We start from the raw sequence: 1153433 nt of genomic DNA, 5'->3' as shown, positions 1-1153433 counted from the left end.
TGGCTTACTTCACTCAATAAGATATCTTCCAGTTCCAACCAGGTTGCAGAAAATTGCATAATTTCATCATTCCTTGCAGTATTCCATTGTGTGTATGTGTGTGTAAATACCTCATCTTCGTTGATTGTTGGACACCTAGTTTGATTCCATATCTTAGTTATTGTTCTAAGTTCAGCAATGATTAATGGTGCACATACGTGCTTTTGAATGAGTGTTTTTAAGTGCTGGAGGTATTCAAAATTGGAATTGCCATGTACTTATGGTAGCTCAATTCTAAGTTTATTGAGGATTCTCCAAACTGTTTTCCTACCAACAGTAGATGGGAAACCATTCCTTTTTCAGGTGGTAGGCATTATTCTTGAGCTGCCAAGAAGAAATGAGACATGATCCTCTCCTAATAGTTACAGGGCTGGAGATATAATACAGAGGTTATGATTCTTACCTTGCATGTGGCAGATGAGCTGGACTCCTCCAACCATAAGCACTATTCAGAGTGACTCCCCAAAGACAGAGATGGGAGTAGCCCCCAGAATGTTGGGTGTGTAGGCCAACCACCTACCCCAAATTTGATTTTTTTTTTAAATAATTGGTTTAGTAATCTAGGATTAAACTCCTACTCTTTCCCTTTGTAGTCAATTTGTCTTTTGAAAAACATTTATTTCTGAGTTTTGTGGCATACCTAATTCTTCCCCACCCAATGCTCAGGGTGATCCCCAGAAGTAAGGGTTTAGAGAGGTTGGGGGGACCATGCAGTACAGTAGGGGGATGAACAAGGGACTCCTGCATAAGCATGAGCTCCTGTCCTTTGAGCAATCACTCCAGTCAAATTTTAATATTTTCAGTTAGGAAACTGACTTGATTATCAGACTTAAAATTTATTTTGTTAGAATCTTATATCTCATACATTATTGAAGAATGCAATTGAAATTCACTATTCAGACACAAATAATAATTTTTAAAACCAAACATTCTTTTGGATTTGTTTTTATTGTTGTTTGTTTTGGGGTCACATTCCTCAATTCTTTTTCAGAGCTTACTCCTGACTCTACAAAGATCAGTGTGACTATAAAATGATCTTTCATAAATACGAAATATGATCTCACTAATGCAAATCCCATTAATAAATGCCCAATCAGTTTAATGTTTTATTACCAAAAGGGCTAGAGCGATAGCACAGAGGTAGGGCGTTCGCCTTACAAGTGGCCAACATGGCTGACCCGAGTTCGATTCCTCCGCCCCTCTCGGAGAGCCCGGCAAGCTACCAAGAGTATCTCGCCCGCACGGCAGAGCCTGGCAAGCTCCTCGTGACGTATTCGATATGCCAGACACAGTAACAACAAAGTCTCCAATGGAGACGTTACTGGGCCCGCTCGAGCAAATCGACGATCAACTAGAGGGCCTTTACCTTTACCTTTTACCAAAAGTAATACTTTAACAGCATTATCAAAAAATAGTTAAGACTCAGACTCTGAAATCAGATTTAACTACATTTGAATGTTAACCTTGTCAGTTAACCGTGGATGCCTCAAGAAAATTTCATAAGTCCTCTCAGTTTTAGTTTTACATCTTTAAATGAGCTACATCTTCTGAGATATGTTCTTAGGTTAAGACAAGTGAAGAGAAAGAACAATGTCTGGCCCACATGAAATGTTAAATAAATGCTTTAGATTGGTAATAGCAAAAGTCACTATTTTTGATCATAATTCACGCTGTCTTTTTTATTTCAAAATAGACTGGATTATCAGCAAGCTCTAACCTTCTAGTGGAAAATTAGAAAAACCCCAAGTCTTTCTGTGTTTGCTATGAATATATTTCGGAGTTTGGGTTTTTGGTTTATTTTGGGGCCACAGTTGGTGATGTTCAGGGGTTATTTGTGGCTCTGCAGTCAGGAATCACTCCTGGTGGACTCAGGGAACCATATGGGATCCCAGGGATAGTGCCCTGGTCAGCCACATGCAGAGCAAGTATACTACCCACTGTACTATTACTCCACCACATACAGGCCTTCAATCCCTGACAGGAGTGATCCCTGAGCTCAGGGCCAGGTATAAACCCTGAACACCTCAGCACGTGGCCTCAAAACAAAGAAAACAACTGGAAAAATAAAAATAACAGCCCTCAAGATTAAAGTTCAAATTACTATATATAGTGTACTAGTTTTATTATTTTCAAATAGGTCAAGCAGGAGGGTATCAGAAAAATAATGCATGTAAAAAAATGTTAGAAAGGATTTTTTTTCACAGTCAGATCTTATAGTAAAAAGGAAGTGCTTGTCTTCACAGAGTTGAAATGTGTCTTGCAAATTGGAAATCCCTTTGAAATCCATAACTGCTCAATTATTCTCAGCAGGAGATTTCTTTGCTTCCTTCTCCCTCCACAAGTGATTAAGGTAAGAAATAGACACATCTATTCGGCTTCTCTACCATCAACATACTATCTCTCTCATTATACTTTCTTTTTTCTCTGTGCCTATTTAGTAGGTGTATCACTATCCCATCAACTACATAATTTCTCATTATATGTCACACAAGTTTTTTTTAAATGTAGTTCAGAAAATGAAATATTGATGTTATCTTCTGGTTTTGCTAGGCCTTTTGACAAACAACCTTCTATTTCATTGGAAAAAAAAAGATAAACCAGCTGTCCATGGAGGAGGGCACACTCCTGGTTCAAACAACATAGTGAAGAGTGATTGGTCTCACAGCAGTGAGTCCTGGAAGATACCACAGCACCAGAGATCTCTCCGGGCCCCATACTGGGCCAATTTCACTGGGGCACCTCAGATGGAGCAGGTACAGTCTTTCCGCCTACTCCAGATGGAATCCCAGTGACCAAAAGCTTCCACAGGCAAGGCCCAGTTATGTGGGTTCCAGGACTGAACCTCCAGGCTGCATGGTGGCAGAGGACCTGGACTGTCTCTTTCCCGGGTCCCTGCCCACCCAGCAGACTGGCTGTCATGCCCATAATTTGCCTCTGGGCTCCATCTTAGCGGACCAACAGCCCTGGCCCAGAGATTCCCAGCTGAATCCCAAAATGTATTAGTGCCATATGGAAATGTCTCTTAAGCCCAATCATTTACAATCTAGAAATTTACATTTACAATCATGGCCATGCAAGCTCTTATGATACTCAAAATGAGCAATGGAAAATAAATTATCTAGCATCTGCCCCTGGCAGGTAGGCTTGAATGGTGGTGGGAAATTTCAAGCAAAACATAATGCCCAAAATTAGAGAGAGAGTTGGGGAATTGGGGTATTTGTCTGCCATATTGGGTAAATTGTCTGTCATAGAGGGAGGGTGAGGACTGGGATGTGGGTGGTGGAAATGTGCACTGGGGGAGGGGTGGGCATTCCATCGTATGACTGAATCTCAAGCATGAAAGTTTTGTAACTCTATCTCATGATGATACAATTCAAAAAACAAAATTAATGTGGTGTTTATGCCCAATTCAATCAGCTTAATCAATGGCTGAACAAATAGCAGTACTCCTACAGTATTTTTTTTTTAAAAAAAGATTGGTCTCATGTCCTGACCCCACAGGCTGTCTTCACCAGGGAAACTTGGAAACTCGGAGAGGGGCAGGTTGAGTTTCCCTCTCTGCCCCAGAAGAACCCCAGCAGCCAAAACCTTCTAGAACTCAACTGCAACCATGCTCAAGGCCACTCTCCATAGGCTCAGATGAGCCTCACCTATCAGAGAACCTGCAGAAAAACACAGGTATGTGGGACCTGTGACTGAGATTTCCAAGCTTGCTCAGAGAAGAACTGGGCCTCCTCCCCCAGCTCCCCAGTTTTCCAGTAGCTTGGCAGTCACACCCACAAACTGCCCCCGGTGCTATATAATCTCATCAGCAGCCAAGAAGAGAGCGACATACCTTATCCATGAGTTAATCTGCTCTATAATCATATTCTAAATTTCAGAATTTCTGGAGCATGCAGCTACCCACTAATGTACCAAAAGTAACACATCTTTGTTTGGCTTTAACATTGGTCTCTGTGGTTAGTGGGAGGGTGCACTTTACCAAACACAGACAACTGTGCTGAAGAAAATACATCATAAGTATGCTTGTTGGATAAATTATTTAAAATTTTTATTTGTAAATAAGTTTGTAAATAACTTTTTAACCCACTTTTAATCAGTAATGTTATGTGAAGCATTGTTTTTAACTTAAAACCTTATGTTTAAAGATGGAAACTGTTATAACTCATAATTAATAGTTAGAATTGATTTAATATAGGGACTGGAGAGATATCACAGCAGGTAAGGTATTTGCCTTGTACACAGCCAACCCGGGTTCAATTCCCAGCATCCCATATGGTCCCCTGAGCACTGCCAGGAGTAATACCTGAGTGCATGAACCAGGAGTAACCACTGTGCATTGCTGGGTGTGACCCAAAAAGCAAAAAAAAAAAAAATTGATTTAATTTAGAATTATTTTTGCCTCTATTATTTTTCTTTGTTATTAATTATGTTTCTGAACTACTTTTCCCAATATCAATTTATTTTTGCATGTTTTTTTTCAAAGAATTTTACTTGGTTTAGAAATTATTCATATTTAATGTTTGCTTGGCACACAGTCTCTATATATTTCTTAAAACATAGTCTCAAAAAAACCTGTAAGCTTTCATTTTCAGAATTAACAATATAACTTGATGGTTGACCTAAATTATATACTAATTAAATCATGCAAATTATTTCTTAGTGAAGAAATAAATTATTACAAAAGACAAATTATGAGTAAGAGCATATACACCATTTAAAATGGTAGAATTTACCATTTTAAATACCATGTTCCTAGATATAAGAAGTTGTTTACATGTTTCTAATGGTTATTCTATAAATTATTTTTAAACATTTGATTTTTCTGTCTTTATTATTCCTGCTTTAAGACAATGAAAATTACTATCACTATCACCTTGTTGTTTATTGATTTGCTCAAGTGGGTGCCAGTAACGTCTACGTTTGTCTCTGTCACGTGCTAGTGTAGCCCGATGGCATAATGGGGGCTCTTTTAGGGTCAGGGGAATGAAGGCCATCATTGTTACTGTTTTTTGGCATATCAAGTATGCCACAGGTAGCTTGCCAGGCTCTGTTGTGTGGGCAGGATACTCTTGGTAGCTTGCCAGGCTCTCCGAGAGGGATGGAGGCTTTTGGGGCAGCCTCTAATCACCTTTACAGGTGTTCCCAGTCAGGTATATATTCGGGCAGGATACTCTCAGTAGCCTGCTGGGTTCTCTGAGAGTGAGAACTAGAGAATAAGAGTGAGAACTAGAGAATAACAAATCTGTCCGCACACTTCTGGGAGCTTGGTGTTATAGTCTCTGAATCCCTGCCACAGCAGTTGGTGGGTGTAACTGTCTAGCTACTGGAAGATGGGGGATCTGGGTGGAGGAGGCCCAGTCCCGAAATGAGCAGGCTTGGAGATCACAGCCCCGGGTCCCGCACACCTGGATTCCTCTGCCAGTTCCTTCATGTGTGAGACTTGTCTGAGCGTGTGGAGAGTGGTCTCAGCATGGCTGTGGCTGGGTCCCGGAGGTCTTAAGCTGCCGGGGCTCTGCTCAGAGCGGAGAGTGAAACTCAACACGCCCTCCTCCAAGGGGCCCCAAGACAGTGAAAATGGTCACATCAAAGTTTGGTCTCAAACGCATGGTATAGCTTAACAATAAAGTAAAGAAGTAAGATTTTCAACAAGATTGCCATTTTCAGAACAAAATATCTTTTAGATTGTACTTCCTTAAATCATTGTATCACTCAGCTACTAGAGTGCAAATCTTATAGAAATAGTTCTGCTATGAAATAGCAAAAACTAGTCCCCTTTGATAGAGGTCCTCTGAACCTAGTTCCCAGAATGATTCAACCAGCAGAGGCAGAAAGGGGCAGGACATAAATTTCTCAGATCATTTCTGTGTTCCTGGAGAAGAGCCTGACTACTGCACTTACAATATTGGCAGAGTTTGTTAGATTACAGACCAAAAAAAAGAGAGAGACCATGGAATGGGAAAGAATATTTACCCAACACCCATCAAATAAAGGGTTAATATCCAGGATATACAAGACATTAGTAGACTTGTACAAGAAAAAAACCTTCAACCCTATCAAAAAATGGGGAAAAGAAATGAACAGAAGCTTCCTCAAAATAGAAATATGAATGGCCAAAAGGCACATGAAAAAGTAATCCACATCGCTAATCATCAGGGAGATGCAAATCAAAACAACAATGAGATATCGTCTCACACCACAGAGACTGGCACATAATCAAAAAGAACAAGAACAACCAGTGCTGGCATGGATGTGGGGAGAAAGAGACTCTCTTTCATTGTTGGTGGGAATGCCGACTGATCCACCCTTTTTGGAAAACATAGGCATTCCTTAAAAACCTAGAAATTGAGCTTCCATATGAACCTGCAATATCACTTCTGGGAATAATATCCTGAAGGTGCAAAAGAGCACAGTAGAAATGACATCCGTACCTGTTCATTGCAGCATTGTTCACGATAGCCAGAATCTAGAAACAATGTGAGTGCTCTAGAACTGGTTAAAGAAACTTTGGTACAACTACCCAATTAAATACTATTAAGCTGTTAGGAAAGACGAAGTCATAAATTTGCTTATATGTGGATGGTCATGGAGAGTATCATGCTAAGTACAATGAATCAGAAAAAGAGGGATAGACATAGAATGACTGCACTCATTTGTGGAATATAAAATATCATAATATGAGACTAAAACCCAAGGACAGTAGAGACAAGGTCCAGGAAGATTGCTCCTTGTTTGTAAGCCTGCCTCATGATCTGGGGGAGAAGGCAGCTGGGAAAAAGAAGGGATCATGAAGTCAACGATGATTGGAGGCATTGGTCGGGATGTGAGATGTGTGCTGAAAGTAGACTATGGAACAAACTTGATGGCCTCTCAGTATCTGTATTGCAAACAATAATGTCCAAAATCAGAGAGAGAGTATGGGGTAAATTGTCTGCCATAGAGGCAGGGGGGAGTGGGATAGGGGGGCGAGAGATACTGGGACATTGGTGGTGGAAAATGTGCACTGATGGAGGGATGGGTGTTTGATCAGTTGTGACTGAAACTCAAACTTGAAAGCTATGTAAGTGTAGCTCACAGTGCTTTGATTAAAAAATTAAACAAATAAAACTCCCTTATGTCACTAAAAAAGAAAAGATTTATCAAGAGAGAAAGAATACAGACAGCTGAGAGGAAGTCTTTGTTTTCAGAGTCTCATTACAGCTCTGTCCCAGCTCTGCATAGCCTAGCACTGAGGCTACAAAGGCACCAGAAGGAACAATGGACCTTGTTCCCAGGGAGTGATGTTTGTTTGCCATAGTAATTCTGAGGGTTCCCTCGAGGAGGGACTCAACACAAATGCCTTTGTTTGGCTAAACTTAGAACTTAATCAGGGTGGAAAAGCATCTAAAAGCAGGCATTCTTTGATACCATTGAAAGATGATAGGATTGGGGGTATGGTGCCTCCAGCAGGTCAATCTGTACCTGTGAGGTGAGAGCATCAGCAGCCTGATGGCGCCTTCAAACTTCCAGATACCCCAAAATTGCTGCTATGCCTTTGGCTAGACCCCAAAAAACTTGGGGCCAAGTTTACCAAGAAAGTAAATGGCCAAAAGTTAGGTATATGGGAGACACACCCACAAACCACCTTCAGCTCAGCTATATAATTGGAGGCAAGGCCTCTCTGGTTCCTGTTCCAACTACTTAACTGTCATAATCCCAGAGACTCAGAGACAAATTTCAGAACCCAATGGCTTTTGGCAGAGATGCCTCCGGTCCCCGCAATGGGTTACCAGCACTAGACCACCCCAGCGGGGAAAGGGTGTTGTCCCTCTGCCTGCTCACCCTTGGTGGCTTAGTGGCTGCTATCTCCCAGAGGCCACTGGACAGTCAGATTTGGGCCCACAGTGATGAGACACATGGGGCCTCACAGGATGGCGGTGGAGCCGGCACTTTCCTCCTTGCCCCAACGAGATCCTGAGTCACCACCCAGGAACGGTCTCTCTGGCTCCTGATCAAGCTGTTTAATGGCCATGATCCCAGAGACTCAGAAACAAATCTCGAAACCCAGTGGCTTTTGGCAGAAATGCGTCTGGTCCCTGCAGTAGGTTACCAGCACCGGGCCACCCCAGGTGGGAATAGGTTTTGTGCCTTAGCTTGTTCCCCCTGGTGGCCCGGGGGCCACCATCCTCCAGAGGCCACTGGATGGTCAGGTTTGGGCCCTCAGTGACGAGACAGGCAGGGCCTCATGGGATGGGGGTGCAGCCGGCCCTTTCCTCCCCACCCTAGCAAGACCCAAGTCGCTGCCCAGGAATGGCCTGTCTGGCTCCTGATCAAGCTGCTTAATGGCCATGATCCAAAAGACTCAGAATCAAATACTGGTATCCAGCAGGTTTTGGCAGAAATCCCTCCAGATTTAATTGTTAAAATTTCGGAATTCCAAAATTGTACGGCCACTACTGCAGCTGCACGACATCATATGTTATTCATAACCAGCAATAGAAAAATTGTCTACTGTTGCCTTTTTGGCAGACCTGAGTGTTGGGGTAAAATCCTGAATAACAAAGGTGGGTCTGGTGTCGAAATATTGAATGTAAGCAAAGTGGCGAGAGAGTAATGTGGAAATCATCTGCCTCCCCAGGTAGGGGGAGGGTGTGGGATGGGAAGTATACTGGGGTTTTTGGTGGTGGAAATGGGTACTTGTGAAGGGATGGGTGTTTCATTGTATGACTGAGACTTAAACCCAAAAGCTTTGAAATTGCTCTCACAGTGATTCAATAAATAAAATGATAAAAGTGGGGTAAAAAAAAGTAAGGTGGAGTTTATGCCCAATTCAATCAGCCTAATCAATGGCTGAATAAATAGCAATACTCCTACATTAAAAAAAATTTAATCATGAGTTGCCCCCCACAAGTGGCTCTCCAGCACGGCCGTGGCTCCAGAAGCACAAGGATTTAATGCAGAGCCCGGCAGCTTGTGGCAGAAAAGTGAATGGACTATGGGTTAATACACGGTACCATGCCTGCCCAGGAGGGAAGGGATGTTGCTCCCTTCCACCTTTTTTCCCCTGGAGAGCAAGATGGCGGCCTCCTCAAAGCTTTATGGAAAGCCAGGTATGAGCTGGCGGTGACGAGGCAACTGAAATCTCATGGAAAGGGGAGCATTCCCGGCTCGTCCTTCATGCCCTACTGAGGTCAGGAGTTGCCCCCCATGAGGGGCTCTCCAGCACGGCCATGGGTCCAGAGCCACAGATACCCATCTCATAATTATTTGGCTCATGGCATAAATACCTCCAGGCTTAATAAGTAAAATATCAGAAATCCAAATTCTCGTGGCCGCGCAACATCATATGGTTCTCATAACTAACTGTAGAAAACAAATTATTTCATAATGCCTTTTCAGAAGTTCTGATTGTTGGGTGTAAACTCTAAACAATAATGGTGCATATTTTGTCGAAATAATGAATGCAATCAGAGTAGATAGAGTGTTAGGTAGAATTCATCTGCCTCACAGGCATTGGGAGGGGTAGCAGGGGGCGTATATTGGGGTTCTTGATGGTGAAAAATAAGTACTGTTGAAGGGAAATGTGTTTGATCATTGCATAACTGAGACTTAAACCTGAAAGCTTTGTAACTTTTCCCACAGTGATTCAATAAATAAATATAAAATAAATAAATAAAGTACTATCAGAAAAAAAATTTTTAAATACTTTTTTTGTTCTAAAAAAAAGAAAGACGATAGGATAAGCTTAGTAATCTCTCTTGAGTATATGGTATGTATGTATGTATGAATATAATAATAAGGTCATATATCACTGTCACTGTCCTCCTGTTGTTCATCGATATGCTCGAGTGGGCCCAGTAACGTCTCCATTGTGACACTTGTTACTGTGTTTGGCATATCAAATAGATCACGGGTAGCTTGCCAGGCTTTGCCATGTAGGCGAGATACTCTCGATAGCTTGCCGAGGTCTCTGAGAGGGGCAGAGTAATCGAACCTGGGTCAGCCAGGTCAGCTGCATGCAAGGCAAATGCCCTACCCGCTGTGCTGTCGCTCCAACCCAGGTCATATATAATAGCTTAAATATATGTAATTGTAATGTAATGTAAATGCTTGTATAGCCTAAGTGTCAAGAGCATATAAATAAAATTTATACTTTAATATATCATATATAATATAAAGTATATATTAAATACAAGAGCCCTCATGACATTGGTGAAAGATGAGAAAAAGCAAATCCATTCTTCTATTTTTTTTTGTGTGTGTGTCACACCCGGCGATGCACAGAAGTTACTCCTGGCTCATGCACTCAGGAGTTACTCCTGGCGGTGCTCGGGAGATCATATGGGACGCTGGGAATAAAACCCAGGTCAGTCACGTGCAAGGCTATTGCACAGTGGCCTACCCGCTGTGCTATTGCTCCAGCTGTTTTTCTATTTTATGCAAGTCTAGCAGCTTATGATCTAATAACCAGAGTAGCAGTCTGCACTGCAGGTGACATATTTATTAGACTCTAAGATGAAGAATGGGTCTCATTCTCCTAAAGAGCCTTGAATATAATCTCAGGGCTAGGATGAAGGAGACTTTACTGGGGCCTGCTCGAGGCAATCGACGAATAACAGGATGATCTGTGATCTGTGATCTGAAGATGAAGAAAGGGCAAGTAAATCTGACCTTTCACCAGGCTGAGGAGTAACTCCCATACCACCTCTTTTCATTATTTGTGTTACTTTTGCCAATGCATCGGATATAAACCCTAATATCACTATTTAAATTTGTATTTACCTACTTTTATTTAAAAAAAGTAGGTAAATACATTTATTTATTTGAGATCCATTTATTACTGGATTTGGCATATCATTATCATTACTGATTGGATTCCACGGGACATCAAAAGATCACGTGGACGCCCACCTATAAGATGGTCAGACTTCTTCGTCAAGACCCTAAATGATCGGTTTGAGGCTCTGCATGTTCCTAGAACGAACAGATACCATTGGGCTACGCTAGCATGCAACCGGGATGAATGGAGACGTTACTGGCACCCGCTCGAAAAAATCGATGAATAACGGGGATTAAGTGATTAAGTGATTTACCTACTTATTCAAGTACTTATTAGACATTTAAGTTTCTTTTCTGTGAGTTTGCCCATTGGATTTTCTAGGCACTGTTTCTTGTAGTTTTGCTATCAGCACCTGATCAGTATTATTTTCTCCTCATTTAATTTATTTATTTATTTATCTGCAAAGTTGTTCAGGCTCATGTGTTACAGACATTCAATACTCCAACGCCAATCCCACCACTATTGCACCTTCCCACCACCTTTATTTCCATTTCTCCCAATCACCCCTTAAACGTGCCCCCATAGCCAGACCCTCAATAATTTATTTTATATTGCTTTTTATAAATAATTTGCTAAAAGAATGATTAAAACGTTTGCTTAGAAGAAATGAGTGGTATTTAACCATGAAACCATTAAGCTCTTGAATAAGAGATCACGAAGATGTTGTTACTAGTTAAGCCTTCCGTGTTTATGTTTGATTACTCATGATTGGTTGTCTACATTATATCCTGTCCAATCTGGTGTGCTATTTCTGGTTTTGTTAGTGTTGTAGTGTTTGAGATATTGCTTCAGAAAATCTGGAATTTTCAATGGGGTGATACAGCTGGAGTTGAATTTTTAACTGGGTGGCAGTTTTGGGGCTTCCAGAAGTACAAGTACAAATCCCACATAATGAGTTTTTCAACAGCATTGTGGTGATTGTGGAGTGTGGTTTTTTTAGGCTGCCGAGGCTCTGTTTGGGCAGGCATGGGGTTCACCCACCAGACCCTGGGGTGCCCTGGGCAACTCAATCTTGTGCAGCGTCCAGAAAAAACTCTGCCATCACCTAATCAATATTAGTCAGTATAAATGACTTAGTCTAATTTTTTGTATCTATTTGTTTTATCCTTTACTAAAAAAGATCCTCATACTGGAGGGATAGTTCAAAAGGCTGTAGTGTGTCTTTTGCAGGTAGGAGGTCCAGATCCACTCCCTGTTACCACATGGTCTTCTGAGCAAACCATGAGCATCCCTGTCTATGGCCCAAAACCCACTTTAGTTTTCCTTCAGTCTCTGTTGACTCAGGGATCACACCCATAAGCCACACCCTGCTGGCACCAGATAATTTTCTCATTGGCCACCCTCCAGAACTCAGGATGCTCCTCCCAGACAGGAGTATAAAATGAGGCTCCCAGAACCATGCCACCGGACTCCATGCCAGGCTGTGGGGCGAGTGAGAGCCCTCCCCACCCCAAGGGACCCATCCCCGGCAGCTGACCTCCACTACACAACCGTCACCACGCTCCAGGCCGCTTTCCAGACCGCTGGACCGACACATTATGGAACACTTCCTACCCATTTTCCACAAATACTACACCATATTTGATGGGGTTCAGACAGTAGACAACAAGTCATGGAGAAAATATATAAATATATGCCTCTTGGAGAGCCTGGCAAATTATTGAGAGTATCCCACCCATACAGGCAGAGCATGGCAAGCTCCCCATGGTATATTCAATATGCCAAAAACAGTAACAAGTCTCACGATGGAGAGATTACGGTGCCCGCTCGAGCAAATCGATGAACAATGGGAGGACAGTGCTATAGTGCTACCTTATGGATTCAGGTCTAACATCAGGGACTTTCATTCATTTTTACTTGACTTTTGTGCACAGTGTTAGAAAGAGGACTGACTTAATTTTTTTTTCATGTGGCCACCAGTGCTGGTGTACTTTACAGGGAAAAAGGGGCCCTCGTTCACTGCTAGTGAGAATGTAGACTGGTCCAGCCTTTTTGGAAAACAATACGAATATTACTAAAAATTAGGAACTGAGCTTCTATATGATCCAACTATTTCACTTTTAAAAAATATACCTCAAGAACCAGAAAACACAGTGCAAAAAAGACACCTGTACTCTTATGTTCATTCCAACACTATTCACAATAGCCAAAATCTGGATACTACCCAAGTGCCCAAGAACAGATGACTGGATAAAGTAGCCACGGTTCATATATATGATGGAATGCTACTTGCCTAAGAAAAGAGGAAGTCATGTAATTTTCTGATGCATGGATGGATTGTAAAGTATCATGCTGAGTGAAATGAGTCAAAGGGAGAGAGAAAGACAGAGAATGAGCTCAAACACATGTGGGATAGAAAGAAACATAAACAATGCCCAAAGGCAATCAAAACAAAGAGCAGGAGAGCTGGTCCTTGGTGGAAAACTTGCCATGAGGAGCAGGGGAAGGATAGGGAAGTGAGGGACCACCACAATAATGATGCAGGGACGTAGCCACTCTGGACCAGGACTAGGTGCCGAAAGGAGGTAAAGTGATGACATTCTATCAGTAACAGTATTGTAAACCACACTGTCTCAAAGTGGAAGGGGGTCAGGGTGGGGAAGATAAAAGGAAAAGAGAAAGAAAAAAGTGCCTGCCATAGAGGCAGGCTCAGGGCTGAAAAATAACTGAGGATATTGGTGGAGGGAAGTGGTCAAGGGCAATGGAATTGGTGGTGGAATACTGCATGCCTGAAACTCAATCATGAATATCTTTGTGACTGTAATTCAATGATTCAGTTAAAATTCTTTTCTTTTAAAAGGGCAGTGTTTCCTGACTGGTCTCTGAACAGTTACAGGCACTGAGGGCTCCACTCTTGCCCTTTAAGCCTCCCCTCAAAGGAAACTCCTTTGAGCATCATTTTCTTGTCTGGAAGAAGTTGGTATAGAAAACTTGAGACATTCATTAAAGAGAGATAGCACAGCAGTCAAGGCGCTAACCTTGTTACACAGAATGTACCTGGGTTGGGTTTGATCCTTGACACTGCATATGGTTTCTCCCCTCCACTCCACTCCTACCAGGTGTGATCCCTGAGCACAGAGCCAAGTGTAAGCCCTGGACACAGCCAGCTGTGGCCCCCAAACAAGCACGCAAACAAACAAACAAACAAATCATTTCCTGGGATGTTGGGAAGCATCTTGGGGAAAACACTGGGGAAAAAACATCTGTTACTCAATCATATCATAAAGTATCCAAGACTTAATCATCAGGAAACTGAAAAAGGAAGCAAAAGGATAAAAGAGGAGGAAAAAGAGGAAGAAAAATAAGTTCCAAGCATATACAAGGATCAGAGAACTAAGAACTGTCCCTTACCTCAAAGAGTATGTGCTAACCAAGATCCAGAATAGCTATGTGTCCATAAAAACCTTAGTTTTTCTCTTTGGAAAAATAAAAAGCTAGCAATGAATTTCAGAACTTAAGGAGACAGGGAGATCAGAGAAATAGTCAAGTACAAATAGGTCCCCTGATTCTCAATTCTCAGGAGATTATGCAGCAACTGAAATCTGGGGTTACCAGACTGTAAATAGGAATCTGCATGTTCTGGAGGCTTCAGTAAGCAAGGAATGTTCCACAATTCTAAGCACATTGATTACTCAAGATCCAGATCCAGGATAGCTCTGCTTTGAAGAGTAGCTTCCTGGTAACACTGGACCATTGGACCTCGACAACCAGAGCAGGCCTGCTTCACTGCATTTTAAATAACCATATCTGGGTTTCTAAGTATTATCCCAGAGTGGGTTCAGTTTCCTGCTCTGAGATCTGGCACTTCCCAGTGCTTGTCATTGATAAGGAGGTCAGAAAGAGTGGCCTGAGCTCATGAGCTCATGTTGAACTTTAGGCTGGAGAGGCTATAGAGCCTCTGAAGAGATCCTACAGTGGGTAGGACATTTGCCTTGTTTGTGGCCAACCTCGGTTCAATCCTAGGCACTCCATATGGCCCCAAGTCTAGCCAGAAGTGATTCCTGAGCACAGAGTCAAGAGTAAGTCCTGAGAATAGAGGGGCATGGCAAACAAATAAAATAACAGTTTATTTTCTAGAACTTGTAGGGAAGAAAATCTCTGGAACTAATGTTTGTACACATTTAGACAAAGTATAACAAATAGACTTGATGCTAGCAATTCTCTGGGGAGGATGGTCTGTTTATCTTCATTCTTCCCTAATATATTTGCTTCTTCTACATATGTGAAGTTTTCTGTCTATGCTGAGTTAGGTATACATTAGGAGTTCCCAGATTTTGGGTGTAGGTAATAGATGGGATCAATTCTTTCTTCAGTTCTTGCTTAGGACCTCATTTGACTTCCCCCAGTTCATTGGGATAGGGAAGAAGAGTGATAGGGAATTTTCATTCCCATCCTCTTTGAAGTTTCATTGTTACACCTGCTCAAAGGTCTGAGTACTTAAATGTCTGTATTTTTTACATCACAGTAGGCCCTCATTCAGGCAAAAAAATTGTTTATTTTATTCTTAGATTCCCAAATAAATTTTTCAATCTAATCATACTCTTTTGCTATTTATTTATTTATTTATTTATTAGTTTGTTGGTGGTGCTGGGGATTAAACCTTGGTCTCATGCATGCAAGACATTTGCTTTACCATTAAGCCACATCCCTGACCATCATTGCACACAAAGTTTTTAGTAGTGTCAAAGCTTTTACAACTTTGTCCCTTTCACCCCCACCAAATTTAAAAAGGCTCTCTGGGGTTAGCAGACCGAACTGAGGCTTGTACTCTGAGAGTTTGACAACTGTCTCTGTGGGAAATAGTCTCCCCCTTTCCAACTCCCCCATTGCCCCCCTCCCCCCACTTCCACGCATTGCATTTTCTTGGCTCTATTAGGCCACAGAGGAATCTCCAGGATAATTTTGCACTGATAAAAATCCCTAGGTCCTGTCTGAATAGTACCAGACAGTGCTGTCCAGTTGAGTCAATGCAGTAGAGCCCTTCTCCAGCCATTATTTCCTTTATTTTCATTACCATATTGAAAAGCACCCCCCATGACCTTTCTCTGCAATTTTCTGTACAAGTGATGCAAAGGCACTGCATGTTCTGTAATTGTGCATGTTTGCTTACCATTTACCCTCTTAAATATGTATGAGTTTCCTGAAAAAACAAACAAACAAAAAACCAAAAAAAAAAAAAGAACCCAAAGCACGACTACTAGACTTGAGGCAGCTATTGTATTTATCTGTGCTTTATGTCTATCTTTGCTGGGCATAAAGCCAGACCCTGTGCTTCCTCTTTTGAATCTGTTCACCAGCTTGTCCTGGTGGGGATGAGTAACTTCCCAATTTAAGCTGTTTTCATGCCAATAAAGCCCTTTTTTAAATTTAGTTGCTTCGATATATTTTTGGATGATATTAGGCACTATAGAACATGTAAAAGAGTACCAATGAATATGAACAACCTAGTGTTTTCCTAACCTCAATAAATGCATCTAAATTTTATTTTCATTAAGTAAATAGTTTAGTCAAGCTTCTGGTAGTAAATCTTTATCAAGAAAGTTCTCTTCAATTTTAAGTTTGTTAAAAGTCAACATAAACGCCCTCTCCTCTCTGGAAAGAAAGATGGCGGCCACATGGGAGCCTTGTGGACAGCAGGTATGAGCCGGGAGTGTGGGGGGCGACTAAAACCTCATGGGAAGGGGGGCGTTCCGGTCCGTCCTTCACGCCCTACCGAGGTCACCAGTTGCCCCCCACGAGCGGCTCTCCAGCACGGCCACAGCCCCAGAAGCACAAGGGCTTAATGCAGAACCCAGCAGCTTGGAGCAGAAAAGTGAAAGGACTATGCGTTAATCCAGGCAATCATTTCTGCCCAGAGGGGAAAGGGTGTTGCTCCCTTCCGCCCTCCTCCCTCTGGAAAGAAAGATGGCGGCCACATGGGAGCCTTGTGGACAGCAGGTATGAGCCGGGGGTGTGGGGGCGACTAAAACCTCATGGGAAGGGGGGCGTTCCGGTCCGTCCTTCACGCCCTACCGAGGTCACCAGTTGCCCCCCACGAGCGGCTCTCCAGCACAGCCACGGCCCCAGAAGCACAAGGACTTAATGCAGAACCCCGCAGCTTGGAGCAGAAAAGTGAACGGACTATGCATTGATCCAGGCCATCAAGTCTGCCGGAGGGGAAAGGGTGTTGCCCCATTCGCCCTCTTCTCTCTGGAAAGAAAGATGGCGGCCACATGGGAGCCTTGTGGACAGCAGGTATGAGCCGGGGGAGTGGGGGCGACTAAAACCTCATGGGTCGGGGGGCGTTCCGGTCCGTCCTTCACGCCCTACCGAGGTCACAAGTCGCCCCCCGCGAGCGGCTCTCCAGCACGGCCATGGCCCCCGAAGCACAAGGACTTAATGCAGAACCCAGCAGCTTGGAGCAGAAAAGTGAACGGACTATGCGTTGATCCAGCCCATCAAGTCTGCCGGAGGGGAAAGGGTGTTGCCCCATTCGCCCTCTCCTCTCTGGAAAGAAAGATGGCGGCCACATGGGAGCCTTGTGGACAGCAGGTATGAGCCGGGAGTGTGGGGGCGACTAAAACCTCATGGGAAGGGGGGCGTTTCGCTCCGCCCTTCACGCCCTACCGAGGCCACCAGTTGCCCCCCACGAGCGGCTCTCCAGCACGGCCACGACTCCAGAACACAGAAACCAATTTCTTAACTATCTGACTTTCAGTAGAAATACTTCCAGGGTCAATAGGTAAAATAGCAGAAATCCAAAACCAACATTTAATTCTTGAACCCAGCTGTAGAAAGCAAATCACTTCACAATGCTTTTTCAGCATGTCTGATTTGGGGGGGGGGTAAACTCTAAATAATAGTGGTGAGTCTTTTATTGAAACAATCTAATCAAAGCGGATAGAGTGTTAACTAGAATTCATCTGCCTCACAGGGACGGGGAGGGGTGGGGGGTGGGGTTTTATTGGGGTTCTTCATGGGAAAAAATAAGTATTGGTAAAGGGAAATGTGTTTGATATTTGCATGACTGAGACCTAAACCTGAAAGCTTTGTAACCTTTCCCACAGTGATTCAATAAAAAAAAAAAAAAAGTCAACATAAAGAGTAATCATTATATGTGTCAGTCTAATAAGTTTATCATATGATATTCCCCTTTAGGATATTAGGGAGGAATTACATTGCTGGACTTTTTGATGAGAAATATGTTTTCATTCATAGGATAAATTTCATTATAATGATTCATTCAGCACACTACTGGACATAGTTATCTAATGAGGATATTCTTCACTTAAGCCATTTTTGAAAGTGAAATTTTATTAGTGAGCACTAACATAAAATTTTTAAAGCATTTCACCTCAAGTCGAGCTGGAGCGATAGCACAGCGGGTAGGGCGTTCGCCTTACAAGCGGCCAACATGGCCGACCCGAGTTCGATTCCTCCGCCCCTCTCGGAGAGCCCGGCAAGCTACCGAGAGTATTCGATATGCCAGACACAGTAACAACAAAGTCTCCAATGGAGACGTTACTGGGCCCGCTCGAGCAAATCGACGATCAACGGGAGGGCCTTTACCTTTTACCTTACCTTCACCTCAAGTCAAACGCCAAAATTTTTTTCTAAACCACAAAATGAAACTCATAAAACGTTCACAAGCAAAACACAGTATACTATAAGACTATAAAATGCCTATCCCTGCTTACCAGTCACCTTGGAATCAAGATAATTGCTTATACTCAGCTGCTTTGTATGAATAATATGGTGTTTCAGTGCCAGTTCTCAAGAGATGCTTTCTTGTTTCATCATCTCCTTTCTTGTTCTTTTTTAAGGATATTTTAAAATTAAATCACAGTGATATACACAGTTCAAAGTTTGTTAATGATTGAATTTCAGTCATATAATGTTCTAACATTCATCCCTTTACCAGTAGTGTATAGTTTCATAGTTCTCTCCTGCCACCCCCGAACTTTTGTGATAGGCACTTCTCCCTCTCTCTCTCTCTCTCTCTTCCTCTCTCTCTCTCTCTTTCTTCCTCTCTCTCACTCTCTTCCTCTCTTTCTCTCTCCCCCCCGCTGTGCTATTGCTCCAACCTTCTTTATTATTTTTGAAGTGTAACTCTAGACATTCACCAACTTTTAATTTATTTTAAAATATTGTTTTGAATATTTCTTTGGCACAAATATACATTTTACTAGTAGAGGTGATCAGTCTAAGTGTTAAATTAAGAGAAATAAATAGACATCTCATTGGTAGAGAATCTTCAAAAGAATATGATACCACCAAATCATTCGAGGTAGACTGGTCAGGTGTCTGGGGCCTTCTTGGAATGGCGGGGGCAGGAGGGGGCCATAGAGGGCAGATTCCATTTCTGCCTGAAGGCACAGCTGCTCACAGTCACACCTGACAGCCTCTGACATACAAATAGCCCAGCTACACAACTGAACTTCAGCAATCAAACTGTTCAGTTCAGCTACCAAATTGTTTCTGGACCACGCAGCCTTGTGACACTTCAAAATTCTATAGTGCTTTCAGTTCAGTAGGATCACAGTAAAAATGATTGGAAAGTTGCATAGAAGCTCACCAAGTTCACTGAGCCTAAACAATAATGCAGAAGGTTCATCTAGCACCAATCAGTACAGTAGATCATCAGACAATGACTTTAATAACATCATTGTGAGATATAAGTTATCAAAGTTTTACTGATCTAAGGTTTGATAATTCCATTTGCCTTTGTGTTGTAGCAAACAATATGCAGCAGATGTGGTGTTACTGCCTATAAGACGGTAGGCAGAGGTAGCGGAAATACTGGGACTGTTGGTGGAGGGAAGGTCACACTGGTGGTGGGATTGGTGTTGGAATATTGAATGCCGGAAGCAACTGTGTTATGAACAATTTGGTAAATCATGGCGTTGTTACAAAAAATTTAAAAATAAAGTGAAAAAAAAGAGAGAGAAAAATCCATGAGATTCAGATATTGGTGACAAAGAGTTGTTTACATCAGAACACAGCTGGGAAGACATTATTGGGTATGATGTACTTCATTTCAAATCTTAAAAAATAAAATGGACTAAAAATCAATTTTGACTGGACATGGATCAAGTAACATGTGCTAAAGATAATTAGCACATGTTAAGCTCTGAGTTTGAACCCTGGCATTACATGATCCCTCTGAAAACTCCTGGGTGGGATCCCTAAAAAAATATAGTCACAGGGCCAGAGAGATAGTGCAGCAGATAAAGCACTTGGTTGGCAGCTAACCTGGGTTCTAGACCTGGTACCACATATGTTGTCTGAGAACGACCAGGAAAGATCCCTGATCACAGAGCCAGGAATAGCTCTGAACCCTGATGAATGTGGGCCAAACACCTCCTCCCAGGACCAAAAAAAAAAAAAAGAATTAAAAAATTCTGTTCATTCAACCACTTCTGTAGTGGTTGGTGTGTAATTCTTTCATTTTTTTCTACAAGAACCCCAACTGGTATCTGCTGTAATATTAACATTGAACATAAGATATTTCATTTACTTAATATTTTATTTTATTTTGCTTTTTGGGTCACACCCAGCGATGTTCAATGTTCAAGGATTACTCCTGGCTTTGCACTCAGGAATTACTCCTGACGGTGCTTGGGGGATTATATGGGATGTCAGGGATCAAACCTGTTGTACTATCGCTCAGGCTCCTTAATCTTTCCATAACTAATCTCCTCCTGCTTATTTTTCCTCTAATATAGAGGTATTTGTCTTTTTCTTCATTACTGTTTTCTCAGTGCTGGCTCTAATGCTCTCTAATTATTTTTGCTGAATTCCAAGGTGTTACAGAGACATCCCCTTGTGTCAAGGATTGTTTGGTTGTTTGATGGCATTAAGTAAAAAACTAAATTCTATTCTTCAGAAGCACATTTTGGTGCCTCAGTGCTCCTCCAAACTCCTCCCCCCAAAACTCCTTAGGTTTATCAGGAATTCCCTTGGAGGTGGAAGGCAATGGTTAGCACTCTTGTAAGTGGAAGGGAAGGCCTCACTTTACCTTTTTCAGCTGCTGTGAGCAGTCTTTTGACTCCCTGAAAATTCCGGGCTTTTTCTGATAAACAGGGAGTTAACAATTGTTCATCGTAAAATTCTTCCCAGAGTTTAGGCTCACAGGGTGACTAAGATAATTGACAATACCTGAGGCAGACAGCCAGAAAGACTCAAACCAGCCCGTCCACCCTGTAGATTCCCTGCATTTTCCGTAATACTTGTCAATTGATAAGAAATGCAAAGAACCATTAAAAAGTCCTACACAAAACTTACTTTTGACTTACTCCTATACTAAGTTTCTCCCCACTGGAAAGCTCCTTTTGTTTTCTCTTCTACTTTCCATTAAACTTTTCTGCTTTCCAGCTCTGAATCTGAGGTTCTTTATTATTCAATATTTTCATTCTTGAAACTATTGAAGAATCTGAGACTCGCAAGCAAACACAGGGACAGCTGCTGCTGCTCCTGCCTCATCTGACTCAGAAGGAACATTAAAGGAGAGCTTAATAAGAAGCTGTGTATGAAGGTTTGAGGCATCCAGTGTCATCACATGGGTTTCTTCCTGTAAGAGACATTGGTGGTCAGTTGCAACTGCCTTAAAGATGAGGAGAGAAACCATAATGCAGGGATTACAGATGATCTATAACAACTGGAAAAGGGAGCAAAATTTCTCCACAGTCTGGAAGGAATTAAGTTCTGTGAAAACTTTGATTTTTAGCTCAGGACGAGGGTGATAGTGCAGCAAGTAAGGTGCTTGCTTTGCATCAGACCAAACCTGGCTTGAATCCCCAGTACCATATGTGGTCCCCTGAGCACTATCAGGGGTCACTCCTGAGCACAGAGCCCAAAATAGGCCCTGAACACTGCTGGGTGTGGAATCCACCCCTCCACCTGCCAAAGGGAGGAAAAAAAGATTTTTAAAAATATTTTATTTAAACAAAATTTTTTAAATTGAATCATTGTGAGATAGACCCTTAGAAAGCTGTTCATGATTAGGTTTCAGTCATACATGTTCCAACACCCATCCTTTCACCAGTGTACACTTCCCAGCACCAGTGTCCACAGTTTCCCTCCCATCACACCCCTACCCCCTAACTCCCCACCCCCCAGCCTGCTTCTATGGCAGGTGCTTTTCTTTTCTTCTCTCTCTCTCTCTCTCTCTCTCTCTCTCTCTCTCTCTCTCTCTCTCTCTCTCTCCCCCCCCTCCCTCCCCTCTCCCTTTCTCTCTTACATTTGGATTTTTGGGTATTGCGGTTTGCAATACAAAATACTGAAAGGCTATCAGGAATATCCCTTTACCTACTGAAAAAAGGATTTTAGCTGAGAGGTTTTTAATGTTTTATATGTGAGGACACACTCAAAGTTCCCAATTCTTCCTTTCTTTTTTAGTTCCCCTATATCTTCCCTTCTGCTTTGTTGTGCGGTGTGATTAAGGATCTTGTGTGCAGTGTTTGCCCACTGGGCTGTGGTGCTCAGTATGGGGTCACATACTTTGTTGTGGCATTGGGGAATCACAAAAGACAGTGCCTCCCCGATTGTGTGTGGCATGCAAGTGGTGCTAGGTATAGAACTCATGGCCTCATGAGTACAAGACAGGTGGACTCCTACTGAGCCATCCCTAGACACCCCCCACCCCCAACCCATTAGTGAGCTTAGTCCTCTGGATTTAGACGATACATTTATTTCACTTCATATGGTTAAGTTCAACAAATTGAATGTTGGACATTTCTTGCCTCCAACCCTGCATTTTCCAAATTTTTATAATGAATGTGTTCTTGATTTTTTGAAGAAAAATGTTCAAAATCAAGGAGAAACTAAAAATAAAAAACAGAAAATTAGAGAGCATACTTTGTTCTTTTGCATCTACAATATAAATTGTACTCCAACTTATATTGCCCTGATATATATATATATATACATATATATATACATTTTTTTGCTTTTTTTGGGGTCACACCAGTGATGCACAGGGGTTACTCCTGGCTTTGCACTCAGGAATTACTTCTGTCGTGCTCAGGGAACCATATAGGATGCTGGAAATCTAACCTGGATTGGCCTAGTGCAAGGCAAATGCCCTACCTGCTGTACTATCTCTCCAGCCCCGCTCCTATATTTTTTGGATGGGGTCATAGTCTCAAGCCCAGTAGTCCTAAGGGGTTGCTTACGGTTGGTGCTCAGAGTCACTCTGCCATTCTTGGGGGACCACATGCTGCCAAGGATGAATTCCTGGCCTAAGACATGCGAAGTACACACTCAACCCTTTCAGCTCTTTTCCCAGCCTGCCCTTAAAATTTTATAGGTATAGGTGTTTTACAATCTACATTCACCACTTCTCCAAATTCTCCAGAATGCTTTTTACATCTTTGAAAAAGTGTCTTAGGAAAGCTGTGGTGTAAGCACCCAAAAAGAGAGAGAGAACAAAAGGGAATGCCCTGCCACAGAGGCAGGGATGGGTGTTTGATCATTGTATAACTGAAACCCAAGCACAAAAATTTGTAAGTCTAAAACTGTACCTCATGGTGTTTCACTAATAAAAATTACAAAAAAAAAAGAAAAAAGAATCAGGGATGATGTCTCGTTTGCCAAGGTATCAAAAATCAGATGGGCTGGACTCGTGATGAGATTTGGAGACGACCGCTGGACTAGAGCCGTTACCAACTGGATTCCATGGGACGTCAAAAGATCGCGTGGCTGCCTACCTATGAGATGGTCAGACATCTTTCAAGACCCTGAACAAAATTGGTTTGAGGCTGTTCATATTCCTAGAACGAGCAGACGCCATTGGGCTACACTAACACGTGACAGGAACAAATGGAGACGTTACTGGCGCCCACTCGAGCAAATCGATGAGTAACGGGATGTCAAATGATCATGTGACTACTAGTTTTTAAGAAAGTGATAACCTCTACAACATTTTTGAAGGTTATATGAGCTGAAGAATAGTGAACTCTAATAAATGCAGAGTAAATGGTAACAGACTTGAAAAGTACATTATTGATTATAATTAATATTTGGACACTTGCCAACACTCGTTATTAATTTCAGGCATAGTACTAAAAAGTTTTATTTAAAAAAAGATAAAAAGCCAGAGTGCTCAAATAAATGACTTTTTTTGAGAAAAAAAAGAGAAAGCTGTGGTGTAAAAATTACTGGATCATCTGTGCTGAAAATGAGACACAAGTGGTTGCTGGAGGGAAAATCCTTTTTCTTGATGTCCAGATTATAAAAGATCGATCTCTTTCTCCAGCCAAAGGAGAAAGGGCAGATAAGCAGGGGTGGGAACATACCATGGCTTCCTGGAATGATTAAAGCACTGGAAATAACTGCCTGGAAAAGCTATTGGTAAGTGTGCCCTCTACTGGAGGCGGGAAGGCCTAGAGACCCTGGCACTCTCTTGAAATGCGAGATTATCAAAAATCTACTGAAATTTAGTTTTTTTTTGTTTTAGGTCACACGTGGTGGTACTTACTCCTGGCTCCTCGCGCCGCCGACCCGCGTTTGATCTCTGGCACCCCATAAGGTCCCCTGAGCCCTGCCAGGTGTGAAACCTGAGTGCAGAGCCAGAAGTAAGTCCTAAGCATCACTGGGTGTGACCCAAAAACAAAGCGAGCAAAAAGACATCCAGGTAGCACTCCGCATAGAATGTGCTTAAGAATTCATTGTATTGGGAAACATTGTTCTAAAAATTTTCCTCCTCTGTTGGATAACATTAGCTAGTTCTTTAGGAGTATAGGTTTATTGAGCAAAAAGCTAGGAGTTTGAGTTTATTGGAACACCCATCACAATGCTCCCAAAGCATTTTCACCATTTCCTTGGTATTCTCTGCTTCTCAGATCTGTTAGTCACTTACTTCTCCTAATCAGACCCTGTGACATGTAAAGTCAGATTCCTCAGAGGATTCTGGATTTTGTATTTGTAAGTGAAATCTCGCTTTTCTCTTTTGTCGTTTGCAGTTTATTTTAGAGCAATGTCTTCTTTTTATCAGACAGTTGATGCTATGCATTTTTTATATGAATTAATTGACTCCGAATATTTATTGCTGGGCATCTGTCATATTTGCTTGACTTAAGCCTCAATTGCTCTTAGTTCTTGCACCCCAAAAGGAGGATCCTTGGTGAGGAACATGGATGGAGCCAGGGCAAACCGTAAACTATGAACAAGGTTCTTATATTAGGTAATTCAATACAATGTGGGAAAAAAATCTTGTAAATTATAATACAAGGGGGCAATTAGTATTAGGATAAGCTAAGTCTTGAAGCTGTATAGAATTTTCCAGATGGGGCATGTAAATAGAACAGTATGTGGGAAAACCCAGAACTGCAACTTGTATGACAAACTGGACAGCTAGGTAATTCTCAATCTTTTCCCTTCAGTTCTAGTTGGAACAGGTAACCTGGGTGGACTGCTTACCCTGCTCTTTGCTCTTGATTAAGCAAGCTTCGCCGTCCTTCCGTTGTTCATCGATTTTGCTTGAGCGGGTCCAGTAACGTCTCTATCATGAGACTTGTTGTTACTGTGTTTGGCATATCGAATACATCACGGGTAGCTTGCCAGGCTCTGCCGTGAGGGCAAGATACTCTCGGTAGCTTGCCGGACTCTCCGAGAGGGGCGGAGGAATCGAACTCGCGTCGGCCATGTTGGCTGCCTGCAAGGCAAATGCCCTACTCGCTGTGCTATTGCTCCAGACCAAAGCAAGCTTATCATTATGTAAATGATAATGAGGAGTGACAGGGCCAGAGAGGTACTATAGTGAGTAGGGCAAGTGCTTTGCATGTGGCTGACACCAGCATTCCTTATGGTCTTTTGAGCACCTTCTGAGCACTTCCTGAACATCACCATGTGTGTGGCTCCAAAATAAACAAACAAAAAAATCAAGTGACTGACAATAACTTCCATTTGAAGGGAGCGAGGAGCAATCATTTCCACATTTGGGATCTTTTTTATTAGTAATAACTGTGGCATTCTTCATAATGATCAAGATGAAGTTCAAACCCCACATTATTCTGAAAGACAGAATATTTTGTGCTGGGAGACCATGGCTTAGGTGGTTTTTTTTTTTTAATTTTTGGGCCGCACCCGCTGGTGCTCAGGGCTTACTCCTGCCTTTGTGCTTTGAGATAATGCCTGTTGGGGCTCAGGAAACCATATGGGGTGCTGAATCCAGTCTGGTAGCATGCAAGGCAAGTACATTAACCACTGTACTCTCCAGTCCCTCGAATTAATTTTTCAATAATCTTTAAGAATCAGTAAACTGTAAGTGAATTTTTTTGAGCCACAATTGGCTGGGCTCAGATTTCCTGGTAGTGCTCAGGGAACCCTATATAATAATGGGGAATTAGATTAGGGTTGGCAAGTCAAGCGCCCTAACCTGTCCTATCTCAGTGGACCCACAAAAGCTTTTAAGTCTCACACTTCTAATTAAACTGCTCCAGACTCTGAAGACAGAAACTCTTGAAACTCTGCTCATACTCAAACGTAGTTTTAAGTAAAATGGGTACCATGACTTGCAGGAAAGCAGGAAAGTGGTAGCCCAGAATTCAGTTGAGAGGCTCTTGAACCTGTTTCAAATCACCCTTTGCTTCCTAGAGGGATTAGGAATGCGAGGGACAGGATCTCACTTAAAAAAACGAGCATACGCTTGGACCTCATCTCTACATTCACTTAATGCTTGCCAGAAACTTGCCTAACTTACTCCCCTATGGATAATTATTGATAGTTACTTTGGAATCTGGGCTGGAGCGACAGCACAGCAGACAGGGCATTTGTCTTGCACGCGGCCGACCTAGGTTCGATTCCTCCGCCCCTCTAGGAGAGCCTGGCAAGCTAAGGAGAGTATCCTGGCAGCACGGCAAGCTACCCGTGGCATATTCGGTATGCCAAAAACAGTAACAATTCTCACAATGGAGACATTTCTGGTGCTCACTCGAGAAAACTGATGAATGACGGGAGGACAGTGCTACAAGTGCTACTTTGAAATCTGCAGGAGTCCCTCAAACTATACAAGATACAATGGCTCAGTATCAGACACAATACTTACATTTACAAAATGAAATTTTATCTTATCAAGGTCTTTCAACATTTCAACAATTCTTCTTCTAAAAACTATACACTGGACCAGAGAGATAACGTAGGGGTCAAAGCCACATCAAAGATATATGCTTTGCATGTGACGGGACCAAGTTCTAGGGATGAACTGCTTGTTGCAGTTCCAGTTGGGTGTATTGGTAGGAATTCCCCACCCCTCCCCCCAATTGTACTCTTAAATTCTCAAAACTTGTAACTTGTTTTCTTAAATTAAGTACACACCAAATATAATTCCTCTTAGTAGATTAGCTTGTCTCTGGCTTCCAGGACAGTGATAATTCACCACGATATGATTAGAAGAGAAACAAATTTCTTGGTGTTAAGTAGTTCAGGGGATGAAAACTGAGCTTCTTGTTAAAAACAAAAATTCTTATGGTCAAAGATTGGATTGAGTTCCAATGAACTCAGAGAATCTTCAAATTGCCAGGTTTAATAAAATGGAAAAACGGTACTCACAAAGAAAACTACTTTCACTACTTATAGGAAAAACTCAAGGTCAGAAGGCACAAACATGAAGCTAGACATTTAAAACCTGTCATTACCTAAGAATCAACAAAGAAGGAGTGAATCACAGTAGATATTAACCAACAAAGTTCTATTAGAATTTAAGAGCAAACACTGCAAAAAAGCGAGGAGGGCGCATACCAGAAGTACTGGGGCTCAGGGGTCACTCATCCCGGTGCTGCAGATCCTGTAGTTCTGTGCTGGGATGCAGTGGTTTGGGTGGACCACCAGGGTCTGAACTCGATCTTTTTTGGTGGGGGAGAGTGTGTGTGTGGGGTATGACTGCACACCTGGCAGTGCTCAGGGTTTACTCCTGCTCTTCACTCAGGTGCAGGAGATTGAACCCAGGTTGGCTATGTAGAAGGTAAACACTAAGCCCAGACTTTCCCTCCGGGCTCTGAACTAGTCTTGCTCATGTCAGGCATGTGTTCTACCACTCTTTTCCCAGCCCCCAAGAAAGTTTTAATAGAAATCTCTTGAGAGGTTATTAAGATTTTAGAATCCTGAAAGATTATACCTAAGAATGAAGCAAAATGAGATTTACGTCAAATTAAAAGTTTGGGAAATATTAAGAATTTGCCATTAGTGAGAAAAATGTAAGAATACACATTATGGGAAAAGGTTTGGGAAGTTTTCATATTTATTTTTTAAATTTCATATATGTAGAGTTGACTCCAACTAGCAATGGACTGGAAGATTACAGCAAATAGAAACATTTCTTTTGTTTCTCCAAACTATATAGAACAAGCTACAAATTCCTGATGAGAACGTTTAGTAAAATGAGCACCAACTTCAATCAGGACTTTCTACAACAGCACATTATTACCAAAACAACTTTAACGTTTAAATTTTGTGCATACTGAAAATGCGCAATCTTATTGTTACAGCACTTCCATTAAAAGAACAATTCCCAAAGTGACAAGTGTTATCTGCTTTGCATAATGACATTTAATAGACATTTCTAGAAAAAAAAATCCATTTGATCGTCTTGTATTCTTTGAGACTTCAGTCGATCAACTGTTGATTTTCCTTGAAAGGTTTATCCACTTTCTGAACTCCCTTAATATCTTAAGAGTCATTCCCTTTCATTACCCTGGCAAGTTTCAGGTTCCTGAAGGGAGAACTGGGACATATAGTTATATCATGGTATGATATAGGGTGAATAATGTACATATATATTAGCAATAAGTATATTTGCCAAAAGTAATTTTTGTACTGTCTGTTTTGTTATCCATTACATAATTCTTTACCCCATTGTTAGAGCAAATAAGGCTTGAGCAATATCTAAAAATTTACCATGTACATTTTCCAATCTTTTCAATTCTGAATTTTTATCAGAACTTATCCTATGTTGATTATATAATTCTAAATAAACTTAACCCAGTTTTAAATAAAGATTTTGCTCTCTGAGCTGTTTTGAAAACTTTTTGCCTCATTTACATGAAATATAAATTAAACAAAAATATATATAAATGCAATTCTCTCAATCTGGAATAATGCTTCTAGGAAATTTTTTTCCCCTCAGAAATCCCGATAATTTTAAAAGTAAATATATAAGAAACATCAGAAAGTACATAAATACATTACTTTTCTCTATCCTCTGGTTAAGTGGCACTTAAAGGACTTTTATAAATTATCAAGATATTTTCTAGAAGCTTTTCAAAATTCTCTAGAAGAACTGAATTCAGATTTAATTCTTCAAAGAGTAAGACTCTAAATTTTATCATAGAGTAAAAAATATGAACTAAGATTCACACTATTCTTTGGCTCCATAAATGAAATTTATTTCCTTTCTTTTTCACCGATATTATAGAGATCTATTGTTCCTTCACTTAATATAAAATAATCTTTCACCGTTGTACTTTAAAAACTCAAGAATAATTACTCATTCGGCAATGCACACCAGATGAATAGTCTACCATATAAGGAAGGTGGAAAGTAGGCAGTAAGAAAACGCATTGTCTACAACAACTTAAAAATCATCAACAGACTGAAAATTGTTTGTCCTTTATTCTCACCATGTCCCAGTGACTGTCAGATTACCTCTCCAAGGTGAAGGCTATGGCACACTCATCTCTCACTCTTCTGGTAAGTCACTTAAGGAAGTCCCCCTTCATTTTCCTAGTTTACTATTTTATTTCTGTTAAGATGTCCTCACTTCAACATACTTTAATGATGAAAAAGCACTGTTCTTATACTCTTTATCAATGGCTTTACTTATATTTAGTTGCCTGGTAAGTACAGAACTAGTAGAAGAACATGGATTATAATAGAAAGCGATATATATCAAAATAAAGCATCAGGCTGCAGCATTTTTCATAAAGACTGATTAAAACTATAAGTGAAGGGGGAAAGAAGCCCTGAAATTAAGGGATGCATTTGAGCAAATGTAAGCAAGGCACAATATATTAGACAAACAAGAAAAAAATGCCATACTGCATTAAAAAGTTAAGTATGACAAATGTAGACAATGTGGAACTGGAGCGATAGTAGAGTGGGTGGGGTGCTCCCTTGCATGCAGCAGACTTGGGTTTGATCCCCAGTCAGACTCCCTTAAGGTTCCCTCGCTAGGAGTGCTCCCTGAGCACAGGGCCAGGAGCATAGCAAGATGTGACCCCAAAACAAACAAACAAATATATATATAAGGTAAATGAAGTAAAATTTAAAAGGGAAAGAAATTAAGTTATAGTTGGTATCTTTCTTATTCAGTGCTCAAATAATGAGCTAAAGATACTCTTGGAAGTTATTAGTCTTCGAAAACACGTTTTATTTAGGATGAAGAAATCAGTAATGAGTATACCACACAGTTTACAAAACACCTTTCCATAAAACATATGATCCCATTTGAGCTATTACGTTTCAGGAAGTAGCCACTAAGCCATAGTGGGAAGCAGTACAAATATCTGGGGACAAAATATAGGCTTTACACATGTAAACACATGTGTTAACTTGGGAATATTAACTTCCTTAAATCTTGGTTTCTTCACATAAAAATGGAGATCATGACTAATCTTTCTTTATAATTACTGTGAAACAAAACAGACAACACATTAATACAATAGTTGGCCCAATAAGTATCCAATAAATGCTATTATCATTCTTGTACAGGTTAACAGACTAGCAGGGCTTAGACCAGTGTCCTATGGTTACTAATTAGCAAAGCTAGGAGTAAAACTCTAGATTGGACGTTTCCTATTATCTTAGAGCATTTATGAGAATCTACCCTTAATTACAGCAGGATATTAGCCTTTTTTTGCACTATTTCTATTGGCGGTGCCAGGGACCAAATTCAGTGGCTCATATGTGAAGAGTGTGATCTACCATGGAGCCACATCCTAGCCCATATTGTTCTATTCTTACAGTTTATTTCTTATAACTGAAAGTAACCAAATTCCCAGATTTTAATGACATCCAGATCATTTCCTACTTAAAAACAGTAAAAATGGGAATTTAAGTTATCCACAGGTATTAAAAGAAATGGTCTCTATGGACAATTAAAGTTGAGACTATAGTCTAGGGCTAGAAAATTTTGCTTTTCTTGAAACCTCAAAAATGGAAATATTGTCTATTAAAGCTGGTAGACAGCATAAAGATCATAAGCTCTGAATGCAGAGATATTGTCTATTGCTATATCTCCAGACTCCAGAACGTGATTAGTAGGCATATACAAATATTTAAGAAATGAATAAATTAAAAAAATTTTTAAACATGCTAGTAGTAGTAAAGGCCTAGAATTTACTTTGTTACGTTTTCCTCTCTATTTATAACTGTATGATAATAAAAAAGTCTAGCATATAGTCAACTACCCATAAAATAGGGGATTTTTATAAAAAGATCCAAAGAAATAAAAGACTAAATAAGGCCTTGAATAGCTTTATTGAAATCTGTATAAATAAACATGCACATTTCAAATGTAAACTCAAGTGAACTCAAGTGCAGACAAAATTTTAACCTCTGTCATGCAGGAGGTTAGTTTACATTTAAAAAAAAAAGAGAGAAAAGAAAAAAAAACCCAAAGCAGCTTTAAAATACCAGGATGAAAAACCAGCTTTAATATCAAGGTATAAAGCAAAGCCATGATCAACATACCTCATTTATCCTGGTCAAATGCATATTTTTAAAACTTTTAAATGCTAACATAAATAAATAATTTACCAAAATGTGCACTCACAGAGTGAACTTTTATTTACAATACACAATTTATAATCTATTGTATTTGATTAGTTCAAGTGAAGAACATTATACTTTTTGCTTTAATAACAGTGGGACACAAAACAATTTCTCAGGTAGTCAATATGTGAAATGTGTCCCAGTATTTATATTTTCTATTAAAGGCAGTACTGTATGCCAATTGACAATACATTCTTTTAACTAGATCAAAGGGAAAAAGCAGCAAATGAAAAATGTTTCAAATGTTCACACATATTTTTGGCATCCTGGATCCTTGAACGTGGTAAACTAAAATTAAATTCCAGGTTTTTATGCTTTATATACTGTCCAAGTTCAGACTCTGGAACATGCAGATGCCACTTCTCTTATAACAAGATACCTTCTGAGAAAAGCTGTAAGGCTATGGTGAATTCCATCAGGAACACACAAAGAAAGTTAACAGACCTACCTGTAAAGCCAATTGTCCATTCATTATTTAAAGGCCAGAATATGAAAAAAAAAAAAACTTCAAAGCATGATGTAATCATTACTACTGATACAGAGTACAATTAAATCTTTCCTTATGTTACAATATTTCATAGGTTGAAGTTGCCAAATTACAAAAGAATGGGGTAGAGAAAAACAGACAGCAAAAATTTTGATTTTTGGACCAACACCAAATTAAAATAAATGAATTTTAATGTAAGTTAAAGAAAATTTAAATGGCAAAGGAACAGATTCTAATTGCAACAACAACAACAAAAAAATCAACATAAAAAAAACCCTTACATTTAACTGAAAAATGACTTTAGATGAAGAGTGAAATCTAGAAACTGTTTCCTACAATAGCATAGAAAACTGGAACATAATATTCTAGTTTTAATACTATGAAAGGAAATAACTTTTTCAAGACTTCCATGTAACATGATTCATTTTTAAAAAATAGGTCTACATTGATTGCCAGGGATAGACTTGAAAATTTGGTTTTCCAAGGATACTACTGCAGTATTTATGCCACATTGATACTGCAGCTAAATATTATAATAGTATATATAGCAGCCTAATGCACATGATCTAGATTATCCAAAAACTAAGTTCAGCCATAATTTTCTTGCAGTATATTAGAGCAAAATAAACGACCAACATCCACAAATTTAACATTTGTCATCAGTTAACTCACATCCAAAAAATTAAAGAAAACATAATTCATCAAAACAGCAGCAAACTTAAAAGGGATTTATTTGTGATTTCCTATATATATTTAGCTTGTAAATACAAGACTGTAAATGTATTAAGAGACAATTTCTGTTAAAGTTTTCATTGTGTTTCACTTCAAGTACTGCACAAGTTAAAATCTGATAAAGGATTTACATTCGGTTATCTGAAACTTCCCATCTCAGACTTGTGTTTAATGTGGTGGGTAACTTCATCATCTCAATAGATACCACCAGCAGGAAAGTCTCTCCTTTATGGCTTCTAGGACTTTCATTAGTTAGTGTGCATACAGTTTTCATTTTCTATATCATTGTCATTATCATTGCTATCTTCATCACTTTCTAATGGGATGCCTGTGGCAGCTGAAGCACCTTTAGTTTCTCGGTCAAGAGGGAAAAAGCCAGTTCCACTGAAAGTGTCTTGTCTCTGGTAGAAGAGCACATACGCTGCTTTGGACTGTTAAAACAAAGAAAGTAAAAACAGGCATGAATCTCAATGGTCACAGTAAAATACAATAAAAGGGGCCGAGAGACAGATTAACAGATGGGAGTGCATTGCTTTGCATGCTGGAGGCCTGGGTTTCATACCAAGTCAGTCACACATGGTCCTGAGCAAAAAAGAGCACTCCTGAGTGACTCCTAAGCACAGAGTTGGGAGTAATCCTCAAGCACATCTAGCACATAGCTTGCCCCCCCCCCCCGAAAGAAAAACAAAACCAAAGAGAGAAAATAATTTTTTGTAATCTACTTGGAGACAGGGCATAAATCAATGAGAAAAGCCACACATGGTCAAACAGAAATTATTAAACTGATTAAATATAAGATGACTCCTATATAGCAAGGAAAGAATGGTTACTGAATGAGTATTTTTTCCCTTTCATGTTTTTAAGTCACACCAGATGTGCTTAGGAACTGTGTTGTGACAGGAATCAAACCCAAGCTTTCTGCAAAGCATGGGCTGTGGCTTATTAAGTGACCTCTCTGGCCCAAAAATGGACTTTAAAAAATTTCTTTCAAGTCATTTGGACAAATACAAGAATATCACAGATGAACCTTCATATTCTAATAAAGTTCTGAACTGTTTCATTACTATCTCAAAAAAAGGGTAACCGTCTTATGTTCTACTAATTCTATGTTTGAGGTAGAGTGCAACTTCCTATCAGTAATTTCAGGACTTGCTCCAATAATCGTAACTATTTATCTTTACTGAAATCCTTATCCTTGGTTTTTGATATACAAAAATACCTTTCCCATCAGAAATCACCAAATCTCCTCTTCTGGCTGCTGTATTCCCCCTTCCTCATAGCCAGGCTAGCTGAGTGAGCAGTCTATATTCATCATGCTCGTTCCTCAGTTCAATAAGATCAATTGTCCCAGCCATCCTAATAGAGTAGCTTTTGTCAATAACTTACAAATAAATGACCGGCTTTTTAAGTCAATCTCTTTATTTGCTTCACTATTCTTTCTTATACCAATACCACCACTTTTTCCAAGATCAATTATCTCTATTGTATTGTCTGACTTTTCTGTGTGCTCAGTAAAATTCAATTTAAAAAAAAAAATCATGTTTTGGCCAGGAATAGGCTTGGTGGAGTAGTATGTGCTGCATACATAAGACCTTGGATTTAATTCCCTATAGAACCAAATAGTCAGGTTTGGGGCCTGAGTGACAGGACAGTGGGTAGGGAGTTTGCCTTCTATGTGGTTGAGCCAGGTTCAATCCCCAGCATCCCATAAGGTCTCCTGAGCACCACCAGGAATAATTCCTGAGTGCAGAGCCAGGAGTAAGCCCTGAGTACACTGTGTGTGGCCCCAAAACAAAATCATAGAGTTGGGGATATAGTTTGGTGGTAGAACACATGGTTTGCATACTGTAGCTCTGGGTTTGAGCCCAGACACCAAGACAAACCACTGCCCTGCAGAAACTAAGCCAAACCAAACTTCCCTGGTCCCTAAACCCCAAATAAAAATATACCTGAGGCTGGAGTGATAATACAGTAGACAGGGAACTTTTCTTGCATGCAGCCTTCCTGGGCTCTATTCCCCAGCACCTCATATGGTCCGAGTCTGCCAGGAGAGATTGTCTGTCACTGTCCACACTGTCCTCCTCTTGTTCATCAATTTGCCCGAGCGGGCCCAGTAACATCTCCATTGTGAGACTTCTTGTTACTGTGTTTGGCATACTGAATACTCTTGGTAGCTTGCTAGGCTCTCCGAGCGGGGCGGAGGAATCGAACCTGGCTCGGTCAGCTGGCTGCATGCAAGGCAAACGTCCTACTGGTGTGATATCATTCCAGCCAGGAGAGATTTAAAAAAAAAATTTTTCTGGGATCAGGAGCTGACTGGGAGCCATGATGGAATTGTTTGGCCCAGCGCCCCCATGCGGTTTGGAAGAACAGTCTCAACCTGCCATGGTGCCATCTTAGTGCACACAGCAGTGAAGAAACCTGGCCGGCAGGCACCACAACACCCAGACAATTCTCTGGGCCCCATACTGAGTCGATATCACCGGGAGGTCCCAGATGGGGTAGGTGCAGTCTCCCTGCCTTCTCCAGATGGAAACCCAGCGACCATGAGCTTCTATAGGCATGGCTCTGGTATGTGGGCATGGCCGCAGAATCTTTCCTGATATGCAAAGTAATGGAAAGTAATGATCTAGTGTCTGTCCCTGGAAGGCAGGCTTGAATGGTGGTGGGAAAATCTGAGCAAAATATAATGCCCAACTGAAAGGCATCCAGACTATGCATTAAACTACAGCCTTATGCCGCCTCCAGGAGGGGCATTAAACTACAGCCTTATGCCGCCTCCAGGAGGGGAAGGGTGTTTGTCCCTCCATCATTCCCCACCTAGTGGCGGCGGCATGGTGGCTGCCATCTTTTAGAGCCTAATGGACAGCCAGGTATGAGACTGCACTGATGGAGCACACGGGGCCTCATGGGATGGGAGGTGGAACCAGCCCTGCTTCCCGCCCTGACAAGGCACCGAATTACCACCCACGAACACCTCCTCTGGCTCCTGAATGACCATGATCTCAGAGGCACACAAACCAATCTCGGAACCCAGCAGCTTTTGGCAGTAATCCCTTTAGACTTATTACTAAAATATCAGAACTCCAAAATCACGTGCCCACAATAGCAGCCACGCGACATCATATGCTATTCATAATCAGCAACAGAAAACAAATTATCTAATGATCTCTTTTTGTCAGGTCTGAATGTTGGGGAAAATTCCAAATAATAATGGTGGATCTTTTGTTGTAATATTGAATGTGATCAATGTAGAGAGAGAGTAAAGTGGAAATATGCCACAAGGCAGGGGAGGGGTATGTGGGGAGGTATACTGGGGTTCTTGGTGGTGGAAGATGTGCACTGGTGAAGGGATGGGTGTTTGATCATTGTATGACCGACCGAGATTTAAACTGAAAGGCTTTGTGACTGTTCTCACGGTGATTCAATAAATAAAAATTAAAAATAAAACAAAAACAACAACAAAAAAGAAATAGTCCCCCCCAAATAAGAGCAAGGCCTTCAGAATATTTTTTCTTTTTATATTTTAGTGGGCTGGAGTGATAGCACAGCAGGTAGGGTGTTTGCCTTGCACGTGGCCCACCCAGGTTCGATTCCTCCAGGAGAGGCCAGCAAGCTACCGAGAGTATCTGGCTGGCATGGCAGAGCCTGGTAAGCTCCCCATGGCATATTCGATATGCCAAGAACAATAACAACAAGTCTCACAATGGATACGTTACTGTTGCCTGCTGGAGCAAATTGATGAATAATGGGAGGACAGTGCTACAGTGCATATTTTAGCATTCTGAGTTTGGTCTAAACTTATGTGGATGGACATATTTTAAAGAAAAATTTGTATTATTTTCACTAGAAATTCCATTTATATTGAAGACAAAAAATCATCACTGCAATTCATGCATTTGTTGTGTGTGAATTCAGAAGCAATTTTCTATTTAGGGAATGATTTTGCATATTTTAAATATCCGAATGAACCTCTAAGGGTCAGGAGGATCATTGCACCACAGCTTTGAAGCTGGTCCCATGTGCTAGGTAGAGAAGGCAAGACCAAGTAAATGATGGTTGGAGGGATTGCTTGGGATGGGAGATGTGTGCTAAAAGTATGGACCAAACATGATGGCTTCTTAGTACCTGTACTGCAAACCATAGCACCCAAAAGGAGAGAGAATAGGAGGGAATTTGCCTGCCACAAAGGCAGGGGGTGAGAAGGGGTGGGGGTGTTGGGAGGGATACTGGGACATTGGTGGTGGAGAATGGGTACTAGTAGAGGGATGGGTGCTGGATCATTGTATGACTGAAATGTAATCGTGAAAGTTCATAAGTCTGTAACTGTATCTCACGGTGATTCAATTAGAAAAGAAAAAGACATACTTACCACAATCTGATCTTCAGATGCTGTTGAGACACTACTGTCATCAAAGTAGTACCACTTTCCATCATCCTTATTTTTTGCAAAAGCAGTATCTAATAAAAAAATACAAGCACTCCTTAACTAAAATGATTTTTGGGAAGGAATATTCAAAACCTCCTCCTCATAAAAATAAATATTAATTGCATGATTATCACTGAGTATTATCTATTACATTATAATGGATTTACATTGGTTAAGTTTTTTTTTTTTTGTCACAGACAGGGATTACTCAGGGGTTACAAAGCCCAGGGGTTACTCCTGGCTTTGCACTCAGGAATTAGTCCTGGTGGTACTCCGGGGACCATTATGGGATGCTGGAAATTGAACCAGGGTCGGCTGCATGCAAGGCAAGTGCCCTACCCGCTGTACTATCACCCCAGCCCCCTACACTGGTTAAGATTTTACGAATAACGTTCAACAATTTAAATACCTAGGATAGGTTTCAAACATGACTTTTTCATCATGAGGAAAACCAAACAAAGGATTCTTCTATTAAGAGACTACAATAGCACAGCGGGTAGGGCGTTCGCCTTACAAGCGGCCAACATAGCCGACCCGAGTTCGATTCCTCCGCCCCTCTCGGAGAGCCCGGCAAGTTACCGAGAGTATTCGATATGCCAGACACAGTAACAACAAAGTCTCCAATGGAGACGTTACTGGGCCCGCTCGAGCAAATCGACGATCAATGGGAGGGCCTTTACCTTTTTACCTAGTCCTAATGGATAAAAATGGTCACTAACATTTATACAGTGCTCTGTGTACAGATGTCAGGGCTTACTCCTGGTTCTGTGCGCAGTTATCATTCTTTGTAGTGTTTGAAGGGCCAAATGTAGTGCAGAGAATAAAACCAAAATTGGCTACACACACGGCAAGAGTCTGAATCTCTGTACTGTCTCTCTGGCCCTCCTTAAAAATTTTTTTGTTTCGTTTCTGGGACACAAGTGGCAGTCTTCAGGGCTCTGTACTGAGGGAGTAATTCCTGGTGGTGCTTAGGGAACAAAATGGGGTTCTGGGAATTAAACTTGGGTTGGCTGTGTACAAGGCAAAAGCCCTACCCTCTGGAACTTCTGCCTTAAAATTTTAAATAGACCATGGTACTGGAGCGATAGCACAGCGGGTAGGGCGTTCGCCTTACAAGCGGCCAACATGGCCGGCCCGAGTTCGATTCCTCCGCCCCTCTCGGAGAGCCCGGCAAGCTACCGAGAGTATTGGATATGCTAGACACAGTAACAACAAAGTCTCCAATGGAGACGTTACTGGGCCCGCTCGAGCAAATCGACGATCAACGGGAGGGCCTTTACCTTTTTACCTTTTAGACCATGGTACAGAACAACAAAAATCACTGAAGTTTTAATATACTCCTATGGATTAGTAGAGAAAATGCCTTATTAAGTAGTAAGTTTAAGATGAGAGCCTTAAAAACCATATAGCTGAAAAAACATTTGACTAAATAACCTTGGTCTTGTCAGAAAGTTCTAAAAAAATTCTACATATATGTCTATAAAATCAAAAGGCAATGAAAAGAAGACATTTCAAAATTTATAGGCTAGAGCTAATGCTGTACATTTAGAAAAAAATTTCTAGAGTTCAGTATAAGAAAAAAAATAATGGAAAACAAAAAGCCAGTAAGTACTCCATTAAACAAGTTAGAAAAAGAGCAACAGAGCAAATCCAAAGTATAAAGAAGAAAAATTTACCAAAGTGAAAAGATACAATCAATGAGACAGGAATATAATATTAATGAACAGGTAATTCTTGGAAAAATAAGCTGGAAATATTAAGAAAAAAGAGGGTAAACAGAACAGCTGAGTAAGACAAACAAATATTGTTAAATAAATAGGAAAAAACATGGTCTTAGAAAAATAGAAAGTGCCAAACTATCTGGACAATAGTTCATTAAATATGAGAAAAAAAACCCCCAAAAAACTACTGCTAAAAAGCTCAGGTAGTTTTACAGGCAAACTCAGCAACAAATCTGAGATTCCACTAGCTGTTTTAGTAAAGCGTCCCAGTTTGCTTTGTAAGTCTAGTCATAAACTTTGATTTCAAAGAAAGAATATTAAAAAAAAGTCACAAATAAATTGTAGAACCTTAAATAAAACTAGCTAACCAAACCAAAATGAGTGTAATAAAAAATACGCATTTTTTTTTTAACTTTTGTTTTTTTAGGCATGTCTGGGAGTGCTCACGGCTTACTCCTGGCTCTGGTGCGCAGGGATCAATCCTGGTGATGCTTGGAGACCCTTATTTGGTGTTGGGACTGAACCTGAGTCAGCTATGTAAAAGGCAAGTGCCTTATTCACTGTAGTACTCTCCAGCCCCCAAATACGTCTCTCTCTCTCTGTGGTTTTTTATTTTTTTGCTTTTTGGGTCACATCCAGCAATGCACAGGGATTACTCCTGGCTCAGAATTTACTCCTGGTGGTGGTGCTTGGGGGACCATATGGGATGCGGGAATTGAACTCCTGGTGATGCTAGGGGGACCATATGGGATGCTGGGAATCGAACCCGGGTTGGCTGCATGTAAGCCTTACCTGCTGTACTATCACTCCAGCCCCCAAAATATGTCTCTTTAAGTGGCATTTATCCCAGGAATACCCAACAGGTTCAAAAGGAAAATCTAGTTAGAAATGGTACATTGATATTCTCTACTGGAGTCATCTGACAGTATTTAAAAACCCAGCAGCCTTACTTTCGGGTATTTACTCAAAGAAATAATCACATAAACGACCCAAAACAATTTTCTATCAGCCTAGAGGTGTTGTGATAGAAAGGGAATTTCGATATTCCTCATCTGTAAATCATGAGTGGTTAAAAGCAATGAACCAAATGATACAAAGTAATCAAAAAGATGTCAAGTATCAAGATTTAAAAAAGTTAATTTTCTGAAATCTACAACACAGTACCAATTATAAAATGATGCCTGACTGTAAGAGCAACTAAATCACACACTATTTTTTTTGTTTCTCAACGAATTTTTTTTTATTAGTGAAACACCATGAGGTACAGTTGTAGGCTTACAAGTTGTTGTGCTTGGGTTTCAGTTATACAATGATCGAGTACCCATCCCATCACCAGTGCCCATTCTCCACCCCCACCATTACCAGTATCCCTCCCACCCCCCCAACCTTCATCCTACCCTGCCTCTGTGGCAGGGCACTCCCTTTTGTTCTATCTCTGGTTTTGGGTGCTGTGGTCTGCAGAAGAGACATTGGGTGGCAATCATGTTCGGTCCATAGACTACTTTCAGCAGGCATCTCCCATCCTGGGCAGATCTTCCCCGCACCCTTTATTTGGTGCTCCCTTCTCGATCTGAGCTGCCTTTGCCCCTAGAGTATGCAGCTGGCCTCTAAGCCATGGAGTGAACAACCTGGTATTTATCACAGCTGTTCTTGGGTGTTAGACTCTTATTTTGTTACTTTATGTTACCCAGATGAATGCAATCCTTCTATGTCTGTCCCTCTCTTTCTGACTCATTTCACTTAGCATAATATTTTCCATGTAGTACCACTTGTATGTAAATTTCATGACTTCATTTTTTCTAACTGCTACATAGTACTCCATTGTGTAGAGGTACCAAAGTTTCTTTAACCAGTCATCTGTTCTCGGGCACTCAGGTTTTTTCCAGATTGTGGCAATTATAATAGTAAAGAGTGCTGCAATGAACAAACAGGTGCAGATGTCACTTCGACTATACTTTTTAGACTCTCCGGGGTATATTCCCAGGAGTGGTATTGCTGGGTCAAATGGGAGCTCAATTTCTAATTTTTTGAGAGTCATTCATACTGTTTTCCAAAAGGGTTGAACCAGTCCGCATTCCCACCAGCAGTGAAGGAGGGTCCCTTTCTCGCCACATCCGCGCCAACACAGGTTGCTTTTGTTCTTTTGAATGTGGGCCAGTCTCTGTGGTGTGAAATGATATCTCGTTTTGGTTTTGATCTGCATCTCCATGATGATTAATGATGTAGAGCATTTTCACATGTACCTTTTAGCCATTCAGATTTCTTCTTTGAGAAAGACTGTTCATTTCATTGCCCCACTTTTTGATGGGGTTGGATGATTTCTTCTTGTGGAGTTCAACCAGTACTCTGGAGTGATAGCACAGCGGGTAGGGCGTTCGCCTTACAAGCGGCCAACATGGCCGACCCGAGTTCGATTCCTCCGCCCATCTCGGAGAGCCCGGCAAGGCTACCGAGAGTATTCGATATGCCAGACACAGTAACAACAAAGTCTCCAATGGAGACGTTACTGGGCCCGCTCGAGCAAATCAAAGATCAACGGGAGGGCCAGTACTTTGTATATCCTTGATATCAACCCCTTGTCGGATGTGTATTTGGAGAATATCCTTTCCCATTCTGTAGACTGTCTTTGTATCTTGGTCACTGTTTCTTTTGAGGTGCAGAAGCTTCTTAGTTTAAGACAGTCCCATTTGTCTATCTCTGTTTTCACTTGCTTGGCCAGTGGCGTAAATCACACACTTTAGAAAGAGAAGGGGACAGTGTCCTAAATGAAGTGATTTTCTTGTGCCTGGAATTGAAGAGTCTGACTGATTTAATTCCTCCACAAATGACTTATAATATGAAAATTCAAAAGTTGACTCATTGTTATTTATTGAACCACTGTTGTTTAAGATTAACTCACACTTTCCCTTTAAGTTACAGATAATTTGAGTTATCAAATATTATTCAAATATAATTTTAGTAAAAATGTAAACTATCAACTTACAGTGTCCTCCTCCCATCCCTCCATAGTGGTTGGAAACAGCAATTAAATTATAGCGGCAAGGACCTGCATTTGGATTAATTAGGAATTCTGACATATCCAAGTCACTGTTTAAGAGAGAGATCAGTTAGTTTTGTTTTTCCTATATGCAACAAATTTTATTCCTTCTTGTCAGTGTTTTTTGACACATACACATTCCAGTAAAAAAAAAATTAATTCTTTTTTGGGACCACACCTGCGGTGCTCAAGGACTACACAGTGTTGGGGGCTGAACCTGGGCTTCCTAAATGAAAAGATACACTAAGCCCATTGAGCTATCTTAAGTAAATTATTTTATAAAACAAATCATATGCATAAATCTGAAATTGAATGCTTTAACAAATATTACTTAGAAGTTAAGAATTAAAAAAAATTTCCCACTGATTATACTTATTCAGATTAATATTTTTACATTGATATACTCTTGGGATACAAGGAAAAACAGCTGATATCATTTTTTCATTTGGGGTTTTCTTATTTTTGTATTTCTAAAATCACTTGGAGGAATGATTTATTTAAGGGCAAATTAAAAAGTGTAAAAAGCATCTTTCTTGGAAATTTTATAATTAAAATATATCTAAACCTCAACATTTATTCTATATTTTCTGTTTTGATGATCTACATATAAAGAGCATCATTCTTTGAATACAATCAACTGTCTATAATCTGTAATGCAAGAAATTTGCTCCTCCCTCCTTCCCTCTCTCTCTTCCTCCCTCCCTCCTTTCCTTCCTTCCTTTATTCCCAGTGATGCTGAGGGGTTATTCCTGGCTCTGCACTCAGGAATTACTCCTGGCAGTACTTGGGGGACCATATGGGATGCCAGGGATTAAATTTGGGTAGGTCTCATGCAAGGCAAACGCCCTACCCACTGTATCGCTCTGGCCCCTATCTCATTATTTCTTTACTTGTATCATTAAGAGCAACAATTCTAAATTTCAAATACACAATAAAATTCTAGGTTATTTCTCTCATACCATTAAAATGCAATGTTCAGGAACATTTTGATGGGTCACAATTTTGTTAAAGAGTAAGAACTACTTTTTGTGTTTCACAACTGCAAATCATTTTCAACTTTAAACTTACAAGCACCAATTAAAATAAGAAATCCTATTAATGGATATAATAATGTTTTCAATATCATATCATTTTTTTCTTGCCAATTACTGCCTGGATGATCTGTCTACTAACTAGTGATATTAAGGAACTTTGCTGTGCAAGTGGCAGGAGGTAGGGAGGAATACTCTCAATGTCCTTTTAGTAAAAGGGGAGAGCACCATGCTTTTCTTACAATTTACTGCATGATAAAGTTCTTCTGAGCTATGTGAATGACATGAGAATACAGTATTTCCCCCTTTGTGCCTCTGAAGTCTTATTATGTTTAGTGAAAACTTGAAAAGTGGCAGAGCACAAAAATGCAGCTTTGGAATTTCTTTTTACAAACATGCTATCATATTCTGGACAATGTAAGAAAACTAAAGGATGACACAGTAAGGAATACTTATTTTTTTTTACTGAGTTATCCTTTTACACAATTATATTACTCTATCTTCACATTACCTAAGTCTTTTTAAAAATGCATATTTAGGAATAACTGATGAGTAATGATGAAGTGATACCTAGGGGAAAAAGTAACTAAGATCTAATTTCATAAAATAGCTTAGATTTATAAATGAGCCCACATAATATCATGTTATGTAAAATGAGTTTGACATTGTACTTAAAAAAAAAAGTGTATCTTCTCTCTATTCTCTGAAAAACCATTCAGAGGTATAAACATTTTTATGATACTTTAAGAAAATTGTTACAAATTCTTATAAAAATATACTTAAAATATACTTAAAAGTTAAAACTGGGCTCAAAACACCCTATTAAAAAAACCCTAAGTGTTACTCAATGTTTAATGAAGCACAATCAAAATTTACCTTATAGGAAAATCAACTAAGGTATCCAATTTATCTCTCATGTATCGACTGTAAGAAAATCGTTTGAGATGTACCACAAGGACTGGAGGCAGTGACCATAAATCTAATTTCTTTGTAGCTTGTTGATGTTCTTTACAGTTTGGACAATACCTAAAAATAAAAGAGAAATACTTAAAGTTTGACAGACATAATGAAAACAATGGACAAAATGTTTGGAGAGATCTACATCATTCACATACTATATGCCAATTATGTACTAGATTGGTAGAACTCCTGTTAATTTTATCTTCAATAGATTTTCCAAATAAATTTTTATTATAAGTAGAAAAATAAGCACTTGAAGAAATTATGAGGGTGAGGTTATTTGTATTCTAGTATGCTTAAAAGACATGTATTACAAAACTATGCTGAGATACAGATATTAGAAAATCTCAAAACTTCTGGGAATTTAGTGATCACTCAACATGAGGCAGGACACATATCACAGTATACGTTCTTAAAAAAAAAACAAAAGAAACAATTACAAATAGTTATTTAATTTTGTCTCTTACCAAGGATCTTCAGCACCCAGCTTTTCCTTTGTTGTAAAAAGCTCAATGCAATCTTTCAATTTCACAAAGGGTTTTTTGGGAGGTTTATATTCCACACTCTCATGTTTCTCAAAGTCCTAAAGAGAAGTATTTCTTGAGTTAAGAGAACAAATGAAACAAAACTCATTTTAGTGATAACATCTTACTCTGAATAATGAAAAACTCCTAAACTTTCTCAAAAGAATCATAAAGCTTATTTTAGTTGATTTACACCATTCTTCTAAATAACATTGGTATATGAATAAAAAGCGTGAAAGGAAACCTAAAAAAAAAAACCAAAGAAACTCTAGTACATATAGAATTTTTCCACCGGAAAAATTAATTATAGATAGAAGCAAAAGAGCAACAAAACAATGCTATCAGCAATGGGCAGGATGAAAAAGAAGTGAGTGAAGACTTACCTCAGCAGCATTTTCATCAAAGTATCTTTTTTTCAAATCAGGATCCCAATCCAAAGCAAGAAAAGATCTTTCTAAGGTGGAAACATAATTATTTTTGTTTAAAATTTAATATGCCTTACTGCTAACATCTTGTTATGGCAGAACAGTAACTTTTTCTTCATGCTCTAGGTCATCACAGAAAATCACTGTTCCCAAATAATTACAGTATTTGAAGTTAAAAATATATAAATCATAAGTACAAATTTAATCTCCATTTGATAAACACTAACATATATTACTAAACTTAGAAATAATGGGGGTTTAAGATTTTATATAGATAAGTGGTATTTTTCATCAGTGATGAATTTCATATTTTTAATTTAAAAAAAATGAACGTTTTCAAGTTTAGCGTTCAAGTGGTTTAATGACTACTTACCATCTAGCCTAAGCTGCCTATCATCAAATCTTATATGCCTGGTGTCATCTTTGATGTAGTTGATGTCGGTATTGCCTAAGTTGTTGAACTGGAATGTAAACAATCTTTTTTTGTGTCCCGTGAGTTGACCTTTGCAAGTTTCCTCAGTACATAATCCATTTTCAGAATCATTATCTCCTCCAACTGAATCTTCTGACTGACTGTTTTCATTCTCAGATGGAAGTTCCTGATCTTGGCTGGATTCATCATCTGGCTCATCTGTTTCCATTTCACCTAATTTTAGACATAAGAAGCGTTTAAATAAACCCAATGCTACATTTAAAGACTATTAATACTAATATTTATTTTTCTCAGGCTTGTAGTTTTTTTTTTTAAGTTATGTAATCCCCTTCTTCTTTAACTTTTCTCTGAAGTGAAAACTTTTCTCTGAAGTGAAAAGTTTTTACAACTTAACAAGGAAGTAATATATATGGTGAAAAGCTTTTACAACTTAACAAGGAAGTCTTACTTGGTGAGCCTTCTTCATGGATGCCATTTGGGCCATTCCCATTAATATTTTGGTCCTTACAGCAATGTAGGGATCCTTCAGTTTCTTCAGTTTCAGTGGATATTTTGACATACCGGCTTAAATAAAATCACAAATCAAGTTCAGTTACCAAACAGATAAAATAATTTTAGATTCTTTTGATAGAAAAGAATTTCAGTCGATTCAAGAATAGATTTAAAAAAAAATTTCAAAACTCAAGATAAAGTATACCATAACTGCAAATGTCTGTGTTTTGACTCCTTTTGTGAAAAAGAGGTGAGTTTGTTACTCCTACGGTTTTAACATCTCTCAAATTGCTTGATTAAACATTGTCATAGGAGCAGGAGCAATAGTACAGTCAGTAGGGAATTCGCCTTGCATGTAGTCAATCTGGGTTCAATCCCCGGCACTCCATATGGTTCCCCAAGCACTGCCAGAGGTTAATTCCTAAGCTGAGAGCCAGGAGTAAGCCAGAACACCACCAGTTGTGTATATAGTACAGTGGGCAGGGCTCTTACTTTGCACACGGCAAACCTTGGTTCGCCGTGTCATCTCTTATGGTCGCCTGAGCCCCTCTGGGAGTGATCCTTGAGATCAGAGCAAGGAATGAGCACTGCTGGGTTTGATTCAAATCCCTGCCCCTGACACCCTCTCCGCACTCCCCCCCCAAAAAAAAGTGTATGTAAGAAAGAAAACTATTCAGGTTAGCTAAACAAAGGTATCAAGGGTATCCCCTAAGGTATCCACTTTCAAAAAAAAATTACAATACACACCTTATAATTCAAACCAAGTATTTAGGAAGTCATACAAGGGTCTTCATGAATTTTCATCCTTTTAAATAAAACTATTTTGAGTTCTTGAACTGAGTGCATAAAGAAATGAAGCTTCTGACATTTCTTATGGTATAAGAGCATACGGGATGAACCTGTTTTCTTCTAACTGCAAAGTTTTGGTGTAAAGCAACTAAAATATTTCAGGTTGTCTGGGCTAACAATTACCTCAATAATATGGTTCATATGATTATGAAGCTAGATTAGACAATAACTTGATTTTTAAATTGCTCCCTACTTAAAAAAAATGATATACACACTTTCAACATATTTTCACAGTACCTGCACACTTTAATTAGCTGCTGTATTTTATTTTGCTGGTGTAGAACTGCCTTGCACTTACCACATTCTCAAAAGTAGAAGATTATAGAGTTTATCTTCAGTATTGTTTCGTGGTACTGCTATAAGGAAAGGCTGACCGAAAAGTGAAGAACCAGTATGGTGTGTGTAACTTGAATGTCTAAATTTTTCTCTTAGGCAAACAGGAATAATAACATGCTCTGTATCTTCTGTCCTATTGATGTTAATTTCAAACCTGTAAGGAAAAAATGGATGATAAACATTTTTTTTTGCTATTTCTTTTAAATTTTTCTTACTATTTTACACAATGTAGTTTATACTTACACATAAATATCATCTCGTTCCATAATACTACTAAGGTTTTCATCCATGGCAAATATTCTGTGAAATCTATGATTGTATATATCAGTGACTATCATCTAAAAAATAATGAAAATTCTATTAAGCTGGTTTTACAACACTGCAAACATAAGTCCATCACTTCAACTCCAGAAACATTTTACCTTATCTGAAGGTACGCCTGACAAAGTAGACAGTGCTGTACAAAGATCTTGAATGTTTCCAATTTTTGGGACAACCACTTTGTACTGAAAAACAACAAATTACAATGAATTCACTACTTAGGGAAAAAAAGGGCCTTAAACATGTGAATTGAACACAGGGCCTTAAACACATGTAGATGCATGAAATATAGAAAGATGTTAATATCTATCACGGAGTCACCTTCCAAATCCTGAATTTATCTGGAACAAAAATCAGTGGATGATAACTGACCTCATGACTGCTAACTCTTACTTGACATTTAGATAACAGTGTGTTCCCAATTTTGTCAACAGCCTTATAATATCCATACAAGAGCACTAAGTCTATTTTCCCTCGTTTCTCAATTCAAAGTCACATAGCTTGCATTCAACTACAGCTTACTTCTTGGATCATGATCATTTCATAACCCAAAAACTTCATCTGCGACATTTTAAACCCTTATAGGCCACTCTTTAACCACTTCTTAACCTTTCCTGGAAGTTCAGTCTTTGTCTTTTCTGTTTTTTTTTTTTTTTGGCATGCACTGAGATCTCATTTTTAGTTTTCGATTTCCTCCTAGTCTACCAGTTCCCTACTGTCTCTTTGCCCTTCTAACTGAGACTACACACAGTTTATCACTTTGACTATTCTGCCAAATCTCTGACTGCTTTGATGTTGTTTTACTCTCTTACATACTCTAGAGCTATTCAGAAATACTGGAGAGAACTGCCAGTGTGAGAGATTAAATTCAGTACAAATTCAGTGTAACATCTCAAAATGATTTTTTGGGTGTTAAACAGAAAGTTATCTGACTCTTTCTAATTTGCTTATCTTTTAGTAATTACTTAAAATAGTAACTATTTCTTAGACTTAATTTACTATTCTTCTGCTACAGGTAGAATACCTATTTGACCAAGAAAATAGAGGCTGTAGGAAAGGAAAGCATTCAACTACCTGCCTTTTTAACAAACTTAGTGGCTAATAAATTCTTTTCTCTTTCTCTTTTAATTTACAGAGACAGAATGAAAAGTGTCAGTCTTCCTGCTCAAAGCGAACCCTCGTATCAATGATATGAATTCTATTTTTTTCTTTCTCTGGAATCTATATACAAGCAATCATCTAGTTTTGACTCCTGTTAAAGCCCTGTAATAGAATCAGTCTCAAAAAACATTTCCTTTTCTTGCTTTTGATAATTAGGGGTAAGGAGCTCACCTTGTACAGAGCTGACATATTAGAACCCCAGCACCACATATGGGTTCCCTAAGCACCTCCAGGATTAAGTCCGAAGCACAGAGGAAGTGTGCCCCAAAAAAGAAACAACCCCATCAATTTTTAAGGGGTAATATAGCTTTAAATTGGAAACTTTTACGGTTTAGATAACAAATTACACAGGGACACCTTAGATTTCGGTCATTCATCCTTCTAAGATGCTCACTACCATCTACACAGAGTGAATTCATTGTCCAATTTAAATTTTAAGTATATACCTCCTTCTCTAGCCTAGACACATAAACTGAATGTCCACCAATGTCTATTTTTCTCATGTGTTTCAACAGGCACAGAACTAAACACAGATTTAGGTCACAGTAGGTCAAGATAGTCAACACCGAAACAGGTTTCTTTTAAACTATTAATCGTACTCTATTTAAAACAAACAACCTCCCGCCCCCCCCACACCCAACTGTTCCCTCAATTACCCAATGCAACAAAGAATACTTTTTCCTTGGGTAAAGTATGCTTGAGAAAACATTTTCTTCTCCAATAGTCAATTGGTTCTTCCATTTACTGCCATCATGACACTGCAAAATCCTTTCACCTGATCTTAGGTCTAAGTGTTCTAATTCAATCCTTGAGCAAGCCAGACTTGCCTTTTCTCAAACACAAATCTAGGTAAATACTCTCTTTCTCTTGTAATGCCTTAGGATGAAGACCAAACTTCCTATTCCTACTATGACATCCAGACTAGTTTTCTTTTCCTCCTTCTTTTTTGGGCCACCCATGTGGTGCTCAGGAGGGCCCACTGACAATCCTTGGGTCAGTGGTTTAATGAAGGGCCCAAGGATGAGCTTCTTGGGTTTTGCAGTGCCAAGGGCACCCATGTCACCCGGGTGATATTGGGGGCCTCTAGGGACACATGGGCCAGTGCCTTTCTTGACCACATGGTACTAGAACTGAGCCCAACTTGGGTATGTGACACCCTAATCACTGTACTATCTCCTAGCACCAGCATCAAGGTTCTTTGTAATCTATACCCTGCTTATCAATTCATCTACATGTATTTCAGAAGTGGGCCATGTTACCTTTTGCCTTTAGCCCTCTGAACATGCTGTCTCGGTCTGTAATGCTTTTATGTCCAGATCTCAGATGCATCATCATCAATCTGGGTAGGTTACTGCCTTTGTATGTTCCTATAGAACTGTTATGAAAATTTCCACACTAAGTCTTCTTAATGAAGGGGGAGAAGTCTCCTTAGAATGGGAATGAGAAATATTTGCCATTGAACTGTGAATCTACCTTTACTCCAATATCACACATAGTAATCAAAACACTACAGCTTTGATTGTTATAGCTTTATAGCATAATTTGAAACTGGGGGAGAGAGAGAAATCACCCTGCATCAGGGATTCTTTGGCTCTTTAGCAACTTTTATTTTTCCATATAAATTTTGGCAATATTTGGTATACATCCTTAAAAAAATGTCATAAGAATTTTTGAGGACTGCATTGAATCTATATAGTACTTAGGGTAGGGTGGTCACCTTAATATTTCTCTTTCCATTTCACAAACAATCTTTGTTTCCATTTCCTCGTGTTGCCTTCTACTTCTTTAAATGGTGACTTATCATTTCCTGTGTATAAATCCTTCACCTCCTCTGTTAATCCCCGTGTACTTGATTTTTTTGTTCTGGTTGTTCAAAATCATTCACTTAATCACTTAATCACTTAATCCCCGTTATTCATCGATTTATTCGAGCGGGTGCCAGTAACGTCTCCATTCATCCTGGCTGTGTGCTAGCGTAGCCCAATGGTATCTGTTTGTTTTAGGAACATGCAGAGCCTCAAACCGATCATTTAGGGTCTTGACGAAGAAGTCTGACCATCTTGTAGGTGGGCGCCCACGTGATCTTTTGATGTCCCGTGGAATCCAATCAGTAATGGCTCTAGTCCAGCGATTGTCTGTAAACCTCATTATGTGTCCAGTCCATCTGATTTTTGATGTCTTGGCAAATGAGACAGCGTCCCTGATTCTTGAGCGTTGACGAAGATCAGAACTCCGGATTCTATCTCTCATTTGAGTGAATCGTGATATTCCAAGCATAGTTCTTTCGATTCCTCTTTGAGAGACCCGAATAGCGTTCTCATCCCGTTTTCGTAGGGTCCAGGTCTCTGAGGCATATGTTAATGCAGGAAGAACAGTGGAATCAAAGAGATGTGCTCATAGCTGGAGGGTCTTTGTCCTTTTAGTTATTTCTTCAATGCTCTTGAAGGCATTCCAAGCCACTCTCTTCCTCCTGCGCAACTCAGGTGCCAGGTCATTCATCATGTTGATTTCTCGACCTAGGTATATATATATTACTGTTGCATTCGGAGATGGTGGTTCCGTTGAGAGCGAATGGAGCGTCAGGAACAAGGCTGTTTCTCATAAACATTGTCTTCGTAAGATTCAGCTGTAGTCCGACCTTTCCACATTCACGGTCAAAGTCGTTCAGCATTTGTGCCGCTTGGCTGATGTTTGGTGTTATTAGAACGATGTCATCAGCAAAGCGGAGGTGGTGTAGTTGCCGGCCATCTATCTTCACTCCCATGCTTTCCCATTCCAGTCGTCGCATGATGTTCTCGAGGGTGGCACTGAAGAGTTTTGGTGAAATAGTATCACCCTGCCGAACCCCTCTCTTGATATGGATGATTACTTCTTTGTAGAATGGTGAGATCTTGGTAGTGAATCCACAATAGTGAATCACAACAAGCTCCCAGGAGCGACTATTTATTTACTTTATTTACTTTTCTCTAAGTTTTCAGGGTACCTTAAATATCCAACCCGCACGGGAGAGCCTGGCAAGCTATCCGTGGTCTATGCCAAATAGACCAAATTGATATGCCAAATCCAGTAATAAATGGATCTCATTCCCCTAACCCTTAATATGCAGAGTCGAGAAGGATATGGAAGGAGAGGCTGATAAAATACCAAGGCAGAAATAGGCTGCCAAAACGCAGAAAAACAAAAATGATTGTCTGTACTTTTAATGCTCGTACGCTGGCATCTGCTGCATCCATTGAAGATCTTATGGTACAAGCGCGAAAGATCAAGTACGACATCATTGGTCTGACCGAAACGAGAAGACATCAATCACATCATGCCATTTTCGACACTGGAGAAGAACTGTTCCTTGGAACATGTGATAAAAGAGGCGTCGGTGGTGTCGGTATCCTTGTCAACACAAACTTAGTCATGAGCATTGATTCATTCGAATGCCTAACAACCCGAATCGGACGATTACACTTGAATAACTGTGGCTCACTACCGGCAGTTTCTATCTTTGTTGTCTATGCATCAACATCCAGTTATGGTGAAAGAGAAACTGTGAAATTCTACATGGAGCTGGAGAATTTCTATAAAGAAGATCACACCTTCTACAAGATCATTGTTAGTGATTTTAATGCCAAGATAGGACCAAGAAGATCAGTCGATGAACTCCACATCGGGACCCATGGCCTGGAATGGAACGAACAGGGTGACAGATTGTCTGAGTTCATCATGTCAACCAAAACCTTCCATGGTAACTCAGAGTTCCAAAAGGCTGAATCTAAACGTTGGACATGGGAGTCTCCCGATGGACGGTTCCACAATGAAATAGACCACATCATATTCAATCGGCGGTTTTGCCTAACCGATGTTGCTGTTGTCCCAAAATTCCAAACGGGATCAGACCACCGTCTTCTTCGTGCAAAATTCTACCTCACAGAACGAGGAGAAAAGAATGCAAGGTTTAAGAAGAGGACTCCCAGAACAACCACCAACTGGGAGCTCTTTGGCTCTGTTGCGGCAACATGGGAAGATGCCGTCATTGACAACATTGATGAGGAATACGATCGAATGATTCAGCACCTCCATGATTGTGCAAGGAATGCCAAGAGAGAGATAACCACAAAAAACTGCCTTTCTTCGAACACTCTTGAACTTATTTGCCAACGTGGCTTGGCACATGCCTCAGGCAACCACAAGCGAACATCCGAACTGGCAAAACAGTGCAGAGAAGCCATCAAGGATGACTTCAAAAACAGGAGAGCAGCAGTACTGGTAGATGCGGCAGAAGCTGGGAAAAGCATTCGTAATGCCCTCCTGTCCTTCACCAACTACAAAACCAAGATGACTGCCCTCCGACATCATGATGGATCTATCACATCTTCCAGAAGGGCAATGGAGAAGATTATTGATGACTTCTACTCAGATCTCTTTAATAGCCACGTCCACTTGCCCACACCACATACCACATGATGGATATGTCGTTCCCAATGTTCTCCCTTCTGAAATCCAACATGCCATCTCGTCGGTAAAGAAACAAAGAGCACCTGGCCCGGACAAGATGGAAGATGGCCTAGCCAATCAGGGCGTACAAACTCAATACATCAGGATCCTTCGTGAGCTCTATTGCGGATTCAAAATCATTAATGTGATTAAAAAATTCCTTCTACCTCTTGTTTGCATACAGAAAAAACACAGATTTCATTAATTTTGAAGTCTGCCATCCATGCAACTTCCTACGAAATACATAAAAATACGTAAGAAATACATAAATTTCTTATGTATTTTACGGTTTCAGGCCTTATATTCAAGTCTTTGATTTATTTAGAATCAACTTTTGTGTATGGAATTAGCAGTCTAGTTTCATTATTTTGCATGTAGCTCTCTAGTTTTCCCATTTTTGAAAGCAGGAGAAATTGATAGGGAGAATGTAGATCACAGAACCTTGATGCTAGTTTTGGGATTAGGGTGTCACATGCCCAAACTGGGTTCAATTCCTAGCACCATATGGTCATTGTTTCCAGTAGGTTTTTTTTTTTTTTTTTTGGCTGGTGTTTCTACAATTTTCTAAGTTAATGCAAACAGTGATATTCTGGACTTCTTTTCCAATTTTAGTTCTTTAATATCTAATACTATGCTGAATAATAATGATGGTCATCCTTGTGCCTGATCTTAAACAGAAAAGTTTCCATTTTGAGCGATAGCACAGCGGGTAGGGCGTTTGCCTTACAAGCGGCCAACATGGCCGACCCAAGTTCGATTCCTCCGCCCCTCTCGGAGAGCCCGGCAAGCTACCGAGAGTATTCGATATGCCAGACACAGTAACAACAAAGTCTCCAATGGAGACATTACTGGGCCCGCTCGAGCAAATCGACGATCAACGGGAGGGCCTTTACCTTACCTTAAACACAATGTTAGTTGTGAGTTTGTAGTAAGTGGTTTTTATTATATTGTGGGACGTTCTTTGGTAATGTCTGAGAATTTTGTTTTCATATGACAAGTTATATTCTAAAATATTTTAAGATTCAGTCTTTCAAGATTCTAAAACATTTTACTTCCCAAAACATTTGGCTTAGGAAAATTCTCACAAATAAATAGCAGTAAAATGTGCTATAAGCAGTCAACACAGTATCTTTAAAATGCAAGGAAAATAATTACTCACCTGCATAGGTTTGGTAAGTGGATCCATTCTAACTAAGTAAACTTCTAAGGTACGTTCTTTTTTCATGGGCAATGGAAGTGTCAAGTAACAAAAAGGATCAAATGTTACTGAAATTTTTGCACATTCAGGACATACTAAAGTTGACTTGAAAAGGCCATGAAATATGTCTACTATGATAGAATCATTTCTTTTTAAGTGATTTTCCCAGGCTTCTTCAGCAACCACCTTTGAGGAAAATGGACATATATTACAATGAGAAATCACATTATTTATTAACAATGATAACAATAATATTAAAATTTACCTTATCTGGCCTTCCATCAGCATCTTTTAATTGTATGTATGGTTTTTTTCTAATTCTATTCAAATCCTCATGTAGACCATCCAATAGGAACGCTAGTAATTCTTGACAGTCCTGTTGCTGGTATCCAGAGAATTGCGGTGCAAAACGTCCTACTTGTGTCTGTAAGAGGATCAAAACCATAGAACCAATTCTGGAGAAAATACTGATAAAATTTTATTTGTAAGCTTCAAAGCAACTCCTGACACTTTTACAGTCACTGCCAGACATGGAGAACGTGATGAAAAATTCGAACTGTCTGACATGAATGTCCCTAGTTGGGGTAATAGTCACAAACTGGGGTTCATCATTGCTCTATCTTCTTATTTCAGTCTTCACACATCATTTGTCTTTTGTGCTCAATTTAGTGTATGCTTTTCCTCACTTCTTGTGCTTTTTTGGTTTGCTGTCGGTGCTAATTTAAATGGCCACAAGGCTGAAATACTGACAAGTATTCCTAGTACAACAAGCTATGTTGTGCTGTGTCTTACAGAGAAAAGAAATGGGGAAAATACAAGTACTAGATAAGTCTTGTTCACACACAAGTAATACAGTGCTACTCCTGGCTTTGAATAGTGTAATCAATCAAAAATATATATCAAAAAATACACATAAAAATATCAAAAAATATATATATCAAAAGTGTCTCTGGACATAACGACACATAATAAAACAAGACTGTATGCAGTCTGTGATAGTAAAATAAAACTGCTCTGATAGATATGAGTCTAACCCGTATTTCATCTAGGAGCACAGTTTCAATATTAGTTAATTTAGTGTTCATGGCTCAAGTTATAAAACATATCTCCTGTGAAAAATACAAAGGACTACACTGATATGCAACAGGAATATAGGAGTCTTATTTTGTTTTAATTTTCAGCAAGCACCCAATGAAGTTTATCTGGGGAAAAAAAGACCAAGACAGGAAATCCTTAAAATACACATAAATATAGGGCCAGAGATGTGGCTTGACTTAAAATTGTGAGGTCTGGGTTTGATTGCTGGAATCTCCAAATCCCCCTACCCTCAAGTAAGTATTCATCATTGTTTGGTTTTAAGACTTGTCATTAATCGCTACTAAACTGTCAAAGAATTTTCTTGGTGATTTTATCTTTTAGTTGTAGGTCTTCTTAATTGTCCCATGCAAAGATTTGGGAAGCAGAGAATAATACATTGCAACATATAATTATATGTCTATAAATATTTTAAAATCATAGCTAATCCATAAAATAAATTAAATGCTGACTGGAACACAAAGAATTATGGTCAATTTTTTTTATAAAGTGAAAAACACTAAAGAAACTAATAATGTTTCTGAGTCACCAGAGCTCTTAAAATCTGTGTGTAAAGAGATGTTGGATTTCACAGAGGTAACAGAACTATTCTTGCTTATATAAAATTTTCTGGGTCCCAGCTTTTATCAAATATTTTTGCAATAAAGCTGAAAAGAAACTTGAAAGAAAAATCCAGAGTCTATTTACACATGATTTAAAAACAGTATCTAGAAATATAAAACTAACTGGAATCATGGGTTGAGAGATGGTTTGCTTGAACTAGTTCGGTTGAAGTTTAGAAAGTTGAAGATAAACACAGGAGTTAAAATATTTTTCCCTAAAGAATTATCTTATAGTTTATAAAATGTTTCCTAGTAGATATATGAATGTCATTCTTTTTCTGAAATTATGGCTGAAAATTGCTTATTTTTCTTGAAATGTTCAACATTTTTAATATCTACATAATAGTGAAACTTTTTCAACAACAGAAATAGAAATTTCATGGTAGCCTTTGGTTTTAGGAAGTTGCTCTTGGCAGTAAGGGATAGAACTGGGCCTTCTCACATGCTTTGCACGTGCTCAAGTCTGTCAAGCTAACCCTCTAGTTCTTCCTCATAGGGATAATATGAATGATATGAATGAATAAATAGGAATGAATGATAAACCAAATCAAGACCTTGTTAATTCTAAGAACCACTTCAAACAAATCAGAAAAAGAAAAAACCTTAAGAAGCTTAAGAACTACATTAAAAGTATATTTAATATTTAGTGCCTATTTTGTAGACTAGCTCCATTTTAGTAACTTTTTAAACTCAGAATGATTCTCAGAGTACTATTAGTTCTTAAAGTTCATTGATGTATAGGAATTTAGTCTTTATATAAAACATATGTAGATTTATCAAAAAATACATTCTAAAACATGCTGCTGTTTTATATAATTTTTTAAAACAATTTGGGTCACACCCAGCAATGCTCAGGAATTACTTCTAGCTCTGCACTCAGAAATTACTCCTGGTAGTGCTCAGGGAACCATATGAGATGCTGGGGATTGAAGCTGCATGCAAGACAAACACCCTCCTCACTGTACTATCGCTCTGGCCCCTACATAATCTTTTTTTTGGGAAGGGAGGTGCCACAGTTGGCAGAACTCAGGGGTACTCCTGGCTCTACAGTCAGGAATCACTCCTGATGCTGCTCAGGGGACCATTCGGAATGTCAGAAATCTATCCCAGGTTGGCTGAGTGCCAGGCAAGTGACTCACCCACTGTACTATATCTCCAACCTCGCTATATAATTATTATACTGGTGTTTCTCAATCATTTTTTGGGGGGAGGGTGTGAACAATACCAAGCAATGCTTAGGGGTTACATTCCTCCTGGCTCTACACTCAGGAATCACTCCTGGCAGTGCTCAGAGAAGACTGTATGGTATGGAGGAGATGGAACTCAAGTTAGTCACGTGCAAGGCAAGCACCTTACTTGCTGTACTATTATACACCCCCTCGAACTTTATTTTATATATCCCTTCCTATTGGTACTTCATGGTCTAGTTTCCTTTTATTTTTTTAATTGAATCACCATGAGCTACGGTTATAAAGCTTTCATGTCTGAGTTTCCGTCATACAATGATGGAACATACATCTCTCCACCAGTGCACATTTTCCACCACCAATGTCGCCAGTATTTCTCCCCTTCCATGCCACCCCTCCCCCTCCCTATGTGGCAGACAATTTCTCTTTCTCTCTCTCTACTTCCCCCCCGGACCTTTTTAAAAGACACTGATAAACATCACATCCACTGGTGCTCCAGAGAATGGGGGAAGAAGTGTGCCTAGGTATTGGGTTCAGGGCCTTGAATATGCACTACTATCTTGAGCATATCCATCACTTTCCCTTCCTTAAACATCTCATACCAGTGATAAAATGCATTTTTAATCTATGTGCTATGACACTTGGTGGCTGTGTGAATGGGGGCTGTGATTTTTCACCTCTCCCCCAAATAACCACTGTTTTTTTGGATCCGCTAGGAGGCAATACAGCACTTACTGAAATACATTCACTATACAAACCTTAAAGGCTCTTGGTGTGACGTAGCTAAATTTTCCAGACCACATTTGTTTGATCAATTCAGCATAAGATTTAGCTATTTCGCCTCTCATTCCTAAGGGATTGTCAAAATTCAGTTCTTCTTGATACTTATCATTGAGGAAATATTCAGTAAGTGGAGGTGTATTGCTCAAACACTGCAAAGAACAAAATATATTTTCATGTAAAAGTAGCCACACATGTATAGTTTCCTTAAAGTATTTTAATATGAAGAGAGAAACAAATTTATTTGTCATAAAATTAAACTGGAAATAGGAAAAATGATGAAAACTCTTGCACTAAGAAGTAACCGGTCAAAGAAACACTTAACTATTCATTTCCCAAATTCAAACAATTAGAATAGGTGAATAAGTGAAAATGCTAGTATCTGTTCCTGTAAAATCTGCATTCATTTCAACCACAGCAAGCTACCTGTTAACTGTAAAAGTATTTCAAAGTTTTTTTTCTTGTACTTAATAGAAAGGTAGAAATCATGGATTGCTACTTAAGCCAGACACCTGCAAATAAACTGAGTAGGTAAAAACTGAGCGTAAACAAATTAACTTTAAAGAGGTGTTTACAGCATTCACTATTAATTCCTATCACAAAAGACCAGCCTTTAAACTTTTCATTTGGTCAACCACTTTTGGAAAGGACAGCATAGATTAGTTAAGCCTGAGAAAACAAACTTTTGTTTGTTGAACCACTGGTGAAGCATCATTACTCCTTATTGATCTTTGTTAGCAGCATAAAAGCCAAATTTAGTTCATAGAAAGATTAAAAATATAAAAAAAAGGAAAACTCCAGGGGCTGGAGTGATAGCACAGTGAGTGGGCACTTGCCTTGCACACGGCCGACCCGGGTTTGATTCCCAGTATCCCATATGGTTCCCTGAGCACCGCTAGGAGTAATTCCTAAGTGCAGAGCCAGAAGTAACCCCTGTGCATTGGCGGGTGTGACCCAAAAAGGAAAAAAAGAAAAAAGAAAAAGGGAATACTCCAACTTATTTCTTACTTTTTAAAACTGAGGACTTCATGCTCATTCACATGCCTATTCTTTTCCATTTTAAATGGAATAATTTATATGAAAAAAAGATAGCCAAGTAGTTTGGACACATTGTGTCAGGATACCTTAGATTATGTCAAATAGTATGGTATGAACCCAATATTATTTAATACACCAGATTTCTAGTGTTATTAAGGATAATAAGCAATGACTAAGAGACATTTATTTATATGTAAATTTCTTTGTTTTGGGTGCAGTACTGGGCAGTGCTCAGGAACTATTATACCACTCTTAGTACTCAGAATCCCTCCTGAGCAGTGCTGGGGAACTCAAGAAGTGCTGGGGATAGAACCTGGGCTTCCTGAATACGAAGAAAGTACTCCCACCTGTGAGCTACCTTTGCCCACCCAAAACCCTTGGTCTTACAATCAAGTGTAAAGTACTTTAAGTATGAGCAGCAGAAGCCAAATTCTGAGACCCCAGATTTATATTAATAGAAATCAAAGCTTTTCAAAGTCTGCTTATCACTCTTGGATTAAGTTAAGTAGTTTAGGTAAACTCATGCCAATAATCCAAAAACTATAAACAAACTCTGACTATATGCCATATACTGTTTGGCTGAACTCCAAAAAAGACTGAAAATAAGGCATAGTACTATATTTTGTGGTTTCAATTCTAATTTATATTTTCTCATGCTAATAATGTCTATTTTAGAATTTTCTATATTAAAAACATATAGTGTCTAAATGGTAGTCTGTCCCAACCTCAATGAGAAAAGGAGAATTGCTTATCAACTCATGGAATTTGTATAATTTGTATAATAAAATGTATAATTCTCTCATGACAGTAACATGAACAGTTAAAAACTGCATGTGAGTTTGCATAAGATAAAGGTAGATCATATGACACACATGACAATATTAAGGAAAAGAATACTTTCCTCCCTTCACACTTTTTATATCACCATTTAAAAATCATATACACCTTCTGAGTTTCATTTTATCTTTTCCTTTTGGTTTGACTGTTTGCTTAACTATAAACTCAGTATTAGAGGCAGGACAAGGCAACCTAGATTATATCAGTGTTTTAAGAAAGCATTAACTCCATCCTTAGTATTACCATATTAATATTCTTAGTATTCTCATATGTGTCATATGATCTATTTTTGAACAGATAACTTACTACAAAAAGGATCCGCACTAAGTAATAAATGAGGCAAAGGAGAGTTCAGGAGCAACTTCCAATTATTAACTAATAATTCATTTTCAAATCCTTCTATTTGAAGAGCTCTGGAATATAATGTTCCACTACTGTTGTAGCATGGATTTATCAAAAACCTACTTTATAGCATTACTAGATTCTTCACAGGACCAAGTGGTGCAAACTGAACTCTGATTTTACTTAATGTAAATGTATCCTTATCTTGGAGTTTCTGAATATATGCTAGCTTTTCAGTAGTATTCAGATCCTACATTTTGACCTTACTGCCCACTATAAGTAATTTATAGGAACTTCAAATGAAAATCTAAACTCTTTTAGAAGGGTCAGTCACCTGTGCAGCCCTATCCCTTGCTAACAAAAAACAAAACCAAAACTGCTTTATTTGTCGCCTTATTAGAAATCTTTGACTTCCATGCATTCTTTCTGCAACATTACTCCATGTATATGAAATGAACCTTTTGTTTTTACTAACTCTTACAAATTGCTAAAACTTAGAGATCTCATCTGGAAGTTTTCTTAGATTCTAGTGTTTCTGTCTACTTAAAATATATCCATCTTCCTTATTTAGTGTTAACTTTCAGGCAGTGTTGATTTTATAACATACTGTAACTTTAGTTTTTAGTTTGGCTATACTGTTTAAAGGCAGACTTCCCTGAGGAGAGAGACCAGAACATCCTCTGTGCTTACTGTCCATTTAAACTTGGCTTGAGCACAATATATGAATACTTACTAAAAATATTTTTGTCTATGTCTAAGACATTTATCTTATTAAAACTTTACAAAACTTAGTAACATTAAAACATTTTGATGTTTAGAAACTTTACTAAATGAGACAAAATAATGTTTAGAAACATTACTAAATGAGTCAAAGTATACTTGCTTGCAAATAATAACCACAAATGTTTCTTTAAGCACTTCTAAATGACTATTAAATCAAAAGAAGAGCATCTGTTAAAAACTACCCCACCTTTTTGATTGACTTTGGGGTGGTCTTTGCTTGGCTTTCAAAATCCCCAGACACTAAAGAGCACCTTCTATTTTCACAGAGACGTATATAAGTTTGATTATAATTCAGTATTAATAAGCTAACTAAAAACACAAATAATTTTAATGATAAATTATTAGCCATATTACCTGTCATCATGACCAATATATACTGAATTGAGTCTTATGCTCAAAATTAAACCAGTAAGTCCTAAATGATCCAAAGAAACCAATTACCCTATTTTTGAACATGTTTTAAAAAATTTAAAAACATTTTTCTTAAAATTTTACAAACACAAAACAAACACTGTCCTCCCATTGTTCCTCGATTTGCTCGAGCGGGCCCAGTAACGTCTCCATTGGAGACTTTGTTGTTACTGTGTTTGGCATATCGAATACATCACGGGTAGCTTGCCAGGCTCTGCCGAGCGGGCGAGATACTCTCGGTAGCTTGCCGGGCTCTCTGAGAGGGGCGGAGGAATCGAACTTGTGTCGGCCATGTTGGCTGCTTGCAAGGCAAACGCCCTACCACTGGAAAAGCAAATATTCAATAGTGCTTTCTTAATACAGATAACAGGTAAAAAAACTAAATGATGCTAAACTTTTCTCTATCATTTTGAGTTTATCATACTTCTTTCTTCACCTGGAATATATTAATCAAGAAATTATTTTCTTGAGTGGTATAAAGACCAGTGGGAATATTAAAAGTTCGTACAACTTTTGATACACATTTCAAGGCACAATTAAAGGCAGAAGTCAAATGAAATAATGCTATACTGTCAATCTGGCAGAAGACAATTACAATCAGTCACAATATAGCTTGCTTTGTAGTCTTGATTTGCGATTACTTAAAGCAATTCATTATTCTAACTTTAAACAAAAATTTAAATACATCCTTTTTACTTGGCTTTGTTTTTTGGCCACACCCAGTGGTGCTTAAGGCTAATCCTGGCTTTGAGTTTAGGGATTATTCCTGGAGGTGCTCAGGGGACCATATTCAGTACCAGGGACTGAACCTAGATTGCTGCATGCAAAGCAAACACCCAACCTGCTGTCTGGTTGCTCCAATCCCGCATATATAGACATCTCTTGACAATAAGAAAAATTGGAAACGTTAGTTGTCATTGAATGTAATGTCTTAAAATATTTTTTTAATTTGTTCAATGGTCTCGAGCGATAGCACAGCGGGTAGGGCGTTTGCCTTGCACGCAACCAACATGGCCCACCCGAGTTCGATTCTTCCACCCCTCTTGGAGAGCCCGGCAAGCTACCGAGAGCATCTTGCCAAAGTCTGGTAAGTTACCTGTGACGTATTCGATATGACAAATAAGGTAACAAGTCTCACAATGCTACTGGGACTGCTTGAGCAAACTGATGAACAACGGGAAGACAGTGATAGTGAATTTGTTCAATAATAAAAATCATAATGAAGAGTTCTGAAGCATTTCTCTAAAGATTCTTCTGCTATAAAATTATCACTTTCCAGAGTCTGGAGTGTCAATGGGTAGGGCATTTGCATTGCACAAGACCAAATTGGATTTAGGGATTTCATTCTTGGTAACCCAGATGCTTCCCCAAATCCAACAAGAGTAATTACTGAGCACTGCTGGGTGTGGCCCCCAAGAAAAGTAAGGATCACTTTCCTACCTGATTAGGAATGTTTTAAAAACAACCTGTTAAGACCTGTATACCTTTCTTTGGTTTGTGGTTTTTTGGGCAACACCCAGCTGTGCTCAAGCTTTATTCTTGGTTCTGTGCTTCAGGGGCCACTCCTAGCAGTACTCAGGGGACCCCACATCATACCAAGTATGGAACCCAGGTTAACTTCATGGCTTACCCTGTCTAGTCCAAGATACATATTTAAAAATGCGATGTACCTACAGAAAATTTCCTATTAGAATACTCAACGCTTTAAATTGAGTGATATGATATGAAACAAATCATACATATATTGTACCTATGTGGCTTATTCTCAGTGCTTAAGTTGTAAAACAGAGCACAATTCATTCTTTCATAATACACAGCATTTCTTAGCAAAAATGAGACTAAGTATGAATGTATCATAAAAAAGTGACCACGTAAGTAGTATTAGTATGCTATTTTTGTGACTAAGCATGGATTTTGTGATAGTCTATAAGATACACGACATCATTCTGAGGCACAGAATGAAATCATCTAATTTCAATTGACCAACACCAATATTTCAGTGTTTTAAGATCTAGTGCTCACTATAGAAATAAGGTTCAAATAAGAAACAATGTGAGCAATATTAAATCACATATCTAAACCATATTTTGTTTTTTTAATATTTTGGTGCCTACTGTTGTCCTAAAATTGGATAAAATTTTGTCAAGTATTTTATTAAAAAAAGTAGTAAGACTGAAGAAAAAGATTCCATATTAGTAGTTTCAAGTCTTCATATAAAAGAAAATAAAGACTGAAAAAAAAAAACCACCCCCATATTAAAGATAGGTAAATGTGCCAGGCTACACATTCCTGTATTTAAATATTTTTTATGATCCCTAGCCAAGTCAATAGTCTTCAAACTTTACATAAACATCTGAAGACCTAAGATCAAAAAACCAAATTCTTTTTTTATCTTTTAGTTTTTTTAGTTCGATTCCTCTGCCCCTCTCGGAGAGCCCGGCAAGCTACCGAGAGTATTCGATATGCCAGACACAGTAACAACAAAGTCTCCAATGGAGACGTTACTGGGCCCGCTCGAGCAAATCGACGATCAATGGGAGGGCTTTTACCTTTACCTTTAGTTTTTTTAAAAAATTTTTATTAGTGAGACACCATGAGGTACAGTTGTAGATTTACAAATTTTTGTGCTTGGGTTTCAATTATACAATGATCAAATGCCCATCCCCTACCAGTGCCCATTTTCCACCACCATGGATAATATCCTTCCCACCCCCATCCCCCCATCCCACCCTGCCTCTGTGGTAGGGCATTCCCTTTTGTTCTCTCTCCTTTATTGGGTGTTGTGGCTTGAAAAAGAGGCAACGAGTGGCAATCATGTTTGCTCTATAGTCTACTTTCAGCATGCTTCTCCCATCCTGGGAGGATCCTCCCAGCACCCTTTATTTGGTGCTCCCTTCTCTATCTGAGCTCCCTTTCCCCCCAGCATGTGTGGCTGGCCACCAAGCCATAGAGCAAAATTCCGGGTACTAATCTTGGCCATTCTTGGGTGTTAGTCTCCTATTTTGTCACTTTATGTTCCCCAGATGAATGCAATCTTTCAATGTCTATCCCTTTCTTTCTGAGCCATTTCACTTAACATGATACTTTCCATGTAGTACCAGGTGTATGTAAATTTCATGACTTTGTCTTCTAACAGCTACATAGTTCTCCATTGTGTAAATGTACCAAAGTTTCTTTAACCAGCCATTTGTTCTCCGGCTCTCAGGTTTCAAAAAACCAAATTTTATGTGTTGCATATGACAGACATTTGTGGCATTCACTAATTTAGCTTTGTGATATAATTGCTCATTGGAGATGCAGACCACAAGTTACTACAAAAAACTATTGACTACAAGGAATAAGAATGGCGCTATGGGGCTGGAGTGACAGCACAGCGGGTAGGGCATTTGCCTTGCATGCGGCCGACCCGGGTTGATTCCCAGCATCCCATATGGTCCCCTGAGTTACTGCCAGGAGTAATTCCTGAGTGCAGAGCCAGCAGCAACCCCTGTGCATCGCCAGGGCAACCCCTTTTTGTGACCCCAAAAGCCAAAAAAAAAAATGGTGCTATGTACAAGTAGATATGGGTTTTAAGTATTCCTCAAAGCACCTTCGTGCTTCTCTCCTTGTGCTTACACAAACATTTCAAAAGGAACCACAAATAATGAGTGTTCCTGAATGTGAAATTGAATTACAAGTCTTACGACAAAGACTGTGGAGATTAACATGCATTCCTCCCCTTCTGAGGGTGGCTTTTCTGTTAGAAACTCTCAATTTGTTAGCCCTCATTTTAGAATTCCTTATAAATGAATGGTACACATCCCTCAGGACTTCCTCTGGGCTAACTTTCTATCATGAACTCACGTAAACTGTATTTCTCTGTATAGTCTAGGTCTTACCTCATATTTGACTCTCAGAATCTAGTATGATGCTTAACACAAACCCCAATAAAGGTGTGCTGAAGGAATGAACATACAAATGGTATTCGGATGGAAAAGCAGTAAATAATAGTGGGAAACCCCTAATTAAAGAGCTGAATTGCACTGTATATAACTAGAATCCCCCCAAAAGTTTTCTAAGTTTAAAATTAAAGTTCAAATGAATGCCCAAACAAGGTTTCCTAATGAAGAAACTATTATAAGTGCCCTAAAAATTAACTTTTATGATAGTCCTGCACTGTCCTCCCGTTGTTCATCGATTTGCTCGAGCGGGCACCAGTTAATGTCTCACAACAAATTGTGAGACTTGTTACTGTTTTTGGCATATCGAATATGTCATATTTAGCTTACGAGGCTTTGCCATGTGGGCAAGATACTCTTGGTAGCTCGCCAGGCTCTCCGAGAGGGGTGGAGGAATCGAACCTGGGTCGGCCTCATTCAAGGCAAACACCCTACACACTGTGCTATCGCTCCAGTCCTGTGATAGTCCATGTAAGTGAAAACTGGAAGATATTTTTAAGACTGTTTTCTCAACATCTTGAATCTGAAACCAAATGTAAAACTAAACATAAAAACTGTAAAAAATGTCTTCAAAATAATCTTATCTGAGGAACAATCTGCTGTGTGATTCAATGTATACAGACCTTTAACCACTGTCATCAGAAAGAGCTATTTTTTTTAAAAGAATGCATTTATGATTGATTCTTTAAACATTCTCTAAAAGAGATTATAGATTTCTACCCTTTAACTCATATCAAAATTGAAATTTTAAATGAATATAATTTCACTATTTAAGTTACTTGGAAAAACTATAATGTTTTGCATATAATTCTTCCTTATACACACATGCATAAATCCTACTAATCTTATGTTACTTTTAAAAAGTTCTTTCACTAAGCATATTCTGATCACTAAGAATGTTTCTAGCATTCTCTGGGAAAAAAAATATGACTCACTTAAAAGTCTTAAAAGTTTGTAATTCACTACAGACTAGCTTTTTTAAATTGATGAGGTGAAATAGAAGTTATACTATGTTACCAAATCTCAAGTCTGTAATCAACATATTTTAGGAAATGAATAATAGCCATCCCAATAATTTGTAATGAATCTGGAATTTCCCCAGTACCTGGAAAATAGTCAAAGTAATCCCCTTCAAAAAGAGAAAGTTGTCTTTTGTAATGCTGAATATGAACCTCTCCCTTTCTGTTCAGGTGCTCCAGAAGCCCAATTTTCAAGTGATCATGTATGCTCACTATTTTAGTAAACCGGTAACTAGAACAGGAAAGAAAACAAACTTAATTTTTGATTACCTAACTCATTTTGTAACTGATCAAAATGTAATGTCACTCAAAACCCTTAAAAAAAAAGTAGCTACACCTTCAAACTGATCGATACTAAAAATAAAAACCCAATCTAAAATGAGGAAATCATTTTACTATTTAATAATTAAAAAAATAAAACCTAAAGGAATTAATGATTTAAGTAGTACTAGAATATATTTCAATCCCTCCTGGACTTTGAGAGTACGCTGATAAAGAATTTTCATATTTGCCACCTTGTCATTTTTGATTTGTCCTGACAATAGTATAAAAGCATTTGAAGAAAGGTACTGTGTAATTCTAAGGCATTCTATTAATGTTGGACATTGACTCTACTTGTGTAATGAAACAGTGGGTGATATAAAATACAACAGAGCTGAATCTTGTCTTAACATTTCATTTGCTCTTCAAAGCTTTATTTTAAGAAAAAATGTTAGCAAATACAGTGTAAATGATGTAGGTTTTCCTTTCCTTTTACTTTATTTTTATTTATTTATTATTTTGCTGAGCACTGCTAGAGATAATTCCTGATTGCAGAGCCAGGAGTAATCCCTATGTATCACCAGGTGTGACCTCCGCCCCCCCCAAATAAATAAATAAAGTTTTACTCATTTTAAAGTTTAACTCATTTATTATACTAAGAACAACTATCAAAGTAACAGTTTTCTTTAAGGTTTCATTACATTAGACCCAGAATTGGCACAAATACTTGAAGCAGAGCAATCTGAGGGGAAGTAGAAAAGATTGGGATCACACAAAAATCAGGGTGTGATTAGAGTGATCAGGTGTTATTCCTGGCTCAGTGCTCATGAGTGATATGTAGTGCTGGGGATTTGAACTAGCATTGCCCCATGCAAGGCAACTAACTGCCTTACCTCCTGTACTATCTATCTGGCTTGAAGGAGAAATTCAAAGATCATATAACATCTTGAACTATGAAGGTTTCTGATTTTTTATAGTGAAAAAGAACTTCAACTTTATATAATCAGTGAACAGAGAACAAGAGGTTATTTCAAGACTCCTAGAAGCATCTAAATAATGTTCTGAAAGTATTTTCATTGTCACTCACTGTGAAAGAATTAAAAATATAGTCACTCTGGAAGTAATATCTCAAATGAATCAATCAGAAGAGGATAAGTAAAAGAACGAGAGATGAGTCAGAAATGTCTCAATGGCTCACATAACAGAGAAAACCATTAAAATGGCATGGACATTTAATAGTTAGAACAGGATCTGTGGTACATTTATTAATTTCTGACTTGGATTACTTGGTGTGATAGTTGTTATCAGTAACAGCACAAGAAATAAAAGGTTCAGGTTTGGGGATAAAATATCATATTGAAATAAATGTTTGAGAAACTTGGTAGGGAGACAGACTTGGTATTTGTCAATTTTAAGTGGCTGTCCACTTCTCAAAAGTAGAGGGTAGCAAGAACCTAGCTAACAGGAGCTCGAATAACCTTCTTAAAAGCAATTATGGGGATGGTATGATGGTTACAGTGATACTGATAATAACATTTCATAGTTATTTACTATATTGTGCCAAATAATTTATCTTCATTTAGAAGATGAACAAACCAATTCCTTTCTTTTTCTTTTTAAAATTTCATTTTATTAGAGCACCGCGAATTACAAAGTAATTCACAGTTGGATTTTTGACATATAATATTCCATTACTGGTCCTGCTACCAGTGTCAACTTCCCTCCACCAGTGTTTTCAGATTCCTTCTCCTACCTCCCACCCCAGCCTTTCATCTCAACAGGCACCTTTTAATCTCAAAAAAGTCAATTTCGTATCAATGGTCATATGACATATTAAAGGAGCAGAATTAGGATTTTCAGTCAAACACTCAGGCTCCCCAATTTATACTTTTAACTGCTTTGTTTCAGAGATGAGACTAGGAGATGAGAAAGTTCAGCACTACCCTTTTCAAGGTAAAAAGTGCCTCTTATTCTACTTATCCATTTTTTAAAAAAAGGATGTGACAATGTCTAGGTGCTGAAATGAAGATAAGTGAAGTTAAAGGTACAGAAAGCAGTGCATATGATCAGGAACAAGAGCAAGAAAAAGTAATAGAGATTCCAGAAAGATGGTGATATAGTCATGATGACAGATGACAGACATACTACTACTCTGTGTATTAAGTGAGACAGTTTTATCTTACATTAGGAATTTCCAATTGCAAGTGATATGGCTCAGTGGTAGAGTATAGGTCTCTACCTATGTGTTTGATCTGTGGCACCAAAAAACTAGAATTTCCACACAAGCACTAGTAACAATTCTGCCAAGAATGTTTTGTTTTATTCTTGTGAAGCAAGATAGTTTTTACTGAAACTTACCTAGAAAGATGAAAGAGGAGAGAAAGAGAGAACTACATGTCCTTGTGAGAACATAGGCTTCTCCAAAGTGGAAAAAAAGGAAAGACCAGCAAGTGAGATAGGAGTTCAAGGGAGAATACATATTTAAGGAACAAGCTTTAAAACGTTACTGAAACTTTCTTCTTGAAGTTTAGAATGCCTAGAAATGCTTGAAGCAGTAACTGAAGAATTATTCAAAATACCTAAATTATGGGCGGGTATTGTATTAGCAGCGGGTAGGGCATTTGCCTTGCACACAGCCAACCCGGGTTTGATTCCTCTGCCCCTCTCGGAGAGCCCAGCAAACTACCAAGAGTATCCTGCCGCACGACAGAGCCTGGCAAGCTCCCCATGGCGTATTCAATATGCAAAAAACAGTAACAAGTCTCACAATGGAGATGTTACTGGTGCCCACTACAGCAAATCGATAAACAATGGGAGGACAGTGGACAGTGCTACAGTGCTACCAAAATTATATGCCAAATCTACAAAATACACATATATACATATATTTTATGTATGCAATAGCATTGTGTGTACACAAATCAATTAATCTATTCTTATGAAAGCAAACTCTCCCTAAATGATGGTCAGGTTTCTATTTTACGCATGAGATATTATGTAGAGAAATTATTTTCCAGCAAAACTTTAAGTTTAATGGGGAGGGGCGGGGCCACACCTAAATGTACTAAGGTCTTACGCCTGGGAGGGCTCAGGGGACCATATTGTGAACTGGGGATTAAACATGGTCACTCAAATGCAAGTCAAGTTCCTTATGTGCTGTTCTATCATTCTGACTCCCTAAATGACCATGGCCGATTTAATTAAGAGGTTATATGTTTATTCCACTGATAAGTGTTAATACTCAAAATATTTACCATTTACTCTATTTTCAGAGATGTCACACACATGAAAACAGCGTTAATACCTAGGTTTATACAGTGGAGATGCCAATATCTATTAGTGAGTGTGAACAAAGTGTTTTCAAATATGGTAAAAAAATATCTCTGGGGCATGGAAGAAATAAACCTGAGCTATAATGTTGTAGCTGTGCTTCTCATAAATTTAAGTTACATTAGATATAATATATGGAGTCACAGTAAGTAATAATAAAACCCAATGAAGTCAAGACCAAACTCAAATATGGTAGCTTCCTGGTAAATCTTCACTTATTTTCCAATGCACTTTTATGCCATTTATTTGGCTGATTTAGCACATTATGCATCTTTCATTTTCTTTTCTTTTTTTTTTAAAATAGCTCATTCATTAGACAATAAACCTTTTGGAAGATAGGTAATATTCTTGTTCAATTCTAAAAGGAAGAATTGTTATAACAATTATAACTAATGTTTGACTAAAATTTAATTTTGTTATAATATAAATTTAGAAGAATGGTCATAACAATTATAACCAATGTTTAGAACTACACCGGACAACACAGCATTGACACATATATGCTTTTTGAATTAGCAAAACAAATTAGTCAAATAAAAATAAGAAAAGTAGTTGCTTAATTCTTCTGCCTGAATTTCTCCAATCTTAGATGAACCTAATCTTATTGTATGTACCCAGAAATTTTATGCACCATGTAAGTCTGGGGTGAGGGGATAAGGAGGACGGGTGAATGAACCTTAAGTAAATTTTCACCATTCTAACTAATGATCTCCAGTTTCAAATTAGATTTTAATACTGCAGAGCAATACTCCTTTTATTTTTAATAAATAATCTGCCTTAATATTTTACCTAAATGTCTATGCTTTTGTGTTAGTAAGTATAATCATAATATCTGGAAATAGCTTGCTCTTGTAATAATTTTTTTTCTATCGTAATGGCAATGCCATTTCTTCATTAAAAAGTTATAATTCGGGATGTTTAAGAACAGAATGACGGGATAAAGGAACTACGGCAAATATATAAAATAGAACACGACTTGGCCTTAAGAAATGATGAAGTCATGCAATTTGCTGTTAAGTGGATGGATCTGGAAAGTACCATGCTCAGTGAAATCAGTCAGAGGAAGAGGAACAAACTCAGAATGGTCTCTACTGGGAACACTGGTGGTGGAGAATGGGCACTCGTGGAGGGATGGGTATTCAATCACTGTATGATGGAAACGTTTTCGACACCGGAGAAGAACTGTTCCTCGGAACATGCGATAAAAGAGGTGTTGGAGGCGTCGGTGTCCTTGTCAACACAAACTTGGCCAAGAGCATTGATTCATTCGAATGCCTAACAACCCGAATCGGACGTTTACATTTGAATAGATGTGGCTCACTGCCTGCAGTTTCTATCTTCGTTGTCTACGCACCAACATCTCATTATGATGAAAGAGAAATCGAGAAGTTCTACATGGAGCTAGAGAAGTTCTATAAAGAAGACCACACCTTCTACAAGATCATTGTGGGTGATTTTAATGCCAAGATAGGACCGAGAAGATCAGCTGAAGAACTTCACATCGGGACCCATGGCCTAGAATGGAACGAACAGGGTGAGAGACTGTCAGAGTTCATCATGTCGACCAAGACCATCCATGGTAACTCACAGTTCCAGAAGGCAGAATCTAAACGATGGACATGGGAGTCTCCCGGTGGACGATTCCACAACGAAATAGACCACATCATATTCAATCGACGGTTTTGCCTGACTGATGTCGCTGTTGTCCCAAAATTTCGAACGGGATCGGACCACCGTCTCCTTCGTGCAAAATTCTACTTCACAGAGCGGGGAGAAAGGGCTGCAAAGTTCAAAAAGAGAACTCCCAGAATGACCACCAACTGGGAACTCTTTGGTACTATTGCGGCAACATGGGAAGATGCCATTGTTGATAACATTGACGAGGAATACGATCGACTGGTTCAGCACCTCCATGAATGTGCGAGGAACGCCAAGAGAGAGCCACAAAAAGTCGCCTATCTTCGAAAACTCTTGAGCTAATTCGCCAGCGTGGTTTGGCGCATGCCTCAGGCAACCGCAAGCTAACTTCCGAGCTTGCAAAGCAGTGCAGAGATGCGATCAAGGAAGACCTCAAAGAGAGAAGAGCAGAAGTACTGGTAGATGCGGCAGAAGCCGGGAAAAGTATTCGTAACACCCGCCTGTCCTTCGCCAACTATAAGAGCAAGATGACTGCCCTCCGACGTCCTGATGGATTCATCACATCCTCCAGAACGGCAATGGAGAAGATTATCCATGACTTCTACTCAAATCTCTTCGATAGCCATGTCCACTTGCCAACATACCAAATTCCACAGGATGGGTATGTTGTTCCCAACGTTCTCCCCTCCGAAATCCGACACGCCATTTCGTTGGTAAAGAAACGAAGAGCACCCGGCCCAGACAAGGTCAGACCTGAACACCTGAAGAACCTGCCGTCAGTACTCATCAATACACTGGCTCGGCTCTTCACTCGCTACCTGTCTGAATGCAAGGTTCCGTCCCAATGGAAAACCAGCAGGACCGTACTACTGTTCAAGAAGGGAGACATCCATGACATTGGCAACTATCGCCCGATCTGCCTATTGTCTGTCATCTACAAGTTGTTCACTCGAGTCATCCTGAATAGGATTGGCAGAACATTAGATGAAGGACAACCATGCGAGCAAGCAGGGTTCCGCAAAGGATTCAGCACCATCGACCATATCCACACGATAACCAAGCTCATTGAGGTTTCTCGGGAGTTTAAGATGCCGCTCTGCTTAACGTTCATTGATTTAAAGAAGGCCTTTGATTCTGTTGAGACTGAAGCGGTCATTGAAGCCCTAGCCAATCAGGGCATTCAAGCCCAATACATCAGGATCCTCCGTGAGCTCTATTGCGGATTCACTACCAGGATCTCACCATTCTACAAAGAAGTGATCGTTGATGTCAAGAGAGGGGTGCGGCAGGGTGATGCCATTTCACCGAAACTCTTCAGTGCCACCCTCGAGAACATCATGCGACGACTAGAATGGGAAGGAATGGGAGTGAAGATAGATGGTCGGCAATTACACCACCTCCGCTTTGCTGATGACATTGTTTTAATAACACCAAACATCAGCCAAGCGGCACAAATGCTGGCCGACTTTGACCGTGAGTGTGGAAAGGTAGGACTACAGCTGAATCTTACGAAGACAATGTTTATGAGAAACAGCCTTGCTCCTGACGCCCCATTCGCTCTCAATGGAATGACCATCTCCGAATGCAACAGCTATGTCTACCTAGGTCGAGAGGTCAACATGACAAATGACCTGGCACCCGAGCTGCGCAGGAGGAAGAGAGCAGCTTGGAACGCCTTCAAGAACGTCGAAGAAATAGCTAAGAGGACGAAGAACCTCCGGCTCCGGGCACATCTCTTTGATTCCACTGTTCTTTCTGCATTAACATATGCCTCAGAGACCTGGGCCCTACGCAAACAAGATGAGAACGCTATTCAGGTCTCCCAAAGAAGAATAGAAAGAGCTATGCTTGGAATATCACGTTTCACTCAAATGAGAGAACGAATCCGGAGTTCTGACATCCGTCGACCATCAAGAATCAGGGACGCTGTCTCATTTGCCAAGGTGTCGAAAATCAGATGGGCTGGTCACGTAATGAGATTTAAAGACGACCGTTGGACTAGAGCTGTTAATGATTGGATTCCACGGGATGTCAAAAGACCGCGTGGCCGCCCACCTACCAGATGGTCAGACTTCTTCGTCAAGATCATGAACGATCGGTTTGAGGCCCTTCATGTTCCCGGAGCGAACAGATGCCATTGGGCAACACTAGCACGCGACAGGGACAAATGGAGACGTTACTGGCGCCCGCTCGAGGAAATCGACGACTAACGGGAAGTTAAGTGATTAAGTGATGATGGAAACGTAAGCACGAAAGTTTGTAAGTCTGTAACTACCTCATGGTGATTCATTAAGAAATTAAAAAAAAAAAAAGAATGGTCTGTCTCAAGTGGGACATAGAGAAACCCTGTAAAGTAATATCAAATGTTCAAACGCAATGAAAATGAAGAGCAGAACTTCCTACTTAGAGCAGTAGGAAGCCTGTCACTGGGGCAGGGGTGGGGGGAGTGGGGATAAGTTAGGGAGGGAACACTATGACAATTGCAGATGAGAAATGTGCCTGCCATAGAGACAGGCCAGGGGGTGCAGGAGGAAACTGGGGACATTGTTGGAGGGTAGTGGGCACTGGTGAAGGCATTGGTGTTTGAATATTGAACGCCTGAAATTCATTCACAAATATCTTTGTAACTTTGTAATTCACAGTGATTCTTTAAAGAAATTTTTTAAAGTCATAATTTGGGGCTGGAGTTAGAATACAGAGGTCAATGTGATTGTCTTGCATACAGTTCATCCAGGTTCGATCCCTGGATGAACCCCCGAGCCCCACCAGACGAGATCCCTGAGTGCAGAGCCAGGACCTTACTCTTGAGCACCACTGGGCGTGGCCCCAAACCAAAACCCAAAATAATCACTTAATCACTTAACTTCCCGTTAGTCGTCGATTTGCTCGAGCGGGCACCAGTAACGTCTCCATTCGTTTCTGTCGCGTGCCAGTGTAGCCCAATGACATCTGTTCTTTCTGGGAACATGAAGAGCCTCAAACCGATCGTTCATGATCTTGATGAAGAAGTCTGACCATCTGGTAGGTGGGCGGCCACGCGGTCTTTTGACATCCCGTGGGATCCAGTCAGTAACAGCTCTAGTCCAGCGGTCGTCTTTAAATCTCATTACGTGACCAGCCCATCTGATTTTTGACACCTTGGCAAATGAGACAGCGTCCCTGATTCTTGATCGTCGACGGATGTCGGAACTCCGGATTTTTTCTCTCATTTGAGTGAAACGTGATATTCCAAGCATAGCTCTTTCAATTCCTCTTTGGGAGACCCGAATAGCATTCTCATCCTGTTTACGAAGGGCCCAGGTCTCTGAGGCATATGTTAATGCAGGAAGAACAGTGGAATCAGAGAGATGTGCCCGGAGCCGGAGGTTCTTCATCCTCTTAGCTATTTCTTCGACGTTCTTGAAGGCGTTCCAAGCCGCTCTCTTCCTCCTGCGCAGCTCGGGTGCTAGGTCATTTGTCATGTTGACTTCTCGACCCAGGTACACATAGCTGTTGCATTCGGAGATGGTCGTTCCGTTGAGAGCGAATGGGGCATCAGGAACGAGGCTGTTTCTCATAAACATTGTCTTCGTAAGATTCAACTGTAGTCCTACCTTTCCACACTCACGGTCGAAGTCGGCCAGCATTTGTGCCACTTGGCTGATGTTTGGTGTTATTAAAACAATGTCATCAGCAAAGCGGAGGTGATGTAGTTGTCGACCATCTATCTTCACTCCCATTCCTTCCCATTCCAGTCGTCGCATGATGTTCTTGAGGGTGGCATTGAAGAGTTTTGGTGAAATGGTATCACCCTGCCGAACCCCTCTCTTGACATGGATGATTACTTCTTTGTAGAATGGTGAGATCCTGGTAGTGAATCCGCAATACAGCTCACGGAGGATCTTGATGTATTGGGCTTGAATGCCCTGATTGGCTAGGGCTTCAATGACCGCTTCCGTCTCAACAGAATCAAAGGCCAAAATAATTAAACCAAAAATGGTTATAATTTAAAGCTTATTCCTGGGCTCTCATCTTCATAGATGCGATAATAGATGCAATTTCCCCCATGCTTTTAAATATCATAAACAAATTAACCTAATTCTATTTCCAATTTAGGTCTCTAACCAATATTTCATACTACAATATTCACCTGTCCCATTTGTCTTGAAGTATTTACATGGATATTCGCAGGTCACAAACTGAAAACTATAGTTTTTTTTTCTTTGTTTTGCCTGGGGCCACATTGCAGTGCTGAGGGCTTGCACTCTTGGTTCTGTGTTCAGGGCTTATTCCTGGTGGTGCTCAGGAGGCCATATGTGGTACTGGGATCAATCTGGGGTCTGCTATATGTAAGGCAAGAACCTTAACTTATGTACTATCTCACCAGCCCCCAATACCTAAAATATTTAACTGACACTCTTCTCATTTCCCAATCTATTATTTTGCCCCTGTCCCACTACACTGATTTCATTTAATCGTTGTAATATTGAAATAAGTAAGTCAGAATTGGGAACACACTTTTTCCTTCACTTTCTATTACTATGAATGCTTTCTACATTCCAGATACTGTTCCAGGTAAAGGGGCAACAGCAGTGATTAAAGTAGCAATCTCTGTGATCACTATGTGTGTATGTTGGGAAAAGGATGAAATAAAAGAATAAAAGAAGTATTCCCAAATACCTCACTGAGCATGTCCAATGGTCATGTGAAGGCATTTATTATGTACAGAGTGGATTAGTATGTGAGTGATGACAGAGACCTAAAAGGAAATCATATTTGGACAATAAAAACACAGCAGGTATAGGAAATCGCAAGTTCAGAGACACCAAGAATGGAATATTCTTGGTACAATGTGAGGATCTAGTCAGAGAGAACAGAGGAAAGGAATAAAGTGACAGATAAGATAGCAAAAGACGCAGATCAAATAAGCTATTACTTCTCCTTTAAAGACTTCAGCTTTTTTAAAGTGACATAAAGTTATTTAGTGTTATATAAAGAACGGGTAATGCCTTAGGTCTGAAAAAGATTACTGTAACTGTTCTTTTGAGAAAAATTACAGGGTTTCTAAGTGTTTGAGTATAGAAATCAGTTAAATAACTGCAAAAAAAAAAAAACCCACATTAAAAAACCAAAACTCAGGAGATGATGATAGCCTGGAATTTTCACTGTCTTCCTAATACATTAAAATCCAAATCTCTGTAAATGATTTGGGTCCCTGCCTATTTCTTTAACATCATTTTATGCAACTCCCTTTAAATACTCCTTTACAGAGTTTCATCTTTTGGTTTCTCAAACTAAGTGAGGTAACTCATACCTCACTCTGGTTCTAGCTCAAATGTTACTTTTCTAGATTGTATCACACCCTTATAAATTATTACTCTACAAATTCTTGTTACTCATTTTTGCCCCCATCATAACACCATTATTCACACTTATTTCATCTACTAGACAATTTGTCTCATGGAAACAGAAATTTTTGTGCTATCATGGCTTAATTTGTGACTATCAGAAAGTCTGTCTCTTTGAAGAAGTATTAAACTAAGCACCTAACATAGGCAAAGTGATAACTGTGGACAACAAGCATCATCAGAAACATTTCTACTTGCAAATAAGAAAAATGATCATCTTCAGAAATTCCAAGAGATGAGGGGATTTTAGGATTACCTCAACTGACCAGAATTTAAGAATACATTAAAACAAAATAAGCAAATGACAACAAAACAAGCCCTTAAGAAGAATTAAGTACGCATGGCCTTCTTATTTTCAAGAATCAGTCCAATACCCTACATTTTCTAGTGCTATTATTCTGTAGTGTAATTTGTAATTTAGAATGTAAGCTAGACACACTATAGAAACTCCTAACCATAAAAAGTATAGAATTAGCTAAATATGCACCAAGATGAAAACTGCTTAGAAAAGATTTTAATTGAGAAAACTAGCTAACTTTTCTTTAAAGTAACAAATTTGAAGTCACTCTTTTTTTGAAGGAAAATTTGTAACAATAATTATAAATTTCATGTTGACACTCCTTAAGTTTTCCTTTTAATTACAAATAAAAATCCTTGAATAATTATAACCAAAGCAGGATAATTTTAGTCTAATTATATTAATAACTATTGTTAAAAATGTGATTAAATAAATAATTCTACCTAGTGAGCAAACTATTAAATTGCTAATTTTTCATTTTTCTTTTGTTTCTGGGCCATACTGAGCAGTGCTCAAGGCATACTCAAGGCTCTGTGATAGGGATCACTCTTGGCGGGAATTGGGGGCCCATATGGAGTGCCAGAGATTGAATCTGGGTCAGTCAAGTGCAAGGAAAGCATAAATTGGCTTTCTCTTTTATTTTTTTGAAAAGAAAAGTAATATAAAACCATTCTGTTTCAAAATCAGATGTAATTCTTTGATTAATTATACCCCTCTATTTTTGTAATTTAAATGCATTAAGAATAGACCACCCTCTTCCTCCAAAGTATTACTTCTAGAGATATCTGCATGTTAAATGTGGAAAAGAAAATTACTCTATCCAGTATCTAAGGTTAGAAAAGGCACAATTTTTGTTTTTATTTTTGGTTCAGGGGATTGAATCCACATAAGGCAAGCTCTCTTCACTTAGCAATATTCCTGGTACTCTAGAAAACTGTTTTTTTGTTTGTTTTGCTTTTGGACAAGAAATCACCATTAGTCAAATTACACAAGCATCCACTAGGTGATAACATTTTTCGCACAGCTGAGAAAACTAGCTTCTTACAAAACTATGTTAAATAGTCCTTCCAAAATAATCCAGCATGAGAATTAAGGCTGTACCTCCCTCTCCCCAGGTCAAAATTCAAATTACTGGTAGGTGTGTTAAGAAAGTAAATAATTCCAGGCAGAGATTCTTCCTGACCCACACAAGGTTGAGACATCTGGGGCATCCCTGGAAGTACGGCGGGTGAGCCCTATGCCTGCACAAACAAAGCCCTGAAGCCAAAACCCCCACAATTGCTGCCATGCTCCTGGCCAGACTCCACTGCTCAGACAAGCCTCATACAGAAATTAGTATGTTCAAAAACTTAGGTATGCAGGTTCTGTGACCAGAATCTCCAGGCTTTCACAAAGTACATCTCCCTGTACTTCCTTCCGGAAGCCCCCGCACTCATGCCCATGAACTGCCTCTGGTGACAAGTAAGCACATTCACTGGCCATGATCCAGAGACTCAAAAATAAATTTCAAAAGAAATCCAAGGGGAAAAAAAAGTAAGCAATAATTCCTGCATAAGAAAGAAGCCATTAAATAAAAGTCAACATGGAATGAACTACCTGATAATTTTATAGTATTATTTTTGTCTGAAAAAACAGCAAAAAGCAAAAAGTTAAAAAACAACAATATTTGGGATTAAAATCTTCATAAGGGTAAGACCTAAGTTCAAAGGTGTTTCATATGTTATTTTATAAGTATTAACTTTTTAGTTAAGCTGAAACTATATGGTAGCAATATATTCAACAAGAAGAGTTAACATTTACTCATACTATCACAGAGAAAATACTAATATATATTTAAGATGAGTTGCACTATTAAATCATCTTGGTGATGCTTAGTAACATAAAATATTTTCATCTCTTAAGACCCCTAATGTAATGTTTAATCAACTATTTTCAGAAAAAAATAGGGTCCACATTTCACTGCATAACTGCCATACATTTTAACTCAAATTATTTTTAAAAAAGTGGCGTGTAACCATTAAGTGAAACTTAAAAAAAAAAAATCTGTGCTGGCATTACTGTTACGCAGTGGTGACAAATACATGATGAAACACAGCATGCTTTTCAAACCATTTTAACCTTTGGATATATGAGAAATTTTACTATCTGGTATACTAAAAAATTCACTTTTAAGATTATTGAATAAACATAAGAAATCATATTGAAAATTTAAATTACCATTAAGTACATGAATTGTCTCTAATTTCACAAAATTTACAAAGAAACTTCTAACAAGACAGAAAGTAAAAAGGGGGAAAAAAGTCTAATACTGGGCCCGCTCGAGCAAATTAAGAAAATAGTAACTAAAAAATTACTTAAGGGCTAGGGAAAGGGCTCAGAGGGCCAGAGCACATGGGGAAGCCTAAGAGCTGACACTGTATTGTTCCCTCAAACACCTCAGGAAGCAATTCCTGACCATTCCCTAAAGTTATGAGCAAGTCCAGTAACGTCTCCATTGTGCGACTTGTTTTTACTGTGTTTGGCATATTGAATATGTCACGGGTAGCTTGCCAGGCTTTGCCATATGGGCAAGACACTCTCGGTACCTTGACAGGCTCTCTGAGAGGAGTGGAGGAATCGAACCCGGCCGGCTCTGCCAAGCTGGCCGCGCACAAGGAAAATGCCCTACTGCTATGGTATTGCTCCAGTTCTCTATGTATATTCAGTTATTAGAATGGAAACCTTGTCACTGTCACTGTCCTCCCGTTGTTCATCGATTTGTTCGAGTGGGTCCAGTAATGTCTCCATTGGAGACTTTGTTGTTACTGTGTTTGGCATATCGAATACATCACAGGTAGCTTGCCAGGCTCTTAAGCTATGATAAATATCCCACTGGTCAAAACAAAATAGTTAAGCTTTTTTCTAAATTCAAGTTATTCTTTATGTATGATATGTCAAAATAAACTAAGTAGTGGTTTCTCAAAAAAAAAAAACTAAACCATTTAACAGACAAAGGTTATTGGCATCATTTCATATGCCCTCTTGTGATAAATTTTCAGCATAAGGGCTAAAATTAAAATTAAAAAAAAATTAAAAAAAATTTAAAAATCATAGCTGCTTTTAGAAAATAAAATCAAAGTACTAACTCTCCTACGTCTGAGTTAAAAGTGGAAAATATAATCCTCATTTTTCCAAGTTAAAGATCGGACACTTTTAAAAGGTTTCAATCAAGATACGAATATGTGAGGCTGGAGCGACAGCACAGCGAGTAGGGCATTTGCCTTGCACATGGCTGACCGGGGTTCAACTCCCAGCATCCCATATGGTCCCCCAGGCACCGCCAGGAGTGATTCCTGAGTGTAGAGCCAGGAGTAACTCCTAAGCATCGCTGGGTGTGACCCAAAGAGAAAAAAAAAATATGAATATGCAATAATATCCATAGCTAAAAACACTTGATGAAATTTCTATCTAAAATCATTCTTAATGATTCTTACCACAATATATATATCATTCTAGAAATTGTACTCTCATCAAGGCCATGTTTTGCTGAAATGGAACATGTGAAAAGTGAAATGTATTAAAAGAAAGGGCCTAATGTTAGAACATTAAAGCTTTTTCTTTACTGACAAAAATTTTTATGTCTATTAAAATACTCTTAGTCCTTATGAAAAAGCACCAACAGAGGTTTTTTGTAGTAGAAAATTAAAGCAAATCACCCTCAAGTTATATCAAACTTCTAGAACCAAATTTATTGATAGTGCACAGAAATATTATATATATAAAAAATCTGACTTGGTAACGCAAAGCTACTTTTCTGATACTAACATAATCACCATTTGGATAAAACAGTTTTCAGAAATTGTGTTAAAGATAGTTTTCAATGATCTGGTGAGATAGTCCAATACATATCCAATCATTTTACAACTTGTTTATTTCTATCTCTGAAAGTTCAGCACCAGCTGTATTTGCTATTTAAGTATTAAGACAATACATTTAGGCTTGCTCTTTTAGATAAGTCCCTTGTGCCCTTTTCAGAAAAATTAAACTTTTCTGAAGTTTAACTGTTCATAGGTTTGTAAAGAAGTGACTATATCATACCTGTTTCATCACATGTAATTTAGTGATGAAACACTAAACCAGAAATTAGAAATTAAATAATCACATATCCATGAATTTCCACAAGACTGCCTATTCCAATAGTTATGACAGCCATAAACAAACTGCAATGGTTAAATTAAGAGATAACTGGATTGATGACAGTGTCAAAAAGGATTTAAATAGAATTTTGGATGCAAACAGTCCTATATATTTTTTCTCAGATAAAAAGATGTAAAATAATGTCTCTAACCAATCCATACTCTTTGGAGGGTCCCTCTCAGCATAAAAGATTTGGCATTAAGTTTGAAGAATATAAAAAATTGAAAATTTATAACTAAAAATAAAAAATCTGCAAAATTCTGCAAATAATTATATAAAAAATAAAAAGAACAACTCAAATTACAAAACTTGTATATCAATATTTTAGCTGTTTGGGGGAAATAAGTTTTACCTTCAAAGAGAATAAAATGTCCATTCTAAATTTAGACAGTGACCATGATATTTTGAAAAAGAAAAAAAAAACCACACTTCTCATTACTTCAGTATCAATCAATGATATGAATAATTAATAAGTCAGGCTGGAAGAGGATACGAACCAGAGCAAGAAGAAAAGGGAATGCCCATGGATAGAAAAGAGGGAGAAATGAGGCAGTGACCTCATACTATCAACTAGAAGATTTTTAAGGAAAAGGAAAAGCTGTTAACATATGTACACAAAAAATTCTCATAAAATAATTTTTTAAAAATTCAAATTAAAAAATATTTTGATTTTTTAAGTTACAGGATTGTGACTACAAAATAGCAATTCTCTAATATTCCCACTAATATCCAAAACAAACAAATAAAAAAAAAACCAAGAGATTTTACTGAATATGTAGAGATCTCAACCCTTTCCCTTCTTAGACCCTACATTTTACTGTTTGGAACTATTTTTTCCATAAGTGCTATTTGATCATCTACTATCTAAAAATCAGTCACATGCTTATAAACTGAGGAACATGAAAATACTCTAGCAGCATTAGAATGAGAAAAATATATATACTTAGCTCTGCTTCCATGAAATAAACTCTCTAAAATATGTTTTGACATGTAAGACATTACTCTTCTTGCGTTACTGATGAGCACAAAATACATATTTTCACTTCGTCTGAAAGACCTACCTGAATAGCTGAGTTCATGAAACAGGTATTTCCCAAGTTACTTAGGCCACAGAGGCCTGGCTGTTCATTATTTCTTCCAGGTTCTGAATAATCATAGTTCTTATAAGCAGTATATGATGGAAGACAATAATTTGAGTTTTTCACACTAGAAGAAAACAAAAACATATTTTTCATAATGCAGCCAATACAAAATACAGAGCAAACCTATATGAGATACATAGTTTAATCACCGAATTTTACAAATAAAGCATTTAACTCAGGAACTTTTAAAGACATGAACTTAAATAAAAATCACCCCTTAAATGAATACACTCTTCATCCAATCAACAAATTCACATCAACATATACCACACCATCCAATACAAACCACTATTATATCTCTCTACCCTTGATTAATTGGAGCAGCTTCACAACTTGCTCCATTCTTCATTGTTCCATCAAATTTAAAACATTTGGATTTTAAACACCACCCACAACAATAAATCATCTCATTTATGTCCCTTTTATATCCTGCTACTGTAACAGAGTAAGAACAGTAGGAACAGGAAGAGTTGTGCATTAGTTACAGGTGAGAGCAGATTATTTCCATAGTCTCTGTGACATCACCTTTCTAATGCACCGAAGATTCTATTTAATTCTATTTATAGCTTCTATACTAGGTCAGCAAAATCTAAATATTTAAAAAAAAGACAGGTGTTCAGGAATACAAAAATGAAATGATTCTAAGAAAATACATTCCAATAATTATTTGGCTTTTCTTTATGTTCATTCAAATAATGTAGTTTGTTTCATTAAGTAAATATAATCTCAGGATTGTTTTTACTATCAACATAGTAAATATTGACCTTAAAAACTATATAATAATCTTGATTTTAGAGAATCCAGGCATAGTTAGAAATAACTAATAAAACTCATTATATTAAATGATGCTTCATTCTTTTTACATGTAATAAAAAATATTTTGTGGAAAAGGATGGATCCTCAATTTTTAATAGACTACCTTATAAAATATTTATGATGGCTACTTTGGATATAATTCAAAAGTATACTTTCGATCTTTTTTTAAAAAATTCATTAGACTCAACCTGAGTTAAGAATCAAAAGGTCATTTAGTAAAAGCAAATGAGAACATAAGCAGAAGAAAAATAGTACAACAGATTAAACAGGATGAACTGTAATGGATAATCTCAATTAGCTACACTTTATTCCTGGTATTTATATTTTTAATAAATTCTAAGGTATAATTTCAAATTACTTTAAAATGCGGTCTACACATTTTTTTGGGCTTTTGGCCTTTTGGGTCACACCTGGCGATGCTCAGGGGTTCCTCCTGGCTCTGCTCGCAGGAATTACTCCTGGTGGTGCTCGGGGGACCATATGGGATGCTGGGAATCGAACTTGGGTCAGCTGCATGCAAGGCAAACGCCCTACCCACTGTGCTATTGCTTCAGCCCCAACACACTTCTTTATCATAAAAAAAATTAAGTGAACTATACTGTTTGTTCGTAAAACCCTTTACACACACACACACACACACACACACACACACACACCCCAAGCTATAATTTAGGTAAAACACATAAAACACATCAACCCAAACTTACACACGTAATTCTAGCCTGTTAATATTTTTGCATTAAAAAGATAACAGCCCTCCCACCACAAGCAAAAAGACAAATTCCCAGATCAAAGAAAAATCTCAGCGTTCGGAAAAATCACTTTGATCAATTCAAATTTAGAACTGCGTACTTGGACTTGCAGGTATTTACTTCTTTTAAATCAAAAGAAGAAAGCATATGGAAAAAATTCAAGTAACTTTTAGTTTTGCAGATCATTAGCTTTCTGATTCATATTTTATTCTATAATCCCAGTGACTAATGAGGAACACGGTACCAATCCAATACATGATTCAATGACTGGATTTTGTGACTATAATTTTGCTGATGTATAAAAAAAGCTGAATAGTTGTATTTTATTTCTCTAAGTGCTGTAACTCAAGGTCAGCTACATATTATAAAAATGCAAGCCCTATATGTTTTATCTATTATAGAAAAGCATATCGCAAAAAATTATAAAAACTGAGCACAGTATAAAAGTACGTCAAATTCATGTTCATGCCTAATCACACACATACACACAAATGCAAGTGAAAGACTAAAAGCACATTTACATGTTCATTCCATAAGTATAAATTGAGATATCTGCCTCTCCCCACACGTAACACAAATGGATGCTGGAAGCTCTATTCTTCTTTGTGGCAACAGGATGGAATTTGCTGGGATAGGGATTCCTATTTACTGAGAAATGAACAAAAAACTTATTTGCAAAAGCAGTTTTAAAATCTGAACCCTTAAAGGATATCTACATTTTACTTTAAGTGACAGGATAAGCATAAATCTTGTCCAAAGATTGAGATAGTGTAGCTTCTCAATGATAATAACGATGAAAATTGACAGAAGTACTTCATTACTACGTTGGTGACTTACAATCTATATTTTATGTGCTCTTTAAATAAAATATTAAAGTCTCATAAAAAATATAAGTACCAGCAGTTCATTAAACACTGAAAATTATGTGGAAACCCAGGACTTGCAAGTTTAATAATCATCCAAGAAAATTATTATTTCCCTCCCGAAAAATATTAGGCTAATTCTTATCCTAAAAAAATTATGCTACTTTGTAAAAATAGCTTACCAATAGTCTTATAAGGGACTTTAATGCTATGTGAGACTAGTTCAGTATTTCATCTCTATCTTAAATGAAATACATTTTAAAAAATGCAAGATTTTTTTGTGAATTTGAGTCATAAATAATCTGTTTATAAAGATTTGGGATTGACTTTTCAAACAGTACTGATATTTGACATTACAAACATGTAAAAAACCCTAACTATAATTATGTTCAACTTACACCTAATAAAATAATGTTTTATTATGAAAAAATGCTAAGTAACTTTTCTTTTTTTTGGCTTTTCTGGGTCACACCCAGCAGTGCACAGGAGTTACTCCTGGTTCATATACTCAGGAATCCCTCCTGCAGTGCTCAGGGGACCATATGGGATGCTGGGAATTGAACCTGGGTCGGTCGTGTGCAAGGCAAATGCGCTACCCACTGTGCTATTGCTCCAGCCCCTAAGTAACTTTTCAAGAGCTAGATGGCTAGCTAGCTCTGGGGATCTCCAAAATCAATTTCAAGGCTTAATCTTATAGGGAGTCACTTCAATCAAATGAAAGACCTTTGAATTAGCAGGAAAAGAGAAATGTGTTCTGATGTGAAACGTCAAGTGGAAACAAAGATTAAAGATTTTTAAAAGGCAGTAGTATCAGAGGCCAGAGCGATACTATAGTGGCTAAGTTGCCTGTCTTGCAAAAGGGGCCAACCCAGGTTTGATCCCTGGCATCACACATATTCACTTGGGCACTGCCAGGAGTGATCGCTCAGTGCAAAGCCAGGACTAAGCCTTGAAGCCCTGAGCACCATTGTGGGTATAGTCATTTCCCCCAAACCCCGAAAAGGGAGTATTAAGCAAGTGTAGCAGGAATGAAAATTCGGAGAATAGAAAAAAATTTGGTATATATTTAAGTTTACCTTTTTTGCATCAGGGCAAACCAAATACTGTTAAGAGCATGTTAAATTACTAGAAGGAATAACTAATATTCCAGCAACTAATTTTAAAAAATATTAATCTTAATTAGAATATTAGCACTGTAGCACTGTCCTCCCATTTTTCATCACTTTGCTCGAGCGGGCAACGACTCCATTGTGAGACTTGTTACTGTTTTTGGCATATCAAATACGCCCTGGGGAGCTTGCCAGTTTCTGCCGTGCGGGAACTGGAATATTATACTTCATTATATCATGACCATTATTTAATTTTTTAATTTTGTTTTGGGGTCACAGCTGGTAATGGTTAGGGGATACTCTTGACTCTACTCAGAAATTACTTGTGGCAGTACTCAGGGGACCATATGGGATAATGCCGAGGATAGAACCCAGGATGGTCATGTGCAAGGCAAGTACCTTAGCTGCTGTACTATTCCTCCAGCCCCCATTACTTTTATTTTTAGACCACTGTGTACACTGGGTTACACCATACTATTGTCAGGGCTTACTTCTGGAAATGTGTTCAGGAATTACTCTTGGCAGTGCCAAAGGACCATAAACAGTGTCGGGTATTGAAACAAGGTCAGCCTCCTGCAAGACAAGTGCCTTACTCACACTGTATCATCTCTCTGGTCCTATAAGTCATTATTTTTAGAAGTAAAAGCTTTACCTACCAGTAATATGCTCACAAAAGACTGCTCATCTTGAATTTCAAATACTTTTCAGGTAAATTCTATTAGACATAGTGGTTTTAATATGTAACTGATAATTATCTCAGTTTAAAAACGATACTTAATCTAGACTGTCCTTAAATAAAAGAAACTGCAATTTCGTGTGAAGGTGTTAACTATTTCCTCAAATGAATGAATGATCAAGAAGTGAACGTGTGATATAGTTCAGATAGTTTTGTTTCTTGGGCCACACTCGGCAATGCTCAGGGGTGTTACTTCTGGTTCTGTGCTCAGGAATTATTCCTGGAAGTGCTCAGGGGACCCTAGAGGATACCAGGGAATGAACCCAGGGAATGAACCCAGGTCAGCTGCATGCAAATCTCTCCAACCCCCAAGTTTAGGTGGTTCTTAATAACTAATTCAAGTTTTTTAAAGCCAGTTTCTTTCTTTTTAGATTTTGCAGGGATTCTTCCCAACTAGTGCCCAGGTGTCCCACTGGCAGGAAGTGGCTAATGCAAAGGCCTGAGGAAGCAATGTTGCTCGGGTCCTTGTGGTGCTGGGGATTATCTGTGGAGCCCTGGCTGTCCATGTCCATTTTATAAATGTTTAATATCAAATTAATGGACAGAATTACTTTTGATATTTTCTTAAGCATGGAGGTAACTCAGTAAGGCATTTGTTTTTAAAATTCCCTAATTTGAAAGAATGATTTACTACCTAAAATAAACAAATATATAAAATAATATAGGGGGCCAGAAAGATAGTATAGCAAATAGGGCGCTTGTCTTGCATGCAGCCAGTCTGGATTCAATCCTTAGCACCCCATATGGTCCCCTGGGTGCTGCTAGGAGGGATCCCTGAGCACAGAACCAGTAGTAAACCCTGAGACTGTCAGGTGTGGCCCAAAAACTGAAAAAAAAAAAAAATAAAAAAAGGACAAATATAAATGGATAAAATATAAATAGCAGGCTACATGCTACATATACTAAATAATTTGAGTCTGGGAAAAATATAGTTGATGTTATAGTATATAATATAGCCTATTATATACAATATTAATCTCTTCAAGAAATAACTACAAATATACATCTAAGAATTGCATTTTTATTATAGTAAATGTGGAAGTCATATGTAATAAGTAGAAATAGCTTATCTCCTACAGAAAAGTTACTTTTGCTAGTATATTTTAACCATGCATATAATATGCAAACCAAATTATAGTAGAATGTTTTCATTTGTTTGTGGATACAATTGTGAAATTGACACAACTGCAGTATAGTGTTTGCAGACTGTAGGTATGTCACCTTCAATATTTCACCATTGTACCGTGACTGCTAAAACTCTAGCTACTCGAATGTAATTTGTTTTGTTCTGTTTTGAGGGGGCACCCTGGAAGTATTTAGGGCTTACTCCTGCTCCTGTGCTCAGAGATCACTCCTAGTGGGGGATAGAGGACCATCTCAAGTGCTGGATAGAACTCAGGTTGCCATGAGCAAGACACTTTACCCACTGTACTCTCTCTGGCTCCCAACAGAATCACTACAGGAATAGATAACATTGCTTAATTTTCCCCACTGACATGGAGATAAGGGAAGTTGACAGTTTAATCACGGTAGTAACTGACAGAAATTTAATCAGAAATTAATAAGAACATTAAAAAAATTTAAATTCTTTTATTTTTACCGCCCTGTCATATTGGCCCTTTTTACTCTCTTAGAAAACCTTGAATTTTTTGAGTGGAGTGGGATGGCCGATGTCCATCTGTGCAGAGAGGTTACTCCTGGCTCTGCCTACAGGAATCAATCCTTGCAGGCTCGGGGGACAATACAGTGTGTCTGGGATCAAACCTGGGTTGGCCGCATGCAAAGTAAGTGCCCTAAACACTGTACTATGCTCTAGCCCCTGAAAATCCAAATTTCTGAAGTTGGTAATTTAAGAATATTTATCCTTTGTCATTTGTATCAAGTATTTTTCCCCCCATTTAGTTGCTCTTTAATTGTAAGTCTGACAATTTTCTTGGATATAAAGTTGTCAAGAGAAATGCTCTATAAGCAACCTAATTGTACCAGTTTTTCCTGAGTCACCTAAAAATTCTCAGTATTTCATTTTCTGAAAGTATAAACTTCAGGACTAGTCTATCACCTTTCTAAAAGGTTGTGATACTTAGTTTTCCTTCACTACATTCTTTTTTTTGTCTGGGGGCCATAACCAGCTGTGGACAGGCTTAACAGCTCTGTGCTCAGGGAACACTCTAGGCTTAGGGGACCATATGGAGTGAGGGAGATCAAACCTGCGTCAGCTGAGCGCAAAGCAAGCACCCTACTCACTGTACTGTTCCAGACCTGGAAAATTATTTCTTTAGATGTATGTTAAAATCATGTTGTCTAGCTCCCTCTCAAATTAAAACTTTAAAGTGCAAGTAAACTATAAATTTAACTAATGGCATCATATTAAGGATTTTTTTGCATATAATATTATTGTTATTATTTTAGCTTATGCTTTTACTGACAGGTGAAATTTATGAATTGGATATGTAGTATAATTATTTAAACTACAGAGTCAAATACATAAATTACAATGTATGTACTCAAAAATAAAAGTGCAGTTATTCTCATAATTTAACTGGACTAATTATAAATAATAAACATTTTATTAATTAATGAAAGTTAAAATTTTTTTCTATAATACAAAAAATGAATTTTAAAGTAATATACTTATTTTAGCATAGTGGTAGGGCGTTTGCCTTGCACGCAGCCAACATGGCCAACCCGAGTTCGATTCCTCCGCCCCTCTCGGAGAGCCTGGCAAGCTCCCGAGAGTATCTCGCCCGCATGGTAAAGCCTGGCGAGCTCCCCGTGACGTATTCAGTATGCCAAACACAGTAACATCAAGTCTCACAATGGAGACGTTACTGGGCCCGCTCGAGCAAATCAATGAACAACGGGAAGACTGTGACTGTGACTCTTTTTTCTTCCTTTCTCTATTTTCCCCGTTAGTTTCTGAGCCACACTCAGTGATGTTCAATGCTTATTTGTAGCTTGGCACTCAGTGATCACTCTTGGCAGTGCTCAGGTGATGATACAGAGTGCTGGGGATTGAACCTGTGCAAGGCAAGAGCCCTGCCCAATGTACTGTCTCTCTGGCCTGATTTTCAACCTTTTTCTTACAGCATGGTAGCACACACTTTCATGCAACTTCTTTTTTAAGTGTGGTAGGTGTGAGGAGGAGGGGTGGTTTGAGTGACCAGTAATACTCAGGGCTTCTCAGCTCTGTGCGCATGGAATCAAGCCCGGAGGTGTTTGGGGAACCATATGCAGTGCTAGGGATTGACCCAGAGTCTACTCTGAGCAAAGCAAGCATCTTAAGCCCAGGGTAAGATCTCTCTGGCCCACATATAACTTTTCTAAATTTTAACATTCCTAATTAATGATGGGTCAAGGGAACTATTTCTCTGATGCTCTCAAAGAAAAATGATTGCTCTTATAACATAAAAAAAAAATTTTTTTCCCCTGAGTTTTTTGGGTCATAGCTGGAGATACTCGGGTTATTCCTGGCTCTGCATTCAAGAATTACTCCTGGCAGTGCCTGAAAGATCAGGTTGAACCCGGGTCGGTTGTGTGCAAGGCTATACTATTGCTCCGGCCCCGACATAAAAATTTGTGCATGTTTTCTAGTTAAGAATCACTAATACTTTTTAGAACTATGTTATATCAGTGATAACATGTCTAGTTCTAAAGTGGTTTCTGAAATGTATACTCTCCTTAGAAACTGAGTTCTAACAGATAAAAGTATATTTTAATAGTGTGTAGAAGTAAAAATTCTGGAAAAGCTTTTTCTTCTTTTAGCACTCTATTATAATATATGTGTGAAATCAAGAAGTCTATAGCTATACTTCTTGTGAAGTTATTCTTAGAAGAAATGATCAGGAATTTAAACAAAAATCAATTTTAATGCATTAAGGCTTTTATTCTAAACTTTAGATACAAGAGATTTTTTTGTAACCACAATAGGGCGATCATTAAACAAAGAGTTTTTAAGATTCAGTGCTTACTTTCTGTTGTTGATGTTGTTATAATTATTTGATAGAGATGAAGGAGATATCTTTGGTAAAGTTGAAAAATTGGATGCACCTGGGGACCTTCAAAAATATGAAAATGTTAAATTAGATAAAAATGCTGAATTTTAAAATTATGAAAAAAAAGAAAAGAAACTAACAGATGACAATGTATGGAGAAGATGAATGGAGAACAGATTTAGGAATAAAACCACTATATATCTTCGATTTTTGAATTTTTAATGTTTTCTTCATATAAAAATTTACAAAAGGGAACTATTTTTCAAAAAAGTACCAAATTAAATATACAGTTTGATATTATTTCTGTAAGTCTACTAAATCAGATTTACCTTTTTCTGAGTTCAGGTAACCATCATTAACATTTGCAATCAATAATTTCCTCAATCAATGGGATTAAAATAATTTTTAAGGAAACTTGTGAAAGAAATTATCTTTGTGTCTCAGGTATAACATAGTATTATAATTACACACAGCAATGACACAAATACTAGAGAATTTATTAATTCTTAAAAATGGCATTCTAGTGGTTACCAGAATGAGAGGAATCAAAGAGAAGGTAAACTGGGACAAAGAGGGCACACATGTTGTTTTCAGTGATGCATACATGACACTTAAATATGATAATGACTGTTATTTCAATTAAAAGTAACCTAGTGAAAAATGTGAAGATAAAGAAACAGAATAACATAAAAGAATTCCAAACATGATCCCCAGAAGGAATAGAAAAACAAAAGAATTCCAAATATGATCACCAGAAGAAAATTTTAGCTAAAGTTATCTTTGGGGGGAAAAAAGACATAAATCTGACAAATATTGGGTATCTAATTCAAAATCTTTTTCAGAAATCTCAATTACAAACAATTTTAAACAATGAACAACACACTTTAAAGGCATTATAATCAACAAGTCCATTAAACAAGAACGACTGCTTTATAGTAAAGATATTTAAAAGATGTAATTCTGAATTTTAAACTTTGTAAATAATTTTAATTTACTAGTGTATGAGGGGCAGAAACTTAATTTTTTTTGGGGGGGGGGCCACACCTGGCAATGCTCAGGGGTTACTCCTGGCTCTGCACTCAGGAATCATTCCTGGAGGTGCTTGGGGGACCATATGGGATGCTGGGAATCAAATCCGGGTCGGCCGCATGCAAGGCAAACGCCCTCCCCGCTGTGCTATTGCCCCAGCCCCTATTTTCTTCATTTTAAAGGTTGAATTTGATGATACAGGATGTACATAAGTAGATTAAGTGCTACTTGCATTTAAGCGCCTTTCTGAAAGACTATTATAAAATTCTATTTTATTTTGCTAAGCTCAAAATGTAAAGTATAATCAACCGAGTTTTTATATAAAATACTGTAGAAAAACTATTTTAAAAAAGTAATTCTATTTTGTGGGGTGGAAGAAGTTTCTAAGTCACATGTAGCTGTGCTCATGGATTATTTCCTGGCTCGGTGTTCAATAGTGATCCCCACAGTGTCAAGGGGACCAAAGGCTACCAGTGCTGGGGATCACACTAAGATTGTAGTTAAAGGGGTTACTTGCAAGGCAAGGACCCCCGGCTCTGTACTGTCTATCCCCTGGTTCCTTAAATGTAATTTGCAATCCAAATATTTTAAGGCACTCATGTTAAAAGTCACAAAAATATAAAAGCACTAGGTGACTTTTTGCCTTCACAATTTAAGGGTTTAATTTCATATCCAGTTTTTATTACTGGATACCTCAATCTCTAATTTAGACTTTTTCCCCTAAACTGTTATATTACCTTGAATTTTATTTAGCAGAAATTACAGGAATACAGATTCATTACTTTCTTCAATAAAGTAACTGAAGCATGCACACATGCGCGTGAACACACACACTCACACACACACATATCCTACTTGTAGCCCTTTTTATTATTCTCTAACAACTGTTCCCCAGGGATAGTTTTGGAAGTTTCTATGAAATAAATTAAACATTAGATATTTATTAAATTTATGTCTTGGTGAGTATTAGAACTAAAAACTCACAGTTCCCAATCACAATCTAGTGGAAGAAAAATGATATATAAGCAAAATAACTACAAAATGGTTTAAGTCATAACAAATTTAAAAAAAAATAATGAAACAAAATTGTGAATAGTACCATGTGGTGACTGGAGCATGATATGAAGAGATGGAAAGGTCGGTAGGAGTAGGTATGAGAAAATCCAGATGGAAAGAATAGTGCAAACCAACAAATTTGATATGTACTGGAAATTGCAAATAAATTCAGCTTAGTTCAATGAGTAAAAGTACGTAATGATAGAAACACAAGTTAGTTTAATCAGGTGTGCTAACAACCTTTTTATACGACATGAAGAAATTTAGACTTTCTTTGTGCTGTCGCACACTGGAAGATGTCAACCTAATCATTTTTATTTTAGAAAAGTAACTCAGGAGGAGAGAGAGACATATTAAGATTACTGGGAGATCAGTGGGGAAAGTTAAAAGTAACAGAGAATAAAGGCTAGAGTTAAACCAGTGAAGTGAGCAATGACAATCCTCAAGTATTTTAAAACTAGGTGTTTAACAGCCTAGCCCATATCAGATTCTGTGTTAAGCACCAGAGGACACTCTGAGCACAAGGAAGTACTACTGGTGAGAACAAGGAAGAACTGTCAGGCCTGCACCCTCAGGCTAGCAAAGGACATCAGAGTGGCCTTGCCCAATTCTCCCTCAGCACAGCTAGGTGTGGCCCCTATATAACAAACAAACTGCTTACCAGAACCAGAACAAGTTACACTAATCTATATGCAGTCATGTGTCATTATATGCTGGTGGTCCAACCATGCTCTATCATAACCCTATGTCTGTAGTATGCTACAGCATTGCAGTTTTGTAATCACAAGCTGACATTCGTACAACACTGAAATCCCCTAACTGGGCTTTGGACATTTTCCAGAAATCCCATGACTGCAACATAAGTCAATGCATTTTTCATGCATTTTTTTCCCCTGACCCTGCAGTTTCAAATAATATCCATGTTGAAAAAAAAAAGGCATTGATTTTTATCTGTCCCAGTAACATTCCTTTGTTACTGTGCAACAAATGGAAGTTTGAATAAAAATACATCTACTACATACTGAAGTAGCACCACCAAACAGAAAACAAATGTGATTATTTGAAATTTCAAGCAGAAATAGCTACTCTTTAGGTATCACTCTTCTTATTCTTTTACATAAAAAGCTGATCTGGCTAATTTTTTTCAAAATCAAATAAAAGAAGTCTCTTACAAGGGAAAAATGAAAGTATTTGCTGCCAATGATAAAATTCCTGTGTTCAATAAACATCAGACATTTTGCAAACTTTACTTTGATTGCTTTCCTTGTTACACTTTTCTTGTTAAAATGGTGATATTCGAACAAATGGAATGAAAAATTCCGTGTAATATGCCAATATTTGGAATATCTGTATAGCTCAGCAAATCACTAAGTCCAAAGTATTTGCAGAAGTGAAAAGAGATGGAGCAAGAGAGAGAAACCAGGAGGTAAGGTACTTGCCTTGCATACAGCTGAGTCTGGTTTAATTCTCAGCACTGCATACAGTCCCCAGAGGACTGCCAAGTGTCCATTCCCATGCACAGAGCCAGAGATAGCTCTTGAGCAAAACCAGTGTGGACTAAACAGTAGTGCCCCCAACAAAACAAAAAGGCAAAAGGAGCCCTTGAAAAATTATGGTATCATGGATTCAAGGTGAGAAATTCTTTAGGAAATAGTTATCAAAATGAAATATCAAAGAGATAGAATTATCTAAGCTTAACAAAAAAGTAAAAAATAAGACCTTGTTAAATATTGAACAGGAGACAAGGAATATTCTATATACATGTATACACACACACATACACACGTGTGTATACACTTTTTAAAGTTGGTCAAAGGAAGAAAAACTAAAGAATGGTATTCAGATGATGTTTATGGAGGTGCTTACATTTTCAAGTTTGGAGGGATGGTACTGGAAAACTAGAATTAATTTAGAATTCGACTAAACTAGAATTAACTGTCTACATTTTGTGTCACAGTATGCCAGACATTTATGGGAGGAGATAAGGAAAAGACAGGGTCAAAGAAGTACAGGAAGACTCTCTTTAAATAGTAGGGAGAGGGCCAGAAAGATAAAATAGTGATTAAGCTATGTCTTGCATGCAGAAGATCTTGGTTAAATCCCTGGATCCACATGATTTCCTGAGTACTGCTAGGGGTAACACTTTTGAGCACAGAGCTGAGGGTAGCCCCCAGGCATTGCTGACTTGGTCCTAACTGCCACCCCCCTACCCCCCAAAATAAATACCATGGAGATCAGAAAGAATATAACCCACAGGTTAATCTGAATGACAGTGGAAGTGGGGATCATTTGTTGCAAACATTACTACATAAACCAATTAACAGACTGGGGGCTGGAGAGATAATAAGGGGTATGGTGCTTGCATGCACAGAGTTGACCTAGATTAGATTCTTGGAACTGCCAGAAGTGATCCCTGAGCAGAGTCAGGAATAAGCCCTGAACACCACAGGTATGGTGCAGAAAAACAAAATCAATAAGTCTGGTCACTTTTCTATTATGATTCTGACTTCTGACATAGATTTCACATAATCCAATTTATCTTAATGTTTGTTGAATTACTTTCAGGTTACGTAAGATTGACCAGTTTGTGGGTTATCTTTGATGTAATCTAGAAATTCAATTGTTAATTAACAACTCTGCTCAATGATTTTCTAAAGAGAAAAAAGTCTTTGATAGTGACTGTATACCAACTTTGACTATTTTGGTCTAGGTGAAATATAAGACAGTGATTCATTTACTAAATATACAATGTAATGAAAATCATTTCACAGAAGGGTAAAATTGAAATGTATCTGATAAATGAACAAACTACTTGACTACCTCCCTCATTCCTGATATTTCAACTGGAAGAATGCAATTCAAGGCTAAATTGAGTTTCTCATGTCAAGAGCGAAACAGCATATTTCTATTACAGAAACTTAACAACATACACAGAAGCTTGAAGCAATATCAAACAATTGAAACACAGAAAAGTCTGAACAGTGATACTACAAATAGATGGAAATATTTTCAAGTGATAAAACAACCTAACTTTGTAAAATGTTACACTATGATTCTTCGATTCCTCCGCCCCTCTCGGAGAGCCAGGCAAGCTACCGAGAGTATTCGATATGCCAGACACAGTAACAACAAAGTCTCCAATGGAGACGTTACTGGGCCCGCTCGAGCAAATCGACGATCAACTGGAGGGCCTTTACCTTTACTTTACCTTTACACTATGATTCTGTTAAGAAAAACAAGACCAACCAAAAAACATTCCCCATTTCTAACAATCATTCTAAGAGAACTTTGAGGGAAAAAAAGTTTATCTTGTGAAACTTAAATATTTCTTACTGTTGAAGATTAGAAGCGTTTACTGTGTAGATCAGGTAGTGACAGGTACTTAAAAATAAAATTCATCTCGTAACTATATTTGTTCTTTAACTGGTAAAATACGACATTTATAAAGCACTCTACTTTCAAAAGTCGAAATTACTTCTATATACAAGCCCTCTATTTAATTCTCTATATTCAAGCCCTCTATTTAATCCTCGATTTAACAAATGTACTATCTAACACCATGCTCAAAATTTCCCCCAAATCATCTCAAATGTATTTTCCTAACTCTAGCAAGTTTAAACCAAGATTTACCCCCTCTAGACCCACCCACCGATTGGCCAATAAATAAACACTCCATATATTCACAAATCAATTTTATTTTATTTTTTATTTTTTATCTTTTTTTGCTTTTTGGGTCACACCTGGCAACGCACAGGGGTTGCTCCTGGTTCTGCACTAAGGAATTACTCCGGGTGGTGCTCAGGAGACCATATGGGATGCTGGGAATCGAACCTGGGTTGGCCATGTGCAAGGCAAATGCCCTACCCGCTATGCTATTGCTCCAGGCCCACAAATCAATCTTAAAAACTTCAAAAACTTTTACAACTCTCATAGACAACATCTCTTCATTTTACTGTGACTATGTTTATTTTCCATTTGTCCTGATTAACCTTGATTGTATTTCCTTAAAAGTGTTCATATTCTTTTCAAACCACAGGAGAAAGAAAGGAATAAAATAGCAAATAATTGTTAGTATCTAAGAATTTAAAGTACTTATGCAAGAGTTGTTCATTTATGTTCTTTTATGCATGAAATACATTTAAAAAATTTCTAACTTCAATGAAATCTGGGTATGGCTTTTTTGGATTACACCCAATGATATACAGGGTTTACTCCTGGCTCATGCACTCAGGAATTACTCCTGGTGGTTCTGGGGCGGGGAGGGGGAACATATGGGATGCTGATAATCGAACCATGGTTGAACGCGTGCAAGGCAAATGCCCTACCCGCTGTGCTATTGCTCCAGCCCCAGGTATGGCTTTTAGATACCAAGTCTAATACTAGTTGATTTTACTGTGTCTGTCCTCTATAAGACAAAGTAGAGTATTTAGGTTTAGAATAAACTGACAAAAATGCATTTTTCTCACTGCAAAAGAAAATCTTATTCAAAATCTTAATGAGTACTAAACTGAGGAAACTTGAAACATAGTTATGGGGAAATGCAAGTATAATTTCCAAAAGGATTTGGAATTTGCACCAAAATAACTAGAAAGCAGTTTATTGGTGAACGGCAATACACAAAAACTTCATTCTAGTACTATTATGAAGCATTTACCTAGATGAAAAATACCCAAGAAAGATGTCAACATTTAAATAAAGGAAAGATTTATATACAGTTTCTCTACTTTTTCAGGAAAAAAATTGTTTTTCCAAGCAAGTACCACTTTAGCTATGTTTCTTCCTATACATTTCATGAGTCATCTATACCTGTTGTTCTGTTTTCTGAGAAACTACCCATGCCATTTTCCTACAATCTATTTCTCATTCCCATTGTGCTATCTCCATTTGTCAAAAAATACTGACCATTTGATAAAAAAATACGGCTATCTCCATCTGACAAAAAATACTGACTCTATACCTACGCACTATTGGCTTAGGTATAGAGCAGGTAGAGCACCTTCCTTCCATGCCACGAACATGGGTTCAAGTCCTGACACACATATGGTGCCCAAACCCTGCCAGGAGCTCTGAGTGCAGAGCCAGGAATAAGCCATGAGCACTGTCAGGTAGGTAGCAAGGGGGGAAAAGAGGGGAGAGGGAAAGAGAGGGAGGGGGGAAGAAAAAGGGGGAAAAGGGGGGAGAGATGGAAGGAGGGAGGAAGGGAGGGAGAGAGAGAGAGAGAGAGAGAGAGAGAGAGAGAGAACTACTGGCTTAGTTTTTCACTTGTGCTACTTCAGTTTTGATGCTGGATTCTTTTCTAAATCCTTTCTAACCCAGGATTTCTCCCAGCCCTGAAGAGAGAAGGGATGGACTCCTTTCTGCCAAAACGTCTCTGTGGAAAATAAGGCCCAAAGCCACATCCAGTTCAACCTGAAGGCTCGAGGCCATCCAGTTCGTCGCGGGACATCTTATGGCCAGGCCTGGGTAACCCTGATGTGCCAGATAAGATTAATGCCGTTATTGGTGTGTCTCTTGTCTTTAGCCGACCCCAGGACTTTGCAGTAAATAATGGGATATCCCAAATGGAGAGTTCTCTAATCTTGCTGTGTTTATGCAAAAGAACAAGTCAGGTTTATTAAGCTATTTGGCAAAGTTTTAAAATGAAGGTGGAGAGAAAACCATATTTCTGTAACTTGCTTTCTGTAAGAATCAGATTCTAATTTTATAGAGGTGACTGAATAAATGTATTCTAATTTTGATCTTGGGGCTGGAGCGATAGCACAGCGGGTAGGGCATTTGCCTTGCATGCGGCCTACTCAGCCAACCTGGGTTGGATTCCTCCGTCTCCCCCCTCTCGGAGAGCCCAGTAAGCTACCAAGAGTATCTGGCCCACACTGCAAAGCCTGGCAAGCTCCCCATGACATATTTGATATGCCAAACACAGTAAGAACAAATCTCACAATGGAGATGTTACTGGGCCCACTCGAGCAAATTGATAAACAATGGGAGGACAGTGCTACAGTGCTTCTAACCCAAGAAAACTGTCTCTTCACAATCGTCAATGACTCTTTACTTTTTTAATGCAATATTGAACTAAATGTCTTTTATCACTGTTTTTGAAGGGCTGGAAAGGTAGTTATATATACATATACACGCATATATATAAGTATATATATATTTCTACTTTAAAATAATTTTTGAAGTAAAAAGGTTAACGAGCAACACATTTTTAGTTGAATAATTAGACTATCCAACAGATACAGATACATAAAATTTCTATTATTGCTAGAAAATAAATGGCCAAATGTCAAAATAAAATTGAATAATTAAGACTATCCAGAAAAAAACCCCATAAATATCAATCTCTAGAAAATAAATGACTAAATTTACAAGAATAAAAAAAATTTAGAGGGACTAAAATTTTTTTATGGTATCAGAAAAGATTGTGTTAGAGGTTTTAACAAATATTTAAAGACTAGATTAGGAATATAAGACTTGAACAAAACTTAAGCCTTTTGGTACTTTAAAATATAGCATAAGCATAAACATAAAAAATTCCATTTATGGGACAGAGCACAGTACAGTGGGTAGGGAGTTTGCCTTGCATGCAGCTCACTGGGGTTCAATCATCAACACACCATATGGTCCCCCACAAGGCTGCTAGGAATAATCCCTGATCAGAGTTGGAGTAAGCCCTGAGAATCACTTAGTGTAGCCCACAAACAAACGAAAATAATCTAGTTTACATATTGATGCTTGACAGAAAAATCCAGGTAGAAAACTTTGATAGGTTTTTACATTTCAAATACAATTTTTTTACCCCGCTCTTGGTTCTGCCCCCATCCAGGAGTCAGACTCCCTCTAATACAGATTTCTGTTGTTATTTTAGGGTACGTACATTTTTATAAGTATAGACTATCTGTTTTAAAATGCTTTCATATTTGCAGTAAGGCCAAAACCTGTGCTTCAGAGAAGTATACAGTTATCAATTTTCATCAAATGGGTCTTAGTACATTTAAAAATATTCAAAATATTTAAGCTTCTGTTTTCAGTGGTTTGCAAAGACAAAAGAGATACTAACATGCTTTCTCTTAGCACATATACATCTACTGCAGGTGTTCTTACATTCTTTTGCTGATAGTACAGAGAGGTAAGTCACAGACTTAAAATAAATTTTATATTCGACTGATCATGGACGAGGACCCTGGAAGCTACTGCCTAAGTCACAGAGCGCCTACAAAGAAATTTTAATGACAGGATTTCTCATGTGTTCCTTATACTAACAGCATTTTAATCAGCCTTGGCCTTATTTGAAGAGCAATCTATGAACCCAACTAACAAGATGTGATTCAGAAATTTGGGGGATGGAGCCTCAGGAAACATGTTTTAAGAACAATGAATTAAAACATGTATTAACAACTGAAGGCATTTTCCTTTCCTCTATAGCTATAACTCAGCTTGTACTGAACTGTAATTGGCAGTGTTCTGATAATATTGTGAATCTTACAGTCCTAAAACCATTAAAAATTTTTTCTCCAAAGATCAAGCTTAATAGCAGCACACTTGCCTGGCATGGTCTGAGGTCCTGGTTATGACTCTCATCAATGCTTTAAAAAACATTTTTCTCCCATTCTGTAAGTTGTTTTTCACTGTTGTCTGCTTCCTTTTCTGAGGAAACTTTTAGTCATATAAATATATATATTCGCAAATATATATATATATATTTATATATGCATGGGCTGGAGCGATAGCACAGCGGGTAGGGCGTTTGCCTTGCACGCAGCCAACATGGCCGACCCAGGTCCTATTCCTCTGCCCCTCTTGGAGAGCCCAGCAAGCTACCGAGAGCATCTCGCCTGCACGGCAAAGCCTGGCAAGGTACCCGTGACATATTCGATATGCCAAACACAGTAACAAGGGTCACAATGGAGACATTACTGGGACTGCCCGAGCAAATCGATGAACAATGGGAGGACAGTGACAGCGTGATATATGCATATAATTTTTATAACTTGTGCTTTTGGTATCATACCAAAAAATCATTGTCTATGTGAATGTCATTAAGTCTTTTTTTTTTTGGTCATGAAGTTTTTACCCTTGTTTTATAATTTGTTTTAGGGCTTAGATTTAAATCAATAATTCATATATCTTGGTAGTAGGTTACTATAGTAAGAAGTTTACAACTCAAAAGCAAAACAAATAAAAAATTAAAAAATGAGCATAAGATCTGAACAGACAATATTCCAAAGTCAAATAAATGGTCAGGTATATAAAAGATGCTTATTCACATCAACAATCACTGGGAAAATATAATCAAGACGACACGAGACCACCTCTGTTAGAATGGCTGAAGTGTCTGCCATCAGACGATAACAAGTGCTAGTTTTTAGGAAAGGAGAAAGTGGAACCCCTGCATGTTTTTGGTAGAAATACAAGATGGTGCAATTCCTATGAAAAACAGTAGGAGGTCCCTTTAAAAAATTAAGTAACAATAGAACTAAAATAGAATATATGAAATATATATATACATATATATGTATTATGCTTTTTTTGGGGGGGGTCACACCCAAAAATGCACAGGGGTTACTCCTGGTTCTGCACTCAAGAATTACTTCTGGCAGTGCTCAGGGGACCATATGGGATGCTGGGAATCAAACTGTGTCTGCTGTGTGCAAGGTAAATGCCCTACCCGCTGTGCTATGGCTCCAGCCCCCTGAACTAGATATATTTTTGAGTTAAAAGTCAAAGGAACTGAAATCAGTATCTTCAAGAAATGCCAGTACTGGGATGGAGTGATAGTACAAGTGGGGTAGGGTGTTTACTTTGCATGCGGCTGACCCGGGTTTGATTCCCAGCATCTCATATGGTCCCCTGAACACTGCCAGGAGTAATTCCTGAGTGCAGAGCCAGGAGTAAACCCAGTGCATTGCCAGCTGTTATGCAAAAAAAAAAAAAAAAAAAAAAAAAAAAAAAAATTCCAGTACTCCTGTGCTGAATGCAGTTTAATCATGACATCAAGGTATAAGGAATGCTCAAAATGCTGTCGTACAAAGGGAGAAAAAGAAAAGGTGATATATACATGCAATAAAATATTACTCAAGCTTCTAAGAGAATAGATGGGAGATAGTAAAGGAGTCCAATTCTTAGAGACTAAAAGTAGAATGGTAGATCCAGGGTCTGAGCGTTGGGAGAAATACAGAGTTACTACTTAATGGAAATAAAGCTTTCAGTCATGTAAAACAAGAAGATCTGACAGACCTGCTGTAGAACAAAGTGGGTTTGAGGAACAACACTATTTTGCACTTATGAATTTGTTATAGGATATAATACCAAGTTGTGTTCTTATCATATTTTTTAAGTTTAAAAGGTTTTTCTTTGTTTTATTCTGCAATTAATATCTGAAGCTCTTACACTACTTTATCTCTATATGACCTTTCTATTTGAAAACACTTAAATGACTTTCCAATCAAATTCATTTTGTCAGATTAATACTCTAAAAATATTCACAAAATTCTTCAAAAATCCTTAAATGTTTAGAAGTTATTTGTACCAAGACATTTATAACACTTATATTGCATCTTACTTTAAACAAGATTAGAACTGATACCTATTTCGAGTGTAAATTAAGATGCCTTCTATACTGAGAACAAAATACTTAAATACAAATATACATATATCTCCAGCACTCCAGCATAGCCTTTTAAAAAAAAAAAAGTCATTCTAGATTTTATTACCTGGCATCGAAGGCTTCAAAAATCATGTTATAAGCCATAAAAAAAAATTGGGAGCACTTACTTAGGAGTAGAAGGACCCCTTGGCCATGTTCCGTCTTCATTTTTCTGTTCTATCACTAACACCTGCAAATATGACACAACAAAAGGTTGTTTTTTAGCAGAAGTCAAAACACCTTTAGAAGTTTAGCTGTGTACAGTAAGAAACCAACTACTGATTGTGAACTACTTTATAAATAATAAAATAAAATTTAAAAAAAAGAATACATTTAAATAACATGGTAGGCAAGGTGAAGAGGTTTTTGTATTTTGATTACAAAGCTCTGCAAGGAAGGGAGAAAACCCTCAAGCAGAGGAAGAACTATACTTTTATTTTAAAAGATCTCAAAACCTTCCAGTCTAAAATAGAGCCTTTCTTTTAGTTCTTTCTGCAGGTGAGTCTGTGTAAAGAAACACTAGGCATAAATGAAAATTAGCAGAAGAAATAAATGATCACCTCAAGCTGAATTCCTCAAGCTAAATTTCCTTGGTAAAACAGAAATTATGACTTGAGGTAAATTCAAGGTATTAAAGTTTTAATACATTCCACATATATTCAGTTTCAATAAATTTTCTTATAGTTACAATTCTACAACCTGTTCTACATGTTCTTGGTAATGTACTGTGGTGCAAAAGATTCCATTCAAGAAACATTTACACAATCTAGGGTATACAGGTATATAAAGTAAGTAAAAGTAAAGGCCCTCCCGTTGATCATTGATTTGCTCGAGTGGGCCCAGTAACGTCTCCATTGGAGACTTTGTTGTTACTGTGTTTGGCATATCGAATACGTCACGGGGAGCTTGCCAGGCTCTGCCGTGCGGGCGAGATACTCTTGGTAGCTTGCCAGGCTCTCCGAGAGGGGCGGAGGAATCAAACTTGGGTCGGCCATGTTGGCTGCGTGCAAGGCAAACGCCCTACCGCTGTGCTATCGCTCCAGCCCTACAGGTATATAAAATAAGTATATGAATCAAACACTTATTGATAATAAATCATAAAGAAATTTATTTTACAGCAAAGATTTTAAAAGACACATGGCCACATATGGAGTTGCAAGTCAGAAAAAAGCTAACGAATCCAAGAACAGATGACTCTATAAAGAAACTATGGTCCAAATACATGATGGAGTACCATGAGGCCATTCAGTCACAATCAGTCACGATCCTCCCGTTGCTCATCGATTTGCTCGAGCGGGCCCAGTAACGTCTCCATCATGAGACTTGTTGTTACTGTGTTTGGCATATTGAATACGTCACAGGGAGCTTGCCAGGCTCTGCCATGAGGGCGAGATACTCTCGGTAGCTTGCCGGGCTCTCCGAGAGGAGCGGAGGAATCGAACTCGAGTCGGCCATGTTGGCTGCTTATAAGGCAAACGCCCTACCGCTGTGCTATCGCTCCAGCCCATGAGACCATTAGGTAAGATGAAGTCAGTGGGCTGGAGTGATGGTACATCAGGTTGGATATTTGCCTACCACGTGGCAACCTGGATTGGATCCCTGCTATCCCCTGTGGTCGCCTGAGCCTGCCAGGAGTAATTCCCAAGTGCAGTCAGGAATAACCAAGCTCTGAGCATGTTGGTTGTGGCCGAAAGCCGAAAAGGAAAAAGAAAAGAAAAAGTCATGAAATTTGTTGCTACATGGATGGACCTGGAGAGTATGATAGTAAGTGAAATGAAGCAGAGGGAGAGGGAAAGAAATGATCTCACTCATCTACAGGCTATAAAGAAACATAATAGCAGAATAACTAATGCCCAAAGTCAATGGAAAAGAAGGGCGGAAGAATTGGTCTTTAGTAGGAAGCTTAGCACTGTGGGGATAGCGGAATAGGTCAGGGAAGTGGCCCCACTATGACCATAACAGAGAGAAGTGGGCAAGGACTGGGTTCTGAAAATAAGTAAAATGATATGCATGATACTCTATTAGTAACAGTATGGTTAACCTCAGTACCAGTAATTGTAAACCTTAGTACCTACACAGGAAAAATATGAAAAAAAAAAATTCCTAGGTGGGGGGGAAGGAGGAAAACTGGGGCCACTAGTAGAGGGAAGTGGACACTGGTGAAGGGACACGTACTCACTGTATCTCTGAAACTCAAACATGAATAACTCTCTAGCTTTGTAATTCACATAATTCAATAAATTAATTTTTGAAAAGCAGGTATAAATCATTAAGACAAAATAAAGAGGACTTTGATGACTATATTCTTCAGGTCCACTTATAAGCTGTTATTATGCTCTTAACCGGAGCTGCCACGCGGGTCCGGAAAGCGTCCTGAAGTGTGGCGACGGCTGTGTAGTGGAGGTAGTGTCGATAGTGGAAGTCTGCCAGTGGGGTATTTATCTGGGTAGGGTGGGTCTTCTGTGCGCAATCCGATCCCTGGGTGGTTGATGGAAGCAGACAGGGCAATCAGGGCATTCAAGCAAATCAGGGCATTCAAGCCCAATACATCAAGATCCTCCGTGAGCTGTATTGCGGATTCACTACCAGGATCTCACCATTCTACAAAGAAGTGATTGTTGATGTCAGGAGAGGGGTTCGGCAGGGTGATACCATTTCGCCGAAACTCTTCAGTGCCACCCTCGAGAACATCATGCAACGACTGGAATGGGAAGGAATGGGAGTGAAGATAGATGGTCGGCAATTACACCACCTCCGCTTTGCTGATGACATTGTTTTAATAACACCAAACATCAGCCAAGCGGCACAAATGCTGGCCGACTTTGACCATGAGTGTGGAAAGGTAGGACTACAGCTGAATCTTACGAAGACAATGTTTATGAGAAACAGCCTTGTTCCTGACGCCCCATTCGCTCTCAATGGAACGACCATCTCCGAATACAACAGCTATGTGTACCTAGGTCGAGAAGTCAACATGACAAATGACCTGGCACCCGAGCTGCACAGGAGGAAGAGAGCAGCTTGGAACACCTTCAAGAACGTCGAAGAAATAGCTAAGAGGACGAAGAACCTCCGGCTCCGGGCACATCTCTTTGATTCCACTGTTCTTCCTGCATTAACATATGCCTCAGAGACCTGGGCCCTATGCAAACAAGATGAGAACACTATTCAGGTCTCCCAAAGAAGAATAGAAAGAGTTATGCTTGGAATATCACGTTTCACTCAAATGAGAGAAAAAATCCGGAGTTCCGACATCCGTCGACGATCAAGAATCAGGGACGCTGTCTCATTTGCCAAGGTGTCAAAAATCAGATGGGCTGGTCACGTAATGAGATTTAAAGACGACCGCTGGACTAGAGCTGTTACTGATTGGATTCCACGGGATGTCAAGAGACCGCGTGGCCGCCCACCTACCAGATGGTCAGACTTCTTTGTCAAGATCATGAACGATCGGTTTGAGGCTCTTCATGATCCCAAAGCGAACAGATGCCATTGGGCTACACTAGCACGCGACAGGGACAAATGGAGACGTTACTGGCACCCGCTCGAGCAAATCGACGACTAACGGGAAGTTAAGTGACTTAAGTGATTTAAGTGACAACAAACAACAAAACAATGATTTTAAGATATTAAGCCAGGTTACTGAGAGCATGTATTTAAAATATTAGAGTTGTCTTTAAAATTAATAAGACAGAATTTATGTAGCATATAAATAAGTGCTACTGTGAACCAATAATTTGATTCTTCTCTAATCATATTCCTTTCTCTAACCATTCCAACTAATCATTATTCTCAATTTCCTGTATAATTCTAACAGTCCCATATTTATATATTTTTATAAATTAGTGATTTGGAACTCCTAAAGAAAAACAATCTCTAATGTATTTTATACATTTTATTTTAATTGAATATAAATGAGTATATTATAACTGATTAACAAGCAAGATCGTAGCTACAGAAAATTTCAGAGTTATACATTAGTATCACTGTTTACAGGCTCTTGAAGCAAGACACTAAACTGGAGAATTGAGTAATTAAAGTTTAACTGCAATAACTTAACTCTTAACAATATCTGCACTTGAAATTACATATGAGTTTACAATCACAGATATTAATGTTGAAGGCATTCAAGTATGCTGAAATTTATCCTTTCCTAAGTAAAACTTTGCTCATGATTAAAATTTTATCTTGCCAATAAACATTTATAGAAAGGTTTCAAAATGTGAATAAATTTAGTACATACATAACAGACAGACAGACACACACACACACACACAAACGCGGTAGAGACAAAGACCACTCATTCTGAGAGGCAAACTCTTTAATAATCTGTTTCACTTTCTTAAAAGGAAACTTAAAATTTAGTAACAAAACTTACAAAATTAGTTAATGATTTAATTAACAATCAGAAAGTATTACAAAACCTAGAAAATACAGTCTGTGAAACATTCATTACTACATCAAAAGATCATTACATACATTTAATCTTTCCCATTATATGATAAATGAATCTCTGTCTCGAATGTCAAATCAAGTTCTCTAATCTTTTCAATTTTCTAATGTATATATTAGGTAGAATAATATTCATTACATAAATTCAATATTCAAGAGATAATTTTATACTTTTTAAATTGTACTTCTGGAACTACTTCAAAGCCTGACGGGGGTTATCCACGGAAAACACAGGCCATCAGGCACACAGATGTGCTCTACCATTGAGCCTGTACATATCCCCAGTTCCTGAATGTTACTGTCTTTGTAGCCTTTACAACAAATGACATCAAGTAGGAATTTACTAAGACTTAATCGTCCTCTGATTTTTTTATTTTAGAAACTTAGTATTATATTATTATGCCAATGGTAATTTAAAACAAAATAGAACACACCTTCAAAAGAACCCTTCCAACAAAAAGTCCAACCAAAACAATAACCTCACAGTTTAATGTTGCACTGTCCTCCTGTTGTTCATCGATTTCCTTGAGTGGGCACCAGTAATGCCTTCATTGTGAGATTTGTTGTTACTGTTTTTGTAAGAGAGCTAAATATATGAATAACTATGTAAATAAATATCTGAATAACTATGTAAGGCATATAACAAATGATACCAAAAAAAGCCCATATTGTATATCACAATAGAAATTGAAGGAGTAATTCTTTTCCTCTAAAGTAGAAAAGTACTATAGTTCAAAATGACAATTGAGAAAAATAGATGAAGGAATGCTGAAGAGATGATGTAACATTTGAGTTGGAATTTAAAGTATGAATAATTTTATTTGTTTTATATCTTGATTGGACAGGATGGTTAATTTGCTATTTTAATGTTTATAAGGACTTTTTACTGGATGAATCAAATAAAGAGGATAAAATCAGGACTAGCAGATAAAATGACATATGAATGCACAGAAATGTGCAAAAAGAAAGCATGTCTAGGGAACTGTATGCAGTTGAAGGATTTACGTATATCATAGTAAGGATTATAATCTTAGGAGATTAGAAGATTAGATAAAAGGTTGACTTGTGTGCTGTGCTGAGGTGCCTGGTTTTTTTATTCTGCAATTTTGAATGAACCAGAAAAGTATGGAAAATAGCAACGCTTACATTTTAGAAGGAGAATTTTAACAGAAATACCAAAGAGTAGACATACAAAGGATTGGAAGCTGAGAAATGTGAAGGAGACTATTAACAGGTAAAGGTCGGAAGTGGAATAGATTAAAGAAATATTTAAAAGGTAAAATCAACAGGAATTGCAAGTTGTCTCTAGAATTCTTCATTTCTCACCGTATGAATTTCTTCAGATACCACTAAGACCAACCAGGGGGGCTAATAGTATCTGGCTGGGCTTGGCAAACTCCAATTTACTTAGCTCACTGCCTGCTTTTGTAAATAAAATTTGTTGGAATAAAGCTACGTCCACTCTATGTATCATTCCAGCTATTTTTGTGGTACTATGATGGCAAAGTTAGAGTGGTGGCAGAGATCATAGACTGCTGAGCCAAATATATTCACTCTTTGATGTTCAAAGAGGTTTGCCAATCCATCTTATATTAGCCATTTTGGTGTTAATCAGATTATTCTTAAATGAGGAAAGCAGAGGGTAAGTTACAGTTACTGATCAGCAGGCATAGGGAATAGATGAGTTAGAGGAAGCCAGAAACAAAAGAACTCACTATAGAATGATAAAATATTCACAAAATTTGTGAATCAAAAAAAGAACTCCCAAGTATAGTATGCTTAAAATAGCGTTGCTAAACAATACCTGTCCTTGGTATAAACCAGCATCCTGAATAGTGCTGTCTGGTTTATTCAGTGGCTCAAATGTATTACTCATGTATTTGTTCCACAATCTCGTCTCCTTTTCATCTGGAATATTGAAGATTTTTCTTATTTCCTTTTCAATTGTATCTAGATTTAAGGAGGAAAGATATATAAATATCAATACTTTAAAAATATACCATACAAAGTATTTTTTGCTCATCAGTATAAAAATCCTGAATTTAAAATACGACTATAAGAACAAGACTGGATGAACAAGTAGGAAATAATGTAAATTTTATTTTTTAAAAATCAATAAAGATTTATAAGACCAGGTGTTCTTTATAGAAAAAATAATTGCAATAACTCTGACAGTAACTTGGAAAAATTAAGACCTCAAAGGTAAGAGTTTAAAATCAAGTAACAGTAAAGCAAGAGTGTAACTGATCTGGCCTACTGTCTGTCCCTCGCTAGAACAAAACTACTTAGCATTTCTCTGAAAATCTTTCTTGAAGTGAACAAATAGGAAGTGGTCCGCAATTGTGCCCAAAATTACTACTGCTCCTTTTGGATCTTTCTAGCACCTGGATTGGGGGCTGGTGTCACCCACTTTGGGAAACACAGCACTAAAGTGTAATTTCTATAATACAGGATGATCTTTGTACTAAATTATAAAAATGAACACATTTGTAAAGGTTTGACTCAGATTTTAAAAATGCTCTTAGAGCATAACCAATTTAAGAATAGTATGTATTAAACTCAATATAATTCACAGCTTGAAAACCTACCTAAAATTAAACTGAGTATATGGAAACAAAAAAAGTACCTGTTTTGAAAGGATGTATGTACTGATCAGAATTTCTTATTTTCATGGTAAAATAATCTATTATCCTTGTTTCTAAACAGATTATATGAATAGATGTCTTTTTTTTTAAAAAAAACTGAGCAGCTTAGTCTACTATAAAATAAGACTGGAGTATCCATAGTATGTGAGAATAAAAAGGTAAAGGCCCTCCCGTTGATCGTCGATTTGCTCGAGCGGGCCCAGTAACGTCTCCATTGGAGACTTTGTTGTTACTGTGTCTGGCATATCGAATACTCTCGGTAGCTTGCCAGGCTCTCCGAGAGGGGCGGAGGAATCGAACTCGGGTCGGCCATGTTGGCCACTTGTAAGGCGAACGCCCTACCCGCTGTGCTATCGCTCCGGCCCAACAATTAAATTTTATTGTTTTGGGGTTTGTTTATTTGCTAGCTTTGGGGCCACACCAAGTAGGCAAGCAAGGCAAGCACCCTACCTGCTATATTATTGTTCTGGCTCTATTTATGTTTTAATGTAACTAAATTAAAATAATATTTTCAAATATTACAAAGGTATTAGAAAACCACTATTGAATATATCTAATTCTGCTAAATAAGTTTCAAACACTAATCAAAATATCCTAGGAATATAAAGAAATATGTTATCTCAAATTTAGAATACTTATTTTTGAGAAAAATTATTTAAAAATTACTAAGTCTAATAATATGCCATCTGAAAAAATGCAAAAGTCAATGCCCTTTGAATATAATTAAGTATAATAGACTTCAAATATATCCATGTGTAACCCCAAATCCCAAATAAACAAAAATGATACTGTTTATATACCACTTAACAATTAATGATTTATAGTTGTCTTGTAGTTTTGTCTTGTAGTTAATCAGCATGTTTTTTTTTTAGGTCTAACATTAGATTTAACTGTGCTTCATACATGACTAGTGAGACTGAATTTTTCTCCTTCCAATTTTTTGTTGTTGAGTTTGTTTCTTTTTTCTTTCGCTTTTATTGTGGGGAGAGGGAGATCTGACCATACATGGCAGTGCTCAGGCTTTACTCTTGGCTTTGTTCAAGGATCACTCCTGATGGTACTTGAGAAACTACATATGGTGCTGGGGACTGAACCAGGGTTGGCAATGTACAAGGAAAGCTTTTTAACTTCTATACCATCTCTGGCTGGTTTCTTTTTTCTTTTTAAAATTGAAATAGTTTTTCCCCCCCACTTTGTTTTGGGGGTACAAGTTCATACCTCTTAAAAAACGTATGCTATCACATCATGCTCCCCACCTAAGTATCAATACTCCTCTATATACAAACATTTCCTCTTCATGGAGTTTTGCAATCTATTCATGTATGGCAGAAGACTATTTCAAGTAGGAAAGAGGGAAAAAAAAATGTCCTAAGCTAGGAATGTATTTGGCATATTTTAGAACAGCATGATGCCTCAAGGTAACTGAAGTGGAATAATCCAAGTTAGAAATGAGATCACAAAGATACTTGGGTAGAATCAAGTTATAAAAAGTGTTCTATTTCATTCTAAGAGAGGTAGCAGTCAATGAGAAGTTTAAACAGAGTAGTTTCATGCTCTGACATTTTAAATATGTTTACTGCTAATGAAAAACAGACTGTAGGATATTCAAGGTTGCAAGACAACTGCTACTGCTATTGTTGTAATTCAAACCAAGGTGGGAGCAATGGAAGTGAACTAGACAGACTGAGACAAGATTCTGAAGGAATTCTTAAGACATGCTGCCAGATGACATGTGGGGTGGAAAAAAAATATTAGAAAGAAACAATGGTTTGGAACTGAATGATTGGGAAGATGCATGTAAGTAATTAAGTTAATCAGACTGGAAAGAATAACAAGGTCGCAGACTGGAGAATAAGAAGGGGAACAGGTCGGTTTCTATATTATTTTGGGATTCTTATCAGGTACATAAGTGAAGATACATAATATTTGAAATTAAGGAAAAGCTTTTGGTAGGAGATAGAAGTTAAAAAGACATCAATCTTCATTATTTAAAGTCAGGACACTAGTAAGTACCACCAAGGGAAGGACAGGAAATAGAAGAACTAAGTATGGAGTAGTCTAATGTTTCAAGTTTAGGATTATGAAGATCTTTAGGAAACGCAAACTGGATCTATGCTAATCAAGTGATAAGAACGGGATGGAAAAATGGGTAAGTTAACATAATTTTGCTGGCATATTTAAAACATGAAAGACTTCAAAATTACCACTAATTTTGGCAATGTAGATGTCATCAGAGACCAAGACAGAAGTAGTGTCAGTATTTCTTGCTGGCTTAAATATCTGAGATAGTGAGCTGAAGTGAGAATGGAAGCCAAAAAACAGACTAGATAATCAGAATTTTCAACCTGAAATTTGGCAATCGCAACTCAGTTAATGATTATCTAGGGTCATCCAAGAGGAACTGGTAGCTGAGGTAGTAAATCAAAATACTTTGAGCTCAAAATCTCAAGGCACGCATAGTTTGACATAGGATAAACCCTTTGTGGGAGGACTGAAAAGCAAAGAGTAGAAAAATACAAAAAAAAAAAAAAACAGAAATAAATTGTGACAAACAATAGGAACATCTAAGAAAAAATTCTACTACTAGTTTTAGAAACAAAGCATTTTTAGTAAGTTTTAAACCAAAAATTTGTGTTTGCAGAAGAATCTCTTTAAAAATTAATTTTATTTTATTGGACATGTTCTATGCCTAAATAGATCAATTTAGGGGGAAAATCAAAGCTAAGTATTTTTTCTCTAATAAATGTGTATCTTTCCTATGTCTATATTATTTTTACTAAAAACAATATAGGTAGTACTAGTTGAAAATTGAGTTATTAATTGGGTATCAAGAGAAACAGGCACTTACACCTCCTGTTCTTATTTGTATTTATATAGGTGTATTACGTATGTTATTTTGCTCATTTTAGTCAAGATTTTTAAGACAGAAAAAATATACAACCTCTATTTCCTATCTTACCAAAATTGTTGCTCCAAAATTAATTTCCTTTAGAAAAATAAAACCAATGAATGTGAGGGCTGGGGATAACAATGCAATGGGTAAGGTGCTTGCCTTGCATATGGTCGACCCGGATCCAATCCCCTGCACTAGTACCCCCACATGGTCCCCCAAGTACCACCTGGAGTAATATCTAAGTGCAGAGCCAGAAGACAGTCATAACACACCCTCTTCCCATGAACCTCCCCACTACCACACCACACACACACACACACACACACACACTATATGAATGCAAGTGCAGATAGTTAAGGCAGCAATTATGAGATAAAATGCTACTAAAAGAGTTATGCAGTTAAAACATTATCTCAGTTGCTTGGTAATATAGGCAGATTATTTAACATTTTTAAGCGCTAATTTCCTCATCTATAAAATGTGAACACAATGTTGTGTTTAAGATTCTTTCAAAATATAAACTGCTTAAAACCTAGTAAATACTTAATAATTGTTAACTACGATGGTAACCTTAAATATGAAGTGTCTAAAATGGTGATCAATTTTAATTTTTGCAACTTGAACTGAAAGACATTCAAACTTTCAAAACGAAGATTAAGAAATTGTGACCATATATATCTTTTACTCTGAATATTTTCTATCACATTCTCTTTAGTCCTAAAACTAAAGAAAGATAAGCACTTTAACCTCTGTACTATCTCTCTGGCTCAATCTTATAGATTCTTATTGTATACATTTTACTATCATGGTTAGCGTAGTGTGATACTGAAAACTGTTTTCATATGTGAAAATGTTAAATTTTCCTGAATGTTTTACATTTATCCTAAACAAAATGACATTTATATGTGCAATTTCCAAATTTTAAGAATTCGTTTTAGAAAGATGGCTATGGGTTTACTAAATTTGGATCTCAAACTTTTAAGTGTTCAACATAAAGAGAAGGAAAATAAAAAATTCACACATAGGGAGATAGCTAAACAGATGAGTGCATGGTGCCCTAAGCTAGCTTGGTAGCAATCCCCAAGCACCAAGCTGGAAATATCTCCTAAGCACCACCAGGTGTGCTTTTCCCTACTAAAAACGGAAAATTCATATGTATTACTAGAAATAATGCATTATTAATGAACTCAGCAATGAAAAATGGCATTGATTTAGTGAAAAGTATTGGTTAAGTCACTTGCCTGCTTTTAATAATGAAACTCAAATGTACCTATGAAATTCAGAAATACTTTAACTAAAATGAACTTAATTTGCTGAACTCCAACAAGGAAGCCTCTGCAATGCTGTAATTCACAGATCTGCTAATCTAGTTGGTGCTGAGGAGTTCTGCATTAAGTACTCTGTCCTTCTTTTCTGCTTACTTACATTTTCCATTAAGACCAATGCTATTACCATTAATCCTTGTCTTCAACAGCTTTATTGCTATTGTTATCACAAGCAAAGGGTCTACAACCCATCGCCATTGTTTTCCTTCATCTTCAATTATTATAGTTTACGTAAGTTGTTTACAACTGTGCTGACGTTTATGATCATGTCCTGCCTCTACCTTACCACTACCAAAGTGCCCAAGGCCTGCCCAGGCACCAGTGTCACCTCTAGTTCATTTCATGGCCCCCTCTCCCACACCCCCAACCCCTCAACCTGGCATCCTCCATTCTGTAATTCAGTACCCAGGGTTTGTAATCAATTGATATTGTTTTTTTTGCAATTTTTATTTCAAGCTTCTTATCAAAAGACCTGCAATTTCATTATATTTTATTCATTATTTTTATTTACTCGCCTTAAATTAAAATGTAACCTTTATAAAGAATTGAAAATTCTATATATTTTATATGTACCTACATCATATATAGAGTTAGGTACACTTGTATCTAAAACTTAAAATTTCAAGCCAACTCATTATATGAGAAAAGGATGTCAAAATAAGGCACGCTTACTGCCTTAAAAAGCTACTTTATTGCATTAAAGACCAAAAAAATTGAGGGGGGGAAGCAAATAAGCAATTGCCACTTTTCCAAGCTAAGCATAAACACTATTAAAGGAATTTTATGTATTACTAAATTTTATTTAAGCAAGTCTTTAAAATTCTTCTTTATATTAACATTTTAAAGGTGACACATTATCCAAATGCTAAATTTAACAAATCTATGTATCAAGATAAAGTAAAATGGCACAAATATTAAACTCACCTAGTAACATGGAGTTAATACTAATAATTAAGCACCTACCCTGTAAATCTGTAATGTTTAAGTATAAATCCTTAAAGTGACTATCATTCTAGTAAATACAATGAACAGAAATATAATTAAATTTCTAATAGTAACAGTTTTATGTGACAGGTTGTTACATTACCTATTGTGTCAGCTTTGCTAAATCTTCTAGTTACAACATTATTCATGTTGCCATTTTCACAAAGCTTCAGTTCTGTGAGATACACTTCTACTTTGCAGTGCTTTACAAACATACCCTGTTCAACCACCTTAAAAAAAACAAAATAAAGAAAGTAAATTAATGCCAGCCAGTTCAATATATTTTACTATATTTGACAGCAATAATTTCTCATAGGAAGCTGCAGATCTCCAATAACACCATTAACAGAAAATAATATATGTGAAAAATAAGAACTAAAATTCTAAAATTTAATAAAGTAAGAAAAATTCTATTAAAACATTTAGATGGCTTGGAAAGCATTCTACTGATACACGATGACATTCTAGTATATTATAAATATTAAATACATTTCAATATTTAAGATAAGTTCACCTAAATGTAAATAGGGCCCTGATTAAAAGTAAAGACACATTCCTACGTTTTAGTTCTTAATCTCGGGCAGAAAGCTTTACAAACATTAAGTTCTACATCATTTCAGTTAGCATCAACTTAATATCACTGATTATTAAATAAAACCTTTAAGATAACTCAAAATATTCAGGTATGCTATGAAACCCGTGTTAGTGTCCCATGCTAAGATGACATTATTTGACCTTTAGAAGCACACTTAGTTACGCTATGCAACAAATGAAAAATAAAGAGCGGCTAAACATGCAAATAATAAAGAAGAAAAGAGAGAAAGTACATATACAGTTGGGTCACCTTTTTGATAAGTAAATTTCCTTTTGATCTTCTAAAGGTTAACTGTAGGATTTCAGTTACAAATACTGTTGAATAGTGCTTCTGAAAATAGTAATCAGCCACCTGATATGTGATACATTAGACAAATATGGCAAAAGGGAGGTTCCAAAAGACTGTCGTACTCACAGCTTAGCCTCAACTCAGTAAGCCACTTACTAACTTGTCATTCACTTCCAGAGAAATTGTTTTAGCTTTAAGAATTCAATTGTATTTTCCAAGTATTTTATGTCCAATCCAACAGTTATATTTTCTCATAAGAGTTCCAAATTATACTTGACACATTCATATTTCTAAAAATAGGCAGCAGCTTATAACTCTTCTGCCTAACTAGTTCATTTTGTAAACAAAAATAGAAACTGCTTATTTCTTAAGTGATAAGACTTGTTTTAAGTCTCTTATTCATTTTGAGGTTGATATAGAAAAATATGCCATATCATTTTATAAGATTTGCAGTGATATTTATAAAAAATTCTGCTCAATATTTGAATCAGAATCCTAAAATATAACATGAAAATAAGTTAAGAATTATTCCTTGTTTGCCAAAATAAAAATACATACAGGCTCATTTTCATGAGAAAAAAACGGAATAACCAACAAAAAAGCAAGTAACAGGATTAATTATGAAAAAAAGAAAAGTAATTCATTATAATTTTATTTATTGTAATTTTCTAAATAGTTTTTTAAACTTAAAAATTGATTTTTATAGACTAACATATTTTTTCTAAAAAAAATCTTGTCATTTGTTAGAAAGTCATAATGAAACCAAAACATATTTCAAAAGCCATACACTACTGAGATTCTAGAGTTGTTTTAATCTAATTTTCCTTCTCTAACAATTTTTCACTGCTAAAACTCTCATCATTACCCCTCAGACTGTTTTTATAAGATATAATACTACTTCCAGAAGTAGATTAGAAAGCTGCTATTCAAAGAAAATGAGCTTGGGGCATGAGGAAGTATACACCAGGTAAAGCTCCTGAGCCTTAAGCGTGGCAGACCTGGGTTTGATCCCCGCCTCCAGCAGTCTCCTGAGTCCCACCTGGAGTGATCTCTAAGCACAGACCCCAAGTACCTTCAGTTTGTTTTGTGGCACAAAACAAATCAAAACAAAACAATAAAGAAACTGGGCTTGTCATCAAAACTTTTTACTGGAACGGCCCATTTGATACACTAGCACTAGGGCAGAGTATGTTATTAGCATATTTATAAATTGGTTTTATAGTGTTATATGTAGACTATTTGTTTGTGTAACATCTTTATGTTTTTGAAAAGTTTCCTACCTTCATGAGAAATGTTTGCACTTGGCCAGGGAAATAGCTCACAGGACAAGAGTGCATGGATGGCCTGACTTCACCCCTCAGCACTACGTGGTCTCAAAGCACTGCCCGGGGAGTTGCCCCGAAGCACTGCCAGGCGTAGCCTCAAAATATTAAGTAAATAAATAAACAAATAAGGCACTGAAAATAGGTATTTAAAAGGATAACTGATGACTGAGTAACAGGAAAACAGGCTTTAAAAAAAAATAGTACAAAGCTATATTTGTTATAACCATAACATAAATATCTGTGACAGGAAAGTATCTCTATTACAACATTCAGAAGTAATGTTTCTGAATTATAATTATAATACTGCTTGGTCCCTTCTGTGCTGAGGGCTTCCCAGAGTACTCTGACAGTGCTCAAGAAGTACAGGGCTCCATACCCAGGGAAGCTCATGGAACCATATGTGGTGCTGGAGATTAAATCAGGGTTATCTCATGCAAGGCATGTGCTTTAATCCCTTTACTATTTCTCGGGCCCCTTAGCATATTACTTCAATGACTTCAAAATGAGATACACTTTTCCAAGAATTAGGACTTACAAATAACTGCAATACTACCATCACACTTAAAAAAAATAAAAACTAAATTCCATAGTAGCAAATATTCAGTTATATTAAAATTTTCTCTGATGTTCTTTTTCTCTGGTGTTGGAAAGGAACAAATCTACAGTCTTCTACATGTATGGCAAATGCTCTACAGGTGAATTACTTTACTGGTACCTGCTATATCATTTTAACGTGCATTTGAATTGTATGGAACATAAATAAAGCCCAAATATTGCAAGTGACTGAAAAAGTGTCTTCTAACCAAAACCTCACTATCCATCCTTTTATTCTTGCAATTTTTGGTAAGACAACTTGCCTCCATAGTGTTTAGGAAATAAGCTTCTATGTTTATGGTGAGAGTTGTCTGCAAATATTTCTTCCCTATTAAAGTTCTTCAGGTTTTGTGTCATATTTATAAAAATATATAAACAAATATCCCTTTCTCTGGAAGTTTGTGTAAAACAAGTATAACATCCTTAAGTATCTAGTAGGATAAACTGATGAAGTATTCTGGACCCAAATTTCTTTACAGATTTTCCTTTAATAATTCAACTTCTTTATTCATATGGAAAATTGATTATATATTTTTGCTATTTCAACATGTAAGTTATATTGTTCTAGAAATGTGTCCACATTATCAAAATGTCCAAATTCCATGAACTTGTTCAGAGAATATTTTTAAGTGTTTAGGCTTTGCTTGATGTCCCTTGCTCTTTCCCACTCCTCTTTTTCTCTCTCTACATGGCTCATTTTTAATACAGAATTTTTTTTTAAATCTTAATGCCCACTTATTCTTTAACTAGGCTTAAATTTTCTTTTTTGTTTAAAAACTAGACAGATTTTCAGACCTCTTCTCTTCCAATATGAAATTTGAGATATAAGAATAGCTATGCATCATTCCTTCAATTTAGCATCTCTATAAACATTTATTATTATTCCATTTATAGTATATCTAATTTTACCATTTATATTTAATTTTACTTTTCTAATTATCTTTCTCTGATTTAACAATAAGGTATTGTTTCATTTTTAGGAAGCTAGAAGATAGTTATCTTTGGTTACTGATTCCTAAATTTCAGTGGGGACAGAAAATACAGAATTCCTAACATTAAAAATTTATTAGATAGCTGGGAATGATCACAGTTGGGAATAATCACAGTTGAACAAGATCTGAGGGTTAAAAGAATATTCTTGATAACCTTTCAGTATCAATATTGCAAACACTGCAAACCAAATGCTGGGAAATGTACACTGAGGGAGGAATGGATGTTGGAATACTATGTGACTAAAATCCAATCATGAACAGCTTTCTAAGGGTCTATCTCACAGTGATTCTATAAAAATGTTAAGGAAAATTATTAGAGTTTGCTGTATGGCACAATACATATGATCAATTTGTGAAAAAAAGTTCTACTTTCAAAATAATTTGTATTCTTCATTGACTAAGTAAAGTCCAATGCATGTCAACATGGGTAATAGTATTTAATCATATTCAAAATCTGTTTTCCCTCATGGGAAGGGGGGCGTTCCGGTCCGTCCTTCACGCCCTACCGAGGCCACCAGTTGCCCCCACGAGCGGCTCTCCAGCACGGCCACAGCCCCAGAAGCACAATGACCTAATGCAGAACCCAGCAGCTTGGAGCAGAAAAGTGAAAGGACTATGCGTTAATCCAGGCAATCATTTCTGCCCAGAGGGGAAAGGGTGTTGCCAGGCAATCATTTCTGCCCAGAGGGGAAAGGGTGTTGCTCCCTTCCGCCCTCCTCCCTCTGGAAAGAAAGATGGCGGCCACATGGGAGCCTTGTGGACAGCAGGTATGAGCCGGGGGAGTGGGGGCGACTAAAACCTCATGGGAAGGGGGGCGTTCCGGTCCGTCCTTCACGCCCTACCGAGGTCACCAGTCGCCCCCCGCGAGCGGCTCTCCAGCACGGCCATGGCCCCAGAAGCACAAGGACTTAATGCAGAACCCAGCAGCTTGGAGCAGAAAAGTGAACGGACTATGCATTGATCCAGCCCATCAAGTCTGCTGGAGGGGAAAGGGTGTTGTCCCATTCGCCCTCTCCTCTCTGGAAAGAAAGATGGCGGCCACATGGGAGCCTTGTGGACAGCAGGTATGAGCCGGGAGTGTGGGGGCGACTAAAACCTCATGGGAAGGGGGGCGTTTCGCTCCGCCCTTCACACCCTACCGAGGCCACCGGTTGCCCCCCGCGAGTGGCTCTCCAGCACGGCCACGACTCCAGAACACAGAAACCAATTTCTTAACTATCTGACTTTCAGTAGAAATGCTTCCAGGGTCAATAGGTAAAATAGCCGAAATCCAAAACCAACATTTAATTCTTGAACCCAGCTGTAGAAAGCAAATCACTTCACAATGCTTTTTCAGCATGTCTGATTTGGGGGGGGGGGGGGGGTAAACTCTAAATAATAGTGGTGAATCTTTTATTGAAACAATGAATCTAATCAAAGCAGATAGAGTGTTAACTAGAATTCATCTGCCTCACAGGGACGGGGAGGGGTGGGGGGTGGGGTTTTATTGGGGTTCTTCATGGGAAAAAATAAGTATTGGTAAAGGGAAATGTGTTTGATATTTGCATGACTGAGACATAAACCTGAAAGCTTTGTAACCTTTCCCACAGTGATTCAATAAATAAAAAAAAAAAAATCTGTTTTCAAGCTCATTCATGTGGGTTATTGGTTCATCATGGCTCTTCTTCAGATGTTAGCATAGACTTCGGTTCCTTGTCATGTGGAATATCTCCATAGAGTGCCCACATGGCGCCTGACCTCACTTGGAGTGACCCATCCAAGAGAAAGAAAAGAGCAAGCGAACACTCAAGTTAGAAGTACCACTGCTTTTTAAAAACTAATTCAGAAGTGACATACATCACTTCTTCTGCCTTATTTTACGGATCACAGAGAAAAACTCTTTCACAATGTAGAAAATTACTCAAGGGTGTGACATATATCAGTGAGGAGCATCATCGGGGCTGGTTGCCCAGTCAACCCTCTGACCCACCCCCCCCAGAAAGCCACAGTTCTTTTACTTAACTTTCAAAATAAACTCCCCAATTTCAAAGGTCTATTATGGCCTGATCCTATCACTGAGTCAAAGATTAGAATCTTGTCATCTCAATCTGATTAAGTTTAGACGAGCATTCCTGGGTGTAGTACATGAAGCATCTAGAGTATATTTCTTCTTGATCTATACAGGTTGGTTTTCTCCCTGACACACACCCAATATAAAATGGTGAGGAACGCAAGAAACTACTTTTTTATAATCCTGTTAAAAGAGTGGGGGAGATTTATAAAGGAGTCAATGCTCCATAAAACAAACACTGTCCTCCCGTTGTTCATCTATTTGCTCGAGCAGGCCCAGTAAGGTCTCCATTTTGAGACTTGTTGTCACTATGTTTGGTTGGCATATCGAATATGTCATGAGGAGCTTGCCAGGCTTTGCCGTGCAGGCGAGATATTCTCAGTCGCTTGTCGGGCACTCCGAGAGGGGTGGAGGAATCGAACCCGGCTCGGCCTGGTTGGCTGTGCACGAGGCAAACGCCCCACCGCTGTGCTACCGCTCCAGCCCAACGCTCCATAGAAGTTATTAAACCTGTCTACCTGGGTAAATACTTAAGTTCAGGGCTTACTTTATCCTTGCTTATAAATATTTTTTCCTAAGATTTTGGTTCTACTTTCTGAGTCATCCTTTTGTTCAAGAAAATTAGCAAATACAGTGGTGGAAATTATTAGTCTTGTTTCTTTTTAAGGCTTTTTGTTTCTTTTTAAGGCTGGAGCGATAGCACAGCGGTAGGGCGTTTGCCTTACAAGCGGCCAACATGGCCGACCCAAGTTCGATTCCTCTGCCCCTCTCAGAGAGCCCGGCAAGCTACTGGGAGTATCTTGCCCGCAGGGCAGAGCCTGGCAAGCTACCCGTGACGTATTCGATATGCCAAACACAGTAACAACAAGTCTCATGATGGAGACGTTACTGGGCCTGCTCGAGCAAATCGATGAACAACGGGAGGACCATGTCGCCTCTATCATTTTAAGACCAGGAGGTCATCTGAGCATTGGGTGTAGCCTTGGTGGTCCCCACCATCTCTGAGGAGGTTCGCTAATCAAAAAGGAAGTCTGGGTGACCAAAAGGTCTCTTTCACTACTGTCTCTGAAGTCCAAGACAGCAGGGGTACAAAGTAGAAGGGAACCAGCTAAGAATGTGGTTATAAGAAGGTGTACATCATTGCAGGTCACCATGAAAGATATTATTTTAACTTAAGTGATAATACGATGTATACTCTAATTATATATAATAATACCATTCTTAAATTACATCTATGGATCTATATGTATTTGTTCATTGCTGAAGAAATTATTACTATTTTTAATAATCTGCTTTGAAAATTTTTCACAACACCTTTTTCTCAGTCTACATATTTTTTCCTGTGCCTCCAAGTTTCTATATGAAATAACTTTTTTACCCACTCCGAAGACTGTTTTATATTTTCTTTAGTGCAGATCTTCTCATAATCAATAGTTCTATCCTGAAAACTTTTATTAAAAACTTTTTTATCTGAACGACTGTGGGGCTGGAGTGACAGCGCAGTGAGTAGGGCGTTTGCCTTGCAAGTGGCTGACCTGGTCAACCTGAGTTCAATTTTTCTGCCCCTCTCAGAGAGCCCAGCAAGCTACTGAGAGTATCTTGCCCACATGGCAAAGCCTGGCAAGCTAACTGTGACGTATTCAACATGCCAAACACAGTAACAAGTGTCACAATGGAGACATCACTGGGCCCACTTGAGCAAATCGAGGAACAATGGGAGGACAGTGACAGTGAATGACTGTGAGACAAACCCTTACAAACCTATTTATTAGGTTTTCAGTCATACAGAGTTCCAACTCCCATCGCTCTACCAGTGTACATTTCCCAGTACCAGTGTCACAGTTTCCCTCCCATCACCCCATACCCCTGCCCCTCATTCTTCCTCTATGGCAGATGCTTGAAAACTGCTTTTTAAACCAATTGCTTAAAAAAAATGTGTTTTTTGGCTCACACCTGGCTATGCTCAAGTACTCCTGTTTCTGCACTTACAAATTACTCCTGGCAATCCTTGGGGGATGATATGGTGTACTAGGGATCAAATCAGTCTGGACATGTCCAAGGAAAGCACCTTACCCGCTGTACTGACTCTCCAGTACATAGCACTGTAGCACTGTCCTCCCATTGTTCATCAATTTGCTCAAGCGGGCACCAGTAAAGTCTCCATTGTGAGATTTGTTGTTACTGTTTTTGGCATATTGAATACACCACAGGGAGCTTGCCAGGCTCTGCTGTGCAGGCAGGATACTCTCAGTAGTTTGCCAGGCTCTCCAAGAGGGGCAGAGGAATCAAACAAATGCAAGGCAAATGCTCTCTCTACCCGCTGTGCTATTGCTCTAGCCCCGCCAGTACATAGGTCAACATTTTTAAAGATCCTTTCCCCTTCATATTGGAGCAAGAAAAGCCTCTTCAACAAGTGGTATTTGGCCACAACAAAAAAAATGAACTCAGACCTCTTCCGCCATGCACAATAGTCAAATCAAGATACATTAGAGACTGAGCTACCAGACCAGGATCCATAAGTTACAAAGAGGAAAATACTGGCGGACCTCTCAGTGACTCTGAAGCTAGCAACAACTTTAAGGATGAAATGCCACTAACCAATCAAGTGGAAACAATGATAAACAAATGGGATTAAATTAAGATGCTTCTGCACCTCAAAAGAAATGATAACCAGACTACAAAGCCCACAGATTGAAAAAAGTGTTTTGCCCACCACATATCTGACAAAGGTTAATAGCCAAAATATATAAATCATGAGCAAAACTCTACAAGAAAAAAACATCTAACCCAATCTAAAAATGGTGCAAAGAGATGAACAGAAACTACCTACCTCAAAACAGAAAAACAAATTGCCAACAGGCATATGGCGGGAAAAAAGTTCTGTATAAGAGAAATGCAAATCAAAAAAAATATGACACCAGACAAAGTGGCAATCATTAAAAATAACAAGAGGGGCTGAAACAATAGTACAGCAGAGAGGGCAACTGCTTTGCACAAGGCCAACCCAGATTCAATCCCTGGAATCCAGAATGATATCTGAGTGCAGAGACAGGAGTGAATAATACTAACAACAATCCATGAGGATGTGGAGAAAAAGGGACTGGTGGGGATGTTGACTGGTGGGGTTGTTGACTGATCCAGACATTTTGGAAGTCAACAAGGTCATTACTGAAAACAAAGATAAAACCCAGAAATTGAACTTCAAACCACTCTGGGAATATACTCCAAAGGTCCAAAAGCAAGCACAGTCCAGAAAAAGAGATCTGCACTCTTTTGTCCATTGCAGCACTGCTCAAAATAGCCAAATTCTGGAAGCAAACAAGTGCCATAAACAGATGAATGGATAAAGAAACCAATGCTACATCTACACAATGGAATACTACTCTGCAGTAAGAAAAGATGAAATTTGCTGCTATGTGAATGGATCTGGAGAGCAACATGTTGAGTGATGTTAAAAGGTAAAGGTAAAGGCCCTCCCGTTGATCGTCGATTTGCTTGAGCGGGCCCAGTAACGTCTCCATTGGAGACTTTGTTGTTACTGTGTCTGGCATATCGAACATATCGAATACTCTCGGTAGCTTGCCTGGCTCTCCAAGAGGGGCAGAGGAATCGAACTCGGGTCGGCCATGTTGGCCGTGTGTAAGGCGAACGCCCTACCCGCTGTGCTATCGCTCCTACCCTGAGTGATGTTAGTTAGAGAAAAAGGGACAGACATAGAATGGGTTCTCTCCTATGTGGGATATAAAGAAAATTTGTAAGAGAATAATAAAGCCCAAAAAGCAATAGAATGAAGTGCAGGAAAACTGTCAATAGATTCCACTTCTACTATTCATCAGTAGAAGCTTGTCACTGGAGTGGAGGTGGTGGCGGTAGGGTGGTGGAGGTTAGGGGGGAGTGGGAGCATGGAACCTGAGTGAGACACATACAAGGCAAATAACTTTCCCACTGTTCTCTCTGCATGCAATTCTAGATTCTTCAAGGCAATCGGTGACTAGCAAAATTCAAAGTTTGGGCTTTTAACTCTATTTTAGGGAGCCACAGTGATAATTCAGTGGGTAGGGCATTTGTTCTAGATTCGATTCCCTGGCATCCCAGATGGGACCCTTGAGCCAGTCCGGAACAATTCCTGGGCGCAGAGCCAGGAGAAAACCCTGAGCACCACTGGACTCCCCCTATCCACTTCACCCCCACCCCCCGAAAACCAATCTATTTCCCCCACCAAGTTTTATTTAGCCTCTGTGATTTATAACACTATTGGCAATATTTTTAGGCACACGGTATTCCAACACCATACCCACAAAGTGTCAGCATCCCTCCACAGAAGCCCCCAGACATCCCTTACCAACCACCCACTCCCTTGGCAAACAGCTCTATAGACAGACTCTCAGGATCTGTTACCATTTTGTTAGTGCTTTATTTTGTCTTTAGATTCCACATCTGAGAAAGATCACTCTGTTTTGCCCCTCTCCCTCAGAAGTAAAAGCCCTTTACTCTTTTATGCAATAAGAGAGCCTCTAATTTTATCTATGTAGCAGTGAATGGCATGATTTTTATCCTTTCTGAGCTGAGCAGTATACACACACACACACACACACACACACGTATATTTGTGTGTGTGTGTCTTTACTGAGTTACTTGTTCGTAGGCACTTGCATTATTTCCAAATCCTGACTATCGTGAACTGTGCTGCTATGAAGATAGGAGGGCAAAATGTCATGTCACTGTCATTGTCCTCCTGTTGTTCATTGATTTTGCTCGAGCGGGCCCAGTAATGTCTCCATTCTGAGACTTCTTGTTACTGTGTTTGGCATAGTGAATACGTCACGGTAGCTTGCCAGGCTTTGCTGTGCGGGCGAGATACTCTTGGTAGCTTGCCGGGCTCTCTGAGAGGGGCGGAGGAATCGAACCTGGCTCGGCTGGGCTGGTTGCGTGCAAGGCAAACGCCCTACTGCTGTGCTATCGCTCTAGTCCAGGAGAGCAAACAGGTTTTTGAAATGGCATTTTGGGGCTCTAAGGGTAGATGTCAAAAAGTGGAACTGCTTGTTTAAATTTTAAAGTGAGTTCCAAAGGCATCAGTCATATGGGACAGAGTAAAAATGCAAATTTCTAGGCTTGCTGATTTTATATTGAATGAAGACATTTCCTGGGGGGCGGGGGGAATGTTGGAATATATTCAAGCAGTGTTCTGGGGCTAGTGTTGCTGAGGGTACCATTATGTGGTACCAGGGATCTAAGGATGTCAGCAACATGCTCCTGCTTCAAGAAATTTTCTTTCCACAGTAAAGTTTGGAAATTACAAGTTCAGTAAAAATTAAAACTACTTTATTAAAAATAAACGTACAATCTCCTAAAATACTTATGGTTTTTTTTCCTTCCATATGAAATTTATTCTCTTTTTTGACTTTAGCTTGTTAGAAGACTAAGAGTCAAGAAATCCCAAAATGATTTCTTCCAAAAAGTAAAGCCACTGAAGTTGCCAATTACTATGCTAAAGCATGTACCATCTATACTTAAAATAAGTAAATGTAGAATAGCACTAAGATTAAAATGATACGGTTGAACACACTTAAAAGTATTCTAGATATTTTATTTCAAACATGAGGTTATTTTTCTAGACAAAGCAAAAGTTTATTTTTCAATTAGTCAAAACCACTCTATTCTGCAGCAATCAAAAATAAAACCATAAAGCCAATTTTTAAATATAAGGCTAGCATTCTTGAGAAAGAAATTATAATTTTAAAATTGCTATAAGGAAAAGCTGAGTGATACTAAGGGCAAAAACAAAAGAAAATTAAAGGAGGTTCACATTCTATTTAGCATACATCAATTCTCCAACTACTTTAAAAGTACACAAATACGAATTATTAATACAGCAACGTTGTTCCATCAGTTTCAAATATATCCAAACGGCTTAGTCTACTGGAGGTCAGTATCCTTTGGCTTTTAATTGTTTAAATTAAAAGGCAGGGAAAGGACCAACATATTAATCTGAAAAATTCTATTTCTTCCCAATCCTTCAACCTATCAAAATATAAACTATAATAATTTGTGTAAGGATGAAAGACGTATTTTGAGTGTTTGGTATTCTAGCATGGGAATACCCCCTTTTTCATAACAGTTTTAAAACCCCCCAAATTTACTCTTAATGTTTAATTGTAAAACTTAAAAATAAAGTTTTTAAGAAAAATATATGAAATTAAAAACATCTACATATTTTAGTTTTCTCATTATTTATGTATTATAATTTTAGTTTTCTCATAGTAGAAAAATTCAGGCTGTGGGGCCAGTTCGTAGTATAGCCGGCAGGACACCTGACTTGCAAGCAGCTACCAGACTGCTTGGAGAGCCTGGCAAGCTACCGAGAGTATTCGATATGCCAGACACAGTAACAACAAAGTCTCCAATGGAGACGTTACTGGGCCCGGTCGAGCAAATTGATGATCAACGGGAGGGCCTTTACCTTTTTACCTTTACCAAACTGATGCCTGGCACCCCAGATGGTACCCCCAAGCACCGCCAGGAATGATCCCTGGTACAGAGTCAGGAGTAAGCCCTGAGGCACAGCTGCCTGCAGCCTTCCTGGGGGGAGGGGGGTGGAGTCAAATTGCCTCAGTAAGTATACTAATGTGACTTTCTAAAAGACACTAAACCTGTTTACCTTAATTTTCATGCCCTCATCCATAAAACGAGGATAGTAATACCGTTAATTTTTTAAAGACTCAAAAGAGAGTAAGATACTCTCTCTCTATATGAAGATCGATCTCCCCCCAGTTAGATATTTACCGCTAGTTCATGTGGTTTAAATTAGCTAATAATATGTAATGTACAGCATCTAGCAGAGACTAAACTTTCACTAAGTCAACTTGTCAATATTAAGACACATTATCTTTTTGTCCAAGTAATTCTGGGGGTAGGGCCTGGGCGTCACTTAAGTGACCCTTAAGTCTGGTTGTGTGGGTGTGCCTGGTTGTGCTGTAGTGCTTCTCAAGAGGTGCTGGGGCCAGATGGTTGGGCAGGGTAGCAGGGGCCCTGGGATGCTGATGACTGTACACAAGGCATGTGTTCCAGTCCTTCCAGCGATCTCTGTGGTCCCTCTCCAAGAAAAGTGACTACTCAAGTTTTCATAAGTCACCAAATTAACAATAAGATATAAACTTTTCAAGAAAAGCATTTTTCTTTATTCTTAAATATGTACCTTCCGTGCTATTGGTTCTTGACCTTCCATCAATGTGTACCAGCTGACAAGTTTATTCCAGCCCTCAGTTGGCAATAATATGTAATCCAATTCATCAATAAGATGTTCTTTAAGTGACTGGGCATCACCATCTATAAAAGGAAAAATAAATGGAAAACAATAACACATCTCTCTAAATACTCTAGTTACAGACATTTCAAATTATTTTAACTCAGGCTAATTTATTTAAAAGATGCTGAAAAAAAAAGTGGATTACATTTTAACCTACATTCTAAAATAAACATTTTTAAAAAGCTTCATGTGTACTAAGAATATTTAAAAATAAAAGACTTGTTTAGTAGTCTCTCTTTTTTTTTTTTCTTCATATAGGAGTACTGCTATTTATTCAGCCACTGATTTGGCTGAATGAATTGTGCATGAACTCCGCAGTAGTCCAGAATTTATCTTATTTGATCTAAAAAAATATAAAGGGAGATGCTGTTATAATTCTGATTCACTTTCAAACTTCCGATTAAGCTAAAAAGATTAATGCAGGTATGAAAAAAGATCCAGGAATTACACCCTAAAATGTATCTATATCACCTAACTACTGAGACTCATTTCTTTACTTGAATTTAATTTCACTGAAGTAAATAAAACATAAAGGGGATTTCCCATTGAGTCAATAATCCTTTACAGGGGAATATGGGAACCAAACCTGTTTATTTCTTTTATTATTATTTTTAACCAAACTGGTAGCATTCCAGTGAGATGATAGTATTCTTTTTGTGGGTAGGGGATGGCCAGGAATCAATCTGGGACCTATTAACAGAAAGCACAAACACTCGACCATTGAGCTAACTAACCCTCTAATCCCAAACTATTCGTTTTTGGAGGGTGGGGGGATTGGGGCCACATCTGGCTGGTGCTCAGGGCTTACTCCTGGCTCTTCGCTCAGGGAACACTCCTGGCAAAGTAAATGCCCTACCCAAGGCACTATTGCTCCAGTCCAAACTATTCTTAATTTGATGTAATAAATTTAATTTGAATTTAATTTAACTCCTATATGAAAAAAAATATTCCCAAACTATTCTTAATTTGATGTAATGAGATAAATCAAGAATCAGGAAGAATGCTAAGGAATGGAAACAAATTTATTATATGTAGGACCAATATATAGTATATTCATATGGAGCAGAAACAGGCAAGTCTGAATTTCACAATGTGAATTTTAATAGCAGATATAAACTAAGTATTAATTTTTCTCAACATTTTAAGCCTTAGTTGTAATCAAAAATTCTTGAGGATTGGGGCTGGAGAGATAGTACAGTGAGTACGGTCTTGCCTTACATGCAGCTAACGCTGGTTCAATCCCTGGTAACCCAGTATGGTTCCCTGAGCCCTGCATGGAATGTTCCCTGAGTGCTGAGCTAGGACTTAGCACTGAAAAACACCAGGTATGGCCCAGGGAAGGGAAAAAAAAAAAATCTTAAGGCTAACTGAAAATTTGGGACTATTTTCAGAACTCTGAAAATAAAAGCATTTACATATTCAGTATGTATTATGTCTGTGAGACATAATAAATAGAACTTGGTATTTCAATCAATTCTCAAAACAATCCTATGAAACAGTTAACTCCTTAGGATCAGAAAATATATGCAGGAATATGTCGAAACTTCTCAAAACTACATATACTGGAAACTGCAGGGAAATGGGCTATAGAACACCTATTATCTCATTTGTCTTTCAAAAATAGTACCATATTGTACACCTCCATTTTAATTAGTAAACAGATTCAGGTTATTACCCAAGATAACACATAGATAAAATTGTTAAGACTCGATTCAAAAATAAATCTATTTACTCTAACATCCATTCTTTTCTAACTAAAATAAAATGCCTTTTAAGAAAACTGAGGAAATAGAAAAGTTAACAGTTAAAAGATCTGCATTGTTTTCCACAATAAATCAAGAGTTTGGGAAAGAGATTTTTATATTATACCATTAACCAGAATAATTTATATCTGATGGCAAAATAAAGCAATTCTTGTCCTTGTTTTTTTTTTGGGGGGGGGGAAACACCTCTGCTGCATCAAAGGCAAGTATCCTACCCACTGTACTATAACTCTAGTCCCAAGCAATTCATTTTTACAGGGACAATACAACCCTTAAAATAGTTATTATTTGTTTCATCTGTGGTTACTGATCTTTTTTTTCAGTTCATACATAAAGGTAAAGGTAAAGGCCCTCCCGTTGATCATCGATTTGCTCGAGCGGGCCCAGTAACGTCTCCATTGGAGACTTTGTTGTTACTGTGTCTGGCATATCAAATACTCTCGGTAGCTTGCCGGGCTCTCCGAGAGGGGCGGAGGAATCGAACTCGGGTCGGCCATGTTGGCCGCTTATAAGGCGAACGCCCTACCCGCTGTGCTATCACTCCAGCCCATACATAATAAAATAAATGTATGTAAAGCTTAAAATCTGATAAATCAAATATAAATCAAAGTTAAGGGTTTTGGTTTTTTCGCAAAAATATACATAAGTGGTCAAGCAGCATGTTTAAAAAAAATCCTATTTCAACTAAATTCCTCTTATACTTTTATCTAAAACTGACTACACAGAAACACCACTTGTATTTCCAGATTCTTTAAGCTATTCATTGATTCTTACTGCAAACCATGTACAAATCTTAACTATAAATTATTACTCATTTAAATTAATTATAATTCATGAATTAATATAACAAATTTGGGAGGGAACCCACACCTGATGGTGTTCAAGGGCTGACTCCTGGCTCTGTGCTCAGGGATCACTCATGGCAAGCTCAGGGGACAATATGGGACACCAGGTATTGAACCTGGGTCAATGCAAGGCAAGTGTCCTACCCATTCTACTATTGTTCTGGCGCTATAAGTATTATTTTTAAATTGAAAAAAAAAAGACTATTTCGAAAAGACAAAAAGTATGTTTCTATGTTCATTGCAGTATTAGTCACAATCGAGAAAGTCTGTATACCACCCAAAAATAAAAAAAACGAATGAGTGGATAAAGAAATTGTGGTATGGGGGCTGGAGCAACAGCACAGCGGGTAGGGCATTTACCTTGCAGCAGCCAACCCAGGTTGGATTCCCAGCATCCCAAATGGTCCTCTGAGCACCGCCAGGGGTGATTCCTGAGTGCAAAGCCAGGAGTAACCCCTGTGCATCGCCATGTGTGACCCAAAAAGAAAAAAAAAATTGTGGTATGTAGGCACAGAAAAATACTGTGAAGTCAGTCAGAAGTAGAGGGCCAGATAAAGATGTCTCCTAGGTGGGATGTGAAAAGCATGGTAAGGGAATAACAAATGGCCAAAAGCAATGATCCAAAGAAATGAGTCTGCCAAGAGGAGCCATGGGAGGAGATACTGGTAGAGGAAAGTGAACACTAGTGCTGTGTATTTTATTAGGAAATTGCATTCAGGAAACTCTATCATTAACAAAGTATAAATCACAGTACCTCTGTAAAAAAATAAAATGTAACAATCCAAATTATTAAGCTCCTAAAAATACAAATCAAAAGCACAATGTGGCATCACATCATATCATTTAGGATGAACACAATAAAAAGCATAGGTAATAACAAGTGCTGACAAGTATGTGGAGAAATTGAAACTTACATACTGCTGGTGTGAATATAACATGATGCAACTATTTTAGAAAAAACAGCTAAGCAATTTTTCAAATAGCTGTAGAGTTTTAAATCAGTAAACTACAGTTAGGTATACAAAATAAAAATACAGATCTAATATAGATTTAGATCTATATTTTGTATAGATCTAAATATAGACCTATACAAAAATTTGTATCAGTAACATTATTTATGAAAGTCACATAGTAGGAACCAAAATGTTGATTAATTTATGAGTGGAAAAACTGAAAGTGACATCCATACAATGGAGAATTATCTATAAAAAGGAACAAAGTACTATGAGTTAAAATTTGAAAACTTTATAGTAACTAAGTCAAACTTTAAAGGCTAATATTCTTTAACTTCATTTAGATGAACTATTCACAAAAGATAGTCAAAAGAGGGGGAAAAGCAGGTTAGTAGTTGTCTAGACTTTGTGTATTAAGGCATGATGGGGAATGATTAGCAATGGATGTATGTGGTTTTCCCTGGGGAGATTAAAATATTGTGCAATTAGTGGTAATAACTGGTATCTTGTAAAGATACTAATCCTACCGAACTGTACAATTTAAAAAGATGAATTTATGGCACCTGAACTCTATTTCAATGCCTTTAAAGGCCTACAAAGAATAAATTTTAATAAATTTTGGAATTTTGTTCAATCTGTAAAGTGAGGTAAAATAATCTGACAATGTAAAGTCTTTTAATCCACTCACATAATTTCTCTATTTAGATCTCAATTTCTCTCAGCAATATCTTAGTTTTGATGTATAGGTCTTGTATGTACTTAATATCAGATGTTTATAGAGTATCTTAAAAAAATTTTCCATTTGTGTTAGTTCTGTAATTGGTTTCTAAATTAGCACAGCGGGTAGGGCGTTCGCCTTACACGCGGCCAACATGGCCGACCCGAGTTCAATTCCTCCGCCCCTCTCGGAGAGCCAGGCAAGCTACCGAGAGTATTCGATATGCCAGACACAGTAACAACAAAGTCTCCAATGGAGACGTTACTGGGCCCGCTCGAGCAAATCGATGATCAACGGGAGGGCCTTTACCTTTACCTATCCTGTAAAATAGTCACATTTATGTGATCTAGATGCTTCTGTGAAATATATTAGAGAGATACAGGTCTATAAACAAATGCAGATTTATCACTACTTTCATAGGACTTATGTCTTTTATTTCTTGCCTTATGATACTACTCTCTTGAATTATGTTTACACTCTCTAGTAGAATACTGAGCAGGAAGTGGATCTTTCCTTCTTCATGATGCTAAGATGACATTCAGTCTTTCACCATTACTAAGTATACATAGATTTTTCACTCCTTTTTTTTTTCTTTCACTTTTTGGGTCACACCTGGCAATGCACAGGGTTTATTCCTGGCTCTACACTCAGGAATTACTCCTGGCTCTGTACTCAGGAATTATTCCTAGCGGTGCTCAGGGGACCATATAGGATGCTGGCAACCAAACCCGGGTTGGCCACGTGCAAGGCAAATGCCCTACCCACAGTGCTATGGCTCCAGCCCCAGATTTTCACTCTGACATAACATTTACACACACTCTGTCTCTCTGTCTGTCTCTCTCTGTCTCTGTTGGATTTAATTTACTAAATTCACCATACTTTTAAAGGGTATATATGATCAGATTAAGAGCTAGGATATATTTCTTTTGTATTATGAAATTATGAGTGCCAATGATTATTCTCTATAATTCTCTTTATAATTCTCTATAACATTAACAGCACATTTCCTGGTACCACCCACACAGTAAAAATATTTTATAAAATTGGGGGACTGCTGGGGATCAGTACCACAATTCTGCCTATTATAACATGGCATACTTTTTGACTTAATCTATTCCTTTATATGTAAAGTGGTTTTCTTGTAAACAGTACATATGTGGTTCATGTTTTTATCCAATCATTCTATTTCTCATTAGGTTATTTACATTTAATATGATTATTTTAAAAACACTGAACTTAATCTCGCTGTTTGCTTTATATTTGTTTCATCTGATCTTTACTCTTTGGTCAACTTGAACAAAATTAAAAAAAGTATTTTCGTTATGAGTCTAAATGATATAACAGCGAATAGGGCTCTTGTAGTACAGCGGGTAGGGCTCTTGTCTTGCATGCAGCTGATCCAGGGTTTGATCCCAGGTACCCCATATGGTCTCCCGAGCCCTACCAGGAGTGATCCATGAGCACAAAGCCAGATGTAAGCCCTGAGCACAGCCAGGTATGCCCCCAAATTAAACAAAACAAAAATACAAATTGTTTCCATTATTGGTCATGCTTATTCTCCTTGCCAGGTAACTGTTGGTTAGAACCAAAGATAAAATTTTGTCTTTTACTCCTAAAATGCAGTCAAGTTAGACACTGATGCATTCAGACAAACTGATTTTGCCTTATTAAGTGACAAAACCATTCTTGGTAGTCTACCCCATGAATAGCATGGTTTTCATTTTACTGATTACTTTTGTGGTGTGTGAGTGTGTGTGTGTGTGTTGGGGGGGGGGGTGTTTCACAAGTACAACTCAGAGACAGAACCAGGTGTGCTCAGGGGGCCAAGTGGGTCCAGGAACTAAACAACGGTCAAGCACAAGCACGTAATACTCCTATACTATCTCCCCAGCTCAATTTATAAGATGTTCTACAATAGCTGCTAGAAACAAATTATTGTTTTGTTCTGTTGGTTATTTGGAGGGGAGGTGGGGTGTGTCATACTCAACTGTTCTCAGGGCTTCCTTGTGGCTCTTCGCTCAGGGATTGCTCCTGGTGGTGCTGGGGTTGGGGGTGGAGAGTGGGGGGCTATGAGATGCTGGGGAACAAACATGGGTAAGCTTCATGTAAGGCAAATGCACTGTCCACTGTACTACGGCTAGTGTTCCCTATTTTCTGAGATGAGTGCCAATGATTATTCTCTATAATTCTCTTTGAATGCTTTTTCTTTTTTCTCTAGGCTAAGACAGCTTCCTCACAAACTTTGATTTAACAGTCAACTAAAAACTTGAGACCCCTTGTAGGTATCTAGGTCTCCTTTTCTATGCCTCTTGCTTCCCTCCTGTACTGTCTTGAAAATTCTGGCACAACCTTGGCGTCTCTGGACAACAAACTCTCCTCAACTAACAGGTTGCCAAGCTTTGTCGGGGTTTCCCTATTTACCATGACTTGGAATACTCTTAGCAATGTAAAAGCTGAGGCAATCACACGGTTCATTTCATTGCTCCCCTCCCCATCACTATTCTTTGATACCTGGTGTCCAATATTCTGAGAATCATTGTTTCAAATATGATCAGGGTTTAGTTCACACAGGTGGAACAGTACATTCAGTACCTGTCAATGTATCCTGGTCAGAAATCAGATTTCTCATAGTTATGTCTTATTCTTTTTAAATGTGATGAGAAATATTAGACAACTGTTAGTGTTATCTAAGATCAATGCAAAAATCCAAGAAATATAACTATCAGTTCCACCCAACTTAAAATGTCACATCTGTTTGTATAAAGAATATTCAATACAGCATTACTCTAAATAACATAGTTCTTTCTAGTTTTATTAGTAAAGCAAATAGATTTTATTGAAAGAAATTTATTTAGATGTGAGGGGAGAAAAAGAGAGATACGCATTCAAAACAGAATAAGGGCTTTTCCAGAGTGGAAGAAGCAATACTTTCTAGTTTACATTCTTCATTTAAAGGTTGAAATAATAAAGTCATGTCATAAATAAATAAACAAACATTTATCATGTACAGAATATGATGGTAATAATCTGAGTTCATTGGGTCAAATTTTTAAACTAAAGAAATATCTAGTATCAGTTTATAGCAACATTTTTGTATTACATATGTTGACAATAATATACTAACATTTTTACAATATGACATACTTATAAACATATTTACAAAATGACTGAAGGGAAAAAATGACCTTTGAGAAGTCCAGAGTTATCAATAGGTCCAGGATATACATTTTGATCTCCCATCTGGTATTTGTCCCAACTGTCAAAGCCAACATATTTTTTCCACTGTTTGAACCAGCGACTATCAACTAGGTACCTAAAAAAATAGTAAAGGAAAAAAACATCAGTACAGGAAAACACCAGAATTACAAAAAAGCCATGCTTGATATTTAATTTTGTACTGAAAGTATGTGCCTACTTCCAATGATTATTAATGTACTGTTATGTGGGAAACTTTACTCATGCGAACTATTATTTCTTTTCTAGAAATATCTACTATTTGAGAACAAGTATTATCATATACACATTAAAATGCTGAAGTTTAATATATACAGCTATTCAACAAAATATTCATCAGGTGAATAAAAATTCAAATGTTAACCAGAAGAAGCAATCAAAGCAAAAATTTTAATTTTTAATACAGCAAGAAAAAAGTAAGAAAAATAGCTCCTTTGGAAAAAATATACAAACACATCACACACACACACACACACACACACACACACACACACATTTTTTCTCTGCCCACCTCTCCAGAAAAATGTCAAAGAATTTCAAAGAGTTCATATAAATTAACACAAGTACACAGATATATGCACAAAGGTTACAGCTATAGAAGAGCTAACATACCACAAATATGTATTATTTATAGATACAGGCATACGTATTATAAGTACAAAGAATATGGATAGAGAGATGTATACAGGTTACAGCTATAGAAGTTAACATATACCACAAATAATACATATTATTTAGATACAGGCATACATACTAAAAGTATGAAGAATATGATAACAATTTCATATGCTATCCTCTGGGAAGAGAAGCAAGGACGTGGGATTAAAAATCACATACAGTGCTCACTTTGGCAGTGCAGATACTAAAACCAGAATAATAACAGAGAAAATTAGCATGGACCTTACATATGGATGACACACAAATTCGTGAAGTGTTCCATGATTCTGGACTATGTTAAAATAAGAAGCTTCTATGAGAAAATGCTCTACATCATTAATCATCAGGGAGATGCAGATCAAAACCACAATGAGATACCATCTCACACCTCAGAGACTGGCCCAAATTCAAAAGAACAAAAGCAACCGATGCTGGCGTGGATGTGGCGAGAAAGGGACACTCCTTCACTGTTGGTGGGAATGTCCACTGGTTCAGCCCTTCTGGAAAACAGTATGGACGATTCTCAAAAAATTAGAAATTGAGCTCCCATTTGACCCAGCAATACCACTCCTGGGAATATATCCCAGAGAGGCAAAAATGTATAGTCGAAGTGACATCTGCACTTGTTTGTTCATTGCAGCCCTCTTTACAATAGCCAGAAACTGGAAGAAACCTGAATGCCCAAGAACAGATGACTGGTTAAAGAAACTCTGGTACATCTACACAATGGAGTACTATGTAGCTCTTAGAAAAGATGAAGTCATGAAATTTACATACAAGTGGTACAATATGGAAAGTATCATGCTAAGCGAAATGAGTCAGAAAGAGAGGGATAGACATAGAAAGATTGCATTCATCTGGGGGATATAAAGTAACAAAGTATGAGATTAATACCCAAGAATAGCTGAGATCAGCACCAGGAGGATTACTCCATAACTTAGAGGCCAGCCGGGTATCCTAGAGGAAAGGGCTATTCAGATAGAGAAGGGAGCACCAAATAAAGGATGTTTGGAGGATCCTCCCAGGAGGGGAGAAGCATGTCGAAAGTAGACTATGGACTGAACATGTTTGCCACTCAATGCCTCTTTTGCAGACCACAACACCCAAAAGGAGAGAGAGAACACAGGGGATTGCCCTGCCACAGAGACGGGGGGATGGGGGGATGGGGGTGGGAGGGATATTATCCATGGTGGTGGAAAATGGGCACTGGTGGAGGGATGGGTATCTGATCATTGTATAATTGAAACCAAAGCACAAAAAATTGTAAATTTACAACTTTAAAAAAAAATAAAATAAAATAAAGGGGGAAAAAAAAATGTAAAAAAAAAAAAAAAAAAAGAAGCTTCTGCACTTCAAAGAAAATGGTGACCAAGATACAAAGAGAAACCACAGAATGGGCAAAATTATTTACACAGTACCATCTGATAAAGGGGCTAATATCAAAAAGATATAAGGCACTAGTATAATTTTACAAGGAAAACCATCCAACCCCATCAAAAAATGGGGAGAAGAAATTAACAGAAACTTTCTCAAAGAAGAAATACAAATGGCCAAAAGGCACATGAAAAAATGCCCTTCATCACTAATCATCAGGGAGATGCAAATCGAAACAACAATGAGATATCATCTCATACCATAGACTGGCACACATCAAAAAGAACATGAGCAAGCAGTGCTGGCATATGTGGGGAGAAAGGGACTCGCACTTCATTGTTGGTGGGAATGCCAAATGGTGGAGCCTTTTTGGAAAACAATATGGGAAGTCCTCAAAAAACTAGAAATTGAGCTCCTATTTGACCAGGCTATACCACTTCTGGGAATACACCCTAGGGGCCCAAAAACACAATGCAGAAAAGCCATCTGCACTTCTATATTCACTGAAGCATATTTCACAATCTGGAAACAACCTGAGTGTCTGAGAATAGATGACTAGATAAAGATGCTATGATACACCTAAAGGAATACCACAGGAAAAATTAAGTCACGAAATTTACTTACAAATGGATGGACATGGGGAGTATCATGCTGAGTGAAATGAATCAGACACAGGACAAGACATAGATTTACAACACTCATTTGTGGGATAAAGGTTCTCACATCGCATGAGACTTATACCCAAAGACAGCAGAAACAAGGGGCACAAAGTCTGGTCAACAGCTGGAAGCCTGTCACAAGTCTGGGGGTTGGGCAGTTAGGACAGTGGAGACCACTATGACAATAGTCACTCTGGAGACTGCTAAAGAATCCTTAGGATCTAAATAAATATATATTTACACACACACACACACACACACGATACCTTTTCAGTACCTGTATTGCAAATCATAATGCCAAAAAGGAAAGAGAGAAGAAAAGTGCCATAAAAACAGGCTGGGGGTGCAGGGGTGGAGTGGGGGGATGGGAGGGAGTGTTGGGAGGGAAAAAGTGAAAAATACAAGAAGGGAGGGAGGGAGGGAGGACGTCAGACCATCATAAGATTACTCAAAGGGCTGGATTTTTTTGATTTTTGGATTGCTTTGCAAGCAGAAAACCTGGGTCCAATTTTGACATCAGGGGGCTGGAAAGATAGAACAGCATGCAAGGCACTTGCCTCACATTCATCTGACCTGGGTTTGATCCCCATATGGTCCCCAGAGCACCACCAGGAGTGATCCCTGAGCAGAGCCAGGAGAAATCACAGCTGGGTGTGCCCTCACCCACAACCCAATTCTGACATCAGAGGATTCCCTCAAGCAACACCAAGAACCACCACCCACTAGCACTGCACAGAGCTGACTCAAAAACTGAAACTAAAAAGGAAAGATACACAGATGGAGTCAACTGTTACTTATCTGTATTGTTTTTTCTAAACTAAGCATGTATGAAGGTATTTTCTAAATCATTACATAATTAACTTTACTTAATATTAACTTTACTTTCTATACATGCAGATATTGAGTCAAATGAATAGATAATAAATACACTGAGGTTCAAAAAACTGAGTTAAATGAAAGCTGACAAGCTGACAAACAAGACTTCATATATGGAAAGACAAATTAAAACATAAAATTATGTTTTAATTTTTAAAACATAAAATGTACAGGAAATATATAAAATATTCAGTCTGCTTTATTATTTTTATTTACTTTTAAATTTAAAAATTACATATATTTTATTTCAAATAGATAAATATGCACTAAACATTAAAAATATAAATTTTTACATAAACTTTGAAGTTTTCTTAGAACTGTAGCACTGCCCTCCCAGTGCTCATCGATTTGCTCGAGTGGTCACCAGTAACGGCTCCACTGTGAGACTTTTTGTTACTGTGTTTGGCATATCGAATACATCAGGGGGAGCTTGCCAGGCTTTGCCATGCAGGCGAGAAACTCTTGGCAGCTTGCTGGGCTCTCCAAGAGGGGTGGAGGAATCGAACCTGGGCTGACCGGGACGGCCAAGGCAAACGCCCTACCACTGTGCTATCACTCCAGCCATTTCTTAGAAGAAAAACTTTATTGTTTCTAATTTATTAAATCATTATGCTGCTATGTAGCATGCATGTCAATAAAAATTGTTTTGGTAATAAAAGTAATCAATAATATACTAGGAAAGCAATAATGATTGGATACATGTAGTAAGAAAATACAAGCACATAGTCTAGAAAGAGTAATTAACTTGATATCTGAAATAATAATTTAAGTAAAACAGTTAGAGGTCAGTGAACTAACACAAAGGGCTAGCGTGCAGCTTTGCCATGTGCTAAACCCTAAGTGTGATGCCAGCATCGTACTGCCCCAGTGCTTTCAGTCTCACTAAATCTTGAGTCAGAGCACCTAACAGTTAAGTCCACACAGCAAAACTGAGCCTCAAGGTCCCTGAGCACTGCTGGCAATGCCGAAAATAGATACAGGGAAAACAATGTAGAAATTCTAAAATTGACATATTGACTTGATTTTAAACTGACCGAGCTTTATCACCAAATATTATACACTTGAAACCACTAAAAATCCATTTAAATACTAATGTACAAACATTTAGATAGCACAAAGTTTTTTTTTCTTTTTATTAGTGAAACACCATGAAGTACAGTTGTAGATTTACAATTTTTTGTGCTTGAGTTTCGATTATACAATGATCAAATACCCATCCCTCCATCAGTGCCCACTTTTCACCACCATGGATAATATCCCTCCCACCCCCACCCCCCATTCCACCCAGCCTCTGTGGCAGGGCATTCCCTTTTGTTCTCTCTCTCCTTTTGGGTGTTGTGGTCTGCAAAAGAGGCACTGAGTGGCAAACATGTTCAGTCCTTAGTCTACTTTTGACATGCATCTCCCATCTTGGGAGGATCCTCCAAACACCCTTTATTTGGTGCTCCCTTCTCTATCTGAACTGCCCTTTCCCCTAGAATGCCCGGCTGGCCTCTAAGCTATGGAGTAATCCTCTTGATGCTGATCTCAGCTATTTTTGGGTATTAATCTCATATTTTGTTACTTTATATCCCCCAGATGAATGCAATCTTTCTATGTCTAACCCTCTCTTTCTGACTCATTTCGCTTAGCATGATACTTTCCATGTTGTACCACTTGTATGTAAATTTTATGACTTCATCTTTTCTAACAGCTACATAGTACTCCATTGTGTAGATGTACCAAAGTTTCTTTAACCAGACATCTGTTCTTGGGCATTCAGGTTTCTTCCAGTTTCTGGATAGCCCAAAGTTTTAAAAAATGATTAACTGCATTTCAACAATACTAAAGGTGAAATATTTCAGAGTAATACTGAGACATGTGTCCCATACAAAAAAATTATAAACAACTAAAACCTCATGGGAAGGGGGGCGTTCCGGTCCGTCCTTCACGCCCTACCGAGGTCACCAGTTGCCCCCCACGAGCGGCTCTCCAGCACGGCCACAGCCCCAGAAGCACAAGGGCTTAATGCAGAACCCAGCAGCTTGGAGCAGAAAAGTGAAAGGACTATGCGTTAATCCAGGCAATCATTTCTGCCCAGAGGGGAAAGGGTGTTGCTCCCTTCCGCCCTCCTCCCTCTGGAAAGAAAGATGGCGGCCACATGGGAGCCTTGTGGACAGCAGGTATGAGCCGGGGGTGTGGGGGCGACTAAAACCTCATGGGAAGGGGGGCGTTCCGGTCCGTCCTTCACGCCCTACCGAGGTCACCAGTCGCCCCCCACGAGCGGCTCCCCAGCACAGCCACGGCCCCAGAAGCACAAGGACTTAATGCAGAACCCAGCAGCTTGGAGCAGAAAAGTGAACGGACTATGCATTGATCCAGGCCATCAAGTCTGCCGGAGGGGAAAGGGTGTTGCCCCATTCACCCTCTCCTCTCTGGAAAGAAAGATGGCGGCCACATGGGAGCCTTGTGGACAGCAGGTATGAGCCGGGGGAGTGGGGGCGACTAAAACCTCATGGGTCGGGGGGCGTTCCGGTCCGTCCTTCACGCCCTACCGAGGTCACCAGTCGCCCCCCGCGAGCGGCTCTCCAGCACGGCCATGGCCCCAGAAGCACAAGGACTTAATGCAGAACCCAGCAGCTTGGAGCAGAAAAGTGAACGGACTATGCATTGATCCAGCCCATCAAGTCTGCCGGAGGGGAAAGGGTGTTGCCCCATTCGCCCTCTCCTCTCTGGAAAGAAAGATGGCGGCCACATGGGAGCCTTGTGGACAGCAGGTATGAGCCGGGAGTGTGGGGGCGACTAAAACTTCATGGGAAGGGGGGCGTTTCGCTCCGCCCTTCACGCCCTACCGAGGCCACTGGTTGCCCCCCGCGAGCGGCTCTCCAGCACGGCCACGACTCCAGAACACAGAAACCAATTTCTTAACTATCTGACTTTCAGTAGAAATACTTCCAGGGTCAATAGGTAAAATAGCAGAAATCCAAAACCAACATTTAATTCTTGAACCCAGCTGTAGAAAGCAAATCACTTCACAATGCTTTTTCAGCGTGTCTAATTTGGGGGGGGGGGGTAAACTCTAAATAATAGTGGTGAATCTTTTATTGAAACAATGAATCTAATCAAAGCAGATAGAGTGTTAACTAGAATTCATCTGCCTCACAGGGACGGGGAGGGGTGGGGGGTGGGGTTTTATTGGGGTTCTTCATGGGAAAAAATAAGTATTGGTAAAGGGAAATGTGTTTGATATTTGCATGACTGAGACATAAACCTGAAAGCTTTGTAACCTTTCCCACAGTGATTCAATAAATAAATTAAAAAATAAAAAAAAAATAAATAAATAAAAATAAATGTATCAAAACAACCAAAATCACTTTATGATGAAGGGGTCTGTCTGTGGGTTACTTAATCACTATCATTTTCCTATTTCATAGGTTACAATGGATTGAGTCCCTTATATTTTTTATTATATTTATTATATATTATTTTTATTATTATTACTACATAGTAAATCAAAATAAAAATCAAATATTAGGAGGCTGGATAGACAACACAGCAGGTAGGGCGTTTGCCTTGCACACGGCCGATCCAGGTTCGATTCCCAGCATCCTATATGGTCCCCTAAGCACCGCCAGGGGTAATTCCTGAGTGTATGAGCCAGGAGTAACCCCTGTGCATCGCCGGGTATGATCCAGAAAGCAAAAAAAAAAAAAAAATCAAGTATTATATAAAAAACAAAAAACACAGAAAACTATGTCTTCAATCTCTTAAGTGCTTCAAATATGACTCCACTTGCAATAAATCTCAAATCTTAGCTAGTCTTTAATGAAAGGCTGAACAGATTTTACCTTCTTAAACTGTGTAACTGAATGGAGAGCAAAGGAGGGTAAGGGTCATGTAAAAGCTGGAAATAGTAAAAGCCTTCTAAATGTGCCAACAGTCAAAAATTAATTCAAAACCAAGGTCATAATGAATGAGAGGTGCTTCTGATGGCACTCACCTGTGTTGCATTCTTGGGCAAGAATAGGCTCTGTGTGGGTAAAGTTTAAGAAGTTTTGGAGCAGACAACCTACTGCCCAATTTTCAAAGTTAGGAGATCAACTTTCTATTACTCTCATGCTCAAACATCTTATTCCTAACTGATTCCTTTAATTAGCCATTTTGGGGTCAAACACACATTTAAAGATAACTTTGGGATGCAAAAAAGCACAGTAGAAATGACATCTGTACCTATATGTTCATTGCAGCACTGTTCACAATAGCCAAAATCTGGAAACCACCCAAGTGTCCTAAACAGATGACTGGTTAAAGAAACTTTGGTACATCTACACAATGGAATACTATGCAGCTGTCAGGAGAGATGAAGCCATGAGCTTTGCTTATAAATAGATAGACATGAAGAGTATCATGCTAAGTGAAATGAGTCAGAAAGACAGGGACAGACATAGGAATCGGTCAGGATGGGAGATGTGTGCAGAAAGTAGATAAAGGAACAAACATAACCTCTCAGGGTTTGTATTGAGGACTATAATGCCCAAAAGTAGAGAGAGATTATGGGGAATCATGTCTGCCATGGAGGCAGAGGGAGGGTGGGAAAAGGGGGGCATTCCGGGGATATTGGTGGTGGGGAATATGCACTGGTGGAGGGAAGGATCACTGTGCGATTGTAACCCAAACATGAAAGCTTATAACTATCTCACAGTGATTCAATAAAATGGAAAAAAAAAGAGGTGGTTGTTCTTTGACTAAATACTGCTATAAGTCCCAAAAGGTGATGTATGTCCTATTTAAAATTCACATTCAAATTATCATAACATGGGAAAATATGAAAATAGATTATAGCTATTCCTGCTGACAATAATATGGCATTTTGCTTTGCCAAAGCTAGAACATTTTTTTATTTTATTTTATTTTTAATTTTTATTAGTGAGACACCATGAGGAACAGTTGTAGACTTACAAATTTTTGTGCTTGGATTTCAATTATACAATGATCAAGTACCCATCCCTCCACCAGTGCCCATTTCCCACCACCACGGATCCCAGTATCCCTCCCACGCCCCATCCTCCCCATCCCTCCCTGCCTCTGTGGCAGGGCATTCCCTTTTGTTCTCTCTCTCTTATTGGGTGTTGTGGTTTGCAAAAGAGGCAATGGGTGGCAATCATGTTTGGTCTATAGTCTACTTTCAGCATGCTTCTCCCATCCTGGGAGGATCCTCCCAACATCCTTTATTTGGTGCTCTCTTCTCTATCTGTGATGCCTTTTCCTCTAGCATGTGTGGCTGGCCTCCAAGTCATGGAGTAAAATTCCTGGTACTAATCTTGGCCATTCTTGGGTGTTAGTCTCCTATTTTGATACTTTATGTTCCCCAGATGAATGCAATCTTTCTATGTCTATCCCTTTCTTTCTGAGTCATTTCGCTTAACATGATACTTTAAATGTAGTACCACTTGTATGTAAATTTCATGACTTAGTCTTTTCTAACAGCTACATAGTACTCCATTGTGTAAATGTACCAAAGTTTCTTTAACCAGTCATCTGTTCTCTGGCACTCAGATTTTTTCCAGATGCTAGAACATTAATTTACATCAACTACAATCTCATTCATCTTCCTAAACTATCTCACGGTGATTCAATAAAATTTAAAAAAATAAAAATTTAAAAAAAAGATAACTTTGCTTCCGTTCTTTAGATCTAATTTCCTTATCTTCTTTGGAGACTCATTTCTGGTTCTTTTACTTCCACTCAGCATATTAACAGTAAATTATTTTCTGTCTTCCTCCTATGCTACCCCTCAACTCACATGTTCATTACCTTCTCCTCATTTTTCAGATTTGTCTTTGTAACCAAGCTTCTCCTTACTCGTTAACTTAGTTGTTCAGTCTCCGAACCCAAATGGGCCGTCAGAAAGATAGTTACCAGTTGGAAAAATCAAAAGGATTCACAATTTTTTAATACCTTAACAATTCCTTTTAAAAACTGAACTTTACATGTGGGAATTTATCCCCTTAAACAAAAAGCTCCAAGGTGGGATATTCCCCTTGTAAAACAGTGTAAGTCTTGGAATGCAAAGAGTCTACAAACCAGGACTGAAAAAGAGTAGCATAGCAGAAAAGAATAGAAATGATGACAAATACGAGGCTTGAAAATATACACCCAGGAAACCATAGACTAAAATAGCTTAGTGTCTTTTACCTGGGCAAAACAGGAGACTGTCAGGACTTTATACTTTAAGGGTATCTGCTGATTAGCTGGTGCGATAGCACAGCAGGTAGGGCATTTGCCTTGCACATGGCCAACCCGGATTTGATTCCTCTGTCCCTCTCAGAGAGCCCGGCAAGCTACCAAGAGTATCCCACCCACACGGCAGAGCCTGGCAAGCTCCCCGTTGATGTATTCAATATGCTAAAAACAGCAACAAGTCTCACAATGGAGATGTGCCTGCTTGAGCAAATTGATGAACACTGGGAGGACAGTGCTACGGTGCTACCCTACCCAGTCTCTGCTCTTCTTGTACCCAATGAATGTTGATTTGCTAACTGTTCTTAACTTCTCTGTGGAATTAAACAATGTCCTACATACATATGTTGGGAATCTGGGTGGGATAATGATATTGATTGAAGAAATGGCCTGCCTGTGAGACCACTGATGGCTGGCCAAGAGATCTTTGACAGTGTGGGTTGTCTCCTCATGGGTTTATCTCATTTTCTGCAACTGTCCACTGCTGGTGGGGGTCAAAGGTTCCAATTGGACTGACATTAGACATCTATGATTCTCTTTGGGGGTAGGTGTGTGCGGACATTTTACTACTTTAAAAAAAATGTTGATTCTGTAGTTTACAATACTAAGAATACACATAATTTCTCATGCACATAATTCCATCATAACCTTGCTTTCTCTGTCTAAATGTTATTCACACTGTTCTCCAATTTAATTCGTACAATCACTCCAAAATCTGTATCACAGAGCAAGTCCTCAAATTCTTGAATCAGATTCTAATTCCTTCTAGGAAGATTTTTCAAACAAGATTTTTCAGACATTTCAATTTTGAGTCATCAGTCACCTGCACATCTTCACATATGCCTTTTCCCTAGTGAACCTAAATAATGTCATCGAAATTTATTTTTTCCAAGCCAAAAATCCTAATAATATCCATTAGTTCTCCCTCCCTGGCCCCATAACATCTAGTAAACAAGTACATTCATAAGAATATTTCTGGGCTGTGTCCCTCACCTCTTACTCTTCAGAAAAAAAGAGTACTTTAGTTCTGTTTCCTTTTCTCCATTATTTTTGCTAACTTAAATTACTGCAATAACTGCCCTCTGTTTATTTCTTTAAATTTATAATTCATATGCTAGTCCATTTAATGCAAATGACCAAGTCATTCCTAATTACATTAAACTTTTAATACTCTCCTAAGAATACACTTATTTACATAATGTTTTCACATTAGTTTATCATTAGAGTAACCTTTTTTCTTTTAACTGAGCAAATGGGGAAACCAAATTTCAGAGAAGTTATGTGATTTCCCAAAATTACTTAACACTACTGAATATGCAAAGCCTGCTCTCAATATATACTCTAGTTTTGACACTGAAGTTCAGTGTTTAACTTTCAAATTTTCTTACCTCCTGAAATCAGACAGTACATATTAACTCTAAATTTAGAAGTTTTATGGGAGAGAGGGGTAGGGAAGGGGGAACACCCAGTAATGCTCAGGGATTACTCCTGGCATTGCTCAGGGGACCATATGGGAATGCCGGGGATCAAACCTGGGTTGGCTGGGTTGGCCAAGTGCAAAACTACCTGCTGTACTATCTCTCTGGCCCCCAAATTAGAAAAATTTTACTTAAGTAATAAAAATTTGTTTTAACTTTCTACAAGAAGCTAGAGAAGATAGCTAACATCAAAACCTTTAACTTTTTAAATTTTTTTTAAAGTTTTGGGGTCATATCTGGTGTTGCTCAGGGATTACTTCTGGCTCTGAATTTAGGAATTACTCCTGGTGATGCTTGCGGGGGCTATATGGGGTCCTGGGGATTGAACTCAGGTTGGACCCATACAAGAGTCCAGCCCCTAATATTAAAACCTTTAGACTGTTTACTACAGCAATAGAAATATTTTCAAAACCTCAACATGCAATCTATATATATGCTCTTTCATATGAATAGGTGATTAGTGAAAAGCTAAAGTATCCAAGGAAACAACAAATTAAGGCAGTAAAATACTGTGGCATTGAGAAGGAAAAGCATATGAAGTCTGAAAACAGGTTTCTATTTAGAACAAAGGCAACACATTTTGGAAATAGGTAACTTTTTTGCATATATTGGGGGAAAATAGCTATCTAATAGCTATCTAAAGTGAAAGCACATGCTACGGCAAAGATATCTTTGGACATTTGGTATTTTAATTTTTTTTTTAATTAAGGCCCTCCCGTTGATCGTCGATTTGCTTTGGTATGCTGGAGTAAATGATGGAAAGTGCTTGAAATTTATGATAGCAAGAGAAGAAATGCTGGATAACATCTGAGTGGTAGAATGGGGCAAGATAAAATGATGCCTTTACAAGTTAATCTAAAGATTTTTTTTATCCTAGGTACAACAGGAAAACCACTGAAAGACTCTAACAGGAAAAAGACTTAACTGTTATTTCATAAAGATCACTGGTAAATCTCACAGGAGTATTGGGAAGATCAAATACAGTAATGTATACAGTAATGTAACCTGAGTCAATTTTATGACAGTTTTCAAACCTGATCTAGGTTTGAGAACTTTTAGATCAGATCTGAGAACTTTTTAGTTCTACTCTAAGAACTGAAAAAGTCTTGGGTTTTTGTTTGGTTGATACACAAGATTTAAAAAGCAGTATGAGGAAATAGGGAAATTCCATTAGCAAGATTTAGGAAACTATAGTAAGGCATAGGGTTTGGGGCTTTCTTTGCTGTTGTTATTAATAGCACATATTTATGCTTTCAGATAAGCAGCTTCTGCTTTATTGCCTAATACAGACATAAATATAAAGTTCACCAAAACTCCTATCTGTTCTCTACAAAATCCACCTACATATGAAAATATTCAACTTTTACAACTAAGAAAATATACAAGAATTTCGGCCAAAAATAGGACAGAACACAAGTCTGAAAAATTTGTTTGTTTTTGGTGCAGTGCTAAGGATCAAACTCCTGACCTCACATATGCTAGGCATATGCTCTACTAAAGAACTACATCTCCAGTCCAAGAGAAAACTTTTAATATCTCTAAGTTGCAACAATAACAACAAAAAAGAATTCAGAAAGGCCAACTTAAGACTGCGAAAGAAACCTCACAGAAATGGTAAAAAAAAAATCTAACTAATTACCTGGTAAAGATTTATACCTAGACTATATACAGAACATAGAAACTCTGTGTACAAAGGTTCTGAACGTTTTGCCAAAAAAAAAAAAAAAGGCCAGTAGGCACATATGTAAAGATGTGCAACATTATTAATCATCAGGGAAATACAACAAAATCACAGTGATAGTACTTCTCATCTACCAAGATAAAAAAAAAGACAGACAATAAGTACTCACAAGGATATAGAGAAAGTGCAACCCTTGTGTACACTGAAGATAGCAATACAAAATAGTACAGCTGCTTTGGAATACCTATCAAATCTGGGGAAAAATATTAAAGAGATTCCCAGACCCATGTGCTCCATTTTATGCTCAAGAGAAATTTGAATTTAGTTACATCTACAGAAAAATTGGAACAAGAATATTCATAGCAGGATTATTTACAACAGTCGAACAGAGTGAAATTACCCCAAATGGTCATCTACTGAGGAAAGGATAAGTTCTATGCAGTCATCAATGTAGTGGAATAGTATTCAGTGATTAAAAAGTGAGATAAATAACACAACACAGAAATACCCCCAAATTATTGTTATATCAGATATACAATCATAGATATTGTGATCTTGACAAAAAAACCTCAAGAAAAGGCCAATTTTTAGAACAGAAAGTAGATTAATAACTTCCTGAAACAGGCGGGCCTTGGAAGAAATTGGGGAAGAAAAACTCTTATAAGTGTGGGATCTGAGGAAAGATAAATATATTTAAAATTGACTGTGTGATAGCTGTACAATTCTGAATCTATCAAGACCCAGTAAATGTAGATTTTAAGTGGACAAGTTATATATTATGTAAAGTATATCAAAATAAGCCTATTATATTTAAAAATAGTGGAATAGTTATGCAAGAATCTGGATGTAATAATTATGAATCACTATGCGAGAAGAGTTAAGTTGTTTGATTTTTGGGCCACACCCAGCAGTGCTCAGGGATCACTCCTAGTGGTGCTTGAGAGATCTTATGTGGAGCTGGGGACTGAAATGGAGAACTGGTGTCAGCTGAGTGCAACACAAGTATCCTAACTTCTCTGGCTCTGAGTTAGGTTTTATATCAGGTAAATTAACAGTTCAGGAGTAACCCAGAGATACAGCCTTGCAGACTTGAGGCTATGCTTTTAATCCAAGACTACCCAACACGTAGTGTTTGAAGATGACAGCACTGGCATTATCATTGGCATTATCCTCAGTACAACATAGTGTGTAATCTCCTCTGCACGAGGTAAAATGTGAGTGCGCTGTGAAGCAAGAATACAACCCAGGTGAGTGCTGCTGTCGCCAAAGTGAGAGACCCCCTGATGAGTATCACAGCTGAACTGTGCCATGCCAGCAATGCACCCAAATGCCTGTGACCTATGGTCATTCCACCAGTACAGGGAAAAGAAAAATATACATACACAAGATTTAAAAATAAAACACCTTCCTTAAAAAAAATATAAATGGGGGGTGGGTGGCAGGAGGAACACTGGGGACATTGACACTGGTGGAGGGATGGGTGATGAGCACTGTATGACTGAAACCGGATCATGAACAGCTTAATAACTGCGTATCTCATGGTGATTCAATAAAAATATTTAAAAAATTTAAAAATATCTAGAGGCTGATGAAATAGTACAGAGGTTAAGGCACTTACATTGCATGTGACTCATCCTGTCAATCATCTCCCATACTTGCCAGGAGCAATTCCTAAGCAGAGTCGAGGTAAAGCCCTGAGATAGTTGGATGTGGCCCCCCAAACAAATACTAAAATATGAACTGTCACTGTCACTGTCCTCCCATTGTTCATCGATTTGCTCGAGCGGGCCCGGTAACATTGTGAGACTTGTTACTGTTTGGCATATCGAATACGTCACGGGGCTGGAATGATAGCACAGGGGGTAGGGCGTTTGCCTTGCTTGCGGCCAACTCGGCTGACCCAGGTTCGATTCCTCCACCCCTCTCGGAGAGCCTGGCAAGCTACTGAGAGTATCTCGCCCGCACGGGAGAGCCTGGCAAGCTACCCGTGATGTATTCGATATGCCAAACACAGTACCAAGTGTCACAAAGATGTTACTGGGCCCACTCGAGCAAAACTTTGAAATAATACTCATGTTTTAAATATGCTTGAAATAATACTAATAATACTAATGAAATAATACTAATGAGGCTAGAACAAGTAAATAATTTGCAGTAAATGGTAACCACCAACCGTATCAGTTAGAAAGATTGCTAAGTCTACATTGTTAAGCCATGAAAATCTAGGAAACTGTATAGGGTTCCTCATACAGATGAAAATGGCATTTAACTAACAACAAAATCACTGTCATAATGACAAAATTTGAAATCATTATTGATCCAAAAAGTTGGTCAGTATGATCTTACCATCAAGAAGTGAGCAGTAGAGTATAAAATGCAGTTTTCAGGTTAACTGCCTAGAGTGTCTCCTTTAGCGGTGGCCACATTTATGACCTTATGAGCTTAACTCTGCACCAGTTTCACAAATCCAAAAAAGTTCCTAATATGGTAAATGAGTCCTAAGGGTTTTTTTTGTAATCATAGTGACAAAATGAAACACAGTGGTCACATCTCACTTGAGAACCAGTTTCTTCACTTGAGATCCATGCAAATTTGAGTATTGATTAAAGATATATCTGATTTAACTGTCACCATTAAAATGTATCAAGACAAAATATCAGTTCTTCCCTACCATGATCACTTTAAATGCTTATCAATCAGTTTCTTTTTAACTGCCGAAATTTAATACATTCAAGGAATTGTCGTTAATGCTTTCAAGACTCTCTCTAAAACTTTAACTAACCTAACATCAGGGCCACTCCTGGACTTGCTTCTGAGCCTAACTTTCTATCATAAAGTAACTGTTCTCCCCCACCACTTTTTTTGGGGGGGGGGGATGGACGGGGGGATAGGAGGACTCCAAAGGAGATCTCACTGTGCTCAGATATCCCAGGAACCACTCCACATCAGCCAGGCTATTCAGGCCAGAAGGTTCAGCACCCAAACCATCATGAGGCTGTGGGTGACCAAGGCCATCCTGATGATGTTCAGGGGCCCACATGGTGCCTGGGATCAAACTCAGGGTTCTACATGCGTGGCATGCACTCTAGCCCTTTGAGCTATTTCCCTGGCCTAGTAAGCCCTTTCTGTGACACTTCTGTCAAGTTATTTTCCCAAGCAGTAAGAAATTATCACACTAATATACTACAAATATCTGGGTCTTCTTAAGGCTAAAAAGGAAGACGCAGAACATTTCTAGCTCTCCTTGAGAAGAAGAAAGTCATTGCACTTTTCTTCAGTTAAGATTCTGCCTGTAGGTTAATCGTAGATAAGAGGGGTTCCTGAATTTAACTTTTTTTACATTGTAAGCAATGTGGTACTTGTTGGTATGGTTTCATACATGAAAACTCCAACATCACACTCTCTACCAGAGTGTCCATCTCCCAATGTCCCCGCTCTCATGGCTAGCTTCTGAACGGAAAGGAATCAGTTTCTGTGTCCTTTGTGCCTCTGCTCTTCTCTTGTGAACTGACTTCTTCTTGAGGAGCCATTCATGACTGCTTCTCAGATATGTTACTTTAATCTGTAACCAAAAAACAACTGCCACCAGTCTTTTGCTAGCTTCTTTAATGGTGACTCCTGTGTAGACTGGAAAGAAAATACATTATCTGAATTAAGAAATTAAAGGAATCTGAGAAATAAAGGGACTAAACATAAGATACAAAAAGTGTCTTATAGAAAATGAAGAAATGAAAACAAAAGATACAAGTGGTATTTCTTAGGGAAGAAAAAAAATGATTGTTACAATTTTCTATTTGCCACAGTGGGGGAGGGAGGAGGGCAGTCAGGACACAGAAGGGACCACGATAATAATGACAGCTGAAAATGATTACTCTGAAGAACTAAGTGTTGAAAGGAGATAAAGGGATATACATAAAACCTGTCAGTACCTGCATTGCAAACCATAATGCCCAAAAAGGGGGTGGGGGAGGGAGGAAGGGAAGGAGGGAGACAAAGTATCTGCCATAGAGGCAGGCTGGGATGGGTGACTGGAGGGTAACTGGGGACACTGGTGGAAACTGAAGGGATGGGTGTTGAAACAGTGTAGGACTGAAACTAAATCATGAATAACTTTGTAACTGTGACCCTCACTGTGATTCAGTAAATGAAAATAAATTTTAACTAATTAAATTTTCTATTGGCGGACTACGAAGAGAAATACCCATGGTTTAATAAAATACTATTTTGATTACATTTGTGTAGTGATAGCATGCAAGTATTATTACTAAGGACTTTTAAATGATAAACCAGGTATCTAAACCAGTACTGAAATCATCAGGTAGTATTTGGGGATCATATGGGGTACAGAAATCAAACCAGGTAGGCTGTATGCTAAAACAAATGTCTAACCCTGAACTATCACTTGAGCTTCTCAATAACCACGGTTATTTAAGGAGGATTCTCAAAGAAAGGAAAAGAAAAATGACTCGAAACTCATAAAGAATAAATTCAATGATTAAGATGGTGAAACGAATTGTTTCTACTAGCAGTCATGTTACTCAAGTCATTTTTTTTTTCGGAAAGAAATAAAAGACTTCTATGACTGTGCTGTCATTTGTCTCTTGGGGGGTGGGAGGAGAGACCTCAAAGTAGGTCTTAGGCGGCCCAGGTACCACCACCTGCCAATACTCAGTCCTGCTATGCAGAATGAACAGTTTAATGCTCTGTCCAGCAATACAGTACTGTTCAGTCCTAGCAGTGCCAGAGCCCACCAAGGGTCATCCTGGTTGTACACCAAGGGGCACGTGGTACTGGGAGTAGATCTCACCTCCCAGCATATGATCCAGCCCTTCCAGCTATCCGCTCAGCTCCACCCGTGACTGACTTCATTTCAAATGTGTTTGCTTGGGAGCCACATCCGTCTGTGGATAACTCCTGGCAGGTTTGGGGGATTTATGCCAGGGACTGAACCTGGATCAGCCATGTGCAAGGCAAGCACCCTACCAGCTGTACTATCTCTCAGGCCACCTCACACATTCTTGCCTTTGAAAATCCACTGTTTAGTCTATTTCTTTGAGAAAAATCATTAAGTATGAAACATAAGTAACATGTTTATATCTGCAATTTCTGGAAGGGGCTACTTCTATAAATTCATAATCCCACAAGAGTTCAATGCATTTGAAGCTTACTGTAAATCAATACTTTAAAAATAAGGATTGGAGAGATAGTACAGGAGATAAGGCTGTTGCCTTTCATGCAGTTACTGTGATTCTATCCCTGATAGCAAACAGTCCTTCCTGAGCACAGAGCTAGAAATAGTCCCTGAGCACAATCTGGTGCCCTCCTCCTTCCCAAGATGCTAAAATGTGAAAACAAAATATCCAACAAGCTCTTATAGGATATTTTATATCTACTTGATATATTATTTCTGTAAAAGTATCTGGGAGGTGGGATTAAGGTCTCTAATAAAAGCACTTAATTACTGGAGTCCTATATTGCAAAGTGTAGTGCCCAAAGGAGGGAGAGGGGGCGGGGAGGGAAAGAGGGGGCGGGGGGAGAGAGAGAGAATGGACAGAGGAAAAGTGGGGACATTGGTGGTGGGAAATGTACACCAGTAAAGAGATGGGTGTTGGAACATTCTATGACAATAACCCAACCATGAACAACTTCTGTAACTATGTATCTCATGGTGATTAGATTTTTAAACATAAATAATAATAAATAAAAATAAATTACTGGGACTGGGTAGTATTTGCCTTGCAAGTGGTCAACTGGGTTCAATTCCTGGCACTCCATTTGGTCAAGTCCTGCCAGGAGTGATCTCTAGGCACAGAGCAAGGAATAAGCACTGAGCACCACTGGGTGTGACCTCACCCCCAAAAAATAATAATAATTACTGATAAACAATTTAAAACCTCAACAAATTACTTGTTTCTTTTGGATAAAAAAGTCATTTGTTGTCTCTATAGTTAATCAAATATTGATATTTTTGGGCGAGTATATGTGTGTGGGGGGGGGAGGGGGGGAAACGACACCCAGGGCTGCTCAGGGGTTGCTCCTGGCTCTGTATTCAGGAATCAATGAATATATTCTTTATGATTTAGAGTGATATTTTCCCCTTTCTTTGAGAATCACGCCTTAAATAACCATGGTTATTGAGAAGCTCAATTCTCCGTCAATTTACTCCAAATACCACACGTATTTAAATGACTATAAATACAAATCCAAGTTTTTCTCTCAATAATTAGCATAATACATAACAATTTCAATGGAAATCAAACAAATCTCGCAAAATTTAATAGCTATAGGTCACACCACCGAACATATATGCACATTTAAATTAGTGAAAGTGAAAGGTCGATGGATTAAAAATGGGGGTGGTGGAAGCAGCAGTGATTCTGATCATTTGTAGTTATGTATTTACTCATAACAGATCTATTTTAAAAGAAATCCTGGAAGAGATTATTATGTAAACAACACCTATTTTTTGTAATTCATTTAACTATCATCTTTTAAATAGTTTTTTTTCATCTCTGAATTACATGAAATGTTTTTAAAACAAATCCTTTTCTCTCATCAGGAGAAACCACTTTAGATCTAAATAATTATCTTTTATTCTTCCTAAACTATTTGAGTTCTGTTCTCCCTTTTTTATAGCTCCTATAGTAGAACAGCTTTAGGGTTTTCTGAATCTCTCCTTGGAGTCAACTACAAAGTCACAAGAAACATCAAGATATTTTACGTATTCTAATGCAGACAGAAGTACTTTCATCCTTCACCTTCAAAAAATGTATAATACAACTCCTACATCAACTTTCTACTTTTTGTCACTATACAGTCTAGTCATAAAATTTTTCTACTCAGATGTAAAACTTTTATTTCTAGGAAATCAATTTGCATATAAAAATCATTCACTACATATAAACATAAATTTTAGAGTTTGTGCAGAATTAAATGTCTCTTATTGAGTTACCAGACTATGAGGACCTGGTGCTTATCAACTCAAAGTTCTCACAACTCTAATTAATAAAATTTATTTAATTTCCTGCCCCTGTACCTGGCTATCCTCACCGGGGGCCCTTGAAGGGGGGGGGGGGGCAGGTTGAGTTTCCCTCTCCACCCTGACCAGAGCCCTGGCAGCTGAAGACCTCTGGGACACAGCTACAGCCATGCTGAGACCACTCTCCACATGCTAGGACAAGCCTCACGCATGAAGGAACTAGCAGTGGAACCCAGGTGTGCGGGACCCAGAGCTGAGATCTCCAAGCCTGCTCGGATCGGGACTGAGCCTCCTCCACCCAGATCCTCCATCTTCCAGTAGCTAGACAGTAACACCCACCAACCGACATGTAACCCCATCAACAGCCAAGATCCAGAGACTATAAAACCAAGCTCCGGGAAGGGCTCAGCCTCTTACTGTCTAGTTCTCGCTCACAGAGAGCCCGGCAGGTTACAGAGAGTATCTTGCCTGCATATATGCCTGACTAGGAACACCTGTAAAGGTGATTAGAGGCTGTCCCAAAAGCTTCCATCCCTCTCGGAGGGCCTGGCAAGCCACAGACAGTATTCCGCCTGCACGGCAGAGCCTGGAAAGCTACCCATGGAGTATTCGATATGACAAAAACAGTAATAACAATGATGGTCCTCATTCCCCCTGACCTTGAAAGAGCCCCCAATATGCCTTTGGGCTACACTAGCACGTGACAGAGACGAATGGAGACATTACTGGAGTCTGCTTGAGCAAACTGATGAACGGGGTGATAGTGATAATTTAATGCATTTAACTAAACTTTCAAATCAGTATCACACTTTCAAGAACAAACTTAGGGTAAACTTGCCATTTTTCTCCCCTTTATTTAAACACTATGGCTTACAAAGTTGTTCATGATGCATTTGTTATAGGCATTCAATGTTCCAACACTAATCCCACCACCAGAGTGTCCTTCCCTCCACCACTATCCCCAATTCCCAATAATGCTCCCCCATGCCTGCCCCAATCTCCTATTTTTAAGTCATACTGTAATTATAAAATAATTGAGGAATTGCCCAAATATTCATGACTAAGCCAAAACGACCTTAAAAAGAAAAACCAACTTTTGATGGAGTTCAAAAAAATAATTAAATCTTTACCAGTTTCATACTTATGTTATCAAACTTATTTTTCATTTTTTCATTTCATCATCCTGTTATTCGTCGATTGCCTCGAGCAGGCCCCAGTAACGTCTCTTTCATCCTAGCCCTGAGATTATATTCAAGGCTATTTAGGAGAATGAGACCCATCATTGTTACTGGTATTTGGCATATTTGGTACGCCATGGGGAGTTTGCCAGACTCTGCCCTGTGGGAGAAGGGTTTCATGTGAACAGCAGTTGAACATGGGTCAGTCGGTCCTGAGAGATGGGCGAGCGCCGTTCCGAAGGGACGGGCGATGGCCTCGGCCGATCAAACTTATACTTAATGAAATTGTCTTCCTTCAAACACTGAATCAAACTCTTGCTCTATGCTATTTCCTTTTTTTGATAGTACCAGGTGATAAATACAAGTAAAGTAGTTTACACAATAACCAAACTGATTTCTCTAACTTCCAGTATCACAATCTTGCTCCTCTATTTTTTCCCTTTAAGAGGGAAAAATTGATGTGAGGATAAAAACTTGCTTCTGCTGTTACTAAATGTTAAGAGTTTCATTTTCTTTTTTCTTAAAGTGAATACAATGAAATAACTCACATGTCTGGGCTTCCTGTATTCTTTAAAATATTTCAAGCGAGTATTTGCAGTAACTACGTCAAAAAGCAAAAGTATTTTTATTCGAAAAATTCGAAAGTTTTAATACAATACACATTCTGCTCCTATCTGTAATGTCAACCATTATACCAACTTAATATTCCAAATCCATGACATAAAATAGAAGATACTGCCATAGTGAAAACACATATATTCTACTTAAGGAGTTCTCCTTATGAAGCAGTAACAGACTCCGTATATCAAGAATTTGCATACGTTGTTTAACAAACAACAGAAATAAGCAAGGATTTATTCCATCTTTTAAACAATCCCCAGAGCAAGGTAAACCTTGCTGTCTGTCCTGGGAAATGTTCGATTTCCCTAGAGTAATGATCATCCTAGGAACACTGATGTGAACAATTATTTTATTAAATCATCCCAAGGTTTTATTTTTACCACAAGTAAATGTTTACAAACTTAGGAACTGTTATCATATAAACAGAATATGCAGCAGAACAAAATAAGGAAAGGGTGCCAAGACTTGGATCAAAGTACTTAAATTCAAATTCCAAGACTGCCATGAAATGGCACTGAAATTGATCCGACTACCACAGCATTTTATCAGAACTAAAGGGTGATAAGTACAATGTCATCGCACTTTTTTTTTAAGTTTCTTTCATGCGATATTAGTCTCGGATCACGCAACTACCTCCCACTTCACAGAGGAAACTATTGACACATAAATATACAAATTAACTTTCCTCCAAGCCCTCGGGCAAATTTAGGGGTGATACAGTGACCAGGTCTAGAAATCTGTCAAGTATCCAAGCCGTGATGTGGGAAGTGGGGACGGGATGCGGGGGGGGGGGGGGGGGGGGGGAAATGAAGCTAAATGACAGACCAGTATGAATGGTGACCCCAGAAAGCCACAAGTAATTCTTATCATATTAAAAAAAATAATCAATCCAAGACACCATCTTCTTCCCAACAAGCAGCAAGCTCTCTCTGGAGGAACACATTTTCAGACTTCACGCTCGCTACTACTACGCTCTCGCCGCGCAGGCTGGAAGCCCTCGCGGGCGTCCTGCAGCGTCTCGGGCGAGAACCCGGGCTCGGGCTATCAGCCGGCGGCGGGAGCTGCGCGGGTGGGGGGGCTTATCTACTTTCTGCAGGCCCCGGGTACCCTTGACACGGGAGGGAAGGGCTGCACGTCGAAGAAACGCGGCCAGCTTCTATCAAGCCTCCCCCTCCCACCCCACCCCGAAGCTCGGGGACCACGTGGTGCCAAGGCAGCAGCCCCAGGCGCCTGACTCCCTTTTTTTCCCTCCTCCTTCGGACAAGGAAACTGGAAAACGGGGGGCGGGGAGGGGGGTGTGCTTTTCTCGTGCCTGAGTGGGGGGCCCTGGGGCCCCGCCACCTCTGCGGGAGCCGCGCCGCGCCGCCAAAGCCCGCGGCCGGCCTGCCGGGGGATTCGGGCGGCCCGAAGAACCACCGGATCGGGGGGCTCGGACGCCCGGCGCGGCGGGAGACGGGAGCCCCGGGGAAGCCCGGCCGCCGGCAGAGGAGGGGAGGGAGCGGACCTGTCAAAACAAACGGCGCCACCGCACGCCGAACCCACCGTCCTCTCCTCCTCCTCCTCCGCCGCCGCCGCCTCCGGGAAGGCCCGGGGTGGGAGCGGCGCTACGGGAGGGCGGCGGACCGCGAGAACTGCCCGAGCCGCCGCTGCCCGCCCAGCTGCCGCCGCTTCCTCCGGCCCGGCCGCGACCCTTGCCCTCCCCTCCCGGCCCTAATCTTTGACCCAGCATTTCGGCCCAGAGCCGCCTGCCCGGAGCGGCCACCGCCGCCGCCGGCCGAACCTGCCCGCACCTGTCACTGGCCCCAAAGACGCCGGCCCGCCGCTGCCGCCCGCTTCTCCGCCCTTCCTCCGCCCACCGCCGCCGCCTCGACCCCTTCCCCTTACCAGGTGTCCCCTTTCCGGAGCGAGATTTTGAGCAGCGTCGCGATGTCAGAACGCTGGATGTCCAGATCCACCGCTCCGCCTTCCGCCATCTTCTTCCACCAGCGGCAGCGGCGGCGGCGGCGGCGACGGCGGCGGCGGCAGCGGCGGCGGCGGCGGCACGCCCCATAGCATTATGGGAATGGCGTCCCGCAAGCCCCGCCCAGGCGGCAGGTCGAAACCAAGAGACACGTCGGCGCGGGGGGGGCGGGGAGCTGCGCCGCGGGACCAGCCTCGGCCCCGGGGGCGGACGGAAGGCGACGGTCGCCGTGTGCCGCCCCCACAGCGGCCCTCGCCCGTCCGGCATCCCGGCTCGGCCCCGGCAGGCCCGGAACCGCCCGGGTTTCGCTCTCCCCGGCGGGGCTTCGGTCCTCTCGGGCTGGAGGGTGCCGCCTCCCGCTCCCTTCTCCCTCCCTCTTTCCCACCGATGCCTGGAAACCCTTATTTGCGCATTCACTCGCGCTGGTGGGTGGGGTGGGCACGGCTGCGATCTGGCAGGAGAAAAATTAACAGCTGCCAGTCTCTGATCTGTTGGTTGCTACACGCAGAACCCAAACTCGGGGAATATTGGCCCAAACAAAGAACGCTCCATGAACCGAACGCTTGGGTCTGTTCTTCCTGGGCTCCTTCCCGTTCTCCTGCTCCTAGATGTAGGTGGAGACCTTCTATAGGCTCTTTGTGACGCCTCCCCAGGCACACCCAGCCAGCTAAACTGCAGTGAAAGAAAAAAAATGTTCCAGTTCTTCGGCGAACAGGGGTGTGAGATAGGTATCGAATTATGCCACGTACTAAGGAGGAAGAAAAAACGTGCAAGTCCTTTTTTGCTCAATGTCATGAAGTCCAGTTCTCGTAGCCGCATCTTCCCGTGCTGTGTACACCTGAATACATAAGCTGATACCAGCTATTTTCTGAAGGCAGTGTGGTACAAATGGGACGAACCGAGGCTCTCCAAAACCAAATGCTAAGGTCACAAATTTAAGTGGAGAGGCAAGTTCATAAACGAGGTTACAAACCCCACGTGCCATATATTCACTTCAACAAACTCACTACCTCTCAATGAAAGCCTCAACTGAAATACAAACAGGGCTGGAGTTTGTATCCTTTTTTGGTTTTTGAGCTACACCCCGCGATGCTCAGGTGTTCCTCCCGCCTCTGCACTTTGGAATGGACTTGGGAGATCATCAGGGATGCAGTGATTGAACCCAGGTCAGCCACTAGCCAGCCAGGCAAACGCCCTACCCGCTGTACTATCGCGCCGGCCCCTAGAGTCTTTTTCTTTCATAATTTCTGGGACGAACACCTTGGTGGCCTCCACAGTGCTGTCTAACAATATAACAATCACCTAATTAAGAAATTGTGCCAAATTTTCAAAGCACCTCTAAATCTGAAGATACCCAGAGACTTCATTTTAATATAATACAAATGATGTGAAATGTCCAAAAGATGGATAAGAATGCCTGCCTGGGGCTGGAGAGAGAGAGTACAGCAGGTAGGGCACCTGCCTTGCATGCGATTAATCTGGGGTCAGTGACTGGCACCACATATGGTCACTCCTCCACCAGGAATGAGCCTGAGTACAGAGCCAGAAGCCCTAAGCATCTTGGGATCTAGGTGGCCCAAAGAACAAAACAAATCAAAAGAATCCCTGCCAAATCAGTCTTGCTTCTCCTGTTACAACTCATTTGGTGGAAACCCAACAGCGCATGGTGGTGTGTTAGTAAGACCTGAACCTTTCCAAGTCAAAGTAGTGAACACTGGAGTTAGGATTGGTGTATGTTAGAATACAGATGACTCATTTTGTCCAAAATAACACTATTTTAGATCATTTTTTGTCATTTTTAAATTTGATGGTTTTAATATATCAAGTGATTTCTATTTCTTGTACTTTTGCGCTTTTCCCTGATAGTTTTAAATTAAAGCGTTTTGCTTTCCAGTATTTTTTTTTTTGAGGGGGGAGGCAATGCTTAGGGATTACTCCTCGCTCTGCACTCAGGGATAACTCCTGACGGTACTCAAAAGCATGTGGGGTACCGGAGATAGATAGAACCCAGATCAGCTGTGTGCAACATAGCACCTTTCCCACCATTCTATCTTTCCAGTCTCCAAATTAGAGTTTATTTAAATATCACCAAAGAGTCACACTTACTCCCCTTGCCCATCGAACCTCTGAAAAGAGCAAAATAATTTTAGAGAGGCAGCTTATTAAGGGAAGAATATTAGAGACATGAATGTGAGTTCAAAACTCACCTCAGCCTCTAGCTACAAAGAACTTAATTTGTAATTTAATCATAATTTTTTTCTTCTTCAAGGATTTTTATGAAGATTAAATGAAACAATATATGTTTATTACCTGGGACTTAAACATGAATGTTGCTTTCTGGTGACTGGCTAATTATACAATGTATAAAATACCTTATTTAAGCCATCAGTTAAAGTGTCATGCATGAACCTTGAAGGCAAAATTGTGCTATCATTTTTTTTTTTACTATAACAACCAGGAAGTGGTGCATTAGGCACTCTCCACTCTCCATAAAGAAAGTACATGTTTCAGATATTGAAGCTCATCTCCATGCAACCAAGTAAAATAACATCATTTTATATCTGGTTTGAGACAAGGAATGAACTGGATATACCTGTGTCGGTTTAATATCAATTTGAATTGTGTGTCAGATTTTTGAGGTCATTTTTAGTAGCACTAAGGAAGTGCCTTCAGAATCAGGAAGCAAGTGCTCTGTAGTAGAGCACCTGTCTTGCATGTATGAGGTTCTAGGTGTAGTCCCCGGGACTGCAAAACACATGCATAAGGACATAAGTAACATAAGGACATTGGTAGAGGTACTGTATAGAAACTACAAGGCACCTTAGTGATGGTACCTTATAGTCACTGCATCAAGGCCATGAACATTAACTCTAATTTAACATTATTAACTAAAATAATTTTTAAATTTTTTTTTAAAACTTAGTCGATGTTGAACCAAATTGCTGTATCTGAGGATTTGATTTTATTATATATCATTTTATCACAATTTCCAAGAATCTTTGAACAGTATTAGGTGAAGGTTTATTGTATCATTCTAAGATAAGGAATTGAGGCAAGTGGCAGAACCCAAATTTGAAATCAAGTAGTGTATCTCCAGAGTCTCAGTGGTCTGTGTAACTTGCTTTGTACATAACTTGCTTTGTAATAAGACTTTTAGGAAGGATTCCTTATTCTTCCAAATAATTTCTCTCTGTTCACCAGTGTTTTCAGGGGTAGATGTTGTCCAGCATTTAATGCACAAAAAATGTGGTCAGGCCCTAATATGTGACAGGATAAACACATGCTTCTTGTGAGATGCTCAGGCCATTCTGCCTAAATTCAATGGCCCATGAATAATACGTGTCCAAATTTTATTGGCAGAAAAAAAAGTATTCCTATCCTGGTTTAAATGATCTCTTACAATCAACAAAGAGGGCATAAGATGTAAAGCAAAACAAAATAAAACAAACAAAAGAAAACATATTGAAAGAGAAGTGGTTTTCACCCTGGGATTGACCAAAAATAGACCAAAAAAAAGCACCGTAGTTTTAAGTACAAAGATGAAAGGAAAAAGAACAAAGAAAAATGTCAAAAAAAGCTTTGGCTAGTTCATAATTTTGACGGTACTTGCTCATGAACCTAAGTAAAAATCTACCAGAATCATTACAACCCCTAAAAAAAGAAAAATGATCAACAATCTAGCTGTCTTCCTATCTAATTTTTAGGAACTAATTTTTAATGTTTCACTTTTACTTTCCTCCTTGTCCCCCTTTACAGTTATTCAGTCTATAGTCCTATAGTTTATTATCACCCCCATTTTAATTCTGCTTTCTAAACCCTTCATCACTTCTTTTGTAAACTTCTAATTCTTTTATCCTTTATTAGTTCTCTGAATAGCTATAAACCAGTGGAATGCTGGAGACTAAATACCAAAACCAGATGTAGTAAAATGTTTAATCTGTACCTGATATTTTGAAACTTGGAATATGAATAATATTATGATGTGGGTTTTAAAACTTAGAAAATTACAGAGTATCTTTGCTTATTATTTATTAGGACCAGACAAAGTCTGGTCCTATTAATTCGAATAAAAAAGCAGTAAAATGACTTGAATCTGACCTGTACGGTGCCATTAACTAGTTATGTAAACTTTACCAAATTATTAAATCTAATTTCTAAGTCTGTTTTATATTTGCTTGCTTTACACTACAGATTTCTAAACTTATTTGTCTTATTTCCATCACTGGGGAGGGGGCTTACTCAGTTCCTCTTGAAAATTGACCTTTTGGGGGTTTGTTTTGTTTTGTGGCCACACTTGGTGATGTCAGAGGTAACTCCTGGCTTTGTACTCAGAAATTGCTCCTGGCGGTGCTTTGGGACTTTAAGGGATGCCAGGATAATCCTGAGTCAGTGGCATGCAAAGCAAATGCCTTTCTATCTATATTCTCTCTTGGCCCCTTATTTAATCTTTTAACATTAGTTTTCTCTTTAGAAAGTAAAGTGATTAGGGGTCCAGAGTGAGAGTACAGCAGCAAGGGGTTTGCCTTGCGCACCACTGACCCAGTTTGATCCCAGGCACCAACTATATGGTTTTCCTTAACCACACCAGGAGTAACACCTGAGCACCACGGGGTGTGCCCCCTCCCAATGAAACAAAAACAAAAATGGAAGTAAGGTGATTAGATTTTTATAGGACTGAAACTCAAGTGTTTATAAGTGTTAAATAGATTTAATACAAATAGCTGAAGCAAAAATGTTGTGGGTTCTAAAAAGTTGTGGAGATTTTTTTAATGTTCCAACTAAAGTTATTTAAAATCTAACAATTCAAACAAGCAAAATAATATCTCCTACACTCAATAATATGGATAGGTTTATTTTAAAGCCTATGGATTGATTAACCTAAATTGGTGAGTTTTGTTCTCTTTTTAAGAAGCACATAAAAAAATGCCACAAAAATTTATACTCCCCTAAGATTGCTGTCAGTCTACTCTATAGTTAATACTAAACAATAATGGAGCTAAACTTAATAAGCAAATCAAATAATCATATAGGCCTGGAATTACAGAAAAAAATGCTTGATAGATGTGGCAGAGTAGTCTGTAGTTTATAGATTTTTTTTTCTTTTTGGGTCACACCCAGCGATGCACAGAGGTTACTCCTGGCTCATGCACTAAGGAATTACTCTTGGCGGTGCTCTGGAGACCATATGAGACGCTGGGAATTGAACCCGGGTGAGCCGCATGCAAGGCAAACTGCTCTATCTGCTGTGCTATTGCTCCAACCCCTGTAGATACAGTTTTAAAAATGTACTTACATGGTTGGCAGCTATCAAAGAGTGAAATGATTCTTTCCAAAGAAGGATGATATAGATCAACTCAAGGTTAATAGTAGGAGCAATATGCCTATTTTATGCTTTCTTTATCATTTATATTTTTGACAGATTTCAAGGTTGAAGACCTTATTTGTATTTATTGACAGGTTTCATAAAAAAATAGAAATGTTAATCAACTTTTATCTTTTCTCAAGATTCTTAGTGGATGGGCTTTAGAAAGAGAAGTTATTTCAAACATGCTGATTTTGTTTCTCAGGACAAGTTAAATGATCTTCACATTATATACTTGATAATTTTAGTTTGATATCAGTTTTGTATAAAATTTTTAATTTTTAAAAATGCTCATGCCTCTTGTAAATTTATAGTTTCAAAATTAAGTAGAGAGATGTAAGATATGGCTAAGTGGTAGACCACATCCTGTGATGCTGTTACTTTGATCCCTGGCACTGCTCCACATTGTCACTTGTGATCCACCTGGTATTGTTGGGATCCATGGCACCACAAGGGTGCAGTTTCTAGCTCACAAGTGTGTGTGGGGGGTGTTGGGGGGAGGCAGAGAGCACTATATCCACATGCGCAATCACCCTGCATCAGAGCAACAATAAGGGGAAGGGATGGTGGGGCAGATGAAGCACTATAAAGTGAAGAAAAGGGTTGTATAGTGATCCAGTGACTCTGTAGCCATATAGATTCAAAAAAGAGAACTCTGTTTTTTCCCAAGAGAGAACTGAATTATTCACATTTTCTATTTGGACTATCCTCTTCTTTTTTGCTAGATAGCAAAAAAAATTAAACTGCTTACAAAGAATCTCAAAAAAAAATATAATAGCAGGTATTTTTTTTTCTAAACTCAAACCAGCACTTATATTAGGAGAAAAACTGGCTAGAAGAAATTTTGTCTTAGACATCTTAACCTATTGCAATTGCATTTAGCTGGGCTTTGTTGCTGTGAAGAATACAACTCATTTACAGATATGACGAACAATTTGTACATTTTCCAGGTATTCACTGAATACTGCCTTATATACACATATATATTGAATTTGAAAAAAGATGTAATTGATGTCTTAGATAACTTTTTTTGTTGTTGTTGATGTTTTGGAAAGGTCATCTAAGAGAAGATTCTAAAGAGAGGGCTCTGGTTGGTGGATCATGTAACGAACCCAGCCTAGACTGTCGGGTAATGCTCCTCGAAGTATTTGTCTCAGTAGTAGATCTACAGTGAAGAGCAAACGGGGCACGCGCGTTCTTCTCAGAGCAAAGTAACTGCTGCCAATAGCATGTCTTCAAAGGAGGAATTTCTCATCATGAAATACTTCTGTACAGGGCATTACAGATGTGACAAAAGGTTTAGGTTAGCTCAGAAGACTATCAACAATTAAGATTAAAACTTAGCCTTGGTAACTTTATAAATTACTGCTTTAGTCGCTCATCAATATACTTCTGTTCAGGACCTTTTGAACTATGTCAATTACACATTTAAAACATGATTAGGGGCTGGAGCAATAGCACGGCCGGTAGGGCATTTGCCTTGCACGCAGCCAACATGGCCCACACAGGTTCGATTCCCAGCATCTTATATGGTCCCCCGGGCACCGCCAGGAGTGACCCCTGAGCATCGCCGTGTGTCACCCAAAAAGCAAAAAAAAAAAAAAAATGATTAGTGGCCCACGGCCAAAATGAAATATATTGTATGTAATGTACAATCATGAGGGGTTTATGAAAAGTGCAGGAAATAATAAATACCACACATACAAATTTACTTAATGCTTATGGAAATTTAATAGAATATAGTGGCATTATGATATATTTTGGAATCAGAAAGATTTATATTTGGATGCCTCATTTTGTAACCACTAGTCCTGTGATACTGGAAGTTTAGTTTCCTCATCTATAACATGGGAATAATAGACTTACTAAAATTAATCAAAATAGTAAATGTGAAACTCATGATATAGTAGCAATAATTTACAAACTAGTTGACATCTACTAGAGCAGCTACAAAATTTGAATGTTTAAACAAATGCATTAACATTCTGAAGCTGCTATATAAGGACAAATTTGTTAAGATAGTAGTACCCTAAGTCCAAGAAATTCCAACATTAAAAGGGTTTCATTTAATCACTTAATCACTTAACTTCCCGTTAGTCGTCGATTTGCTCGAGCGGGCGCCAGTAACGTCTCCATTTGTCCCTGTCGCGTGCTAGTGTAGCCCAATGGCATCTGTTTGCTCCGGGAACATGAAGGGCCTCAAACCGATTGTTCATGATCTTGACGAAGAAGTCTGACCATCTGGTAGGTGGGCGGCCACACGGTCTTTTGACATCCCGTGGAATCCAATCAGTAACAGCTCTAGTCCAGCGGTCGTCTTTAAATCTCATTACGTGACCAGCCCATCTGATTTTCGACACCTTGGCAAATGAGACAGCGTCCCTGATCCTTGATCGTCAACGGATGTCGGAACTCCAGATTCGTTCTCTCATTTGAAGTTCTATAAAGAAGACTACACCTTCTACAAGATCATTGTGGGTGATTTTAATGCCAAGATAGGACTGAGAAGATCAGCTGAAGAACTTCACATCGGGACCCATGGCCTAGAATGGAACGAACAGGGTGAGAGACTGTCTGAGTTCATCATGTCGACCAAGACCATTCATGGTAACTCACAGATCCAGAAGGCAGAATCTAAACGATGGACATGGGAGTCTCCCGGTGGACGATTCCACAACGAAATAGACCACATCATATTCAATCGACGGTTTTGCCTGACTGATGTCGCTGTTGTCCCAAAATTTTGAACGGGATCGGACCACCGTCTCCTTCGTGCAAAATTCTACTTCACAGAGCGGGGAGAAAGGGCTGCAAAGTTCAAAAAGAGAACTCCCAGAATGACCACCAACTGGGAACTCTTTGGTACTATTGCGGCAACATGGGAAGATGCCATTGTTGACAACATTGACGAGGAATACAATTGACTGGTTCAGCACCTCCATGAATGTGCAAGGAACGCCAAGAGAGAGATAGCCACAAAAAATCGCCTATCTTCGAAAACTCTTGAGCTAATTCGCCAGCGTGGTTTGGCGCATGCCTCAGGCAACCGCAAGCTAACGTCCGAGCTCGCAAAGCAGTGCAGAGATGCGATCAAGGAAGACCTCAAAGAGAGAAGAGCAGAAGTACTGGTAGATGCGGCAGAAGCCAGGAAAAGTATTCGTAACACCCGCCTGTCCTTCGCCAACTACAAGACCAAGATGACAGCCCTCCGACGTCCTGATGGATCCATCACATCCTCCAGAATGGCAATGGAGAAGATTATCCATGACTTCTACTCAAATCTCTTCTATAGCCATGTCCACTTGCCGACATACCAAATTCCACAGGATGGATATGTCGTTCCCAACGTTCTCCCTTCCGAAATCCGACACGCCATTTCGTCGGTAAAGAAACAAACAGCACCCGGCCCAGACAAGGTCAGACCTGAACACCTGAAGAACCTGCCGTCAGTACTCATCAATACACTGGCTCGGCTCTTCACTCGCTACCTGTCTAAATGCAAGGTTCCGTCCCAATGGAAACCCAGCAGGACCATACTACTGTTCAAGAAGGGAGACATCCATGACATTGGCAACTATCGCCCAATCTGCCTATTGTCTGTCATCTACAAGTTGTTCACTCGAGTCATCCTAAACAGGATTGGCAGAACACTAGATGAAGGACAACCATGCGAGCAAGCAGGGTTCCGCAAAGGATTCAGCACCATCGACCATATCCACACGATAACCAAGCTCATTGAGGTTTCTCGGGGGTTCAAGATGCCGCTCTGTTAAACGTTCAAAAGGGTTTAGAAGCAATCATATTAAAAGTCCCATTTTACTTACAATCTTTCCTATAAAAGTTACCTTAAGGATGAAACAGTACATACTAAAGCAGAGTAAACTATGATTAAAATTTTTTTCATTTGCTTCTGAATATTGTCTAATAATAGCTACAGGTTAAGGAGTTATATTATAATCATCTTATCTGTGGACTGATATCATAGAAGGAGGAATAGTGATTCCCAAAGATGTCCATGTGTTAATCTCAGAACTTCATATGTCAGTGCAGCAAAAGGGACTTTGCAGATTTCATTGAGATTGGAGATTATTTTATATTACTTGTTAGTGCCCACTCTGATGACCCAAGTCTTTAGAAATAGATAAACATTCTTATTTATAGTAAATGTTAAATGTGACAATGAATAACAAAGATCCTAAAGATGGAGTAAATGAACCACTGGCCAAGGAATATAAATGGCTTTTGAAAACTGGAACAGGCAAGAATATGAATTCTCTAAAGCATCCAGAAAGGAACAAAACCTTAAGAACATCTTGATTTTATAAGTACCAGAGGTTTACTCAATGGCTTGGAGGGCAGCCACACACACTGGGGGAAAAGGCAGCTCAGATAGAGAAGGGAGGACCAAATAAAGGGTGTTGGGAGGATCCTCCCAGGATGGGAGATGCGTGCTGAGAGTAGACTTTGGAGCGAACATGATTTCCACTCAATGCCTCTTTTGCAAACCACAGCACCCAAAAGGAGAGAGAGAACAAAGGAGAATGCCCTGCCACAGAGGCAGGGTGAGATGGGGGGGGTGGGGTTGGGGGATGGGAGGGATACTGGGATCAGTGGTGGTGGAGAATCGGCACTGGTGGAGGGAAGGGTATTCGATCATTGTATAACTGAAACCCAAGCACAAAAATTCGTAAGTCTACAACAAGAACATCTTGATTTTAATCCAGTGAGATCTGTATGTACTTCCAACCTATAGACATTTGAGATAATACATTGTTTTATTTGAAGTCACTATTTTATGGTAATTTATAGTAGTTAGAATTGAAAATGAATAGAGGCAAGTAGCTTATTTTGAGGAAGTTAAGACAAAGCAATTTTCAGACTTAAAACTGACCATGTAGCAATATACAGATATGCCTCATCATGGATATCAGTAAAAGAAATAGGGCTCTATAAATTATTCTCTGAACTACGAGTTGACAAAATTGTGGAAGTTAGTTTCCACTAATGATTTCTAAAACAGACATAAAAGAGAAAACAATAAGTCTACTGAGGTCTTCAATGATTGTGAGATTATTTTCACTTTTTACACATCAGCAAATTCTTAACATCAAATTATAATAAATATCAATATACGATGGCCCATACTTTATAAATATGCTGAATATGCCCCTCTCAGGGAGCCTGGCAAGCTACCGAGAGTATCTTGCCTGCATGGCAAAGTCTGGAAAGCTACCCGTGATATATTCAATATACCAAATACAGTAACAACAAGTCTCAAAATGGAGACATTACTGGGCCCGCTCGAGCAAATCAATGAACAACAGGAGGACAGTGCTACAGTGCTATGGTGCTTAATATAATCTAACTGGGCCAGATATACGCCATTGATAGGTGGCACTAGATTAACCTCTTATAGACAAGTTGTAGTAGAACAATCATTGGCATACTATGCAAAAGAAATGCCGTAAGATTCAGCAATAGATATGCTTAAACAGTGCAGGGCAAGAAAAACAGCATTTAAGTTATAATTAGAGAAACTGAGCCAAATAACTTATTAGATGTAAAGCCATAAATTAGATAATAGAGCTAGATCATAGCTGTTGATCAAGATATTGTCTAATAACAGATACAGATAAAGGAGTTCTATAAATTAAAAATAAATAGCTAGTTAAAATAAATTTTAAAAAAACCTGAGTGCCGAGAACAGACGACTGGTTAAAGAAACTTTGGTACATTTACACAATGGGCTGGAGCGATAGCACAGCGGGTAGGGCATTTGCCTTGCATGCAGCCAACTTGGCCGACCCGAGTTCGATTCCTCCACCCCTCTCGGAGAGCCCGGCAAGCTACCAAGAGTATCTCGCCCGCACGGCAGAGCCTGGCAAGCTCCCCATGACGTATTCGATATGCCAAACACAGTAACAACAAAGTCTCCAATGGAGACGTTACTGGGCCCGCTCGAGCAAATCGACGAACAACGAGAGGGCCTTTACCTTTACCTCGAGTACTATGTAGCTGTTAGAAAAGATGAAGTCAAGAAATTTACATACAAGTGGTACTACATGGAAAGTATCATGTTAAGTGAAATGAGTCAGAAAGAGAGGGATAGACATAGAAAGATTGCATTCATCTGGGGAACATAAAGTAACAAAATAGGAGACTAACACCCAAGAATGGCCGAGATTAGTACCAGGAATTTTGCTTCATATCTTGGAGGCCAACCACACATCCTAGGGGTAAAGGCAGCTCAGATAGAAAAGGGAGCACCAAATAAAGGGTGTTGGGAGGATCCTCCCAGGATGGGAGATGCGTGCTGAGAGTAGACTTTAGACCAAACATGATTGCCACTCAATGCCTCTTTTGCAGACCACAACACCCAAAAGGAGAGAGAGAACAAAAGGGAATGCCCAGCCACAGAGGCAGGGTGAGGTGGGGGGTGGGGGGTGGGAGGGATACTGGGATCTGTGGTGATAGAAAATGGGCACTGGTAGAAGAATGGGTACTTGATCATTGTATAACTGAAACCCAAGCACAAAAATTTGTAAGTCTACAACTGTACCTCATGGTGTTTCACTAATAAAAATTTAAAAACATAAATAAAATAAAATAAAATAAAAATAAATGCACATAGCTAAAAACTTATTTTCTTCTTTCTTTATTTTCTTCTCTCCCCAGCTATGCTTAGGACTTACTCCTGCCAGTTCTCAGAGCTTGAAATCACTGCTGTATTCAGAGGAACAACGTGGTATTGTACATCTAACCTGGGTCAACTGCCTGAAAGGTGGCTGCCTTACCTGCTGTACTAGAACCCTGGCTCAATCCATCTCTCTTTTAAGGTATTGCTACAATTTCATGTGCATACTTATTCCTTGCGAAGTATTTGTGAATGAAAAAACTTTATAGATAGTTTAAAACCTGGAATAATCCAACTCTACTGACTATTACAAGTGGATACTGGAATGTAGAAGTTAATCAACAAAAGGATGGGAAAAATCCTTACTCAGAGCGGAAGCTTTAAATAATATGCTTTGATCTGTTAAAGAGAGTACACAAGCTTATCAAAACATTGATTCATTTAAAGAACATGAGAGCTCACTTGGGATAAAATTCTCTATAAGATTGATTTTATTACATATTTGATGTTATGATATGAAAGAAATGTTATGATGAAATCATTAGAGACAAGTTTTAGGTGTCTATGTATATTGAGATAACATTGGTTTATGTCACTGTATGTTTTAGGGGTACTTATTTTAGAACAAAAGTAAATTTGGGGCGCAGGATCGATAGTACAGCAGGTAGGGCATTTGCCTTGCATGTGGCCGACCTGAGTTCCATTCCCGGCATCCCATATGGTCCCCCAGGCACTGCTAGGAGTAATTCCTGAGTGCAGAGCCAGGAGTAACCCCTGAGCATCATTGGGTGTGACCCAAAAAGCAAAAAAAGGAAAAGTAAATTGTTGTGTCACACCCACCACCAAGTGTGCCAAGATGCATCTACCACTGTCTATTAAACACCTTACACCCCCCATGCCTCTTATTCTCTCCTCCCCACCTTCTGGCATTTAGTTTTTTTTTTAAATCACAGAAGTAGTATTATGTGATCAATAATAGTCCTGGACACCTCAAAATTCTCTAAATTATATAACTCTGCTAAAAAAAACCCCTAGGAAGTATAGTATCTAAGTAAAGTAAGTAAAGTAAAGGCCCTCCTGTTGATCATCGATTTGCTCGAGCAGGCCCAGTAACGTCTCCATTGGAGACTTTGTTGTTACTGTGTCTGGCATATCGAATACTCTCGGTAGCTTGCCGGGCTTCATGTGAACTTCAGAAAAAGATGATTTTCACCATTTAGAAGTATTTGACTTATTCAGTGGCTAGATGATTGAAAAAGAAAATCATCTCAACCTAAAGCAGTGTTTCTGAAATTGTGGTCTGCAGATTAGCTGCATCACATATACTTGCAATGAATTTTAATATGTGGATTATTAAGTCCAATTCCAGATACAATGAATCAGAATCTCTTGGGGATTCTGCATTTTAACAAAATTGTAGGTGGTTATTTATGCTGCCTGAAGTTTGGAAAATATTATTTTAAGAATATTTATTAGTTTCTTCAATTAATTTTGTCCAGATTTAGGCATTTACCTTGTGATAAAAGTAAAATTGTTTTGTGTGTATGATTGTATTGCTAGTTCATAATAGAAAAAATTCTATCCCATTCCTTTAGGATAATTTAATGTCAGTGAGAAAAAGACTATTACTAGAACCAGTTCACATGTTTTGCATTTTTTAAAAGGCCCTCCCGTTGATCGTCGATTTGCTCGAGCAGGCCCAGTAACGTCTCCATTGGAGACTTTGTTGTTACTGTGTTTGGCATATCGAATACGTCACGGGGAGCTTGCCAAGCTCTGCCGTGTGGGCGAGATACTCTCGGTAGCTTGCCGGGCTCTCTGAGAGGGGCGGAGGAATCGAACTCGGGTCAGCCATGTTGGCCGCTTGGAAGGCAAACGCCCTACCCGCTGTGCTATCGCTCCAGCCCTTTTTAAGTCTCGATAATTTCTTCAATAAAGCTACTATATTTTAACATTATGTTGATTTTATATCCAATTTTATTCTATTTGATACCTCTAGTTATTTCTACTGTATTATTCATATTTATAGTCTATTTAGCATCCCTTTTCAAAGGGAATTGTTTACATTCTATTTAGCTTAATTATTTATAGCTATTGGGCTTCCCTTTTCGAAAGATAAATCTGACTCAAGTTAAAACACAACAAATCATTAAGAATTGTGTAAATATTTTGACAGTAATTTTTTGTAAATACATAATTTTTCTGTAAAAGAGATAAACTGCCAGTATTAAAATATCTAAGATTTGGTAATTCATAAATGATTAAATAGAAATATAATACAAATGTATACTGTAACATACATATTTATTACCATAATTTTTAAGCAGAGGGAATTAAATATTTGTCCAACTAACACATCCATAAATATTTTCTATAATAATTTATATGCTAAATAATTTGCCTAATCTGTATCAAAACCTTGTTAGCTTTATATTTTAGGGCTACAGTTTTTCTTATTGCATTTAAAGATTACCACTCTAGAAAGTCTTATTAAAAGTTGATTTTATGTGAAAACACTAAAAAGATTTTCCTTGTAAGCTGCTGTCATCTTCTAATTTTAGTACATATATGAATCATATAGGGGATATGTAAAAACAGTACACTTTTGGGTACCTAACAATGGAAGAAGTCAGGAGGTCTAAATTAGGAATCTGTATGATTTTATGTAGTTAAGAAGTTCTTTGATGGGGCTGGTAAGACAGAACAATGGGTAAGGCATTTGCTTTGCACATTGCTGACCTGGGATTCCATCCCCAGTACACTATGTGGCTTCTCCCTGACACCATCCCCCACCCCCCACACACACCTGACCCTCTGCACCCCTCCCCTATGCATACACACACACCTCTGCCACCTTTGAGTGATGCCTCAGAGCAGAGCCAGGAGTAACTCCTGAGCATAGCTGGGTGTGACCCCCAAACAAAACAAAACAAAACAAAGTTGTTTGAGAAATTTGTCTTTCTAAGAAAATTGAACACGTAACCACACAACCAAGCACCATGTATGTTGTTAAGAAGTTCTTAAAACGTTATTTTCATTTACATACAAGTGGTACTACATGGAAAGTATCATGTTAAGTGAAAAGACTCAGAAAGAAAGGGATAGACATAGAAAGATTGCATTCATCTGGGGAACATAAAGTAACAAAATAGAGACTAACACCCAGGAATGGCCGAGATTAGTACCAGGAATTTTACTCCATGGCTTGGAGGCCAGCCACACATGCTAGAAGAAAAGGGAGTTCAGATAGAGAAGGGAGCACCAAATAAAGGGTGTTGGGATGGGAGAAGCATGCTGAAAGTAGACTATAGACAAACATGATTGTCACCCATTGACTCTTTTGCAAACCACAACACCCAAAAGGAGAGAGAGAACAAAAGGGAATTCCCTGCCACAGAGGCAGGGTGGGATGGGGAGGATGGGGCGTGGGAGGGATACTGAGATCCGTGGTGGTGGGAAATGAGCACTGGTGGAGGGATGGGTATTTGATCATTGTATAATTGAAACCCAAGCACAAACATTTGTAAGTCTACAACTGTTCCTCATGGTGTCTCACTAATGAAAAAAAAAAAACGTTATTTTCAGACCATAGTTGGTGAATTCAGGGTGTACTTCTGGTAGCTAGGGATGGTACTCAGGAGACCATGTGTTGCTGGAGATGAAACTCAGGCCTCCTGTACCCAAATCATTAGCTCAGCTGATTGAGCTATTTTCCTGATCTGGATTAAGTTTTTATAAACTCTCTCTCTCTCTCTCTCTCTCTCTCTCCACACGTAGCCTTTCATTTGACCTACTTAGAACATAGAGATGTGTATTTCTTACTGTTTTGGAGGCTGCAAGTCTAAGATCTGGGTGCTTAAGAGAGAGGTGTTCTTGGTGAGACAGCAAAATTTGGTGTTGGCAGTGAGGTTGGATTCCCAACTCCACCTTCTGATAAGTGGTACAGCACAGTAAGTAAGCCCTTTGCTTATTAGAACATTCTCCCAAGCTTCTCTGTTTCCTACTGACTCCAGTAGGCCCTGCAGTCATTCTAAGCCAACACAGCTACTCATTCAACAATATTTGAAACAAGGAGCAACTTCCAAAGTCCAAGAGATCTGCCACCAGAGGCCTCCAAAGTGGATTGATGCCAAGTCTGAGCTTTTTCATCATGGTGGCCACACATGGTGAGAGGCTAACCATGTGGTATGAACAATGACAGATTGAGCTCACCTTACTAGATCCCTTATAAATAATTCATCAGTCCTCCAGCATCAGACCTAACCAGCCAGGGTTTCATGGTTTTGTAACTGGCAGGAGGGATACAACAGAACAATGACAAACGTTCATCATCGATTTTTTTTCTACTCTCCTTGACCTTCACATTCATTTATCTAGACCTTCATACTTTGTTGGTTCTCAGTTCCTTTGTCAGTAAAGAAGTGAAATACTATGAACTCCACCTACTTCTTGTGAACACAACAAGAGATAATATGTGAAGTCCTTAGGACTCAAATTTTGGGACATCACAAATTGTAGACCTGTACTGACAATTAGAAATATGTGAGCATCCTATTTATTTTATGTTTTTTAACAGCACCATTGCAAATGCAAGTACAAATTTATTAATTTTTATTTTACTTTTACCTAATATATCAAAAATATGATCATTTGAATATGTAATTAATAAAAACAGTGAGATAATTTATATTATTTATATTCTTTTGTGCTAAGTCTTTGAAAAGCTGTCTATAGTGTACACTGACCACACATCTTAATTCTGGTTGAATGCTGTTCAGGTGCTCAATGACTGCAGGTAAGCAGGGGATGCCATACTACACAGCATCGCTCTGGGCTAAGTTGAACTTGATACTAGTAGACAAAGCGAGAATGTTGCTGGAAGAGAACAATGCACAAAAAATTGGTTTAGGGGGTTTTAATGTGACCTTGGATTGGAAGCATAGCTGTTCTTCCTCAGTGGTCTTGAGATATTTAGGGAAAGAAAAGGAATATTTGAAGAGGGGGAGGAATATGAAAGGGAACCTAGGAATGTTGGTGGAAGGAAGCTGACATTGGTGGTAGAATCAGTGCTGCAATATTCTATGTCTAAAACTCAACTGAGAATAACTTTGTAAATAATCGTGCTTTAAAAAAAAGGTGAAGAAAAAAAAGAATGAAAAGGAATATTTGATAGTTAAACCCCAAGGCAAGCTGGTACCAGGAGACCACGTGGGAATCAAACCCAGGTCCCCTACACACAAATCATGTATTCAACTGATTGAGCTATTTCTCTTACCAGGGTTAATTTTTTAAAACTATATATATATACATCATGATCATGATCACGACTATCCTGTTGTTCATCGATTCCCTCGAGCAGGCCCCAGTAACGTCTCCTTCGTCTTAGCCCTGAGATTTTTTAAAAAGTGCTATATTAAAGGCGCTTTTAGGGTTAGGAGAATGAGGCCCATCGTTGTTACTGGTATTTGGCATATTGGGTTCACCACGGAGAGTTTGCTAGACTCTGCCATGTGGGCAGGTTACATTCGGTAGCCTGCCATTTTGTCCAAAGTAAGAGTGAGATAATAAGATGTCTAGCTGCCGGGAGCTGTGTTTTATAGTCTCTGGGTCTTGGCCGTTGATGGAATTACATGGTGCCAGGGGGCCAGTTGGTGGGTGTGACCCCTGCCTACTGGAAGGTGGAGGATCTGGGTGGAGGATGCTCAGCCCTGATCCGAGCAGGCTTGGAGATCTCAGCCCTGGGACCCGCATGCCTTTGTTCCTCTGCTGGTACCTTCATGCGTGTGGAGAGTGGTCTCAGCATGGTGGTGGCTAGTTCTGGAGGTCTTCGGCTGTCGGAGCTCTGGTCGGGGCGGGGAGGGAAACTCAACCCGCTCCCCTCCAAGGGGCCCCAGCAAGGACAACCAGGCACGGGGGCAGGAGACGCTGCCATATGTACATATATAAGCTATATATGTATAAACTATATTATATAATAAATAAGCTATATTATATAAATTATATATATCTTAAGTGGATGATAGATAGATAGATAGATAGATAGATAGATAGATGCCCATTATATCTTATGTGGTTTGCCTGTGCCCACCATCCCTTCCCCTTTTTCTTGCTCTGATGAGTGGCGATTCCACATGTGAATGTGATATGTGGTGCTCAAACACACCTGTGGTGCCTTGGATTCCAGTGACAAAGACACCAGGATTTCATTCAGAGTCTGCAATCAGTCTTGTTTCTCTACTTTAGATCAGACTAATTTACTTCTCCCCCGACACCAACCCCCACCCCAATATGTGAGCCATTATTTAAGTTGACAGAACATTAAGGACAGTTAGTAAGTATATTAACATTCAACAGCTACAGTAAGAGAAGTGGCTGGGGTATTTCACATAGGCAATCAGCAGGCACCCCTAAAGTTCACTTAAAGTCATGATTATTTACGATTCTATCTTTCCCTATGTTACCCTCCTACATATAAAAGACCCTACATATAAAAGTTTTATTCTATATTTTCTTGGACATATTTTGCTTGTCTGAATTGTATTCTAAAAGACCTAAGCTGTTTTGCCCAGGGGACTATCCCAACCTTGGGTTTATTGTTAGTGGAGTAACTCCCCACAGATGTCTAATCAATAGATTAGAAGACAGCAGCTCTATTTTCTGTCTTCCTGGTACATACAGAGTAACTGGGTTGAGTCTAACAATCAACAGATTGCCAGGCTGGGTAAGTAATTGCCTTGATTTGTATAGCAAGTTAAAGAGGAGTCAAAGAAGGTTAAGAACAAAGCCTGGGGTCAGGGAAGGCTTTGTGTTTTGAGAGCTTTTCTGATATGTAGATAACTCCTTCTGCCTGTGTGCCAACCAGGTAGAGAAAGATCTGTTTCCTTCTCTATTAACAGTAGCATTCATCGTATTCTGAGAGCCCCACCCTCATGACCCAATCTTATTCTAATTATGACTCAAATGCCCCACTTTCAAATGCCAGCATTGGGGATTAGGGCTTCAACATAAGAATTTAGGGAGAGAGGACACAAATATTCAAACCATAGTAGCATGTTAAATTACAAACAAGGCAAAGAAAACAATTCATGAGCAGAATTCTTGATTTGAGAATGTCCCCGTTTGTGTGTGTGTGTGTGTGTGTGTGTGTGTGTGTGTTGCTACCCATATGGTGACATATACCAAACAAGTTTTCATTTATTTCTTAGACATCTGTTGGTACTAGGATTTGGCAGATCAAGTTTAGACTCAAACTGGAATTTAAGCTACAAGTTGGGTCCAAGTTTCTTCTACATTTTTGTCATCCCCAAAGTGGCTCTCTGAGAAATGTTCTTCCAGTGGGAAAAAGGTAGTACAAGAGAGGAAACCTAGCCATGTAAACACATTAAAACCACAGGTCCTACCATATCCATCAATATCCCATTAGCCAAAGGTTGTTAAATGTCCAAACCTGAATTAAATAGTGAAAAATTTGCTCCTTTCTGGAAGAAGAGGAAGATCAGCAATCTGTTGAACAATGTTTAAAATCAAATCTTCCACAGTCTGCTCTTTTAGTTACAAATATTCATTCATCAACAACAGAATCTTGATGTGCACAGATTCTGTTGAGTCACATCCTTAGTATTTATTAGATTCTTAATCTTCCTTAAATGAATTTGATGAGAACAGAACAGAACAGAACAGAAGCAACTCTATGTAATATACACAATCATGTATGCATATGTATATATGAAGTATGTTAAATATTTACATATATATCAATTTCAATAAGTTTGAGAACATTTAAAGCAATATCATACATATACATTTGTTCCTAAGTCCATTGTCTTTAACATTAAATATGAATATTTAAAATATCAAATTAGAAGAGAAATAATAAAAAATGTCGTTCAGATAGGAATACTTTTATCTGTTATAGTGCATGCAAGAAGACATTGAATATCTTTAAAATGCTAATGGAAAATTACTGTCAACATGAATGATATGTTAAGTTACTTCAGAGGGAAGTAATTAATTTTTAATTAATAAATAAATTTTAATTAATATAAAGTTTATAAGACACTGATCTCTAAGTTCTAACACAATGTACTTCAAGAAAATGAAAATTCAACTTAGAAATAAGTGGAATTTCAGATGCAGTCATGGACAAGAACATAAACACAACCATTTGATTATACTGAATTTGAGAGAGGAATAGTTTCTTTTTTTAAAAAATTTTTATTAGTTAAACACCATGAGGTACAGTTGTAGACTTACAAATTTTTGTGCTTGGGTTTCAATTATACAATGATCAAATACCCATCCCTCCACCAGTGCCCATTTTCCACCACCACGTGTCCCAGTATCCCTCCCACGCCCCATCCCCCCATCCCCCCCTGCCTCTGTGGTAGGGCATTCCCTTTTGTTCTCTCTCTCCTTTTGAGTGTTCTGGTTTGCAAAAGAGGCATTGAGTGGCAATCATGTTTGGTCTATAGTCTACTTTCAGCATGCTTCTCCCATCCTGGGAGGATCCTCCCAACACCCTTTATTTGGTGCTCCCTTTTCTATCTGAGCTGCCTTTTCCCCTAGCATGTATGGCTTACTCCAAGCTATGGAGCAAAATTCCTGGTACTACTCTTGGCCAGGAGCAATAGCACAGCGGGTAGGGCGTCTGCCTTGCACGCAGCCAACATGGCCGACCCGAGTTCGATTCCTCCGCCCCTCTCGGAGAGCCCGGCAAGCTACCGAGAGTATTCGATATGCCAGACACAGTAACAACAAAGTCTCCAATGGAGACGTTACTGGGCCCGCTCGAGCAAATCGATGATCAACGGGAGGGCCTTTACCTTTACCTTTTAATCTTGGCCACTTTTGAGTGTTAGTCTCCTATTTTGTTACTTTATGTTCCCCAGATGAATGCAATCTTTCTATGTCTATCCCTCTCTTTCTGACTCATTTTGCTTAGCATGATACTTTCCATGTAGTACCACTTGTATGTAAATTTCATGACTTCATCTTTTCTAACAGCAACATAGTACTCCATTGTGTAGATGTACCAAAGTTTCTTTAACTTTGGTTTAAGTGTTCTTGGGCACTCAGGTTTTTTCCAGATTCTGGCTATTGTAAAGAGTGCTGCAATGAACAAACAGGTGCAGATGGTACTTCAACTATACTTTTTTGCCTCTCTGGGATATATTCCCAGGAGTGGTATTGCTAGGTCAAATGGGTGCTCAATTTCTAATTTTTTGAGAATGGTCCATACTGTTTTCCAAAAGGGCTGAACCAGTCGGCATTCCCACCAGCAGTGATGGAGGGTCCCTTTCTCGCCACATCCACGCCAGCACCGGTTGCTTTTGTTCTTTTGGTTGTGGGCCAGTCTGTATGAAATGATATCTCATTGTTCTTTTGATCTGCGTCTCCCTGATGATTAATGATGTAGAGCATTTTCTCATGTGCTTTTTGCCATTTGGATTTCTTCTTTGAGAAAGTTTCTGTTCATTTCGTTGCCCCATTTTTTGGTGGGGTTGGATGTTTTCTTCTTGTGGAGTTCAACCAGTACTTTGTATATACTTGATATCAACCCCTTGTCAGATGTGTATTCGGCGGATATCCTTTCCCATTCTGTAGACTTTGTATTTTGGTCACTGTTTCTTTGGAGGTGCAGAAGCTTCTTATTTTAAGATAGTCCCATTTGTCTATCTCAAAAACACTATCTTTAAACTAGCTGTCCAAGGTATCTAAAATGTAAAAACATAGAAATTGTGAATGCATAAGTGAAAACTGATATGCTAGAAAACTATTAAAGAAAGTTATTTTTGCTCATATATCAAAATCTATTTTGATTTTTTGTACTATCACTTATGAATAATATTTTATTAAAAGCTGATTAATAACCAATTAAGTTAATTATTAACTAATATGGAATTTGATGCAAAAAACTTATTTTACAATATTTAATAAATGTACTCATGACCTGAAAAAGGTAACTGATGATATAAAGTAGACTTTAGGAAACTACAGCATTTGTATAACTATTTGTATAACTTTTTGTCTAAATGTATAAATTAAAATATGTATTGAAAAGACAAATTGATAAACACTTTAAAAAACTTATGGATCAAGAAAAACTAGTAAATAGAAGAATAATATCCATGGTCAGGATAACGGGGGTTAGGAGGACTGATCATTGGTTGGAACTAGCCACAAGTATGTGTGGGGCTGAGGGTAGGTAAGGTAGAGAAGAGACTGCCATGACAATAGTAGCTGGGAATGATCACGCTGGACAGGATCTGAGGGTTAAAAGTAGGTAAGGGATATTCTTGATAACTTTTCAGTATCAATGTGTTTCAAACCACAGTACCCAAAAGGAGGAAGGGAAGGAGGGGTGGGGGGGAGAGAGAGAGAGAGAGAGAGAGAGAGAGAGAGAGAGAGAGAGAGAGAGAGAGAGAGAGAGAGAAAGTAAAGCGCCTGCCTGCCAAACAGGCAGGCAGGGAGTGGGGAGGTGCAGGGGTTAGGAGAGGGAACCTGGGAACATTGGTGCTGGGAAATGTACACTGGTGGAAGGATGGGTCTTGGAATACTGTTTAACTGAAATTCAATCATGAACGTCTTTATAATGCTCGAAAACATTAAAAGGTAAAGGTAAAGGCCCTCCCGTTGATTGTCGATTTGCTCGAGTGGGCCCAGTAACGTCTCCATTGGAGACTTTGTTGTTATTGTGTCTGGCATATCGAATACTCTCGGTAGCTTGCCGGGCTCTCCGAACATTAATTTAAAAAATTTTTTAAAACATAACAAAGAAAATCTAGTAAAGTTATAGTAAGTTAGGACACCATATTCAACAAGATTGATCTAAGAATTATATAAAGATTGTCATGTCCACCAGAGAATGATAAACATTCACAAAAATTGAGCAGGAAAAGACAATTTCTAAAGATACAAACAATCCATGTTATAAAAAACTTATTTTCTGAATGAAAGTAGAAGTCCATAAGAAAAAGACAATTCCAAACACTATGTATTTGAAAACTAATTTGAAAATTGAGTTTTTATTATAATAAATAAAAACAATAGTTTTAATTTTTATATTTAAAAAATAGATCAAGAAGTTCAGCTAAAATAAATAATAATTGTAAATTATAAATTGGCTTGTTATTAAGACAGAATGAAGAGCATCACTTAAAGTTAAATACACATATAAGAAAATATAAAATAAATTATATAAAATTTAATTTAAAGATGTTGAAAGTTCAATAGAATAAGCATCAGAAGTGAGGGAAAAGGATGGGACTGGAATGACAGCACAGTGGATTTGCATTGCACACTGCTGACTCAGTTTCAATGGATGCTCGACATCCCATATTGTTTGATCTCCTGCATCCCATATAGTCCTCTGAGCACCATCAGGAGTAATTCTTGAGTGTGGAACCAAAAGCAGCCCCTGAGTATCACTGATATGGCCCAAAATAAGACAAACAAACTAGGGAAAATAAACAAAAGATTAAATAAATCCAAAGGATCAAATAAAAATATATATATTTTTGAGGGGGTCACACCCTGCAATGCTTAGGGATTACTCCTGGCCCTGCACAGAAATTACTCTTAGTGGTGCTCTCAGGACCATATGGAATGCAAGGAATAAGATCCAGTTTGGGCATGTGCAAGACAAATGCTTTATCTGCTGTACTATCTCTCCAGCTCCAAACCCCAAATATCTTCATATGTTCTTTGAAAAGTTCTATTGTTTAATATTATATCTTATATTATAATCATGTTGTACTATCTTGTGGCATTATATATATGAATAAAATAAACTTACTGACAAACTTACTGAAATAGAAAAGTGGGTCATAATTGTGATACATAAGAATTATTAAATGATGTTAATTATTTATTAACATCATTGTTCACATGTAAATTTAAGAAAACCTACAGGCATAATAATATTTGGCTAGTTTGCTGGATCAAACATTAATATCAGTAAAATTCTAAATAAAACTATGGACCAATGAGAAAATAACAATGCTGGAAGATCTCATTTTTATTATTAATAAAACCTGCATTACCTACTCTACTAATATATAAAAATTGTAAATCGTTGTATACTTTGAGGCCATACCTATCTGTGCTCAGGATTTACTACTCACTTTGTTGTGCTCAGTATCACACCCAGAGCTATTTGTGGTGCCCAGAAATTTACCTGGATGGGTCATGTACAAAGTCAGTACATTACCTGCTATACTATCTCTCTGGCCTCGTATAGTTAAAATGATAAACATTTGGGATAAGGAATATGGCTTAAGTAGTACAGTACACGCCTTGTGTTTGTGAGATCCTTAGTGCAATCCAAGTGCTACGTGGTGCCTTGAAGCACTCCTGGGATTGGCCCTAATGCCCTGAGCACCTGTGGGAGTGAACCTGGTCCCTGAATATTGTTGGGTAGAGGCCCACAACAATAGTAACAACTGAAAAAAAAAATAGAATTTTTTGCAGAAACTAAAAAATTTAGTTTTTAGAAGACAACCCAAGTAAATGAAAATATGTATCACGTTCACAGATTGCTAAAGTCAAAATTATAAAGACGGTCCTCCCAGACGCCTGAAGAAAAGCAGCTCTGAGACTCTACCTTTCGTTCTTCACACCTCAAGTTGCACTGATCTCGTCCCAAACCCAGGTCAGTTCATTCACTGGTACTTGAACCCGGACTTGGATCTCTCCCTGCAAGACCCCAGGTGTCCTCCCAGATGCCTGGAGAAAAGCAGCTCTGAGACTCTGCCTTTCGCTCTTCACCCCTCACTCTGTGCTGATCTCCTCATAAAACCCAGGTTCTCGTGGGGGGCGTGACCTCTTCAGAAACGGGCGTGGCTTCCGTAGAAGTGGGCGTGGTCAATTTTTCAGCGGGCCAACTCTCACACGGCCGCAAGTAGTTTACCCATACTAAGGAACCTAGTCCCCAAGGAACCTAGTCCCCAACCTACACAGCAACATGAAGAAACAATGTAAATCCCCACCACATGGGGAGGACAACGAAAAGAATCCAGAAGACTCTGTCGATACTGCAAACCTAAGGGACCTCTCTGACAAAGAATTCAGATACAAAGTCATGAAGATGTTCAATCAACTCAGTGAGACAGTCAGACAGATATCCAGTAACATGACAGAAAAAATTGACAAATTACGCAAGGAAATGAGAGCAGAAATGTCACGAATAAAAGATTCCGTGGATGAAATGAAAAACTTAGTTTCTTCTCTCAACAATAGAATGACCGCAGCTGAAGAGAGAATCAGTGAGCTGGAAGATCAGCTGCACCAAGCCAATAGGCAACAAAACACAGTGGAAAGGGACCTCAAAATAGCTCTACAGAGAATCAGAGTCCTAGGAGATGATTCCATGAGGAACAACATTAGAATCATTGGACTACCAGAAGCTCAGGGAAACAATCCCAATGAAAAAAACATGGTGAAACAAATCATTGCTGAAGTATACCCAAAGCTCCACAATGCAGCCATTCAAATTCAAGGACCCGGAAGGGTACCAGCTAAAAGAGATCCTAACAAAAACACTCCAAGACATATCATAGTTAGAATGATTGATGCTGCCAATAGAGATACAATACTGCAAGCAGCAAGGTCAAAGAAGGAAATCACATACAAAGGAGCACCCCTTAGATTCACAGCAGATCTCTCAGAGGAAACCCTCCAAACTGGAAGGCAGTGGCGAGATATAGTGAAAAAACTCACTGAAATGAATGCTTCACCAAAAATACTCTATCCGGCTAAACTCTCACTCAAAATCAAAGGAATGGTACACTATTTTCTAGATAAACAGCAGCTCAGGAACTTCATAGACTCAAAACCAAACCTAAAACAAGGGCTAAAGGGGCTACTATAAGACAAGACAAATCCTACAACCACAACCTACAACCTTTCTGGTTTTGGTTTCAACAGAAACCAAAACCAGCCTTACAGAAAGATGACACAAAACCCCATAACAATAATCTCTCTCAATGTCAATGGTCTAAATTCACCAATTAAGAGACACCACAGAGTGGAAAATGGATTCAGAGACAGAACTCAACATTTTGCTGCCTACAAGAAACTCATCTCAACAGTCAGAGCAAACACAGACTGAAAGTCAAAGGGTGGAAAACAATCCTGCAAGCAAACAACTCCCTCAAAAAAGCTGGGGTGCCATATTAGTATCCAACAGCATTAATTTCGCGTTGAAAAAGATTAGAAGGGACAGCAAAGGCTATTTTCTCTTCATCAAGGGACACGTACAACAGGAAGAAATCACACTCTTAAATGTATACGCACCTAATGAGGGAACAGCTAAATGTTTAAAACAGCTGCTAGCACATTTTAAGGAGGACATTGCTAGCAACACAATAGTAGCTGGAGACTTCACCATAGCCTTATCAACTCTGGATAGATCAACAAGAACAAAACTCAGCAAGGAAACATTGGCTTTGAAAGAAAAAATAGAAGAGAGAGGGCTTAAAGACCTAAACAGGGCTTTACACCCCAAAAAGAAAGAATACACATTCTTCTCCAGTGTGCACAGAACATTTTCCAAAATAGACCATGTCCTAGGCCACAAAACATACCTAAATAGAATCAGGAAGATAGAAATAGTATCAACCATCTTTTCACACCATGATGCACAGAGAATAGAAGTGAATCACACACAGACACGGAGAACCAAATCAAACACCTGGTAATTACACAACTCAATGCTTAAAAATGAGTGGATCAGGAAGGAAGTCAAGGACGAAATCAGAGATACTTGGAAACAAATGAGAATGAAGATACGAGCTACCAAAACTTATGGGATGCAGTGAAAGCCATTTTAAGGGGAAAATTTATAGTTCTGCAAGCATATCTCAGGACAGAAGAAAGGATGCACAGAAACAACTTGACTTCACAGCTCAAGATTTTAGAAAAGGATCAACAGAAGGAGCCCAAATTGTGCAGAAGGAAAGAGATCATAAAACTTAGAGCAGAAATCAGCGACATGGAAACCAAAGGAACAATTCGAAAGATCAGTGTAATGAAGAGCTGGTTCTTTGAGAAAATAAAATAAGATACATAAACCACTAGCAACACTCATGAAGAAACAGAGAGAGAACCCTAATAAATCGAATCAGTAATAAGAATGGGGATATCACAACAGAAACCAAAGATGCCATTGTTGACAACATTGATGAGGAATATGATCGACTGCTTCAGCACCTCCATGATTGTGCGAGGAACGCCAAGAGAGAGATAGCCACAAAAAACCACCTGTCTTTGAAAACTCTTGAGCGTATTCGCCAACGTGGTTTGGCGCATGCCTCAGGAAACTGCAAGTGAACGTCTGAGCTTGCAAAACAGTGCAGAGATGCGATCAAGGGAGACCTCAAAGAGAGAAGAGCAGAAGTGCTGGTAGATGGGCAGAAGCCGGGAAAAGTATTCATAACTGCTGGTATGGTCCTTAAGGACTTTGAGCACTGCTGGCTTGGTTCTGGTAACCCCCACTTCCACCCTCAGCACTGCAGGCCAGCAGCGAATTCTCAAGCTTTAGCATTGAACTTCTGGCAGGGTGGGGTCCTGGGCAGCCTGAGCATGGTAAAGGCTAGCCCTCCCCTAAAAGTGGTTGAGATGGTATTCTCTCCATCTTAAAAAGATTTCTAGCACTACTGAAAACAAACATAGTAGTTGATAAAGAGTTGCTAGCTGTTGAAGCTTCTATTGTATTTTCAATTCATCCATTCCATTCGTTAGCTCCATATTTTCTGTTCAGAATTTTCTTATGTTTTCTGTCCTTATAGAAATTCTCTCCTGAATTTTCTCTTCAGAATCAAGATCTTTGTACTTGAATACAAAATTTAGATTTATATTAGTTTATACTAAGTGAAGATTAAATTATTTTGTGGTATGTGAAAGTTTTTTTCAAAACTTTTTTCTTAAAATTATTTTTTTGCTATACTCAATATATACTTGATATGTTTATTGTCATTAATTAAAAAGTTATTTTATCCTCATCTTTTTCTTATTTGAACCAAATCATAGGTTTTATATATTTCCCTTTTAATCTCATTATCACAAATTTAAAGTGTCAAGATGTCTACCCATGACGTATTCAATATGCCAAAAAGAGTAACAACAAGTCTCACGATGGAGATGTTACTGGGACCACTTGAGCAAATCGATGAACAACGGGAGGACAGTCTTACTGCACTTGCAGTGCAGTGCAATGCAAGATTTCTAGCTACTTTGCAAGTATGATATTATTGAATGTCCTATGTAAATGTGTACCTGCCTGAAAAAATGTCCTTCAGAATATCTTTAGTAAATAGAAAATAATTCCATTTAAATGTGCTTTTTGTATCTATTATGATTATCATTACTTTACTGATTTTGTGACTTACAATGAGCAATCAACAAAATCCATGAGGAGGAAAATGAGGGATAGGAGTAATATTATATCTGAGAAAAAATTATTTGATTAATAGATTTTAAAGCATATATAAAGATAATATAAAGCAGTATTTGACTTTATAAGTATTGAATATTTATTAAACAAATGAATAAAATTCAGATTTTCAGAGATCAGAGTTGTAACCCAAAGATATAGTACACACCTTGCATGTAGGAGTTACTGGATTTGAGCCCCATCTCACACACACACACACACACACACACACACACACCACCCAGAAAACCACCCAGAATTTTCACAGGAGGTAAAGATATATAGAGTTTGATTAAAATGTTAATTAAAATTTATTTGACAAGTGACAAATTCATAAAGAGTTTGATAGCTCTGGACTAACATTAGTTTTGTGACTTCAAAAGCCTGAGAAACAGTACAGTGTGCCTAAAAATTGCATGTGCTAACCCAGCTTCAATCCCTAGCACCACATACAATCCCCTGGGATAACCAGTAGTAATCCCTGAGTACGGAGCCAGGAGTAACCCCTGAGGAAAACCAGGTATGACCTTCAAACCAATACATAATGTGGTTTCTTTACCTTTCTTTTACTCATTTCTCTTCCTTTATGCTATTCTTTTCATTGACAAATGAAAAGTTTGTTAAATTTAAATTGGGAAAAATATTTTAGAAGCCCCCCCCTCCTTATTTTCACCTGCCTAGCTCAATAGAATTTTTCTTGCTTTTCAATTGCAAAAGATTTCCAGTTGCAGATTTGTTTACAAGAAGTTTATTGAAGACATTAGAAATGATCAATACTCAAGGAGGATATAAGGCCCTTCAAAGCCATTCCACATTAAAGGAATTGTGGGGCTTCCATATCTTTGCATCTGGTTTAGAGGATTAGACACTGGACCTGGACTGCCCAACTTTTGATCTTGATGAATTGATTCTCTTGAACCAAATTAGAGGTTTGACATAATCTACACCATAAAGAGGAATCCCACTTGATTTCTCATTGTCAGGCTTTCTGTCTGCAACAAAGTCCAATAGAACTTCAGAGACCGTTTTTTTTTTTTTTGGCGGGGGGTGGTAGTGGTGGGAAAGGAAAATCTCCAAGGAGAGGTAGGGCTCTGGGGGCCACTTGACTTGAACTTGCGGGACTGATGGTTTGGTACTCAGATCAGATGCTGCAGTAATGCTCATTCCTGGTCATGCTGAGGGTTACCAGGGAAATTTGGAAGTGCCAAGGAGCCACCAAGACCACACCTGACAGTATAGGGGTTGGGGGAGTTATGTGGTTCTGGGGATCAAATTTTTAAAAAATTATTTTTATTATAATACCATGATTTACCAAGTTGCTCATAATACTCATTTCAGGCATGAAATGTTCCAAAATCAATGCTACCACCAGTGGTCCTTCTATCCATCAATGTCCCCAGTTTCTCACCCACCACCCCATCCTACCCCTTTGCAAGCACAAATAAATTTATTTATTGTTTGTTACAACACAAAGACAAATGGAATTATCAGAACCTAGATCACTAAGAGTTAATTTGTGATTACTGTTATATCTCACACTGATAGAGCCATGGTTTGAGGATCTATTGTGCTGGTTAGTGTTAGCTGAGCCTTCTGTGCTATTATTTAGGCTCACTGAGCTTGGTGGTCTTCTATGCAACTTTTAAATCAGACTTGTTGTGATCCTCCTAGACTGAAAGTATTATGAAATTTTGAGGTGTTACCCATCCAGCAACTATAGATCTGGAACAATCTGGTGGCTTGGCAGTTTGATGAGGTTCGGTTGTGAACCTGGGCTATTGTGGACCTGGGCTACTCTCTAGTTCAGGCAGCATTTAAAAGCAATGATGCATGGCTCATTATTACAGCTGGTTTAGTTTCTTTTCTTTTTTTTTCTTCTTGGGTCACACCCGGCAATGTTCGGGGGGTTACTCCTGGCTCTGCACTGATGAATCACTCCTGGTGGTGCTTTGGGGACCATAAGGGATGCTGGTAATTGAACCTGGGTGAGCCGCATGCAAGGCAAGGCAAACACCCTACCCGCTGTGCTATCATTCCAGCCCCATAGCTGGTTTAGTTTTATTACAGACGATATTAGTCAACTCTAGGTTCTTGTGGATGGCATTAGTATGCTGACTACCAGAGAACTTCTGTGCACTGCTCTTTTATTTAATAGCTCAGGTAGATATATCTTTGTATTATTCAGCAGGTGCAGAAAAATGCGCCTCCTTGTTCAGAACAGCAACCCGAAGAATCATTCCTCTCCTTCCCCTCCACACTACTATGTTGGCTATGTTGTTCGCCACTTGCTGTTTACCACTTACCTCTTCTCCTTCTTCCACACTGCACCACGTCACTTCCTTTCTTCCTCTCTTTCATCCCAAGCAGAGTTTATGTATATTACATAAACTTGCTTCTTAGTTGTTTCTGCTATCTGGTTTAACTCTATGAAGTTATCTGGCTGAAACAAGCAATTTGATTGCATACACGAATGAGAGTGTAGGGCAATTGTGAGGTGACCAGTCACAGCACACTTGTCCTTATATGAATTTATAAGATGTTTCATTTGTTCTTATGCAAATTAGTTTTGTAAGATGACCAATTGGATCATATATAACTGAGTATGTAAAATGATACACCTAGTCACTCCCTTCTCAATCTGATCCCTCCCTCCTCATTTCCTCTAGAACTCTTTTATCTAGAAACCTGGGGAACTTCATTGTGATTTCACTGTAGGAGATTGCAGAAAACATCACGTAGCATTTCTTTAGTGATGCCTTTACTACAAAAGGGTCTACCAGATAATATGGTTCAAGAATTGCAAGTTGGACCTGTTACAAGCCCCTTCCTTTTTTGAATTTAATTCAAACTTTTATGCTAGGTGATTAGTGGATAGGACAATATTTCCCAGAGTTTAGTTTGTTGCTTCCATTTATGGAGTAACTTTGTGCATATAATTATTTTCTTGTGTAGAACACTTGCAAGATATAATTTATTCTTTTAAAATTATTAATCAACTTTTAAAGAACAGAACAAACATTATTTTTTAAAACAATGTAGGAGTACTGCTGTTTGTTCAGCCATTGATTAAGCTGATTAAATCAATGGGTATGAACTCCACATTACTTTTTTTAAAAAAAATTGTATCACCGTGAGATAGAGTTACAAAGCTTTCATGTTTGAGATTCAACAGTGCACATTTTCCACCACATCCCAGTCCTCACCCTGTCTCTATTGCAGACAACTTCGCCAATACTCTCTCAATTTTGGGCATTATGTTTTGCTCAAGATTTCCCACCATCATTCAAGCCTACCTACAAGGGGCAGATACTAGATAATTTATTTTCCATTGCTCATTTTGAGTATTATGAGGGCTCACATAGCCACGGTTATAAGTGTAAATTTCTAGATTGTAAATGGTTGGGTTCCAGAGACATCTCTGTATGGTACTAATCCATTTTGGGATTCAGTTGGGAGTCTCTGAGTCAGGGCTGTTGGTGTGCTAAGATGACACCCAGAGGCAAATTGTGGGCATGACAGCCAGTCTGCTGGATGGGTGGGCAGGGGACCTGGGAAGGGACAGCCCGGGTTCTCTGCCACCATGTGGCCTGGAGATTCAGTCTGGAACCTCCATACCTGGGCCTTGCTTGTCACTGGGCTTCATCTGGAGTAGGTGATGTTACTGTTTTTTATCTTCAGTGCTGCAACATCATGGCCACTACCCTTCACCGTTATGTCAAAATCTCCTCTCCATTCTCCCTCTGACCCCACCATCACAGTTTTATTGATTGTATCATGAAGTGTTTCTCCTGGGGACGGTCTAACCCCTTGTTTTGCTTCTTTATATGCCACATATGGGTGAAGTGATCTGTTGTTTTTCTTTTCTCTTTGACCTACTTCACTCAGCAAGATTTTCTTCAATTCCATCTAACTTGCAGCAAACAGCATGATTTCACCTTTCCTCACAGCTGTGCAGTATTCCCTTGTGTAAATATACCACAATTTCTATAACAACCCGTCAGTTGGTTTTTGTCATTTTGGTTGCTCCCAGATCTTGTATATTATAAACAATAATGCAATGAACATAATAATGCACATACCTTTCAGACTAATGTTTTTGTGTGTTTTTTTTTGGTGGGTGGTGTGAAATTCAGGACATGAAACTGAAGGATCAAAGGGAAGTACTATTTTTAAATTTTTTTGAAAAGTTACCAAACCGTTTCCAAAGAGCCTGGCCCAAGCAATAGTTCTCTCAACAGAAAATAAGAGCTTCCTTTGTTACCACATCCACTCAGCACTTACTGGATTTTTTGGGGGAGGGGTGGTTTTACTTTTTTTTTTTGCTTTTGGGGTCACACCTGGCAATGCTTGGGGTTTACTCCAGCTTCTGCACTCAGGAATCACTCCTGGTGTTGCTTGGGGGACCATATGGGATGCTTGGAATTGAATCCAGGTTGGCTGCCTGCAAGGCAAACGCCCTACCCGCTGTGCTATTGTTCCAGCCCCAGGTTTTGGTTTTACTTTTTAAATTAACCATTTTTTCTGGTGTGAGGTGTGGCTGTTTTGATTTTAATTTTTTCCTGATAATCAGTGGTGATGAACATTCTTCCATGTGCTTGTTAGTCATTTTCAATTTCTTTTTGAGAACTTGTCTTTTTATCTCCTCTCTCCATTTAAATTTTTATTGTATTTATTTTTTCCCCTGCACTTTATTTAAACACTGTGGTTTGCAAAGTTGTTCATGATCATTTGTTACAGGCATTCAATATTCCAATACCAATCCCACAACCACTAATAACTTCCCTCCACCTTTGTCTCTAATTTTCCCAACCACCTCGCAAACCTGCCCCCATAGCAGGCCCACAATAATTTATCTTATATTGCTTGTTACCAATAAACTGCTAAAAGAATGATCAAAAAATATTCCCTTAGGAGAAAATCAGTATAAATTGTTGTGTCTGACCAAGGAGACATTAAATCCTTGTGTGAGGGATTATTAAGATGTTGTTATAAGGTAAGCCTTCTGGCCTTCTGTTTTTGCTATTTGAGATTGGTTGGCTTCTATGCAATATCCCATCCAATCCTGTGTGATACTATTGGATTATCAGTGTTGTAGAGTTTGAAGATTTTGCAGCTGCATGCTCCAGGAAATACAGAATTTTTAACTGGGTAATACAGTTGGTCTTAAATGTTTAACCAGAAGGGCAGCCTTGGAGTGTGGATATGACTACTGGTGCTTCCAGAAGTATAAGAAAGTGTGTGTTTGTGTGTATGTGTGTGTATTGGGGGGAGCGGGGGCAACAGGTGAGGTATTTCATCCTGAATCTGAGAAAGCCTGAAGATTTCAGTCTGAGGGACCTGTGTACCTGAGTTTATGGCAGGTTAATTTCTCTGTGAGTCAGTCCTCTGATGATTCCTTTCTCCATTTTTAAAATTGGGTATCTGCTGTTAAGCTTTGACAGTGCTTATGTTAAATATATATTATAATAAGTATTATGTTAAATATATATTATATAATTATATCTATTTTTTAATATGGCCATTTGATGTGTGATGTGTTAATATTTTCTCATAAACACTGGGTATTTTTTTAAATAGTAGGCCTCATTTCTTCCACAATACAGAAATATTTTTGTTTGATATAATTTAATTTGTTTCTTCTTCTTTTCAGTTTGCAAATGGGGATTAAATTTATTTTTCTCAATATTACAAAGGCCATCTACAATAAACCCACAACTAAGTCATCTGTAATGGAGAAAAGCTGAAAGGTTTTCCTCTAAGTTCAGACATTAGAAAAGAATGTCCATCTTTTATTTATTTATTTAGGCCTTGAGCTACACATGGCTGTGCTCAAGGTTTCTTTTTTTTTTTTTTAATTTTTGTTGGTGAGACACCATGAAGTACAGTTGTAAAGTAAGTAAAGTAAAGGCCCTCCCGTTGATCATCGATTTGCTCGAGCGGGCCCAGTAACGTCTCCATTGGAGACCTTGTTGTTACTGTGTTTGGCATATCGAATACGTAATGGGGAGCTTGCCAGGCTCTGCCGTGCAGGTGAGATTCTCTCGGTAGCTTGCCGGGCTCTCTGAGAGGGGCGGAGGAATCGAACTCGGGTCGGCCACGTTGACTGCGTGCAAGGCAAACGCCCTACGCGGTGCTATCGCACAGTTGTAGACTTACAAATTTTTGTGCTTGGGTTTCAATTATACAATGATCAAATACCCATCCCTCCACCAGTGCCCATTTCCCACCACCACGGATCCCAGTATCCCTCCCAGTATGATATTTTTGATGAATAGTTGAATTCTATTTGCTAGTATTTTGTTGAGAATCTTCGCATCCGTGTTCATCATCAGGTATATCAGCCTGTAGTTTTCTTTTCTTGTGGTGTCTTTGTTTCCTTTTGATATTAGAGAGATATGGGCTTCATAGAAACTGTTTGGGAGAGTTTCTGTTTTTTCAATTTCCTGGAAAAGCTTGAGAAGGACTGGCAGTAGGTCCTCTTTAAGTGTTTGGAAAAGCTGGAGGGCCCCACAGCTCCTGGAAAGTGCTCCAGGTCCCAAACAGAGCCAATATCACTGGGAGGTCCCAGATGGGGTAGGTGCTGCATCCTGCCTTCTCCAGATGGAACCCTGGAGACCATGAGCTTGCAAGCGGGTACCAGGACATTTTTTCCAAACTGCGCAGCTGCTTACACAGCCACACATCTCCTTATATACAAAATGATCAATGGAAAGTAAATCATCCAACGTTTCTCCCTGAAAATCAGACTTAACTCTTTCGCAAACCACAACACCCAAAAGGAGAGAGAGAACAGAGGGGAATGCCCTGCCACAGAGGCAGGGTGGGGTGGGGGGATGGTGGGTGGGAGGGATACTGGGATCCGTTGGTGGTGGGAAATTGGCACTGGTGGTGGGATCGGTATTCGAAATAAATAAATTAAAAAAATTAAAAATAAAAATAAAAAGAAAACAAAAAAATAAATGAATGTTTGGAAAAATTTGCTAGTGAATCCATCTGGACCTGGGCTTTTGTTTTTCGGAAGACTTTTAATTACAGTTTCAATTTCCTTGATGTGAATAGGTCTATTCAGGTACTCTGTATCTTCTTGATTCAGCTTTGGGAGATGATAGGAATCCAGGAATTTATCCATTTCTTCTAGGTTCTCTTGTTTCGTGGCATACAGACTTTCAAAGTAGTCTCTGATGATATTTTGGATTTGGTTTCTGTTGTGATATCCCCCTTCTCATTTCTGATTCGGTTTATTAGGATTCTCTCTCTCTGTTCCTTTGTGAGTGTTGCTAGTGGTTTATCTATCTTGTTTATTTTCTCGAAGAACCAGCTCTTGGTTTCATTGATCTTTTGGATTGTATCTTTGGTTTCCATGTCATTGATTTCTGCTCTAAGTTTTATGATCTCTTTCCTTTTGCCTGATTTAGGCTCTTTCTGTTGATCCTTTTCTAAGGTCTTGAGCTGTGAGGTTAAGTTGTTTATGTGCATCCTTTCTTCCATCCTGAGATATGCTTGCAGAGCGATAAATTTTCCCCTCAATACGGCTTTCGCTGCATCCCACAAGTTCTGGTAGCTCATGTCTTCATTCTTATTAGTTTCCAGGTATCTTTTGATTTCGTCTTTGACTTCGTTCCTGACCCACTCGTTGTTCAGCATTGAGTTGTTTAATTTCCAGGTGTTTGATTTGGTTCTCCGTGTCTGTGTGTGATTCACTTCTATCCTCAGTGCATCGTGGTCTGAAAAGATGGTTGATACTATTTCTGTCTTCCTGATTCTGTTGAGGTATGTTTTGTGTCCTAGCACATGGTCTATTTTGGAAAATGTTCTGTGCGCACTGGAGAAGAATGTGTATTCTTTCGTTTTGGGGTGTAAATCCCTGTTTAGGTCTATAAGCCCTTTCTCTTCTATTTCTTCTTTCAAAGCCAATGATTCTTTGCTGAGTTTTGTTCTTGTTGATCTATCCAGAGTTGATAAGGCTATGTTGAAGTCTCCAGCTACTATTGTGTTGATAGGAATGTCCTCCTTAAAATCTGTTAGCAGTTGTTTTAAATATTTAGCTGTTTCCTCATTAGGTGCGTATACATTTAAGAGTGCGTATACATTTAAGAGTGCGTATACATTTAAGAGTGTGATTTTTTCCTGTGTCCCTTGATGAAGAGAAAATAGCCTTCACTGTCCCTTCTAATCTCTTTCAATGCAAAATTAATGCCGTTGGATACTAGTATGGCCACCCCAGATTTTTTGAAGGAGCTGTTTGCTTGAAGGATTGTTTTCCACCCTTTGACTTTCAGTCTGTGTTTGCTCTGACTGTTGAGATGAGTTTCTTGTAGGCAGCAGAATGTTGGGTTCTATCTCTGTATCCATTTTGCCACTCTGTGTCTCTTAATTGGTGAATTTAAACCATTGACATTGAGAGAGATTACTGTTATGGGGTTTTGTGTCATCTTTCTGTAAGGGTCAGTTGTGGTTGTAGGGTTTGTCTTGTCTTATAGTAGCCCCTTTAGCCCTTGTTTTAGGTTTGGTTTTGAGTCTATGAAGTTCCTGAGCTGCTGTTTATCTAGAAAATAGTGTACCGTTCCTTTGATTTTGAGTGAGAGTTTAGCCGGATAGAGTATTCTTGGTGAAGCATTCATTTCAGTGAGTTTTTTCACTATATCTCGCCACTGCCTTCCAGTTTGGAGGGTTTCCTCTGAGAGATCTGCTGTGAATCTAAGGGGTGCTCCTTTGTATGTGATTTCCTTCTTTGACCTTGCTGCTTGCAGTATTATATCTCTATCGGCAGCATCAATCATTCTAACTATGATATGTCTTGGAGTGTTTTTGTTAGGGTCTCTTTTAGCTGGTACCCTTCCGGGTCCTTGAATTTGAATGGCTGCATTGTGGAGCTCTGGGTATACTTCAGCAATGATTTGTTTCACCATGTTTTTTTCATTGGGATTGTTTCCCTGAGCTTCTGTTAGTTCAATGATTCTAATGTTGTTTCTCTTGGAATCGTCTCCTAGGATTCTGATTCTCTGTAGAGCTATTTTGAGGTCCCATGCAACTGTTTGTTGTTACCTGTTGGCTTGGTGCAGCTGATCTTCCAGCTCACTGATTCTTTCCTCAGCTGTGGTCATTCTATTTTTGAGGGTACAGACTGAGTTTTTTATTTCATCTATGGAATCTTTCATTCGTGACATTTCTGTGCATAGCTTTCCAATTTCTGCTCTCATTTCTTCCTGTATTTTTTTGATTGTGCGATCCATTGTTTCTTTCATGTACTCTTTAAATTTACTTGATATCTGTCTGACTGTTTCATTGAGTTGACTGAACACCTTCATGACTTCGCATCTGATTTCTTTCTCAGAGAGGTCCCTTAGATGAATAGCACCTACTGAGGCTTCTGGACTCTTTTCATCGTCCTCTTCCTGTGGTGGGGATTTGTGTTGTTTCTTCATGTTGGTGTGTAGGTGTGGGGACTAGATTTCTTGGTATGAGTAAAATACCTGTGGCTCCGGGAGTATTGGCCCACTGAAAATTAAGCCACGCCCACTTCTACAGAAACCACGCCTACTTCTAAAGCGGCCACACCCCCACGGGAACCTGGTGTGTGTTGGAGGAGTAAAGACTGGGTGGGGGAGAGGACCAGCTCAGCTTGGAGGGCGAAAAGGAAGAGGCAGAGGCTCAGAGCTGCTTCATCTCCCAAGGTCCGAGAGGACGCCTGGGGGGCTTGCAGGGCAAAATCCAAGTCCCGGGTTCAAGAAGCGGCAGATAAACTGACCTTGGTGGGGAGAAGACCAGCTCAGCTGGGTGGGGAGAAGAGCAGATCAGCTTGGGGGGCGAAAAGGAAGGGTCAAGGTTTATTTCTGCTTCTACACATGGCAATCACTCCTGGAAGTGCTTGGGGTTCCATATTTTACCTGTGATTGAATTCAACCCAGTTGTGTGCAAGGCAAACACCTTGCCTACTGCATTATTGTTCAGGATCCAAGGTGTTCTTTTCGTCTCTACTATTTAAGATAGTACTGGAAGTCCTTCCCATAGCAGTTAGGCAGTAATGAGAAGTCAAAAGAATTCGAGATTTTTAAAGAAGTCAAACTATTACTGTTTGCAAAATAAATGTTACTGTACAGAGAAAATCCTATGGGCTATACTAAAGGATATCTAGAAATAATAAGCTTATACAGTAATATAAGAAGTTACAAAATCAAAGCACAGAAACATACTACATTCTTATATGCTAACAATGATGTAGCACTGTAGCACTGTGCTCCCGTTGTTCATCATTTGCTTGAGTGGGCCCAGTAACATCTCCATTGTGAGACTTGTTGTTACTGTGTTTGGCATATCCAATACATCACGGGTAGCTAGCCAGGCTTTGCAGTGCGGGAAAGATACTCCTAGTTGCTTGCCGGTCTCTCCGAGAGGGGTGGAGGAATCGAACCTGGGTCGGCCACGTCAGCAGCATGCAAGGCAAATGCCCTACCCGCTGTGCAATCGCTCCAGCCCAACAATGATGTAAAAGAGAAAGAAATTTAAAAAATATATATCCCATTTACAATTATCTAAAAATAAAATATCTGAAATAAAATTAACAAATGTGGCAAAAGACGTATTTAGTAAAATTTACAAATAACTTCTGAAAGAAATAAAAGATGACAAAAAAACTGAATCATATTCTTTGTCATGAATCGAAAGAATGAATACTGTTAAAATGACCATTTTATACAAAGTAATTTACAGCTATACCACAATTCCCATGGGCTGGAGCCATAGCACAGTGGGTAAGGCGTTTGCCTTGCATGCGGCTGACCCAGGTTTGAGTCCTCCGCCCCTCTCGGAGAGCCCGGCAAGCTACTGAGAGTATCTTACCCGCACGGTAAAGCCCGCATGGCAAAGCTCTCCGTGATGTATTCCATATGCCAAAAACAGTAACAAGTCTCACAATTTGTTGTGAGACGTTACTGGTGCCCACTCGAGCAAATTGATGGACAAAGGGAGGACAGTGCTACAGTGCTACAGACCACAATTCCCAAAAATTCCCCTGGCTTTCTTCAAGGACATAGAAAAAAACTCTTCTAAAATTAATATGGAACCATAAAACTCCCAGAATAACCAGAGACAAAAGAGGATGTGAGACATTATATTCCCAGACTTTAATTTTTATTGAAAAACTCTTATAATCAAAGTTGCATGATACTTGAATAAAAAGTTTCAGATCAATGAAATAGAATTAAGAGCCCAGAGATAAACCATCAGATGTATTGACAGTTAATTTATGATAAAGGGGGTAGGTGCATGAAGTGAAGCAAAGAGAGTCTCCAACAAATTACACCAGGTAAGCTGCATAGCTACATAAAAAAATAGAAAAGAAGAATGAAGGAAGGAAAAAAGAGAAGGAAAGAGAAAGAAAAAAGGGTAACTTAACTTCTATCTCATGCCATATGCAAAGGTTAAAATACACAAAGGTTATTGTGTAACGCAATACAGATAAAGACGATGATAGTAAGCCTGTTTCTACAAAATACATTAAATAATACATAGGCAGGTATTTCTAAGAACTTTACTTCAGAGTGCACTTGATAATAGTTTGTTTGCTAGTTTAGAAAGAGTATCATAGCTTGTCCCAGAGCACTAGAATTATGCTTACTTCTTACATGGCATTTTCCTGCGTATTTATGTGATTGCTTTCCTATGTTATTGACATATGTTATATGGATGCCTATTATCTATATTGCCTTCCTTGACTAGTCTGATTACCATCAATAAGGGAAAATGAATGACTATTTTGAGTCTCTGATATCAGAGGACAAAAGAATTGACTGAGCTTTTGTTAAGACTGTAAATTTAGGGGCTAGAGCGATAGCACAGCGGGTAGGGCGTTTGCCTTGCATGCGGCCGACCCGGGTTCGATTCCCAGCATCCCATATGGTCCCCTGAGCACCGCCAGGAGTAATTCCTGAGTGCAGAGCCAGGAATAACCCCTGTGCATCGTCGGGTGTGACCCAAAAAGCAAAAAAAAAAAAAAACTTGTAAATTTAGAGATCAAAGAGAAAGTACAGTAGATAGGGAATTTGCCTTCGCATGGTCAACTGAGTTTGATTCCCTAATTATTGCCAGGAGTGATCCCTGAGCACTGTTTGGAGTGCCCCCTAAAACTAAATTTATAAAAATATCTGCTCAAGTTAATTAAAACAAATTTTTGTTCTTTCCAAAAGGAATGAAAAATGATATGTTATCAGATCAATGACAGTTTCCTATGTACCCGTAGTCATGACAAAAAGCTCTAGCAAAGAGGCCATATCTGACATCACAGTAGCAACTGGAGTTATTTTTAAATTGAGGTTCCCTTTATTGTCATTCTCCAGGGTACCATAGACTAGTTAATTAAATGAGGATAGGATAATAACAAGCAATTCTGCATCATTTAGGCTTTTTTGGTGGCACTTGGTATGTCTTACACCCACTCAGTGACGAAATACTTAAATTTTAGTCTTAGGTATAGGGATGTTTCAGAGGCTTTAACTTTTTTATATAGATCTTTCATTACTCTCCAAAGAACCAATATGGCTGTTCTATAAATATACACTATGTGCATTATATTTATATATTTAGGTACAACATAGTTAAACACTGGATAATTCTCAAGAGCCACTCACTATGACTTGTTCAGGACTTCACTCCCTTATATTGGTGCTCCTCCAGGAAGAACACAGTGATATTTCAGCGTCAACTCAATATCCCATGGCCAAAAGCACTTGATTTGTTTGCATATTTTCTTAGCTGAGTAAATTACTTAAGTCAGATCCTTTAGGAGAAGGATCGAAGAGACTTAATTTATTTTCTTGCTATAAAGTTTACTGGGAATTCCTCTTCAATGAATAAATCTTACTCCTCCTTGTAAATAAATTACTTTTACCATTTTATTGACTGCTAAGTACAACTGTTATAATTAGAATATTAATAATTTATATAAATTCCCTCTGTAGATAAAATTTTGTCTTTCAAAATTTAGCCCATGGAAGTATTAAGTTGCAAAACCTATAGTTTTAATAATTTCTTTTCTCTTTAATAAGCAATACTGTTTCTCTTAAACCAATATTATCCTGTAGAAGCTGTGTCTGCATTAAACTTTTACCAAGTAAGATATTGTTCTGATAATTTTTGTATGTTTTGAAAACCAAAACTAAAAAGCAACTTTTACTTATGATAGGTAAAAGTACCAGTTCTTTCCTGACCTATGGGATGTACCAAAAATTTTGTTGTTCTTATACTTTGTTACCAAACCTTTTTTCTATGAGGGTATTCCAACTGTGAGCACAACTACCGGATGAGAAATTTACATGACAGGGAATAGAACCCATGGGGATTCTTTAGATGACCATACAGTTCAAAGCCATTAATAAATGCTGTATGAAAGACTGACTTATCTACAACCCTGAATGTGAGCAATTGGAAATCCAACTGAGAAATCCAAGGATATGTGGTATATTGGACAGATTCAGTTTCCTCTGTGAACACAGAAATATATTTTATGTGAAATTAATGACTTAGCTTATATGAAACTTCTACAGTGTCTCTCCCTTTCTAGACATGCCCCTTTTTCTGTCATGAGTTAGAGAGTGAGTTTTGGTATTGGTGAAGGAATATAAGTAAGCATATTTGTTTGTTTCTGATCTTTGAGTAAAGGACTTTAACTTTCCATCACTGAGTTTGATGCTAGCTGTGGACTTATTATATATAACCTAATTTGTTAATTGCTTTTATCATGAAAAGATGTTGAATTTTGTCAAACCTTTTACAATTTATATTAATTCAATTACATGACTTGTACTAACATGTTGTAGTAACCTTACATCATTGGATAAATCCACCTTGTATTACATGTAGTAACCTTACATCATTGGATAAATCCACCTTGTATTACATGTATTACATGACATGTTGTACTAACCTTACATCATTGGATAAATCCACCTTGATTATGCATATGATACTTTTAATGTATTGTTGAATTCAGTTTGTTTATTTTTTTAGGATTTCTACATCTATATTTCTAACTAATATTGATCTAAAATTTTCTTTTCTTGTAATATCCTATCTGGTTTTGATGTCAGAATAATGCTGGCATGGTCAAGTGTGTTTGAAGTGTCATCTACCCTTAAATATTTGCAGACGTTGAGAATAATTGGTATTGATTTTTAACATTTTGTAGAATACACTTGTTAGCATTTCCCAGTTGTTTATACCATGCTGGTATAACTCCAAACATCAGCCAAGCGGCACAAATGCTGGCCGACTTTGACCGTGAGTGTGGAAAGGTAGGACTACAGCTGAATCTTACGAAGACAATGTTTATGAGAAACAGCCTTGTTCCTGACGCCCCATTCGCTCTCAATGGAACAACCATCTCCGAATGCAACAGCTATGTGTACCTAGGTCGAGAGGTCAACATGACAAATGACCTGGCACCCGAGCTGCGCAGGAGGAAGAGAGCGGCTTGGAACGCCTTCAAGAACGTTGAAGAAATAGCTAAGAGGATGAAGAACCTCCGGCTCCGGGCACATCTCTTTGATTCCACTGTTCTTCCTGCATTAACATATGCCTCAGAGACCTGGGCCCTATGCAAACAAGATGAGAACGCTATTCAGGTCTCCCAAAGAAGAATAGAAAGAGCTATGCTTGGAATATCACGTTTCACTCAAATGAGAGAAAGAATCCGGAGTTCTGACATCCGTCGACCATCAAGAATCAGGGACGCTGTCTCATTTGCCAAGGTGTTGAAAATCAGATGGGCTGGTCACATAATGAGATTTAAAGACGACTGCTGGACTAGAGCTGTTACTGACTGGATTCCACAGGATGTCAAAAGACCGTGTGGCCGCCCACCTTCCAGATGGTCAGACTTCTTCGTCAAGATCATGAACGATCGGTTTGAGGCCCTTCATGTTCCTGGAGCGAACAGATGCCATTGGGCTACACTAGCACGCGACAGGGACAAATGGAGACATTACTGGCGCCCCCTCGAGCAAATCGACGACTAATGGGAAGTTAAGTGATTAAGTGATTAAGTGGTAGCACTCTGATGGAGATGGGACAGCCCTAGGTCTTTTGGAGTACGCTGTTAGCCTGGCTTTTAAAAATTTTTTAATTTGGGTTTGTATTTCTGCAAACCTAGCCTCTTTTTAATCATTTTCCCATAGGGCAGTTACATTTTGGGTTCCAAATTATACAAAACTCTATTAACACATCTTATTTTTAAGTTGAAGTTTTGTGTATTTGGGATAAAGTATTTTAGAGGTTAAAGGATTTTAGTGACAAGGTTGGGGTGGGGATATAGACAAGTGGTAGAGCACATGCGGAGATCCTACAGGGTTGAGTATGATCCCTGGAACTGCAGTTAGAGTATTAGCAAGCATGACCCCTGGACCACGGAGCACTGCTAGGGTGCTTCACCAACCCCCAAAAAAGAGAAAAAAGATAAAGAAATATTTAAAGGATTTTAGTAGCTAATAAGCATATTTGCTCTTTAGATTTGATTAAAATTCATTTTGCAAATTAGAGGTTTCCTAAGCTCAGGCCCTAAGTCCAGGGCCCAGTGGTATTCAATCAATTGAGCTTAACATTTTGTTGTAATAAACAATATAAAGTAAATTTGTTATGTGCCTAAGGGGACAGTTTGGATTGGGAGGGAAACAAGGTATATTGGTGGAGAGAAGGTCACACTGGTTGTGTTGAAACATTAAATGCTTGAAACAACTGTATAACAATTTTGTAAATCATGGTGTTTTTAATAAAAAATAATAAAAATAAATAAAAATCCATATACAATATAAAAATATTTAAAAATCCAAATTTACAATGCACTGACCTAACAAAGCATATGTGATCAAAGATTCATAAAGTGTTTGGAGATTCATTATTATTTTTTCTGCTTTAAGTAACTAAAATGTGTTTTTGAGAGGGCATTTAAGATATGTATAAATTTACGTTAAACCACATTATTATACTAAATAAATCTTGTTGCAAGCTCTAATTGTATTTCACAAATCAGTAACTTAAATACTTTGACAAAGGTATAAAACGTGCATCTTCTCATTTTCCACCTTTATAGAATACTTCTTTTCTTTGTAATGTTTATGCCTTAAAAATATGAACAACCAAATCTTTAAGTTTTATGCGTAGTTAAAGTTTGGTGTGGTGGTCTGTATCTTTAAGAACTTTCCTGTAAATTGCCTCAAATTCCAGTGGAAAGGATTCCATAAACAAACTCTAACAAAACCCAAGAGAAGAACTTTCAAAATTCTGATTTATTTTTTGTAGCAAAATGTGTGCTCTTTGAGAACTAATCAAGGTAAGTTACAGTAAGTAAGGAGTTGAAGCGATAGCACAATGGGTAGGGCGTATGCCTCGCACATGGCTGACCTAGGTTTGATTCTTCCGTCCCTCTCAGAGAGCCCGGCAAACTACCAAGAGTATCCCACCCGAACGACAGAGCCTGGCAAGCTCCCCTTGGCATATTCAATGTGCCAAAAACAGTAACAATAAGTCTCACAATGGAGACGTTACTTGTGCCCACTCGAGCAAATCTATGAGCAACGTGAGGACAATGCTATAGTGCATAGTAAGTAAGATTGGAAAAAAGCAGACTCAGGCCAACTGAATAGAATTGAGAGCTAGGACACAGACTCTAAGGTATATGAACAGCTGATCTTTAACAAAGATTTTGGGTACACGAAGTACAGATAAAAAGCCTCTTCAACAAATGGTGTTGGGGAAACTGGTTAGCCACATGCAAAAAATGAATTTGGATCTCTGTCTCATAACATATGCAAAAGTTAATTAAAATAGATTAAAGATCCTTATATTAAGCTGGATCGATAAATTACATCAAGGTATCATAGGCAAACTCTACTTGATATTGACTTATGAGGCATCTTCAATGATTTAATGCTATTGACCGAGCAAATGGAAGCAAAAACAAACAAAATGGGACTATGGAAAATTAAGTTTTTGTCCTACAAAAGAAACAATGACTAGAATAAAAGATACCCTATGGACTGGGAGAAAATATTTGCTCAACAAACGTTTGGCAAAAGGCTAATATTTAAGATACACTAAGTACTCACAAAACAACAAAGAACAATACTATTAAAATGGGTAGATGTTTTAAACAGACACTTCCTCAAAGAACACAATGGCCAATAGACCTATGAATAGAGTCTCATTACCAATTACTGGGGAAAAGCCAATCAAAACAATAATGAGATTGTCACACATCAAAAAGACTAGAAACAATCACTGCAAGGAGATAGAGGAAACATCACGCACCATTAATGGGAATGTTGTTTGGTTCAGTCTCTATAAAAAACAGTAAGGAGACTTCTGAAAAACTTCCATATGATCTAGTGACTCTACTTCATGGCATTTGGCACAAGAACTAAAACATGATGCTTTCAAAAGATATTTGCACTCTTATCTTTATCACTCAAGTATTCACATTATTCAAGATTTGTAAATAGTTAAAGTCCCTAAAAGCAGATAAATGGTTGAAGAAACTGTGAAACTTTTATATACACATGAAATGGGATACTACTCAGCTATAAGAAAAGATAAAATTATTCAGTTTGCTGCTTTTTGAATGGAAGTAGTGGGTATATACCTAGCAAAGTCATTTAGAAGTATATGGAGAAACACAGAATGACGTGTATTTCTGAATGATGTGTGTGAAATATGAAGAAAAATAGAAAGGGAATAACAAATGGTCAGTAGTAAAAAATCTTGAGAATCAGCCTGCAGAGCATGCTTGCCTAGAGGCAGGGTTGGGCAGGTGACAGGACTTTGAGACACTTGTGGAGGGACACACTGTGGTGGTAGGTGTGGTATTGGAACCTTGTATGCCTGAAGCTCTATCATTAATAGTATTGAACATCATGGTACCAAAAAAAAATTTGGGAAAAAAGGTGAGTGGAATACAAGGCACAAAAATCCATTAAAATGAACAATTTTGAAAACACTCAAGTTTACACAACAAATTTAAGAAACCTTTTAAAAGAGATAGGCATCTATTTCCACTGATAGCATTGTAATACTTTGATATAAGGCTATTTCTGGGGATCAGGCAGTTTAGCTTATTAGGGAGCTAAGAGATGAATTGTTTATTTAAATAGAAACAAACTTGTTGCTTCCAACTTGGTGTGCTAATAGTTGCATCTCACAACATATGAAATTCTTTAAAAGGTAACATCTGGTTTTTTATTATATGTATTCTTTGGAGACTAAGTACAACTAACTCAAAATTAGCAAATATCTTGAAATATGATTTACAAAAGTTACCTCTAAAAGTCTAATTCTCATTTATAAGTGTGCCGTTCAATTTTTTAAAATTTTATGATTTTTATTAATGCACCATGACATACAGAGTTGTTCATACAACTTTGTTTATGCATACAAAGTTTAGGCATACAGTGTTTCAACACCAGTCCCACCACCAGTATTAATTTCCCTCCAGCATTGTCCCCAGGCTCCCTTCCTCCCCAGTCTAGCTCCTTTACAGACTTGTTGTAGTCTGAGTTTCATGTAAGTGTTGTTATTGGCTCTGTGACTTAGAGATATACACATACCACATCTCTACACCACCCATGTGTCTTAGGTTCCTGATCTTTCTCCTTGTTCTCCCCATCCCCTTCTGCCTTTTACTTTTTTTTCTTTTTCTTTTTTTCTTTGCTTTTTGGGTCACACCTGGCGATGCACAGGGGTTACTCATGCACTCAGAAATTACTCCTGGTGGTGCTCTGGGACTGTAGGAGATGCTGGGAATTGAACTCAGGACGATCGCATGCAAGGCAAATGCTCTATCTGCTGTGCTATCGCTCCAGCCCCCATCTGCCTTTTCTTATTTCTCCTTTATTTCTTTCCTTTCTTATCATTCTGATTTCTGTAATCGAGGGGCAGGTTAATCTAGGTATTTCCTTTCTGATACCTTGCATTTCCGCATCCTATTACTCTAGATTTCATCGATGAGTGAGTTATTACTTCTGTAAATAGAAGATATTGTTCCTTTAACTCCAGCTGTACCATCTCTGTTAAAAATTCTGGACTTCCAGTTCACAACTGTGCCCCAGAAATTCAACTACCTAGGAATTAGCTTAACTAAAGAAGTAAAGGACCTGTACAAAGAAAACTACAAAACGCTGCTTCAGGAAATAAAAGAGGACACAAGGAAATGGAAAAATATCCCCTGTTCATGAATCGGGAGAATTAACATTGTCAAAATGGCAATACTTCCCAAAGCACTGTACAAATTCAATGCGATCCCTATTAGGACACCCATGACATTCTTCAAAGAACTGGAGCAAACACTCCTGAAATTTATATGGAACAATAAGCCCCCATAAATAGCTAAAGCAATTCTTGGGAAAAAGAAAATGGGAGGAATCAACCTCCCTAACTTCAAACTCTACTACAAAGCAGTAATAATTAAAACAGCATGGTACTGGAACAAAAGTAGAACAGCAGACCAATGGAACAGAATTGAATATACTGACATCTCCCCCCAAACATATGATCACCTAATCTTTGATAAAGGAGCAAGAAATGTGAAGTGGAGTAAGGAAAGCCTTTTTAACAAATGGTGCCAGCAAAACTGGACGGCCACATGCAAAAAAAAAATGGGCTTAGATCCCTGCCTAACACCATGTACAGAAGTAAGATCAAAATGGATTAAAGACCTCAACATCAGACCGGAATCCATAAGGTACATTGAAGACAAAGTTGGCAAAACCCTCCAGGACATTGAAGCTAATGGTATCCTCAAAGATGTCACGCCACTGGCTAAGCAAGTGAAAACAGAGATAGACAAATGGGACTATCTTAAACTAAGAAGCTTCTGCACCTCAAAAAAAAACTGTGACCAAAATACAAAGACAGTCCACAGAATGGGAAAGGATATTCGCCAAATACACATCCAACAAGGGGTTGATATCAAGGATATACAAAGTACTGGTTGAACTCCACAAGAAGAAAACATCCAACCCGATCAGAAAATGGGGTGACGAAATGAACAGAAACTTCCTCAAAGATGAACTCCGAATGGCCAAAATGCATATGAGAAAATACTCTACATCATTAATCATCAGGGATATGCAGATCAAAAGAACAATGAGATATCTCACACCACAGAGACTGGTCCACATCCAAAAGAACAAAAGCAACCGGTGCTGCCGTGCATGTGGCGAGAAAGGGACCCTTCATCACTGCTGGTGGGAATGCCGACTGCTTCAGCCCTTCTGGAAAACAGAATGGACGATTCTCAAAAAACTAGAAATTGAGCTCCTATTTGATCCAGCAATTCCACTCCTGGGAATATACCCCAGAGAGGCAAAATAGTATAGTCGAAGTGACACCTGCAGTTGTCTGTTCATTGCAGCACTGTTTACAATAGCTAGAATCTGGAAAAAACCTGAGTGCCCGAGAACAGATGACTGGTTAAAGAAGCTTTGGTACATCTACACAATGGAATACTATGTAGCTGTCAGAAAGGATGAAGTCATGAAATTTACATACAAGTGGTACTACATGGAAAGTATCATGCTAAGTGAAATGAGTCAGAAAGAGTGGGATAGACACAGAAAGATTGCATTCATCTGGGGAACATAAAGTAACAAAATAGGAGACTAACACCCAAGAATAGTCGAGATAAATACCAGAAGATTTACTCCATGGCTTGGAGGCTAGCTTCACACTCTAGGGCTAAAGGCAGCCCAGATGTAGAAGGGAGCACCAAATGGGGGGTATTGGAAGGATCCCCCCAGGATGGGGGGAGCATGCTGAGACTAGACTGTAGACCCAACATGTTGCCACTCGATGCCTCTCTTGCAGGCCATAGCACTCAAGGAGAGAGAGAACAAAAGGGAGTTCCATGCAATAGAGACAGGGTGAGATGGGGGGATTAGGGGGGTGGAATGGGTACTTGGATCAGTGGTGGTGGAAAATGGGTACGGTGGAGGGATGGGTACTCGATCATTGCACAATGGAAACCCAAGCACAAAAATTTGTAAGTCTACAACTGTACCTCATGGTGTTTCACTAATAAAAAAATTTAAAAAAATTCTGGACTTCCTGGAGCGCGTCTCCAAGATCTACAACACTAATAATCTGGTAGTAGCACTTCAGATTGAATGGGAGGTAATGTATAAGGCAAAAAAATCTCAATTAACAGAACAGTAAGACAGAATGATTAACCTGTAACAGCAATCTCTCATACAAGGATTTAATGTCTCCATGGTGAGATATAACAATTTACACAAATTTTATTCTAAGGAAATATTTTTTTGGTCATTCTGTTAGCAATTCATTGATAACAAGTAATATGAAATAAATTATTGGGAGTCTGCTATGGGAGCAGGTTTGAAGGGAAAATTGGAGATAATGGAGGAGGGAAGGTGATAATGGTGGTGGGATTGGTGTTAGAATATCGGATGCCTCTAACAAATTATCATGAACAGCTTTTGAAACCACAGTGTCTATAAAAAGCATAGGGGGGGAATTTTACGTAAGTAGGCCTTACCTATTTCATGCAAAATCCAAACTATATTAGCACAGAATTTCTTTAAAGGGTTTATTAGAGACAGGTAAGGCATGATTATTACCATAAAGGGATATAAATGTAAAATAAAACTTAATGCACTATATTTTAGATTCCAGAGTTGAGAACTTATGTAAATGAAAAGAAAACATTTTATTATATTTTATTAAACGATTTTATTTTCCTTATTTATGTAGGTTAAAATAATATAGTAATTACAAATTGATTCGATGATTTATTTTCTGATAGAATGTTTATCATCTCTTAAAGTTTTGTTGGAACAAGTCACATAAAGTAAATGTATTATGTGCCTAAGGGGGCAGGTTGGGAAAGCGAGGGAAAAAGGGGATGTTGGTGGACGAGTGTCACACTGGTAGTGTTGGACAATAGATGGACAATAGTTGGACAATGAATGACTGTACAATGAACAACTTTACAAACCATGGTGTTTTTAGTAAAAATAAACAAAAACAAAAAATGAAGGTATTGTCTTTATTCTGACTTATTTCACTTAACATGCTACCTCCAGTTCTGTCCAAGTTGTAGTGAATTGCATAATTTTATCATCCTTGAAGTTGCATAGTATTCCCTTGTGTGTATATGCCATATCTTCACTATATACTCATCTATCATTAGGAACCTGAGTTGTCTAATCTTAGCACTGCACTGTAGCACTGTCCTCCCGTTGTTCATCGATTTGCTCAAGCAGCCCCAGTAACGTCTCCATTGTGAGACTTGTTGTTACTGTGTTTGGCATATTGAAAATCACATTGAATGTGTCATGGGTAGCTTGCCAGGCTTTGGCTGTGCGGGAGAGATACTCTCGGTAGATTCTTGGGCTCTCCGAGAGGGGCAGAGGAATCCAACCCAGCTCGGCTCGGCTTGGCCAGCCGCTTGCAAGGCAAATGCCTTATCACTGTGTTATCACTTTTAAAAAAAAAAAGAAACTCCAAAAATAGCTTTTCCCCATCCTTTTTAGAGGAAACAGTTTTTTTAAAAAAAAACTTTACAGTCACCTGATAACTCTGATTTCACATCATTTAATTGACTTTGTTATAGATATTTCCAAGATGAGGTTTTTAAATTTTGCTCCCATAACTTCTGTTATCAAAAAAACCCATGTTTCTGAAATTTACATACAAGTGGTACAACATGGAATGTATCATGCTAAGCGAAATGAGTCAGAAAGAGAGGGATAGACATAGAAAGATTGCATTCATCTGGGGGATATAAAGTAACAAAATAGGAGATTAATACCCAAGAATAGCTGAGATCAGCACCAGGAGGATTACTCCATAGCTTAGAGGCCAGCCGGGCATTCTAGGGGAAAGGGCAGCTCAGATAGAGAAGGGAGCACCAAATAAAGGGTGTTTGGAGGATCCTCTCAGGAGGGGAGATGCATGTCGAAAGTAGACTATGGACTGAACATGTTTGCCACTCAATGCCTCTTTTGCAGACCACAACACCCAAAAGGAGAGAGAGAACACAGGGGATTGCCCTGCCACAGAGGCAGGGGGGATGGAGGGATGGGGGTGGGAGGGATATTATCCATGGTGGTGGTAAATGGGCACTGGTGGAGGGATGGGCATTTGATCATTGTATAATCGAAACCCAAGTACAAAAAATTGTAAATCTAAAAAAAAAAAAACAAAAAACCCTCATGTTTTATGTTATTAATGGAGCTTGGTCAAGCCAATATTGTTGTATCCATTTCAATATTTTCCCTCCTCATCCTAGCTTATGGAGACATTTCTCTAATTCATTACCTTCAATTTTCATTAAAAACTGCTGTACTTTCAAGTGCCTAAGAACAGATGAGTGGATAAAGAAGCTATGGTACATTTACACAATGGATTACTATGCAGCTATTAGAAAAAATGAAGTCATGAAATTTACTTCTATATGTATACTCATGGAAAGTATCATGCTGAGTAAAATGGATTAGAGGGAGAGGAAGAGATAGAATGATCCCACTCGTGTTCAGTATATAAAGAAACAGGAGGAGAATACACCCATAGACAACAGAAACAAAGACCAGAAGATTTGGTCCTTAGTAGAAAGCTTGCCACTGTTTGGGTTGGGTGGTTAGATCAGAGAAAGTCATGACAATGATCGTGAAAGTGATCACTTTGGACAAGAACTGGGTACTGAAATGAGCTGCAGTGATATGCATGATATCCTTTCAGCAACAGTATTACAAACCACAGTGACTAAAAGGAAAAAAGGTAAGTATTTACACAGAGACAGGCTGGGTGGTGGTGGGAGGGAAACTGGGAACATTGGTAGAGAGAGGTGTCTGGTGCTTAAACATTGTATCACTGAAACTCAATTGTGAACAACTTTGTAGCATTGTATATTATGATGATTTAATAGCACTGTAGCACTGTCCTCCCATTGTTCACTGATTTTCTCCAGTGGGCACCAATAACATCTCCATTGTGAGACTGGTTGTTACTGTTTTTGGCATATAGAATATACCACGGGGAGCTTGCCTGGCTCGCCGTGCGGGCAGGATACTCTCGGTAGTTTTCCCGGCTCTGTGAGAGGAACTGAGGAATCGAACCCAGGTCGGCCTCATGCAAGACAAATGCCCTACCTGCTGTGCTATCGCTCCAGTCCAGCAATAAATAAATAAGTAAATACATAAAATAAAATGTGCAGGTAAATTATTTTCTTTTTTTTTCTCTTTTTAAATTGTTAAACTATAAGTTAGTTCAGTGCCACCCTTTACTTTGATTCTGTTGAGATGGAAGTGGTCATTGAAGCCCTAGCCAATCAGGGCATTCAAGCTCAATACATCAAGATCCTCCGTAAGCTGTATTACGGATTCACTACCAGGATCTCACCATTCTACAAAGAAGTAATCATCCATGTCAAGAGAGGGGTTCGGCAGGGTGATACCATTTCACCAAAACTCTTCAGTGCCACCCTCGAGAACATCATGCGACGACTGGAATGGGAAGGAATGGGAGTGAAGATAGATGGTCGGCAACTACACCACCTCCGCTTTGCTGATGACATCGTTCTAATAACACCGAACATCAGCCAAGCGGCACAAATGCTGACCGACTTCGACCATGAGTGTGGAAAGGTTGGACTACAGCTGAATCTTACGAAGACAATGTTTATGAGAAACAGCCTCGTTCCTGACACTCCATTCACTCTCAACGGAACCACCATTTCTGAATGCAACAGTTATATATACCTAGGTCGAGAAATCAACATGATGAATGACCTGGCACCTGAGTTGTGCAGGAGGAAGAGAGTGGCTTGGAATGCCTTCAAGAGCATTGAAGAAATAACTAAGAGGACAAAGAACCTCCAGCTACGAGCATATCTCTTTGATTCCACTGTTCTTCCTGCATTAACATATGCCTCAGAGATTTGGGCCCTAAGAAAACAGGATGAGAACGCTATTCGGGTCTCTCAAAGAGGAATCAAAAGAGCTATGCTTGGAATATCACGATTCACTCAAATGAGAGATAGAATCCGGAGTTCTGATCTCTGTCAACGCTCAAGAATCAGGGACGCTGTCTCATTTGCCAAGGCATCAAAAATAAGATGGGCTGGACACATAATGAGGTTTACAGACAACCGCTGGACTAGAACCATTACTGACTGGATTCCACGGGACGTTAAAAGATCGCATGGACGCCCACCTACAAGATGGTCAGACTTCTTTGTCAAGACCCTGAATGATTGGTTTGAGGCTCTGCATGTTCCTAGAACGAACAGATGCCATTGGGCTATGCTCGCCTGCAACAGGGCTGAATGGAGACGTTACTGGCACCCGCTCAAGTAAATCGATGAATAACGGGGGATCAAGTGACCAAGTGATCAAGTGAAATTAATTCACAAGGCAAATGCCCTACCCACTGTGCTATCACTCCAGTTCAAAAACAGTAACAACAAGTCTCACAATGGAGACATTACTGGTGTCCGCTCGAACAAATGATGATTTAATAAGTTAAAAAAATTTCTGCGTCTGCTGAAAGTGATTTTGAAGCAAGAGTTGGAACTTCTCACTCTATTTCTCACTTTTGCTCCCAAATCACAAGGAAGGTAGCAAGCTTTCTACTGGGGTCCCTTTATTTGGGTCTCTGCAAATAAGACGAAGATTTTTCTTCTCACCTTATCTCTCCCTATAATTTTTTTATGATGAAAAGCTTAATTTTTTAAATTCAGAATGTTAAATTTTATTTTATTATTTCCCCATCCCCTTTTATTGATTCACCGTGAGCTTTCATGCTTGAGCTTTTGTCATACAACCACCAAACACTCATCTCTTCACCAGTGCATATTTTCCATGACCAAAATCCTCAGTATTCTCTGCCCCTCCCCCCCAACCCCATTCCAACCCTTCCCCTGCCTATGTGGCGGACAATTCCCCCCACACTCTCTTTACTTTAGTTACATTAGATATTTCTACACCAGTCCCACCACCACTCAAACCTACTGAAAAGGCAATTCTTAGACGATTTGTTTTGTATTGCTTTTTATGGATAGAATTACATTCTATCCAGGAAATTGTGTACTGTTCTCTCCTGGGAGCTTTAGTTTATAATCTATGGGTCTTGGCCGTTGAAGAGATTACATTTCACTGGGTGTGACTGCCAAGTTTCTGGAAAACTGGGAACCTGGGTGGAGGAGGCCCAGTCCCCATCCAAGTGGGCTTGGAGATCTCAGCCACGGGTCCCTGCATATCTTGGGTGAGGTTCATCCCGTCCTCCCTATCATTGACTGCAGCTTCACAAGGGATGAAGATAACTAGAGCAGAGAGACCTGAACTCAGCTCTAATATCTAATTGTCAGGCAGTGTACAGGCTTGTACTGGGTTCATATGAAACTTACTTAGCTGCTCAGGCAGTGTGTGCGCACCTTGGGGAAATTGTCCATATGCTTTCAACTCAAACCAGTGAGTCATAAAGACCTTGAAATTTTGAAGCATAGGACTATATTTTCTTTGATCTTTGACTGATTCCAATATGGTGAACAAGTGGAACTACCCCTGTTTCCTAGGAACTACTATGATTCGGCTGTTAGAAAAACTGGACTTCAGTTACTATTCTAAAATGGGACTTGGCACTAAACTCTGCACAGGAGCAGCTGAATGTAGGAAATAGAAAGAAACAGGTGGGACTCGAGGTCAGCAGGACAAGACATATCTTAAGGAGTATGTTTGAGTTATTTATCTCGGCTGTGCTTGTGCGTGTGCACACACACACATACACACACACTTTTGCATGTAGACAAGCAGCAAATGGAGGCAAATTTTGTGGATCCTATGAGCATTCTTCAAGATTGCCAGAAGTCACTGAGAAGTTTACTCTCTAGTGAATATAATTCTTATGATCACCAGGATGTAGGCTTAAAGTCATTATTATTGAATATTAAAGTGAAAGTGCCCATTCATTTTGTATCACAGTTTTGTGATAGATGTCATGTCTGTAGTTTTTCTAGGTGAAACAAGAATGAATAGGACTTATGTACTTCTTGGCTATTCCTTTTCCTTTTTTGCTCCTCATGCTCTGAGCCCATTAGATGTAGAGTGAATGTTTAATAAATTACTTGGCTTAAAAAAAGACAATGCACCACCTGGATGTATGTGAAAAAATCCATTAAATTCGAATCATTTACAGTACAACATTGTGTTAAGATGTAGAGCAATACTAGGTATTTGGAAGTACATAAGGGAAATGATTAATATAGTGGATTAAGAGAATTACAGACAATTTATTAGAGGAAATAGCCCTCTCCCGAGCCTTAGTCAATGAGTGGGAGTAAACAAGGTATAGTAGACATGGTGGATATGTTGTGGTGAGACCAAGGATTTCTCTCAGGTCCACATGAGATATCATTTATTACTAATATTACTAGTATTACCATGGCATACTTGATATGCCAAAAACAGTAACAATGATGGTCCTCATTCCCCCGACCCTGAAAGAGCCCCCAATAAGCCATCGGGATACACTAACCTGCGACATGGACGAATGGAGATGTTACTGGCGCCTGCTCGAGCAAATCGATGAACAGCAGGATGACAGTGATACAGTGATTACTGATCTTAACTCTTTGGAACATGCTAAAAGATCAGGAAGTGAACAGTCTCTCAATAACCAAAATAGATGAAGTCTGCTGTTTCCCTCCTTTGGTTTTTGGGCCACAGCCAGCAGTACTCAGGGATTACTCTAGACAATACCCAGAGATCACTCTTGGTAGTACTTGTGGGATCATTTGGAGTACTGGGACTTGAACCTGAGTCAGTCCTATCCACAGTGTTATCTCTTCAGTCCCCACCCCCAAATAAATGAAGTCCTGTCCATGTATCAAAGACATTATCACCTCCTGTGCTAATGATTTCTAGTTTGAGTCAAATTTTATAATTATGTTGATAAAACAATTGTAAATAAAAACCTTGGGCTTACTCCAGTAGCTAAAACAAATAGAATATGTATGTTGGAAAATTTGTGATTTCTAGTAAGTCAAAGAATTACAGAGACATGTTCCATTGTGTTTGTGGAAGCTGTTGGACAGATAGTATTTTAGTATTTTTTAAACACAACAGGAGCAAGTTCAGAGATCTGATTTTCTGGACAAACTGCTCATTCTCACCAAAGAGAGGAATCCTTTCATTTGAAATGGATTTTGCTTTACACAAGTCAGTCCACAGGATATCTGGTGAATTAAGCTGTGCAAAATGGTAGTCTTCTGAGATAGCCATTGTATTGGATTACAAAACAGTAAAAGCAAGTTTTTCTTTACCTGTACCAGGTTCTCTATTTGTCTTTTTTCCTTGGTGAAGTAGTATTGTATTACATATCATTATGTTTCAGGAGTGTGTAATTCAAAATCAGGTAACAACTTTTTTTTTTTTTTGCTTTTCAGGTCACACCTGGCCATGCTCAGAGGTTACTCCTGGCTTTGCACTCAGGAATCACTCCTGGCAGTGCTCAGGGGACCATATGGAATGCTGGGAATTGAACCTGGGTCAGCTGCGTGCAAGGCAAATGCCCTACCTGCTGTGCTATCACTCCAGCCCCCAGGTAACAAATTTTTTAAAAGAAAATTTGTTTTGTTTTTGTCCACACCCAACAGTTCTCAGGGATAACTTCTGGCTCAGTGCTTAGGTATCACTTCTGGCGGGACTTGGTTTACCATTTTGGATGCCAGGGATCAAAGCCAGGTGGGTTGAGGGCAAGGCATATGCCCTGCACTCTGTACTATTACTGTGGTCCTAAGGAAACAAACTACTTTTGTTTGTTTGGTTTAACACCATGTCTGGTGATACTTAGGGATTCATGCCTGGCTCTTCACTCAGGAATTACTCCTGGTGGTGCTGTGGTGATTAGATGGAATGCTGGAAATGGAACCCAAGTCACCTGCCTGCAAGGCAAGCGCCCTACCTGCTGTACTATCTCTCCACTGCCTAGGTTTTTAATGTGTTTTGTCTTTTATGAGGTATTATGTCTATTATGAGGTGGAGTCTTTTTTATCACTGTTTGAGTCTTGCTGGTTGGATGAAGCATTTAGTTAAAGTTGGCCATAGCAAACGTGATGTAATCAGACTTCAAAAGTGCTTGGGTAACAATGGTACTTACTCCACCTGGAAGTCTGTTCTGTGATCGCCATTATATAAAACTACTTGAATAGCCTGTTGGAATGTAGGAGACATGTGGTTTAGTTTCTTCCCAATACTTCAACTACCAGCCAATGGTCAGGCACTATAACTACTATAGCTTCATGAGTAAACTCAACTGAGCCCCAAATAACTTTCATCTGAGCCTTGCTGTATTTAATCCCTACTGCTAATCCATAGATTGATTCACTTAATAAGTATTCTTAAAGCCACTAAGTTTGGTGTGGCTGGTTTCATTTTCCTACCTACTACTAAAGGACAGTCTTCCAGATTTAGGGTTTTATTTTCCTTATCAATCTGTGGATTTATCTTCAAGTGTTTGTTTCTAATGATGCTTTGAGTTTATTTATAATAGACCACAAAGTACTGATACATAATTGTGTGTTAGGTACTATGGTAGGTGATGAGCATTCTAAGATACTAACATACATATTTAATGTTGGGTTATGTGAAATGAATTCTGAGTTTCCTTCTGTTCACCTAATGACATAAAAGCACGTAACAAATGAGTGGAAGGATCATTACTGAGAAAGAAAAAAAGTAGTATCAAGAGATAAGTGGAAGTGAGTAGCTGATATGTGGTACAACTCCTCTGTACTAGGAGTAAGAAATTTTGTTTATTTGTTGGGACACACCTGGTGGTACTCTCCTATTCCTGATTCAGTGTTGGGGTACTAGTGCCCTGCTGGTGAATTCAGGGCGAACAAGCTGTTTGGAATTGAACACTGGGTTCCTGAATTCAAAACATGCACTCTAACTCCTTGAGCTATCTGATTTCTGCTGAATATCTGAACTTTGTTTGTTTTGGGGTCACACAGCAGTTAGTGCTGCTGGGGATTGAACCCTGGTTGGCCACATGCAAGGCAAATGCCTTAACCCTATACTATATCTTGGCCCCCAAATCTGAAAATTTTACTAATTTGCTTAAATTTTCTAGACCCTGTCTGAGTGCTTGAGAGAAACTGGCATTACTCTTTCTCTATGTCTTTGTCTCTGTCTCTTTTTCTGCCAATAACTTCTTCCAACTTTTATTTATTTATTTTAAATTAAAATGAACTTTTATTTTTTATTTATTTTTAAATTTTTATTAGTGAAATTTTTATTTTTGGATTCAAAATTCCCTGGTTAAAATTTTTCCATGGTCATAACTGAACATTTTTAATAAAGAAAATAGCGTGTTTAGTGGTGGTACTGGGGAGGATTGGAAGAAAATTAAAATGCAAATGAAACCAAACAAAAATTCAATACCAACATTGATTTCAGGTGCCTCTGGTTTGATTCTTAGCTCTACCTAAGAATGCCTAAAATTGAGTCTCACTGTTTTGTCACATGGACAATAGGTACACCATCTACTTTATGGGATGTTGTGATAACTTGAGAGAAGATTTAAGACAACATATAAAACCTATAGCAGAAATCTTAGCATTTCCCAAAGTGAATTTTAGTAAGCCCTCAAATATGGAGTTACAATCCGTTAAGTTTAACTTTAAATAAAAACATACATTTTAAAAAAACTGCTATCATGGGAAGAGGCAGATAGTTGAAGTAGACAGCGAGAAGTATCATCTAGAATTTTTATAGATTTGGGAGTGTTTGCCATTTTGCTCCTTTTGAAGAAAAAACAAATGAATTTGTTTTCTTTCTTTCTTGTAGTACTGGGTTAGAACACATATGAAAAATGTGTTCTCAGGGGATTGCCCTGCCACAGAGACAGGGGGGGATGGGGGGATGGGGGTGGGAGGGATATTATCCATGGTGGTGGAAAATGGGCACTGGTGGAGGGATGGGTATCTGATCATTGTATAATTGAAACCAAAGCACAAAAAATTGTAAATCTACAACTGTAAAAAAAAATAAAATAAAATAAAGGGAAAAAAATGTGTTCTACCCTTGACTTTGTATTAAAGTCTATGAGTTGCCAGAAATAGAAATACTTTAATAAAAATCATTAAAAATTATTTATCTGGATACGTACAAATGTACAATGGTTATTAATGATTATTACTGAGTTTTATATTCCTATGGCTAGAAATTCTATTATATTTTGTATTTAATTTATACTTTTATTTTTAATAATTTTATTGATATATTTTTAATTTTTTTTTGCCATTCCCAGTGGCTCAGGGGTTACTCTTGGCTCTGCTCTCAGGAATTACTCCTGGTGGGCAAAGGGGACCATATGGGTTGTTGGGGCTAGAACTTGGGGTTCACTGTGTACAAGGTAAGCACCTTACTCATTGTACTATTGCTCCAGCTCCAATAATCCTTTATATATTTTTAATAAACATTGGGCTAAACAGGAAAACAAAGATTAAAAAGGTCATGTATTTTAACAATAAAATAAAGTGTTACAATATGATAAAATTATAGCTCTTCCTGCAACGAGAAAGAGCTAATGAATTAGAATTTTTTTGCTGCATCCTTTGAATTTCTTGTGGAAAAGGAGGGCCAACATTCCTAGATGACTTTGGAAATTGTTCTTCTTCCTTTCATGGAAGAAGATATTTATATTGGAAATATTTATATTTCCAGAGCCATTCCTGCTTGGATTCCAGCTTACTGCTAGACATAGTACACAGAATTTCTGTAAGGCTTGCAACGAAAGACTGACAGGTATTATTATATTTGTTTCTTTTTTGGTTTGGGGGATCCACACCTGATAGTGTTTAAAGTTTACACTTGGTTCTGAACTTAAGGTCCCTCCTGTGGTACTCAAAGGACCACAAGATGCTAGGGATTAAACCTCGGCCTCCTGACTCAAAAGCATGCTTTGATCTAACTCTTTAGTACCTCCCTGCAAGGTATTTTGAAACATAAACTTTGATATTTAGGAAAATCATTTACTAGGTAAGATAAAGGAATAAAAATGTTTGGTCACATAATATGGATCTTTTGAAAGAAATAATTTAAGGATACTTCAGATGACTGCCATATGCTAGACTGATTCAAATCTATAAAATATACTTAGTAAAAATAGTGAAAATCTCTGTGATTTTGTTTTTACTCATTGTTTAAAAAAGCAGTTAGTCTGAGTTATTTATTGTAAATCCTTTAATGTATACAAAACTAGGTTATCAAATTAAAACAGACCTGCTCTTAAATTTCCAAGTGAATAGTGAATTTTGGGAAGGAGTTTAAACATAACTTTAAATATATAGAAATAGAACATCTTACCTCAACATTAACTCTTTATAATTAATTCAATTATTATTTTTTCATTAATTTATTTATTGTTTTATAAAATGGAATGTTACATTTGTGTTTCAAAATATCTGGCACAGGGACTGAGGAGAGGAGGTAACTCATATTTTACAAAACATTACAATTCCGTATTTTAGGTATTCAGCCTCAAATCTCATCATGAGATGAACTAGATAAGGTTTGTTTATTGCATAATTTGATCAAAGTGAGCCTAAGAAGACCCTTTCTTTGAGTTTATAGAAGTGCTTCAACCAACATCTAATTTGACCAAATCTGTAAGGATACCGTAGTTCAGAGTCTTGCTATTAAGTTTCTGTAAATACCATCAGGTTTCTTTGTAATGTCTAAGCAATAGCTCTGCTTACATATGGCTTCAATGCAAATACTAAATCTTACTTTGCTTTTTCTTTGGGAGGAAACTTGGGGAAATCGTCCCTCTAATAATGACATCTAGGTCAGGACAGTACCCACCTGTGTCCTCCGCAAAAACAGCGGTAAGCGTGTAGCAAAAAGACACCCAGGAAAGAAGAGAATAAAAGTTTAGGGGTTTACTACATGGAGAGGGCAACAAGGTCAAAAGAAGAATATGAAATTGTCATGACCTTATTCTAAACTTTGAGGGTATCTGCCAATTGGCTTTTTGAAATATCCGAGTCTCTGCTCTTAATGTAATCATCGAATTTTGATGTGCTTAATTGCTCTTTTGCAACTTGAACAATTAACACACACGCTGGGAACGGTGGTGGGGAGCAATAAATATTAATTAAGTGGTCAGTTTGTGCATTCACTCGAGCGACCTGAAAGCTTGGACAGTCCGTATGTGTTTTGTTGCATTCTCTGCTACTGACCCCAGCTGGACGGAGGTCGAAGGTGCCAATATGATTGACGTTAGACCGAGATTGTCCTAGTTGCATCCAGGAACATGCCTAATCCGATTCTCCCTCTAGAGGGAGACATAGTCCAGCATTTATCCTAGCCTCCAGCCTCTCATCCTTCACTGTCGGACTTTTTCTGCAGGACTGCAGTTTGCTCTCAGCATCAGCGGCGGCTGCAAACGGAACTGGCTGACGAGAGTGGAGGAGGGAGGTAACGACGACCGGTCGCACCATCCCATTCTACTGCTCAACTCAACCTGGAGAGTCAGGGATCTCTTCTCTCCTCGCGTTCTCTTTGCACTTTACGGGAGGCCAGTTTTTCCATCCACCTTGGACCGCCAAGCGGGGTGGAATAAGAGGTCTGAGTGGCACAGGGGAGGGGGGTTTCTGGCATTAAGGTGACTTTTGACAGTACAGCCTTTAGGGTAAGGGGCAGAGAGGCGGTTCTACGCAGCCGTTCATTTCTTTTTTCTTCTGGTGAGCTGTATTTTCTTTTCCCAGCTCCCTTCCTTTTCCTGCCGCTTTTAGCTAAGTGACACAGGCAACACCTGCTCGCGTGAGTTCGCTGATGGAACTTGCACCTTTCGGGGAGTGAGAATACCGGGAGCCGGGACACAGCGGCGAATTTTCTTGCCTGGTAACGCAGGATGCCTAGATTGGCCGCGGCGACGCTGCTCCGGGCTCTGTCCGCAGCTCTTGGAGGCGGCATCGAGGGGTTGCTGTTGGCCCGGAGTTGCTGCTAAGGAAGCGGGACCCGGCTCAAAGTCTCGGAGAGGGCACAAGCGGGCACCTCTCTGCTAGCCGCGGGAGCAGGAGCACTGGAGACGCCGTCCTGGGAGTCTTTCGAGCGGAGGAGGACGCCTGAGACTCTCCTTGTTCCCTCGAACGTACCCAGCAACTCCGGCACCGGCAGCTTGGGCACCCGGACTTAAACGAGCCAGGCCACCCGACAAGTCGGCGGCAGACTGCTCTCTTGGAGGTGAATTGCTCTGTCCAAATTGCCTTTCCCCGGAGAGAGAAAGAGATAAAAAGAGAGGGAGAGGGGGGAAAAGGGGCGGTTGGGTGGGAGACGAGGAGGGATGTGTGCATATGTAAGTGTATAACAGGGGCAGCCTACGGAGGCGAGAGGGAAAGTCTTACTGGGCGTTAAGAGCAAACAAATCAGAGACGGAATAAGAGCGGTGACTCCTGGATCCTTGCAGTCGCGGGAGCCGAGCGCGGCGCCCCATCCGGCGAGGGCGCCCGGCGACCTCGGGCGCGAGCTGCTGGACTTTGGCGGCTTCTCGGTCCACCAATCTTTTAATGACTTTAACCGGCGGAATAACGAGGGCGGAAAAAAGGGAACTAGGATCCCGCACTCCACCTTCCACCGCGCGCTAGGTGGGGAACTCCAGTTCGGGTGTTAAGAGATTCCTGATTCCTCTTTGCCATCCGAGGGGGCAAGACGCGCGCGCGCGCACACACGCACGCTCAGGGCCACAGTCGCACGCCCTTCGCGATCACACACACACACACACACAGACACACACCGCCAGACTGGGGTTCCTTATGCCCCTGCATGGTGACGGCGGATTGGCATCTTGGAAGCGATGCAAGAGCGATAAGGCTGGCGCTGGCCCGCGGAAACTGCCGGAGCATCGCTAGGTGTTGCCTCCACCGGGAAGCCGGGCTGCAGGTAGGTGCGAGCCTCGCGGTGGGCCGCCCGGGCGCCGGCGGTTGGGGCATTGGCGGTACCCGGGGCCGGAATGCCCTAGTCCCCTTTGCTGGAGTCGGAGGACTGCATGAGGGGGCTCTCCCCCAAAAGGCAGAGGGGAGAGCGGGTGCTGGTACGGCGTCCGGTGGCTCCCTAGCGGGCGGGGTTGCAGGGGCGCGGATCGGAGCTAGCAGGAGACTCTGAGCGCGGTGCCGCCCTCCTCCCTTTGCTTCTTTTTCTCTCCCCCTTTTCACACTAGCAACCCGGCCGAAGGGGGAAGTGGGTTATCATTTGTTTCCCTCAAACAAACCAACGCTGCCGGGCAACCATATTGAACTCCTAATAACTGGGGGGCGAGGGGGTCACTGCCAGGGGAGGATCCGTGGGACGTGTGGGGTCGCCTATGTGAACCCCCACTTTCGGTCCACTTCTGATGAGTTCATCCCTGGCCCCGTGTGCAGAGGATGAGTGCCTCTCGGAGACCTTGCCACCTCTATTTTCATGAAGAATCATCTTAATTAAGTTTGCGGACTCCCCCAACAGTTTAAAGGTTTATGTAGCTTTGAGAACCCAGGCTTTGTGCCAGGATAGGAGCAAGCCTGAGAAGGGTCACTTTTGCGCACAGGCGTTCAGAAAAAAAGAACTCCTTTGAGAAATGGAAGGTTTTGCACTTCTTCCCGGATAGATGTCTTCCCGATCTGACTATTAGTGCACTGGTTTTGGTCTGGTTCCTTTGCTGTGCAGTCTCCTGTCAGTTCCCAAAGACCGGGTTCGCGCCCAGAAATGTTTTCTTTAGGCCACTCATTTTCACACGCCACTGGGGAATGTGTTATTTCCAGAAACTGCAAGAGAAAGTTTGAGATCCGTCGCCCTATTTCTCCTAGAATTGGAGACTGAGCTGTCTGGTTTCTACTTGAAATGCAGAATGCAGGCGCTGGCGGAGCCCGGGGTGGAAGCTCGGTTCCAATGCCAAGTCTCCGCTGCCAGTCCCGGCGTTAAAGAACCGCCCGAAGCCTTGGAAATTTTATGGGTAGTTACTACCTTGGCTCCTAGGCAGTCTTTGCCCCGTGTAGGGGTGTAGGGAGACTATGGCTTGTGCCAGTAAGACAGAAAAACAAAGACCCAAAGAGACCCAATACCTAAATCCTTGTTTTGTGAGTGTTAAATCCTCCTCTGAATTCTGCAAAGCCATTCTGCAAGAAAAACAGACCCAAATCTAACCAACCTACCTGTGAAAAGTACCTCCAAACTACTCACTGTTTAAAGACCCCTAGGGGCAGAATGAATTTCAGTGACTGTTGATAATTATCGGGTTCCTGATCTTTCCAGCTGCATGTTTCAGGCATCAATGTTCTAACTTACACTTTGAATACTTTAAAACTAATCCTGTAGGAAAAAGTAAGTTAAGATAAATGAGTAATTTAACATTTCTGTGTGAAGTGCCAAATTGCAATAACCAGCAAAGAAGATTAAAACCACTTCAGTGGCCTTTAAAAACCAGAGTATTAAGACTATTTGCATTTAATTGCTTATCCAATGCACTCTCACCCAGATAAACTTTGTAGTTTCAAAACTGGCATCTAAAATCTTACAGGTTTTGATTTGTCTTTGAAAAAGATTTGTCTCTTTTTCTACTTTGTTCTGCTCTGGATATCATCCCAGGTCAATTGTTTACAGGTTGACCTTTACTCAGTCCTAGTTTTTCAGACCATCTGTAGCCACATTGGCGATTGTTTTCATTTTCTTAATTTGCAGTGGAATAAATTTGGTGTATTATTTGTAGATGTAAAACGGAGAGCAATGTTATAGTCAACTGACATTGCACTGCTTAGACAGGTGACTCTTAAGAGGCAGATCACAAGTTTAGGATCTTGTTGTATTCAAATCAGACATTTTTTGAGACATATTTATCCCTTTCTTGCCTTCAGTACAATTTAATAACTATACACCCACTTATATCTTCATGATATGTCCTTAAAGAAGAACCAAAAAAAAAAAAAACCCTTGGCATTAAAGCAAGTACCTATCATGCTACATACAAGTTGTGATGAAGGGAATCTAAGGTTTCTGATTACGTGTGACTTTGTATCTGAGCAGTATTATTGGCTATTTTAACAATGACAAATTAGAGAACGAAGATTCATTGAGATGTATTTATGTCAGATAAGATATATTTGCTCCTAGACTGCATTATAATCTTTTCTAAGATCCAAGTTATAAAAATGTGATGACACAGCCATAAAAAGACCTATTTTTGGACATGACCACTTTTCCTTTAAGAAATTTTATAGTGATGAAATTTAGGGGTAATAGAAGATTTTATAGAAGATATTTCATTATCAGAAAATTTTAGTCACCCAGCATCCAGTAACTTTCATATTTTAATGATTACTCATTCTACCCCATGTATTTGAGTATTAAAATGTTGAAGATACATTTTACAGTTGATTTATTTACCCACGGCAGGAAGGGTGACTTGTGCCTCTCTCCCATTTCCCGGGTACTTCTTACCTAGTCCCTGATCAAAGGTACCATTAGATCTAAGTTCATTTGTAGGCTGTGCATGGGTGAATGTTTGCCTCACTAATGGGTGTCCCAAAGTAGGAATGTTGCGGAGTGTCATCTGTTATTTCTAATATATTTGAGAAGATGAAATAACCAGAGTGCAAACAGTTTAGTGGCCTTGATTTTACTTCTGCAGTATTTTATTAGGGATGCCTCATTAAGTCACATTATTCTGCAGCTGTCTTGTTCATTGAAAATTCAAGTAAAAATAAGGAACTTTACTGTGCAGCACAGTTTAGTTTTCTTGGTGAAAAATGGTAAGTTGAAATAAAATTACTATCTACTGTGGTTGCCTTTGATCTATGCCTGACATTTCCAAATGCAATTCATCAATCTATTAATAGTAAGGCTCCATCAAAACAAAAAAGAAATGAATGGACACAGACTGTGACTAGATATGAAGGCCAGACTAGCTGAATCAACCTCATGTATGTTCCAAATGCTTTCATAATATTCCATATGATATATATAATAAACCATTAATTTTTAAAGGCATGTAACACGGTAAGCTTGCCATGTTGTACAAAAATTCTTTGGTTAATTTTATTTTAAACTATTTGGGCCACATTAGATCCTACTCCTAGAGGAGGAGGAGTTATTTCACAACATTGAGTCTTTTTGGATAACAATTTGACCTTAGGTTTGGAGAACACTATGAAGTAGGACGAGATGAAAGTGGGCCTAGGAAGTAAATACTTGGAAGTTTATTTTTGTTTTTTAGTTTTATCCAGCACTCACATTCACACACACACACACACGTATATTTATTTATGGTTATTTTTAGAAAGTAATTCTATTAGTACAGTGATTCAATGTCCTTATCAATCCAACAGAACAGATAATTATTGTCTTCTACTTTTAACCAAAAATCTAAGAAGTCATTAGGCTACTGGAAATGAAGAAAGTAGCATTTAAATGTACTTTTAAGTGATACTGTTTTAGCGTCTAGATTATGTGATTATGTGTACTTTTTAAAAATTAAAATATATAAATAAAAATGTACCTTTAATGAGAACTGTGTAAAAAACAAGTCTGTGTTAAAGGAGTTAAGAACAACTTTATGAGATGTCTCCCTTTTTTTTTCCCTCTCTTGACCTGGCTGATTTCTGGCACTGAGCTTGGGGATTACTCCTAGTGGGCTCAGGGAACCATATGGGGTGCCAGGGATCAAACTCAGCCCAGACACTTGCAAGGCAAGCTCCCTACCCACTGTACTATTGCCCTGGCTCTTAAAATGTCTACATTTTTAAGTACATATGTTTTCACTGTCTTTCATGAGTTTAATCTATTGTGAAATTATATAAATAGGTTAGCAAGATTGTTTATAGGTGAGTCTTACTGTTTGAGTCACTGTAATGTGCTGTATGTTCTCTCTTGGGGGGTGGTGAGATATTTTTATTTATGAGACTACAAAGTCAGAACAAATAGATATTATCCTTTATGTAGTAATGGTTTGTGATGCATTTATTGGCACAATGACTGGAAATTCAACATATTTTTAGCACTAAATATATCTGTATGCCCTCTATTAAGTACATGCCTTCAAAGTAAAAACATAAACAATGCATTATATTAGATCCATGCTATTCTGGTTGATAAATTGAATTACATATTTCCCAGAAACAAAATCATATCATACTTCAAATCTATGTTGAATTCCTAAAAGCTACCTATTTCCAGCGTGTATAACACATGTATGTGATGGATTTCATCCTGTGCTATGATAGATAAGTTAGTTATTTGAATTAGTGAAAATTCTGGCTTATTTAGAAGTTGATTTTTATTACTATTAGAAAATATGGCTTTCAGGTTGCTTGGGATTCAGATGGAAAGTGAATACTATATAAGCTCTCAGGAGAATATTTTATTTTACTGACAGTGATTCATATGGGGCGTGACATGTAACTAAGAATCCGAGCTTATATGCTTATGTTAGATAACGCCTTTTTAATCACTTCCTTGGATCTCCCAAATTACTTCATTGTAGCTGTAATTGTTTTATAATTTTCCCCGAATAGCCAGTTAGTGAAGGTATATCTCTCTTTCCCCTGTCAATAGTGCAAATGTTGTCATTCAATTCAATTTATATTTATATTGCTTCTTTTATGGAGTAGATTTTGAAAACTCTTTGCGGAAAGATTGGATAATGTGATAATGTTGCATCTTAGCAATTATGGTGTAGACTGAATTCAGTGCTTTGACAAAAAGAAGGAAAGCAACTAAACAAATCTCCTTTGCTCTTTTTATTGCCTTGCGCTAGGCAAAGCCAACTTTTCACATAAAACTTAGAGTATGCAAGGTAGCTTTGTAAGCAAGCAAGGTTTGTTTTACTAAATATGTATATGTTTCTTTTCAATTTTTCTTTCTGTTATGAACTAGTCACGAGTCATAATTGCACATTATACAGTGTGAATAGGCAACTATGTTAACCTTTTTCAAAGGTCATGCAAAGATTTGAAACCTTTCAGTTTTCTGTGTTAATTGTATATGGCATCTTTTTGCTACATATGGTGCTTTCTATTGAGTTTAATAATAAAGAAAAACATTTGACTTTCTTTGGACAGATTATGGGGTTCTTTATAAGCAAGTTTTTATGAAGATATATTTATATACAGTGACAGAATATGTTTTGGAAAAGTCTATTTGTTATTTGTAATTAAATATTTGAGGGCAGAATGGTCTGAACTATAAGGAGAACGTTTCTTTCTGGTAAAAAAACCATCATTCAAAATTACAGATACTAGATATGGTAACTATATATGGTCATATTGAGCTGGAGCAATAGCACAGCAGGTAGGGCATTTGCCTTGCATGCAGCCGACCCAGGTTTGAGAGCCGAGCAAGCTACCAAGAGTATCCCACCTGCACGGAGTATTTGATATGCCCCAAACAGTAACAATAAGTCTCAAAATGGAGATGTTACAGGTGCCTGCTCGAGCAAATCGATGAACAACGAGGGGACAGTGCTACAGTGCTACAGATATGGTCATTGTTCTATGTGTTATTTGAGTCTGGTTGGGTTTTACTATTTTTTTAAAAAATGTTTTATTAGGGATTCTAGTGAGAATTATAATTAAATATTGGACAAAGTTAATTGACTTGTTTTCTCTTGCTCTACTGTGAAAAAGACTATATGAAGAAGGAAAAAAAGCAAGGTACATTATTTGTCCTAGTCTTTTTTTTCACCTTGGCATCATAATCTTTTTGTTTCGGGTTTTTTTACGTGGTTTTGGGGCGACACCCAGCAGTGCTCAGGGCTTACTTTTGGCTCTGTGCTCAGAGATCATTCTTGGGGAGCGGGGGAGACCAAATATGTTGCTGGGGATCAAACCTGGGTCAGCTGTCAGCTGAAGCATCCTATCAACTGTAATGGGACCCCATCTTTTTTTTTTAAAGGATTAGGGTAAACCAAACAGACAACTAAGGAAGTGTTATATGAAAAAAAGAAGTGTTACATGGTCATAGGACTCTTAACAAAAACCTCAGGCATCTAATAGAACATGAAGGCTTTGTTAGAATACTCTTCAAGAGGGGAGGCTTTCCACATGGGAGCCTTGTGGACAGCAGGTATGAGCCGGGAGTGTGGGGGCGACTAAAACCTCATGGGTCAGGGGGCGTTCCGGTCCGTCCTTCATGCCCTACCGAGGTCACCAGTCACCCCCCGCGAGCGGCTCTCCAGCACGGCCATGGCCCTAGAAGCACAAGGACTTAATGCAGAACCCAGCAGCTTGGAGCAGAAAAGTGAACGGACTATGCATTGATCCAGCCCAGCAAGTCTGCCGGAGGGGAAAGGGTGTTGCCCCATTCGCCCTCTCCTCTCTGGAAAGAAAGATGGCGGCCACATGGGAGCCTTGTGGACAGCAGGTATGAGCCGGGAGTGTGGGGGTGACTAAAACCTCATGGGAAGGGGGGCGTTTCGCTCCGCCCTTCACGCCCTACCAAGGCCACCGGTTGCCTCCCGCGAGCGGCTCTCCAGCACGGCCACGACTCCAGAACACAGAAACCAATTTCTTAACTATCTGACTTTCAGTAGAAATACTTCCAGGGTCAATAGGTAAAATAGCAGAAATCCAAAACCAACATTTAATTCTTGAACCCAGCTGTAGAAAGCAAATCACTTCACAATGCTTTTTCAGCATGTCTGATTTGGGGGGGGGGTAAACTCTAAATAATAGTGGTGAATCTTAATGAAATAATGAATCTAATCAAAGCAGATAGAGTGTTAACTAGAATTCATCTGCCTCACAGGGACGGGGAGGGGTGGGGGGTGGGGTTTTATTGGGGTTCTTCAGGGTAAAAAATAAGTATTGGTAAAGGGAAATGTGTTTGATATTTGCATGACTGAGACATAAACCTGAAAGCTTTGTAACTTTTCCCACAGTGATTCAATAAATAAATAAATAAATAAATAAAAATTAAAAAAAAAAAAGAGGGGAGGCTTTCTACAGTACCAAAACTTGATCTATTTAAATAATAGAGCTTTATGTACTGATACAGTAATTTATGACTAGTCATAGCAATCAAGAATTCAGAACTTCTATATGACAGAAAAAAAAAGAATTCAAGAACTGGTCAATCCATATTACTTGAAAAAATTTTATTAATTTGTATCAATTAAAAAGCAATTCCAAATTTATCTAAAGTGGGAAAAATGGTTATTGTTTCCATTATTTGTTGGTTTATTTTTATTTTTCCTAGGGTATATATGCAAATTAGTCTGGTGCTGCAGAGTTCAGTAAATTCCTTCTTTGAATGGTTATCAGACATATACATAGCAATAAAATACCATTGCCTTTATTTATAGTTTTCTCAGAAACTTGAGTCGAATGGACTGGAACAGCTTTGACTTTAATTCTCTTTTATTGTATACAAGGAGAAAGGAGAAAGAGGAGCCACCTTCCTGTCAGACAATCCAGAGGAAAAGGGGTGTGAAAGGTCACCTAAATCTCACACTTTGTAACACAGAGGTCCCACAGAGGGCAGCTTTAAAGTTCAAGGAACATTTTTAACTATTTTTAATCAGCTTTAGTTCTTGAAATGTTATATGAGAGTAGTGTCTGAGATACATATTTAGCATTACTGCAAACTCCTTTTAGATGGATTATTGGTGTGTTTATAAATAATACCCAATTTGGGCCAGAATTTAGACTTTGCTATTTGGAGATCTGTTTGTTCATCACATCATTTGTTGAGTGGTCAAAATTCATTGGCTTGCATTTTGGTTAGCAGATACATTTTGATAATGACTATTATAAAACCAGTGTGGTATAGTGGCAAGAGCTCTGGAGATGCTTTCATAATTCTGTCAATAAATAACAGTAACAGAAAATCATTTTTTGTTTGTGTATGTGTGCTTCAGTTTCACAGTAATGTAGTTTTTCAGTCAGGTTTTCAAGGTAATTAAAAAAAAATCCACCCCCCCCCCACCATGTTTATACCTTTTAACCATCCTGACATTGGAAGTGCAATAATATTGTAGGAATATGTTTTTTATTTAGGAAACCAAGGGCAATTGGGTATGTTGATTTCTGGGACACCATTAAATGTTCCATAAATAAGTAATGTGGTGAAGTTGTCCAGTTTTGTAAGATTGGCTGAATGATGATGATTATGGTGAGATGAAGTGGGTGATTATTGTTTAGACTCAAGAGTAGATATGGGGGCATAATATAGAGTAAACTAAACTTTTTAATTGACTTTATCCATTTTACCTAGTTTGTTATTAATCTTATCGTAAAACAAATCGTGACTGGTCATGTAAAAAGCTAGTTAGAGTTACATATCTTTATTGCCAGTTTTAATTATCACTGAAAGAAAATGGTTTTTGTTCACGCAAACATACATAAGCTACAAATGAATAGTATTCATATACCTTTCTATAATTAAACATTCAAGATCTTTGTGTGAATTTATGTAACTTTATAATCATTGTAAAGATTTATTCATTTGTTCAACACATATCTATTAAACACTTCGCTCTGGTGTTTGGGATGACTTAGTGAACAAAAAGACAAAGATACCACTTGCCCTTACTATTTCAACGTATTACCTTACATTTTGAATTTAATCTGGGGGAGTGGTCAACTATGTATTGTGCTGTAACTGCCCTTGATAATAGTTCTTGTTTAAAATGATAAAGTTAAGTTCCGAGAAGAAATAGTTTAAGTGTCTGATTTGGAATGAGTTATGAAACAAAATATTGTCATATTTATTTTAGGTAGAGTAGCATATTATTCATTAAATTAATGCCAGTATCATAAGATCTATGATCAAAGAAGGTATAATAAAAATATTAGCTTCTTTTCCTGAACTGTGTATCTGAAAGAATAAATTCTGGTGGATAGAATTGAGATCATTGATATGAGACCAAATAGATGACAAATGACTTTTAACCCTCAGCCTCAGCTCCATTGTTGATGAGACCTCAGGGAATGGTGAAGACTCTGGCCAGTATATAAGTGGGATAGTTACCCCACTTACTCTGCTTATGGCCATGTTGAAATGTGAGCCTGGTGTTGCCAAATTTTCTGATTAGGAGAAGAAAACTTAGATGTACAGATGTCTTATATAAAAGTTTAATATTTATAAATTATTGTATGTGGGCCAATGAACATGTTTGTAGATTTGAGCACTGTCAGGATGACTCCTGAACAGACATCTGGGAGTAGTCCCTGAGCACTTAGGGAGAGGCTCAAAGCCCAAAAATTAAGTAAATAAAAGGAAAGAATGTTAAATTAAAAAAAATGATGTGCTGGGAATGTAGAAGTTTAAATTGTGACTTGTGTTAAATATGTGCAACGGGATTTATAGATGAATTTCTTTATTTTTATTTTTTAAATTATTATTATTATTTTTATTGAATCACCATGAGATACAGTTACAAAGCTTCCATGTTTGAATTTCAGTCATATAATGATGGAACACCCATCCCTCCACCAGTGCGCATTTTCCACCACCAATATCCCCAGTATTCCTGCCGCCTTCCCAACTCTCCCCCTGCCTCTATGGCAGACAATTTCCCCCATACTCTTTCTCTACTTTTGGGCATTATGGTTTACAGTACAGATACTGAGAGGCTATCATGTTTGGTCCTTTATCTACTTCCAGCACACATCTCCCATCCCAAACAATTCCTCCAACCATCATTGACTTAGTGATCCCTTCTCTATTCCAGCTGCCTTCTCCACTAGCTGATGAGACAGGCTTCCAACTATGGAGCAGTATTCCTGGCCCTTATGTCTACTCTCCTTGGGTGTCAGTCTCATGTTATGTTATTTTATATTCCACCAATAAGTGCAGTCATTCTATGTCTGTTCCTCTCTTTCTGACTCATTTAACTTAGCATGATATTCTCCATGACCATCAGGTGGATCCCTTTAGATTAGTATTTCTTAACTTTTTATATGCAAATGCATGTTCTAGAACAGGGCCCTCTCCTCTCCTGTCCTTTCCTCCCCATCTCTTCCCTCCCGTCTCCTCTCGTCTTCTAGGTTGGCCATGGCTAGGCAACTGCTTTACCCTAAGGTAGTTCTATCTCTCCGGCCCTAAGATCGTACATTTCTTTATAACTGAAGTTTTATTTGTGAGCCATTTTCACTACTGAATTTCATTCCATGCATGGAGAAATGGGAGGAGGCCTCTAGTGCTTTCCTGTGGCAGATTTGGCCTTGTTACATAGTGTATGCCTGGTCACTGACTCTAATTCTGGTCTCAAAGCTTCCTTAATGAGATCACAGAATTTTTGCCTAGTGTTTGATTAGGTTTTTAGTTTTCTATTTTTGGAAAGAACAAATCTCTTAAATCACTCTCTCTCATTTTTTCTTTTTTCATTTTTGCAACAGCTGGTAATGCTCAGTGGTTACTCCTGGCTCTGCACTCAGGAATATATACCTGGTGGGTCTTAGGGGACCATATGGGATGCCAGGGATCAAACCCGGTTTTGGATGTGTGCAAGGCAAGAGCCCTACCATAGTACTATCTCTCCAGTCACAAGAACAAATCTTTTCTGTTACTCACACAGTAATACAAGTTTGGTATACTCCTAACACTGTAAGAAATAAATCTATTTCACAGCAGACATTATATTAAACATGACCGTATCCTAGCATACAAGATCAATTTTAGTTGCAAATCATCTTTGGAATTTAATAATAATTATTTACTTTTCAGATTTAAATATTAAAATTGTTGCTCTGATGCCTTAATTTGTGTTCCTCTAGACTAGCTATTATGAGTGAGAGGATGGACTTAAAAAAAGGGGCTTTCCTTGTGTGTTTATTTGATTTATAATCTTGAAGTGATTATCTCTTCTTTTTTCCTTTTTCTATGTGAATAATGAATACTTTTCCAAAAATGATTTAAAGGTATGGTAATAACTTATTAGCAATGGAGTTAAATTTCTTACTTTTATTTATTATTTTTTTTGGTTTTTGGGGGCGACACCCAGCCGTACTCAGGACTTACTCCTGGTGGAACTGGGGGTACCAAGGATCAAACCTGGGTTGGTCACATGCAGGACAAGTGCCCTGCCCACTGTACTATTGCCATAGCCCTTGACTTATCTTTTTCTTTCTTTTTTGTTAAACCAGGTTACTGATAGCAGAAGGTGTGTTCATGTGTGTCTTGTTCTCTGAGGTATGTCCTGGACCTCATGCTTGTAAGCTCAGTTCACTGAAAAATATTTTGTCAATGTTATCAATGTCCTGGCAATTCTTGGGTTTCCTTGTGCTATAACAATTATGAACTGAGATGAGATTTAAGAAGTCAGTTTAAGGAATAAAGTAATTTGTTTTCTAGCAAGTTGTATGAGAAATATAGATTGCAATAGTATGAATATGAAATTTTACTTAATTTCTTTGAAGTGCTTAGAAGTAAAATAGCTGACTTAAAGTTGAGTAACGAGATGAATTCATTTTGCTGGTTCTCTTAGACTGGAAGCTCTGTGAGGAAGAATCACATCTCAGATGCTTCTATTGATTCCAGGGCTTAGCATTCATTCTAAGTGCTTAATAGGTACATAATCAATGTAGAGGGAAGATGGTCAATAGTAACATATTGATAGGTGCTTTTCTGTTTGAGGGAGGAAGTTTTTTGTGAAGAACTGTCATTTATTCTCTCTGAGTGTCCTTGTGCTTGTGTGAGTGAGAAAGAGAAAGGCAGAAAGGGAGAGGTGGGGAGAGAGAAAGGGAGGGAGGGAGGAAAGGAGAAGGGGGCTTTTTAAAAGGGCAGTTGTGGGGCTGGAGCGATAGAACACTGGGTAGGGCATTTGCCTTGCATTGGCCGACCCGGGTTTGAGTCCCAGCATCCCATATGCTCCCCTGAGCACTGCCAGGAGTAATTCCTTAGTAGGAGTAATTCCTTAGTGCAGAGCCAGGAGTAACCCCTGAGCATTGCCGGGTGTGACCCAAAAAGCAAAATTAAAAAAAAAATAAAAAAAAATAAAAGGGCAGTTGTGAGATTTTATTCTAAGTATATTACTTTGATGTCTTAATTGTAATTATAGTACACATAAATGTGTGTCTGATTTTTTAATAGTAGTAAAATAACAATAACATAAGTCACCATTTTAAACACTTTCAAGTTTCATGGCACTTGTCATTATCCTCATCCAGTCTTTAGAACATATGATCTTATAAAAAAATGGAATCACCATGAGGTACACATTTACAATGTTGTTCATTATTGGCTTTCAGTCATACAAGATTCTTGCACTTAATCCTTCACCAGTGAACATTTCCCACCAGCAATAACATCCCCAGTTTCCTTCCCTCCCTTTTCCTCCCACACCCCTTCTTGCCACAATGGCTTTTCCCCTCCCTCCATCCCTCCCTCCGTCCCTCCCTCCCTCCCCCTTTTGAGCATTATGGTTTACAATACAAGTGCTGAAAGGTTATCATGTCTGTTCTTTTGCCTCCTTTCAACACTCAGTACTTGTCCAGTGATCATTTCCAACTATCATTGTCATGGTGGTCCCTTCTTTATTGTAATCCCCCCTTGCCTTCCCCACACCCCCCTCCTGCTGTGACAGGCATCCAACCAGGACCAGTCCTGCTGGCTCTCTTTTCTGTCTTTGGGTAAAAGTCTCATACTATAGAACACTTCATCTTTCCAGATTGAATCTACTTCTACTAATAACAAACAATTTTGAGGGAGATATCAGGGTTACACATGGTGATGCTCGAGAGTCCTACAGTGTGGATGATACGACCTCACTCACAAAGGGCATGTGCTTTAACACTCCAGCCAAACCGAATTTACCATTTTTATTTCCATAAGCAATTTTACCACCTTGAAATTTATTCTTTAATTATACCTCATTTCTAGAACTTTTCAGATATTGTATCCAAATACTGCTCTGAATTTTCTTTTGTGGATCATTCCCTATTCCCATTATTTTCAATTTTCTCATTTGTAAATGATAAATGTCATATGTGTTTATGAAATTATTTTTATGTTTTGGATGGTTTCCTTAGAATAGTCATCACATTAAAGAATATAAATTTTTATTCATTTAAATGATTTGTTTGTGTGTAAAGCTCTCTAGGAAATGAACAGGGGGTTTCATGCGTACAAAACATGAGCTCTAACATAATGTTGTATCCTTAGGATGAGGCATATATTTTGACCTACCTTTTCCATCCCTAACCTCAATTATACACATATCATGTCATACATAACATGCACACATATGTATAACATATGAATACATATATACATGTTATAGGCAAAACATTGAGGCAAAAATGACACGGTATGCTGATTAGTATTAGCATCTTTGCACAATTTATTGCAAGTTGGAGGTTTAGAAACTACATGTGCTGTGATTCTGCTATTGTATAAATTAAATATTTGTCAATGTCATGTTTAAGTGTTGTTAATTACATATGGAATACATTTTGGTTGCTTTTTTCAGTGACTTGACTTGTCATTCATTAGAAAATTTAAAGCCATTTATTATTATCTGTGTAGTTACCATTTTCATCATTTATCATGAGCAAAATTTGCTTTTTTCACCTTCAGAAATGCTATTGACGGTGATGCCATTGTTCTTGTTCTCAGAGATATTGAAAATCATCTAATTCTAATTTAAAATGCTATTTAGAACAAACTATGCCGTATTTATTTTAGTTCTTCTCTTTAGTCTTTTGCTTACTGCCACAGACAATTGACAACATTAAAACTCTGACTATATTGTTTAGGAAGGGCACCCACGTATATTAAAAAATAAAGGATAATCAATTCAAGACTTGGAAGATTGGACACAGGTTGGAGCTTATGATTTGCATGTTGGAAGTCCCACATGATTTCTTATGGTCCATATAGTCATCAACACTTTAAAAGAGTTAACGGACATTTTAGATATCAACTTTCTTATTGGTAAATGAGATTACTAGATTTAATAATTTTAGATTCCTCCAAGCTCTTTAAGTCAGTGATAACTATATATCGCACTTCTATGCTACTATTCCAATCACCTGAACATTTCTCGAACAGTTTCCTTTCTGATTGCTTCCTTTCCGGTCTGATTGTTTTGGGGTCAAGGACTGTATCTTATTCACCTTTATAACGACTAGTCTAATTTGGAACGTATTTAGTACTTGAATAGGTACTTTATTAATTGGTATTTGATTTTTAATTTAAAAGTTCAAAGTTAATTTCCTCTTTCACTTTCATAATATGCAACAAAGTTTGGGCATATTATGCCCAAGGATAAAAACCATTGCGTTTACAGAGTGCTGTATTGCTACTGAGCACTTTCATGCATGAGAGTTGATTTGATTTGTAAAATGGTTGTTAGTTAGGGTTGAGTGCTATACTCAATTTCAGGTGAGGAAAGTCTAGAGAAAGATCACATATGAGCAAATGCTAAATGTTGTTTGAATTCAAAGCTTATCTGTTGGGAGACAATTTTATACGATTCTTTCAAGATGCTTTTTGTTTCAGAATATTTTTAAAAGATTTTAAAAACAGTTTTGGAAGATAATGTCTTTTTCTGAATCATAGAGCAGATGTGCTTATTGTCTAATATAATGAAAATGATGTCTCCCCCACCCTCCCTGCATACCCAACCCCACATCCAGGCAAAAGGATACCCATTATAAAATATTTGGGTATCCTAAACTCAAGGTTCCACAATGTATGGAATCTGACATCCATAAACACAACTTTGTGTCATACCTTTAAGACTTTAGGGACAAATGGATTTGACTCAACATGATGTTCATGCTACTTGCTGTGCAATGAGTAATAAAGTCTTTTGTCTCTGAGCCAGAAGTCATTAGTCCTTTTTCAAAGCATCCATTAAATATGGTAGGCTAACTTGAAGCTTACAAGTAGGGCAAAACTCTAGACTATATAGCACTTGACATTAGATCTTTCTATCAAATCAAAGGAAATCTCTCTTTATTTGCCTAGCTTTTGTCTACTTTTTTTTCTTTTTGGATCATGCCCAGCAATGCACAGGGGTTACTCCTGGCTCATGTGCTTGGGAATTACTCCTGGCAGTGCTCGGTGGACCATATGGGATGCTGGGAATTGAACCCGGGTTGTTCGCATGCAAGGCAAACACCTTACCCATTGTGCTATTGCTCCATCTCAGCTTTTGTCTATTTTTATAGCTACTTTATGTAACATTTTATGCTCCTTTCATATTTCTGCTAGTATTTTAGTACCCATTCCCCCATGTGTGGGGCCCATAATGTGTCCCATTCTCCTATGGCATCTATATTGGAGGATATACAGAGAACAGATTCTAAGGGGAGTTAAAGTGAAAAAAAAAACTGGTTCCTGACCAGTGAGGACATTTAAAAATAAGGGAATAGATGTTGATTCACACACTGGGACTGCTCTATCAACTCCTGACTAAATCTCTGAGGACATACAAACTAAGCACTAAAATTTATGGACACTTATGTTTCTGTGGCTGAAAATGCTGGGATGCTCTGGGGAGACAGTGGGACAAGCACCTGCCCAGCTGAAACCCTGGCAGCCACACCCACACTCCACTGCCGCAGTCACACCAAGGGTTCAGCTCCACCACTTCACTAATAGTCTCTGCAGAGATACCAAACTGCGAATAATTTCAGGTACACCGGTGCCTACACCATAGATCTTGAAGTCTTTGGACCATTCTGACACATGTTTGGTTGCACAAAACCTCCTAATTTCCCAAAACTGAAGTTCCGGTAGGAGCATACCAAATTAGATGGGAAGTAACACGGAAGCCAAGTAAACTCAACAAGTAAAAATACTGAAGGCTCATCTAGCCACAAACAGCACAGTATATTCAAAGACAATTTAACAACCCTGTGATGAGATGTAACAATTTTCAAATTAAAATTTCATTTTTTTACATAATAAAATGATTATTTATTTATTTATTTATTTAATTTTATTGAATCACCATGAGATATTTACAAGCTTTCATGTTTGGGTTACAGTCACATAATGATCAAACACCCATCCCTCCACCAGTGCACACACCCCACCACCAATATTCCTGGTATGCCCCTCCTTTCTTACCCTCCCGCTGCCTCCATGGCAGACATGATTCCCCATAATCTCTCTCTACTTTTGGGCATTATGGTTTGCAATACAGACCCTGAGAGGTTATCATGTTTGGTACTTTATCTACTTTCTACACATATCACACATTCTGATCAAAAATTCAATGTTATATTTATTGATTTTAATATGGAGCTTTATTATTTAATTAATTTCAACTCTAGAATTTTGTCTACATTTGTGGCATTTGTCTACATTAATTTTTTTTATTTTAATGTAGGAATATTGCTATTTATTCAACCATTGATTAGGCTGATTGAATTTGGCATGAACTCCACTACATTAAAATTAATTAAGAATATTTTTTAAAAGATAAGGGAATAAAGTAGATGCGGCATGTAAATACAGTGGAATACTACTTAGTTATAAAATGATGAGACTTATCATTTATGATAGCATGGGTGGGCCTAAGAAAACTGCTAAGTGCAATAAGTCATATGGAAAAAACCAATGTCACATGATTTCACTCATGTGGAATATAAACAGAACAAACAAGTTAAACAAAGAAACAGATGTGAGAGAGTACTATAGCTTATATTCAAAGCACAGACTCAACAACACTGAAAACATGAGAGCTAAACAACCACAGGATTTTCAAATGTGCTTGTCAAGGTGGAAGGTGCAGGAAGGTGCATGGGACAATGGTGGAGGGAAGTTGACACTAGTGGTGGGATTGATGTTGAAATATTGTATGCCCAAACCCAGCTATCAACAACTGTAAATCAGGGTTCTTTAATTAAATAAAAATTAAAGAAAAATAAGCACAAAGTCAGAGAGAATGGGAACAATTACATATATATTTGTATTTTAGCACTTGTCAATCTGAGCAGGAAGAGTCACCACTCTAATTTGCAGCGAGTTGGTCTCATAAACCATGGAGTCCAAGTTTCCTGCAATGAGCCAATACTTGGAGAAGCAGATGATTGAAGATAGCAATAGGGAAAAGTGGGGTGCCTGCCCAGATTCTCTATTTCTGTTTGCCTTTCTGGTACCCTCAAGTATCTTTGAGTACCAAGACTATGCCCCTCCCTGCACAGCTGTCATGGTGGTCATGCTTTCTACCCTCTAAACTGAGGTGTCTTTTGGTTTATTTCTTCGCTTTTGGTAAGGGGACCACTCCCAGCTCAGTATTCAGGGGTAGCCTTTAGTGGTGCTCAGGATACCCTATGGTTCCACGGATCAAACTTACAGCTTTTGCTTTCAAAGCATGTGCTCCAGCCCTTTGAGCTATCTGCTTGTCCTTAGACTTAGTTTTTAAGTCTACAGTACTATGTCTCTCTCTTGCTATTTGGAATACTGGGCTTGCTCTACTCAACAGAATGCTAGTTTTTATATTATCCTGGTTCAAATTTACATCTGAACATCTTAAGTAAGTCTTTTTTCTTTTAATTTAAACTTGTATAATTAAAATTTCACTGTAATATCCATAGCATTCTATGAGTATGTCTCAGCTTTCTCATAAGTGGCTTTTTTTAATGATTTCCTTCATTTTATTGAGTGATTAACTTTGATAATAACACAGAGGTAAAATTCAAGAAAATTTGAATTATTTAAATACTCAAATATTTACACTTTTAAATTGAAATTAAAAATGCCCTGGCTCCTAAAGAAATGTGAGTTAAATTGCATGTATTCCAGAATTTAAATTCAGGGTAAAATGCTGTATTACATTTACTTTACAAACATTTTTCTTGGTCTCTTTTCTGTGTAAGAAATATTTTTCTTGAGTGAGAGCATGGATAGCGTGGGAAGAGACTATGAAGTAGTCCTGGTTGCAGAACTGAATTGCATCCATAGAACATCAGTCTGAGACTAATTAGATACTAAATGCTTGGTGTGCGTTGAACAATGCAATCTTCTAATATTCTGATTAATGACAAAACCTCATGAAAACATTAATTATATTAGAACGATCAGGCAATCCCTTTTTAAGTAAAACATAAATATATCTGTAAATGGACTTTCCTCCTAATAACATGATAATTCAGACAGCAGAATTTAATGGGAATTAAATAGTAGGCTCCAACTCTTGAGGGTACAGATGTTTTTAATATAACATTAAAGAAGAGTCTTTTTATATAGTTTTTTCTACTGCATTTAAAACACAATGATGCAAAATAATGGGGGGATATTGAATCCTTTCTCCCTAAAGTTATTAGAGCTACCATGAACATATATAAGAAGTTTTAGAATATATATTATTTTATCAATTCTTGTTCTTTGCCTGAATTATAGTAATTTCCTATAGAATGATCTAACACTGACAATAATTTGTTTAAATTATCAATTAGTTATGAATCACCTTGTGGCTAGAGTGATAGCACAGCGGTAGGGCGTTTGCCTTGCACGCAGCCAACATGGCCGACCCGAGTTTGATTCCTCCGCCCCTCTTGGAGAGCCCAGCAAGCTACCGAGAGTATCTCGCCCACACGGCAGAGCCTGGCAAGCCGCCCGTGTTGTATTCGATATGCCAAACACAGTAACAACAAAATCTCCAATGGAGATGTTACTGGGCCCGCTCGAGCAAATTGACGAACAACTGGAGGGCCTTTACCTTTGCCTTTTATGAATCACCTTAGATCATGCTATGAAATTGTATAGCAAAAATAAAAAATTTTAAAAGAGGCTCAGAGAAAGCTTCTTGTGAAAGGTAAGATTTAAAATCCTAACAAATAATCATAAAAGATTTGGAAGATTACTTTGTTGAAAATTTCAAGGCCATTTTATTTCAAATCACCTCAAATATATATATATATATATATATATATATATATATACATATATATGCCAAACACAGTAACAACAAAGTCTCCAATGGAGATGTTACTGGGCCCGCTCAAGAAAATCGATGAACAACGGGAGGACCGTGACAGTGACATATATATATATATATATATATATATATATATATATATAGTAAGGTGAAAATGTGGTATCAAAGGAACTTATTCTAGATGCACAATAATTTTGAGAAGGAAAATGAAGTTTGAAGAAATGCTCAGAGTCATGAGCAGTCATTCCAGATATTGCTCTTTCTACATTTTATTATTACACTTACATTTAAATTTACTTTTCAATTTTATTTTAATTTGGGGAATTTGGGCTAGACCCTGTGATGCTGAGGACCTACCTACTCTTGGCTTGGTGCTAGGATGGCTTGCCTAGGGTGTAGATCCTGACAGTGCTCAAGGGATTGTGTGGTACCAGGGAATAAACGTATTGCATGCTCTCTAACACTTTGAATTTTCTCCCTTGTCCAGTTTTATAGTTTTAAATCACACACAAAAATATCTTAGTGTATACTGAATCCAAAACCTTGTTTTATAAATAAGATCCTCAACTCAAGTTTAGCAACTAAGTGCTGTAGGACACAGAAATAGCACAGACCTAGGTCAGGAACCCAGGTTTTTCAATTTCTCCAGTGGATGTTTCTACTACAAAAAAACCTTCATCTGTTTCTCATAGAACCAAGTTCTAGAAGGGATTCAAAAGATATTACGTATTTCTTGCTTTCTTACAGTTATTCAGCAGAGTTGTGTGAATATTGACCTAATTAAATTTAAAATTAAACAACAGAAAGGAATATTAAATTTTCATCCAATAATTTATTCTAGGGCTTCAGCAGATACAGTGGGTAGGATGCTTGTTTTTCATGAAGTCAACCCCTGTTATAATATATATATATATATATACATATATATATATATATATATATATATATATATATATATATGGGCTGGAGCGATAGCACAGCGGGTAGGGCGTATATATAATGGCTTTTTGGATCACACCTGGCGAAATACTCAGGACTTACTCCTGGGTAAGTACTCAGGAATTACTCCTGGTGGTGCTTAGGGAGTCATATGGGATGCCAGAGATTGAACACAGATTGGCCGTGTGCAATGCAAATGCCCTACCCACTGTGCTATCACTCTGGCCCCAACATCTTGAAGTATTTTGAAAGTTGTGTTAGTGGAAAGACACAAAGAGAAAAATTTTTATTCCGAAAAGGAAATTTTTTAATATTTAGTGCTGCCCAAAGATTTGGAGCTTAAAAAGTGATAAATTTCTGATACTGGAGTGTTCATGAATGTATAATGAACAGTTCTCCTTAGAGCACAGTTTTGGAGACATTCAAACGTTACATGAACCCTTTATTATCTTTCTTTGAATTGACTTATGAGTAAATTAAGTTATTCTGTGAAGTTTTAGATTTTGTCTTATTTGATTCCGATGGCCACTTTTTATTTTTATTTTCCAGCTCAACTCCTTCCCCATGCCAAGCCTAAGGTTATTAAACAGTATTTGTGATTCTTTTTTTTTTTTTACTTTTGTGCTCATTTTTAAGAAGCTCTTTTGCTGACTCATCCTCCCCAGCCTTAGCTTGAAATATTGATGCTCCCCACTGCTGTCCTTGGCAAGTTTCTCTGAGCAGAATATTCCTTTTTGAGCCTATCTATTTGCATCACTTAACTACTGGTGTCTCTGTGTTGATGATTTCCAAAGCTGAAGCTTTTGAAAAGACCTTTTCTGTCTGAATATCCAACTGTCTATTCGACCTTTTCCATCTGGCTGTCTCAATTAAATGGCAATCTAAAACACATTACTTAAAAATAATAAATTAAAAAAATAAGTTAAAATCCAAACGTTTTCATTAAAACATTTCAAGTTTATTGATTTGGTTCTCTTCCCATTCCCTTAGTCATTATGATGACCAGAGACCCCAGACTGGGTTGGGGTGCTTCCTCGCTTGCTTGCTGAAGGTTGTGCTCTGTAGTGGCAGTGCTCACACTCTTGGTTGCAGTGCCCTGGAGACTTTGTATTTCACTGTGGTGCTGGGAATTCCAGATGTCAGTGCCATGGGGATCTTGTTCCATTTGTGGGGCCATGCTGGGGATGTACTCATGCATTAAGCTGTGCTCTACCATTAAGCTGTCTACAGGCTCCATAATTCTATTGTTAATACTCTGCATGTTTATCAGGTTTTGAGTTTGAAGTTAATATGTATGAAGCACCTACTTTGTGTTTATAATGAGCATTTATAGTGAGGATGGGTAGAAGTCAGTCTTTGCCTTGAAAAAACTTTTGACATAGCCACCTACAGTGCTATGGTCCATCCTATTTGATTCATCTTGAAGATTGTGGGAAAAACATTTTGTTTTCATTTAAAATTAAAAGCAATTATTTTTAGGCATCATGATTCATAAACTTTTAATGGTAGGGTTTCATGATAAAACATCCCATCAACACACCCTCCACCTGAGTGCTTTCTTCAATGTATCCTACCCCCTATCAAATACACACCACTCATCACAAGGGAAGTTTCCTTCTGAAGACCAGTTCTTTGTTTTGGTTGCTTTTGGAAAAAATCTACTCACAGAGATCTTTGGCTTTTTCACATTCACACACTCACACACACATACACACACACACACACTATATATATATCTTTCTCTATAGATATCTATACATCTGTATCTCTCCAAATAGATATCTATATACCTATATAGATAGATCTATATAAATATGGATATCTGTATATATAGATATAAGTAGATGTCTATATATAAAGAGAGAAATGGAAAAAATCCCATTCACTGTTGTACCTCAGAAAATCAAGTGCCTTAGAATCAACAAAAGAGGTCTAAGACCTATACAAGATGGGGGTATAGTGCCGCCAGCAGGTCAATCTGTACCTGTGAGGCTAGTGCATCAGCAGACTGATGGCACCATCAGACTTTCAGATACCCCCAAATTGCTGCTGTGCCTTTGGCTAGACCCCAAAAATTTGGGCAAAGTTTGCCAAGAAAGTAAATGGCCAAAAGTTAGGTATGTGGGAGACACACCCACAAACCTCCTCTTGCTCAGCTATATAATTGGAGGCATGGCTTCTCTGGTTCCTAATCGAACTGTTAATTGCTATGATCCCAGAGACTCAGAAACAAATCTTGAAACTCAGCAGCTTTTGGCAGAAATGCGTCTGGTCCCTGCAGTAGGTTACTGGCTCTGGGCCACCCCAGGTGGGAATAGGTTTTGTGCCTTGGCCTGTTCCCCCTGGCAACCTGGTGGCCGTCATTCTCCAGAGGTCACTGGACAGCCAGGGTTGGGCCCGCAGTGATGAGACACATGGGGCCTCACGGGATGGGGGGTACAACCGGCACTTTCCTCCCCATCCCAATGAGACCCCAAGTCGCCGCCCACGAACAGCCTGTCTGGCTCCTGATCAAGCTACTTAATGGCTATGATCCCAGACACTCAGAAACAAATCTTGGAACCCAGCGGCTTTTGACAGAAGTGTGTCCAGACCCTGCAGTAGATTACTGTTGCCAGACCACCCCAGGGGGAAAGGGTGCTGTTTCTCTGCCTGCTCCCCCTTGGTGGTTCGGTGTCCACCATCCTCCAGAGGCCACTGGACAGTCAGGTTTGGGCCCTCAATGATGAGACTTGTGGGGCCTCACGGGATGGGGTGAAGCTGACCCTTTTCTCCCTGTCCCAACAAGACCCTGAGTTGCCGCCCACAAACGGTCTCTCTGGCTCCTGATCAAGCTGCTTAACAGCCATGATCCCAGAGACTCAGGAACAAATTTCGGAACCCAGCAGCTTTTGGCAAGAAATCCCTTCAGATTTAATTGTTAAAATTTTGGAATTTCAAAATCGTGCAGCCACTACTGCGGCCACACCACACATGTTATTCATAACCAGTGATAGAAAACAAATTGTCCACTGTTGCCTTTTAGGCAGATCTGAGTGTTGGGGTAAAATCCCAAATAATAATGGTGGGTCTGGTGTCAAAATATTGAATATAATTAAAGTAGAGAAAGAATAATGTGGAAATCATATGCCCCACAGGTAGGGGGAGGGTGTGGGATGGGGGTATACTGGGGTTTTTGGTGGTGGAGATTGGGCACTGGTGAAGGTACAGGTGTTTCATTGTATGAATGAGACTTAAACCTGAAAGCTTTGTAACTGCTCTCATGGTAATTCAATAAATAAAATTATAAAAAAATTAAAAAAAGGACCTATACAAGAAACTATAGTACAGCAGGTAGTGTGTTTGCCTTGCATGTTGCCAACCTAGGTTCTATCACCAGCACCCCATATGGTCTCCTGAGCACTGCCAGGAATATATTCCTGAGTGAAGAGAGCCAGGGGTAACCCCTTGAGCACTGCCAGGTATTTCCTCTCCAAAACAAAAGCTAATAGAAAATTATTAATCACTGCTATGAAAATAAAAAAGACATGAGGAAATGGAAATATGTCTCCCAATTCATGGATTTGAAGGATTAATATTGTCAGAACAAGAATCTTGCCCAAAGCATTGTGCATATTCATCATAGTCCCTATAAAAATACCCATGGTATTTTAAAAACAGACAGAACAAATGCTGTTGAAATTTATGTATAAAACCTCTGAACAGCTAAAGCAATCCGAGGACAAATTTAACTTAAAACTATACTGTAAGGCTCTAGTAATAAAAACAGTGTGGTTAAGTAGAATAAGGACAGACTACAAGACCAATGGAATAGAACTGATCGTCCAGACACAGATCCTTTGAAATTTAGACAGTTACTCTTCGATAAAGGAGAAAAATGGATGAAGTTAGGCAAGAAAAGCCTATTAAACAAATGTTGTGAAACTGGTTGGTTATGTACATAGAAATGAATGCAGACCCCGCTCTAACATCTTGCCAATCGTCAAATCAGAATGAATTATAGACCTAGAAGTCATATCTGAATCCATAGATTAAAGAAAATATAAATAGAACCCTTCATGACATAGAAATTAGTGGTATTTTCTATGCTTCGGTGCCATTGGCCAAACAAATAGAAGCAAAGATAAATAAGTGGGGCTATATCAAATTGGGTAAAACATTTTAAACCATTAATCTTGGGATTAATGGAGCAATAGCACACCGGGCTGGAGAGCACAGCAGGTAGGGCGCTTGACTTGCACGTGGCCAAGCAGCTGACCTGCGTTCGATTTCTCTGCCCCTCTTGGAGAGCTGGGCAAGCTACCAAGAGCATCTCACCCACACAGCAAAGCCTGGCAAGCTGCCCGAGATGTATTTGATATGCCAAACACAGTAACAAGTCTCACGATGGAGGCATTACTAGGCCCACTTGAGCAAATCGATGAACAATGGGAGGACAGGACAGGACAATCTTGGGAAAAAGATAATACCTGTATTACTTTATTTTTTTCTGTTGAGTTGCTTAGTTACATGATTGTGGAAAATTTTTTGGGTGTGTTCTTGGATGTCAAGGAGATCTTTTATCTATTCTATGGCTTCTTCAATGTTTTCTACTTATTACTCCTTTTCATCTGAGCAACTTTAATATGACCCCAGGTATACAAAATAGGCATATAAGTCAAACATTTACTAATGGTGAATCAAATTTATTTTAAAATATTTTTGTCATGATTGCCACATTCTTACTCAAGCCCTATACAGTTCTTACCCACAGATTAAGAAGCTAGGATCTAGATGGAGCGATTAGAATCATTTTTTGGGCACTTCCACAAATTTGATTTCCACCTATTAGTGTAGCCTCCTCATACTAATAAAATAACTTATTTGTTTGCCTTAGCCCCTATATTATATGATTCTTGAGGACACACTGTTGTCCTTTAGTAAATGTTTATTGGTTGGTGAGGGAAGAAGGGAGGGGGAAAAAGGGAAGGGGAAAAAGGGAAGGAGGAAAGAAGCATTCTTATTTTCTATTTCCTGAATATATAATTTTGATAGACATTTGTGGCTATTGTTTAGTAGATTTTAAGTTACATTTAAATACATATATGAGATAACAAATATTGTCTGAATGTCTTCATAATATACCATAAAATTAAAAATAAATGGTAAATGTGGACCTGTTGTAATAGTTATATATTTATTCTCATTAATCTCAATATATTATGCAATGTATCAAAAGGAAATTAAAAACTTTCTTTAAAGTACCTTGTGCATTTTTGTCTTGCGGGGTTGACTTTTCTGGATTCACTATGAAGGGAATGGTGTGCAACAGAATTTTTTTTGTTATTGTTACAACTTTGTTCTAGTAATGGCAGTAGGTTCTTTCAATCTCATTAAAGCACAAAGCTTACGGTGAAGGGTGAAGAGTTCCAGTAGTAGTGATTAATACTAACATAATCATAAGAGTAATGATAAAGATAATTAAACCATATTATGCCTTAAATGTGGTGGTTGATAGCAAAGTTAATTATATAGCTACTAGAATGCAAACTAAATGGTTCCAAAATATAGATTAGTTAAGAAATACTATAGCAGCCTAAGCATAAAACTAAATCTAAACAGTTAAAAAATTGTATGCACAAAATGTTCTTGTGTGGAGCCAAGGTATTAAGCCAGCTAGCAAGGTAGTCTACTACCTGATAAATCCCCATATTGCTTTTGGATTTATGGCTAAAGTTGGTTCCTGTTTAGTAAATCCTATAGAGAAGTAGTAAACAAATACATAACTCTGGTTGAGAAAATGTGAAAATGGAAGAACATAAAAGCAGAGTGATATATCTCAGGAACCTGGCTGACTTGATGTAGAAGTTGGACAAATTTCAAAACTAGTATTTCTTTCATATCTTGGCAACATTTCAAAAGAGGGAGCATTTTTACACTAGTTATGGCCTAATTTCTTAGAGAGGCTGTCTAAAGTACTCATACAGATGATGCTAATGATCTCATTCACCTCACTTTAAAAATTCTTTTACTTATAATTATGATGATGATAACATGAGACTTTGACATATATTTTCATTTATTTGGCATTTTAAAAAGGATATAAATTATTTTAGGCTCCAAGGGTACTATTTAATTTAGCCTTAGGTCATTGGGTCTTGAGTTTTTTCTTCTGATGGCTAGAAATCACTGACACAAAACTAAAACTAGACGACAGTTGTATTGCCTATAAAGAACATGAAAAGCCATACAACATATGAATTATTTTGAATTTTACATTTTAGTTATGTTCTTATATTGTAAGATAATTTCTATTATACACTAAACCTCACTTATTGTAAGGCGCTATCAGTTATAAATAGAATATGTTAACAAAAATGCAAAGTACTTTTCACTTCAAAATATTTATTATACTGTTTCTGACTATAAGTTGCCACTCTTTTAGTTGGCTTCACCATTTACTATAAACCACACACTGTTATAAACTTTATGTTAAATGTATACTAAGATACAGAAAACCATACAAGACTAGGTACAGCAGGGAATCACCAATTGAGAATCACCTATGAGAGGTGGTATGTGGATTTCTATGTGGTGCATTTGAGAAGAATATTAGTGTATTAGATTCATAGGCTTTATAATAAGAAAACAAAGATTAGAGTTTAAAAGTTATTGCTTACTACCTATATAATATTTGCAAAATCACCCAGCTCCCTCATTATAACAAGTTATGGCAAATATTATTTCAACATATAGTTGAAATTCACCAATTCTCTGCCTCCGCATTAGAATATTTAAGAAATCTTCTAAAAATATTTCATTGTTCTCTAAAAGATAGTAATATTGCGATGCATATATTATAGATATTAACCCCTTAATGATATATATTTATTTTTTAAAATTTTTGCTTTTTTGGTCACACACGGCAATGCACAGGGGTTACTTCTGGCTTTGCACTCAGAAATTACTCACAGTGGTGCTGGGGGGACCATATGGGGTGCTGAGAATCGAACCTGGTTCTGCTGCGTGGAAGGCAAATTCCCACCCCACTGTACTATCACTCCAGCCCCAATGATATATATTTATGAATTTTAAATATTTTCTCACATTCTGGAAGTTGTCTTTCCATTTTGTTAATAGTCTCCATAACTTTGCAGAATTTTTTTAGTTTGATAGAGGGACTTCCCCAACCCCCTTGTACACCATTTTAAAATATGTTGTATTTGCTTTTGGTGTCAAAATTCTAAGACTGTTTTCAAGAAGCTTATCCCTTGTCTAACTTATCTTTTTGGTGTTAGATAGTTTCTGCTCTTACAATTAAGTCTTGAATTTTGAATTATTTTTTGCATGTGTGGGGCTAGAGAGGGACTTTACTCAGTATGCCCAGGATATGCCTCTTCCAATAAATTTTATGTGGTATGGGAAAATAACAGTGATTAAGTCCCTGTGGACCTGCAGAACAATGATGTAGTGGTAAAGTATTATGTAATGAATGCAGATTGTTCTAAATTAAGAACGGTGAAGGTCCTAGAGGTTGAGCAGTATCTGTTATCCTTGTCTTAGTCCTAATGGTTAAAAGCAATCACTAGACTCCCTTTTAAGAGCCTCTAAAGAGTGAAGCTTGGAGGGTATCAGTCTACAATAAGCTTATGTAAACATGCACTCTGAGATATGCATCATGTTACTCTCTAGAAAAGAAGTGGTAATTTTTCCTTGCCTTGTGTATGTAATACTTGTGGGTGTAGTAGTCTTAAACCATAAGAATGAAGTTACAGAGGCCAGTGGAATAGCTTATGCAGAGATTTGAGTTCTAGTCTCCTTACTAAGTGCTGCCAAGGCAACCCTGGTGGCCTCCAGCCCCACTGAGCCCTTCCTAGCAATGCCACATTGCCGATCCTTACCATAGAACTATCCAGTTTGGTTGTATTACTAGTCATGGCCCCTGGGCTTCCTGAGCAATGCCAAAGAGACTTTCCCACAGTGAAGCTAATCCTGCCACAAGGATCCCAGAGATGAACCTTCTGGACATTATACTTAGTAACAATAAATCATATAAAGAGAAATACTGCATGGTTTCACTATCTGTGGAATCTAGAACAGCGCTTGTCATAGATGGGGATTTGAGAGGTGCGTGAAAGCTGTCAAATAGGTTACAGTAGTCTGGTGGCACATGTTATAATGTCCAGCCTTATGATAGAAATGAACAGCAGTATAATATATACTAGAAAGTTTTTAAAAGTAAAAGGCGAAAGATTTATACGATCTGAAGAGAAACCAGACTGGTACAGTCCTTTTGGAAAACAGTATGGACGATTCTCAAAAAATTAGAAATTGAGCTCCCATTTGATCCAGCAATACCACTCCTGGGAATATATCCCAGAGAGGCAAAAAAGTATAGTCGAAGTGACATCTGCAATTGCCTGTTTATTGCCTGTTTATTGCAGCACTCTTTACAATAGCCAGAATCTGGGAAAAACCTGAGTGCCCAAGAACAGATGACTGGTTAAAGAAACTTTGATACATTTACACAATGGAGTTCTATGTAGCTGTTAGAAAAGATAAAGTCACGAAATTTACATACAAGTGGTACTACATGGAAAGTATCACGTTAAGCGAAATGACTCAGAAAGAAAGGGATAGACATAGAAAGATTGCACTCATCTGGGGAACATAAAATAACAAAATAGGAAAATAACACCCAAGAATGGCTGAGATTAGTACCAGGAATTTTACTCCATGACTTGGAGGCCAACCACACATACTAGGGGAAAAGGGAGCTCAGATAAAGAGGGGAACACCAAATAAAGGTGTTGGGAGGATCCTCCCAGGATGGGAGAAGCATGCTGAAAGTAGACTATAGACCAAACATGATTGCCACTCAATGTTTCTTTTGCAAACCACAACACCCAAAAGGAGAGAGAGAACAGAGGGGAATGCCCTGCCACAGAGACAGGGTAGGATGGGGGGGATGGGGGGTGGGAGGGATACTGGGATCCGTGGTGGTGGGAAGTGGGCACTGGTGGAGGGATGGTATTTGATCATTGTATAATTGAAACCCAAGCACAAAAATGTGTAACTCTGCAACTGTACCTCATGATGTCTCACTATTAAAAATTTTTTTAATAAAAAAATTTAAAAAAGTAATCACAATTTCTAAGTGGTGATAAGCAAATGAATATGTAGAGATACCTGAAACTAACAAATAAAAATTTTAAAAAAAGTTTCTGAAAAAGTAAAGTTCTTAAAAGCTCTATCCCAAGAAAACATTTGCAACTAAAATTTTTATAACTGCTGCTTTCTTTTCCAGGCAGCACTCTCCCTTGAACCTGTGTCTCACTTGCTTGCCTCTGTTGCTTTGCTTGCAACCTTTTCCATTTCAGAGAAGGCCACGTTCTCTCTTGAAAATTTCCTCTCTGTCTCTCCTTCACAACTTTCTAAGTAAGTTTCATTCGATCAAAAATACCTTGCTTCACAAAACAAAATAAAATTATAACTACTGCAGACCAAATAATTCCCTGAGCTGTGTAAGGACTGGAATTAAAATGTAGTGTAGTGTGAAATGTAGTGTGAAGAATGTCAGGAATTTTAACAGTGTGAAGAAAGGTAGGGGGACTTTGCATCTATGTGATATGGCTAGCTTTGCTTCACCTCTTACTGCTGCAAAACTTGTGGTTGAAATGATGGGGATTATTTTGGTTCATTAGGCCTCTTGTAAATCATGGGTACACTCTTGGCAATTACTCTTAGCAGTTTTTATAGCAGTTTTTTAAAAGGGATTTTTGCAACCTTTGATGTTAGTCAAGGTCAAAAGTGGAGGAAAGGGGGAAAACAAAATGAGAAAGGAAAGAAAGGATCAAGGAAAAGGAAAAGGAAGCAAAGTTTGAGCAAGGGGAGGGTTTATTTGTATTCATTTACAAGGTATTTTATTTTTTGCACTTATTTAATAGTGTCATAAAATAAACTTTAATATTTTCTTTTGAATCACTGTTTTGAGGACAATTTCTAGAATAAAATTGCCTGCTTATATGTTAAAAGAAGATAACATTTTACAAGCTTCTTTCCCAGGGTTTGCCATCTTGTGTTCACCCCAACAGTATATGACATGTCCATTATTGTACCAAATTTTCAAAAGAATGTTGAAAAATTTTGGATTTATGATAATCTGATAGATTAAAAACTAGTGTTTCAGTGTATTTTTGATTTGCATCAATTATGTATATATATATATTTAAGGAATGAGTGATGCATTTAAGAAAAAGGAAACAAAAGATGAGACAAACAAATAATTGCTATTTATGAGTTTCTTTGAGTAGAGGTTTTCCTGAGGAATATCTGTGAGGTTTACAAGAGGAATATTTCTAGAGAAATGTCTGTGATATCAGTCTCTTAAACATTCAGAAAACTCAGAATTCAGAAAATTTTTTTTTGAAGTAAATAGATTTTATTTGGAGGATTTTTAGGTATGGAGGGAGAGAGAGTGAGAGAGAGTAACGTACTCAAGAGAGAACACAGGCTACTCCAAGGGTGGAGAGAGAGCCCCTACACACATCCTAGCGTTAGACATGAAAGCATGAAAGTACACATCTCAAGAGGGGAGATGAGGGTGACACATGTGCTCAGCCCACATGTGCTCGGCCACGTGCGTGGGCGCTAGCAGCACATGGGCTCAGGCAGCATATGCGCAAGAATTCAGAAATTTTTTATTAATAAAATAAAATATAACAAAATAAATAATAAAATAATAATAGAATAAAATAGAATATAACAAACTCAAGAAATGATCAATAAAACCAAAACAAAACAACTTAGTCTAGCTGGTGAAATATTGGGTCCTTAGGTCATAAGTTTTAGATAGATTATCTAACTTCTTATTAAAGAAAAGCAAGCTTTTGACTTTTATTTAGTATTGTTATCATTGAGACTGTATTTTTACCTCAACCGTGGAAGACAGTAATTATAAAAAATTTTAGAAAATTAATCTGGCTGGAGCGATAGCACAGCGGTAGGGCATTTGCCTTGCACGCAGCCAACATGGCCGACCCGAGTTCTATTCCTTCGTCCCTCTCGGAGAGCCCAGCAAGTTACCGAGAGTATCTTGCCCGCATGGCAGAGCCTGGCAAGCTACCCGTGACGTATTCGATATGCCAAACACAGTAACAACAACAACAAAAAGTCTCCAATGGAGATGTTACTGGGTCCGCTCGAGCAAATCGATGAACAACGGAAGGACAGTGATCAGTGATCAGTGAATCTGCCAATTAGTGAGTGAATTGACATCAATACTGAAAAATTATTTGGCTTTTTGAATTTAATTTTTGTTTTTATAAGAAGAAAACGTGACAGTAAATCTGAGTACTGTATGTCTTTTCTCATTACCTAATGACTCAAAAGACAAGCACACAAATTACACGTGGCTTCATATTTTGCTGAGAAATTAAATAAACAGAGTGGCTAATAGTGCTGGAAATTTTGTAGAGTTTGGATTACAAAACCAGAGCATATAGATCCCATGTAGTTGACACAGTGAAGTGACTTAAAATATTTGATCTGAGAAGCAATATGATTGGCTGTGACTCAGGATGATTGATTACCTCAGAATTTGTAAAAATGTTGAGGAGAAAGGGTGAAGAAGCATAGGTGGGGTCAGAGAGATAGCACAGTGGGGAAAGCAGTTGCCTTGCATGCAGCTGAACTGGGTTTGATCCCCAGCATCCCATATGGTCTCCTGAGCACTGCAAAGAGTGATTCTTGAGTAACCACCTAGCATCACCGGGTGTGATCCAAAAATTGAACCCCAAAATGAAACAAAAAAATCTGTAGTAATTCTGATGGTAAGGAACTAGACATTTCATATTAGTTGGAAAGAAAAGGAGGACCAAGAAAATGATAAAATTGAATTTATGCTGGATTACTCATAAAGGTGAAGAGCGATAGCACAGCGGTAGGGCGTTCGCCTTACAAGCGGCCAACATGGCCGACCCGAGTTCGATTCCTCCGCCCCTCTCGGAGAGCCCGGCAAGCTACCGAGAGTATTCGATATGCCAGACACAGTAACAACAAAGGTGAAGAGACTCAATAATATATCTTCATGATTACAAGACTAGAAGAATTAAGGAATTATTAAACTTTGAAAGTTAGGATTTTGAAGACTGAAAATATGACTCTATAGATTTTGAGGACTGGGAATACCATTCAGTGCAAGAGCACCTACCTATATGTGTGAGCCCTGGATCTGGACACTAAAAAGAAAAAAAAAGAAAGTTAGAATTTTGAGCTAATTTTGAGGGGCAAACTGGTTAGGTTTGACTCCAGATATCGTAAGTCTGAGGTGATATAGGAATTTTCTGCTGTTACAAGAGAGACATTTAGTTTGAAGAGAAATATTTTGGAGTTATCTGCATAGAAACTGCATAGAAAAAGTACTTGGGAAAAGGTGTGTATTCTCAAGGAGACAGAGCAGAGAGCTGCTCTGGAAAAATCCCATTTTGGGATACTTAAGAAGGAGGAAGAAGTATTCATAGAAGGAGTAAATAAAGTACTAAAAATAAATAGTAAATAAAGTACTGTGAAGGAGTGTTTGTGGTGTTTGTCAGGTGAGGGATAGGGTAGGTGATGGTGTTAAATGTAGAGTTTTGTTTTATTTTTTTTAATTCAGAAGTATTGCTTTTTATTCAGCCATTGATTAAGCTGATTGAGTTGGGCATGAATGTCCCATTACTTTTTTTAATTGAATCACCGTGAAATAACAGTTACAAAGTTTTTATGTTAGAGATTCAGCCATACAATGACCAAACACTCATCCTTCCACCAGTGCACACTTTCCACCACCAGTGTCCCCAGTATATCCCATCCCTCCCCCTCCCAGTCCTCACCCTGCCTCCATGGCAGGCAATTTCCTCAATACTCTATCTCTACTTTTGGGCATTATGTTTTGCTCGAATTTTCCTACCACCATTCAAGCCGGCTGCCAGGGCTCACACATATAGACAAGTGCTCTTACACTGAATGGTATTCCCAGTCCTCAAAATTTACATTGAGCCATATTTTCAGATCATTTTTTATCTTGGGTGCTGTGGCTGCATGCTTCTGGAATCCTAGATTGTAAACGGTTGGGTTCCAGAGACATTTCTATTTTGGGATTCAATTGGGAATCTCTGGACCAGCGCTGTTGATGCACTAAGATGGCACTGGAGGCACACTGTGGGTGTGATAGCCAGCCTGAGGAATGGATGTGGAGCCGGGGAGGGACAGCCTGGTGCCTCTGTGGTCATGTGGCATGGAATTTTAGTCCTGGGCCTTGCTTGTGGAGGCTCTTGGTCACCGAGATTTCATCTGGAGTAGGCGGGGAGAGTGCCTGCTCCATCTGGGGTGCCCTGGTGAAATTGGCTTAGTATGGAGTCCGAAGATATCTCCTCTTCTGTGGTGTCTTCTGGGATTCGCTGCTATGTCTCTGGGTTTTGATCTCTTTTGAGATTTATTTATGGGTCTCTGAAGCAAGGCCAGTAATAGAGTTTACAGGGTGGCACTGGAGTTGGTTTGTGGGGGTGACTTCCAGTAATTCCATGTGTGTTGGGAAATGGGGGGAGATATCCCACCCCACCTCCATGGAAGCCTGGAGATTTCAGTAACAAAACCCATCTACCCAAATTTTCAGCAGATTATATCTTAGTGAGGTCCATCCTGAGACAGCGGAGTCAGACTGGGGGTATGGTGGTGATTTTGGATTGTGGAAGAAAGCAATTACTGGGGGCTCTGCTTGGGCAGGCACAGGCCAAGGTTGGATTGAAGTGGTTTGAAGAGAAATATTCCCCCACCCCCACGATTTACCCCCGTCTGTTCAGCCATGCATGGGTCTGAGATTAACTGTGACTTTTGGTCTCTTTCAAGATTTCTTTATGGCTCTCTGAAATAAGGCCAGTAAATGAGCTAATATATCTGAGCTAGAGGTGGTTTGTGGGCATGGCTCCCACATACCTAACTTTTGGCCATATAATTTCTTGGTAAACTTGGTCCCAAATTGTTGGGGCCTGGCCCAAGGCACAGTGGCAATTTTTGGTTGTCAGGAAGCCTGAAGGCACCATCAGGCTGCTGCTGCACTCGCTCCGCAGGTACAGGTTGACCTGTTGGGAGCATCATACCCTCAAATGTAGAGTTAAAGGTGAGAGGAAGCTGTTACATTCTGAAGTTTCTAGTTTATCAGGATAAAAACCAAGATTTTCTCTAGCTGAAGACTGAAGTAAAGTTTAGGCCTTTTCTATAGGATATTTATATGATAAAATGGTTCATTAAAATGGAAAAGTCATTTTCCCCAAGGTTTTGAAGGAATTGTATTAGACTTGTGAGAGGTTCTGCATTTCAGTTTCATTTCTGCCACTAGCTAGCTTTGTAGCCTTGGGCAAATCATTTAATTTCCCTGGGCCACATTTATAAAAGGCACTGTTGAGGGAGAAGAGAGGATATATGGCTACTATTAGTACCACTGCTACACAGCTAAATGGTTGTGTACTATTTACTGAGTCTTTTATACCAAATCTTGTACTTTTTTTATTTGTGGTATTCAATAATCCTTATCCATAATTTCATGATTGAATTTTAAATACGTCAGAAGCTCTAACATTTGGAAACCACTCTGAATTAACCAAAATTATGTCGAAAATGTTTTCCAAATAGATTGGGTGTTTGGGTTTTTCTTTATTCTTTTTCTCTTGGGTCATATCTAGGCTGCTCAAGGGTCACTGCTAGCAGTACTTGGAGGCGTGTGAGGTGCTAGGATTCAACCCACACTTCCTACATTCCTACATATAGAGCATTGGCTATATTGGTCAGTGTTTATTACCTTTTATGGCCCCATTTTTGACTTTGTTTCTTTTTGTGCTCTCCACCGAATGTCCCATCTGTTCGTGCCCTAGATACATCATGCTGTGCCTCTGTACACTCATTTACAGATTTTTACCTGTGGTTCATGTGGAAATATTGGAAACCACGGGGCCACATGGATCCCAGTTGAGAAAGGCTGCTCTACCCCATTGAGCACTCCTAACTTCCACTGGGTGGTTTCTTAATAACCATGCTATCTGATGTCCTGAGTCAGAATATTAAGACATGAACTCTGGCTAGACAGAGAACTAAGAAATTCCCACGGGAAGTAGCATTTATGTTTTTAAGAGTATCTCTTCCATTTAAAGGCAAGAGATGCTTACTTAAAAAACTAAGTGAAATGTTTCATAAAACAAAATCAGTGTCTCAGTAAGGCTGCCTGGCTTTTGTTCACAAGTTTCAGCATAATGATGTCCTTAGTACCAAAATGTATCTTAAGTTCTGTAGGAACAGAATAGATACTCACTCTCAAAGTCAAGAGAGAGGGAGAGAGAGAGAGAGTTGTTGAGAAACTAAGTGAAACTTTGGCTGCCCTTCAACACCCTCAAGTTTACCAAATCATGGATCAATGAACTTAGCTCTTGCAAAAACTTCTAAGGAAGAGCCCTGTGCAGAGGGATCCATGGCATAAGCACAGATGGTCTTTGAACCGTACTTGTGAAAAACAAATCAAGTACTAGATTTTTTGTTCCACTGTCTTTGATAGCCTGAAATAAGACTATTCATAACATTTTCATTTTCTCTGTTCTCCAAAAATAAATTGGATCTCAGCTCTGATTAGAGGAGCATCTGCTGAAGTGAAAATTCTTTTAATGAAGTCCTGGGAAAAAGTTAAAATGTGTTCTCCTCACCTCCCCTCGCCCCCAATCTTGTGTTTTTTTTTTACCCATCAAAGAAATATGACATGCTAATACAAATGGTTATTGCTGGTGTCCATTTCACACTTTGCTCAGCATATTGCAGATCCATTGCAATTATGATAAACCAGTGAGAGATTTATATTACTTGGAAAACAAATAAAATTTAAGTACATATTTTCTGTATTTAAATAACAGGCTTTCTTCAAAAAGCATAAGTCTTAGAATGTAGGTTTTACCAATGAAAGAGAACAGTCAGTGGGTTCTTACATTTCTGTGACTGCTTTCAATAGATCATCTTTAAATAGGTAAGATGCCTCCCTGAAAATAAAAAGAAAGGTCAAAGAAAAACTAGTATCATTGACCTTAGCCACTGTGAGAGATAATATAAGAAAAGTGAGAACAAAGATTGTTTCTGGCCCAGAAGATAAGGAGTTGAGAAGATAGTAATGGTTCTTTTAAACAGGCAAGCAATCTAATAGCAACACCTCAAAAATTACTGTTAACATTGGGAGATAAAACATAACTGTGAGCAGACCAGTTCCTGAGAGTAATAAAAGATGTAATTTGTGTTTGCTTCAAGTGTTTGCAGATTTTGTCTGGATGTGAGTCTCTTTCAAAGAATTGTAAAGGGAGTATGGTATTGAACAGATCCTTTTATGTATGTCTTGAAAGATCCTTGCTAAGTCTTGCTCTTTTCAAAGACAATCAAGGTCATATTTTAAAAGTTTAAAAATATTTTCAACTATTTATTCTGGCATTTAGACTTCTGTATTACTGCCCTAACTTCCGTTACTGGCCTGTCTTCTAAGCTCCTATGTGCTCTTGACATTTAAAGTGATTAGAGTTCTCATTGTTCCCCAAACTTTTGTTTTCCCTTTAGTCTAGATTTGTCCCCCTCCCTGGAATTTACATCTAAATTCTTTTCAAATGACAGGATTTTATTATTTCTTTAAAAAGCTGGTGTGTGTGTGTGTGTGTGTGTTTGTGTGGTGGGGGTGGTGGGGAATTCCATTCAAATGGTCTTGGTAAACTTTCTGGGGACAAGAGAATGGAATGGGCATTTTGTTGTCTGAAGTTCACTCAGGCTGCTCTTGGGGAAATATTAAAAAAAATCTCCCAGCTTAGAAAAACCTCTTCAACAAAGGCAGGAGAGAAAGAAAGTAATTTTAGTATTGAGTAAGGTAAAACCAGAATATTTATTGTGCATCACAGGTAATCTGCTACAGAATTGCAAAAGTAGAAAGAAATCTCATTTTATTGGTATAGTCAAACAGATAGAAATAATCATTTACCTGTTTTCCAGATAAACAGTGACTAGTTTTCAAGAAAGAGGAGTTGACACCACATTTTGCCACACACAGTTCATCCTATATTAACCTGGTAATTGGAAATACCATCTGTGTAAGCTAACTGACTTTCTCCAAAGGAGAAATAAACCTCATATTATTATTACAGGAGATGGTTGTTCAGTTTGGCACAACGGCAGAAGATACCTCCCAAAGTTAAACTCCACAGAAACTGGGAGTGTCATTTTTCTCCCTGTTGACATTACAGGGAGATGATTAACATCTTGAGAATGACATTATTGGTTAGTAAGTTAGCTTTTATCATATTCAAAAACATTTTATTTTATTAAAATTTTCTTTCTTTGTTTTTGGACCATACCCAGAGGTGCTTAGGGATATCTCCTGATTTTTGTATTTAGGGATCATTCCTGGCAATGCTGGGAGAGAGACCATAGAGGGTGCTGGGGATTGAACCAGAGTTGGCTGCATGCAAGTCAAGAACCCTATCTTCTGTATTATCTCTCTAGCCCTCATAAGTTAGTTTTAAAAAATATTTGAATGTCTTTCTTTTTTAAAAAAATTTTTATTAGTGAAACACCATGAGGTACAGTTGTAGACTTACAAATTTTTGTGCTTGGGTTTCAGTTATACAATGATTGAACACCCATCCCTCCACCAGTGCCCATTCTCCACCACCAATGATCCCAGTAACCCTCCCAACCACCACCCCTCTCCCACCCCACCTCTGTGGAAGGGCATTTCCTTTTGTTTTCTCTCTCTTATTTGGTGCTGTGGTTTGCAAAAGAGGCATTGAGTGGCAATTCTGTTCGGTCTATAGTCTACTTTCAGCATGCATCTCCCATCCTGGGAGGATCCTCCCAACACCCTTTATTTGGTGCTCCCTTCTCTATCTGAGCTGCCTTTTCCCCTAGCATATGTGGCTGGCGTCCAAGCCATGGAGTGAACCTCCTGGTACTTATCTTGGCTATACTTGGGTGTTTGTCTCCTATTTTGTTACTTTATATTCCCCAGATGAATGCAATCTTTCTATGTCTGTCCCTCTCTTTCATACTCATTTCACTTAGCATGATATTTTCCATGTAGTACCACTTGTATGTAAATTTCATGACTTCATCTTTTCTAACAGCTACATAGTACTCCATTGTGTAGATGTACCAAAGTTTCTTTAACCAGTCATCTGTTCTTGGGCATTCGGGCTTTATCCAGATTTTGGCTATTGTGAACAGTGCAGCAATGAACACAGAAGTGCAGATGCAGAGAAAGCCAAGTCCCAGATTTGAGTATTGACTGACCTAGGGGAGGATGAAAACCGTGCACAGCATCGGGGATGTACAGGAAGAGGCCAAGATTTAAATGTCTTTCAAAGAGATATAGAATTTACATATTTCATAAATGTACACATTTTGAAGAGTAGTCTAAAAAAAGGAATGTAGTATGGAGGGAGGGAAGATTAAATAATTCAACACCAATTTCACCTTCCCTCCATCAATGTTTCTCACTCAACACCTGAGTCTGCCTGGCTTGCAGACTCAAATAAACTTACGTTGTATTGTTTATTACAACACAAAGGCAAATAGAATGATCAAATCTTAGATCAATAACAGTCAACTTGTGATTATTGTTATATCTCACACTGATATTACTAAAACCATTATCTGAGGATCTCCTGTGCTGTTTAATGCTAGTTGAGCCTTCTGTGTTATTGTTTAGTCTTGTTGAACTTGGGGATCTTCTATGCAACTTTCCAGTTGGATTAGCTGTGATCCTACTGGGCTGACGGTATTATGGAATTTTGAAGTGATCCTGGTCCAAGAGCTTTAGATCTGGAACAATTTGGAGAGTTGGCAGCTTGATGAGGGTCAGTGGTCAAGCTGGGCTGTTTCTGTGTTGGTAGTGTCAGATGTGGATTCAGGCTGCTATTTCTTCAGACATAAAGGGGAATCTTCCCACCCCTGTTTGGAGGCCCCAAAGTTCTCAGCCCAAACCAAAATATCTGGAAAGATTTGGTGGTATCATGTTTTTTTTTTTTGAGATTTGACACTGAGCCGTTTTTCTGCTGGCAAGATGGTGGTTGTCTCTCCAGCCTTTCCCCCCTTGTTTATAATTACAAAATTTTAAACTTTCTTTAATACACTAATGACTAATTCTTTCATTTATTGTGATGTGGATATAGAGATATATACATATAGATTCTTTTTCTTTCTTAAATTTTTATTAGTGAAACACCATGAGGTACAGTTGTAGACTTACAAATATTTGTGCTTGGGTTTCAGTTATACAATGATTGAATACCCATCCCTCCACCAGTGCCCATTCTCCACCACCACCAGTCCCAGTATCCCTCCCACCCCCTATCCCTCCATCCCACCCTACCTCTGTGGCAGGGCATTCCCTTTTGTTATCTCTCTCTCCTTTTGAGTGCTGTGGTTTGCAAAAGAGACATTGAGTGGCGATCTTGTTCGGTCTATAGTCTACTCTCATCACACATTTCCCATCCTGAGAGGAACCTCCCAACACCCTTTATTTGGTGCTCCCTTCTTTATCTGAGCTGCCTTTTCCCCTAGCATGTGCAGCTGTCCTCAAAGCCATGGAGTAATTCTTCTGCTACTTATCTTGGCTATTCTTGGATGTTAGTCTACTATTTTGTTGCTTTATGTTCCTCAGATGAATGCAGTCTTTCTATGTCTGTCCCTTTCTTTCTGACTCATTTCACTTAGCATGATACTTTCCATGTAGTACCAGTTGTATATGAATTTCATGACTTCATCTTTTCTAACAGCTGCATAGTACTCCATTGTGTAGATGTACCAAAGTTTCTTTAACCAGTCATTTGTTCTCAGGCACTCAGGTTTTTTTCAGATTCTAGCTATTGTAAAGAGTGCTGCAGTGAACAAACAAGTGCAGATATCATACATATATTCTTTACCCTGAAGTCTTACTATTTTCAGGTAGTATGTTATATGTCCCATTGTATTTACTGTGAGACATATAACTGCCTGTTGTCTGTCGTCTACAAGCTGTTCACTTGAGTTATCTTGAATAGGATTGGCAGAACACTAGATGAAGGACAACCATGCGAGCAAGCCAGGTTCCAAAAAGGATTCAGCACCATCAACCATTATCCACACAATAACCAAGCTCATGGAGGTTTCTCGGGAGTTCAAAATTCCATAATACTGTCAGCCCAGTAGGATCACAGATAACTTTCATTGATTTAAATAAGGCCTTTGATTCTGTTGAGACTGAAGTGGTCATTGAAGCCCTACACAAACAGGCCATTCAAACTCAATTCATCAGGATCCTCCACGAGCTGTATTACAGATTCACGTCCAGGATCTCACCATTCTACAAGGAAGTGAGAGGTGTTCGGCAGGGTGATCATTTCACCAAAACTCTTCAGTGCAACCCTCGAGAATGTCATGCAATGACTGGAATGGTAAGGAATGGGAGTGAAGATGGACGGTCGGCCACTATACCACCTCCACTTCGCTGATGACATCGTTCTAATAACACCAAACATCAGCCAAGCAGTGCAAGTGCTGGCCGACATCGACCATGAGTGTGTAAAGGTCGGACTGCAGCTGAATCTCAGGAACACAATGTTCATGAGAAACAAACTCATTCTTGATGTTCCATTCGCTCTCAATAGAATGGACATCTCCGAATGCAGCGGTTTTGTGTACCTAGATCGAGAACTCAACATGACAAACAACCTGGCACCTGAGTTGCACAGGAGGAAGTGAGCAGCATGGAATGCCTTCAAGAGCATTGAAGAAATAGGTAAGAGGATGAAGAACCTTCAGCTCTGGGAACATCTGTATGCCTCAGAGATCTGGGCCCTACAAAAACAGGATGAGAACACTATTTGAGTCTCCCAAAGAGGAATTAAAAGAGTATCATGCTTCACTCAAGTGAGAGAAGGAATTGGGAGTTCTGACCTCCATCGACGATGGAGAATCAGGGATGCTGCTTGTTTGCCAAGGCATCGAAAATCAGATGGGCTGGACATGTAAAGCGATTTGAAGATGACTGCTGGACTAGAGCCGTTACTGACTGGATTCCAAGGGACGTCAAAAGATCATGTGGCCGTCCACCTACAAGATGGTCAGACTTCTTCGTCAAGACCCTAAATGAACAGTTTGAGGCTCGTCGTGTTCCTGGAGCGAGCAGACGCCATTGGGCTACACTAGCATGTGACAGGGATGAATGGACACATTACTGGTGCCCACTGGAGCAAATCAATGAGTAACGGGATGTCAAGTGATCAAGTGATGTTATATGTTGTAATGTTATCTTTTTGTGGTCAAATCTACATAGTATGAAACTATTTTATTGATTTTAAGATATGTAATTCAGTGATGTTAATTAAAAATTTATTTTGAGCCTCCCAAGCAGTGATTCGAGGCCCATGACCATTTAGACCTTGACCAGTTGGACCAGCAGTTAAGTGTTGGGACCCTGCAGTGCCAGGTACCACCAGGTCCACTCCAGTGGTGCTATGGGAACTCTAGGAACGCACCAGTGATGTTCAAGAGATTTTGTGGTGCTGGAGATCAATCCCAGGTCTGGAGTATGAAAGGCATGCACACTAATCTCCTAGACCTCTTAGTTACATTCTTCATTAAATTTTTTTGTGGGGCATGTTGGGGCACCCCTGGCTGTGCTCAATGTTTATTCCTGGCTCTGGCTTAAGGATCACTACTAGAGGAACTCAGGAGACCATGTGGTGCCACGAATCAAACCATGGTTGTCCACATGCAAGGTGAGCATCTTAACACCCTATGCTATATCTCTGGTTCTAGTTACATTCTTACTGTAATGCAGACATCACTGCCATATACACATTTCACTTTTCAAAACTGAACTTTTATATCCATTTAAGAATAACTCCCATGGCCCTCCCTTAGTCTCTCCAACTGCCATTCTATTTTCTATTTTAAGTGGGTACCCCTTTGTAATGAATTTCAGGAAGACTTAGAAAAATCAAGCACTGTGTATGCTACCTTCAGCCCCTAGTTAAGACTGGAGTTGCCATACAAAACAAAGGCCCTTCATGTGAAGATTTTTTTTTCCTTTTTACTTGCTTTTTGAGTCCTGGCTCTACTCTCAGGAATCACTCCTGGTGGTACTTTGGGAATGGTACTTTGGGGACCATATGGAATGCATATATATGTATATATACACATGTATTTCACATCTATAAGAAATATAATACATTTGTGATTTTTAACTGAGGATAAAGTAATTGATTTATCTACATTGCAGCAAATGACAGTATTTACATTTTTTTCTTGTAAAGCTTAATAATATTCCATTGAGTATTTACCCCATTGTCTTTATTCATTTGTCAATAGAAAGGTTATTTTATATGGTTTCTGTGAGTGATACTGCAATGAATATAGGCATGTACATAGCTCTTCATGATAGTAATTAAGTCTCTTATTTTAAAATTTAATTTGCCTTTGTAATATCACCCTGAAAGCTGCAAGAGTAATGGTATCCTCTCACAGGGAAAGGATACAGTATTGTCTGGGCCATGTCTACAGTAGAAAGACATTCTCTGCTCATGAGCCCTTGAAGCTAATTTTATTGAAAAAGACAAATGTTGCAGTAAGGGCTTGTACCTTTCTCTTAGGACACATTGCTTTTTTGGGGGTTATATATTAAAGTCTTTTGTGTGTATGCTTTGTTTCCTTTACATGACTTGGAGGCCCATGATGGAAGATAAAAAACAAATTTATATTATTTTTAATTCATTCTTGTTTACAACATTATTCAACATTTACTGGGACATATATTTTTGCCAAGGTATGTGATGAATATAGAGAGATTGCAGTTCACTAGGAGACACCAAGTAATTGTAATAGATGTTTCCAAGACTCTTTTTATTTTATTATGTTTTTATTTTTTTGAGTTTGGGGCTATATTCAGCTATGCTTAGGGCTTACTTCTGGCTCTGTGTTCATAGTTCACTCCTTGTTGCTCAGGAGACTGTATATGGTGCTGGAGATCGAACCTCGGTCAGCTACATGCAAGACAAACTTATTTACTATCTCTTCAGTATACCCAGCACCTGACCAAGACTTTTAGGAGAAGTATAAGCAAAATGCACTGGGGACTCAAATGAAAGACTGAGTTACTCTGAAGGATTCTGCAAAGATTCTTTACCATATTGCTTGCTTGAGTTGGAACATCATCTTTTGCCTTCCAACTCAGATTTACAGCAAGTAATTCCCTAGTTCTCAGATCTTTGATCTTGTCCTGAATTAAACCTTCCATATTTCCTGATCTCCAGTTAGCATATCATCGCACTAGTGTTCATATTGTGTGCACAAATTCCTCATAATCAATGTGCTTTTATATTCTATTGGTTCTCTTTCTCTTGAGAATTCTAATTCTGGACGTAAAATTGAATCTTGTTGGAAATATCTCCTAATAGCTTTCTACATATGCAGACGTAGACATGGTGATTTGTTTTGTTTCTGATAATCTTATGAGATAAGAAAATTATTGGAGAAGAAAGTCCAAGAGGTGAAGGATGTAGCTAGATTCTCAAGAGGTTTGTAAATATGGCCTGGGAGTCAGCACCAACCACTTTGTTTCTTTGAGCTTTGTAAGCACAAAATACATATCCTGCCTAGCACAGAAGGTTTTCAGTAGTTTCCTTGAGCCAATGAATTGGCTAAATAAGAGTATGGAGGTGAGAGGAAAAACGTGAGGACACGGACCTTCAGAGGAAAGACATCCAAGGATTACAAAGAACAGGCATTTGATAGGGAAACTAAGAGCATCAAATACTGTCCTCTACTACTTGAGTTTGATAGCACTAGACTTAGTTCAAACTATGGAGCTTGATAGGAAATGCAAGTATATTACTTAGATTCTGCCATGAAAATATTTATTGTGACTTTCTGTCTATTAATATAACTTGGAGTTTTGGCACTCAGAGGAACAGGCTCTTCCTTTTAGATTATTTCTTTTTGATTTTCCTCGAGCAGGCAACGTCTCCATTTGTCCTATCCCTGAGATTTTAGCAAGTGCCACATTGGAGGCTCTTTCAGGGTCAGGGAAATGAGACTCATCATTGTTACTGGGGTTTGGCATACTGAATATGCCACGGGGAGCTTGCCAGACTTTGCCGTGCAGGCAGGATACTCTCAGTAGCCTGCTGGGTTCTCCGAGAGCGAGAACTAGACAATAAGAGGTCTGGGCACTTGGTTTTATAGTCTCTGGGTCTTGGCTGTTGATGGGATTACTCGGTGCTGGGGCAGTTGGTGGGTGTAACTCCTAGCTACTGGAAGATGGAGGATCTGGGTGGAGGAGTCCCAGTCCTGATCCAAGCAGGCTTGGTGATTTCAGCCCCGGGTCCCACACACCTGGGTTCCTCTGCTGGTTCCTTCATGAGTGAGGCTCATCCGAGCGCATGGAGAGTCATCTTAGGCATGGCTGTTGCTGAATTTCAGAGGTCTTCACCTGCCAGGGCTCTACTCGGGGCAGGGAGAGAAAGTCTGCCTGCCCCCTCCAAGGGGCCTCGGTGAGGACAGACAGGTGCAGGGTCTGGAGGTTCTGCCTCCTTTTTGATTTATAATTCCTAAATGGAGGAAAATGCACCCTATAAAATACTTAAGAATTTTATGATGCTCGATAATTCACCGTAGTCTACCCAATTTATGGTGGCAGTTCTGCTGGTAATGTTAGTGTGAGTAATTTTTTATTAATAGCCATTACATTGAATGTTAGTTTCTCCAGGATTACTGAAATCTATTGTTTAGTTATTTATTTGTTTTATTTCCCCCTGAACCCACCTTTTGGCAAGTGATTCATTATAATATTACACAAGTCAATGCTTTCCGGAAACAACCCGAGTATTTTTAACATGTCTTTGAATCTAGCATACTTATAAAGTCACCAGAGTTCTTCAGTGCCATGTCAAATCATACCATGGGGTGGAAGAAACTGTGTCTTCTTGAGTGGTTGGATAGGCTAATATATAATAGCTTTTTATGACCACTATTGAATTAAGCATTCAGTCATAATACTTATAGAAAATGTAAAGCTATTTCTTCTAAAATTCTTTTTCTCTAAACTTATTTTCTCTAAAATGGAGAGTTTCAATTAGAGAGTAATATTTCCTTTTCTTTACTTAAATGAGGGGAGAGAAGAAATAGTATGTCTTGGGGCCCGAGAGGTACTACAATGTGTAAGGAACCTGCCTTGATTGTGGCTTATCTGGGTTAAATCCTTTTTTAAAATATTTTTTGTTTTGATAAAGGGCCACACCTGGCAATGCTCTCTGGAATTATTCCTTGAAGTGCTTGGGGGACCATATGGGATGCAGGGATCAAACCCAGGTCTGCTATGTGCAAGGCAAATGCCCTTCCTGCTATACAATCTCTCTGGCCCCATAGGTGCAATCCTTGCTACCACATCTGGTTCCTCAAGTACCTCCAGAAGTAACCTATAAGCATAGAACCAGGAGTAAGCCCTGAGTACTGCTGAGTGTTGCCCAAAATCTAAATATGAAAGAAAAAAAAGAAATGAAATACTTCTTTTCTTCCAACAAGTACTCTAGTTCTAGAGATTGCTCAAAAAGACTGGATTTATGATTGATTTTCAATATTATCAAAGGATTTAGCCTCTCATCTCTGCTATGTGTATTTGTCACTGATCCCACTGATGGTTCCAATGCCACTCTACCACCAACAAGGCCCCTCTGCTCATTCCTCCTTCCCTCCTCTCCTTTCCTTCTGCTAACTATTATAGTCACCAATTCTGGTGTTGGCTTTGTTTTTTGGTAATACTTGAAGGTGCTCCGGGCTTACTCTTGGCTTTGTGCTCAGGGATCCTTTCTGGTGGGGTATGGGGGAACAATATGGAGTACTAGGGATCCAACCCCAGGTTTTAAAATCTGGGATCAAACTTGGTTTGTCTTATTTGCAAGACAAGCATCTTATCAATGATGTCTCTCTCTGGCCTGGTTTTGTTATTTTTTGCATATTCGTTTGTTTGAGAATTTATATTCCAATCTGAGAGAAATTCATTCATTCATTCATCATCCTGTTATTCGTCGATTGCCTCGAGCAGGCCCCGGTAACGTCTCTTTCATCCTAGCCCTGAGATTATATTCAAGGCTCTTTAGGAGAATGAGACCCATCATTGTTATCATCTGAGAGAAAATGTCTCATAATTATCTTTCACTTTATTTTACTTAGCATAATCCCCTCGAGGGGATATCCATTTTTCCCCAAAGGTCTAAAAAACTGTTACAAACTCAGCAGGAGAATATATTGGTCAACTCTTTTGCTTTTTGTTTTCGCATACATGATCCTTCCCTCATTACACTAATACTAATAGAATTTGTTTTAATGACATATATGAAGAAAAAAATAAGTTTTAAGCTACTGCGTATGTACATCTCTTACATCTGCTTAGTTGTTTCTGACTGTTTTTGTTACTTTTTCATACTTATAGATCAATTATATATAAAATTTATCATAGTAATGCAATTTAGTAATTATTGAGATCTATGATGTGTCAGACACTATTAATTTAGATTATGTTAAGAATAGAATTCTGGAGGCTGGAACACCTGTCTTGAACACTTGAGGCTTTGAGTTTGATCTCTGGCACCAGTTGAGCCACTAGCCACCTCTGGGCGTGTCCTGTCTTCTAAGCACAGCAGGTCTAACTAGCAACAAATAACTGGACGCTTGCATTAAAACTTTGGCCACTTGGGTAAGTATTGCTGGAAGGGTACTTGTGCCCTTAAACATTGTTTGAGAGCCTCCCACGTATTAAGGTACTGTTGTGGTTTAAATATTTGAGATACCATAAAGGTTCCCTCTCGGAAAGCCCTGCAAGCTACTGAGAGTATTCCGCCCACACGGCAGAGCTTCGCAAGCTCCCCATGGTGTATTCAATATGCCAAAAACAGTAACAACAAGTCTCACAATAGAGACGTTACTGGTGCCCACTCGAGAAAATCGATGAACAATGGGAGGACAGTGACAGTGACAGTGACCACGAAGGTATTGATTTTTACAAAATTTATTTGGAGGGCTTCCTGAGTATTGTTTGGGCCCCTTCTGGTAATTTTCAGTCAACTGGACTGGTGGTATAATGCAAAGTCTTGAGGATTCATTGCTACTCAGACCCTGTGATGTTGGGAGTCTCGAGGGCTTGCTCCTGGCAATGTTCAGGGACCATGAGGTGCTGGATATCAAACCATAGTTGGTAACATGTATGGACATTAGCTTCTGTATTATTTTTCCAGTCTCAAGGCATGTTTTTTATTTTGGGGGGAAGGAGTTGAGAAGTTACACAACAAAAAGTGCTCAGGGCTTAGTCCTATCTCTGAACTCAGGGATTACTCCTGGTGGGATTCAGGGGACCATATGGGGTGCTGGGTATTGAATGTGGGTGGGTTGGTCATATGCAAGGCAAATGCTCTACCCACTATACTATCACTTTGGCCTGACATTGATTTTTTTATTTTAAAGAAAAGCTTAAAGGGAAAACAATAGATCCTAAAAGACCTTCAGACACACTAAATAGCATACAATGTAATATTATCTATCTACATCTACCCTCAAATCCCTCCACACACATATTTATTAAATACTCTCTTTGTGACAAACTCTGTGTTAGGTACCGGGGACAGAGATATATAACAGGGTGTTCTGTGCCCTTGCCTTTGTGAATCTTGGTATACTCTAGTTCCTTGTGAAGCTATACAAGAAAAAAAACAAATCAAATAGGTCAGATAATAGAAAATCTATAAAAAATAAAATCTAGGGATGGAGAATGACTCTAATAGTGGGAAGGGTTGAAAGTAATCACTTTCAACAGGGGCTGGAGCGATAGCACAGCGGGTAGGGCATTTGCCTTGCATGTGGCCAACCCTGGTTCGAATCTCAGCATTCCATATGGTCCCCTGAACACTGCCAGGAGTAATTCTTGAATGCAGAGCCAGGAATAACCCCTGTGAATCACAGGGTGTTATCCCCCCCCAAAAAATCACTAATACGACAAAGCATCTTTGTGGCTGTTACATTCAAACCAACTCCAGAATGATGAGAGGGAGACAGCCTCATAGAAAACTGGGGAGATGACAGTGAATGCAAAGGTGGCTATGAATTGGTTTGGTTCAGGGAGGCAGTGGTGTGAGGAAGGGCGAACCTGACCACAGAGATCTTTATTGCAGTAAGGTATAGGTATATGAATAAAACACTGATCCTTAATATTGCTTCTTTAAAATCATGCATGTTCAAATTGTACTTTAATGTCTATGTATGGTCTGGATTCTCAATAAAAATAAAATTACTGTGCCAGTTTTTTCATAAGGCTCTATAATTATATTGTCACCAAGACAGAGTATTTTCTTATAGGAAAATCTTTTTTGTGCATTGACTGTTTCATTAAAAAAATTATCCTTTTCCTAAACCACTTTGTGTGATATAAAAAAATTCATAGACCTGTTAAAATATACAATAAATTTGTTTTAGATGTCGAGGATAAATTATTTAAAATTGTATTGCCCGTGACATGCCAAACACAATAACAACAAATCTCACAATGGAGACGTTACCGGGTCTGCTCGTCTAATTTAGCTCCTGTATTATTCCAGACTATAGAACCCAGCTCCTGGAAGCGTGCGGCGCAACATCTTATTATCTTATTTTTCCTTTGGAGAACCTGGCAGGCTACCAAAAGTATCCTGCCCGCACAGCAGAGTCTGTCAAACTTCCCGTGTCGTATTCAATATGCCAAATACCAGTAATAATGATGGTTCTCATTCTCCTAATCCTGAAAGAGCACTGAAATGCCTCTTTTAAAATCTCAGGGCTAGGAAGAAGGAGACGTTACTGGTGCCTGCTCGAGGAAATCGACGAACAACAGGATGATTGTGATCATGATTATTCCAGTATTATTACATACTGGAATAATACAGGAGCTAATGTCCATGCATGTTATATAATGTCCATGCAATATATGTATGGACATTATATAACATGCATGGACATTAGCTCCTGTACATATTCTATGGTATGTAATATTCTATAGTATGTTTGTAAGCTTACTTTTGATTCTTCCACATACAATTAACCTCTTTTACACTATTTATCCACTCCTCTTTCCAATTCCACAGAAGATGCCCAATTATGTTCTGGATATCAACTCTGTAATGCTGTGTGCTTATTTGAAAACAGTCCCCATACTTATTTATCTAGTAGCCCATTACTAATAAAACTATATTAATATTCTTAGAACTGAAATGACTTGATTAAGTGCACATTTGCTTTGTAGGATCTGAATGTTTTTGTACTCTCTGTCCATACCTCCTTTCACTATATTACATTGATTAATTTTTATCACACATATGATTTATCACTTCATGTATTCTTGTTACTGTTCTTTGAAATTTTGTCTTAATAATTAGATTGGAATATTTTCCAGAGCTTGCATTCATGTTCCGCTTCACTTGATATTAATATCCCTCTACTATATTAAATTGTGATAGGTCAGGGGTGAGTGGACCAAACATGCTAGGGGTAACAGATAAATCATTTTTTGTTGTAGTCATTAGTCTGCCTTGGGTCGCTACCATCAGCTTCTTATTTGAAACTGCTACCTTCAAGTCCCAGATTTATAATTTAAACTGAAGAAATTAGAAGTTACACTTATTTATTAAAAACAAAATTGTTGAATTCCGAGCCCTGGGTGAGGAGGTGGTACTAGAATTAATAGGCTCTTCCTTCGTATATGCTGTTAGCAAGCCTTTTTTGTCTCACTAGACATCAACATATCACAACACTTTGGCATTTTCTGCCCTCTAGCAAGAGTTCAGCACATTCTAGGAGTTTGATTAAAATTTAAACATGAATATTTTCTAGAGAACTGGCTCTATTGTTGTAATATAATTTGACACTTCAATGCCTTTTAAATCTATGTCTTTAGAGCCACAATTATGCTGGTGATTTGGGCAAAAGCAATTATCCATGCAAGTAGCTGCAGCTGTGTACAAATAGCCTCAAATTATTCACTGCCCCCATCAGAACTCCATGCCTCGCTTCTGTAGGAGAGTGACCCTGAGTTTCAGAATAGCATAACACAGATTTTTAAGCAGGCGATGAATTACTATGCAGAGAACACTGTCAGTATTTTTGTGCCTCTTCTTCAGATCCAGATTAGACAATTTTGGTGTCAGAATTTCCAGAGAATTTGGCATCCCTTTGTGTCACAGGCAAGCGACAAATAAATAGGTACAGCATTAGTTAAATTTTATCGTCTTCATTTGGGTCAAGAATGAATTCTGGTTAGAGGAATATCAGGGTTTCTCATCTTCTCAAGGGTCTACTGACGCCCAAGCTGATTTATCTGTACAAGGAATTAACACAGTTCATATTTTACTAGGAGTTTTAAGCAAATCCTATCCACTTCAGAATTCGCTACAATGTTCACTATGCATACAGATCAGCAATCCAAGACTGTGAATTTAATTAAAAATTCTCTCTAATGAGCATGGCAGGAAAAAACCATCCAAATATCATTGTTTTCCCCTCTCTAGATACAGTTGACTGCAGTGTAAGGATGTTTGCACATTTTCCTATATGGGTCTTCTGTGTATTTTATGGATAGGTCTGCTATTCCAGAGGAATGTACTAAATCAGAACTGCCTGCTTTATTGAAACTATTTTGCACTACAGCCTTGCATTGTGTTTCCTCTGCCTCTCTAGAACTAGAAACATCTGGAAATCTAATGTCACTTTGTTTCACTGGTTTATTGGGTAACCATATTTGGTAACTAGATGAAAAATAACTGAAGAATTTATTTCTTGAGTCTTGTTAGTATTCTTCTCCCTATAATATATTTGTGTGTATAATAGAATCTATTCTAATGTTTGGCTTAGGAAATAAACTGGGCTCACGGGTACGTAGGAATGGAGAATTCTATTCTATTTACAAGATATATGAAAGAAATTAACTTACTAACACTTTTCAAGCTATGAAAGTGGAAAAATAACAGTTGCAATCATAGTAAACTGGCTAAAGGAATTTCTGCTCTCTCTGCTCTCTCTGCAGCATACAATTGCATTATGAAGTGTTTCTAAAGTTATGATAAAACATCAGGCCTTTCCATATGACGTGAAATGCACTTGCACACATCAGATATTGTGAGCTATATATATTGACATTCTAGGCAATATTGTGTATTTTAAAGTAGAGAAGGATTTTCTTTTATAGAGAATTCATTGTAGGATTTTCACGTTACAAAGTCTAGGATAACTATTTTCCTCTGTGTACAGTTTCAACGAGGGGCTGAACTAAAAGATGTTGACTGCATGGTTGAGCAGTGGACTACTTTTAGCACTGATGTGTGTGTGTGTGTGTGTGTGTGTGTATGTGTGTTTGCATGTATACTGCCTCATACATAGTCCTGAGGGGGCTGAAACTGGGGAGATGGGTGGTGATGGCTTGGTGACTTTGGACTCTGGTTTGTTAAAGTTGCTACATTTGTAAAGCGTCATGGTCACGGTCCGTCACGGTTCTTCTGTTATTCTTCGATTTGCTCGATCTAACATCTCCATCGTGAGACTTGTTACTGTTTTTGGCATATTGAATACTTTATGGGTAGCTTGCCAGGCTTTACCCTGCAGGCAATATACTCTCGGTAGCTTGCTGGGCTCTCAGAGAGGGGCAGAGGAATCAAACTCGGGTAAGCCATATTGGCCGCTTGCAAGGCAAACACCTTACTCACTGTGCTATCACTCTAGCCCATTTGTAAAGCGTAAAAAGAATAGCTTTCCTACCTAAAAAAAGAAAACTGTCTGAATTTGGGAGCTCCTATAGCTCTAGGAATCAAATTATGGGCACATTTGAAACTAAAAGGAAGATGCAAATCAGTCATCTCTTATCTTTTTGGTGATGGTGGCACTATGAATGTGAGCAAACCTGTGAAAGTGAGTATCTTATGTAATATCTTAAATGGACAAAATATTATATCCATTCACGATAATATCTATTATGGAGTATAGTTCAAAGTATGCATTAATCTATTGTGATAATTCTTTTATGATCGATTTATAGGAATTCCCACGTGATTCTCAGCAATTTTGAGGTAACAAGGCTAGTGATTCGATGTGAGGACCAAGGATATGTTGCTTTTTGGATCCTGCAGCACCAGGAATTATGGTGGCAACCCACAGGCGCTCAGGGGCTTCTGGGGTTGCCCCTGGAGATGTTTAGGGGATTGAACTGGGGTAATCCATGGGCTAGAATGTACCATAACTCCTATTCAAGCTCTTCAGCCCAAAAGGCCCTCCCGTTGATCGTCGATTTGCTCGAGCGGGCCCAGTAACGTCTCCATTGGAGACTTTGTTGTTACTGTGTCTGGCATATCGAATACTCTCGGTAGCTTGCCGGGCTCTCCCAAAATTCTTTTTAAATTAAATTAAGTTTTATTTATCCATGTTTTATTAATTCCATGGGTCAAACTTCTCATATGAAATGAAAATGTTTTACTGCTGAGCTATAGCTTGAACCCTCATTTTAAAAAAATAACAAGACATAGAAAGATTGCATTCATCTGGGGAACATAAAGTAACAAAATAGGAGACTAACACCCAAGAATAGCCGAGATTAGTACAAGGAGGTTTACTCTATGGCTTGGAGGCAAGCCACATAAGCTAGGGGAAAAGGGAGCTCAAATAGAGAAGGGAGCACCAAGTAAAGGGTGTTGGGAGAATCCTCCCAGGATGGGAGAAGCTTGCTGAAAGTTGACCATAGACTAAAGTAGATGATTGCCACTCAATGCCTCTTTTGCAAACCACAACACCCAAAAAGAGAAAGAGAACAAAAGGGAATGCCCTGTCACAGAAGTAGGCTGGAATGGGAGGGATGGGGGGTGGGAGGGATACTGGGATCCGTGGTGGTAGGAAATGGGCACTGGTGGAGGAATGGGTATTTGATCATTGTATAATTGAAATCCAAGCACAAAAATTTGTAAGTCTACAACTGTACCTCATGGTGTTTCACTAATAAAAATTTTTAAAAAAGTGACAAAACTATCAGCACTTGTCTGTAAATTTTTGCTTTAGGAATGGGTAACAGATCACCTTCATTCATCAGCAAATATGAGGTTGAAGTGTTTAGACAGATTCTATATTCTTTGTATTAAGATTGTCTCTAACTTGTTCAATTGATTTTATTTTGAAAGCAATGTATGACAGTTAATATTTTCAAGTAGACCAATGAAGGGATCAGAATAGATCCATCAGGAAAAATTTCATGATGGTTTTAGATAAGTTGGAAAAGAGGGTCAACTTGTGAGATAATTTTGGAGGCTAAAAGAGAACATAATGTCAGTTTTTTAGACAAATTTAAATTAATATCTTCTGTTTCTAAAATATGCTCATTCATTTTATTTCCCTAAAACTTATTTATTTTCACATATATGAGAGAGATTTTAAATAAAGATAGAAGTATAAAAAAAACCATAGAAAGAGCCTTTTAAGTCTCTTTTAAGGACAGCATTATCTCTGCAGAATGTTTGCATCCTTGGTGTCTACTATTCTGCCTCTCCCCAAAGTACTCAGTGTTGGCCAAGTTAAAAGAGAGTTGGTTACAACGGGCAATTGGATGAGAAAACACAGCATCTTGAGTATGGACCCTCCCCCATCCCTTATCTTTAAACATTGCATTATAACCTTTAATTTGCTGACAGATAAAGGCAAACCTAAAGAAAGCCAACAGAAGATTTTTGAGCCCATGTTTCTAGGGGGAGTTCAGAGCTCTATCTTTCTACAACACACATGAACAATATTTTCATTAACTTTACAAATAAGGCAAAAATGCTTGTTATTTTGTGTTTTCTTATATTCATTACTGAGTGAATATAACACTTATTAGTTTTTTGTTTGTTTGTTTTAGGGCTATATATGGCAGTGCTCATGGTATACTACTGACTCTGAGCTCAGGAATCATTCTTGATAGTACTGAGAGGACCATTTGAGGTGCAGAAATTTTAACCTGAGTTAGTTGATCTAAAATCATCAGTAAATTTTTCCTAACAAATCTGTTCTGATCCCTTCATTGGTCTATTTGAAAATATTAACTGCTGCACCACACACATTACTTTCAAAATAAAAACTTTACCAAAGGATAGTTATTCTTCAGATCTTGTTTTTTTTTAACTCATCAAAAAATGGTTTTAAAACTCCTTTTCTTAGAGGATATATTTTATGAAAGGCAATTCTTTGCCTTCTAAAGCCTTGAATAATGTTTTTGTGAAACAAGTTATTTTCGAAGCACTTTTCCTACAGCCTTGGATATAGGTATCAAAGCTAGAAACTTCCCGTCCTTAGGAGAATCACCGTGATTTGGAACAAATACTAAAAACTAAAAGGTTGAAGCCTTGATAGCTTCAGTCTTTATCTTCTAGTTCCTACCCAGTTCCTGTCTATAAAAGATGATGGGATGAGGGAAGGGGATGCTTTGTACACATACAGGGTAGAAGCTTGTGATAGCAGGTAGGAGAATGATCCTAAGAAGGCAGGTGCTTTAGCTTCTCCAGATGAAGTGAGGAGGACTCAGAAAACTCTTCTTAGAGATTGGGGGTGTCTGCAAGAAGGGGAAACTATTACTCCAGGATGAGAGTTGAATTTATACCAGAAGGTGAGCAGAGGTAGGAGATGGAGGGGCTTTCAATCTGACATGATATTAGAGCATTATACTGGGAATACTATTAAAAATAAAAGGCAATTAAGATATAGGGCCTTCTGAGGCTACTGTTTTTTTCCCAAACTTTTTAATTGAACCAATGTGGGATAAACCCTTACAAAGCTGTTCATGATGAGATTTCAGTAATACAGTGTTCCAACACCTATCCCTCCAGCAATGCACATTTCCCAGTACCAGTGGCCCCAGGTTCCTTCCCATCACATTCTACCCCCCACCCCTGAGGCTACTGTTAAATGATCTGCTGCACTGGGAATGAAGAGGCCCTTAGGAACTTTGTTGAAATAGCAGTAGCATTGTACTCCTAAAGTAAATGTATTAGCACTATTGCAAATCACATTACCTCAATAAAAAAGGAAAAATAAGAATACCAAACCATCACATTTACACACTGAGTAAAAGCTTGTAAATAAATTCAGTTACACGAGTTGATAGTTTACTACTACTTCCACGTTGAGCATCAAGTTCTTCTGGCTGAGGTATAACTACTGGACAAATTTCTTATGAAATAAAGGGTTGGAGGATAATGCAGTGGGTTGGTCATTTGCCTTGCATGCAGCCATCCTAGGTTCAATCCCAGGCATCCCGTAGTCTCCTGAGCTTGCCAGGAGTGATCCCTGAATGCAGAGCTAGAAATAAGCCCTGAGCATGGCTGGTAAACAAAAACGCTTTTATTTTTTCTTATGAAATGAGAATACAGGCTTCCTCATACAGTCTGTTGTGAAAGGTTGTGGCTTTAAGAAAAAGCTTCCAATCATATATGAGGACCTACTGTGGCATTAGATATATGTAATATATAATAATTAAGGGTTTGAGATATAATTTTAGATAGATGTCAATTGTTATGGACCTCTTTTTTAGGGTTAACATTACTGTATATTTTGATTTAAAAGAAGGAAATTCAGGACACCCAGAGATGTTCATCAGTAAAGGGGTAGTCTGTTTATTGTATATCTGAGAAAATATCACACATATATCTATTATCACAATACTTTTGATTTTGTGGGTTCTTTTTTTTTTGCTTTATGAGTCACACCTGGTGATGCACAGGGCCCTCTCCATACGCATGGCCCATATATTTTTTTTTAAATGGAGGACGAGATAAGGTTATTTTTTCACAGCACTAGGGGATATTTATCTCTTTGTCCAGCTTTTCTGAGGAGAAGCGATTGGCAGGAATCACTCCTGCTTCCTGGATTTGCAGTGATGCCTAGTAACATTTATGAACCTTAGTAGAGCTGGTTCTACTGGCAGGATTTTTTCTGCTTTTCAGTAGCAATTTAAATCATGAATCTGGCATAATTTTGGACATAGTTATTTCTTACAGAAACTTGGCTGACATCTCTTGTTCTCTGTTGAAATTTGCCTCAAGAAGAAAATGCATCTCTCTAGAGAACTTGGACAACAGTCATAATGTGCCAGTTCCATTTGTTCTTGATAAAAAGAAAAAACACCCTATCAATTATGTGGTAAATATAAGGGGACTATAGAACTCTAAAGAATAATATCACTAAGAGTCTCCCGGAAAAAGATGATCAAAAGTATGTCTGGTGAAAAAGATCTTGAGGAGACTGCGAGATGATATTTTATTGCCATTAGACATGTTAGCGCTGCTTCTCCACAGCTGCTCAGGTTGTGTACTGCACCAATCTAGGCACTTCCCTTCATCATATGATGGCACCTGCAAGAACTTTACATGTATGTGATCATCTGAAGATGTGATGATTCTCTGGGCAAATTTTACAGATTAAACAAAATTTCTAGTTTGAACTTTGATTGATTCAGTTTCTTTAAGATGTTATAAGGTGAAATCTCCTTTATATTAGAATTAAATCATGTCCTCTGACATTATACTAGAATCTAGAACTCATTCATACGTAACAGTCAGTTATGACAAAGGAGCCCAGAACATAAAAAGATAATGGAGGAAGGAAATCCTCTTCAATAAATGGGGCTGAGAAAGCTGGGTATTTAAATACAAAAGAATGAAAATCAGGGACTGGAGAAATAGTGGAGTGGATAGGGTCTTTGCCTTGCATGTAGCTGACTTGGGTTGATCTGGGTGGTGGGTCCCCTGAGCCCACCAGGAGTGGCTCCCAAACCAAAAAATGAAATCCAATTTTTTCTTTTTTGTATTTTTAGTACTCAATTGGTTGGAGCGATAGTACAGCGGGTAGGGTGTTTGCCTTGCATGCAGCCTACCCAGATGACCTGGGTTTGATTCCTCCACCCTTCTCGGAGAGCCTGGCAAGCTACCAAGAGTATCTCAACTGCACGGGCAAAACCTGGGAAGCTACCTGTGAGGTATTCCATATGCCAAATACAGTAACAAGTGTCACAATGGAGACATTACTGGGCCCGCTCAAGCAAATTGATGAACAATGGGAGGACAGTGCTACAGTACTCACTACTCTCTTATGCTATAGGAAAAAGTTTATTTGATGATGCTGGCTTTAGTGCTATCTCTGGTGATTTCACTCCATTGACTAGGAAACAAAACCAAAAAACAGGATTACATTAAACTAAAAATCTTTTGTACTACTAAACAAACTACCACTAAAACAGACATCACATTGAATGGGAGAAATTATTTGAAAACTACAGCACACTTGTAACACTCAATAACAGCAATAAAAAACCCTCCCATAAAAATGGGGAAAAGTGCTAAGTAGACACTTCATCAAAAAGACTTACACTTGACCTATAGACACACACATGAAAAATTTCCCATCTCTGATTATCAGGAAGTTAATGTAAAAATGACAATAAAATATCACACCAGTGAGAATATTTGTTTATAAAAAAGACTAGAAACAAGTGACAGGGATGTTAAGAACAGGAACCTTAGTCACTATTGATTAGAATGTAAGATGTTTCAGCCTTTATGGGGTATGTGGATTTCTTAAAAATTAAAAATAAAACTCTCATATAAGCCAGAAATTTCACTCCAAGGTACTTATCTCAAGAATACAAAGACAGGGGTTGGAGAGATAGTACAGCAGGCAGTGCTCTTGCCTGGCTGGCTGACCTGAGTTCAATGCCAGCATCTCATATGGTCCCTCAGACACCATCAGGAATACTTCGTGAGCACAGAACCAGGAGTAACCCCTGAGCATAGCTGAGTGTGGCCCCTCCACCTTTAAATCTCTAAAGAATACAAATACATTAATTTGAAAGGTATGTGTACAACTAATATTTAAGCAGCTACTGTTATAATAGCAAAGATCTGGAAACAACTCAAATAGCTGATGACAGATGGATAAAGATGTTGTGATATAGGTGGAACTGAGCACATACTAAGCGAGTTAAGTCAGGAGAGAGACAAATATGGATGACCTTATTCATAGGTAGTATATAAAGAAAATTGCAAGGGAATGTACAATATCCAAATAAAAGTGAACACTTAGACTCTGAGAACTGAGGTTAACTAAGGTGGAGGAGGGAGTGAGTTATAGGGAGGGGTTATGGGTTATGTGGAGGTTATTGTGACCTTGGTGATTGTGGTAATATTGTACCCCTAAAATATAAAAGCATTTATACTCTTATAAGCTAATTTTGCCTCAGCTGATAATTTGGGAAAAATTGGGCCCGCTCGAGCAAATCGACGATCAACGGGAGGGCCTTTACCTTTACCTTTATGTAGAAAAGAAACTTTCCCTTCAATGATCAATTCTGTGGTCTAAGCTCTCTATCAGTTGAACCACTTGGTTTCACAAATCAGGCATATCTTTAACAATACTCTGTAGTTTTCTGAGTAAATTCTTTGCTAACAACTTCTGTTTTTTCCCCCTAAAAAATGTAATTTAAAGACTTTAATCAGGTGGTCACATACTTGTAGATTATTCTTCTGCAAAAGGTATTTTCATGGTAATAAAGAAGGTGTTATATACTCTAGGAAGACTATGGAATTATTCAAGAAAAGTGGGAGAGGTAACCTGAGAGGATGTATTCATTAAAATTTGTTTGAGCTTAGCCACTCTTTAGTCATTTTATTTCTTTTCCAGCAAAGCAGTGCAGACAGGCAGATTTAGAGCAATAGTATAGTATAGTATAGTATAGTATAGTATAGTATAGTATAGTATAATGTAGTATAGTAGTCTCAGGCACAGAATGCCTGGATTTAGACTTGCTGATGCTCTTATTCAGAGTATAACTCTGATCACCTTCCTGGACATCTGTGTGCTTCATTTATATCCACTAGAAAATAAGGATCCTAGTAACAGTCTTAAGTAGGGCTGTCATAAGGATTAATGGTGCTAATCCAGATAAAATGTTTGAACATTGCTTGGAAAATAGTTACAACTCAATAACTATTAAACATAAAATCTCATATACTCTGTCTTGACAAAAGGTGAATCTGTTTAATGGGACTAAAAAGAGTGTAAGTAAATTTAAAGAGAATTTACTTTTTTTTTTTTGATGATTTTTAAAAAAATTTTTTTTTATTAGTGAAACACCATGAGGTACAGTTGTAGATTTGCAATTTTTTGTGCTTGGGTTTGATTATACAATGATCAGATACCCATCCCTCCACCAATGCCCATTTTCCACCACCATGGATAATATCCCCCCCACCCCCACCCCCCTATCCCCCCCTGCCTCTGTGGCAGGGCAATCCCCTGTGTTCTCTCTCTCCTTTTGGGTGTTGTGGTCTGCAAAAGAGGCATTGAGTGGCAAACATGTTCAGTCCATAGTCCACTTTCGACATGCATCTCCCCTCCTGGGAGGATCCTCCAAACACCCTTTATTTGGTGTTCCCTTCTCTGCCTGAGCTGCCCTTTCCTCTAGAATGCCCGACTGGCCACTAAGCTATGGAGTAATCTTCCTGGTGCTGATCTCAGCTATTCTTGGGTATTAATCTCCTATTTTGTTACTTTATATCCCCCAGATGAATGCAATCTTTCTATGTCTATCCCTCTCTTTCTGACTCATTTCGCTTAGCATGATACTTTCCATGTTGTACCACTTGTATGTAAATTTCATGACTTCATCTTTTCTAAGAGCTACATAGTACTCCATTGTGTAGCTGTACCAAAGTTTCTTTAACCAGTCATCTGTTCTTGGGCATTCAGGTTTCTTCCAGTTTCTGGCTATTGTAAAGAGTGCTGCAATGAACAAACAAGTGCAGATGTCACTTCGACTATACATTTTTGCCTCTCTGGGATATATTCCCAGGAGTGGTATTGCTGGGTCAAATGGGAGCTCAATTTCTAATTTTTTGAGAATCGTCCATACTGTTTTCCAGAAGGGCTGAACCAGTGGACATTCCCACCAACAGTGAAGGAGTGTCCCTTTCTCGCCACATCCACGCCAGCATCGGTTGCTTTTGTTCTTTTGAATGTGGGCCAGTCTCTGAGGTGTGAGATGGTATCTCATTGTGGTTTTGATCTGCATCTCCCTGATGATTAATGATGTAGAGCATTTTCTCATGTGCTTTTTTGCCATTCGGATTTCTTCTTTGAGAAAGTTTCTGTTCATTTCATTGCCCCATTTTTGGATGGGGTTGGATGTTTTCTTCTTGTGGAGTTTAACCAGTATTTTGTATATCCTGGATATCAACCCCTTGTCAGATGTGTATTCGGTGAATATCCTTTCCCATTCTGTAGACTGTCTTTGTATTTTGGTCACTGTTTCTTTGGAGGTGCAGAAGCTTCTTAGTTTAAGATAGTCCCATTTATCTATCTCTGTTTTCACTTGCTCGGCCAGTGGCGTGGCATCTTTGAAGATACCATTAGCTTCAATGTCATGGAGGGTTTTGCCAACTTTGTCTTCAATGTACCTTATGGTTTCTGGTCTGATGTTGAGGTCTTTAATCCATTTTGATCTTACTTTTGTACACGGTGTTAGGCAGAGTTCTGAGCCCATTTTTTTGCAGGTAGCCATCCAGTGATGCCAGCACAATTTGTTAAAGAGGCTTTCCTTACTCCACTTCACATTACTTGCACCTTTATCAAAGATTAGATGATCATATGATTGAGGGGAGATGTCAGTGTATTCAACCCTGTTCCATTGGTCTGCAGTTCTGCCTTTGTTCCAGTACCATGCTGTTTTAATTATTACTGCTTTGTAGTACAGTTTGAAGTTCGGGAGGTTGATTCCTCCCATTTTCTTTTTCCCAAGAATTGCTTTAGCTATTCGTGGGGGCTTATTGTTCCATATAAATTTCAGGAGTGTTTGCTCCATTTCTTTGAAGAATGTCGTGGGTATCCTTATAGGGATTGCATTGAATTTATACAATGCTTTTGGTAGTATTGCCATTTTGACAATGTTAAGTCTCCCGAACCATGAGCAGGGGATATCTTTCCATTTCCTCATGTCCTCTTTTATTTCCTGAAGTAGCGTTTTGTAGTTTTCTTTGTACAGGTCCTTTATTTCCTTAGTTAAGCTGATTCCTAGGTACTTGATTTTCTGGGGCACAATTGTGAACGGGATTGTTTTTTTCATGTTGCTTTCTTCTCTCTCACTGTTTGCATATAGGAATGCCATGGACTTTTGGGTATTGATTTTATAGCCTGCAACTTTACTATATGAGTCTATTGTTTCTAGGAGTTTTTTGGTGGAGGTTATTGGGTTCTCTAAGTATAGTATCATATCATCTGCGAATAGTGAGAGCTTGATTTCTTCCTTTCCTACCTGAATGCCCTTAATATCTTTTTCTTGCCTGACCGCTATTGCAAGTACTTCCAGTACTATATTGAACAGCAGTGGAGAGAGTGGGCATCCTTGTCTCATCCCTGATCTTAGAGGGAAGGCTCTCAGTTTTTCCCCATTGAGGATGATGCTTGCTGTAGGCTTGTGGTAGATGGCTTTAATTATGTTGAGGAAGGTCCCCTCTATACCCATTTTGGCTAGGGTTTTCATCATAAAGGGGTGCTGGATCTTGTCAAATGCTTTCTCTGCATCTATTGATATAATCATATGCTTTTTATCTTTTGTTGATATGATCACTTAATCACTTAATCACTTAATCCCCGTTATTCATCGATTTATTCGAGCGGGTGCCAGTAACGTCTCCATTAATCCCGGTTGCGTGCTAGCGTAGCCCAATGATATCTGTTCGTTTTAGGAACATGTAGAGCCTCAAACCGATCATTTAGGGTCTTGACGAAGAAGTCTGACCATCTTATAGGTGGGCGTCCACGTGATCTTTTGATGTCTCGTGGAATCCAATCAGTAATGGCTCTAGTCCAGCGGTTGTCTGTAAACCTCATTACATGTCCAGCCCATCTGATTTTTGATGTCTTGGCAAATGAGACAGCGTCCCTGATTCTTGAGCGTTGACGAAGATCAGAACTCCGGATTCTATCTTTCATTTGAGTGAATCGTGATATTCCAAGCATAGTTCTTTCGATTCCTCTTTGAGAGACCCGAATAGTGTTCTCATCCTGTTTTCGTAGGGTCCAGGTCTCTGAGGCATACGTTAATGCAGGAAGAATAGTGGAATCAAAGAGATGTGCTCGTAGCTGGAGGTTCTTTGTCCTTATAGTTATTTCTTCAATGCTCTTGAAGGCATTCCAAGCCGCTCTCTTCCTCCTGCGTAACTCAGGTGCCAGGTCATTCATCATGTTGATTTCTAGACCTAAGTATATATAACTGTTGCATTCGGAGATGGTGGTTCCGTTGAGAGCGAATGGAGCGTCAGGAACAAGGCTGTTTCTCATAAACATTGTCTTTGTAAAATTCAGCTGTAGTCTGACCTTTCCACACTCACGGTCAAAGTCCGCAAGCATTTGTGCCGCTTGGCTGATGTTTGGTGTTATTAGAACGATGTCATCAGCAAAGCGGAGGTGGTGTAGTTGCCGACCATCTATCTTCACTCCCATGTTTTCCCATTCTAGTCGTCGCATGATGTTCTCGAGGGTGGCACTGAAGAGTTTTGGTGAAATGGTATCACCCTGCCGAACCCCTCTCTTGATATGGATGATTACTTCTTTGTAGAATGGTGAAATCTTGGTAGTGAATCCACAATAGAGCTCACGAAGGATCCTGATGTATTGAGTTTGTACGCCCTGATTGGCTAGGGCTTCCATGACCGCTTCCGTCTCAACAGAATGAAAGGCCTTCTTTAAATCAATGAACGTTAGACAGAGCGGCATCTTGAACTCCCGAGACACCTCAATGAGCTTGGTTATTGTGTGGATATGGTCGATGGTACTGAATCCTTTTCGGAATCCAGCTTGTTCACATGGTTGTCCTTCATCTAGTGTTCTGCTAATCCTATTCAGGATGACTCGAGTGAATAGTTTGTAGATGACAGACAATAGGCAGATTGGGCGATAGTTGCCAATGTCGTGGATGTCTCCTTTCTTGTATAGTAGTACAGTCTTGCTGGTTTTCCATTGGGATGGAACCTTGCATTCAGACAGGTAGCGTGTGAAGAGTCGAGCTAATGTATTGATAAGTACTGATGGTAAGTTCTTCAGGTGTTCAGGTCTGATCTTGTCTGGGCCAGGTGCTTTTTGTTTCTTTACCGACGAGATGGCATGTTGGATTTCGGAAGGGAGAACATTGGGAACGACATATCCATCATGTGGTATGTGGTATGTGGGCAAGTGGATGTGGCTATTAAAGAGATCTGAGTAGAAGTCATGAATAATCTTCTCCATTGCCCTTCTGGAAGATGTGATAGATCCATCATGATGTCGGAGGGCAGTCATCTTGGTTTTGTAGTTGGTGAAGGACAGGCGGGCATTACGAATGTTTTTCCCAGCTTCTGCTGCATCTACCAGTACTGCTGCTCTCCTGTTTTTGAGGTCATCCTTGATGGCTTTTCTGCACTGTTTTGCCAGTTCGGACGTTTGCTTGTGGTTGCCTGAGGCACGTGCCACGCCACGTTGGTGAATAAGTTCAAGAGTGTTCGAAGAAAGACGGTTTTTTGTGGTTATCTCTCTCTTGGCATTCCTTGCACAATCATGGAGGTGCTGAATCATTCGATCGTATTCCTCATCAATGTTGTCAATGACGGTATCTTCCCATGTTGCTGCAACAGAGCCAAAGAGTTCCCAGTTGGTGGTTGTTCTGGGAGTCTTCTTCTTAAACCTTGCATTCTTTTCTCCTCGTTCTGTGAGGTAGAATTTTGCACGAAGAAGACGGTGGTCTGATCCCGTTTGGAATTTTGGGACAACAGCAACATCGGTTAGGCAAAACCGCCGATTGAATATGATGTGGTCTATTTCATTGTGGAACCGTCCATCGGGAGACTCCCATGTCCAACGTTTAGATTCAGCCTTTTGGAATTGTGAGTTACCATGGAAGGTTTTGGTTGACATGATGAACTCAGACAGTCTGTCACCCTGTTCGTTCCATTCCAGGCCATGGGTTCCGATGTGGAGTTCATCAACTGATCTTCTTGGTCCTATCTTGGCATTAAAATCACCGACAATGATCTTGTAGAAGGTGTGATCTTCTTTATAGAATTTCTCCAGCTCCATGTAGAATTTCTCAGTTTCTTTTTCACCATAACTGGATGTTGGTGCATAGACAACAAAGATAGAAACTGCCGGTAGTGAGCCACATTTATTCAAGTGTAATCGTCCGATTCGGGTTGTTAGGCATTCAAATGAATCAATGCTTGTGACTAAGTTTGTGTTGACAAGGATACCGACACCACCGACGCCTCTTTTATCACATGTTCCAAGGAACAGTTCTTCTCCAGTGTCGAAAACAGCATGATGGGATTGATGTCTTCTCGTTTCGGTCAGACCAATGATGTCGTACTTGATCTTTCGTGCTTGTACCATAAGGTCTTCAATGGATGCAGCAGATGCCAGCGTACGAGCATTAAAAGTACAGACAATCATTTTTGTTTTTCTGCATTTTGGCAGCCCATGTCTGCCTTGGTGTTTTATCAGCTTCTCCTTCCATATCCTTCTCGACTCTGCATAATCAGGGTTAGGGAAATGAGATCCATTTATTACTGGATTTGGCATATCAATTTGGTCTATTTGGCATAGACCACGGATAGCTTGCCAGGCTCTGCCGTGTGGGTTGGATATTTAAGGATATTTAAGGTATCCTGAAAATTTAGAGAAAATTAAATAAATAGTCGCGCGGCCGCAAATGCGGCCGTGCGCTCCCAGGAGCTTGTTGTGATAATCTTTGGATCCTGGCCTTTGTTGGGGTTACACGGCAGTTGGAGGGTGTAACTGTCTAGCTACTGACAGGTCCAGTCCCAAACCGTGCAGGCTTAGAGATCTCAGTCCCGGGTCCCACACACCTGGGTTCCTCTGCCAGTTCGGTTATGTCTGAGGCTTATCCAAGTGTGTGGAGAGTGGCTCCAGTAAGGCCTTGGTTGGGGCCTGGAAGTCTTAAGCTGTTGGGCCCTGGCGAGGATAGTCAGACACAGGGTAGGAGACTCTGCCTTGTGCTCTCCCGGGAGCTTGTTGTGATAATCTTTGGATCCTGGCCTTTGTTGATATGATGGATTATGTTAATTGATTTCCGAATGTTGAACCATCCTTGCATCCCTGGGATGAATCCTACTTGGTCATGGTGTATGATCTTTTTGATGAGTAGTTGGATTGTATTTGCTAGTAGTTTGTTGAGGATCTTTGCATCTGTGTTCATCAGGGATATCGGTCTGTAATTCTCTTTCTTTGTGGTATCTCTGTCTGCTTTTGGTATCAGTGTGATATTTGCTTCGTAGAAACTGTTTGGAAATGTTTTTGATATTTCAATTTCGTGGAAAAGCTTAAAGAGGATTGGGAGTAAGTCCTCTTTAAAGATTTGGAAGAATTCACTAGTGAATCCATCTGGACCAGGACTTTTGTGCTTGGGGAGACTTTTTATTACCATTTCAATTTCCTTGATGGTGATAGGTCTGTTCAGGTATTCCAGATCTTCTTGGTTCAGCCTTGGGAGTCTGTAGGAATCTAGGAATTTATCCATTTCCTCGAGGTTTTGATGTTCCGTGGCATACAGTTTCTCAAAGTACTCCCTAAGGATCCTTTGAATTTCTGTAGTTTCTGTTGTAATGACCCCCTTTTCATTTCTGATTCGGTTTATTAGGGTTTTCTCTCTCCCTTTCTTTGTGAGTTTTGCTAGAGGCTTATCAATCTTGTTAATTTTCTCGAGGAACCAGCTCTTGGTTTCATTGATCTTTCGGATTGTTTTTTGGGTTTCCATCTCGTTAATCTCTGCTCTGAGTTTTATTATTTCCTTTCTCCTGTTCGGGTTGTGCTCCTTTTTTTGATCCTTCTCCAAGCTCTTAAGCTGTGAGGTTAGGTTACTTATGTGTGCTCGCTCCTCCTTCCTGAGGAATGCTTGTAGAGCTATAAACTTTCCTGTTAACACAGCTTTTGCTGTGTCCCATAAGTTTTGGTAACTCGTGTCCTCATTTTCATTCGTTTCTAGGAATCTTTTGATTTCCTCTTTGATTTCCTGTCTAAGCCACTCATTGTTCAGTAGAGCACTGTTTAATTTCCAGGTGTTTGATTTAGTTTTCTGTTTTTGTATGTGATTTACTTCTAATTTCAGCGCATTATGGTCTGAGAAGATTGTCGATACAATCTCTATCTTCTTAATTTTTTGAGGCATGTTTTGTGGCTCAGCATGTGGTCTATCTTGGAGAATGTCCCATGTACAGTTGAGAAGAATGTGTATTCAGCTTTTTGTGGATGAAGTGTCCTGTATATATCTACTAAGTCCCTTTCTTCCATTGTTTCCCTCAGATGAAGTATGTCCTTGCTAAGCTTGAGTCTGGTTGATCTATCAAGAGGTGACAAAGCAGTGTTGAAGTCTCCCACTAGTATTGTGTTGCTGTTGATGCCTTTTTCCAAATCTATGAGTAGTTGTTTTAAGTACTTTGCTGGTCTCTCATTAGGTGCATATACATTTATTATTGTAAGTTCTTCCTGTTGTACAGATCCTTTGATCAATAAGAAATGGCCTTCACTGTCTCTTATGACCTTCCTCACTCTGAAATCGATGTGGTCTGATATAGGATGGCTACCCCAGCTTTTTTATGGGAGCTGTTTGCCTATAGGATTGTTTTCCAGCCTTTGACTCTGAGTCTGTGTTTGCTTTGACTATTGAGATGTGTTTCTTGCAGGCAGCAGAATGTTGGGTTCAATTTTCTAATCCATCCTGCCACTCTATGTCTTTTAATTGGTGCGTTTAGCCCATTGACATTGAGAGAGATTATTGTTATGGGATTTTGTCCCATTGTTCTGTTGAAATTTGGTGTATTTGAGGGGCCTTTCTTGCCTTAAAGTAGCCCATTTAGTTGTTCTTGTAACCACGGTTTTGAGTCTATGAAGTTCCTGAGCTGTTTTTTGTCTGTGAAACTGTGTGTTGTTCCTTCTATTATGAATGAGAGTCTCGCTGGGTAAAGTATTTTTGGGGAGGCATTTATTTCATTGAATTTTTTCACTATGTCCCACCACTGTTTTCGGGCCATAAGGGTTTCATCAGAAAAATCAGCTGTGAATTTTAAGGATGCTCCTATGTAAGAGATTTCTTTCTTGGATCTTTCTGCTTTCAGAATTTTGTCTCTGTCTAAGGTTTTTGTCATTTTGATCAGAATGTGTCTTGGTGTATTTTTATTCGGATTTCTTCTAGCTGTTACTCTTCGGGCCTCCTGAATATGGTCACAAGTTTTCTTCAGCTCTGGAAACGTTGTAGCAATGATGTCTTTGACAGTTTCTTCTTCATCAAGGTTTTCTTCCTGTACCTCTGGGACTCCAATAATTCTTATGTTACCCCTCTTGGCTTCATCACGATCTTCTCTTGCCATCTCTTCCCGAATTGTGAGTCTCTTTTCCATTTTCTGCTCTTTTCTGGAGAGTCTCTGAACTTCATCTTCGAGCTCACTGATTCTGTTCTCAGCAGCTGTTACTCTGCTGCTGAGGCCTTCCACTGAGTTTTTCAATTCGCCTACGAGATTTTTCAGGTCTGACATTTCTGATTGCATTTTCCTCATTTCTGCCTTCAAATCCTCTTGTCTTCTATTGGCATTGCTTTCCATTGTTTCTTTTAGTTCCCTAAGCATCCTAAGTAGCTCCCTCCTGAATTCCTTGTCAGAGAGGTTGTCTAACACTGCAGTACTGTTGGTGTCATCTGGGCTAGACTCTTCAATAAGAAAGTTTGGTGGGCTTTTGCATTGCTTTACCATTGTGAAAACTGGTTTAGTCCTTAACATTCACTGTTACTATTCTGCTTGATATGCAGTGTGAGTTAAGATAGGCTTATGAGTTATTGGCTACTGTGTTTCTAGTGACTGAGTTAAACTAGAGAAGTTTCCATCGAAGAAGGTAGCTTATGGTTCCTATGGCATATGAAGTGGGAAAATATTTTGCGGCCGCGTTAGCAGCCGAGGCTCCAGAAAGAGTCCCTGGCACTGAGCGAGGAGTTGGGAACGTTGATGGAGCTAGCTGTGCATGCGCAAGGAGGGTCCCAGGCCCTTGGGGGCGGGCTGTACCTGGCTGGAATAGGAGCCGTTCGCTTGGTTGCCCAGAGCTGGGCCTCCGTGCCCGTCCCGCGCAGACCAGGGGTGAAACCGGCTTTCTAGGAGGTGGAGCTAGCTGGGCATGCGCACAGAGGGTCCCAGGCCCTTGGGGGCGGGCTGTACCTGGTTGGAATAGGAGCCGTTTGCTTGGTTGCCCAGAGCTGGGCTTCCGTTGAGAATTTACTTTTAATATAGACTGTTGCATCTTCCAGCAAACATGAAAGGGAACTTGAAGTTGAACTGATGAATGATATCCAAAGATCTAATTTGCTAAACTTTTTTCTAACTTTCCTCTTAGCTGCTCTGATGTGTTCATCATTACTGGTTAATCGTGCATGGGAGACACTCAATTTTTGTTGTGGTATATATTTAGTGAGGTTCAATTATTCTGGAAACAAAATAGTGCCTTAATCTGAAAGATGATACAGTGTAGTGAGAAAAATTTGGGCATTTAAACATTGAGAGACAAAGCTGAAAATTCCTGGCTTGTTTTTAACCGTCAAGTAATTAAGTAAGGGTATAAGTCAATCCATAGTGATAGCTCAATGGGCTGGAGTACATGCTTTGCATGTAGGAGGCCTCAGTTAATTCCAAGAATCAATGGTCCACCAGTACTGCTAGGAGTGACTCCTAAGCACCAAGTCAAGAATAGCTTTGAATACTGCCTGGTAAGGCCAAAGAAATAAAAGAAAAAGCAGAAAAGGGACTATAAAAATAATATAGGGATAAGGAGTTTTCCTTGCATTTGGGGAGCTGACTCTTTTTTGAGCCCCCATACAACATGCAGTCCCCTGAACACTGGAGAGATCCCTGGGTATAGAGTCAGGAGTAAAGCCCTTGAATAAGCTGGTGTGGTTCCAAAACAACACACAGATGCAGAAACAGACCAACAGACAGACAGACAGACAGACAGACACACACACACACACACACACACACACCCCAGAAAACAAAAAGAATCAAAAAAACAGTAATAGAGCCACCACTTGCCACAGAATGTCTTAGCCAGTTCTCATAGAATTTTCTAATTCTCATTATGTTTAACCCTGTAACCTTCATGATTCTGAGCATCTAATGTGAGCCAGTGGAATTCTCACACTAGGGAAGTAGGCGTGGCCCCAGGCTCTGGCACTTCCCCAATTTTATTCATCGCAGAACTGATGCATATAAACAAACAGGTCTCCTAAGAGCACAAGCCCATATAGTAGAAAGTTACTTTATCTTTATGAACCCTATTTTCTTATTCTTTTTTTTTTCCAAAAGGAGAAAATGGTACCTAGTAGTAGCTGCACATATGGAAAATCAAAAAGTGCTTCCCCTGTTGATTGGAGAGAACATGTAAAGCCTGGAATTGTTAAGTACTCAATATATGGCTGATAATAACAGCAGAAAACACTGATCATGTTGTGTGAAAGCCAGTCTCAGTGCACTTCTGCAGGAAAATTTTGTTTGTGATGTCTTCACAATCACTGGGGCAAGTAATGAGTTTGGTTCTGCCCGACTTTCTTAGCTGAGTTTATTGTCCAGCTTTTACCTTGAAACCCTCTTTAGAAAATGGCAAGGCGTGTGCAGAACTAGCTATGGAAAATTGATGTACCACTGGCCCTGGTTGGCATGGCTCTTTTAATTGCTTTGCTAACATTTCTTGCTTCCTCTGGCAGCAGGCTATTACCATCAAGGTCATCCAGTATTGGTCACACCACTTAGGTTTATACTCCTATATTACTTGACTGGCACCAGGAAGGGCTTGAGCTGTGTTGAGACAATTTACTGTAGTTCATGGGCAGCTGAAGCGACCACAGCTGGAACAATTCTTTGCTGTTGAGAAGGAGGAAATCCTTCTTTGAATCATTCTACCACACTTTTCTTTAATGAGGAAAGCTGCCCTCCCTTTTGCAGATAGTCCTTCACAAAACCATTTATAATCTGCAGACATAGGTCTGGGGAGGCTGGGATAAAAATTTAATCCCACAGCCAAATAAAAGGAAACTGCTAAAATATTTACAGTAAAACCTGCCAAGTTCCCAGGACAAATCTCTTCATAAAACACATTTACCCAAGAGCACATCATGCTCTGGGGAAATAAAATACACATGGCCACTCTGATATTGTCTTTCTAAAGTCTTTACATTAAAAAATACAAATAAACAATAATAAATGACAATGTCCCTTTTTTCTCTTTCCTTCCTCGTACTGCTTAAAGGAAAGGGAATCCAGTGTTTATTGAGTACCCACACTGTAGTGAAAAGATGATTGGATTGTGGTTAGGTGGCTTTATTTTAATCCTGACTCGCCATGTGACCTTGGGCAAGTCCTTTCTCTAAATCCATACCTCAATTATCTTTGCAGATAATGAGATTTGGTGAGATTCCTTCCAGCTCTGATATACTAGAACCTATGGATAATAAGCAAACCTCTCTTCAAATGGATGACTTCTTAGTTTTTTTTTTTTTACTCATATACTGTATACTGCGGTTTCAAGCAATTCTTATTGCTAAGATATATGTCATTTTATTGGTCACACAACCTACAACTGGAGAAAAATGTTTCTTGGTTGCAGACATTATAGCACAATCTCTCCTCCCATTGTCAACAAGAAGAAATATTAACAAATTCTATGAATTGTCTACCTTTATATTTAACTAATATGCACAATTTCAAGTAGTAGGAATAATTCTTACTCCATCATAAAATTTTGTAGTTTTCTTTCCTAACAAAAGTTGCTTGGATACTCTGGGGTAGAATGGTTCAGTTTATTCCTCTTCTTTTATTATTTTTTTTAATTTAGGAGTACTGCTATTTATTAAGCCACTGATTAGCTGATTGAATTGTGCATGAATTGTGCACCTTACTATTTTTTTATTTTTTATAATTTTATTTATTGAATCATCGTGAGAGCAGTTACAAAGCTTTTGGGTCTAAGTCTCGATCATACAATGAAACACCCGTACCCTCACCAGTGCCCATTCTCCACCCCCAATAACTCCAGTATACCCCCATCCCACACCCTCCCCTACCTGTGGGGCAGATGATTTCCACATTACTCTCTCTCTACTTTGATCACATTCAATATTTTGACACCAGACCCACCACTATTATTTGAGATTTTAACCCAACACTCAGATCTGCCTAAAAGGCAACAGTAGACAATTTGTTTTCTATTGCTGGATATGAATAACATATGATATCGTGTGACTGCAGTAGTGGCCGCACGATTTTGAAATTCCGAAATTTTAACACTTAAATCTGGAGGGATTTCTGCCAAAACCTGATGGGTTCCGAGATTTGCTCCTGAGTTTCTGGGATCATGGCCGTTAAGCAGCTTGATCAGGAACCAGAAAGGCCGTCCGTGGGTGATGACTTGGGGTCTCGTTGGGGTGGGGAGGAAAGGACCGGCTCCACCCCCATCCCATGAGGTCCCAAATATCTTGTCACTGTGGGCCCAAACCTGCCTCTGGAGGATGATGGCCACCAAGCTGCCAGGGGAAGCAGGTGGAGGGACAACACCCTTTCCCCCCTGGGGTGACCAGGCACAGTAACCTACTGTGGGGTCTGGACATATTTCTGCCAAAAGCCACTGGGTTTCGAGATTTGTTTCTGAGTCTCTGGGAACATGGTGGGTTAAGCAGCTTGATCAGGAGCCAGAGAGGCCATTCGTGGGCGATGACTTGGGATCTTGTTGGGACGGGGAGGACAGGACTGCTCCACACCCATCCCGTGAGGCCCAACAAGTTGCGTCAAGCCTGACTGTCCAGTGTCCTCTGGAGGATTGTGGCCACTGGGCCGCCAGGGGGAACAGGCCAAGGCACAAAACCTATTCCCACCTGGGTTGGCCCAGCACTGGTAACCTACTGCAGGGACCAGACGCATTTCTGCCAAAAGCTGCTGGGTTTCGAGATTTGTTTCTGAGTCTCTGGGATCATGGCTGTCAACAGTTCAATTAGGAACCAGAGAGGCCATGCCTCCAATTATATAGCTGAGCCGGAAGTGGTTTGTGGGTGTGTTTACCACATACCTCACTTTGACCATTTACTTTCTTGGTAAACTTTGCCCCAAGTTTTTGGGGTCTGGTCAAAGGCACAGCAGCAATTTGGGGGTATCTGGAAGTCTGAAGGCACCATCAGGCTGTTGATGCTCTCGCCTCACAGGTACAGATTGACCTGCTGGAGGCACCATACCCCCATATCCCTTTTCTTTTAAAATGATAATGGCTACATAGGGGAAATGAATCCTATAAAATACTCAGTTAATTTTATGACACTCAATAATTCAATAAGGAGTACTTATTTTACAGTGCTGAATGCATTGCTTGTGACAGAACTGAGTAATTATAATAATGACTATCTTGGTGACTATTAGTTCTTCAGTAGTAGGACTAAAGCACATTGGCTTAGTTATCTGAGCTTATTTTATCTTTTCCAAGCTCACTTTTTAACATGTGTTTGATGAGACCTCTCCCTCAGTTGGCAGTAAATAGCTTTGAGATAGTTCTTCCCAACTATTCTCCCCACCATTTAATTATGTCAAACAATTTTATGTAATTATATAATTTCTTCATTTATATATTTGGTGGGTAGGGCGTTTGTCTTGCATATGGCCAAACCGGGTTCGATTCTTCTGTCCCTCTCGGAGAGCCTGGAATGCTACCAACAATATCCCGCCTGCATGGCAGAGCCTGGCAAGCTACCCGTGACATATTTGATGTGTCAAAAACAGTAACAACAAGTCTCACAATGGAAACATTACTAGTGCCTGCTCAAGCAAATCGATGAACAATGGGAAGACAGTGCTACAGTGCATATATTTGGGAACTCCATAGTTAAAGATGGGAGTTGTCTTTTTACCTTATTGCTGACCTTTGGGTGAATGAAACCTGTTCATTCTTGAAATGCTCATCACAAATTAAGAATTTATTGGAGATCCTTTTTAAAATAGAAAACTCTCCCCTCTTCTGAAAAAAAAAGATTATTTTAAATTAAAATACACATTTCTTTTTCCAGTGTTTTAAATGTCTTGAATAGTTCACTGAGCTGAAAATAAGAAATGAAGCACACATTTGGTTTTACCAGGTGAAGCCAAACATTGTTGAGCGGTACATATACCCTCAGAGGCAGCTTTAATTGATGCACACTGCAGTGTAGCAAGGGATCCCTCTTAATATGGTAGCTGTAAGCCATGTAGGCTTTAAAAGGCTGAGAAGTGCAGTTTTGGTCTGTCAACTTATGCCAGGAAATATTTAATTTTTATTCATTTATCAAGTGTTAATTGTGTAGTCACTATATGTTTTACATTGTTCTACATATTGGAATTACAACAGCAAATGATCAAACAGAAGTTCTGTCTTGTGAAATTTATATTCTACAGTGCACTTACTCAGTAATATTTATGGTCTGTCAGATGGTAGCTGCTCTATGGGAAAAATAAGTTCTGAGGCATGGGGATAACAAATGTCAAGATGGGAATTAGATGCTTATTTTGTTTGTTTGTTTTTAAGTAACTCTTTTTAGTTGTCTGGGCTTCTTCCTGGTTCTACACTCAGAGATCACTTCTGGCAGTGCCAGACATCAAATGTGCCAGCCACAGGCAAGGAAAGTGTTTTACCCTCTGTGCTATCTCTCCAGCCCCTGGAAATCATTTTTAAACATTGATGTTATGAAAGAGCTCACAGAGAAGGTGGAATTTAAGAAAATAACTTAAAAGATGGTTTTGAATTTGTGATAGAGAATAGGGGTGAGGGACATTCCAGACAGAGAAGGTAATGCTTTGAAAACTCAAGAGGTACATCCAAGAAACCGGAGTTGATAGGGGTACATTTAAGAGATTGAGGGTGAAGTCAGAGAAGCAGAAATGGGTATAAGTGGTTGGACTTTGTAGGCTATTCTAAGGCCTGCATTCCTTCCCCTGCATGAGTTGGGGAGCCACTGCAGGATTTGAGTACAGGGGTGATGTGTTACATAGTTAATGCTTCAAAGGATCACTTTGGCTTCTAGGATGACAAAAGAATGTATGGGGGCAAGGATGGGATTTGCAAGACCGATGAAGAGGAAATTACAATGCCTGTGAAGATGATGAAATGCTGTGCTATGGTGTTTGTAGTAGAGGTGATGAGGAAAGATCTTGATTTTTTAAAAAAATTTTGACTAGATTCTGCTTAAAGAAACTAGTAGACTGTACTCCAAGCACTATTGGTGACCATTCATTTAACTGTGAGGAAATAGATGATAATAGAATGTGGGCTTTAAAATTTGAGAAATCTCAGAATCTAGTTTGTATCACCTGTTAGCAGGGTGATTCCGGGCAGGATGCTTTATTTCTCGGTGCCATTGTATTTGTTTGGAATGCATTACTGTGATCTGAGTGTTTTGTGTTTTCCCTAATTCATATGTTGAAAGTAAACTACATATGAGATGGAAGCAGGAGCTGGACGTTTGAGAGGTAATTAAGCTATAGGGTGGAAACTTCATGGAAGGGATAAGTGTTCTCTTAAAAATGGTCCCATCACTAAGTAAATGATGGTTGGATCATCGCTGGGGATGGGAGATGTGTGCTGAAAGTAGACTAAGGACCAAACATGATGGCCTTTTAGTATCTGTATTCCAAATCATAATGCTCAAAATTAGACAGAGAGTAAGAAGGAATGTACCTGCCACAGAGACAGAGGGTGGGATGGGTTAGGGGTGGCGGGAGGGACATTGGAAACAATAGTGGTGGAAAATGTGCACTGGTGTAGGGATGGGTGTTCGATCTTTGTATGACTGAAATGTAATCATGAAAGTTTGTAACTGTATCTTATGGTGATCAAATAAAAAATATAAAAGTTAAAAAAAATGAAGCAGTCCCATCTTCCTGTTCTTCTGGGCAGTCATTCCTCTGGCACTATATAAGCTCATTAATGGCCATGATCCAGAGACTCACAAATAAATCTCGAAAGAGAGCAACATGCTGCAGAGATACCTCTGGCCCCAAATCACCATCCAATTAAAAGTTTAATTTCAGCTCTATCACCTTATTTAAAATTTTGCAATTCCTCATACTCTACCCCACTGATGTACCAAGAGTAGCACATCACATTTGATGGGGTAGAAGGCAACCGACCTTGATAAAAAAATTAGTACACAAGGCTCAACCTGTAACAACATGTTAATAACCTTTTATACAAGGGTTTAATGGTTCCAGGTGAGATACAATAATCTTCACACATTTTCATCGAAGTTTACTGTTTGGGACCATTTTTAGTGGATTAATTATAATAAGAAATGCAAAATAAATTATTTAAGACCTATTTGGGGACAGGTTTAGGTTGGGTGGTGGTGGTAAAATGTGAAATAATGGTGATGGGAAGGTGTCATGGTGGTGAGGTTTGTGTTGGACTATTGAATGCAATAAATTATTGTGAACAACTTTGTAAAAATAAAATTAAGAAAGTAAAAAAGAGTTACAATATTAAGATATGTTTTTACTTGGGAAGATGCAAAATAAAGTGGTCCAGAGAGATCCTTAAATTCTTCCACCATGTAACAACATAAGAAGGTGCCTCTTATGCGTCAGGCAGAGACCAGACACTGGCCAGATAAATCCATGCTTGTTTCTTGACATCTTCTGACATCCTGACCTTGAGCTTTCAGTTTCTAAAACTGTAGAAAATAGATTTCTGTTGTTTATAAATTACCCAGTTTTGTGTTAATTTTTAGAGCTGCCTGGATGAACAAAGATAGGTAATAATAACTAGTAGGTTTCTTATAAAGATTTAGTGTGATGAAAAGGGGTTGGAGCAATAATACAGCAGGTAGGGTGCTTGCTTTGCACGTGACTGACCTGGGTTTAATCCCCAGCATCCCGTATGGTCCCCCAAGCACTGCCAGCAGTCATTCCTGAGTGCAGAGCCAAGAGTAACACCTGAAAACTGCTGGGTGTTGCCCTCAAACCAAACCCTCCCAAATTAACATGATAAAGGGCTGGAGAGATAGTTACAGTGGGTAAGCCTTGCAGGTGGCTACCCTGAGTTTTATCCCCAGTTCCTCATATAGTCCCCTAAGTTCTGCCAGGAATGATCCTTGCCTCCAGAGCCAGGAGTAAGCTCTGAGCATCAGAACGTGCCCCCACAAAACCATGCCAACCCCCAAAATATGATAATATGCTGAAACAAACTTGTAGAAAGTTAATCATGACTAAGTATTTCCTACGCATTACTTTTCTACAATTCTTCATTAACTCCGATTGGTCATTTACATTGTAAATTTAGTAGATTACGACTCATTTGTTTATAAATTATAATTAAGTCCCTTTGACTCTAAGCAAAATCTGTGCAGGGCATTTTCCCAGACATCTGTCCTTGAAGTAGCAGCAGTGAAAGATAGGATCTTTTTCTGGACAAGTAACTGCAGTCTTGTTAAGGAAAATGTCTATTAGAATTATATAAAATTTTTTGGTCTTCTAAGATTTCTTTCTTTTTTTATTAGACTTCTGTTGGGGGATGGAGGTGGATTTTTATGGACTTAAGAGTAGGGAATTTCTCTTGAGCTCCCATTTGACCCAGCAATACCACTCCTGGGAATATATCCCAGAGAGGCAAAAATGTGTAGTCGAAGTGACATCTGCACTTGCTTGTTCATTGCAGCACTCTTTACAATAGCCAGAAACTGGAAGAAACCTGAATGCCCAAGAACAGATGACTGGTTAAAGAAACTTTGGTACATCTACACAATGGAGTACTATGTAGCTCTTAGAAAAGATGAAGTCATGAAATTTACATACAAGTGGTACAATATGGAAAGTATCATGCTAAGCGAAATGAGTCAGAAAGAGAGGGATAGACATAGAAAGATTGCATTCATCTGGGGGATATAAAGTAACAAAATATGAGATTAATACCCAAGAATAGCTGAGATCAGCACCAGGAGGATTACTCCATAACTTAGAGGCCAGCCGGGCATTCTAGAGGAAAGGGCAGCTCAGATAGAAAAGGGAACACCAAATAAAGGGTGTTTGGAGGATCCTCCCAGGAGGGGAGATGCATGTCGAAAGTGGACTATGGACTGAACATGTTTGCCACGCAATGCCTCTTTTGCAGACCACAACACCCAAAAGGAGAGAGAGAACACAGGGGATTGCCCTGTCACAGAGGCAGGGGGGAATGGGGGTATGGGGGTGGGGGGGATATTATCCATGGTGGTGGAAAATGGGCACTGGTGGAGGGATGGGTATCTGATCATTGTATAATCAAACCCAAGCACAAAAAATTGTAAATCTACAACTGTACCTCATGGTGTTTCACTAATAAAAAAAAAGAGTAGGGAATTTCTCAAGTTTTATCAAAATTTTGTGCTAATGAGTGCTTTTCCCTGAGAACAACAAAGTAAAACTTATAGGATTCTCAAAGAAGTACCTGAATCAAAACTTTACCAACCATTGTTCTATAAAATTTTACTTCTCCAGTGCCTGCTCTAAATAGACCAGTCCCTCCCCCAAGGTAAGAGAAATTGTTGCTTACTCTTGCTAATTCTCTTAATGAATATTTTACCACAAAATACTTTGTGGTTAGAAGATGTTATCCTGGCTTCTTATATTTCTTATTTTGTCAATATCTTTTGTTTCTGACTCCCTGCTAATTATAAACTTCTCTATGTATGGAATGTTTACAAGAAAAGCTCAGGATATCTTTATATTGTATTCTTATGGTTAAGAATTATAAGAAAAATTTTCCCTGTACAGTATTACTGAAATATATGAATATGAAATAATATTCTGAAAAGTTTTGCTCTTTACTTTTTATCTTTGATAATTATTAGAATGATAGGTTCTTAGAGGGGAAAAGCAGATAACTTTGAAAATTATCAGTTAACAAATGAATCATGAAGGAGATGAAAACTTATATTCTGTCTTATTTTGGGGTTTGTTTTTATGTAGCTTATCTATCTATATATATTAAATTATTCATAACAGGATTATTATAACAAGATTACTGTATTCAATATAACTTTAAATATACTCAAATATTCTAACTTGGGGCTGGAGCGATAGCACAGCGGGTAGGGTGTTTGCCTTGCAAGCAGCCAACATGGACGACTCGAGTTCGATTCCTCCACCCCTCTCGGAGAGCCTGACAAGCTACTGAGAGTATCTCGCCTGCACGGCATAGCCTGTGAAGTATTCGATACATCGATATGGCAAACTACCCGTGACGTATTCGATATGCCAAACACAGTAACAACAAAGTCTCGTGATGGAGACATTACTGGGCCCACTCGAGCAAATCGATGAACAACGGGAGGACAGTGACAGTGACAATTCTAACTTGATGAACAGAATTATGGTCTTTCTACCAATAGAAAGCTCTGTATTTTATTTTTTAGTGAATAATGTGTTTTTTGTTAACCAAAGTCTGGCTCAGAAAGATGTGAGAGGAGAGAAAGATGGGAAATATGTGTTCAAGAGAGAACATAGGCTTTTCCAAATTGGAAATAAGCCAGCAAAGACACATGGAGACAAACTAGCGAGATGGATGTTCATGAGAGAACATGGTCTTGAAAAGTAAACTGGCATCTCAGTATTTTAAAAACAAAAGTGATTTGGTGGCAATGAGGTGAGATAACAGTGTGTACCAAGAACATGCATATTGATGCCATTGTGCACACATTATTTAACTATAGTAAATTAAAGGTAAAGATCAGACCTGAACACCTGAAGAACTTACCATCAGTACTCATCAATACATTGGCTCGACTCTTCACACGCTACCTGTCTGAATGCAAGGTTCCATCCCAATGGAAAACCAGCAAGACTGTACTACTATACAAGAAAGGAGACATCCACGACATTGGCAACTATCGCCCAATCTGCCTATTGTCTGTCATCTACAAACTATTCACTCGAGTCATCCTGAATAGGATTAGCAGAACACTAGATGAAGGACAACCATGTGAACAAGCTGGATTCCGAAAAGGATTCAGTACCATTGACCATATCCACACAATAACCAAGCTCATTGAGGTATCTCGGGAGTTCAAGATGCCGCTCTGTCTAACGTTCATTGATTTAAAGAAGGCCTTTGATTCTGTTGAGACGGAAGCGGTCATGGAAGCCCTAGCCAATCAGGGTGTACAAACTCAATACATCAGGATCCTTCGTGAGCTCTATTGCGGATTCACTACCAAGATCTCACCATTCTACAAAGAAGTAATCATCCATATCAAGAGAGGGGTTCGTCAGGGTGATACCATTTCACCAAAACTCTTCAGTGCCACCCTCGAGAACATCATGCGACGACTGGAATGGGAAAACATGGGAGTGAAGATAGATGGTCGGCAACTACACCACCTCCGCTTTGCTGATGACATCGTTCTAATAACACCAAACATCAACCAAGCGGCACAAATGCTTGCGGACTTTGACCGTGAGTGTGGAAAGGTAGGACTACAGCTGAATCTTACGAAGACAATGTTTATGAGAAACAGCCTTGTTCCTGACGCTCCATTCGCTCTCAACGGAACCACCATCTCCGAATGCAACAGTTATATATACCTAGGTCGAGAAATCAACATGATGAATGACCTGGCACCTGAGTTGCGCAGGAGGAAGAGAGCGGCTTGGAATGCCTTCAAGAGCATTGAAGAAATAACTAAAGGACAAAGAACCTCCAGCTACGAGCACATCTCTTTGATTCCACTATTCTTCCTGCATTAACATATGCCTCAGAGACCTGGACCCTACGAAAACAGGATGAGAACGCTATTCGGGTCTCTCAAAGATGAATCGAAAGAACTATGCTTGGAATATCACGATTCACTCAAATGAGAGATAGAATCCAGAGTTCTGATCTTCGTCAACGCTCAAGAATCAGGGACGCTGTCTCATTTGCCAAGACATCAAAAATCAGATGGGCTGGACACGTAATGAGGTTTACAGACAACCGCTGGACTAGAGCCATTACTGATTGGATTCCACGAGACATCAAAAGATCACGTGGACGCCCACCTATAAGATGGTCAGACTTCTTCGTCAAGACCCTAAATGATCGGTTTGAGGCTCTACATGTTCCTAAAACGAACAGATACCATTGGGCTACGCTAGCACGCAACCAGGATGAATGGAGACGTTACTGGCACCCGCTCGAATAAATCGATGAATAACGGGGATTAAGTGATTAAGTGATTAAGTGATTAAATTAAAGGTAAAAACCCAAAACTTATCCTTTTGTTCACTAGGAATTATATCTTGTCTACTGCTGCTCCAGCAAGCCAATGAGTTTACAAACTTGAAATAGTGCATGCAACGTAAGTGTCTAGGCAGTGATGAGTCAAAGACTGTCTCATCAGCGTTTATCATGATGCCGGGGGCATGAAAAAGAGCGGTCTTCTCCTGTGACACTTGGGGAGCAGACAAAAGTCAATTAGGGTGAAGAAGCCACACATTCCTTCTATACATGTGTGATTTCTCTTGAGATTGACATTATCAGTTCACATCACAGAGTAAATCAACTCTCCATGGTCAGTCAAAAGGCAGCTTTCAAATAGTACTTTATATGTTTTTTTTAATTGCATAATGAAAGTGCTGTAACTGACTTAATTGAGCTGATGATAACCCGTAAGTGGAGTAATTCTGGTGGTAAATCAGCCTCTAACCTTGCTTTCTAAAAGGAAAGCTTATTTTCCCATTTAATTTGGCTGTTTTATTATGACATATGTACTTTATTAGCACTGTAGCACTGCTCTTCCATTGCTCATCGATTTGCTCGAGTGGGCCCAGTAACATTTCCATTGTGAGACTTGTTGCTACTGTGTTTGGTATATCGAATACCTCACAGGGAGCTTGCCAGGCTTTGCCATGGGGGCGAGATACTCTCAGTAGCTTGCTGGGCTCTCCGACAGGAGTGGAGGAATCAAACTCTGGTTGGCCAGGTCAGCTGCGTGCAAGGCAAACACTCTACCCGCTGTGCTATCGCTCCAGCCCATATGTACTTTATTATTATATAATTTTTTTTTCAATGCTTACTTTCATTTTCAAATGATCCTTAGTAACTGAAATGAATTTTCCAAATTAGGGTCACTCTTGGGCTGGAGTTGGGGATTTGCCTTGCACTCTGCCGACCCGGGTTTGATTCCTCCATCCCTCTTGGAGAGACTTGGAAGCTATCCAGAGTATCCTGCCTGCATGGCAGAGCCTGGCAAGCTCCCCATGGTGTATCTGATATGCCAAAAACAGGAACAACAAGTCTCACAATGGAGACATTTCTGGTGCTCGCTCAAGCAAATCAATGAATAACAGGAGGACAGTGCTACAGTGCTACAGAGTCACTCTTTGGGGCTTGGGTCACAACTAGTAGTTGTGGGCTACTCTTGGCTCATCTTTGAAGACTAATAATCTCCCATCATTATAGCCTTGTCATCCAGAGATCTTTATGATGGCAAAAGATCATCATAAAGTTTGAAAATCCTAAATCTGTTAGCAATCATACGGTGCCAGTCACTGGTGTGTTGAACAAGTTATTGAATTATCTGGTGTCTTGCAACCAGCATCTTGCTTGATGTTAAGTTAGAGGGGTCAGATTCTACTAAGAATATGGCTCTGTTCATGTCATTTTGAAACAAGCAAAACATACACTTTTATTTTGTAGTAGGCTCTTAATTACAATCTCAGTTCTGGGTATCATTCTTATTGGAGGAAAGAAGAAATAGGTTTTATTGAGCACCTTGTATGTGTCTTCACCTATGGCCAAGATATAGTATATTTCTCTACAGAGATTATCCTTTACAAGGAAAAAGATAAAATTAATACTTATTATTGTGCAGTGGTTAGAATTTTGATGTTTGTTGCATCAGGGAGTATTCATTTAATATTTGTGTTGAGGATGACCCTCTGGAAAAGAATAATGTTAAGATGGGAACTGAGAGAACAGTAGAAACTAGACAGGTGAAGGAAGATGAACAGGAAGGGGGTGTGTGGTGTTATATGCTGGGAGGGAGGAAGGTTTCTGGCAGGAAGAACTACTTCTGCAAAACCCCTTTTGAGGAACTAAAATAAATATGTTGTACAGACGGCTACAGGGTAAAAATCTGAGTGATATGGTGAAACCTGAAGAAGTAGGGGCCACTCATTCATTACTTATGCATTGATAATTTTATCCTAGGTGATAGAATAGCTGTTTTTATGTATTTCCTGAATTTATAAAATTTACTTTCTAAAAAACTACAAACAAAGCTAAAGTTAGTGTAGATGGTGAGAACTGCAATGAAAGAAACTAAAAGCATGGATTGACAATTGGGATACGATTACAGAATGGTCAGGGATGAATTGTTATCTGATGTGATATACTAATGACTAATTTCAATTTTGAACATTAGCTTTAATTTTGAAATCATGCAGATATTTATATTTATGAATTACATCTTTTGGTAAAGAAAAGGCGTATTAAAAATATCCTATAATGTGTATGTTGACTCTGATAAGGATTGGACTAATTGGTTTGGATGAATCAAAATTCTTCCTTGAAATGGGGATGTGGTAAGTAAATGCACTGCCTGGTTAATATACTCTTTGGGAGGGAGAGAGATACCCAGATGCTCATTCTATTGTTGAATTAGGCCCTTTCTCAAGACAAATGTGATTAGAATTTATTTTTTATAGGGCCATACCAAATGGTGCTGGAGGTGCAGGGGGGTGGTGTGGGGTTACTCACTGCTGATGCTGAGTTGAATAGTTCTGTCTGATGCTTTGCTTTGGAGGAGCTCAGGGTTCACCAAAGCTATACCTGACAGTGCAGAGGGGAGAGGCACTCGAGTTTTGATATTTTATGATATCACATGTACTCGCTCAGAGAAAACACTAATTAAGGTAATTTTTAAAATGTTTTAAATTTTTTTAAAAAAAGGCAAATAGATTTTAAAATCAAGTTAAGAAGGAATCACTGTTGTACAAACTTAATTTTTTTTCAATCATATACTAATGACATATCATTGGTGCAAAATTGAAAAATTTATGTAGGAAAATTTTATCTGTGTGTATTTCAGATTCTCTTTGGACTTAATCCACTTTTGTGTAGGCACCTTTCATTTGTTCAGTGCTTAAACATCTCATTTCCTCTTTTGAGATTGTGAATTGTGTACTTTCAGCATCTAGAGATAGCTTTTCAGACATAAAACCTGACCTGATTCTAAAACTGACTAGGAATGACTGAAATACAAATTTTGAGTAAAAGAGCCATCATCAACACCAATAAAAGACAGAAGTACAAGGTAGCAAGCTCATAATTGGGGGGAGTTTCCTGGTTTATTTAATAAGCTAAACAGGAGTGATAACAATGCAGATTGAAGTTTATAATTATCATATTACCTTTAAAGCAGGTTTAAAAAAACATTTTGGGCCTGGGGAGATGCTCAGAGGACTGGAGTACATGCCTTACCAGTTTGAGTCTCATCCAGTTTAAGTACTTTCTTGAGCACTGACCTAGGATAACCTCTTTACTACTGTCATATGTGGTAGTTCCCCATGCCCCACAAATAATGCTTGAAAATGGCTGTTTTCTTTTTCTTTTTTTTTAAGGTAGGAGTACTGCTATTTATTTAGCCACTGATTAGCTGATTGAATTGTGCATGAACTCCACCTTACTTTTTTTCCATAATTTTATTTATTTTTCTTCTTATATTTATGTGTTGAATCACTGTGGGTAAAGTTACTAAGCTTTCTGGTTTAAGTCTCGGTCATACAATGATCAAACACCTCTCCCTTCACCAGTACTCATTTTTCATCACTAAGAACCCCAATATACTCCCCTCCCACCCCTCCCAATGCCTGTGAGGCAGATGATTTCCACTTAACTCCTCTCTACATTAATTACATTCATTGTTTCGATAAAAGATGCGCCATTATTGTTTAGAATTCCCCCCTCCCCCCCCGCCAACAATCAGAATTGCTGTAAAGGCATTGTGAATTACTTTGTTTTCTATAGCTGGTTACGAGATCGTATAATCTCGCATGGCCGCAATAGCGGCCTCGCAATTTTGGATTTCTGCAAAGAGCCAGATAATTACGAGATTGGTTTCTGTGCGTCTGGTGTTATGGCTGTGCTGGAGACCCACTCGTAGGGGGCAACTTGTGACCTCGGCAGGACGTGAAGGACGAGCCAGTACCGCCCCCCTTCCCATGAGACTGAAGTTGCCCTGTCACTGCCAGCTCATACCTGGCTTTCCTATAAGCTCTGAGGTGGCAGCCACCCTGCTGCTGGGGAGGAAAAAGGCGGAAGGGAGCAACACCCTTTCCCTCCTGGGGAGGCATGGCGCCATAGTTTAACGCATGGTCCATTCACTTTTCTGCCACAAGCTGCCGGACTCTAGATTAAGTCCTTTTGCCTCTTGAGCCATGGTTATGCCGGAGGGCCGCTCATGGAGGGCAACTCCTGACCTCAGTAGGACGTGAAGGATGAGCTGGTACTGTTCCCCTTCCCATGACACTGCAGTTGTCCCGTCACCGCTGTCCTCATACCTGGCTTTCCAATAAGCTCTGAGGCGGTGGCCACCTTGTATGCGATCCAGATGCATTTCTGCCAAAAGCTGCTGGGTTTCGAGATTTGTTTCTGAGTCTCTAAGAGCATGGCTGTTAATTATCTTGAGCAGGAGCCAGAGAGGCCACTTGTGGGCAGAAACTCGGGGTCTCGCTGGCATGGGGAGGAAAGGGCCGGTTCCACCGCCATCTGGTGAGGCCCCACGTGTCTCGCCACTGCAGGCCCAAACTTGACTGTCCAGTGTCCTCTGGAGGATGGTGGTCACAGGCCAAGGGGAACAGGCCAAGGCACGAAACCTATTCCCACCTGTAGTGGCCCAGCACCAGTAACCTACTGCAGGAACAGGATGCATCTCTGCCAAAAGCCCTTGTGTTCTGAGATTCATTTCTGAGTCTCTGGGATCATGGCCGTTAAGCAGTTCGATCAGGAACCAGAGTGCCATGCCTCCAATTATATAGATGAGCCGGAGGTGGTTTGTGTGTGTGTCTCCCACATACCTAACTTTTGGCTGTTTACTTTCTTGGTAAACTTTGCCCCAAGTTTTTGGGGTCTGGCCAAAGGCACAGCTGCAATTTGGGGGTATCTGAAAGTCTGATGATGCCATCAGGCTGCTGATGCACTCGCCTCACAGGTACAGATTGACCTGCTGGAGGCACCATACCCCCAGAAAATGGCCGTTTTCAATAATGTGATTACATTTTTTCAAATATCACAAAATTCACACAGAAATGAATCCTTCTCAACCACTGTGGTTTTGCATTAAATTATAAAAGCACAAAAGAAAAGTTGTTGCTATTGTTTTGGTCACTACTCTGGTGCAGAGCTTAGGAATCATCACCCCCACTGCCCTCTCCTCCAAAGCTGCAGGCGAGCAAATGAAGGTTGGAGGGATTCCTGTGGTGCTGCTGCTAACATATCCGAAGCTCTTTGCTTCCAGGACTTTCTAAATTTTCATGTAAATAATGGACTTACAAACCAAATCTTTAAATTTATGTAGGAGTTAAGTCCTTACTGTTGTATAAACGTTAAGTGCAAACAGAAAATGCTAGTTTTACCTCCATTTTCCTTTCTCTGGGCCTGTGAATACCACCCAGAATTGCTACAATTTAAAGGGTTGGAGGTGATCTATTGGTTTGGTAATTGCTTAGTAGAAAACCTGCACTGACATTATGCTTTTTTTTTTTTAATCCTAAATTCCAAACTACTGTAGTGATCTGCAGTCCATGTTTTGCATCGCTTTGGGTGTGCCATTCATTCCACAAAAGCCAATGAACTATATAGTTTTGTCCCTTTTCATCAGTTTTAACATGCTATTTTAAGTCAGCTATTTTTTTTGATTTTGTATCAACATTATAATCAGTAGCTAACATTTTGTTAAGCAATTTATTGATGCTTTTCACTTGTCGGGCTTTCTGTTTGATAACTGCTGACAGGATTTTCACTGTTACTCAGAATATTTTTTTTAGCGTTTAATAAAATGCTATCAAACGTACAATTTTCTCTACCCCCCTTTCTTCCCTTTCTTGACCCTTGCTTATAAATACGTACTAGTCCAAGAAAGTATATTATGTTGGAAAAGCTGAATAATTAAAACAACCAAAACAGGGGTCAGTAATTTCAAGTACCACCTAGAGCAAAACATTACATGGAGCGTGTTTTATATCTTTTTGCCAGAATGCTCTCCATCATGGTTCTAACACAGTGCCTGCCACTTAGTGGGCCTCAGGAGCTGTCAAATCAAACAAAATAAGGAACACAAGTGATTAATCACGAAGTTTAAACAATAAAGATCATTTATTTTTGTCCGTTCCCACTACAGTATACTCCACCCTGGGGACTAGGGTAGCCAGTAAAAATATTTGAGCTGGTCTAACTTTATTTGCAGTATTCATTTATATATTCATCTATTCTTTACCCCCTTGAATTATGTATTTAATTTTTGTTTCAGCAACAGTAAATGAAAGTCTGAAGTCTCCCTGATAGAGACTCCTTGAAGAGATATGAATTCCCTTGTTTATGGAGAGAAAAGAGAAAGCAAAGGGGGCATTTATGCACCAGGCTGCAGCCTGATTGCAGGTCCCACTGGTCACCTAGTTGCTTGGGACATGGAAGGGTTTTTATCACACATCCCCTTGTCTTCTATTTCACTGTTAGAAATAGCTGCTAAAATGTAAGAAAGTTAAATTCTCAAATATGACAAACATTTTTTTTGTAGTTTTTTAAAATTTTTTTTCCTTAAATTTTTATTAGTGAAACACCATGAGGTACAGTTGTAGACTTACAAATTTTTGTGCTTGGGTTTCAGTTATACAATGATTGAATACCCATCCATTACTCATGTTCACCATCTGTTATAACAAAACATGAAATTTATGGGTTAATCCCATACTTTGGTTAATGAAGTATTAAGACCTCTCGTTTACTCAAGAAGACTTATGAGTGGAATATTTTGAATTTTCCAGAGTTGCCACACATAAAGTTTCAATTGCAGTGGTTTTTCAGTATGGTGCAGTCTTGCCCTCCTTGGGGATATGTGGCATTGCTAGGGATATTTATGCTAGGGTAGTGGGAAGAAAGAGTGCTACTAGCATTTAGTGGGTAAGATGGGGGACGCTGCCAAGCATTCTGCAATGCACAGGACAGACCTCATGATAGAGTTTCCTGGTGCAAAATCTCTGTAGCTTTGAATTTGATGAACACTGCCTTGCAGGTTACTTTTTATCATTTTTTTAAAAAGGTAACTTTTTCCCCCTTTTTTTTCCAATTAATTTTTTTTTATTAGTGAAACACCATGAGGTACAGTTATAGACTTACAAATTTTTGTGCTTGGGTTTCAGTTATACAATGATCAAGTACCCATCCCTCCACCAGTGCCCATCCTCCACCACCATGGGTCCCAGAATCCTCCCACCCTCCATTCCCCCATCCCACCCTGCCTCTGTGGCAAGGCGTTCCCTTTTATTCTCTTTCTCTCCTTTTGGGTCCTGTGGTTTGCAAGAGAGGCATTGAGTGGCAATCATGTTTGGTCTATAGTCTACTTTCAGCATGCTTCTCCCACCCTGGGAGGATCCTCACAACACCCTTTATTTGGTGCTCTCTTCTCTATCTGAGCTTCCTTTTTCTCTAGCACGTGTGGCTTACCTCCAAGTCATGGAGCAAAATTCCTGGTACTAATCTCGGCTACTCCTGGGTGTTAGTCTCCCATTTTGTTGTAAAAAGGTAACTTTTAATGAAAATTTGAGTTTAGCAAAATTCTATTGAATTACAGAATATCAGCGAAAAATTTTGGTTATATAGATGCTAATGTAGCATAGTACTATGCATTAGTATTATTTTTCACATCAATTACCACTGTAAAGGTAAAGTGTAGAATATTGGCTTGTGAAAACTCCTGGATACTAGAAAGATGGGATATGAAACTGTTTTTTTTTTTTTAAAGATCCTCAATTTAAAAAGATTTTGGGTGTGTGTATGTTTGGTTTTTGGTCTTCATCTGGTTGTATTCAAGGCTTACTCCTGGCTGTGTGTTCAGGATCACTCTTGGCGGGGCTCTGGAGACCATTTGGGGAGCCGGGAATCAAACATGAGTTGGTTACCTTCAAGGCAAGTGTTTTACCTAGAGTACTATCTCTGACTCTCTGTTCATTCTTGTGTCACAACAGATATTTGAGTGGAATTGCTTGCTCTTTTCTTTTTCCTTTAAGAGAGGGTTGTTTACTTTTCACATTACACTAGAAACTGAAATTTAACTTGACCATTGTTAATGAGTATTAAATACACTTTAAAAATTGTATAGGCAATGCGGTCTTTTAATAATACTTCTGCCATGAAACTATTGTTACAATATTTTGCACTTTTATTTTAAACCTATTTTGGGGGAACCTAAGAGAGGAGAAAAAGATTTCCTTCTACCATTTAGGTAAAATGGTTAAAATTTGTTACAAAGGCCATAAAAGTAGAAAAGAAAAAGGCTTTTTGGTAGAAAAACAAAGAAATCTTTATTAGGGATTAAATATTTATTGAGGATTGTTTCATTAACATTTTGGGACTAGTGCAGTAAATAACAGAAATTTTTATGATGTTTACTGAATTATTTGGAAAATAATAAAAGTTTAAAGCAAGAATATAAACTAATTTTATGAATCTGCAGTGGCTTCTTGCACATGGATTCAAATATAACATATGATATTTACAGTTTTAGAGATGCAAGTGATGAAAATGGCCTATTGTGTGATCCTAATCTTATCCTCCAAGCCAAGTTATTAGTTGATTAAGTAGCTTCTCATCAGTAAGTCAATTACACAATCCATGGTTTATTTTTTTAGATAACATTTTAAATATCTAGTGTATGCTATGCTTTTCTAAGAAAAAGGGACATAGCCAGAATCAGAAATAATCTCTGTTGTTCTGTGCAATTGTGGGAGAATGTGCTTAGGAGAGGAAAGAGAAGTGTGAAGAGAAGTGAGTATTGAGAATGTTAAATGAGATAGCACTGAGATAGAATTATGATAATTGGTAGAATAAAACAAACAAAGCATGGAAGGAAAAATATGTCATTTATACCCCTATTGATCTCCTGTTCTTTACCTGGATTTGCTTATTAATCGTTTTTATTAGATACTTTCAACTCTCAATTATGTTGAATTATTAGCATTGGAAAGGACAGGGTAATCACAAGTCTTATTTTTGTTTGTTTCAAACCTCTGCATTGCCACGCGAATACATTATCTGAGCACAAAATCTGCTCATTGATTTTGTCATATGAAACAATAATGAACACGTGACTTCTGGGATCTTTGCTCTGCATAGATTAATATTGAATAAACAATGAAAAATTTCATGTCTTATATATTCTGCACTTTGTATTTCAGAGTGTAATATTAATTCAACATTTAAATGTCTTTGATTTATACTATAGGAGTGACAAAACTGGGCTGCATAAACTGCTGAGATAGAAGAACAAAGAATGTAACTCAGAAACTTTAATTTTTCACAAAATGGAGAGCATTCTTTTCCATCATCCTCTTGTTTTTCTTTTCTTTTTTTTTGCTTTTTGGGTGACACCTGAAGATACACAGAGGTTACTTCTGGCACTCAGTGCTCAGGGGACCATATGGGATGCTGGGAATTGAACCCAGGTCAGCCGTGTGTAAGGCAAATGCCCTACCCACTGTGCTATTGCTCCAGCCTCTCCATCATCCTTTTATATATACTCCTTTCTTTTTTTTCTTTTTCCCAGATTATGGCCTCTAATCTGGAAACCTCGTTCATGCCAGTTTTGAAAGCATCAAATCTGTTCTTCACATTGTTGTCAGGGTGATCTACAGAAACTATAAAGAAGAAGAAGAATTTTAGATATTGGATGACCTGTGATATAGATTTTGCTTGTTGTATCCAGGTATTCTCTAAGTTCTAACGTTGAAATTTTCAAAAGAATGTATTTCAGAATATCAGTACATTTCATGTAGATGTGGAAATGATTTTAAAGAACAAGGACATATTAAAACTACTTTTTATTTACAGTTTTAAAATTGATTAGAAATCTTTCCTTAGAGATGATATAGTAATATTCCAATCATAACTTTAATTCAAGAATACAATTCTACTAAAAAGAAAATGTTAAAAGTGTCTATTCCAGTTACTAGAATTCGTTATTTAAAGAAAAAGAAAAAATAAGAATTCTGCTGCTTTTAATATTTCCTGATATTGCATTTGTAAATATGAAGAGAAACTTCAATTATGAGAAAATTTAAAAGATATATAGATATATGTACTATTTTGTTTCTTGAGGTTTTTGAGTTATGGTATTGTTTTCAGATTGATTTGCATATGCTGTGTTTTGAAATGAAATCTCATTAACTTTTTTCCCATATAAAACTTTTTTTTTTTTTTTTTGCTTTTTGGGTCACACCCAGAGGCGGTGCACAGACGTTACTCCTGGCTCTGTACTCAGAAATTACCCCTGGCAGTGCTCAGGGGACCATATGGGATGCTAGAAATTGAACCCGGGTTGGCCGCGTGCAAGGCAAATGCCCTACCCGCTGTGCTATTGCTCCAGTCTGGCTCTGCGCTCAGGAATTACCCCTGATGGTGCTCAGGGGACCATATGGGATTCTGGGAATGGAACCCGGGCTGGCCACGTGCAAGGCAAATGCCCTACATGCTGTGCTACTGCTCCAGCCCCCAGACTTTTCTTTTTAAATGCAAGACCTCTTCAACAAAATAGTATTTGTCATCAGTTTGAACTAACGTCAAGTCCACTAATGTCTCCCTTAATGATTTTAATTTAGGTTTGAGTACCCTATAACTAATATGAAAAAATAAAGTGAAAAAATTGCTAGCATTTAAATGAGGGAAATCATGAGTTTCATTCCAGCTTAAGACATATAAATAGTTATCACGGCCAGAAAAAGATCAATTCAGCAGTAAAAACAATTTAATACAAATAGTAAACTATTTAAAAGTAAATAAATCAGAACCTACATAAAATGAATATGTTTATCTGTGCCAAAGGAGCGATAGCACAGCGGTAGGTTGTTTGCCTTACAAGCAGTCAACATGGCCGACCCAAGTTCGATTCCTCCGCCCCTCTCGGAGAGACCGGCAAGCTACCGAGAGTATCTCGCCCCCACAGCAGAGCCTGGCAAGCTCCCTGTGACGTATTTGATATGCCAAACACAGTAACAACAAGTCTCATGATGGAGATGTTACTGGGCCTGCTCGAGCAAATTGATGAACAACGGGAAGACCATGACTATGACTGTGCCAAAGGAGGAAGAGATTCAGGAATGGGAGAATGACGGAAGTAGGTGCAATCCAACTGCTCTTTTGCAGGTGAACTAATTTTGTCCCGTTCCTTTTCACCAATTCTTCAATCCTTTTGGGTATATAATTATATTCAACTCAAATTTAGCTCCATATGGGATATAACATAAAAAATGTTTTAGGGTAAAATACAGACGAGATCATGTCTCTAATACAAACCCTTGATAAAACTAACATACACATAACAGCCCAATATCTTTTCTTTAATTTTTCTCAACACATTGTTTTGTCTTTTTTTCCCAAATATGGTGTTTTATTCAAATGTGTTTTGTGAGATACTGACTATAATTGTTGTCAAGTAAATTGATGAGTGCCTCCTTGTGTAACAGTGATATCAGTGTATCTTGTCTTTTAGTGTATCTATTGAGGACATTTTGTTGAGGAATTTTAGTGGAAATGTTGCTCTATTGAAAAAAATCCTTTCAAAGGTAGCATAACTTCTCAAGAGCCATAATGGTGAAAAATCATTATCTAACTGTCCATTATGAAATGCTTATAATTGCACATAAATTCCTCAAGGTTCTGCCCTAGCATAAATGTTCTTCATCTTCCTACCCGCTTTCTTCTCTTCTTCTTTACCTATTGCCACTACTGCATTATTTAGACATGTGCATTCATTTGGTGCATTTTCATACTTGGATCTCCCAAGTATGAAAGTGCATGGAAATCACTTTCCCATTCTCTGCATAGGCAGTGGGTTTACAGTATAGCTAAGAAATTCCAAATGTTGAAATTGACTTTTACAGTGGGTTGCTAGAAAATCTTCTCTAACTTAGCACTAGAAAAGGCATATTATTATTCTCTCAGATAACAGATTTGATGTCTGTTCTGGAGAGATATACACTATATCTTCCAATGCTATTGGTATATAGAATTCCTTTGCTCTGAAAGAGCAGAAATAGGAGTGATTGTTTTGAGAATTGTTTCCCAACAGTTGTAATTTGGCACATTGTATTAAAATTATCTATTTAAATGTCTTTTTGGTGAGACCATTTAGAACAGAAATTTAATTTTATCAATCTTTACATCTCTAATATCCAGCTTACTTCGGATCACAGAATAGAGAATCAATTGATTTTTATGAAACAAAACAAATTACAACTACTAAAATTCTGGAGAACATTGGGGCCATTCCGAAAATTATTTTATCTGTTATTTATTTATTCTTATATAATTATTTGTTTAGTACACATCTAGAGGTTGGCAGTGCTTACTACTGGGATCATACTCCTGGAGATGCTCAGGGCATCATATGTGATGCAGGGTATTGAACCTGGTCAGCCACATGCAATACAAGTTTAGAGCCTGAAATTTCAGGATACAAAATATCCAGTTCTCTGAATGATGATCAGACAAAATCATGTTAAGATGAATTTATGATATTTATAACAAAACATTAGTCTATATTAATGAAAACATTTATATTAATAGCACAGGAGCGATAGCACAGCGGTAGGGCGTTTGCCTTGCACGCAGCCAACATGGCCGACCCGAGTTCGATTCCTCCGCCCGTCTCGGAGAGCCTGGCAAGCTACCGAGAGTATCTCACCATACATCAAAGCCTGGCAAGCTATACGTGACGTATTCGATATCCCAAACACAGTAACAACGAAGTCTCCAATGGAGATGTTACTGGGCCCGCTCGAGCAAATCGATGATCAATGGGAGGGCCTTTACTTTACTTTACTAGCACAGAAGGTAGGGCAGCTGACCCAACCGACCCGAGTTCGATTCCTCCACCCCTCTCAGAGAGCCCAGCAAGCTACCGAGAGTATCTCACCACACATCAAAGCCTGGCAAGCTACCTGTGATGTAATCTGATATGCTAAACACAGTAACAAGTCTCACAATGGACATATTACTGGGCCTGCTTGAGCAAATCGATGAACAATGGGAGGACAGTGCTACAGTGCTATAGCATTTCCCAGATTTTTAAATGTATTGATATTTTTATTCTTTTAAAATTTTTTTAAAATTAAGCCTACAACTGTATCTTATGATATTTTTATTCTTGTTCTGATAGTTTTTCTTTTTGTGGCGGAGGGGTTCATTCTCTTATGATTAGCACCAAATCAATTAAATGAGAAATAATATTTCCTTTTAATGCATGATACTTTTTTAAAGGGGGGGAAATAGTACTACTGAGACCACTGGTTTGGGGCAAGCAGCTTTAGTGCTGGTAATACCATGCTCAGGGCTACCAGGGATTCATCCTATGGTGTTAAGATTAAAATTGGGAGCTTCATGCATTCTGGGCATGTGCTCCAGTACTTTGAGTCATCTCTTTGACCTAGATTTTATTATTTTTAGTAATTATAAATGTACTTTGTGATGCTAGTTTTTTTGTTGTTACACAGCGTGATAAACACAATATATCCCCAAACTGCATTTTTCTTTTCTTTTCTTTTTATTGAATCATCATGAGATATACTGTTATAAAGTTGTTTATGATTTGGTTTCAGTCATACATATGTTTCAACACTAGTCCCTTCACCAGTGCACATTTCTCTCCATGAGTGTCCCCAGTTTCCCTCCCATCCCTCCCCCAGCCTGTGTCTATCTATGGCAGGTATTTCAGATACTTTTCTTCTCTCTCTCTCTCTCTCTCTCTCTTTCTCTCTGTTTAGGCATTGTGGTTTGCAATAAATATTGTTATGGAAAGGGTATCATGCATATCACTTTACCTTTTTTCAGTACTCAGTTCTTGTCCAGAGTCATCATTTCTAATTATCACTGTCATAATGGTCCCTTCTCCGTCCTAACTACACTTCCCCAAATCTGTGGCAAGCTTACAACCATGGACCAGTTTTCCTGGCTCTTCTAAACCTGCATTTTATACTAATGGACGTTCATCTTTTCTGCATACTGGTCCATCAACCTAAAGTTATAACTAAAGCAATAGACCAGTGGTTTTCCAGCTTTCCTCATGTGTAGATGAGCATGGTCTATTGACTGATGGTTGAAGATCAAAGTTCTGTATGATCAGGTTTACTAGTATATTTCAGTGATGTTACCTACAGCTTTGACTTATAAGACTTCGATAATACTGTAACAGCTACTCCAATTTCTTTCCAAGATTTCTTTCTAATATTCAGAAATCTTGGAGACTTGATATGGCTCTCAGCCTTATTCATCTGCATGACAAGCTCATGCATAGTTTAGGTATAATTTCTTGTGATTACATTCTTTCTTGTGTATGCATTCTTTGTGATATCCCTGATGTATTCCACCATTTTCATGTAAGTAAAAATAAGTAGGGGCCAAACATGGATTTGTGAAGCACTTTCTTAGAAAACACTCATCTTGATTATTTCAACTAATTTATCAGGTCCCCAAACTGTTATCTTTTTGATTGATTTCATTTTGTTAGATATTGAGTTCAATTTTGGTGACAACAAGAGAAATCAGTGGGGAATGAATTCCATAACTTCCGTTTACTGCTCAAGTATATGCTTTACTGCTGCAGACCCAGCAGAGGGAGCCCAAGTTAATGAACAAAACTTTCTCTGGCCTGTTCTGATGACTCAGAGATAGTAACTCAGTCAAAGATGATTTTGGGGGTTGGGGATCAGGAAACAGGGCATGTGGAAATATGTTTATATATGTATGTTACAGAGTATATCAAAGTCAGAGGTGTAAGCCATGGGGATTTTAAGATGTACTTGAAATGTGGGAAATGAAGGAATTTGACAGAATTGATGGAGAGAAGCTTTTGTTTTTCAGATCCCAAGGAGGTACTTAAATGTTTAACAGATGAAGCTGCTTTCACCCCATTCTCATTTGTTAATTCTTCTTTTATAACCTTGAACCTCAAATCCTTATATATATATATCTTTATATTTAGGGTAGCTTTTCAAAGAAAGCTTAAAAAAATTCCTTCTTCAATTAATTTCCTTATCGGTCCACACATTGTATGTGTTTCTCTACCTACCTTTCCATACCTTGTATGTGTCACTGTCACTGTCACTGTCCTCCGTTGTTCATCGATTTGCTTAAGCGGGCCATAACATTGTGAGACTTGTTACTGTGTTTGGCATATTGAATACGTCACGGGAGCTTGCCAGGCTTTGCCTGGTGGGCGAGATACTCTTAGTAGCTTGCCAGGCTCTCCGAGGAGGGCGGAGGAATCGAACTTGGGTCAGCCCAGTTGGCCGCATGCAAGGCAAATGCCCTACCCTCTGTGCTATCTCCAGCCCATGAAATAAATGAGTGGTGACCTCACGGTCTTTCTTTTCCCTGCCACATGCGTTCGGTGGCCATGAGCTACTTTTCGACCCCAGCCTGCAGCTGCCACCAAGAGACTCATGAAAGAGGGAACAGGGCCTTCAGCTGGTAGGTAATCAGTTGCCATTTATTCTATTCTCCCCATATGCCTGTTCCAGTCTCACACTGCACCTTATTCCCATCTCCTCCTGTCCTCATGTTCCTCTACAAGTGCCCATTCTCTAAGCCTCAGTCTAGTCCTCTACCTCTCAAGGTTGAGGGAGCAACTATTCCCAAGTGAGGTAGCATAATCAACATAAAAGCCCTTCCTTCTGAGGGAAGCTCTTTTAAGATAAGACACAGACCTTCTGCAGCTAGGAGATCTGCTCAAGGGTGAAATACTATCTAAGGGTATGTTTCTTCTTTCCTTAGCCCAACAGCCATTTAAACATTCATCTTAATTATACTTCTTAATAATATTAGTCATTTTGTATGGACACAGAAAGAGATACATTAAGCTTGTAGCTTGGTTCTCCTGGGAACATCTCGTTATAGATCCCAGACTACATTGCTCAGTCCAGATGAGCCCTTCCTAACTCTAAGAAGGTCCTTGTCCAGTTGTTTCTCTTTGGATCATGACAGAATTTGTTCCATGACCATGCTCTTAACTTATAGTTAAGTATTATGGAATTTGGTGTGGCCCATTTTGATGCCAGAGTAGCTCACAGCTTGCCCTGGGTCCATCGTTGGGACCCTACTTTGGGGTGCTAGGAACTAAGGGCAACTAAGGCCTTAGTTGGGTAAACAGATGCCCAGGAGTGAATATTATTCAGAGTCAATTAACTCTCACGTTATGAGAGCATGGCATTAACTATCTTCCTGTGTCTATACAAAAAGGATAATGCTCTGAAGTAAACTATGCAAAGGACATAAGGGAAAGAGAAAAGCAATATTTCACTTACAAATACAAATCCAGAGATTTCTGGGGAATTTGACTTTACAAGTCACAGGTACTGCTTAGGTGAATAACCGGCTGGGGAAGAGAGCACAGAGAAGTTAAAAATAAACAGAGAGGAATGGGATGCCTCGGAAGCACTATGAATGGTGTAACCCAATAAACCTAAGTTCCCTGCTCAAGGGAGAAAGAACATACCAATGTTATCCTACATAACTGTAGAAAGTCTTTCAACTACTTAAGTGTAGGTGAATATTTATTTAATAGATTAATAAATTAGTTCACCAACTATCCAAAAAATATTTATTGAACATTTAGTGTAGATGAGGTACAAATTATGTGTGTCTCTGGGTGTGTGGGGTGGGGTGCAGCTAGGAGGGAGAATCATATAATTTTCTTCGTAATGAACTTACATGTAGCAGATTAAACAAATGTCTTAGTAAAATATAAAACCTTATATAGTCAAAGGCTAAATTGTTCTTCGAAGCACACAAAGTAAACTGAACGTAAGTGAGGTGTTTGTAGGTGAGAAATGTAGTTTCTGGAGATACCTAGCAGAATCCAGAAAGGTCTAAAGAAGCATATGGCTGGCCTCCATGCTGTGTGACCTTGTGCATGGGGCAAGGAGAAAAAAGGAAAATGGGAACTCTCTCTAGTGGAAAAGCAATGTGGAAAGGGTTAGGAGAAAGGAGTTCATAGTGAAGATACCAGGTTATTGTTGGAATTGTGCTATTTTTGTATCACGTACTCTTATGTGATGCCATTTATATTCAGCCAGCGTGACTCTTACTCCTAAACTGAGATCAGGAAGCACAATGGTTATGTGGAACAGTGGTTACTCACCCTTTGTATATTAAAACCAAGAATCATATTACTGAGAGAAATCTACAAAGATACACAAAAGTACAGGTACTGTAAAATCAAACAACTTGAATTTGAATTGTGAGCACAATGATAGCTGTTTCACCTGGGACAAGTTTTCTTGCATGTTATACACCTATAATAGCCACATCTATTGTATCTGGTATTCAACTTTTTTTTAATGAATTTGTCAATGGTTGAATGAAGACATAGTTTAGGAAGTTATCTTTGCTCTCATTCCAATCCTAAATCTAGCATTATTCTAGACTTTCTTTAAGGATGTCTTATTAAATGTCTTCCCTGGTGATTTATATTTTAAATCACTTGATAGGTTACAAATATTCTCTTATACTTAATGTAATGATGTATTCTACCATATACTTCATTATACATATAAATTTGTTATTAATTTTCTATTAAGTATATTGATTGAGTCCTAGTAGAGTTAAATGATTGGCTCAAGAGAATCTGATGACCCTTACCATAAATGTAAATGATGTTCTTGATTATTGTGGCACCATCATTTTTTTTCTACCTGAATTCGCTGGAGTGATATACCACACTGGGTATCCTGCCCACACGGCAGAGCCTGGAAAACTCCCCATGGCATATTCGATATGCCAAAAACAGTAACAAGTCTCATAATGAAGACTTTATTTAGAGAAATATAAAATTAGATATTTACCACACACTATATTAAAAAAACCACAGATGGATTAATCATTAAACATTTAGAGGAAAATGTAGGTAAATGTATGTTAGACCAAGATGTAGGAAAGTATTACTTAAATAATGCTTGCAACCCATTGACTATAAAATAGTAGACAAAAATTGCATTATATTGAAATTAACAACATTAGTTCATCAAGATACCACTTTTAAAAAGAATCCCTCCCAAAAACTAAGGAAAAACATATAGCATTACAATTAAGAACAGATTTTTAGATTAAAGAAGTATCAACAAATTAATAAAAAGTAGAATGACACATAAAACATGATAGCAGTCAAATGAAATGTAGTATCTGTAAGAATAGATGAATTTTTGCGGTATAAATTCTAAGAAAAAAATTTCTAACAGGCTAAATACAATATACCATTTTTTTATATGTAAGTGCAATATACCATTTTTATATGTAGGAGTACTATTTATTCAGTCACTGATTAGCTGATTAAATTGGGCATGAACTCCACCTTACTTTTTTTTCATAGTTTTATTTATTAATTTTCATCTTATATTTATTTATTGAATCACTGTGGGAAAAGTCACTAAGCTTTCAGGTTTAAGTCTTGGTCATACAATGATCAAACACTGTTTCCTTCACCAGTACTCACTTTTCACCACCAAGAACCCCAATATACACCCTCTCCCACCCCACCCAATGCCTGTGAGGCAGATGATTTCTACTTAACTCTTCTCTACATTGATTACATTCATCATTTTGACAAAGAATGCACCATTATTGTTTAGAATCCCCCTCCCCCCCCAACAATCAGAATTGCTATAAAGGCATTGTGAAATACTTTGTTTTCTATAGCTGGTTACGAAAATCATCTAATGTTGCTTGGCTACAATATTGGATTTCTGCAAAGAGCCAGATCATTGCAAGATTGGTTTCTGTGTGTCTGGTGTTATGGCTGTGCTGGAGAGCCACTCATGGGGGTAACTCGTGACCTCTGAGGCAGCGGCCACCTTGCTGCCAGGGGGGAGAAAAGGCGGAAGGGAGCAACACCCTTTCCCTCCCGGGGAGGCATGGCGCTATAGTTTAACGCATGGTCCATTCACTTTTCTGCTGCAAGCTGCCGGGCTCTGGATTAAGTCCTTTTGCCTCTGGAGCCATGGCAGTGTATGTGGTCCAGATGCATTCCTGCCAAAAGCTGCTGAGTTTCGAGATTTTTTTCTGAGTCTCTGGGATCATGGCCATTAATCAGCTTGATCAGGAGCCAGAGAGGCCGTTTGTAGGGTGGCAAGTCGAGGTCTCGCTGGGATGGGGAGGAAAGGGCCGGTTCCACCCGCATCTGGTGAGGCCCTGTGTGTCTCGTCACTGCAGGCCCAAACCTGACTGTCCAGTGGCCTCTGGAGGATGACAGTCACCAGGTCACCAAGGGGAACAGGCCAAAGCACAAAACCTATTCCCACCTGGAATGGCCCAGCCCCAGTAACCTACTGCAGGAACAGGACGCATTTCTGCCAAAAACTTTTGGGTTCCAAGATTCGTTTCTGATCCTCTGGGATCATGGCTGTTAAGCAGTTCGATCAGGAACCAGAGAGGCCATGCCTCCAGTTATATAGCTGAACCAGAGGTGGTTTGTGGGTATGTCTCCCACATACCTAACTTTTGGCCGTTTCCTTTATTGGTAAACTTTGCCCCAAGTTTTTGGGGTCTGGCCAAAGGCACAGCAGCAATTTTGGGGTATCTGAAAGCCTGATGGTGCCATCAGGCTGCTGATGCACTCGCCTCACAGGTACAGACTGACCTGCTGGTGGCACCATACCCCCACAATATACCATATTTATAAGTTAAAACAACTAAAGATGAGTGGGTAAAGAACTTGTATGTATACACAATGGACTAATTATTCAGCTATAAGAAAAGGTGAAATATTACAACTGCTGCCAGTAGGTTAGAACTTGAAGGTGTCACTTAAGTAGGTCGTGGGGCTGAGAGATAATATAGCAGGCAGGGTGCTTGCCATGCATGGGTGACCTTGGTGTGATCTCCAGCATCCCAAATGGTCCCATGAGCCCACAGGAGTGATTACTGAATGTAGAGCCAAGAGCAACCCCTGAGCACCTCTGGGTATGGCCCAACCCTGCCCCTGGAAAAAAATATTAGGTCATAATGAGACACATGAATACTAGATTGTCTCCTCATTTGTATATATAAATAAGCAAATGGAATTTACAGGGCCAATGAAAACAGATGCTTTGACTCTAGTATCACAACTGAGATTACCAGGTTGGGGGTGGGTAGTTGGATGTGGGGTGGTGAAATGGGTACAGAGATGGCATAGGAAGAAGAACGTAGGGTAGGTAATGGAGAAATATTAGCACCTTGGTGGTGGATGTGGTACAGTGACATTGTATTCCCAAAAGTATAAGTATTATTACTGTATCCTCAATAATAAAATAATAATAGTAATAATAAAAATTACTTTAAAAGATTATAACAAAAATAAAATGGACAAACATCTTTAATACCTATTTCAAAAAACTCATATTACCAACAAACATATGAAGAGATGATTATTATGTCACACTCACTATTGGTCATGGAAATGTTAAAAATATGCAATAATATAATATTTTATAACCTTGGAAAATAATTAAAAACCTGATAATACTATGTTGGAGATGATATAGACCTACTGCTCCTTCTTGGACAGAGTGCAAATCCATACAATTATTTTATTTTTATTTCAATTTTTTCTTTCTACATTCAGCAGTGTTCAGATCTTTCTCCTGGTTTTCCACTCAGGGAGCACTCCTGGCAGAGGACCACATGGGGAACAGGGCATCAAATCAGGTCAGCTACACGCAAAGCAAGTGCCTGCTATCATATCTCTCCAGCCTCTACAGTCACATTTGAAAACATTAAACATTTTGGGAAAAAAATATCACATATGTATAGCTTCTGATCTAGAAATTCCATTTCTAGCTATTTCACATTTACATGCACCACAAAAAACTGTATTAGATATTAGAGCTATTTAATTAATAAACTGAAATAATTCAAATGTCTATCGCTGGATGAATAAATGTACATACATCAAAACACTACAGATATTGTACAAAAGTAAAGTAAAGTAAAGTAAAGGCCCTCCCGTTGATCGTCGATTTGCTCGAGCGGGCCCAGTAATGTCTCCATTGGAGACTTTGTTGTTACTGTGTTTGGCATATCGAATACTCTCGGTAGCTTGCCGGGCTCTCCGAGAGGGGCGGAGGAATCGAACTTGGGTCGGCCATGTTGGCCGCTTGTAAGGCGGACGCCCTACCCGCTGTGCTATCGCTCCAGCCCATATTGGCTGGAGCGATATATTGTACAAAATTTATAAATATAAATAAATCTTAGCAATGTATAATTCTATAAAAATAATTTCTAAAAAGTACAGTATGACTTTTTAAGATAAGGTTAAAAAACCCTAAAACATCTCTTTAAATATGAAGGTGTAATAATTCTGTGTAATAAGGAAATAAAGGGAATGGTTAATATGGAATACAGTATGGTTATTGCCTCAGGTCTGGGAATTATCTTATGAAGTAGCCATATTATTGATTGAGGTGTGTGACCAGAATTATCATTTCTCTTATAGATGGAATTTTTGAGTGTTCTTTTACATTATTAAAAATGCATAAATAGGGGCTGGAAAGATAGTACAGCAGGTAGGGTGCATGCAGGCCAGCTGGGGTTAGATCCCTGGCATCCTATACAGTATTCTGAGCACTGTGAGGAGTGATTCCTGAATGCAGTCAGGGATAATGCTGAGCGTTGCTGAGCATTGCTGGTAATGGCCCACCAAAAAAATTAATTAATTATTTAACCATGTGGTTAAATAAAGTGGTCATATAATTACCACTGAAGAATTCATGTAATCAAACAAGGAATAGAACAAATACAGTTCTCTGTAACTGAGGAAAATAATGATGAAATAAGGGCTGGAGATATAGAACAGTGGGGAGAGTGCTTGCCTTGCAAGTGGTCAACTCAATTTTTATCCCAGCACCCCATTTATGATCTCCTGAGCCTGACAGAAGTGATCCCTGAGTGCAGAGTCAGGAGTAAGACTTGAGAACAGCAGGGTTTGGCCCAGAAACAAACAAACAAACAAACAAACAAACAAACCAAAAATATATGGTGAGATAGTCTTAAATATATATATGGATATACAATATTTAACCACTAAAAGTTGACTTTATAGACTATATCCTGTTATATTTATTCTAAGCAATGTACTTTTAAAGATTATATTTATGAAAAATGTGTTTTAAAAATCATTCCCAGAGTATATATATCTATCAAATAAAAAGGAAACATAGGAATTATTAGCTTCTTGGTACTAATTTAATTAATTTCTATCTAGGTTTTCTAATTGGGTAGTGGATTTTGGGTCACACCCAGCTATGTTCAGGGTATACTCCTGGCTCTGTGCTCAGAGATCACTCATAGTGTGTTCCAGGGACCATATGGGGTGTGGGGAATTAAACCTGGGTTGGTGTCATGCAAGGGAAATGCCTTACCCACTGTAATATTTCTCCAGCCCCAAATGTTTCATCTAGTTTTAGAGAAAAAATTGAAACATTTACTGGAACAAGTTTTTGTTGAAAAAATTTTGAACCTCAGAAAAATTAGGGATTTGAGTCATTTCAATTGTTTGAAAATAATCAGCTTGAACACATCTATTAGAGAAATATAGGGTCTTAAGGTGGTTAATCTGAATCACTGTATAGAATTTCAAATCTAAGTATCTTATTTCCTAAGATGTATTTTTTTAAAAGACAGGTTTAAATTTAGAGTATTTAGTAAGTATAATTGGGAACATCTTAAAAAAGCAAAATGAAACATACATAAATTATTGCAAATATAAATAAAATACAAAAAAGACTTCCACAAAGCTCAAAAACTCACTATTTATTATTAGAGAAATATAAATCAAAATTGGAATGACATATTCATCTTACACCAGTGAGAATAGCATATTTCAAAGACTGGAGACAACCAGTCTTGATGTGGATGAGGTGAAAAATAAACTTTATTCATTGTTGGTGGGAATCTCTGGTTTAACCTCTATGGAAAACAGTATGGAGAGTTGTCCAAAAGAGTGAAAAAAGAACCCCCGTATGATCCAATGATGCAACTTCTTGGCATCTACCTCCACAACTTAAAAAAATTAATTTGAAAAGATATACCCACATGTTTATTGCAGTGTTCAGGACAATACCTAGGGTATGTGAACAAACCAAATGTCCAGTGACAGATGAATGGACAAAGAGGTTTTGTTATATGTACACAATGGAATACTATGCAGCTTTAAGAAAAAACAGAAGGCTCTAAGAAAGATAGCTATACAAGAGATAGCCACAAGAAATCTTGCAGTTTGCTGCCATTTGGATAGTACTGGAGGATTGGCATTCAATTAAATACATTAGAGAGAGAAGTAAAAATATTAGAGGAACAGAAGAAATAAAACAAGGTAGCAGACAGTATCAAATGGTGAAAAACTTCTTGAATTAGATTATGGAACATTAGTGAGTGGATGCAGAATGGGGGGAAATGATGAGATGGAGTATAAGTAATGTTGGGTGGGTGTTGGGCACCTTAATGGTGGTGAGGTGTGTTAATTCACCTCATCATCAGTTAATACTATTATAAACATATTGCCTAAATTATATTTCCACCTCTCATGTCATAAAGGGTTGATATCCAGGATATATAAAGCATTGGTAGAACTTATCAAGAAGAAAACAACAAATGCTATTAAAAATGAGAGAGTAGATGAGAAGAAACTTCTTCGAAGAAGATATACACATGGTCAAAAGGCATATGGAAAAATATTCTCCATCACTAATCATCTAGTAAATGCAAATCAAAACTTAAATGTAATATCATCTTACATCAATTAGACTGACATACATCACAAAGAACTAAAATAACCAGTATTGGCGGGGATATAGTGGTGAAGAAATCCTTACTTACTGCAGGTGGGAATGTTGACTGGTCCAGGCACCCCTTTTGGAAAATAATATGGATATGTCTCAAAAAATTAGGAACTGAGCTTCCATATGATCCAGAAATTTCACTTCTTGGCATCTACCGCCAGGGCCACAAAATTCTATTCGGAAAAGATAGTTTTACTCCTATGTTCATTGCAGCACTGAAATCATGCAATTTGCTGCTACAGGTATGGAGCTGGAGAGTATCATGCTAAGTGAAAGAAGTCAGAACCAGAGGGACTGGCATAGAATGATCTCTCTATGTGGAATAGAGAAACATAATAGGGAAATAACAAAGACCCTAAGGCAACAAATTGAGAACCGGATTTTAGTAGAAAGCTTAGGAGGATGGGGGGTGGGGAGTCAGAGGCGAGGTTGGTGTGGAGGCAATGATGAGGGGCGTGGGCACTATGGTGCAGGAGTGTTTTATGTATGAAGCCTTGCCCATAACAGTTTGTAAATCACAGTGCCTAAAATAAATTTTTTTAAATTAAAAATGTGGTTGGATGATACTTTTCTAGATTAGCTAATTATCCCTTCCCCTGTTCACACTGTGTTCATTATTCCCTTGACTCACCCTAGTTAAGAGATTAGACCCTAGGAGGATGCAGGGAATAATAGAAGTCAATGTTTTTATTTGAGTGATTTTCTTTTACTTAAAGTTTGAGCTAGTGATGTGACAATTGTGGATGAGCATGAAAGAACACTTGGCAATAACTTTCTCGGGCCAGTGGCCAAGGACAAGAAAGGAAGCTGTGTGTCTGAAAAGATAGAACTGCAGATAAATGGTGGTGGAGGGTCAGGCTCTCTCCCTGCTATCTGGGCAAGGGTACAGTTATGCTCCCTCCACAGAGAAGCGATTCAACTCAGTCTTGGAAAACCAGGATTGTGGGACGGTCGGGGAGGGCATGATTCTTTAATTTTATTGAGATGACGCTTCCACTGCACAACTGTAGAAATATCAACTGTATACAAAAAGTGTTTCTTGCTTCCCAGAGTTTATGGTCTGGGATTTGGACCTGGCACTGCACATTCATATATTTCACTTAGTTACAATGGCTCAGCTAATGAGGACTGAAAACTTTGGAGCTGCAACTTGGCTTGATCCAAGGCTAGAGAGCCCTGGACTGTAAAATTCTTACCACAGTTCCTGTAATATGCTGTCATAAACAGGAAAAAAATCATCACAGTGTGAAATACTGGCCTTTTGCTGCAGTATGAAGATGGTCTGATATATAAACTCAGAGGATGGGGACTGAAGAGGGAGGCATATACACTCTGGGCACAAATGGAAAAGTAACTCTTGTTTTCAGTTTGGTGACATTTCAGCCTGGGGATTAAAATAAAAAACAGTCAAATTATTGAGGAGGAATTACTCAAAACTGTTTAATATTTCAAGGAAATGTTTTTAAAAGGTGTTCTATTAGTTTTAGAAATTAGCCTTGACCTAAGTGACCAAAGTCATATGCATTTCAGTGAATCCAAAATAGATTAGTTCATTCCAATTAAATGATACTCTTAAATTGGAATTTTTCCCACATGTGAAGTATAACAAAAATTACTGAAAATAAAGTGCTTAAGAATATTTAGAACTCAGTCATGAATCATGCAAAGAATGATAACCTGTACAATCATAATAGTGAACATTGATTTATGCATTTATGTGTGTGTTCATGTGGAAATATATATATATATTCATATATACACATATATATCTGATAATATTGAATAGTGGTTAAAATCCTGGGCTTTGGATTCAGCAACCTTGAATTCAAATCTAGCCTTTACCATTCTGTAGTCACATAAGTCTGAGCAATAAACTGTTGCCTTTTAGTAAATGGGAATATGAGCACAGTTCCATAGCATTGTAGATATTGTAGCTGATCACATATTTAATGTGCCTGGCATTAGTTGCACTGTAGTACTGTAGCACTGTCCTCCTGTTGTTCATCAATTTGCTTGAGTGGACCCAGTAACGTTTCCATTGTGAGACTTGTTATTACTGTGTTTGGCATATCGAATACATCACGGGTAACTTGCCAGGCTTTGCTGTGTGGGCACAATACTCTTGGTAGCTTGCCGGGCTCTCTGAGAAGGGTGGAGTAATTGAACCTAGGTTGCCCCGGCTGGCAGCGTGTAAGGCAAACGTCCTACCTGCTGTGTTATTGCTCCAGACCCTGGCAATAGTAATAATTTATATTATTGGTATGGATTTTACTAATTGTAGGTTCTCAATAGCCTGATTCAAAATATAGAAATGTATTTTGTATGATTTAATAAAATACCTCTGACTGTTTAGTCACTATAAGGTAAAGGTAAAGGTAAAGGCCCTCCCATTGATCATCATTTGCTCGAGCGGGCCCAGTAACGTCTCCATTGGAGACTTTGTTGTTACTGTGTTTGGCATATCGAATACGTCACGGGGAGCTTGCCAGGCTCTGCCATGCGGGCGAGATACTCTCGGTAGCTTGCCGGGCTCTCCGAGAGGGGCGGAGGAATTGAACTCGGGTCGGACATGTTGGCTGCGTGCAAGGCAAACACCCTACCGCTGTGCTATTATGGTTTTTGCATTTCCCAACAAATTTAATGTTGTAAGCAGTTAATTTTGTTACATATTAGAAATAATTGATAAAAACTTTTACATATGGCTTTTCACATAGAATGGCAAAAAATCCATGAAAAAATAATGAATGGAAGAACTCTCTCTCGCTCTCCCTCTCTTTGATCATGGGCCTCACCTGGCTGTGATCAAGGCTTACTTCTTGATAATCTCTCAGAGATTACTCAGAGATTACTCCTGAAAGTGCTCAGGAGACCAAATGTGGTTCAGGGGCTCAAACCTGGGTTAGCAGCTTCTGGCTTAGGACAAGCTTCAGGCAAGCTCATAACCCACTGTACATGAGTTAATTATCTATTTAAATAGTACTTCTATGGCTTTTTAAGCAAGAGAGTAAAAAGAAATCATTTTAAAGGCCTCTGGAAGATATCAGTAATAATATTTAATATAACATATATCACTATAATTTAAATGCTGTTTGGTAGCATTTTGATAAAGTGAGAAAGTATACTTTTATATGCTAATCAGGAAAAAGTGGGTAATTGTTATGAATATGTGCTGAGGAAATATAAATGCAGAGATAAGGAGTCCTAACCTTCTCTGAATGTAAGCCTTATTTGAGAAAGCAGTTTTAATTCAATAAGTCAGTATCCTGGAGACATTGAAGTCCTTAAATTAAAATGTAAAAGGTGTTTTAAACAATCTTTAGAATTTACTACCTTATTTTTCCTTTTGAGATGACAGAATTTGATTTATTTTGGAAAATAAAATGCAGAATAAAACAGCTTGATTTTGATGTTTCCATTATTAATCTCTCCCCCTCACCCCCCCATTTTCTCTTTTGCCATTTGGAAGAAATGGTGACTATTAATGGTGTCTAATAGCTTTATTAACTCTGATTGGTTTGAATTCTCAGTGCTATTTTTAGAAAACACTGAACATTATTTTACACTTCTGCCTGTATTGGATAGTGACCTAAATTTTTGTTTTACTTTTACCTTTTCTTTCTTTTTTGTTTTTTTGGGCCATACCTGATGATACTCAGGGGCTAGTCCTGGCTTATCATTCAGCAATTACTCCTGGCAGGTCTAGGGGGACCATATGGGATGCTGGGGATGGAACCAGGGTTGGCCCTGTGCAAGGCAAGTGCCTTACCTGCTTTGCTATAGCTCCAATCCTTGCTTTTACTTTTTTTTTTTTTAAGAAAAATGAATTACTTTTACTACTGGTGAAATACATAGGGTGAATATTGACAGTAAAAAAAAATGAGAGCAAAGATGGTTGTACAAGAAGCATTAAGAAAGCAGAATATCATTAGAGATTTTGTCTTGACCTTTGTCATTGAGAGGCATACCAGAGAGAGTGGTAGGGAGTTTGCAAAGAAAGAGTTTCATTTCTTGAGAGATTCCTTTTTTTGTAGTCAAGTGCTAATCTTTTGGAAACAATATGGTACTGCAGGAAAAGCAAGCTCTTTTAGGTCTCTCTGTTGCCCTGTTAGCCCTGACAGTGAAGCTATTTTAACTTCTAATTTGCTGAGAGGCATGTAAGGCAGCTGTCTTCACAGTTGGAAGTTAGGGGAAAGTGTGCATGAAAGGGCTTCTCTTTTCATGTAAATTAAAGAATATACTAAAGAAAAGTTTACTGTTATTCTACAGACACTCAGCAAGCAGGCCAGAGTCATCTTTAGTGATTCTCTAATATGTTCTTTTTTCACTTGCCAATCACGTTAATCAGAGAACTGATTTGTGATGTGACATCATTGAGGCATCTATTCCCTTCTGTCTTTTATTCTACCTTTCTAAACACTAAAACCCAGAAAACTCATTGGATGGTGTCTGAATTTAGGACTCTGCTTAGTGTTTTCATTAAGCCTTCATTGTTTCCTTTGTGACATTCCTTTTAATCAGAGAGTTTTCCTAAAGGAATTGCAGCACTTTTAGTAAGAACTAACATTGCACCTATTTTTCATTAAAGAGGAGCTGTATTAGCAACTTCATAAACATTGCATGTGCTCTGCTAATGGCAAGCAGCCTCTGAATGATTTCTTTTTATGTTGCCCTCTAAAGGTCTCCTCAGAAAGCAATACTCTGCATTATCCCTCTGACTTTTGGTGGTTTTGTTTTATTTGGCTATTGATTGGTATTACACATCCCTCTTAATGCTAACATTAGATGATGCTTTATAAGAGCACTTAGTGGAAAATTACTGCATATAGGGAGAAAGTTCATTAAACAGTTTGAACTACATGTCAGGGATGCATCATCGCCAAATATGTATTCTACAGGATTGGTTGGGAATTTAGGTAAGTTGACTCATTTAACTGATCTCTGTTACACTTTTTGTCTTTTGTAGGATAACATGCATTATTTAGATAAATGCAAAACTTCCCTTTGTGTTCAACATGAAGCATTTTTAATGGCTAATGATTGTATACATAATCTCATATAGGGAAACAGAAATGTTTTCCTTTGGTTATCTTGCAAATTTACTTCTGAAAAGTTAGAAATGAAACCATCATGCCTGTCAAAAATGGGCAGGAATATAAAGACTTATTAAGACTTTGTTTTTCTCTTGGTAAGCTATATTATCAATAATCATTGCAGTCCATTATGCATGTGGGTTTAGCATGACATAATAATTTGTTTTGATTCAATAGTTTAGAAGTAATTTGCATTTTACACTTTCTGTTTCCTCTTCTAGGAACTTGCAGAAGCCACATAATTCTGTAAGTGAGTTAGTATTATGGTAATCACACTATAAGCTGCAATGACAAATATAACTTACAATAAAAGAGATGATTCTCCTTGTAATAAGGAGAGCTACTTCTCTTCACTCTTTTTTCCTGAAACTATTCTCTTTAAAGAAAAAAAGGCGAACTTCAGATGATCTCGCTAGTTTGCAGAATATAAGGAAACAACCCTGAGGTACTGCTAATGGCACTGTTATCTGAGAGACAACTGAGGAGTTCTTGTGAAAATGATGCAGTCTTGGTTTAGCATCAATGTGAATACAAACAATAATATTATTTTGTTGTAAAAACTTTTTAAAAAATCAGTCATGTTTAAGAGAGGGTAAAAAAAACAATACATTTAGAAAAGTTGTGACTGTAATATTCTTTTTTTTCTCTTTGAAATGTATTTAAATTCTTCTGAAAATTGGATAGACTTTTCCCCCCCTGCTTTTGGATCCCCAAATGCCTTCCTTTCCTGTTTTTGAGTCCCAAAATGTCTTCCTTCCAAACCTAGAAGCCATCTCTCTGAAATGTAAACATAAAGGAAGAGAGCACCCCATCTAGTTTTGGAAGGCTAAGAGTCTAACTTAAGTGGTTACATTAAATCAAGTTACAAAAGTACCTTCTGTCATAAGATATTAAATGTTTGTTTCTTTTTGGATAAAGACAATTATCTAAGCTAAGGTACACATTCATATGAATCATCTGCTATGCATACCATGAACTCTTTTGTGAGAAATGGTCCTCTCAAATCCTCTTTCTTGAGGACTAGTCATTGTTTATCTTGAAAATATGTATGTAGTGATGCAGTTATTTGTATTACTTGGCTAAAGAATAGAGTGAGATTTCTTTGCATCTTTGGAACCTCTTAGTTGATTGCATGTCATGCATGCCATGTCCTGGTTTAATACTTTTTTAAACAAAAGGGTTTTAAATCACCTTTAAGAGAAGTTTTGAGTTGGAAAATTTTGTTTTAATTGTATTTCTCCAACAATGCTTACTAACTATAAAAAGTGTTACTTTGACTAACTTGTACCTTAAGTTTTGCTGTGTCTTTCCTTCTTTAATCAGATGTTCAGTGCAGAGAGAACCCTCTTGGCTAAAATCACTGAGGATTAATCAGTATTATGTAAAAAGAAAACAAGGCTGTTTCATTAGCATTTTTTTTTTGCAGAGCAGCATTCTAATTCAACTGTGAAAGCTATTATGAAGATGGAATTAGCTAAATGGCACATTGTCATTTTTCCCATTTAATTATTAGTTAATAAATTCTTAAACAATCTATTTTTAGGCTAATTTTATTCTATTAAATTTGTCACTATTCATTTTTAAATATCACTTGCTTTCAATTACATTGTTGTACGATGCTGGAAAATGTTAAACTTGGCATTGCTAACTCAAAGGTGACTTGTGGCCTAGGAATGATTTATGTCTGTGGAACTGCAGAATTCTAAAAATAGAGCTTGATGTTACATTAATATGTTCAGAAATACACAGACAATAGGGATAGAAGAGGCTGAAGTTTCATCCTTAACTCTTAAGTTTCTTGCCTTTGTCTCTTGATGATTCTGAGCAGAGATGTAATAATTAGACATTGCTCATTTGTTATTTATTCATTTCCTATCAGTGTGTACAACCCCATACTGCCTGCTCTTTGGTGTTTATGAGAAGCATATAGTTTGTAAATAACCATGATACATAATTCTAACTGCTGTTTTCATTTGAATATACACTCTGTGTATTGGACTGAATAATAATAGACTATTGTTACTAGCTTCTGATAGGCGAAGTGTGTCTTTCATCTCAGGATAAAGTCAGAAATGAAAGTGTCCAACTAGAACCAGAACAAATATTACAAATTCCAAGAAGGAGGCTCTTTTAGTAAGGTGAAGGTCAGTTCTGTGGAAGTCACATTTTTGAATGAATGACAAACAGAATATTGGACAATGTTTCCTTTGGTGTGATGTGTCTGATTTGATCTGTAATGAGTTTAAGATAGCAGTGCTGAAGATGTTTTTCTTTGGCCTTTCTGAATATGAACTTTGATCAGATGAATGGAAGTCATATAATTGAGTTCACACATCTATTGTCAACAGAACAAGAGGTTGCACGAATATCAGTTCTTTGCTATAGAAAGAAAAATCTAGGCTGCAACGTTACAGCATATGTGTGGATGGTGTAGGAATTGGGTTGTTTTGGTATAGAATTTTGTAGTTTCTCCTTGTTGGATAGAATGGGGTATAGAGTTGATAATAGATACAAAGGTAATACAAAGGTAACTTTGTGACACATTGTTAAGTAGGCAGCTCAGCTTTAGGAGCTTGTAGGGATCAATCACCATTTCAACAATAAATTTAAATTTATATAATGACTTCTGTTTTGTAATGGTATTACAATGTGGAACACATAAAACTTGTCTCCAACTGCCAATTTAAATACACATGGAGAAAAGCAATCTAATTTTCATGGAATATTAATTTGATCTTAATGAGTATTGTTAATTTTAATTCTGGCCTTAAATTACACTTTTTGTAAGAAAAGTTTCTTGTCTTCAAACTATCGACTCTTGAAAAGTCAAGATACTATGGCTTATTTTTAAAAATGGAAATAGAAAAATACTTCATAAATGGCCGTCATTTCTATATGAATTTGACCCATTCTAGTTAAATCCAAGTAACAGCTTGGTGAACCACCCCTACATTCTAACTTGACGGGGGTGACAAAGGAAAAAGCACTTGTGTAATGACAGCAAGAAGACAATTTTTCGTCTTCTCTTGGATATGAGTCCCTGAATAACTGAAACTATCCTTATTAATTTCAACATACTATTGCCTAAACCTAGTATTGCACCTAAAATATGTACTCACTAAATAGTCCATGAAAAATGAGACAAATGAAAATGTTTCTGTCAGACTCCAAAAGTAATCTGTCCTCATTATGACAAAGTAGAAATTTCTAGGTAGGGTGGTAGTGACCTTTAGTAGACAGATGCTATAGCAGCTGAAGTCAGGGTTTCGGAGCCCACCTGCAGCTCTGCTGTGGAACTTGCTTGCTTTCTATAGTGCCTTGTATTCCAGGCTAAGTCATGGCAAAGCTTATGGAAAACTGACTCTTAATGTAAGGAAAGTTGATTACCAAGTATTGTATGATTAATTTGTTTTTGTGGTAAATGTAAAATACATTTAGTATGAACTCAAATTTGTTTAAAAAACGACTTTGTTTTCTAGCTATGTCAGTTCTTTTCACCCATAGGATTAATTAAGAGATAGTAAGGTAATTTGATACCAAGTCTGTTAGGTATGTTTTGGCACTTGGAGATATCAGGTGAGTAAGTATTTTAGATCAAGAAACCTTGTATAGTACTGGCTCCTCAAAGTGCCTTTGTGTTTAAGGAATCTCTTAAACTCCTGAGGGTTCACTGGGTCTTAGATCATGATGGTGTGAAATTAGAGAAAGCTGTGAAATTATGTAAGTCAGGATAATTTAGAACTTTGACACTATTGTTAAGTAGGTAGCCTAGCTTTTAAGTAGGTAGCCTAAGTAGGTAGCCTAGGCTTGCAGGTACCAATCACCATCTCTTGAAAGATTGAGCCTCAGGTTACAGGGTAATCTGCTAGTAACCCAATTATGCATTATGAGGTTTTTGTCTACATGTACCCTGTGTCTTCATGCATGAGCATTGTCTTAATCAGTTTGGGTTGCTGTAATAGAATACATTAGATTGGGTAACTTCAACAGTATAGTTTTGTTTTTACAGTTTGGGGCACTGAAAGTCTGAGATTAGATTGCTAGCATGATCAGGTTCTTGATCACAGACCTCCTCCTCATTAACTATTTTATTTAATATCCCCATATAATGGAGAGCAGAGAAAACAAACTCATGCTTCTTCCTATTAGGGCAGTGATTGCATTAACTATTGATCCTCTTTGTGATGTAATCTCATTGGGATTATAATTTCAATAAACAAAATTTGTGGGGAGGGGGAAGAGACATGTATATCTTCAAGTGTTAAATATTCTAAGAAACTGCAGTATGCAGCTTATCATATCAATAAATCTCTTTTTAGCTCTGCTATTTATGTAACTTTCTAAGTTATATAACTGATTTCCTTAAGTTTCCATCATATCAGAATCAAAATTGTACATAACTCTAGGCCATTAGTGTTAATTGTATAATGCCCATCCCTAAGGAGTGTGATTTGTGTTCTATTCTATATAACTGGCATCCCAAGTTTGAAGAATACAATGTGTGCAACTACTCCTTGAAGACCTACTTGGTAAAAATAATTGATGTCACTGTTTATAGAGTGCTTACCACCGTGCTTGGCATTTAAGATGTGCAAAGGTGACCTTCATTGTTATAGAAAGGTTCCCACTCTTAGTTTAAGAAATAAGAATAAGACACAAGATCTGAATTATAACAATATTTTAAATTGATACTACAAGGTGGGTAAGGGATTGAAAATACAATCTTTCATAAATCATTGCTAAAAGTCAGCATGTTTACTAGAAACTCTAGACCAGACTGTATAATGACAGCCATATTTCATGGATTTGCAGGTGATTTTCTATCTTCAGTCCTGCTTTCTGAAATGTCAGCTCTTTAGGCTATCACTTTTATTAAAAGTAAAGAAATAAACTGAAGCAACTTCTGAAATCTTAGTTTAAAAGACCTTACTATGAAGACACAGAATTGACATTCTGTCTGGATTTTAGGAATTTTAATGGATCTTAATAAACCTATAATCCTAAAAAAATTGTTATTTCACATAATCATCTATTGCAGATTAGAAGAGCAAACTTTTGAAGTGTGTGTGTGTGTGTACATGTGTGTACGCAGAGATAATATGTAAAACAAGTAGTTTTGGTGGCACAAAAATGCATAATAACAACTAAAATGATAAATGCTTGATCATGAAGGATTAAAAATGCTTCATATAGAATATTACGTGATTACAATGATATATTCAATATTTTTTATTTTCAAAGAAAAATCAAAGCCAAAATTTACTCTCATTTTATTGCCATGTAGTGGTGAAACAACATCTAAATGAAAAACATTTCAGAACACAATACCATGAAAATTTAGGACTTGGCATGAGGCAGAATTTGCATTCGAGATCCACGGGCGTCTGCCTTGCCTGCAGCCAACATGGCCGACCCGAGTTCGATTCCTCCGCCCCTCTCGGAGAGCCCGGCAAGCTACCGAGAGTATTCGATATGCCAGACACAGTAACAACAAAGTCTCCAATGGAGACGTTACTGGGCCGCTTGAGCAAATGAATCACTGTGAGATACAGTTACAGACTTACAAATTGTTGTGGTTATGATTTAATCAAATAATGTTCAAGTACCCATCCCTTCACCAGTGCCCATTGTACACCACCAGTGATCCCAGTGTCCCTCCTGCCACCCCTGCCCCTTTCCACCCTCTGCCTCTGTGGCAGACACATTCCTTCTTGCTCTCTCTTTCTCTTCTTTTGGGTATTATGGTTTGCAATATAAGCCCTAAGCAGTCATCATGTTTGATCCATAGTCTACTTTCAGCACACATCTACCATCCTGAGCAATCCCTCCAACCATTTACTTAGTGGTCTCTTCTTCATCCCACCTACCTTTTCCCCCAGCACATGAGATCGGCCCTTATCTCTAGTATCCTTCAGTGTTATTCTCCTATTATGTTACTTTATATTCCACAAATGGGTGCAGTCATTCTGAATCTGTCCCTCTCTTTTTGACTCATTTCACTTAGCATGATATTCTCCATGTTGATCCACTTATATGCAAATTTCATGGTTTCATCTTTTCTAACAGCTGCATAGTGTTCCATTGTGTATATATCCCAAAGTTTCTTTAACCAGTCATCTGTTCTCGGGCACTCGGGTTTTTTCAAGATTCTGGCTATTGTAAATAGTGCTGCAATAAACATACAAGTGCAGATGTCATTTCTACTGTACTTTTTCCCAGAAGTGGTATTGCTGGGTTAAATGGGAGCTCACTTTCTAGTTTTTTGAGAAATGTCCATATTTTTTTCCAAAATGGCTGGACCAGTCAACATTCCCACCAGCAGTGAAGGAGAGTCCCTATCTTCCAACATCCATACCAACACCAGTTGCTTTTTTTTTTTGATGTATGCCAGTCTCTGTGGTGTGAGATGATATCTCATTGTTGCTTTGATCTGCATCTCCCTGATGATTAGTGATGAAGAGCATTTTTTCATGTGCCTTTTGGCCGTTCGGATTTCTTCTTTGAGAAAGTTTCTGTTCACTTCTTCTCCCCATTTTCCGATGAGGTTGGCGTTTTCTTGTAGAGTTCACCCAGTGCCTTGATGTTAACCCTTTATCCATGGCAGAGCCTGGCGAGCTACCTATGATGTATTTGATATGCCAAAAACACTAACAATATCGGGTCTCATTCCTCTGATTCTGAAAGAGCCCCCAATATGCCACTGGGCTACGATGAACAACGGGATGACAAGTGATATAAGTAAAGCGATAACCCCTTATAGGAGAGGTATTGGGTAAGTATCCTTTCTCATTATGTAAACTGTTTTTGTATTTTGGTCACTGTTTCTTTTGAGGTGCAGAAGCTTCTTAGTTTACAATAGTCCCATTTATTTACCTCTGTTTCCACTTGCTTGGTCAATGGTGTTTCATCCTTGAAGATACTTAACTTCAATGTCTAGAGGGTTTTGCTGACCTTTTCTTTGATGTACCTTATGGATTCCGGTCTGATGTTGAAGTCTTTAATCCACTTTGATCTGACTTTTGTGCATGGTGTTAGGTAGGGGTCTGAGCCCATTTTTTTTCATGTAGCTGTCCAGTTTTGCTAGCACCATTTGTTAAAGAGGCTTTCCTTGCTCCACTTCACATTTCTTGCTCCCTTATCAAAGATTATATGATCATATATTTGAGGGTGTGTATAAGGGTATTCAACCCTATTCCACTGATCCGTGGATCTGCTTTTTTTTTCTATAATGAAGCTTCTTTAATTACTGCAGCTTTGTAGTAAAGTTTGAAGTTGGGGAAGGTGATGTCCCCCATCTTTTTCCCCCAAGAATTGCTTTAGCTATTCATGGGGGCTTTTTGTTCCATATGAATTTCAGGAGTGTTTGATCAATTTCTTTGAAGAATGTCATGGGTACCCTTATAGGGATCACATTGAATCTGTATAATGCTTTGGGGAGTATTGCCATTTTGACAATGTTAATTCTCCCGATTCATGAACAGGGGATGTGCTTCCATTTCCTCGTATCCTCTTTTATTTCTTGAAGTGCATTTTGTAGGTTTTTTTTTTGTACAGATCTGTTACCTCCTTGGTTAAGTTGATTCCAAGATACTTAATTTTCTGAGGCATAATTTTGAACAGGATTGCCTTTTTCATATCATTTTCTTTTCTCTCATTAATTTGCGTATAGGAAAGCTGTGGATTTTGGGTATTGTTTTTATTATCTGTAGCTTTACATATAAGTCTATTGTTTCTGGAAGCTTCTTGGTAGATTATTTAGTTTTCTCTAAATATAGTACAATGTCATCTGCAAATAGTGTCACTCTTATATTTAAGTGTGAAGGTAACTTAAAGCTATGAGTTTGGGTTTTCTTGCCTAGAAAGAAGAGCTGATTCCCATCTCCAAGGCTGCTGGGAGACTGGAGCGATATCATTTGAATGAAGATAATGAGGGCTGGATACATTGTTGTCTCAATATATTGTTGGCCTAAATTTTATATGTTTAGTAAAATTTATTTATTTAAAACACCACATTCTCAATGAGGTTCTATTATGTTGCAATTTCTCTGGTATATAATTAAGCTTATAAGGCATATCTCAGATAATAGCTGATTACTATAACCAGTAATTATAAGCATTGAATTATCTAGTTTCTGCAAAAAGCTTGCAGGTGTGATCTGGAGTTTCAGAGTTGTCTTGTTATTTTGTGAGGGTTTTGGAATGTCCTGATTCTCTAATATAGAAGCACTGTAGCACTGTAGCACTGTCCTCCCATTGTTCATCAATTTGCTCGAGCGGGCACCAGTAATGTCGCCATTGTGAAACTTGTTATTACTGTTTTTGGCATATCGAATATGCCGTGGGGAGCTTGCCAGGCTCTGCCGTGTAGGCAGGATACTCTTGATAGCTTGCTGGCTCTCCAAGAGGGGCAGAGGAATTGAACCTGGGTCAGCCGGGTACAAGGCAAAAGCCCTACCCACTGTGCTATGGCTCCAGCCCTAGTATAGAAGGAAAGATAATTTTTGTTTATCACCAATGTTATTGAAGGTAAAAAGAATGATTACATTCTTGTGTTAAATGCACTTTTAATATAGTTCATATGATGGTTTCTGGGCTGTTTTGCAATTCACTTTTAAAAAAAATTTACTCTTAGCTGCTCCTTGTCATCATTATATATATCTTATTGATTCAGAAGATGTTCTAGAGACTTACACTATTGATTAGGCAGAATGTTTTCTTTACTTTGTGATCTTATCAGTTTTTGCTTCTTACAACATCACTACTACTAATAAGGACCCATAGATTCTTTTCCATCATGGAATTTTTAGAGCCTTTTATGATATATATTCTGGATTAAAGAATTTTGTGAGAGCAGTCTGATTCTTTTAAACTCATGTAAAATATTCCATCTGTTTTGTAACCTCAAGGCTTATTAGATTTATTAAGCAAACATTTAATGTGTAAATATAATTTAATGGCTTCCCACAGGTGTCTAATTAGACTTTAATTTCTGCCACTAGAATTAAATCCAATAAAATGTATGTAGTACAAGTCATAGTAATATCTCTGAGTGTTCACCAGTCAAATACAATTTTTTGTCTTATTTTAAATATCTATCTCATGTGTTCTGATATTTAGTCAATAAATTAAAGATTTTTTAAAATTTAAATTAAATACCTTAATTGAAGTCACATATTTTCCAATGGTATTATTGTTTATGCTCTATACATATGATGTTACACACCGTACCTACCATCAAAGTGCCCATATCCTTTCTCTATGGTTCCTGAATCCCTTCTCCTTCATCTATCCCACCACTCCCTCCACTCTAACTTGTCTATAACCCTTATCTTGCTTAGCAAACTCACTTCTTAATATTTATTTTTGTTGGTTATTATCTATTCCCTTACTTTGTTTCTTTGTATTCCACATGTAAATGAGGTTATCCTTTCCTCTTTTGGTTTATTTTGCTTAACACAACAACCCCTAGTAATATCCAACTTGTAGCAAAAGGTTTCATATTTTTTATAGTCAAGTAGTATATTTTATTTTTAAATTCTTATATTTTATGGAATAAAGTTAAAATAGTGATAAAATTTATAGTAGTCCTGGTCATGGTCCTCCCGTTGTTCATCGATTTGCTTGAGCGGGCCCAGTAACGTCTCCATTTTGAAACTTGCTGTTACTGTGTTTGGCATATTGAATACCGTCAATATGTCACGGGTAGCTTGCCAGGATCTGCCGTGCAGGCGAGATACTCTCGGTAGCTTGCCCGGCTCTCCAAGAGGGGCGGAGGAATCGAATTCGGGTCGGCCATGTTGGCTGCGAGCAAGGCAAACGCTCTACCCGCTGTGCTATCGCTCCAGTCCTTTATAGTAGTAATGTATATAAAGTAGCCCTTTGTAGTAGTAGTTATTGCCAACCCACCATCATCACCAAAATGCCTAATACTCCACCACTGGTCTTATATCATCTCTGATCAAATCTTTATCCCCGCCCCCATTATCCTCACTGTTTGCTCATCAGTTTTATAACTCAAGCCAAGAATTTATCATTCTTTACTACTGTCTATTCTCTTGTTTTGATGTTTTATTCCTCAGATGGGTGTAATCATGTAGTATTTGTCTTTCTCCTTCTGACTTAATTTGCTTAATCCTCCAATTCCATTCATGTTGCAGCACACTACATGAATTCATTTTCTCTTATAGTTGACTAGTACTCCATTTTATACCATTTGCAGCTTTTATTTTTTTTCTTTTTGGGTCACACCCAGTGATACTCAGGAGTTACTCCTGGTGGTGCTTGGGAAACCACATGGGATGCGGGAGATCAAATCTAGGTCAACCTTGTGCAAGGCAAATGCCCCACCAGCTGTATTATTGCTCCAGCCCTGCAGCTTTTAATTTTTAAAAAATTTAAGTTTTTTAAAATTGTATCACTGAGATACACAGTTCCAAGGTTGTTCATGATTTGGTTTCCATTATATGATGTTCATATTCATCTCTTCAATGTATAGTTCCTACCACCAATATCCTCAGTTTCCCTACATGCCATAGAGGCAGGATGCGAGGTGGGGGATGGGAAATTGCAGTGACAAAAACTGAGGATATTGGTGGTGGGAAATGTACACTGGTGAAGGGACAATTGTTGGTACATTATATGAAACCCAATCATGAACAACTCTGTAACTACATATCTCACTGTGATTCAATTAAAAAAGTTATATATAAGAATATCTTCCCACTGACTCTTGCATTATATCCATATAAAAGTTGCACACACAGGGGGCTGGAGCGATAGCACAGCAGGTAGGCTGTTTGCCTTGCACGCGGCCAACACAGGTTTGATTCCCAGCATCCCGTATGGTTCCCCGAGCACTGCCAGGAGTAATTCTTGAGTGCATGAGCCAGGAGTAACCCCTGTGCACCACCGGGTGTCACCTAAAAAGCAAAAAAAAATGTTGCACACAATGTTTATGGAAACATTTTTCCTAATCACCAAAAGGGGAAAACACGAAACATGTCAATTGACGAATGGGCAGCAAAAAATGGTATATCTGGATAATAAAATATTAGTTGATAATATAAAGGAATAAAGTACTAAAGTATGCAGAAATTTTTAATTCAGAACAGGCACATCCATAGAGAGAAAAAATATAAGTGGTTGCTTAGGGCTGAAAACGGACAGAGAACAATTCAGGGATTATTGCTAACAGGTACAAAGTTGCTTTATAAAGTGGTGCAACATTCTAAAATTAGCTGTGGTGATGGTCACACAACTCTAAGTATATTCCTAAAACTATTATATATTTGAATGGGTATGTTGTACATACATAATATGTTATTAAAGCTATTACTAAAAAAAAAGAGAAGTGGCTTTCCATTTCCTTGTATTTGCTTTTGTTTCTATGAGCAGTGCTTTGTAGGTCTTTCTTTCTTTCTTTCTTTCTTTCTTTCTTTCTTTCTTTCTTTCTTTCTTTCTTTCTTTCTTCCTGCATAATTCTTTCTCTACCTTTGTTGACTCCCAGGAACTTAGGTTTTTGGGGACTACTACAGTTGTAAATAAGATTTAAAAATAATTTTTTAAATCTCCTTGTATATAAAAATGCGATTGGTCTCTGCTACTGATTTTGTAGAATAACACTTTACAAATCAGCTTACTGTAAAGTGTTATTATTTTAGAAGTGTTTTTGGTGGTATCTTTAAGTTTTTCTACATATGATACCAAGTTATCTGCAAATAGTGATAGTTAGACTTCCTTTCTATTTGGATTCCTTTAATTACAGAGATGATTCTACAGCTTTAGGGGTTATTTTCTAAGCCAAGATTAATTTTATTGCAGAGGACAGAGAATTACATCAAACTAGCTTAATAAGAGAATTAGGGACTGGAGAATTAGTTTAATGGGTCAGCATGCATGCTTAGCATACAAGTGCTTCCTGAGCACCACCAGGAGCAACTGCCTAGTACTGAGATAAGTGTAGTTCCTCAGTAGCATCAGACATGGAGCAAAAAATCAAAACCAAAACCAAACAAAGATAATTGATCAGTTCAAGAAGCTTAGAAGAATTAATCCTGGAATTGGAGTAAGACAAGTACGAACTTTTTTTTTACTTTATTTAATGAATGTTTTTTATTTCTAATTTTTAAAAATATTTTCAAAGATGCCTGATTAATAAAGCTGTTCATAATAGAATCGTTTGACATACAATATTATAACACAAATTCCATTATCAGTGTCTCAAGAGTCCCTGTTATCCCCCAGCCTGCCACCTTGCCAGGATATAACAAATTTATTTCACATGTTAGAGCAAGACATGTATGAACTTTGAACTCAATTAATGGAACCAAAGATTTGAAAATACAAAATTTTCTGATATTTTCAACATTTCTATTTTTTTTGAGTGCTATTTTGGAAGATATTACCATATGGCAATGAGCATTGTCACTGTAGCACAAGTTCAGCAATTCCAGTGAAAAACAGCTTTTTTCATTTTGTGTTCATTTATGAGTGCCAAGAAACTGTGAATGACCAGGCATTGGTGATGCGCCCATTGGGTTGTGAAGAGCTTGTTTGGCACTGGTGGATTAACCTCAGGACTCACTTTTGATCATAAATGAAAGTCTCATAGGAATGATAAATTTTGCATGAAAATCTATGAGCACACATTTAAGTATGAACATTTTCTTTCAAGTCTCACTTGAAAACAGAGACACAGTAGTCCCTTAGGAGTTCCTTCTTTTTCTTTTGTTATGGCAAATCATATCATTAATATGAGAAAAATTCTGGTTATCTCAGCCTAAGTCACAATTTTTTTGATGCACATTGTCATTAACTTAAGAACTTTTAAACTTGTGAAACCTATTCTCACGGTCTTGGTCCGGTCACGGTCCTCCTGTTGTTCATCGATTTGCTCAAGCAACAGTAACATCTCCTTTGTGACACTTGCTGTTACTGTGTTTGGCATATTAAATATGTCACGGGTAGCTTGCCAGGCTCTGCCCTGCGGGTGAGATACTTTCAGTAGCTTGCTGGGCTCTCCAAGAGAGGCGGAGGAATCGAACTTAGGTCGGCCATGTTGGCTGTGTGCAAGGCAAATGCCCTACCCACTGTGCTATTGCTCCAGCCTATTCTCAGACAACTAAAATCTTATTTCCTTATTTTACAAGGAGATGTTTACTTGAATTCTATTGAATCACACATGCACATAGAGACTCTCTCTCTCTCTCTTAAAAAAACAAGCATTTACTCTTTTAGAAGACCACATTTTCCAGAATTGATTTCAATGATAAATTCCATTGATTTAACATTTTATCTCAGGGGTCCTTAATTTGAAGCCTATAAAACACTAAGGAGAGAACATGAATTCTCAAATTAATTTTACTGTTCTGTAGATGGAGAGTTAAGATTTAGGAAAAATAAATTTCAGCAACATAACTATTTGTGGACATCAGGTTCTATACCTCCTATATCTGATCTTACAAAAGCACTGGTCCACAGAGTGTTTCAGTTTGCAGGTGTAGAAAGATTAAAACCTATTGATCTACAGCCTCAGCTATAACTGCCAGGCTATGTACCCAGATGCAGAATGGGTGCCCAGCCATAGGTGTGAAAACTTTGAAGAATGCCTCTCTGTCATTTTTGAGGATTTTTGCTTTTAACCTTCCAACAGTCTTGAATCCTGAAGTTTTCTAGTGCCTGGCTATGGACTCTCCAAAATAATATTTATTTTCTTTCTTTTTTTGACATAAGAACTGAGACTACCACTAGAAGTGACACAAAGGACAGAATGGAAGGTATTTTGTACTTTGATGGTGGTGGAGGCTTAAGAAATTGTTATTCCAAAAAGCATAAATTTTTTTTCCAAAGGAAAATGTAATAGTTTTCTTATTTATGAAAGCACTTATATTTATGAAAATTATTTTTAAAGTAAGGTAAATATCTTCATGCTAACATATTGCAAAGAAACAACATTGCAAGCATGCATTTCCTTATTTTTTTTTCCCAGTTTTTTTTCCCTTTATTTTATTTTATTTTTTTTAAAGTTGTAGATTTACAATTTTTTGTGCTTTGGTTTCAATCATACAATGATCAGATACCCATCCCTCCACCAGTACCCATCTTCCACCACCATGGATAATATCCCTCCCACCCCCATCCCCCCATCCCCCCTGTCTCTGTGGCAGGGCAATCCCCTGTGTTCTCTCTCTCCTTTTGGGTGTTGTGGTCTGCAAAAGAGGCATTGAGTGGCAAACATGTTCAGTCCATAGTCTACTTTCGACATGCATCTCCCCTCCTGGGAGGATCCTCCAAACATCCTTTATTTGGTGCTCCCTTCTCTATCTGAACTGCCCTTTCCTCTAGGATAACCGGCTGGCCTCTAAGTTATGGAGTAATCCTCCTGGTGCTGATCTCAGCTATTCTTGGGTATTAATCTCATACTTTGTTACTTTATATCCCCCAGATGAATGCAATCTTTCTATGTCTATCCCTCTCTTTCTGACTCATTTCGCTTAGCATGATACTTTCCATATTGTACCACTTGTATGTAAATTTCATGACTTCATCTTTTCTAAGAGCTACATAGTACTCCATTGTGTAGATGTACCAAAGTTTCTTTAACCAGTCATCTGTTCTTGGGCATTCAGGTTTCTTCCAGTTTCTGGCTATTGTAAAGAGTGCTGCAATGAACAAACAAGTGCAGATGTCACTTCGACTATACATTTTTGCCTCTCTGGGATATATTCCCAGGAGTGGTATTGCTGGGTCAAATGTGAGCTCAATTTCTAATTTTTTGAGAATCGTCCATACTGTTTTCCAGAAGGGCTGAACCAGTGGACATTCCCACCAACAGTGAAGGAGTGTCCCTTTCTCGCCACATCCACGCCAGCATCGGTTGCTTTTGTTCTTTTGAATGTGGGCCAGTCTCTGAGGTGTGAGATGGTATCTCATTGTGGTTTTGATCTGCATCTCCCTGATGATTAATGATGTAGAGCATTTTCTCATGTGCTTTTTTGCCATTCGGATTTCTTCTTTGAGAAAGTTTCTGTTCATTTCATTGCCCCATTTTTGGATGGGGTTGGATGTTTTCTTCTTGTGGAGTTTAACCAGTATTTTGTATATCCTGGATATCAACCCCTTGTCAGATGTGTATTCGGTGAATATCTTTTCCCATTCTGTAGACTGTCTTTGTATTTTGGTCACTGTTTCTTTGGAGGTGCAGAAGCTTCTTAGTTTAAGATAGTCCCATTTATCTATCTCTGTTTTCACTTGCTCGGCCAGTGGCGTGGCATCTTTGAAGATACCATTAGCTTCAATGTCATGGAGGGTTTTGCCAACTTTATCTTCAATGTACCTTATGGTTTCTGGTCTGATGTTGAGGTCTTTAATCCATTTTGATCTTACTTTTGTACATGGTGTTAGGCAGAGTTCTGAGCCTATTTTTTTGCATGTAGCCGTCCAGTGATGCCAACACAATTTATTAAAGAGGCTTTCCTTACTCCACTTCACATTACTTGCACCTTTATCAAAGATTAGATGAGCATATGATTGAGGAGAGATGTCAGTGTATTCAACCCTGTTCCATTGGTCTGCAGTTCTGCCTTTGTTCCAGTACCATGCTGTTTTAATTATTACTGCCTTGTAGTACAGTTTGAAGTTCGGGAGGTTGATTCCTCCCATTTTCTTTTTCCCAAGAATTGCTTTAGCTATTCGTGGGGGCTTATTGTTCCATATAAATTTCAGGAGTGTTTGCTCCATTTCTTTGAAGAATGTCATGGGTATCCTTATAGGGATTGCATTGAATTTATACAATGCTTTTGGTAGTATTGCCATTTTGACAATGTTAAGTCTCCCGACCCATGAGCAGGGGATATCTTTCCATTTCCTCATGTCCTCTTTTATTTCCTGAAGTAGCGTTTTGTAGTTTTCTTTGTACAGGTCCTTTACTTCCTTAGTTAAGCTGATTCCTAGGTACTTGATTTTCTGGGGCACAATTGTGAATGGGATTGTTTTTTTCATGTTAAAAAGCATAAATTTTAACGCCATTGTAACCATGTTATCTTAATGTTAAAAATATTTACAACGACAACAACAACAAAAAGAACTAAGACTGTCTTATTTTCTGAGGCCTTGCCAGCTAAATATGGAGAACTTGATATTTTTCTCAAAGGGTTATCATTGTGTCTGGACAAATTTTGTGATCTTTGCAGAATATCTGAGGATAGATTTAAATTTAGCTTTGGACCCCAGCACTCCCCCACCCCATTCATTGATTGCCTCAAGGATTCAGACATATTTTTTTATTCGACTGAGAGATTCTCAGGACAGTCTGGTTTCATGAAATAATTGGAGAAATTAACTTTTCAATTGTAAAACTTCTTGAGAAGTACCAAAAGTGGGCTGTAGAGGGTGGAAAAACCTGCCATCCTCAACTTAGGTCTTTAACAAAGGTTAATTTTTTTCAGGTGGGACCCTGAAAGAAGACTGGAGATAACTTGGAGATACTTGCATGAAAACATCTGCACCAGTGACTTTTCCTAGGGAAGATCTAATCTTTTGAAAAAACAGAACCTAATCTACATGTTTCTGTTTTATTCTGATTTTTTGGGGGGGTGGTGGTGGTGGGCATGAGAGGCGGACGTCAAGTGGTTCTCAAGGCTTACTCCTCTCTCAGTGCTCAGAGATCACTCTTGGAGGTGGTTGGAGGAACAAGCCAGGATTAAACTTGGTGATTATATGGTTCTGGAGTCAAACCATCAGAGACTGCATGTAAGGCACATGCCTTAACCTTTTTCCTATCTCTTTGGTCTTCCACCTTGTTTTATAGAACATCCAAGGAATGATTTTGTGGTGTTTCCTGGTTGGTCAGTGAATGGAGTTTGGGGTCAATGTTGTGTCTAGAGACTGCCTGCAAGTCCTTCCCTCTTTCCAATTATTTTGTCCTATCTATCTCTTCTACCTGGTTGTTCTGAATTGTAGTCTTTTATAATAAATGGTTAATTAATTAATTAAGTAAGTAAGTAAAAGATTAAGTCTTTGATATATATTTGGCCACACCTGGTTGTGTTCAGGGCTGACTCCTGGTTCTGCACTTTTGGATGACTCCTGGCAGTGCTTAGGGAGCAAAATGTGTAGGCGGAGATCAAACCCAGGTCAGTTGCATGCATGCAAGGTAAGCACCTTACCTACTGTCCTGCCTTTCCAGTCCCTCTTTCTTCAAATACTTTATCTTAATGGAAATTTTAAGAATATATATGTTTGTATGATTCTCTCCCTTTTGCCTTGCTTGTGCTATCAAGTCCAAGATTTTGTTCATTTGGTTCCTAACAGTGCTTAGATAATAGTTTTTACTGAAAGGGAACTTTTTGAATTATCACTGTAGAAATGAAAGGATATTGGGGATTAGAAAGAACTGAAACTGGGGCAAAGATTAGTACCACCTAAAGACAACTATCCTTGCTCAAAGCCTAAAGTTAAGGACAGTTTACTTTCAGTTTACCCTTTCCTCCAAAGCTTAACTCTTAACTTGTTTTAGGTTTGTAGACAAGATGGAGCATAGCTCTGGGGACCAGATCACCATGGAATTTTATTTTTTATTCTGGTGTCCACTAGTCTGCATCCCACCCTGTCTTCCTTATTCTTTCCCTATCAAGACCCCTTCCTGTGACTGTGCAGATATGTTGGTTACTGTGAATGAGGGCGTAAGTTCATCATCTTCCAACATGCTGGCACATCTACCTTGTTTGATTGGCACTTGGACAGCAGTGGAAAGGAAACCTTTTCCATTACACAGCCTCAGCTGCTGCCCACAAGGTTTAAAGAGTGTAGTAAACGACAGTGGGCATTGGATAGGGTAGGCAACGAGTGATGCATACAGAAATACCATCTTACCTGCAGTCTGGAGTGTGTGTGGTAGGTAGGTGCCCTTTGAGGACATGTACTGACATGTATGTCACCTGTACAATGGCCCTTGTGCAAATTCCTGTGGCATTTAGGAGACTGGTGATCAGTGCAACTCAGTCTCCTGGAGCTTGCTATGCACATAGCCTGGGAATGGAAAGCTAAGCTATTTGTGCCTGTGTTTCAACACTAGCACCACTGGTAAATTGGACTTTCTTTGTAATACTAAATCATTATCATTAAAATTCTGAAAATTGTGTTGTACATATCAGGAGCCTATTTATTAAAAATAATTTAAAGGCAAAATTTAGCCATTTGCTCTCTTCTGGGAGTTTCATATAAAGACGAGAGTCAGTAGTAATTGAGATTTATAATCCTGGTTACTTGAATGGGAAAGCTATTTTAAAATAAATATTACTCCCCCTGCTTTTTCAGCCACTATTTTACAGTTCATCTTGCATGTATTTTTACCTAGGATTTTTTTCTTATAGTTTCCTTTGCATTTGGGTTTTATTATTACAACAGACTTCCTTTTCCACTCCCCTGCTTTTCTCTGCAGTGTTTGTGCAATCATACTGTTTGTATTATCAGGATGTATGGCAGCTTGACTTTTGAAAGAGCTCATCTGGATCTATGCAACATCTTTGGTATAAAGATAGACTAAGTCCTTGGATCCATCTGGGGAGTTGAGCAGTGCATAAAGATATTAAGAGCTTAAAAGCAGATAAGATCCCAAGTCGAAAATGAAAGTGACTCTTCTTCATAATAGCTTCTGTATCTTATCAAGGGTGCTAGTTTGATGGCTATTGGAAGTGCAGTGTAAAAGAAATTAAGGAAGAGTTGAAAAACTAGAGAGATATTTACCTAATATCAGTCTTTGTAAAAGTTTGCTCTTTGAACCAGATCTGTAATGCTCTTTTCTTGAATAACTGATTCCATCTTTCAGGTTTCAGTCCCATTTGACCCAGCAATACCACTCCAGGGGATATACCCCAGAGAGGCAAAAAAGTATAGTCGAAGTGACATCTGCAATTGTTTGCTCATTGCAGCATTCTTTACAATAGCCAGAATCTGGAAAAAACCTGAGTGCCCGAAAACAGATGACTGGTTAAAGAAACTTTGGTACATTTACACAGTGGAGTACTATGCAGCTGTTAGAAAAGATGAAGTCATGAAATTTACATACAAGTGGTACTACATGGAAAGTATCATGTTAAGCAAAATGAGTCAGAAAGAGCGGGATAGACACAGAAAGATTGCATTCATCTGGGGAACATAAAGCAACAAAATGGGAGACTAACAACCAGGAGTGGCTGAGATTAGTACCAGGAATTTTGCTCCATGACTTGGAGGCCAGCCACACGTGCTAGGGGAAAAGGAAGCTCAGATAGAGAAGAGAGCACCAAATGAAGGGTGTTGTGAGGATCCTCCCAGGGTGGGAGAAGCATGCTGAAAGTAGACTATAGACCAAACATGATTGCCACTCAGTGCCTCTCTTGCAAACCACAGGACCCAAAAGAAGAGAGAGAACAAGGGGGAATGCCCTGCCACAGAGGCAGGGTGGGATGGGGGGATGGGGGGTGCAAGGGATGCTGAGACCTGTGGTGGTGGAGGATCGGTGCTGGTGGAGGGATGGGTACTTGATCATTGTGTAACTGAAACTCAAGCACAAAAATTTATAAGTCTATAACTGTACCTCATGGTGTTTCACTAATAAAATTTTTTTTTAAATTTAGAAAAAATTAAAAAAAATAAATATCACATTCCCAGAGAGTCTCTCTGAGGAAGGCCTGTTTACAAAGACTGGATCAGATTTGGGGATTGGCAAGAAAGGATTTTTTTTTTGGCTATTTGCCCTCCTGGGGAGAGAGCACGGGGATCAGGAGGAGACACTGATTGGCTCTCTTGCACAACATTACCTCTCATGCAACACTTTGTGTAGCATCAGAGAACTGCCAGCAGTACTAGAGTGGTCCTGGTAGGATATAAAAAGTAAAAAGTCTGACACAGCTCACTTATTTCCCTGGGAATACCCTTAAGTCTTCTGATCATGTCTTGGGAACCCGTCCTCCAATGATTTTAATCTTAAAGCAGTATTAGTCCTACTCACCTCTGCGCACATGTGTGTGTGTGTGTGTGTGTGTGTGTGTGTATGCATGTTTGTGCCTGTGGAGGCACACATGCATTGATGGATCATAAAATACGCAATATGAGAATATGCATACATTTAATAATATGATGGTGAAGTGGGATACAGATTTCTAAAACTTGTGTTTGTCAAGAGACTCATCCAAATATTTGTAGAATTAGGAGTGAAAGACTCTTCTGGAAGAAACATTTTTTGACTTTTAACTCTTTTTTTGGCTGGTGTGAGTATGTATTATCTCAGATGTATCTCAGGCTTTATTGATAGAATTTCATGTGAGATCCTGGGAATATAGCTCTGTGGTGGATTGCATACCTTCTCAGTCTATGATCCTGGGTTTGATTGCTTGCACCACACATATGCACATACAATAGGAAGAATTTCTCAGAGAGGCCGGCAAGCTACTGAGAGCAAGGCAGACCAGTTGACCAAAAGCTTGCATTCGAAAGACTGGGAGCACCTGTAAAAGCGATTAGAGGCTGCCCCACAAGTATCCGTCCCTCTCAGAGAGCCCGACAAGCTACCAAGAGTATCCCTGCCCGCATGACAGAGCCTGGCAAGCTCCCCATGATGTATTTGGTATGCCAAAAACAGTAACAACAAGTCTCATTATTTTGTATTGCTTGTTGTGACTAATCCACTAAAAATGATCAAAAAAATGTTTCTTAGAAAAAAAAAGGTTGAGACTTGTGTGCTTAAATAAATATCTGTATAAATATATATTCCCCTGATAGAGAAGGGAGCACCAAATAAAGGGTGTTGGGAGGATCCTCCTAGGATGGGAGATGCATGTTGAAAGTAGACTATAGACCGAACATGATTGCCACTCAATGCCTCTTTTGCAAACCACAGCACCCAAAAGGAGAAAGAGAACAGAAGGGAATGCCGTGCCATAGAGGCAGGGTGGGATGGGGGGATTGAGGGGTGGGAGGGATACTGGGATCAGTGGTGGTGGAGAATAGGCACTGGTGGAGGGATGGGTACTCGATCATTGTATAACTGAAACCCAAGCACAAAAATTTGTAGGTCTACAACTGTACCTCATGGTGTTTTATTAATAAAAATAAAATAAAATAAATATATTTTACCCTAAGATTACCCTAAGGGCTGGAGCGATAGCACAGCGGTAGGGCATTTGCCTTGCATGCAGCCAACATGGCCGACCTGAGTTCGATTCCTCCGCCCCTCTTGGAGAGCCCGGCAAGCTACCCAGAGTATCTCGCCCGCACAGCAGAGCCTGGCAAGCTCCCCGTGATGTATTCAATATGCCAGACACAGTAACAACAAAGTCTCCAATGGAGACGTTACTGGGCCCGCTCGAGCAAATCGATGATCAACGGGAGGGCCTTTACTTTACTTACTTACTTACCCTAAGATTGACTGCCTTCTACTTTATGACTGTATCACTGTCATCCTGTTGTTTCATCGATTTCCTCGAGCAGGCACCAGTAGCGTCTCCATTCTTCCAAGCCCTGAGATTTTAGCAGGTGCCACATTGGAGGCTCCTTCATGCTCAGGGGAATGAGACCCATCATTGTTACTGGGTTTTGGCATATTGAATATGCCACGGGGAGCTTTCCAGACTCTGCTGTGGGGGCAGGATATAATCGGTAACCTGTCAGGTTCTCCAAGAGTGAGAACTAGACAATAAGAGCTGGGTTTTATAGTCTCTGGGTCTTGGCTGTTGATGGGATAAAACAGCACCGGGGGCAGTTGGTGGGTATAACGCTTAGCTACTGGAAGATGGGGGATCTGGGGGGAGGAGGCCCAGTTCTTATCTGAACAGGCTAGGAGATCTCAGCCCTGGGTCCCGCACACCTGGGTTCCTCTCGGGTTCCTTCATCATGAGGCTCGTTGGAATGTGTGGAGAGTGGTCTTAAGCATGGCTGTGGCTGGTTCTGGAGGTCTTCAGCTGCCGGGGCTCTGCTTGGGGTGGGGAGGGAAATTCAACCTGCCCCTCTCCAAGGGGGCTGATGAGGACAGCCAGGAGCGGGGACCCCTCTACTTTAAACCCCATCAAATGTGGTGTGATACTCTTGGTATATTAGTGGTGTAAAGTATGAGATGTCTTGTGGTCCAGGAATAGGTTCCCTCATGGGTGAGGCTCATTCGAGCATGTGGAGTGGCTGTGAGCACGGCAGTGACTGATAGAGCTATTTTTGAAGTTGGGAGACAGAGTGTTGGGGAGGATCAGCTTCTGAGAATCTATTTATAGAATATACACAGAAAGATTTTTTAATATTAATTTTTTATTTTATTGAATCACCCTGATATAGAACATTACAAAGCTGTTCATGATTGGGTTTTAGTCATACAATGTTCCAACACCCATCCCTCTACCAGTGTAATTTCCCATCACTAATGTCTCCAGTTTTCTTTCCACTCCCCAGTCATTGCCTCCACCCAAGCCTGCTTCTATGGCAGGCACATCTCTCCTCTCCTCTCTCTCTCTTTCTCTCTCTGTCTCTCTGTCTCTCTCTCCCTCTCCCTCTTTCTCTCTCTTTCTCTCTCCCCTTTCTCTCTCATTTTAGACATCATAGTTTGCAATACTGATGTGCTGAAATGTTATCTATCATGTACATCCCTTTACCTACTTTCAACACTCAGTTCTTATCCAGTATCATCATTTCCAACTAATGTTATCATAACGGACTCTCCTCATTTTAACTACTGCCCACTCCTCACACCCGTGTGGTTATTTCCAACAATAGACCAGTCCTCCTGGTCCATATTCCCTGGCCATGAATATTAGTTTCATCCTATTTTTTATATCCCACAAATGAATGCAGTCTTTCGGTATCTTCCTCTTCTTCTCACTCATTTCACTCAGCTTGATACTCTCCATGTCCATTCATTTATAGGCAAATTTCATGATCTTGTTTTCCTAACAGTTGTGTAGATATACCATAGTTTCTTTTTCCAGTCATTCAAATGAACAAGAACAACCAGTGCTGGCACAGATGAGGGGAGAACGGAACCTTTATTCATTGCTGTTGGGAGTGCTGACTGTTCCAGCCTTTTTGGAAAACAATATGGACATTCCTCAAAAATTTAGAAATCGAGGTCCCATATGACTCAGCAATACCACTTCTGGGAATATACCCTGGGGGTCCAAAAACACACAGCAGAAACACCATCTGTACTTCTGTGTTCATTGCATCACTATTCACAATAGCCAGAATCTGGAAACAGCCTGAATGCCCAAGAAAGGAAGTTTTATGGATACAAAAGGCCCAGAATTTTCCCTCAAAGTGGTACATATTAAAGTAGGCAATCAAGGAAGTTGCACCCTTTTCAGTCTGGCTGCAGTGACTCAATACAGTATGGGCTCAACTTCAGAGCAAATTCACAGTCTTTATGAGGACATCTGCCTTTTCATTTTGTAGATAAATCTTATCTTAGGTCCGAGATAGTATGATAGTATTAGCCAGCTTCATCATTCACTTTATTTATTGGAGTTTGTATCAAATAACTTTTGTTCTCAAAACAAAAAAGCAAAAACAGTTCACCCTCAAAATATGAACATGTGGCCCTCTGAGAATATCAAAAAAGTGTGTGATGTGGGCTGTCGTGATGTTTTCAAAGGTGAAGTTCTAAATATGCTCTGAACATATGGCACCATCATTAGAATATGGTGACACCTTGCAGAGTTATCACAGTGAGAGGAGAGCAAAGCTATTTGGATGTAGCAGTTATTCTATCTTTATAGCTAAAAATTAGACTCCCCAGAGGTTTCTGTTCATTTGTTGCTGTTAAGATACATTATGTTAATGCCAAGAATTTTTTGAATGCGTGACTTCTATTAGTTAAAAAGAATCTCCAGCAATATTGACCTGAAATCTATTTTTGTCAAAGGTGTATCTTACCATTAAATATCAATTATTTTAATCACACATTTTCAAGGTCTTCCCATCACTTATACTACTTTGATAAAAGCAAAGCATATATGCAAGAGTGGTTTATGTTAAAAACATATAATCTTCAATTTGTTGCTTTCTATCACAACATGTTCCTGAAAGTGATTTCTAAAGCAAATGTTTTCCCAACAGAACAATATTTTTGGAGGTTGTACTCTTAGGCAATGATTCAAAATCAAAGAAATCAGAGCCCTAATAATGATGTATTAAACAGTCAAAAGTATAACAACTAAATCCTTTGTAATAGCATAGCATGATCGAGTTGTGTTTCTATAAATCAATAAATACACTGGATTTATAATTATAACCATTTATAAATATGTCTATACATATATTGATAATGAAGAGAATATGAGTGATCTATACAATCTTCATATGAAGAAGAAATCTATACAATCTTCATATGAAGAAGAAAATCTATACTGATATATAAATTTGACTGAAAGTAAATACCTAAGTGATAATGAGTGGTAATTTTTCATCTAATTTGAATGGTCTTAAAAATTATATGGTACTTAAATAATACATATACCTTGCAGAGTTTATGCCTCATAAACTATCACTTCTTTAGAAGTGTAAACACTCTGCTTTTTTCCCTTGGTAGAACATTTCCTTATCAGGCATAAAAATAAAAAATACTGTTGACTCCAGTGCCTCCTCTGGCTTTTTAAATTCAGTATTATTTTTTCCATTTCATTAAACTTTTAGCATTTAATTCATTCTTTTGTATTCCTGAATAATATTCCTCAGCATGGCTATATGATAGCATAGCATAATGCTGCTATGAACACTCATGTACAAGTTTTAGTCCTCACTGAAACGTATATTTTCATGCTTAAGAACATTTAACAAGGAGTGGAATTTTGGGGTCATATGTAAATTTATATTTTAACTTAAAATGAAAAAAATTAAGTTTTAGGTCACAGCTGGTCATTCTTAGGGGATCGTCCAAGCACAGAGCTTGGGGAATGTATCCAAGTGGTGCCTGGAGCACAAAGTGGTGCCAAAAATCCAACCCAGATCGAGTTCTTGTGTGCTTCTGCTCAGTGAGCTCTCTCTTGGCCCATGGTTTAACTTTAGGAAGAACTTCCAGACTGTTTTTCCAAAGTGGCTGCAGTATTTTACTAGCAATTTATTAGCATGCCAATTTCTTGGCATTCATACCAATGTGCTACTTGTCTTTTTATTCTAGCCTTCCTAGACATGAGAAGGGATATCTCATTGTAGGGTTTATTTACATTTTCATTAGATGAAAGATATGCAGTATCTCTTCATGTATTTATTGTTCTATATATATTTGTATGGGATATATGTACATATTTTATATATGCATATGTATATGTATATATAATGATGATATGTATGTATCTATATATTTTTATTGAAGAAATTTGTATGCAAATTCTATATCAGTTTAAAAATTAGGTCATTGATCTTTCTATTATTGAATTACAACAGTTCTCTATATAAACTTGATACAGGATCACTAATGATTTGCATTTATTTCTATAGGCTGTGCAGTTTTGTGGGCCTTATGTGCATTTTTCTGCCTTTATCCATTGTAATATTTGAAAAAACTAGTTTTGAATTTTGGGTCACCTCTACTAGCTCTTGAGAGAGTCAACTGCTGGTGCTGGTCTACTGTGAGGTGTCAGGGTTTGAACCCTCATCCCCTGGATGCGAAGCACACAATATGCACTAAATCCCTTTGGACCATCTCCCTAACACTATTTTTGCATTTAGTTTTTGCTTTTCTCTTTTCTCCCCCTTCTCTTCATTTGTTTTCTCCCGTGGGTGGGATGGATCTGCAATAGCTCCAGATTCTGAGTCGTTGTAGAGATACAAGAGCAGAAACCTGGGTCCTGGGTCCTTCAGCTATGACTGAGCCGTCTGGGCGTGGGTGGAAGTGGTGACAGAAGGCCTCGGGCAGACTGTTATCCAAGTAAACACCCTTTACTCTCCCAGTTCCCTGAAACCACAAGGCAGGCTCCTGAGCACTCAGCCAGGCAGGACAGGATGAGGGTCAGAGAGATGTGGCTGGAAGGGGCCCAGTTGCTGCTGAGGCTGGTTTTAGGGACCAGGGTGGAGAAATTGCTTGGGGGCTTCCAGACGGGTGGCTGCTGTCTCTTCGGGCTTGGCCCGCAAGAAGCTGAGTCAGCAGACTGGTGCTCTCCTGGACCACTGATACGCTGGGACTAAAGGGATGCCTGAAGGCAGGGAGAGCGCTTTGGGCAGCGGAGACATGGCAGCTTCACATCCTTGAGCATCCTTAATGTCCAAGGTCAGACACTTGCGGATGTTCTGAATGGGACTTGGTTGCAGTTCCTCCTTGTTTCTTGGGTCTCTGGTGGTCTATGATGAGTTCAATGCCTGACCTAGTGTGCGTGTGTCAGGGTGCTATCCATTGAGTATTTCTGATCTTGTGTCAAATAGCCTTCTTTTTCTCCTGCAGGGGTTCTAGATGAGGTGCAGGTCCGTGAGTGCCACCACCTTCTGGCTTCCATGTCTTCTTTTTAAAGAACTAACAAAATATTTTTTATCATTTAAGATAATTTAAAATTTATTGTAATTTATTCTTTTCTTTAAAGAAAGGTTTTATTTTTGTGTGTGACTGTGGAGGGAAGGGTACTAGCAGCTATACTCAGGGGTTACTCCTGGCTCTGTGGTTAGAAATCAATTCCTGGCGGTGCCAAGGGGACCTTAATGGGGTGCAGAGGATAGAACCCAGGTCAGTGCGTGCAAGACAAGCGTCTTCCTCACTTAAGTCTCTCCAGTCCCCATTATCATGTATTCTTATTATTAATGTAGTTTATGGTTTTGGTGAGTGATAGTGACAGAATCACCTACCCACCCCAAGGGACCCAGCCCCAGCAGCTGACCTCCATTACCCAACCACCACCCCATTCCAGGCCGCTTTCCACTCTAAAACACATTATAAGACACTTCCTACCCATTTTCCACAATTACTACACCATATCTGATGGGGTTCAGATAGTAGGCAATAAATCATAGAGAAAAATATATAAATATATGCCTCTTAGAAAGCCAGGCAAGCTACCAAGAGTAACCTGCCCACACGGGTAGAGCCTGGCAAGTTCCCTATGGCGTATTCGATAAGTCAAATATAGTAATGACAACAGGTCTCATTCCCCTGACCCTGAAAGAACCTCCAATCTTTGGGAAAAGACGAATAAGAAAAGGCTGCTAAAATCTCAGGGCTGGAAGGAATAGAGACTTAACTGGCGAGTAATTCCACGATTAACAGGATTACAGAGATTTGGTTTTGATAAACAAAGTTACTGGCCTCCATGTTTTTTTGTTGAGAAGTCGGCTGCTGGTGTTATTGAAAGCATTTTGCTGTGTTCTCTAAATGTTTTCAAGTTTTTCTCTTGATTTTTTTTTCTTTTGTGTCTGTGTGTGTGTGTGTGTGTGTGTGTGTGTGTGTGTCTGAGTGTTAATTTCTTTAAGGTTTCCTTTTTAGAGTTTATTTGGATTGCTGTATGTATAGATTAATATTATTCATCAAACTATGGGAGTTTCTTCAACTATTATTTCTTCAACTATTCTTTTTTTCTCTCTTCTTTCTTGATGCCCCCTATATTGCACACTTATATTTACATATCTATATATATATAACTCCCTTTATTTTTTGTTAGTCTTCATTAAAAATTTTTTAAAAATCCGTAATTAAAATAGTTTTATTTAGAGAAATTTACTTAGAAATATCTGTTTATGTGTATGTGTCAGGAGAAGAGAGAGTGAAAAAGAGATAGAGACAGAGAGAGAGAGAGAGAAGTTTAAGAAAAACGCAAAAAGCTAGTCTTTGTTTTTTTTAAGTCTTCAAAGTGGATTTCTCAATTGACCCAATTTCAAGTTCACATTTCTTCTGCTAGTTCAAAACTGTGAGCTCCTCCTATAAATTTTATACAGCTATTGTATTTTTTAAGATATATATATATTTTATTGAATCATCTTGAATGGGCTGGAGCGATAGCACAGTGGGGTAGGGTGTTTGCCTTGCATGCGAGGCAAACAGCTGGCCCAAGTTCGATTCCTCCGTTCCTCTCAGAGAGCCCAGCAAACTACTGAGAGTATCTTGCCCACATGGCAAAGCCTTGACAAGCTACCCGTGATGTATTGGATATGCCAAACACAGTAACAACAAGTCTCACAATGTTACTGGACCTGCTCAAGCAAATTGATGAACAATGGGAGGACAGTGACAGTGAAAGTGACAGAATCACCTTGAGAGTTTAATAAGTGCTCATGATTGAGTTTCAGTTATATAATGTTCCAACACCCATCCCTTCACTGGTGCACATTTCCTACCACCAGTTTCCTCAGTTTCTCTCCCGCATATCTTGGCTGAATCTTGTTGAAATGAAAACTCTTCAGGACCTAATAACCTCATTTTAATCTTTCACTTATCAGTACTGTGCTCTGTAAAGGTAGAGTTATTTTAGTTGTGTTTAACCTGCTATCTTCTCTGAGACTACACCATAAAGCCCCATAAAATCATATGGATGGGAGTGCTATTTGGATCACATTCTCTATGTGGGATGGGCTGTAGATTAAACTCATGACCTCAGATACCTAAAAGGCTTTAGCACTGCTATTGCTTCAGGGCTAGCATTATTAAAAAACAAACAAACAAACAAACAAACAAACAAAACAGTAGTCAATCTAGTTATGTGCTTAACGTCTGTTAAGATATAACTCTCTGGTATGTGCAATCAGGGAAACTGAATCAGGCAATAACTAGCATGGACATTTGTGTTTTCATGATTACAGAGACCAGGATCAATAGAAACTTATTCAGTAGTCACTCCTAATCTACTTAGGTATTCAATCCATGTGTTAACAAGATTGATTTATTTATTGATTCAGTTTATATTGGTCACCTGCCATGTTCTAGGGCCTATTCTTACACACTAGTCAGTTATCAGTTGGGGAAGTAAGCAGAAATCTATACAGAATCCAAAGAATTGAAAAGCAGTCCGGTGTTCTGGAAATCAGTTGAGGAAGGCAGTTGAAGAAAACTGGGCTGATTATGTCAGGTAATACAAGTTTTAAGAAATAACCATGGAATTTATCAAGGTAAAGGGCCACTTATAACCTCGGTAAGAGTAGTTTTAGTAGGAATTAATCTTGATTATAGAGAACAAGAGGCTAGACATTGGAGATAGGAATTAAAACAAAGTATTCAAATTTATAAAGCCATAAAGGGCTGGAGAGAAGATGATAGAATTCTAAGGTACAAGGTGAAGGAGTCAGGAGAACCAAGACATTCTTTAAAAAGTAAAATGGGAGAAATTACAGATTGCTTGCTTATGATAATGAAATACTTGAGGGACAGCCTACTCATACAAGAGTCAGGGAAAGGAGCTGGATCAATATGCCTAAGTAGGTTTAAGGAGATTGAATCTAGTACATAAATGAAAGATTGATCTTAGCTCGGAGCACAGGATGATTTGTTGTTATTTAGAGGAAGGTAGAATTTGTGAACACAGATGCCAGTATGTATATAGATGTAGTAGTGGGTTTAATTTTTATTTAAAAATAAATTTGAATATTTAAAGGATTTTTGCATTGCTGCTTAGTATCAAACCAAATAATTATCATCTAAAAACAATATGCTACTCAACTTGACACTCTGTTGACAATCATTAAAATACTTATCTTTTTTGGAAACTCCTTAGAATACTTTTTGTAGCAGCTCTTCAATAATATACAAACTACAACAATCAAACTTAAAATGTACCTGTTAAAGCAGCAGTTGGGAAGCGGGAAATTGAAGAAATTGGTGGAGGGACATTGGTGATGGGATTGGTGTTGGACCATTGTATGTCTGAAACTCACCTATGAATAGTTTTGTAAATTGTGGTGTCTTAATTAAAATAAATAATTAAAATCAAATATAAAAGGTGGTTCGAAATTCTTATTTCTGGAGCAACTATGAGACTGTTGTTGAAAGTGTGTTGATTTTATACCTAGCCATCAGTTTGATGTATCATTGAATAAATATATAGGCTAGGAATTCACCTTTTGTGACTTTTAATTTGCTATCTATTTACATAAATGAATGAAGGGTAAGTTATGAGAAAATTTGTCAAGTGATTGTGGGAGATCTGAATCGCTAGGTCAGACTGCCAATTGGTTTATCAGTTCTGATGTTCTAATTGTTTCTTCCTGACTAGTTCGGTGATGCTCGTCTTTTTCATTCTTCTGTAACAAAGCATATGAAGTATATGTCATAAAAATATAAGCTCAGTATCTGAAAAGACCATGCATAATGTATTGCTATGTGTTTATGTAAATATATACATCATGTTAAAGGATAAAAGGCCCTCCCGTTGATCGTCGATTTGCTCGAGCGGGCCCAGTAACGTCTCCATTGGAGACTTTGTTGTTACTGAGTTTGGCATATCGAATACTCTCGGTAGCTTGCCGGGCTCTCTGAGAGGGGCGGAGGAATCGAACTCGGATCAGCCATGTTGGCTGCTTGTAAGGCGAACGCCCTACCCGCTGTGCAATCGCTCCAGCACATGTTAAAGGAGGTTACAACTATTTGATATTTGTATACTGGAAACTCAGACTGTGCCAAGCTTTGTAATTATGCTTCTTAATGTCAAATGGACATTCACTGCTTTAAATTTAAATTACACACACACACACACACACACACACACACACACATACACCTTTTAAAAAAGAGGAAAAATCACGGTGAACTGTTTCTGAAAACATGAATAGAAAAGACAGAATGTTGGGTCAAATGGAAGGTCATTTTCTAGTTTTTTGAGGAATGTCTATATTCGTATTATTTTCCAAAAAGGCAAGACCAGTCAAAATTCCCAGCAGCAGTGAATGGGGCTTTCACCTCTCCCCCAGTGCCCTATCACACCAATACAGTTTGTTCCGGTTCTTTGTAAGTGATATGCATTATACCCTTTTAATAATAGTATTGAAAAACAGTGACAAAGAGGAAAAAAAGAAAAAAAAACTGTCTGCCATAGAGCTGAATACTAGGGGGCAAAAGGGAAACTGGGGACATTGGTAGATGGGAAGTGAGCACCAGTGAAAGGATGAGTACTTGAACATTTACAGCCGAAACTCAATCATGAACAACTTACAACTTTGTAACTTAATATCTCACTGTGATTCAATATATATATATGTATATGTATATATATATATATATCAGAATGTGAACTGGGGATTTAAACCAAGTATTTATATTGATTCTTGGGAGAAGAATGTCTGGACCAAAGAGAGAGCTCAAAAGGCTGTAGTGCATATGGTAGGCTTAGTTCTTTCCCCAGTATCACGTGGTCTCTTGAGCGCTGCTGGGAGTGACCCAAGAGTACAGTGGCAGGTTTTACCACTGAATGCTGCTAGATGTGGTCCAAAATCAGGGAACATTTTTCCCAAAAATGATATTGATGATTTTAATTATATTTCCTTTAGAAAAAATCTGGGTCATGATGGGAATAATGGAATGATTGTTGCGAAAAATAGATAAGGGCCAGGTTTTCAGTTGACCTGAAACTCCTGCACTAGGATTGACAGTGGCTCTTTCAGCCTCTGATTATTCCCCAATTGCCGAAGAAAATGTCTTTTTTATAGTCTTGAGGTACTTTCTTTCTCTTCCTAAAAAAGCAGATTGCTCAAAGTGATGCCAACTGTTTTGTTTAGAAATTTCACGTGGTTTTTAAACTGCAAAAGTATGCTTCTCTTTTTGAAAGTAAAAACATTTTGATTTTACAGTACAGTTATAATGACTTTGTGGTAGAGTTTGCAAAAATTCCACTAGATTATGGATATATAAATGACTTCAAAGAGTTTTTATGTAGGGTTCAGTTTCCTAGAACTCATCTCTTATCTGCAGAAAAAAAACCCTTTCAATTCAATCAATTAATTGAAATTCTCAAAGAGTTTAACTCTACTGTGGGACTAGAGGTTAGAGAACATTTTGAATTTTTTTTCAAGTTTTATCTACTGAAAACACCAAGATCTGAATGAGCTGAAACCAAGGAAAACTTCTAGAACCTAAAGGAATATTGAAATACAATCTTTAGGCAGGCTTGTGAGAATTGACAATATTTAGTTAACACATAATTCATGAAGAATAATGTCTAACTGGAGTTGGTATTTAGTGTAATTTATAGTACAAGAATCAATGATGAGTGAGGTTTGATGGATCTGTGGATATATTTGTGATTAAAGAGCTCTGTTAAGGGAATAAAGCAAATAATGTGGCAAGATAAAAGATATTTGCATAGGCAAATGCCTAATCAAATATGTAACCCATGGTCGTTGATCTTATAAATTTAAAAAAATAGTGGGTTATATCTAACATAAATTCCAATGACTAGCAATTATGTGTATCAGTTATGATTTTTTTAAAAGTAATTAAAATAATTCTGGAACCATATGTATTAAAAAAATCAAAACAGGTTAACTAATTCAATTGTCCTAAAAGACACTTTTTATCTCTCCTTTTTATCCCTCCCTCTTTTGTAGCTGAGTTTATATTCTAGTTAGAGTTCTATAGCTATTTGTATTCTGTTTAGCTTATTCTAAGATTATCACCTGGACAAAAACAACTACTGAAATTTAAAAACTCCACGTTAAGTCCTTGAATACTGCTAAAATGTTTTTTATTTACAATAATAATGTAAAATCATGGTATGTAAAAGGTTCATAAAACTAAAAGGGTAGCAGGTGAAATGAAGCAATTCCTTTTGAAACTCTTAAAATTTTGAAATTTGCTTCGTTACTCACATCATTGTTTGGAGGTTCTAGCAGGGGAGCGCAGCTACTCGTATACCCTCGACCAAAGACCGGTCCGTCTCTATCAGGGAAGGCCGTCCTCTTCGACAGAGTGCGCAGCTTCGGGAGGGATGCACATGGAGCAGTGAGGGAGGAAGGGGACACCCGCCTAGCCAGCCAGATCAGCCCAATCAACCCTGGCGATCAATGGGGTGACAGATGTCGCAGCCAGATCGCCTGTTCGATTCCTCCGCCCCTCTCAGAGAGCCTGGCAAGCTACCGAGAGTATCTTGCACACATGGCAAAGCCTGGCAAGCTACCTGTGAAGTATTCGATATGCCAAACCCAGTAACAAGTCTCACAATGGAGACGTTACTGGGCCTGCTCGAACAAATCGATGAACAATGGGAGGACAGTGCTACAGTACTACTCACATCATGTTCACTGACAGGCCCCCATTCAATTATCAGTCACTTTTTTTTTTGCTTTTAGAACTATTTCTTTCTTTCTTTCTTTTTTTTTTTTAAGTGAGCAAAAAACAGCAAAAGGGCAAGAGGAAACACTTTTTCAAATTTGCTGTCAGCAGAATCCCTTTCTTTCTTTCTTTCTTTCTTTCTTTCTTTCTTTCTTTCTTTCTTTCTTTCTGGTAATTCCCAACCAATGTTTTAGAAAAGGCTTTTCAAATTTGCATATGGATAATCTAAGATCAATAACAGCTTGATCTAGTTTAGGAACATAAAAAGAAAGAGTATTTTTGAATAAGTATTATTCATTAAAACTGATCTTTTTGGGGTAAACAGCTCATAAAGCTCATAAAATGCTCTCCCTCTCCCAAATTCCACCTCAGCCACCCCTTCATATAAATCAGTGAAAGCAAAGTTTCCAAACCAACTCAAGGAAATATAACTCCAAACTCTTAGTAGAGTGAGCTTACAATAGGTAATGAAGATGACCCCTGGGAAAAGGCAGCCCAGACTATCTATCCAACCCACTACAGCGAACATTTTCATCTGTAATGCAAAAGAGAAGTGCAATGTATTAGAATAGATATAACTACATCAGAAATTCTTAACTTTTAGTACTCAGGGCTGCTGAGAAACTGTTATGTTCTCTACTCTATGGAAAACAGCAAGACAATCTGTCTGAAATTTTGATCTACTGTTATAACCCTTGGGCACATCCATGGACAAGAGGCAAGGACAGCTGCTTACCCACGACATGACACTTAAGGAGTGCTGTTCAGTCCAATTATGAAAGCACACCCTTTCAGCGTATTTGGCTGCAACTGCTAACTGGTATTTTCTTTAACTTTCTCACATATCAGTTAAAATACTTCTAGTGGGATTCTTCTGAAATCACGTCTACAAAGAAAAACCAAACGCACATTCTTTAAATATTCTTTATTTTCCTAGAGAAATCTGGCTGCACTGTTGACTTTTTTTCCCCTTAAAGGGGAAGTGGGGGAGGGGAAGAACCTCTTCTTTTGCAGGGTGCAATATAAAAAGCAACAAACAGAAAACAAAAGTGAGGGATTTTTTTTTCTTTGGTTGTTTGGTTTGGGGAGGTGGCATGGTATGGAGGTGACTGTTGCGACGTGTAGCCTGGAAATATAAACTATACAACAAGAATGTCTGCTTCTCCAGTTTTCCAAGACAAAGTACTTGAGGGGAAACCTCATCCGGAGATGCCTGCCTGCTGGTGTGACTCTTTCAGACTATTCTATGAGTAGTAGGTACTCTTTGAGAGAAGCTGGCCGTGGAAGGCTCTTCACGGCATCTGGTAGATACTGGAACCCGAGGCTACGGTGCTCGGCATAACGAGATAGTGTTTTTAGAGTTCCTGGGACAGAGCACAGAGCAGTCAGTTTTTCACACAGCTGCTGGTCTCTGACAACTTCACGGGGCATGATGCCATTTTTCCTTAATTCAAAGTTTCCAACAGCTCTGTGGAGGACCTCAAAGCAAGAGTCCTCTTTCTCTGTTCCAAGTCCCCTGACTAGGAGAGCCACGAGGCAGGAGATGCATGTCTGGCCTTCTAGGTTGGTGAGCCTGACCTCTGCACCATAATCAAGAAGGATACTGACACTCTCAAGATTTCCCTTCATGGCAGCCCAGCTGAATGGAGTATCATTGTTATTATCCAGAGCATTGACAGAGGCCCCGCTCTCTAGGAGGGCCTACACACGTTCAACATTGTTCTTAAAGGCTGCCCAGTGGAGCGGGGTATCTTGGTTGCCATCCAGTGTATTAGGAAAAATACGGAACGCTTCACGAATTTGCGTGTCATCCTTGTGCAGGGGCCATGCTAATCTCTATGTGTTCCAATTTTAGTATATGTGCTGCTGAAGTGAGCCCCAGGCACTTCTTTTGAGTGCATATTAGTTCATTTTGCTGAAACCAAAATGTTTCATTGTGTCTTGGTTCCAGTTTTTGTCTTTCAAAAGAGAAGAATTAAATAAAGACACCCTAAGTAGGCTAAAATAACAGAAATACTATTAATTAAGGAGAGGTGTTCTAAGAGAGGTGTGCTTCAAAGGTTTAAAGAACACGTGAAAATAAAGAATATATTCTTTAGTCGTCAGAGTGGGCTAGCCCAAGTGGAATCAGTGCCCAGAATCTTTATTGGAACATGTCTTTCTTGTTCTTCATTTTTTTTTTAAGTTTTCCCAGGTTTCCCTGTCCTCCCAGATCTATATCCCTCGGTGTTCCCTCTGATTCCCCTCCCTTACACCATGTGCCAAGGCTTGGGGTTTCCCCCATGATTAACTAAGGAACCCAGGTAGGGGGAAAAACTGCAATGGAGATAAAAGTAACGTGGGGTCAAATTCTGGTTCCCCTTGTGTGTTCTTTAGGTGGGGAGGTCTTGGTGCCAGGGAGTCTTTTATTTTCTAGAAAAACTAATCTGCAGGAAACCTGAGCTTGGTCATCCTTGGATGACCCTCCTTACAGGGGGTGGTTTGAGGCAATTTTCACTGTGTCAGTATTCTACTGGATCCTTGGCCATTGCCTCTGGCTTTATGAGTCTTCTCTACCTACTCGTGTCTGACCAACTTGCCTGGGCTAATAGGAGATTAGATCAATCTTTAAATAATCATGCTGCTGAATAGTGCTAACTTTTGGTGTTTATTTGGTTTGGTAATGATCTTAAGGTTTTTCTGAATTCCTCTTTTGGCCTTATGGAAATCCCTTGACCTTCAGACTGAAGAATACTAAATGATTTTCATGGTTGCTTTTTCTTCTTTGGATAAAGGAAAAGAAGATTAAAAAAAAACTATGTCTTAAAAGTTTTTTTGTGTGTGTGTGTGAAAAGGAGAGATAGTATTTGGGTTATACCAACAGATTTTATTTTTCTCAGAATGTCAATCTGACAGTTTCTTAGGAAATCACACCTTTGTGTTTCCACATGTATTTCTTGAATTTTCATTTTACATTAGACTCTTAAGTCACTTCTAATTATGTAGAAGCAGAGCATTCCCTTGCCACTGTCAACTTAAAAGAAAAAGGATCTTATGTAAGCTTAGGTCCTCCTTTTAAAAATTATTTTATTATTATAAAGTTGTTCACAATAATTTATTATATTTAATACTTGAACACCAATCCCACAACCATTACACCTCCCCCGCACCATAGTTCTAATATTTCCACCCAACCTCCAAACTCTGCCTCTATAGCAGAACAAAAATAATTTATTTCGTGTTGCTTGTTATGAATAATCCTCTAAAAGTGATCCATAAAAGTTTCCTTAGAGGAAAATGTGTGAAGGTTGTTGTATTTCACCCTGGAGTCATTAAACCCTTCTATAAGAGATTACTAACATGGTGTTAAAGTTTGAGTCGTGTGTGTGTGTGTGTGTGTGTGTGTGTGTGTGTGTACATATACATATATTCCTCCTGAGATTGGTCGTTTCTACTTTAAATACTCTTGATACATCAGTGGTGTAAATTATGAGATGTCACGGCTGTGTGCTCTAGAAATTTTAAAATTAAAAATATGGTTGTACAGTACATTCACTTATGAGTGAGGCTCATCCGAGCCTGTGGAGAGCGGCCATGAGCTTGGCGGTGATTGGGTTCTGGAAGTTTTCTGTTTCTGGGGCTCTGTTGGGGTGGGGAGGAGAACTCATCTGCCCTCATGAGACAGCCTCACACGAAGTCTTGGAGGCATCTCTGTGGCATATTGTTCTACGTTGCTCTCTTCCAAGGCTTTATTTCTGAGTGTCAGGTCCTCACTTTTTTAGTTTTATTTTTTTGCTCTTGGTTCATGGTCATCTGTGTTCTGAGCTTACTTCGGACTCTGTGCTCAGTGACCACTCCTGGTAGTGCTCAGGAGACCAATGGGATGCTGGGGATCAAACCCAAGTCACCTGGCTGTGAGGCAAGCCCCCTGCTTGCTATAGTGACTCTCCAGCACTGACTTAGCTCCTCATTTTGATTTGAATTCTAACCCATAACAATGTGTATTTTTTGTGAAGCAAATTGTTTCTCTTTGGGGCTCTTTTTGGATATTCTCCCTGGGCTCTTTACCCTCTCTCCCTTAGCGGTGTAATTCCACCATAGTATTTAGAATCTTGTGGAACAAAATCCATTTTCACAATGTACATTTTCATCTGTTCATGAATAGAACTGCTGGGATTCCAGGAAAGCCAGTAACCTCTACATGCTGGTGGTTTCTTCTGGAAATTGCCAGTTTTTTTTTCTTCTTTATTTTATGGTCAGGTATTGAACTGTCATTTAGATGGCTTTCATCTATTGAAGTTATAAATATGCACGCATGAATGCTTAATCTAGATGGAAAATAGAATGTGGGTTTGTTGAATAGTCAGACAAGAAATATTAGAGTGAACCAAATGGAAATTCTAGCTATATTCTTGCATTCACTAGTTAGCACTGCTAATAGGCTATCACTGAAATATCAGTACTACAAACTTTGTGGTTTTTAAACTGGAGAGTTATGTTTGAGTCTTATGAATTCATTTTCTGTAGATATGGAAAATTACATGACTTGTGCTCAAAGTGTGATAATGTTGAGAATATAAGAACCCCAAATTAAACAGAGCTCACTGATGACAGAAATGTTCATTCCGGGAATACAGAGAATGTATGACAATACTACCCATTTAAGAGGATCAGTAAGATTTATTTATTTATTTATTTTTATTAGTGAAACATCATGAGGTACAGTTGTAGACTTACAAATTTTTGTGCTTGGGTTTCAGTTATACAATGATCGAATACCCATCCCTCCACCAATGCCCATTCTCCACCACCACCACCAGTCCCAGTATCTCTCCCACCCCCATAACCCCATCCCACCCTACCAGTGTGGCAGGGCATTCCCCTCCATTATCGCTCTCCTTTTGAGTTCTGTGGTTTGCAAAAGAGACATTGAGTGGCAATCTTGTTCGGATTATAGTCTACTCTCATCACGCATTTCCCATCCTGAGAGGAACCTCCCAACACCCTTTATTTGGTGCTCCCTTCTCTATCTGAGCTGCCTTTTCCCCTTAGCGTGTGCGGCTGTCCTCAGGGCCATGGAGTAATCCTGGTATTTTTCTCAGCTATTCTTGGGCGTTAGTCACCTATTTTGTTACTTTATGTTCCCCAGATGAATGCAATCTTTTTTTTTAAATTTTTATTAGTGAAACACTAATAAAAATCGCTGGAGCGATAGCACAGCGGCAGGGCCTTGCATGCAGCCAACATGGCCGACCCGAGTTCTATTCCTCCGCCCCTCTCGGAGAGCCCGGCAAGCTACCGAGAGTATCTCGCCCGCATGGCAGAGCCTGGCAAGCTCCCTGTGACGTATTCGATATGCCAAACACAGTAACAACAAAGTCTCCAATGGAGACGTTACTGGGCTCGCTCGAGCAAATCGACGAACAACGGGAGGGCCTTTACCTTTACTTTAGTGAAACACCATGAGGTACAGTTGTAGATTTACAAATTTTTGTGCTTGGGTTTCGATTATACATTATCAAATACCCATCCCTCCACCAGTGCCCATTTTCCACCACCATGGATAATATCCCTTCCACCCTTATCCCCCCATCCCACCCTGCCTCTGTGGCAGGGCATTCCCTTTTTTTCTCTCTCTCCTTTTAGGTGTTGTGGTCTGCAAAAGACGCATTGCGTGGCAAACATGGTCAGTCCATAGTCTACTTTCAACATGCATCTCCCCTCCCGGGAGGATCCTCCAAACACCCTTTATTTGGTGCTCCCTTCTCTATCTGAGCTGCCCTTCCCCTAGAATGCCTGGCTGGCCTCTAAGCTATGGACTAATCCTCCTGGTGCTGATCTCAGCTATTCTTGGGTATTAATCTCATATTTTGTTACTTTATATCCCCCAGATGAATGCAATCTTTCTATGTCTAACCCTCTCTTTCTGACTCATTTCACTTAGCATGATACTTTCCATGTAGTAACACTTGTATGTAAATTTCATGACTTCATCCTTTCTGACAGCTACATAGTATTCCATTGTGTAGATGTACCAAAGCTTCTTTAACCAGTCATCTGTTCTTGGGCACTCAGGTGTTTTCCAGATTCTGGCTATTGTAAAGAGTGCTGCAATGAACAGACAACTGCAGGTGTCGCTTCGACTATACTTTTTTGCCTCTCTGGGGTATATTCTCATTCTTGCTCCTTTATCAAAGATTAAGTGATCATATGTTTGGGGGGAGATGTCAGTATATTCAATTCTGTTCCATTGGTCTGCTGTTCTGCTTTTGTTCCAGTACCATGCAGTTTTTATTATTACTGCTTTGTAGTAAAGTTTGAAGTTAGGGAGGTTGATTTCTTCCATTTTCTTTTTCCCAAGAATTGCTTTAGCTATACGTGGGGGCTTATTGTTCCATATAAATTTCAGGAGTGTTTGCTCCAGTTCTTTGAAGAATGTCATGGGTATCCTAATAGGGATCGCGTTGAATTTGTACAGTGCTTTGGGAAGTATTGCCATTTTGACAATGTTAATCCTCCCGGAGGATCTGTAAGATTTATTGACTTTAAAAACACATGTGTATATATTTGTGTCTATCTTCATAGTTTTCATATATTCTAAGTTATAATCATGTCTTCTGTGTACTTTGAAACAACTGCTAATAGATTTTCTTGGAATCTTGCCCTCCAATGATTCATTTTCTTCATAGCAGCCAAAATTGCAAATAAGTTTGATCCTCTGAAATTTTGAAAGTTTTTTTAGTGTCCGTGTAGAGAAAAATCATGTAGTACTGGCTTGCAATGCCTCACCAATATCTTGTATTTTAATCTAAATTTGTATTACTAGGATTTAGTCTACTAGTCCTTATTCAACAGTTTTTCAAATGCAAGCATTATGTTGGCTTTAGGGACTTTGCTTTTGTTTTCCAGACTGCATGCCTTAAACTGTGTGCCCTCTCTTTCCCCAACACCTCAAACTTACCTTTATTAATTTTATGATTCATCCTTCTGATCTCAGTCAAATGTTTTCAACATCTGAGAAGCACTATTCCATTTTAAAACATTGTGGCAAACATTAACCAACCATCTTCAAGTGTATAGTCCAAAGTCGTTCAATACACTGACTCTTGTGCAATGGACACTACTGTCCATCTCTAAAACATTTTCATCTTCTCAAACTGAAACTTATACTCACTAAACAGTAACTCCTTCCTCCCTTTGATTAATCTATGGCACCCATTATTCCACTATTTTTGTGACTTTGAATACTCAAAGATCTTATAGTGGAGTCATATAGTAACTATTGTTTTGTGACAGGCCTCTATTGCAATACCTTCTTTAGATCTCTTAAGTTAGTGAAGTTTCATATTCTATATCTTTCACTTTCACTTTGGTCAGTTTATTTAATCTGGGGAAATACAGTCAAGGTTATGATTATTTATTCTCACATAAACAACATAAGCAACAAATAGGCCTTAAAAATCATCATTATATTTTTAGTAATTGATAGGAGGATGTAGAAAATTATTCTATCATTCCTCCTTCTTCAAGGAAATTTTCATACAAATGAAATGGTAAAAAAAGATAAAGAATATTAAAATCATCAGGAGGAAAACCAAAGAGCTATGTTTAAGACTAACTGCATATTTCTCAACAGAAACTATACAGCAGAAGGGAGTGACAAGAGAAGATCCCAGTCAAGAATTCTCTAACCAAGTAGGTAATCACCTTTATTTAAAGGAGGAATGAAGGCTTTTCAAATAAACCTTAATCACAAGAATACATTGCTACTTAACCAATACTCTGAGAAGTACTTTTAGTAAGCTTACTGTTTAAGTGAGAATTCCTCCAATAAATACTTCGGGAATTTCTATAACAAAAAGAAATCTCACCAGGAAGTAGCAGAAATACCTGCAAATAATAAAATATGAAAGACAAGATTAATAATAAGAATTCTAATTTTACAGGCTCTTTGACTATTACTTCCAGCCTGTTTAGAGAATTTAAATTTTCTACATGATGAAAAAAAATAACATAAATAAAATTTCTACAGTTTACTTCCAGTTCTAAAATATTTTAGTCTTTTAAAACAAATATTATTACTCTTGAAATTTCACGTGTAGTTACTCATATTATCTTATTTTTAATTACATTATTGAACATAATTACAGTAACTGTTTTCTATTATTTTGTTTAAACATTTAACTCAATTAATAATTCATATTGATTTCCTTTTCTCTTGAGAATGATTCATCTTGTCATAATTCTTCCATTGAATTAAAAATCATATTCTGGATAATTTATATATTTGATTCTGAGTCTCTGGGTTCTATTTTGTTCCTCTGCAAAATACTGTATTTGTTTCTTTTCAAATTATAACTCAGTTGGACCCACCATAAAGCCTATTTTTGTGTAGCAAATCAAATTTCTTCCTTTATAATTTATTGCGGGGTATTTGCCTCTATCTTTCCATCTGTAATTTAGGATCAGAAAAAAGAAATTAGGCAAGTTAATCTGGAAGACTTTTTATTACCTTCTTACTAGCCTTGTTTCCTGACTCCCTAATTCCATAAGTACTACCTTAAATTTTCTGTTACTCTATTTCAAAGTCTCCTTAATTTTTTTTAAAGAATTTGCTGCTCTTTTATTATTTTTTTATTTTAATGTAGGAGTATTGCTATTTATTCAGTCATTGATTAGGCTGATTGAATGGGGCATGAACTCCACCTTACTTTTCTTTTTTTCTCCTTTTATAAATTTATTTATTTATTTATTTATTAGTTGTGGAAAGAATATTTTGTTTTATTTAGGGTGAATAATAAAGCTAGACTTCAAAAAGATATACAATTTTAACTGAAAGTAATAAAAGATAGGAAATCATATGCTGGATAGAGATGAAATTCACTTAATTTAATTTTAAAAAGCAGCACAATAAATAAACTTAAAGTATATTTAAAAATATAGGAAAGAGGGTTCCTAAAGATACCCAAGCATAAATTTATTTATTGAATCACCAGGAGAGCAGTTACAAAGCTTTCGAGTTTATGACTTGGTATACAGTGATGAAACACCTTCACCAGTGCCCATTATCCACCACCAAAAACCCCAACATACCCCCACCCCAAACCCTTCTCCCTACCTATAGGGCAGATGATTTCCACATTACTCTCTCTCTACTTTGATTACATTCAATATTTCAACACCAGACCTACCATTATTATTTGGGATTTTACCCCAACACTCAAATCTGCCGAAAAGGCACCTGTAGACAATTTGTTTTCTATTGCTGATTATGAACAACATATGATGTCGTGCGGCTGCAGTAGTGGCTGTGTGATTTTAGAATTCTGAAATTTAGCAATTAAATCTGGAGGGATTTCTGCCCCAAACTGCTGGGGTCCGAGATTTGTTCCTGAGTTTCTGGGATCATAGCAGCTGGATCAGGAGTCAGAAAGGCCATTCCTAGGCAGCGACTTGGGGTCTCATTGGGGCAGGGAGGAAAGGGCAGGCTCCAACCCCATCCCATGAGGCCCCGCATGTCTCATCACTGAGGGCCCAAACCTGACAGTCCAATGGCCTTTAGACGATGGCAGTCACCAAGCCGCCAAGGGAAATAGGCCAAGGTACAAAACCTATTTCCACCTGGGGTGGCCCCATGCCAGTAACCTAACTGTGGGGACCAGATGTATTTCTGCCAAAAGCCGCTGAGTTCCAAGATTTGTTTCTGAGTCTCTGGGAACATGGCTGTTAAGCAGCTTGATCCAGAGCCAGAGAGGCCATTCGTGGGTTGCGACTCGGGGTCTCGTTGGGCCCCATCCCGTGAGGCCCATGTCTGTCATCACTGCAGACCCAAACCTGACTGTTCAATGACCCCTGGAGGATGGTGGCCACTGAGATGCCAAGAGGGAGCAGGCAGATGGACAAAACCCTTTCCCCACTGGTGTGGCCCGGCCGGTAACCTATTGCAGGGACTGAATGCATGTCAGCCAAAAACCTCTGGGTTTTGAGATTTGTTTCCGAGTCTCTGGGATCATGGTTGTTAAGAAGTTTAATCAGGAACCAGAGAAGCCTTGCCTCCAATTATATAGCTGAGCCAGAGGTGGTTTGTGGCTATGTCTCCCACACACCTAACTTTTGGCCGTTTACTTTATTGGTAAACTTGGCCCCAAGTTGTTGGGGTCTGGCCAAAGGCATAGCAGCAATTTGGGGTATCTAGAAGTCTGAAAGCACCATCTGACTGCTTATGCACTCGCCTCACAGGTACATATTGACCTGCTGGTGGCACCGTACCCATTCAAAGTTTCCTTAATTTTGATGATCCAGAAGATATTCAGGTTCTAATGAGAATATTTACCTCTTTTGAATTAAATGTTTCTTGCTCACAATCTAGAAATTGCAAAATAGAAAACCCATCCTATACCATTTTCTAAGTCTTTATAACTTTTCCAAATCTGCCTGCATCTCTATACGTTTCAGTGACTTTTGATGGTTGCAATTTTTGTTTCTGTTAATGTTTTATACAGTTTGTAGTTGTTATACAAAAGTACTAATGCACTATGAACTTATTTTTCCATAGAAGTTGCAGTTTTTAATTAAAGTGTAAATTCTTTATCATAACATATAAGGGCTATCAGAATCTGACTCCTGTCAATATAGCATCTTACTCCATTTTCATTGGCTTATGTAAAACTGGTCTTCCAAAAAATTTCAAACAAGTTCTCTTTTAGTATTTTTTCTTTCTTCTTTTGTTTAATATTTCTGATCCTAATTCTTCACTGGAAGTTCTTTTTTTAAAATTAAATTAGAATTTTATGTCAAAAATGAATGAATTCAACATGTTGCTAAAAAGGAAATTGAATGTACTATTTGGATTGATAAATTGCATGCACTGTAGTTGGGTTTAATAAATTATGATTTCTTTGAAGGTATAGGTTGGGAGGATTGAAGAATGGATCTGCGGTAGATGGATAGGACAGTAGAACCTGGAAAAATCACTTTAGTGTCTATGGAATGGGGGTGTGGGTTCCTGAACACAGGAAGCATTTGTTCTGGAGAAGCCTAATGAAGTAGAGGTCTGACAAGAACAACACGTGGATTTACTTTTTGTTGAGGTTGTTGCTTTGGGGTCATGCCTAGCAGTGCTCAGTGTTATTCTGGAGATGGTTGGGATATACTAAGGGGTCGGGGATTGAATCCTTACCTCAAGTATATAGAGTACATGCTCTGGGCCATGGAACTGTCTCCTATTTTCAAGAACATTCATGTAAAAAATTTTCTTATTGGGAGCAGTTATTGAGGAATTCCTACTTTGCACCTGCAGGCTAGGAAGATGTTTTAGAGGAATTGAATCTCTGCTTTGTATGTAGAAACCCCAGGTTCTGTGTACAGTATTGCATGGTCCCCAAGTGACCTAGTAGCACTTTGATGGGAATAGCTCATCCCAATCCATCCCCTTCAGATGTGGTCCAAAATCCAAAACAAACAAGAAATATTGAATTTGTGTTTGATGAATACAGTGACTTCTGCGTCATCTCGAATAGATTCCTCAGATAGGTTCTCTTTCTCTTTTCAAGAAAAGAGGCTTGAATATCATTTTAATTCAACTGACAAAAGGACTAGAGTTTGCATTTTCTGTATGACTCGGGTTGTAGAGTGCAGTCAGAAAGTCTTGGAAGTGTTTCAATTGATGTCAGCTTGTCTTGACAAAGTTTCCTTTCCCACTGATATATATATGTATATATATAAATATTTATATATAATAAATATCATAGATAAATATCTATATATATAGTTGTGAAATGCATTTTCAGCTCCCATATATGGGAAATGAACACAAACTATATGATTTGGATAATTTTTAGAGTCTTACTCAAAGCTGTGTCATCCAGATGTCTGTTATCACTACTGCTTCTTTGTCTTATCTTTACCTGTAGGTATAAGAGTTTACTGAGTCTAAGCCTGAGGCCTGCTCATTAGGAAGGAAAGATTCAACAGAAGGAAAAGAATCACTGGAGGGAGAACTTCCCTTGACTCTTTTCTTTTTCCTCCTTTTGGGGTATAGAATTTCTGTTCTCATAAAAATTACTGCAGATTTATGTCCAAACATTGCTTTAAGATTTGGGAAAACATTTTCAATTGTGCATTCGAGAATCCTTGCCTACATTTTGCGAATATGACTTTGTGCTGCTTTATTTAGCATCATTTGTATTATGTCTTTACCTTTGTCCTGTGCTGCTGTAATTAGAGATGAACAAATGAAAAATGCTAATGATTGTCATAATTGAGCTCATTATCTAAACAAGTATTAGACAAACTGTTAGGCATTAAAGTATCATGTATATAATTGGGAGGTGGTTTTGTGCTTTCAAAAAACCTTTCTTGTATGCTTTGGTTGAAAAATTACAGAAGGAAAAAGAAACAAAGAGGTGAAATAAAATATTAGAAAACCATAGTGCAGTTGCCAGATGATTTTGTCTCTCTTTGCATACATATTAGAGATTTTGATGAAAGGTTGGCTATTGTGAAAATGCACTGTATACTCATACTTAAGCCATAAATCTCTGGAATTTGGAGTTCAGTAAAGACACCTTGGGAATACTGATGTATCTTTTTTATATGTATCTTTTGAAGCACACAGACACAAGCATACACACAATGAGAATGAAACATTCTCCAAGTAACAGCTGGTTGTGAGGAATTTGAATTAGATGATGCAAAATTTAAAAAGTCACAGAAATGCTAAAACTACTACATAATTGAATTTTTTAAAAGATGTTTTTAGTGATGGAAATAATAGGTTGAGACTGATAAGCTAATGATGCTCCTTCTGTAGTTCCTCTTCTCACTGCCTGACAACTGCTATTTAAAGAAAAGGAATATTTAAAATATGTAAGCTGAACATATAACATACATGAAACTCTTATGCTGGAACTTTGGGAAACAAAGTAAAGTACTTAATGGCAAAATAAAATTTCATTTTTTATGATGTACAAGTATTTAGAGATAAATTTAATTTCGGTTTGCACCCACAAAAATATTATTCAGACTCAGTTTCACAAACGCTTGCCCCTGTTTCATTTTGTTTTGCTTTGCTGGCGGGAGAGATTTCTTTAGAAAGGTAGCGCTGCCTTTCTGCTTATTGAGTGAATTGCATGGGATGGGATGCTGGTGGATTCGTGAGCCGTTGAATAAAACCAATTTGATCTTGAAAAAAATAAGAGGCAGAGGCATTAGAAGTTAAAATCTGCTTTTATATTTGACATCTGCCCCCAAGAGAAATGTTTAGTTGGACTGCATAGGGTAAATAGTAAGCATCTTTCTGCTTTCTAAAACTTCTTTACGTGTGGAACTCTTTTCTGACAGATAACTGGATAGTTAGAAGGAGGAAGTGGGCATTACAGTCCCGGAAGTTGTAGGAAGGGAAACACATTTTTTACTTAAAGACAATATAGATTGCATCAGATATTGGTAACAGGTTCAGAACACGTTGGATTGCTACATCAGTTTATAAATCCTGATAACAAAACAAACAAACAACTTCCCCTACAACCATGAATTCCTGGTCGCTGTACTTTTTAGAAGACATCAGTGAGTATCTATTGGAGCTACAGAATATACTTAAGAGTTTCAATTCTAGGACTACATTGTGAGAGCATAGTTTCAGCTGAACCATTTATTGTGTGCCCTTTTGGACAATTTTTTATTGCCTTACTTTCTTAATTTGAAAAATAAAGATAACAATAGCAACTACTCTCAAAAGGTAATTGCAAGAATTCAGTGGGAAAAAATTCTCCTGTGAATGTAGGCCCATAGTTATTGGTATTACGTTAACTGTGCTTTTAAGTGAGTAAATGACACAAATTATTTTAAAATTGCATTGGATATTCTCCAGTTTTAATTGAAATGTTTCACTGTGGTGAGTTTATGACTGGTTATTATTTTGAGACATGATGTAATTACTGTCTTTGCTTCACTTCATAACCCATGTCAAAGGACTTTATTAGTTCAAGCATTCGGATACTTTTTGGAGACTGAATCAGAAATGGCTTGCTTTTAAAGTGCAAGTGATACTCTGCATGTGATACTCCTCATGTAGGCAGGATTGTGTCTTGTACTGGGGCTATCCCAGTACCCAGTACCTCCTTCTAAAATTTTATGTGGCTAACAGCAGGGCTTGATATAGGTTGCATTGACAAGCACTGACTATGTGTACAGAGCACGATAAATGAAATGGGATGCTTGTACACTCTACAGAAAAACAAACACAAAACCAAAACCTTCCTAAAGATGACAGAAAGTGCCTGAAGCCTTGTAAGAAGAAAATTGGAATCTGCACTGGTTGTATTCGTAACTTGCCAAAGAAAAAATCATTAAACCTTTCTCAGACTCAACTTTTTCTCCCTCTATGAAATGGAAAAAGTAATACACAACTAAGTTTGTGTGGACTTGAAAAATTATATTATGAATATGATAATCATTGGGAAAATAGTCAAGAAATTTAAAGTGATTACTTAGTTGCAAATATACAGTATTGTAAAAAAATGTATTGCAGAGGGGAAGACTTTAATGCTAAGAGCCAGTGGACTATTTGTCGATGATTTAGGCTTTTTTATTAGCTGTTGTAGAGACTGCTTTTTATTGGTCATTAACCTAAAATCAAGAAAATGTTTTTTCTCTTCTGTAGCCTTGTGAATTTATAGTGCTTATATTGTGTTGACTGGTAAAACACAATGGAAATCATTGCTTTTAAATTATCAGACTGAAGAACAGATAAATTCAGATATAATATATCTGCTTTGAATGAAATATAGATTTTTGCACTCTATAAAATTTATGTACATAAAAAATCTAAGAATCTCTAATATATTCCACTCTACATTTTTAGCTTAATTTTTTTCTGGTATTCCTGTCAAGAGTAATTTAATTTAGTGTTTGATTTTGTGGGAAGAACTATTTTAAGTATTAAGGGTAGAGTGGTAGGTGGGATTTTCACATGATGGACACAGTTTATATTATCTGGCATGTGTCCTCTTCTAACTCTTCTCCTTCAAAGCTGGGATTGAATTGGGACTATATTGACTGTAGGAAAGGAAGATTTTCTTTGTTGAATTGTACCTAACACCATCAAGTAAATCTTTAAAAATGACTGTCATATTTAATTCAATCCATATCAGTAGTGGTAGGGTGTTTGCCTTGCACGCAGCCAACATGGCCAACCTGAGTTTGATTCCTCCGCCCGTCTCAGAGAGCCTGGCAAGCTACCGAGAGTATCTCGCCCGCACGGCAGAGCTTGGCAAGCTACCCGTGACGTATTCGATATGCCAAACACAGTAACAACAAGTCTCACGATAGAGACGTTACTGGGCCCGCTCGAGCAAGTCGATGAACAACGGGAGACAGTGACAGTGACATATCAATAGTCTAATGGCATAAAGATTGGTGGTTCGTTCCCACCTGGAGACTCCAGATGTTTAATCACAAAATAAATGAGAAGCCGGAGCAGACTAGTGGTGTGGTATCTCTCACCCATCATGAGTGTTCAGTGGCCATGAGCCAATTCCCCCACCCTGGCCTGCATCCGCCATCAACAGATGCACAAAGGAGGGAACAAAGCCACTAGGCTGGTTGGTGATCGGTTGCTGTTTATTTCATTCTTCCCATGCTCTTGTTCCAGTCTCACACTGTCCCTCATTTCTGTTTCCTCCTGCCTCCATGCTAGTCTCTTCACGCTCCTTCTCGCAGTCTTAGTCTGATGCCCCTCCAAGCATTAGGGGTAGAAACAACACCTAGCTATAAACCATCAACATATGAAAGCCTTACCTGATCTCCTGGCTACAGGGTGAAATACCACCTAGCGTTTGTTTCTTCTTTCCTTAGTCCAATAACCATTTAAACATTCATCTTAATTCTACTTTTTAATATTAGTCATTTTGTATGGACACAGTAGGAGATTCATGAAGCTTTTAGGGTGGCTTTCCTAGGGACATCTTGCTATAGATCCCAGACTACAGTGCTCAGGCCAGATTAATCTTTCCTAACCTAGCAGGATCCTAATCCAGTTGTTACTCTTTGGATCATGACAGAATTTGTCCATAACCATGCTCTTAGCTTATAGTTAAATATGTGGCACTTGGTCTGGCCCATTTGGATGCCAGAGTAACTCACAGTTTGCCCTGGGTCCATCCAGTCCCTCTTTGGGACCCTGCTTTTGGGGTGCTAAGAATTAAGGGCAATTGAAGCTTAAGTGGAGAGAACAGATGCCCAGGAGTGAATATTATTCGGGGTCAATTAACTCACAAGTTACCAAAGCATAGCATTAATTGTCTTCCTGTGTCTATGCAAAAAGGACATTGCTCCAAAGTAAACTATGTAAAAGGGCATAAGAGAAGGAGGAAAGCAGTATTTCACTTACAAATACAAATCAACAGAGTCTGCTTTGGGGATAAAGGTGATTGACTGCTTAGGGAAGCAGAGCACAGAGAAGAGGTTAAAGATAAACCCTCAGGAATGGGAGTGCCTTGGGAGCACTGTGATGGGTGCTCCCATTTGGTGTCTCTGGGTGCTCCAATAAACCTAAGATCCCTGTGGCCAGGGAGAAAAAAAAAACCAATGTTATCCTACAGAATACCACCAAATTTGCATGAAATGAATTTCCAGCATAACAGTCTTCAGAAAAAATAAGGTTTGAGTCATCATAGACTCTGACATTTTACTATTAAGCTATAATAACGAAAATGTGACACTGGCATAAAGCAGACATAAAACAATAGAATATAATTGAAAAATAATTAAATCTCATACATGGACATTTAAATTTATGAAATAAATAAATCTTTTCATATATGGTCAGTTATTTTAGGACAAAGAATCCAAGAATATAAAATTAGGAAAGAAAATATTTTTTAATAAGTAGTGTTGGAAAAACTGGTTATTCGTACCAACTTGTAAAAGAATGAAATAGTAACACCTTCTTACATTATGCACAAAAGTTCACTCAAAATGGACCAAAGATTTAGATGTTAGACTCAAATCCATAGTATACAGGAAAAAAAACTAGGTAAAATATGATGATATTCGCGTTAGAGGTGTCTTCAGTGATTTGACTCTACTGGTAAGGAAAACAAAAGTAAAAATAAATAGGATTACATCTAACTTGAAAGCTTCTGAATTGAAAAAAATCCTGTTGAATGTGAGAATCTATTTGAATATCACAGCTGACAATGGACTAATGTATAGGATCTGTAGTGAATTCACATAACTCAATAGCAACAAAGTACAATCCCATCCAAAATAAACAGAAGGGCTGACTAGACACTTCTCCAAAGAAGATATATTATATAACATATGGCTGCCTTTCTCAGCTGGGGTCAGATAGGTCCTGGTGGACTCCTAGGACATTCCAAATGGGCCACAGGTAAAAAAACCACATGAATGTTGGAATGAAATTAGTAGGTTAACTGGTAGACTAGGGGATACACATGAAGGAAACAAGACCAGAAGGGACCACCGTTGGATAAAGGTTGTCAAACATTGGTCTATGGGCATATGAAAAACTGCTCATCATCACTGTTTACCAGGGAAATGCAAATAATAATGCCAATAAGTACCACCTCACACCTATGAGAACACCCTTTATCAAAGAGACCAGAAACACTAAGTGATGGCCCTCTTCACTATTGTTGGAATGTAAACAGGTTCAGCCTTTATGAAGATCAATATAGAGACTTCTCAAAAATTAAAAATAGAACTACCATAGGACACAGTACTTCTATTTTTCGGTGTCTATCCCAAGAGCATAAAAAACTCAAAGACACATGCCCACTTATGTTCATTGCAGCACCACACACACACACACATACACACACACACACATTAAACAAGCTCTGGAACTAATGTATGTGCCCAATAATGACAGATAAGTACTTAAAGAAGATGTGGTATATGCAGTCTGATTACTGCTTAGTTATAAGAAAAGGTAATTTTTTTCTTTTAATTTTTGACTTTAGTCACCATAATTGTACAATGGTAGGGTTTCATGAATACAATATTTCCAATATCACACCTCCTACCAAAGTGTTTCCCTCCACCATTGTTGTAAAGGTCACCTCTCAAATCTCCCATGTCCCCATCTCACTGCCATGGAAAAGATAAATTCCTTACTTGCTACAAAATGAGTGGAATTAGAAGGGATAATGCTAAGAAAAATAAATCAGAAAAAGTAAGATAAATGCCAGATGATCTTATTCATATGTGGTATATGAGGAAATAAAAGCGAGGGAATAGACAGTGTCCATTGTATTTTTCCAATGATAGAACTATGTTACGTGTGCACTTGTTGGCAGTGCTATGAAATACCTTTGTGTAACAAGATTATAAATGCAAACACCATTGTAATCATTACCCAAACTATAACAAAAACTGTAAATTGATTAAAAATTTTAAGTAAAATAAAAGAAACCTGAAGTTAGTGGGGACTAGGGTGAGCTGATGTCCTTTGGATAATTGGATAATGGTGGAATGATATTGGCAATTTTATGGCTGATGCTGTGTGGTAATGTGTACCTACATTTTTACACTTTTCTTAACCAGCGTTACCTCAATTAAAAATATTGGAAAAGTAAAGGGGACTGTATTTTTTCTGGACAATGAGATTCAGAGAGAGTGAGAGGTGCTTGTTTTGTTTTGTTCTATTTTGGTCACAAAGGTGGAGGATCACATGGTGAAGAATGGGCTGGCTTCCAGGAGCTGAGAGCAACCTATGGTGACAGCCAACCCCAAATTAGAAACAATAGTCCTGTAACTGTGAGGAAACCGTGCATTACCACAGAAATGTATGGGCTTAAAAGAGGAGCTGAGCTACAGATGGGAACATAGGCTGGCTGACACTGTAATTTTAGTCTGTGAGACCTGAATAGAAAAAGCAGTCTCTTTGTTTTGGACTTCTGACCTACTGAACTGGGAGCTAATAAGTTCTTTCTTTCTTGCCACTTAAATACCTTTAATTTTTCAGATCAAACTGAAAAAAATTGCAAAATAATTTGATATTTTTGGCTAAGGAAGCAATGTTTGGCAATTCTCCTCCACCCTCAAAAAAAATACAGATGACTAATAAGTATAAAATTTTTCTGTTAAAGAATGGGAAACTAACACCCAAGAATAATAGAGATAAGAACCAGAAGGTTTATTCCACGGCTTGGAAGCCGGCCTCAAATGCTGGGCAAAAAGACAGCTCAGATAAAGAAACACCAAGTAAAAGGTGTTTGGAGGACCTGCTGGGGTTGGGAGATGTGTGCCTAGTGTAGACTATAGATCGAACACAATGGCCACTCAATGCTTCTATTGCAACACCCAAAAGGAAAGAGAGAACAAAAGAGAATGCCCTGCCCCAGAGGCGGGTTGGGGAGGCGGTTTGTGGTGGGGGTAGTGGGAGGGATACTGGGATCATTGGTGGTGGAGAATGGGCACTGGTGGAGGTATGGGTACTCGATTATTATATGACTGAAACACAAGCACTAAGGTTTGTAAGTATGTAACTGTACCTCAAGGTGATTCACTAATAAAAAACAAAAACAAAAACAAAAAAATAAAAAGAATTTTCTTGTTAGAAATAAAATTAATAAAAAATTTAAAAAATATGATTTTTTTGATTAAAGTAAAATTCTTTCACTAAAAAATATGCAGTGTCACTAAGAATATAGACAAATACTCTTTCAGAGCTGGGGGTTTGGGACAGCTGTGTTTGAGTGTGTCCACAGAGCACAGCCTTGAAAATGTGCAGACCAAAATTATACTTCTATATACTGCAGAAAATAATAAAAATATGTACACAATTTAAATATAACTTTACACATTATATTACACTCTAAGAAACTGGAGACAGTTTAAGAGTGAACTGTTGAATAAATTGTAGCACAGCAAGATAACAGGATACTAAAAACAATGGTGTACATTTATGCATATCTACTGACATGGGAAATCAATATATCATGCAAGAAAGAAGCAAGTTCCAAAGGTACAGTATATGGTAGATCACTTGAATTCTATGTGTGAGGCCATGGAGTTAAGCCCCAACACAAATAACAATTTAAAAAAGCAAAATATTATCACACTTGTTTAAAAAAAGCCAGACATGTTTTCACATATATGCATAAAATATTGAGGAGGATATATATCACATTATCACTGACAAGTGTTAATATTGTTTTAACATCCAAATCTATGGCAATTCAGGATGCACAAGTAGAGAAAGGGAGGAAATTAAAATCTCCAGAATGATGAAGATGCCTTTAGCATGCCTTTTGATTCAAATTCTGGGACCACCTTCTGGGAAAACAGAAAGAGAAAATTGAACAAGAGTAAACTTTTGAAACTTGCAATATATGGAGGCACACATACACAACATGAAAACATGTATGTGTCTGATAGTTGAATGTAAGCAGATATTCAAAAGTATCTGAGTGTATGAGATCAGTGATTAATCCATATTTTTCTTTTTGAGAATAGGCTAATTTGTAAAGTAGATGTTAGTGTATGGTTCCTGGAGAGAAGATGTTGGAGAAAAGGATGGCCGTAGGTAAAGACTCAGACTTGAGAATACATTCTGATCTTATAAACTGCATAAGACCCTAGAGAGAGAGGCTATAGCTTTAAGCTAAGGAATTGTTTTCATGAAAAGTTTTGAAGCATGTACAAAAGCTGGACTGCATGGATCTCCAGAGGCCAAAGTGAAGTAGAGCCAAGGATTGTAATTTTCTTGCCTCTTTGTGTTAAACATAGCATTGCTTTGGTGATGAAGGAAATGGGTACTGATGATTGTACCCAGAGGAGCACTGATGAAGCACTGAATGGAAGAATGAAACTCTTGAGAGAGGGAAGCCTAGAAGATTATTTGGATGGGGAAAGGCTATTGAAAAAGCCGATTTGGGGCATGTTGATTCTTAAGTTCTTGTGATACAGAAATAGAGCTTATAAAATAGGGTCGGGGAGCTTAGAATGAAGTTCTGTTGAGGATGTACATTTTGGCAATCAAAGTGTTGATGCAAGTAGAATTAGTGGACATAGACTGATTACCGAGAAAATGTATATGGCACAACAAGAAGAAACTCTGAAAGAGAATTATTACTTAAAAATACTGATACATGTTTAGAGAATTTAGAAGATGATAGGAGCCAAATGCTTTCTAGCAGCTAAGGAAATAAAGAGGCTTTATATGCTTATAAAATTCTTTCTATGCTTTATAGTACTTGTTACATAGTGTTAGGATTTAATTACCCGGTCATTAACATAAATTTCTTTTCAGAAATCAGCCATTCTCTATGCCGATCATCATTTCTTTACCCTCAATATTGTTTTTCTCTTAGCAATCTAGAAAGATGCTACCAAGCCATTTCTTGTCTGCAATTAAACAATCATTAATTGCTAATTTAGGAAGTGACTTTATTTTTTAATTTACTCTATGCAAAAGATAGCTTAGGCAATAACATTGAACCAAAGTATCAGTGAATATTTCTTTGTCAATTAGTGAAAACAGAACACAGAATAAAAGCTTATTATCAAACCCCATTCATATGTTTCACAGCTTCTAAAATCTCAAGTGTCAATTAGTTGAAAGATGTGTCTTTTAACTGTGGGTTTTAAGGAGTGATTTAATCAAATCAGTCAACAATAATTCTGTAGGTTGGTAATTAATGAATTTAATAATTTAACTGGTGTTGAATGATTCCTTTAATCACTGGTGTATCTATAAGTAATTACTAAGGATTTAAAGAATATGCAGATTTTTTAGTTTATTAAATATCTCTAAGTTGGTCATCTAAAATAATTGATTGTATACAACAAGATTAGACAGGAGGAATTTAAACTTTAATTGAGAGCTTCATTTCAATTGTAATTCTATGTGTGCATTTTTCCCTCCTCTTTACAGATTTCAGCTTCATATTATTTTTCTCCAGAGATGGATGCTGCCCTGAGTAGCTATTTACATCTTCAGGCCTTAAGAATATGGTCTTAATTGTTTACTAGCCCATGAGAATACTTCAGGAATAAGGAAAAAAATCATACCTTTTTCCCTTTGCTCTCAACTATTATGCAACTACTGGTTAGTTCTGAGTAAAAAGAATCATTGGATGTTATTGTTTACTCTCTCCTTTTGGAGGGGGAGAGGTTTAGGAAAATTATTGTTTAAATATGGCATGAGAAATTCTCTTGTAATCCTTCTTAGATTTTGCACACAAATTTACATGTGGCATCTAAACTGAATTAGAAAGAGAATTTGAAAGTATTGTGAATTGAAAGTATTGTGAAAATATTAGATTTTATTGAGAGAGATATCAGGAAAACTCTATGGAAGTTGAAAAAATATTATGGTACTAATGGTCACGTCAATAACAAACTTCACTGAAATTCAGGGCAAAAAGTGATTTAAAAAGCTATATAGATTTTACACTGGAAATATTTATTTGAAAAAATCAATTTCTGTATCTGATGCCTTAAATCTCATTGAGTTACCCTGCTAAAAAAATCTATAGATAATTTAGAGGCTTCTCCCTAGACATTTCAAATTTCAAAATAATCATGTTATTTTTCATTCTTCAGTTCTCTGTTTATTCCACCACTTAGGTTTATTTTATTTTTAGGAATAACATAGATTATATCAGATATCCTCACATAAAAATATGTAAGAAAATTGGGTTATCAATTATAATTTTATATGGTGCACCGTATAGTAGGTAGTGTTAGTACTGCTGTATAGATCTGAGTCCTTGTACCCCTAGGCATGTGCTCAAAACATTTGAGCTGTTTCCTTTATTCAAATTGGCTTATTTTTAAATATAACATTAGGCAAAATTCACTACCCTTTTGCAAAGTACAGTTGTATTAGCTCAAGTTATCAAGTCAAACATTAGCTGAATCATAACAACTGCATGTTATAGTCTGAAAGGCAACAATTTTAATTTAGGTCCTTTTATGCCAATTGATAGCTGCATACTATTTGAAACTTATGTAGTTGTTCTGAATTTTATCTTAGGATGCACAAAACAAGGAGTATAATGAATATCCATGGGAATGCTTTGGATTCACTTTATAAAGCATACCATTTAAGTTCAAAACCATATTATTGAACTGTTGTTTATCAATAGCAATATAAAAACTAGAAAATGATAAGTTTATTAGAACTATTTATGTGTTCTTGGTAATTTGGTTTAGACCCGTTCTTAAAGTGTTAAGTGAATTACTACGTGTACAAAAAACCCCACGAAATTGCAGATTGGTTATTCATATAAAACAATAAAACATGATGTATACATGCACATTTATGTATGTGTGAAAGACTGGAGCAGTAGTACAATAAATAGTGGCACTTGCCTTGCATGTAGCCAACATGGATTCAATTTCCAGTGCCACATATGGTCCCTGACTCCTTCCAGGAGTGATCCCTGAGTGCAGAACTTAGAGTAAGTCATGAACATCACTGGGTGTGGTCCCCCCAAACAACCAAAATTTATATATGTCAATAACTCAAGTGGTCCAGAACAGATGAGTGGATAAAGAAACTATGGTTTATCTACACAATAGAACACGATGCTGCTATTAGGATAAATGAAGTCATGAAACTTGCTTATACATGGATGAACATGGAGAGTATCATGTTGAGTGAAATCAGTCAGAGGGAGAGGGACAGGCATAGAATGACTGCACTCATTTGTGGGATAAAAATAAAAACATAGTATGTGAACAATACCCAAAGACTGTAGAAATAAGGGTCAGCAGTACTGTTTGTAATAGGAATATTGTGACAAAGAGGGAGGGCGAGTTCAGTTAGGACAGAGAAGGGACCAGGATGACAAAGATAGTTGGAAATGGCCACTTTGAACAAAAACTGAGTACTGAAAGGAGGTAAACTGATATGCATGTATCATACCTCTTTTCAGTAACAGTATTCAAAACACATGAAAATGAAAATGAGAGAGAGAAGGAGAGAGAGAGGGAGAGAAAGAGAGAGACAAGGAGAGGGAGATAAAAACATGATTGCTATAGAGGCAGGCTGCAGGGTGGGGCAGGGGATGTCAGGAAGGAAGGAAAAGGACACTGGCGGTGGGAATTGTGTACTGGTGAAGGGATGGGTGTTGGAACGTTGTATGAGTGAAAATCATGAACATCTTTGTAACTGAATATCTCATGGTAATTCAATGAAAAGAAAATCCGACAGAAATCTCTCTCTCTCTCTCTCTCTCTCTCTCTCTGTGTGTGTGTGTGTGTGTGTGCGCGTGTGCTTGTGTGTGTGTGTGTGTGTGTATGATATTAATGAGGGTGGCTTAAGCTGCTGCAACAAGTTGACATCAAAATAAAGGGGTTGGGGCTGTGACCTGATGTTTGAGTACCAGCAGAAAATGTATATGCCTGTGAGCATGCATAAGCATGAATACCTTCACTCCCAGATACAACGAGGATAAAATAAAATAACCATATTTAATGTTTTCATCTGACTAGCAACTCTGTGTCTTACGCTATTGAGAAGCAGGGCTGAAATGGTCGTTGTAGCTATGAGGAAGTCGAGTCTGATGTGGGTTCAGTGATTTCCACTCAGGTGATGTGGAATTGCTGCATTGCAGTTGCACATACTTCCCTGATGAGAACTTGCACATGTGACCCTATTTAAATTCTAGGGAGCCAATATATAGCCATATGTAACTATCAGAAGAATAACAGGTTTTGGGTATAGTTTGCACCAATGATAGATGCTGCCCTTTCTTCTTTTCCAACACAATGCACAATAAATGCAGCTATTTACTTAAGTGACATACCATGAAACTAGTATGCTTGTGTCTGATTTACTCTCTGCTTAAGTGATAGCAGCCATTATATAAACTTTTCATTTAAGAACAATGGATAGGAATGCTGTGTAATTAGTGTAGTGTTAGTGTCTGAAAAGAGAAGACACATTTTTCTTCCAGGTTCACTCATTAAATATCTAACAGTCATGTAGATAAGGGACCAGGAGATACCTGAAGACAGAGCACATGCCTACCATGTGCAAGATCCTGAGTTCGATCCTTGGCACTGCATGATTGTCGCGTGCACACTAGTAGGTAAAGCCCTGCCTGGTGGCCCCCAACACCACTGGGTGTAGCTCCTCTCAAAATGTAAAAAATTATAAAGATCCTAGACATACTGGATGTGAATATACAAATATAGACTTTTGAAATACTTGTTGTGAAAAGCTATCCAGGGTTGAAGGATGTAGCTTTAGAAGTAAAAGGGGAATAGACTGTTTTCAGGCATTTTGTGTCTATACATTTCATAGTTATGAAAAAGTTTTATGTAAAATGACCTATTGCTCTAATGCTATCAAAATAACAATTTAATTACCATCTAATTATTTTCATAAGATAGGATACACTTATATCACTCTTCATAGAATTAAAAACTGAAAATTGAGGGCCTTAAAAAATTCTTCCTTTTAATTTTGCTCCATGACTTGGAGGCCAGACACACGTGCTAGGGGAAAAGGAAGCTCAGATAGAGAAGAGAGCACCAAATAAAGGCTATTGGGAGGATCCTCCCAGGGTGGGAGAAGTATGCTGAAAGTAGACTATAGACCAAACATGATTGCCACTCAATGCCTCTCTTGCAAAACACAGGACCCAAAAGAAGAGAGAGAAAACAAGGGGGAATGCCCTGCCACAGAGGCAGGGTGGGATGGGGGGATGGGGGATGGGAGGGATGCTGGGACCCGTGGTGGTGGAGGATGGGCACTGGTGGAGGGATGGGTACTTGATCATTGTATAACTTAAACCCAAACACAAAAATTTGTAAGTCTATAACTACCTCATGGTGTTTCACTAATAAAAAAATTTTAAAAATTCTTCCTTTTATTTAAAAATTTGTTTTTGGTTGTTGTTTTCTGAGCACACCTGGAGATTGTTCAGAGTTAACTCCTGGTTCTTCGCTCAGGGATCACTCCTGGTGGTACTAGGGTTGAAGGGGTACCATATGTGGTCAGGGATCAAACCCAGGTCAGCTGTGTCAAGGTAAGTGCTTTATTCACTATACTGTTTCACCACCCCCACCATAATTTTTAAAAAGTTAACCCTTTGGTTTAAAGATTAAGAATAATTACATTATAAATTTTTGTAATTCAAAACTATTCACTGACATGTTGGAAAACTCTATGTTGTTCTGTTAAGTAGACAAGTAAATGAATGATAAAATCACTTTTGCATCCATTACTTATTATTTAATGAAATATAAAAGTTACTACAAATTACTCTGCTAGCCAAGTTCATCAGGCATAACCATGTTACATCATATTAGACTAATATCAAATTGAGCATTGATTTATTTTAATAATAAAAAATCTCCCTATCATAGTCAAACTAAAAATCTCCCTATCATAAAAATCTCCCTATCATAGTCAAACTAAAAAGAAATATAATTTGCTCTGTAATGTCCAGTTATGAGGATTGGTTTAGCACCTCAGTTGATACTCTTGTAATTCACTCTTTTCTGTGTAGTCATAACAAAGAATGGTATCAGTGACACTTGAGTCCACTTGTCACTTTATATTGGAGAATATTCAGATATATAACTGAAAATGCATCTATCATATAAACAGAAATGTGTGTATGAAGACATTTCAAAAAAACAAGAGGTATTAACATGAATTTTGAAGATAAGCATACTTAAAATCATCTCCTTATCCTCACTTTGTAACTGTGCAATACTACACTTTACCTTTTCTCATCATGAGTTTTTCTTTGTTTTTAATTTTTTTAAATTGAGCCACTATAAGATACACACTTACACAGTTGCTCATGATTGGATTTCAGTCATACAATGTTCCAACAGTTGTACTTTCGTCAATGTATATTTCCCACCACTAGTGTCCCCAGTTTCCCTCCTGTCAACCCCTCCATACTCAGGAATTACTCCTGGCGGTTCTTGGGGCACCATATGGGATTCTGGGAATCACATCTGGGTCGGCCATGTGGAAGTCAAATGCCCTACCCGCTGTGCTATAGCTCCAGCCTCCTCCTCCTCTTCCTCCTCCTCCTCCTCCTCCTCCTTCTCCTCTTCTTCTCCTCCTCCTCCTCCTTCTCCTCTTCTTCTCCTCTTCCATCTCCACCTCCACCTCCTCCTCCTCTCTCTCAATCTATCTCCGACCATGAATTTTCTATTTATATAATAATATCGGGCTGCAGCGACAGCACAGCAGATAGGGCATTTGCCTTGCACGCGCCCGACCCAGATTCAATTCCTCTGCCCCTCTCTGAGAGCCCTGCAAACATTCTGCCCACACGGCAAAGCCTGGCAAGCTACCTATGACGTATTTGATATCACAAAAACAGAGACAACAAGTTCACAATGGAGACATTACTGGTGCCCGCTCGAGGAAATCGATGAACAACGGGAGGACAGTGCCACAGTGCATAGTAATATCTGTAATGTTAATGTGAAGATTAAATGGAAGAAAAAAAACCATGGGGGAAAATGTCTAGTACACAGAAAGGAACAATATGAGAGCAGTAGTGAAATCTTCAGGCAATAGTGCTTAAGATAAAGCAGTGGTCATATCTCTTCTGGTTAAAATTCTGTTCCCTTTTCCCCCTTTACTTCTGATAACTGATCTGTACTCCTTACAGTTATCCGTAAGACTGTAAATGAGATATGGCATGAGTGTCTTGGATTTGTTTTGTTTTTGTCTTGTTCTGTTTTCTGTGTTCTTTCTGGTGAGAGATTTTTAAAGATTTCAGGAGTTTCAGATGGGAATGAGAACAGCTAAGAACTGTATTCTCATATTCTCTCCTGATTTCTCTAAGCAGGTTTATTGCAGAATACCTACCCTATGATAAGAACTTGTTTTTTTCAGAACACCAGGGATTTAGTTTTCTTTTTCACTTTGCTACGTGCAGAATTTTAAATTGTGAAGTGAATCATTTTCAACAGAGAGTGTCAAATACTCTTACCCAATGTGGCCCAGTCGACATTTTAACTTACCTGTATTTCCTCAGAGATACAACATTGAGTCGGATTGCTTGGAGAACAATGACTGTGGAAAAATAGCATCTAAAAATTGCAACTTAAGAAATTTAGTCTTCCTGCATGTTGTGCTTCTTTAAATTTTTATAAATGTTAGGGTAGTGGGAAGTATATTCCTTATACGTTGGGAAGGAACTGCTGGCCCTAGGCCCTGTAAATGGTACACGTAAAAACAAAATTCTTCCCCTACTCCAAGTTTACTTCTAGTCTTCCTCTTCTTTTATCATCTATTCACTTGTTCCAGCCATGTTCTAGGAGTTAGCCTTACTTACCTCATTTATTCCAAAAGCCCATTAGGATTAATCCTCTATATAAAGTATACCCCGAGTTTGTCTTTTCTATTTCCCCTAATATCATAGCCTAGGTTAGCATCATCTCTTTGGAATCCTTCCATAGATTGTTGTTTCATAATATCTCACTCATCTTCTCTGGAGCAAGCAAGACTAATTAATGTTTCAAAGTGTATAAAAGATCATGTCACTTTCCTGCTTAGAATCCCTGGAAAGCTCTTCACTTCTCATTTTTCTTCTTGGACTTATATAGTTTTATAGGACATGCTAACTTCTCTGACTTGATTTTGTGAGCCTATTATCACCCTAGCTCATTACTATTGCTCTAGCCACATGCATTTTCTTGCCTTCTACGCTGTGCATGGAGCATTCTGGTTGGTATATTACAATATACTTGTTGAATTTTGTAACATGTTCTATCCTTCCTTCCTTCCTTCCTTCCTTCCTTCCTTCCTTCCTTCCTTCCTTCCTTCCTTCCTTCCTTCCTTCCCCCTCCCTCCCTCCCTCCCTCTATCTGCTCTCTCTCCCTTTCTCTCTCCCTCCCTCTCTCCCTCCCTCCCTTCCTTCCTCCCTCCCTCCCTCCCTCCCTCCATCCTTCCCCCCCAACTTCTTCTCTCTCTCTCTCTCTCACACACACACATACACAACCACATTTTTGAAAAGAATTATATCTTTTGAATTTTGCTTTAAAATGTTGCTGCTTGGGGGCTGATGCTATAGTGCAGGGGTAGGGTATTTGTCTTGCATGCAGCAAACTCAGATTGAATCCCTGGCATTCCACCTGGCGTCCTCAAGTCCCACCAGATCACTATCTATGAGCACAGAGGCAGGAGTAAGCCCTGAGCATAGTTGGTTGTGACCCCAACCCCCTCTAAATGTTGATAATTATATCTTTGTTAGAGTTTAAGAAAGTTGGTGCTGTTCATTTCTATTATTATGCTTCATTGACTAAACCTGCTAAACTTTAATTCTTTAGTTATAAAAATAAAGCAACCAAAGCAAAAAATATCATTAAAAAAGAAGTGTATATATCTTTGAAATTTCCTCAATTCCTGACTGAGAGCTAGTTCAGTTAGTTCATGAATGAGTGAATGAATGAATGAATGAACAAATGATATCACTCCAAACACTAGCAAACACACACATATATGTAAATATTTTCAGGAAGTTAAGGCACTTTGTAAAATTATAAAAAATAGAATTAACTCTACATATGAGCTTTGATCATAACAAGCATTAAATTTAATCCAAATAAAAGTGCATTTATTTTAAAATGTGATACAGCAAATCTTCATGATGTTAAAGGGTAAATTTTGTGGACATACATGACAATGTTGAGTATTGCTTCTATTATGGAGAGTCTAATATGCACAATAAACAAGGGAGTCAATTGAATCCCCTGAGTAGTGATATATTTATTTTTCACATACTTAGAAATAAGCCTTTATGTTCAACATACATATGACAGGAATTTACTTAGTTACCTGACATTTAGGAGCTGCTCAACACATTAAGTTGCTTCACTGTGTGGCTTAAGACATTTCTTGTCTATAGCTTGTGTTCTCCTAGAAGTTGCCCATGCTATTAAAATACAATTTGGGTGATCTCACAGGGCATTTAACTTCTAAAGGTGGCTATCAAGGATATAGCCTTCATTCTGGAAATCTGTTGTTCAACTCATTCTTAACTTTGATAATGTGCTAAATATGTATGAAGCATTAGATGCTTCATACATGTCACTTGTCAGCGAGTACCAGCAAATAAACAAACAAACCTTTAAAGAAATCTATTTTCAGTCTGCTTGTCCGAGTGCCATTGGGGTTTTCTGGTACAGCCAGGGATAAACTAAAAGGGTAATATGCTGTCAGAGAGCAATAAGAAAAGAGTCAGCCTGGAGAGCAGGGACCAGTGTGGAGCCCAAAGCCATTTATCAGTGACTTCAACAGATTGCATAAGCTAATCCCCTCTGTGAAAATTGTGATACAAAAATCACTCTTATGCTTTCTGATTGAGGTGCTCAAGCCAGCTTTGTTCATTTTCAAAGTGCATGCTTTGTGATGTCTCAACATAAGAAACTTTTAAAACATAGAGAAAATCGTTGACATTCGGGCTCACAGTTCCTGAGGAGCACCCTTCTCTTTGTGTCAGCATTGATGCTGCTGACACCAATGCATTCGGATAAATGCATAATGGGAGATCATCATTTGTATTTAACTGGTAGCCTGTGATCATCAGTGTTTCTGATGATATCATGATTCAGATGGCAAGTTTACATTCTACGGATTATTAACAGTAGTCAATTAATATGAACATCTGAAATTCTCCTTCGGTGGTCAATATTTGACTTGATGAAGGAGAAATCATCAAAATTAAAATTTAAAAAATCATAGAGATTTGTGTATTTTTCCATTTCCATATTCTAACAGACGGTGAACCCATCTGATAATTTGACTGGCATGATATATGAGCCCCTGGCTTTACTATTATAAGACCTATTCCAGGGAGGCATTTGGAAGATGAGATAATTGCTCTTTTAGATGCCAGCAAGAAAAATAGCTTAGCTTTGATGTTTTTCAGCTTTTCAAAAAAGATCAGAGGTGAGGTTATAAAAAGAGAATTCCATCTCATCTCTTTCTCCCACAGTTTCATCCCACAACTTTGTTAGTGCTGAGATGCCTTTGTGGTAGATTTGCACAGGTAACTGAGGATATGCCTTTGGAACTGAGCAGAGGCCCCTGAGAGCAAGAGTCAGCTTGTGGTATTGGGGGATTTGTATTTAAATGTGTTAAAGGTTCACCTTGTAGGCTTCTCTTCTCTCTTTTCAATTGTACTCATAAGATTGCTCATCACAGCATTTCCTACATTAAAAAAAGATGCTTTGAATTGCATCCACATTTGTATTTTCTAAATTATAGACAAATAGAACTTATTATCTCTATTTTTTGTAGACCCCCAGGCAAAAGGAATTATGGTTTAGTGGATACAGGATTGGTCCATGGAAGAGTGGACTGAAGTTTGTAGAATTTAAGATTTGAAACTAATCATCTAACCTGTTCAGAAATATATGAGCCAATCCTAAAGCAAAAACAAAAACAAACAAGCAAAAAAAAAATGGCAGAACAGAGGAGGTCTTTCTGAAGGCTGTAGTGTGTATTTTGCATGTGAGAGATCTGAAAGTGATCCCTGGCATCATGTATTTCCCCAGCTCTGGGCGTAGCCCCTGAGCATGACTAGAAAAATTTTAATGAAAAAGAAAGCAATAAAATGATGCATAATCAAGTTGAAATGTCATTGAATATGTCAAAATTATAATAAAAATCAAATCTAATAATGAGTTAGATATTTATTTGTCTTTTCAATGGTACTGAATATTACTTATTTTATATACTAATTTATTTTGTTTTTTGGATCACATCCTACAGTGCTCAGGGCTTAATCCTGGTTCTGTGCTCATAGATAACTCCTGGCAGTGCTTGGGGGACCATATGGGGTTCCAGGGTTCGGGCTGAAGTCAGTTATGTGCCAGGCAAGCACCTAAAATGCTTTACTATCTCTCTGGCCCCTAATGATTCTTAGATATTTAGAGGACAACTTTGTGTTTTTTTGATATTCCTTTTGATATCCTAAGGGGCAAATAAAATTGTCAGATACTTTGCTATTAAGAAAATTGGACTGTTTCAGGAAAAAAAAGGGTTATAAACCTTTTATTTGTATGGTAATTCTTTTATTTTGGCCTCTCGGTTACTAATTTGCAGTATCCTTTCTCTGTGAAAAATTACTGCTTCTAGTCACACAAAAATGACAGGGTTTATCTGAAAATTTTCTTACATACATTGACTCTCTCTAGAATACGCTGACATTAATAATTGTAACCAGTTATTTTATAAAGTGGTTTGTTGCTGCAGATTGTTGGTGCTTTGTAACTGACATGTCAGAAAAACATTGTTTTTTTTTATCATTTTGTGGATAAGACTGAATGCAGGTGCAAATAATATTTTTGAAGCTGAATGACATATGGGTAGAACTCAGAGTTCTAGTTCCATCCCCATTAATCATTAACACACATACATGCACATACGCAGTCAGAATTTTTATTAGCATACTTAATGAGTTAGCCAAACTATGATTTAAAATAAATGACTGAATATGATGTTCTTTTTTATGCCAGCTAACAAATACAAAAAGGCTTTTACTATATTATGTTCTGAACTTGTAGCCAAATTCTGTGATACATTTTTTTCAATATGAATACTGACTTAACAAGTTTGAATATGATTTGAGGTTTCAAATGCACATTTTAAAAACACTATTATGGAATTTTCATTGGCAAGACTAGGCAAGAAACAAGAACTTTTATATTATGATCAGTGATTTTTTTCTTTATAGAACTTTTTCTGACTGAGCACAGTTGTGAATATTTGATTTTTGTAAACTGGTATATCTGTTTCTATTTACTTTTCTTACATATATTTTTGACATTTTGACTGCTGCATGTTTTTTTTGATAGTAAGACATATGTTCCAGGTTTTTCCTAAAGTAAGGTGAATTGCCTTAATGACTTTAGTAAAAGTCATGTGTATATTGCATTATGATTTTCACAATGCGATACAATGACAGTAACTTGCAGAAAATTCTTATATCATGACTAGTTTTTTAGAACAAAATTCCTTGGAGAAAAAGTAAGGCTGAGATATTTGCTAGTGTTGAAGGAACCATATTTATGCATAATTTTAAAATATAACAAAATCGGCTATCTGAAGTAGTATCAGTAGCATTGAGTTATACATATTTAAGGTCTCTGTTGAAATATTATGACTAATAATGATAAAATAAAAATTGACAACACATTTCTAGTTTATAAGAGGGTGGAAATTTAGTAGAATGCCCACTGTGAGGATCTTTAGTGGTTTTTTTTGTAAGGTTATTGGAAGTTCTATGAATTATATGGAAACCATGCATACTTGACAGTTTTATTAGTGACCATTTTCTTAGATTTGTAAGTGGATTATTATATGGTGAGATAATATATTTTAATAAGAGTGAATACAATTCAATCATACATGTCACTTCCGAAATTACAATGTATGTAAAACAAATATAAAAATTAATGATTATATTGAAGAGGATTTACTTTTAGTTCTGTAATAATTTTAAGGTATTCCATTTTCCCTATTGACTCTATGGAGCTAAATATAAGAACCAAAGTACACAAAATTTTTGTTATATATATATATATATATGTTTACTGGTGCCTGCTCGAGGCAATTGACGAACAACAGGATGATAGTGATCGTGATATATATGTTTATATATATAGTATATATGTATATAAATGTATGCTTGTTGTGATGTATATATACATATGTATGCATAAATACATTTATTCTCCTTGAATTGTGTTTGACTCCCAAACTATCTCTGGAAGTATGATGGCCAGTGTGATTATGTCATTCTGAAAGTACATGGCTACTGTGATAGTACAGAAGATAAGGCACTAGACTTGTGCACAGCTGACCTGGATTTGATCCCCAGTACCACTCATGAGCCTGCCAAAAGTGATCCCTGAGTACATCACTGGGCATGGCCCAAGAACCCCCCTCCCCCAACAAGACAGAATAAGTTATTTATTATCTAAAAACTAAAATTTAAAAGTTGACATGTAATCAGTGTACAATGATAAGATATCATAGCACTGTCCTCCCATTGTTCATTGATTTGCTCGAGCACACACCAGTCACATCTCCATTGTGAGACTTGTTGGTTTTGGCATATCGAATATACCACGGGGAGCTTGACAGGTTCTGCTGTGTGGGTGGGATACTCTTGGTAGCTTGCCGGGCTCTCCGAGAGGGATGGAGGAGTTGAACCCGGGTTGGCCATGTGCAAGGCAAACGCTCTACACACTCCACCCCAACATATCATAGTATATGGCCAAATTTCCTCTATCCTTGTGCCTAAATTCCACACAATGAAAAGTATGTATCCTCTTCAGTATCTGTATTGCAAATCATAATGCCCAAAAGGAAAGAGTGAGTGAATGTTTTTTTTTTTATTGATTCACAATGAATTACAGAGTTACATAATTATTCAATGTTACGTTTTTGGGTGTCAGAGCGATAGTACAGTGGGTAGGGTGTTTGCCTTGGCACAGCCAACCTGGGTTTGATCCCCAGCATTCCTTATGGATCTCTGAGCATCGTTGGGAGTAACTTCTAAGTGTAACCAGGAGTTATCCCTGTGCAGCACTTTAGTATGGCCCAAAACAAATGAACAAACAACATTAAGTTTCAGGTGTCAAATGTTTGTTCATATACCAATGTCCATTTTCCTCCACCAATGTCCCCAGTTACTCTTTTGCCCCCTATGCTGCCTTTGTGGTCAGCACTTTCCCTTTCCACCATTGTCTTAGTGTTTCTTTCCCTAGTTGATTCTCTACTACCCCCACCCCAGTGTCAGGCTTCCTACTGAAGACCAGTTCTCCTGCTTTTGCTTCTATTACATTTGGGCATTTGTTATTCCCTTATGGAGTTTTTTTATATCCCATATATGGAAAACCATTTTGTGTTTGTCCCTCTCCCTCTGACTAACTTCACTCAACATGATACTCTCTGGATCCACTCAGCAGCAAATTGCATGACTATCTTTTCTGTGGCTGAGTAGTGGGGATATATACCTTTTTTTGTAGTAGATGAGCAAATATTTTTTTTTTCTGGGGGCATACTTAACTGTGCTCAGAGATTACTCCTGACTTTGTACTCAAAGATCACTCATGATAGGCTTGGAAGACTATATGGGATGTTGGGGATTGAATCCTGGCAGGCCATATGCAAAGCCAGCACACTGCCTGCTGTACTATTTGCTTCAACCTCAAAAATAATATTTTTATGGTGAGATATAATTCCGAGTTTATTCATAAAACAAAGTAGGTACATAAATATATCGTTTTAAAATCTATCAGTTTAGATTATTACAAGGGATTTCAGAAATAATAATATTAATATTTTGGAAAAAATTACATAAAATTTACACACTCAATTTTCCTTCCTATAAAACTGCTATTATTTATAAGAAGACTAAAATGACTAAGTAATATGACAAAATTAATCTGAAAACACATAGATGCATTCTGAAATCACAAAAAAGTTTTAAATTAGTCATTGAAGTTTGAATTAATTAAAATAACTGCATCATGTAAAACGATAGTTATCCTTAAAGTGACAAAGTACTACAAGTGTAAAACTAGAGAGAGACAAAGGTTACTGCAGTTTCATTATTAATGTTTTCTGGAAATAAATAATGATTCTCTATCATGACATGACTCAATATTATAGACTTAGATTATTATAGCTTTATGTAACTTTTATTTTAGCTAGATCAGCCGTGCTCAGGCTTACTCCAGGATCTGCACTCCCGGTGGTGCACAGGAGATCATTTGGGGTACTGGAGATCAACCCTGGTTGGTCGTATGCAAGGCAAATGTTCAACACACTATACTATCTCTCCAGCCCTAGTTTTATGAAACATTGTAATGAGGTGTAAAAGAAATTTAATAGTATGTAGCTTGCAAGGTTATTGTTAACTTAGTAGAGTATCACAAAATATGGGTCTCCCAATAAAAATTCTATTATAATTACTTCATTTAAAGAAGTTGATTTCCTTTTTTGAAACTTTCTCAAATCACTTATATAATAGTATAAACAGTAATTTAATTATAGTAGTTATTTGTATCCACTTATTTTGTACTATGTATGACCAAAACCCTACCTCTGTTTTTTTATCTTTCTAAATTAAATTGTTTTTAATTTTATAAGTTAGCTCATAGTATTTGATTAGATTTAATATTCAAACACCAATCCCACCACCATTACACCTATCCCACCACCAAATTTGGGGTGTTTCCATCAAAGCCCCAATCCCTGTCCCAAAAAACAGCCAAAATAATATATTTTGTATTGTCTGTTATGAAGAACTATTGAACATGCTTACAAAACAGTGTTCATATAGGAAACAGTGTGAAGATTGTTACTATTGTGATAGGAGCCATTAAGACATTCTATAGGATATTACTAACATGTTGTTAAAGTTTGGATGATGTGAGCTTTGGTATATATCTGAAAATATGTATATATGCATATATATATTTCCCTCTATGATTTATTGCCTGCTATATGAACCCCATCAAATATGGTGTGGTAATTATGGAGAATGGGCAGGGAGAGTCTTATGATGTGCGGCTGCACAGTCAAGGAATACGTTCACTCATATGTGAGGCTCAGCCCAAGCATGTGGGGAGCGGCCTTGAGTGAGGTAGCGGTTCAGTTGTGGAGGTTGGCTGCTGGGGCTGGGTCCCTTGGGGTGGAGAGAGCTCTTACCTGACCCTCTCTGGGGCGCCCTGAGTGGAATGGCCTGTTGTGGATCTAGTGGCATGGCTATGGTGGCCTCATGTGATGCTCCCTTCCAGGAGAAGCAACTGTGTGATCTGAATGGATGGTGGCCAATGACCTACCTCTGTTTTTAAGCCAATAGCTCTTCTGCTCGAACCTTCATAGTGCCAAGTGTTGTACAGTGGAAAGAATAATGGAGAGCTCCCCAAAACGTTTGTGTCCTTATATTCAAGCATAGTGAACGTGTTGTCTTACACATTCAGTATGAGCTACAACTGTATGAGCTACAACAGAATATCATCTAATAGGGGATTATCAAGCATTGGAACTTAGTTCTTACAGTTCTGGAGGCCAAAAGTCTGAGATATGGATGCCAGGGTGGTCAGCTTCTAGTAGGAACTCTAGCTTGAAGATGGCTATTTTCTCATTGTACTGTAAAAGTCAGAGTTGGAGAGAGAGAATACTTTTTGGGCTATCTTTGGAAAGAGCACTAATCCTGTTTATGAGGACTCTATTTTCTTTTTGTTTTTATCCTACACCTGACGGTGCTCAGGGTTAATTCCTGGCTCTATGTTTAGGGATCACTCCTGACATGGTTTGGGGTCATATGTGATGCTGGGGATCAAACATGGTTCAGCTGCATGTAAGGCAAGCACCCTCCCATCTATACTATCTCACCGATTCCCAAGGATTCTACTTGAATTATGTAGTTATTTACCAAAGACCTTATGTTCTATAACATCTGTTTGAGGGTTTAGAATTTTAACATTGGAGATTTTGGGGATACTAATGTTTGGTTAATAACAATGTTAAAAGAGGTTTTGAAGATGAGATGCAGCCTGAGAACATCTAGATGGGAAATTTTACTGATTATTTAGTGTGCCCTATCTGTTTACAGTGGGTCCTTGGGAATGAAAACATATTCTATTCTTCTGAGAAATGAGGTAGAAGACAAAATTGGAAAGATTTGACATGTAAGATGAACTTGGTCCACTAATTCTAACTTTGAACTCACAGAAAAGGGGCTACGAGCCAAGAAATAGAGTGGCTTTTAAAAGATGGGAAAGGTTTTTTCACTTGTAGCATCCGAAATGTGGAGACCTTGGTTTTATAACTGCAAGGATCTGAATTTTGCCTATAAGTAAGAAATAAATTTTTCCATATGGTCTCCAGAAAAAAATACAATCTGCCAACACATTGTCTTGATTCTGTAAGATGATAAATTTTGAAGTTCTAAGCCACAGTGTTTATGGAAATTTGTTACAGTAACAACAGAAAATGAACACCATTAGCTTCACCTTTCCACATTACTCCAAGTAGATTAAGACAGATGGCCAGTGGAGTTGGACTTAATTAGATTTAAATACAAGGTAGAAAGAAGCCTGTTGTCTTATACTCCTGAGTTCTTGACCAACTAACCACGCTAGCTGCAGAATAAATACTCCATTTGTTATTATACATTATGCTTACAACTCCTGGACTCTCATAAGTTAAATTGGACTTTGCATAGACTTATCTTTGTGCTATAAGGCCTAAAATAAAAGAAGTCCCATTGTATTCACTGACTTTTTATCCCAGGCACACACCCTGATCCTTGAGGTTTTTCTTCAATGGATAGTTGAGTAGAGAAATAAAATCCAAATTAAAAGGTACCACATTTATTCAAATCGCATTACATGACCAGCCCATCTGATTTTTGATGTCTTGGCAAACGAGACAGCATCCCTAAATCTTCATCGTCAATGGAGGTCAGAACTCCAGATTCCTTCTCTCACTTGAGTGAAGTGTGATACTTCAAGAATAGCCCTTTCGATTCCTCTTTGGGAGACCCGAATAGCTTTTTCATGCTGTTTTCATAGAGCTCAGGTGTCTAAGGCATATGTTAATGCAGGAAGAATGGTGGAATCTAAGAGATGTGCCTGGATCCGGAGGTTCTTCATCCTCTTAGCTATTTCTTCAATGCTCTTGAGGGCGTTCCAAGCCTCTCTCTTCCTCCTGTGCAACTCAGGTGCCAGGTCATTCGTCATGTTGAGTTGTCGACCTAAGTACATATAATTGTTGCATTCGGAGATGTTCGTTCTGTTGAAAGCAAATGGAATGTCAGGAACAAGACCATTTCTCATAAACATTGTCTTCATGAGATTCAGCTGTAATCCAACCTTTCCACACTCATAGTTGAAGTTGGCCAGCATTTATGCCGCTTGCAAATGTTTCGTGTTATTAGAACAAAGTCATCGCATGACGTTCTTAAGGGTGACACTAAAGATCATTTGATCACTTGACTTCCCATTAATCGTTGATTTGCTTGAGCAGGTCCCAGTAACATCTCCATTTGTACCTGTCGCGTGCTAGTGTAGCCCAATGACGTCTGTTCGTTCTAGGAACACGAACAGCCTAAAACCAATCGTTCATGATCTTGATGAAGAAGTCTGACCATCTGGTAGGTGGGAAGCCACATGGTCTTTTAACATCTCGTGGAATCTAGTTGGTAATGGCTCTAGTCCAGCAGTCGTCTCTAAATCTCATTACGTGACCAGTCCATGTGATTTTTGATGCCTTGGCAAACAAGACATGTCCCTGATTCTTGATCATCGATGGAGTTCGGAACTCCGGATTCTTTCTCTCATTTGAGTGAAATGTGATACTTTAAGCATAGCTCTTTCAATTTCTCTTTGGGAGACCCGAATAGCGTTCTCATCCTGTTTGCATAGGGCACAGGTCTCTGAGGCGTATGTTAATGCAGGAAGAATAGTGGAATCAAAGAGATGTCTCCGGAGCCAGAGGTTCTTCGTCCTCTTAGCTATTTCGTTGACACTCTTGAAGGCGTTCCAAGCCGCTCTCTTCCTCCTGCGCAACTCAGGTGCCAGGTCATTTGTCATGTTGACTTCTCGACCTAGGTACACATAACTGTTGCATTCGGAGATGGTCATTCCATTGAAAGTGAATGGAGTGTCAGGAATGAGGCTGTTTCTCATAAACATTGTCTTCATAAGATTCAGCTGTAGTCCGACCTTTCCACACTACGGTCAAAGTTGGCCAGCATTTGTGCCGCTTGGCTAATGTGTGGTGTTATTAGAACAATGTCATCAGCAAAGCGGAGGCGGTATAGTTGCCGACCATCTATCTTCACTCTCATTCCTTCCCATTCCTATCATCGCATGATGTTCTCGAGGGTGGCACTGAAGAGTTTCGGTGAAATGGTATCATCCTGCCGAACCCCTCTCTTGACATCAATGATTACTTTGTAGAATGGTGAGATCCTGGTAGTGAATCCACAATACAGCTCATGGAGGATCCTGATGTATTGAGTTTGAAGGCCCTGATTGGCTAGGGCTTCAATGACCACTTCTGTCTCAACAGAATCAAAGGCCTTCTTTAAATCAATGTACGTTAGGCAGAGTGGCATCTTGAACTCCCGAGAAACCTCAATGAGTTTGGTTATCGTGTGGATATGGTCGATGGTGCTGAATCCTTTTCAGAACCTAGCTTGCTCGCATGGTTGTCCTTCATCTGGTGTTCTGCCAATTTTATTCAGGATGACTCGAGTGAACAGCTTGTAGATGACAGACAATAGGCAGATTGGGCAATAGTTGCCAATGTCATGGATGTCTCCCTTCTTATACAGTAGTACAGTCCTGCTGGTTTTCCATTGGGATGGAAACTTGCATTCAGACAGGTAGCATGTGAAGAGCCGAGCCAGCGTGTTGATGAGTACTGATGGCAGCTTCTTCAGGTGTTCAGGTCTGACCTTGTCTGGGCCGGGTGCTGCTCATTTCTTTACTGACGAAATGGCGTGGTCTATTTCATTGTGGAATTGTCCACCAGGAGACTCCCATGTCCAACATTTAGATTCGGCCTTCTGGAACTGTGAGTTACCATGGATGGTCTTGGTCGACATGATGAACTCAGACAGTCTCTCACCCTGTTCGTTCCATTCTAGGCCATGGGTGCCGATGTGGAGTTCTTCCACTGATCTTCTCGGTCTTATCTTGGCATTAAAATCAACCACAATGATCTTGTAGAAGGTGTGGTCTTCTTTATAGAACTTCTCCAGCTTCATGTAGAACTTCTCAATTTCTCCTTCAACATATTTTGATGTTGGTGCGTAGACAATGAAGATAGAAACTGCCGGCAGTGAGCCATATCTATTCAAATGTAAACATCCATTTCGGATTGGTAGGCATTTGAATGAATCAATGCTCATGGCCAAGTTCATGTTGACAAGGACACTGACACCTCCAACACCTCTTTTATCATATGTTCCGAGGAACAGTTCTTCTCCAGTGTCGAAAAAAGCATGATGAGTTGGTGTCTTCTTTTCTCGATCAGACCAATGATGTCATACTTGATCTTTCACGCTTGTACCATTAGGTCTTCGATGGATGCATCTGGTGCTAGCGTATGTGCATTGAAAGTACAGACAATCATTTTTGTCTTCCTTCGTTTTGGCAGCCTAGTTCAGCCTTGAGATTTAACAGCCTCTCCTTTCTCATACTTCTCAATGCTGCCATATTGGTGATGCCTTCAGGGTCAGGGGAATGAGACCCATTGTAATTACTGGTTTTGGCATATCAAATACACAACGGATAGCTTGCCAGGCTCTGCCGTGCGAGCGGAATACTCTCAGTAACTTGCCAGGCTCTCCGAGAGGGATAGAGGATTTTGGGGCGGCCTCTAATCGCCCTTGCAGGTGTTCCTATGGTTCAAACCATATTCGAACCCTATCAAATATGGTACGACAATTCTGGAAGATGGGTATTAAGTGTCTTATAATGTGTCACACAGCTGCTTTGCGGCCGCGTGGTCAGGAAAGCATCCTGGAGCATGGCGGCGGCTGGGTAGTGGAGGTAGTGGAGGTAGTGGAGGTCTGCCGGTGAGGTATTTATGTGGTACTGGTAGGGGTGCCAGATAAATACCGCACAGGGTACCAGATAAATACCACATAGGGTACCACACAGGTCTTCTGTGCGCAATCCAATTCCTGGGTCTCTGGCGGTTGGTGGAAGCAGAGAGGGCAGGGTAGGGTGGGGCTCCTGATTTTAATCCATTGTCACCTGTGGTTGGTGGGAGCAAGCAAAGAATCTCTGTCCCCAGGTCTGTTCAGCCTGGAGTCCAAGTTCTCAGAGTTCTGCTTATCTAGTTATGTGAGGCTTCTTGTTCTGTGGGGCACTAAAGAGTTTTGGTGAAATGATATCACCTTGCCAAACCCCTCTCTTGATATGGATGATTACTTCCTTGTAGAATGGTGAGATCCTGGTAGTGAATCCGTAATACAGCTCACAGAGGTTCTTGATGTATTGAGTTTGAACGCCCTGTTTGTCTAGGGCTTCGATGACCACTTCCATCTCAACAGAATCAAAGATCTTTAAATCAATGAACATTAGACAGAGCAGCATCTTAAAGTCCAGAGAAACCTCAATGAGCTTGGTTATCATGTGGATATGGTTGATGGTGCTGAATCCTTTTCGGAACCCGCCTTGCTGGTATGGTTGTCCTTCATCTAGTGTTCTGCCAATCCTATTCAGGATGACTCAAGTGAACAGCTTGTAGATGACAGACAATAGGCAGATTGGGTGATAGTTGCCAATGTTGTGGATGTCTCCCTTCTTATACAGTAGAACAGTCCTGCTGATTTTCCATTGGGCGGAACCTTGCATTCAGAGAGGTAGTGTGTGAAGAGCCAAGCAGTGTATTGATGAGTAATGGAAGCATGAACGCAAAAAAAAACCTATTGTGCAGAAAAACAAAGCATGAAAACAATTGTTTTTTAATATTGTTGTTGAATTGGATGGGGAATAAGTCACTCTTGAGGTTTGTAAAATAGAGCTCTCATATGAATTTAAAATTTGATTTCTTGTTGCAGTTCACAACAAAACAAAACCTAATGCAGATATTTGACATGTTCTTACATTTCTTTTTCCTGAGACTATTGATACAAGCAAAGCTGTGTCTTCTCTAGAGACACTTCTTCTAGCTTTACCTCCAAGAGTTTCCTAAAATAAGGTAACAAAGAAAATGATGTTCAAGGAGAAACATGGTCATGTTGAGACAATTTAGGCAATAGAATCAGATCCAGAGGCAGACTGACTCTAAATCCTCTGCTTTCCAACCACAATCTTGTATGAGTTCTGCTTGGGAATTTGAGTTTTATTTTATTTATTTATTTATTTATTTATTTATTTATTATCGCCACTCCTTGTAGTGTTCAGGGCTTACTTTAGGCTGTGTGTTTAGGGGTTACTGTTGGTGGGTTCAGGGATCATATGGAGAGCCTGAGTTCAAACCCAAGTCAGCTGCATGTAAGGCAAATTCCCTATCCGCTGTAATATTTCTGGGGTCCCTGTGGGGGCTGTGACTTTTAACCAGTAGAATATTGCAATATTGCAATGGTGATGGGTAGATGATGCATAATACTGTCATTAATTTCTTATTAGAAGACTTTCTTGGTGGCTTTGAAAAAGCAAGTTGCAGTGTTGTGAGATAGACCGTGAGATAGCCCTAGGAAGGGTCTCCCAGTGAACACCCGCAGGAAATGGGACCTTCAGTTTGAAGATTAAGAGGAACTAAGTGCTAATTATCATGTACAGTTGAAATGAAAGCTTCCCTGAGCTGAGTCTCAAATGCAACCATGCTGATTCCTTGATTGCAGCTTTGTGAGACTCCAAGAAAGAGCCTTGACTGACACACATGCAGATTCATGATCTATAAGAGGCTAGAGAGTCAATGAGTTGTTTTGGGCTACTAAGTTTGTAATAATACTGTTTTATAAAAAATCAACAACTAACCCTCAAAGATTTCAGCAGTTATAATTATTGGCAAAATATGTAATGATTACATTTAATAATGTTAGAGGAGCTAAGGAATAGGATAAAATATGAGCAAAGCACAAAAACCATGAAATTATTGAACATATTTAAAGGGAATTTAATTTTTCTATAGCCTGTATCCCTAAACTCAAGAAAGATGATTGAAAATACTTCAATGATTAAACTATTTACAGATTATGCCTTTGTTAATCTCTAGTAGTGTAGCATCTACTATAGCCCTTGAAAAGGTTTCTTGAAAGAAATAAAGTAAAGCAGGCAGTAAGCAGAGCACAACTATCCTTAATAAGCAGTCTCTCTAAACATCCCTCATGCGAAGTCATCTACAGCTGGGATGATTAGTATATTTCACTCCCACTCATTTTCTGATCACTTTTAACTTCCCAGTGGCATTTGTCCAAAATAAATAATTTTGTGGCATTAGTAAACCTTCAAAATCATGTTATGCCTCACTGTATCACTGTCATCCTGTTGTTTATCGATTGCCCCGAGCAGGCCCCAGTAACGTCTTCTTTGTCCTAACCTTGAGATTTTAAAAAGTGCCACATTCGAGGCTCTTTCAGGGTCAGGAGAATGAGCCTCATTGTTACTGGGTTTTGGCATATTGAATATGCCAGGGGGAGTTTGCCAGACTCTGCCGTGTGGGCAGGATACTTTTGGTAGCCTGACAGGTTCTCCAGAGTAAGAACTAGATAATAAGCTTCTGGAAGCAGGGTTTTATAGTATCTGGGTGTTGGCCATTGATGGGATTACACGGCGCCGGGGGGCAGTTGGTGGGTGTAACGCCTACATACTGAAAGATGTGGGATCTGGGTGGAGGAGGCCTCAGTCCCAATCCAAGCAGGCTTGGAGATCTACGCCCTGGGTCCCTTACACCTGGGTTTCTCTGACGGTTCCTTCATGTGTGAGGCTTGTCTGAACATGAGGAGAGTAGTCTTAAGCATGGCTGTGGCTGGAACCGGAGGTCTTCAGCTGCCGGGGCTCTGCTCAGGGTGGGGAGGGAAACTCAACCCACCCTCCTCCAAGGGGCCCCCGTGAGTACAGGGAGACCCTCCCCATCTTTCCATTTCTTTTTTCCCCCACTTAAATTTTGGTGTTATTTTGGGTAGCCTCTATTGAAAATACTTAAAGAGCTACACCAGAGTAGCACTGTAGCACTGTCTTCCCGTTGTTCACCAATTTGCTCAAGTGGGCACCAGTAACGTCTCACAGCAAATTGTGAGATTTATTGTTATTCTTTTTGGCATACTGAATACATCACAGGGAGCTTGCCAGGCTTTGCCGTGTGGGTGAGATACTCTGGGTAGCTTGCCAGGCTCTCCGAGAGGGACAGAGGAATTGAACTTGGGTCAGCCATGTTGGCCATGTGCAAGGCAAATGCCATACCAACTGTATCGATATCGCTGGGCTATTGCTCCAGCCCAGATAAATTATATCAAAAATGGAAATTCTTTTTTGATACCATCTTGATTTTTTTCACTTATTACATCTTATTATAAGCCAAAACTAAACTTCACCTGTCATCTCTGATTTTCCTCTATGAAAATTAATTTTGTTACCTGCTTTAGAAAAAAAAAAAACAAGTACTGATCATGTTTCTCCCCTGCTCATGTATATATTTTTTTATCTTAAATATTCCACTTTCAGGATTCAGTTCCTTTCGTCCAGTTGTCACAAGTTAAAAAAAAAATGATGCACAACCATTCAGGCAAAAGAACTATCTCATTGATCGAAATTCAGTTTACTAGAATTTTACTCATCAATGGATTTAAATGTTTAACAGATAAATTTTTCATCTTCCTTTCCCACAAATTATATTCAATATTTAACATTGTTTAAAGCTTGTCATCACTATTATTCTGGTAGAGTTGTCAGTGTTAAATTGTTTTGTAATTTTTTAAAAAAAATGCTTCTCAGAGTCTAATTTTAGGATCAACTCAGATGTGTTATCAGAATTTGTATTTAACAACATGTTCTTGATTAAAGAAGTTTGTTTGTAAATTATCTGTTGTTCTTTTTGACTATGCTCAAATTGATGTGATAAGCTTTTCATTGTCTTTCCATAAAGCCTTGATGATCAACAGGGGGAAACAATTATTATAATGCTATTTGTGAATTTTAAAAGTACAAAATAAAGCAACCAGTTTTAAAATACAATAAAATAAATAAATAAATAAACTGTCAGAGCAGACAAAAGTTTCCAATGACTATTTGACAAAAATCTTAGAAAGTTACAAAATTACTGAGCTGAAAATACTGGAGTGGTATATATTGTAAGTGAAGTGACATTAGCAGTATGGACTATGGTCTCTCTATTTTTTCCTAATTTTGTTTCCTTTTTGGTAATGCACTATTTCTAAGTGGTTAGACCCACTAATATGGCTACAGCTACTACCCATCACTACTTTTATCTTTCTCTTCTTAATTGATTATGTACCATGTTGATAATTACTCATATCAAGGAAAAGTTTCTGAGTTATATCTAGATGTTTTGACTAGCTGCTTTAATTGCATGGTATTCAATACACACTTTCTAAAGCTTAGAGAAACTATTGGCTACTATAATAGGATACTGCTAAACTGAAGGACAGAATTTTAAACTTCTAGGAGGACAGTAAGCTAACTAATGCGTGGGTTGCCTTGTGTTTCCAGCTTCAGAAATTCTGCTACTCCTCCTGTTTCACCCCACAAAAAAGACAGATGAAGTATATAGAACAACAATAGAAAAATAAGTTTGACTTCACCTAAAAAAATAAGTCACAACATAAGGATAAAAATTTGCATAATTTATAAAAAGTACTTTTCTGTATTGTTAAAACTTTAAATATTCTGGAAGTTATTAAATTCTTGAGTTTGTGTGGTAAGGGACCTGCAGAGATAAATTGGAAAAGTAGAGGTTAACATTTTACTTTTACCTTACACTTTATATTTACATATTATTTTCCTATTTTACACTTTTACATTTGTTACTGTGTTTGGCATATCGAATACTCTTGGTAGCTTGCCGGGCTCTCCGAGAGGGGCGGAGGAATCGAACTCGGGTTGGCCATGTTGGCCGCTTGTAAGGCGAACGCCCTACCCGCTGTGCTATCGCTCCACTTACATGTTTATACTTACATATTATTTTCCTATTGACTTTCAAAGATTTTTGGCAGTTGCCTATAAATAGAAACAGGTTTTAATTAGAATCCAGTATGTATACATGTAACTGAAAGGTGTTTTATGAAAAGATATTATACAAAAAATTTAATATTCTTAGTCTCTACTACTGCAGGCTATCATTTAATGAAGCAAATGGAGGTTAGGGATCACCAAATTGACTTTAAGGTCAAAACCTGTAGTTTAAAAACTTTTATTTAAAATATCATTAGATTGATAATATGGCTTTAGATAACTGTTGATCTCTATTACTGAAATTACTTAGTACAATAATGAGATGGTTTTAAAAAGTCTTTCTATTTTATCATTTAAATGGTGGCAGAATAGTAATTTGGACCTGTGTAGCACATAATCATCTTTGATAGTTTAATTCTGCTGCTGAACATTGAAATTAATGCCATTGATAATTGAATGTGGAAGTATCTATACTTATCATTGTAATAAGTTGTAATAAGTTGCTTTAATGCCATCTGGAAAGTAAGACAGAGAGACTTGTTTTGTAGTCATTAAAAAATAATTCCAAAATAAATGAGTTAAACATTAACTGTTATAAGTGATCCAGGAAACCTGTATGAGAATAGCTTTTGTTCTATAATTATATATAGAACATTGAAGTACAATTTAAAAAATCAGAATCTATGTTGAAATCATAAATGTTTTCATACTTTAAATTGTGATGTTATTTTGTCAATTTTTTTTCTGACATTACCAATAAATGTAGGTCCAGAAAAAAATGGACATTTTAAAAATGCATTTTAAAATGTCATGGAATTTACTCAAGTGTTATATATTTAGAACACAGCTTTATAGAACAGAATGTTGTTTTACGTAAAATAGCAGCTTTCACACTTCCAGTACCTCGAAGAGCTTTATAAAACAAAGCATTAAGAGAAAACTGCTCCATTTTTTTTATTCAAAGTTTATGAGATTGCAGAAGTAACCTTACATTGCTTTTGCTTTAAAATGCAATTTAAAGTAAAATATACCTCCTATTTCTTTCAAAATAATTTTAGTGGACCAAAGCTTGAAGTGTCTTATAGCTTGTTTCATTTGCTTCAGGCTGAAAGCATCAAGGTAAATTCAGATTTAGCATGGATGACCTTAAATCTATGGTTTCTTAGATTTGAGTGATTTACACTTCATATTCAAAATATTGCCTTTCTGGCAGCACAAAGAATGCCTTAAAATATTTAAATATTTAAAAATATTTAATATAAGCATTAGTAGTGAAAGGGCCTGAAAAGGCAAAGTATGAACCACTTATAATATTCCCAGATTGATGGAGAGAGTAAAATCCTGGCCGAATGACAGAAATGTTGTTACAGCAATGTGAGATATAGCAGGAGTGTTTCTGATTTTTACTGTAGTTTGGAAGACACAGACCAAAGAATCACTGGACCTCAGTAGAGTTTCCTGGCAGAAAGCACTGCTTATCTAGAGGATTGGGGAAAAGCACTGTTAGTGAAATTTTTCAGAAAACTTTCAAATAAAAATGGTAAGCTAATTGATTTAATTTAATTTTAAAATTTTGTTGTAATTTGAATACTGTGTTTGCAAAGGGTTTTAGCATTTATGATATTTATGTAGAGTTATTGTATCTTATCACTACTAAAGTGCCCAAGAACCTCCACTATTGTTCTTACGTTACTTCTAGCTAACCTCTTCTTTTCCCCTACCATCTCTCCCTACAATTTGGTGATCTCAGTTTTGTAATCCGAGGTCAAAGATGTTGTAATTTGATACTGCTTATTCCCTTGTGATATTTCTCTGTATACCACAGATGAGTGAGATTATCCAGTATTTGTCTTTCCACCCTTGACATATTTGCTTAGCATGATGGTACCATCCATATTGTAGTGAACTGCAAGATCTCTTTCCTTTTCTGCATAGCATTCTATCATATATATATGTGTGTGTGTGTGTGTGTGTGTGTATATATATGATATATATATATATCACTTCTTTATTCATTTCTTTCTTTTTGGATCGACCTTTGGGTTCTTACCACCACTGTCACTGTCACTGTCCTCCCTTTGCTCGAGCAGACACAGTAATGTTTCCATTGTGAGACTTGTCACTGTTTTTGGCATATCGAATGCCATGGGGAGCTTGCCAGGCTCTGCCTTGAGGGTTGGATACTCTTGGTAGCTTGCTGGGCTCTCCGAGAGGGATGCAGTAATCGAACCCGGGTCAGTCATGTGCAAGGCAAATGCCCGATCCGCTGTACTATTGCTCCAGAACAATTCTGCAGTGTAATTTAAAGAGTTTCTTATAACAATACAGTTTAATCAGTTCCTTTCCTTAAAACACAACCTCAGACCTTCTGCACATTCTTTAACATTCATTCTGTTCGTTCCTCCATTCCATTTCAAAATCAACTTCACTTTAACAGGATTCCCTTTTTCTCCCTGATGATATCTCTATCCATTTTCTTTCTGACCTAAGACACATACCTATATTCCTCTATGGGTTCTTACCATATACTGGTTATTGTACTAAGTGCTACAATGAACATCCTTACAAATTAATAAATCCTTACAAATTGATGTATTTTTTTGTTTGTTTCTTATGGAGGTCCTTTTCATTGATACCCTCCAGCCTAGGATGGTATTTTTTGTTTGGTACTGGCTTGCCCATTCCTTACCCCCACCCAATAGAAGTGCTCCTGTGCTCTGAACTTGCCTACAGATCTGTGGATAGAATAGCTGAGTCTCCTTGAGGTGATGACTATTTCCTCCAGTGAATTTTCTCATTGAGACCCTTTGCAGAGTTGCACTGGGCTCCACTGCGTATTATGCATTCTCTGTGTTCATTCTAAGGAACACTCACCAAACTGTTGCTTTTTGACGCTTTTGATCTTTCCCTCCTCTTATACATAATTTTAAAGAGTTAAAGAATTTAATGAAAGTAAACAAAAATGCATTTGAATAAAATAAAGCAATTTTAAGTAAGGAAAGAAAATGAAGTAAATGTTGAGCCTCGGGGATGGTCAGTGACTTAAAAAAATATGTGGTAGCTCCAGTGGCCAGGAGTGTGACTCCTGCTGAGCATTTGTGTAATCATCATTACAACCTGTGGCATGCAGAATGGATGTGAACACCACAACTAAAGCAATGACCCCTGATGAGCACCATAATCATGTGTGTAGACATCAAAACCAGCTGTGCTGAGTCATGTAGCACAAAAGCCAGATGTGTGTGTGTGTGTGTGTGTGTGTGTGTGTGTGTGTGTATGATCTCAGATCATTACAAAGGGAAGGAGAGATTCTAGGTATGGATTTGCTACCTATCAATGAACATCAGTGCCAGTATTCTTTATTTGTAACTGCATGGATCTCTTAGATCCTATATGAATAGTTTTTTATAACACCCATCAGAATTCAGGGGCTGATGGTAACTATAGGCCTAATGATAGATCCCAACTTTTTGGGTCTAGCCAGGCCTGCAACGCCCAGGGCAGGAGCTCTGCTGCTTGATTTGTTTCCCAGGTTCTTTCATCCTTATGCCTTGGGTCAGACCCTAAAGTTCCTGACTGTTCAAATTGAGGCAGAATATCTTTTATCATTCTAATGCAATTTGTGGATCCCATTGCCTGCACTAAGGAGCCACTAGGTACTTTTTGATAGCCAGGTTCTGCTATGAGGATATATAAAAGGTGTGTAAGCAGAAGACTGCTAAAATAAGTATTAATATAACAAATTCTTTCAGCTAGAAGTTGAGGTTGTATTCCCAGAATGAAGAGAAGGGGAAGCAAGAAGGCATTTTATTGCTAAATCAGAGACATGAAGATGTCAGCTGAATTTTAAAAATTGCAGTTGGATTTGAAAAACTGGGCAGTGGGCAATTTCTGGCCTGTACTTATATTGTAAATGAACTTTTATTGGAGTTTGGCTTGCTCATTAGTTTATGTATTTGCCCTGGTTTATTTTCTACTGCAAAGATAGAATTAATAATTCTGAGGAATGTAAAGACTGAAATATTTACTGCTTGGTCCATTTAGAAATTATTTGCTGATATCTGGTCTAATTATACGTGAAAATCATTTGCAGTACTCCTTCAAGATATTGTACTTAACATTATAAACTGATGTAGTAATGTGCAGCTTGAGTAATGTGATTTGTAATAAAAGTTCCAATAAATGCCTCCTTAAATAATTACCAAATTATTAAATTATATAAAAAGATATAGACAAGAATTGCCTTTAACAATGTACTATTGTTATAATATATGGGCTTGTGGCCACACTCAGCAGTTCACAAAGGCTACTTCTGACTCTACTGATGCTCAGTGTATGTGTTGCTTGTGATTAAAGCTGGTGCAAAGCCTATGCTCGAACCCTTTCAGCCATTTCTCCAGCCTGAAATTGTGTGTTTCTTATTATAATTTAACAGAGTTTTGTGTCCTTGTTGCAGTGCCAGGGGTTTTAAACTCTGTTGCAGTGTGTGCACATTTGTAGGCTGGGGGTCACTTTTTGTTGCATCAGGGATTACCCCTGGCCCTGCCAGGGATTACCTTTGGCAGTGTGGGGCAGTGCTGAAGATTAGACTCTTGGCCGTATGCTTGCAGCTCAAGTGTTCCTCCATTGTCAAGCAGCCTTGGGCTCTATAGTCAACAATTTCATTTTATTTATTTTATTTTATTTTTTTGGGGTGGGGGTCAACCCAGCAATGCTCGGGAGTCACTCCTGGCTTTGCACTCAGGAATTCTGGCAGTGCTTGGGGGACCATATGGGATGCTGGAGATTGAACTCAGGTCAGCCGTGTGCAAGGCAAATGCCCTACCCTTTGTACTATTGCTCCGGTCCCCCTGTAGTCAACAAGTTTAAAACCAGATTGCTATGCATCCATTGCTTGATTTTGACTTTATTTTTATTTGGAGGGGAAGGCTCTCAAGCAGTTCTCAGGGCACTAGAGATCGTTCCTGGTGATACAACGAACTGGGTCAGACAGTTCAATGCTGGAGCCTTGAAGTTATGCGGATTGCCAGGGCCATTCTGGGGTTATTGGCGGGGGCAGGGGTTGGAAAGGGAGGGGGGAATCCAGGACTCATACCTAGTGGTACTGGGATTCTAACCTGGGTCCCATATTTCACGTGCCCCTCACTGCTAGAAATTTCTCCTCACTCCTAAAACTGTATCTCCCCTCTCCTAGAAATTTCAATAAAAAGTCTTTTAGGTTCAGAAAGATAGAATAGATATTAAGGCTATGCATGTGGGTGGCCCAGGTTGACCCTCAGTACCACATACAGGCCCCTGAGGTCCTCCAGAAGTGATCATTGATCACAGAGTCAGAATTAAGCCCCGAGTGCTGCCAGGTGTGACCCACCCAAACCAAAAGGCAACTAAAAATTATTTTATATTAGGGTGAGGGAGTTTTGGGTCATTCCCAACTCAGCACTCAGGGAATCTTTCCATGCCCTGAATTGAATTTTGCCTCCTGCATGTAAAACTTGTGTGCCAATTGTTAACTATCTCTTTAGCCCAGAACTTCAATTTTTTGTGGAGATTTGTATTTTATCAGTGGGATATTTTTATCTTATTTTAGTAAAAATTGAAATATTATCAGTGTCTATTTGGCCTATTATAATATTACAATATATTTTGGGTCGCATCCTGCTGTGTTCAGGGTTTACTCCTGGCTCTGCACTTAAGGATCACTTTGGTGGGGCTCAGAGGACTGTATGTGGTGCCAGGGATTGAACTTTGCGTGGCCAGGTGCAAGGAACTGTACTCTGTGCTGTACCCACTGTACTCTTTCTCTGGCCACTGTATTCTTTCTCTGGTCCTATAGTTGATATTTTTAATAGGAATATGTATTAAATTTCTAATGTACACTAGACTTTATTTGATAAGTTATCAAATTGAGTATTTCTTTGACTAGACAACAATTATTAATGTGTAATGTATGTAAGTATCATGTTATGTGACACCATTAACATAAAATGCATCTAGGAGTTTACAAAAATGTCCTATGTGTCTAATTGATTGTTTTATTTTTTTGAAGGAAGACAGTGTATGGTCTTTTTAAAAGATTGCCAGTTTGTGTACCTTTGGGTTTTATTTAACCCACTTAAACAGTTTTTCTTATGACTATGCATGATATAGTTCTAAGGCTCAAGTATAACACTGCTGAGTGGTCTTTTATATGCAGCTCATGCTGTAATATAACTTTACAGCCAGCATGTTTGCTTCTTTAACCAAGTTTCTCTTCATGGATAGGTGATGGTTTTGCATAGTGCTTGTTCATTATGGTCACTGAGTAAATAAATCAATTGCACTAAATTTATATATTTAGGTAATGATAAAAAGCACATATTTGAAATTCTCCCGGAAATCCAAAATAGTCTTGGCGTTCCTATTTTTGCGGTTACAAAATATTCTTGCTGTTCCTACTCTTTTCTTAAAATACAGTGGAATGGCAGTTGTTAAGACATCTGTTTGCCGTCCTTGATCTTGCAACCCTTCAGAAAGAGAGACTGTTCTTGATGTGTTTTCAGTTTGTCCACACCAGGCATGGAACTTGGAGCATCTACTTGAAAAAGCAAGATTATTGATAATATGCTTTGAATTCCTCATCGCAGGAAATAAACCTTTATTTTTGAATCTTGATGAAGTTGCTATCAAATGAAATGGGCAAGGGGAAGAAGAGTAAGAACTAATGTGTATGTCTTCACTGGTATGAGATCTGAGTAGTGAAAGATTCTTGAGTGAATTGAATACTGAATGGTACTTAGACTCCTAGCTGTCAACAAGCACATAACTGAAATACTAAAAAAACTGATTTAGCAAAATATATTTCTTTCTTGGGTATAGTTTAACAAAGCTAAGGGTGCTTTTAAGTTGTATTCCCTTAGAGTGCAATTTCAGACATTAAAGTGTTGATGTTGGGAAGATCCTGGAGAACTTTCTAGACTTGGAGTTTGCAAGGGAGCCAAGTCTGTTTTTTTTCTGGCATTAATGAAATATTCTTAAGAGTAGCGGTAGACTAGTAAATGTTTAAAAACCAGCTCGAGAAAGGAACAAAAACTGTAATATGTGGAGCTTTCCAAGTTTTGCAATGGAAATACTCCCACTGTGGCTGATTTAAACCACTGAATTGGTATAACAAACACAGAGTTGGATAGAAATACACAAAATTGGCTCTCTGGAGTCAGAGCAAACTGACTTAAGCATTGTGCTCTTTTAAAGTAACTTTAGTTCTTAGTTGTTGTTGTTTACTGCTCAGCTCTTCAGAACTATTTGGAGGTGTTTCATGCTATCAATAGTATTGATGTTGTTATCATTTGTCCAACATGTTCAGTAAAGGTGGAATTGTGAAACATTTGTAATACAAGGTTTTATTCTTTTTACTCTTTCTGATATTTTGGTGAAGAAGGTATTTGCCATTTTCAAAATGTGTGTTTCTGGCCCGTCCAAAAGCTCTGGTCTCAGGCATTACCTTTGCCCTTCAATTTTGGTCTGTGTGTTGTGTCTGGGGAGAGAGCTCAAAGGGTTGGATACTTTTTTTTTTTGCATGTGGGAGCCCCTGGTTTGATCTCTGGTGCCATCCAACCCCTGAGCACCCAGCTGGAAGAGTCCCTATTATGTTTGGGTGACCTAAATGCCCCCATCTCTCACCAAAAAAGAAAAAAAAAAAGAAAAAGGAACATAAATCTCTTTCCAAAAGAACAAGTGCTTCTAAAACATAAAAAGGCCTTGGAAATTTTTGCCGTCTATCCAAATGTACCAGAACCGCAATTTATTTCTCTATCTAGCAATTGTCTGGTTTTACATGAGTGTAACTCAAACTTAAATCACTTTTTTCTGATATTTAGGTGGTATCTTTGAGTTTGCTTTTTTATTTTTTTAAACAGTTTCTTTGACAGGTAGCAACTTTTTTGAGACACTGGGTCAATCCTATTAGTGTGTTAATTTGTCTTCATTTTGCAATTCCTTGCTGAAATTATGATTTACTCTTTCTTTTCTTTATTTTTTTTCAATTGTTGTGCAGATGCTCCTGCCATGGTTGGGAGACCTGAGGGACAGCTTAGTAGTGCAGAGGATAGGGAACTTGTGGTGGTATCAGGGATCTAAGGTAGGACTTCAGACATGCAAGTTCTGTGCTTGGCTACATCTTGGGCTTGATTCATCTAATATTTCATTACATAACCTTAAGAATATATTCCTAATAGATATAGATACCTGATTTTCTGATTTTCACATCCATTTTTCCCATATAAATTAACTTTCTTTTATTTATTTATTTTTTTAAAAATCAATGCTTAGAGGCTTCTCAGGATTAAGTGCTGGAGTTTGGAGAGGAATATATAGTTCAAGAATTGAACCTTGAGCTCCTGAGTGCAAAGCGTTTACTGCAGCCCTTGGAGTCATCTTGCTTTAACTTCTAAGTCTGGCATTTAAGATGATTAGAAACATTCATAATCAATCCTCAAGGAAAATGAGTTGCATCTGACTCTTCCTTATAGGCTCTTTGGAGCGATAGCACAGCGGGTAGGGCGTTCGCCTTACAAGCGGCCAACATGGCCGACCCGAGTTCGATTCCTCCGCCCCTCTCGGAGAGCCCGGCAAGCTACCGAGAGTATTCGATATGCCAGACACAGTAACAACAAAGTCTCCAATGGAGACGTTACTGGGCCCGCTCGAGCAAATCGACGATCAACGGGAGGGCCTTTACCTTTACCTTTACCTTCTTTGTCCATTATTTATTCAACTGCAGATGTGTCAGTTAAGTACTCAGTGTTCTCATTGTCTGCTTGTTTCTTCTGTGACCTTATCCAAACATGGATTAAGCAACTTTTTTTCTTTTCCCTTTCATTCTCATTCCATTGATTGAGTTAGGTGCCAAGTACTTTTTGCTTAGGTGACTGGAATTGTCTATTAATATCTTTGGTGATTATAAATGTCTTCCCTCTAATTCACAGAGCTACCAGAGTCCTCCATCTAATCTGGAAATTTAAAATCTAAGCATGATTGGTGATGTCTGCTTGTCCTGTTTTGGTAATATTTTGGTACTATTCTAGAAAATGGTATTCAACATTTTCTTGGAATGGCGCCAGGGATTTGTGTGATGAGTTGGAGGAAGCCTGCTGGTGACTCACTTAGTGAATCCTCACTTATCTGCCCAGGATGCACATTACCAGAGCTTTGGCATATCCACTGTAGGATATAGGTGCCTCCTTATTTTTCCATATAGATATTCTTCCAGATGGTTCCTTCTGAGAGGACTTTGAATATAGATAATTTTTTCCATCTTGTTTCATTTATATTGATAGTTTCTTGATAGTGTTACCAAGTTCATGACTAGTTAGCCTCTAAATGTGGCTCCACTTACAGATAGCTTATCTAATACTATATCTTAATTGCATTATTTTTGGTTTAGTGTTATATCAGTATATACTAGCATTCTAAAGAACCTAGAACTATAGTATCATCATTATCATCATCATCATCATCATCATCATCGTTTAATACCTTTTGGGGGGCATGTTGGGCAACACATGGCTGTGCTCAGGTGTTTACTCCTGGCTCTGTGCTCACAGGTCATAACTGATGGTGCTCAGGGGACCATATGCAGTGCTTGAATTGAACAAGAATTTGTGCTGTGCAAGTGAAGAAAGTCCCTTGCTCCTTGTATTGTCTCTCCAGTTCTCCACAGACCTTTGTTTTGTTGGGGAAATAATCGGAGTGGTAGGGCCACACCTAGCTCTGTGCACCAATCCTGGCGGTGCTGGCTGAGTGGATTAAATATACAACGCTAAGAATAAAATTAGGGTCATGGCTGCAGTCACATGCTAGGCCAGTGCTTTATTTATTATTTTTTTATTTAAAAATATTTATTTATTTGTAACAATCAGCCCAGATCATTGTGTAAAGACATTTTTTATTTTTATTATTATATTTTATCCTGTTGTTCGCTGATTGCCTCGAGCAGGCCCCAGTAATGTTTATTCATCCTAGCCTTGAGATTTTAAAAAATGCCATATTCAAGGTTATTTCAGGATTAGGAGAATGAGACCCATCATTGTTACTGGTATTTGGCATATTGGGTATGCCATGGGGAGTTTTCCAGACTCTGCCGTGTGGGCAGGTAACATTTGGTAACCTGCCAGATTGTCCAAAGTAAGAATGAGATAATAAGATGTCGCTTCTGGGAGTTGGGTTTTATAGTCTCTGGGTTTTGGCCATTGATGGGATTACACGGTGCTGGGGGTCAGATGGTGGGTGTGACCCCTGCCTACTGGAAGATGGAAGATCTGGGTGGAGGATGCTCAGCCCCGATCCGAGCAGGCTTGGAGATCTCAGCCCCAGCACCTGCATGCCTTTGTTCCTCTGCCGGTACCTTCATGGGTGTGGAGAGTGGTCTCAGCATTATTATTTTTTAAAATTTTTATTAGTGAAACACCATGAGGTACAGTTGTAGACTTACAAGTTTTTGTGCTTGGGTTTCAGTTATACAATGATCAAGTATCCATCCCTCCACCAGTGCCCATTCTCCATCACCAATGATCCCAGTATCTTTGACCCCAGAACTGTATTCTTACTGAAGTCTAGTAGTATAAGGTGAGACTAATGGCTTATTGTCTATTGTTAAGGAAAATCTCAGTCATATCGTAAATGGGCAATTTCTTTAGATTTGTAGCTATGGGTGCCTCGGGAAAGGGACACAATCTATTAACTATCTGGTTAGGCTATTTCATCTAACAGGGATTTATAAAAATTTACAAACTAACGCTTTGGTGGAATAAGTTTCAAAGTCTACACTGGGAATTTAATTAATGAAACTTAATATTAGTCGGTAATCAAATAAACTGAAAACCTAATCAAATTTATTTATTATTTTTGAGGTTGTTTCCTTTCTTGAGCTGAATTTGGTGCTGGTAACATATTTATATTATAGGCTTTATCATTAATAAAATCATGTCACCTACACCATGTAATTCAATCATCACAATAATTCTTAGACATAAAGTTAACCTGATATTAAGGAATTGAATTTTAGAGAGGTTGTAACTTGCCAAATATCCTACAGCTTTATCAGTGCGAGGATCTAAAATTCAAACTTTTGCCTGTCTGCTTTCCTTCCTTCCTTCCTTCCTTCCTTCTTTCCTTCCTTCTTTCCTTCCTTCCTTCCTTCCTTCCTTCCTTCCTTCCTTCCTTCCTTCCTTCCTTCCTTCCTTCCTTCCTTCCCTCCCTTCCAAATTCTGCCTTACAGAAATCATTACCACTGAGATGCTAAATAGACTTCAGGATTGCTCAGAATCTCTTGCTGAGAAAATGTTCATCACTTATTAACAAATCAGTGCCTTTGTTAATGCATCAGCTCCTGACCTAATTATTATACTACCATTTTACCATTTGTAAGTTTTGAGATGATTTTAGTTTTTCTATGTGCATTTCCTCTCTACATTAGCCTAACTCGAGGGGGTTTATAATTTAAAATTCTTGGGAATTTGCAAATAGTTTGTTGAAGGATTAACATTCTCTAGTGAACAGAATAGTAATCTGTTAAATAGCTACCAGACCAAGACAAATCCCTCAATTCACATGTTGTTAGTTATTCATATATTGATCCTAACCAATGTTTTTGCTGGTTTTGTAAGGCATTGACAATTAGAATGAGGCAGACCAATTCCGATAATGATGTTTAATTCAATTTGTATAGTAGTCTATACTTGTATACTTATTTTATTTACATAAATATCTTTTAATGTTTTATATATTTGCTTTGTATAGTGAAAATAAGAACAGTTTTAGTATAATTAAAATATTTTTATCAGCTGGAACACTCAGAAGAAACATGCTTAAATGTTATATTTGTTTTTTCTTCCTTTGCCACTTGCTGTGATTTATAACCCATGCTAAATTAGATTCTGCATATCTTTCTGTGTAGTTGGTTGAGATAGAAGATTGCAAAAGTTTAGCCTTTATACTATTTTTCCCCTTTAATCTTTGTTTCTGATCAATGAGCTGAGAGCTTCCTAACTGGATAGCAATAAATCAGCTCAGGAACTGACTTATCTTGACTCATTTTCCGAGCTCTGATTAACAGCAAACAGAGGAATGGGTTAATTTTGGGGTCAAATAGTATCAGAAACAGGCTTTAATTTTTTTTATTCAGTCTTTATTTTTGAGAAAATTCCATAATGACTGCTTTCTGAATTCTTCATTATGGCGACAGGCAACTTTGACTTTTGTATCCCCAACTGTCTGGGACCCATTATTTCTATAGCTTGTTTTCTTCCCTCTAGATTCACTGTTTATCTTGTTTTCTCTCAATTTTTCTTCAAATCACAGTTCTTATTTTTAAATACTCTGTTAACTCTTGAATCCCTTGCTCTGGTCTTTCTTATTGGCAGTTCATCTTCTTACATGTCTTTGTTGAGTCTCTGCATGCAAAACTGGTTTGGAAGCCTTGCTGTGTTGTGAACCTCAGAGTGTAGTGTTCTCACACTGTTTTGGTACTGTGAGACATCATTGTAATATGATTTTTGAGAGAAGAAAGGAAGAATGAAAAAAGAAAGACCAGGTAGATGCCCCCTTCTAAAGTATTTCTCAGATTTCTTAAACAGAAACATTTCAAACAGCCCCAGATTCATATCTGGCATCTAGAAAGATTGGTGCTTTCTAAGAGAATCTTAGCAAAAATTTGTAGAGTCTAATATCAAAAACTTAACTTCTTCCATGGTATAAACTTTGCTACTTTTGAACTTTTGGATGAAAAAATTTTAGAATCTGCGTTGCTTTGTTTTGAAGAAAAAGTGGTTTATATTTCAATGGGGAGCACCTCTTTCCTGGGAGTACTTTATATGAATTCCTCAGAAAGCATAAAACTTTTGTTTTGTTTGTTAAAAACTTGGTCAAATTCCAACCAGTCAAATTTATTATTTGATAAATAACTAATACAGATAATTAACAGATTAAGAGAATGTGTGAACCCAAGCATGAACAGAGAAGTTTGGAAGGAGGTTATCAGCATAAAAAATGTTGGCAATGAACAGGGTAATTGGAGCATGAATGAAATCAATTAGAGGGAACTTATATTTCCTTAGAATTAGATTCTAGTTTCTTACTCAGTATTACTTAAGTTGTGTCCACATTAAGTAAAGAGTATCAGTGCCTTAGATATCTGCCAGATGGGCCAGTTAAATTTCATCATAAAGAAACCCATTGCTTTATCTCGGGGATAATTTAGTCTTCTTTCCTCCAAAAGGAGTGTTATGTCTCTGGTATTTGGGACCTTAAAATGTCAGGAACGGTGATTTTCAGAGAGCCCATGGAACACAGATGGAGACCCTTCTCTGCCAAATGTGTGGAGAAGCTGAAATTAGCCTGGCTATCCTAGGTCTTGTTTTGACCTTACTTGGTTTGGAGACTTGAAGGAGACTGCGTGCCTTTAATTTCTATTATGCCTGGCAAAAGATTTAACCCCAGTTATTCAAGCAGCAATTGGGTAGAGTTCTCTCAAAAGAATTGAAGAAAAAGATAAGAGATTTCAATTCTCATGCACCTTTCCAAACTCAATTCCAAACTCAATCCTCAAGGTGTTTGGCGCATGGAACACTTGCTGATGACTGTTGACTAGACAGCAGGAAAGAAGCAGGCAATGGAGCCAGATAAAAGGGAGATGGCACTAAACTGAAAATCACTCACAGTGACCTTCTTAGTAATGCTGGTTTTATTATCCTGTGCCTTGATGTTGCCTGCTGGTGTAGGGAACCCAGCCTGTTCATGCTTTCACTGTTTATGAGCAAATTCACAATATATCTGGTGTTATTCCCAGAATGTTACTCTTTTCTTCCTTTTGATGGATTTTTTTCCAGACTTAGATCCCTGGTGTCATTATGATCCATTCCTTTTGTCAGTTTATTTCTCACTGTAAAAGTTTTGTTATTCTAAGTTAATAGAAACAAAATAGCAGCTTTAAAATGTTAAAATACCAGATTATTGATAATTCTAAAAGTAATTTTAAGCCTTTTAATTAGAAATTAAATTAAAAAGAAATTCAAATAGGAAATTTATGAGGAGGAAAACTTAGAATCAATCTTTCTAGTATCTCAGAGAAAAAATCAGCAAGAAAAATCATAGGTCTTTAGTGCTCATTGCCTAATCCCATTGCAATGAAGATACCTTACTTTAAGATCAAATTGAAAGAAGTACCTGTTAAGAGATGTCTCTTAACATCAGGGCTAAAAATGTTAGAAAGGGATTCATTCACTTAGAAGTGCTTAACTCCCCCAAACAGACTTCTGAATAAAGAAACTGCTACAACTATACAATGGAATACTACACAGTCACCAGTAAAATGAAGTTATGAAATTCACATATAAATTGATGGAGAGTATCATGCTGAGTGAAATGAGTCAGAGAGAGAGGGACAGATATAGAATAACTGCACTCATTTGTGGAATATAAAAATGGTTGTATGAGACTAATATCCAAAGACAGTAGAAACAAGGACCAGGATGACAGGCCCATGTTTGGAAGCTTGCTATAAGTGGTGGAGAGGGGAGGGTAGTTAGGGTAGAAATGGGATTACTATGACAGTGACATCTGAAAATAAATGACCAGCTTGGACTAGAACTGAGTGCTGGAAGTAAGAAAAAATTTGTTTTTTATAAATCTTAGGGGCTTTCCTTTGTATGTATCCTTTCTTGACCTTGCTGTTTTCAATATTATTTTCCTATCTATAGCTTTTGTCACTCTGATTATAATGTGTCTTGGGGGCTTTCTATGTCAATCTGTTTTTGGTAAGACCCTTCTGTTCTCTCAGATATCTATGCCTGCATTACTCAGCTGTGGAAAATTCTTTTTTTTCATTGTTTCATGATCATTTATTATTATCATCTTATAGTTTTAAAAAAATTTTATTAGTGAAAAACCATGAGGTATAGTTTTAGACTTACAAATTTTTGTTTTTCTTATCTAAGATATATTTAGTGGTTCTTCATCAAATTTACCATCCTGTTCTTCAGGGACTTTGATGATTCTTATACATTGACTTAAAGATCTCTTATGAGCTGTTCTTTTCCTTTAATTTTTTCCTATTTTCTGGCATTTTTCTAGAAGTTCCCTGTCTCTCATCTTAGAAGTCATTAATCTTTTTCTCAGCTGCAGTTATTCTATGGTCAGACTCTCTATTGCATTTTAATTTATTTTTTATTTATTTTTTGCTTTTTGGGTCACACCCGGTGATGCACAGGGGTTACTCCTGGCTTTGCACTCAGGAATTACTCCTGGCAGTGCTCAGGGGACCATATGGGATGCTGGGAATCGAACCCGGGTCAGTCACGTGCAAGGGAAATGTCCTACCCACTGTACTATCACTCCAGCCCTGACCATTGCATTTTTAAAAAAAATATCACAAGCATGTTCTTCATTTATGTCACTTCTGAGTGAAATATTCTTATTTCTGCTCTCATACTTTCTTGCACTTTGTTGACTACTTGTGTCATCATTTCTTATTAAACATCCTCAAAACAGTCACTAAATCACTCTCTGGGAGTTTACATTGCTGATTAGAGGACCTTCAATATAATGATTTTAAATCATTCAGCTTTGTGGTGCTTTAAGCATATTCCCACTATATTTGTGGTATTTCTATTGTGCTGAGGGTGAATCTTTATAGTTAGCCTCCCATGAGCTATCCTTTGGTCACTTACGCATTTTTTTAAATTCAGGAAACGTGGAGGTGGCTGGCTGAAGAGGTCACTTGCAGCACATATTTTTAATCAACATATAGAGTTTTATGGATTAAATATAGGAAAGAACAATTATGTGTTATGTGCAAAACATAGTCCTCTCTTTTGAAAAAGATTATATCCCTTGCAAGGTATTCATGGCACATTTATAACATTACTTAAAGCAAAAAAATAAGCATCAAGAAGTAATGTTAACATGTAGATGATTCTTGAACTATAATTATATTTGAATATTGTTTAAAATAATATTAAAATTTATTTTAGGAATAAGAAGGAGATACTTATAAATACTTATTTATAAATGACTCTTTTTGGGAGAATCTATTTTTAATTCATAAAGAGATCAGCAGAAACTATGACCCTTTGGTGATGAAGATTCTAAAGAAAGTGGAGAAAGACAAGAAGCTCATAGGTAAGCATTAGGGTCACCCAAGAAATGGTTACATCAGAGCTTATGCAGGATTGGTGGATAAGGCATATAAACCATGGAAAGCCAGTATACTTAATGAGTACTCCACAGTAATTGGACAGATATTGAGAGGAGGAATTAGTTCAATATAGTCAATAAGATGTAGAGCATAAGATATATAGTAATACCATATAAACACTTAAGAATCTATATATGGAGACAGAGAATGCCATTCATCTATCGCATGTTTTCAACCACTTTCTTATAGGATGAGATTATTATATCGAGGAAGATTGGCCAGATGAAGACAAAGTCATTTTGAGGAAAACATGACCTATGCACATTACTGAAAGCCTTATCCACATAAATTAGAACTGAATCTAGTTTACCAGAATTATGGTAAAAATACTCATCTGAACTATCATCCAAAGAAACTGATGCTGGTTCTGTTGTACCCTAAGTTTTTGGGCCATAATTATTTGTTCATATTATTTCTCTATGACATCAGGATTGGCCTTAGTATTGGGATAACTGAACCTCCACATATTTTTGGTTGTAGGAATAACAGTTTGAAACAGATTGGACACTCCATAAAGAATTTTTCTCTGTCATGGGAATTCCCTTTTTAAATATGCAATGTTGCTACTCTTAGAGAATTTTCATCATGATCATTGCTTAAAACCTGTTTATTGAGATATTAAGTCTACAAGAATAAGTTAAATGCCTCCTGGACATTTTTATAGGCTTTCTGATTCTGAAAATAAACATTTAATAACAAAGAGACTGCTATAAAGTTTATTGCTCTTGATCCCTGAATTTTAAACAATACTTGAATCTTCTTTCAGAACTTAGAGATGAACAGAGCTGTTTCAAATGAGGTAGATTTTCTGGGGAAACAAAAACCTCTGGGACCTACCAAAAATCTTTGTTAAAGCATAAAGGCTTTATTTAATCTTTGGTAGGGTTAGAAAACACTATGCTAATAAAATACATTTTATATTGTAATATAAATATGATTTGTGTCTCTGACTTCTCACTCTTTGTCAAAGAGAATAAATATCCAAATGATTCTGTATAATAAGAAAATGTAGTTATGAAAAATACTTATGTGTATTAAGTAAATAAGCAGGGCTGCAGCGATAGTACAGAGGGTAGGGTGTTTGCCTTGCATGCGGTCAACCTGGCCGACCAGAGTTCGATTCCTCCGCCCCTTTTGGAGAGCCTGGCAAGCTACCTGTGATGTATTCGATATGCCAAACAGTAACAACAGAGTCTCACAATGGAGACATTACTTGGCCTGTTCGATGAACAAAATGAGCAAGTCGATGAACAACGGGAGGACAGTGCTACGGTGTCATAACACATGATTATGTGTTACAATTTCTAAATTCAATCTTGAGGTTTCCTAAGCACAAAGTTAAAAATTATTTACTCAACCTGAAAGGTTATTTTACTAGTACACTGTTAGCACTGTCTTCCCGTTGTTCATCGATTCGCTTGAGCGGACACCAGTAACGTCTCCACTGTGAGACTTGGGGCTAGCAATCTACCGAGAATTATCTCGCCCGCACAGCAAATCCTGGCAAGCTCCTCCTTGTGTATTTGATATGCCAAAAACAGTATTAATATGCATTTATGCGAAATAATTTTATTTGCTTGAAATAAACTCTAATTACTTCTATATGAATTTTTTCTTCAGTTACTATAGATATAATTCTTTTAGATAAATGTCTTTTTAATTCATCCTCAATGATTGGGAAGTTATAAGTTACAAACCCACTTTCACATCTTGACTAATTTCAGTTATTTCATAGAACTTAACAGTTTACATGTAAATCAAGTAAGATACAGTAGGAAAAATATAAAACAACAAATGAGTTTGAATATTCTAATCACTGTATCACTCTCATCCCATTGTTCATCAATTTATTCGAGCAGGCGCCAGTAACGTCTCTATTCCTCCCAGTCCTGAGATTTTAGCAGCCTCTCCTTACTCGTCTTTCCCAAATATTGGAGGCTCTTTCAGGGTCAGAGGAATGAGACCTGTTATAGTTACTGTTTTTGGCATATCTAATATGCCACAGGGAGCTTTCCAGGCTCTGCCCATGTGGGCAGGATACTCAGTAGCTTGCTGGGCTCTCTGAGAGGCATATATATATATATATATATATATATATATATATATATATATAGTATTTCTATGATTTGTTGCCTACTTTCTGAACCCCATCAAACATGGTGTGGAAATTATGGAAAATGGGTAGGAAGTGTCTTATGATGTGTCCGGAAAGCTGCCTGGAGTGTGGTGGCGGTTGGGTAATGGAGGTTGGCTGCCGGGCTGGGTCCCTTGGGGCAGGGAGGGCTCTCATCCGCCCCCCTCTGGGGCGCCCGAGTGAAAGCAACCTGGCGCAGAGTCTGGTGGCATGGTTATGGAAGCCTCATTTTATGCTTCCTTTCGGGAAAAGCAGCTGTGAGTTTTATAGGGAGGCTGATGAGGAGATTATCTGGCACCAGCAGGGAGTGGCTTATGGTGAATATTTTATTAATCTATTTAATTTTTCTCCCTCTCACCTTCATCTGAGATCTCTGATCTTGGAAAATTTCCGTAATATTTCTGTTTTCTGAACTGTGAAAGGTGGATTTGATACTCCAGTGAATTGTTTTATATTTAAATAAGAAAGCAGTTAAAATCATACTTAAACATTTTACAGTTCCACTTAAATTTGATTATATATCAGCTTAAGTTTCTATTTTAGAAATGAACAGAGTATCTAGCTCATCAGATTATTTATAGAATCAATGATAAAAATATTTTGAAAAATAAGATACCAAAGACATGTAAGGATTCTATATTATTGTTTCCTGTTAACTACTATTACCTCAAAGCTATCACTTAGCCAGTTAAAATTTCTTTAGCTGATTTGAAAGGTCATTTAGAGGAAAAACAATTTTGGGCTGGAGCAATAGCACAACGGATAGGGCATTTACCTTGCATGCAGCCGACTCGGGTTCAGTTCCTTTGTCCCTCCTGGAGAGCCCAGCAAGCTACCAAGAGTATCCCGCCAGCTTGGCAGAGCTTGGCAAGCTCCCTGTGGCATATTCGATGTGCCAAAAACAGTAACAACAAGTCTCACAATGGAGACATTACTGGTGCCCTGCTCGGGCAAATCGATGAACAATGGGAGGACAGTGCTACAGTGCTACAGGTAATTTATATAAAATTATTTTATTTCTTTTTGCAATCAAAATTCAATTTGCCCTCTTTCTCCTTTGTTCATGTGTTATAACACCCCTTTTCTTTTAACCGTGACCTCTTAGCTTTCTTTGTTGGCACTTTATTTTACTCTTAAAGCTGTGGTAGAGAAGTGTTAAGCACTGGATGATCTAAAAACAACGGAAAATTTATTGCCTTGCAATTCTAAATGCTCAAAGTCAAGGTGAATGCATAATCTTGTTTTCTGTAGAGCCTGTAAAGAATTATTCCCTTTATTTCCTTTTGTTCATTTTTTGCTTGTATATCTTAGTTCAGATTTCTCTTTTCACCCCTCCCTCCCTCCCTCCCTCCCTCCCTCCCTCCCTCCCTCCCTCCCTCCCTTCCTCCCTTCCTTCCTTCCTTCCTTCCTTCCTTCCTTCCTTCCTTCCTTCCTCTCTTTTGGACTTCAATACATCAATTATTAAGAATGAAGGGCTACAATTCAACTCATAACAATTGGTATCCCTGTAAGTTCAGCTCTTACTCTCTTTTTCAGGTCCTATCTTTCTCATCTTATCATCTCATTCCTAATTTGGTCAAACTGGCAGGCTACCAAATGTAACATGCCCACACGGCAGAGTCTGGCAAACTCCCCGTGGTATATCCAATATGCCAAATACCAGTAACAATGATGGGTCTCATTCTCCTAACCCTGAAAAAGCCTTGAATATGGCACTTTAAAAAAAAAAAAATCTCAGGGCTAGGACGAAGAAGACGTTACTGGCACCTGCTCGAGGCAATCGACGAACAACAGGGTGGTCGTGATCGTGATCTTTCTCTGTAAGTCATCTCATTTGTTCATGACTTTAATGACAAACATGGAACATGATCAGAGTCAAATTGGTTTCTGGCTATTTCATTTTGTAGTGAGTTGATATTTTAAAACATTTTTATTGCAGCCTGGTAAGGAACATTCATTTTCCTATTCAGGATCCTTTTTTAGAAAAATGTAGGGCCCTAATTGATATACTAGAGAACAAATCCACTGAGTTTGACTTGCAGAACTTATCCTGAGAATACAAAGAATCAGGTAAGTTGTTATCATGTTTTACAAAATAAGATTTTCTATAAATTAGTGTAGTCCTCCCAATTGAAAGGAACAGAAATGATAATTTGAAGGATTGTCACTCAAAACTGAGTTATAGACAGATTACATCATATGTATCATGTGGGAGATTTGGGGGTGTAGAAGTGGTGAAATCTCATAGATTGGATCAGAATCTAGGAATAAGGTTCAGATACATGTTTCAAGATATTTTTCAGTTAATTCTTATGTACTTTGTAAGTGGAGCAGTAACTGATTTGGGGGGTGTAGACACTGTGGATATAGCTGTGCTGGTGGTGATGTGGTGGGCATTATGAGTTGACTGCACAAGCATATATGCCCCCCTCCCCCCATCTATAAGGACAGGTAGTGGTTCACCCCTTCTCTTCAGTGTACTTTGAGTTTTACCCCTATTAATGGACATACTGGTCGGACTGGTGGAACATATCAAAGCATTGTAACATCAGTTTGATCAAAGTTACTTGAATTTTGTTTTTTGTTTTGTTTTGGGGCCACAACAAGTTGTGCTTATGGGCTACTCCTGGCTCTTTGCTCAGGGATTGCTCCCAGTAGTGCTTAGGGAATCATTTAGTGCTGAGGTTCAAACCTAGACATGCAAACCTGTGTTCAGCCCTATGAACTATCTTTTATGCCCATTATCTGAGTTATTTTTTTTAAATTCGAGTTACTTTTGAAAGTGCTCTTCAATGCTCCATTTGACAACTGGCTTCTCTTAACATTAATTTGCCATTTTTATGAAGTTTCTGCATTGTGCTTGTTCTGAGTAAAAAAAACAGTGAAAGACATTTCTATTTTATATTTTTATTGAGGAATATGTTATGAGCATCAACTTCTTAATATCTTCTTAATGGAACATGGGTAACAAATTATAGTGATTTATAAGTAATGCAAAACCTATTCTGATGTTCTAACCTCAGCAGTTTTCATAGGAGAACACTGGTAATTTGGGGACAGATTAAGACCAGAGAACCAATGCAAGGTGCATAGAGTTAAAGTAAAAGTAAGTAAAGGCCCTCCCGTTGATCATCGATTTGCTCGAGCGGGCCCAGTAACATCTCCATTGGAGACTTTGTTGTTACTGTGTCTGGCATATCGAATACTCTCGGTAGCTTGCCGGGCTCTCCGAGAGGGGCGGAGGAATAGAACTCGGGTCGGCCATGTTGGCTGCGTGCAAGGCAGACGCCCTACCCGCTGTGCTATCTCCATTGGGATTTGACAAAATACAACACACCCATGGTAATTTGTACCTGCACATTGGTGATACTGATAATGTAATTCTTGCTCTGCATCTCTCTAGATTTTCAGTTATTGACATCTCAAATTTTAATTTTCTTTGTGAAGAAGGATAGAAATGGACACATTGACTTTGTTTTTGAATTTTAAAGATGCAGAAATCTGAAGAGACATATGTTGCAAGAGAGTAATTCAATGATAAATAGGTCAATGCAGGGGTGTTTGGTAGATGGTTGGTTGAAGGGTTTGGAAGTAACCTAATTTTTTTCCTGGTCAATTTATGAATATCATGTGTAACATGACTTATTTTCATTTCTTTTAACAACTGACATTTAGAATGTACTTATGATGGACAAGATGGGTAAGAGGAGCATGCGGTTTCTTCATGAGAGACTAACATGTTGTATTTTCTTGCATTGTGTTTGTAATTGACATATTGTAACTGTATTTGTAAGTGACATGAATGACCTGGAATTTTTTTTCTTTCTTTTCTTTTCTTTCTTTGTGTCTGTATATAATTTTGGGAGGAGTCCACACCCACACTTGGAAGTGCTCAGGATTATGTCTGGCTCTGTTCTCAGGGATCACTCCTTCTTGGGGGACCAGAGGCAGATAGAACCAGAGTTAATTTCAAGCAATACAGGTGCCTTTAACTTTTGCATTTTCTGGTTCTAGAATTATATATATCTAATTTAGAGTTATATATAATTACATACACATATAATGTATTTATAAAATATATACATATATGTAAAATTAGTTTTCACATATTTAATTATATATGTGAATATATTATATAATCATACATATAAAATTACATATAATATATAATGTATTTATACAAATATATGATTATATGTATCTAATTATACACATATAATTTCACATATATGTGAAAAGTGAAAACTGATAACTGATTGCATTAGATATGTGGAGTCAGGGAGATAGCGCAAATGATAGAGCAAAGCCTAAATTCAATTCCTCACCCTGTATCATCTGCCCCAAACATCTCTGAGTGCAGCCTGTTGGCCCTGAGCCTCACACCTTTGAACTTCACACTATCTAACCATTCCAAGGACTGACCACAGGCCCTCTTGCACACCTTCAGGGAGTGTCCTATAAAATAATAAAATAAAATAGATAAATAGATAAAATGATTGCCTATCATGAATGGAGATAGGCAATTTGTTTACAACTAATGGAGTATCTGCTCTATAAATGCACTTAGGATACAAAGGTGAATAAGGTATTCTGCTCCCTCCAAAGGTATTTCAATTTGATGAAGGAATCTTTCAAATTATCTGGGCCAATATTATTTATTTTCTCCATTATATTTGTCAGTTGTATTTACCAATTATTCATTAATTGCATGATCATTACCAATTATTGTTATAGTCTATAAAGTATTCTTAAATTTTGGTGTGTTGCAGAGTTTTCTATTGAGAATCTTGTTAAAAGTAAGAATGGTCTGTCTCTATCTCTGGTTGATCTTGTTTTATAAATCTGTAGTAGGGTCCCAGCCTAGAGCATTTGAAAAGAACAATGCAACTTACCAAAACTCATAAAACTCTGCTGAAAGTATATAGAAGCAGTCATGATATACATGTGTAGTAATAAGAATTATATATATGGTTCTGTAACAATTAGGAATTTGCTTAGAACCTGGAGCGAGGACTGTAAGGAGAGAATGTAAACAATTAAATTAACTGTAGGACATGTCACCTAGCTTATGAGTGAGCGGGATTCCATTGGCAGTGTTATTCCATTCCAGAATACTTAAGGACTTTGACTCATGTTTCTTGGCTATTGATTTGATTGAAGCTCATCCCTCACAGATGGGCCATGGTTTGTAAGTACAGATGGAAAAAGAACAGGAAGATTATTGGCAGAGCCCACAGATGGAAAGAGCAAGAAAGGAAAAAGACAAAGGCATTAAAAATTAACATTTACCTGATCACTATAGAAAATGCTCCTTTCTTTTCATAGAAAGTTTTTTGGAAATTCATCTAGTCTTACCTTATTTGCAGACATTAAATGATAATGTCTGGACATTAAATGATAATGGGCTGGAGCGATAGCACAGCGGTAGGGCGTTTGCCTTGCACGCAGCCAACATGGCCGACCCGAGTTCGATTCCTCCGCCCCTCTCGGAGAGCCCGGCAAACTACCGAGACTATCTCGCCCGCACGGCAGAGCCTGGCAAGCTCCCCGTGATGTATTCGATATGCCAAACACAGTAACAACAAAGTCTCCAATGGAGATATTACTGGGCCCACTTGAGAAAATGATAAAATGAACATCTCTCAAGCACCCATTATGGTAAAAATAGCGAACAATGCAGCCGAACTGAAATTTAAAAAGGCCTAGTGATAAATTTCGTGTGTTTTTTTTTTCTAAAGGACAGAAGAAACCGATTTAACAAGAATGAAAATAGTTGACCAACATTTTATTCTAACCAATAAAGGTGTCAAATTAATTCAGTCATGGGACTTCTGAAAAAAATAATTATGACTTTTGTTGGTGGTACAGCTTATTTGATTTTGATTGGATTAGTTTAGCATTGTGATAAATATAAGGTAAAGGTAGACTCAAAGTCTAAAATAGAATCATTTCTCATCTATATTTTTCTAGACCCATCTGTAGTTTGTTCTATACACAATTTTACTTAAGTCCCATCCCCTTCTCAATATACATATAGGGACACCAAGAATTCAGCATTAAATATTTCATTTAATAAATATCACTGCTAGCTACATGGTCAACACAGTTGCACAGAAGACCTCTGATAAATGAATGGATAGCAGTCCAGTTCATGACTAGTGGTCCTGTTTTCACTTTCACAGATAAATCAAATCTAATTAGGTCACCTTGGGAGTTTTTATTATACTGAGTCTGTTCCTCTTCTGCTAGCTTGGAGAACTATTATTTATTTCTCTGGAAGCTGTGAAACTTTAGTACTTGAATTTCTTTTGTACTACCTAGATTATTTGAAAAATTACCCATTTCCTTAAAATATTCATTCTTTTCTAATTGACTTCAAGTAAAAGGTGAGACTTATTAAGATCACCAATAAAGCTATATGGTAGTGATTCTTATTTGGGGGCCATATTTTGTCCTCAGGGTACATTTGTCAAAATCTGAAAACTTTTTGATTCTAGGAGTGTGTGCATGTGTGTGTGTGTGTGTGTGTGTGTGTGTGTGTGTTGTAGGGGGTAGGGAGTTGCAGGGGTCAGGGAATGGGTTCTACTTGTCATTAAGTGTATAGAGACCAGAGATTCTGTGAAAACATCTGAATATTTAATGTGCTATACTGGTTCCTACAACAGAGTTATTGATCCCAAATGTCATTAGTTCTGAGATTAAGAATTGTGCACTATGACATCTTATCCCTGTTCGCTTTACCAGCCTTATCATGGACTATTCTCCATTTGCTCGTTCCACTCCAGGCACACTAAATTGTAGGTATTTTTTTCTTTTTCTTTTTAATAGCTGTCATTTGTTTTTATCATTAGAGTTTTAGTATTTGTGTTTTTCTGTGAATTGATCCTCTTTCTCCCCACTTCTTTCATTTGTCTAGTGGAATACTTTAGAGCTCATCTAATAGCACTTCCATAACTTTTCCATGAGGGTCACTCCTTTATGGTCTTGATGCTCCATCTATTTCTATACTTCTATGTTATTAACATAAAAATTTGATTGATAATTTATAGTGCAATTACATTTTATTTATATTGTTGTGTACCTCTGACATCTTCCTTTGAAATATAATGTTCAGGAGAGACAGTCTAGCATAGTTTTACCCTTGGTACTCACACCTAACTGTTGCTTGAATGAATAATGCCTTAAATAAGGTAATGTATCTGTGAATTATTTATAAAGAATTACATACATTGATTTTATTTAAATTTATTTACAAATAAATTTACAAATTTTTAATAAATTTATTTAAATATAATTTAAATATAACATCTCACCGATAAATATGTAGGGAATTTTTGTATAAACCAATATCTGGTATTTATTATGATTCGGCATAGTATTTGTAAGCAAAGTAGAACATTTTGTGACTTTTAGATGTGGTTGTTCTGATACAAGTGCAAAATCACTATCTTTGTTTTTGATTATCCACCCTGGCTTTCTTTATTTTTGTCCCCCTTACTCCAAGTGCAGCAATTTCAAAAATTTCTGCTTGATTTTTGCAGTGATTAAAAGAAATGAACAAGCATTTTGTATTCAGGTCAAGATAATTAAGATTTTAAAGTTGTATCAGTACTGGGCTTGATTATAAAATTATACCTATAATTCCCCAAGCTAATTTTATAGTTTAATAATATTAATGTGATATATATATATATAATATTGACTACGGGGAATATACGAGAAATGAAGATTGACTATGTAATTTAGAGTTGAGAATAAGGGATCACTTTGTAACCCAGACATCCTGTTTGGCTCACTCTCTAATATATACTCGGTCAAATATAGTTAACATAATAAGACTGCCTACACAAAACAGAGGTGTTTATCCTTGAGATTTTTCAAAAGGAAAGCAGACTGAATATCCTTATTAAATTGATTACTTATTATACTTATTACCCGAAACAAATTTGAATGAACATCACAGTTAAATAGAGCCATAAGAAAATTTCTATCACAGAACATTATATACAAATAAATTAATAGAGAATGCACTTACTCCTAATGTGGGAAAATTTAATAAGCATTTTGCTGATGTTCATATGCTTCATCAAGCAATGCCTAATATTCATCCTGCCCTACTTAGGGTGTGGGATTGGCAAAAGACTAGTCTCATGGAAGTATGAAGATGTCTGCTGTTTACAAGGTTTATAATTAAAACATGTATAATCTCTTTTTAGCTATTCTTGAGTTGAAATCCACCACATTGATGCTTATGCCATGTACTGTAATATACATTTGTATGTTAACTGAAAGTGATTATGTATACATACAAGGATTGTGACATGCTTAACTTCTTTTTTCCTTCAAATTTTATTGATACACCATGATTTTCAATACTGCTAATGGTGGTTTCTTTCGTGCACTATTTCAATGCTACACCTTCTGCCGGTGTCTGCTTCTCACCATCAGTGTCCCAAGATTCCCTCCAATCTAATCCCTTCCTTCTTCCTGTTTGATAAGCTCAGTTCTATAGACCAACTCTCAGGTTCTATTGCCTTTGGCCATTTGTTATCTCTTTACTGTGTTTATGTTCCACATATGAGAGAGGTCATTCTGTATTTATGCCACTCCCTCTGACTGACTTCATTCAGTATGATAACCTCCAATTTGTTTCGTGCAGCAGCAAATTGCATGATTTTTCTTTTGTTATATCTGAGTAGTATTTTATTGTGCATATATACCACAGTTTCTATATACACATACATGTTCTGGTTTCTTGCATTGTTTCCAGATTTTGGCTATTATGAGTAGTGCTGTAATGAACATATGAGCACAAATGTCTTTGAAATAGTGTTTTGGGGCTCTTGGACTAAATGCCAAGATGTGGAATTGCTGAATCATAGAGAATCTCAAAGCTTATGTTAGCTTTTTCCTCCTTCCTCCTTCCTTCCTTCCTTCCTTCCTTCCTTCCTTCCTTCCTTCCTTCCTTCCTTCCTCCCTCCCTCCCTCCCTCCTTCTTTCTTTTCTTCCTTCTTTCCTTCCCTCCCTCCTTCTTTCTTTTCTTCCTTCTTTCCTTCCCTCCTTTCTTCCTTTCTTTTCTTTCCCCAATACTTTTCTCTGTAGATACTTGAACCAGTTAAAATTTTCACCAACAATGGATGAGGGTTTCTTTACCCCCCAATCTGCACCAGCACTGGTTATTTTTGTTGCTTATAATGCTTGCTAATCTTGATTGAGGTGATATCTCATTTTGTTTTGATTTTCATTTCCTTGATGAAAAGGGATGATGAGCATTCTCTTATTTACAACTGTGCCAAAAAAATCAAGTGCTTGGGCATCACCTAAACAAAAGTGGAAGATTTGTACAAAGAAATCTATAAATACTATTGAAAGAAAAAGACACAAGGAAATGGAAACACACTCCCTGTTCATGGATTGGAAGGATTAGTATTTATTGTGAAGATGGTAATCCTACCCAAGCACTATGCTCAGTGCAGTTCCTATAAAAATCCCATGACAATTTTTAGAGACACAGACCATAGTCTATTTAAATTTATATGGTTAATGTAAATGACTAGAGAAGTCCCAAGTGAATGAAAAATAAAGAAAACATCCCAAATGACCAAAGAAATCCTAGGTAAAAAGAATACGGGAAGTTTCTTTTTCTCCAATTTTAAAATATACTATAATGCTATAGTAATCAATATGGCATGGTACTAGAATGAAAATACTCTCAGATCAATGGAATAGAACTGAACTTTCAGAAACAGTCTTCTAGTGTATGGACAACTAATCTTCCACAAAGGAGCTAGGTGTCTGAAATGGAACTGGGAAAATTGGTCAACCACATATAGTAAATGAGCTCAGATCCTATCTCACAAAAGTCAGTTTAAAGTAGGTTAAACATCTTGATTTCTGACCTGAATCCATAAGTTTGATTGAGGAAAATGTATGCACAATACTTTATGAAATTGAATCTAAAGAATTTTTCAGTGATTCAATGACATTGACTAAGGAAACAGAAGCAAACAGAAACAAAATGGGTTACATAAAATTTAGAAGATTTTGTACTGTGAAAGAAATGATGAGTAGAATTAAAGATATTCCAAAGACTTTCATCCTACAGATGGAAAAAGTAGTTGCTCACCATTCATCTGACAAAGAGTTAATATTCAAGATATATAAAAAGATATATAAAACATTTGCAAAAAAAGCAATAGAAAATAATCCCATCAAATATGGGAGAAATAATGAACACATAATTCCTCAAAGATGATATATGACTGGCAAATAGATATATGAAAAAGTAGTTTTATTACTTATCAGGGAAGTGCAAATCCAATCTTTTTTTATCTGTCATTCATTTAATTTTCTTTAATGAATGCACCAGCTTGAGCCTTGTAAAATTACTTATATGGAACAGTTTTGACATACAAAAATGACATTTTCATATGATTCAGCTTAACATAAGTGAATGAATGGATAAACTTTACATTCATTTTTCTATGGAACCAGTATTATAATTAACAGTGAAATAAATTTGAGGTAGTATTTTTTGTATTTTTCTTATGTTAACATATGGTTTATTTTTTTTTCAGATTCTAACTTATGGTTTAAATGGAGTTTATAGACTATCTACAGAACATAGCCACAGTTTAAACCATTGATCTGTAGGAGAAATAATGTTAACTTACACATAAATGTTTGGTATACAAACTACTTATAGGTTGTTGACATAAATACCGCATCTATAAGAATTTTTTCTTCTTCTGAAAATATTATTGATAGAAACTTCTTTGCTAGTATAGTTATGTGGTTTAGGATTAACCTTTGTAAGGCATAAACTCGTATTGAAACCCTTGTCATAAGTGAAAAACAGGACTTTGGGATCTGATTAAATGTGAAAGAAATGTACTGAACTGTAAAAACGGAAGCCGACTTTTGGTTTGATTTTAAAACATTTTTGCTCATTCCCCTTCTCTTATAGTTGCAGTGACTGAAGGTTGCTAGCACTTGGTTTTGGTGCTTGCCGGGGTCAGATGCTTGGTCACGATGCTCTCACATATCCCGGCAAGCTACCGAGAGTATTCGATATGCCAGACACAGTAACAACAAAGTCTCCAATGGAGACGTTACTGGGCCCGCTCGAGCAAATCGACGATCAACGGGAGGGCCTTTACCTTTACCTTACCTTTACATTGGTGATTGTACACTTTGTTCTATAAAGAAGGAAGGATTTTAAGCTGAGCTTCTGGGGTTGTACTCCAACCATGTGATGTCACAGGGATTGAACACACAATATCATTAATCTAAGGCCTGTAAAGCAGTTGCCATTACTAATGAGCTTTCTCTAGACCTAGGGCTACTTTTTAGAGGCTTCTATATTCTTTATAAGAAATCTGCAGAGAATGAAGGTCATTTTTAGTAACTCCCTACTTCTGATCTGGGCTTTACTTCTCAAGACTCTACATGTTTTTGTGAAAAATCTCATGGCATCACTAGGCATCTATTGGTGTTCCATATGGACTCACAGGAAGCGCAGTATTTATGCCAAAGGGTGATGTAATCTACAATAAATTCAGCATTTGGAAAGCAAGATTAACAAATTGTTTGACTGACAGACGCCATAACTTTCCAGGTGCCAGTCTAACACAGCTGTAGGAGGATAACCAGTAAATGTTTCCTTGTAGAGCCGATGCTTTGTTGGAGAAGAGAGTAATTTGCATCATACATTTTATTCATATTTATTCTTTTGATAGTTATTAAATGATAACTATAGCAAGAATAATTATAACAAAAATCATGAAGAAATCCATCCTTTGCTGGAAGAGAGGTAATTCTCTAGTGAAAATGCTGGTTCCTCTTTTGGAGAGATTATGTTTTCCAAAGTGGATGCTACTGCTTCGGGGGAATGCTGGATCAATCCAGAAAATGGTAGTGGCTTCAGGTACAAATTGCAGTACTTTCTCTTTATTAGCTTAAAGATGGTACATTTCCAGGGGAGCACTGATTGTTTTTTGTTCCCTGAGATGGGAGCAGTAGGCCAAATAAGTTTGAGTACCTTTGTTATAGAACCAGAGAATCTACCGACACTCTTGACCCTTATACGTGTGAGACATTCCAAAAATATTTGCTGTTTTCACGTTATTTAAAAAATAGGCCTTGAGACTTTTCTCTTAATGTGGCAAGGAAGTCTTATATGAGTCTAAAAAAAAATCGCTATGAAAGGTTGATAGTGGGCACAGGGAGAGAGTTCACAGGGAGAATACCTCCTGCTGGATTGATGGTTACTGAGTACTGGTGGGATAGCCAGAACAGCACAGTGTCTTCTGGTCAAAGTACCAAAATGTCTGTCCTATACTACCAAACTATGTACTGCTGGGAGTGCTCCCCTAGGAATCTTTAAATATCACTGCACTCCTCTGAAAAAAATTACTATGGCTCTCCAACAATTAAAAAATAGATAACAATATGTTCAGCATCACTTATCATGTCAGAGTGTCCTGAGACTATAAACTTTCCATTTTGGTCAGATAGGCAAAATATAGAAATTATTAATATAGTCATATTTAATAATAGAAACATAATGGTTTTCACTTTTCATAATCTTCCATGTACATTTTGTTTGCAAAATAGCTCTAAGAACTGTTGTCAGAGAATTGGCAATGTTTGATTAAATCATTTTTAAAGTTTAATTAAATCTGAATGTGAGTGTTCTATCCCTGCCAATTTGTTTTACTGGATTCCAGCAGAGAAATTTGAGTTGAAAGAAGTTGAGAAAGAATATGTACTGAATTGATTTTTGTCTTACATCTTTTCCCTGCTTATAAATAACTTTTTCTGCTAATATATCCAAAATTATTTTATTTGATAAAATTACAACAGAGATGTTTGTGATTCAAGAGATAGATTCAACTCTATCTCTTGGACTAACAATTGCTTTGCATTTTCAAGTTAGTGTTATTTCCAACTCATTTTAAAGCATACTTCCCAGCCAACTTTTCAACGTTATTTACATTATGGGCCATATTTTCCCAATCTGACAATAGAAGACATTTAAATTTTTGCTTATGTTAAGAAATCAATTTTTATTTCCTCTATTACTCTTCTACTATACCAGATATGTTTGGCTTATCAGATAAGAAATTAAGTTTGCCTAGATATACATTCTGAAACTATCAAATGTATTAGAGATAAGACTAACAATAATGTAGGTAAGCCTGATTATTTACCAAATGTAATAAAGTATATGTTAGCAGAAATGATGCCATTCTGGAACATGGATAATATGTGCTTTAGTTCAAAGCAAGAAATTAGTAACATAGAATACCCTGTAATCTTCATGTTTTTAAGAAGTTTATGCACAGGCAAATTGTACATTCATTGTAATTTTCTGTGCAGTTGATTGATCCTAAGTACCTTTTTATGGTCCAGGGATATGACTCAGTGCCATTGTGCATTATTTATGAATGAATGAATGAATGAATGTGTAAAAGACTGCCCAGAAACCTGTTTGTACATCTGTACTTTTCCTCTGTAAGAGTTGAGAGATGAAATAAGGTGGTGGAAAAATGGGCACTGTGAATTCTTCCTGTAGGTTAAATTATGTGCCTAATGGTAAGATAATACAGAGGGGTGATAGAATGAAAGATTGCTATTTATTTAATTTTGAGTATATGGGTTTGGGGTCATACCAGGCAAAGTGTTGGGGGCTATTCTAGACTCAGGGAACACTCCCTGAGGCATTTGAACCTGGGCCTGTGGTACTTAGAGCTTGTGCTCCCTATGCAAATACACTTCATTTGCATGAGGGGACAGATAAGATTGATTGTGGTATGGAGTAACTGTAGCTCTGAAAGTAGTATCCTTTATTAATGCTGATATTACTCTTTTCAAGTATTACTTAATGCTGCTGCTTTTACACCCTTACTCTGTAGAGTGCTGCTTGATGTGTACTTGGGGGGTGGTGTGAAGTGGGGTAAGCTTAGAGGATGGGACAGAAACAGAGAACTGGCACTTCAGAACAGGGGCACAAGTACATTTCTGGCTTCATTGCTATTATAGAGAAACATCGACCAATATTTAACTAATGAGGTGATTTTGAAGTACAGGGTTATTATACTTTTTTACCTTCATAGTTCATAATTTGTGTTTAGGTTGTGCTTTTGTTTTTGTTTTTGGCAAAAAAAAGTGAGGAGAAGGAAGCCATGGGGCAAAGTTCATTCTGTCAATTCATGGTGCTCTGCCATACTATCTAATACTCAGGCACTTTCTCTTCTGAATTTAGATCTTTTAGGCATATGTCTTAGGAACTACATAATGCATAGTTTTCCAGAGTTGGCAGTTTTGCAAGTGAAAGGCCTACTAATTACTCAGCTGTATGACCTGAGGTGCATTCACTAACCTTTCAGATAAAATTTACCTGAAAAATGGCTATGATAAAATCTCCTTAATGAGCATAGTTTAATTTTAAAAAGATAACATTTAGGTTAATCTGTCCAACACATCATATTCTAGCTGGTTCTTTCCTAATGATGTTCATCCTCTTTCCTATCATCTTACCAGAGCACAATAATGCTATCATTGGATATTTCCCTTATATGTTATGAAGCCTGATCAAATGTTTGACAATAGTTGGTCTAATTTCATGAAATAAAAATATCAAATAATATTAAATAATTACCCAAACAAGTTTCAATATTTCCTACCTACCATTTTATTAAAGAAAAGGTAAATAGGGGCTAAGGAGATAAGCACAAAAGGTATGGTTCAGCTTCAATTCTTAGCATTGCAGTCTCCTAAACACTCCTGGCAAGTATCCCCTGAATACAGAACCAGGAGTAGCTGATGAGAACTGCTAAGTGTGACCCTAATACAAAACCCCAAGGTTAAATATATTAACATTTTAATTTTCATTATTTAATATATTAGACTTAAGATTCCATTTAAATACTTTTAATGTTATTTAAATTAACTGCTCATTAAATTAATATGTTTTCATTCTTTAAAGATGAAGACAAGCATACTTTTAGTAGCACGTTATTGTTATCATAGCACAAATAGTAGGTGGCAGAGACTCCTGAATTATGTATGAAGGAGGAGTAAAGAGAAGCAAACAGGGACTGAGAAGTAGTTAGGTCTATAGTTTGTCCTTTGGGGTGGTTGTACTGGCTGTTATAGCAGATGCCCCTTTTCTTGCTTGATAAATAAAGCTTATTTTGCTCACATTTGTTCTTGGCTCTTACCTCTCAACAGGTGGCCAGTCAGCCTGTAGTCAACTCTGTCACTGCTGGCTGTCAGGAGCTTTGAGAACCTTCTGTTATGATTAGAGCAATTGTTTAGGGGAAAACTTAGAGAAATTAACTGAGTTTACACAACTCGTGTAAACTTACTTATAATAAAGGTGAATTTTGGTGATTTTCAAAATGTTTTTCTTTTATAATAGGCATTGAAGAAAATTTCCTCAATATAGTCAAAGCCATCTATCACAAGCCAGTGGCAAGTATCATTCTCAATGAGGAAAAACTAAAAGTCTTCCTTCTAAGATCGGGCACAAGACAAGGTTGCCCACTTTCGCCACTCTATTCATTACAGTACTGGAAATCCTGACCATTCCAGATAGGCAAGAGAAAGATATCAAGGGAATACAGATAGGAAAGAAAGAGGTCAAACTATCACTATTTTCAGATGATATGGTAGAAAACCCTAAAGATTCTGCAGAAAAGCTCCTAGAAACAATCGGTTGGTTTAGTAAAGTGGCAGACTACAAAACCAACACCCATGGCTTTCTTATATACAAATAATGAAAGAGAAGAAATAGACATCAAAAAAACAATCCTGTTCACAATAGTACCTCAGAAAATCAAGTACCTCAGAATCAGCTTAACCAAAGAGGTGAAGGACCTATACAAGGAAAATTAAAAAAAAAATACTGCAAGAAATAAAAGAGAACACTAGGAAATGGAGACACATCCCCTGCTCATGGATAGGGAGGATTAACATTATCAAAATGGCAATACTGCCCAAAACACTATACAAATTCAATGTGGTCCCTATCAGGATACCCATGATATTTTTCAAAGAAATAGACAAAACACTCCTGAAATTCATATGGAAAAATAAACCCCCACGAATACATAAAACAATCATTGGGAATAAGAAGATGGGTGGCATCACCCTCTCCAACTTCAAACTGTACCACAAAGCAGTAGTAATGAAGACAGCATGGTACTGGGCTAGAAACAGACCTGCAGACCAATGGAACAGAGTCGAGTATTCTGTCACAGATCCCCAAATATATGACCACTTAATCTTTGACAAAGGAGCAAGAAATGTGAAGAGGAACAAGGAAAGCCTCTTCAACAAGTGGTGCTGGGAAAACTGGGTAGCTACCTTCAAAAATATGAACTCTGACCCCTGTCTAATGCCAGGCACAAAAGTCAGATCAAAGTGGATTAAAGACCTCAATATCAGACATGAGTCCATAAGGTACATAGAGAAAAATGTAGGCAGAACTCTCACGACATTGAAGTTAAAAACATCTTTAAGGATGAAACAGTACTGACCATGCAAGCGGAAGCAAACATAAATAAATGGGACTACATCAAACTAGGGCACAGCGGGTAGGGCATTTGCCTTGCAAGTGGCCAACATGGCCGACCCGAGTTCAAGTCCTCCACCCCTCTCGGAGAGCCTGGCAAGCGACCGAGAGTATCTCGCCCGCACGGTAAAGCCTGGCAAGCTACCTGTGATGTATTCGATATCCAACACAGCAACAACAAGTCTCACGATGGAGATGTTACTGGGCCCGCTCGAGCAAATCCATGAAAAACAGGAGGACAGTGACAGTAACAGTGACATCAAACTAAGAAGCTTCTGCACTTCAAAAGAAACAGTGACCAAAATACAGAAAGAGCCCACAGAATGGGAAAGAATATTTACCCAATATCTATCTGAGATGGGATTAATATTCAGGATATACAAGACACTAGTAGAATTGTACAAGAGAAAAACCTCCAACCCCATCAAAAAATGGGGAGAAGAAATAAGCAGAAGTTTCCTAAAAAAATACAAATGGTCAAAAGGCACATGAAAAAATGCTCCACATTGCTAGCCATCAGGGAGATGCAAATCAAAATAACAATGAGATATCATTTCACATCACAGAGACTAGCACACATTCAAAAGAACAAAAGCAACCAGTGCTGGCATCGATGTGGGGGAAAAGGGACACACTTTCACTGTTGGTGGGAATGCCCACTAGTCCAGCCTTTCTGGAAAACAATATGGACAGTCCTTCAAAAACTAGAAATTGAGCTTCCATATGACCCTGCAATACCACTTCTGGGAATATATCCCAAGGATGCAAAAAAGCGCAGTAGAAATGACATCTGTACCTATATGTTCATTGTACTACTGTTCACAATAGCCAGATTCTGGAAACAACTCAAGTGCCCTAGAACAGATGACTGGTTAAAGAAACTTTGGTACATCTACACAATGGAATACTATACAGCTGTCAGGAGAGATGAAGTCATGAACTCTGCTTATAAATGGATAGACATGAAGAGCATCATGCTAAGTGTAATGAGTCAGAAAGAGAGGGACAGACATAGAAGAACTGCATTCATTTGTGGTGTATAAAACAACATAACATGAGGCTGACTCCTAAGGACAGCAGATACACGGGACAGGTAGATTGCTCCATAGCTAGAAGCCTGCCGCATGGGCAAAGAGGAGAAGGCAGCTGGAATAAAGAAGGGATCAAAAGAAAAAGATGGCTGGAGGAATCGGTCGGGATGGGAGATGTGTGCAGAAAGTAGATAAAGGACCAAACATGATAACCTTTCAGGGTCTGTATTGCACACCATAATGCCCAAAAGTAGAGAGAGATTACGGGGAATCATGTCTGCCATGGAGGCAGGGGGAGGGTGGAAAAGGAGGGGTATAATGGGGATATTGGTGGTGGGGACCTCCAGGCCCCAACCAAGGCCTTACTGGGGCCACTCTCCACACACTTGGATAAGCCTCAGACATAACAGAACTGGCAGAGGAACCCAGGTGTGTGGGACCCGGGGCTGATATCTCCAAGCCTGCACGGTTTGGGACTGGACCTGTCAGTAGCTAGACAGTTACACCCTCCAACTGCCGTGTAACCCCAACAAAGGCCAGGATCCAGAGATTATCACAACAAGCTCCCGGGAGAGCACAAGGCAGAGTCTCCTACCCTGTGTCTGACTATCCTCGCCAGGGCCCAACAGCTGAAGACCTCCAGGCCCCAACCAAGGCCTTACTGGGGCCACTCTCCACACACTTGGATAAGCTTCAGACATAACAGAACTGGCAGAGGAACCCAGGTGTGTGGGACCCGGGGCTGAGATCTCCAAGCCTGCACGGTTTGGGACTGGACCTGTCAGTAGCTAGACAGTTACACCCTCCAACTGCCGTGTAACCCCAACAAAGGCCAGGATCCAGAGATTATCACAACAAGCTCCCGGGAGCGCGCGGCCGCATTCGTGGCCGCGCGACTATTTATTTACTTTTCTCTAAATTTTCAGGGTACCTTAAATATCCTTAAATATCCAACCCGCACGGTAGAGCCTGGCAAGCTATCCGTGATCTATGCCAAATAGACCAAATTGATATGCCAAATCCAGTAATAAATGGATCTCATTTCCCTAACCCTGAATATGCAGAGTCGAGAAGGATATGGAAGGAGAGGCTGATAAAACACCAAGGCAGACATAGGCTGCCAAAACGCAGAAAAACAAAAATGATTGTCTGTACTTTTAATGCTCGTACGCTGGCATCTGCTGCATCCATTGAAGACCTTATGGTACAAGCACGAAAGATCAAGTACGACATCATTGGTCTGACCGAAACGAGACGACATCAATCCCATCATGCTGTTTTCGACACTGGAGAAGAACTGTTCCTTGGAACATGTGATAAAAGAGGCGTCGGTGGTGTCGGTATCCTTGTCAACACAAACTTAGTCACGAGCATTGATTCATTTGAATGCCTAACAACCCGAATCGGACGATTACACTTGAATAAATGTGGCTCACTACCGGCAGTTTCTATCTTTGTTGTCTATGCACCAACATCCAGTTATGGTGAAAGAGAAACTGAGAAATTCTACATGGAGCTGGAGAAATTCTATAAAGAAGATCACACCTTCTACAAGATCATTGTCGGTGATTTTAATGCCAAGATAGGACCAAGAAGATCAGTCGATGAACTCCACATCGGAACCCATGGCCTGGAATAGAACAAACAGGGTGACAGACTGTCTGAGTTCATCATGTCAACCAAAACCTTGCATGGTAACTCACAATTCCAAAAGGCTGAATCTAAACGTTGGACATGGGAGTCTCCCGATGGACGGTTCCACAATGAAATAGACCACATCATATTCAATCGGCGGTTTTGCCTAACCGATGTTGCTGTTGTCCCAAAATTCCAAACGGGATCAGACCACCGTCTTCTTCGTGCAAAATTCTACCTCACAGAACGAGGAGAAAAGAATGCAAGGTTTAAGAAGAGGACTCCCAGAACAACCACCAACTGGGAACTCTTTGGCTCTGTTGCGGCAACATGGGAAGATGCCGTCATTGACAACATTGATGAGGAATACGATCGAATGATTCAGCACCTCCATGATTGTGCAAGGAATGCCAAGAGAGAGATAACCACAAAAAACCATCTTTCTTCGAACACTCTTGAACTTATTCACCAACGTGGCTTGGCACATGCCTCAGGCAACCACAAGCAAACGTCCGAACTGGCAAAACAGTGCAGAAAAGCCATCAAGGATGACCTCAAAAACAGGAGAGCAGCAGTACTGGTAGATGCAGCAGAAGCTGGGAAAAACATTCGTAATGCCCGCCTGTCCTTCACCAACTACAAAACCAAGATGACTGCCCTCCGACATCATGATGGATCTATCACATCTTCCAGAAGGGCAATGGAGAAGATTATTCATGACTTCTACTCAGATCTCTTTAATAGCCACATCCACTTGCCCACATACCACATACCACATGATGGATATGTCGTTCCCAATGTTCTCCCTTCCGAAATCCAACATGCCATCTCGTCGGTAAAGAAACAAAGAGCACCTGGCCCAGACAAGATCAGACCTGAACACCTGAAGAACTTACCATCAGTACTCATCAATACATTGGCTCGACTCTTCACACGCTACCTGTCTGAATGCAAGGTTCCATCCCAATGGAAAACCAGCAAGACTGTACTACTATACAAGAAAGGAGACATCCACGACATTGGCAACTATCGCCCAATCTGCCTATTGTCTGTCATCTACAAACTATTCACTCGAGTCATCCTGAATAGGATTAGCAGAACACTAGATGAAGGACAACCATGTGAACAAGCTGGATTCCGAAAAGGATTCAGTACCATCGACCATATCCACACAATAACCAAGCTCATTGAGGTGTCTCGGGAGTTCAAGATGCCGCTCTGTCTAACGTTCATTGATTTAAAGAAGGCCTTTCATTCTGTTGAGACGGAAGCGGTCATGGAAGCCCTAGCCAATCAGGGCGTACAAACTCAATACATCAGGATCCTTCGTGAGCTCTATTGTGGATTCACTACCAAGATTTCACCATTCTACAAAGAAGTAATCATCCATATCAAGAGAGGGGTTCGGCAGGGTGATACCATTTCACCAAAACTCTTCAGTGCCACCCTCGAGAACATCATGCGACGACTGGAATGGGAAAACATGGGAGTGAAGATAGATGGTCGGCAACTACACCACCTCCGCTTTGCTGATGACATCGTTCTAATAACACCAAACATCAACCAAGCGGCACAAATGCTGAACGACTTTGACCGTGAATGTGGAAAGGTCGGACTACAGCTGAATCTTACGAAGACAATGTTTATGAGAAACAGCCTTGTTCCTGACGCTCCATTCACTCTCAACGGAACCACCATCTCCGAATGCAACAGTTATATATACCTAGGTCGAGAAATCAACATGATGGATGACCTGGCACCTGAGTTGCGCAGGAGGAAGAGAGCTACTTGGAATGCCTTCAAGAGCATTGAAGAAATAACTAAAAGGACAAAGAACCTCCAGCTACGAGCACATCTCTTTGATTCCACTATTCTTCCTGCATTAACATATGCCTCAGAGACCTGGACCCTACGAAAACAGGATGAGAACACTATTCGGGTCTCTCAAAGAGGAATCGAAAGAACTATGCTTGGAATATCACGATTCACTCAAATGAGAGATAGAATCCGGAGTTCTGATCTTCGTCAACGCTCAAGAATCAGGGACGCTGTCTCATTTGCCAAGACATCAAAAATCAGATGGGCTGGACACGTAATGAGGTTTACAGACAACCGCTGGACTAGAGCCATTACTGATTGGATTCCACGAGACATCAAAAGATCACGTGGACGCCCACCTATAAGATGGTCAGACTTCTTCGTCAAGACCCTAAATGATCGGTTTGAGGCTCTACATGTTCCTAAAATGAACAGATACCATTGGGCTACGCTAGCACGCAACCGGGATGAATGGAGACGTTACTGGCACCCGCTCGAATAAATCGATGAATAACGGGGATTAAGTGATTAAGTGATTGGTGGTGGGGAATGTGCACTGGTGGAGGGATGGGTGTTTCATCATTGTGTGATTGTAATCTAAACATGAAAGCTTGTAACTATCTCACAGTGATTCGATAAAATTTTTAAAAAACATGTTTTGCTTTTGTCTGTGCTGACATATAATTTGGATTTTGAGGACATTAGCTATATGTAAGCATTCAGTAGTGGGTGACCCAGAACTATTTCATTGATGTTTCTACTGGAATTTAAGGTGAGGTCAATTTTTTTTTTCTTCACCAAAGATTTACTGGATTTTTTCCTTTGAAAATAAAAAAGTATAAGATTCAGAGGTTAAACATGGAAGGGCAAGGAGATAACTCAAAGGCTGGAGCAAATGTGTTTCACTGTGAGACCTAGATTTGATTCCTGGCACTATACACTGTATGGTTCCTGGACCCTGGAGTACCACCAGGAGGAACCCCAACACTGAACTGGATATAGCTCACCCCCAAACTTCTTAACCCCAAACAAAGTGAAACAAAACAGAAATATTTATCCTTACTTTATTGACTCATGAACAGCATTTAAATTTATTTATTTATTTGAGTTTAGATATTATTCTTTTCGTATCTATGCTGCTTTTAGGAATGTACCAAAAATTGTGTAAATGTAAATTCTGTTTTTTTTGCTACTACAGAAACTCATAGAAACTCATACGCAAGTCCTTTGTCCAGCCTAAATAACTCCCATTTACATATTTTAAATTAGTCTTCTTTCAGTTCAGTGGTTTTTCTAATTTTATAGCTGTATGTGTGTGTCAGATGCTGTTTAGCTAAATTTAAAAATTAGAAATAATTATTATAGAAATAGTGTTTTTATGTCATTTTGTGAACCTGGAATAGCTATTCAAAACCAAAAGAGAATTTCATGAAAAAACCTGTCTTTGAAATTGATTTTTAAGGGAAAGACCCTAAAATTATTACAAAATTAGATAATTTGGTACCATAATTTCAAGCTGTGTTCTGTTTTTATCTCATGCTGTTTGCTATTGCCATATAAGTGTGCATCATGGTCAAATGTTTAAATGTAAATTTATAGTTTTAAATACTTTTCTTTGTTGACTACTGTGTTTTAACTTGGAGTTTGCAAAAGATTTATTACAATTTGAATACTTTCTGAAATAAAAACCTTTGATAAAAATGGAAAATGCTGAGAATAAACTGAACAATGGCATTATTTAACAAACTCAAAACATAGACCATTTCCTAGACTCTGCAAACCAAAGCAAAGTTGGGAAAATGACCAGCATCTAACAACTGATGAGGAATCAAGGCTGTTCATGACACTAATAAGTAAGTGTGTGACATGAAGAGTAAAGGTTAACTGTAGAAAGAAAATAAGATAAATGAACAGATCAATTTGTTCTGTTGATAAGAGATCTTTCTGAACTTAGCCCAGGTTTAGTAAATTCACATTAACAAGAAAAAAAAAAGACAACTCTGTCTTGTGTTCAGGTCAGTAGAGTTATGGGAGACTTAGTTAATAGTGCTTACAAGTTCCCTTCCTTCTTCTTTCTTTGCCTTCTCTGAATGACTAAAACTGTGTACTCAGGTAAAGTCTGAAAAAGAAGTGGACAAAGGAAAGTGCTTAAATGGAACACCTAAGAAATCTTTGCATTTAATCAGTGACATCAGAAAGTGATCAAAAGGTAGTAGGATAATTTTTGTTTGTTTTTTGGGCCACAACTGCTAATGCTCAGGTCTTACTTCTGTCTCTGTGCTCAGGATATATTCCTGATGGTACTCAGGGACCATATGGGAAGCCAGGATAGAGCTTTAGTCAACTACATGTTAGGCAGAGGCCCTACCCACTGTACTACCACTCTAGCCTCCATAGGCTAATTTTGATTCATGTTTTGCATGCATGGTTATTACTTATGTTTACCTAAATAGAGGGCTGGAACAATAGCACAGTGGGTAAGGCGTTTGCTTTGCACATGGATGACCCCGGTTCGATTCCTCTGTCCCTCTTGGAGAGCCCGGCAAACTACCGAGAGTATCCTGCTCACACGACAGAGCCTGGCAAGCTCCCCCTTTGGTGTATTCTATATGGCAAAAAGCAGTAACAAGTCTCACAATGGAGATGTTATGGTGCCCGCTTGAGCAAATCGATGAACAGTGCTACAGAGCAGTGCTACAGTGCAGTGCTACCTAAACAAAATATTGTAAAAGTTGCTTCAAACTATTGTAAGGCAGAGGTTGGATACAGCACAGAAGATAAACACTTGCCTTGCAAGTGGCCACAATGGTTGTGACCCTGGCTTAAATTCCCAGCACTGCCAATTGTCCCCTTGGCACAGCCAGGAGTCACTCCTGAGCATGGAGCCAGGATTAGCCCCTGCCCACTGTTGGGTGTAGCCTCCAAACAAAAATGAATGAAGAAGCAAAAATTTATTATATTGCTAGTATTTTTACTTGCTCTACTCTTTGAAATATAAATAATGAGTAACTCATTAATTGATTTTCTATATGTAGTGAAATATATATGGTGTATATTAAAAAGTGGGATTAAAAATCTGACATCTTACTGTGTATTAGCAGTTGCCTTAGAATATATATTATTTTTCTTGTGTTTATCTGTATGTGTGGTATATAATGTATGTGCAGTATATGCTCAATATTTTTCAACAATTCTTTAGGTCAAAACTCTGATTGCACTGGAATTAAGATGGCACAACTAATTTTTTAAGTTAGAGTTAAATGCTTACGTTTGAATTAGATTATAAATCACTCTCATAGAAATTTATTTTTCATTATTGGACCTTAAAAGAGCAATGGTATTTATGATCTACTAAGTTCAATACAAAGCAAATTAAAAACAAATCTATATATTTACAACAGCAATAGTAAAACAACAGCAATAAAATATCCTGGAAAAATTTTACCAACTATGATTGAACATGGATGATACCTTTAATGTAGAAATTGTTTCCTACAACCAAAAACAATTCAGAGTAACATTGATCTATGTCTTACTGAAAGAAGGCTGTAAATATTTGTTTGTCATTATGTAGACACTAGAATGGTTTCTCTTATGGGACATTAATTTCATCTAGCTCCAAAGTAGAAAGCAATCTGTAGAGGTGGTGACTAATCAGGAAGTAGGCACCTTGAACACTATTACAGAGTCATTTCAGAAGTTATGCTTGGTGAGATCCATATTTCTATCTAGACAACTATTTGTCTAACTCCACATGAGTATTCCTTTTCTATCAAGAGTGCAGTCAGGTTTCTTATGCTGTTTTACTTCTAGTAGTACAGACCAAATCTGATGCAGAAAGCTATGGAGATTGCACAGACCATGGACCTCTCATTTGACTTCTAATTTAGCAGATGATAATTACATTACAACACAGTGGAGGCTGGTGGGTAAGGAAGAATTTTTGTGATGAAGAAAACGTCTCCACATCAGTGCATGCTACAGAAATAAGAACAAAGAATCTCTCCAAGACAGCTGATCCTGATATTGTAAAACTTTTAATTTAGTCAGATACAAAAGACACTGTAGAATTAATCAACACTTTTGACTTTTCACAGTCTTAACAAATGTCTATTTAACTCATCTATAAACCTTTGAACAAGGTAACTGACATTAACTTCCCTCTGACGATAAAGATGATAACATACTGTGGATGAAGAAAAATTGATTGAGAGATAAACGTAGGTGGGTAGTTTGTGGGAGAGACTTGTGGTTTCCCCTTCCCCCATTAAAAAAAAACTTTCCCTTCCCCCGCCCCCCTTTCTCTGCTGTCAAGCAGACAGAGTTCAGACTCTAAGTTACTAGTAAAGCTTTGCATCTCAGGGGAGCTGAAAAAGTACAGAGGAACAAAATGCTGTTATTCCCTCTTAGTGTTTCCTATTTAGTCTCAAAAGTAGGCTCAGCAAAGAACTGAGAAAAATTTCCATATACTTTCCATCGAAAAATATCAAAGTTTCTGCTTATGTTATATAAATCTAGACTCGTAACTCTTCTGCTGTGTATGCACTGCTCCAATAAAATGGTAGCTTCTTTGTCATCCAATTTTATCTAATTTTCTAATAAAACAATTAGGCCTACAAAATATACCATATCCTGTATCCTTGTTAAATACACAATTACTAAATTGAATCTGAACTCAAAAGCAAATTGATTTAGTGTAAGTAAAATATTTAGAGGTACGAAACTTTTTTTTATAAATGAAAGGAAATGCTACATATCACTGAGAGAAATTCATTTCTTGTTCAGACCAAAGTCAGTTACCCTCCCCTCTCCTAAATTTCATTCCCTCTGTTCTTAAACTAGTTATTTCAAGTAACAATATTTTTGGAGTTCAAAAGTTTTGCTTCTCAGAAACAGATCCATAATACTGTGAGGCACTGCTTTCTGTCTTTATTAGCTTCGTTATCATTAATTCTCTCTTTTTTTTCTACCTTCTCATTCTTACCAGAACAGCAAAAAAAAAAAAACAAAACAAAAAACCAAAAAACAAAAAACGAAAACCCACTTAGTTGGTTTAATAAGAAGGATTTCAAGGATTAGGTGTATCCAATAATGAAATCTTTAGCTGATGGAAAGAAGAGTAACTGTTTGAAGAGATATCTGAGATTGGTGATGTTTTTGCTTTACTCATACAACAGTCAGAACCTTTGGGGATGAGAAATACTAATGTATACTATTGTCATGCCAGCACAATTCCTGATACTTGATAGACACTTAGTATATAGTTGTTCTGGATGAATGAATGATTATTCAACTACCTGTCTCACTTGTCAGAGGAAGTACAGTGATGCTGCAACTGTTCAAATATTGAGCCAGAAACAGAAAGAAAAGGTGATTTGAACACTAGACAGTATTTTCATGTAGAAGAGATTCGTTAAGTATAATCACTTAGTTTCATGTCTACGCCAGCAGCAGTTAGCTGCATAGGTCACAAGTGAGGAATGAACGACAAAGATGAAGAACAGAGCCTGGCATGCATAGTAATACTAAGTATCAGTATGGAAATCAGTATCGTTGGAAATGATCACTTTGGACAGGAATTGAATGTTGAAAGCAGGTAAAGGGATATACTTGTTAACTTTCAGTATCTGTATTGCAAATTGTAAGGCCCAAGGGGAGGGAGTGAGAGGGAGAGAGGGAGAGAGAGAGACAGAGAGAGACAGAGAGAGAGACAGAGAAAGAGAGAGAGAAAAAGTGCCTGCAATAGAGGCCAGCTTGGGGTGTGGGGAAAAGAGGAAAATTGGGGATATTTGTGGTGATATGATATATACACTGATGAAAGGACAGGTTTTGGAACATTATATAACTGAAACACAATTATAAACAACTTCGTAATAGTGTAGTTCACTGTGATTCAATTAGAAAATAAAAAATGAGTTGATACAAAAAAGTATCAGTATAAACATTATTTTTGTGATTTTATTGAGAGAGAACATTTAGGGTATAGCCCTTCTATATATCACTGCAGCTTCAAGATTATTTACTCCCTAGTACTTCTGTCACTGTCATTGTCATCCCATTGTTCATCGATTTGTTCGAGTGGGCGCCAGTAACATCTCCATCCTTCCCTGTCATGTGCTGGTATAGCCCAATGGCATACTGGGGGCTCTTTCACGTATTGGGGGCTCTTTCTAGTACTTCTATTTTAAAAATTACTTTGGGTAATGATCAGGATTTACTCCTGGTAACTGCTCAGGAATCACCCTTGGTGATTCTTCAGGAACCATGTACAATGGTGGGGATAGAACCAGGATTAGTGATGTGTAAGGCAAGTGCCTTATCCCTTGTACATCTCTCTGTTGCTCACAGGACATCTCATACTGAGTTGTGGTATAGGTCTGCTTCTTAATTTTCCCCATAATTTGACCTTATTTTGTTTCCTCATTATCTAGGGTTTTGTGGCCTCACTCAGTCACAGCTACCAACCCTATTATTGTAGGACAACAGTTACAGACAATATACGAAAGAATGAATAATTGTGTTCTAATAAAGACTAATTTATGGGAACTGCATTTTTTTTTTTGCTTTTTGGGTCAGACCCAGAGATGCACAGGGGTTACTCCTGGTTCTGCACTCAGGAATTATTCCTAGCAGTGCTTGGGGGACCATATGGGATGCTGGGGATAGAACCCAGGTCAACCATGTGCAAGGCAAATGCCCTACCTGCTGTACTATGGCTCCAGCCCTGGGAACTGAATTTCAATTTCAGTTTTAATTTTAGATACTAAATTTCAATTTAAATTTTAGATACTAAATGAACTAATATTCTTATTTTTGGGATCCATTAGAAATGCAAAAATTATTCTCAGTTTGAGGCACATGTGAAAATGGTCAGTGGGCGAAATTTGACCTGGGTGGTATTTACTGGTCTTTGGCTTAGCAAAATGCCTGGCATAGGAATGGTGTTCAGTCAGTCAAGGGATATTTTTCATGTAAATAACTTTCAAAGATTTCAAAGGAGAAATTTATAAAAGAAACCAATTCCTGTATTGTAGAATCCAAATTTCTTATCATAGCACTGAAGAATCTTTTATAATTTGAGTTACGGGTAGCAAATCTTAACTTTATGCTATGCCCTCTGCCTCTTGTATATGCTGTAACTATGAATACAAGTAACGGATATTGTCTTTAAGGACCATGTAAGCACTGCACTTGTCCTCCCATTGTTCATCGATTTGCTCGAGCGGGCACAAGTAATGTCTCCATTGTGAGATTTATTGCTAGTGTTTTTGGCATATTGAATATGCCATGTTGGCTGCGTGCAAGGCTGGAGCGACAGCACAGTGGTAGGGCGTTTGCCTTGCATGCAGCCAACATGGCCGACCCGAGTTCGATTCCTCTGCCCCTCTCGGAGAGCCCAGCAAGCTACCGAGAGTATCTCGCCCACACGGCAGAGCCTGGCAAGCCACCCGTGATGTATTCAATATGCCAAACACAGTAACAACAAAGTCTCCAATGGAGACGTTACTGGGCCCGCTCGAGCAAATTGATGAACAACGGGAGGGCCTTTACCTTTACCTTTTACCGAATATGCCATGGGGATCTTGCCAGGACCATACTCTGTATTCTCCAGGCCTTGTATCATGTAGTTTTTTTTCGTTGAACATATCCTCCTTGGTTTTTATTCGTTAGTTTTAATTTTGTCTTTTGAGATTCATCTCTTCAGGTGGACTTGAAGAAATGGGGACTTTTGAAAGTGCATATCCATACCACATGTGCTGTGGAGCTTTGTATCCATCACTGGTATATTACTTCTCACCTTGAATTTTGATTCTTTGTCTTGCTCTTCCTTGCTGTTTTCTGCAGTTATATTTATGTCTAGTGTCAGTGTAGATCCCAGCATTGGTAGTCAGTAATAATTTCATAAATGGAGATGTTTTCATATAAAGATAAATCGCCCATTTCCAATCAAGACACTTGACATCTATTTAATCTGCAATGAAGAGGCTGTCTTTCAATATTGATATGTGGTAGCCTCAGTATTCAAAACAGAAATGAATTCAATTAAAATTGAATACAAATATATCATCAAGAAAACTAAAATAAGTAAATGAAAACTCAATAACTAAAAACATTACATGTGGCATAAAGCATCAGTTTTATGACTTAATTTCAAGCTTAGCTGAGTTAAAATCTCTAGATGTATTAAAGATATTCTTAAGATATTCTTAAGATATTCTTTTGTTCTGAGTAAAAATTCTTCGCTGGGTTAAAAAAACTTTCTGTTGGTAAATTTTAATATCATTTACCCATACAAATGCACTGCCATTCTGTCCTTTTCCTTCTTTTCCAGAAGTAGGAAAAGGACAGTGATTGTACTAAAGATTTTATGGTGAAATAAAATAAAATTTAAGTAACAATTACATTGTTTCAGTGATGATTTAAATTACAGTTTTAGAAACTGTGTTAGAATTAATCTGACACAAGATATAAATTATCGTGTATATTATTTACAATGTCAGATATTCCATTATACATTATTTTAAATTTAGATGTATTATACATGCTTAATACTTATTTGCTGCAGATATGCGGAGTATTTTTTAGCCTTCTATTTCCCTGGGGAAATTTCCCACATTCTCGCAAACTTTAAGATTTCCAATTGAGATCAGTGTTCTGGATAGATTTCATCATAAATATCTTGGGAAATCTTGGTAAGAATTGAAAGTACATTGCCATGTGATATGAATAAAAAAATTTTCCCATTATTGATTTTTTTATTTCATTCAAAACAGTAATTACAATAGTAGTGAGTTTGAATGGTGGTTTAGATAATCAGAAACATATATCTCAATGCTGACAGCTTTTTGTGTTTATTGGGAGAATTGCATATGAATGATTGGAAATGGACATGTGTTCAATGGGTACAGATATTTATAAATATGAGTTTTATCAATATATAAAACCAGAATAATCACAGTTAAGTGAATTTACACGATATTTGACTATTAGAAAGTTTTGTTTCACAGGAAAAATTTTTCTTGCAGTTTTAGAATAAAACAGTGATAAAGAATGTAATAATAGATTATTCCAAAATAAAGACAAGTATCCTCAAGCTTTCAAACTTGGGTTATTGGTAAGATGTCTTAATTTAAGAATGAATATATTGTGTTTTTTTATGTTTGTTTGTTTTGCTTTTTGGGTTACACCCAATGATGAACAGGATTAATCCTGGCTCATGCACTCAGGAATTACTCCTGGCGGTGCTCGGGGGACCATATGGAATGCTGGCAATAGAACCTGGGTCAGTCGTATGCAAGGCAAACGCCCTACCCACCGTGTTAGCTCCAGCCCCTAGACTAAATATATTCTGTTATTGAATCCTAGATTAGAACCATCCTAATGACATGAACTTTTTCATACATCTCTGGAAACAGTCATTTGCTGAGTTAAATTACCTTAATAAGTAGTTCAGACAGTATATGTAAAAATGTAGTGATCTTCAAAATGTTTCCTTAGAGCAAGTTCTCTAAATATATGCTATTTCTAGCAACATGGGACAATTAAATGATGGTATCCATAGTCATTGGCATTCTACTATACCTTAATTAATTTTTATGCACTAACTCATTTAACTTACAAACCCATAATAGGAGGTTGGTATTAATCCTTCTTTACCCCAAGGAAATGGAGATGCAGGAAATTAAATAACATGAGTTTATGTGAAATTAAGATAGTAACTTGGTAAGGTTTGTGAGAATTAACAGGAATAGATTATGGACCAGCTTTCCTGCTGTGTAGTAAACCCTCTGGAATTTAGCTATTACTATTAAGATCACGCAGCTAAAGTTTTGCAGCGTTGGGGATTACATCACTGATCTGTCTCACTCCAGAGCCTATGCTCTTTTCATGATTGCATTCCAACTCCCATGGCCAAAATATATGGCACAAATCATCCTTCCTATTATGAGCTCCTGAAGGACAAAGAATGAGACTTTCTCTTTTGTATCATCTTCTAGTATCCTGAATACACAATAATATATGTTGTTGATTATGTGACTAGCTTGGCAATGATACTGTTTCTGGTTTTGCTTTCCAAATGAATGATGAGAGGATGGAGGATTCTAAAAAGAGCTCAGAGGACTATTGTCATAGTATTTTATATTTTTATACCATTACACATGCATATCATTTATTTGGGGGCACACCTGGAGTGATCATGGAATACTCCATACTCAGTGCTCAGTGTCATTTCTGGCATTGATCAGGGTACATAAAGTACTGGGGGTCAAAGCCAGGTCTTCTGCATATAATACATGTGTTCCTGCCTTCTAAGCTATCTCTTCTACAAAAATGCATTTTACATTTTTCCTCATCAGCAATATATCACCTAAATCTTGATTTTAAATTTTATTTCTTTTGTGTCTGTGTGAAAATGGTACAGAAAACAATCACAATATTCAGGTCAAAAAAACATTTCCCAGTTAGCTTTGTAACTATTTCCCTTTTTTATTGGTCGCGTTCTTCAATTTTTTTAAAAGAAAGGCCTTTTTTCACTTGAAGGATAAAAATCTCTTCTGAGTTAGAGGTCAGAGAATGAAACCAACTAGAAAAATCGAGTATCTTGGCTCTGGTGAACTTTCCAGAAAGGGAATCTGAGTCCAAAATGAACTGTCAGTATCCTTGAGATTCCTTGCCAATCAGGAAATGATGTGTCATTTTCCAAATTGGGTTGTCTTTCTTCCCTTGAACGTTCTGCTGATGCTTCTCTGTTCTCGTGTGTGTGGAAGTCAGTAATTGCCTTAGCAACAGCAGCTGTGTACATCAGCATGCCTAATAAATTCTACCCCAACAGACTGTTGAACAGTAAAACAGGAGCGAGTCAGGATATGTGTGTGTGTTTTATTATTTTGTGAAAAAAATCAAAACAAAAACACGTTGCTTCCTATCTTAACATTTTGTTTGTTGGAGGAGAGGGGGATAGTTTCAGTTGGTACTCACGAAAACTGGAGGGTCCATGGACAGTTCTCAGTCTAGGTGAGGGACTGAGGAGGGGGGGGGTCTCTGCAGTGTCACTTGCTCAGGAGCTCCACGGCGACACCTGGTGGTGGTGGGTGCTCAGGGACCTCCAAAGCTGCAATCAACCCCTGTACTCTCTCTACCCCTGTACTCTCTCTACCCCTGTACTCTCTCTAGCCCACCATCATAACTTTTTAGAGTGTAGAACTCAGTGGTATTAAAACACACCAAATACTGTGCATCAATTACCATCATACATTTCCAGAATTTTTTCATCTTCCCAAGCTAATACAGTTAAAGACTAACTTCCCATTCTCTTCTCTCTTTGGTCCCAGGAAACTACCTTTCTACTTTCTGTCTTGAATTTGAGTGTTCCTTGTCTCAATTTTATAACTCCATTGCGATTCAAGTTGATGCATACTATCGTATTCGCTCCCATCCTCGTTTGTGGTTGTTATCTGATTATTGGAATTGATATTCCACTGAAAGTATGGGAACTCAATGCAATTCTCTTGCAGCAGATATTCTATTTTGCTTCTGTATATAGTAGCACTGTAGCACTGTCTATAGCACTGTCCTCCCGTTGTTCATTGATTTGCTCGAACGGGCACCAGTAACATCTCCATTGTGAGACTTGTTGTTACTGTTTTTGGTATATCGAATACACCACAGGAGCTTGCCAGGCTCTGCTGTGCGGGCGGGATACTCTCAGTAGTTTGCCGGGATCTCTGAGATGGATGGAAGAACCCAGGTAAGCCGCGTGCAAAGCAAATGCCCTACCCTCTGTGCTATCGCTCCAGCCCCTGCATATAGTAATTGCTTAAATTTCATTGTCACTTCATGAGTGGGACTTAGCTATCCTACTTACCACTTTATTAATAGTGCCTGGGAAACTTTACTTTGTAAAGCAAAACAATAAATATTTCTAATGCTGCTAATCTTCATATTCATCATTGAAAAAATATTTACTCCAAATACTATGCAACTTTTTCCTTTTCCAGATTTTTATTTTATTATGTAAGACACTAGCTAACCAGGATTCCTTACCTCTCTTATGGGACTGTCTCTAAAAATAAGTATGTTGCTCAAAATCAAAGAACTATTGGCTTATGTCCATTCTCTTACTGTTTATTCTTTAATTTTGTCACCCATCAAATAGTTTTTGAGTACATGCTGTGTTTTAGGTTCTAGTTATACAATGATACACAAAATAACTTTGATTTTTGAACTCATGAATTATTGAGTGCAGACAACATGTTGTAATACAAAAGTCAGATATTTATTGCACACTATATGAAATAAAAATATCAGTGATAGAAAGACAACTTTAAGTTGTGGAAAGTGAGAACCAAGGAGATAGTATAGGGTTAAGGTACTTGCCTTTCACGTGGCCAATTCTGGTTTGATTCCAAGTACATTTTATGGTCCTTTGACCACCACCAGAAGTCTCCTATGAGTACAGAGCTAAGAGTAATTGCTGAGCACTTCCAAGTATGTTCCAAACTCACTCCCACAAAATTGTGGGGAGTAAGAACATGGTAACTATTTCATATTTGTGAAGAACTGTTTTCTCATATAAAAGAACAAAGAAGGTTTGTGTGAAAGGCTAGAAGAAGTACCTGGATAGAGATTTTAAAACACAGGCCTTATCTAGTTATGGAAGTATTTACTTACTTTTCAAAGATGAAATATATGACACAAAAGAAATGTGTGACAGGCTGGTTGTCTTCACTATTACCAAAATTAGGCATAGCCTTTGAGACGATATTGTACTAACAGGTTGGTTTCCAAAGCTTGTTTGTCACCAAAATTACCAATTTATCTGGAAATACATGGATTAGTTCTTGATAATTAATTGTTATTCTTAATATATATGCTAGTTGAATATGATGTTACGTTGCTTTATATGGACATAAGTGTCGTAACCAAGATGGAAAGTATGTGCATACTAAAATAGTTTTAAGTTGTTCCCAGCTCACAAAACACAAGATTAACAACTCAGTAGATTGGTTAATATAATGTCAGGTGGGGTTTGAATGTTGGCATCTTACTGCCAAATTTGCCCAAATTTAATGTGCTAAATGTACACAGTAACCTTGAGGATATAGCATTTTAATTACTTGCCTAACAGAATCAAGATTTGTGGTGCTAGTAGTCTTTCAACTTTTAATATGTGTTTATAGAACTCAGTGGAATAATATATATCTTAGGGATTTGGTTAATTTGCTTCACAATTGCTCACCAAGGTATCAGCCAACAATAAAATATCAGTATTTAAGGAACATCAGCTGTTTACCAGAAACTATTCATAAAAAGTGTGTTCAAGATTGATTGTTTACATTTTGTATATATTGATAAAACCACCTGGATAGGCTTTATGAAATAGGTATTATTGGCATTATGTAATTATTGTAAAAATACACTGGTGTTTGTACTTTTGATGATGCTCTATTTAAAGGTGAATGTATATTATTACTTGACTTACAACTAATTTATCATATTTGCATATTAAATCTCCCAAGTGTCTGGCTGCAGATGGTCAAGATTTGAAGACTGTATAGTTGAGTGAATAAGTTAGGTTATTAAATGAAGCAACCTGACTTCTACACATTCTACTGAAGAGCAATTTCATGTTATTACAGTTCATTAAGTGATACTGTACAACTTACAATGCAGTTCATTATTCACACCATGGGATTAAGCTAGTAATAAGAGCGATTCTTTAAAACAGAGTAAGTCCAACAGAGCTACCATGCTGTGTGGTGATAAAGTGTGTGTGTGGTTAAATATTTGAATGGAGTGCTTGCTTGCCTGAAAAGTTAGATGTTGGAATTTTAGACTTACTATGAAATTTTAGACTTTAGTCTCAAATGATATCTACTAGTGACAGGAAGTCCCCTTTCTCTTAAATTTTGCTTACTATAGCACTTAAAAATATTAACCAGGGAAATTGTGTTCTGCTTGATCTTACATTAGTTCAAACCTATTAACATTCCATGAGCAGAGATTTGTGGGTGGGCTGAGGCTGGCATAGATTTCTGTTGTGCTGCTTTTACCATAAACACCACAAATTTATAAGGTATAAAGCTTAAATTTATCTCACCAATTTCCATGTAGTAAAATTCTTCCTTATTTATAGTCTGATAATCTACACCTTCTCAACTGCCTAGTGGAACTGAATTTACTGGGGATTCGTCCTTAAGCTGCAAATGCTTAATAATAGGGTAAATTCACACAAAAGTGGCTGCAGATGACCTAAATGTTCCCATTATAAACCTGAATTATTTTAAAGATGGGGCTATGAATGCCTCTAAGGCAAGAAATTTATTTTTAGCATTTTAATCAGGAAGGTGTACAAGTGTGCACTGAGACTCTGAACTCTTGATAAATGGGCAAATTTCAGGGTGATGTTTGTCTGCAGCACTAGTATACTTACATTATTTTCTGCAAATTACACTTTCCTCTAGTATTTAGATTTAAGTGATTTTCTCCAATCCCCCAAACCTTAGTTAGGTTTTTTTTTCTCTTCTGAGTGCATTGTATTGTGGAGTATTTTTCAGTTCTTTTGGATCAAAATCATGCTGATTCATTTTTCTATTGGTTAGGTCAAATCTTAAGTACTGTTATCTTAGTTTTTATTATCCTGTTCTTTTATGTTTCTAAATAGTCTGGGAGATCACTCAGAGGTCTGGAGTGCATGTCTTGCATGCACAAGGTCCTGCATTTGAGTCCTCACCCATTAGGCCCGCTCTTCAGGCTGACTACCACCAGAAGTGGTTCCTTGAGCTCCTGAGCTTTATTGGAGAACCCTGTCCCCACAGTACCCTTCAAGTATTTATTATTCTGTTTTGTTAGAAATGCAGAAATATAAGAAAGATGGTATGTGTACCTGCTCTAAGTTTCTATAGGTACATTCACCTAAAGGAAAATAAAAGTAATAAAGATGTGAGTTTTGTTATGGACAAAATCTTCCATTTTAAAAATCTGCCTTTGTGAGAAACACAGACTTCTCTTTTTTTTAAATTTTTTTTTGGGGGGGGGTGGTGGGCATACCTTGTAATGCTCAAAGCTTATTCCTGACTCTTCACTCTGGGATTACTCTTGGTGAGGAACAGGGGACCGTATGGGGTGCAGGGGATTGAACCCAGATTGGCCATATATAAGACAAGTGCTCTCCCTGCTGTACTATTGCTCTAGCCCCAGACTTAACAATATGATAGTCTGCTAATGAACACAGTGATGATTCTCATATACTGACATGTTTCCAGTGGTTTAGATTCATATTACTTCTAAATCACATTTTTGGGAGGTTGTTTTTGAGTTACACCCAGCTGTACTCAGGTCTTACTCCTGGCTCTGCACTTGGATCATGCCTGGCAGGCTCAGGGGGTCATATAGGATGTTGGGGATCAAATTACCGTCAGCCATATGGAAGGCAAGGACTCACCCACTCTATTATCTCTCTGCCTTCTGCTAAGTCACTTTTATTTAAAATCTATTAGAGCTGACTAAAATTATAGAGCCCCCAAATTCTAGATTTCTACAGATTCTAGGTGACTGTGGAGTATACACTATGGAATGACTTAAAATACCTAATTATAGGAAAACATATATGATTTTTATTACCATTCATGCACTGAATTCAATTAAGCATTTAACAAATGTGGTAGCTTTGCTCTGTGTATAGATGAGGCAAACAAATTTAGAAAAAATCTTAGCGGGATTGTTTTGGTTTTAACTTTAATATATATTAAATATGTATATACTATATATTAAGTATGTGTGTATTAGTTCCTATATATATATATTTATTCTTAAAATATAGCTTCAAATGTATGGTCTTGCATAGATTTTTGAATGCTGGAAAAATGCAGCATAAAGTAGAAAAATTAATGGCATATGGCATTCTTTAGCCATCTTTTTGCTTTAATGAGGCTGCATCAATTAGTCAGTTTATTTTATGCTTTAATGGAAAAACCTATTTAGAGACTTGAAGTGTATTGAATTATTGTAGCTAATACTACTTTATCACTGAAGTCTTCTAATCAGATTTTGAAGGGGAATCAGAGTTATTCTATGAGATCAGAACTTAATTTGCATAGGAAAATCGTGGGCTAGGTATAGCAGGTCAGAGTTCGGGATCCTCCTCAGCAGTACTCACAGTCATTGCTGACAATACTATGCAGCGGTGCACATTTGACTCTGATGCTTGAGCCTGGAGGTGCTGGGGTTTGCTAGGATCACACCTGGTGCTGCAAGAGAGCAAGCAAGTGGGCACTAGGAAGGGCTAGCCTAAACAATGTGAGATGCTTAGGTGCTGGGGTGAGTGTATGTGTGTGGCATCAGGACTATATCTGGTAGTGTTCAGGAAAGGGGGAGGTCCCAAGAAGCCAGGGATTGAACTTGGGCCTCACGTATGCAAGACACAGGTCTATCTCTTTGAACTATCTCTCTGAACCTAAGATTTTATGTATTAATTAGTTTTTGTGGGTGTGTGTGTGTGAAAGAGTGTTGTGTATGTTCGGGCCACACCTGGCAACGCTCAGGGCTTACTTCTGCTCTGTGCTTAGAGATAACTTTTGTTGGTGCTCAGGGAACCGTATGTAGCTCTGGGGATCAAACTCAGTTTGGCTGTGTGCTAGGCAAACATTTTATCGTGCTATGTCTTTGAGCCACAGCATGAAATCCCCCTTTTTTGTGTGAGGGACACATCAGGTAGCACTGAGGGCTTTACCCTGGCTCTGAGATTAGGGGTTACACCTGGTGGTGCTCAGGGGACCATGTGGTGCCAGGGATTGAACCGTGGTTGACTGCACACATTGCAAAGTGCCTAACCCATTGTCCTGTTTCTTTGTTCTTTTTTGAATATGTCTGGTGCCAGGGATCAAACCAAGGACATCACACATGCAGGGGATGAAACACTACATGATGCTTTAATGATTAAGGGGATCATCATCAGTTCTACTTTTATTTTGTGCCCCAAATTCATTATTTATTTGCTTATTTGGGGGCCTCCTAACTTCTTGGTGGGCTTTGGATCACCCCTTGATGATTAAAGGAGTGCTACTTGGACCCTCCACTGCAGGGGCCCACTATGGCCATATCCCAGAGTCCTGAGGATGAGGATGTGCTACAGGTCAAAATCTGAGTTGCCTAGTAGGTCATGTGATATTTAAGATTGATCCCTCTAAGGGTATGTGTTGCATGCCCTCTCACCCTGAGCCCTGCATATGCTTTTCAAATGATTTATTACTCTTCAAAATGTCATAGAGAAATGAAATTTGTACATTCAGCTGGATTTTTCTCCAAAATGGCTAGAGATTAAAGCTAATCATATGTAGACTTTGCCTTTATAGGAAGCAGATTATGAAGATGTGTTTGGATGTGCTTGGATACCTTGCAGATCTGAGACCATGAGTTCAGTCCTTGTCACCACACCTCATGTCAGTTGTGATCCAGGTGTCATTGCCATTTGTGATCACTGGAGCTACAATAAAATTGTGTTATCTCCAATGCACTACACAGCCCAACATATGTAAGTACTGCAACCAAAATATGCACAGCTGAAATATGTGAACCCAGGCTGGTAGCACAACCAATAGTCTAAATACTGCAGCCAAACATGACTTCCATCATCTCAAGAACAATGTAGGAGAAGGGTAGGAAAAATAAAACAAACTTTTAGTAAAGTAAAAATTATCATTATGATATAATTATTATTTCTGGATTATTATTTCTGCAATACCCAGTTGTACTCAAGGCTTACTCCTGGCTTGGCACTTAAGGACCACTTCTGATGCTGGGCTTGGGGCACCAAAGGGGACTGGGACTGAACCCAGGTTGGCCACATGCAAAGCTAGTGCACTGCCCACTGGCATTATCTCTCTGTTATTCGTCGATTGCCTCGAGCAGGCCCCAGTAACGTCTCTTTCATCCTCGCCCTGAGATTATATTCAAGGCTCTTTAGGAGAATGAGACCCATCATTGTTACTGGTATTTGGCATATTTGGTACGCCACGGGGAGTTTGCTAGACTCTGCCCTGAGGGCAAGCTACATTCGATAGCCTGCAAGTTTGTCCAAAGTAGGAATGAGATAATAAGATGTCATAAAAACATGAAGGTATTGGCAGAGGGACAAAGCCACGCGGGCTCCGGGGCCGAGATCTCCAAGCCTACTCGGACTGGAGTCGAGCATCTTCCACCCAGATCCTCCAAATCCCAGTAGGCGGGGGTCACACCCACCACCTGGCCCCCTGGCGCTGTGTAATCCCATCAACGGCCAAGACTCAGAGACTATAAAATCCAGCTCCCGGAACCGCACGGCCGCATTCGCGGCCACGCGACGTCTTATCAGGACATCTTTTTATGGCATCTTATTATCTCTCTAGTCCCTAAAATTAAAATATTTTAAAGTTGATTGTGTTACATGTAATATCTATATAATGTAAGATTTTTCCTGAGAAACAGAATTGCAAAAATTTACAGTCACTTGAGAAGAAGCATGTAACATTGCAATAAAAAATATTTCTGTCCTTTTCGTCCCCCAAGTTGAGCTGGTCTCTTCTCCCCACCCTGGTCAGTTTATCCACCGCTTCTCGAACCCGGGACTTGGATTTCACCCTGCAAGCCCCCCAGGTATACTCTCAGAATTTGGGAGACAAAGCAGCTCTAAGCCTCTCTGTCTCTTCCTTTTCGTCCCCCAAGCTCAGCTGATCTCCCCCACCCAGTCTTTACTCCCCCCACACACGCCAGGTACCCGTGGGGGTGTGGCCTCTTTAGAAGTGGGTGTGGATTCTGTAATGTGGGTGTGGCTTAATTTCGGGGGTCCAATGCTCACCCGGCAGCAGCAGGTAGTTTACTCATACCAAGACATCTAGTCCCTACACCTACACACCAACATGAAGAAAGAACGCAAATCCCCACCACATGGAGAGGATGATGTAAAGAGTCCAGAAGCCTCAGTAGGTGCTATTCATCTAAGGGACATGTCTGACAAAGAATTCAGATATGAAGTCATGAGGATGTTCAATCAACTCAATGAAACAGTTAGACAGATATCCAGTAAATTGAAAGAGGACATGAAAGAAACAATGGATCGCACAATCGAGAAATATACAGGAAGAAATGAGAGCAGAAAATTGGAAAGCTATGCACAGAAATGTCACGAATCAAAGATTCTATAGATGAAATAAAAAACTCAGTCTGTGCCCTCAAAAGTAGAATGACCACAGCTGAAGAAAGAATCAGTGAGCTGGAAGATCAGCTGCATCAAGCCAACAGGCAACAACAAACAATGGCAAGAGACCTCAAAATAGCTCGAGTGAATCAGAGTCCTAGGAGATGATTCCAAGAGGAACAACATTAGAATCAAAGGAATCCCAGAAGCTCAAGGAAACAATACCAGTGAAAAAGCCATGGTCAAACAAATCATTGCTGAAAAATTCCCAGAATTCGACAATGCAGCCATTCAGATTCAAGGAGTCCAAAGGGTGCCAGCTAAAAGAGACCCTAATAAAAACACAACAAGAAATATCATAGTTAGAATGATGGATGCCGCCAATAGAAACACAACTGCAAGCAACAAGGTCAAAGAAGGAAATCACATACAAAGGAGCACCCCTTAGATTCAAGGCAGACCTATCAGAGGAAACCCTCCAAGTCAAAAAGCAATGGTGGGATATAGTGAGAAAACTCACTGAAATGAATGCTTAACCAAGAATACTCTATCCGGGTAAACTCTCGCTCAAACTCGAAGGAATGGTACACTATTTTCTAGATCAACAGCAGCTCAGGACCATCATAGACTCAAAACCAAGCCTAAAACAAGGGGTAAAGGGGCTACTATGAGATAAGACAAACGCTACAAGCACAACAGACCCTTACAGAAAGATGACACAAAACCCTATAACAGTAATCTCTCTCAATGTCAACGGTCTAAATTCACCAATTAAGAGACACAGAGTGGCAAAATGGATACAGAGACAGAACCCAACATTCTTCTGCCTGCAAGAAACTCATCTCAACAGTCAGAGCAAACACAGACTCAAAGTCAAAGGACGGAAAACAATCCTGAAAGTAAACAGCTCCTTCAAAAAAGCTGGGTTGGCCATACGAGTAACCGAAAACATCAATTTCAGGTTGAAAAAGATTAGAAGGGACAGCGAAGGCTATTTTCTCTTCATCAAGGGATACGTACAACAGGAAGAAATCACACTCTTAAATGTATACACACCTAATGAGGTAACAGCTAAATATTTAAAACAACTGCTAACAGATTTTAAGGAGGACATTGCTAGCAACACAATAGTAGTTGGAGACTTCAGCATCGCTTTATCACCTTTGGATAGATCAACAAGAACAAAACTCAGCAAGGAATCATTGGCTTTGAAAGAAGAAATAGAAGAGAAAGGGCTGATAGACCTATACAGGGCTTTATACCCCAAAAAGAAAGAATACACATTCTTCTCCAGTGCACACAGAACATTTTCCAAAATAGACCATGTGCTAGGCCACAAAACATACTTCAACAGAATCAGGAAGATAGAAATAATATCAACCATCTTTTCAGACCACGACGCACTGAGGATAGAAGTGAATCACACACAGACACGGAAAACCAAATCAAACACCTGGAAACTAAATAACTCAATGCTAAACAACGAGTGTGTCAGGAAGGAAGTTGAGGATGAAATCAGAAGATACCTGGAAACAAATGAGAATGAAGACATGAGCTACCAGAACTTATGGGATGCAGTGAAAGCTGTATTAAGGGGAAAATTTATAGCTCTGCAAGCATATTTTAGGATTGTAGAAAGGATGCACATAAACAACTTGACCTCACAGCTCAAGATATTAGAAAATAATCAACAGAAAGAGCCTAAATCAGGCAAAAGCAAAGAGATCATAAAACTTAGAGCATAAATCAATGACATGGAAACCAAACATACAATCCGAAAGTTCAATGAAACAAAGAGCTGGTTCTTTGAGAAAATAAACAAGATAAACCACTAGCAACACTCACAAAGAAAGAGAGAGAGAACACTAATAAACCGAATCAGAAATGAGAAGGGGGATATCACAACAGAAACCAAAGAAATCCAAAAGATCATCAGAGACTACTTTGAAAGTCTGTATGTCACAAAACAAGAGAACCTAGAAGAAATGGATAAATTCCTTGACTCCTATAATCTCCCAAGCTGAAACAAGAAGATCTAGAGTACCTGAATAGACCTATTAACATCAAGGAAATTGAAACTGTAATCAAAAGTCTTCCCAAAAACAAAAGCCCAGGTCCAGATGGATTCACTGGCGAATTTTTTCAAACATTTAAAGAGGACCTACTGCCAGTCCTTTTTAAGCTGTTCCGGGAAATTGAAAAAACAGAAACTCTCCCAGTTTCTATGAAGCCCATATCTCTCTAATATCAAAAGGAAACAAAGACACCACAAGAAAAGAAAACCACAGGCCAATATCCCTGATGAAAACGGATACGAAGATTCTCAACAAAATACTAGCAAATAGAATACAACTACTCATCAAAAAGATCATACACCATGACCACGTGGGATTCATCCTGGGGATGCAAGGCTGGTTTAACACTCGGAAATCAATCAACATAATCCATCATATCAACAAAATAAAAGATAAAAATCATATGATCATATCAATAGATGCAGAGAAAGCATTTGACAAGATCCAGCACCCGTTTATGATGAAAACACTCGCCAAAATGGGGATAGAGGGAACTTTCCTCAATGTAGGTAAAACCATCTACCACAAGTTTACAGCATCATCCTCAATGTTCAATATAGTACTGGAAGTACTTGCAATAGCGGTTGGCAAGAAAAAGACATTAAGGGCATCTAGGTAAAAAGGAAGAAATCAAGCTCTCACTATTCGCAGATGATATGATACTATATTTAGAGAACTCTAAATCCTCTACCAAGAACTCCTAGAAACAATAGACTTGTATAGTAAAGTGGCAGTCTATAAAATCAATACCCAAAAATCCATGGCTTTCCTATATGCAAATAGTGAAAGAGAAGAAACTGACATCAAGAAAACAATCTCGTTCACAGTTGTGCCCCAGAAAATCAAGTACCTAGGAATCAACTTAACTAAGGAAGGAAAGGACCTGTACAAAGAAAACTACAAAACACTACTTCAGGAAATAAAAGAGGACACGAGCAAATGGAAAAATATCCCCTGCTCATGGATTGGGAGAGTTAGCATTGTCAAAATGGCAATATTTCCCAAAGCACTGTACAAATTCAACGCGATCCCTATTAGGATACCCATGACATTCATCAAAGAAATGGAGCAAACACTCCTGAAATGTATATGAAACAATAAACCCCCACGAATAGCTAAAGCAATTCTAGGGAAAAAGAAAATGGGAGGAATCAACCTGCCTAACTTCAAACTCAACTACAAAGCAGCAGTAATTAAAACAGCATGGTACTGAAACAAAGGCAGAGCTGTAGACCAATGGAACAGGTTTGAATATACTGACATCTCCCCCCAAGCATATGACCTTCTAATCTTCGATAAGGGGGTGAGAAAAGTGAAGTGGAGTAAGGAAAGCCTCTTTAACAAATTGTGCTGGCAAAACTGGACGGATACATGCAAATAAGTGGGCTCAGATCTCTGCCTAACGCCATTTTCAAAAGTAAGATCAAAGTGGATTAAAGACCTCAACATCAGACTGGTATCCATAAGGTACATTGAGGAAAAAATTGGCAAAATCCTCCATGACATAGAAGCTAATGGTATCTTCAAAGATGTCACACCGCTGGCCAAGCAAGTGAAAACAGAGATAGACAAATGGGACTATCTTAAACTAAGAAGCTTCTGCACCTCCAAAGAAACAGTGACCAAAATACAAATACAGCCTACAGAATGGGAAAGGATATTTGCCAAATACACATCCAATAAGGGATTGATATCAAGGGTATACAAAGTGCTGGTTAAACTCCACAAGAAGAAAACACCCAACCCCATCAAAAAATGGGGTGATGAATAGAAACTTTCTCAAAGAAGAAATCTGAATGGCTAAAAGGCACATGAGAAAATGCTCCACATCATTAATCATCAGGGAGATGCAGATCAAAACCAAAATGAGATATCATTTCACACCACAGAAACTGGCCCACATCCACAAGAACAAATGCAACCGGTGCTGGCGTGGATGTGGCGAGAAATGGACCCTCCTTCACTGTTGGTGGGAATGCCGACTGGTTTAGCCCTTTTGGAAAACAGTATGGACGATTCTCTAAAAATTAGAAATTGAGCTCCCATTTGACCCAGCAATTCCACTCCTCGGAATATATCCCAGAGAGTCAAAAAAGTATAGTTAAAGTGACATCTGCACTTGTTTGTTCATCGCAGCACTCTTTACAATAGCCAGAATCTGAAAAAAACCTGAATGACGGAGAACAGATGACTGGTTAAAGAAACTTTGGTACATTTACACAATGGAGTACTATGTAGCTGTTAGAAACAATGAAGTCATGAAATTTACATACAAGTGGTACTACATGGAAAGTATCTTGTTAAGCTAAATGAGTCAGAAAGAAAGGGATAGACATAGAAACATTGTATTTATCTGGGGAACATAAAGTAACAAAATAGGAGACTAATACCCAAGAATGGCTGATATTAGTACCAGGAATTTTATTTCATGGCTTGGAGGCCAGTGACATATGCTAGGGGAAAAGGGAGCTCAGATAGAGAAGGGAGCACCAAATAAAAGGTGTTGGGAGGATCCTCCCAGGATGGGAGAAGCATGCTGAAAGTAGACTCTAGACCAAATATGATTGCCACCCATTGCCTCTTTTGCAAACCACAACACCCAATAGGAGAGAGAGAACAAAAGGGAATGCCCTGCCACAGAGGCAGGGTGGGAGGGGGGTATGGGGGGTGGGAGGGATTCTGGGATCCATGGTGGTGGGAAATGGGCACTGGTGGAGGGATGGGTATTTGATCATTGTGTAATTGAAACTCAAGCACAAAAATTTGCAAATCTACAAATGTACCTCATGGTGTCTCACTAATAAAAATAAAATAAAAAATATTTCTGTCAATTTCTGTTACTTGATTTTTTTCTCTATTTGGCCCCATAGATATCTTTGAGTTCATTTCTCTCACCTGGACAATATGAGGCCTAAAATGTTAGCAATATAATAAAGTGTCAGTCATTTTTTAAAGCTCAAATAGCTGCAGTTATTTAATATGATGCCAACTACAAATATTTGGACATATTAGCAATTTCATGGTTTTGCCTTGCTAATTCCTTGATCACTTTATCACTTGACACCCCATTACTCATTCTTATGCTTGAGTGGGCACCAGTAACATCTCATTCGTCCCTGTCGTGTGGTAGTTTGGCCCAATGGCGTTTGTTTGCTTCAGGAACATGAAAAGCCTCAAACTGATCATTCAGGGTCTTGAAGAAGAAGTCTGACCATCTTGTAGGTGGGTGGCCATGCTATCTTTTGACGTCCTGTGGAATCTAGTCGCTAATGGCTCTAGTCCAGCGGTCCTCTCCAAATCGCATTACATGTCCAGCCCAGCTGATTTTCGACACCTTGGCAAAAGAGACAGCATCCCTGATTCTTGATCGTCGACAGAGGTCAGAATTCTGGATTCCTTCTCTCACTTTAGTGAAGCGTGATACTCCAAGCATAGCTCTTTTGATTCCTCTTTGGGAGACCTGAATAGCGTTCTCATTCTGTTTTCATAGGGCCCAGGTCTCTGAGGCATATATTACTGTAGGAAGAACAGTAGAATTGAAGAGATGTGCCTGGAGCCAGAGGTTCTTCGTCCTCTTAGCTATTTCTTCAATGCTCTTGAAGGCATTACAAGTCACTCTCTTCCTTCTGTGCAACTCAGGTGCCAGGTCATTCGTCCTGTTGACTCCTTGACCTGGGTACACATAACTGCTGCATTCGGAGATGTTCGTTCTGTTGAGAGTGAATGGAACATCAGGATTGAGACCATCTCTCTTAAATATTGTCTTAGAGAGATTCAGCTGTAGTTGCACCTTTACACACTCATGGTCGAAGTCAGCCAGCATTTGTGCCACTTGGCTAATGTTTGGTGTAATTAGAATGATGTCATCAGTGAAGCGGAGGTGGTGCAGTTGCTGACCGTCTATCTTCATTCCCATTCCTTCCCATTCCAGTCATCGCATGACTTTCTCAAGGGTGGCACTGAAGAGTTTCAGTGAAATGGTATAACCCTGCCACACCCCTCTCTTGACAACGATGATCACTTCCTTTTAGAATGGTGAGATCCTGGTTGTGAATCCGTAATACAACTCACGGAGGAACCTGATGTATTGAGTTTGAACGCTCTGTTTGGCTAGCGCTTCGATGACCACTTTAGTCTTAACAGAATCAAAGGCCTTCTTTAAATCAATGAACGTTAGACAGAGTGGCATCTTGAACTCCCTAGAAACCTCAGTGAGCTTGCTTATTGTGTGGATATGGTTGATGGTGCTGAATCCTTTTTGGAACCCAGCTTGCTCGTATGGTTGTCCTTCATGTAGTGTTCTGCCAATCCTGTTCAGGATGACTCGAGTGAACAGCTTGTAGATGACAGACAACAGGCAAATTGGGTGATTGTCGCCAATGTCGTGGATGTCGTCCTTCTTGTACAGTAGTAGAGTCCTACTGGTTTTCCATTGGGATGGAACCTTGCATTCAGACAGGTAGCGTGTGAAGAGCCAGTGTGTTGATGAGAACTGGCGGCAGGTTCTTCAGGTGTTCGGGTCTGACCTTGTTTGGGCTGGGTGCTGTTCGCTTCTTTACCAGCAAAATGGCATATTGTATTTCGAAAGGGAGAATGTTGGGAACGACATATCCATCCTGCGGAATTTCGTATGTGTGCAGGTGGATGTGGCTATTGAAGGGATCCGAGTCAAAGTCATGGACAATCTTCTTCACTGCCCTTCTGGAAGATGTGATAGATCCATCAGGACGTCAGAGGGCAGTCATCTTCGTCTTATAGTTGGTGAAGGACAGGTGGGCATTGTGAATCTTTTTCCCGGCTTCTGCCGCATCTGCCAGTACTGCTGCTCTTCTCTCTTGGAGGTCTTCCTTTATCTTCTCTGCACTGGTTTTCGAGCTCAGACGTTCATTTGCAGTTTTATGAGGCTTGCTAATTCCTTAATGGTTATAAACATACTTAAGCTGTGTTTTTTTTAAGTTGGGCTTTTTTGTTAGTATATTTTTATTAAGATTCATCCAAGCCATGTATATTTTGGGTCAAATTTAGGAGTTGTTATGATATATAAAATATCTGTATTTTAGAAAGGGTTGGTAGTTTTATAATAAAAATTCAGTGTGTCCTAGAATATACTCAGATATTTATAATTTTTATTTTTTTTATCTTATTGCTTCTCTTGTATTGTTCTTGAGAAGTATTATTCTTTTATAAGTTAATTAAAAAGGAGTAGAAATAGAGATAGTACAGAAAGGTGCTTGCCTTGCAAGTTGTCAACCAGTTTGTTCCCTGATACTTCAAAGGTCCCCTGAGCACTGCCAAGAGTGATCCTTAAGTGCAGAGCCAGTATTAAACCCTGAGCACCATTGGCTTTGGTCCCAACACCCTCTCAAATAAAAAAGGATGTAGAAACAGAAAAAATGACATTTTTGACCACTCAATCATTTTTAAAATGGCATGTTTGGAACTACTTTTTATTGCTGTATTTTGATTTATAATTTTGAGTTTGTTTTTTGAAACAAAAGTATAACACCTGCTGTTACTCAGGGCTTACCCCTGGCTTTGTGCTCAGAGATTTCTCCTGGCTCAGGGGTCTTATGTGGTGCTAGGGATTGAAGCTGGGTTAGTCACGTGTGAAACAAACTCCTTTATTCTTTTTTGTTTTTGCTTTTTGGGTCACACCTGGCGATGCACAGGGGTCACTCCTGGCTCTGCACTCAGGTGTTACTCCTGGCAGTGATCAGAGGACCATACGGGATGAATCGAACCTGGGTCTGCCGCGTGCAAGGCAAACGCCCTACCCGCTGTGCTATTTCTTCAGCCCCCAAACTCCTTTATTCTGGTACTTTTCTTCCAGCCCTTTTATTTTGTTCTAAAATGTTTGAACAGGACCGCAGGTATTGACTCAGTGGCTCAAATTGCCTGCCTTCTATCATTAGGCTAGGAGTTGGATTGAAGATGTTTTGTGCATGTACTGAACACCGTTTTTGAAGTTCTGCTTTCTGGAACTTCACAGCAGAGCCAGCTGTGTGCAATCAGTGCAGCAAAAATTGAGTCCTGGAGCTAGAGGGTGTGTGAGCACTGCAGTCAAGAGTCCAACCCCTAAGGAGTGTGCCAGCAAACACTATGACCAGATTGTATTCTAGCCTCAAAACTACACGAGCACCAACCTGGGTGAGCACTGCAGCCAAATGTGTGAGCAACTTAGTCATTGTAAGAACAGCAACAGGGCTGGAGCAATAGTACAACTGGTAGGGTGTTTGCCTTGCACGTGGTAGACCCGGTTTGATTCCCAGCATCCCATATGGTCCCCTGAGCATAGCCAGTTGTAATTCCTGAGTGCAAAGTCAGGAGTTACCTCTGTGCATTGCTGGGTGTGACCCAAAAAAGCAAAAAAGCAAAAAAAAAAAAAAAGCAAAAAAGCAAAAACCTCCTTAGCAACGGACTTTTACCTGGGAAGAAGCTTCACGTGGGGGCAGGCTGGAGAAACCCTATAAAGGCCACCTTGAACAAAGGAAGGGTGTGCATATGCTGCCTGAGCCCATGTGCTGCTTGCGCCCATGTGGCCGAGCACATGTGTTACCCGCATCTCCCCTCTTGAGATGTGTACTTTCATGCTTTCGTGTCTAATGCTAGGATGTGTGTAGGGGCTCTCTCTCTGCCCTTGGAGAAGCCCTTGTTCTCTCTTGAGTACGTTACTCTCTCTCACTCTTCCTCCACATCTTAAAATTCCTCCAAATAAAATCTGTCACTTCACTGCTTGTCAACTCCTGAAATTCCTTTCTGTGAGGTTAGACAAGAACCCAGTAACCCTGGGTCCTGGGTGGCAGAGGCGGGTGGGGAGAAAGTGACAGTCTTTCTCCTCCCCACTTCACATAAGTCACCCGTGGGGCCCACTGACTTCACCTCCACCAGTGCCCATTTTCCACCACCACTGATCCCAGTATCCCTCCCACTCCCCATTCCACCATCTCACCCTGCCTCTGTGGCAGGGCATTCCCTTTAAGAGCAAAAACTCTTAATCTAAAGGAAAAGAAGGTAATCCAGAAGAAAAAAATTTACGTGGCAGTGCATTGAATTATTTAAACATCCGTTCAAACCATCTGATGGTGTTATAGGAGAACAAAAATCTGTCACCCCACAAAAAGCTGTAGGCAAAAGGTTGATTTTGTAGAGGGTCTCTGCAGTTGGAGTGGAGGTGGAATTAAAAAGACATTTACATGTACAAAGGAAGAAACTCTGGTGCTCCTTTTCTTACTGGGGAAGATCTAAATTCTTTATGTCTTTTATCTCAGTAAAGGGGGAACTTAAATCTGCATGCCTTTGTTTAATTGTGCCTTCTTTAGTAACCACCCTAATTGACTTTCCTGTCTCTCCCACCTTTGTCTCCCATAAGAGTTCTAAGCTATTTGAAAACCATGTGGGTGAGTTGCTTAGCTCTAGTGTGTCTCTCCCATGCATATAGGCGGTGCACTTTATTAATAAATATCTTCTTCTATTTCCTCCTGTCAATCTGCTTTGGGCTTAATTGCTTGTAGTCTCTGCAGAATTCAGAAGGGTAAGATAGTTTCTTTCTTGCCCCAACAGTGTCCTCAAAACTCATCGAAGTGATTTATTTATACTTTATTCCTTTGTAAAAAGTCATACAGAGGATTATTAAAATTTATTTTATATACTTGAAGTTTTTTCCCCAGAATTTTATTTGATTAAAGCATGGTGAGTTACAAAGTTATTCATAGCTTAGCTTTTGACATACAATGTTCTATCGCTGACCCCACCACTACTGTTCTATGAGGTTTTTCTTTTAAATGATCAATCAGAAGAAGGAAAGTTTGTTCACTTGAGTTTTTTTTGTAGAAATCATAGACTGGGGCTCTAGTAGTTATTCTCCCATTCCAAGCAGAAATAATCTCTATATTTTTTTCATTCATTCAACAAAAACCTACTGTAAACCAGGTGTTCTTGCAGCCATTATGAAAAAAGCTGTAAATAGAATTCAGTAAAGATCCTGCCTTCAGTCAGAAGATACAAGTTATCCAAAATCCCTATAAGATTAGAAAGTAATAAATGCTAGGAAGGTAAAGGAATGTGAATTTTATTTATGGTGATTAGGGAAGATCCCTCTGAAGTGGTGATATTTATTTATTTAAATTTTTTATTATGAAAGTGTGATTTACCAAGTTGTTTATAATTCAGTTGTTTCAGGCATTAAATGTTCCAATATCAGTCCCACCACCAGTGTGACCTTCCCTCCACCAATTCCCCAGTACCCCCTCCCCGCCTCCCCCTTAGCAGGTGCAAAAAAATTTACTTTGTATTGTTTGTTACAATACTACAGCAAAGAGAATATGAAAACTTAGACCCATAAGCGATAGCACAGCAGGTAGGGTGTTTGCCTTGCACCTGGGTTCGATTTCTCTGTCCTTCTTGGAGAGCCCGCCAAGCTACCGAGAGTATCCCACTTGCATGGCAGAGCCTGGTAAGCTAACCGTGGTGTATTCGATATGCCAAAAACAGTAACAACAAGTCTCACACTGGAGACATTACTGGTGCCCACTTGAGCAACTCTATGAACAACTGGACGACAGTCCTACAGTGCTGCAGACCCATAAAAGTCAATTTGTGAAAATTGTATCTCACAAAGGTGTTTCTGAGTCTGATAATTTTTTTAGTTTAATTTAATTTTTTTAATTAATTTTATTGAATCACCATGAGACAATTATAAGCTTTCATGTTTAGGTTACAATCACACAATGATGAAACACCCATCCCTCCACCAGTGCACATTCCCCACCACCAATATCCCCATTATACCCCTCCTTTTCCACCCTCCCCCTGCCTCCATGACAGACATGATTCCCCATAATCTCTCTCTACTTTTGGGCATTATGGTTTGCAATACAGACCCTGAAAGGTTATCATGTTTGGTCCTTTATCTACTTTCTGCACACATCTCCCATCCCGACCGATTCCTCCAGCCATCTTTTTCTTAGTGATCCCTTCTCTATTCCAGCTGCCTTCTCCCCTTTGCTCATGAGGCAGGCTTCCAGCTATGGAGCAATCTATCTGTCCCGTGTATCTACTGTCTTTAGGAGTCAGCCTCATGTTATCTTGTTTTATACTCCACAAATGAGTTCAGTCCTTCTATGTCTGTCCCTCTCTTTCTGACTCATTTCACATAGACATGGATGATACTCTCCATGTCTATCCACTTATAAGCAAAGTTCATGATGAAGTCTGAGAATTTATAGGCTGTTTGGTACTAGTTGAGTCTGTGTTATTGTTTTCACTCACTGAGCTTGGTGGTCTTCTATGCAACCTTTTAAATTAGATTAGCTGTGATCCTATGGATTTGACAATTTGGAGATGATCCTATTGAATTTACAATACTTTGAAATATGGAAGTCTTCCTTTATTGCTCCCAGGACTAGGGAGCTGAAAAGATCTGGAGGCTTGGCAGTTTACTGAGGTTCAATTGTGGAGCTGAGCTGTTTCTATCTCAAGGGTCCTGGGTGTGGCTGTGGGCAGAGGAAGTATCTGTCTGCTCCATTTTGAGAAGGCCAGAAAGTTGTTGACCAGTGGATAGGTCCAACCTGGGAAGATTCAGTTTCTTGTAGTTCTTTTTGAGATTAGTGGGGAGCTGGTCCAATTCTCTGCTGTCAAGAAGATGGTTGTGGGCAGGGCTGCTCTGATGTGTTGATATTTATATTTGTTATTTTATTTGTTATTTTTTTTTGGTGTTTGGGCCACACCCGATGATCTGAGGGCTGATTTCGGGCTCTGCACTCAGGAATTACTCCTGGTGGTGCTTGGGGGACCATATGGGATGCTGGGTTGGTCACGGTGCAAGGCAAGCTCCAAACCTGCTCTACTATCAGAGAGCTTAAATGGACTGTGAAACAGATCATATTGCTTTGTCTAAAAGATATATAAACCAAAGAGGTAAGTGCAGAGCCCCCAAGGGCATTGGGGTGTTAGCAAGAAGTGTGACCTGAGGTGAGGTGAGGAGGCAGAGATGGTAAGAGAGGTTGTAACCTTGAAGATTAGGTTCTGCTGCCTGGGAGGCACCAATCAATGGATAGACACAGTGACAGAGCGAAGCGCCTTATTCAGATACAGCTGTCAGACTGCAAGAAGGTGACCTACCAGGCCCAAAATGGGATGCTGGGAATCGAACCGGGGTCAGCTGCTTGCAAAGCAAACACCGTACCCGCTGTGCTATGGCTCCAGTCCCCACTCTACATTTCACTTCTCTGCAAACCAGTTTCTGGTTAAGGGTTTAGATTGCCGTTGTTTTATTGGACTGTGAGGCAAGAGAAGGGAGAAACTTTATGCTTTTTAATAGCTTCTGTCCTGGAGAGTTGGCTGTGTTTTATATTTTTGTTTCTGCTTCTTTGGTTTTGTTTTCTACTCTCAATTCAGTTCAGTTTCTTGGGGCTTGTTTCAAGGTGATGAGGTGACGGATCACTCAGGACAGACTCATCAATGTTTCCAGTTTCCTTCAATGTCTGTCGTGCTTTGTGGGCAAAACCTAATTCTCAATACTTTACAATAAGGAATGTGTACTGTCCATTTAGTCCATGAAACAACCTTATGAGGTAAGAAATATTATCCTAAATGTGTAGTTGACAGTTCAATAACTTGCCTGAGTCCAAAGTACACACTTGTTTGTAATCAATATCTGTAGTGAGTTGTAGGTGTTGTCACTCTTTGCTTTGCGAGCAAATGGTAAATATATTTATGAGGAACTTTACAAAGGTTGGTGATAGAAATATGGGTGTGGGGGCTGGAGTGATAGCACAGCGGGTATCTTGCCTTGCACGCGGCAGACCTGGGTTGGATTCTCACCATCCCATATGGTCCCCCACGCACCGCCAGGAGTAATTCCTGAGTGCACAAACCAGGAGTAACCTCTGTGCATTGCTGGATGTGACATAAAAAGCAAAAAATAAAAGGAAATCTGGGTGGGAAAAGGCTATTTTTATTGGTCATCAAATTTGGTGCTTTCGCTTGCAATGGCTATTTTAGAATTGATAAACAATTGATGGTTTGCTTGATGAAATAAGGTGATGCACTAATGTGGCTCGACTTAGAGGTTTATTTCACTTTTCCTTTGTAGTAGGTAGTCTTTGCTAGATTTCAGTTCATGGAAAGTAAATGTAAAATGCTAAATTAAATATGAATCCTATTCAATGTTCTATTCTTTGCCTTTTAAATCTATTTTATTTATAATTTTAAGTGCATATATTATAACTTGAGAGTTTTTAAAAAATCAATCACTTCTGGCTTAATAGATTTCAGATCTTTTAGCTAACATTAAGACATTCACATAATTGATAGTGTTCTCTTGGTTCAAAAGTATTAAAGTTTAGTTACCACCAGAGGGAGTGCTTCACAGTCCTGTTTGCCTCATCAACAAAAAGCAGAGACAAAATTTGAAAGGAAGATTAAAAAGGAAAAAAAAAAACTTTTCGAAACGATAAACTTTCAGATCCTTTGTACATTGTTTACAAATAAAAAACTCATTTGATGAAAGGAAATTTACTATCCAGCCAATATTCTTATTATCATGCTACATTTTACACTGTTCTGAATCTTCTGTGAGAATAAAGGTTGTTTTTATAAATCAAGAGAAGAAAAAAATACAATAATAAATCCTTGATATGAATCCCAGTGGTATTTTAAAAAGAGAAAACAGGCTTACTTTTCTAAATAATGTTGGTTTGAAAATAATGAAGCAGAAATATTAGTAAGATGATTTGGCGTTAGATATTTAAGACATGCTTTGTTTTTTTTTTTAAATTTTTTTGGGCACAGTTTTCTGTTAGCAATAAGTGTGTAAGAGACAAGATACAATAAAAGGCTGCTTACAAATTATGCAGGTTAGGGCAATTTGACCTGTTTCCACCTCACTTTATCTTATTTTTAATGCTTGTTTGATTTATGTGTGAAGACTAATGAAAGAAGGCAAGATGGACAGAGAAATTTGCCTTCTAGTACATCTCTGACCTTGGGCAAGTCTTTTGCCATCTTCACATCTTATTTTTCTGCTTTCAAAAATGAAGAACTTGATCTAAGTCATTGATATGAGATTTAATATAATGCCTCTGGGAGCACTTTTATGTTAAAATTTTTAGTAAACTGGAAAGAGCTATATAAATATCACTGACACATGCATTTTCCCATAATTTTAAATTAAATTACAGTGCCCGTGAATTTCCAAGAACATATTTGTATTCTGAAGTCACAGTGTTCTTTATTTAAGATCTGATAAGATAAAGAGCAAGGGTAATGTGGAGGCAAAACAAACTGAGGACCCTTAACAGGTAACCACAGAGACTGACCATGAAGGACTCACATCTTCCCAGGCATTTTTCTTGTCAGAGAGAAAGCTATCCTGGAGTATAAACACATGACTTCTGAGTTCATTTACTTAGCCATTGATTCAATAATTGAACAGTTACCTTGCTTATCCTTCTTATCTTAAAGGCAATTTACACACATCACATTTCTCAGCAGTCCTGTCTTCCTCTCTTCTCCTGTGTGAACAGACTGGATGCTTCCTTTTCTTTTACAATACAGCTATTTTCAGCTCAAGTAAATTTTCTCATTTTTAACACCAACTTCCTCCCCCCAGCCCTGTGTTTTTTGTCCTTCCCCTCCCCTTCGAGCTGTTGCTTAGTAATATCAGAAATACCTTCACCCTTCCTAGTCTCTCTTTATTTCATTTAGAGGAATTGAAAAGAACCTGTCTGTGAACTAGAAGCATAAGAGCTGTTCTGGTGATACACTGGTGAAAGGGATAAGGCAAGCCATGCTTTGAAGTGGAAATAGCTATAACAAAGACTGCATTTCTAATAACCTTGAAAAGGCCTTGAGCTCCCCTTCAGAATTGACATCAAAGCTTTCACCTTCTTACTTTCTTTAATTAAATGTGGTTGCTTTCAAGTTTTTGTATTTGTGATAAAATAATACCTTTTAAGAAATTTGTTTCATTGAAAAAGAGATTTATTGTGGAATAGCTGATACATAAAAACTGCACATATTTAAGGTCTGCAATTGGATCAAATTGGATATATGCATACTCGTTATCATGGCCACACTCAAGATTATTGACAGATCTTTTTCACCTATCAGTCCAAAGACCACTGCTACCTCAGGTATAGGAAGAGTGAAAAGCACTGCTCTACTACTTTGGTTATGACTGCTGACCCGTGGGCTGGTATGTGGGACTGGTGCTGGGGGTCAGGTATAAAAAGGTTGAAGAACACTGTTAAAGACATATTCATTACCTCCTAAAGTTTCCATGTACTTAATGGCATGGATATGATTTAACTCACTGGTTTCTATTTATAATATGTATTACTTTAGATAACTGTAAGTAAAGTAAGTAAAGTAAAGGCCCTCCCGTTGATCGTCGATTTGCTCGAGCGGGCCCAGTAACGTCTCCATTGGAGACTTTGTTGTTACTGTGTCTGGCATATCGAGTACTCTCGGTAGCTTGCCGGGCTCTCCAAGAGGGGCGGAGGAATCGAACTCGGGTGGGCCATGTTGGCTGCGTGCAAGGCAGACGCCCTGCCCGCTGTGCTATCTGCTATTTATAAAGTGATTCTGTTAAAATAAGGACATTTTAGGGTTTGAAATAAAGTGGTGTGGTAGTACAACTGCTTTTATGTGCATTCTACATCAATACCAAGTCCCGCGAAATAAAATAAAGCAAAACTATAAACTTTGTTAGTTTTGGCAAGACTATGTAGAAATTATCTTTTAGAATTTAACATATGGGTAACTTAGGAAATTTCTGCTCTACTTAAGCCTACTTCCAGTGGAAAGATTGCAAATGAGGAATCTGAAAGTTCTTTTTCTTTTTCTCTAGGGCCACACCTGGTATTGCTTAGGACTTACTCCTGATTCTGTGCTCAGGGATAATTCTCATGGGACTTGGGGTGCCAGGAATTGAACCTGGTTGGACTGTGTACAAGGCAAATGCTCTGCCTTCGGTACTATCTCTCCAGTGCTGGAATATGAAAATTTTTATTGCTGGTTATGTTGAAAGTTAACTAGTTAATCCACAGAGACATATTTATGCTAAAATTATTTAAACAGTGTGTATCTATTTTGTACTAGCTATTGCTTCAGTTATTTAGGATGTAAGACAACAAACATGTCTTTGTCTATCAGTGTTTAAATTATAATAGGGGTAGGCAGCAAAGTTAATTAATTGTAATGTATAGAACATCGTATAAAATAACATGATTAAAATAGGATTTGAAGCCATAATACAGTGGATTTGCCTTGCACGTGGCTGACCCAGGTTTGATCTCTGGCACCCCATATGATCCTCTGAGATTTGTCAGGAATAATTCCTGAATTCAGAGCCAGGAGTAAACCCTGAGCATAGCTAAGTATGACCACAAAACAAACAAACACAAAATAGAGCAGGATGTGGAGGATGAGAAGTTCTAAGCTACACTTTAAATATAGCTTAAATATGGCTTAATATTTAAACAAAACTTAAATGAAAAGGAAGAAGTCATGGAAGATACATCTAGAATAAAAGCATTCAGGAAAGAGGATATAGTATAGCTTAGGCGTGATCTTTCTTATAGGTGTGGGAAATAGAGACTAGTGAAGCTGAACTGGATTTAATGAGGTCCAGGAGTATGAGGGCAAGTCAGAAATATGAGGCACACGTTATTGGTTTCTCTGTAAAGTGTCATATGTGCTTTGTAGTTTTCCTTGATATGGAAACCCCTGAGTGATTTAAATAGAGGAATAACATGATCTGATTTACATTTTTTGAGGAAACCTTCTGCCTGTTCTGTTGAGTACATATGACTGGTGAAAAAAGTAGAAGCTGGAGGACTTGTTAGGAAAAGAGTGGAATAATTCATATGAGAAAGGTTGGGAATGAAAGAGGAAAGGAGTTAAGGACATAACAAGGAAGTTCTTATAATGATTTGCCATCAAATTTTAACTGAGTCAAGGAGGGTTGAAAGATATCAGAAAGTCCATAGGTAGGGAAAATTAGGAAGATGGATACTATGACAGTTTCTAAGCATTTTTGGAGTAAATTGTACTACAAGGAATGGCCTTGAAGACAAGAAAGAGGAAGTAGTCAGGCCTGTGATTTATATTTTGGATGATTTGTAAGTGAAGTTAAAAAAGTTTACTTGGGAATGAGTGACTCTTATGGAATACAGGAGCTGATTATTGAAGGTAAGAAATTCAGCAAGGTGTTGAAAGACCTCTTAACATAACGGTTGATTCAAAAAGTAGAGGTAGGAGATACATTTTAGAAAATTATTGTGAAATGGAAACTAAAATTGTCAATCAATGAGTAGTAATGACTCAGACATTAGTAGATGACATCAACAACAAGATTTGAATGTGATATGGTCTGATGAGATTCCAAATTAAGAAATTTTATGAGAGAAGAATGTAATGAGAGGAGGAAAGTCATAATGAAAAACAAGTAGCAACATTCACTTCTTTCAAGCCTCATTTTATAAATGCTCTGAAAGAAATCCCAAGCTTGAGAGAGAAGCAGAAGAGCAGGGTGCTCGGAGAGACCCAGAATTTCTGTTGAAAAAAGAGGGTAAAGATTACAGAAGGGCTGCATTCTCAGTGACAGAGGATTAGAAAATTGTACTAAATTTTATGATTGAAGCATCTGTCTTGCATAAAATATCCATTATTTTAATCTCAAAGATGCACATCTAAATTAACCCAATACTGGCTGCATATAAAGATCTCTATGCACCTGCAACAAAGCCACTTGATTGCACTGAACTGCCCCATTGAGTTATTGCTAATCTTTGAGGATTTTTCATTGGTAGAACACAGGACACAAGTGGTGCCATTCTACAGAAGAGAAAGAGGTTGGGGATTGAAGATGCTCTGGACTGGTGATAAAACCAACTGACTTATGCAAATTTGCTGATTATATCAGTGACATACTTTCTGGATTATTGGGAAACTCTATCTCACTCTCTCTCTCTATCTAGATTTTGTAAATACTTCCAAAGATTGTTTCCAAAGTTGTTTCTTTTTTCACTCTTTTCTCTAGCATCTCAAAGGTCATTGAGCTCCATTTATTCACTTAGTTCAGTTTACATATGGCATCTAGTTCACAGTTATTTTGGTTTTATCAAGGTTTTGATCTAAGTAACAGAATTTATTGTAAGCATTACAGTGAATGAAAAAGAAAGTGTATGTCTAATGTTAAGAGATAAATATGCACCTATGTTTTTTGTAGCACTGTTTATGATTTTTAGTATATGTGCTGCCGATGGTGCATATGTTGCCTGAGCCCATGTTCTGCTTGTGCCCATGTGGCCGAGCACATGTGGGCTGAGCACATGAGTCGCCCGTATCTCCCCTCTTGAGATGTGGATTTTCATGCTTTTCTGTCTAATGGTAGACAGAAAAGAAATATGATGTTGGCTGCGTGACATCTTATCATCTCGTTCTTACTTTGGACAACCTGGCAGGCTACCGAATGTAACCTGCCCACACGACAGAGACTGGCAAACTCCCCGTGGTGTACCCAATATGCCAAATACCAGTAACAATGATGGGTCTCATTCTCCTAACCCTGAAAGAGCCTTGAATATGGCACTTTTTAAAATCTCAGGGCTAGGACGAAGGAGACATTACTGGTGCCTGCTGGAGGCAATCGACGAACAACAGGATGATCGTGATCGTGATCGTGATTGTGTTTATGATAGCCATTTGGAAACAACTCAAAGGCACAATAACAGACAAGTAGATACAGAAGATGTAATATATGTACTGTAGTACTGTAGCACTGTCCTCCCATTGTTCATCGATTTGCTCGAGCGGGCACCAGTAACGTCTCCATTGTGAGACTTCTTGTTACTGTTTTTGGCATATCGAATATGCCACGGGGAGCTTGCCAGGCATTGCCATGTGGGCGGGATACTCTCGGTAGCTTGCCAGGCTCTCCTAGAGGGGCGAGGAACCGAACCCAGGACGGCAGTGTTCGAGGCAAATGCCCTTCCCGCTATGCTATCGCTCTGGCCCAATATATGCACATAATGGAATATAATGAACTATTATAAATAATTAAATATTTCCTTTGGAACATTATGGATGGCTATGCAGGATGTCGTGCTACATAAAAGCAGAGATAAGTCAAATTAAAGAAAAAGATATGTGCTGTGTGACTTAACTCATATGAGGTATAAAAAATAGCAAGGGAAGAGACGCAGTCAATGACGATAAACCCTTTAATCTCTGTAAGTAAAACTGAGGTTACTAGAATGAAGGAGCGATGTGGGCTAAAAGGGAGGGATAGGACTGGGAAGTCATATTGGCACTTTGGTGGTGGACGTGGTGTGGTAACATTGTACTCCTAATGCAATCAACATTACAGTCTTTATCAGTCTTTCAAATCAACTCAAAAAACTCTGTGTAATGAAAACCATTTTCTTTGACTCTTGTTGGATAGCTAAAACCTATGACGAAATTAAAGGGTGATGTAAGGAATAAATATAATAAGATGGTAAGCTATATGAGTAAGCTAATATAAAGTATACTTACTAGTTCTTTATTTGAATTTGAGTTTATGTTTGATTTTCTTTTTTAATATCTAAGGAATAGAAAATGACAGTAGTCTTTTTTTTCTTTTCTGGGTCACACCCGGCGATGTACAGAGGTTACTCCTGGCTCATATACTCAGGAATTACTCCTGGTGGTGCTCGGGGAACCATATAGGATGCTGGGAATCGAACCCAGGTCAGCCGTGTGCAAGGCAAACGCCCTACCCACTATGCTATAACTCCAGCTCCGACAGTAGTCTTAATGAAAAAGATGAATTGGTTAATCCATTTAATAAAGTTTATTTTATTGTATCTCTGTAAAGTATTTTTAATTTTTAAGAGCTTTCTTTATAAATGTATTTGATTTTTTTATAAAGTTTTTATACAAACTACTAGAAGTAATCAAAACTTACATTACCAAGATACTACCTCTCTTCATAATCTTACAGGTTTAAGAAAGTCTTTATCCATCATTTCTAATATGTGTGGTGATCTGGGTATGTATGATTTCTGGTAGATCATTTTAGCTTCTTCATCCTTTTGGTAAGAAGAACCTTATTAGTCTCAGTTATAAAAATTTTCTTTGCATTTATGAACTCATTTGTGGCATGCACTGCTGACATATATTTCGTCACTTAATGTTGTTAATTATGATATATAGCTCTAATGTTGGTCTCATTTTATTTATAAAGGAAAGAGTGGGCTGCAGAGATAGCATAACAGACTGAATGTATGCAAAAGGCCTGGGTTTGATCTCTGGTACCAAATGGTGTGCTGAGTATCACAGGGAGCGACATTTCCTACAGCCTGAAAACTTTAAAAAATAATTTTAAAAGGAAAAAGGTAAAATTTGCATAATATGATTAGGGATGAGATAGGAATTCTATTGATTAACATGACACTGAACACTTGTCAGGCACTGATGATCATCAGTGGTCAATTGTAGACAAGTAAATATTCTAATCTCCATTTTTATGAAGCCACGTTATTCTCACTAACTCATATGTATATGATTGTGCACAAGATAGCTAAGCCCTCAGTCCTTTAACTTGTTTATTTAGCAAAGGAAGATATAAATGCCTAACAAATGTTTGATTTTTTTTTGCGGTTAGACTTAGGTACTAGAAAATGAAAGCCACTGTCCACTGTCCTCTCGTTGTTCATCGATTTGCTTGAACGAGCCCAGTAACGTCTCCATTTTGAGACTTGTTACTGTGTTTGGCATATCGAATATACATCACGGGTAGCTTGCCAGGCTTTGCTGTGCAGGTGAGATAGTCTCGGTAGCTTGCCGGGCTCTCCAAGAGGGCAGAGGAATCGAACCTGGCTAGGCTGGGCTGGCTGCACGCAAGGCAAATGCCCGACCGCCTGACCGCTGTGTTATTGCTCCAGCCCAAAATGAAGGCCATTATTTCTAATAACTTTAAAGCCATTACTACTAACAAAAATCAGATAATTGTAATTTTGTGTTAAAGCAGATTCATGAACTATGAGGACCTATCTGGAAAGATTTTTTCTTTTTTATATTTTAAAATTTGTTGGCTGTAACTGGCAACTTTTTTTTTTTTTAAATATGTGGAGGCTGGGTTACACTTAGAGGTGCTTTAGAGCTACTCCTATCCACTTTTGTGTTTAGAAGGTTCCTTCCAAGAGACTTGGTGGACCATATGATGACAGGGGTCAAAGTCAGGCTGGCCACATAGAAGGCACATACTTTATCTTTTGTACTATCTCTCTGACCCCCTGGTTTTATTTTATTTTATTAAAACTTTTAAGGTTTTCTTTTGGGGGAGCAAACTCAGTGGTGATCAGGACTTACCTTTGGCTTTGTGCTCAGGGATCACTCCTAGCTCAGAGGACCATATGGGGTGCTGGGGATTGAGACGAATGAGACTTGTGCAAAACAGATGCCCTACCCACTGTACTACTATGCTGACCCTTTATGAAAACTAAAAGGATTTTATTTTAGGTACCATGATTTTATAATATTGATAATGATAGGGTTTTATGCATTAGAACACCAGACTCTCCACCATGGTGTCAGTTTCCCTCCACCATGTCCCAGTGTCCCTCTCAGCCCTCCAGTCCCCGTTTAGCTCCCCTACAGTGATTTGCGCTGTATAAAAGACCAGGTCTCAGTTTTTGTAGCTTTATTTGTTGTTTCCTTATTATGCTATATTATATCTCATATAAAAGAGAGATCATTCTTTGTCTCTCCTTTTGACTAACTTCACTCATCATGATGCTCTCCAGATCCATTTAAGAAATTTATTGAGATTCTGTGGTTTACAATACTCTTTACAATGATTTCTCCTGCACATAGTCCCAAGAGGATCTTAAGAACACCTTTAATTAAGGGGGAGTGCTTTGGCTGATTGGTGTTTTGAATTTATTCTTCTCTCAGTTGGAAGGAAAGAAAATACCCTGGAATTAAATAGAAGTCCTTCATCTTGTATTAAAGTCTCCTAGACTTATGGCAATACTGTTTTTCTGTTTTAAATGAAGTCACTAGGAAATGAAGTAAAGAAACCTAGTATTTTTAAACTAGCTCTGCTCACGTAGCTGAGTAAAAACCCAGCTTTGTTGGCACCATGCCCTGCTATTATTACAGAGCAGGTTAGCACTCAGCTGTTATGAGGAGAAGAAAATCCTCAGGATATGAGAGCTGTGTGCTATCTGGGAGGTGAATCTCTCACACTTCCAGGTGAGATGTTTGACAGGATCACAAAATGTCCCTTATCTCTTCTCTGGTGTTAGAGAATTAGCCATTGAGGAGAGATGTGTATTCCCAGCCCTTCGTTTTTTTTTTTCTTTCCCTCCCCAGTTACTACCTCCATGTCCTATTTCTGCTTCTTTTAAACCAAACTGCCATCTGTGCAGCCTAACAGAAATGTACTCTCTGTGGTGATTGTGTTTGTGATTGTGACTGTGGTGATTGTGAATACAGCTCAACTTCCTGGGTTTGAATTCTGGCTTCCAACCATGAGACTTGGGTCAAGATATTTAAGTTTTTAGGGTTCCAGGTTTTTCATTTGCAAAATGGAACAAATTATAGTAAATAACTAGTGTAGATTTGAGCACTTAATAATTTCGTGCATATATAAAGCACTTGTAACTAATAGATTATTATGTGCCTGTTGGCTGTTATAAAGATTATGGTAAGGAAGAAAAAGAGCTATACCTATGTTGTAAAGATTTAGTGGGCAAGGGAAATAGCTCAAGTTACAGGGCATATACCTAGTGTGTGTATAGCCCTAAGTTTGATGGCTAGTGCTGCAGATTTGCCTACCACTGGGTAAGGCCCTGGTGGTCTGCAAACATGCCCAAACCTGACCTATTCAGGCTGGATATCACTTCAATTGCTTCCCCTGCCCTCATAACCAAGATGTTCCCAGAACTGCTGGTATGGCTCTTTACAATAGAAGTAATAATAAAATTTAAAATCTTTTAAAAGCATTGTTTGTAGGGGGTATGGTGCCACCAGCAGGTCAACCTGTATCTGTGGGATGAGTGCATCAGAAGGCTGATGGTGCCTTCAGACTTCCAGATACCCCAAAATTGCTGCTGTGCCTTTGGCCAGACCCCAACAATTTGGGGCCAAGTTTACCAAGAAAGTAAACAGCCAAAAGTTAGGTATGTGGGAGTCACACCCACAAACCACCTCCAGCTCAGCTATATAAGATTACTCATTGGTCTTATTTCAGAGACCCATAAATTTCAAAAGAGATCAAAAGACTCAGTTAGGGGGTATGGTGCTGCCAGCAGGTCAATCTGTACCTGTGAGGCGAGTGCATCAGCAGCCTCATGGCGCCTTCAGACTTCCAAATACCCCAAAATTGCTGCTGTGCCTTTGACCAGACCCCAAAAACTTGGGGCAAAGTTTACCAAGAAAGTAAACGGCCAAAAGTTAGGAATGTGGGAAATACACCCACAAACCACCTCCGGCTTAGCTATATAATTGGAGGCAAGGCCTCTTTGGTTCCTGATTGAACTGCTTAATGGACATGATCCCAGAGACTCGGAAACGAATCTCAGAACCCAGTGGCTTTAGGTAGAAATGTGTCTGGTCTCTGCAGTAGGCTACCGGTGCTGGGCCAACCCAGGTGGGAATAGGTTTCGTGCCTTGGCCTGTTCCCCCTGGCGGCCCAGTGGCCACCATCCGTGTGATGCCACTGGATAGTCACATTTGGGCCCCCAGTGACGAGACACACAGGGCCTCACGGGATGGGGGTGGAGCCGGGCTTGTCCTCCCCACCCCAACGAGACCCCAAGTCATCACCCACGAATAGCCTCTCTGGCTCCTCAACAAGCTGCTCAATGGCCATGATCCCAGAAACTCAGGAGCAGATCTCGAAACCCAGTGGCTTTTGGCAGAAATCCCTCCAGATTTAAGTGTTAAAATTTCGGAATTTCAAAACCACATGGCCCTACTGCAACCACACGACATCATATGTTATTCATAACCAGCAATAGAACACAAATTGTCTATTGTTGCCTTTTCAGCAGATCTGTGTTGGGGTAAAATCTCAAATAATAGTGGGTCTGGTGTCGAAATAGTGAATGTGATCAAAGTAAAGAGAGAGAGTAATGTGGAAATCATCTGCCCCACAGGCAGGGGGAGGGTGTGGGATGGGGGTATACTGGGATTTTTGGTGGTGGAGAATGGGCACTGGTGAAGGTACGGGTGTTTCATTGTATGACTGAGACTTAGACCCAAAAGCTTTGTAACTGCTCTCATGGTGATTCAATAAATAAAATTATAAAAAATGGAAAAAAAAAGTAAGGTGGAGTTCATGCACAATTCAATCAGACAATCAGTGGCTGAATAAATAGCAGTACTCCTACAAAAAAACAAACAAACAAACAAACAAAGACTCAGTTAGGGCCTGTAGTATGGAGGTAGGAGGGAACCCGTGACTAAGATCTGCAGGCCCGCTTGGATCCGGACTAGGCCTCCTCCCCCCAGGTCCCCAGTTTTCCAGTAGCTTGGCAGTCACACCCACAAACTGCACCCAGTGCCATGTAATCTTGTCAATGGCCAAGACCCAAAGACTATAAACTAAAGCTCCCAGAAGAGAATGACACAGAATTTTCTAGACATTATATTCTATCCATAACAAGCAATACAAAACAAATTGTCTAGCACTGCCTTTTCAACAGGTTTGAGTGGTGGTGAGACTGGTGTCGAAATATCAAATGTAACCAAAGTAGAGAATATGGGGGAAATTGTCTGCCACACAGGCAGGTGAGGGTTGGAACGGGGATGGGGTTGGGGGAACACTAGGGATTTTGGTGGTGGAAAATGTGCACTGATGAAGGGTGTATGACTGAAGCTCAAACATGAAAGCTTTGTATCTGTATCTCACTGTGAATCAGTTGGTGGGGGTGGGAGAAATAATAATAAAATTAAATTAACATTCTGAATAAAAAAGTAAAAGTAATGTTGAGTTCATGCCCAATTAAATCAGCTTGATCAATGGCTAAATAAATACTCTTATATAAATATAGTGCAGTACTCCTACACTATAAAAATTGTTTGTATTTTTAGATCTAGGTTCTATCTTCCTGCAAACACTGTCTTTCCAAATATGTGGATTAAGGAAGGAGGTAGGATCAAAGAACAAAGTGTTGTATTTTCAAAGTGAAATTACCTGAAAATATTTTAAAATATTATGTTTTCTTTCATTCATTCAAAAAGTCTGTGGATCTGAATCCTTATTGCTTCAGTTGAAACCTGATTTAGCCTTATGCTGATGTCCTGAATGACAGGAATTGGAAATCATACTGTGAAGAAAAATGTTCACTTTACTTTTAACTCATGTTGGCTTATTCCTTAAGTTGCTTTGTTCAATTCCTTTTAATTTTTTAATCTTTAGAACACTGACTCTAGGATTTTCTTTTCCCTCTTGACTTGTATAATTTGCATCTGACCGTGCTTTCTTATAGATTGTTACTGAGAAGACAATGTTCTCTCCTTAAATAGATACCTATGACTTCACTTTTCTATGTAAACACTAGTGAGTGCTATATAACTTCCCAGTTCCGCTTTATACTTTCTTATTTAAAAATGCCTCTAGTTAAATGTGAATAGCTTTTTATCAAAATGTTCATTTGCCAGAAGAACATTGCTGGAGCAGAACTAACATGCTCACATTTGTTTTATTTTTTTTATATTCACAGTGCTCTTTTATTTTTTATTTTTTTAATTTAATTTTTATTAGTGAAACACCATGAGGTACAGTTGTAGACTTACAAATTTTTGTGCTTGGGTTTCAATTATACAATGATCAAGTACCCATCCCTCCACAAGTGCCCATTTTCCACGACCACAGGTCCCAGTATCCCTTTCACCCCCCCATCCCCCCACCCCACCCTACTTCTGTGGCAGGGCATTCCCTTTTGTTCTCTCTGTCCTTTTGGGTGCTGTGGTTTGCAAAAGAGGCATTGAGTGGCAATCATGTTCGGTCTATAGTCTACTTTCAGCATGCTTCTCCCATCCTAGGAGGATCCTCCCAACACCCTTTATTTGGTGTTCCCTTCTCTAGCTGAGCTCCCTTGCTTTATTTTTATTTTATTTTTTTGCTCCCTTATTTTAGATAGTGAAATTCTTCTCTTTTTCTTTACATCCATCTCTATTATCGTGTCTCCCCAGGATTGCTGTTAAAGCTTTCTCCCTGGTTCTCCTGCTTAAACCTCTGCCCTCCCATGGTGAATTCACTACATAGCTGCTAGAATGTTCTTACTGAAATGTACAGGTTTTAATGACTTCCTTCTGCCTTCAGAAAAAAATATGAAACCAGTATCTTCAAGAGCTCTACAATGCCTCTTTCTTGCCTTTCACTTCTCTGCTCCTTTAACTCTAGTGGTTTGAGTCTACATTCTTGCTGGTCCTTGAATGTATCAAATTCATTTCTAACTCCAGCCCTTTGTCCTTGTTGTCCATTAGCCTGACATGATATCCTCTAAGTACCTCCAGGACTCCGTTTCTTTACCTCACTCAGATCCCTGCTCAAATATCACTTTTCTCAGAGATTCCTTCTCTGATCATAAAGTCTCCCTATCGTGTATTATTGCTTTAGTCTGGAGTATTTTGTAACCATTTTACTCATTACCACTTGGCTTATTATATATTTGTTTATTATTTGTTTCTTCTAACTATGCTATAATCTCCAGAGGGAATGGATTTATTATATCATTGCTTTATGCTGTGTTTTCTGAATGTAAAAGGGTGCCTAGTTTATCGTACAACCAATAGATGATAAAGGAATTAATGAATTGTTGAAGGCATTAACTTGGCAAGTTCACAGACCTGAACAGAAACGTTAATAATGATCTTATCTGATTGACATTATGTCATGCTTTAGATTTAGGATATTTGGTTCCTTTTGCTAAAGTGATGAAAAGACAGAAATAAAAGTTAGAGATTTCCTGATATTGAAACTCCTCCTTACCCAAAGCAGAGCCTGAGACCAAGCTTTTGCGTTGGTTGCTTATTATGGAACTTGATCCCAGACTCCAAAAGCAGAACATCTGAGAAGAGAGAGAAGAGGCAATAGTCCTCTACAAGGTGTGTTTTTAAGCTATTTATTGCTGTGAGCAACTATGACTCAGTCTCACTGGGAAAACTCAATGAAACAGAATATAATATACTTGGTCATTTGTGTTCCTGGACCTTGGAGGAGGAGTCATTATGCCGCAGCATCCGGGTGGTCATGGGTTATACCAATTATTAACTCCCATCTACTCCAGAGGTCCACATGTGCTACAATGCTGAAGAGTTCTTCAGAAAGAATGCCCATGTGACCTCAGGGAAGGTGCTAGTAGAAGGCTGTGGAGAAGGTTGTTAGGTTGCTACTGATTATCGAAGTACCAGCTTGAGACAAAAGGAATGGAGGAGGGCAAAAGCTGGCAATCAGAGGACAATTTCTTTGATGTGGTGAAGTTGTTTGCCTTTCCATCACATTAATTCAGATCAAATTGATTTTTCACATTTTTGAAGGGTGGTCTTGAGGCTTTTTTTTTTTGCAGTTACCTTTAGAGCTACTGGAGTGGTAGCACAGCAGGTAGGGCGTTTGCCTTGCATGAGGCCAACCTGGGCTCGATTCCTCCGCTCCTCTTGGAGAGCCCGGCAAGCTACTAAGAGTATCCAGCCAGAATGGCAGAGCCTGGCAAGCTCCCTGTGGCATATTCAATATGCCAAAAACAGTAACAACAAGTCTCACAACGGAGACATTAGTGGTGTCTGTTCGAGCAAATTGATGAACAATGGGAGAACAGTGCTACATTTAGTACCTTTGGTGGTATGAAGTATGTATTAAATAAATACTTGTTTATGATTTTGCTGTGGTATTGGCATTACCCCTTATTACTTACTTTTAGTACCTCTAAGTACCATATGACAAAACATAGGCTACTATACACCTTTTACCAATGAAAATGTTAAAAAACAGATGTCAAAGGATTAATGGGAGGATAAGGGGGTAGCATTACTGGCATCTGATTCATATACTATATAATTTGCTGATGTGGAGCCTACCACTTCATGTTTTATTTGTTTTTGTATCATTTTTGGGCCACACTCAGTAGTGCTCAGGGGTTGCTCTTGGCTCTACACTCAGGAATTATTCCTGGTGGTGCTTGGGATTTGAACCTGGGCCAGCCCAGTGTAAGGCAAGCCCAACCAGCTGTACTATCCCTCATGCTTTTTTTTTTTAATGTTTGAAAGCTGTAAAATCATCACCATAATCCACTTTAGAATGCTTTATCACATTTCAATAAATCTTGTATGCTCAGCATTCGTCATATCTCCTTCTCATCTCCACTAACTCTTACTCAGGAAATCAATTTTCCTATGTTTCCTATTTTATGTTTCTGTTGTTTTAACTGTTCTGGGAAATTCATATATTTATTGATTTATTTGCTATATGGCTATATATAGCAAATAAATAGTAGCCATTATGACCCGGATACTGTGCTGGACTCAGAAAAAGGTCAGGCCTCACGCTACAGTATAATAGAGAGGAAAGGCACAAAAAAATTAGCTAAAGAATGTAGACCTCTCAAACAAGTACATAATTACTGAGATAAATGTGGTAATAAAAAATAGCATACAAATCAAGAAAATTAGGAGTTGTGTTGACACTTGGTAGTGTAGACACTTGGTTTGATTTACAAGGTGACATTGTGGTGGCATAAGGTTAAAGTTAAAGGAATTAATGGTAAGAACACAAGAAAAGAAGTCCTTTGGGGGAAGAACAAAGGGTTTGCATGTTCTGGAATGGAAAAAACATTGATGACTTGAGAATTTAAAAAGTAGATCCCTATGAAAAACAGAAGAATTAGAGTGAAGTTGTTAATTCAGGGCCTTGGGGATCATCATAAGAGGTTGCTATAGCCTCTGTAAAGTCTGATTATTTATAACCTCTGAGGATATTATCCAGGAGAGTGAAGAGGATTGATTTATATTTCATAGGATAACTCTTGCTGAGTAGTTTATGGAAGAGAAACAAGACAAGGAGGCACGTTAGAAGACAGCTTTGGTGAACCAGCTTATCAAGGATGATGGTCTGGAAAGGTATCATGTTGTTAATGCAGAGAAGTGAATATAATATATCTAAGATAAATAGCTTATAAAGACAATATTTCAAAGGCCTAGCTTCTGTGCTTGGGGATCACTTCTGTCTGGGCTCAGGGGACCATATAGGGTGCTGAAGATCAAACCCAGGTTGACTGCTACAGTAGACTGTGGTGTTCACACCTTTTTATTGTGGTGTTCATGCATATGTATGAGGTTCTTTCCAAGGTACCTTATCTGCTTTACTATCTCTTTAGTCTGTTAGATAAATTTAAAGTCACTTGACTGAAAAGACAAGCTAGGGAGTTAGTGCAAAGAAAAATGTTTTAGGATTGAGTCCTGAGTTATATCAAGTTTAGAGGTCAGAAAAATAAAAAAGGAGTTCACAAAAAAGATTTATAACTGACAAGGGAGAAGATTGGCAGCATTTTTGAGGCAAAAAATGGAGGAAGTATTATAAAACATAAGAAATGATCAGTAATGTAAACTTTTGTTGAATAGGTAAGAGATCTCTGAGATGATAGTTGGTTTGACAATGTTTAGGTCATTGATAACACTGGTAGGAGCTTTTAGGAGAACTAGTAGGGAATAGATCCTGATTAGAATAGTTTTAACATGAAATAGGAAACTGTAGTGCAGATTTTGTAAACACTTTCAGGAAGTTTTGTGTATAAAGGAGAGAATAAATGAAATATTGAAATATGAAAAAACAACCAAGATTTTAAAAAATGGTGGAAACACAGTGTTTATGCTAATAGAAACATGTCAATAGAAGGAGAAATTGATGTTATTTGGAGTGCAGAATTCATGTTAGAAGTTGTGAGAAATGTGTGTAATAGGCGGTAATATAGGGCTTGGAAACCAATAAAGGACGTTAGACTGCATATAGTAAACATCATGAAGCCTTGTACATTTTTGAATAGAAAAATCACATTAAAACTTAGAGAGTAAAAGGGAATGTGCCTGCCACAGAGGTAGTGGTGAAGGTGGGGGTGATGGGAGGGATACTGGAAACATTGGTGGTGGAGAATGGGCACTGGTGGAGGGATGGGTTCTTGGTCATTGTATGACTGAAACGTGGAGCACGACAGTTTGTAAGTCTGTAACTGTACCTCAGAGTGATTCATTAAAAAAATAAAAAAATTTAAAAAATGGGGAAAAAAACTTGGGGATGTGTTAAATCAGTGTGTTATATAACATATTTTTTTCTGACAATTCTAGAATATGGATGCTATAATTAACCACACTTTATGGATTAGGAAACAGAGGTATAAGGATGAAGCAACTCCACCTATGCAATATCTGAAAGTGGTAAAGGAAATAATTGAAGATAAAAAAAAAGAAATAGAGGAAATCATTGAAGCTAGATCTTTATATTATGTTCTGGAAAAATCAGGTTCTTGAATACAGCATACATGTCATGCTGTATTGCTTCTCTCCTTGTAACTTGTAAATATTTTATCTTTATTTAGTTATTTGGAGAATTTAAGTCCATTGTTTTCTTCAAGCAAATGTTATACCTTTTCCTTTCTCCCCCCAACCTTTCTATTCATGTTGTAGTGACCAAATAACACTACACACACACACACACACACACACACACACACATAGACACATACACACGAGAAGATACACACAGTAGACTGTGGTGTTCACACCTTTTTATTGTGGTGTTCATGCATATGTATGAGGTTCTTTCCAAGGTACCTTACATGTGCTCAAGATGAAATACATACCTCAATTGTGATACTGGTTATAGTGCTTGCTTACTACTCAAACATGTGTCTGCCAGGCCTCACAGCTCCTGCTTGTGGTGCTGACACATCTTTTGGAAGTTATTGCCAAGGATTGTATCACTTCGGTTGTGGAACTCACGAGCACTTGACGTGGGTGCCACCTGTAAATTGCTGGTGGTGACAGAGATCACAGATAGAAGAGAGGCTAGATTCAAATAGCAGAGTTGCCTTGGGCATGCTTGGGGTGTGTGGCGGCACTGGGGGTCTAATCTGTGACCCTATACTTGCAAAGCAGCTATTCTAAGTGATGGAGTTATGCCCTCAGTCCTGCCTTTCCATTTCTATTCTACAAATTGTATTTGATTATTTAGAACTCACATATATTAATATATTAATATGTATTACCATGTGAAATTTATCATGCATACACAAATTTTACTCATATCAATATAGATAACATTTGATATCATGATCAGTTGCATATTTAAGCAGATTGGAGGACTTTTAATATTAATCATTTTATAATTTTATAATGTTTATTGTCAACTAAGAACTACACAAAATTTGTCATGACAACCTCATGTATTAGAATAGATATAGATATTGTGCTCTAAACAAAAAATAATAAAATAGTGATAGAAGTGAATATAGGACATAACTTAGAATAGACACACAATAAACTTGAATAGAATAATAAATGAGCAGTCCATTGTCATTATCATAGAATTTGGTACAGCAAAGAACAATAAAAAGTTGAGGCTCCTGACAATCAATTTAAGGACTTTTTTCATTATAGTGAAGCTATTTTATATTTTTTAAATACTTATTTTAAAACGAAGTCCTCTGGTTTCCAAGTGGTAGCCATTAAGATATAATCAAAGTGGTGAGATGGAATTTTTTTGCTCGCTGTATCTCAAATTTAGAGTTGATTTTTGATTGGAACTATAGATATGCCATAGGTAGCAGACATTTCAGTGAGTCAATAAGCAATTATTGTCTCGGCTAATAGAGACTGAATTGTAAGGAGTGTGGTTTTGGAGGTAAAATGGGCAAAAAAATGACTCTGAATTACTGAAATCATTAATATGTTGAGGGTAATTATTGACACATTTCGGGTATTTTCTGACTTGGGCTCTCTCCAGCCTACATCACTGTTATATTTCCTCTGCATAGTCCTCTCTTTGTACATTTTAACCAATTAGGAGGGCAATATGTTTTCTAGCATCCTCTTTTTTGGAGGACTTCCATGCATTTTCTTCACATGATTAGATATTCCAGATGCCACTCTGGAACTAAATATATTCTGCATCAAGAAGAGCAGCTTCTCAGCTACATCCTTGGATATTGTATATGAATTTGCTCTGCCTTCATCCTTCTGAGAAAGTAGGCAGTTACCCTCTTTCTTGATGAGGAAGGAAGTTGTAGTGGTCATGCTATGGGGTTTGAAAAGGAATTGAAGAATGGAGAAAAACACATATTTTATACTTTTAATTAGCAAGTAATGGTAATTACATAGTCATGTGACCATGGAAATTTGATGGTAATTTGTTGATGTGTTATGTAGAATCATATACAATCCTCAAAACTTTGCTCTAAAGGGGAAAAGTTAATGTGAGGAGATTCAGTATACTCAGGCACAAGCTTTTAGGAGAGACAGATGGATAAATGTTCATTTTTGCATGAGATGCATGTTATCATTTGTCGTCTGCAGATTGATGATAATTCTTTCATATCTTGAGTAGATTATGCCTGCAACTCTATTAGACTTCCATGCTACTAAACAAACCCAATGAATACAGATACGAGGATCTTATTACAGTAGACTCAGGTAGGTGGGGAGCATGAAGATTCAGCTCTAATTTAGGGACCTGGGCTGTGGCTCAATGGGAAATTCCAGCCTTTCTTACATGCACCCTGGCTTTAATGTCTGGCACCACAAAAATATATAAATAAAGAAAAGATGTAATTCCACTTTAAATTTGTTATCTGAAGTAGCATACTAAGATAGCACACTATTAACAGACATCCTTCTCAACTTATTTTCTGGTCAAAGGCATTGGCATTGTATGCTATGTAAGAAGTATTTGAACCATTGACAATATCCTCTATTTGTGAATATAAAATAATTGATTTTCTTCACAGATATACTATGTCTGCCTGTATATTAGTAGTTTATTTTTTGAACTAGGGATGAAGGTTACATTATTAAATGTCAGAATGAAGTGTCCATTATTGTTATCTGTCATCAGTTAAAAAAACAGACTCTCAGATCCTGCCTGTATCACTCAGCAGAGAGCCCTAGAGTGCATGCACTGATAGCCTCTTGTTGAAGATGTTTGAAACAGGATTATGAGAACTGCATCAGTTCAGAAGATATAAAGCTATGCAATAAATAGGAACTGAATAGCCTCTGTTCTCTGTTGCTGGGGTCAAATACAGCATCAGAATGTAGCATATCTTAGCTTACGTTGGCTTCTCTGGTAGTATGTACTTGTTGAGCAACTGTCTGAGTTTTCTTGTGTGTGAGTTTATTTGACTTTCTTGGCATAATTAAATTTTATGTTGCTGACTGATCAGAGGCTAAGTGAAATCAGCTATTTGAAGAATACTGAAGTAAAAGTGCAGTGTACTTAGCAGGTGCTTTCAATTAACAGTTGTTGAATGAGTGAACAAATTGAAGACATTATGTTGTTTCTTAAGAAGTAGACGCATGGAACTCTATTATAGACTGCCATGCAACTACACGAAACTGATGAACATAGGAAATGTCATTGAGCAAAACTCCATGGGTTAACAGCAGTTTGCTTTTTCACCTGGATCCACATTCTCCTTTTGATTTCCTTACTTCCTAAATAGGTTTGAATCCATTTAAATATTGTTTCTGTTTTTTAAACCATACCCAGCTGTGCTCAGGACTAAATTCTGACTCTGTGCTCAGGGATCACTTATGGCAATGCCAGGGATTGAACCCTCGTTGGCCATGTGCAAGTAAAGTACCTAACCCACTGTACTATCTCCACCTCTGATCTATTTTAGTTTATGACTCTGTTGTTTGATATGTTTGAATATTATAAAATGATCTAAAATCTAAATATGGATGCATTGTAGTTGAGTTAACTATCTGCTACTTTATAAGGTGTAAGTACTGCTTGGTTATGATGTAGTTATTTATTTAAGATATATTTGAAAAAATAAAACAAGAGCAAAACCACCTCTCACAAATAGCTTCCTCAAAAGAATAGGATCTCTTCTTTATTGAGATCCCATGAAGGAAGATACTCAATTCAGTCCAGGGTTCAGTATTGGCTCCATGGAAGCATTTTTATATTAAGTACCCCAAAGTGTGAGCACTGCCAGGATAATACTCTATAATGACCATGACCACTTTATCCACCAGAAATACCAATTCATTTACCATAAAAGGTTATTAATTAAAGGAAGGCTTCATCATTGTGGTGATGATTTATAAGCCTTAGGGAAATAAATTGATTTTAATTTGTGCTTCATCAAATATTTATTTTGAGTCTCAATTTTATTTAGACAATTTAGAAAAACAGAGTTTTCTCCAGAGCTTTCTGAAGATTCTCTGTTGTGGAACATTTCTACATCTATTCACTTTCTTCCATAAAAAAGAGCCTTTTTTGGGATGTTGCATTATCATTTTATTTAAAGTTTTAAAATTTTTACTTTAAGAGGAGAAACAGTTTGAATAATTTAATGCTCTTAGGTTAACCTATTTTCTTGGAAATATTATCATATTCTCCTGAAGTAGAACTTTTAACAGATCTACTGTCATTCAGAAAGGGTGGAGACATTTTTGGATTCTCCATAGTTAGCTGTGTTGCAGTGGTTAATACTTCCTTTCAGTTTCCTACGGGGCAATCTGCATTTTAACAAGGCAAAACATAAATTTCACATGACACTCAGGCTGTGTAGCAATGGCATCAGACCCAGAGAGAGGTACATTTGCTATTTGCCTCAATGATAAGTTAGTTGACCAGAACTGTTTACTCCTTTGTTCCTGTCCTTGATGCATTGCTGACTTGAAACGGAGGCAGAGATCTGTAGATATAGCCTTCTTCCACCAAAAATCAGTCATACTTGTTCAATCCTTCTTGCTTTTCAAATTTAGCTATATGTAAATAAGAATGTTGCAAGGAAGGGCATAAATCAGAATTGATTTATTAACTCGACTGCTGCACTAAGATTCTTAGTCTGCTGCAAGTTTTTCTCTGAAAGTTATTATTTTTGGATATTTTGTTTTCTTAAGAAATTGAATGTTTAATTTGATCTATGTCCATTTGCTTATTTTTGTAATCTTTGGCACTGTGACATAGGGACACTAGGGACATAGGGGTCATGGGCAAATTGGTGATGGTGGTTTGCAGTAAATTTGTACATTGACACATAAAGTTTAGTACTATTGCAAATATGTGACCTAAACTATAATAAAAGTAAATGAATTAGTTATAAAAATAAATTAGATACTTAAAAACCATGAGAAAATTGTTTTAATGAATTGTTTAAAATTCCAAGAGGGAATTCAACTTATTGAATTTCTAAAAGAAAATAATTGTTCCTGCTTTATTGGAACAATTTGGGGGGGAGGGGTCACACATGGCTGCACTCGCTACTCCTGACTTTGTGCTTGGGGTAATTTCTGGCTGTTCTTGGGGATCACATGTGGTTCCAGAATCCAACCAAATTTGGTCACAGGTAGGACAAATCCCTTTGCTCCTGCATTAAATCTCTGCTCTCTCTATAGTCTATTTGCAATTGCTTTACAAACTGCTGCCCCCTTATTTGGTGCACATATATTGATAAGAATGAAGTTATTGGGGCCAGAATGACACACACTTTTTAAATACCATTTTATGTTGCCTTTAAATCTTTAGGTAATGCAATTAACCCTGTTAGGAAGACAAGGTGAGTTTTCAGATTGAAAGAGTTAAGAGATCCTCTCCCCTCCCCATTGCCCCTCCCAAATCAAAGTACTTAGATTCTTGACTTGAGTTTTGTGACTCTTTCTCTTAGAAAATACACTAAACATGATATTAAGCATGATATTGTGGCACAGATACACTTTATATGTGCTATCTGTTTAATTGTTACCAGGGAAAGTCATCTGATATCATGAGACGTCAAGAGGGAAATGGTTTATGTATGCGGAATGAGTTTGTTGAGAAAGCTGATAAGTATGCGTAGTGGTCCAGTGCTGTCATTACAAACGCAACCCTATTCAAATATCACACAGACTTGTATTTTACATCTAATATAGTCATCAGAAAATCCTTTGCTATATATAATATATTTTGTATGTTGGTTTATGGACCACGCCTAGTGATGCTCAGGGCTTACTCATGACTGTGTGCTCAGGGGACATTCCTGGCAGTGTTCAGGAAACATATGTGGTTCCAGAAATAAAACCAAGGCTTGTTCAATTAAAAATTAAAAAACAAAACCGAAAAAACCAGGATTAAGCAAAGCAAGTGCCTTAACCCTGCCTTTCTGGTCTGAATCATACCTTTTTAATCTGAAAAAGATAAAATATGTTATTAGTAGTTTTGAAAATTATAATACAGAAAAATTGGTATAATTTTTACTTTGCCTACATGCCAAAACAGAATTAATAAAGTTAAAAAACACATTATTAGAAAAAAAGAATATTACAAAGTAGAAAGATAAAAATAATAGCCTTATAAATGGGTAATAGTGGAAATAGGAGAATTTGGGAAAAGATGCAAGGTGTCAGTTATAAGATAAAGATGATCCAAAGATCTAATGTGATATTGTTGTAGCATAGTTAAATATTTTCACTGAAAAAAGACACAAAAAATCCATAAGGTAATGTATATGGAGAATTTTTCACAATGTACTACAGATCTTAAAATCTTCAATTTTGAAATGAAAGTGTTATTTAATTATTAAAATAAAAACTAAAATTAATAGTCCCATAATTACTGTGTAGAATTTTTATAACAAGTCAGTGTATATCATAGTCATTGACAACAGAAAACAGCATCTAGAAAACTGCTTCTTAATTCTTTGTCTATTATGGGTACCAGAAAATAAAATGCATGCTGAATTTGTGGAATTCATTTGCAAAAATCTATGTTCCTTTATTCGCCCACATATAAGCCCTATCATATGTCAAACAAGCCCAATATGGCAGCACCAGTCTTAGGATATGTTACCCCAAGTTTTTAATGCAGCAAACTAGTCAGTTTGATTGAAGTTCTCTTGTGTGAGACCGCATTGTCCATCAACAAGAATGAAATGTGACTTTTAGAGAGTAAATTGCACGATCAGTCCAGCTTCACATTCAAAACAACTTTCACCTCTCCCTCTTGATTAAATTCTAGGACCATGTTTAAAATTTCACTTTCCTCAAGTTTAGTCAAGGAGAGACTGGCTTAAAATATAAAACAGGATATTGACTTCAACCAATACATAAGGATAGAAGCTTTATGTTTTAACTTGTTCACTGATAGAATATTCTCCCAATTATAATCAAGCTTGGTAGGTGTATTTTTCATTCTTTTAGAAAATGAATATCATGACTCAGTGAGATCAAGTTATATAAATGCCAAAGAATTTCGGTTTTACATGTATAAATTTATACACATTGGTTAAATCAATACATTGATGCTCTACTTAAAACCTAAATACTATACATGTATGAAAAATATAGCTGAAAGTGCTCAGGAGAGCAATAGAAGTCTGTGAGGTCTCTCATGGTTTCTTCCTCTTTTTGGTCTCTAGAAACCTACAAAACTTTTAAAGTAATTGGTTGGAAAAAGGTAACTAACTTGACTCTTACACCCTTCTTTTCTCATGCTTGCTTATGTTTTTCCTGTCATTGCTGCTACAAATCCATACCTACTTCTGCACTTTGTTCAGCACTAGTCTGGAAAAAGTTTCAAGGCACAGAAGTCTTGAGTTTTACTGTGAACTGTCAAGCTTCCCCAGTTTCACCCACAAAAGTTAAAGCTCTATGTGCACAGAAACTTGCCTCTCCTTTTTCCAGGGTATTATTTAGTTTTTGCTAGCTGTCATGGCCTACTTTAATTTTTACTGCTAATACTTGAGCACCATCTTTGGGCAAACTCTATTTCAGATGCTAAAGACACTATAGATAAAGGAACAAAGCCCTTTCTGTAATGGAGTTTACATTCTAGTGGGAAAAAATATGTCATAAGTGCTTTGAAGGACTGATGTAGTAGGCAGACTGGGTCACAGTGCTATGTGAAATGATAGGGAAAGGGCTGCTTCATCATCACTTGAGCAAAGCCAAGTTGAGCTGTATGATATACTGGGATAGAGGAATCAGGGCAGAGTAAATTTCAAGAGACCTTGGGATACTTGATAGATTCATAAAGTGGCAATATTGATAAATAACTATAAATAAGTTGAAGATCATAGAGATGTTATTTATTTTGAACTTGAACCAATTAGCTTTATCTAATAGTGACTTTTAAGCCTTTTATTTAGCCTCTGAGCAGTATATTGCACTGACTTAATTCTTAAAATGAAAGACTTCTGATTGTTTTTTTAGAGTGAATATTAATTACCCTAGGAAACTAGGTCCTAGAATTTCACTCCTTTCCAGTGTTTATTCTTGGTGATATTAGCAGAAACCTTCCCTGACTGATTGTGGTAACCTGAATGGGAGCTTTGCTCACCTTTTGCTCACTAGTGTAAGAGAGGACTTATGAAGTTTATTTTAAAGGAAAACAAGATGTTTCATAGATATTGCACCTTACTTTATTATTGTGCAGCTTTTTGTTGCAGCTATTTGTGGCAAATTCTTTTTAAACTGAAATATACTCTATGTATTACTACATTCAAATTATGTTCTAGATATTGACCTGGTGCTTTTTGAAAGAAACTAAATTTGAATAGAATATGGGTTCACAGAGTAGGTATGAGGATGAAAGAACACACACATATACAAATGAATATATATGTATATATATGACAAGATGTGGGTCATAATTTTGTGAAAATATATACTTTTTTCTTTCTCAGCAGTTGGTGGAAATATACTTATTTTAGAATATGATCTGGTAGCACTTAGCATTGTTCCTTGACTACACACCCAGGCCTCGATAAGCCGCATTGGAAATTTTAGCGGAGGTAATGGCACATGTTTAGGATTGTCTTTGTCTCTTGACTTCTATTTTGTTGCTATTGGAAGTTACACTTGAAAATTTGAGTAAATGGAAATGTGTAACTAGAGTACTGAGGAAGTAAAGTGTGGAAGATATATGAAAGTAGGAACATTTCAAAGCAATAAAGTATAACAACATGGATAGATATTAAGAAGTTTCTAAAACTTCAAAAAGGAAAAAAAAGATACCCAGTGAGATGTACAGTCTAATCAAATTAAACCTGTGCTGATTTAATCCATTCCCAGGAAGTTATTAATTTTTTATATAAGTATAAGGATATAAGTGTAAGTATATATAAAGATGTGAGTAGTGTAGAAAGACATTTAGGAACGGAGGGTACTGAGAATTAAGAATACATTTGAAATTAAACTAAATAAGAGTGTGAAAGACTAGCATGATGACAATATGATAGGAACCAGGGAACATAAAATGGACATATGTTGAAAGTGAGATTCAAAAAAGACAAAGGAAAGTCATAGCTCTGTTATTTGGAAATCAAATGAACTTGTCTTGTTATCTCATATTGTGGCTCCTGAGATATATTTTGAGGCTGGGAAATATTGGGGAATTATTCTAAACAATTCAAGAACACTAAATTCACATTAAAGATAATTAGGTAAAGAAAATAACACAAAGCAACTGGAGCATAACACCTCTGTCAGGCTGGCATGCGACCTAATTATAAATACCTTTGAAATGATGGTGACTTAATAAAAGAATTTGAAAAAATAAGGTGTTACAGGGATGGTTTGCTCTATAGAGTGTGGAATGAAATAGAGTTCTACTGTTTCCTTTTTTTCCACTATATTTCCCTTGAGGGTCTTTTCTTCCAGAATAGTTTCTCTTCTCTGCCCCTTCCACTCTCTGGCCTCCTCTTGGTCCCTTCACAGTAGTGATGCTGCTGCCTGGGTTGAAGCCCAGTGGGTGCTTTTATTTGGCAACAGTGTCTTTTACTTTAAAATAGATTTTTATTTTTTTCATTTTAGGGGCCATAGATATAGTACAGCATATATTCATATATACTGCATATATTCCACCTGCATTTGGTTCCAGGTATTTCCATATGGTCCTATATGGTATTCCCCAGCAGTGATTCCTGAGTGCAGAACCAGGAGTTACCCCTGAGCACTGCCAGTTCTAGCCCCAATACAACACAAAACAAAAAGGAATTCTTTACTTATTTTTCCTCTGCTATCTTTTTCTGTTATTTTTTCTGAATTTCCTACCATTTTTTCTTTCCCAGCTCGAATGACACTTCATCTTATTTGAGACATTTTATGACAGGGAGATGCTAGAATATAGAATAAATATATCATTCCCTTAGGAAACTCTTCTTGTTTCCTGAGTCTACAGATCCACTTGGATTTTGACACTTTTAAAGTGTAATGTATAAACTAATACTGCTAGCTTTACAGTGGTAACACAGGCACAGAGAGATAGTATTAGATAGAGTGCTTGCCTTGCACACAACCAACCTGGGTTTAAGTCCTGTCATCCCATATAGTCCCGTGAGTACCTCCAGAGGTAATTCAGAGTGCAGAGCCAGGAGTAACCTTGAGCATTGTTGGATGTGGCCCCCAAACAAAAACAAATTAAAAAAAATAAAATGAAAATACAATATGTACTACTATTTCACTAAATTTTTTCCTTTTGGCTTTGTTTCTTTTGGGGAGAGACAGTTTGGGTTGCCACACCTAATGGTGGTCAGGGATCACTCCTGCTGGTGCTCAGGGGACCATATGCAATGCAGAAATTGAACCACATGCAAGACAAGTATTTTTCTATCTCTCTGATTCAACTTTGTTCCTTTTATTTAGTTCTAAAGTAGAACCTGTGATTTTTGAGATATTCTCAGCAGTTTAGTTTTAATGCATTCATTTAAGATTTTCTTTCCTTGTTTATTCAGTAAGACAGTGATTCCTTTTATATGAAGGAATATAAATATCTTATTTATTCTTAGTGAATAAATAAGAAAAGTTATTGGTTCTTCAAGAAAGGAACTGAATAAACAAGGAAAGTTATTGGTTCCTCAAGAGGGAATTACTATTTCCCTCATTATATGCTAAGTGCTGTGCATTGGCAGGACAACTAAGAAATGCACTACACAATTAAAAAGTAACTGTGCTATCCCAGAGAAGTTTCAGCAGAATTCACTTTAATGGTGATTCATTTGAGTATAAAAGAGAATAACATCCACATTATTTGTAGGAAAATGGTAAAGATTATTTAGTTTCACATTATAACCTTCTGGAGTCCAGTACTAAAGAAGTAAAGTATGTTCTCCCGTGAAAATGAATTTCACATACATTTCTGCTTACTAGGGAATTAGACCCTTGACTTTCCTTATTTGAAGGCAATTTCTAGTGTTTATTTAGCAAATATAAATTATATCCAGGTATGCCTCATTTCAAAGGTATTACAAATATAGGGAAGAATAGGCAAGAATCAGCAAGTGTAGCTATTGGCTATTTAGACTTGTTCTTACAGGTTCCTGAAACAGAGTGAATGCGTTATTAATACTGTGCTCACTGAGGAATTGTTAATCTCAGTAAAGGGTTATAGCCTGCTCCCAATTTGTGCAATCCACATTTCATCTCTACCCTTGGTTCTAATTCAGTAGGTCTACCTTGAAGCTCTAAATTATGTACTTTATCCACACAGACTCAAAAAAAAAATAAAGTTATCTAAAGAATCCAAGGCACCTTTTATGAGAATTACCAAGCATGATGAGAGATATCTATATATAATTCCTGTAGATTTGTATATAATTTTGAATTTATCCTTTCTTTTATCTTCTCCTTTACTCCCAATGTTTTTTTTTATCTTACATAGGTGTATACTTGCCTTACTTTCTTTACATATAGTTCACATAGGAGTGTCCCCCCCAAAATGACAATAAACTTCCCCCCCCCCCAGAATATCCAGGGAAGTTCTTTTCCAATTCTGATCACCTTGGTTTGTTGAACTAGGATCAGTATATGTGTTGTGGATGAAATTGCTTTGTTGAAGAACTTAGGGCTATAGGGATGTGGCATAGTGGTAAAGCATATGTCCTGAATTCAATACTAGGCTCCAGATAAAAAAGGAAGGGCAAGGGAGGAGGAGGAGGAGGAAGAGGAAGAGGAGGAGGATGAGGACGAAGAGGAAGAAAAAGAGGATGAGAAGAGAGAGGGGGGAGGGAAAGAGGATTTGCAGTTGCTGAGAAACTCTTGTTCTGTCCTTAGTTCTTACATTTTTACCTTTTCCATAATCAAAGAGGAAATCATCACTCCCTAAATCTGATCCTTACTTCTACTTGCAATAATCCTGCTCCATTTAATGGGCTAGAATAATGAGTTTATGTTGGGGATCAAACCTGGGCTGGCTGTATGCAAGGAAAATCCTACCATCCAGTTGTAGGTGTATTAATAAACATATCCTTTTTGAGAAAAATAACTTTGCTTTTAAAGATGAAGTAATGTTTTTTTTTGGTCCTAGATTCCTTGGCACATTATAAGCACTCTCTAAATGGGGTTCACCACATTTTTCTTAAGAATTTACAACCACTAACACAGCAACAAAGAAGAAAACCAGCTGGGGGGCCCCACAGCTCCCAGAGAATGCTCCAGGTCCCAAACAGAGCCGATATCACCGGGAGGTCTCAGATGGGGTAGATGCTGCAGCCCGCCTTCTCCAGATGGAACCCCGATGACCATGAGCCTGCAACCAGGCACCAGGACATTCTTTCCAAACTGCAATGGGGCTGCCCCGGCTCCCAGGCAACCGCTGATTCCAGAAGTCATGCCCACAACACACCCCCCAGCGCCATCTTACAGCACACAGCAACAAAGAAGAAAACTGGCTGGGGGGGGGGGGGCACAGCTCCCGGAGAATGCTCCAGGTCCCAAACAGAGCCGATATCACTGGGAGGTCCCAGATGGGGTAGGTGCTGCATCCTGCCTTCTCCAGATGGAACTCTGGTGACCATGAGCCTGCAAGCGGGTACCAGGACATTTTTTTCAAACTGTGTGGCCGCTTATGCGGCCGCACGACATCTCATTATATATAAAGTGATCAATGGAAAGTAAATTATCCAACGTTTCTCCCTGAAAATCAGACTTTTTTTGCAAACCACAACACCCAAAAAGAGAGAGTGAACAGAGGGGAATGCCCTGCCACAGAGGCAGGGTGGGATGGGGGGGATGGGGGGTGGGAGGGATACTGGGATCCGTGGTGGTGGGAAATGGGCACTGGTGGAGGGATGGGTATTTGAAACAAATAAATAAACAAATAAATAAATAAACAAAAAGAATTTACAACCACTTAAATTATATGTGTGGTATTGTGTTTTGGTGTTTGGATAATTTTGGCTAACTTGTCTGATGATCATTTCTTTATCTAGACGTAAAAGTACCTCTAGGGTGAGGAAATATCACCCTGCTCCCCAAGGACATCTTTCTAGTTTGTGTTCAACTTCAAAGTACATTTTCATTTTGGAAATTAAGTGTACCAGTTAGAGACTTTGTCAAAAATACTATGACTTTATCATTGTTTATCTTGGAATTTGGTCTAGGATATAGATCAGTGTTTCCCGAAGAGGAAGGCATCCAAGAACAATCTGGGTGTAGGGAGAGGGTCTCCAGTGTACTTGGGGTGGGAGAATGGGTTGCTTTCTGCTTGTTCACTTAAAGAAGGTAAATTTCTGGGGTGATTTTTAAAAAAACTGAGTATTTATTTTTTCTGTAAAGAGGAGTTTATATGCTAAATTAGTTCAGGAGCCTTTATGTAATAGTTACAAAGAAGGACATTTCATTTTTCTGATTTATTTAAAAAGGCATTTGTGAAAGAATCCTGGCCTTTTAGAGATATTCATTAAATTCTTTTTTCAAAATGGAGATTAATTGGTGGGCTGTGTTTCATATGCATTATCATTTTAATCCTATAATCACTTGTTGAGAAAAGTAATATTATATTTGATTTCACTTGGGCAAAGATGGAACAGAGAAACAAAGTAACTTTCCTAGGATCACACAGCTCAATAAATATTGATTGCTTCTTCTGAACATTTTTATCATGAATAATTTTTGAGGGATATATCCTCAGAGTCTTGGGCAATACTTGATAATGATCTGGGGCTATGCCTGGTTCTATTCTGGGAGATTGCTCCCAGTGTTGCTCTGGACCATGCATACCAGAGATAAGATCTCCCTAGGGCCAGAGCAAGATAGTCAGCAGGGCGCTTGCCTTGCATGCAGTCAACCCACTTTTGATCCCTGGCACCACATATGGTTCTCTAAGCCTGTCAGGAGTAATCCTGAACACAGAGTTAGAAGTAAACCCTGAACAGTATAAGGTGTGACTCCCAAACAAAATAACACTAAATAAATAAAATTAATCTGGGCCTCCTGCATGCAAACCATGTGCTCAGCCCATTGAGCTATCCTTCTTGCCCCCAAACTTTAAGCATTTAGTTGAGCAAGAATTTATTTAAATGAAGCAACATCAAACCAAAAATGACTAGCAGGAGTTCATGTGTAGGAACAAGGGAAAGTTTTATATAGAAAATGTGTGGAACACAGAAAAAAATTCATTGTCTGTAGCTTAAAGTCAAGTAAGTCAGCTATTTGTAATTACAAATTACAATTTTGTCCTTAGGTTTTAATTTTAACCTCATTACAGGCTTAGAATTTTTTTTTTTTGCTTACTTAGGCTGTCCTGGTTCTATAGCCACATAGTCCAATGACCTTATCTAATTTAATACAAACAACTCATATTATTTTAGGAAAGCACAATTTTTGATTGGATAACTAATCAATCCAACAGTTTTCTCAGTGAAGAAGTAGAAATATCAAACCATATCATATTTGACTTTAAAAAACTCTATTTGAACTAAGAAAGAAGTAAAGTTTTGCTTCTTGACTCAATGTTTCAGGTATGACCAGCAATATTAAAAACTGCATTTACCTCTGACTTCTTTCCAGGAATTTGCATTTATAACAAGCACTAAGTCCTACCGAAATGATAGCCTCATATGTGTAATTGTATATGACTTTGTTTGAAGCATATACTGTCAATTGTCAGTGCAAGCCTCATTGTTACTTAGATAAAATGTTGATAACCAAGACTTATTATCCGGCAATTTGCAAAAATTGAAAAACAAAATTACTCCTCAACTCCCCCTCCCCATTAATGTAGTACACAGGTATTTCCGCCAAAGGAAGCTGCACCGATTAATAACTGAAATGCTAATATATCGCTCTATATCCATAATCACATGCACATAGTGACTTCATCACATACTGCTCTGAGAATTGAGCAAAAGATAAACTGTGCCTGGGTAGCTTTGCAGCTGTAACAGTGTGAATTGTACTTTTAATTTGTCTTCCCATCTGACAACATATCTAATTATACTTTATAAAGTCTGTTTTAAATGATAATTAAACCCTCCACTGAAAGATATTTACATAAAAGCAAAGATTAAATAAACACTTAAAAATTGTATCATCAAATCATCTTAATTCAACCATCCCTTCTGTTGCATTTAAAACGCAATATATATTTTATTCTTACTTCATTTTTAATAGAACCAGAGAATGGTCAGGAACTAGTTATTAAAATAAGAGTGAAAGATGAGGGATACTTTTCTTGCTTTGAAGTTATTCAGTCACTTGGTTTACATATCAGATTATTTGGAAGACCTTCTATTTCTCTAAATTTTTTAAAAAAAATTTTGACTTACACATTTGGCAAAAACACTGAGAAAATTTTTTTAAAAAGCCCTGTAAATGAGTTTATTTAGTTAATTATATAGAGACCGAAAAATTCAATCACACATCTTTAAATGGCAATAGGTTACAGTTCTTTTTCTTCCTTTGTCTTGCTTAGTCTTTTTCTATCTCTGCCCTAATTTTCAGTGTTGTTAACATAATAGCCGGGCTACTTAGCAGAGCATGATTATCTTTGCACAGCATAATACAGATTCTTGTTCCTTTCTTTGCCTTTTTTGGAAAGCTTTAATAAGAAATTTTGTTGTATCAAAAAGATTTTTTTCCAAGACATCTAATAATTTTGATTAGTTTTACAAACTCTACAAACTCTCCTTCTGTTCACCTCTTTCCTCTTCCTTCCCCTCTTTTTCATCCCTTTCCTCTCCCCTTCCCTTTCTCTTTCTCTCCCCTTTTCTCCCCTCCTTTCCTCTCTCCTTCACCCCCCTCTTGGACTCCTTAGGCAATCAAATTAGCATCAGATTATTGGGAGAAAGTATTTGATAGATTACTAAGAGATAAGAACAATTCTATTACCTACCTATAGAGAATCTTAAGTGGATGTCAGTTCTGTAGACAACAGGGCAAAATGAGGGTCTATATTCTGAACTAAGGAATGTGTTAAAGAACTGGGCCTTCAATGCCAAAGGAGGGGGAAATCAAGGGATAAGTGTGCCTACTGAGTTTTTATAACATGGGTGATAAGGATTAGGGGCTTTGTAATTAGCTGTTTGTCCTGCCATATATAGATAGAATTCTCTCATAGAAAATTTATTTTCTGTTAAAAGCCCCGATTCAGGATAATAACCTCATTTTCATTCTCCTAGCTAGTTAAGGGTAGAGATGTTATTTCTTTTGAACCTGCAGCACCTCAATTAACTTCAGCTCAAACTAATCCACATGCCAAAGTAAACTTGTCTCCAGACAGCCCCACCTCCAATATCACATAGTGGGTTCCAGTTTGTACATTGTGATAACCCAGAGTGCTTGAAAAAGTACCGAAGCCTGCGCTTCATTCCCCTAGGTTGTGATTTCATTGCCCCTGGTGAGAGTAATCTCCTAATTTATAGAAAAAAATGTTTTCTTCCAAGTTCCTGAATCAGATCTTTTACAATCTTTTTTCTTTTTCCTTTTGGGTCACACTCAGAGACGCTCAGGGGTCACTCCTGGCTTTGCACTCAGGAAATTACTCCTGGCCATGCTTGGGGTACCCCATGGGATGCCGGGATGGCCGCATGCAAGGCAAACGCTCTACCACACTGTGCTATCGCTCAGGCCCCAAGAGCTTTTACAATCTTAAGAATTTGCTGAAAAGAGAAACCTTTAAGTAGTGTCTTGTTTAGTTAAAAGTGTTGGATGGTTTTCAGCCACATCCAGGACCCTGACTATTGGCCAAGAGAACTAACCATGTGATTAGATGGTTGTAACGTTCAGGCCTACCCCTGACCTCTCCTGGGACGTGAGAGGCAAGCCTGGAAGCGGACTCTATCGCTGGTCATCAATGACTTAATCTGTCTCTGTGCCAGGCTCCAGCCATCAGGAGACTTCGGAGGCTGGCTGTGGGTTCTGCCTTCTGCCATCCCTTTACCACTGGTGGACAACAGGTCTTCCTGGGAGTCTGGGTGTGACAATCAGCACACCCAAAGGAGGCTATTGGTAAGGGTGGAATCCGAACTTCCGTGTTGTATCCGCACACACTTACAGCCACACGTTTGCTCTCCAGCAGGGCCAGGCCTCTCCCTGCTCTCTCCCTGCTCGTTCATCCCTGCACACTCTCCCAACAACTGCTCCAACAAGCAACTACTTCCAGCTGCTTCTAGTTGCACCCCTAGCTCACCCCCAGCAGCCTCTAGCTATCAGCAAGGCTTCAGACACTTCCTCTCTTGCTGGGAGAGATCTCTCTCCTCTCCGTGGACCTCTTAACTAACTCCCCGCTTCTTTAGGCATAAGGTCTAACTGTGCTGCGTATAGGGAGAACCGAACAGTCTTCCGTAAGCCCCATATTATAAAAGCAAGTTCCAGGAAACCCAAAAGGGAGGACTGGAGAGATAGTGTGGTACATAATGTATTTTTCTTGTGTGCTGCCCACCGGGGCTGGATCTCCGGGTCAGCTTATGATCCTCTGAGCACCACTAAGAGTGATCCTTGAGCACAGCCAGGAGTTAGAACTGAGTACTGCTTGATGTCATCCCCGAACCAAACCAAAATAAAAGGAAGTCTATAAGGGAGAGGCTTGAAGAGCATCTGGGTTGGTCACCAAATGGATCATTGGGCAAAGTGGCACATCTGGAGAAGGTTATGAAAATGCCCGTCCCTGCCTCTTCCCTTACACTTTGCCTGAAGCATCTTTCCCGCTTGCCTATACCTGAGTTATATCCTTTGATAATAAACTGGTCATTATAAAACGTTTCTTTGAGCCTTTCTAGCAAATTAATCAATCCCAAGGAGGGAGCTGTAGGTATGTGATTTATAGCAAATTGGTCCAAAGTACAGGTACAAATCTGGACATGTAAACATCTGTAGCTAGCTGTTCAGATGCACATAGTTGGCCTTGTCTCTGGTGTCTAAAAGTCGATAATGGAAAGGGGGCATCTCATAGAAATTCTCTTTAATCCTTAACCTGTGGAACCTGATACTACCTCTGGGTCGGTAGTTGCAGAATTGAGTTGAATTCCTCCACCCCCTGCTGGTGTCTGAGAATTGCTTTTGCTGTGGGGAACCTTTTTACCTTTGGTGGAATTGGACACAGAACACTATGGTAGGCTGGAATTTGGAATTTTTACATGTTTTTCTCAAGTAATTCTACTATAAAGACAACATGCAAAGGGCTGTATTAATTTATAATTTAGAAAGATTATCTAAATGAGATTTTCTAAGGAAATCAGCATTGACATGTTTGCAACATGTACTCTTCCTTAAGTGATGTGCACTTGATTAAAATAAGATATGGTATAAAATCTCCCCTCAACAGTTACTGTCATATAAGTGAAGTTGGAACTCTTACAATATTTTTCATGGTCTGCTTTTAATTTACATTTTTTTTTATATAGGAGTACTGCTATTAATTCAGCCACTGATTAGCTGATTGAATTGGGCATGAACTCCACCTTACTTTGTTTTCATAATTGTATTTATTTATTTATTCTTCTTATATTTATTTATTGAATCACTGTGGGAAAAGTTACAAAGCATTCAGGTTTAAGTCTCGGTCATACAATGATCAAACACCTTTCCCTTCACCAGTACTCATTTTTCACCACCAAGAACCCCAATATTCCCTCCCCCTCACCACTCCCAATGCCTGTGAGGCAGATGATTTCTACTGAACTCTTTTCTACATTGATTACATTTATTATTTTGACAAAAGATGCACCATTGTTGTCTACAATTTTCCCCCCAACAATCAGAATTACTGAAAAGGCATTGTGAAATACTTTGTTTTCTGTAGATGGTTATGGGATTATATAATGTAGTGCCTCTGCAGTAGCCGCCACATGATTTTGGATTTCTGCAAAGAGCCAGATAATTATAAGATTGGTTTCTGTGCATCTGGTGTTATGGCTGTGCCAGAGAGCCGCTCATGGGTGCCAATCGTGACCTCTGTAGGGCATGAAGGATGAGCTGGTACCGCCTCCCTTCCCATGAGACTGCAGTTGCCCCATCACTGCCGACTCATACCTGGCTTTCCTATAAGCTCTGAGATGGCAGCCACCTTGCTGCTGGGGGCAGGAAAGGCGGAAGGGAGCAACACCCTTTCCCTCCCAGGGAGTCATGGCGCCGTAGTTTAATGCATGGACCATTCACTTTCCTGCTGCAAGCTGCCAGACTCTGGATTAAGTCTTTTTGCCTCTGGAGGCATGGCTGTGCTGGAGAGCCGCTCATGGGGGGCAACTCGTGAACTCGGTAGGGCTTGACGGATGAGTCGGTACCGACCCCCTTCCCATGAGATAGCAGTTGCCCCGTCACCACCGGTTCATATCTGGCTTTCCAAGAAGCTCTGAGGTGGCGGCCACTTTGTATGCAGTCCAGATGCATTTCTCCCAAAAGCTGCTGGGTTTTGAGATTTGTTTCTGAGTCTCTGGGATCATGGCTGTTAATTAGCTTGATCAGGAACCAGAGAGGCCATTTGTAGGTGGCCACTTGGGGTCTCATTGGGATGGGGAGGAAGGGGCCGGTTCCACCCCCATCTGGTGAGGCCCCACGTGTCTCGTCACTGCAGGCCCAAACCTGACTGTCCAGTGGCCTCTGGAGGATGGCAGTTACCGGGCCTCCAGGGGGAACAGGCCAAGGCGCGAAACCTATTCCCACCAGGAGTGGACCAGACCCAGTAACCTACTGCAGGAAGAGAACGCATTTCTGCCAAAAGCCTTTGGGTTCCGATATTTGTTTCTGACTCTCTGGGGTCATGGGCATTAAGCAATTTGATCAGGAACCAGAGAGGTCATGCCTCCAATTATATAGCTGAGCTGGATGTGTTTTGTGGGTGTGTCTCCCACATACCTAACTTTTGGCCCTTTACTTTCTTGGTAAACTTTGCCCCAAGTTTTTGTGGTCTGGCCAAAGGCACAGCAGCAGTTTTTGGGGTATCTGAAAGTCTGATGGTGCGATCAGGCTGCTGATGCACTCGCCTCACAGGTACAGACTGACTTGCTGGCAGCACCAGACCCCGTTAATTTACTTTCTTATGTATGCTCCTAGGTAAAAGAAATGGACTCAAATGAACTTTGATGTCTATAGTATATCTTTGACAGATGTGTATAAACATGGATTTATTTTAATGGGTGTTGTGTTTAAAAGGGTAAAAACAAGCTGTTCTTTTAGGCAATTCACCTGAATATTTTTATCTGGGGTGGTAAATGGTGTTATATTTGCTGGCACTAGTAATGTGAATGAAGTATTAAGATAGGTGGGAAAATAATTTTTAAAGTATGAATTACTTGATTTGGGTCACTAGTTTTTTTGGTGTAATATAGATCATGTAATCATGGGTTTGAACTCTCTGTAATCTAATTGACTGCAATTTAATGGTTTGACCTCTTGCTTGTCTTCAGATATTCCTTTCCTTGGGATATTCCTTGTGTGCTTTCTTCTGGCAGCTCATCCCCTGCCTAATTTCTTCCCCAAACAATTTACACTTGCCAGTTATCTCTATTTATCTCTATTCACAATGACTACTTTTTTCCTGGACATGTCATTTTACTTGTTGTTTTCCTTTTATTTGGGATTTTTTTATTCTGTCTCTCTTTTTACTGCTCAATCCTTTTCCGATTTATATTTTTCTTAAGTTTTCCAGATCTTATGCTAATCAGAGTTCGGCAAAGAACCAGATTACACTCTATGATTTCCAAATGTGAGTTTTAGTATTGGAACATAGAATTTTGGAATAATTTTGAAATAACTGGAAGAATGAAAGTATTGATAATTGTGTCTATCTCTTATCTAAAGTAGCTAGAGTTGCCTTCCTTTTTTAACTGTTCCTTCTTTGTCGTAAGTTTTGCTGGCCTAGGTAATAGTTACTTGACTTTGTTGTAAATGGAACTTTAATACTTCTATTAAGTTCTTTCATTGTAATAGCAATAACAAAATTTAGACTAGATTCAATTTATTATATAATTTACTATTTTCTCTCTGATTTCTTCCCATCATCTAAAACCAGATATAGTCCTTCCACTTTTTTAGACAGTCCCCTTCAATCACCATTTTCATGAGTTTTGAGTTGATATTTTATATCAGTTATCTCTGTGTGATTTCTATCTAATCTCTATGTTGCTTGCTTTGCATACTTGTCATTCATTCATCAATGAATATATGAATATATTCTTTCTTTTGTGGGTATGTAAAGTTCATTTCTTAGAGGATGTATGTTTTACTATTTTCAGTGACTTCATTTATTTAGATCTAACAATATGTCACAAGATATTATGGATTGACCACTCGTTTTGAAAGTCCTCAGAATAAGATGAAGATATACTAGGATGAGAATTAGTACTTTTTAAATCATTATTGTTTGGGGGTCATACCCAACCATGCTCAACACTTGGTCTTAACTCTGTGGTCCTCACTCTTAGTGGTACTTGGGGGACCATATGTTGTGTTAGGGATTGAAGTAGAATGGGCTTTGTGTGAGATAAAAGTTTCTTAACATTTATATTTTCTCTCCGACCCCCAGAAGTAGTATCCTTAGCCTGATAGGTTTTTTTCCTTTAACAAAACAACAACAACAATAAAAAACAACAACAAAAAACTATATATTACACTGAGGACCCTATATTTTTTATCTTAAGATTATTTTTGACATTTTATCCATATTCATTTCTGCTTTTCATAAAGATTTTGTAGGAACTTGTTAACTTATGATTCTTGTTTCTACAAGTTTATTGATTCCTTTTTTTTTACAGACACTTGAGGCATATTTGTTAATGAAATATTTTGAAAACAATTTGTCCTTAATGTAACTTTTTCTAAGAAGATTTTAAAGGATTTACTATCACCAGATTTTCTTGACTGTTGTAACATCCTTAAGATTAACTAATTAATTAATCTGCTACTTCTTTCTGAAGGAGGACCTCCCTTGAGTATTGAAGCTGAGGTGATACTTCGCTCTGGTGATAGTCAATTGTCCTATGGCTCTTTTCTAGGACCTAGTGATACTGTTTGAGACCAGGAGTGTTGGGGATCATCCAGGCTACACCTGGTGGTACTTAGAGGACCATATGGTGCTGGGAAACAAACTCAGCTTCCTGTAAATATACCTCTGATATATCACCTGATATGTTAACCCTCCTTTGACTTTTGAAATCTTACCTGTCTTCTTACAACCAGTTTTGTTCCTATTGCAATTAACAACCTATAATTTCTGATAGTATATATTTTTATTTGTAGTCATAATTTTTAACAAGCACAATATTTGGGGAACAAAATTTTTAGATACAAAATTTAAAAAAATTAACTGGAGATGTGGTTCAAATGAAAGAGCACAGGCCTTGCATGTGCATTTCTCTGGGCTCAGTCCCCTGCCCACTGGGCAGAGGCCCTCAACCCTGGCAAGTGTGTCTCCCACAACACTGAAAATAAATAAAATCGTAAAACCTATTTTTTAAATCACTTTATAGTTATTAAAGAGATACTAATGTATATTTTTAAACTATTGCCATTTTTGTCCTGATTTGATGGTAGCTGTTATTAAGTTTCATTATTAATTAGATATTTGATTTATTTTTTAATTTTTATTCTTAGTGTCAAGAATGGAAAAATGAGCATAGCTGTTTCAGTATTTTTGAAGCACCAACACTCATAAATTTTATGTATATTTAGAAATATTAGAATAAAAATATCCTTTTTTGCAATAATGGGGGCTAAACGTCTAAGAAACATAGAACTTCTTAGTGTGGTTATCACAGTCTGAATCTTAGTGTATGTGTTTTTCCCTATTTATCTCTGATCAAATATATTGATTTGCCCTTGATTTTAGGTATATTGAATTTCTTGGCATAATCTGAACATGTTGCAACTTAATTTTTTTATGCACCTCTGCCTTTGTTCTCACAATTTCCTCTGTATCTTTCTAGCCTCCTTCCATTTTTGGTTTGTTTCTTCACTTCAAGAACTTTTTGTTTATTTAGAAGAAAAATGAAAAAAAGAAAAAATGTGCTTAAATGCTTTCTATATGTCATTTTTTGGAGAGGGGAAGCCAGAACAACAGGCTGTGTGTAGGGCTTACTTTTGGCCCTGTGCTCAGAGATGACCACTGGTGGTTTGAGGAACCATAGATGGTGATCAAACCCCAATCAACAGCATGTACAAGACAAGTATCTTATCTGCTGTACTATAGTCCCCAGTATATAAAATTATTAGTGCAATTACAATATCATGTTGAGAAATAAATGTGGCTCAAAGTTAAATTAATGAATTCACTCAAGGTAACCTGATTTGTGAGGGGCAGAGAGAATTTCAAATCAACTATCCCTCTTTCCACACAAAAGATAGCATTCTAATCGATGTGAGATTTCAGAGATATGAATTTGAGAGTATGAAAGTCTTTCATTTCTTTTCTCTCTGTTCCCTATTATAGTTAATTGGAATAATTTTCTTAACACCTGCTCAACTGAATATGTTGATTAAGATTATATAAGATACACAGGAGTGGTTGTATAGGAATTAAAGCACTTGCCTTGCATGCAGCCACCCCTGGTTCCATCCCTAGATCACATATGATTATGTCCTCCAATAACTGCCAAAGGTCACTTTGAAGCACAGAAACAGGAATAGCCACTGTTGAAGTGGTCCAATGTATAATACATGAAAGCACTTATCATGATTGAATCATACTATCATGTGAGGGAAGAAACAGGACAAAAACTCCCCCAATTTTTTTCTTTTTTGCTTTTTGTGTCACACCTGGCGATACACAGGGGTTACTTCTGGCTCTGCACTTAGGAGTTACTCCTGGCGGTGCTCAGGCAACCATATGGGATGCTGGGAATCGAACCCGGGTGTTATCTCTGTGTTATCTCTCCAGCCCCAAACTCCCAAAATTTGAATGTGGGTGTTGAAGCAATGATGTTAAAATTCAGGTCCTTTTTTTGTATCTCATTTTTGTCCAGGTCTAAAATGAGTACAAAGTTTTAATATTCATTACAGGTGAGCTAAAAATGTAGAAACCTAAAGCTTACTAATGCAATGTGTGTGTGTTGTGTGTGTGTGTGGGAGAGAGAGAGAGAGAGAGAGAGAGAGAGAGAGAGAGAGAGAGAGAGAGAGAGAGAGAGAGAGAGAAGAGTACATAGAAGGTCAAATAAAGCTGTGTTCAAGTTGGAGTGTGAAATTAGAGAAAATTAAGTATTCTGACAAGGTTATGGAAATTCTGTTAGAAGGATCATAGATAACATGTTGTTTAGGTACAAAAAAAGTGATGTAAAAGCTAGAAATGTGAATAAACATGGTGTGTAAAGTGATAGCACAGCGGTTGGGCGTCTGCCTTGCAGGCAGCCAGCCCGGCAGAGCCAGGTTCCATTCCTCTACCCCTCTCAGAGAGCCTGGCAAGATACCGAGAGTATTCAATATGCCAAACACAGTAACAAGAAGTCTCAGAATGGAGACGTTACTGGGTCCGCTCGAGCAAATCGATGAATAATAGGACAGACAGACAGACAGTGTAAAGAAGAAAAGAAAGTTAAAAAATGAAACTTAAAAGTTTTATTTTTATCAATGTTTAATAGCCATCTATATTGCCACTTAAAAAAGAAGTAATTGTGAGGAGGAAATAGAGAACATGTTTTCAACATATTTAAATGACAATATATGATGATAGTGTTTATTAAATGACAATCCCTCACTAAAACAACAAAAGAACTGTAATATTAGTGGTTAACCATGTTTCGGTTGCCATGTGAGGATCAAAATTGCAGATATGTGGGGATGCAAATATTTTGTAATGTTCATTGAGTACTTATATATAATATCTCAACTATTATTCCCTTATTGGAGAATGTGTGACTGCTAAATACATAGATCTTTATCTTTGCCTTTGATGAAATATTATACAGAGCAGATACCCTATAAATACTAACTCTAAACGCCTGTCAATTTCCTTTCTTCTTACACATATTTTCTCCCAGCTTGCTACTATTTCTGATTGATTTTAAAGTTACCAATGGAAATATTTGTTATTTCATAGCAAGGCACTTGTATCAATATTAGTTTGAATGGTTCAAAGAGTTAGTTCAGTTTTCACTACAATTTCTAGTACCTTGCATTATCATAGATTGAAAGAAAGTGACAACCTGCCAATGTTTTTTGATAGTTTGTACCTGATGTGTTGGATGTATTTCATTCAAACTGACAGAAGAAACAATGGGAGAAATAGAGTGCTTAGAATACAATAACTTCACTAGATTTATAATTGATTGCTGTTATGTTCTTTTTAACTTATACTTTTAAATTCTTGCATTTAAAGATTTTGAATTTCTTCTAGCACAGTACTTCTACAGAGCATGGACATTTATTCCCATTCTTCATGTCACATCTTTGGAGCAAGTCAAGTCCTTAATTTTAATTTTTAACGCCCCCTGGGCCTAGCACAATTCTTATACTCAGCAGATGATTAGAATTTTTATTGAATTAATTATTGACTAGATACATAAAAGTACACATGCTATGCTGAATGCTGAATACTTAAAAAAGTAAAATATACACATAGAAAAATACATGTAGAAAAAGGCATTGCTTTATTGGGTGGTGAAACATATAGATTTTATACTGAAATTTTTCCACTATAGGATTATAAATGAGTCCAGTTAGTTCGAAACACTCAAATTAGAAATTTGGAATAGAGGTGACTTTAGCTTAGGTGCAATTCAGAGCAAAATGGGCTCTCATCCAAGTCTCTTTGTGATACAAACATGCCATGTGCTATGTGCATGTTCTTCTTGGATGCTACTGAGATTAGATATTTTTCAATTGAATTCAAACAATATTTATTTAATGTTAATTATATGCTTAGTCATGGACTATATAATGAGGTTTATTGAAATAAGATTAATATCAAATCATGCCCATGAGGATTAAAAAACAGTTGAATGTAGTAAGTGTTGACAAAGATGAGGAGACATTGGAATAGTTTTAGGAATGTAAACTATTGCTACTGCTATGGAAACATTATAGCAGTTCCTTATGTAGAATAATCATATGACCCAGCAATTCCATGTCTTTATATATAAGAAAAATAATTAAAACAGGGTATTCATATTTTATACACCACTATTAAAGCTGAATTATTCATGATAGCTAAAGGATGAAAACAACTTGTCCGTCTATAAGTTAAATGGTAAACAAAAACAATGTATACATTAATGAATGTTATTAATTGTCAAGTAAAAAAGAACAGTTGTAACGGGGATCAGACTAGAGGACATATGTTATTTGAAACAAGTTTGTCATAAAATGAAGAGAAATACTTGGATTCTATTTAAGTGGGTACCTAGAACCCTCAGATTCATGGAGGCTGAAAAAGAGAAGGTTTTTACTCCAAGCTCAGATGATGTGTTGGGAGAGAGGAGTTGGAAGTTGCTTATAAATGGATGTAGAATTTTAGTTTTTCAAGATGAAGTGTTCTAGACATTTGATGTACAAGTCTGTAAATGTACTTAACATTTGTGGGCTGTGATTTAGAAATGACTAAGATGCTAAAATTTGTTTTGTATATATGATCACATATACTAAAAACCAGTAAGATACAATTATTTCTTCACATTCTTTCTTAATTCTCTCTTTTTGTGTGTGATTTTATAATTCTATTAAATCATCAGTTCTCATCCACACTTACCTCTGCAGATTTTTGAAAGTGGTGACGGGCACATAGGTAACCAATGTATAAAGTTTATTTGATGAATCTTCATCCTCACTCACTATGCTTTCTGGACAAATATACATGGATTCAGTAGGAGCCATTCTTTATTCCTTTGTCCCAGACACATTTGTTGAGTCTGGTGTCAATGCGCACAACAGGGGTGCTCATATCCTTCATGGCAAACTTCCAGATCTCTTTGAGTGCTCTAGCACATGCTTCTTACTACCCATTTCATGGATGTGCTTGTGGATGTTGATGATGTGTTATTGGTCACCAAGTTGTTGATGGGTGTGTGGCCTTTCTTCATCTCACCGCCCTTCTTTGCAGGAGCCATTCTGCAGGACACAGGGGAGAAAGGAAGCTCTTTATGGTGATTAGATGAATGAAATTATACGCATTTGAGTGAAAAACCAAAGGGATGACTGAGAACTAGCTAAAGAAAGCCAAAATGGTACAAGGTCGTGAGTGAGACATAAGCTAGGAAGACTGAAGCAAGATGATGTGATAGGCAGACAAGGTGCCAGATGAGCCTGGAGAAGGAGGAGTGTTCATAATTTTAGTAGTTTCTAGATTTTTTTGAATTTCCTAAAATTGAGAAGATTTTAGATTTTTTTTTTTGCTTTTTGGGTTACACCCAGCAATGCACAGGGGTTACTCCTGGTTCTGCATCAGAAATTACCTCTGGCAAATTACCCCTGGCAGTGCTCAGGGGACCATATGGGATGCTGGGAATCAAACCTGGGTTGGCTGTGTGCAAGGCAAACACACTACCTGCTATGCTATTGCTCAAGCCCCAAGATTTTAGCCTTTAACCTAGAGAAAGATGTTTAATGAATGAAACAAAATGTGTCTTTTAGGTATTTTAGGCATTGCACAGTCCTATATTCTCAACTTCTCAGGACTTCGGCCAGTGATTTTCTGCTTAAAACCTATTTTCCTACTTTAGTGTTCGTTTGACTTTTTAAGGAGTAATATATATTTTTTATTTTAATTTTTGCTTTTTGGGTCCCACCTGGTGATGATCAGGAGTTACTCCTGGCAATGCACTCAGGAATCACTCATGACGGTGCTTGGGGGACCATATGGCATACTGGGAATTGAACCCAGGTGGGCCAAGTGCAAGGCAAATGCCCTACCCACTGTGTTATTGCTCCAGTCCCAGGAGTAATATTTTTTTAAAAGTAATACTTTTGCTGTTGTCGAAGTGATCTTAGAATTAGTTCATCTCTGGTAATTGCATTTCTTTTTCTAGAGATTCTGCTTGAACGATAGCACAGTAGGTAGGGCATTTGCCTTGCAGGCAGCCGACCCAGATTCAATTCCTCTGCCCCTCTCGGAGAGCCCGGCAAGCTCTCCGAGAGTATTCCGCCCGCACAGCAGAGCCTGGCAAGCTCCCTGTGGCGTATTCTATATGCCCAAAACAGTAACTACAAGTCTCGCAATGGAGACGTTACTGGTGCCCGCTTGTGCAAATCGATGAACAACGGGGCATATCAAATTATAAAACATTTAAAGTATACGGCATGATGATTTGAGATATGTATATATGTGCATTGTCAAAGTATTGTTCCTATTGAGTTAACACATCTAATACCTTATGTATTTTCAGTATGTGTGCGTGTGTGTGTGTGACTTTTAAAGTTTGTTCTCTTAGCAAATTTCATTTATACAGTAGTTTTTTTCACCATTTTATATCATATCCTCAGATATTATTTATCTTTTTACTTTTCTTCCTTTCATTTTGTTGTTGTTGGGACAAAAAGGTTTCACACATGGTTTTATCACACGTTTTGTTGTGTGATAACACAACAAATTGACAATTTCAAACAATATTGCACTCATAATTATACACAATATGTGGAGTGGTGCATCATGAAAAGTGAGTCCTCAGCCACAGAGCTACATACCCAGGGCCTTCGCTTATTATATTATTATAATTACTCTTATAATTTAAAGTCACATATATGCAATGCTCTAACCAACCCCCCGTATATTGGCCTTTACTTAGATGCTCATTGGATTTGAACTGTCTCCACCAATGGCATCTGTTTCCACCGCAGGCGTCCCAGAGCCGGCCTGGTGTTGGGCAGACCCACAGCTGTGTGCCTGAGCCTAACCTAAGTGCTGTTGTCTCAAAAAACTCTGCTCCTTGTAAAAAGTTCTGCCTTAGCTTGCTACATTTTCCCTGAGTTTTGCTGGCTTGCTGCTTTTCTCAGGCCTCTTACCTTCCTTTTACCCTTTCCCCCCCCCTCTCTTTCTGCTTCACTTTGCCTAGAGCTAAACCTGCTCTATGCCTTTATTAGCATTTCAATTGACCTCTAGCAGATCCTCTGATAAGACTGAGACTGAGTGGGAAAAAGATTTTCTGGACATTGATCTGCCTTAGTTTCCCAGGATCTTCTCACTAGTGGGCTTTCCTCCCGTTCCTCCCATACTGAATGGTGATGCAAGACAGACAAAGGAGGGGTACCTCTTTGCAGAGACCACTCAGATGCTTGCCTGGTCGGTTGAGGACTTGGCCTTAGTGGTTCAGCATTGTGACTTGCAACCAGCAGCTATGCCAATGAACCCTTGACCTTAACGTTCTCTGTGGAATCGCAGGCAGTCCACTTGAGCTCCATGACTTTATAGGAACTTCAAGAGTGCCAGGTCATAGAGCCACAAAATCACACCCGATAGGAGGACCTATCAGGGTGCTCATGCATGCACACATTCACACAGAAGTTATCACATTCCTCCTCCATTCCCCCTACAGATTTCAAAGGGAGCATAACTCCACAGCAGATTTTCCACAGATTGATTACCTCCTTCCTTGTGGATTTCTTCACTGCATGATCTTTTTGTGGTCGCCATCTGATGTCGGTGGGCCCCACGGATCTCCTAGGGAGAGGCCAAAGTTAAGGCCAATATACGGGGGGTTCTAGTCCCCTTGGGAGAGGCCAGAGTAAAGGCCAATATACAAGGGGTTTGAGTCCCCTTGGGAGAGACCAAAGTGATAGACCTGGAGAAAAGTTTTGCCACGGAACCATCCTTTTTCATAGATTATTACTTGCAATTAGGAAATATGGGAAATTCCACATTGATACCCAAAGATTCTCCATTGGGTTGCTTATGAAAACATCAGAGGAGCTTCCAACTAGGTAGTTTAGATAAGGAGTATCTTGTTGAAGGTTGCCACTCAATGTCTCTTTTGCAAATCACAGCACTCAAAAGGAGAGAGATAACAAAAGGGAATGCCCTGCCACAGAGGTAGGGTGAGATGGGGGGATGGGGGTTGGAGGGATACTGGGACTGGTGGTGGTGGAGAATGGGCACTGGTGGAGGGATGTGTATTCGATAATTGTATAACTGAAACCCAAGCACAAAAATTTGTAAGTCTACAACTGTAACTCATGGTGTTTCACTAATAAAAATTTAAGAAAAAAAAAAAAGGAGTATCTTGTTGACCTCTGTAACAGCACGTGGCCTGAGTATAAGCTAAGACATGGGGAAGGATAGCCAGTGAATGGCAGTTTTCATTACCAGACTATTTTGCAGTCAGTCTTTGCAGGTAACGAAAGAAATAGAATTATCAAAGCAGAGGAAGCAGGAAAATGTAAGATCATATGATTAACTTCTTGATATCAGAAACAAAGAAGTGTGTCACTAAGACAGCCTATCCCCAAGTCTGATAAGAAGATACTAGTTCCCTGCCTCAGAAACTAGCCTTGACCAAAATATGGTAGTATCTGGCCACCTTAGATTTCAACAACTTTGTCATAGTTGATTTTGTTGTTGTATATCAACAAAAGTCCTCTCTTGACTCATTTTTAACAAGCAGGAGACTGGCTGCTTAGGCTGGGAAACAGGGAGCAGTGTTCCAAATCCACTGACAGGGCTTCTTTGCCCTGGGGACTACCCCTTCTGTTCCCAGTCCATCAGTTTTCTCTCTGCCATTTTTGAAGGGTCCAATCGATCGATCAACTGCAGATGTGTGCACATGTACGTGTGGTGTTTTTAGTCAGTTCATTGTCTGTCTGTCTGTCTGTCTGTCTCTCTGTCTGTCTGTCTGTCTGCCTATCTGTCTATGAGGAACACTCGAGTGTTGGAACCAGGTTAAAATCAGAAGTAGAAATTCTAGAGAAGTCTGTGATTTGCAACCCAGTGATTTAAGAAGTGTAGTTGTTTCTGGAACTTGTTAGACCAGGTTTAAACAAATATTTCTTATCAGAATGTTGAGCCTACAGAGAAAGTAAAATTCTCAATATAAATTTCTTATTGGAAGAACATTAATGGTTATTAACAGTTGAAAACCTTTTGAAATTAAGAATCTGTACCATTCAGGAAGAGCTATGGAACTAGACCCTGAAACTAAAGTGAAATAAAGTTGAGAGAATGCAAGGCTTTATCTTACAAGCCTCAGCCAATTGTAATGAAGAATTTGGCTGTTTTATAAACAACAGAGGGCTGGAGCGATAGCACAGCAAGTAGGGCATTTGCCTTGCACGCAGCTTACCCCGTTGACCTGAGTTCGAGTCCAGCAAGCTACCAAGAGTATCTCACCTGCATGGCAAGCCTGGCAAGCTACCCATGACATACTCGATATGCCAAACACAGTAACAATATGTCTCACAATGGTACTTGGCCCACTCAAGCAAATTGATGAACAATGGGTAGACAGTGACAGTGACAGATATGCAATGCTGTGCATAAGGAATAATGTAATGTGTTTATCATTTTTCTGTCTCATTTTACTTAGCATACTGTTGTACAAGTTCATGCAGGTTGTTCACTTTTATAATTGTATACATATATACAATTTTTCTAATTGGGTACATGAAATTTTCTAACTGTACTCATTTATTTGACAGAAATGTGTGTTTGATCTAGGTTTTAATTCTTTTGGATATGTATCAGAAGTGTTGTTGCTGTATCATATGACTATTATATTTCTATTTTTCCAAGGAACTTTTTAATGCTGTTTTTCATAGTGACTATACATACTAGTTTGCATTCATACCAACACTGCAAAAGGGTTCTTTTTTCTTAATATTCTTGCTGGCATCTATTTTTCCTCCCTTTCTCTCTCTCTGTCACAACCAGTTTGACAATTTCATTAAAGTTTTGATTTGAGTTTTCCTGATTATTAGAATTGTTGGATACCTTTCTACATTATCCTTTGCATATCTGTATATCTTTTGGGGAGAAATGTGCACTTTATTTTTTGTCCATATGTGTTTTAATTCTTTTGCCCTTCTTTTTTTTTAAATTTTTTAAAATTTTATTGAATCACCATGAGATAGTTACAAGCTTTCATGTTTAGGTTACAATCACACAATGATCAAACACCCATCCCTCCACCAGTGCACACTCCCCACCACCAATATCCCCAGTATACCCCCCTTTCCCACCCTCCCCCTGCCTCCATGGAAGACATGATTCCCCATAATCTCTCTCTACACTTGGGCATTATGTTTTGCAGAACAAGCACTGAGAGGTTATCATGTTTGGCCCTTTATCTACTTTCTGTACACATCTCCCATCCTGACCCATTCCTCCAGCCACCTTTTTCTTGTGATCCCTTCTCTATTCCAGCTGTCTTCTCCCTATGCTCATGAGGCAGGCTTCCAGCTATGGAGCAATCTATCTGTCCCGTATATCTTCTATCCTTAGGTGTCAGCCTCATGTTATGTTGTTTCATACTCCATAAATGTGTATAGTCCTTCTATGTCTGTCCCTCTCTTTCTGACTTAGCATGATACTCTCCATGTCTATCCATTTATAAGCAAAGTTCATGATTTCATATCTCCTGACAGTTGCATAGTATTCCATTCTGTAGATGTACCAAAGTTTCTTTAACCAGTCATCTGTTCTAGTTGCCCTCACTTCTTTTGCCTATAGTTTTATTACTATTATCATATGTTATTGGGACATTTGAGTTTCTTTTATATTTTAGACATTAACCTTTTATGTTGTTTGCTAATATAGTCTCCCATTCCACAAGGTGACTTTTCATTTTGTTAATACTTTCTTTTACTCTCAAGAAATGTTATTTGGTATACTCCCACTTACATATTGCTTAAACTGGGAGGAAAACACATTAATCCAATCCTTTACAATCTTTTTGACTTTCAGTTGGTTTTAATATAAATTAAAATAAGTATTGAAAACATAATTGTAATCAAGAAAATTCAAGTTATTAAATTCTAGTGAAAAGAGAACCTATAAGCAGTTAAACTTTCTGTCCATTACAGGGATTGGTATTCTGAAATAGAAATGGAATTTTAATCTGTTTTTTGTTTGTGGACAAAGCAGTAGATTTACTCATCTCCTGTAGAGAACAAGAAGCAAAATTAATTTGTGGAATGTTTCTATTTAAAGCATTTAATGTTACAGGAGGGTTTGATATAGGCACAGCATGCAGTCTCCTACAGATTATCCTTAAATAAGAAAAACAAAACAAAATGATGGAGAACATGACATATTAACTAAATACTTAGGTGGAAACTGAAAGGAATAGTTTCCAGAACTTGATGTCAAAGAATCTGGTGCATATTCTTGCCCTGCCATTCAGCGATTTTATGACCTTGAAAGAGACCATGGCCTTTACATCATAACTTCTAAACTTGTAAAATAAGGGAGGGTAATGGCTGACTGCCTCATTGACATTAAATTTATATGAGTTCAGTGGAATATGAAGTATGTCAGGCTAAAAGCTCCCAGATAACAAATGTGATGGTTTAACTCTAGAATAACTTTTTTATTAGAGGCCATATAATCTCGTCAGATAAAATGGTCACAGATATATAGCATTCATTAACATTTGGACAGATAGTAGATATTCAAGTGAAATTATAGACTCAAGTTAGTTGCAAATAAGAAAGGAAAAGAGAAGAGTGCTCTTTCCTACTTACATGCTTATGAAATCACTTGATCACTTGACATCCCGTTACTCATAAATTTGTTCAAGCGGGCGCCAATAATGTCTCCCTTCGTCCCTGTTGTGTGCTAGTGTAGCCCAATGGCATCTGCTTATTCTAGGAACACAAAGAGCCTCAAACCAATCGGTCAGGGTCTTGATGAAGAAGCCTGACCATCTTGTAGGTGGATGACCACGTGTTCTTTTGACATCTCATGGAATCCAGTCAGCAATGGCTCTCGTCCAGCGGTTGTCTCCAAATCTCATTATGTGTCCAGCCCATCTGATTTTCAATATCTTGGCAAACGAAACATCACAACTGATTCTTGACAGTTGATGGAGTTTGGAACTCCGGATTCTTTCTCTCATTTGAGTGAAATGTGATACTCCAAGCATAGCTCTTTCAATTCCTCTTTGGAAGACCCAAATAGCATTCTCATTCTGTTTTCGTAGGGCCCAGGTCTCTGAGGCATATGTTAATGCAGGAAGAACAGTGGAATTGAAAAGATGTGCTCAGAGCCTGAGGTTCTTTGTCCTCTTAGCCATTTCTTCAACGCTCTTGAAGGCGTTCCAAGCCACTCTTTTCCTCCTGCGCAACTCAGGTGTCAGGTCATTTGTCATGTTGACTTCTCCACTGAGATATACATAACTGTTGCATTCAGAGATGTTTGTTCCATTGAAAGCAAGTGGAACGAGACTGCTTCTCATAAACATTGTCTTCATGAGATTTAGCTGCATTCAGACCTTTCCACACTCACGGTCGAAGTCAGCCAGCATTTGTGCCGCTTGGCTAATGTTTGGTGTTATTAGAATGATGTCATCAGCAAAGTGGAGGTGGTGTAGTTGCCAACCATCTATCTTCACTCCCATTCCTTCCCATTCCAGTCGTTACATGATGTTCTCGAGGGTGGCACTGAAGAGTTTCAGTGAAATTGTATCACCCTGCTGAACCCCTCTCTTGACGTCAATGATCACTTCCTTATAGAATGGTGAGATCCTGGTAGTGAATCCGTAATACGCTCATGGAGGATCCTGATGTATTGAGTATGAACGCCCTGTTTGGATAGGGCTTCAATGACCGCTTCCATCTCAACAGAATCAAAGGCCTTCTTTAAATCAATGAAAGTCTCAACAGAATCAAAGGCCTTCTTTAAATTGATGAACGTTAGACAGAGTGGCATCCTGAACTCCTGAGGAACCTCAATGAACTTGGTTATCGTGTGGATATGGTCGATCTTGCTGAATCCTTCGTGGAACCCAGCTTGCTTGCATGGTTGTCCTTCATCTAGTGTTCTGCCAATCCTATTCAGGATGACTCGAGTGAACAGCTTGTAGATGACAGACAATAGGTAAATCGGGCAATAGTTGCCAATGTCAAGGATGTCTCCCTTCTTTCACAGTAGTACAGTCCTGCTGGTTTTCCATTGGGATGGGATCTTGCATTCAGACAGGTAGTGTGTGAAGAGCCGAGCCATTGTATTGATGAGTACCGACAGCAGATTCTTTAGGTGTTCGGGTCTGACCTAGTCTGGGCCTGGTGCTGTTCACGTCTTTACCGACAAAATGGTGTGTCGGGTTTTGGAAGGGAGAATGTTGGGAATGACATATCCATCCTGTGGAATTTGGTATGTTGGCAGGTGAATGTGTCTATCAAAGTGATCCTAGTAGAAGTCATGGATAATCTTCTCCATTGCCCTTCTGGAAGATGTGATAGATCCATCAGGATGTCGGAGGACACCTGTCCTTTGCCAAGATGACTGCTTATGAAATAAAAATGCTCAATTTACCTATGTGGGTCTGAAATTGGAAGTTTTTTTCAATTGAACATAAATTATTTTATCAATTTATCAATTGTTTTATCAATTACAAGTTTTATTAATAAACATAAACATTGTTTATGTGAAAGTAAAATGAGATATAATTTTATAAATTACAGAATGGAGGAAATTAGAAAGGCTTCTAGCACTGTAGCACTGTCCTCCCATTGTTCATCAATTTGCTTGAGCCGGCCCAGTAACACTGTGAGACTTGTTGTTACTGTTTTTGGCATATCAAATATGTCACGGGTAGCCTGCTATCGCTCTTGTAACAGAAATTATTGGTAGCAGTGAAAGGAGAATTTTGAAGTTTATAAATATATATTTATTTATTTATTATAAAAAAGTCTTTTTTCAAAAATATTTTTAAAAATTTAGCAGTGTGTTTAAATGTATCACTACAACTGACTCTTTAATCTTTATATGTTCTTTGAATTAATGCAATTTTTATAAATCCCTAATGATGAGATTCAACTATTTCCTTGTTCTTTTGTTATAAAGAGAATAAATGTTTTCTTTGACCAGTCTGTAGCTGTTACTACTTTCAATATGAAATAGAACAAAAATATATATACTGTAGCACTGTAGAACTGTCCTCCTGTTGTTCATCGATTTGCTTGACTCGCCCAGTAATGTCTCCATTGTGAGACTTGTTGTTACTGTGTTTGGCATGTCGAATACGGCATGGTAGTTTGCCAGGCTTTGCCATGCAGGCGAGATACTCTCGGTATCTCCAAGAGGGCCAAAAGAAACTAACCTGGTTCAGCCAGGCCGGCGGCTTGCAAGGCAAATGCCCTAGTTGTGCTATCACTCCATATAAAAAAAATTAGCAATTTTAATAGAAATAAAAAACTATATATATATACCAATAAGTAGTTATTGTAGCATTTTATTTTTATTTTGACAAAAATCAGAAAGTGTTGCACACATTGGCAGAGTATTGTCATATTTAGAAATACTGTGTGACCACATTAGGAAAATAATAGGATTTTCCATTGGATACCATTTATATAATGTGGAGGCACTTGCATAAAATATTATTGTTTGAGAAAAAGTTCAATGACTTAATTTTTTAAAAAGAAAATAATGAAAAATATTGTATTTCTGTGCTGAACTGTGTTATATAGGATGACGTGAGGAGTTTAGAAAGTTCATACACCAGGGTTCTAATTTTAAGTTTAACTGAAAAGCAAGGACAAGTGCTACTATAGAGGTAAATTAGAAGGCATAGGTAAAGAAAGGAGAGGACATAAGACTCTGAGAAAAAAGAGAAGGTAGGAAAAAGAGGATGACCACTCTCAAAAGTGTGAATTTATGCATCTCTGCTTGTGTATGTATGCATTATTTAAATCATTAAACATTAACGAAGAAGACCCTGTCAAAATTTGAAAGACACGGTGCCAATGGATACATAAGAATTTGTCTGCATTTGTACAATTAGTCATTTGTGTGAATTTGCATATTTCATTTTTGTAACAAATTACTTGTGACTCATCTTGAAAAAGTCACAGTTATGAATCACTTTTCAGAGTAGGGGTTGCCCATATCAAAAATCATCATTGCTCATAATTTGGGTTGGTAGGGAAGCCTGTTTGCATCTCCAAGACATGTGAAGGGTCTCTGAAAGTTCCCTTCCCAGGGTGAATTTCTGATCCTGAGAACTGGTGAGAAAATATCTCCATGGCTGTTCAGACTGCTGTCATTTCTATTTTGATAATAGAGCACTTCTTATTGTACTTAACGAGAGTTCCTGTGGTTACATATGAATTATATTATCTCATGCTATTTTTTAAAAGTGGATAGCATAATATTTCATTGCCCAAATATTTTCTTTGGATGGAATTTTCTCAAGACAAGCATTGTGTGAACAGTGAAGGAAGAGATGTCTATGGTTCATTCATTCTTTGTATTCAATTTTTAAAATTCTTTAAAATGTTACTTTTACAACTGAACATAATTGTCTGCACATTGTTCTATAAGGTCAGCATACCATATGGTCCTTGGAGGTCCCCAAGAAATGATCCCTGAGCATAGTCCGCTGTGGCCTAAATACAAGAACCAAAAAAAAGTGAAAGGAATTGTTTTTGTCAAATATTTCAGCCAAGATTTCTTTCTACATGAGTAACAGAAAATCTACCTATAGAGATTTTTTTTTCTTACATCACAAAGTCTGAAAAAGTATCTCAGATTGCATCCACATGGCCCTTTTTTATCAAGACCCTAGGACCATCCTAACTGTTCTTTGGCCTGTGCTTTTAATATCTATGGTCAAAATTTAGATTCACAGATACAGGGAGAAAGTGAGAGAAAGAGGCAGCGCCTACACCAGGAAGATGAAAACAGAAGGCCAGAGATATAGTGCAGTGGTTAAGGTACTTAACCTTGCATGTGACTGCTGTACATTTAATCTCCATCACCACATGTGCTTCCCAAGCACCTCCAGAAATGACCCTTAAGGACAGAGCCATGAATAAACCCTCAACATCTTTGAGTGTTGTCCCCATTTTTAAAAAAAGGAAAAAGAAAAGGTAAAACAATCCCCAAACCGCAGTAGGATTTCTGTTTGTTTTGTTTTTGCTATACCTGGCTATGCTCGGGGCTTACTCCTGGTTTTGGCTCTGGGATCACTCCTGGAGGGATTTAGGGAATCATATGTGTTGCAGGAGATTGAACATGGGTCAGCTATGTGCAAGGGAAGTACCCTACCCACTGTATATCACTCTGGCTCCCTTTAAAAAAAAAAGCGATCGTTAAGAACCAGGTCACATATCATCCCTATTTGAAGTGAGATTTTGACTTTTAGCTGAATATATGACAAAGACATATTGACCACCTTTTTTGTAAGTCTCAACTGAGCCTTCTTAACTGGTTCTTGATTTGGGTTTCCATCTGTATGTATTTCACCTTCCCAACCTAGACATAGCAAAGAATATCTTGCTAAGTTAGTTGAGGGAGATTCGTGATACCTTTGATATTTGATCAAATTCCTCATCCCCCCACCCCTGATATATAAGTTTTCAGCTTATCTTTAACAAGAATCCTGTTAGGTCTGTTTAACAAGATCTCCTTATCCTTAGTTTCCAAACAATCACTCTCATTTTACTGTCTTTGTTGTATTTAAGCTCTCTGGTCTTTGTCCTCTATTTCAATATTCATGTTGTAATAGTGTGGGATAAAGTTATCTTCTTTGCCTTTTTAACAAGTGTCAGAATCAATTTTTTTCTTTAAAAATAGCCACTGATGTACATCTCTTTACCTACTTTTCACATTCAGTTCTTGTTCATAGTGATCATTTCCAACTATCATTGTTATAGGGGTCTCTTCTCTATCCTAACTGCATTCAAAGCCACCCCTCCCAGCTTGTGGCAAGGTTTCAACAGTTTCAATAGTTTTCAAAGTTTCAAAAGGTTATAGATAACCTTTCAGCACATGTACTGCAAATCATAATACCCAATGGAGAAAGTAAGATAGAGAGACAAACAGACAGACAGACAGAGGGAGAGGCAGAGGGAGAGACAGAAAGAGACAGAAAGAGACAGAAACACACACAGAACACAGAAGGAGTGAGTGAGTGAGAGAGAGAGAGAGAGAGAGAGAGAGAGAGAGAGAGAGAGAGAGAGACACTTGCCAGGGGGACATTGGCTAGAAAAAAAGGGGACATTGGCGGTGGAAAATGTACACTGGGAAATATATACTGGTGAGGGATGGGTATTGGAACATTGCATGATTGAAACCCAGTCATGAACAAGTTTGTAACTACTGATTTCCTGGTGATTCAATAAAACAATACATTTGAAAAATGGCCACTGAATAAGAAATAGATGCCTGATAGTTAAAAGTGAATAATGGAGATGCAATTAACTGCAGGTAATACTAAAGCTCTCCTTATTCTCAGAGCAAGTAATTTACATTTGGGGAACAAATGTGATACGAAGCATAAGTCCTTGTGAATCTGGAACTTACAAATGCATTACTACTATCTCTGTCAGTGATAAACAGGGTTTCAGTAAAATGAGTTTTATAGAACTTTCCACCTATGTATTTTGTGGAAGTATTGGGAAGTTTAATTAGCTCATTGTTAGAAAGTGATTTGAATAAAGTTACTGCAAGCATATAATGCGTTGTTAGATAATGTGCACGTAATTTCACAAAATCTGGATCGCTGTCAAGTAATTAAAGGCAAATGCACTGTAGATGTTGTTGGGAAAACCTCCATTAGTGTTCATCAAAAGGTTGACACACCCATTGAGGAAAGAGCAGATCTCATACTGTTCTGAAATGGTTTTAAAAAATCTTCAGTTCTCTTTTAAATCACTTTACCATCTGCTGGTAAAAGAGTGGAGATGACTGCCTGCAAACTTAGCAATTAAAAGTGCTAATACAGTAGCAGGAGAAAATGATTGTCACACCTGTTTGTAACAACAACGAACAAAACAAAATTCTAGTACTCCCTTAAACTAAACTCCCCTTCTCCCCCCCCCACACACAAAAAGACCCAATGAATATATACCACCTGGTTTTCTATGAAAACATAACTTCATATTCTTGGGGGAAAAACCTACCTCATTTTCAGTTATTTATTATATATTCTGAAAATAAAGTGTTTTTTGTCTGTTTGTTTGCTTTTTACTGTTCCTAATTCTTAGAAAAGTTAGGTTCTCAAGAAAAGAATCATCAACCCTATGGATTTATTCAAATCTTCAAACACCAATATCAGAGAAAAACTTTTTCTTTCTCTCTTTGAATTGGAAAAAGATGGGGAGGAGAAGACTTGGCTGTGAAAAAAGTACCTTATTTTACTTGCAGTTAAAATTGTTCACTCATCTATAAAATACAAAAATTTTGTATTTGTTTCAGGATATTGTGCATGAAACTTAACATGTATAAACCCATAGGAAAAGATACATTTAGTAAAAATCTTTTTAAGGGGACTTTGCTCAGTGGTGAAGCACATACTTTGGATAATAAAAGGTCTGGATTTTATCCTTGGAACCTAAATAAAAATTTTTTTCCCCACAAAAGTAACTACTGAGAAAGAATGCAATGTGTGGAGTACTTTAACTTTGGTATAGGTTTGTAGAATTCTTTAGCAATTGCAAGACAAAATACTTTTTAAAATCTAACTAACTGATTCCCATAAATAAAGAACTAAAGTTAGATTTAGAACTTAGATTTCTGATGATGTTATTTATACGCTGTCATCTGCTATTCAATTTTATATTCTCATATTGACAGATAAATCATAAGGAAAAATTGTAAAATTTGTATCTATTATTGAGCTATCAAATTAAAAAACACAAATTATATTATGAAATTTGGGACATTATGAGAAATTCCTGGCACCAGGAAATTGTTATAAATAAAATCACCATCACTTGATCACTTGACTTCCCATTAATCATCGATTTGCTCGAGCGGGTGCCAGTAACATCTCCATTTGTCCATGTCGTGTACTAGTGTAGTGCACAAAATCACCATATGTGCCTAATTCATGGTTGAATCTTACTCAACTCCTCTAGCGTTTGAATGAGAACACTATAAGTCAAACAATTTTGAGATCCATGGATTTCCAATTTACTAGCCCCTGTAAAAAAAACTCGTTTCCTTTTGAGTGGATGATAAATTTGAAACTAGGTTGATATACAAATTTTGGTTAAGCTTAATTTTTCTAGAAACAGCAAGTGTTTGGAGGCAAACATAGTATAATATTGTTCTCTGTTTTGTCATCTAAATTATATAAAGGTAAAAAGGCCGTTGATCGTCGATTTGCTCGAGCGGACCCAGTAACGTCTCCATTGGAGACTTTGTTGTTACTGTGTTTGGCATATCGAATACTCTCGGTAGCTTGCCGGGCTCTCCGAGAGGGGCGGAGGAATCGAACTCGGGTCGGCCATGTTGGCCGCTTGTAAGGCGAAAGCCCTACCGCTGTGCTAAATCTGGTAAACTTCTAGCATATAAAATAAATCAAGATTTCAGTATAATAAATCTTTTCTCTGGTTTAATGACTTGATGTCAGCCATTGAACTCTGAAATAAGGCTTACTATACTATGAGAGAAGAGTAAAATGTCTATGTGGTGATGGAATATAAAAAGTTTTTTGTTATTTATTTATTTATTTTTCATTCTGGTTTCAAATATTAAAAGTTGCTTTATGTTTCCCTTTTCTGCAGCAAATTGTGATTACATTTAATACTTTAATAAGTTTTACAACAAACGAAAATTAAGTACAACTCAAAGTTCCATAAAAGATGATGATTATTTGTTTTTTCTTTATTACTCAACCAAAGTCATACAGTCTTACATTGTTCACCAAAGTCATATAATTAACTCTGTCCAGTTTATTCTGGGTTGTTTTAACATTATGTTTTTCTTACTTTTACCAAACATGATGTTAAAATATACAGAGGGAACTTTTAAAAAATCCTTTAATTTTAATACATTTGTAGTTCCTAATCCTGCAGTTGCTTTCTAAAGTTATCATCTCCTTTGGGCCCATTGCTAATCCCCTGGAGCACAGTGTGTGTGTGTGTGTGTGTGTGTGTGTGTGTGTGTGTGTGTGTGTGGAGGGGAAGGCTGTCTGTTCTGAAAGTGCTGGAAAATGAGTGCTAGAGATTGAACCTCAGCCTCCTGCATGCAAAGCATGAGCTCCAGTTCTTTGAGCCGTTTCCCCAGGCCCCTAAACCATTGTTTCTATTTATTATGTGATGCTGGTGATTGGACTGGGATCATCCACATGGAAGGCAGATGGTTTAACTCATGTGCTATCTCTCAGAAACTCCATACATCTAAATAAATCTAGGTAATGGTAAACTTAGCATTGTTGTTTCTCTTTTAATATGCCTTTAAAAATGCCCATGTTAGCAACTTGGTATATAAGTGACTAATCATCATGCCTGAATTTGTTGCACTTTGTTCTGTCCTCACTGTGTCCTTGTGAGCAATAACTCTGTGATGTTAAGTTTCTCCAACCATACACTAATATGATGTGACTTCCAGTTGGGGGAGCCAGTTAGGCATGCTTTCCTAGTAATAGGAAAATATTGCAATTTCCTACGTGTTACTATCACTTATATTCATAGCTGAAGACACTCCTTAGTAATCATATAGTCTTTGGTGTTATACAGTAAAATTTCCCAATAAATAAAGTCAAAAACTCATTTTGAGGTATTAGTAATTTTCACAAATATTCTTTCACTGAAGTATTTTTTGATAATTCTTTTGGTCATTTAGTTGGTGCATATAAGGGGGATGGCCTGGGGGTTGGGTGGGAAACTGGGGACAGTGGTAAAAGAAAGGTTACACTGGGAATGGGATAGGTGTTGGAACATAGAATACCAGAAACAACTGTATTATGAACAACTCTGCCAGACACAGTAACAACAAAGTCTCCACCAAGTTTAAATAAAGTGAAAAAAGAAAAATAAAAAATATGGTAAAATAAATGACAAAGGAAGTAAAGGAAATATTTTTTTTCAGTGAATGGCAATCTTTTCTAATCTCATAAAATGGCTGAATCATAGCTACTTTTGATGTGTTCGTATCCAATAATCGAATTTCACGGAAATGATACCCTTTTTCAGTTAGTCTCAACTAATTTTTTTTGTGCTTGATGTAGGAGTTAATATATACCCATTCTGCAATGGATTCATGTTTTTTACATTTAGCTTCAACCAGCTGAAAAAATGCAGAGAAGGTGGCTGCTGATAATGAAAAGCAAGTTTTTTAAAATAAAGGGTGTGTCATACTTTCCCTCTTGGAATCTGTAAACTTTATTGCTCTTCTAGAGTTGGAAGAACAGCCTTATTGCTCCTTGGAGAAAATAATAACTATGAGGGAGACATGGGATGAAGAGATGCTTTTAAGTTTTGCTTTGGCTAAATTTCTGTTGGCAGCTAAATTAAGTGCAAAACTTTCTGTGTTGGTCTTGCACTGGTACGTTGGTTTTCCTTTGCTGCAGATGCACTATTTTCCACCCTCACTCCACATCATGGATTTCTAGCATATGATGTTTTTCTTTACCTTTGTTTCCTCTGTGTCTTTAATGAAACTCCCTCTCTTATGTTGCCTCTTGTCACAATTTTTCTGGTTAAATATTAGCTTCTATGTGAATTCCTTTCTTCTCTTCTTCACTAGATATGTGATACCATTTAGACTCCTAAAATAAAGTTTGTGTCCCTCATGAGCATGTATAATATTTATATGCTATTTAGTTCTATATTTATCACATTCTTCATTCTGAAATGCTACAGAGTTCCTGAAAACAGAGGCCAAATATTATTAATATTTCAGCACACAACTAAGAGGAATTAATTAGTGGAAATTGTATATAGATTCACATATGAAATAACTTTAGAATTTTCCTGCATATTAAACATTTTCTCAAATTTGACATTTGGTTAAGTGAAGTTGCTTGTGAAAAGTGAAGTCTGGTGTTGTACAGAAGAAAATTAATGACATTTAAAAACTGGTTGATCTTTATCCTTTCTGAGCTATTTTAATATCATGTCTTTCTACTTTTACAAAGCATGAAAAAGAAAAGCTAATTTAAGATGTTCATCCTTGCAGATACAGTCACTTGTCTCTTTATATGCCATATATAAAATTATATACATTTGTTTTCTTATATATTTAGCCAGGAAATCCATCTGATTCTGAGATATGTAAATAATATCTTTTAAACTAATCAATTATAAATGTTCTATAGCTGTAGATTTTTAATTTTCAAGGTCAAAAAAGGAATCCCAGATTTACAAATTATAAAGCTGTGGTAGATATATACAGGATGTGTATTTGAAGAGAGAAGAATCAGTTAATTTTTTCTTTTCTGTGAATAGTAAAGTGCAAAAGTGTTATGTTCTTAAAGTTTTAGTAACAATGGACAAGTCTTTGTCATTTCTTAAATTTTTTTGGTTGATTTTAATACATTTTTTACAGTGTTGGGATTAAACCCAGGGTCATTTTTTTTTAGTTTTTTTTTTTATTAGTGAAACACCATGAGGTACAGTTGTAGATTTACAATTTTTTGTGCTTGGGTTTGATTATACAATGATCAGCTACCCATCCCTCCACCAGTGCCCATTTTCCACCACCATGGATAATATCCCCCCCACCCCCATCCCCCCATCCCCCCCTGCCGCTGTGGCAGGGCAATCCCCTGTGTTCTCTCTCTCCTTTTGGGTGTTGTGGTCTGCAAAAGAGGCATTGAGTGGCAAACATGTTCAGTCCATAGTCCACTTTCGACATGCATCTCCCCTCCTGGGAGGATCCTCCAAACACCCTTTATTTGGTGTTCCCTTCTCTATCTGAGCTGCCCTTTCCTCTAGAATGCCCGACTGGCTACTAAGCTATGGAGTAATCCTCCTGGTGCTGATCTCAGCTATTCTTGGGTATTAATCTCATATTTTGTTACTTTATATCCCCCAGATGAATGCAATCTTTCTATGTCTATCCCTCTCTTTCTGACTCATTTCGCTTAACATGATACTTTCCATGTTGTACCACTTGTATGTAAATTTCATGACTTCATCTTTTCTAAGAGCTACATAGTACTCCATTGTGTAGATGTACCAAAGTTTCTTTAACCAGTCATCTGTTCTTGGGCATTCAGGTTTCTTCCAGTTTCTGTCTATTGTAAAGAGTGCTGCAATGAACAAATAAGTGCAGATGTCACTTCGACTATACGTTTTTGCCTCTCTGGGATATATTCCCAGGAGTGGTATTGCTGGGTCAAATGGGAGCTCAATTTCTAATTTTTTGAGAATCGTCCATACTGTTTCCTAGAAGGGCTGAACCAGTCGACATTCCCACCAACAGTGAAGGAGTGTCCCTTTCTCGCCACATCCGCGCCAGCACCAGTTGCTTTTGTTCTTTTTTTTTTTCAGTACTATTTAGGTTTTATTACTATACATTTTAGTACAATTTTTTTTTAGACTTATAAATTTTTGTGCTTGGGTTTCAGTTATACAATGATCAAGTACCCATCCCTCCACCAGTGCCCATCCTCCCCCACCACGGGTCCTAGCATCCCTCCCACCCCCCAACCCCCCCCCCCCCCCGTCCCACCCTGCCGCTGTGGCAGGGCATTCCCACTTGTTCTCTCTCTCTTCTTTTGGGTACTGTGTTTTGCCAGAGAGGCATTGAGTGGCAATCATGTTTGGTCTATAGACTACTTTTAGCATGTCTCTCCCACCCTCGGAGGGTCTTCACAACACCCTTTATTTGGTGCTCTCTTCTCTATATGAGCTTCCTTCTCACCTAGCACATGTGGCTGGCCTTCAAGTCATGGAGCAAAATTCCTGGTACTAATCTGAGCCATTCCTGGGTGTTAGTCTCCCGTTTTGTTGCTTTATGTTCCCCAGATGAATGCAATCTTTCTGTGTCTATCCCGCTCTTTCTGACTCATTTCGCTTAACATGATACTTTCCATGTAGTACCACTTGTATGTAAATTTCATAACTTCATCTTTTCTAACAGCTACATAGTACTCCATTGTGTAAATGTACCAAAGTTTCTTTAACCAGTCATCTGTTCTCGGGCACTCAGGTTTTTTCCAGATTCTGGCTATTGTAAAGAGTGCTGCAATGAACAAACAATTGCAGATGTCACTTCGGCTATACCTTTTTGCCTCTCTGGGATATATTCCCAGGAGTGCTATAGCTGGGTCAAATGGGAGATCAAATTCTAATTTTTTGAGAATCGTCCATACTGTTTTCCAAAAGGGTTGGACCAGCCTGCATTCCCACCAGCAGTGAAGGAGGGTCCCTTTCTCGCCACATCCGCGCCAGCACCTGTTACTTTTGTTCTTGTGGATGTGGGCCAGTCTCTGTGGTGTGAAATGATATCTCATTGTTGTTTTGATCTGCATCTCTCTGATGATTAGTGATGTAGAGCATTTTCTCATGTGCCTTTTTGCCATTCGGATTTCTTCTTTGCGAAAGTTTCTGTTCATTTCCTCGCCCCATTTTTTGATGGGGTTGGGTGATTTCTTCTTGTGTAGTTTAACCAGTACCTTGTATATCCTTGATATCAACCCCTTGTCGGATGTGTATTTGGTGAATATTCTTTCCCATTCTGTAGGCTGTCTTTGTATTTTGGTCACTGTTTCTTTTGAATGTGGGCCAGTCTCTGAGGTGTGAGATGGTATCTCATTGTGGTTTTGATCTGCATCTCCCTGATGATTAATGACGCAGAACATTTTCTCATGTGCTTTTTTGCCATTCGGATTTCTTCTTTGAGAAAGTTTCTGTTCATTTCATTGCCCCATTTTTGGATGGGGTTGGATGTTTTCTTCTTGTGGAGTTTAACCAGTATTTTGTATATCCTGGATATCAACCCCTTGTCAGATGTGTATTCGGCGAATATCCTTTCCCATTCTGTAGACTGTCTTTGTATTTTGGTCACTGTTTCTTTGGAGGTGCAGAAGCTTCTTAGTTTAAGATAGTCCCATTTATCTATCTCTGTTTTCACTAGCTCAGTCAGTGGCGTGGCATCTTTGAAGATACCATTAGCTTCAATGTCATGGAGGGTTTTGCCAAATTTGTCTTCAATGTACCTTATGGTTTCTGGTTTGATGTAGAGGTCTTTAATCTATTTTGATCTTACTTTTGTACATGGTGTTAGGCAGAGTTCTGAGCCCATTTTTTTGCATGTAGCCATCCAGTGATGCCAGCACAATTTGTTAAAGAGGCTTTCCTTACTCCCCTTCACATTACTTGCACCTTTATCAAAGATTAGATGAGCATATGATTGAGGGGAGATGTCAGTGTATTCAACCCTGTTCCATTGGTCTGAAGTTCTGCCTTTGTTCCAGTACCATGCTGTTTTAATTATTACTGCTTTGTAGTACAGTTTGAAGTTCGGGAGGTTGATTCCTCCCATTTTCATTTTCCCAAGAATTGCTTTAGCTATTCGTGGGGGCTTATTGTTCCATATAAATTTCAGGAGTGTTTGCTCCATTTCTTTGAAGAATGTCATGGGTAACCTTATAGGGATTGCATTGAATTTATACAATGCTTTTGGTAGTATTGCCATTTTGACAATGTTAAGCCTCCCGACCCATGAGCAGGGGATACCTTTCCATTTTCTCATGGCCTTTTATTTCCTGAAGTAGTGTTTTGTAGTTTTCTTTGTACAGGTCTTTTACTTCCTTAGTTAACCTGATTCCTAAGTACTTGATTTTCTGGGGCACAATTGTGAACGGGATTGTTTTTTTCATGTTGCCTTCTTCTCTCTCACTGTTTGCATATAGGAAAGCCATGGACTTTTGGGTATTGATTTTATAGCCTGCAACTTTACTATACGAGTCTATTGTTTCTAGGAGTTTTTTGGTGGAGGTTATTGGGTTCTCTAAGTATAGTATCATATCATCTGCGAATAGTGAGAGCTTGATTTCTTCCTTTTCTACCTGAATGCCCTTAATATCTTTTTCTTGCCTAATCGCTATTGCAAGTACTTCCAGTACTATATTGAACAGCAGTGGAGATAGTGGGCATCCTTTTCTCGTCCCTGATCTTAGAGGGAAGGCTCTCAGTTTTTCCCCATTGAGGATGATGCTTGCTGTAGGCTTGTGGTAGATGGCTTTAATTATGTTGAGGAAGGCCCCCTCTATACCCATTTTGGCTAGGGTTTTCATCATAAAGGGGTGCTGGATCTTGTCAAATGCTTTCTCTGCATCTATTGATATAATCATATGCTTTTTATCTTTTCTTTTGTTGATATGATGGATTATGTTAATTGATTTCCGAAAGTTGAACCATCCTTGCATCCCTGGGATGAATCCTACTTGGTCATGGTGAATGATCTTTTTGATGAGTAGTTGGATTCTCTTTGCTAGTAGTTTGTTGAGGATCTTTGCATCTGTGTTCATCAGGGATATCGGTCTGTAATTCTCTTTCTTTGTGGTATCTCTGTATGCTTTTGTTATCAGTGTGATATTTGCTTCGTAGAAACTGTTCGGAAGTGTTTTTGATATTTCAATTTCGTGGAAAAGCTTAAAGAGGATAGGAAGTAAGTCCTCTTTAAAGATTTGGAAGAATTCACTAGTGAATCCAACGGGGCCAGGACTTTTGTGCTTGGGGAGACTTTTTATTACCATTTCCATTTCCTTGATGGTGATAGGTCTGTTCAGGTACTCCAGGTCTTATTGGTTCAGCCTTGGCAGTCTGTAGGAGTCTTGGAATTTATCCATTTCCTCGAGGTTTTGATGTTCCGTGGCATAAAGTTTCTCAAAGTACTCCCTGAGGATCCTTTGAATTTCTGTAGTTTCTGTTGTAATGACCCCCTTTTCATTTCTGATTCGGTTTATTAGGGTGTTCTTTCTCCCTTTCTTTGTGAGTTTTGCTAGAGGCTTATCAATCTTGTTAATTTTCTCGAAGAACCAGCTCTTGGTTTCATTGATCTTTCGGATTGTTTTTTGGGCTTCCATCTTGTTAATCTCTGCTCTGAGCTTTATTATTTCCTTTCTCCTGTTCGGGTTGTGCTCCTTTTTTTGGTCCTTCTCCAAGCTCTTAAGCTGTGAGGTTAGGTTACTTATGTGTGCTCGCTCCTCCGTCCTGAGGAATGCTTGTAGAGCTATAAACTTTCCTCTTAACACAGCCTTTGCTGTGTCCCATAAATTTTGGTAACTCGTTTTTTTATTTTCATTCGTTTCTAGGATTCTTTTGATTTTCTCTTTGATTTCCTGTCTAAGCCACTCGTTGTTCAATAGAGCACTGTTTAATTTCCAGGTGTTTGATTTAGTTTTCTGTTTTTGTATGTGTTTTACTTCTAATTTCAGCGCATTATGGTCTGAGAAGATTGTCAATACAATCTCTATCTTCTTAATTTTTTGGAGGCATGTTTTGTGGCTCAGCATGTGGTCTATCTTGGAGAATGTTCCATGTACTGTTGAGAAGAATGTGTATTCAGCTTTTTGTGGATGAAGTGTCCTGTATATATCTACTAAGTCCCTTTCTTCCATTGTTTCCCTCAGATGAAGTATGTCCTTGCTAAGCTTGAGTCTGGTTTATCTATCAAGAGGTGACAAAGCAGTATTGAAGTCTCCCACTAGTATTGTGTTTCTATTGATGTCTCTTTCCAAATCTATGAGTAGTTGTTTTAAGTACTTTGCTGGTCTCTCATTAGGTGCATATACATTTATTATTGTAAGTTCTTCCTTTTGTACAGATCCTTTGATCAATAAGAAATGGCCTTCACTGTCTCTTATGACCTTCCTCACTCTGAAATCAATGTGGTCTGATATTAGGATGGCTACCCCAGCTTTTTTATGGGAGCTGTTTGCCTATAGGATTGTTTTCCAGCCTTTGACTCTGAGTCTGTGTTTGCTTTGACTATTGAGATGTGTTTCTTGCAGGCAGCAGAATGTTGGGTTCAATTTTCTAATCCATCCTGCCACTCTATGTCTTTTAATTGGTGCGTTTAGCCAATTGACATTGAGAGAGATTATTGGTATGGGATTTTGTCCCATTGTTCTGTTGAAATTTGGTGTATTTGAGGGGCCTTTCTTGCTTAAAGTAGCCCATTTAGTTGTTCTTGTAACCAGAGTTTTGAGTCTATGAAGTTCCTGAGCTGTTGTTTGTCTGTGAAACTGTGCGTTGTTCCTTCTATTATGAATGAGAGTCTCGCTGGGTAAAGTATTTTTGGGGAGGCATTTATTTCATTGAGTTTTTTCACTATGTCCCACCACTGTTTTCGGGCCATGAGGGTTTCATCAGAAAAATCAGCTGTGAATTTTAAGAATGCTCCTTTGTAAGAGATTTCTTTCTTCGATCTTGCTGCTTTCAGAATTTTGTCTCTGTCTAAGGTTTTGGTCATTTTGATCAGAATGTGTCTTGGGGTGTTTTTATTCAGATTTCTTCTAGCTGGTACCCTTTGGGCCTCCTGAATATGGTCACAAGTTTTCTTCAGCTCTGAAAACGTTGTAGCAATGATGTCTTTGACAGTTTTTTCTTCATCAAGGTTTTCTTCCTGTCCCTCTGGGACTCCAATAATTCTTATGTTACCCCTCTTGGCTTCATCATGATCTTCTCTTGCCATCTGTTCCCGAATTGTGAGTCTCTTTTCCATTTTATGCTCTTTTCTGGAGAGTCTCTGAACTTCATCTTCGAGCTCACTGATTCTGTTCTCAGCAGCTGTTACTCTGCTGCTGAGGCTTTCCACTGAGTTTCAATTCGCCTATGAGATTTTTCAGGTCTGACATTTCCGATTGCATTTTCCTCATTTCTGCCTTCAAATCCTCTTGTCTTCTATTGGTATTGCTTTCCACTGTTTCTTTTAGTTCCCTAAGCATCCTAAGTAGCTCCCTTCTGAATTCCTTGTCAGAGAGGTTGTCTAAAACTACAGTACTGTTGGTGTCATCTGGGTTAGACTCTTCAATAAGAAAGTTTGGTGGGCTTTTGCGTTGCTTTACCATTGTGACAAGTGTGGTTTAGTCCTTCACTTTCACTGTTACTATTTTGCTTGATATGCAGTGTGAGTTAAGAAAGGCTTATGAGTTATTGGCTACTGTGTTTCTAGTGACTTAGCTAAACTAGAGAAGTTTCCATCTAAGAAGGTAGCTTATGGTTCCTATGGCATATGTAGTGGGAAAATATTTTGTGGCTGCGTTAGCGGCCGCGGCTCCGGAAAAAGTCCCTGTCACTGAGCGAGGAGTTGGGAATGTCTACGGTTGGAATAGGAGCCGTTCAGGTTGGTTGCCCAGAGCTGGGCCTCTGTGCCCGTCCCACGCAGATCAGGGGAGAAAACCGGCTTTCCAGGACATGGAGCTAGCTGTGCATGCGCTGAGAGGGTCCCAGGCCCTTGGGGGCGGGCTGTACCTGGTTGGAATAGGAGCCGTTCAGCTTTGTTGCCCAGAGCTGGGCCTCCGTGCCCGTCCCGCGCAGATCAGGGGAGAAAACCGGCTTTCCAGGACATGGAGCTTGCTGTGCATGCGCAGAGAGCCAGGGTCATTTTAATTTGTAGAAACATTTTTGCCTCAGTGTCTTCTTTACTTATTTTCAAGATTAGAAAAGATAAAGACCCTAAAGAGCTAAACTATAAATATTTATACAGATTTGGAAAAACAACATTTTATTTCAGATACATCATAGAATTATAAGGTCTCTAAGAAATAGTAAAAACTGTGGTGGAGGGATGGGTACTTGATCATTGTATGACTGAAATGCAAGCATGAAAGTTTGTAAGTCTGTAACTGTACCTCACAGTGATTCAGTAATAAAATAAAATTTTAAAAATTAAAAAAATAGAATAAATAGTACATTGTCCTACCTTTATTTATTTTAAATAGCTATTTAATTTAAACAATAATGTTTTATTCTAAGAAAATAGTTTATAATGGGTGTATGAATAATACATATATATATACAATCATAAAAAAAGGTAAAGGCCCTCCCGTTGATCGTCGATTGCTCGAGTGGGCCCAGTAACGTCTCCATTGGAGACTTTGTTGTTACTGTGTCTGGCATATCGAATACTCTCGGTAGCTTGCCGGGCTCTCCGAGAGGGGTGGAGGAATCGAACTCGGGTCGGCCATGTTGGCCGCTTGTAAGGCGAACGCCCTACCCGCTGTGCTATCGCTCCAGCCCATATACAATCATAAATTCTATTTTTTATTTTTTTCTTTCTTTGTTCACGGCATTCAATATTTTTATTGGGATAGTAAGGCTGGAGTAGATTTTTAACTGGGTGGCAGCTTTCGGGTGTGGATGTGATTGCAGGGAGGTGGGGGGAGGTAGCCCATCCCGACTCCTAGAAAGCTTGGAAATTTCATCATACCCGCATACCAGAATTTTCAGCAGATTTTGTCTCAGTGAAGTCCATCCTGAGATGGTGGAGTCAGGCCGAGGGAATGGCGGAGACTTTGGAATGTGAACACAAGCAGATGCTGGGGGCACTGCTTGGGTGGGCACCAGGCTAACCTGCCCCCCACCCCCTCCAATTTTCTCCAGTCTTTTCAGCCATGATCATGCGTGGGCCCGAGATTAATTGCGGCTTTTGATCTCTTCTGAGATTTATTTATGGGTCTCTGGAGCAAGGCTGGCAGTAGAGCTTACATGGTAGCACTGGAGTTGGTTCATGGGGGTGACTGCCAGTGATTCCATGAGTAATGGAAATTGGAGGAGGTAACCCATCCCAACTCTGAGAAAACCTGAAGATTTCAGTTATAACACCTACATAACAGAATTTTCAGCAGATTATATCTTAGTGAGGTCCATCCTGAGATGGTGGAGTCAGGACAAAGATATGGCAGCGATTTTGGACTGTGGGAGCAAGCCAGGGGCTCTGCTTGTGCTGGCACCAGGTTGTCCTGCCCCCCTCCAATTTACCCCGGTCTGTTCAGCCATGGGCAGGTCCAAGATTAATTGCTGCTTTTGATCTCTTTCAAGATTTATTTATGGGTCTCTGAAGTAAAGCAGATAAATGAACTTGTATAGCTAAGCCAGAGGTGGTTTGTGGGCGTGGCACCCAAATACCTAAATTTTGTCCATTTAATTTTTTTGTAAATTTTTGCTCAAGTTGTTGGGGTCTGGCCAAAGGCACAGCGGCAATCAAGGAAGTATCAGGGGGTATCAGTAAGCCCGAAGGCACCATAAGGCTGCTGATATACTCTATTTTTCATTTAACACATTTTTCTTATACCAGGGACTGTTCTAAGCATATGATATTCTAAGCATGATGAATTATATGATTTCTATATAAGGAAGCCACATGCTATTACACTTATACATAAATCCAATAGTTCTTTGATTTATTGATTTTTTTTGTTTTGTTTTGTGGTCATACCCAACAATGCCCAGAACTTATTCCTGGCAGTGTTTGGGGGACCCTTTGTGGTGCTACAGATTAAAACTACGTTGGCTGCATGCATCTCTGAATAATTTTAAATTTTACCTGCTATTTCTTGCTTAACTTCTTCCTGGATATATCTAACAATATGTACAGTAATCCAAATAAATTACTAAATAAATAGTTTATTAAGAAAAATATGGTATAATAAACATTAACATGATTCATATACTCCAAGATATGGCAAGATAGGTATCCTCATCTCACATAAGTGGGAAAAATTGAAATGTTATTGCAGATCATTTTTCAAAAGGTGTCAAAGGCAACATTGTTGACAGTACTTCCAGAATCTATGCATGCAGTTTTGGCACACATTCAGGTGTGTGTATTGATTTCCTAACTTTTCCAAACGTTTTGCCTTCACTATCACCTGGGGGAAATAGGAATTTTCTTTGTGACACCATTTTGGGTTTCTCTTCTCATTTGTGCTCTTCATTGCTTTCCTATGACCTATATTTTTCAGACAAAATTGCCGAGACTTTTCTATATACTTCTGATCTTTCTCCAAGCTTAACCTCTATGGTTTAACTTTCATTTCACACCCAATGATTAGTTATCTGTTTGAAACAAATATTCTTATGCATTCATCTGCACATTTATTCCAGAAATATCCTTTAGTTATTTTCTTATTTGCTATTTTCAGTCTATAAAATTTCCCTACATAAAGAATAGACAATGTTACTGAGGGGTTTTTTTCGTTGTTGCTGCTGTTTTTTTTTAAGTGGCAATTTTTCTTTAACCATTTTGTTTAAAAGATCTAGGGAATATTGATTTTTGTGTAAAACATATTTGTTTAAGATTTTTTGCATTTAAATAACACAGAATTTAACTTCTTTTCTTGGAGATCATATCTGTGCATATCACTTTTTTTCACCATTGTTTCAGAGATTCTCTAAGATAGAGAAATCTACCCCTTCCCTTATGGCATTTTTATTTATTTATTTTTTTAAATTTTTATTAGTGACACACCATGAGGTACAGTTGTAGACTTACAAAATTTTGTGCTTGAGTTTCAGTTATATAATGATCGGGTTCCCGTCCCTCCACCAGTGCCCATTATCCATCACCCCTCATTCAAGTATCCCTCCCACTCCCCATTGCCCCATCCCACCCTGCCTCTCTTTTGTTCTCTCTCTCCTTTTGGGTGCTGTGGTTTTCAAAAGAGGCATTGAGTGGCAATCATATTCGGTCTCTAATCTACTTTCAGCATGAATCTCTCATCCTGGGAGGATTCTCCTAACACCCTTTATTTAGTGTTCCCTTCTCTATCTGAGCTGCCTCTTCTTCCCCTAGTGTGTGTGTGGCTGTTCTCCAAGCCTTGGAATAAACCTCCTGGTATGTATTTCAGCTATTCTTATATCTTAGTCTCCTATTTTGTTACTTTATGTTACCCAGATGAATGCAGTATTTCTATGTCTCTCCCTTTCTTTCTGGCTCATTTCGCTTAGCATGATACTATCCATGTAGTACCACTTGTATGTATATTTCATGACTTCATCTTTTCTAACTGCTATATAGTACTCCATTGCGTAGATGCACCAAAGTTTCTTTAACAAGTCATCTGTTCTCAGGCACTCAGGTTTTTTCCAGATTCTAGCTATTGTAAAGAGTGCTGCAATGAACAAACAAGTGCAGATCATATACCATGACCAAGTGCGATTCATCTTGGGAATGCAAGGATGGTTTAACATTCGGAAATCAATCAACATAATCCACAATATCAACAAAAGAAAAGATAAAAACCATATGATCATATTAATAGATGCAGAGAAAGCATTTGACAAGATCCAGCACCTATTTATGATGAAAACCCTCACTAAAATGGGTATAGAAGGACTTTCCTCAATATAGTTAAAGCCATCTACCAAAAGCGTACAGCAAGCATCATTCTCAATGGGGAAAATTGAGAGACTTCCCTCTAAGATCAGGGACGATACAAGGATGCCCACTCTCTCCCCTGCTGTTCGATATAGTACTGGAAGTACTTGCAATAGTGATTAGGCAAGAAAAAGATATTAAGGGGAATCAAGGTAGGAAAGGAAGAAATCAAGCTCTCACTATTTGCAGATGATATGATACTATACTGAAAGAACCCTAAAACCTCTACCAAGAAACTCCTAGAAACAATAGACTTGTATAGTAAAGCTGCAGACTATAAAATTAATACTCAAAAGTCCATGGCTTTCCTATTCGCAAATAGTGAAAAAGAAGAAAGTGACATGAAGAAAACAATTCCGTTCACAATTGGGCCCCAGAAAATCAAGTACCTAGGAATCAGCTTAACTAAGGATGTAAAAGACCTGTACAAAGAAAACTACAAAACGCTTTTTCAGGAAATAAAAGAGGACACAAGGAAATGGAAAGATATCGCCTGCTCATGGATTGGAAGAATTAAGATTATCAAAATTACTTATAATTATTTTTTTTGCTTTTCATTCCCTACTAGATCACTACTATTACCTGCTGGGATTTGTAATTGCTTTTGGGTGATAGAAGAGAAGAAAAAGATATTTGTATTTTCTGAAGCACTTTACCAAGGAAAAACACCCCAACACCCAGAAGCAATAAAGTTATTTTAACAAGTCCTTAAAGCTATCAATTAGTTCTTGGAAAGTAGAATTGTGGTAAATGTTCATATAACAAAACTAATTTTAATTTAGGCCAGTGTATAAAAGATACAATTTTAGTGTATATTTTTGGACATAAAGTATCATTAAATTTCTAAAGATAAAAGAATGGAATAATAGTTTATAAACTGTTATAAGTGAGATGTCCCAGGAGTCCTTAGAAATAAGACAAATAAAACAATCACATGGAAGAAATGTCACTTTAAAAATAGACTAATATATTGGAAGTAGGGGTGGGTGGGGAATGCAGTAGACTAGAAATAACATGAGCATAGGTAGAGTAGATCACTTAAGTTGTAATAAAGTGAGGTAAGTGTGCATCAAAAATCTCAATCAACAATAGTAAGGGAGGAGTGAGGGAAATGAAGATCAGAACAGAGGTGAAGTAAGGACAGGGTGGAAGGTCATATGCACTTCTGTGATGGTGGGGTGCAGTAACTTTATACATCAATACTAGAAAATTAAACACCATTGTAGCCAGTTTACTGGGAATATTTTAAAAAGGTAGACTGACATATTCAGAAAGGCTCTAGTCAGATAAGCCATAAGACCTCGGAGAATAAAGTTACATTGCCTGGGGAAGAAAATTGATTGTAATAATGGGGAACATTGCAGGTGTTGTGAGTAATCTATTTATTGACCTATGTGGTATATTTTTGGCCATATTGTAATACACAGTTAAACTTTGTTGTATACAAAGTCAGCAATGGGATACCTTAGCATCTTCACTCCAGAGTCCACACAATATTATATCTAAGGAAGAACACAGAAATCAGGAAATTGATTTTCCTCATCTGTGAATCCTGCTTACCATTCATATCTCACTCTAATTGTCTCTCCATCTAAGCCTAATTATCCAACTCATGTCGGTTCTCTTTGTCTTTTCATTATTTGGTAGGTAATATTTGGGCCATGGATTCATAGGTAATTTTACCAAACACTATTTTGTCTGAGAGGATAATTTTAATATTTAATTAAAAACCTGAGTATAAAAAATAATTGTCTTCCCTAGGGTGGGTGATTTTTATCCATTCCTTTGAGGTCTTAAAAATGATGAATGGGATAAAAAGAGGGAATTCAGCATTCCTGGTTGTCTGAGTTAAGCAATGTAGGTCCCTTCATGAATTAATACTTCATGACTACAAATAAGATTTCCTCTTTTTAGGTTTTCAACCCTCCAATTTTAAGTGGGAGTGAAACCATTGACCTTCTTAGTTTCCAGGCTAAATGCTTTTTGGAATTATAACATAAGATCCTACATCTTGTGTGCTTGTGTATTTAACATCATCCAACTTCCTTAACATCTTAGTTCTTTGGAATGGGGAAAATAATAGAACTTCTTATAACATGGAGTTACGAATATTGAAGAAAGTTAGTATGTATAATGTAGTTGTAATTATATTTGCAAATGGTATTAAAAGTGATTTAAAGTATTATAGCTATGAAGAATTATGTAAATTAAGTAAAGAAAGTCCCTCCTGGCTTCTCTAATAGATAAAGCCATTCCTCTTATTTCTATTTTCCCCTTTCTTTGAGATTGTATGGTTTCATTCCAAATGTTTGAGCTTACAGACAAGTAGATAAACATGGTTTCCTAGAGTTTGCATTTACATTCTACATATATTTGCACTTCTAACTTTGTGCCCATTTGTTTAACACATATTTTTGAGGGTTATCATATGTCAGTAAGCACTCGAGTCTAAAATTTTATGACATAACCTGATCTAAAGTGGAGAATTCTTACAGGAAACACAGACACATAAAGCAAAATGTACTAATGTATATCAAAAGGATGTAGTGAGAATGTCACCTTGAAAATTAAAAAAAAATTCACCTTCTCAGAGCACACATTGCTGAGGCAGAATTTTAAAAGATAATTGGAATGTGTCCTGTGAAATAATGTGAAGCCTTTTGACAAAGGCATGGAATGGAAAGAGTGAATCATCATACAGGAAGCACTGTATGATCTTCACTATATCATTGTTTTTTGCTTATTGTAAAGATGCTTATGATGAAACACATGAACTTGTGAATAATTTTGGAAAAATTTAAATTTGTCTACAAAATGAATCCATTATATCAGTCATGTCTGGTAAAACACAATATGTATTTTTGAACTTTCTAGTGGCCATATTAAGAAGGTGAAAAGATGGGCTGATTTATTGATAAGATTACATAAACTACAGTGTCAAAAGTTATTTTTTATAAAGTGCCTCTCACAGAGGCAGATGAGTAGGTTGGAGGGAAAGGAGTGTAATTGGTGGAGGGAAGTGGACAATGGTGAAGGGATGGGTGCTGAAACATTGTATTACTGAAATGCAATCATAAATAACTTGGTAATCACAGTGAATTAATAAAAGTAGGTAGAAGTAATAGTACTGAGGGTAGTGCACTTGCCTTGCACATGATTGAACTAGGTGTGACTCCCTGAACCCCAAATGGCTCTTTGAGCCCTTTCCAGAGTGTTCCCTGAGATCAGACCCATGTTCTGAGCACTGTTTCATATGGTTCCAAAGCGAAAAATTATGAAGAAATAGGTTAAATTAATTTTCGTGACAAATTTTCAATATTATTTTAGCATGTTAGCAATATAAAATATTAATGGTACATTTAAAATTCTTCTTTGGGGGGATAGTAAGTCTTCAAAATTTGCTGTGCAGTTTATAGTTACAGCAAATCCCATTCTGAGTAAATTTTTATAAAAAATTCTTGATCTATATTTAATTTCATTAAAAGACTCATAAAAGTTATTCAACAGATATATAAATATTTTAAAATAACTGAATTTTATGTACATTTTGAGATTAAAATTAATTTTATTTAAAAAAAAGTAAAGATCTTTACAGCATACAGCCGAAGAGAAGGGCCACATGGAGGGCGGGATCCACAGATCCCGAAGGAAAAAAAAAAAAACAGGTTCCAAAAAGAGCCGAGATCATCGGGAAGTCCCAGATGGGGTAGGTACCGCATCCCGCCTCCCCCAGATGGAACCCCAGTGACCAGAAGCCTCTTCAAGCACAGCTCGAGTATGCAGGAACTAGGACTTTTCCTCAAATCTGCCGGGACTACAACTCCCAGGTAACCTCTGATTCCGGAAGTCACGCCCACAGCCCGCCCCCCCCCCCCCCCAGCGCCATCTTTACAGAATACAGCTGAAGAGAAGGGCCACATGGAGGGAGGGATCCACAGATCCCGAAGGAAAAAAAAAACAGGTTCCAAAAAGAGCCGAGATCATCGGGAAGTCCCAGATGGGGTAGGTACCGCATCCCGCCTCCCCCAGATGGAACCCCGGTGACCAGAAGCCTCTACAAGCACAGCTCGAGTATGCGGGAACTAGGTCCTTTCCTCAAAATGGCGTGGCCGCTTATGCGGCCGCGGGACATCTCTCTATATACAAAGTGATCCATGGGAAGTAAACCACCCAACGTTTCTCTCTGAAAATCAGAGTTAAGTTTGGAGCATGGCCACAGCCCCAGAAACACAAGGACTTAATGCAGAACCCAGCAGCTTGGAGCAGAAAAGTGAACGGACTATGCGTTAATCCAGGCCATCAAGTCTGCCGGAGGGGAAAGGGTGTTGCCCCATTTGCCCTCTCCTCTCTGGAAAGAAAGATGGCGGCCACATGGGAGCCTTGTGGACAGCAGGTATGAGCCGGGGGTGTGGGGGCGACTAAAACCTCATGGGAAGGGGGGCGTTCCGGTCCGTCCTTCACGCCCTACCGAGGTCACCAGTTGCCCCCCGCGAGCAGCTCTCCAGCACGGCCACGGCCCCAGAAGCACAAGGACTTAATGCAGAACCCAGCAGCTTGGAGCAGAAAAGTGAACGGACTATGCGTTAATCCAGGCCATCATGTCTGCCCGGAGGGGAAAGGGTGTTGCCCCAGTCACCCTCTCCTCCCTGGAAAGAAAGATGGCGGCTGCATGGGAGCCTTGTGGACAGCAGGTATGAGCCGGGGGTGTGGGGGCGACTAAAACCTCATGGGAAGGGGGGCGTTTCGGTCCGCCCTTCACGCCCTACCAAGGCCACCAGTTGCCCCCCACTAGCGGCTCTCCAGCACAGCCACGACTCCAAAGCACAGAAACCAACTTCTTAACTATCTGACTTTTAGTAGAAATACTTCCAGGGTCAACAAGTAAAATAGCAGAAATCCAAAACCAACATTTAATTCTTGAATCCAGCTGTAGAAAGCAAATCACTTCACAATGCTTTTTCAGCATGTCTGATTTGTGGGGGGGGTAATCTCTAAATAATAGTGGTGAATATTTTATTGAAACAATGAATCTAATCAAAGCAGATGGAGTGTTAACTAGAATTCATCTGCCTCACAGGGACTGGGAGGGGTGGGGGTGGGGTTTTGTTGGGGTTCTTCGTGGTAAAAAATAAGTTTTGGTAAAGGGAAATGTGTTTGATATTTGCATGACTGAGACCTAAACCTGAAATCTTTGTAACCTTTCCCACGGTGATTCAATAAATAAATAAATAAATAAATAAATAAATCACGGTCAAAAAAAAAAAGTAAAGTACAATTTTAGTTTCTAAATCATAAAAAACACTTATTTTTATTTTTATTTTATTGGCTGTGTTCCTAATACTATGTATATTTAGGAATATAGCCTAATGACCTAAATAAATATATGTTTCATACTAATAAATGTATATTCAACATACATGTATGCTCACTAGCAAAGTTCCAGTGCCAGCCATCATTATCAAATACACCCCTTAATGTTCCTTTCACACCCTTCCTATTTTTCTGTGCTATCCCCTTGTTTGTTCTTGGACTTCAAGAATTATCTTGCATGTTTTTTAATTGGTTTGTCTATTTCCTACTTATGAGTGAAATCATGCGGTATTGTCTTTCTGTCTTTAACATAAGTTACATTATAATTTTCAGCAATTGTATAGCTAATAAATAGTCTGGAACAGTTTGGAAGTAAATGCATTCTTAAATCAATGAATGTAATTTCCCTTAATGTAGCTGAGTGATAAACTCCCAATATATTATTCTAGTAGATTCATGAGGTTGTTCATATATTTTATTAGTCTTTCCATAGTTCTTTTCTTATGAATTCACCATAAAATCACCACTTATCAAGCCTGTGCTTATGTTTCAACATGTTTTTAGCTAAAGATTAGTGTGAGGGCTGGAAAACAGGTATGAGAGTTCGTGAAAAAATTCACTGAAAGTATTATAAGCAGAAAAAGTTTAGTAAGCAAGAAAAGCAGACTGGAGGGACAGTACAGTTAATAAGGGACTTGCCTGTACATGGCCAACCAATCCCAGAAACCCATCAAAAAAGATTCTTGAACACAGAGCCCAAAAGAAGCCATGAGTACTTAGGTCAGTTGCAACCCCCCACTATCCCCAACCTTCACCTTAGAAAAAGAGAGAAAAAAAAGTAAGGAGAGGCATTCTAAGGAGAGTGGAAAGGGTAAAAAGAAACAGCTATACTTTCTCAAGAAGTAGAATTTATAAAGTAGAAATTAGGCTCCAATTATAATTGGCATGAAGTTAAATTTTGACAGGCTGGCATTGTTAGAAATATTGCTGATGTGCATTTCTCTTTGTGGCTTTAGTCTGTGTCCTGCTGTAAGTCGTCTTTGGTGACTGATTTTCTCTGGTGGTATAGTTGCAGGCTGGGATCTGGTGCCCATCATTTTCTTCCCATGAGAACAGAACGAATTCTCTCTTGCCCCCATTTAACTTTCTCTGGGAGATTGATTGTCATGCCTGGGCTGCATCTTGCATCAGGATCATATGTCTAGAAACAGGAACCTGTCATTACGACCCTTGCTGGCTTCCTGCATCATAACTTGGGGATTATTTTAGGAACACACTGGGCATTACTCTTTCATAATTGTATGATCTAAGTTGTATTTGATTTCCTTTTGCCTCGGAATGGAGGTCTTGCCATTCTCATCAGCCAGTTCTTCATCATTTTCTTACTTGCCTTTAAGCAGCATGGATGCATTAATTTCTTTATCTGGACATATTTTTCTGCAATTCATGACATTGTGTCCTGCTGAACCCTTCCCTAAAGTGGGTCAGCTCGTGGTTTTGGGCTGATATCCTCATCCTGGAGCTGGAGGCAAGAGTTGGAACTCTATCAGATCACTTACCTTATTGAAATTCAACACCTAGTTTCCCTCTACTTGACTGTTAAGTGTGGAATTTTAAGTCCAAATTGGTTAAGGTTAAGAAGTCAATAAGGACAAAGATTTCTGATTTGGATTTCTAAGGTGTCTCACTTTGTGTTTTGTTCAAAGAATCATATTTTTAAATTAAGATTTTTAAAAAGAATGAAAATTTCTTTTTTGATAACTTTAAACCATTTTTATATTTCTGTGTAATGAATATGCTAAAGAATCTCATAATTTTTCTTAAGCTATGACTTTTATTATGCCTGTGTAAATTTTATAATGAAAACAAGTATCTCTGAAGGATTAAAGTTTCTGATACATTGTATAAGCTTAAAATTGGTTTGACATAACACATCAAGCACTTGATAAGGGGTTTATAAACTTATAAATAGCTAGATGAATTATTTCATTGATTTAATACTTACATAGCCAATTCATTCTACTGCCTTTTGATGAATTAGAGCATGATGAAATGTCTTGGAGGACTATGATATAGGCCATTACTTATGATGAATTTCTATCCATTGAGAAACAGATTGTATTTCTGGGAAAGGTGTTTTAAGTATATTTTTTATCATTTTAATGCTTGGATTTCTTGACATTTACTATTGAATAATTGTTTCTAGATTTGCTCGAGCGGGCCCAGTAACGATTCCATTGGAGACTTTGTTGTTACTGTGTCTGGCATATCCAATACTCTCGGTAGCTTGCCGGGCTCTCCGAGAGGGGCGGAGGAATCGAACTCAGGTCGGCCATGTTGGCCGCTTGTAAGGCGAACGCCCTACCCGCTGTGCTAGATAATGTAGTCAGAAGGCTGACATTGTAAAAATTAAACTCTCATAGAATGAATATTTTGTAGGACTAGGCATTCTTGTAATATTTTCAGTTCTACTTCTAAAACAACTTCAGTAAAAGTGTTATTATTGGCTAATAACTTAGTTTACGTACTCATTCTAGGCTTGGTTGATGATTATGAATTCCAATTGGATTCATTTTTTTCACTTATATCATACATGTTTGCATATGTAACTTTATAAATTAAACCTATGTGCACCCAAAGTTCTAAGTGTATAAATAAAATTACATATTAAATATGGTAAGGAAATCTATTTCAAAAGTGGAAAATCATGAAATACTTTAATGAAATGTTTTGTTGATTTAGTTTGAATTTAGGAACAACTCCTATTACTTTCCTGAGTTTACCTTTGGATTCACTAAGTGATAAATGTTAAGAGTCTCCAGAGAAATTCATTCAAATTCAATATTTGAATTATAGGTTCTGAGATACAGGAAAAATTTCTGTCAAGTGTCACAAACAGCATGGAGAAACATGTGGAGTAGCTGGGGTTAGTCCATCTTTGCTTTGAGACACAGTTTTACTAGACAAATTCGTGTATAGCTGTTCTATCTTAAATGGCTCTGGGGATTATCACATGTCACATCTCAAAACTCAATCTTGCATGAATAAAAGTACAGAACAGGGTTTATCATCCTCATATGACAATTTGGATCCCCTTTGAGCCCTGGATGTGATTTTAGTTGGTGTTTGAACTCAACATTAATTCGTAATGAGATGATTACTTTCTTCTATTGCTTACCATGGTGTCATCAGTAGTGGTGATTAGTGATTAGACTTCATTTCTCAGTTTTGAGTTATTTTGGAGATGAGTTTTGTGACTTTGAGTCTCTGCTCTGAACTCATTCTTTTTTGCAATGCTAGGGATGAAATCCATGTTGCAGACATGTAAGGTCTGAATTTTGTCCCTGGACCTTTCCCTCCTGCTTCTTGAGAAATTTATGAATGGATGCCATATGCTGACCTGCTCTTTCTGGTTGTGGGATAGTATTGTTGTAAACCTTTCCACAGATCTCTTGTTATGGGCACTTCTGAGAAATAATCAGCAGATAATCTTTTACTATGAAGCAACTTATTTTAAGTGTAAAGTATGTTAGCGTTTACTTAGACAGTAAGACATCTTTTACTTTTAGATTTTTTTTTTTTTGCTTTTTGCGTCACACCTGACGATGCACAGGGGTTACTCCTGGCTCTGCACTCAAGAGTTACTCCTGGCGGTGGTCAGGGGACCATATGGGACGCTGGGAGTCTAACCCAGGTCGGCCGCATGCAAGGCAAACAGCCCTACCCGCTGTGCTATCTCTCCAGCCCCTACTTTTAGATTTTGATACAACATAAAATAGGAGGAAATGATCATATTTATTTATAAAATATTTGATGAAAATGAGTATTGGACACTTTAAGCTGTGTGACCTTGAAGATGCCACTTAATCTTCTAAAGTCAATTTAGAGGCTAATTAGTTGGCAGAAACCTACCTCAGAGCCAGGGATAGTCTTAATTTCACTTACCTACTTTTCTCCAGATTTTCTGTATTATATGTGGAACATGTTTATTGTGGGTTTCTTTTTAAAGGATATTTAGAAAGCCATTGTTCCATGATTAGTACAATACCTAACTTATAAAATACTAAATAGGTCATTGATATTGCTCTAACTATATCTGTTATTATTAAACAGCTGCTACAATAAATTATTTTTGATTATTTGCACCTGTAATCAGATAATGCATTTTAAAATTTCTACATCAAGAACTTTATATACACTATTATGTTAAATTCTTAAAACAAATTATTGAAATGGTATTACACATTCATTATAAATGCTAAAATCATTTATCAGAGCATTTAATATTAATTTTGTCAAGAGTCTTTATGAAACAAAACTAAGATTCAAAGGATCAGAGAGAAGTCTAGAAAGGAAAGAAATTCAGGTTAACGTACAAAATGTCCATCCTGCAACAGCATGAATTATTTTTGCCTTGACCTCTGCAGGTCATTTTTCACTATGTAGAAATAGTTTAGGAAATTTGGTATTAAGCTCAGTTTAATACTTGTATAAACTCAATTTTCTATTTATTCCCAACTGTTTCCTTTAACACAGCTCAGCTTTCGTATTATTTCCTTTGTCCTAGGACACAGTGCCCCTGGCATTGGGAAGGTTACTGGTATCCTACATTTGACTTGGCAGCTTCATAATGCAACAAACAATCTATAGAAGAATAATTTTCAGTGGGCTGTCATATATTATTAAGGAACCGACTCTTTGCTAGGAAGAGGAAGTATATAGAAAAGTTACTTGGGGACATAAATTTGGAGCTTATTGTATGGAAAAAAAGTACCCTGGGGTTCAAAGATAGTGAGAAAGTGAGGGCTGGAAACAATATCTTTTCTCTCATTGATTGGGCACCTGTTTTTCACTTTCACTCCATGTACTTCATTCCCAAGCTCTGCAAAGTATCTATTATCACTATTATCACTAAAGGATCACTATCTTAAAGTTTCTCATCACAGTTATAACACAAGTAGAAAAAGCAAAATGGCATTACTTCATGTATATCACAGCCACCAGTATTTTTGCTGTAAAGGGTGGTACCATCCCAAAGAAATAGCTGTATTTCATTTGTAGGGGCCCTCAGAAACTATTCCACAAATAGGAAAACTGTACGCTATTTTTCTTCTTTTAAAATACCCTTGGGTGCTTTCTGTTCATGTATACCAATACTATATACTATTTCACTACTTTGAATAAGGAAATTAGTTTTCTGGTAGAAAATTTAATTTGAAATGAGTCAGTGATTTATAATGCCACTAACTGTAGCTAAGGTGAAAAATGTGTGAGGCAAAAGAGGAAATTTTTGCTAAGGTATGCATAATTTTTGCAAGGAATGAAAACACTGGTAAAGCAGAATTATCTTCAAATACACTTTTGTAGTCAAGCATGAGCCCTATCTATAGAATTTTGATTAGAGAAATTTTCTGGCACTAACCTGATGAAAAAAAAGGGTTTTCTGTATATTACTTTTTGTGCTTCCAAAGATTTCCTAGAGAAGATAACTCATCTGATAAAGTTGCTATATAAACCCACTGTGCATCTTAAAAGGAAAACTCTTCTGACATTAAAAAATGGTGCTTTCTATTAGGGCGGGGTGAGAGTTCAACAGAATCTTCCATGCTAGAAATTAAAATAGCTTATTTCTCTCTAGTTTTTGAAACTCCTGAGAGAAACATAGTAGATTTTAGAGTTTGGATGTTGTATATAGTTTCAGAACTTACCACAGGTAAGCTGTAATGAAAATTACATAATACTTGTGTAGATTCCTCATTCATGGTCTATAATTTACATTATATAAAGCACATTCATATAATGTGCTTATTATAGAAAGAAATTAAAAGATATCCAATTTCACAGCATCTGGACAGTGCTTAGTGCTCACACAGCATAAGATCATGCATTGTGGCTTCTTTATTACATTGATTTGGATTGGGGTACTATAATACTTGTTTCTAAAATTAAAGTATGTATCAGATGAAGCAAGGTACCGGTGACTTTCAATCTAATAGAACCATACAGTATAAAGATTAATTTTGTTGTGGTCACAGCAGGGGTTAATTATAAGTGCTAAAGGAAAATGTGTGGAATAAATGAGTTTCTAGTGATCCTAAAATTTAAACTAAAATGATCATACACTTTGGTGATAGAATGCCTTATGAAAAACTAGTTATTCATAATATTAATTAAACTGGTGGTGGCATGAAGGGCAAAAACTTGTTGAAATGTAGCTATTTTGACATGGTAAAGCAAATAAGTGACTTCATCAGTCATTTTATCAACCAACTACTACTAGATTTAATTGGATGATAAGGTCTTACTGTATGCATTGAGATGTTGACACAAAATTATTTATGCCTTTTTTGGATTTAATATTAGAGTCGCTTAAGGCAACAGACTATTGAACCACATGATATCTTATAAATTGAAAAGGAGACTTTGCTATTCAAGAGCACTAGTTTACTTGTGTATACTATTATTAGGGAAACAAAAAAATCTAAAAATGTGTTCTAAAGATCATGAAGAACAAATCAGAAGGAAAATACATATATAGATAGCCATTGAGTCTAATTTTCTGAAATACATGTACAAGTTATATATGTGTATATGTATCATTTATATATATATGTTTGTGTACACTTATATATTTCAGTATAGAATATGAACTTAAATCTGGTGGGAAATGTATCTATTGTTGATATACATTAAATCTAATTTCCTAAAACATTATGTATCTGTACCTATATATATGTATATATGTGTATAGATATATGTGCACACACACACACACATATATATATATATTTAATGTAGACCATGATAATTAGGGTCAGGGACTTTAAATCCTGCAGTTTAAATTTTGATTTCCCCCTGACTATGAGAATTCAGACTTCTGTTGTGCAATATAAAGCAAACAAGAGTGTTTACTCCTATGTTTCTGTGAAGACAAATGAGGTAACATATGTAAGATATTCAATCTGGAGCCTACTGAATACTAAATTCACAAAGTTTTTTCTCTTATCATTGAAGTAGCTTCTTAGAATTAGGGAGACACCAAGATATAATTATCTATTTGAATTTAATTTTTCTCTCCAGGTTTTTTTTTTCCAACTCTCCTCTCAGCCTCCTTTCCTGCCACAGAAGGAGAATTAACCTTGCCATTTCAAAGTTATACCATCATTTAGAGATTTGTTTGTTTGTCTGTTGTTTGGGAGCTGTGCCCATTGATGCTCAAGGCTTACTTTTGCCTTTGCTCAGGGACCACGTACAGTGCTGGGATTGAACCTGAATTATATATGTGCAAGGAAAGCAGCTAAATGCCTGTATAATCTCTCTTATACCACTTACAATGTAAGCAAGTTCATTTTATATGAATGATCGGATTCATGGTTGTTCATTCTTCTTTGAGTCTTGTTCTTGCCGAGTTCTTTGAGTTCTTGTTTTTCTGACTCCAGTTAAAAGACATTTGGCAGTTTCTATCTGCTATTGTAGTATTCTGAGTAGATTACTGTTGCTTCTGTGGAAATTTCCTTGGGGGTTGATATGGCAAAGCTTGGTGAGCTTCCTATGCTTCATTGGCTTCACTTTATGCTTTCATATTGACTTGCTCTCTTCTATTGGCCTGTTGACTCCACAGCCCTTACAACATGTGTTCAATGAGACTTTGTTATCAATGACTGTATCTGAAATTTAACCCAAAATGTCTTACTTGGGAAGCCTGTGTAGATTCTTTTGACAGTTGCTGTCATCAACCGTAATACCAGTGCACCCCCCAACCAAAACCAAAAATCTTTTTTTTTAAAGTTTTGTCTTAAACTTTAAGCAGAGTTATAAAATTCACCAACCAGGCCCAAGAACACTTCTTTACTCCAGACGTCCTGATGCACATATCCCTTGATTATAAAAAATGACCATGCATGCTGAAAATAGAGTATAGACCAAACATGATTGCCACTCAATGCCTCTTTTGAAAACCACAGCACCCAAAAGGAGAGATAACAAAAGGGAATGCCCTGCCAAAGAGATAGGGTGGGGGAAGGATGGGTGGGGAAGGGATACTGGGATCAGTGGTGGTGGAAAATGAGCACTGGTGGAGGGATGGTACTCCATCATTGTATAACTAAAACCCAAGCACAAAAATTTGTAAGTCTAAAACTCTACCTCATGGTGTTTCACTAAAAAATATTTAAAAAATGACCCTTGCTGTTCCTTCTATTCTTTTTCATACTCAAATCTATGTTGTCAGATACTAGTATTGCCACTCCAGCTTTTTTGAGGGAGTTGTTTGCTTGAAGGATTGTTTTCCATCCTTTGACTTTGAGTCTGTATCAAACCTGAATCTGTAAGTGGTCTGTACCCTTGTCTACACTTTTTACTACTATTTGAATTAATGCTGGCATTGTAATGTGTACTTCCCTCCATAAATTTTTATTGTAATTACAAGTAGCTACTTTGAGTAGTAAAGTGAAACCTGTACACATTGGTTGACAGTGAGCACACATGACATTGAATCTAACATCACAAATCTCCTCTATGATCATTTAATATGTATATATTTTTGATATACCTAAATTATCCTAATATCCTTCATTATGGTTTCAACCTTTTCAGTAATCTGAATTTATCGTATCAGTCTCTTTACTCTCTTATCCTCTCTATCAAATTTTGTTTGTTTCAAAAACATGTTGGTTTGATATCAGATCATGCGCCTGGAGCCCTGACCTGAATTCCTCCAGTTTCTTTTGCCCCTCTTTCTGTTTCCGGTTGAATGCCTTATCATCCTTGTCGAAAGCCTTGGTCCGCTTCTTGGACTACTTTAGGGTCTTCTTGCTGCTTTCATGGAAAGATGCGAGGCCTACCACTCCTTGTCCAAGCTCTGCCAACCAGAAAGCCCTCTCTTTACCTAATTTTAAGTCTACAAACATGATATTTTACTGCCTTTCTTATAATAATGAACTACCCACCCTCCTTCTGCTTTATGATATGTACTTAAAAAGAAGTACAGACATGTTCATATTGACTACTCCTGTGGCCATGGGCAATTGAGTTAGGCTACAATAAACATGATATCTGGTCTAGCTTTGGCTCTGTAACCATAAACCTAAAATTAATCTTGAATGTTCTTAGCAATCTATCTTTTTTTTGTTGTTATGGTTCCATATGGCTGTTTTACCATTTTGTCTCTTTCTTCAAAGCCCACTACCCACTGCTTATCTTCATGTTTTACTGATGGCCTTGCTTTCTGAGTTTTTGAGAAAGCATAACATTGGAGAACTGTAAAATTTCTCTGCACTGGAAGATCACTTTTACTCACATACAAGTATCTCTTATTTCTACCATATTTTAAAAAATTGTTTTCACTGCTCCTACACCAGTTTTATTTTATGTGCCTTTGCAGAAAAATCTTACTATTTTTTTTTATTCTCTCTTTTAAAAAAAATCTAGTTTGGTCTTTGAGTCATCATTCCTCTATAAGTGCTCTTATCAAGATAAGCAAAGACTTTCACCTGACTGGCTCCAATGTTCTCTGACTTGGTCTATTAATAGCATTTGACCTAGTTGAGTACACACTTCTTGATAAATGTTCTTTATTATGCTGCCACGACATCATGCTATTTATTTTCCTTAAGTCTTCCTTTTTCCTTTACTGGATGTTTTTCTTTCCTCTGAACCTGCTGGTGAGGCCTCAGGCTCAATCCTTTGTTTTCTTTTTCTTCTTGTATAAACTCATTCATAGTCATAAAATCGGGATTTATAGCTTATTTATTTTATTTTTACTTTTTGTCATAGGGAAATTACTGGGCAGTGGGGGTGGGGGAGACATACTCAGCTGTGCTCAGGACTTACTTCTGGCTTGGGGACCAGGGACTCACTCCTGCCTGTGTTTGGGAAACCATATATGGTGCCAAGGATTGAACCCAGGTTGCTGTGTGCTTGGTAAGAACCTGATGTTACACTGTCTCTCTGCCTGGAGTTTTGTGCCTTTAAATGACATGAAAGTGGATCCCAAACTTATACCTATATACACAGATCACCATTCTTAGAGATTTAATTTTATATCCAGTTGCTTGATTAAATAACTCCATGTAGGTTGTTTACAGAAAACTAAGATACTCATCACAGGCAGTGAGAATTCTACTCTTTTTTTTTTTTTTTGCATTTTGAGTCATAATTGGGGATGCACAGGGGTCATTCCTGGCTTTGCACTCAGAAACTATCCCTGTAGGTTCTGGTGGATCATATGGGATGCTGGGAATCGAACCTGGGTCAGCCATGTGCAAGGCAAACAACCTCCCTGCTGTGCTATCACTCCAGCCCTGAGAATTCTACTCTTCTGTTGTGGATTGCAAAACTTCGAGTTATTCTTTTTTTATGTTCTCTTATACCTACATCAATCTACTAGGAAGTTTTCTCGCTCTATTTTAAAATGGTGTTCACTCTCTAGCCCCTTCACACCAGTTCCACTCTGACCTGAGTCAGCATTTTCTCTGACCTGGATTGCGACAGCAGCTTCTACTAATCAGCCCCTCGGTTCGGTCACCTCCCCAATACCACTGGGATGCAGCTGGAATGATTAATTTACTATGTGTACCAGATTCGTCAGTCCTTTGTTCAAATATTCCCGTGTCTCCTTTTGACTTGGAGTAGAGCTCAATTCCTCACAATGGCCACTGAATCCCTTTTTTGACTTGGCCCACATTTTCTTTCTGATGTTGCCCCCTACTGCCTTCCTTCCTTTACCTTCCTCCAACTGTGGAGGCCTTTAAGCCCCTCCAGGCACACTTCTGACTTTTCACCTCTGCACTAGTGCTTCTAGAGAGAATTTTTTTGCCTCAGTATTTACGTGACTGCTCCTTCTTTTCTTTATATCCTTTCAGTGAGGGAAAGGACTCTCTGTTTGTCCTTTGAAAATTGTTTTATCATCACTTTATAATATAAATGTTTCACACGTTTTTGCTTCACACGTTTTTATGTGTGTAATCTTCACCACTCCATTTACCATAGCTCCACTGCTATCCCAAACCTAAAGATACCTCTATTCCAATAACCTGCTCCCCCTTTGTGGGAACCACCAGTTTTCATGGTTACAGGTCTTTTTCACTTGTATAGAATATAAACTATTGAAGCAAACCAAGTGGCAAAAACACAATAAAAATAACTTCCAGACTCAGTAAACATCATGATTCTTTTCTTCTGGCATCTTTATTTTGATTTTGCCTTTAGGCCACGACTGGCGATGCTCAGGCCTCACTTCTGACTCTGTGCTCAGGGTTCCAGATGGGCTGCCAGGTATCGAACCTGGGCTGGCCACATTCAAAACAAAGTCCCCATGTGCTGTACTGACACCCTTCTGGCATCATAATAGTACTGTCTGATAGTCTACATATCATACTTATTAGTACGCTCATATAACTAGAATATTAGGCCATTTGCTCTACTATAATTACTAATTTTTATTTCAATTTACAGTTGAAAGTGTGGATTTTTTCATATTCACTATCAGTATATGTGATTTAGATCTGATTATGTTAATGTTTACCTGAGTGGAGAGGATTCACTGATGATTCGGCTACGTACAATCAAAATTGTGAAAAGTTCACATTACTACAATACAAGCACACCACTTTTTTGGCAGTAGAAGGGAGAGATCATGAACCATGAAGATGAGGTTTAGGAGACAAGCAGGATTGCTGCAGCATTAATATGCAGCATTCAGATGCAGAACTTCCCTTGAAAGATCAGCTTATGTGTGGGGTTCAGAGAAGGACTGCAAGCACCCAGAAAAGATGCCAAAATCTTGAGAGAGCTTCAGAGATTCAGGGAGAAGAAGTTCAAAGTGTCTCAGACTTCACTTTTTCAGTCCCTTTATTAATATTATTTATATTGTTCAGAGATAGATTTATCAGAGCTACCTGTTAATTTTTTGAACTTGAGCCCACTACAAAGAGACCAAGACTTTTTAAAAAAATTTTTTTTTTATTAGTGAAACACCATGAGGTACAGTTGTAGATTTACAATTTTTTGTGCTTGGATTTGATTATACAATGATCAGCTACCCATCCCTCCACCAGTGCCCATTTTCCACCACCATGGATAATATCCCCCCCACCCCCATCCCCCCATCCCCCCTTGCCTCTGTGGCAGGGCAATCCCCTGTGTTCTCTCTCTCCTTTTGGGTGTTGTGGTCTGCAAAAGAGGCATTGAGTGGTAAACATGTTCAGTCCATAGTCCACTTTCGACATGCATCTCCCCTCCTGGGAGGATCCTCCAAACACCCTTTATTTGGTGTTCCCTACTCTATCTGAGCTGCCCTTTCCTCTAGAATGCTCGACTGGCCACTAAGCTATGGAGTAATCCTCCTGGTGCTGATCTCAGCTATTCTTGGGTATTAATCTCATATTTTGTTACTTTATGTACCCCAGATGAATGCAATCTTTCTATGTCTATCCCTCTCTTTCTGACTCATTTCGCTTAGCATGATACTTTCCATGTTGTACCACTTGTATGTAAATTTCATGACTTCATCTTTTCTAAGAGCTACATAGTACTCCATTGTGTAGATGTACCAAAGTTTCTTTAACCAGTCATCTGTTCTTGGGCATTCAGGTTTCTTCCAGTTTCTGGCTATTGTAAAGAGTGCTGCAATGAACAAACAAGTGCAGATGTCACTTCGACTATACATTTTTGCCTCTCTGGGATATATTCCCAGGAGTGGTATTGCTGGGTCAAATGTGAGCTCAATTTCTAATTTTTTGAGAATTGTCCATACTGTTTTCCAGAAGGGGAGACCAAGACTTTTTAATCTATTCTTAACTCACTTGTTTTTTATAAATAGGTTGGTTGCTTTGATTTTATTTATTTTGGTTTTTGGGTCACACCTGGCTGTGCTCAGGGCTGGCTCCTGACTTTGTGCTCAGGGTTCACTTCTGCCACGCTCAGGCACTCTATAGGATGTTCGGGATTGAGCCCTGCTCAGTGGCCTGCAAGACAAGAACCCTACCTGTTGTATAATTACTCTGGCTCCACTTTAGCTTAAAACTGTTTTGTCAATCCATTTCTTGATCAGTCAGGGATTATTATAACATCACTATATGTTACTCTCTTCATTTTGTTTTTAAATTAGTGTTAATTTGTAATATCAGTTGTAGATTATATAGACACATATATCTTTGGATTTTAGTGTTTGATATGGCTTCGAGTACTTCACAAATTGCCTTTGTGATTATCGCTTTATTTAACATTTTTTGAGTGTAATGATTTCATATTGGCAATGGACTAATAAGACTAAAGCATTTTAGTATGAGTCAATATCAAGAAACTGAAGTGGAAAATTGAGGACATTACACTGATCAGCTGAACCAAAGGTCCTTGAATTAAGCCATTGAAATAGAACTTCCTGTTTTCAGCTGAGTAATTAACTATCATTATTTATTGCAACTCCTTTTCCACTCGTACTACAGATTTAAATTTAGGGATCAAATGAGATTTTTTAAAAAAATTATATGTTACAATTAGAAAGAAAATTAGCCAAACAGATAACCAGAAATAATACATTAACTAGGCAATGGTTGATCTCAGTGTTCTGTATATTTAGAAATTTATATATTTATAAAGGCAGTTAAAAAGCTTTCTAGGCAAAAATGTGCAATAGGCCAGAGGACTTGTATGAGAGAAAAGGCATTGATATCATGGAAGGTAGTGGTATGGGCAGAGCATGTAGGAAGGTGGAAGGGTTGGAGATGAGACATAATTTGTACTGGAGCTGCAGGTTCAATACCTGATACCCCATGGTCCCCAGAGCACCATTGGGAGTGACCTCAGAGTACTGAGTTCAAAGTAGTCTTCAAAACACTGCCAGGTGTGTCAGCCCAACCAAATCCCAAACAGTTTCTTGTACCTTCAGATATATGCCTGGTGCTGGAATTGTGTGACTTGTGCAGATCTGTATCCAAGTAACAAAGAAGTGTTCTGGTCCAATCTCATTTTATTCTTTCCAGTAAGAATAAATGGCATGGGCTTCTTTAACAGTTACAACAGAATATGCACTGTTTCTAAATGCCCACCTTTCTCAGACACTCAGTCTTCTCCTTGCTAAGCTGCCTACTAGATCATTCTAGACAGTAAAGTCCATTATGGGGAGATTTAGGTATCAAAGTTAAGTATGAAAGTATAGAATTCAACAGAAGAAAAAAATTAAAAAGAAAAGTTCTTTATGGGCAGAGTTAGCACAAAGGTTAAGGCCTATGTGTTGATGTTGTCAACATCAGTTCCATCCTGGCACTACAAGATATTTGAAATACCCCTGGGTGCAGCATTGGACGGCCCCAAGCATAAATGGTTGTTGCTGTGGCATCTCTTAGCACAGATGGTCTGTATTATTACTGACACGGCAGGGTCCAAGCACTGAACCACCATCTCTATTTACCAAAATCACCAAGAGAGTCCCCAGGGTCTCCTGAGTACCACTCGGGGGAGAACTTTTACCCACCCTCCCACCCAACCCCTTCAGAAAAGAAAGAGAGAGAGATGGAGATAGAGACAGAGACAGAGAGACAGACAGAGACAGAGAGAGAATGCTATTTCTTGTGAGCTTTTCACCAGTGAACATAACAAGCAGATCTCAATGCTTTATTATCTGGGATTCTACACTAATAACTTCAAACAACTCTGACTTTATAATTTTTGGCAACTCAAGAGTCTGAAAAGAAAATATTTGTTTACTTCTTTCCGAAATGCTGTCTACAAACCTGAATAACAGGAAGTGGGGCTGAGGAGTGAAGGGGATGAAGGTCAGACTAGAGAGTCTGTGGTGGAGGGTTCTGAGCACTTTGGTGGGGGAGGCGGGGGTGCTGTAACTTTGCATCATACCATAAATCTTATGGTGCCCATATTAATTAATGATTTAATTATTAATTAAAGTATAATTAAAAAAATTAAAAATAAAATCAAAATAACAATGGAGTTTAAACTCAGATTCATAGGAACAATTTCCCTCCCCACTTATTTTATTATTTTATGAATGCTTTCCTTTACAAAGTTTCAACTGCTGTGACTTCATGTTTGTGTTTTTAATTAGGGCATTCCTGCAAGGTTCTCCTGACTGTTACCTCTCTTGATCTTGAACACTCATCTTAATTTCCCTCTCGTATCCTTGTATATTCAGACAGCAGAACTGGTGACTGAGAAAGTCACATGACTCACTTTTCTTGCCTTGTGTAAGTTCTTACTACTCCCGGTTGGGCATTTAGGTTAATTAGACATGAATGACAATGATGTGAGTGAACTTATCATAGTTAATGTAGCTATTAAGAATACATTTCCATGCAGCATCTGTACATAATTTGGATAAGGAAGCATAAAACCTGAAATATATCCCACCTTAATTATTTTTGAGCAAAAAATGGAGAGCATCTTAATGTGGAATTTTCACTCTTCTTCATTTCATTTGGGAATAAAAGATTTGTCTTCAACCTCATTCCAGGTTTGCTATGACACATAGTTCAGGTGTTGCCACTCAGATTTTTTTCCCCAGAATAAAAATGATATGAAGGTAAATGCCAGAGACAGACAAGTCACTAAACCAAGAAATAAAAGAGTAAAAAAAATCAAGCACAAGGAATTGTAGCAAAAGTGTTGAAAAGGAGGAACAATCAAGAATCCTCAAGTTATTTTGAACAACTTCAAAGATGACTTAGCAGTTATTGTTTACTTTGGGCTAATTACATCTTCAGCTGGAGTCAGGTTACAAACTACTGTCCAGGTCTGGAAATGGCTCAGTGGTAGAATCAGCTGCCCTGTAAGTGATAGCCTTAGGGTTCAAAACTTGGTTCCACCTAGCATAGCTTCCCTATCTATTGTTTGAGAATTGTGGCACAGCAGCAGTTAGTATATATGAGCTTGTCTGCACTTCAGCCAGGTGTGTTCAGGCACCACAACTAAAAATGTGTGACGTTAGAGTGTCACTGCAACTAACAATGTGAGAGTGTTAGGTCATATGTGCAAAGCCAGTGGATACCACAACAGAGTGTGCAGATACTACCACCAACTATGTGCAACCCCTAATCATTATAATACCACCAACAAATAGAAAAGTGGGAAACAATATAATAACAATATCAAAACAACTATTATTTAAAAATCTTTGCTATGCATCAGACATCAGACTAAGGAGTAGCCATGATATTTATTCCTCACAGCCAACCTTGAAGAATGTATTGAATTATTCTCATTTCACAGAGTTGTGACCTTGGACTCCAGGCTCAAAATTCCCAGGAACAGAGATCCTCTGCCTGGTCCCAGCAGCCCGGCAGACCTCCACTACCTCCACTACCCAGCCGACACCATGCTCCAGGATGCTTTCTGGACACATCATAAAACACTTAATACAAGATGATTGCACCATATTTGATGGGGTTCAAATATGGTTTGAACTATTGGAACACCTGCAAGGATGATTAGAGGCTGCCCAAAAAAGACTCTGTCCCTCTCGGAGAGCCTGGCAAGCTACCGAGAGTGTTCTGCCCATACAGTAGAGTCTGGCAAGCTATCTGTGGTGTATTCAATATGCCAAAAACCAGTAAATACAATGGGTCTCATTCCCCTCATCCTGAAAAAACCATCAATACGACAGTGTTAAGAAGGATGAGGGAAGAGAGGCTGATAAAATCTCAGGGCTGAACTAGGCTGCCAAAACAAAGAAGGACAAGAATGACTGTCTGTACTTTCAATGCACATATGCTGGCATCGGATGCATCCATCGAGGACCTGATGGTGCAAGCACGAAAGATCAAGTACGATATCATTGGTCTGACCGAGACGAGAAGGCATCAATCACATCATGCCGTTTTTGACACTGAAGAATAACTATTCCTCGAAACATGCGACAAAAGAGGCATCAGTAGTGTCGGTGTCCTTGTCAACATGAACTTGGCCATTAACATTGATTCATTCGAATATCTAACAACCTGTATTGTACGATTACACTTAAATAGATGTGGCTCACTGCCGGCAGTTTCTATCTTCGTTGTCTATGTACAAACATCCAATTATGATAGAGGAGAAATTGAGAAGTTCTATATGGAGTTGGAGAAGGTCTATGAAGAAGACCATTGTAGACTAGATATACAAGATCATTGTTGGTGATTTTAATGCCAAGATAACTCTGAGACGATCAGCCAAGAACTCCACATCCATGCTCTAGAATGGAATGAACAGGGTGAGAGACTGTTTGAGTTCATCATGTCAACCAAGACCATCCATGGTAACTTACGATTCCAGAAGGCCAAATCTAAATGTTGGACTTGGGAGTCTCCTGGTGGACGGTTCCACAATGAAATTGACCACAACATATTCAATCATTGGTCTTCCCTGACCAATGTTGCTGTTGTCCAAAAATACCAAATGGGCTTGGACCACAGTCTCCTTCATGCAAAATTCAACTACATAGAGCAGTGAGAAAGGGATGCAAAGTTTAAGAAGTGAACTCCCAGAAGCTCTTTGGTAGTATTGCGGCAACATGGGAAGATGCCTTCATTGACAATATTGACGAGGAATATGATCAACTGGTTCAGCACCTCCATGATTGTGCGAAGAATGCTGAGAGAGAGAGAGAGAGAGAGAGAGAGAGAGAGAGAGACAAAATGTCACCTGTCTTCGAAAACTCTCATGCTCATTCGCCAATGTGTCTTGGCTCAAGCCTCAGGCAACTGCAAGCGAATGTCTGAGCTTGCAAAACAGTGCAGAGAAGTGATAAAGGAAGACCTCAAAGAGAGAAGAGCAGCAGTGCTGGCAGATACATCAGAAGCTCGGTAAAGCATTCACAACGCCCGCCTGTCCTTTGCCAACTACAAGACCAGGATGACTTCCCTCGAACATCCTGATAGATCTATCACATCTTCCAGAAGAGCAATGGAGAAGTTTATCTATGACTTCTACTCGGATCTCTTCGATAGCCATGTCCACCTGCCCACATACCAAATTCAGCAGGATGGATATGTCATTCCCAACATTCTCCCTTCTGAAATTCGACACACTATTTCATCTGTAAAGAAGCAAAGAGCACCTGGCTCAGACAAGGTCAGATCCGAACACCTGAAGAACCTGCCGTCAGTACTCATCAATACACTGGCTCAGCTCTTCACATGCTACCTGTCTGAATGCAAGGTTCCATCCCAATGAAAAACCAGTAGGACTCTACTACTGTAAAAGAAGGGAGACATCCACGACACTGGCAACAATTATCTCATCTGCCTGTTGTCTGTCGTCTACAAGCTGTTCACTCGAGTCATCCTGAACAGGATTGGCAGAACACTAGATGAAGGACAACCATGAGAGCAAGCCGGTTTCCAAAAAGGATTAAGCAAAATCAACCATATCCACATGATAACCAAGCTCACTGAGGTTTCTCGGGAGTTCAAGATGCTGCTCTGTCTAACGTTCATTGATCTAAAGAAGCCCTTTGATTCTGCTGAGACTAAAGCATTCATCAAATCCCTAGCCAGACAGGGCATTCAAACTCAATACATCAAGATCCTCCGTGAGCTGTATTGAAGATTCACTACCAGTATCTCACCATTTTACAGGGAGGTGTTCATTGATGTCAAGAGCGGGGTTTGGCAGGGTGATACCTTTTCACCAAAACTCTTCAGTGCCACCCTCGAGAACATCATGCAACGACTGGAATGGGAAGGAATGGTCGTGAAGATAGACAGTCGGCACCTATGCCACCTCCGCTTCGCTGATGACATCGTTCTAATAACAACAAACATCAGCCAAGTGGCACAAATGCTGGCCAACTTGACCAGGAGAGTGGAAAGGTAGGACTACAGTTAAATCTCACAAAGACAATGTTTATGAGAAATGTCTCGTTACTGATGTTCGATTCACTCTGCAATGGACGAACATCTTCAAATGCAAAAGTTATGTGTACCTAGGTCTAGAAATCAATATGATGAATGACGTGACACCTGAGTTGTGCAGGAGGAAGAGAGTGGCTTGAAACGCCTTTAAAAGTATCGAAGAAATAACTAAGAGGACAAAGAACCTCAGGCTCTGGGCACATCTCTTGATTTCACTGATCTTCCTGCATTAACATATGCCTCAGAGAATGGGGTCCTATGAAATCAGGATGAGAATGCTATTCGGGTCTCCCAAAGAGGAATCAAAAGAGCTATGCTTGGAGTATCACGCTTCACTCAAATGAGAAAAAGAATCTGGAGTTCTGACCTCCATCGATGATCAAGAATCAGGGATGCTGTTTTGTTTGCCAAGACGTTGAAAATCAGATGAGCTGGACACATAGTGAGATTTGGAGATGACCGCTGGACTAGAGCCATTACCAACTGGATTCCATAGGACGTCAAAAGATCGCTTGGCTGCCTGCCTATGAGATGGTCAGACTTCTTTATCAAGACCCTGAATGATCGGTTTGATGCTATTCATGTTCCTAGAATGTGCAGATGCCATTAGGCTACACTAGCACGTGACAGGGATTAATGGAGATGTTACTGACTCCTGCTCCAGCAAATTGATGAGTCAAGTGCTCAAGTGATTCTGATTTTATTTCATGGGAGTTTTAATGAAGAAACAAAGTTGGACAAGTTCATTACTTTGTTGGAAGGTGAAACAGTTTTCAGTGTCAGAGTTAAGATTTTGCACAGATCTATCAGATTCCAAGGTTTATTTTTTAAACGAAGTATGTATTCTTCTTTTATTATATCTAGTTTGGGATCTTTCCTTTAAATTGAGGAACACACAAACTAGAATCTATTAAGAGAGTAGCTTTGGTGACAGAGTGTTTGATATATAAGTATATATGTCCTCTGAAGACAGCTTGGACCAGTTGGGGAAAAGCTAGGCTGTCCTCCAGTATTGAAAACTATCTCTAGGGATGAAGATAGTGATTTGATTTATATAGCTAGGGAGCAGGTTTTACTAGGGAAATGAGTCTGTCTTAATTAGAAACAGTGAGTGCCTTTTGTTGGAATGGTTTCTAGAATATATGGTATAACCACTTGGTGGGGATCTTGTGTAGAAAAAATTGGATGGAAGTTCAGATTACTTATATTTTTTTGGTCCTTCAAAAACCTGAACCTATATTAATCTGTGAAAAAATATTATAGAACAGTTTTAAATCAAAACCAGTCAATGACACATCATTTTCTTGTACTATATATAAAAGAAGCTTCTATTTTTTAAAATAGCCTGTCTTTACAACTAGAAAACAGCTATTAAGAGAATAAAAGCTTTGTTTAATTCATTGTCAATTGTAGGTTCCTTGCCTGGTACATATCACACGATGCAAGTTGATTGAATCAATGAGTAAATCAGTGCATAGTATATGATTTTAGAGTAATATCTTGAGAACATAATGACAAATCCTAACAATGAGAGTATTTCTTTGAAATCGCTTGAAGAAAAGTTCCCTATATCTAATGTTTTCTTTTTGGTAGTTTTTATTGATGGAATAAGAGAATCTTTAACTCTAATAACCCTAATCATTTTTATGGGAGCTTAGAGTGTCCAGTACTTTCAAATAATTAAATTTTCTGAAAAATGTACTTTTTACCATGTGGATAATGTATGTGATTGCAAATCATGAGGGGCAGGTATGAATAGACAGTAGAGATTAGAGAAGATTTCATGGTATCCCCAAATATCACTGGAGTTTGTTGTTTCGGTTTTTGTTTTGGCTGAAGTTTGATCCAACATATCCAACGTGGTATTATAATTTGATCAAACATGGTATTATAATTGCTTAGACTAGATGTAGAGGAGAAATCTATTCATCACATAATATTGAGTGTGAATACTCTAAGCTATTCAGTTATTGAGCTACTCTAAATTCAGCAAGATTATACATCGTGTCTTAGGTCAGTGAAAGTACAGTTTAATTGTTTTTTTACTCATTCATAATAACATATAGCTGTTTGATAGCAGCTTATTTAATATTTCTTCGGTAGCATTTATTATACTTAGGACTCAGATTTTAGCATTTGTTAAAGGTTAACACATCCAACTTCTGTCATCTTATTATCCTTAAGGCTTTTAGGCTGAGCATGCTACTTTGGAGGTGTTTGTTCTTCGACCAGATTCTGACTCTTTTTGCATGAGGGGAATCAGCTTCTGTTATTACTGACCCATTTGTTTGCCTAGGTATTGTTAGATAACGAAAAAAAAACAAAGAGGTAGAAAAATATCAGAGCACATGTTTTAGAAATGTTAGTTACTCTTGATTATGATTGCTGTCCGGTTGTTCCCTATAATTCATTTTCTCCTTCCTTCTATAAAACAAAGAAATGAAACCCATAGACTATGGCTAGACTCAGAGTCAGTCTTTCAGCATGTTATATTAAATAATGCAAAATTGAGTAAATTTTTTTTCCAGTTTTGGGGTTGTTAACAAAAGCTGTGACCACCAGGGATTATTTTATACAGTAAATATAGTCATAATTTACTTTGAAAAAAGTTGGAGGTTTTATAGACAAATGTCGATGACAATACAGACTTTTTGCACCTTATAGGGATGAATACTGGTATAATAGGGGCATTTGATGCTGTTCCTTTTGTTCCAGATGGAAGAAGTGGGAATCCAGAAGTCGTAACTTCTAGAGCAGGAGAGTGTTACAGCTTTCCTGCTCAACCCACCCAAACCACTCAAGGGTTTGCCTTGGAAGGTAAGTACTAAAAAAGTCTACCCCAGGACCTATGCTGTGTACATGTTTACACTGCTACGGTCCCAGTACTCAGCCTCAGATCATATCTGAATTCCATTTGATCTTCATGGTGTGAGGATTACTCCCACCACTTGATTTCTTGAAGGTGTTGTAGAACTCAGATTAGGGTAAGGAATTTTCTCTTTTCAGTAAAGGACAGGTCAGACCTGATCTCTGTCCAGGGTCACAAATTTATCATCTCCCCTCAGGGAAAATTTTTCAGGAGAAGTAGAGTAGTGAAGTAAAATAGGTTTATGTAGAGATTATTAATGAAGAAATGAGTTATACACACTAAATTGAGTCCCTAGTATGGTGGCACATTGCCATCTATCTATAGCTATTTTTCGCAGACTGCCCCCACTTGGTGTTCTCTATTTAGAGTACCTGCTAGGGTGCGATCAAAGGGAAGAGCTTTGAACTTTTTTTTTAAATTTTTAAAAATTTTTATTAGTGAGACACCATGAGAGTTGTAGACTTACAAATTTTTTGTGCTTGGGTTTCAATTATACAATGATCAAATACCCATTCCTCCACCAGTGCCCATTTCCCACCACCACGGATCCCAGTATCCCTCCCACCCCGATCCCCACCATTCCACCCTGTCTCTGTGGCAGGGCATTCTCTTTTGTTCTCTCTCTCCTATTGGGTGTTGTGGTTTGCAAAAAAGGCAACGGGTGACAATCATGTTTGGTCTATAGTCTACATTCAGCATGCTTCTCCCATCCTGGGAGGATCCTCCCAACACCCTTTATTTGGAAGAGCTTTGAACTTTTGAAGGTCCACCACATGTTCTTACTGCATTCTTTTATTCATGTTGGACTCTTCTCTGGAGGCTTCCAGCTTTCTCTGGGCTTGTACTGGAAAGATTTAGACTCTTGTCAGCATCAGTTCCTCTATCCATAAAGAAAGTGCGGCCTCAGTGCATTTTGGATTAGTTAGGGCTGATGACAGAGTAACTTTTGGAGGGCCACACACAGTAGTGTTTTGTTTGGGGTTCACATCTAGTGGTACTTAGGATTCCGTACTGATTCAGCACTCTGGAATCACTGAGTATCTGGTATAGAACTGGGGTCTGTTGAATGCAAGGCAGATGCCTTAACCTGTATACTCTCTCTAGCTTCTTAAGGAGTAACTCCTCAATCACATATTGGTTTTACTACTTCCTAACAACTAACTAATTGCCAGCTACCCTCACCCCAATCTATCTGCCTCCTTCACTTCCTTAACACTTTGTCCAGCTACTGTGTTTTCTGGTTCTCATAAGCTCAAAGTTAGAGCTACAGGACTGGGGGAGATAATTGCTCATAGTTGCCTTAGCAATTATTGCTGTAGTGTTTTTATAAAATCCAAGATTTTTGTCTTTTTTCAATTTATAAATTAACTTTTAAATACTGTGGCTTCCAATCCAAAAGACCGCTTCCTTTCTGAGGTAGGGTGAACCTTAGCAATTAACTAAAGTCAGAATGGAAACCTTTTTAAAAAAGTACTAAGCTACCTACCTGAAAGTCTACATTGAAAAATTTTAATTATTATTATTTTAATTGAACCACCACAGGATACACAGTTACAAAGTGATTCACGATTGGGTTTCCATCATACAATATTCCAACACCCATCCCTTCACCAGTGTACATTTCCCACCATCAATGTCCCCAGTTTCCCAAGTGAACAAACATAAAGTGCCTCCTCCCCTGACTCTGGCCCCCATACACAAGGATGGTTTCAGCTCCCCCTCCTTTCCCCACCGCTAGGGGACAATCCAGCCTACTTAAAGGAATTTTGGCCTACAGTGGTATTTTGAAATTGAAATGAGGTAGCACATATGAAATACTGAGCAAGCAGGCAATTGACAGTTTGTAACTGCAAATATCTTTCATGATGGGAATTAAGAATGCAGTTTTAAAGTTCTTCTTCAATAAGGAATAATGGAGAGGTACAATTAGCTTCTGTCTGATATTGGTGTTTTTTAATATTTTATTGGTGAAATACCATGAGGTACAGTTGTAGACTTACAAACTTTCATGCTTGGGTTTCAGTTATACATTGATCAAGTACCCATTCCTCCAAGAGTGCCCATTCTCCAACACCAATGATCCCAATAACTCTCCCCCTCCCCCATCTTATCCCCCCTCACGCCTATGTATTCAGTTTTGCTCTCTCTTTCCTTTAGGGTGTTGTGGTTTGCAATAGAGGCATTAAATGGCCATCATCTTCAGTTTATAGTCTACTTTCAGCATGCATCTTGCATCCCGAGCAAATCCTCCAAACATCATTTACTTGGTGCTCCCTTCCCTTTCTGAGCAGCCTTTTCCCCAAGCATGCACTGCCAGCTTCAAAGGCATGGAGCAGACCTCCTGGTAATTATCTCAGCTATTCTTGAGTGTTCATTTTGCAAATTTTGGCTATTGTGAACAGTTCAGCAATGAACATAGAAGTGCAGGTGTCATTTTGACTGTATTTTTTTGCCTCTCTGGGATATATTCCCAGGAGTGGTATTGCTGGGTCAAATGGGAGCTTAATTTCTAATTTTTTTAAAATCGTCCATACTGTTTTTCAAAAGGGCTGAACCAGTCGGCATTCCCACCAGCAGTGAAAGAGGGTCCCTTTCTTGCCACATCCGTGCCAACACTGGTTTGCTTTTGTTCTTTTGGATGTGGGCCAGTCTCTGTGGTGTGAGATGATATCTCATTGTGGTTTTGATCTGCATCTCCCTGATGATTGGTGATGTAAAGCATTTTCTCATGTGCCTTTTAGCCATTTGGAATTCTTCTTTGAGAAAGTTTCTGTTCATTTCATCATCCCTTTTTTGATGGTGTTGGATGTTTACTTCTTGTGGAGTTCAACCAGGAGTATATCATTTGTATATCCTTGATATCAACCCATTTTCAGATGGGTATTGGGTGAATATCCTTCCCCATTCTTTAGACTGTCTTTGTATTTTTGGTCACTGTTTCTTTGGAGGTGCAGAAGCTTCTTAGTTTAAGATAGTCCCATTTGTCTATCTCTGTTTCCACTTGGTTGGTCAGTGGCATGCCATTTTTGAGCAAACCGTTAGCTTCAATGTCGTGAAAAGTTTTGCCAATCTTATCTTCAATGTACCTTATCGATTCTGGTTGATGTTGAGATCTTTAATCCATTTTTGTTTTGATTTTTATTAGTGAGACACCAAGAGGTACAGTTGTAGACTTACAAATTTTGTGCTTGGGTTTCAATTATACAATGATCAAATACCCACCCTCCTCCATTTTAATCTTACTTTATTGCATGGTGTTAGGTAGAAATAGGGCTGGAGCGATAGCACAGCGGTAGGGCGTTTGCCTTGCACGCAGCCAACATGACCGACCCGAGTTCGATTCCTCCACCCCTCTCGGAAAGCCCGGCAAGCTACCGAGAGTATCTCGCCCACACGGCAGAGCCTGGCAAGCCACCCGTAATGTATTCGATATGCCAGACACAGTAACAACAAAGTCTCCAATGGAGACGTTACTGGGCCCGCTTGAGCAAATTGATGAACAACGGGAGGGCCTGCTTATCCCCTTATCCCTAGGTAGAAATATGAGCCCATTTTTTGCATGTAGCTGTCCAGTTTTGCCAGCACAATTTGTTAAAGAGGCTTTCCTTGCTCCATTTCACATTTCTTACTCCCTTATCAAAGATTAGCTGATCATATATTTGGGGGATAGTGGTGTCAGTATATTCAACCCTGTTTCAATGGTCTATGGCTCTGCCTTTGTTCCAGTACCATGCTGTTTTAAGTATTACTGCTTCGTAGTAGAGTTTGAGGTTGAGACGGTTGATTCCTCCCATTTTCTTTTTCCCTAGAATTGCTTTAGCTATTCGTGGGGGATTATTGTTCCATATAAATTTCAGCAGTATTTATTCCATTTCTTTCAAGAATGTCACGGGAATGACATGGTTATCGTTTATAGGGATAACATTGAATTTGTACAATTCTTTGGGGAATATTGCCATTTTAACAATGTTAATTCTCCTGATCCATGAGCAGGGGATAGCTTTCCATTCCCTCGTGTCCTCTTTTATTTCCTGAAGTAGCGTTTTGTAGTTTTCTTTGTACAGGTCTTTTACGTCCTTAGTTAAGCTGATTTCTGTGTACTTGATTTTCTGATGCATGATTGTGAACAGGATTGTTTTTTTCATGTCACTTTCTTCTCTCTCATTATTTGCATATGGAAAAGTCATGGACTTTTGGGTATTGATTTTATAGCCTGCAACTTTACTATACAAGTCTATTGTTTCTAGGAGTTTCTTGGTTGAGGTTTTAGGGTTCTCTAAGTATAGTATCATATCATGTGCGAATAGTAAGAGCTTGATTTTTTCTTTTCTTACCTGAACACTCAATATTTTTTTCCTGCCTAACTGCTATTGCAAGTACTTCCGTACTATATTGTACAGCAGTGGAGAGAGTGGGCATCCTTGTCTCGTCCCTGATCTTAGAGAGAAGGCTCTTAGTTTTTCCCCATTGAGAATGCTGCCATAGGCTTGTGCTAGATGGTTTTAACTATATTGAGAAAAGTCCCTTCTATACCCATTTCTGTGAGGGTTTCCATCATAAACAGGTGCTGGATCTTGTCATCTATTGACATGATCATATGGTTTTATCTTTTCTTTTGTTGATATGATGGATTATGTTGATTTATTTCCGAATGTTAAATGATATTGGTGTTTTGATGCTCTCCACCTCCTTTTTTGTGTTTTGTTCTTTACATTTTGATTGCTTATCAAACTTCCTTCATCATAGACTTCTTATGGCACCCTGCTCTTTTTCAAATGCTCCACCAGGCATTTATGCATTTTCTCTTTTCTGTCTTAGAAAACAAGTCAGTATTGGTAGGTTTATTCAATGAATCATGAAAATTGTGCAATTTCTAAGGATTTAGGGTCATGTTAGCTTCAGTACTTATGTCTAAGCCTGACAACGAATTTCTTCTAGAATTATTTGGCAAACAATGCAAACCAATTTAAAAGAGCTGTGAGGATTAAGCTAAATTTAATTTGGTCATACATTGAACTCATTTGTTTTAGTAATAATGGGAGTAAGGGAAATGATAGGGTTAGTGAATGCTTAGAAGTTTTGGAGAACTGAGACAATCCCACTGACTCTGCTTGAAACATTGCCCAGATTTTGTGAGAAGGTGAGAACACAGAGTTAAGAATCTGGGAAGGGAACATCCTGCTGAGTGATTATAAAAGTGCTAATTATGGTAAATTGCTATGTGTGTGTATTTTTTTAAATACAGAATTTAAATTCAAAGAAGCTTCACAGTCCAATATTAAATGAATGGACAAGAAAGTATAACATAAAATAAATGTGGCTGTTTTCTTGTGGAAATTGTGAGGACAGAACACCAATAAATAAACCTTTGTGAACATCTGTATGTGATACAATTCCTTAGCTATACATGGAATGTGTTGGCCAATTACTTGTCTTATTTTATTAATTTCTAAAGACAAAGGAACAGTAAAAACACATGATATTTGAAACAAATGTATCCTAAAATAGAGTTGTTTAAACCATTGGCACCTAGGGATAACAGTCGCCTGCTTTGAAGAAACAGATGATTCAGGGTTGTGCTGGGTGAGGTCAGCAAACAGGAATGCCAATGGGGATAACAATTATTATTGGACTAGCTGGAGTTTACTTTTATGCATAGGACCCCACCTTTACCAAGTTTCCAAACCCAGCACAATTCCTATCTTTTTAAAAGCTATTCCTTAAGTTTACTTCTTTGAATACTTTTCACTGTTGGCATATATTGGTCAAGAATTATGTGCCACCTCGTACAAGCTTCTTTTTCATGGTTTTGACCAAGCTACAAAAACCTTAGTGTTATTTATGTGTTCTCATGATCATTTTTCATTTTCATTTAAATTGGAAGCCCCTTGAGGATGAGATTGGTGTTTATATCACCTCACTCCTAGCCTGCCCAACTGTGAACTATAATTTAAAAAGGGCTAATGATGTATTGACTTTGCTTATCCACAATTACGTTGAACTTTTGCATGAACATTGTCTCTTCAGGTGAGACATAAGTAGACAGTTCCAGTCATTCAGGCACCCCAATTCTTGGTTCTTTTCAGCTCACCCTGCTTTATAAGCCAGTAGAGAGCGGGGGACCCTTTTCTCTTGTTAGACATATGAGTTCTATTCCTAACATTTAAATCACAGCATCAGTGGAATCTTACACATATAAATATATCATGTTCCTTTTCAGTGTCCTCAAAAAATTTCCTTTAAGCATATGCCTCTCAGAAATTTTTGCATTTTCACCCATCTCTATTACCCTTTGATTTCCTGTATTTGCTGTGTCTTTTGGTTTTTTCATCTGGGGCACATCCAGCAGTACCTGAGGGCTGGTCCTAGCTCTGTGCTCAGGTGTTGCTCCCCAGCTGGGAGGACCATGGGGTGCCAGAAATCTAATAATGGGCCTCCCACATCATAGCATGTACTTAGCCTATTAAGCTGTCTCTCTGATGTTTTACTGTCTTTTAACTTATGAAAACGAGAAGCCTCTATGTGCGGATATTGTCCATTTCCATTTCCCCCTATTTTAAGTGAGCAGTTTCAATCCTTCCTTCCTTCCTTCCTTCCTTCCTTCCTTCCTTCCTTCCTTTCTTTCTTTCTTTCTTTCTTTCTTTCTTTTTCTTTTTTCTTTTTTTTTTTTTGCTTTTTGGATAATACCTGGTGCAGGGGTTACTCCTGGTTCTGCACTCAGAAATTACTCCTGGCAGTGCTCAGTGGAACATATGGGATACTGGGTATCGAACCTGGGTTGACCGCATGCAAGAAAAACGCCCTACCCTCTGTGCTATTGCTCCAGCCCCTCAGTTCTTTTTACTTGCCACTTCTATCTTATTTCATTTCAGGCTACTTTCTGTGCTCCATTGGCTGTCTTTGCACCCTTCTGACACCATCCATACATTCAGTGTTTTGTGAGACATTTTCACCATTTGCTTCCCTTTGCCATGTGGGTGGAATACTCTCCGTAACTTGCTGGGCTCTCCGAGAGGGGTGAGGAATTGAACATGGGCCGGCTGCGTGCAAGGCAAATGCCCTACCTGCTGTGCTATTGGGCACAGTGGTAGGGCATTTGCCTTGAGTGAAGTGGTAGGACGTTTACCTCAGCCCTGCCTGAGTAGGGTTTGATTTCTTCATCCCTCTCAGAAAGCCATGTGAGCTACTGAGAGTAAGCTACCCATGCCATTGTAACAGGTCTCACAATGGAGACGTTACTGGGCCTGCTAGAGCAAATTGATGAACAATAGGAGGACAGTCTCTTGAGCTTTCCCTGAGTGCAGAGGCAGAAGTAAACACTGAGCACTGTCTGATGTAGTTCATAGTTATATATATATGTGTGTGTGTGTGTATATATATCACTTAATCACTTAATCACTTAATCCCCGTTATTCATCGATTTATTCGAGCGGGTGCCAGTAACGTCTCCATTCATCCCGGTTGCGTGCTAGCGTAGCCCAATGGTATCTGTTCGTTTTAGGAACATGTAGAGCCTCAAACCGATCATTTAGGGTCTTGACGAAGAAGTCTGACCATCTTATAGGTGGGCGTCCACGTGATCTTTTGATGTCTCGTGGAATCCAATCAGTAATGGCTCTAGTCCAGCGGTTGTCTGTAAACCTCATTACGTGTCCAGCCCATCTGATTTTTGATGTCTTGGCAAATGAGACAGCGTCTCTGATTCTTGAGCGTTGACGAAGATCAGAACTCATATATATATATATATATGATCAGAACATCATATATATATCAGTGTCATTGTCACTGTCCTCCTGTTGTTCATTGATTTGCTCGAGCGGCCCCAGTAATGTCTCCATTGTGACAATTGTTACTGTGTTTGGCATATGGAATACATCATGGATAGCTTGCCAGGCTTTGCCGTGTGGGCAAGATACTCTCGGTAGCTTGCCAGGATCTCCGAGAGGTGCAGAAGAATCAAACTCAGGTTGGCCATGTTGGCTACATGCAAGGGAAACGCCCTACCTCTGTGCTATTGCTCCAGACCATATATATGTATATATATATCTCATATTGTCATATATATGTATATATGTATCTCATATTGTCATATATGTCACATATATCTCATATATCACTTGATCACTTGACTTCCCGTTAATCGTCGATTTGCTCGAGCGGGTGCCAGTAACGTCTCCATTTGTCCCTGTTGCATGCTAGTGTAGCCCAATGACGTCTGTTCATTCTAGGAACCCGAAGAGCCTCAAACCGATCGTTCATGATCTTGATGAAGAAGTCTGAACATCTGGTAGGTGGGCAGCCAAGTGGTCATTTGATGTCCTGTGGAATCCAGTCAGTAATGGCTCTAATCCAGTGTTCGTCTCTAAATCTCATTACGTATCCAGCCCATGTGATTTTTGACGCCTTGGCAAACAAAACAGCATCCCTGATTCTTGATCATCGACAGAGGTCGGAACTCTGGATTCTTTCTCTCATTTGAGTGAAATGTGATACTCCAAGCATAGCTCTTTCAATTCCTCTTTGGAAGACCCGAATAGCATTCTCATCCTGCTTGCATAGGGCTCAGGTCTCTGAGGTGTATGTTAATGCAGGAAGAACAGTGGAATCAAAGAGATGTGCCTGGACCCGGAGGTTCTTCATCCTCTTAGCTATTTCTTCGACGCTCTTGAAGGCGTTCCAAGCCGCTCTCTTCCTCCTGTGCAACTAGGGTGCCAGGACATTCATCATGTTGACTTCTCGACCTAGGTACACGTAACTGTTGCATTCGGAGATGGTCGTTCCTTTGAGAGCGAATGGAACATCAGGAACTAGGCTGTTTCTCATAAACATTGTCTTCGTAAGATTCAGCTGTAGTCTGACCTTTCCACACTCACGGTCAAAGTCCAACATTTGTGCTGCTTGGCTAATGTTTGGTGTTATTAGAACAATGTCATCAGCAAAACAGAGGTGGTGTTGTTGCCGACCATCTATCTTCACTACCATTTCTTTCCATTCCAGTCGTCGCATGATGTTCTCAAGGGTGACACTGAAGAGTTTCAGTGAAATGGTATCACCCTGCCAAACCCCTCTCTTGACATCAATGATTACTTCTTTGTAAAATGGTGAGATCCTGGTAGTGAATCCGCAATACAGCTCACGGAGGATCCTGATGTATTGAGTTTGAATGTCCTGACTGGCTAGGGCTTCAGTGACCGCTTCCATCTCAATAGAATCAAAGGCCTTCTTTAAATCAATGAACGTTAGACAGAGCAGCATCTTGAACTTCTGAGAAACCTCAATGAGATTGGTTATCATGTGGATATGGTCAATGGTGCTGAATCCTTTGCGGAATCCGGCTTGCTCGCATGGTTGTTCTTCATGTAGTGTTCTGTCAATCCTGTTCAGGATGACTCGTGTGAACAGTTTGTAGATGACAGACAATAGGCAGATTGGGTGATAGTTGCCAATGTCATGGATATCTCCCTTCTTGTACAGTACTACAGTCCTGCTGGTTTTCCATTGGGACGGAACCTTGCATTCAGACAGGTAGCGTGTGAAGAACCGAGCCAGCGTATTGATGGGTATTGACGGCAGGTTCTTCAGGTGTTCAGGTCTGACCTTGTCTGGGCCGGGTGCTGTTCGTTTCTTCACCAACGAAATGGCATGTCAGATTTCGGAAGGGAGAGCATAGGGAACAACATATCCATCCTGTGGAATTTGGTATGTGGGCAGGTGGACATCTCCTATATCACTTAATCACTTAATCCCCGTTATTCATCGATTTATTCGAGCAGGTGCCAGTAACGTCTCCATTCATCCCGGTTGCGTGCTGGCGTAGCCCAATGGTATCTGTTCGTTCTAGGAGCATGCAGAGCCTCAAACCGATCATTTAGGGTCTTGACGAAGAAGTCTGACCATCTTATAGGTGGGCGTCCACGTGATCTTTTGATGTCCCGTGAATCCAATCAGTAATGGCTCTAGTCCAGCGGTTGTCTGTAAACCTCATATATATGTATGTCATAATGTCCAGCCTTACCCATGACCAGGGCCTGTACCTTACTAGTACTACCATTCCTAGTATGGTTCAGACACTAGGAAATCTGCAAGACCTTTGTCATATTTTAGTTCCTCACCCTCATTTTTACAAACTGAAGAATAGAACCTTGAAAGTGTTGTGATTTCAAGGTCAAAAGGCTTGTGAGAGTTACAAATTTGTTACTGACTCCTCATCCTCTACTGGTCCCTGGATGCTTTTCCCTCCAGATTTCCTGATATGTGAACATTCTTCATTGTGTCTGTGGGATTACAAACTGTCATCTCTGGTAACTCTCTGACAGTGAAATGCAGGCTCCTTCACGCAAAACTTGCTTCCTGAAATTGCACTGTTGGATCATGCTAAGATTAAAAATTACACTTTGGGGCAGGGAATAAATTCACTTTGGGGAAAAGTTGATATAAGTTTTGTTGAGGTTGCAACGAAAGCAATATTTTGATCATACCGCCCTGGCCGAGCCGGGTTCAATTCCTCTGCCCACCTTGGAGAGCCCGGCAAGCTACCGAGAGTAGTTCGCCTACATGGCAAAGCCTGGCAAGCTCCCTATGACATATTCAATATGCCAAACACAGTAACAACAAGTTTCAAAATGGAGACGTTACTGGGCCCGCTCGAGAAAATTGATGAACAACGGGAGGACAGTGCTACAGTGCTACAGCAACTATGGAGATGGGAAAGAATGTAAAATATTATCTAGCTCATTTTCTCATTGCCAGATGACCAAAAGTGCATTTATTTATCTAAAGTAAATTTTTGCCTGAAGTTATTAAGAACATGCTCATATTCTATACTGTTATATTTAGTGGATCATAATTTGGTAGTACTTGGGACATTGAGACCATTTTGTTCTTGATAGAGTTAAAACTTTGGGACATTTGCACCACATGTTACTGAGTATTTATAGTTTCCAAAAGTTTCTGAGATCTTTATAGTGTGGTTTATGATATACTCATAAAGAGGGGCATTGTTCTGTTATGGGATAGAATATAGGTATCTGCTCTTTATATCCAAGTTAGCAATATTTAGAATAGTTTTGCTTTTTTCTTGACAACCTAATGAGGACTAATTTCATATCTATGCTGTTGCTCTGAATTAGTTATATTTTCTTTGTGAAAAGAAAGATGAAAAGTGTAGAATATGTACGTTAACAACATGATTACTGAACTTACCCTTTCTCCATGTATATTCTTATGAATTGATAAAGCCCCGAAAAAACCCAGAGCTCTGGGGCCTGTGTGTGAGAGAGTATATCTGCTCCTGGCAATAGATGGCAAAGGCATTTTGTTCAGGGAATTAATAACATGAATATTTGCCTTTTGGTAATTTTCAAAAAGCTATTATCTCCTGTGTATGAGAAAGAAATTCTGCATTATGCTTTGCTTTCATAACTAAGGAGGACAAGAAGACTTTTTTCTAATTAAAATCTCATTTCATCCTAATTTGAAATGAGAAAAATTATCCTGGAGTTCTCCACTATCATTACAATATGCAATAGAGATCATTGGTATACTGAGACTGTGAGGTGACAGTAACCCTTACATTAATTTAGCACTTAGCAGTATACATACTCATTTATGCAAAATATCAAGCTTTTTTCTCAATATTAATAAAATAATATCAAAATCATTTTAACTTTTATTTTCTCTGTGGTGCTGGGAACTTAATTCAGGCAAGGCAAATGCTTACCCCCAAGCTTTATTCCTGGCCCCCATCATAGATTTATGAGAAATTAAATGAATGATTTGTTTTCATTAATTTGGATCACCAGTATTATTGCTATTTACAATTCTTTAAATTAATATCTTGATGACAATGTAATAGTAATATTGAATTGAAATATTTAATTCTTAAGGTAAAGGTAAAGGTAAAGGCCCTCCCGTTGTTCGTCGATTTGCTCGAGTGGGCCCAGTAACGTCTCCATTGGAGACTTTGTTGTTACTGTGTCTGGCATATCGAATACGTCCCGGGGAGCTTGCCAGGCTCTGCCGTGCGGGCGAGATACTCTTGGTAGCTTGCCAGGCTCTCCAAGAGGGGCGGAGGAATCGAACTCGGGTTGGCCATGTTGACTGCGTGCAAGGCAAACGTCCTACCGCTGTGCTATCGCTCCGAGATAGCAGACCATCCAGACAAGGGGAACACCAGAGAGGGGAGCCTCAGTCTGAGATAACGAGCCTGGTGGGTTGACAAATTTAATTCTTAAAAGAATCAATGATTTATTGTTTATTGTTCTTTCATTTTAGGTACTTTTCAAGTCATAAAATAGTAACATAATACAACCTTCTTAGTTTTTTTATGATCAAGATCAATTAGACTACATAGAGCAAAGCACTGTAGCACTGTCCTCCCATTGTTCATAGATTTGCTTTAGTGGGCACCAGCAACGTCTCCATTGTGAGACTTGTTACTGTTTTTGGCATATCGAATATGCCATGGGAAGCTTGCAAGGCTCTGCTGTGCGGGCGGGATATTGTCGGTAGCTTGCTGGGCTCTCTGAGAGGGACGGAGGAATCAAACCTGGGTCGGCTATGTGCAAGGCAAACGCCTTACCTGCTGTAACAGTTCAGTAAATAATTTACTATTTTTATAGTTTTTAGCTAGGACACACAAACCTATGGACTATATTTCCCTCCTAGCATGTTACAGTATATATCTAAAATAAATATTCCATTGATAACATCTATTCCCATTGGTAATGAGTCACACTTTATGATTAATATCTTATACCTAAGCACAAAATAAATGATACTAAAATTAAAATTGATAAAATTGTAAATTTTCAGTAAGCTTACTGTTGATTAAATTGCTTTTCTGCTCTCAATTCCTGATGCAATGAAAAAGTAGGAAAGTCCAACTTGATGTTTTTAGTAATTAATTAAATATGTTTTTAATGGTGTAGCAACTTCAGCAAATTGCTACTAAAATCTAAATTAAATTGGGTCTGGAAACTTAGTATAGCAGGTAAGGCACTTGCCTTGTATGTGTTCTGCCCGGGTTTAATCTTTGGCATTTCACGTGGTCCTCCAGGCTCCACTAGAAATAATCCCTGAGTGCAAAGCCAGCAGTAATCCTTGAGCATCATCAGGTATGGCCCCCAAACAAAATAAAATAAAATAAATAAAAAATAAAACCTGGATGTCATAAAGAAGCCAGAAGAAAATATACACCAGTGCTCATTTAAAATTTAGTAAGTTTTTTTTTTTTTAAATTTAGAATCGTCCATACTGTTTTCTAAAAGGTCTGAACCAGTCGGCATTCCCATCAGCAGTGAAGGAGGGTCCCTTTCTTGCCACATCCGCGCCAACATTGGTTTGCTTTTGTTCTTTTGGGTGTGGGCCAGTCTCTGTGGTGTGAAATGATATCTCATTGTGGTTTTGATCTGCATTTCCCTGATGATTGTTGATGTAAAGTATTTTCTCATGTGCCTTTTAGCCATTCAGATTTCTTCTTTGAGAAAGTTTCTGTTCGTTTCATCACCCTTTTTTTGATGGTGTTTGATGTTTTCTTCTTGTGGAGTTCAACCAGGAGTATATCATTTGTATATCCTTGATATTAACCCATTTTCAGATGAGTATTGGGTGAATATCCTTTCCCATTCTTTAGACTGTCTTTGTATTTTGGCCACTGTTTCTTTTGCGGTGCAGAAGCTTCGTAGTTTAATATAGTCCCATTTGTTTATCTGTTTCCACTTGGTTGTAGCGTCTCCATTTTGAGACTTGTTGTTACTGTGTTTGGCATATCGAATATGTCATGGGTAGCTTGCCAGACTTTGATGTGCGGGCGAGATACTCTCGGTAGCTTGCCAGGCTCTCCAAGAAGGGCGGAGGAATCGAACCCGGCTCAGCTAGGCTGGCTGCGCACAAGCAAATGCCCTACCGCTGTGCTATTGCTCCAGCCTTTGGCCTTGCTGCTTGCAGTATTGTGTCTCTATCCATGACATCCATCATTCTGACTATGATATGCCTTGGAGTGTTTTTATTAGAATCTCTTTTAACTGGCCCCCTTTCTCACTTTTTGGATCTGGATACGGGCATTCTCTGGGAACTTTTTAGCAATGATTTCTTTCACTGTGGCTTTTTCATTGGAGTTGGCTCCCTGTCTTTCTGGTCCTCTGATGATGTTGTTCCTTTTGGAGTCATCCCCTAGTTTTCTGATTCGCCTCAGAGCTATTTTGAGGTCTTTTCCCATTGTTTGTTGTTGCCTATAGGATTTCTTTTGCTCATCTTCAAGTTCACTAAATCTGTCTTCAGCTGTAGTCATTCTACTGCTGAGGGCACTCACTGAGTTTTTAATTTCATCTACAGAATCCTTTATTTGTGACACTTCTTTTTGTAGTTTTCTTATTTCTGTTATCATTTCTTCCTGTATTTTCTCGACTATACATTCCACTGTTTCTTTCATTTCTTCCTTTAATTTTCTGGATGTCTGCTCCATTGATTCTTTGAGTTTCTTGAACATCCTCAGCATTTCATCTTGGAATTCTTTATCGGCAAAATCTTCACATTCACTAGCACTGTTCCCTCTTATTGTGAATAAGGATTCTGAATAAGGTCAGTTGATGGTGGTCACCCTTCTCCCCTTCTAGAATATGTCCTTCCTCTCAGACATTATTCTGTGGCTTATGATAGGCATCTAGTGAAACGTTGGGGGAGGTGCTCTTTTATATTGGGCTTGTACAGCTTCTTGCATACACACTGGTCTTTTGTTGGAATTGGAGTAGGCCAGTGAATTATTGTCATACCATGTTTGAGGGCTGGAGCGATAGCACAGCGGTAGGGCATTTGCCTTGCATGCAGCCAACATGGCCGACCCGAGTTCGATTCCTCCGCCCCTCTCAGAGAGCCTGGCAAGCTACCGAGAGTATCTCGCCCGCACGGCAGAGCCTGGCAAGCTACCCGTGATGTATTCGATATGCCAAACACAGTAACAAGAAGTCTCATGATGTAGACGTTACTGGGTCCGCTCGAGCAAATTGATGAACAACGGGAGGACCCTGATCATGTTTGAGGCAGCCAGAACTTTTTCCACAGAATTAGGTGATAAAGGTTAGGACATGAGTTGAGAATGCTGGGAGTGGGAAATATAAATGCAGCCACACAGAAGACCAGGATCACTTTTGAGAAGGCCATACGCCCTACAGTAGAGACCCCCCCCCCCCAGCCTATCCGGATGTTAGTCCACAGACCTGGGCCCAAGGTCCTGTGCAGAGGAAAGGTGGGGGTTGGGTGGGCACATGCCGAGGAACTCTGGCTGGTGCCCTCAGGGAGTTTTCTGGGGGGGCAGGCGAAAGGTGAGGGCTGGATGGGTGCATAGTGCTGTGTACAAGTCTTCATAATTTTTTTTTATTAGTGAAAGACCATGAGGTACAGTTATAGACTTACAAATTTTTGTGCTTGGGTTTCAGTTATACAATGATCAAGTACCCATCCCTCCACCAGCGCCCATCCTCCATCACCACGGGTCCCATCATCCCTTCCACCCCCCCCCCCCCATTCCACCCTACCTCTGTGGAAGGGCATTCCCTTTTGTTCTCTCTCTCTCTCCTTTTGGGTCCTGTGGTTTGCAAGAGAGACATTGAGTGGCAATCATGTTTGGTCTATATAGTACTTTCAGCACGCTTCTCCCACCCTGGGAGAATCCTCCCAACACCCTTTATTTGGTGCTCTCTTCTTTATCTGAGCTTCCTTTTCCCCTAGCACGTGTGGCTGGCCTCCAAGTCATAGAGCAAAATTCCTGGTACTAATCTCGGGCACTCCTGGGTGTTAGTCTCTCATTTTGTTGCTTTATGTTCCCCAGATGAATGCAATCTTTCTGTGTCTATCCTGCTCTTTCTGAGTCATTTCGCTTAACATGATTCTTTCCATGTAGTACCACTTGTATGTGAATTTCATGACTTCATCTTTTCTAACAGCTACATAGTACTTCATTGTGTAAATGTACCAAAGTTTCTTTAACCAGAGAGGCAAAAAAGTATAGTCGAAGTAACATCTGCACTTGTTTGTTCATTGCAGCACTCTTTAACAATAGCCAGAATCTGGAAAAAACCTGAGTTCCCGAGAACTGATGACTGGTTAAAGTTTCCATAATTCTTGACGATGAATCTTGAAAAAATATAGTAGGATTTGTCAAAAGCTAGATGTTTTTCCCAAATCACAACTGTTATTATTCAATTGTCTGAAAAGCTAAAAATTTAATGAATATAAATTACAATAGACTTTGTTGAGAAAAAGCTTTTGCTCATGAAGTTCTTCAGAAGTAAAAATAAAAGTGAAGTTCTTAACTTCATGAGAGCAATTTCATCTCAATTTATCCAAAATAGTTGACATAGAAACTGTAGACATTGACATGAGTGTTTTTTAAGATTATAAAGCAGCACCACACAAATCAAATAATTCACTCAATACTAATTAAATTTTCTAAGAAAATCAGAAAAAGTAAAGGTCTCTTTTTGGGTTAGCTACCAGGAGGAGGGGAGACTTATAAGTTTGTTCTTTTAATAAATATTTGATGAATGCTTGTTATGAATCAAGCAACTACTGTTCTAGAGTGAGTACCTTAAATAAAGTATTAAATAAGATAGAAAAGGTCTTTACATATAAAGAAGGTATTAGTAGGTTTCAGGAAAATATAAAATTCATGCATTATTATTGTTGGTGTTGTTTATTATGATGGAAGTAGAGTGGCAATTATTTTATATAACAAAGAGAGAGTCTATGAAGAGATCAACTTTTAACAGACATCTGAAGAATGAGGGTGAATTCCAGAGAGAAAAACTAGGTAATGTAAAGGATTTAAGGACAAGAATTTGAAATTTCTAGAAAATAAGGCAAGAGGATGGAAGAGAGATTATCAAATGGAAGAGGCAGAAAGGCTAGATCACTAATTGTTTCCTAGGCCATAGTTGGGAAATACATTGGTGATAGACTGAAAAATTTAAAGTGGAGCAGTGGTTAGGTTTGCCTGTAAAAAGACGAAATTCTTCTCACTGTTATAATGAGATTTTTTTCTTTATTGGCTTTAGGGCCACATCCACCTGTGCTCAGTGTTTACTCATGGTTCTGTGCTCAAGAATAATGCCTGACAGTGCTCAAGGGACCATATGGGGTGCCAGGGATCAAACTCAGCTTTGATCTTGTGTGGAAGAAAAACATCTTACCCGCTGAACTATTTTTCCAGCCCTTAAATGAAAGTATTTTATGGCAGAATAACGGAGCAGATGAGCATTCATTAGGCTAGACTAAATTGGGCAAGAATAGTGGTAGAAAATTAAATCGAACAAACTTAATAACTAAGATGTTATGTATAGAATGTATTGAAGAGTAGAATTGGACGTAAGGAAAAGGGAGAAACCAAAAGTGACTTCTGAAGTTTTTTCTTGCTTGGTTGTGGTACAGTTGATAATAGGTCTTGTGGGCAATGAAGAAGGATATAAATGTGCGTCTCCATTTTTGACTTATTGAGAGTCTGTTGGTCATCTAGTGATAGATGTCAAAATCTCCAGAAAGTTTGGATATCTGGCATATAGATTAGATACCAGGGTCAGTAAAATTTTGTGAATGAACAGTGAGGGAATTTATAATAAAGTTTAGCATTAAATGAGCTCATCTGCATTAAAACTTTGGACAAAGAAGGCTCTAACAGAGACTGGTGGCATGTGCTAATCATGCAGTGGGCAATTACTGAGCAAATACCAAGAAAGAATCCTAAAAATAAGAGGCCTATAGGCTAGCAGCATAACCAAAGTTAATGAAGTTGTTCTATTCCACACTCACAGAATACAGAAAAATATTTAAAAACAAAAACAACCCTATATTTTACATATTACAGAAAGACCAAGAAATAAAGTACAGTGCAATTAACTGTAAAATGGGAGATAGATTCTGGGCTATTCTTTGAACTGATCTTTGACTGCCATTCTAAGTAATAAGAATAAGTCATTTACAGCTTTAAAGTGGATGATCATATGAAAAGTCACTGTTATATTGATCTTATTTTAAAGGTAGTAAGAATTGGTCTGGAGCGGGTAGGGCTTTTTCTTTGCACAGCGGATATGCTTTTTCTTTGCACGCGGCTGACCCGGGTTCTATTCCTTCGTCCCTCTCGGAGAGGCCAACAAGCTACAGAGAGTATCCCACCCACATGGCAGAGCCTGGAAAGCTTCCTGTGGCATGTTCAATATGCCAAAAAACAGTAACAAATCTCACAATGGAGACATTACTGGTGTCCACTCGAGCAAATCAATGTACAACGTGAGGACAGTGCTATAAGAATTGGACACTTAAAATGTAAACCTGTTACTAAGGTGGCACATATTTCCCTGATTTCATGGTTTGTAGAATTTGTAAACCACATATTTTATAAGTTGCATGTAATTAGTTGTTCCCAAGAGGTTGAATTCACATCTTACCATATCAGAAAAATACAGCTTCCTAAATGGTAAAGCCCTGTGATTAAATCAATAGGTTATAATCAGGTGAAGAGTTTTAACTGGCAGAGGTCCAAAGATAGAAGTTTAATCTATAGCCATAACCATCCTATAAATGTCACAAAACTAATACTGCTGTTCTTATCGTGTGTAAAAAATAAATAAAATTTGATCATTTTCAATGAAACTATTCAGAGATAAAGATGATATTCTCTGAGATGGTATCATGATATGTCTTTGTCAGGATGTAAGGCTGAAAAAAATCATCATTGTTAACTAACAATTTAATAATCTAGGAAAATCCACAGCATTGACTTTCAATGAGTCAGGAGACATAATGTAATAAGCTGTTAAAATTTTAAATATTTGATCAGTGTAGTGCCTTCAGTTAAACTTTAAATCAACTTTTAATAAAAGAAACTGTATTTTTTCTGATATCATCTGAGAAAAATAACCAATAAGCAAGTATAGGCCAAATACCTTTGTTTCCTTCAAATTTCTCTTGAGAAAATAAAGGTTTTTAAAAATGTAATTACTTTATTTATATGGGTTTTTTTTGCCATACAAGTGCCATGTATTGGTTTTGAAACAATTAGCAAGTGGAAATAAAATTTAGACAAGTTTTTCAGCTATAAAGATAAAAAATGTAATTTTAAATAATTTAAAAGGTAAAAAGGTAAAGGCCCTCCTGTTGTTCGTCAATTTGCTTGAGCGGGCCTAGTAAGGTCTCCATTAGAGACTTTGTTGTTACTGTGTCTGGCATATCAAATACTCTCCGAGAGGGGCGGAGGAATCGAACTCGGGTTGGCCATGTTGGCCGCTTGCAAGGCAAACGCCCTACCCACTGTGCTATCGCTTCAGCCCTCAAACCTGGGACTTTACTCCTCCTGTATACACTGACCCATGCATCCTCTAGGACCCTGGGCTGCCCACCATCCTAGAGTCTCATCCTGTTTGTCCCCAACACTGTGCCCGGTCTTCTGCCCCTCTCAGGTTGTACTCCCGCATACGAGGTACTCATAGGGGGCGTGGCCTTTTCAGAATTGGGCGTGGCCACTGCAAAGTAGGCGTGGCCTAGTTTTGGGTCTGCAGCTGCTCATGCAGCCTCAGGTAAATTACTTATACCCAACAATCTCGTGGAACATCTCAGTCTCCATATTACCGCGCGAACATAGAGAAACAATGCAAATCCCTATCTCGAGGAGAGGAAAATGAAAAGAGCCCAGAAACCTTTTTAGGTGTTACTCACTTAAGGAAGCTCTCTGAGAAAGAATTCAGATATGAAGTAATGAAGATGTTCAATGAACTTAATGAAACAGTGAGATAGATATCCAGTAAATTAGAGCATATGAAAGAAACAATCGAGAAAATCCAGGAATAAATGAGAGCAGAAATTGGAAAGCTACGCACAGAAATGTCACAAGGAAAAGATTCAGTAGATGAAATAAAAAACTCAGTCTGTGCCCTCAACAGTAGAATACCTATAGCTGAAGACAGAATCAGTGAGCTGGAAGATGAGCTGCAAGAAGCCTACAGGCAACAACAAATAATGGCAAGAGACCTCAAAATAGCTCGAGAGCGAATCAAAGTACTAGGGGATGATTCCAAGAGGAACAACATTAGAATCATTGGAATACTAAAAGGTCAGGGAAACAGTCCCAATGAAAAAGCCATGGTTAAACAAATCATTGCTGAAAACTTCCCAGAACTGGACAATACAGGCATCCAGATTTAAGGAGCACTAAGGGTGCCAGCTAAAAGAGACCCTAACAAAAACATTCCAAGTCATATCATAGTTAGAATGATGGATGCCACTGGTAGAGACACAATACTGCAAGCAGCAAGGTCAAAGAAGTAAATCACATACAAAGGAGCACCACTTAGATTCACAGCAGACCTATCAGAGGAAACTTTCCAAGGCCAAAGGCAATGGTGGGATATAGAGGAAAAAAAAACTCAAGGAAATGAACACTTCACCAAGAATACTTTATCTGGTAAAACTCTCACTCAAACTCGAAGGAGAAGTACACTGTTTTCTGGATAAACAACAGCTCAGGAACTTCATAGACTAACCAAACCTAAAAGAAGGGCTAAAGGTGCTACTCTAAGACAAGAAAAACCCCTACAAGCACAACAAACCCTTACAGAAAGGTGACACAAAACCCATAACAATAATCTCTCTCAACATCAATGGTTTAAATTCACCAATTAAGAGGCACAGAGTGGCAAAATGGATTAAGAGACAGAACCCAATATTTTGCTGCCTACAAGAAACACATCTGAACAATCAGAACAAACACATACTCAAAGTCAAAGGATGAAAAACAACCCTGCAAGCAAACAACTCCCTCAAAAAAGCTGGAGTGTCCTTACTAGTATTGGAAAACATATATTTCAGGTTTAAAAAGATTAGAAGGAACAGTGAAGGCCATTTTTTTATTAATCAAGGGATATGCATAACAGGAAGAAATCACACTCCTAAATGTATAAGCACCCAATAAGGGACAGCCAAATACCTACATCAACTGTGAGCAGATGTTAAGAAGGAAATTACAAGCAACACAATAGTAGTTGGAGTCTTCAACACTGCCTTACACCCCTAGATAGATCAAGAAGATTAAAACTCAGCAAGGAAATAATGACTCTGAAGGAAGAAATAGAAGACAGAGAGCTAGTAGATCTATACAGGACTTTATCCACTCCCAAAAAAGAATACACATTCATTTCAGTGCACTTGGAGCATTTTTCAGAATAGACGATGTGCTAGGCCACAAAGCACACCTCAACAGTATCAGGAACGTAGACATTGTATCAACTATTTTCTCAGACCAGATGCACTGAAGATAGAATTTAATCATGCACAGATGCAGAAAACCAAATCAAACACCTGAAAATTAAACGACTCAGTGTTGAACAATGAGTGGGTCAGGAAAGAAATCAAGGAAGAAATCAAAAGATACCTGGAAACAAATGAGAATGAAGACACTAGCTACTAGAACCTATGGGACGCAGATAAAGCCATGGCTCAGTAAGCATTTCTCAGGAAGGAAGAAAAGGCCCACATAAACAACTTGACTTCACAGCTCAAGATCTTGGAAAAGGACAAATAAAAGGAGCCCTAACCAGGCAGAAGAAAAAGATCATAAAACATAGACATGGAAACCCAAAAAACAATCCAAGAGATTAATTAAATCAAGAGCTTGTTCTTCAAGAAAATAAACAAGATAGATAAACCACTATTAAGACACACAAAGAAAGATACAGAGAGAACCCTAGTAAACCAGATAAGATTTGAGAAGGGGGATATCACAAAAGAAACCAAAGAAATTCAAAAGGTCATCAGAGACTACTTTGAAAGTCTGTATGCAACAAAACAAGAGAACCTAGAAGAAATGGATAAATTCCTGGATTCCTATAATCTCCCAAGACTGAATCAAGAAGATCTAGAATTACCTGAGTAGTTCCATTAATATCAAGGAAATTGAAACTGTAATCAAAAGTCTTCCCAAAAACAAAAGCCCAGGTCCAGATGGATGCACTAGCAAATTTTTTCGAATATTCAAAGAGGACCTATTACCAGTATTTCTCAAGCTTTTCCAGAAAATTGAAGAAACAGAAATCCTCACAAAAGTTTCTATGAAGCTCTTCTATGTCTAATACCAAAAGGAAAATAAGACACCACAAGACAAGAAAACTACAGGTCAATATCCCTGAAGAACACGATTGTGAAGATTCTCAACAAAATACTAGCAAATAGAATTCAACAACTCATCAAAAAGATCATATACCATGACCAAGTGGGATTCATCCTGGGGATGCAAGGATGATTTAATATTTGGAAGTCAATCAACATAATCCATTATATCAACAAAATAAAAGACAAAATCCATATTATCATATCAATCACTTGATCACTTGACATCCTGTTACTCATAGATTTGCTCAAGCAGGCGCCAGTAATGTCTCCATTCGTCCCTGTCACGTGCTAGTGTAGCCCAATGGCATCTGCTCATTCTAGGAACATGAAGAGCCTCAAACCTATCGTCCAGGGTCTTGACGAAGAAGTCTGTCCATCTCGCAGATGGGCAGTGATGCGATCTTTTGACATCTAGTGGAATCCAGTCGGTAAGGGCTCTAGTCCAGCAGTCATCTCCAAATCTCATTACACATCCAGCCCATCTGATTTTAGACCCCTTGGCAAATGAGACAGCGTCCCTGATTTTTTACTGTCGACGGAGGTCAGAACTCCAGATTCTTTCTCTCATTTGAGTGAAGCGTGATACTCCAAGCATAGCTCTTTCAATTCCTCTTTGGGAGACCCGAATAGCATTTGGTGGAATTGAAGAGATGTGCTCGGAGCCGGAGGTTCTTTGTCGTCTTACCTATTTCTTTGATGCTTTTGAAGGCATTCCATGCCGCTCTCTTCCTCCTGTGCAACTTGGGTGCCAGGTCATTCGTCATGTTGACTTCTCGACTTAGGTACACATAACTGTTGCATTTGGAGATGTTCATTCCATTGAGAGAGAACGAAACATCAGGAACGAGACTGTTTCTCATAAACATTGTCTTCATGAGATTTAGCTGTTGTGAAAATTGAGTATGGAAAGCCGTAGATTTAACTTCCACACTCATGGTTGAAGTCGGCCAGCATTTGTGCTGCTTGACTAATGTTTGGTGTTATTAGAACAATGTCATCAACTAAGTGGAGGTGGAGGTGTTGTAGTTGCTGACCGTCTATCTTCACTCCTGTTCCTTCCCATTCCAGTTGTCGCATGTCATTCTCGAGGGTGGCACTGAAGAGTTTAGGTGAAATGGTATCACCCTGCCAAACCCCTCTCTTGACATGGATGATCACTTCTTTGTAGAATGGTGAGATCCTGGTAGTGGATCTGTAATACAGCTCACATCATACATAATAATACACATAATACATATATATCTGTATTATCTATATATAATACAATAATACAGATCACATCAATAGATGAAGAGAAAGCATTTGACAAGATCCAGCACCCGTTTATGATGAAAATCTTTTCCAAAATGGGTATAGAAGGGTGGTTGGGAATGGGCACTGGTGGACGGATGGGTACTCGATCATTGTATAACTGAAAACCAAGCACAGAAGTTTGTAAGTCTGCAACTATACCTAATGATGTTTCACTAATAAAAAATATAAATAATTTTTTTAAAAAATGGATTAACCCTTAAAATAAAATAAAATAAGATAATTTAATCAGTTATTTTGAGGGTAGCTTCTGTCAGTGCCTTAAAAAGCATGCTCACTTGGCCGTTAATCTATCTCCCTGGTCCCTTAAATATATATTTTTAATTTAATATATCAGGAAGCCAAATAGCTTTTATTGAAAGAAATTTTGAAGTGTGAGGGAAGAGCAAGAGGGAGAAGGAGGAGGAGCGAGAAGAGGAAGAGGTAGGAATAGGGAGAGTGGTCACGATCATGATCACGACCATTCTGTTGTTCTTCAATTGCCTCGAGCAGGCCCCAGTAACGTTTCCTTCGTCCTAGCCCTGAGATTTTTTTTTGAAGTGCCATATTCAAGGCTCTTTCAGGGTTAGGAGAATGAGACCCATCATTGTTACTGGTATTTGGCATATTGGGTACACTACGGGGAGTTTGCCAGACTCTGCCGCGTGGGCAGCGTACATTCGGTAGCCTGCCAGTTTGTCCAAAGTAAAAATGAGATAATAAGATATTGCGCAGCTGTGAATGCGGTCGCGCGCTTCCGGGAGCTGGGTTTTATAGTCTCTGGGTCTTGATCGTTGATGGGATTACACGGCGCCAGGGGGTCAGTTGGTAGGTGTGACCCCTGCCTACTAGAATTTTGAGGATCTGAGTGGAGAATGCTCAGCCCCCATCTGAGCTGGCTTAGAGATCTCAGCCCCGGGACCCGCATTTCTTTGTTTTTCTGCCGGTACCTTCATGCATGTGGAGAGTGGTCTTGGCATGGTGGTGGCTGGTTCTGGAGGTCTTCGGCTGCTGGAGCCCTGGTCGGGGTGGGGAGGGAAACTCAATCTGCTCCCCTCCAAGGGGCCCCGGCGAGGACAGTCAGGCATGGGGGCAGGAGACTCTGAGCTGTTCTCTTCTAGCAGCTGGATTTTATAGTCTCTGGGTCTAGGCCATTGATGGGATTACACGGTGCCAGGGGGCCAGTTGGTGGGTGAGAGTGGTAATAAGTATTTAAGAGAGAAGGGCTTCTTTAAGCCTGAAAGGCTGCATATGGCTTTTGGGCGAAGATTGCATATAATTCTTCCCAATTGTCTTCACCTGGAGTTCCCTGAATACATAAAAGTTTATCTAGGCATTGACACAGGGAAAGACTTGGACTCTAGATGGTTCTTTCATATTCTTATTAGGACCTTTAGTTTGTCCTTCAGCTCTTCCTTTTCTAAGGGGTACAGCCTTCCCTGGGTGGACTGGACATCAGTTTCTGCTTCTGGGTGGTACCTCAGCTTCTCCTCCAAAGAGCTCAGGATTTGCATCTCAAAAGGATGTGATCTTAATGCCTTGGGTTACTTAAGGACCCTTGATTTTAAAAGTGACATTGAAGAGTAGATATATAATAATGAGTAGAAAATGAATCAAGAAACTATAAAAAATATTCGGAAAAGAAGCAGGCATATGCATATGCAGGCAATGTATTTTACAAACATTGGGGAAAACTGATCTGCAGCTTCTTTCTTTAATTTTCAGTTTTGCTTAGGGGCCATACTCAGCGGTGCTCAGGGCTTACTCCTGACTCTGATCTCAGGGACCTGCTGGATCATATGGGGTGGGGGAAATCAAACCTAGGTTGACTGCATGAAAGGCTAGCACCATACCCTCTGTACTGATGTTCTCGCCCCTACAGCTCTTTTAACTGCCTCTGGATGTGGTTCAGTGGGAGAGTACTAGCCATGCAGTTTTTGTCTTGGGCACTGAAAGTATAAAAAAACAAGCAAGCAAAAAATCCAGAAACAAAACCAGTAAACTCTTTTGTTTATTTTAGTTATTTTGTTTTTTAAATCTTAGTATGGTCTTCTTTTTTTGAGATTGGGAATACAGACCTTTTTTTTTTTTTAATTGAATCACCGTGAGCTACACTTACAAAGATTTCGTTTAAGTTTTGGTTACACAATGATCAGACACCCATCTCTACACTATGATTGAACACCCATGCCTCCACCTGTGTAAATTTTCCACCACCAATGTCTGCAGTATCCCTACCCAGCCCCTCCCAGCCCACCTCTCCCCCTGCCTCTATGGCAGACAGTTTCCCTCTTTCTCTCTACTTATGGGCATTATAGTTTGCAATAGAGATAATGAGGGGCTATCATGTTTGGTGTTTTATCTTTCAGCACACATCTCCCATCCTGAGAAATACCTCCAATTATCATTGACTTAGTGACTCCTTCTCTATATCAGCTGCCTTCTCCCCCAGCTCATGAGACAGGCTTCCAACCATGGAGGAGTCCTTTTCACCCTTGTCTCTATTGTCCTTGGGTGTTAGTCTCATATTGTTATATTTTATATTACACAAAATGAGTGCAGTCATTCTATGTCTGTTCCTCTTTTTCTGACTCATTTTACTTAGCATGGTACTCTCCATGACCATCCACTTATAAGCAAATTTTATGACTTCATCTTTCCTAACAGCTGCATAATATTCTGTTGTGTAGATGGACAACGTTTCTTTAACCAGTCATCTATTCTCTGGCTTTCAAGTTGTTTTCAGATTCTGGCTATTGTGAACAGTGCTGCAATGAACATACAGGTGCAGAGGTCATTTCTACTGGATTTTTTTTATTCATTTAAAATCATTTTAATTAAGATACTTGGACTTACAATATTGTTAACTATACTTTTCATGCATACATCAGTCCAACACCATGAAGTCAGTAAACTTAATATACCTACGATAAAGTAAACAAAAATAGTAATTATATACACAGCTTTAATACTGGTATAATATTTAACAAAAAATGTGTGTTTAGTGTCTTGGAAATGCAAACAGAAGCTGACACTGACTGCTTTATTGAAAGTTTATTAATTGTTCAGAAGTTAACAGACATCAATTGAGCCATAAATTTAAAAATTAGTGCTGTGCAATGACTTAGATCTTCCATAATAATCAGAAAAGCAAGTAAGAAAAAATATAAAAAACATTTTATTCTTGGATGCCAAAAATATAGCAGCCTTTCAATAACAAATCTGGCAAGTACTTGAACTAGGAAACTCATATATGGTTGCTAATGGGAGTAAAACTTAGAACATCTACATTGGACAACAAGTTCTTATCTTTTAAGGTCATATAAAAGCATTTTCTATGTTCAACAACTCTTTTCTCATATATAAATCCTTAAGAAATTCTTACTGCATATGAACCAAGATGCATATATAAATGCTGCTAGTTGCATTATTCACAATGGCAAGGGAAAAAGAAAAAGAAGCATGTTACAATGTTTCTTGTAACACAATAGATGTATGATTTTGCTTAACTTCACACAGTGGATTGCACAACTAAAAATTAATGAAGTAAAGCAACAATATAGATACATCTGTGAAATTTAATGTTGAGTGATAAAAACAAGTTTTAAGAAATCATAGCATAATTCTCTGCAGTATGGTGGAGAGTTACAAAGCTCAAACAAAGCACATAGTTTTTTGGTTATTTGTTTTTGAGCCACATCTGGTGATATTCAGAGCTTACTACTAACTCTGCACTAAGGAATCACTCTTGACATGACTTGGGGCAACATATAGGGTGTTGGGTATAGAACCCAGTAAACCTCATGTAAGGCAACCCACTGTACTGTTGCTCGGGTACTAATCAAAATAGCAAATTGAAATAATATATTGGTTATGGAGATACCTCTCCCATTAACTTGCCTTAAAACTCCTTATATATTATATATACACACTATATATGTATATATGTATTATATGTATATATTTGCACAATATGTAAGTATATGTAAATACTATGTTGCACTGTAGCACTGTCGCACTGTCCTTCCATTGTTCATCAATTTGTTTGAGCAGGCACCAGTAACATCTCCATTGTGAGACTTGTTATTGTTTTTGCATATTGAATATACCACAGGGAGCTTGCCAGGCTCTGCTGTGTGGGCGGGATACTCTCGGTAGCTTGCCTGGCTCTCTGAGAGGGAGGAATCGAACCCAGTTCGGCCGCGTACAAGCCATACCCACTGTGCTATCACTCCAGCCCATATGTAATATATATATAATTTTTTAAAGCAAATTAACGATTATTTTTGGAGAAGTAGATTTCTATAAGGGAGTACGACGAACCTCTTCCTATTTGTTGCTAAATAGGAGATGGTTAAGTAGATGTTGGTTCACTTTATTAACTTACTTTATTAATATGCTTCCTAACTATACAAACATACATCAATTTTTTTTTGTATTAGCTACCAAGAAAATCAGTATGTGATAAAGTTAGTTTGGGCATCATCTTGACTGATAGCAAATATAAGGTATTACCTGTAGCTCTGTTCTTAAATGACTGTCTTTTGTTTGCTATTTATATCACAAACAGTTTGGAATAGAAAAGAATATAACAATTTTGCCTTTCTTTAAAAGCTTAACTCAGGTTCAGAGTTAAGCTTTTCAGAACATATATTTAGTATTTTGTTTGACAATATAAAGTATTGTTCAGAGCCTGCTGAGTGACCTTTTTCTTTTCTTCCTTCTTTCAAGTCTTGAAAAAAAAAATAGAATAAATTATCTGCTAAACACCCACCTGTGATGTATAGGCAAATAGTGCAGGAATACTGATTAAAATAAGAAAATTGAAGCCTTGATAAATTAAATCTTTCTACATCTTAGGGTGTGCTCAGGGAAAAGCTCTAGCATTTGAAGTGGCCCCCAAATATCAGGAACAATGATGTGCATGTGAATTCAAGCACTTGTTAAGTGCTGTGTATTTAACTGAATAGATAATTGTATTCCAGTTCTATGGAATCCCTGGGCACATAAAAATGTGAAGTTTGGTAGATTATTAAATATTTCACAATTTTTTTATATTCATGAAAGTATAATATAATTAAATCTTGGCTTAGTTTGTGCTCTTGACTGTCATTGTTAATTTTTTCTCCTAGAATATTATTAACTCAGCTTGGAGTCATTACTTTTCTGGACACTTCTTACTTAGTTCTGGCTAAATTTAAGGTTTTTTAAATTATTCTTTTCAAAAAAGGAAGTAAAAGTAAAATAGAGGATATCTCATCTGTGTGCATACCTTTTAGGCACCACATTTTTCCCACCATAGATGTAGCCAATCCTTCTTTTTACTTCGTTTTATCCTCTTCTTCTATCCATTCCTTCCTCCTTTTTTTTCTTAAAAAAAGTCTACCTTTTTCTATCTCTCTAATTGCTGCATGGTTTAGCAATCTTACATATTATAAAATCCTGATTTATAAGACAATCCTTTTGTAGAAGAATAGATCCTATATCAAACATTTGATAAATTTTCATAATAACTAATATGTTCTAGAAAATTTTAGAGATTCTCAAGATGTATTCTCATCAGTAACCTGAATTCACACTTTATTTTTTTAATCAGTCATTCAGTAAACACATGCATTGAGTATATTTGCTTTGTACTAGTGTTTTAATAGACTTTTGCATTATGAAGATATAAAGTCCCAGTCTCAAAATATTTCCTTTTTGAAGTAATTTATAACTAGAGGTGTCATATGTCATTATTTATTTTTCATACATGCATTAGTTAGGTTATTTAAACATAATTTTGGTTGTGTAACTCCTGAGAATATTGACCCTTGAGAATTCCTCTCTGACTCTCTAACATAATTTGTGTTGACTTTGAAATCTTTGAGTCAATACCCAGTATCATTCATTACAGCGTAATTGTATTGTAATTGTGTAAACAACCTAATCATCTATGAATAAAAGGGCAAAGAAAATGTGGAACATATACATTCTTATGTTCACACATACATACATAATGCATATTCATAAACAAGGACAAATATGATAAGATCCCACTTACATATGGAATCTGAAAAGGCCAAGCTCTCAGAAACACTGTAATGGGAGTTGCCAGGGGCCAGAATAAAGAAGTTATAAGAAATTAAAAGGCTACAAAATTCTTATTGTAAAAATTCTTATAATAAAGATTGAATTTGCAGTATAGTGACAATAGTCAGTAATACAGCCATGTGCATCTATTGCACCTCTTAAACTTACACAGTGTTATATATCAGTTTTATCTCAGTAGAGTTTGGAAAAAATTACTCATAAAAAGCCTGGAGTGTCATTGGGTTAATTGTGAAAGATCTATTTTACTGAGTTTGCAAAATAGGTGCATTAGGGGAAGGTACCTTTGTAGGAGTGGAAAACATATAAAGAATGGTATAGGGAATCTTGGTGCTCTGGTGGTGGGCCAGCTGTGCAAGTTTACAGCAATAATATCAACACTATCATAAAAATAATAGTAAGTAGCACTGTAGCACTGTCCTCCTGTTCTTCAATTTGCTTTTGCAGGCACCACTAACGTCTCCATTGCGAGACTTGTTACTGTTTTTGGCATATCAAATACACACACCACAGGGAACTTGCCAGGTACTGCTGTGAGGGCAGGATACTCTTGGTAGCTTGCCGGGCTCTCTGAGAGGGATGGAGGAATCAAGCCCTCCGTAATAAAATGCGGGTCAGCCGCATGCAAGGCAAATGCCTTACCGGGTGTGCTATCGCTCCAGCCCAATAGTGAGTAATATTTAAAAACTAATAAAAGGAGAGTGGTTAGAGGGTCTTTGGTACTTTGGTAATGGTAGAAATGAAATAACTTTATACACCAAAAGTATCATTATTCACTTTAGAGTATCCATGTTGCTTCAAGACATAAAGCACAAATTTTTTAAAAAATGGCCATTTGGGGGGCCAGAGCCATAGTACAGCAGATAGGGGGCTTGCCTTGTATGTGACTGACCTGAGTTTGATCCAGGCACCATATATATATATATATATATATATACATATATATATATAGTTTCCCAAACCCCACATGGTGTGATCCCTGAGTTCAGAGTCAAGAATAACCCTGAGCACTGCTGGGGGTGTCCCCTCCAAAAAACAAAAGGTCATAGCTATATATAAAAACTACAGACCCAACAGCACTGGAAACATAGGTTTCAATATGCAATCACCAAACTTAAATGTTCTTGTTAAGGTAACAGGCAGGCGCAGGGATAAGGAGAATACTTGGGAACAATACCTAGGAGGCATGTTGACACTGGTGGAGATATTTGGTGTTAGAACATTACATGTCTAAAACTCAACTATCAATGACTTTGTAAATTACATTTCATTTTTTGATGAAAGATTAAAGGGTTTTCCTTTCCTTAACCATAGATGCTGTTTCAAAGCCAGTAAGTTTTGCTTCGATGCTATCAAATATCATTGCCGAACTTGTTGAGCTCCTCTTATTTAATCCCTAAGCAACAGTCAAAATGTTTGATTCAGTGCAGCATCTTTTGTTTTTGGAACACCGCCTCCTTCTTCCCCCCCAATTAGGTCCTATGTTGTCACACACTCTATAATTCTCATTATAAGTATTTAATCTGGATTTTATAGTCTCTGAGTCTTGGCCGCTGATGGGATTACACGGTGCCAGGGGGCCAGTTGGTGGGTGTGACCCCCGCCTACTGGAATTTGGAGGATCTGGGTGGAAGATGCTTGACTCCAATCCGAGTAGGCTTGGAGGTCTCGGCCCCGGAACCCGCGTGGCTTTGTCCCTCTGCCAGTACCTTCATGTGTGCGGAGAGTGGTCTTAGCATGGTGGTGGCTGGTCCTGGAGGTCTTCGGCTGCCGGAGCCCTGGTCGGGGCAGGGAGGAAAGCTCAACCCGCTCCCTTCCAAGGGGCCCCGGGAAGGAACACCCAGGCGCGGGGGCAGAAGACTGCACTGTTCTCATCCGGGATCTGGATTTTATAGTCTCTGAGTCTTGGCCGCTGATGGGATTACACGGCGCCAGGGGGCCAGGTGGTGGGTGTGACCCCCACCTACTGGAATTTGGAGGATCTGGGTGGAAGATGCTCGACTCCAATCCGAGTAGGCTTGGAGGTCTCGGCCCCGGAACCCGTGTGGCTTTGTGCCTCTGCCAGTACCTTCATGTGTGCGGAGAGTGGTCTCAGCATGGTGGTGGCTGGTCCTGGAGGTCTTCGGCTGCCGGAGCCCTGGTCAGGGCGGGGAGGAAAGCTCAACCCGCTCCCCTCCAAAGGGCCCCGGGAAGTAACACCCAGGCGCGGGGGCAGAAGACTGCACTGTTCTCGTCCGGGATCTGGATTTTGCCCCCGCGCCTGGGTGTTCCTTCCCGGGGCTCCTTGAAGGGGAGAGGGTTGAGCTATCCTCCCCACCCCGACCAGGACTCCGGCAGCCGAAGACCTCCAGGACCAGCCACCACCATGCTGAGACCACTCTCCGCACACATGAAGGTACTGGCAGAGGGACAAAGCCACGCGGGTTCCGGGGCCGAGACCTCCAAGCCTCGGATTGGAGTCGAGCATCTTCGCGGCTGCGCGACATCTTATCAGAACTTTTTTTTTATGACATCTTATTGTCTCATTCCTACTTTGGACAAACTTGCAGGCTATCGAAAGTAGCCTGCCCACAGGGCAGAGTCTGGCAAACTCCCCATGGCGTACCAAATATGCCAAATACCAGTAACAATGATGGGTCTCATTCTCCTAAAGAGCCTTGAATATAATCTCAGGGCTAGGATGAAAGAGATGTTACTGGGGCCTGCTCGAGGCAATCGACGAATAACAGGATGATGAAATGAAAAATGAAAAAAAAGTATTTAATAAAATCTCTCTCTCTCTCTCTTCTTTTCTCCCTCTCTAAACTTTCAAGTGTTCCTGATATTACTATTTTTATTTAAAAATCTTATTCTGAGTTGTGATTTCCTTTTATAGTGAATAAAGAAAAAAATATATAGTTAACTTTGAATTTCATATAACTTTTTAAAATGTGTGTTCCATGTAATGCATGTGAATGTGTACACATATTCATACATATTCAAAGTCGGAGTGATATTACAGTGGATAGGGTGTTTACCTTGCATGAGGCTGACCTTGGTTCAATCCCTGGCCTCATGCCCATGTGGTCTCGCAAGCACCACTAGGAGTAATTCCTGAGTGCAGAGCCAGGAGTAACCTCTGAGAATCACTGGGTGTGACCCCCCTCAGAAAAAGAGGCTTATTCAGCTCTTTGATTAGCTAGATATTACAGAAATTAATGAGGCATACTTCAGTATAAATATGTTTCATGCATTGTTTGTGACCTACTTTTGGTTCGTTATGTTATTGACAAGTATAAGATCAATGTATATGATATATTGATTACATATTATATACTGTAACACAATTATCATTATAGTAATAACCTACACCTTTAGAGAGTCCTCCTGAACAGTGCTCAATGGCCTTCGGGTCTCTTTTGCTACCACTTGGTTAGCCAGTCTAGATGATTGACTGCTAGGACATGAGTATATTGTGTGGCTCTGGCCTTGTGGTGTTAGATAATAATTGTCTATCTCAGCAGTGCTCAGGGGCTTCTAGGGATATGCCCAGTGATGCCAGGGGTAGAAATAGGTACTGAGAATAGTACTGTGTCAGACATATGTGCTTTTATATTCTGTGCTAATTCCATAATCCCTATCTTTCCTTTTTATGATAGTAATAATTAATATCTACACTCTTAGCACAGTTAATGTTTATAATATGATATTATTGTAAATGATCACTATATTACTAGGGTAAAGGTAAAGGCCCTCCCGTTGTTCGTCGATTCGCTCGAGCGGGCCCAGTAACGTCTCCATTGGAGACTTTGTTGTTACTGTGTTTGGCATATTGAATACGTCACGGGGAGCTTGCCAGGCTATCCAAGACTTAATCATCTATTAACTTCAGATTTATAGTTTTAAATGCCATGTTTTATATTTGAATATATATTAAACTGTAGTCATTGTGTCTAAATTTAAAATTTTAGTGTACTGTAATTCATTTGACAATTATTCCAGGTAAGTTAGTTATCTGGAAAGCATTCATTTGTATAGTTAGTGTTAAACAACACTTGCATATCCTAGAATTTACCTCTTTCTGAGTTCCAGGATTTGCTCCTAACTTTCTCTGTACTATTTTAGACAGTTGTTTCTCAAACTTTGTATCTTCTAAAGAAAATTATTCAACATCACCACATTTCTGTCTTATTAATAATTGATATTGTCCTATGGATTATCAAATATTTGGACAAGTCCTGAGGAATAATTTATTTATATCCAAAATATTGGGAGGAGAGATACTACAGTATGTAGGGTGCTTGCCTTGCAAACAACCACCCAAGTTCAATTCCTGATACCTCATTCCTGAGCCCCACCAGGAATGATCCCTAAGCACAGAGCCAGGGAGTAAGCCCTGAGCACCTCTGCGTGTGGTCTCCCAAAAAAACAAATAAGCAAACAAAAAAATCACACAGAACAAAACATTCTGTGTGCTCTTTTTTTCATGTACACTATAAGTTCCAAAATTTATGTGGTCTACTTATCTCTTTTCAGGAAATAAAGTCACTCAGCACCCCTCTGGAAATTATTTATTGTAACTAACAGAAAGCACCTTCAGTTTCACCCAATACTACTACTGCCTCACCCATCCAGATCTTTCCAATGCTCCCTTGAGGTTGGTATCACCCACTTGGGAGAACTGATCTACCTTCCTGCTTTCCCCAGTCAAGTCATCAACTTAACTTTTCTGAACAATGTCATTCCAATTTAGTAGGCCTGATTCTATTGAATTCATACCTTACCATTTATCAATAGAAGAATTCATTTTCTGAAGGGATTTTTCTTTCTTTTTTGAGATGCCAGGGAGTGAACTCAAGGACTCAGTGCACATGAAGTATGGGCTTTCCCACTTAGCCACATCCTTGCTCTTAAGCATCATTTTAATTAATTAATTAATTAATTAATTATGAGATACGGTTACAAAGCTTTCATGTTTGAGTTTCAGTCATACAATGATCAAACACCCATCCATCCACCAGTGCATATTTTCCACCACCAATGTCCCCTGAATCTATGCCCCCAATCCCAACCCTCCCTTTATCTCTATAGCAGAAAATTTTCCCCATATTCTCTCTCTATTTCTGGGCATTATGGTTTTCAATATTATATAGTGAGAAGCTATCACATTTGGTTCTTTATCTACTTTCAGCACACATCTCCCATCCCAAGTGAACCCTCCAAACATTATTGACTTAGTGATCCCTTCTCAATTCCAGCTGTTTTCTCCCCTAGCTCATGAACCAGCCTTCTAAATATAAAGCAATATTCCTGGCCTTTGTGTCAACTATACTTGGGTGACAGTCTCTTATTATGTTATTTTATATTCCATAAATGGGTGCAGTCATTCTATGGTTGTCCCTCTTTTGTGACTCATTTCCTTAACATGATACGCTACATGTCCATTCTCTTATAAACAAGTTTCATGACTTTATCTTTCCTAACTGCATAGACTGCATAGTATTCCATTGAGTAGTTGTACCAATAGTACCAACTAGTTTCTTTAACTAATTGTATGCTTGGGTGCTCAAATTGTTTCCAGATTCTGGCTATTGTGAATAATGCTACAATGAACATACAAGTGCACAAGTCGTTTCTACTGTGCTTTTTTGCACCCTCGGGATATATTCCCAGAAGTGGTGTTGCGGGGTCATACAGAAGCTCAATTTCTATTTTATTAAGGAATTACCATATTGTTTTCCAAAAAGGCTGGACCACCAAAAGTTCCAAAAAGGCATTCTTACCAACAATGAAAGAGAGTCCCTTCCTCCCCACATCCATGTCAGCACTGGTTGTTCTTGTTCTTTTTGATGTAAGCCAATCTCTGTAGTGTGAGATGATATCTCATTGTTGTTTTGATTTGCAGCTCCCTGATGATTAACAAAGTTGAACATGTTTTAATATGCCCTTTGGCCTTTTGTATTTATTTTCTGAGGAAGCTTCTGTTCATTTCTTCTCCCCATTTTTGATGGGGTTGTAGGATTTTTCTTGCACAATTCTACAATTTTTCTTGTACAATTCTGTCTTGTATATCTTGGATATTAATTCATTATCAGATGGGTATTGGGTAAATATTCTTTCCCAATTTTGGGACTCTTTCTATATTTTTGTCACTGTTCTTTTGAGGTGCAGACGTTTCTTAATTTAATGTACTCCTATTAAGTTTGTTTCTACTTGCTTAGTCAGTGGTGTTTCATCATTTTAAATATGTCAGATAGGACACTGGTGAAGAGGTTGGTGTTGAAACATCTGAAACCCAACCATGAATAACTTTGTAATTCACAATGACTAAATGAAAATTTAAAAATATTTTTAAAAGCCCAGATCATTTTTCTTTGCCCTGTTCTTTCAAAGTTCTTCTATCTTCCAAGTTTCTAAGAACTTTCAATGCATTTTGGACACATTTAATATTTATTATGTCAGCAAGACCCTATGATCTGAGCCCTCTGACTCATGTTTATTCATGACAGCTATATTGCCTTTTCTCTACTTCATTATTTATACCACTACACCTCCTTCCCACACCACCCTCAGTTATATTTTCCCTCCCCTTTTACATTAGCTAGTTACTTTGGCTCATATTCTAATCATCTTAACTAATGCTGTTTTGTAACTTTTTCTTTTCTATCCCTGCCTTCCATCCCATGGCTTCTATACCCATTAGTGGCCAGTGCTTCAAATTATCCCATTGCTTTATTTAGGTATTCATTTATTTTCTCTTCTGGAACATTGGAGAGAAACTTTATTCCTTCTGTTACTAATGTATCTGTAGCTCTCAGAGGCAAACATATTAGGTGCTGGAAATAATATTTTGTGAGGCATGGGGCAAGAGCACAAAAATGATATTTTGTTTACATTTACATTTCGGTTTTTCTAAAAATAGATTTTGGCTGTGGAAAATCATGAAAATTCCAACATCTTACACTTTCTTGCCTTTGAAGATAGTATTGAATGATAATGCTTCCACTTTCACTGTGCTGTGATGTTGAATTGGATACATGGTGAAAAAACAGCAATCAGCACCAAAGAAAATGCTGAAAATGGTTTCATCTGCTGGGATAAGCTGACTGTGTCCCTGGAGAGAAGCATGACATATTATAGGCAGTCAGCTCTTGAAATGGATTGTCTTTCAAAGTCAAAGTTTAGCCTGTCAAAAGGTGGAGAAAATAATTTGTGATCCAAAGAGACAGTAGATTAATATTTCTGGAAATAACTATGCACCAAAACCCTGCAGCTACTTGTTTGTTCCACTATTAGTCCCTCCCTCCCCATGGTAAAGGAAATACTTTGCACAAAGCTTCATCTTGGCTTTGTATACCAACACTTCCCTGGCCCCAAGATGGGGTTTCCCAGTGAGGTGTAACATTCATTAGCCCCCTCGGACATTAGAGCTGCTGAAAAAGACCTGTGTCTCTATCTTTCAGCTTCATTTCAGAGTCAGGAAGCACTGGATGTCTGGGGGAAGCTGTGATGTATGAAGCAGAAAGAAGATTGATTTTCCACAAGGCACCTTGTACCTGGAGTAATGAGAGTGGCAAATTACCTGCTCACTGAGCAAACATGACAGGAATGTCATAGAACGAATTTATATTTATGCAAACGCACCAGGGTCAGATAGGTAGGAATTCCACAAAGTGACCTTATTTCTGGAAGGTATCCCTCTATATCACCATCTTGCCTGGGAAAGCTACACGGAGCAAAACCTGAGCAATAACTTCTTAAAAACAAATACCTCTAATGAATAATGTAATGCTCGTGTACAGTATGAAATAGGATAAATTGTGGTGCCATTTTAAAATGAGAGTCTTCAACTTGCAGGCTATTTCTGGTGTTCATCTTGGATTTTGTGGCAGTGGAACATAAAATATCTACTTTAACAGAATAAAAGAAATGGAGTGATTTATCCTAGTCATTGGGAGCCTTTAGAACCTCTCATTTATTTAGTAATGGAAAAGAATCAGTGGTAGATGGGGAAGCAGATAATTTTTCTGTTTCCAGGCAGTTCAATGCATAGAGAACACACACGTGCTTCTTAGAATATTTGGGGCTTGCAATTTTTTAAAAAAAATTTTAGTCTTTAAGTGACAGGAGAAAATGGTGGTAATCACTAAAATCTTTTAAGACTTATCAGCTTACACAATTCACTTTAAAAAGCACTGCGGATTCATTTAGATAATAAAATAATACTCTTTTTAAAAATGAGTTTAAAGTATTTCGGTTTTAAACTTGATGAATTTGGCAAGTAGCCCTGGATTTAGAAAAATGATTTACTGTTTGATATTCATATGCTGATCATTTATTTCTTGAGACCATGATTTGTCCATGGCATTGTGCTAAATATAAGGCACTCAATGAACAAAGGAATCATCCAGGTTCTCAAGCAGCTCCTTGCCAATGATTTAGATTAAAGGTAAAGGTAAAGGTAAAGGCCCTCCCGTTGATCGTCGATTTGCTCGAGCGGGCCCAGTAACGTTTCCATTGGAGACTTTGTTGTTACTGTGTTTGGCATATCGAATACGTCACGGGGAGCTTGGAGGCTCTGCCGTGCGGGCGAGATACTCTCGGTAGCTTGCCGGGCTCCCCGAGAGGGCGGAGGAATCGAACTCGGGTCGGCCATGTTGGCCGCTTGTAAGGCGAACGCCCTACCCGCTGTGCTATCGCTCCAGCCCATAAAGGTAAAGGCCCTCCCGTTGATCGTCGATTTGCTCGAGCGGGCCCAGTAACGTCTCCATTGGAGACTTGGTTGTTACTGTGTCTGGCATATCGAATACTCTCGGTAGCTTGCGGGCTCTCCGAGAGGGGCAGAGGAATCGAACTCGGGTCGGCCATGTTGACCGCTTATAAGGCGAATGCCTTACCGCTCAATTTAGATTATAGTGTAAAATAAATACAGAGCAAATGAATCTTGATAGCCTAGTAACAAAGATTGACTGAACCCTAAGAAACAGGGAAGAGCTTAGTCATTTAAGAGAACTGCTATCTGCTTTTGCACTTTCTGGGTATTGAGTGTAGATTAAAATACCCAGTGGGGTCTGGTTGATCTAAAGAGTCATAAACAACATTTGGTGGCATGACTTTAACATGGCACTTTATTGTTTTAGCTTATGCAATGATCATGCTACTGATGTCAGGTAGAAAGATTCTTTCCAGAATTAGCTCCACTCTGCAGACAAGGAACAAAGGGAGAGTGAGATGAAATGACTTTGCTAAATTCACACGGAGTTGATCCAAATGCTGTAGACAGCTCTCCTGTACAGTATGATGACTCCAGAGAGGTGAGGAGTCAGAGGAGCTATTGTTGAAAATAACTGAATCTAAATTTTCTTGTAAGAGTATAAAATGTGACTAAAACTTCTTATGAACAGCACAAATCTTATAGAAGGGTCTTGGCTATTTATTTCTGGGGCCAAGTTACCAGAAATTTGGCAATGTCCACACCTTGGTCAGCAATAATTTTTTTTCCTTTAGGTTGTTTTTAAAAAATAAATTTAATTCTTTATTTTTTAATTTAATTTAATTTAATTTTTTTGCTTTTAGGGTCACACCCAGCGATGCACAGGGGTTAATCCTGGCTCTGCAGGAATTACTCCTGGTGGTGCTCAGGGGACCATATGGAATGCTGGGAATCGAACCTGGGTTGGCCACGTGCAAGGGAAATGCCCTACCCTCTGTGCTATCGCTTCAGCCCCAATAAATGTAATTCTTAATTGTTTTATAACATTCTTCTCCAGTAGAGCTTGGGGACTTTAGGGTAACTACTGATGATGCTCAGCCCAGTGATATAGTACTGCATGGGCTGTTAGTTCTTGATGGGGGGCAAGGAACTTATCCTACAACCACTCCTGGGCATACATGAAGGGTCATGCAGTAGTGGGGTTAAATTCAGTGTCTCCTGCATGTGAGGCTTGTGTTTTACCACTTAAGCTACCTCTCTGGCCTCTGTAGGTTTTCATCTTCTTTCTTTTTAAGTTTTTGGGGCATATCTGGAAATGATCAGGGATTATTCCTGGGCATGTGCTCAGAAGTAACTCCTGGTGGAGATTTGAGGATCATATGGGATGCTGGAGATTGTATGCAGTTCAGTGGAATGCAAGGCAAGCACCCTACCTGCTGTACTATTGCTCCTGCCCCTTTTCATGTTCTTTTGTGTCCTCCCTATACTTGCCTCCTTGGTTATTTAGTGGGTTACACTAATATCAATTAGTTGATACCTAAGTGTTTCAGCATGTTGACACTATTTCAAATAGTTTACTTGTTTACTCAAATCAATAATAAAGTTAACCCTATCAGAGTTAGGAGGCCTTATTTTTAAAAATTTATTTTTTTATTGGATCACTGTGGAATACAGTTACAAAGCTTTCATGATTCAGTTTCAGTCATACAATGATCAAACACCCATCCCTCTACCGGTGCTCATTTTCTTCCAAGATGCCCCCAGTATCACTTCCACTACCCCTACCCCTTCCAACCCTTGCCTCTGTGGCAGACATCTTCCTTCTTACTCTCTCTTTATTTGGGGGATTCATAGTTTTTTCAATACAGATACTGAGAAGCCATGGTGTTTGGTCCCTAGTCTACTTTCAGCACACAACTCCCATCTTGAGCAATACCTCTAACTATCATTGACTTAGTGGTCCCTTCTTGATCCCAACTGCCTTCTCCCCCAGCACATGAGGCAGGCTTTCAAACATGGAACAATCCTCCTGGCCCTTGCCTCTACTGTTAGTCTCATATTACGTTATTTTATATTCCACAGATAGGGGCAGTCATTCTATGTCTGTCCCTCTCTTTCTGACTCATTTCACTCATTTCCATGTCCATCCACTTCAATGTTTCATATTTCATGACTTCATCTTTTCTAACAGCTAAATAGTTTCATGACTTCATCTTTTCTAACAGCTGAATAGCATTCCATTGTGTAGATGTACCACAGTTTCTTTTGCCAGTTGTCTGTTTTTGGACACTCGGCTATTTCAAGATTCTGGCTATTATAAAATCAATTTGATTAGACCAAGAGTAGACCTGTACTCCAAACCTCCCAGCAAAACTGCTATATTGGTATATAGGAAATATATTGAGTTAATTCTAGGGAGGATGAAGGACGTCTTCATAGAATAATTAATAGTGAATTTGATCATATGAATATTTTTATTTCTTTTTTAAAAGAAAATTAAAAAACTGATATAGTATTGTTTTACAAGACAGTGATAATGTACTTTGGGGATACAATGTTATCATGCCACCCCCACTACCAAAATACCAGCCTCCCTCTACCACAGATATGTCTTCCTCTACCTTCACCCTTTTCCTCATTCATGCCAGGTCCCTTATACATCTCAGTTTTGTGGTTAGAGTCTATGGTGAGTTTTTGTCAGCCATTGCCCATTCCCTTGATTTATTTTTTAATATATTGAATGTGAGTGAAAATACCAAGAGTTTGTTTCTATCTCTTTTTCATTATTTCACTTAGTTTGAAATAAAATTAGTCCATCCATGTTAAAGCAGAAAGCAAGACTTTGTCTTTCTAATAGCTGAGTAGTTAGTTTCCATTGTGGATGTATACCACATCTTCTTTATCCAACTCTCTCTATAGATACTTAGGTTGTTTCTGAAACTCGAGTACTGTGAATAGTGTTGAAAAGAACACAGCATGCCTGTATCTTTTCATATCAGAATACTAACTTTTCCTCTTGACACTCTCTATGACTCTTATCACTTCTTACTATGGCAGTCCCACTTGGTAATTAAACATATATTAGGAATGAAACTTTATCCAAAGAACTTTATACATGTTAATATATTTAATCCTCATGACTTTTTGAGAAGAACTTCATTTTTCTCATTGTATAGCTGAATAAAAAATTTGTCCAATGACTCATAGTTTATAAATATCAAAGATAGGTTTAAATTCAGGATCTGGTTCCTGAGTTACTTATTATTTCATACTTTCATACAGTCTACTATCAATTTCAAATAAAATGGCCATAAAATTTTTAGAATAATGATAGGGCTGGAGCGATAGCACAGCGGGTCTGCCTTACACACAGCCAACATGGCCGGTCTGAGTTTGATTCCTCCGCCCCTCTCCGAGAGCCTGGAAAGCTACCGAGAGTATCTTGCCCCCACGGCAAAGTCTGGCAAGCTACCCGTGACATATTCGATATGTCAAACACAGTAACAAGTTTCACAATGGAGACATTACTGGGTCCTCTCGAGAAAATCGATGAACAACAGGAGGACAGTGACAGTGGTGGCATAATACTTTATATTTTATACTATTGTATTCTAAATACCAATTAGACCTAAAATATGAAATAACAATTGTCAATAATCAATACTTTAAAAGTAGTTAAGTAGGAATAAACTCTAAGAACCACCAGCGAGATCCTCTAAACATACATATATATGTATGCATATATATATATATATATAAAATTTTCAATAAAGGCACACATAGGAAATATATTAAGAGAGTAAATCCTAAGAGTTCTCATCACACGGAGATTTTCTCTCTTTTCTAATTACTTTTCCTTTCCTTAAAAAATTACATATACGTTCGGTCTGGAGATATAGTACAGCAGATAAGGCATTTGCCTTGTATGCAGTTGACCTGGGTTTGATCTTTGGCCTACATACCACAATCCTCAGTGATTACTCAGAGCAGAGTCATTAGTAGTAATTCTTAGGCATCTCTGGGCATGGCCCCCAAACCAAACAAAGCAAATGATATAGATAAATAGGCAAACAGATACATAAATTTATTTCTTGTTAACTTTAAATTTAAGCATTGATTTATAATGCTGTTTAATAATAAAGTTTCAGGCCTACCATATTCAAACATCACACCCACAATCCTAGTGTCACTCTCCATAACCCTCTCTAGGTCTGCTCCATTATCCCCCTCCCACTTCATCTTTTGACAGACTGTTTTACATGCCATCCAAACTTACCCTGAGGGGTCTGTTGCCTTTGGTCATTTGTTATTACCTCACTATATTTCTTCATACTCCACATATGGCAGAGTTCATTCTATATTTGTACCTCACTTTCTGATTGACTTCACTCAAAATAACTGTCTAGATCCATCCACATAGTGGTGAATTGCATATTTCAGTTTTTCTTATAGCTTAATAGTATCTTTTTGTGTCTATCTAGCATGGTTTCTTTTTGTAAAATTTTGTTCTTTGTTTTTTGTTCCACAATCAGAGGTACTCTGGGATTAGTCCTGGCTCTGTCCTCTGGTATCTCTCATGTGGTACCCTGGGTTGACCACATCCAAGACCATTGCCTTAGCCCTGTACTATCTCTCTGGTCCCACGAAGCATATTCTTTACCCAATCATCTCTTGTTGAGAAGTTTTGTTGCTTCAAGATCTCAGCTGTTATACATGGTGTGACAGTGAGCAGAAACTAGGAACTCTTTCTTACACTTCGGTGCATAATGTGCTGTAGGATGACACAATAGAAGGATAAAGGTATTTGCTATTAGAGAACCTAAATATGATTCTACTCATAGCTATTTCCCTAGGGGCCAGTCACTTTTCCTTTCTGAGTCTCAGTTGTCTTAACTTTTGAAAAATACAGCATTCCAGACCTAACACAAATTACTTCATTCAATAGACTTTAGGAATAAAGCCAAAGAAGACTGCTTACTACAATTTGGATGGAACTGGATAGCCTCATATTCAGGAAATAAGTCAGAGTGAAAAAAACAAGTATCTCACTTATCTGTGTTATATAAAGAAACAAAGCAGGGAAATAGTGTCTTTGAAATTCAAATCTGAGGTTACCAGAGAATGGGAGGAAAGATGGGGAGAAAAAATGAGGTGAATGAGGACATTTGGGAAGTGGTGTAGAATCTTGGTCACCTCATTGGTACTATAATTATGCATATCAATATCATAAAAGTTGACACTATTGTAAGCATCTTACTTAGGTTGCAGTGAAAAAATATACTTGGTATAAAACAAGGACATTATAACAGCTAGTTTAATGATGACATGCTATTTCCTCAAACCAAACTTTGAGTAAGCACTTTTGTTTCCCTTTAAGTTTGTCTGGTAACAAGTGTCTGTGTTGACTGTTTAAGCAATTATTATTTACTGATGACATGTGTATAAAAAACAGTACCTTGACTATTTAATTTCAGATGAAGAGTGTTTTGATTTTAATTGATATATGTTATTAGAGTCTTTTTTTATGAAATTAAAGACAAACAAGCAATATATTATTGGAAACTTATTTGTAATCCATTTATTAGCTGAAAGATTATTTTGTTCACTTGTTTTGTCAAAACTTATATGAAGAATTTACAACTTTAATCGTAATGTGCACTTCTTGTGTGCAGAGATATTGGCTGTCATTTTTACAACTATATCATTAAGTAAATGCTTAATAATATTTGTTGAATGAGCAGCGAAGCTGTGGGGCTTTTGTTCTTTTGTATTTGTGTGTGTTATCTCTTTTTTGTTTGTTTTCTTTTAGGAACTTCACCTGTCTGTGCTCAGGGCTTATTTCTTGCTCTGAGCAAGTTTCAATTACATATGGCATGATGATTTGATTTACATATATTGGTAAATAATTATTCCAGTGGGTTTGTTTATCATCCATTTTTCTCATAGAGACACAGATAGAAAGGCAAAATGAAATAAGAAAAGGTTAAATTAGTCTTTTGCTGCTACATGGATGGAACTAGAAGTTATCATGATGAGTGAAATCAGTCAGGAGAATAGATATATAAAGATCTCAGTCATATGTGAGACATAAATGAAGAAACTGAAGAAATAACAAATGATCAGTGGCACACCTAGCTTACTCCTGACTCTGTACTCAGGGATCACTCCTGGGAGGCTCAAGGACCATATGTGGTGCCAGAGAACAACTGGAGTCAGCCCAGTGGAAGGCAAATGCCCTATTCACAATACTATTGCTCCCACCCAGAAAATTTTTTAAATGTAATTTCTGTAAAGTTATGTATAATAAATGGAAGTGAATTTGTTGTATGAAGATATTACAACAAAACAATGTTTCTGAGTTTCCTGAAGGTGAATTTAAGAAAATTTAGACTTATCCTTTGAGTACAATACAGGGAGAAAAAAAGTGACAGCCATTGTATTGTCCATTTTCTCCCACTCCCTTTATTATCCAACATGTATGAACCATAAGCTATTTAAGGTTTCAGATTTTTAACAATCTTCTAGGTATCCTTTTATATTCCAGTTTTGTTCCTGCTGAAAAAAGCCAGCTGACTTCTTTGGTATTTTTATACCTTGTGCTTTATTGTTTTCCTCCAGTGTTTTCCACTTGACGCTAAAGTGCAGATGCTGTGATTGCTACTTCTAGCTTAAGACATCTGTTTTTCAGTGAGATCTCTTCTTCCTTTCATTCCCAATTATAATCTTTATGTGCCACTACTAAAATACAGAGTCAGATCTTGTCCTTGTGAGAATGAATAGTTCTGTTTTTAGCCTCTAGATTCTCCTCTGGAAGGCAAACTTAGTTTTAAATTGTTTCATCCATTAAATATCTTAAACTCTATGGATCTTAAAAAACAGAAGCACAGTTATTTTATATGATGCTTATAATTCCAGGTATAGTTTTCAATGAGAATAAATAGAAAGAGGTAAAATAATTTATATACCATCATCTAATTTCTACCTGTTCCTTCTCCGACTACCCCATCTTCCCTGCCGCCCCTCCCCCCCCACCAATTCAAGTCAAATCATTTGTATAGCCTTTGATTGGAAATGGGCTGTATGTTCTTACAATTTTCATTTCTATGTTTTATTAATGTGCTACAGCACTAAATGGATTCTTGAGGTAAACTGTAGTGTGAGCTCATTTTACATACCTGACTGAATGGAAACCTACTGGCTCCATATGAGAGTTGAGACTGATTTGACAGTTTTATACACATCTTCCCCAAGCTTATCTGTCTGTCTCTCCCTGTCCTTCTTCCTTTTTTCCTTTATTGCTTCCTCCCACCCTGCCACTATACAATTTGAATTTGAATAGTGGGAGAGAGGGGCCAGAAACATGAAAACAAATAGGTAAGTTCTATAATTTCAAGTACCACTAAGTACCATAAAGAAAATAAATGTAAGCTATATGATAAGACTTAAAAGCTGAACTGTTGGTAATATGACTTTAATCATATCATCTTATTTTTCCTTGAATTTTAATAAAATATGCATAACATACAAATTGATCATTTAAACTGTTTCAAATGCAACTCAGTGGAACTTTTACATTTTCAGAATTACACACAGTATTACATAGTATTACACAGTTGTTTAATAATGTTGTTGTTACCACATTTATAGAATATTTTTTATCATACTCACCAGAAGCTCTATGCCCTTTAAACAATAACTCTATTTCTACTTTCTGATAATCTTTATTCTAAATTGTATCTTAATGAATTTGTAACTACAGTATCTTATAAAAGTGAGTAATTTATAATTTTCATTCTTGTACATGTATTATTTTATTTCGTATGTTATCAAGATTCATTTTTGTTGAAATATGCAATACAATTTTATTCATTTTTCAGCCTTAGTAATATTGCACAGTGGGTAAGGCGTTTGCCTTGCATGTGGCCAACTGGGTCAGCCCAGGTTTGATTCCTCCACCCCTCTCAGAGAGTCCGGCAAGCTACCAAGAGTATCTTCACCTGTATAGCAAAGCCTGGCAAGCTACCTGTGATGTATTCGATATGCCAAACACAGTGACAACAAGTCTCTCAATAGAGATGTTACTGGGCCCACTAGAGCAAATCAATGAACAATGGGAGGAAAGTAATATTTCAGTGCATAAGTACCATGATATTTATTCACAGTATTGCCAAATTTAACACAATTTGGTAGTAGGTCTAACATGTATACTATATAACAGTATAGTTTAATGTCAATTGTATATGATAAAATACATGTTAATTCAGAAATTATTGATTAAATTGTCACAAAACTATATGGTGTTTAGCACAGTTGTTTTTTTCAAGCATCTACCTGTTATGTATTGAATTCTTTCCAAGGAATTAAGAGAATATAACTTGGAAGAAAATAAGTTAGTAAGTTTTCAGATAATATAAAATGACAGTGACTGTAGTTTGAATCAACCATAACCAATCTACAAAAGAAGACTTTTCTCAGGATGTTTATTGAACATTTTCTAAAACAAATTCAGGTAAAAGACTTCTGTCACTACCCTTGACACTTAATTTCACAGACTAATAAATCAAACCATTGGTAACATTTCTAAAGATTGTACATTTAACTATTTAAGTGCTGGGTGGCTGTACACTGTTGCAACATACATGCTGTGTGTCTGAGGAAACCAAATTCATTTATAACAGAACTATTAAAAGTGATAAAACAATGACAAAGAAAAGTTGAACCATTACTGTTATTACAATGATTGATTTTATATAGGAAAAGAAGTCCAAGATATTAGAAAGGGGGAAATTTATTTATTTATTTATATATTTTAAGGTGGCTGTTATAGCTTCAATACTAGTTTTTACTTATTTATTTTTTTATTAAATCATTGGATATATATAGTTACAAAGTTACATCTTGGGTTTTGGTCATACAGTTGTTCCAATACTTGGATCTTCTCCAGTGTACATTTCTTACCTCCAGTTTCCCTCCTTCCACCTCCCAACCCCAGTCTGCCCTAATGGTAGGCACTTCTCTCTCTCTCTCTCTCTCTCTCTCTTTCTCTCTCTCTCTCCTCTGTCTCTGTCCCCCTCTCTCTTCTTCTGGACATTATGGTTTGCAATATATGGTAAGGGGAAAAAGCGGATTTAAAGAAAAAAGAATCTTAGAGCAGAAGCAGAAAGAAAATCCAGAAAACAATACATTGCCAAGGCTTTCTGTATACTGAGGTTTATAGCTTATAGTGGTTGCTGCTGTGATTCTTAATCAATTGAGTTCCCAGTTGCTTAAGCTTTTAACTGAGAACTGAATATAGTGCTTTGCTATATTAAAATCTGATAAAGTTTCACTCTACCCTCAAAAGCAGCTTATTAAGATATATGAAGTTGTGTACAAATATTGAACTCATGCAAGGACTATATAAAATGTAGTTATTAAAAATGTGTCTCACTATCACTACTGTTTTTTATTTTTTATTGTGCATTGTGAAGATGGTGTGCCTGGAATGTAATGTTGCTACACATGACTGTCTAAAACTTTGGTATAAAGGATTACACTTAGAACATTGTAGCACTGTCCTCCTATTGTTTATCAATTTGTTCCATGGGGCACCAGTACCATCTCCATTGTGAAATTTGTTGTTACTGTTTTTGGCATATCGAATACACCACAGGGAGCTTGCCAGGCTCTGCTGTGCGGGTGGGATACTCTCGGTAGCTTGTTGGGCTCTCCAAGAGACAGAGGAATCCAACCCGGGTCAGTCACATGCAAGGCAAATGCTCTACCCGCTGTGCGATCGCTTCAGTCCAACTCTTAGATATTTTGCATCTTGTTAGATGGAAAATATGTCAAATTCAATTAAAAAGACTTGTGTTTTTTTTTCTAAGAACATAAAGCTAGCCTAGCTTTCCACACATAGCTGTCATTTTCTTTTCATGATTTGTTTGATTTTACTTTTTTAATGGAAAACTTCGCATTCTACAAAGAAGTGATCATTGATGTCAAGAGAGGGGTGCGGCAGGGTGATACCATTTCACCGAAACTCTTCAGTGCCACCCTTGAGAACATCATGCGACGACTGGAATGGGAAGGAATGGGAGCGAAGATAGATGGTCGGCAACTACACCACCTCCGCTTTGCTGATGATTGTTTAAATAACACCAAACATCAGCCAAGCGGCACAAATGCTGGCCGACTTTGACCGTGAGTGTGGAAAGGTAGGACTACAGCTGAATCTTACGAAGACAATGTTTATGAGAAACAGCCTCGTTCCTGATGCCCCATTCGCTCTCAACGGAACGACCATCTCCGAATGCAACAGCTATGTGTACCTAGGTCGAGAGGTCAACATGACAAATGACCTGGCACCTGAGCTGCGCAGGAGCGCCTTCAAGAACATCGAAGAAATAGCTAAGAGGACGAAGAACCTCCGGCTCCGGGTGCATCTCTTTGATTCCACTGTTCTTCCTGCATTAACATATGCCTCAGAGACCTGGGCCCTACGCAAACAAGATGAGAACGCTATTCAGGTCTCCCAAAGAAGAATAGAAAGAGCTATGCTTGGAATACCACGTTTCACTCAAATGAGAGAAAGAATCCGGAGTTCTGACATCCGTCGACGATCAAGAATCAGGAACGCTGTCTCATTTGCCAAGGTGTTGAAAATCAGATGGGCTGGTCATGTAATGAGATTTAAAGACGACCGCTGGACTAGAGCTGTTACCGACTGGATTCCACGGGATGTCAAAAGACTGCGTGGCAGCCCACCTACCAGAAGGTCAGACTTCTTCGTCAAGATCATGAACAATCGGTTTGAGGCTCTTCATGTTCCCAGAGCGAACAGATGCCACTGGGCTACACTAGCACGTGACAGGGACAAATGGAGACGTTACTGGCGCCCGCTCGAGCAAATCGACGACTAACAGGAAGTTAAGTGATTAAGTGATTAATGGAAAACTAGAAATATGTTTGTTAGATCTGGTGTCTGAAAGACTACACAAAGCAATGAGTTCTGCAGTATAAGATTTTTTTTTGGCACAAGTCAAACAAGTATGGAGTTTGAAAGCTGACCTGTTAGGGCCATCTTCTCTAGTAGGAGAGTGACCCCTCCCATTGTTTCCAAGGTCCTTTTATAAAACTTTAAAAATGCAAGGAGATTCCCTGACCACCTTGTGTCACTCCTTGGTGATCTTTTCCTTGATTGGTTCAGTGCTTACACAACTTCATGCACGCATAAGTCTGATCTTTCGGTTGATCCCCATAAATAGTTCTGCCTTTTCAGCTGATTCCCATAAATTGGTGTTATCTGGTTCAACTGACAGTTAATAGAAAAAGCTGTGCTTTTCCAAAATGTCTCTGCTGATGCTAAGCAAGGCTAAGTATTGTAGGAGGGGAGCAGGCCTTCACAATATTAGTGTGTTTTAGGAAAGTATTATTCAACTGAAGTTCTTCAGGTGCATACCTTCAGATGCATACCTTCAATCTTTCAATCCATTCAATGAAGTATACAATTAAATGGTTTTAGTACAGTTTCAAATTCACAGTTGTTAAGTAATCTTGGTTTAGAACATTTTTTGTGTTCAGTTTCATATATCTTTTATTTTTATACAAAGTTTTATATATCTTTTATTTTCATACAAATTTAAATAAAAAATTTGTCCTCTTCCCGTTCTTGTCCTGTAAACAAAATGATAATAAAAAGAGAAATAGTAAACTTGAAAATAAGTTGACATCTTATTTTCTTTCTCTATTTTATGCTGGGCTGGAGCGATAGCACAGCGGGTAGGGCGTTCGCCTTACAAGCGGCCAACATGGCTGACCCGAGTTCGATTCCTCCGCCCCTCTCGGAGAGTATTCGATATGCCAGACACAGTAACAACAAAGTCTCCAATGGAGACGTTACTGGGCCCGCTCGAGCAAATCGACGATCAACGGGAGGGCCTTTACCTTTTATGCTATTTTATGCTATTTTAGGTATCCTAAGATTTTATTTTTCTAGAAATCTTTAAAATATTTCTTGGAGGGTCAGTTTAGTAACCATGAGTTTTTTCCATATTTTATTTTAATTGTTGAAATATGGGAGATAACTTGGCTGGATAGGTTATTCTTGATTGGAGGAAATTTTTGTTAAATATTTTCAATGCTTGAGCGGGCCCAGTAACGTCTCCATTGGAGCCTTTGTTGTTACTGTGTCTGGCATATCGAATACGTCACGGGGAGTTTGCCAGGCTCTGCCGTGCGGGCGAGATACTCTTGGTAGCTTGCCGGGCTCTCCAAGAGCATCAATCTTCTCTTCTTATCTGCAGAGTTTTTGTTGAGAAGTCTGTTAACAGTCTTATGGGTATTCCTTTCTATTACTCAACTTTTTTTTCCTGCTACTTTTAGCATTCTCTGTCTTTGAATTTTTTTGTGGGGAGACGATTCTTTTTATAGTGCTAAGGATTGTGTGAACTTGCAAATTCATACATATAATGGACTTTATTCACTTTCACTATCTCCTTAGCCCTCTATTTGATTTTTGTTATTTGAATTATAATGTGATTCAATGTGCAAGTGTTTTGTTGGGAACTCTGAGCTTCTGATATCTGAGTGTCTTATATCTTACTCAGCTTAAGAGTGTTCTAGATTTTATTTATCTAAATAAGAAACCTAACTTAGGGCCACCAGAGAGATAGTATTGTGGGCATGGGACTTGCCTTGAATGTATATGTCTGATCTGAATTGTATCTTTGTCACTTTATATGGTCCTCTAAACCCTAATCAAAAGTGATTCCTGAGCATAGAACCAGGAATAAGCCCTGAGCACTGCCAGGTGGGTCTGAATACAAAACAAAGATAACTCCATGCCTTTTGCTCTTTTTCTGGAGAGCTTGTGTTGCAAAAGTAGATACTTTTGATAATTAAAAGGATTATTATGTGAAACAACATCTAGGTAAGTCAAGTTATAAATCATATAAGTCTTAAATTGCCCTCACTATTTTTAATTCTTCTTTTCACTTATCTTTTTGAGGGACTCCCCTCTCCATTTTTTTTTACCCTGTGGTGCTCAGGGCTTACTACTAATTCTGTGTTCATAGGGTTCGGAGATCATATTTATTGATGGGGATAAAACTAATATGCAAGGCATATGCAAGACAAAAACCAAACCTGCTGTACTTTTATCTTTAAGCTCATTTGTTCAATTTTCAGCTTCTTCCATTTTGCTGTTGAGTCTTTGTAACACACACATAGTGTGTGTGTGTTGTCTATATATATATATATATATATATATATATATATATATAGACAGAGAGAGAGACATCCCCCCAGTTCCTAGTTTATAACATTCTCCTTCTCCTCCTTCACCTCTACATCCTCTGAGGTGCCAGGGGACTAACAGAGGGCCTACTACATGTAAAGTATTTTTCCTGCTGAGTTACACCCCCAGCACCATACTATATTCTTTTGCTTGATGATTTCTATTCGGATTTTTTTCTCTAACTTTGTCTCATGCTATCTCTGTCTTTGTGTAATTTGTGTTCTATTCATCTAGTAATTTCAGAAAAGACTGTTCCTTTGAAATCTTTTGATAGTTTAATTTTAGTAGCATTTTTTAGGCTATTATCTTAATTCATGGGTGTAAGTGAGTTTTTCCATCTCCCCATTATGTCTGTTCCTCAAAAGCTGCCTTGTAAGGTTGGGGGCCTGTGTTTGAGTGGCCCTGGGTGGGGAAAAGGGAATTTTTAGTCACAGCTGCCTGGCATTGGCTCTGGTTCTGAAATAGAGCAGGGCTTGGCAGTGACAGGGAATTTGATTTTGCAAGTACTTGGTATGGGCTGTAGTACCAGGAACAAGAATTTCAGGGTGAGAAGCGATTCAGTCATGAGTGACTGATTCTTGCTATTGCCTTCAGTTCAAATGATACTGGGCATCCAAGGGTTCAAGGTCACCATATTTCTGGTTAGTCATTCCTAAGTGTTGCCTGGAAAACCTGTGTTAGGGTAATTAAGATAAGCATGGGTCCTCAGTTTCAGCTTGGGGCACAATATGTACTTTAGGACTCAGGATACAGTCTGGTTGGGCCAGATGCATGAAATTGGGTCACCTTATTAATAACTGCCATTGGAAAGTCTGCAGAGAACTTTTTGTTTGCAGAGTTCTTGCTACTGGCAGGAACTAGAAATAAGTATTAGAAAGAAGCACTTGATATTCTTCTCTCTCCCTCTACATTTCAACTACTTCAGCTGATTGCTAGGAGTGGGTGAGCTCTCCTCAGAAAATTTCCCTCCAGTAAGTGGAGGGTGAGTTCCAATACCAGGTCTTTACGCAGTGCTTTCAGTAAGGTTAAAAAAATGACAATTAAACCTGCCAATGATTCCAATTCCTGGTTATACCCCGCAGATCTTGCTTAACTGGAATAACATTATTCCATATGATTCCAGTATTATAAGTACAGTATTAAGTATCACAGGATTGGGAGGGCTGATGTTTGGCACAACCTTCAACTCTGTTCTCCAGGATACAGTTTCCCATCTTGGCAGTCTATTGCCAATTTCTGTTTGTTACTCCCTGGTGGATTTTCATTTTGACCAGAGGCTCTCTGTCTCCAGCCCATCTGGGTTCTACATTTTGTCCCTTGTGAAAACTTTGTACGTTGGGATTTAGGTCACTCTGTATGCTCTGTATGATTTATTTAGGTTTCAATAAAGACTTGCTGCAATCATGGGAGGAGGAAAACACAAGTCTTCCCTCTGTAGCCATCATACCCCTGTCTGTCCAGAGATGGATCTATCGCATTTAAATGTTTAGCTCTGTTATACTTGGGTTTGCTTAAGGCTTATTTTTGGACATCACCTCCTATATAACTAGCTTAATAAGACATCTCTACTTTGATTACACCATAATGCTACATGTCTTTGTTTACTTCATTTTCTTGGGAAGAAAAGACCGTTATTTTTGAATCAAAAGCTATTGAACTCAAGCAATTATAAGAAACTGTAACAGGGGTACACTGACTAAAAAACAGAAATGTAGGAAAAATATTAGTTTAAGATTAATATCATAAAGTATAAAAAAATAAATGTAAATTTTATGGATATACTAGCCTCAGAATTTCTATAGTCACTGAAAAGTGTGTAATGCCTTTTTCTCTCTCTATATATAATACATATATACATTTACACACATAATTACAAATATATATTTATATTTTATTTGTCTTATACCTTTGTGATTCTTGTAAAACAGGTATGGGAATAAGTCAGCTGCTTTTTCCTTATTGAGTAAATATTTTAAATGACTACTGTAGTATAGCTAGTATTTATAGATTGACTGTTGTATGTCAGGATTTGTGTGTGCTACTGTATATATATATAAACACATTTTCTACCCCATTAGCCATTTAAGAAAGATGTTATTTTCAGCATATTAAAGAGAAAACAGGAAGTAAAATTAAAATTAAATAACTTGTCTAAAAAAGCTAGTGGTTATTTATCTGATTCATATCCGACAGACTTATAATCTCAATTTCCATGATAGACTAAATTTGCTTTAGTTTTTAACTAAAATAAACAACTATCCCCAGTTTTAGTCATAAAAAACTGTAGTCAAATTAAGGAAGAAGTTTTTATTCATATCATTCTGAAGTCCATATGTAGAAAACAGTGAATCAAAGCACAAATGACTTCATTATTTTATTTAGTCTCTCATTATTTTCCATAAAATTCTGAGCTTATTTTCTTTTGATAAGCATATTTCATGTGGAAACACTTTATAAGTTTTGTTGAAGTAATGGAATTAAAACTACGGTTAATTGACAAATTAGTCAACTAAAATCATGAAACATGAATTTCAGATGTATGTTCACTGTCACTGTCACTGTCCTCCTGTTGTTCATCGATTTGTTTGGGCTGGCCCAGTAACGTCTCCATTGTGACAATTGTTACGTGTTTGACATATCAAATACGTCACAGCTAGCTTGCCAGGCTTTGCTGTGTGGTCAGGATACTCTCTGTAGCTTGCCAGGCTCTCTGAGAGGGGCAAAGAAATTGAACTCGGGTCCGCCATGTTGGCCACTTGCAAGGCAAACACCCTACCCGCTCTGCTATCACTCCAGCCCTAAGATGTATGTTATATACTGTTAAATTTCAAAAATATAGTCTACAACTCTACTGTAAATAAATATTAAGTATGTAGATAATCCGAATAGATATTTCCCCCCACAAAAATGGACAATACAAGCAGCCAACTGGTAATGAAAGGTATTTACCAGTATCAACATCAGGGAAATAAACTCAAGATCAGGGAAATATAATCAAAATTACAATAAAACATCACCTTACATCTTTTGGGATGGTTATTATAAAACAAAAAAATATCCAAATGTTGAAAAGGATGTGGAGCCATAGGAATGTTTTCCACTATTGGTGGTGGTATAAAATAATGCAATCTATGGAAACACCTTGTAATCCCTGAAAATATTTTAAAAAGAAATTTTATCTGCTATAGTACAATTTTCCTAGGTATACATACTAAGTAGTTGTAATTAAAGACATATCTGTATTCCCGTGTTTACTATAGCATTATAGTTACCAAGTTATAAAATCCACACACAAACACATATATCTGCGTATGAATACATAAGTAAAATGTATGAAATACAATGGTATAATATTTAGATTTATGAAAAGGGAAATACAGGCCCTTATAAAAGCATGGATGGAAAAAATAAAAGCATGAATGGATCTTGTAGATATAATGATAAGTAAAATGTCATATACAGAATAAAAATTACTGTAGGATTCACTTTTATGTGGTATCTAAAAAAATCAGTCTTTTAACAAAAGGAGAAAATAGAATGGTGCTTCCTAGGGAGTAGAGAAAGATTTGAAAAATGAGGAATTGTCTAGTGGTCATAGCTAGAGAGTTGAATAAATTTTGGAGTTCTTCTGCATAATATATTGTTTATAACTAACAATATGATATTATATTTTTAAATTTATGAGAAGAATAGGTCTCAGAAAAATATCCTTCATATGCTTTTCGCCCACACATACCTAGAAAAAACGATACAAAGAAACTTCAGCCAGTGTTAAATATGTGTTTAATTTTCTTATGATGATGACATTATACATGCCTTCATGTCCAAATGCATCAAATTATATGTTTTCAGTTTTTAAGCATATAAATTATTTATGAATAACTTATAAAAATAATTTCAATTTGAATTGGCACCCTGTATTTTTTAAATTTGATAACTCTGAGGTTGCATTTTTGGTGTAGAAATTTTAGTTTAATATCGATATATTGATGTCTGGTAAACATTGAACTCTTAACTCTGATAGTATTAGCTTACTTTTCATCAGACAATGCAGTGGATGTACATGATAAAAGCTATACCGTTCATAGATTATTTTATATGAAATAAAATAAAATGGTATTTTTCCCCTGGTATCAGAGCAATGAGGTGATTTTCTCTTTATAATTTTTTAAATGACTGATATCTAGCACTTTATTTTAATGATACTGTTGTGCACTCCTGTTTAAAATGCACTGTGTGCTTAAGGGGTCCATTATACAGTACTTGAAACATTGTTTAACCACTATCTTTATGAGAGTATAAGAGGTGGGTGAAAGACCTGGATTTTTAAGACTTTACTTGTCTTCAAACTATTGTTTCTCATTCTAATATGTAACTCAGGATATGAATAAGTGCAGAAATGGGTCTAAAGAGTTTTCACAAGCACTCGATATATTGAGGCTTGCTCTTCAAGCCCATGTTCTCCCTTGAACACATAGGTATCTTGCTTGCTTGTTTCTTTGCTTGCTATTTTCACTTTGGAAAAGCCTGTGTTCTCTCTCAAACATGTCCTTCTCCCTTTCTCTCCCTTCATATCTTACTAAATAAGTTTTAATTAAAAACTATCTTTCAAAAAATGTAATGTCGAGTTCATGCCTAAGTTGATTGCAACTTAATTAATGGCTGAATAAATAGCAGTACTCATACATTAAAAAAAATAAAAACTATCTTTAAAAAAAGATATAGTGAGTAAGCAAATTCTGTTGTAAGTCAGTACCTTGACTCAAAGTGTAAAGTTGTCAGAGAGGTTGGAAGAAGTAAGACAATAAGAATATCCCAGTGTACTCCCAAAAGTGCCTAAAAGAGAACGGGTTTCAATGTGATTCTTTAATGTAAATTATTTTGGTTTGTCTTTGTTTTGTTTGTTTTGTTTCAGTTTTTGGCAGTGCCCGGCTCTATTCAGGGCTTACTTCTAAGTCTGTGCTCGAGGATCACTCCTGGTGGACTTTGGAGGACATATGGGACGCAACAGATCCCTACCCATCGTATTATATCTCTGGCCCCTGAAATGTATTTCCTTAGCCTTCTTAACTGACAAAATAATGATATTAATTGCATCAAAGGAGTTTATAACCAGAGAGAAACACTATAAAATGCATGTAATAAGATTAATAACTTTAGTAAGCATGCTAAGCTCTGTGTCTAGAGACTTTTAGGAGGGATTTATCCTTATAAATACTGCTCTTAGGAGTCTATATGTACACTGTGGATTGATATGTATTCTCTGCTATCTCAGTAGAAACACTCATTTCAGAGGGTCATCAGAAAACTGCTGTTTTTATTTATTTTTCATTTAATTTTTTTATTAGTGAAACACCCATGAGGTACAGTTGTAGACTTACAAACTTTTGTGCTTGGGCTTCAGTTATACAATGATCAAGTACCCATCCCTCCACCAGTGCCCATTTTCCACCCCCACCAGTCCCGGTATCCCTCCCACCCTCCCATCCCCCCATCCCACCCTGCATCTGTGGAAGGGCATTCCCTTTTGTTCTCTCTCTCCTTTTTGGGTGCTGTAGTTTGCAAAAGAGGCATTGGGTGGCAATCATATTCGGTCTATAGACTACTTTCAGCATGCATCTCCCATCCTGGGCGGATCTTCCCAGTACCCTTTATTTGGTGCTCCCTTCTCTATCTGAGCTGCCTTTACCCCTAGAGTGTGCGACTGGCCTCCAAGCCATGGAGTAAACCTCCTGGTATTTATCACAGATATTCTTGGGTGTTAGTCTCCTATTTTGTTACTTTATGTTCCCCAGATGAATGCAATCTTTCTATGTCTGTCCCTCTGTTTCTGGCTCATTTCGCTTAAAACTGCTGTTTTTAGTTATGGTTTCATTTTCTTCTGTTCATTTGTTCTAGGGGCACACACAGCTGTCATCAGGGCTGAGTCCTTGTTCAGCATTCAGGTATAACTCCTGGAAGGGCTTTGTGGTCCTGCCCTGGGAGGATCCTCCCAACACCCTTTATATGCTTCCTTCTCTATCTGAGCTGCCTTTTCCACTAGCATGTATGACTGGCCTCCAAGCCATGGAGTGAACCTCTTGGTACTTATCTCGGCTATTCTTGGGTGTTAGTCTCCTATTTTGTTACTTTATATTCCCCAATGAATGCAATATTTCTATGTCTGTCCCTCTATTTCTGACTCATTTCACTTAACATGATACTTTCCATATAGTACCACTTGTATGTAAGTTTTGTTACTTCATCTTTTCTAACAGCTATATAGTACTCCATTGTGTAGATGTACCAAAGTTTCTTTAACCAGTCATCTGTTCTCGGGCACTTGGGTTTTTTTTTTTTTTCAGATTTTGCCTATTGTGAACAACGCAGCAATGAATATAGAAGTGCAGGTGTCGTTTTGACTGTACTTTTTTGCCTCTCCGGGATATATTCCCAGAGTGGTATTGCTGGATCAAATGGGAGCTCAATTTCTAACTTTTTGAGAATCTTCCATACTATTTTCCAAAAGGACTGAACCAGTCAGCATTCCCACCAGCAGTGAAGGAGAGTCCCTTTCCCACCACATCCATGCCAACAACAGTAGCTTTTGTTATTTTGGATGTGGGCGAGTCTCTGTGGTGTGAGATGATATCTCATTGTTGTTTTGATCAGCACCTTCCTGATGATTAGTGATGTAGAGCATTTTCTCATGTGCCTTTTTTGTCATTCAGGATTTCAAAGAAGATAAAGTTTCTGTTCATTTCGTCACCCCATTTTTTGGTGGGGTTAGATGTTTTCTTCGTGTCGAGTTCAACCAGTATTTTGTATGTCCTTGACATCAACCCCTTGTTCGATGGGGATTGGGCGATATCCTTTCCCATTCTTTATACTGTCTTTGTATTTTGGTCATTGTTTCTTTTGAGGAGCAGAAGCTTCTTAGTTTAAGATAGTCCCATTTGTTTATCTCCATTTTGACTTGTTTGGCAATTGACGTGTCATCTTTGAAGATACCGTTAACTTCAATGTTGTGGAGGTGTACAGCGTTCAGTGTACCTTATGGATTCTGGTATGATGTTGAGGTCTTTAATCCATTTTGATCTTACTTTAGTACATGGTGTTAGGCAAAGATCTGAGCCCATTTTTTTGCATGTAACTGTCCAGTTTTGCCAGCAAAATTTGTTAAAGAGGATTTCCTTGCTCCATTTCACATTTCTTGCTCTCTTGTCAAAGATTAGATGATCACATATTTGGGGGTAGATGTCAGTATATTCAACCCTGTTCCATTGGTCTGCAGTTCTACCTTTGTTCCAGTACCATGCTGTTTTGATTATTACTTCTTGTATTAGAGTTTGAGGTGAGGTGGTGGATTCCTCCCGTTTTCTTTACCCCAAGAATTGCTTTAGCTATTCCTGGGGACTTATTGTTCCATAGGAATTTCAGAAGTGTTTGCTCCATTTCTTTGAACAATGTCATGGTTATCCATAAAGAAATCACACTGAATTTGTACAATGCTTTGGGGAGTATTGCCGTTTTAACAATGTTAATTCTCCCGATCCATGAGCAGGGGATAGCTTCCCATTACCCCATGTCCTCTTTTATTTCCTGAAGTAGTATTTTGTAGTTTTCTTTATACAGATCTTTTATGTCCTCAGTTAAGCTGATTCCTAGGTACTTGATATTCTGAGGCACGATTGTGAATGGGATTGTTTTTTTCCATGTCACTTTCTTCTCTCTTATTATTTGCATATAGGAAAACCATGCACTTTTGGGTATTGTTTTTATAGCCTGCAACTTTACTATACAAATCTATTGTTTCTAGGAGTTTCTTGGTAGAGGTTTTAGGGTTCTCTAAGTATAGGATAGCATTTTCAAATAGTGAGAGCTTTATTTCTTCCTTTCCTACCTGAATGCTCTTAATATTTTTTTCCTGTCTAACAGCTATTGCAAGTACTTCCAGAAACTTATTTTGCAGCAGAGGAGAGAGTGGGCATCATTGTCTCGTTCCTGATCTTAGAGGGAAGACTCTCAGTTTTTTCCCACTGACGATGATGCTTGCTGTAGGCTTGTATTAGGTGGCTTTAACTAAATTGAGGAAAGTCCCCCCTATACCATTTTGGCGAGGATTTTCATCATAAATGGGTGCTGGATTTTGTCAAATGCTTTCTCTGCATCATTTGATATGATCATCTGGTTTTTATATTTTTTGTTGATATGATAGCACAGTGGGTAGGGCGTTCGCCTTACAAGCGGCCAACATGGCCGACCCGAGTTCAATTCCTCCACCCCTCTCAGAGGGCCCGGCAAGCTACCGAGAGTATTCGATATGCCAAACACAGTAACAACAAAGTCTCCAATGGAGACGTTACTGGGCCCGCTCGAGCAAATCGATGATCAACGGGAGGGCCTTTACCTTTTTACCTTTTGTTGATATGATGGATTATGTTGATTGATCCAAATGTTAAACCATCCTTGCAGACATCGGATGAATCCCAGTTGGTCATGGTTTATGATCTTTTTCAATGGTTGTTGAATTCTATTTGCTAGTATTTTGTTGAGAATCCTCGCATCTTTGTTCATCAGGAATATTGGCCTGTAGTTTGCTTTTCTTGTGGTGTCTTTCTTTCATTTTGGTATCAAAGAGATATAGGCTTCATAGAAACTGGGAGAGTTTCTGTTTCTTCAATTTCCTGTAAAAGCTTGAGAAGAACTGGCAAGAGGTCCTCTTTAAATGTTTGGGAAAATTTGCTAGTGAATCCATCTGGACCTGGGCTATTGTTTTTCGGAAGATTTTGTTTACAGTTTAAATTTCCTTGATATCAATAGGACATTTCAGGTACTCTAGATATTCTTTATTGAGGCTTGGGAGATTATAGGAATCAAGTAATTTTTCATTTCTTCTTGGTTCTCTTGTTTCGTGGCATACAGACTTTCAAAGTAGTCTGTGTGATCAATTTCTTTGGTTTCTGATGTGATTTACTCCTTCTCATTTCTGATTTAGTTTGTTATAGTTCTCTTTCTTTGTGAGTGTTGCTAGTCATTTATCTATCTTGTTTATTTTCTCAAAGAACCAGCTCTTGTTTTCATTGATCTTTCGGATCATTTCTTTTTGGTTTCCATGTCGTTGATTTCTGCTGTAAGCTTTATGATCTCTTTCCTTCTGTCTGGGTTGGGATCCTTTTGTTGGTCCTTTTCTAAGATCTTGAGTTGTCACGTCAAGTTGTTTATGTGGGTGCTTTCTTCCTTCCTGAGAAATGCTTGCAGAGCTATAAATTTTCACCTAACACAGCTTTAAACTGCATCCCACAGGTTTGGGTAGCTTGTGTTTTTATTCTCATTTGTTTCCAGGTATCTTTTGATTTGGTCCTTGACTTTCTTCCTGACCCACTCGTTGTTCAACATTGAGTTGTTTAATTTCCAGGTGTTTGATTTGGTTCTCCGTGTCTGTATGTGATTCACTTGTATTCTCAGTGGTCTGAAAAGATTGTTGATAATATTTCTATCTTCCACATTCTGTTGAGGTTTCTTTTGTGGCCTAGCACATAGTCTATTTGGGAAAATGTTCTGTGTGCACTGGAGAAAAATGTGTATTCTTTCTTTTTGGGGTGTAGACTCTGTATAGGTCTATAAGCACTCTCTCTTATATTACTTCCATCAAAGTCAATGTTTCCTTGCTGACTTTTGTTCTTGTTGATCTATCCAGGGTTGATAAGGTGATGTTGAAGTCTCCAGCTACTATTGTGTTGCTAGCAAGGTCCTCCTTAAAATCTGTTAGCAGTTATTTAAAATATTTGGCTGTTCTCTCATTAGGTGCGTATACATTTACGAATGTTATTTCTTCCTGTTGCACATATCCCTTGATGAATAGAAAATGGCCTTCACTGTCGCTTCTAATCTTTTTCAACCTGAAATTTATATTGTCAGATACTAGTATGGCCACCTTAGCTTTTCTGAGGGAAATGTTTGCTTTCAAGATTGTTTTCTATCCTTTACCTTTGAGTCTGTGTTTGCTCTGACTGTTCAGATGAGTTTCTTTTAGGCAGCAGAATGTTGGGTTCTGTCTCTGAATCCATTTGGCACTCTATGTCTCTTAATTGGTCAATTTAGACCATTGATGTTGAGAGAAATTATTGTTATGGGGTTTTGTGTCATCTTTCTGTAGGGGTCTATTGTGCTTGTAGGCTTTGTCTTGTCTTATAGTAGCCCCTTTAGCTCTTCTTTTAGGTTTGGTTTTGAGTCTATGAATTTTTTGAGCTGCTGTTTATCCAGAACATAGTATACCTTTCCTTTGAGATTAAGTGAGAGTTTAGCCAGATAGAGTATTCTTGGTGAACCATTCATTTCAGTGAGTTTTTTCACTATATCTCACCATTTCTTTTGAGCTTGGAGAGTTTCCTCTCATAGGTCTGCTGTGAATCTAAGGCATGCTCATTTGTATGTGATTTCCTTCTTTGACCTTGCTGCTTGCAGTATTGTATCTCTATCTGTGGCATCCATCATTCTAACTATGATATGTCTTGGAGTGTTTTTGTTAGGGTCTCTTTTAGCTGGCACCCTTCAGGCTCCTTGAATCTGAATAGCTGCATTGCCCAGCTCTGGGAACTTTTCATCAATGATTTGTTCAACCATGGCTTTTTCATTGTGATTGTTTCCCTGACCTTCTGGTACTCCAATGTTCGTAATGTTGTTCCTCTTGGAATCTTCTCCTAGATTCATTCTAGATTCATTCTAGAGCTATTTCGAGGTCCTTTGCCATTTTTTGTTGTTGCCTGTAGGCTTGGTGCAGCTGATCTTCCAGCTCATTGATTCTGTCATCAGCTGTGGCCATTCTATTGTTGAGGGCACAGACTAAGGTTTTATTTCATCTATGGAATCTTTTATTCGTGACATTTCTGTGCATAGCTTTCCAATTTCTGCTCTCACTTCTTCCCGGATTTTCTTGATTGTTCAATCCAATGCTTCTTTCATGTCCTCCTTCCATTTACTGGATATCTGTCTCACTGTTTCATTGAGTTCATTGAACATCTTCATTACTTCATATATGAATTCTTTCTCAGAGAGGTCACTTAGGTGAGTAGCACCTACTGAGGCTTCTGGATTCTTTTCATTGTCCTCGTCTCATGGTGGGAATTTGTGTTGTTACTTCGTGTTGGTATGGAGGTATGGAGACTGAGATGTTACAGAATAGTGCTGGGTATCACCAAAAGCAGACAGAGATACCACAAAGAAAGAGAATTACAGGCTGATATCCCTGATGAACACATATGCAAAGATCCTCAACAAACTACTAGCAAATAGAATCCAACTACTCATCAAAAAGATCATACACCATGACCAAGTAGGATTCATCCCAGGGATGCAATGATGGTTTAACGTTTGGAAATCAATTAGCATAATCCATCATATCAACAGAAAAAGATAAAAACCATATGATCATATCAATAGATGCAGAGAGAGAAAGCATTTGACATGATCCAGCACACCTTTATGATGAAAACCCTAGCCAAAATGGGTATGGTGGGCTTTCCTCAATATAGTTAAAGCCATCTACCACAAGACTACAGCAAGCATCATCCTCAATGGGAAAAACTTAGTGCCTTTCCACTACGATCAGGGATGAGACAACGATACCCACTCTCACCACTGCTGTTCAATATAGTACTGGAATTACTTGAAATAGCGATTTGGCAAGAAAAACATATTAAGGGCATCCAGGTAGGAAAGGAAGAAATCAAGCTCTCACTATTCGCAGATGATATGATACTATACTTAGAGAATCCTAAAACTCTTTGAAGAAACTCCTAGAAACAATAGAAGTGCATAGAAAAGTTGCAGGCTATAAAATCAATACCCAAAAGTCCATAGCTTTCCGATATGCAAACATTGAGAGAGAAGAAAGCGACATGAAAAAACCTTCCTGTTCACAATTGTGCCCAGAAAATCAAGTACCTAGGAATCAGCTTAGGTAAGGAAATAAAGGACCTGTACAAAGAAAACTACAAAACGCTACTTCAGGAAATAAAAGAGGACATGAGAAAATGGAAAGATATCCCATGCTCATGGGTCAGGAGAGTTAACATTGTCAAAATGGCAATACTTCCCAAACCATTGTACAAATTCAAAGCAATCTCTATAAGGATACCCATGACACTCTTCAAAGAAATGGAGCAAACACTCCTGAAATTCATATGGAACAATAAGCCCCCAGGAATAGCTAAAGCAGTTCTGGGGAAAAGGAAAATGGGAGGAATCAACCACCCTAACTTCAAACTCTAATACAAAGTAGTAATAATCAAAACAGCATGGTACTGGAACAAAGGCAGAGCTTCAGACCAATGGAATAGGGATGAATACACTGACATCTCCCCTCAATCATATGAATATCTAATCTTTGATAAAAGGTGCAAGAACTCTGGCTTAGAACTCTGCCTAACACCATGTACAAAAGTAAGATCAAAATGGATTAAAGACCTCAACATCACACCAGAAACCATAAGGTACATTGAAGACAAAGTTGGCAAAACCCTCCATGACATTGAAGCTAATGGTATCTTCAAAGATGTCACGTCACTGGCCAAGCAAGTGAAAACAGAGATAGACAAATGGGACTATCTTAAACTAAGAAGCTTCTGAACCTCAACAGAAACAGTGACCAAAATACAAAGAAGTCTACATAATGGGAAAGGATATTCGCCAAAGACACATCTGACAAGGCGTTTATATCAAGGATATATAAAGTACTGGTTGAATTCCAAAAGAAGAAAACATCCAACCCCATCAAAAAATGGGGCAATGAAATGAACAGAAACTTTCTCAAAGAAGAAATTCGAATGGCAAAAAGCACATGAGAAAATGCTCTACATCATTAATCATCAGGGAGAGGCAGATCAAAACCACAATGAGATACCATCTCACACCTCAGAGACTGGCCCACATCCCAAAGAACAAAGGCAACCGATGCTGGTGCGGATGTGGTGAGAAAGGGAGACTCCTTCACTGTTGGTGGGAATGCCGACTGGTTCAGCCCTTTTGGAAAACAGTATGGACAATTCTCAAAAAATTAGAAATTGAGCTCCTATTTGAGCCAGCAATACCATTCCTGGGAATATATCTCAGAGAGGCAAAAATGTATAGTCGAAATGACATCTGCACTTTTTTGTTCATTGCAGCACTCTTTACAATAGCCAGAATCTGGAAAATACCTGAGTGCCTGAGAACAGATGATTGGTTAAAGAAACTTTGGTACATCTACACAATGGAGTACTAAGTAGCTGTTCGAAAAGATGATGTCATAAAATTTACATAAAATGGTACTACATGGAAAGTATAAAATAAGCTAAATGACTCAGAGAGGGACAGACATAGAAAGATTGCATTCATCTAGGGGACATAAAGTAACAAAATAGGAGACTAATACCCAAGAATAACCGAGATCATTACCAGGAGGATTACTCCATGGCTTAGAGACCAGCAAGGCCTTCTAGGGGAAAGGGCAGCTCAGATAGAGAAGGGAGCCCCAAGTAAAGCGTGTTTGGAGAATCCTCCCAGGATGGGAGATGCATGTTGAAAGTAGACTATGGACCGAACATGATTGCTACTCAATGTCTCTTTTGCAGACCACAACACCCAAAAGGAGAGAGAAAACAAAAGGGAATGCCCTGCCACAGAGGCAGGGAGGGATGGGAGGGAATGGGGGTGGGAGGATTACTGGGATCCATGGTGGTGGAAAAATGGGCACTGGTGGAGGGATGGGTATTTGATCATTGTATAATCGAAACCCAGGTAAAGGTAAAAGGTAAAGGCCCTCCCGTTGATCATCGATTTGCTCGAGCGGGCCCAGTAACGTCTCCATTGGAGACTTTGTTGTTACTGTGTTTGGCATATTGGATACATCACGGGTAGCTTGCCAGGCTCTGCCGTGTGGGCGAGATACTCTCTGAGAGGGGCGGAGGAATCGAACTCGGGTCGGCCATGTTGGCTACATGCAAGGCAAACGCCCTGCCGCTGAAACCCAAACACAAATATTTGTAAGTCTACAACTGTACCTCATGGTGTTTCAGTAATAAAAATATATTTTAAAAAAGTGCTGGGTATAGATAAACTGGGTATAGATAAACAAAAGGGAATGCCCTGCCACAGAGGCAGGGTGGGATGGGGGCGATGGGGCGGCAGAGGGATGTTATCCATGGGGGTGGAAAATGGGCACTGGTGCAGGGATGGATGGGTATCTGATCATTGTATAACCGAAACCCAAGTACAAAAATTTGTAAGTCTACAACTGTACCTCATGGTGTTTCACTAATAATAATAATAAAAAAAAAAGTGCTGGGTATAGATAAACTACCTGTAGCCTACAATTAGGCCACGCCCATCTCTGAGGAGGCCAGGCCCACTTCTACAGAGGCCACGCCCCCCCACAGGTTCCTGGTCTGTGGGGGGTACAATCTGGGGGTGGAAAAATACGGGGCACAGCCTTGGAGACGAATAGACAGAGGCTCATGGATGAGAGCGTCCCAGGGTCCTAGAGGACACTTGGGGCACGTTCACAGGGAAAGCCAAGTCCCGGGTTCTTGTCACTGACCTGGGGGTGAAAAAAGCCAGAGAAGATGAATTTTTAAAAGATATTCCTTTGACACCTACAATAGAAGCACATGAATTCTGACATGTGTTTTTCAAATGGTTTCTCTCTCTTTTTGTTCCTAGTCAGTAGACTATGTTCCAGATGTTCTTAGTAATATGTAGTAAAGTCTGCACTTTGAATATTTATCTGGCTTGGGTAATATGCTTTATATACATTCAATTTATACCTTATAACAATCCTACCAATATGTAATCGTTTTTAAGCCCTCCTTATGTAAAGATTGAAGTTCAAATTTATTGGGAAAACTTGACAAAGTCATTTAACTATTATGTGTTGGAACCAGGGTCAGATCCAGGAAGGCATATTTGAACAGCACTTTCAAGTTCTGGAGGAAGAAGAAACTTTGAAGAAGTCATAGTACTTCTGACATATCTATCATATATCTTTCTCTAATTTAGTTTAAACTTTCATGTGATTTCTTATTATAATGATTTTCTTGTGTGAAAGAATAAATGACATTCTCATATTGTAGACAGAAGGAGGATAAGGGATTTATTTGGATTAACAGATGCGTAGCAATGTGGCTTATTTCAGCCTTGATCATTATAGGTCTTTCTAATGCTCTCATAAATCTTACATGCCTTTTTATTTTTTTTATTGGCTTCTTCTAACATTTTTGTCTGTTTCGTGTTTTAGATCTTGGTTGCTTAGAAAATTGTACGCTTCCAGAGAAATCACTTCAGTGATAATACACTTCTATTTCCCAACATTATAATCTGTTAGTAGCAAAAACATTTGTACAAATCAACATTTTGGCTATATATTCTTAGGCATACAGCAAAAGCACTTCTGAGTTTTTGTGCCCACTAAAATTGCAGTATTTGAATAATGGAAATATTAAAAGTAGAAAATTTGGTGAAGGGAGAGGTAATTTTGGTTCTTAAATAAATCATATATTTGTTTTCATGCAATCCTTAGAATCCAGAAAAGTTTTTTTCACTTATCACTCTAGGATTGACTTCTTAATTCAACAGTGCAAAAGGTGGATTTATCATGAAATTTATTTACTAAATAAAACAGACCATTTTGATTTGTTTAATTTTTAAAAGCTATTTTTAACTCAGGAAGAACTGAGAAATTGATTCCAAAGATTCATTATTTTGAAGAAAATATGAACTAATTGGGTTAATCATATGATTGGCATATGAAAATGTTTAACTTTGTACTTTTTGGAGATAGCTGTTTACCTTGTATCTGGAAATAATTAATGTTTTTTAATTAATGTTTCTATTTGGCTTGAGTTTTAGAATTTATCTGGGGAGCAGAAGCAATCTGAGAATGTTATCATTCATTTATATATATCAAAAAAGAGCATTTCTAGACTTCCAGAACAATCTATGAATCATAACAAATAGAAATATTTTATTTTTGTGTGCGGAACCCTGATCTTCAAGATGGAAATTCATATTCTAATTACTCAAATGGAAATTCTTACTTTTACTTATTTTGATTTTGACTTGCACACCCAGCAGTGCTCCAGTGCTGCACCTGACTGGGCATGGAGTTGCTCCTGTTGATGCTTTGGGACTATCCAGTTTCTGGATAGTCTTATCCAGTTCCTACCCAGTTATGACCAAACTCGGGCCACCCATGTGCAGAGCACATTCTCTGCTGTTGAACTATCACTTGGCCCACAATATGGAAATTCTAATTTAAATACCATACTTGTTTTGTTGACTTGAAATATTATGCAAATATATTGAATAGAATAAGTAAAATAAAAGGAACAGCAAAAAGTAAAAAGAAACTCTTGACTACTTTAATTTCTCACTGATATATCACGACATGTATATTATTGGTAGATTTACATGGTTAGCTTGCACATCTCTCTCGCTTTTATTAATATTATTTTTTTTTTTGCGTCATACTCGGCAATGTCCAGGGATTACTCCTGGCTCTGCACTCAGGAATTACTCCTTTTGGTGCTCAGAGGACCATATGGGAATTGATCCCGGGTCAGCCGCGTGCAAGGCAAATGCCCTACCCACTGTGCTATTGCTCCAGCCCTGCACATCTCTTTTTAAGTACTCATTTATATAAGACATATATATATATATATATATATATATGACTCCCTTGTATGTACTGTAGAACTTGTATATACTGGCAGAAATCTTAGTATTTATCACAAATGTTTGTAATGTACCATAAAATGTTTCGAGTTTACCATTGGAGAAGAAAATTAATACAGGGAAACTTCTCTTTCCAGATATCATATTTAGTCATATTATCTTAATAATGCATCATCAAATATTACTGTAAGGAGATACACTTGTTTATGAATCTAACATGGAAATTAGAAAGAATAATTATAATAATGTAAAAATTTTATTTTTAAAATGTAAAAATTTTCAAAAACGTATCTTCATGATCTAGTATCACTTAATATCTTTAACTTCTCATCTTCTGGATTTTTTTTTTATTGCTGAGTGGAAAAGTGACCCACAGAGTGGACAGAGGTAGATAAAGTAGCTGCCTCATGCTTAGCCAGTTTACCATGATATAGCCAGTGGGATTATATGTGTGGTGAAGTAGGCACTGGCATGAAAGATCCTACTAATCTCAATGAGGCAGCCTGCCAGCTGCCCTGAAGACCCTCTATCTGAAAGACCTGGGAGTTTATCCCTGCCACCTGGATTTTGGGGGCGCTGTGGCTCTCTGGCTGAGTTAAGGTTATTCTCACGGGAAAAGGAAAAGTCAGTTCCAGCCTCCACTTAGGGTTCATATCCTTTGACTTTCTTTGCAGGAAAGCGTTTCAGAAGACAAACAATAAAGCAAAAGTGTTATGTTAAGGGAGGATTCAAGTTTAAAGAAGAATGCGGACTTCTCCAGGGGGGAAAAAAAGGAAAAGCAGTACCTGTAGGTAAGAAGGAAGAGATTCCACACTCCAAAAGAAACGTAGTCTTCTCCCAAACAGCGCTCTGAGTTTCTTTGGGGAGTTATTATAAAGGACTTTCCCAGGCTGTCTCAGCTTTGGCTTTTTGTGCAAGTAAGTCTTGCTAGTGTGTAGCCAAGAAAAGGGTCTTTGAGCTTTAATGATTGCCTAATTCAGTCAGTCTTATCAGGGCATTTGTTAATTATCTCTGGAGGGGGTCTTTCTGTTGTCTTAAGTGGACTGAGTTGAAGTTGGGATGGCTCCTTTTCAGGTCATTTCTTGTCTCTCCAGAGATGTCTTAGTTTTATTACTGCCTTGTAATTTACTGCCAAGGAACCTCTGCCCTGCTTCATTATCACTTTGTTTAAATCTTACACTCTACCCTTACTTCCTTGCTTTGCCTGTTTCTTGAAAGAGTAATCCAGTCTAATCCCCTTCTGTTTTCTCATCTCCTACTCACATATCTTCTATCTTTTTCTTATATCATAGTATCAGTATTTCCTTCAACCATAACCCAGTTCTTACCACAGATGTCCCTAGCTGCTGAATATAATAGGAATTTGTTACTTAAATTTAAACAGTGAAGGGCAAAGGGAAAATAGATAGGTGAGAAACAGCCAGGGAGCAGGTGGCAGGGGTCAAAGGGATTCAGGTACATCAATGGTGTTAGGGAATGATAGAGCTAAATATCCAAACCACAGAATCCACACTGAAATCATGAGACCCAAACATTTTATAACCAAACTTAGAAAGTGCCTTGTTAAGATTGCAGGCCAATGTTATTTAGAGGGGGTAGAAGAGGGAGCCTGGGAACACTGGTGGAGAGAAGTTGATACTTGTATTGGGATCAGTGATGAGCATTGTATTTCTATAAATAACTACGCATAACTTTGTAACTCATGGGGCTTTCATAAAATAAAATTTGGGAGAAAATGAAATACCAAAACTTCACCTCTACAGAAGATTACTGTCTTTTGTTATGGTTATAAAGTCAATACATTTATTCATTTATTGTACATATGTTGATGTTCTATCATTATTGTACTGTCTTCTGGAGCACTAATTAAAGATAGATGTTGCCCTCTTGACAATTACCTTTCATTGTAATGAAGAAGAATTTGAATAACATAATTTCAGTGATGACAAGTGAAAATACTACAGTTGAGAGTGGGATAACCTGTGGGGTGAATAAATATCTCAAGACTGCTGGACAGGGCGCACTATTCATAGATGTGATTAGAAACAAAAACTTTGCATCCAAAGACAAGGAAGAAGCTTTAGGGCAGAATGCAGATTCACATAAGGTCTGGAATGAGGTTGACTCAGGGGACAAAGGGAAGGTCAATATGACAGAAGGGCAGAGAAGAAGGGAGCAATGTTGTTAAAAGAAGATAAGGAGGATATTAGCTTAGTTCTCTTTAGTTAAAAAATGTACATTTTACTTTAATTTCAATAGTAAATATATTCTGGAATTTAAGCAAGGGATATTTTGGTGTGATATGATCTGATTCATATTTTATTAAAATCTTTCCATTTTTATACAGGTAGAAAAAGGAACTTGCATTATCAATGGGAGCTTTCTATCTCATGGACATTCCCCTACTTCATTTGACTGTTCAAGTCCATACAACTAGAAGCAGTTAGCATCAGGTTATTCTAAAAATTCACGTCCAAAGAAGAAATGTGACCCTTCCTTCCACAAAATTTCTATGCCCTTGTTCCCTTCATCCCCTTTCTATACTGCCTTCTCTCCTTTCTATTTTGGTTTTGTTTTAACTTTTAAATTTGCTGTCCTTGGCCTTTCCTCTGTTGCTATTATTGTTTCTGCCATAAGGGGTTGGAGACATCACTCCATTTAGTTGTGCTGGAGCGATAGCACAGTGGGTATGGTGTTTGCCTTGCATGTGAACGACCTGGCAAGCTACCAAGAGAATCCTGCCTGCATGGCAGAACCTGACAAGCTTCCTGTGAGGTATTCGATATGCCAAAAAACAGTAACAAGTCTCACAATAGAGATGATATTGGTGCCAGCCCGAGCAAATCGATGAACAATGGGAGGACAGTGACAGTGCTACGATGCTCACTGGTGGTTTTGCATCAGTTTCTTGTGTTTCAACCCTCAAACATGGTACTCACCAAGGATTGCTCTCAGTTATGAATGAACATGTGTTTTCCAAAGTCTATACTCCTTAGTTGTGGTGCTCACATGCATTCTGGCTTTAGACCTCTCTGAGGCTCACTGTAATGATCTTACAGTGATTTAGTTGTGGTACCCAGTGAGGGTCACACCCCTTCGCTATGTGTTTGTGCACAATTCCAGTTGCAGTTTAGCCATAAATCCGTGGTGCAGGAAATCACAGATATCAGCTCTACCAGCTTCAAACAACAGAATTAATGGGATTGCATTTAGCACAGGTGGCAGTACCAAGGATTGAGCTCACAACTGTATACATACAAGGAGTTCTAAACTATTGAATTATAGTTGACCCTTCTCTTTATCTCCATTACACCCACTTTCTATTATTTTGTGAGGAAATTATTTTTCTAAAAGCATAAGTCTTTAAATTCTTGCTGATATACAATTTAATGTATTTTTAACATCGATGGGGAGGAAAAATGCATTAAAAATTACTGCCAAGCCTAAATCTCAGTGCAAGTGACTGAAAGATGTAATAGAGAAGAGAAGAGTGGAGAAAGTCTGGAGATTTGATTGTCAGTTCTCTACTTTGACTCCTCTCACTTCAACATCCTTCACTGCCAAGGTTACCATTTCTCAATTATCCTGTTTCCCTTGTGCTCCCTCTAAGCTGTTGCTGCTCTGGGAGCAATTTCAAGGTTTCATCTTCTCTGTGTATTTATTCTTCACTTTCCAGTTGATTCTCCCCTCAGCTTTCGCCGTTATAAAATTCACTTAAGTTTTGCTGTTTTTCAGATTGGAATGTGAACATTCTAAAAGTGTGTTTGTCTCTTGACTGGTGGAAAATTTTAAAATGCGTCCTGGTGTTGAGGGCACAGAAAGAGAAGCTGGTGCCCCTGGCTCTGTGTCCTTATGCAAGGTCAAATGGAAAGGAACCAGTCAGCTTTGTGTCCTTTGGGTTTTCTTCCTTGGCAACGGTACTTTCATATGAAATTCTTCATCACTCCTTTGCATTTCAGTTTGCTCCAATTTCATTGTTTTTAAAATCAATTCGAATAAAAATTTGATACTGAATTTTCCTCTTCTCCCTTCTCTATTTCTTGATTTGAGTTTGCCCCTTCCTATCTTCCTCTCTTCTGTTTGTTACTTTTATTCCTTTTTTGTTTCCAATTTTGTTTGTTTTGGGTCACACTTGGTAGTACTCAGGGATTATTCCCCAGTTCTGTTCTCAGAGATCACTCCTGGAAAGGTCCAGCGGATCATATGATATGCCAGGAATTAAATCCTGGTTGCCCCCATGTAAGGCAAGCACCCTATCAGCTATATTGATGCTCTGCACCCCTCCCTCCACACACAGAACTTTTTTTTTTTGCTTTTTCCTCTCCTGATTTTATCCTAAAGAAAAAATACATTTTCTTCCTTATTATGTTGACACTACACAATATATTTGTCCCTAAGCGCTATCAACTTTTAACAAATATTCATTTACCAATTATTAAGCTGAACCTTGGACAATACATTGTGCAATTATAAAGGTACAAATTTATAGACATGGTCTCTATCTTTAAGGGTCCTTCGAATGAGAGATTTGAGTCCATTTTTGTTCTGAAGATAGTGGGGAGTTGTGAAGGTTTTACTCTTAAGAGTGACATTTCTAATGTATTTGGTTGCAGCATAGTGAATGCAACAGAGTTAGTCAATGATATTTATCAGGCACTTGATAAGTACTAAGGGTCACAAATATAGTCATGAAAAATGCTGACACACACCCTGGTGGTTCCAGTGGACAGGAATTCTAAAATCAGGAAGTCCAGCTAGCAATCTGGGTTCTGAGGGTTCTTGTACTCTAGATTGCAGCTGTGCAGAACACAAGAAACTTAGTGAGTTTCTTATATCTTATAAGAGATACTGAGAAGCATATTTACGGAACCTGGTGATTGAATGGATGGGTGTCCGAGAGTGGTATGAGGTGAAGGCCAGGGTCTTTACCGAACTCAAGGGTTAGCCTGTATTCTCCTTTCTTTCTTAGCCTGACAGCTTAGTGACGTGCTGGGTGTTTCCGTTTCCATATGTCTAGTTATCAGTTTGACCAGCTGTCAGTTCTGTCATCGGATTTGGTGATGCACAGTGGCATGGAAAATACAATGGGTCATTGACCTTGCAGTAGAGGCCGTTTGCTGTGGGAAAGCTATTATGAAAAATTATGCTAAGCAGCTCTTCTTGTCAGATGAATTTTGCTAAACTGTTCATTCTGTCATATGATATGCACCACAAAACAGCTGCAGGATAGGATATAGAAGGGACGATAGGATGATTGATAAAATAGAAAGAAAAAGAATTTCATAACAAAACTAGCAGTAGGAGACTCAGAGGAACAACAGTGCAGTGCAATGGAAGATTTTAAAATGGCATTTGGTGTACTGAGAGGGAGTACTAAATCAGATTATTTCTCTGATGACTTACTAAAGACATTAGTATTCTGTTTTTATCTTCGAAAAAAAAAGGTTTCTGGAAAATGCTGTATACTATGTCTTTAAAAAAAATAAATCTGGCTTGTTCATCAATTTGCTAGAGCAGACCCAGTAACATCTTCATTGTGACACTTGTTACTGTGTTTGGCATATTGAATACGTCACAAGTAGCTTGCCAGGCTTTGCGGTAAGGGCAAGACACTCTCCGTAGCTTGCCGGGCTCTCCGAGAGTGGCGGAGGAATCAAACCTGGGCCGGCCGGTGATAAGCAAATGCCCTACCCGCTGTGCTATCTCTACTAAATATATTTATTATTTTCATATGCAAACTGGTGGTTGGGAGGCAAATGAGGGTCGGGTTCGGAGAGAAGGGAAGTAGACACTGACATGGGGATGGATGACGGGCACTGGTGGAGGGATGGGCACTTGATCATTGCATAACTGAAACCCAAGCACAAAATTTGTAAGCCTATAACTGTACCACATGGTTTTTCACTAATAAAAAAAGAAAAAAAAAGAAAGGATTGGTGCTGAAACATTGTATGCCTGAAACACAACATAAATAACTTCATAATTTTATGGTGTGTAAATTAAAAATAAATAAATGCTTATGGAAGATATTTTATGTTGCCCTTCAGCAATGTAATAATTAATGTAAAATTTTAAATCTAGACAACTCTGGATTTGAATTTTTATTCTGTCATAAAAATGTGATTTTAGACAAATTTTTAAATGAGATTCACAAATGAACATAGATATAGCAACATTTCATATTTATTCTGAAGAACAATTAAAATACTATCTTATAATATGTTTCAAAATGCTGAACTTTTGTTATATGTAGCTATTATTTTAGAACATTTCTTTGTATTTCTGAGTTTTGTGACCTTGACTTGAAAGTATTAACTTGATATTTTTCATTTGTTTTTTCATTTTTCTCTACTTCTAATAAAGTACAACAGAGCAGATTTCAACAATATTAAAACATTGATGTCTTCAGTAGTAGTGCCGTACAATAAAGGGAACTATTGTAGTAGGTGATTTGAAAAAACACATTAAGAATAATAGACTTGAAGCAACTTTCTTTGCTGAAACTCATCTAACACATTATATCTAAACTGTTTACATGATAATTTGACTTGACAATGAAGATGAAAATTTTAAGGAAAAAGTAAAATGTCACTTATTTAAAGATTATTCAATTGTCCTTGTTTTATTTTTTTTTTGCGAAATAAGTTGAACCTGTACTTATATAAAGACAAAATGGCAATATTTTCCATTTGATTTATACTATGTTTAAGTGAATGAAGACTGACTAAAGCTGAACCTTTGCTATATTGCACTGTGTCAAGATATATTACTCCGAAAATTTATTTTTTCTTTTCATCTTTTACACAGGGTGAATGAAATTTTAAATACAAGTAATACAATTTTAGGAGTTAAATGTGTTAAAGTGTCATGGAAAACTTTAAATGTAACACAGTTATAATGGAAACACAATGTCTTCACATGCTTATGTTTTTTATTATTTTTTTCATTTTCAGGATGAGTAAGAGATACTTACAGAAAGCAACAAAAGGAAAACTTATAATAATAATATTTATTGTAACCTTGTGGGGAAAGGTTGTACTCAGTGCAAACCATCATAAAGGTAAGCCACTTTATTTTTCTTTCTCTCTTTAACTGATGCTATCACATTCTGTCTTTTTAGATCTGTTAGCCTGACTTGATAGGACTTTTCCAAACACTGCTGGCAATTCATGAGTATTATCTTAAGACTATGATAGAGGAAGTAGGACTATTTAAGTCTTTTCAGGATTACTGTTACTTTAGTAAATAGCATTCAACCTTCCCCTGTCATTTCCATTTTTTAACTTGGTGACGTTAAAATGTGCACTAGACTTGTAATACTGATGAACTTCAGATAACCATCATCTTCATCATGAAAGCATTTTTAATGACTTGTATCTTAATATTATGTATAAATGAAAATTTTTATTCAAGTTTTTTGTATATTTCTTTTCTTTATGCAAGAGTACTGCTTTAACTCTATTCCTAGTATTAAATTAAACAGACTCAATTCTTCCATAGAAACTAAGTTAAATTACTTGTCTCATATATATGTGTTAAACTCTGCAGCTCAAAATGGTACACTTTCTGTTGTCTTTCCTAAGCATAAGGTTCACTATAATGAATAACTTTTCCCTAAATGAACTAAATAGGATTATTTCTGAATATTTCCCGACTATAATCAAATCTACACTCTTAAAAGTTAATGGATATTTGCCTTTTTAAAATGATTTTATAATGCAATTTTTAAACCTTTGTAAAATCTAAAGACTAGCAAATGTATTCTTTCTAATAAAGAGGGAGTTAAGACTGCCTTGAATTCTATGTAGCTTAATTATTTATATGTATATATTTAATTAGTATTACATGGAACATTAACACCAAGAAGAAGGGAAAAGTGGTGGGAGGGAGTGATGCCCATTGCTCTTCTCCTCTATACTTAAAAACAAAAAGAGATAACTTCTTGATAGCAGAATGTTGTGGAGGTTTTAATACCTCATAATCCTATTTTCAATATTTGTTTTTGCATGTATATTAATTATGTACATATATGGTACACATATATACAAATATTAATTATATTTCTTTGCTCCAAAACCTCATCTTAATCAAGTTTTAAATTTTCTTCAAATTTTTTGTTTTGATGAATTCAAGCCAAGCAATTCTACTGCTGAGTTGCATCCTGGCCACTAGTGATTTTATTAGTGTAAAATTGAGAAGACAAAGACATTGAGAAGGGCATGCTTCTCCAGACCTCTTAGCAATAGTGATGTGAACCTCCGGATAAAGTACCTTTTATAATGAGTCACAAATGACTGCAAGCAGACCCAATTGCCTTTGCCTTAATAAGAGAATGAGACCCAACTTCCCTCCAAGTCTATGAAAGATTTGAGAGAAGTAGATGGATTTATATCAGTGTAGGTGTCATCCTCTTAAAGCAGGGGTTTGTAATAGAGATTTCTCATCTATAAAGCCAATTGAGGGGGCTCTCTTAGGGTTGCTGTGAATTATATGTAGAGCCACTTTTAAAAAATATTTTTATTGAGTCATCGTGAGATACACAATTATAAAGCTGTTCAGGATTGCGTTTCAGTCATGCAGTGTTCCAATACCCATCCCGTCTCCAGAATACATTTCCCACCATCAATTCTCTCCCACCACCATCCCCCCCACCAGCTTGCCACTTTGACAGGCACTTTTATCCTCTCTCTCTCTTCTCCTCCACCCCCTTCTCTTTCTCAGAGCTACTTTTAAGAGTGCAAGTTGTACTTACACTCTTAAAAGCAAAATCTTAAAAGCTTACATTCTTTCTTTTTTGCCTTTTGGGTCACACCCAGGAGTGCTCAGGGGTCACTCCTGGCTCTGCACTCAGGAATTACTCATGGCAGTGCTTGGGGGACCATATGGGATGCCGGGGATCGAGCCCAGGTCAGCCACGTGCAAGGCAAATGCACTCCCCGCTGTGCTATCACTCCAACCCCAAAGCTTACAATTCTTAAAAGATGAATTTAGAATAGATTCCTCCCTTATTCTTTCTTTTCTCCCTCCTCCTTTCTCTTTCATTTATAATACCATTAATATGCCCATTTTGATTAAACTATTTCACTTTCAAATGATAAGTATAATGTATATATGTTTCTAGTGTTCATAAGATGAGCACTGTTGTACTTGCCAATGATTTGAGATATTTATCATTTCTAATACCCTTGAAGCTAACTATGTCTGCCACTGATCTTATTGCCTTTGCCTCCTTCCTAAAGATTATCACTATTGTGTTTCATGATTATAATTTTCTTTGGGCCACAATCAGCATTGCTTAGGACTTGCTCTTGTCTCTGTGCTTAGAGATAACTCCTGGAAGTGCTCAGGGTACCATATTTCGCACTTGGGATTTAACCCCGTTGGCCAAAATGCAAGGACAAGTGTCATAACCCCTGAACTACCTCTCTGAACCCCATATCTTTAATCTTACCATATAATTCCAAATAGTTTTTCAAATTGAGAGAACAAATAAATTATACAATATTTCCTATTATTTTTATAATGTATGTTGTATCTCTTATTACATCACTTTTTGTCTGAATAGTGTATACTTGATAGTATTAACTGAATACACTCTTCTTTATTAGTTTCATCCAAGTTAGTTGATCTTATTAGTTAGTTTGTGAAGGACTAAACATTTGCCTTTGTTGATCCTCTTAATTCTTTCTGTAATTCTCATGTCATCTATAAATTATTAACTTTATACTCTCTGTCATCTACAAACTGTTCACTCGAGTCATCCTGAATAGGATTAGCAGAACACTAGATGAAGGACAACCATGTGAACAAGCTGGGTTCCGCAAAGAATTCAGTACCATCGACCATATCCACATGATTACTAAGTTCATTGAGGTTTCTCAGGAGTTCAAGATGCCGCTCTGTCTAAAGTTCATTGATTTAAAGAAGGCCTTTGATTCTGTTGAGATGGAAGCGGACATAGAAGCCCTAGCCAACCAGGGCATACAAACTCAATACATCAGGATCCTCCATGAGCTCTATTAAGGATTTGCTACCAGGATCTCACCATTCTACAAAGAAATAATCATCCATGTCAATAGAGGGGTTCGGCAGGGTGATACCATTTCACCAAAACTCTTCAGTGCCACCCTCGAGAACATTATGCGACGACTGGAATGGGAAGAAATGGGAGTGAAGATAGATGGTCGGCAACTACACCACCTCTGCTTTGCTGATGACATCGTTCTAATAACACCAAACATCAGTCAAGTGGCACAAATGCTGACTGACTTCGACCATGAGTGTGGAAAAGTCGGATTACAGTTGAATCTTCCTAAGACAATGTTTATGAGAAACAGCCTCGTTCCTGATGCTCCGTTCGCTCTCAACGAAACCACCATCTCCGAATGCAGCAGTTATATATACCTAGGTTGAGAAATCAACATGATGTCACCTGAGTTGCACAGGAGGAAGAGAGCAGCTTGGAATGCCTTCAAGAGCGTTGAAGAAATAACTAAGAGGACAAAGACCCCCCAGCTACGAGCACATCTCTTCGATTCCACTCTTCTTCCTGCATTAACATATGCCTCAGAGACCTGGGCCCTACGAAAACAGGATGAGAACGCTATTCGGGTCTCTCAAAGAGGAATCAAAAGAGCTATGCTTGGAATATCACGCTTCACTCAAATGAGAGATAGAATCTGGAGTTCTGATCTCCGTCAACACTCAAGAATCAGGGACGCTGTCTCATTTGCCAAGACATCAAAAATCAGATGGGCTGGACACATACTGAGGTTTACAGACAACCGCTGGACTAGAGCCATTACTGACTGGATTCCACGGGACATCAAAAGATCGTGTGGACGCCCACCTACAAGATGGTCAGACTTCTTCGTGAAGAACCTGAATGATCGGTTTGAGGCTCTTCATGTTCCTAGAATGAACAGATGCCATTGGGCTAGGCTAGCACGCAACAGGGATGAATGGAGACGTTACTGGCACCCGCTTGAGTAAATCGATGAATAACGGGGGATCAAGTGATCAAGTGATGCTCCTTATAATTCAATCTACTTTATTTTTATTCATATTACCTGTTCTCCTGTTGTTCATAGATTCACTCAAACAGGTACCAGTAATGTCTCCATTGTGAGACTTATTGTTATTGCTATTTGGCATATCGAATACATCATGGTAGCTGTTACCAGGCTTACAGTGTGGCCGAGATACTCTCAGTAGCACGTCAGGCTCTCTGAGAGGGGCAGAGGAATGTAATTGGGTCAGCTGCATGCAAGGCAAACACCCTATCCACTGTACTGTTACTCCAGCTCAATAATCATAATCATAATCATAATCATAATAAAAACCAGTGAAGACTCCAGAGAGATATCTCAGTAGACTGGGTGCATGCTTTGCAAAATGGCATTTCTAATCTTCAAAGCTTTAATCTGTGCTAGACAGTCAAGCCTCTGAATCGCAGAGAAAATCTCCAGCATCAGAAGCAATGACAAACTGAAAAAAGTCTCTTTTCTCCTAGTATGATTTGTGACTCCTTATTACTGTTCAGGCTGCCAAAATCAGAGTCAAAGTGATATTATAGCACAGTTTCAAAATGCTCAGATAATTAATTCCATTAGCTCTATCTTCTTTCCTTTGAGGTTGATTATTCTACCATAATCTGAATTGCATACAGTCATCTCTAAAGCTACCTAGAATGATTTTTCATTTGTGGAAGGTGGGAGGGAGGGGATTTCAGCCACACTTGGCTATGCTCAGGGAAGCATACGTAGTGTTGGTGACTGAACAGAGGTCGGCTGTATCATCTCAATTTTTTGGACCACAATTTTTTCACGTTTTTTTAATATTTTTATTTTTTAAATTTTTATTAGTGAAACACCATGAGGTACAGTTGTAGAGTTACAAATTTTTGTGCTTGGATTTCAGTTGTACAATGATCAAGTACCCATCCCTCCACCAGTGCCCATTCTCCACCACGACCAGTCCCAGTATCCCTCCCACCCCCCAGCCCCAATCCCATTCTGCCTCTGTGGCAGGGCATTCCCTTTTGTTCTCTCTCTCCTTTTGGATGCTCTGGTTTGCAAAAGAGGCATTGAGTGGCAATCATGTTCAGTCTATAGTCTATTTCAGCATGCATCTCCCATCCTGAAAGGATCCTCCCAACACTCTTTATTTGGTGCTCCCTTCTCTATCTGAGCTACCTTTTCCCCCAGCATGTGCACCTGGCCTCCAAGCCATGGACTAAACCTCCGGGTACTTATCTCGGCTATTTTTGGGTGTTTGTTACTTTATATCCCCCAGATAAATGCAATTTTTCTATGTTTATCCCTCTCTTTCTGACTCATTTTGCTTAGCATGATACTTTCCATGTAGTACCTCTTGTATGTAAATTTCATGATTTCATCTTTTCTAACAGCTACATAGTACTCCATTTTGTAGATGTACCAAAGTTTCTTTAACCAGTCATCTGTTCTCGGGCACTCAGGTGTTTTCCAGATTCTAGCTATTGTAAACAGTGCTTCAATGAACAAACAAGTGTAAATATCACTTCCACTGTATATACTTTTTTGTCTCTCTGGGATATATTCCCATGAGTGGTATTACTGGGTCAAATGGGAGCTCAATTTCTAATTTTTTGAGAATCGTCTGAACCACATTTGAGGTCATTTTTAACCTTGAGTAGGAGTGAAAAATCTTGGTTCATCCATTATTTTTTCGTTGTGCCTCAGTTTCCTCAGTTAATCAAATAAGACAAACTAAAGGCGATAACACTAGGCATTTCCATCCAACCAATGTTTTGAGGAGCAAAAGAGAGGTAACAGAAATAAAGCTGTTTTTTGAGAGTTCTCTAGGTGACCTGGAGAACACACTTCCTTCCATTTCTCTGGAGACAACAAGAATGCAATGCCCTGGGGCAGGAGGTACAATAAATGGGCTAAGGCATTCAAGTAATATGAGAGGCACTTGTTAGAAAATGAAACCTTGATCATTGTATAACTGAAATCCAAGCACAAAAATTTGTAAGTCTACAACTGTACCTCATGATGTTTCACTAATAAAAATTAAAAAAAATAAAAAAAGAGAGACTTCAAAAAAAAAATGAAACCTGCTCAAATTTCTCATAGCTCCCAAAAAGTTGTCTCCTAAGCAGACTTTTCATAGAATCATGAATCAGATTTGTATGGTTCATTGGTTTATTCTCAAGGATAATAAAACTCTTTTATCTTTTAAGACAACTAAAATGAGTGCATCTTGGATTACTCTCCTAGAGCAACCTCTCAAGTTACCAGAAAGTTTGTGCCACTCACTCCCTTAACTATGAAACCTGGACTGGGACACTTTAGCATGGTCAGGCTTCTGGAAAGATGTATTTCTGTTCCAGAAGCTTATAGTGAGACCCTTTCCAGCCTATGTCAGAAGAGCAACAGATTTCCCTTTCATTTCATCATAATGAGAAGTGGGTAACTATTTCTCTCCTGTATGTAAGTGGAAAAAGCCAATTGTTCCCTGACTTTACTTAAATGAAAGGTAAAGTAAGGAAGATTCTTTATTTGTCCTTTAAGTGAGATAACATTATATTCATGACATATCATAGGATTATTATTAGTAACTTCATTTTACACATGAAAAACTGTCACCAAGAAAGGCTAAATAATTTTTTTCAAATTGCCTTGATATAACTAGTGGAGGTAGGATTCAAATTTAGGAAATCTTATCCTCTAAATTACTTCTCTTTTCATATAGTTTATTCATCATATATAATGTATAATGTATACGTAAATGTATATATTTATATATGAGTATTATTTATATATAAGAAAGAAGGTGTATTTCTTTTGTTTATACTACTTAGTATTTGGTTCATGAGTTTCGAACAAAAATGAGGCATCATCTCTGGAAATATTGCTTCTATTGCATTATCTCTCCTAAACTAGAAATATGGCAAGGCATATGCCAATTTTTCACTCTATTGTTGACTTAGTTTCACTTTTATTTTGTATTTTTAACTCTATTATGTGATATTTACTGAGGTCTCTATTGGATCTAAACTCAATTTTAAATCTTGAATTTAATTTTGTTAAAATTTTCTCTTGGAAATTGTTTTGGTTTTGGTGCACTTTTGCTCATTCAATTTTTTATTATACATATGTATATGTATTCATAGATATATGAATATGCATACACATATATGTATATATCATATTGTGTTTTATTTGATGGCATTTAAATTAATTTTTTGTGCTTTTACTCTGGTTACTCTCACTCTATACTTTATCCCAAGGTTTTGTGGTTCATATAAATTTTGAAGGCTAATTTTAGTTGGAACTGTGTATGTTTAAAGGCCTGTGTTTAGGGTGCATATTTTCCAAAATTATTTGCATATGACCTGTGACTTAACTAAATTAGATCACTGGAAGCAGTGGTATGTAAGAAATTTTTGTGTATGTCATTTTTTTTTTTGGTTTGTTTTACATAGTGATTTTAGGAGAACAGAGTGAGGGCAGCTGGAATAGAGTAGAAGATATAAACTAAACACAAATAGAATCACAACTGAGAATAAACTTGTGTGCTTCTACAGGGAGACTGTAAAATATAAATTGCTCCACAGTTATCTTCTCCTGAATAACTGTGTTCGTCCTCCTCTACCTATGTGAACATTGATTGTTACAGTTATCCTATTCCCTGTGATAGAGAACATTCTTCCTTTACTGCCTTCTTTTTAGCAGAGTTATCTCCAGACAAGGAGGTGAACTTGACTTTTAATTGACTAATATACAGAGTATAGAAATAGCATACAGCTGATTAAAAGTGTCATGTAATGTATTAGTAGCTTTATTCCACTGTAGCCAACTATTCATATGCCTCAGGTCCACTGCTTTCCTCTTAAGTGCACTTTATCCAAGTAAAAGCAAAACTGTTGATCACAGTCTTTAAGAAAGCATCCATGAGGAATGGGGGGGGGGGGCGGGGGGACCTTGCAAATGCAATAGAAAAAAAGTTCATTGTAACTGTTTTATTAATATTATTATTATTATTATTATTATTATTATTTTGGTTCGGGGGCCACACCAGACTGTGCTCAGAGCTCATCCTTGGCTGTGCCCAGGGGATCAAATTCAGTGCAGGTAAACAAACCGGTATGGTCCACCTGCAAAGCAAGAGCCCCACCCCGTACTATCTCTCTTACCAAAGCTATTTTTAGTATTCACTCTCTGCCCGCTCCCATAGTCATTTAAAATTCCTCTCTCCTTCCACTAACACTTTTGCTCTTTTGGGAGACTTTCTTAGTGCACAGACTTCATACTTATACCTAACGTATAGACTTCATACCTAAAGGTTCTTAGACCTGCATTATGCTCTTAATGATGTGATATAAATGAAGGTGCAAAGAAATGTCCCAGAGAACCATATAAGAGCTTGAAATAGTCTTCTTTACCCACATATATCATTCTCTTACCCACAAGGTTATTTAACTCCATTAATATTTAACTTCTTTTCCATTTTTTACTGGCATATGGGAACGTCCAGGCAGCAGCCTCAGCTTTATGTTTGGCAGAAATCTTATTGTTTACCCTGGTAAAAGCATCCTTTTTCTGGGAACTGGTAATTCTAGACTCACAGAGTATATGTGTAGTTTTTATAGCAGTGTGTTAGATTTGATCATTCTGATGGAAAATTTATTTTTACTTCTGAGTCCCTGCGCCAAGGGCTGAGGATATAGGAGCACATAAAAGAACCACAAATTTTTGGTTTTTATGGTACATTTTGTCTGAAAGGTGGAAAGATAGATACTCAAAAGAAAAATAAATAAAACAACTACTTTATGGGATAAGTTCTAAGGGAGAAATAAAGAAAAAAAGAGGTGTTATTTTAAAATAGGACCTTTGGGCCCAAGAGATAGCTTAAGAAAATTCAAGCAACGTTTTCTGCAAGAGGCAATACCCTGCTCTACATGGTTCTATGAGCACCATCAGGAGCAAACACCTAATACAGAGCCAGGAACAGACTCCAAGCACTGCTTAGGGTGGTCCCAAAACAAAATGATTAAATAAATAAATAAGGTCTTTGAGTAAGATAAAGTCTACAATGGAACAAATCTTGGAAATAATTGGAGAAAGAATTTTTCAGACAGAACTAGTACAAATATGAATGTTTTCAAAAGAAAACTAGAAATAATGAAAGAAGAGCAATAACAATGTGGTCATAAAGTATGTATATAGAGAGTGGTAATAGATTTGGTCATTTTGAGTAGGTCAATGTAAAAGATAAAACAATGAAAGAAATCAGTGCAGTGGCATCATGATCTCAAGACCAACCAAATGGAGAATAGTTAATTTTTTTCTTTTTAAAATGATAAAGAAGCACTGTGGATATCTACAGCATTCGTATTTGAAGAGTGAGATATCTTAAAATCAAAATACTTCAATTATTTAATAAAATCTGAGCTTTGGGAACAAAAAGTCCCTCATATACAGACATATTAGGTTGCTTTCAAAACTGTCACAGAGATTTGGTCCTGGCTTCTCACAATTGCATTGAGCTGGGCATTTTTGGAAGAGGAGGTGATTAACTCTGAAAACTGTGACATTCAGTCAAGATGTGTAAGTTGTATTTCCCCCTGGAAGCAATTACATTAGGTATAGCTTCAGACATTGGGAATCAGAGAGGAAACAGTTCAGCATAGGACTCCAAGTTCTCAAAAGAAAAATATAGTCATTAATCTTACAACGCTAATATGTTTTCCTGCCTTTACTTCCTCTACACATCGTGTCCAAATTAAATCTAAAGAAAATAAGTCATCATTGGATATTTGAGTTGCAAAAGAATCTGTGCAAAAGAAACACAAAGGTGTGAATTAAGCACAAAAGAAAACTGGAAAAATGCACTTGATTATCTAAGATAGAATGATCTCCTCAAAGTAATGCAAGGTAATGATGAATATGAGTTGGGGCATTTTGTTGAATAGACTTATTTAAAGAGAAAATTGTATAATATAAATTATTTTTTTTCAATCCAAATCTGGGCAAGAGAACAGCCATTTAGTGTTTATGGTAGTTCCACTTTGTTTAGTGTTTTATTTGATAGTTTTATTTATCTAGCCAACCACTCAGTAAACAAAAATATATTGAGTATCTATTAAATATTGATTGGCCTTACGGTAAAATTCTAAAGATGCAACCCTGATCAAAATAGTCCTGTCCCATGTCTTAATGGAGTTTGCAATCATGAGTATGGACAATAAGACAAATGTTCTATTACAAGAAGTATAAAGTACTAAAAATATATCAAATGGAAATAGGTGGAGGCAATCAGGTATGTCTTTCCCAGAGAAGAAACCACTGAACTGAGGTCTGTATGAGAAAGGAAAGTGAAATAAAGGGAGGGACACCCATGGAGAAGCAGTACCTTGTACAAACATGCTGAGACATAAGGGAACGGAATCCTCCATAGATAAAAGGTGTGTCTGGAGGATTAAAAAAAAATCCAAGGAGAATCATTGTACCTAGTGAACTGTAGAGTTGGCTGAATTTGTTGCTTTGGGCTGCATTCGAATTCTGTTTTTCTTACAGTTGAAATTATTTGATCCAATTTATGTAGTATATTATTAATTTCTCCTGGACTGGTTTGCAGCTGATGTACACCAAACTTTGAGGAACCCAATTTATAGTTCATAGTGTTTCCAAATAAATATTTTGTAAAAATATTTAGGATTAATGTTCTGAGAGAAAAATTGTCAAAATATATACTGATCTTATTCTTTATCAACTTATTCATACTATTTTGTTAAATATTCAGAGTATCTTATGTTTATTTAAAAATTTTAGTAAAAAAGAAAACTATCAAGAAATAAAGTCATCCATAATTATTCCAAATAGATATTATTAGATATCACTGAACATATTTTAATCTGTCATAAGTTATGAGCATATTAAACAGTTTTGAGAACTTGGTGTTTATTTCTTTATTAACATGTGTGAGAGATGGTTTTGCCATGAGATTTGGATTCTGCTTTAAACAAGGCAAATTGAGTTGCTATTTTCTAGATTTATCCATCTCTGTTTTTTCTTCTTTTTTGTCCTATGATATGTAATTATTATAAAATATGTTATTAAACACACATACATGGTAGAAATAATAATTATAAGGCAAAACAACCACACAGCTATCAATCAGGACAAGAAATACAACATTGAGATGGAGTGAAGGTACATGGGGAAAAGTGCTTCCCTTTTTAGCAGGCAACTCTGATTTAATACCTGGCACTGTTTATGATCCCTTCAGCATAGCCAGGAGTCTGGGAGTGATCCCTGAGTATCAGTGGCTGTGGCCTCCAAACTAAGTGACTGTCACTGTCCTTCTGTTGTTCATCGATTTGCTTGAGCGGGCCCAGTAACATTGTGAGACTTGTTACTGTGTTTGGAATATTGAATACATCACGGGTAGCTTGCCAGGCTTTGCCGTGCTGGCGAGATACTGTTGGTAGCTTGCTGGGCTCTCTGAGAGGGGTGTAGAAATAGAACTCGGGTTGGCCATGTCACCGTGTGCAAGGCAAACGCCCTACCTGCTGTGCTATCACTCCAGCCCCTCCAAACCAAAACAAACAAAAACACCAAAGAAACACAACATTATAGGTGCCTATAAGCTCCTTATGCATTTACTTTATAGTGTCACCTCCCCAGAAGTACACCTTCTCTTCCTTTATTGTTATAACATCAATTATGCAAAACTTGTCAGTTTTAATTTTGAGAAATTAGGCATTTTTAAAACTATAATTTATTTATCAGTCTCAAGAATTTTACTTGAGATTTCTCTATAAAAAACATAGAATTTCTGAGTGTTAGTCTCCCATTATGTTACTGTATGTTCCCCAGATGAATGCAATCTTTCTGTGTCTATCCCGCTTTTTCTGACTCATTTCGCTTAACATGATACTTTCCATGTAGTACCACTTGTAGGTAAATTTCATGACTTTGTCTTTTCTAACAGCTACATAGTACTCCATTGTGTAAATGTACCAAAGTTTCTTTAACCAGTCATCTGTTCTGGGGGGGGGGGGGGGCTGGAGCGATAGCACAGTGGGTAGGGCGTTCGCCTTACAAGCGGCCAACATGGCCGACCCGAGTTCGATTCCTCCGCCCCTCTCGGAGAGCCTGGCAAGCTACCGAGAGTATTCGATATGCCAGACACAGTAACAACAAAGTCTCCAATGGAGACGTTAGTGGGCCCGCTCGAGCAAATCGACGATCAACGGGAGGGCCTTTACCTTACCTTACCTGTTCTGGGGGACTCAGTTTTTTTCCAGATTCTGGCTATTGTAAAGAGTGCTACAATGAACAAACAAGTGCAGATGTCACTTCAACCATACTTTTTTGCCTCTCTGGGATATATTCCCAGGAGTGGTATTGCTGGGTCAAATGGGAGCTCAATTTCCATGACTTGGAGGCCAGCCACACGTGCTAGGGGAAAAGGAAGCTCAAATAGAGAAGGGAGCGCCAAATAAAGGGTGTTGGGAGGATCCTGCCAGGATAGGAGAAGCATGCTGAAAGTAGATTATAGACCAAACATGATTGCCACCCAATGCCTCTTTTGCAAACCACAACACCCAAAAGGAGAGAAAGAACAGAGGGGAATGCCCTGTCACAGAGGCAGAGTAGGATGGGGGGACGAGGGGTGGGAGGGATACTGGGATCCGTGGTGGTGGGAAATGGGCACTGGTGGAGGGATGGATATTTGATCATTCTATAATTGAAACCCAAGCACAAAAATTTGTAAGTCTGCAACTGTACCTCATGATGTTTCACTAATAAAAATAAAAATTAAAAAAACCATAGGATTTCTTTGGATTAATATAATCTGATGTATTTATCTCATGTATTATAGATGATTGGTCTATTATAGATGTTTGGTCTTTGTACTTATATTAAGAGTTGATACTGAAACTTATTTTGGTGTTATGTATGTGAAAATTTCAAGGGTATATTTATAGAACTATTTTATTTGGGGGTTGTTTCTGGGTCACACCTGGAAGTGCACAAGAGTGACCCCTAGCAATACTCAGGCATGACCACTGGAAGTGGCCAGAGGATCATATGTGATGCCTGAAATTTAAACCAGGGTCAGCCACATGTAAAGCAAGGGATTTAACCTCCTGTACTATTTCTCTATTCCTATGAGTGGGTTTTTATGTATCATATAAATACATATTCAGCTTTATTTCCACCTTCACTCTTAGTATTATAATTAGCAGTCAATGATGTATATTTACTTGTATATCTGAAAATTACCTATAAATGCATATTTTAACTTGGTCATGGAAAAAGATGATATAATTCATTATACATAACAAATCCTTTATTTGAGACTTTTTTGTTTGCTAAAGTCAATATATCCAAGGATCAAGTGATATGACTGAAGTGGTAGAAACCATTATGCGACCAAGGCCCTAGGTCTGTCTCTGGCATTGCATGCCTCTGAGAACCACAGGAGCCAGAGCTAGCATCCCAGGAGGAACTTTGCCCTCTTTCCTCCAATTCTTACCTGAACTCTGAAGTGTTGTCTATATAAAAAAGTGAATAAAATTTTTGTCAGCATTAATATATTTCATTACTAATCTGTTTACTAATGAGTTTAATACATATTTTTTATTTATTGAATCACCGTGAGAACAGTCATAAAGCCTTTAAGTTCAAGTCTTGATCGGTCATACAATGATCATACACCTGTCCCTTCACCAGTGCACATTTTCCACCACCAAGAACCCCAGTATACCCCCCTCCTACCCACCCCTCACCTATGCGGGGATTTCCACTTTACTCTGTCTCTTTCTACATTGATCACATTCAATATTACAACAGAAGACCCAACATTTTTATTTGGATATTTCCCCAACATTCAGACCTGCCACAAAGACTTCATTAGAAAATTTGTTTTCTATTGCTGATTATGAAGAGCATATGATGTTATTTGGCCACAATAGTGGCCAAGTGAATTTGGATTTCTGATATTCTAGTAATAAACCTAGAGGGATTACTGCCAGGGTTCCGAGATTGGTATGTGTGCCTCTGGGTTCATGGTCAGTCACGAATCGGAGGAGGCATTTGAGGGTGAGAACACAGAGCATTGTCATGGCGGGGAGCAGGGCCAATTCCATGAAGCTCCACGTGCCTTGTCAATGCAGTCTCATACCTGGCTATTCATTAGACTCTAAAAGATGCAGGCCACCATGTCACCGCTGCAATGGGGGACAGGCAGAGGGACAGACATCCTTTCCCTCCTAGAGTGGCATAGCACCATAGTTAAATACACAGTCCAGATGTATTTCAGTTGGGCATTATATTTTGTTCAGATTTTCCCACCACCATTCAAGCCTGACTTTCAGGGACAAATGCTAGATTATTCACTTTCCATTGATCACTCTGCGTATCAGGAAATGTTGCACGGCCATATAAGCGGCTGCACCATTTGGAAAATAGTCCCGGTACTCGCATGCCAGAGCCATGCTTGTAGAAGCTCATGGTCACTGGGATTCCATCTGAAGAAGGCGAGGAGACAGCACCTACACCATTTGGGACCTCCCAGTAATATCGGCTCTGTATGGGGCCCGGAGAATTCTCCGGGAGCTGTGGGGCCCTATAGCCAGTTTTCTTCTTCGCTGCTGTGTGCTATAAGATGGCTCTGGGGAAGGGTTGTGGTGACTTTCGGAATCAAAGGTTGCCTGGGAGCCAGGGTGGCCCCATGGCGGTTCAGAAAATAGTCCTAGTACCCGCATGCCATTGCCATGCTTGTAAAAGCTCATGGTCCCCGAGATTCCATCTAGAGAAGGCATAATGTATTATTTTTTTGTTCACATTTTGCTTCTTTACATGTTAATACAAATGGGAGTCTTTGAAGTAAAGTATAATGAAACAACTAGGTCTATTATCTGTCAAAACTGAGTTAGGAAAAACTAATAATTACGTGGTTAAAATAGGAAAATGGTTACCAAAGTGTTGAAAGAGCTGGAGATGGAAATAGGCAATGATGATAATAATACTCAGACATTGGTAATTACTGAAAGTAATTAGAAGTATAAAAGCAAAAAGTAAATCAGTGTTGCCTAGAGTTCCTGATTATACATGCTGCTGAGCTTGCAGAAACACTTTTGCTATTTTAGAATGCACTTTCCCTGTTATTGAGCAGGAAGTCTGGACTGATTCCTTCAAAATAAGGAAAGAGTCTGAGAGGGGACTAAAAGTTGCCAATATCCCTAGATCTATAATTCTATTAATCTTAGTCAATTTTATTGAATCAATTTGCAAATTTTAGCTAGTAAAGATAATAAACAGACTGGAGTGATAGCACAACAGGTAGGGTGTTTGGCTTGCACGCAGCCAACCTGGGTTCAATCCCCAGAATCCCATAGGGTCCTCTGAGCACCGACAAGAGTAATTCCTGAGTGCAGAGCCAGGAGGAACCGTTGGGCATTGCCGGGTGTGACCCAAAAAGCAGAAAAAAGATAATAAACATTTTATAAACTAAACTATAAATGAATTAAAGATAAAATTTTAATTATTATTGACTACTAGCATTTTTGTGTATTTTTATACATTGTTGTTATTATCTGGTTTTTATTGTTCTTGATCGATCTTTTACTAGGGCATCTATCTATTAGCATATAATATTAGCATGGCTTCAAAGCCAGGTATTGTCTGAGTATTAAAACAAGTTTGTCACACTCCATATTACTGTTTTTCTTTTGAGGGGAGCTGAGATGGATGAGTTGGAATTTGAATATTTTTTTATTAGTGAAACACCATGAGGAATTAGAATATTTTTAAGATTGTTTCTTCAGAACTCTGACATATGGTCAATATAAATGTGATCTAAGAGGTAAGGAGGATGTTTAAGGCTATTGATGGGGGGTATGGTGCTGCCAGCAGGTCAATCTGTTCCTGTGAGGTGAGTGCATCAGCAGACTGATGGCGCCTTCAGACTTCCAGATACCCCAAAATTGCTGCTGTGCCTTTGGCCAGACCCCAAAAACTTGGGGCAAAGTTTACCAAGAAAGTAAAAAGCCAAAAGTTAGGCATGTGGGAAACACACCCACAAACCACTTCCGACTCAGCTATATAGTTGAAGGCATGGCCTCTCTGGTTCTTGATTGAACTGCATAATGGCCATGATCCCAGAGACTCAGAAACAAATCTCGAAACCCAGTGGCTTTTGGCAGAAATGCGTCCGGTCCCTGCAGTAGGTTACCAGTGCTGGGCCAACCCAGGTAGTGGCCACCATCCTTCAGAGGACACTGAACAGTCATATTTGGGCCCCCAGTGACGAGACAAGCAGGGCCTCACGGGATGGGGGTGGAGCCGGGCCTGTCATCCCCACCCCAACGAGACCCCAAGTCATCACCCACGAACAGTGTCTCTGACTCCTGATCAAGCTGCTTAACAGCCATGATCCCAGAGACTCAGAAACAAATCTCAAAACCCAGCGGCTTTTGACAGAAATGCATCCGGACCATGCAGTATGTTACTGTTGCCGGGCCACCCCAGGGGGGAAAGGGTGTTGTCTCTCCGCCTCCTTCCTCCTGGCAGCTTGGTAGCCATCATCCTTCAGAGGCCATTGGACGGTCAGGTTTGGGCCCGCAGTGAAGAGACATTTTGGGCCTCACGGGATGGAGATGGAGCCGGTCCTGTCCTCCCCACCCCAATGAGACCCCAAGCTATCGCCCACAAATGGCTTTTCTGGCTCCTGATCAAGCTGCTTAACAGCCATGATCCCAGAGACTCAGAAGCTAATCTTGGAACCCAGCAGTTTTGGCAGAAATCCCTCCAGATTTAAGTGTTAAAATTTCGAAATTTCAAAAATGCATGGCCACTACTTCAGCCACATGACATCATATGTTATTCACACCCAGCAATAGAAAACAAATTGTCTACTGTTTCCTTTTCAGCAGATCTGAGTTTTGGGGTAAAATCTCAAATAATAATGGTGGGTCTGGTGTCAAAATATTGAATGTGATCAAAGTAGAGAGAGAGAGAGTAATGTGGAAATCATCTGCCCCACAGGTAGGGGGAGGGTGTAGAATGGGGGTATACTGGGGTTGTTGGGGGTGGAGAATGGGTACTGGTGAAGGTACGGGTGTTTCATTGTATGACCGAGACTTAGATCTGAAAGCTTTGTAACTGCTCTCACGGTGATTCAATAAATAAAATTATAAAAAATGAAAAAAAGTAAGGTGGAGTTCATGCACAATTCAATCAGGTAATCAGTGGCTGAATAAATAGCAGTACTACTATATAAAAATAAAAAAAGGCTATTGATGGAGGAATGCAGATTCTACTAGTCAGAATGCACAACTGCACTACACATATAAAACAATATTATTGCTTCTTTTGTAAAAAGAATAAATAATTTAAGATAGTTTTTAACCTTGAATTTAAACAAAATCATTGACAATATATACCTAGGTTTTATTTCTTAATTATTGAGTCCATGTTTTCAAGTTTAGTTTTCAGATTTCAAAGGAAATGTTACTTTGATTTTGTTTTTCATGCTTTTTTATGTTTTGTTTTATTTCCATCACCTTTCAATTTTTCAGTCTCCTATTCTTTGGGTCTTTCACCTCATGAACTTTTATTTCTTACCTTCTATCTTTTTAATCTTTCACATTTTAAAAGCAGAAGTGGATGTGTACAGAGAGGGAGAGATTTCTTCATCGTTCTTGCTCAAACTTGAACAGAATTGCTCTTGGTCTGTTCCAAGTTTTTCTAACAAGTCTTTGGAATCATCCTTAGTATTAATCCTTCTATTTCTCACAACCAATCAATTGTAAAATCCTATACATTTTATTCCTGTCTTTCAAATTTTTACACTATTCCGATCTTTGGCCTTCATATGCTATTTCATTTTCTTCTGATCTAAATTTTCTCAATTCCCATCAGTTCTCCACAGAATTGCTGAAGTGAGATTTTAAAAATATTGATAATTCTATTTCTTTACAGAGACTACTTAAGACAAAGTTAAAAACTGTTAATAGAGTTGATAAAACTCTCCTGTTTGTCTTTTATAATCATCACTATTTATTATGATCCAGATTCATTCTATTTGGCACTTTCTTGGTGGTGCTATGCTGAGTTATGCCACACTTCACTCCACAGTTAAATTCTTTGTGCAGCTAATTGCAAGCCATAATTCTTGTTGCTTATCACCACCAAAAAAACTCTTGTCTTTCTAGGTTAGTATCTTTGTTATGATGTCACTTGCACCTTGCACCCTTTACATCTCCCATACCAATTATCACTAATTATGTGTTTTTGTGTGCATGTTCCACACTCAGTGGTGCTCAGGGCTTATTTCTAGCTCCTATCCCAAGTGGTGCTCTGGTGACCGTAAGCAGTGCTGGAGATTGAGCATAGTTCAACTGTGTGCAAGGTGAGCACTCTACTTCTTGTCGTATTTCTCTAGCCCTGCTCATGCCTTTTAAATATACTCTTAAATTGGCACCGGAAAGATGGTGCAGCAAGTAAGGCACTTGTCTTGTATGTGGTAGTTTATGCAGTATGATTCTTGGCAACAAATATGGTCCCCCGTGATCCTAAAGAAGTAAACTCTGAGGACAGGGCCAGGAATAAGCCCTGAGTATTGCTGAGTTGGCCCCCAAACCAATAAATAAAAAAACACTCTTAGTTTATGGAGTGAAGCTGTATTTAAATATATGCAATGTTATAACCAGCATTATCTTAAAAAAAACTTTTAAACAAAAACAACATACATCACTGCTTGGAATTGTTACTGTTACTATACCTAGATTTCCTTGATAACATTTAAAACATTTGCATTCTACCTTAAAAATATTAACACTTAGATCACAGGGGAATGCAATGAATACTTTTTAGTTTAGTTTTATATTCATTTTATCATTTCCATTAATGCTTAAAAATAAATGTGCCTATTAACTTAGACTAGCAGAATTTCAGAAGAGTTTGAGAAGCTACTAGTGGTAGAAAGCATCCTTCTACACTTAGGGATCACTCCTGGCAGGGCTCAGGGACCATATGTGGTGCAGAGGGTTGAATCCAGGCCGACTGTGTGCAAGACAGGCACCCTACCCCTGCTCCGTCACTCAGGCCCCAATATTTTTTTCTGATAATGATTTGCAGTAGATTTAATGATGTAGTTTTAGTTTAATTTTGACTTATAAGAATGGTTTTAAATTACATTCAAAACTTTTTTCTCTAACACTTAAATGGCCTAAGTTTTATCTTCAATATAGAATGTATTTAGAACTATCGAAATAGAAAAATTCTTGATACTCGATTTAAATGAAATAATCCTATTGTTTCTAGTGTGATTTTATACTATGCTATATACATTTTATCCATGAAAATAATATTTTTTCACTGTAGTTCTTCTTATACATGTTTAAATCAATTGATTAAACATTCTTTTCTTCTGATAGGAAATAAAACAATAAAACAATCTATAAGAAAGTGAATATTTATTTCTCAAAACAGATTGTTGCTTATACCGTTGGACATGTAGAGATCAGAAATTTGCTTCCCTTTAGATGCAATGCTTGTACCATGCTTTCCAGGGATCAAAGTCTAGCCGCACAAGTTATGGTTTGTGGTGCTTGATGTGGAACACTGTGGTGCTCACACTTGTGCTTGTCATCAGACCAAACATCTCTTTAGTGAGGGTGCTCACTAGAGGATGCACCTCTTTTTGTGGTACTTACACACACTTAATTGGCAATCATTTGTAGAGGTGGAGTGTCACTAACAGCAGAACTGAAAGACTCAAGCAGCAATGATGGCAGAATTGTTCTGGAACATATGGGGCACTAGGGATTTGAACTTATAATCAAATGCTTTCAAGGCAGGAGCTCAAATCCCATGGGCCTTAATTCCTCTGGGCCTTAATTCTTTGCTGAGAAGTGAAATTCATATGACTTTTCCAAAATGTGTGTTGTAGGAGTATTTTGAGGAAGCTGAGTATTTTTTTCCTACCTGCTAGTAGGAAAAATCAAGCTGTTTTGTAACGTTATTTCCAAGTTGTAGCTAGTTCACTGGAAGGTTAATGGTGAGAAAATCAATCAATTGAACACATTTTACATGATTTAAAACAAATTGCTTTGGAGTTATAAAGAGAAATGAAAATGAGCTACAGATAAAAATGACAACCCCACTAATAGAGAATTCAGGGGAAAAACATGTTAGTATGCCTTTTTAATGTGATTGGGTTATTTGTGCAATTGTTATAGTCCATGTGTTATATCCCAGGTGTGCAAATGTTTTACCCCAAGCCAGATGTTACTTATGTATAAAAAAAAGAAAGCAAATATACTCTTATAGTTCAGTGTTTTTTTTTTAATTTTTATTAGTGAAACACCATGAACTATAGTTATAGACTTGCAAATTTTTGTGCTTGGGTTTCAGTTATACAATGGTCAAGTACCCATTCTTCCACCAGTGCCCATTCTCCACCAGCAATGATCCCATCAGCTCCTCAATCCACCACCCATCCCACCCCTCCTCTGTGGCAGGGCATTTCCTTTTGTTCTCTCTCTCTCTCTCTCTCTCTCTCATTTTCGGTGTTGTGGTTTGCAAAAGAGGTATTGAGTGGCAATTATGTTGGGTCTATAGTCTACTTTCAGCATGCATCTCACATCCTGGGCGGATCCTCCCCACATCCTTTACTTGGTGTTCCCTTCTCTATATGAGCTGCCTTTCCCCCCAGCATGTGCTGCTGGCCTCCAAGTCATGGAGTGAAGCTCTTGGTACTTATCTCAACTATTCTTGGATGTTAGTCTGCTATTCCATTACTTTATATTCCAAAGATGAATTCAATATTTCTATGTCTGTCCCTCTCTTTTTGACTCATTTCACTTAGCATGATACTTTTCATGTAATACCACTTGTGTGTAAATTTCATGACTTCATCTTTTCTAACAGCTGCATAGTATTCCACTGTGTAGATATACCACGTTTCTTTAACCAATCATCTGTTTTCGCGCACTCGGGTATTTTACAGATTTTGGTTATTGTAAAGAGTGCTGCAATGAACAAACAAGTGCAGATATCACTTGGACTATACATTTTTGCATCTCAGGTATATATTCCTAGGAGTGGTATTGCTGGGTCAAATGGAAGCTTGATTTCTAATATTTTGAGAAGCGACCATACTGTTTTCCAAATAGGCTGAACCAGTCAGAATTCCCACCAGTCGTGTAGGAGGGTCCCTTTCTCTCCACTTCCACACCAACACCGGTTGCTTTTGTCCTTTTGGATGTGTGCCAGTCTCTGTGGTGTGAGGTGGTATCTCATAGTTGTTTTGATCTGCATCTCCCTAATGATTAGTGATGAAGAGCATTTTTTCATGTACCCTTTGACCATTCATATTTCTTCCTTAAGAAAGTTTCTATTCGTTTAATTGCCCATTTTCTGATGGGGTTGGATGTTTTCTTCTTGTGGAGTTCAACCAGTGCCTTGTATATCCTTGATATCAACCCCTTATCAGATAGGGTATTCTATGAATATTCTTTCCCATTCTGTAGGTTGTCTTTGTATTCTTGCCACTGAATCGTTTGCGGTGCAAAAACTTCTTAGTTTAATATAGTCCCATTTGTTTCTCTTTGTTTTCACTTGGTTGATCAGTGGCATGTCATCTTTGGAGATACCATTAGTTTCAATGTGGTGGAGGGGTTTGCTGACCTTGTCTTCAAATATACCTAATGGATCCGGTCTGATGATGAGGTTTTTGATCCATTTTTATCTGACTTTTGTATATGGTGTTAGGTTGAGGTCTAAGGTCATTCTTTCGCATACGGTTGTCCAGTTTTGCCAGCACCATTTGTTAAAGAGGCTTTCCTTGCTCCACTTCATATTTCTTGCTACCTTATAAAAGATTAGATGATCATACATTTGGGGTTGTGTGAAGGGATATTACACCTTGTTCCATTGGTCTGCAGCTCTGCCTTTGTTCCAGTACTATGCTGTTTTAATTGTTGTAGCTTTGTAGTAGAGTTTGAGGTTGGGGAGGGTGATGCCTCCCATCGTCTTTTCCCCCAGAAATGCTTTAGTTATTTGTAGGAGTTTGTTGTTTCATATGAATTTCAGGAGTGTTGGATCCATTTCCTTGAAGAATTTTATGGGTATTCCTATAGGAACTGCATTGAATGTGTATAATGCTTTGGGGTATATTGCCGTTCTGACAATGTTGACTCTTCGTATCCATGAACAAGGGATATGTTTCCATTTCCTTGTGTACTCTTTTATTTCGTTGAGAAGCATTTTGTAGTTTTCTTTATATTGGTCATTTACTTCCTTAGTTAAGCTGATTCCAAGTATTTGGTTTTCTGGGGTACGATTGTGAATGGGATTGCTTTTTCATGTTGCTTTCCTCTGTCTCATTTTTGGTTTAAGAAGGCCATGGACTTTGGCATATTGATTTTATAGCCTGTGACTTTACTGTAAAAGTATATTGTTTCTAGGAGTTTCTTGATACAGACTTTCGGATTCTGTAGATGCAGTATCATATCATCTGCGAATAGTGAGAGATTGATTTCTTCCTTTCCTATCTGGATGCCCTTAATATCTTTTTCTTGCCTAGATGCTACTGCGAGAACTTTCAGCACTATATTGAACAGAAGTTATGAGAGTGGGAATCCTTGTCTTATGCCTGGTCTTAGATGAAATGCCCTTAGTTTTTTCCCCCATTGAGGATTTGCCATAGGTTTGTTGTAGATGGCTTTGACTAACTTGAGGGAAGTTCCTTCAACCCCCATTTTAGTGAGAGTTTAATCATAAATGGGTGTTGGAATTTGTCAGATGCTTTCTCTGAATCTATTGATATGTCTTATGTTTTTTATTTTTACTTTTGTTGATATGATGGATTATGTTGATTGATTTCCGAAGATTAAACCATCTTGCATCCCTGGGATGAATCCCACTTGGTCGTGGTGTACGATCCTTTTGATGATTTTTTAGATTCTATTTGCTAATATTTTGTTGAGGATCTTTGCATCCATGTTTATCAGGGATATGCCTATAGTTAGTGGTGTCTTTGTTTGCTTTTGTTATTAGGGAGATATATGACTCATAAAAATTGTTTGGGAGAGTTTTTTCAACTTCCTGATAAAGCTTGAGAAGAACTGGCAACATGTCTTCTTTAAATGTTTGGAAGAATTCACTAGTGAATCCATCTAGACCTGGGCTTTTGTTTTGTGGGAGGCTTTTGATTACAGTTTCAATCTCCTTGATATTAATTGGTCTATTCAAGTATTCCAAGTCTTCTTGGTTCAGTATTGGGAGGTTATAGGAATCCAAAAATTTATACATTTCTTCTAGGTTCTCTTGTTTCATGGCATACAGACTCTAAAAATAGTCTCTGGTGATCCTTTGAATTTTATTGGTTTTTGGTGTTATGTCCCCTTTTTCATTTCTGATTCAGTTTTTAGGGTTCCCTCTCCTTCTTTGTGAGTCTTGCTAATGGTTTGTCAGTCTTGTTTATTTTCTTAAAGAACCAGCTCTTGGTTTCTTTCACCTTTAGGATTATTTTTTGGGTTTCCATGTTAATTTCTGTTCTAAGTTTTATTATTTCTATCCTTCGATGGATTTGGGTTCCTATGGTTCATTTTTTTCTAAGATCTTGAGCTGTGAAATCAAGTTATCTATGTAGGCCCTTTCTTCCTTCCTGAGGAATTATTACAGAGCTATAAATTTTCCTCTTAACACGGCATTAGCTATGTCCCACAGGTTCTGGTAGCTGGTGTCTTCATTCACATTTGTTTCCAGGTATCTTTTGATTTCTTCCTTGACTTTCTTCCTCACCCACTCATTGTTCAGCATTGAGTTCTTTAATTTCCAGGTCTTTGATTTGGTTCTCCATGTCTGTGTGTGATTAGCTTCTATCTTCAGCACATTGTGATCTTAAAAGAAAATTGATACAATTTCTATTTTTCTTATTCTATTGAAGTATGTTTTGTGACCCAGAACGTGGTCAATTTTAGAAAATGTTTCTTGTACATTGGAAAAGAATGTGTATTCTTTCTTTTGGGCATGTAGAGCCCTATATAGGTATATTAGCCCTTTCTCTTCTAGTTATTCCTTCAGAGCCTGACCTGGGTCCCATTCCAGCATTCCATATGGTCCCCGAGCATGGCCAGGAATAATTCCTGAGTGCATGAACCAGGTTTAACCTTCGGAAATCATGAACCCTGTGCATTGCCGAGTGTGACCCAAAATGCAAAAAAAAAAAAAAAAGAAAAAAAAAAGAAGAAGAATCTCAAAAGCTAAAAGAAGACCAAAGTTGTGTAGTAGAACTATGAACATGAGGAGTAACGAAAGCTTATCTATTCACAAATGGGAATAAACCCTGTGCATATGCACATAATAAAAACAGAAAAAATGTCAGTCTGCTACTGTTGAAGAAAGGTTGAATTACTTGGTTTTAAATAAGCTAAAATAGTTGGAAACGTCATAAATATATGTCAGCCTGGGAGGGTCAGTGAAAGTAGACTACAGCTGATGTGTAATGGATGAGTAAAGGACATCTGTGGGAGGGAAGTGTAGGTAGTTGGAAGGCAGTTAAGAATGAGAACTCTGTGTAGGAGGTAAAATGGAAAAGATTGCTGCAAGCTATGATTGTAAAAATCACTTGTTTGATAAAACACACTAAGGAGATGAACTTTATCTTATGTTTTTCTATAGTAACAGTTTACATGTTAAAGAAAAAGAACTTTCACAATTTTAACTTAATAATTGTTACTGTAAATAGTTTTGCATTTTTTAAAATGATAATTTTTGAAGATACATTGATTTTCCACATTATATATTTTAGAAGCATGTGCTTACATTTCTTTTGCTGTGTAAAGAGATGTAAATATGTAGATATACTGCTAAAATACCAATGAATTTTCATTAAAATCTAATGGGTACCTTTCCCATGTCCCTTGTTCCATTCCAAGATTTTTTTTCTCCTGGCTCTGTACTCAGGAATTACTCCTGGCAGTGCTCATGGGACCATATGGGATGCTGGCAAATGAACCCAGGCCGGCCGCATGCAAGGCAAACACCCTACCTGCTATGCTATCACTCGAGCCTCCCAAGAATCCAATATATTTTTATTTTTTAAATCTTTCTAGTTGCTTTGTTTCTTTATAATCCATGTAATGTGAGACCATCTGGTATTTGTTTTACTCCTGGTTTAGTTTACGTAGCATAGTCCCCTTAAATTTCATCTAGTTATTACAATGGTAAAATTTCATCTTTCTATAGTTGTATGATATTCCATCATGTGTATCACCACATCTTAATACATTTATATATTTATGGACTCTTAAGTTGTTTGCATATGTTGGTGGTTTTAAGTTGTTCTGTAGTGACCAAATGTGTGCAAATTTATTTTTTAATCAGTGCTTTCATACCTTTGAATAAATACATAAAAGTCCAAATGCTGAATCACAATATATTTTTGAGTTTTTGAAGAATATCCATGCTATTATAAAAAATATCTTGACAACTTACATTTTCACATACGGTACATCTTTTTCCCCCATATACTTTGCTAACTTTTGTTTCTAGTTCTTTTTGATATTGGGATGGAGTGATAGCAGAGTGGGTAGGGCGTTTGCCTTGCACGCAGCCAACTCAGCCGACCCAGGTTCAATTCCTCTGCCCCTCTCAGAGAGCCCAGCAAGCTGCCAAGAGTATCTCGCTCGCATGGCAAAACCTGGCAAACTACCCATGATATATTTGATATGCCAAACACAGTAACAACAAGTCTCACAATGGAGACATTACTGGCCCACTCAAGCAAATCAATGAACTACGGGAGGACAGTGATTTTGATATTGGTCATTCTCACATGTGTGCTGTGACATCTTACTAAAATTTTATAAATTTTATATAAATTTTAGTATTCTTTAGTATTCTTTGTTCTATTTCCTTTAAAATTCTATTGGAATTTTAATAGGGATTGGACTGAATCTGTATTTTGCTTTAGGTGAACTGGTCAATTTTAGCAATGTTGATTAATTTAGCCAGCTTCATTTATTTTATAACCATTTAAAACGGTTTTGGTTTTTATACTCAATTTTTTTCTTTAAGTAAAACCTACTGCATTTTTTTAAAAAAGCAAATATTTTATTGATTTCTTACAATCAAATACTATGAACTAGCATTACTTCCACTCATGCATCATTAAAAATAAAAGATTTTCTTCCTTGGTATTTCCAAATTATGAGTATATAATAAACAAAAACTTAGAACTTAAAATGCAACCTGATTAATTATGTAAACTGGTAACTTTTTAAAAGCATAACTAATTATTTAGTACCTTTCTTCATAAAGGAATCATTAGCTGAAGTCAGTAAATCAGATGTGCAACTTATTTCACAGTAATTGTTTTTAAATCCTGGCAAAGCTTCTTTCCCACAGTACTCCAAGTGATGAAGCATTTTTGGGATTATTCTTGCAAGAATATACACCCCCTTAAAAATATACGCACCCAAATTATCTCCAATTCTATCTTCTTCCTTTCCCTTCATGTATATGTTTTCTTGTGAGTTATCCCCCGATTCATTATTTTATTTTGTCTATCCTTCAATTTTATATCCTAGTATTTCACACCTAGATAAAACCATTAAATACTTATCTTTTAATTTCTGACTTATTTTGCTTTATATTATTCCCTTGGGTTTCTCTAAGTATCAATGAATGACAAATTTTTGTTATATAAAAAAAGCCAATTGAGGGGCCAAAGAGAGATAGTACAGTAGGTAGGGCTCTTGATTTGCAACAATACGAGTTAGATTCCTGGCATCTCATATGGTTCCCTGAATCTGCCCTGAGAAATTCTTTTTTTATTATTATTAATTTTTATTAGTGAAACATCATGAGGTACAGTTGTAGACTTACAAATTTTTGTGCTTGGGTTTTGATTATACAATGATCAAGTACCCACCCCTCCACCAGTGCCCATTTTACACCACCATGGATCCCAATATCCCTCCCACCCCCATCCTCCCCATCCCACCCTGCCTCTGTGGCAGGGCATTCCCTTTTGTTCTCTCTCTCCTTTTGGGGGCTGTGGTCTGCAAAAGAGGCATTGAGAGGCAATCATGTTCGGTCCATAGTCTGCTTTCAACATGAATCTCCCATCCTGGGAGGATCCTCCAAAAACCCTTTATTTGGTGCTCCCTTCTCTATCTGAGCTGCCCTTTCCCCTAGAATGCCCGTCTGGCCTCTAAGCCATGGAGTAATACGCCTGGTACTGATCTCGGCTATTCTTGGGTATTAATCTCCTATTTTGTTACTTTATGTCCCCCAGATGAATGCAATCTTTTTATGTCTATCATTCTATTTCTGATTCATTTCACTTAGCATGATACTTTTCATGTAGTACCACTTGTATGTAAATTTCATGACTTCATCTTTTCGAACAGCTACATAGTACTCCATTGTGTAAATGTACCAAACTTTCTTTAACCAGTCATCTGTTCTCGGGCACTCAGGTTTTTTTTTTTTTTTCCAGATTCTGGCTATTGTAAAAAGTGCTGCAATGAACAAACAAGTGGAAATGTCACTTCGACTATATTTTTGCCTCTCTGGGATATATTCCCAGGAGTGGTATTGCTGGGTCAAGGGCCCTCCCGTTGATCATCGATTTGCTCGAGCGGGCCCAGTAACGTCTCCATTGGAGACTTTGTTGTTACTGTGTCTGGCATATCGAATACTCTCGGTAGTTTGCCAGGCTCTCCGAGAAGGGTGGAGGAATCGAACTCGGGTTGGCCATGTTGGCTGCGTGCAAGGCAGACGCCCTACCCGCTGTGCTATCGCTCCAGCCCAATGGGAGCTCAATTTCTAATTTTTTGAGAATTGTCCCTACTGTTTTCCAAAAGGGCTGAACCAGTCGGCATTCCCACCAGCAGTGAAGGAGGGTCCCTTTCTCACCACATCCACATCAGCTTCGGTTGCTTTTGTTCTTTTGGATGTGGGCCAGTCTCTGAGGTGTGAGATGGTATCTCATTGTGGTTTTGATCTGCATCTCCCTGATGATTAATGATGTAGAGCATTTTCTCATGTGCTTTTTTGCCATTCAGATTTCTTCTTTGAGAAAGTTTCTGTTCATTTCATTGCCCCATTTTTTGATGGGGTTGGATGTTTTCTTCTTGTGGAGTTCAACCAGTACTTTATATATCCTTGATATCAACCCCTTGTCAGATGTGTATTCGGCGAATATTCTTTCCCATTCTGTAGACTGTCTTTGTATTTTGGTCACTGTTTCTTTGGAGGCGCAGAAGCTTCTTAGTTTAAGATAGTCCCATTTATCTATCTCTGTTTTCACTTGCTCGGCCAGTGGCGTGGCATCTTTGAAGATACCATTAGCTTCAATGTCATGGAGGATTTTGTCAACTTTGTCTTCAATATACCTTATGGATTCCGGTCTGATGTTGAGGTCTTTAGTACATTTTGATCTTACTTTTGTACATGGTGTTAGGCAGAGTTCTGAGTCCATTTCTGAGAAATTCAAAAGGTGCTCAGAACTCTTTGCAGAGCCAGGAGTAATGTTGACCATCACCAGATGTGATCCCCAAACAAGAAAATAGCTGAATAGTATTTCATTGTATAAATATATGACATTTTTTTAATTGAGTCATCAATGAGTACTTTGTTTGATTTTACTTTTTAGCTGTTGGATCCTACATTAGTCGGTGCATTAGTTGATGCTACATTAAACACTCTGGGATATCTATAACACATTCTTTAAATGCTTGTGTATTCTTTGGGTGGATATTAAGTTTTTGGATTATATGGTAGCTCCATTTTTAACTTTTTGACTAAGCTCCATATGTTTCACAAAATGTTTTTGTCAATTTACATTTCCTTTTTTTTTCTACCTCCCCTCCAGCACTTGTTTCTTTTGATGTAAGCTATTCTCACAGCTTTGAGGAGGTAACTTATTGTAATTTTAATTTGCATTTTCCTGATAATAAGTGATGATGAACATCTTTACATATTCCTTTCATGCATCTATACATACTCTTTGGAGAAGTGTTTATTTAAATCTTTTTCCAATAATGTTAGTGCATTGTGTTTTTCCTTTTTTACTTGGTTATATAAATTCTTTTTTAATGAGGTAAAATATTTTCATTTGGGTAACTGGTATAGAAAAATATGATGGGAGAGAGAGAGACAGAGACAGAGAGTATTCAAGAAAGTCCACGAGCTTCTTTAAAGGGTAAAAGCTTGAATTATTTATATACTTTAGACATTAAAACCTTATTCAATATATTAGGAGCATAGTTACTCTCTCCATAACCTGTGCTTTTTGTTCTTTTAATATGTATTTATCTTTTGCTGGATAGAAGCTTTTTTATTCAATGCAATGCCAGTTATTTGTTGGGTTATTTACTTTCATTTTATTTCTTTTGCTGTTGGTGATCAACTCCTCAAGGCATTTCTAATTCAGATGTCTTAGAATATTTAACGTATTTCTCTCATATTGTTTGTTTTTATTTTATTTTATTTTTTTTTATTTTGTGGCACACCCGGCGATGCTCAGGGGTTACTCCTGGCTCATGCACTCAGGAATTGCTCCTGGCGGTGCTCGGGGGACCATATGTGATGCTGGAAATTGAACCTGTGTTGGCCATGTTGGCTGCGTGCAAGGCAAACGCCTTACACGCTGTGCTATCACTCCAGCCCCATTGTTTGGGTTTTATTTCGAGATCTTTAATAGAAGTGAATTTATTTTTTAAACTGAGATAGTGCATCGTCTATTTCAGTGTTTTGCATGTAACTGTCTGATTTCCCCAGTACCATTTGTCGAAGAGACTTTTCTTCATTGTATGATCAAATGTTGTTTTACTTGAAGTTATATTAAACATATAAACAGAGAAAATAACTTTAACAAAGTCAACTGTTGTATTTTATAAACAATCAAAACATTTAACCTTTGTCATTTTCTTACTTGAAGCAATCACTTTATTTTAAAAGATAATATCATTCTTAAGTGTTTAGGAACAATCACTTTATTTTTAAAGATTTATAAATGTTTGAGGAATACTTTGTCAGTATATTGGCTTCATAGAAGAAATTTAATGATTTACATTTATAATTCAGTTTATTTAGTATTGTATTTGTATGTGTGTAGTGTGGGAGTTTTTTTTTCCAATGTGGGATTTAACCCAAGATTTAACCTCACATCTGCAGCAAGCACTGGATTGCAGAGCTCCAGCTCCCAAGCCGAGTCGTTTTTGAACTTGAATATAATAATTTAGAAAATTCTTTTGAAAGTAAAGAAATATATATTACACGATATATATAATATGCATATTATATGCATTCAGGAAAAAATCTAATCCCTAACCTTGATAGTTTCAAGGAAACATGTTAAGGAATATGGGTTGTATGACCATAATAATATTTATAATCTATTGCCAAGTATAGAGAAAAATTCTATCTAATATATCAAATTATCAAATATACAAGGAGAGACCAAACATGAAGCATGTTAGTGGCCAGTTACAATTGTTTATTTTAAAAAATTGTGTTTTTTGACATTCAGCTAAAGTTTTATATTTCCCAAAGAGCCTGGAATCTCTTAACTTTATTTTTTATCTAGGAGATTGTTTCCCAGATAATATTCAGGGAATCTTTCATGAGTCCCTTCTAGTGAAACTTGGTCAACCAGGCCAGATATTTCAATGCTAGAGCCAGAAAATATGATGCTACTTGCAACTTGCTGTGCTGTGGACTCCCAAGTCCACAACTGGGGGCTGTGTGATGCCATGGTTCAAACTTGGGTCCTTTAACATATACCCCTGACTTATGTCCCAGATTCCTTAAATAGATTTTTTATTTCAAAATGTATACTGATAGCATTTCAAATATTATGCAAAATAGAGCAAAAGATTACTTTATAAAATGACTACTATTCAACTATTCCATTACAGTATTAACAAAGGGATTGTGCTCTTAAAACTGCAACTGGGCAACCATATATCTAATCTATCAATTAGAGCCTAACAAATTCTATATGTAAAGCTATCTTTTGTTTATGAGCTTCTTTTTATACACCATTAATTGTGCAATTACTCTTGGCTAAGAACTTTTTAGTTATCTTATGATTGCTTCTGCCCTTACATATACTAGAGCACTTTAGAATATGGGATTGTTGAGGTGTTTACTTGAAAAATGAGTTGTCTTCTCAGCAGGCTTAATAATATGTCACATTCCTCTTTTTTTGTAAAGTCCTAAATCCAACCTTAAAAAAATTGGGGCATAAATCTTACATGCCTTTTTTATTTGTTTTTATTGGCTTCTAAAAAATTTCGGGTTACACCCCACGATGCTCAGGGATTGCTCCTGGCTCTACACCCAAACTACTCTTAGTGGTGTCCTGGGAGTATAAGGAATACCAGGGGTTGAAACCAGTTCAACTCCGTGTAAGGCAAATGCTCTATCCACTATTATATCACTCTGGGCACTTAATCTGAGTTCTGTTAAACCTCTAATACAAAATCTTCACAGGAAAACTTTCTGTTCAAAACATTCTGGCTTCATTAATACAGCAGAGGTTAATCATTGACCCAGAATAGTTCGTGATGCAAATTTGTAAGTTTCTGTGTTATTTTCTTGGCCCTGAAAGACGAGCAAAAGCTTTGAGCTTAAGCTATTGGAAAGTAGAATTTTGAGATGACCAAGCCCTTGGATGTATTTTCTACCATATGCTTTCTACATATTTCCCGAGAGAAGATGCATTTCATTTGATTCACTGAAAAAAGAAATCAAAGTAAAAACTGCTATGAATTATATATTTAACTGTCTTACAGCTTACTAACATCACTGAAAGGCCTGTGTCACAATAAAGAGGGTTTTGTATTTTTGCTGACAAAAATAATTGCTGCAAGCATGATCAAACTGGAGCTCACTCTCAAATACAAGAAATTTAAAATATCAACTCCAACTCCAGTAATTGCCCTAAAAACTATTTATAATTTGCCTCTCATATTTATGATGTGTTTTTTGTCCTTTGCTTTTTTTCTGATTTCCCAGGAACACACATCTACCATGCCACACATACCAATTTTTTCCTGATTTATTCCTTATGATTTAGGCTCATTTCTCTAGTTGGTTCTGAGCTCAACATGTTGGTGTCCTCCGTTCAATTTAAGAAGTCTATATGTATTATATTAACATGGAATTATATATTGAGTATATGATTGTCTGTTGTTGCTTTTTTTATAACACTGCATGAAGTTTTGTGGAATGTTTCAAGGCAAGAAACAATCTATCATCCAGGAATGAGAAAACACCCAGTTATCCTTACAGACAAAGCTGATTGTGTATGAACTAATAATATATTCTCACATGGTTGATAATTATTCATGAGTCGTGCTTTATCAGACAATTTGTTACTTCTCTGTAACTGCTTTGTGATATTTTACTGAAGCACAGGTTTAGCAGAACCAAATTATTATTTTAGGGCTGGAGCGATAGCACAGCGGGTAGGGCGTCTGCCTTGCACGCAGCCAACATGGCCGACCCGAGTTCGATTCCTCTGCCCCTCTTGGAGAGCCCGGCAAGCTACCGAGAGTATTCGATATGCCAGACACAGTAACAACAAAGTCTCCAAAGGAGACGTTACTGGGCCCGCTCGAGCAAATCGACGATCAACGGGAGGGCCTTTACCTTTTTTTACTTTCATTTTGAATTAGATCATAATGGAAATCTTAGTATAATGAGCTTTAAAACCTCGTTCCTGTACAAATGATCCATTTAAACCTAAATAATAAAGATGTTAATATTAGAAATATAAATCTCTATATCTCAAAAAATAATAACCATTTATAATAGGTAGAAATACATTTAGTTATACTATTGTAATAATAAAAACATTGCTTTTCTTGTGACAAATGACTCCATATATGTGGTTCAGTTTTGAATAGTGAAATGTTAACCAGATTTCAATTTTTTCTGAATATTCTTGAAATATTTTCCTAAAAACCACTTAGAAAAGATTTCTTTCCTTCAACCTATAGATGCTTATTACTCAATATCAAAGTATTAAGCACAAAGTCTTAAGAAATATTTCCTTTCTAGTTAAACTATAGAATAAGTTTGAAATGTAAATCTCATTGGACTGTTATAGGGAAGAAATTAAATGAATAAAGAGAAAGTGCAGGTTAAAAAAGCATCAGTTGGGCTTTTCTCCTTCTCCCAGGTACCCGTAGGGGGCGTGGCCTCTGTAAAGGTGGGCGTGGCCTATTATGGGGCCAGAGGCCTCAGGTAAATTACCCATGCCCAGCAATCTCCTGTTACATCTCAGTCTCTATAACACTGCAACAACATGAAGAAACAGTGCAAATCACAATTATAAGGAGAGAAAAATGAAAATTGTCCAGAAGCTTCAACAGGCATTACTAACAAATCTGAGTTCTCCAATAAAGAATTAAGAGATGAACTATTGAAGATGTTCAATGAACTCAAAGAAACAGTGGGACAGATATCCGGTAAATTAAAGGAGGACATAGAAGAAACAATGGATCAGATAATCGAGAAATTACAGGAAGAAATGAGAGCAGAAATTGAAAAGTTATGCACAGAAGTGTCACGAATAAAGGATTTGGCAGATTAAATAAAAAACTCAGTGTGTGCCCTAAACAGTAGAATAGCTACAGCCAAAGACAGAATCAGTGAGCTGAAAGATGAGCTGCAGGAAGCCTACAGGCAACAACAAAATATGGGAAGAGACCTCAAAATAGCTCTAGAGCGAATCAGAGTCCTAGGGGATGATTTCAAGAGGAACAGCATTAGAATCATTGGAGAACCAGAAGGTCAGGGAAGCAATCCCAATGAAAGAGCCATGGTCAAACAAATCATTGCTATAAAGTTCCCAGAGGTGGAGAATGCAGGCATCCAGATTCAAGGAGCCCGAAGGGTGCCAGCTAAAAGAGACCCTAACAAAAACACTTCAAGACATATCATAGTTGGAATGATAGATGACACAGAGAGAGAAACAATATTAAGTAAGGTCAAAAAGGAAATCACATACAAAGGAGCTCCCCTTAGATTCAAAGCAGACCTATCAGAGGAAACCCTCCAGGCCCAAAGGCAATGGTGGGATATAGTGAAAAAACTCAATGAAATGAATGCTTCGCCAAAAATACTTTATCCGGCTAAACTTTCACTCAAACTCGAAGGAATGGTAGACTATTATGTGGACAAACAACATCGCAGGAACTTCATAGACTCAAAACCAAAGCTAAAAGAAGGTTAAAGGGGCTACTACAAGACAAGACAAACCCCTACAAGCACAACAAACCCTTACAGAAAGATGACACAACACCCCATGTCAATAATCTCTCTCAACATCAGTGATCTATATTCACCAATTAAGAGACACGGAGTGGCAAAATGGATTCAGAGACAGAACCCAACATTCTGCTGCCTACAAGAAACACATCTGAACAATCAGAACACACACACAGACTAAAAGTCAAAGGAAGGAAAACAATCCTGCAAGCAAACAATCACCTCAGAAAAGCTGCAGTGGCCTTACTAGTAAAGGACAACATAGATTTCAGGTTGAAAAAGTTTAGAAGGGACAGAGAAGGCCATTTTTTATTTATCAAGAGATATGTACAGCAGGAAGAAATTACACTCTTAATCGTATATGCACCCAATGAGGGACCATTCAAATACATACAGCATCTGCTAACAGACCATAAGAAGGACATTGTGAGCAACACAATAGTACTTGGAGACTTCAACACCACCTTATCACCTCTGGATAGATCAAGAAGATTAAAACTCAGCAAGGAAATAATGGCTCTGAAGGAAGAATTAGAAGACAGAGGGCTAATAGATCTATATAGGACTTTATACCTCCCAGAAAAAGAATATATATTCTTTTCCAGAGCACATGGAACATTTTCTGGAATAGACCATGTGCTGGACCACAAAGTGTACCTCAACAGAATCAGTAAGATAGACAATGTACCAACTATCTTTTAAGACTATGATGCACTGAAGCAGAAGTTAAACATGTTCAGATGCAGAAAACCAAATAAAACACATGGAAATTAAAAAACTCAATGTTGAACAACAAGTAGGTCAAGAAAGAAATCCGGGAAGAAATCAAAAGATACGTGGAAACAAATGAAAATGAAGACACAAGCTACCAAAACCTGTGGGATGCAGCTAAAGCCATGTTAAAGGGTAAATTTATAGCTCTGCAAGAATTTCTCAGGATAGAAGAAAAAGTCCCACTTAAACAACTTGACTTCACAGCTCAAGATCTTAGAAAAGGACCAACAAAAAGAGCCCAAACCAGGTAGAAGGAAAGAGATCATAAAACTTAGAACAGCAATCAACGACATGGAATCCCCCCAAATATCCGAAAGATGAAGGAAACCAAGAGCTTGTTCTTTGAGTAAATAAACAAAATTCATAAACTACTAGCGATCTCACAAAGAAAAAGAGAGGGAGAAATCTAATAAACCGAATCAGAAATGAAAAGGAAAAATCACAAAGTAAACCAAAGAAATTCAGAAGATCATCAGAGACTACTTTGAAAGTCTGTATGCCACAAAGCAAGAGAATCTAGAAGAAATGGAAAAATTCCCTGATTCCTATCATTTCCCAAAGTTGATCCAAGAAGATCTGTAATACATGAATAGACCTATTAATGTCAAGGAAATTGAAACTGTAATCAAAAGTCTTGCTCTCAAAAAAGCCCAAGTCCAGATGGATTCACTAGCGATTTTTTTCAAATATTCAAAGAGGATCTATTGCCAGTTCTTCTCAAGCTTTTCCAGAAAATTGAAGAAATAGAAACTCTCGCAAAAGTTCCTATGCAGCTCATATCTGTCTAATACCAAAAGGAAACTAAGACACCACAAGAATAGAAAACTACAGGCTGATATCCCTGATGAACACAACTGTGAAGATTCTCAACAAAATACTAGCAAATAGAATATACATCAACTCATCAAAAAAGATCATACAACTGACCAATGGGGATTCATTCTGGGGATGCAATGATGGTTCAACATTTGGAAATCAATCAACATAATTCATCACGTCAACAAAAGAAAAGATCAAAACTATATGATCATACCAATAAATGCAGAGAAAGCATTCGACAAGATCCAGCAAGACCCATTTATGATGAAAACCCTTGCCAAATGGGTATAGCCTTCTATATACCTTCTATATACTTTCCTTAATACAGTTAAAGCCATCTAACACAAGCTTAAGGCAAGCATCATCCTCACTGGGGAAAAACTGAGATACTTCCCTCTAAATCAGGGCCAAGACAAGGATGCCCACTCTCTCCACTGCTGTTCAGTATACTACTGGAAGTACTTGCAATAGCAGTCAGACAAGAAAAAGATATTAAGGACATTAAGGCAGGAAAAGAACAAATCAAACTCTCACTATTTGCAGAAGATATGATACTATACTTAGAGAACCCTAAAACCTCTATCAAAAAAACCTACAAACAATGGACTTGTATACTTAAATTGCAGGCTCTAAAATCAATGCCCAAAATTCCATGGCTTTTCTATATGCAAATATTGAGAGAGAAGAAAGTAACATGAAAAAAAAAATCCTGTTCACAATTGTGCCTCAGAAAATTATGTACCTAGAAATCAGCTTAACTAAGGACATAAAAGACTTGTATAAAGAAAACCACAAAATGCTACTTCAGGAACTAAAAAAGTATGCGAGGAACTGGAAAGAATTCCCCTGCTCTTGTATTGGGAGAATTAACATTGTTTAATGGAAATACTCTCCAAAGTAATGTACAAATTCAGTGCGATTTCTATAAGGATATCCATGGCATTCTTCATAGAAATGGAGCAAACACTCCTGAAATTCACATGGAGCAACAAACACCTACAAATAGCTAAAGTAATTCTTGGAAAAAAGAAAATGGGAGGAATCAACCTCCCTAACACAAACTCTAATACAAAGCAGTGATAATTAAAACAGCATGTTACTGGAACAAAGGCAGAGCTGCAGACCAATGGAACAGGGTTGAATATACTGACACAAACAACTTCCCCCAATATATGATCAGCTAATCTTTGATAAGGGAGGAAGAAATGTGAAGTGGAGCAAGGAAAGCCTCTTAAACAAATTGTGCTGGCAAAACTGGACAGCTGCATGCAAAAATGGGCTTAGATTTCTACTAACACCATGTACTAAAGTAAGATCAAAATGGATTAAAGACCTTAACATCAGACCAGAATCCATAAAGTACATTGAAGACAAGGTTGGCAAAACCCTCCACAACATTGAAGCTAATGGTATCGTCAACGATGACACACCACTGGCCAAGCAGGTGAAAACAGAGGTAGATAAATGGGACTATCTTAAACTAAGAAGCTTCTGCTCCTCAAAAAATAAAGTGACCAAAATACAAAGACAGTGTACAGAATGGGAAAGGATATTCACCTAATGCTCACCAGATAGGGGTTGATATCAAGGATATACAAACCACGGTTGAACTCCACAAGAAGAAAACATCCAACCATATCAAAAAATGGTTTGATACAGACACCGAGAACCAAATTAAACACCTGGAAATTAAACAACTCAATGCTGAACAACGAGTGGGTCAATAAGGAAGTCAAGGACAAAATCAAAAGATACCTGGAAACAAATGATAATGAAGACATGAGCTACCAGAACCTATAGGATGCAGTGAAAGCCGTATTAAGGGGAAAATTTATAGCTCTGCAAGCATATCTTAGGACCGTAGAAACGATACACATAAACAACTTGACCTTACAGCTCAAGACCTTAGAAAAGGATCGACAAAAAGAGGCAGAAGAAAGAAATCATAAAACTTAGAGCAGAAATCAATGGCATGGAAACCAAAGAAACAATTCAAAAGATCAATAAAACCAAGAGCTGGTTCTTCGAGAAAATAAATAAGATAGATAAACCACTAGCAACACTCACAAAGAAAAGAGAGAGAGAACCCTAATAAATCGAATCAGAAACAAGAATGGAGATACCACAACAGAAACCAAAGAAATTCAAAAGATCATCAGAGACTACTTTGAATGACTGTATGCCTCGAAACAAGAGAACCCAGAAGAAATGGATAAATTACTGGATTCCTATCATCTCCCAAAGTTGAATCAAGGGGATATAGAGTGCACGAATAGACCTATTAGCATCAAGGAAATTGAAACTGTAATCAAAATCTTCCCAAAAACAAAAGCCCAGTTCCAGATAGATTTACTAGCGAACTTTTCCAAACAATTAAAGAGGACCTATTGCCAGTTCTTCTCAAGCTTTTCCAAGAAATTGAAAAAACAGAAACTCTCCCAAACGGTTTCTATGAAGCCTCTCTCTAATACCAAAAGGAAACAAAGACACCACGAGAAAAGAAAACTATAGGCCAATATCCCTGATAAACACGGATGCGAAGATTCTCAACAAAATACTAGCAAATAGAATTCTACTACTCATCAAAAAGATCATACACCATGACAAAGTAGGATTCATCCCGGGGATGCAAGGCTGGTTTAACATTCGGAAATCAATCAACATAATCCATTATATCAACAAAAGAAAAGATAAAAATCATATGATTGTATCAATAGATTCAGAGAAAGCATTTGACAAGATTCAGCACCCGTTTATGATGAAAACCCTAGCCAAAATGGGGATAGAGGGGACTTTCCTCAATATAGTTAAAGCCATCTACCAAAAGCCTACAGCAAGCATCATCCTCAATGGAGAAAAACTGAGAGCCTTCGCTCTAAGATGAGGGACGAGACAAGGATGTCCACTCTATCCACTGCTGTTAAAGATAGTACTGGAAGTACATGTCATCAGCAAAGCGGAGGTGGTGTAGTTGCCGACCATCTATCTTCACTCCCATTCCTTCCCATTCCAGTTGTCTCATGACGTTCTCGATGGTGGCACTGAAGAGTTTCGGTGAAATGGTATCACCCTGCCGCACCCCTCTCTTGACATCAACGATCACTTCTTTGTAGAATGGTGAGATCTTGGTAGTGAATCCGCAATATAGCTCACGGAGGATCCTGATGTATTGGGCTTGAATGCCCTGATTGGCTAGGGCTTCAATGACCGCTTCCGTCTCAACAAAATCAAAGGCCTTCTTTAAATCAATGAACGTTAAACAGAGCGGCATCTTGAACTCCCGAGAAACCTCAATGAGCTTGGTTATCGTGTGGATATGGTCGATGGTGCTGAATCCTTTGCGGAACCTGGCTTGCTCGCATGGTTGTCCTTCATCTAGTGTTCTGCTAATCCTATTTAGGATGACTCGAGTGAACAACTTGTAGATGACAGACAATAGGCAGATCCGGCGATAGTTGCCAATGTCATGGATGTCTCCCTTCTTGAACAGTAGTAAGGTCCTGATGGTTTTCCATTGGGATGGAACCTTGCATTCAGACAGGTAGCGAGTGAAGAGCCGAGCCAGTGTATTAATGAGTACTGATGGCAGGTTCTTCAGGTGTTCAGGTCTGACCTTGTCTGGGCCGGGTGCTGTTTGTTTCTTTACAGACGAAATGGCGTGTCGGATTTCAGAAGGGAGAAAGTTGGGAACGACTTATCCATCCTGTGGAATTTGGTATGTCGGCAAGTGGACATGGCTATCAAAGAGATTTGAGTAGAAGTCATGGATAATCTTCTCCATTGTCGTTCTGGAGGATGTGATGGATCCATCAGGACGTCGGAGGGCAGTCATCTTGGTCTTGTAGTTGGCGAAGGACAGGCGGGCATTACAAATACTTTTCCTGGCTTCTGCCGCATCTACCAGTACTTCTGCTCTTCTCTCTTTGAGGTCTTCCTTGATCGCATCTCTGCACTGCTTTGCGAGCTCGGACGTTAGCTTGCGGTTGCCTGAGGCATGCGCCAAATCACGCTGGCGAATTAGCTCAAGAGTTTTCGAAGACAGGCGTTTTTTTGTGGCTATCTCTCTCTTGGCGTTCCTCGCACATTCATGGAGGTGCTGAACCAGTCGATCGTATTCCTCGTCAATGTTGTCAACAATGGCATCTTCCCAAGTTGCCGCAATAGTGCCAAAAAGCTCCCAGGTGGTGGTCGTTCTGGGAGTTCTCTTTTTGAACTTTGCAGCCCTTTCTCCCCCCCTTTGTGAAGTAGAATTTTGCACGAAGGAGACGGTGGTCCAATCCCGTTCGAAATTTTGGGACAACAGCAACATCGGTCAGGCAAAACCGTCGATTGAATATGATGTGGTCTATTTCGTTGTGGAATCGTCCACCGGGAGACTCCCATGTCCATCGTTTAGATTCTGCCTTCTGGAACTGTGAGTTACCATGAATGGTCTTGGTCAACATGATGAACTCAGACAGTCTCTCACCCTGTTCGTTCCATTCTAGGCCATGGGTCCCGATGTGAAGTTCTTCAGCTGATCTTCTCAGTCCTATATTGGCATTAAAATCACCCACAATGATCTTGTAGATGGTGTGGTCTTCTTTATAGAACTTCTCTAGCTCCATGTAGAACTTCTCGATTTCTCTTTCATCATAATGAGATGTTGGTGCATAGACAACAAAGATAGAAACTGCAGGCAGTGAGCCACATCTATTCAAATGTAAACGTACGATTCAGGTTGTTAGGCATTTGAATGAATCAATGCTCTTGGCCAAGTTTGTGTTGACAAGGACACCAATGCCTCCAACACCTCTTTTATCGCATGTTCCGAGGAACAATTCTTCTCCAGTGTCGAAAACGGCATGGTGAGTTTCGTGCCTTCTTGTCTCAGTCAGACCAATGATGTCGTACTTGATCATTCGCGCTTGTACCATCAGGTCCTCGATGGATGCATCTGATGCTAGCGTACGTGCATTGAAAGTACAGATGATCATTTTTGTCTTCCTTCATTGTGGCAGCCTAGGTCGGCCTTGAGATTTTGTCGGCCTCTCCTTTCTCATCCTTCTCAGTACTGCCATGTCGGTGAAGCCTTCAGGGTCAGGTGAATGAGACCAGTTGTAGGTACTGGTTTTGGTGTATCGAATACACAACAGATAGCTTGTCAGGCTCTTCCATGCGGGCTGAATACTGTCGGTAGCTTGCCAGTCTTTCCGAGAGGGATAGAGGCTTTTGGGGCGACCTCTAATCACCCTTGTAGGTGTTACCATATTTGAACCCTATCAAATACGGTACGACAATTCCGGAAGATGGGTATTTAGTGTCTTATGATGTGGCTGCGCGGGTCCGGAAAGCGTCCTGAAGTGTGGCAACGGCTGGGTAGTGGAAGTAGTGTCAGGAGCAAACATTCCTGAAATTTATATGAAACAATAAGCCCCCACGAACAACTAAAGCAATTCTGGGGAAAAAGAAAATGGGAGGAATCAAACTCCCTAACTTCAAACTCTACTACATAGCAGTAATAATTCCATAGCATGGTACTGGAACAAAGGCAGAGCTATAGAGCAATGGAACAGGGTTGAATATACTGACATCTCCCCCCAAGCATACAACCATCTAATCTTCTATAGGGGGCAAGAAAAGTGAAGTGGAGCAGGGAAAGCCTTTTTAACAAATTTTGCTGGCAAAACTGGACGGCTACCTGCAAAAAAGTGGGCTCAGATCTCTGCCTAACTCCATGTACAAAAGTAAGATAAAAGTGGATTAAAGATCTCAACATCAGACCAGAATCCATAAGGTACATGGACAAAAAAGTTGGCAAAACCCTCCATGACATAGAAGATAATGGTATCTTCAAAGATGTCATGCCGCTGGCCAAGCAAGTGAAAATACAGATAGACAAATGGGACTATCTTAAACTAAGAATCTTCTGCACCTCAAAAGAAACAGTGACCAAAATACAAAGACAATCTACAGAATGGAAAAAGATATTCGCCAAATATACATCTGATAAGGGGTTGATATCAAGGATATACAAAGTAATGGTTAAACTCCACAAGAAGAAAACATCCAACCCCATCAAAAATGAGGAGATGAAATGAATAGAAACTTTCACAAAGAAGAAATCTGAATGGCTAAAAGGCACATGAGAAAATTCTCCACATCATTAATCATCAGGGAGATGCAGATCAAAATCCCAATGAGATATCATTTCACACCACAGAGACTGGCCCATATCCACAAGAACCAAAGCAACCGATGCAGGGTGGGATGGGGGGGATGGGCGGTGGGAGGGATACTGGGATCCGTGGTGGTGGGAAATGGGCACTGGTGGAGGGATGGGTATTTGATCATTGTATAATTGAAACCCAAGCACAAAAATTTGTAAGTCAAAAAAAAATTAAATAAAATTTAAAAAAAAAGTGACAAGAGAAAATTTTCTACATAACTAATCATCAGGAAGATGTGGATCAAAACAATAATGAGATATCATCTCATACCACAGAGACTGGCCCACATCGAACAAAACAAAAACAATCGATGTTGACACAGATGTGCTGCGAAAGGGACCCTTCTGCACTGCTGGTGGGAATGCCGACTAGTTCAGCCCTTTTGGAAAGAAGTATGGGCAATTATCAAAAAATTAGAAATTGAGCTCCCATTTGACCCAGCAATACCACTCCTGGGATTATATCCTCGAGAGACAAAAAAAAGTACAGTCGAAATGACATAAACACTTGTTTATTCATTGCTGCACTGTTCACAGTAGCCAAAATTTGGAAAAAACCCGAGTGCCCGAGAACAAATGACTGGTTTCAAAAACAGTGGTACAGCTACACGATGGAATACCATGCAGCTGTTAGAAAAGATGAAGTCATGAAATTTGCATACAAGTATTTCTAAATGGAAAGAATCATGCTAAGTGAAATGAGTCAGAAAGAGAGGGACAGACGTAGAAAGACTGCACTCATCTGGGGAATATAAAGTAACAGAATGGGAGACGAACACCCAAGAATAGTTTAGATTAGTACCAGGAGATTAGTACCAGGAGATCTTCTCCAGGGCTTGGAAACCGGTAGCACATGCTGGGGGAAAAGGCAGCTCAGAGAGTGAAGGGAACACCAACTAAAGGATGTTTGGAGGATTTGCTCAGGATGTGAGATGCATGCTGAATGTAGACTATAGACCAAACAGGATGGCCACTCAGTACCTCTATTCCAAACCACCACACCCTAAAGGAAAGAGAGAGCAAAAAGGAATGCTCTTCCACAAAGGGGAGGGGGGGGCGGGTTGGGGGGGTAGCAGGGCTACTGGTATCATTGGTGGTGGAGTTGGGCACTGGTGGAAGGATGGGTACTCAATCATTGTATAACTGAAACCCAAGCATGAAAGTTTATAAGTCTACAACTGTACCTCATCGTGTTTCACTAATAATAATAATAATAATAATAAAAGTAGTACTGTAAAAAAACTAAAATAAGTAATAGGCACTTTCTTTTAACCTAAAAAACCCACATTTCTCAATAATTTATATTTATGCACACATAATTAATTTTTAGAAATTATTCTTGTGAACTGGTAATATGTTGTTATTTACAGGATTTTACTAACATTTTGAAATATTAAAATGTTTGAATCTATTTGAATTTTCTGTATATTTATATATTTGTACATTTGTTCGTTGTAAAATTGCAACTGTATCCAAATTATAATAACATGTATAACACATCAACTGATTAAAAAACAGTAAGGCGATCACGAATCACGAATCATGATCATCCTGCTGTTCGTCGATTGCCTCGAGCAGGCACCAGTAACGTCTCCTTAGTCGTAGCCCTGAGATTTTAAAAAGTGCCATATTAAAGGCTCTTTCAGGGTTAGAAGAATGAGACCCATCATTGTTACTGGTATTTGGTATGTTGGGTATGCCATGAGGAGTTTGCCAGTCTCTGTTACATTCCGTAGCCTGCCAGATTGTCCAAAGTAAGAATGAGATAATAAGATGTCGCTTCCGGGAGCTGGGTTCCATAGTCTCTGGGTCTTGGCCGTTGATGGGATTACACGGCGCTGGGGGTCAGTTGGTGGATGTGACACCTGCCTACTGGAGGATGGAGGATCTGGGTGGAAGATGCTCAGCCCCAATCTGAGCAGGCTTGGAGATCTCAGCCCGGGACCTGCATGCCTTTGTTCCTCTGCCGGTACCTTCATGCATGTGGAGAGTGGTCTCAGCATGGTTTTGGCTGGGTCTGGAGGTCTTCAGCTGCCGGAGCTCTGCTCGGGATGGGGAGGGAAGATCAACCCGCCCCTCTCCAATGGGCCTCGGTGAGGACAGCCAGGCGTGGGGGCAGGAGACTCTATGTTTATATATTCATACATTTGTTCGTTGTAAAATTGCAACTATATCCAAATTATAATAACGTATAATAATTCAACTGATTGAAAAAAAGAGCAAGGCGTCACCTGATTATTCCTTAAATGCAATGTTCATTTAATTATTTTCAGAGGTCTGGGTTTTTTTTAATTTTTTAATTTTTATTAGTGAGACATCATGAGGTACATTTGCAGACTTACAAATATTTGTGCTTGGGTTTCAATTACACAATGATCAAATACCCATCCCTCCACCAGTGCCCATTTCCCACCACCACGGATCCCAGTATCCCTCCCACCGCCCATCCCCCCCATCCCACCCTGCCTCTGTGGCAGGGCATTCCCTTTTGTTCTCTCTCTGCAGAGGTCTATTTTACACAACTTTTATTTAGAACTAATATCATTGGACTGGAGTGATAACACAGTTTGTAGGGCGTTAGCTTGCTCATGGCTAATCCAGGTTCAATTCACAGCATCCTATATGGTCCCCTGAGCACCACTGGTGTGACCCAAAAAGAAAAAAGAAAACAATACCTTCTGACTTTTTAAAATGGTTTTCAAAGACAATCTTTGGTCTTTATGATATTTAATCTATAAAAAATTCCCACTGCCTTTTAAATAAAAAAACTTGCTTTAAGAATAGAGTAGTAAATCAAACTTGAACAAAAATTTAATTTTTTCAAAAATTTGCACCACACCTAGCAGTACTCAGGGCTTATTCCTGGATCTGTGCTCAAGAAACTCACACCCTCTGGTGCTTAGGGAACCATATGTGATGCTAGGGATTGAATTGGGTGGGCAGCATGCAAGGCGAACACCTTGCCTGCAGTACTATTTCTCTGGCTCCCAAACATGATTTACCTATTTTAAAAGTCTCTCACCTGTACTTACACAGAAATAACCCCTACTTAACTAACCTTTATTTTGTTATTTTTTCCCTTATGCTTTTTAAGTGTGATTAAATTTCTTTTCCTCAGTTGTCTCCATTTTCATACAAGATGTAAGGAACATATTCTGATGTCTTAGTCCCTGTTTAGTGGTTACCCTCAGCTATTCTCTGCATCTTTGTTTCATCTTCTGCAGACTTACTCACTTTCTCCATGTTTGTCCACCTATTCATCTCTCAAGTCAATTGCAGCCAAATCATGCCTGACACAACTCTATTTCAATATCAAATGAAAAATCTCTACTAAGTAATTGTGACTTATGTTGAAATACGTTTCATCTTGAATATTTCAAAAACAAATAATATCTTATTTATTGTTGAATATGTCTTTGGCTTGCTCCAGTGTTTTAGTATGTTGCTACTATTTTGAATTTGTTATTTTGAATGACATTAAAATGTCATCATATATTTAAGGCTCATCACATTTTTAAATTTTTTTAAGAATCGAGCAATATCACAGAGGTAGGGCATTTGCCTTGCGCCCAACCAGCCCAGCTGAGCCGGGTTTGATTCCTCTGCCCCTCTCAGAGAGCTCAGCAAGTTACTGAGAGTATCTCACCGCACAGCAAAGCCTGGCAAGCTACCTGTGATGTATTCAATATGACAAACACAGTAACAACAAGTCTCAAAATGGAGATGTTACTGGGCCTGCTCGAGCAAAATCGATGAACAATGGGAGGACAGTGACAGTGTTTAAGTAAGAATCATCTGAATTTTCTTGACTGAGAGTGTATGTTTTAGTTTTATTTCTAGATAGTATTTGAGTGAGTTCATTGAATCTTGACATGATAATCCTTTTAAATGGGATTAGTATAAAAATCTCATAAACCTGAATAAACTCAGGGCTTTACTTTGCTTCTTAGTCTTCACACAGATTTATGTAATCTACTCTTTGGAAATTGAAAATGTCAGACATTTCAGAGGATCTGTACCTGACATTTTCATGAACAACAGAGTTCAATTTAAAAAAAATCAAGAGCACACTTTGCTGAAATAGCATCTGTCTTTAGAACAAAGGCACTTAGTTGCTCTTGAATTTAGCCATTTGACATGTGGCCCACAATAAAAAGTCAGTTTCCCATGTGGTAACATCTCTTCAACTAAGAAAAGTAAGTATGTAAAGGTAAAGGTAAAGGCCCTCCCGTTGATCGTCGATTTGCTCGAGCGGGCCCAGTAACGTCTCCATTGGAGACTTTGTTGTTACTGTGTCTGGCATATCAAATACTCTCGGTAGCTTGCCAGGCTCTCCGAGAGGGGCGGAGGAATCGAACTCGGGTCGGCCATGTTGGTCGCTTGTAAGGCGAACGCCCTACCCGCTGTGCTATCGCTCCAGCCCAAGAAAAGTAAGTATGTAACATTTATTTTTTCTCGTATCTTCGTAAAAATCTGTAGGTGGCTGAGAAAAGTCATGATCCAATGTTAAGCATAGTTATTTTTATCTTTCTTTTAGATTTATTTATATTTTTAAAATAATTTTATTTTTTATTGAATCCCTATAAGATAAACAATTACAAAACTGTTCATGGTCGGGTTTCAGTCATACACTATTTCAACACCCATCCCTTTGCCACCTACCAATTTTTCTCCTGCCACACCCTCCCTCAGACTTCATCTGTTGTAGGCAATTTTCTTCTCTCTCTCTCTCTCTCTCTCTCTCTCTCTCTCTCTCTCTCTCTCAGGCATTACGACTTGCAATGGAAATACTAAGAGGCCATCATGTTTGTTCCTTTTTTCACTTTCAGCACGCATCTTCCCTCCAGAGTGCTCACTTGCAACCATCATTGTCATAGGGGTTCTCTAACCCAACTGTCCTCTCCTCCAGCACATTTTTGTTGGTGTAAGTTTTTTTCAATGTATCTTTGAACAATGGGTGAAAACATCAAGCTTCCCTACGAAAGTATTTCCCACTCAAATACAATTTTTAAAATAAAATAATATATTAGTTCTTTTCCTTTTTTAGGGGAGAGGTCACAACCAGCGATGCTCAGGGGTTACTCCTGACTCATGCACTCAGGAATTACTCCTGGAGGTGCTTGGGTGATGATATGGGATGCTGGGAATCGAACTCTGATCAGACGCATGCAAGACAAATGCCCTACCCAGCCTATCACTCCAACCCCAATATTTGTTATTTTAAAATAAACCAAGAATCAATTACAAGATTTTTTGTTTTTATATTACTCAAAAAATGGTACTTCAGAAGAACCTGTTTCAAGCTAGTACATTGCTTAAAGACTGGACTGAGTCAAAGAATGGAAACATAGAAAGTAAAAAGTGAACTAACTGGTAACTTAGGTAAACAGTTTTGTCAAGAAAATGTTAGAGTTTCCAAACCAGATATAGCCTATATAAACCAAGTCAGATTTGATCTCTCAAGGTAAACCCTACTATCCCAGAATATCACTTCAGTTCTTCTGAAACTTATGCATAAGACAGCCAATGCCAATAATTCAAAGACACACTACTTATTTTTTAAAGCATATGGATCCAAAGAAATAGACAGTGACTGGGCATTTGCTTTACACAAGACTAACCAAAGTTAGACTCCAGGTATCCCACATATGATTGCCCAAGCACTGCCAGATTGATTCCTGAGTGCAAGCCAGTAGCAATCCCTGAGCATTGTGCCCCCCCCTCCCGCCTTGATCTTACTAAATTTCTAAATTTCACTCAAAACTCCTTTTACAATTCTCTTACTGTCTTTCAAGTATCAACCACCCTCCTTACTTCCTCACTATCTGTATGAACATGGCAGGAGAAAAACTGGAACAACCAGAAAAACTGAACAAAAACCCTATGGAAAAGACAATTATTATTATTATAAAATAATTAATTTTCTTGCTCTTTTACCAGAGAAAATGATATTTTCATGTATCTAGAGATCGTGAATATTGAAAAGAGGAAGTTTCAAGAAAAGAAAAAATGCATAAAAGTTCCCAATGATGATAGATACATAAGGCAGGAAGTTCTGCTGAACATAATCTTAGGAACAGAGACAATTCCCTGGTAACTGTTATCACATTGATTTGCTTTATATCTTTGCCTTGTTCAGTTGTTCTGTAACCTCTCAACTGCTTCCAATAGAGAAGGTTCTACTCCTGTAACCTGTGTGGCTTATTGTCAACACTATACTTGAAGGTGTATATTACAAATTAATATGTATACTAAATTAAAAAAAAACATTGTCAATGGGCTGGAGCAATAGCACAGCGGGTAGAGCGTTTGCCTTGCACGAGGCCAACCCGGATTTGATTCCCAGCACCCCATATGGTCCCCTGAGCACCGCCAGGAGTAATTCCTGAGTGCGGAACCAGGAGTAACCCCTGAGCATCACCGGGTGTGACCCAAAAAGCAAAAACAAAACAAAACATTGTCAAGGAAAAATGGTAGCGAATGTTTAATACAGCCCTATATATAGACTTGAAGTGTGTTAAGTAAGAATTAACCTAAAAATGCCATGAAAAATGTTATATCACAACATACAACTCTATTTTGTTAACTGCTGACACACTGGATTCAGTTTAGAATTACTGGCCCTCAGAGGACAGCAAAGACTATATTTTTCCCAGGCTCTCTGCTCCAGACAACCTAAGAATTTGAGCACTATGTGTATGCCATATACTTCCACAGCCCTAGATGTTTGTTTGCAGAAGGCTTCTACCTAACATTTTCCTTAATATCTATGCCATATTTGCTTGGATATTTCCTTATTCTTCTAATATCAATCCCTTCCTTCTTAGACAACAAATTTCACTGCATTGTTCTACGAGATCATTATGTTCATCCATTATTTTTAGCATTTATAGCATTGCTCTATTCCTCTTTCTGGCCTATCTTTTCTCCTCATCCTCACCTTCTCAAATAGATAGTAAGTTGTTAAAGAACAAAATATTGCTTGCTTCAGTGCCCTGAAGGCAGAGTCAAGTTTCAATATCTGGAGAACAAGACTGAGGAATGTCTTAATCTTTGAAAATTTATTTTTTATGTTTTGAAGTCATATGCTATCTCTAAGCAGAGTTTCTCAACCATGGCACTAATATTTGGAGATAAGCCTTCTTTATTGTGAGAAGCCCTTCAATGCATTGTAGAATTGTGTCGGCTCCTTCCATCTAAATCCATTTAGATTCAACTACCTGCACCCCTGATGTAACAACCAAAATTATATATATAGACATTACTGAATGTATGGGGAACAAGTGTGGCAATGGGATTTACCAAGGTAAAAATCACAGCTGAGGCTATCCATTACAATCTTTACAAAAGCCAACTACTTCAAAACTAAAAAAATGCACTTTCTAATGTTTGTTTATATTAGATGCTTATACTTTTCCCTGTTGCTCCACCCCCTGCTTCAATACTGCACATCTGGCTTACAAAACAGGTACTCAAAAATGTTTGCTGAAAGTACAAGATACGCCAGGGAAGAAGACATTTTTCAAACACTGAATTGCCTTTAGGGGCTGGAGCGATAGCACAGCGGTAGGGTGTGTGCCTTGCACTCAGCCACCCCGGCCAAACCGGGTTCAATTCCTCCGCCCCTCTTGGAGAGCCTGGCAAGCTACTGAGAGTATCTCGCCCACAGGGAAAAGCTTGGCAAGCTACCCATGACATATTCGATATGCCAAACACAGTAACAACAAACTCTCACAATGGAGGCATTACTGGGCCCGTTCAAGAAAACAGATGAACAAAGGGAGGACAATGTTTATTTGTTTTGTTTTGAATTGCCTTTGCTTATTAGTTTGTTTCATTTTCTGCTTCAATAAGAATAATGAGAAAATTGTTTCTAGGCTATGTCCCACGTCTTCTATGAGGCAAATCAGGCCCTACCTGATTACAGTTCTTCCTACCTGACTAGTCTCATCTCAGATGATTTTTCTTTCCATTTTGAATGAAGGATTCTTTTGAGTGTCAGTTTTTTTTTCTGTCAGTTCTGAGTCTTGACATATGTTGGCGTCTCTGTCTGGAATATGCTTCTCTTTCAGTTGCTTGTGTGAAATGAACATGCTCTGGGTTGAAATTCATATTAAACAAGCTCTAGAAAAAGAGGGGATTTATCAGGAGTTGCTTAATTCTAGTGCCTCACTTTTATGGAGATACCTAAAACGAGAACGTGAAATGCTGCCTGTATTACTTTATGTCATTTACCTGTCATGTCTGAACTTCTCTGACATAAACTCCTGCAACACATGCAGAGAGTTTATGCAACACATACCCCTAGAGTGTGCAGCAGAATAATATGCCTCCTCCTTGTGTCCCTGTGTCTACTGCTCTCCAACTACAGAGAACTGAATCACTTTGAGTCTAGTTTAAATAGCTCTGGCAGGGGACCAAGCTCACATAAGTCTGATGTGGCTGCACAAAGTTCTTTCAAAAGTTCGTGAGCCGAGAACTTATTCAAATGTTTTCTACTCTCCTGTTTAATTATTTTCTATCCTTCAGTGCTCATCTCCAATATCATTTCTTCAAAAAACCCCAATTATAAGCTCTTGTAGCACTTCACACTTCTTCGTGGCACTTATTAAAATTGTAATTACTTTTTTATTGGAATACTTTGTTGTCTTTCTGCCCCCCTAAAATGCAACCTCCAAGAATGCAGCAACCACATCTATCTTGTTCTGTTTGCAGCAATTAGCACAATGTCTTGCTAAGAGTAAATATCTGATTAGTTGTTATTAGATGTAGAAATGAATTCCTGTACTCCATCTCCAATTTTTAAAAAATTTTTATTAGTGAAACACCATGATGTACAGTTGTAGACTTACAAATTTTTGTGCTTGGGTTTCAGATATACAGTGATCGAGTTCCCATCCCATCCCTCCACCAGTGCCCATTCTCCACCACCCCTAATCCCAGTATCCCTCTCACCTCCCAGCCCCCTATCCCACCCTGCCTCTGTGACAGGGCACTCCCATTTGTTCTCTCTTTCTTTTGGGGCGCTGTGGTTTGCAAAAGAGGAATTGAGTGGCAATCATGTTCTGTCCATAGTCTACTTTCAACATGCATCTCTCATACTGGGAGTATCTTCCCAACACCCTTTATTTGGTGCTCCCTATCTGAGCTGCCTTTACCCCTAGAGTGTGCAGCTGGCCTCCAAGCCATGGAGTAAACCTCCTGGTACTTATCTCGGCTATTCTTGGGTATTAGTCTCCTATTTTGTTACTTTATGTTCCCCAGATGAATGCAATGTTTCTATGTCTGTCCCACTCTTTCTGACTCATTTCGCTTAACATGATACTTTCCATGTAGTACCACTTGTATGTAAATTTTGTGACTTCATCCTTTCTAACAGCTACATAGTGCTCCATTGTGTAGATGTACCAAAGTTTCTTTAACCAGTCATCTGTTCTTGGGCACTCAGTTTTTTTTTTCCAGATTCTAGCTATTGTAAACAGTGCTGCAATGAACAAACAAATGCAGATGTCACGTCGACTATACTTTTTTTTTGCCTCTCCAGGGTATATTCCCAGGAGTGGTATTGCTGGGTCAAATGGGAGCTCAGTTTCTAATCTTTTGAGAATCGTCCCTACTGTTTTCCAAACGGGCTGAACCAGTCGGCATTTCCACCAGCAATGAAGGAGGGTCCCTTTCTTCCTTCTCCAAATTTTAAGCCTAGCAATTCAGACCTTTAAATGATCTAATATATTATTAATTACTTTATGTTTCAGAGGGGAAATGATAAAAAATTCAAAATCAGAGCTAGAGAGATATTATAGTAGGTTTTGTGTTTGTCTTTGGATGAAGCTGACCTGGATTCAATCCCTAGCACTACTTAAAATTCTCCAAGTACTACCAGGAGTAATCCTTGAGCATGGTGTGGTGTTATCCAAAAAGCAAAAATAAAATTAAAAAAGCAATTTCATGTAAATGAATACTAGTGGATTTATATAATAAACATGCTGTCTGTCACTGTCACTGTCTCTGTCACTGTCCTCCCATTGTTCATTGATTTTCTCCAGCGGGCCAAGTAACGTCTCCATTGGAGATTTTGTTGTTACTGTGCTTGGCATTTCAGTACATCACAGGTAGCTTGCCAGGCTCTGCCGTGGGGGCTAGATACTCTCGATAGCTTGTTGGGCTCTCCAAGAAGGGCGGAAGAATGGAACTCGGGTCGGCCATGTTGGCTGCGTGCAAGGCAAATGCCCTACCCCCCGTGCTATTCTATTTTAAGAATTTGACTCATGTTCAGCTCTCTGGAAAGAAATATGGCGGCCGCACGGGAGCCTTGTGGACAGCAGGTTTGAGCCGGGGGTGGTGGGAGAGGCAGGGACCTCATGGGAAGGGGGGCGTTCCGGTCCGTCCTTCACGCCCGATTGTGGTCACCAGCTGCCCCCTACGAGCGGCTCTCCAGCATGGCCACGGCCCCGGAGGCACAAGGACTTAGCAAAGAGAGCCTCCCGCTTGGAGCAGAAAAGCAAATGGACTATGTGTTAAACCCCGCTAGCATGCCTGCCCAGAGGGGAAAGGGTGTTGACCCGCTCGCCCGCTCCTCTCTGGAAAGAAATATGGTGGCCACACGGGAGCCTTGTGGACAGCAGGTTTGAGCCGGGGGTGGGAGCAGCAGGGACCTCATGGGAAGGGGGGCGTAATGGGCCGTCCTTCACGCCCGACCCGAGGTCGCCAGCTGTCCCCCACAAGCGGCTCTCTGGCACGGCCACGACTCCAGGGCACAGAAACCAATCTCTTAACTATCTAACTTTTAATAGAAATTCTTCCAGGGTCAATAAGTAAAATAGCAGAAATCCAAAACCACGCGGCCTCTATCGCGGCTGCGCGACATCATTTTATTCTTAAACCAAGTTGTAGAAAGCAAATCATTTCACAACGCAGTTTCAGCATGTCTGATGGGGGGGCGGGTCGTAAACTCTAAACAATATTTGTGCATCTTCTATCGAAACAATGTATCTAGTCAAAGTAGATAGAGTATTAACTAGAACTCATCTGCCTCACAGGAATTGGGAGGGGTGGGAGGTGGGGTTCTATTGGGGTTCACGGTTAAAAATAAGTATTGGTAAAGGGAAATGTGTTTGATATTTACATGACTGAGACCTAAACCCGAAAGCTCTGTAACTTTTCCCACAGTGATTCAATAACGAAATTAATTATAAAAAAAAGAATTTGACTCATGTTCAAATTCTATCACCAAGATGTTTATATGTCAAAAGTTCTTTGCAACTGATGCAACTATAGGTTTACCCGATAAGTTAAGAGTTGTTAGTATGAATCAAGAAGATTTATTGTGATCATTGTGAAAAGTGACATTAAGAGTAAAGAAGGACTCATGCGGAGAAAATAAGGTGAGGCATATACATCTTTGGTCATTACAAGCTCAAAGGAATAGTAATAAACATATAGAAAAAAGGTATAAAAGACTCATGCATCATATTAATTTCAGACCCTTTGAAATCTGTTCTCCTATTATGAAAAAATGCAGGTAAATTTACTGGGAAAGATGTTAAATGATAGATTTTCTATGTAAGGATTAAAACTTTTCTAGCTAAAATGCAACAAACAAGATTATCATACAAGAAATAGACTTTAAATATTTATGACAGTAACAAAGATCACTGTCACTGTCTTCCCATTGTTCATTGATTTGCTCGAGCCCAGTAATGTCTCCATAGTGAGACTTGTAACAGTAACAAAGATAATATTTTAAATATATTAGTAATTCTTTTCAAATCCATATGGAAAGAAAGTATATGCATATATTTTTATATGTTAGCAGAAATATCATATAATTTTAGGATAATGATAAAAACATAGAAAAGCACTCAATCACCTGTTCAATTTGCTAAAGTTGTAAGTGATATATGTAAAGTCAGCATGATTATGAACACTTCATGGTACCTATTCATGGTAAAAATGTTTATGAATTAATACTGAAATTTTCATTTCAAAAAAGCAGTTCTGTATTATTTTGTATTTATCTTTTAAAAGGAATGATTTATTTTATAACACTAAGATGAGCACTGTTTAAACAAGTCATGACATAAAATTATAAAATTTAAAACTGGAAAAAATTTGAAAGTGCGTAATATTGAGGGAATTTGTGAATCTAACCCTAAGAATAAAGTATTGAATAATACAGTTGTCTTATTGTAAGTTGTGTAAGGAAATAGCTATTGTAATTCCCCTTAGTTCGGTGCTAAAGATGCTAAGTGCAATTGTTCAATTACTATATTCCGCCCTGAACTCTAGGCTCTTAGGAGTGGGTGCTATATCTTGATCATGGCTAGATCCCTACAATGAAGTCTCACAAAAAATGAAGTATTAATCTTTTAGTTATGAATGAATGAAGGAACAGAATTTCCATACTGTTTAATTTAACAATATTTTACTTCTATAGAAATTGTATTAGGAAAAAGTCAGATCTATGGCAAAGACATATATCTTTGTATGTAGAACTTTTATTCAAAGTTATTTTATGCATTTATTTTTTGTTTTGTTTAGGGGCCACAGATAGCTGCACTAATGGTTTTCTCCTGACTCTGCTTATGAATCTCACATGGAGGTATTGGGAAAACATATGTGGTCCCGGGGACTGAATTATGATCTGCTACACACAAGACAAGCATACTACCACTGTACTATCTCTCTGTTTAGGCAAATTTTTTTTAAAAAAGTTGTCATTGCATCATTGTCTGTAATAGCAAAAAATGGAATTAGTCATGGGAGAGTAATAAAATATTATACTGCTATAGGGACTGGAGCTTAGTGTCTTTGAATTCCTTCCTTGTAAGCATAAGGTTGAAGGTTTAATCCCTGGTGATGGTGCTGGAGTACCATATGGGATACCTGGGATTGACCCTGGTTGGCTATGTGCAGGGTAAGCCCCTAACCCACTGTATTACATCTTTGGCTCACAAGTAAAGTTTTTGTTAAATTTCCCCCAACTATTCATACAAGGATAGATGGATTAATATTTCGGTGAGAAGAGCTAATAGCAGTCAAGACAGAGCAAAATAAGTGACTGTAAATGAAGAGAATGGTTGGAGAATTCAGTTTGAAGTAACTCGAACTGTGAAACTAATAAATTACATAAATTAATATAAAGGATAATTACCACAGCTTCAATAAAGAATTCCAAATTAAATAGTTGATTAAAAGTGGAATGGAATTTTAAAGAAATTGTTGTAATTAAACCAGAAAGAACAAAAATCTAGTCAAATAATAAAATCAAATATTGGTCAGTTTTTAAACCTAAGGAGGATTTTATTTTGCAGTTTAGTCCCACTTGTTTTTAACTTCAGGGTTTGTTCACTGTTTGAAGTTATCTAATTAGGACTGTTCTCAGTGAGTTGATGTCTTCCTCAGAAAGGACTTGGGAAAATGTGCATTGACCTCTTCGCTAGTAAAACAATGAATAAAACTTTGTATACCATGCCAGTAAACTACTATATACAGATTCAGAACTTCTGAGTAAACTCAATTTCAAATGTCGCTGCAGATTGGCCAGAAGACACTGTCATTCTACCAGTTTTCTCTCTGAAGCAACTAAAGTCACGAGATCAGGTTAAGGCCAACATTATGAATCAGTGGAGTTATTCAGAGCAGAAATAAGAGCTGATGTGCAGGTAAAGATTCAATTTCTGCCAACACTGGAAAGCAGAATACTATTGATCTTACTGACACTGCCACATTCTTATTGCTCTCGAGTGAGAATAAATCTCTTAAGAGAGATCCTGGTCACAGTTGGGTCTAGGAACAAAATGATGAGAAGAAAACAGAAGCTGTATTTAAACTGCGTTGACTTACAGTGCTTAGAGGATTAAGTGAGCCAGTGTTTAGTAAAGCATTTGGTCACAGTACCTGGTACATAGAATTTTAAAAAAAAGGGTGTAAGTGAAATGTTTATGTATTCCTTGGATTACCAATCTGGAGAAAACATAGTGGGGGTGGTTTATTGGAGTTCAGTGAGAACACAATATTGGCTAGCAGTGACTTGAAGACTACGGTTGAAATCTCCTGGAGGTCCCCTTTATATGTCTGGTTGCATCGTCTGGCATAGCTTGAACATGGAATTAGTTCAACTGGGATTATTGACCAGAGCATCAAGAGGTGATGCTCCTTTGTCTTGGACTTATAGCAAGTTGGTGGCAGAATTGTTTCTGAGAGTGACTATCCAGATCAGGAACATCTGGCAGATGAGTTTTCCAAGGGAATCAGATTAATTTGTGTGGTCTTCTTCTGAACTAGTTTTGGAAATTACAGTGTCTGTTTTCTGCTGACAGAATTATACACTAATAACTAAGGTCCAGCCTAGACAAAAAAAGATAATTAAATTCAAGGGCAGTCGGGATTCAGATTCCGTCTCTTGATTGACAATTGGCAAGATTGCATGGCAAAAGAACAAGATGGAAGGAAGAGTCCATTGCTACCATCTTTGAAAATGCAAGTTGCAGTAGTCTGTCTCTCTTGAGAAAACTGTACATATATTGATTTCCCTTTAAGAATTTGGTAGTGAAAAAAGAATAGATTAAACATGAAGGGAGAATTCATTTTAAAATTCATTTTAAAATTGAAAAATATAGGGCTAGAAAAATAGCACAGAGGGTAGGGCGTTGCTTTGGTGGTGGGGAATGTGCACTGATGTAGGGATGGGTTTTTGATCATTGTGTGATTGTAAACCAAACACGAAAGCTTGTATCTCTCATGGTGATTCAATAAAATTTTAAAAAAGAATTTAAAAATATTGGCGTTTGCCTTGCACGCAGCCAACATGGCTGACTTGAGTTCGATTCCTCCACCCCTCTCGGAGAGCCCAGCAAGCTACTGAGAGTATCCCGCCCACACGGCAGAGTCTGGCAAGCTCCCCGTGACATATTTGATATGCCAAACACAGTAACAACAAAGTCTCACAATGGAGATGTTACTGGGCCCACTCGAGAAAATCAATGAACAACGGGAGGATAGATAGATAGATTTTGTATGAGGCACAAGAGGGCCCTTACATAAACTCAGAAGGCCCTCCTGTTAAATCCACCCACTACTGCAAAGTAGGTATTAATACTCATAATTTGTCTTGGCTCACCCAGTGGCTCCAAACTAAATCTTTTTATATACAAACTCAGTATTCTAACAAAAATGGAGTTCAAATTTATTAAAGAAAGAAATATAAAAGTGTAATTGTTTTGTATTCAGTATATATTTGGCCCACTGAACTCAAGGTAAAATTTGAATATTATATTCATAGAATTGAATTCTGAAATATGAGTACCTAAAGTTTATAACTTAAATTATTATAAATATTATTGTTATCAAGGACTCAAGGCTGAAATGTTCAGCATTATAAGAGGTTTAATTTTCCTTTCTCATCTTTCAGAATACTCTGAAAGATATTACTATATCATTTATAATGTGAAATAGATACTGTCGATAGAAGTATATAAAGAGAAGGTATTTGAGGGATTTACTTGTTTATCTTAAGTTATGTTTTTTTAAATTTAAGACCTTTATTAACAAGTGCTTGCACTTTGTTGACTTTTTAAAAAAATCAAACTGTAAACTTTTTATTACAAATTAAAAATGAGGTTCTTAAAAATATCAACTTGACCAGATATGAAACAATTTAAAAACCTTTAAGGTGTATTGAGAAAAAACAAGATTTTTTTTTTCTAAAAACACTCTTGTCATTACCAAAGAGAGACGTCTTTAGGTAAAAAAATAATAAAAACCCCTTGCTGCATAGATAATGCAGACAGTTCTGGTTATCTGGTCAATGGGCAAAAAGCAAGCACTTAAGGTCTTCGGCTTCAATCTTTTGTTCATTTCTTATTGCTGGAATTTCATATTCATTTCTTCTTGTTGGATGACTAAACCGGATGATGGTAAAGATGGTAAACCGTCATCTACTCAGTCCTACCCTGCTCAGCCTCGGGAGCGGATGAATTCTCAGCTGGTGGATCCGCTGCTTTTGTCTTTGCCATCTTGTGGTTTAAGGTTTTCTGGGTGTCTGGGTCAGTAATTGAAGTTGCGGCGGTACCGACGTTGACGTGGCTGCTGACCTTGGGTCTCATCTCCTTGTTTTCCTTATCTTCTTCATTGCCGTCCTCTCTAGGCTGTCTTTGGCGAGGAGGCACCCTGTGGAATCGTGGTCTATAACCTTGATACACATTCTGCCTTACTGGTCTACCTTGTTCTCCTGAACCCTAGTTGTCAGCACACTCCATCACTTCTCCCTGCACAGGAGGGTTGGAATACTGTGGTTGACACCCATAGGGTCTCTGCATGTAGTAAGGTGGGAACCGTCGCCTGCCACAGGGCCAGTGTCCTTGGTCCTGGCCTTCGGGAGCACTCTCCGATCCCTCATTCTTTTCCCCACTCTCACTATTCTGGTAATTTTGCTGGTAATTGCGTGGAGGACCCCTGTGACGTGGATAGCGTCTATAATGATGACGATCTGCTGCGTATTTTTTTGAAGATTTTTTTATTAGTGAAACACCATGAGGTACAGTTATAGACTTACAAATTTTTGTGCTTGGGTTTCAGTTATACAATGATCAAGTACCCATCCCTCCACCAGCGCCCATTCTCCACCACCACCGGTCCCAGCATCCCTCCCACCCCCATCCCCCCATCCCACCCTGCCTCTGTGGCAGGGCATTCCCCCTTGTTCTCTCTCTCTTCTTTTGGGTCCTGTGTTTTGCAAGAGAGGCATTGAGTGGCAATCATGTTTGGTCTATAGTCTACTTTCTCTGCTGCGTATTTACTGCCTTGCACTGGAACTCTACCAGGGCCCGCGACATTTGCTGCCTCTGCAACCTTTACTCCTTCAAGAGCATCAAACTCCACAGACTCTCCATCTCCTACCCTGCAAAGGTACTTCCTGGGGTTAGTCTTCTTTATGGCTGTCTGGTGTACAAATACATTTTCCTTGGTGTGATTCCTGTTGATGAAACCACATCCGTTCCTTACATTGAACCATTTTACTGTTCCCAAAACCTTCGTTGCGTTGACCTTCTTGTCCCCGCCGATGTGAAGCTGCCTGGGCAGCCGCTCCCTGCTCTCTGCCCGCGGTTGCCAGCCTAGGTGTCAGGCGGTGCTGAGGGCGTGGCAGCAGCAGCCGCTGGGTCTAGGTCTAGGCCTCATGGCTCATGGTTGTGGTGATGGTGCCTGGAGCCGGCTGTGGCAGCTGCGGCTCCTCCCGAGTTGTGATGGTAACTAGGCCTGCGGCGGCGATGCATAAAGGTCACTCCTGGCTCTACACTCAAGAGTTACTCCTGGCAGTGTTCAGGGGACCATATGGGATGCTGGGAATCGAACCTCGGTCAGCTGCGTGCAAGGCAAAGGCCGTACCCACTCTGCTATTTCTCCAGCCCCACAGTTTACATTTATTGAAACCTTTGAATCAAAAATACGTTTTTCTTTCTTTTTTTAATAATATGTTTTTCAAGTATACTTTTCCCTAATATTTATTAAATACATGCATTTTTATATTTAATTATTTAGATGTTTTAAGTTTTTTGCCATGAATTAGCAGTTTTCACTACTGAATATAAATTATTGAAGAATGTAGTTAAAGAAAATATAAATGTTATCACTAGTGGATGGCTCACTAGAATAAATGTATCCAAATTCAAACTGTATTTGGACCAAGCAGATAATGACAGATAATTTGACAAGGTCACTCATATCAGCGGGTCCCAATTCCACTGCAAGACTTTCTCTCTGAAAATACAGCAAAACTCACATTACTGAAATAAATAATAATTTTCATCTGTAGAGGAAAACAATTATCCAAGGGATCAAACAAAATGTATCTTCCATGATAACATTTTATTAGACTTATTTCCTATATTCAGAATTAAAAAATGTGTTAGGTGATTTTGAATAGCTCTCACTGAAAATCATCAACTGACCTAGTACTTAGAATATCTTAGAAATAATATCTGCTAATTAACCTTGAATGTTGTACTTAACCTCATTTGCCTGGCACGGAACTTACAAATTATCAATGCACTCCATCTTTTGCCTCAGAACAATTAGTGTGTCCATATTTTGCAATCCTGTCACATGTATAACACGAAATAAAAATCATCTAATATTAACACCATCTTTTCAAATAGCTTAGTTTTTAATGCGAAAGTTAATTTTATTTACTTCATAAGCATTATGAATTCTTTGTTTTCCAATTAAAATATTGTTTTCATAATTTAACTGGAAAAAATTAGTTTTGCTTTCTTTTTTAGTGTTCTGTAAACTCTCTCCGCACTACCTTTCCCTCTGTTTTTTCCTGCACCCACGCATACACACACACACACACACACACACACACACACACACACACACTTTCACATCTCATTGTGGTGCAGAAGATGTCATATAGTACAGTAGCGGGAATTGGACTCCGGCCTGTGGAGTAGTGAGAGCATTAAACTCTCAGTCTTTCAATGCAAGGCAGGTTCCCTACCCCAGAGCTATCTCAGGGAAGATAGCTTTTTTTTTTTTTTTCGGAAACTTAGGACATTTTTTCAAAAGTAAATTTTTAGTTTTCAGTTTCAACTCCCAGTTCCTGTAATCTTAGATTGTTAGACCACTATGTCTGATTTACTCCTATGTATCTCATTTTGCTAAATAAGAGTCAGGTGACTCTATCGAATTCCCTGTCATGAAATTTAAATTATCTTCATTTCTTATTATAAAGATTTCTTATTTTTGCCTATTTCCCCTTCCTTCTCCTTTGTTTTATTGATTGATATCTGGGTATTGCATATTTGACTGTGGTTCTCATATCAGTTGCAGAAAATAATTATTTTGCCTAACATAGAACTGCCAGTTCAAGGTCAGTTGGATATCTAGTCATACAAAAACATATAGATCACAAGTTATTTCGGAGCAGCAGGATAATGTTAGCACAATGAGTACTATGAAATTGCAACTAACTTTTGATAAAAGGAGTGAGGAGTACTTATAGAGATGTAACATATATACCACAAAATGTTTGACTTCTATGAAATCTATAGTGAACATGTTATAGTCTGGTCGGTCTAAGATTTGTAAAAACTATACACAAATTTCCTGAAATATGCAAAATGAACAAGGGTCTACAAAATTATTTAAAGGTGTAGCAGTGAAGAGGGCTTGAAAGATTGTTCAGTGGGCAGAGTACTTGCCTTCCTGCTGCTGACCTAGGTTTGAGACCAGTCATTTCACATTGTCCCTTGAGAACTGCCAGGAGTAATTATTTTTTATTCTTAAATTAATTGAATAACCATGACATAGAGTATTAAAAAATTGTTCATGATTGTGTTTCAATCATACAATGTTCTAACACTGATCTCTCCACCAGTGTAATATTCCAGCACCAGTGTCCCCAGTTTCCCTTCCACCTTCTAAGCCTCTATGGCAGGCACCTTTCTTTCCTCTCTCTCTCTTTCTTTACTTTCTCTCTTTCATTTTAGGCATTATGGTTTGCTATACAGATGCTGAAAGTTTATTATATATATCCCTTACCTATTTTCAACACTCAGTTCTTGTCCAGAGTGATCATTTTCAACTAGTATTGTCATAATAGACCCTCCTCTACCTTAATTACCTCCCATCTCCCACTCCAGTGACCAATCACTGACCAGTCCTCCTGACCTTGCCTTGGATATTAGTTTTATACTGTTATTTTTCTTTTTGTATCCCACAAATGAATGCAGTCATGTTACATCTGTTCCTCACCTCTGACTCATTTCACTTAACATGATACTCTCCAAGTTTACCCATTTATAGGCAAATTTTACAAGCTCATTTTTTTCAATGGTGTACAGTATTTCTTTGTGTAGATGTACCATTGTTTCTTCGTTCATACATCTGTTCTTGGGCCTTCAGGTTGTTTCCAGATTCTGGCTATTGTGAATAGTGCTGCAGTGAACATCGAGGTGCAGATGGTGTTTCTGCTGTGCATTTTTGGACTTCCGGGGTTTATTTCCAGAAGCTAGGTCATAAGGGAGTTCAATTTCTAGGTTTTTTTGGGGGAAAGTCCACATTGTTTTCCAAAAAGACTGGACCAGTCAGCATTCCCACCAGCAATGAATTAGGGTCCCTTTCCAGGAGTAATTCTTGAGTACAAAGTCAGGATTAACCCCTGAGTATCTCTTGATGTGGTCCAAGACAAAAACAGAAAACAGGGTGTAGCAGTATTGAAAATATAATGTCCTCCCCCCCACCCGCCAAGGGACTCAGCCCCAGCAGCTGACAACCTCCACAATCCAACCACCACCACCATGCTCAAGGCCGCTTCCCACATGCTCAGGCTGAGTCTCACGCATAAGTGAACATATTCCTGGACCCCGTGGTGTGAATACATACCCATTCTTCAAGAGTTCCATACCACATTTGTTGGGGTTCAAATAGTAGGCAGACAATCATAGAGGTAAATATGTATATGCAGATATACCTATTTTGAGATATATATACATATATATGCAAAAGTTCACACCTTTCAACTTTTAACATGTTAGTTTTATCCTAAAGAATGTCTTAATGACCCCTGCAAAAATAGAATAATATTCACGCACCTCTATGGATACTTTTCTGTAGCATTTTCAGTCATTTTTCATGACAAAAAATACAAAATATATTATTTTAGTTGTGCTTTGGGACAGGGATTGGTGCTTGGGATAGAAACATACCAAGTATGCTGGTGGAAAGGTAAAATGTGGTGCGATTGGTGTTTGGATATTAAATGCAATCAAATATTGTGAACTACCTTATAAAATAAATTTTTTAAAAAAAATTGGGAAAAAAGTACAATGTTTTTCTACTCTCAGGAATTGCACTAAAGTAGGCTTCTGATTAGTTAGCTTTCCCAAGATTACATCTGAAGGCAAACATAATAAATTTTGATGTAATACTAATTAACATATGCACAGTATTGAAAATATGCTTCAAGCAATATCTGAAAAGCAGTGTGACATTTCATACATGAATTTCCCCACAATGAGGGGATAATGTAGCTGTTAATACTGTAGCTCTAAACAAATTTTTAAGCATCAAAGCTATGCTTCTAAAAATTTAAAACTCTCACTGGTCTGATTATTTCAAGTGAAAACCACGAACTACTTCTCAGATGTTCTTTTTATCTAACCCAATTATCTGGTATAGGATCCTTATTCTTCAGGGATATTTTAGTCTCTATCACTGGATGGTTTAAAAAAATTCTAGGCCCTGGATGTCTTTTCTTTTTTCATTGTTTCCCTATCATGTTGTGTTTTTTTTTTTTGACTATTCAATCTTCAGTTTTCATTAAGTGCAAAGTAGCCCAGTGGGTGACAATACCCCCCTCCTGGAAAGGTCCGGGGAGGTGATAGTACTATCCTGGAGTGCGATCTTGCTTTCTGTTTGTTCTCTTAAGGCAGATTTTTAGGGTGGAGATGAATGATTTTTTTTTTTTTGGAAAGAGATGGTAGACCCAAGCTTGGAAACTGATGTAGTACTTGATTCTTGTTTGTTCCTTTACTGTTTTTGTTTGGCTCTTTCTTCCCTTGATATTTGGTTTTATTTGCTTTCTTGGGCTGTCTTTGTTCACAAGAAATTTATTCTGTTCTTGTCTGATCAGAGAATCTCCTTCACCTTCCAAAGATTTTTTTTTAAGTTTGTCATGTAATACTGTATACATGTAATATAGTAACATGTAATACATGTAATATAGTAACAACTTTGAAATGCCCTATTTATTTGCTTTTCTTTTTTTTGGCTATGCTCAGGGTTTGTTTCTGATTGTGCTTAAGAAACCATATAGGAGTAGGAGAGATTGAGCCTGAATTAGCCGTGTGTAATGCAAATGCCCTACCCACTATACCGTCTCTCCACTCTCCTGCTATATTTTGTTTGTTTGTTTTAGTGTTTTAATCACCTCCCTATTCATGAGGTCTCATGATTATAATTTCCAGTCATGAGTTCAAGGTGTAGACAGCAACTGTCACAACTGTGAACCTCATTTCAGGGTAGCTGGAGAGGGGTATACAATGACCTCAGGGCTCATCAGATACTCTTAGAAAAGCACATTTGCATTACTGTCTGAAAAGAAATTTTATATACTAAACACAAAAGAAACTTCCCCAGCTCCCCCTCCCCCCATGTTCTGTATTCACCTTCACAGTGGATTAAAATAACATATTGACTTAGTTCACTTGATATACCTCATGTTTCATGATATAACTTTGAATCAGCTCTTTTAAATGCCCATCTCCTAATGAAAATATCAGTGTCCAACAAACAACTCAGGAAGCAAATGTATCATGAGACCTTTTCAGTTTTAAGTAGAATTAATTAAACCCACAAATATCTTACCAGTGTGACAAGACATTTAAATAAGTTTAATTTTAAATGGTAATTAGGAAAAGAAACAAGAACATTATTAATTTATTCAAGAACATATTGGTATTCTGAATCAGACTGTCCATTTGGATTCATTATATAGCTATTCAAAAGTTTACATATTATTCAGAGCTCAGTGGAATCACTATTAATTCTTTTTAATTGAACTTCTGACATTTAATGTTCAAAGCTACCCTTAGTATGGTTGAAGAGATTAGATTGAAATCAATTTGATTAATTAAACTTATTGACTGCAGCTTTAAAAAAAATCTTGGGAATTGTATATTTGGTTAATTTATTAAAGGCTAGCAAATGATAATGATTGAAAGCAACTTGGTGACAAATTGGTCAAGACAAAAATTCTAATCAAAGTTAGTAGAAACACAAGTTCATAGATACAGAGAATAGATTGGTGGCTACCAGAGGGGTTGAAGAGTGGATGAAATGGGATAAAAAATCCAAAGGTATAAAGTTCAGTTATAGAATATGTGTCATTGATTTATAATATTTATTGCCTATGATACGTTGTGATGGATATTTGAAAGTTTCTGAATAAATCTTAAAAATTATTACAAGAAAATCTGCTTAACTATATATAATGGTGAATGATAATGTGTGGCTAATTGCACAGTGCAGAAAACTACAAAATTATAGTTATGTATTTAAAACTGGTAAAATGTTTTATGTTTATTATATTATAAAAATGTAAAGTTAATCAAAATAATTTTGATACTTTTAAAATATTGGTAACTTTGGTAAAACTTTTTAAAATTTTATACTTGATCAGCCACTACTACCATACATTATTACATTTATTTTTTTATTTTATTTATTTTTATTTATTTATTGAATCACTGTGGGAAAGGTTACAAAGCTTTCAGGTTTATGTCTCAGTCATGCAAATATCAAACACATTTCCCTTTACCAATACTTATTTTTTACCATGAAGAACCCCAATAAAACCCCACCCCCCACCCCTCCCCGTCCCTGTGAGGCAGATGAATTCTAGTTGACACTCTATCTGCTTTGATTAGATTCATTGTTTCAATAAAAGATTCACCACTATTATTTAGAGTTTACTCCCCCCCCCCAAATCAGACATGCTGAAAAAGCATTGTGAAGTGATTTGCTTTCTACAGCTGGGTTCAAGAATTATAAGTTGGTTTTGGATTTCTGCTATTTTACCTATTGACCCTGGAAGTATTTCTACTGAAAGTCAGATACATTATTACATTTATATGAACAATGTTGTTATGTTATATGTTATGTTACTTTATTTTTAAGAGTATACTTATAATGTTGACTAATATGACCTCTACACATGGGTTTATGATGATATATTGAGGCAACAATTCTTGATTTGGTAAAGAGATGTGCAGGACTTATTAAAGGTGTATATTAGTTATACCATTCTTTGATATTTTTTAATTCTTGAAGTTTGTTATCTTAATGATGAATAATGGAGCTGGACATCTTAGTTATCAAATAGTATTTTACTTCCATATTTGCTATCAGATGATTGAGTAAAAGCAAATTGTGAAAAAGTATCTTTATTATGATATGTATAATGTTTATAAAACTGAAATGAATTGATAAAAAACTTCTAAGTGGAAACTGTACTACAGGTAGATTTAGTAACAAAGTATTTTAAATCAGTTAACTGAACTTTCAGATGCAATCACAACACTGGTATATAATTCTTAAAACAGTTTGCAAATAGGACTGTCACTGTCACTGTCACTGTCCTCCAGTTGTTCATCAATTTGCTTGAGCGGGCCCAGTAATGTCTCCATTTTGAGACTTGTTGTTAATGTGTTTGGCATATTGAATACAACATGGGTAGCTTCCCAGGCTTTGCCATGCAGGTGAGATACTCTCGGTATCTTTCTGGGCTCTAGGAGAGGGACAAATAGGATTGAATTTTTTAAAAAGTGGACATGGACAAATTAAATATTAGTTATTAGCATCAATCTAGTTGATATCTTTGTGAGAAACAGACCATATTTTAAGAAGAAAATATTCTGTTACTGGAAATTTTCTGAGCAAGAATTAAAGAACTATTTGTTGAACATGTAATAGACTTTGTGTACTATCTAGAAATTCAATTTTTTAGTAAAATACTCCACAGATAGTAGCCATAAAGCATATTAATATTTATTATGCTAAAATGTTTCTATCTTTTATTGCTAGAGGAAAAATCTAAAAAATAATTTTTTATTTTAGGGATTCTTGCATTTTTAATATGCTAATATGCCTTCTGAATCTGAAATAAGAGAGTAAGCTTTAGATGTTTTCCAGACTTTTTGATTATGATGTTCTATATTTGTATCCAACAAGATAACTGCTTATTCAAATTAATACACATCAGGAAACATCAGAATACATATTGCATAAAGCTTCTTATAGTTCCGAGAATATTTTAGTTTTCTTTTTTTTTCCAAAACACCCCAACAAATTTGAATCCTTTCTTCTGGGAGCAGTGAATAGCTGAAAATGTTGAGAAACTCGTGCTGAAAAACTGCAAATTTGAAAGAAAAATAAAATAATCATATTGTCTAGGAACAAATAAGTATTAGAGCCTCTTATTTATTCAGTAATGTTAGGAGGTTTTTTTTTTAATATCACAAGCTAACTTACATTAACTTGACAGGATTCAAAATGATGCTGCTTGAAACACAAGAGACATTAATTTCCTTCTTATAAAATTCTGAAATGGTTTTGAAGCTATGAGGAAAGAATTCACAAAACCTCTTCTTGTGGCTCCAGCCTCCTAGCAGGAACCTTTTATCTCTGATTCATGAGGTTGGAAAAATGGAAAGAGGATAAATTACTTTCTTTTAGACCCCCAACTTGTAAATTGCAACCGTTTGTTCCAGATTGAATCATATAACTACCTGCAACCCAGTACGCTTAGCTTATTCTTATTCTAGAATAGCTATGTGCCAAGCTAGATATTGGGAAATCATCTTACTCTTAAAAAAATAACATAGGTATTGGAAAACAACTTCCATTGTCTGTATTATGTGCAATATTGCCAGGACAGTTTCTTCTGATAACTAATTTGGAAGGAAATATTACAACCTAAATCCAGAAATTAAGACTACTACTCTAGTGGTATTCTGTCAGTCTCTTAAATACTATAAAGCACAAACATGTAGCAAAGAGAATTTATGTAGGAGGGGGGATGCAGGAGAAGACTTTAGAAAGGGGAGAGAGAAGAAAGAATAGACAAATTATGAATGTAAATATGAACACAGTCTAGAGCATGCATAGTGCATCTTGCTGTGAGTAAAAGTTGAGGATAACACCTTGTATTAAGATGAAATTCTTTGATCACTGGAAAATTAATTCATGCTTTGAGCTGGAGCAACAGTACAGCATGTAGGGCATTTGTCTTGCATGCAGCCCACATGGCTGACCCGAGTTTGATTCCTCCGCCCCTCTTGGAGAGCCCGGAAAGCTACCTAGAGTATCTCACCCTCACAACAGAGCCTGGCAAGCTCCCTGTGACGTATTCAATACGCCAAAAAATAAAAAACAGTAACAACAAGTTTCACAATTTGTTGTGACACATTACTTGTGCCCGCTTGAGCAAATTGATGAACAATGGGAGGACAGTGCTACAGTGCTATGTCAAGAAGCCATACTAACTGCCTGAATCAGTTTTTGAATTTTCTTTTCTTGGGGAACTTCAGCAGGCTGTACTCTGGTTTACTCCTGACTCTGCTCAGGGATCACTCCTAGCGGACTCTTGGGACCATATGGGATGCTGAGTATTGAATCTGGGTCAGCTGAGTGCAAGGAAAGCACTTTACCCACTATTCTATCTCTTTGGACCCTTACATAACATAGTTTCTAAGCTAAGAACTGTTTTTCAAATTTATTTTGTGTCATTCAATATTCTTAAGAGTGCCTCTTTTAGCATTTAACAAAATCACTTTATCATTTATTTTATATCTACTTTTTTCAACAATCATTTTCAATTTTATCAATATATGCATACAGATGAATTAATAAAGTTATAAACATTTTCTGCTTTGACCTGTGATAAATTCTGTGAAATGTCAAAAAAAGTTGACAACTTGCTTAACATCAAGTTTATGAAACATATATTCTAAAAACAAGAAACTTTCTAAAACAAATCACAATGATAGGATTAGTGGATGTGGTTTTATTTCTTGCTTGAATCCAATCCTCAGCTCTTTAATAACCCGTGGGCTGAACTGGGAGAAAGATGGAGCCAGTATATGCTAGGATTTGGGTAGCTCATGCATTTGAGCATCTCTCATAAAAGATCTCTTGGTCAAGTATCTTCAGATTATAGAAAATTTCAAATCACTGAATGACAGAACACTAGATACTTAGAAAGCCTTTGTGGAAAGCACAGGATAAATAGTGTGTTGGTCTTGTGATCTTTGGATAGTTGCAGACCAATTCCTATACACATCTTCCCAGTCGACCTAATAGCTGAGTCTAAGAAGTCTATCATGTCACAGTGGAAATATTCAGCCTAGAGTTACTTGGTTTGAAGGATGACTTACTTCGATGAGACAAGTCCTGGATCCATATTAAAAAGAAGACGAGGGGAATAATAGGACCAGGACTGCTGAGAATTCCTTTCAAAACAGGACATAAATAATAAAATGTAGATTAGAAATTGGAGACTTTCCTGAAGATGGCTTGCGAGATGATGATCCAACTTAAAGAAGTGAAAGACTGATACAAAAAATTGCAAAACACTGCTTCAAGAAATAAAAGAAGACAATGAGAAATGAAAATTATTCCCTGCTTATGGCTTGGAAGGATTAACATCATAAAAATGGCAATACTTTTCAAAGCATTATACAGATTCAATACAATCCCTACAATGATACACATGTCACTTTTAAAAGCAATAGACCAAGCACCCCTGAAATTCATATGGAGCAATGCCACCCCCCACTCCAATATTAAAGCAGTCCTTGGGAAAAAGAAGATGGGAGACATCACTTTCCCCAACTTCAAACTGTACTACAAAGTGATATTAATTTAAAAAGCATGGGATTGGAATAAAATAAGACTTTCAGATCAATGGAATAGATTTGAATATTCTGCGATAAAATCTCAGGGTTATGATCAGTCAATCTTTGATAAAGGAGCAAAAATATGAAGTTGAATATGGAAAGCTACTCAAAAAGTGGTACTGGGAAAACTTGTCAGCTACATGCAAAAATTAAACTCACACCTCTATCTAAGCCATGTAAGACAAAACCACCAAAAATCAAAACAAATTAAAGGCCTTGATATCTGACCTGAATCCACTAGGTACATAGAGGAAAATATAGACAGAATTCTCTATGACATTGAAGCTAGAGGCATCTTCAAGGGTGGACCATCGCTTTATCAAGCAAGTGGAAGCAAAGATAAACAAAAGGGACTACATTAAACTGAAATGCTCTGCACTTCAAAGGAAACCATGACTAGAATACAAAGAGCTCATAAAATGGGAAAAATCATTTCCCCAACACTTGCCTGATAAAGGGTTAATATCCAAGATATATATGGCTCTGGTGGAACTTTATATGAAAAAAAATTATACAATTGCATCAAATAATGTAAAGATGAACAGAAACTTCGCTGAAGAAGAAATACAAAAGGCCATGAAGCCCATGAACAGTGCTCTACGTCACTAATTATCAGAGAGATGGAATTCAAAACAACAATGATATCATTTCATGTCACAAAAATTAGGACACATCAAAAACAACAACCATTGCAGGCATGGATCCGGAAAGAAAGGGACTCTCATTCACTGCTGACGGGAATGCTGATTGGTCCAGCCTTTCTGTAAAACAATATGTATTTTGCTCAAAACACTAGAAATTGCACTTTCATACAACCTAGGAACATTGCTCCTAGGAATAAGCCATAGTGGCTCAAAAACACAATGCAGAAACGTCACATGTACTCATGTGTGTTACAACACTATTCACAATAGCCAGAATCTGGAAACAAACCAAGTGCCAGAGAACAGATGAGTAGATTAAGAAATATGGTATATCTACACAGTTTAAACACTATGCAGATGTTAAGAAAAATGAAATCATGGATGGATATGAGTTGTATCATGCTAAATGAAAAGAGTCAGAGGAAAAGGAGTAGAGACAGAATTGTTGCAATCGTTTGTGGGATATTGTGAAGTCAGTAGAAAATGGTCAGAAGGACTGGTCTGTGGTAGAAAACTTGCCAAGAAGGAAAAGGAGGAATGCAGTTAGGACAGGAGAAACCATCATAAAAATGATAGTTTAAAATGATCATTCTGCATAGAAACTGAGTGGTGAAAGGAGGTGAAATGATATGTATGGCATCCTTTCAGTGTGTGCACTGCAAACCAAAGTGCTTAAAATGAAAATGAAAATGAAGAGAGGGAGAGGAGGGAAGGAGGGAGGGAGTGAGGGAGGGAGGGAAGAAGAGAGAGACAAAGAAAGAAAGAAAAGTGTCTGCCTTAGAGGCAGGCTGTGGGAATATGGGGAGGGAGGGTTGCAGGAGGGAAACTAGGACATTGGTGTTGGGAAACATGCACTGGTGAAAGGATTAGTTTGGAGCATTCTATTACTGAAACGCAATTATGAAGAGCTTTGTAACTCATGGTGATTCAATTAAACAAAAAGAGTAAAGGGATTAGGTGCAGGAGATAGATGAGAAGCAATGAGGGCAGGAGTCAAGGAGACCCAGATACATTGGGGAGTTAAGGAATGATAGTACTAAATATCCAAACTATGGTGTCCACAACACTGGAATCGGAGACCCAAACTTTAAAAACCAAATTTAAAAGGGTTCTGTCAAGATATGAGACTGGAAATGAACAGTAGGAGTGGGAATATGGGAACACTGGTAGAGAAAAATTGACATGGGTGATAGGATTGGTGATGAAACATTGTATGTGAAAAACCCAATTATAAATAACTGTAATTCATACTACTTTAATAAAATAAAGTTTTAAAGAAAAGAAAAGAAAATGGAATTCATGTTCCAAATGCCCGGTGTCAAAATAACAATGTTAAAACTTTTTGCTTTGTGAATTTCTGTGAAGTCTTTTATTAAAATAGCTCTTTTCATATTTTGCAAATACTCAGTCCAGCTGTTGCTTTTGATTTGTAAGACATATCCTGAAAGTTATTCAACTCCTATATCCTATTTTTAAATGTTTTCTTTTATTCAAGATCCTTGTTGCTTTACATTTTTGAAGAGACGTCATAAGTAGTGACCGTGTTATCTTTCTTTCTACCAACTTCTTTGTAATCAAATGTTCAAATAAAGCTGTAGCTTTAGAGGTCACCTCTGCCAAATCTCCTTGACTGCACTCTTCTTCCCTTTCTTCTTAAACCTCCCTGTCTTTGAGCCTTTAAGTTGTTGTAAACTAGGAATGCTTCTTAATTCTGATCATTCTATGAGTGTTGTATCTAAACCCATTCAACCAGGTTTGAAACTTTGAGTCATTTTCAATTTCTCTCTCTTGGTCATCTGCATCATACAATCGATTTTCTTGTTTATTCTAGGACTCATGCCCAGTGTCATACTTTTCTTGTTCGATCCAAGCTTAGTTCGGGCCCTCATTATTTTATAATTAACACCATGTCCTAATCTCTTGCTTTTTTTCTAATAAGCTTTTATGCCTTTCAAGCTTAAAAACATTGTTCTTTGGACTTATCCCTGTTTTGTTTTTGTTTGTTTGTTTGTTTGGTTTTGGGGCCACACCCTTTAGTGCTCAGGACTTACTTCTAACTGCACTCAGGAATCACTCCTGGTGGGCTCTGTGGACCATATGCGATACTAGGTTTCAAAACTGGGTCCGTCACATGATACTTACCCATCCCTCATTCTAACCACTAAGTGGTTTCATTTACTATTTTCTCTTACAGAATATTCTTTTCTGGATATGCAGTTATTACTTTATTTTATTTCTATCATCATTTATATAGAACAGATATTTTATTCATTATTATTGAATTAATTTTTAAAATAACAGAATATATTTTAGGGAAATAGATACACACATTTTCATATATATGTTTCCACACCTCACCTACATCCAAAGTCTTAGGAATGTGGGCGGAGCTATAGGATAGCAGGCAGGGTGTTTGCCTTGCATGTAGCCTACTCAGATTGGATTACACGCCTCCCATATGGTACCCTGAGCACTGCTAGGAGTAATTCCTGAATGCAGAGCCAGAAATAACGTCTGAGCATTGCCCCTCCCCCAAATCCAAAGTCCACTGGACTCCGTTTACTCTTTGCTCCTTATTCTGTACCTCTTCTGATAACTTCAGGTCTGTAGCCAAATTCCAAGGGTATGATTTAGTCTTTTCCATTGCTTTCTTTCTTATATTTAAACTGTGAATAAAATAAATATTTTTCTTCCTCCTGTCTTATTTTGCTTAGGAAAATCCCTTTGTTTCATCTTTGATGCAGTAAATAATAGGCTTTTAGTGTCATTTCATTGTGCATAAATACCACATCTTTATTCAATCATCTTTGTCCAATCATTGGGTACTTAGGGTTTTTTTTTAACAAGTCTTGACTTGTGAATGAGCAGCAATGAAAATAGAGGTAAAAAACATATTTTTAAATTAGTATCAACTATTTTTTTAAAGAGGAATACAGGACTAGAGAAGTAAGGTGGTTGTTTTGCATGTAGTCGACCATGATTTAAATTAAATCCCTAATTTAAAGCCTTGAGCAGTAACTGAGATCACTCCTTAGCAAAGAACCAGAAACAGCCCTGAAGACTTCTGCGTGTGTCCCCACCCTAAAAACTTAAATTAAAACAATGATGTTGCAAGTAAGTTCTTCAGGCAATTTTACTTTGATAGTGTGTATTTCTTTTCCTCTATTTTGAAATCATACTTTCAAAAAAGACAGTATTATAAATAATTTAAATATTTTTGCATTGACAACACATCCTCAAAGCTTAGTGTAAATTTTTTTTTCAATTATCTTTAAACACTAACCATTCCTTATTTGTGGCTTTATTCTGTGGAGCACTTTCCATGATTTCAAAAAGCATATTTGTAGAGAATTACTGCCTTTACATTGCTTGCAAAGATTGGGCTTGTTTTGCAAGTGGTACCAAAATTAAGTCAGTATTTCTTCCCCCATCTTCTTTTCCCTCTCCCTCTCACTGTACTATTGAAGTGTACTAAATATTTTATGAATGGATGAGTAAATAAATTTAAATCTTGTTACTATCAGTATTAGTAAACCCTCGATGTAAATAGTGGTCTAAACACTAGTAATATCACTTTGTGGATAACATCCTCTTTCATTTTCTAATGTATGATTTATTTTAGCTTTCCTGAAGAACAAAATGTTATGGCTTACAACAATAAAATAACTATATCCTTTGTTGCTTTGTTAGAGGAGAGTAAATGGGTCAATATACTTTATATTACCTAAGTATATGTCATTTATGAATATCCTACAAAACAGAGGCATGAAAGACCAAGATTAACGAATAGGTATAATAGTTAGCTACTGCTGCAAAGTGCCATAAATGTGGCACCTTAAAATGACACACATGTATTATATCCTGACTTCTATTGAATCAGAAATTCAGGCAGTTTAACTGGGTTTGATTCATCACAGTCTCCCAAGACTGTCGTCCATTGATATAGCCTGTGGTCTCGTCAGAGGCTCAACTGGATAAGAATCAGTTTACAGGCTCACATGGAAGAATTCATTTCCTTTCAGCCCGGGACTGAGACATTGCTTCTAGTGGGCATTCCCTGCAGAGTGCTTTCCTACTGGACAGCAGCTTGCTTCACAGCAGGACTCTCCATCCAGCCTGCTAGCAAGGCAGAGTCTTCCATAACATCATCACCACATCTCATCACTTTTACTCTCTTGTGTTAGTTAGAAAAAATCCTAGTTCTTTCAGACTCCAAGGGAGAAGATCTACTGGCTGTGAACACTAGCAGTATTAGTATGTTAGGTCAATTTAAAGTTTTTCACCACAATGATTGCTTTGCACATTATGTATCATGAATCATCTCTCTTTTATTTAATTGTAACTGTCATACTTGAATTGCCCCTGAGAGGATACTGAAGGACATGATAAGTTTTGAGAAAGAAGGAAGACTTTATTTACTGGTTGTTCCAAGGAATGAAATCACTATGGAGTTTATACTCAGATTCCTAAAGCATTACGGAACGCTGTGAGTGAAGCAGAACCGCAGAGGTGACCGGGTTTGACTGTACACTTGACTTGAAAACAGATGTGTGTAGAGGTTGAGTGGTTTATCCAAGACTAAAGTTAAATTTATGACCTGTCTGGAGACCCTGAGTTCTCAGATAGCAAAGTTAATGGGTATGTGCACTGAAATTAATTCTGTAAAGATAGATGCATAGACTGGCCTTGATCCAAGAAGCAAGGTTTGAAATTTTTTAAATAAGCATTTAAAGATCGGCGTATAAGACTAAAAATTGTACAGATATAATACTTATTTTAGTCCATTAAATACAATAAAGAGATTCATTTTGCATAATTCAAATGAGATCTTAATGTTTTGGAGTAAAATGAAACTACTATAGAGTATAGAGTCAGATTTAACTCTGCAGAGCCGTGGTTTTCCAACCACCATCTCATAGGTATGGAAGGAGGAAAGCAATCAGGGTTCTGCTGACCCTGTCACCCATACTTGTGGGTGTGAAAAAATTGAAAACCACTCTATAGACAATAAGTAAGGAATGAGCTAATAGTGGGGCTAGAGCGATAGCACAGTGGTAGGGCATTTGCCTTGCACGCAGCCAACATGGCCGACCAGAGTTCGATTCCTCCGCCAGCCCGGCAAGCTACCGAGAGCATCTCCCCTGCACGCCAGAGCCTGGCAAGCTACCCGTGAAGTACTCGATATGCCAAACACAGTAACAACAAGTCTCATGATGGAGATGTTACTGGGCCCGCTCGAGCAAATCGATGAACGGGAGGACCGTGACCATGACTGTGAGCTAATAGTGAAAATAGTATGTCACAAACTACAATGAAATACTTAGATTTGAACTTTAGCTAAAGTCCCAGTTCATTTCTGATCATTTTCTAGATCCTTGAAGAATATGTTTTCTTTACCATCATTATGAATCATTTACTTGCTTGTTTACATGTTGATAAAGCTTAGAATTGCTATATATTGAGCATTTAAAGATCTTTGTAATGAAAACTCAAGACTTAGTTTTTACTTTTAAGTATTTCGTAGTCTAGAAGGAAAGAATAAATTTATCATATGGGATACTTTGATTCAGAGTGAGTTTACATCATGCTACTTCTAATTTATGGGAACGAGCCCTTCCTGTGTTTACAAGAGGTGTAAACACTTGAGTTTAAAGAAGTGACATTTAATACCAGGAAGGTCTATAGTGAAAAAATATATTGCCCTATTTTCTGCTTCACTTTATTTTCCAGAAATTTATCTTTATCTGATTTTGATGCTTTATAGTTGCTTTTGTTTGGGGGTCACACCCTGGCGCCCTCAGCACTCAGTGACTATACTTAGGGTAGTGCTTGGGAACCATGTGGTGTGAGAGAACAAATCTGGGATCTCCTTGATCCAGTTCCTTGATCTTTTTCTCTAATCTCCCATAGTTGCATTTTTATTCAGATGTAGATGCCTTTGAAGGTCTAGTATACTGAACTTGGCTTTTTGGGTAGCAGCATTATTGTTAATTTTTGTTACTAATTTAGACTGCTCTAGATTAAATGTTATTCATCAACTCATAATAAATGGGCTCAAGTATTACTGAGTGTACCATAAATAGATTATCTTTTCTATATCTGTGGTGCTCAAGTTCTATGACTTAGTTGAGACACCATAATATTTTGGACTAATCATTATTAGTGAAGAACAAGATGAACATTTTTCTCTATTTAATCTAGTCAGAGTTTTAATTGTCATACAAATTTATTTTTGATTTAGTATAAATGAATGCTTCATAATAACTGAAAATTTATTTTCAGAATATATGCAAGAGATTTGTCATGAAATTTTTTCACAAAATGTACTGTATTTTGTTTAATTGGATTGCAGTTACCAATTTTCACATAAATTTCCTTAATCACACACAATTATGATATTCTATAAAATGTAACAAATCTACAAAATGTTCCCATTTTCTATATTGATAGTTTAAAAATTCAATGGATATCAATTGATCACATGACATACTGTTATTAATCAATTTGCTCTAGCAGGTGTATCCATTCAACCCTGTCACGTGCTAATGTAGCCCAATGGCATCTGCTTGCTTCAGGAACACAAAGAGCCTCAAACCGATCATTCAGGGTATTGACAAAGTCTGACCAACTCTTAAGTGGGCGGCCAAGTGATCATTTTTTTTCTTTTTTTATTAGTTAAACACCATGAGGTACAGTTATAGACTTACAAATTTTGTGCTTGGGTTTCAGTTATACAATGATCAAGTGATCTTTTGATGTCCTGTGGAATCCAGTCTGTAATGGCTCTAGTCCAGCAGTCATCACCAAATCGCATTACGTGTCCAGCCCATCTGATTTTCGAGTGCCTTGGCAAATGAGGCAGTGTCCCTGATACTTGAGCATCGATGAAATTTGGAGCTCTGGATTCTTTCTCTCACTTTGAGTGAAGCATGATACTCCAAGCATAGCTCTTTTGATTCCTCTTTGGGAGAACCGAAGTGTTCTCATCCTGTTGGCATAGGACTCAGGCCTCTGAGGTGTATGTTAATGCAGGAAGTACAGTGGAATCGAAGAGATGTTCTCGGAGCTGGAGGTTCTTTGTCCTCTTAGCTATTTCTTTGATGTTCTTGAAGGTGTTCCAAGCTGCTCTCTTCCTCCTGTGCAATTCAGGTGCCAGGTCATTTGTCATGTTGACTTCTCAACCTACGGACACATAACTGCTGCATTTGAAGATATCCGTTCCATTGAGAGCGAATGGAATGTCAGGAACGAGCTCGTTTCTCATAAGCATTGTCTTCATGAGATTTAGCTGTACGCCGACCTTTCTACTCTCAATGGTCAAAGTCAGCCAACATTTGCGCCACTTGGCTAATATTTGGTGTTATTAGAACGATGTCATCAGCGAAGTGGAGCTGGCCATCTATCTTCACTTCCATTCCTTCCCATTCCAGTTATCACATGATGTTCTTGAGGGTGGCAGAGAAGAGTTTAGGTGAAATGGAATCACCCTGCCGAACCCCTCTCTTAACATCGATGATTACTTGCTTGTAGAATGGAGTGATCCTAGTAACGAATCCATAATATAGCTCACAGAGGATGTATTGAGTTTGAACGCCCTGTTTGGCTAGAGCTTTGATGACTGCCTCCGTCTCAACAGAATCAAAGGCCTTCTTTAAATCAATGAACATTAGACAGAGTGGCATCTTGAATTCCTGAGAAACCTCAGTGAGGTTGGTTATTGTGTGGATATAGTCGATTGTGCTAAAACCTTTTCGGAACCCGGCCTGATCACATGGTTGTCCTTCATCTAGTGTTCTGCCAATACTATTCAGGATGACTCGAGTGAACAGTTTCTAGGTTTCTAGATGACAGACAACAGGCAGATTGGGTGATAGATGCCAATGCCGTGGATGTCTCCCTTCTTGTACAGTAGTACAGTCCTGCTGGTTTTCCACTGGGATGGAAGCTTGCATTCAGACAGGTAGTGGTGAAGAGCCAAGCCAGTGAATTGGTAAGTACTGACGGTAGGTTCTTAAAGTGTTTAGGTCTGACCTTGTCTGGGCCTGCTGCTGTTCACTTCTTCACCGACGAAATGTTGTGTCTGATTTCGGAAGGGAGAACGTTGGGAATGACATATCCATCCTGCATAATTTGGTATGTGGGCAGGTGGACGTGGCTATCAAAGAGTTCCGAGTAGAAGTCATAGATAATTTTGTCCATTGTCCTTCTGAAGATGTGACAGATCCATCAGGACGTTGGAGGGCAGTCATCTTGGTCTTGTAGTTGGAGAAGGGCAGGCGGGCATTACAAATGATTTTCCCAGCTTCTGCCTTATCTGCCAGCACTTTTGTTCTTCACTTTTTGAGGTCTCTACACTGCTTTGTGAGCTGGAACGTTCACTTATGGTTGACAGAGGCTTGCATCAAGCCACATTGGCAAATGAGCTCAAGATTTTTTGAAGACAGGCATTTTTTTGTGGCTATCTCTCTGGGCATTCCTTGCACAATCATGGAGGTGCTGAACTAGTTGATCATATTCTTCGACAATGTTGTCAATGACAGCATCTTCTCATGTTGCCTCAATAGTGCCAAAGAGCTCCCAGTTGGTGGTCTTTCTTGGAGTTCTCTTCTTAAACTTTGCAGCCCTTTCTCCCTGCTCCATGAAGTAGAATTTTGCACAAAGGAGATGGTGGTGCGATCCCATCTGGAATTTTGGGACAACAGAGACATCCTTCAGGCAAAACTGTTGACTGTATTTTTATGTGGTGAATTTCATTGTGGAACTGTCCACCGGGAGACTCTCATGTTCAATGTTTAGATTTGGCTTTCTGGAACTTTGAGTTACCATGGATGGTCTTGATCGACATGATGAATTCAGACAGTCTCTTATCCTGTTTGTTCCATTCTATGCCATGGGTCCTGATGTGGAGTTCTTCGGCTGATCTTCTCGGTCCTATCTTGGCATTAAAATCAACAACCATGATCTTGTAGAAGGCGTGGTATTGTTTATAGAACTTCTCCGGCTCCATGTAGAACTTCTCGATTTCTTCTTCATCATAATTGGATGTTGGTGCATAGACAACGAAGACAGAAACTGCCGGCAGTGAGCCACATCTATTCAAGTGCAATTGTCCGATTCAGGTTGTTAGGCATTCGAATTAATCAATGGTCATGGCCAAGTCTGTGTTGACATGGACACCAACACCACCTACTCCTCTTTTGTCCTTCACTACCTCCACTACCCAGCCACCTCCATGCTGCAGCTGCTTTCTGGATGCTCAGGCCAAGAACATGCCCCACATGTGTGAAGCCCCACAGAACCAGGTAAGCAGAACTCTGCAACCTTCAACTCCAGACTCAACGGGACTTGGGAACAGAGATCCTATACCTTGTCCCACCAATCTTCAGCGACCCAAGGATTAAACCCAGAAGCGCCATCCTACCCTGCCCTGCCTGCTCCCACCAATCTCCTGTGACCCAGGTACTGCATCCAGAAGCCTCACCCTACTGGTACCAGATAAATGACTCATCAGCAGACCTCCACTACCTCCACTATGTCCACTACCCAGCTGCTGCCATGCTTCAGGCCGCTTTCTAGACCATGCGGATGCTTTCATAATACCCATCTTCCAAGATTACCACACCAAATTTGATGAGGTTCAAATATAACTTGAACCATGCGGACACCTGCAAGGGCAATTAGAGGACCCTCTGAAAGCTTATATCCCTCTTGGAGAGCCCAGCAAGCGACTGAGAATATCCCACCCGCACAGCAGAAACTGGTAAGCTATCTGTGGTGTGTTGAATATGCCAAAACCAGTAAATACAATAGGTCTCATTCCCCAGAAAGAGTCACCAATACAACAGCGTTAAGAAGGATGGGGAAGGAGAGGCTGATAAAAATTCAAGGCCGAGATAGGCTGCCAAAACGAAGAAGGACAAAAATGACTGTCTGTACTTTCAGTGCAGTTATGCTGGCATCGATGCATCCATCGAGGACCTGACAGTACAAGCTTGAAAGATCAAGTATGAGATCATTGGTCTGAAAGAGACGAGGAGACATCAATCACATCATGCCATTTCCGACACTGGAGAACTGTTCCCCTGAACATGCGACAAAAGAGGTGTAAATGGATATAATGGCAAAAAATTAATTTCTTTAAAGTAAACTCTCCTGAGTTATGAAGCTTAATCAAAATCTATACTGAACTTGGAACATTAATTTATTGTTTGGAGAATTTTTAGGGCATGGTAGAAAGTAAGTTACATTTTTTAAAGAATCTCTGGATTTAAATCTAAATGTAATTATTTATAGCACTGTAGCACTGTCCTCCTGTTGTTCATTGATTTGCTCGAGTGGGCACCAGTAACAAGTCTCCATCCTGAGAATTTTACTGTTTTTGGTGTATCAAATACGCCACAGGGAACTTGACAGGCTCTGCCATGCAGGATAATTCACTTGATCACTTGATATCCTGTTACTCACCGATTTGCTCTGGTGGGCACCAGTAACGTCTCCATCCACCCCTGTTGTGTGCTAGCATAGCCCAATGGCATCTGCTCTTTCTAGGAACACAAAGAGCCTCTAACCGATCATTCAGGCTCTTGATGAAGAAGTCTGACAATCTCATAGGTGGGCGGCCACGAGCTCTTTTGACATCCCGTGGAATCCAGTCAGTAATGCCTCTAGTCCTGTGGTCGTCTCTAAATCTCATTATGTGTCCAGTCCATCTGATTTTTGATGCCTTGGAATACGAGACAGTGTCCCTGATTCTTGAGTGTTGACGGAGGTTGGAACTCCAGATTTTTCTCTCATTTGAGTGAAGCATGATTCTCCAAGCATAGCTCTTTCGATTCCTCTTTGAGAGACTTGAATAGCGTTCTCATCCTGATTTTGTAGGACCCAGGTCTCTGAGGTGTATGTTAATGCAGAAAGAACAGTGGAATTGAAGAGATGTGCTTGGAGCTGGAGGTTCTTCATTCTCTTAGCTATTTCTTCGACATTCTTGAAGGCATTCCAAGCCGCTCTCTTCCTCCTGCGCAGTTCAGGTCCAGGTCATTCGTCATGTTGACTTCTCGACCTAGGTACACATAACTATTGCATTCGGAGATGGTCATTCCATTGCCAGTGAATGGAACATCAGAAATAAGACTGTTTCTCATAAACATTGTCTTTGTGAGATTCAGCAGTAATCCGACCTTTCCACACTCATGGTCGAAGTCAGTCAGCATTCGTGCTGCTTGGCTGATGTTCAGTGTTATTAGAACGATGTCATCAACAAAGTGAAGGTGGTATAGTTGCCAACCATCTATCTTTACTCCTATTTCTTCCCATTCCAGTCATCGCATACATTCTCGAGGGTGGCACTGAAGAGTTTTGCTGAAATAGTATCTCCCTGCCGAACCCCTCTCTTGACATCAATGATCACTTTTTTGTAGAATGATGAGATCCTGGTAGTGAATCCGTAATACAGCTCATGAAGGATCCTGATGTATTGAGTTTGCACGCCCTGATTGGCTAGGGCTTTGATGACCGCTTCCATCCCAACAGAATCAAAGGCCTCCTTTAAATAAATGACTGTTAGACAGAGTGGCATCTTGAACTCCCGAGAAACCTCAATGAGCTTTGTCATCATGTGGATATGGTCGATCGTGCCGAATCCTTTGCAGAACCCGGTTTGCTCACATGGTTGTCCTTCATCTAGTGTTCTGCCAATCCTATTCAGGTTGACTCGAGTGAACAGCTTGTAGATGACAGACGATAGGCAGATTGGGCGATAGTTGCCAATGTTGTGGATGTCTTCCTTCTTGTACAGTCCTGCTGGTTTTCCATTGGGATGGAACCTGCATTCCGACAGGTAGTATGTGAAGAGTTGAGCCAGTGTATTGATGAGTACTGAGGTAGATTCTTCAGGTGTTCAGGTCTGACATTGTCTGGGCTAGGTGCTCTTTGTTTCTTTACTGACGAGATGGTTTGTCAGATTTTGGAAGTGGACATTGTGGTGTCTAAAATGAAAAAAATATATAATACATTATAATATATAATAATATATTATATTATAATATAAATATATTAAATATATATTTACTCATAATTATATATTTTAAATTATAATTATAATATAATTATTTGGAGCGATAGCACAGCGGTAGGGTGTTTGCCTTGCACGCAGCCAACATGGCCAACCCAAGTTCGACTCCTCCGCCCCTCTCGGAGAGCCTGGCAAGCTACCGAGAGTATCTCGCCCGCACAGCAGAGCCTGGCAAGCTCCCCGTGATGTATTCGATATGCCAAACACAGTAACAACAAAGCCTCCAATGGAGATGTTACTGGGCCTGCTCGAGCAAATTGATGATCAATTATGATTAAATATATGATTATATATAATTATACTCTTATAATTAATATTCTCTTGGAAAAGTGTTGGTGAAAATTTTCAAGATGGAGGATAAGTATATTCTTATTAGAATCCATAGTTAAAAATTTATGTTAATATGAGTCACAGTCCAAAGGACACATAGTTTTCTGAAACATCTGTGAAATGACATTTCTTTCAAAGGATCTATGTCTTTGCCCTCCTTCCCTCTTTCCAGTCTTCTCCTTCCCTTTTTTCTTTGAAGTCTACCTTATTAAAACACTCATAGGTCATAAAAGTAAAAACTACATGAAGAATACTTTTTATGTAACTGAAGGTATAATTCCCTTTCCTTCTCTTCTATCCTTCCCTATCCTCCCTTTCCTTCCTTTCCTTCTCTCCCTTCGCTGCTCCTTTCCTTCCCCTGGTTTCTTCAATTCCTCCCTACCTTTCCCTCCTCTGCCCTTCTCTTCTAGAACATAGAACACAGGTAACTCTCAGAGCTTACTTCCTAGCTCTGTGCTCAGGGATCACTCCTGGCAATGCTGGATGATAATATGTGGCACCAGGAATTAAGTGTGCTTCTTTCCACGTGTAAGGCAAATGCCTTAATTTCAGTCCTATTTCTCTAGCCCCGTTTTAACTTTCAAAATTTTCTAGTCACTTTCTAGATTAGTTAATAAAAAGAACCAGTGATATAATTTTTATCTGATACAACAAAATTTTGAATTTCCAAGTCATTTACCTATCTATCTATGCTATGCTTAATCATCAGTATGGGCATATTAACATATAGCAAGTTGATGCTTTTCTAATATATAGCAAATAGTTCCGATTTTACTGAAATGTTTCAGTGTTCTCATTTAATTGTACATAGTTTATGTACATAGAATCCCTCAATTTATAATTAGTAGGTCTTCAGAAAAGAAGCTAATCACTGACTGAATTTCTAAGATTTTTCAGAGAACAAATACATGAGAAGCTGTCTCTCTGGTCAACAAGTTAGAGAAAGTATAAGCATATCCTAAAAATTTAATAGTACAGATAAATCTATTGATTGTGTTATATTTTGAAACAAATAAGCATCTTTATATTAAATGTATTTCTTAGAAATAAATGGCCAAATGCAATAGATGCTGAGAACCGATCATCAACAGAAATGAATTGACTATGGTGAAGGTGAGGTGAGAAGAGGGTTAGAATGGGGTGGGGGTTAGATTGAAATGGGGAGCATTCTAATGGACAGTGTGATGTTAGAACATTGTATGAAACCCTGTCATTACCTGTATTCTAAATCATGGTGTCTAAAATAAAATAACAAGTGAATAAAAATTGAAAATATATTAAAAGGAACCCCCAAAAATCTCATGCAATAGTAATGCTAGAATTATACTCAGTTTCAGTCACTAATTTTATATCCAGAGACACCAGGTAGTTTTATGGTTATTTCAAATAGAGGAAAAAATGTTTCGTTGTAGGAGGCAACTATTTTCCAAGTTGAATTTTTTTCATTTTGTTTGAGATTCATTTATTCTTGATTTCTCGAGGTAAAGGTAAAGGCCCTCCTGTTGTTCGTCGATTTTCTTGAGCGGGCCCAGTAACGTCTCCATTGGAGACTTTGTTGTTACTGTGTTTGGCATATCGAGTACGTCACAGGGAGCTTGCTAGGTTCTGCCGTGCGGGCGAGATACTCTCGGTAGCTTGCCGGGCTCTCCGTTATTCTTGATATCATCAGCTATTCAACAAGTGTCATATTGGGATTAAAATTAAAAAGTGTCCAACACCCAAAAGCATTTGATCATTGTGTGATATAACCTAAACATGAAAGCTTGTAACTGTTTCATGGTGATTAAATAAAATTTAAAATAAATAAAAAATGCCATAATTAAACTTGATTTCTTTTCCTTCTACTCTAATTCTGTGACAGACACTAATTTGCATATTGGAAATTCCTAAAGCATAAAGTTTGGGAAAGGGAAGGGAGAAAGAGATTATTATTACATAATACAGTAAAGTTAAGAATGGAGGGACCCTGGGGGTGGTTCAGTGACTGAAATCATGGTGCTCTGGTTACTTCCCTGGTGTTTTTTGAGCATATGAGCATAGTCTTGGCAACAGTCCTGTCTAAGACCTTTGGCAGCACCAAAGTGTGCTGTGTGTGGAACACTGCAGCAGGTGTGTGAGCACTACAACTAAAGTGCAACAGAAACTGTGCAAACACTTCAGTTGAGAGTATAACTGCCAGTGAGCACCACTGTCAGATGTATGAGCACCACAGCCAGAGGTGTGTGGTTCCCCATCATTGCAACAGTAGGAATGAAAGTAAAGGGAAGGAGGGACAAAAGTCAATGAGAGAATAAATGTAAAATCAGCTCATATTTTCCACATGTTTAATATAGACAATTTAGAATTGAAACGTGATATAAATAGATAACTCATTCACCAGTTAGTGAGCCATTTATGCACACACCACCATTATGTATATATACTCTTCTTATGTTACATGATTATAGAAACAACTTTATCTTTGTTGTCTTCACTACTTTTTAAAAAATTTATTGAATCACCGTGAGATAGTTACAAGCTGTCATGTTTGGGTTACAATCACACAATGATCAAACATCCACCCCTTCACCAGTGCACATCCCCCATGACCAATATCCCTCTTTCCCACTGTCTCTCTGCTTCCATGGCAGACATGATTACCCATAATTTCTCTCTACTTTTGGAAATTATGGTTTGCAATACAGACCCTGAGAGTTATCATGTTTGGTCTTTTATCTACTTTCTGCACACATTTCCCATCCCGACCGATTCCTCCAGCCATCTTTTTCTTAGTGATTCCTTCTCTATTCCAGCTTCCATTCTCCCCTTTGCTCATGAGGCAGGCTATGGACCAGTCTATCTGTCCTGTGTATCTACTATCCTTAGGTGTCAGCCTCATGTTATGTAGTTTTATACTCCACAAATGAGTGCAGTTCTTCCATGTCTGTCTCTCTCTTTAAGACTTATTGCACTTAACATGATACTCTCCATGTGTATCCATTTATAAACAAAGTTCATGACTTCATCTCTCCTGACCACTGCATAGCATTCCATTTTGTGGATGTACCAAAGTTTCTTTAATCAGTCATCTGTTCTAGGGCATTTGGGTTGTTTCCAGATTTTGGCTATTGTGAACAGTGCTGCAATAAACATATAGGTACAGATGTCATTTGTACTGTGCTTTTTTGCATCCTTGGGATATATTCCCAGAAGTGGTATTTAGGGATCATATGGAAGTTCAATTTCTAGTTTTTGAATGACTGTCCATATTGTTTTCCAGAAAGGCTGGACTAGTGGGCATTCCCACAAACAGCACTAGTTGCTTTTGTTCTTTTGAATGTGTGCCAGGCTCTGTGGTGTGAGATGATATTTCATTGTTGTTTAGATTTGCATCTCCCTGATGTCTAGCGATGTGGAGCATTTTTTCATGTGCCTTTTGGCCATTTGTATTTATTTTTTGAGAAAACTTCTGTTCACTTCTCATACCCTTTTTTAAATGGGGTTGGAGGATTTTTTCTTGTACAATTCTACTAGTGTCTTGTATATCCTGGATATTAATCCATTATCAGATGTGTATTGGGGAAATATTCATTCCCATTCTGTGGGCTCTTTCTGTATTTTGGTGACGGCTTCTTTTGAAGTGCAGAAGCTTCTTAGTTTAATGTAGTCACATTTGTTTATGTTTGCTTCCACTTGCATGGTCTGTGCAGTTTCATTCTTAAAGATGTTATTAACTTAAATGTTGTGGAGAGTTCTGCGTACATTTTTCTCTATGTACCTTATGGATTCATGTCTGATATTGAGGTCTTGAATACACTTTGATCTGACTTTTGTGCTTGGGATTAGACAGAGGTCAGAGTTCATTTTTTTTGCAGGTAGCTATCCATTTTTCCCAGCATCACTTGTTGAAGAGGCTTTCCTTGTTCCACTTCACATTTCTTGCTCCTTTGTCAAAGATTAAGTGGTCATATATTTGAAGGTCTATGACAGAATACTCAACTCTATTCCATTGGTCTGCAGGTCTGTTTCTAGCCCAGTACAATGCTGTCTTAATTACTACTGCTTTGTAGTACAGTTTGAAGTTGGGGAGGGAGATGTCACCCATCTTCTTTTTCCCAAGGATAGTTTTATGTATTCATGGGGGTTTATTGTTCCATATGAATTTCAGGAGTGTTTTGTCTATTTCTTTGAAAAATGTTATAGGTATCCTGATAGGGACCACATTGAATTGGTATAGTGTTTTGGGCAGTATTTCCATTTTGATAATGTTAATCCTCCCTATCCATGAGCATGGGATGTGTCTCCACTTCCTAGTGTCCTATTTTATTTCTTGAAGGAGGGTTTTGTAATTTTCCTTGTATAGGTCCTTAACCTCTTTGGGTAAGATGATTCCACAGTACTTGATTTTCTGAGGAACTATTGTGAATGGGATTGTTTTTTTAGTGTCTCTTTCTTCTTTTTTTGTCATTTGTATATAAGAAAGTAATGGACTTTTGGGTGTTGATTTTGTAGCCTGCCACTTTACTAAACTGATCTATTGTTTCTAGGAGCTTTTCTGTAGACTCTTTAGGATTCTCTAAGTATATTATCATATCATCTGCAAATAGTGATAGTTTGACCTCTTCCTTTTCTATCTGTATTCCCTTGATTACCTTTCTCTTGCCTAACTGCAATGGCCAGTACTTCCATCAATATATTGAATAGGAGTGGCGAAATTGGGCAACCTTGTCTTGTGCCCGATCTTAGAGGGAAGGCTTTTAGTTTTTCCCCATTGAGAATGATACTTGCCGTGGGCTTCTGGTAGACAGCTTTGACTATATTGAGTAAAGTTCCTTCAATGCCTATTTTGCTGAGAGTTTTCATCCTAAACTGGTGCTGGATCTTGTCTAATGATTTCTCTGCGTCTATTGATAAGAATATATGGTTTTTGTCTTTTCTTTTGTTGATAGGATGGATTATGTTGATTCATTTCTGAATGTTAAACCATCCTTGCATCCCTGGGATGAATTCTACTTGGTTATGGTGTATGATCTTTTTGATGAGTTGTTCGATTCTATTTGCTAATTCATCAGGGTTATAGGCCTGTAATTCTCTTTCTTTGTGGTATCTCTGTCTGCTTTTGTATCAGGGTGATATTTGCTTCATAAAAACTGTTCGGAAGTGTGTTTGATACTTCAATTTCGTGGAAAAGCTTAAACAGGATTGGGAATAAGCCCTCTTTAAGGATTTGGAAGAATTCACTAGTGAATCCATCTGGACCAGGACTTGTGCTTGGGGAGACTTTTTATTACCCTTTCAATTTCCTTGATGGTGATAGGTCTGTTCAGGCATTCCAGGTCTTCTTGGTTCATCCTTTGGAGACTACAGGAATTTAGGAATTTATCCATTTCTTCGAGGATTTCGTGTTTAATGGCATAAAGCTTCTCAAAGTACTCCCTGAAGATCCTTTCAATTTCTGTAGTTTCTGTTGTAATGACCCCCTTTTCATTTCTGATTTGGTTTATTAGGGTTTTCTCTCTCCCTTTCTTTGTGAGTTTTGCTAGAGGCTTATTGATCTTTTTTATTTTCTCGAAGAACCAGCTCTTAGTTTCATCGATCTTTCGAATTGTTTTTTTTTGCGTTTTCATCTCGTTAATCTTTGCTGAGTTTTATTATTTCCTTCCTCCTGTTTGGATTAGGCTTCTTCTGTTGGTCATTCTCCAATCTCTTAAACTGTGAGATTAGTTTACTTATGTGGGCTCCCTCCACCCTTTTGAAGAATGCTTGTAGGGCTATAAACTTACCTCTTGACACAACTTTTACTGTGTCCCATAAGTTTTGGTAACTCGTGTCCTCATTTCCGTTCGTTTCCAGGAATCGTTTTATTTCCTGATTTTCTTTCTAAGCCACTCGTTGTCCAATAGTGAGGTGTTTAATTTCCAGGTGTGTGATTTACTTCTAATTTCAGCGCATTGTGATCTGAGAAGATTGTTGATACAATCTGTATCTTCTTAATTGAATGGAGGTATGTTTTGTGGCTCAGCATGTGGCCTATCTTGGAGAATGTTCCATGCACACTTGAGAAGACTGTGTATTAGCTTTTTGAAGATGAAGTGTCCTGTATATAGCTACTAAGTCCCTTTCTTCCATATTTCCCTCAGATGAAGTATGCCCTTGCTAAGCTTGAGTTTGCTTGATCTATCAAGAGGTATAAAGTGGTGTTGAAGTCTCGCACTAGTATTGTGTTGCTATAGATGTCTTTCTCAAAGTCTATGAGTTTTTTTAAGTAGTTTTCTGGTTCCTGATTAGGTGCATATACATTTAGTATTGCAAGTTCTTCCTGTTGTACAAATCCTTTGATCAATAAGAAATGACCTTCACTGTTTCTTGTGACCTTCTTCAGTTTGAAATCAATGTGGTCTGATATTAGGATGGTTATCCCAGCTTTTTTTATGGGAGTTTTTTGCCTGTAGGATTGTTTTCCAGCCTTTGACTTTGAGCCTGTGTTTGCTCTGAGTATTGAGATGTGTTTCTTGTTGGCAGCAGAATATTGAGTTCACTTTTCTAATCCATCCTGCCACTCTGTGTCTTTTAATTGGTGCGTTTAGCCCCATGATGTTGAGAGAGATTATTGTTGTGGGGTTTTGTCCCATTTTTCTGTTGAAATTTGGTGTATTTGAGGGGCCTTTATTGTCTTAAAGTAGCCCATTTAGTTGCTCTTGTAACCATGTTTATGAGTCTATGAAGTTCCTGAGCTGTTGTTTGTCTGTGAAACTGTGTGTTGTTCCTTCTGTTATGAATGAGAGTCTCATTGGGTAAAGTATTTTTGATGAGTCATTTATTTCATTGAGTTTTTTCACTATATCCCACCACTGTTTTTAGGTCATGAGGGTTTCGTCAGACAAATCAGCTATGAGTCCTAAGGATGCTCCTTTATAGGAAATTTCTTTCTTTGATCTTGCTGCTTTCAGAATTTTGTCTCTATCTGAGGTTTTGGTCATCTTGATCCGGATGTGTCTTGGGGTATTTTTATTTGTATTTCTTCTATCTGGTACCCTTCAGACCTCCTCAATGTCGTCTCATGTTTTCTTCAGCTCTGGAAACGTCATAGCGATGATATCTTTGACAGTTTCTTCTTCCTCAGGGTTTTCTTCCTGACCCTCTGGGACTCCAATAATTCTTATATTACGCCTTTTGGCTTCATCACAATCTTCTGTTGCCATTGGTTCCCAGATTGTGAGTCTCTTTTCCATTTTCTGCTCTTTTCTGGAGAGTCTCTGGACTTCATCTTCCAGCTCATTGATTCTGTCCTCAGCAGCTATTGCTCTGCTGCTGAGGCCTTCCACTGAGGACTTCACCTACCAGGCCTTCACCTACCAGGTTTTTCAGGTCTGACATTTCCGTTTGTAATTTTGTTTGCATTTTCCTCATTTCTATCTTCAAATCCTCTTGTCTTTCATTGGCATTGTTTTTCATTGTTTCTTTTAGCTCCCTAAGCATCCTCAGTTGCTCCCTTCTAAATTCCTTGTCAGAGAGCTTGTCTAGGTCTTCGTTACTGTTGGGATCTTCTGGGTTTTTGCCTTCTCAATAAGTAAGCTTGGTGGGCTTCTGTGTTGCTTTACCATTGTTGACTTGTGTGGTTTAGACCTTCACACTCACTGTTACTACTCTGCTTTATGATGCAGAATTAATTGAGATGGGATTAATGAATTATTGGCTAATGTGTTTCTGGTGGTTAGGCTAACAGTGAAAGTTCCATCTAACAGGGTAACTTATGGTGCCTATGTGTTATGTAGGTGGAGAATAAGGCCAAGGAAAGGGCCCTACCACCAGGCGGGTACCTGGATGAGTGAGTAGAGGGTGCCCAGAACGGTTCAGCTTTGGGTGCATGCAGTGTGCCTTGATTCCAAGTATGTAAACTGGCTGTTCTCAGGGGGTCTATTTAGATGCGCAGCCTGGGGAAAGGCCCTGCAGCCATGAGGGTACCTGATTGTCAGCTGGGCCTGCAGGATCTTTGAACCCACTGACTAGTCACCTTTAGCCGTTCACGCATTCACTGCCACTGAAGTTCAATGGGCAACTGGATCTTGCAAATAAGCAGGAACAATGTCTTCACTATTTAAGAACAAGATTGTGGACTCTTTGATAGATATATGAGGTGTGTTGGCAACTGTTGGGTGAGAAAATATCTAAATTTAGTTTTTCTTAAAAATTCAAGAATGAATGTAAAGACTTATAAAAAAAACTTTTCCCTTGTGTTCTGCATAGGTTAAAGTGTCTTTTTTATTTTTTATTGCTTATCATTTAATTTATTTTTTTTATTAGTGAGACACCATGAGGTACAGTTGTAGACTTACAAATTTTGTGCTTGAGTTTCAATTATACAATGATCAAATACCCATCCCGCCACCAGTGCCCATTTACCACCACCACGGATCCCAGTATCCATCCCACCCCCCAGTCACCCCATCCCACCCTGCCTCCGTGGCAGGGCATTTCCCTCTGTTCTCTCTCTCCTTTTGGGTGTTGTGGTTTGCAAAAGAGGCATTGAGTGGCAATCATGTTTGGTCTATAGTCTACTTTCAGCATGCTTCTCCCATCCTGGAAGGATCCTCCCAACTCCCTGAAGTGCCTTTTTTAAAGATTAACTCGATATGTTTATTTTTTTTAAAAATTGTAATTGTGCCCGAGAAGCTACCGAGAGTATCTTGCCTGCATAGCAAAGCCTGGCAAGCTACCCATACCGTATTCAATATGCCAAACACAGTAACAACAAGTCTCAAAATGGAGACATTACTGGGCCTGCTCGAGCAAATTGATGAACAACGGGAGGACCGTGACCATGAATTACAAAAGTGCATGTAATAGAATCTTGGACATACAATGTTCCAGCAGTAATTCTTTCACCATAAGTTTCAGCTTCCTTCTAACAACGGCCCCTCCATGACAGGCACTTGTTTTGGCTCTGTGTTTCACAGTGATGTTACTATTAGAGATTCCTGCATGATAGGACATTGCCTTTTAGCAGTATCTTCTCTTCCCATTTGACCACTTCCCTCCAGCATCTTGTAGTGTTGCCTTCCCTGTCATGTCCCTCATCCTTCTTCCTACCCTCACCCCTGACATGTTGCCTATTAAAGACCAGTTCTCATGGTTTTTTGTTGTTGTTGGTTTCTATTGCCTTTGGACATTTGTTATTCCATTACTATTTTGCACATCCCTATATGAGAGAGATTATTCTGTGTCTATATCTCTCCTTCTGACTAATTCTTTCAACATGATCACCTCTAGAACCATCTATGTAGTATAAAATTGCATGGTTGTATCTTTTCTTATAGTCAAGTAATATTCCATTGTGTATATGTAACATAGGTCCTTTATCTAGTTCACTGCTCTTTGAACTTGTTTTTTTCCCCCATATTTTGACTACGGAATAGTGCTGCAAAATAATGAACATAGGAGTGGCAATATCTTTCCTTCATTGTGTTTTTGGTGTCATTGGGATATATACCAAGAAGAGGAATTTCCGAGTCAATGGGAGCTCAATTGCTCAATTTTGAGCAATGTTCTGTTGTTTTACAGAAAAGCTGGAGCAGTCAGCGTTCCCACCAGCAGTGAAAGAGAGCCCCTTCTTCACACGACACTGGTTGTTCTTTTTCTTCTTGATGTGACCAGTCTGTGGTGTGATGTGATATCTCATTGTTAATTTGACTTGCATTTCTCTGATGGTTAGTATTGCCAGCATTTTTATATGTCTTTTAGCCCTTTACATGTCTTTGAGAAAGTCTTCCTTCTTTTTGGTGCCAGTGGATCCCGTTTGACTTATGTGAAGTGGAAGGGCAGTCACTTTCTCCCAGTTCACCTCTGCCATCTAGGGACCAGCTGAAAGACTGAACTGATAAAGTCTGCAATAAGCCCATGCATTGCATGTACCTCAAGTCCCATGGGCCTCACTAGTTAGCCATCAAACTACACCTAGTGTCCACTTCTTCTGTGAGGCACGGGAGTTAATCCCCATCACCCAATTTTGGGGGAAGCTGTGGACTCAGAGTGTAGTGAAAAATTGCTCTTTTCACAAAAGGAAAGGCAGTTCTAGACCATACCCAGACCTGTCGTGTCCTTGCCTTCTCACAGAAAAGAATTCTAAGAGGAGACAAGCAGTGAAGTAAAACAGATTTTACTTGGGGATTTTTTTGAATGTGGAAGGAGGGAGAGAAAGAGAGAGAGAGAGAGTATGAGAGTAAGACTCCCAACGGAGAACATGTGCTTCTCCAAAGACAAAAAGCCCTAGTAAACATCCCAGCATTTGATGTGAAAGTCTGTATTCAAGAGGGGAGATGCGGGTGACACAGGTCCTTGGGCTCCATGTGTGCTTTTCCACTATATATGGACACAGGCGGTACAGGGGCTCTGGCAGTGTGTAAACATGCTTCCTATATTCAAGTTGACTTTTATAGGGTTTCTCTCAAGGTGTCCCAGATAGGGCTTTCTACTTAGGTAAGAATCCATTGCTAGGGTGATTGCTAAGAGGTGTTGAGTTGGGTTTAATTGATAGTCTTCTTTGACCTTTCTTGACCTTTGTTCTTGCTGAAGCTTCTCACAGAAGGGGGTCCAGCCTTCTCTGGTTTGTAGGTAGAGAAGACCAGAAGACCAGCCTTCTCTGGTCTTATCACACCTTAGTTCCTATGTCCACATGGTGGGTTTTGACAGTCTCAGGACTAGTTGGTTTTATTACTTCCAAGAAATTCATTGACATCAAGAACCTCTCTCTCCCTCCCTCCCTCACTCCCTTCCTCCCTCTCTCCCTCCCTCCATCCCTTCTAGGGAAGAAAAGGGAGATAAAGAGAGAGGTAGATTAACATACATATTCAAGAGAGAACATAGTCTTCTTCAGAGTGAAGAGAGCCACTACACCTTCCAATGTTGATGTGTGAATGTCCTATAAGTAACTGATATACCATTGGTGTATGAAAATTGGAATCTCAAGAGGGAGGATGCAGATGGCATGTGTGTGATGAACACGCATGCATGTGTATCTCTTCCTCTGCCAAGTTAGTTTATTATACAGTTTTTCCTAACTGGCTCTCCTCCAATCCAATGCTAGAGTGCTTGCCACTGGGTGAGAGCTTGGAGCAGTTGATGGTATTCTCTTTGTATGCTTCACATTGCCTTTTTTTTTTAAATTTTATTAGTGAAACACCATGAGGTACAGTTGTAGACTTACAAATTTTTGTGCTTGGGTTTCAGTTATACAATGATCCAGTACCCATCCCTCCACCAGTGCCCATTCTCCATCTTTTTTTTTTTTAATTTTTGTTAGTGAAACACCATGAGGTACAGTTGTAGATTTACAAATTTTTGTGCTTGGGTTTCAGTTATACAATGATCAAGTACCCATCCCCTCCACCAGTGCCCATTCTCCACCACCACTGACCCCAGTATCCCTCCTACCCCCTTTTCCCCTCCTTCCCACTCTGCCTCTGTGGCAGGGCATTCCCTTTTGTTCTCTCTCTCCTTTTTACATTGCCTTTTTATGTGGGAGTCTCTTCTTTCCAAGTACCTCTCCCTTCAGTGATCCATCGGTACTTGAGCCTGTAAATCCGCATCTCAATAGCTTTCTTAGCTTCTAAGATGGGCCTTTTGTCTCAAAGACCTCCATGTCTTTGGGCTGGTTCAAATTTCAGGGCACTTCATAGTCCTACCTGCAACATTTCCTTCCTTGGATATTTCACTCCACCTCCCTCACCCCCCACCCCCAGTAAATCTTTTAAGGAAAGAAAATGAAGGTCCTCTCTCACTTCATCACGCTGACAAATCTGTTTATTTCTTTCCCCCATTATTTTTGATGGAGTTAGCTATTTTGGTTTACTTTTTTGTTTGTATTTTTTGTACTGTTTTCTTGATATCAGGTTTGTATACTTCACCAGTGCTTTATATATCTTGGACATTAACCCTTTATCAGATGAGTATTAGGCAAATATTTTCTCCTGATTTGTGCAATGTCTTTGCATTGTTTACTAGATTTAACAGTATTTGAAGATTAGCACTGAATAGCACTGTCCTCCCATTGTTCATCAATGTGTTCAAGTGGGCACAGTAAATTCTCTATTGTGAGATTTGTTGTTACTGTGTTTGGCATATCGAATACATTACGGGTAACTTGCCAGGCTTTGCTGTGAGGGCAAGATACTCTCAGTAGCTTGCGGGGCTCTCCGAGAAGGGTGGAGGAATCGAACCCAGGTTTGCCGGGTTGGCTGTGTGCAAGGCAAATGCCCTACTTGCTGCGCTATCATGGAATTTGAAGATTAAGTGGCTTTATTATTTTCTCATAAATTCTTGGATGAATTTTAAAGAGATATGTGTATGACGATTTTGAAACTTAAAGTTTGGGGGGGTTGTCTCCCAGATGTTGGTGCATTTATAAAATTTAATAAGATTTCATGAAAATATGCACTAAAAGATGCCTTCCGGGGAATTTGTTGGATTCTCAGTATTGATTCATGAAAAGAAAACCAGAAGTTGTTCTGAGCTGTTACCATTATGTAAGAAACAGTAAACATGTGTTTTAGACAAGTGAATAGTTAGCAAATTAGGCATCTGGATAGAGTGAAAATTTGGATTCTAAATTGCATAATTCACCTCTGAACATCTGCCACAGGAAAAAGAGCAAAGATAGAATAGAATTTGAGTAGAGATATAAACTGATAAACAGGGAATGATAATGTAGTATCTAACTTTTTAGTTCAGATTCCTAATATGTTTCTGTAATTACCCAGAGCTATCTAGAGATTTGCATAAGAGGTAATGTAAGGACATGGGATTTAGTTGATTATATGAGAAGAAATCTGCTTATCCTTATATTTTACCACTGGAAAGATTTTACAAATGTTGGAAATCCAATACATGTTATGTCTTAATGTGTAAGGAGGAATTAAGTATAATCTTTAAAGTAATATTTAAGATAATCATAACTTTCTATAACTTTTTAAAGAAGCTTGAAACCTTTAACTTTATAAATTTATTAAAACTATCTTCTCTCTCTCTTTTTGGTGAAAATTGTTATTTATTAGTGTCCTACACAAGATTATTCTTTTCTACTATTCTACTTTTCACTAGGATAAGTAAATACAATCACTATGGGCCTAGTACACCACTGAACAACTCCATAATAAAACATGTAAAGAAAAATGTAGGAAAGCCAGGTATGAGCCGGCGGTGACGGGGCAACTGCAGTCTCATGGGAAGGGGGGCAGTACCAGCTCATCCTTCACGCCCTACCAAGGTCACAAATTGCCCCCAATGAGAGGCTCTCTGGCACGGCCATAACTCCAGACACACAGAAACCAATCTCGTAATTAGCTGGCTGTTTGCAGAAATCCCTCCAGACTTACCTAGGAAAATATCAGAAATCCAAAATTGCGCAGCTCAATCGCGTGGCTGCCACGCGACATCATATGGTTTTCATAACCAGCTATAGATAACAAATTATTTCACAATGCCTTTTCAGCAATTCTGATTGTCAGGGGGAAATTCTAAACAGTAGTGTTGCATATTTTGTCTAAATAATTAATGTAATCAAAGTAGAGAGAGAGAGTTAAATAGAAATCATCTACCTCACAAGCATTGGGAGGGGTGGGATGGGGTAAATTGATGGTGAAAAATAAGTACTGGTGAAGGGAAAGGTGCTTGATCATTGTATGACTGAGACTTAATCTTGAAAGCTTTGTAGCTTTTCCCACAGTGATTCAATAAATAAATATAAGAAAAAAATAAATAAAAATGTAATTACTGGGGCTGCAGTGATAGCACAGCAGGTAGTGCATTTGCCTTGCATGCGGCAGACCCAGGTTCTATTCCCAGCACCCCATGTGGTCCTCTGAGCACACCAGGAGTAATTTCTGAATGTATGAGCCAGGAGTCACCCCTGTGCATTGTTGAGTGTGACCCAAAAAGCAAAATATAGCAAAAAAAAAGTAATTACTCAGTGAAATGGCTAGATAAGATTAAGAAAAAGTGATCTGGTATAGATGTCATATACAATATTGTCAAGGCAAAACTTTAAATCCAGTGTCATGATATGTAAACTTAATTTATAATTTGTCTTTAACTTTTTAATTAGTAACATTGAGTATTATGAATTGTGATGGGGAGTTATCCAGAATAGCAAAACTTCCCATGTTGTAGTCTTCTTGCATTCTACTTTTCTTTTCTTACTGTTTAATTTTGTGGAATAGAACCTTTGGATTTTAGAGTCAATAGATTTATTGATCACTGAGTTCTAAATTTGTCTTTTAGTATTTTGAATCTTGTGAGTTAGAGATCAACATTTGCTATGTTTGCTACAGTGATGATGTGCCAAGAGGTCAGGTCTCAGGAATCACATCCCAAACATTTGATGATATTCGTTTTTTTGTTGATATGCAATAGAATTGGAGAAAGGGTATCATTCTTTTATGAAGGTCTAAAATCCACTGATTTTACTTTACCTCAGCCCAATTTTACTGATAAGACCACTGAGGCCAAAGGAAGGTTATATTACTTACCCAGTGTGAATAATTGTCTTTTGAGACATGTCAAAGTGAGTTGAAGATATAATGATGTTTACGAATGGTAGAGAACAAGTTGGGACTTCAGAAAAATGAGTTAATTTCTCCTGCTGATTGAAAGTGTGAATTCTATTCTTTTGCTGAATATGGCAGGCATTCCGCTGATGAATGATAAAACTGATGTTTCGTGCTTGATAGGGACTGTTTTGCTACCTCGTTGTCTTGGATGTTGCTGAAGGGTGATAGAAGTCAGTAGTGAAGGTAACTAAATAGTAGAAGCTCTCCAGAGCTATCACTGTGATTTAAAATTTTGGAGAATGAAATTCGGAGTTTTGCTGGGGAAAATGCCTCCAGAAAGATAGTGGTTAGTTGAGTAGACCACAGAATTGTGTCAATATATCATTTTGTGGTGGCTGATGCATGTTTATTTTAGCCTTTTTAATATATCACTGTTATTGATTTTTGCTAAAATTTGTTCATCGTTGCCTTTTTAAGGATGCTCTGTGCTGCACTAATCTGCATTAGAACCTGAAAGAGTTATGACCTCAGTCTTAAAAAAAACCAGGGCATATCTAGTTGCCACTTACTACAGAAAACAACTTTAAAGCACTAACTTAAAAAGACCTTTGAAGTGAAAAATAAATAAATAAAAAGCTTTCTCTTACAATAAAAATTCTTGTCTAGGAATTGATTGTATATGTTTAATATTTCTATCAAATTAAGGCTGTACAAATTATTTATATATTCTATATCTCTTTAGAGATTTTTACATTTTGTTTCTTAACATAGTATCCTAAATTTTTTACTACTATAATAGAAATTAATTTATTATAGCTGTTACTTGGTGACTGACTGGGTCCTGTCACATACAGGTAGGTTAGGAAGATATGTTTATTCTCATTTACAGATTCACTGTATCACTGGCATCCTTTTCTTCATCGATTTACTCAAGCACGTGCCACTAATGTCTCCATTTATCCAAGCCCTGAGAGTTTATCAGTCTCTCCTTACTCGTCTTTCCTAACTCTGCTGTATTGGAAGCTCTTTCAGGGTTAGGGGAATGAGACCCGTTATTTTTACTGCTTTTTGGCATATCAAATATGCCACGGGTAGTTTGCCAGGCTCTGCTCTCATTTACAGATTAGGAAACTCAACCTCAGTTTCTTATCTGAGAGACCCCAGTCCTCACATGTTTAAGATGAAGTTTAAGAAATTTGTTTATGGAACTAAAGAGATAATACAGTACGTAAGGCATTGGTCTTGAACATGCCAGACCTGGGTTAGATTCTGGTGCCATATATGGTACCCCAAGCCCCACTGGAAGAGGCCCTTGAACACAGAGCCAGTACCAAATCCTGAGAACAGTGGGCTGTGACCAGAAAAAAAATGCTAGTAGAGGCGTAGGGTGCATGTGCCCAACCTATGTTCAATCCCAGTACTTAGCATGCTTACCTGAGCGTCACTAAGAGTGATCCCTGAATGCAGAGTCAGGAGTAAACCCTGAGCACTACCAGGTGTGACCCCCAAACAAAAGCAAAACCAGAACCCAGAGAGATGTACAGTGGGTAGAGTTCATGCCTTGATGCAGCTGACCCAGCTTATCCCCAGCACCTGAGGGATTCCCCTGATTTCAGATAGGAGTGATTCTTCCCTTGGCACAGAAGCAGGAAGGAATAAGATCTGAGCACCACTGGGTGTGACCCCAAAACAAGCAGACAAATCTCTTGCTGTTTGGGGGCCTCATTTGGCAGCGCTCAGGGGCTACTCCAGCTTCTATTATCAGGGGTCATCCCTGATGACAGTGCTCAGAGGACCATGTTATGTTATGTTGAACCAGGATTAGTCACATCCAAGGCAAGCACTTTAACCCCTATGTTCTCTCCTGTCCTACAAATCTTGTACTCTAAGTTTATTTTCCTTTTCCTTATAAGTATCTTTATTAGCATACATTGAAGTCGTAAACATTGTGTTTGATATGTCAATTGTGTTTAATTTGTTAGAGGTCAACCAGTGTGGATGTATATTCTTTTCACATATATCATGAACAGTTGAAAGCAAAAAAATGTCTTTTTTTTAGTGTCATCTGAACCTATCAGAAAGTAAATGCTTTTTACTCACTCATGATGTTTCAAATACTTATATATCCTTATAATATAAATTTCAGTCCCAAACTTGCATACAAAAAAAACAAATTAAAAATAAAAAGAACAATGTGGTTGTTCTTCAATTGTTCAGGTAGATCATCCAACAATAAGTATGACTTCTTCCTTATTATTCAAATCACAGCTAATATATTACTTTAAAACAAATTTCTGTGACTTCCAATATGACCATTCCTCTAATATCTTCCTATATCTTGTTCATTCCTGAAAAAAATCCTTTTCCAATGGAGTTATTTCTGATACTCCCAAGGTCCATACTACCTTATTTTTTTATTTTTAACACTTATTCTTTTATCTATTGCTCTTCCTCATTATTTATTTCCTTTCACCATAATTAAGTTTCCATGACACCAGAGACAGTATTTGTCTGGTTAGCTATTATGCATCTCAATCTTAGAAAAACATACATTTAATAAGTATTTTGTGCATGAAGGAATAATTTTATCTAGTCTTATAACTTTAAATTTTGTTTTTGTCCAGTCTCAAAACTTTCAATTCCACCTAAACACTGAAGACTACAAATTCTATGTAAAATTTATGTCTCTATGATTTACATTGTCTCTGACCTCCAGATGAATGTATTAAATTGCCTATTTCTCAATCTCTTCTGGAAGTCTAATGGAAATTCTTTTCCTATTTATGATTATGCCATGGAAATTAAACACTTTATAAATGCTGTATTACAATTATTTATACTTGGTTTGGGGTCATATGCATGGATGTTCTCAGAGCCTATTTTAAGTACAGTTCTTAGTGGTCTGTTCTGGAATAACTTGGAGGACCATGTGGTACCAGAAATTGAACTCAGTCCTTGTCATATGAAGGATACACTCCAGCACTTTGAACTATCTCTCTGAACTTCAAAAGTGCTTTTTTGTTTTATCTTTTATTTTCTTCTTTTCCACTTATTACCCAGCCTATGTTATATAATTCACCCAATTTATGCATATTTTCACTCTGTCTCTAATACGAGTAAAATTTTATATATCTATTTTATTGTCTACTCTCTTGGATATGTTAATATATGTATTTCCATTTATTTGCTATTTCAATATTCTCTCCCATGACACTATTAGTTCCCACATTAATGATTTAATATAAAGTGCTCATGTATTAGCTACTAAAGTGATGCTGTACCTCAAGACTGAACTCAGTGGCTTAATTCAACACAAACTAAATATCTTACAATTCTGGAAGTATTCTGGGTTTATGGATTAAAAATCAGTGTTGAGAAAGATTTGTTTTATGGGGTTACTCGAGAAAATTCAATTTTCCTTTATGTTCTAGCTGCTAGAAGCCATCTGTATTTCTTTTTTTTGATATTTTATTTATTTATTTATTTATTTATTTATTTTTACAGTTGTCGACAAAACCATTCTCTATCTTAAAGCAGCAATGGATCCTCCATAGAATCCTCCAGTGTCTCTCTCAATTTTCATTGTCATATCACCTTGTCCGATCATGACTCTTCTTATCTTCCTCATAGAAGAATATTTATTATTACCAATCCAGGATGCACTTCCATTTGACTCATTAATTTATTAATTTAATAAAAGTTCCTTTGGCCATGTAAGATTACATGTCCATAGGTACTGGGAATTAAGGAATTAAGAGATACACTTCTTTGTGGGGCAAAGCTATTACTCTATTATTCATCATTGTTATTAATGATTGCCAACCAATAATAATGAATTCTATATAAAATGAATATTAGGTGTTATTAATGCAACCAATTTTTCAATAATTTAATGTGATTTACTTCATTATGAATTAGTCCTTTGACAGGATGCTATACAACATGATGATATGTTTAAAAGTTAAGTTACAGAATGGTAGAGTGTTATTTGATACCATTTTTTTGGGGGGGTCACACCCGGCGATATACAGGAGTTATGCCTGGTTCATGAACTCAGGAATTACTCCTGGCGGTGCGTGGGGGACCATATGGGATGCTGGGAATCGAACCTAGGTCAGCTGCGTGCAAGGCAAACACCCTACCTGCTGATCTATTGCTCCAGTCCCTGTTTGAAATCATTTTTGAAAAACTTTTTTCTGTGGACATTTTTTAAGGAAAAAGATAGAGATAGACGGGAGAGAGAGAAAGAGAGAGAGAGAGAGAAGAAAGAGAGAGAGAGCGCTCAACAGGCTGAGTGTGTGCAAAGGGAGCACTGGATCTTATTGTCATCAACTGTTTCTTCAACCAGCAATAGAATTGTGAGTAGCGCCAAGTGCTGAAGGTACAGCACATCCTCATCCTAAACCTCCCTCCCCCACAAAAAAATAAGAAAAGAAAATTAAGTAAGTTTATATAACAAACAACTGAGAAGATTATTTTCTGGTTTTTATTCATCGATATTTTCTGATTCAAAGTAACATAAAACATGAAACAAAGTACACTAAAGCAGGGAGAAAACAGACTTTTCAATTTCTAATCGTGTAGTTGCATCCATGCTCTATTATTAGACTTAACTGGTTGGTGTAGAATTCTGTTAATGGGTTCTTTTATGTGCTTAATAAAATAAAATCTTAGATTGGTATTCAAGATCCACCGTGAACTGATTCAAACGTGTATTTTTAGCTTTTTACCATCAGTTTCTTGTCTTTAGTTATGTCATAGATCTCTATGTCCAGTTGAAATATTTCCCCCACTTTTTCTCATTCATGGAGACTTAGGCTAAATGTTAGTACAAAAATACTCTCTGACTCCTTTCTTAAAATAACTTTCTTATCTAAATTCTCAGAGTTTTCTGAAATATTTTATGACATTAAGGTAAAGGTAAGGTAAAGGTAAAGGCCCTCCCGTTGATCGTCGATTTGCTCGAGCAGGCCCAGTAACGTCTCCATTGGAGACTTTGTTGTTACTGTGTCTGGCATATCCAATACTCTCGGTAGCTTGCCGGGCTCTCCGAGAGGGGCGGAGGAATCGAACTCGGGTTGGCCATGTTGGCCGCTTGTAAGGCAAACGCCCTACCCACTGTGCTATCGCTCCAGCCCTTTATGACATTAAAAATTAAAAATATAGTAAAATACATTTTACTATAGTGTTAAACTGACCACAACTTATTTTAGGTCATGGTTCATGATTTATGCCCTGTACACATTCTTTCTTTTTTTTTGATTTCTGGATCACACCCGGCGATGCACAGGCATTACTCCTGGCTCTGCACTCAGGAATCACTCCTGGAGGTGCTCAGGGAACCATATGGGATGCTGGGAATCGAACCTGGGTCGGCTGTATGCAAGGCAAACCTGCTGTGCTATCTCTCCAGCCCCAGTCCTATACATATTCTTGACTATAACAATATTCCATGCTTAAACATTTCCTAATTCAGTGAACAATGAACTACAAAATTTCTTTTTTCCTTGCTGGCATTAGTTTCTTAATAATCTCATCACTCACTAGCCACCTATTAACATTCCATTCAAATCTCATCTCTATCAAACAATATCAGTATGCACCTGGGCCACTTACATAACTTCTCCATTCTTCTGTTTTACAACAGTAAATCTTTTCAAAATAAAATGTGATAATATCTGTCAAGTGGTACACAGTACAGAATTGATAAATATTAGAAAAAATTTAAAATAACATACTTTCTATGTTGTAAGTAATAATTGGGGTAGTCTGTTGAATTTATCATTTAAAATCATCCTTTGTGAAGGAAGGATTTTAATTAGGTGTTAATGATATATAATCAATATAGTCTCTTTAATATATAGTAATTTGGTTACATGAATTAGTTAAGATTATTCTAGTTGCTTTAATGATAAAATCTTCCAAATATCAATTAATACAACAAATTTATTTCTGCATACTTGACAGAAGTGGGTATGGTGGCAGGTTCATATTAATTACCTACTGATCTCTCAGAAACCTAAGGTGATACTGTTTTCATAATGGCATGTTTACAAAATAACCTTAGACAAATATTTCCAGTTGATTGTTGGAAAAAGCAATTGTGTAATAGATTCAGCATCATCTGCAGGAATGGAAATGGCAAACATCATTTCTAAGCTTATTCCCTTGACTACAATTTAGTCTTATGACCCCATCCAAATGCAAAGGAAGTGGGGAATGTAATTTTTGAAAAGAAGTCAGGTGATTGCTTCCTAGCAACAACTCAGAAATGAGAAATGCAATACAAGAGCAATCACTAGTTTGTTAGGTAATTTGCTATCTATTATATAATTTATACTTTATTGATGCTTACATATATTAGAGCAGTCACCTTAAAGCAATAGGAATCAAGTGTGGGAAATAGTAATTCTAAATGTTTTTGATTGCCAGAACTACTGCCCTAGTCATCTTATCCTGAGGCTACACTTAAATCTCCTTAAGTATATTTATGTAGACAAATTTACATTTAAAAAATGCAGGAGTCATGATTTAAAGTTACATTTGTTTTTCAGCAAAGAAACAATGATGTTTTTTCAACAAAGCAATGATTATTTATTTTTAAAATAACTGTTTTTTTTCTCCCTTTCCTATGAGAGAAAGAGTAAAACTCCAGGGAACTAAATTTAAGTTAGCTACACAGAAAGTCAGAATTAGAATTTCTTAAAAAGTTAAACAGGGGAATAGGCAGCTCAGATAGAGTACCAGCACCAAATAAAGGGTGTTGGGAGGATCCTCCCAGTATGGAAGATGCATGCTGAGAGTAGACTATTGACCTAACATGATTGCCACTCAATGCCTCTTTTGCAAACTACAGCATCCAAAAGGAGATAGAGAACAAAAGGGAATGCCCTGCCACAGAGGCAGGGTGGACTGGGGAGGTGGGGAGTGGGAGGGATACTGGGATTAATGGTGGTAGAGAATGGGTACTGGTGGACGGATGGGTACTCGATCATTGTATAACTGAAACCCAAGAACAAAATTTGTAAGTCTACAACTGTACCTTCATGGTGTTTCACTAATAAAATTTTAAAAAAGTTATACAGGGCTTTATTTATTTGAAGCAAAATATGTTCATCCATATTTATCAATATATTGGTAAAGTATAAATGACAAAATGATGGGACAAAATCTGTCTGGTTTGGACACAGGTGATCTGGAGTACTAATTTGGGCACAGGTGATCTGGCTTTACTAAGCCTAACCAGGCTGGCAGTTCAGTGTGAGGGTCTGAGGATGAAGTGCTCTGAGCATCAGGGTCATATCTGGTAGTGTTGGGGCAGGCAAAGTGGAAAGGCATTAAGGTGTCAGGGATCAAATGGGATGGGTGGGCATTTAAAACATGTCAAGTGGGCGCATGTCAAGTGAACTCTGTGCTATTTCAATGGCCCTAATCTATATAAATTTTATAGTAGTGGAGTCTTGGAACAGACAGCAAAGGTAACATGAGAGGAAATATCTCCCCTATGAAAACCTTGTGCTCTCTCTACTCCCTAGCTAACATGTTGCATGTGTGTTGTGTTTGCAGAAAGGATTATGAGCTTGGGAATTTTAATGGGAGTTATCACCCTGAAATTCATATTTCCTTGGCAAGGATTGCTGTTAAAGCTCAGAAAGGCTAGGTACGTTGTATTGATGATAGCAGGGTGAAGTAGATTCACATTTTATTCTTGGTAAGCTTCTTTATACACAAACATTAGTGACATGTAGATTTTTCTTTTTGCTAAAAATTAACATTGAAAACTAGGGGAAACTGGTAAACTGTCATGTACAGAATGTGTAGAAGTAATTCTTTTAAAGTTAAAATATGTCATAATCATTCTTTTGTGGTGAGTTAGTTATAAGTACTTGTATACTATTCTTTTACTAAAGAGCTACATATAGCATTCTTTCTATTCTGACAAACTACTTGAGACTATCAACTATACCTTCACCATGTCTGTAATTACAATTTTCAGATGAATGTAGGTCTGCGGCAGAGAAACAAAAGAACCTGGAGAATAAGAACTAATATACTAATGTTTATTATGTGTAAGGCAGTTTCCCAGGTGTTTTCACTTTTACTGTTTCACCAAATTTTACAAGATAGATACTACCTCATTTTAAACTGTCTGTAGCACTGTTCTCCCATTATTCAACAATTTGCTTGAGTGGGCACCAGTAACATCTCCTGTGTGAGACTTGTGGTTAGTGTTTTTGGCATATCATGGGGAGCTTGCCAGGCTCTGCCATGAGGGCAGGATACTCTCGGTAGCTTGCTGGGCTCTCTGAGAGGGACAGAGGAATAGAACCCGGATCAGCTGCTAAACCTCATTTTAAAGATGAGGATGAAAAAATGACTGACCTTTTTGTTATATATTTTATTCCTTATTTTTATTTATTTATTTATTTTTATTGAATCATAATGAGATACACACGGTAAAAGCTGTTCATGATTGGATTTCAGTCATACAATGTTTCAACACCCATCCCATCTCTATTGTACCCCTACCACAACCTTCCTCTATGGCTGGCACTTTTGTTCTCTCTCTCTCTGTCTCTGTCTCTGTCTCTGTCTCTCTCTCTCTCTCTCCTTTTAGGCATTATGATTTGTAATACAGGTACTGAAAGGTTATTATGTATATCACTTACTTTCAGCACTCAGTTCTTGTCCAGAGTGATCGTTTTCAACTATTATTTTCATAGTGGTTCCTTCTCTGTCCTAAATGCCCATTGACCTCCCTTTCATTTCCCCTGCACCCTGCCCTTGTGACAAACTTCCAACCATGGACCAGTTCTTCTGACCCTTTGGGAATTTGAGACTTTGTTTGAGACTAATATCCAAAGACTAACACTTTTAAACATGAGAATACTGAGGCTAGCAATGTTTAACTAACTTCCTACAGGTCAGCTTACAATAAAATGTTAGGGATGCAGCCTGATCTTGGTAGTGTGTGATTTCAGTGGCAAACACTGAACTTTATGCTCTCTGCCTCTCCATTGTTGTGGTCATTTACACACATACATTTTCAACCTATGTACTTTCACACAGTGACAGACTTAAATTACCTCATCGATTCATCAATTTCCCATAACAACTATTTTTTGATGTCTTTACTAGATTCCCTTTCTGCTTGCTGTCACACAAATGATTGCTATCATTTCCTATCAGTTCATTCTTTTAGGGGTTCATTCAGTAAACAGTTACTGATTGCATATTGTGCTGCAAGAACTCTTTAAGGATGTGAGCCTACTGGGAACAAAATTGAACACATTGATTTCATTTTTTTCCTTATTCAACTCTTCATGCAGATCAACCAGTTTGTCAATGTTACTTTCATTCTGGAACTCCAAATTCTGCTTACTTTCAAGGGGTAAAAATAAATTGGTTTCTATGCCCACATTCTAGTGAACACAGTTAATTTCTGCAGGTATGTGGTCTTTATGGAAATTCGGAATTCCCTAGGGGCATCTTGATGTGCTTATCTTGTAACAAAGGAATTCTTAATATAATCCTGTCTACAATACAATCTTGTCCTTGCATTCCCAGTAATTGTTCCTGACTTTGTGCTCGAGGTTCACTCCTGGTGTTGTTTGAGGGTCATCACCCCATATGGGGTGAATACTATTTCTGTTCTATCACATTATTAATGTAAAGCATTATTTAACATTTGGGCTTAGCACAAAGCTATTTTTTTTTAAATCTTATTGACCTATTGAGGATGTGGCTTAAATATTGGATGTGTGAATCCCTTGATTCTAAATCCCTTGATTCTAAACCTGGCACTGTACAAGCGTACCCCGCCTTTCCACCTGGCCCACCCCACTCCATCTGCCAGGCATGGTCCCCACAATAGTAATGATTTTTTTAATGCAAAGCTCATGTCTTTTTCCTTTTTTAAGCAAGAAAATTTTTATTGAAACAGAAACTTGTTTAAAAATATGTGAAGGGAGAGAAAGGGAAAATATATGGTTGAGTGAGAACACGAGCTTCTCCAAAGTGGAAGATCAGACAAAAACAGACAGATAAGTGAGATATGTGTTCAAGGGAGAGCATAGGTTTGAAGAGCAAGACACATTTTTTTTTTAATTTGGAAAAGTTCAAAATGCACTAAACCTATTTTCATTTCAAAATAAAGTATCTAAAGCTAGTAACATGTCAGGTGTCATCTGTTCTTAGTTGGTGTTCATATTTTTTAATTAGTATTTAATGTTTCTACATATCTATTCAGTAACAAAGGCAGTAAGGTATAGATCCTATTGGCATGTTCTAAAGGTCTCTGTTACCAAAAAATTTTAGAAATAAAAATGGAGGATAAGTTTTGACAAATAAAATCTTTATGGAGTGCATAGATATTGTGGGATATGGTTTCTTACCATTGTATGATTTCAAGATCTATTTAAATTAAAGTTACTAAATCATCTTTTAAAATAAAATTTGGATCCTAGTATGTTGAAAAATGCATACACGATATATGTCCTTTATGGATGGATAAAAAGAGAATTGTTAATTTTGTGCGAGGAAAATCATAGCGTTCATGCTACAGAATAATTATGCTCCAGGTTTCATTCTCAGTCACATAAGAAGTTTGTCCTACTGTTTGGTTTACAAAATTTGATTTTTTAAATTTAGAAATCCAGTGGGATTAAACCAGGTTTGAAAACATGTATGGAATATCTCTTAAACATTGTACTTTTTTCTCTGATCCCATGTCTTGTTTTTTTTTTCCATCATGAAACAAAAGAGTTTAGGCAAGTCATTAATTTCTGTGTGCCTCAGTATCCTCATTTGAAAAGTAGATTCAATATTAAGTATGGGTGCAAAATATAAATTAAATAGTTTATTTATTTTAAAGTGGAGTTTAATAGAGTTAATAGAATAAAATAGTTATTCATTTTAAAAAGTCTTCCAGATAATGGATATTGAATCTATAGAGTATTTACTACAGAAACTTCGTCATAGAAACTACTGTGTTCTCAATATAGGGCTCCAAAATGTTATAACACACAGACACACACACGCATTATATGTATATATACATATATATGGCACTACAAACCATTGTAATATGAAATAACATTGTTGACTTATTTCTATGCTACAATCTCTACCCAGTTCACTTCCTTAGGTTATAAATTTATATGTAGAAAGACTTGAAGTATGTTTCTCCTAGAAAGATCAAGTGAAGTTTTTCTGCCTAACTGATTCAAGTCTCCCCAAGCCTGAAGAAGTGATAAAGAAGCAGCGTAATAACTTGGTTTTGTTTATAGCATTGATACACATGCTTGTAAATGTTTTTAATTAGTGTTATGTGTGTTTCAAGATTGTAATATCTTTATATGTTAGTAATATTTATAGTTCAGAAATTTCTTCAGTTGTTAAATAATAAAGGCTTACACAAAATAAATATGAGATATGTCTTTAAATTTTAAGTGTGCAAAGGCAATGTTTACAGGTTCCTCTGAGTCCTAATAGAATTCATATTATCACTTAAAGATAACAAGTATTTATGTGGAAACTGAGTATAAGCGCTGTGCTTAGTAGTTTCTTCAATTTGCTAACTAAGCCATAATAAACTTAAAAATAATACCTGAAGTGTTTTTCATTAAAGTTAAAACTCTTTGCATTAAAATAATATATATGTAACAAAGCATTAAATTATACTTGTCAAATAAAACTCTTTGTATGGAAATAACTCATCTGTAATAAAATACATGAAAATATGTTTGTTAAATAGATGGTGATATGTAAGTCTTAGGTATCATTATTGTGGGCTAATATGTGTTATTTTTCTATTCCCATGTTTTTTATGGAAATAAAATAGTTTTATTTAGAGAAATGTAAGAAGAGTAAGAGAGAGTGAGAGAGTGAACATCATAGGTTATGATGCAGGCAGTGAAGAATGCATTTCAGTCGGTTATAATAGCAAGTTTCTTCTGGCACTGGTCAGGGCCTATTCTTGAATCTGTGCTCACTGATAATTCCTGGCTGGGATTAGGGAAACAAATAGAGTCCTTGGGATTGAACCCATATTTGCCATGTGCAAGACAAACGCCCTACCTATTGTACTATCACTCCATACATTAATTTCTTAAAAACTTACTTACATAGCTATGAATGAAGATTTTATGTTGTATGTTTTTTATTTAATTTTATTGAATCACCATGAGATAGTTACAAGCTTTCATGTTTGGGTTACAATCATACAATGATCAAACACCCATCCCTCCACCAGTGCACATTCCCCATCACCAATATCCCTGGTATACCCCCTATTTCCCCCGTCTCCCTGCCTCCATGGCAGACATGATTCCCCATAATCTCTCTCTACTTTGGGGCATTATGGTTTACAATACAGACACTGAGAGGTTTGGTCCTTTATCCACTTTCTTCACACATCTCCCATTCCGACCAATTCCTCAAACCATCTTTTTCTTAGAGATTCCTTCTCTATTCCAGCTGCTCATGAGGCAGGCTTCCAGCTATGGAGCAATCTATCTGTCCCATATAGTTACTATCCTTAGGTGTCAGTCTCATGTTATGTTGTTTTATACTCTACAAATGAGTGAAGTTCTTCTATATCTGTCTCTCTCTTTCTGACTCATTTCACTTAGCATGATACTCTCCATGTCTATCCATTTATTTAAAAATTAATGATATATTGATTTAAACGTGTTAAATATTTATATTTACTATATTAGAAAATTCAGTCTAATGCTCTACCAACTGAACTATTTAGGCTGGAGTGATCATACAGTGGGTAGGGCGTTTTCCTTGCACACAGCCCACCCAGGTTAAATTTCTCAGTGCCTCTCAGACAGCCTGGAAAGCTACCGAGAGTATCCCACCTGCACAGCAAAGCCTGAGAAGCTCCCCATGATATATTCGATATACCAAAAACAGTAACAACAAGTCTCACAATGGAGACATTACCTGTGCCCACTTGAGCAAATCTATGAACAAGTACTACAGTGCTACATATTAGAAAGTTATCTAAGATGGTACTAAATTAATTGTATTTATGTTTAATTCAACAACACACCAGTACAGGGGTTACAGATGTACATATGTATGAGGAGAATTAGGAAAGTTTTGTTAGTCATTACAGATTAAATGACTGAAACTGGTTTTTTGAATAATAGGAAATTTTCATGCAGTGTACATAGGGGAAACAGAACATTCTGCTTAAAAATGGGGCAGTGTTGGTTGAAGAATCAAGCCCCCCTTCAAATTTTTTAAGTTTTATTTTATTTATTAATTTTTATTTCTTTATTTATTTATATTGAATCACTTCGAGATCGTTACAAAGATTTTGTGATACGGTTTCAGTTATACAATGTTCTAACACCCATCCCACCACCAGTGTACATTTCCTACCACCAATATTCTCTGTATCCCTCCTGCCACAGCCACACCACTCCTCCCCCACAGCCTGGAACAGTTACTCTCTGTCTCTGTCTCTGTCTCTCTCACTCTCTCTCTCTCTCACACACACACACACCCTGCTTTTGCACATTATGATTTGCCCCTCCAAAAATTTAAAAAACCCATTTTAAATGGAAACTTTTAAAAATACATCCTAAATATAAAAGAATCATCCTAAATATCCAAAAGCAAATCTAATAATTTGTTTTATGTTACTTGAGGGTTAACTTTTGTAACATTTTTGATCTTTTTGACATTCATCTTCATAGTGATTATCTTTTATACTTCTTAGTATTTGCACAGTATACTTAAACCCCAAGACAATTTCTTTATCAAACACTTCAAACTAACAATACCTTGGACTTTAGAGATGAAACAACAGACATGTTCACTATTGTCATGTAAGTTTCTTTTTCTCATCAATTTGTTTAATCATTTGTGTTCCATGGGTAAATTTATCGATCAGAACCATATTCCACAGGAGGAAAAGTGTTTTATTTGTGCGTCCTAAAAAAGGAAGATACTCCTTTCAAAGGTCAAAGACTAAATTAAAGAATGCTAATCATCTGAAACTTTAATATTTGTGGTTTGTAATAACTTACACACAGGTAAAGCTTATTGAGACTGAAAACATCCACCTCAATGGATTCCTTTGAGGCATTTTCCTGACATGTACAACAGTGATCTTTGCTGTCTTTACAGTTTTTTATTAAGCGGCTGATAAATGGCATCTCATTAACTTTTATCACTTTGGCTCCCCATGAACTCTATTTCTGACCTTATGACTTGTAAGTGTCTCCTGAAGGTCAACAAAAGGCTTTTCTCCCAAAGGGTCCTTATTCCTTCTGAAATATTTGACATATTTTCCCCAAACCTCTCTAAACCATCATTTTCCCCTTGATCTAGCACTACTCGTTTTCTCCATACTCTATACACATTCCTTTTCATTTACTGCTTATTTTCCTCTTTCAAAAATTCTTTGTCTGAAGAAGTTATCATTGTTTGTGACCGCTGTACTTTTTAAACTTCACATATTTACCACAGTAGAAAATCACTCTCTGAATGATTTCATTGATGAATCAAGTTCCTGAAAATTTATACCACTTTCTCAAATGCTTAAATGAATTTTTTCCTTAAAATGGGCTATTATAAAATGGCTTGTTTCCACGTATTTGACAGTTTCAAATAAAGTTCTCTCGTTTAACTTATTTCATTATTGAATCAATTTTATTCACCTGAAACTTTCTTCTGAAAAATACAAACAAATTACACTGAGCTGTCAAATTTACCTTCTGAAAGTAAGGATCCAACTATACAGAATTTTTCCAGCTAGCTTAAATTTAATTAAAGGGTTCCCAGCCAATAATTTTACCAGCTTCTTAGGGCAATGGTAAAGGTTAAAATAGACATCATAGGGGCTGGAGCCATAATAAAGCAGGTAGGGCATTTGCTTTGTATGGTGACCCAGCTTCGATCTTTGGCATCCCATATGGTTCCCCAGCAACGCCAGGAGTAATTTCTGAATGCAGAGCCAGGAATAGCCTCTGAGCTTCACCAGGTGTGACTCAAAAAGCAAAAATAAATAAATAAATAAAACAGACATCCGTAGGTAAAGATGGTTTATATTGTATTTGACACATTAGAAATGTTTTATTCATCATAATGACTAATTACATTATTCTCTGATCACCAGTTTTATTATTTTAAATACAATCTCTTTTTTAAATGCTCTTTAACTCAATTACATGTATTATATTTATATCAAATAGCCATTAATTTATTTAGACCCTTTCAGTTTATAGTATTTACATATGAAAAATACAAAAATAACTTGATTTTATGCAGTTTTGAACTAGAATGAATAGAAAGAGTAATAATTTTCCAAAGGTAAAAGAACTATGTTAGAACTCCAAAGACCACTGTATTCCTCCACTTGAGCATATTACTTTCTGGACCTTAGTTTTTTACCTCTAAATTGGAACAAAAGCATATATAATTTCAGATCTTTTTATTTTACAAAATTCTAATAGGCTTGGTTTCTTTGATCTCTTAAAAGTGGTCTGTGATTTAAATAGTACCTCTCATTATGCTCATCAAAACCTGATATCAAGAACTAAGATACTTGCTAGAAGAGTATGATAATAATTTATAGTATAAAGAGTGAACTACAGACAATACTAAGTTTTACAAGGGTAAAATTTGTCCTGTCCTGTCCTGTCCTGTCCTCCCGTTGTTCATTGATTTGCTCAAGCGGGCACCAATAGTGTCCAACAAATTGTGGGACTTGTTGTTACTGTTTTTGACATATCGAATATGTCACGGGTAACTTACAAAGTTTTGCCGTGCCAGCCAGATACTCTCAGTAGCTTGCTGGGATAAATAAGAGGAACAAGCATTACCGAGAGAATCACAAAAGAACTTTGAAACTATTATCTATGCCAAAATATATTACATCTCACATAAGTATAAAAGTAAAAAGTACATCTAATTAACAATCACTTGAGAGTAAGACATATATGTAAAGTTGGCACAGATTAAATAGAGACCAATTGGAGTTAAAAAGTAAGGAATTTGTGTTTTATTTTGTGTGTGTCTATATGTGTCTGTGTGTGCCTGTGTGTGTCAGTGTGTATGAAAAGGGGGTATATTCAGTGGTGCTCAGGGCTTACTTACAACTCTGTATTCAGCGATCACTCCTGGTGGGGCTTGGGTTAAAAACTGGGTTGGTTTAAGTCAAACACCTAATCTGTTATACTAACTTCCTGGTCCCAGAAACTGTTTTCTATCTGTTCTTGCTTCTTAACTAGAAGCAGTAATAGACTGTATTTGGCTTCTTCCTGTTTTCAAACTACTGTCACATTGTCACGTGAAGGATAATGGAGAATAAAAATTTTTGGTTCTTTGATCCCTGAACTATTTATAAGAATGCATTATAGAATGTCTTAACTATCTCATATATCCTAATAGGTCACCAGTTTTGGTGTCTTTTTTCTAAGTCATCTATGTATTATTTAAATATGTGAAAAGTTTTCATTTTGATAGTGATTCCAATATACCTTCATCCCTTGTTCAATTTTATCTTTACTCACTCTACACATTTTTATTTATCTATTTTGTAGAAACATTAGATATTAATGTGAATCATAGATCCCTAGAAAGGAAGTGGAACTGTGGTTACAGTTGGAGAGATGGAAAAAAAGAGTTATAATTTTTTTTTTATTACTGAGACATCATGAGGTACAGTTGTCTACAGACTTACAAATTTTGTGCTTGAGTTTCAATTATACAATGATCAAATACCCATCCCGTCACCAGTGCCCATTTCCCACCACCACGGATCCCAGTATCCATCCCACCCCCCATTCATCCCATCCCACCCTGCCTCTGTGGCAGGGCATTCCCCTCTGTTCTCTCTCTCCTTTTGGGTATTGTGGTTTGCAAAAGAGGCATTGAGTGGCAATCATGTTTGGTCTATAGTCTACTTTCAGCATGCTTCTCCCATCCTGGGAGGACCCTCCCAACACCCTTTATTTGGTGCTCCCTTCTCTATCTGAGCTCCCTTTTCCCCTAGCATGTGTGGCTGGCCTCCAAGCCATGAAGAAAAATTTCTGGTGCTAATCTCAGCCAGTCTTGGGTGTTAGTCTCCTATTTTGTTACTTTATGTTCCCCAGATGAATGCAATCTTTCTATGTCTATCCCTCTTTTTCTGACTCATTTTGCTTAACCTGATACTTTCCATGTAGTACCACTTGTATGTAAATTTCATGACTTCATCTTTTCTAACCAGTACATAGTATTCCATTTTGTAAATGTACCAAAGGTTCTTTAACCAGTCAAGAAGAGTTATAATTTAAAGAGTATAGTTTCAGTTTAAAAATAAGAAAGGATTCTGCAGCTAAATGGTGTTGGTTAATGCTCAACAACATTAGTGCTGGGGTTATGGCACCAGCAGCAGAACAACCTGTACCTTAGGAGAGAGTGCACAAGCAGCCTGATGGTACCTCCAGACTCCCTGATACCCCCAAAGTGCCGCTGTGTTGGCCAGATCCCAACAACTTGGAGCCAAGTTTACCAAGAAGCAAGCAAACGACCAAGAGTTAGGTATGTGGGATCCACACCCACAAACCACCTCTGGCTCTGCTATACAAGCTCATTTATTGGTCTTATTTCAGAAAACCACAAATCTCGAAAGAGATCAAAAGCCACAGTTAGGCCTGTGGCGTGGCACACTTTGGGGAAGCCGGTGCACCCAGTAGGGCATATGCCAATCACTTTTTTTCTATGGAAAACATGTAAACAGGGGCCATGACCCAGAGACACACAAAAGAATTTCCAAACCCAGAAGATCGCTGCAAAGATCCTTCCAGACTTTAAGGCACCTGACTTCACCTGGGTGCCTTAGACAGGGCCAGGCATCATCAGTCCACCTGCCCCCTAAAAACCCTGGTGTCCACCAACTTCCAGAACCCAATGAGAAGTGCAGGTACAAAGGTTCAGTGATGATAAACTCCAGACCTCAAGGGGTGGGGGATGGGCCAGTCCCTCTCATTCCCTCACCATGGGATCCTGGAGGTCACGCCCCAAAACTCCCTCCAGCTGCCCCTTAAACTCCTTAATGATCATAATCCAGAAACACACAGAAGAATCTCTGAACTGAGCAGCTCTTTTTTATTACTAAACAGGTAATTAGGGTCTCTTTCTTCAGAGATTTCTTCAGACCCTAATTACCTAAAATTTTAGAACTCCAGGAGCATATTACTGCTCTTGAGGGCACACAGCATCTTATGCTATTCAAAACAAGCAATACCAAAGAGAGTGCGGGGGAGATTATCTTCCATAGAGGCAGGGGGAGGGATAGAATGGGAGGAATATTGGGGACCTTGGTGTGGATGACGTGCATTGGTGGAGGTTTGGGTGATCAATCATTGTATGACTGAACTCAAACAGGAAAGCTTTGTAACTGTATCTCACAGGGATTAAAATAATAATAATAATCACTGTATCACTGTCATCCTCTTGATCGTCGATTTACTCAAGTGGGTGCCAGTGACATCTCTATTCCTCCCAGCCCTGAGATTTTAGCAGCCTCTTCATACTCGTCTTTCCCCAACGATTGGAGGCTCTTTCAGGTCAGGGGAATGAGAACTTTTTTCGTTACTATATTTGGCATATTGAATACGCCATGGGGAACTTTCCAGGCTCTGGCCATGAGGGCGAGATACTCTCGGTAGCTTGCTGGGTTCTCCAAGAGGCTTTTCTTTTTATATTTATCTCTATGATTTGTCGCCTACTCTCTGAACCCCTGAACCCCATCAGATATGGTGTAGTAACCATGGATTGGTAGGAAGGGTCATATAATGTGTCTTATAATGTGTCTTATAATAATAAGTAATAATGTGTCTTATAATGTGTAAATAATAATAATGTGTCTTATATAATAAGTGTCTTACAGTGCATGAAGCAGCTCCATGGTCCGGAAGTGGGCGGCTGCCCAGGCTGGGTCCATTGGGGTGGGGAGGGCTCTCACCCGCCCCACAGCCTAGAGCAAAGTCCCTTCCACAATAATAGTAATAATAATAATAATAAAATTAACATTCTTAGTAAAAACAATGTCAGTGCTTTTAATATCACTCTACATTTTAGAAAGTTTACGAGAGTAAGATTCATGTATATTATATAACTATTAAAAAATGAATTAACATTGTCAAGAATAGTATATTTTAAACTTCAAGTCATGAAGTATTAGTTGATCAAGAGATTAATATTATAGAGCATAATCAACATTTAAATAACTAAAAGAAAGAATAGCATAAATTATGAACACATTGCTCACAGTAACCATTGTAACATTCAAACTTCTATTCCATGATAATTTGGCATTGGTATGAACATGGTGGGTTATATATGGTTTACTTATCCTTGTCTGATATATTAAGACCCATGATACACAGGTTACTGAATATTGTAAAAATCCTCTGTATTTGTTTGGTGTACTGGATCATCATATAAAATATATTGCCTATTTTAGTTGAGAGGCAGGCAATTGAAAGACGAACGTTCTTCTGGGAGGATGTCTAATCAAAAGAAAAACTATTGCATAGACAAATGCAGGAAAAGAGTTTAGCATGTGTTTGTAGCTTTTATTATACCTCTGTAATAAAGCTTTATCTGTCTCAGTGGCAATGGAGGGGTATTAATTTTGTGAAAGATGAGATCATTTTTAGAGAAACATGTTCTCACTCAGTGTTAAAGCACTGATTAAATAAAATGAGTTCTTGTAAACTCAGAGGTTAAACATGGCCAGTTCCTAGAGTTTCTACATGGAGAAAACCACCTGTGAGCTTGTGTGTGTGTGTGTGTGTGTGTGTGTGTGTGTATGCGTGCATGTGTGTGTGTTGTGTGTTTTAAACAGAATTTTATGCCCATCTGCATCTAGGCCAGTTTTCTCTGTAATTCATAGAAGCCTTTTTCTAACTTGGCAGTCATAAATTCATCCAATGAACAGTGTCCTAAAACTGTTCGGGATTTCACTGGGTCATTAGTACATGACTCCCTAGAGCGTGCTTACATTTTAGATTTCCTTAATTTTTTTTTTCCAAAGAGGAAACATCTTCCTTGACAGATGGTTGTTACTGGTGGCTGGCAGGCAAGCTGATGAACATTTTTTTTCCTTTGGCTTTGTGCAATAGAGCACACTTGGCAGCGTGGCTGTGGCAAACCATTAATTAGCTCCACTTTGAAAGGTGATTAAATATGCTGTTGGTGCATGATGCTGCGTGACCTCTGCTCACCCATCTACATGCATCTGGAAAAATAGTTTCATTGCTCAGTGGAATTAGTTCTACCAAGGTAGCTTGCCTAACATCTGTGTATTAAATACTTAATCAAGAATTACTCATGAATTTATCACTGTATTCTCTAGAATTAGTAGAATGATCGAGAGTTTTGGAACAGCTCTTTGAAAGAGGTCTGATAAAATGTGTTATCTTTAGATAAAGAGGACTCACTTCTTGTAATTTGTTAGCTGTGTTTCTGCAATTATATTTATGCTCAACTTTGCAGTCAATAAAATACAGATTTATAAAAATTCTCTGTCATTGCATCATTTCTCATAATCTGAGAGCAAGATGATTCACAAAATTGTTTGGCACTAAATTAAATCCAGTTTAATGGTAAGTTAATTTTGTCCTCTATCCATCACAAAGATGAATAGCTAAAATTGCTCAACAGTGATAGATTTTCAATTCAAATGGGGACTTACTCCTTTGTAGGTATAGAGTTTCAATTTAAAAAAACAAAAATGTCCTGGAAATGAATGGTGGTGAGGTTCATATAATTTTACCAATAACAACTTTTACATTTTATTGAAAATTGTTTTTCCATATTTAATAAGAAATACTTTTCTTTGATTATGAAAGTGCTACAAAATTCCCCATGTTTTCTTTTTAAAATCTTTCCTAGGTGCTGGAGCTATAGTGCAGTGGGTAGCGAGCTTGATTTGCACATTCCCACCCAGGTTCATTTCCCAGCATTCTACATGGATCCAAGCACCTCTAAGAGTGATTCCTTAGTGAAGCTTTGGAACAATTCCTGCTCAGAAATTATACCAAAGCCAGGCATTATCCCTGAGCAGTACTGGATGTGGCACCAAACAAATAAAAAAATAAATCTCTCCTAGTTATCTTCCACCACAACCTAGCTCCCAACTCCCAGCAACTACTGATCTTTTTTTGATTATAAATTTATTTGAAATTTATATAACTGAATAGAAAGCACTATTTCATTTAACATTGTGTATGGGCATAGCTTTTAATTGCTCATCATGCTATTCTTTTTCACATTTGTGCAAATTATTTTCTCCTCCTTTGGATGGAGTCATTTTTATTATCCCCTGTATCTCAATTACCTTGATAGGTCAAACTTATAATGGATTGCTTAATATTTTACACTTCTCTATCTAAAGGCCAATTTATCTTCCAGTGCTATTATGGTACTCCATATATATATAGTGTTAATATATATAGTATATATTACAATAGTATACTTACAATAGTATACTTCATTTCTCTCTCTTTGGTGCTATTGCTGTCATATACTTAACATCTACTTTTGTTATAAACCTTGAACTGGCCATAGCCTTGCCACCAGACCCCACATGACGCTGTTTCATTAGGTGTCACCAGGAGTGGGGAGGTGAGTTCCCCTCCCCACCTCAAAGACCTGGAAGTCATAAACTTCCAGAACCCAACCGCTGCCATGCTCACAGCCACTCTTCACACGTTCAGGCTGAGCCTCACTCATGAGTGAATCCTCAGAAAACCCAGGTATGTGGGACTTGTGACTGAAAACTCTGGGTTCAACAGAACCGGGAAGAGGTGTGTCCTTACCCCCACCGACCTCCCCCCAACAATCTTCCCTTGGTAGTCATGCCCATAAATCACTCTGGCTGTGAACAGATAATCTCATCAATTCCCATGATCCAGGGACTCATTATAAATCTCCCAGAAAAGAACACATGACTCACCATAGCCATGACTCCAACTCCTTGCCAGGCTTTCATCTGGGATGACCTGAAGGAGAGTGGGTGAGTTCCGCTCCCTGACCCAAGGACCCAGCTCCAGCAACCGTAAACATCCATAACTGTGTGACCACATATGAAGTCGCATGACATGTCATACCTTACACCACTAATATTCCCAGAGTAGTGTACCACATTTGATGGGGGTTAAAATAAAAGGCACCAATCTTAAAGGGAAATATATTTTTACAGATACACACATATATTATTACATAATATATGATATAATATTTAACATATATAATATAATATAATATAATATAGATAACATAATTATATATATAATTAAATATATATTAATTATATATATTATTAAACAGATAAGGCTCATTCTTTTTTTTAAATTTTTTTTTATTAGTGAAACACCATGAGGTACAGTTGTAGATTTACAATTTTTTTTGCTTGGGTTTGATTATACAATGATCAGATATCCATCCCTCCACCAGTGCCCATTTTCCACCACCATGGATAATATCCCCCCCACCCCCATACCTCCATCCCCCACTGCCTCTGTGGCAGGTCAATCCCCTGTGTTCTCTCTCTCCTTTTGGGTGTTGTGGTCTGCAAAAGAGGCATTGAGTGGCAAACATGTTCAGTCCATAGTCCGCTTTCGACATGCATCTCCCCTCCTGGGAGGATCCTCCAAACACCATTTATTTGGTGTTCCCTTTTCTATCTGAGCTGCCCTTTTGCCTAGAATGCCTGGCTGGCCTCTAAGCTATGGAGTAAGTCCTTCTGGTGCTGATCTCAGCTATTCTTGGGGATTAATCTCATATTTTGTTACTTTATATCCCCCAGATGAATGCAATGTTTCTATGTCTATCCCTCTCTTTCTGACTCATTTCGCTTAGCATGATACTTTCCATGTTGTACCACTTGTATGTAAATTTCATGACTTCATCTTTTCTAACAGCTACATAGTACTCCATTGTGTAGATGTACCAAAGTTTCTTTAACCAGTCATCTGTTCTTGGGCACTCAGGTTTCTTCCAGTTTCTGGCTATTGTAAAGAGTGCTGCAATGAACAAACAAGTGCATATGTCACTTCGACTGTACATTTTTGCCTCTCTGGGATATATTCCCAGGAGTAGTATTGCTGGGTCAAATGGGAGCTCAATTTCTAATTTTTTGAGAATCGTCCATACAGTTTTCCAGAAGGGCTGAACCAGTCGACATTGCCACCAACAGTGAAGGAGTGTCCCTTTCTTGCCACATCCGCGCCAACATCGGTTGCTTTGGTTCTTTTGAATGAGGGCCAGTCTCTGAGGTGTGAGATGGTATCTCATTGTGGTTTTGATCTGCATCTCTCTGATGATTAATGATGTAGAGCATTTTCTCATGTGCTTTTTTGCCATTAGGAATTGTTCTTTGAGAAAGTTCCTGTTCATTTAATAGCCCCATTTTTGGATGGGGTTGGATGCTTTCTTCTTGTGGAGTTTAACCAGTAGTTTGTATATCCTGGATATCAATCCCTTGTCAGATGTGTATTCGGTGAATATCCTTTCCTATTCTGTAGACTGTCTTTGTATTTTGGTCACTGTTTCTTTGGAGGTGCAGAAGCTTCGTAGTTTAAGATAGTCCCATTTATCTATCTCTTTTTTCACTTGCTCAGACAGTGGCGTGGCATCTTTGAAGATACCATTAGCTTCATTGTCATGGAGGGTTTTGCCAACTTTGTCTTCAATGTACCTTATGGTTTCTGGTCTGATGTTGAGGTCTTTAATCCATTTTGATCTTACTTTTGTACATGGTGTTAGGCAGAGTTCTGAGCCCATTTTTTTGCATGTAGCCGTCCAGTGATGCCAGCACAATTTGTTAAAGAGGCTTTCCGTACTCAACTTCACATTACTTGCACCTTTATCAAAGATTAGATGATCATATGATTGAGGGGAGATGTCAGTGTATTCAACCCTGTTCCATTGGTCTGCAGTTCTGCCTTTGTTCCAGTACCATGCTGTTTTAATCATTACTGCTTTGTAGTACAGTTTGAAGTTCGGGAAGTTGATTCCTCCCATTTTCTTTTTCCCAAGAATTGCTTTATCTATTCGTGGGGGCTTATTGTTCCATATAAATGTCAGGAGTGTTTGCTCCATTTCTTTGAAGAATGTCATGGGTATCCTTATAGGGATTGCATTGAATTTATACAATGCTTTCGGTAGTATTGCCATTCTGACAATGTTAATTCTCCCGACCCATGAGCAGGGGATATCTTTCCATTTCCTCATGTCCTTTTTTATTTCCTGAAGTAGCGTTTTGTAGTTTTCTTTGTACAGGTCCTTTACTTCCTTAGTTAAGCTGATGCCAAAGTACTTGATTTTCTGGGGCACAATTGTGAACGGGATTGTTTTTTCCATGTTGCTTTCTTCTCTCTCACTGTTTGCATATAGGAAAGTCATGGACTTTTGGATATTGATTTTATAGCCTGAAACTTTACTATATGAGTCTATTGTTTCTAGGAGTTTTTTGGTGGAGGATATTGGGTTCTCTAAGTATAGTATCATATCATCTGCGAATAGTGAGAGCTTCATTTCTTCCTTTCCTACCTGAATGCCCTTAATATCTTGTTCTTGCCTAATCGCTATTGCAAGTACTTCCAGTACTATATTGAACAGCAGTGGAAAGAGTGGGCATCCTTGTCTCGTCCCTGATCTTATAGGGAAGGCTCTCAGTTTTTCCCCATTGAGGATGATGCTTGCTGTAGGCTTGTGGTAGATGGCTTTAATTATGTAGAGGAAGGTCCCCTCTATACCCATTTTGGCTAGGGTTATCATCATAAAGGGCGGCTGGATCTTGTCAAATGCTTTCTCTGCATCTATTGATATAATCATATGCTTTTTATCTTTTCTTTTGTTGATATGATGGATTATGTTGATTGATTTCCGAATGTTGAACCATCCTTGCATCCCTGGGATGAATCCTACTTGGTCATGGTGTATTATCTTTTGATGAGTAGTTGGATTCTATTTGCTAGTAGTTTGTTGAGGATCTTTGCATCTGTGTTCATCAGGGATATCGGTCTGTAATTCTCTTTCTTTGTGGTATCTCTGTCTGCTTTTGGTATCAGTGTGATATTTGCTTCGTAGAAACTGTTCGGAAGTGTTTTTGATATTTCAATTTCGTGGAAAAGCTTAAAGAGCATCGGGAGTAAGTCCTCTTTAAAGATTTGGAAGAATTCACTAGTGAATCCATCCGGGCCAGGACTTTTGTGCTTGGGGAGACTTTTTATTACCATTTCCATTTCCTTGATGGTGATAGTTCTGTTCAGGTATTCCAGGTCTTCTTGGTTCAGCCTTGAGAGTCTGTAGGACTCTAGGAATTTATCCATTTCCTCGAGGTTTTGATGTTCCATGGCATAAAGCTTCTCAAAGTAATCCCTGAGGATCCTTTGAATTTCTGTATTTTCTGTTGTAATGACCCCCTTTTCATTTCTTATTCGGTTTATTAGGGTTTTCTCTCTCCCTTTCTTTGTGAGTTTTGCTAGAGGATTACCAATCTTGTTAATTTTCTCGAAGAACCAGTTCTTGGTTTCATTGATCTTTCGGATTGTTTTTTGGGTTTCCATCTCGTTAATCTCTGCTCTGAGTTTTATTATTTCCTTTCTCCTGTTCGGGTTGTGCTCCTTTTTTTGGTCCTTCTCCAAGCTCTTAAGCTGTGAGGTTAGGTTACTTATGTGTGCTCGCTCCTCCTTCCTGAGGAATGCTTGTAGAGCTATAAACTTTCCTCTTAACACAGCCTTTGCTGTGTCCCATAAATTTTGGTAACTCGTTTTTTTATTTTCATTCGTTTCTAGGAATCTTTTGATTTCCTCTTTGATTTCCTGTCTAAGCCACTCGTTGTTCAATAGAGCACTGTTTAATTTCCAGGTGTTTGATTTAGTTTTCTGTTTTTGTATGTGATTTACTTCTAATTTCAGCGCATTATGGTCTGAGAAGATTGTTGATACAATCTCTTATCTTCTTAATTTTTTGGAGGCATGTTTTGTGGCTCAGCATGTGGTCTATCTTGCAGAATGTTCCATGTACGGTTGAGAAGAATGTGTATTCAGCTTTTTGTGGATGAAGTGTCCTGTATATATCTACTAAGTCCCTTTCTTCCATTGTTTTCCTCAGATGAAGTATGTCCTTGCTAACTTGAGTCTGGTTGATCTATCAAGAGGTGACAAAGCAGTGTTGAAGTCTCCCACTAGTACTGTGTTGCTATTGATGTCTTTTTCCAAATCTATGAGTAGTTATTTTAAGTACTTTGCTGGTCTCTCATTAGGTGCATATACATTTATTATTGTAAGTTCTTCCTGTTGTACAGATCTGTGATCCATAAGAAATGGCCTTCACTGTCTCTTATGACCTTCCTCACTCTGAAATCGATGTGGTCTGATATTAGGATGGCTACCCCAGGTTTTTCATGGCAGTTGTTTGCCTGTAGGATTGTTTTCCAGCCTTTGACTCTGAGTCTGTGTTTGCTTTGACTATTGAGATGTGTTTCTTGCAGGCAGCAGAATGTTGGGTTCAATTTTCTAATCCATCCTGCCACTCTATGTCTTTTAATTGGTGCGTTTAGCCCACTGACATTGAGAGAAATTATTGTTATGGGATTTTGTCCCATTGTTCTGTTGAAATTTGGTGTATTTGAGGGTACTTTCTTGCCTTAAAGTAGCCCATTTAGTTGTTCTTCTAACCACGGTTTTGAGTCTATGAAGTTCCTGAGCTGTTGTTTGTCTGTGAAACGGTGTGTTGTTTCTTCTGTTATGAATATGTGTCTCGCTGGGTAAAGTATTTTTGGGGAGGCATTTATTTCATTGATTTTTTTCACTATGTCCCACCACTGTTTTTGGGCCATGAGGGTTTCATCAGAAAAATCAGCTGTGAATTTTAAGAATGCTCCTTTTTAAGAGATTTCTTTCTTCGATCTTGCTGCTCTCAGAATTTTGTCTCTGTCTAAGGTTTTGGTCATTTTGATCAAATGTGTCCTGGGGTGTTTTTATTCGGATTTCTTCTAGCTGGTACCCTTCGGGCCTCCTGAATATGGTCACAAGTTTTCTTCAGCTCTGGAAACGTTGTAGCAATGATGTCTTTGACAGTTTCTTCTTCATCAAGGTTTTCTTCCTGTCCCTCAGGGACTCCAATAATTATTATGTTACCCCTCTTGGCTTCATCATGATCTTCTCTTGCCATCTGTTCCTGAATTGTGAGTCTCTTTTCCATTTTCTGCTCTTTTCTGGAGAGTCTCTGAACTTCATCTTCGAGCTCACTGATTCTGTTCCCAGCAGCTGTTACTCTGCTGCTGAGGCCTTCCACTGAGTTTCCATTCGCCTACGAGATTTTTCAGGTCTGACATTTCTGATTGCATTTTCCTCTTTTCTGCCTTCAAATCCTCTTGTCTTCTATTGGCTTTGCTTTCCATTGTTTCTTTTAGTTCCCTAAGTTTCCTAAGTAGCTCCCTCCTGAATTCCTTGTTAGCGAGGTTGTCTAACACTGCAGTACTGTTGGTGTCATCTGGGCTAGACTCTTCAATAAGAAAGTTTGGTGGGCTTTTGCGTGGCTTTACCATTGTGAAAAGTGTGGTTTAGTCTTTCACGTTCACTGTTACTATTTTGCTTGATATGCAGTGTGAGTTAAGATAGGCTTATGAGTTATTGGCTACTGTGTTTCTAGTGACTGAGCTAAACTAGAGAATTTTCCATCTAAGAAGGTAGCTTATGGTTCCTATGGCATATGTAGTGGGAAAAGTCCCTGGCACTGAGCGAGGAGTTGGGAACGTCGATGGAGCTAGCTGTGCATGCGCAGAGAGGGTCCCAGGCCCTTGGGGACGGGCTGTACCTGTTTGGAATAGAAGCCGTTCAGCTTGGTTGCCCAGAGCTGGGCCTCCGTGCCCGTCCCGCCAAGGCTCAACCTTTAACAACACGTTAGTATCTCTTACAGAAGAACTTCATGGCACCAGGTTCAATACAACAATCTTCATGATTCTCCATTAAGTAAACTTTTTGGATCAATTTCAGAAGTTTTTCATAAAGAGAGATTGCAGAATCTCTTTTTTTTCTCCCACATAATACCACATTCAGTACTCCTCATCCTTTGTTTATATCCATATTTCTACTTGGCATAATACTCTATAACGAGATCTTGTAGTGAAACTTTGCTGGCAATAAGTTATTTTAGCTATTATGGGTCTAAAAATCTTTGTTTTGCCTATAGTCTTAGAGGTATTTTTACTACCTGTAGACTTATGGGTTATGCTTATATCTTTAGGTGAAAAGATATTATTCACTACTTCTTAAGTGGCTTATTGGCAGTGTGAAATATACTATCAGTCATTTTTTCCCTTTACACATGATAGGTTATGTCTTTCTGCTGTATTTTAATTATATATTTTTTTCTATTTTTTATTCTTTTTTTTATTCTTTATTTTTTATTCTTTTGGCCACACTCAGCAGTGATTAGGAAGCCCTAATTAGTAATTAGAAAACCCTCTATATGCTGTACTATTGTTCTGGTCCCTAATAATATTTCCTATTGAATTATAAAAGTTTTCTAGATCTGACTGTTGAAATCAGCCACTGTTTCCAGTCCTGGCTACTCTTTCAACCCTTTTGAATGTTTATTTTACCTGCTTCAGATATTTTCTTCATAAGAGTGAGCTTATGTGTACTTAGTTGAATACTTAAATTTTTTTTAGGGATTAATTTTCCTTTCTTATTAATTTACTTGGTGAGTTATACTGCTTTGCACCCAAGACTGAGTTGTTTCCTCAACTCAGGAAGTCAATCTGGCTTCATCTAGGTTCCTCTTTCTAAAGTTTTAATTTATTTGTTAATTGTGGGCGCCTCATCTAGCTATGCCCAGGGCTCACTTCTAATTCTGCTCAGAGATCACTTCTCGTGGGGCTCAGGGCACCGTATCCAGTGTTGGAGGTCACACCTTGGGTAAGCCATGTGCAAGTCAATTGCCTTACTTGTAATACTATTTCTTTCCTAATAATTAAAAAAATACTTGCTTTGTCGTAATTCTCATAGAGAGTAAAGTATTCTTTGATGGGAAATTATTTTACATTGGAGAAAACAGAAAACTTGGATTCTTTATGTAATGAAAAGTTTTAAGGTAGCCTTCAATATAAAAACTATTAGGGTTTATAATAAATTCAATATATAACAACAGTGATTATAAAATTTATATAACAAATATCTAGCCATTTAGGGGTTAAATCATTTTTAGGACTTGAAAACCAAATGTCCTGCGTTTCAGCCTTGTATCTAGCATGTATCACTGTATCACTGTCATCCCATTGGTCATCGGTTTGCTCGAACGGGCACCAGTAACATCTCCCATTCATCCTAGCTCTTGAGATTTTAGCAGCCTCTTCTTACTCGTCCTTCCCAACAGTGCCATGTTGGAGGTTCTTTCCAGGTCAGGGGAATGAGACCCATTGTTGTTACTGTTTTTTACGTATGGAATACGCCACGGGGAGCTTGCCAAGCTCTGCCATGTGGGTGGGATACTCTCGGTAGCTTGCTGGGCTTTCCAAGAGGGAGAGAGAATGTATATAAGAGAATACAAGCAAGTATGTTAAAACCAAACACATGTGTGCTGCTTTAGGTACATCAGCAGGCTAAACTATGAGGTCGCGTAGCTGTGCCACTACTTCCACTTCCAAAAGCTTTGTTTAATAGTCTCTGGATCTTGGCCGCTGATGGGGTTACATAGCGTCAGGGGCAGTTTGTGAGTGTGACTGCCAAACTACTGGAAAATGGGGGATCTGGGTGGAGGAGGCCCAGTCCCAGTCTAGCATGTATCATTCACAAAACCTTGAAGAATTTGCTAAACCTTTCTGAACCTCAATTTTAAAAGTTTAAATTCTCAAAATGTTCACTATTTTACTCCTATATATAGTTATAAACTTCATAGAGGGTAATTTTTTAGGGTATAAACTGAGAAGAATAAACAGATTTCTATGATAATATGCAGAAATGATCATTATAAATCAATTAAGTATGAGTGACATGTTGAGAGTTGTATCAGTTATATTTTTGCTTTTATAATAGAAAGGTTTATAAAATTTTTATTAGAATTCTATTTTCTGGGTGCTGGAGAGGTATTATGCTGACCCAGCTTCTATCCCCAGAACTCCCAAAACACTTCTAGGGGTAGTTCCTGACTGCAGAGTCAGGAGTAGCCCCGGAGCATTACCAGGTGACCCTCCCGAACAAACAAAAGTTAAACAAAATTGATATTTACTCTATATTAATATTAATTTCTAGGCTTATAATATTACAATCCCACACCTACCACCAGGGTATCTCTATTCTGTCTCTAAGTACCCTCCTCCACTCCTTCTTTTGCTTCTTCAGTTATTTTGGCAATATCGCAGGGTTTGTTTTCACTAGTCATTGGCTATAAACTCGCCTTGTTTCCCTATACTCCACCATATGATTGAGACTGTATTTATCTTTCTCCTTCTGACTAATTTCAATAGAATAATCCTTTGGATTACATCTAAAGTGTAGAAACATGCAGTGTTTCATCTTTTCTTATGGCTGAGTAGTATTCCATTGTGTGTGTTTGCCACAGTTTGTTCATCTATTCATCTGGTGGTAGGCACATGTGTTGTTTCTAAATCTTGGCTTTTATAAATAGTGCTTCAATGAATATAGAATATATACTCTCTGTATTATTTGTGTTCTTGGGATATATAAATTCTAGTATTTGAATTGCTGAGTCATATTTAAGTTATATTTTTAATTTTTGAGACACCCCAAAATATTTTTTCTGAGGCTTAAGCAGCTGGCAGTCTCAACCATAATGAATGATATTCCTCATTCACCACATCCCAGCCAGCGCTGGTTGTTTGAGCATTTTCAATATAGGGCATTTATGTTTTTAATTTCAGTGTTAGAAATTTTTGGTTCAGCATAGGAAAATTATAATTTCAAAGGTTTTTTAAGATGCACACATATTATATTTTCCTATCTTTATATAGTATGTTGGAGTCAGTAAACAGTATCATTCAAATTTATTCATATACTATAATTGCAGGGCTGGAGTGATAGCACAGTGGTAGAGCATTTGCCTTACACATGGCTGACCCGACTGACCTGGGTTCAATACCTCTGCCCCTCTCGGAGAGACCAGAAAGCTACCGAGAGTATCTCTCCCACTCAGCAAAGCAAACTACCCGTGATGTATTCGATATGCCAAACACAGTAACAAGTCTCACAATAAAGAAGTAACTGACCTGCTTGAGCAAATTGATGAACAACGGGAGGACAGTGAAAGTGACTATAATTGCAGAGAGATATTATATTTCAAATCCTTCTAGAAAGTTCAAAATATAATTAAAAGTTCAAGGACTACAAAATAACATATAAAGTATACCTACAAATTTTAGTTACTGATTCATTTCCAACAACTATAAATAATCTGAGCGTTGATTTCATGAAAAAATTGCACTACAATAAAACATGATAACTATCCATTTCTATTATTTCTTCCATAAGACTCATAAAATAAATTTTAAAGAGAAAATATTGTGATAAATAATTAAAAGGAGGAAAATTTAAGACTAAAGAACAAAAGTATTCATTTTGTGTAATGTAAATTTGAAGTAGTGTAAGTTAAAATGGGAGGACACTATTAGAAATCATGCTGAGTCTGCCACTATTTATTGTAATCATTGAATTCTTACCTATTTTTTGTTTAAATTAAAACAAATGTCGAAGATTTCAAATTTATCTCTATAATTTTCTATAACGTACCGAATGGTGTAAAATTCCCCAAACACTATTTCCCAACCTGAAGTGCAATCAATCCATAAAGATAATGTTATACAGTGAAAATGGGTTAGAGGAAACTCAACCCTTTAAATCTGAAGCAGAAGAGCTTTCTTCTCACATGATCTGAGTCCTTAGGAGGGCTACAGATATATCATGCCTTACGTTTTCCTGGGGTCTCATATTACTTCTTTTTATGTACTTGGCAGACTTTACTCTGATGGTTATAGGTACTGGGCAACTCCTTCAATAAGCAAATAATTTCTCAGATTCTGTCCCACAGACAAACTTCAAAAATGGGAACAATCTATCTCCCCTAGGAACAGAATGTTTATTTTTGCTTACTCCTCCAAATTAATATATTGAAATCACTAGTCTCCATTGTGAAGGTATTTGGAGGAAGGTCATTTGAAAGATAATTAGTTCCTGAGGGTGCAACCTGGGTAAATGGAATTAGTGCTTTTAAAAATACAGAATGGGGGGGGGGGGGAGAAAGAGGAGAGAGAGAGAGAGAGACAGAGAGAGAGAGACATAGCGACGGAGTCTGAGAGAGACAGAGACAGAGACAGAGACATAGACAGAGAGAGGAGAATTGGCGTTGTAAGTCAGGAAGTGAATTCACCAGGCATAAGATTGGCTGAAGCCTTCGTCTTGGTTATCTCAGCTTCGGAAACTGTAAGAAATAGACATCTATTCAATCATCCAACTCATATTTGTGTCAGAACAGCCTGAAAGAATCAACTTCAATGTCTTTTACTCAGTAGTCCCCCCTCCCACCCCCACTACACACCCCTTCATTTTCTTTCTTCCTATAGAGGATGGAGGCATTTCCAACTTATTCAAATGAATTTATTATGACCTTTCCTTCCTTTTCATTTTCCTTCTCTTTTCCTCGAAGACCTTAATCTCAAGAGAAATAATGGTCTCACAAATAAACCAGGGTGACAAAAGTATAAAATAACTTAGGCTTCTTTTTTGACACACCTGGCTGTGCTCAGGGTTTTCTTCTAGCTCTGTGTTCAGTAATCACTTCTGGCTGGACTTGGGTAACTATATGGGGTGCTGGGGGTTGATTCTGTGTCAGTCGTATACAAGGCAAACGTATTTCTCTCTGGCCCTTGAATATCTCGTCTTCGTAAAACATCTGCCTTTTTAATTCCTCAGATCTCCATTGATTCATCTAACTGGTTATCTAAAGATTATCGTGGTATACTTAAGCAAAAATACCAATATATTAAGCTCCTCTTCTGGCTAAATGATCTATTAGTAAAGGTCTTAAAATGGAACAGAAAGCTATTTAAGTATTCCAAGGTCATGTTTCTTTCTTGCCTTAATATAATTGAATTTTATTTCTTAAAAATAAATATAGGTGTCTAATTGCAGTGCTTAGTAGGGGCTCATTGATTTCATGTTGATACTTATGAATGCCAGAGGCTGAGGTTTCAGGTGCTTGTGCTCTACTGGCATTTGATTCCTTTGGTTTCTCAGATGTCACTGGTTGAGATTCTGGAGGATCCAGAGCACTGAGGTGGTCCTGGTGGAGCCAAACATTGCAGGGCCTCAGCAGCGTATCATACTAGAGCTCTTCCCTGAATCACCAACCCTGTTGATCTGGTGTTACTAGGAACAGGCTCGAAGTCCCTGATCATTGCTTGGGAGATCACCCCATCACCACCACCACCACCCAATTAGAATTTCAATGAGTTACACTTAAAATAATTTTGAAATATTGTGGGTAGCTTACATGTGAAGTGGAGAGAAGAGATCTGGCAGACTTAAGAAGAGAACCTTCCACCTTCCTCTCTACCTGTCTCAGTCACTAGGGCAAGACCCTGGGGGGATTTTAGCATTGTAGCACTGTCCTCCCCTTGCTCATCGATTTGCCCAAGTGGGCACCATTTCATAATTTCACAAAAAATTGTGAGACTTGTTGTTACTGTTTTTGGCATATTAAATAGGTCACGGCTAGCTTGCCAGGCTTTGCCGTGCAGTGAGATACTCTCTGTAGCTTTCTGGGCTCTCCAAGAGAAGCAGAGAAATTGAACCCTGGTTGGCCATGTCAGCTGTGTGCAAGGCAAACACCTTGCCCACTGTGCTATTGCTCTGAAAGATAAGTCTGCTTTAATCATCTGCAGGGTAAAATCAGGATCTCATCAGCTCCACCTAGCAGCTGTCAAACTGCACCCCAGAACACATGTTCTACCCTGTGAGTTCACACAGTAAATTTCGGGGGCTTCTGCTGTGTGTGTGTTCAGTAGCCCAGAGCTGCCACCCCACCTCCCCACTTCCCCACGGCTCCCCAACAGAGACAGAGCCAGGAGACTGGGGCGGGTAGAGGAGAGGTGGGGAATCACAGTCTGATGGGGAAAATGGCCTGTTTAATAAAGAGCTGCTAGCATACTTATAGAACATCTTGGGGGTGGGGGGCTTGAATAAGGACATAGGTGTGATTGGTCACTTAAATAAATAAACATTTGGCAGAGGAAATTCTCTTGGGGAGATCAACTCAAGAAAACACTCTGTCTCCAAGGGACATCTACATTGCTTTTATCTTGCCCTCTAGTTGTATAAGTTATCAATACTTGCAGTTGTTTGGATAAACACAGTAAGAGACAAAGACCCCGATACTTCATTCTCTGGGCTCTGAGAGCAAGCACAGCCTTTACTGTGAAAACCAGACTAAGTCCTCAGGCCAGTTCAGCTTGTCCTTCCCTATAGGGGTCCTGTCTCTTACATTGTAACAGTTTGCATAAAGACAATGCACTTATGCTTTCTAGAATGTCCCATTTCAATGCCAGGTAGCTTTGCCACTCACTCTGGGTCCATTGCAGTCCCAAGGTGGGACCACCCTTTTGGGGTATTAGGAACTATGGCAACTGAGGTCTGAGGAAGTAATTATGACCAAATAATTATGCCTAGGAGCAGATATTTTTCAGAGTCAATCAACTCCCAAATATTAGGAGCATAGTATTAATGGTCTTTCTGTGTTTAACCAAAGAACATTGCTCTATAGTAAAATATAAAAAGGGTATGGGGGAATAGAAAAGCAGGTACAAATACACAGCACTTCAAATACAAAGCAGTACAAATACAAGTTCAGAATTACCAGAAAGTTTTGACTTACAAGTAATCAAGACTGATTTACGGAACTGTGACAGTGAGAGGTAAAATACAAGGGAAGGTTAAAGATAAACTTTAAGTTAGAGATGTTAGCAAGAGCACAATAAACTTCTCTGGGAGAAAGAAAGGGGGCAATTCACTGATGAAGCCTATAGCACGTAGTGGCAATGTACAACACAAAGGAAAGGTTGAAGATAGACTTTAACCAAATTTGGCATGTTAGCAAGGGCATATATGCTTCTCTGGGAGGAAAAAAGGGGCAATATACCGATGAAGCCTAAAACACTTAGGGTTGATATCCAACACTACCCAATGTGAGAAATGATTCCTGCCACTTGATTTCTTGAAGAAACCCATGAAACTCAGGCTAGAATGAGAATTTCTCTGTTCAGGAAAAATAAATATTAATCTCAATATCTATCTAGGCTTTCTAGGAATATCTTCTTCTCTCAAAGAAAATAATTTCTGGAGGATATAAATAACGACGTTAAGGTTTTATTTTGAGATTATTAGAAAGGAAAGAGCCTGTGTAATGCATCTAAGAAAGAAAGCTTCTCCTGCCTCATGGGCAAAGGGGAGTAGCCAGTCCCACAACACCTTTTCCTGCCTGCTTTATTAAGAATACTAACACCCTATTATTTTTACTAGCTTAAATAGCAGATTCTTTGCCAACTTGTATTTTCTAAATACTCTCTGTAGCTTGCCGGGCTCTCCGAGAGGGGCGGAGGAATCGAACTCAGGTCGGCCATGTTGGCTGCGTGCAAGGCAAACGCCCTACCCGCTGTGCTATTGCTCCAGTCCTAGATTTTCTTAATTAAGTGATATTATGTCTGAGTTAGGAATTGAAGTAAACTTTGTTAGTTTCCTGTCTGCCGTATCCTTAGTAGTCATTAATTTCAACTCAGTGAATGTTTATAGAATGATTGCCTCGAGCAGGCCCCAGTAACATCTCTTTCGTCCTAGCCCTGAGATTATATTCAAGGCTCTTTAGGAGAATGAGACCCATCATTGTTACTGGTATTTGGCATATTTGGTACGTCACGGGGAGTTTGCCAGACTCTGCGCTGTGAGCTGGCTATATTCGATAGCCTGCAAGTTTGTCCAAAGTAGGAATGAGATAATAAGATGTCATAAAAAGATGTCCTGATAAGATGTCGCACGGCCGCAAATGCGGCTGCGCAGTTCCGGGACCTGGATTTTATAGTCTCTGGGTCTTGGCCGTTGATGGGATTACACGGCGCCAGGGGGCCAGGTGGTGGGTGTGACCCCCGCCTACAGGAATTTGGAGGATCTGGGTGGAGGATGCTCGACTCCAATCTCAGTAGGCTTGGAGATCTCAGCCCCGGAACCGCGTGGATTTGTCCCTCTGCCAGTACCTTCATGTGTGCAGAGAGTGGTCTCAGCATGGTGGTGGCTGGTCCTGGAGGTCTTCGGCTGCCGGAGCCCTGGTCGGGGCGGGGAGGAAAGCTCAACCCACTCCCCTCCAAGGGACCCTGGCGAGGAACAGCCAGGCGCGGGGGCAGAAGACTGCACTGTTCTCGTCTGGGACCTGGATTTTATAGTCTCTGGGTCTTGGCCGTTGATGGGATTACACGGCTCCAGGGGGCCAGGTGGTGAGTGTGACTCCCGCCTACTGGAATTTGGAGGATCTAAACTAAACTAAACTAAACTCCAAATTCCAGTTTATAGAACACCTTCTACCAAATTCAAAAAGCATTAGAGAAAGCTAATTCTTGTACAGTTTAGTGACAGTCATTAGTACACTCATGGCAGTACAAAAAGAGAATTTTTCATATAGTCTTAATTTTATCTTCAGAAGGAAATTTAATACTATCATATACAGACAAATAAAATGAAAGCCTAGCCATATAAACTTACCCCAACCAAAATAGAGAATCATTATTCAGCAATTCCTTGTAAAATTGTATTACTTTTGATGTCCCTTTATAACTTTGTATTAATATTTCTGATTGCTCTTATGTGAGCTCCCAGCACTTCAAACTTCCTTGCCTAGGGCTGTCCATCAAGCAGTTAATGATCTGTAAATAGTGTTTTATGTAAGTAGCTTTCAAACAGTTTATTGACCCTTTGATGTGAGAATATGTTGAAAATTAACTATGTGAAGTATTTTAGCATAAGTTCCCCCAGAATTTAATTTCAAAGTTTGAGTAAAAATTTATTCTGTATCCTCCTGGGGAAAAGGTGTAAATGTCAGTAGTGCTCATCATTGTTAGAAACAAATCATCTATTTGGAATGTTCCTAGGGACAAGTTTCAAAATTTAAGTATGCATCCTAAATAATAGAAAATACATATATTTGATTCACCTACACCTAAAAATACTCATTCCATACATGTTCAACTTTAAGAAAAGGGCATCTAAGTATTCTTTGAACCAGAGAGGAAATTGAAACATGGTTCATTAAAAAAAGATGAAGGAAATAATCCTCACAGCTTGTTTTTTTAGGTGTAGAATTTAATTTATACCTTATACAACTTTATTTCAATGAATCACCATCAGATACACATTTACAAGCTGTTCATGATTGTGTTTCAGTCATACAATATTCCAATACTCATCTCTCCACCAATTTACAATTCTCACTACCAATGACCCCAGTTTCCCTCCCACACTCCCCCACCTTGTCTGTCTCTATGACAGGCACTTTCCTTCTCTCTCACTCTCACTCTCACTCTCACTCTCTCTTTCACTCTTTCACTCCCCTCCCCTCCCCTGCCCTCCCCTCCCCCTTCCCCTCCCCTCCCCTCCTCTCCCCTCCCCTTCTCTCCTCTCCTCTCCTCTCCTCTCCTCTCCTCTCCTCTCCTCTCCTCTCCTCTCCTCTCCTCTCCTCTCCTCTCCTCTCCTCTCCTCTCCTCCCCTCCCCTCCCCTCTCCTCCTCTGTCCTCCCCATCCCCTCCTCCTTTTCTCTCTCTCTCTCCTCTCTCTCTCTCTCTCTCTCTCTCTCTCTCTCTCTCTCTCTCTCTCTTTCCTCCCCACTTTGGCATTATGGTTTTTCAATACAGGTACTGAGAGGTTATCATCCTTGTTCCTTTATCTACTTTCAGCGCACAGTTCTTATCCAGAGTGATCATTTCCAACTACTTTGGTCATAGTGACCCCTTCTCTATCCCAACTGCCTTCTCCCCCAACACTTGGAGAAATTTTGCCCCAAATCTCTCATTTTTATAAGAATGGTACTCTAGTATACCAGAAACTACAAGATAAAATCCAAACAAGTATTTTGTGGACCTTTCATTGATTTTCTCGAGTGGGCACCAGAAAAGTCTCTATTATGAGACTTGTTGTTACTGTTTTTGGCATATCAAACACGCCACGGGTAGCTTGCCAACTCTGTCATGTGGGCAGGATACTCTCAGTAGCTTGCTGGGCTCTCTGAAAGGGGTGGAGGAATCTAACCCAGGTTGGCCAAGTGAAAGGCATACACCCTGCCTGCTGTGCTATTTCTCCATCCCTGGTTAAACAAATAGCAGGGTAACATAATGTATTGTTCTTACTAAATAATTAGAATTTTATCTAATTTTTATCTAATTGTATCTAACAGTTTTGTTTGTTGTATATATTTAATAAAATTGATGGATTTTTGGTAACCATATATTTTAATATATTGTATACTATTTAAAATATGCAATATATTAAAATTGTATAATATTTCTATCTTGGATTCATTTAAGTCTTTCAGTCATATACTAATGGCTTATTTTTCACATTATTATATCTGAATCCTTCTTTGTTTTTCAAAGTAGCAATTCCTTGTGATGGAGGTGTATTGGTATTTTTGTTTGTTCGTTTTGCCTGAGACTATAGCATACACACATCACAGACACATTAATTTGTAGCATGCCACAGAATGGTGGAAAACAATGTCAAATTTCAAATATAGTGATATTTCTAAATAAACTACTTTACAAAAAGTCAGAAGTGTTTAATAAAACAAACTTTGAACATCTTTATTAATCAAGTTGAGTGTGACTTGTGTTTGCAGCTACATGACAAATATACTTTAATCCCCAACTTTACCTGTCCTAGCCCAGTTGGAAATAAATAGAGCTGACTGTAGACAGACCCATATATTGTGTAAAACTTTCCCTTACCTTCATATTTCTGCTGCTGCTTCTTCCACTTCACTTCCTTGTTCTTTTTTTACCTACACTTTCTGCTTCTCATTCTGGTAGGAGAATCTTTTATTTTGTTTTACTTATTATGGTCTGGGGCCACACCCGGTGATGCTCAGGACTTGCTCCTGACTCTGCACTCAGGAATTACTCCTAACAATGCTTGTGGGCCCATATGAGATGTTGGGAATCAAACCAGATTGGGCCGGTTCTGTGCAAGGCTGGTGCCTTACTTGCTGTACTATCACTCTAGTCCTGGGGAGAGATTACTATAACCCCACTGAAGTAATTTCACACTAGATATTACTTCAAACAGGCTTCCATTTCTGATTGTAGTGAAGCTTATTCCTCACTAGAAAAAAATAAAAATAAACAAGCAAGCAACACTATTTCTGTCCTCTGCAAGGACAGTGTATTTTTTTTGAGTAAGGAAGTTGACCTGATGTTATTATTAGTTTCTTCCAGTTGTGACACACATATTGCCCTCCCACAGGTATATTGATTGGCATTTCTGTACTCTGAATGCCTCTCTTGATTTAGTCTGAGCTCTGCCTTCTCTTCCATATGACCTATGGTTTTGAACCACATACATAACATCCTGGTACAGCTGGCATTTAATGATTTTTTCATTAACTCTCCTTATCTGATGTCTTCAAACATAGCCCTCAGCACAATATTATTTATTGATACATTATAAAGTTTTGTCTAGATGAACATGGTCTTGGGGGCCAGAGTGATAGTACAGAGAACAGGCTGTTTGCCTTGCACATGGTTGATCTTGTTTCAATCTTCTGCACCCTATGTGGACCCCTGAGCCTGCCAGAAGTGATCCCTGAATGCAGAATCAGGAGTAAACCCTGAACCAGTCACTTCCAGGTGTGGTCCCAAAAACAAAAAACAAAAATAAAATAAATTAATCATTGGTTTCATTTTCTTTATTAATTGTATATAGTATAATGTGGATTAATATTTATAGTCATAAAACAGAAAAGAATAGTTTTGATACAAAGATGCTGGTAGACATGAACTTGTGTTTTCTTTCAAAGGCTGGTTTTGGGGTATGGACCACACTCAGTAATGCTCAGGGCTTACTTTTGACTCTGTTTTCAGGAATCACTCCCAATAGTAATCAGGGACATTTGTGGTAACAGAGATTGGACCAGGATCAACCACAGTAAGACAAGTGCATTGCCAAATTGAATTATACTCGGTCCCCACTTTGTTTTCTGGGAGGGGAACCCATTTTCTGGTTTTCTGGGCATACCTCCGACCCAATATTTAGTACCTGGAATTTTTATGAAGAAAAAGAAATGTAAGTTTATTTCAAAGTACAAAGTCCCTAGTTCCACCCAGAAACCCTATTTCCTAATGTTTTAATCTTGAGCTTTTAGTATCTCCCCCTCTTCAATGAGAAAGTTTATAGGACACGGCAATTTATAGCAGTGCATTTTCAAAGAGTGGGTATTTATCCCAGAATAAGTCCATAGTTAGCAAAGGCAGGCAGTTCAAGGTGAGTACTGGCAGTGATTATATGTTCTAGTTTATACTCAGACAGCTCCAGTTATCACCTATTGTTCTATCACATTCATTAATAGTAAAACCTTTGCTCTGAAGTGGGTCCTGACTTGGTAAATAAATTATATGGTTAAAAAATGTCACTCCAAGTTCTTACTATTTCTGAGGATACTCTAATATAGATATACTTTCTCATTTTATTTTGCTTTTCACATGTGCAGTTTATTGGATCTTTCTTTCCTTTGCTCCTTCTCTTTTCTCTTCCTCTCCTTTACACATGCACCTGTACACACACACACACACACACACACACACACACATACACACACCACTACCTTCAAAGAAAACATACTTTATTATTAACAATAATTTAAGAATAAAATTGCCTTTAATGCAACAAAATATGCGAAGATACCTGCCTAAAGTGTAGAGTTTTTATATTATGAATTAAAATACAAATATTTCACTCATTCTCCATCAATGAGGTTCATTGCTTTGTGCTTGTGAACAAGAATAACAGTGGCTATAGTGGTGACCTTTTAATTCTATCATTCATTATAGAATGTTTAATGAATAATTGACTTTCAAGGTATAACTTTTCCCCCTCTTACCATATTATTTTTGAAAGTATATTATTTCGTCCTGTCTCTACAACCAAGCTGTAACTAGTAAAATATTTAATTTTACTATATTGATTAGAGCTAATTTCCATAATAAGATAAAGTGCAGATAGTGATAGAGGATGATTATGATTGTAGTTACAGGTGGACATTGGTACTTATATTAAAAAATCAGAAATTAAATCATAGAGAAGTAAGATAATTTGTTTAAAATCAGAAAGAAAGAGGGTCATGGTTTAAACCAAGGTTGATTAATTCCGTAGTTCAAGAATGGGTGTTGTTAGTCAAACACTTTGGCAGGTTTTTTTAAAAAATTTTTTTAATATGGCCACAACCAGTGGTGCGTGCGTGGTCATGTGATGCTGAAAAGCAAACTCATAGCCATATACATGCTAGGCATGTGTTCTATCACTTACTTGTCTCTGCATCTTGACAGTTTTTATAGCCACTCTTTTGCCCATTAGACTAGAAACACACAGTGCAGAAGTGTGGCCAATGTGTGGAATTCTTAAAATTTTCCCCAAAGTCCAGAGATAGCCATTTTTTATTTAGGATGTCACTTCTTCTTGTCAACAATGCTATACTTCTATTCTGATATTCTAACCAAGCACTTGACACTTTGGAGTGAAATAATTTGTGCAAGGTCATGCAAAAGATCATCTTTCGAAGGAATGTATCTGAGCCTAGAGAAAGCGTTCAGCTGATTTCATCACAAAGACTTTATGAAAATACCTGTACAATGATGACATTAGCTCCAATCACATATTCTCCTGTGTTGTTGATGGAAATATTCTCCAGAAGTGTTAAGCAAGATGCTATTTTTACATGATCAAGCATTTTTAGCATACTGTAATAGATATTATTGCATGTACTTTATATGTGTTAGAAAATTAATCCCTATAGCTGTGCCAGTAGGCAACTATTGTGATTTCTCCCTCACTTTTCCTTATATAGCTGAGAAAGCTGAGATATTGAGAATTTAAGTAACTTGTTAAAAGTTATGCACTGGCAGAATTGGATATAAATCTAAATATTTAGACTGTAGAATTTATTTTCTCATCCACTGTGATACAATTGAAGTATTTATGTAGTCTTAAGAAAGTAACTTTTAAGGACAAGATCCAAAAGTTAGCTTAAAAAATAAATAAAAGCACAGCAACTTGTTATGCTCTTTGCCAGAAAAATGTTTTTACAAAAATAATGGTATCACTAGATTTGTAATAATTATTATGATATAAGGTAAAGGTAAGGTAAAGACCCTCCCGTTGATCATCGATTTGCTCGAGCGGGCCCAGTAACGTCTCCGTTGGAGACTTTGTTGTTACTGTGTCTGGCATATAGAATACGTCATGGGGAGCTTGCTAGGCTCTGCCGTGCGGGTGAGATACTCTCGGTAGCTTGCCGGGCTCTCCGAGAGGGGCGGAGCAATCGAACTCGGGTCGGCCGTGTTGGCTGCGTGCAAGGCAAATGCCCTACCGCTGTGCTATCGCTCCAGCAAGAGTCAAGAAATTAAAAAATCTTGAGACATTATTAGAATTTTGGCTGAGGCTCTTTCATCTAGTCATGCTTTGCATAACAATCCTTTAATCAACAAAAGTCTGCATATATGGTGGTATTACTCAAGTCCTATTGCCTGGTAATACTGTAGCTTTTGTAAAGTCATAGATTTTTATTCCAGCGGCAGCTTTTTACATCTCATAAAAACTTATTTCCTGATACTGTTATTACTCTGTGTGCTTGATTTAATCTTCCACTGTTTTCATTGTGGCTCTAAGTGTACAAAATTTATCCTAATGTTCACAGTAAAAAACTACACTGAGTGATTGATATGGAAATAAAATAAAAACGTCTATAAAAGTGGAAAGTTACGACAGAGAAGAAAGGCCGCTGGGTGGCTCCACAGCTCCCGGAGAATGCTCCAGGTCCCAAACAGAGCTGAGAAAACCGGGAAGTCCCAGATGGGGTAGGTGCCGCATCCCGCCTTCTCCAGATGGAACCCCAGTGACCATGAGCCTCTACAAGCATATCTGGGGCATGCGAGAACCAGGACTTTTACTCTAAACTGCCGGGACTGCCCCAGCTCCCAGGTAACCTCTGATTCTGGAAGTCACACCCACAACCCACCCCCCAGCACCATCTTTACAGCACACAGCAACAGAGAAGATAGGCTGCTGGGTGACTCCACAGCTCATGGAGAATGCTCCAGGTCCCAAATAGAGAGGAGATCACCTGGGAGTCCCAGATGGGGTAAGTGCCGCATCCTGCCTTCTCCAGATGGAACCCAAATGACCCTGAGCCTCTATAAGCATAGCTCGGGCATGCGGGAACCAGGACTTTTATTTCAAACCGCACAGCCACTTACATGGCTGCATGACATCTCCTTATATACAAAGTGATCAGTGGAAAGTAAATCATCCAAAGTTTCTCCCTGAAAATCAGGCTTAACTCTTTTACAAACCACAACACCCGATAGGAGAGAGAAAACAAAAGGGAATGCCCTGCCACAGAGGCAGGGTGGAATGGGGGGGGGGGGGAAAGGGGAGTGGGAGGGAGACTGGGATCTGTAGTGGTGGGAAATGGTCACTGGTGGAGGGATGGGTGTTCAAAAAATAAATAAATAAATAAGTGGAAAGTTACGATAATTACCATGATAAAATTCATTTAAAAATTTAATGCAATATATTTAGATTCCAAGCTGAAAACTGATTCATGTAAATTAGATGAGGCATTATAGTCAATTATAATAAATGATTGAGTTTCTGTATTTACATAGGTTAAAATCATATAGCAATCAATCACTACAAATTGACTTTTATTGATTTATTTTCTGATAATTCCATTTACCATTTATTTAACATTTGTTGAAGCAAGCAACATGAAATAAATTTATGGGAGCAGGCTTGGGGGTGGGAGGGAACCTGGAACATTAGTGGAGGTAAGGGCATACTGGATTGCTATTGGAACATTGTATGCCTGAAGCAGCTCTATTATAAACGACATTGAAAATCACAGTGTCTTAAAAAAATAAATAGATTTTTGTTTTTTAAAATCAGGAAAGTTAGTGATAGTTTTTGCTCATCAGTCAAGTATGTACCAATTTCACTGTGGCAACTATTTGGAAGTACATGGACAAAGTGATGAAAGCGTTAAATGATCATCTTCATTGAAAGCAATTAAACATACAATTCTAAAAAGACTTATATAAGATGTCTAGAAATTGCAAATGCTAGATTCCAGACCAGATGCAGAAGTATATACTTCTAAGAACATGAGATTACAACCTATGAAGAATATTTCTTTTGAGACGTTGAAAGTGAAAATCTGGCTCTATTTTCAAATGACTCCAAGAATATCAGAGATCCATTGTAGACATGTTGAATTACCTATTGATTTTGAAATGGGCCAAAGACCTCTGGACTGAACCCAAATCAGTTGTTTTAAGAAAGCATCAAGCAAATAATTGTTTGAGAAGTAATCCATATGTGGATTGATGAGTATGGACTCTCAAAGGACAAAATCAGTTGGTATCTTTATATCCCAGAAAATCAGTAACCAAATATGTATTGCAAAGGATGATTAAAGCCTATTAATATTAATAAACTTTTTTTGACTCCTTTTCTCATCGTCTTCTTTATTCCATGTTAAAAATTCCCAACTGTATTACTACTTGGGTTTCACTGTTAGTTTTCTACCTGAGTCTGTGTATCCTGAATTGCAATTCTTTTTTTTTTTTTCTAAAAATGCTTTTGGCCTTTTTGTCTCCTGAAGTTTTAGAGTGAAATTTGAAAAAACTAAAACCAATCACTTTATTTTTTCCGAATCATTGATAGCTTTGGGGTATTTAAATGATTCAATCATTTTTATTTATTACATAATGTGAAAGTGAGTGTGGTTCTGTCCATGTGAATTATGGGCAGTACATAATCATGCAAAGTACATTAAATGGAAGTATTGTTTGAAAATTTAAGTCAATCTCAGTATTCTTAAAATTTGGTTATCCTTATCTTTGTGGTACAGAGAGAGATATACCCTTCAACTGTTTTCTTAGAAAAATGGTAATTGTATCAATAAAAATGTTTTTAATGAAGGCACTTTGATTTACAAGACAATTAATGGTAGAGTTTCATGCATACAAAGTTTCAGTATCACTCTCAGCACCAGAGTGTGCTCCTCTTCACTAAAGTTCCATGGACTCCTCTAACCCATGCCTTGGTAAGCTCAGCTGTAGACCAACTTTCAGGTTCTGTTGCCTTTGAGCCTTATTATGTTTCTTCATCCCACATATAAGAAAGATCATTCAATATCTGTCTCTCTCCTTCTGAAGAACTGTTCTCAGCATAATACTCTCTAATTTAATCCATGAGGCAGCAAAGTGTATGATTTGACCTTTGTTATTCCTGAATATATACATCACAATTTTTTTTATCCAGTCATATGTTCTTGGACACTAATAGTGTTTCCAGATTTTTGTGAATAGTGATGCAGTGAGCATAGAAAAACTAATATATTTTCTGAAAAAATGTTTTGGGGCCCTTGGGATAGGTAACTAAAAGTGAATTGCTGGGTAAGATGGAAACTCAATTCTCATTTTTTTGAGGAGTGCCCAGATTGTTTTCCAATGAGGATGAAACATTTGACAAAGGTTAACTTTTATTCAGAGTTATTCCATCGGACATGTTCAGCTTCACTTCACTAATAATCACTGAACACTTCCTACAGATTGGATATAATGCTAACATCCTTACATCTATTATTTAATTTTCCCCCAACAATAGTGTTATTGTATGTTTGTTGCATAAATAGTATTATTGTAAGCTTGTTGCTCAGTTTTGCTGATGAGTAAACTGAAGCTTAATTGTTAAGCAATTTGTGCTAAGTAACACAGCTAGTAATAGCTGTGTAAAAGCTGAAATGTGTCTGATTTCCTCTTGTAACTACCAGATACTTTTCTGCCTTCCACCAACAGGCTGCTTAAACCCTTGATTCATTAACTAGTTTTGCTGGATAATGCCCATTTTATACTTCCCAAGAGGGCAAGTTACTTTACATGCTTACTTCACTTTAGGAGAAAAAGGCAAATTATCAAAAGAACACCAGGGAACTTTCCAAGAAAATAAATTCCTGGGGTACCTCTTGGTCATTATCTACTAAAGCTATATTCTGAAATCACTGTATCACTGTATCACCGTCATCCTGTTGGTCATCAATTGCCTCGAGTAGGCCCCAGTAACGTCTCCTTTGTTCTAGCCCTGAGATTTTAAAAGTGCCACATTTGAGGTTCTTTCAGGGTCAGGAGAATGAGACCCATCATTGTTACTGGTTTTTGGCATATTGAATACGCCACAGGGAGTATGCCAGGCTTTGCTGTGTGGGCAGGATACTTTTGGTAGCTTGCCAGATTCTCCAGAGTAAGACCTAGATAATAAGATGTCACAGCCGCGTGCTTCTGGGAGCAGGGTTTTATAGTCTCTAGGTCTTGGCCATTGATGGGATTAGACGACACTGGGGGCAGTTGGTGGGTGTAACGCCTACATAGTGGAAGGTGGGGGATCTGGGTGGAGGAGGCCCCAGTCCCAATTCGAGCAGGCTTGGAGATCTATGCCCCGAGTCCCACAATATTAAATATATTATTAAATTAATAATATTCTATACCATTCAGTAATTATAAATTAATAATAATACATATATTATTAATTAAATAATATTATATAATATTTAAATATAACTTAAAATAGGTTTTAATGATGGTCAAGATTAATACTGAATATTAAATAATAAGTCAGATGTATTGTTTAAAGAAACACGTATTTTTGAAATAAGGAAAAATATTTCAAGGAGGGGCCAGCAATTATACAGGAATTATGGCATATGCCTTACAAGATGATGACTCTAGTTTAGTCCTCGGTACTACATGATCCTTAGTATTGTTGAAGAAACCTGTAAGCCACAAGAAATGTTTGTCATTCTTTTATGAATATTGCCTGAACACCACTGAAATAGTTTGGCTAATCCCCAACACCACAGGGCTTGAACAGCACTGAGTCTTTCAAATTTTGCATCGAACTGCTAGCCAGTTGATCAAGAATCAATGGGAAGGATCCCCACTGAGGCTCCTGAAACCATCTTGAGAACAAACCCCCTACAAAAAATATTCAAATAGGATTTTGGACAGTGTTAGAACATTTCTCATTCCCATTGCTATTCTTAAAGGCTGAAAATTAATATCAGACTTCTGACAAAAGAAACAAGAAACCAAAAGTTTATTCATAATTTGTGTTCCCATGAATACATGGGAGAGATCAAATAAAACTGAGTAATTTTTTCCTAGATATTAGTTTATTTCCCACTAATTATTTTTGTTCTTTCCTAATAATTTAAAATTTTAGTCACCATGATTTACAATACTGTGAATGGTAGGGTTTCATGTCTACAATGATTTTACACACCAGAGTCCCCACCCGCAAAACACCTTCCAACATACTGTTTTTTTTTTTTTTTACATTTTTTTCCCTTTTATTAGTGAAACACCATAAGGTACAGTTGTAGATCTACAATTTTTTGTGCTTGGGTTTCTATTATACAATGATCAAATACCCATCCCTCCATCAGTGCCCATTTTCCATCACCATGGATAATATCCCTTCCACCCACCCCCCGCCCCATCCCACCCTGCCTCTGTGGCAGGGCATTCCCTTTTGTTCTCTCTCTCCTTTTGGGTGTTGTCTGCAAAAGAGGCATTGAGTGGCAAACATGTTCAGTCCATAGTCTACTTTCAACATGGATCTCCCCTCCTGGGAGGATCCTCCAAACACACTTTATTTGGTGCTCCCTTCTCTATCTGAGCTGCCCTTTCCCCTAGAATGCCCGGGTGGCCTCTAAGCTATGGAGTAAGTCCTTCTGGTGCTGATCTCAGCTTGGGTATTAATCTCATATTTTGTTACTTTATATCCCCCAGATGAATGCAATTCTTCTATGACTATCCCTCTCTTTCTGACTCATTTCGCTTAATATGATACTTTCCATGTTGTACCACTTGTATATAAATTTCATGACTTCATCTTTTCTAACAGCTACATAGTACTCCATTGTGTAGATGTACCAAAGTTTCTTTAACCAGTCCTCTGTTCTTGGGCACTCAGGTTTCTTCCAGTTTCTGGCTATTGTAAAGAGTGCTGCAATGAACAAACAAGTGCAGATGTCACTTCGACTATACATTTTTGCCTCTATGGAATATATTCCCAGGAGTGGTATTGCTAGGTCAAATGTGAGCTCAATTTCTAATTTTTTGAGAATCGTCCATACTGTTTTCCAAAAGGGTTGAACCAGTTGACATTCCCACCAACAGTGAAGGAGTGTCCCTTTCTCGCCACATCTGCGCCAGCATCAGTTGCTTTTGTTCTTTTGAATGTGGGCCAGTCTCTGAGGTGTGAGGTGGTATCTCATTATGGTTTTGATTTGCATCTCCCTGATGATTAATGATGTAGAGCATTTTCTCATGTGCTTTTTTGCATTCGGATTTCTTCTTTGAGAACATTTCTGTTCATTTCATTGCCCCATTTTTTGATGGGGTTGGATGTTTTCTTCTTGTGTTCAACCAGTATTTTGTATATCCTTGATATCAACCCCTTGTCAGATGTGTATTCGGCGAATATCCTTTCCCATTCTGTAGACTGTCTTTGTATTTTGGTCACTGTTTCTTTGGAGGTGCAGAAGCTTCTTAGTTTAAGATAGTCCCATTTATCTATCTCTGTATTTACTTGCTCGGCCAGTGGCGTGGCATCTTTGAAAATACCATTAGCTTCAATGTCATGGAGGGTTTTGCCAACTTTGTCTTCAATGTACCTTATGGTTTCTGGTCTGATGTTGAGGTCTTTAATCCATTTTGATCTTACTTTTGTACATGGTGTTAGGCAGAGTTCTGAGCCCATTTTTTTGCATGTAGCCGTCCAGTGATGCCAGCACAATTTGTTAAAGAGGCTTTCCTTACTCCACTTCACATTTGTTGCACCTTTATCAAAGATTAGATGATCATTCTTGCACCTTTATCAAAGATTAGATATTCATATGATTGAGGGGACATGCTAGTGTATTCAACCCAAAAACTGAGTAATTTTTATTTATTTATTTTTTTTCATTTATCATGTATTTATTAAGTAAACACCCACTACATACCAGGCACTGCTAGGAAATTGGGTCCGTATGAAATCAAGACATGACAGTGTGTTGGGAAGTATATATAAAACACATCATTATACAGTACAAATTATGCTTATGACATATCATGAAATCAGTTCAGCCCAATCTAAGGTCATAAACATATTATTTTTTCTTTTAATTTTAAATGGGAATTTATGACTGACAAAGAACTAAAACACCTTCTGAACGCTGAGTCCAATTTATATGCATGTGGATATGTCATTTAATAAACTTAACACAAAAAGTGACCATAGGCCACAGACAAGTTTGGACATTTGCTATTTTCTTTGCCCTTCTGACTTACTTCAGTTGATATAAGATCATCCAATTTATAGCAAACTGTATTATCTGATCCTTCTTTGTAGCTGAATAGAACTGCTATAGGGTATGCTGGCTATTATGCTGGTCACTGACACTTGTCAACAGTGAATGTAGGTGGACCCATTTTTTTATATTTATTTATTTTTTAATAGTGAGGCACCATGAGGTACAGTTGTAGACTTACACATATTTGTGCTTGGGTTTCGATTATACAACGATCAAACACCCATCCCTCCACCAGTGCGCATTTCCCACCACCACGGATCCCAGCATACCCTCCCCCCCCTCCAGCCCCCATCCCACCCTGCCTCTGTGGCAGGGCATTTCCCTCTCTCTCCTTTTGAGTGCCATGGTCTGCAAAAGAGGCATTGAGTGGCAATCATGCTTGTTCGACAGTCTACCCTCAGCATGCTCTCCCATCCTGGGCGGATCCTCCCAACACCCTTTATTTGGTGTTCCCTTCTCTTTCTGAGCTCCCCCTTCCCCTAACATGTATGGTTGTTCTCCGGGTCATTGAGTAAAATTCCTGGTACTAATCTCTGGCATACTTGGGTGTTAGTTTCCTATTTTGTTACTTTATGTTCCCCAGATGAATGCAATCTTTCTATGTCTATCCCTTTCTTTCTGAGTCATTTCGCTTAACATGATGCTTTCCACGTAGTACCACTTGTATGTAAACTTCATGACTTCGTCTTTTCTAACAGCTACATAGTACTCCATTGTGTAAATGTGCCAGAATTTCTTCAACCAGTCATCTGTTCTCAGGCACTCAGGTTTTATCCAGATTCTGGCTATTGTAAAGAGTGCTGCAATAAACAGACAATTGCAGATGTCACTTCGGCTATACTTTTTTGTCTCTCTGGGATATATTCCCAGGAGTGGTATTGCTGGGTCAAATGGGAGCTCAATTTCTAGTTTTTTGAGAATCATCCATACTGTTTTCCAGAAGGGCTGAACCAGTCGGCATTCCCACCAACAGTGAAGGAGTGTCCCTTTCTCACCACATCCGCGCCAGCACTGGTTGCTTTTGTTCTTGTGGATATGGGCCAGTCTCTGTGGTGTGAGGTGATACCTCATTGTGGTTTTGATCTACATCTCCCTGATGATTAATGATGTGGAGAATTTTCTCATGTGTCTTTTAGCCATTCGGATTTCTTCTTTGTCAAAGTTTCTATTCATTTCATCTCCCCATTTTTTGATGGGGTTGAATGTTTTCTTTTTGTGGAGTTGAACCACTATTTTGTATATCCTTGAAATTAACCCCTTATCAGATGTGTAGTTGGCGAATATCCTTTCCCATTCAGTTGACTGTCTTTGTATTTGGATCACTGTTTCTTTTGAGGTGCAGAAGCTTCTTAATTTAAGATAGTCCCATTTATCTATCTCTGTTTTCACTTGCTTGGCTAGCGGTGTGACATCTTTGAAGACACTATTAGCTTCTATGTCATGAAGGGTTTTGCCAACATTTTCCTCAATGTATCTTATAGATTCCGGTCTGATGTTGAGGTCTTTAATCCACTTAGATCTTACTTTTGTACATGGAGTTAGGCAGAGATCTGAGCCCATTTTTTTTGCATATAGCTGTCCAGTTTTGCCAGCATAATTTGTTAAAGAGGCTTTCCCTGCTCCACTTCACTTTCCTTGCCCCCTTATCGAAGATTAGATGCTCGTATACTTGGGGGGGGGGGATGTCAGTATATTCAACCCTGTTCCATTGGTCTACAGCTCTGCCTTTGTTCCAGTACCATGCTGTTTTAATTATTACTGCCTTGTAGTAGAGTTTGAAGTTAGGGAGGTTGATTCCTCCCATTTTCTTTTTCCCAAGAATTGCTTTAGCTATTCGTGGGGGCTTATTGTTCCATATGAATTTCAGGAGTGTTTGCTCCAATTCTTTGAAGAATGTCATGGGTATCCTAATAGGGATTGCGTTGAATTTATACAGTACTTTGGGAAGTATTGCCATTTTGACAATGTTAATTCTCCCGATCCATGAACGGGATATTTTTCCATTTCCTTGTATCCTCTTTTATTTCCTGAAGTAGAATTTTGTAGTTTTCTTTGTACAGGTCCTTTACTTCCTTAGTTAAGGTGATTCCTAGGTACTTGATTTTCTGGGGCACAATTGTGAATGGGATTGTTTTCTTCATGTCTTTTTCTTCTCTTTCACTATTTGCATAAAGGAAAGCCATGGACTTTTGGGCATTGATTTTATAACCTGCCACTTTACTATACAAGCCTATTGTTTCTAGAAGTTTCTTGATAGAGGTTTTAGGGTTTTCTAAGTATAGTATCATATCATCTGTGAATAGTGAGAGCTTGATTTCTTCCATTCCTACTTGGATGCCCCTAATATCCTTTTCTTGCCTAATCTTTATTGCAAGTACTTCAAGTATATTGAACAGCAGTGGAGAGAGTGGGCATCCTTGTCTCGTCCCTGATCTTATAGGGAAGGCTCTCAGTTTTTCGCCATTGAGGACAATGCTTGCTGTAGGCTTGTGGTAGATGGCTCTAACTATATTGAGAAAAGTCCCCTCTATCCCCATATTGGCTAGGGTTTTCATCATAAAGGGGTGCTGGATCTTGTCAAATGCTTTCTCTGCATCTATTGATATGATCATATGCTTTTTATCTTTTCTTTTGTTGATGTGGTGGATTATGTTGATTGATTTCCTAGTGTTAAACCAGCCTTGCATCCCTGGGATGAATCCTACTTGGTCATGGTGTATGATCTTTTTGATGAGTAGTTGAATTCTATTTGCTAGTACTTTGTTGAGAATCTTCGCATCCGTGTTCATCAGGGATATCGGCCTGTAGTTTTCTTTTCTCGTGGTATCTTTGTTTTCTTTTGGTATTAGAGAGATATGGGCTTCATAGAAACTGTTTGGGAGAGTTTCCGTTTTTTCAATTTCCTGAAAGAGCTTGAGAAGGACTGGCAGCAGGTCCTCTTTAAATGTTTGGAAAAATTCGCTAGTGAATCCATCTGGGCCCGGGCTTTTGTTTTTGGGAAGGCTTTTGATTGCAGTTTCTATTTCTTTGATGTTAATAGGTCTATTCAGATACTCCAGGTCTTCTTGATTCAGCTCTTGGAGATTATAGGAGTCCAGGAATTTGTCCATTTCTTTTAGGTTCTCTTGTTTCGTGGCATACAGACCTTCAAAGTAGTCTCTGATGATCTTTTGGATTTCTTTGGTTTCTGTTGTGATATCCTCCTTCTCATTTCTGATTCGGTTTATTGGGGTTCTCTCTCTCTCTGTTTCTTTGTGAGTGTTGCGAGTGGTTTATCTATCTTGTTTATTCTCTCGAAGAACCAGCTCTTGGTTTCATTGATCTTTCGGATTGTTTCTTTGGTTTCCATATCATTGATTTCTGCTCTAAGTTTTATGATCTCTTTCCTTCTGCCTGATTTAGGTTCTTTCTGTTGATCCTTTTCTAAGGACTTGAGCTGTGAGGTCAAGTTGTTTATGTGCACCATTTCTACAGAACTAAGATATGCTTGCAGAGCTATAAATTTTCCCCTTAATACAGCTTTCGCTGCATCCCATAGGTTCTGGTAGCTCGTGTCTTCATTCTCATTTGTTTCCAGGTATCTTTTGATTTCGTCCTTGACTTCGTTTCTGACCCATTCATTGTTCAGCATCTAGTTGTTTAATTTCCAGGTGTTTGGTTTGGTTCTCCGTGTCTGTGTGTGATTCACTTCTATTCTCAGTGTATCATGGTCTGAAAAGATGGCTGATACTATTTCTATCTTCCTTATTTTATTGAGGTATGTTTTGTGTCCTATCACATGGTCTATTTTGGAAAATGTTCCGTGTGCACTGGAGAAGAATGTGTATTCTTTCTTTTTGGGATGTAAAGCCCTGTATAAATCTATAAGCCCTCTCTCTTCTATTTCTTCTTTCAAAGTCAATGATTCCTTGCTGGGTTTTGTTCTTGTTGATCTCTCCAGAGGTGATAGGGCAATGTTGAAGTCTTCAAGTACTACTTTGCTGCTTGCAATGTCCTCCTTAAAGTCTGTTAGCAGTTGTTTTAAATATTTGGCTGTTCCCTCATTAGGTGCGTATACATTTAAGAGTGTGATTTCTTCCTGTTGTACGTATCCCTTGATGAATAGAAAATGGCCTTCACTGTCCCTTCTAGCCTTTTTCAGGGTGAAATGAATGTTGTCAGATACTAGTATGGCCACCCCAGCTTTTTACAGGAGCTGTTTGCTTGCAGGATTGTTTTCCATCCTTTGACTTTGAGTCTGTGTTTGCTCTGAGTGTTGAGATGAGTTTCTTGTAGGCAGCAGAATGTTGGGTTCTGTCTCTGTATCCATTTTGCCACTCTGTGTCTCTTCAATGGTGAATAGAGACCGTTGACATTGAGAGAGAGTATGGTTATGGGGTTTTGTGTCATGTTTCTGTGCGGGTGTGTTGTGGTTGTAGGGTTTGTCTTGTCTTATAGTAGCCCCTTTAGTCCTTGTTTTAGGTTTGGTTTTGAGTCTATGAAGTTCCTGAGCTGCTGTTTATCTAGAAAATAGTGTAGCTTTCCATCTATTTGGAGTGAGAGTTTAGCCGGATAGAGTATTCTTGGTGTAGCATTCATTTCAGTGAGTTTTTTGACTATATCTCGCCACTGTCTTCGGGTTTGTAGGGTTTCCTCTGAGAGGTCTGCTGTGAATCTCAGGGGTGCTCCTTTGTATGTGATTTCCTTTTTTGCCCTTGCTGCTTGCAGTATTGTGTCTCTATCGGCAGCATCGATCATTCTGACTATAATATTTCTTGGGGTGTTTCTGTTGGGGTCTCTTTTAGCTGGCACCCTTCGGGCTTCTTGAATCTGGATGGCTGTATTATGGAGCTCTGGGAATTTTTCGGCAATAATTTGTTTCAGCATGGTTTTTTCATTGGGATTGTTTCCTTGAGCTTCTGGCAGTCCAATGATTCTAATGTTGTTTCTTCTGGAATCATCTCGTAGGACTCTGATTCGCTCTTGAGCTATTTTGAGGTCTCTTGCCATTGTTTGCTGTTGTCTGTTGGCTTGGTGCAGCTGATCTTCCAAGTCACTGATTCTTTCCTCAGCTGTGGTTGTTATATTTTTGAGGGCAGTGAGTGAGGTTTTGACTTCATCTATGGAATCTATGATGCGTGCCATTTCTGTGCGGAGCTTTCCAATTTCGGCTCTCATTTCTTGCTGTATTTTGTCAATTTTGTGATCGATTGTTTCTTTCATGTCCTCTTTCAGTTTAGCGGATATGTGTGTGACTGTTTCATCGAGTTGATTGAACATCTTGATGACTTCTTGCACCTTTATCAAAGATTAGATGATCATATGATTGAGGGGAGATGTCAGTGCATTCAACCCAAAAACTGAGTAATTTTTAGCTAAAGAAAATATCATGTTAAGAATGAAGAAGGTCACTTACAAGAATATACCAGGAAAGACACAGTAAAAGAGATTATAATAATTTCTGCCTTTCCAATTGATGACTTAAATTTGGCAAATTTTACTCTCCTATAACATATGAACTGTGGTTAAAAATACTTTGCTGGAGACAGAAAAGAAAGTCTACCCCTTCCTAGCCCTTTAGCTTCTCTCATTGGTCAGATAATAAAATTAGCAATAAATATGTTAGTAAGTGAAAAAAATTATGTACATAGAAATGATGATTAGATAAATGGGACTATCTTAAACTAAGAAGCTTCTGCACCTCCAAAGAAACAGTGACCAAAATACAAAGACAGTTTACAGAATGGGAAAAGATATTCGCTGAATACACATCTGAAAAGGGGTTGATATCAAGCATATATAAAGTACTGGTTGAACTCCACAAGAAGAAAACATCCAACCCCATCAAAAAATGGGGCAATGAAATGAACAGAAACTTTCTCAAAGAAGAAATCCGAATGGCAAAAAAGCACATGAGAAAATGCTCTACATCATTAATCATCAGGGAGATGCAGATCAAAACCACAATGAGATACCACCTCACACCTCAGAGACTGGCTCACATTCAAAAGAACAAAAGCAACAGATGCTGGCGCAGATGTGGCGAGAAAGGGACACTCCTTCACTGTTGGTGGGAATGCCAACTGGTTCAGCATTTTTGGAAAACAGTATGGACAATTCTCAAAAAATTAGAAATTGAGCTCCCATTTGACCCAGCAATACCACTCCTGGAAATATATCCCAGAGAGGCAAAAATGTATAGTCGAAGTGACATCTGCACTTGTTTGTTCATTGCAGCACTCTTTACAATCGCCAGAATCTGAAAAAAATCTGAATGCCCAAGAGCAGATGACTGGTTAAAGAAACCTTGGTACATCTATACAATGGAGTACTATGTAGCTGTTAGGAAAGATGAAGTCATGAAATTTACATACAAGTGGTACAACATGGAAAGTATTATACTAAACGAAATGAATCATAAAGAGAGGGATAGACATAGAAAGATTGCATTCATCTGGGTAACATAAAGTAACAAAATAGGAGATTAATACCCAAGAATAGCCGAGATCAGTACCAGGAGGATTAATCCATGGCTTAGAGGCCAGCCGGGCATTCTAGAGGAAAGGGCAGCATAGATAGAGAAGGGAGCGCCAAATAAAGGGTTTTTGGAGGATCCACCCAGGAGGGGAGATGCATGTTGAAAGTAGACTATGGACTGAACATGACTGCCACTCAATGCCTTTTTTGCAGACCACAACACCCAAAAGGAGAGAGAGATCAAAAGGGAATGCCCTGCCACAGAGACAGGGATGGATGCGGGGATTGGGTGTGGGAGGAATACTGGGATCCATGGTGGTGGAAAATGAGCACTGCTGGAGGGATGGGTATTTGATCATTGTATAATCAAAACCCAAGCATAAAAATTTGTAAATCTACAACTGTACCTCATGGTGTTTCAATAATTAAAATTAAAAAAAAGAAATGAGTATTACAAGATCATCGAGGAGAAATGGGATATATGTATATAATATAGTATATATGCATATATACATGGATATGTATATATATATATGTATAATGAATTATAGAACATGATAGTGCTCTGGAACTTCAAGGAAAGAGGAGGAATGCTCACTTGATAAAATGCTTGATGAAATGCTTTGGAATGAAATATTTTGCCCTGCCACATAAATAGGTTTCTCTGATGGAAAATTGGCTTTTTGATATCTCTGGTAAAAACCCTAATTCTTAATATTACCCAAAATTTCTGTCTCCTAGTTAGTTAGAATATGACAAAAGTTTTTCTTGTGAGCCTACAGAGCCTCCTTTGACCTCAGCTCAAAATAATCCCCATACCAATGTGTTATAATTTGGGAAGATTTATTTTTGAATATTAGAGGAAAATTTAATCTTCAGCATATACAATTACACATATATATGTTTTTCTATGTTGTCATTAAACATTTGTTTGTGTGTGTGTGTGTGCGTGCATGCATGTTCACATGCCATTCATGCATGTGTATAATTATAAACACCCAGACTGGAAGGGAGCTTTGTGATCACTACTTAGTCCAAATAAAGAGGGTAAGTAATGTCTAGGGTATATTTATGTTCCCAGAAATGGTATTGCTGGTCAAATGAGAAGCTTAATTTATATTTTTTTGAGGAATGTCCACATCATTTTCCAGAAAGGCTGGACCAGTTGGCATTCCCACCAAAATTGAATGAGAGTCTCATTCTCCCCACTCTGGTAGTTCTTGTACTTTTGTATATGTGCCAGAGCCATGTGAGAGTGCGGTGTGAAATAATATCTCATCATTTTGATTTGACTCTCCCGATAATTACTGATGCCGAGAATTTTTTCATGTACCTTTTGGCCGTTTGAATTTTTTCTTTGAAGAAGTTTCTGTTCATTGCTCCTCCCCAATTTTATGGGGTTGTATTTTTTTCTTGTAACATTCTACCAACAACAAGCTCCCGGGAGAGCACAAGGCAGAGTCTCCTACCCTGTGTCTGATTATCCTCGCCAGGGCCCAACAGCTGAAGACCTCCAGTCCCCAGCCAAGGCCATACTGAGGCCACTCTCCACACACTTGGATAAGCCTCAGGCATAACAGAACTGGCAGAGGAACCCAGGTGTGTGGGACCCGGGGCTGAGATCTCCAAGCCTGCATGGTTTGGGACTGGACCTGTCAGTAGCTAGACAGTTACACCCTCCAACTGCCGTGTAACCCCAACAATGGCCAGGATCCAGAGATTATCACAAGCTCCTGGGAGCACGCGCCACATTCGTGGCCGTGTGACTATTTATTTACTCTTCTCTAAGTTTTCAGGGTACCTTTAAATATCCCACCCGCACGGCAGAGCCTGGCAAGCTGTCCGTGGTCTATGCCAAATAGACCAAATTGATATGCCAAATCCAGTAATAAATGGATCTCATTCCCCTGTCCCTGAATATGGCAGAATTGAGAAGGATATGGAAGGAAAGGCTGATAAAATACCAAGGCAGAAATAGGCTGCCAAAACGAAGAAAAACAAAAATGATTGTCTGTACTTTTAATGCTCGTACACTGGCATCTGCTGCATCCATTGAAGACATTATGGTACAAGCATGAAAGATCAAGTACGACATCATTGGTCTGACCAAAATGAGAAGACATCAATCACATCATGCCATTTTCGACACTGGAGAAGAATTGTTCTTTGGAACATGTGATAAAAGAGTAGCTAGACAGTTACACCCTCCAACTGCTGTGTAACCCCAACAACGACCAGGATCCAGAGATTATCACAAGCTCCCGGGAGCATGCGCCGCAAAAATACAACCCCATAAAATTGGGGAGGAGCTACTCGGTGGTGTTGGTATCCTTGTCAACAGAAACTTAGCCACGGGCATTGATTCATTCGAATGCCTAACAACCCGAATCGGATGATTACACTTGAATAGATGTGGCTCACTACTGGCAGTTTCTATCTTTGTTGTCTATGCACCAACATCCAGTTATGGTGAAAGAGAAACTGAGAAGTTCTACATGGAGCTGGAGAAGTTTTATAAAGAAGATCACACCTTCTACAAGATCATTGTCAGTGATTTTAATGCCAAGATAGGACCAAGAAGATCAGTTGATGAACCCCACATCGGGACCCATGGCCTAGAATGGAACGAACAGGGTGACAGACTGTCTGAGTTCATCATGTCAACCAAAACCTTCCATGGTAACTCACAGTTCCAAAAGGCTGAATCTGAACGTTGGACATGGGAGTCTCCCGATGGACGGTTCCACAATGAAATAGACCACATCATATTCAATCGGCGGTTTTGCCTAACCGATGTTGCTGTTGTCCCAAAATTCCAAACAGGATCAGACCACCGTCTTCTTCGTGCAAAATTCTACCTCACAGAACGAGGAGAAAAGAATGCAAGGTTTAAGAAGAGGACTCCCAGAACGGCCACCAACTGGGAGCTCTTTGGCTCTCTTGCGGCAACATGGGAAGATGTCGTCATTAACAACATCAATGAGGAATACGATCGAATGATTCAGCACCTCCATGATTGTGCAAGGAATGCCAAGAGAGAGATAACCACAAAAAACCGCCTTTCTTAAAACACTCTTGAACTTATTCACCAACGTGGCTTGTCACATGCCTCAGGCAACCACAAGCGAACATCCGAACTGGCAAAACAGTGCAGAGAAGCCATCAAGGATGACCTCAAAAACAGGAGAGCAGCAGTACTGGTAGATGCGGCAGAAGCTGGGAAAAGCATTCGTAATGCCCGCCTGTCCTTCACCAACTACAAAACCAAGATGACTGCCCTCTGACATCATGATGGATCTATCACATATTCCAGAAGGGCAATGGAGAAGATTATTCATGACTTCTACTCAGATCTCTTTAATAGTCACGTCCACTTGCCCACATACCACATACCACATGATGGATATGTCGTTCCCAATGTTCTCCCTTCCAAAATCCAACATGCCATCTCGTCGGTAAAGAAACAAAGAGCACCTGGCCCAGACAAGATCAGACCTGAACACCTGAAGAACTTACCATCAGTACTCATAAATACATTGGCTCGGCTCTTCACATGCTACCTGTCTGAATGCAAGGTTCCATCCCAATGGAAAACCAGCAGGACTGTACTACTATACACGACATTGGCAACTATCGCCCAATCTGCCTATTGTCTGTCGTCTACAAACTGTTCACTCGAGTCATCCTGAATAGGATTTCCAGAACACTAGATGAAGGACAACCATGTGAACAAGCCGGATTCCGAAAAGGATTCATTACCATCGACCATATCCACACGATTACTAAGCTCATTGAGGTTTCTCGGGAGTTCAAGATGCCTCTCTGTCTAACGTTCATTGATTTAAAGAAGGCCTTTGATTCTGTTGAGACAGAAGCGGTCATGGAAGCCCTAGTCAATCAGGGTGTACAAACTCAATACATCAGGATCCTTCGTGAGCTCTATTGCGGATTCACTACCAAGATCTCACCATTCTACAAAGAAGTAATCATCCATATCAAGAGAGGGGTTCGGCAAGGTGATACCATTTCACCAAAACTCTTCAGTGCCACCCTCGAGAACATCATGCGACGACTGGAATGGGAAAGCATGGGAGTGAAGATAGATGGTCGGCAACTACACCACCTCCGCTTTGCTGATGACATCGTTCTAATAACACCAAACATCAGCCAAGCGGCACAAATGCTGAACGACTTTGACCGTGAATGTGGAAAGGTCAGACTACAGCTGAATCTTACGAAGACAATGTTTATGAGAAACAGCCTTGTTCCTGACGCTCCATTCGCTCTCAACGGAAACACCATCTCCGAATGCAACATTTATATATATACCTAGGTCGAGAAATCAACATGATGAATGACCTGGCACCTGAGTTGCACAGGAGGAAGAGAGCGGCTTGGAATGCCTTCAAGAGCATTGAAGAAATAACTAAGAGGACAAAGAACCTCCAGATAAGAGCACATCTCCTCGATTCCACTGTTCTTCCTGCATTAACATATGCCTCAGAGACCTGGGCCCTACGAAAACAGGATGAGAACAGTATTCGGGTCTCTCAAAGAGGAATCGAAAGAGCTATGCTTGGAATATCATGATTCACTCAAATGAGATAGAATCTGGAGTTCTGATCTTCGTCAACGCTCAAGAATCAGGGACGCTGTCTCGTTTGCCAAGACATCAAAAATCAGATGGACTGGACATGTAATGAGGTTTACAGACAACCACTGGACTAGAGCCATTACTGATTGGATTCCACGGGACATCAAAAGATCACGTGGACGCCCACCTACAAGATGGTCAGACTTCTTCATCAAGATCCTGAATGATGAGTTTGAGACTCTGCATGTTCCTAGAACGAACAGATACCATTGGGCTATGCTAGCATGCAACCGGGATGAATGGAAACGTTACTGGCACCCGCTCGAGTAAATCGATGAATAATGGGGATTAAGTCATAAGTGATAAGTGACACTAGAAAAATCAGATTTACTCTCCATTTTTCTTTGAGAACCCTTCTAGGAATTATTCATTTCTTTATGTAAAATATATATATATATTTCTATTATGTAACTCAAAGTGTGCTTCAAGATGAGGATTCAGAGATTAATAATCATGAATTTTAACTTTATAGTTTAGTACAGGATTATTACAGAGAAAAAGATAGATAAAAAGTGAATTTAGAAAATTTAATTGAGGAATTGATTGCCATTTTTGTAGGTTAGGTGTTGTAGTATTATAAATTTGAAAGTTGGGCTTAGGGTTTTCCGAAAGTATAAATTGGAATAAAGATAAAAATGATTGAAACTGTCCTGAGTAAAGACAAATAAGTTTCTGTAAGTAGTGTAAGGTGCAACAGGAGTGTCCAGAAAGTAAGTCCAGAGAAGACGGAAATAGCCAGATTGGAAGATATTTAGGCTCGCCAAATAATTTGAAATTCTCTTATGAAAAAACGAAGACCAAACATGTGTTGTATCTAATGTTTAACGTATGTGTTTCTGTGTGAGAGAGAACAGGTAAAGTAAGGAGTAGGGAGACAATGAGGTAGCCTTCCTGGTTATTTAAGAAAAGACTCTTGAAGATGCCTAAAGACAGTAGAAATGATTTGAAGGAAAGAAGGAAATTAGAGAGGTATAGTATAGAAGGCAGAATGAGAGCCTTGGTGAGCAAAGAGGTGTGTGTGTGTGTGTGTGTGTGTGTGTGTGTGTGTGTGTGTGTCTGGGGATGTTGAGGGGTGAGGAAGGCAGTTAATAGAAATGACATTGAAATAGTAATTGTGAGTTGAGTGTTACTAGAGATCCCCCACTCTCTAGCTCTTGGTCTTGGACTAGAATTATGTTTTCTACCATTCAAATTCATTCATTCATTCATTATGTTTTTTACTATTCAAATGGAAGCAAGAGTAAGAAGAAATGTCTGACTGGTTGAATAGGAATCTACTGAGAGATTAGGGAGCCATACCTGGTGGTGCTCAGTGGTTATTTGGCTTTTTCTTCAGGAGTGATCCCTGCTGAAGGCACCATCTGTGTGCTGGATGAACTATATCCATGTTAAGTGCCTTACCTCCTGTACTATTGCTTTGGCCTCTAAATGGGAGGTGTGTTTTTATTATTATTATTATTATTATTATTATTATTATTTTTAATGCAACTGAATTTGAAGAAGTTTACCTTACATCTGTCCATACTTCAAGTGCCACATGCAAGGGAGACTGGAAAATATACTCTACTTGTGTACCCAGGGCTGGAGCGATAGCACAGCGGTAGGACATTTGCCTTGCACGCAGCCAACGTGACCGACCCAAGTTCGATTCCTCCGCCCCTCTCGGAGAGCCCGGCAAGCTACCGAGAGTATCTCACCCGCACGGCAGGGCCTGGCAAGCTCCCTGTGACGTATTCAATATGCCAAACACAGTAACAACAAAGTCTCCAATGGAGACGTTACTGGGCCCGCTCGAGCATATCGATGATCAACGGGAGGGCCTTTACTTTTACTTTACTTACTTGTATACCTAAGAGAAAGAAAAATGAAACTTTTTAAAATAAATTTCCTTTTCTTTTAAACCCCGCATGTGCATCTAGACTATCTGATTTCAGAATTCATCCACAAACCACATTGCTAGATTATGTTTTGACTTGATTGTTCTCATTCACCTGAAATTATCTTTTGGACTTTATTGTTCTCATTAACTTGACAATTAAGTTAATTTTTTAATATAAAGTAGCATAAGGATGCAGGTTGACTGTATAGTGAACATTACACAGTATGGTTCAGTCATGATTTCAAATATAAAAAATATAACCTAAATATATTTTTAATAAAATTTCTCAGTATCTCATTTACTTCAGAGATTTATAAAGTTATTTTGGTAGTTTGAAGTGATAAAACTTTTTTACTTTGACATTTATTTTTTGATAGATCTAATATATCCAGCATAACAAAACAATTATTTCATAAATTCAGAACTTTTGAATTGGAATAACTGTTAACTCTAAGAAACTCTAAAAAATTCTAGTTTCTTCATTTTTTAAATAAAAGAAGAGATTCAAATACCTGAATGACTTAGTTAAAATTTCCTTTCTTTAGAGACAGAGAACTATGCCTGGGAAACTGCATACCAGTTTTTTTTTCACAGTTCTTCCTACTCACCTTTCAATTTGAGTTAAGAAACACCAGGTGGGGGCTGGAGCAATAGCACAGCTGGTAGGGTGTTTGCCTTGCATGCAGCCGACCTGGGTTCGATTTCCAGCATCCCATATGGTCCCCTAAGCACCGCCAGGAGTGATTCCTGAGAGCAAAGCCAGGAGTAACACCTGAACATCGCCAGGTGTGACCCCTCCCCCCAAAAAAAGAAACACCAGGCTGACTGGCCTCCTTCCTAGGAACACATGTAGAAATATTACTTATTATAATAGAGCAGTAGAACTCTTACACTGTTTTAGAATTGGAGATATTTTGTTCTTCACATTTTGGGAGTACAATTTGAGGTTAAATAGGAACTATGCTTTTAACTCATGAAATAATTAAAAATATCAAAATAGAAGAAGGTTATGAGATCAAAAGGTGCACATTTAGGGTTAAAATAAGTTGTGGGGATCTAATGTACGGCATGAAACTAGATATGCACATTTTATGTATATTTTATTGCATAATATATCAGAAGAATTAACAATGTGGGTCTGATAAGTTATTATCATAAGAACACTTCTTTTTGTTGTTGTTGTTTCAGCTTATGTTTCAGTCCATTCTGGCTCATTATTTTTTATAGTCTTTTATTTTTAATACTGCATTTTAAGAAGTTACTAAGATGGGCTGGAGTGATAGCACGGCGGTAGGGCGTTTGCATTGCACGCAGCCAACATGGCCAACCCGAGTTCGATTCCTCCGCCCCTCTTGGAGAGCCCAACAAGCTACCGAGGGTATCTCGCCCACACGGCAGAGCCTGGCAAGCTACCCGTGATGTATTCGATATGCCAAACACAGTAACAACAAAGTCTCCAATGGAGGTGTTACTGGGCCTGCTCGAGCAAATCGATGAACAACGGGAGGACAGTGACAGTGACAGTGACTAAGATGTAGGATATTGTTAATGATAGTTTCATGCTTAAATTGTTTCAACATCACACTCACCATGAGTGACTACTTTCCTCCACTAATGTTCCAGAGGTCCTACTTACTCATCCACCATTTCTTCCACATTTACTATGTCTTTAAGAAAAAATTTTAATGTGTGTATGGGAGATTTTGAGGCCACTCATAGGGATGTTCAGGTTTACTTCTGAGTCTACTCAGAGATCACTTCTGCCAGTGGTTAGGGGACATAATGGTATGCTGGGGATTGAACTGACGTTGCCTTATATATAGTAAGCAAGTGCCTTACTTACTCTATATACTATCTCCAGTCCCAATTGGGTATTCTTATTTCCCATATAGGAGAGAGCTCATTTAATATATGTGTTTCATTTTTACTTAATTAACTCAGTATGATACCCTCAATTTATTTCTAAAGACAGACAATTCTCACCATTTTATATTTTCTTATAGCTTAATTGATTATATTGTTTAAATTTACCACAATTTTGTGGATATATTCATCTGTTGTTGGACATTTGGGTTGGTTATTATAAGAAGAACATATGTGTGCACATATCCTTTCAAATTAATTTGGGGGCTAGATGTGAGGATGTGGTATTCCTGGGTTATATGGATAAAATGAAAAATGTGCTTAGTGATGAGAGTTAATGTGGCAATTATTTTTAATCTATATAAATATTTAGACTTAAAATAATTTTATAGGTAGTCATGACTAAATTATATTAATTGGTATCTATTAACAATAATTTTCCCTTAATGGTGGTTTAAGATGAATTTAGGATCAATATTTTAAATTTCAATTGTACCTGAGAAGTAATTGTAGAGTGTGAATTTTACATTATAAATTTTGCTTTGCAAATAGAAATTTGTGTCTTGCTCTTAAAAGCAGGGGAAAGAATACTTCTATGTATAATCTTCTTCTGATAATTACAAATTTATAGAAAAGGAAATGAATATTCTAGTGAGCAGAGTTTTGGGTTAAGAACAGGTACATCTTGTTGATACCTCAGGGAAAATATTTCAGGAATTCAGAAAAGTTTCAGGTAGACACTAGAAAGGGCAGACATAAAAGCAGTGTATCTTCTGGCCAGCTTCCTCTATTTCTCACTACAAAATGCAGGTATAGAGTTCTCCAGTGGTCACTTTTAAAATGATGTCACATCATCTTTGACTCAAGTGTCCATGACACATTTTCATGTAGCAATTCTGTGACTTTTAGTTCAAATGTCCAAGAAATGAATTTGATTTGTTGTGTTCTTTTTCAGAGCAGACATTACATTAGAGTTTCTGAGCAATTTTTAGGCTGCACTTTCTTGAGATTCACTTTCCTCAACTTTCATTCTCATTTAAAATGTGGTTGAATGAATTTCTGATGGACTTGTGGGACAATGCATCTGTGATTCTCCCAAGAGCACATCCTCTTCTCTTATGCCTCTATGTCTTAAAATAGATTGAGACCATCTTCTAATGGAGAATTTGATTTTGTTCATTGACTCTTCTGTTATAGAGTTATTACTCTTTAAATGGCAATCTGTTTTTTCCCTGGTAAATTTTTCTCATATAAAAATGAAGTAATTTTAGAAAACAGGCTTTGTAAAAATGTCACAAGCACTTGGCTATTTCCTCCCCATCATCCTGACTTCATAAATTATGCAAACTTTTGAAATTTCAATGAGCTATTTAAATGACCATTTTTTAATTAGATTGCTTCAGCATGAAAGTCTAAAAATGTGCCCTATTTTCTCACTCTAATGAATTAAAGTGAGAAATTAGCTGTCTCAGAAAGTTTTTGTTTCAGCACATTTTCCACCCTCATTTGAAGTGATTTACAGCAACCTAAGTCCACTAACTAGCTTGAATTTCATATCCCTATTGGTGCATGTAAGTGACGATAGAAGGTGCAATGTAGACTTTCTCGAGAAGCTAGTCAAACTGGATAAAATTATTATAAAGAATGGCATTATAAAGGAGACAAACAAAATTTCAGAATCAGTGAGACAAATCAGACAATTGATAACTGAAATCTAACAGTAAGGATACCAAGTAAGAACAAATTCACGACTTGACGCTAAATTTACTTTCTTGTTAGTTATGTATTAGATTAAATTTTTTCATGCATTTCATGTAAATACAAGTATATATATTTTTAAATATAAAAATAGAATTTTTATAAAATGTAGAAAACTTTTTCTAACAGTCACATCTTTGAGGTTGATACAGATATACATATATCTGAGTGTAGAACAATATTTTTGATATTGTATGATTTTTCAACAGTCTAACATTTTTTATTTTTTTTCTTTTTTAAAATCTATTTATTTTTTGCTGATTTGTCTATTTTTAATTGAATTACTGTGAGATACACAGTTACAAATTTGTTCATAATTGTGTTTCAGGCAATGTTTTCCAACACCTCTCTCTTCACCAGTGTACATTCGCCACCACCAATGTCCCCAGTTATCCTCACCTAACCTCCCCACCATCTGCCACTATGGAAGGAAATTTTCATCTCTCTCTCTGTCTCTTCTCCCTCTCTTAGGCATTATGACTTGCAAATATAGATATAGAAAGGTCATCATACATATTCTTTTATCTACTTTCATCACTCAGTTCTTGTCCAGAGTGATCATTTCTAGCTAGTACTGCCATAGTGGTCCTTTCACTATATAACTGCCTTCTGCCCCCCCCCCCCGCCCCATACTTATTGCAAGCTTCCAACTGTGGGTGAGTCTTGCTGGCCCTTGTAAATACTATCCTTGAATTTTAGTCTCATACTAATTTTTTATATCCCACAAATGAATGCCGTTATTCTCTCTGTTCCTCTACTTCTGAATCATCTATAATTTTGCTATCCACAAATAGTAAAATATATTTAAAATTTAAATAAAGCTACATAATTTCAAAGAAGCTCCCATAACTTAGCTCATTTTCTTTTAAGAAAATTTTATGAATTTATTTTAAAATGAACAATTAACTCCTTGGATGATGATAAACTCTTAAGTGGGTTTTTTTGTTTTGTTTTTTGTGAAATATGATATAGACTGGGATTCAGTTATTTTAGTTCAATAAGCCACATTTTTCCCAGGCTAACAATCATTCCCTGTGGGGCAAATAATGTGCTTTAGTGTTTTCCGCAACATCTGGAACTCATGGATGTGTTTGGAGATTCACGAAAAAGGCACAATATCAAAAATCAGGATGTCTAGAAGTAAATTCCTTAAATTTTCAACTTGGTTTTGTTTCTTACTGATATATTACCTTAGGCAAATTACCTAACATAATAGCTATATAATAGTTTCTATGGCTTGATTTCTCTATCTATCTGTCACTGTCACTGTCCACCCGTTGTTCATCGATTTGCTCGAGCGGGCCCAGTAATGTCTCCATTGGAGACTTTTGTTGTTACTGTGTTTGGCATTTTGAATACGTCATGGGTAGCTTGCCAGGCTCTGCCATGAGGGCGAGATACTCTCGGTAGCTTGCTGGGCTCTCCGAGAGGGGCGGAGGAATCGAACTCGGGTTGGCCATGTTGGCTGCATGCAAGGCAAATGCCCTACCGCTGTGTTATCGCTCTCTATCTGTAACTTGGAGATAATTTTATTTTTCTCTTCAGTTAATAAATTGAAATAATGTGTGGCAGACGGTATCTATACAATATATGCTAATGAGTATCATTTCAAAATTGTTTCTAGAGTGAATGAGTTATTTTTACATACAGAATATAATATTCAGGGATAGAGAGATAGCTTAATTCCCAGAACCATGTGGTCTCCTAACCCAAGCACCGCACGATGAGTCCTTGGAGGCTCCTGAGCACTGTTTGGGTGGCCTAGGTACTCCCTGTCAACACAGGGTCCAAGCAACACTGGCCCTTACATTGAACTATTGGTCCTGTTGACTAATATTATCAAGGGTTCCCTATCCTAACCCTCAGAACAAATAAAAAGAATGGGCTAGAGAGATAGCACAGAGGTAGGGTGTTTGCCTTGCGCTCAGCCAGTCTGGCAGAGCTGGGTTTGATTCCTCTGCCCCTTTCGGAGAGCCCAGCAAGCTACTGACCTGGCAAGCTATGCGTGATGTATTCCATATACCAAACACAGTAACAACAAGTCTCAAAACGAAGACGTCACTGGACCCTCTCAACCAAATCGATGAATAACGGGAGGACGGTGTTTGTGTTATGCACAGCTTTGTGCTCCTATTAACCTATGACCAACTACTTCTACTCCAGGTGAATGAATTATGTAATTTTTTTTATATTGTAAGGCTGGAGCGATAGCACAGCGGGTAGGGCGTTCGCCTTACAAGCGGCCAACATGGCCGACCCAAGTTCGATTCCTCCGCCCCTCTCGGAGAGCCCGGCAAGCTACCGAGAGTATTCGATATGCCAGACACAGTAACAACAAAGTCTCCAATGGAGACGTTACTGGGCCCGCTCGAGCAAATCGACGATCAACGGGAGGGCCTTTACCTTTACCTCGAGCAAACCTATTGTTAATGCCTACTTATAAATATAATTAGTTCATTGGTGATGAATAAGGTATAACCATATTAACATATATGGTTATATATCAATGTTTATTTACTTTATATAATATATAATTATTCATGTGTTATATCAAACTATATTTTACATATTAATTAGGTATGAGTGCGTATACTTTTTGTAAAACCTATGTATGCATACAAACCAAGTGCTACTAACTCACAGTCTCCCTCTCTCGCGAACAAGTTCCTTGTTTTGGAAGGGAAAAAATCAGTTGGAAACAAAGATTGTGTTAAAATGCCTTTTAAGCTTTCAAGAAAAAAATTGTCATTCATAATAAATCTTTTGTTGTTTGGGCCACACCTGGTGTTGTTCAGTACTTACTTTCAGCTCTGTGCTCAGGAATTACTCCTGGCAGTGCTTGGTGGAGCATTTGTTATGGTGGGATTGAGCATGGCTGGGATTTAGACATGTTTAAAGCAAGTACTTAATCCCCCATATACTATCTCTCTGGCCACAGTCATCATTGTTTTGCAAAACACTTAGGGATCTTAGGGTATAATTTAAGAGACTGTCTGTTAAGGTAACATTTCTGGGGTACTATAGATTAATTGAAATACTACTATTGAAATTAGACATAAAGATCATAACTGATCTTGGAAGGCAACTCTCAGAGTTGCCAGCTAAGTGGAAACTAAGTGTTGGTAAATCTGTCTCTGAGAATCAAATCCCTTTTTTGGTGTAATTTTCACAAAAAATGCAGCAGTAACATTTTGTGTTTATGGATTATATCCAGGCAAATTAAAGACTACAACATTTATGAAACAGTGATCAGGAAAGATATCTGGTCTGTAGATATATATTCAAGAGATTTAAGTAACAGGGAGCAAATAATAGCAAAAAAAATGTGGCAATTAATTCTTTAATTTTGTGACTTGGGATTTTTGACATAAACTTTTAGTTCTATTTTTCACTTAAATCATATCTAGGGGAATATATTATTTTTGTATAATTCCATTTGATTTTCTGTGAAGTCTACTTGTTAATTTGGAAAGCCCAATTAATTAAATAGTTTATCATGAGCTCTGTCTGAATCAGTTTAGAGAATTTTAGGAGTTGCTTGAATTTTCTACAGTGCCATTAACCTTTTAAAGGAAAAAGCCACAGGAATTAATTTTTCCTTTCTTGAATTACTTGATTACCATTTATTAAGCAATACCACCTACTGAGAAGTTTAAAGTAAAAATCACTGCCTATAAGAATTTTGTTATCATAAGAGCTTAAGATATGTAGTCTGCAGATAACAAAACTATTCATATGGAAACCTATGTCAAGCTTAATGAACTAAGTTCTTCTAAAATATTCAATTCTCAGTTGATAAATCATGAGATGCTAGTGTACACATAGCTTTCCCCTTCTTCCCTGCTTCTGTATCTGCCCAAGAAGGATTTTATGGAAAGCATGAAATGTTTAAGTAAGAATTTAAGAAGGTAAAGGAAACACTGGCTATCCTCGCCGGGGCCCCTTGGAGGGGGGCGGGTTGAGTTTCCCTACCCGCCCCAACCAGAACTCCGGCAGCCGAAGATCTCCAGAACCAGCCACCACCATGCTGAGACCACTCTCCACACCCGTGAAGGTACCGGCAGAGGAACAAAGGCATGTGGATCCTGGGGCTGAGATCTCCAAGCCTGCTCGGATTGGGGCTGAGCATCCTCCTCCACCTTCCAGTAGGCAGGGGTCACACCCACCAACTGGCCCCCTGGTGCCGTGTAATCCCATCAATGGCCAAGATCCAGAGGCTATAAAACCCAGCTCCTGGAAGCTTATTATTATGATCTCATTCTTACTTTGGACAAACAGGCAGGCTACCTAATGTAACCTGCCCAAACGGCAGAGTTTGGCAAACTCCCCGTGGCGTGGCCTATATGCTAAATACTAGTAACAATGATGGGTCTCATTCTCCTAAGCCTGAAACAGCCTTGAATATGGCACCTTTAAAAATCTCAGGGCTAGGACGAAGGAGCCGTTACTGGGGCCTGCTCGAGGCAATCGATTTACAACAGGATGGTCGTGATCCTGAAAGGAAACACTTGCCCTGCTTGTGGTGAAGTGTTTATTTAAAGAAAAGAGAAAGTAGCAAAGGCAGTTCAACTCACAGGGAGATGGGGACCAACGAGATACTTTCTTTGTTTCATATCTTATTATGGTTCAGATTTTCTATATTTCTATTTCCTTCCACTATTCTACCCAAATGGTTGGGGATGACCCTATCCATTCACTTCTGTAGGTGTGGTAACTATTGCTATGATAAGTATAAAACTGGCATGACACTTGAGTGGGGTTTTAATAAATGGGCATGATTTTTTTTTATGTTAAGATATTATAGTGATCATATAATGCAGAGTTCACTCAGTAATCACTTGAAGTTAACCTGTATTTCTCTTGCTGCGTTATAACAAAGGAAGAAATATAAAAAAGCGAATATAGGACTGGGTGTAATTTTCCCCTCAACATAAATTTTTCCATGGTGTTTCTCTGCTGGATATTTGGTTTAAAAACTAGGAAAATAGATTACCCTACTTAATTTCCCTGTCTTATCTCATACTCTCATGACCTCAACCATAACATTAACTACCAACCTTTCTGATACTGTTTTGTGGTGTCATCTTACTTTCTTTGGAACTTGTATATAGAAAGGAATGTAGAGTTGTAATTCTTCCTATAATGCCTTTCAATTTATTGAGTATATATTATCTGTCTTCCTATTTACCTACTTAGCCTTTCTGTATACACATCTTCTTACCTCCTTATCAGCGATTCTACTTTATCAAGCCTAATTTTCTTCTTTAATTGCCCCCCAAAGACTTTATACCTTCAGTCTTGATATGAATAAGGGGTGCGAGACATTTTCTACAAAATTCCTTTCTCTCCAGAAAATACTACCTATACGATTTTCCATTTTATTTATAGGCAATGAAGAGGAAAATCGGGGCAGAAAAGCTTTGTGTATGTAAGGCTACTACTAGTTTCCTGGTACCCTATCTTATCAATCTCTCAAAGTCTAGTTCCATTTTCTTTAAAGGCAAAATGCTTCTCTTTCCATTGTCTTCCCAAGATAGTGCTCTCATTATCCTTCACTTCATTGTACTATAATAGGATCATTTCAATTCCTTTCTCCTCAAAGTAAAAGCATACTTTCTTTACCAGAGAACTTATATACTGCACTTAGTCAATGCATTATTTAATTGTTAAATTGGTATTTATAATTATTATTTAATTATATAAATAGCTTAATGTCTTCTTTTCCATACTTATTTTGTGCAGATTCATGTGAACAAAGGGGGCTGGAGCGATAGCAGAGTGGTAGGGTGTTTGCCTTGTGCATGACCGGCCTGGCGGAGCCAGGTTCTATTCTTTCACCCCTCTCAGAGAGCCCAGCAAGCTATCTAGAGTATCTCACCCACACGGAAAAGCCTTGCAAGCTACCCGTGATGTATTCAATATGCCAAACACAGTAACAAGAAGTCTCAAAATGGAGACATTACTGGGTCCGCTAGAGCAAATCAGTGAACAACGGGAGGACAATACTACAGGTGCAGTGCATGTGAGCAAGAATGATTGCTTTTGAGATTTTATGCTTTAATGACTTACCTTGCAATGAACAAGTTTGGAAGAATATTTAGGGGACATTCCAGGAAAGTAACAAGACTCAACCTCAGACTATTGCAAACAATCTCCAAAATATTAGAGGCTTACAAAAATGCAGGCTTAGTTTTCACTCAAGGTCATTAGAACTTGGGTCCCCAAGACAAGAGATAGACAGACACCCTCCCCAAGTTGATATCTTTTTCCCTATCACTAGCATTTTATATATAAGTCACATCCACCAACTGGTCCCCTGGCGCGGTGTAATCCCATCAACGGCCAAGACTCAGAAACTATAAATACCAGCTCCCGGAACTGCGCGGCCGCGACATCTTATTATGACATCTTATTATCTCATTCCTACTTTGGACAAAACTGGCAGGCTACCGAATGTAGCCTGCCCACATGGCAGAGTCTGGCAAACTCCCCGTGGCGTACCCAATATGCCAAATACCAGTAAAAATGATGGGTCTCATTCTCCTAAAGAGCCTTGAATATAATCTCAGGGCTAGGATGAAGGAGATGTTACTGGAGCCTGCTCGAGGCAATCGACGATTAACAGGATGATTTGTGATTTGTGATTTGTTATCACTAGCATAAGTTATTGCTTTGGCAGGTAAGAAGAAATGTGAAAATCACTAGTTCTCTTTGGAGTTTTGTTTTTGTTTTCATGGTGGCAGGGATCATACCCAGGTTGCTCACACATGCAAAGCATCCATGTATCATTAAGTTGCATCTTACCCAGCACATTAGCACATTAAAAAAAATGTGTGGGGTGAGGTCACACCCAGCGATGCTCAGGGAATACTCCTGGCTCTACACTTGGGAATTTCTCTTGGTTGTGCTCGAGGAATATATGGATTGCCAGGAATCAAACTTGAGTTGGCCATGTGCAAAGCAAACACCCAACCCACTGTTCTATCATTCAGACCCCACATTAGTTTTTAAACCATACACGTAACGTATATTTTAAGTTTTTATAAGAAATTTCTATTACTATAGCTTATTATATCAGCCAAAGCAAGTCATATGATACAAAACTAGTGAGGTGGAGAGCTACAATATTTCTGTGTGTCCATTCTTTTTTTTTTTTTTTTGCTATTTCAGTCACACCCGGAGATGCACAGGGGTTACTACTGGCTCATGCGCTCAGGAATTACTTCTGGCAGTGCTCGGGGGACCATATGGGATGCTGGGAATTGAACCTGGGTCGGCCGCATGCAAGGCAAATGCTCTACCTGCTGTGCTCTCACTCCAGCCCCAATACTTCTTTTTTTAAAGTAAGCATCCTTTGAGCCTTATCAGGCAGTGTACAGGGGCTTCACCAAGCAATAATTGAGGAACCTTATAATTCTGGGGATTGAATCTGGCATCCCTCGTGCAAAGCAAATGTAACAGCCCACTGAGTTATCTTTCTTTCCCTGTATTGTTCCTTTTACGGCAGAGATTTCAAAAGTAATTCCCCATTCTCTTACTCCAGATTTGTTCTAGCTTTCCACTCAATTCCTTACTTCCATTTACAAGGCAAAAAACTTCTTGAATGAAAGAATTATGAAGAAAGTGCTATCAATGTCCCTCTTTTAGACATGAAATATCATTGCTCGTCAGAAAGATCAATCAGGTTACTTGCCCAAAATCACAAGTATGTTAGGAGCTTTGATTTGAATCCAGTTACTCCGGCATGTGGAATTTATACTTTTGACCATTATTTGACTTTATTTCATTAACGGAAAATTAATTTACTTCCCTTCAGATGTTTTCATCAGTATTTAATATTGCTGATCAGCCTCTCACTATTGGACCATTTTCTTCTTGTTCCTTCTTCATCTCATTATTTTTCTCTCATGTTATGTGCTGCAAGTTATGAACATTTTTTTGCTATCTCTCTAACATAAGACACATGTTCGAATTATATTATTCCTTCTATACTGGCAATATTTCCTGGATAATGCGGTTCAATTTATGGTTTTAAATACCAACCCTAAGTGTAGACTTCTTGACTGTGTCAGCAGTCCAGATCTATTTCAAAAGCTCCAGTTTGTAAATATTGCTCCTGTGATTTAGACCTCCACTTGTGACTTGTAAAGATCTCAAACTAAATCTATTTGCCAAACTCATTGCTGAAAATTAACCCAGGTCAGGCAAGTTTTCTACCTGCTGTTCTACTCTCTGGTCTCTCCCTGGGTCTCCTTATCCACCAGAATCAATAACTTCAATTGTGCATATCAAGTTGACAAATGAACTTTAATTATTCCTCCATTGCATTTCACGTTAAGTCTATTAACGAATAAAACTAACATTCTACCAAAATATCCCAGTCTGATCCTTCTTCTAGTTATTCTGTTCCTCTATACTGTTTTCATTTTTATCATCAATTTATGCCCATCATCAGAGTTCCTCTCCCTTATTCAAGTCTTGCTTTCTTTAGGCAGTTCTCTAAAGAGCTGAGTATAAACTTTTAAAGGATAAATGTGATGCTACTACATTACATACAGATTTCTTTAAAAAATATAATATCCTCACAATGTCATGTACATTTTCCATGATCATATATTCCAGAATTATTTTCCTCAACCTCTGTGTTATTCAACTTCATTCATCATCTTGCTGACATAGTACTACAACATTATGTCTTTTTTGCATTGCAGTATATTGTCATTTTGCATTTGCTTCTCCTCTTTTAAATGGTCTCCCCCTTAGGTTTTAGAATGGTTGTTTCATCAATAGCCATCATACAGTTTACTCTCCTCAGTAATATCTTTCCTGAAACTTTAAAAAATATATATATATACATTCCCTCCTACGTATTTACTGTCAATGACATCACTCATGCATTTCCTTTAAGGAGTTAAACTAATATCATTTTAGTTAAGCATTAATAGGCACTTAAAGTTTTTCCTGCTTATTTTTTTATTGAAGTAACATTGGTTTATAACATTGCATGCGTGTCATGTTAAATTAATAGTTATTGATTGCTTTCGCCACAGGAATATAAGCTTTTTAAGGCTGAGTCTATAACACTCTTAATTGTTGTTATATCTCCAAACTCAGAATGTTTGATGCATATGGTAGAAGATAAATAAAATGCATACAGTATAGAGAATATAATGTTGAGTAGTAGAACAAAGCAATTAAAGAATAAAATCATAAATAAGAACATATATTTCAGAGCTAAAAAGGATAGGAAAAATACGACTCAGATTTGTGGAGGTAATTTTGTATTTGAATAAAGCAGAAAAATTCTTGTTTAATTCTACAGTTGCAAAAAAATGTTTGTTACTTTGAAAATGGATTTTGCTGCTTGAAAATTCTTTCTAGAATTACATGTCAAAGCTGATTTTCTTGGTCTCACATGGATGGGTGATATTGAAAATGTAATTTGCCTCCTTTTATAAGGAAATCTAGACAAGCTCTATAAACTGACTTAATACTGCACACTTGTTCGTCACATTTCAGGGAAGTATTAGTGTAAATGCATGATTCATCTTATTTGTAAAGGATCTTGATATGTTTATAACATTAGACAATTTCAAATATTTTTTTTTTTTATTTTTTTAATTTATTTATTTATTGAATCACTGTGGGAAAAGTTACAGAGCTTTCGGGTTTAGGTCTCAGTCATGTAGATACCGAACACATTTCCCTTTACCAATACTCATTTTTAACCCCGAACCCCAATAGACCCCCACCTCCCACCCCTCCCAATTCTTATGAGGCAGATGAGTTCTAGTTAATACTCTATCTACTTTGACTAGATAGATTATTTCGATAGAAGATGCACAATTATTGTTTAGAGTTTACGACCCCCCCCCCCCCCAATCAGACATGCTGAAACAGCGTTGTGAAATGATTTGCTTTCTAGAACTTGGTTTAAGAATAAAATGATGTCGCGCGGCCGCAATAGCGGCCGCGCGGTTTTGAATTTCTGCTATTTTACTTATTGACCCTGGAAGAATTTCTATTAAAAGTTAGCTAGTTAAGAGATTGATTTCTGTGCCCTGGAGTCGTGGCCGTGCCGGAGAGCCGCTCGTGGGGGGCAGCCGGCGACCTCGGTGGGGCGTGGGGGACGGCCCACAAAGCCCCCCTTCCCATGAGGTCCCCGCCGCTTCCCCGAGCCCGGCTCAAACCCGCTTTCCACAAGGCTCCCGTGCGGCCGCCATCTTTCTTTCCAGAGAGGAGCGGGCGGGCCGGTCAACGCCCTTCCCCCTCCGGGCAGGCTTGGTGGCGCGCATCAACACAAGTCCATTTGCTTTTCTGCTCCAAGCGGCTGGTTCTCTGTGCTAAGTCCTTGTGCCTCCGGGGCCGTGGCCGTGCCGGAGAGCGGCTCGTGGGGAGCAGCCGGCGACCCCGGTGGGGCGTGGGGGACGGCCCACAAAGCCCCCCTTCCCATGAGGTCCCCGCCGCTTCCCCGAGCCCGGCTCAAACCCGCTTTCCACAAGGCTCCCGTGCGGCCGCCATCTTTCTTTCCAGAGAGGAGCGGGCGAGACAATTTCAAATATTTTTAATTTTTTTATTTATATCAACGTTTAAAAAATTTCTGGAACTGGAGTTTTCTACAAATGCTTGTTTTGAGCAGCTTTTATTTTTATTTTTATTATTTACTGGGAATAGAACCCAGATCAGCTGCGTGCAAGGCAAACGCCCTGCCCTCTGTGCTATCGCTCCAGTCTCAGCTTTTATTTTTAGCACATCAAACTTTTGCTTTATCATTTTATAGAAGAATTGAAAATAATGAAATCAGACTAGAACCTAAACAGAGGATAAGTGAAGTTCAAGCATTTTAGTTGTCCAAAGAGTTCGGTAAACTTACTGCAAGTTTAACAGAATGGGCAAAGCATCACAGCTTATTGGTCAGGATTTACTGACTAAATATAAATTCATCCAAGGTCTGGGTAAAGAAGTTGGTGGTTGCTATTCCCTCAGGCAAAATTGAAAGAAATGATTTTGTGTCCTATGACTGCCTTGGACTTTGAGACAAATGGAAGCACTTTCAACAATCCACCAATTAGTTTATTTCCAGGGAAATTGGGCAGAACACTACTGAGGAGGGAGATATTCATTCTCTGCCACTTTTGTTTTCTATGAAGTTCCTTGCCTGGCCTTATCCTTGCTGCCATAGCCTTTCTCACTTTCACTCAGTTTGTGAATGGAATAGTCTTAGACCCATTCTCCCTTATCCAGGGTTTTACCTTGATTAACCTCTTGCAAGACAGTGCAAATAATTCATATGCAAATAAATATGTTTTTGATGGTCACACATATTGCCTCAATATTTCAAACTGTTCTAACAGCATACTCTAATCTAGTCACTAATTGTCTCTGCTTCACAAAGCATTTACTGACAGAAATGGTCCTACCACATTTGGAAGAGAAATCAAATCTGCATTTTGGAGTCAGCATCATTGTATTTCTCGTTTCATGCATGGTTGATCCCTTATAGAGCTATATTTAATGTATGTCTAATTAAAAAAAAAGCAGAAGGAAATTTCCAAAGCTTTCTCAATGTTGTTTTTATTTTTGTGTGTGTGTGTGTTCTCTTTGTGCAGCTCACCATGTTAAAACGGGCACTTGCGAGGTGGTGGCACTCCACAGATGCTGTAATAAGAACAAGATAGAAGAGCGGTCACAAACAGTCAAGTGCTCCTGCTTCCCCGGGCAGGTGGCAGGCACCACGCGAGCTGCTCCATCTTGTGTGGATGGTGCGACTTCTTCCATTGCTCATTGCAATAGTGTAGCTGTGGGAACAACTATTTACTTAAAACTGGAACCCCACTATAATGTTGATTGGGTCAATCCTAGGGGAATCCATTATGAATTACGTAGTTTATATGAAGTCATATGAGGGGACATTATGAACTCTAGAATCCTTTAGAGGAGGTATAAGACCTTCTGTAGTTTTGTAAAAAAGGGCATTATAATGAGGTTCCAACAATTTCATGTACTTCTTGCTCTGAGATTATGAAAGATTGAAAGATTGATTTGACAGTCAGTGAGAGGAATGTATACAAAATAAAAAGAGATGCTTAAGCAATTTGGGTTTCTTAATTCATAGATCGTTCTTTATTTTAAAGTAAGCCAGGGGAGCACCCAGTGGTACTAGGGCTCAGTGCTTCCTCTGTGCTCAGGGATCACTCCTGGCAGTACTACATATATTGCTGGGTGTCAAACCAAATCTGGCTGCATGCAAGCAAGGAAAGTTCCTTACTTGCTATACTATCTCTCCAGCCCATTGTATGGTTCATAAGAACAGGAAAATAAACACCATGTGGGTAGTGATGAACTGAACATCAATGTCAGAAATTCAACAACAAATAATACTTTTATTTTATAATGAAGAAAAGAAAAACTGAACACCACAAATATGAGTGAATGTTTAGTTGTAGGTAGTTAATTTGAGATATTTTATGGATATGCAGAAAAATATTTGTGTGGGTTTTTGTAATATATTTTATCATATAATTTATGTGTTTATAGTAATTTGGTTGCATTTTTGTGTGTTTGTATGATGCTGGATACTGTCCACAGTTTTAAAAAAATGCACCGATTCTAATATTTTTCTTTCAGCCTGCTAGTAAGAAATATTGTATTGATTCTAAAAAAACTGACTCTACAGGAATCATGGGGTAAATTTTTCCATTTTATAAAGATCAGTGCATGTACAACATGTATATGCCCACAAAATTTCTTTCACTATGTTATTTTTTATTAAATGTCAATGCATACATGTTCCATACAAGGCATTTTTCTTGTATAAGACTGACCCGGTGCCTCTCCCCATGAGAGAGAGAGAGAGAGAGAGAGAGAGAGAGAGAGAGAGAGAGAGAGAGAGAGAGAGAGAGATTAAGAAGGTAGAGCTATGTTAGGTATTACTTGAACAAAATTTTAAGCTAAAATGAAAAATAATCTACTCAGAAAATCTAGAAATATTTAAGTTGTCTCTTTGGACAAAAAGAGAAGGATGCCTCAAAACCTAGTTTAGCTAGTAGAGGGGAATATTGGTGAATTTTGTACGACTTTAAATGTGTACCTAGGGAACAAACAAGGCCAGGATGGAAGATACTGAATTGATTTTTCTTTATACTATAGCTTCAATAGTGGAACAGAAATGGTGGTGCCATATGCAGCCATGTCTTGAGGGAGAAGAATGTAAAGTTCTTCCAGATCGGAAAGGATGGAGCTGTTCTTCTGGGAATAAAGTAAAAACAACTAGGGTAAGTGGATTGTCAGCCTGTTTGAGAAAAGCAAAATGTTTCTAAATTAATAAGAGATAGCACATGAATAGTAATATCTTTTGGTGCTGGTTATAAAATGATAGTGTAATTTTCCATAGTACATTTCCCCCATTTTCTTCCTAATTCATTTCTTAATATACTTTTTTATTTCACTCAAAACATTTTCTATGGATTGCATCAGTTGTCATGTTATTTGATATACAAATACTGCTTATTCAGGCTAGAGCAATAATACAATGGCTAGTGCATTTGCCTTGTATGAGGCTGACCAGGGTTCGATCCCCAGCATCCACCAGGAGTAATTCCTGAGTGCAGGCTCAGGAATAATTCCTCCATAGATTTTTCACAATTATGTGAAATTCCTCAAGGATGAATGCGGGGATAAATGCTGAGAAAGTTAACCCCAAACCCTTGCTCTTCTGATGGATCGTAATCTTAATAAATTCCACCCCCAAAAGAGTATATATATATATGATCATGAAGACATATATATATAATAGTAATAGTTTTCAATTTTTGTATCTGCCAAAAGTTTCACATTTTAATCTCCTTTATTTATAATTTAATAATTTTTGATGGTTAAGCTTGTAAGAGAATAGGTTTTTATCTCAGCGTCAATATGAAAAGAATACACTTTAGACAGTAGTGTATTTCCACTTATAATGACAGTAGTGTATTTCCACTTATAATGACAGTAGTGTATTTCCACTTATAATGACTGACTTATGAGAGAGAAGTAAAATTCACTTTCTTAGATTTTTCTAATTAGCTTTATGATATTTTCACAGAAAATTTAAATTTTTTTCTTTGTAAAATCAGCAATTGAGGTTTGTTTTTTGCTCTATGGGAAAGCTGACAAGTGGTTAGAATTTGATCACTGGGGACTGGAATATAATAATAGACCAATAGAATAAGAAAATATTTTATTAAAAAGTAACACAGACACTGCACATGTTATAGTTCATATAAACTTGCCTAAACTTTCTAGAAATATGAATCTCCTTATCAATATGTGTAAATTTATTTCATTAATAATAGAACATTAATAAAAGAACAAAAGAATACTATTTGTTCACCTAAAATAGCATTCATAGAAAATCCCTCAAATGTGAAATTCTGAATTTTTAAAAATAGTGAGCTTTGTATAATCCAACTCTATTATGTTATGTTTTTCATAGACATGCAGAAATTAACATTTGGTAGATAGTTAAAATAGATATTATACACCAAATAAACTTTCTCACCTCAATTAGCTCATTTAATACTCTTGGTTTACTCATCTGGAATGGAAATAATATTATCTTTCTCACTGGGTTAAAAAGCTTCTGAGATTTTAGTGTCTTTTTGAAGCTAACTAATTGGAAAATCAGGGTTCAAGTCACACAATCTTATTCCTGAATCTAATCTCACAACCTATAGTTTATAGTAAATAATTAAACTATTAAAATAGTGATAAAAGTCTTATATGGCTTTTTTTATATGAAATAGACTTTTAAATAGACCCCCAGTTTTTGAATGATTTAACTAAAAGGTCAGAACCATGTGATCTAATTTCTCATAGTGAGTTTTTTCAGGATTATTGCTTAAGTGTCTGTTACAACATATTCTTAATTGCCAAGATCAAAATTTAAACTTTGTTTCCCAAATCCTTGTAATATCACTGTGATTGGTCATGGTCCTCCCGTTGTTCATCGATTTGCTCAAGCGGGCCCAGCAACATCTCCATTGGAGACTTTGTTGTTACTGTGTTTGGCATATCGAATACATCACGGGTAGCTTGCCAGGCTCTGCCATAGCTTGCTGGGCTCTCTGAGAGGGGCAGATGAATCGAACTCGGGCCGGCCATGTTGGCTGCTTGTAAGGCAAACGCCCTACCGCTGTGCTATCACTCCAGCCCTTGTAATGAAACAAAATAGACAAGTGAGAATGAAAATAGATGAGCTAATGACTTGATCTAGTTTGTTATATCTAGAGAATGTTAGTCTCTAGAAATGGATTGCATTTCCTATTTTTCTCTCATTTCTGTAGTCCTAAAGAATAGTTAATAATAGAGGATCTTACTGAAAATATTAGAGAGAAGATTCCTGTCATAGTAGGTGTTTAACATTCCTTCCAATTCTGAGAGTCTATGATTCACATTTTAAAAAGAACAATAATCATATTAGAGAAGAGAACACAGTTTAAAACCAGTCACTTTATAAATACAATCAAAGTAATTTTTTTAACCATAACACAAAAAAAATTTCTGGTAAAAATGAAACTACATTTTTCACTAAACAACCTCATGCTATTCCAAATGACTAAACAAAATGATATGCATTTATGAATATTTGATTGGACCACTATAATAAGGTACATTTCCTTGAGACTGGAAAGAGGTATAGTTGTTATCAGACTTTTACTTCTGCCGTCTCTATTGAAGTACAAAAATGTATAGGAGATGTAAAAATAATAATTTTGAATTACTGACAAAATATTATGTTGCCATGGTATGAGGGATTGATAAAAGATAGTTTCTATCATGTAGACATAGCAACATTATTGTAAGGATACCTATTCATTATTGGTATTGTGGTATATTAATCAATAGCCCATTTGCCATTCTAAATAGGGGTAGCCATGACCCTGGTGAGCTAACTAGCCAATGAAACTGATTGCTCCAATGGGAAAGTCCAGAAATTAAGCAAGAATAGGATATCGAGTAATTGAAAAACTACTTTCAGCCAAAAGTCATTTGCATATCTTATGTAAGATATGTTGGTTTTATGGGATTATCACTGCAAGCAAAATAGCTCAAGAAATGATTAAAATTTGCAATAATGTGCACCCTTCCTTATAATTGCCCATATCCAATCTGGAGTGCTGTGGTAAGCTAAATGTTGGGAAAAAATCAGTCAGCCAAAAATAGCAATGAAGCTTGCTTGGCCTCAGCAGAGATGAATGGTACAGTTTTCAGATCAGGGACTGGGTAAATTCCTTAGTATGGGCTAATTTGGAGCTTACATTGTACTTACTACTATAAACATAATTTATATTTCCCCTGTCTTTGTACTGGATTCAGAAAGCTTAATGTTCTGACCCATTTTTTTAATGTGTCTACCGAGGAGAAAAGACAAAGAATTAGAGTGCCTTTGTTGAAACATCAGTATTTTGCAACATCAAATTAAAAAACTCCAAACATTTAATCCAGAGAAAAGAATAATACATTTGTTTCCTGAACTCTAATTCTCACCATAAAGGTGGAGACTTAATGATTGCATGTAACAACTATTATCATCTCATTTATTGCATTACTGATAAGTAGGCCAAGTTAAAAAAAATAAAGTTCATGAAACCCTTTTGATTTTGAACTCACTTTAAATATAAATTATGAAGAACTTTTTAAGGCATCGTTAATAAAAGAATAGTCTTTCTCAAGGGTGAAAAACACATAATTCTATGCTAATTATATGATACAAAAGTAGAAAGGGGAAAGGTGCTATAGACCTCAGAAGATTGAAGAGAAAAAATTCTTTGATAACATTGCTTAAATCTTCAAGGAAAAAATTAGACTGGGATCTTTTTCATTTAAAGTTCTGATAGTCTCTCTCCATGGACTTTCTCCTAAAGAATTCACATTTGTGTTTAGGATTTACAACCCTGGCCATAGATATGGGACTCCAAACTCCAAGGAAGTTCATATATATATATGTATATATATATATATATATATATTATCTAAGGAAAACTTCACTTCATATTATAATCAATTTTACATTTCCCCTAGAAACAGTATATTTGTGAACCAGGAATCCTAGCTTGTTTATTTTTCTTATAATTAATATCTTTGGATATTATTTATCTTATAAATAATATCTTTGGAAAATACTCAACTGATTACAATTATTTCATCTTTACTCATTTGAAGTGCTTCTATTAGGGGCCATAGTGATAGTACAGCTGGTCAGGCTTTGCCTTCCACATGGCCAACCTGGGTTCAATCCCCATATATCCAGTATGTTCCCCCAAGTACCGCCAAGAGTAGTTCCTGAGAATCACCAGTGTGACCCAAAAAGCCAAATAAAAGCCCTCCCAGAAAACTAAATAAGAACTCTCATTATTCTAATTATATAATATGCCTTCAAATATTCAAATATAAATAGATTTTAAGGGTCCAGTATATGACTTTGGGGACCAGGGAGATGGTACAGGTGTTAGGGTCAATGCAAGTTTGCATGTACATTAATCATGTTCAATACCTGCAACCACATGGCCTGGCACCACATGAGTATCTCTGGGTATAGCCCTGGAGGCCCCCAGGTATGACCAAGATGGACTCTGAGATCCATATAGCGTCTGAGCACTATTTCATCTATAGACCCCAAAACTGTGCAACAGCTCCAGTTGGTTAAATATTGCCAGGAGTAACCAAGGTCCCATGAGTTTTATGGGCATTCTCTCCTTAAACAACCTCAAAATATGTTATTTTCTGTATTGTAAAATGCAATTAATGGAACTATATTTAGACTTCTGTTACCCAATCTATGATAATAATGCTCACAGTGTAAGCAAAGTATCAAAAGAATTTGCTTTGTTCTTAATGTGTGCTGGCATGCTACTTAGTGCTCTGAAAAGTTCCCTGACTTCTCCAACCATCATAGGCACCAACAGGAATACAAAAACACATGATCCTTGCATTGGTCTCAGTGGCAAATATAATTGTAATATTGTTGTGATAATGGGAACAGTATAAGCCTTTACATCAGCTTTTTCAACTTCAAAAAACATGAGGATATTGTGCTAATTCAAGTTCTTCTAACCAACGTTTATTGTTTGGTTTTATATGATAGGCACACTTCTAGCTTCCTTTCAGATTAAATTTATATGAAATAATAACTGTCTAATCTTAGAAGATAGATACATATTAGGCCTTTAATTCTTTTTCTGTAACAGAGAAAGAAATGGCATCTTATGATGCTTTGCTGATTAAAGGGTTAAGTTTTACCTTTCCAGATATTGCCAGATTTTATAACAAGCTCAGTGACTGGGCTCTGCTTCTGGGTCTGAAGAGTATCTGGGGATGCTATTTCAGTCCTAAGGCAAAGAAAGAACATGACAAGAGGCTCTTTTCCATACCTTAAGGTGATGTAAATTATTTGAGTTATTTAGTCATAGTATTCTCTCTTGTCTTGCAAATTTAATCAGAGTGAAAGTAGCAATTAATAGGATTTCTTGGTAAATATATGCTTCTCTATCCACTTGTCTTCAGTTTTATGTCTGATCAGGCCATAAAATGAATACTGGTCCACATATCAGAGCATGATGTCCTATCAGGTTGGTTTTCAAATCTTTTTCATAGTACTTACTCTGAGAAATACATCTGATATTGCAATCTGGCATACTATGACTCACATACCCACTCTAATATATCTAATTTAAATTTTTCTCTTTAACTTTCCTTAAAGCTATAAATTGATTTTATGATATACATAGAAAACCATTACTTCAGAAAGCAATTTTTGGTTACTTCCTCAGTGTCAGTCCTATGGAAGTAATAGCCACCACCGAATTTAACAATATTTTTAATATTTTATTAAATGTTTTGAGATGAAATTTCTTAATAATTTATAAAATAGAGAGGGCATAAGAAATCATATGTTAATGTACTATTATATATTAATTCAGGAAGTTTTTTATTATCATTGTCATTTACTATTCTAGATTTTAGTGTACTGAATGCCTACTCTTTGGACCTATATTCTAAAAGGGTTTATTGGTTTTCAACTGTTGCTTTAGTAAATTAAGTGGCTTAATACAACATCCATTGACTATCTGTAGATCAGATAGCAGGTCACAACATGGTTTGTACATTTTTCTGCTCTGGGTTTCATATGATTGACATCAAGTGATGCATTTCACTTAATACACAAGGGCCATATTTCTGGAGGACAACATGTTCAGAAAGTCACTTAGATGAGCAGGATAATTCAGTTCAATGTGAATATAAAACAAGGTTTCTGTTTCCCTAGTTGCTTTCATATAAGATCCTCTTTCACATCCTTCAGAATGTCTCCTTATCTTAATTTCTTTGACTATTTCAAGATGGGACAGTCAATGTTATGAGTCTGCCTTGTGCTTTGAATCTATGTGACCTCTTCCCTAGTTTTCCTGTCTTACTCTTTTTTTAAGGACTCAGTGATTATATTGGTTCCGCCCATATGCTCCAGGATTATTCTTCTATTTTTAAGGTCATTGGATTAGCAACATCACACAAAAGTACATGAATTTGGTTACTATTTACTTGATTAACAAAGGAAAGGAATTTTGGGTGTTGCATTTTTGAATCCTACTAGCCAGGTAAATAAAACAAAAGAAATATTTAAATAGTAAAATGAAAGTAAATGGGGAGATACTAGAAAGAGATTTTGCATGTTTGATTAAAATTTTCTAATAGTTGATCCACATGGAGGCTATCTGGAGCACACACTTTTCAGGCAAGAGAAAGAACAAATACTGTAATGGAAATTACCATCGAAAAACATATTCAATGATGAAATGTGCTAGAACAGGGGCAAATGATAAAATTCAGGTTTAGAAAGTTAATATGAAGCATATCAAAACAGACTTAATGCAAACATAAAATATTTATCTCAGGTAATATTTGAAAAACTGCTATGGGAGGGTTACGTTTAGGCCCTCAGTAAGTACTCTGGGCTCAGGGATCACTCCTGACAGGGTTTATGGGGACTATTTATGGTTCTGAGGAACAAAATCAGGTTAGTTGCATACAAGGCAAGCATCTTACCCACTGTATTATTTCTCGATCCCAAAATTTGGCGTGCTTTTAAAAATTAAAACAAACTACACTTAAACAACCATTGTGTCAAAGTCATAAATCAAAGAAGGAATAAAACATGTGTCTTGAAATGAACACAAATAAAAACTCTATTGAAACCTAGGTGACATAGCTAAAGTACTAAGAGGGAAGTTCATAGCAGTACAGGCCTACATTAGGGAACAAGAAGGGCTTAAGAGGTAGTACAGAAGCTAAAAAATTTGCTTGCTTTGGCCAACCTAGATTTGATCCTATGTACTACATATGGTACCTTGAGCACTGCCTAGGAGTGATTCTTCCTGAGTACAGTGTTAGGAATAAGCTGGATCACAACTTGGTGTGAACACGAAAGAAAAAAACTAACAAAACAAAAACAAACAAGCAAACAAAAATCATATAGATAAAACAATACGGAAAGTGAGTCTATAAAAACAATACACAACAGTCTGTTGCAGTTTTTATATACATAAAACAACTAGAAGATTAAAAAAATTAAAGAAAAATCCATGTAAGTGCATAAATAATCGAATAACTAGAGTCCACTTAGTAAAGAATATGACAGACTTATATTTACAGATTTTGTCACTAGTTAAATAAGTAGGAGCCATTAAGAAATTGACAAGATGTCTTGTTCCTGGACTGGAAGAATTAACATTGTCTAAATTACCACAATACCCAAAGCATTCTACAGATTTGAAGCTGTATCTAACAAAATTCCAAGGACATTTTTCAAAGACTTAGAACAAATGTTACTGAAGTTTTTATGGAATAATAAAACTCACTACTTATTGAAATAAATCTGGGAAAAAGACAGGCTCTTAATTTCACTATAAATAAGCGGTAACCAAAATTGTGTGGTACTAGAATAAAGACTGATATAGGGGTTGAGAACCTAGAGATATGTGTATGTACCAGGGATATAGAAACAATTTAAATATCCAATTAAAGATGAATGGATAGAAGCTTCGTTATATCCCCATAAGTTCCACTGTTTATAAGAAAAGATGATGAAATTTGACAGTCCGTTCCAATGTAGATGGAACTGGGGGGCATTGTGTTAGTTAAGTCAGAGGAGAAGCACAAATATTGGGTGATCTTGCTCATTTGTGGTATACAGAGAAACAGCAAGGAACTGGGTAATTTTGAATGATGGCAAACTCTTTACTTTAGAGGACCAAACTGAAATTACCAAGCAGTAGGTGAGAAAGAGGCAACATAGAAGTGCACTAGGAGTGATATATGGACAGTAGTTGAGTGTCCTGGGTATTCTGAGGGTGGTAGAGATGTAGTTTTGTACAACAGAACTGTATTATCTATAACACAAATAATAAAATTAAAATAAGAAATGGACAGCATATGAATGCTGTGAAGTTCCTGTAAGATTTAAAATGTAAATGTTTGATAGTGCTTGAGTCATGTATTTATTTATAGGTAATACTTTTATCGCAGTACTACAATTGTCATTATTCCCATATTTTAATGTAACCTAGTTTGAGTATCAAAGAATTTGTAAAGTAAAGTAACTGTGAGATACAGCTTTAGACTACTACTTATATCCTGTCAAGTATGAGAGAAGCACTTTTTATTGCATTTGTGGTAAATTCTGTCAAGGATTTTTCTATCGGAGCACTTCTCAAAGGTGTTTGAGACCAAGAGGCCATTCTAGGCAATACCTGATGATTAACACTGTAGCACTGTCCTCCCATTGTTATCGATTTGCTCAAGTGGGCACCAGTAACGTCTCCATTGTGAGACTTGTTGTTACTGTTTTTGTCGTGCCGAATACGCCACGGGGAGCTTGCCAGGCTCTGCCATGTGGATGGAATACTCTCGGTAGCTTTCCGGTTCTCCAAGAGGGATGGAGGAACTGAACCTGAGTCGGCTGTGTGCAAGGCAAACACCCTACCTTCTGTGCTCTTGCTCCAGCACAGGAAGGAAGTATCAAAGCTTGTAAGAGAATGCTGTATCAACAAAGAGGTAAATACAGTGCTGATGGCATCAAGTACAGCATTTGATCCTACCATTATTTTATAAAGACTGTGGTTCAAAACAAAACAGGGATGGGGAGACAGTACAAAGAAAGGAGAATTTGTCATGTAGTCAGCTGACTTGGGTACAATGCCCAACACCGACATAGGGTCCTCTGAACATCAAGAGGATTAATCAGAAACAGGAGTAAGCTCTGAGCATCACTGAGTGTGGCCCCTAAACACAACTAAAACCAAAATCAAAGCAACAAAAATCCACCTACTTGACTATAACTAAAGCATCCTGGATTCTACCTACCTCACAGGGATTTTGGAAGGATAAAAAGAGATAATGTTCATAAAAGGATGATTAAGTCTGATGATTTGGTGCTGACAACCCTGATGTACTTGGTGACAGGGATTGAGTGTGGTGACAGGTATTGAACTTAAATTATACTTTGTTCCAGGCATGTGAGTCACCCTTTCAAGCCATATCTCTCACTACAGGATGTTTTGTTGTTGTTGTTTTCTAATTGTGGGAACCAAAATCAGCAGTTATTAGCCACAGGGTTTTTGAGTGCCAGGCACCAAACACAGGGCTTTGCACATACAAGGTACACTGACCACATTCAGAGCCCTTCAGGGATTTATTTTAATATAAGTAGTTTGATATTTACACATATTCCTTAGAGAGACTTCCATCTTTTTGTCTGCTGTTTGGAGTGTCTGATATAAAAAAATAGTATGTCATAGAACAAGGAAAAAAGAATAAGTTCAAGGAATTCTGTCTACTGAGACTTCTTAGCTGTTTTCTTTCCTGTGATTGGTGAAATTCTTTATTCCAAAATAAAAACTCTGCCTGGAAAGATAGTAGAGGATTAAGGTTCTTGGCTAGCATGTAGCCAAATCCTGTTTGATTCCTAGGACCACATACAGTGGTGCTGTCAATCAATCATCACTGAATTGATTCTTTAGCACATAGTGTGGGATAATGTGAGCATACCATTAGTTGTATTTCCAAAATCTCTCTCTCTCTCTCTCTCTCTCTCTGTTTGTGTGTGTGCGTAAAACTCTTGTATATATTAGTCCACGGTTCTGTTCTTTCAGCTCTTTACACAGCTTATGTGAAATTTGATTTCCTTAATCTAAATTTATTCTTTACTTTGGAAAATAGATTGTAGAAAATTAACTTTTATTTCTCAGTAACAACAATGAACCAGTTGAGATTCTGAGGATGAAGATATAGCTGAGCTTGTATAGGAAAACACAACAGAGAACTAATACCAAACTCTAGTTGTGGGTTGCCCAACAGAAAGTGCTGACATCCTAGTCTATATCTCGCTCAGGAATGGGAAGCTGGTTGTGAAAGGAGTAAAAAAAAAAAGGCAGAATTGCATTTTATGCTGTAGTGATTTGACCCCATCAGTGGTACCCAATAACATTCTGGCAAACTACTTTTTTTTTTGCTTTTTGGGTCACACCCGGCAATGCACAGGGGTTACTCCTGGCTCTGCTCTCAGGAGTTACTCCTGGTGGTGCTAAGGGGACCATATGGGATGCTGGGAATCGAACCTGGTTTGGCCACATGCAAGGCAAATGCCCTACCCCTACCCACTCCAGCCCCTGGAAACAACTTTTAGTGGGTTAGAAAAAGAAGCTCATGTAAAGAATTTGTGCATATTTGCCTCAGGAAACAGCAACACTAGAAGAAATATTTAAAATTACTTTACAATTTGTCATGTGAAATATAAAATTTATTTTATGTGATGACAAGGAATATAATTTAGGCCAAAAATTAATTCCCTTAGTGTCAACTCTAGATGACTCAGAGTGGGTTACTTGGAAAATAGTAAGTTCCTTTTTTTCTGGAATTTATTCATTTGTGACTTCGGGATGAGCAGAAATTCACCATTAACTAATGTAGTTCTACTACAATGAACAAAATATAGCAAAAGCAAAAGCATGGGAATGTATTAGATTGTGTCTTGCTTATAAGGTTGAAATCTGTTCACTGGGTAACTTCGCATATGTGAGGCACTGTAGGATGATGGGGAATTTCTGGGTGAGGAATCATGGTAGAATGTGTTTATATAATGCTAGTTTTTCTTTTAAATATCAAGTTAAAGTATTTTTATGTTTTTCTCTAGTCAATAATAAGCCTCTGAAGTCAGAGTGGCTTGATTTTTTCAATTTACAAATTCTATTTGGCTCTAGTATGTCAATGTCAGAAAATAAAGATTCACACCTTACTAGGAAAGTGATCTAGTGAGAAAGGAGAGGGATAGACAATAGGTTGGGTATTATTGTATACTAGATTGAATATAACAAGTGAGTAAAAGGAAAATTCCAGAAAGTCTTCTATATCTTGCTTGACCTACTTTCTGATGCTGGTTTGATAAAGAAATAATAAGGTGGATATATCAAGTGGAGTATTGACCTGCAGACTTAGAGATCAAGATCACGATCATGATCACGATCATCCTATTGTTCATCAATTGCCTCAAGCAGGCACCAGTAATGTCTCCTTCATCCTAGCCCTGAGACTTTAAAAAGTGCCATATTCAAGGCTCTTTCAGGGTTAGGAGAATGAGACTCATCATTGTTACTGGTATATTGGGTACATCAGGGGGAGTTTGCCAGACTCTGCCGTGTGGGCAGGTTACATTCAGTAGCCTGCCAGGTTGTCCAAAGTAAGAATGAAATAATAGGCTTGGAGTTCTCAGCCCCGGGACCCACATGCCTTTGTTCTTCTGCCAGAACCTTCATGCGTGTGGAGAGAGGTCTCAGCATGGTTGTGGCTGGTTCTGGAGGTCTTCGGCTGCTGCAGCTCTGCTAGGGGTGGGGAGGGAAACTAAACCCGCCCCCTCCAAGGGGATCAAGGAGATCAAGATATCAATCTGAATTAACTCTAGATAGTATTGAAGTCCATCTCTTTGAAGTTTCTCTTAGGAGATAGGTTTAGAAGATGCCTGATAGGGGCTAAGAAGTAGCAAGAAGTACAGTCCTTACAGCTCTCCTACTCCTACTACTTACAGGACAGACAGTATTCCATGGAGCCAGGGCTATTTCACTATCAGTTGACATAATAAGTATATTACATGTCAGAAGACTATGTAGTCTGTGAATTGTTATATGAACATGATTCATATAAGAAATAATAGAAATTCATAACTTAACCTATTAATGTTTTAACTTGCTTTCTAGTTCAATTGTGTCGTTCCTAACATAGTGCCAGCCTTGCAGAATATTTATATGCAAAAAAACATAGAAGGCAATGTTAGAAACACTTAAAATGAGAATTAACATGAATTTATTTAACATAATAAAAATATGCAAGACACTCTTGAAGAGATTCACTAATATGAATCTCTTTAACAGATTAAAAAAATCAAGAAGCTTGTAGATTGAAAGAATGCATTGTGATATTTTGCTATCTGTATATGGTATTATGGTAGGCTTTGGGGATATAGTTTTTTAAAATCATGACTCATTGTTATCCAAGACTCAGTTGTGTAGAATTAGTAAGTAAATGTCTTACCTAGAAGTGGTAGGATATGGTAGGATAGAGGTTTATACAGTTTATGCAGAGTTTATACCATAGGAATGCATTGACAATTTATATCAAATGACTTATAACATTCTCAAAACTGAAGTGTAATATATCTTAATTCTATTTAATGGCAAGTTATAATTTTGTTGTATTTAGTCACTATAAAAGGATGCAAAGTACTAAATTTGTTTGATCCAAAGATTACTGTTTTCTCTCTTTGCAACTGATATTTTTGCTAACAAAAGAAAACAAATATACATTAGCATGCTTTCTCAAGTAGATTACTTTCCTGTTGATAAACTATTTATAAATAAAATCTAACAGTGAATATACCTAAATTACATTTTTTTAAATTTATAGCAATTTAAAATATATGTGAGTGAGGGAAAGGGAAGAATATTGTTTACAGGTTACAGAAATAACTCTAATTTCATATTGCCACCAAAAATAAAAATATTGTAACATTTTAACATGTACACATTTATAAATACCTTAATCTTATAGCAAACCTTGAAAATCTTTAAGCAACTTTGATTACATACTACTTACAACAAAAGCAGGTATTCAGATGAAATAAGATCTAGAACTCAAATTGCTGACTTAAAACAAACAAAAACCTTTACAGTTTATAACTAAGGTGGGTAATTCCATTTACTATAATGTTTAATATAGAACTTATTAAAGTTAAGAGTTATTTAGCTATTGAATGTACCGTTAGCATGGTTCAATACTACTGTGTATTGCTTCTATTAACTAGCAATGTTAGCATCCCATGGTTTTATAGAGGGATTAGCTCAAACTCAATAAAGAGCTGCATTGTTGAGGTTCTACTTACTGTTGGCTATTTTATCTTCGCCTTTTATTACTTATTCTTTTCATGTAGCAAACATATTTTCCTTTGCCTTGAATCTCCTATCCTTTGCCCAGACATAGTAAAAGAATACTAGGAGTGAGAGAGAAAAACAGACTAGGAAATACTAGACAGTATAAATTAATTTTCAAAGGATGTTTGAAAATAACTGACTGTACTATCTGCTTTACAAGTTAATAGTACACTATTTTTAAAGGGCTGTTTGAGTAATTGTAATGAGAGTTGATTTAGTATATGAATCCTAGAAACAAATTGATATTCTTTTATTTTACATTGAAAAATAAAATCAAATACTTAAGTTTTTCTATCAAACTGTCTGTTCAAACAGGTATCATGATTAAAAATCTCAAATTCAGTATAGTTGAAACCCAAGCACAAAAATTTGTAAGTCTACAACTGTACCGCATGGTGTCTCACTAAAAAAATTTTTTTAAAAATCTCAAATTCCTACTTCACAATTGCTGATACTTCACAATTGACAGTATTGAAGGCAAATTTCTAGTCAGAGAATTAGCCCCTGTGTAAGATTAAATCTCACAAATGATGTCACTCATTGAGAGTACCCCTCCATATAAAATAGTGTTGTGAACAATCTGTTTTTATATAACAATTTTGAGCAATTCCTTATATGAACTATAAGGAAATTTTCTTATGAATAAACATTATGATAAAATATACGCATTTCATTTATATAATGGTCAAAGAACACTTATTTAGTAAAGCTCAATATCACTATGTTATCAAAATTAAATATCAATATTCATAAAGTGCTTATATTACTGTAATAGAAATATAAAAGTATTTTTATTAATATTGATGACCTTTAAGATGGATGTATTTTTGTTACTATAATGACAATTTCTCATTAGGTGTTCAGATTTTCTAAGATTGATGAAATTACAGGCAGATAAAAATTGACAATATGGAACAAGTAATTTTTTTCTTTTTGGGTCACACCCGTTGATGCACAGGGGTTACTCCTGGCTCATGCCCTAAGGAATTACTCCTGGTGGTACTCAGGTGACCATATTGTGATGCTGGGAATCGAACCTGGGTGGGCTGCGTGCAAGGCAAACACCCTACCCCCTGTGCTATTGCTCCAGCCCCAACAAGTAATTTTTTTAGGGGATTAGTACCTGGTGATTTCAGAGGTCACTCCTGGCAGTGCATAAGAATCATTTGTAGTCCAGAGAAATGAACTGGGGTCAGCTGCATGCAAGGAAATTGCCTTAGTCCCTGTGCACTTTCCCCAAATAAAATTATTTTTAATTCTCCATTTGAATTTTCCTCTATGTTTGACCTGTCATCACTTCTATAAATTGCAGAGCTTAATCTCCTTGAGAAAGTTTTTCACTTATAAGTTTACATTAAAATTATAAAAAGATATTTGTAATCTTATATCATATAGCACAGTACGTAACAAAAGTTTTCATTTAGTAAAAAAAAAAAGCTTTATTGTAGTTACTGTCTTGATCTGTGAATTTTTGGAAAACTGCTTAGTGTATTGAAATACCTAAATACATCACAGTTCTACAAACAAATAATTAAATCAGGCAGAAGAGGGTCATCTTTTAGTGATGTGTCTGATTTAGGTATCAGATATTATTGGCCTCGTAGAAACTATTCAGGATGATTCCTGTTCCTTTGACTTTCTGGAAAAGCCTAATAGGTATAGGAATTTTGTTTCACTTGAAGGTTTGGAAGAACTCATTAGAAAACTGAGTACCAGTTTTTGGTTCTGTGCAAACATTTGATAACTATATTAATTTCTGTTTTAGTATTTGGTTCATTTATATGATCTACTTCCTTCTGACTAAAATTTACAATGTTGTAGGAATCCAAAACTGAATTTAATTCTAGGTTATCCAATTTGATAACATTGAATTTTTCATAGTAATCTTGGATACTCAAAATCCCTCCCAGTTCCTAACCTGTCATCCTGACAGGCACATTTTAAAGTTTGATAATGTGGGGGATGGTGAATTCAATGTAATTGATTCTGTTTTGGATATATAGTTCTTGAGATTCTCAAAGTGTATCAACCAATATACTCAAGACCCCTGTACCTCCATTGCTTCCTCTTGTTATCTTTTTATTCACCCCTTGATTTCTTTCCTTCTCTATCTTTCTCCCAATACTCTGGGGTCAACAGTGATTTAGGCATCTCCTCTTTACTACATCTCATTCCCTCATCCAGGTATTTTATATACCATGGATAAGTGAGATCATCCTGTTTGTTCTTGTTCTTCTGACTTACTTCACTCAACATATCTTCCAGTTCCATCCAGGTTGCAACAAATGCGTGATTTCATCATTCCTCGCAGTTGCATTGTATTCCATTGTGTATATATGCCACATCTTCAAAATCTATTCATCGGTGATAAAACACTATTTAAAAATAACTCATATTCACTGATCTGTTTTACATTGTTTTTGTTTATTTTTATTGATTTCCACTTTTTATTATTCCTGTCCTCCTTATTTTGGGATCCCTTTGTTGTTCTTTTCTAGCAGCTTAATAAGTATAGTTCTAATATTTACTTGAGGTTATTTTAATTCTAGATAAACACGTTCATTGTTATGAACTTCTGCTATATTCCAGATATTCAGGTAACTCATGTCTTCATTCTCATTTGCTTCCATGAATCTTTTTATTTCTTTTTTTAATTACTCCGAACACAATCATTGTTAAACAGAAATCTAGGTAAAATTCAAATATTCAGAAAAAAAACAACTTATTATTATTTGATTAATTTACACTACTAAGTTATTGTGATGTAAGCAGATAAATGATAAACATTGTTCATATGAAGACCAGTTCTTTTTTGTTCAAGAATGTGTTCTGTGTTAGAGGATTGCTTTAAAGGGAAACATAGAAGAAATGAGCCGATCATAAAACTATAGAGCTCTCCATCCTCCCTAAGTTAAAGTATACATTCTTCTTAAATGCACGTTGCACAATGTTTACTTCTTGACTTTGTTATCTAATTAATCTACCCAGTGGTAAAATTGATTTTTAAATTTCCTACTACTATTGTGTTGCTGTTAATGTTTTCCCTCAGATATGACTCAGAATTTGGTACATATATAGGATTATAAAATTGTCTTGATATATAGATCTTTTGACCATCAAATAATGCTTATACCTGTGGCTTATAAACTTAAAACTTTAAGTCTATGCTATTTCTATAAGTTATAGCTTCCCCAGATATATTTATTTGCTTATGAGACTGTTTTCTATCCTTTTACTTTGATAAACATAATGATTTTAGTTTTTTTTAATTGAGTGGGGCACATAAAGTAGTGATCAGGACTTGCATCTGTTTATGTGCTCAGGGATTACTGCTGGTGGTGCTTAGGGACCATGTTCAATGCTAAGGAACTGGCTTCTGTCACATGCAAGGCAAATGCCTTAACCCGTTCCTCTCTGGCCCTTTAGCATTCAACTTTGAACACATTTATTATGAATGTTCATTGTGTCTGATTTTAGCAATAGAAAGCTTGGTTCAGTTTTTGAATCATTCCAGCTACTCTAAGCCTTTCATGTATTGAGTTCAGGCCATTAATATATTTTTTTCCTTAAATTTTTATTAGTGAAACACCATGAGGTACAGTTGTAGACTTACAAATATTTGTGCTTGGGTTTCAGTTATACAATGATCGAATACCCATCCCTCCACCAGTGCCCATTCTCCACCACCACCAGTCCCAGTATCCCTCCCACCCCCCTTCCCCCCATCCCCCATCCCACCCTACAACTGTGGCAGGACATTCCCTTTTGTTATCTCTCTCCTTTTGAGTGCTGTGGTTTGCGAAAAAGATATTGAGTGGCAGTCTTGTTCGGACTATACTCTACTCTCATCAGGCATTTCCCATCCTGAGAGGAAACTCCCAATACCCTTTATTTTGTGCTTTCTTCTCTGTCTGAGCTGCCTTTTCCCCTAGCATGTGCGGTTGTGCTCAAAGCCATGGAGTAATCCGCCTGGTACTTATCTCGGCTATTCTTGGGTGTTAGTCTCCTATTTTGTTACTTTATGTTACCCAGATGAATGCAATCTTTCTATGTCTATCCCTCTTTCTGACTCATTTCACTTAGCATGATACTTTCCATGTAGTACCATTGTATGTAAATTTCATGACTTCATCTCTTCTGACAGCTACATAGTATTCCATTGTGTAGATGTACCAAGGCTTCTTTAACCAGTCATCTGTTCTTGGGCACTCAGGTTTTTTCCAGATTCTAGCTATTGTAAACAGTGCTGCAATGAACAGACAACTGCAGATGTCACTTCGTCTATAGTTTTTTGCCTCTCCGGGGTATATTCCCAGGAGTGGAATTGCTGGGTCAAATGGGAGCTCAATTTCTAGTTTTTTGAGAATCGTCCATACTGTTTTCCAGAAGGGCTGAACCAGTCGGCATTCCAACCAGCAGTGAAGGAGGGTCCCTTTCTCGCCACATCCATGCCAGCACTGGTTGCTTTTGTTCTTTTGGATGTGGGCCAGTCTCTGTGGTGTGAAATGATATCTCATTGTTGTTTTGATCTGCATCTCCCTGATGATTAATGATGTAGAGCATTTTCTTATGTGTCTTTTAGCCATTCCAATTTCATCTTTGATGAAGTTTCTGTTCATTTCATCGCCCCATTTTCTGATAGGGTTGGATGTTTCCTTCTTGTGGAGTTCAACCAGTAGTTTGTATATCCTTGATATCAGCCCCTTGTCGGATGTGATTTGGCGAATATCCTTTCCCATTCTTTCAAAATATTATCTTCCCCCCATTATTTTTGGTGTACTCCTTTACTTTGCTGAGCAGTGAGGCATAAGGGAGAAAGTCTGATTTTGTGCAAGCTTAGGCAGCAATCAATTCCACCCAGAATCAATGCTTCTGTGTTTCAATTACACCCTACTATTGAGATTATGCAGCACAAATTAACTCTGATTTCCTGCATACAGTTCCCTGTGCCTCATACTGGTTCTGTAGCTTGAGTTTGGGCAGCCCACACATCAGTACCACTCTTCCCTTGCAGGTGAGGATTCAAAAGGCTATGAATGAATATACAGCCTACAGTTTTCAGTGGGTGCATAGTGCTGTCATAATCTGTGCCACATCCTTTCAGCATATCTGCAGCAGCTGCTACCATCTCCCTACAATCAATTCAAATTGTTCACCCCTCCCCTAACCCTGTAGCTGTGTCTTTCAGTTCAGTTTCAGTATAGCAGTTCTTCATGTGGAAACTTTCAGAGCTTTTTTTCTAGGTATTGCAATGCATTTCTTCTATAGAACAATTTAGGAAATCCTTTGGTTGCTTCTGTTTGTTAGTTTGGATCTGGTGTCATTTACTTGACTCCCATTTTCATCATTTTTTTTTTATTGAATCACTGTGGGAAAAGTTACAAAGCGTTCAGGTTTAAGTCTAGGTCATGCAATTATCAAACACATTTCCCTTAACCAATACTCATTTTTCACCACCAAGAACCCCAATAAACCCCCCTCCCAACCCGCCCAATGCCTGTGAGGCAGTTGAATTCTAGTTAACACTCTATCTACTTTGATTAGATTCATTGCCTCGACAAAAGATGCACCATTATTATTTAGAGTTTACACCCCCAAATCAGACATGCTGAAAAGGCATTGTGAAATAATTTGTTTTCTACAGCTGGTTACCAGAATCAAATGATGTTGCACGGTTGCAATAGCGGCCACGCGATTTTGGATTTCTGGTATTTTACTTATTAAGCCTGGAAGTATTTCTGCTGAGTCAGATAATTATGAGATTGGTTTCTGTGGCTCTGAAGCCATGGTCGTGCCCGAGAGCCTCTTGTGGGGGCAACTTGTGACCTCGGTAGGGTGTGAAGGACAAGCCGGGAATGCCTCCTTCCCATGAGGTTTTATTTGCCCTGTCACGACTGGCTCATACCTGGCTTCCCATCGTTACTTTTTTAAAAATGTATTTTATATATCTTATGCAGCAAGGTGCACTTGAACCAGCACACATTATACATATTACTGCAGCACTGTAGCACTGTCCAGGCTGGAGCCATAGTGAAACTCTATGGAGATTGTAAGTCACTTAATCTTCTCAGACTTTTAGTTGGCAATAAATTATGTTTGCTTGTATGTTTTATCTTTTTTCCCATATATTAAATACAGAAACTCACATATAAGAAAATGTTTTCTGCTACTGAGTCACAACCCCATACCTAAATGTTATTTTTAGTGTATCATTTCTGCACAAAATTCATCTACAATTGTAATTCAGTGACTTCTTTTTAAGCATCCATGTAGTGACATTTTATTTATTTTTTGACTTTTTAAAAATTTTATTGAATCACCGTGAGACAGTTACAAGCTTTCATGTTTGGGTTACAATCATACAATGATCAAATACCCATCTCCCCACCAGTGCACATTTTCCCACCACCAATATCCCCGGTATACCCCCCCTTTCCCCCCTACCCCTGCCTCCATGGCAGACATGATTCCCCATAATCTCTCTCTACTTTTGGGCATTATGGTTTGCAATACAGACACTGAGAGGTTTGGTCCTTTATCTACTTTCTGCACACATCTCCCATCTCGACCGATTCCCCAAGCCATCTTTTTCTTAGCAATCCCTTCTCTATTCCAGCTGCCTTCTCCTCTTTTCTCATGAGGCAGGCTTCCAGCTATGGAGCAATCTACCTGTTCCATGTATCTACTATCTTTAGGTGTCAGCCTCATGTTATGTTGTTTTATACTCCACAAATGAGTGCAGTCCTTCTATGTCTGTCCCTCTCTTTCTGACTCATTTCTTTTAGCATGATACTCTCCATGTCTACCCATTTATAAGCAAAGTTGATGACTTCACAGACATTAAAAAAACAATCTCATTCACAATAGTACCTCGGAAAATCAAGTAGAGACATTTTAAAATTAAGTCTCAAAGATATATCAATTCGGAAGTTCTGTGAATACTGGAATTTCCCATTGCTGTTTGTATGCTCCTCCCTCCACTGTTTCTCTTTTGTTGCTATTGCTATTGTCATTCTAGGAGGTGAGACATCTATATGCATTGTTGGCAAGACTCAGCCACAGTGCACACAAGGAGTTGTACCCCGGTCATAGTGCTCACACTTTTTTCTCTGGTTTTTGTCCCATACCCAATGATGCTCAGGGATCACTCCTGGTAGGGTTCAGGGGACCATTTGGGATGTCAATGATGGAACCCAGGTCAGCCTTGCTAAAGGAAAGTGTCCTGCCTGCTGCACTATCTCTCTGGCCTCTCAGACATCTCTTTTAATTTCAGTGTTTGCACATACCCTATTGAGCACAGGAAATTTCCATTTAAAGTATTCCAGTTACTTCTAAATTCTAGTTACTTTTGCATATTTTGTGGTGGTACAGAGATCTCTGACTGTGTTTTGGTGAATATGGGTGATATCAGAGATTAAATTTGATTTACCACTGTGAGATTATATTTATCAAAATTTAAAAAACATTTGAAACAGTTCTGATAGGCAGTCAGTATTTTAATAGCTTAAACAAAGTCTGTTTTAATATATGTTTCAATATATATTATGAATGTATACCCAGTGTTGAGAATACAGTCTTGTATTTAAGACATAATTTGACTTTTAGAGTCCATTCTATAATAGTTAAAGGAAATAAGAGTTTGGAGTTAGACATAAACCACTGAGTATAAATTTTGTATCTTTTTAATTCTAAAGCAATGGCACACATTATTATTGATTTCCATAGTAAATGGAAAGATAATTTTGAAGGATTTTACAGTAGCAATTTTATGAGTGGCAGGAAGCAAAAAAAAAAAAAACAGAACTGTATGGCTATAAAAAAAAAACCTAGTATGGCTATAACTACAAGGTTTAAGAAGAGGAGATTTTACACATACTTTATAATGCCTTAAGAAAATGTAAATTTGGAGGAATTTTTGCTTTATATGTTTTACATAGTAGGACAAACTCAGTCATTAAAACTATAGACATTTACTTGACCGATCTATAGAGGAAATTTACACACATACACACATAATAAACCAGAGTTTAAAAAGGATACCCTTTGGGATATTGGTGGCGGGGATTGTGCACTGGTGGAGGGATGGGTGTTTGATCATTGTGTGATTGTAACCCAAACATGTAGTTCACGGTGATTCAATAAAATTTTTAAAAAATGGAAAAAAAAATGGGAGGATTCAACCTCCCTAACTTCAAACTTTACTACAAAGCAGTAATAATTAAAACAGCATTGTACTGGAACAAATGCAGAACTGCAGACCAATGGAACAGGGTTGAATACACTGACATCTGCCCTCAATCATATGATCATCTAATCTTTGATAAAGGTGCAAGAAATGTGAAGTGGAGTAAGGAAAGCCTCTTTAACAAATTGTGCTGGCATCACTGGACGGCTACATGCAAAAAAATAGGCTCAGAACTCTGCCTAACACCATGTACAAAAGTAAGATTAAAATGGACTAAAGACCTCAACATCAGACCAGACACCATAAGGTACATTAAAGACAAAGTTGGCAAAACCCTCCATGACATTGAGGCTAATGGTACTTTCAAAGATGCCACGCCACTGGCTGAGCAAGTGAAAACAGAGATAGATAAATGGGACTATCTTAAACTAAGAAGCTTCTGCACCTCAAAAGAAACAGTGACCAAAATACAAAGACAGTCTACAGAATGGGAAAGGATATTCACTGAATACACATCTGACAAGGGGTTGATAACAAGGATATACAAAATACTGGTGGAACTCCACAGGAAGAAAACATCCAACTCCATCAAAAAATGGGGCAATGAAATGAACAGAAACTTTCTCAAAGAAGAAATCCGAATGGCAATAAAGCACATGAGAAAATGCTCTACATCATTGATCATCAGGGAGATACAGATCAAAACCACAATGAGATACCATCTCACACCTCAGAGACTGGCCCACATTCAAAAGAACAAAAGCAACCGATGCTGGCGTGGATGTGGCGAGAAAGGGACACTCCTTCACTGTTGGTGGGAATGCCGACTAGTTCAGCCCTTTTGGAAAACAGTATGGACGTTTCTCAAAAAATTAGATATTGAGCTCCCATTTGACCCAGAGATACGACTCCTGGGAATATACCCCAGAGAAGCAAAAATGTGTAGTCGAAGTGACATCTGCACTTGTTTGTTCATTGCAGCACTCTATACACTAGCCAGAAACTGGAAGAAACCTGAGTGCCCACAAACAAATGACTGGTTAAAGAAACTTTGGTACATCTACACAATGGAGTACTATGTAACTCTTAGAAAAGATGAAGTCATGAAATTTACATACAAGTGGTACAATATGGAAAGTATCATGCTAAGTGAAGTGAGTCAGAAAGAGAGGGATAGTCATAGAAAAATTGCATTCATCTGGGGGATATAAAGCAACAAAATATGAGATCAATACCTAAGAATAGCTGAGATCAACACCAGGAGGATTACTCCATAGCTTAGAGGCCAGCCGGGTATTCTAGGGGAAAGGGCAGTTCAGATAGAGAAGGGAACACCAAATAAAGGGTGTTTGGAGGATCCTCCCAGGAGGGGAAATGCATGTTGAAAGTAGACTATGGACTGAACATGATTGCCACTCAATGCCTCTTTTGCAGACCACAACACCCAAAAGGAGAGAGAGAACAAAGGGGAATGCCCTGCCACAGAGGCAGGGTGGGAGGGGGGGTGGGGGGAAATGGACACTGGTGGAGGGATGGGTATTTGATCATTGTATGACTGAAACCCAAGCACAAAGATTTGTAAATCTACAACTGTAGCTCATGGTGCTTCACTAATAAAAAAAAATTAAAAAAATAAAAAAAACTGATGTAGTATAGTAAAGGAAGGTTTTATGATCTGTGTTAGTGCTTATTTAATAAGATTGATAACTATGTAATAATAATGCAATAATGATATATATACATATATAAATATATATATATACATATATATATATATTGGCCTTTAAACTGAAAGCACAAATTCCTTTATGATATTTTTGCCTGTACCTTTTCCCTATTATCTACAAAAATTAATTATAGACCAATAAAGATGACATAACTAGAATCCACTGGATTATAAAGTGATTGCTTCAGTCAGTTCTCTGAATTTAATCACTCTGGGTCATTGTAGTATCCTATCACAGTTGGGTCAGCTGGGAAAGTTGTATTACAAATTTACCCTGTATCTCTGAAAGTGTTGTTCCTATCTGGTAGGTAGGTTATTTTTGGAGAGTGGAAGCTATACCATCATTATTTTTTGAGCATTACTGGACCTTTGCTCGAGCGGGCCCAGTAACGTCTCCATTGGAGACTTTGTTGTTACTGTGTTTGGCATATCGAATACTCTCGGTAGCTTGCCGGGCTCTCCGAGAGGGGCGGAGGAATCGAACTCGGGTCGGCCATGTTGGCCACTTGTAAGGCGAATGCCCTACCGCTGTGCTATCGCAATGATAGCATATGCAAGCACATAAAAAAATGTTCTACTTCTGGATAGTAGGGAAATCTGCATTCAATTGTAATAGCACCTTTCCCAAGTTTATGTTTGTTTCGTTTCTTGCAACATAAAGTATTGTGAAGGGAGCCATTTATTTTTTGTAACATTGCAATTTTTGAAATTATTTAAGTGATATTTCTATATTCACTGGTAAAATTCAAGGTCAGTCTCACAAGATATCCCTTTATGATTAAATGTTTTAATATGTGTTGAAGAATACTATTTTGGGGTTCTATACAATCTTGGTGGATGCATTTTTAAGGGTTTTTGGTAATTATTTTCTGTGGCAATTTAAGATGATGTTAGTTGTAGTACTTGGTGTAGCAGTAAAGAACTTACTTATTGGATGTTAATCCACCTTTGCCCATTTTGTTATTACTGATACAACATAAATGTTCTTACTAAATCACAAAAACACCACATAAGCTTTTATGCAGAAAGTATTTATAGGTATTCAGCAATTAGCAGAGGCCAATAACTCCTATTTATGGAATAACAAATAAAATGTAAGTGATTTTTCTGAACCTTAATAGATTTCAATAAAAGTGTGTTCTTATGTGTAAGGTTTTGCTTTTAGGTGAACCAAAAATTATGTTAGACATTATGTGTATAGTGTAGCTTTATAATTTAAACTGTCTTTATTACAAAAAAGCATATTTTATTATCAAAGACAATATACTAAATATGTCCCACTTCATTTTTGTTGTATTAAAACAGTAGCAAAGAACTAAAAATATTTATATTTAATTAATTTTATATAATTAAATTTCACATATTATAATAGTCATGGGAATAGTAAGTAAAGGTGTAACACTGAAAATACAGAAAAATTCTTTTTTGAAAATGTTTAGGAATATCATTATTTAATGAGACATTATTGCATTTATCTTTCTTATTAGTGTGATTGATCTGGATTACCTCCATGTGTGGGAAAGAGGATTTAAGGATTTCCTATTTAGTAAAATAACACAGCCATACCAATCAAATCAGGAAATATCCATGACTGGATAATAATTTTGATACTATCCTCTTATCATGACTTACTGCCTGCTAGGATCTTTTAGAGTCTAAAACTCATTATTTTATTAATCGTAGTTGTCAGCAAATGCACATTCTATAGAGATGAACACATTTTATCCTAGCCAAGATTTAATCATTCATGCAAAATAAAAATTAAAAAATTAAAACCCATGGATAAATCTCATTTTTCAATTTTAGGCAAAGTTCTAGAAGTTCTGACATAATGCAATTTATATTTAATGTAATAACAAAAGAACCCAACAGATGAGAATGTACTTAAAATACTATAACAATATAGAATTGCTATATGATAGTAGCAATTCTATATTGTTATAGTATTTTAAGTACATTCTCATCTGTTGGGTTCTTTTGCTATATGATAGTGGGGCTGGAGCGATAGCACAGCGGGTAGGGCGTTCGCCTTACAAGCGGCCAACATGGCCGACCCGAGTTCGATTCCTCTGCCCCTCTCGGATAGCCTGGCAAGCTACCGAGAGTATTCGATATGCCAGACACAGTAACAACAAAGTCTCCAATGGAGACGTTACTGGGCCCGCTCGAGCAAATCGACGATCAACGGGAGGGCCTTTACCTTTACCTTTATATGATAGTATTTAAAATTAAGTTAAATAGATCTAGATATTGAAAGAACTCTATTTCTTTCTATCGAACATTTTAGTGTAAATACCATGGCTACAATTTCATTATCAGGCATTAAATTTCAATACTAGCTTATTATTTTATAGTCTCTCAGTAACATCACAGTCTCCATGTCTCATCTTCATAATATAAACATTAAAGTACAATACTGTATGTAGGGTGCCTCTCTCAACAGTAACATTAAATATTTATTAACATATGTACATGAGTTAAAAGATTTCAGAAATGTTTCAAGCAATGTTACTTACTTTTTAGAATGTCACCAATGCTGATTAAAGAGCCATTTATTTATAGTTTAAGACTTATGTATTCAGGAGTTATTTATTAAAATTCAATTTCCATAAGGAATTAACTACTCTATATGGGTCATAATGCAATTTTTATAATGACATATTTTCAGGATAAAGGCAGCAGGAAGTTAGGATGTTATTCCTAACTAACAGCTTTTGTCCTATCCCAGGCAACCTGGAATTTCGTCACTTCAGTGCAAGTAACTGTTAGCAGCTATTTTGAACATTAGACAAAAGTGATTTTTTCATACTAAACATAATTGCAATTCAGACGCATCAGACTATGTGGGTTGACTTTCAAAGATAAATTTTTAATATTACATAATTTGGTAGAAGACGAATTAATACAAAGTTAGTAAAATTGAGTTCACATGAGTTTCAGTTTTCAAAATGGATTATTTTTAATATTGTCACAATAACCCTCCTTTTTCACCTTCCCTTAAAAGAATACCATCAACTGTCATTCATACATGTCAAAGGCTTCCACCCTCATCCTGCCTAGTGACTTCTGTGTCACCATCTGCAAACACTTTCTGGGGCTCTGGGACCAAGGAGGCCCTTCCAACTCTCTCTCCAACATTAGCGTCCACACAACACCACCACCCTTTCATCCCAACCACTTCAAGAGATCTTGGATCTTATATGTTTCTTCAAATTTGTCTATTTTTATCATTCTATGCAAATATATTATAAACTGAACTGTATTACAGTGAAGTAGCATCGTAAGGACACAGACATTGTTATAGTAACAGATTATAGAGTACATCTTGTTTTGTTGAAAAATAACAAATTAGGTCAGACCTCATATATCTGGCATCTTCAATTCAAATTGTAGTAGCCAAAAATCTTTAGGAAAAACAGTGGAACTAAAGATTTCACCTGCTCTGGCAGACAGGGAGAGAAGTTCTGGCAACTCACAGAGCTCAAATAAACCCTCATTTATTTGAGGATTTTGCGGCATCAATGACGAGGAATAGATATTAATGGCCATCTATAACTAACCCATAACCAATATTATCCTTACTGGTGAAAAACTGAAAAGTTTCCCTCTGAGATCAGGTAAGAATAAGGATGTCCACGATTTACCTCTAATCAACATAGTATTAGAAATCCTGGCTATAGCAATCAGGCAAGAAAAAAAATTAAAGGAATCCAAATTGTAAAAGAAGAATTTAAATTATCACTGTTTTCAGATGAGATGATGATATATATAGAAGACACTAATAAAAATTTTTTAAAAAAGAATTCACAATAAAAGCTAATAGAAATAAAAAGCAAAATAGCAAAGTGGCCCACTATAATGTCAATACACAAAAATTAGTTGCATTCATATATACAAAGAATTACCCAGAAGAGAAAATGATCAAGAAGTCTATACCATTTAAAATAGTATACAAAAATGTCAAGTAACTAGGAATCCAAAATGTAAAAGAAGAATTCAAATTATCACTATTTGCAGATGAGATGATGACATACATAGAAGACATGAGAGATCTTTAAAAAAAGACATGAGAGATCTACACAATGATAAATTTGAATCACGTAAGAAAGATAGAAGATGACCTTAAGGAAATGGAAAGAAATCCTATAGCCATGGATTGGAAGGATCGATATTATTAAAATGACCTAAGCTATTAAACAGATTCAATGCAATTCTCACCCAAATTCAGAAAACATTCTTCCAGGATCTAGCAAATTATAAAGTTTGCATGGAATCAGAAAATACTATGAATAGCCAGAGCCTATGAAAAATAAGAAATTTGGAGGCATTTTATTACCTAATTTGGAGCTGTATTATGAAGCTCTAGTGATTAAAAATGCATAGTACCGGAATAAAGATAGTTCCTCTGCTCCATGAATCAGAACATAGTACCCTATGGCAAAACCCCATATATATGGGCAGTTAACTTTTGATAAAGGAACTGAGTAGATGAAGTGGAGTAAATATAGCCTCTTCAACAAATGGTGCTGGGAAAATTAGATAGCTACATGTAAGAAACTAAAACTGGATACAAATCTTACACATCACACAAAATTTAATTTTAAGTGGATCAAAGACCCTGTTATCCAACCAGCAACTATAGTACATTGAGGAAAACATAGGAAGAACACTTCAAGATTTGGACCTCAGAGGTACCTCCAGTGATCTTATACAACTGGCAAAGGCAGCACAATAAAAACTAAACAAATCAGACTACATAAAATTAAAGATATTCTGCATGGCAATAAGAAACAAAGTCAAAACTAAAAGACAACTTACATAACAGAGGAAAATATTTGCATTCCACACAGTAGAGGAAAACTTGATACCCAGAATATATAAAGAACTCACAAAGTTCAACCAAAAAATTTAAAAAACCTTATTAAAATATGAGGGGTAACATGAATAGAGGAAGATAAGTGGGTGGTCAGTAGATACATGAAAAAATGCTCAGTATCACTTGTCGTCAGAGATCCAAATCAAGACTCACAGTGAGATACCATCTCATACCAGTGAGAATGGAACATATAAAAAATTGTGGAACAATCTGTATTAGTGGGGATGTAATAAAAAAGGAACTCTCATAAACTGATGGTGACAATGTTGTCTGGTGTAATTTCCGTGGAAAATATTATGGGAAGTTCCCAGCAAACTTAGAATTGAACTTCCACAGGATGCAGCAATTCTTTGTATGGGCATCTACTCCTAGGATGTAAAAACATTCTGTCAAAAGGACATATGCACACTATTATTCATTGCTGCACTCACTACAATAGCTGAGATATGGAATCTACCGACATGTCCAGAAAGAGATAAATGGATTATGATGATGTGGGATATATACACAATGAAATACAGTGCAGCTGTAAGGGATGAGGAACCCTGGTTGGTCGCATGCAAGGCAAATACCCTACCTCTTGTACGATCTCTCTGGTCCCTAAACCTCTTGTTATACTTCGGATTTATTCTTATTTCTTATTAGTAATGCAGACTATTGCAAGAATATTATTCACAGGGCTTAATCCAATCATTTAAAAATATGCATGAAACCACAGCACCCAAAAGGAGAGAGAGAACAAAAAGGAATGCCCTACCACAGAGGCAGGGTAGGGTGAGGGGGGGATGATGGAGGGTGGGAGGGATACTGGGATCAGTGGTGGTGGAAAATGGGCACAGGTGGAGGAATGGGTATTCGATCATTGTATAACTGAAACCCAAGCACAAAAATGTGTAAGTCTACAATTGTACCTCATGGTGTTTCACTAATAAAGTTTTTTTAAAAATAAAAAATATGCATGAATTTATCAAAACACAAAAACATAATTTCTAATGATTAATATGTAAATCCATTTTTTGAGAAATATGATAGCCATAGTCCCATAGTATTTCAATAAAAATGTTTTGTAAATATGATACAACATACTCTAAAAAATTTCCAGAAAATATGAAGACCAAGAAACATAAAAACCAGCAAAAATAATACATAATATTATTATAGCATTAGCACATTTATATAATTTAATATGGGAAACTTAAAACATGAAATATTGGGGAGAGGAGATAGAAGAGCCTTCTGTGGCCAAAGTCCCTGGTTTGCAAGTATTAAGTCATAAGTTTGAACCCTGATGCTGCCACATATGTTGAGCTTGATACTGGAAATTGTTTTTTCTTTGGTAGGGATGAGGGTTTTAGGCCACAGTTTGTGATGATTAGGACTTCTTTCTCTCTGCTGAGGGATCACTCTTGGTAGTGCTCAGGGGACATTATGGGGTGCTGGGAATGGATATAATATACATCAGATGCATCAAAGCAAGAGCCTTAGTCACTATACTGTCTCCCTGGGGCCCTATGATACAGGAAATTCTATCGTGCTTAGTGGCACATTATTTTTAGCCATATAATGGCCAGGTATGCTCGAGCACTTCAGCTAGGAGTGTGATTTCTGGTAAGCAAGTGACAAGCACTGCACTGATTATCAGTGAACTCATGAGCAAGAACTGTAACTAAAAGAGTGAAACCTCTGGCCACTATGTTAGCGCCATTACCAAGCATGTGAGCATCCCCATGGCATTTGTTAAAATGAATACAAAGTCAGCAGCTAGAAGATGAAGAAAAGGGGGAAATAATAGAAAAGAGTATTGTAAAAGTTTTTAAATTTTTCACTAAAGGATGAAACAATGTACGAATACAAATACTTGATTAGACCAGTTAGGTCATTTGATTTTGATATAATCACTGATATATTTTCCTAATATAAAAAATAGATTTTGTTTTTTATTTTGTTCCTATATTCTTCTAAGTGCTTTCTCCATATTCTGCTTAAGAGACATATAAAACTTTATCAGTCTGGATCAAAAGGCAAAAGTGCAAGTATTGACTGTTTGAAAAAAATGCATCTGAATTATACACGCTGTCCTCCCGTTGTTCATCGATTTGCTCGAGCATGCCCAGTAACGTCTCCATTGTGAGACTTCTTGTTACTGTGTTTGGCATATTGAATACTTTCGGTAGCTTTCCAGGATCTCTGAGAGGGGTGAAGGAATCGAACCCAGCTCGGCCAGGCTGGCTGCTTGCAAGGCAAAAACCTCACCAGTGTGCTATCACTCCAGCCCATCTGAATTATAATGCAGAAAAATTAAAAATAACAGAGGGGGACATGAAATAGCTCAGTTGCTATTTCATAATGCATGTCTTATAGGTATGAAGCCATAAATTCAGTCTCTAATTTCATTGCATACACTGGCATAATCCTGGCAGTTCTGCTGCAATTCCTAGTGAAGCGAGTAATTTACAGTCATTCTCCAGTCAGGTATACGTAAGCACTGAGATAACAGGATGGAAGTATCAAAGCCAAGAATTATGCAGCCCAGCTTGTGCGAGTACAAGTAAAAAGGTGTGCAAGTCCTGTGACCAGGAGTGCAGCTCCCAGCAAGAACTGTAGCCAGAATGGGCAAGAGTACCACAACATCATGTGTAGGTTGTGATCATTATCAATAATAATGATAATACCATTAGCAATGAAAAGGAAGCAGGGGAGTCAACATATATATATATATATATATATATATATATATATATATATATAACTCATGTCAATTTACATATATAACTTACTGTTATATGCATAGGAGGACATTAGTGAACTTCATGGTAACCACACAGCAGGAAAAACATAAAAGAACTTAAACACATCACTAAAAAAACTTAACAGACTACTTGAGAAAGGAACAAGCGATGAGTGAATTAAAAATGATCAAGTACAAGCATAGAAATAAAACACAAAATGGCAACATGTACCAAGCATACTAATCAGTAATAAGTATAAATAAAATAAACTCTCTAGTCAAAAATATAGAGGGACTGGAGCAATAATACAGCAGGTGAGGCATTGGACTGGTTCAATCCCCAGCAATATAATAGAGTAACCCCTGAGCATTGCCAGAAAAATAAGATTTAGAGTGACTGAAAGAAATCAAACACAAGATTCAGTTATAGACTGCCAGTCTGAGAACTATTTCCAATGTAAGGATACAATTCAGACTCACCATGTGGGAATTGGAAAAGATTCCCTGTGCAAATGGAAATGTAGATAAAATCTGGCACAGTCAAACTATATTACACAAAATAGACTTTTAAATAAAGATGAGTGAAAAGAAAAGGGAGCCAGAAAGATAGCTCAGGGGTTAAGATTCTTTTAAGTCCAGTCAAATCTCTGGAACCACATATGGTTTCACCACCAGGAGTGAACCCTCAGTGAAAGTCAGGAATAATCTCTGAGTACCGCTGGATATAGCCAAAACACCAAAGGAACAAATAAAAGTTTGGACTGGAGCAATGGCACCGTGGGTAGGGCGTTTGCCTTGCACGTGGCCGGCCTGGGTTCTATTTCCAGCATCCCATATGGTCCCCAAGCACTTCCAGGAGTAACTGCTGAGTTCAAAGCCAGGAATAACCCCTGTGCATCTCTGGTTGTGACCCAAAAAGAAAAAAATTAATAAAAGGCTGCATAGAATATGCTTCAACATCTGTTAAGAAAATAAAGACAATGTGATATACCTTAATAAAATCAAGGGCAGAAACACTTTACTGGGACTGGCAATGTGACTCAGTGGTAAAGCACATGCTTTCACATGTCAACCCAGGATTTAATTCATGACAGCACACACATACAAAAAAAATCATATAATCATGTTTCAGTAGATACAGAGAAAGCACTTGACATAATTCAACACTCATTTACAATAAAATCCTAGCAAAGCAGGCTTAGCAAATCATACCTTATCATGATTAAGGTCCTATATGACTAATACTAGGATACCCATTAGAGAAAAGAAGTTCAACTTTTCAACAAGATCAGGGAAGGATGCCACTCTCACAACAGTTATTCAGCTATGTTGGAAGTCTAACAAGAAATATAGGCAAGGAAAATAAATACACAGCATTCAAATTAAAAAGAAAGAAATAAAATCATCATTCTCATATGTGGATAGTATGGTTTACAATATAGAAAACCTGAATAACCACACTAGAAAACTACTATAATAAATAAATTCAGTAAAATTTCAACAAAATCAAATTTCTTTAAGAAATTAAATATATAATATCATTGTACTTACTTTAAAAATTAATTAGGAATAAATTAAATGAAGTGAAATACATATACACTGAAAGCATTAAAAAAACACTTTGTATACTCGATCATTGTATAACTGAAACCCAAGCACAAAAATTTGTAAGTCTACAACTGTACCTCATGGTGTTTCACTAAAAAAATTCATATTAAATTTTTCTATATAAAATTTCTTTTCCATGTGTAGTATTTTATTAAACAATTCAGAAATCTTTGCATTCCCCCCCCAAAAAAAAACACACTATTCTCTTCCAATCTACAAGGACAGATTATCATTTTTTTAAATATTGCTAAAATGTTACTAGAGAATTACTAGGGCCAGAGAGATATTAAGAGTTAAGCCATTTGCCTTGAATATTACTGATCCCAGTTAGCTCCCCAGCACTGAATAGTTTCCTGAGCATTGCTGGGGCCAAGCCCAAGCACAGAACACCCTAAAATAAAAGTATGGTATTTTTCCTATGACTGGACTTATAGTACTCTTGAACTTTATTATCTTATAAAACACTGAGTAGTTTGAGAAGGCACATGCTCTCGAGTGATGTCTCATAATAGAAACTAAGTGCTGCAGAAGAGCTACAAATGAATTTTTGATAATTGGTTTTCTATACTAGTTTTCTGTATGTCTCCCTATATGTTGATCACTAGTGAATATTAATCACACTTTCATAAACTCTTTTCTACTGAAAACTGAAAAGCTGAAAACTCTCAGGGATAACATTTTACTTTCATAAGCACGCAGGTATGATTGCTTACTACCTTTTCCTTTTCTAACACTTTCCAAATGTTCATGTTCTGTACAGAAAGAGTAGTGGCTTTCAGGCTTATATGAAAAAAACATTTTTTTCAGAACCAATTTATGGAAATAAAGCTTTTGAAAAACTTAGAGTCAGAAATCACAGATAGAGAAGAGAGCACCAAATGAAGGGTGTTGTGAGGACCCTCCCAGGGAGGGAGAAGCATGCTAAAAGTAGTCTATAGACCAAACATGATTGCCACTCAAAGCCTCTCTTGCAAAACACAGTACCCAAAAGAAGAGAGAGAGCACAAGGGGGAATACCCTGCACAGAGGCAGGATGGGAGGGGGGGGATGGGAGGGGGGGGATGCTGGGACCCGTGGTGATGGATGACGGGCACTGGTGGAAGGATGGGTACTTGATCATTGTATAACTGAAACCCAAGCACAAAATTTGTAAGCCTATAACTGTACCTCATGGTGTTTCACTAATAAAAAAGAAAAAAAGAAAAAAAAAAGAAATCACAGTGTTTTGCTGATTTCAAGGTAGTCATATGCATGTGTGCACTTGTTGTATAGGATATTATCCACTGTTACCTGCTGTTTATCTTAACATGGTAGCAAAGAGAATATTTGCCAATAATCACAAAGAATGAACAAGTTAGTGTGACCTTATCTCCTACAGCTCTATCCCTTGCTTACTTCGTTGCTATTACATTGCTTTCCTTACCTTTTCTTTCTCAGGTTTTTTTCCCCCTCATTTGCACATTCTTTCTTCTGCCTTGAAACTTCCATAAAAGACTATAAGGAGTTCAGACAGACTGAATACTGGGGCCAGACAATACATTTCCTCAGAAAGTTTTCCCTGCCTCAGAAATCCTCTTCCACTTCACTTTGAAACTAACAATCTTCACACTGGAAAGAGTTTTCTCCCACTTAGTATAAACCAGATAAATATTAATCAAATGAAGTGCCTGCCACTTTGCATATGCCTAATGAATATTAAGTTAACTGAATGCAAGGACTAGATATGCACAGAACATGATGCACTAAGTTTGAAGCCCCAAAATATGATGTCAAGTACTAGTTTTATTTTAGGTAAAAACTTGGCAAAGTTTTAATTAGTAGGAAGTACTCATGATAGCAATGAATAAATGGGGGACAATTTCACAGAATAATTCTGAGTATTCCAGGAAAAAACAATGGATGAATTGTCTACTGATATAAGTGATTATATTTAAGATTATATAAATATTTATATATTATTATTTAAGAAGAGGACTCCCAGAACAACCACCAACTGGGAACTCTTTGGCTCTGTTGCGGCAACATGGGAAGATGCCGTCATTGACAACATTGATGACGAATACAATCGAATGATTCAGCACCTCCATGATTGTGCAAGGAATGCCAAGAGAGAGATAACCACATGATGGATATGTCGTTCCCAATGTTCTCCCTTCCGAAATCCAACATGCCATCTCGTCTGTAAAGAAACAAAGAGCACCTGGCCCAGACAAGATCAGACCTGAACACCTGAAGAACTTACCATCAGTACTCATCAATACATTGGCTCGACTCTTCACATGCTACCTGTCTGAATGCAAGGTTCCATCCCAATGGAAAACCAGCAAGACTGTACTACTATACAAGAAAGGAGACATCCACGACATTGGCAACTATCGCCCAATCTGCCTATTGTCTGTCATCTACAAACTATTCACTCGAGTCATCCTGAATAGGATTAGCAGAACACTAGATGAAGGACAACCATGTGAACAAGCTGGATTCCGAAAAGGATTCAGTACCATCGACTATATCCACACAGTAACCAAGCTCATTGAGGTATCTCGGGAGTTCAAGATGCCACTCTGTCTAACGTTCATTGATTTAAAGAAGGCCTTTGATTCTGTTGAAAGGGAAGCGGTCATAGAAGCCCTAGCCAATCAGGGCGTACAAACTCAATACATCAGGATCCTTCGTGAGCTCTATTGCGGAATCACTACCAAGATCTCACCATTCTACAAAGAAGTAATCATCCATATCAAGAGAGGGGTTCGGCAGGGTGATACCATTTCACCAAAACTCTTCAGTGCCACCCTTGAGAACATCATGCGACGGCTGGAATGGGAAAACATGGGAGTGAAGATAGATGGTCGGCAACTACACCACCTCCGCTTTGCTGATGACATTGTTCTAATAACACCAAACATCAACCAAGCGACACAAATGCTGAGCGACTTTGACTGTGAATGTGGAAAGGTCGGACTACAGCTGAATCTTGCGAAGACAATGTTTATGAGAAACAGCCTTGTTCCTGACGCTCCATTCGCTCTCAACGGAACCACCATCTCCGAATGCAACAGTTATATATACCTAGGTCGAGAAATCAACATGATGAATGACCTGGCACCTGAGTTGCGCAGGAGGAAGAGAGCGGCTTGGAATGCCTTCAAGAGCATTGAAGAAATAACTAAAAGGACAAAGAACCTCCAGCTATGAGCACATCTCTTTGATTCCACTATTCTTCCTGCATTAACATATGCCTCAGAGACCTGGACCCTACGAAAACAGGATGAGAACACTATTCGGGTCTCTCAAAGAGGAATCGAAAGAACTATGCTTGGAATATCACGATTCACTCAAATGAGAGATAGAATCCAGAGTTCTGATCTTCGTCAACGCTCAAGAATCAGGGACGCTGTCTCATTTGCCAAGACATCAAAAATCAGATGGGCTGGACACGTAATGAGGTTTACAGACAACCGCTGGACTAGAGCCATTACTGATTGGATTCCACGAGACATCAAAAGATCACATGGACGCCAACCTATAAGATGGTCAGACTTCTTCGTCAAGAGCCTAAATGATCGGTTTGAGGCTCTACATGTTCCTAAAACGAACAGATACCATTGGGCTACGCTAGCACGCAACCGGGATGAATGGAGATGTTACTGGCACCCGCTCGAATAAATCGATGAATAACGGGGATTAAGTGATTAAGTGATTAAGTGATGTGATTATCAGTGATATTAGTGATTATAATATAAGCCTGGAGGCAAAAGATGGCACACAAAAAGATGGTGAGCACTCAATGCCTATTTTGCAAAACACTACTCCCAAAAGGAGAGAGAGAACAGAGGGTAATGCCCTGCTGCAGAGGCAGGTTGGGATGGGGGGGATGGGGGATGTTAGGGATACTGGGATCCATGGTGGTGGGAAATGGGTACTGGTCGGGGGGGATGGGTATTTGATCATTGTATAATTGAAACCCAAGCACAAAATTTGTAAGTCTACAACTGTACCTCATGGTGTCTCACTAAAAAAAAAAAGATGGTGAGCAATTGCAAGCTTTTCCTGAAAAGCAGAAGAGAATTGAAATTGGATACACTTGGTATTTGAGTTTAGACCAAAAAATGTAATATATTATCTTTTACTATATAAAACCTTCACTTTGTCCTTTAAAATAGCAGCCTGTATATTTTAAAAATAAATAGGCAAATGTGTGAAAGTCAGGCATCTGAACAGCAGTAGGGCATTTGCCTTGCATGCAGCCAACATGGCCGACCCGTGTTCGATTCCTCTGCCCCTCTCGGAGAGCTTGGCAAGCCACTGAGAGTATCTTGTCCGCACGGCAAAGCCTGGCAAGCTACCCGTGACGTATTCGATATGCCAAACACAGTAACAACAAAGTCTCCAATGGAGACATTATTGGGCCCGCTCGAGCAAATCGATGAACAACAGAAGGACAGTGATCACAGTGATATATATATCAAGTCACTATAATGTCAAAATACTGTTATATTTATATAATACATATACATAAAAATAGATTTATATTATCAGTATTTGGGAGTGAATCAATCACCGTGGTATTTGTTTGCTTTCTTTGATAACTTATTTACAATTCTATATATGATGTCAAGTGAGTCTGAAATACTTATATGGAGAATAATTGTTGCCAAGGGTTAATTGTAATACTGCTGCATAACACTATATGGGCATTATTTAAAGAAGTGTTAAGAGGTAATAATGCATTTTTTAAAAAAATAGAATAATTTCTGATTCTATCATATTCATTACAGTTAATATTTCAAACTTGATGTATCTAATTTGAACATTTTCTATATCCCAAGTGGTTAACCTAAAACCAATTAAAGCATCACAGATTCCTATTATCTACTTGCATTATTATTTTCATGAATTAATTTTGTTTTAAAAATCAGACCATTTCCAAGTGAGAATAAATTTAAATATATAAGGTGTGAATTGTGAAGCTGATGTCAGGACCCATGTATTTCTCTAATTTGAAATTCCTTAATGACAGAATCATGGGACTGATTCTTAAAATTTTTTTTAAATGGAAAAACTGACCTTTGAGGTCACCTAATTATTCCCCTATTAATTCCCCTATTCATAGAGAATCCAAAGAGTAACTTTAGTTTTCCTTAGTTGGAAATTTATTTTTTCTCCTCATAGTCATTCATTAATTCATTTAAACATTCATCCACCCACCCGTTCATTCATTGTTTCAAATTTCATTTTAATAAATATTGGGAATCATTTAAGTGCCTAGATTTGCTATTCAGCACAGGAGAAATGAATGTGTGCTTATTGTTTTTATATGTTATACCTCTTGGCATGACCATTTGCTATTTATATTATATTATGCTATAATAAAAGTATTGACAAAATGCTATCTACATGAATCACAATGACTTAAGAATGATCTTTGATAACAGTTTTTGTAAGACTTGAAAGAAAACTATGTCAGACAAAGGTAAATTATGCACAGAGGAGATATAAATCAGCATCTCTAGTCCTTAGAGTAGTAAATATATAGGATTGAAACTGATCCTATAGGGCTCAGAGTGTAGTTGGGAATGAAAAGGAATGAGACTGGGTATGTTAAGTTCAAATCATGAAGAACCTTCTTCTAGATCATTGGGAATGATTTCCATCTATAATTTTTACCAGGATTCTGAAAAGAAAAGTCTGTAATATTGTCTAAGAGAAAAGAATTGCAGAAAATAAGACAATTTGGGGAGGCAAATTAGAATATTATTGCAACACTACAAACTATATAGAATAGAGGCCTCAATTAAGATAGTGGCAGTGGAACAATTAGTAGAAAACAGTTTAAAAAGATGACTTGGGTCTAGAAACTAATTAGCTATTAGACATATGGAGAAAAATTATCATTCTAAAAATATTCAGTGAGGATACATGAAATTAATGAACATTTTCCCCAAAGACTTCCTATGTGCTCTACAACAATGTAAGGAAAATGGAGGAATAGAAGCGTTTAGGTACATATTTTCCCAAATGTTCTTTGCTCTTTCTAAATTACAAAGAACTCCTCTAAATTTTCCTCAAGCCTAATCCTTTGTCTGCAGTCATTTATGTTTTTCCTGAGCCTGAGCCTTTCATGACTGTGTTTACTTTATCTCAACCCAATAAATGAGTTAACACAGTGACTGAGCTCAACAGCCCTACACTTCCTCAGATCAGTATTTCTTCTGATTAGATGCTGGGAGACCAAGGTCATAACATTTTTCTCTTTTCTTTTTATTCTTTAGAGGATTTCTGGAAATAGTATAAAGAAAACTTTTGAAACCATAGCCATGTCATGAACTATAAATTAAAAGTGTCATAATTCCATTCAATGAAAAATACGGAACTGATGAGTAGAAAATAAGAAATCTGGGTTGAATAATAAATGATCATATCTAGTTTTATACCCATACATTAGTTAAATGACTTAGCTTTACTTTTCAGCCTTACAGTATGTGTGAATCAGGTTGATGCTTCAGGAAATTATTGTGGGTTGTTTAGGAAATAGTATAATTAAGATTGCATATATTAGATTTTTGAGTGCTAGCTAAATATTACTATATACTGTTTGTTTCTCCTGTTTTCACCCTTTTGGGTTAAAAATGTTGATTTCTATGTGCTTTATCTGATTTTAATGAACTTTTAACTTTGTACAGAATACATCCCCATATATTCAAGAGAAGTACTTACTATCCATTATTAATTTCTCATAAAATCTATTTACTTTAGGTCCCACTTAATGTCTATATGTTTTTCTGAAATAAAAAATAACATTCTAAGAGCTTATAATGCTTCAAAGAGACATGCAAAATCTTCCTCACTATAAGTTTTTATGGAAATAAAGGAAGTTACTGTCTTGCTGTTCCTTTACACTTGTTAAAATGTTCCCTTTTTCTGAGGTTTGCTTTCTGTAATAATCTGTTGAACAGTGGAGTACCTGACTTGTGTTTGTTCCTTAGGCAAACGTGTAGAATTCTTCAAGTTCGCATGGAGAAGTAGAAAGAGAAGGTTTCTGCTGTGCCTGATGACAATTTTTGATTTTTTCCACACTCAAAAAAAAATCCTTGCTCTATGTTGGAGCACTATAGTGGCGAATACTAGTATATTGGTCGGATTCTAAGGAAGGGACAGAAGTTTCCTTGAGGAATAAAGATTCAAAACAACTCCAGAAATGATCTCTCATCTCGGTTTATTTCTCACAGACAGCAGGTGTGTACACCATGTTACAGGATTAACTGTAACCTACTCTTTCTTATTAGTAGCATTACAGGTATCCCCTGATTTTAGGGGGAGAAGAAAAGTTGGTGCAGTGTTAGAGATCAGAAGGCAAAGAGCAGTAAATGATCAGTAAAGAAAGTGAATATTCTTACATTTTTTTAAAAAGCAAGCCATCATTTTCTGCCGTTTATGAGAACCCCCAAACTGAACACAGCAGCTACCAATGGCCAATATTTCATATTGATAAACCCAATATTGTCATCTACAATGACCTTACAGGGCACATATCATCTTTCAACAAATAGGAAATGAACAAGCAAAACTGCTGCTATAGTTAGTGGGCCTTGTCCTTTTAATTGGAAATTAACATAGAAAAATTCTGATCCATGAAGCGTGTACTTAATCTTCATTTGGTTTATTGATATTATGTTCTTGAATTACCCAATTCTTTATTCAATTGTGAAAAAAATAAAATGCATAAATTAAGTTATACCAAATCTAAGTAATTAGAAATAACTAGCCTCATATTTTAAAAAGCATATTTTGGATTTGGGGACTCACCCAGCAGTGTTCAGGGCTTACTCCTAATTTTGTGCTCAGAGAGTATTTCTGGTGGGACTTGAGGAAATGTATGCAGTACAAAGAACTGAAATAGAGTTGGCTGTATTCAAGCCAAGTACCTTATCTGTTGTACTATCTCTCAAGCCACAAAAAGATTGGTATTTTTATTACCTTTAGCAATTTGGGACTAGTCAACTCTGACTGTATTTAAGTAATAAATTAGAAATAGAAACATCTGGGGAAAAGAAAAACAAAAATCTTCCTAGTAAACTATACTAGCCCTTTGCTTCCCTGTCCTTAAAAACAGGACTCTAATTTTGCAACTCACAGAAAGATAAATTTTTTTTACCCAAAAATCTAAACCACCTATAAATTTATCATCTCTAAAACCCGTTTTGTGGAAGAAGTTAGTGATGGAGAGGACAGGTATATTTTAGGCACAATACTAGCTAAAAGTCATTTGCATTTATGATTTAAAATCAAATAGAAAGTAAAGAAGAAATGGTGCCTTCATAGTAATAATATCTAGGTGACTTAAAGACAATTTTTTTCCAATGTACAGGCCTTTTTTCCAAGAGCTCTTTTTCTTTAATTTTATTTCATTCTGCAGGTCCTCATAATTAGTGAGGCTGCAATTCTTGGACTTTGTCAGAAAGTTACTTTAAAAGTTTAATCTGGTCAAATATTAAAGAGGATAAAAACTGCCAATTCAAATTTCTCCTTTAAAAATAAGATGAGTCTAGGAATGAACCTAAAATCACATTTAATGAAAAAATCCCTTTAACTGGGATTTTAAAATATCAACTATCTCTAAAAATATGAATTCTAAATGCTGATATATGGAAAATATTTGCTTAGGAACAGTATCTTTAAAGTAAATTCAGATTCCCCCAAATTTAAAATAGCTATTTTCACATTTTGAAGACTTTTTGAAATTTTCTCAGAAAAATATGACTGAATCCCATTTTGCTTAATTTTCAAAATTACCCTAATAGGTGTATAGCAGGAAGAGAGTCTTAATGATTTCTTTTTGGACGTTAAATAAATTTAACTACACAAATAGAAATCAGGGAATGTTTTGTTTTTGTTATCTAGTGACAAATACTGATTCCTCAGCACAGATCCAGGAGTGAGTTGTGTCCCCCATCCCCCACCCCACCTCCCTAAAAAACAAAAACAAAAAAAGAAAGGCCATTTGGTGAATAGAAGGAATTAAAGAATCACTCAGCAGATAGAAACCTCAGATACTAAGAGATCTCATGATGATGATGATGATGATGGTGATGATGATGATGATGATTTTGTTTTTAATTTACCTGACTGCACTGAGGGTTTAGTACTAGCTCTGTTCAGAGAACTTTTCTAATATGACTCAGGGTCTGTATGTGGTAGTGGATATCAAACCGAGATTCTCTGCATGCAAGTCAAGCACATTAATCTCTGGACCATCATTTAAAGATCTTTCAATCTAGACAAGAGAAATAGTAGAGAGTTCCAAAAGTAGCAGAAAGTAACACTAGTATAGATCACTAATATATAACTCTTATAAAAATCAATCACTATTCTTCAGTAATATTGATACTAGGAAGATTAGTTGCTTATTTTTAATGAGTCCCAGTATTGAAGCGCTGTTAGATCTAAATATTCACTACAAAAATTTCTTGGAGTATTAAACAGATAGCCCAGCTAACCCTTGGTGCTCCAGGCTTTAAAATAAACATTGAGGCCAATCCTGTACCAGCCATTGTTAGTTTGATTTTAGGATCACAAGTCAAATACCCTTCCTATTTTCAGGACTGTTATTCTACTTAACTGCTTTTAGAAGTAATTCATTCTTAGAGTAAGAACCGGAGAGAAAGAATACAAGTATTAAAGTAGATGCAGCCAACCCCCCTAGAACCACGTGGTTCCCCTAGAATTACCTGATACAGCCCTGAAGACCCTACAGCTTCAGTGAGATGACCAGATAATCCTTGGAGCCACAGGGCCTATGGAATACTGCATCCTTGGGCCCTAATGCAATGAACCACCAGCTCCTAGATGGCCAAGAATCACTTAGGAACTCCCTCACACCCTCTGCCCCAAAGGTCTTAATTTTTTATGTAGAGTATATTTATGAGGAAGATTCATGTGAAATTGCAGCCTCAACCATAATTGTTTAAGAGCTCTTAAACTCATCATCCCAGACTGTTAAGTGTTAAAATACTTTCTACAATGATGCATCACAAGATAGTGCAAGCACATTCTTATGTATAATCAACTCAACAGCAGATTTTCTCTAGCATAAATGAGAAAAGCTGCCAGTGCAGAACAATGATGTTTGTAATTATACACGTAATACATACAAAAGTGAGGCAGGAGCTTAATTTATGTACTTAGAAGAACTACATTAAAAATGCATTTGTGTGTTGGAGTGATAGTACAGAGGGTAGGGCATTTGCCTTGCATGCAATCAACCTGAGTCGATCTCCAGCATCCTGGATAGTCCTCCAAGTACTTCCAGGAGTGATCCCTGAGTGCAGAGCCAGGAGTAAGCACCTCCAGTTGATCCCTGAGTGCAGAGCCAGGAGTAAGCACCTCCAGTTTGTGCTTTCCCACCTCACCAAGATACATCTGAAGTGAAGCGGTGATTATATTCCAAGACAATTTATTTGCAATCAGCAGTTAGGGTTATAAGAGTGTCCTATTAGTCCTCTTATCTTTATCAAATAAGTTAACTTATTGGGATGTTAGTTTGAAAAAGTGCCTATTAGTGACATTATTACTTAGCTATACTATAAACATTGAACATACACTGCATTTAGACTTACCACCCCCTTTCAGAAGTACTACTACATATTTCTTGATTGACTTATCTTCTTTAATAATTAGAAAAATAATGTTTCTCTAATAGTGTGGGTGATAACTTTTCAAATGTCATTTACTTGTAATGTTCATAAAGCATTGTCTCATACTAATGAACATATGTGATTCATTTTGTATTCTTAGGAGTATATTTTCAAATAGTTCTTTATAACAAAATTTTAGTGACAAAATTGGGAATGAGAATACATTATTTTGTGAATTAAACTAAATTCACATAGATACTGTGGAGATTTGGCAGTAATATCACTAATTTATGTAGATTTTCAAACTGGACAACTGAGATTCAAAGTATTCTGGGATATGGGATAGGACTCAATTAAGGAAAAACTATGTCAGAGGAATCATAGATAATGAATAAAGAAATTCACAGATCTGCATTGTTCTGGCATAATTATTCCACATTTATCCTTTAAGCCTAGGTGGTTAAAGTAGAATGCTAATTTCCTAAATAAATGCCCTGCATGAAAAGGCTTATGACAGCTGGTTCGTTAGAAAGTCAGAGAATATTTAAAATAATGGAATTATGTGCTTGCAAAATATAGAAACCTTTCCTCAAAAATAATCAGGACCGGGGCTGGAGCAATAGCACAGCGGGTACGGCATTTGCCTTGCACGCGGCCAACCCAGGTTTGATTCCCAGCATCCCATATGGTCCCCCAAGCACTACCAGGAGAAATTCTTGAGTGCAGAGCAAGGAGAAACCCCTGAGCATCACCGGGTGTGACCCAAAAAGCAAAAAAAAAAACCCCAGAAATTAATACATTCGGATGCTTACAAATGTTCACATACCTGAATAATAATAGTATTTACAGAGTACTTGTTCCATGCCTGGCATTGTTTTAGATATTTGACAGGGTTTATTCCTCAGCCATATGATTAGGAGTCACTAATATATTATGCCTATTTTACCCAAGGTCACACACTGAATTATCAGCAGAACAGAGCATTGAACCTAGACAGCGTGGCTTCAAGGTACATCCTTTTAAATTACTCCTTTCTTCTACCTTGTCTTGAAGACAGTATCTCTGTCAATGCTGGACAAAACAGTTGTCATTCCTTTTGACTTTTATAATTAATTATGATTAAAAAAGGAGTAATTATGAGATCACTTAATATAAAACATAAAATTCAAATTATTATTGTTTAATATTTTAATTGAGGAATATTAAGTCCCATGACAATAGGTAATATTTATACATATGTATAACTACTTATACATATGTATAAATATATCTATCACCTTTTGTATTCTTTGGGAGATTGACTACTGCTACTACTTGCTAATATTTTGAAAGCATTTAACTAGATAAGATACTTTTTAATAATTTTCTGATTTTATCACATTTATAAAGAAACTAATAATACTATTCTCTTATTACACACAGAGAGGGATAGGGGCTTCAATGATTTATTCAATCCCACAGTACTAGAAAGTAACATAGGAGAGATTTGAATCCAGGCATTCTGCCTACATAGCCCACTTTTATTTTGTAATTATGCCTTTCCATGAAATGTTTTTTTTCCCATTATTAACCTAGATAGCTGACTTGAACAGTGTAAAAAGAAATAATAGATATAAGAATTGAATTATTTTAAGAACTTTGAAAGCATCTAAATTTGAGCACAAGAGTTTTGTTTCTTCTGAGCCTTCCTGTCTTGAAGACAGCAGGTATTTCATAATGTTCTAAAAACAAAAAAATACATAAAATAGTTGACTTTACTTAATTTCAAATTAAAATCAGGTAATGTCATACATGGTCTTAATTTTCTCAGTTTAGATTGGTGGAAAAACTTAATTTACCACACCTTTATTTTAGTAATGTAGTGAAGGACCTACAATACATATGTTAGACAGAGAAAATGGATGTTGTTATCTTAAAATCATAGTGCACTTGTTTTCTGTTAACAGATTAGGATTTTCTTAGTAGATTTTTATCAGCTTTGCTTTGCATTCATGACTAGAAAATCTTTCATTTCCAAGTAGTTTTTCTTGTCAGTTAAACACATGCAAAATGTAATAATAATAATAATAATAATAATAATAATAATAATATGTTGTGTAGCATACACAAATAGGATATACATAAAATATAACTCTGTAAAATATTGGTTTTGAAAGAACATTTTTACAAAGATAGTAACTATAGTATATGAAGCTCAGGCATAACTACAATGGTTGTGGAACCATTTCTTTTCCTCCTGCAGTATTTTATATCTAGTCCCTCGGAACCAGGAGTTAGTGAATTCATGGTAGCAAATACTATTACCTATACAGTAAAACTGATTTTATTGTTACCTCTGCTTTTAGTTACTGAACTTGTTAAAAATCTTAGAAGATAAAACTTTTTGGGACTGTAGACATAGTATAGCAGGGAGGGTGCTTATCTTGCACATGGCCAAACCAGGTATCCCATATAGTCCCTTATATGGTCCTTGATAACCCAGATGATCCCCCAAAACCACCAGGAGTGATTACCTCAAGAACAAAACCAGGAGTAAGTCCTGGGATCAACCAGATATGCCCCCAACCAAAGAAAATAAAACTTTTATTCTGTTACCTCTTCAAAAAAATAAGGCTTAGATGAGAAGAGTGATATTTAAATTCTAAAGGCAAGGCAGTACTTAATTTGGCATATTGAAATTTATCTTTAAGTAGGGAAAATTTAATTTTGGATAGTAAAAATACTGCTTAGACATCTTTTGCATATCAGGAAATTCCAACTTATGGTCTTCAAAGACTATAATGACATTTTTACCCTCTTCACCCAGTAGCATATGAATTCAAGCTTAAGTTTATTAATTTGAATTTAATTAGCACATAAATAATTAAAATGTGAAGTTTTTTGCTTAAATTTCAGATACCTTTATTTTAAAAATAATTTATATCTGTGGTTAGGTGATTAAAATTGGTGATATTATACAAATATTAAGAATCACCTCTTACATTTTTAAATCCTGGTTTTTTACTATTTCTTTTGGAACAAATGTGGAGATTGTCAGGTAAGGCACTGTTACATGGTCATATCATACCTATGTATTTATATATTGAAAGAGACAGGCTATTGTTTAGCTTTTGTTTGAATCCCTATATTTCAATAATTAAGCTGCATGTTAATTTAATCTTTTCTACATTTTGTCACTCTTATTAAAAAGTTATTCATAAAATAATTTTTGTAGTTAGGTTTATTTTTATAGTATTTCATAGTAGTCAAAGTGAGGGTTTTTTTACAAGAATTGTATTATTAAATCTTCATTCAACCTGATGAACTAATATACTATACCTGTTTTACACAGAGGAAGCCAAGAGTCTCAGAGGGTGTGTAAATGTAAGATAGTTGGTCTTACGGCTATGCAGACCTAAATCCAGAACAATATATGCTGAACCTCAATAGTCCTTTAACCAAAATGAAATAATTTGCACAAATTGTATCTAAGGCTCTTCAAGCCTGTGTTCTCCTTTGAACATGTATCTTGCTTGCAAGTTTCCATGCTAGCCTGTTTCCACTCTAAAGAAGCCTGTGTTATCTCTCTTGAACACTCTCCCCCTTTTCTCTTCTAAATAGTGTTCAAGAAAACTAATATTACTACTATTACTACTAATATTACTGCTGCTGCTGCTACTACTACTACTACTACTACTACACACACATACACACATTAAAAAAAACAACCCTAAGTATAAAATAAAATGCTCAGGGGCTAGAGAAACAATACCAGTGAGTAGAGTGCATGCCATGCATGTGGCTGACCTAGATTCAATTCCCAACATTTCATATAGTGCCCGGAGTATGACCAGGAATAATTCCTGAGTGCAGAACCAGGAGTTCTGCACTCAGGAATTATTATAATTTGAGCATTTCCAGGTGTAGCCCAAGAAAATAAATATTAAGATTTGCAACCAGAAATAATAGACCCCTAGTCAACTTATAAGTTGTTATGGAAAAATTTTAGGATAAATAGGAACATCATACAAAATTGGAGTCTCTAAGAAGTATGTTTTCTAAAAATCAAATCTACATTTTAAATATGACATAAAAAAGCAAATTAGATAATTATTCCAGAATTACCAGAACAAAATAAACATACATTTAAGCATAATTTTACAATACATAGATTAAATGTGTAAGTTACAATACATAGATTAAATGTGTAAGTTATCTCTATAAATATGGAGAAATCAAAATTATATGATCCAAAGCTCATGTTCCTAGAACAATAAAATCAAAGCTTTAATATCCAACATTTGAGAGACACACTTCATATAAATCAACAGGAAGAAATATTTAGCTTGAACTGAAGATATAAGAATGCATCTACTGTGGTCAGAAATACTAACTTAGAATCTATGCCTAAAATGATTCAAAAATATATCACTTTATTGGAATCACTGTACCACGGTTCTATGATAATCTATGAAGAATCCCTGCAGATTCAAAACCACTTATTTTCTATCAAACTTATCAGATTCACACACTTCTTCTTTATCTCTGACATTTAAAATACTAATTTCTAAAAGATGGACTCCAAGTTAGGCCCTCAAATGTATGTCTTTATGCTCAGGGAATTTTCAAAAGAGAAGATAATCTGACCTAATAAAAATAGAGGATTATGCTAAACCAGTGCTTTTCAAGAAACTTTATCCTAAACATAGTTTCTATATTTTTCAAAAGGATCAGCCATATCACCCTATGACGTTGTATTTGTATTTCTTCTCAATGTTCTTATAATTGACAAATGGATTTATTTACACCCCACTGAATAGTAGTCAGGGAATAGTTATTATAAATTTTTCTAAGTTACCCCTACTACGAGAAGTATTTGAATCCTATGCTGTAGAGTTTTTGTGTATGATATCAAGATATCTCAATTATGAAAGCAAAGGTTTCTTTTTTGGAAATGACAGGAGGCCAAAATGACCATTATAATTCATCCATAATATGGCTGCCTCTATGTGGAAAATACACAGTTGACTTTTATTCCTTCCTTTGTAGTATAATTTTAGTCTAGCCAAGACAAGTTGTATTCTTTTATATGTTTTATTATTTTATATGTTTATATGTTTCTCTTTTTTGTAATCTTGAAAAGTAACAAAATTACTTTTTATAGCTTTTCAATGTTCTATTTTTTGCTTTATTACATTATATGAAACAGATACCTAAGTATTAAATTCTTAATTCATTTTTTATATAACCTTTGCCAAAGGCAATCATTAGGCAATTTAACATAGCCCAATCTAGTCTGAGAACCTTTTTCTGTATCAATACTCTGTCTTACTGAGTCTCTATATCTTTCTGTATGGAAACATACCTATATGCATCAGATCTTCTTTGTACTATTTTTCCTAATATACAAACATTCATCAGACTGAGGCAGTTTCACACTGCCTCATAGCTACTCAATTATTATTATTAATAATGAATTATTATTAATGCTATAATAGTTATTTTTGATAGCATTAATGATACTATCCCAGATCATTTACTTTAGAATTTGGTGGCACTTTTAAAATTTTATAAAACATTGTCGATTTTTTTCAACTAATAATTAAATTTTCAGACATATAATTGCTGAATTTTGAAAAATTTCAAGAATGAATTTTATGGTATCAATTCCCATGGTCTATATTAAAGCAATGGCTAATTATATTCCTGACAGAAAAGATCTTTCTTCCCTTAGAATGGGCATAGTATGCTTATATCTCTGGATTATGATCACATCTCTATTAAGAATAGGAATTCCAAAATCATTCTTTGTATTTAGGAGAAGAATCACCAATTAAAATCTCCCCAGTCTGTGGAGTCATTTGGAAATGGTTCTAATAGAATAGAGAAAATAGTATTACATTTGTATAAGTAGGAAACATCAGATATGGTAGTCCTTTATTTTAAATATTAGATAAATTGTTGAATTTTAAATACCAACATTTTATTTGCAAAGTAAAATTAAAAAATTAGCGTTTATATTATATTCATACTATGAAATAATATATATTTTCTTTTTCTATTGCAGGTAACCCATTAACCCAGGATAAGTCAGGTGATCGTCAAAGCTGATTACATTGAACATATGCATAGAAACTTTACTCCTGAGGGGATATTGGAGAGATTTTTATACAGTTCTGAAGATGCATGTCAAACTCTTATTTCCAAGAGATTTTGTGGCTCATAATCAGCATATTTCTGAAATGAAGACTTTTAAAAAAATCCTACATGATGTTCTGTGTCATGAAGATTTTATCAGATTTGAACTGTGTTCAAACACTTGTAAAACTGCACTTGCTTAAAGAATTCGAAGTTGCCAGTCTGTAGAGTTGGTGAAAAGTTGGTTATTTGAGTGACACCAGAGATATCTTTTGGACTCTTGTTCCAAACGTGACTGCTTTACTTGATTCTCAGTCCCCCAAGTGCGCTGGATATGTTCCTGAGTCCTTTGTTCATTGGCAAATGGAACTGCACATGGCTTTACTGACATTTCCTTTGCAAACTGCTCTGGCATGGTGTGGATTGAGACAATTTTATTTGTGCCCTAATCTTATAGCTCGGAAAGCCTACATGTTTCAACATCTTAAAGTTGCTTTGTTAAAGGAATGGAAATATATATCCATTGATAATAATTATTGCTGGCAAGTACTACTTAACTGAATACATCAATCATATAAGAATGTATAGACAAGACAAATGACTGGACTGCAGCTCTCAGTCAATTAAATAGGTAGTCATAGAATCGAAGCACCATTTTCATTATAGACCATTCTAGAGCACTCTCTTTTAGTTTCTTTCTAAAAGTGAGCTTTTATTTTATTTCTTTTTAAAAATTTTTCCTTCCACAAAAATCAGCAGTGACCAGTCAAGTACATAGGTAGTCTTCAGTTTCAAAAAAATTGCCAGGGATGCATGTGGGTTTCTGATTTCTTAGCTTGAGAATCATTCATTTAGATTTTCCTCTAGTAATTTTTTACTTCGTTTTTTTAGCTCATCTTAAAAGACTGCCTTTTGCTCGATTCCAATGACAGTTTGAATGCTTATAGATTTGTTTAGTCTGTTGATAGAATTGTTCATTTTTTTGGTCTCAAACTTATAAATACTTCCTTACCTTACACAGCGGTCCCATTGAAGCAATTTATTAAGTAAGTTTTTGTCCATGCTTTTGTAGTCTTTTAAACGTTTGTGATTTTAAGTTCTACAGGAAAGTCTTATAAATATTTAAAGGCCTTAAACATGTATGTGTATTTTTCTTCTAAGTTATTGCAGAATGTATAACTTTATATGTTTATTTTGTTTTGTTTGTGATGTGAAAGGAGAGAAGAATGGAAATTGCATAGCCATTCTGTAATAATAGTGTGTAAATGTGTACTTAAAGGTCTGCAAAGCAAGAGAATTCTATGTTTTACTCATCTTAGAGGAATAGAAAGATGCTTTGGAAATTAGAGTTCCATTATGTTAGAGAAAGTATGGACATACTAGCTTTCAAACTTACTACCACTTCAGTGATTAATTAGCATTAAAAGCAATGTATCTGGAGGACTTCAGTTTGTTCATTGGTTACAACTTCCAAAAAGCAGTAGCACTTCCCCAATTCTTTTCTAGACAAAACGCAAAAGAACTATGATAATTATTAAAGTTGCATTTGTTTGTAAGTATACTTTAGACACTTAAGTAGGACAGTGCTCCATAACTGGGTTGTCATATATATGGCCCCTATATGCCCCCAGTATATTTCAAAATGGTCCCTGAGTTGTACCATGATGCCCCATTTAAACAATTTCACCAGTGGCCAACTGATAGAATGAGGTGGGAAGGGCAGGTAATAGAAAGGAAACAGGTCAGAAAGGAAGCCATGGTTGGATGAACATTGAGAAACACCGAACTATAGAAAACTGCTTCACAAGCTCATGGAATAAAGTTACTTCTTCCCTCTACTTTAATGAAAAAAAAAAAAAAAAAACAAACAACAACAACACAGATGACTGAGTGGGTTTTACAATGGATCAAGAGTATATAAACTCATAAAGACATAATTGTTGTGCTTGAGTCTCTTCATTAATTAAAATGTTAATTTTGGAACAAAGTAGAAAATTATTGTTTTGGAAATTATGAATTTGTCCTGGTTTTGTTAAAAATTAGCGATCTTGTTCCATATTGAAAAGTATGTTCTTTAAAACACTGGAAATTCTGTATTATATAAAAGTGTAATACATGCATATTAATAGAAAAATAAAAGGAATTTCAAATATACTGAGTATCCCCAGTAGATTAACGTTGTGTATTAAAAATGTTGAATAAAATTGGGATATAAAATGGTCTCTCTTGGGTTATATTTGGAGAGTCTTTTTCTTTATCCTTGCACTTTAAGAACACTTCAATAACTAAGGAAACCTATTCAATCATAGGAAGCTGAGATAAATTCTTCAATCTATTTTTAATAAAAATGCCTGGAAAATATTTCATTCACACATAGTTTTAATATTTGATTTTCTTCTTTGCTAGAAAACAATTGAAACAGATGTATTTTTACTTTGGTGATTATCACATTCTTGATTTGTACACTGACACAGCTTGCTAGCACATTGCATAATTTATTTTGGAAAATATTAAAATGCACTTTCTAACCTTTAAAATTTATTATAGATAGAAATGTAAGTGAACTAATCAATATGGTAATGACTAAGCCTTAAACTATTCTAAATTAAAAATAAAAAAAATTAAGATTCACAAAAATACTTAATTTTAGAGCTTATTTACATTTTGTTACTAGTATTGTACCAATGTCAATTTATTAATTTTGTATGGTATTTTCATTGTAGGAAAATGAAAAAGTATACATGTTTCCTATGTTTCCACAAGAACTTTGAATTGGAAAGATCAAATTTCACACATGTATTTTTACTCAACCTCCACTACAGTAGGTAGTACATAGATTGTGGGTGAATTATAATTTCACTTTATTTTTTATGTACTTTGAAAGGGCTGGAGCGATAGCACAGTGGGTAGAATGTTTGCCTTACACGCAGCGGACCTGGCTGACTGGGGTTCGATCCTCTGCCCCTCTCGCAGAACACGGCAAGCTACCGAGAGTATTTCACCTGCATGGCAAAGCCTGGCAAGCTATCTGTGATGTATCCAATATGCCAAACACAGTAAGAATAAGTCTCACAATGGAGATGTTGCTGGACCCGCTGGATCTAATTGATGAACAATGGGAGGACAGTACTACAATGCTACAGTACTCTGAAAATCCAACATCCTACTGACTTGTTGCCATTAAAATTGGATGCTTCCACTCCTAACACTAAATTTGATATTGGTGTTTTTGGTAGGAAGAGTTCTGAAAATGTGTGAACTATAAAAACTGAAATATAGCATCAGTTGTTCAAGAATTGGAACAAATTTTTTATTTACTTTATTTCCTTCAGGAAATCCTGTGTTACAGTGCAATGCTATACAATTGCATTGTAATTTTTATATTGCATAATAACTAATAACACACATTTAAATGGGATGTGATCAAAGTTTTGATTATCTTTTAATTCATATGTCAATTTGTATGTCTCACAGATAGCGTCATTAATAAAAACCATAGAAGAAGAGTTACCAAATTGTGATTTTTATCATCTGGCTCTCTCTTACTCTCTTACAATTAGTAAGTGATTTGTCATCAATTTTTCCCTGGAAAAACTAAAAACAGGAATATGAACATCTCCTGCTTCCCTTCTAACCTAGAGAGCTTATAGTAGAACATTACTAATTTTAGCAAGGTAGTGATTTGTCTATTTTTCTTCTTCTGTCTATAGAATTTTTCAAAAGTCAAACAATGAGAAAAAAGAAAATTTACTTCTACTCATTTTCACTTGGTGAGACTGAATAATAAAGTAAGCTTTACAATATTCTGAAATTAAGCTGACATAATTAAGTTTCTATGAATCATATTGGATTATATTGATTGAATTTGGGAGTTAAGAGTTTAGTCTTTATTCAGAAACAAGTACTGGCAATGGAGTGGAGAAAAAGAACGAAAATTGATTTAGTCTCAGTGGAAAATATAATGGAGGATTCTCTAAAACTTGAATCTAGAACTACCATAGAGCTAGAAATCTCACTACTACATACCTATCTAAAGAACATAAAAACACTAATTTGAAAAGATATGTCCATACCTATGTTTACTGCAGCACTATTGATAACAGCCAAGATCTAGAAATAAAGTGCTCCCAAACAGGTAAGCGAATAAAGAAGATGTGGTATTTAGACACAGTAGGATACTATTGAGTCATAAGAAAGTTGATGCTGGCCTTTTGCTAAAACATGGATGGAGTTATAAGTGGTTAGGAATATTGACTTAAATTTTGGTGGTAAACATGATATACCAAATTTTTAACTTTTTTATGTTTTAGGTTATAATAATAGGCAAACAAAATTTAGTCCTTAAGCTGGCTTTTAAAATTTATTTGATAATTTATACAAACAAATTGGAAGCACAAATCCCATTTTTATATTGTTGCATATATAGCATACGTTAGTAAAGCAATAATAGATTTTTTTTTACTATCATCATTATATTACAAGTAATGTATACTATCTCACACATTTTTTTCTAGAAGGTCTGATGTGTGTACAAAAGATAGAACATTTTTCCAGAACTTAGGCGAACAGGGAAGTACAAACTTCTGTTCTAAAGAGCAAAGCTACAAGGCTTCAAAGAGAGGACAGTACTTTTTTTTTCTTTTTGGGTCACACCCAGCGATGCTCAGGGGTTACTCTTGGCTCATTCTCTAGAACATTTTTCCAGAACTTAGGCGAACAGGGAAGTACAAACTTCTGTTCTAAAGAGCAAAGCTACAAGGCTTCAAAGAGAGGACAGTACTTTTTTTTTTCTTTTTGGGTCACACCGAGCGATGCTCAGGGGTTACTCTTGGCTCATTCTCTCAGGAATTGCTCCTGATCGTGCTCAGAGGACCATATGGGGTGCTGGGAATCAAACCTGTGTCGGCCATGTTGGCTGCGTGCAAGGGAAACGCCCTACCCGCTGTGCTATTGCTCCAGCCCCAGACAGTATTTTTTTATGAGTTTATCTTATTAATAACTAATGACCTTGTTAATGTCTACATTTCATTGATATTTTACAAAATTTATCAGCACCACTGGCCATTATCTATTTTCATTTTCAAAGAGTCTTAATTAGTTTGTTTGCAGAATAAGGACTTAAAAATCAAATATAAAGCCTGAAAGTAGAGTACAAACTATATAATTAGAAGTGAAGTTTCCCAGTATTGTATCCACCTGTAGTGCGTAAGGGAAGATTTATTAGAGTGATGTATCTGATCCTTACTGCTGGGTAATAGACAACACCAAAACACAACTGCATGAAACAATAAATCCTAATAATTGGTCACAAGTTTATGGGTCTGTCTAGATTTATGTAGGCCTCTAAAGGAATTATACCTGTGTCTCTTTTTAGTTGTATATGGGCAGGAAATGTTCAGTTGAGATAATTCAAGATCATCAGAGAGCCAGATAAAATGCATACGAGAAAGTCCAGACAAATTCAACATCTGGGCTATTTCTGAATTATATCTCATCCTCCATTAGACTGGTTTTAGAAGATAGCCATAATGAGAATACATCTTGATTTAATTTCTCTCTGTTTGCAAATCAAAGCAAGTCACAGAACTGATATTCTAGGGGTGCAGATATATACCTCATATCTTGTCACTTTTCAATACAAACTGCTTATCTGAATAATGTTTAGATCCTAATATGATTTTGATAGACATTAGCTTTAAATTCCTTCATTTTTCCATGCTTACTTTTTATGCTATCTATACCACTAACAACTCAAAACCCTAAATTGGTCTCAGAGTTTATTCAGCTTCTACAAGCATATCTCTTTTTTTTTTTTCTGAGAAAGGGGAACACGGTAAGTTTAGCTTCAATCAACTCTGATATATTTAGGTTTAAATAATCAAATTCTGTTTATATTCACCCACTTAATCTTATGGTAGAAATATTGAGATGTTATGATAAATTTACTATTAGTAATATACAAATAGAGGTTTAAAGAAATCTTCCTAGACTTAACTCTGAGAAAGACTTAAGTAGAATCTTCATTTTATAGAATCTTGAATTCTTTTTTAAAAGTAGTTATATTTAACCTTGGTAAATTTTTTTTCTCTTGACACTTGATAGTTTAGTTTAAAAATATTTTATATAGACAATTACCTCAAAACAGCTATAAAATAATCTTCAATTTCATAAAATGTCTTTTGTGCATATTATATGAGTGAGAAAAAAACTGCCTGAGCTTGCTTTTACTGTGTTCCTCAGTCAAATCTCTTTCTCTTCCCTAGAGAAAGATTTAGGTGCCCTGTAAGCTCCCACTGTTTTTCTTTGTAGTGTGTATTTGTCCTCTAATATTATACACAATAACTTCTAAGAAACACTAGGGGATATGTTGGTTAGGAAACAGATTACAGAGAATTTCTTCACAAGAAGCTTTTAAAAATCTGATTATTTTAAATCATGTTTATCATAATTTTTCAAATATTTTCCTCATGGCAATCTTGTTTTATAACAGTGCCTGGGAATCCTTCAGGCAGCCAAGAAGTTGCTTATTAAATGAATCATCACACTACATAGGAACGCTTAGTTAACCAATGAGAATATCTACTACTCAGTGTTTCGGAGCAAAAAACAGCTGTAACTGTTATGAGGTAAGATTCTGGCAAAAACAGCATGATAATAATTTGCAGTATAAATGTCATATTACTATCTTATTGTTATCAGGTTCATAGTTAAATCTTTTGTAAATCAAAATTGCCACTGCTAACCAATCTGAATTCTTACATACATGCTGTTAATGGCAGAAAAATATTTCCTAATTACTCTTGTCAATCTTTATGTTGAGCCCTCACAGAAATATTATATTTGTATTTATTTATTTACTTGACAGGTATTAGGAGACACATAAGCATTTCAACTTAAAAGTTGTGTATTATGTGTATTCCATAAGATGCATTTGCTTTCATTGTCATTGATATTTTACAAAATTTATCAGCACCACTGGCCGTTATCTAGTTTCATTTTCAAAGAGTCTTAATGAGTTTATTTGCATCATTTTCAAAAATTTTTTATTCTGCAGTGCTTCACTATGACAGCTAATGATATATGTTGCCAGTGATTTGAAACATAAAAAGGGGCTTAGATATTTTTTGTTGGTTTATTTATTTTTAAAATTTTTAACTTTTTTTATTTGTGGGTTTTATGGTCACACCTGGAAATGTTCAGGGCTCACTCCTGTCTCTGTACTCAAGAATTACTCCTGGCATTACTCAGGGAACCATATGGGATACCGGGGATCAAATGGGTCGGTTGTGTGCAAGGAAAACACCCTACCCACTATACAATAACTCTGTTCCCCGTTGCTGGTTTATTTTTGGTAGCCAGAGATTTTATGAAACTCATTTGACATTCTACACTTCACCTCTGACTAACCTTTAAACCTGTTTCTTGTCTCAAGTTCTAGTTTTTAAAAGTTAAAATGGTCCATTTTCTCTTTTAAAGACCCATTATTGGAACCAGTTTCAAAGAGAATACTGGTAATTGTGAAAGAGAAAATCTGAGACATTGTTTGGTGTCTCATAAGTTACTAAGAAAGAGTATGTGTGAACGTATAAAAGATAATTTACTTCATAAGGGGATTTTAAAAATCCAATTATGAGATTTCTAATTTAAGTGGGAAAATGGAGGGAAAGTGCCAATCTCACTTAGATGTAATGGCTTTTCACAGAATATCTGGTCCATTTTGGAAGTCTAACTGTGGGAGGACTTTGTAATAGCATTGTCTCCCTATAAAAGGACTCCACAAATAGATAGAATTATGATGAATCATCTGTATGTGTTCATTTAATTTAAGGGGTTGCTGCAATAGAGAATAAACCAAATTTGAAAGCCTGGATCTGGATGTATCTTGTCACTTTCCTTCCCTGTCCATTCAATCAAATGTCATTCTAGTCAGTTGAATATATACAGGGTAAATTTCAAGTAAAGAAAAAATTCAATCTGAATGACAGATTTTTTTAAAGGGTTCTTTTGTTTGATTCCATCCTTTTTTCTTCTTTGCTGCGAAACCATACAATGAAATAAAAATATGTCAATTCCACTCCTGTATTCTAATTCTGATTTTAACATTTGGATCAGTGATAGTTGTGGCTTCTTATGTGCTTCATATCCTAGGTGGAAAACTGTGCAAATATAAGGATCACCATTTTCATACAACATTATATTAATGTGTGTCCCTATACCTGTGTCATATTCATCTTACACAAATATAGAGAGCAAAGTTGATGAGTTTCTCCATAGCAAGAGATGTATTTGCCTCCTGCTTTGTTTTAAAGGAATATGGTACAAGTAGTATATATAAATCTGGGCTCTATTTGAGGAAATCTGGAAAAATTGATGATGAATTTTGACCTTGGGCAACATAATTACATAATATTTTTTTCTTGAAGGAAAAATTGATATTTTATTTAATTTTAATTTTTTATTAGTGAAAAACCATGAGATATAGTTGTAGACTTACAAATTTTCGTGCTAGCGTTTCAGTTATACAAAGATATAGTATCCATCATTTCACCAGTGCCCATTCTGCACCACCAATGAACCCAGCTCTCTCTGGGGGAAAAGGCAGCTATCTCTTTCCTTTAAGGTGTTGTGGTTTTCAGTAAAGGTATTGAGTGGCCATCATGTTCTGGCAATAGCCTACTTTAAGCATGCATCTTGCATCCCGAGCAAGTTCTCCAAACACCCTTTACTTTGTGTTCCCTTCTTTATCTGAGGTGCCTTTTCCCTCAGCATGCACTGCCAGCTTCAAAGCCGTGGAGCAGACCATCTGGTACTTATCTCAACTCTTCTTGGGTGTTCCTCTCCCATTCTGTTACTTTATATTCCCCAGATGAATGCAGACTTTCTATGTCTGTCCCTCTCTTTCTGACTCATTTCATTTAGCATGATACTTTCCATGTGAACCACGTGTATGCAAATTTCATGACTTCATCTTTTCTAACAGCTGCATAGTAATCCATTGTGTAGATGTACCAATGTTTCTTTAACCAGTCATCGGTTCTCGGGCACTCAGTATTTTTCAAGATTCTGGCTATTGTAAACAGTGCACCAATGAACGTACAAGTGCAGATGTCATTTCAACTATACTTTTTTGCCTCTCTGGGATATATTCCCAGGAGTGGTATTTCTGGGTCAAATGGGAGCTCAATTTGTAAGTTTTTGAGGATAGTCCATACTGTTTTCCAAAAGGGCTGAACCAGTCAGCGTCCCCACCAACAATGAAGGAGGGTCCCTTTCTCGCCATATCCACACCAACACCAGTTGCTTTTGTTCTTTTGAATGTGGGCCAGTCTCTGTTGTATGAAATCATATCTCATTGTTGTTTTGATCTGCATCTCCCTGATGATTAATGATGTAGAGCATTTTGTCATGTGCCTTTTAGCCATTCGGATTTCTTCTTTGAGAAAGCTTCTGTTTATTTCATTGCCCCAGTTATTGATGGGATTGGATGTTTTCTTCTTGTGGAGTTCAGCCAATGCTTTGTATATCCTTGATATCAATCCCTTGTTGTATGGGTATTGAGCGAATATCCTTTCCCATTCTGTAGACTGTATTTGTATTTTGATCACTGTTTCTTTTGAAGTGCAGAAGCTTCTTAGTTTTGTCCCATTTGTCTATCTCTGTTTTCACTTGCTTGGCCAGTGGCATGATATCTTTGAAATACCATTCGCTTCGCTTCAATGTCATAGAGGGTTTTGCTGACCTAGTCTTCAATGTACCTTATGGATTTTGGTCTGATCTTGAGGTCTTTAATCCATTTTGATCTTACTTTTGTACATGATGTTAGGCAGGGATCTGAGTCCATTTTATGCATGTAGCTGTCCAGTTTTGCCAGCACAATTTTTTAAAGAGGCTTTCCTTGTTCAACTTCACATTTCTTTCTCCCTTATCAAAGATTAGATGATCATATGTTTGGAAGGGGGGTGGTGTCAGTATATTCAACCCGTTCCATTGTTCTCTAGCTCTGCCTTGTTGCAGTACCATGCTGTTTTAAGTATTACTGCATTGTAGTAGAGTTTGAGGTTGAGGCGGTTGATTCCTCCCATTTTCTTTTTCCCAAGAATTGCTTTAGCTATTCGTGGGGACTTATTGTTCCATATGACTTTCAGTAGTGTTTGCTCCATTTCTTTGAAGAATGTCATGGGTATTGTTATAGGGATTGCATTGAATTTGTACAATGCTTTAGGGAGTATTGCCATTTTAACAATGTTAAGTCTCCCAATCCATGAGCAGCGGATAGCTTTCCATTCTTTCATGTCCTCTTTTTGTTCCTGAAGTAGCCTTTTGAAGTTTTCTTTGTACAGGTCTTTTACATCCTTAGTTAAGCTATTCCTAAGTACTTGATTTTCTTGGCCACAGCTGTGAATGGGATTTTTTTTCATGTCAATTTCTTCTCTCTCACTATTTGTATATAGGAAATCCATGGACTTTTGGGTATTGATTTTATAGCCTGCAACTTTACTATACAAGTCTATTGTTTCTAGGAGTTTTTTGGTAGAGGTTTTAGGGTTCTCTAAATATAGTATCATATCTTCTGAGAATAGAGAGAGCTTGATTTCTTCTTTTCCAACCTGAATGCCCGGAATATCTTTTTTTTGCCTAACCACTATTGCAAATACTTCCAGGAATATATTGAACAGCAGTTGAGAGAGTGGGAATCCTTGTCTCGTCCCTGATCTTAGAGGAAAGGCTCTCAGTTTTTCCCCATTGAGGATGATGCGTGCTGTAAGCTTGTGGTAGATGGCTTTAACTGTATTGAGGAAAGTGCACTCTATCCCCATTTTGGTGAGGGTTTTCATCATAAACAGATGCTGGATCTTGTCAAATGCTTTCTCTGCATCTATTGATATGAACATATGGTTTTTATCTTTTCCTTTGTTGATATGATGGATTATGTTGATTGATTTCTGAATGTTAAACCATCTTTGCATCCCCAGGATGAATCCCAATTGGTTGTAGTGTATGACATTTTTGATGAGTTGTTCAATTCTATTTGCTAGTATTTTGTTGAGGATCTTTGCATCCATGTTCATCAGAGATAATGGTCTGTAATTTTATTTGTTAGTGGTGTCTTTGTTTCATTTTGGTATTAGGAAGATATGTTCCTCATAGAAACTATTTGGGAAAGTTCCTGTTTTTTTTTTCAGTTTCCTGAAAAAGCTTGAGGAGAACTGGAGACATGTATTAATTAAATGTTTGGAAGAATTCGCTAGTGAATCCATCTGGGCCTGGGATCTTGTTTTGGGGGACACTTTTGATTACAGTTTCAATTTCCTTGATATTTTTGGTTCTATTAATGTACTCCAAGTCTGCTTGGTTCAGTCTTGGGAGATTATAGGAATCCAGTAATTTATCCATTTGTTTTAGCTTCTTTTGTTTTATGGCAGACAGACTTTCAAAGTAGTCTCTGATGATCTTTTGAATTGCATTGGTTTCTATTGTGATGTCTCCTTTTTGATTTCTGATTCGGTTTATTAGGATTTTCTCTCTCTCTTTCTTTGTCAGTCTTGCTAGTGGTTTAACAATCTTGTTTATTTTCTCAAAGAACTAGCTCTTGGTTTCATTGACCTTTCGGATTGTTTTTTGGGGGGTTTTCATGTCATTAATTTCTGCTCCAAGTTTTATTACTTCTTTCGTTTGGCCGGATTTGAGTTCCTTTTGTTGGTCTTTTTCTAAGATCTTGATTTGTGAAGTCAATTTATCTATAAGGCCCTTTCTTTCTTCCAGTGTAATGCTTGCAGAGCTATAAATTTTCCTCTTAATATGGCTTTAGCTGTGTCCCCTGGGTTCTGGTAGCTCATGGAATCATTCTCATTGATTTCCAGATATGTTTTGATTTCTTCCTTGACTTCCTTCCTGACTCACTTATTGTTCAGCATTAAATTGTTTAATTTCCAGGTGTTTTATTTGGTCCTCCATGTCTGTGTGTAATTAGCTTTTATCTTCAGTGCATCATGGTCTGAAAAGATGCTTGATATAATTTATATCTTCCTGATTCTATTGAGGTATGTTTTGTGACCAAGCACTTGATCTATTTTAGAAAATGTTCCATGTGCACTTGAAAAGAATGTGTATTCTTTCTCTTAGGGTTATAAAGCCCTATATAGGTCGTTAGCCTTCTCTCTTCTATTTCTTCCTTCAGAGCAGTGTTTCCTTGCTGAGTTTTGTTCTTGTTGAGGTATCCAGAGGTGATAAGTTGGTGTTCAAGTCTCCGACTGCTATTGGGTTGCTATCAATGTCCTCCTTTTACTCTGTTAGCAGGACTTTTAAGTATTTAATTGGTTCTTCATTAGGTGCATATAACATTTAAGAGTGTGATTTCTGCCTGTTGTACATATTCCTTGACAAATTGAAAATGGTCTTGGTTGTCCCTTCTAATCTTTTTCCACCTGAAATCTATGTTGTTGGTTACTAGTATGGCCACCCCAGCTATTTTGAGGTAGTTGTTTGCTTGCAAGATTGTTTTCCATTCTTTAACTTTGAGTCTTTGTTTGCTCTGACTGTTCAGATGAGTTTCTTTTAGGCAGAGGAATGTTGGTTCCAGTTTCTGGATCCATTTTGCCACTCTGTGTCCCTTGATTGGTGCATTTAGACCATTGACATTGAGAGAGATTATTGCCATGAGGTTTTGTGTCATCTTTGTGTAAGGGTTTGTTGTGCTTATGGGTGTTTTCTTTCTTGAATTACAGGATCCTTTTATTACTTCTTTAAGGTTTGGTTTTGAGTCTATGAAGTTCCTGATCTTCTGTTTATCTACAAAAATTATGTATTGTTCCATCGAGTTTGAGTGAGAATTTACCTGGATAAAGTATTCTTGGTGAGACATTCATTTCATTGAGTTTTTTCACTTTATCCCACCATTGTCTTCAGCTTGGAGGGTTTCCTCTAATAGATCTGCTGTAATTCTAAGGGGTGCTCCATTGTATGTGATTTCCTTCTTTGACCTAGCTGCTTGCAGTATTGTGTCTCTATCCACAGCATCCATTATTCTGACTATGATATACCTTGGAGTGATTTTTATTAGGGTTTCTTTTAGCTGGCACCCTTCTGGCTCCTTGGATCTGGATACCTGCATTCTCTGACTCTGGGGACTTTTCAGCAATGATTTCTTTAACTGTGGCTTTTTCACTGGAGTTGTCTCCCTGTCCTTCTGGTTCTCTGATGATTCTAATATTGTTCTTCTTGGAGTTATCCCCTAGCTCTCTGATTCAGCTTAGAGCTATTTTGAGGTATTTTCCCATTGTTTGTTGTTGTCTGCTGCTCATTTCAAGGTTTGGTTGTTTCTGCTGCTCATCTTCAAGCTCACTAGTGCTTTCTTCAGCTGTAGTCATTCTACTGCTGAGAGCATCTACTGAGTTGTTATTTTTTTTTTCTGTAGGAGTACTGCTATTTATTCAGCCACTGATTAGCTGATTGAATTGGGCATGAACTCCACCTTAATTTTTTAATTTATTTTTTTCTTTTTATATTTGTTTATTGAATCACTGTGGGAAATGTTACTAAGCTTTCAGATTTAAGTCTCAGTCATACAATGATCAAACACCTTTCCCTTCACCAGTACTCATTTTTCACCACCAAGAACCCCAGTATACCCCCCTCCCACCCCCCAAATGCCTGTGAGGCAGATGATTTCTACTTAACTCTTCATATAATGTCATATAATGCCATGCGGCCACGATTTTGGATTTCTGCAAAGAGCCAGATAATTACGAGATTGGTTTCTGTATGTCTGGTGTTATGGCTGTGCCAGAGAGCCACTCCTGGTGGGTAACTCATTACCTCGGTAGGGCTTGAAGGATGTGCCGGTACCGCCCCCCTTTCCCATGAGACTGAAGTTGCCCCGTCAACGCCGGCTTGTACCTGGCTTTCCTATAAGCTCTGAGGCGGCAGCCACCTTGCTACCCGGGGGGAAAAAGATGGAAGTGAACAACACCCTTTCCCTTCTGGGGAGGCATGGCGCCATAGTTTAATGCATGGTCCATTCACTTTTCTGCTGCAAGCTTCCGGGCTCTGGATTAAGTCCTTTTGCCTCTGGAGCCATGGCCATGCCAGAGAGCCGCTTGTGGGGGGCAACTCGTAACCTCAGTAGGACATGAAGCATGAGCTGGTACCGCCCTCCTTCCCATGAGACTGCAGTTGCCCCCTCACTGCCGGCGCATACCTGGCTTTCCAATAAGCTCTGAGCCGGCGGCCACCTTGTATGCAGTCCAGAGGCATTTCTGCCAAAAGCCGCTGGGTTTCAAGATTTGTTTCTGAGTCTCTGGTATCATGGCTATTAATCAGCTTGATAAGGAGCCAGAGAGGCCATTTGTATGTGGTGACTGGGGGTCTCGTTGGGATGGGGAGAAAGAGTCGTCTCCCATGTGGTGAGGCCCTGTGTGTCTCGTCACTGCAGGCCCAAACCTGACTGTCCAGTGGCCTCTGGAGGATGGTGGTCACCAGGCTGCCAGGGTAACAGGCCAAGGCACGAAACCTATTCCCACTTGGAGTGGCCCAGTGCCAGCAACCTACTGCAGGAACAGGATGTATTTCTGCCGAAAGCCTTTGGGTTCCAAGATTCGTTTCTGAGACTCTGGGATCATGGCCATTAAGCAGTTCGATCAGGAACCAGAGAGGCCATGCCTCCAATTATATAACTGAGCTGAAAGTGTTTTGTGGGTGTGTCTCCCACATACCTAACTTTTGGCTGTTTACTTTATCTTGGTAAACTTTGCCCCAAGTTTTTGGGGTCTGGCCAAAGGCACAGCAGCAATTTGGGGGTATCTAAAAGTCTGATGTTGCCATCAGGCTGCTGATGCACTAACCTCACAGGTACAGAATGATCTGCTGGCAGCATCATACACCCTCACCCACTGAGTTTTTAATTTCATCTACCGAATCCTTTATTTGTGACACTTCTTTTTGTAGCCCTCTTATTTCTCCTCTCATTTCTTCCTATATTTCATTGGCTGTCCATTCCACTGTTTCTTTCATTTCTTCCTTTAATTTTCTGGATGTCTGCTTCATTGATTCTTTGAGTTCCTTGAACATCCTCAGCATTTCACTCGGAATTCTTTATCAGAGAGATTATATTTTGGGTAAACCCTGGTGAGGATTCGGGACTCTTTTCTTCGTCCTCTCCCTGTACTGGAGATTTTTGCTGTTCCCTCATGCTGTTGTGGTTGTACAGACGTAAAACCTTCAAGTTCACTAGAACTCTACCCTCTTATTGAGGGAAAGGATTCTGAAAAATGTCGGTCGATGGTGGTCACCCTTCTCCCCTGATAGAATGTTTCCTTCCTCTCAGACATTATTCTATAGCTTATGATAGGCATCTAGTGAAGCATTGGAGGAGGTGTCCTTTTATACTGGTCTTGTAAAGCTTCTTGGGTTCACTGGTCTTTTGTTAGAAAGGAAGTAGGCCAGTGGATTATTATCGTATTTTTTTTTGAGGCGTCCAAGACCTTTTCCACAGTGTTAGGAGATGAAGGTTGGGATGTGACTTGAGGTTTCTAGGAGTGGAAAATATAACTGCGGCCACGTGAGCGGCTGCTGGCCTCACTGAGGCCACCCATACTTTTGAGTAGGCCATGCCCACTACAGTGGAGGTCGCACCCCCAGCTAGTCCAGATGCTAGTCCACAGACCTGTTAGGAAGGGCACCTACTTGGGCTGGCACTCGTGGCAGAATTGAAGATAGGTGCCCCAGGTTGGGTCCCAGTGGCTAGTGTTGTAGAGCACATTGGGGGTGTTATTAATCATTTTAAGCCTTGATTTTCTTATCTTTATCAGATAATAAAATCTTTCTCAGACAACATGTACAGTAGAAAACACATATTATCTGCTGTAAAGATGAAAAGGTTGACTAATATTGAAACACATTTGTCTAGCACTTTTCACTTTGAAGAGAATTACTGTTATTAGTAAAATGTGCTAGTTAAGACACCTGACACTTAGTTTTCCTCTCATTGTGCATCGATTTGTTTGAGTGGGCACCAGTAATGTCTCCTTTGTGAGACTTGTTACTGTTTTTGGCAGATTGAAGACACCACGGAGAGCTTGCCAAGCCAGCAGGATACTCTCGGGCTCTCTGAGAGGGACAGAGGAATCAAACCCAGGTCGGCTGTGTGCAAGGCAAATTCCCTACCCACTGTGCTATTGCTCCAGTCCTGTATTCACTGGTAGTAAATACAATATAGATTTCACAAAGAACACCTTTAAGTGTAAAATTACACTGTTAATCAAAACAAGGTCATATTAATCTATGTTAAAATATTAAAAACTTAAAACAAACAATGTTTAAAAATAGTGGGCTTCTAATTAGTAGCTTTGAATAATTATTGTGCTATTTGAATAATATTATTATTCCAATCATTTTGTACCTAATTGAACTTAGACTTAGTTACTTAAAAGGCCATCTCCAAGTCAATGCTAGTCTATAAAGTAAAAATTACAACCATTAATTTCTAAATTGAATCCACAAATACTCAAATCAACTGATCTAGAAATTGTGGAAATCTGAATTTTACCTACATGATTTATGGTATCTTTCTATAAATAGTTAAATTTAAAGTTGTATTTCCATGGAGAACTCCTTGCAAGTCATGACTTATTAATATGGCTAAGGTCTATTTTATCTCAAATTCGTAAAAGAGAAGTATTGAACATTCTAAGTGAATAATCTACTTCCCTCTGACACTCAAACTTTGCCCTTAAATGTATAATAATATGAGAACCCATTGGATACTATCACAAACTAAAGTTATTTTATATTCAGTATTAGATATTTCTATTTTGTTTTATGTCTTATTAAGGGCTAAACCTTTACCAGATGAGAACTATTACACAGATTAGAACTATTATATACATTATAAATGTTTTGTTTTAAGTAAATAACTTGATAATATTTCTATATTATTCCATTAACATCATAGCCAAAAGAATTTATGTAAATCAGAATTATGGTTTAATGAAAATTAATTTACATGTAGCTCTTTATGCCACAATTTAACTATTATTTTATTTTCAATCTTTGGTTAATCACTGAAAATTTCAATGATTATCAATCAAGGAGTTTGATTCATGTCTCCATTTCACATGGAAAGCTTTTTAGATATTTTTAAACACATAGTTACAAACAAACCAACGCCCCTTATTAACTTATGTACCAGTTAATTATGTTAAATCCAGTAGAGAGTGAGAGCAGGCAGAATTGCAACTAGAATTTAACTTTTTTTTTACTGAAATCACTGTGAGCTACATTTATAAAGCTTTCATATTTGAGTTTCAGTCATACAATGATGGAACACCCATCCCTTCACCAGTGTATATTTTCCACCAACAATGTCTCCAATATCACCCACCTTCCCACCTTACCCCCTGCCTCTATGGCAGACAATTTCCTTCTTACTATCTACTTTGGAGCATTATGGTTTGCAATACAGATAATAAGAGGGCATCATGTTTGGTCTGTTATCAACTTTCAGCATGTATCTCCCATCCCAATTGATCCCTCCAACCAACATTGACTTAATAATCCCTTCTCTATACCAGCTGCCTTTTCTCCCTGCTTATGAGGCAGGCTTCCTGGCCTTGTCTCTATTATCTTTGGGTGTTAATCTCATATTATGATAATTTATATTCCACAAAAGAGTGCAGTAATTTTATATCTGTACCTCTCTTTCTGACTCATTTCACTTAGCTTGATATTTTCTGTGACTATTCACTTCTAAGCAAAAATCATGACTTTATCTTTCCTAACAGCTGCATAGTATTCCATTGTGTAGATGCTCTGAAGTCTTTTTGACCAATCATCTGTTCTCGGGCACTAGGTTGTTTCCAGATTCTGGCTATTGTGAACAGTTCTATAATGAACATACTGGTGAAGATGTCATTTCTACTGTGCTTTTTTTGCATCCTTGTGATATATTCCCAGAAGTGGCATTGTCAGCTCAATTTCTAGTATTTTAAGGAATGCACATATTGATTTCTGAAAAGCCTGGACCAATTGGCATTCTCACAAAAATGAAAAAGTCCCTTTCTCCCCACATCCACACCAGCACTGGTTGTTCTTGTTCTTTTTGATCTGTGCCAGGCTCTATGGTGTGAGATGATCTCTCATTGTTGTTTTGACTTGCATCTCTCTGATAATTAGCGATGTAGAGCATTTTTTATGTGCCTTTTGGCCATTTGCATTTCTTAGGAAGTCTCTGTTCATTTCTTCTCCCCATTTTTGATGGGGTTGGAGGTTTTATCTTGTACAATGCTACTAGTGTCTTGTATATTCTGGATATTAACCCTTTAAAAGATGTGTAATGAGTCAATATTCTTTCCCATTTCGTGGGCTTTCTCTGTGTTTTGGTCACTGATTCTCTTGAGGTGCAGAAGCTTCTTAGTTTAATGTAGTCCCATTCGTTTGTTTGTTTCCACTTGCTTGGACAGTGCTGTTTCATCCTTTTTATTCTATTTTTATATATTTTATTTTCATAAAAGTAGTTCACAATGTTTCATTGCAGATAATACTCAAACACCAATCCCACCACTGAGCACTGAGCACCACAATAAGAGGTAAGTGTGTGAGGGTTGTTGTATTTCATTCTGGAGCCACTTAAGCCCGAATATAAGAGAATACAAGCAAGTATGTTACAAACCAAACAAATGTGTGATACTTTTGATAAGTAAATGAGGTAGATTATAAGAGGTTGCAAGGCCATGAATGCAGCCACACAGTCTGGAAATTATGCTGCATTCTCTGTCAGGAACTTTAGTGTATGTGCTCTGAGCCTTGGCCATTGATGAGATTATATGGCACCAGAGGCAGTTTGTGGGTGTGACTGCCAAGCTACTGTAAAAATGGAGAGCTGGGAGGAGGAGGCCCAGTCCAGATACGAACAGGCTTGGAGATCTCAGTCACAGATTCACACATACCTTGGTTTTCGTGCTGGTCTGCTCTCCAGTGTGGTTCATCCCGTCTTGAGGGAGGTTTGTCCCCTCTTGGGTGAGGTTTTCCAAACAAGTGGAGAGTGGTCTTGAGCACTGTGGTAGTTGGGTTCTGGAGGTTTTTGGCTGACGGGGTTTTGCTGGGGATGGGGAGGGAGACTCAAGCTGCCTTCCTCTGAGAGGATTGTTTTTTATTATATCTTTCTTCTCTTTTATTATTTGCATATAGGAAAGCCATGGACTTTTAGGTTTTGATTTTGTAGACTGTCACTTTACTATACTATATATGCCACTTTTCTAGGACCTTTTCTGTAGAGTCTTTAGGATTTTCTTAGCATCATATCATCCACAATTAGATGATAGCTTGATCTTTTCCTTTCCTATCTTCATACCTTTTTTCTTGCCTAACTGCTATGGCAAGAAATTCCAGTACTATATTGAATAGGAGTGGTGAGAGGGGCTCAACAGAACTGGGAACAGAGATCCTCTGCCTACTCCCAGCAGCCCAGCTGACCTCCTCTACCTAACAACCTCCACTACCCAGCTGCTGCCATGCTCTAGGATGCTTTGGCCCACACAGCCACAAAACGGCCACATGACACATCATAAAACACTTACCACATCATATTTGATAGGGGTTCAAATATAGTTTGAACCATGGGAACACCTACAAGGATGATTAGAGGCCGCCCTAAAAACCTGTATGCCTCTCGGAGAGCATGGCAAGCTACCGAGAGTGTCCTGTCCGCACGGCAGAACCTGGCAAGTTATCCATGGTGTATTCAATATGCCAAAAACAGTAAATACAATAGGTCTCATTCCTCTGACCCCGAAAGAGTCAATACGGCAGCATTAAGGAAGACGAGGAAGAAGAGGCTGATAAAATCTAAGGGCTGACCTAGGCTGCCAAAACGACAAAGGACAAAAATTACTATCTGTTCTTTCAATGCATGTACACTGGTATCGGATGCATCCATTGAGGACCTGATGGTGCAAGCATGAATGATCAAGTAATACATCATTGGCCTGACCTAGATGAGAAGGCATCAATCATACCATGCCATTTTTGACAATGGAGAACTGTTGCTCGGAACATGAGACAAAAGAGGCGTCAGTGGTATTTGGTGTCCTTGTCAACACGAAGTTGTCCATGAGCATTGATTCATTCAAATGCCTAACAACCTGAATCGGACAATTACACTTGAATTTATGTGGTTCACTGACGTCAGTTTCTATCTTGGTTGTCTACACACCAATATTCAATTATGATGAAGGAGAAAATGAGAAGTTCTACATGGAGCTGGAGAAGTTCTATAAAGAAGACCACACCTTCTACAAGATCATTGTTGGCGATTTTAATGCCAAGATAGGACTGAGAAGATCAGCTGAAGTACTCCACATCTGGACCCATGGCATAGAATGGAACAAACAGAGTAAGAGGTTGTCTGAGTTCATTATGTCTACTAATACCATCCATGGTAACACACAGTTCCAGAAGGAAGAATCTAAATGTTGGACATGAGATTATCCTGGTGGATTGTTACACAACAAAATTGACCATATCATATTCAATCAATGGTCTTGCCTGACAGATGACTCTGTTGTCCCAAAATTCCAAACGAAATCACACCACTGTCTCCTTCATGCAAAATTCTACTTCACAGAGCAGGGAGAAAGGGCTGCAATGTTTAAGAGGAGAACTCCCAGAATGACCACCAACTGGGAGCTCTTTGGTACTATTGTGGCACGATGGGAAGATGCCATCATTGATAACATAGACTAGGAATACGATTGACTGGTTCAGAATCTCCATGATTGTGTGAAGAACTCTGAGAGAGAGATAGCCACAAAAAGATGGCTTTATTCGAAAACTCTCGAGCTCATTTGCCAACGTGGCTTGATGCAAGCCTCAGGCAACCACATGCAAACTTCTGAGCTCCCAACTCAGTGCAGAGAAGCGATAAAGAAAGACCTCGAAGAGAGAAGAGCAGCAGTGCTGGCAGATGCGGCAGAAACTGGGAAAAGCATTTATAACACCCGCCTTTCCTTTGCCAACTACAAGGACTGCCCTCTGATGTCCTGATAGATCTATCACTTCTTCCAGAAGGGTAATGGAGAAGATTACCGATTACTTCTACTCTGATCTCATCGATAGCCATGTCCACCTTCCCACATACCAAATTCTGCAGGATGGATATGTTGTTCCCAAAGTTCTCCCTTCTGAAATCTGACATACTATTTCATCTGTAAAGAAGTGAATAGCACCCAGCCCAGACAAGGTCAGACACGAACACCTGAAGAACCTGCTGTCAGAACTCATCAATTCACTGGCTCAGCTCTTCACATGCTACCTCTCTGAATGCAAGGTTCTGTCCCAATGGAAAACCAGCAGAATCGTTCTACTCTACAAGAAGGGAGACATCCACAACATGGTAACTATCGCCCGATTTGCCTGTTGTCTGTCATCTACAAACTTTTCACTCGATTCATCCTGAATAGGATTGGCAAAACACTAGATGAGGGACAACCATGCGAATAAGCCTGTTTCCGAAAAGGATTCCACACAATCAACCATATCCACACGATGACCAATATCATTGAGGTTTCTCTGGAGTTCAAGATGCTACTCTGTCTAATGTTCATTGATTTAAAGAAGGCCTTTGATTCCATTGAGACTGAAGCAATCATCAAAGCCCTAGCCAAACAGGGCGTTCAAACTCAATACATTAGGATTCTCTGTGAGCTGTATTGTGGATTCACTACCAGGATATCACCATTCTACAGGGAGGTGATCATTGACATCAAGAGAGTGGTTTGGCATGGTGATGCCGTTTTATCGAAACTCTTCAGTGCCACCCTCTAGAATGTCATGTGACGACTGGAATGGGAAGGAATGGGAGTGAAGATAGATGGTTGGCAATTACACCACCTCTGCTTCGCTGATGACATAGTTCTAATAACACCAAACATCAGCCTAGCAACACAAATGGTGGCCAACTTTGACTGTGAGTGTGGAAATGTCAGACTGCAGCTGAAATTTACCAAGACAATGTTCATGAGAAATGGTCTCATTCCTGACATTCCATTCACTCTCAACGGGATGAATATCTCTGAATGGAGCAGTTATGTGTACCTTGGTCGAGAAATAAACATGACGAATTACCTGGCTCCTGATTTGTGCAGAATGAAGAGACTGTCTTGGAACCCCTTCAAGAGCATCAAAGGAATAGCTAAGAGGATGAAGAACCTCTGGCACTGGGCATATCTCTTCGATTCCACTGTTCTTCCTGTATTAACATATGCCTCAGAGACCTGGGCCCTATGAAAAAAGGATGAGAATGCTATTCCAGTCTCCCAAAGAGGAATTGAAAGAGCTATGCTTGGAGTATCACGCTTCCCTCAAGTGAGAGAAAGAATCCGGAATTCAGACCTTCTTCTATGATCAAGAATCAGGGATACTGTCTCTTTTGCCAAGGCGTCGAAAATCAGATGGACTGGACACGTAATGAGATTTGGAGATGACCGCTGGACTAGAGCCATTACCAACTGGACTCCCCGGGACGTCAAAAGATCGGTTTCAGGCTGTTTGTGTTCCTAAAATGAGCAGACGTCATTGTGCTACACTGGCGCACGGCAGGGATGAATGGGGACTTTACTGGTTACCACTCCAACAAATAGATTAGTCACGTGATGTCAAGTGATCAAGTGATCAAGTGACTATTATTATATTGTACTATATATGTTCTATATAGCATATATAATAGTATATAGTATACTATATACTTTTATTATAAATGTCTTACTATTGTACATTATTATAGATGTTTAAGCAAAGTGCACTTACAATTATGCAATATTTGTTAAACTAAAAGATAAGCTAAACCAAGAACCTCAATGTGAACCTCACGCAAAACTTACATTTAATTTATTAATGTCTCTTAAAACTTTAAACTGTACATGTTTTAGAAAGAAAAAACTTGTAGAAAAATACTTAGGATCCAGTCGGACACAAAGATTTAAGATTAAAACATGACTGCATAAAAGAAAAATTTAAAAACATTTAATAATGATTACATTCTAGTTATCAAAATTGTTAAATATATTATAGGGACCACACACAGTGATGCTGGGTATGTGCATGTGGAAAAGGGCAGGACCACATCTAGTGACACTCTGCCCAGTTGTGTGCATCTGATGGACTTTGGTCTTATTAGGACCCTCACATCACCAGATCTGAACCTGTACTTCCAGGCACTAGCATCTATCTTGTGGTGCTGTGGAGGAGGGACAATACCAGAGACTGAAATTATGAATTTACATTCCCTATAAATTTGAAGTCTGTGTTACCACTGGAGTTATTTACTTTTCCCCTTATCTTTTTTGTAGATCATAGTATGCTTTTTCTTTGCACTCACTCTCTTAAAAATTTTTAACTTAACACACTGTGATTTTCAAGTTATTCATAATTGAATTTTATACATATAATATTGTGTCACAAATCCCACCAGCAGTGTCAACTTCCCTCCACTAGTGTTCCTAGGTTCTTTCCCATAACTTACCTCGCAACCCAGCATGCCCTCTTAACAGACACCTAAATTTAGTTCAGTCTCTTGATTTCAGTGTTGTTGACTCTGTGGTTTGGATATTTGTCTTTATTAATTCCTTAACCCTACCTTTGTACCTTAATACCATGACCCCTGTTGCTTCTTTTTTTATTATTTATTTATTTTATTTTTTAAAAAAATTATTTTTTTATTAGTGAGACACCATGAGGTACAGTTGTAGACTTACAAATTTTGTGCTTGGGTTTCAATGCTCCTTATCTGTCTTTTATCCCTCTCCCCTTCACTCTTTCATTCCTTCTCCCTATATTCTGCAGCCAAGGTTGAGAGGGACATCCAGGGACATCCTGCCTTTAAAACACTGCATTCCCTCATCCAGTTACTATAAATATCTAATCAAAGTGATACCTTCTAGTATTTATCCTTCTGGTTGGCTTCATTTAGCATGAAAGTTTTTCAGTTCCATCCATGTTGCAGTGTACTGTATGATTTTATCATTCCTTAAAGCTGTGTAGTATTCCATTATGTATATATACCACATCTTTATTGTTCATTTAATGACATCAGATATGTAGGTCTATTCCAAATCTTAACTATTGTACTGAATGCTGCAATGAATAATGATGTTCATGTGTTCATTTTAATAGAATACTTTTTATGTCTTAGGAATAGGTACCCAAAAATAGAATTGCTAAGTTTACTAAGTCCTTTAATACTATTTTTCATAGGGGCTAGATGACATTACCACCAGCGGTGGGTGAGAGTTGTTTTTTCACCACATATTCAACAAAATTTGTTTCTAGCATTAGTATGTGTGCCATTCTCATTGGTGTAAATGATATCTCACTGTTATCTTTATTTGGATTTTCCTAAGAAGTGGCTAAGAGCATTTTTTCATGTGCCTATTTGCCACCCACTGGTCTTTCTCAGGGAAGTAGCTGTTCATTTCCTCTCCCCATGGTTTTCTGAGGCTAGTTCTTATCTCCTAATTTTGTGATTTCCAAGGATTGAACCCAGGGAATTATGCATATGAGATATGTTTTACCTCTGAACTGTGTGAAGTATTATGGAGATTTCTGAACAAAGTAAGACTAGAGCATGATCCAATGGTTCCAATTTTTGGAATCTATTCCCCAAACACACAAATACTAATTTGAATAGATACATGTCTGTCTGCCATGTTTATTGTAGTATTTAGGTTAGTAGTTAGGATATTAACAAAATGTCCAATAACAGATAAAGAGTAAAGAAGTTGGTGTATATTTACACAACAGAACACCACAAAGCTATAAGAAAAGATTAAATTATGCAATTTGAAAAGAGTTTAGGGACAAGGACACATTTTCATGATATTAATCCTTAGAATATAGAGAAACAAAACATGAGAGTGTTAAATGATGACAACCTTGGCTTGGTATTAAAGAGTGAATTAAATAATAGGAGGGTAGGGATCATTCTTATTTCCATGAAGGCTATTGAAAATTGAACTAGAGGGGGCTGGATCAATAGCACAGCAAGTAGGGAGTTTGCCTTGCACGCGGTCGACCCAGGTTTGATTGCCAGCATCCTATATGCTCTCCTGAGCACCACCAGGAGTAATTCTTGAGTACAAAGCCAGGAGTAATCCGTGTTCATCACCAGGTATGACCCTCCCCAAAATAATAAAACTGAACTAGAATGAAGACTGAAATAAATGTGACATAGACATGGTGGTAGAGGGTCAGAGCACTTTGGTGGTGAGAACTTTGTATATCAATACTATATGATTCAAAGTTATTATAACCAATTTATCTAAATTTACCTAAAATGAAAGAAAATTGTGTTTTACAATAAAGAACTATAAATATAAGGTTCCAGTTCAAGATGAAAGTACGGGATTCTGAACATACTTCTTTCTCTGAACAAAATGAATCTTTACTGATTTCAGAATCATTTCTTCTGGTAAGAAATCCAGAAAGTGACTTAGTAACTCTTAAATTGGCAAAAGATAGAAAAATGTAAAAGAAGAAAATGTAAACTGATGTCATAGGAGAAACTAGATATAATCTTTAGATAAATTCTAATTCTTATGACACACAATAAAAACACACAAACATTGCTCTGCAACAGGAGAGAACTCACTATACTCAGATTTTCCCTTTGGGGCAAAAGAGTTGATTCCATATCTGTAACTAAAACATTGAAGACATGCACTTAAGAGGCAAGCCCCCAAATGTCTAGTCCTGAAAACTAACAGGGCTTGCATCCATGAGACCAAAAAGTATAGAGAATGAAGAAACAGCTATAGTGCTTCTACAGCCTCTCTATGGCTTAACCCCTCTTTTCAGAACCTAATGCAGAGGTAAAAATTAATATACTTATTGATGTTAGGAGAATAATGCATAACAGAAACAAGAATTTCAGTAACGAACAAACACAAGACACCATCAAAGAGAATGCACATAGTTGTATCAATTAAAGGAGAAAATTCAGTAGAGGGATGAAACAGAAGAAAGGAGTAACATAAACTCAGGGTAGTGGAATTCATACCATATTCTATGAGTAAAAAAGGGGGAGGAGAAAATGACAAAAGTGGATACAGTTTGGGGATTTATTAGAAAGCAAGTTGCAAGAAATTGTAGTGTTGTGGTCCCAGAAGATAAAAAAAATGGAAGTGGGTTCATTTGAAGAAATAATGGCTGAAATTTTCCCTAACCTAGGGAAGGAAATCTACCCATATATAGAAATCCTCAGAGAGATTTTAATACTAGAAATTCAGAGATCTGGGTCAGAGCACATTATAATTAAACTGTTAACATTTTGCTTTTTGAATTCAAAAGTAGCAAGAAAAACAAAAAAAATGTGTTACATACAAGGGGAACTTCAAAGAATCACAATGTTCTTTTTTTTTTAACAGAAACTCCTTTTTTTTTTGTTTTTGGTTTTGGGCTACTTCCAATGGTATTCAGGGATCACTCTAGTGGCATTTGGGGACCATACTTGAGTCAAACCAGGGTGGGCTGCAAACAAGAAAAGTGCCCTGCCCATTGTATTATCTCTCCAACCTACAGATCAGAAGGGAGTAACAAATACACAAATGCTGAAAAATTGAATCAAGGAAAGAAAAACATCCTATGATCAATGAGAAGTGGAATGTTTTCCTCTAACACCTGAATTCAGATGCAGAGTAAGGATTAGTAAACCAGCAGTGAAGTCTAGTGGGTTGAGCAAACTGAGTAAAGGTGAAACAATCTTCCTATTATAAATAATTTTGAAGATTGTGAAAAGTTGACATCTGTAAAGTCATTTTTCAAATGGAGTTGAGGAGTCATTACAGAGAAATTGCAGTACCTGTGCTCTTTGAAGCAAGTCAAAGCCCTTTGAGGTGGGCCAGAGACCTCTGGACCTGACCAACAGCAACTGTGTAAGAAACCATTAAGCAAAAAATTGTTTGAAGCACCATCTGGATCATGAGAATAGATATGGGCTGCTAGCTGGATGATAGAATTAACTCCCTTTTAATTTTCAAAGGAATACAAAAAAGAAAAGTAGTTTCATATTCAGATAAATATAAGGAAGAAAGGAGAAAAGAGAGTATAGAAGCTTATGTTCTAAGAAAAAGAAATTTTACATCTCAGAGTGTTCTAAGAGAAAGAAATTACACATTTCAGGTGAGATGGGAGTGACGTCACCCCCAGGATGGGGAATGCCCCTCTTTTTCATTTTTTTCTAGAAAATAAGTAACCAGTATATAGTCAAGAATCTTTTCAGTGTTTCAGCCTAATTAACTATTTAAACATTTATCTCCTCTTTTATATGCTGACAAACTTCAATTCCCCTTGGGACATGTTTTAAGTTTTCTACCTAAATCTGTGTACCCTGAATTACAAGTGTTTCCTTCCAATTAAAATGCTATGTCTTTTCTAATTGTCTCCTGAGTTTTTAGATGTGCAAAGGAATAATGTACAGCAGGGTAACTAGGTAACTACAGTTAATGAAATTGTATTGTATAACTGAATAGTGCTAAGAGTAGCTATAAAAAATATTAATCACAAAAAATGTAAATGCCAGTGGTTATGAATGGTAACTAAACTTATTTGATATGTATTTATTCTGAAATGGTTACCAGTATAATTGATCTTTTACATTGTCATTTATTTTAGGTATACAGCACAATTTCATTTAATACACAAAACACGGGGCCGGAGAAATAGTACAGCGGGTAGGGTGTTTTCCTTGTACGTGACCTACCACAGGTTTGTTCCCCAGCATCCCATATGGGCCCCCAAGCACCGCCAGGAGTAATTACTGAGTGCAAAGCTGGGAGTCACACTGTCACACTGTCCTCCTGTTGTTCATCGATTTGCTCAAGCAGACCTAGTAGTATCTTCATTTTGAGATTTGTTGTTACTGTGTTTGGCATATTGAATATGTCACAGGTAGCTTGCCTGCCATTGCCGAGTGGGTGAGATACTCTTGGTAGCCTGCCAGGTCCTCCGTGAGGGGCGGAAGAATTGAACCTGGCTCAGCCAGGCTGGCTGTGCGCAAGGCAAACACCCTTCTGCTGTGCTATCGCTCCAGCCCAAAGCCAGAAGTAACCACTGAGAATCACTGGGTGTGACCCAAACAGCTAAAAAAACAAACAAACAAAAGCATACAAAACAATCACTATTAAAGACAAGCTAGCAATATAATATTTGTAAAAACGGGCCAAATGTATGAATATTTCACTAAAGAAAAAGGTCTAAAGGATGGCTTAGGAAGCTTAAAGAAATTACCCAGCCAGTCTATGATTGCAAGTTTATTCCTGACCATCCCACTGTCTGGAGATGCCTGCTGAGAAAGAATAATGCAGAGAATGAGAAGGCAGAGAATGAGAATGAGAAGAATAAGTGTATAAAAACAAATTTAAATACATTAGTCACTATGACTGTAAAAATTTCTGGTGATATATCATTACACATAGACCAATCACTTAATCACTTAATCACTTAATTCCCGTTATTCATCGATTTACTCGAGCGGGTGCCAGTAACGTCTCCATTAATCCCGGTTGCGTTCTAGCGTAGCCCAATGCTATCTGTTCATTCTAGGAACATGCAGAGCCTCAAACCGATCATTCAGGGTCTTGACGAAGAAGTCTGACCATCTTGTAGGTGGGCGTCCACGTGATCTTTTGATGTCCCGTGGAATCCAATCAGTAATGGCTCTAGTCCAGTGGTTGTCTGTAAACCTCACTACGTGTCCAGCCCATTTGATTTTTGATGTCTTGGCAAATGAGACAGCGTCCCTGATTCTTGAACGTTGACGAAGATCAGAACTCCGGATTCTATCTCTCATTTGAGTGAATTGTGATAGTTCAAGCATAGCTCTTTCGATTTCTTTTCTCTAAGTTTTCAGGGTACCTACACATAGACCAAAGTAGGCTACCTTGCATCAATATCAGCATTCCAGTCGCAACACTATCATTGGGCAAGTTGTCACCTTTAGGGAAAGTAGATAAGGAGGACAAGTACTCTAAAATTTCATATAACTCAGTGAATCTATAACTCATCTTTTCATCTTAATAAAAGTTTCAATCAAAATGTATTTAAAATATATGTCCCTTTCCTGAAAGTCACCTCAGCAATCTACTACATTTCAAGTAAAGTACAATTATTCGAGAGATAGTGCAGTGTATATCTGGGTACTTATCTTGTTTGTGGCCTAACCAGGGTTCAATCCCAGCATCACATATGTTTTCTGAGACTTGCCAAGAATGATACCTGAGCACACACAAAACAAAAATTAAACTTTATTATTACAATTGTCTCAATTTTGATTGTTCCCTTTAGCTAAAACTGTTTTATTCCATATTTTCACTTGATTACTTTCTTGTCTCTTATGTAAAACACTGTAAGGCACTATCCACCCATTGTTCATTGATTTGCTCGAACAGGCACCAGTAACATCTCCATTGTGTGACTCATTACTGTTTTTGGCATATAGAATACACCATGAGGAGATGGCTAGGCTCTCCCATGCAGGCGGGATACTCTCAGTAGCCTGCAGGGCTCTCCGAGAGGGACAGAGGAATTGAACCCCAGCCGGACATATGCAAGGTAAAGGCCCTACCCGCTGTGCTAAAATTTTTTTATAAATAATGGTGTCTTAATAAATATAATTAAAAAACTATTTAAATTTTAAAACATTTTAAAATTATCATACTTTAGTGTCAACTGCCATCCACCAGTGTAGAGGTTCCCACCCCATCACCTCCACCCCACACACTATCCTGCCTTCCTGACAGGCACTTATATAAATTTTGTTGCCATAGTTTGGATTTCATCCTTTCAGTGTTGTTGACTATGATTTTGATATCAAGGAATAACACCACTCTACACTACCAACATACCTGAGAACCTCGTCCCCTTACCTTTATTTGCCTCCTCTTCCCTCAATTATTTTACTTCTCTGTCATTCTCCTTCCTATACTTTGTAGTCAAGGATGATCTAGGTATCTCCTAAAATACTTCTTTAAAGATTTTTACACCCTCTGTAGGAGTCCCATGTTCTCACTTGAAGATACTTCTCTTTCTCTCTTCCCTTACATTTCTCTAAGTTAATGTTAATAAAACTATTTTACTTCCAAAAGAAAAATGAAATATTTCTTCATAAAGACAACTTTCCTAACTAGTCAACCTAAACTGGGTAGTATCTTATGGTCTCTATCACTTTATTTTATTTGTCAGTTGTCACTTGTCATCCTCTTGTTCATTGATTTGCTCAAGAGGGCGCCAGTAACATCTCTATTCTTCCCTGTCACATGCTAGCATAGCCCAATGGCATGTTGGGGGCTCTTTCAGGGTCAGAGGAATGAGGTCAATTATTGTTACTGTTTTTGGCATGTTGAATACACCACAGGTAGCTTGCCAGGCTCTGCTATGTGGGCGGGATACTCTTGGTAGCTTGTACGGCTCTCTGAGGAAATACTGTGTCGCTCTCTTCTGGGAGCTTTGTTTTATAGTCTCTGGATCTTGGCTGTTGATGAGATTATATGGCACCAAGGGCATTTTGTGGGTGTGACTGCCAAGCTATTGGAAAATGGGGGATCTGGTGGGAGAGGCCCAGTCCTGATCCGAGCAGGCTTGGCGATCTCAGCCACGGGTCCCACAAACCTGTGTTCCTCTGCCAGTTCCTTCATGCTCAAGGCTTGCCGGAGCATGGCTTGAACATGGTTGTGACTGGGTTCTGGAGATTTTTGGCTTCTGGGGTTCTGCTTGGGGTGGGGAGGGAAACTCAACCCACCCCCCTCCGGGGGTCCCTAGTGAAGACAGCCTGACACAGAGGCAGGAGAGTCCTTAAATATCTTCAGTTTCTCAGAGTATTATATTCCCCAGTTTACTCATAGATTGCATTTCTATCTCCCTCCCCCATTTTTGAATCAAATACAAACAATGAAAGTGTGGAAATTTGCGTATACTTATGTTCCTACTTGTTTAAATGTTTTAATATGAAAAATGAAAGAAAAAGTGGAATATAGGAATAGTTGGAGAGAAAAAAATAATATTGGGGGAAGGAGAGGGGAGTGTGAGAAAGAAAAGGAGTGAAGAAGAAAGAGGAAAGAGAAAAATAGTTGCACAGGGTCTAGAGTGATAGTATAGTGGGTAGGTTGACCACCTTTCATATGGTCAACCCAGGTTGAATCTCCGGCATCCTATATGATCCCCATGTACTACCAAGAATAATTCCTGAGTGCAGAGTCAGGAGCAACCCCTGAGTATTGCCAATGTGGCCCCCAAATTAAAAATTAAAAATAGGTGCACAATCACTCTAGAAGGAAGTATACAGAATGTAGTCACTTTGTATTGTATTATATTTCTCTACCACCTTTGTTCAAAGATGTTAAAAATCTTCATTTGAACAAAACAGAGGTGTAAAACAGAAAAATGTCTTATCTGAAACAAAAATATGTCAGCCTGGCAAATTCTCACAAATGTCCAGAGGACCATAAAAAAACTGGCAATTTTCATAAATAATGTGGAATGAAATATGTCATAAAACTAAATATACTGAGTGCAAAAGTCCCCAAAAATCCATTTTAGTGATTAAGTTGAGTTTAGTGACAGAGGAATGTTCACTGTAGGATGGACAAGAAAAAGTATGCATTCATATTCTGATAGAAAATTTGTCCAATTGTTGTGAACTCAAATTTTAGGCTACCTGCATGTGTAGCCTGAAATGTGTTTCAGGGAACAAAGTAGAACTGCAGGTATCTGTTGACAATTGTTCTAGCCTCCACCACCAGGTAATTTTGCCCTATTGCCTAGATAACATGGCAAGGGACTTGAAAACATTGTCTCCATATGCCACAGTTTTGGAATTATTCCTCAGGTTCACTTAGCATTTTTTCTTTCCATAATTTTTTCTTGTAGGTATCTAATGAGTTTCTACATAGAAAACATGAAGGCATTGGTCAAAACAGCCATTAATATTTCTAGTGTACTTTCTTACAAGAGCTAAAGACTAATTCACATTTTCTTAAACAAGCACAAGATATCCTCACTCGGAATAAAATACTTACTGAAATAGTAATACTGAACTAGAGGGATTAACTTCTCTTTTTTATTATTGAGTCTAGTTAATGAATTGCAGAAATCTCATTTTTTTAACCATGGTGAGATACAGTTACAAAACTTTCATGTTTCAGTTTCAGTCATATAATGATCGAACACCCATCCCTCCACCAGTGCACATTATCCACCAACAATGTCCCCAGTATTCCCCTCCCATCCCAACTCTCTCTCTTCCTCTATGAAAGAAAATTTCTTAATATTCTCTCTCTACTTCTGGGAATTATGGTTTGCAATATAGATACTGAGAGGCTATCACGGATTTTTAATATATATATATATATATATATTTTTAGCAAACATCTCCTATCCTGAACAGTCCCTCCAATCATTGATTTAGTGATCCTTTCTCTATCCCAGCTGCCTTCTCTCCCAGTTCATGAGGCAGGATATCAATCATGGAGTAATATTCCTGGCCCTGTCTCTACTGTCCTTGGGTGTCAATCTCATTTTATGGTATTTTATATTCCACAAATGAGTACAGTCATTCTATGTCTGTCCTTCTCTTTCTGACTCATTTCACTTAGCATGATACTTTCCATGACCATCCACTTATGAGCAAATTTCAGACTTCATCTTTCCTAACAGCTGCATAGTATTCCGTTGTGTAGATTGCCCAAAGTTTCTGTAACCAGTTATTTGTTCTCTGGCACTTGGGTTGCTTCCACATTCTGGCTATTGTGAACAGTACTGCAATGAACATATAGGTGCAGGTGTCACTTCTACTGTGCTCTTTTGAACCCTCAGTATATATTCCCAGAAGTGGTATTGCAGGATCACATAGAAGCTCAATTTCTAGTTTTTTAAGGAATGTCCATATTGTTTTTCAAAAATGCTGGGCCAGTTGGCATTCCCACCAACAATGAAGGAGAGTCTCTTTCTCTCCACATCCGCTCCAGCACTGGTTGTTCTTGTTCATTTTGATGTTTGCCAGTCTCTGTGGCATGAGATAATATCTCATTGTAGTTTTAATTTTTATCTCCCTGATGATTAACGATGTAGAGCATTTTTTTCAAGAAATCTCATTTCTTTCTATAACATGTTGCTGAACTTCCTATAGCTGTGATCTCTCAATAGAAGATTCCTTAAAGGATAGAGATACTTCATACTAATGCTTCAGAGCTTGGGATCTGCAGTGACTAAGATTCAGGTTTCACTTCCTTGTACAATTTTTATGTTGTCTAAGTCCTAGTTTCAACATTTAAAACTCTACAGTAAAGAGAATTTAGTACCAGTCAAACAAGTTTTGGCAGGTTATTATCATTGTCATTACTGTTTAACAGTTTGCCAACTAATACACTTACTGATTTTTTTAAAGTCTAATGTGTAAGAAGGATGATGGGACTTAGATTTGAGTATTCGTATATATTCTATCTAATTATTGTCATTCAGGTAATGCAGACTTTTAGTTCTTAGCCAGTAAAATTTAAAGTGTTATATTTTATTGTTTTGTCTTGTTAAAGGTCAGCTGTAATATTACAATTATGAAGAAAATAATACAATTGAGAAGAAAATGTTCAAAAGGTGTTTTTTTTCTAGTATATAACAGCTTTGTTGTATTTAAAGTGTTAAATAGGTCTCATATATTAAAGATTTTAAATCTGACTAAGTCTTATTCCTTATCACAAATCTGTGTTTGGAGATCTATATTCAGCCTCCAGTTCTCAGTTTAGTACTGGTCTGAAGGTATAAATGTTCAGTTTACTGGTAAATGTTAAGTCCACTGATACAGAGAACATCTGTCTTTGTTTTGTATTATTATATTCTCATTTGAGATCTCTTCCTCTCTTCTTGATACTCCTGCCTCCTACTGTATTCATTAATTCCTAGAAACTATTAGTCTGTTTCATTTACTCTAGAATTTACTATCATGTGAAATATCATAGAATTAAGTTTGTTCTATCCCTCCTACAAATCTGTTTAATGTTACTATTATGGCAGAGAGGAAATTCTTCTATGCTTTTGGGTTCTTCTCAGACTGGTCAAGCAAACAAAGTAAGTTACTTTAAAGTAAACATCTCCGGGCTGGTAATATATCGAAATTATTGGGAGGCAGTCAGAAACTTTGAAGATACACAATTGGTGAAGAAAATCAATTAATATTGTTCAATGGGTAAGATACTTGTTTTGTGTGCAGCCAAACAAGGTTTGATACCCTGCATTGAACATGGTCCCCTAGTCCTGACAGGAGTGATTCGGAGGCTTATTAAAAACTTTCCACTAATATCATCACAATCTAGTTGTGGAATAGTTAACAGAAAAAAAGGAATGCATATTAGAAATCTAGGCATTCATTTAATCTGAATTTTTCAAGTGCCAAATACCAAGAACAATATCTTTCCGAACTTAAAATGGCATCCAATTTACTAGGTTCTTAACAGATTTAGTACTGATTACTTTTCTTAGCTTCCTGAGGATAGTTTCTTAAAAAGTAGAAAACTTGAACTATGACTAAAATGCCATACATATGAATCTTGATAAGAGTGGATAATAAGTCCAATAAAAAGGAGGTTATGTAAATAGTTTTCAGGAACTTATTTATATACACTTAGAAAAATACAGAATTACACAGTGAAATACAGATATTGGCAGTTTAGGAAAACCTTTTGAGTCATTTGCTTTTCAGTATATTTTAGACTGGCATAGGAAAAAATAATTATATGTACATCACAAAGAGTGAGTCCTGTTTGCCTGATGATAAAAAGTTTTACAATTTGGTAATATTCAGAATAATCTATGCTGAAAGTAGATTTTTGTTAAACATCTTTTTCTACAAAAGGGTAGTTTACTTAAAATTTATAAGTTCTTATGGAGGCAAAAATAATAATGAAAAGGAAAAATGTCAAGATAACTATTCAGTTTGAGCATATTATAACAGCATATTGCTGTTGTATAGATTTATCATAATAGTTTTAAAGGTCATTTAAATATGAAGACTATTGTCAGGCTTGACCTTTATTAGTGAAACACCATGAGATACAGTTGTAGACTTACAAATTTTTGTGCTTGGGTCTCAGTTATACAACGATCAAATGCCCAACCCTCCACCAGTGCCCATTTCCCACCACCACGGATCCCAGTATCCCTCTCACTCCCCATTGCCCCCATCCCACACTGCCTCTGTGGCAGGGCATTCCCTTTTGTTCTGTCTTATTGGGTGTTGTGGTTTGCAAAAGAGGGAATGGGTGACAATCATGGTTGGTCTATAGTCTATTTTCAGCAGGCTTCTCCCATCCTGGGAGGATCCTCCCAACACCTTTATTTGGTGTTCCCTTCTCTATCTGAGCTCCCTTTCCCCCTAGCATGTGTGGTTGGCCTCCAAGCTATGGAGTAAAATTCCTGGTACTAATCTCGGCCATTCTTGGGTGTTAGTCTCCTATTTTGTTACTTTATATTCCCAGATGAATGCAATATTTCTATCTATCCCTTTCTTTCTGAGTCATTTCGCTTAACATGATGCTTTCCATGTATTACCACTTGTACGTAAATTTCATGATTTCGTCTTTTCTAACAGCTACATAATACTCCATTGTGTAGATGTACCAAAGTTACTTTAACCATCTGTTCTCAGGCTCTCGGGTTCTTTCCAGATTCTGGCTATTGTAAAGAATGCTGCAATGAACAAACAATCGCAGATGTCACTTCAACTATACTTTTTTGGTTCTCTGGGATAAATGCCCAGGACTGATATTGCTGGGTCAAATGAGAGCTCAATTTCTAATTTTTTGAGAATCATCCATACTGTTTTCCAAAAGGTCTGAACCAGTCAGCATTCACAACAACAGTGAAGGAGGGTCCGTTTCTCGCCACATCCATACCAGCACCAGTTGCTTTTGTTCTTGTGGATATGGGCCAGTCTCTGTGGTGTGAAATGATATCTCATTGTGGTTTTGATCTGCATCTCCCTGATAATTAATGATGTGGAGCATTTTCTCATGTGCCTTTTAGCCATTCGGAATTTTTCCTTTCTGAAAGTTACTATTCATTTAATCTCCCCATTTTTTGATGGGGTTGGATGTTTTCTTTTCATGGAGTTCAACCAGTACTTTGTATATCCTTGATATCAACCCTTTGTCGGATGTGTATTTGGCGAATATACTTTCCCATTCTGTTGACTGTCTTTGTATTTTGATCATTGTTTCTTTGGAGGTGCAAAAGCTTCTTAGTTTAAGATAGTCCCATTTTTCTATCTCTGTTTTCACTTGCTTGACCAGTGGCGTGACATCTTTGAAGAAACCATTAGCTTCTATGTCATGGAGGGTTTTGCCAACTTTTTCCTCAATGTACGTTATGGATTCCGGTCTGATGTTGAGGTCTTTAATCCACTTTGATCTTACTTTTGTACATGGAGTTAGGCAGAGATCTGAGCCCATTTTTTTGCATGTAGCCGTCCAGTTTTGCCAGCACAATTTGTTAAAGAGGCTTTCCTTGCTCCACTTCACTTTTCTTGCCCCCTTATCGAAGATTAGATGCTCGTATGCTTGGGGGGAGATGTCAGTATATTCAACCCTGTTCCATTGGTCTACAGCTCTGCCTTTGTTCCAGTACCTTGCTGTTTTAATGATTACTGCTATGTGGTAGAGTGTGAAGTTAGGGAGGTTGATTCCTCCCATTTTCTTTTTCCCAAGAATTGCTTTAGCTATTCGTGGGGGCTTATTGTTCCATATAAATTTCAAGAGTGTTTGCTCCATTTCTTTGAAGAATGTCATGTGCATCCTAATACGGATCACGTTGAATTTGAACAATGCTTTGGGAAGTGTTGCCATTTTGACAATGTTCTCCCGATCCATGAACAGGGGATATTTTTCCATTTCCTCGTATCCTCTTTTATTTCCTGAAGTAGAGTTTTGTACTTTTATTGTTCAGGTCCTTTACTTCCTTAGTTAAGGTGATTCCTAGGTACTTGATTTTCTGGGGCATAATTGTAAACAGAATTGTTTTCTTCATGTCTCTTTCTTCTCTTTCGCTATTTGCATATAGGAAAGCCATGACTTTTGGGTATTGATTTTATAGCCTGCAACTTTACTTTACAAGCCTATTGTTTCTAGGAGTTTCTTGGTAGAGGTTTTAGAGTTCTCTAAGTATAGTATCATATCATCTGCGAATAGTGAGAGCTTGATTTCTTCCTTTCCTACATGGATGCCCATAATATCTTTTTCTTGCCTAATAGCTATTGCACTTACTTCCAGTACTACATTGAACAGCAGCAGAAAGAGTGCACATCCTTGTCTCGTCCCTGATCTTAGAAAGAAGGCTCTCAGTTTTTCTCCATTGAGGATCATGCTTGCTGTAGGCTTGTGGAAGGTAGCTTTAACTATATTGAGGAAAGTCCCCTCTATTCCCATTTTGGCTAGGGTTCTCATCATGAACGGGTGCTGGATATTGTCAAATGCTTTCTCTGCATCTATTTATATGATCATATGATTTTTATCTTTTCTTTTGTTGATATGATGGATTATGTTGATTGATTTCTGAGTGTTAAACCAGCCTTGCATCCCCGGGATGAATCCTACTTGGTCATGGTGCATGATCTTTTTGATGAGTAGTTGAATTCTATTTACTAGTATTTTGTTGAGAATCTTCGCATCTGTGTTCATCAGGGACATCGGCCTGTAATTTTCTTTTTTTTATGGTGTCTTTGTTTCCTTTTGGTATTAGAGAGATGTGGGCTTCATAGAAACTGTTTGGGAGAGTTTCTGTTTTTTTTTTAATTTCATGGAAAATCTTGAGAAGTACTAGCAGTAGGTCCTCTTTAAATGTTTGGAAAAATTGGCTAATGAATCCATCTGGACTTGAGCTTTTGTTTTTGGGAAGATTTTTGATTACAGTTTCAAATTCCTTGATGTTAATAGGTGTATTCCGATACTCTAGATCCTCTTGATTCAGCTTTGGGAGATTATAGGAGTCCAGAATTTATCCATTTCTTCTAGGTTCTCTTGTTTCGTGGCATACAGACTTTCAAAGTAGTCTCTGATGATCTTTTGGATTTCTTTGATGTCTGTTGTGATAACCCCCTTCTCATTTCTGATTCAGTTTATTAGGGTTCTTTCTCTCTCTGTTTTTTTTGTGAGTGTTGCTAGTAGTTTATCTATCTTGTTTATTTTCTCGAAGAACCAGCTCTAGGTTTCATTGATCTTTGGGATTGTTTCTTTGTTTTCCATGTCATTGATTTCTGCTCTAGGTTTTATGATATCTTTCTTTTTGCCTGATTTCGATTCTTTCTGTTGAGCCTTTTCTAAGGTCTTGAGGTGTGATGTCAAGTTGTTTATGTGAATCCTTTCTACAGACCTAAGATATGCTTGCAGAGCTATAAATTTTCCCCTTAATAAGGCTTTCGCTGCATCCCATAGGTTCTGATAGCTCGGGTCTTTATTCTCATTTGTTTCCAGGTAATTTTTGATTTAGTCCTTGACTTCGTTCCTGACCCACTTGTTGTTCAGCATTGAGTTGTCTAATTTCCAGGTGTTTGATTTGGTTCTCCGTGTCTGTGTGTGATTCATTTCTATCCTCAGTGCATCATGGTCTTAAAAGATGGTTGATAATATTTCTATCTTCCTGATTCTGTTGAGGTATGTTTTGTGGCCTAGCACATGGTCTATTTTGGAAAATGTTCCATGTGCACTGGAGAAGAATATGTATTCTTTATTTTGGGGGTGGAAAGCTCTGTATAGGTCTATAAGCCCTGTCTCTTCTATTTCTTCATCCAAAGACAATGATTCCTTGTTGGGTTTTGTTCTTGTTGATATATCCAGAGGTGATAAGGCGATGTTGAAGTTTCCAAGTACTATTGTGTTGCTAGCAATTTCCTCCTTAAAATCTGTTAGCAGTTAGCAGTTCTTTTAAATATTTAGCTGTTCTCTCATTCAGTGCGTATACATATTAGAGTGTGATTTCTTCCTGTTGTACATATCCTTTGATGAATAGAAAATAACCTTCACTGTGCCTTCTAATCTTTTTCAAGGTGAAATTAATGTTGTTGGATACTAGTATGGCCACCCCAGCTTTTTTGCAGGAGCTGTTTGCTTGCAGGATTGTTTTCCATCCTTTGACTTTGAGTCTGTGTTTGCTCTGACTGTTGAGATGAGTTTCTTGTAGGCAGCAGAATGTTGGGTTCTGTCTCTGTATCCATTTTCCCACTCTGTGTCTTTTAATTGGTGAATTTAGACTGTTGACATTGAGAGAGATTATTGTTATGGGGCTTTCTGTCACCTTTCTGTAAGGGTGTGTTTTGGTTGTAGGGTTTGTCTTTTCTTATAGTAGTCCCTTTAGGCCTGTTTTAGGTTTGGTTTTGAGTCTATGAAGTTCCTGAGCTGCTGTTTATCTAGAAATTAGTGTACCGTTCCATCGATTTTCAGTGAGAGTTTCGCCGGATAGAGTATTCTTGGTGAAGCATTCATTTCGGTGAGTTTTTTCACTGTATCTCGCCACTGCCTTTGGGCTTGGAGGGTTTCCTCTGATAGGTCTGCTGTGGATCTAAGGGGTGCTCCTTTGATCCTTTGCAGGGTGATTTCCTTCTTTGTCCATGCTGCTTGCAGTATTGTGTCTCTATCAGCAGCATCAATAATTCTAAGTATAATATTTCTTGGAGTGTTTTTGTTAGGTTCTCTTTTAGCCGGCACCCCTCGGGCTTCTTAAATCTGAATGGCAGCATTGTGGAGCTCTGGGAATTTTTCAGCGATGATTTCTTTAACCATGTTTTTTTCATAAGGATTGTGTCCCTGAGCTTCTGGTAGTCCAATAATTCTAATGTTGTTTCTTTTGGAATCGTCTCGTAGGACTCTAGGTCTCTGTAGAGCTATTTTGAGGTCCTTTGCCACTGTTTGTTGTTGCCTGTTGGCTTGGTGCAGCTGATCTTTCAGCTCACTGATACTTTTCTCTGCTGTGGTCATTCTATTTCTGAGGGCACAGAGTGAGTTTTTTATTTCATTGGATATCTGTCTGACTGTTTCATTGAGTTGATTGAACATCTTGATGACTTCATATCTGAATTCTTTATCAGAGAGGTCCCTTAGGTGTCTAGCACTTACTGAGGTTTCTGGACTTGTTTCATCGTCCTCTCCCTGCGGCAGAGATTTGCGTTGTTTCTTCATGTTGGTGTGTGGGTGCAGAAAGTAGATTTCTTCGTGTGAGTAAACTACCTGCAGCTGCTGAAAAGTAGGCGACACCCACTTCTAAAAACATGCCCACTTCTAAAAGCCACGTCCACTTCGAAAGTGGCCACACCCCCACGGGTACCTGGTGTATGTCTGGGGTGTAAAGACTGGATAGGGAGGAGACCGGTGGAGCAGCATTGGGGGCAGGCGGTGGGAAGGGGCTCAGGTCTGCTTTTGCTCCTTGGTCCGAGAGGACACCTGGGCCTTTGCAGGGTGAGAGCCAAGTCCCGGACTCGACTGCTGGAGGGCAGACTGACCTGATGGGGAGGAGACCGCAACAAATTCTTAAGACTTTCAACACCAGAAGTTCCATTACCATGACAGGTAGAGAATCACAACCAGACCCCATTTAACATTTTTACCCTTTAGATTTAAGCTTGTTTGGTAAGATGATTTTGCTAAATTTGATACTGGCTCTGCCAGTCTCCTGCCCAGACGGACACTCCCTCTACAAGGCGAAATAAAGCTCAGAAACAATAAACATTATTTCCTAAAAAAAAGCTTTTATTTTAAAAAGCCTGCTTCTGTTTTTTCCTAAGTATACTTGTAAATAAAATCAGCACTAATATGTACTGATAAACATTAGAATGTCAGAAACTAGGAAAACAAATAGAACACAAGCTAAATATCCAATCTCTTGGTATTTCTGTTGACAAGAGCTGCACTGAACAGTGATTCTTTAGATGCTCCCACTGCAGACTCTAAATCAGGAAATGTTTAATGAGACATGAGCTCCCTTGTTGCATCTAGAGTCTGAGAATGTACACAAACCCATAGAAAGTTCACATTGAACCAGAACTTCAGAAAAAGATCTCCAGTGCATTCCACCAAAATCAGTTACTTTGTAACTATTCTATGAACCGTCTCTGCTTGCCTCATAGGATCCCCACAAGGCATATTGCTGATAAATTCACTTTAGCATCTTTCCCTATACTTCTATCGCTTCCAGAAAAATGTTATATGGCGATTGAATAGCTCTTGAACTAAGACTTTAAGGTGTGTCCAAGTTTAATTTAATTTAATTTAATTATTGCACCATTGAAAGTGTGATAAGTAATGTAAATGCATCAATGCAGACATAGTTTATTAAATTTAGGGAAATCTGTTTGCGTTTTGCAGAATAAATATTAAGTCTAAGATTTCTGATTTTTTTACAAAATCTTTTTAAATTCCATGTATCAAATACTATATGATTCAACGAAGGAAATTAAAGTTAATAATAAAAATTTAACTGTCCCCTAAATGTTATTAAAATGAGACTTTATGCAACCTGAAAGTTGTAGAATGTTCTATGTATTTGTGATTCAAAGCAGATTTTGAAAAAGACAACTTACATTATGTTAAGTGAAGCGCTAACATTTCCTGGAATTTGTCAAAAATAATAATGACAGTGTTCAAGAGTTGGGTCTACCATTAGTGAGGCCAAATGGCAATTTGATACAATTATGTATTTAATTCAGGGTAAAAATATTTCACTCCATTGAGCTGCACATTAAAGCAGCATGCTTACTTTTCCCCTTTATTGCTTGAAGTCTGTAATATTTTTCTAATATCTACTTTAGAGAGCAGAACTTCAAATCTACCAGTTTTTTAATATCTATTATCTAAATATAAGATGTTAAAATACCACAATTCAAATGTTTAATGAGCTCTAAAATAGGAAGTCTTGATAGTGTTAGTGACCCACATTTACCTCAAGAATTTGCATAATGCCAAAATAAACAGATTAATTTATTAAAAATTTGCAAAGTATGCATATTTTATTATTGTTGAAAACATTAAGAACCACAGATCTTCAATGGTTTCAGTGCCAGAGATTATTTAATTTTGCTTCGTGAAAAGCTCTGGTGCCTTCAGAGGCTTTTTCCAGTTATGTGACTGTCAAGGTGACTTTTCTTTCTGTTTCAATTACTCAGCTTTGCCATTATTTAACTATTACAGTGATGGAAGGTTTGTGCTATGCCTATTTATGGAGGGTGACATTTTTGGAGAGAGAAATTTTCTTCCAAACTCAGTGGGGAAGATGTTAAATTAATGGACAAAAAAACTGATGATATCAAAGAGTGAAATACAAATTCCATTTTAAAAGATTTGAAAATCATAATATCAATTATTCTAAATTAGTGATGAATTGTTACTAATGACTGTTATGTTCAAATCTTTCCCCCACCATTTTGTCAAAGAGCCACTCCAACACCCTTGTTTACAATTTGTTAACTGGTAACATTTTTCTCATGCCCTTGAAAATAAGTAAGTAGTGGAACCTTTTAGGTCTGTTTAAAACATGGTGTTTAACTTGAAATACAATAGAGTTGGAATGACATTTAGAATGGCTTAATATATTTTGTTAAATGGTACTTTCAATAAACTCTATAAGCTTCATTACCAGTATCACAAGCATAGTGAGTCTCAGATATTTTGACCATCAATCACCAATGAAACATATAGAGAAACATTAGCTTGGAATGGTGTAGAGATATTCATGTACATATTAACAAAATAATTTAAATACAAATAAAAATACTGCAGATTATAGAACAGAGAAAAGACAATTGCATTATTCTGCAATAATCGGTAATGCTAGTCAACATTTTAAAAGTCAATCAGGACTCCTGACCTGACGGCGGCGCCCATCTCATCTTAATTCCAGGTCAGCACAGCTGCCGGCTCGCGACCCTGGGACCTCCATCTTTCCCTGCAGGACCCCAGGTGTCCCCCGAGATGCCTGAAGAGAAGCAGTTTTGAGCGTCTGCCCTGCCCTCTTCACTCCTGACCTGACGGCGGCGCCCATCTCATCCCAAACCCAGGGTTCTATAGAGGCGTGGCCTCCTCAAAAGTGGGCGTGCCCCCAAAGTGGGCGTGGCTTAATTTCCGCCGCAGGTTGTTTTCCCACACTAAGGAACCTAGTTCCCAAGGAATCTAGTAACCCAACCTACTCAGCAATATGAAGAAACAAAGAAAATCTCCAACACAAGGGGAGAACAACGAAAACAATCTAGACCATTCTGTCAGTACAGCTCACCTAAGGGACCTCTCTGACATAGAATTCAGGTATGAAGTCATCAAGATGTTCAATCAACTCAATGAAACAGTCAGACAGACAGCCACAGAAAAAATCGACAAATTACGAGAAGAAATGAGAGCAGAAATGTCACGATTAAAAGATTCCATAGACAAAATGAGAAACTCAGTTTCTTCTCTTAAAAATAGAATGACCACAGCTGAAGAGAGAATCAGTGACCTGGAAGATCAGCTGCAACAAGCCAACACGCAACAACAAACAGTGGCAAGGGACCTCAAAATGGCTCTACAGAGAATCAGAGTCCTAGCAGATGATTCCAAGAGGAACAATATTAGAATCATGGGATTATCTGAACCTCAGGGAAACAATCCCAACGAAAAAAACACTGTCAAACAAATCATTGCTGAAAACTTCCCAGAGCTGCACAATGCAGCCATTCAGGTTCAAGGAGCCCGAAGGGTGCCAGCTAAAAGAGACCCCAACAAAAACACTCCAAGACATATCATACTTAGAATGATCGATACTGCCGATAGAGACACAATACTGCAAGCAGCAAGGGCAAAGAAGGAAATCACATACAAAGGAGCATCCCTTAGATTCAGAGCAGACCTATCAGAGGAAACCCTACAAGCCCGAAGACAGTGGCGAGATATAGTCAAAAAACTCACGGAAATGAATGCTTCCCCAAGAATACTCTACCCGGCTAAACTCTCCCTCAAAATCGAAGGAACAGTACACTATTTTCTAGATAAACAGCAGCTCAGGAACTTCATAGACTCAAAACCAAACCTAAAGCAAGGCCTAAAGGGGCTACTATAAGAAAAGACAAACCCTACAACCACAACACACCCGCACAGAAACATGACACAAAACCCCATAACCATTCTCTCTCTCAATGTCAACGGTCTAAATTCACCAGTTAAGAGACACAGAGTGGCAAAATGGATACAGAGACAGAACCCAACATTCTGCTGCCTACAAGAAACTCACCTCAACAGCCAGAGCAAACACAGACTCAAAGTCAAAGGATGGAAAACAATCCTGCAAGCACACAACTTCCTAAAAAAAGCTGGGGACGCCATACTAGTATCCGACAACATTAATTTCACCTTGAAAAAGATTAGAAGGGACAGTGAAGGCTATTTTCTCTTCATCAAGGGATACGTACAACAGGAAGAAATCACACTCTTAAATGTATACGCACCTAATGAGGGAACAGCTAAATATTTAAAACAACTGCTAACAGATTTTAAGGAGGACATCACTACCAACACAATAGTACTTGGAGACTTCAACATCGCCTTATCACCTATGGATAGATCAACAAGAACAAAACCCAGCAAGGAATTATTGGCTTTGAAAGAAGTAATAGAAGAGAAAGGGCTTATGGACATATACAGGGCTTTACACCCCCAAAAGAAAGAATACACATTTTTCTCCAGCGCGCACGGAACATTTTCCAAAATAGACCATGTGCTAGGACACAAAACATACCTCAACAGAATCAAGAAGATAGAAATAGTATCAGCCATCTTTTCAGACCATAATGCACTGAGGATAGAAGTGAATCACACACAGACACGGAGAACCAAATCAAACACCTGGAAATTAAACAACTCAATGCTGAACAATGAGTGGGTCAGGAACGAAGTCAAGGATGAAATCAAAAGATACCTGGAAACAAATGAGAATGAAGACACAAACTACCAGAACTTATGGGATGCAGCGAAAGCTGTATTAAGGGGAAAATTTATAGCTCTGCAAGCCTATCTTAAGTCGATAGAAACGATGCACATAAACAATTTGACCTCAAAGCGCAAGACCTTAGAAAAGGATCAACAGAAAGAGCCTAAATCAGGCAGAAGGAAAGAGATCATAAAACTTAGAGCAGAAATCAGCGACATGGAAAACAAAGAAACAATCCGAAAGATCAATGAAACCAAGAGCTGGTTCTTCGAGAAAATAAATAAGAATAAACCACTAGCAACACTCACAAAGAAACAGAGAGAGAGAACCCTAATAAATCGAATCAGAAATAAGAATGGGGATATCACAACAGAAACTAAAGAAATTCAAGAGATCATCAGAGACTACTTTGAAAGTCTCTATGCCACGAAACACGAGAACCTGGAAGAAATGGATAAATTCCTGGATTCCTACCATCTCCCAAAGCTGAATCAAGAAGATATAGAGTACCTGAATAGACCTATTCACATCAAGGAAATTGAAACTGTAATCAAGTCTTCCCCCCAGAAAAAAGCCCAGGCCCAGACGGATTTACTAGCGAATTTTTTCAAACATTTAAAGAGGACCTATTGCCAATTCTTCTCAAGCTTTTCCAGGAAATTGAAAAAACAGAAACTCTCCCAAACAGCTTCTATAAAGCCCATATCTCTCTAATACCAAAAGGAAACAAAGACACCACAAGAAAAGAAAACTACAGGCCAATATCCCTGATGAACACGGATGCGAAGATTCTCAACAAAATACTAGCCAATAGAATACAACAACTCATCAAAAAGATCATACATCATGACCAAGTGGGATTCATCCCAGGGATGCAAGGATGGTTCAACATTCGGAAATCAATCAACATAATCCATCATATCAACAAAAGAAAAGATAAAAATCATATGATCATATCAATAGACGCAGAGAAAGCTTTTGACAAGATCCAGCACCCATTCATGATGAAAACCCTTGCCAAAATGGGGATAGAGGGGACTTTCCTCAATATAGTTAAAGCCATCTACCACAAACCTACAGCAAACATCATCCTCAATGGGGAAAAACTGAGACCCTTCCCCTTAAGGTCAGGGACAAGACAAGGATGCCCACTCTCTCCACTACTGTTCAATATAGTACTGGAAGTACTTGCAATAGAGATTAGGCAAGAAAAAGATATTAAGGGCATCCAGATAGGGAAAGAAGAAATTAAGCTCTCACTATTCGCAGATGACATGATACTATACTTAGAGAACCCTAAAACCTCTACCAAGAAACTCCTAGAAACAATAGGCTTGTATAGTAAAGTGGCAGGCTATAAAATCAATACCCAAAAATCCATGGCATTCCTATACGCAAATAGTGAAAGAGAAGCAAGTGACATCAAGAAAACAATCCCATTCACAATTGTGCCCCAGAAAATCAAGTATCTAGGAATCAGCTTAACTAAGGAAGTAAAGGACCTGTACAAAAAAACTACAAAACGCTACTTCAGGAAATAAAAGAGGACACGAGGAAATGGAAAAATATCCCCTGGTCATGGATGGGGAGAATCAACATCATCAAAATGGCAATACTTCCCAAAGCACTGTACAAATTCAAAGCAATCCCTATAAGGATACCCATGACATTCTTCAAAGAAATGGAGCAAACACTCCTGAAATTTATATGGAACAATAAGCCCCCACGAATAGCTAAAGCAATTATTGGGAAAAAGAAAATGGGAGGAACCAACCTCCCTAACTTCAAACTCTACTACAAGGCAGTAATAATTAAAACAGCATGGTACTGGAACAAAAGCAGAGCTGCAGACCAATGGAACAGAGTTGAATATACTGACATTTCCTCCCAAATATATAATCATCTAATTTTTGATAAGGGGGCAAGAAAAGTGAAATGGAGCAGGGAAAGCCTCTTCAATAAACTGTGCTGGCAAAATTGGACGGCTACATGCAAAAAAGTGGGCTCAGATCTCTGCCTAACACCATGCACAAAAGTAAGATCAAAATGGATTTATGACCTCAACATCAGACCAGAATCCATAATGTTTATTGAAGACAAAGTCGGCAAAACTCTCCATGATATTGAAGCTAATGGTATCTTCAAAGATGTCACGCCACTGGCCGAGCAAGTGAAAACAGAGATAGACAAATGGGACTATCTTAAATTAAGAAGCTTCTGCACCTCAAAAGAAACATTGACCAAAATACAAAGACAGCCTACAGAATGGGAAAGGATATTCACCAAGTACACATCAGACAAGGGGTTGATATCAAGGATATACAAGGTACTGGTTAAACTCCACAAGAAGAAATCACGCAACCCCATCAAAAAATGGGGTGAGGAAATGAACAGAAACTTTCGCAAAGAAGAAATTCGAATGGCAAAAAGGCACATGAGAAAATGCTCTACATCACTAATCATCAGAGAGATGCAGACCAAAACCACAATGAGATATCATTTCACACCACAGAGACTGGCCCACATCCACAAGAACAATAGCAACTGGTGCTGGCGCGGATGTGGCGAGAAAGGGACTCTCCTTCACTGCTGGTGGGAATGCCGGCTGGTCCAACCCTTTTGGAAAACAGTATGGACGACTCTCAAAAAATTAGAATTTGATCTGCCATTTGACCCAGCTATAGCACTCCTGGGAATATATCCCAGAGAGACAAAAAGGTATAGTCGAAGTGACATCTGCAATTGTTTGTTCATTGCAGCACTCTTTACAATAGCCAGAATCTGGAAAAAACCTGAGTGCCCAAGAACAGATGACTGGTTAAAGAAACTTTGGTACATTTACACAATGGAGTACTATGTAGCTGTTAGAAAAGATGAAGTTATGAAATTTACATACAAGTGGTACTACATGGAAAGTATCATGTTAAGCGAAATGAGTCAGAAAGAGCGGGATAGACACAGAAAGATTGCATTCATCTGGGGAACATAAAGCAACAAAAAGGGAGAGTAACACCCAGGAATGGCTGAGATTAGTACCAGGAATTTTGCTCCATGAATGGAAGGCCAGCCACAGGCTCTAGGTGAAAGGGAAGCTCAGATAGAGAAGAGAGTACCAAATGAATGGTGTTGTGAGGGCCCTCCCAGGGTGGGAGAAGCATGCTAAAAGTAGTCGATAGACCAAACATGATTGCCACTCAAAGCCTCTCTTGCAAAACACAGTACCCAAAAGAAGAGAGAGAGAACAAGGGGGAATACCCTGCCACAGAGGACGGGTGGGGGGGAATGAAGGTTGGGGGGGGGAGGCTGGAACCCGTGGGGATGGATGACGGGCACTGGTGGATGGAGGGATGGGCACTTGATCATTGTATAACTAAAAACTGAAAAAAAAATAAATAAATTTAAAAAAATTTAAAAAAAAGTCAATCAGTGGGTAAGTTATAATTATAGCTGACATATGAATATTTGCTGCTCACTAGGTGCTGTCCTGAGTGGTTTTTACATGGAATAAACACAATAACCCTTTTTTCAGGTAATAAAAACGAATCCAGAATGATTTAAATAGCTTCATACAGTTTTTCTGACAGGTCAGGAGATAAGTACCTACTGTTTGCTAACTTTGAATCCAATGAAAACTTCCTTCTTTTTGTCTATCATTCACCTTAATATGTTTCTCTTTTCATAGAAATATTTAAACAAAACTAAGTATTTTCAAGAAGTTTTTATTTATATTTGTTTTGGGGGAATTCTTGACTGCACTCAGAGATTCATCCTGATAGAGTCAGGGAACCATGCGGTGTGTGTTACCAAACTCAGGCTTGTATGTACAGCCTTTAAAGCCATTAAGCTATCTCTGTGGCCCAGAAAATATTTATTTTTATGTCTATAAAGAATAAGGGTCTTGACAGTGAAATCACCTTAAAATCCTGAGAAATGTCATAATAGGAATCTTTTTTAAAATGGTGTAATCATCTGCAAATGGCAAAGTGCTATATATAAAAATCATAAAAAAAATCTCTACCGAAGAACTCATAGGAGTCATAAACTTATGCAACAATGTGGCAGGTTACAACAAACAACATTTGGAAATCCATGGCATTTCTACAAGTGAACAATGAACTAGAAATTATAAATACAATCTCTCACAATTTTGCGTCAAAATAATAAATATCTAGAAATTAGGTTAATAAAAGATGTTAAAGGTTTCCATTTCTTTAAGCAGGAATTTGATTTTATTTGTAAAAGAAGACATAAGGAAATGGAGACAGCCCTCCCCAATAAAAGGGGATAAATATTGTTTAAATAAAAATCCTAATCAAAACATTCCACAGTTCCTAATAACATGATATTCTAAAAATAGTCCAAACTGTTGAAATTTACATGATGTAATAATTGCATACCCACCTGAATAGTCAAAGATATTCAAGGGAAAAAAGTATGCTTCTCTTTTCTCAATTTTGAATTATACTATAAAGCTCTGATAACCAAGTTAGTGTGGCATTATAAAGACAGCCTCTCAGACCAATGAAATAGAATCAGGAGCCCCAGAGACTTCAGGAGGGAAGAAGAATATGAAGTGGAGATAAGAAAGCCATTAAACTCTGGAAAGAAAGATGGCAGCCGCTTGGGAGCTTTGTGGAAAGCCAGGTATGAGCTGGTCATGATAGGGCGACTAAAACCTCATGGAAAGGGGGGCGTTTCTGGCTCATCCTTCACGCCCTACCGAGGTCACCAGTTGCCCCCCCCCCACGAGCTGCTCTCAGGCACGGCCATGGCTCCACAAGCACAAGGACTTAATGTAGAGCCCAGCAGCTTGCAGCAGAAAAGTGAATGGACTATGCGTTAATCCACGCCACCATGTCTGCCCAGAGGGGAAAGGGTGTTGGTCCCTTCCGCCTTCTTCCCTCTGGAAAGAAAGATGGCAGCCACTTGGGAGCTTTGTGGAAAGCCAGGTATGAGCTGGTCATGATGGGGCGAATAAAACCTCATGGGAAGGGAGGTATTCCAGGCTCGTCCTTCATGCCCTAACGAGGTCACCAGTTGCCCCCCATGAGCGGCTCTCTGGCACGGCCATGACTCCAGAGCACAGAAACCAATCTCTTAATTATCTGACTCTCAGCAGAAATACCTCCAGGGTTAATAAGTAAAATAGCAGAAACCCAAAACCGCATGGCCGTGGCCATGTGACATCATTTAATTCTTGAACCCAGCTGTAGAAAGAAAATCATTTCACAATGCTTTTTCAGCATGACTGATTTGGGGGTGTAAACTCTAAATAATAATGGTGCATCTTTTATCTAAACAATGAATCTAGTCAAAGTAGATAGAGTGTTAACTAGAATTCATCTGCCTAACAGGCATTGGGAGGGTTGGGGAGGTGGGGGTTTATTGGGGTTCTTCGTGGTGAAAAATAAGTATTGGTAAAGGGAAATGTGTTTGATATTTGGATGACCGAGACCTATACCTGAAAGCTTTGTAACTTTTCCCACAGTGATTCAATAAATAAATAAATTATAAAAAAATAAAGTATACAAATAACTACTCCGATAGCTCCGATAGCACAGTGGTAGGGCGTTTGCCTTGCACGCAGCCAACATGGCCAACCCGAGTTCGATTCCTCCGCCCCTCTTGGAGAGCCCGGCAAGCTACTGAGAGTATCTTGCCCACATGCCAGACACAGTAACAACAAAGTCTCCAATGGAGACGTTACTGGGCCCACACGAGCAAATCGATGAACAACAGGAGGGCCAATTGGTACAAATAACTACTAAAAAAAAAGAAAGCCATTAAAGAAATTGAGTTGAATTAACTTTTGTCCATGGTGTGAAAAAGGAGATTAGGTTAGTTTTTATTTTCACATGTGATGGACTGATTTTTCCAACTCCAAGCAGAATAAAGACCTCAATATCAGACCTCACAGTTCCAGAAGGCCAAATCTAAACATTGGACATGGGAGTCTCCCGGTGGACAGTTCCACAATGAAATTGATCACATCATAATCAATCGACAGTTTTGCCTGACTGATGTCACTACTGTGCCAAAATTATGAATGGGATCGGACCATTGTCTCTGTGCAAAATTCTACTTCATGGAGCGGCGAGAAAGGGCTGCAAAGTTTAGGAAGAGAACTCCCAGAATGACCACGAACTGGGATCTCTTGGGCACTATTGCAGCAACATGGAAAATGCCAATGGACAAAGAATATGATCGACTGGTTCAGCACCTCCATGATTGTGTGAGGAACACTGAGAGAGAGAAAGTCACAAAAATATGCCTGTCTTCGGAAACTCTCAAGCTCATTCAACAGTGTGGTTTGGTGCAAGCCACAGGCAATCCTAAACTAACATTTAAGCTCAAAAAGCAGTGCAGAGAAGTGATAAAGGAAGACATCAAAGAGAGAAGAGCAACAGTATTGGCCAATGCGGCAGAAGCTGGGAAAAATATCCACAACGCTACCTGTCCTTTACCAGCTATAAGACCAAGATGACTACCCTCCGATGTCCTGATGGATCTATCACATCTTTCAGAAGGGCAATAGTAAAGGTTATCCACGACTTCTACTCAGATCTCTTCGATAGCCACGTCCATCTGCCCACATATCAAATGGATATGTCGTTCCCAATGTTCTCCCTTCCAAAATCCAACACGCCACTTCTTAGGTAAAGAAGCGTAAAACATCCGGCCCAGACAAGGTCAGACCAGAACACCTGAAGAACCTGAAGTCAGTACTAGTCAATACACTGACTTGGCTCTTCACACACTACCTGTCTGAAAGCAAGGTTCTGTCCCAGTGGAAAACCATCAGGACTGTTCTGTTGTACAAGAAGGGAGATATCCACGCCATCTGCAACTATTGCCCAATCTGCCTGTTGTCTATCAGACCTGAATCAACAAGTTATATCATGTGAAATGTTCTACCTATATTTTCTCAGCATTGGTACTGAATCATTGAAGACACCTCTAGATTCAATAATCAAGTAGGTCTGTAACACTGTCTTCCCATTGTTCATCGATTTGCTTGAGTAATGTGTCACAACAAATTGTGAGACTTGTTACTGTTTTTGGCATATCGAATATGTCATGGGTAACTTGCCAGGCTTTGCCGTGTGGGCAAAATATTACCAACAGTAACTTGCCTGGCTCTCCGAGAGGGGTGGACAATTGAACCCAGGTCGGCTGCATGCAAGGCAAGTGCCCTACTGGCTTTGCTGTCACCCCAGCCAAACTAAATGAAATAAAAGATAAATAGAAGTAGAGCAAATAAAGAAGCTTGTGTACTGCATAAGAAATGATGAACAGAATGATGACCATTAGTATATGAAAAAAAATACTTTACATCACGTATCATGTAAAAGCAAATTTTAAAAATGAAATAGCCACTCACACCAGTAAGAAAGAACACATCACAGAACAAGAATATCCAGTATAGGCATGAATATGAACAGAAGGAAATGCATATCCATTGCTGTTGGGAATGTCAAATGTTTCATCCCTTTTGAAAAATATGGACACCTCAAAAAACTAAGAAGTGAGCTTACATATCACCCGATAATTCTGTTTCTTGTTATCTACCATAGAATCTCCAAAATAACTATTTTTTATTTTTAAATTTTTATTGTGCTATCGCTCGGGCTGGAGCGATAGCACAGTGGTAGGGCGTTTGCCTTACACGCAGCCAACATGGCTGACCCGAGTTCGATTCCTCCACCCCTCTCGGAGAGCCCGGCAAGCTACCGAGAGTATCTCGTCCACATGGCAGAGCCTGGCAAGCTCCCCGTGATGTATTCGATATGCCAAACACAGTAACAACAAAGTCTCCAATGGAGACGTTACTGGGCCCACTTGAGCAAAAAAAAAAATTATTAGTGAATCACCATGAGGTACAGTTTACAGACCTCCAAACTTTCATGCTTGTATTTTGTCATACAATAATTAAGTACCCATCCCTCCACCAGTGCCCATTTTCCACTACTAATGGTCTCAGCATCCCTACCACCACCCCCACCCCATGCCCTCTACTCTGCCCCCACCTCTGTGGCAAGGCATTCCCTTTTGTTCACTCTCTCTCTTTTTGAGTGTTGTGGTTTGCTATAGAGGTATTGACTAGCCATCATGTTTGGTCTATAGTCTACTTTCAGCCCGCATCTCCCATCCCAAGCCCCCCAAGTACCCTTTACTTGGTGGTTCCTTCTCTATCTGAGCTGCCTTTTCTCCCAGTCTGTGAGACTGGCTTTTAGGCTGTGGAGTAATCCTCCTGGTACTTAATATTCTTGGATGTTAGTCTCCCATTCTGTTACTTTATATTACACAAATGAGTACAATCTTTCTATGTCTGTCACTCTCTTTCTGATTCATTTCACTTGACATGATGCTTTCCATGTTGATCGACCTATATGCAAATTTAACGACTTCATCATTTTTTAACCAGTCATTTGTTCTTGGGCACTCGGTTTTTTTTCCCAGATTCTGGATATTGTAAACAGTGATACAATAAACATATAAGTGCAGATGTCATTTCCACTATACTTTTTTATATCTCCGGGGTAATTGCACAGAAGTGGTATTGCTGGGTCAAATGGGAGCTCAATTTCTAATTTTTTGAGAAGTTTTCATATTGTTTTCCAAAAGGGCTGAACCAGTCAGCATTGCCACCAGCAGTGAAGGAGAGTCCCTGTCTAGTCACATCCGTGCCAACACTAGTTGCTTTTGTTTTTTTGGATGTGGGCCAGTCCCTGTGGTGTAACATGGTATCTCATTGTTGTTTTGATCTGCATCTCCCTGATAATTAGTGATGTAGAGCATTTTTTCATGTGTTTTTTGGCCATTCAGATTTCTTTTTTGAGAAAGTTTCTGTTTATTTCATTACCCTCTTTTCTGATGAGTTTGGATGTTTTCTTCTTGTGGAGTTCAACTACTGCCTTGTAAATCCTTGATATCAACGCCTTAACAGAAGAGTATTGGGTGAATATCTTTTCCCATTCTGTAGACTGTGTTTGTATTCTGGTCACTGTATCTTTTGAGATGCAGAAGCTTCTCAGTTTAAGGTAGTTCCATTTTTGTTTATCTCTCTTTCCACTTGCTTGGGCAATGGTTTGTCACCTTTTAAAGATACTTTTAGTTTCAATGTCATGAGGATTTTGCCAACCTTGTCATCAGTGTACCTGATAAATTCTGGTCTGATATTGAGGTCTTTAATCCATTTTTATCTGACTTTTGTGCACGGTGTTAGGTAGAGGTCTGAGCCCATTTTTTTTGCAGGTAGCTGTCCAGTTTTGCCAGCACTATTTGTTAAAGAGGCTTCCCTTGTTCCAATTCACATTTCTTGATCCCTTATAAAATATTAGATGATCACTTATTTGAGGGATTGTGTCAGGATATTCAACCCTGTTCCACTGGTCTGCAGCTCTGCCTTTGTTCCAGTACCATGCTGTTTTAATTATTACCGTTTTTGGTAGAGTTTGACGTTGGGGAAGGTGCCATCTTCTTTTTCCCAAGAATTGCTTCAGCTATTCATGGAGCTTATTGTTCCATATAAATTTCAGGATGTTTGCTCCATTTCTTTGAAGAATGTCATGGGTATCCTTATAGGGATCACATTGAATGTGTACAATGCTTCGGGGAGTATTGTCATTTTGACTGTTAATTCTCCCAATCCATGAGCAGGGGATATCTTTACACTTCTCGGGTCCTCTTTAATTTCTTGAAGTAGCATTTTGTAGTTTTATTTGTACAGGGCCTCCTTAGTTATGCTGATTCTAAGGTAATTTATTTTCAGAGACATAATTGTGAAGGGCATTGCTTTTTTTCATGTTACTTTCTTATCTCTTATTATTTACATATAGGAAAGCCATGGACTTTTTTTTTCTTAATTTTATTGAATCACCGTGAGATAGTTATAAGCTTTCATGTTGGGGTTACAATCACACAATGGGATTACCCATCCCTCCACCAGTGCACATTACTCACCACCAATATCCCCTGTATAACCGCCCCCCCCCATTCCCACCCTCTCTATGCCTCAGGAAAGCCATGGACTTTCAGGTATTGATTTTATAGGGACATGGAAACCCCCAAAAAACAATCTAAAAGATCAAGGAAATCAAGAGCTGGTTCTTTGATAAAAATAAACAAGATTGAAAAACCACTAGTAAGGCTCACAAAGAAAGAGAGAGAGAGAGAGAATCCCAATAAACCAAATCAGAAATCAAAAAAGGGAATCAAAACAGAAACCAAAGAAATTCAAAAGATCATCAGAGACTACTTTGAAAGTCTGTATGCCACGAAACAAGAGAACCTAGAAGAAATGGATATATTCCTGGATTCCAATTATCTCCGAAAGTTTAATCAAGAAGACCTGAAATACTTTAACAGACCTATTAATAACAAATAAATTGAAACTGTAATCAAAAGTCTTCTGAAAAATAAAAGCCCAGGTTCAGAAGTATTCTCTAGCGAATTTTTCCAAACATTTAAAGATGACCTATTGCCAGTTTTTCTCAAGCTTTTCCAGGAAATTGGAAAAACAGGAACTCTCCCAGTTTCTATTAGGCACATATCTCCATAATAGCAAAAGCAAACAAAGACAACACAAAAAAATAAAACTTCAGGCCAATATCCCTAATGAACATGACGAAAAGATCCTCAACAAAATATTAGTGAATAGAATCCAACAACTCATCAAAAAGATGATAGACCACAACCAAGTGGGATTTATCCCGGGGATGCAAGGATGTTTTAACATTTAACAATCAATATAATCCATCATATCAACAAAAGAGTCTCCTGCCCCGGCGCCTGGCTGTCCTCCCTGGGGAGGAGGGGAGCAGGTTGACTTTTCCTCCCTGCCCGACCACGGCTCCGGCAGCCGAAGACCTCCAGAACCAGTCAACACCATGCTGAGACCACTCTCCACACGCATGAAGGTACCAGCAGAGGAACAAAGGATGTGGGTCCTTGGGCTGAGATCTCCAAGTCTGCTCGGATCGGGGCTGAGCATCCGTCATTCAGATCCTCCAAATTCCAGTAGGCAGGGGTCAAACCCACCAACTGACCCCCTGGTGCCGTGTTATCCCATTAATGGCCAAGACACAGAGACTATAAAACCCAGCTCCTGGAAGCACGCGGCCGCATTGCAGCTGTGGACATCTTATTATCTCATTCCTACTTTGAACAAACTGGCAGGCTATCGAATGTAACCTGCCCACATGGCAGACTCTGGCAAACTCCCCGTGGCATACCCAATAAGCCAAATACCAGTAACAATGATGGGTCTCATTCTCCTAACCCTGATTAACTTGATCACTTGATCCCCCATTATTCATCGATTTACTCGAGCGGGTGCCGGTAATGTCTCCATTCATCCCTGTTGTGTGCTAGCGTAGCCCAATGGCATCTGTTCATTGTAGGAACATGCAGAGCCTCAAACCGATCATTCAGGGTCTTGACGAAGAAGTCTGACCATCTTGTAGGTGGGCGTCCACGCGATCTTTTGACGTCCCGTGGAATCCAGTCAGTAATGGCTCTAGTCCAGCGGTTGTCTGTAAACCTCATTGCGTGTCCAGCCCATCTGATTTTTGATGCCTTGGCAAATGAGACAGTGTCCCTGATTCTTGAGCAATGACGGAGATCAGAACTCCAGATTCTATCTCTCATTTGAGTGAATTTTGATATTCTAAGCATAGCTCTTTTGATTCATCTTTGAGAGACCCGAATACTGTTCTCATCCTGTTTTCATAGGGCCCAGGTCTCTGAGGCATATGTTAACGCAGGAAGAACAGTGGAATCGAGGAGACGTGCTCTTATCTGGAGGTTCTTTGTCCTCTTAGTTATTTCTTCAATGCTCTTGAAGGCATTCCTAGCTGCTCTCTTCCTCCTGCACAACTCAGGTGCCAGGTCATTCATCATGTTGATTTCTCAACCTAGGTATATATAACTGTTGCATTAGGAGATGGTGGTTCCGTTGAGAGCGAATGGAGCATCAGGAACGAGGCTGTATCTCATAAACATTGTCTTCGTAAGATTCAGCTGTAGTCCGTTCTTTCCACACTCATGTTCGAAGTCAGTCAGCATTTGTGCCGCTTGGCTGATGTTTCGTGTTATTAGAACGATGTCATCAGCAAAGCGGAGGTGGTGTAGTTGCCGACCATCTATCTTCACTCCCATTCTTTCCCATTCCAGTCGTCGCATGATGTTCTCGAGGGTGGCACTGAAGAGTTTTGGTGAAATGGTATCACCCTGCTGAACCCCTCTCTTGACATGGATGATTGCTTCTTTGTAGAATGGTGAGATTCTGGTAGTGAATCTGTAATAGAGCTCATGAAGGATCCTGATTTATTGAGTTTGCACACCCCGATTGTCTAGGGCTTCTATGACTGCTTCCATCTCAACAGAATCAAAGGCCTTCTTTAAATCAATGAACGTTAGACAGAACGGCATCTTGAACTCCCAAGAAACCTCAATGAGCTTAGTAATCATGTGGATATGGTCACTGGTACTGAATCCTTTTTGGAATCCAGCTTGTTCACATGGTTGTCCTTCATCTAGTGTTCTGCTAATCCTATTCAGGATGACTGGAGTGAACAGTTTGTAGATGACAGACAATAGGCAGATTGGGCGATAGTTGCCAATGTCGTGGATGTCTCCCTTCTTGTATAGTAGTACAGTCCTGCTGGTTTTCCATTGGAATGGAACCTTGCATTCATACAGGTAGCGTGTGAAGAGCCGAGCCAGTGTATTGATGAGTACTGATGGTAAGTTCTTCAGGTGTTGCGGTCTGACCTTGTCTGCCCCGGGTGCTGTTCGTTTCTTTACCGACGAAATGCCGTGTCAGATTTCGGAAGGGAGAACTTTGGGAACGACATATCCATCCTAACCCTGAAAAAGCCTTAAATATGGCACTTTTTAAAACATCTCAGGGCTAGGATGAAGGAGACATTATTGGGGCCTGCTCGAGGCAATCAACAAAAAACAGGATGTTCGTGATCATGATCGTGATCAACAAAAGAAAAGATAAAAAACATATAATCATATCAATTGATGCACAGAAGGCATTTGACAAGATCCAGCACCCGTTTATGATTAAAAACTTTCTCGAAAATGGGTATAGAAGGGACTATCCTCAATGCAGTCAAAGCCATCTACTACAAACCTATGGCAAGTATCATCCTCAATGGGAAAAAACTAAAAGCCTCCCCTCTAAGATCAGGGATGAGACAAGGATGCCTACTCTCTCCACTTCTCTTAAATATAGTAATGGAAGTAATTGCAATAGCGGTTAGGAAAATATATATATAACAACAAAGTCTCCAATGAAGTCGTTACTGGGCCCGCTCGAGCAAATCGATGATCAACGGGAGGGCAAAGGACGTTGAGGTAGGAAAGGAAGAAATTAAGCTCTCACTATCCGCAGATGATATAATACTATATTTAGAGAACCCTAAAACCTCTACCAAGAAACTCCTAGAAACAACAGACTTGTATAGTGAATTTGAAGGTTATAAAATGTCTATTTTAAGTGGACATTTTTGTTCATTGCAGCACTTATTACAATGACCAAAATCTGTAAACACCTCAAGTGTTTAACCAAAAAGAGATTGTTGGTTAAAGAAAATATGGATATATAACATATATAATAATATATGAAATTTACCCTATATAACTGCAACGTTTTGAACCAACATATCTGTGAATTTGTTCAATGGTATAAAGGTAAAAAGGTAAAGGCTCTCCCGTTGTTCATCGATTTGCTCGAGCGGGCCCAGTAACGTCTCCATTGGAGACTTTGTTGTTACTGTGTCTGGCATATCGAATACGTCATGGGAGCTTGCCAGGCTCTGCCGTGCGGGCGAGATACTCTCGGTAGCTTGCTGGGCTCTCCGAGAGGGGCGGAGGAATCGAACTTGGGTCGGCCATGTTGGCTGCGTGTAAGGCAAACGCCCTACCGCTGTGCTATCGCTCCATGAACCCATGCAATTTGCTGATATGTGGGATGATCTTGGAGGTATGCTGAATGAAGTTAGCTAGGAGAGAGAGAGAGCAAGAGAGAGAGAGAGAGAGTGAGTGAGAGGTAGAAGGATCACTCTCATATGTGGCATATAAAGAAATATAATATTGAAATAAATTCTGCTTATTGTGAGAATTTGCTGAGAACTGATATACAGAACTGATCTTACTTTGCATTGAATAACATGGATATGACTAGGATAGGTTGGGGTTGGGGAACTGGGACAATGATGGAGAAAAGTGGACTCTGGTGGAGGGCATGGCATTGGAATGTGTTATTTATGAAATCCTACCTTTAATAGTACTGTAAATCATGGTGAATAAAATTTTTAAAAGGTTTAATTCTATTTCAGTGCAACATTCTGTAGATGATGCTTCTGAGAGCTCAGCAAAGTATTAGAAACATTCTTTTTTCAAGACTATTCTCTTTATTTGGATGTTAATGAAATCCTTGTGATTAGAAATCAGAAGACAGGGATTTGAAATTTATATCTCTCAAAGGATCAATTTCAAAATAAGTCAGGTTAAATATACCTTTTGAGATCTGCTTTATAGATATTCATGAAAGTAATATTATATTGTATCCATTGATGATAACCACATGAAAACCAAGCTCATTGAGGTTTCCTGGAAGTTCAAAATGCTGCTCTGTCTAACGTTCATTGATTTAAAGAAGTCCTTGGATTCTGTTGAGACGGAGTCCAAGCCATAGCCAAACAGGGCATTCAAACTCAATACATCAGGATCCTCTGTGAGCTGTATTACAGATTCACTACTGGGATCTCACCATTCTACAAAGAAGTGATCATCAATGTCAAGAGAGGGATTCAGCAGAGTGATACTATTTCACCGAAACTCTTCAGTGCCACCCTCAAGAACGTCATGCGACAACTGGAATGGGAAGGAATGGGAGTGAAGATAGATCGTTCTAATAACACCAAACATTAGCCAAGTGGCACAAATGCTGGCCGACTTTGACCGTGAGTGTGGAAAGGTCGGATTACAGCTGAATCTCACAAAGACAATGTTCATGAGAAACAGTGTTGTTCCTGACGTTCCATTTACTCTCAACGGAACAACCATCTCCGAATGCAACAGTTATGTGTACCGAGGTCAAGAAGTCAACATGACGAATGACCTGGCACCTGAGGTGCACAGAAGAAAGAGAGTGGATTGGAATGCCTTCAAGAGCATCGAAGAAATAACTAAGAGGATGAAGAACCTCCAGCTCCGAACACATCCAACACATCTCTTCAATTCCATTGTTCTTCCTACATTAACATATGCCTCAGAGACCTCGGCCCTACAAAAACAGGATGAGAACACTATTCATGTCTCCCAAAGAGGAATTGAAAGAGCTACGCTTGGAGTATCATGCTTCACTCAAGTGAGAGAAGGAATCCGGAGTTTCGACCTCCATCCACGGTCAGGAATCAGGGATTCTGTTTCATTTACCAAGCCATCGAAAATTAGATGGGCTGGATACATAATACGATTTGGAGATGACCTCTGGACTAGAGCCATTACCGACTGGATTCCATGGGACGTCAAAAGATAGCATGGCCGCCCACCTATGAGATGGTCAGACTTCTTCATCAAGTCCCTGAATGATCGGTTTGAGGTTCTTTGTGTTCTTTGAGCTAGCAAATACCATTGGGCTACACTAGCATGTGACAGGGATGAATGGAGACATTACTGGTGCCTGCTCGAGGAAATCTATGAGTAATGGGATGTCAAATGATCAAGTGATCAAATGCTTCTGAGATATTGATTTTATTTCCTTTGGAAATATATCCAGATGTATGTGAATCACTAGTTTTTTATAGTTTGAAAAAATTTGTTTTTTTCTCCATTTTTATGCAGATTTATATTCCTGTCAACAATGAAAAATGTTCCCATTTTCTCTACCTTCTTGCAGTACAATTTAGTGACATATGTATATTATGCACTTTAAAGAAACACATCACACCAAACTCTGTAAAAATTACTATATGAGGAGTTGCTTATCTCCAATTTTCTCTGTTGAGGTATCAATATTTGTCAAGTGCTTATATATTATTGGTAACATACCAAAGAGGAAGTTTAGATTCTTGTTCTCAACAATTTAACCTCCAAAATTTGAGTTACTTAATTGTGCTTTATGGTGTTAGAGAGATTGTAAAGAGGGTAATGTGTCTTCTTTGAACTTGGCCTATCTGATTTTGATCCCCTGCACCACATAACAGTGTCAGACACTCCTGAGCACAGAGCCAGGATGAAGACCTGAACATAGCTAGTTATGAGTAAAAACTAAGCAAAATTTTCTTTTAGTCATAGTGATTTAGAATGTTATTAAAGATAGGGTTTCATGCATGTAATGTGTCCACACCTCACCTCCCACCAGTCTGCTCTCTGCCAAAGTGCTTTGCTCCACCATTGTCTCAAGTACCTCTAAGTCACCAAACTTCCCACGTTCTATTTCCCTGCCATTGTAAGCTGAGTAGTTAGATATCAGAGGAAATTCTGCATCTGTCACTTTCTTCCTATCTGAACCTCATTCAGAAGGATTCCCTCCTGTTACATCCACATAGCAGAAAATCACATAATTTTATCATTTTTATAGCCAAATAATATTCCACTGTGTATATGTACCACAGTTTTTTTTTATCAAGTCATCTGTTCTTAGACACTTGAATAGTTTCCAGACTTTGGCTATTTTGAACAGCATTGCAATAAATATTTTTTAAGCATCTATCCCAAGGACCACAAGCACTATCAGAAAAGACATCTGAAATACGTTCTTTTTCTTTGAAAAAAGAGGGTCCCTGGGTCAGATGACAGTTGAATACTTAGAAAATATCATGGACACTTTTAAAAAAACTTAGGGGTAGAAAGAGTCAATATGATCCATTCACCCAACGTCCATGTCAACACTATGTTTTTCTTTGTAAAGTGTGTTGGTCTCACTGGTGTGAAATCATGGCTTCTTTTTGTTTTAATTTACATTTACCTAAGAAATTATACAGATGAGCAGAAACTTTCTTAAAGATAAGCAGCACTTTTTTCCATATAACTATTTGGTCCTATCTTCGCATTTTTGATGGAGTTTTTTTTTATTGCTCAGGGATATTTTTAAAAAACTTTTTTTATTGAATCACTGTGAGACAATTACAAAGTTGTTCATGATTGAATTTCAGTCATACAGTATTCCAGCACTGGTGTCCCCAGATACCTCCCATCAGCCCCAGCCCCCACCCCCTGCTTGTCTCTATAACAGGTGTTTTTCTTATTTTCTTCTCTCTCTCTCTCTCTCTCTCTCTCTCTCTCTCTCTCTCTCTTTTCTTCTCTCCCTCCCTCCCTCCCTCCCTCCCTCCCTCCCTCCCTCCCTCCCTCCTTCCCTCCCTCTCCCTCTCTCTATCTCTTTCTCCTCCGTCTCTTCGGCATTGCAGTTTGTAGTATTGATACTGAAAGGTTATGAAGGAAATTCCTTTACCTACTTTTAACCCTCAGATCTCGTCCAGCCTGATCATTCCCAGCTATTATTGTCATAGCAATGTCTTGTATATATTATCTACCCTCAGCCCCCCACACACTTGTGGTTAGTTCCAACCATTGACCAGTCATCCTAACCCCTGTTTTCCCTGGCCAATGACATTATTCTTCTACTATGTATATTTTTCACAGGTTTCTAAGTGCATTGTATACCTTAGATAGCAGCCTTTTGTCAGACGAGTAGTTGGAAAATAACTTTTCACCAGTCTGTGGGGTGTCTTTTGTTTTGTTCGGGATGGGGGTGTTGGCAAATCTGGTGGTGCTCATGGTTTACTTCTGGCAGGGCTCTGAGGATCATATGTGGTACAAGGATTGAACACAGGCCAGTCACATATTAGGCAAGTGCTTATTCACTATACTATGTCTCCAGCCCAGTAACTTTATACTGGATATTATTTCTTATGCAGTGCAGAAGCTTCTTAAACAAATGGGATTACATCAAATTATCTTGCTTATGCTAAGTGCTTATTCATGACTCTAGTATCAGGGATCATTCTTGAGGGTTTTAGAGACCATGTGGTGCTAGGGATCAATCAATTCTATGTCAATTAAATTCAAATTAAACTATACTGGTCTCCCTTGGATAAATGGTATCGTCATTGATTCAGTGTAAATAGTTGGGACTGAGATATAGATGCTCAATTTAAACAGGTCAATATAATACACTATATCAATACTTTTTAAAAATGAAAACATGTTTTAGAGAAAACTGACAAGATCCAATGCTCATTCATGATAAAAAAAAAACTCAATGAAATGGTTATAGAAGGAACTCAATAGAATGATTATAGAAGGAACTTTTCTCAGTATGGTTAAAGCCATTTACTACGGAGCCACAGAACAGACAAGGAAGGCTTTAAATTTTTCACCAATGATTCTGATTTTAGAGGGTTATTCACTTTCACCTCTCTCACTAAACATAATATTGGAAACATAAAAATTTGCTAAAGTCATCTGATTTAACTTGAAATCATGCAGATTTAAAAAGAAGATAATCACCAAAGTTTTTCTTAGTGTCATGTTATCTGAAAATAAAGATGTTACAAATATAAACTTTTAGAAACGAATTTATACAGTACTGTGGGAGGATACAAAATATGCAGAAATTCATGGAATTTCTATATGCAAACAATAAGAAAACATTTAAAAATCCTAATCCCAATTGCACCATCAATAAATTGCACATCTGGGAATTAGTTTAACAAAATGGATGAAAAGCCTATATATGACTATAAATCACTGCAAAAAAAATCACATGAAGAAATAGAAACACAATGCCTCTAAATGAATCAAAAGGATTATTATTGTCAAAATGACACTTACCCAAAGCAATATTCATGAAATTCCTTCCAAGAAGAATTCCCCTATCATTTTATAACTATATAGGCCAAATAACTAAAAATTATATTAAATAATATATCCTCCTCTCCCTACCACATAGCCAAAGAAATCCTGTTTTAAAAATCCAGAGATATTCAAGTATAAAGTGAGCTATTTGACATAGGTGTCATCTAAATTTGGAAAAGGAAAGCCTTCCTGTTTTTTAACTCTATTCTATTGGTCTGATAATCTTTGCCACACAGTCTTGATTACTGTAGCTTTATCATATCATTTAAAGAGTATAAAGTGGAACAACAAAAGCCTCTTCAAAGATGGTGATAGGAAAAGCGGTCAGTTAAATGTAAATAAGTAAATAAACAGTCTATACAGACTTCTATCTGACTCCATGCACAAAAGTCAATTCAGTACTGCATTAAAGACCTTGATAGGGGGCTGGAGAGATAGCACAGCGGGTAGGGTGTTTGCCTTGCACGCGGCTGACCTGGGTTCGATTCCCAGCATCCCATTTGGTCCCCTGAGCATCACCAGGAGTAACCGCTGAGTGCAGAGACAGGAGTAACCCCTGTGCATCACCGGGTGTGACCCAAAAAAGAAAAAAAAAGACCTTGATATCAGAGATGAATTCTTAAAATATATTCAGGAAAACACAGGCATTTAAGACCCCGATCAATGAGTTTTTAAAACAATACAAGTAGTGCTTTTAATTCAGGACACTGAAAATATAAGGAATAATTCCTTATTATTTCAACTAGATCAAACAAATTATATAGTATCTATGAAATAATTAATAAATGGCAATCAATCATAGTTCTATCAACCAGCCATGACTCAAAAAATTATTTTAGGACTGGAGCCAAAGTACAGCAGGTGGATAGTACACTTCCCTTGTACATTGCTGACCCGGGTTCTATCTGTCGTCCCCTGAGGCCCCCTGAGGTGCACTAGGAATGATTCCTGAGTGAAGAGCCAGGATTGAACTCTGAGCACAGGTGCCTGGGGCTAAAAATTTTATGTGTAGCCCAACTGTGAAATCTATTTCTGTTGTCCAAAAAAATTTTGCTCTCAACTTTTTCCAGTGGAATGTGAGCAGATGTGAACTGTATCCAATAGTATGGGCTTAAGGCAATTGTTTCATGTTCAGTTTCTAACCAAACTAACTAAAGGGAAAGAAACCTACTATGTAGAAGAGTTCAAGAGTCAATAGAACTTCCTTACTAGTTTGAACTCTAAACAGTTTGTAATAGGACTTTCCTTACATTTGTTGACTGAAACAAAGTTCAATATTTCAAAGAGAGGTTTGCTTCTTGTGTCTCCTTGAAAGATTTTTGATTAATGTTTTCCAGTCTGCTTAACTTGAAAATTGGAGCTGAGGGCTAGAGAGATAGTACAGCAGTTAGGGTGTTTGCCTTGCACGCAGCTGACCTGGATTCAATTCCCAGCATTCCATATGGTCCCCCGAGCACTTTCAGAAGTATTTCCTGAGTGCAAGAGCCAAGAGTAACCCCTAAGCATCGCTGGGTGTGATCACCCCCCCAAAAAAGAAAGAAAAATATTGGAGATGATTTTTATACTTCATGAGGTAAATGTTAAATTTTTCCATTTGCATTCTTTTATATAGAGATTGAATGTTTTAAATCCTATTTTCTGTCACAAAAGTGACATAAATTTATATAATCATACTACGCAAATTTATATAAATTATCCCTCTGTCAGCCTTGATAATTGAGGTAGAGGTAATGCTTATGTACTCTGTCTATATACAATTCAGATATTAAGGCGTGGGTTGTCTCAATGTCTTTGTGTAGCATCAGTGACATTTTCATATATGCTACACTAAACAGATCCTTATGATAACAAAACTAAGACTGCTTCATTATTCTAAAATATCCATTCTCTTGCAGTTAAAATGCCATCTGTAAGTTTGCTTGAATTTTGCTAATAGAAATACATCATTATTAATAATTTATATTATTTTAACTTATATTGTTTTATTACCTAATTTCATATATAATAGATATATATTACTTTCTGGTATATTTGTTTTTATATGTATATATACAATTTGTATTTTTATTTAACTCCTTTCCCACATTTCCCTCATATCTTATGAAGACATAAGTCCATTTGCTACTAAGGAAGAATTAAAAATTACAAAGTCATTTTAATTGGAATGTGATTATTTTGTCAAATTAATGACAAAATCTGGGGACTTTCAATAACACTTCTAATCACAACCAAGAAAAAGAATAAAAATTTGATTGTACAAATACTGGTTTTCAAAAATTCTATTATTTTTCACATTTTATCATTCTAAAGTTATGCGCCTTGAAAACTGTAAAGAGAAAATACATTGAATATATGCAATTAAGACAACTTGAAACCAGGCCATGACTATTTTACATCAGAATCAAGAGACTCAACATCTGAATAAGAGAAAGGGGAGGAGAAATGGATGGTGACCAAAGCAAAGAGATGAGTCAATTCCTTAGAACTGTCAGGAATGTGAAATGTGAATCATGGCTTTGTAATAGCTGGAAGAAATGGGGTGGGGAAGTGTCTCAGAAAGGAGGGGAATAAACATCTAGAAATTGGGGTTTTGTGTGGAATTGTGTTTGTCAACTTTAAGAAGTTTAACGTAGCTATTACATTAGAGTATTCTCATTCCAAGCTACTTCACAACTATGATGTAGTAACTATGTTAAACAAACTCACATATACTTAAGACTGAACTCTGAGCCTCATTTAAGCAAGGCATGCATTCCACCTCTCTGAACTATCTTCAACCTATAATTAGTTGTGATTTATCTGAAATTACAAAGAGGAAAAATTTAGATTCAATAATCAATATTAAGTAATGGCATGCTCACATTATGTCCAGTTCTTAACAATACCCTACAAACCAATCTCTTTTCCTTGGTTTACAGTGTCAGCTATTTTCTCCAAGCTTCAAAGGTAATTAATGTTGGAAATGCTTCTCACCTACAGATAACCCCAGAAAAACTTAAGATAATACCAAAAAGGGAAATTTCCTAAGAGAAGGGTGTTACTAATATAAAGATTACTGCAGGACACACTTCAAGGAGGCAATTAAGAATTGTGCTGGGTCAGAGAGATAATACAGAGAGTAGAGCATTTCCTTTGCATGTGGCTGACACAGGTTCGTTCCTGGCATCCCATATGGTCCCATGAGTATAGAGGAAGCCAGGAGTAAGCTCTGATCATTGCTGAATGTGAACTCAAAACAAAAAGACTATGGCAACACTGGATCAATATGGATTCCATTGACTTCATGCATTATTCTTTTCCCATACATATTTTTGAGCTACATTTTAGTTGAATAAATTTTCTTAAAGGGGTTTGCATACTTATGCTAATTTTACTTTGCATTGTCAGTAAAATACAAAAGGCATTCACCTGTATTTCATCATAAAATTTCAATCACTATCTGAACATACCCATTGTTAAACACTTGTATAACTCCAATAATCCAATGTAAGTCCAATTAATTGAATTTTTCACTAAACTCTATAAGACCATATCATTGTTATTGCAACTGGAGTCTGCAAGAGACTTTCAGACACGGTTTGATAAAATTGTTCTATTTGCACCTCACAGTCTGTTTATTTGATATAATTATTTCAAAGTATAGCCATTTACAAATTACTTGGGGTTGCCAACATATGAACTGACTACAATTTTAGGAAATAGAGAAAAGAGCAATGACCATATAGTGCAAATATCCCTGATTGTTAGAAATGAGATTGTGTCCTGGTTAGACAGCAATTAACCTTAGAAATTGGAATATGACCTTGTAAGATGACTCAATGCTAAAATTCTTTTTACACATCTATAACTAAAAAACAAGGCTGTTGTAAAAGTTATTTTTAAAGAATTTATTCAACACATTTGAATATTAAATGTATTTTAAATATTTAAAAAATAAAAGTTTTTTTCTGTCTTTAAATTGTGTACTTGTGATAGTTCTACCAGCGATTATTGATTATGATAAAAGTGTTTCTTTAATAAAAAAGTTACAAAGTCTCCCAAATAACAATGCAGTACTAGTATGTTTCTCTATTCACTTTTTATTTCCTATAAATTAACAAACATTTTATAGAATTATTCCCTAAATTTCTTAGACACTATGATTTATAATGCTGTTAATGTTTTATGGTGTAGTAATATGCAGCTACAAAATAATAAATACTGTAAACTTGACACCTTCTATGAAAAAAGGAAAAATACATTTTAAGGAAGGACAGGAAAGAGTTTATGTTGGTGGGGATATGTTGAAAGAAATTCACCTTCATTGTTAGTGGGAATGTCTTCCACTTTAACCTCTTTCATTAAGAAGTCTATCTTATCCTATTCTTATCCTGTTAGTAAATGTATTTTTTTAAATAAATTATGATTCATTCATCAAGTAAGAATACATAAGAACCAAGAAAAGTACTATGATATAAGTATGATTTTATGCATACTTTTGATTGTTTTGGACCTTACAGTCTAGTGAAAAAGCTGGTGGAGGAGCTGAGCAGTCCAGTAAGGTGTTTAATACAATAGATGAAGAAGCAGAGGGAAAAACACTTATTTATTCCCTTGAGATAAGACTTCATTAGATTTCATAAAATAGCTTTGTGGGCTGGATGTGGGATTTTTATGAGCTAGATCAGCGTTTTTACACTTAGTTGGATAATAATGAGAATGTGCAGTGCCACAAGGTAATCTGTACCAAGAAAGCTATAGCCTTAACATTTTTTTCTTAAAACATACTCTGAGAGGGGCTAGAGCAATAATACAGTGGGTAGGGCATTTGCCTTGCACTTGGCCGACCTGGGTTCGATTCCCAACATCCAATATGGTCCCCTGAACACTGCCAGGAGTAATTTCTGAGTGCAGAGCTAGGAGTAACCCCTGTACATTGCCAGGTGTGACCCCCAAAAAAAAAGAAATACTCTGAGATACATATACTTTTAAGAAAAGCTCATAGTGATAAGGTGTTAGGGCAACAATAAAGAAGAATAAGAATAGAGAGATTTAAACATAAGCCAAAATAAAACAACCAGCCAAATGAAACTATCATGAAAACTGAAAGCTGTACATGGTGGGGGTGCTTGCCTTGCACAACCTGGACCATGTTCGATCTGTGGTGCTACCTATGGTCAACAAGCTAAACCAGGACTTATCCCTGAGCACAGAGTGATGAGAAAAAAGTCTTAGCACCACTAAGTATGATCCAAAAATAGGCAAACAAAAACCCAATTGCAGAAACAGATTTGAATGACTCCAAATTCTGATAGTCCAATTACTCTAACAGATTTATTTCCCTTGTTCATTTGTTAAAGAAAAAAGAACATAGGGTTTTATCTGCATTTGTTTAAAAAATTCTTTAATTTTAGAACATGTTCAAGTTATTTTCAATTGGCAGCTTTAATTTTCTAATGGAAGTCTAGGACCTCAAGCATTTTTTTCTCTTTAAGATATAAATGGACAAACTAATTACATAATTGTCAAAAGGGAATAAGACTAGATGTAAATAAATGCAACAGTTATCATTTCTCCTCTTCATTTTAAAGTTTGAATTTTAAGTTAAAGGGTTTTTTTTTTTACCAATTTTATTATTTGAAATGCAACTCTTGAATTATCAAATTGTTTTAGCCTCTGATTCCATGCAATTTGAACTCAAAAAGATCACTATGAAAAATTATATAGTACAAATTGAATAAAACTAGAAGTATTAATGACTGAGTTCTCATACCATCAACCTGCATTGGTTCTTAAATGTCAGTCATTCGATTTGGAGAGGAGTCTTCGTCCTATACACCTGCACAAATTTCAGCATCTAGTGCCAAGACTATACCTTAAGCCCTTCAATTCTAACACTGTAGCACTGTATCACTTTCCTCTCATTCATTGATTTCCTCTAGCGGTCACCAGAAACGTCTCCATTGTGAGACTTGTTGTTACTATTTTTGGCATATCGAATACATCACAGGGAGCTTGCCAAGTTTTGCTGTGTGGGTGGGATACTCTCAGTATCTTGCCGGGCTCTCCAAGAGGAATGGAGGAACCGAACCCGGGTTGGCAGCATGCAAAGCAAATGCCCTACCTGCTGTGCTACTCTTCATGTCCAACCATTTATAAGCATATTCATGACTTTGTTTTTCCTGAGACAGAGAAAGTCAAGTCCCCAGTGCCCAGAAGATGTACAGGAGTTTTATGATTTGGGCTGTTGGGGGACAGCTGGAGATACTCAGGTCATTTGCTCAGGTCACTCTTGGTATTTCTACGGGGGAAATTTGAGGGTGGCCACACATGAAGCACTGAGAATGCAACCCAGGCCTCCATATGCAAAGACTGTACTCAGTCCAGGCCTCCCATATGCAAAGCCTGTACTCAGTCCTTTGGACTATGCCTCCAGCCCCCTACAACCAAATTTCCAAAGTTCCTTATTAGATTAAGAAAAAGACAAAATTTTCAAAGTCTGAGGAATCTTTTTGTCCTGCAATAGGTTCACATTTTGGGTTGAAAAATCCTTCTTAAAATGAGCTGATAAATAAAAGCACTGATTGAATTTTATAAGCTTAAGTGGTTTGAAAACAAAGGTAAATCTGATAATAAATGTGTAAATGATGGTATCCTTAATACACAATACATTTCTTTTGATTTATTTTCCTTTCCCTCATATATATATATATATACATTCAGATCTGTATTTCCTGCCTCCTCCAAAGCAAATACTTTAAGTGGAATGTTCTTACGTCTCTTGTCAGTTGCTATAAAGATAAGATACTTGCTCTGAGGACAAAGGCAAGACCAAAGACAGGATTCTAAGAACAATATGGAGAAGGCAAGATGGTGGTCTGAGATTAGAGAGGGCATAGTCAGCGCAAGCAAGCCCTGTATAGCTACCAAAGCAAACAAATGCTAAACAAGGTGTAGGAGGTGATCAAAAAGGAGACAACAGGCACCTTTGCTGCCCAATTCCATGTTCTGCTTGCACCCACATGGCCAAGCACATGTGGTGCCTGAGCATATATGTTGCCTACATCTTCCCTCTTCATACCTGTACTTTAATGCTTTTATGTCTAATGCTGGGGTGTGTGTAGGGGCTCTCTCCACCCTTGGAGAAGCCCAGGTTCTCTCTTGAGCATGTCACTCTCTCCACTTTCTCCCACTTTCTCCCCCTCCTTCCCTTCAAAACCTCCAAATAAAATCTGTTTTACTTCAAAAAAATAAAAAAGGAGACAATAGAAAAGGTTTCTAGACCAGTTCTGATAGCAAAAAAAAACACTAGTAATTAGATTGCTAATGAGCCTGATACTGAACTTCTTTGCCATAGAGGTCTTTCACACACACAAACACACACACACACACACATACACACACATTGCATGCACACCAACACGCACACACTCACACATACACAGATGTCCTGACTGTGCAGAAAGAGGTCTCAATATATTAGTTGAACCTACATCATGCATATATAAGAACTGGCAAAGCAGAATTAACTTATAGAAATAAACATAGTACCAAACAAAATAGACAGACGTGTATAACCCCAAATGGTGGATAAGACAAGATCCTAGAAAAAAAAGAAACCTATAGCAAAAGATTTTTAAGAAAACTTTCTGAAGATCTCAAAAAACATTCATAATGATGCTCACAGAAATTATAGTATGGATGAACAAAATTATAACATTTTCATATTTTCTTTGTAGTTCTCAAGAAAAATCAGAGCTAAAGACAATACTAGCTGAACTAAGATACACTAGGGAGAGAAAAAGTAGACTAAAACAGATAAGATCATACATTAAAGAAGAGGGGCAATGGAAAGAATCCTAAGAGATCAGCAAAAATAAAACTATTATAAAATAAATCTTAAGATACAGGATAGCCTCAGAAGGAACAAGAATTAGAGAGTTTCCAGAAGATACAGGGAAGTGTGGGATTGCATTCTTAATTGAACTCCTAAGAACTCCCTCACCTGGGACAAAAAACATACATGCAGACAGAACTTGGACTTAAGTTTAAAGAGCTCCAAACAAAATAAGATCTAATAAATACCAGCCACTAAGACATAATTAAGATAGAAAAATAAAATAAAGGTAAAGAGGGATCTTAAAATAAGCTAAGGAAAAATTCATTACACACAATCGATCCCACTTCAGATTATGAGTGTGAATGCATTTCTCAGCAGAAACCTTAAAAGCTAGATTAGAATGACATGATATAGCCAAAGTGTTAAAAGGAAGACTTCCAACCCAAAAATGTTCATCTAGGTTATATTACGGAGCTGTGGAGCAATAAATAACTGTGCAGACAAAAATTTAATAAATTCATCATGACTAAATTAGCTTTCCATCAAATAAAAAGGACTTCTATAAAATTAAAAGAAACCCCACTAAACACAAGCAAGATACTAAGAAAAACATAGGATGAAGAATAAATGTGTATGAGTATAATGAGGCAGATTGAACATAAGTGCCTAGTAAAAGTTTAATGGCATTAGGCTTGACAATGACCTTTTGGACAACAAAAGCAAAAGTAAACAAGCAAGACTAATTGACTATATGTCCCAGGGGCCCAAAATCAAACTACAGAAAAGCCATCTGTACTTCTTTGTTCAGTGTAGCACAATTTCCAATAGCAAGAATCTGGAAACAACCCCAATGCACTAGAAGAGATGACTGGATAAAGAAACTATGGTACATCTACACTATGGAATGGTATACAGCCACCAGGTAAATGAAGTTATAGAATTTGCTTATGGATGGACATGAAGAGTATCATGCTGAATGAAATAAGTCAAAAGAAGAGGCACAGAAATAGTATCATTGTACTTTTATGGGATATTAAAAATATTAGGAGACTAATACCCAAGGACATAGAAATGAGGACCAGGAGGACTGGCCCATGGTTGGAAGCTTGTTACAAGTGGTGAAGGTGGAGAGGGCAGTTAGGATAGAGAGTCCACTATGACAATGATAGCTGAAATAGCTAACTCTGGACAAGAACGGAGTGCTGAAAGTAGGTAAAGAGATAAATCTTTCAGTACCTGTATTGCAAATCTTAATGCCCAAAAGGAAAAGAAAGAAAAAGAGATAGAGAGGGGGGCACTGCTTACAACAGAGGCAGGCTTAGGGAGGTGTGGCAGGAAGGAAACTGGGGACATTGGTGCTGGGAAATGGACACTGGTGAAGGGAAGGGTGGTGAAACATTGTAGGACTGAAACCAAATCAGATCAGCTTTGTAACTGTGTATTGTTACAATAATTCAATTTTAAAAAGCTTTGCATTGCAAAGGAAACCACTATCAAAATATATTTTCCCATTCTGTATGTTGTCTGTATTTTCAAAGACACAACAGGTAAAGGGTTAATATATAAAATATGCAAAAACGTATAACTCAAAGACTTAATAAACAAATAACATGGTTAAAATTGGTCAGAGGACTAAACAGATGTTTTTCTTTTTTGTTTTTCTTTTTTTTTTTTTGAACCACACTGAGCAACACTTACAAAGCTATCATGTTTGGGTTTAAGTGATACAATGATTGAACACCCATCTCTCTACCAGTGTACATTCTCAACCACCAATGTCCCCAGTATTCACCCCCCAACCATCCCATCCCTCCCCCTGACTCTATGGCAAACAGTTTCCCTCTTACTCTCTCTCTACTTATGGGCATTATCGTCATTATCGTTTGCAATTCAGATACTGACAGGCCATCATGTTTGGTCTTTATCTACATTCAGCACACATCTCCCATTCTGAGGTATCCCTTCAACCATCATTGACTTCGTGATCCCTTCTCTATCCCAACTGCCCTATCCCCCAATTCAGGTTTCCAACCGTGGAATAATATTTTGGACCCTGTCTCTACTGTCTTTGGGTTAGTCTCATATTATAATACTTTATATTCTACAAATAAGTGCATGCATTCTATTTCTATCTCACTCTTTATTTTTTTAATTTAATTTATTTAGGTAAAGGTAAAGGTAAGGTAAAGGCCCTCCCGTTGATCGTCGATTTGCTCGAGCAGGCCCAGTAACGTCTCCATTGGAGACTTTTGTTGTTACTGTGTCTGGCATATCGAATACTCTCGGTAGCTTGCCAGGCTCTCCGAGAGGGGTGGAGGAATCGAACTCGGGTCGGCCATGTTGGCCGCGTGTAAGGCCCTACCCGCTGTGCTATGTTGAATCAACATGAGATAGTTACAAGCTTTCATGTTTGGGTTACAATCCACAATGATCAAACACCCATCCCTCCACCAGTGCACATTCCCCACCACCAATATCTCCCATATACCCCCCTACCTAACCCTCCCCTGGCCTTTATGGCAGACATTATATACCCCATACGCTCTCTCTCTACTTTTGGGCATTATGGCTTGCAATATAGACACTGAGAGGTTAACATGTTTGTTCCTTTTATCTATTTTCTGCACACATCTCCCATCCTGACCAGTTCCTCCAGCCATCATTGTTTAAGTGATCCCTTCTTTATTCCAGCTGCCTTGCTCATGAGGCAGGCTTCCAGCTATGAAGCAATCTTCCTGTCCTGTGTATCTACTATCCTTAGGTGTCAGCCTCATGTTATCATTTTTATACTCCACAAATGAGTGCAGTCCTTCTAAATCTGCCCCTCTCTTTCTGACTTATTTCACTTAGCATGATGCTCTCCATGTCTATCCATTGATAAGCAAAGTTCATGACTTCATCTCTCCTGACAGTTGCATAGTATTCCATTGTGTAGATGTGATGTTGTTGGGTCCCACGGGTGACTTATGTGAAGCGGGGAGGAGAAAGACGGTCACTTTCTCCCCAACCACCTCTGCCGCCCGGGACCCAGAGTTACTGGGTTCTTGTCTCGCCTCGCAGAAAGGAATTTCAGGAGTAGACAAGTAGTGAAACAAATAGATTTTATTTGGAGGATTTTTAAGGTGTGGCGGGAGAGAGAGAGAGAGAGAGAGAGAGAGAGAGAGAGAGAGAGAGAGAGAGAGAGAGAAAGAGAGAAAGTGACATACTCAAGAGAGAACACAGGCTTCTCCAAGGACGGAGAGAGAGAACCCCTACACACATCCTAAGCATTAGACACGAATGCATGAAAGTACATATCTCAAGAGGGGAGATGTGGGTGATACTTGTGCTCAGTCCACATGTGCTCGGCCATGTGGGCTCAAGCAGCACATGGGCTCAGGCAGCATATGTACGCCCTTCCTTTGTTCAAGGTGGCCTTTATAGAGTTTTTCCAGCCTGACTCCAGGTGAAGCTTCTTCCCAGGTAAAAGTCCATTGCTATGGAGGTTAATAGGGAGGTTGGGAGCGGTGATGGTCTTCTTTGGGCTGAATCACCAAAGTTAATCAGATTAAAGGGGAGGTCCAAAGAAAGGAATCTCATGGGGAGGAGGCCTATATCCTCAGGATCTGCGGATGGTCTTGGATGGTCTTATCAGCCCTTTGTTTTCTGTATTCACAAGGTGGGTCATTCCTAGAATTTTTCTTCCATGAAACTTTGTTTCATTGCAAAGGACCTTTCCTTATCTACCTGCCTACATCATATCCCCCCCTAGAGACTTCACCACCTTAAATCTTTAAGGGGAAAATGGTCGGTGGTCCATCTTTTGAAGCTGCTTCATGCTGACAGAGGGGCTCAGACCATGCCTGTGCAAGGGGGAAATCTCAAGCTACCTTAGTTGAAAATGGGCCCCAGGCAATGAATTGGTTGTGTTCCTGAAGTTATCTTGAACATATGAGCATTTGATCATTTGCATAAGGTCAAGCTGCTGATCCTCCTCTATGTTCCTTGATGCTGAACAGGTGTTAGGAGAGGAGGCTCAAGATTTCCACTAGGTTCATTAATGGCACAGAAAGCACAGTTCTGAGTTACATCTGCCTTACTTCCTGTTCAGTCCCTTCCCATGGAAGATGATTCTCACTAGTGTTAAAACATAACCCTTTAGGCCCGCCCAGCAAGCCCCGCTGGAGGACAGCGCGGACCCCAGCCCCCAGCGCGCATCCAGCTCCAGACTGGCGCACAGCAGCACACCGGTCCCCCCCATCCAGGTGGTTGGAGGAGCCCAGCGGAGCCCCGCCCCTGACCCCAGACGCTCCCCCCGCCCAGCGAGCCCCGCTGGAGGACAGCGCGGACCCCAGCACCCAGCACGCGTCCAGCTCCACGACCAGCGCGCACAGCAGCACACCGCCCCCCCCCATCCAGGATCCTGGGAGGGAGTGGCCTGGGACAGGCTAGGGGCGTAGCCTCTAAGAAGGGGGCGTGGCCTCCTAAAGTGGGCGTGGCCTGCTTCTGGCCGCAGGTGTATCACTCACTCCAAGCAATTTGGACCTTCATCCTTTCATCCTTTTCATCAACTTGTTACCTAATACCAACCAAAAATTTCTCACGTCTTCTACTACAATTCAACAAAATCCCACTGGCCTACTCCATTTCCAACAAAAGTTCTGTTTGAAAATAGCTATACAAGCTCAGTAGTAAATAGCAACACCTCCAAAAGTTTCACTCAATGTCAGTTATAAAACAAAGAATAACGCCTGATTGAGAAGAAGGTCAGACTCAGAAAGGTAGAAGAGGCGCATCTAGCAGCAACAAATCTGAACGGCTCCTGGCAGTCTCTCCTCACTCAACCAGAACAGTAGCAGCGAGTGTGAAGGACCAAACCACACTGGCCACAATGGTAAAGCAACGCAAAAGCCCACCAAACTTTCTTATTCACGAGGCTAGCCCAGAAGACACCAACAGTTCTATAGCGTTAGACAACCTCTCTGACAAGGAATTCAGAATGGAGCTATTCAGGATGCTTAGGGAACTAAAAGAAACAATGGAAACCAATGCCAATAAAAGACAAGAGGATTTGAAGGCAGAAATGAGGAAAATGCAATCGGAAATGTCGGACCTGAAAAACCTGGTAGCCGAATTGAAAACCTCAGTGGAAGGCCTCAGCAGCAGAGTAACAGCGGCTGAGAACAGAATCAGTGAGCTCGAAGAGCAAGTTCAGAGTCTTGTCAGAAAAGAGCAGAAAATGGAAAAGAGACTCACAGTTCGAGAACAGATGGCAAGAGAAGATCATGATGAAGCCAAGAGGAGTAACGTAAGAATTATTGGAGTCCCAGAGGGACAGGAAGAAAACCTTGATGAAGAAGAAACTGTCAAAGAAATCATTGCTACAACGTTTCCAGAGCTGAAGAAAACTTGTGACCACATCCAGGAGGCCCGAAGGGTACCGGCTAGAAGAAATCCGAATAAAAATACCCCAAGACAGATCCTGATCAAAATGACCAAAACCTTAGACAGAGACAAAATTCTGAAAGCAGCAAGATTGAAGAAAGAAATCTCTTACAAAGGAGCATCCTTAAAATTCACAGCTGATTTTTCTGATGAAACCGTCATGGCCCGAAAATAGTGGTGGGACATAGTGAAAAAACTCAATGAAATAAATGCTTCTCCAAAAATACTTTACCCAGCGAGACTCTCATTCATAATAGAAGGAACAACACACAGTTTCACAGACAAACAACAGCTCAGGAACTTCATAGACTCAAGACCATGGTTACAAGTACAACCAAATGGGCTACTTTAAGACAGGACAGGCCTCTCAAATACACCAAATTTTGACAGAACAATGGGACAAAATCCCATAACAATTATCTCTCTCAATGTCAATGGGCTAAACGCACCAATTAAAAGACATACAGTGGCAGGATGGATTAGAAAATTGAACCCAACATTCTGCTGCCTGCAAGAAACACATCTCAATAGTCAAAGCAAACACAGACTCAGAGTCAAAGGCTGGAAAACAATCCTACAGGCAAACAGCTCCCAGAAAAAAGCTGGGGTAGCTATCCTAATATCAGACCACATCGATTTCAGAGTGAAGAAGGTCATAAGAGACAGTGAAGGCCATTTCCTATTGAACAAAGGATATGTACAACAGGAAGAACTTACAAAAATAAATGTATATGCACCTAATGAGAGACCAGCAAAGTACTTAAAACAATTACTCATAGATTTGGAAAAAGACACTGATAGCAAAACAATACCAGTGGGAGACTTCAACACCACTTTGTCACCACTTGATAGATCAACCAGACTCAAGCTTAGCAAGGACATACTTCCTCTGAGGGAAACAATGGAAGAAAGGGACTTAGTAGATATATAGAGGACACTTCATCCACAAAAAGCTGAATACACATTCTTCTCAAGCGTACATGGAACGTTCTCCAAGATAGACCACATGCTGAGCCACAAAACATGCCTACATAAAATTAAGAAGATAGAGATTATATCAAAAATTTTCTCAGACCATAATGCGCTGAAATTAGAAGTAAATCACACACAAAAACAGAAAACTAAATTAAACACATGGAAAATAAACAGTGCGCTATTAAACAACGAGTGGCTTAGACAGGAAATTAAAGAGGAAATCAAAAGATTCCTAGAAACGAATGAAAATGAGGACAAGAGTTATCAAACCTTATGGGACACAGCAAAAGCGGTCTTAAGAGGAAAGTTTATAGCTCTACAAGCACTCCTCAGAAAGGTGGAGCGAGCCCACATAAAAAAACTAACCTCCCAGCTTAAGAACTTGGAGAAGGACCAACAAAAGGAGCACAACCCTAACAGGAGGAAGGAAATAATAAAACTCAGAGCAGAGATTAACGAGATGGAAACCCAGAAAACAATCCAAAATATCAATGAAACCAAGAGCTGGTTCTTTGAGAAAATTAACAAAATCGATAAGCACCTAGCAAAACTCACAAAGAAAGGGAGAGAGAAAACCCTAATAAACCGAATCAGAAATGAAAAGGGGGTCAATACAACAGAAACTACAGAAATTCAAAGGATCCTCAGGGAGTACTTTGAAAAGCTTTATGCCAAGGAACATCAAAACCTCGAGGAAATGGATAAATTCCTAGATTCCTACAGACTCACAAGGCTGAACCAAGAAGACCTGGAATACCTGAACAGACCTATCACCATCAAGGATATTGAAATGGTAATAAAAAGTCTCCCCAAGCACAAAAGCCCTGGCCCGGATGGATTCACCAGTGAATTCTTCCAAATCTTTAAAGAAGACTTACTCCCAATCCTCTTTAAGCTTTTCCATGAAATTGAAATATCAAATACACTTCCGAATAGTTTCTATGAAGCAAATATCACACTGATACCAAAAGCAGACAGAGATAACACAAAGAAAGAGAACTACAGGCCGATATCCCTGATGAACACAGATGCAAAGATCCTCAACAAACTACTAGCAAATAGAATCTAACTACTCATCAAAAAGATCATACACCATGACCAAGTAGGATTCATCCCAGGGATGCAAGGATGGTTTAACATTCGGAAATCAATCAACATAATCCATCATATCAACAAAAGAAAAGATAAAAAGCATATGATCATATCAATAGATGCAGAGAAAGCATTTTACAAGATCCAGCACCCCTTTATGATGAAAACCCTAGCCAAAATGGGTATAGAGGGGACTTTCCTCAGCATAGTTAAAGCCATCTACCATAGGCCTACAGCAAGCATCATCCTCAATGGGGAAAAACTGAGAGCCTTTCCTCTAAGATCAGGGACGAGACAAGGATGCCCACTCTCTCCACTGCTGTTCAATATACTACTGGAAGTACTTGCAATAGCCATTAGGCAAGAAAAAGATATTAAGGGCAGTCAGGTAGGAAAGGAAGAAATCAAGCTCTCACTATTTGCAGATGATATGATGCTATACTTACAGAACCCAATAACCTCCACCAAAAAACTCCTAGAAACAATAGACTTGTATAGTAATTTTGCAGGCTATAAAATCAATACCCAAAAGTCCATGGCTTTCCTATACGCAAACAGTGAGAGAGAGGAAAGCTATATGAGAAAATCAATCCCGTTCACAATTGTGCCCCAGAAAATCAAGTACTTAGGAATCAGCTTAACTAAGGAAGTAAAGGACCTGTACTAAGAAAACTACAAAATGCTAATTAAGGAAATAAAAGAGGACATGAGGAAATGGAAAGACATTCCCTGCTCATGGGTCGGGAGACTTAACATTGTCATAATGGCAATACTTCCGAAAGCACTGTACAAATTCAATGCAATTCCTATAAGGATACCCATGACATTCTTCAAAGAAATGGAACAAACACTCCTGAAATTTATATGGAACAATAAACCCCCACGAATTGCTAAAGCAATTCTTGGGAAAAAGAAAATGGGAGGAATCAAACTCCCTAACTTCAAACTTTACTACAAAGCGGTAATAATCAAAACAGCATGGTACTGGAACAAAGGCAGAACTGCAGACCAATGGAACAGAGTTGAATACACTGACATCTCCTCGCAGTCATATGATCATCTAATCTTTGATAAAGGTGCAAGAAATGTGAAGTGGAGTAAGGAAATCCTCTTTAACAAATTGTGCTGGCATCACTGGACAGCTACATGCAAAAAAATGGGTTCAGAACTCTGCCTAACACCATGTACAAAGGTAAGATCAAAATGGACTAAGGACCTCAACATCAGACCAGAAACCATAAGATACACTGAAGATAAAGTTGGCAAAACCCTCCATGACATTGAGGCTAATGGTATTTTCAAAGATGTCACGCCACTGGCTGAGCCAGTGAAAACAGAGATAGATAAATGGGACTATCTTAAACTAAGAAGCTTCTGTTCCTCCAAAGAAACAGTGACCAAAATACAAAGACAGTCTATAGAATGGGAAGGAATATTCGCCGAATACACATCTGACAAGAGGTTGATATCAAGGATATACAAAATACTGGTTGAACTCCACAAGAAGAAAACATCCAACCCCATCTAAAAATGGGGCAATGAAATGAACAGAAACTTTCTCAAAGAAGAAATCCGAATGGGAAAAAAGCACATGAGAAAATGCTCTACATCATTAATCATCAGGGAGATGCAGATCAAAACCACAATGAGATACCATCTCACACCTCAGAGACTGGCCCACATTCAAAAGAACAAAAGCAACCGTTGCTGGTGCGGATGTGGCGAGAAAGGGACACTCATTCACTGTTGGTGGGAATGCCAACTGGTTCAGCCCTTTTGGAAAACAGTATGGACGTTCCTGAAAAAATTAGAAATTGAGCTCCCATTTGACCCAGCGATACCACTCCTGGGAATATATCCCAGAGAGGCAAAAATGTGTAGCCGAAGTGACATCTGCACTTGTTTGTTCATTGCAGCACTCTTTACAGTAGCCAGAAACTGGAAGAGACCTGAGTGCCCAAGAACAGATGACTGGTTAAAGAGACTTTGGTACATCTACACAATGGAGTACTATGTAGCTCTTAGAAAAGATGAAGTCATGAACTTCACATACAAGTGGTACAATATGGAAAGTATCATGCTAAGCGAAATGAGTCAGAAAGAGAGGGTTAGACATAGAAAGATTGCATTCATCTGGGGGATATAAAATAACAAAATATGAGATTAATACCCAAGAATAGCTGAGATCAACACCAGGAGAATTACTCCATAGCTTAGAGGCCAGCCAGGTATTCTAGGGGAAAGGACATTTCAGATAGAAAAGTGAACACCAAATGGAGGGTGTTTGGAGGATCCTCCCAGGATGGGAGATGCAGGTTGAAAGTAGACTGGACTGAACATGTTCGCCACTCAATGCCTCTTTTGCTGATCACAACATCCAAAAGGAGAGAGAGAACAAAAGGGAATGCCCTGACACAGTGGCAGGGGTGGATGGGGGGATGGGGGGGAGGGATATTATCCTGGTGGTGGAAAATGGGCACTGGTGGAGGGATTGGGTATTTGATCGTGGTATGACCGAGATTCAAGCACAAAAATTTGTAAATATACAACTGTACCTCATGGTGTTTCACTAATAAAAAAAACATAACCCTTTAATAATATTACATTGCATTGGTCCAGGAGTTAGCAATTTTCCTTGTCGGGTAAATCCATCAACTTCCTTTTGGAATCCTCCAATGTCCATTGTTCCTCTTCTGCGGAGAATTCTGGCTTAGAGGAAATATTCTCTGGTGTTAATCTCATGATTCACCAAAAATTAAGAACTGATAATATTCTTGTTCTCTCCAAATAACTGTTCACAGAAAATTAGATGAAATACAAAGAGTACAGAAAGAAAATTCACAGTATTTTAGAACTAGATATTTATCTATTCTAATTTAACAAGTTTAGATGCCTTTTCTTGACACCATGGCCAAGTCACGGACTGGGGGAAAGCAATTCTGCACTTTGAGATGAGCTTCACCCTAGTAAAGTTCTGGCTTCCAATGCTCTGATCAGACTAGTGTCAGCATGTATAATATGGTGTTTCTTTAAAAAATATTGTGTTTCTTTATAGATTAGGCTATTTTCCTATGGTCAGTAAGCCAAGTTTTTATCTAAATTTCCCAAAGGAGGGGGTACCTTTTAGATCAAGATTAAATACATGTATTCAATCACCTCTGTAGAATTAAAATCTGATTCTTACAAAAAGCAAGTTACAGAAACATTGTTTTCTCTCCACCTTAATTTTAAAACTTTTCAAGATAGCTTAACAAACCTGCCTTTTTCTTTTGCATAAACACAGTAAGATTAGAGAACTCTCCATTTGGGATAATCCATTATTTACTGAGAAGTCCTGGGGATCAGCTAAAGACAGTAGACACACCAATAGTGGCATTAATGTTATCTGGCACGTCAGAGCTACTCAGGCTTGGCCAGATGTCCCGCTATGAACTGGATGGATGGCCTCGAGCCTTCCCTTCAGGTTGAGCTGGATGTGCCTTTGGGCCTCATTTTCCACAGAGATGTCCTAGCAGAAAGGAATCCATCCTATCCCTTCTTCAGGGCTGGGAGAAATCCGCGTTTCCAGGTTTTTCCTTGACGCTGTATCTCTCTTTTTCTGACACATTTCAGAATGACTATCCACTTATAAGCAGATTTCATTACTTCACCTTTCCTAACAGCTGTATAGTGTTCCATTGTGTAGGCGTACCAAAGTTTCTTTAACAAGTCATGAACAGACATGTTTCAAGTGACCAAGAGATATGTGAAACGACGCTCCATATCACTAATTAAAGAATTACAAACCATAACCACAAGGAGGGATAGCCTCATAATGATTATAAGAAAATAATAACGATGATCTGATAATCCTTCAGTACCTGTATATTGGAACATATTGCTAAGAAAAACTGTCAGAGTTCTAATTTTAGTTTTTGAGAAAACTTAGCAATGATTCAGCTTTTTAGACTATACCCCAAGGAAATAAAAACTATACCCCAAGGAAATAAAAACAAGACCCCAAGGAAATTAAAAAATAAAATAAATAAATAAAATAAAAAATAAATAAATTAATAAATAATAAAATAGAAAAAAAAAAATACCCGAAGGAAATTAAAAAAAGACTATACTCCAAGGAAATAAAAACAATGAAACAAAATGTTATCTGCTGTCCTCTGTTTATTGCAGCATTATTGATAATAACCAAGATACAGAAAGAATTAAAGGTGTAGTATTTATAGTTAACAATGCAGCACAAATGCTGGCTGACTTCAACCGTGAGTGTGGAAAGGTCAGACTACAGGTGAATCTTACAAAGACAATGTTTATGAGAAACAGCCTCGTTCCTGATGCTCCATTCACTCTCAACAAACGATCATCTCCAAATGCAACAGATATGTGTACCTAGGTTGAAAAGCCAACATGATGAATTACCTGGCACCTGAGTTGCACAGGAGGAAGAGAGCGGCTTGGAACGCCTTCAAGAGTGTCGAAGAAACAGCTAAAATGATGAAGAACCTCTGGCTCCGGGCACATCTCTTTGATTCTACTGTTCTTCATGCATTAACATACGCCTCAGAGACCTGGGCTACGCAAACAGGATGAGAACGCGATTCGGGTCTCCCAAAGAGGAATTGGAAGAGCTATGCTTGGAGTATCACGTTTCACTCAAATGAGAGAAAGAATCCGGAGTTCTGACCTCTATCAACGATCAAGAATCAGGGACGCTGTCTCATTTGCCAAGGCGTCAAAAATCAGATGGGGTGGACACGTAATGAGATTTGGAGGCGACCACTGGACTAGAGACGTCACCAACTGGATTCCACGGGACGTCAAAAGACCGTGTGGCTGCCCACCTACCAGATGGTCAGACTTCTTCATCAAGATCCTGAACGATTGGTTTGAGGCTCTTCGTGTTCCTAGAACGAAAAAAACGACATTGAGCTACACTAGCATGCAACAGGGACAAATGGAGACGTTACTGGCGCCCACTCAAGCAAATCGACGATTAACGGGAAGTCAAGTGATCATGTGAACAATGCAGCATTATTTTATACTTATGAGAAAGAAAATCCTGGACATTTATGCAATGCAAATGTACCATCTTACCATCTATAACCATAAGTTTAGTGAGAGATGCCTAAGAATGACAAATATATCTGAAACTACTTATATTAGAATCGAAAAAAGTTTCATTCTTGGAAATGTAATAGGGTGTTTACTAGGGTATAAGACTTTGGAATATGCTTTAAAGGACACAAACATGCAAATAGATGAATAAGTTTTGAATATCACTAGCACATGGTGACTGTAAAGTCAATTGCTATGAAGCAAAGGAAATTATGATGGAAGTGGTAGCTAAAGGCTACAATGCTAATCACGTTTACTATATATGTGGATTAAATCACATTTTGTAGACTTCAGACTCTAGACAGGAGCCAGAACAAGGTGTATTATGCTTGCATTGTAATCAGCCAAATTGGGTTCAATCCTCAGAACCCCATATGATTCCCATGAACCCTGTCAGATGTAATCCCTGAGCACATAGCCAGGACTAAGCCCTGTGTAGTACTGGGTGTGATCCAAAATACAATAAAACATTAGCTATATCTTCTAGACGTGAAGATGCATTTATATGAACATATAAATATCTTTGATGTAATTGTGTTTAGTAGAGAGAATTATGCTTACTTGTTCATTTCTATATTTCCTTATAATGGGCATCAAGTGAGAATTTGTACTGTGATCCTTCCTTTGTGTCCTCATCCTCATACATATTTTCTCAAAATATTATTCTCTGTGGAGTAATATCTCATCCCCATTTCTCTCATTAAAATCCAAATTACCTAATGGCTTCTAAACCAAGACAAAATTAATCCTTTTGGGAGAATCATATTTTGGTCAATTGTTTTGGATAAATAATGAAAAACAAATGACTACACTGTGAGATTATCTTCTATTATTGTAGAAAAGCAGAGAAAGAAAACTATTTTAATGAATGAGCATTCAGTAAGAGACTCCAAATCAAGGGGACTTTGGACAAATACTACAGAGGGTAGGGTGCTTGCCTTGCATATAGCAAACCAAGTTCAATCTTAGCCCTCCGTATGGAAACTCACCAGGAGTGACTTAGCATAGGCTCAGTAGTAATTCCTGAGCAGTCCTGGGTGTAGCCCAAAAGTTGCAAAAGGGGAAAAAAAGAGAGACTGTAATTCCAGAAAGAAATTTTTCTATTCTATTTCTATTTCTATTCTATTTCTATTTTTCTATTCTATTTCTATTTCTTCAGGTGTTCAGGTCTGACCTTGTCTGGGCCGGGTGCTGTTTGCTTCTTTACCAACGAAATGGCGTGTCGGATTTCGGAAGGGAGAACGTTAGGAACGACATACCCATCCTGTGGAATTTGGTATGTCGGCAAGTGGACATGGCTATCGAAGAGATTTGAGTAGAAGTCATGGATAATCTTCTCCATTGCCGTTCTGGAGGATGTGATGGATCCATCAGGACGTCGGGGGGCAGTCATCTTGGTCTTATAGTTGGCGAAGGACAGGCGGGCGTTACGAATACTTTTCCCGGCTTCTGCCGCATCTACCAGTACTTCTGCTCTTCTCTCTTTGAGGTCTTCCTTGATCGCATCTCTGCACTGCTTTGCAAGCTCAGACGTTAGCTTGCGGTTGCCTGAGGCATGCGCCAAACCACGCTGGCGAATTAGCTCAAGAGTTTTCGAAGATAGGCGACTTTTTGTGGCTATCTCTCTCTTGGCGTTCCTCGCACATTCATGGAGGTGCTGAACCAGTCGATCGTATTCCTCGTCAATGTTGTCAACAATGGCATCTTCCCATGTTGCCGCAATAGTACCAAAGAGTTCCCAGTTGGTGGTCATTCTGGGAGTTCTCTTTTTGAACTTTGCAGCCCTTTCTCCCCGCTCTGTGAAGTAGAATTTTGCACGAAGGAGACGGTGGTCCGATCCCGTTCGAAATTTTGGAACAACAGCGACATCAGTCAGGCAAAACCGTCGATTGAATATGATGTGGTCTATTTCGTTGTGGAATCGTCCACCGGGAGACTCCCATGTCCATCGTTTAGATTCTGCCTTCTGGAACTGTGAGTTACCATGAATGGTCTTGGTCGACATGATGAACTCAGACAGTCTCTCACCCTGTTCGTTCCATTCTAGGCCATGGGTCCCGATGTGAAGTTCTTCAGCTGATCTTCTCGGTCCTATCTTGGCATTAAAATCACCCACAATGATCTTGTAGAAGGTGTGGTCTTCTTTATAGAACTTCTCTAGCTCCATGTAGAACTTCTCGATTTCTCTTTCATCATAATGAGATGTTGGTGCGTAGACAACGAAGATAGAAACTGCAGGCAGTGAGCCACATCTATTCAAATGTAAACGTCCGATTCGGGTTGTTAGGCATTCGAATGAATCAATGCTCTTGGCCAAGTTTGTGTTGACAAGGACACCGACGCCTCCAACACCTCTTTTATCGCATGTTCCGAGGAACAATTCTTCTCCGGTGTCGAAAACGGCATGGTGAGATTCGTGCCTTCTTGTCTCGGTCAGACCAATGATGTCGTACTTGATCATTCACGCTTGTACCATCAGGTCCTCGATGGATGCATCTGATGCTAGCGTACGTGCATTGAAAGTACAGATGATCATTTTTGTCTTCCTTCGTTGTGGCAGCCTAGGTCGGCCTTGAGATTTTGTCGGCCTCTCCTTTCTCATCCTTCTCAGTGCTGCCATGTCAGTGAAGCCTTCAGGGTCAGGTGAATGAGACCAGTTGTAGTTACTGGTTTTGGCATATCGAATACACAGCAGATAGCTTGCCAGGCTCTTCCGTGCGGGCGGAATACTCTCGGTAGCTTGCCAGTCTTTCCGAGAGGTATAGAGGCTTTTGGGGTGACCTCTAATCACCCTTGTAGGTGTTACCATATTTGAACCCTATCAAATATGGTACGACAATTCCAGAAGATGGGTATTTAGTGTCTTATGATGTGTCGCACTGCCGCTTGCGGCCGCGCGGGTCCGGAAAGCATCCTGGAGTGTGGCGACGGCTGGGTAGTGGAAGTAGTGTCGAGAGTGGAAATCTGCCAGTGGGGTATTTATCTGGGTAGGGTGGGTCTCCTGTGCACAATTCGATCCCTGGGTGGTTGATGGAAGCAGACAGGGCAGGGTAGGGTGGGGCTCCTGATTAGAATCCCTTTGTCACCTGTGGTGGTGGGAGCAAGCAGAGAAGCTCTTTCCCTGGGTCCGCGGAGCCTGGAGTCCAAGGTCTCAGAGAGTTCCACTTATCTTGTTCTGTGGGTCTTCAGTTGTGCGTGGGTCTTGGCCGGAGCTGCCGCGCGGGTCCGGGAAGCGTCCTGGAGTGTGGCGACGGCTGGGTACTGGAAGTAGTGTCCTGAAGAACCTGCCGTCAGTACTCATCAATACACTGGCTCGGCTCTTCACTCGCTACCTGTCTGAATGCAAGGTTCCATCCCAATGGAAAACCAGCAGGACCGTACTACTGTTCAAGAAGGGAGACATCCATGACATTGGCAACTATCGCCTGATCTGCCTATTGTCTGTCATCTACAAGCTGTTCACTCGAGTCATCCTGAATAGGATTGGCAGAACACTAGATGAAGGACAACCATGCGAGCAAGCAGGGTTCCGCAAAGGATTCAGCACCATCGACCATATCCACATGGTAACCAAGCTCATTGAGGTTTCTCGGGAGTTCAAGATGCCGCTCTGCTTAACGTTCATTGATTTAAAGAAGGCCTTTGATTCTGTTGAGACGGAAGCAGTCATTGAAGCCCTAGCCAATCAGGGCATTCAAGCCCAATACATCAGGATCCTCCGTGAGCTGTATTGCGGATTCACTACCAGGATCTCACCATTCTACAAAGAAGTGATCGTTGATGTCAAGAGAGGGGTGCGGCAGGGTGATACCATTTCACCGAAACTCTTCAGTGCCACCCTCGAGAACATCATGTGACGACTGGAATGGGAAGGAATGGGAGTGAAGATAGATGGTCGGCAACTACACCACCTCCGCTTTGCTGATGACATTGTTTTAATAACACCAAACATCAGCCAAGCGGCACAAATGCTGGCCGACTTTGACCGTGAGTGTGGAAAGGTAGGACTACAGCTGAATCTTACGAAGACAATGTTTATGAGAAACAGCCTTGTTCCTGACGCCCCATTCACTCTCAATGGAACGACCATCTCCGAATGCAACAGCTATGTGTACCTAGGTCGAGAGGTCAACATGAGAAATGACCTGGCACCCGAGCTGCGCAGGAGGAAGAGAGCGGCTTGGAACGCCTTCAAGAACGTCGAAGAAATAGCTAAGAGGACGAAGAACCTCCGGCTCCGGGCACATCTCTTTGATTCCTCTGTTCTTCCTGCATTAACATATGCCTCAGAGACCTGGGCCCTTTGCAAACAAGATGAGAACGCCATTCAGGTCTCCCAAAGAAGAATAGAAAAAGCTATGCTTGGAATATCACGTTTCACTCAAATGAGAGAACGAATCCGGAGTTCTGACATCCGTCGACGATCAAGGATCAGGGACGCTGTCTCATATGCCAAGGTGTCGAAAATCAGATGGGCTGGTCACGTAATGAGATTTAAAGACGACCGTTGGACTAGAGCTGTTACTGATTGGATTCCACGGGATGTCAAGAGACCGCGTGGCCGCCCACCTACCAGATGGTCAGACTTCTTTGTAAAGATCATGAACGATAGGTTTGAGGTCCTCCATGTTCCTGGAGCGAAGAGATGCCATTGGGCTACACTAGCACGCGACAGGGACAAATGGAGACGTTACTGGCGCCCGCTCGAGCAAATCAACGACTAACGGGAAGTTAAGTGATTAAGTGATTAAGTGATTTCTATTTCTATTCTAGTCAAGAATATGCAATAAATAGCACATATGTTCTAAAGATAAATGATCATTTTGGAGTGCAGATCCAGTATCTATGTATATCAACACCATAAAAGTTACCATAATAGCTATGTATATCAACACCATGAGTTACCAAAATATATAAACATCTTACCTAGTAAATATAAAAATAAAAGATATATATTTTAAAATATAAATAATAACTATAAGTACAGTCAGATTACTTGGCATTACTTATGTCAGGCATAGTTTCTTTTGCACTTATTTGTTATTTGTGGAGTTTTCTATAAATTGGTCTTGTGCATGGGATTATAAACTTCTCATATCTTTGTCAGAATAGGTAGTTTTGAAACTTGGAATCAGGTAATTAATAACATTGGATTCCCATTTTTTTCTTCCTGAGGGATATATTACTGGTTCATAAAACTGTAAGGAGCTTAATAACTTCTAAAAACACTTTAAGTCCATTCCAAAGGGATAAATGACTTACAGCTTTTCTAGCATAAATGTTCTAAAGAAAGGGAGGAAAGTGGTGTTTATTTCAAAGAGGATAATTAAGCCTCTTTTTAGTTTATATTTGCCCTTACACTGTTCTTAAAATAAGTTGAGTTTTGTGTAAACCCTCCGGCTGCAGTCCTATAAAGTAACTGCCCTTATTTCTCAAATTAGAAAGATCCTTTGGAGCCTTCTGCTAAGTATTTTTAAAGTCTTGACATTGATGGTTCCATGAATGACTCAAACTTTTCTTAAGACATAGTTCAAATTGACTTACAAGCTTTCCACAGATTGTGGTTAAATGCCTGGGACAATATGGAGACATACTCAGGGGTTTCTATAATGACATCAATACATACATATGACACTGGGATTCCACCCCCATATAGTAGGGATTCTCTTACAACTCCATTCCCAGAATTCCTATGTATTTCAACAATCTGGAGGTAAAATTCTTTCCTTTGGTATTAAACGCACATTTAAAAATTTAGAAGGTAGACAATTCCATGTTTTGTTAATTAGTGAAATATTAATCTTAGAATAATTTTGTTTCTGTTTCACTAGTCGAGATTTTAGCTAAAATTTTTACTTGTATCCCAGTGCCCTTTCTTTTTTTTTTAAATCTATCTACTTTTTACCAACAAGCTTCTTTTTATGATTTATATAGAACAAATTATGGTCATTTTTGTTGCATTGTGACTACCAATACATGCCCTGAGGGCCTTTCCCATCTCACTCTGTTGTGGCTTAAAAAAATGTGCTCATGTGGCAAGAAAAGGACACTCCTTCACTCCTTCACTCCTCACTGACAAGAGAGACTGGTGTAGATGGAGAGAGGAATGAAATAAACTGCTACTAGTGAACTGCTACTAGTGGGAATGTCGACTAGTTCAGCCCTTCTGGAAAACAGTATGAACGATTCTCAAAAAATTAGAAATAGAGCTCCCATTTGACCCAGCAATACCACTCCTGGGAATATATCCCAGAGAGGCAAAAATGTATAGAATGTATAGTCGAAGTGACATCTGCACTTGTTTGTTGTTCATTGCAGCACTCTACAATAGCCAGAAACTGGAAGAAACCTGAATGCCCAAGAACAGATGACTGGTTAAAGAAACTTTGGTACATCTACACAATGGAGTACTATGTAGCTGTTAGAAAAGATGAAGTCATGAAATTTACATACAAGTGGTACTACATGGAAAGTATCATGCTAAGCGAAATGAGTCAGAAAGAGAGGGATAGACATAGAAAGATTGCATTCATCTGATATATAAAGTAACAAAATATGAGATTGATACCAAGAATAGCTGAGATCAGCACCAGGAGAATTACTCCATAGCTTAGAGGCCAGCCAGGCATTCTAGGGGAAAAGGCAGCTCAGATAGAAAAGGGAGCACCAAATAAAGGGTGTTTGGAGGATCCTCCTGTTGGAGTACAAGAAGCTTAGGTTTATCTGGTTACACCCATCACAATGCTCCTGAAGCACTTCCACTTCCATTGTGTTTATTTCTAAACAGTCTTCCCTATGCTCTCCTTCACACCCAGTTAATCAGCTTTCCCCTTATTCAGACTTTGTTAATTTGTAAGATCAGTTTCCCAGAAATCTATGATGTTATATGTATGAGTGAAATATTGCCTTTCTCCTCTCCTTATGCCTTATGAACATTTTACCTTAAAGTAATATCCTTTTGTATAGATACAGGAAGACCGTTAACATTATGCTTTGTAACTTAGGATTTGATTGCCTTTGAATATTATTCACTCCCAGGCATCTGCTTTCTCGACTTAAGCATCAGTTGCCCTTAGTTCCTAACACCCCAAAAGCAGGGTCCCGACGAGGGACTGAATGGACCCAGGGCAAGCGGTGAGCTACCCTGGCAGCGAAATTGGCCAGGCCAAAGTGCCATGATTCTTAACTATAAGTTAAGAGTTTGATGATAGACAAATGCTGTCATGATCCAAAGGTAACTACGAGACTAGGATCCTGCTAGGGGTGGGAAAGACTATCTGGCCTGAGCACTGTAGTCTGAGATCGAGATGGCTCTAGGAGAGCAATTCTATAAGTTTAAGATATTTCTTACTGTATCCATACAAAATGATTTATATTATATTCTTATATGCTTGTCGGACAAGGAGAGGAGAGGCACACCCATGGGATTCCGCTCTAGGGTGGGTCCTCCTGCTGAGGAATGATCTGTCCTAGGAGCGGCCTTCCCTGAGGCTAAGATTTCTACCCCTATTGATTTCTACCCCTATTGATTGTGATAGCACCTATGTGTAATTGTTTCCCCAATTCCTCTTGGAGAGAGATATAATGAGACTGTAGATTGGGCATAGGGGGCAGAGATGGGAGAGAGACAAGAGCAGAGACAGAAGCAGAGACAGACAAGAGAGACTGATGTAGATTGGGAGAGGAATGAAATAAACTGCTACTAATACCAACCAGCCTGGCCCTCGTTCCTTCCTCCGCCTGACCATCGCCATCGACCTACCCGGGGCAGGAGAACGGTGGGACTACCAAACGTGGGCGGCGGGAGAGATAGAGAGCCAGCACCGCTGTGGGTGCAGTGCCCCTCTTGTGTGAGTTTACACACCTCCCAGGAGGGGAGATGCATGTCGAAAGTAGACTATGGACTGAACATGTTTGCCACTCAATGCCTCTTTTGCAGACCACAACACACAAAAGGAGAGAGAGAACAGAAGGTATTGCCCTGCCACAGAGGCAGGGTGGGTTGGGAGGGATGGGGGTGGGAGGGATATTATCCATGGTGGTGGAAAATGGGCACTGGTGGAGGGATGGTTATTTGATCATTGTATAATCGAAATCCAAGCACAAAAAATTGTAAATCTACAACTGTACCTCATGGTGTTTCACTAATAATAAAAAAAATGAAAAAAAAAAACCAACTTAAACATGAAAAAAAAAGAAAAAATGTGCTCTGAGACTAAAAATGTAGCTCAGTTGAATGAAACTTATGGCATATGTGAGTCTTCGAGTTTATATCATACACAGACACACACCACTGGTAGAGTGGGATGGGAGTGGAGGAACCAACAGAATTTATATGTGCCCTAGAAGAGAAACTGAAGTAGTTACTAGCAAAGAGAAGCATGGGGGTGGGAGACATGAGCAGAGCAGTCTTTCTGGATGGGAATTTTGACAGTGACATACATTAGAGGCTATCATGCTAAAATACCAGAATGTCGATAGTGTAAACTAATTAAAACATGTGTTTCAAATTAAATGCATTTTTCCCCTTTTATGGTGAAGCAGGAGAGTTTTGACAAAACTTATTTAGAAAGATAAGAGAAGGGAGAGAGGGCAAAATGCAGGATTGGAGAAGCCCATGTTCTCTTTCAGAGTGGAGCTAAGCAAGCAAAGAAACAATAGACAAGCAAGGAACATACGTGTTCAAGGGAGAACATGGGTTTGAAAAGCAACCCAAATTGTTTTCGATAGGAATTCTGATGTCAAGTGTAAAAAAGATAATGTAGTTTGCTTGCCTTGAAAATGTTGGTTCATTTTATCGCCCCATTTTTTGATGGGGTTGGATATTTTCTTCTTCTGGAGTTGAACCAGTGCTTTGTATATCAAGGATTTGATATCAATCCCTTATAAGATGGGTATTGGGTGAATATCCTTTCCCATTCTGTATATTGTCTTTGGATTTTGGTCATTGTATCTTTTGAGGTGCAGAAACTTCTTAGTTTTATATAGTCCCATTTGTTTATCTATGTTTCCACTTGGTTGGTCAGTGGCATGTTATCTTTGAAGATATCGTGGAGGGTTTCGCCAAACTTGTCTTCAATGTACCCTATGAATTCTGTCTGATGTTGAGGTCTTTAATCCATTTTGATCTGACATTTTTGCATGGTATTAAGTCGAGGTCTAAGCCCATTTTTTTGCATGTGCTTGTCCAGTTATGCCAGCATCATTTGTTAAACAGGCTTTCCTTGCTCTACTTCACAGCTCTTGCTCCCTTATCACCCTTAATCTTTTGATTAGATGTTCATACATTTGGGATTGGGTGTAGGGATATTCCACCATGTTCCATTGGTCTGTGGCTCTGCCATTGTTCCAGTACCATACTGTTTTAATTATTACCACTTTGTAGTGGAGTTTGAGGTTGGGGAGGGTGATGCCTCCCATTGTCTTTTTTCCCCAAGAATTGCTTTAGCAATTCGTGAGCATTTGTTGTTCCAAATGAATTTTAGGGCACATGAGAAAATGTTCTATATCACTAATCATCAAGGAGATGCAGATCAAAACAACAATGAGGTATCATCTCACACCACAAAGACTGGCCCATATCCAAAAGAACAAAAGCAACCAGTGTTGGCACAGATGTGGGGAGGAAGAGACTCTTGTTCACTGCTGGTGGGAATGCTGACTGGTTCAGCCCTTTTGGAAAAAAGTATGGATGGTTCTCAAAAAATTAGAAACTGAGCTCCCATTTGACCCAGCAATAGCACTCCTGGGAATATATCCCGGACAGGCAAATAAGCATAGTAGAAATGACATCTGCACTTGTATGTTCATTGCTGCACTATTCACAATAGCCAAAATCTGGAAAAAATCCAAGTGCCAAAATCTGGAAAAAAAAAAAAAAAAACAACCGAGTGCCAGATGACTGGTTAAAGAAATTTTGTTACATCTACACAGTGGAATACTATACAGCTGTTAGAAAAGATGAAGTCATGATATTTGCAAACAAGTAGTTCTACATGGAAAGTATCATGCTAAGTGAAATTCGTCTGAAAGAGAGGGACAGACATAGAAAGACTGCACTCATCTGGGAATATAAAGTAACAGAATGGAAGAGGAAGACGCAAAAACAGTTGAGATAAGTACCATGAGGTCTGCTAAACGGCTTGAAAGCCGGTGGCACTTGGGGTTAAAGGCAGCTCAGATAGAGAAGGGAACACCAAGTAAAGGGTGTTTGGAGAACTCGCTCGGCATGCGAGATGCGTGCTGAAAGTAGACTATAGACAGAACACGATGGCCACTCAATACCTCTATTGCAAACCACAACACCCTAAGGGAAAGGGAGAGCAAAAGAGAATGCCCTGCCACAGAGGTGGGGCGGAATGTGGGGGGAGAATGGGCACTGGTGAAGGGATGGGTACTTGATCACTGTATAACTGAAACCCTAGCACGAAAGTTTGTAAGTCTACAACTGTACCTCATGGTGTTTCACTATTTAAAAAAAAAGTAAAGAAAATTTTTGACCTGTGTTTGTTCCCTGGCACTACAAATAGTACTCCGAGTCTTAACAGGAATGATCCCTGAGCACAGACAGAGCCAGGAGTTATCCCTGAGCACCATGAGGTGTGGATCCCAAACAAAAATTATGGAAAAATAAATCCTACCTGAAATTAATGTTGACAGTAAAAACAGAGTTAAAAAATCATGTCTTTTATGAACACTTTTTAAATACAAAGAAAATTCAGTTTAAGTGTTAGGTGTACAAATTTTACAAATCTCCTACTCCAGTACCTGGTGCTTCAAAACTGATCCTGTGCAAAAAGGCAAATTTCTAAACAAATTTTTTTCTGAAGCAAGAAAAGATTTTTTTTAAATCTTATTCTAAGAGAGTAAAAGTTTCCCCAAATATAGCTCAAATAGTACAAGTATCAAGGCAAGACTACTTATACAAGCCAAGGATGCTCTCATCGCAGATTTGTATTGGTTTATCAGATGTATATGCCTTTCTAGGCACATGCATGTAAAAACAATAGCTACAGTTTCAAGGAGCATCAGATAGACCGGAAAAGCATCAGGTTTAGTGAAAAGGTATGAGGGATAAAGCCTAGAAGGAAGCTTAGAGAGTCTTGGTTGCCTAATTAGGTGCTAAGGATTTACTCTAAACTCAGTGGAGGTTAGTGAGTACTCTTTCTGCTGGCAAGGGTCATGAACTTTTGTACTTGAAAAGGTATCCTCCTAATATTTACTAAATTATCAATCACTGTCTAATTTAATTTTTATTTATTCTCATCAATTCATAAGCATAATTCTCTACTTGAATTTAGACCAAAACATACATCAACATGAAAACTTCTCTAAGCAGGACTTGTTCTCAATCATTGTTTAAATTAAACCAACATTTTTGTTTTGGTTAGAATTAATGTTGTTATCAAAAGAAAAGAGAAATTTAACCAAAACCAAGTTTACCTGTAAGAAAACAGAAGGAGATTTGGGAAATAGTTCAAACGGTATGAGAACATACCTTGCATGTCCAAAAATCTGAATTTGATCTTCATTGCAAGAGCGTCCAAACATTACTGAGTGTGATATGGCAGCTTTCAAATATTCCACAAGAAGCCTGATCTAAGAGTATCTTGTATAAAACCATAGAAGTAAATATCAAAAGTTTAGTTTGTATTGAATGTCCATATAATATGAATTTTAGGAACAATTCACAGTTGGCTAGAATATTGCTCTATAATTCCATAAAAGTATGTCTTCCGTTCATTAGGAAACTAAGTTTCCAAAGTCATCATATGCATCCCATTTCATAGAGATTCTAGATGAACTAGAATGAAATTTAGGTAAGAGGAAACTGAAATTATTTAATTCACAAGGGTTTTTAATTTATTTTTAAACTTTTTTATATTTTTATTAGTGAAACACCATGAGATACAGTTGTAGACTTACAAATTTTTGTGCTTGGGTTTCGATTATACAACGATAAAATACCCATCCCTCCACCAGTGCCCATTTTCCACCACCATGGATCCCAGTATCCCTCCCACACCCATCCCCCCATCCTACCCTGCCTCTGTGGCAGGGCATTCCTTTTGTTATCTCTATCCTTTTGGGTGTTGTGGTCTGCAAAAGAGGCAATAATGTTTGGTCCATAGCCTACTTTCAACGTGCATCTCCCATCCTGGGAGGATCCTCCAAAGACCCTTTATTTGGTGCTCCTTTCTCTATCTGAGCGCCCTTTCCCCTAAACTGCCCGGCTGGCCTCTATGCCATAGAGTAATCCTCCTGGTGTTGATCTCAGCTATTCTTGGGTATTAATCTCCTATTTATTACTTTATGTCACCCAGGTGAATGCTATCTTTTTATGTTTATCCGTCTCTTTCTGACTCATTTCGCTTAGCATGATACTTTCCATGTAGTACCACTTGTATGTAAATTTCATGACTTCATCTTTTCTAACAGCTATATACTACTCCATTGTGTAGATGTACCAAAGTTTCTTTAACCAGTCATCTGTTCTTGGACACTCAGGTTTTTTCCAGATTCTGGCTATTGTAAAGAATGCTGCAATGAACAAACAAGTGCAGATGTCACTTCGACTATACATTTTTGCCTCTCTGGAATATATTCCCAGGAGTGGTATTGCTGGGTCAAATGGGGGCTCAATTTCTAATTTATTGAGGATCGCCGATACTGTTTCCAAAAGGGTTTAACCAGTTCGCATTCCCACCAACAGTGAAGGAGTGTGTCCCTTTCTTGCCACATCCGTGCAAGTATCGGTTGCTTTTGTTCTTTTGGATGTGTGCCAGTCTCTGGGGTGTGAGATGGTATCTTATTGTGGTTTTGATCTGCATCTCCCTGATGATTAATGATGTAGAGCATTTTCTCATATACTTTTTTGTCATTTGAATTTCTTATTTGAGAAAGTTTCTGTTCATTTCATTGCCCCATTTTTTAATGGGATTGGATGTTTTCTTCTTGTGAAGTTAAACCAGTACTTTATATATCCTTGATATCAACCCCTTCTCAGATGTGTATTCGGCGAATATCCTTTCCCATTCTGTAGACTGTCTTTGTATTTTGGTCACTGTTTCTTTTGAGGTGAAGAAGCTTCTTAGTTTAAGATAGTCCCTTTTATCTATCTCTGTTTTCACTTGCTCAGCCAGTGGTGTGATATCTTTGAAGATACCATTAGCTTCAGTGTCATGGAGGGTTTTGCCAACTTTGTCTTCAATGTACTTATGGTTTCCAGTCTGTTGAGGTTTTTAATCAATTTTGATCTTACTTTTGTACATGGTGTTAGGCAGAGTTCTGAGCCCATTTCTTTGCATTTAGCTGTCCAATTTTGCCAGCACAATTTGTTAAGAGGCTTTCCTGACTCCATTTCACATTTCTTGCACCTTTATCAAAGATTAGATGATCATATGATTGAGGGGAGATGTCAGTGTATTCAACCCTGTTCCACTGGTCTGCAGATCTGCCTTTTTTCAGTACCATGCTATTTTAATTATTACTGCTTTGTAGTACAGTTTGAAGTTAGGGAGGTTGATTCCTCCCATTTCCTTTTTCCCAAGAATTGCTTTAGCTATTCTTGGGAGCTTATTGTTCCATATGAATTTCAGGAGTGTTAGCTCCATTTCTTTGAAGAATTTCATGAGTATCCTTATAGGGATTGCATTGAATTTGAACAATGCTTTGGAAAGTATTGCCATTTTCACAATGTTAACTCTCCCAACCCATGAGCAGGGGATATCTTTCCATTTTACCATGTCCTCTTTTATTTCCTGAAGTAGCATTTTGTAGTTTTCTTTGTACAGTTCCTTTACTTCCTTAGTTAAGATGATTCCTAGGTACTTGATTTTCTCTGGCACAAGTGTGAACGGGATTTTTTTTCATGTAGCTTTCTTCTCTGTCACTGTTTGTGTAAAGGAAAGCCATGGACTTTTGGATATTGATTTTATAGCCTGCAACATTACTATACAAGTCAATTTTTTCTAGGAGGTTCTTGGTGGATGTTATAGGGTTCTCTATGTATAGTATCATATCATCTGCGAATAGTGAGAGCTTGATTTCTTCCTTTCCTTCATGAATGCCCTTAATATCTTTTTCTTGCCTAATAGCTATTGCAAGTACTTCCAGTACTATATTGAACAGCAGTGGAGAGAGTGGGCATCCTTGTTTCATCCCTGATCTTAGAGGGAAGGCTCTCAGTTTTTCCCCATTGAGGATGATGCTTGCTGTAGGCTTGTGGTAGATGGCTTTAACTATGTTGAGGAAAGCCACCCCATGTCCATTTTGGCTAGGGTTTTCATCATAAATGTGTGTTGGATCTTGTCAAATGCTTTTTCTGCATCTATTGATATGATAATATGGTTCTTATATTTTCTTTTGTTGATATGATGGATTTTGTTGATTGATTTTCAAACATTAAACTATCCTTGCATCCCTAGGATGAATTCTACTTGGCCATGTTGTATGATCTTTTTGATAAGTAGTTGAATTCTATTTGCTAGTAGTTTGTTGAGGATCTTTGCATCTGTGTTCATCAGGAATATTGGCCTGTATTTCTCTTTCTTTGTGGTATCTCTGTCTGCTTTTGGTATCTAGGGTAATATTTGCTCGTAGAAACTGTTTGGAAGTATTTTTGATATTTCAATTTTGTGGAAAAGCTTAAAGAGGATTGGGAGTAAGTCCTCTTTAAATATTTGGAAGAATTCACTAGTGAGCCCATCTGGGCCGGGACATTTGTGCTTGGGAAGACTTTTTATTACCATTTCAATTTCCTTAATGATGATAGGTCTGTTCTGGTATTCCAAGTCTTCTTGTTTCAGCCTTGGGAGTCTGTAGGAGTCTAGGAATTTATCCATTTCCTCGAGGTTTTCATGTTCCATGGCATAAAGCTTCTCAACGTACTCCCTGAGGATCCTTTGAATTTCTGTAGTTTCTGTTGTAATAACCCTCTTTTCATTTCTGATTCGGTTTATTAGGGTTTTCTCTCTCCCTTTTTTTGTGAGTTTTGTAGAGGCTTATCGATCTTGTTAATTTCTCGAAGAACCAGCTCTTGGTTTCATTAATCTTTTGGATAGTTTTTTTGGGTTTCCATCTCGTTAATCTCTACCCTGAGTTTTATTATTTCCTTCTTCCTTTTCGGGTCGTCCTTCTTTTGTTGCTCCTTTTCCAAGCTCTTAAGCTGTGAGGTTAGGTTATTTATGTGGGCTCACTCCTCCTTCTTGAGGAATTCTTGTAGAGCTTTAAAATTTCCTCTTAACACAGCTTTTGCTGTGTCCCATAAGGTTTGTTAACTAGTGTCCTCATTTTCATTCATTTTTAAGAATCTTTTGATTTCCTCTTTGATTTCCTTTCTAAGCCACTCGTTGTTCAGTAGCGCGGTGTTTTATTTCCAGGTGTTTGATTTAGTTTTCTGTTTTTGCGTGTGATTTACTTCTAATTTCAGCGCATTATGGTCTGAGAAGATTGTTGATACAATCTCTGTCTTCTGAATTTTATGGAGGTATGTTTTGTGGCTCAGCATGTGGTCTATCTTGGAGAATGCTCCATGTACACTTGAGAAGAATGTGTATTCAGCTTTTTGAGGATGAAGTGTCCTGTATATATCTACTAAGTCCCTTTCTTCTATTGTTTCCCTCAGATGAAGTATGTCCTTGCTAAGCTTGATTCTGGTTGATCTATCAAGAGGTGATAAAGCAGTGTTGAAGTCTCCCACTAGTATTGTGTTGCCATTGATGTCTTTCTCCAATTCTTTGAGTAGTTGTTTTAAGTACTTTGCTGGTCCCTCATTAGGTGCATATACATTTAGTATTGTAAGTTCTTCCTGTTGTGCAGATCCTTTGATCAATATGAAATGGCCTTCTCTTGTGAACTTCTTCACTCTGAAGTCGATGTGGTCTGATATTAGGATGGCTACCTCAGCTTTGTTCTGGGAGCTGTTTGCCTGTAGGATTTTTTTCCTGCCTTTGACTCTGAGCCTGTGTTTGCTTTGACTATTGAGATGTGATTCATGCAGGCAGCAGAATGTTGGATTCAATTTTCTAATCCATCCTGCCACTCTATGTCTTTTAATTCATGCGTTTGGCCCATTGACAGTGAGATAAATTATTGTTATGATGTTTTGTTCCATTTTTCTGTTGAAATTTGGTGTATTTGAGGGGGCTGCCTTCTCTTAAAGTAGCCCATTTAGTTGCTCTTGTAACCATGGTTTTGAGTCTATGACATTCCTGAGTTGTTGTTTGTGAAACTGTGTGTTGTTCCTTCTGTTATGAATGAAAGTCTCGCTGGGTACAGTTTTTTTGGTGAGGCATTTATGTCATTGAGTTTTTTCACTATATTCCACCACTGTTTTTGGGCCATGAGGGTTTTATCAGACAAATCATCTGTGAATTTTAAGGATGCTCCTTTGTATGAAATTTCTTTCTTTGATCTTGCTGCTTTCAGAATTTTGTCTCTATCTAAGGTTTTGTTCATTTTGATCAGGATGTGTCTTGTTTTTTATTCGGATTTCTTCTAGCTGGTACTCTTCGTGCCTCCTGAATGTGGTCACAAGTTTTCTTCAGCTCTGGAGACTTTGTAGCAGTGATGTCTTTGACAGTTTCTTCTTCATCAGGGTTTTCTTCCTGTCCCTCTGGGACTCCATAATTCTTATGTTACCCCTCTTGGCTTCATCATGATCTTCTCTTGCCATCTGTTCCCGAATTGTGAGTCTCTTTTCCATTTTTTTTTCTCTTTTCTGGAGAGTCTCTGAACTTCATCTTCGAACTCACAGATTCTGTTCTCAGCAGCTGTTACTCTGCTGCTGAGGCCTTCCACTGAGTTTTTCAATTCGCCTACCAGGTTTTTCGGGTCTGACATTTCAGATTGCATTTTCCTCATTTCTGCCTTCAAATCATCTTGTCTTTTATTGGCATTGCTTTCTATTGTTTCTTTTAGCTCCCTAAGCATCCCAAGTAGCTCTTTTCTGAATTCCTTGTCAGAGAGGTTGTCTAACACTACAGTACTATTGGTGTCTTCTGGGCTATCCTCTTCAATAAGAAAGTTTGGTTGGCTTTTACGTTGCTTTACCATTGTGACCAGTGTGGTGTAAACCTTCAGGTTCACTGTTACTGTTTTGCTTGATATGCAGAATGAATTGAGATAGGCTTAACGAGTTATTGGGTAATGTTTTCCTAGTGGTTGAGCTAACCCAGAGAACCATAAGAGAGTAACTTATGGTTCCTATGGGATATGTAGTGGGTGAATAGTTCACGGACGTATTAGTGGCTGCATTTTGGAAAGGGTTCCTTGCCCTGGGCGCTGGGCTTTGGGCGATACCTGTTTGAATGAGGAGAGGATGCCCGGAGCTTTTCAGCTTTGTTTTCAGCGAGATGTGTCTCAGTTCCAATCCCACGCAGATCAAGGTGGAAAACCGGCTGTTCTAGGGGAATCAAGCTAGCTGCGCATGCCCAGAAATAGTCCCTAGCCCTGGGCGCTGGGCGGGCGGTGCCTGTTTGAATGGGGAGAGGAAGCCCGGAGCCGTTCAGCTTTGTTTCCATGAGATGTGTCTTAGTTCCTGTCCCGTGCAGATCCAGGGTTTTTATTTTATTCACAATAGTATTATAGGATTTGGAAATTGTTAACTTGAAGAGAACAAAATCTAGTGGAGAATAAATGGCTCAAAAGTGACACAAAAAAATTTGCTATACTAACATGTTGTGTCAGTTTTTATTTCCACTTACTGTTGAAATGCCATATTAACTAGAGTTGATATAACACTAATAATTATTTTGCTTAAACTAAATTGTTATTGCAGATCAAAGTATTAATGGAAATATGAAGTCATGTGTATAAGAAGGGCTGGAGCGATAGCACAGTGGTAGGTCATTTGCTTTGCACGCTACCGACATGGCCAACTGGTGTTAGATTCTTCTGCCCCTCTTGTAGAGCCCGGCAAGCTACCGAGAGTATCTCGCCCCCACAGCAAAGCCTAGCAAGCTCCCCGTGACGTATTTGATATGTCAAACACAGTAACAACAAGTCTCATAATGGAGACGTTACTGGGCCCGCTTGAGCAAATCGATGAACAATGGGAGGACAGTGCTACGATGCTACAGTGTATAAGAAATACGTTGAGGGCAATGATCATTGTGATTTTGATTGCAAACTCACATGCTTATGAACAAAACAGTAAAGTTGCTTATAAAACCTTAATGATCATGGAGTAAAAAAGATTAAGTCTACTGTGTTTTTTTCTCTAAGCAAATGGTTATAGTCTAAACATATTATCAATTTGTGTCTACAATATGTTAACAAAATTCTTGGAGTGACAAAATATTCACCTTTCAGCTCATGGGCCTGGGTTTGGGGAAGTTGAAATTCCAGAATAATGAACAAATACTATTTCTCCTTATTCAATATTGCTTATCAAATATCACTATATTCAAATGTTTGGAAAAGAGTAAGAACATGAATGAGGAACAAAAGGATAGTTAAGATGAAAATTAATTACTTTATTAGTGGATATTAATGGAAAGAAAATTAAAGAACCATTTGAAGTAACAGAAAATTTGTGGAACTTTCATCTTCTCATATACAAAATAATGAGTAAAATCAGTGATTTGAAAATCAATGTGCTGTGATGAGCAATTAGAGTATAAAATGTCAGTCCAAATGCACTCACACCAATGTAGCTGTGGATATAAGGGATTATACATGATCAGATTTTAGGGCTGGAGCAATAGCACAGCGGTAGGTTCGAATCCTCCACCCCTCTCGAAGAGCCTGGCAAGCTACCAAGAATATCTCGCCCGCACGGCAGAGCCTGGCAAGCTACCCGAGACATATTTGTTATGCCAAACACAGTAACAAATCTCATGATGGAGACGTTACTGTGCCCGCTCAAGCAAATCGATGAACAATGGGACGACCGTGACCGTGATCATATTTTATACACTTGAATCTTCAAAACATTTGCTATACAATTGATTTTCCAATATATCATAAATCAATAGTCACTCTTTATAATTATACTGACGTTATTGAAAAGTTTGCTGTGAGACAGATGAGTATAGGCCCTAAACTTTTGAGCTTTTGGGCAAAATATCCAATTTAAATTGCCATAAATTTTGAACAATGAAAAAACATAACTAAAATATACTCTGGTGATTATTTATTATGTTTGTAGGCATGTATGAATGAATCTGAGCTTATACAAGGTTCTCTTTTAAAAATGGAGGTAATAATAGCACTGCACTGTAGCACTGTCCTCCCATTGTTCATCAGTTTGCTCAAGTTGGCACTAGTAACGTCTCCATTATGAGACTTATTGTTACTGTTTTTGGTGTTACTGTTTTGCCAGACTCTGGAAGTAATTATATCTGTATTATATATAGTATTACTGTGATAATGAAAATAATATATAATAGCTATGACAATGTAAATACTGATATCACTTGATCTTTTTTTAATCATAGTCTAAAATTATTCCCAAGATCAAATATCCTCTTGGCACAAATATGTCTTCTGTTGGGAATAACCTTTCTAACCTTTTTCAGGACAAGAAGGCATTTTCAAATGGAACATAAATATTCACTTATGCCAGCCTTCCTAAACTGTAAAGGATAAAAATATCATGAGGATGCAAAGATGATATTTTAAAGACATGCCAACCCCTGCTCAAATAAGAAAGGAAATTGTGCTATGAAGAAACAGGATTTTATTTTTTTCTGTATAATAATAAATGTACCTAGGTATATTTGTTAAATAACATCATTCTAATTAATTTGCTTTATTCACTATCACGATCACAATCATCCTGTTGTTCGTTGATTGCCACGAGCAGGCCCCAGTAACGTCCCCTTCGTCCTAGCCCTGAGAATTTAAAAAGTGCCATATTCAAGGCTCTTTCAGGGTTAGGACAATGAGACCCATCATTGTTACCGGTTTTTGGCATATTGGGTACACCATGAGGAGTTTGCCAGACTCTGCCGTGTGGGCAGGTAACATTCGGTAAACTGCCAGGTTGTCCAAAGTAAGAATGAGATAATAAGATGTTGTGCGACTGTGAGCTTCCAGGAGCTGGGTTTTTATAGTTTCTGGGTCTTGGTCGTTGATGGGATTACATAGTGCTGGGGGTCAGATGGTGGGTGGGTCTGACCCCTGCCTACTGGGAGATGGAGGATCTGGGTGGAAGATGTTCAGCCCCAATCTGTGCAGGCTTGGAGATCTCAGCCCCGGGACCCACATGCCTTTGTTCTTCTGCCCGTACCTTCATGCGAGTGGAGAGTGGTCTCAGCATGTGGTGGCTGGTTCTGGAGGTCTTCAGCTGCCAGAGCTCGGGATGGGGAGAGAAACTCAACCCGCCACCTGCAAGGGGACACAGCGAGGACAGCCAGACGCAGGGACAGGAGACTTGCTTTATTAGTGGTCTTTTATTCACAAAAGTAGATTTAGGCCACACCTGATGCTTGGGAGCTTCTCGTGGTAGTCTTTGTTTGAGAGATCATGCAGTACCAAGCATTGAACCAGGGGCAGCCACATGCAAGATAACCACTTAAATCTCAATTACTATCTCTTTAGCCCCTTTTCAGTGGTTTTCTTGGTTGTAGAAAGTGATTTGAGATACTTCAAAATGGTGCAATCACTAGTATAAGACTAGTAGAAGACTAATTTTTACTATTGTATCATTTTTGTTATACTAGATAAGCAAAATAATGTTTGAATTAGCTGATTTATTTATTTCTTTATCTCTGAAATTAACTGCTTATCCAATAAGAATTACTATAACCTAATTACTATATGATCTCATATTGAACTGAAATAGAAATATGGCAACATATTCTCATTGTAAAAATAAAACTACTTACCGTGAAGAAGGCTTAGTTCTCTTCAATTTCTACTTCCAGCATTGTGATGCAGATTGTGCAGTAACAAGAAAATTGGCAATCAATCACCCACTGTGCAGTATTGCTTTCTAAAGCTGAATCAGGACCATGCCTTCCCCAGTTCCCATTAGTACATTCTGTCCTCTGGGGCCTATATTGACTAAGAAACAATAGAGCAGGACGTGAAGATGATGCACAGTAGACTACAAAGTTCTGATATGACTGATTTTCTTGTATCAAAAACTGTAAATAAGAAGGAGGAATAAAACAATGTTTATGTAGTACATACTTGGAAATGTGATTTTTCTTATGTAGATATAGCATATGAAATATATATTTGATAGGTTAAAAATAATTTTTACTTTTGTTTTTGTTAAAGAATCACAAAACAGGGGCAGTATTTATATTAACCTCTGTTGAATCGGGCATGCCAGATGGCAGCAGAAATTAAAAAAATGCAGATAGCAGTTGTATTTATCCAAAGCCTAATTCTCACAGTAGGTATTTTACAACAGACAATGGAAGACAGACAGAATGAAGAGGTAATCTGTATTTTTCCCCCACACTTGAATCAGGTTACTCTTTCCTCACTGAAGCAAATAAAATGTGAGGATATCAAGATAGCAGAATAAGTGATTCCTTATAAGTGATATGGAATAAGTATTGGCTATGGCTACATCCTATCGTCCCATCCAGACAGGAAAGCAAGTAGCAGCCTTCTCTACTTGCTGGAGCATTTTCTCCCGCTCCAACTCCCTGCACCTAAGGTCTGAACACAGATGCCACACGCCTCATTCCAAGGCCCACCCAGAGTTGCTGAGGATTCTGAGAAACTCAGCTTACAGCAAAACAGCAGACTCTGAACAGTGGAACTTCTTTGACAGGCAACACAATCTCCAACACCATCCGAGCAGTGGCTGTTCGGTCCAACTAGTTACCCAGTTTAATAGTACGTTATAACTACGATATTTTGTGTAGCCTCATTGCAATCGCAAAGAAAAACCTGTTACCATGCCAGGGACATAAATCAATTGTAGAGTAATTGCCTTGGATATATAATGCTGGAATTTAAAAAATCAAAAATAAATAAACTGTTACTTAAGAAACAGAAGGGGACCAAAGAGAGAGCAGTGGGTAGGTAGAGCATTTACCTAGTTCACTCTCCAATATCTAGCACCAAATATGCTCTCCCAAGTCCTGCTAAGTGTGATCTCTGAGTGGAGAGCCAGAAATAAGCTCTGAGTATCACGGAATGGAGACCAGAAACCAAACAAAGATAGAAAGGAAGCTAAGTAAAAACCACAAATAGGGGACCAGAGTGATAGTACAGTGGGTAGGGCATTTGTCTTACATGCAGCTGACCGGGGTTCCATCCCAGGCATCCCAGATGTCCCCCAAGCACTGACAGGAGTAATTCCTGAGTGCAGAGCCAGAAGTTAGCCCTGAGTATCACTAGGTGTAGCAACACCCTCCACCACCACCAAAGGGGAAAAAAAAACAAATAGTTGCATCTCAAAGGAAGACAGTAAGAGAGGAATGAAGGGACTTTCAGTGACTTGGGGAAATGTAGCTTCCTTCAAACTCAGCATTTTACCTGAGAGCCTGTGGAATTGGTAGCAGTGTCTTTTCTTTCTCCTCTACTTTGGGACCCCTTTTCCTTGAAATCAACTGTCAGCTGAGAGAAGGACCGGAATTCAGTGTTCTTTGCCAATGCAGGTCTTTAAGGAGCTACCAGACCCAGCTTCAAGCACCCCTCTAGTGAAGAATATCAATTGGCAGAATATATACTGTTTATTCAGGCCCCTTTTTGTGAATCCCTAAAGTCTTTCTCTGAATTATTGCTAACAATCGTGTTTTGATCTGAGGAATGATAGGCATAACTTTCTCAAACAAAGACTACTAAAGACAAGACATCTGAATATGTAAGAAATGAACAGAGTTCCCCAATACCTATTATTTTTTTCTTGTTACAGTCACACTAACTGTTCAATACATGAAATCCTTTGAACTACATCTCAGACTCTCAAGAAGCCTTAACACTGTCTGGTACAGGCTTGTGAATGCAATGACTCTTCCTACTCAACTTGCCATGTGCTCCTAGAAAAACCTCAGGTCACTAGGAATTCATGCTTCACCGGATCCAGAAACAAAAATGGGAAGTATCCCCTCGCTTGAGCCCTTGCGTATGGATGTCTGATTCGGACCAAGAAAATATCCCTGGACCCTCAGCACCCTGGACCTTCATAACTCATGTATGATTAGAATCCCCTACAATTATTTTTGTTTCTATCTGTTAATAATTATCAACGACTTTATCCTCTTCAATTTTAAAACCTCACATTTTGACTTATCTTTTGCTATATTCTTCCACCAATCTCCTTATTTTTTTTAAGTGAAACAGATTTTATTTGGAGGTGTTTGAAGGGGAGGAGAAGGAGAAAGTGGGAGAGAGTGGAGAGTATCGAGTTCAAGAGAGAACCCAGATTTCTCCAAGGTCAAAGACAACCCCCTATACACATCCCAGCATTAGAAATGAAAGCACATATCTCAAGAGGAGATGTGAGCAACACATGTGCTCGGCTACATGGGCACAAGCAGCACATGGGCTCAGGCAGCATATGTGCCCACCCATCTTCTTTATGCCCATTATATGACTGGGAGTGGATATTCCCACATGACCTGATCTTCATTAAATGCCTCCTAGTCAAAAAGTCTAATAGATGAGCGAGAGACCATTTCTCTGGAAACCTTGAGAAGTCTGTGCACTAAGGATTTAGCAGTGAAGATTCTCTAAAATGGGATTTCTGTGAAAGGAGACCCTTCCATGCTGCCTTACTCCCAGTTCTTATTAGCCACATGGGCTGGCTAATGAAACTACATTTCCCTCCTGTTTCATATAAGTGGAAATTACTAGCACCAACCTATGGACCAGTTCAGGTAGAGGGAGGGGCTGGAAAGAGAGTACAGTGGGTTCAGTATTTGTGTTGTAAGCAGCCAACTCAGGTTTAATTCCAGGCATCACAAGCCTTATCAGGAGTGACCCCTGAGCACAGAACCAGACTTAACCACTGAGCTCTGCTGGTTGTGGTCTGAACTCAATAGAGGGGAACTCTGCTTGGTAGACACAAGTCATGTTTGATGATGAACTCATGTCAAGAAAACTACAAATTTATCCAGTATTTCTCCACAGATAACCACAATTTTCGAATCAAGATGCAAATAGGTCAACCAGAAGTATGATTTAAGCTCCTCAAATGCTAATTATTTTGTCACTATAGCACTTAAATCAAAGAGTGGTAGTGGTACAATTTTGCTTGTGGGTGATGATTCAACCTAAGAGTCCTACAAGTAACATTATAATACAGGGAATACTAAACTGGTGGTGGGATAGGTGGTGAAAAATTTAATGCTTGAAACAACTATATTAAGCACAACTTGGTAAATCATGATATGATAATGGAATTTTTAAAAATACCTGTAATAACAGGTACCAGATGCAAAGCTTATTCCTCAGGTAAATCTCTCAGTTATATGCGAATATTCTATTCCAGACTCAAGGAATTTGTTTCAATTATTTAACCACATAAGATGATCATGTGTTGAGGCTGGGCTGGAGCTATAGCACAGCAGATAGGGCATTTGCCTTGCATGCAGCCAACCTGGGTTCAATTCCCAGCATCCATATTTTCCCCTGAGCACCACCAGGGGTAATTCCTGAGTGCACAGCCAGGAGTAACCCCTATGCATCTCCAGGTGTGACCCATCAAAACAAAACAAAAAAAGACGATCATAGGTCACCTGAGATCATTATTCAAAAATCCTCATTTCTGAGTAACGACTCAATTATTGGGATTACAATGTACCATTGAAATCACCTCAGACAAAAGTTTAGTTCTGGAGGTGATTATGATTTCTATACCAGAGACGATACTCTAAGGATATGTCATCACATCAGCAACATCTCTGCTTGCTCATATGGCCCTAGTCCCAAGTTTAGCACAAACTCATGTACTTGGATCTGGGGCCTGGAGACAATAGATTGAATGTTCTATGAATTAATGATTAAAATTAATCAGAAAGTTTCATTGATGTAAAGTATTGGTATTTTAAATTTCTGGCTTTAACCAAGTCTGATCTTCCACTTTTATGTGCTTTATGGTGTGCCCAACCATGACTTCTGTTGATTCTTTGCTATCCTATTATTTCACAAGTATCCCTTCACATCCTTTGTAGCTGGCCCCAGTCATATTTATTTGACAACAATCCCACACTATGACTATAACCAACTCTACTATGTCCTCTTCATACTTTCCACAGAACAGGCAAGGTTGATCATAAACACCACCAACACTTATCTACAGTACATAGAAAGGTCTATTCAGGTGTTGAAAGTCAGAAATTATTGTGTGTGCTGGTATTCTATACTTTATCTTTGATGTTCTTTTTTTCTGTCAGTATTTTCAATTTTGGCTAAACCCTCCTAGCAATAACATCTTTTCCCCTAACTTCCCTTTAATTAGAAGGCCCATTGATTTTTTTCACCCCAACTATTCCTTGAGGGGTGGTTTGGGTAATGCAATTTGAGGTTTCAAGGGTCATTTCTTAGTATTTTTCTCTCTAGAAACAAACAGTTCTTTGTTCACATACCTTTCAACTATTAAATTTGGAATCATACAGCATAGATAGTCAATGAAGGGGAAAAAATTCTAGTTTATGTCTGAGAGCCATAATAAGCATTTACCCTTGGGAAATCTACTTTTGAGGTTTGATACACATTTCAAGGTTCATACCTTCACCAGCAGTCTGAGTAGTTTTGCCCAGGTGCACAAGTATATCAGAATTTTCCTCAACTTTCTTCTAAAAATATGCACTTCAGGTCACACATTTCCTGAGTTTTCTTCATAGAATGACTACTATCAACCCCAAAGAATCATTTTTATGATCCTCTCTCCTGTGTATTTTAAATCTATTAAGATTAATAGGAAAGAGGCATGCATAAAGCCACCCTGATACATAGAATTAAATTGAAGCAAACTGAAAATTATTAGCAATCTTAGTATGATAAATATGACACCACAACTAATATTTGAGTTACCAAGATTTTAGTCAATATTCTAGTCTATCTCAACCTATGAAGATACCTTTTATAATGTCTTGGCAAATATAGATAGAATGATCCTGCTTTCCCTATGTGAACATGTTTCTCTGCATAGGTTCATAATTAGCAAATCTAATGGAAACTCACAAAACTTAGACCTGCATATAAAAAAGAATCTTTGGTTCCTCCCATCCTCATTTAGCTCTATTTCTCACTTTTATTGCTACATATTCACTATGTGGTTCTTCAACGTGCTATGCAGTCTCAAGGAATTGTGAGTAATAAATTATTTTATAGAATTTCTTACGTAATTCAATTTAAAGTTATCCTGCAATTATTAGAAGCACAGTACTTGTCCAGTCACAAAATTTGCTTCAGGGTAAATTTCTATGGGATTTTGTCTCAGTAATATGGACCTAGGTGAGTGCCTCAAAAATACTTAGCCACCTATTAATAAACTTGGAATTGTGAGCATGTGTTAGCTATATTTGTGTACACTAAAATATATCTCAAAAATAAAATATTTTCCACCACAACATTTACAAATATGTATAAATTTAAACAAGAAGATAAGAGATCAAAATACTTTGATGAAAAAAATGTTTGGCTCCAATATGTATAAAAATATCTTTTATATATAGAAATATCAATAAAATGTCTAATACTCAGAGTAATATATACTCAGTGAAATCCCTTTAAGATTTATGATTTATATTTCATAGAAAGCATATTGTATAAAATAGGAGAGATACTATGAAATATTAATTTGTATGGAACCACTAGATGTTTAATGACTAACGTAATTCTGTTAAAGAACAAAAGTAAAGTCATCACATGACATGTTTTCAAATTGTACTGCAAAAACATAGTAATAAAATCAGTATGACACAAGAACACATAGAGATTATTAGATCAACGGAATATACTTTAAAATTCATGAAGACTCTCTTATATGATTAATATTTGACATGTAATCAAGAAGAGTGTATAATGTCAATAAATGGTGCTGGAGAAATTAGATAAAGACTTACATAAAGTAAAACAAAGCTATTTTGTGCAAATTATGAAGTTATTTTTGACGAAAGCAATAAAAGGTAAATAAAGCATCAAACTAAAACTTCTGTGCAGTGATACAAAAAAGTTAATATGTAGTTTTCAAATATTTCCTCCCATTCGATAGATTGAATATTTGACAAGTATATATTAAATGTATAAAGAATTCATATACTATTATCTGTTAAAAATTAACAAATTACTTAGAAAATAGGAAGAGCAATTGAACACCCTTTCCCCCTAAACCCAAATATCAAAATTATGTGAAAATGCGCTCAACATCACTGATCATTAAGGAAATTCAAAATTACAATTTTTTATCACACCAGAATGCTTGAGACATCTATCTATCTACAGCTCATGTACGGGTCTTGTCGAGGCAGTATAACCAGGGAACAGAGATATACAGGGTAAAGACCAATCCGTGGCTTAAGTAAGGTAAAAAGCATAGAAGCCTAGACCTGGAGCTATAGCACAGCAGGTAAGGAGTTTGCCTTGCATTGCAGCCAACATGGCCGACCTGAGTTCGATTCCTCCATCCCTCTCAGAGAGTCCAGCAAGCTACCGAGAGTATCTTGCCCGCACGGCAAAGCCTGGCAAGCTACCCGTGAAGTATTCAATATGCCAAACACGGTAACAACAAAGTCTCACGATGGAGACGTTACTGGGCCCGCTCGAGAAAATCGATGAACAATGGGAGGACAGTGACAGTGACAGTGATCTAGGACAGAGTACATGAAGAATGAAATTTACAAGCTTGAAGATGAACTCATAAGTGATTCATGTGAAAATAAAATAAAAATTTAAAAGATAATCAAATATTACAAGAATTATATGACTCCATAAAGAAAGGTAACATAAGTATAATTGTTATCCCAGAGATAGAGAGGAAAAGGAGTACAAAGAGCTTATTCAGAGTTAAAAAGTCAAGAACTTCACAAGCCTGTGAAATAAGTTGTATACACAAATTTCTTCAGTGGCATTTGAAAGTTGTTTTGGCTGTTACATGCTAGAGTGTATATAATAGACAGTTGTCCTAAATAAATCATGGGGTACATTTATAAGATTTTTTTTTGCTTTTTTGGGCCACATGGCGATGCTCAGGGTTTAATCCTGGCTCTGCACTCAGGATTTACTCTTGGAGGTGCTCAGGGGATCTATATGGGCTGCTGGGAATTGAACCCGGACTGGCTGCGTGCAAGGCAAATCACTCTGTGATTTCACTCAGAGTGAAATCTATGCTATCGCTCCAGCCCCATAAGGTTTTTATTTTCTTTTATTTTTGATCCCTTGATCACTTGACATCCCTTTATGCATCAATTTTCTTGAGCAGGTGCCAGTAGTGTTTCCATTCATCCCTGTTGCGTGCTAGTGTAGCCCAATGGCATCTACTTGCTCCAGGAAAATGAAAAGCCTCAAACTGTTCATTCAGATCTTGACAAAGAAGTCTGACCATTTCGTAGGTGGGCAGCCATGTATTCTTTTGACATCCTGTGGAATCCAGTCAGTAACAGTGCTAATCCAGCAGTCATATTCAAATTGCATTATTTTTGATAAGTTTACTTTGTTCTTGGTGTGTACATATTAACAATTATATTTCTTAGGAGAAACATTATAGGACTGGAGATAAAGAGAAATAACAAGATAAAAGTACACAAATATAAAAATTATGAACGAAGAATATTCTCCCCAGTATAAATAGTTCCAGAAAGCTATTCTTCATATATAGAGAAATAAGTACTGTACCATACAAAAAATAAATAAATACAGAAGGTCACCCTACTAGATCTATTTTGTAAAAAGCAAAATTCCTTCAGGTAAGGAGTCCTTTTATATGACAAATAACAAAAGAACACAAAAAAATCATGGAAGGTAATACGTAAACTGCAATTCTATTTCATAGTAGAATATTATAAACCAAATTATAGTATAAAGCTTAGCAGAAAAAACATTAAAAATTACAAACATTAGTTATTAGTTTGATGATTATCTCATTATATAAAATGGATAATTTGGCAAAATATTAAATGGAAGCACAAAAAAGCTCAGAACTTGTAAAGAAAAATGAAGCAAAGATCACATTAGAAGTAAAATATTAAATTATGAGACATTCTGTATAAAATCTATTACAATTAAAAAGAAAAAAATTGAGCAAGTTTCTTTTTATTATTATTTTTAGTGAAAGACCATGAGGTACTGTTGTAGATTTACAATTTTTTGTGCTTGGGTTTCGATTATACAATGATCAAATACCCATCCCTCCACCAGTGCCCATTTTCCACCACCATGGATAGTATCCCTCCTACCCCCATCCCTCCCATCTCACTCTGCCTCTGTGGCAGGGCAATCCCCTGTGTTCTCTCTCTCCTTTTGGGTGTTGTGGCCTGCAAAAGAGGTTTTGATTGGTAAACATGCTCAGTCCATAGTCTACTTTCAATATGCATCTCCCCTCCTGGGAGGATCCTCCAAACACCCTTTATTTGGTGCTCCCTTCTCTATCTGAGCTGCCCTTTCCCCTAGAATGCCCAGCTGGCCTCTAAGCTATGGAGTAATCCTCCTGGTGTTGATCTCAGCTATTCTTGGGTATTAATCTCATACTTTGTTTCTTTATATTCCCCAGATGAATGCAATCTTTCTATGTCTATCCCTCTCTTTCTGACTCATTTCGCTTAGCATGATACTTTCCATGTTGTACCACCTGTATATAAATTTCATGACTTCATCTTTTCTAACAGCTACATAGTACTCCATTGTGTAGATGTAACAAAGTTTCTTTAACCAGTCATCTGTTCTTGGGCATTCAGGTTTCTTCCAGTTTCTGGCTACTGTAAAGAGTGCTGCAATGAACAAACAAGTGCAGATGTCACTTCGGCTATACACTTTTGCCTCTCTGGGATATATTCCCAGGGGTGGTATTACTGGGTCAAATGGGAGCTCAATTTCTAATTTTTTGAGAATCGTCCATACTGTTTTCCAGAAAGGCTGAACCAGTCAACATTCCCGCCAACAGTGAAAGAGTGTCCCTTTCTTGCCACATCCGCGCCAGCATCGGTTGCTTTTGTTCTTTTGGATGTGGGTCAGTCTCTGAGGTATGAGATGGTATCTCATTGTGGTTTTGATCTGCATCTCCCTGATAATTAATGATGTAGAGCATTTTCTCATGTGCTTTTTTGCCATTTGGATTTCTTCTTTGAGAAAGTTTCTGTTCATTTCATTGCCCCATTTTTTAATGGGGTTAGATGTTTTCTTCTTCTGGAGTTCAACCAGTATTTTGTATATCCTTGATATCAACCCCTTGAAATTGAGCAAGTTTTAGAAGCAAAAAAAGCAAATATTGCCGAAAAGGAATAGACATATGGAACAACTCAAGATAGAATAGAAGTAGCAAGTCTTTACATGTCAAAATCATCTTAAATATCACTAGACTTAACAGCCCCAAATCTGAGTGACTGAATGGAAAAAGGACTAAACCCAATTTTCTTCTCTAAGAGACCAAGTACAGCTTTAAAAATAAAAATAGGCTTAAACTCAAAATTAAAAATTCTATCAGTGAATGAAAGTTGAAAATTCTGAAACATCTATATTTAGATTAGCATTTTTAAGATTCCGAAAGGGTAACAAGAGATAAAAATGAATGAATTACAAACTACAGTAGTCAATTCATTAAGAATACACAACACGGAGCCATTCCTGCACCCTCTGCTCACTCATCCAGGTACCTGCTTGACCTAAAGGCCCCTTCCCAGGGCTGCGCATCTAACTAGATCCCCTGAGAATGGCTGGTTTTCATTCTTGATCTGCGGGGACAGGAATTGTGGCACACTGCGCAAACCCAAAGCTGAGCCATTCCAGCACCCTCTGCTCACTCATCCAGGTACCCGCCAGGTGGCATGGCCTGTTCCTGGAGTCTTGGCTATGAGTTACTCTCACTCTACATATCCCATAGGAACCATATGTAACTCTTACATGTAACTTTCAGATGTAACTCTTATGTAACTCTTAGATATAACTTTCATATGTAACTCTTAGATGTAATGGTTCACTGCATGTAACTCTTAGATGTAACTTTCATTAGGTTACCTTAACCACTAGAAACATATTAGCCAATAATTCATTAAGCCAATCTCAATTAATTCTGCATCTTAAACAGAATAGTAACAGTGAGTGTAAAGGTCTAAACCACACAGGTCACAATGGTAAAGCAAAGCAAAAGCCCTCCAAACTTACTCATTGAAGAGGCTAGCCCAGAAGAACCAAGAGTAATGAAGTGCTAGACAACCTCTCTGACAAAGAACTTAGAAAATAGCTGCTGGGGATGCTTAGGGAGCTAAAAGAAACAATGGAAAGCAATGCCAATAAAAGACAAGAGGATTTGAAGGTAGAAATGAGGAAAATGGAAATAAAATTACAAATAGAAATGTCAAACCTGAAAAACCTGGTCGGTGAATTGAAAAACTCTGAATAACAGCTGCTGAGGACAGAATCAGTGAGTTGGAAGATGAAGTCCATAGACTCTCCAGAAAAGAGCAGAAAATGGAAAAGAAACTCACAATTTGGGAACAGATAACAAGAGAAGATTGTGATGAAGCCAAGAGGAGTAACATAAGAATTATTGGAGTCCCAGAGGGACAGGAAAAAAACCCTGATGAAGAAGAAACTTTCAAAGACATCATTGCAATGATGTTCCCAGAGCTGAAGAAAACATGCAATCACATTCAGGAGGCCCATAGGGTACCATCTAGATTAGAAAATTGAACCCAACATTCTGCTGCCTCCAAGAAACACATCTCAATAGTCAGAGAAAACACTGGCTCAAAGTCAAAGGCTGGAAAACAACCCTACAGGAACACAACTCCCATAAGAAAGCTGGGGTAGCCATCCTAGTATAAGATCACATGGACTTCAGACTGAAGAAGGTTGCAAGAGAAAGTGAAGGCCATTTCTTATTGATCAAGGATCTGTACAAAAGGAAGAATGTACAATACTAAATGTATATGTGCCTAATGAGAGACCAGCAAAGTACTTTAAACAACTACTCATAGACTTGGAGAAAGACAGAAAGAATTCTTCCAAATATTTAGAGAGGACTTACTCTCAATCCTCTTTTAACTTTTCCACAAAACTGAAACAAACAAAAAAAAACTTCTGAACAGTTTCTATGAAGCAATTATCACCGTGATACCAAAAGCAGAGATTCCACAAAGAAACACAATTACAATTATCCCTGATGAACACAGATGCAAAAATCCTCAACAAACTACTAGCAAATAGAATCCAACGACTCATCAAAAAGATGACACACCATGACCAAGTAGGATTCATCCCAGCGAGGCAAGGACGGTTTAACATTCAGAAATCGATCAACATAATCCATCATATCAACAAAAGAAAAGATAAAAAGCAAATAATCATATCAATAGACGCAGAGTAAGCATTTGACAAGATCCAGCACCCATTTAGGATGAAAACTCTCAGCAAAATAGGCATTGAAGGAACTTTCCTCAATATAGTCAAAGTCATCTACCACTACCCCACGGGAAGTATGATTCTCAATGGAGAAAAACTAAAAGCATTCCCTGGGGCAAAAGATTGGGCACAAGACAAGGTTGCCCACTTTTGCCACTCCTATTCAATATAATACTGGAAGTCCTGGCCATTGCAGTTAGTCAGGAGAAAGATATCAAGGGAATACAGATAGGAAAGGTAGAGTTCAAACTATCACTATTTGCAAACGATATGATACTACACTTAGAAAACCCTAAAGATTCTACAGAAAAGCTCCTATAAACAATAGGTAGGCTTAAATAAAGTGGCAAGCTACAAAATCAAAACTCAAAAGTCCATGACTTTCTTATATACAAATAACAAAATAGAAGAAAGAGACATTAAAAAAAATCCTGTTCACAATAGTTACTCAGAAAATCAAGTACCTAGATATCAGCTTAACCAAAGAAATGAAGGACCTACAGAAGGAAAATCACAAAACACTACTTCAAGAAATAAAAGAGGAAACTAGGAAGTGGAGAAACATTCCCTGCTCATGGATAGGAAGGATTAACATTATCAAAATGGCAATACTACCCAAAGCACTATACAAATTCAATGTGGTCCCTATCACGATATCCATGACATTTTTCAAAGAAATACACAAAACAATCCTGAAATTCATATGGAACCATAACTCCCACGAATAGCTAAAACACTCCTTGGGAAAAAGAAGATGGGTGGCATCACCCTCCTCAACTTCAAACTGTACTATAAAACAGTAGTAATTAAGACAGCATAATACTGAGCTAGAAACAGACCTGCAGACCAATGGAACAGAGTCAAATATTCTGTCACAGACCACCAAATATTTGACCACTTAATCTTTGACAAAGGAGCAAGAAATGAAGAGTGGAACAAGGAAAGCCTCTTCAATAAGTGGTGCTGGAAAAACTGGATAGCTACCTTCAAAAAAATAAACTCTGATCTCTCTCTAATGCCAGGCACAAAAGTCAGATTAAAGTGGATTAAAGACATCAATATCCATAAGATACTAAGAGGAAAATGTAGGCAGAATGCTCCATGATATTGAAGCTAAAAGGATCTTTACGGATGATACAGCACTGACCGTGCAAGTGGAAGAAAACATAAACAAATGGGACTGCATCAAACTAAGAAGCTTCTGCACTCCAAAAGAAACAGTGACTGAAATACAGAAAGAGCCCACAGAGTGGGAAAGAATATTTACCCAATACCCATCTGATAAGGGATTAATACCTAGGATATACAAGACACTAGTAGAATTGTACAAGAAAAAAACCTCCAACCCCATTAAAAATGGGGACTAGAAATGAACAGAAGTTTCCTCGAAATAAATACAAATGACCAAAAGTCACATGAAAAAATGCTTTGGTACATCTACACAATGGAGTACTATGTAGCTGTTAGAAAAGATGAAATTTACATACAAGTGGTACAACATGGAAAGTATCATGCTAAGCGAAATGAGTCAGAAAGAGAGGGACAGACATAGAAAGATCACATTCATCTGGGGGATATAAAGTAACAAAATATGAGATTAATACCGAAGAATAGCTGAGATCAGCACCAGGAGGATTACTCCATAGCTTAGAGGCCAGCCGGGCATTCTAGGGGAAAGGGCAGCTCAGATAGAGAAGGGAGCATCAAATAAAGGGTGTTTGGAGGATCCTCCCAGAAGGGGAGATGCATGTTGAAAGTAGACTATGGACTGAAAATGTTTTCCACTCAAAGCCTATTTTGCAGACCACAACATCCAAAAGGAGAGAGAGAATACAAGGGATTGCCCTGCCCCAGAGGCAGGGTGGGGTGGGGGGGATGGGGATGGGAGTGATATTATCCATGGTGGTGGAAAATGGGCACTAGTGGATGGATGGGTATTTGATGTTGTATAATGATTGTCTTATAAATGGATAGACATGGAAAGTATCATGCTAAGTGAAATGAGTCAGAAAGAGAGGGGCAAACATAGAAGCACTGCACTCATTTGTGGAGTATAAAACTACATAACATGAGGCTGACACCTAAGGATAGAAGATACATGGGGCAGGTAGATGGCTCCATAGCTGGAAGCCTACCTCATGAGCAAAGGGGAGAAGGCAGCTGGAATAGAGAAGGGATCCCAAAGAAAAAGATGGCTGGAGGAATCAGTCGGGATAGGAGATGTGTGCAGAAAGTAGATAAAGGACCAAACATGATAACCTCTCAGAGTATGTATTGCAAACCATAATGCCCAAAGGTAGAGATAGATTATGGGGAATCATATCTGCCATGGAGGCAGAGGGAGTGTGGGGAAGGGGGGTTATACCAGGGATATTGGTGGTGGGGAATGTGCACTGGTGGAGGGATGGGTGATTATTATGTGATTGTAACCCAAACATGAAAGATTATAACTATCTCACAGTTATTCAATAAAATTAATTAAAAAAGAATACACATATGTAAAGAATACACACACTTGTTAACATATATGTATATGTATACACACAAATGGTATCAAAAAGAAAATTGTTTATTTTTGATAACATGAATATTGAACACAAATCCAGACTGAAATCAGAGATGTCTAGTATATCAGAGCATTTCTATATGAAATAGCGAAAGACAGAATTCACTGAAATAGTAGGTTTGTGGTTATCTACTATTTGGAGATACATAGAGGAGAAGTTGGGAGGTGTTGATTAAAGGAGCCTTCCCAGTAGATGATGTTCTGTCAATCTAACACAGAGAATCTAATGTGGAGGATTACATATATCAAAAAATTTTCTTAAAAATACATCTTCAATATTCTTTGTTCAGTGAATTATAATTATGTAGCATGTGGAATATTAACACTGCGACAGAAGTCATTTGCATACAAAACTTTACAAACCAGCACTTCTTACATCCTAAATTTTCATAAAGCGGACTGACATTCTAACATAATGGGAAGAGCATTAAAAAAAACTGAAAAAAATAAATGTGTGAAAACATTTTATCTTCAGTGAAAAACAAAAGCAAAAAGTTGCACATAATTATAATAAGACTGCAATAACATTACAGTCTTGTAATATAATGACATTACTTATTAGTAAATGAAAACAATCTTAAGGCACGTTTGCTTCCTGATCCTATGTGCTGCCTGTGCCCATGTGTTGCTGCCGAATGTACGTGGTACCTAAGCTCATGTGTTGCCCACATCTCCCCTCTTCAGATGTGTACTTACAGCGTTTCATATCTAATTCTGGGCTCAGCACTGGGTCTCACTCTCCACTTTGGAGAAGCCCGTGTTCTCTGCCGAGCACTTTCTTTTCTTTTTTGATCCTCTCCACCCATTTTTCACAACTTCCAAATAAAATCTTTTTTAATGCTCATATCCTTCTGAAATTCTTTTCTGGAGGGAATGTCAAGAAACGAGGAGGCCTGGATAAGGTTTCGGACTGAAATTCCTTTCCTGCAGGGAGAAAAGCCACACTGCTGACTCTTAATCAGTCCTAGAAATCTAGCCCTCCCAGAGCAGGGGCGGGGAGAGGTACATAGAACAGCTTTTTTTTTTTAATTTTCTGAGTCACTCCGGGCAATGCACAGGTATGACTTCTGGCTCTGCACTCAGGAATTACTCCTGGCGGTGCTCAGGTGACCCTATGGGATGCTGGGCATCAAACCCTGGTCATCCACATGCAAGGCAAACCCGCTGTGCTATAGCTCCAGTCCCAGCAGCAGCTTCCCTTTTTAAAGCTCCCGCCCTCTCCCCCACTCCACATAAGTCACCAGGAACTCCACTGGCATCATTTAGTGACAACCATGAAGGAATGACGACAATGCAGTGGCAAGCTTCAACGATGGAGGTAATAGTGAAAATCTCTAGGGAAAGTAGTATACTCTTTGGGAAAAAATCTCTAGAGGGAGTACTGTACTGATTGTACCTCTGTGAGTATGTAGCTGCTTGAGAACTCCCCACCCTCTCCCGTTCCCTGTCCACACACATTCACATAGCATGTCTCCTGTGTCACCAAATACAGTGAGATGTTCACAATATAAACCCACTCATGTTTAATAACTTGAAAATACTGGGGGACTGATCAGCTAGAGCAATAGCACAGCGGTAGGGCGTTCGCCTTACAAGCGGCCCACCCGAGTTCGATTCCTCCGCCCCTCTCAGAGAGCCCAGCAAGCTACCGAGAGTATTTGATATGCCAAACACAGTAACAACAAAGTCTCCAATGGAAACGGTACTGAGCCCGCTCGAGCAAATCGACGATCAACGGGAGGGCCTTTACCTTTACTGGGGGACTATTGGTTAATATCATTTCTCAGGCAGAAGCCTTTTTTTGTATCTCTGCTCAGGGTCAAAAAAAAGAAGTTGACCAGAGATCACCACAGGGGATTGAGGTATTACTGAAACAAGCAAACAGGCTCAGGTCTAAGCAAACTAAAGCCTGGTGGAAAGAACTGGTGAAAGAATGCTGCAAGCTAGCAAGGCCAAACTTCTCCCCTCCAGATCCAGAAGCAAGTTCTTCCAGAGACACAGCACTCTAGGTTAGACTCTGCATGAAGCAGAGTCCTGTCTGAGCTAGATCAGATCCCAGGGGTACTTGGGGTAAAGGTCATTGATGGACATGCCCTTCATCAATCCTTCATTAATTATTATCAATGACTCTTGGACAATTTTTAGGGACCCTTGCCAGGGCATAGGGTGGTGTTCCCTCTTCCATCTTTTCAGTTTTTTTTTTTTTTGCCAGAGAATGGGTCATAACCCTCTCCTGCAAACATTAAGGGATAAAAAACTTCTCACCACAGGAGTTACAGAAGATAATGGAAAATTAACATCAGAGTTGTAAGTCAAAGCCATAAAAATCCCCTTGGGAGAAGAAGTTAAAGAGACCTTGAGAAACAGAATGCCAAAGAGTCCCTCTTTTAGCATTTCTTCTCCCTCGGTTGTTGCTACTCATAAATATGGAAAATAAAATTTCAATTCATTAATACTTCCCTTTTCAGGTGTTTGGGGAAGACTAGCAGTTTCAGAGGCTCAAGTATTCCTAGGAATTGCCCAAGAGCACCATTTCCCACCCCCACACCCTAGGGAGGAATTCAGAGAACTTATTGCCTGTTGTTAATAAGTCAGCTACTAGTAACAGACTAAACGGAAAAAAATGGGCCATATTAAAACTCAGCCTCTGCTACAAAGAGACCCTTTGACTTTAGTGGTTTCTATGAATCAAGAATTGGGTGGAAAATGTGAAAATAACTATAGTCAGATTTTTCAAACTGATTGATATTAGTAATTAGTCTGCCACATACATGGAAACGCATGCTATAGCTTTATTTAATTTCAGCTTTGTCACTGATATCAAGCCTTGTCTTGACCTTCACTGTCACTGTCACTGTCCTCCCATTGTTCATCAATTTGCTTGAGCGGGCTCAGTAACATCTCCATTGTGAGACTTGTTGTTACTGTGTTTTGCATATCGAATACATCATGGGGAGCTTGCCAGGCTTTGCTGTGCAGGTGAGATACTCTCAGTAGCTTGCTGGGCTCTCCGAGAGGGGCGGAGAAGTCGAACCCACGTACAAGGCAAATGCCCTACCCACTGTACTATTGCTCCAGCCCAGTATTGACCTTTAGACAATTTTATTCACAAGTGTGAAATCCCTGCTGTTTCTTGGTAATTTATGTGTTTTAATTCTTGAATATTTGGGTTTTTTATCCCCATAGAAATTACTGTTCTAAGAATAAAACTCTTGAAGATAAGTATGTTCTGATTAATTCACATCATGGAGCTAACTTATCGCTAAGTGTAGGATGTGTTATAAGATCTTTAATTGTGAATATCCTAAAGCCTTTTGGACATCTATAGAACTGATGAAATGTTTTAATTCAGAGAGGCCTGCAACAAAACTTTAATAAGTACTTCAGAGTATAATTTTATCATGATAAATGAGTTGGTGATTAGCAACTTGACTCCAAATTTTCTGGGAGATCAAATTGTACTAAGTTCAGTAAGATAAGGAAGTGAAATCTGTGCGATGTCACTATAAGGAGTATATATATATATATTTTAGGCAAGAAGATAATGGATAAGTTATCATCAAGAAAGGAGTTATCATAAAGAGAAGAAGAAAGGAACAGTGTTAAAGTTAAGCTGGTTCTGAAATGGAATGAAGGAAATTTACAGAACAGAATGAATGTAAAGGGATGTACAGACGGTTTGAAGTTTTGTTTTAAGAAAACAAACTATGATCTTACTATATTGTTATAAGGAACTCTTTAAATTTTATCTGCAGAACTGTTCTATTTTGGCTAGGTCTATGGAAAAAGGTATTAGATGCTCCAGACTCATGTTACAGTGCTCTTAGATAACTGGATACTTAAAAGGTTACAGTTTCAAGGTTTTCAACATGAGACTAATAAAGCCTGAGTTGATCCCCTTCCCTGCATGGACAGTGAGTTCAGCTAGCCCCTACGTAGCCATCAAGCCACACGTGACACCCACTTGTTCTGTCTGACAAGGAAGTTAATTCCCACTACCTGATTTCTTGGGGAGTCATTGACTCAGGCTGGTGTGAGTAATTGCTTTTTTCAGGTAATGAAAACCAATCCTGGACCTTACCCAGATCTTCTAGATTCTTGTCTTTCTCACAGGAAGAATTTCAGGAGGAGGTGATCAGTGAAGTAAAAACAGTTTTTATATGGAGGTTTCTTTTTCTTTTGAGTAAGGGGAATTAGGAAGTGAAAGAAAGAGAGAATAACACACTCAAGGAGTACGCAAACTTCTCCAAGGGTGGAGAGAGCCCCAGTACACATCAAGAAGGGAGATATGGATAACACATGTGTTCATGCACCACATGTTCTTGGCCACATATGCATAAGCAGCATACAGGTTCAAGCAGATGTGTGCACTTTCTTTGTTAAGTTGACTTTTATAGTTTTCCCAATCTTTTCCTCACATAGGACTTTCTAGCTAAGAGTCTGTTGCTAAGATGGTTACCAAGGGGATAGAGTCAGATTGGTTGATGGTCTTCTTTGAAATTTCTTTCCTTGACTTTTCTTCCTGTTGGAACTTCTCTCAGAGGGGGCTTGAAACTTCTCTGGGTTTGCAGCACCAGTAAGTCTTGTCAGACTTAGTTCCTGTGTCCTCGAAGTGTGTCCTCAGAGCCTGAGGGCTAGTTGCTTATAACTTACTATGAATTTCATTGCCATGTCTAGCTGCCTGACTCAGAACCCACAACCCTCTTTCAGTGAAACAATTAAAAGGTGATGAGATTAAAGGGCAGGAAAGATGAAGTCATGAAATTTATATACAAGTGGTATTACATGGAAAGTACCATGCTAAGTGAAATGAGTCAGAAAGAGAGGGGCAGACATAGAAAGATTGCAATCATCTGGGTAACATAAAGTAATAAAATAGGAGACTAACACCCAAAAATAGCCGAGATAAGTACCAGGAGGATTACTCCATGGCTTGGAGGCCAGCCGCACATGCTGGGGAAAAAGGCAGCTCTAGAGAAGGGAACACTAAATGACGGGTGTTGGGAGGTTTCTCTCAGGATGGGAGATGTGTGATGAGAGTAGACTATAGACCGAACATGATTGCTACTCAATGTCTCTTTTGCAAACCACAGCAATCAAAAGGAGAGAGATAACAAAAGGGAATGCCCTGTCACAGAGGTAGGGTGGGATGAGGGGGATGGGGGGACGGGGGGAGGAGGGATACTGGGATCGGTGGTGGTGGAGAATGGGCACTGGTGGAGGGATGGGTATTCGATCATTGTATAACTGAAACCCAAACACAAAAATTTGTAAGTCACAACTGTACGTCATGCTGTTTCACTAATAAAAAAATAAGGAAAAAAAAATAAAGTATTCTGGGACACCAAAAAAAAAGGACAGGAATGGGTCCAGTAATAACAGTTACTTTTACAAGTGCCCTATAAAACTCAGGGAGACTCTAGTGTCTGAGCAGCTCAAGGAAGAAATGGAAATCATCTCTGCTATGGGAAAAAAAATCTCCAGAACTATGAGGAAATCCCCAGATCTTGGGCAAGGCAAATGCTCTACCCACTGTACTATCTCTCTAGTTCCTCAACAATTATTTGTTAAAAGGAAGAACAAATTAGTGACTTAAACAAAACAACTGTCAAATTATTGCCAATATTTAAATATTAATATGATATATTATTTCTAAAATAGAGCATTAACATAATTTATAATATGTTAACAAAGGTTGAAATAAAAGAAGAGGACAGGAAAGTGATTTCTCAGTTTACCAAAAGAGGAATGGTATGGGTGATCTAAATTTCTTTCTCTGTATTGAAGCAGTTTTTAGAAATATAAAAGTGAGGAGAATATTATTCCCATATCTAAGGATATTAAAATATAGAGCAGCATTTTCTATATTTTACATGTGGATATTGAGCTACATTGTGGTTAATATGATCCAAGAATAAAAATGCACACTATATTTGATGGAGTATTTAAGGTAAATATGTCAAGAACCTCTGTAATATTTCCACTGAAACATGTTGAAATGCTCACTTTTTATACAAAACAAAAAACAAACACTGTCCTCCCGTTGTTCATTGATTTGATTGAGCCGGCAGTAACGTCTCAATTTTGAGACTTGTTGTTACTGTGTTTGGCATATTGAATACGTCACAGGTAGTTTGGCAGGCTTTGCCGTGTAAGCGAGATACTCTCAGTAGCTTGTCAGGCTCTCTGAGAGGGGCGGAGGAATCGAACCCGGCCCAACCAGGCTGGCTGCATGCAAGGCAAACGCCCTACTGCTGTGCTATCGCTCACACATGTTAAATTAATAAAATATAATGTTGAGTCTTGTCTGGGGTCATACCTCGCGGTGCTCTGAGTTACCCTCAGGTTTGTGCTGTGGGTTAACCCTAGTAATGTTGAGAGGACCATGTGGTGCCTCTGCATACAAAAACGTGTGTTCAACCCCTTGAGCTATTTCTTCATCACATTATATTCCATTGAATTTTTAAATGTGGTTATCAGAAAATAACCACATGTGTACCCCGCCTGCACAACTTACATGTGTTTTGTATTAGATTTCTATTGAATAGTGCTGCAATGCAGTTAATACTCCAGACATTAACATTAAGAGAATGCTGCTAAAGAATGCAATTTATATGCAAGAAAATGATGTGTCTAGAATAAACACTTGGTCTTGCTATATATTTTTCTTTAATATTCTAGAAGGTTTTATTAGATTTTAATGGATGGTCTCTATCCTTCACTCCCACCCTGACACCTTGTATGAGAATGCTTTTCTTCCCCGCATAAAGTAACATTTAAAAGCAGTTCAATATATCAGAAGTTATTTTCTAGTATTTCTGAAGAGAAGTTGCAGTTTCTACATGGATACTTAGAATTCTTTTCTTGCAGTCTTCACTCTTATAATCTAACCTTCATGTTCTGAGAAGCACAACTCATGTGTTGAAACGATGTCTAAACACTTCAGTTAGCAGGCCCAGCTCTATCAATTGTTAACCAAGTCACAGAGTCAGTTCCCAGTTGTAAGAGTGATTCTTTTTGAGCATTTTACATGAACCCACATTAAGCTAAGCCTGCTTAATCTAGAAGTCTGTGAGAGAGTTTCTGCCTTGTTTGACTGTAATGGTTTGTTTCAGTCAAGTTTTCCTTATTCTATTTTTATTTATGTATTTGGGGAAGTTTAGGGGACAAAAAACAGTGGTGCTCAGGGACTTTTATAGATTCTGTCTTCAGGAATGACCACTGGCAATGCTAGAGAGACCTTGCATAGTGTTGGGAATAGAATAGAAAATGAAAAATAAAGACCATGTGGTAAGACAGAAACATAAACAACAGTGAAAAATAAAGTCTTTAAAAATAAGTATAGTAAAATCATAAGTTATAATAAAATGTATTCAGTAAATAGATTTTGAATTGAAGCTATTCTTTTGAGCAGAAAGATAAAAAGATGAAAAAAGACACACTAAGTAAAAGCCACTAACTAAAAGTGCTTGTATTAGCAGGCATGAGTATTTAAGAGGGGAAAATCATTCAAATATAATAATTTAATAGTCTGAAAATTAAATCCCATAATTTACAATGCTTAAAATTTTATATTAATCAAAATGGAAAATTATTAGATATTCAAGGAGAAATGATCAGAAGGTTAACTTAGTTGGAAAGATTAATATTTCTATCAGTCTATCATAACTATGCAAAGAATAAAAAGACATTTCAATTTTGAATAATAGAATTAGTGAAGTTGGACTAATGGAAATATATTAAACTTTGTTCTAAACTGATTACAAATTTTCAGCTTTGTAGCATTAAGATTTCTTGAAGTATCTAGTACTAAAATATAGCACTGTAGCACTGTGCTCGAGCAGGCACCATAACATCTCCATTGTGAGAGTTGTTGTTACTGTTTTCGGCATATCGAATGCGCATTGGGGAGTTGTGCAGGCGGGGTACTCTAGGTAGCTTGCTGGGCTCTCTGAAAGGAATCGAACCGTGTTGGCTGCCGTGTGCAAGGCAAATGCCCTACCTGCTGTTCTATCACTCCAGCCCTCATTTAATGTAGTGACTCTAACAGGAAATTGGTGCTCAGTACACTTAATAATCCATTTTTGAAAAAAAGTTGAAATTACATTGATGCTTTGATGGTGATTTAAGATCACTACTTCACAGCGGGACTTTAGTCTATGTGCTTAAGAGAGAAAATAAAAAGCTCCCAACTTCCTCCAATGTCACCCAGGGAGGGGCCCGTGGGGAACTTTCCTGCGGTCTGGCCCTGGGTGGTTTGCAACCAAGTGTCCAAGCAGGGGAGGAGTTGGTCACATCCAACAGGTCCACAGCAGATTCAGGGAATCAGCAACTTGGCCCCTCAAGTCAGCCAGCAATGTGGTGGGCATGCGGGAAGAGGCCCCAAGCAGTGGAGCCCCAGGGTGCCAGGCGCCCCTCTCACCCCCTCCCGGAAGGCACCATGTCTCCTGGCTCCCAGCTGTGGCAGCTATTCAGGGGTCTCTGCACAGCTGCCCCGCTGCTCCCGCCCCCCACCTCCCCCGATGCTCCAATGTCACTCACTACAAATATAAGATTTGTAATTCTTACAGAGGCATTTAGCAAGAACATATTTTCTGCTTGTGGGTAGCACTGTCCTGTAGCACTGTCCTCCCGTTGTTCATCGATTTGCTCAAGCAGGCACCAGTAATGTCTCACAAAAATTGTGAGACTTGTTACTGTTTTGTTGGCATATTGAATACTCCATGGGGAGCTTGCCAGGCTCTGCTGTTTGGGCAAAATACTCTCTGTAGCTTGCCCAGCTCTCCAAGAGGGACGGAGCAATCGAACCCAGATCTGCCAGAGCAAGGCAAACACTCAACCCACTGTGCTATCACTCCAGCCATGCTTATGGGTACAAAGTAGATAATAGTGACAATTTTAATGAGGAACATGATATAAGTTAACAACAATAAAAGAACCCTTCTGTATATATCATAATGCTTATATAACTGCAACATGAAATAGCATGGATGGAACCACATGCCAAATTTGTTACAAAGCACATACTTACAAGGATATTCTTTAAAAAATAAAAACTCAGAAACAGAATTGAATGGTGATGCCTAAAGATAAAAGATGATGGATCAAGCATGTAAGAAATTAGTAAAATTGCTCAAAAGGTATAAATATGTATTTCAATGATACGATTCTTGTTCTTGTTATGATTCTTGTTATGATTCTTAGTTTTTTGATAATAATGCATTATTATTAAAAAGTTTTTTTAATGCTGTTACAAACATTTTCAGTGACTAGAGATGGAAAAATGCAGCATTCCTTTATTGACAATTTCCATGTTGATTCTCTGTACTTTTTGCCATTGGTCTGTTTACAATAGATGTATGAATCCATATGTTCATCATGTTGTAACTCATTTTTAATTTTTATTTCAACTTTCTCCCCTTTGTAGTCATATTTGGGCTGTGATTAAGTAGAAGGCTGCAGAAACCAAAAAACAATCTGAAAGCTCAATGAAACCAAGAGCTGGTTCTTTGAGAAAATAAATAATATAGATAAACCACTAGCAACACTCACAAAGAGAGAGAGAGAACCCTAATAAACCAAATCAAAAATGAGAAGGGGGATATCACAACAGAAACCAAAGAAATTCAAAAGATCATCAGAGAATCCTTTGAAAAGTCTATATGCCACAAAACAAGAGAATCTAGAAGAAATGGATAAATTCCTGGATTCCTATCATCTTCCAAGGTTTAATCAAGAAGATCTAGAATACCTGAATAGGCGTATTAACATCAAGGAAATTGAAACTGTAATAAAAAGTCTTCCCAAAAACAAAAGCCCCGGCCCAGGTGGATTCACTAACGAATTATTCCAAACATTTAAAGAGGACCTATTTCCAGTTCTTCTCAAACTTTCCCAGGAAATTGAAGAAACAGAAGCTCTTCCAAACAGTTTCTATGAAGCCCATATCTCTCTAATACCGAAAGGAAACAAAGAAAAAAAAAACTACAGGCCGATATCCCTGATGAACATGGACACGAAGATTCTCAACAAAATACTAGCAAATAGAATTTAACAACTCATCAAAAAGAACATACACCATGACCAATTTATCCCTGTGATGCAAGGATGTTTTAACATTCGAAATCAGCGTGTAGGGCGTTCGCCTTACAAGCGGCCAACATGGCCGACCCGAGTTCGATTCCTCCACCCCTCTCGGAGAGCCCGGCAAGCTACCGAGAGTATTCGATATTCCAGACACAGTAACAACAAAGTCTCCAATGGAGATGTTACTGGGCCCGCTCGAGCAAATCATATCAACAAAAGAAAAGATAAAAACCATATATCATATCATTAGATGCAGAGAAAGCATTCAACAAGTTCCAGCACCCATTTATTATGAGTTTTAAATATTTGTTCATTTGAATGTTAATAGTTATTTCATATTAGCACTGCACTGCACTGTCCTCCCATTGTTCATCAATTTGCTCAAGCGGGCCCAGGAACATCTCCATTTTGAGACTTGTTATTACTGTGTTTGGCACACAAAATACATCACGAGTAGCTTGCTAGGCTTGGCCCTGCGGGTGAGATACTCTGGGTAGCTTGCCGGGCTCTCCCAGAGGGACTGAGGAATTGAACCGGGCTCGGCCTGGCTGGCTGCGTGTAAGGCAAAAGCCCTACCATTGTGCTATTGCTCCAGGCTCCAAATCCTCCCAATCCTCCAAAGCCTCCAAATTCTCCAAATCCTCTTGATATGAATAAGGGAATGTGATGGGAATAAGTACATGAAAAGGATTTGGAGAATTCACTGCTGGTAAGAATTATATCTGTTTCAACCTGGTGGAATCAGTACGGAGAGTTCTCAGGAAATTCAAAGTTGAGCTGATTTGGGGTATGGAACCCCCATGAGAGAAAAATATTCATTCAAGAGATTTTAAGCACACTGCTCTTCATGGAAATGCGATGTAAAATAGCTAAGATATGTAATCAACCTAGATATTCAACAGCAGTTCAGCGGATCATGAAGATGTATATAAAAGAGAACTGGACAATATCATGGTAACTGGAGAAAGGGACAAGACGGATAAACACAGGATGATATCACTTATAAGTGGTTTCTAGGGTAACTGGATGAGATGTTTAGACCCTTGAATCCAGACGATAGAGATGGAAGAAGGAAAGTGTGAGAAGAGATAAATGAGATGAAATGGGGCCAGAGGTGAAAGGAACTCAGGTACATCAGTGGTAGTTCAAACATGATAGAGCTAAATATTCAAACCACAGAGTTAATAACACTGAAGTTCCAAGACTCAACCTTTAATAACAAGATTTTAAAGGTGCCTGTCAAGACGACAGGTTCGGACTGGGGGATGGGTGTAGGAGAGAGAATCCGGAAACACTAATGGAGGGATTGGGGATGGAACAATGTACATCAAAAGCCCAAAACTGAATAACTTTGTGATTCGTGCTGCTTTAGAACTGCACTGTCCTCCTGTTGTTCATCGATTTGCTCGAGCGGGCCCAGCAACATCTCCATTTTGAAAATTGTTACTGTGTTTGGCATATGGAATACCTCACAGGTAGCTTGCCAGGCTTGGCCCTTCAGGCGAGATACTCTGGGTAGCTTGCCTGGCCCTCCCAGAGGGGCGGAGGAATTGAACATGTCTCAGGCTGGCCGACTGCGCAAAAGGCAAATGCCCTACTGCTGTGCTATCTCTCCAGCCCCCAAATCCTCCAAAGAGTTCAAATCCTCCATATCCTTTTCATGTCCTCATTCCCTAAGGATTCGGAGAATTCACAGCTGGTAAGAATTTTGTCTGTTTCAACCTAGTGGAATCAGTATGGAGAGTTCTCAGTAAATTCAAAGTTGAGCTGCTTTGGGGTATGGAACCTCCATGAGAGAAAAATATTCATTCAAGAGGTCTTAAGCACACTGGTCCTCATGGAAATACGATGTAAAATAGCTAAGATATGTAATCAACCTAGATATTCAACAGCAGTTCAGCGGATCATGAAAATGTATATATAAATGCTGTATATAAACTACTCAGCTATGAGACATGATGGAATCATGCAATTTGCTGCAGCATGAAAGAGAACTGGACAATATCATGGTAAATGGAGAAAGGGAGAAGAAGGATAAACACAGGATGATATCACCTATATTTCATATTAAGATATAGATAACATGTAGGTGGCATACTGTTTAGGAAAAGTCAAATTAAATTTCCTCTCAGATCAACCCTAAGTTGTATTTATTATCTTCTTTATAGTATTCTTGTAGCTTGAGTTTGAAGAAGGAATTTTTGTAGGTTAATGCACTCAAGGCTAACATTTTAATCATATAAAGTCTGGGGATAGGAAATAGATTATAAATGCTTGGAGACTCGTGTTCTCATTTTATTCTTCATACAGTCTACCCAGCTGTTCTTGAAACTGTGTAGCTTTGAGAATCAATCTTATTTTGAAAAAGTGATTCATAAGGTGATTTCCTCAATCAATTTAGTCTTTGGAGATTGTGACAAACACATTTACATACTCAGAAGTATATTTTGTATATCTCTCTTCCTATCTGAAACACTTGCTTTTCTTTACTTATGCCTTGATTTTTATAAGAAATTTTAATATTGATGATTCACTATTTTTTATTTACATTATTTAAAATATATAATTATATTAATGTGGGCTGGAGCGATAGCACAGCGGTAGGGCGTTTGCCTTGCATGCAGCCAACAAGGCCCACCCGAGTTCGATTCCTCCGCCCCTCTCGGAGAGCCCGGCAAACTACCAAGAGTATCTCGCCGGCACGGCAGAGTCTGGCAAGCTCCCCGTGACGTATTCGATATGCCAAACACAGTAACAACAAAGTCTCCAATGGAGACGTTACTGGGCCCGCTCGAGCAAATCGACGAACAACGGGAGGGCCTTTACCTTTTACCTTTATATTAATGTAATCAGATTGATATCACACTATTTTTATCCCTATGTCTTTCTGTTAATTTTTTTATCATCTTCACTTTTTTTTCTTTAGTACATCTGTTTCTTATCAATTCATGGAATCAGCAAACATGCAAGAAACAGGATGATAGTCACCAAGAGTGGTTAAAACTATAAAATAACATGCACTGAAAATAACACACTTTGAATAAATCTATATACCAAAAAATGTAACAATGCCAAGAACCATAGGACAATTAAAAAGAGACTTATTGCCTATACAAGACAATGCTCATAAGTGGAGGTAAAAACCGCCCATTTTAACATCTGAAAAAAAGTGTGTCTTACTATTTTACATTAATATCATGAAAGTTAAAGAAATCAAGTCGTCTCATGGACCAGCAAGTGACTTATTAACTCCCTTTCATTTCGAAACCTCATCAAGCAGTCACTACACTTATGAGGTAAGTCAGTCAAATGCTTGAAATCTAGATGAATTTTAAGATCTTCAATCTGTCCCGTTGAATATTCAAAGTATTTGCATAAATAAATCCCTCTGGACAAATGTGAATTTAGGTGTTTGCAATACTCCAGCATACTTAAAAACATTTTGCCACAATCATCATACATGTGAGAGAAAATTTTGGTATGTTCAATGGCAACATACCTGTTGACAGTTGTATGAAGCCGACTCCAAAAACCACACACTTGGCACACAAAGAAATTTTTATATTTGTCAAAGGTGATTTTGCTCAAGAGGCTGTACTGCTCATGCTCTCCATTGTTATACTTATCGTTCACCTCTATTATCTTACACGGGTGTTCATTTACCACGTGGCTATGCAAGTCTTCTGGATCATTCGTCTCATGTTCACAGAACTAACACAGGTACTGCTCATGCAGCTGTGCTCCTGGAAGTGCAGGTATAGTTCGCTGCTCTAGGAGAACTGCACCTCGCACTGCTTGCACCAGTAGAGGTGGTCGCTGAAGTGCAAGTCTGCGATGTGCTGGCTGAGGTTCCCGAAGATCGCCGTCTTGTAGTCACAGTATTTACAAATGTAGGGATCTTCTTCGTGGAGCTTGGCATGTTCGATCAGGAGCACGTTGGTAGAGCTTTCCTTGCACACGAGACACATATTCGAATCAGTGCTCTTGTGTTTCAGGATCATGTTCTGCTTCAAATAGGAAAAATACTTGCTATTGAGGTCGCAGAGCTCTCACTTGTAGAGGCCGCTGCTATTGGCTCTCAGTAAAGGCCATTTCTCCTGGGCAGTCACATTCAGAGACTGGTTCTTGTTGAGAACTTTGCAAAGTTTAGCTGGGGCTCCTCGTCGCTTTGGTCTTGGAGACTCTCTGAAGAAGTGTTTTCTGTCTCTAGATCATAATCTTCCGAAATTGCATGCACTTCTGCAGCAATGGGAACATTCTCAGCAGTGTGGACTTCTATGGGGCTCTCCTCCTGCGTGTTTTGGTTGACCGACTCTGGCGAATCACACTCTTCATCAGAAATTTCAATATCGGCAGATTTTTCTGCAGAGAAGGTGCCGTGCTCCAGGCTTCTGAGCACAGGGCTGGGCAACAGGCTCTGATGTCGAGGTCAGAACTATATTTCATCTGTAAATTTTGGTAACTCGTTGGAAGTTTCAGTATTAGAATCATCGTTTCTGTTGTCAAAATACTTTAAGTCCGGTTGTCTTGTGGAACAGACATTGTAACAGTGATAGGAAAAAAAATTCATTGAATTCATCTGCAATTCTGCTTATTCCCGAGGAGTCTAAATAAGGAAAAGGATGTAACTTCTTCCTTTTCCTTTTCTTAGAGTATTCTTTCATATCTTTTCAATTTGGTATAGTTCTTAATACTAAAGTGAGAAAGATAAATTTCAGGAAGGTTTCCAGAGGGTCAAAGAAAATTTCTGTCAGTGCTCAGGGGTTACTCCTTACTCTGCACTCAGGAATCACTCCTGGTGGGCTCGGTGGCCCATATGGGAAGCCAGGGATGAACCTGGATCAACGCCCAGCTCTGCGCGAGCGACACACTCCCAGGGCCCGCAGGGGCTGCGGGGAGGCGTGACCCATCTTCACTTTTAAATGAATAGCTAAATGTTATTGTTGATCATATAATAATAAAACATAGTTATAAGGTTGACATAAGAATTATCTTAGGCTTTCGGACCACGGAACTCCACCTTCCCCACGAACAGGCTCCAGGCGTCCTCTTGGACGCTGGGCTACCCAACCTCCCCGAGCACCTTTGTGTCTGTCTCCAACGCCGGGCTGCTTTTCTCCCTCTCCCAGGTCAGTGAATAATTGACCCTGGAACATCACCTTCCTCACTTCCAGGCCCCAGGCATCCTCTCAGACTCTGGGCTGCCGAAACACCTTCCTATTCATCGCCAACAACACAGCGGCTATTCTCCCTCTCCCAGGTACCCGCAGGGGCGTGGTCTCTTCATAAGTGGGCGTGACCTCTTCAGAAGTGGACATGGTTTATTTTGGGGTTAGCCGAAGTTATTCTATCCATACCCGGAAATCTAATGTGTCACATATCAATCTCCATAAGTAGTAAAGGCCCTCCCGTTGATCATCGATTTGCTCTAGCGGACCCAGTAACGTCTCCATTGGAGACTTTGTTGTTACTGTGTCTGGCATATCGAATACCTCATGGGGAACTTGCCAGGCTCTGCCGTGCCGGCGAGATACTCTCGAAAGCTTGCCAGGCTCTCCGAGAGGGGCGGAGGAATCAAACTCGGGTCGACCATGTTGGCTGCGTGCAAGGCAAACGCCCTACCGCTGTGCTATCGCTCCAGCCCCTGTCAATTATCTCCACAATCAATCTCCATAACATCACAATAACATGAAGAAATAGTGCAAATCCCCACCATGAGGAGAGGATGATGAAAGAGTGCAGAAGCTTTAAAAGTCCTATTCACAAATGTGAGTTCTCTGATAAAGAATTCAGAAGAATTCAGAGATGAACTATTGAAGATGTTGAATGACCTCAAGGAAATGGTGGGACAGATATCCAGTAAATTAAAGGAGGACATGGAAGAAACAATGGATCGGAGAATTGAGAAATTATAGGAAGAATTGAGAGCAAAAATTGAAAAGCTACACACATAAGTGTCACAAATAAAGGATTCAGTAGATGACATAAAAAACTCGGTGTGTCTTTCCCTCTCTTTCTGACTCATTTCTCTTAGCATGATACTTTCCATGTAGTACCACTTGTATGTAAATTTCATGACTTCATCTTTTCTAACAGCTACATAGTACTCCATTGTTTAGACGTACCAAAGTTTCTTTAACCAATCATCTGTTCTTGGTCACTCAGGTTTTTTCCAGATTCTGGCTATTGTAAAGAGTGCTGCAATGCACAAACAAGTGCAGGTGTCACTTCGACTATACATTTTTGCCCTCTGGGATATATTCCTGGGAGTGATATTGCTGGGTCAAATGGAAGATCAATTTCTAATTTTTTTTTGAGAATCGTCCATACTGTCTTCCAAAAGGGCTGAACCAGTCGGCATTCCCACCAACAGTGAAGGAGTGTCCCTTTCTCGCCACATCCATGCCAGCATCAGTTGCTTTTGTTCGTTTGAATGTGTGCCAGTCTCTGAGCTTTGAGATGGTATCTCATTGTGGTTTTGATCTGCATCTCCCTGATGATTAATGATGCAGAGCATTTTCTCATGTTCCATTTTGCCATTCAGGTTTCTTCTTTGTGAAAGTTTCTGTTCATTTCATTGCCCCATTTTTTATGTGGTTGGATGCTTTCTTCTTTTGGAGTTCAACCATAAAAAGATTGCATTCATGTGGGGGACATAAAGTAACAAAATAGGAGATTAATACCCCAAAATAGCCGAAATTAGTACCAGGAGTATTACTGCATGACTTGGAGGCCAGCCGGGCATTCTAGGGGAAAGGGCAGCTCAGATAGAGAAGGGAGCACCAAATAAAGGGTGTTTGGAGGATCCTTCCAGGAGGGGAGATGCATGTTGAAAATAGATTATGGACCAAACATTATTACCACTCAATGCCTCTTTTGCACACCACAACACACAAAAGGAGAGAGAGAACAAAAGGGAATGCCCTGCCACAGTGGCAGGGTGAGATGGGGGGAATAGGGATGGGAGGGATACTGGGATCTATGGTGGTGGAAATAGGGCACTGGTGGAGGGATGGGTATTTGATCATTGTATAATCGAAACCCAAGCACAAAAATTTGTAAGTCTATAACTGTACCTCATGGTGTTTCACTAATATAAATTAATTTTAAAAAAGAAAGAAAGAAAAACAAATACATTTAAAAAATAAAACAAAAACAAAACTCGGTGTGTGCCCTCAACAGTAGAATGACTACAGTCAAAGACAGAATCAGTGAGCTGGAAATTGAGCTGCAGGAAGTCTATAGGCAAGAACAAACAATGAGAAGAGTCCTCAAAATAGCTCTAAGGGGAATCAGAGTCTCAGGGGGTTATTTAAAAAGGAACAACATTAGAATCATTGAAGTACCAGAAGGTCAGGGAAGGAATCCCAATGAAAAAGCCACAGTTAAAGAAATGATTACTGAAAAGTTCCCAGAGCTGGAGAATACAGGCACCCAGATTCAAGAGGTTTAAAGGTTGCCAGCTAAAAGAGACCCTAACAAAAACACTTCAAGATATATCATAGAAAGAATGACGGATGCCATGAAAAGAGACATAATACAGCAAGCAGCAAGATCAAAGAAAGAAATCACATACAAAAGAGCACCACTAAGATTCATAGCAGACCTATCAGAGGAAACCCTCCAAGCCCAAAGGCAATTCTGGGATAAATAGAAAAAAAAACTCAATGAAATGAATGCTTCACCAAGAATACTTTATATGGCTAAATTGTCACTCAAAGTCAAAGGAATGGTACACTATTTTGTGGATAACAACAGTTCAGGAACTTCATAGACTAAAAACCAAACCTAAAGGAAGGGCACACCCAATGAGAGACCAGCCAAATACTTACAACAACTGCAGATCTTAAGAAGGACATTACAAGCAAAACAATAGTAATTGGAGACTCCAATACCGTCTTATCACCCCTAGCTAGATCAAGGAGATTAAAACTCAGCAAGGAAATAATGACTCTGAAGGAAGAAATAGAAGACAGAGGCTAATAGATCTATGCAGGACTTTATATCCTCCCTCCTCTCATCCCTCCCCAAAAGAATACACATTGTTTTTCAGTGCACATGGAACATTTTCCAGTATAGACCATGCACTCAGCCACAAAGCATACCTCAACAGAATAAGGAAGATAGACATTGTATCAACTATCTTTTCAGACCACGAGGCGATGAAGATAGAATGTAATCATGTACAGACTCAGAAAACCAAATGAAACACTTGGAAACTAAACAAGTCAATGTTGAATAATGACTGGGTCAGAAAAAAAATCGAGGAAGAAATCAAAAGATACCTAGAAACAAATGAAGATGAAAACACGAGTTACCAGAAACTGTGGGACACAGCTAAAGTCATGTTAAGGGGAAAATTTATAGCTCTGCAAGCGTTTCTCAGAAAGGAAGAAAGGACACACATAAACAAGTTGACTTCACAGCTCAAGATCTTAGAAAAAAGTCTAACAAAAGGATCACAAACAAGGGACAAGGAAAGAGATCATAAAATTTAGAGCAGAAATCAACAATATAGAAACCCAAAAAACAATCCAAAAGATCAATAAAACCAAGAGGTGGTTCTTTGAGAAAATAAACAAAATTGATAAACCACTAGCAAAACTCACAAAGAAAGAGATAGAACTCCAATAAACCGAATCAGAATTGAAAAGGGGGAGATAAAAATGGAAACCAAAGAAATTCAGAAGATCACGAGACTAGTTTCAAAGTCTGTATGCCACAAAACTGAGAACCTGGAAAAAATGTATAAATTCCTGGATTCCTATAATCTACCAAAGTTGAACCAAGAAGGTATGGAATACCTGAATAGATATTAATATCAAGGAAATTTAAACTGCAATCAAATGTCTTTCCCAAAACAATAGCCCAGGTCAAGATGGATTCACTGCGAATTTTTCCAAACATTTAAAGAGGACTTATTGCCAGTTCTTCACAAGCTTTTCTTGGAAATTGAAGAAACAGAAACTCTCCCAAACAGTTTCTATGAAGCCCATATCTCTCTAATACCAAATGGAAACAAAGATACCATAAGAAAAGAAAACAACAGGCTGATATACCCAATGAACACGGATGCGAAGATTCTCAACAAAATAGTAGCAAATAGAATTCAACAACTCATCAAAAAGACCATACACCAGGACCAAATGGGATTCATCCCGGGAATTCAAGGATGTTTAACATTTGGAAATCAATCAACATCATCCATAATATTAACAAAAAACTAAAGATCCTTCTCTCTAAGATCAGTGACAAGACAAGGTTTCCCACTCTCTCCACTGTTGTTCAATATAGTACTGGAGGTACTTTCATTAGCAGTTAGACAAGAAAAAGATATTAAGGGCATTCACGTAGAAAAGAAAGAAATCAAGTTCTTACTATTTGCAGACAATACGATAGTATACTTAGAAAACCCAAAAACCTCTCCCAAGAAACTCCTAGAAACAATAGACTTGCATAGTAAAGTTGCAGGCTATAAAATCAATACCCAGAAGATCATGGATTTCCTATATGCAAATAATGAGAGAGAACGAAGTGACATGAATAAAGCAATCCCGTTCACAATAGTGCCTCAGAAAATCAAGTAGCTAGGAATCGGCTTAAATAAGGACATAAAAGTCCTGTATAAAGGAAACTATAAAACGTTACTTCAGGAACTAAAAGAGGACACGAGGAAATGGAAATATATACCCTGAACATGGATCAGGAGAGTTGACATTGTTAAAATGGTAGTACTCACCAAAGCATTGTACAAATTCAATGTGAACTCTTTATGGATAACCATGACAATCTTCAAAGAAATGGAGCAAATGCTCCTGAAATTCATATGGAACAATAAGCCCCCACGAATAGCTAACGCAATTCTTGGGAAAAAGAAAATGGGAACAATCAACCTCCCCAACCTCAAACTCTACTACAAAGCAGTAGTAATTAAAATATCATGATACCAGAACAAAGGCAGAGATGCAGACCAATGGAACAGGGTAGAATATATTGACACCTCCCATATATATGATCAGATAATCTTTTATAAGGGAGGAAGAAATGTGAAGTGGAGCAAGAAAGGCAGTTTTTAACAAATGATGATGGCAAAACTGGACAGCTACATGCAAAGAATTGGCTCAGATCTCTACCTAACACCATGTACAAAAGTAAGATAAAAATGGATTAAAGACCTCAATGTCAGACCGGAATCCATAAGGTACATTGAAGACAAGGTTGGCAAAATCCTCCATGACAGTGAAGCAAATGGTATCTTCAAAGATGACATGCCTTGCCCAAGCAAGTGAAAACAGAGATAGACAAATGGGACTATTTTAAACTAAGAAGCTTAGTTTCTTATAAGCTTCTGCACCTAAAAAGAAACAGTGACCAAAATCCAAAGACAGTCTACAAAATGGAAAATTATATTCACCCAATACACATTTGATAAGAGATTGATATCAAGGATATACAAAACACTGGTTAAACTCCACAAGAAGAAAACATCCAACTCCATAAAAAAATGGGGTGACGACATGAACAGAAATTTTCTCAAAGAAGAAATTCAAATGTCTAAAAGGCACATGAGGAAATGCTCTACATCACTAATTATCAGGGAGATGCAGATCAAAATAACAATGAGATATCATCTCACATCACAGAGGCTGGCCCACATCCAAAAGAACAAAAGCAACCCAGTGCTGGCATGGATGTGGTAAGAAAGGGACCCTCTTACACTGCTGGTGGGAATGCCGACTGGTTCATCCCTTTTGGAAAACAGTATGGACGATTCTCAAAAAAATTAGAAATTGATCTCCCACTTGATCCATCAATAGCACTCCTTGAAATATAACCCAGAAAGGCAAAAAAGTACAGTCTAAATGACATCTGCACTTGTATGTTCATTGCAGCCCTGTTCACAATAGCCAAAACTGGAGAAAACCCCAGTGCCCAAGAACAGATACTGGCTAAAGAAATTTTGGTACATCTACACAATGATATACTATGTAGCTGTTAGAAAAGATGAGGTCATGAAATTTACATATGCGTGTTTCTACATAGAAAGTATTATGCTAAGTGAAATGAGCCAGAAAGAGAAGGGCAGACATAGAAAAAGTGCACTCATCTGGTGAATATAAAATAACATATTGGGATATTAACACCCAAAAATAGTTGAGATAAGTACCACAGGATGTCTGCTCCATGGCTTGGAAGCTGGCAGCAGATGCTGGGGGAAAGGCATCTCAGATAGAAAAGGTAACACCAAGTAAAGAGTGTTTGGAGGACTTCCTTGGGATGCTAGATGCGTGCTGAAAATAGACTCTAGACTGGCCATTCCATACCTCTATTGCAAACCACAACACACTAAAGGAAAGAGAGAGCAAAAGGGAATGTCCTGCCACAAAGGCAGGGTGGGTTGGTGGGGATGGGCGAAGTGGAAGGGCTACTAGTATCATTGGAATGATACTAGAATGGGCACTGGTGGATGGATGGGTACTCGATCATTGTATAACTGAAACCCAAGCACAAAACTTTGTAAGTCTGCACCTGTGCCTCATGTGTTTCACTAAGAATAAATAAATAAAAATAAATAAATAATTTTTTAAAAAAGTGTCATTGTAGGTTTTCGTATTAATGAGAAGTCATATAAGGAAATTGAGTCAATCCTAATCTGAAAGTCAGATTCTCGGTGTTTTCGATATTTGACTTTTTTTGTGTTTTTGATTTTTGACTCCCCAAATCGTTCTCAGGACTTCCGGGCCCCTTTCAGAAATTTCTTATCAAGTCAAGAATTTAATGTGAGGACCAAAGAATGGTGCATTTCTTTGGCCTTAATCTCACTTACCTGGTCTAATCCCACAGTGCTCAGGGAACTATGTGGTGTGAGGAATTGAATCAGGGTTGAATGCATGTGAAGGATAAACCTTAATGTCTGTACTGTCTTTCCATATTCTAGATCTTTAGCATATAGAATGAGTATGTCAAAGCAAAATAATTGGGTGGCATTATCATTACTATTCCAAAATAGTCACATGTGTTTATATAAAGGAAATAAATAATCTTAGTAATTTTGAGAAATTCATGAAAATGGATGTTTTTTAATTGCCAATGAAATTTTAGGAATATGTGGGTTTTTGTAGTATGTTTTATTTGTTACCAACAAAAGATTATAGATGCTTTAAGACTTAAAATTGCTATTTAAACCTTGGAGAAAAAAAGACACATTTATCCTTGATTTAACTATAATATAAACCACTTATAACTTTCCATGACACTATTATGAACTGTTCTAATTAATCCATAATTATTACCATAACACACTGGTATATGTGTAAATTTCAAAATCATTTGATAGTAAGATAGAAAGGACCTCTCCTGTCATAATAAAGATCTAAATAAAATACTTTACAAAATACTTATTTTCAAACTAAAATGTACACAAGTAGTGTGTAATCCGTAGTGGGATTACAGAACAATTTTCTGGTAATATAGGAAAAGGTTGGTAAAAAATGTTCTAATGGCTACAATATAATTTGCATAATCCTCTAATATTTTTAGAATTTTTATCTTAAACATTCCCAGTATTTTGATTCTTTATTCCAGTGTCTGCAATAAAAAAAACTCTGTTACTAAAATTACTGATTTTCAAGAGTCTGCCATCTGTCTCCTGCACACCCACTCACCTTATTATTGATTTCTGAAAGATTTTAGTCTTCTCATTACTTTCTAGAGAGTGATTGATGAATGTACCCTCAGAACCCCTTCTCTTGAAATAAGGTCAAGCTTTCTTTGCTGTTTTTCCCAGCAGAAAAGAAGTAGAAGGCTATGCCCCAAAATAATTTCCATGAGTTATAAATGTGTTGAAGATATTAAGTCTGAGAAGGCAGTGTGTTTTAACAGTAAGTTTAATGAACAGATTTAGGTTTAGGGATGATGGAGCTTTTACACCATCACTGGGGCACATTCTTGATTTCATGTAAACAGCAAAAGGTAATAGGATAGAGCAGTTATTTTCATACTAAAAAATATTGAAGCATCCTGTTTATACAAAAATTAACTGAAATAACTATATTTGGTAGGGCTGGTCTTTATTATATTGCAGATGATGTGCTTGGTACTGAAAATATATAAGATTTAATTTCTATGTTAAATATTCCACAAAATAGCCAGAAAAGTGCAAACACCTGACAATTTCTGCAACCATCAAGTTACTACATCTGATTATTTTAAATATCGAGCTCCTTAAGTCCTTCAAGATGCCAATGTTGCAAAACAGGAAAATATTTTAAGGTCAGGTAAAGATAACCATGAGAAAAAGTATAGTATTTGGCTGCTAGAATATACCATCCCTGTTTTCCCCTGAGGATTTGATAAACGTGAAGCCTCCACAAGAGCAAGGGCTAAGTTAGAGGCAGAGATACTGACATACACACAGAAGGTACTTAATATTTTTGAAGCTTGCCGTGTAAGTCCCACATTATTTAGGTTTCTGGACACAGCTGGCAGTGCTTAGACCTTAATCATGGCTCTATGATTTTTAGGAATAACTCCTGGCAGTGCTCTGGAGACCAACTTCGGTGTAGGAGATTGAAGCTGGGTGGTGCAAAGAAAGTGTTCTATCTTGCTGTACTATCATTTTAGCCCCTGAAGTCCCATAGATAGGCACCAATTCTCATTTACTTTTTGTCAGGACACTGTATCAGGGTAAGGAGCTCTACAAGAATGCTCCACGGGAGAATAGGTACTTGTGCTAAGAAGTTGGAGTAAGAGTTAATTATCTCTGAGAGACTATAGATTAACTGCTGAAAACTTTGTAACCAAAATGACCTTAAGAAATACAAAGCAATTGGAATGCTTCACACAGAAATGGCATGGATCAGAGATTCCATAGATGAAATCAAAAACTCACTCTGTGCCCTCAAAAATAGAATGATCACAGCTGAGGAAAGAGTCAGTGAGCTGGAAGATCAGCTGCACCAAGCCAAAACGTAACAACAAACAGTGGCAAAGGACCTCAAAATAGCTCTACAGAGAATCAGAGTCCTATGAGACGATTCCAAAGGAACAACATTAGAATCATTGGACTACCAGAAGCTCAGGGAAACAATCCCAGTGAAAAACCCATGTTTAAAGAAATCATCACCAAAAAATTGCCAGAGCTCCACAATGCAGCCATTCAGATTCAAGAAGTCCAAAGGGTGCCAGCTAAAAGAGACCCTAACAAAAACACTCCAAGACATATCATAGTTAGAATGATTGATGCTGCCGATAGAGACACAATACTGCAAGCAGCAAGGGCAAAGAAGGAAATCATATACAAAGGAGCACCCTTTAGATTCACATCAGAACTATCAGAGGAAACCCTCCAAGCCCAAAGGCAGTGGCGAGATATAGTAAAAAACTTACTTAAATGAATGCTTCACTAAGAATACTCTATCCGTTTAAACTCTCACTCAAACTCAAAGGAACGGTACACTATTTTCTAGATAAACAGCAGGTCAGGAACTTCATAGACTCAAAACCAAACCTAAAACAAGTACTAAAGGGGCTACTATAAGACAAGCCGAACCCTACAACCACAACACACCCTTACAGAGAGATGACCAAAAAAACCATAACAATAATCTTTCTCAATGTCAACGGTCTAAATTCACCATTTAAGAGACACAGAGTGGCAAAATGGATACAGAGACAGAACCCCATATTCTGTTGCCTACAAGAAACTCATCTCAACAGTCAGAGCAAACACAGACTCAAAGTCAAAGGATAGAAAACAATCCTGCAAGCAAACAGCTCCTTCAAAAAAGCTGGGGTGGCCATACTAGTATCCGACATCATAAATTTCTTCCTGTTGTATGTATCCCTTGATGAACAGAAAATAGTCTTGAAAAAGATTAGAAGGGAGAGTGAAGACTATTTTCTGTTCATCAAGGGATACATACAACAGGAAGAAATCACACTCTTAAATGTATATGCACCTAATGAGGGAACAGCTAAATATTTAAAACAACTGCTAACATATTTTAAGGAGGACATTGCTAGCAATACAGTAGTACTTGGAGACTTCAACGTTGCCTTATCACCTCTGGATAGATCAACAAGAACAAAACCCAGCAAGGAATCATTGACTTTGAAAGAATAAATAGAAGAGAAAGGGCTTATAGACCTATACAGGGCTTTACACCCCCAAAAGAAAGAATACACATTCTTCTCCAGTGCACATGGAACATTTTCCAAAATAGACCATGTGCTAGGACACAAAACATATCTCAACAGAATCAGGAAGATAGAAATAGTATCAACCATCTTTTCAGACCATGATGCAATGAGGATAGAAGTGAATCACACACAGACACGGAGAACCAAATCAAACACCTGGAAATTAAACAACTCGATGCTGAACAACGAGTGGATCAGGAACAAAGTCAAGGACAAAATCAAAAGATACCTGGAAACAAATGAGAATGAAGACACGAGCTACCAGAACCTATGGGATGGAGGGAAAGCCTTATTAAGGGGAAAATTTATAGCCCTGCAAGCATATCGTAGGTCTGTAGAGAGGATGCACATAAACAACTTGACCTCACAGCTCTAAATCAGGCAGAAGGAAAGAGATCATAAGACTTAGAGCAGAAATTAACGACATGGAAACCAAAGAAACAATCCAAAGATCAATGAAACCAAGAGGTGGTTCTTCGAGAAAATAAACAAGATAGATAAACCACTAGGGACACTCAAAAAAACAGAGAGAGAGAACCCTAATAAACCGAATCAGAAATGAGAAGGGGCATATCACAACAGAAACCAAAAAATCCAACAGATCATCAGAGACTACTTTGAAAGTCTGTATGCCACGAAACAAGAGAACCTAGAAGAAATGGATAAATTCTGGACTCTTATAATCTCCTAAAGCTGAATCAAAAAGATCTGGAGTATCTGAATAGACATGTTAATATCAACAAAATCGAAACTGTAATCAAAAGTCTTCCCAAAAACAAAAGCCCAGGTCCAGATGGATTCACTAGCGAATTTTTCCAAACATTTAAAGAGGACTTACTGCCAGTCCTTCTGAAGCTTTTCCAGGAAATTGAAAAAGGAAACTCACCCAAACAGTTTCTATGAAGCCCACATCTCTCTAATACCAAAAGGAAACAAAGAAACCACGAGAAAAGAAAACTACAGGCCAATATCACTGATAAACACAGATGCAAAGATTCTCAACTAGCAAATAGAATTCAATTACTCATCAAAAAAATCAGGCACCAGGACCAAGTAGGATTCATCCTGGGGATACAAGGCTGGTTTAACACGCGGAAATCAAACAACATAATCCACCATAACAACAAAAGAAAAGATAAAAATCATATGATCATATTAATAGATGCAGAGAAAGCATTTGACAAGATCCAACAACAATTTATGATGAAAACCCTAGCCAAAATGGGGATAGAGGTGACATTCCTCAATATAGTTAAAGCCATCTACCACAAGCCTACAGCAAGCATCATCCTCAATGGCGAAAAACTGAGAGCCTTCCCTCTAAGATCAAGGACGAGACTAGGATGTCCACTCTCTCCACTGCTGTTCAATATAGTACTGGAAGTACTTGCAATAGCAATTAGGCAAGAAAAGTATATTAGGGGCATCCAGGTAGGAAAGGAAGAAATCAAGCTCTCACTATTCACAGATGATATGATACTATACTTAGAGAACCCTAAAACCTCTACCAAGTAATTTCTAGAAACAATAGGCTTGTATAGTAAATTTGCAGGCTATAAAATCAATACATAAAAGTCCATGGCTTTCCTATATGCATATAGTAAGGAGAAGAAAGTGATATGAAGACAACAATCCCGTTTACTATTGTGTCCCAGAAAATCAAATACCTAGGGATCATCTTAACTAAGGAAGGAAACTACTTAAACAAAGAAAACTACAAAACGCTACTTTAGGAAATAAAAGAGGATATGAGGAAATGGAAAAACATCCACTGTTCATGGATCAGGAGAATTAACATTATCAAAATGCCAATACTTCCCAAAGTAATGGATAAATTCAACGTGATGCCTATTAGGATACCCATGACATTCTTCAAAGAAATGGAGCAAATACTCCTGAAATTTATATGGAACAATAAGCCCCCATGAATAGCTAAAGCAATTCTTGAGAAAAAGAAAATGGGAGGAATCAACCTTCCTAACTTCACATTCTACTACAAAGCAGTAATACTTAAAACAGCAAGGTACTGGAACAAAGGCAGAGCGGTAGGCCAATGGAACAGGGTTGGATATACTGACATCTCCCCCCAAGCATACGAGCATCTAATCTTTGATAAGGGGCAAGAAAGTGAAGTGGGGCAGGGAAAGCCTCTTTAATAACTTGTGATGGCAAAAGTGGACGGCTACATGCAAAAAAGTGGGCTCAGATCTCTGCCTAGCTTTATGTACAAAAGTAAGATCAAAGTGGATTAAAGACCTCAACATCACACCTGAATCCATAAGGTACATTGAGGAAAAAGTTGGCAAAACCCTCCACGACATAGAAGTTAATGGTGTCTTCAAAGATGTCACACCGCTGGCCAAGCAAGTGAAAACAGAGATAGGCAAATGGGACTATCTTAAACTAAGAAGCTTCTGCACCTCAAAAGAAACAGTGACTAAAATACAAAGACAGTCTACAGAATGGGAAAGGATATTCGCTAAATACACATCCCATAAGGGGATGATATCAAGGGTATACAAATTACTGGTTGAACTCCAGAAAAAAGAAGACATCCAGCCCCATCAAAAAATGGGGAGATGAAATGAATAGAAACTTTCAAAAAGAAGAAATCCGAATGGCTAAAAGGCACATGAGAAAATGCTCCACATCATTAATCATCAGGGAGATACAGATCAAAACCACAATAAGATATCATTTCACACCACAGAGACTGGCCCATATCCACAAGAACAAAAGCAACCAGTGCTGGCGCAGATGTGGCGAGAAAGGGACTCTCCTTCACTGCTGGTGGGGATGCCGACTGGTTTAGCCCTTTTGGAAAACAGTATGGACGATTCTCAAAAAACTAGAAATTGAGTTTCCATTTTATCCAGCAATACCACTCCTGGGAATATATCCCAGAGTGGCAAAAATGTATAGTCGAAGTGACATCTGCACTTGTTTGTTCATTGCAGCACTCTTTACAATAGCCAAAATCTGGAGAAAACATGAGTGCCTGAGAACAGATGATTGGTTAAAGAAACTTTGGCACATTTACACAATGGAGTACTATGTAGCTTTTAGAAAAGACGAAATCATGAAATTTACATACAAGTGGTACTACATGGAAAGTATCATGTTAAGCGAAATGACTCAGAAAGAAAGGGATAGACATAGAAAATTTGCATTCATCTGGGGAACATAAAGTAACAATATAGGAAATTAACAGCCAAGAATGGCCGAGATTAGTATCAGGAATTTTACTCCATAGCTTGCAGGCTAACCACACATGCTAAGGGAAAAGGGAGCTCAGATAGAGAAGAGAAAACCAAATAACGGATTTGGGAGGATACTCCCACGATGGGAGAAGCATACTGAAAGTAAACTATAGACCAAACATTATTGTCACCCATTGCAGCTTTTGCAAACCACAACACCCAATAAGAGAGAGAGAACAAAAGGGAATGCCCTGCAACTGAGGCAGGGTGGGATGGGGGGATGGGGGTGGGAGGGATACTGGGATCTATGGTTGTGGGAACTGGGCACTGGTGGAGGTATGGATATTTGATCGTTTTATGATTGAGGCCTAAGCACAAAAATTTGTAAGTCTACAACTGTACCTCATGATGTCTCACTACCAAAAAAAAATCAAATAAATAAAAAAAGACATACAAAGCATATCTTAGATTGTATAGACTTAAACAGGGTCCGTAAAAAAAATATCTGCTGTGTGCCAAAGCAAGTGAAAATATAAGTGGATCTCTCCCAGGACAAATATAGGGATAGAAAGGTTCAAGGGAGAACCCTTGAGAGTCAAGACTGGTTTTTAGCCAATATTGTACTGAAAGATATGTACTGATGGAGTACCTTTTGGACCCTGTTCATTTTGGAATTAAGTGATTTTTTATTTATTTATCTATTTATTGTATTTTTTGTTTTTGAGTTATGCCCAGCAATGCTCAGGAGTTATTCCTGGTAGTGCTTGGAGTATCATGAGATGTTTCGTGTCCTGGTCAGCCATGTTCAAGGCAAACATGCTACTCACTGCACTATTACTTTGGCCCCTTAGAGTTAGTTTTTAAGAGTGTTTTTTTTTTACTTATCAGTCTACCAATCCAGAGCTATTTTCAATCAACCATTAGGAGTAATTTTTCTCACTTTATTAACATAAAATAAAGTTGGTTGAGAATTTGGACAGCTTTCTTGGTGTCTTTTTTGACCACAGAAATAGGGAAAATTTATATTGGTTCTTGTATTTTAATTGGACTTTAGAATAAATTTTTTAACTACTGAGAAAGCAAAAACAGTTTGAGTTTTCAAACTCAAACCTAAGACATAATTGGACAAAACACTTAGCAAATGAGTAACCAAGCACTGTACACAGAACTCAAAGGTAACGCACAGAAATATAGCACTTGAATAATGAAAAAAGAGTATATCTTTTCTGGTCTTGTTTTCTGTTTTAGCCATTATTATACATTCTAATATTATATTTATGCATATATTTAAAACAGTGCAATACTATATCTGATTTGTCTCTTTAAAATTAGTATTTGTTATACAATCTATTTTTAGCTAAACTGCAAAAGCGTACATCAGTGATGGATTAATAAAATCTATCTTTAGCTGGATTTTATTAATCCACCACTGATTTGTACTATTATAAAATTTTAATATAGCTTCATGTTTTTAAGCATGAGTTTCTCTGCATCTACCACAGAGTTCAGTGATGTCACACTGTGAAAATGATTTTTTTTTTGGTTTTTCTTTTCAGTCCTCCTCTATAAAAGCCACCGTGTATTCAGTCTCAAATTTTAAAAGAATTGCAATTTGTTTGCATTAGTTATTAAGTTTACTTAAGTAAATTCTCTGGTAATTGTCTTACTTCCTGTCTTCACTGGTGTAATTACGTAAAGTTTCCTCTGTGTTAGCACAAAGGCATGACTTCAACTTAATAACTTTCATTGAATATATATACCATAACACCTTACTTCACTCAGTAAACTTTTCAGTTAATTGCATACTTTGGCTATTCTGTATCAAGCTGCTATAAACATCAAGTTTCAAATACCCTTTCAAATTAGTGTTTTCATATATTTTGGTTAAGAGCAGTATTGCTGCTTCATTACAATTTTTATTTAAGCAATTTCCATGCATGATACACCAATTTGCAACACCATTAACAGCATGCAAAAGCTCAGTTTTCCCTATATTCTCTTCAACATGTTGTTTCTAGTGGTGGCTATATATGTATATATATATATATATGTTTATATATATAGTGGTTTTATATATATATCCATCTGCATCACTGTCATCCATTTGTTTATTGATTTATTCAAGCGAGTGCCAGTAACGTCTCCATTCGTCCCAACCCTGAGATTTTAGCAAACTCTTCTTACTTGTCTTACCTAATGCTGCCGTATTGGAGGCTCTTCCAGGGTCAGGGGAATAAGATCCGTTGTTATTGTTTTTGGCATATCGAATACTCCATGGGTAGTTTGCCAGTCTCTGCCTTTTTATATATAGTATCCAATAAATGACAAGAACTTAAGAATGTACTTTCAATTGATTATCATTTTTGTCTTTTATAAAGATGAAAAAATCTCATAAACTCACATCATAGGTCTTGAAACTCTATCTTACATATTAAGTCAGACAAGAGAACATTTAACTACAAATTAATGATCTCTGACTCATAAAGCTTGCTATTTAATATCGTAAAATCTTTACCTAATTTTTAAATTAAAAATGAATCATAATTATAGTAGGAACTGGGTTAAATCCCCAACACCACATACATTCACCAAAAATTATTATTATTATTATTATTGTTAAAGAACACAAATATAAAACAAGTGAAAAGTAGTAAGTAGACATACAAATTTTCCTTGAACATACTGGTTTAAGGAACAAACAAAATAATTCTACAACAGCTAATCTTGTTCAGGTAGAAAACTGATGATATACAGCTATATAATTTGCAGAAAGTGATATAAAAATGCTTATGTTCATTTTTTTGAAAAAAGCATAGATAAAATCACTTGGTACATAAACACATAATAGCTGAATACAGGATTACTGAATCTTAAATAGTGGTTTCAAATCACTGTCACTGTCACTGTCTTCCCGTTGTTCATCGATTTACTTGAGCGGGCACCAGTAACATCGCCATTATGACACCAGTAATGTCTCCATTGTGACACTTGTTACTGCATTTGGCATATCAAATACATTACGGGTAGCTTGCCAGGCTTTGCCTTGCAGGCGAGATACTCTCGGTAGTTTGCCAGGCTCTCCGAGAGGGGTGGAAGAATCGAATCTGGGCCGGCCAGGTTGGCTGCACGCAAGTCAAACGTCCTACCTGCTGTGCTATCGCTCCAACCAAGTGGTTTCAAATAAAAGATAAAATTAAGAATTTAACTTGTGAGGTAGTGAGCACTAGAAATAAAAATCTAATTATGGAGACTGAATATAAAACATAATTAAAAATTATAATTATACTTAGATGTCTGCCCAGAAAACAAAGTGGTAGTAATAAAATTACTCTTACTTTATCTTGGGCTGGAGTGATAGCACATCGGATAGGGAATCTGCCTTGAATGCGGCTGACCCGGGTTCGATTCCTCTGCCCCTCTCGGAGTGTGTGGCAAGCTACCAAGAGTATATCGCCTGCATGGCAGAGCCTGGCAAGCTCCCCATGGCATACTCAATATGCCAAAAATAGTAACAACAAGTCGCACAATGGAGATATTACTGGTGCCCACTCGAGCAAATCAATGAACAACAGGAGGAAAGTGCATATATATATATATATATATATATATATGTGTGTGTGTGTGTGTGTGTATACATATATATTTCTATCTCACTGGTGTGAGATGATAGCTTCTTGTTGCCAGAAACCAACCTAAGGAGCAGGGGTAAAGAAATAAGATGGGTACTCGATCATTGTATGACTGAAACTCAAGCACAAAAACTTCTAAGTATACAACTGTAGACTGGAGATATAGTATAACAGAGTTAAGGAGCTTTCCGAGCATGTGGCTGGCCCATGTTGAAATCCAGCACCACATAGGTCCCCAAACCCTCCAATAGTGCTCCTGAGCACAAAGATAAGGGCTACAAAGCACTGAGGACTATGAGTATGGTACAGAACAACAACAGAAAGACAATTCTTAACACATTTTGAGTCAACGTTTGTGTATATTATAATTGAGTTTTTTTCCCACATGACTTTTTACTCAATTATATTTTCTGAAGATTTTTAGATGCATTTTACAGTCCTCATTGCTATGTGGTAAATTAAATAACCTTATATGTGTGGGCTTATTTTGAAGATGGTTAACTGTTCTCTATTTGAAAGCATGTGTGCCTTTGTTCCAGTAACAGTGCTTTGATAACTATTGCGCCCGATAAAGTCAGGAAGCATGATGCCTTTATTTTTATTTTCTTTCAGTATTACTTTAGCTGTTTGTGATGTTTTGTATTATCATAAAATTGTTTTAGAATGGTACATTCTATTTCCTTGAAAAAATAGTCTTTAGTAATTTTGATATGTATCACATCAGTTCTGTGATTTTAGAAATGTTCTCTGTTTTAATTCTTCCAAATCATGTACACTCAATATCTCTTTGTGTCTTCTAGTTCTTTTCAGAAATAAACTAGATGGAACAGTGTTCTTAATTTCTTTCTTCTAACTCATATGTTCTGATGGCTATCAGTGATGTTCCATCATCAATAAAAGTGTAGAAGTGTGTGTGTGAAGGCTTCTGAGTCAGTTTATCTTCTAAATTTTCTGGGAATTTTATGTAGTTACTGTTGTATTCCTTAGATAACTATGTGGCTTCTTTTCCTCTCTTACTGGAGCATCTTACAGGACCTCAAAGTCCAGGCATTTTCCTTGCTTGAACTGAAACTTGCGGAGCTATTTCATCTATTGCTGGAGCAAGCACACAGAACACTGTTGATGTAGCTGTAGAAACCTCTGCTTGAAAACCTGTGTCTGGCAATAAAGTGGAGTTCAGAGACTAGGCATAGTTTTCAGACTCAGGCAACTGAATGGATCCTTTCCACTGGGTCCCTGGAGAACTGGATACTTAGGTTTTTGCTCTACTACCTGCTTGGTCCGTACTTTGCACTGAAGTTACTCTAAACTTTCTTTCTTTCTTTCTTTCTTTCTTTCTTTCTTTCTTTCTTTCTTTCTTTCTTGATCACACCTGGTGATGCGCAAGAGTTACTCCTGGCTCTGCACTCAGGAATTACTCCTGGTAGTGCTCAGGGGACCATATGTGATGCTGGGAATTGAACCCAGGTCAGCTGCATGCAAGAGGAATGCCCTAACTTCTGTGCTATTGTTCCAGCCCCTAAACTTTCTTTTCTTTCTTTTTTTTTTTTTGCTTCATGATGTCTGATCTTTTTTTTTTTAATTCCATCAGTACTACCTAATTTTAAGTATTCAGCTCAAAAAAATGCAGATGTCTAGATCATACATCTTCCTATGGTTTATTTCTCCTTATATTATGATTATGTGTCTACAGTTCTTTATTAACTGAGATAATACTTGATAAAACGGATAAAACCTCAACTTTAATGAGTTATCACAAGTTTTTATTTTTCTTTCACTTCCACAGTGCCCAAACAATTATTCTTTTTGATAGTTCTTTTTCCACTGATGCAGAAGCACTTTTTTTCCTTCTTGTTAATTTACCAGCTTCACTCAAGTTTCACATTCATGTTCATCTCCACTTGAGGAAGTTGGAAGACAGCACAAATAACCATTCGTGAAAGGTTTTAATAGAAACAGATCTCTGTACTCATTTCACTCATCAGAGTTTAGTCACAAATTACTGCAAGGGAATATTATCTAGTCCTGTGCTTTGGAGAAATTGATAAGTCAAGCTGCCACTGCTCTAGACTTACTTAGTGTAAAAATCCAGATATCTAAAAAAATAAGGATCCAATGATAAAGTATCACCTCTGAATATACTTTCTGAAGATAAGAAGCATGTGCAATATTAGATTAATCCGAGTTTGAAAACAAAAGGTGAATAACAGCTGAATTGAATGCCCTATTAAGTTAAATTATTTTTTTTCTATGTAAAGAAAGGTAAAGAAAAAGGACCACCAAGTTTTACATCATAGCCATTATATGCACAGTTCTAAGATGTGTTGATGTAGATTTTATAATATGCATATAATTATCATAAATAATGAAGAATTTCATTTTCAACTAAGTATTTTATGCCAAAAGTTTGTGAAGGAAAAAGAACTCAGGTCTTATGTAAGCAAAGATTGATGAGTCGGAGTTAGCATTGAGATTGAAAACCAAGAGGTATGCCATGTAGTAAAAGTTCATCCTAAAAAATTCACAGAAAAATTATAAAATTTAAAATGTACAGACTTTTCATTTTAAAAGTTTCCCCTTTGTCATTTGCATTAAATATGTCAACATCTTATTTCATAAATGATATAAACCCAGCCACAGCACATTCTGAATTTTTACTAACTATGGTCTTTGCTAGACCAATTAGACAAACTAGTCTTGATTTTTGGGGTGAAATAAATAGTTGGCCATGGATTCTAATTTCATAAGGGTGTTGCAGAAAATTCCAGTAGTGATGTTTGGAGAATTCGATTTAATTATGGAAAGTAAATGGAGTTCCAGAGAAACAACCTAGACTATATTAGAAGCTATGTATTTGTTAGAATAAACATGGACAAATCAAATAATAGTAAAGGGATCTCAGGCTATCGCATACCGCTGCCATCCATTTATTATGGTAGAGAAAATAAGAGCCAACATCTAGGTTAGCAGTCAAAATAGTAAAGTACTGAGCAGGAGAACTAAGGAGAAAAATTACATAAAAGTTTAGCCAGTCAAGACAGTGTAAAGTTTTTCAGTTTACTCAGTTGTATATCATTCACTGGATATCAAAAAAATCACTTGATCACTTGACTTCCCATTAATCGTTGATTTGCTCGAGCGGGCACCAGTAACGTCTCCATTTGTCCCTGTAGCATGCTAGTGTAGCCCAATGGCGTCTGTTCACTCTAGGAATATGAAGAGCCTCAAACCAATCGTTCATGATCTTGATGAAGAAGTCTGACCATCTGGTGGGTAGGTGGCCACACGGTCTTTTGACATCCCATGGAATCCAGTCAGTAACAGCTCTAGTCCACGGTCATCTTTAAATCTCATCACGTGACCAGCCCATGTGATTTTTGACACCTTGACAAACGAGACAGCATCCCTCATTCTTGATCGTAGACGGATGTCGGAACTCCGGATTCTTTCTCTCATTTGAGTGAAACGTAATATTCCAAGCATAGCTCTCTCAATTACTCTTTGGGAGACCAGAATAGTGTTCTCATCCTGTTTCCATAGGGCCCAGGTCTCTGAGGCATATGTTAATGCAGGAAGAACAGTGGAATCAGAGATGTGCCTGGAGCCGGAGGTTCTTCGTCCCCTTAGCTATTTCTTTGACGCTCTTGAAGGCATTCCAAGCCGCTCTCTTCCTCCTGTGCAGCTCGGGTACCAGGTAACGTGTCATGTTGAATTCTTGACCTAGGTACACATAGCTGTTGCATTTGGAGAGGGTCCTTCCATTGATGAGCGAATGGGACGTCAGGAATGAGGCTGTTTCTCATGAACATTGTCTTCGTAAGATTCGGCTGTAGTCCTACCTTTCCACACTCATGGTCAAAGTCGGCCAGCATTTGTGCCGACCATCTATCTTCACACCCATTCCTTCCCATTCCAGTCATCGCATGATGTTCTCAAGGGTAGCACTGAAGAGTTTCAGTGAAATGGTATCACCCTGCTCAATCCCTCTCTTGACATCAATGATTACTTCTTTATAGAATGGTGAGATCCCTGTAGTGAATACGTAATACAGCTCACAGAGGATCTTGATGTATTGAGCTTGAATGCCCTGATTGGCTAGGGCTTCAATGACTGCTTCCGTCACAATAGAATCAAAGGCCTTCTTTAAATCTATGAATGTTAGACAGAGCGGCATCTTGAACTCCCGAGAAACCTCAATGAGCTTGGTTATCGTGTGGATATGGTCGATGGTGTTGAATCCTTTGCGGAACCCGGTTTGCTCGCATGGCTGTTCTTCATCTAGTGTTCTGCCAATCCTATTTACGATGACTCGAGTGAACAACTTGTAGACGACAGACAATAGGCAGATTGGGCGATAGTTGCCAATGTCATGGATGTCTCCCTTCTAGAACAGTAGTACGGTCCTGCTGGTTTTCCACTGGGACGGAACCTTGCATTCAGACAGGTAGCATGTGAAGAGCCAAGCCAGTGTATTGATGAGTACTGACGGCAGGATCTTTAGGTGTTCAGGTCTGGCCTTGTCTGGGCTGGGAGCTGTTCATTTCTTTACTGATGAAATGGCGTGTCAGATTTTGGAAGGGAGAACATTGGGAACGACATATCCATCCTGTGGAATTTGGTATGTCTGCAAGTGGACATGGTTATCGAAGAGATTTGAGTAGAAGTCATGGATAATCTTCTCCATTGCCATTCTGGAGGATGTGATAGATCCATCAGAACGTCGGAGGGCAGTCATCTTGGTCTTGTAGTTGGCGAAGGACGGGCAGGCGTTACGAATCCTTTTCCCGGCTTCTGTCACATCTACCAGCACTTCTGGTCTTCTCTCTTTGAGGTTTTCCTTGATCACATCTCTGCACTGCTTCGCGAGCTCGCCATTCACTTGTGGTTGCCTGAGGCATGCGCCAAATCACGTTGGCGAATAAGCTCAAGAGTTTTCGAAGACAGGCGGTTTTTTGTGGCTATCTCTCTCGTAGCGTTCCTCACACAATCATAGAGGTGCTGAACCAGTCAATCGTATTCCTTGCCAATGTTGTCAACAATGGTATCTTCCCGTGTTGCCGCAATAGTGCCAAAGAGCTCCCAGTTGGTGGTTGTTCTGGGAGTTCTCTTTTTAAACTTTGCAGCCCTTTCTCCCCACTCTATGAAGTAGAATTTTGCATGAAGGTGATGGTGGTCCGATCCCATTCGGAATTTTGGGAGAACAGCGACATTTGTCAGGCAAAACTGTTGATTGAATATGATGTGATATATTTCATTGTGGAATCATCCACAAGGTGACTCCCATGTCCAACGTTTAGATTTGGCCTTCTGGAACTGTGAGTTACCATGGATGGTCTTGGTCGACATGATGAACTTAGACAGTCTCTCACCCTGTTCGTTCCATTCTAGGTCATGGGTTCTTCAGCTGATCTTCTTGGTCCTATCTTGGCATTAAAATCACCCACAACAAACTTGTAGAAAGTGTGGTCTTCTTTATAGAACTTCTCCAGCTTCATGTAGAACTTCTCCATTTCTCCTTCATCATAATTAGATGTTGGTGGATAGCAACGAAGATAGAAACTGCCGGCAGTGAGCCACATCTATTCAAATGTAATTGTCTGATTCGGGTTGTTAGGCATTCAAATGAATCAATGCTCATGGCCAAGTTTGTGTTGACAAAGACACTGGTGCCTCTGACACCTCTTTTATCGCATGTTCCGAGGATCAATTCTTCTCCAATGTCAAAAACGGCATGATGAGATTGGTGCCTTCTTGTCTCGGGCAGACCAATGATATCGTACTTGATTTTTCGCACTTCTAACATCAGGTCCTCGATGGATGCATCTGATGCTAGCATACGTGCATTGAAATTACAGACGATCATTTTTGTCTTCCTTTGTTGTGGCAGTCTAGTTCGGCCTTGAGATTTTATCAACCTCTCCTTTCTCATCGTTCTCAATGGTGCCATGTTGGTGAAGCCTTCAGGGTCAGGTGAATGAGACCAATTGTAATTACTGGTTTTGGCATATCGAATACACAACGGATAGCTTGCCAGGCTCTGCCTTGCGGGCGGAATACTCTCGGTAGCTTGCCAGGCTTTCTGAGAGGGATAGAGGCTTTTGGGGTGACCTCTAATCGCCCTCGTAGGTGTTACCATATTTGAACCCTATCAAATGTGGTACGGCAATTCCGGAAGATGGGTATTTAGTGTCTTATAATATGTTGCGCAGCCGCTTTGTGGCCGCGCAGTTACGGAAAGCGTCCTGGAGTGTCGTGGTGGCTGGGTAGTGCAGGTAGTGTCGGCAGTGGAGGTCTACCAGTGAGGTATTTATCTGGTCCCGGTAGGGGTAGAGTGGGACTTCTGTGAGCAATCCAATCCCTGGGTCTCTGGTGGTTGGTGGAAGCAGACAGGGCAGGGTAGGGTGGGGCTCCTGATTATAATCCCTTTGTCACCTGTGGTTGGTGGGAGCAAGCAGAGCATCTCTACCCCTGGGTCTGTTGAGCCTGGAGTTCAAGGTCTCAGAGAGTTCGGCTTATCTTGTTCTGTGGACACTATCTCCACTACCCAGCCACCGCCACACTCCAGGACGCTTTCCAGACCCACGTGGTAGCTCCGGCCGAGACTCATGCACGACTGAAGACCCACAGAACAAGATTAGCCAAACTCTCTGAGACCTTGGACTCCAGGCTCAACGGACCCAGGGATAGAGATTCTCTGCTTACTCCCACCAAACACAGGTGACAAAGGGATTATAATCAGGAGCCCCACCCTACCTTGCCCTGTCTGCTTCCACCTACCACCAGAGACCCAGGGATTGGATTGTGCACAGAAAAGCCACCCTACCCCTACCGGGATCAGATAAATACCTCACTGGCAGACCTCCACTACCGACACTACCTCCACTACCCAGCTGCCGCCACACTCCAGGATGCTTTCCGGACCTGTGTGGCTGCTCCGGCCGAGACTCACGCACGACTGAAGATCAAAAAAATAAAAAAAAAAGTATTCAATACATGACGCTTACTTGCTTACTTTAAAAATAGCAGCTGATCTTTGTAAAGTATTTTTTAAAAATCCAGGCAAATCTTAAATAAACAGTTTTGAGAAAAAAATTCTCTAATACTGTCTATAAATGACAGTTATGGCCATGAGGAACAGTGCCTTAGAGTGTCTGCCTTGGAAGATTTGGTCATGAGTTTAAATCCCCAGTGTGCCATATGCACTGAGCATGGTACTATCAGGTCTATTGTCTTCAGTGACTACGAACTCTATACCAGCTAAGCGTGTGTGTCAGCACCATTAAAAGAAATGATGTCCTGATGAGCACTACAAACCTGTGCATACACCATAGCCCGGAATATGGCCCCAGACAAGCATATCTGTTAGCGCTACAGAGACCCCCCAATAAACCATAATCACAACTTGTGTGCCTGGACTGAGTGAGAGTCTCACAAACACATGTGTAAGCACTGCAAAAGTGCCAACCTTGGTGAGTACTGTGACCCAATGTGCAAGCATTGCAGTGATATGTAAACACAAATGAACATCACCAAGAAAATATTCAAATACCATTTCTAGGTGTGTGTATCACCCCACCCCATTTATCACAATAATGGATGGTAGAGGGAAAGAGGGTGTTAAAACTCAAAAAATAAAAATTACTTCCTGAGAGTTTTGTGACACAAAACAACAAGGTTTTTTTCTTACCCACCACCTGCAAAGATCAGAGTTTGACAATAATTTTTTGGAAAACATGGTATTTATTTCCTCCCAAATCGAGGTGGTTAGGTTACTGAATTTTGTTAGACCCCAAGTTATATTCTAGTTATTTCTTAAGTTCAAACCCAGCATTAACTTACATATTATGTTGGTTTCCCTTTCACCTGTGCCATCAATTATTAAGCCAACAGTAATTTTACTTCATTTCAGTTTTTTTCTCTTTATCCTTTCCCCCTAACAGCCCTAGCCTATTTGTTTATCTTCCATTAACTCAATCTCAGCTGTAAGAGATCACATCAACTATAAAAGGGGAAGAACTATCTCCTAGATTCTGGTAACATGGGACAATAACTGCTTAAAATTTATAATTAGCAAAAAAATTTCTAACACCCACAATGAACTTTGTACTCAGTTGTAAGGGTGGGAATCTCTTCCTCTATAAGCAGGAATAAGTACTGTTTGACTACTTTCAAAGCACCCATTCCACTGTGTACTAAAACGTCCTAGCCAGAATAACCAGGCAACAGAAACAAACAAGCAAGCAAACAAACAAAAAATGGCAGAGTTGGAAAGCAAAAGTGTGTCTACTTGCAGATGACACATATAGTGTGTATATATACAGATAATCCTAGAGTCCACAAAATATATTAAATATAATGAATTCAGTAAAACTGGGCTAAAAGAATACAAATAAAGATGAGTGGTGTTATTATACACTAATTATCTGAAAAAGAAATAATGAGAATTATCCCAAAAATTTGGGTCCAGATGGAGACGTAGGAAGACTTTGAAGTTTCTGCCTCCTATGGACCAAATAAATCTAGAAAAACAAATAGAACAGTTTTCACTGTAAATAAATACTGAAAACTCTCAGAAAACAATTGTATTTTATGCTATTGAGAAGAAAACCAAATGTAAGTAGGTTAAAAAAAAAAAAGTCTGGGGATATGGTCGCAGCATAATCCCCACCTAGAAGAACTCAAAAATCTCCCCCTGAGGAAGAACAGATGCATTTTTTACATAAGCCACCTCAACAACTAAAGCTATTTAAAGCTTATAATACCAGGACACCAAAGACCCAAGAGGCACCTAACATAACATCCAACTTTGGAAAAGAAGACTTGTTTCCCAGAAACCTTAATGGTTGAAGGAAACAGAAATGACTTTTAAAAGGAATTGCACTCCAGTTTTCTCACCCCAAAGAGTAGCTAAAAATACATCGTGAAAATGCCCAGTGTTTATGTGAAATTTTTTATATGACAATTTTAGCTCAAATTGAGGGTTATATTGGATTATATCTCCTGGGATGAAGACTGAAAAGTCTCATATTCATTCTGTCCCTTCACTTTGCTAAAGATGGTGGGCATTTTTCTTTCCATATGGGTAGATGCTATTTGTTCACCAATTAATGGACAGGGGTATCTTTCATCTCTCTGCCTTGCTAAAACTAGAAGATGTCTATTTCTGTTGATACTGTTTTTGCACTTTTGTATACCTGGGTTCTCTAACTTCAAACGTTATATACAGGTGCTCTTCTAATATGTTCCATGGTGCCAGAGAACAGCTTCAACATGTCTAGTGTCCTGATTATATCTGGTGCTTTGGTTTTGTGGTTATCACCAAGGGACAGAAATCCTTTGATCATCTGACATCAGAGACTAGAGACTTTTTCCCTCCTAGCTTTCATGGACTGTAATAATTGGAATTATTGGCAGATTGCCACTACCAATGCACTGCAAAAATAACTTGAAACATAATTCCTCCCCTTCCCCAAAAATTATTTCTGGGAAAGAGGCCTATTTTCTTGCACAGGAGCTTTGGCATGAGGGACACTTTTCTGATTTAGCAAACCTCAAGGAAACATTAAAGATTGCTTCCAGAAAGTGGAAGCTGCTTTATATTCTTTCTCTCTTACTCTAATTTGCAGGTATCATCTAGAAATGAGATGATATTCTTGTCTGGTGCCCTGGTTTTGAGGCTACCACCAAAAGAAATCTCTACTTAGACTAGTTCTAATGGCAGGCAGGGTTTATGCCTATGAATCTTACAGAATTCTTGTCAATGAGAAAGATTTTTTTAGGGTGAGCCAATACATTTAATAATGGTCTTTTCTCTATTTTTTCATTGTTTTTAAGTCCCTAGCACCTTTATATACATATATATATTAAATTTTTATTAGTGAAACACCATGAGGTATGGTTGCAGACTTACACATTTTTGTACTGGGTTTTAGTTATACAATGATTTAAACAACAACAATCTTTAGGCCAGGAGAAAATCCTCATGGTTCAATTCACAGTACCGCATAGTGTTTCTTGGGCACTGTAGTGACTCAGCGGTTCTGGGAAACTCCCGATCTATCACCTGGTGATTCTGCAAAAACTAACTACATCCTTGGGCTCATGCATTGAAACTTTAGCCTGGCTGGCTGAAAATCATGAGCAGGGCCTCCAGATCTCCAGAGTACCCTGCCAAACACACATGCACACAAAAGCAAAACATGTACCATACTACAAAACACAGCTACTGTCCTAAGAGTGTATCCATAGAGCATGTCAATCCATATATATGCTTGAGAGTTTATTAGTTTGACTGTAAATCTTACCAGAGATCTACTTTCCCTCTGCCTGGTACTGAAGTGCTAGCATTATCTTAGAGCAGTTCTTGCATGAGTCTCATATTTTACATCTGATCACTAGATAATTTTAATAATTCTAAACAGAGGTACTCCCTAATCACTTGGTGGCCAAGTAATTTGCATTCTGAGTCCCACGGGACTGGCCAGTTTTCCTTGGTAGACTATCGACCTCAACACACTGCACAGATAGCAGAAATAAAAGTACCCATGGCCTTTCTGCAAAAGAGGATTCTTAGGTTCAGTCTGAAGACAGCCCAAGACCTGACAAACATATAGTGACCTATTACATCTTTCAAGGGACATAATTCAAAAGAAACTATCAATGATATCTCCCTCTGCCTCACTGCTGCTTACGAAAGGAAGAGTTTATATATCTGCCTGTGACTCCCATTTTGAGAAAAGGGTTCTTTCAGATTTCTTAGCTCTTGTGACCACTGGGGAACATGAAATAGTGATTTTACAGATCTATATTTACATATTTTAAAAGATGCTCCTGAAAGTCTGGTTTCCAGTCAGTTGTCTAGGAGCAATTGAGATTTAACCTTTGGTATTTCTTGAAATAAACATTATCAATCACTTTGGAAATTTTTAAATAGTTTTCTTCTTAGAGATCCTGGTTTGAGGTACAACCAAGAACTCGGACAACATCAAAAAATTAGGTTCATCTTCTACATGAAGTGATAACTCAGGATGGAATTATTTTATTAAAACATAGAAATCAATCAGAGTCCAGCCAAATGAAAGAATAAATTATAAACAAAAATATAAAACTCAGACAAGTAATTCACCTCATGAAGACTGCAAAATAAAGATCAAAAGATGCTCACTGAACATGAGGTATAAGGAACACAATGAGAAATGAAAAGACAGAAGCGCCACCTTCACACTATCCTTTCTTGTAATATCACTAAAAGTGACAGACATGAACTCACCCACACCCCTCTGCCCACATGATCTTAGTTTTGGAGGATCCGGATTAATGTGTCTACTGTGATTCAATGTCATTTATTTCTTTGCTCTGTGACAAAGTTGCAAAGAAATTAAGTTGCATTATACCTCCAGTTCTAATGCTTTGTAATTCTTTTTTAAAAAATGAAAACAAAAGGACTGACTCGCTTTAATACCACTCTAGTGGTAATGCAGAATTAAAAAATTTGTTACATTTGTCACTTTCTAAGATGAAACATCTGTCAGCTGCTACTTTATCTAAATGAAATATTCAATATCATCACTAAATATAAAGAAATTAGAGCTGAATAATACAATTATTTAATTTAAACATCTACAAGGGGGTGTTCAATAGCAAAATAGATGAATCAGAAGTTCACAATCACGATCATGATCATCCTGTTGTTTGTCAATTGCCTTGAGCAGGCACCAGTAACGTCTCCTTCTTCCTAGTCCTGATGTTTTAAAAGAGCCATATTCAATGCTCTTTCAGGGCTAGGAGAATGAGACCTATCATTGTTACTGGTATTTGGCATATTGAGTACAACACGGGAAGTTTGCCAGACTCTGCCATGCGGGCAGGATACTTTCGGTAGCCTGCCGAGTTCTCCAAAGTAAAAACAAGATAATAAGATGTCGCACGAATCAGAAGAAAGGAAAGTATATTTGAAGACAGGGCAATGGAACTCAATCATAGCAAGTTACAGAAAAATAATAAAAGTGTGAAGATAGTTTAAAACATGGGTGAAAGTAAACAAGACTGACATTCATATTATTGGGTTCTAGAGAAAAAAGAGAGGGGAAAGTAGTTGAAAACTTAAAATACATAAGTTAAAGACATGAAGATAATCTTAAAAGTATCAGAAAAAAAACTTTATATACAGAGGAGCGATAGCACAGCGGGTAGGGCGTTCGCCTTACAAGCGGCCAACATGGCCGACCCGAGTTCGATTCATCCGCCCCTCTCGGAGAGCCCGGCAAGCTACCGAGAGTATTCGATAAGCCAGACACAGTAACAACAAAGTCTCCAATGGAGACGTTACTGGGCCCACTCGAGCAAATCGACGATCAACGGGAGGGCCTTTACCTTTACCTTTACCTTACAGAGGAACATCTGTGAAATAATCAAATTATTCAGCAGAAGATTTTTGGGCTGGTCGTGACATATTAAACCTGTCACTGTTCCTTAGTGGGTGATCACCAGCCCACTGGTGGTGACCTGAGGGTCACCTTGGTGCAGTTAGGGCTAAATCACCATACTTCCAACCCCAAATCCTGCCAACTAATGGCGATGGACAAATGAAGGAGAAAATGGAGGTCACCAGGCTGGTTGATAATCAGCAGTCATTTATTCAAGTCTCATAGTGTTAGTTATAGAGATATCATGAAGGGTTGGGGTAGCAATTATACATAGGTGTGATTGATTATTATCATAAACAATGAGCTGATATAGAGCCCTTCCTTCAGGGGAAGTTCTAGAAGATACTCAAAGACAAAAATCTCATCTTAAGTGTTCATCCCAAGGACAGAATTTCATCTAAGAGTATACTGCTGTATTGCTTTCACCTTTCCTTAGCCAGTATATATTTAAACAATCATCTTAAATTAATTCATAATAATATTTCTAGTCATTTTGTATGGACACAGTAAGAGATATCTTAAGCTAAAACGGTGGCTCTTCCTGGGGACATCTACTATATATCTCAGACTATAGTCCTCAGGCCAGGCTAGTCTTTCCTAACCTAGCAGAGTCGTTAATTCAATTACTTCATTTTGGATTGTCACAGAGTCTGTTCCATGACAGATCTTAATTTATTATACTTCTTATGGCACTTACTCTGTCCCTTTTCCATGCCAGGGTATCTTACAGTTTGCCTGAGTTCGTCCAAGTCCCTTGGAAGGATACCCTTTTTGAGGTCGTAAGATCTAAGGGTAACTGAACTTTAAGTCACGTAACTATGATGGATGCCTAGTAGTAAATGTTACTTGAAGTCAATTAACTTTCATTTCACAAAAGAATCACATTAATTGTCTTCCAGTATCTATACAATAGGACATTGCACTAAAATAAATTATGCAAAGGATATAAAGGGAGGAGAAAAGCAAAAAATACAGAATCATCAAAAGAATTCGACTTCACAAGTCATAGAGTCTGATTTGGGAAAGTGATTAACTGGGGAAGAAGAGCACAAACAAGGGGTTAAAAATAAACAGAGAGGATTGGGAGTGCTAATGGAATTGGTTGTGCCTCAGGGGCACTGTGATAAGAATTACTGAGTATCCCTAAGCTCCCTGCACTGGGAGAAAGGATAAACCAATGTTAAAACTAAAATTCTTAGAACTCTAATCCAATATTAACCCACTAAAATTTTAAAAAGTAGAGTACTAGACTACATTATCAAGAAAAGTTATTGTACAGATTTGAATGAGAGCAAGAGCACTCCAGTGAAGCTGGTATTTATCATTAATAACATGGCCTTTCAGCATAAATGTAAAGCTACTTCTTAAAGCATCAAATAAAGGACTAAAGTAACAAGAAAGCACATGAAAATATTGGAAAAGTAAAAAATATAGTAAAGGTAGCATATTTGTCACTTAAGGATCAAAATATAATTTATAAGATAAAATAATAACTGAGGAGCCTTAAAATATTAGCAAGTTAAATCTAAGAAAATATCAAAAAGATGACAGCACATTATCAAGTGGGACTTATCCCAGGGATGCAAAGAATACACCACGACCAAGTGGGATTCATTCTGGGGATGCAAGGATGATTTAAAATTTGAAAATCAATCAACATAATACAGCATATCAACAAAAGTAAAGATAAAAAGCATATGATCATATCAATAGATGTAGAGAAAGCTTTTGACAAGATACAGCACCCATTTATGATGAAAACTCTGACTAAAATGGGTTTTGAAGAACTTTTCTCAAGACAGTCAAAGCCACCTAATGACAAAACCATGGCAAGCATTATTGCCAGTGGGGAAAAACTAAAGGCCTTTCCTCTAAGATCATGGACAAGACAAGGATGCCCACTATCACCATTTCTGTTCAATATAGTACTGGAAGTACTTGCAATAGCGATTAGGCATGAAAAAGACATTGAAATCACCCAGATAGGAATGGAAGAAATCAAGCTTTAATGATTCGCAGATGATATGATACTATATCTTGAGAATCCTAAATCTTCTACCAAGAAACTCCTAGAAACAATAGGCTTGAATAGTAAAGTCGCAGACTGTAAAATCATACCCAAAAATCCATGGCCTTCCTATACACAAATAATGAGATATAGGAAAGAGACATGAAAAAAGCAATCCCATTCACAATAGTGCCCCAGAAAATCACATACCCTAGAATCAGCCTAACTAAAGAGGTAAACGACCTCTACAATGAAAACTTCAAAATGCAACACTGTGAAATAAAAGAGGACACTAGGAAATGGAAAAATATCCCCTGCTCATGGATAGACAGCGTTAACATTGTCATAATGGCAATACTCCCTAAAGCATTATACAGATTCAATGTGATCTCTCTAAGGATGCCCAGGAAATTCTTCAAAGAAATCGATCAAGCAATGCTGAAATTGATAAGGAACAACAAAAGCCCACGAGTAGCTAAAGCAACTCTTGGGAAAAGACGTGAGGAGGCATTACCCTCCCCAATCTCAAACTCTACTACAATGTGGTAATAGATAATTAATAATTAAAACAACATGGTACTGGAACAAAGGAAGGGCCACAGACAAATGTAACACAACCCTAAATATATGAACCTCTAATCTTTGATAACGGAGCAAGAATGTGAAGTGGAGCAAGGAAAACCTCTTCAACAAATGGAACTGGCATGACTAGACAAACACATGCAAAAAGAAATGGGCTTAGACTTAGCACCATGTACAGAAGTCAGATCAGAATTGATTAAAGATCTCAAGATCAGGCTAAAAACCCTAAGGTACATTGAAGACCAGGATGGCAAAACCCACCGCAATATTGAAGCTAATGTTATCTTCAAAGATGACACTCCACTGACCATCCAAGTGGAAACAGAGATAAACAGATGGGACTATATTAAATTAAGAAGCTTTTGAACCTCAAAAGATACAGTGATCAGAATACAAAGACAATCTACAGAATGAGAAAGGATATTCACCCATTACCATTCAATAATGGGTTTATGTCAAGGATATATAAAGCACTGGTTGAACTCCACAAGAAGAAAACATCCAATCGCATCAAAAAATGGAGTGATGAAACTAACAGAATCTTTCTCAAAGAAGAAATCTGAATTGCTAAAAGGCACATGAGGAAATGTTCTACATCACTAATCATCAGGGAGATGTAGCTCAGAACAATAATGAGATATCATCTCACACCACAGAGACTGGCCCACGTCCAAAAGGACAAAAGCAACCAGTGTTGGCGTGGATGGGGCAAGAAAGGGACCCTCTTCACTGCTGGTGGGAATGCCGACTGGTTCATCCCTTTTGGAAAGCAGTATGGACGATTCTCAAAAAATTAGAAATTGAGCTCCCATTTGACCCAGAAATACCACTCCTCGGAGTATATCCCAGAGAGTCAAAAAAGTATAGTCAAAATGACATCTGCTCTTGTATGTTCATTGCTTCACTGTTCACAATAGCCAAAATCTGGAAAAAACCCGAGTTCCCAAGAACAGATGACTGGTTAAATAAACTTTGGTACATCTACACAATGGAGTACTATGCAGCTGTTATTTCTAAGATGAAATCAAGAAATTTACATACAAGTAAATGTATGTAATGTATTATGGAATGTATTATGCTAAGTAAAAAGAGTCAGAAAGAGAGGGACAGACATAGAAAGATTGCATTCATCTGCATTCATCTGCAGAATATAAAATAACAAAATAGAAGACTAACATCCAAGAAGACTAACATCCGAGATAAGTACCAGGAGGTTCACTCCATGCTTGAAGGCCAGCCGCACATGCTAGGGTAAAAGGCAGCTCTGATAGAGAAGACAGCACCAAGTAAAGTGTTTTGCGAGGATCCTCCAAGGATGGGAGATGTATACAGAAAGTAGACTATAGACCAAACATTATTGCCACTCAATGCGCACCCAAAAGAGCAAATTGGAATGCCCTGCCACAGAGGCGGGGTGGGTTGGGGGGGTGAGTGGTAGGAGGGATACTGGGATCATTGGTGGTGGAGAATGGGCACTGGTGGAGGGATGGGTACTCGATCATTGCATAACTGAAACACAAGCACAAAACTAGTAAGTCTACAACTGTATGTACCTCATGGTGTTTCACTAATAAAAATTAAAAAAAAAATATTTGATGTATGCAATACGATATGTTAGCAAAAAAATCTCTAAACGAATGAAGAAAAATCATTTAGCAAAATTAAATATTCAGCATTAATTTATGATCACTCTCAAGAAGTAGTATATAATGGACTGACATTAACATTGTAAAAGTTGGTATGAGCAAACTTTGTATTTAATATTTTTAATGGTTCAAAATTGGTATATTTTCCTCTTAAAAACAGAAACAAGATGAAGATTCCTAGAGTTCAACTTTGTTGGACATAGCCAGAGTGATTTAGCAAAGAAAACTAGATGGTACCCAAACTTGAAAGGCAGTAACATCATTTGCAGATGACACATTATGTATAAAAATCCTTAGAGTTTCAACCAAAAACTGTTAGAATTGATAAGAAAATTCAGTCAAATTATAGGATCTGAGTGCACAAAATCAGCCTCATTTCTCTATGCAATTATTAAAGGAAATAAAAATTACCTAATTGCATTAACAAGTTAAATTTGAGAAATAGAGTTAAGGTCTGTTCTACAAATCAAAAATAATTACACACAAGATAAAAATAATTGAAGATACAGATGAAAAGCTCCCCAATGCTCATAGACTAGAAGAGCTATTGTTAAAATATTTCTTTTAGGGGACTGGAGCGATAACACAGCGAACAGGATAAATATCTGACCCAGGTTCAATCTCAAGTACCTCAAATAGTTCCTTGAATCAGTCGTGATCCCTGGGCACAGTGTGAAAAATGAGCCACCATGGATGGCCCCCAAAATATCCATATTAGTCAGATGAATTTTCAGATTCAATGTAATCATATTAAAATTCCAGGGACATTTTTACAGAATAATCTTAAAATTGTTTTTATGTAATCAGACCATAAATTGCCAAGCTTTAGAATCCATAGACATCACACTTGATTTCTAGCTGTATTCCAGTTGCAAGAAGAATGTAAACTAAACAATTATACCATACATGAAGGTTAACTTGAAAGCCTAGAGACTTGAAAATCCACAATTCTTAGAAGAAAATAGATACAAGGATCCTTGGTGTCAATTTGTTTCTCTACCTAGGACACATACGCACAATTTTATACTTTCAGTAAAGCATGCAGAGTGAAGGCAAAAATAAATATGACACCAAACTAAAATGATTCTATAACAAAGGAAACATTAAAATGAAAACCCTGGTGAATGTGTAAACATATTTTTATATTTTAAAATAAAACACTTTAAATACCCTGGTTTACAAACTTTCATAGTATAGTTGTTATGGGCTTTCGATAGTATGTTCCAAAACCAAGTCCACCATCAAAAGGACCTTACCTGCATCATTGTCCCCATTTACCCAACCACCCCCCAAGCCTTTCCACTTAGCAGATAAACAACTTATATTGTTTGTTAAAACAATGGAACTAATGAAAATATAAAAATATTTCAGCAGAAGAAAATTTGTGAAAATTGTGGTATCTTTTTATGAGATTGTTAAATCCTTATCTGAGAATTTACTATGCTGTTTATTGCTAGTTGGGTCTTCTGTTTATTGCTAGTTGGGTTTTGTTTGTTGAATTTAGATGGTGTCCATCCAATTTTCCATGTAACTGGTGTGCTCCTAAATACAAATATAAGGGAATAATATCCAAAATATAAGGACCATAGATGAAGTTTTTTTAATAATTAAATTAAAATTAGGCAATGAGCCTGAATAAATAGTTTAACAGAGAAGATAATCAATAGGTAAATGTACACAGAATTGACTCTACATTGGAATAGTTTTAACCTTACTATCAGGGAAATGCAAATCAAACTTACAATAATATTTTACACCTGTTTAGATGACTAAAAACAACAATAAATGAAATCATATGAATGCAGAAGAACAAGCAAAACAGTTGCTATTTTCAGATCATATAGAGAGAAATTCCCAAAGGCAACAAAAAATATTTAAAAAAAGATAAGTGACAAAATGTATTACCCTGGGTATTGAGAAAAGAAAATATCTCTTTGCTGTTGATAGCTATGCAAATTTACAGTCAGTATGAAAGGCGAGAAAAAATATTTGAGGTTCCTCAATAAAAAAACAGAATTTTTGCATGATTTAATAACTCTGCTATGTTTGTATCACGATCATGACCATCCTGTTGTTCGTCGATTGCCTCGAGCAGGCCCCAGTAACGTTTCCTTTGTCCTAGCCCTGATATTGTTTTAAAAAGTGTCATATTCAAGGCTCTTTCAGGGTTAGGAGAATGAGACCCATCATTGTTACTGGTATTTGGCATATTGGGTACGCCACGGGGAGTTTGCCAGACTTTGCTGTGTGGGCAGTTTACATTCGGTAGCCTGCCAGTTTGTCCAAAGTAGGACAATGTTTGTATACGAAGGAAAAATTATGTTAAATAGAAAACTTCACTGACTTTATTCAATGTATTTTTTGTTCATTTCTGGGCATGGGTCAACAGCCTATGGGGGCCAGGGATCAAACCTGGTTCTCACACACGCAAAGCATGCACTTAGCTTCTTAAGCTATCTCTCTAGTTCTCAATACAACTTAAAGGTAAAAGGTAAAGGCCCTCCCGTTGATCATCGATTTGCTCGAGCGGGCCCAGTAATGTCTCCATTGGAGACTTTGTTGTTACTGTGTCTGGCATATCGAATACTCTCGGTAGCTTGCCGGGCTCTCCAAGAGGGGCGGAGGAATCGAACTTGGGTCAGCCATGTTGGCCGCTTGAAAGGCGAACACCCTACCCGCTGTGCTATCGCTCCAGCCAAGTTATCTCAGAATAAAAAAGAAGTTTGTCAAGACCCAGGTCGTATTAAAAGCACAGAATCTCAGGTACTGGCAACATATTGAAATAGAACATATGTATATAATGTATGAAAAGTACCGTATAGTATGATTCTCAATTTGCCTCATAGTAGAAGCAGCTTATATTTAAATACTGATGGCAGTTTCTATTGCACACTGATTAGCAAGATCTAATATTTAATGAAATACAGTTAAGACCTTTACCACCTCATATAACTATGCATGTGTAGATGAGAACATTTATGATCTACATTTTAGTAATCAGTATGTACCACAGTATTATTATCTATCATGACCAAAAGTACTTTAACTCCCAGGATCTTAAGTCTTAAACTGAAATATGTGTTCTTTAGTCAAAATCTAACTTCCCATATCTACTGGCCCCTTGGCAACAAACATTCTACACTGTTCATGGGATTTTAGTTATGGGTGAAAAGCTACATCATTTGTCTTTCTCTGTCAGACTTAATTTCTGCTGAATACTTCTGAATTATAGATCATAAAACTGCTATTAGAATGCTCTCCACATGAATTATATATATACATATATATACACACATGCTCTACTTTTTACTTCAAATCCAAGTCACCATTTGTCTTAGAGCTTAATACAAACTTATTCCTCCCATTTATATTAATTTACTTCTACTTTTAAACCTATATCCATGTATGTCTTAAAAAGCACCTTATAAAGATACATTTCAATTTTACAGAAAGCATCAAAAATCTTATTTGTGCAATAAGTATTGATGAAAATGTCGCTTTATAAAGACACCAAAGTTGCATGCAACTTTACCAGTCACATGAAATAGGAAAAAAGCTCATTTTTTCTGCTTTATAATATACCTTTAGACATCTTCCCATTGTTTCTTTCTTTTGAAAAACATTACTTCTTTATGTGAAATATCCAAAATTATTTTAGTCATACTTATTCCTTTGTTGAACTATTTCATCTTTTTATTTTGTTTTTAAGACCATAAGTTTAAAATTGCTTATTTTTATAAAGATTAAAAAATATTTTTTCTGGTGGAGGACAGAGTTTCTGCCACTGAAGGAGTGAGCTCCTCTAAGAGCTGATGTAAGGTGGAATGAGAGGTAAGGCCGCCTGGAGAAGGTCATCCACCACTTCTCACCCTGCCCAGCTGTTACCTTGGGAAGGTGCCTGGAGAAATCAGACTGATGAGAGTCTGATGAGCACCTGCACAGTACAGACCTCACTTCTCACACAGGCTGTCAAATCACACCTGGATTCCACTTGTTCTGCTTAGGCATGGGAAATGATCCCTGCCACGATTTCTCAGAGAGCTAAGGAACCTATGCATGAGTATTTGGAGAAAAGCCCCCTCTATCTGTTTTGAGGTGCTACACTAATCCCTGGGCTCATTCTGGGCAGATGTTCCCAGAGTATTCAGAAGTCTGTCACAATGTATATTTATGATCACAGGTCAATGCTGCCATGGGACAGAACACTGGGAAAGAATATGTCCGGCAGATGTGTAGGTAACAGCCTATCCATTGTGATCAAAGGAAGAATATATCCCTATCTATAGAACTATAATGAAACAATGTAATCCTATCTATAGAACTGAGATGAAATACATATTTGTTCAAACTACTATAACTTCATGATTAACTGCAAATATTCAAGCCTATGTAAAACTTGTTTGCTCAATAAATCAGAACGACATTACAGGATCCCCACTGTGCTCATGTGCTTATTTCTTATTTCTTGAAGGAGGCGGTGGCAAGGTTTGCTCCTTTCCATGGACCCCTCCCCTTAGCTGGAGGAAAGTTCAGCCCTGTCCTCAGGACTCTGAGTGGTGGCTCCTTGCTGGATGAGAGACCATGCTGAACAGAAGCCGGGAGAAGACGCCAACATACAAGTAAGGAATTGCTCATTGCAGGAAAGGAAGGTTGGTTGGAAAATGTACCCAGACCTTCCCTTATCAAAAACAATTTCATGATAAGACATGAAAGGGGGTGGGGGACATTTATTACATAAATAAATGGAGGGAAGGTGAAAGGGGTATATATGTGTTACAGTGAGAAAAAGCGCTTATACTGTAGCACTGTAGCACTGTCCTCCCATTGTTCATTAATTTGCTCGAGCGGGAACCAGTAACATCTCCATTATGAGACTTGTTGTTACTGTTTTTGGCATATCGAATACCCCACGGAGCTTGCCAGGCTTTGCCTTTTGGGCAGGATAGTCTTGGTAACGCCATACCTGCTGTGCTAAAGGGCTTATACAGAGTGGGAAAAAGTTCACACCTCTATATGCTGTCATGGGTACATGTAACTTCTCCTTCTGCCAAATTAATTTATATATGGTTTTCCTAAACTGCCTCCAGCCCAGTCTATTCCTAGTCTAGGTGGGGTATAAAGGAGGAGAACTTGGAGCTATTGACAGCCTTCTTTTGATATTCTTTCCTTCTCCTTTCAGGGGATCCAGGCCCCTCTCCTTTCAGGGAGCCAGAACCTGGCATTCTGCATCTCAATGGTTTTCTGAACTCTGTAGAGGATTCTTTCTTTTTCTCAAGTCACTTTAAATCCTTCAGGATAAGTTAGGTTTCAGATGATTTTTCCCCCCAACCACTAACCTCCCTCCCCCTCATGTGCCCCTCCTCCTCCACCATCTTTATGAGCTGTTTTCTTGTTTAATCACTTGATCACTTGACATCCCATTACTCATTGATTTGCTCAAGCAGGCGCCAGTAACTTCTCCATTCATCCCTGTCGGTGCTAATGTTGCACAATGGCATCTGCTCATTCTAGGAACATGAAGAGCCCCAAATTTAAGGCCTTGACAAAGAAATCTGAACATATCATAGGTGGGCATCCACATGATCTTTTGACATCCCGTGGAATCCAGTCAGTAATAACTCTAGTCCAGCAGTAGTCTCCAAATCTCATTATGTGTCCAGCCCATCTGATTTTCGATGCCTTGGCAAATGAGACAGCATCCCTGATTCTTGACCATCGATGGAGGTCGGAACTCCAGATTCTTTCTCTCATTTGATTGAAGCGTGAAGCATAGCTCTTTCGATTCCTCTTTGAGAGACTAGAAAAGTGTTCTCATCCTGTTTTCATAGGGCCGAGGTCTCTGAGGCATATGTTAATGTAAGAAGAACAGTGGAATCGAAGACATGTTCCTGGAGCCGGAGGTTCTTCGTCCTCTTAGCTATTTCTTCGACGTTCTTGAAGGCATTCCAAGCTGCTCTCTTTCTCCTGTGCAACTCAGGTGCCAGGTCATTTGTCATGTTGACTTCTTGACCTAGGTACACATAACTGTTGTATTCGGAGATGTTCGTCCCATTGAGAATGAATGGAATGTCAGGGATGAGACCATTTCTCATAAACATTGTCTTTGTGAGATTCAGCTGTAGTCTGACCTTTCCACACTCACAGTCGAAGTTGGCCAGCATTTGTGCCGCTTGGCTGATGTTTGGTATTATAAGAATGATGTCATCAGCGAAGTGGAAGTGGTGTAGTTGCTGACAGTCTATCTTCACTCCCATTCCTTCCCATTCCAGTCATCACATGATGTTCTCGAGGGTCGCACTGAAGCATTTTGGTGAAATAGTATCATCTTGCCGAACCACTCTCTTGACATCAATGATTAACCTCCCTGTAGAATGGTGAGATCCTGGTGGCGAATCCATAATACAACTTGCAGAGAATCCTGATGTGTTGAGTTTTAATGTTTTGTTTGGCTAGGGCCTCGATAACTGCTTCCATCTCAACAGAATCAAAGGCCTTCTTTAAATCAATGGACACAGTGGCATCTTGAACTCCTGAGAAACCTCAATAAACTTGGTTATCGTATGGATATTGTTGATGGTGCTGAATCCTTTGCAGAACCCGGCTTGCTCACATGGTTGTCCTTCATCTATTGTTCTGCCAATCCTGTTCATGATAACTCGAGTGAACAGTTTATAGATGACAGACAATAGGCAGATCAGGTGATAATTGCCAATGTCATGGATGTCTCCCTTCTTTTACAGTAGTCCAGTCCTGCTGATTTTCCATTGGGACAGAAACTTGCATTCAGATAGGTAGCGTGTGAAGAGCTGAGCCAGTGTATTGATGAGTACTGATGGCAGGTTCTTCAGGTATTTGGGTCTCACCTTGTCTGGGCCCGGTGCTGTTTGCTTCTTTACTGAAGAAATGGCATCTTAGATTTTGGCAGGGAGAACGTTGGGAACAAAATATCCATCCTGAGAAATTTGGTGTGTGGGCAGGTGAATGTGGTTATCAAGAGATCCGAGTAGAAGTCATGGATAATCTTCTCCATTGCCCTTCTGGAATATGTGATAGATCCATCAGGACATCGAAAGGCAGTCATCTTGGTCTTGTAGTTGGCGAAAGATAGGCGGGCATTGGGAATGCTTTTCCAAGCTTCTGCTGCATCTGCCAGCACTGCTGCTCTTCTTTCTTTGAGGTCTTCCTTTATCGTTTCTCTGCACTGAAAGCATCTGGAAAGCTTCCTGGAAGGCATTTGCGGCTGGGTAGTGGAGGTAATGTAGGTAATGGAGGTCTTCTGGGCTGCTGGGAGCAGACAGAGTATCTCTGCTCCCGGGTTCGTTGAGCCTGGAGTCCAAGGTCAAAGAGTTCAGCTTCCCTGGCTCTCTGAGGCTTCCCTCGTGCGTGAGTTTCGGCCTGAGTGTCCGGAAAGCATCCTGGAGGGTGTCTGCGACTGGGTAGTGTCAATAATTATGTTTGTTTGGGGATCAAAGAGATAGTAAGTAGATAGTGTGCTTGCTTTGCATGCTGCTGACCCAGGTTGAACCAGGGCATTCCTTGTGACTGTTAGATGTAATCCCTGAGCAATATGTGTGGCCTCCCCAAAACTTAAAAAAATGTTACATTTAATCAAACACCTACAATGGAGGTTATAAAGTACAACCTTTAGGAGGTACAGTGGATATGGTTCTTGCCATACATATGTTCAACTAAGGTTTGGTCCCTAGCACATATCTGGTTTCTCAGGACCTGTAAAGATTGGCTCCTGCATAACACCAAATATAACCCTCCCCAAAAAAACCAGAAAATACCTACAATGTAACAGTAACGTGCTAAAAACTCAGTAGAAAGCAAGTGAGCCTTTCCCTTGAGAAAAATCTAAGTCTCGTGAGTTTAACAAAAATAACACAATGTACAAATAACTCTAAATGCGATAATATAATTATGAAATATATTTCAATGCTATGAGTAGTTTGAACTATAGCATTTAGAGGAATTAATGAGTTAGGTGAGGTGGTTTACATAATATTTGGTGTCATGTTTGAAAGGTGATTAGACAATAAGGGAGGTTTAAATATAAAATATCTGCAGACAAAATGTATCAAACACATACTATGATGGAAATAAAGCTTACAAAATTTGAAAAGAGAAATATTTATATAATAAATAATCCAATTATTTTTCGACTTGAGAAACAAACACCTGTTAAAACCAAGTAGAAGGTTAAGACAGCACTGGGCACAAAGTATTGAGGGAAGGGACACTATGGATAGAACCACCGTTTGTGCTTCAATCACTTAAAACTAAACTGTGTTGAAAACTAGATTAAATTGGAGGTGCAGCCATGTTGATTCATTTGCATTCCAACTCTGAATTGGTGGCTCAGGTTAATTTATTCGCACAAGTTGAGCTCTCTAGAAAGACAGGTTAATGTATTACATTTCATTATTTTGCTAACAACGCACGTTCTCCCTCAAAGTGGAGCAGGAATTGAGTTCATACCTTGGTAGAGCTGTTATCTTGGGCTTGTTAACTTGCTGGATATAGCCCATGAACATTTATACTCATGTGAAAAAGGTTATAGAAATATCTTTAACTGAATTAAGTCATTAGAGTTTTCTGAATGAAAACTTTCAAGGCAGGTCTTCACTGAGAGGGTCTCTGTAAAAAACACCATTTGAGAGAGCTTTTTTTCAAAGCATAAGTAGTGGGTATAATGTATACATATAATCACTGAACAAATTTGTCATTTTGCGTTCATTTGAATTTTATTACTCCAATAAATTAAACTCTGTGATTTTTTTCTAGCAAGTAAAACAGTTTGATATAAAAACCAGTGCAAAGTCATCAAAGCACTGGTAAATTCTTATTTGTTCTGCTTACTGACACCAGTTTTCTTACTGAATATTTAACAACTCAAAGAATATTTCTCCTTTAAGCAGTTTAAACCAAAAACCCTGGGCTATTTTAAACACCTTTCATACAGCATAACCCTCAGATAAACAAAAGTAACCACAAGGAATTATAGGCATAGACAAATTTTGGTTTTAGAATTAGAAACCTCTCAAGTGAGGATGTCTACAGGTTTACATTGTCCTTGAAGCTAATTTGCCAAGAGCAACTTGTTCTTTTATATGTTTTTTAGACATAGTTCTGTATGGAACCAGGATCGTTATATGGAAGTAGGTTTTGCAGCAAGTTTCAGTTATTTAGAATGACCTTTGTATACTGCCCAATCAGCAAGCTAACTACACAGATGAGACTTTGTCATAATGCAAAATATGAGATGAAAACATCTGCAGTCGACTTTATCAATACCACCCAGATCTTGATTATCCTTAGTAGAGTCAGCTACAGGAGGGTTTCTGAGCGCCACCCTCCCTCCCCGGCACCTCCACTCTGCAGCCTGGTATTACGGAGGTGGAGCTGCCTGATCATTATGAGAAAAGAGCTTAGACTTTCACACTACCGACTTGTTAAAAGAAAGGGCCTTTGCCTCTGTTCTTTCACAGTGTTTAATGAGCTGGTATGTCGATAACTGGTGCAAAGAAAGAAACAAAATGTACCTGTAAAGTTGTATTAGCAAGTTATTAGCCATTTGAAATGACTGTAAAGACCACACTGAGTTAAGATCAATGGGATGACACAGTTTGTGCAAATTTTTTATATGAAAAGCAAATTTGAAACATAATTGCTAATAAAAGGTCTATCATTACTATAAAATACTCTCATGGGGTCATTGTAGGAAGTAGAAATAGGAAAGGTGGGTGATAATTAGGAAACTGGTGGTTCAAATTATATTAGGAAACCCAGCATTGTTCCCTGCCTGCTCTTTTGGATACCCCGTGTTACATGTGCTTAGTGATAAATTATGGCAAGATATGTTTCAAGGGGAATTTAAATGGATTTTAAAGTATTCCAAATGTACTGCTTTTAGTATAATTTCAGAATACACAGTTTGGAGACAAGCAAAATAACACATTAGTTCCATATGTGGAGAATTTTATAAAAGAGAGCCAGGGTGGATGTCTTTAATGCAGGGGTGAACAGGTATACTCTAATAGTTTGCATGCCTCCCTAGATTAAAACAAAGGTAGGCATTAGGAGTAGAAGGATTCTTTCACATCCTTCTATGTTTATTTCTATAATTTTAGTTTTTTTTTAAAAAAGCATTGCAGGAGACTTGTCAGTTTGTTTCATGGCTTGGCAGGCAAAAGATATGTACTACTAGAATTCTAAGAACATGTTTTTTTATCTTTCAACTTTCCAACAGTAATTTCTGTCAATTTATAGTTGGAAATGATCGCTCTGGATAGAAAGTGTGTCCTGAAAGAGGGTAACCTTTCAGTATCTGTGTATCTGTGTTGCAGACCATAGTGTTCAGAAAATGGGCAGGGAAATAGGGAGAGGGAGAGAGGGAGAGAGAGAGAGAGATGGAAAGTGCTTGCTGTCTAGGCAGGGTGGGGGGGTGGCAGGAGGGAAACTGGGGTCATTGTGGTGAGAAATGGAACTGATGGAGGGATGGGTTTTGGATCATTGTATGACTGAAACCTGAGTATGAAAAGCTTTGTAACTGTGTATCTCAAAGTGACTCAATTAAAAACATAAAAATTTAAAAATAAAAGAATAGAATAAAAGAATTCATACTTTTTATTTTCCATCTTCTATTCATTGTAATAAAACCCTCTGGCTAAGAAGATGTGTAAAACCAAATAAAAAGTTTTGACAAAATGTCACAAATTAGGGGCTGGAGCGATAGCACAATGGGTAGGGGTGGACTTTGCATGAGGTCAACCCAGGTTTGATTCCCAGCATCCCTATGGTCCCCCAGCACTGCCAGGAGTAATTCCTGAGTGCATATGCAGAGCCAGGAGTTACCCCTATGCATCTCCGGGTGTAACCCCAAAAGAAAAGAAAAAAACAGCAAAAAATCCTCACAGATTATGTAGTGCTAAATCACCAATTTAACACAAGGATTAAAGATGTGTGAATAACCTCTAGACATTTCTTCCCATGACTCATTTCTTTGTGGCCTCTTAGTTTCTTATCTAGGCTCTATCCCTGAAATGCATCATTTGCCTCTACAACCAAAATTTTGAGGATTAAGTAATTGTCTGGATTGTCTTAAACCTCCCATTTAATATTTGCTCTATTTCATGACCAATACAATAAATATATGATTCTTGACATTTTGCCAGTAATAATTAGAAGGTTAAAAAACATCCATGTCAGGGGCTGGAGCAATAGCACAGTGGGTAGGGAGTTTGCCTTGCATGCAGCTGGCCCGAGTTCGATTCTAAACTTCCCATATGGTCCCCTGAGCAACACCAGGAGTGATTCCTGAATGCAAATCCAGGAGTAACCGCGAGCATCTCCAGGTATGACCCAAAAATAAAAAAAAATCCATGTGTTTAACTCTTTATACAAATAATATCAATGTAATGATGGGGTGCACTGTTGACACCCCATTTTTCAGATGGGAAAGCCACCCCTGAAAACCTACATAACTTGATCAAGATTATTTAGACAGTAGAGCAGCAAACTCAGGGCTTAAACTGAGTTTTATTAAACATCCTGATTCATTTCATTAGATTCATGACTTTGAACAAACTGCTTTCTCATTGTCTGTTTCCTCATATTTTTAAAACATGAAACACGATGATAATACAAATTGTTTACCTGTACTGATACATAGTACTGAGCTGTTATTTTTACTCTGATTCTGGAGTTTGCTTCCATGCCAAGGCATCTCAAGTTATTAGGAGTCTTGGAATCCCCTACTGTCCTGATTACAGTGGAAGATTCCTTGAGTGCCTGTAGGCAGAGCCTGTAAGCTACTTGGTGATGCCTCGTCTGCTTGTCTAAAGGTTCCTAAAGCTTTGTTCCCTGCCAAGGAACATTACATTTGGCTGATTTACTCCCTGATGAATAATTCACCCAATGAAGAGAATGATTTGGGAGAATAATTTGGTTATGCCATTTAAAGATGCTTTACCAGTTTGTTTTTGTTTTGTGTGTGTGTTACCAATCTTGTCTCCTTCCATTAAAGTAACCTGACACTGTTCTCCTTTTGCAGTAATATTTTAGGTTAGTAAGGAGAACAATATGAGGAGAACGAAATGAGCATTTCATTTGCTCTCAATGGAACGAACATCTCTGAATGCAGAAATTATGTGTACCTAGGTCAAGAACTCAACATGACAAACGACCTGCATGGAATGCCTTCAAGAGTGTCCAAGAAGTTGTTAAGGGGATGAAGAACTTTCAGCTCTGAGCACATCTTTTCGACTCCACTTCTTCCTGCATTAACATATGCCTCAGACACCTGGGTTCTGTGAAAAACAGGATAAGAATGCTATTTGCATCTCCCAAAGAGGAATCAATAGCTCCCAAAGAGCTATGCTTGGAGTATCATGCTTCACTCAAGAAAGAGAAGGAAGGGGCTGGAGCAATAGCACAGCGGGTAGGGCGTTTGCCTTGCACGCAGCCAACATGGCCAACACAGATTCGATTCCCAGCAACCCATATGGTCCCCCGAGCACCGCCAGGAGCAATTCCTGAGTGCATGAGCCAGGAGTAACCCCTGAGCATCGCCGGGTGTGACCCAAAAAGCAAAAAAAAAAAAAAAGAGAGAAGGAATCTGGAGTTCCATACTCCATCGACAATTGAGAATCAGGAATGCTGTCTTATTTGCCAAGGTGTCGAAAATCAGATGGGCCGGACACATAATGCAATTCAGAGATGACAGCTGGACTAGAGCTGTTACTGACTGGATTCCATGGTACATCAAAAGAACACATGTCCTCCCAACTACAAGATGGTCATACTTCTTCGTCAAGACCCTGAACGAATGGTTTGAGGCTCCCTGTGTTCCTATAGTGAGCAGATGCCAATGGGCTACACTAGTTCACGACAGGGATGAATGGAGACGTTACTGGCACCCACTCGAGCAACTGGATGAGCAATGGGATGACAAGTGACAAGGGACAAGGAGAATGATGGTGATTGTCTTCATATTAGAAAGAGATTTTAGCACATTTTCTCTGAACGATTGAGCTTAATTAAAAGATCATGTTCTTTAGGAAAAACATACACAAAGAGGGACGAAGAAAGGGATGGAGGAGGGAGAAATAAAAGATGTGGAGAGTGGAATAATCATGTCTCTAACTTGCAGGACTCGAAGGCTGGTAAGGGTCCTAATAATGAGGTACACATTCCTTAGCAGAGGTAGAGCAGGCACCATAGTTACAGAAGTCTGTAAATCGCCAATAAAATCAGCAATAGTATGACTCAGTCTAAACTCGATTCTTTTTGATTTGATAAAGACAGACTGGTGTTAAACATTTTTCACTGAATTAGAGATTAATTGCAAGTTAAATTTTGATACTACTTTCCAACATCACAGAATGTATCAAGGCTGGATACACACTTTGTTGGAGAAAGTAGGAGATAAAAGAATTACTGTATTGACTTGAGTTTCCTTTCTCTAGGCTGTTAATATTTTGTGGTTTGCTTTATGGGTCATACCCATCAGTGCTCAGGTCTTACTCCTGGTTCTTGCTCAGGAATCACACCTGGCAGGACTGGGGGAACTTATGGAATCAAAGCCGGGTTGGTCATGTACAATACAAGAGTTCTACCCTTCGTACTATAATTTCGACCTCAGATCAAAACTGTGAATAAAGTAAAAAATTGCTTAAGATACAGGAAGTAACATTCAGAGAGAGAGAGAAACTGATATAACTAAAATGCTTTATTTAACACAGCATATTTCACCTGAAGAGTAAAATCTTTTCTTTCTTTTTTCCATTTTGGGTAACACCCAGCAATGCTCAGAGGTTAGTCCTGGCTCTACACTCAGAAATTACTCCTAGCAGTCCTCAGGCAACCATTTCGGAAGCTGGGGATCAAACCTAGGTCAGCTGCATGCAAGGCAAAAACCTTACCCACTGTACTATTGGCCCTGAGTAAAACCTTATTATGTGTATTAAAACATGCAATTTAAATTGTATCACAAATAGAAGCACACAATACTTACAGAATGATCTAGATCAAATAGTTTTAGTCAGCAGAATTTTAGTTTATATTATAAGAGGAACATGATTTCTAAATATTTCAATAAAATAGAAACTAACCTAGAATTTATCTCTAAAACAGATATCACATGTTGATTTAATACTTAAATTTTAATAACTAGATATTTAAGTTATAGAAATTTATGATGATTAGTATTAGTTATGGCTTGAGTCTTATTTCCCTTCTCCATTTTTTTTTTATTTTTGAGAAGGGGTCATACCTGTCTGTGCAAAGAAATCTTTCTTGACATGCAAGGCAATTTCAGTACCAACTTTACTATCTCTCCAGCCTATCTTATATATTTAACCCCGATCTCCTTTTCAGTTCCCAACACCAAACTACTTAAAAGGCAGAAATGATACATGTTCTCAGATATAGTAAAATGTGAATTAACTTATTAAAAGTGTTCAATATTTATTAAACTGCTATTTTGTTCCATGTTATGCTGGGTGTCAGCTATAACTTTATTCAATATGAAGGAGACTAGATAATAAGATATAATTAGATAATCATAAACCAAATTTCTTAAATAAAGATTTCAAGAGAGGGCAGCTGGGAAGGGGCAGAGTGGCAGAAGTCTTAGACTGACTTAAGAAAATAATATAATGGAAAAAGTGACAGGACCACTCTGACCCACTCCTCTCTCTCTGGTGCCATTCTCTCACCTGCCGTGACCTCAGCACTGTGGGAGGGGATCCTCTGCTGAGAGGAGCCTGCATTCTGCAGACTACAAGTAGAAGCCAGAGTCTGAAACCAAGGTGGCCTGCATCAGGCCCAAAAGGCATACAGGGGACATAGCATTCACTGGGTTCTGTAGCAGCTCGAGATCCCCAGAGTAGTTGGATGACCCGGGACCAGGTGCCTCCTGGCCCCCCACAACTGGCGAACACCTGAAACTGTATGAAACCTAGACTTAAAAAATCTGAGCTCTTTTTTTAAATTTTATTTTTATATTTTTTATTTTATTGCATCATTTTGAGATACAGTTGCAAGCTTTCATGTTTGAGTTACAATCACACAATTCCCCACCACCAATATCTCCAGTATACCCCCCCTTTCCCACCCTCCCATTGTCTCCATGGCAGACAGTATTCTCCATATTCTCTCTTTCTACTTTTGGGTATTATGGATTGCAATACAGATACTGAGAGGCCATCGCATTTGGTCCTTTATCTACTTCCAGCACACATCTCCCATCCAGACCAATTCCTACAACCATTATTTTCTTAGTAATACGTTCTTATTCCAGCTGCCTTCCCCCTACCCCCACCTGCCCAACTCCCCATTCATGAGACAAGCTTCCAACTATGAAGCAGTCTTCCTGGCCCTTGTGTCTACTGTCCTTGGGTGTCAGTCTCATGTTATGTTATTTTATTCTCCACAAATGAGTGCAATCCTATATCAATTGAGCTCTATTTTAAAAACTTCTTGTTTGACTGATTGAAGTTCTGTTATTGAAAAGATTGTTAACGATTGTATCCATTGAACATAATTTCAATATCACACCCTTGACCAATGTCCCAACCTCAAACTCCCTCCCTCAAGGTTTCCAGTGTCCCTCCCCTTCAAACCTTGTCCTCTACCCCCACCCCAGCTCCCTATTTGCTGATAAGTTGTCTGATGTTACCTTTGGCCCTTTGTTAAGTTCTCTCCTTTTGTTATTTTTAGCCCTCTATTGTTACCTTGTTCTGCATATAAAACACACACACACACACACACACACAAATACACACGTGTGTGCGTGCGCGCGTGCGCGCACGCAAGAAAAATAATAATATAATGATTTAAAGAAGAACCTTTGTTCTGCAAGGTGGTGTTACTTTGTGGACCCCAAGATCATTTGCATCTTTAAACTTCATTTCAGGGGCAAATGAGACCTGTCCCAGTGAAGGCAAATAGGTTTAAATGTACTCAAGGGTACTACCACAAAGCAGAGGAGTTTCCTAGGTTTTCAGGTTTTCAAAAGTTGGTTATATATTCTCGCATGTGCATTTTATGTGGCATTGGAATGGAACCCAGGGTTCTGTTAACCACCAATAGGTGCTCAACTCCTGAAGCACATACATACCTGGAGGTTTCTATTTACAAGTACATTGATTATTCACTTGCGAGCACTGTGGAGACTGACCAATTGGGCTGCATACCTTTTGTTATATTTTGAGCTAATCTTTGACAATACTAAAAACCAAGTAGGCTTCATTTACCTCACGTGGTTTCCCATGAATCTAGAAACCTTTCTCTCAATGTAAGAGTAAGATACATCCCTTACAGCTGACAGTGATTCCAGTAAAATATGACAGAGTTCCACTCACCCCATATATTTATAATCAAATAAAGAAGTGTTACTAGAAAGCAAAAATCTAAGAAGCTAAAATCAGGAATTTGTGTTGGGAGTTGAAGTGCATATAGTGAAGAGGAAAATGTTTATTTCCTTTTAAAATAAACTGTATATTTTATTCTATAACTATAAAAACTTTAGTCAGAAGTGAATGCAACAAATTTCTGTGAATTACAAATTGCTTTTCATCTAAATTAAAGCAATCAAAGTCATGCATTAGAGAAATACTCTCTTTTCCATTTTCAAATTTAAGCCTGAAAAATATGGAATGAGAAATGGCATTGATAATGGCTCAGAGCTAGAAAGTCTCCAAAGGAATATAATGTAAAGATGATATAATAACTATTTAATGTAAAGTTTGGCAAAGATGTAAGGATATTTCCTAGTCTGTGATAACAGAACTATTCAATTACAAAGTAATTGCACTTTAAGTTTTAAGAACACAATTTTGTTAGATTTAGTCTCAGTTAAATGTCTGCCTTCATCATTTCTTTTGCTTTCTAAGCTTTACATTTTTGCCTTATTTTCTTCAGTTCTCTAATTTTCTGTTTCCCTTCGAAACTGCCCTTTTGTTAATAGTGCCCAGTGTTGAAAATGATATGACCACCTACCCATTGCCTACATTCCGAACATCATCAGTCGACCTCCACCACCTCCACTACTTCCACTACCAAGCTGCTGCCATGCTCCAGACCACTTTCTGGATCCTGCGGCTGCAAAACAACAAAGCAACCATGCCACACATCATAGGACACTTAATACCCATCTTCCAAGATTACTGCACCATATTTGATAGGTTCAAATATGGTTTTAACCGTGGGAACACCTGCAAAAAGGCAATAGAGGCCAGACCTAAAAGCCTCTATACCTCTCAGAGAGCCCCGCAAGCTACCAAGAGTATCCCGCCCACATACCAGAGTCTTGGCAAGCTATCCGTGGTGTAGTTGATATGCCAAAAACAGTAAATACAATGGGTCTCATTCTCCTGACCCTGAAAGAGCCCCCAATATGGCAGTGTTAAGAAGGATGAGGAAGGAGAGGCTGATAAAATCTCAGGTCGAACAAGGCTGCCAAAACAAAGAAGGACTAAAATAACTATCTGTACTTTCAATGCACGTACGTTGCATCGGATGCATCCATAGAGGACATGATGGTGCAAACACAGAAGATCAAGTGCGACATCATTGGTCTGACCGAAACAAGAAGGCATTGATCACATCACTCCATTTTCGACACTGGGGAAGAACTCTTCTTCGGAACATGCGATAAAAGACGGATCAGTGGTGTCAGTGTCCTTGTCAACACGAACTTGGCCATGAGCATTGATTCATTCGAATGCCTAACAACCTGAATCAGACAGTTACACTTGAATAGATGTGACTCACTGCCAGCAGTTTCTATCTTCATTGTCTATGTAACAACATCCAATTACAATGAAGGGGAAATTGAGAAGTTCTACATGGAGCTGGAGAAATTCTATAAAGAAGACTACACCTTCTACAAGATCATTGTTGGTGATTTTAATAAAAAGATAGGACCAAGAAGATCAGCCAAAGAACTCTAAATGAGGACCCATGGTCTAGAATGGAAGGAACCGGATGAGAGACTGTCTGAGTTCATCATGTCGACCAAGACTATCCACGGTAACTCATAGTTCCAGAAGACCAAATCTAAATGTTGGACATGAGAGTCTCCCAGTGGACAGTTACATAATGAATTTGACCACATCATATTCAATCAACAGTTTTGCCTGACCGATGTCACTGTTGTCCCAAAATTTCAAACAGGATCAGACCACTATCTCCTTCATGCAAAATTCTACTTCATGGAGCAGGAAGAAAGGGCTGTAAAGTTTAAGAAGAGAACTCCCAGGACTACCACCAACTGGGAGCTCTTTGGCACTATTGTAGCAACATGGGACGATGCCATCATTGATGACATTGACTAAGAATACAATCGACTGGTTTATCACCTCCATGATTGTGCGAGGAATGCCAAGAGAGAGAGAAAGTGACAAAAAGATGCCTGTCTTCAAAAACTCGTGAACTCAGTCGGCACTGAGGGTAGGCACGAGCCTCAGGCAAACACAAGCAAATACCCAAGAGCAGTTCAGAAAAATGATAAAGGAAGACCTCAAAGAGAGAAGAGCAGCAGTGCTGGTCAATGCAACAGGATCCAGGAAAAGCATTCACAATGCCTGCCTGTCCATTGTGAACTACAAGACCAAGATGACTGCTCTCTGACGCGCTGATGGAGCTATTACATCTTCCAGAAGGGCAATGGAGCAGATTATTTATGACTTCTTCTCAGATCTCTACAGTAGCCACATCCACCTGCCCACATACTAAATTCCGAAGGATGGACATGTTGTTCCCAATGTTCTCCCTTCCAAAATTCTGCATTGCATTTTGTTCATAAAGAAGAGAACAACACCAGGCCCAGACAAGGTCAGACCTTAATACCTAAAGAATCTGCCATCAGTACTCATCAGTAATAAGAGCTCTGCTCTTCACATGCTACCTGTTTGAATGCAAGGTTCTGTCCCAGTGGAAAACCAGCAGGACTGTTCTACTGTACAAGAAGGGTGACATCCACGACATTGGCAACTATCGCCTGATCTGCCTGTTTTCTGTCGTCCACAAGCTGTTCATTATTGTCATCCTCAATAGAATTTGCTATACACTAGATGAAGGATAAGCGTGCAAGCAAGCTGGGTTCCGAAAAGGATTCGGCATGACAGACCATATCCAAATTATAACAAACTTCATTGAATTTTCTCGGGAGTTCAATATGCCACCCTGTCTAACATTCATTGATTTAAAGAAGGTCTTTGATTCTCTTGAGACTGAAGTGGTCACCAAAGCCCTAGCCAAATAGAGCATTCAAACTCAATACATCAGGATCCTCCATAAGCTGTATTACAGATTCACTACCAGGATCTCACCATTCTTCAAGGAAATGATTATCAATGTCAAGAGAGGGGTTCGGCAGGGTGATACCATTTCACTGAAACTCTACAGTTCCACCGTAGAAAACATCATGCAACAACTGGAATGGGAAGGAATGGGAGTGGAGATAGACGGTCAGCAACTACACCATCTCCGCTTTGCTGAGGACATCATTCTAATGACACCAAACATTAGACAAATGACACAAATGCTAGCCAACTTTGACTATGAGTGTGGAAATGTGGGACTACAGCTGAATCTCATGAAGACAATGTTTATGAGAAAAGAAATCATTCCTGACATTTCATTCACTCTCAATAGAACGAACATCTCTGAATGCAGCAGTTATGCGTATCTAGGTCGAGAATTCAACACCATGAATGACCTGGCACCAGACCTGCACAGGAGGAAGAAAGCAGCTTGGAACACCTCCAAGAGCATTGAAGAAATAGCTAAGAGGAGGAAGATCCTCCGGCCTCTGAGCACATCTCTTCAACTCCACCATTCTTCCTGCATTTACTTATGCCCCAGAGACTTGGGCCCTACAAAAACGAATGAGATTGCTATTCTGGTCTCCCAAAGTGGAATCAGAAGAGTTGTGCTTGGAGTATCACACTTTACTCAAGTGAGAGAAAGAATCCAGAGTTTGGACCTCCATCAATGATTGAGAATTGGGGATGCTGTCTTGTTTGCCCATGTGTTGAAAATAAGATGGGCTGGGCACGTGATGCAATTTGGAGACGGCTGCTGGACTAGAGCCATTACCAACTGGAATCCACTCTTTGTCAAAAGATCGAGTTGCTGCCCACCTACGAGATGGTCAGACTTCTTTGTCGAGATTCTGAATGATTGTTTGAGGCTCTTCATGTTCCTGGAGAGAGCAGACACCATTAGGCTACACTAGCACATGACAGGGATGAATGGAGATGTTACTGGTGCCCACTCGAGCAAATCAACGAGTAATGGGATTATCAAGTGATCAAATGATCAAGTGATATATTCTCCATACATATCTTAACAGAGTTAAGATATAGAAACAAAATGAAAGAAACTTTAGAAGAAAATGTACTATTGAAGAAAGTGATCTAGAAATCTAATGTATATATAATCTATATAATTCTAATAAAGATGAGATACGTTAGCTGCAACTAACATAATAAAATCCTGTAAAATAGTTGTAATATAATTTCAGAACACAATTTTAAAAGAAAGAAACAATGGCTTTGTTATCAATGGGCACTGCATTTATTCACTTACTATTTTCAAATGAATAAAAATAGAAAACATGTCATGCCTAGGAAATTCTTTGTTAAAAATAACTGAACCTAAAAGCTTACATGTCTATTATTTTATCTCTTTTCAACACAGAGTTCTTGTCCAGAGTGATCATTTCCAACTATTGTTGCCATAATGTTCCCTTCTCTATCCTAACTCTCCTCCCCTATCCTACTTGTGGCAAGCTTTCTGTGGGCCAGTACTCCTGATCCTACTCCTGATCTTCCATTCTACTATTCTTGGGCATAAGTCTCATACTATGTTTTCTATATCCCACAAATGAGTAAAATCATTCTATGAGTGTCCCATTCCTTCTTATTTATTTCACTTAGCATGATATTCTACATGTCCATCAAGTTAATAAGCAAATGTCATGGCTTCATTTTTTTCAGGCTGTTGCATAGTATTCCATTGTGTAGATGTACCACAGTTTCTTCAACTAGCCATCTGTTCTCAGGCACTTGGGTTGTTTCCAGATTCTGGTTATTGCTAAATATTCTGAATTTAACATAGAAACCCAGATGGATTTTCTGCAGTGCTTTTTGATCCCTAGGTTATATTTCCAGAAGTGGAATTGCTGGGTCATATGGAAACGTAATTTCTAGTTTTTTGAGGAATGCCCAGATTGTTTTCCAAAATGACTGAACCAGTTGGCATTTCCACAAACAATAAATCAGAATCCCTTTCTCTCCACATTCATAGCAGCACTGCTTGTTCCTTCTGTACCAAAGAACCCAGAAGCTAGCTGTATGTTCTGCAACACTTTCTATCTTGTAATATTGTAAATGGTTGATTAGAAAAAGTTGACACTATGTATTTTTGAACTAAGGATGTAAGTAAGAAACATTTTGAAGACCAATTAGTTTTTTTTAATTTTTAAATTTTTTAATTGAATCATTGTGAGATATGGTTACAAATCTTTCATGTTTGTGTTTCAGTCATGCATGATCTAACACCCATACCTCCACCAATGCACATTCTCCACCACCAATATCTCCAATATACACTCTCTTTCCAACCCTCCCCCTGTCTTCATGGCATCCAATTTCCCCAATACTCTCTCTCTACTCTTGGGAATTATGGTTTGCAATACAGATACTGAGAGGATCATGTTTGGTCTTTTATCTTTTATCTAATTTCAGCACACCTTCCATCCTGAACAATTGCTCCAACCATCATTGTCTTAGTGATCTCTTCTGTATTCCAGCTGCCTTCTCCCCCATATTAGAAGACCATCTTCCCACTACTGGGCAATATTCCTGGCCCTTGTGTATACTCTCTGTGGGTGTCAGTCACATATCATGTTATTTTATATTCCACAAATGAGTGCAGTCATCCTATGTCTGTCTCTCTTTTTAATTTCACTTAGTATGATAATCTTCATGTCCATCTACTTATAAGCAAATTTTATGAATTTATCTCTCCTAACAGCAGCATAGTATTCCATTGTGTAAATATAAAGTTTCTTTAGCCTATCATTTATTCTCAGGCACTCAAGTTGTTTCCAGATTCTGGCTATTATGAACAATGCTGCAATTAACATACAGTTGCAGGTGTCATTTCTATTGTGCTTTGTTGTACCTTCAGGATATATTTCTAGAAGTGATATTGTGGGGTCATATAGAAGCTCAGTTGCTAATTTTTGAAGGAATAACTGTATTGTTTTCCCCAAAAGGCTGGACCAGTCAGCGCCCCACCAACAGTGAAAAGGTGTCCCTTTTCCAACTAGTTTTTTATCTGAAGGTAAGGTAAGGTAAGGTAAAGGCCCTCCCGTTGATCGTCGATTTGCTCGAGCGGGCCCAGTAACATCTCCATTGGAGACTTTGTTGTTACTGTGTCTGGCATATCGAATACTCTCAGTAGCTTGCCAGGCTCTCCGAGAGGGGCGGAGGAATCGAACTCGGGTCGGCCGCGTGTAAGGCGAACGCCCTACCCGCTGTGCTATCGCTCCACTAATATCTGAAATCGAGTAAATTATATAATATCTGAATTTCTATATACTGACTAAGATTTTAAGGGATGGGACAGTAAATGAGGATATGTAAGTACCAAGCACATAGATAATGGCTGACAATTTTAGATTGTAAAATTCTTACCTGTTCTTCACAGGATCTGAATAATCATTGGGGTAGATGCTAGTGGCTATTGGAGCAAGAGGGCTATAATATGAAGAGAAATAAAGTGTGCCTTTTATTTGAAACTTAATAATAATTATTCAACTTAATAAAGTTGAAACGTTCATAGATCTGAGGACAAGTTCTTGTGTGAAAGTTACCATTGGGAAATTGTTGTGAAGATAATGGTTATATTTACGAAGATCCGGGCTGGAACGATAGCACAGTGGGTAGGGCGTTCGCCTTACATAGTGGCCAACATGGCCGACCCGAGTTCGATTCCTCCGCCCCTCTTGGAGAGCCCGGCAAGCTACCGAGAGTATTCAATATGCCAGACACAGTAACAACAAAGTCTCCAATGGAGACGTTACTGGGCCCGCTCGAGCAAATCGACGATCAACGGGAGGGCCTTTTTACGAAGATCATGTTAGTCTCAGGTAAGGCCATGTAATTTATACATTGTATAAAATATAGCTTAGAGAATTGCAGTAGGAAATGTATAAATTTGGTCTCAAAAAGTATATGTCTACAATGTACAAAGAATCTGTGCTGAAATGGTACTATAAATTGCTGTGGTTAGAGGTATTACAGAAACTGTTTTTACCAAGAAGTTTATAATATCTCATTGACAGTAATTAGGTCAGTAAATGATATTAATATTTTCTGAATGCCTTCAATTATTGGATATATCCAATATCCTTCAATTATCCAGTAACTGAAGGTATTATTAGCACTTAAACTAGCACTTTAGTGGTAATTTAAGAAAGTTTTTAGGACTATTGTCTGTTCTATTGAAGTTGATATTTGAGAGTATGCTTGTTAATCATGACTCATAAAGGTGACTATGATCAGAACACACAAATGAAAATTAATGTATTCTTGCCAATTATATTTTGCAAAAATCCATTTTATAAATAAGTTAAAACCAAGATATGCATAAAAATTGCATTGTGTCAAATAAAGCACTAACACTGAGGATCCATATCCTAACCTGAACCCGAATATTGGCTATTAAATTATGTGCCACATCATCCATCAGAATAAAATGAAGTGTATCTGGTTTTGGAGAGTTCATGATTATTTTAATTACAATATAATGGAAATTAATATTATAAACTGAAGGATTTTATGTGATGCTGGACAGCAACTGTTTGTAGAGAACTTATCCTACATGCAGCAAACCTGGGTTCGATCATGAATACCCTCTATGCTCTCTTGAGACCCCCCCCCCCAGAGTGATCACTGAGTACAGAGTCAAGAGGCAAGCCCTAAGCACTTCACACTCACACAAAAAGGAAATTTGTGTTTAGTTTTATGTTGGTGTGAATTATAAATTACTTAAAAAAATCACTCTAACATCAAAGTATTTAAGATATTGTTTTGGTATTGTGTTTTGTAGATAGATACTTAGGAACATTGGCAAAGCTCTCAATTAATTAGTACTGAAAAGAATGTAGTGATCTCGTCTTTTCAAAACATTCAAGGTAGGTTTTAAGTGAGGCAAATTTTCTGCTTTGAAAATTTTCCAAATGCCACTTTGAAAACTTGTTCAAAGGAAGTATCGAGAGATGAGAAAGAAAACCCTGATTGAACCTGAAAATATAAATTGTGTCAGAAGAAAAAGATTAACTTTTAAAAATCTCAATAATCTGTACTCTTAAGGATATTCCTTAGAAGCAGGTCTTAATCAAATGCCACCTAGTCAAAAATAACAATCATCTTGATGTCCAGATGCCTTGCCTTATCAAGCCTCACCTGATAAGAGAGACAATATAAATATGCTGTGTTAAAGGAAAAATTTATTTATATAATTCTAGAGCATCTTGTCTTAAACCAGTTTTTTTCAGAGAATATGGATATGGACTATGGGAATTGAAATGCTCTTTCTTAGATCAATATCTTTGCAGATATATTATGGCTCACATTTTTCTAAATCATGTTAGACAGATTAGCAGAAACTTATCTTAAAATCACCAGAAAGTGACCATGAGCTATTGACAGCAATTAAAAATTACTTTTATATATTGCAAGAATGATAATTGTTTTAAAATCATGTATTTTAAATCACCTGTGATGTTATAAAGATTAATGGATCATGTTATAGCTGGTCTCATTTATAAGATGAGTGTTTCTACTTAGATAACCAAGGGCAGCAGTATATTTGTGAGGTTAATAGAATATGAAAATTAGATTTTATCCATATGGGATAGAAAACTCCGTTAATATTTATCAAGTTCTTAAATACAGCTATGCTATAAATTTATATTCTAGGGTATTAGGCAATTAATCATGTGATCATCTTTATGTAGCTGAATCCTTTTATGTTGACAGACATGATGCTTCTTTCAATGAAACTCAGAGAAAACATTCTATGTATTATTTAAAATAACTGATGTGTTTTATAAAAATTGTTATTGAAAGTTAATATTTTAGATTCTTTCATACTCTGAGTTTTGAAGTTTTTTCACATTTAAAACCTCGTTTTAATCGTTTTAAGATACATCTCTTTAAAGATCACAAAGATCCCATGCTATAAAATTCAAAGAGAGAGACTTTAATTCTATAGATCAAAGGTATTTAACAACTATTATGCCACCTAAATTTTGCAATTATGCAGAGCCAAAGCAGGAAAAGTTTCCTAATATTTAAGATTTACATTCCAGTGTAGTGAGATAAAAAATAACATACAGGAAGTTGAAAATTGAAGGGTAGGAGAGAGAAAGTAGCAGCTGGCATTTTGAGTGTCAAGGGGTAAGCAGATTTATATTAAAAAGTTGTTGAGATGACTTGATATGTCCTCAGAAACAAGGAGCTATACTTTGCAAAACTTCCAACAAGCCTAGGGCCCTTCCTCTGGCAAGTTCTTTGCAAGTATGTAGATCCCACAGAGATAGAGAGTTTAGGCTAACTGTGCAGTTCTTCCAACTTACTGGGGCCCAGTAATTAAGAACTCCTCCATGGAGTGAACTTTAAAACAAGGGAAATCCATGACTGTTGTGGTAAAACTCTATGAAAGCAGAGAACCAAAGTCATAGTTATTCACTTTCACAAAAAGAGTTCTCCTAAAGACAATGGGAAGCAACTAAAATTCTAGGCAGTATACTGACATATGTTTTTTATTCTTTTTAAAACAGAGGTCAATCAGTGATTCTCGTGGGCCCTGGGGCTGCACACAGGCTTTCTGGGGCAGGGCTTTACACAGGTCAAACATGTATGAGTTCTACCATTTAGGCCATCTCTAACCCTAGTGTGATTTTTTTTGGGGGGGTGTCACACCCGGTGATGCTCAGGGGTTACTCCTGGCTCATGCACTCAGGAATTTCCCGTGGTGGTACTCGACGGACCACATGGGATGCTGAGAATTGAATCCAGGTTAGCCACGTGCAAAGCAAACACCCTACCTAGTGTGTTATCGCTCCAGCCCCTCTATTGTGGTTTTTGACTGTCATCCAAGTTCTGTTTTAGAGGACAGGAGAGAGTGACAGCAAGGAAACTAGTTAAACTTTCAGAACGGAAAATGTGAAAGATGATAAGGTAGCCTGAACTGGGTGGTATTGATGGAGGTAGTGAGAAATGGTGGAATCTACACTAGCCATTTTATTAGTGTAATTGCTTTACTTGAGCCATCAATAAAAGCTTAATTCCAAGCCTCTGAAATGGAAAATTTTTAATGTACTCTACTTTTTAAAAGTTTTTACTGTTGGGGACTCCCAGGGGTACTCAGTGCTGGGCCTGACCTGGCTGTACTGGAACCACCAAGGCCACAGTCAGATCATCATAGGCCACAGTCAGATCATCATAGGCCACAGTCAGATCATCATAGGATAACTCCCTTCAAAATTTTAAGGTAGAGGGGCTGGAGTGATAGTACAGTGGGTAGGGCATTTGCCTTGCATGCAGCAGACCCGGATTTGATTTTCAGCATCTCATGTGGTCCCCTGAGCACCGCCAGGAGTAATTCCTGAGTGCAGAGCCAGGGGTAACCCCTGTGCATCCCCAGGTGTGACAAAAAAAAAAACCCTGAATTTTCAGAGGTAGAGACTGAGAGTCAGACGAATTTTAAGATTTAATTGGAAGCACTCTCTACTTGGTGTATTTCAGGGTCAAAGGGAAAAGTTCAGACTTTCAGCATTTACCCTAGAGACTAAATGGCATGCCATCTCAGATTACTCTGCTGTCCCGTTTCCATAGAGCATGCATGTTGCCCATGCCACCTACATCAACTATTCTCTAACTTTCTGCCTAGTTAATACCAACTGATCCCTCAAGTTGTAATTAAAATGTCACTTGCTCTCTAAAACCTCCCCAATCTAAATTAGATACTCCTCTCTGACCTTCTAAAGACTAAGCATGTACTCCTGAAAGCAATTACTCTACTGAATTACAATTGTTGATTTACATTTCAAACTCCCCCTAACAGCAGGTATGGGATGTGTGATAGCAAACAAGCCTTTCCACTCTCTATTTTCTTTACCTCAAATATGACATGACTGTTGTGGGATTTAAGAAATGAACAGACTTGTCCTTTCTTCTAGTACAAAGGGATAATTTTGTGGCAGGGGTTAGTGTTACTTGAAAAATGTCTCCTCTAAATAGTGAACACATTTAAAAAATAGTATATTTATTTAGTAACCTAATATGAAGTATTTTCAAACTGGATAAGCAGCAAAGGAAATTTTTGTTTAGCATTACTGCAGAAGTACAGTACAGTACAGTACAGTACAGTCCTCCCATTGTTCATTTATTTGCTCGAGCAGGCACCAGTAACGTCTTCATTGTGAGACATATTATTACTATTTTTGGCATATAGAATATGTCATGGGTAGCTTGCCAGGCTTTGCCATGTGGGCGGGTACTCTTGGTAGTTTGCCAGACTCTCTGAGAAGGATGAAGAATCAAATCTGGGTAGGCCTTGTTCAAGGCAAATGCCCTACCCTCTGTGCTATGAGGAGAACAAAACACAATCTGAGCTTAACTCAGCTGAGACAAATTGAAGAGCTTCTAAGACCTGAGGTGGGAGATAGCTTAGGTCACATTTGTTTGCTATTTGGGCTGACTTTCCTCTATTTCCAAGACAGAAAAGAATTCAAGGAACCACAATTTTTTTTTCTACTTGGAACTTTGTCACTGTCACTGTCCTCCCGTTGTTCATCGATTTTGCTCGAGCAGGTCCAGTAACGTCTCCATTGGAGACTGTGTTGTTACTGTGTTTGGCATATCAAATACATCATGGGTAGCTTGCCACGCTCTGCCGTGCGGGCGAAATACTCTCGGTAGCTTGCTGGGCTCCCTGAGAGGGGCGGAGGAATCAAACTCGGGTCGGCCATGTTGGCTGCGTGCAAGGCAAATGCCCTACCGCTGTGCTATCGCTCCAGCCCTACTTGGAACTTTATTTTTTATTTATTTATTTTTTAATTTTTATTAGTGAAACTCCATGAAGTACACTTGTAGACTTACAAATTTTTGTGCTTGGGTTTCAGTTATACAATGATTGAGTACTCATCCCTCCACCAGTGCCCACTCTCCTCCACCACTGATCCCAGTATCCCTCCCACCCTCCATTTCCCCCATCCCACCTGCCTCTGTGGCAAGGCATTCCTTTTTGTTCTCTTTCTCCTTAGAACCACAGACATTTGAGTAGGAACTCATCTTCACCTTTTTGGTGAATTTCAGTAAAAACTACCTTGCTACTAAAAAAAAAAAAAAAGAACAAACTTTAGTGCAAATATCAAGAGACTGCATTAAAGCCTTTCAAAAAAGAAACAAATTAATTTGTTTCTTCATTCTCACGCTCTGCTGTTCATAAAAATGCAGCTTTGAGGCTGGGTAATTCACGGGGTAAGACATTTGCCTTTCTCATAGCCAACCTGGGTTTAATCCACATATGGTCCCTCAAGTACTGCCAGGAATAATCCCTGGGTAAAGCCAGGTGTGACCCCAAAACCAAAAGAAATGCAACATTTGATCTTTGGGCAGTTATAAAATGCTACTGAACCTTTTAAGTATTACATCTGAATTCTAGGCTAGGTAATGAAGCAAAGGGACTCACTACCTATGATTTTCTTTATAAGGTTTTGCCTTTTGAGAAAAAGCCCAACAAAATTCTTCACTCAAGTCATTGAGTAGGGCATGTTTATTTCCTAATACCAGGAAGTTTAGAATTAATTTTATTTTGTACCCATGTTTTGTGCTGAAGCAATAGCACAGCCGGTAGGGCATTTGCCTTGCACCGGCTAACCCGAGTTCGATTCTTCCGCTACTTTCAGAGAGCCTGGCAAGCTACCGAGAGTATCTTGCCCGCAAGGCAAAGCCTGGCAAGCTACCCGTGACGTATTCAATATACCAAACACAGTAACAAGTCTCACAATGTTACAATGAACACCGGGGGGGACAGTGCTACAGTGCAGTGCTACCCATGATTTAATTTTGGGTAAGACAATATAAATTAATATTTGAGCCACAGAATCAGGTAGCTTCCATATTTGAAACCTAAAAGTACACTTTAAAAATATTGAAGTGTCCCAAATATTTTACAATTATAAACATTATGACAATATAAGTTTGCATATTACCTACAGTTATAGCTGTCTTACTAAACCTCCCAAATATCTATGCTCACATATTATACCAGGCTAAACTATATGCAGCAAAATCTATTTGGCAAATACTTTCCATGTGTCTACATTTAGGCATCCTAAATTATATGCCAACTACAATATCATGTAGTTATGTATTACATTCTATTTCATAGATGAAGCTAAATATTGTCAAGTAACTTTTTTCCTGTATTTCTGGACTGGCTAGTAAATTATTATTTTTTTTTAATTTTGCAAGCCTAAGGTAAAAAGTATAGACAATTAAGTTTTACCTTAATTTAAAAACAAGACAATTCTATCAATCCACTGTTAATATACTAAACCAAGTTGAAAAACATTTTACTGAAGGTAAAATACTTAGAGAAATAGACAATATAAAATTATAAAATGTTTGTAATAAGTGCACTCCAAAGATAGCACAAACTTGTTTTTTATTTTTTTATTTTCTACATCCCACAATTGTTTTTTTTTTTAAATTTTTATTAGTGAGACACCATGAGGTACATTGTAGACTTACAAATTTTTGTGCTTGGGTTTCAGTTATACAGTGATCAAATACCCATCCCTCCACCAGTGCCCATTTCCCACCACCACGGATCCCAGTATCCCTCCCACTCCCCCTTCCCCCGAATCCCACCCTGCCTCTGTGGTAGTACATGGATAGTATCATGTTAAGCGAAATGAGCCAGAAAGAGGGATAGACATAGAAAGATTGCATTCATCTGGGGAACATAAAGTAACAAAATAGGAGACTAACAGCCAAGAATGGCTGAGATTAGTACCAGGAATTTACTCCATGGCTTGGATGCCAGCCACATATGCTAGGGGAAAAGGGAGCTCAGATAAAGAAGGGAGCACCAAATAAAGGGTGTTGGGAGGATCCTCCCAGGATGGGAGAACCATGCTGAAAGTAGACTATAGACTAAACACGATTGCCACATATTGCCTCTTTTGCAAACCACGACACCAAATAGGAGAGAGAGAGAGCAAACTTGTTTTTAATTTAGGTAAAACCTTAAAAATTTTAAGGTGTAATTGAAATACACAAAACTGCTATACATTCTACAAAAGATGGCCATTACCTCCACTGCACTCCCTCCCCCCCCACACCCCTAGTATATACTAAAGCTATGAAACAAGGTGATATAAATGTAAAGATTTGAGGCCCCAGAATTAGGAAACCTTGATCCAGATTTTCTGTTCTTTACCATGTTGCCTTTTATCAATGTAATTTGAAAAAATGGTTAACACAAAAGAAAAAGAAGCATTATGATACAAATGTGGATAGTCATAATCATACAATGGGGATCATTCCTACCTTGTATCAGGCAGGAAAACCTCCATAAAGTTATTTAGCTACAGCAAGGCAGATGAATTCTAAGAATTCTGAATAAGAAAGTACCAGTAAAAATCATGAAAATGAAAGTGCTAGAATTAATATGTGCAGTAGCTGTGCAGATCAGGATGCAGTATTTTTCTGGGCAACAATGGCAGATACTTCATGGCCTTTAGGCACAATAATGTGATATTAATGTGAGACCAGTGTCTTAGAAACTACAGAAGGAAATGAAGAGCTAGAGAGCAGAGGAAGTGAGTTTTGCATCTCTCCAGTGTTTAGAATTTGAACAAAGTAACAAAAAGAGAAGACTGAAAAGAGCAGTAAAGTGAATACAAAATGAAATTAATTGTATTGAGGTAGAGACAGCTGGTTTCTTCCGAATCTGTTGAGTCTTCTCTACAGCAGCAGTACTCTCAACTTACAGCAGCTTGGCAACCGCCCGGGGTATCTTCTTATTTTCTTGCTTTTCTGGCAGGTGTAGTGGATTGAATGGTTACTCTCAGCCTTCAATTTCATGAGTACCCAAAGCATCAGAAAGTGACCTTATTTGAAAAGAGAGTTATTGCAGGTTTAATTGAATATCTATGATGGACTTAAATCAAGTGACATGCATTCTTACAGGAAGAATAGAAAATTTAGAGAGCAACTGAGACACCGAGAAGAGGGTTGCATGAAGATGAGGTATGAAGGTTAGAGTTTTTCTGTTGCAGACCAATGAGCAGTGGGGAAGGTTTTCTTCTCAAGTCTTCAACGGGAGTCTGACATTTGGTTTCTGATATCTCTGGCTACTGAATTAATTTTATACCAAACAATCATAATACATAAAGAGGTTCTTAATAATGACAGAACCAATGATGTGGAAACTTGGGAAGCCATTGTGCCTATCACACCCTATATATTTCAAGATTTTTGGTGAGGTATGGTATGGCTTGATTCTTGACCATCTAGGTGTGTAGTTCAATCCAAGGGCTGGATAATAAGAGATGGCCTTTGGCCTTGTGATACCAGATATTATGTACCCAGTAGTGCTTGGGGGTCACCTCAGCTACATCTGGCAGTGTCATGTTGGGATTGAATTGGCATCAACTGTATGGAAAGGCATATGCCTTAACCTCCTGTAATCTTCCATACCGTTTGGCAAGAGCTTCAGCTTCAATTAAAATAGCAAAGTCATGTTTGTAGCAATGAAGAAATCTAATTGGTTTGTTCTGAGATATCAGTTCCAAAAGATAAAAATTTATTTAATTTCTTTATCTGTATCCAAGATCTTAGAGATTTTTTTAAGATACAGATATGACTTCTGCAAACTGAATTCTAGAACCAATAATATAAGATTGCAGGGATAGAGACATCCTTTGGATCCAGGCTTTATTTCCTTAGAGACTCATAATCCTAGGACTGATACAGATCCTATTAGTTTAGAACAGTGGTTCTCAGACTTCCCCGGAGTCACTTGAGAGATATGTTTTACTTTTATTTACAATATTGCTGATAATGTAGTGACATAGGGACAGAAGGGAAATTGATTGAGAATGGTCCAGAGAAAAATTTAAGAAAGGGCCCAAGATGGGCACAAAAGATAGCCTTTCAAATATCCTGATTTTCCTCCAGGCCATCTTGCATGTAATAAATTGAGTGCATCCATTAGAGTTTCAGGTACCCCCTGATATCACTTGTATCACTTGTCATCCCATTGTTCAGTGATTTGCTCGAGTGGGCACCAGTAATGTGTCCATTCATCCCTGTCACGTGCTAGTGTATCCCAATGGTGTATGCTCACCCCAGGAAAATGAAGAGTCTCAAACCATTTGTTCAGGGCCTTGACAAATAAGTTTGAACATCTCCGTAGATGGACTACCAGGAATTCTTTTGATGTACCGTGGAATCCAGTTGGTAACATCTCTGGTCCAACTCCAAATCACATGAAGTGTCTGGCCCATTTGATGTTCAACGCCTTGGAGAACAAGACAGCATCCCCAATTCTCGATCATGGAGGAGGTCAGACTCCTGATTCCTTATCTCACTTGAGTGAAACGTGATACTCCAAGCATAGCTCTTTTGATTCCTTTTTGGGATACCTGAATAGCGTTCTCATCCTGTTATCTTAGGGCCCAGGTCTCTGAGGCATATGATAGTGCAGGAAGAATGGTGGGGTTGGAAAGAAGTGCCCAAACCCTGAGGCTCTTTGTGCTCTTAACTATTTCTTTGATGCTCTTGAAGGTGTTCCTCGCCGCTCTCTTCCTCCTGCACAGATCAGGTGCCAGGTCGTTTCTCATGTTGGGTTCTCGACCTAGGCACACATATCTGCTGCATTTGGAGATGTTCATTCTGTTGAGAGCGAATGGAATATCAGGAATGAGTCCGTTTCTCATGAACATTGTCTTCATTAGATTCAGGTGCAGTCTGACCTTTCCACACTAATTGTCAAAGTCGGCCAGTATTCATGCCGCTTGGCTAAAGCTTGGTGTTATTAGAACGATGTCATCAGTGAAGCAGAGGTGGTGTAGTTGCCGACTGTCTATCTCACTCCCATTCCTTCCCATTCCAGTCATTGCATGACATTCTCGAGGGTGGCACTGAAGAGTTTCGGTGAAAAGGTTTCACTCTGCTGAACCCCTCTCTTTACGTCGATGATCACTTCCTGGTAGAACAGTGATATCCTGGTAATGAATCCGTAATACAGCTCACAGAGGATCCTGATGGACTGAGTTTGAAAGCTCTGTTTGGCTAGGGTTTCTATGACCACTTCAGTCTCAAGAGAATCAAAGGCCTTCTTTAAATCAAAGAATATTAGTGTGGCATCTTGAATTCTCACAATACCTCAATGACTTGGACACCATATGGATATGATTGATCATGCTGAATCCTTTTCGGAGCCCAGCTAGCTTGCATGGTTGTCCTTCATCTAGTGTTCTGCCAATCCTATTCACGATGACTCAAGGAAACAGCTTGTGGACTATGTACATCAGGTGATAGTTGCCGATGTCGTGATTGTCTCCCTTTTTAATACAACAGGACATTCTTGCTGGTTTTCCATTGGGATAGAAACTTGCATTCAGACAGGTAGCATTTGAAGAGCCGACTCAGTGTACTGACAAGTACTGGTGGCAGACTCTTCAGGTATTTGGGTCTGACCATGTCTGGGCCGGGTGCTGTATGCTTCTTTACCAATGAAATGGCGTGTCAGATTTTGGAAGGGAGAACACTGAGAATGACATATCCATCTTGCGCAATTTGATATGTGGGCAGGTAGACTTGGCTATCCAAGAAATTAGAGTAGAAGTCATGAAAAACCTTCTTCATTTCCCTTTTGTGATAGATCCATCAGGACGTTGGAGGGCAGTCATCCTAGTCTTATAGTTTGCAAAGGACAGGCAGGTGTTGTGAATACTTTTCCCCTTTAGCCCCATCAGCCAACACTGCTGCTCTTCTCTCTGAGGTTTACCCTTATCGCTTCTCTGCACAGCTTTGCGAGTTCAAACATTACATTGTGATTGCCCGAGGTTTGCAACAAACCTCATTGTCAAAAGAACTCAAGAGTTTTGGAAGACAGGTGTCTTTTTGTGACTTTCTTTCTCTCGGTGTCCTTGCACAATCATGGAGGTGCTGAACCAGTCAATCATATTCCTCATTGATGTTGTGAACCACTGCATCTTCACATGTTGCCACAATAGTGCCAAAGAGCTTTGAGTTGGTGGTTATTCTGGGAGTTTTCTTCTTAAACTTTTCTGCCCTTTTCTGCTGCTCTGTGAAGTAGAATTTTGCACGAAGGAGAAGGTGGTCAGATGCCATTTGGAATTTTGGGACAACAGTGACATTGGTCATGCAAAACCATTGGTTGAATATGATGTGATTAGTTTTTTTGTGGAACTATCCACCAGGAGACTCCCATGTCCAACGTTTAGATTCAGCCTTCTGGAACTGCAAATTACCATGGATGGTCTTGGTCGACATGATGAACTCAGTTTCTCACCCTGTTCTTTCCATTCTAGGCCGTGGGTCCCAGTGTGGAATTCTTCGGGCAATCTTCTCAGTCCTTTCTTGGCATTAAAATAACCAACAATGACCTTGTAGAAGGTGTGGTCATTTTTTTAATAAAACTTTTCTAGCCCAATGTAGAATTTCTCAATTTCTTCTTCATAGTAGTTGGATGTTGGTGCATAGCTGACGAAGATAGAAACTGCAAGCAATGAGCCACATCTATTCAAGTGTAGTTGTCTGATTCGGGTTGTTAAGCATTCAAACAAATCAATGCTCATGGCCAAGTTTGTGTTGACAAGGACACTGACACCACTGATGCCTCTACTGTCACATGTTCCGAGGAACAGTTCTTTTCTAGTGTCAAAAATGGCATGATGTCATAGATGCCTTCTCGTCTCAATAAAACCAATGACGTCGCTCTTGATCTTCTGCCTTTGCACCATCAGGTCCTCAATGGATGCTTCTGATGCCAGTCTCTGTGCATAAAAGGTGCTAACAGTCATTTTAGTCCTTTTTTTGGCAGCCTAGTTCGGCCATGAGATTTTAACAGTTTTTCCTTGCTTGTATTTCTCAATGCTGCCATAACGGGGGCTCTTTCAGGGTCAGGGTAATGAGACCCATTTTTGTTACTGTTTTAGGCATATTGAATATGCCACGGGTAGCTTGCTAGGCTCTGCAGTGAGGGTGGCATATATTGGTTCGCTCTTCACCAGTTGCCACCGTTGCCAGCCCCTCACCATGATGAGGCGGCAAACCATTGAGGGTGTTCCCCCTGGTAGCAGTGCACTGTAGCACTGTACTCCCGTTATTCATTGATTTGCTCGAGCAGGCTCCCGTAACATCTTATAGAAAATTGTGACAGTTGTTGTTACTGTTTTTGGGATATCAAATATATAACAGGTAGATTTGCCAGGCTTTGCAGTGCAGGCGAGATACTCTCGGTAGCTTCCAGGCTCTCTGAGAGGGGCAGAGGAATTGAACCTGGATCAGCTGCGTGTAAGCCAAACACCCTACCGGTTGTGCTATCCCTCCAGCCCATCCGAGTAATTTAAAAAATTAAGTTTTCCATATTTTCTGGGCATCCTGTTTAAGAAGATCTACTGAGCTCCCCCACCACATATACCAACTTCCTTTTCTCAGTTTCTCTGGAATTTGGCAACCTCATCTCCAATTCTCTTTCTATCTTTCTTCCTTGATGATAAGAACTTGTGTGGTCTCAAGAAATATGCTTAAATACCAGATCATCAAAATTACATCAGAATCATCTGAGAGTGAGATTGGGACTTTGGGACTTTAAAATTTATTGCAGTGATTCGGCTGGAGCGATAGCACAGCGGTAGGGGGTTTGCCTTGAACTCAGCCAACATGGTCGACCCGAGTTCGATTCCTCCGCCCCTCTCAGAGAGCCTGGAAAGCTACCAAGAGTATCTCGCCCGCAAGGCAGAGCCTGGCAAGCTCCCTGTGATGTATTTGATATGCCAAACACAGTAACAACAAAGTCTCCAATGGAGACGTCACTGGGCCCGCTCGAGCAAATCGATGATCAATGGCAGGGCCTTTACTTTTTACTTACTAGTCTGAAATCTAGACAAGGTCAGACCTGAACACCTGAAGAACCTGCCGTCAGTACTCATCAATACACTGGCTCGGCTCTTCACCTGTATGAATGCAAGGTTCCGTCCCAGTGGAAAACCAGCAGGACCGTACTACTGTTCAAGAAGGGAGACATCCATGACATTGGCAACTATCACCCGATCTGCCTATTGTCTGTCATCTACAAGTTGTTCACTCAAGTCATCCTAAATAGGATTGGCAGAACACTAGATGAAGGACAACCATGCGAGCAAGCCAGGTTCCGCAAAGGATTCAGCACCATCGACCATATCCACACGATAACCAAGCTCATTGAGGTTTCTCGGAGTTCAAGATGCCGCTCTGTTTAATGTTCATTGATTTAAAGATGGCCTTTGATTCTGTCCAAATGGAAGTGGTCATTGAAGCCCTAGCCAATCAGGGCATTCAAGCCCAATACATCAAGATCCTCCATGAGCTGTATGCAGATTCACTACCAGGATCTCACCATTCTACAAAGAAGTGATCATTGATGTCAAGAGAGGGGTTTGGCAGGATGATACCATTTCACCTAAACTCTTCAGTGCCACATTCTAGAACATCATGCAATGACTGGAATGGGAAGGAATGGGAGTGAAGATAGATGGTCGGCAACTACACCACCTCCGCTTTGCTGATGACATTGTTTTAATAACACCAAACATCAGCCAAGCGGCACAAATGCTGGCCGACTTTGACCGTGAGTGTGGAAAGTTAGGACTACAGCTGAATCTTACGAAGACAATGTTTATGAGAAACAGCCTCATTCTTGACGCCCCATTCGCTCTCAACGGAACGACCATCTCCGAATGCAACAGCTATGTGTACCTATGTCGAGAAGTCAACATGAAAAATGACCTGGCACCCGAGCTGCGCAGGAGGAAGAGAGCGGCTTGGAACGCCTTCAAGAACCTCGAAGAAATAGCTAAGAGGAAGAAGAATCTCCAGCTCTGGGCACATCTCTTTGATTCCACTGTTCTTCCTGCATTAACATATGCCTCAGAGACCTGGTCCCTACGCAAACAGGATGAGAATGCTATTCAGGTCTCCCAAAGAAGAATAGAAAGACCTATGCTTGGAATATCACATTTCACTCAAATGAGACAAAGAATCCGGAGTTCCGACATCTGTCGACGATCAAGAATCAAGGACGCTGTCTCATTGGCCGAGGTGTCAAAAATCAAATGGGCTGGTCACGTAATGAGATTTAAAGACGACCGCTGGACTAGAGCTGTTACTGACTGGATTCCACGGGATGTCAAAAGACCGCTTGGCCGCCCACCTACCAGATGGTCAGTCTTCTTCGTCAAGATCATGAACAATCGGTTTGAGGCTCTTCATGTTCCCAGAACAAACAGATGCCATTGTGCTACACTAGCACGCAACAGGGACAAATGGAGACGTTACTGGTGCCTGCTCGAGCAAACTGACTACTAACAGGAAGTTAAGTGATTAAGTGAGTAAGTCTGAAATCAACTCAGAAACACTGACTCAGAATAAGAGGGAAAATCCTGGGTGATAAATGTTTGAACTATCCATAATGCTTTGAAGACAGAAACTTTGTAACTGCGAATAGTAAACTGAAGGGGAAAGGTTGACAGGGATGTTGCTAAGGGAAAGATTTGTAGGAGAATGTTGCCAGAGGCTTGGGTGAAGTTGCAAGGGAGGGAAGTAGCACAAATAGTGCTTCTACTTCTCTGCTCAACTCATCTGAGTCACCCAAGGAAATGGCTAGCTGGGATAGGATGGGCCAAATCTAAGAGCAGCTGCATAACCTTGACACTAATATTCTACAGTCCCAGGAGACAGCTGTCAAGTCATGCCTGATATCTTCTTGTTCACACAGCAGTGGAACCGGTCCCTTTACCTGAGTTCTCGGGGAGACATGAACTTATGCTCAAGAATTGCTCTTCCTAGGAAAGGAAAGCCAATCCTACTCTCAACAAGGAACCTTAGGATGGATAGTCACCCTCCCTCACAAAACATGATTTCAAGAGGAGATGAAATAGTTCAATAAAAGGGTTTTTTTAACTTTAAAAATTTTTTTTCCCTTTTATTTTTTTTTATTAGTGAAACACCATGAGGTACAGTTGCAGATTTGCAAATTTTTGTGCTTGGGTTTCGATTATACAATGATCAAATACCCATCCCTCCACCAGTGCCCATTTTCCACCACCATGGATCCCAGTATCTCTCCCACACCCATCCCCCCATCCCACCCTGCCTCTGTGGCAGGTCGTTTTCTTTTGTTCTCTGTATGCTTTTGGGTGTTGTGGTCTGAAAAAGAGGCATTGAGTGGCAATCATGTTCAGTCCATAGTCTACTTTCAACATGCATCTCCCCTCCTGGGAGGATCCTCCAAACACCCTTTATTTGGTGCTTCCATCTCTATCTGAGCTGCCCTTTCCCCTAGAATGCCTGGCTGGCCTCTAAGCTATGGAGTAATCCTCCTGGTACTGATCTCAGATATTCTTGGGTATTAATCTCCAATTTTGTTACTTTATATCTCCCAGATGAATGCAATCTTTCTACGTCTATGCCTCTCTTTCTGACTCATTTCACTTAGCATATTTTCCATGTAGTACCACTTGTATGTAAATTCCATGACTTCATCTTTTCTAACAGCTACATAGTACTTCATTGTGTAGATGTACCAAAGTTTCTTTAACCAGTCATCTGTTCTTGGGCACTCAGATTTTTTTCCACATTCTGGCTATTGTAAGGAGCGCTGCAATGAAAAAACAAGTGCAGATATCACTTAGACTATACATTTATGTCTCTCTGGGATATATTCCCAGGAGTGGTATTGCTGGGTCAAATAGAAGCTCAATTTCTAACTTTTTGAGAATCGTCTATACTGTTTTCCAAAAGGGCTAAACCAATCGGCATTTCCACCAACAGTGCAGGAGTTTCACTTTCTCGCCACATTCATGCCAGCATCGGTTGCTTTTGTTTTGTTTTTTTTTTTTTTGGATGTGGCCCAGTCTCTGAGGTGTGAGATGGTATCGCATTGTGGTTTTGATCTGCATCTCCCTGATGATTAATGATGTAGAGCATTTTCTCATGTGCTTTTTTCCATTCAGATTTCTTCTTTGAGAAAGTTTCTGTTCATTTCATTGCCCCATTTTTTGTTGGGGTTGGATGTTTTCTTCTTGTGGAGTTCAACCAGTACTTTATGTATGCTTGATATCAACCCCTTGTCAGATGTGTATTCAGTGAATATCCTTTCCCATTCTGTAAACTGTCTTTGTATTTTGGTCACTGTTTCTTTTAAGGTGCAGAAGCTTCTTAGTTTAAGAAAGTCCCATTTATCTATCTCTGTTTTCACTTACTTGGCCAGTGGTGTGACATCTTTGAGGATGCCATTAGCTTCAATGTCATGGAGGGTTTTGCCAACTTTGTCTTCAATTTACCTTATTTTTTCTGGTCTGATGTTGAGGCCTTTAATCCATTTTGATCTTACTTTTGTACATAGTGTTAGGCAGAGTTCTAAGCCCATTTTGCATGTAGCCGTCCAGTTTTGCCAGCACAATTTGTTAAAGAGGTTTTCCTTACTTCACTTCACATTTCTTGCACCTTGATCAAAGATTAGATGATGATATGATTGAGGGCAGATGTCAGTGTATTCATCCCTGTTCCATTGATCTGCAGTTCTGCCTTTGTTACAGTACCATGCCTTTTTAATTACTACCGCTTTGTAGTAGAGCTTGAAGTTAGGGAGGTTGATTCCTCCCATTTTCTTTTTCCCAAAAATTGCTTTAGCTATTCATGGGGGCTTATTTTTCCATATAAAATTCAGGATTGTTTGCTCCATTTCTTTGAAGAATGTCATGGGTATCCTTATAGGGAATGCATTGAATTTGTACAATGCTCTGGGAAGTATTGCCATTTTGACCAAGTTAAGTCTCCTGACCCATGAGCAGATGATATCTTTCCATTTCCTCATGTCCTCTTTTATTTCCTGAAGCAGCATTTTGTAGTTTTCTTTGTACAAGTCCTTTGCTTCCTTAGTTAAGCTGATTCCTAGGTACTTGATTTTCTGGGACACAACTGTGAACGGGATTGTTTTTTTCATGTCACTTTTTTCTCTCTCACTGTTTGCGTATAGGAAGGCCATGGACTTTCGGGTATTGATTTTATAGCCTGCAACTTTACTATACAAGTCTATTGTTTCTAGAAGTTTCTTGGTGGAGGTTATAGGATTCTCTAAGTATACTATCATATCATCTGCTAATAGTGAGAGCTTGATTTCTTCCTTTTCTACCTGAATGCCTTTACTATCTTTTTCTTGCCTAATCGCTATTGCCGTACTTCCAGTACTATATTGAACAGCAGCAGAGAGAGTGAGCATCCTTGTCTCGTCCCTGATCTTAGAGGGAAGGCTTTCAGTATTTCACCATTGAGGATGATGCTTGCTGTAGGCTTGTGGTAGAGGGCTTTAACTATGTTAAGGAAAGTCCCCTCTATACCCATTTTGGCTAGGGTTTTCATCATAAAGGGGTGCTGGATCTTGTCAAATGCTTTCTCTGCATCTATTGATATGATCATATGGTTTTTATCTTTTTTATTGATATGATGGATTATGTTGATTGATTTCCAAACATTAAAGCATCCTTGCATCCCTGGGATGAGTCCAACTTGGTCATGGTGTATGATCTTGTTGATGAGTAGTTGGATTCTATTTACTAGTATTTTGTTGAGGCTCTTTGCATCTGTGTTCATCAGGGATATTGGCCTGTTTTTCTCTTTCTTTGTGGTATCTCTGCTTTTGGTATTAGGGTGATATTTGCTTTGTAGAAACTGTTTGGAAGTGTTTTTGGTATTTCAATTTTGTGGAAAGGCTTAAAGAGGATTGGGAGTAACTACTCTTTAAAGATTTGGAAGAATTCACTAGTGAATCCATCTGGGCCAGGACTTTTGTGCTTGGGGAGACTTTTTATTACCATTTCAATTTCCTTTATGGAGATAGGTCTGTTCAGGTATTACAGGTCTTCTTGGTTCAGCCTTGGGAGTATGTAAGAGTCTAGCAATTTATCCATTTCCTCGAGGTTTTCATGTTCCGTGGCATAAAGCTTTTCAAAGTACTCCCTGAGGATCCTTTGATTTTCTGTAGTTTCTGTTGTAATGACCACCTTTTCATTTCTGATTCGGTTTTTTAGGGTTTTCTCTCTCCCTTTCTTTGTGAGTTTTGCTAGAGGCTTATCGATCTTGTTAATTTTCTCGAAGAAGCTGCTCGTGGTTTCACTGATCTTTCGGATTGTTTTTTTCGGTTTCCATCTCGTTAATCTCTGCTCTGAGTTTTATTATTTCCTTCGTCCTGTTTGGGTGGTTTAACTTTTGTTGGTCCTTCTCCAAGCTCTTAAGCTGTGAGCTTAGGTTATTTATTTGGGCTCGCTCCTCCTTCCTGAGGAATGCTTGTAGAGCTATAAACTTTCCTCTTAACACAGCTTTTGCTGTGTTCCATAAGTTTTGGTAACTCGTGTCCTCATTTTCATTCATTTCTAGGAATCTTTTGATTTCCTCTTTGATTTCCTTTCTAAGCCACTAATTGTTCAATAGCCCACTGTTTAATTTCCGGTGTTTGATTTACTTTTCTGTTTTTGTGTGTGATTTACTTCTAATCAGTACATTATTGTCTGTGGAGATCGTTGATACAATCTCTATCTTCTTAATTTTATGGAGATATGTTTTGTGGCTTAGCATGTGATCTATCTTAGAGAATGTTCCATGTACGCTTGAGAAGAATGTGTGTTCAGCTTTTTGAGGATGAAGTGTCCTATATATATCTACTAAGACCCTTTCTTCCATTGTTTGCCTCAGATGAAGTATGTCCTTGCTAAGCTTGAGTCTGGTTGATCTATCAAGAGGTGATAAAGCGGTGTTGAAGTCTCCCACTAGTATTGTGTTTCTATTGATGTCTTTCTTCAAATCTATGAGTAATTGTTTTAAGTACTTTGCTGGTCCCTCATTAGGTGCATATACTTTTAGTATTGTAAGTTCTTCCTGTTCTACAGATCCTTTGATCAATAAGACATGGCCTTCATTGTCTCTTGTGACCTTCTTCACTCTGAAATCGATGTGGTCTGATATTAGGATGGCTACCCTAGGTTTTTTATGGGAGCTGTTTGCCGTTAGGATTGTTTTCAAGCCTTTGACTCTGAGCCTGTGCTTGTTTTGACTATTGAGATGTGTTTCTTGCAGGCAGCAGAATGTAGGGTTCAATTTTCTTTCCGTTTTTTTTTTATTTAATTTATTTATTTATTGAATCACTGTGGGAAAGGTTACAGAGCTTTCAGGTTTAGGTCTCAGTCATGCAAATATCAAACACATTTCCCTTTACCAATACTTATTTTTTACCATGAAGAACCCCAATAAGACCCCACTCCCCACCCCTCCCAGTCCCTCTGAGTCAGATGAATTCTAGTTAACACTCTATCTGCTTTGATTAGATTCATTGTTTCATTAAAAGATTCACCACTATTATTTAGAGTTTACCCCCCCCCCCAATCAAACATGCTGAAAAAGCATTGTGAAGTGATTTGCTTTCTACAGCTGGGTTCAATAATTAAATGTTGGTTTTGGATTTCTGCTATTTTACTTATTGACCCTGGAACTATTTCTACTGAAAGTCAGATAGTTAAGAAATTGGTTTCTGTGCTCTGGAGTCGTGGCCATGCTGGAGAGCCGCTCGTGGGGGGCAACTGGTAGCCTCGGTAGAGCATGAAGGATGGACTGGAACGCCCCCCTTCCCATGAGGTTTTAGTCGCCCCCAAACCCCCGGCTCATACCTGCTGTCCGCAAGGCTCCCATGCGGCCGCCATCCTTCTTTCCAGAGAAGAGAGGGCGAATGGGGCAACACCCTTTCCCCTCCGGGCAGACATGATGGCCTGGATTAACGCATAGTCCGTTCACTTTTCTGCTCCATGCTGCTGGGTTATGCATTTAAGTCCTTGTGTTTCTGGGGCTGTGGCCGTGCTCCAAACTTAACTCTGATTTTCAGGGAGATACGTTGGGTGGTTTACTTCCCATTGATCACTTTGTATATAGAGAGATGTTGCATGGCCGCATAAGCGGCCGCGCGATTTTGAGGAAAAGTCCTAGTTCCCGCCCTCCATGTGGCCCTTCTCTTCTGGCTGTATGCTGTAAAGATGGCGCTGGGGGGCGGGCTGTGGGCGTGACTTCCGGAATCAGAGGTTACCTGGGAGCTGTAGTCCCGGCAGATTTGAGGAAAAGTCCTAGTTCCCACATACTCGAGCTGTGCTTGTAGAGGCTTCTGGTCACGGGGGTTCCAACTGGGGGAGGCGGTATGTGGTACCTACCCCATCTGGGACTTCCCGATGATCTCGGCTCTTTTTGGAACCTGTTTTTTTCTTTTTCTCCGGGAGCTGTGGGTCCCGCCCTCCATGTGGACCTTCTCTTCCCAGGGTTCAATTTTCTAATCCATCCTGCCACTCTGTGTCTTTTAATTGGTACGTTTAGCCCATTGACAGTGAGAGAGATTATTGTTATGGGGTTTTTGTCCCATTTTTCTCTTGAAATTTTGTGTATTTGAGTGACCTGTCTTGCCTTAAAGTAGCCCATTGAATTGTTGTTGTAACCATGATTTTGAGTCTATGAAGTTCCTGAGCTGTTGTTTGTCTGTGAACCTGTGTGTTGTTCCTTCTGTTATGAATGAGAGTCTCGCTGGGTAAAATATTTTTGGTGAGGCATTTATTTCACTGAGTTTTTTTTTTCACTATGTCCCACCACTGTTTTCGGGCCATGCGGGTTTCATCAGACAAATCAGCTGTGAATTTTAAGAATGCTCCTTTGTAGGAGATTTCTTTCTTCAATCTTTCTGCTTTCAGAATTTTGTCTCTATCTAAAGTTTTGGTCATTTTGATCAGGATGTGTCTTGGGGTATTTTTATTCAGATTTCTTCTAGCTGGTACCCTTTGGGCCTGCTGAATGTGGTCACAAGTTTTCTTCAGCTATGGAAACGTTGTAACAATGATATCTTTGACAGTTTCTTCTTCATCAAGGTTTTCTTACTGTCCCTCTGGAACTCCAATAATTCTTATATTACCCCTCTTGGCTTCATCACGATCTTCTCTTGCCATCTGTTCCCAAATTATGAGTCTCTTTTCAATTTTCTGCTCTTTTTTGGAGAGTCTCTGAACTTCATCTTCGAGCTCACTGATTCTGTTCTCAGCAGCTGTTACTCTGCTGCTGAGGCCTTCTACTGAGTTTTTCAATTCGCCTACCAGATTTTTCAGGTCTGTCATTTCCGATTGCATTTTCCTCATTTCTGCCTTCAAATCCTCTTGTCTTTTATTGGCATTGGTTTTCATTGTTTCTTTTAGTTCCCTAAGCATCCTAAGTAGCTCCCTTCTGAATTCCTTCTCAGAGAGGTTGTCTAACACTACAGTACTGTTGGTGTCTTCTGGGCTTAACTCTTCAATAAGAAAGTTTGGTGGGCTTTTGCGTTGCTTTACCATTGTGACCAGTGTGGTTTAGTCCTTCACGTTAACTCTTAGTATTCTGCTCGATATGCAGTGTGAGTTGAGATAGGCTTATGTGTTATTGGCTACTGTGATTCTAGTGGCTGAGCTAACCTAGAGAAGGTTCCATCTAAGAGGGTAGCTTATGGTTCCTATGGCAGATGTAGTGGGAGAATATTTCCCACACAGCCGCGGCTCCAAAAAGGGTCCCTGGCGCTGAGCGCCAGCCTGTACCTGGTTGAATGAGTAGAGAGTACCTGAAGACGTTCAGCTTTGTTGGTGAGAGATGGGCCTCAGTTACCGTCCTGCACAGATCAAGAAAGAAAACCGGTTGTTCTAGGGGATCGAACTAGATGTGCATGCCCAGAGAGAGTCCCAAGCCCTGGGTGCCAGGCAGTACCTGGTTGAATGAGGAGAGAGTGCTCAGTGCTCTTCAGCTTTGTTTCCGCGAGATGCATCTCAGTTCCTGTCCTGCACAGATCAAGGGGGAAAACTGGCTGTTCTAGGGGATCAGGCTAGCTGTGCATGCCCAGAGAGAGTCTCAAGCCCTGGGTGCCAGGCAGTACCTGGTTGAATGAGCCAGTAAAAGTTTTAACTCAGGAAATTCGCTTAGAGAAACTGGAGGAGAAAGAAATACCAGCTTCTCCAGGCTTTAAAGAACAGAGAATGGCTTTTGGCAAAAGGTTACTTACAATTTCTCCAAGTTGTCTTGGCCTATTCTATGAGTTTTACAGAACTTTACAGAAGCTTTCCAGTGTTTAGAATTTGAACAAAGTAACAGAGCTTCTCTACTAGCTTCTCTGAGCCGGTCCACTCTTCTCTGGGTTGTGCTTCATTTTTTCCATCTCCAAAGAGCTCAGGGTTTGCATCTTGAAGGACTGTGTTCATTACTTTTCCCTACAACTCATTATCATGGTCATCTATCTGCCTGCAAAAACACCAAGATAACTGTTGATTAATTTTCTAGCAGAAACAGGCCTTTGTATAATAAGTAGCAAGTACTGATTTATTGCTGATAAATCAACATCCAGCAGAAAAAGTTCAAAAGACAAAAGACTTTCCTAAAGAGAGGTCACAAGGGGTGGATAGACTATTTAGCTTGTTCTGGGTGATGCTAAGTGAGCAAAACTTTCATTTCTTCCATATTAACTACGGAAACAGACATTAAAAAGAAAATCTAACAAATTTTGAAGTTTAGAGACTGAACTCCCTCTCTCCATGATCGGAGCTCAGAGGATAAGTGGGAGGAACTTTTCAATTATGAAGCTATGATTTTTTTTGCAAGATAAAGTGATTCAAACTTAACAGCAGTTTTGTTTGTAATTAGCTCTACAATTTAAGGGCTGGAGTGATAGCACAGTGGTAGGGTGTTTGCCTTGTGCTCAGCCAACCCAGTTTCAATTCCTCGACCCCCCTCTCGGAGAGCCCGGCAAATTGAGAGTTTCTTGCCCACACGGCAAAGCCTGGCAAGCTTCCCATGATGTATTCTGTATGCCAAACACAATAACAAGTCTCAAAATGGTGACCTTACTGGGCCTGCTCTCGAACAAAAATCGATGAACACGGGAGTACAGTGTTTGACAGTGTTTAGCTCTACGATTTAGCTTCATAAATTGTGGGTCATGACCTCATATGGGGATACTAACTGAATATAGTTTTTGTGGAAATCCTGGCTACAATAAAAGAAGTCTGAATGAACACAACATCACTTGTGTAACTCAAACTGTTTTGCACACATTCCTTGTGTTAATCATCTCTGTTAGATTCCTTTTTTTTAACCATCCAAGATATATGCAGAGATTCTTGAGGATGAGAGTTGAATTCAAGGCAATATATTACATTGGAAAACTCAGTCCGAATCACCTGATTTTTTTGTAATTAAAAGAAAATATTCTACACTTTATCTCCATTCTTTGCCTATACAATATCCCGTGAATTTGCATTAAAATGCAATTCAACTTCCTGCCTATGCAAATATTATTTTCTTTTTTAGTATTCGATATGCCAGACACAGTAACAACAAAGTCTCCAATGGAGACGTTACTGGGCCCACTCGAGCAAATCGACGATCAACGGGAGGGCCTTTACCTTATCTTTTACCTTTTTAAAAAAAATCTTCTATCAATTATATACTGAGTTACCTTCATAACTCTCAACAAATGACCTCTAGAAAATTTGAATAATGATTGAACTATGTCATTTTTAACATCCGAGCAAAACAGAAATTCTTTAAAAGAATGATAAAAAATTCTGTCTTTAATCTTGAATTAAAAAATCAGCACATTTACATGAAATAAGATCTAACAGATGCTTATGCACAATTTTCAAGCTCTTTACACTGCTTGAAATATATAGATTTTTACAGATAAGGAGAGATGTCATGCTCTTCAGCTATTTAATTTAGAGTTTGGAATTGATCCAGTAATTTGTGATGGCTATAAAGTAAATCAAATGAATAGAAAGTAACACACAATATGAAATCAAAAGTAACCTATTTGTTGGACATAATGGACGTGGGGTTGAATCCCTTTTATAAATTGGAATGTCTTATATAATAACCATCATTTAGTCATTAATGTTTCCTTAATTAACATAGTTATTACTTATTTGGGCTGGAGTGATAGCACAGCCTGTAGGGCGTTTGCCTTGCACACAGCTAACATTGCCAACCCGGAGTTCGATTCCTCCGCTCCTCTCAGAGAGTCTGGCAAGCAACTGAGAGTATCTTGCCCGCACAGCAACACCTGGCAAGCTACCCGTGATGTATTTGATATGCCAAACACAGTAACAACAAAGTCTAACGATGGAGACGTTACTGGGCCCGCTCGAGAAAAATCGATGAACAACGGGAGGACAGTGACAGTGACAGTGATTACTCATTTAAGAATTAATATGTTTAGTGCCATTTGAGCAGTATATCAGTACCCGTAACTTAGTTTTCACTAATATTTTAATATTTTGATGAACTTGTCATCTAAAATTTTCAAATATGTCCAACTACAAACATCATTTAGATAGGAGATCAAAGTAAATTGTACATTTAAGTTAAAATTAACTCTTCTATATTCTATGTAGTTTTGTGACACATATAAAGTTATGGTCAAGAAAATCATCACCCAAAAGGAGAGGAAGAGAGAGAGACAGAGATAGATAGATAGTAGATAGATAGAGAAGTCTGCAATAGAGGCAGGTGGAGGGGGTTGTATGAGGGAAACTGGGGAGATTGGTGGTCTAAAATGTGCACTGGCAAAGAAACAGGTGTTGGAACATTACATGAGTAAAACCAAATCTTAAACAATTTTGTAACTGTATCTAATAGTGATACAGTAAAGAAAAAAGAAAAGGGGGGGAATAAAGAAATCTATCACCCAGTACATATTTGGATCCAAAGGCCTTTTAAAGCAGAGATAAGACTGAATGTTCTAGAATGCTAATTCTTTTCTAGATGGAACAGTTGGCGCTTAATAATATTTTCCTTGATGAACTTGATGAATAATATTTTTCTTGACCTGCTCTGAAATTTTAGTGCTGCAAGTGATCTTAGAAATCACTGGATCTCATTTCACAGGTGAAGAAAATGTGTTACTCTATACTGTGCAGTTAATTAGGTAATAAGCCTGAAACACTGATGCTTGTGACCAATATTCTTTCCTTTGTATTAGGATTTCATTTCAGAGTTTCCCATAGAAATGGGCTTCCTGGCTTTTGAGGCGATTCATCAATCAATTTTTAAAGATAAAAAGTACTATTGGTAGAATTGTTACCATAAGCTAAATACATTTGAGAGTTCCACATAAACTTTGCCTACATAGTTGCTTCCTAATAATATGCATGTGTATTTGCATCAATAGCAACTTTGAAAACCTGGGTTCCAATTTGATTATAAGAAAGCGGTACCCTTGTTACCTAAAGAATAATAATTTTATTGGGTATATGTAATGGTTTGTAAGATATAACCATGCCAATATAGATCGGTTAAAATTTGAATTGCTGAGTTGGAAGCAAGTTCCACAATTCCCTGCTCATAGCACCTTTAGAGTTGAGAGGCACCATTCAAAGTTTTAGAAATACACTGGATTAATTGGTATGGTTGAATGAAAAAAATCCCAGCTGAAGCAGCTATTTTTCATATGCCATGACTATGTGATGTTCCTGTTCATTTTGCCCCTGCAGTGAAACCTTAATGAATTGCTATAAAGGGTGAGGTGGCTTGAATCTCAGGAAGGATAAAATCACTGAGCTCCAAGAAAAACAAAGCAGATGGCATGACTTAAATTTTTGCTTTCATATTTCAATTATTCAAAAATACCTTCTGTAAAGCTGGCGTCTATTTTGTAAAGGGTGTTTACACAGTAAGTGAGTTGCTAAATGTATTGAAGAAATCAGGTTAGACTTCTTATGGCATTTTATTTTTATTACAACAGAAAGATGTTTTAATTAGTTATTTACATTGCTTCTTACTTGGAACTAGTTGTTTTGAGGGCAGAGGCACCCACCTCTCTTAGTAAAAATTAGTGGATTTTCTTGCTATTTTTTAATGTCATACATCTTTAATTAAATTTTATATTTTATAAATTTTTATAGTGAAAACTTTTCTTCATAATATTTTATAAACTTTATAACCTACTAAAAGCCTATAGTTGGTCCATAAGTAGTTACAAGTGTCTCTGTACTTTGTTGTAACATTCTATTAGCTTCTCAAAATAAATGGTTGATGATTTCAGGAATCTTAGAATCTAGGGGCAAAGACATTGATTTCAGCAGAATAAAGTAAAGGTAAAACTGATTCTTATGGGGGAGAAAAAGAACCCCTTCATAAAAGAGCCTCTCTACTTGAGTCAGGAGCTAAAGGATGATTAAAAAATTGCAGGGCAGATAAGGTAGGGTTGGGAGAACAGTTAGAGGAAGAACATGAATAAAATAATGGATCCTGAGCAAGAACACAATATATTTTCATTGTATTAAGCATTTTAGAGTGGTCTGATACTTGAATATTTGGGCGAAGTGACAGTAAATAAATCAAATAGGCTGCCAAATGAAGACCTTGTATTTTCCACAGAAAGCATTTCATTTTTTTATCATGGCCCTCAATTTCCTAGGATTTCATCCCACTATAGCTAGAAACTTCTGAATTACTTCTCAGTATCTTGCTTCACATTTGAGAAGAAAGTAGAAGTCATTGAAATGGAACTTCTTTCACTTTCCATAACCAAATATATAAATAAAACTCATCCAATTTCTATGTCTTCCTCTATGAGAGTAATTTAGGAAATAAAATGTCAAAGACCAGTTTCATCCAGACTGTGGTATATGCTATTTTTGCATTTTCCAGTTATTGTTCAATGTGATGAAGCAAGTTATTCTAAAAGTTATATAACAGCATCAAGCACCAAGTACCACAGAATTCACTTAACAGTGCTATTTTATTAAATAGAAACAAAATAGATATTAATAAATTTTCTAAACAATGGCCCAATTAGTTTTGGTAGTTTTAAACTTTTAGCATTCTGAACAATTAGCAGGTATCAATATTTTGAATGTCACAACTTTGAGTGTGTTCCACAGAACAGTAAGTATTTGATCACTTTTGTTCCTATTTGGTTTTCAGTCATACAATTTTCTGTCACCCATACCATCACCAGTGTACATTTCCCACCGCCACTGTCCCCAGTTATCTTCCTTCCACTTCCTCTCCTCTCACCTACCTCTATGGCGGGCATTTTTCCCTCTCTCTCTCCCTCTCTCTTTCTCCCTCCCCCTATCTCCACCCCACTCTCTCTCTCTCTCTGCTCCTCACCTTCTGTAAGCAGGCTGATAACTAGGATATAGAATTGCTGAAGTTCTTTTTCCCTTTTATTATTTTTCCCTTTATTATTTTATTTTATTTTGTTTTATGGGCTGGAGCGATAGCATAGAGGTAGGGCGTTTGCCTTGCACGCAGCCAACATGGCCAACCCAAGTTCGATTCCTCCACCCCCCTCGGAGAGCCTGGCAAGCTACTGAGAGTATCTTGCCTGCACGGCAGAGCCTGGCAAGCTCCCCGTGACATATTCGATATGCCAAACACAGTAACAACAAAGTCTCCCATGGAGACGTTACTGGGCCTGCTCGAGCAAATCAACGAACAACGGGAGGGCCTTTACCTTACCTATATTATTTTATGACATTTGAGTTACATACAACTGAAATATAATTCAACACTATAAATTTAGTGCATGGCATAATAATTTAACTTAATATATTATGGCCCTCCCATTGATCGTCGATTTGCTCGAGCGGGCCCAGTAACGTCTCCATTGGAGACTTTGTTGTTACTGTGTCTGGCATATCGAATACTCTCGGTAGCTTGCCGGGCTCTCCGAGAGGGGTGGAGGAATCGAACTCGGGTCGGCCATGTTGGCCTCTTGTAAGGCGAACGCCCTACCCGCTGTGCTATCGCTCCAGCCCAATGACTCCTGTGCAATTTTAACATCTATCATCTCATATACATAGAAAAAAAGAAAAAAAATTTCTTGTGATAAGAGTATTTAAGATTTACTATCTTAATAACATTGTTTGTTTTGGAGGCCACACACAAGCTGTTCTCAGGGCTTGCTCCCAGTTCTGTGCTCAGGGATCACTCCTGGTGGAGTTTGGGAAACTATAAGTGGTACCAGAAATAGGGCTTTAGCCACTATACTACCCCTCCAGCCACAATAACTTTTATATTATACTGAAAAAATATAAAAGATGACATCTTTATTTAGTGTATTACATCCTTAGTATTATGTCTCTAGACATAAGTAGAAGTTTGTGCTTCTTGATTTCTGTCATCCAATTTCTCAGGGTTTAAGTAAGTATGTGCGTGTGTGTGTGTGTGTGTGTGTGTGTTATGTTATGTTAAACAATTTTTGTGAATGTGTGCTATCCTTTTTTTCAATGATTCAATGATTTACTTTTTCCTATTTCTTAATAAATATGATTCCTGGTATATTATTTAAGAATTTAAACCACAAGAGTATAAAGAGATACCCCTAAAATAGTTTTTAAAAACCCATACGCGTTTTTAAAGGAGGAAAGTGTTCATAACGGATGCTTGAGTATTGTGTTTCACTCAGGTTTCAAGCTGGGCCAGGACAGACACTGGAAATTGAATAAAGATACAATATAAGGGCTAACTTTATAAATTCAGTCAAATATCAGAGCCACAAACACAGTCATCACATTTCACTATCTTAGCAAGGTTGTATTTTTTTTATTTGTGACTTTATATATACATTGATATATATTCTTCTTGTGAGTATATATAGGATATATCTATATTCTTATGAATGTCTGGCTAATTACAGTTGTGGCCAATCAATATCATATTCCAAATTTACTACAACTTTCAAAAAATAGCCTTGGTTATTGAATTTTTCTACACTGTTTTCCTGGAACCCAAACCTCTACAATAGTCATACAATGAAGTTTTGAGGTAATGATGTAGCTATAAATAAAATTCATCTGCCATGATCAAGAAGCAGCTGCCGGGTTCTGATAGTGGAACTGAACTTGCTGTCAAAAACTCTAAAATAGATTATGTTTTGTGCCATTGATAAACAACAAGCACTCATTTTCTATGCTCTCTGAGATGCTTTTAAAATATGTATAGTGGAAACAACAATATTGCCTATGATTATTGGATGGATAAAGATTTTAAAAAACATTTTAAAAAAGCAACACTATACCATAGCGGGTTCTTAATACATGTTTTAAAAATATGAAACAAAACTCACATAATTGCTACTCATAACCAGAAAGATTGTTTTTGGATTTGTAAAAGACCTTAAAGAGTTTTATAGTAGTTTACTTCTTTTGTGGGAAATCAAAGCCAGTTGAGTTGATCACCTTGCACTGCACATATAAATGCAGTTCTAGTACTGTGACACGCATTTCCTGTTTGCAATCCAAGGGCTGTTTGTTGGTGGAACCTGCTGTAAAAAGAAAGTGATATGGGTTATATCATGTGTCCTAGAATCCGCTGCCATTGTATGTCCTGTAACATTTAGCATTTATATGCCAGTAATGGATAGAAAATTGACTTTGTATTGGTCTTTTCTATTTACCAACAGTGATTTCTAGTAAGTCATTTCTCTTTTTTTTTCTTTTTGGGTCACACCCAGCGATGCTCAGGGGTTACTCAGGTATTGCTCCTGGCGGTGCTGAGGGGACCATATGGGATGCTGGGAATCGAACCTGTGTTGGCCATGTTGGCTGCGTGCAATGCAAACGCACTACCCGCTGTGCTATCACTCCAGCACCTAGTAAGTAATTTCTTAATGTTGAACAACAGTATTATTTCGTTTTTGTCTCAATTGTGTTAGGGAGATTTATGGAAATTCATATAGCTCAGTCTTACAACAGAGACTAGTCAATAAATATATGTAAAATTTGAACCCATTGTGTGAATTAATGTCATGTATCCTGCCAATCTAATTTAGAACAAAAAGTTGCCTTTCCTCTAAACACCCTAAACAATTCTTTTGTTCTCCCTTTGTAATGTTTATGGGAGCTTATTCATTATGAGTTGAAATTATTGCTAACATTATCGCTAACATATTTTTTAAAGTTATGATGCTTTCCTGTTTGAGTTTCAGTCACACAATGATCAAACACCCATTCCTCCACCAGTGCACATTTTCCACGAGCAATGTCCACAGTAACCACCTGCCCCATCCCACGTCCCCTGCCTCTATGGCAGACAATTTCCCTCATACTCTCTCTCTACTTTTGGCATTATGGTTTGCAATACAGATACTGAGAGATTATCATGTTTGGTCCTTTATCTACTTTCATCACACTTCTCCCATCCAGAACTATCTTCCAACCATCATTGACTTAGTGATCCCTTCTCTATTCCAGCTACATTCTTCCCCTTCTCATAGGGCAGGCTTCCAACCATGGAGCAATATTTCTGAGCCTGTCTCTACTGTCCGTGGGTGTCAGTCCCCTATTATGTTATTTTATATTCTACAAATGATTGCAGTCATTCTATGTCTGTACCTCTCTTTCTGACTCATTTCACTTAGCATTATACTCTCCATGACCATCCACTTATAAGCAAATTTCATGACTTCATCTTTCCTAACAATAGCTAACATCTTAAAGTCAAACTTCTTCAACAGAATTCCAGTTGCAGTATCCAAGTAGCTGACGCAATTCTGCTTTGTCTACTTGTGATAGTCTTTCATTCCACTTCTAGCCATGGTGAGAAAATGTGTTATAGTTTTCCCCAAACCTAGCCACAAGATAAGCTGATCGGACCACCTGTCTTATTTTAAGGTCAAAGTGACCTCTAAAAGGGAATTGGTTTTAATTGTACCTATTTATATTCTCTTTCATTCGAGCTGGGGCACTGATCCATGCCAGGAGCACTACTGCCCAGTGGCTTGCCCAAATTGATACGGCACTTGACCTGTTACACTCCATTTCCCGAGCTGCAGTCCTGACAGAGTCTATTTCCATAAGTCTTTGAGCACTGGTGGGATGTGTGACAGACTTTTTCTTTAACAATAGTTTTACCTCAACAAGCTTGTAAGACAACTGCTTCATTATTGACAATATATATTTTTGTGTTAGCTATAAAATAAATTTATACTTTACAGTTATTTGGTTGTGGAACGTTTCTTGTAAAAAATGTTTTGAATTCATAGTCATTTCATACTTAGACATGTGCAGTGATGAGTGACTCCAGGTGAAGCTTCCTTTTCCTTCCTCGATCATTAGACCTTAAACTCTGCTTGAAGTCATATATACTATACACATATATTGGTCACGCAATTTTATAAATATCTTCTAGGATAAAAGATTTCTATGCTCTCCAATTCATTGTGGTAGCTTTACATGTTCTTAAAACATGCCCAGTCCATTTTTGACAAACACACATGTATAAAAATATACATTATAATATAAATCAGGGCAGACATAAAAATTCCTGGAAAATAATGTACATACTGTGACTTATAGTTATATTCATGTGATACTATTAAGGAGAATATTATATTCCTTTATATTTTATGCCTTTAATAATAGTTTGAATATTTGAAATTAGTAGCTCATTTAGTGGCTTTTTACATTCAGGATAAGGTGAACTTTGAACATAAACAAGAATTAACAAGAAGAGGTTAAGCAAGTATTTATCAATGGGATGCTCGCATTCCTGAAGAAGGGACATATTGATATTTCTTATGAAAGCCTTTGAACTTTTAAATTTTATCTTCCAAGTTAACCAAGAAGCTGGCAAAGTGGACCATTGGCAGATTATATGCCTCATATGTGTCTGTCTCCAGCACTGAAAAAAAATTAAAAAGTTAAAAAGTTTATCAATTAGGACTATTCAAAAATTTTCAATAATATAAAACAATTAATTTCAACATATGTTTATACAACTTTATATGAGAGGATTTGGAGGCACTCTTAAATATAACTAGTTCACCATTGGTTTCCCTTTATGTATAGTGGGTTAGAAGTTGGTAAATATATGACTTGTAATGACATTCAATATATAACATAATGCAGATAAAATTCTTTGACTTTTCTTCTTTAGATATTTCTTAATATATAGCTCATATTTTATATATTTCTTATGGTTCATACTCTATTGCTATATTTAACTATTGCTAAAGTTAACATTTTAAATAAAACTGTATTTTCTTTTGGGTAAGGGTGAGTAGCGATTTTCTTGAAGTTAATATTTGTAAATAGCAAGAGGGCTTGTATTAAACTTCTGTAATAGGAAGAGCCTTCAGTGAGAATTAAGCTCAGCTTAGCCCCAAATACAGCAGAAATAACCGAAAGTTCATGGCTAATAAGATAGAAAATTAAGAAGAGGAACTTGATTTTATGTCAAGGATAGGGGAAAGTCTCATAAACGGATTTTTTAAAAAGGAAGATCAAAATGAAGAGCTATTAAAGGTTAGAGAATTCCTGATAATCTTAAAAGAATTCTTTTCTTCTTTTATAGGGGAGGTGACTATCTTAATCTACTTATGCTAAATCTCTAACATACTAGAAGACCACAATATCTTAGGATAAGCAAGTTTATAGTGGGCTTGTCTTATGGGATTATTTGTTTGGGTGTAACAATTAGAGTTAAACAGTCACAGAATCCTGGCCTCAGTGGTTTTCAACCTCAGCACTAGCTTTCTGGATTTCAGGATCCTGTTTGCTGCCTGTTCTGCTTTATTTCCACATCCTGCCTATCTCAACCCTTTTTTCTCTGCAAAACACATTTTATTTTCTGATTATGTTGCTTGCTTACTTTATTTTTGAATGAGGTTTTTAAAACATATCTTGAAATATCAACTCCTTGTTGGATATATGATGCATATTTTCTTCCAATGACTGGCTGTCTCTTCTCATTGTGGTTGCTAATTTTTCTGCATAAAAGTTAAATTTTTTTTCCCTTTTTTTTTGCAGTTGTAGATTTACAATTTTTTGTGCTTTGGTTTCAATTATACAATGATCAGATACCCATCCCTCCACCAGTGCCCATTTTCCACCACCATGGATAATATCCCTCCCACCCCCATCCCCCCATCCCCCCTGTCTCTGTGGCAAGGCAATCCCCTGTGTTCTCTCTCTCCTTTTGGGTGTTGTGGTCTGCAAAAGAGGCATTGAGTGGCAAACATGTTAAGTCCATAGTCTACTTTCGACATACATCTCCCCTCCTGGGAGGATCCTCCAAACATCCTTTATTTGGTGCTCCCTTCTCTATCTGAACTGCCCTTTCCTCTAGGATACCCGGCTGGCCTCTAAGTTATGGAGTAATCCTCCTGGTGCTGATCTCAGCTATTCTTGGGTATTAATCTCTTACTTTGTTACTTTATATCCCCCAGATGAATGCAATCTTTCTATGTCTATCCCTCTCTTTCTGACTCATTTCGCTTAGCATGATACTTTCCATATTGTACCACTTGTATGTAAATTTCATGACTTCATCTTTTCTAACAGCTACATAGTACTCCATTGTGTAGATGTACCAAAGTTTCTTTAACCAGTCATCTGTTCTTGGGCATTCAGGTTTCTTCCAGTTTCTGGCTATTGTAAAGAGTGCTGCAATGAACAAACAAGTGCAGATGTCACTTCGACTATACATTTTTGCCTCTCTGGGATATATTCTCAGGAGTGGTATTGCTGGGTCAAATGGGAACTCAATTTCTAATTTTTTGAGAATCGTCCATACTGTTTTCCAGAAGGGCTGAACCAGTGGACATTCCCGCCAACAGTGAAGGAATGTCCCTTTCTCGCCACAACCACGCCAGCATCGGTTGCTTTTGTTCTTTTGAATGTGGGCCAGTCTCTGAGGTGTGAGATGGTATCTCACTGTGGTTTTGATCTGCATCTCCCTGATGATTAATGATGTAGAGCATTTTCTCATGTGCTTTTTTGCCATTCGGATTTCTTCTTTGAGAAAGTTTCTGTTCATTTCATTGCCCCATTTTTGGATGGGGGTTGGATGTTTTCTTCTTGTGGAGTTCAACCAGTATTTTGTATATCCTGGATATCAACCCCTTGTCAGATGTGTATTCGGTGAATATCCTTTCCCATTCTGTAGACTGTCTTTGTATTTTGGTCACTGTTTCTTTGGAGGTGCAGAAGCTTCTTATTTTAAGATAGTCCCATTTATCTATCTCTGTTTTCACTTGCTCAGCCAGTGGCGTGGCATCTTTGAAGATACCATTAGCTTCAGTGTCATGGAGGGTTTTGCCAACTTTATCTTCAATGTACCTTATGGTTTCTGGTCTGATGTTGAGGTCTTTAATCCATTTTGATCTTACTTTTGTACATGGTGTTAGGCAGAGTTTTGAGCCTATTTTTTTGCATGTAGCCGTCCAGTGATGCCAACACAATTTATTAAAGAGGCTTTCCTTACTCCACTTCACATTACTTGCACCTTTATCAAAGATTAGATGAGCATATGATTGAGGGGAGATATCAGTGTATTCAACCCTGTTCCATTGGTCTGCAGTTCTGCCTTTGTTCCAGTACCATGCTGTTTTAATTATTACTGCTTTGTAGTACAGTTTGAAGTTCGGGAGGTTGATTCATAAAAGTTAAATTTGATATAATTCCATTTGTATATTCTTGGTTTTGTTTCCCAGGCCAAAGTAGTTTAGTCTCCAAAGATATATCTGATATCAGGATCCTGGAAATCACCTGTGATTTTTTCTATGTATTTTTTAAACCTTTGTCTTTAAATGGGCTGGAGTGATAGCACAGTGGTATGGCGTTTGCCTTGTGTGCAACCAGCCCGGCCAAGCTGGGTTCGATTCCTCTGCCCCTCTCGGAGATCCTGGCAAGCTACCAAGAGTATCTCGCCCACGTGGCAAATACTGGCAAGCTACCCATGACATATTTGATATGCCAAACACAGTAACAACAAGTCTCAAAATGGAGACATTTCTGGGCCCGCTGGGGCAAAGCAATGAACAATGGGAGGAAAGTGTTTGTTTCTTTGACTTTAAACATCTTTGTTACTATAATTATCTGCAATTCACTAGGTTTCTAAAAATAATTTGGTGTTGGAGTCTTTCCATATTCTCTATGATCTTTGTTGCAAACCTCCTTATCATTTAAAAAAAATAAAAAAAAAACATTTTTTCAGGGAGACTGACCTAATCTCTCTCTAACACTCCCCATAGCAGTCTTTTCCTTGAGTCTTGGATAAGACATAATTTGAAATTATTTTGCTTGTTTAATTGTTGGGCTGGAGCGATAGCACAGCGGGTAGGGTGTTTGCCTTGCACACAGCCAACCCAGGTTCGATTCCTCCTCCCCCCTTGGAGAGTCTGGAAAGCTACTGAGAATATCCCATCCACACGGCAAAGCCTGGCAAGTTCCCCTTGACGTATTCGATATGCCAAAAACAGTAAAAACAAGTCTCACAATGGTTGATATTACTGGTGCCCACTCAAGCAAATAGATGAACAACGGGAGGACAGTACTACAGTGCAGAGCAGTGTTTAAATGTTGCTATGTACAATTTGAATACAATTTACATAGTTAAATTATGCAAAGAACCCAGCCCCAGCAGCTGACCTCCACTATCCAATTGCCACCATGCTCCAGGACACTTTTCGTATCCTAGGACGGAGATTCACACATGAATCAAGTCCCATGGAACCCAGATAATATGGAACTTTATGACTTTGGACTCTGGGCTCAATGGGACCTGGGAGAAGAGATTCTCTGCCTTCTTTCCCCAGTCTCAGGTGACCCAGAGATCATACCCATAAGCCACACTCTGCAGGCACCAGATAATTTCCTCATCGACCTCCCTCCAGAACTCACAGCTGTTCCTCCCAGAGGGCAGTATAAAATGAGACCCCCATAACCATGCCACCAGCCTCTGCGCCAGGCTGTTTTTACTCGGGGTGCCCCAGAGTGGGGCAGGTGAGAGCCCTCCCCACCCCACCCCAAGGAAGCCAGCCCCGGCAGCTGACCTTCACTACCCAGCTGCTGCCACAGTCGAAGCCACTTTCAGGGCCGTGAGGCAGCTTTGCACATTATGGAACACTTCCTACCCATTTTCCATAATTAACACAACATATTCGATGGAGTTCAGACAGTAAGCAACAAATCATAGATAGAAATATATAAATATAGGCCTCCCAGACAGCCTGGCAAGCTACCAAGAGTATCCTGCCCGCACGGGCAGAGCCCGGCAAGCTTCCTTTGGCATATTTGATATGCCAAAACCAGTAATGACAACAGGTCTCATTCCTGAAAGAGCCTCCAATAATTGGGAAAAGGCGAGTAAAAAGCAGTTGCTAAAATCTCAGGGCTGGGAGGAATAGAGACGTTACTGGTGTCCGCTCAACAAACAATGGGATGGCAGAGATACAGTGAAATTATGCATTAACAAATTAGAGTTTAGTTTTATGGTTTCATAATTATTTTCTTAGATACCATAAAAAGTATAAATTTTACTTTTATTTTAAAAATAAATCTTATAAACCTTGATGTTGGTGGAAAAGTTAATCATTAAGTTAAATTTTAAAATATGTAGAAATTCCTCTCTTAGGAACAAAAATGTTCCTGCCTATTGTGGGCCCATGAAAAATCTATGCTGTGATCAAGAAGTGAGACTTACTACTTAGAAAATCATAATGACCCTGTCTGTTTTCATTTTGTAGTTTGAGATAATCACTTAATCACTTAATCCCCGTTATTCACCGATTTATTCGAGCGGGTGCCATTAACGTCTCCATTCATCCCGGTTGCATGCTAGTGTAGCCCAATTGTATCTGTTCATTTTAGGAACATGCACAGCCTCAAACCGATCATTTAGGGTCTTGACGAAGAAGTCTGACCATCTTGTAGGTGGGTGTCCACGTGATCTTTTGATGTCCCATGGAATCCAATCAGTAATGGCTCTAGTCCAGCGGTTGTCTGTAAACCTCATTACATGTCCAGCCCATCTGATTTTTGATGTCTTGGCAAATGAGATGGCGTCCCTGATTCTTGAGCGTTGACGAAGATCAGAACTCCGGATTCTATCTCTCATTTGAGTGAATCATATTCCAAGCATAGTTCTTTCGATTCCTCTTTGAGATACCCGAATAGCGTTCTCATCCTGTTTTCGTAGGATCCAGGTCTCTGAGGCATATGTTAATGCAGGAAGAACAGTAGAATCAAAGAGATGTGCTCGTAGCTGGAGGTTCTTTGTCCTTTTAGTTACTTCTTCAATGCTCTTGAAGGCATTCCAAGCCGCTTTCTTCCTCCTGCGCAACTCAGGTGCCAGGTCATTCATCATGTTGATTTCTCGACCTAGGTATATATAACTGTTGCATTCGGAGATGGTGGTTCCGTTGAGAGCGAATGGAGTGTCAGGAACAAGGCTGTTTCTCATAAGCATTGTCTTCGTAAGATTCAGCTGTAGTCCGACCTTTCCACATTCACGGTCGAAGTCCTTCAGCATTTGTGCTGCTTGGCTGATGTTTGGTGTTATTAGAACGATGTCATCAGCAAAGCAGAGGTGGTGTAGTTGCCAAGCATCTATCTTCACTCCCATGCTTTCCCATTCCAGTCGTCGCATGATGTTCTCGAGGGTGGCACTGAAGAGTTTTGGTGAAATGGTATCACCCTGCCGAACCCCTCTCTTGATATGGATGATTACTTCTTTGTAGAATGGTGAGATCTTGGTAGTGAATCCGCAATAGAGCTCAGGAAGGATCCTGATGTATTGAGTTTGTACGCCCTGATTGGCTAGGGCTTCCATGACCACTTCCGTCTCAACAGAATCAAAGGCCTTCTTTAAATCAATGGACGTTAGACAGAGCGGCATCTTGAACTCCCGAGAAACCTCAATGAGCTTAGTAATCGTGTAGATATGATCGATAAAAAGTTTGAGATAAAAAGGAGGAAAGCATTAAATCAGTAAACAGGATGTTTACTCTGCTTTCAGTTTTAATAATTAAGTATATTATTCTCAGTTAAGGAGTTCTATTGACACTCATCTTCTTCCCTACTTCTCCATGATCCCACATTTTATTTTTTTCAAGATGCATTACATCTCCTTCACCTGTTTTTAAATAATTATATTCTATCTAAACTTCTTTGCCCAGTGAATGACACTTTATTCTTCAATTTCTTCTATTTTGATAATGAACACCATTATCAACACCTTTGATAAATGGACCCACTGTTTGTTTGTTTGTTTTTTGTTTTTGTGTTTGCTTTTTGGGTCATACCCGGCAATGCAAAGTGGTTACTCCTGGCTCTGCAGTCAGGAATTACTCCTGGCGATGCTCAGGGACCAGATGGGATGCTGGGAATTGAACCCAAGTCAGCCGCGTGCAAGGCAAATGCCCTACCTGCTGTGTTATCACCCAAGCCCCCAGAGAGGAAACCCTTTTGTAACCAAGTGTTCTGAAGAAAAAAATGAACCATTTGAGATATAAGTAACATCACTTGACCTTTCATTATATGCTAACTGGTCACCAGAGGTGAATATTGACAAGAAGTTTAACATAAAAATAGGCTGGATATGAAACTCTTCCACTATCCTGGCATCTTGATGTCTGAGGTTCAAGAAAATGAAATTCTGTTTTGACATGTGTGTGTGTGTGTGTGTGTGTGTGTGTGTGTGTGTATTAGGCTATACCCTATACTCAAATACAGATCTTATAACTGACTCTGTACTTAGGGATCACACCTGTTGGCTTCGTGGGACCATAGATGGTGCCAGGGATTGAACCTAGGTTACATGCCTTAACTGTTGTATTATTTCCCCAGACCCTATTTGACAATAATTCTATGTACATCATTGAAATACTATCCTTCAAAGGAAGTAAAGAATTAACAATATTTTACATCTATTGTTATATGGTAAGATTTGGAGACATGACTCATAAATATTTTATAATTGATTTCTGTGTTGGGATGGAGATAGTGCAGCATGTAGAGCATTTGCCTTGCATGCGACCGACACTGCTGACCTGTGTTCAGTCCCCCCCACCCTTGGAGAGCCCTGCAAACTGCTGAAAGTATCTCGCCCACACAGCAAAGCCTGGCAAGATACCCGTGATGTATTCTATCTGCCAATACACAGTAACAAGTCGCACGATGTTACTGGGCCTGCTCAAGCAAATCAATGAACAATGGGAGGACAGTTACAGTGATTTTTGTGTTAATATTAACAATAAAAATAAAACCCAAAAACCTAAAAGGAATTTGGCTCAGTGGCAGAACAAATGCCTATCATAAATGAGACCCATGATTCACTTGGGTGAATAAAACAAAAATGAAAACATAGAAACACACCAAAAATATTCTGACAGACTTTATGCAATTCAAAAGAAAGCTGGAATTTGGCAATCTTTCAAAAATTTTTGTCAATCAAGACCAAAAACTATAAAATTTAAGTGATTTGGATTTATAAATCAATAAAATTAATTATGCAATTAACAATTCCCCATGCTATATCAAGCAAATCATTATTTTTTAATTGCTGTGTAGCTTTTAATGTGTGAAATCATTTAATAATTAAAATTCTATAGTAGCTTTTAAAAAGTAATAAAAACATGCTCTTTTAATTGTATAATGAAATAATAAAGGATTCTTGGCTTAATTGCACACTTGTATTTTGTGAAGAGGATGAAGAAAGCATCATCATATTTCAATTCTAAGTGTAGATGTAGTTTGAACGAGCCTCACGCATGAAGGAACCGGCAGAAAAACCCAGGTGTGCGGGACCAGGGCTGAGATCTCCAAGCCTTTTCAGATCGGAACTGGGCCTCCTCCACCCAGATCCCCCATCTTCCAGTAGCTAGGCGTTACACCCACCAACTGTCCCCAGCATTGTGTTATCCCATCAACGGCCAAGACCCAGGGACTATAAAACCCAGCTCCTCTTATTGTCTAGTTCTCACACTTGGAGAACCTGACAGGCTCCGCAGGCTACTGAGTGTATCCTGCCCCCATGGCAAAGTCTGGCAAGCTCCCCATGGCGTATTCGATTTGCCAAAACCCAGTAACAATGATGGGTCTCATTCCCCTGATCCTGAAGGAGCCTCCAATGTGGTACTTGCTAAAATTTCAGGACTAGAACGAATGGAGATTTTACTGGTGCCTGCACTAGGATATTGATGAACAACAGGATGATAGTGATACAGTAAAGTGTAGATCATGGGAGTAAGATTAGACCTGGATTCAAATTTTTGAAGAGTCTGTATATAAGTAGAATTGGCCTGATCACTAATTATGCTAGCTTAAGTTGATTAATTAGTTAAATGGAATAGTATACTCACCAGATTATTTCAATTCTAGTTCTCAAATTTCAATATATGCTAACCAACATCAGCAAACAGATTTTTTTGCTTTGTTTTGTTTTGGTGGGAGAGTTGTTTTGGGCAAAATGCAGCAGAATTTAACCAGCTTAGTTCAGGGACTAGGGGTTGTTTCCTGTGATGTTCAGTTGTCCAGGTTGTGATGGGATTCAAATCCTGGCCTCCAAAGCAGTGTACTCCAGTTCTTGAGCCATCTCCCCATCGCAGGATAAATTTAATTTTATACTTCTATCTTTTTATCATATTTTCTACCTGTATTGTATTTATAATCCAATATTAAGTTTAATCTAAATATTTTTAAAAATCCTAACATAATTTTATTGTCCCAATCAAATTCATATTACTCACTGCCATTTTATGATAATTATTGTAAATGTGATATTACCAGTCATCTTGTTTTTATAATGATCATTTTCCCCCCCTTATTTTACCTGTAACTTCCTTACACCGTTCCTGGCATATATTTGTCAATAAACATTTGCAAAGAAATAAGAACTTACACAAATTCAAAAATATATTGCACGAAGAACACAGTAAACACTATTTTCTTACTGTAAAAATTTCTATTGTAACTCCTTTACACATTCCTCTTCTTTAATTATCATAACCTCGTATAGCAACGTTCAAAATATAAATAACTATACATTTGTTTCAAAAGTTATTTACAAAATTCTTTGAAAAAGCTATCATCCAAAAAAAGCACAGGGATAACTGAACAGAGAGGAGTTTTACTGGCAAGAAAATGGTTGAAGTTGGGAATACTACAGGGCAAACTTTGTAAAAAAAGAAGAGGGATCTTGTTTTATGCCCCAGCAGAAATAGACCATACATATTCTCGTAGTTTTCCAGAACTCAAGGATATTTTTTTTTTCAAATTTTTACTAGTGACACATCATGAGGTACCGAGGATATTCTTGAGGAGTGGGGAAAGTGAGCATGCGTAGTTGAAGAGCAAACAATCAAATTCATCACTTCTAAAGAAAATAGTAGAGAGATGCTACGAGGTGTGTTTTTCGGTATGACAAGCAAGAGAAAAGTGGGTGGAGATTGAAGAATGACTGGAGACTTCACTGACTGGTAGTGTTCCACTGGGGACCTGGAAACTTTTTATAATTTTGTGCTTAAGATTTTGTCTTAGCCCAATCAGAGCCCAGAGAAAGTAATAAGATTGCTTCTCTCGAGGAGAGGTTGCCACACCCTCCAAACTACAAGTCTGTCCAATTTAACTTTGTTTTGAATGTCAGAGAGTCCGAAGTTTTTTTTTTCCACTAAATGCTCTGATGAAACTATAATTATAGAGTTACTTCTATTTCTACCAATTGACAATTATCTGTGCCACCAACTATTTGAAACTAGGGCCTATGATTAATTCTTTGCTGTAATACCAATTTACTTTTGAGTACCATATCACGGAATTTGAAATGTATCCTAAAAGTCAATAACATTCTTGAAATATTTCAAACAGGGAAATTACAAATTTAATAGCTTCAAGATGAATCCAGCTGCTGAGTGGAGACTAGATTAATGTCAGTCAAGGTGTAGGTGGTTAGAGTGCCTGAGAGGCTATTGTGGATTTCTGAACAAAAAAAAATGATGATGACTCAGTCTAAGATTGATGATAGTGAAGACACAAAGATATAGATCGACCCAAGATATATTATAAAGGTTGAATCAACAGCTGAAGAACTCCAGGACTCAGTCAAAGCCATGCTGAGACTACTCTCCACACACTTGGACAAGGAACCGACAGAGGAACCCAGGTGTGCGGGACCTGAGGCTCAGCTCTCTAAGCCTGTTCAGTTCGGGACTGGGCCTCCTCCACACAGCTCCCCCACCTTCCAGTAGCTAGACAGTTACACCCACCAACTGCTGTGTAACCCCATCAACAGCCAGGATCCAGAGACTCTAAAACCAAGCTCCCGGGACCTCATATTCTCTAGTTCTCACTCTCAGAGAACCTGGCAGGCTACTTAGAGTATCATACCCACCTATGTGCCTGACTAGGAACAACTGTAAAGGTGATTAGAGGCTCCCTTCTCAAAGAGCCCAGGCAGCTACCAAGAATATCTCGCCCGCATTGCAGAGCCTGACAAGCTAATTGTGGCGTACTCGATATTTCAAAAACAGTAACAATGAATTGTCCTCATTCCCCTGATCCTGAAGGGGCCCCCAATATGTCATCGGGCTACACTAGCATGTGACAGGGACGAATGGAGACATTACTGGGCCCACTCGAGGCAATCGATGAACAACGAGGTGATAGTGATAGTGAATCAAAAGGGTTGATGGCTTATTATATGTTGATGGGTCAAGGAGAGAGATAAAGCTATTATCATCACCATTGTTAATAATAAAATTATTAAGTACCTTCATTTAGGTAGGTTGCTAGTGGCATATATGGGCTGGGAAGGAGGGGTAAACAAAAAAGAAAAAGAAAAAGAAAAAGAAAAAAATTACTTGTTTGCCGAGACATCAGAAGTCTGAGTACAACTAGAAACTGGTTTGTAAGTTAAATTTTTCATACATTTACCTCGTCCAATATCAACCAGTAGGAAAAAGCTTCTATGTGTTTCCCTATACTTAAGGTTCCTCATGTCTAAATTTGGAATATATAATTCCTTTATTTTACTTGACAGGGTATTCTCAGTTCTCTTACCTCTGGAGAAGCCCATGTTCTGTCTTAAATCCATTGTACTCTGTCTCTCTCTATTTCCCTTCTAATATTATCTCTGAATAAAACTGTTTTACTTCAATATTCCTTGCTTCCTAAAGCTATTTTCTGTCAGGGAAGGTAAGATATCTTAAAAGAACCTAGTAGAGGCTAGGGTTTATTCTTTTACTGCAAAGAGTAATTCTTTGCTCCAGCCTGAGGTCTATGGCTCCCAGAGAAACTGAGTGCTAGGGGGTAATTTCTCATGCCATATAAATCAAATGGGACTTAGATGCAGCTTGATAATTTTTGAGTTTATCTGATGTGACACAAACATATATGTCACATAGGTACTTGTGGAACTCTTTATTGCACATGAATTGCCAGACACTTCCTCAGATGACCAAAGGAGGTAAAGAGGAAGATGAGAGAGTATCCTTTTAAACCTACTACTTCTCTTCCCATTTCACGTCACCTGTAACAAACAAATTCAAGTTGAATTAAGCATGAGGAAACAAAAAGTGATCCTCTTATCTGGAACTCTGTATGCTGGGTTAAAATTAGCATGTGCAACTGTTTTTAACCCTTGGACATGATTTCTATTTGCATTTGCATGTTCCAGAAAAACGAACAGACTCAGGCTGGTTTGTCACTTGCTTATGTTCACACATTATTCAGTGATGGAGGCTGGAGTAGCTCCCAGGTTCGTGTTACTACAAAGCTTATTTTCCCCCTTTTTCCATCGTTTTTTCCCTCCCTTTTTCTTCCAATTAATTTATTTTATGCATTATACCACTGTCCTCAAGACAGACTTTCATGGGTCAGGAAGGTCATGAATAAGGAAAATTGATTGGGGTGTGTAGTATTAAAGGTGAAGGATGCTTTGATAAACTGAATACCCTATGTTTCAGAGAGAGGCAGCATCCATCTGGTTCCAGAAAGATCTATCGGCAGAGGGATGTGGGCTTGGTGTTGTCAGATCTCCAACTTCTCAAGACAAACTGAGAATTTATGTTTTTATGTGAAATCTCTTAATGTGTAGATGCTGTTAATTAATTCTGTATTTAAAAAAGCTTTTTGACTAATCAAACAAACCTCATCCAAGACTGAATCTGGCTCAATGACTGTGGGTTGGTGTTCTTTATGTTAAAATCTGAGATTTGGGGCTCACAAGGCAGCAAGCACATGAAAAACCTTTATGATGTAATGTCTGCAGATTGTGTGAAATCACAGTTAGTCAAGAGTCCAGTTACACAGAATCAAAATGGGGAATGTGGAAATTTGAGAATGAGAAAAAGATAATTCCTCACTGTGTCAATGAAGAGATTCTGGTTATAACACAAACGTATACATATGTATATGGTCCGTGGGACTGTTCAGGGCTGTTTACAAGCAAAAAATGCTAAATATTCAGAGATTGTATTACCTGATTTTATAGCAAAATTATCTTAAAATTCTCTCACACATTTCGTTATGAGAGAATTTATACCATGGCAACCTACAAATACTGAAATAAATACTTTTGTTCCCTCCAGTCACGTCTTTGTCTGCAAATTACTGCCTAAAGTTTATGAAATGTTTTCTAGTTTGCAAACAAAACCACTTGGAGTTTACTTATAAAACCATATGCTTAACCCCAAATATCCATTTGTCTCTAATTAATCGATTGAGGAATTTATGTTTAGGCACTCTCTGTTGATTATTTCAATGTCAACTTAGTGTCCCTGAAAGATTGATATCATTAACAATAAATATAACAAACTGTACCCTGAACAGGATACTGAAGCTGGAGCGATACAGGACTGGAGCTATAGCACAGCAGGTAGGGTGTTTGTCTTGCACACTGCTGACTGTGTTTGATTCCTCCATCCCTCTCAGAGAACCCGGCAAGCTACCAAGAGTATCCCGCCCGCACGGCAGAGTCTGGAAAACTCCCTATGGCATATTCGATATGCCAAAAACACTATCAAGTCTCACAATGGAGATGTTACTGGTGCCCACTCAAGCAAATGGAAGAAAAATAGGAGGACAGTGCTATCGTGCTACCCTGAACAGGGAATAATCCATTACACAATTTATTTCCCTCTTTCCTTCCCTCTGTTGATTTTGCAATAACCAGAGGTTCCCCATATGCTTGCTTATGGTGATTGCACTTTTAATTATAACTGCCTGGGGTTACTCTCCTTTTGCTGCGATACTTTAGCATTTGCTCACTGGAGGTTCCCCTCATTTAGTTGTGTGTTCTGCTGGTACCTGTTCTAGTTGTAGTCCTCTGCAGAGGTCGCTGCAGTACTCACACACATGCTCATCAGAAATTGCATCCCTAGTTCTGGTGCTCAAACATCCTTTTAAGCTGCAGTGCTTGCCGGGATTTGCACCACGTTCTTGAGCTATCTCACATCTGACTTCAGTGGCAAGGATCTCAGATAGTATAGACATAAGGTCAAACAACATCTTGGTGGCATCAAGGATAAAGTTCATAACCCCATGCTTAGAAGGAAGGTTACTTGAGCCATGAGGCTATCTCTCAGTTCCCATATACACTTATCAGCTCGAATGTAGAGAATACTTTTACTACCAGCATATCTTTCTAAAAGTATTTCTAAGTACAAACTAAATTTAATCTTTAACAACAAACCTACCAGATAGCAAGTTTATTGTTGTTTTTTTCATTGATAAGGAAATTACAACACAAGACAGTTACAAAAGCAATAAAAGTACAGGATCAAATCGAATCAGAAATTCTTATTTTAGAGTCTGCTATAGTACCACACGCTATACATATTACACACAATAATGCTAAAAATATCATAACCTCAAAGTGAATATCATATTTGAATAACTGTATACACAGGCTTAAAAACAAGATAATGCAAGTGATGTTAAGGATTAAGTAACAAACACATGCTATGTCAAGGTAGGTGATAGATAATTTCTGAACTTTTTCCATCTTAAGGCAGAAGATAGTCTGCAAAATTATTATCTGAATAGAAGCACTTCCAATGCTTTAATAAATCTTAATAAGACATAAGAATGTGCATATTGTTCAAATTTACATAATAGAAAGTACTGAGTTACTGAGAAATAATTGGAAAATTGATTTAAAGTTCTCTGTTTACCATAAAACATTTTTCAGTTAATGGTTTGATTTGAAAGACTCCAAAATTTACCCTTATGATGATTTTCCTGCCTTTTTCTCATCTCTTCAAAAAGTAAATTATGTAAATTAGTTCTCTATGTAAAGTAATATAGTGAGTCATGTGGTATCATGTATTTAAGTTCTATATATTATATCATTATATGTTAGACATTAAGGTTAGACAATTTAGCATTTGCTCACTGGAGATTTCCCTCATTAAGTTGTGTGTTTAGACATGTTTAGGAATTCTCAGAAGTAGTGATTTTTATTTGTGCATATGTGTCATAGTGGGCTGGAGCACCACTAGCACAGTAGGTAGGGCATTTACCTTGTATGCAGCCGACCAGGGTTAGATTCCTCCGCCCCTCTGGGAGAGCCCGGCAAGGTACTGAGACTATATCACCTGCATGGCAAAGCCTGACAAGCTGTCTGTGATGTATTCGGTATGCCAAAAACAGGAACAAGTCTCACAGTTTATTGTGAGACTTTACTGTTGCCCGCTCAAGCAAAATAGATGAACAATGGGTGGACAGTGTTACAGTGCATGTGTCTTAGCATTTACTTATAAAAAAAAAAAGAGGTAGTTTTATTTTTTTTTGGTTTGCTTTTGGGTTTCAAGTCACACCCAGAAATTCTCAGGGGTTATTACTGATTCTGTGCTTAAGGATCACTCCTGGAAAAGTTTGTGGAACCTCATGTTGTGCTGGGGATTAAACACAGGTTGGCCACATGCAAGTGTCTTACCAACTGTACTATTACTCCAGTTATCTTTTCGTGGTGGTTTTCTTTTATGTTCTTCTATAGGGCTCACTGGCAGCTTGCTATGGGGCTCACATGCCTATTTACTGAGAGTGGTACACCTGGCTGCAATGCTTGTTATCTCAGAGTTTCTATGTCTGCTGGTGGGTCATAAGCTTTAGTTGTAGTGCTCTCACATACCTGGAGGAGGTGGTTTGGGGGTTGGGAGATCTCACATTCTATTGTGCCAAACAGGAGGACTGAGGGTAGCACTCACATACAGGCAGCTCTATGGGCCGGACTTTAGCTTCATGCTTACATGGCAGCGGTTACTTTGGTACTGAGCTGTCTCCAGGATTGTATTCTTTAAAGGATTGTGGAAAATCTAATTTTTGAATCTCATCACAGTGTATATTGAAAACCTTAGGTTTTCCAGGAATTTTTCTATGTATCCTTCAAGAGGTCACCACTGAGTCCACATATGGGATAGGTAAGTAAATAAGATTTAGATATATGTGTTATAATTATTTTCATTCAAAGGGCTATGGAGATGTGGAGAGAGCTTTATTCATTTTAAACTAGATACAATGGTCACATTCAAATAGGGATTGATTTGAAGATTAAGCTTGACAAAGAATGCTTCTGTGGGGCTCAGGCAAGGGTCAAAGGGGGGGAGAGAGAGAGAGAGAGAGAAAGAGAGAGAGAGAGGAGAGTACTAAATAGGAATTTAAAGATTCAAAGGCAAGAAAATTATCTAACATTTATAGTTTACTATTGAGTCATTGGGTTGAGCTTGGTCAGGAGGAGGTAAAAAATATTACAGTTATTGTGTGCACTTGGTGTGTGTGTGTGTGTGTGTGTATGTCTGTGTCTGTGTCTACATGCAAAGTAGTAAATCTATTCTAGAAGAGACTTGTGATGGCATTATATTGTCTTATGATAACCAGTTTGGTTCTAAAGTCTTGGGTTAGATAAAAACTGAACTCATTGTTGGAAGTGAATTGAAAACCGACACTTCTCTTGCATGTCTCTAATCATAAAAGCAATTTATTTGTCTTACATTGGGAATTGATGTTGTCAGTGATGTTATTTCCTTCATTGACCTTAAGATTGACTTTATGCTATTCAGTTACAAGCACCATAAACTCTCCTAAGACCTTCTTCTCTAGTTGCATGAAAACCTTCTTGGCTGCTGCCTGGATATTATTGACAATACATAATACATTGCTAAGTCATTGAAAATTTGAAACAAGGCTGTGCCTAAAGGAAGTGTATTACATTGCTCTATAGATGAACTTTCATTGATCAGACTCCATTAGAAGACTTAACTGCCATGTTTCCCCCCCCAAACCTAGAGGGGTAATGTTTTAGGACTCCATGAAGTATCTTTATGGGCTCATTGAAAAATAAACATGCAATATTACTGTCATAGAGTCTCAATTCTGAGTAACTTAGATCATATTTAATACTAACCTGCTTATTCACATATTATTTTTTAATTTAAAAACCCTCTAGTGGGATGGAGAAATAATACAGTGAGAGGGTAACTTGCAATGCATGCAGTCAAGCAGGGTTTGATCTCTGGCACTGCGATTGGTCTAAGCCTCACTAGGAGTTAACCCAGGAATAAGCTGTCATTTAATCACTTAATCACTTAACTTCCCATTATTCGTCGATTTGCTCGAGCAGGCACCAGTAACATCTCCATTTGTCCCTGTCACATGCTAGTGTAGCCCAATGGCATCTGTTCGCTCCGGAAATATGAAGATCCTCAAACCGATCGTTCATGATCTTGACGAAGAAATCTGACCATCTGGTAGGTGGGCGGCCACGCGGTCTTTTGACATCCCATGGAATCCAGTCAGTAACAGCTCTAGTCCAGCGGTCGTCTTTAAATCTCATTACGTGACCAGCCCATCTGATTTTCGACACCTTGGCAAATGAGACAGCGTCCCTGATTCTTGATCGTCGACAGATGTCAGAACTCCGGATTCTTTCTCTCATTTGAGTGAAACGTGATATTCCAAGCATAGCTCTTTCTATTCTTCTTTGGGAGAGCTGAATAGCTTTCTCATCTTGTTTGCGTGGGGCCCAGGTCTCTGAGGCATATGTTAATGCAGGAAGAACAGAGGAATCAAAGAGATGTGCCCGGAGCCGGAGGTTCTTCATCCTCTTAGCTATTTCTTCGAGGTTCTTGAAGGCGTTCCAAGCCGCTCTCTTCCTCCTGCGCAGCTCAGGTGCCAGGTCATTTGTCATGTTGACCTCTCGACCTAGGTACACATAGCTGTTGCATTTGGAGATGGTCGTTCCATTGAGAGCAAATGGGGCGTCAGGAACAAGACTGTTTCTCATAAACAGTGTCTTCGTAAGATTCAGCTGTAGTCCTACCTTTCCACACTCACGGTCAAAGTTGGCCAGCATTTGTGCCACTTGGCTGATGTTTGGTGTTATTAAAACAATGTCATCAGCAAAGCGGAGGTGGTGTAGTTGCCGACCATCTATCTTCACTCCCATTCCTTCCCATTCCAATCGTCGCATGATGCTCTCGAGGGTGGCACTGAAGAGTTTCGGTGAAATGGTATCACCCTGCCACACCCCTCTCTTGACATCAACGATCACTTCTTTGTAGAATGTTGAGATCCTAGCAGTGAATCTGCAATACAGCTCACGGAGGATCCTGATGTATTGGGCTTGAATGCCCTGATTGGCTAGGGCTTCAATGACCGCTTCCGTCTCAACAGAATCAAAGGCCTTCTTTAAATCAATGAACGTTAAACAGAGCGGCATCTTGAACTCCCAAGAAACCTCAATGAGCTTGATTATCGTGTGGATATGGTCGATAGTGCTGAATCCTTTGCGGAACCCGGCTTGCTCGCATGGTTGTCCTTCATCTAGTGTTCTGCCAATCCTATTTAGGATGACTCGAGTGAACAACTTGTAGATGACAGACAATAGGCAGATCGGGCAATAGTTGCCAATGTCATGGATGTCTCCCTTCTTGAACAGTAGTACGGTCCTGCTAGTTTTCCATTGGGACGGAACCTTGCATTCAGACAGGTAGCGAGTGAAGAGCTGAGCCAGTGTATTGATGAGTACTGACGGCAGGTTCTTCAGGTGTTCAGGTCTGACCTTGTCTGGGCCGGGTGCTGTTTGTTTCTTTACCGACGAAATGGGGTGTCGGATTTCGGAAGGGAGAACGTTGGGAACGACATATCCATCCTGTGGAATTTGGTATGTCGGCAAGTGGACATGGCTATCGAAGAGATTTGAGTAGAAGTCATGGATAATCTTCTCCATTGCCGTTCTGGAGGATGTGATGGATCCATCAGGACGTCGGAGGGCAGTCATCTTGGTCTTATAGTTGGCGAAGGACAGTCGGGCGTTACGAATACTTTTCCCGGCTTCTGCCGCATCTACCAGTAATTCTGCTCTTCTCTCTTTGAGGTCTTCCTTGATTGCATCTCTGCACTGCTTTGCGAGCTTGGACTAGGAGTGAACCCTGGGCACAGGCACAGAGTCAGGAATAAACTGTAAACAACACAAAATGTAGTACCCAACAAAGTAACTAAATAAACAAACCCTTTACACATTAGTACTTTTTTCAGTTAGATATGCAACAATGCTTATACTCAGGGCCTGAGTGTAATATGGGAAATGTATTCTGTATTGACATAGTTTCCACTGTAGATCTGCACAAAATTTTCATGGGCATAGTAATGAAAACACTTAACAAAATCAGTGTTGGAGAGACAGGGAAGACTTATAAGGAGAGATGAGGAGGCAGGATAGTTCGTGAAACAGGAACATTAATAGTTATTGGAATTAAGACTTTGAGGAAATAAAAAATCATGTAATTAAGTTTTTCTATAATATATTTATTTTATTTTAGATTTTTATTAAAATCATGTAATTGAGTTTTTTCTATAATATATATATTTTTTATTTTATTTTAGATTTTTATTAGTGAAACACCATGAGGTAAAGTTGTACATTTACAAATATTTGTGCTTGGGTTTCAGTTATACAATGTTCGAATACCTATCCCTCCACAAGTGCCCATTCTCCACCACCACTGATCCCAGTATCCCTCCCACCCCACCCCCTGCCCCTGTGGCAGGGCATTCCCCTTTGTTCTCTCTCTCCTTTTGGGTGCTGTGGTTTGCAAAAGAGGCATTGAGTGGCAATCATGTTCGATCTCAAGTCTACTCTCAGCACGCAATACCCTTTACTTGGTCCTACCTCCTCTATCTGAGCTGCCTTTTTCCCTAGCATGTGCGGCTGGCCTCCAACCATGGAGTAAACCTCCTGGTACTTAAGATATTTTTTTTAAATATTAACCATTATCAACAAGAATTTAAATAGGCAAGCAAATGTAACCCAATTTGGAATTTTACAGATATCATTCCAACATTATCTATAAGGATTTAATTAGAGAAGCAATGTAGTCCAATTTGGACTTTTACAAATATCATTCCACCAGAGTGGGGTCTGTTACAGAGAGAGTAGAGTATGCAGATTACAGTAATCTAGACAAAACTTATCCCTAAGAAAGCTAGTGTACAAAGTAAAGAGAATGGTAAAATCAATTAAAGTGAGAAATACTTAAGTATCAAAATTAATGTTTTGAAGAAAGATATGTGAAGAAGAAGAGATTACATTATTTTTCTCTTTAATGTTATAAATATCAAAATTGAATCTCATTAGTCCTGAATGATGGGGCTTAATTTGCATATACTTTCTATTGTTGGTCACACCCAGTCAATTTGAAAGACAGGGCATAGTGTATCACTTGTTATCTTGTTGTTCATCAATTTGCTAGAGCGGGCGCCAATAATGTCTCCATTTGTTCCTGTCTATAGCTTGTGTAGCCCAATGGCATCTGCTCGCTCCAGGAACATGAAGAGCCTCAAACCTTTTGTTCAGGGTTTTGATGAAGAAGACTGACTCGTAGGTGGGCTGCCACTCATTTTTTCCATGTCTCACGGAATCCAGACAGTAACATCTCTAGAAAAGTGGTCTTCTCTGAATCACGTTACATGTCTGCCCCTTCTGATTTTCGACACCTTGGCAAATGACACAGTATCCCTGATTCTTGATCATCGATGAAGGTCGGAATTTTGAATTCCTTCTCTCACTTAGTGAAACGTGACATTCCAAGCAAAGCTCTTATGATTCCTCTTTGGAATGTCCAAATTGTGTTCTCACCTAGTTTTCATAGGGCCCAGGTCTCTGAGGCGTATATTAGTGCAAGAAGAACAGTAGAGTCAAATAGATGTGTCTGGAGCCAGAGGTTCTTGGTTCTCTTGACCACTTCTTCAATGCTCTTGAAGGTGCTCCACAAAACTCTCTTCCTCCTGTGCAGTTCTGGTGCCAGGTCATTTGGTATGTTGAGTTCTCGACTCAGGTACACATAGCTACTGCATTTGGAGATGATCATTCCATTGAGGGCAAATGGACTATCAGGAAATAGTTAGCTTCTCTTGAACATAGTTTTCATGAGATTCAGCTGCAGCTCAACTTTTCTACAATCATGGACTAAGTCAGTCAGCATTCATGACTCTTGGCTGATATTTGATGTTATTAGAACGATGTCCTCAGCGAAATAGAGGAATAGTAGTTGCAGACTGTTTATCTTCACTCCCATTCCTTCCCATTCCCGTCATCACATGACATTCTCTAGGGTGGCACTGAAGAGTTTCGGTGAAATGGTATCACCCTGTCAAACCCCTCTCTTTACGTTGTTGATCACTTCATCGTAGAATGGTGAGATCCTGGTAGTGAATCCATAATACAGCTCACGGAGGGTTCTGATGTACTGAGTTTGAACACTCTGTTTGGCTAGGGTTTTGATGACCACTTCAGTCATAAGAGAATCAAAGACCTTCTTTAAATCAATGAATGTTAGACAGAGTAGAAAATTGAACTCTCCTGAAGCCACAATGAGCTTGGTCACCATGCGGATATGGTTGATTGTGCTGAATCATTTTCAGAACCCGGTTTGCTTGCATGGTTGTTCTTCATCTAGTGTTCTGCCAATCCTTTTCAGGATGACTCGAGTGAATAACTTGTAGATGATGGACAACAGGCAGATCGGGCGGTAGTTGCCAATGTTGTGGATATCTCCCTAATTGTACAACAGGACGGTCCTGCTGGTTTTCCTTTGGGATGGAACCTTGCATTCAGACAGGCAGCGTGTGAAGAGCTGAGCTAGTGTATTGATGAGTACTAGCAGCAGATACTTCAGGTGTTCACATCTGACCTTGTTTGGACCCGAGGCTCTAAGCTTCTTTACCTAAGAAATGGCACGTCAGATTTTAGAAGAGAGAATGTTGGGAATGACATATCCATCCTGCAAAATTTGGTATGTGGGCAGGTGGACATGGCTATCAAAGAGGTCCAAGTAGAAGTCGTGGGTAACCTTTTCCATTGCCCTTCTGGAAGATGTGATAGATCCATAAGAATGTCGGAGGGCAGTCATCTTCGTCTTATGGTTGCAAAGGACAGGCAGGCGTTGCGAATACTTTTCCGGGCTTCAGCCCCATCAGCTAACACTGATGCTCTTCTCTCTTTGAGGTCTTCCTTTACAGCTTCTCTGCACAGCTTTCTAAGCTCAGGCATTACCTTTTGATTGTCCGAGGCTCACACCAAACCACATTGGTGAATAAGCTTGAGAGTTTACAAAGACGGGCATCTTCTTGTGGCTTTCTCTCTCTTGCTGTTCCTCACACAATCATGGAGGTGCTGAACCAGTAAATCATATTCCTCGTCAATGTTGTCAATGACCTCATCTTCCCATATTGACACAATAGTGCCAAAGAGTTCCCAGTTGGTGGTTGTTCTGGGAGTTCTCTTAAACTTTGCAGCCCTTTCTCCATGCTCCATGAAGTAGAATTTCACAGAAAGGAGAAGGTGGTCTGATGCCGTTTGGAACTTTGGGACAACAGCAACATAGGTCATGCAAAACCATTGGCAGACTATGATGTGATTAATTTCCTTGTGGTGCTGTCCACCAGGAGACTCCCATTCAAAGGTTTAGATTTGGCCTTCTGGAACTGCGAGTTACCATGGATGGTCTTGTTCTCAAGACGAACTTAGTTTCTCACCCTGTTCTTGTCATTCTAGGCCATGGGTCCCAATGTGGAGTTCTTTGGGAAATCTTTTCAGTCTCTTCTTTGTGTTAAAATCACTGAAAATGACCTTGTGGAATGTGTGGTCTTTTTAAATAGAACTTCTCTAGACCTATGTTGAACTTCTCAGTTTCTTCTTCATCGTAGTTGGATGTTGGTGCAGAGATAACGAAGATAGAAACTACCAGAAATGAGCCACATCTATTCAAACGTAAGCATCCGATTTGGGTTATTAGGCATTCAAACGAATCAATGTTCATGGCCAAGTGTGCATTGACACTTACACCACCGATGCCTCTACTGTCACATGTTCTGAGGAACAGTTCTTCTCCAGTTATGAGTACTAGCAGCGTGATGTGATCAATGAGCATGGAATACCTGGGATCAAACCCAGGGTCTGACTTGTAAAAGACGTGCAGTTTACCACTTGAATCACACCCCTAGACTTCACTCTCTTTTACCTTTTCTTATTAGGTAATGTGTTCTAAATGCTTTCTTTGGCTCATCTGACTTTTCTATTAAAATGGTCATGTTCAATTGCTGAATGGATGGTTGAGAAAGAGAAAAGGAAAGAAAAGTGAGAGATGGAAAGATAGAGAAGAGAGAAAGAAAATGGGTGAAAGAAAGTACAGTATGTTTGTTCTAGTTTTTGAGTATCTATGATTGAAAATCACTTATTTAGAATTTACAAGATACATTTTTAGGGGATAAATTGTGATGGTGAATTACTTTTGAAGTGAGGTTAATTCAGGTTACTGAGATTCAGCCCACTGTCTTGTGATCAATGTGTGCAAAGTTCAAAAAATAAACAGGTGCAAGAAATAAGGAAGTAAAATTTGAAACCTCCTTTGTAGAAAAAGGAATTACTGAGCTTTCTCCTCAAGCCCCCTTAATGGGTAATATGAGAAAAGCAAAGACAAACACTTTTGGGAATGCTAATTTTTTAAAGTGGACTAGAAAATAGACAATAGTGATTAGGAAATGGTGTCAGTAGGGGATTTGACTACCCTTCAGAGAGTTACACAAGTTACATATAAAACAGAGACACAATTCCTAACTCTTAAGAAGATACATTTTAGAAAGTTTATATTACACTTGGTAATGATTAAAGAAAGTAATATTGGTCTCCAGACTTGTGCAAGTAGAATTGGTTTTTTTTTAAAATTTATTTATTGAATCACTGTGGGAAAGGTTACAAAGCTTTCAGGTTTATGTCTCAGTCATGCAAATATCAAACACATTTCCCTTTACCAATACTTATTTTTTACCCTGAAGAACCCCAATAAAACCCCACCCCCCACCCCTCCCCGTCCCTGTGAGGCAGATGAATTTTAGTTAACACTCTATCTGCTTTGATTAGATTCATTGTTTCAATAAGATTCACCACTATTATTTAGAGTTTACCCCCCCCCCAAATCAGACATGCTGAAAAAGTATTGTGAAGTGATTTGCTTTCTACAGCTGGGTTCAAGAATTAAATGTTGGTTTTGGATTTCCGCTATTTTACCTATTGACCCTGGAAGTATTTCTACTGAAAGTCAGATAGTTAAGAAATTGGTTTCTGTGTTCGGGAGTCGTGGCCGTGCTGGAGAGCCGCTCGCGGGGGGCAACCGGTGGCCTCGGTAGGGCGTGAAGGGCGGAGCAAAACGCCCCCCTTCCCATGAGGTTTTAGTCACCCCCACACTCCCGGCTCATACCTGCTGTCCACAAGGCTCCCATGTGGCCGCCATCTTTCTTTCCAGAGAGGAGAGGGCGAATGGGGCAACACCCTTTCCCCTCCGGCAGACTTGATGGGCTGGATCAACGCATAGTCCGTTCACTTTTCTGCTCCAAGCTGCTGGGTTCTGCATTAAGTCCTTGTGCTTCTGGGGCCATGGCCGTGTTGGAGAGCCGCTCGCGGAGGGTGACTGGTGACCTCGGTAGGGCGTGAAGGACGGACCGGAACGCCCCCCTTCCCATGAGGTTTTAGTCGCCCCCACTCCCCCGGCTCATACCTGCTGTCCACAAGGCTCCCATGTGGCTGCCATCTTTCTTTCCAGAGAGAGGAGGGCGGAAGGGAGCAACACCCTTTCCCCTCTGGGCAGAAATGATTGCCTGGATTAACACATAGTCCTTTCACTTTTCTGCTCCAAGCTGCTGGGTTTTGCATTAGGTCATTGTGCTTCTGGGGCTGTGGCCATGCTGGAGAGCCGCTCGTGGGGGCAACTGGTGGCCTCGGTAGGGCGTGAAGCGCGGACCGGAACGCCCCCCTTCCCATGAGGTTTTAGTCGCCCCCACATTCCCGGCTCATACCTGATGTCCACAAGGCTCCCATGTGGCCGCCATCTTTCTTTCCAGAGAGGAGAGGGCGAATGGGGCAACACCCTTTCCCCTCCAGCAGACTTGATGGCCTGGATCAATGCATAGTCCGTTCACTTTTCTGCTCCAAGCTGCTGGGTTCTGCATTAAGTCCTTGTGCTTCAGGGGCCGTGGCTGTGCTGGAGAGCCGCTCGTGGGGGGCAACTGGTGACCTCGGTAGGGCGTGAAGGACGGACCGGAACGCCCCCCTTCCCATGAGGTTTTAGTTGCCCCCACACCTCCGGCTCATACCTGCTGTCCACAAGGCTCCCATGTGGCCGCCATCTTTCTTTCCAGAGAGGAGAGGGCGAATGGGGCAACACCCTTTCCCCTCCGGCAGACATGATGGCCTGGATCAACGCATAGTCCATTCACTTTTCTGCTCCAAGCTGCTGGGTTCTGCATTAAGTCCTTGTGCTTCTGGGGCTGTGGCCGTGCTGGAAAGCGGCTTGTGGGGGGGCAACTGGTGACCTCGGTAGGGCGTGAAGGACGGACCGGAACGCCCCCCTTCCCATGAGGTTTTAGTCGCCCCCACACCCCCGGCTCATACCTGCTGTCCACAAGGCTCCCATGTGACCGCCATCCTTCTTTCCAGAGAAGAGAGGGCGAATGGGGCAACACCCTTTCCCCTCCGGCAGACTTGATAGCCTGGATTAACGCATAGTCCTTTCACTTTTCTGCTCCAAGATGCCGGGTTCTGCATTAAGTCCTTGTGCTTCTGGGACTGTGGCCGTGCTGGGGAGCCGCTCGTGGGGGGCAACTGTTGACCTCGGTAGGGCATGAAGGATGGACCGGAACGCCCCCCTTCTCGTGAGGTTTTAGTCGCCCCCCCACACCCCCGGCTCATACCTGCTGTCCACAAAGCTCCCATGCGGCCGCCATCCTTCTTTCCAGAGAAGAGAGGGCGAATGGGGCAAACCCTTTCCCCTCTGGGCAGAGATGATGGCCTGGGTTAACTCATCGTCCGTTCACTTTTCTGCTCTAAGCTGCTGGGTTCTGCATTAAGTCCTTGTGTTTCTGGGGCTGTGGCCGTGCTCCAAACTTAACTCTGATTTTCAGGGAGAAAGATTGGGTGGTTTACTTCTCATTGATCACTTTGCATATAGAGAGATGTTTGAGAAAAAGTCCTCGTTCCCGCATACTCGAGCTGTGTTTGTAGAGGCTTCTGGTCACCGGGGTTCCATCTGGGGGAGGCGGGATGCGGCACCTACTCCATCTCGAACTTGCCGGTGATCTCGGCTCTTTTTGGAACCTGTTTTTTCTTTTTTTTTACCTCCGGGATCCCGCACCCTCCATGTGTTCCTTCTCTTATGCTGAACGCTTCAAAGATCAGAATTGGTTTTTTTAACAATAAGTATAAAAGTACTTTGTTACTTCCGTGTAAAGCAAAATTTTTAGTGGCCAGTGAAAGAAAAGCTGGCTCATGTAGGTTTATGGAAAAAGGGAAATAGGATAGTTATTCACAGAAAAGTAACTTGTAAGCCAAAATATTCACAGTCTAAATCCATCTGCTCTTTTGGGATAGTAATCTCTAGAAGGAAACTCAGAAGCAGACATAGAAATAGATAGAGTTGAGTGCACGTTCTCTGTAACATCATATCTGGACTTATACCAATTTAGGAAATACTGTGATTATCATTGTCTAAGAAGATCAAGGTGTTCGGAGAAACTGAAACTTTGTGCATCATTGGTAGAAATGCAAAATAGTTGAAGTTTATTCAAAAAATGAAAATATAACCACTAAATAACCAGCAATTCTACTTTGAGATGTCAGGAGAAATTTTTGAAATCGAGATTTATAGGGATATCTGTACTCATATATTCATTGCAATATTCCTTCTACTTTCTAATCTGCCCCACCATTGCTATGAAAATTCACTGTTTCCAAGCTTCAAGAATCCGTTAATCAGAAAACTAAGACCAACTTTAGGTAGTCTTCCCAGGATTTAAATCTTTATTCATAGTCTGTACCCTCACATAAACTCTTATTTATTAGGGTTTATATATCCACTCAAGTCAAGCACAAGCATTTCCTATTTCTGCTAGAACAAATTACCACAAATATAGTTGCTTAAGCAACTTTATCTTGTGTTAAAATTCTGAAGCTCAGAAGTCTAAAATATTTGCTTAGGGCTATGTTCCTTCTGGACTCTCTAGGGGAAAATTTACTTTCCTTATCTGGTCACAGCAGTAGGGCGTTTGCTTTGCATGTGGTTGGCCCGGCAGAGCCGGGTTCGATTCCTCTGCCCCTCTCAGAGAACCCGGCTAGCTACCAAGAGTATCTCGCCCTCACAGCAAAGCCTGGCAAGCTACCTGTGCCATATTCGATATGCCAAACACAGTAAGAACAAGTCTCACAATGGAGACGTTACTGGACCCGCTTGAGCAAATCAATGAACAAGGGGAGGACAGTGCTACAGTTCTATCTGGTCAATAAAGGATACCTTTATTAATCAGCATCTGTATCATCTTTTCACCAACTTCAAGGTAGTAGAGCTGCATCTTTCCTCTCTGTTTTCTGTTTACACCCTTATTTATTTCTCTGAATGTCTTGCTTCCTAAGGAATCCTAAGGACACTTGTGATGACAAAGGACCCAGTTGAATAATCCAGGAGAATTTCTTCATCTTAAAATCCTTAAGTGTTTACATTTTTTTTATAATTTATTTATTTATTGAATCACTGTGGGATAAGTTACAAAGCTTTCAGGTTTAGGTCTCAGTTATGCAAATATCAAACACCTTTCCCTTTACCAATACTTATTTTTTACCACGAAGAACCCCAATAAAACCCCAGCCCCCACCCCTCCCAATGCCTGCGAGGCAGATGAATTCTAGTTGACACTCTATCTGCTTTGGTTAGATTCATTGTTTCAATAAAAGATGCACCACTATTATTTAGAGTTTACCCCCTCCCCCCAAATCAGACATGCTGAGAAAGCATTGTGAAGTGATTCGCTTTCTACAGCTGGGTTCAAGAATTAAATGTTGGTTTTGGATTTCCGCTATTTTGCTAATTAACCCTGGAAGTATTTCTACTGAGAGTCAGATAGTTAAGAGATTGGTTTCTGTGTTCTGGAGTCATGGCCGTGCTAGAGAGCCGCTCGTGAGGGGCAACTGGTGGCCTCGGTAGGGCGTGAAGGACGTACTGGAATGCGCCCCTTCCCATGAGGTTTTAGTCACCCCCACACCCCCGGCTCACACCTACTCTCCACAAGGCACCCATGTGGTCGCCATCTTCTTTCCAGAGAGGAGAGGGCGAATAGGGCAACACCCTTTCCCCTCCGGGCAGTCATGATGGCCTGGATTAACGCATAGTCCGTTCACTTTTCTGCTCCAAGCTGCTGGGTTCTGCATTAAGTCCTTGTGCTTCTGGGGCCGTGGCCGTGCTGGAGAGCCGCTCGTGGGGGGCAACTGGTGACCTCGGTAGGGCGTGAAGGACGGACTGGAACGCCCCCCTTCCCAAGAGGTTTATGTCGCCCCCGCACCCCCGGCTCACACCTGCTCTCCACAAGGCGCCCATGTGGCCGCAATCTTTCTTTCCAGAGAGGAGAGGGTGAATGGGGCAACACCCTTTCCCCTCCAGGCACACATGATGGCCTGGATTAACGCATAGTCCGTTCACTTTTCTGCTCCAAGCTGCTGGTTTCTGCATTAAGTCCTTGTGCTTCTGGGGCTGTGGCCGTGCTCCAAACTTAACTCTGATTTTCAGGGAGAAACATTGGGTGATTTACTTCCCATTGATCACTTTGTATATAGAGAGATGTCGCGCGGCCGCATAAGCTCTGAGTATACCAATACCCTAATCATCAGAACCAGTAAAAATGTCACCTTATACATAATCAATGTAAACACTTAAGGGGGCCGGGATGGTTCCGGCAGTTTGGAGGAAAAGTCCTAGTTCCCGCATACTCGAGCTATGCTTGTGGAGGCTTCTGGTCATCGGGGTTCCATCTGGGGGGAGGCGGGATGCGGCACCTACCCCATCTGGGACTTCCCGGTGATCTTGGCTCTTTTTGAAACCTGGATTCTTCTCCGGTAGCTGTGGAGTCAGCCCATAATGTTGTCCTTCTTCTCTCTGTACAGCAGTGTGCCGCAAAGATGGCGCTGGGGGGCGGGCCGTGGGCGTGACTTCCGGGATCAGAGGTTATATGGGGGCCGGGATGGTCCCGGCGGTTTGGAGGAAAAGTCCTAGTTCCCGCATACTCGAGCTATGCTTGTGGAGGCTTCTGGTCACCGGGGTTCCATCTGGGGGAGGCGGGAGGCGGCACCTAACCCATCTGGGACTTCCCGGTGATCTGATCCCGGAAGGACCACATGGAGGGCTGGCTCCACAGCTCCCGGAGAAGAATCCAGGTTCCAAAAAGAGCTGAGATCATCATTAAGTCCCAGATGGGGTAGGTGCTGCATCCCGCCTCCCCCAGATGGAACCCCGGTGACCAAAAGCCTCCACAAGCATAGCTCGAGTATGCAGGAACTAGGACTCTTCCTCCAAACTGCCGGAACCATCCCGGCCCCCTTAAGTGTTTACATTGATTATGTATAAGGTGACATTTTTACTGGTTCTGATGATTAGGGTATTGGTATACTCAGAGTGGGGCCATTAACCATCAATATTTTCTACTAAACTCAGACATTTCTCAGGTTCTGTTGATATGTATCAGTGGTCCTGGAGCTTTTTGTATAAATAATTATTTTTCTTCCCACCATATACATGGTATTACTCTGATTCACATGAGTAGTATTTTGTCTTATTTACTCTCCTAACAGCGGTAGGATGTTTGCCTTGCACACAGCCAGCCCGGCTGAGCCAGGTTCAATTCCTCCACCCCTGTCGGAGAGCCCAGCAAGCTACCAAGAGTATTTCGCCCGCATGGCAAAGCCTGGCAAGCTACCCATGACGTATTTGATATGCTAAACACAGTAACAACAAGTCTCACACTGGAGACATTACTGGGCCCACTCAAAGAAATCGATGAACAATAGGAGGACAGTGCTAGAGTGCTACTCTCCTGACACAAGGATATTTTGACAAGTGTGGAGATGTTTATGGTATCCCTCATAGGGGCACTTCTGGCATCAAGTGGAAAGAAGTCTGGATGTTGATAAAACATGAATTGTCCTCACAACAAAGAAGTTCTATGCAAAATGAATGAGCAAGTCATTGCTGAGAAACCATGGCATAAAAAGGGAATAAAACACGTATATCTATAATAAGACCAAACTATTTTGAAATATCTACTTAGGTAAGGCCTTCCAGGAATCTCTAACATCAAAAGCTGCACATAAGGAGAAAGTAGACACTTCTTTCCACCAAAGCAGTTTGGGCCATCTGCATTTCAATTTTTTTTCTCAATCAAATCTCCTTCTCCTGATCTAATTGTTCCCAGTCTCTGACTCTTGTCTCTTTTTCTGTTAGATTTCTGATTATAGAATAGGGAACTTCTTAGGGCCATGAAAATACTTAAAAAACACATGCCTTATAATCAAATTTTGGACTAGAAGGGAATAACTTATTTGGGTGACTAATTTATATTTTTTTCCATTTAGGGATCTTTAGGATAATAACAATTAGCCTAATAGCTTTGTAGTGTTTGTAATTATCAAGGATCCCATGCTTTTCAAACCTTGAATATTGTATAAGTCTATCTATACATTTCCCTCTATTTGTGCCTCTTCTCAATCTTCCTCATGTAAGAGTTTCAGTAATATTGATTTTATTACAAATGAGAGATTATGTTGCACAAATAGCAGCAAAGACCTTGCTGTCAATTGGCTAGCTAGTGATATATTTACAATATTATACCTTGAGATCTGATTCCAAAACATTCACATACCAATCTTAAGTAGAATTTTCCTAGAAGCAAAATTCAAGGGAAGACTTTAGCTACTTTTTTGGGAAGAATTGGTTGAGGAATCAGCAAGTAAGAGAGAAAAGGTAATAAACGAATAAAAGAGGTCTTGACACTTTATCATTGTGGAAAACTGAGACTCAATTCATGTGTGAATGTTGTCAGACACTTGCAAACAGTATGAAGGTTAACCCAATCTTGGAGGGGCGGGATGCTATTTATCCTCTAAGTCTTGTATATCGTTCACTTATGGCTGTTCTTAATGTCTATACCTTGCAAGAATTTATGGCCATCTTTGTTCTCATTGGGAGACAGGCACAGAATTTACTTAAAAAGTTGCAGCTTCTGGCACTAGGAAAGAGAATATATGTAGGAACTGTAGTTGTCACAAAGACAAAGTCATTATAGCAGCAATATTTGCCAGATTTGCATTTCATTTGTTTTTGGACTACACACAGTGATGTTCAGAGTTCACTCCTGGATCTGCACTCAGGAATCACTCATGGTTGTGCTTGAAGGACCATATGGGATACAGGGATCAAACCCAGATCCACTACGTGCAAGGCAACGTGCTTGCCCACTGAATACTCTCTCTCCAGCTCTAGATTTGCATTTTAACTCAGGACTTAAATAGATATACAAAAAAGCATATTTGAAATCAGGAAGGATTTCATTCCTGAACTCCACATGAGGACCATCCAAAACTTCAGACTTACATTGTTAGAACAGAAGAGAAGAGAAAACTATCTGAATTTATAACAGTGTCTCTTTGCCCTTACTGGTTTGACTCAAAGTGTTATGAACTATGAGATATGACATGAGAACATGAATGCAATTAATTGACTAATTTGGCATATATTTTATCCTTTAGCACAGAGATCACGATCACGACCATCCTGTTGTTCGTCGATTGCCTCAAGCAGGCCCCAGTAACGTCTCCTTCATCCTAGCCCTGAGATTTTTTTTTTAAAGTGACATATTCAAGGCTATTTCAGGGTTAGGAGAATGAGACCCATCATTATTACTGGTATTTGGCATATTGGGTGTACTACGGGGAGTTTGCCAGAGTCTGCTGTGTGGGCAGGTTACATTCGGTAGCCTGCCAGTTTGTCCAAAGTAGGAATGAGACGATAAGATGTCCAGGAGCTGAGTGTGGAGAGTGGTCCCAGCATGGCCTTGGCTGGGACCCGCAGGTGTTCAGTTGTTGGGCCCTGGTGGAGACAGTCAGGCACAGGGTAGGAGACTGTGCCTTGTTCTCTCCCGGGAGCTAAGTGTGATAATCTCTGGTTCCTGGCCGTTGTTGGGGTTACACGGCAGTTGGTGGGTGTAACTGTCTAGCTACTGGCAGGTCCAATCCCAAACCATGCAGGCTTGGAGACCTCAGCCCCGGGTCCCACACACCTGGGTTCCTCTGCCAGTTCTTTTATGCATGAGGCTCATCCAAGTGTGTGGAGAGTGGTCCCAGCATGGCCTTGACTGGGGCCTGGAGGTCTTCAGCTGTTGGGCCCTGGTGGAGATAGTCAGGCACATGGTAGGAGACTCTGCCTTGTTCTCTCCAGGGAGCTGAGTGTGATAATCTCTGGATCCTGGCCATTGTTGGGGTTACACGGCAGTTGATGGGTGTAACTGTCTAGTTACTGGCAGGTCCAGTCCCAAACCATGCAGGCTTGGAGATCTCAGCTCCGGGTCCCACACACCTGGGTTCCTCTGCCAGTTCTTTTATGCGTGAGGCTCATCCAAGTGTGTGGAGAGTGGTCCCAGCATGGCCTTGGCTGGGGCCCGGAGGTCTTCAGCTGTTGAGCCCTGGTGGAGACAGTCAGGCACATGGTAGGAGACTCTGCCTTGTTCTCTCCAGGGAGCTGAGTGTGATAATCTCTGGATCCTGGCCGTTGTTGGGGTTACATGGCAGTTGGTGGGTGTAACTGTCTAACTACTGGTAGGTCCAGTCCCAAATCGTGCAGCCTTGGAGATCTCAGCCCCAGGTCCCACACACCTAACACAGAGAATAAGAATAAATAAACCTAGGGCCAAATTATTGCCATAAGCCAAAATGTATATCAGAAGTCACATGGACTGGATCATAACAATAACCACATCCAGGATTTATATGTAATGTAAGGCTCCACAACTAAGCTCCATTCCCAACTCTAACAATCTCTGAATGTCACTTTTAGTCTGTTTACTTTGACCTGAGTTTGCTCAAATTAGTCAGCTACTTATGTGCTATCTGATTTAATTTTTCTCTACTATGTTGCATTTTACATGCCATACTACTATTAATGATGTCATTACTGATAATGGCAAAATAAAATTTTGGCAAATTTTTTTTCCAATATATGTTTTCTGTTATCAGTGAAGGGTGACATATTTAGCAAGGATTAGGTGCTCAGACAAACTAGTCAGAGGAAGCATACTGTGGTTTGGAATGTCTGGGGGAATTAAAAGGAAATTAACATTTATCAGGCACCTGCTATTTTCCAGGCTTTGTTCCAGGAACTTTACATCCATCATCATTTTAATCCTTACAAAAATCATATGAGGAGGACATACTGATAGCTGTCTCCAGATGAGAAAATGAAGGCTCATGGGGGCTGGGCAGAATTGCAAAACTCCTTCAATTAGCAAACGTCATTATTGAGTGTCTCATCCCATCCCTGTGGTCTCCATATGCTAGACATGTTGTGACATGGGCAGATGATTAGCAATTATCTGACAGCCCATAAACCATAACTGCAATAGACATGTGGATAATAATATATCTTTTAGTGGTTGTAGATATACTTAGAGGAATCTCTAATATGACCATCTTTGTGGGAATGACTTAATAACCTTAAAATTAAGGAAAGGAACTGTTGGGGTTTTCATTTTTTGTTATACTGTGAGAATATTTATTTAGAGCCATCTTGCCACATATCAGGAAAAAAGTCTAATATTTTCTTTTGATAAAAAAATGAATGTTACAAATTATTCCCCTCAGATAGCTTCTGTTGATTTAATAAATTTCTTCCAAAATACTTAGCAATATTAATTCATGCACCTTGAAGTATGCAATGCTTACTCTTTGATAACACAAGAAGCATTATTTGCTTCACTGGCCTCCATGATACTTTTGAAGATAATGTGGGAGGATATGGAACATTTTAACAGCGTTAAAATATGATGTTTTAACATGCTTTCAGTATTCCATTTATCATTTTTCAGTATTTCATTTATTAAAACATCAACTCTTGTACTAGAGTGTTTAATATTTTATTTATTTTTGTTGCGATGATTTATCTTTTTCTTATTTTCTTACCTACTGGATGCGTAAAAGGATCAATAATGAGATTTGAATCAGTAACAGGTTCTCAACTCAAATATACAAATAGTAATAGTACAGTGACAAAACAGCAAGGACAATAATAAAAATATCAAATATCCATTAAGCACTTCTAGATGAAGAGATTGTATTGTGTATTGAACAAATACTTATTGAGCACTTAATGCATAGCAGATATCAGGAAGCCTTATGTTTACTAGTTACAGCAGAAAACAAAATACTACAGATTTTCCTGCTATCTAAAATACAAATCTGTAACCTCCTCCCTGTTCTACTTCCTCCATAAAACATCACTATCTGATATTTTCCATATTTTAATTATTTGGTTTATCTACTTCTACCTCCATTAAAACACATACAGTAAGAAACAATCTCAAAAATTCAATTCTAAGGTGAGTCATGGGAAAACTGAAATACCTAAAACAAAAATGATCTTGAGAAAACAAGTTTTAGCTCAGAAACTAAAAAGCCTTCCGAATGACAGAATTGTAGAGCAATATAGTCTGACCGGTGGCCGAGAAAAGCATTTCAAACCCTTTTGGGATTAGATCTACAATTGTAAGAAAACTAAAGGATCAATATATAGTGTTAATACGAGATTTCTTACAGTAGAAATCACAAGTTGATTATTGCAATGAACCAGCATAACTCATTGTACAACAGTAACATAGGTGACCATGCACCAGATTCTCAGATTTTTCTCAAAAGTGTGTACTACTTCCCTGGTTAGGCAAAGTTGGAATACTTAAGAGGAACATAAATTCTCAGACATCACAGAGGTCACATTCTTCAAGGACCTTCTCCATCTCCATCAGTTAAGCAGTAAAGGACTTTAACTGTGAAATACAGGAATGTAACTGGAGAGACAAAACTATGAAAAAGTTAATCAACGTCTAATTGAGTCCTATCTGTATACTCGTCTGACTGTAGAGATGATGGGTAATACTGAATGGATTATTTTAAAATTACTTGCTATATCCAGAAAATAATATGAACTTAAGATTTATAGTAGAATAAATTGTGATGGCAGGTAAAAGACTAGTGTCTGACTCCTGTATCTCACATGACAAAATCTTATTTCCCTACTGCCCCAAAAGTAATATTAAATGTACCTACACTAGCATAACCTCGGTATTGCCAAATTTCTCATTATTTTTCTTAGAATTTACCTTGCTTAATTCTTAGTGAGTCCAATTCTTGATTCTTATTTGATATTAACAACAGCTTTTTTTTTTAAATAAATCTATACCTCCTAAAGCTCTATTGTATTGTTTTCTTTGACAACTAACACTGAGTTCCCTCTACACTGTTGGAGTATAATTGTGAAAATTTTTTTCAAATGCCAAATTTTTAGTGTCTCATAATGCTCACGATATGTTTCCCCTTTAAATAAAACATTATTAGTGAAACACCATGAGGTACAGTTGTAGACTTACAATTTTTTGTGTTGGAGTTTCAGTTATACAACTATCGAGTACCCATCCCTCCACCAGTGCCCATTCTCCACCACCACTGATCCAAAGGAAATGTTTCCCTTTTTAATAACTTTTTCATTCACTTTAAATTTCTACAATAAATTTACAAGATAGTTGATTCTCTCAGCTAGCAATGTCAGATACAGTCTCAGTTAGAGGAACCAAACTAAGATTCCGAGAAAATAGGTAGCTAGTGGACCCAAGGAAACTGAAATCACAGTCATGCTGACATAAGCCTCAGAAAAGAATAGTCTCTTGGTGAGAGTTCTGAGAAAGCACAACAATAAAAGCTCAGGCCAAGAAGACTCAGAGAACAAAGGAGACTGAGCATGCATAGTCTTGGTGGTAAAGACAAATGAATGACAGCAGTAACAGGAACAGCAAAGCAAGAAGATATAATAAACATAAGCAATAGTCATTATATTATTGGTGAGAAATCAAATGAAAAATTTATGTTGGATTTGGTATCAAAATCCTGATAGACGTAAAATAGGAGCTTTTTTATTTTGGTGGGGCTTCCTGGTTCTCTGGTTCTTGCCAATCAGGCTGGCCATTTAGTGTGAAGGTTGGAAGATATGTTGCTTCTTGGGTCCCACAGTGCCAAGGATTTCTGGTCTACCATTGAGGTGCGTAGTAACCACCAAAACGACACCAGACAATATTTAGGATATGATATGGTACAAACTAGGATTGGTTGCATTCAAGAAATGTGCTTTAATCCCTGTAAATCTCTAGCTCCTGAAAAGTAAACTTTTAAAGAAGTCACTGAGAGCAAAAAAGATGAGAAGGGTGTGAGGTTAGAGGGTCAGGTGATGAAGATGTAGAATATAAACAATCCAAACATTTTTTTGTGAAGAAGAGACCGACAGAAATGTCAATGCAATTGCTTTGAGGGAAAATGTGTTTAATATCCACACAAGCTTATGTTTGCATACTGAAAATCAAATAATTAAGATTAAATCGACCAAGGAACGGTGTGGCCACAGATTAACGTTTAGCTTTAAAAAAACAGAAACCAGGTAGAAAAATGAGATATCATTTATGGATAATGAAGAATTGAGAAGTTAGGAATATGCAGAAGGACTCAAGACTTTATGAATCTTCAAGATATTAAAGATACAGTGTATCACAGGAAGCAAATTTCAAGTACCGGAAGAAAAGGTTTTCAAGGTTTGTGTGAAGAACCTGGCGAGCTGATTCACTGAGCCAGAGACTAGCTTGGAAAAGCACTTTCCAGCACAGCAATCCATAAAGCACTTCCATGTAGAACTAAAGAAAAAACAACAACAGAGCCTTGTGATACCTGATACCACTTCCTTTCAGTTCTGAAGGCTGAGTTTTAAAGCTGTAGTCTGGGGTAAGGTGTTCCTTTTGTGAGAGGAAGCAACTTTCAGCATCTGGTGGTTTGCCACCAAACTCTGCCTTAATTTGCAGATGGTGATTTTTCTGTGTCCAAATTTCCCCTTTTTTAAAAACTCCAGTCATACTGGATTATATGCCCACTTTATGCCAGTATTACCTTATCTTACTTACCTCTAATGCAACCCTTAACTTCATATTCTGAAGTACTAGGGATTAAAACACTATGAATAGATGTCAAACTTAAATAGGCCAAGATACAGTTCTGAAAAAGAAAGTTCAGATCACAGAACAAAGAAATCAAGATTAAAAAGCTATTTATCCAAATACTATGATTCCCACCAGAATTTTAGCACTTTGAGGTTGAATATATCAATAATGAGCAAATAGCATACATTAGAAATCTGAATCATGAAAGACAGATCAAAATAAACAAAGAAATAAAGGAATCTTCAGAAGCACAGGGATAAAGAGAGATACCATAGTAGATGTCAAGATATTTCAATTAATGCCCATTAAGGATTAGCATTTCATGTGCCTTTAAGAAGAAAAAGATAAAACTAAGAAAGAGCTATTGAGAACAAGAAATACCTATTGGCTGTTGAAAAATATACAACAATGAGGTTAAGAGTGATACTACATAGAGTATGATGCCAGTTTGCATGCAGCTAAACTGGGTTGGCTCCCTAAAACCCCAGAAGTAAGATCTGAGCACTATCAGATATCGCCTAAAAAACCAATAAACAAATAAAATTCAAACTTTAAAATTAAAAAGAAGTTATCTAGAAATTTGAATGTTAGTGTTTAGAATCAGAATAACAGAATTCCTGACAAGGCAAGGAGGAGAAGGGCTTAGGGACTTTCTAACAGGACATATGGATTATAAGAGAAGGATGGGTATCTATATTTATATCCTGATTTGTGGATGAAACATTGAGAATATATATATATATGTATATATATGTGTGTGTGTGTGTGTGTGTGTTTGTGTGTGTGTGTGTGAGTGTATTTCTATGTAAGTGTCAATAAGACAAAATAGGATTCTTTTATATCACTACATTTTAGGTACTGTTGGGTACAATTAAGTTAATATTCATGGTTTTGATGTAGAGGGGTACTACACCTAACCACCACCAAAGTGCCCAAGACCCTCCATCACTGTCCTTATATTACTTCTCCTCTACTTCTTATTTCCATTCACCCACCCCATTGCTTGGTAAGCAGACTGTCTATTCCCTAGCTTTGAAACAAAAATAGATATATTATCTGCCTCTTGTTTGGTGTACTTTTGGCAACTCCCTTTATCTGCGAAATAAGACTATTACCTACATCAAATGAGTTATTGTAAGTAGAACACTTGCAACCGTGCTTGGTATTGAAGCTCTCTATATATTGTATATGTTGATGTGTATATGCATATCCTACATACATGTAATGAATCATTCAAGCTGATAGGAGTAATATAGAGTATCAACTTTGTAAGTACTTATTGAGAAAGGGTGATTTTCCCCATTAGTGCTTAAGCGTCTAAATGCAGGAATGGAAAAAATGGTGTGAAAATCAGATTTATCAAAATTGTTCCTGTGGTTAGGGCTGTAATGTTTGGTTTTAGGTAAATACTTTATAAGGTCAAAGTGGTAAGGAAGTTAATTTACTGGCCACTGACATGTGTGAAAGACCATGAGGTTTAATCTGAATAGCAAGGAATTGTCTATAATGTGCAGTGTACAGGAAGACATGGTAATGGATTAGAAAATAGAGAAACTAGTTGAAAACACAAATAGGACAACTATAAAATGTAACCCAGAGAGGTACATCTGTCCTAGAGATGTTGAGGATAGAGGTATTTGGAGTATTACCACAGTTGACGAGACAAGACAAATATGGAGGGTATGAAAATTATATTAGCTAAAGCTTTCTAAGTAACTCAAGGGTAATGCTAAAGAAAATGTATGATTCTGGAGTAAACCAGAGGTAGCTGGGCACTAAACCATGCTATAAAAGTAAAAATTAGATGCTAATGATACAAATTATTTTCTGGATCTCTCTTGCATCCCCTTCTCTCTGTATTTGCATCAGTATTTTCTCCCTGAACACTAGATTTTACTGCATGGCATACAATTGAACAAATTAAGACACTTAACAATTCCAGAGCTTAACTGTAATACAATCCTAAATCTTTGGAAAGAGAATGTGATTTGCACAGTTTTGGTCAAGTATCTGCCTTAAAGTAATCATCTATGTTAAAAAAAAACACGGAGTAGACTTTCAGGGGTTCTATCCTTGCATGCCGGGGTCAGTTATCAGAGAAATAGGCTCCAGATATGAGTAAGAAAATATCTTTTGAGATATTTATTGGAGACCTCTGGGAACTGAGATGCCAGAATATAGATTGGTTGTGAAGGATAAAGGGATTGTTATACAGGTGCCCTGTCTGTAATGGAATGAGTGAGACTCTACAGCATCATTCTGGAAACAATGAGAACTAGATTCATTCTATTGTTCACTCACTTAATCATTTTACTACTATGTATTAAATTCCTAGAAAGAGCTTAAGCATTGCCTTAATTGTTGAAGACAAAACACCAGTACTGAGAAGTGTCAAAGATTGAGACATTTTGAGTTCTCAGATAGGATAAAATAGATTCTCCATTACTTGCTAGTTATCTAGCCTGAAGAATATATCTTATTTTTCCTCTGAGATGTTACCTTTTGTAAAATTGAGAATACAATTCCTCTACCTAGCTTTAAAGAATTAAAAGTTACAGCAGAGTTTTGGGGATTTAGCCTGGAAGCAGATATAGTAAGAGCTCTTAATATTGGTAGCATTCTAATAAATCAGTGAGTCCAATTGCTAGTGTGTGACATACCACAAAGCAGAAAATAGATAGTGAAAATGTCTGTATATTTATATAAGCACAGCAGAGTTTAGGCGGAGAGTTGAGAGGGATTTGGGCCGAAGGGACCTGGACAATCTACAGAAGATTTCAAGCCTGAGTATAGTTTTGAAGAATGTTCTGGAGTTAACTTTACAAGCAGTTTGAAAGAACTTTCATACAGATATGTAACCACATGTCTCATGTACAGAACTCTAAGTGACAATGTGTGTCTGCAACTAAGACAGAGTTTTGTCATTTGAGAAGGGTCATAGAAAAGAGTGTGTAAGAGCAAAGGCCATTATTGATTTAAGGATAGCCTTTAAATTAAGCTGTAGCTCAATAAAATTGTGAGGTAATAGGATTACTTGAGAGTCTTTGACACAGGGCCAATGGAAGCTAAACATCACTATATGCTCAATGGCCTTGGGTCAAGTAGTCACATAATGGTTCTGTCTTGTCACTTTTTATAATACCCAGAATTATAATGAGTTAAGTAGAAAAAATTTTCACTGCTAACTCCAAAGTGTTTAAAATTTTGGAAGCACTTCACAAGTTTTTTAGTAATATTCCTGTATGGTCCACTTATCCTGATCATTCTAGTGGTGTTTGGAGATAAATTTCTTAGATATACTTATAAGGTGAAATGTTAAGAAAAAAAGGGGCCCAAGACAAACTTGAAAATGCAATTGTTCATTTTATTTCTTGTTTTTATGAGGGAAAACCACTTAGATCATGAAAATGGCTAAGCAGCAGGTGTAGTAAATCCTTCACAGGGGAATACAGGTTGAGTAACTTCCTCTTGGACCCTTCAGGACACTGCCTGGGAAGATGATAGGAACCAGTAATTCTAACCAATGTCCAGGAGGCTAAAAATCAAGGAAAACCAAAGGGACACAAAGAGAAGGAAGCACTATAATGGAAAGGCAGATCATAAAGCATCATGAACAGACCCTTGGGCTATCAAGTGCAAGAGACATAGAGAGACAGAACTGTGGAGAGACTAGTATAGATCAAAGACGATGTATGTGGGGCATGAAGAAACAAAACCAATGAGGAACAAGAGTGAGCTCTGGACATAGTGCATTGAGGGAACCATAACCACCTTGCTAAAACTGTTAAGTAAATAAGTATAACTTCATAAACTTCTTCAGTTTTGTATGCTAATTTTGTATACAATAACTCAAGGGTTCACATAAGATTTAGATCACTTTTGAAGGAATGTGTTGTCTAGAAACAATCTACTTTGGGATTTTAGTTTTATTTTATATTTTGGTGAAAAAATATATGTTTTCTTGAGGTTTACTGAGAAAGATGTGAAGGAATAGAGAGGGAAGAGTAGTGTTGTAGAGAAAACACTTGCTTCTCTAGAGTTGAAATAGCAAGCAAAGAAGCAAGGAGATAAGCCAGCAAGATACATGTTCAAGGGAGAACATGGGCTTGAAGAGCAAACCTTCCTTGGACTTTTAGTTGAGCTAATAACATTTTCCCTTATCTGATTTTCCATTTCTTATACCTTTGTTTTGATAGTCAAGGATTGAACACCTTTGGATGCGGTGCTAAATTTGGCTACAATGTGCTGGAGATAACAGACTTTCTTGTGACACCCACATACAGCAGTGTAACTAAGATCTCATGTGCAATTACCCTGGGAGTATTCCCAGGGTTCAGGCTTGTGGCTTTATGCTTGCAAGGCAGGGCTACCATTGTTCATTCTCAGACCTCCCTGACCAGCCCCTTTAAAAAGAGGGGTGTGTCCAGCGCCTACAGAGAGAAGCATCCTAGGAGCATGACAGCCTGAGCACCAGGGCTGAGCAGGACCCAGACAGTGTCAGAATGCACGACAGTTCTTCCTAATGAAGACCTCAGCAGCCATAGCTGGGTACTGGTGAGATAGCGCAAAGAGCTGGAGCGTATGCTTTGCTTAAAGGAATCCAAGCTCTGGTCCACAACACTGCAAAGTCTACTAAACATATAGGCCCAAAGCAAAATGAAAAATCAACAGTAAAGCAAAAACAAATAAAAACTCAAGATAATCTAGAGATTTTCTATTATACGATGGTTTATTGTCTTTTAAAATCTTTCTGGGGAAATGTGTTGCAAGTTATTAAGTGGTTTCTTTATTCTTTCATGAGAAAAGTTGCCAAATATCTAAAATGCAAGGCCAATAGAGGCTTGGTTAAGGAAATAAGAACACAGAAGAACCGTTCACTGATCAATAAATCTGATGAATGGGCATAGAAAAAGAAAACCAAATTGTCAAAGGTATCAGTACTGGAGACTTGGTCTAGAGAACTTAAACTGACTTGTGCAGGGACAAGGAGAGGGAAAACAGGGGTGGGTGGGGGCTGGGGTCCCTGTAACATTGGTGAAGGGAAACAGGCACTCTGAAGTTGGATGTGATGCTGAAGAGATGCATACATGGAACTATCATTGAAAGTACATAAAAAGACAGGGAAAGTTATTTTGGGGAAAGAAGAATAGAACATATTTCAGCAAATTTAGAGTACAGTTTGTAAGAACTGTTTTTTTCAGGACACCTTGTGGATCCCTTCAATGATACTTGTCTTGAAACGAAACCACTCCTTAGTTTATTTGTTGTTCTAACTCAAGGCAGCCTTCACAGCTACACATATTATAGATACAGTAAAGTATGCTGGGTCTTAAAAGTTTAGAGTGAAACAGATTGATGATATTCTCTCTCTTCCTTTCTAGGGTGCTCCTCCTCTTCCACCCCATACTTCTGAAATATGGTTTGGGCTCAGAATTTGGTCTTTTATGTTATTTAGCTGATTGCATTCAATCAAGTCACATACTACATAAATCTTTGAAGACAAGGTTTCTGATTGTCTGAGGGCACTTTGAATTTAATCTTAAAACTTCTGATTATCAGTTCCTTCACTTCTCTCTGAGGTCCTAAAACAGACCTAATCCAGAGATGCTTGTTTCTTTTTTTTCTTCCTTTCTTTCTACTAGCTTTTAAATTAGAAAGTGTTGATTCATGACTTAAACTGCTGGGGCTGGATTGATAGCACAGCAAGTAGGGCATTTGCCTTGCATGCGGCCGACCTCGGCTCAATTCCCAGCATCCCATGTGGTCTACCGGTCATGGCCAGGAGTAATTCCTGAGTGCATGAACCAGGCATGAACCAGGGAGTAACCCCTGTGCACCGCTGGGTGTGACCCAAAAAGCAAACAAACAAACAAACACTGTCCTCCCATTGTTCATTGATTTGCTCGAGCGGGCCCAGTAACATCTCCATTTTGAGACTTGTTGACCAGTAGCATCTCCATTTTGAGACTTGTTGTTACTGTGTTTGACATATCGAATATGTCACGGGTAGCTTGCCAGGCTTTGCCGCACAGGCGAGATACTCTCGGTAGCTTGCGGGGCTCTCCAAGAGGGACAGAGGAATTGAACCTGGGTCGCCCAGGCTGGCTTCATGCAAGGAAAATGCCCTACTGCTGTGATATCACTCCAGCCCCAAAAGCAAAAAACTTAAACTGCTTTTCTCTTAAATGCAAAATAAATAAAAATAAACAAATAAATAAATAAAAATAAATGCAAAATTCTCTCAGGTACCAAAGCTGTTGAAAAGGAAGCTTGAAGTGTTCCCATCTTCTTTGTCGTCTTTGTTTCCTACTCCCACTCCTTCTGCCGCTGCATGGTCCTATCTTTTTCTCTTCCTTTTCTGCTACTTCTCCATCCTCTGGCTCTCCCAATATTATCTGGAACCGGATTGATATCTCAAGGAATCTCATTCATGAGGATTTTTTTAGTTTATGCTTTTGTTTTTTGTCAGTGACGTCATTGAAAGTTGGGCATGCAGTGTTGTGATTTTCCACCAGACAGCATTGAGTGACTTCATTTACTCACACATCTTTTTTTTTGGGGGGGGGGGGGGTTCACACCTAGCGATGCTCAGAGGTTACTTTTGTCTCTGCACTCAGAAATTACTCCTGGTAGTGCTCAGGTGACCATATGGAATGCTGGGAATTGAACCCGGTTTCAGCTGCGTGAAAGGTAAACGTCCTACATGCTGTGCTATTGCTCCAGCCCTTACTCACATATCTTTATGATCAAGATTGTTGGATGTAAGGAAAAATACCTAGGCATGGGAATAAATTCACTCCTGGACCACAGCTTAAGTTGAAAGCAGACTCTAAGTGAATGGACTTTTTTCCTAGTGAGATGAACAGTCGTGAGTCAAGTAGGTTGTTACTTGCTGCTGAGATTGAACACTTTAAACAAAACTGTGTTCTATCCTGAGAAGACCGACTCATCCTTCTTAATGTGAAAGTCCTGTATACAGAACTATGAAAGAAATTTTAAAAGGGAAAATGGTTGGGCAACTAGAAGAAATTGATGTTGCTTTTTTGAAATTCTAAGATGACAAAAAAATGTGAGAAAACATGGGAAATAATCATGTGAGTAGAAAAGCACATGTCCCAACATTCGAATGTTTGGTTTATTTCTTCCTGTAATTAATTTACTGAGATTTAAAAAAATTCCAATAATCTTGGTCATAGGATAACCACATGCTTTTGTTTTAAACCTTAATGACTTTGTAGAACATGGTCTCCAATGTCAATGATATTTTTTTGGGGGGGCGAAATCTAGATATAAACACATTTTTTGTAAGAAAGTACTGGATCACTTTAGAAATTAACCCTTTGAAACATTTTTTTTTCTGTTTTGGAACCACATCCAATAGTGGTTATTCTTGTCTCTGTTCTTAGGGATCCATCTTGGTAGTGCTTAGCAGAATATGTGGTGCTGGGGATATAATTCAGGTTTTATGCTAGGAACTAACTTCATTCACTGAACTAACTTTTCAACCCTGTAGTATATTTTGAGTTCTAACTGGCATTCTATATAATTTTAAGTGTTTCAGAATTTCTTTCCATTCTAAGCTCTGTTATAACACACACACAAACACACAGACACAGACAGACACAGACACACATATTTACACACACATCCACAAAACTGATATGTGCACTTCATGAGTTACTGGTTTGGTTTTGTTTGGATTTGGGGTCAGTCTTGGTTGTGCTCAAGGTTACTCTTGACTCTCTGTTCAGAATCACTCCTGGTAGGCTGAAGCAACCATATGTGGTGCCATGGATCCAACCTGGGCTGACAATGTGCAAGGCAAAACCCCTACATGTGGTACTGTTATTCTGGCTCCCAGTTATTGGTTACTTTGTAATATACATTGCTGAGTACTATTCTAGACCTAGGTTATGAAATCAATGCTATTGAAAACACATTAAGGAATTCTTATATACACAAAATTCTCATTCTAAAAAGATGAGTGTTAAAAAGCTATGACTTAATAAGCACCCCCTTGCCATCTGCTATGTTTTTACATTACGTTTCTAGTCCTTATGTATAATATAGAACAGCCATTATTTTTTTGAAATCATAAATTTATTTTATTTTTTTAATTTTTATTAGTGAGAAATCATGAGGTACAGTTGTAGACTTACAAATTTTTGTGCTTGGGTTTCAATTATACAATGATCAAATACCCACCCCTCCACCAGTGCCCATTTCCCACCACCACAGATCCCAGTATCCCTCCCACTCCCCATCCCCCCATCTCACCCTGACTTTGTGGCAGGGCATTCCCTTATGTTCTCTCTCTCTCTCTCTCTCTCTCTCTCTCTCTCTCTCTCTCTCTCTCTCTCTCTTATTGGGTGTTGTGGTTTGCAAAAGAGGGAATGGGTGACAATCATGTTTGGTCTATAATCTACTTTCAGCATGCTTCTCCCATCCTGGGAGGATCCTCCCAACACCCTTTATTTGGTGCTCCCTTCTCTATCTGAGCTCCCCTTTCCCCTAGCATGTGTGGTTGGCCTCCAAGGTATGGAGTAAAATTCCTGGTACTAATCTTGGCCATTCTTGGGTGTTAGTCTCCTATTTTGTTACTTTATGTTCCCCATATGAATGCAATCTTTCTATGTTTATCCCTTTCTTTCTGACTCATTTTGCTTAACATGATAACTTTCCATGTAGTACCACTTGTATGTAAATTTTATGACTTCATCTTTTCTAACTGCTACGTAGTACTCCATTGTGTAAATGTACCTAAGTTTCTTTAACCAGTCATCTGTTCTCAGGCACTCAGGTTTTTTCCAGATTCTGGCTATTGTAAAGAGTGATCAGCCATTATTTTTCACAAATAAAATCGTGGTCAACTATCTCTCCCCCAAAGCAGGCAATAATATTTCAGTGCAAAGACAGGTCTACCTGCTCTAGTTCCAATGCCTATATTTTACGGTTGGAGAGATCACTGTAAAGTTGCATAGCATACATGATGGTCCATGCTCAATTCCTAACACCATATGGCTTTCAGAGCACCTGTGAGTATGGTGCTGCCTCTGCTCCCAAACTCCATTAGGTGAGACCTTTATCACTATCACTATCACTATCCTTCCCTTGTTCATTGATTTGCTTGAGCAGGCCCAGTAACGTCTCCAATGTGAGACTTGTTTACTGTGTTTGGCATATCGAATATGTCAGCCATGGGTAGCTTGCAAGGCTTTACCATGCGGGTCAGATACTCTCAGTAGCTTACCGGGCTCTCTGAGAGGGGCAGAGGAATTGAACTTGGGTTGGCAAGGTTGGCCACATGCGAGGCAAATTTCCTACCACTGTGCTATCGCTCCAGCCAGCTATTAAAAATAAAACTTACTTACAAAGCCCATGATCTTTCTCTGAAAGTACTAATTTCTTCATCATTAATGGTGAGATATGTCTCTGGATCTATCTCAGGCTGCACTGCTATCTAGCTTTCTGACTTGAAGATAAATAGACTCTCCTCTTGTCATTGTCTACTCCTAAGCCTCTCTTTTAGGGCCGTTGCTATGTACTTCTTATAGTTCTTTTAGAGATAGTTGAAAATAAAGATGAACTCAAGATGATTCTACAATAATGATTCACATGTACATTACTCTGCCAATCCATCCGTGTGATTGCTTAGCGCCGTTACATGAAATAGCGCAACACTACATTGACCTATTGACTCTCAATATGTTTCAGTTCACAGATTTGATTCTCTTGTTTCAGGTTTCAGATGGCTAAATCCCATGATGACTGGCATTACTCTTGATTTTCAATATGGTTTATAGACTAAGCACTGTCTCATGACAAAATGTTTTTTATTCACATGGTGTACTCACACATCAAGTTACAGTTGATTAAATACTACATTTGAGGTCCAGCTTTTCAAACGTTGGTTATCAACCTCTTGTTGAGAACACA

General features: G+C 38.4%; 2 protein-coding genes, 2 non-coding genes and 4 pseudogenes across 12 annotated transcripts; 2 read left to right on the top strand and 6 right to left on the bottom strand.

Annotated features, from left to right (window-relative positions):
• Positions 1-31290: 31290 nt before the first annotated feature.
• USP15 (ubiquitin specific peptidase 15) lies at positions 31291-159177 on the bottom strand. Of its 6 annotated transcripts, XM_056117539.1 has the most exons (22): positions 159056-159177; positions 135401-135528; positions 127826-127956; positions 114890-115016; positions 108744-108889; positions 102616-102677; positions 90733-90819; positions 82408-82552; positions 57867-58040; positions 54490-54648; positions 54186-54410; positions 47482-47565; positions 47303-47397; positions 47022-47213; positions 45831-45946; positions 45323-45595; positions 44908-44978; positions 44468-44583; positions 43917-44066; positions 41956-42059; positions 37195-37283; positions 31291-33253 (listed from the first exon to the last, which is right to left on the bottom strand). In XM_056117539.1, the coding sequence occupies exons 1-22, from the start codon at positions 159142-159144 to the stop codon at positions 33071-33073; spliced, it is 2946 nt and encodes a 981-aa protein (XP_055973514.1). In that variant the 5' UTR covers positions 159145-159177; the 3' UTR covers positions 31291-33070. The 6 variants fall into 6 exon arrangements, 5 of the variants coding, with proteins under 5 accessions (XP_055973514.1, XP_055973515.1, XP_055973516.1 ...); XM_056117540.1 differs by lacking the exon at positions 90733-90819; XM_056117541.1 differs by lacking the exons at positions 127826-127956; positions 135401-135528; positions 159056-159177 and adding an exon at positions 115631-115716.
• Positions 136292-136395, top strand: LOC130027070 (U6 spliceosomal RNA). The gene has a single exon (XR_008793006.1). It is a non-coding gene; the product is annotated as a U6 spliceosomal RNA (small nuclear RNA).
• A 63102-nt stretch (positions 159178-222279) lies between the features above and the next one.
• Positions 222280-883971, top strand: TAFA2 (TAFA chemokine like family member 2). Of its 4 annotated transcripts, XR_008792947.1 has the most exons (7): positions 222282-222499; positions 657819-657925; positions 832899-833051; positions 834439-834563; positions 873909-874158; positions 878508-878565; positions 883603-883971. XR_008792947.1 is itself a non-coding variant. In XM_056117590.1 (6 exons), the coding sequence occupies exons 2-5, from the start codon at positions 657820-657822 to the stop codon at positions 878517-878519; spliced, it is 396 nt and encodes a 131-aa protein (XP_055973565.1). In that variant the 5' UTR covers positions 222280-222499; position 657819; the 3' UTR covers positions 878520-878565; positions 883603-883971. The 4 variants fall into 4 exon arrangements, 2 of the variants coding, with proteins under 2 accessions (XP_055973565.1, XP_055973564.1); XM_056117590.1 differs by lacking the exon at positions 873909-874158 and having other exon boundaries at positions 222280-222499; XR_008792946.1 differs by lacking the exon at positions 878508-878565.
• On the bottom strand, positions 366074-371796 carry LOC130026837 (ankyrin repeat and SOCS box protein 8-like; annotated as a pseudogene).
• Positions 366611-366713, bottom strand: LOC130027060 (U6 spliceosomal RNA). Its single transcript, XR_008792998.1, has one exon. It is a non-coding gene; the product is annotated as a U6 spliceosomal RNA (small nuclear RNA).
• LOC130026875 (60S ribosomal protein L31-like) lies at positions 527177-527555 on the bottom strand (annotated as a pseudogene).
• On the bottom strand, positions 715686-720352 carry LOC130026965 (Y-box-binding protein 1-like; annotated as a pseudogene).
• Positions 883972-1016266: 132295 nt separating the features above from the next.
• On the bottom strand, positions 1016267-1017717 carry LOC130026971 (zinc finger protein 639-like; annotated as a pseudogene).
• Positions 1017718-1153433: the final 135716 nt, after the last annotated feature.

The sequence above is a fragment of the Sorex fumeus genome, unplaced genomic scaffold (genome assembly GCF_029834395.1).
Source record: "Sorex fumeus unplaced genomic scaffold, SorFum_2.1 ptg000035l, whole genome shotgun sequence".
Classification (NCBI taxonomy): Eukaryota; Metazoa; Chordata; class Mammalia; order Eulipotyphla; family Soricidae; genus Sorex; species Sorex fumeus.
This window is presented reverse-complemented; position numbering and strand designations above follow the sequence as displayed.

Excerpts from the sequence above, each read along its gene's own strand:
- USP15 (XM_056117539.1), bottom strand. The coding sequence starts at position 159,144 with ATGGCGGAAGGCGGAGCGGTGGATCTGGACATCCAGCGTTCTGACATC. Across the intron at positions 37,284-41,955 it reads AGGGATGGGAGGAGGACACT|ATACTGCTTTTGCAAAAAAT; the intron begins GTAAGTTGATAG and ends TTTTTTTATTAG. Across the intron at positions 33,254-37,194 it reads CATCTGAAGATCAGATTGTG|TCCAAAGCAGCGTATGTGCT; the intron begins GTAAGTATGTCT and ends TTGTTTTAACAG.
- TAFA2 (XM_056117590.1), top strand. The coding sequence starts at position 657,820 with ATGAGTAAGAGATACTTACAGAAAGCAACAAAAGGAAAACTTATAATA. Across the intron at positions 657,926-832,898 it reads CAGTGCAAACCATCATAAAG|CTCACCATGTTAAAACGGGC; the intron begins GTAAGCCACTTT and ends CTCTTTGTGCAG. Across the intron at positions 833,052-834,438 it reads TGCTCCATCTTGTGTGGATG|CTTCAATAGTGGAACAGAAA; the intron begins GTGCGACTTCTT and ends TTTATACTATAG.